At 45.7% G+C, this 1,122,822-nt stretch overlaps 7 protein-coding genes, 1 long non-coding RNA gene and 1 pseudogene across 18 annotated transcripts; 5 read left to right on the top strand and 4 right to left on the bottom strand.

Annotated features, from left to right (window-relative positions):
- Nucleotides 1–16,210: 16,210 nt before the first annotated feature.
- Nucleotides 16,211–18,939, top strand: LOC135310845 (cyclin-dependent kinases regulatory subunit 2-like). The gene is made up of 3 exons (XM_064439900.1): nucleotides 16,211–16,334; nucleotides 17,333–17,460; nucleotides 18,781–18,939. The coding sequence occupies exons 1-3, from the start codon at nucleotides 16,276–16,278 to the stop codon at nucleotides 18,831–18,833; spliced, it is 240 nt and encodes a 79-aa protein (XP_064295970.1). The 5' UTR covers nucleotides 16,211–16,275; the 3' UTR covers nucleotides 18,834–18,939.
- Nucleotides 18,940–145,211: 126,272 nt separating this feature from the next.
- LOC135310837 (spindlin-Z-like) lies at nucleotides 145,212–266,191 on the bottom strand. 7 transcript variants are annotated; one of them, XM_064439887.1, is made up of 8 exons: nucleotides 265,440–266,191; nucleotides 208,267–208,464; nucleotides 200,110–200,335; nucleotides 172,846–172,926; nucleotides 163,967–164,015; nucleotides 152,043–152,296; nucleotides 150,827–151,060; nucleotides 145,212–148,926 (listed from the first exon to the last, which is right to left on the bottom strand). In XM_064439887.1, the coding sequence occupies exons 3-8, from the start codon at nucleotides 200,159–200,161 to the stop codon at nucleotides 148,727–148,729; spliced, it is 870 nt and encodes a 289-aa protein (XP_064295957.1). In that variant the 5' UTR covers nucleotides 200,162–200,335; nucleotides 208,267–208,464; nucleotides 265,440–266,191; the 3' UTR covers nucleotides 145,212–148,726. The 7 variants fall into 7 exon arrangements, with proteins under 7 accessions (XP_064295957.1, XP_064295956.1, XP_064295961.1 ...); XM_064439886.1 differs by lacking the exon at nucleotides 208,267–208,464; XM_064439891.1 differs by lacking the exons at nucleotides 208,267–208,464; nucleotides 265,440–266,191 and adding an exon at nucleotides 264,709–264,837.
- Nucleotides 266,192–454,710: 188,519 nt separating this feature from the next.
- LOC135310848 (E3 ubiquitin-protein ligase RNF38-like) lies at nucleotides 454,711–660,321 on the bottom strand. 2 transcript variants are annotated; one of them, XM_064439904.1, is made up of 12 exons: nucleotides 659,377–660,321; nucleotides 578,639–578,709; nucleotides 519,130–519,323; nucleotides 509,058–509,271; nucleotides 504,580–504,747; nucleotides 473,827–473,997; nucleotides 470,260–470,421; nucleotides 469,002–469,108; nucleotides 466,475–466,559; nucleotides 464,939–465,060; nucleotides 463,746–463,845; nucleotides 454,711–458,230 (listed from the first exon to the last, which is right to left on the bottom strand). In XM_064439904.1, exons 1-12 carry the CDS (start codon nucleotides 659,507–659,509, stop codon nucleotides 458,168–458,170), a joined length of 1,590 nt encoding a protein of 529 aa, XP_064295974.1. In that variant the 5' UTR covers nucleotides 659,510–660,321; the 3' UTR covers nucleotides 454,711–458,167. The 2 variants fall into 2 exon arrangements, with proteins under 2 accessions (XP_064295974.1, XP_064295976.1); XM_064439906.1 differs by lacking the exon at nucleotides 578,639–578,709 and having other exon boundaries at nucleotides 659,377–659,500.
- Nucleotides 557,713–568,072, top strand: LOC135310838 (E3 ubiquitin-protein ligase RNF38-like). The gene is made up of 6 exons (XM_064439893.1): nucleotides 557,713–557,970; nucleotides 561,379–561,540; nucleotides 562,692–562,798; nucleotides 565,226–565,310; nucleotides 566,725–566,846; nucleotides 567,940–568,072. Exons 1-6 carry the CDS (start codon nucleotides 557,782–557,784, stop codon nucleotides 568,070–568,072), a joined length of 798 nt encoding a protein of 265 aa, XP_064295963.1. The 5' UTR covers nucleotides 557,713–557,781.
- Nucleotides 580,552–819,610, top strand: LOC135310850 (uncharacterized). The gene is made up of 3 exons (XR_010370825.1): nucleotides 580,552–580,590; nucleotides 815,057–815,244; nucleotides 817,845–819,610. It is a non-coding gene; the product is annotated as an uncharacterized LOC135310850 (long non-coding RNA).
- LOC135310847 (zinc finger and BTB domain-containing protein 5-like) lies at nucleotides 798,672–1,013,459 on the bottom strand. Of its 2 annotated transcripts, none has more exons than XM_064439903.1 (2): nucleotides 1,013,441–1,013,459; nucleotides 798,672–801,983 (listed from the first exon to the last, which is right to left on the bottom strand). In XM_064439903.1, exon 2 carries the CDS (start codon nucleotides 801,977–801,979, stop codon nucleotides 799,961–799,963), a length of 2,019 nt encoding a protein of 672 aa, XP_064295973.1. In that variant the 5' UTR covers nucleotides 801,980–801,983; nucleotides 1,013,441–1,013,459; the 3' UTR covers nucleotides 798,672–799,960. The 2 variants fall into 2 exon arrangements, with proteins under 2 accessions (XP_064295973.1, XP_064295972.1); XM_064439902.1 differs by lacking the exon at nucleotides 1,013,441–1,013,459 and adding an exon at nucleotides 902,509–902,538.
- Nucleotides 862,994–923,334, top strand: LOC135310849 (mitochondrial nicotinamide adenine dinucleotide transporter SLC25A51-like). 3 transcript variants are annotated; one of them, XM_064439907.1, is made up of 2 exons: nucleotides 862,994–863,700; nucleotides 917,136–923,334. In XM_064439907.1, exon 2 carries the CDS (start codon nucleotides 917,180–917,182, stop codon nucleotides 918,050–918,052), a length of 873 nt encoding a protein of 290 aa, XP_064295977.1. In that variant the 5' UTR covers nucleotides 862,994–863,700; nucleotides 917,136–917,179; the 3' UTR covers nucleotides 918,053–923,334. The 3 variants fall into 3 exon arrangements, with proteins under 3 accessions (XP_064295977.1, XP_064295978.1, XP_064295979.1); XM_064439908.1 differs by lacking the exon at nucleotides 862,994–863,700 and adding an exon at nucleotides 884,117–884,294; XM_064439909.1 differs by lacking the exon at nucleotides 862,994–863,700 and adding an exon at nucleotides 915,635–916,367.
- On the top strand, nucleotides 927,725–1,120,547 carry LOC135310846 (probable global transcription activator SNF2L2). Its single transcript, XM_064439901.1, has 28 exons — nucleotides 927,725–927,846; nucleotides 956,441–956,564; nucleotides 967,586–967,915; nucleotides 969,868–969,969; nucleotides 971,099–971,348; nucleotides 991,410–991,536; nucleotides 992,769–992,942; nucleotides 993,177–993,350; nucleotides 997,505–997,675; nucleotides 999,038–999,091; nucleotides 1,002,734–1,002,864; nucleotides 1,003,045–1,003,105; nucleotides 1,003,696–1,003,796; nucleotides 1,004,114–1,004,261; nucleotides 1,006,130–1,006,293; nucleotides 1,007,502–1,007,568; nucleotides 1,008,128–1,008,238; nucleotides 1,015,187–1,015,429; nucleotides 1,015,742–1,015,855; nucleotides 1,029,266–1,029,373; nucleotides 1,033,251–1,033,337; nucleotides 1,034,169–1,034,215; nucleotides 1,065,711–1,065,877; nucleotides 1,066,707–1,066,870; nucleotides 1,073,640–1,073,867; nucleotides 1,083,114–1,083,191; nucleotides 1,098,662–1,098,880; nucleotides 1,120,325–1,120,547. Exons 2-28 carry the CDS (start codon nucleotides 956,525–956,527, stop codon nucleotides 1,120,544–1,120,546), a joined length of 3,882 nt encoding a protein of 1,293 aa, XP_064295971.1. The 5' UTR covers nucleotides 927,725–927,846; nucleotides 956,441–956,524; the 3' UTR covers nucleotide 1,120,547.
- Nucleotides 1,023,418–1,026,677, bottom strand: LOC135310851 (cytochrome b-like; annotated as a pseudogene).
- Nucleotides 1,120,548–1,122,822: the final 2,275 nt, after the last annotated feature.

The following is a 1,122,822-nucleotide window of genomic DNA, read 5'->3' as shown; positions in this document are numbered from 1 at the left end:
AGGCGCCACCGGGGAAGCAGTCTCTGGGTGCTGTGGTTTAGCCAGCAACTCAGCCCCACACAGCCGCTCGCTCACTCCCCCACCGGTGGGACAGGGGAGAGAATCAGAAGGGAAAAGCTTGTGGGTTGAGATAAGAATAGTTTAATAATTAAAATAAAACAACAACAACAAAAATACAATGGAAAGGAAAACAATGAGAGGCATGAAACCTGGGGCTGGAGCAGGAGAAAGGGGAATGAACCAGTATCAGTTGCATGGTGTGTAGAGGGGACGTTTCCTTTGAACATCCAGCCCAGCACTGGCAGTCGGGGTGCCAGGAGCAGCTGTGCTTCAGTACCAACCACTTCTAAGCAGCTCGGACCCCTTCATATGCTGCCAATATCTCTTTTTCAGTTGGAGTATAGCGGGCTTCAGACCCTCTGTATCCCCGACTCTAAAACCGTAGGGGTCAACCTCAGGTCTCCCCTGGCGCTTTCTGCCAGAGGCTCCAGGTAAGGCCATTGTCCCTGGCTGCAGTGTAGATCACATTCTTTACATCTTGTCCTGCCCAGACTGGCCCAAGGCCTACTGCATGAACTATTATTTCCTTTTTAATTTGTTCAAAGGCTTAACGTTGCTCAGGGCTCCATTTGAAATCATTCTTTTTCTGGGTCACTTGCTAGAGAGGGCTTATGATCAGACTGTAATGTGGAATATGCATTCTCCAAAAACCCACCACGCCCAAGAAAGCTTGTGTTTCCTTTTTGCTAGTTAGTGGAGACATAGCTGCGATTATGTTAATCACATCCATTGGGATCTGACGACATCCATCTTTCCATTTGATTCCTAGAAACTGGGTCTCCTGTGTGGGTCCCTTGACCCTGCTTTGTTTTATGGCAAAACCAGCTTTCAGAAGGATTTGGACTGTTTTCTCTCCTTTCTCAAAAACTTCTGCTGTGTTGCCCCACACGATGATGTCATCAATGCATTGAAGGTGTTCTGGAGCTTCTCCCTGTTCCATTACAGTCTGAATCAGTCTACGGCAAATGGTACGGCTGTTTTTCCACCCCTGGGGCAGTCGATTCCAGGTGTACTGGACCCCCCTCCAAGTGAAAGCAAACTGTGGCCTGCACTCTGCTGCCAGAGGGATTGAGAAGAATGCATTAGCAATATCAGCTGTGGCATACCACTTGGCTGCCTTTGACTCCAGTTCGTACTGAAGTTCTAGCATGTCTGGCATGGTTGCACTCAGTGGTGGAGTGACGTCGTTCAGGCCACGATAGTCTACTGATAGTCTCCACTCTCCAGTAGATTTCCGCACTGGCTAGATGGGACTGTTAAAGGGTGAGCGGGTCTTGCTGATCACTTCTTAGCGAGCCTCTGTGTTCCATAATTGCTGACTGAGGCTAAACCACAGCAGTTATATATGGAAAAGAAATTAAAAATCATTCTCCGTGGTTTGAACGAAAAGTTATAACTGTGAAGGCAAAGGTGGAAGTGAATTCTTTCATGTGTACCTTCAGTGTATATGAAAGTGATCTTTATTATATGTGAAATTAAGTTAATTGAATTAATTTGAATTTATTTTACAACACAAATACACATAAACTGTAGTGTTTCCTAGTATATTTTTTCACTTAAATACTGAAACCAAAAAATAAGAGCCCACTAAAACCTAACAAAACATACCATTTTCTATGCAAACCAAAAACAGTTGTGGCAGGGAGTGGGAAAAAAAAAGAGATCTGCTCTTCTTCAAGCTCCCACTGTTATGAAAGTTGCTTCGCATTCTACTTGTGATCACCTGAAACAGTGTGTGGCTAGCTTTTAGTTTTTTGGTCCATCCTCTAGTTGATTCTATTCCTATTTTTTGTTATATTAGCTTTGAACGCATTAGTTATGTTGAAATGGCAGGCATGTGCAAACTTGTCACAAAGTTAATGCATTATAAAATTATCACGTATGATTTTTCTATACTTAAATGACAGGTTTAGTTTTTGCTTAGACTGTAGATCTTTCAAAAAAATTTTTATATAATTTATATTAGCTAGTGCATTTATGTTGTGAATTACCAACTTAATGCTATCTATCTATTTACAAATTAATACAATTACAAATACTTGTTTAATAATAGACTGAATTTATAGTTGTATTGGCAGAGTGTTAGACTTTGAAAATGTGATTTGTCTTTACGTATAGTGAATGCTTCTGGGATTTTTATGACTTTGTTGGGATCATCTGAATAAGGCAACTTTTGAATTTTTACTAATGTGTTTGTTTAAGAACAATAAAGTGTTGTTTGTGTGTATTTGAACATTTTGGGACTAATTAATAAGTCCAAATACATCAAATTGTTCTTAAGAGATTATTAGGTTGTTAAAAACAACCTCCTTTTCTGACAAGAATGCACCACTATTGCATGTTTACTCTAAATTAATGAGGACGTATATTTTTCTTTTTTGTCTCTCCATCTCTTGTCTCTTCCCCCCCTTTTCTCTCCTTCTCTCCCTTCCAGTTTGTTCATCTGAACAATTTCCTCTATTATATATATGTTTTACTGAGCCTTTAAATCATTTTCATCTTTTATTAATGAGGCAGACATAAATATCAATATTCATATTTCTGTGGAACTCTGTAAAGCTTGGGAGTAAAGGAAAGCTGTTCAGAGCTGTACCTTCAGCTCATGGTTTTCGATTTTATCTAACATTGTGGTGGGAATCATTCTGAAGTGCTCTGCATATACAGAAAAATAGATGTTAGTGCAATTTTTGGCATTAAGTTCTGATGTTCAGGAATACAGTTACGTTTGAAATGTCTTTTCAGTCCTCGAAGTCTTGGATCGAAGAGGTCTTCAGTAAAAGAAAATGTGCAAACATCATTCCTAGTTTAAAAGATCTACATAGGTAAAGCAGCGAATTGAGGAAACAAACATAACTTTGCATTCCAGATTGTGTAACTAATGGCTGATATTATGTAAATAAACTCAGTGAGATCTTATCTTGAGGGTGTAAACTTGTAATTTTGATCATATTGTTTTGAACACATGGATAGTGTAGAGTAAATGATCACTCATCTATGAAACACAGATATGACGTACAGTCTGAGATTTAAAAGTCTAAACAAATCATTGAAGTTATCCAGGAGATATTCCAAGGGTAAATGCAGAAGTATACAACCTTTATATTCTGTCAATTAGAATTTTTTCACAGCTGAACTGATATTTTATGACTACCATTTGTACCGGGTCGGGCTGAGATGAAGTTATGAAGTTAACTTTCTTCATAACAGAAAGTTATGTACTTTGCATTGGTGGCTAAAACAGTGTTTAACATTATAGGTTGTGACATTAATGGACCTTGACTGATTTACTGTATAATAGTCTAGGGGGCTTGTTAGTGACTGATTTCAGCTCTTTGATTGCTGCACTGCTTATCTATTCTTCTGTGCCTAGGAACATTTTGATAAAAGCAATGGACCTTGCTTGGCACTAATGCCCTTCCTATGCTGGGAGGGCTATCTTGTGGAGAGAATGTGGGATTAGACCTCCATCTTCTCTGGGACTGATGTGGCTGGCTTTCTTACACAGACTCCTAAGTTTTTTACACGTCCTTACATAATCTGTTTGATTAATATTGTTGTCTTTTTGTCAGGTTCATGGAAACTGGTTTCATCCCGACATAAGAGGAAATAGCTTGTTGGTGAGGCGACAAGGAAATGCGCCTTGAGGTGGTCATTCCCTGGGTTGCAGGGTGTGTGAAAGGATTTGGGTAGTTGCCTAGTGTCATTATCACCTCCCATAGCTGGGGATTTTACACTTGAACAGGCATGTAATCCTGCTGAATTAGCACACTCCTTGACAGAAGGATGCCTTGCTGTGCTGTTTTTGGCTGAGAAGGGGTTAATTCTCCTCCCTGTGGGGAGGGTGTCGGCTATCTTTCCAGTTTCCCACGCCCTGCCATGTCAGTGGGCGGCTGGGAGGGTCAGGGCCACGGCGGGGGCAGCTGACCCCGACTGGCCAATGGTATGTTCATTCCGTACCATGTGACACCATGACCAGTATATTAAGGGGGAGCAGGTTGCGGCTCGGGAGAGGCGTGGCGTCAGGTCGTCAGGCAGTGAGCGGCTTCATTGCGTGCAGTTTGTTTTGGCGGTTCATTCCCTTCCCCCCCGCCACGGGTTTCGCGCCTCTCATTGTTCTCCTTTACATTTCATTTTTGTTGCTGTTTCTTTTAATTTTAATTATTAAACTGTTCTTATCTCAACCCACGAGCATTACCCTTCTGATTCTCTCCCCCATCTGCCAGTGGGGGAGTGAGTGAGCGGCTGTGTGGGGCTGAGCTGCCAGCTAAACCACAACGGTCTTTTTGGCGCCCAACGTGGGGCTCAAGGGTTGGAGATAATAACAGCTGCTGGTCACAGCACCATGTTGTCCTTTTTGCAGTTGGTGTTGGTTTGTTTAGTGTGCTGTGTTCTGCTGTGATTAGTAACGTTTTGCCTAAGAGATGTGTTATGAAAACACTGGTTTTCAGCTTTATCTGGTATTTGGGGTTTTTGCTGAAACCATTACTGTACTTTGGATACCACCTTGTTGAGGCAATTAGCAATTATACCTCCTCCTCGGAGAGATTTTATATGGAGGAAACACAGAATAGTACCTTTGCAACTTTGTTCTATGATGTCTCTGCCTCTATTACAACAATCTTTTTGTATCTTGAACATCCTTGGGTGGTTAAGGTGCACTTATTGTTAGTTTTTGGGCATGATGTTTTGGTTTTGACTAAGCAACTCACTCAGGGAGGTTCTTCCAGGAAAACTGCTGCTCCAATTTCCAGTGAGCAAGTCCCCAGACAGAGGAGTAGAAGCGCAGATTTTATTTCTCAGCATAATAGAGGGACTCCTGATTCACATTTACAGGAAGTGAGTTGTTACTGCCATGATCAAGACTAGAGGGTCCCTGCCTCCAGCCAGGTGGAGGAGAGGGGCAACCAGGCTTACTGGACTGTGTGGATCCGATGGCCTGGCACATCCAACCTACAGGAGTACAAAGCTTTAGTGGACACTGGTGCACAGTGCACCCTAATGCCATCAAACTATATAGGGACAGAACCCATCAGCATTGCTGTAGTGACAGGGGGATCCCAAGAGCTAACTCTATTGGAGGCCGAAGTGAGCCTAACCGGGAATGAGTGGCAAAAGCACCCCATTGTGACTGGCCCAGAGGCTCCATGCATCCTTGGCATAGACTACCTTAGGAGAGGGTATTTCAAGGACCCAAAAGGGTACAGGTGGGCTTTTGGTGTAGCTGCCTTGGAGACAGCGGAAATTAAACAGCTGTCTACCTTGATCGGTCTCATGAAGGACCCTTCAGTTGTGGGGTTGCTGAGGGTCAAAGAACAACAGGTGCCGATTGCTGCCACAACAGTGCACCAGCGGCAATATCGCACCAACCGAGACTCTCTGATTCCCATCCATGGGCTCATTCGTCGACTGGAGAGCCAAGGAGTGATCAGCAAGACCCACTCACTCTTTAACAGTCCTATATGGGCCATTGCAGAAGTCTAATGGAGAGTGGAGGCTAACAGTAGACTATCGTGGCCTGAACGACGTCACTCCGCCACTGAATGCAACGATGCCAGACATGCTAGAACCTCAATATGAAATGGAGTCAAAGGTGGCCAAGTGGTATGCCACAGCTGATATCGCTAATGCATTCTTCTCAATCCCTCTGGCAGCAGAGTGCAGGCCACAGTTTGCTTTCACTTGGAGGGGGGTCCAGTACACCTGGAATCGACTGCCCCAGGGGTGGAAACACAGCCCTACCGTTTGTCATAGACTGATCCATAATGCTTTGGAACAAGGTGGAGCTCCGGAACACCTTCAATACATTGATGACATCATTGTGTGGGGCAATACAGCAGAAGTAGTTTTTGAGAAAGGAGAGAAAATAGTCCAAATCCTTCTGAAAGCTGGTTTTGCGATAAAACAACGTAAAGTTAAGGGACCCGCAGAAGAGATCCAGTTCTTAGGAATCAAATGGCAAGATGATGGTCATCAGATCCCCATGGATGTGATCAACAAAATAGCAGCCATGTCTCCACCAACTAGCAAAAAAAACCCACAAGCTTTCTTAGGCGTGGTGGGTTTTTGGAGAATGCATATTCCACATTACAGTCTGATCATAAGCCCTCTCTAGCAAGTGACCTGGAAAAAGAATGATTTCAAATGGGGCCCTGAGCAACAACAAGCCTTTGAACAAATTTAACAGAAGATAGTTCATGCAGTAGGCCCTTGGGCCAGTCTGGGCAGGACAAGATGTAAAAAATGTGCTCTACACTGCAGCCGGGGAGAATGGCCCTACCTGGAGCCTCTGGCAGAAAGCACATGGGGAGACCCGGGGTCGACCCCTAGGGTTTTGGAGTCGTGGATACAGAGGGTCCGAAGCCCGCTATACTCCAACTGAAAAAGAGATATTGGCAGCATATGAAGATGTTCGAGCTGCTTAGAAGTGGTTGGTACTGAGGCACAGTTGCTCCTGGCACCCTGACTGCCAGTGCTGGGCTGGATGTTCAAAGGAAACATCCCCTCTACACACCATGCAACTGATGCTACGTGGAGTAAATGGGTTGCACTGATCACCCAGCGGGCTCGAGTAGGAAACCCCAGTCGCCCAGGAGTCTTCGAAGTGATTATGGACTGGCCAGAAGGCAAAGATTTTGGATTATCACCAGAGGAGGAGGTGACACGTGCTGAAGAAGCCCCACTCTATAACAAACTGCCAGAAAATGAGAAGCAATACGCCCTGTTCACTGATGGGTCCTGTCACCTTGTGGGAAAGCACTGGATATGGAAGGCTGCTGTATGGAGTCCTACACAACAAGTAGCAGAAAGTGCTGAAGGAGAAGGTGAACCAATGCAGTTGGCAGAGGTAAAGGCCATCCAGCTGGCCTTAGACATTGCTGAACAGGAAAAGTGGCCAGTGCTCTATCTTTATACTGACTCCTGGATGGTGGCAAATGCCCTGTGGGGCTCACTGCAGCAGTGGAAGCAAAGCAACTGGCAGCACAGAGGCAAACCCATCTGGGCTGCCACATTGTGGCAAGATATTGCTGCCCGGGTAGAGAACCTGGTTGTGAAAGTGCATCATGTGGATGCTCACGTCCCCAAGAGTCGGGCCACTGAAGAACATCGGAACAACCAGCAGGTGGATCAGGCTGCCAAGATTGAAGTGGCTGAGGTGGATCTGGACTGGCAACATAAGGGTGAACTATTTCTAGCTCGGTGGGCCCATGACACCTCAGGCCATCAAGGGGGAGATGCAACATACAGGTGGGCTCGTGATCGAGGGGTGGACTTGACCATGGACGCTATTATGCAGGTTATCCGTGAATGTGAAACATGCGCTGCAATCAAGCAAGCGAAGCGGTTAAAGCCTCTGTGGTATGGGGGATGATGGCTGAAATATAAATATGGGGAGGCCTGGCAAACTGCCTATATCACACTCCCACAAACCCACCAAGGCAAGCGCCATGGACTTACAATGGCGGAAGCAACCACCGGCTGGCTGGAAACATATCCCATGCCCCATGCCACTGCCTGGAACACTATCCTGTGCTTGTAAAAAACAAGTCTTGTGGCGACATGGCACCCTAGAGAGAATTGAGTCAGACAACGGGACTCTTTTCTGAAATAGTCTCATAGACAGCTGCGCCAAAGAGCATGGCACTGAGTGGGTGTATCACATCCCCTATCACGCACCAGCCTCTGGGAAAATCGAAAGATACAATGGAGTATTAAAGACTACACTGAGAGGAATGGGGGGGTGGAACATTCAAGCACTGGGATACACATTTAGCAAAAGCCACCTGGTTAGTCAACATGAGGGGATCTACCAATCCAGCTGGCCCTGCCCAATCAGAACCCTTACGTACTGTGGAAGGGGATAGAGTCCCTGTAGTGCACATAAAAAATACGTTGGGCAAAAGAGTCTGGGTTCTTCCTGCCTCCGGCAAAGGCAAATCCACTCATGGTATTGCGTTTGCTTGAGGACCTGGGTGCACTTGGTGGGTGATGCGGGAGGATGGAGGAGTCTGGTGTGTACCTCAAGGGGATTTGATTTTGGGTGAAAACAGCCAATGAACTGAATAATATGCTGTTAATTGCTATATAATGTTGTATGTCATCACTACTATGGTTGCTATATGCCATATCAATGGTATCATGGTGGGAATCTGCCAATTAATAATAACAAATGAACTTTCAGTTGATCCAAGCAAAGTGCAGCAGTGAGACAACAAGAACTACCAGTGCAGCAGTGATGGAACAAAGACTGACTTCAGCATGCAACAATCCAACACCACACACAGCACCTCTCTGAAAGACTCTTACAATAGATGAGACCCAAAGTCATGGACTAAATTAACTCAATGGACATTTCACAGGCATTTTACAGGGGTGGTCCATAGACAAGGGGAATGATAAATGAAAATCTGTATATCCCGTTAAAGGATGAGAAGGTGGGTAGGGATTATTGAAACTGTATTGAATAGTATGGGACCTGAGCATGATGCAAATGATATGGAATAAGGGGTGGATACTGTCATGGTTTTAGCTGGGATAGGGTTAATTTTCTTCACTCTACTTAGTATAGTGCTGTGCTTTGAACTTAGCATGGAAAGAAATGTTGAGATAACACACAGATGTTTTGGGCTGTTGCTGGGTAGCGCTTGTACTAGTCAAGGACATTTCTAGCTTCCCATGCTCTGCCAGGTGCACAAGAAGCCGGGAGGGGAGGGGGCACAGCTAAGAGAGCAGATTCAAACTGGCCAAAGGGATATTCCATATCATGTAACGTCATGCCCAGTATGTTAACTGGGAGGAGCTAGCCAGGGGAGGGAGGCAGCAATCGTGGCTCGGGGACGGGCAGCGTCAGTCGGGGTGGTGAGCGGTTGTATCATTTGTTTTTCTGTGTTTTTTTTCCTTTTTTTCTTTCCCTTCCTTTTCCATTTTATTATATTAACATTATTGTCATAATAATAATTATTATAATTATTATTTTATTGTAATTATTAAACTGTGCTTATCTCAACGCACAAGTTCTTTTGCTCTTCCGATTCTCTTCCCCATCCCACAGGGGTGGGGGGAGTGAGCGAGCGGCTGCATGGTGTTCAGTTGCCAGTTGAGGCTGAACCACGACACCACTACACCTGGAATCGACTGCCCCAGGGGTGGAAACACAGTCCTACCATTTGCCATGGACTGATTCACACTGTACCTGAACAGGGAGAAGCTCCAGAACACCTTCAGTACATTGATGATATCATCATGTGGGGCAACACAGCGGAATAAATTTTTGAGGAAGGAGAGAAAATAGTCCAAATCCTTCTGAAAGCTGGTTTTGCCCTAAAACAAAGTAAGGTGAAGGGACCCGCAGAAAAGATCCAGTTCTTAGGAATCAAAAGAAATGTAGAGGAGCCCCACTGTGTGGGGCTGAGCTGCTGGCTAAACCATGACAGACAAGTAAAACATCTGTAGTTAGATAACATAAGCCTGGGATAGATTTAGAGGCAGCCTATTGAACACGCTTCACATTCCTGCCCTGCTGTGGGAAAGATCAAAGCACAGTGGCAAATTATTCCTGCACGAATCCCTTAAAAGAGGTGAAAACTGCAGGTTCAGCAATCCCCTTGCAAGGACCGAACTCCTCGGTGCCTGCGTCCCTGCTTGTGTGCCTCTGCCCGGGTGCTGCTTTGAGGATCCCTTGGTTGGCGAGGTAATGAAAATAAATTTACTCTTTGCATTTCAGCCATGGTTTTGTGATTGTTCCTGAGTCCTGCCTGTGCTGGCTCAAAGAGGTGGCGTAGTTGGCAGGAGCCAGAAAATCTCAGAGCATGACTAGCAAAAAGGTGCGTACTGGGGAGGCCACAGTGGTGACCCCCTGTATTCTGGGATGGCCCAGTACTGAGCACTGGATCCCCATGGCCACTTTCCTGGCTACATTGGCTCCACCAGAAGCATGGCCTGAAATAGATGATGGGGTGGTGGTTACCCTCCCCAGACAATTGAAACGCCTATGTGTGGTTTGCCATGGAAAGAGGCATTGGATTCTTCTCGCAAGTTGTGGAATAATTGCTGGAGGTGACTTAGAAATTAAACTTATGTTTTGAGAAAAAGTACAGCATTGAAGAAGCTGTCAGGGTGAAGTGCAGCTGCTATGTGAGGAATCCATTCCACAGAAGTTCCCTAGTAACCTTAGATGTTGACAATGCCAGGAGAACTTGGCATACTGACTCTAAGAGGAGTTGTCCGGAGGGTGGAGCGGTGTGGAGGCATCGTGGCCAGGCTCTGTGATAAATGGGAACTTGAGGTACCATGAAGCTGGTATGCTGCCCTGGGCCAACAGTCCGTCATACTTTTGACAAAATGCTGTCCTTTTGGTGAACTTTGCTCATTATAATACCAAAACACACCTCCGTCTCAAAAGTTGCCTGCCTCTAAGGTGTGACCACCCCTCACTGGGCATGTGCTTTGAATTTCTTCTAGTCTATGCTTTTAAAAGTAAAGCGAGGAAATTTTACACCAATCATAATAAAGGCATGTATGACTAGAGGCACTCAAGCTCCACATGAAAGATAAAAAATAGTATAAAATGTGTGAAGAGAAAGAGGGCGTTGGGGAAGATACCATCGCGTACTACTCTGACTTCTGGGACCAGTCAATGGGCTGAGCCTCTCTTCCCCCCCACTGGCATGCCTTTGGGTATGATCAAAACATCTGGTTATACCAACTGTTTCCCTGGGAAAACTTAGAAACCTCTCTATAGCGTCACTTTAAATCTTCAATGCTTCATATTTGCTTAATGCATTTGTAGCCTAGCAGTGTTACTCATTTTCTTAGTATTTGTGCGTCTTGTAACCAGCAATCTTATCACTGGTAATCCAAAGACCTGTGTATCTGTTGCTTTAATAAATTGTACTATTCATTAATCTAGCCGTGATCGTTCTCATTGACTGTGACCGGCCTGGGCATCTGGCAAATTAGTTGCTAACAACAAAAACTCTGATGAGCGGTTAATTCTACAACCCTTAGAAAATAAACTGTTGACCAAGTCTGAGACTAAGACTGGACTTAGCCGCACCTAGAGTCCTCTCTGAGAAGGAGTTTAGAAAGCAAGGGGGTCCTGTCTGAACCTCGTGACTCAACAGTAGGGTCTCCCCCTAGCCACTCCTCAGACTCCTACCATTAACGCAACACAAGTTAGTGGGGAGATTGGGATGGTTATTAGTTACCAGTCTTAGAGCTCCTGACCTTGAAGTTGTTGCATTATGGAGTAAAATGAGAGAAGTGGAAAAGGAAGTCAGGACTTTACAAGATGCAAAGGCAATCACACAAGAAGCAATTACTACTCAAGCACAGCAGTGTCCGACACATTTGATTGGAATGTGCTGGATTGAATCGATAGCTGTTACTGCTGTTTAGATATTAACGGGCAGGCTTCTGTGCTTGCCATGGGGCTTGCTTGCCTTACTATATATTAAAAATTAGTGCTCCTTAGTGGCTGCTCTTTTGCTTTCGCTGCTTGCTGTACTGCTTATCATCTGACTCTGCTGTGCCTGGGAACATTTTGATAACAGCAATGGCTCATGTGTGGGTTACGGGATCCAATCCAGACAGGGTAGCAGTAATGAGAAGTATCAAAATGTAGTTTTTGAGAGGAGTGCCTGCCTCGCTAAAACCCTTGATTATACCAGCAGTAACAAATGCAACAGGTAATGCAGGCACCCTAGCAAATACCTTGAGGGAAATTGGGGCTGTAATTTCAGGACCATCCATCTGGGTGGTGAATAAAAGAAAGTCAGCAAAACCAAAAGGAATTACAGCATGAGGAGTTAAATGTGGATTTATCTTGTACAAGCTGGTGTCCCATGATCAGAAATATATGGGATGATAACTAGTTGTAAGGGACCTTTAAGCAAGACTAAGGTTAGCGTTGTTGGTGCTACAGGGAAAAGAACTTTGAGGCCATTTTTACAGCCTATGGAGCTCACGATTTGGAATACTAAATTAACTACATGGATTCCTCTATATGCCAGAATGTCCTTTATCATTGCTTGGATGGGATTTACTCTGTAAAATAATTTTGCAATTAATGTTCTCTGAAGATTCTGTCCAGTTACATATTCCCCCAGAGAATGCATGGAGAGCCCAGATATGCCTGCTAACCAAGAAGGATCCTGCGGAAGAAGGAAATATTCCAGACGAAGTATTAGATTCAGTCATACCCATGGTGTGGTCATCAGGAATGCTGGGATGAGCCAAGAATGTGACTCCGATAAAGATCAAACTAAAACTGGGAACCCAGCTGGTAAAAAAGAAACAATACCCTATTAAATTGGAAGCCCAGAAGGGATTAGAACCAGTGATAAAGTCCTTTTTAGAACGTGGACGATTAAGGGAATGTCAGTTGGAATATAAGAGAAAATTAACGGAAGCTCCTGCCTTGGGACTCCTGCATTTGAGAAAACCCTTTCAATTATATGTACATGAAAGACAACTAGTGATGCTGGGAGTGCTGACACAAAAGCTGGGGAGCTGGAAAAGACCAGTGGGATACTTTTCCCAACAATTGGATGAGGTTAGTAAGGGCTGGCCTGCTTGCTTTAGGGCAGTAGCGGCAACTGTAGCCTTAATTGAGAAATCTCGAAAACTGACACTGGGTCAACTGATTACTGTGTTTATACCTCATGCTGTACCATCTCTCCTTTAAAACACAGGACACTGCTGGATTTCCCCAGATAGGTTAACAACATATCAAGCTGTATTACTAGAACAAGATGATGTCATCCTTTCACTAACCTTCACCTTAAATCCTGCTACCTTACTCCTAGTTTCTGAGTCTGATGAATTACAGCATGATTGTCTAACCACCATTGAACAAGCGTATTTCAGCAGACCAGATTTATGGGATGATCCTCTGCCTGACACAGAAGTGGAGCTCTTCACTTATGGTAGCAGCTACCTGTTGGAAGGAAAATGCAGAGCTGGATACGTGATGGTAACAAATACCCAAACATTGGAAACCAGAGCACTGCCTGGTAATACATCTGCTCAAAAGTTGGAATTGATAGCACTGGCTTGAGCTTTAGAACTGAGTAATGGAAAGGAGTTAATATATATACCGATTCCAAATATGCATTTGGAGTGGTACATGCACATGGGGCAATTTGGAAAGAAGATTATTAATCTCACAAGGGGCTCCAATAAAATATGGAACAGAAATTATGAAACTTCTGCAAGCTGTTCTTCAACCAAAGGAGGTTGCAATAATACACTGTAAAGCTCACCAAAAGGGAAATAGTGAAATTGAGAAAGGTAATCAAAAAGCGGATCAGTTAGCTAAAGAGGTATCCCTGAAGGAACCAAAATTTGAAGGAGCCTTAATTCTAGGATCTCATTTAGAACTACCACCACCAAATTTACTTACAAGGCTATACCAAGAAACGCACACAGGAGCAGATGCACTGGTATTAACTGCTAAGAGAAGCATTTTTGGGCCCAAGATGCAGAATATAGCATATCATATATAGAATATCGTAGTGAAAAAATGTACTGTCTGTTGTTCTAATAACTCAAAAATCAGGAAGATTATGGGAGGGCTTGTTAGACAAGGAATAACTCCCAGGGAATACTGGCAGATAGACTTTTCAGAGTTACCTAGATGTAATCAGTATAAATATCTATTGGTATTAGTAGATACCTTCTCTGGCTGGCCAGAGGCTTTCCCTTGTCGTACCAACAAAGCTAGAGAAGTGATTAGGATTTTACTGAAAGAAATTACAGTTATATTTGGTATTCCAGAAGGTATCTCCTCTGACAATGGGCCTCATTTTATTGCAGAAATACTGCAGTATTGACTCCCTGGAGGTCTCAGTCTAATGGGAAAGTAGAAAGGCTGAATCAGACCCTCAAGAGGCAAGTTTCTAAACTTTGCCAGGAAGCACACCTTAAATGGATAGAAGCCTTACCTTTAGCTCTTTTGCGATCATATATGGGAAAGCATATCCCACAAACCTTTTAAACATCAAGGGAGACCAAATGCATATAAGAGGACAGGCTGCAAGCAAAGAATATTTGATTTCTCTCTCGCAGACTTTGTCTTCACTACACAGGTACCTAAATCAAAGGGCTCCTCTTCCCTTGGACACACCAGTGCACCCATTCCAGCCAGGGGCCACTGTCTACGTATTAACCTGGAAAGATGAACTGCTGAAGGAAAAGTGGAAAGGACCCTATACTGTACTACTGAAGACTTAATACTGCGGTTAAGGTAGAAGGAATTGATTCCTGGATTCATTATACATGCATATAGAGGGCACCAAGGCCAGATCAAGATAAATGGACCTCCACCCCAACTGGAGAAGTTAGACTTCAATTGACCAGAGACCCTCGATGAACTGTGTTTAAGAAACAGGACTTGTCTATGTAGAGATTAAGTGCCTATTTTCCCCATAAGGATAGTTATAGGACCCCCTCGGAAAATGCTGTTAATCCAACTATGCCAAGGTGATAGTTGTATATTCAGTATTTGTCTGTAAAGGAAATTTAATCTTACAACTTATCCAGCCATATGGGAGAATCCACAATAGTAGCAGTTTGGCTGCATGTCTTCCACTACCAAAATCCATTGCAACCCCTCCAGACTGGGGAATATTAGTTCTAGATTTAAATAGAACTTTTGAAAATGTAATAGCTAATAATTCAATAACAGTGGGTAAAGTAATTGCATTTGGATGTTACTACATGGTCATGGAGTTTGTGCACATACAAATTTAAGTGATAAGGATCATTGTGTTCACACCCCAAACATTACTGAAAATCTGGATGATTAATTAGACTGAACAAAACAATTGGCAGTCAAGCCATGACCCGAGGGCTTAAATAAAAATTGAATAGTTAAACAAAATATTACATAAACGTGGATTCTCCCTTACTGGATGTTTGCAAAGCTTGTTACAATTTTGATTGTGTATTAGTTGGATGTATTACGAGTATGATAGTAAGAAATTATATACTGCTTATGAAAAGGAGTGAGACTTATGAGACTCATGAAAAAAGGTCTCATAGTCTCAAAGGGGGGAAAACTGATATCGCAAAGAAAATGGAATTTTCTGGTAAGTAATAACAAGGAACCATGTGAGCCTGAAAAACAGAATCTGGCAGTCAGAGGAGGGAGCTGAGAGATAGGGAAGCATTTGTTTTATGACTACATCCTTGAAGAGAGCTGAGAGACTGATAAAAGGGAACATCCTGCCTCAGAAGACACTGAAAGCTGGATGATAAAGTGTATAGTCAAGGAGAACAACTAATTAGGATGTTAATAAGAACTAAAACTAAGTGCCCATTAGGTGAACTGTCCTCATTATAATACTAAAAATCACGCCCATAGGCCAGAAACCCCTCCCCCCACCCCCCAATTCAAATAAACCCCCTACTCTCTGAGCGTGCATGGCAAATTTAAAGGGAGCTGTACCTTTAAGTTGAAGCGAGAAAGAAACTAACCAACGATCAGCTGAGGGGTGTGAATATTAGCTGTGACTGACACATTTAACTGTGTAAATACCTTGTAGTTTCTTGGTGTGGTGTGCTAGCTTTGTGGAGTTACTGCCTAGCACTCATCTTTGTGCAAATATGAAATGAATGAAATACCTCCGCTCTGTGTGTAGTTTGGCATTTTGCACATCGAGCAAACTAATCCGCTTTTTGGGAAAACAGTAGCATAGTACCAACAATCCACAGAAGGTCTGTGATTACAACTGCTTGTTTTACATGAGGGTACCTAGGCAGCCACAGGAGCCATATCAGCAGATCCTCACACAATGGAATGGCAACCATGAACAATCCCCCAAAACTCATACCCATGTAGCCCAGAGTGCTCTAGAAACTGCTGTAACCACCGAATCCCCAGCTACAATCAGCCTATCACCACACCACTGATGCTTACACAAAGTACCTGTGTAAAGCACAGAATTCACGCCCAGACCGACCGTACATATAACCTAACCGCACCAATTCCCCCAACCCTCACCCTCTTAGATAATCAACCCTCATAGCTCTAAGGGATTGGTGGAAAGACAAGCATTGAAATTACGCAATCATCTCCGCTGGCATGGCCACGCAGCACGCCATTGGCTGGACTAGTCCACCAATAAGCATTGAACTGGTAGATTCAAATTGAAACGGGCGTGGAGTTGTGCGGTTAGCTTGTGAGAAGAGCAAGCGTTGTTGCTGTCTCCGCTTGTTATGGCTAATAAGCACATCTACTATTCTGACAAGTATTTTGACGAGGAGTACGAGTATCGGTGCGAGACCGGGAGGGGAGGGCTGGGCTGGCTGAAGGTCCTGGAAAGGCCTCTCTTTGAGGGGAGGGAAAGATATGATTTGGGCGGGTGCTTCTTTCTCGGGCTGTGAGGTGACTAAGAGAGTAAGCCTCGCCGATGTCGGCGGTGAGTGCAGCTCTAGAGAGCGACGTTATTAGCTCACATTTGCGGAGTCAGGGTAGCTTAAAGCTCCCGCAGAGGAGTAGTGTTTTGCCTCTTTATCGCGGGCACTTGCGATAAAGACTGTTCGGGGGGTGGGGGGGTGTGTGTGTGTGGAATCGGGCGGTTCGGTTGCTGGTTTTGGTTGGCTTTGTCCCCTTTCTGGAGTCGTCTCTAGTAAGCGGGCAATGCCAGCTCCGGTTAGAGGGCATTGAAAGAAACGCTGGGGGCGAAGCCTGCTAGGTCTCCCTGGTGCGGTGACTGGCAGAGGTGGATGCTGCCGAGTGGAGGGCAGCACTGCTGGACGGTAAGAGCTCGACCCTAGCTGCTGAGACCTGGGTAGCCTTCTATATGTTCTTTTACAGCAATTCTGTGGCATCAGTCTGTTCTGGATTGTAACTGATGCTAGCAGGAGTGACTTCTAAAAGTGCCAAGTCCGTATTTTTCTAATCACGTTAACTGCTGATACGATAGTTAATTGCCGTGAATGTACTTGTGTACCATAAGTACTGTGATTAGAGCATGTAGGGGACTGAATCTTCTGTTTTAGGCAGTAAGTCGAAGATTTCAGTGTACAGTTATGTTAAAGCTGTAACGTATTTGTATAAATTGTAAATGATCTGAATGTTCAATGTAAAATGATTTGTATATATTTGATGTAAATTAGTATCTATTTACACTGTAGGCTTCTTTCTAGGAGGCTTTTGGTATTCATAACTGAACTGGCTTGTTTTTCGGTATAGATCTGTGCAAGTTTTTTAGGGTATACTAAGATGGATGTTGGTGTGTGTAATATGAGTTTAATAATTAAACTTCTACAGACATGTGATGCTGCCAAGAGAACTTTCAAAGCAAGTACCAAAAACTCGTCTAATGTCTGAAGAGGAATGGAGACGACTTGGTGTTCAGCAAAGCCTTGGCTGGGTTCACTATATGATTCACGAGCCAGGTAAGCACAGCTAAACAAAGCAAGATGAGCAAAGGAGTCTAAAATACTCTATGGTGCTTCAAACTGAAGCTCGGTATGTAATTACTTTCCTCTAGAATCCAATTGGAGTTTCCTACTAAATGTTTAGACTCTAGCAGCCTGTTATTTTTACCAACATAAGTGGTATAGCAACATTTATTCTAAACCTTCACCCCTCACTCTCAGAACTGGACATGCAAAATCCTAGCTTCTTTCTAGGTATCTGCAGCCTCTTAGCAGACAAAACACGATAGATTTCAATATGTTGCGCTCTCTGCCTATAAAAAGAGGTTTTGGTGAGATCTTGAGTTATGTTAGTATCTCAGTGACTGCCCCAAACTTCATTCAGTAGCACATATTTGTATAATGAAATTGACATACCTACCTCATAAAAAAACTAATAGATGCTCACCTAGATGAGGTCCTGTATCAATGCTATGAAAAATATAGCATAGTTTGAGCTCTAGCTATAATACCTGCTAAAAATGACACTGAAGCCAGGGTCTTTTTAGTTACTGGGCTGTGAAGCTCTAAAGCTTCACTAAGTATAAAATACTGAGAATGATCATTCTAAATACCTTTTTAGTCAGTCTTGTCAATGGTGATTTAACTGGTGATAAATGAATTGCAGTTACTTCCATTGAGTTCTAAGCTTCCAAAGAACCAGAAGTAATTAGCCTCATCTTTTAGTGTTTGTCTTATCTGGACACCTTTGATATTTTTAATGTATTGCCTTGGGCTTTTTTTGAAGGTATTTATGATTAAGTCATTGTTAATGCAGTCAACTTAAGTTATCAATAACATAAGCGGCTTTTGATGCTTGTCAGTTAGTACATACCTGACCAGGACAGAATCACTAGTTCATTAGAGTAAGTTACAGTGATAAAGCTCATTAAATAGCCCACTGTAGAGGCAGAACTGGTACCAGTTCTGCTGGTTTTGTGGGGGTTTTTTTGGGGTTGGTGGGCAGTTTGTGGGTTTTTTGTTTTGTTTTTGGGTTGGGGGGTGTTTTGTGGGTTTTAGTTTTTGGTTTTGGTGGTTTTTGTTTTGGTTTTTTTTAGTACTTTAAGCTTATGAAACTGACAACTTTTGGTATTAAACTTTCAAAAGTATCTGTGGCTATTCCATGGTTACTACGAAGTTGATCTGGAAATACTATACATGGAGAGCCTTCCTGTGGACTTAGTCTGCCTGTTATCTGACAGGAAGCTTCAATTATTGTTCAAGCTCTTTTAAATCAAAGAAGTATCTGTAATCAGAACTTGAGTGACAGGCTGATGCTTTGTTCAATTTTATTTTCAGAGCCACATATTCTTCTCTTCAGAAGACCTCTTCCAAAGGATGAGCAAAAATGAACTGCCTTCTAGAAATCTCCTAAATCTTCTGGAGCTTTATGTGTATGAGCGTTGGTAGTATTCAGTGAATACTTGAAAGTGTACAAAATATACATCCATACCTGTGCATGAGCTGTATTATTTACAGCAACAAAGCTCAGTCAAATGCAATTCCAAGTATGCTGCTATCATAATGAAGTTATCTTTAATGTAATTGCCTATTTGATTTTTAATCTAAGTTTACATATTGCATGTTCTGACTAGATAATCACTTGTTACCTGTGTTTAATAACTTTGACATTTATCTTTTCTACTGAACAGTTTAGCATGTTCAAATCCAATGGCTCCATCTGTTCAGTAGTAGGCATAAAGGAATAAACTTTTAATGCTTACAAAATCTGAATGTCCTAATTAACCAGACAAAACTAATATTCTTGCCTAGCATGTTAGAAGGGGTACCCACCTGAGAAGAAAATTTAACTTGGCAAAGCTACTTTGTTTCTATGCAGGAATTGTTTTACCCTACAGTCCTAAGTTTCTGACCCTTATTTGAGTTTCTCTTATAAAAATATAAAGTTTAAAAGTAAATCAAGTGAGTTCTGCAACTGCCTGTGACTAGATCCCAAATAGCAGCTAAGTAACCGGAAAAGAAAGGTGGCAGTGATAGGTAATACTCAAACTAGCCTCTGAGGGCCTGAAACTATAGGATTCTAGAGTTGATGCTGGTTGTAATGTGATTACTTATCCTGCAGTGACTTAAGCTATCTCTATGGTGTAAACTTTTCCTAAGTATACTTATTAAAAACTTCATTGAGCTTTTTAATACTTAAGTTATTTTAGTAGTAACAATTTAACTTTCTGCCCCAATCTTTCAGTCAGGTTTTAGCCTGCACTTCCTATCTTGGTGGTGGTTTTTTGGTTTTGTGGTTTTATTTATGTATTTATTTATCTATTTTATTCCTAGAAGCTAGCTTGTACTCCTGGGTGTGGATAGCAGTGGTTTAGAAGTGTGGTCAAAGTAAACAGTGCTTTCCATCTAACAAACCTTGCTGGTAGCAGAACAGTGTGCATTCAATTTCTTCAAGTGTAACAGGTCATAGCTAATACAGTAAAACTCTAATCAGTCCTTATTTAGTAAGTTGTGTGTCAGCATAGGTGAGCAAGTATATGAACTCAATATAACAAACAAGTTCAGAGGTGATCAGTTGCTGCAAACTGGTCCCTGTTGTATCATGGGGCCCTATGGTAGTAGCCCTGCAATTAGATTATTTTTTTTTTATAGTGCCTCAGTATAACTTGTTTGAATACAGTCTTACAATATCATTGATACGGTAAAGGTGATATAGTGCCAGAGAGACATAAATGATGTTGTGGAATAACTGGAATGCAGTTTTAGTCAGGTCAAAACAGAAAAGCAGCTCATAGCTATAGGAGAGAACGTAGCCAGTTGCAGAATTTATATTCATTTTAGTTTATACAACTTGTTCTTTCACCAAACCATGTCGGATAAGTCAGACTACAGTGAAACACAACAAAGAGTGGTAACATGCATTACTTCAGATAGGGAGGTTCTAGACAGTTAAGGAAGTTTTAGATAGTACCTTTTTTATCAACAGTTCACTCCTTTGTTAATTAAGTTGTGCTGACTTGGTGAGACTATTAGGTCATGCTGCAAATATTTCTTAACTAGTGAGGCCTATGAGGTGTTAACTATTCTGTTTTCACAGTGACCTGCTGTAAATACTGTGTAATGATGTCATTTTGCTGTGCCACTCCGTGGGGTGTGTGGGCAGACCAGTGTACTGGGTTTGGGGGCTGCAGTGGTTCCTTGCTATGTCCTTGGAGAGGCAGTTGGGCTGGGTTTGGCCTGAGGCAGTGAGGTGGTGATAGCCCCCCCATTCCCCTGCTCCCTTCCCTCCTATCCCCTGACCAGTTACAGAATCATAAGGTTGGAAAAGACCTCTAGGATCCTCAAGTCCAACTGTCAACCCAACACTACCATGCCTCCTAAACCATGCCCTGAATTGCCATGTCTACATGTCTTTTAAATACCTCCAGGGATGGCGGCTCCACCACCTCTCTGGGCAGCCTGTTTCAATGCCTGACCACTCTTTCAGTAAAGAAATTTTTCCTAATATCAAATCTAAACCTCCCCTGACACAGCTTGAAGCAGTTTCTTCTTGTTCTATCACTAGTAACTTGGGAGACGAGACCAACACCCACCTTTCTACAACCTCCTTTCAGGTAGCTGTAGAGAGTGATAAGGTCTCCCCTCAGCCTCCTCTTCTCCAGACTAAACACTACCAATTCCCTCGACCTCTCCTCATAAGACCTGCTCTCCAGGCCCTTCACCAGCTTTCTTGCCCTCCCCTTTGGACACACTCCAGCAACTTGATGCCCTTCTTGTACTGAGGGGCCCAAAACTGAACACAGTATTCAAGGTGTGGCCTCACCAGGACTGAGCACAGGGGTACAATCACTTCCCTACTCCTGCTGGCCACACTATTCCTGATACAAGCCAGGATGCTGTTGGTCTTCTTGGCCACCTGGGCACACCGCAGGCTCATTTTCAGATAGCTGTAAACCAGCACCCCCAGGTCCTTTTCCACTGGGCATCTTTCCAGCCACTCTTCCCCAAATCTTTAGCGTTGTATGGGGTGGTTGTGACCCAAGTGCAGGACCCAGCACATCACCCCATCGATCCAGCCTGTCCAGGTCTCCCTCTAGAGCCTCCTTACTCTCAAGCAGATCAATGTACCTGCCCAACTAGGTGTTGTCTGCAAACTTACTGAGGGTGCACTCGGTCCCCTCATCCAGATCATTGATAATGATATTAAACAAGACTGAGCCCTAGGGAACACCCCTTGTGACTGGCCACCAACTGGATTTAGCTCCATTCACCTCAGCTCTCTGGGCTTGGTCATCCAGCCAGTTTTTAGCCCATTGAAGAGTACACCTGTCCAAGCTATGAGCTGCCAGCTTCTCTAGGAGGATGCTGTGAGAGATAGTGTCAAAGGCTTTGCTACAGACCAGTAGATAATATTCACAGCCTTTCCATCATCCACTAGGTGGGTCACCTTGTCATAGGAGGAGATCAAGGTTGGTCTGGCAGGAACTGCCTTTCATTAATCCATGCTGGCTTGGCCTGATCCCCTGGTTGTCCTGCACTTGCCTGGTGAGCTCACTCAAGATGTATCGCTCCATAATCTTCCCTGGTACTGAGGTCAGGCTGACAGGCCTGTAGTTCCCTCGATCCTCCTTCCGGCCCTTCTTGTAGATGGGTGTCACATCGGTAAGCCTTCAGTCATCTGGGACCGCCTCTGTTTAACCAGGACTGGAGCTGCTTCCCCAAGGCCTTCCTGCTTGCCCCAGGGCATCCCTTTGCTGGGTACAAGAGCTGGGAGCGGGGTGCCATACTCCCTGTACAGATACAAGGACTCGTAAGGGGTCCTCATAGTGAACTGTCTTTCTGTCATCCAGGAGTTGGGCTTGCACAGCTGACACATCAGTAGAGGGGTCTGCTTGCAGCAGGAATAGTTGCAGGACTGATGCCTTCACCTAGCTGAAGATATGTGTGGGCATATGTTTCTACAGGAACAGGACTAATAATTCATGCTTCCCATTTGTACAAGCCTTTATTTCCATGTAGGGAAGAAAACTCTTTCTAGAAAAGGAAAAATCACAAAGGGGAGAGTTGAGATGAAAGCAAGTCACTTCTCATAATTTGGGACAGGGAACCTCCTGCATTACTTTAAGTGAGCTTAAATAGAAGAAAAAAAAAAAACCAAACACCAACACTTTAGAGAGTGCAGAGTCTACTGAAAAACATGTAGACATCTATGTCACTTTAAAGGTATATGTGTAAATCCTGTCTAACAAAAATGATGTTGCATTGCATATAGATTTCCTAGTCAGGCTGAGGAGCCTTTATTATTAGTTGTTAGCCTTAAATAATGGCTACTATCTGTGATACATAATTTGGTGTATTGGGTTTATGTGGCAAGGTTTTGATAGCGGGGGGGCTGAAGGGGTGACTTCTGTGAGAAAATGCCAGAAGCTGCCCCCATGTTGGACAGAGCCAGTTCTGGATGGCTCCAAGATGGGCTGAAGCTGACCCAATCAATGATATTGGTAGTGCCTCTGTGATAACATATTTAAGAAGAGGTAAAAACTGCTGCACAACAGCAGCTGGGAGAGAGGAGTGAGAATATGTGAGAGAAACAACTATGCAGACACCAAGGTCAGAAAAGAAGGAGGGGGAGGAGACCTTCCAGGTGCTGGAGCAGAGATTCCCCTGCAGTCTGTGGAGAAGACCATGGTGAGGCAGGCTATCCCCCTGTAGCCCATGGAGATTAGCAGTGCAGCAGATATCCACCTGCAGCCCATGGTGGACCCCACATTGGAGCAGGTGGATGTACCCTGAAGGAAGGTGTGACCCTGTGGAGAGTCTGAGCTAGAGCAGGCTCCTGTCAGGACCTGTAGCCCCACAGAGGACCCATGTTGGAGCAGTATGTTCCTGAATCACTGCACCCCATGGAAAGGATCCATGCCGGAGCAGTTAGTGAAGAATTGCAGCCTGGTGAAAGTGATATCCCAAGGAAAATAGAATTTTCCGCTAAGCAATAACATTGAACCACGTGAGCTTGGCAAAACAAAATTTGGCAGCCAGAGAAGAGAGCTGAGAGATAGGGAAGCATTTGTTTTATTGATACTGTAAGTCGGCAAATATAAGAACCCTCTAAAACTCAATTTGTCATTTTAGAAAGCAAGCATTCTGTATTGCAGCGCCGGGGGCACAGGGGATCAACTACCTCTTCTTGATCAGGTGGCCTGTAGCAAATGCCCACAACAGTGTCACCCATATTTGCCTGTCCCTTAAGTTTTACCCACAAGCTCTCAACTTGTTCTCCTTCCACTCCAAGGCAGAGCTCGATGCATTCCAGTTGCTCCCTCACATAAAGAGCAACTCCCCCACCTCACCTTGCTGGCCTGTCTTTCCTGAAAAGCCTGTAGCCATCCATGACCACATTCCAGTCACGTGAGCTATCCCACCATGTCTCTGTGATTGCAATGAGATCATGGCCCTGCGACCACACACAGACCTCTAGTTCCTCCTGTTTATTCCCCATGCTGCATGCATTGGTGTACAGGCATTTCACAAAGGTGCTTGAGCACACAGGTTTCCCTGGAGGGGTGCACAAGGACCCACTGTAGTCATGCACACCCTTGAGGTGTTTGGTCTCCTGGTTGTCATCTCATGAGGCAGCTAAGGCACCTTTATCACTGCTCCGGTTGGTTTGGCTTATTCCCCCATTGGATGTGATGGCATTAGCATTGCCACTTTGGCTCCCACCCCCCCAAGTCCTTCAATTTAAAGCCCTCCTCACCAAGTTTGCCAGCCTGCTGCCAAAGATTCCCTTACCCCTTCCAGACAGGTGGAATAGCCGAGTATCTTCCTTCATATCCTCTGATCTGGTTTTCTCATCTTACAGTCAGTACAGCACAAACTCTCTTTTTCCTTTTTTCCCTTTTCTTGGTTAAAGAATATATTCCATTCTGGTGTTTTGAATCCACCAGGCCACAGTTCTTTCTATTATCCCAGTCATCTCTTAACATAAAGAACAAATTGACATGGCATTTTGTCCCATTTCTCATTTTTCCAACAAAACAACATTAGCTGTATTATAGTGTTATATTTCAAAGACCCATTTTCAGGCCATATTTCACCATCCTCCAGTTGATGTTGTGGCCACCATTGATTGCAATACTGTTTTAATTTATTCTTAGTCATGGGGTCCCCTCCAAATTTACTCCAATTCGTTAGGATGCATCCCATGGGAGAACAAAGAGGAGCCTTCCTGGAAGCAGTGGAAACCAATTTGGTACTGAAAACCAAACCAACATTTAATACACAACAGATTCCAAATGCAAAACAAGGAATTTTGTCCCTACATTACAAATACAACATGTAGAAACAAAACCATGCTTCTGCTGCATAACTTTCCTGCTGCGTCTTATGCAGATCAAATACAAAACCCAACTCCAACTGCTTCCCTAAAAGATCTCACTCTTCCCCCCTTTTCCACTTAAAATAACTCTTTTGAATAGTGTTGCACCATTGTGTCACTCACTGCCCGACTACAGGAGAGGAGCTGATGGAGTCCCCGATCAACAGGTTGGTGCGCGCTGGACTCCAATCGGTCTGCTTCTCCTCATCGGGTGCAGCAACACGATCCAGGCAAGGCTGTCAGCACGGTGCTATCTGGGTCACCAAAACTGTTTTCCTGAAAAGCGGGTTTGTTTGCCCGGTATGTAAAATGCCAAAATACACACAGAGCAGAGGTATTTTATTCATTTCATTGCATTTCATTTTTGCACAAAGATGGGTGCTAGGCACTAACTCCACAAAGCTAGCACACCACACCAAGAAACTACAAGGTTATTTGTACAGTTAAATGTGTCAGTAACAGCTAATATTCACACCCCGCCCAACTAATAATTGATTAGTTTCTTTCTCACTTCACCTTAAAGGTACAGCTCCCTTTAAATTTGCCATGCATGCTCAGAGAGTAAGGGGCTTATTTGAATGGGGGGGTGGGGTTTCTGGCCTATGTGTGTGATTTTTAGTATTATAATGAGGATAGTTTATCTAATGGGCACTTAGTTTTAGTTCTTATCAACATCCCACTAGTTGTTCTCCTTGACTATATACTTTATCACCCATCTTTTGGCATCTTCTGAGGCGGGATGTTCCCTTTTATCAGTCTCTCAGTTCTTCTAAGGATATAGTTGCAAAACAAATGCTTCCCTATCACTCAGCTCCCTTCTCTGGCTGCCAAATTCTGTTTTGCCAAGCTCACATGGTTCATTGTTATTGCTTAGAAGAAAAGTCCATTTTCTTCAGGATATCACTATTTCTAAAAGAAATGAATGGAATTCTATGAATTTTTTTCTTGTAATGCAGAGAAATACTGAGGGACTATGTCGTGGTTTAGCCCCAGTCAGCAACCAAGCACCACGCAGCCACTCGCTCACTCCCCCCTGGTGGGATGGGGGAGAGAATCGGAAGAGTAAAAGTGAGGCAATTCATGGTTTGAGATAAAGACAGTTTAATAGGTAAAGGAAAAGCTGCGTGCAGAAGCAAAGCAAAACAAGGAATTCATTCACTACTTCCCATGGGCAGGCAGGTGTTCAGCAGTCTCCAGGAAAGCAGGGCCCCATCACGCGTAACGGTTACTTGGGAAGACAAATGCCATCACTCCAAACGTCCCCGCTTCCTCCTTCTTCTCCCAGCTTTATATACTGAGCATGACGTCATATGGTATGGAATATCCTGTTGGTCAGTTTGGGTCAGCTGTCCTGGCTGTGTCCCCTCCCAGTTTCTTGTGCACCCAGCAGAGCACGGGGAGCTGAAAAAGTCCTTGACCAGTGTAAGCGCTACTTAGCAACAACTAAAACATCTCCACATTATCACCACTGTTTCCAGCAAAAATCCAAAACATAGCCCCATACTAGCTACTACGAAGAAATTTAACTCTATCCCAGCTGAAACCAGGACAGACTAGCATGGGGTTTTTTGTGTTGCTTCTGTATTAGGTTCATAACTGTCCAGGCTTAGAGAGCAAGAGAAAATATGCATGAGGACGTAGGTGTCTTCAGGGCTGCATAGTATCTGTGGAAGTTGATTCCCAATTACAAGCATTCTTGTAGGATTCAGAAAAATCGTATAGTTAATATTCCTATAGTAAAAAACAAAAAAGTAGCAACTTCTTAGAAACTGATGGCAGATACTGCCGTTTCTAGAATGCAAACATTATTTTTTGTGCTAAACTTTTTTCAGTGGGCAAATATTGAATTCTGTACTTTTCTAAACTCCAGTGGCATTTCTTGGGTATAGTGGCCCCCTAAAATTAGGTAAGGCTAATGGGTATGTTGTCAGACAGGGTTATCTCACTATCCCTATTTCCATCATTGTGGTGGGTTGACCTGGGCCAGCAGCTAAGTCCCCACCCAATCGCTTGCTCGCTCACTCCCCCAGCAGAATGGGGAAGAGGACTGGAAGGTCAAAAGTAAGGAAAGAGGAAGGGGGGGAAAAAAACCCCAACAAACCAACCCACAAAACAAGTGATGCAAAAGTAATCAATTGCTGCCTCCCACAAGTAGACTGATACCCAGCTGTGGTGGGTTAATCTTGGCTGGCTGTTAGGTACCCATCAAATTGCTCTCTCACTCCCCCTCCTCAACAGGCCAGAGAGAGAAAATAAGATGGGAAAGCTCATGGATCGAGGTAAAGACAGGGAGATCCCTTACCAATTACCATCATGGGCAAAACAGACTCGACTCAGGGAAGAGTAGTTTAATTTATTGCCAATTAAAATAGAGTAGGATAGTGAGAAACAAAGATAAAACTTAAAAACAGCTTTCCTCCACCCCTTCTTCCCAGGCTCAATTTCACTCCTTCATTCCCGACTCTTCTACCTCCTTCCCCCCCACCACCTCCAAGTGGCGCAGGGGGATGGGGAATGGGGGTTGTGGTCAGTTCATAACGCTTTGTCTCTGCCGCTCCTTCCTCCTCATAGTTTTCCCCTGCTCCAGCACGGGTCCTTCCCACAGGCTATAGTCCTTCAAGAACTGCTCCAGTGTGGTTTCTCCGTGAGCCGCAGCTTCCTTCAGGACATATCCACCTGCTCCTGTATGGGGTCCTCTGTGGGCTGCAGGAGAATCTCTGATCTGACAAATGGATCACCTCCTCCCCTTCCTTCTTCTCTGACCTTGGTGTCTGCAGGGCTGTTTCACATTTTTCTCATTCCTCTCTCTCATGGCTGCTGCATAGCTTTTCTTTTTTTTTTTTAAACCCTTTTTAAAATATGTTTTCACAGAGGCACTACCAGCTTTGCTGATTGGTTCAGCTCTGGCCAGCAGTGGGTCTGTCTTGGAGCTGGCTGGAACTGGCTCTGTCTGGCATGGGGGCAACCCCTGGTGTCTTCTTACAGGAGCTACCCCATGCTTCCAAAACCTTGCCACATAAACCCAAAATTACCAGCAAGTCTCCCAGTAATGGTGTCATGGTTTTAGCTGGGATACAGTTAATTTTCTTCACTGTAGCTGGCATAGTGCTGTGCTTTGAACTTAGTATGAAAACAATGTTGATAACACACAGATGTTTTCATTATTGCTAGGTAGTGCTTGTACTAGTCAAGGACATTTCTAGCTTCCCATGCTCTGCCGGGTGCACAAGAAGCCAGGAGGGGAGGGGGCACAGCTAAGAGAGTGGTTTCAAACTGGCCAAAGGGATATTCCATATCATGTAACGTCATGCCCAGTATGTTAAAAGGGAGGAGCTGGCCAGGGGAGAGAAGCAGCAATCGCGGCTCGGGGACGGGCAGTGTCGGTCGGTGGGTGATGAGCAGTTGTATCATTTGTGTTTCTGGATTTTTTCCTTTTTTCCCTTTTCCTTTTTATTATATTCTCATTATTGTTATTATTATAATAATAATTATTATAATTATTATTTTATTGTAATTATTAAACTGCTCTTATCTCAACCCACAAGTTTTTTTTGTGCTTTTGCTCTTCTGATTCTCTTCCCCATCCCACAGGGGTGGGGGGAGTGAGCAAGCGGCTGTGTGGTGTTTAGTTGCCGACTGAGGCTGAACCACGACAAATGGCTACCTTCCCAAAATCCCCCTCCACTCAGTTTTCATAGCTGAGTCTGATGTCATATGGTATGGAATATCCTTTTGGTCAATTCTTGTCAGCTGTCCAGGTTGTGTTCTCCCCAACTTCTTGCCTACCCCCAGCATATTTATTTTAGGAAGAAGAGTGCGGAAAAAAAGAGAGTCTCTGTGCAGGTACTGTTTAGTGATAGCCAAGGTACTGGTTTGTTATCAATGCTGTTTTAGGCACAAATCCAACACAGCACCATATGGGCTGCTATGAAGAAAATTAAGTCTGTCCTACCCAGACCCATTGCAATCCCACTGGGGGTGCTGGTTTACAGCTGGCTGAACAGGAGCCAGTAGTATGCCCAGGTGGCCAAGAAGGCCAACAGCATCCTGGCTTGTATCAGGAATAGCGTGGCCAGCAGGAGTAGGGAAGTGATTGTGCCCCTGTGCTCAGCCCTGGTGAGGCCACACCTTGAATACTGTGTTCAGTTTTGGGCCCCTCAGTACAAGAAAGACACTGAGTTGCTGGAACGTGGCCAAAGAAGGGCACCAAAGCTGATGAAGGGTCTGGAGAGCAAGTCTTATGAGGAGCGGCTGAGGGAACTGGGGTTTAGTCTGGAGAAGAGGAGGCTGAGGGGAGACCTTATGGCTCTCTACAGCTACCTGAAAGGAGGTTGTAGTGAGGTGGCTGTTGGTCTCTTCTCCCAAGTTACTAGCGATAGAACGAGAGGAAGGGGCTTCAAGCTGCATCAGGGGAGGCTTAGATTGGATATTAGGAAGAATTTCTTTACTGAAAGAGTGGTCAGGCATTGGAACAGGCTACTGGGAGAGGTGGTGGAGTCACTATCCCTGGAGGTGTTCAAATAATGTGTTGACATGTCACTTCAGGGCATGGTTTAGGAGACATGGTAGTGCTGGGTTGACGGTTGGACTTGATGATCCTAGAGGTCTTTTCCAACCTTAATGGTTCTATGATTATATGATCCTATGATTCTATGAAGATTCAGAGACCAATAAAAAGTATTAACCAAACTGGGGACTCGAACCCCTTTCAGTGGGACTCTAACCCACTCCTTAAACTTTGGGGACTCGCACCCAGTTCCAAACCCGGCTGTTATGCAAACTTTTGTTTGGGATTACCCAATTGGGGACACTAACCCCTTAGGTACCTTTATAGCCCAACCCTGCATAGCTTTCACTGTGTCCTATGAGCAGGCAAACAAACCAAACCAAATTGAAATAATGCCTTAAAACTTACCAGGGGTCATGCTTTGAGCTCTTTGGTACGGGGATCAGAGGTTCTCCCTGAGAATCGCTCGGTGCCGGCTAGAGGTCCTGCGATCCCACGGATCTGTTGAGATTCAGAAGCAGTGTCCCATCTGGGTTGCCAAAACTGATACCTTAAGTTGTCAAATATAAGAACCCTCTAAAACTCAATTTGTAGTTTTAGAAAGCAGGCATTCTGTATTGCGGCGCCGGGGGCACAGGGGATCGCTCCACCTAGTGTGTGCACCGAGTTGCTCTACTACAGGGGTTATATGCAATCAAAATATACATGTTCATTAGATTTCTAGGAAATTATCATATTCATACTATTCTTGGAACTCATTAATATATGCAAATGTCCTTAACGCATGTGAATTCATGTTCATTGATGGTCTTCCAGGGTCCTCTGGTGGTCGTCGATAGTCTTCCTCACTGTGTCCATTGGTTGAACACAGTCTTTGGGCATGCTCAGTTCGTCTTTGGCTTGGTTACACAATTCTTACTGATACTCAACTAGTTTACTCTAGCACATCTTCCTTATTTATTCTACTCAAGGATACAGTGTATCCAGACTCCTTTCTATATAATCACATATAGCTAATTCTAAGACTATCTTATTTGTAAAGTATTCCAAGTATTTGAAAACTTAGCTATGTTGCTCCAATTAGAGGGGACCATATGTTCATTTGAAGCCTGTATCAGGTATCATTATGACTACATCCTTGAAGAGAGCTGAGACTGATAAAAGGGAACATCTTGCCTCAGAAGACACTGACAACAGGGTGATAAAGTGTATAGTCAAGGAGAACAACTAATTAGGATGTTGATAAGAACTAAAACTAAGTGTCCTTTAGGTGAACTATCCTCATTATAATACTAAAAATCACACCCATAGGCCAGAAAACTCCACTAGCTCTATGGAGTTACCACCTAGCACCCATCTTTGCACAAAAATGAATTTAATAAAATACCTCCGCTCTGTTTGTAGTTTGGTGTTTTTCACACCGGGCGAACAAACCCACTTTTGGGGAAAACACTAGGGTTCCTTAAAAGGTTCTGCCCTTAAGAATGATAACAATTTGGGAATAGGGTTACAGTTTCAGTGTTGTCCTGCAAGACATTCCCCACCCCATCTTGAATGTAAGCACTAAAGGTGGAAGCAGCTTCAGTGGTGAAAAGGGTCACTGTGGGGGAAGGGGCTGAAATAACACTCAAACCCTCCCTCCTGCCAGAGAGCCAGAGATATCAGGCTCATTCACCAAAGCAGGAAAAAAAAAAAAGGCTTTTAATGTTTCAGTTCATGCTGAATATGCTCTAAAGTAACTACTCGACCACCACTGACTGAGATTAGGTATTTAAGGGTAAAGAAGGTGGGGGTTAATCAGCCGAAACTGAGACACCTCCCCAACCCCATAAAACTGCTGGGCGGGGTGGGATTGCTCAAGCTCCTGAGATGTGCCCAGGGATTTCTTCCTAGGAAATATTCCTGAGAAGATAGTAAAGGAGAGATAGGGAGACTCTCCTATTGCTTGAAAAACTTCTCTCAGGGGTTTCAGGCTATAGTTCACTTGATCACTTGACACTAATTGTACTACAGCTACCCAGGAGGCAAGAAGCACCCTGCAGTGAACCTGGCTGGAGTGATTTACATCTCCCTGCAAACTGCAGGCAAAAATGGCTTTGGGAGTAATAACAGATATACCTACCCTTACTCGTGTGGCCCATACCAACAAAGGGGGGATGACTGCAGCCATATGACAAAATTGGTTTGCTCCAAATTTCTTGTGTGCATATTTTTTAGCTATTTCTCTATTCTCAACGTTATTTTAGAACAGAATGATAGCAATGTAGTGCTTTATTGCAGTCACTGAACTAATGAGTATATCTAAAGATACAGCTAATACTGAAAAAGGAAAGTTGAAGCACTTCAGTATGTGTTCTCCCTTTTTTAATAGTCCACATAAATTTAGGGCTTGTATAATGTATACACATTTTCATTTAATCAAATAATTCTACAGCTTGAATGACCAGGAAGGGGTCAGTTTTTCTCAGAAATTAAGGTGCAAAGGACTGAAGCATGTTAGTAAAGTACTGTTCAAATTTTTGAATCTTCGTATTGTTAGGACACCTTTTCAACAAAATAATATAGGACAGCAGGAGAAGACAAGTATAGCCGCTGATCTAAATTACAGTCCAGTAATTCTGTGACAGATGAAATGTACCAGCATCATGTTCTAACACCATGGCAATAATGGACTAGCCAGCCCTCTATACACCAACTGCGGAAAGACTGTCCCTCAGGCCAGCAGCTTGATTGTCAAGGGCACCCCATGAAGCCAACCTCCTGCAGGTGCATACCATGTGGCACCTTCTGTTTTTTCCTGCGTAACTGCAGGAGGACGTAAGGAAGTGGGATGGTGAGCCTACCTCTAAGGTAGAAGCCCATGTATGTGAACAGTGGGGGAATACATTGGCTAAGAAGGGGCCATCCAAGAAGGTCATCACTCCAATTCTGTTGAGATGGTTGAAGGCAACCAGTGATCCCCCAGACACAGAAGAAGGGCTGAGATTGCCTCTCCTCCTGATTTTGGTGAAGGGACTTCTGGTCTGACACTGCAGGGGTCAGATAGTGAGTACTCTGACCAGGAGTACAGGGTCCCTGCCTCCAGCCAGGCAAAGGAAAGGGACAATCAGGTTTATTGGACTGTGTGGATTTGATGGCCTGGCACATGAGATCCACGGGAATATAAGGCTCTGGTGGACACAGGTGCACAGTGTACCCTAATGCCATCAGGGTACAAGGGGGAAGAATCCATTTGGATTTCTGGAGAGAAAAGGGATCCCAACTGGTGCCTGCATTGGAGGCCAAGGCGAGCCTAACAGGGAAGACATGGCAGAAGCATCCTATTGTGACCAGCCCAGAGGCCCCATGTGTCCTTGGCATACACTGTCTCAGGGGAGGGTACTTCAAGGACCCAAAAGGGTCCTTGGTGTAGCCACTATGGATACAGAGAAGATTCACCAGATGTCTATCTTGCTCAGCCTCTCAGAAGTTCCCTCTGTTGTGGCATTGCTACACACCCAAAACCAGCAAATGCCGAGTGCTACCATGATGGCACACTGACAACAATATCACACCAGCTGAGACCTGGTTCCCATTCATAAGTTGATTCTTCAATTAGAGAGCCAAGGAGTGATCAGCAAGACTCGCTCACCCTTTAAGAGTCCCATATGGTCAGTGTGAAAGTCTGACCAAGGGTGGAGGTTAACAGTGAACTGTTGTGGCCTGAATGAAATCACGCCACCACTGAGTGCTGCTGTACTGGACATGCTAGAACTCCAATACGAATTGGAGTCAAAGGCAGCCAAGCAATATGATACAATTGATATTGCAAATCCATTTTTCTCAATCCCTCTGGCAGCAGTGTAGGGCACAGTTTGCTTTCACGTAGAGGAGTGTCCAATGCACCTGGAACCGACTGCCCCAGGGGTAGAAGCACAGCCATTGTTATTTGCCATGGACTGATACAGACTGTACTGGAACAGGACGAAGAACCTGAGTACCTGCAACATATTGATGGCATCATCGTGTGGGACAACACAGCAGAAGTATTTGAGAAAGGGAAAAGAATAATCCAGATCCTTCTGAAGGGTGGTTTTGCCATAAAACAAAGCAAGGTCAAAGGCTCTGCACAGGAGAACCAATTTTGGGGAATAAAATGGCAAGGTGAGCGTCATCACATCTATGTGAATGTGATCAATAAGATGACAGCTGTGTCACCACTAGCTAACGAAAAAGAAACACAAGCTTTCCTAGGCGTTGTGGGTGTCTGGAGAATGCACATTCCAGGTTACAGTCTGCTTGTGAGCCCAAAAGAAGATCTATTTTGAGTGGGCCCCTCAGCAACAGGCTTTTGAACAGGAGATACTTTGTGCGGTAGCCCTTGGGCCAGTCCAGACAGGACCATCTATGTGAAGTGAGCTCTTCTATGATTCTATAATCTCCTTTTGCATTCCCTGTCTACAGTGTGCTTCAGTCTCCTCTCCTTTTTGTGCTTCTAAAGTAAAAGAAAGTTAATTTAATTTTCTGTTTCCATGTAGTGTCTTTGGTCATGTAATAGATCTGACTGACTGTTCTAATGAGAAAAAAAAAATTGAAGCTGTGAGAGGCACTAATGCTGACACACATACTTGGATAAATATTTTTTTTATCAGCAGCCCACTGTGGTGAGTTGACCTTGGCTGGCTGCTAGGTGCCCACCAAGCCACTCTCTCACTTCCCCCCTTCCCATCTGGACAGGGGAGAAAATAAGATTAACACAAGGTGAGATAAAAACAGGGAGATTACTCACCAATTACCCTCATGAGCAAAACAGACCCGACAACATTAAAAAAACTGGTTTTTCCCCTTCTGTTTATAGCTTGTTTTCCTAGGAACAGTTTATAAAGCAGCTTTAAGAACTGTATGTGGAGTTCTGGCTACACTAGTTTCCTACTGATTTCAACAGGACCAAAATTTTATTGCAGGTTTCTTAACTGTCATAGTTTAGCCCCAGTCAGCAACTAAACATCACATAGCTTCTCGCTCACTCCCCCCACCCCAGTGGGATGGGGGAGAGAATCGGAAGGGCCAAAGTAAGAAAACTCGTGGGTTGAGATAAGAACAGTTTAATAATTAAAATAGTAGTAGTAGTAATAATAATGGTGATGATGATGATGTAAAGGAACAACCTCCCTTGGAAAGAAGAGGCATTGTCTATGTTTAATTAGCGTGAATCTAAACTCCTTTTTGATCAAGCATTGCTTATGTAGCGTTTGATGTCTTAATATTTAACCTAAGCTTAAAGACAGGATATCTTGACCATCACCATTATTCATTTAATCAAGGACAAACGTTCCTTTTGGAAGAAAATAAAGGAGAGTTGGCAAGAGACAATAGCCTTGAGTTGTCCTTAGGTGACATGCGACCATATATGGATAAAAAGGGTTAGGGTACTTCATCTGTGAAGACCACCAGAGACAACCAAGGACCCCCGAAGAGAGGAAGACATGCGCAGAAGGATCTGAAGTGGAGCCAAGAGGAGTGACTTAATGCCATTACACATACTATGTAGATTAGAATGAATATGTATTAGATAAGCAGAATATGCATGAGTTTTTTGTATAAATATAACGAAGGAGCTGGCTTCGGTGTGCTTGACTTGTGGAAAACCACTGAGCACCTGGGCTTGCGCAACCCTGAAATAAATAAGCAATGTCTCTCCTGAGTGTGTGATGATTGACTCATTGCACACCGGGCGATTAATCCGCTTTTTGGAAGATGACAACAACAATAATATTGTAATGAAAGGAAAGTGATGAGAGAGAGAGGTGAAACCCAGGAAAAAAACCAAACCAAAACAAGTGATGCAACGGCTCACCACCTGCTGACCGACACCACCAGTCCCTGAGCCACGATCCCTGCTCCCTCCAACCAACTCCCCACAGTTAATATACTGAGCTTGATGTCATATGGTATGGAATATCCCTTTGGCCAGTTTGGATCAGCTGTTTTGGCTGTGCCCCCTCCCCTCCCAGTTTCTCGTGCACCCGACAGAGCATGGGAAGCTAAGAAAGTCCTTGACTAGTATAAGCACTACTAAGCAACAACTAAAACATCAGTGTGTTATCAACATTATTCACATACTAAATCCAAAACACAGCACTATACCAGCTACTAGAAAGAAAATTAACTCTATCCCAGCTGTAACCAGGACATAACCCAAATGCAAGTTTGGGAATTTTAGTTGTTTCTAAATTTTTGTATAAGATTTCCTAGGTAAACTGATTAAAAATGTAGAAAATAAACTATGAGGTATACCTTATTAAAATAAATTATACTTTATTGGTTGCCATTCAAAAAGTATTTGTACTTTTTTATGGAAGTGTAAATAGTTTTGACATTTTCTTTTAAAATACATGAAAAAATAGTTTGATACATATAGAGTACACATACAAATATGTGTTTTACCACCACTAGAAGATGTAAATCCAATACTGACTCTTCATTAGGATAGCTGAATATTGAGAAACATAGCAGCAATTAAAAGGATGAGGATAATAATAGAACTCTTCATACATATATCTTACAGCACTAACATAACTTACATAAGGATCCAGATCTCAAAAGTTTCTCTGTATAGGCAGACCACATCATTTATGTGAAATTCTTGTTCTCTGCATGGGCACTACGTGGAGAACTGCACATTGCAGTTTTGAACTTTCCTAAAGTTTCAAACTTTCGCTGCATATTGAACTTTCCTAAGTCCATGTTTCCCCTCCTCTTATTAAGAGGGTATTTTGCACCAGGAGGTACTCGTCTGTTACAATCACAGTAAGAAAGGCAGTCAGACTCTGTAAGGCATCATTCATAATGCTCTTTATTAGTGCTAACACTATAAGAAGAGAATAGCATAGATAATCATATGTTCCTTTAGAGGCTGGGAACCCTGGGTGGTGCAGGGTTCACAGCACGCTGGGCAGATCCCATCCATAGAAGAGATTCTCCCGTTTCTGTCATTCAAGCTATTATAGGATTTTATAACAAGGAAACAACTCCATTTATCATTTCTATAGCCAAACAGAAGCAATATTCTCATGAGAACTTCTTGTTGCACTTTTAAATAAAGGCGAGAACACTCAGGTAGCCTAATCGCCGGTACAGAGAGGGAGCTGCCTGCAGGCTCCTCTGTTACACTGAACTGGCTGAATTTATCCTCTGGCCAAGGGATTTGTTCAACACAGCATAGCCCTGGGCCTACTCGGGTTCTGTTACGTGCATCACTAACTCTTTAATGTACAACGGTCTTCGGTTCAGGATCACTATAGATGGCAATCTAAATGGGCATCTTTGTCTTATATTGCACATCAGATGAAAATTCTGGAAGAATCAGTAGACATTTGGTGACAGCAGCAAGAGCTACTCAGCCTGCCCTTGCCCTCCTAACCCTGACTGGACTATCGCGAGCTTCGGACCCTCTGTATCCCCGACTCCAAAACCCTAGGGGTCGACCCCGGGTCTCCCCTGGTGCTTTCTGCCAGAGGCTCCAGGTAGGACCATTCTCCCCGGCTGCGGTGTAGAGCACATTCTTTACATCTTGTCCTGCCCGGACTGGCCAGAGGCCTACTGCGTGGACTATCTCCTGTTCAATCTGTTCAAAGGCTTGTCGTTGCTCAGGGCCCCATTTGAAACCATTCTTCTTCCGGGTCACTTGATAGAGAGGGCTTACAATCAGACTGTAATTTGGAATATGCATTCTCCAAAAACCCACAATGCCCATAAAGGCTTGTGTTTCCTTTTTGCTAGTTGGTGGAGACATGGCTGCTATTTTGTTGATCACATCCATTGGGATCTGACGACATCCATCTTGCCATTTGATCCCTAAGAACTGGATCTCTTGTGTGGGTCCCTTCACCTTACTTTGTTTTATGGCAAAACCAGCTTTCAGAAGGATTTGGACTGTTTTCTCTCCTTTCTCAATAACTTCTTCTGCTGTATTGCCCCACATGATGATGTCATCAATGTATTGTAGGTGTTCTGGAGCTACTCCCATTCCAGTACAGTCTGAATCAGTCCATGGCAAATGGTAGGACTGTGTTTCCACCCCTGGGGCAGTCGATTCCAGGTGTGCTGGATGCCCCTCCAAGTGAAAGCAAACTGTGGCCTGCACTCTGCTGCCAGAGGGATTGAGAAGAATGCATTAGCGATATCAGTTGTGGCATACCACTCCACTTGGCTGCCTTGGACTCCAGTTCATATTGAAGTTCTAGCATGTCTGGCACAGCAGCACTCAGTGGCGGAGTGACTTCGTTCAGGCCATGATAGTCTACTGTTGGCCTCCACTCTCCATTAGACTTCTGCACTGGCCCTATGGGATTGTTAAAGGGTGAGCGGGTCTTGCTGATCACTCCTTGGCTCTCTAGTCGACGAATAAGCCCATGGATGGGAATCATGGAGTCTCGGTTGGTGTGATATTGCTGCCGGTGATTCAGGGAATAAATAGTTAAACGTTACTAATGCAATCTAGGATAGCTCAAGAAATGTTGGGGCCCGGAGCCAAAACTTAGCCAGGATAATGAGGTAGCCTTGGGCTGTAAGATAACAGGGACGGCCTGCACGATGACTAAAACTTGTTGCTTTGGAGGAGTCAGAAAGGCTTCAAGACAAGTGTCTAAACAAAGTTATGAGGACATTTGACCTTAAGAAAAGCAGGTGTACAGAGCCATAAAGATAAGGAACTGCAGAGCAAACACTAAACCAGAACAGACCGTCCCTCAAGGACAGTATATACGTGATCTCAGAACTGAGTTAGCGCGAAAGCAAGGGTTAACTAGTGGACACAGTGAAGAAGGGTATATCCTTTATCCAGAGACCCCTGACGACCACCCGGAGAGACCAACAGGCACGTGCAAAGTACATTTGCATATGATAATGAATATGTATATCTTTTCTTGGAAAAGTAATGAATATGTATATAGAACATGTACTTAACTTTTGCAATTAGATCTGATGGCGTGCACGTTAGGAGGAGCGATCCCCCTTGCACTCAGCGCTGCAGTAAACATACCTGCTTTATAACTCTCTGTGAGTCATAGAGTTTGTTTCTGCGCCTCAATTTGGCACCCCAGGTGGGACCTTCTCTGTCTGTCTGCGGGACCTGCTGAGGACTGGACTCCTCTGCGTGCCCCCGAGATTTCTCGGGAGGACTCCCCACTCACCCAGATCACCGCAGGGACAGACAAGGACCATCATCAGCGGACCAGGTATGTTATAATTAAGTAAGGGGATACCTGTAAGTCGTGAGGAGACGTCCTACGTGAGGTAAAGAGCATTGGTGCTCACCCCTGGAAGGTTGGGGTTTGGGGTTTGAGTCCCCACAAGGTGGTGGCAGGGTAAGTTCTGTACCCTGACTAATGGTATCCTAGGTCCAGTCCTGGGTCCTCCTAGCCGTGGTGGCGGGAGCGGTATACGGCATTGCCCTAATTATTGTCATCAGTTGTAAAAATCCGGTACCATGTATTATGATTTAATTTATGCTGATCGGTGTGGACCTGTGGCAAATGGTTAACGGTTTACAATTAAAGCTACATGTGAGCTTGACTATTGTTCTAACTGATATATTGTGTGGTGAGAGTGAGAAGCGTAACGGGCCCTTTTGTGTGACAGAGTGTCTGCATTGTATGAGTGAGACGCAGCACAGCTGCGGAGCGAATGTGGAGTTCTGATCCACGGTTCCGTGTTCTCTGCGAGGAGAGTAGCCAGAGACGAGCGAAGCGTATGATAGACTTCGGTACGGTGTTATTCGAACCAAGTGTTAATTTTTGGTGTCCTGTAGACGGACCTTGGGATTTCTCATATAATCCAATCTTTGTTTACCTGATGTCAAGGAAACTGGTCTGACTGGGATAAGATCAAGCGTTCAAGCGAACTTAAGCAGGCAATCTGGGAATTTAGGAAATATAAAGACTCAGTAGAAAGGCACGATAAGGGCAAGTTATCTAATTATTGTATGGGAGGAAGCGCAAAAAGGTAAAATATAAAAGCCCTCCGAACGGAGCACGAACTAGTGTCTGTCCGCTTTGTAAGCATTGTTGTTTGCCAAAAGGACTGTCGTGGTTCAGCCCCAGTCAGCAACTAAACACCATGCAGCCGCTCGCTCGCACACACACGCCCCCTGTGGGATGGGAGAGAGAATCAGAAGAGCAAAAGCAACAAAAAGAAAACTTGTAGGTTGAGACAAGAACAGTTTAATAATTAGAATAAAATAATAATGATAATATAATAAAAAGAAAAAAAAAACAAACAACCCAGAAACACAAACGATACAACTGCTCACCACCCCCCGAGCCGCGATTGCTGCCTCCCTCCCCCAGCCTTACTTCCGTCAGTGGAAGGCAGGAACACTATCTTAGTAATTGCCTAGAGTTTAGTTGTAGCCGTTGCGGGGCAGGTACGTCATTACCCGGCTTGCCCTGGGTTAGGTTTTACTGTTGGTATAATCAGGCCGTGTTCCTTGGTTAAGAAAATAAGCGGACACCATGGGTCACGGACAAAGTAAAGGAATGCTAAAGAAGAGCCCTTTAGGCTGCATTGTAGCCCATTGGAAGGACATGGGGGACCGCCAGGTGGCGGTATGGATAAGAAAACTTTAATAAAGTATTGCAATCAGTGGTGGCTCTTGTATGAATTAGATGATGGAGAGAAATGGCCCTTTAACGGAACACTGAATTATAATACCTTATTGCAATTGATGTTGTTTTGAGGAGAGAGGGGAAGTGGGATGAGGTCTCGTATGTGGGCGTGTTCTTTACCCTCCGAAGTCACCCCGAGTACCAAACTGACTGTGGACTGACAGTCCCGCAGGACCCAATGGTGTTAGCTTTAGAGAAGGAGAATAAGAAAGAAGGGAAAGGAAAGTTGAAGAGATGTTGCTCAGCATGTAGCATAGGGCAGAGATGTACGAAGCCGGGGAAGGTAAGAGATCCTGAAACAGGGGATCTACCAGAGTATTATAAACCACCAGAAAGAGGCTGGACCCAGCTAAGGGCACAACAAGAGGAGAGTGAGGGTTCCAATCTTGGAACCCCTCCAGGGAGTCCAGTATCCTCTTGTACCCGGAGTAAGAAGGAACAAGTAGTATTGCAGGCGCCCCTAAGGCAAGTAGTAGGACCGGAGGAGATCCTATCCTGATACAAGTTCCCTTTTCCTCATTTGATCTTGAAACATGGAAAAATGTGGTGAAAAGTTACCAAAGTGACCCTGTGGGGGTAACCAGGCATTTCCAGTTCCTGGTAAAACAGCATAATCCTGATTGGAGTGATATTCAATTGTTATTAGACCATATGACCGAAACTGAAAAGCAGCTAATCTTAAAAACAGCCCAAGATCTGGCTAATGATCATCTTAAGGGTACAGGAGGGGACATAAAGGAACACTTTCCCTTACAAGATCCACATTGGAACCCTAATAGAGGGACCCACATGAGGTTATTGAATGAATACAGGGACTGGATCATAAAGGGAATGGAGCGGGCCATCCCTAAAACAATCAATTGGTCAGCCTTATATACCATTTGGCAAGGCCCAAAGGAAACCCCCTTGGAATTTTTAGATAAATTACGGGACACTATGAGGCGACACACTCCTCTAGACCCAGGATTGGAGACAGGAATCCAGCAGTTAGTGTCTCTATTCATTGGACAGTCAGCAAGTGATATCTGGAGGAAGTTGCAGAAATTGAGGCCGGCAGAAAGTAGAAATTTGTAGATTTTATTAGATGAAGCATGGAGAGTGTTTAGCAATAAAGAAGAGGAGGACCAAAGGAAAGACAAGCGGGCATTGGTAGCGGCACTACAAGAGAGTAAAGGATTCAAAAGTGGGAGACCTAAGAGGCCTTTGGGTGTGCGTGGTGTAGACAGAGGGGACAATGGAAAAACGAGTGTCCAGAGAAATGGAGAGGGAAGGGAAGGATACAGGCCCATGTCAAGGAGGACTGACGGGGACCTGGGGAATCTACCCTGGCGAATCCACTGGTTACATTAAAGCTAGGGAAACAACAACAGGGCATGGAATTTCTAGTTGACACTGGGGCAACTTTCTCGGTTTTAAATCAAGCTCTGACACCTGTAGATGATGACTTTGTAACGGTAAGGGGAGCTACTGTCCAGAGTGAAAAGGCGTACTTTCTAAAACCTCTTAAATTCAAATTAGGGAAACAATTGGGGATACACAAATTTTTATATATGCCTTTGAACAGGAGATACTTTGTGCAGTAGCCCTTGGGCCAGTCCAGACAGGACCATCTGTGTGAAGTGAGCTCTGCACTGCAGCCAGGGAGCATGGCCTCACCTGGAGCCTCTGGCAGAAAATACCAGGAGAAACTTGAGGTCAACCTCTAGGGTTTTAGAGCTGGTGGGTATCAAGGATCTGAGGCCTGCTACACCCCAAATGAAAAGGAGATACTAGTAGTAAATGAGGGGGTTTGGGCTGCTTCGGAAGTAGCTGGTACAGAAGCACAGCTCCTCATGGCACCATGACTGCCTGTGCTGCACTGGATATTCAAAGGAAGGGTCCCCTCTACCCATCATTAACTGACAGTATGTGGAGCAAGTGGGGAGCATCAATCACGTAACATGCTCAGATGCGGAACCCCAACTGCCCAGGAATCCCAGAAGAGATCATGGACTGGCCAGAAGGCAGAGATTTCAGAGCATCTCCTAAGGAGGTGACTCATGCCCAAGAGGTGCCAGGATACAATGAATTATCATATGATGAAAGGCAGTATGCTCTGTTTACCTACCGATCCTGTTGTGTTATAGGAAACCATCAGAAGCGGAAAGCTTCTGTGCTAAGTCCCACATGACAAGTGGTCAAAGATTTTGAAGGAAGTGTCTGGAAAAGGCAATGGGTGTTGATTCTTAGTTGGGAAATGCAAGCTTATTCATGGGATCATCTTTGCTCAAAGACCCAGGTACACTCAGTGGGTAATGTGGGTAATCTGGTGCGTACCTCAAGGAGATTTAACCTTGGAAGAAAATAACCCATGATTTGCATTGTACGTTATAGAAAGTGCCGCAGCAGGAGCCACCAACAGAGCATAAGCCTCACGAGGGTGAGTGCAGCAATAAACCAACTGAAGATGGTTTTGACACCCAGCAATACAACACATTGCTTCTCCTATCCTGAACAATCACCTTGACACATGGGGAAAAAGTCATCAACTGTTCTTATGGACATATGCACATTTGGGGCGTGTGAGAAACTATGAACTAGGGTATTGTTTATTAAGACTTATGTTAAGCTCAATGTAAAGGTTATGCGAAGAATACCTCCCAAGCATGCTTATGCAAGATAACCACCAGATGTCCAGACTTACCGACAGAGATAAGGAACTGAAGCATGCGAAGAATACCTCCCACTTTTTCTTTTGAACACAGAAGTAAAGGGGTATAAAAAGAAACTGTTTGAACTGCTCAGTACGGCAGTTGGCGGAGCGCAGACTCCCCTGCCGTCCAGCGCTGTATTTGCTCATATTCTACTTGCTATAATTAATAAAATTCTAATTGGATTATGATCCATTGTGGTCTCAATTTATGACAATCTTGGTGCCGTGACTCGGATAAGGAACGGTGAGCTTCTGTCCTCCGGGGAGGCGCCCCGCGGCAATCCGCGGCCCCGCGACCGATAGCTTACCTCAACCTTACCGACGAACCTAAATTCTAGAATGATGAGCAAAGGAGAAACCGGTAAAATCCCATAAAAATTCTGTGCACGGGAGTCCGGACGAAGACGCAGGGCGTGTAAGTATATGGCAAATTTGTTCGCGGGTTTGCCGTTCGGGCGGGATTGGGTTTCCTGGAATATAACAAGTGAGAGGTTTGCTATATTGAACCAAGCGAGTGTGGACCCTTAAGTACTGCGTTTCCCATCTCCCGCGAGGGACTGGGCCAGGAACAAGGGGAGCGAGTGAGTGTATGCTTGTGGATATTCCAGAAGATGGGGGCGAAGGGCAGCAAGCCTTCGACTCCCATGGGAAGGGTACCCACTGTACCTAAGAATACCCCTCTAGCATATATCCTAGACAATTGGAGATATTTCTCTGGAACCCTAGGGAGAGATAAGCAGAAAATGATAGAATATTGTACTAAGATATAGAGAGGGAAGAAGATTTCTAAAAATGTCTTTTGACCAGTCTATGAGTCAGAAGAAGATTGGGTCAGACAGCAATTAAACCTCTGGGTTAATAATAAAATGGCCACTCAAAAGACCTAATTGGGATAATCAGGATCCGGTGCATAGAACTCATATGCAGGACCTGAGAACTATAGTAATTCAAGGGATTAGAGAAGCAGTATCCCGTGGCCAGAATATCAATAAAGCATTTAATGAAATGCAAAAGAAAGATGAGAGCCCTACTGAGTGGCTGGAACGACTGAGGAAAGCCCTTCAGCTGTATTCTGGGGTAAATCCAGACGACCCTTTAGGGCAAGCGCTCCTCAAAACTCAGTTTGTGGCAAAATCATGGGAAGATATCAGAAAGAAGATTGAAAAGTTAGAGGACTGGCAGAATAGAGGGTTGGATGAATTATTGAGGGAAGCTCAGAAAGTCTACGTAAGGCGGGAAGAAGAAAGCAGCAAGCGACAAGTAAAAATGATGGTAGCAGCAGTCAGAGAGGATCACAAAGGGCGGACTGGTGAACACAGATCTGCTGAAACTAAACAAGGGAACGTGGTAGTAAAGAAGGAACAGAGATGTTGTTTTTACTGTGGAAAGAAGGGACATATAAAGAAGAATTGCAGAGAAAGGATCAGGGATGAGGAAATATTGAAAACGGAATAGGAGAGTCAGGGGCTCTATATCTTAGGGGACCGGAGTCATCATGAGCCCTTGATAAAATTAAAAATAGGTCCCCATAAACAAGAGTTCACCTTTTTAGTAGACACTGGGGCTGAGAAATCGACTATTAGGCAAATACCTGAGGGATGTAAAGTTTCCCCTGAAAAAGTACAAGTAATTGGGGCAAAAGGAGAACCCTTTAAAGTAAGCAAAATCAAAAATGTGGTATTCGAAACTGAAAATAAATTTGGAATGGGTGAACTCTTGCTCGTCCCTGAAGCAGAATTTAATCTATTAGGACGGGATTTAATTGTTGAATTGCAATTAGAAATTAAAGTAAAAAAAAAAAAAAATCAAGAGCTAACGGTGTCTGCTTATCCTTTGACCGTGGATGATCAAAAACAAATTAACCCCGATGTCTGGTACTCTCCGGACACAATAAGTAAACTGGAAATCCCACCGATTAAAATTCAAATTTCCGAACCCCACATACCTGTGAGGGTAAGGCAATATCCCATATCCTTAGAAGGACGGAGAGAATTAAAACCAGAAATCGATCGATTGTTAGCACAAAGAATCTTAGAGCCTTGTATGTCACCCTTTAACACTCCCATTTTGCCTGTAAGAAAGCCAAATGGGAAATATCAGCTTATACACGATTTAGGGGAAATAAACAAAAGAACTGATACACCCAGAATTAATTCGGCGAGTTCTGGGGGCATTGAAAATGCCAAATAAAATAGCAGTTATACATATAAAAAGACACCAGCGAAGTACAAGTTATCAAGTTAGGGGAAATAATGCAGCTGATACAGAAGCAAAACGAGTGGCAGGCAATTGTAGTACAATTTTGACGATGTAACGAGTACCTATTAGCAAAAATCTGAGTTTTGAGTCTGCAGAAAAAGAAAACTAGAACAAATGGGAGCTAAGGAACAAGATGATAAGTACATATTGCCAGATGGGAGAGAAGTCTTGTCAAAGGGCATAGCACTCGAAATATTTTCAAAAATACACAGTAAAACACACTGGGGAACCCAGGCGTTAGTTGATCATTTCAATCAACAGTTTGCCTGTATAAGCGTATATAACATAGCAAAGACAGTCACGGCAGCCTGCGAGACCTGTCAAAAGGTTAATCGAAACAACATGAGACAAAAACCTCTTGGAGGACGTTCCCCAGCATACAGACCTTTCTCACACATACAAGTGGATTTTACTGAACTACCCAGGGTAGGGCGTTACAAATATTTATTAGTAATGGTGGATCATTTAACACATTATGTTGAGGCTTTTCCTACCTCTAAGGCAACTGCTAACCAAGTTACTAAGGTATTACTTGAACATATTATACCTCGATATGGAGTACCTGATGTAATCGATTCGGACAGAGGAACACACTTTGTGTCAAAAATTGTTAGAAATCTAACAGGAAGTTTGGGTATTAAGTGGGAATACCATACGCCATGGCATCCACAAAGTTCGGGAAAAGTTGAAAGGATGAATGGAGAAATCAAAACTATTTTGACTAAATTAATGATAGAAACCAAATTATCATGGGTTAAGTGCCTACCCATGGCACTATTAATTCTTAGAACCAGGCCCCGAGCAGATGTAAGAATATCAGCGTTTGAACTGGTGTATGGAATGCCCTATAGAATCGAAAGTCCACAAACAAATGTTTTAATTCGAGATCATGTGATTAATGAATATGTTTCACAATTAGCAGAACATCGTAACAAGCTTTGGGAACATGGACTGATTGTGCAACGACCCCCGTTGGACTTAAAAATTCACAATTTTAAACCTGGGGACTGGATATTGGTTAAAACGTGGAAAGAAGAAACCCTAAAACCCAATTGGGAGGGACCTTATCTTGTTTTGCTTACAACAGAAACAGCTGTCCGAACTGCTGAGCGTGGATAGACTCATGTCAGTCGCATTAAAGGCCCAGTGACGAGACCCCACTGGAAAGTAATCAATACTCCAGGTGACACCAAGATAACTCTGAAAAGATAACGTAACGATAGGAACTTTAATTGATTATTTTGCCGCATTACCTTTTGGTATAAAGTGTATATTGCTGTTTATATTTGCTGTAATTATTTCTCTTTTTATCTATTATATATGGAAGCATACGAAGTGTGTTGAAGGAAATTGCTAAACTTATGCAGTCACACAATATTGAATATAGAAGAAAAGCTAATAAGCACTCTAGACATACAAATTAGATACAATAATTTGAACTGTGATTGTTATCCATTTGCTTGTTGCAAGTGTAAGGTATGCCAAGATAAATGGTGGACACACTGTGAATATGGATACCCTCCGATAAGAGTTTGCACACAGTGTTGGAAAATCCAAAGAACTCTCACTGAGTGGAAATTAAAACAATTAGAGTCGGAACAAGAAATTATTCAAGGATCCCATGAATGGTGGGAAATTTTTGCCAAAGGAATAAACCCTCAGTATTATTGTTACCATTCCAACGAATCAGTCCCCTTTGTGGTTGAGATTTTGGCTACAAAGTGCAGAAGGGAAGTACTAGCTGTGTCTTGCTTTGTCCCATTAGTTAAAGCTGCAAAGTGGGAGGCCTATATAAACAGGCAGAAAGCCCGAAACAGCTGTTCTCCTGAAGATTTCCCTTGCTGCCGAGAAGATGGTACACCCCGTGGCTCGAAGCAACCGAGTCGACGGGCGAGGCAGAGGAGGAACAAACTGTGGAGAAAAGAACCAGAACAATGGGACGCAAAAGCAGCTATGGTCGAACTTCCCCAAGACTGGTAAAAGTGTACCTAAGTTGGCAAAATTGACAGACACCCTTTTTCCTGGTATACCGTTAGTTTTATTATTGATAATAGCCCAAGCAAATGGAAAAAGGAAACTCTCATCAACCCATGAACTGGACAGTAACAAACATACAATATCCAAATAAGCCAATCCAAGCACAAATTATGGAGGGGGGAACAGTTAGTTTCAATCTAAGTTTGCGTTACTTAATCGATGGAGAAACGGATAGGAATTGCAAGCCAATTTATATATGCCCAGCATCGAACCCTGGTAAATCATACTGTAATTCTCCAGGCCATTATTATTGTGCATACTGGGGATGCGAAACATGGGCCTCTGAGTGGTCTGCATCTGGAAATCAAAATCTAGAAATTAAATGGTCACCACAAATATGTCAAAAGAGAAATTGGAGCTACGCAGATAGTTACTATAATAGTACATGTAATCATAAAGATATTGGATGTACAGGCATCAATATAACCATAAAAGATCCTAGTCAGGACTTCTGGCTTGTAGGCCACCCACTTCCTCTGAAGAAAGGATGGCCCCCGTAATTGTCATAACCCCTTCCTCAGGCTCTCCTTCGAAAACAACTAATGACGCTGTGACTGAATTCACAGTGCCCGAAAAGTATCAGCCTTTGTGCAGCCGAACAGTCACTAACACCAATATAAAGAAACACAAAAATAAAAAGGACAAATGGGCTATCCCGACACCAGGAGCTAAATGGGTTTGTTCAGACATCGGAATAACGCCTTGCCTATCCTTAAACGTGTTTAATGAATCTCAGTTTTGCATACAGGTGATTATTGTTCCTCGCCTAATCTATCACACCTCTGAGGAGGTGCTACGCCACTTTGAAGGAAACTTGAATAGACAAAAACGAGAGCCAATTACGGCGGTAACCCTAGCTACACTGCTAATAGCGGGTGGAGTTGGAGCAGGTACAGGCATAGCCTCCCTGGTGAAAGGTCAAGAATTACAAAGTTTGCAGATGGCTGTGGATGAGGATTTAGCAAAAATAGAGCAATCTATCCAAAATTTAGCCACTTCAGTAAAGTCTTTATCAGAAGTAGTGCTGCAAAATAGGAGAGGATTAGACCTATTGTTCTTAAAGGAAGGAGGGTTATGCGTAGCTCTCAATGAAGAATGTTGTTCGTTTGCTGACCATACGGGAGTAGTCCAAGACACCATGTCTGAACTCCGGAAAAGGTTATGTGAGAAACTGAACTAAGGTATTGTTTATTAAGACTTATGTTAAGCTCAATGTAAAGGTTATGCGAAGAATACCTCCCAGGCATGCTTATGCAAGATAACCATCAGATGTCCAAACTTATCGACAGAGATAGGACAAGCAACCCCATATCACCAGGAAGCAGGAAACGACCCCCTAACAACAACTGAAGCATGCGAAGAATACCTCCACTATCTCACTGAACATGGAAGTAAAGATGTATAAAGAGAGACTGTTTGAACTGCTCAGTACGGTAGTTGGCGGAGCGCAGACTCCCCTGCCGTCCAGCGCTGTATTTGCTCATATTCTACTTGCTACAATTAATAAAATTCTAATTGGATTATGATCCATTGTGGTCTCAATTTATGACAGTTAGATCAACGTAAAAAAGATCGTGAAGCGAGCAAGTCATGGTATGAAAACTGGTTTAATGCTTCACCTTGGCTAACCACTTTGATGTCTGCTTTAGCAGGACCGCTTATTATATTGATTTTAGGACTTATATTTGGACCTTGTATATTACGCTGTATTTTACATTTTATTAAAGAAAGGTTTGACATAGCTAAATTGCTTATTTTGATTATGAGGTCTGAGGCAAAATATAAGAGTGTATCTATTAATGAAGATGACGATTGTTGTGAATGCGTTATGCCACATAAGAACTATGATTGTAATTGTGAGATATTACCTTGTGAGTGTTATGATAAATGTTGGAATTGTGGAAGAAGATTTGCCTGCAGTGCCGAAAATGAAAGTAGTGTCTAATAAACAATAATAGGATAAAAAGAAAAAGGGGGGATTGTGAGAAACTATGAACTAGGGTATTGTTTATTAAGACTTATGTTAAGCTCAATGTAAAGGTTATGCGAAGAATACCTCCCAAGCATGCTTATGCAAGATAACCACCAGATGTCCAGACTTACCGACAGAGATAAGGAACTGAAGCATGCGAAGAATACCTCCCACTTTTTCTTTTGAACACAGAAGTAAAGGGATATAAAAAGAAACTGTTTGAACTGCTCAGTACGGCAGTTGGCGGAGCGCAGACTCCCCTGCCGTCCAGCGCTGTATTTGCTCATATTCTACTTGCTATAATTAATAAAATTCTAATTGGATTATGATCCATTGTGGTCTCAATTTATGACAGGGCGGGGCATGCAGTGTAGTGGGAGACTGCTGTACATGGAGGAAGAGTTAGTGATCCACATAACAGTTAACCTGAGTGGGCCCAGGCCTGTGCTATGCTATGCTGCACATACAGCTTGGCCTTCAGACTTGTGTTGTGCTGCACAAATTCCTTGGCCACACAGGATAAACTTAGCCAGCTCATTGTAACAGAGGAGCCCGCAGGCAGCTCCCACTCAGTACCGGCACGTGGCACTTGCAGTCTTGCCTTTATCTAAAACTGCAGCATGAAGTTCTCATGCGAGCATCCTTTATGATTGGAGGGGTTTTTTTTGTAAGAAAATTATATAATAGTTCGAATTGCCAAAAAGACAGGATCTGTACAGCATGCTGTGGGAGAAATCCATCCAGGGGCTGTCCAAAGCTGCACAAAAGCAGGATTCCCAGCATCTGAAAGGATGATGCAAGATTTACTTGCTATCTATATTCCACTTGTTAGTCTGTCTTATTTAAATAGTTATTTTATTAAGTCATTTGTTGTCAGGCCTTTCTTATTGAGATCCAAAACTCAGCACAGTTTCTCTCTCCTCACGCACATGTACCCCCTCCCCTCCCCACCAGTGCAGAACAGAGGGCCATGGAATGGAGAAATAATATCTGTGTGTAAAATGTGTTCATCTGATTCGTGTCAATATGGAACAATGCTAGAGTCACACGGTGAAGTGTGACCTTCTAGCATTTGACCGGTCTGTTTGTGCTTGTGTAACCGAGGGCCGTTCAATTGACTTGTTAACTGTCTTAATGGTTGGAATGTTGATTGGCGATTTGGGTTGATGGTGAAGACAAAAGAAGACCCAAAATTGATCAGATAACTGGGAGACTGGCGCCTGACAATTTTAACAAGATAACAGATGGTGTTTGGGCCAGTCGGGAGGGCGTTAGCAATGAATGACCTTCAAGGACTAACAGTGGAAACACCCTGCTACAAAGGGGAGTGACCAAAAAGACTTGCCCCCCACACCCGTAAAGAGCATGCGGGCTAATCTACATGGCAAGCGTGACTAATTTAACTACGGCTGACCAACGGCAAGTGGGATGCTTATCACTGACCAATGAGTGTAAACTTAGGCGTGTTTTTACTAATTGTTATTAATTAAGTAACTGAATATAAACCCTGTAATTTTGTATGACGGTATGCACGTTAGGCGGAAGGATCTCCCGTGCATCCAGCGCTGCTTGCTTGTCTCTATTCAATAAATTGTAAACTTTGATTGAAATTCCGTTGAAGGCTAAATTAATTATAACAATTGGGGGCTCGTCCGGGATGGTCTTGGTTCCTGAATTCTGACTTGATCTAGGAGGGGCGCCCCACCATTTGGTGGCTCCTGGTCAGGTTGGGTCAGGGCTAACGCCCTCCTGAATCCGAACAGGGACAAGCAAGGAATTTAATTTTTATGAGCTCCCTTGCCGGCTGCAGCAGTTTGTTTTGCCCGTAATTCTGCGTGCGAAGAGCCAAACGAAGACGACGGAGTCATAAGTATTTAGGCTGTATACCGTTTGGTTGGGTGGGATTCGGTTGCCTGTGTGTGTAAGAGTGTGACTGAGACAGAACCTAGTTCTGAAGTGATTGTGGAGGTCTTCTAACCGCGGTTCCAATCTCCCGCGAGGGACTTGGCCGGTGAAGGACCGAAGTGATTCCTATAGGATTCGTGGGTGGGTGATAGGTCCTAAACCCCCTGCAAGACACTCTTACCGGTAACCAAGGGCTGTAGGAATTGCCACAGTAAAATTCCTAGATGGGTCAGACAAATTCGAGGACCCAGGACCAGGAGAAAGGGAGCAAATTACCAGACATACCATCAGAAAGTCCATTGGGAATAATGATTAGAAATTGGAATGAAAGGGGCCCCAGAAAAGGAAAAAGTAAATTAAAATTGGTTCAATATTGTATGGTTGAATGGCCGAAGAAACCTTTAAGACCACTTGTCTTTTGGCCTGTTTTTGGATCTTTTGAAGACTGGATTTGCCAGGCCTTGAATATATATGTTAATTCAAAGGAACCTTTTAGTCAGGAGGAAAGTGATTATGCAGAATTGTGGCTCAGGACTTCACGTCCTTTTCCAGCCTCAATACTTACATTAAAGAAAAGAGATAAAAACTTTGAGGAAGAAGGAGATGAAGATGAAAAAGAAGGGGAAAAAGATGATAAATGGGAACCACTGGATAACCTGCCGCCCCCATATCTTAATAATCCACCTCCGGTAGCGGCTTCCCCTCCAGTGGCCGTAGTACCTCCACCAGTCCCATCGTTATCCCTGCCCCCCCCACCAACAGCACCGGAATTAGATCAACCGCCGGCTGCATGTACGAGAAGTAGGACTGCTATATCTGAGAGGGCTTCTCTATCCTTTACGAGAAGTACCCCTCGGAGGCAATCAGGGAGGCATCGTGTTTGTGGCAGTCCCTTTAAATACCACAGATGTAAGGAACTTTAAGAAAGAAATGGGGACCCTATTGGATGATCCCCTCAGAGTAGCTGAAAAACTAGATCAATTCCTAGGCCCCAATACTTATACCTGGGAAGAAATACAGTCCATTTTAGGAATCTTATTTACTGCTGAAGAAAGGGGAATGATTAGACAAGCTGGAATAAGGATTTGGGAAAGGCAGAATCAGGTAGGACCCCCGGGAGATCAGAAATGGCCAAATGTGGATCCCCACTGGGATCATCAACTCCACGGAAGACAATATGAGGGATTTGAGAACATTAATCATACAGGGAATAAGGGAAGCGGTTCCCCGAGGGCAAAACATTAATAAAGCATTTAATGAACAAGGGAAAGACGAATCTCCAACAGAATGGTTGGAGAGGTTGAGGAAAAGCTTACAAATGTATTCTGGAATTGATCCGAATACAGTGGCTGGGACCGCACTCCTTAGAACACAATTCGTAGCCAAATCTTGGGGGGATATAAGAAGGAAATTAGAAAAACTGGAAGACTGGCAAGAAAGAGGATTAGAGGAGTTACTTAGGGAAGCCCAGAAAGTCTATGTTAGGAGGGATGAAGAAAAGCAGAAAGCAAAAGCAAAAATTTTTGTAACAGCAGTAAGAGAAAGTCAGAAAAATAAGACTCCATCTGGAGAGAATGGAGAAAAAAGAATAGAGCAGACACCCCGGGGACAACCTCACCGAGAGAGATTCACAACTCCCGTCTGTTACTACTGTAACAAGAGGGGACATGTTCAGAAGAACTGCCGTAAACGGGAACAAGATGAGAGAATGTTTAAAGAAGAATAGGGGTGTCAGGGGCTATATCTTCTGGGGACTTCAACATCAACAGAGCCCTTGATAACATTATTAATTGGTCCCCATAAAGAGGAAGTTTTATTTTGAGTAGATACAGGAGCTGAGAAATCAACCATTCAAAAACTTCCAAAAGGAATAGAAAAAGGGAAGAGCTATATGTCAGTAGTTGGGGCAAAAGGAGAACCTTTTAAAGTACCTATTTTGAAAGATGTAGAAGTAGAGACAGAAAAGAAAATTTGCCTTAATGATTTACTTTTGCTCCCTGAAGCAGAGTACAATTTATTAGGAAGGGATCTGATTTTGAAGTTAAATTTGAACAGAGTAAAGGGGATAAATTGCAGATTAAGAAGCTATTAACCCCTCAGTGTGGTATAAAGAAGGGGAAATTGGAAAAATAGAAATGGACCCCATAAGTGTTCAAATGATAGACCCTTATCGCCCAATTAGAATCAAGCAATATCCTATACCCAGGGAGGGCCGAAAAAGATTAAAACCTGTAGTTGACAGACTTTTGGAAAAAGGAACTTTGGAACCATGTATGTCTCCCCATAATACACCCATCCTCCCTGTAAAGAAACTGGATGGGTCTTACAGGATGGTACAGGAAGAGCTGTAAATCAGCGAACGATCACCAAGTTCCCTGTGGTGGCAAATCCTTACACTTTACTGAGTCATATTTCTCCTAGATACGCTTGGTATAGTGTAATAGATTTGAAGGATGCTTTTTGGGCCTGTCCTCTGGATGAGGAATCCAGAAATTATTTTGCCTTTGAGTGGGAGGACCCTGAAACAGGGCGAAAACAACAATTAAGATGGACTGTACTACCACAGGGGTTTACAGAGTCACCAAATCTATTTGGACAAGCTTTAGAGAAAATCTTACAAGATTTTACATTACCCAAGGAGGTAAAATTATTACAATATGTGGATGATTTATTAATAGCAGGAGAAACTGAAGAGGGGACCCGAGAGGCCACCATTAAATTGTTAAATTTTCTGGGGGAGAAGGGATTGAAGGTGCCCCGATCAAAGCTAACTAATAGACTCCCCTGACTTAGAATTGAGGGTGACTTCTGCCCAGAATCCAGCACAATTTTTGTTTGTTTGGAGAGCCATCAGAGGAAGAATTACATCATAATTGTTTAGAGGTAATTGAGGCCCAGATTAAAGTGAGGCCAGATTTAAGGGATACTGAGTTGGAAGATGGGAAGGTGCTGTTTATAGATGGTTCCTCCCGAGTGGTGGAAGGGAAAAGAAAATCAGGATATGCAATAATTAACGAGGACCTAGAACTTGTGGAGTCAGGACCTCTGAGTCCATCATGGTCAGCTCAAGCTTGTGAGCTGTATGCCCTCTGTAGGGCCCTGGAATTATTAAAGGCAAAAGAGGGACTATATTTACGGATTCTAAATACGCGTATGGTGTGGTCCATACTTTTGGGAAAATTTGGGAAGAAAGAGGTTTAATTAATACTCAAGGGAGAAATCTAATACATCAAGAATTAATAGTAAAAATTTTAAAAGCATTAAGAGAACCAAAAGAAATAGCAGTGGTACATGTGAGAGGACACCAAAAGGGACTAGACTACCGAACTCGAGGAAATAATTTAGCGGATAAAGAGGCCCAGGAAGCAGCCCTGAGGACTCAAGTCGCTAAAATTAATGTAGTACAAACGCAGGAGGACATCAGCAAAAAAACACAGGAGGAGAAAGAGAAGTTTACCCTTGAAGAAAAGATAAAATTAGAAAAAAATAGGGGCTAAGTTAGAACAAGGAAAATGGACATTGCCCGACCGGCGAGAAATGCTGCCGAAAGCCTATGCCAGACAAATATTGGAGCATTTGCATGCGCAAACACATTGGGGTACAAAGGCGTTAAGTGATCATTTCCTTAAACAATTTGGCTGTATTGGCATTTTTGAAATAGCAAAGCAGATTACACAAGGATGCTTAACTTGTCAAAAGGTAAATAAAAAGGTGTTTCGACAAGTGGCAATAGGAGGGAGAAAAACAGCTTACAGACCTTTCGAGAAAGTACAAATAGATTTTACTGAACTGCCTAAAGTAGGGAGAATAAAATATTTATTATTAGTAGTAGATCATTTAACACAATGGGTAGAAGCTTACCCTGTAGCACGGGCTACAGCACAGATGGTGGTAAAAATTTTATTGGAACATTTGATACCTAGATATGGGATAATCCAGTACATTGATTCAGACCAGGGCACACACTTTACTTCCAAAATAATAAAAATATAAGAACTAAACCATACAGTGAGACTGGATTATCACCATATGAGATGTTATATGGCATGCCCTACTTTCAAGGGATGCCTTTGGGGAATAATGTAATTGAAGATCATACTATAGAGATTGGGATGGTGGCCCAGACACCACCTTTAGGATTTGCAATCCATCAGTTAGAACCAGGAGATAAGGTTCTAATAAAAACATGGAAAGAAAGAAACCTATCTCCCCTTTGGGAAGGACCTTTCCTTGTTTTATTAACTACAGAAACAGCTGTGAGAACTGCTGAAAAAGGGTGGACACATGTGTCGCGAGTGAAAGGTCCAGTGAAGGAGTGGAGAGTCACATCTGAACCCGGAGAAACTAAGCTAACCATCAGACGAACCTGAAGAGGCCATCATCAAAGAACATAAGCTAAGTTGCTGTGGGGATTTTGATGTGATTACTCCTGTAGAATTTGTAAACGGAGAAGCTCCTAAATGAATACCTATTAGGGGAGACAATTAAATAGCAACAGGCTATCCATGGTATACACTGGTTTTTTTGAGACATAGCATATGAATTGGAAAAAGCCACTCCTTAAATACATGACAAACAACTGCAGTCAATGTGTAATATGACTGTAAAGGCCAGAAAATAGGAAGCTGCATTATGCTTTATGTAGAGAAGGTAACAGGACCGTATGCTATGATCCAAAAGAACTCACAAATTCGGAAGTAGGAAGACTAATTGGCAGCATAGACTGTTCATGAAATATAAACAGGAGTAGAATATGAAATTCCCACAGTTGCTAAATCTATTTGTAACCAATTGTTATGTTTGCATTGAATGTAACCAATTGTTATGTTTGTGGTAGAACAAACCAAGGTGAAAAGCAAACTTGGAATGGAATCAATCTAGAAGAATTAGGGGAGGACTTCATGGGCGGTAACTGGCTTACTAAAATTGGAATAGCTGTACTGGGGATATGTGGAGGACTGTTAATAATTCTATGTTTAATACCCTGTTTTACTAGACTCATACACTCGGTTATACAAGGAATACAGCAAGTATTGACTAGATTGGAAACAAAAACACGAATCGATGTCATAAAAAGAAAAGATGAGGGATTATAAAATGTGTTCATCTGATTCGTGTCAGTATGGAACAACGCTAGAGTCACACGGTGAAGTGTGACCTTCTAGCATTTGACCGGTCTGTTTGTGCTTGTGTAACCGAGGGCCGTTCAATTGACTTGTTAACTGTCTTAATGGTTGGAATGTTGATTGGCGATTTGGGTTGATGGTGAAGACAAAAGAAGACCCAAAATTGATCAGATAACTGGGAGACTGGCGCCTGACAATTTTAACAAGATAACAGATGGTGTTTGGGCCAGTCGGGAGGGCGTTAGCAATGAATGACCTTCAAGGACTAACAGTGGAAACACCCTGCTACAAAGGGGAGTGACCAAAAAGACTTGCCCCCCACACCCGTAAAGAGCATGCGGGCTAATCTACATGGCAAGCGTGACTAATTTAACTACGGCTGACCAACGGCAAGTGGGATGCTTATCACTGACCAATGAGTGTAAACTTAGGCGTGTTTTTACTAATTGTTATTAATTAAGTAACTGAATATAAACCCTGTAATTTTGTATGACGGTATGCACGTTAGGCGGAAGGATCTCCCGTGCATCCAGCGCTGCTTGCTTGTCTCTATTCAATAAATTGTAAACTTTGATTGAAATTCCGTTGAAGGCTAAATTAATTATAACATGTGTATACATCCAAGGACAGTGAAGAGTAGCTAATGAGAATGTATAAACATAACTTTTAGATGTAAAGCTAGTATGCAGTATAAGTTAAGTGTTAGTAAGAGGGAATTCCAGGAATGAGAAATAGAATGGAAAGGAAAACACAAGGTATGGGACAGAAAGACCAAATGTCACAATACAGCGTGGGTTAGGTAAATTGAAAGATTTGAGTAGGTTATAGAAATGAAACAACATATGAATGGGACGGTCAAAGGATACTTAGATGTATCAGATAACATGGGACCCGGGCATGACACAAATGGTATGGAATAAGAAGTGGAAATAAGATTGGAAATTAAAGCACAGCATTCTATGCATTAAAAAAAAATGCATAGAAATTAACACAGCTAATTCCATTCACCTTGCATAGGCAAGCATTAAGTACTCCTGCTCAAGCCATTTTCTGCTAGATTTTTTCCTTCCCCACCAGTCTCCCACATCTATTTCAGCACTTTTATACAATGTCAAATTCATCTTAAATGTGCCCAACATTCTTTGCAAACACTAAACAGAAATCTGAGTGCAAACACTATCAGATACTTCATCTAATCGAAAGAATAATTTCAATTGCCTTGGGGAAAAAAGATTTTTTTCCAAAGCAATTGAAATAAAAAATTACAGATAACAGCAGAGCTATGAAGAAAAACATAGGCAGACATGCAGCTACAGGAACTGAAATCTCAGAAAAGCCAACAGTAACCATTAGAGAGGACAGGTTCTGAATAATGGTTACTGTTTCAATACTAAAGCAGGAAAAAGAAGTCCCTAAAAACCTCAGTGTAATCCCTGACTATCAGCATTGTATAATTTGATGCACAATCGATTTATGCAGATAGGATTTATGCAGATAAGCATTTCAGGGCAAATGCAAGCAGATCTTTCAAAAAAAGTCAGTTCTAGAAAGACAAATTTAATCATTTGATATCTCCATATCAATATCTCCATTTTGTGAGCAAATATTAATCTTAACTTTAGAAATAAAGGCGTTCATTTCATAATCATGTCTCTATTTTATACGTACACATTTACTTCATACAGTCTCTGCCATTGCACTAGTAAATTCCCTACACACATAAAATGAGATTTAAAATACATTTAGAGTTACTTTACTTTTGTATATTTGAAAACAAAACTATTTCAATAACTGTCAGTAAGAACAGATGCTAGTCAAATATTTTAAGCTATTAATGTGTGTCATGGTTTAACCCCAGCCAGCAACTAAGCACCCCACAGCCGCTTACTCACTCCCCCCCCAAGTGGGATGGGGGGGAGAATCAAAAGAGTAAAAGTGATAAAACTTCTGGGCTTAGATAAAGACAGCTTAATAGGTCAAGGAATTAATTCACACATTTAATTTCACTGACACTTGAAGTAAAAATCTGGTCACATTCAACTGAGTAGTAAATTTATTTCAATATGGCCAAGCATTTAAACATGTAACTGCAGATTTTTAAACCCCAAATAATTTCAAGAAGAAATGCAGCCATTCTCTCAACTAAGACCTAGTTTTTAAAATAAAATAAAATTAATTCAATTCTTACTCCTGAGCAAGAGACAGATACTTTTTAGTGTTTTTGCCTTTTTGTTTGATCAATTCTATCAAAAGGTATTTATTTTCTTTACACCTACAGTTCTGGTATAAGAGAGGGCTAATTTTCTGACAAATGGTCAGAAAAGGTAGGGTCGGCTTGCAGACAAATAAGGAAGAGACTCCGTGTCTGCATACGTATGCCTCTTCAACAAATCCTTAGTAATTATCCAGTTGTTGAGTGGAAACAGGAACGCATACTTTTTGCCTCCGGTTGATTTACACAGTTTTTGTTAAAAAAGAAACAACAGAAGTGTGGCAGACAAAAAAAATAACTTGAAGCTGTGAGCACAACACCACTTTAGCAAACTTTTGTATGCAAAATGGTGAACTAGAAAATTAGTGCCCTATTATTACTTTTTTTTTTTGAGAAGTCAGGAAAGTATGCTTGTGCAAGGCCCCTACTCTACAGTTAAACCTTTGCAGGCATATTCTCAAACTCAGCTATGCTCCACCCACACGAATGCACTTGCAAGGTCAGGGCCACTCATTAACTTCTGCTTGCAGAACACTCTGTTTTAAAATGTTTTGCAGACGATTCATAATAAAATTAAATACAGATTTACACACAGAAATATCTCACAACCCACGCTACAATGTCTGGCAAGGTTTACAAAGTCTACTGTTGTGGTTTAGCCCCAGTAGGCAATTAAATACCACGCAGCCGCTTGCTCACTCCCCCCACGCCTGTGGGATGAGGGAGAAAATCGGAAGGGCCAAAGTAAGAAAACTCACAGGTTGAGATAAGAACAGTTTAATAATTACAATAAAACAGTAATAACAATAATAATAATAGTAATATAATGAAAAAGAAATTAACGAGAGAGAGAGAGATATGAAACCTTGGGAGGAGGGAAAATAAAACCAAACAAGTGATGCAACCGCTCACCACCTGCCGACCGACGCGACGCCACCAGTCCCCAAGCCACCATTGGTGCCCCCCCGGCCAGCTCCCCCCAATTAACATACTGGGCATGACGTCACAGGATATGGAATATCCCTTTGGCCAGTTTGAATCCGCTCTCTTAGCCGTGCCCCCTCCCCTCCCGGCTTCTTGTGCACCCGACAGAGCATGGGAAGCTAGAAAAGTCCTTGACTAGTATAAGCACTACCTAGCAACAACTAAAACATGGGTGTGTTATCAACATTGTTTTCATACTAAGTCCAAAGCACAGCACTATGCCAGCTACGGTGAAGAAAATTAACTCTATCCCAGCTAAAACCATTACATCTACTAAGAAAATCTAAGATAGGGTTTACAGGGAAGTGTAATAAATATTTTATTGGATCAGGTTGGAGAAGTTTCAATGTCCACAAGCCTGTCTACTCCCACCACTTCCTCAATTATATCAATTGGTCCAATAAAAAATATTACCTCTTTCCATAAACCTTGTCTTATTTACATCCTCAGATTATCAGAGTTACAAAAAGCATTACTATTAGGAACATTAAAAGTGTTCAGATACTTCAGAAGGATTCAAGAATACAATGATCTATCTCTGTTAGTTGATTTCTGCAAGAACTGTAACAAAAAGTTCAGATAAACGAGCAGAATCTCTTGTGTGGTTTCTCTGAATATTTCAGAATAAATTCAAGTATTACAAGATGAGATTAAAAACCACATAAAAAGATATGTTTACAATATCATATCCATATATTTTCCTATCACTCCAGGTTAAGAAGTAACTAGAATTCCAGAGAACAAAGCAACTTTACCCACATGTATATGACAGTCTCAAACACCACAAGGCATAGCAGGGTTATTCTTTCCTACTATCACAAGAGAGAACATGCAAACTGTGAAGTTATAATAATGCACTGTATAGAGATAAATTACTAAATTCAATGTGTCCTCATGCAAACTTTGACAAACCTGTTTATGTTAATGCAAGAAACAGCCAGCTGCTCCTAAAATTTTTCAGACTTGGGAGTTTACAGCAAACCTAAGGTTCCTGAAACCTCGAGGCCCACTAAAACAAGAAGGACCTTCCCCACTCTTTTTGATACACTTCCACTGGGAAAGGCAAGATGCTAACTGCAATACAACTTGCTTAGAAGAATGAACACTACCTGAGACTATGAGCTTTTGCCTCAGGGTTGATGTAACCCAAAGACCCAACCTAAGCCAGCTCTTACTGGCTGAGACCACCCCATAATCAATGATAAAACAAGACGAGATTTGCCCTTCAGTGAAACCAGGCATATAATCACAGCCACAACAGCAGTTGACCAGAATCCAATATAAACCCCACACACACCTGCACAGGACATTGGTTTAGAACAATGAAGATTAACACACCACTGACCATATGTCCACACCACCTGCACAGGACAAGCATGTACTGATCCTGCATGGAATAAGTACATACTGATTACAACTGTATTGTAACATATATAAACCCTGCTTTCCTCTATATCGGGGTCCTCCATGCATTAGGCTGGGGCACTGCTATGCACATAGCTAAAGTAAAAGAATAAATTGGACTAGATGATCCTTGTAGGTCCCTTCCAACTGAACTATTCTATTCTAGATTGGACACAAGGAAGAAACTCTTTACTATGGGGGTGGTGAGACACTGGAACAGGTTGCCCAGAGAAGTTGTGGATGCCCCATCCCTGGAAGTGTTCAAGGTCAGGTTGGCTGGGGCTTTGAGCAATGTGATCTAGTGAAAGATGTCCCTGCCCATGGCAGGGGGGTTGGACTAGACGATCTTTGAAGGTCCCTCCCAACCTAAACCATTCTGTGATTCCGATTCTGCCAAATTCCTTTGGTAGTTCTATGCTAAGCATCCTTGTGTCCCTCCTCAGCTGGCAAAGAACTCACTTTTACACCACCTATGTACCTAAACACTTCTACCACAGAACTATGTAAGGTCAGATGAGAGAGGCCTTATAAAATGCTGCTTTATCATCAGATAAAGAGGTTAGTAAGGGGGGCATAGCATCAGAGAAAAAAAAAAACCAGAAGTACTTACCAGCTACTTACTTATTAAACAGTCTCCCAATTGGGCATATCTTTTTTTAGCTAACTGAACAGCACATAGTAGCCGAGTACTAGGCACAACAAAGAACCCTCCAAAATTGTTTAATATTATCACAATAATGAAAAACTGAATTCTCATTCTAAGCTTCCAACAAAATAATTTCTGTACAGATGTAAAATAAAAGAAAACCCAAACACCACCAATCACAAAAAAACCCCAACTTTAAAGGATACTAAATACATCAGGGAAGTTTATTACTTGCTGTATTGGGTGTACATGGCAAGGTTTTGATAGCAGTGGGGCTACAGGAGTGACCTCTGCGAGAAGAGGCCAGGGACTGCCCTAGGCTGTACACAGCCAGTTCCAGCCAGCCCAGCAAAAGACTCACTGCTGGCCAAAGCTGAGCCAACCAAAGATGCTGGTGGCACCTCTGTAAAAACATATTTAAGAAAGGGGAGAAAATGCCACATGGGAATGTGAAGTGAGGGGGAGGAAGGTGAGAAACAGCAGTGATAACTCCAAGGTCAGTGAAGAAGGAAGGGGAGGAGGTACTCCAGGTGCCAGAGCAGAGATTCCCTTGCAGCCTGTGGAAGAGACCATGGTAGAGCAGATATCCACACTGTAGCCTGAGCTGTCAGAGCAGGTGGATGTTTCCTAAAGAAACTGTGGGCTGTTAGGAGTCCACACAGGAGCAAGTTCTGGCAGAAACTGCAGCCCATGGAGAGGACCCACACTGGAACAGGGGAAAGTGTGAGGAAGAAGGAGCAGCACAGATGAAATATATATTTTACTTGATAATCGTCAGCTACACTTACCACTAAAGGTATTGTGGTCTATTTGCCCAAGTTCGTGAGGTTAAATTGTCCTACAGATTCTTCTCCTGAAGTATTATAACTTATGTACGGCACAGAGTAGTTTACTAGTGTTAATGTAAACTCTACCTGCTCTAAAGTGGAGTCCTCTGTTCGACATGAATAAGAGGTCTTATGCATAGCATACAGATTTTGATCTGTCCAGTTGTCCATAGGAATTCCAAAAAGTAGAGAGTTGAAGTTATCTGCTTGTCCACATATCCAACAATAACTAACATTGGTGTGTTTTACAACACTTTTCACAAGGGGTACGTAAGCATTTGTATCCAGGACTGCACCTGCTAAGCTCAATAAGATTATCAATAAGATTATCGGAACCCTGTTTAATATCTTCGGAGGTATGATAACAGCAAATATAGGAGGAGTCTGTACTCTGATCAATGCAAGGAAACATGGTGGGATTGCTCACAACTGGAGTGCTACAATGGATGTCTACAAGCTCTTTAGAAGGGAGAGGCAAGGAAGGAGAGGTGGAGGGGTAGCCTTGTATGTTAGAGAGTGTTTTGACTGTCTAGAACTCAACGATGCTAATGATAAGGATGGTGCTTATGGGCAAGGATCGGGGGAAAGCCAACAAGGCAGACATCCTGGTGGGAGTCTGTTATAGAACACCCAACCAGGATGAGGAGACAGATGAAGTACTCTACAAGCAGTTGGCTGAAGTCTCACAATCTCTAGCCCTAGTTCTTGTGGGAGACTTCAACTTACCAGATATCTGCTGGAAATACAACACAGCAGAGAGAAAGCAGTCTCGGAGGTTCCTGGAGTGTGTGGGAGATAACTTCCTGATGCAACTGGTAAGCGAGCCAATCACGGGAGGTGCCCCGCTGGACCTGCTGTTTACGAACAGAGAAGGCCTGGTGGGTGAGGTGGTGGTCGGAGGCTGTCTTGGGCTCAGCGACCATGACATGATAGAGTTCTCGATTCTTGGAGAAGTAAGGAAGAGGGTCAGCAAAACCGCTACCCTGGACTTCAGAAGGGCAGACTTTGGATTGTTAAGGAGTCTGGTTAACAGAGTCCCTTGGGAGGCAGTCCTGAAGGGCAAAGGAGTCCAGGAAGGCTGGATGTTATTAAAGAAGGAAGTCTCAAAGGTGCAGGAGCAGGCCGTCCCCATGTGCCGTAAGTCAAGCAGGCGGGGGAGAAGACCAGCTTGGCTGAATAGGGAGCTTTGGCTGGAACTCAAGAAAAAAAGGAGAGCTTACTGCCTTTGGAAGAAGGGGCAGGTGACTCAGGAGGACTACAAGGATGTTGCGAGGTTATGCAGGGAAAAGATTAGGAAGGCGAAGGCCCAGCTAGAACGTAAACTGGCCACCCCCATTAAAGATAACAAAAAATGTTTTTATAAATACATCAGTGACAAAAGGAGGGCCAGGGAGAATCTCCCTCCTTTGTTGGAGGCAGAAGGTAACCTTGCCAGGAAAGATGAGGAGAAGGCTGAGGTACTTAATGCTTTCTTTGCCTCAGTCTTTTAATAGTCAGGCTGGTCATCCTCAGGGTTGTCAGGCCCCTGTGCTGGGAGATGGAGATAGTATGCAGAATGAAGTCCCAGTTGTTGAAGAGGTGGCAATCACCGACCTGCTCCTTCACCTGGATGTTCACAGGTCCATGGGGCCGGATGGGATCTACCCGAGGATACCGAGGGAGCTGGCAGAGGAGCTCACCAAGCCACTGTCCATCATTTATCAGCAGTCCTGGTCAACCGGGGACGTCCCAAATGACTGGAAACTAGCGAATGCGATGCCCCTCTACTAGAAGGGTCGGAAGGAGGATCCAGGGAACTACAGGCCTGTCAGCCTGACCTCAGTGCCGGGAAAGGTCATGGAGCAGATCCTCTTGAATGCCATTACGCGGCATGTGCGGGACACCCAGGGGATCGGGCTCAGCCAGCATGGGTTTATGAAAGGGAGGTCCTGCCTCACTAACCTGGTCTCCTTCTATGATAAGGTGAGCCGCTTAGCGGATGAGGGGAAGGCTGTGGACGTTGTCTACTTGGACTTTAGTAAGGCCTTTGACACTGTCTCCCACAGCATTCTCCTGGAGAAGCTGGCCGCTCACGTCTTGGACAAGTATACTCTGCGCTGGGTTAAAAACTGGCTGGATGGCCGAGCCCAGAGAGTGGTAGTGAATGGAGTCAAATCCAGTTGGCGGCCAGTCACGAGTGGTGTTCCCCAGGGCTCAGTGTTGGGGCTGGTCCTGTTGAATATCTTCATTGATGATCTGGATGAGGGGATTGAGCGCACCCTCAGTAAGTTTACAGATGACACCAAGCTGGGTGGAAGTGTTGATCTGCTGGCGAGCAGGAAGGCCCTACAGAGGGACCTGGACAGGCTGGATCGTTGGGCCAGAGCCAACGGTATGGGATTCAACAAGGCTAAGTGCCGGGTCCTGCACTTGGGTCACAACAATCCCATGCAACGCTACAGGCTTGGGGAGGAGTGGCTGGAGAGCTGCCTGGAGGAAAAGGTGTGGGAAACTATAGGTTTGAATCAGCATGTGGGTCTCATGATAAGTTGTTTGAGATAGAAAGCAGGCTGGAGAGTTATAGGTATGCGATGGAATTAGCTTGACTACAGACCCGGCGTCAGACCCGCTGATGGAAAATTACAGAGATCAGACCCACTGATGGGAAACTACAGAGAATCTGCAAGTCACCAGGAGGAGGGAGAAAGGCGAGAGATATCCCGGCCTTGAGAGCAAAGAAGAAAGGCAGGGATATCTCTCGGCCTTGAGAGCAAACAATAAACAAGAACAAGGAATTAGGCACGAAGTACAGAAATAGACTGTTTGTTAAGAAGGTGTTGCAACCTGTATTAAGTAATTGTTGAAGCTTGTTTACAAGAGCATATAAAAGCGCTGTGACTTAAAAATAAAGCTGAAGCTTGCTCTATCACTCACATTGAGTTGGCCGCTTGCTTTCCTCGCTCGCCGCAAAAAGGACCTGGGGGTGTTGGTCGACAGCTGGCTGAACGTGAGCCAGCAGTGTGCTCAGGCGGCCAAGAAGGCCAATGGCATCCTGGCTTGTATCAGGAATAGCATGGCCAGCAGGAGCAGGGAAGTGATAGTGCCCCTGTGCTCGGCACTGGTGAGGCCGCACCTGAAACAATACTGTGTTCAGTTTTGAGCCCCTCAGTACAGGAGTGGCATCGAGGTGCTGGAGCGTGTCCAAAGAAGGGCACCAAAGCTGATGAAGGGTCTGGAGAGCAAGTCTTATGAGGAGAGGTCGAGGGAATTGGGGTTGTTTAGTCTGGAGAAGAGGAGGCTGAGGGGAGACCTTATCGCTCTCTACAACTACCTGAAAGGAGGTTGCAGCGAGGTGGGGGTCGGTCTCTTCTCTCTAGTAACAAGTGATAGCATGAGAGGAAATGGCCTTAAGCTGCACCAGGGGAAGTTTAGGTTGGATAGTAGGAAAAACTTCTTCACCAAAAGGGTTGTCAGGCTTTGGAACAGGCTGCCCAGGGAGGTGGTGGAGTCTCCATCCCTGGAGGTATTTAAAAGAAGGGTAGATGTGGTGCTTGAGGATATGGTTTAGTGGTGGACTTGGCAGTGATAGGTTAGCAGTTGGACTCGATTATCTTAAGGGTCTTTTCCAACCTTAATGATTCTATGATTCTATGATAATGAACCTTTATCACCACACTGCTTGGCCTGACTTACTCTCCCATTGGACGTGCTGGTGTGAGTGCTTTTGCAACGGATCCCACCCCCCATGTCCTTCAGTTTAAAGCCTGCCTCACCGAATTAGTCAGCTTAGTGCTGAAGATTCCAAGTGGAAACAAGACACCAAGTGGAAACAGTGTAATATTTTGTTTGGGCCCTTGAAAAGGACGCATAATTATGAAATTTGCAAACAAACATAAAACACTTCTATAGTAGTCTCCATTTGAGACTTAGTAAATTCTTATATTGAGGACTGTAGCAGGTAAGTTACAAGTCCTCAAAAAGAAAAGGAGGGTTTGATAGAGTTAGAACTGTTGTGACTAAAAATTGTTGCTTTGGGGGAGTCAGAAAGGCTTCAAGACAAGAAGCACCTAAACAAAAATTTATGACAAAAACATTTGACCTTAGAAGAAGCAGTTGTACAGAACCATAAAGGTAAGGAACTGCAGAGCAAACACTAAACCCGAACAATCTGTCCCTCAAGGATAGTATATACGTGATCTCAGAACTGAGTCCGCACGAAAGCAAAAGCTAACTAGCAGGCACAGTGAGGAAGAGTATATCCTTCATCCAGAGACCCCTGACTACCACCCAGAGACACCAACAGGCATGTGCAAAATACATTTGCATATGATAATGAGTTATTGGAAAATCAATGAATATGTATTTTTTTTCCTCAGAAAACTAATGGATATGTATGTAAAACTTGTATAAGTTATGCAACTAACCCTGTGCGGGCAAGCACATTAGGAGGAGTGATCCCCTGTGCGTCCAGCGCTGCAATAAAGAATACCTGTTTAATAGTTGTTCAGACTATTGAGTCCTGATTTTGGCTTTTCATGGCATCAGTATGTGTGTGTAAAGATGTGTGGAATTTGAGAATGCTTATTGCTTATTTTAGTTTTATTTTTCTTTTCCTTTTCTGTTGCAGTAATATTACCTGATTAAAGGCATTGTCAAAACTGGGAAGACAAACACAGAGACATAAAACCTGATCTATTAAAACCTTTCCCATTAACATTGGTGAAGCAAACCCGATCAGTCACACTAATTGGCAAGGTTATGTGGAATGTGGGAATGTTAACTTTTTGCATCAAGATTACCTGACACGGAACCCTGTAAAATTAGCATGATGAGGAAAAGGAGAAAGACAAACCCACTGAGTCATAAATCTAGCCAATTAGCACTGATGAAAACAATGACCAAAACAAACCTGATTAGTCATAATAATTGACAAGGAAATGTGGAGTGTGAGAATGGTTTTTTTCAGCACGGTTATCCTAGGGAGGACTTCGTAAATTGTAAATTGGAATGATAAGAACAGGGAGGACAATAAATTAACAGACTGAATCACAGACCTGACAAAATGAACATAAAGACAGTGACAAAAATAAATTTTGCCAGGCTCACTAATTGAGTGGGCCATTAAGTGATTATAGGAAACATTCCCAAGAAATTTAGAACTGATAAGTCTGTAAATCAGGGGAAGATCCCGGACATCGGACTGGAGCTAGTGAAGGCGTTAACAGAACCATACAAACTGCTGATGAACTGTCCTGGTTTCATCTGGGATAAATTTATTTTTCCTCCTAGTAGCTGGCATAGTGCTGCATTTTGGATTTAGTATGAGGACAATGTTGATAACAAACTGATGTTTTAGTTGTTGCTAAGTAGTGCTTATACTAGTCAAGTACTTTTCCAGCTTCCCATGTTCTGCCAGGTGCACAAGAAGCTGGGAGGGGACACAGCCAGGACAGCTGACCCCAATTGACCAAAGGGTTATTCCATACCATATGATGTCATGCTCAGTATATAAGATGGGGGAGTTGGCTGGGGTCCAGTGACTGCTGCTCAGAAACTGGCTGGGCATTGATCAGTGGGTGGTAAGCAAGTGTATAGTGCATCAGTTGCTTTGTACATTATTATTATTTTTAGAATTATTTTTAAATTATTACTACTACTGCTGCTGCTACTACTACTGTTTTACTTTATTTTATTTATTAAACTGTTCTTACCTCAATCCATGAGTTTTCTCACTTTTACTCTTCCAATTCTCTCTCCCATACCACTGGGGGTGGGGGGGGCTGAGCAAGTGGCTGTGTGGTGCTTAGTTGCTGGCTAGGTTTAAACAACAACAGTCCATTTATGGCACCCAGTGTGGGGCACAAAGGGTTTGAGATAATAACAGATTAACTAGAGCGTGTTAAGGATTTTATATCTGTTACCAGTTGCTGGTCACAATATTGATTCATCTGTTCTCACTATTAGTTTATCTGATCTGCATTATGCTCTTGTTTTTGCTGTACATGTTAAAAATTGGTGTTGGTTTTTGCAGTTTGCTGTGCTCTGCAGTGATTAGTGATGTTTTGCCTGGGAGATTTATTATTCAAACACTGGCCTTGAGCTTCATCTGGTATTTAAGCTTTGTACTGAAGCTGTTACTGTACCTCGGGTACCACCTCATGGAGACATTTAGCAATTATACCTCCTCCTCTGAGAGGGTTTTTTTACAAAGTAAATACAGAATGGCACCTTAGCTACCATCTTCTGTGATGTCTCCTCCTTCATTACAACAACTTTTCAGTATCTTGAACATCCTTGGGTAGTTAAGATATATCTATTGGTATTTCTAGGGAATATTGTTTTGTTTTTGTCTGAGGTTAATAAGCAGTTTAAGAATATCATCCAGAGATCTGCCCCAAGGCTTGATAGTTATGGGTGGCAGGGTATGTGGTATAGTATGGGCAAATACCTAGGATAGTGAGCACCTCCAGTGTTTTGGAACTTCACCCCTGAAAAAGCACAGAATCCTGAAAAACTAGTAAACTCTTTGGAAGAAGTATGATGTCATCCTGGCAGTTCTAGGGAGACACAAATCACTGCAATGTGCTGGGGCCTGGCCCATGCCTACCGAGCCCTATTCAACATTATTATTCAACATGGTTCAACAGTATTCAACACTGAGGCCCAGGCAGCAGATGGAGGCTCTACAAGAGGCAGAGAATCCTGTACCCTCTTGCCACCTAGCAGAAGGAGAGGACCTAAGAGACGGAAAGGGAATGGAAACAGGTCCCTGCTCAGGGCAGCAGGCAAATCCCCTCCCAGCCTCCCTCATCTTCTCAGCTGCCCTTACACAACAGATAGGGGGCCCTGGAACTTGAGGGCTAGGCAAATGAGGATCTAGGTGAAGGTCCATCCAGGGGGTTGCCTAGGGTGAGTAGGTCAGTCCCATGCATTAGGACCACCTCTGTTAAGAAGAAAAGGAGGGTAATTGTTGTAGGTGATTCCTTTCTGAGGGGAACAGAGGGCCCAATATGCTGACCAGACCCATCCCACAGGGAAGTCTGCTGCCTCCCTGGGGCCCGGGTCAGAGACATTACTAGGAGACTCCCTGGTCTGTTACGGCCCTCTGATTATTACCCACTATTGGTTATGCAGGCTGGCAGTGATGACATTGCAGAGAGAAGTCCAAAAGTGATCAAAAGGGACTTCAGGGCACTGGGGTGACTGGTTGAAGGATCAGGAAGGAGCGCAGATAGGGTTTTCCTCAATCCCGTCAGGGGCAGGGAAGAATACTGAAAGGAACAGGAAAACTCACCTCATTAAGATGTGGCTCAGAGGCTGGTGCCATCAGTGGAATTTTGTTTTTTTCCATCATGGGGAGGTCTACACGGCACCAGGCCTGCTGGCATCAGATGGAGTTCAGATATCTCAAAGGGAGAAAAGGATTCTTGCACATGAGTTGGTGGGGCTCATTGAGAGGGCTTTAAACTAGGTTCGAAGGGGGAAGGTGATATAGCCAGGCCCACTAGAGAAGAGCCTAGGGGTGGTGTGCCATGGTTGGGTGTGAAATCATAGAATCGTAGCATGTCCTGAGTTGGAAGGGACCCACAAGAGTCATTGAGTCCAACTCCTGTCCCTGCATAGGACAACCCCAAAATTCATGCCATATCTCTGAGGGCGTTGTCCAAGTGCTTCTGGGATATTGTCAGGCTTAGCACCATGGCTACCTCCCTGGGGAGCCTGTTCCAGTGCTCCACCACCCTCTGGGTGAAGAACCTTTTCCTAATATCCAACCTAAACCTCCCCTGGCACATCTTCCTGCCATTCCCTCAGGTCCTACCATCGGTCACCAGAGAGAAAAGATCAGCACCTCCTCCTCCCCTTGTGAGGAAGCTGTAGACCATGATGAGATCTCCCCTGAGTCTCCTCTTCTCCAGGCTGAATAAACCAAGTGACTTTAGCCGCTCCTCATATGGTTTCTCCTCTAAACCCTTCACCAGCTTCGTGGGCCTCCTCTGGATAAATCAATAGCCTAGCTCCAGTGCATCTACACCAATGCATGCAGCATGGGCAACAAACAGGAGGAGCTGGAAGCCATTATGCAGCGGGATAGCTATGACTTAGTTGCCATCACAGAGACATGGTGGGATGACTCTTACGACTGGAGTTGCTGCAGTGGATGGATATAAGCTCTTCAGAAGGGACAGGCAAGGAAGGAGAGGTGGTGGGGTGGCTCTGTATGTTAGGGAGTGCTTCGATTGTATAGAGCTTAGTGATTGTGATGATAAGGTTGAGTGCTTATGGGTAAGGATGAGGAGGAAGGCCAGAAAGGCAGATATACTGGTGGAAGTCTGATATAGACCACCCAACCAGGATGAAGAGGTAGATGAAGTATTATACAAGCAGCTGTGAGAAGTCTCACATTCACTAGCCCTTGTTCTAGTGGGGAACTTCAACTTACCAGACGTCTGCTGGAAATACAACACAGCAGAGAGGAAACAGTCTAGGAGGTTCCTGGAGTGTATGGAAGATAACTTCCTGATACAGCTGGTAAGTGAGCCTACATGGGGAGTTGCCTCGCTTGACCTGTTTACAAACAGAGAAAGACTGGTAGGAGATGTGGTGGTCACAGGCTATCTTGGGCTTAGCAACCATGATATGATAGAGTTCTTGATTCTAGGCAAGGTAAGCAGGGGGTAGTTCAGCACAACCACTACCATGGACTTCCGGAGGGCAGACTTTGGCCTGTTCAGGGCACTGGTTGGGAGAGTCCCTTGGGAGGAAGTCCTGAAGGGCAAAGGAATCCAGGAAGGCTGGGATTTCTTCAAGAAAGAATTCCTAGAGACGCAGGAGTAAGCTGTCTCCATGTGCCACAAGACGAGCCAGAAGCGAAAATGGCTGGCCTAGCTGAACGGGGAGTATTTCCTGGGACTAAGGAAAAAAAGGAGAGCTTACCACTTTTGGAAGAAGGGGTAGGCAACTCAAGAAGAACACAGGGATCTTCTTAGGTCAAGCAGAGAGAAAATTAGAAAAGCAAAAGCCCAGCTAGAACTCAATCTGGCCACTTGTCATGGTTTCAGCTGGGATAGAGTTAATTTTCTTCACTCTAGCTGGTATAGTGCTGTGCTTTGAAATTAGCATGGAAAAAAACCTGTTGAGATAACACACAGATGTTTTGGCTGTTGCTGGGCAGCGCTTATACTAGTCAAGGACATGTCTAGCCTCCCATGCTCTGCTGGGTGCACAAGAAGCTGGGAGGGGAGGGGGCACAGCTAAGGGAGCGGATTCAAACTGACCAAAGGGATATTCCATATCATGTAACGTCATGCCCAGTATGCTACCTGGGAGGGGCTGGCCGGGGGGAGGGAGGGTGCAATCGCGGCTCGGGGACGGGCAGCGTCGGTCGGCGGGTGGTGAGCAGTTGTATCGTTCGTGTTTCTGCGTTTTTTTCCCCTGTTTTCCCTTTCCTTCCTTTTCCCTTTTATTATATTAACATTACTGTCATTATTATCATAATCATTTATCATTATCATTCTATTGTAGTTATTAAACTGTGCTTATCTCAACCCACAAGTTCTTTTGCTCATCCGATTCTCTTCCCCATCCCACAGGGGTGGGGTGGGGTGAGCGGGCGGCTGCGTGGTGTTCAGTTGCCAGCTGAGGCTGAACCACGACAGTCTATTTTTGGCGCCCAACGTGGGGCGACGAAGGGTTTGAGGTAATAACAGTTGCTGGTCACAGCATTGATTAATCTGCTCGCAGTATTAGTTTGTCCAGTCTTTACCATGCTGATTGTAAAGTACATGTTAAAACTTGCTGTTGGTTCTGTCAGTTGGCTGTGCTCTGCAGTGATTAGAGATATTTTGCCTAGGAGACTTGTTATTAAAACACTGGCCTTGACTGTTATCAGTTATTTAGGTTTTGCATGGAAGCCGTTACTGTACTACAGCTACCACCTCATGGAGGCAATTAGCAATTATACCTCCTCCTCTGAGGAGTTTTTTATGGAGGAAATACAGAATGGTACCGTAGCTACTATCTTATGTAATGTCTCCTCCCTCATTACAACAACTTTTCAGTATCTTGAACATCCTTGTGTAGTTAAGATACATCTGTTGATATTGCTTTGGCAGGTGGTATCAGATCTGTCTAAGGTTAGTAAGCAAGTTAAGAATATAATCCAGAGATCTGTCCCAAGGCTCGATAGCTATGCGTGGCAGGGTATGTGGGAAAGTATGGGCAAATGCCTAAGACGGTGGGCACCCCCTGTGGTGTGGGACTTCACCCCTGAACAAGTGCAGAATCCTGAAAAATTAGTAGAACATTTGGAGGAAGTATGTTGTCACCCTGGCAATTCCAGAGAGATACAGATCACTGCCATGTGCTGGGGTCTGGCTTATGCCTATCGAGCCCTTTTTAACACCATTCAGTACCCCCAAGGGAAAGAGAAGGGAGCTACTCCAACCCCAGTGACAAGCACTGCGGCCACCCAACCCGCCGCGACAGATACTGCAGCTACTCCAACCCCGGTGACAAGCACTGCGGCCACCCAACCCGTCGCGACAGACACTGCAGCTGCTCCAACCCCGGTGATGAGCACGGCGGCCACTCAAACCCCCACGACAGGCACTGCAGCTACTCAAACCCCAGTGCCAAGCGTTGCAGCTGAACCAGAGGACCAACCTGTGCCAGTATCAGTCGCCCCTATACGCAAGAAGAAATCATGGAAGAGAAAGTCAACTCGTTTAGAAAGAGATTACGATGAACCAGGGCCATCACGAGAAGAGGAGGAGGAGGAGGAACAACCATGTGTACAAGAAACGGAAACTACCCGATCCCTATCCTTGAGTGAGTTGCGGGATATACGGAAAGATTTCGGGCGTCATTCAGGTGAGCACGTTATCACCTGGCTGCTCCGATGCTGGGATAATGGGGCCAGTAGTTTGGAATTAGAGGGGAAGGAAGCCAAACAACTGGGATCCCTCTCTAGGGAAGGGGGCATTGATAAAGCAATTGGAAAAGGAACACAAGCCCTCAGCCTCTGGAGGCGACTCCTGTCCGCGGTGAGAGAGAGGTATCCCTTCAAAGAAGATATTGTATTTCGCCTAGGAAAATGGACGACCATGGAGAAAGGCATTCAGCATCTAAGGGAATTAGCCGTGCTTGAGGAGGTTTATGGTGACCTGGACGATCAGTGGTCCTCCAAAGACCAAGATGAAGCTGAGTGCACACGACCCATGTGGCGGAAGATTGTACGGAGCGCACCATCCTCGTATGCAAACTCATTGGCAGTGATGTCCTGGAAAGATGACGAGACACCAACGGTGGCTGAGTTGATTGATAGACTCCGGGAATATGAAGCGAATCTCTCTTCCTCGCTCGTCTCTGCTGTTGAGAAACTGTCCCGAGAGTTCCAGCAACTCAAAGAAGATATGTCCTACTCCCCACCAGTACGGACCAGTATCTCAGCCATTAGGAGTAATCGTCCCTTGGCTCAAGAGAAGGGATACACACGACGGGGCACCCTATGGTTTTACCTGCGTGATCACGGAGAGGACATGAAGAAGTGGGATGGAAAACCTACCTCAGCCTTAGAGGCACGGGTACGTGAGCTGCAAGGGAGAACAATTACTCAGGGGAGTTTCTCCAGGAGAGCTGCTGCCCCAGTTTCCCGTAAGCAATTCTCCAGACAGAGGAGCAGAAGTGCTGATGGCCTGACTGACCTTAACAGAGACACCCGTGATTCATATCTACCGGAAGTGAGTGATGAATACTATGATCAGGACTAGGGGGGCCCTGCCTCCAGCCAGGTGGAGGAAAGGGATAACCGGGTTTACTGGACTGTGTGGATCCAATGGCCTGGCACGTCCGACCCACAGGAATATAGAGCTTTAGTGGACACCGGCGCACAGTGCACCTTAATGCCATCAAACTATATAGGGGCAGAACCCATCAGCATTGCTGGAGTGACAGGGGGATCCCAAGAGCTAACTGTATTGGAGGCTGAAGTGAGCCTCACTGGCAATGAGTGGCAAAAGCACCCTATTGTGACTGGCACAGAGGCTCCGTGCATCCTTGGCATAGACTATCTCAGGAGAGGGTATTTCAAGGACCCAAAAGGGTACAAGTGGGCTTTTGGTGTAGCCGCCTTGGAGACGGCGGAAATTAAACAGCTGTCTACTTTGCCCGGTCTCTCGACGGACCCTTCTGTGGTGGGGTTGCTGAAGGTCAAAGAACAACAGGTGCCGATCGCCACCACAACAGTGCACCAGCGGCAATATCGCACCAACAGAGACTCTCTGATCCCCATCCACGGGCTCATTCGTCGACTGGAGAGCCAAGGAGTCATCAGTAAAACCCACTCACCCTTTAACAGTCCCATATGGCCAGTGTGGAAGTCTAATGGAGAGTGGAGACTAACAGTAGACTACCGTGGCCTGAACGAAGTCACTCCACCGTTGAGTGCTGCTGTGCCAGACATGCTAGAACTCCAATATGAACTGGAGTCCAAGGCAGCCAAGTGGTATGCCACAATTGATATCGCTAATGCATTCTTCTCAATCCCTCTGGCAGCAGAGTGCAGGCCACAGTTTGCTTTTATGTGGAGGGGCGTCCAGTACACCTGGAATCGACTGCCCCAGGGGTGGAAACACAGTCCCACCATTTGCCATGGGCTGATCCATAATGCTTTGGAACAAGGTGGAGCTCCCGAACACCTACAATACATTGATGACATCATTGTGTGGGGCAATACAGCAGAAGAAGTTTTTGAGAAAGGAAAGGAAATAGTTCAAATCCTCCTGAAAGCTGGTTTCGCCATAAAACAAAGTAAAGTTAAGGGACCTGCACGAGAAATCCAGTTCTTGGGAATAAAATGGCAAGATGGTCGTCGTCAGATCCCCATGGATGTGATCAACAAAATAGCAGCCATGTCTCCACCAACTAGCAAAAAGGAAACACATGCTTTCTTGGGTGTTGTGGGTTTTTGGAGAATGCATATTCCACACTACAGTCTGATTGTAAGCCCTCTCTATCAAGTGACCCGGAAAACGAATGATTTCAAATGGGGCCCTGAACAAAAACAAGCCTTTGAACAGATTAAATGAGAAATAGTCCATGCAGTAGCTCTTGGGCCAGTCCGGGCAGGACAAGATGTAAAAAATGTGCTCTACACCGCAGCCGGGGAGAATGGCCCCACCTGGAGCCTCTGGCAGAAAGCACCAGGGGAGACCCGGGGTCGACCCCTAGGGTTTTGGAGTCGGGGATACAGAGGGTCCGAAGCCCGCTATACTCCAACTGAAAAAGAGATATTGGCAGCATATGAAGGGGTTCGAGCTGCTTCAGAAGTTGTTGGTACTGAGGCACAGCTGCGCCTGGCACCTCAACTGCCAGTGCTGGGCTGGATGTTCAGAGGGAACGTCCCCTCCACACACCATGCAACTGATGCTACGTGGAGTAAATGGGTTGCACTGATCACCCAGCAGGCTCGAGTAGGAAACCCCAGTCGCCCAGGAATCTTGGAAGTGATTATGGACTGGCCAGAAGGCAAAGACTTTGGAATATCACCAGAGGAGGAGGTGACACGTGCTGAAGAAGCCCCACTGTATAACACACTGCCAGAAAAGGAGAAGCAATATGCCCTGTTCACTGATGGGTCCTGTCACCTTGTGGGAAAGCACCGGAGATGGAAGGCTGCTCTATGGAGTCCTACACGACAAGTAGCAGAAACTGCTGAAGGAGAAGGTGAATCGAGCCAGTTTGCAGAAGTAAAGGCCATCCAGCTGGCCTTATACATCGCTGAACGGGAAAAGTGGCCAGTGCTCTATCTCTATACTGACTCCTGGATGGTGGCAAATGCCCTGTGGGGCTGGTTACAGCAGTGGAAGCAAAGCAATTGGCAGCGCAGAGGCAAACCCATCTGGGCTGCCGCACTGTGGCAAGATATTGCTGCCCGGGTAGAGAACCTGGTTGTAAAGGTACGGCATGTGGATGCTCACGTCCCCAAGAGTCGGGCCACTGAAGAGCATCGAAACAACCAGCAGGTGGATCAGGCTGCCAAGACTGAAGTGGCTGAGGTGGATCTGGACTGGCAACATAAGGGTGAACTATTTCTAGCTCGATGGGCCCACGACACCTCAGGCCATCAAGGGAGAGATGCAACATATAGGTGGGCTCGTGATCGAGGGGTGGACTTGACCATGGACCTTATTGCGCAGGTTATCCACGAATGTGAAACATGTGCTGCAATCAAGCAAGCGAAGCGGGTAAAGCCTCTGTGGTATGGGGGAGGATGGCTGAAATATAAATATGGGGAGGCCTGGCAAATTGACTATCACACTCCCACAGACCCGCCAAGGCAAGCACCATGTTCTCACCATGGTAGAAGCAACCACCGGCTGGCTGGAAACATATCCTGTCCCCCACGCCACGGCCCGGAATACTATCCTGGGTCTCGAAAAACAAGTGCTGTGGCGACATGGCACCCCAGAGAGAACTGAGTTAGACAATGGGACTCATTTCCGAAATAACCTCATAGACACCTGGGCCAAAGAGCATGGCATTGAGTGGGTGTATCACATCCCCTATCACGCACCAGCCTCTGGGAAAATCGAAAGATACAATGGACTATTAAAGACGACACTGAGAGCAATGTGGGGTGGAACATTTAAACACTGGGATACACATTTAGCAAAAGCCACCTGGTTAGTCAACACGAGGGGATCTGCCAGGCGAGCTGGCCCTGCCCAGTCAGAATCCTTACGTACTGTGGAAGGGGATAGAGTCCCTGTAGTGCACATAAAAAATATGCTGGGCAAGACAGTCTGGGTTATTCCTGCTTCCAGCAGAGGCAAACCCACTCGTGGGATTGCTTTTGCTCGAGGACCTGGGTGCACTTGGTGGGTGATGCGGGAGGATGGAGGAGTCTGGTGTGTACCTCAGGAGGATTTAATTTTGGGTGAAAACAGCCAATGAACTGAATAATATGCTGTTAATTGCTATATGATGTTGTATGTCATCACTACTATGGTTGCATCAATGGAATGTTATCATGGTGGGAATCTCCCAATTAATAATAATAGCAAATGAACTTTCAATGGAACCGAGCAAAGTGCAGCAGTGAGAGAACACGAACTACCAGTGCAGCGGTGATGGAACAAGGACTGACATGCAACAATCTGACCCCACGCACACCGCCTCTCTGAAGGACCCTTACAAGAGATGAAATCCAAAGTCATGGACTAAATGAACTCAATGGACATTTCACAGGCATTCTACAGGGGTGTTCCATAAACTAGTGGAATGATAAATGAAAATCTGTATATATATATATATATATATATAGTTAAAGGATGAGAAGATGGATAGGGATTATTGAATTTGTACTGAATAGTATGGGACCTGAGCATGATGTCAATGATATGGAATAAGGGGTGGATACTGTCATGGTTTCAGCTGGGATAGAGTTAATTTTCTTCACTCTAGCTGGTATAGTGCTGTGCTTTGAAATTAGCATGGAAAAAAACCTGTTGAGATAACACACAGATGTTTTGGCTGTTGCTGGGCAGCGCTTATACTAGTCAAGGACATGTCTAGCCTCCCATGCTCTGCTGGGTGCACAAGAAGCTGGGAGGGGAGGGGGCACAGCTAAGAGAGTGGATTCAAACTGACCAAAGGGATATTCCATATCATGTAACGTCATGCCCGGTATGCTACCTGGGAGGGGCTGGCCGGGGGGAGGGAGGGCGCAATCGCGGCTCAGGGAGGGGCAGCGTTGGTCGGCGGGTGGTGAGCGGTTGTATCGTTCGTGTTTCTGCGTTTTTTTTCCCTGTTTTCCCTTTCCTTCCTTTTCCCTTTTATTATATTAACATTACTGTCATTATTATCATAATCATTTATCATTATCATTCTATTGTAGTTATTAAACTGTGCTTATCTCAACCCACAAGTTCTTTTGCTCGTCCGATTCTCTTCCCCATCCCACAGGGGTGGGGTGGGGTGGGGTGAGCGGGCGGCTGCGTGGTGTTCAGTTGCCAGCTGAGGCTGAACCACGACACCACTGTTGTAAGGGATAGCAGAAAATGTTTTTACAAATACATTAAGAAGAAAAAAAGAACCAAGGAGCATCTCCATTCTTTATTGGACGTGGAGGGGAAAATTGCCACCGAGGATGAGGAAAAGGCTGAGGTACTGTTGTGGTTTAGCTGGCAACTCAGCCCCACACAGCCGCTCGCTCACTCCCCCACCAGTGGGACAGGGGAGAGAATCGGAAGGGTAAAGCTTGTGGGTTGAGATAAGAACAGTTTAATAATTAAATTAAAACAGCAACAACAAAAATGCAATGGAAAGGAAAACAATGAGAGGCGCAAAACCTGGGATGGGGAAAAGGGGAATGAACCACCAAAACAAACTGCACGTGACGCAGCCGCTCACCACCCACTAACCCAACGCCGCCAGCCCCCGAGCTGCAACTCCCCTCGGCACGCCAACCGCCCCCATTAACACACTGGTCATGGCATCACATAGTATGGAATTAACATCCCATTGGCCAGTTGGGGTCAGCTGCCCTGGCCATGGCCCTGCCCCTCCATGTGGCAGAGCATGGGAAGCTGGAAAGGTCCCTGACCACCACAGGCACTACAGTGAAGAGAATTAACCCCTTCTCAGCCAAAACCAGCACAGGTACTTAATGCCTTCTTTGCCTCAGTCTTTAATACTCAGACCAGTCATCCCCAGAATATTCAGCCCCCTGAGCTGGAAGGCAGGGACAGATCAGAGAACAAACCCCCCCATAATCCAGAAGGAAGAAGTTTATGACCTGCAAAGTCATCTGGACACTCACAAGTTTATGGGGCCAGATAGGATCCACCCGAGAGTACTGAGGGAACTGGCAGAGGAGTTGGCCAAGCCACTCACCATCATTTATCAGCAGTCCTGAGTAACGGGGAGGTCCTAGAGGACTGGAGGCTTGCCGATGTGATGCCCTGTAGATGGGCCAGAAGGAGGATCCATGGAACTACAGACTTGTCAGCCTGACCTCGGTACTGGGGAAGATTATGGAGTGATACATCTTGAGTGAGCTCACCAGGCAAGTGCAGGACAACCAGGGGATCAGGCCCAGCCAGCATGGATTCACGAAAGGCAGGTCCTGCCTGACCAACCTGATCTCCTCCTATGACCAGGTGACCCACCTAGCAGATGAGGGAAAGGCTGTGGATGTTGTCTACCTGGACTTTAGTAAAGACTTTGACACTGTCTCCCATAGCATCCTCCTAGAGAAGCTGGCAGCTCATGGCTTGGATGGGCGTGCTCTTCTCTGGTTTAACAAGGCCAAGTGCCAGGTGCACTTGGGTCACAACAACCCCATGCAACGCTACAGGCTTGGAGAAGAGTGGCTGGAGAGCTGCCCAGTGGAAAAGGACCTGGGGGTGTTGGTTGACAGCTATCTGAAAATGAGCCTGCGGTGTGCTCAGGTGGCCAAGAAGACCAACAGCATCCTGGCTTGTATCGGGAATAGTGTGGCCAGCAGGAGTAGGGAAGTGATTGTGCCCCTGTGCTCGGCACTGGTGAGGCAGCACCTCAAATATTGTGTTCAGTTTTGAGCCCCTCAGTACAGGAGTGGCATCGAGGTGCTGGAGCGTGTCCAAAGAAGGGCACCAAAGCTGATGAAGGGTCTGGAGAGCAAGTCTTATGAGGAGAGGTTGAGGGAATTGGGGTTGTTTAGTCTGGAGAAGAGGAGGCTGAGGGGAGACCTTATTGCTCTCTACAACTACCTGAAAGGAGGTTGTAGAAAGGTGGGTGTTGGTGTCTTCTCCCAAGTAACTTGTGATAGGACGAGAGGCAATGGCCTCAAGTTGCATCAGGGGAGGTTTAGGTTGGATAGTAGGAAAAACTTCTTTACCAAAAGAGGTGTCAGGCATTGGAACAGGCTGCCCAGAGAGGTGGTGGAATCACCATCCCTGGAGGTGTTAAAAAAACATGTAGACGTGTCGCTTCAGGTCATGGTTTAAGAGACATGGTATTGTTGGGTTGACAGTTGCACTTGATGATCCTAGAGGTCTTTTCCAACCTTAATAATTCTACAATTCTATGATTCTATTCAGTACCATCAAGGGGAAGAGGATGTATCTGGATATGATGAGAAAGTGACTGGCACTGCAGCTACTCCAACCCTGGTGACAGGCACTGTGGCTACACGAGAGAACCAGTCATGCCAGTATCAGTTACCCCTATATACAAGAAGAAACCTTAGAAAAGAAAGTCAACTCTTTTAGAAAGAAATGATGAAAAAGCAGGGCCATTGCAAGGAGAGGAGGAGGAAGAAGCACTTGTATAAAGAGACAGAAAGCACCCAATCCCTATCCTTGAGTAAGTTGAGAGATATGCAAAGCTATTTTGGCCGTCGTCTAGGTGAGCACATTGTCACCTGGCTGCTCCGATGCTGAGATAATGGGGCCAGTAGCCTGGAATTAGAGGGGAAGGAAGCTAAGCAGCTGGGATCACTTTCTATGGAAGGGGGCATTGACAAAGTATTTGGAAAAGGGACACAAGCCCTCAGCCTCTGGAGGTGACTCCTGTCCAGTGTGAGAGAAAGGTATCCCTGCAAGGAAGATATTGTATATCACCTAGGAAAATGGACCACCAACAGTGGCGGAGGTGATTGATGGACGCCGGGATTACAAAGCAAATACATCTTCCTCCCTCATCTCAGCTGTGGAGAAACTGTCACAGAAGGTCCAGCAACTCCAAGAAGATACGTCCTACTCCCCATCAGTACGGACAAGTATCTCAGCCATTAGGAGTAAGCGTCCCTTTGCTCAGGAGAGAGGATACACACCACGGGCCACTCTATGGTTTTAATTGCATGACCACGGAGATGACATGAGGAAGTGGGATGGAAAAATCTACCTCAGTCCTAGAAGCACGGGTACGTGAGCTGCAAAGAAAAACAATCACTCGGGGGGGTTCTTCCAGGAAAGCTGCTGCTCCAATTTCCAGTGAGCAGGTCCCCAGACAGAGGAGTAGAAGCACTGATTTTATTTCTGAGCTTAATGAAGAGACTTCTGATTCACATTTACAAGAAGCGAGTAGCAAATACTACAAACAGGACTAGAGAGGCCCTGCCTCCAGCCGGGTGGAGGAAAGGGATAACCGGGCTTACTGGACTGTGTGGATCCGATGGCCTGGCACATCTGACCCACAGGAGTATAAAGCTTTAGTGGACACTGGGGCACAGTGTGCCTTAATGCCATCCAGCTATATAGGGGCAGAACCCATCAGTATTGCTGGAGTGACAGGGGGATACCAAGAGCTAACTGTATTGGAGGCCGAAGTGAGCCTAACTGGGAATGAGTGGCAGAAGCACCCCATTGTGACTGGCCCAGAGGCTCCGTGCATCCTTGGCATAGACTATCTCAGGAGAGGGTATTTCCAGGACCCAAAAGGTTACAAGTGGGCTTTTGGTGTAGCTGCCTTGGAGACAGAGGAAACTAAACAGCTGTCTACCTTGCCCAGTGTCTCAAAGGACCCTTCTGTTGTGGGGTTGCTGAGGGTCAAAGAACAACAGGTGTCGATTGCCACCATAACAGTGCACCAATTGGGACTCTCTGATTCCCATCCATGGGCTCATTCATTGACTGGAGAGCCAAGGAGTGATCAGCAAGACCCACTCACTCTTTAACAGTCCCATATGGGCCATTGCAGAAGTCTAATGGAGAGTGGAGGCTAACAGTAGACCATTGTCGCCTGAACGAAGTCACGGCGCCGCTGAGTGCTGCCGTGCCGGACATGCTAGAACTTCAATACGAACTGGAGTCAAAGGCAGCCAAGTGATATGCCACAACTGATATTGCTAATACATTTTTCTCAATCCTTTTGGCAGCAGAGTGCAGGCCACAGTTTGCTTTCACTTGGAGGGGCATCCAGTACACCTGGAATTGACTGCCCCAGGGGTGGAAACACAGCCCTACCATTTGTCATGGACTGATCCATACTGCACTGGAACAGGTTAGAGCTCTGGAACACCTGCAATGCATTGATGACATCATCGTGTGGGGCAACACAGCAGAAGAAATTTTTGAGAAAGGGAAGACAATAGTCCAAATCCTTCTGAAGGCTGGTTTTGCCATAAAACAAAGTAAGGTGAAGGGACCCGCACAGGAGATCCAGTACTTCAGGAATCAAATGGCAAGACGGACGTTGTCAGATCCCAATGGAGGAGGTCAACAAAGTAACAACCATGTCCCCACCAACTAGCAAAAAGGCAACACAAGCTTTCTCTGACATAGTAGGTTTTTGGATAATGCATATTCTAAATTACAGTCTGATCATAAACACTATCACCCAGAAGAAATATGATTTCATTATTAACAGTATAAGCTTACTTGCAGTAGTGTTCTTCCAAGTAAAATCAGAATGTGGGAGACTTCTATATTATTTGTACGCATTGTTGGTGTGAGTCACTGTACCTGTTTACACTAATTCTGCTTTTTATCTGCCCTAGTGATGGTTAAGTTCTTTCTGGATACAGTCATGTAAAAGAGGCATAAGTAGACATGTGCATGTTATCCTGCTTTCGGACAGTTGATCCAAAATGGCCAAAGGGATATTCCGTACCATATGATGTCATGCTCAGTATATAAGCCTGGGGGAGTTGGCCTGGTGACAGCACTCACTGCTCGGGGACTGGTTGGGAATCGGTCGGTGGGTGGTGAGCAATTGTATTGTGCATCGCTTGCTTTATATATAATTATTATTATTATTATTATTGCTGCTACTCCTACTGCTATTTCTTTTTTTATTTTAATTATTAATCTGTTCTTATCTCAACCCACGAGTGTTCTTATTTTTGCTCTTCCAATTCTCTCCCCCATCCCACCAGGGTTGGGTGAGTGAGGGAGTGGCTGTGTGGTGTTTAGTTGCTATCTAGGGTTAAACCATGACATGAACGAAAGAGGAATGGGGAGGGGATGGCAAAATGTAATGGGGTTATAAACAGGGGACTGGTTGCATGTAAAATGTACAGTATGCTTGTCTGTCTGTCTGAGCCCTGTGCCTGACCACAACAGTATGTCCTGTCTACTTATTAAATCTTTTCTTAACTATCCCTCTGCATAATCTCACTCTCCAGCCCACATGTATCTGTGGTGCAAGGACTAAGTGTAGTACTGGTGAGATTTGTGTCTGTGAGTGAATTGTGGTGCCAGCTGCTGGAGTCAGATCAGGGGCGTGGGTGCCCTGCAGCCTGTGGTGTCAGCTACTGTAGCAAGTGGGGTCTCTGCCTCCAGCCACTGGGATGGAAACAGTGTGTGTTCTGAAAAACAGCTACTGGGGGAGACTGGTGTGACGGTGTGAAAGAGGTGAAAGGCTCAGCACCAGCAGCTGGAGCAGGACCACGAGTCACAGCCTGTGTGCCTGGTGCTGGCTGCTGGAGAGGGGGGCTAGTGTCTGTATCTTCCCCAAACCTGGGGTGTGGCAGGGGATGTGCCTGTGTATCCACTAGCAAACTTCAAGATGGACTAGCCAGAAAGTAGAAGGGGTGGGGCACCTTGGGTCCAGGTTGGCATATCAAATGGACAAGGGTCGGTGCTGGTATGCCCAGGGGGACTTGCAGGTGTGGCGCTGTAACTGGTGTCCCCTACTCCTAACCCCTGGTGCACCACCCTGTGGGACAGATGGCTGTTGGCTATGGGTAAGCTGGTCATATACCCACTTCTCCTTTAAAGGGGCCAAGCAGAATGACACATGTTGTGGAACAAGGAAGCGTAAGAGCAGATGACGCACTGCTTGTAAAAATGTGCAACAGCAAGTTCCAAGTGGAATTTAGATTGGAATTTTTCTTGTTAGGTGGCATCCTGTGATCCCTTGGTGGTCAGGGATGCCTCCATCATTGGCTGTTTTTTCTGAGCCTTGAGTGAGTTCTGTATATGTACTCTGAGCTCAAGTTATGGTTAATGTGTTAAAATGACCTGATCTGTAGAAGGTATTGGATACTATTTTTTTTAAATGACCTGATCTACAGAGGGTTCAGGCTAATATAAAGCTTTGACTGGAACAACTCTGTTGTGTCATCGTTTTACCAAGGATCCCTAAAGAATCAAACTGTCCCCATAGTGTTGGGTGACAGAATGAATTGGTGTAGTAGGCAGGATCCTTGGGTTATAATGATGACTGATTCCCCTGATAATGGGATTTATTGCAAAAGGGGTTTATGAAAAATGGATGACAAGATCCCAAGTGGAATAAGGAATGACTAAGGGCAATAAGACACCGTCCAAAAGTCGTATAGAATTAATTCAATAAATTGAAGGATGTGTATAAAATAAAGACAGAAGGAAGGGATATGCTGGCTGTTAGCTGCAGTATTGATAACTGAGAATGAGCAGGCTGAGAACTTAGAATCACAGAATCACAGAATGGTAGGGGTTGGAAGGGACCTCTCAAGATCATCTTGTCCAACCCCCCCCACTTGAGCAGGGACACCTAGAGCAGGGGGCACAGGACCACGTCCAGGCAGGTTTTGAATGTCTCCAGGGAAGGAGACTCCACAACCTCTCTGGGAAGCCTGTTCCACTGCTCTGTCACCCTCACAGTAAACATGTTTTTTCCTCCTATTTAAGTGGAACTTCCTGTGTTTCAATTTGTGCCCATTTCCCCTTGTCCTGTCATTGGGCACCACTGAAAAGAGCCTAGGCCCATCGTCCTGACACCCACCCTTTAGCTATTTGTAAGCATTGATAAGATCCCCCCCTCAGTCTTCTCTTGTCCAGGCTGAACAAACCCAAGTCTCTCAGCCTTTCCTCATAAGGGAGATGCCACAGCCCCCTGATCCTCTTGGTAGCTCTCCACTGGACTTGCTCAAGCAGTTCCACATCCTTCTTAAACTGGGGGGGCCCAAAACTGGACACAGTACTCCAAATGCGGTCTCACTAGGGCAGAGTAGAGGGGAAAGATAACCTCTCTCGATCTGCTGGCCACACTCCTCTTAATGCACCCCAGGATACCATTGGCCTTCTTGGCCACAAGGGCACATTGCTGGCTCATGGTCAGCTTGCTGTCCACCAGCACACCCAGGTCCTTCTCAACAGAGCCGCTTTCCAGTAGATCAGCCCCCAACCTGGACTGGTGCTGGGAACAACCTGGGTTGTTCCTCCCCAGGTGTAGGACCTTGCACTTGCTTTTGCTGAATTTCATCAGGTTCCCCTCGGCCCAGCTCTCCAGCCTGTCCAGGTCTCGTTGGATGGCAGCATGGCCTTCTGGTGTATCAGCCACTCCTCCCAGTTTTGTATCATCATCAAACTTGCTAAGGTTACACTCTGTCCCTTTATCCAGGTCATTGATGAATATGTTGACTAGGACTGGACCCAGCACAGACTCCTGGGGATCACCACTAGTTACGGGCCTCCATCCAGACTCTGTGCTGTTGATCACAACCCTCTGAGCTCTGACATTCAGCCAGTTCTCTATCCACGTCACTGTCCACTCATCTAACCCACACTTCCTTTGCTTGTCCATGAGGATGTTATGGGAGACAGCCTTGCTGACGTCAATATAAACAACATCCACTGCTCTCCCTTCATCTACCCAGCCCGTCATGCCATCATAGAAGGCTGTCAGGTTCGTCAAGAAGAAATTATAAAGTTGAAAAGTGAATTGTCAACCAAGGATTTAGAATTACATATAGCTAAATTAAAGGCTGACAGCAAATCTGGGAAAAGGTCACATCTCAAAAAACAGTTCGCACCACAGGTTATAGAGAAAGCAAGAAAACATCATGAAAAACTATTACAAGGTAGCGATGTAGACTCCATATAAGTATGCGCAGCTATGTATCATGCCAACTGGGATGGAGACTTTTGGAATAGCCCAGATGAGTCTATGAGGAAGTAAGTAAACTATGTGACTCTGTACCAGTGTGGCCCCTGATTAAACAAAAGGTCACTGCTGACAACCCACAAGGGGATGAAACACAGAGATGGGATACCACTGAAGTTTGAATTTTTAATGACATTTAATGCATTTAATGAATCACTTAAGCAAGCACATGTGAGGAGGTGGCCACTAACAATGTGAAAAGCATGTGATTTCATCTCCACTTGTGAAACGTGTACATAGGTCCAAAAACACTGTAAGGAAGGTCAAACCTTTGCCAATCTCAGAGGCAAAGTCCCTTTGTCCATTTGGCAAGTTAATTACGTTGGACCTTTCCCCTGAAGCCCCAAGAGGTGGCGTCTCATCCTCACCGGAGTTGAGGTAATATCAGGCTTAGGTAAAGCTTTCCCCTGCAGGAAAGCCTATGGTCTTGCTACTGTGGCAGGGCTTAGTAGATGGTTGTGCTGACTTTGGTATGATCGGGTGAGAGGAGTGTCTCTATTTGTAAGAGAAGCAGAAGATTTAGACCTAGGCCCTGGAATTTTCCTCACCCTCCGAGAAGATGCTGCTTGGACCTTATGGACTGTCATAAATTGAGACCACAATGGATCATAATCCAATTAGAATTTTATTAATTGTAGCAAGTAGAATATGAGCAAATACAGCGCTGGACGGCAGGGGAGTCTGCGCTCCGCCAACTGCCGTACTGAGCAGTTCAAACAGTCTCTCTTTATACATCTTTACTTCCATGTTCAATGAGATAGTGGAGGTACTCTTCGCATGCTTCAGTTGTTGTTAGGGGGTCGTTTCCTGCTTCCTGGTGATATGGGGTTGCTTGTCCTATCTCTGTCGATAAGTTTGGACATCTGATGGTTATCTTGCATAAGCATGCCTGGGAGGTATTCTTCGCATGCTTCAGTTGTTGTTAGGGGGTCGTTTCCTGCTTCCTGGTGATATGGGGTTGCTTGTCCTATCTCTGTCGATAAGTTTGGACATCTGATGGTTATCTTGCATAAGCATGCCTGGGAGGTATTCTTCGCATAACCTTTACATTGAGCTTAACATAAGTCTTAATAAACAATACCTTAGTTCAGTTTCTCACATGGACTCTGGCTATTCGATGGGCAAGAGTGGTCCATTATCAAGATTAGGGTGAGGAATCCATGTTTCCTTGGTGGGGCCCAGATGAATTGCAGGGAGCATTGGTACAAGTGGCTGTTATAACCTTATTGCATCAAGCCAAAGCCCAAGATGATGAACCTAGTCCTTGAGACATTCCTCCTGCATCCCCTGATTTGAGATCTGTTGGGAAGGGAGCCATGGGGCAGTAAAATTAGTTTTAATGCAAATATGCCAGGGACTACCTGCAGAAACCCCTTTTTCACAAGTGCTCCAACACACTGTTGCTCAAATATGAGAACTATACCCTGACCCTTCCATACAGAAGGTAACAGCATTGGGTCTTAATCATCTCAGCCTGATCTGGAGGTCGAATGTGTGCCCTGCGAGGCCAACAGGCTAATCCAATCAAACAAAACAATACTGTTAGGGGCTTTACCAATCAAGCTCAGAGCGAGCAAGCCAGCCACACAAAACAAGGGGTGGCATGTCTGTGTAGATCACAGGTACACAACTGACTTCATGTTTATTAATCACCCTTCAATGAGTAAAATGTCTGTCACTATTATTCCCCCAAGGAAAAGGCATTTGGAAAATCATCTCTAAATGGGTACTTCCTTTACCTATCACTGAGGCTTAGATAGCTTCCAAGACTGGATAATCCTTTTGTCCCCTTAGGTAATGAGCTGTACTTGGATGGATTCTTTAGCTTGGACCAACCTGGAGTACACCCAGGGAATCATTACTTTCATCTTAGCTGTATTGATCTTCTTCACTATTTTATTTTTGTGGAATCCTCGACTGTGAAGGATGACCATGATGTCTACTGTATTTTGCTTATTTTTATTTGTATGTTGTCTTTCTTTATCTTGTGAATGGAACAATTACTGTATCATTCAATTTATTAATATAATTTCCCCAATAGATAATAGAACAAACTGTTGGTATTGTTTATACCATTCTCAATTTGCTGATGCTGACCTTGGATGGCTGGGAGAGCCTATTAATGAAACATCAATGGTGTAAGGAATGTCGAGCACATAAAATTTTTTGTGAGACTTGTGGTCTACCATTTTAACACCCAAATGGGTCTGGCTCTGTGGCATCAATGCCTATAAAAGCCTGCTGCCATGGTGGACAGTCACTTGTCTTGCTCCTTATGCATTCCAATCAAAAAACTTAACTTTTACCTTTTTATACAACCTCTATCCTGTACACAAAAATAGTAATGTGGAGAACCCCTTAGCAACATGATCAATGAAATTCCATCAAGTTATGCAAATGTTATTTCCATAGTTCGACATTGCTGAACTGGAAAAGGCCATTGTAAATATTTCTGTTACACTTAAAATGATTCAAAATATTACTTTTGATGCTTTTAAAAATTTACAATCTGAAATTAACTCACTTTCACAGCTAACCATTGAAAATTGTTGGGCTTTAGAGTATTTTTTATCATCACAGAAAGGCATGTGTACGTGATACTGAACACAACTTTTTATTTCTATGCTAACCAGTATAAACAGATTGACTATGATATAAACATGATTCAACAACAAGTTTGCACTTTTCACCAAATAGCTCAAGAATGGTCCATATTAGAAGGTTTATCAGCTGATGGGTCTTGTCTATGGTCCTGGTTACTTGACTTCGGAACATGGGCACGTTGCATTCTATTCATATTAACTCATCATAGCTGTTGGAACTATATTATGTTGTGTTATATCCTGTTTCAAATCTCTATGTATATCTACTACTAAAATGAATGTTCTGTATTTTCCTCTCTTCAGATGAACTGCCCTCAGACAACATATAGCCTGTTGCTATGGAGTCCTTGTTATGACCCCACTGTTAAGCTGTAGGCGATGGGCAAGAGGTGACAGTACCACCACTGCTGGCATCCTTCCCTGTTCCTGATGGTGTCAAGGGGTGGAGCTGTGACTGGTGCCCCCTACTCCTAACACCTGGTGTGCCATCTTGTGGGGCATATGGCCATTGGCCATTGTCGTGGTTTAGCCGGCAGCTCAGTCACACAGTCGCTCGCTCACTCCCCCACCAGTAGATGGGGGAGAGAATCAGAAGGATAACGCTCGTGGGTTGCGATAAAAACAGTTTAATAATTAAAGTTAAAAGAAACAACAACAGAAATGCAATGTAAAGGAGAAGAACGAGAGGCGCAAAGCCCCGGGGGAGGGGGGGAAGGGAGGGGAGAGGGGGAACGAACCACCGAAACAAACCGCACGAGCCGCAGCCGCGCATTGCCCGCCAACCCGACACCGCGCCGCTCCTGAGCCGCAAACTGCACACCCTCAATATACTGGTCATGGTGTCACATGGTATGGAATGAACATGTCATTGGCCAATCGGGGTCGGCTGCCCCCACCACAGTCCTACCCCTCCCAGCCCGCCCCCCCCCCCCCCCCACCACGCAGCAGAGCGCAGAAAACTGGAAAGGTAGCCGACCCCCACAGTGAGGAGAATTAACCCCTTCTCAGCCAAAACCAGCACATTCTCCACCCCTTATTCCATACCATTTACACCATGCCCAGGTCCCATACGATGCAATACAAACTTACCAACCACCATCCCTCCCCTTCCCATCCTTTAACATAATACACAGACATCATTCCCTTAGTTCATGGACCTTCCCTGTAAAATGTCCATTAAAATGTCCATTGAGTTCACCCAGACCATGACTCTGGGCTCCATCTGTTGTATCTGTCTTTCCGGGTGGGAGAGATGGTGTGTATGGCATTGGGTTGCTGCATACCAAGTCAGTCATCGTTCCATCACTGCTGCACGGCTTGTTTCATAGTTGATCTTCCATGGATTGGGAGGCTCGTACTCTGATATCATTGATACAACACAGAGACGACACACAATATTATATAGCAGTTTGCATTGTGCCATTCAGTTCATTGACTGTTTTCACCCAAAATCAAATCCCCTTGAGGCGCACATCGGATTTCTCCATCCTCCCGCATCGCCCACCAAGTGCACCCAGGTCCTCAAGCAAAAGAAATCCCACGAATGGCTTAGCCTTTGCCTGAGGCAGGAAGAACCCAGACTGTTTTGCCCAGCATACTTTTTGCGTGCACTACAGGGACTCTATCCCCTTCCACAGTATGTAGGATTTCTAACTGGGCAGGGCCAGCTCGGTTGGCAGATCCCCTCATGTTGACTAACCAGGTGGCTTTTGCTAAATGTGTATCCCAGTGTTTAAATGTCCCACCCCCCATTCCTCTCACTGTAGTCTTTAATACTCCATTGTACCATTCAATTTTCCCAGAGGCTGGTGCATGATAGGGGATGTGATACACCCACTCAATGCCATGCTCTTTGGCCCAGCTATTTATGAGGTTATTTTGGAAATGAGTCCCATTGTCTGACTCAATCCTCTCTGGGCTGCCATGTCGCCACAGCACTTGTTTTTCAAGACCCAGGACAGTGTTCCGGGCAGTGGCGTGGGGGTCAGGATAAGTTTCCAGCCAGCCAGTCGTTGTTTCTAGCATTGTAAGCACATGGCGCTTGCCTTAATGGATTTGTGAGAGTGTGATATAGTCAGTTTGCCAGGCCTCCCCATATTTATATTTCAGCCATCGTCCCCCATACCAGAGAGGCTTTACCCGCTTCGCTTGCTTGATTGCAGCGCATGTGTCACGTTCGTGGATAACCTGCATAATAGCATCCATGGTCAAGTCCACCCCTCGATCACGAGCCCACCTGTATGTTGCATCTCTCCCTTGATGGCCTGAGGTGTCGTGGGCCCATCGAGCTAGAAATAGTTCACCCTTATGTTGCCAGTCCAGATCCACCTTTTGGGTCCAAACCTCTGTTTTAAGGATTAAAGCCTCATTTTTAGGTAGCAATAATTCAGGGAATAAATAGTTAAACATTACTAATGCAATCTAGTGTAGCTCAAGAAATGTTGGGGCCTGGAGCCAAAACTTAGCCAGGGTAATGAGGTAGCCTTAACAGGAACAGCCTGTACAATGACTAAAACTTGTTGCTTTGGGGGAGTCGGAAAGGCTTCAAGACAAGAAGTGTCTAAACAAAGTTATGAGGACATTTGACCTTAAGAAAAGCAGATGTACAGAGCCATAAAGATAAGGAACTGCAGAGCAAACACTAAACCAGAACAGACCGTCCCTCAAGGACAGTATATACGTGATCTCAGAACTGAGTTTGGGCGAAAGCAAGGGTTAACTAGCGGACACAGTGAGGAAGGGTATATCCTTCATCCAGAGACCCCTGACGACCACCCGGAGAGACCAACAGGCACGTGCAAAGTACATTTGCATATGATAATGAATAGGTATATCTTTTCTTGGAAAAGTAATGAATATGTATATAGAACATGTAGTTAACCTGCACAATTAGATCTGACGGTGTACAGTTTAGAAGGAGTGATCCCCCCCCCGCCCCGTGAGTTGTAGAGTTTTTTTCCGTGCCTCACTCACTTAGTTAATTGTTATAGCTTAGTGGAAAGTTCCAAAAATTTCATTTTCTTCAGGATATCATTTACAGTTCATATACTGCAGCCTTTAGTTATGGGAGAGGGAAGGAATACCACAGGATTTTTCCTTTACAATGCGCTACAGTTATGTAGCAGTCAGTCATGACCTATGAGGGTTACCTGACATGCAGGTGTGTAAAGATCATGACCATGGGGTTCTCAAGATTCCGCAGTACACAAGGACGTGGAGGTCTGGGTTTCTGCGAATTTATTATAAATTACTACAAAACTACTATTAGTATAACAAATATACAAATCACTACAAAATTACCACTAGGAAAGAATACATATATATTACAAGAGTAGAGCAAATATATGTATATTGCAAGTTATTACAGGATTCCAACTAGTGAAGTAAGTATATACTTGTGAACCTTTACCTGTGCGGACACCTATAAATATATTATTATGTGGGGTGTTACGGGTACGACACTCACCAAACCGCTCCCAGGAGTGGGGCTAATCAACGACGGAAAAAGTTTAACTTCAAAGATGATCCGTTTCATGAAGTCTGGAGTCAGCCAGGCGTCTCCGGCAAGGGCCCATTCTGTCTCTTTTGCAGAGAAGCTAATTTTGGGTAGGTGCGAGTTACTTTTTATACTTTTTTCGTGTAGATGTATAAGTAGGCATATGACATCAGTTCCAGGAGTAGTTATCGCTGAGTCCTGTTTTCATTGACAGTCAGTTTGTTATCACAGTTTCTTTGTCTTGCACCCATCAGGGTTTCTTTGTCCTGCCAACTACTTCCCATCAAGGAGGTTTCAGCTGAGCTTATCAGGGTTGTCTCGGGGCTCTGGCTAAGGCGGTATCCTGCTTTGTCAGTATGTTTACTGGGTTGCCTTTGTGGTGACTCCCGTCAAGTTAGTAATTTGTTTTTAAAAAAACAACTTTGCACTACTCAACTTCTTTGATCTGAATATGTTTATAATGCAGTATATTGTTCTACATCCAAAAGATATTTTGCAAATAAGATCAATTTATAGAAAAGACCCATACAGCTTGGAATGGGCATTGTATTTCACAGTGCTGTATACATTCTGTATTTAAAAAATAAAAAGTAGAAGAAATGTAATATCTAGTTTCTGTTTTGCTACTCCTTAGATCAAGTATTTGTGGCTGACATTTATGCTTAATAAGAACTGGGACGTTTTTTATTTTTCACTGCAGGATGTCATTTTGCTGCTATGTGGACTTTTGAATATACCCTTAGTATTTCTCAGTTTTTCAGAATTAAACCAAATATTCCATTGAATTGAAGATCCATTTCATATTTTTCTTGGGAGTGAATATCAGTGGTGAAAGAAAAAAACATCTCTTAAGCCTGTTGCCAGACATTGGTAAAATACTTCTCTTCACACATAGGTTTGTATGTAATCCTGCATTAAAATAGAAGGATGCTCTATCCTAGCTAACGCTGAGGATCCTTTTGATCCAGGTCCTGCTGATCCTGAACAGGAGCCGGATTTGTATCCACCCCCCCACCCCTCACCCTCCCCAGCTCACTCCTGTAAAAATGATGGCTGCTTCTGCCCCTACAGCAGACGAGATTTTGCAACAACAATGACAAAAAAGTCTTTCACATTTATCTTTGACTCGTCCGCCTCCTTTTGTGCCCCCACCACCCATTTATCAATTGCAAGGAGCTGTTCAACCTACAGCTCGGGGTGGGCTGCTTGATGAGTGTCAGACAGAAGCATTAAAAAGAGGGGATATATCACTCCTTCAAGCCATGCCTGTGTTATATCAACCACATAGGCCACCGGAGTATACTCATTTACCATATGAGGTGATAAAGAAGCTGCATAAGTCAATAAAGGAATATGGTTTACAGGCATTATTTACAATGAATTTGCTACAAGCTATAGCAGAATCCTATGTAATGACACCCATTAACTGGAAATTCATTTTGCACCTTATCTTGTCTGCAGCACAATATTCTGTGTGGGTTTCTGAATACCGTGAGCTAGTTCAGGTCCAGGCAATGGACAATTTATTGGCTGGAATCGCTATCGGTGTTACCGAGTTGATGGGGGAAGGGAATTATGCTACCGGGACAGCACAAGCTGGTATGCCACGAAATGTTTTTACTCAAGTGGCAGGGTTAGCCTTGAGCGCACTACGACAGGTGCCAAATTTTGGAAAACCAGAATTATCATTTGCTGCCATTCGTCAGGGACCTCAGGAACCGTACGTACAATTTCTAGATCATTTACAGACTGCTATACAGAGACAGGTAGAGTCTTCTGAAGCAGCAGAATTATTATTGTTTCAGCTCACCATTGAGAATGCGAACACTGACTGTAAACAGGCTATCAATCCTATTCTCAATCGAGCAAAAACCTTGAATTGTGTTATTAAAGCATGCCAAAATGTAGGTTCTGAGCGACATAAGGCAGATATGTTAGCTGCTGCCTTAGCTCAACAGTTGGTGGTCGCAAGAGCTGCTACTAACTGTTTCTCCTGTGGTCGGGAGGGACATGTAAAGAAGAACTGCCCAAAAGCAAAAAGAGGAGGACAAGGTCAAGGAGAGCAGGGACAGCAACCTACTCAGCTATGCCCTCGCTGTCAAAAAGGATACCATTGGGCTAACCAATGTTGTTTTAAGTTTGACAAACAGGGCAATACCCTCCCTGGAAGCGCATCGGGAAATGGGAGGAGGGGTGTGAGGTCCGGTGCCCCGAGAATGCACAACAGGACCCAGCTTCCATTGGCGCAGTCCTTGACATGGCCGGCGCATGTAAGCAAGATGAGCACCATCAATCTACAACAGCTGACTTGGCTGACAGACAAGCCAGTATGGATAGACCAGTGGCCTTTGAAAGGTGAGCGGCTAGAAAGTGACGGAAAACCAGCGGGAGACAGGCACCATCCGATGATGATCATCAAGTCTCATTTATTGGCAATCAGCAAACATCTTTTATACCGTTCGTTAATTAGCACATACATATTGCAAAAGCGCAGCTCATCATTGGCTGGGAGGTAAATGCCAACTCCTCCCATGCTTATCTCTTGTGTTCAGCCTTGCAATTAGCAGTTACTTGTTTCACACATTCTTTTACCGATCAGCAACAGCTGGGCTCACACTCCTTTGTAAAACACCAGCTGGCCTCACATTCTTCTGTTGACCAACAGCTGGGCCCAAGGTCGCTTCCGACCTGGAGCCTGCTCTTCTACTTCAATGCCCTCTTTCTGCTAGCCATTCCCGGGCTAGAGTTTCCCACATTTCCCCCTTTTTCTTTTTTTCCTTGAGAAAGGAACACGGCACTCATACTTCTTTCCATCATTTGTTGCATACATTGCGATATACAAGGGACATACATTAATATAATAATAAACAGTATAAATATTATTAATCCCATCTGCAAAATACTCTTGATCCCATTGCCAATGCCCCATCCATTAAACAAGCTGTTAAACCAATGCCATGGATCATCCTGTCTTACAGAGTCTACATCTAGTAATAAGTCAGATAATGCCTTTGATGTGGCATTTGTTTGCTTAACTAGCCAACATCCTAGCTTGTTTAATGTCGTGAGGCTTTGAGCAACACCAACTCCAGGAGCCAAGAAGGAAACAGCTATGATCTTTGTAGGATTCCAAAATTCAGCTGTAGAGTCACAGTTATCCTCAAACTTATGAGTGCTCCTTTCGCTTCTCATCTTTCTATGATGTTGATAAATCATTGAAGTGTTAGGGGTAAGAAACGTTAGGCGACCTATAGAGCAAGGCCCTCCCTTTATATGTGACGGGATGCCAGGCCAAGCCCGATCTCCACAAATTAAAAACAAACCTGCAGGTAGCGCAATAGGCATATTGTTAGAGCGTGATATATTTACAGAGGTATAGTTACACCAAGCAGTAGCATTTTTATATATACTTAGGGTAGCATTCACAGACCAAGAAAGAGACTGGTTCTTTCCTGTGTAAGTAAAATATAAACAAGCATCCATTGACAAAGAACCCAATAGCTCAAGCTCTTGTGGCTCAAGATTAGTTTGAGGGCAATGGACTGCCCAACCGTCCCAATTATTCACACAATTCTGGGGAGTATCACAAAGGCTCCCTAAGTGTGGTGTATTTTGTAGTATCACTAGCGTCCAATTATCAACTGGCACTCCAACCAAACAGGTGGAGAAGGGATTTCCTGGTGATGACAATGATAGGCAGATGGAATCTTGGCCTGTTAGATTTGCCAGGGTAACCCATACATTCTGTTTGGGCTGGGGCGGTATGTATATGCCCTCGGTGATTCTTATCACGATACTTACGATGACTAATGGGAGTACTCTCGTGTACATTTTTTCTTTCTTTTCCCAGTGCCTTGGTGTTACTTCCCATATTTCAGGTGTATCGTCTAGAATCCTCTACCTCATGGCCTGTGATGATTAAAACCTTATGTGTCTGTAAGTGGTGATAGTAGCAACTGTCACACCACCTCCTAGCTCGATGGGTTTTTACCCACCTACGCTATTGACAGTTATGACATTCTCTTAGTGCCCAGGGCCGGCACTTATCGCAACAGGGACACTATCCGTATCCTGTCTACCTCTACCGGTGTAGTCATACGTCTTCACCGTCTACTTCGCAGATTTCGTTCGTCTGTTCACTAGGCATAGCCTTTACCCACCTACTGGGTATCCACCTTGGACCTGTGGGGGTAAGCACACACATGTAACCTCGACCAAAATACTTGACTTCTACAGGCCCTTGCCATAGACCAGTGGAAGGGTCTCGATGCTTCACCATTACTGCCTGTCTTGACTCTTTCCTATCGTCATTTCCATGCACCCACGCAGGAGGGTTATTGTGTTCTGCAAATAGGCATAAGTGATTTAATACAAACAAAACTTTTGCACAAACAAAACTTTTGCCATTCCAACACCCTTATCTTCTCCCCCTTTTTCTTTTTGCACTGAGTAAGTCCACCCAAAATGTGAGTAGAACCATGGAGTATGGTGAGATCGATGGGGAGATCGGGGTCCAGGCGGTCTACTGCTCTCTGGACGATCTCAGAGCTAAGACGTTGTATCATAGTGTGTTGTTCAGCAGTCGGTCGGACCGGCGCGGCAGGGTCAGTGCCCTTTAACATTGGGTGAAGAATTGAGAGTCACTGATGCGCCACCCAAGGTATTTCCATACCGGTGAACGTTGAACCTTCTCTGCTGCTATTACTAGGTCGTGTAGCTGGAGCTGTTGCTGTAAATATAATTCTTGCTGTGCTGAGAAAGGTTGTACTTGCGCAAACAAGATGTCATCCATGTAATGGTAAATTATAGTGTCCAGCCATTGCTGCCTCACTTCTTTCAATGCAGCATATACGAAGAGTTGACACAGAGTAGGGCTATTCTGCATGCCTTGTGGCAATACTGTCCATCCGAAGCGTAAGTCAGGACCCTCTCTGTTGATTGCCGGTAATGTAAATGGAAACCGCTGGGTATCCTGAGGATGCAGCTTTGTAGTAAAAAAGCAGTCCTTTAAGTCAATAATTAGTAAATGCCAGTCAGTTGGTAGCATGGCTGGATTTGGAAGGCTAGGCTGTAAAGCCCCCATCGCTTGCATTTGCTGATTTACTGCCCGTAGATCATGTAACAGCTTGAGATGTCCTTGATCTAATTGTTTTATTAATATACAGGTTTGTTGTAGACTTTCCCGTTTGAGCGGTCACTGCCCGACCCATACTGGCTCTTCTGTGAGCCATGTCAGTGGGATTGGGAAAGTCCATGTGGCAGTGACCCTCTTTGGTTACTGTTGAGAGTTTTTGGCTGGACCCAATGGGGCGAGAGCGGCACAAACTTGTTGCTGAACGTGTACCATTCCCTGCCCAACTTCCCTCAATGCTTCAACTAACATAGCTTGGGGGCCGGGAGGTACCCGACTCATGCGCTCAAGCATCACCTCAATGCCTGCGTCTAGGGGAAGTGTAATTAAAATGCTTTTAGCAGCATGGTTGGAGTTTTCCATAACACATTGACGCAGCAATGGGCCCTTCATAAAAATTTTCCAATCAAGAGGATTATGGTGTGCTAATAAATTTTGATTGTTAGCAGGGTCCGGTTGATAGATGACAGGGAAAGCCTGAGCTAACAAATCGGCGGTCTCTAGGTCCCCGTTCTGTAATGCCTCTAACCCGATTTTTCGCCAGTCAACCTGGCTACACACAGCAGGCACAGAACGGTGACTAGATGTGCTCGGCTTATTTTCCTTCACCGGAGAGACTACATCACATAAATTTTCAATATCTTCACCTCCCTTTCCCAAGCTTATTCCTCCTCCGCTAGTTTCTACAGATGTAGATTTATCAGGGGAGGGAGGGGGGGGAATAAGGGGTTTTCGAGGTACGACAACTGGGATCCCCGAGAAGGGAGGTGAGAGATTGTCTAAGCCAATTCCAATCTTTCCAGCATTGGGGTCACAGCTGTCTAGCCGATCAGAGGTGGCTGTTGCTAATCTTTTTTCAGTTTTATATTTTTTCATACAGTTAATCACTTCCCGCCAAGGTTTCATTAACTTTTCCGCTGTCTTATCGTCATCTATCACCAAATCCCACAAACAATCATCATAGGCTCTCCCTTGTTTTATTCCCATATAAAAGGGGATCCCTCCTGTATCCTTAACCTTAGTCATAGCTGCTCGAGCAACTCTCATCGCTTCTCTACACTTCTCTGGTCCCAATAAAACCTGTGCCTCCGTTCTAAAGAACGCTCCCAGTCCTAACAGTTCATCCAAGGTAACGCCTTGAAGGGGATCTCCCGGTGCCCTCTGGGTTGCAGCTGACGCCTGTGCCTCAGCTTGCCAGTGAGCCTCCCACAGCAATCTTTGGTGTGGCGAAAAAATCAACTCAGCGAGCCCTTTAATATCGGCAGGCAACAAGACATGTGCAGTGAACAGATAGTCCAGCATTTGTCTTACAGGCTCACTCGATACTCCGAACTGACTAACAGTGAACCGTAATTGGGACAATAATTTCCAGTCTAACGCAGTAATCTCCGCCTGCAGTCCTCCCCCGGGATTCGGTCTATAAATTACCGGAAAAGCGAGAGTACCACCGGCTTCAACTAGTTCAGGATCACCCTTTTCTGCCCCCTCCCGCGCTAATGCCGCCCATGCCCCTCGCCGCTCCCGTGCAATGGCTTCTGCTAAGTCAGATTCCGCTCCAGGCATTGGCTCATGGTCTAGGCCGGGAGCCGGTACCGTTGCGGGCTGGTTATTCGCAGTAGCGGGAGTTGCGGGTGACGAGGGCAAGTTTGAGGGGTCTGCCGGCCCAGGGGGCAGGTAGACAGTTGAAACCGCAGGCGGGCCCGGGGAGCTAAGTCCCCAGCCTGAGCCATAGCTCCGATTTCGCTCTTGAGCTGAGACAGCTTGCTGCACAGCTCGCTTTTCTGCTTGTATCTGCAATAACTCGTTATGTACTACCTTCCATAGCTTACTCATTTTCTTGGCAGTTTTATCATCCTCTAACACCGCCTCCCACAAACTGTCCCTCACCTTTCTCCACTCTGCCAGTTCATGCACCGTATGTGGGTTTACAAAGTGTCCCTTCTCGCATCCCCAGCTTATCAACAATGGTAGTTCTTTACGTAAATCTATACCCTTAATGTTACGCCTCTCTAAAAGAGATGTAAAGAAATCATATGCTGCTTGCCTCTGCATTGTGCTCGTCGGCGCCGTTGCAGCTCCCAAGGTCTCGGCAGCACGTATCGGCTGAGCCCACCTATGTGGTCGCCCAGGGCACGCAGACTGAGCCCACCTATGTGGTCGCCCAGGGCACGCAGACCAGCTGCGCTGTCTGTTTTGCCGTCCCTCTGCTTGCAGGACCCGAACCCTACACTGGACCGTCCGTGGTATCACGTCAGGGTCACCATTTGACAGAAAACCAGCGGGAGACAGGCACCATCCGATGATGATCATCAAGTCTCATTTATTGGCAATCAGCAAACATCTTTTATACCGTTCGTTAATTAGCACATACATATTGCAAAAGCGCAGCTCATCATTGGCTGGGAGGTAAATGCCAACTCCTCCCATGCTTATCTCTTGTGTTCAGCCTTGCAATTAGCAGTTACTTGTTTCACACATTCTTTTACCGATCAGCAACAGCTGGGCTCACACTCCTTTGTAAAACACCAGCTGGCCTCACATTCTTCTGTTGACCAACAGCTGGGCCCAAGGTCGCTTCCGACCTGGAGCCTGCTCTTCTACTTCAATGCCCTCTTTCTGCTAGCCATTCCCGGGCTAGAGTTTCCCACAGAAAGGGCTCATGAATTAGTGCAAGAGCAATTGAAATTAGGTCGTATTGTCCCTTCCACGAGCCCTTGGAATGCCCCTATATTTGTTATTCCTAAAAAGTCTGGTAAATGGAGATTGTTGCAAGACCTCCAAGCTATTAACACAGTGATGGGACCTATGGGGTCTCTACAACTAGGAACTCCAAATCCAACTATGATTCCAGATAACTGGCATTTGAGGGTTATTGATTTGAAAGACTGCTTTTTAACTATTCATTTACATCCTTATGATTGTGTTTGTTTTGCCTTTTCAGTTCCTGTGATTAATAATGATCGACCTATGCATCGGTTTCATTGGGTAGTTCTACTGTAAGGGATGAAAAACAGCCCAACCATATGTCAAGTGGTGGTCAGTGAAGCCTTGTCAAATATTTGCAGACTGTATAATAACATTGTGTTATATCATTATATGGACGATATTTTATTAGCTGTTGAAACTGAATCACTTCTTTCCCAAGTTTTTGAAGGCGTAGTAACTGAGCTTCAGCGATACGGCCTCCAAATTGCGACAGAAAAGGTGCAATCAGTTCCTCCATGGAAATACCTTGGTTGGAAACTTCTTGATTCGTCTGTATATCCATAGTCGGTCCGACTTGCTACCACAGTGAGTACTTTGAATGATTTACAAAAGCTGTGGGGAACAATTAACTGGCTTCAACCTCTGTTCAGTAGAACAACACACGAACTGTCACCTCTGTTTTCTTTACTGAAGGGGAATCCTGAGCTAACTTCTAGACGATTGACAGAAGACACTCAATCAGCACTTCAAACAGTGACAGATAAAACTAATTCCACATTCGCTCACCAAATTTCCCTCCAGTTGTCAGTTCGATTGTTTGTCATTTATCATTCTTTTCAACCATATGCTCTTCTAGGCCAATGGGACGAAAAAGCGCAGAAGGAAGAAGATGCTTTGTGCATTTTAGAATGTCTATTTCTACCACATTATTTTGCCAAGATGTTGACCACTGCCCTAGAGATGATTGCCAGACTTGTTTCACAAGGTTGTCTGAAATGTCAACAAATAACAGGACAAGATCCTGTCTTTATCCATTTACCATTAACAAAAGAAGAGTTTCATGCTGTGTTGTATAACAGTTTAACTTTTCAGGATGCCTTGGATGATTATACTAATGTTGTTCTGCATTCTCTGCCACGTCATCGTTTATTAGGTTCTTTACACTGCTTACCTCTCCAACCACGATCTTTGTTGACTTCTGTTCCTTTGCAAAATGCACGTATTGTATTTATTGATGGTTCTGGTAAAACAGGTAAAGCTGCAGTTGTTTGGTGGTGAACAGACTGTGAAGAATGGGCCTCAGATGTTTTGCATCTATCTGGGTCTACACAAACTGTGGAATTAGCTGCAGCAGTTGGTGCTTTTGAATTATTTTCCAGGGAACCACTTAATATAGTTGCAGATTCCGCATACGTCACGGGTATTATTCAGTGTTTAGAATCTGCTTTTATACGGGAGGTGGACAACAAACAGTTCTTTGATTTATTGTTAAAACTGGTGCAGCTTTTGAAAACGAGACAACATTTCTATTTTGTCGTCCATATTCGATCTCACACTAACCTACCAGGACCTCTAGTTGAAGGTAATGCAGTAGCAGATCGATTTAGAATGGCTGCAGTTTCTCCTCGGCGTTTTGAGCAGGCCAAATTGGCTTATGAATTTTTTCATCAAGATGCACATTCCTGTCATGGTTTTAGCTGGGACAGAGCTAGTTTTCTTAACTGCAGCTGGCATAGTGCTGTGCTTTGGACTTAGTATGAAAACAATGTTGATAACACACCGATGTTTTCATTATTGCTAGGTAGTGCTTGTACTAGTCCAGGACTTTTCTAGCTTCCCATGCTCTGCCAGGTGCACAAGAAGCTGGGAGGGGACGGGGCACAGCTAAGAGAGCAGATTCAAACTGGCCAAAGGGATATTCCATATCATGTAATGTCATGCCCAGTATGTTAACTGGGAGGAGCTGGCCAGGGGAGGGAGGCAGGAATCGTGGCTCGGGGACGGGCAGCGTTGTTCGGCGGGTGGTGAGCGGTTGTATCGTTTGTGTTTCGGAGGGTTTTTTCCCCTTTTTCCCTTTTCCTTTTTATAATATTATTATTGTTATTACTATAATAATAATCATTATTATTATTATCTTATTTTAATTATTAAATTGTTCTTATCTAAACCCACAAGATTTTTTCCTTTTGCTTTTGCTCTTCCGATTCTCTCCCCCATCCCACAGGGGTGGGGGGAGTGAGTGAGTGGCTGCGTGGTGTTTAGTTGCCGACTGGGGCTGAACCACGACAGTCCTTATTGGTGCCCAAAGTGGGGCATGAAGGGTTGAGATAATAACAGTTGCTGGTCACAGCATAGACTCTGTTCTCAATATTAGATTATCCAGTCTGCACCATGCTCTTGTATTTGCTGTGTCTGTTTGTCGTGGATCAGCCTCAGCTGGCAACTAAACACCACGCAGCCGCTCACTCACTCTGCCCCCCACCCCTGTGGGATGGGGAAGAGAATCGGAAGAGCAAAAGAACTTGTGCGTTGAGATAAGCACAGTTTAATAATTACAATAAAGTAATAATTATAATAATGGTTATGATAATAATGAAAATAATGATAATATAAAAAAATGGAAAAGGAAGGGGAAAAAAAAACGGAAAAAAACACAGAAACACGAACGATACAGCCGCTCGCCACCCGCCGAATGACGCTGCCCGTCCACGAGCCGCGATTCCTGCCTCCCTCCCGCGGCCAGCTCCTCCCAGTTAACATACTGGGCATGATGTTACGTGATATGGAATATCCCTTTGGTCAGTTTGAGTCCGCTCTCTTAGCTGTGCCCCCTCCCCTCCCAGCTTCTTGTGCACCTGGCAGAGCATGGGACGCTAGAAATGTCCTTGACTAGTACAAGCGCTACCCAGCAACAGCCAAAACATCTGTGTGTTATCTCAACATTTTTCCATGCTAAGTTCAAAGCACAGCACTATGCCAGCTAGAGTGAAGAAAATTTACTCTATCCCAGCTAAAACCATGACACTGTTAAAGATTGGATTTTGTTTGTGTAATCTGCTGTGCTCTGCAGTGATTAGTGATGTTTTGCCTGGGAGAGTTGTTTTTAAAATATTGGCCTTGAGTTTTATTTGGTATTTGAAGTTTATATTGAAGCTGTTACTGTACGTTGGGTGCCACCTCATGGATTCAATTAGCAATTATACCTCCTCCTCTGAGAGGTTTTTTATGGAGGAAATACAGAATGGCACCTTAGCTACCATCTTCTATAATGCCTCCTCCTTCATTACAACAATTTTTCAGTATCTTGAACATCCTTGGGTAGTTAAGATATATGTGTTGATATTGCTTTGGCAGATGGTGTCACTTCTGTCTGAGGTTAATAAGCAATTTAAGAATATCATCCAGAGATCTGCCCCAAGGCTCAATAGCTATGGGTGGCAGGGTATGTGGGATAGTATGGGCAAATGCCTAAGACGGTGGGCACCCCCAGTGTTGTGGGACTTCACTCCTGAACAAGTGCAGAATCCTGAAAAATTAGTAGAATATTTGGAGGAAGTATGTTGTCACCCTGGCAACTCCAAAGAGCTACAAATCACTGCAATGTGCTGGGGCCTGGCGCATGCCTACCGAGCCCTATTTAACACTATTCAGTACCCCCAAGGGGAAGAGAAGGCCTCTGGATCTAAAAGGATGAGGACAAGGAAAGCGACAAGCACTGCGGCCACTCAAACCCCCATGACAGACACTGCGGCTACTCCAACCCCGGTGACAAGTGTTGCAGCTGAATCAGAGTATTAACCTGTGCCAGTATCAGTTGCCCCTATACTCAAGAAGAAATCTTGGAAGAGAAAGTCAACTCGTTTAGAAAGAGATGATGAAGAAGCAGGGCCATCATGAGGAGAGGAGGAGGAAGAGGAAGAACTTGTACAAGAAACAGAAACTACCCGATCCCTATCCTTGAGAGAGCTGCAAGATATGCGAAAAGATTTCACCTGTCATTCAGGTGAGAACATTGTCACCTGGCTGCTCTGATGCTGGGATAATGCTTTTGCTCTTTTGATTCTCTCCCCCATCCCACGGGAGTAGGGGGAGTGAGCAAGCGGCTGTGTGGTGTTTAGTTGCTGAGTGGGGCGGAACCACGACAGCAGAGAATCACTTTATTATAAAATTGTCTATTTATATATAGCATTTCTGTAAAGGGGAGGCCCCTTTACTCCCCAGTCACCATCCAATTCATGTTCACAGTATAGCTCAATGCTTATATTTTCTGTTCCTTCTGGCAGGCGCTTAATTCTTGTTTCTCAGCTCCTTTTCTCCAGAATTTAGCCAGCCACCTGTTGTTTGCAGACTGCTGGAACATGCAGAGCTTGCTTTGTACATGCCCTTTCTTTGATCCATCGTCCTTGGCTGTTTCAGCAAACAGGCCGAAGCTGCATATTTCTCATGCCGTTTTTATTAAACAAGATATTGCTCTCCACACCTAGAAAAGTATCATCTTGGGTTACTTGGAGTAAGATATTTGCATGGTCCCAAACTTTTTGGATATCAGTTTCTATTGTACCCGATTCATTCACAAAAGTACAGCAGCTTAGAATCATAGAATCATAGAATCATTAAGGTTGGAAAAGACCCTTAAGATCATCGAGTCCAACTGCAAACCTATCACTGCCAAGTCCACCACTAAACCATATCCTCAAGCACCACATCTACCCTTCTTTTAAATACCTCCAGGGATGGAGACTCCACTACCTCCCTGGGCAGCCTGTTCCAATGTTTGACAACCCTTTTGGTGAAGAAGTTTTTCCTAATGTCCAACCTAAACTTCCCCTGGCGCAGCTTGAGGCCATTTCCTCTCGTGCTATCGCTTGTTACTAGGGAGAAGAGTCCGACCCCCGCCTCGCTGCAACCTCCTTTCAGGTAGTTATAGAGAGCGATAAGGTCTCCCCTCAGCCTCCTCTACTCCAGACTAAACAACCTCAGCTCCCTCAGCCGCTCCTCATAAGACTTGCTCTCCAGACCCTTCATCAGCTTTGGTGCCCTTCTTTGGACACGCTCCAGCACCTCGATGCCACTCCTGTACTGAGGGGCTCAAAACTGAACACAGTATTATTTCAGGTGCGGCCTCACCAGTGCCGAGCACAGGGGCACTATCACTTCCCTGCTCCTGCTGGCCATGCTATTCCTGATACAAGCCAGGATGCCATTGGCCTTCTTGGCCGCCTGAGCGCACTGCTGGCTCACGTTCAGCCAGCTGTCGACCAACACCCCCAGGCCCTTTTCCTCCAGGCAGCTCTCCAGCCACTCCTCCCCAAGCCTGTAGCGTTGCATGGGATTGTTGTGACCCAAGTGCAGGACCCGGCACTTAGCCTTGTTGAATCCCATACCGTTGGCTCTGGCCCAACGATCCAGCCTGTCCAGGTCCCTCTGTAGGGCCTTCCTGCTCGCCAGCAGATCAACACTTCCACCCAGCTTGGTGTCATCTGTAAACTTACTGAGGGTGCGCTCAATCCCCTCATCCAGATCATCAATGAAGATATTCAACAGGACCAGCCCCAACACTGAGCCCTGGGGAACACCACTCGTGACTGGCCGCCAACTGGATTTGACTCCATTCACTACCACTCTCTGGGCTCGGCCATCCAGCCAGTTTTTAACCCAGCGCAGAGTATACTTGTCCAAGACGTGAGCGGCCAGCTTCTCCAGGAGAATGCTGTGGGAGACAGTGTCAAAGGCCTTACTAAAGTCCAAGTAGACAACGTCCACAGCCTTCCCCTCATCCGCTAAGCGGCTCACCTTATCATAGAAGGAGACCAGGTTAGTGAGGCAGGACCTCCCTTTCATAAACCCATGCTGGCTGAGCCCGATCCCCTGGGTGTCCCGCACATGCCGCGTAATGGCATTCAAGAGGATCTGCTCCATGACCTTTCCCGGCACTGAGGTCAGGCTGACAGGCCTGTAGTTCCCTGGATCCTCCTTCCGACCCTTCTAGTAGAGGGGCATCGCATTCGCTAGTTTCCAGTCATTTGGGACGTCCCCGGTTGACCAGGACTGCTGATAAATGATGGACAGTGGCTTGGTGAGCTCCTCTGCCAGCTCCCTCGGTATCCTCGGGTAGATCCCATCCGGCCCCATGGACCTGTGAACATCCAGGTGAAGGAGCAGGTCGGTGATTGCCACCTCTTCAACAACTGGGACTTCATTCTGCATACTATCTCCATCTCCCAGCACAGGGGCCTGACAACCCTGAGGATGACCAGCCTGACTATTAAAAGACTGAGGCAAAGAAAGCATTAAGTACCTCAGCCTTCTCCTCATCTTTCCTGGCAAGGTTACCTTCTGCCTCCAACAAAGGAGGGAGATTCTCCCTGGCCCTCCTTTTGTCACTGATGTATTTATAAAAACATTTTTTGTTATCTTTAATGGGGGTGGCCAGTTTACGTTCTAGCTGGGCCTTCGCCTTCCTAATCTTTTCCCTGCATAACCTTGCAACATCCTTGTAGTCCTCCTGAGTCACCTGCCCCTTCTTCCAAAGGCAGTAAGCTCTCCTTTTTTTCTTGAGTTCCAGCCAAAGCTCCCTATTCAGCCAAGCTGGTCTTCTCCCCCGCCTGCTTGACTTACGGCACATGGGGACGGCCTGCTCCTGCGCCTTTGAGACTTCCTTCTTTAATAACATCCAGCCTTCCTGGACTCCTTTGCCCTTCAGGACTGCCTCCCAAGGGACTCTGTTAACCAGACTCCTTAACAATCCAAAGTCTGCCCTTCTGAAGTCCAGGGTAGCGGTTTTGCTGACCCTCTTCCTTACTTCTCCAAGAATCGAGAACTCTATCATGTCATGGTCGCTGAGCCCAAGACAGCCTCCGACCACCACCTCACCCACCAGGCCTTCTCTGTTCGTAAACAGCAGGTCCAGCGGGGCACCTCCCATGATTGGCTCGCTTACCAGTTGCATCAGGAAGTTATCTCCCACACGCTCCAGGAACCTCCGAGACTGCTTTCTCTCTGCTGTGTTATATTTCCAGCAGATATCTGATAAGTTGAAGTCTCCCACAAGAACTAGGGCTAGAGATTGTGAGACTTCAGCCAACTGCTTGTAGAGTACTTCATCTGTCTCCTCATCCTGGTTGGGTGGTCTATAACAGACTCCCACCAGGATGTCTCCCTTATTGGCCTTCCCCCTGACCCTTACCCATTAGCTGTCTCCCAAGAGGTGAGACAGAAGAGTAATCACCTCAAGTGTATGTATACAAATGCATGCAGTCTAGGTAACAAACAGGAGGAACTGGAGCTCCATGCCCACTCAGAAGGGTATGACATCATAGGAGTAACTGAAACATGGTGGGACAACTCAACTGACTGGGGGATCGCAATGGACGGTTACAGGCTCTTTCATAAGGACAGGCAGGGTAGAAGAGGTGGAGGAGTTGCACTCTACATCAAGGAACACCCTGAATGTATCGAAGTGAACTATGGTGATTGAGACTGTTCTATCGAATGCCTCTGGCTTAAAGTCAAAGGGGTCATCTCCAAGCAGGACCTCACAGTGGGCATCTGCTATCGACCTCCTAACCACGATGATGAAGCTGATGAAGTGATATTTGGGGCACTAAAGCAAGCTTCTGGCCAACAGAACCTGGTCCTGATGGGGGACTTCAACTACCCAGACATCTGCTGGAAGAACAATACGGCAGCTCGCATGTCATCCACCAAGTTCCTGGAATGTATAGAGGACTGTTTCCTGATACAAATGTTAGATGTGCCAACCAGGAAGGAGGCGCTGCTGGACTTGCTATTCACAAACTGAGAAAGCCTGCTTTGTAATATCTCGGTTAGTGATAGCCTTGGCTGCAGTGACCACAACACTGGAGTTCGGGATCCTGCTGAGTGTGCTGAAGGTCACCCCTAAGACAAGGGTTCTGGATTTTAGGAGAGCAAACTTCAGTTCACTCAGGGCTCAATTGGGAGGGATTCGATGGGAAGCTTCCATGGAAGACAAAGGAGCTAGTGAGTGCTGGGAATTCTTCAAGAACTCTCTATTGGAAGCACAAAGCCAATTTATCCCCTACAAGGGAAAGGGAAGTAAGCAGAGCAAGAGGCCCCCATGGCTCAACCATGACCTCCTGGGTCTACTCAAATCCAAAAGGGAAGCATACCAGAGATGGAGGAGTGGAGGATTATCCACCGAGAACTACAAGGGCATAGCCAGAGAGTGCAGAGACGCAGTTAGAAAAGCAAAAGCCCAATTTGAATTGAAACTGACTGTAGACATGAAAAATAACAAGAAAAGTTTCTTCAGACATGTCAACCATAAGGAGAAAAAGAAGGAAAACATAGGCCCACTGTTAAACAGAAAAGGAGAGTCAATCACCAACAATGCAGAAAGGGCAGAGGTCCTTAACACCTTCTTCACCTCTGTCTTTACCGACACTGTTGCGTCCCAGGCTTTGGGAATGAAATTGCTGATTGATCCAAACACCGACCCACCACCAGTGAAGGAAGAGTTAGTACATGAATTACTACAGGAGCTTGACCCCTACAAATCAATGGGCCCTGACGCCATCCACCCAAGGGTGTTGAGAGAGCTGGCTGACATCATTGCAAGGCCACTCTCCATAATCTTTGAGAAGTCATGGAGAACGGGGGATGGCCCAGAGGACTGGAGGAAGGCAAATGTTACCCCTATCTACAAGAAATGCTCGAGGGAGGATCCGGGTAACTATAAGCCCATCAGCCTTACTTCAATCCCTGGTTGTTGTGGTTTAGCCGGCAGCTCAGCCCCACACAGTTGCTCGCTCACTCCCCCACCGGTAGATGGGGGAGAGAATCAGAAGGGTAACGCTCATGGGTTAAGATAAGAACAGTTTAATAATTAAAATTAAAAGAAACAACAACAGAAATGCAATATAAAGGAGAACAACGAGAGGCGCGAAACCCGGGGGGGAAGGGAGGGGAACGAACCACCGAAACATACCGAATGCGACGCAGCCGCTCACCACCTGTCGACCCAACGCCGTGTTTTTTTTTCAAGCCGCAAACTGCCCCCCCTTAATATACTGGTTATGGTGTCACATGGTATGGAATGAACATCCCATTGGCCAGTTGGGGTCAGCCGCCCCCACCATGGCCCTGCCCCTCCCAGCCTCCCACCAATGCGGCAGAGAACAGGAAGCTGGAAAGGTATCCGATGCCCCCACCACAGGGAGGAGAATTAACCCCTTCTCAGTCAAAACCAGCACACTGGGAAAGCTATGGAATGAATCCTCCTGGGGGCCATCACAAGTCAGATGAAGCACGTGATTGTGAAAAGCCAATATAGCTTCACTAAAGGCAGATCGTGTTTGACAAACCTGGTGGCCTTCTATGACAAAGGGACTTGCCTGGTTGACATGGGTGGGCAGTGGACATTGTCTACCTAGACTTCCCCAAGGCCTTTGATATGGTCCCCCACAGTCTCCTGCTGGAGAAATTAATGTGTTATGGCCTAGACAAGTGGTCTGTGCAGTGGGTGGGGAACTGGCTGACAGGCCGCACCCAAAGGGTGGTGATAAATAGCTCCTTTTCCAAGTGGCAACTTGTCACTAGTGGAGTCCCCCAGAGAGAGATATTGGGCCCAATGTTATTCAACATCTTCATAAGTGATCTGGATAACGGCATCAAGTGTAGCCTGATGAAGTTTGCTGATGACACCAAGTTGAGTGGGGAAGTAGACACTCCAGAAGGGAGAGCTGCTCTGCAGGGAGATCTGGATAGGCTGGAAGAGTGGGCCAGCAAGGACCTTATGAAGTTCAACAAGTAGAAGTGTAAGGTCATGCACCTAGGAAAACATAATCTGGGAGTGCAGTACAGACTGGGATCCACCTGGCTGGAGAGCAGCTCTGTGGAAAGGGACCTGGGTGTCCTGGTGGACAGGAAGCTCAACATGAGCAAACAGTGTGCTGATGTGGCCAAAAAGGCCAACAGGATGCTGGGTTGCATCAAAAAGGGCATCACCAGCAGAGATAAAGAAGTCATCATCCTGCTCTACTCAGTGCTTGTCAGGCCACACCTGGAGTACTGTGTACAGTTCTGGTCCCCTCTATACAAAAAGGATGTGGACAAGCTGGAAGGGGTCCAGAGAAGGGCCACCAAGATGATCAAAGGACTGGGAAACCTGCCATATGAGGATAGGCTGGGAGAACTGAGTTTGTTCAGCCTTGAGAAAAGGCGGCTCAGAGGGGCTCTCATCACCATGTACCAGTACTTAAGGGGTAGTTACAAAGAAGATGGAGACTCCCTTTTTACAAGGAGTCACATGGAGAGGACAAAGGGGAAATGGACACAAGTTGCTCTTGGGGAGATTCCGATTGGACACGAGAGGAAAATTTTTCACATTGAGGACAGTCAACCATTGGAATAATCTCCCCAGGGAAGTGGTTGACTCAGCCACGTTGGACACCTTCAAGAGTCACCTGGACAGGGTTCTGGGCCATCTTGTCTAGACTGTGCTCTTCCTAGAAAGGTTGGACTAGATGATCCCTGAGGTCCCTTCCAACCTGTGATTCTGTGTCTAATCTTATTTCTTTTCCAAGTGCCGTATGTCTCAGCTGAATTTCGACAACACCAGAGAAAACATCTAAGAGACACACAAACAAACATTCCTAAAACCATTAGCGTAAACAATCCAATGAATAATTGTTTTAACTATCTTAGATTAGGAAGCCAAGAAGTCAATTTATCCACAAATCTTAAAACTCTAAACAAGTGTCATATAGAGATATTTGTGTTTTTTTCCAAGGCACATTCAAAATGCTTATCTTTAATGATATATTCACAGCAGCTGGCATTAATGATCATGCATACGCCCCCTTCTTTGGCAGTCAAAAAATCTAATGCCATTCAATTTTGCAGCACAACTTTACTAAGGGATGACACCTCCATCTGCAAATTCTTTACAGTCTTGAATCTTGATTGTGGTGACGGTGGTCAGCAACATCTGGTAAGGTCCATCCACTTCTCTCCCAGCAGATTACCTGAAAAATTCTTAACATAAACCCAATCTCCAGGGCTGAATGGGGGTATCGGATGATCTAATCCTTTGGCCCTGGTTCCCAAAACACTTTTATTAATATTTTCCTATTGTTTTCCTAAGGATATAACATTTCTTAAGTAATGATCTCCCAACTGGTTCAAATCCTCCCCATGGTACTTAGCCTGAGATGGTCTACCATATAGTATCTCAGAAGGGCTCAAATTTTCTTTAGCCCTAGATTTTACATGTATTCAAAGTCATGCAATAGGTAGCACTTGTTACCAATAGAGGCTTTCTTCCTGCCATATCTTTGCTATTTGTTGTTTTATCATGTGATTCCTTTTTTTTTCTACTTGTCTGCTGGCTTGTGGTCTGTAAGGTGTATGTAATTGCCAATTGATTCCCAATAGCTTGCTGACTTGCTGCACTACTGCACAAAAATGTATGCCCCTGTCTGATGAAATTACCATAGGTACCCCAAATCGGGGTAATATTTCATTTAATAGTACCTTAGTAACTTCCCTTGCTTTATTTGTTCTACAAGAAAATGCCTCTGGCCATCCAGAAAAGGTGTCTGTGAGTACCAATAGGTATCTATACCCTCCTTTTCTTGGAAGTTCCAAGAAATCAATTTGCCAATAGTCTCCCAGTATATTTCCTTTCCCAATATTCCCCAGTTGTACCCAGTTACCCATATTAGGATTATTTTTCAAACATATTTTGAATTAAGGTTGGACTAGATGATCCCTGAGGTCCCTTCCAACATGTGATTCTGTGATATTTCACATTGCGGAGTCACCTGCCAGAGTGTAGTATATACATTTCTCCCTATTAATTTCTGATTTAAAAAGTTATACAGGGAGTCTGCCCCTCAATGTGTTCTATTATGGTCCTTTTTAACAATTCCCCATATCTGTTTGGCAGGAATTATAATTTGTCTGTCACTCAAATGGGCCCATCCTCTGGAGGGAACCCGCCCTCCCATTTCTTCGATTAATTATTTGTCGGCCTTAGGATATTCAATATTTTCTTGGTGACCTAGACTCTTACTTCTGTTATCTGGAATTAAGGCTAAAATCTCTTGCATTTTCTCTGTTTAGCCTCAGAGTCAACCAATCTATTACCTTTTTCCTGTTCAGTGTTACCTTTCGGGTGTCCTCGACAGTGCATGATGGCAACTTTGCTTGGTAATCGGACTGCTTCTAATAAGTGCAGGATTTCCTCAGCGGGCTTAATCTGCCTTCCTTGTGTAGTTAGTAGCCCTCGTTCTTTCCAAATTGCTCCATGAGCATGGACAACTCCAAAGGCGTATTTAGAATCTGTCCATATTTTTTTTTTCCCTTTTGCCAGCTCCAGGGCCCTCATCACGGCAATAATTTCAGCCTTTTGAGCTGATGTTCCAGCAGGTAGTGATTGAGATTCAGTTATTTTGTTCACTGTTATCACCGTGTATCCGGCCTTTCGAATACCTTGTTGGACGAAGCTGCTTCCGTCCATGAACCAGGAATCTTGTGCATCTTCCAGAGGGTCTTCTTTCAAATATGGTCTGCTAGAATATACAGTCTCTATAGTCTCTAAGAAATTGTGTGTCAATGACTCAGATGTCACCCCACTGAGGAAAGAAGCTGCGTTCGTAACAGTAGTTACTTCAATATTAGTATTGTCTGGTTCAACCAGAATGGCCATGTATTGTAGAAATTGGGATGGGGAAAGCCAGTGATTCCCTTTCTGTTCCAACACAGCTGATACTGTGTGTGAAACCAGTACTGTGATCTTTTGGCCTAAGGTGAATTTCTGGGCCTCCAGAGTATTCAAGACCACAGCCGCCACAGCTCGCAGGCACCCTGGCCACCCCTTGCTTACTTCATCAAGCTGTTTAGAAAAATAGGCCACAGCCCTTCTGTAGGGTCCTAGCCAGTGATCTAGGACTCCCAGAGCTCTATACCTTGTCTTTCATGGGAAAACAGCCAGAAAGGTTTAGTCACATCAGGTAGGCCCAGGGCTGGGGCCTTCATTAGTTCCTTTTAAGTGTCCTGAATGCATTTTGAGCTTCTTTGGACCAGACCAATCGAGTGGGGTTGTTTTTTTCAAAAGTTCATACAAAGGTTTTACTATTATTCCATAATTATAAATCCATAACTGGCACCAACCTGTCATTCCCAAAAAGATCCTGACTTCTTTTACCGTCCGAGGGAGGGGGTTCTGCAGATGGCTTCTTTTCGTTCTGTTCCTAATTCCCGTTGTCCTCCAGATAATTCATATCCAAGGTACGTGTGCTGGTTTTGGCTGAGGAGGGGTTAATTCTCCTCACTGTGGGGGTCGGCTACCTTTCCAGCTTCCCTCGCTCTGCCGCGTGGCGGGGGGGCTGGGAGGGGCAGGGCCATGGTGGGGGCGGCTGACCCCGACTGGCCAATGGCAGGTTCATTCCATACCATGTGACACCATGACCAGTATATTGAGGGGGGGCAGTGGCAGTGGCAGTGGCAGCGCGGAGGCGGTGTGGCGTCGGGTCGGCGGGCGGCTGCGGCCGGGCGGTTTGTTTCGGCGGTTCGTTCCCCCTCCCCCGGGGCTTTGCGCCTCTCGTTGTTCTCCTTTACATTGCATTTCTACTGTTGTTTCTTTTAATTTTAATTATTAAACTGTTCTTATCGCAACCCACGACCGTTACCCTTCTGATTCTCTCCCCCATCTACCGGTGGGGGAGTGAGCGAGTTTGTTATACAAACACTCGTTTTCAGCTTTATCTGGTATTTGGGGTTTTTGCTGAAACCGTTACTATACTTCGGATACCACCTTGTTGAGGCAATTAGCAATTATACCTCCTCCTCTGAGAGATTTTATATGGAGGAAATCCAGAATAGTACCTTTGCAACTTTGTTCTATGATGTCTGTGCCTTTGTTACAACAACGTCTTTGTATCTTGAACATCCTTGGGTGGTTAAGGTGCACTTATTGTTAGTTTTGGGCATGTTGTTTTGGTTTTGACTAAGCAACTTCAGAATATCACCCAGAAATCTGCCCCGAGGCTTGATAGTTTGGAGTGGCAGGGCATGTGGGACAGCATGGGCAAATACCTAGGGCAGTGGGCACCCCCAGTGTTTTGGAGTTTCACCCCCGAACAAGTGCAGAATCCTAAAAAACTAGTAGAATAGTGGGAGAAAGTATGTTGTTATGCTGGGAACTCGAGAGAGACACAGATAACTGCAACATGCTGGGGTCTGGCCCATGCATACCGAGCCCTGCTCAACAGTATTCAGTGCCCCCAGGGGGAAGAGAATGTCTCTGGATTGAAATGCAAAGTGACTGGCACTATAGACAATCCAGCCCTGACAACAGGCACTGCAGCCACTGAAACCCCACAACAAGTACCGGAGCTAGCTCAGAAAATAAACACATTCCAGTATCAGTTGCCCCCATACACAAGATGAACTACTGGAAGCGGACATCAACTCGTTTAGAACGGGATGATGAAGAACCAGGGCCATCGCAGGGACAGGAGGGAGAAGTAATAAATGAAATAGAGACCACCCAATCCCTGTCCTTAAGCGAGTTGCAAGATATGCGAAAAGATTATAGCCATCGTTCAGGTGAGCACATTGCCACCTGGCTACTCCAATGCTGGGATAATGGGGCCAGTAGCCTGGAACTAGAGGGAAAAGAAGCCAAACAATTGGGATCCCTTTCTGGGGAAGGAGGCGATGACAAAGCAATTGGAAGAAGAACACAAGCCCTCAGCCTCTGGAGGTGACTCCTGTCTGGAGTGAAGGAAAGGTATCCCTTTAAAGAAGATGTTACATATCGCCCAGGAAAATGGACAACTATGGAGAAAGGCATCCAGTATCTAAGGGAATTAGCGGTGTTTGAGGTGATTTATGGTGTCCTGGACGATCAACGGTCATCCAAAGATCCAGATGAAGCCGAGTGCACACGACCCATGTGGCGGAAGTTTGTACGGAGCGCACCATCTTCGCATGCAAACTCATTGGCAGTGATGTCCTGGAAAGATGACGAGACACCAACGGTGGCGGAGGTGATAGATAGACTCCGGGATTACAAAACAAATATCTCTTCCTCGCTCATCTCTGCTGTGGAGAAACTATCCCAAGAGGTCCAGCAACTCAAAGAAGATCTGTCCTACTCCCCACCTCGACAGAGTAGTGTCTCAGCTGTTAGGAATAAGCATCCTTTGGCTCAAAGAAGGGGATACACACCACGGGCCACCCTATGGTTCTACCTGCGTGACCACGGAGAGGACATGATGAGGTGGGATGGCAAGCCTACCTCGACCCTACAGGCACGAGTACATTAACTGCAAGGAAGAAGAGTCACTCAGGGAGGTTCTTCCAGGAAAGCTGCTGCTCCAGTTTCCAGTAAGCAATACCCCAGACATAGGAGTAGAAGCACTGATTTTATTTCTAAGCCTAATAGAGGGAGTCCTGATTCACATTTACAGGAAATGAGTTGTGACTGCCATGATCAGGACTAGAGGGGCCCTGCCTCCAGCCGGGTGGAGGAAAGGGATAACCAGGCTTACTGGACTGTGTGGATCCGATGGCCTGGCACGTCTGACCCACAGGAGTATAAAGCTTTAGTGGACACCGGCGCACAGTGCACCTTAATGCCATCCAAGTATATAGGGGCAGAACCCATCAGCATTGCTGGAGTGACAGGGGGATCCCAAGAGCTAACTGTATTGGAGGCCGAAGTGAGCCTAACTGGGAATGAGTGGCAGAAGCACCCCATTGTGACTGGCCCAGAGGCTCGGTGCATCCTTGGCATAGACTACCTCAGGAGAGGGTATTTCAAGGACCCAAAAGGGTACAAGTGGGCTTTTGGTGTAGCTGCCTTGGAGACGGAGGAAACTGAAGAGCTGTCTACCTTGCCTGGTCTCTCAAAGGACCCTTCTGTTGTGGGGTTGCTGAAGGTCGAAGAACAACAGGTGCCAATCGCCACCACAACAGTGCACCGGCAGCAATATCGCACCAACAGAGACTCTCTGATCCCCATCCATAAACTCATTCACCAACTGAGGAGCCAAGGAGTCATCAGTAAGACCCACTCACCCTTTAACAGTCCCATATGGCCAGTCCGGAAGTCTAATGGAGAGTGGAGACTAACAGTAGACTATCGTGGCCTGAATGAAGTCACTCCACCGTTGAGTGCTGCTGTGCCAGACATGCTAGAACTTCAATACGAAATGGAGTCAAAGGCGGCCAAGTGGTATGCCACAATTGATATCGCTAATGCATTCTTCTCAATCCCTCTGGCAGCAGAGTGCAGGCCACAGTTTGCTTTTACATGGAGGGGCGTCCAGTACACCTGGAATCGACTGCCCTGGCGGGGAAACACAGTCCTACCATTTGCCATGGACTGATTCAGACTGTACTGGAACAGGGAGAAGCTCCAGAACACCTTCAATACATTGATGACATCATTGTGTGGGGCAACACAGCGGAAGAAGTTTTTGAGAAAGGAGAGAAAATAGTCGAAATCCTTCTGAAAGCTGGTTTTGCCATAAAACAAAGTAAGGTGAAGGGACCTGCATGAGAAATCCAGTTCTTAGGAATGAAATGGCAAGATGGTCGTCGTCAGATTCCAATGGATGTGATCAACAAAATAGCAGCCATGTCTCCACCAACTAGCAAAAAGGAAACACAAGCTTTCTTGGGCGTTGTGGGTTTTTGGAGAATGCATATTCCAAATTACAGTCTGATCGTAAGCCCTCTCTACCAAGTGACCTGGAAAAAGAATGATTTCAAATGGGGCCCTGAGCAACAACAAGCCTTTGAACAGATTAAACGAGAAATAGTTCATGCAGTAGGTTTTGGGCCAGTCCGGGCAGGACAAGATGTAAAAAATGTGCTCTACACCGCAGCCGGGGCGAATGGCCCTACCTGGAGCCTCTGGCAGAAAGCACATGGGGAGACCCGGGGTCGACCCCTAGGGTTTTGGAGTCGGGGATACAGAGGGTCCGAAGCCCGCTATACTCCAACTGAAAAAGAGATATTGGCAGCATATGAAGGGGTCCGAGCTGCTTCAGAAGTGGTTGGTACTGAGGCACAGCTGCGCCTGGCACCTCAACTGCCAGTGCTGGGCTGGATGTTCAGAGGGAACGTCCCCTCCACACACCATGCAACTGATGCTACGTGGAGTAAATGGGTTGCACTGATCACCCAGCAGGCTCGAGTAGGAAACCCCAGTCACCCAGGAATCTTGGAAGTGATTATGGACTGGCCAGACGGGAAAGATTTTGGATTATCACCAGAGGAGGAGACGACATATGCTGAAGAAGCCCCACTGTATAACAAACTGCCAGAAGATGAGAAGCAATATGCCCTGTTCACTGATGGGTCCTGTCGCCTTGTGGGAAAGCACCGGAGATGGAAGGCTGCTGTATGGAGTCCTACACAACAAGTAGCAGAATCTGCTTGAGGAGAAGGTGAATCGAGCCAGTTTGCAGAGGTAAAGGCCATCCAGCTGGCCTTAGACATTGCTGAACGGGAAAAGTGGCCAGTGCTCTATCTCTATACTGACTCCTGGAGGGTGGCAAATGCCCTGTGGGGCTGGCTGCAGCAGTGGAAGCAAAGCAATTGGCAGCGCAGAGGCAAACCCATCTGGGCTCCCACATTGTGGCAAGATATTGCTGCTTGGGTAGAGAAACTGGTTCTAAAGGTACGTCATGTGGATGCTCACGTCCCCAAGAGTCGGGCCACTGAAGAACATCGAAACAACCAGCAGGTAGATCAGGCTGCCAAGATTGAAGTGGCTGAGGTGGATCTGGACTGGCAACATAAGGGTGAACTATTTCTAGCTCGGTGGGCCCATGACACCTCAGGCCATCAAGGGAGAGATGCAACATATAGGTGGGCTCGTGATCGAGGGGTGGACTTGACCATAGATATTATTGCACAGGCTATCCACGAATGTGACACATGCGCTGCAATCAAGCAAGTGAAGCGGGTAAAGCCTCTGTGGTATGGGGGAGGATGGCTGAAATATAAATATGGGGAGGCCTGGCAAATTGACTATATCACACTCCCACAGACCCGCCAAGGCAAGCGCCATATGCTTACAATGGTAGAAACAATGACTGGCTGGCTGGAAACATATTCTGTCCCCCACGCCACTGCCCGGAACACTATCCTGGGTCTTGAGAAACAAGTCCTGTGGCGACATGGCAGCCCAGAGAGGATTGAGTCAGACAATGGGACTCATTTCCAAAATAACCTCATAGACACCTGGGCCAAAGAGCATGGCATTGAGTGGGTGTATCACATCCCCTATCACGCACCAGCCTCTGGGAAAATTGAACGGTACAATGGACTGTTAAAAACTACACTGAGAGCAATGTGGGGTGGAACATTCAAGCACAGGGATACACATTTAGCAAAAGCCACCTGGTTAGTCAACACGAGGGGATCTGCCAACCGAGCTGGCCCTGCCCAGTCAGAAATCCTACATACTGTGGAAGGGTATAGAGTCCCTGTAGTGCATGCAAAAAGTATGCTGGGCAAAACAGTCTGGGTTCTTCCTGCCTCCGGCAAAGGCAAACCCATTCATGGGATTGCTTTTGCTCGAGGACCTGGGTGCACTTGGTGGGTGATGTGGGAGGATGGAGAAATCCGATGTGCGCCTCAAGGGGATTTGGTTTTGGGCGAAAACAGGCAATGAACTGAATGGCACAATGTGAACTGCTATATAATATTGTGTGTCACCTCTGTGTTGTATCAATGATATCAGAGTACGAGCCTCCCAACCCATGGAAGATCAACTCTGAAACAAGCCGTGCAGCAGTGATGGAACGATGACTGACTTTGGTATGCAGCAACCCAATGCCATACACACCATCTCTCCCACCCTGAAAGACTGATACGACAGATGGAGCCCAGAGTCGTGGACTGGGTGAACTCAATGGACATTTTAATGGACATTTTACAGGGAAGGTCCATGAACTAAGGGAATGATGTCTGTGTATTATGTTAAAGGATGGGAAGGGATGGGAAGGGGTGGTGGTTGGTACGGTTGTATTGCATCGTATGGGACCTGGGCATGGTGTAAATGGTATGGAATAAGGGGTGGAGAATGTGCTGGTTTTGGCTGAGAAGGGGTTAATTCTCCTCACTGTGGGGGTCGGCTACCTTTCCAGCTTCCCTAGCTCTGCCGCGTGGCGGGAGGGGGCTGGGAGGGGCAGGGCCATGGTGGGGGCGGCTGACCCCGACTGGCCAATGACATGTTCATTCCATACCATGTGACACCATGACCAGTATATTGAGGGGGGGCAGTGGCAGCGTGGAGGCGGTGCGGCGTCGGGTCGGCAGGCGGCGAGCGGCTGCGGCGCGGGCGGTTTGTTTCGGCGGTTTGTTCCCCCTCTCCCCTCCCTTCCCCCCTCCCCCGGGGCTTTGCGCCTGTCATTGTTCTTCTTTACATTGCATTTCTATTGTTGTTTCTTTTAATTTTAATTATTAAACTGTTCTTATCCCAACCCACGAGCGTTACCCTTCTGATTCTCTCCCCCATCTACTGGTGGGGGAGTGAGCGAGCGACTGTGTGGGGCTTAGCTGCCGGCTAAACCACGACAGTAGGTTACTTGTTGGCACACCATCTGAGCTTTCTGTTGAGAGACTTGATACCCATTTAGTCCCCAGAAGGTCAACAAACTGGTAGTCCATTGTATACAGTCAGGTTTTGTTTCAATTGCTATTAATAAGTTGTCCACATACTGTAAAAGGACTCCTTCCCTGGAGGGAGGATCCCACGTTTCAAGTTCTCATGATAATTGATTTCCAGAGATTGTTGGACTATTTTTAAAACATTGGGGTAACACTGTCCAGGTAAGCTGGGTCTTCCTACCAGTGGTAGGGCTTTTCCATTCAAATGCAAATAAATTTTTACTTTCTTTGGCTAAAGGCAAACAGAAGAATGCATCTTTTAAATCTAATACTGTAAACCATACCTGATTATCTCATAATTTAGTAAGTAAGGTATAAGGATTAGCTACCACAGGGTGTAGGTCCTTAATAATTTTGTTCAATTCTCTTAAATCTTGTACTACCCAATAAATTCCATCTGGCTTTTTTACTGGTAATATGGGGTATTATATTCTGATTCACATTCTACTAATAGCCTATGCTGTAAGAAGTTATTAATTGGTCCTTCTATTCCCTTCCAGTTTTCTAACTTCAAGGGGTATTGTTTTTGTTGTACTGGGCTTATCCCTTGTTTAAGTTCTACTGCTATGGGAATGGCATTCTTTGCCCTCCCTGAGGTTCCCGCATCCCATAATCCTGGATATACCTGATTGATAATCTCTTCAATTTTGGGCACTGATACAGCAGACTTTTCAGGGTACATTAGGGCTAAAATTAAAATTTCAATTAATTGGTTCTCTTTTACTTTTAGTTCCATGGTTCCCTGTTTAAAGAATATTTCTGCTTCTAATTGTTCTAATAAATCCCATCCCAATAATGATTTGGGTGATTTTGATAAATATAGAAATTGGTGTATTCCAATCGGCTTTACTAATTTGAATTTGAGCGGCTTCAAAAAGAACGCCCTTTCCTGTGGACCAGTAGCTCCTATTACATTCACAAAATCTTTACTTGTAGGTATCAGTTCTTGATTCAAAACAGAGAAAGAAGCACCTGTATCTACTAAGAATTCTATCTCTTTCTCTTGTCTCCCTAGCTTTATTTTAACCAGTGAATCTGCTAGGGTAGATGCCCCAGGTCCCCGTCAATCGACCTCTGTTTCGGCTACCAAAGTCTGCGGGGTCTCCTTGAGTTTTGGGCATTCATTTTTCCAATGTCCTTCCTCCCAACAATGCGCACGCTGATTCTTTCCCAGTCCCCCTCTATTTCCAAAGGGCCTTCCCCTTCTTCGTCCTCTAAATACTCCTCTGTTTACCATCCCTCCCTGATCTAAGGCTGCCACCGTACCTGTCACCATCACTTTTGTCAGTTTTTCCTCTATCTACATTCTCCTTATCCCTCTAAACTCTCCATGCCTCCTCAACAATTTCTCTAAGTTTCTTATTTCTGGTTCCTTTAGTTTCTGTAGCTTCTTTCTTATATCTGTAGATGATTTCCCAAAAACAGAGAAACAAGTTGTTGTTGTCCCACATCCGAGGAGGGATCTAGGGTAGTGTATTTTCTCATGGCAGTCCTCAATTGATCCAAAAATTCAGTAGGGGTCTCTTTCTGCCCCTGTTTGATAGCATATAATGCTGACCAATTTGCAGCTTTTGCATTTTTCAAATCCCAATTTTATCCAATCTCGGTATCTTTTTAATAATCTATAATCATGCCCGTCATTGGGGTCCCAATGTGGGTCCGTCAGGTGAATGTAATTGTCCACATTCCCTTGTAAGGCTCCCCCAATAATTTGGGCCTTCACATGAGTCCGTGCAGTTTTTAATACTAATTGTTTTTCTGTTTCTGTCATTTCCCCCAAAATCAGATCTACATCTGTCCAGTCAGGGTTTTTTATTATTAATTCAAATCATTTTGCCACTTGAGTGGGGTGGTCCCTGTGTCCCCTAGCTACCTCTTTCCAGGCATCTAAATCAGTAGTGGAGAAGGGTACTTTTACTCTAGCCGGTCCTCCTGCCCCCATTACCTCTCGTAATGGAGTCAGGAGTTGTGGAGTTTTCTTTGTTCTACTCCTGGTCCATGCTGTAACCAGAGTAAAAGCACTTATTGCTCCTTCCTCCTCGCTGTTATCATCCGTTTCAGATAACAATGATGGATGAGGGGGAGACAGATTAAGGGGTGGAGGGGGCAATCCCAAATCCTCAGGTTGATCCTCTATCTCCTCCCTTTTCTTTCTGGGGTTTGTTATTTTCAAACATCTTTGTCCAGTACTACATGCTGAACAGCATCTCCTTATTTTCTCCCGCTCCTTCTTTTCACTTCTCTTTCCTTTTTCTAAAGATAAAACTGGGGCATCTTGTGGTGGAAGATTAATATCGCAATGTCTCTGCCACTCAGGTGATTCCACAAAGTGGAAAACATATCTGCATACATAACCTCATCCCACTTTCCTTCTTTCCTTAAAAATGACATCAGCTGCAATACAGTGTTTTATTATTCCCAGTCCCACCTGATGGTCCCCCTATATCTTTCCAGTGTGCTAGGATACATCCTAGGTGGCTTTTCTTTGGAATTTCACTGCTCTGATTCCCCCCATTCCATTTTCTTATTTACGAGGCACACAGGATGTCAGTGTGTATGTAGATAGCACAATATTGGTCCGTAATAAAATTAACAATCGCTTTGTTCCGGTCATACCCCTCGTGGGATAGCGGAACCAAGGGTCAGAACTCCACATTCGCTTTGCAGCTGTGCTGCGTCTCAGTCAGTCATTCATTCACCAGTCACACCAGAGTTAACTCAGCTCATTCATACTTGGTAATCAATTTTACAATGCCTGACGGGTATATCCAAATTCAATGTCAACAAGCCAGTATCTGAGTTCAGTATCAGTAAATCTGTACCACCAGAAGCACAAAACTTATGCATGTTACATAAGTGTACCAATACCAAAAGTATGCTACTGCAAAAGTGCGAAGCCTAACCCGCACCCATACCCACATACTAAATACCAGACTACACCACTCACAACGAGTGTGCACAAACCAAAAGTACAAACACTTATAAAAGTTTTGTACCCAATACAGAACAACCAAAGTACACTACCCACGATGAGCGTGCACCACCAAATGTATCCCTCAGGCACTAGTAGCCTGGATATGGCGCTCTGCGTAGGACATCTCCTACGGCTTATGAGAACCCCAAATGACCGGTCCCAAATTCCAAAACAGAAAACCAAAAAACTTTTTAAAATACCTTTATTTCTTTAGATGGTCCTTGTCTGCTCCCGCAGTGATCCGATTGAGGTGAGGAGTCCCTCCAGGAAATCCCAGGGGTACCCTAGGGAGTAGTGTTCTCAGCGGGTCCTGCAGCCGAGCAGAGAGGGTCCCATCTGGGTTGCCAAACTGATGCCACGAAAATCCGAAATCAGGACTCAATAGTCTGAACAACTATTAAGCAGGTATTCTTTATTGCAGCACTGGACACACAGGGGATCACTCCTCCTAATGTGCTTGCCCACACAGGGTTAGTTGCATAGCTTATACAAGCGTCACATGCATATTCATTAGTTTTCTGAGAAAATATATACATATTCACTGATTTTTTCAATAACTCATCATCATATGCAAATGCCCTTTGCACATGCCTGTTGGTGTCTCCGGGTGGTCATCAGGGGTCTCTGGATGAAGGATATACTCTTTCTCACTGTGTCCGCTAGTTAACCCTTGCTTTCGCGCAAACTCAGTTCTGAGATCACATATATACTGTCCTTGAGGGACGGTCTGTTCTGGTTTAGTGTTTGCTCTGCAGTTCCTTATCTTTATGGCTCTGTACACCTGCTTCTTCTAAGGTCAAATGCTGTCATTGTAAATTTGTTTAGGTGCTTCTTGTCTTGAAGCCTTTCTGACTCCCCCAAAGCAACAAATTTTAGTCACAACAGTTCTAACTCTATCAATACCCACATGAAAAAGCAAGAGTGGCTGTACCAGGCTAGGAAGTCTCCTGGTAACATCTTTAACCTGATCACTAGGGAGGCAGCAAACTTCCCTGAAAGGTGGATCTAGTCAGCAGATTGAGCCCTCTGTTCCCCTCAGAAGGGAGTCAGCTATGACAATAACCCACCATTTTTTTCTTCATGGAGGTGTTCATGATGGAGGGGATAGGCTGACCTGGCCTTGGTGACTCCTCAAGCATAGATGGATCATCATTCACCTCATCATGCCCCTGTTCTTCCAATTCCAGAGCCTTGTATCTGTTGTGTAAGGGCACCTGGGAAGGCAATTTAGACAAGGAGGAGCTTCTCCTGCTGCCCCAAGCAAAGACTTGTTTCTGTTTACCTCTATCCCTCAAGTCACTGCTTTCTGCCTGGTGGAGAGAGGGTGCAGGATCCCCCTTGTCATGTGTTATGCCTAGTTGACACTTCTGTTCCAGTAGAGTATGGTTCCACCAATCTCCTTCTTGGCCTCCTGGATGTTCCTCAACCTGTCTACTTCCTTCGGAAGCTCGGCCACCAATCTGAACAGATCTTCTAACTGGCCGCACCTCCCACAGGCATTCTTGCTACTGCCTTCAACTACCAGTAAAAACCTTGGGCATGCCCTGCAGCTGGAGAGCTGGATGGCTGCATGTTCCCTTTGGAGCTCTGTCTGGGCAGCTTCATCAGTCCCAGTGGGTGCCAATACCAGAGGTGATGCAAGGACATAGGTTTCTGTTGGGTGGTCACCACTGCTTGAGCTCCCTGCAGAGGGATTATGAGCAGTGGTGGGGGCCTGGGGGCAGGCGGTCTGGCTGGTGAAGCTGCAGTCTCCCAGCACCTTGGTATCCTCCAGCAGCTGGTCATCCATGCCACCACCTGGTCACTCCCCCACTCGCAGCCCAAGGGTATCAGGGGCCCAGAACACCCCACAGACACCCCCCGGGTACCTCTCAAGCCTCACACTTCTCTCAGCATGTGGCAACTGCTGCTGCTGAAAGAATGAAAGTCAATAATCTAATCTTAGCTGAGTCACTAACTCACCACGTGACCTGTGCAGTTAGTCTTTATTGCCTTACTGGCTAAATTGAAAGATTTTTTTTTTTTTAAATAAGAGGACTCTGAGAACCAAATATACCACTCAAAATGTGATTTTCTTGATAAATCAATGTCTACTTCTAGAAGGATTATCCTTAATTATCCAAGAATCTCTCAGCCTCTTACAAAGAGCAATTGCCATTTTGTATACTATTTCATGCCCAGAATGTAAGGGAGCAATTTACTATGTGAATTGCAGTGTTCTTTTATTATAAGCTCATTCTTTATTTCTTATCCTTAGACTGATATTGAAGCAATATACAAAATGAAAAGATTGCAACTAAGTCTCCTGACTCTGCTTTTGCCACAAGCCTAGAGCATGCCTACAGACTGCAGCTTCACATATACTCAGCACTTTTTTTTAGTCAGAGTAACTTGCTTGTGAGTCTGGCCCACAGTATCTTGCCATCTGTCTGTGGGAAACAAATATGCCACAGATGGTATTAGCATATGATCAAAAGTTTACTGACAAGAAAAGAATGGTTGCAATACTAAGCATCACTATTGAAATCATTATTTAATTTTTCCTTAAAAGAACAGCAAGAAATAACACCTTACCCGCTTTTCTCCTAAAGCAATACCATAGAGCATACAGTCTGGAGCAAGGAAAAAGGTTCCCTCTGTCTGCTTTCTTCATGTCAGCAGCACTTAGCCTCAAGTGGAGGTATAGAGAGGGGCTGAAATCAGATGTTTCAGTCAGGACACTGCCTTTTCAGTTCTCTTGGTATTTCTGAGGGAGATCAGTCCTATGTGCACAGCTCCACACCATTTCCCACAGTGCAGAACAGGCAGCCCTTGCCAGGGAGGAACTGGAAGGAGAAAGCTGGAGCAGAGATAGGGGAAGGGGCAAGGACAACCTTGAAGGGAAAGAGCTGCTTAGACAGACTTTCCAGTAAGGAAAGTGTTGTGGTTTAATGCCAGCCAGCAACTAAACACCACACATCCATTTGCTCACTCCCCAGTCCCAGTGGAATGGGGGGGGAGAATCAGAAGGGTATAAGTGAGTAAAATCATAAGTTGAGATAAAGGCAGTTTAATAATTTTTTAAAAATTAATAAAAAATTCTAAAGGGGAGGTGGGGGACACCACCACATTCTTCCACCCCATGACCAAAGTCAATCTATCTCTCCACAAACTGGTGGTGTGGTCACCTCTTGCTTCTGTGCCTATAAATAGACAATAACACATTCCAATCAAAATTTGAGGGAATTTTTTTTCAGGTTTTGCCAACCTCCATAACAATTAAAACTTCATTAAATGTGCTTGATGTCCTGAAGAAAATGGAATTTCTGGAATTTTCCGCTAAGCCATAACAATGAACTCTGTGAGCCTGGCAAAACAGAATTTGACGGCCAGAGAAGGGAACTGAGAGATAGAGAAGCACTTGTTGTAGGACTATATCCTTGAGGAGAGCTAAGACACTGATCAAAGCAAACATCCCACCTCAGAAGACACTGAGAACAGGGTGATAAAGTATATAGTCAAGGAGAACAACTAATTTGGATGTTGATAAGAACTAAAACAAAGTACCCATCAGGTGATCTATCCTCATTATAACCCCTTCAATTATACGTATATGAAAGACAACAAGTGACAGTGGGAGTGCTGACACAGAAGCTGGGGAGCAGGAAAAGACCAGTGGGATACTTTTCCCAACAATTAGATGAGGTTAGTAAAGGCTGGCCTGCCTGCTTGAGGGCAGTAGCAGTGACTGTAGCCTTAATTGAGGAATCTCGAAAACTGACACTGGGTCAACCAATTGCTGTGTTTGTACCTCATGCTGTATCATCTCTCCTTGAAAACAAAGTACACCACTAGGTTTCCCCGAGTAGGTTAGTGAGATATCAAACCATGTTACTAGAACAAGATGATGTCACGCTTTCCCTAACTTCCACCTTAAATGCTACCACTTCATGCCCACTTTATGAGTCCGATGAATTACAGCATGATTGTCTAACCACAGTTGAACAAGTGTATTCCAGCAGACCAGATTTATGGGACGAACCTCTGCCTGATGCAGAAGTGGAGCTCTTCACCGATGGTAGTAGCTACCTGTTGGAAGGAAAATGCAGAGCTGGATACGTGGTGGTAACAAAAACCAAGAGAAGCGTTTTTGGGCCCAAGATGCAAACTATAGTGGATACTGTAATAAAAAAAATGTACTGACTGTTGTGCTAGTAACCCAAAATTTGGGAAGAAGATTATGGAAAGACTTGTAAGACGAGGAATAACTCCTGGGGAATAATGGCAGATAGACCTTTCAGAGTTACCTAGATGTAATCAGTATAAATATTTATTGGTACTTTATAGATACTGTCTCTGGTTGGCCAGAGGCTTTCTCATGTCGCACCAACAAAGCTAGAGAAGTGATTAGGATTTTACTGAAAGAAATTGTTCCTAGATTTGGTATTCCAGAGGAAATATATTCTAACAATGGGCCTCATTTTATTACAGAAGTAGTACAGGGAATTTCCAAGTTGTTGCAGATTAAGTGGGAATTACACACCCCCGGGAGGCCTCAATCTAGTGGAACAGTAGAAAGGCTGAATCAGACTCTCAGGAGGCAAGTTTCTAAACTTTGCCAGGAAGCACACCTTAACTGGATAGAAGCCTTACCTTTAGCTCTTTTGCAAATTCGAATAACCACTAGGGTTAAGGAGGAAGTAAGCCCCTTTAAGATCATATATGGGAAGGCATATCCCAACAACCTCTTAAACATCATGGGAGAAGAAATGCATATAAGAGGACAGGCTGCCATCAAGGAATATTTGATTTCTCTCTCGCAGACTTTGTCTTCACTACGCAGGTACCTAAATCAAAGGGGCTCCTCTTCCCTTGGATGCACCAGTCCACCCATTCCAGCCAGAAGACACTGTCTGCGTACGAACCTGGAAAGATGAACTCTTCACCAGAGACCCACGATGAACTGTGCTTAAGAAACAGGACTTGTCTACTTAGAGATTAAGTGCCTAGTTTCTATAAGGATAGTTATAGAACTCAGAAAATGTTGTTAATCTAATTATGCCAAAATGATAGTTATATATTTAGCAGTTGTCTGTAAAGGATATTTAATCTTACAATTTATCCAGTCTCACTCCTTATCATTAGTATATAATGTCTAGCATTGATTTTATGTTCTGCTCCACTATTATCAATAGCTTCCCATGCCAATTTTTCCTCGTGGTTTAGTCAGAATCATTGGTACGGTTCCAATAGATGGTAGTTTTACCATGACAGGTTGTCCTGGTTTCATTGAAGAACAGCTATGTCCGTTATCTAGGAGCTTATCTAAAGGAGCTATCAAGAAAGCTCAAGTAACTGGGTTTCCATAGGGACCATATGTATTGCTTAGCTGGTGTAGGGTTTTTGAAAGGGGGCATCCCATTGTCCTTCATGTGGCTTAAGATATCTTTTCAGTTGTCCATTGGCCAATTCAACCATACCATTAGATTGTGGATAGTATGGAGTGTGGAACACTCATTTTATTCCTTCTTGTTTTGCCCATTCTTGTACTCCTTTGTTAGCAAAATGTGAGCCATTATCACTCTGAATAGAGTCAGGAATGGGTAAAATTGAGAACCATGATGAAAGGCCTCAGATGGTGTTTTGCCCATCAGCTTTTCGGCACTTAGTGGCCATTAAAAGTCCAGACACCACTTCTATGCCTGTCAGAATATATCTATACCCAGCAGATGATTTTAAAGGACCAATATAATCAATCTGCCAGGTAGACCATATTGTTTTCCCTTCTTTAATGTGCAGAGGTGGTGCTTTAGCAGGATGATCAGTTTGCAGTCTGAGTCGGCATTGAGGGCACTCATTAAGTATGGTTTCACATGCTTTTCTGTCAAGGGGCCAGCCTCAGCTTTGTGCTACAAAGTAAAGGACATCCTTTCCACTATGTCCTAACTTGAGGTGTAACCATTCTCCTAGCCGGTACCAATTGGGATCTATAGTGACTTTCCTAATCCTAGTTAGTTCATCCAACTTTTGATTCCACTTTGTAGCTGGTCGGTCATCCTTAGCATGAGCCTTCACCCATCCCATTTTGAAAGGTGTTTTCTTGGCTATATCTAATAACAACTGCCAATCATTGCTTCTCCAAACTGGGGATCTATTCACTTCCCATTTTAGGATTTCCCATTGACAGAGCCACTGTGTTGCACCTGCCCAAACAGCATAAGAGTCTGTGTATATAGCTTTTGCTCCATTTTGAGCAGCAAGTACTACAGCTCTGAGTTCTCCTGCCTGTGCACTACCTTCTCCATCTTCTACTACCTGTTTGCCAGTGGTGATGTCAAGAGCCATGGCTCTATATTGCCATGGCTCTATATTGCCATTTCCCTTTTATCCTTTGGGCTGAGGCACCTGTGAACTGAATACCCTCAGCTGGCATATTCTCAGTTAAGAGCAGAGCATCTAGAATTGCTGAAGGTTTGAAAGGTTACTGAAAAGCTAAAGGGTCAGTATTTACAGGTATCTGTAATTTGGAACCTTTAGTGTGTCCTTCAGTTAATCGCATATTCTCAGCAACTCCTGTTAGGTAGGCATACCATTTTCTTACTGTGGGTTTTTTAGCAATTCCTTCTGGAGGAGCAGTTCCCTTTAAGATTGCCTCTTGTATATTAAACGGTCCTCTAGTCTGTATAGGTTGTCCCTGATGTATTTTCTCAACCTGTTTTACAGCTCTAAGGATAAAAGCCCTTTCTCCCATTCAGAGTATCATTGTTCTGTCTCTTTAAATGCAGTTGAACTAAACAGTAAAGGTAATTTTGGTCCATTAGGACCAGTATGAAACAGGTTAGAATAAGTTGCATGTTCAGCAAATCCCCATTCTACAATGATAGGATCAGAGGAGTGTAGAGGCCCAAGGGATTGGTATGTTCACAGTTCATTCATTAAGGTTTTCATAGCTTTGTTATGCTCTTCCGTCCATTCCCATACCTTTCCTTTCTGTAAGAGGGAATAGAGGGGTCTGGTTATAATTGAGAATCCAGGTATGTGTTTCCTCCAATATCCTAATGTTCCCAATGTTTGTTGGAGTTCTTTTTTGGATCGGGGAGGCTTCTATCTTCTCCAAGGTATCAGGTGGAATTGAAGCACTACCAGCGATCCACCAGGTTCCTAGAAATTTTACTTCTTGGGCAGGTCCCTGACAGTTGTCTAGTGGTATGACTACTCCAGCATTATTTAAGGTTTCCCATACAGAGGCGGCTGTTGTTCTTACTGCCTCTGGGGAGTTGCCCCCAATCACAATGTCAACTATGTATTGGTAGAGAGGGGCTTCTGGTGGAATTGATACTTGCTGTAAAAGTTCTGCTAGTGCTCCATGAGCAATAGTAGGGGAGTGTTTGTAACCTTGGGGAAGCCTGTTAAAAGTATACTGTACTCTTTCCCAAGTAAATGCAAAATGGGGTTTATCCTGTTCTTGCAAGGGGACCATAAAGAACATATCTTTGATATCTAAAACAGCCATCCATTTATGGGCAGCTGCTTGTAGGGTGGCAGTTAAGTTTGCAGTATTAGGAACTGCTGCTGTTAAGGGTGCAGTGTTGGCATTAAGACGACGATAATCAATCATAAGGCACCATCAACCATCAGGTTTGCGAACAGGCCATACAGGAGAATTATATGGAGAATGCATCCTAAAAATAATTTGCCGAGACTCCAAGTCCGCAATAACAGCCAAAATTCTATTTTTGGCAGTAGCTGACACTGGATACTGGGGAACATTAGTGAGACTGGAGCTGGGGAGTGCAGGTGCCATTCGCAAAAGGTGGATCTTGGCAGATTCCACCCCGAGACTTCCCGATCTGAATGACCATATATTTGGTAGCTGCCAAATTTTTACTTTAACTGTGGGGCATAGTTCGCTGCCATCATTAATGCCAGTTAATTTAACTTTAGGTCAGCCTGGTCGTAATCCTAAAGTGATTGCATCAGTTTGGGTAAGAATAGATACTTGTGCTCCTGTATCTATTAGGAATTTAGTTGGTTTTTTGTTGAGGACCTACAGGAAGCATAACATGAGGGCCATCATCACTTATCCATTGATGAATATCAATTTTCTGGACAGGCAGGCCCAATAGCTGTCCGGGGTTTACCCATTTTTTTGATTCCTGTTTCTGTGTTTCTGCAATTCCTTTAACTCCCTTCCCCGAGGGGAAAAAGGATTAGGCGGTCCCGTAGAAGCTGGTTGGAGTGGGGCAGTAGCAGGTAGCAGTGCTATGTCTCGCTTTTGAAAAGCTTATAACAAGCTTAGAATAACCCTAGCCGGTTGTCTATGAATAGCAACTCTGGGAATACCCATTGCCAGGGCTTGTTTCCATAATTCATTTCTCTCTTCCCAGGCCCTCGACTGTTGATTAGTGGGTCCCGGTCCTCTGAGGTGTTTGTTTAACCTAACATTTCGACCTATATTTTTGTTTCACTGGACACATCATTCCATCCCACTTCTTGTCCGTGATTTATAATGTCATGCATTAGTCCTGCCCAAGTGGGGAGGTTTCTTTGAAGCAAGGTTGCTTCTTGACCATCTTCATCACTGACAACATCCCTTATGGATAACAGAGCATTAAAATGTGTCCCTCTTGATCTGATCTCTTTTTGCAATAAGATAAGGTTTGAGCACATCAGGGTTTCCCTTTATTAATAGCTTTAGCATAGCATAGTCTACAGTTTCTGAGATGGGAATATCAAGGGAACTTCGCTCGTGCATGGCCTGAATACAGACAGCTTTTGTAATAGCTGTGGAGAGCTCATCCAAAGATCTAATGGGTATTAACAAAGGTTCTCCTTTCTCCAATATATCTATTTGTCATGGTTTTAGCTGGGATAGAGTTAATTTTCTTCACTCTAGCTGGCATAGTGCTGTGCTTTGAACTTAGCATGAAAAAAATGTTGAGATAACACACAGATGTGTTGGCTGTTGCTGGGTAGTGCTTGTACTAGCCAAGGACATTTCTAGGTTCCCATGCTCTGCCAGGTGCACAAGAAGCCAGGAGGGGAGGGGGCACAGCTAAGAGAGCGGACTCAAACTGACCAAAGGGATATCCATATCATGTAACATCATACCCAGTATGTTAACTGGGAGAAGCTGCCCGGGGGAGCGGGGGAGCAATTGTGGCTTGGGGATGGGCGGCAGCGGGCAGCGGGTGGTGAGCGGCTGCATTGTTTGCGTTTCTGTGGCTTTTTTCTTTTTTTTTTTTCCTTTTCCATTTTATTATATTAACATTATTGTCATTATTATTATAATCACTATTATAATTATTAGTTTTGTTGTAATTATTAAACTGTGCTTATCTCAACCCACAAGTTCTTTTGCTCTTCCGATTCTCTTCCCCATCCCACAGGGGTGGGGGAGTGAGCGAGTGGCTGCGTGGTGTTCAATTGCCAACTGAGGCTGAACCACAACAGTCCATTTTGGCGCCCAATGTGGGCCAGGAAGGGTCTGAGATAATAACATTTGCTAGTCACAGCATTGATTCATCTGTTCTTAATATTAGTTTGTCCAGTCTCTACCATGGTGATTGTAAAGTACATGTTAAAAATTGCTGTTGGTTCTTGTAGTTTGCTGTGCTCTGCAGTGACTAGAGATGTTTTGCCTAGGAGATCTGTTATTAAAACACTGGCCTTGAGCATTTCTGGTTATTTAGGTCTTGCATGGAAGCTGTTCCTGTACTTCAGCTACCACCTCACTGAGACAATTAGCAATTATACCTCCTCCTCTGAGAGGTTTTTTATGGAGGAAATACAGAACGGCACCTCAGCTACCATCTTCTATAATGTCTCCTCTTTAATTACAACAATTTTTCAGTATCTTGAACATCCTTGGGTAGTTAAGATACATCTGTTGGTATTGCTGTGGCAGACAGTGTCACTTCTGTCTAAGGTTAATAAGAAAGTTAAGAATATAATCCAGACATCTGCCCCAAGGCTCAATAGCTATGGGTGGCAGGGTATGTGGGATAGTATGGGCAAATGCCTAAGACGGTGGGCACCCCCAGTGTTGTGGGACTTCACCCCTGAACAAGTGCAGAATCCTGAAAGATTAGTAGAATATTTAGAGAAAGTATGTTGTCACCCTGGCAATCCCAGAGAGCTACAAATCACTGCAATGTGCTGGGGCCTGGCGCATGCCTACCGAGCCCTGTTCAACACTATTCAGTACCCTCAAGGGGAAGAGAAGGCCTCTGGATCTAAAAGGATGAGGACAAGGAAAGCGACAAGCACTGCGGCCACTCAAACCCCCACGACAGACACTGCAGCTACTCAAACCCCGGTGACAAGCGTTGCAGCTAAATCAGAGGATCAACCTGTGCCAGTATCAGTTGCCCCTATACTCAAGAAGAAATCTTGGAGGAAAAGGTCAACTCGTTTAGAGAGAGATTATGAAGAACCAGGGCCATCACAAGAAGAGGAGGAGGAAGAGGAAGAACTTGTACAGGAAACAGAAACTACCCGATCCCTATCCTTGAGAGAGCTGCGAGATATGCGAAAAGATTTCACCTGTCATTCAGGTGAGAACATTGTCACCTGGCTGCTCCGATGCTGGGATAATGGGGCCAGTAGTCTGGAATTAGAGGGGAAGGAAGCCAAACAACTGGGATCCCTCTCTGGGGAAGGGGGCATTGATAAAGCAACTGGAAAAGTAACACAAGTCCTCAGCCTCTGGAGGCGACTTCTCTCCAGAGTGAGAGAAAGGTACCCGTTCAAAGAAGATATTGTATTTCACCTAGGAAAATGGATGACCATGGAGAAAGGTATCCAGTACCTGAGGGAACTAGCCGTGCTTGAGGTGATTTATGGCGACCTGGACGATCAACGGTCATCCAAAGATCCAGATGAAGCTGAGTGCACACGACCCATGTGGTGGAAGTTTGTATGGAGCGCACCATCTTCGCATGCAAACTCATTGGCAGTGATGTCCTGGAAAGATGACGAGACACCAACGGTGGCGGAGGTGATTGATAGACTCCGGAAGTATGAATCAAATCTCTCTTCCTTGCTCATCTCTGCTGTGGAGAAACTGTCCTGAGAGGTCCAGCAACTCAAAGAAGATATGTCCTACTCCCCACCAGTACGGACAAGTATCTCAGCCATTAGGAGTAAGCGTCCCTTTGCTCAAGAGAAGGGATACACACGATGGGGCACCCTATGGTTTTACCTGTGTGACCACGGAGACGACATAAGGAAGTGGGATGGAAAACCTACCTTGACCCTAGAGGCACAGGTATGTGAGCTGCAAGGGAAAACAAACATTCAGGGGAGTTTCTCTAGGAGAGCTGCTGCTCCAGTTTCCAGTAAGCAATTCCCCAGACAGAGAAGCAGAAGCGATGATTTTCTCTCTGATCTTAATAGAGACACTTGTGATTCATATTTACAGGAAGGGAGTGATGAACACTATGATCAGGACTAGAGGGGCCCTGCCTCCAGCCAGGTGGAGGAAAGGGATAACGGGGTTTACTGGACTATGTGGATCCGATGGGCTGGCACATCCGACCCACAGGAGTATAAAGCTTTAGTGGACACTGGCGCACAGTGCACCCTAATGCCATCAAACTATATAGGGGCAGAACCCATCAGCATTTCTGGAGTGACGGGGGATCCCAAGAGCTAACTGTATTGGAGGCCAAAGTGAGCCTAACCGGGAACGAGTGGCAAAAGCACCCCATTGTGACTGGCCCAGAGGCTCCGTGCATCCTTGGCATAGACTACCTGAGGAGAGGGTATTTCAAGGACCCAAAAGGGTACAGGTGGGCTTTTGGAGTAGCTGCCTTGGAGACGGAATAAATTAAACAGCTGTCAATTTGATCGGTCTCATGAAGGACCCTTCAGTTGTGGTGGGGTTGCTGAGGGTCAAAGAACAACAGGTGCCGATTGCCGCCACAGCAGTGCACCAGTGGCAATATCGCACCAACTGAGACTCTCTGATTCCCATCCATGGGCTCATTCGTCGACTGGAGAGCCAAGGAGTGATCAGCAAGACCCACTCACTCTTTAATAGTCCCATATGGACCATTGTGGAAGTCTAATGGAGAGTGGAGACTAACAGTAGACTATCATGGCCTGAACGAAGTCACTCCGCCACTGAATACAATGATGCCAGACATGCTAGAACCTCAATACGAAATGGAGTCAAAGGCGGCCAAGTGGTATGCCACAGCTGATATCACTAATGCATTCTTCTCAATCCCTCTGGCAGCAGAGTGCAGGCCACAGCTTGCTTTTACTTGGAGGGGCATCCAGTACACCTGGAATCGACTGCCCCAGGGGTGGAAACACAGTCCTACCATTTGCCATGGACTGATCCATAATGCTTTGGAACAAGGTGGAGCTCCCGAACACCTTCAATACATTGATGACATCATCGTGTGGGGCAACACAGCGGAAGAAGTTTTTGAGAAAGGAGAGAAAATAGTCGAAATCCTTCTGAAAGCTGGTTTTGCCATAAAACAAAGTAAGGTGAAGCGACCCACTCAAGAAATCAAATTCTTAGGAATCAAATGGCGAGATGGTCATCGTCAGATCCCCATGGATGTGATCAACAAAATAGCAGTCATGTCTCCACCAACTAGCAAAAAGGAAACACAAGCCTTTATGGGCATTGTGGGTTTTTGGAGAATGCCTATTCCAGATTACAGTCTGATTGTAAGCCCTCTCTATCAAGTGACCTGGAAGAAGAATGATTTGAAATGGGGCCCTGAGCAAAAACAAGCCTTTGAACAGATTAAACAGGAAATAGTTCATGCAGTAGCTCTTGGTCCAGTCCGGGCAGGACAAGATGTAAAGAATGTGCTCTACACTGCAGCCGGGGAGAATGGTCCTACCTGGAGCCTCTGGCAGAAAGCACCAGGGGAGACCCAAGGTCGACCCCTAGGGTTTTGGAGTCGGGGATACAGAGGGTCCGAAGCCTGCTATACTCCAACTGAAAAAGAGATATTGGCAGCATATGAAGGGGTTCGAGCTGCTTCAGAAGTTGTTGGTACTGAGGCACAGCTGCGCCTGGCACCTCAACTGCCAGTGCTGGGCTGGATGTTCAAAGGAAACGTCCCCTCTACACACCATGCAGCTGATGCTACATGGAGTAAATGGGTTGCACTGATCACCCAGCGAGCTCGAGTAGGAAACCCCAGTCGCCCAGGAGTCTTGGAAGTGATTATGGACTGGCCAGAAGGCAAAGACTTTGGGATATCACCAGAGGAGGAGACGACATATGCTGAAGAAGCCCCACTGTATAACCAACTGCCAGAAGATGAGAAGCAATATGCCCTGTTCACTGATGGGTCCTGTCGCCTTGTGGGAAAGCACCGGAGATGGAAGGCTGCTGTATGGAGTCCTACAAGACAAGTAGCAGAAAGTGCTGAAGGAGAAGGTGAATCTCCTGTCCTCCATGACCTTTCACAGATGTTGGAGAGTGGCATTTGCCGGCTCCCTCAGCACTCGTGGGTACATCCCATCGGGGCCCCTGGATTTGTGACAATCCAGTTTGCCTTGGTGGTCTCTGACCCAATTGTCCTCAGCCAAAGGGAAGTCTTCCTTTCTCCAGATTTTTCCTCTCTTCTCTGGGGGCTGAGATGCCTGAGGGTCAGCCTTAGCAGTAAAGACTGAGGCAAAGAAGGCATTCAGTAACTCTGTCTTCTATGATGGTATGACTGCCTGGGTCAATGAAGGGAGAGCAGTGGATGTTGTCTATCTTGACTTCAGTAAGGCATTCGACACTGTCTCCCATAACATCCTTACAGGTAAGCTAAGGAAGTGTGGGATGGATGAGTGGACAGTGAGGTAGACAGCGAACTGGCTCAACAACAGAACTCAGAGGGTCATGATCAACGGCACAGAGTCTGGATGGAGGCCTGTCACTAGTGGTGTTCCCCAGGCCTCTGTACTGGGTCCAGTCCTGTTTAAATTATTCATCAGTGACCTGGATGATGGGATAGAGTGTAACCTCAGCAAGTTCACTGATGATACAAAACTGGGAGGAGTGGCTGATACACCAGAAGGCTGTGCTGCCATCCAACGAGACCTGGACAGGCTGGAGATCTGGGCTGAGGGGAACCTCATGAAATCCAACAAAAGCACGTGCAAGGTCCTACACCTGGGGAGGAACAACCCCATGCACCAATCCAGATTGGGGGCTGACATGCTGGAAAGCGGGTCTGTTGTGAAGGACCTGGGTGTGCTGGTGGACAGCAAGCTGACCATGAGCCAGCAATGTGCCTTTGTGGCCAAGAAGGCCAACAGTATCCTGGGCTGCATTAAAAGGAGTGTTGCCATGAGGTCGAGGGAGGTTATCCTCCCCCTCTACTCTGCCCTAATGAAGCCACATTTGGAGTACTGTGTCCAGTTTTGCACCCCCCAGTTTAAGAAGGATGTGGAACTGCTTGAGCAAGTCCAGTGGAGAGCTACCAAGATGATCAGGGGGCTGTGGCATCTCCCTTATGAGGAAAGGCTGAGAGACTTGGGTTTGTTCAGCCTGGACAAGAGAAGACTGAGGGGGGGATCTTATCAATGCTTACAAATAGCTAAAGGGTGGGTGTCAGGACGATGGGCCTAGGCTCTTTTCAATAGTGCCCAATGACAGGACAAGGGGAAATGGGCTCAAGTTGGAACACAGAAAGTTCCACTTAAATAGGAGGAAAAAACATGTTTACTGTGAGGGTGACAGAACAGTGGAACAGGCTGCCCAGAGGAGGTTGTGGAGTCTCCTTCCCTGGAGACATTCAAAACCTGCCTGGACGTGGTCCTGTGCCCCCTGCTCTAGGTGTCCCTGCTCAAGTGGGGGGGGTTGGACAAGATGATCTCCAGAGGCCCCTTCCAACCCCTATCATTCTGTGATTTGTGAAAATATTGTAGGAGACCCTGGAAACCCTTGTGGGAGACACGTCCAGGTTAATTATCCTTTCCATGTATAGGCAAAAAAAAGCTGGCTGTCCTCATCTAAAGGGATGCTAAAGAAATCAGTGGTTAGATCAATCACAGTAAAGTATCTTACCCAATGCAATATTTGTAAAAATATCGTAGAGGGATCAGGTACTACTGCATGAGGGGTCACTAGTTGACAACTGACATAGCTCTTGTACAAAATGGTATTCCGGGCCCACCTCTTCATCTAATCTATTCTTTTTTACAGGGAGTATAGTGTATTTTTTAATACGCCACAAAAATTTAGCATTTGTACAATTTATACAAATTTTTATTTAATCAAATAATTTTGTAGCTTGAATGACAGTCCAGCAGAGCACCTCGACTGAGTGGCTTCTCTGTCACTAGGGTCATGAAGTTAATTAGCAAAGGTATACCAATTTCTCCTTGCAGAATGTAAAGCCTGATTCAGACATTCTTTGTGTTCAACTTTACGCTAGCTAGCGTGTACCAAATTTCCAATTAGTGTTAGGTAGTCTAAATGTCAGTACTGTAGCATTTCTGACTTCCAATCAGGTACAATAGGGAAGCAATTCAGAGTAATCTACTACAGCAGCAGCAGCATGGGAACAAATAACATTTCTGCTTGCAGCAATGGAAAAATACTGAAATAAAATTCTCCTCAAGTTCATTTGAGTTCAGACACTCTTTAGCCTTTTAGTAGTTCAGTATAATTAACTAGACATTTCTTTGTGATGAGACCTCTGATGAGCTCCATCTCTTTTAAGGTTAGAATCATCTAATATTAGATCCTATAGTTCTATGCCTTATTAGAAATGGAAGGCTGGGTGAGACTTCCTGCACAATCTAGTTTATCCTCTATAGTCTCCAAGAACCATCGTCTAATCCTATTTGTGTCGAGAGTTTTTGCTGGAAGGAGGTGTCACGGTTCATTTTGATCTCACAAATTTCGAGGTCAATATACTCTGTGAATGAAACTTTATTTCATGAACTAATTAGGTAAAAATTGACAAGAGCTCAATCTGCTTTTGGCAGACAGGTATAACTTGCTAAATTTCTAATTTGTTACTTCACTGATTCATAAATTCACTAACTCTAACTCCAGTAACCTGTGCATCTATGAGCAAAATAGTTACCTATCTGATGGTGAGAGTGCTCATTCTTAGTCCTCCATAATGGTGTGGGCATTCCTTGTATTATGCCAGGAAGCACAAGAGCCTTAGTCTGGCCGCTGTTGGCTTTGCTCCAAAAGCTTTTTGGGTAAATTTATACATTTATGCTTTCCAAACTAGAAGCTTGATCTATATGATTGCCATAAGTTAGTGGATTCTTGTCGTGGTTTAGCCCCAGTCAGCAACTAAGCACCACACAGCCACTCACTCACTCCCCCACCCTGGTTGTATGGGGGAGAGAATCACAAGAGCAAAAGTAAGAATACTTGTGGGTTGAGATAAGAACAGTTTAATAACTAAAATAAAACAGTAATAGTAATAATAATAAAAACAACAATAATATAATGAAAATTAAAATAACAAGGGGAGAGGGAAATAAAAAACCCAAACAAACAAGTGATGCAACCACTCACCACCAGTAGACCAACACAACCAGTCCCTGAGACATGATCCCTCCTTCCCCCAGCCAACTCCCCCCAGTTAACATACTGGGCATGACATCATATGATATGGACTATCCCTTTGGCCAGTTTGGCTCAGCTGTCTTGGCTGTGCCCCATCCCCTCCCGGCTTCTTGTGCACCCAGCAGAGCATGGGAAGCTGGAAAAGTCCTTGAGTAGTATAAGCACTACCCAGCAACAGCCAAAACATCAGTGTGTTATCAACATTATTCTCATACTAAATTCAAAACACAGCACTATGCCAGCTACTAGGAAGAAAATTAACTCTATCCCAGCTAAAACCAGGACAGTATCCACCCCTTGTCCCAGACCTTCTACATCATGCCCAGATCCTACACTTTCCAATACATTCACAGAATCACTGAATCACAGAATGGTAGGGGTTGGAAGGGACCTCTGGAGATCATCTTGTCCAACCCTCCTGCTTGAGCAGGTACACCTAGAGCAGGGGGCACAGGACCATGTCCAGGCAGGTTTTGAATGTCTCCAGGGAAGGAGACTCCACAACCTCTCTGGGAAGCCTGTTCCACTGCTCTGTCACCCTCACAGTAAAGGTTTTTCTCATGTTTAAGTGGAACTTCCTGTGTTCCAACTTGAGCCCATTTCCCCTTGTCCTGTCATTGGGCACTATTGAAAAGAGCCTAGGCCCATCCTCTTGACACCCACCCTTTAGATATTTATAGGTATTGATTAAATCCCCCCTCAGTCTTCTCTGAAAACAGGCTGCTCCAGGGGTGGTTCTGGGGCAAAGCCACAGGAACAGAATAATGCAACTGGACACAGTGAAGATGCAGAAAGTCAGGCTCAGGATGGAAGGACCTGGAAGCTCTACAGGGCAGCAGAGTAGATTTGCTGTCTGCATATATAGGGACTTAAGCTTTAAAGATGCTTCAAAACTTAAGTTTTCAGTACCTTGAAATAACATCAGAATCTGGATCTCAGTTTAGCTATGGCACAAATTCTTCTTCTGAGATGGGTTTTGACATGCTTGAAAACAAATAATAGAATGGGATAGGGCTCCCCAAGTATCACTGAATGTTGAGACGGAGCCTTCCTTGCCTGTTGTTAATCACCTTGCAAAGAGTGAGCTATGCATTGGACAGGACCAACCATAATCTGGCCCAGGGATTAAAGGATTATTGCTTCACTACTGAGCATTTATCTCTCCTTATAGCTATGGTAAGGAGTCTAGTAAAAATCCATCAGTTGATTCACTTGCCATTACACCTTGCTGAAGGCTGCTTTCTCACTGCTATTCCAATAGTGAGAAAGGTCCAGAAGTACTTTGACAGTTATTTCTGCTCATTTATCCTATCAAGTAGCCATTCAAGATTAATGGCTAATCTCAGTCACAAAACCAAATAAGACAGTCAGAAAAATAAGTTTGAAATCACATTGATTATTTCTAAAATGTTTATCAGAGAGATAATCAGATAGTTTATTCAAAAGTGGCAATATATTTGAAAACAGAATGCACGGGATTCAAATTTCTCTCTTCAGCAGCACTGTGCAGTCTTTCTCTTGCTCTTTATTGATCTCAGTGGAAAAAAGTCATCAGCACCACTTTTCTTTGCAGTTTGGATCCAGTATTGAATGCAGAGGTTTTTACTCCATAGAGGAACATCTCAACATAAAGTGAGAAATGAAAGATATTTGAAGGAGATGACTGCATGCATCACAAATTTCCTACAGTGCGTTTTTTTAGCACTCATCATTAATTTTCCTTCCTTCCACACACTACTGTGTTCTATAAATCTCTGGCAATTCAGATCTCCCTTTTCACGCTCTTTCAGATTATCTGTAAGAGTGTAACTAACATTATTTTTTTGAACTGTAAATATTCTGAAATTGGAGCACACGTGAGGTTAATTTAATCCATTTGCCTATGTAATTTGATTATTTTTTAAATACTATGCGTCTTCCTCCATGTACACTCTTGTTTTTTAAATATGAAGTTATGGACCAGCAGAATGTTGTTTGGATTTATAGCAGTAGAGATCATTGTCCATCCCAGGCAACAATTTGTTAAGTGATATTAAGAGCACAACCACCACCTCCAGCATCTCCGGCCAAGGACTTCCTCCTTCCCAGCTGCCAGAGCCCAGCCTGGTTCTCCTGGGGTCTCTGCCCAAGCTGAGGGACTGCCACCTTTCCCATTTGCAGGTTCAACCAGTAGCGAAGATGAACACATATCCCAGAGACACACACAGCTGGACACACACAGCTGGTTACACAGACTGCCACATACAAGTTGCTGTCTTCAACAGCACCTACATACAGGACCCACATAAACCAAACAGTCAAGTCCCCTTCCTCCTTTTTGGCTGGTAGAGATAGAAGGTCAACAGTGAAGGCATGCACACAGTGCTCCGTAGATTCACAAATACATGCACAGCCGCAGATACTTTGCATATGGCACATCCCTCTGTCCATCCAGTATCCCTGCCCAAATCTCAGGCCCTCTTACCTGCTTCACAGGTTCCTACTAGAAGTTTGCTAGGGAATTACACATGCACACCAGGTTTGGGGAAGATACAGACACTCGGCTCACACATGCTTTGACTCACAGTCCTGCTCCAGCTGCTGGTGCTGAGCCCCTCATTCACCTCACTGATGCTGATCCTTCATAGTAGCTGGTTTTTGGGACACATACACACCCCCCCCCTTCCCACCCCAGTGGCTGGAGATTAAAGACCCCCATTCACTCCAGTAGCTGACACCACAGGCCAGGGGTATCTACACCATGGTCTGACTCCAGTAGCTGGCACCCAGTCCACTCATACCAGTTGCCAAAGTAGTTGGCACCCCAGGCACAAAGTCTGCAGGAGCCTCCCTAGATCTGGACAGCTATGGCCCCTCCAACTACTGATGCTAGGACCCCCGCTCACTCCAGTAGCTGACACCACAGGTTGTAGGGCACCTACATTCTCAGTCTGACTCCAGTGGCACCAAATTGCATTTTTATGCAAAATGAATAAGGATCTTATATTTCCTTATACATGTTTAAAGGATTAGATGCCCTTTCAGAGCTGTCTTCCACACAAATATTATTAGACATTGTAAATAATAAAACAGCCCTCTTCCCTAGCAAAATAGTGGCTATGTAACTTCCATTGATTTAACTTGAATGTGCATTTAAAGTAGCATAAAGTGTGCTTTAAGTTGTGGTCATTATCTTAATTTATTAACAGAAATATGCTTCTCAAATGTCAGGTCTAGGTGGAACACACTAAAGGAAAAAAAAAAAGAAGGTTGCTCAAACTGAAGTGCATAGATGTCAGTATTCATTACTAGAGTCAGCTTTGAACAGGGTAGTCTGGTGTAGAAAGCTAACTGTAGCAGCAAAAACCATGGAGATGTTCAAAAATGGGCTTGTATTCAACAGAGTCTGACTTTCACAAGTAAATTTAAGGATTGATTGGAGAAAAAAAATGCCAAAATATATATGGATTTTAACTGTTGGACTACAAAAGATATTGACATTTTTTGTACAACTGAAGTTATATAAATCATGACAATGGTTTAAGAAAAGGGACATGCAGCAGAAAGCAGTAATTAAAATCCAAGTAGAATAGCTGTGTTATGTATATACCAGCTTATTGACACTGGTGGGACCTCAGCTACATTAAGTTGTATGTATACTGTTGCTGCACTCCAAATTTGGAAGAGGAATTGAGGAATTCAGAGCAGTAAACTAGTAAAATGGGAAGAGCAAACTCTGAAAAGAATGCTTAGAAGCCTGATAACTTTTCCCAGGCTGCCAATCCTAAAAATAACAGAATGGTTGAGGTTAGAAGAAACCATTTGGAAGTCACCTAGTCCACATGCCCGTCCCTCCAAGCAGGGTCACCTGGAGCTGGTTGCCCAGGACCATGTCCAGACAGCTTTTGAATATCTTCAAGGAGAGAGACTCCACATCCTCTGTGGGCAACCTGTTCCAGCGCTTAGTCACCCTCACAGTAAAAAAAGGGTTTCTTGATGTTGAGACAGAAATGCCTGCATTTCCCTTTGTGCTCATTGGCTCTTGACCTGTCACTGGACACTACTGAGAAAAGCCTGAGTCCCTCTTCTTCATTCTCTCCCATCAGGTATTTGTACACATTGATGAAAACCTCTCCGAGCCTTCTCTTCTCCAGGCTAAACAGTCCCAGCTCTCTCAGTATGACCAGTACCCCCTGCTCCTGACAATATGGTTAGCATAACTAATGCCATTTTATAAGGCAAATAATAGCCATTCTCTGTGACTGAGCTGGTCATGTAATGGCCTCCTTTCCTCTTTTCATCAGGCTTTGAAGGTCCTGCACACCAGGCAGACTTCTCCCCTTCCCTATTGGCCTCCAGGTTTCTGGGCACCAGGCTGACTACTCCCCTCCTTACTGGCCTTGAAGGCCCCAGGCACCTGGCCAACCAAGTTGTGATGACCCTGACACAGAACAGGGAAGCATATCAGCACACAGAACACTGTCTATAAAATCAAGCAGTTACAAGTCCTAAGTGGGATTTGTAACAGAAACAGTGCTGGACGTCAGAACCTGTGATCCTCTGGTGGTCAGGGATGCCTCCACTGTCTTCTGCTTCTTCTGAGGATTGAATGACTCATATTCTTTAATGTATTTCAAGTCTAGATTATGATTGTTATATTGATATGGTAAGTCACATATTAAGATTTGACCTGATCTGCAGAGGGTCCAGGTGATTAGAAGCCCTAAGCTGTGCTATAAAATTCTGTGCTATGCTACTTATAAACTTGTGCTACACTGATTCTGCTTATTAAAAATCCTGTGCTACTCTGATCATAAGATTCTATGCTGATCATGAAACTCTGTTAAAAAATAAAGCTTTAATTTTAACTATATCTTAGTGTTGTCATCATTCTGCCAAGGAACCCCAAAAGAACCTGTCTGTCCCCATAGAGCTGGGTGACACTCAGCCTCTCCTTACAGGAAATATGCCCCAGTCCTCTAATCATCTTTGTGGCCCTTCGCTGGACTCTCTCCAGTACATCCATGTCTCTCTTGTACTGGGGAACCTAGAACTGGATGTGGTACTTCAGATGCAGCCTCACCAGTGCTGAATAAAGGAGGAGGATCACCTTCCTCGACTTTCTGGCAACAATATCCTAATGCAGCCCAGGGTACTGTTAGCCGCCTTTGCCACAAGGGCACATTGCTGGTTCATGTTCAGCTTGGCATCCACCAGGACATGCCCCCTCCCCACCTCCCCTTTTCTGCAAAGCTGCTTTCCAGCTGGTCAGCCCCCATCATGTACTGGTGCATGGGATTGTTCCTCCCCAGGTGTGGGACTTTGCACTTCCCCTTGTTGAATTTAATGAGGTTCCTATTAGCCCATTTCTCCAGTCTGTCAAGGTCCCTTTGGATGGCAGCACAACCTTCTGGTGTATCAGCCACTCCCCCCAGTTTTGCATCATCTTCAAACTTGCTGAGGGTGCAGTCCTTCCCACTGTCCAGGGATGCTGGCAACTTGGTGCCAAAAATATATTTTGGGGTATCTGTATAAGATTTCCCCCTCTATAATCAGGGAAGAGGAAAGGAATAAGGAAAATCTCATCACTTCAGTATTCAAAATCAGGCTTGGTAATTTACCTTTAATGACATAAAATAATTAAGTGCTCATGCATTAGTATGAAGAACTTATGTGTCTTAAGGAAATTCACAGCACTGTGGCATTATTCTTTTCACTGCTCATCACCTCTAGGTTTGAATAAATTCTACTTTTTTTTTTTTAATCTAATCTAGTGAGTAAAATAAAATTCAAATTTTAGTTAAGCACATTAATTCAAAGCAGACAAATGTATCAGCTAAACACTGACAAACACTTCTACTGTTCCCCACTGCTGAACTACTGCTAACAGTGTGAGCTACAGTGTGTTCTAGAAATAAGAGGCTCCCTCACAGACTCACATAAATCCCCGAGGAGGAATTTTTCTGCTTTTGGTGAAATGCAATTTAAGCATTATGCTTCACCTCAGTCAAATTCCATCTTATCGACATTCATACTTTTCTGGCAAAAAAAAAAAAAAAAAAAGAAAAAAAGATTTGACTTAGCAAGCAAACTTATTTCATAGGGGAAAGTATTATACCAGCATACATGGCTCAACTTTAAAATACTAACTTCTTTTTTATTAAAATACTGAAGAAACTGCTTCTTCACAGTCTGAAGTCACATCACTACATTTTGCTCATGAGAATAAAATTTACAGTCATGACTTGCACATAAAGGATTTATTTTAAATGTTTTAAGGATAGAGTTACATCATAATTATAAAAATTACTTACAGAATTAAGTAACAGATTTAAAGTGTTCATACTTCTAAATGCAGAGAAATAAAATTAAAATAATGAAACTGAGCTCTAAAGATGAAGTCATTACCTAATTTTAAAATGTGAACACGAAGACCTTTGAACTATACATATACCAAGAACCATCCAAATTGCACTAATGATTTAAAATACGAAAAGCACAGCATTTTCAAGGAACCAGAAACTGCTTTTACCATAATTCTTTTTCCCTGAAGCAACTGTAATCTATTCTATCTGAAGATAAAGCCTCTATTTTTAAATAATTCATTTAAGGAAGGCTTATACCTATTGCAATAAATAGGATTTTACCCAAAGTGTTTCAGTCTTTATGTAGTCCAACTTAGTTTAGGGTTTGGCACTCAAAAGAAAAAAAAAAGTAGTGTTTTACTTATCGATTGTGATTTTATTTATTCTTGAACAGAATACATGGTCCCTTCAAATGCTGTATGACACATACAACTGGAAAATTACCTTCTGTTGGAACTATGTTTGCCTCACCAGTGCATTTAATCCTATTAACAACCATTCAAACAGCACAACAAGCAAATTCACAAAAAACTGAACACAAAATAAAAACTTAACAAAACCCAAACCTAAACATTATAACATGCAACTTCAGTTTGTTACATTGAACGTTCTAAACTTCTAAGCATGCAAAAAAGGATGGTCTGCATTTAAGGTTTTTTTTTCCTTTTAGAAGTTTTACATGGCAGTCTGACATCATGCACACACACAATATACAACAATACTATAGCAGGTAAATGAGAGAGGCCAATAACTTTTATACAAAGATCTATGGCTTGTGCCATCACAAGCCCTATGATAAATTTTAAAAGTAATGTTGAACCCTTAGAACAAGGGACCAACATGTAGTTACTAGGGTAATGCAAGCACTGCATGCAGATCTGAAACATGAGCCTAAAACAAAGCCCAAAGCAGATGGCAGGGAGTGGAATTAGTCTCAAAACTCAAAAAGGTGGTTTAAGCTATCAAAAAAACCAACCACAAAACAAACCCCCCCCCCCAAACTTAAGAAAAAAGATGAAAAGAAAAAAACCCCATGCAACAGACAATGGGGACATCTAAAAACAACCATAAAATTTGACAGTGTATAGATTATATTCTAATTAGCAAAATATGTGGTATATTAGAGTGGCTTGCATAAAACCCACAAATGCAAGCCTAATGCTAAAAATGTTCCAGTAGACCTAAACCTCAAATATTTCAAAACAAACCTTGTATTCCTTAGATGTAAAGCCCAAAATCCATCATACTAAGTTATTAATGTATTTTGTATGTAATCAATACACTCAGTCTTGTGCCACAAATATCAACTTGGGCTCATGGAGCCAGGCTCAGCTTTGAGATTTACATGCAGGACTCTTAAGAGTCAATAGAAAGCACATAACAGATCTGCAGGATGAAAGCACTGTGTTGCAAATCTGCTCACTTTGTTTAAAACACAATGAAAATTTACTGACTCAGTGCTTAAAGACTGGATTGAGAAGCTGTGAACTGAAAGACAGTAGCCTGCCTTTAGTTGCCCATGATGAAATAGAGGACATAATGCAATATAGTAGCAAGGGACAAAGAGTTAAGATACCATATTTATACAGTATTACCATTTAACAGCATAATGAGGCACAAGCCTTAAGGCTAAAATATGAAATCAGGCAAAAAAAAAAAAAAAAGAACAGAAAGGGGCTTAAACCACTGAGTCTTTGATATCAAGAATACCCACAAAAGAGGTCAGACCTCTGATCTCAGATTAACAGCACCTCTCCTGCATCCTTCCACTAACAGCATAAGGTTGGATATCTATGCAGTCCTTCTTTCTAAGTGTTGACTGTATTCAGTCTTCACATACTCTATTTCTGTGAAGCAGTGCTTTGACTGATGAAGCAGTGCTTTGACTGAAACATGGCAATTTTGTTGCTGTGCTGATCCTTGTTACAATTCTGATGCTTTTAAAAGTTGCTACACTTAAAAAAAAACAACAAATACCCTAACCTTGATTTACAACTATCTTGCAAGATTAAAACTGTGAAAGGATTCTGCTGTTGTGGGCTGCTATTTACATCCACAATCTAATGCAGATGACTGAACCACTGAGACTGTCTATAGCTCCCATTAGATAGTACACCACTGGCATGCAGAACTCTAGTGTTCATAGAATGAAAATTATGTTAACAGCATACTTCAAAGCAAGGGTACCACAAAAGGCAACAACAGGTTTAAACTGTAGATTTGTCTGGACACTCCTTACGTGGAAAAGCCAGAAAAATAATACATTGAGAAGATGCCTTCTTGAACCAAAATGGTTAAAAACAATAGCAAAACCCATAACAAAACAAAGCAAAGGAATACAGCAGACTGAGCAGAAGGCAAAAAATGCTGCTTCTCTAAAGGAGGTCTTCAGTGTAAAAGGACCCCCCCACCCCCATAAGACTGTATTTACCATGTAAAAGATTAACTACTATTAGGTTTCTAAGTCCACACACAAACATTCAGGTTGCTAGGGTCTGATATTAAATGAGACTACCGATTGCCAATGCGTAGTCTAAAGTCTTCTTAAGTAGCATATATACCGTTAAACTTGTGGCACCAAGCACTTGGGTTCTGCTGAGAAATGCGTATAACAAAACAGAGTACAACATTTAGGGTTAAAGGCAGCTTTGTTGTGTGTATTTTACTGGTTCCTACAACTTGTAAACACAGGCACTTAACCTGCATTTTCTAATTAACTGGTTATACAGATTAAATATATTTTTATAGTTTAAAGCCTTTTCACTGAAAGGTGTGTAAGTCAAACACTTGATATCCTACTGCTCTGTGACTAGTAAAATGCACAAGTATTTCCATGTACTGCAAGTCCTTAAAAAGCTTAATTTGAAATAAAGTGTAGAAACACAGTAGATTGCTGTTACTTGGGTTAGGCACTCCTTACTGCTGCACAAACTGTTTAAACCTTTCAGAAAAGTCACATCTGTCCCAACTCAGAAAACAAGGACTGCCAGTAGCCAAGAAATTAAATTTAATGTTGCAAAAGAAGATATATCGAAAATAGCAAGCTACACTTGCATGTGGCAGTTGAGCAGGTGAGTGCAAGGTTGAAGAAAATGTTAAAATCTATGAAAAAAAATCAAGATTACAATAGTAGCTTGAATTTGCAGCTGTTCTTTGCTTTTAACTCCCTCCCATCCAAATATATTGACTTCCTTCCAGAAAAGGAGTTCTCTTACACAAAATGTGTCACATTCACATAAATTTGTATTATTCAGAACAAAACAGTTTTGCTGGCAGAGATTGTGGGTTCGCAGGGACATTTAAGCTTTCATTTAACTGAAAAACAGTCAAGTCTTTGTGTCTACAAATTTTACATTTAATAGTTCCACAAATCTGGCAGAAGTTCATGATGACGCCTAGGATGTCTTCACCAAATCGTAGACGTAAATATGGAAATCATCATCAAACTTGATGAAATAGACAGATGGTTTGGCTTCAACTTGATGAATGACCATGCCAGTCCGTTTTGAGCCATCTTCTTTGGCATATTCTACTTGTTTGCCTACCAGGCTGTCCACAACTTCACCTGGTTCCCGTTCTGTAGGAGGTGAATCATCTGTAATATGGAAATACAATGTACTTTGGTAGACATTTATGGATTTTTTCCAATATACAGAACTGCAGAGCCTTCTTTAAAAGTTAAGAAACAATCACAGGTTTAAAATGCAGAGTATGTCTAAAACAAGTTGAGTTGTTCAGATGAGCACCTAACTACTGCCATGCTTCTAGAAAGTACAGTCACAGATTTTATTTTAGTTAATAACGACTTCAATTTTATGAAGTAAACAATAGCACTTCAATTGGTTAGAAAAGCAAATCTTTTCACATGAAGGTTTACACACCAATTACAGAACATGTTTGTAGATAATTTAATTTAAGCCCCCAGCAGAACAAGGCACCGAGTCTCTTTAACAGAAAGGCAGATGTGCTAGAACTCCCTCTCCCCACATGCTTTATCCAAAATGTCAATGCAAACATGCCATTGCAACAAAGCCACGTCTTCCAAGCTAAGTGTAAACTCCTTAATCAATAATCCTGTTGAAAGGGGCTTTTTTTTCTCACTAGAATGGATACTGTTGAGAAGTCTAACTATATTATTAGCTTTTCTAGCAAAATCTACCCAGAAGTATCCTTAAGGACACAATTCACATTGTCTGTAAAAGATCCAGATTCAGGGAAGGTAGCTCATAGTTCAGAGTGTCTTAGGAACAGAGGTAAGCAGTAGAGAGTGTCAGGAAAAAAAGAGTGCATTAATAACTTATTCCTTAAATATGGAAAGCATAAGCTTTTTTGCTTATTTTTCTAAGATGGAAGAAAGCAAAGCAGAATTTAAAAAGGAATTGCAAGGTATTTGGAGATGCCAACTCTGAAAGAGCTTGCTTTATTTGTTTCTTTAGGAATAGGAAGGTCACTTTTTCCATTAACATTTGTGGCTCACACTCTTCAAGCCACAGATATGTTGCTTTTTGTTAGGCTGGAAAAAAACCTAAAAACATAGGATTACTACAGAGGTTATGCAAATAAGTAGCACTTGTTTACTCAACCATCAGACTATTTGCTATCAGTGCTAGATCTGAAGGAAGACAGTCTCAGAAACTCAATGAATGAATTTTAAATAATATTTATGTAGTGCATTTCATAGCCAAACACTAGTTATGTAATTAATAATTAATAATCAATCTCATTCAGAGAAGTACTTTAGAGGTGCAGGAGAGAAATGAGAGTACAATATTCTTGACAAACATTTAACTTCTTTTTTTGTACTAGCTATCCAAATTTCTTGAACAATACTGATTCTGTGAAAATCCTTCTATATTTATAGGGAAAAACCCAATAACTTTCACTTCAGGAAAGGAAGAAAGAATATCCCTCCTAACCTATTGAAAATTTTTTCCTGTTTGTTTATGTGTTTAAACATGTGAGAGAAAATGAGTTTTCAAAAGATTAGTGCTTCTTTCCTCCAAGAAACTATTCAAAAGCTTTCCAAACTGAAGATGCCTACCCAAACTAAATTAATCTGACTATTTTAGTTAGCCCCAAAACATTATTCTTATAAGAACTGCTTTGGAAATACAGCTCCTTGAGATGGCTCTTGATTTGTGACACTTCTATAAGAAAATAACAGTGGAAAGCTTCTAGTTTGTCAGTTTCTGTTAAAGAAATCTAAGTGTAATCTCTTCCACAATAGTATGTATATATTTATCAGAATTCAGAATTATTACAGAAGAGGATTTTCCAGTATTTATTGCATATTTCACCACCGATTCAAGTAAAATATTTTATAAGTAAGTTGTTTAATACAGATGTATTTTCTGTTGTACTGTAACCTTTGTTAGTTTTGATACTTAAAAAGATCCTTGCTTGTCAACTCTCTTTTCTATACATAAACCATAAGCCAAACAATAATACAGGTAGATGCTGCTTTCCAGAAGAAAAAAAGTAAATGGCTTACTTACTGGAATCAGGCATAATGCGAAGGTCACCTTCTTTATAGTCGTCTAAGAGTTGGTACATGTACAAGACAGGATCTTTCTCATAGGTAATATAAAACCATGTGTTCATAATAGGAGCTCGAGCCAAGACCATCCCCCTCCATTCATCTTTTGAGCCATCCTCTGTCTCAAACATATGTTCCACAGCTTTGCCAATCATTGTGTCTGCCAGGTGGGCATCGCTAATTCGAGATGAAGCTGAAACGGTAGCAGTTCATAAGTATGTCCATTCAAAAGTACAGAAATAAGTCTTTGTAAAAAATAATCTTTATCCAGATTCATTAATAGATTTGTTTGAAAGTTAGTCAATTCACATACAAAACAAATACTGTCCATTCCAGAGAGCTGAAGACCAAAGAACTGCAGAACTTGAAGAATTATTTTAACATGTTAACACTCTTATCGACATTTTCCATCATTGTACCGCCCCCGCCCCCATTAATCAAACTATCATACTGCAAGGTAAAGGGAGACAAATATAGGCCACAGCAAAGAATAGTGTCTGTATTTAAATATTTGTATTGTGGGGGGAGGGGAGGAAGAGAGCTTAAATCACAGAGCAGCTGTACGAAGTTATTAATGAAGGTGTTCAGTTTGGTTCCCCCCAACCCCATTCTAGAGACTGCTACTGATCTCTTTGCAGTCAGGAAAACCAAGAACTTATTCCATTCAGAAATAAGTAATTACTAGAGTAAACTTTGAACTTTACAGTTTGGAAAAACCTGCAGTCAGTGCTAATTATGAAAAACAACAAAGCCTTGTTACTAGTCAAGTTATTTAACTTAGAAAATGCTTTTTTCCCTCCATTTGTATTAATACCTAGAGAAAGCACATGGGGGGAAAAAAAACCACACCCCAAACCATAATTACTGTCAAACACACACAAGACAACATAGCCAGGACATTTCTTAGCTGTCTCAGAGTTTAAATTTTAATAGAAACATCAATGTTATATGTACATAAGCTTGTTACGGATAAGACTCTAAACAAGAAAAAATACAGAATTTACTGCATACCACTTAAAGACAAAAGACAGCATTATGCTCTCTGGTATCAAATCTTTGTGAAATCAAGAAAAATTGAACAGAGTATTTAGATTATCTGCCACGTGATGAAAAGTAATTTAATAAAATTTAAATGTTCTGACAACACATGCACATATAGGAAGAAAACCTCTTACCAACTCTGTCTGGAAGGACTTCAAGTGCTGAAACTCTTTCATCTTTGTGCAGTTCTAGTCCATACACACAATCAAATCCATCATACTTTATAAGATAGAGAGAGGGATTTACAGGAACTTGATCAAGAACTGTGCCCTTCCATTGTGTTACAGGTCCACTCCCTTCTTTCCAGCCATGCTGTATTCTGCAGCCTACAATGTTTCTTCGTGGCTGAGAAATAGGTTTGCTTGGTCCAACATTGTTTCTATGCTTTCTGTACACAGATACAAACATAACATTAAACAAGTACATACTCAAAATTCTACTCCGGACAAGAGCCGTATGCTTTAAGAAGACAATATATTATATGTTAATAAAGATACATTAAATTCTAACACGTACAGCTTAGCGCACCTTATTCAAATTAGGGTATAAAACATATTACATTGTAATGGAAAAAGAAAAAACACACTGAAAAGCAGTGGAACACTGTCAACATTTTGTATAAGGTTGCTTTCATAATAGTAGTTTCTAAAACCAGTTTGCTTAAGCCAAAAGAACTATTTTAGCCACTGCTACACTGAACATCAAAAGTAAAACTTGCTTGTTAAACCCCTAAATCAGGTCTCAAAGAGCAATGTTACCTAACAGTATTATACTTTTGCTACTTTGTTGCTCTCCACAAAACAGTAAACATAATTCCCTTACCCCAGGAGGAAGAAGTCAGTGGAAACATTAGTGGTGGTTGACTAAAATTTTTCAAAGCATTTGTTTTCCCTAACCTGTGTTGTCATCTGAAGGAAATTTCACTTCCCGCTGCACTTACAGGTATCTTTGACTTCAGGTGTTTTTAAAGACACATGGTAGTGACAATTTTCTTCTAACATTCCTTTTTAGTACAACACAAGAAAAATGATATGCAAAGGTCACAGCAATAGAAGGGATACTCTTTAAAGTGGATAATAGATTACATATATTTTTTATCCTTCCTCAGTTTTTTAATCCAACTTGCACAGAAATATTCCTTCTGGTGAATATCAGTTGCTCTGATAAACAGTCATGTAAGCTATTTGACAGTTTCAACCCACTAAAACAGTGTTACACAAGTTTTATTCTGCTCAGTTAAAAGAAAAACCCAGTAACTGACAGTTGTGAATGCAAGTGAAGAAACAGATGAACATTATGACAGTACATTGGTGATAAATGTATATTATCTTTAATTTAGCATGCTACAATATGCATATTAATTCCTAAAAAGATATTTAGAGGGTTGCCTGATTGAAATTCTCACTAATGTTAGCTAATTCCAAACTAAATTTCTGCATTAGTTACCCATTATAGTAAACTTCATTTAAATGGCAATAAAATATACACATCACTAGCATGCTTAAAAACAATATCTAAAAAAAGAAAAATCAGTTGCAGAAAACAACATCCATCCTTAGATTAGTGGCAGTGACCAAAGAAAAATGTCTCCAGGAACAGTGAAAGCTCACAGTGAAGCCCATGTATCACCCAAAAGACACAAATAGCAATCATATCAGTAAAGTCTCATAATTAGTCTTAAAGAATAAAAACAGTATATAAAATCAGTAATGCTGAAGATGTAACGATAACTCTATTAAAAACAAGATGTACAATTCCTTCAGCAGCTTGTCCCACCCCCAGACTTTCATTCTCCATTAAAATCTTAGCAGAGTTCCACAGTATCTTTTGTCAAATTTAACTTCTGTGATGATTTAACCTTATCAAGGAGGTCAGTCTGCATTCATAAGCAGTGTTGTCAAAGTTAGGAGCATTATAGAAATGCTAATAACCTCTTCCAGGTAAGAAGCACTCCCCTGCAAAGTTGGTTCTAATTTTCCACAGAAACTTGAACACGTTCAAATACTAGTCCTTGCTCAAGTCTTTCTTTTTAAAAAATAAAATAGTCTCAGTAATATTTTATTGTGAAGAAATGACCGATCTGGTTCTTGGGCACAATGAGAATGAGTTTGTTCTGCATGCAATTAATTTATTTGGAATCATAAAATCATAGGATCATTAAGGTTGGAAAAGACCTCTAGGATCATCAAGTCCAACCGTCAACCCAACACCACCATGTCTCCTAAACCATGACCTGAAGTGACATGTCTACACGTCTTCTGAAAATCTTCAGGGATGGTGACTCCACCACCTTTCTTGGCAGCCTGTTCCAATGCCTGACCACTCTTTCAGTGAAGAAGTTTTTCCTAATATCCAATATAAACCTTCTCTGATGCAGCTTTAGGCCATTTCCTCTTGTCCTATTGCTAGTAACTTGGGAGAAGAAACCAACACCCACCTCACTACAACCTCCTTTCAGGTAGTTGTAGAGAGCGATAAGGTCTCCCCTCAGCCTCCTCTTCTCCTGGCTAAACAACCCCAGTTCCCTCAAGCTCTCCTTATAAGACTTGCTCTCTAGACCCTTCACCAGCTTCACTGCCCTTCTTTGGACATGCGCCAGCAACTCAGTGTCTTTCTTGTACTGAGGGGCCCAAAACTGAACACAGTACTCAAGGTGCGGCCTCACCAGTGCCGAGTACAGGGGCACGATCACTTCCCTACTCCTGCTGGCTACACTATTCCTGATACAAGCCAGGATGCTGTTGGCCTTCTTGGCCACCTGGGCACACTGCTGGCTCATACTGGCTGTCGACCAACACCTCCAGGTCCTTTTCCGCCAGGCAGCTTTCCAGACACTCTCATTTAGTTTTAATGAATCTTAATTCCATTTTAAGGCATCCTCACCGAATAAAACCAACTTCTACTGAAGCTTAAAAGTTAAAGTTGAAAAAGGTAAAAAAATACTGTTCATGTTTAACCACACAGTCAATTTTACTTTCTGCCTATAAAGCATAATCATAACATTTAAATTTGCACAATTAAGTGAAAAGCATCAGTAATTTTAAAAAATAAGATGGAGGAAGACTACATAATTAAGTCAAAATTGCTAACTACCTTTTAAAATGCCTTGGAGAGAGCAAAAAGCATTACAAATGCAGTTACAAATCAAGCAGTAGCTAGGTATACTTGCAGTTCAAGTTTTTCTTTGTCTGAAGGCTGTACTACTAGACAGTCACTCATTCTCATTTGTACTGGTTCATATAGCAAGAAATATGCTTTTCAAATGAATAAATTGACAAAAAAACCTATTTTTGCTTGTATCTGAACATGTAATAAGAAAGAAAACATAGGTTTCTAACTGACTACAACTAATAGAATCTTAGAATGGTCAGCCTTTAAAGATCATCTAGTCCCAACCTTTCTACCATGGGCAGGGACACCTGTCATTAGATCAGGTTGCTCAAAGCCCCATCCAACCTCACCTTGAACACTTCCCAATGATGGGGCATACACAATGTCTCTGGGCAACCTGTTCCAGTGTCTCACCACCCTCATTGTAAAAAAAAAATATTCCTTATGCCTAATCTAAATCAACCCTCTTTCAGTTAAAAATCCATTGCCCCTTGTCCTGTCACTACAGGCCTTGGTAAAAAGTCTGTCTCCATCTTTCTCATAAGCTCCCTTTAAGTATTGGAAGGCCGCAATAAGGTGTCCCTGGAGCCTTCTCTTCTCCAGGCTGAATAACCCCAACTCTCTCAGCCTTTCTTCATAGGAGAGGTGTTCCAGCCCTCTGACCATTTTTATGGCCCTCCTCTGGACCCACTCCAACAAACAGGTCCATGTCTTCCTTGTACTGGGGGATCCCAGAGCTGGACTCAGTGCTCCAGATGGGGTCTCATGAGAGCAGAGTAGAAGGGGAGAATCAGCTCCCTCGACCTGCTGGCCACGCTTCTTTGTATGCAGTCCAGGATATGGTTGGCTTTCTGGGCTGCAAGCACACATTGCCACCTCATGTCCAATTTTTCATCCACCAGTATGCCCAAGTCCTTCTCTGCAGGGCTGCTCTCAATCCATTCATCCCCCAGCCTGTATTGATACTAGGGATTGCCCTGACCCAGGTGCAGGACCTTGCACTCGGCCTTGTGCACTTGGCCTTCATGAGGCTCACACAGGCCTACTCTTCAAGCCTGTCAAGGTCCCTCTGGATAGCATCCCTTCCCTCTAGTGAATCGACTGCACCACTCAGCTTGGTGTCATCTGCTAACTTGCTGTGAGTGCACTCAATCCCACTGTCTATGTCATTGATGAAGATATTAAATAGTATTGGTCCCAGTACGGACCCTTGAGGGACACCACTCCTTATTGGTTTCCACTTAGACGTTGAGCCATTGACTTTGAATGTAGCCATCCAGCTAATTCCTTATCCGTCTAACAGTCCATCCATCAAAAAAATATCTCTCCAATTTATAGTCCAGAATGTTGCTCTTCCCTTATCCACCAGTGCAGTCACTCCATCGTAGATGGCCTCCAGATTAGTCAGGCACGATTTGCCCTTGGAGAAGCCAGGCTGGCTATCTCTAATCACCTCCCTGTCTTCCACACATTTCGACATGTCTTCCAGGAGGATCTCCTCTGTGACCTTACCGGGCACAGAGGTGAGGCTGACTGGTTGTTAGTTCCTAGGGTCTTCCTTATTATCATTTTTCAAAATCGGTGTGATAATATTAAAAATGGGTGTGCAATAAGAGCTACCACTATACTTATCTATAAGATAATAGCAACTTTCTCAAACCTCTTTTAATCTCAGTAGTATGCTATTTCTGTGATAAGCAGAGTAACATGTACATATATAACCTTTTGAGATGCTATAATCAGAAAGCCCAAAATGTTTCCCTTCTGTTTTATTAGAACTATCTTTACAATTCCACAAAGTTTTGTTCTTAAAGACTGGGATAACATTTCAATACCCTAGACATTCAATATTTCAATTTCCCTACATATATAAAACCCAAGGAGCCAGAAAAACCAAATAACACCAAGTCCTAAAAATAGTTCTTGATGTGTCAGTTATGCCCTCATTGTAAAGGGCCCTTCAATTGCACTAATTTTTGGAGCCTCTTATTTCATAGCAATCATAGAATCACTGAGGCTGGAAAAGACCTTTGAGATCATCGAGTCCAACTGTAAACCTGACGCTGCCAAGTCCACCACTAAAACATGTCACTAAGCACCCTGTCTACGTGTCTTTTAAATACCTCCAGGGATGGTGACTCAACCACTTCCCTGAGCTGCCTGTTCAAAAGCTTGATAACCTTTTTGGTGAATAAATTTTTCCCAACATCCAATCTAAACCTCCCCTAACGCGACTTTCGGCTGTTTCCTCTTGTCCTATCACTTGTTACTTAAGAGAACAAACCAACGCCCACCTCGCTATAACCTCTTTTCAGGTAGTTGTAAGAGGGCCTCCTTTTCTCCAGACTAAACGACCCCAGCTCCCTCAGCCATTCCTCATAAGACTTGTTTCCTAGACCCTTCACCAGCTTCACTGCCCTTCTCTGGATGCCCTCCAGCACCTCTATGTCTTTCTTGTACTGAGGGGCCCAAAACTGAACACAGTACTCAAGGTGCGGCCTCACCAGTGCCGAGTACAGGGGCACGATCACTTCCCTACTCCTGCTGGCCACACTATTTCTGTTACAAGCCAGGATGCTGTTGGCTTTCTTGGCCACCTGGGCACACTGCTGGCTCATATTGGCTGTCGACCAACACCTCCAGGTCCTTTTCTGCCAGGTGACTTTCCAGCCAATTTTCAAGGCTGTAGTGTTGCATGGGGTGGTTGTGATCCAAACGCAGGACCCAGCACTTAGCCTTCGTGAATCTCATTCACTTGGCCTTGGCCCATCGATCCAGCCTGTCCAGATTTCTCTGCAGAGCCTTTCTACCCTCAAGCAGATCAACACTCCTGCCCAACTTGGTGTCCTCTGCAAACTTACTGAGGGTGCACTTGATACACTCATCTAGATCATTGATAAAGATTAAACAGAAATGGCCCAAATACTGAGCTCTGGGGAACACTGCTTGTGACCGGCTGCCAACTGGTTTTAACTCCATTCACCACAACTCTCTGGGCTCAGCCATCCAGCCAGTCTTTTACCCAGCGAAGAGTAATCACAGAATCACAGTAATGGCCTGTCCAAGCCACGAGCAGCCAGTTTCTCCAGGAGACTGCTGTAGGAAACAGTGTCAAAGCCTTTACTGAAGTCCAGGTAAACAACATCCACAGCCTTTTCCCTCATCCACTAAGCGCATCACCTTGTCATAGAAGGAGATCAGGTTAGTCAAACAAGACGTGCCTTTCATAACCCTATGCTGACTGGGTCTGATCAACTAGTTGCCCTGTATGTGCCATTTGATGGCACTCAAGATGATCTGCTCCATAACCTTCCCTGGCACTGAGGTCAGACTGACAGGCCTGTAGGTCCCCAGATCCTCCTTCCAGCTCTTTTTGTAGATGGGTGTCACATTTGCTAACCTCCAGTCAACTGGGATCTCCCCAGTTGGCCAGGAATGCTGATAAATGATTGGAAGTGGCTTGGTGAGCACTTCCGCCAGCTCCCTCAGTACCCTTGGGTGGATCCCATCTGGCCCCGTAGACTTGTGTGTGTCTAAGTGGTGTAGCTGGTTGCTAACCATTTCCCCTTGGATTATGGGGGCTCCATTCTGCTCCCCGTCCTTGTCTTCCAGCTCAGGGGGCTGGGTACCCAGAGAACAACTGGTCTTACTATTAAAGACTGAGGCAAAGAAGGCATTAACTACCTCAGCCTTTTCCTCATCCTTTGTCACTACGTTCCCCCCACCACGTCCAATAAAGGATGGAGATTCTCCTTAGCCCTCCTTCTGTTGTTAATGTATTTATAGAAACATTTTCATTGTCTTTTACAGCAGTAGCCAAATTAAGTTCTAGTTGAGCTTTGGCCCTTCTAATTTTCTCCCTGCATATCCTCACAATATCCTTTTAGTCCTCCTGAGTTGCCTGCCTCTCCTTCCGATGGTCATAAACTCTCTTTTTTTTTTTTTTTCCTTTTTTTCCTGAGTTCCAGCCAAAGCTCTCTGTTCAGCCAGGCCAGTCTTCTTCCCCACCAGCTCATCCTTTAGCACATAGGGATGGCCTGCTCCTGCACCTTTAAGATTTCCTTCTTGAAGAATGTCCATCCTTCCTGGACTCCTTTGCCCTTCAGGACTGCCTCCCAAGGGACTCTGTCAACCACACTCCTAAACAGGCCTAAGTCTGCCCTCCAGAAGTCCAAGGTAGCAGTTCTGCTAACCACCCACCTTACTTCTCCAAAAATCAAAAACTCTATCATTTCATGATCACTGTGCCCAAGACGGCCTCCAACTATCACATCACCCACAAGTCCTTCTCTGTTTGCAAACAACAGTTCTAGCAGGGCACCTTCCCTAGTTGGCTCGCTCACCAACTGTGTCAGGAAGTTACCTTCCACACGCTCCAGGATCCTCCTAGGCTGTTTCCTCTCCGCTGTATTATATTTCCAGCAGACATCTGGTAAGTCGCAGTCCCCCACGAGAACAAAGGCTAGCAATCGTGAGACTTCTCCCAGCTGCTTATAGAATATTTCATCTGCCTCCCCATCCTGGTTGCGTGGTCTATAACAGACTCCCACCATGATATCTGCCTTATTGGCCTTTCCCCTGACTCTTACCCATTAACACTTGACCCTTTCATCACCATCGTCAACCTCTAGACAGTCAAAACACTCCCTAACATACAGGGTTACCCCACCGCCTCTCCTTCCTTGCCTATCCCTTCTGAAGAGTTTATAACCATTGCAGCACTCCAGTTGTGCGAGTCATCCCATCACATTTGCATGACTGCAACTATATCATAGTTTTCCAGCTGCACAATGGCTTCCAACTCGTCCTGTTTGTTGCTCATGCTGTGTGCGTTGGTGTAGATGCACTTCAGTTGGACTATTGGTCCTGCCACCTTTTTTGGGGGAGAAGCCCTAATTCCTATGTTACCGTTCTCAGGCACTTCCATGGTTTCTAACACATCAATAACCCTTGCGTCTTTGCTGCCATGTGGATCTCCATCGCATACCTCCACTGAGATGGCAGACTGAGGGACCTTGCTAGCACACCGTCCCACAAACATTGGCATGTGTCACGGTTTTAGCTGGGATAGAGTTAATTTTCTTCACTCTAGCTGGTATAGTGCTGTGCTTTGAAATTAGCATGGAAAAAAACCTGTTGAGATAACACACAGATGTTTGGGCTGTTGCTGGGCAGCGCTTGTACTAGTCAAGGACATGTCTAGCTTCCCATGCTCTGCTGGGTGCACAAGAAGCCAGGAGGGGAGGGGGCACAGCTAAGAGAGCGGATTCAGACTGACCAAAGGGATATTCCATATCATGTAACGTCATGCCCAGTATGTTAACTGGGAGGAGCTGTCCGGGGGAGGGAGGTAGCAATCGCGGCTTGGGGACAGGCAGTGTCGGTCGGCGGGTGGTGAGCAGTTGTATCGTTCGTGTTTCTGTGGTTTTTTTCCTTTTTTTTTCTTTCCCTTCCTTTTCCATTTTATTATATTAACATTATTGTCATTATTATAATAATCATTATTATAATTATTATTTTATTGTAATTATTAAACTGCTTATCTCAACCCACAAGTTCTTTTGCTCTTCCGATTCTCTTCCCCATCCCGCAGGGGTGGGGGGGAGTGAGCGAGCGGCTACGTGGTGTTTAGTTGCCAGCTGAGGCTGAACCACGACAAGGGTGTAGGCCGACTTAACCTTGGCGACACCTCCAAGCTAGATGAACCATCGGCCTTGCCATTGTTCGGTTCCACTTGCAGAGCCTCGTACCTATTATGTAAGATCACCTGGGAAGGTGGGGTAGTCACAGCAGAGACGCGCCTGCTGCACTGGGCCAGAACTTGTCACCATTGTCCCCCATCCCGTAAGTTACCATGGTCTGCTGGGTGGAGAGAGGATAGGGAATCCTCTGTATCACGTCCTGTCTGCCTGACAGGCCTGTCCCAGGAATGGTAGAGTGCGATTCCAGTAGTCTACCTCTCTCTCGGACTCCCTGGTTCAGGAAACTCCCCTGTACACTGCGCTGGAGTGCTCTGCTGCAGATCATGCAGGCACTGGCGCTGCTCACCTCAGCTACTGAGTATCTTGAAGGCATTAAGCTGATAAGTAAAATCTTGTTACAGGAAAAAGATTTATTAGCAGAACCAGATCACAGAAACTTCAAAGAAATTTAGAAAATAGTGCAAATGAAGCAGAGTAGCAATGGTCAGTACAATTTCTTTATTTCATGGTGCCATGTAGAAAAGTTATTAAAAATAGACCCAAATTAGAATTTTGATCTTACTACAGACTGTCACTAACAGGGAATTGTATAATCAGAGAATTGTTATAAACTATTTTTCCTCAATATTCAGACTATGAAGCTCATTGCTAGAGACATAAGTTTTAAAGTACTTTCTGTACTCATTCAAAAAGCCATAATTCAGTTGTGAAATTATTTTTCTTATGATTATAAGTGTATTGGGTATACGTGGCAAAGTTTAGGTAGCAGACACACATACACATACACGTGAAGACAGCTGCAGGGGTGGCCTCAATGGGAAGAAGTCAGGGGCTGCCCTGTGCCAGAGACGGCTGGATCCAGCTGGCCCGGCAATTGCTCCACTGTAGGCCAAAGTTGAACCAATCAGCAAAGTTGGTAGTGCCTTTGTGAAAGTGTATTTAAGTAAGGGGAAAAAAACCCACTAGACAGGCAGAGAAGGAAGGGGAAAAAAAAAGGGGGGGGGGAGTGTGAGAAACAGCAGAGGGAACACCAAGTTCAGAAAAGGAGGTATTCCATGGTGCTAGAGCAGATATCCACACTGCTGCCTGTGTAGGACCCATGCTGGTACAGTTAGATATTTACTGAAGGATCTGTGGCCCATGGAGAACTCATGCCAGAGCAGAGTTTTCCTGACAGGACTGTGTGCTGGTTTTGGCTGAGAAGGGGTTAATTCTCCTCACTGTGGGGGGTCGGATACCTTTCCAGCTTCCCGCACTCTGCTGCGTGGCGGGGGGGGGGCTGGGAGGGGCAGGGCCGTGGCGGGGGTGGCTGACCCCAACTGGCCAATGGGATGTTCATTCCATACCATGTGACACTATGACCAGTATATTAAGGCAGGGCGGTTTGTGGCTCGGGAGCAGTGCGGCATTGGGTTGGCGGGTGGTGAGTGGCTGTCTCGTGTGCGGTTTGTTTCTGCGGATCGTTCCCCCCCCCCCCCTTCCCTCCTCCCCTGGGGTTTCGCGCCTCTCGTTGTTCTCCTTTACATTGCATTTCTGTTGTTGTTTCTTTTAATTTTCATTATTAAACTGTTCTTATCCCAACCCACGAGCATTACCCTTCTGATTATCTCCCCCATCTACTGGTGGGGGAGTGAGCGAGTGACTGTGTGTGGCTGAGCTGCCGGCTAAACCACGACACTGGACCATGCCCTGTTCCATCCTGTTGGCTCTTCCCTCCCCCATGAACTTCTGAACCTAGTTTAGAATCTCCCTTATGGCCTTCAAGTGCCAGTAGACTTGTTCCTCTTTTTCTTTAAATGAGGAATGTAAAAGTCATCATAACTAAATCAATGACAAAGTATGCATTACTAATTCATGGTCTGCTGTAACAGCTCATAGTAGTATCAGCATACATTTTTAAATAGTGATTCATATCCTACTTGTTTACTATAAACATGTCTACAGCACTACTTACTGTTCATTTCAAAAATGTAAGCAATGAATATTAAATAAAACCAACTCTATACTAGTCTGTCTTTCTCAGAGAAGTCAGTGAGCAGCACACAAAGTTATCTTGGTTTGGTACAAAATAAAATCTTTACCAAACAATTCTTAAACAATTAAACTAGGCTAAATTAACATAAAACTCAGTTGGGCGTTTAAGTTAAATGCCTCAAAATCATGTGACTTAGGATCATGACTTAATATAACCCTGTAAAAGCCTTTATGCTAAAAAATATACAACCTATTTAGGTATTTAATTAAGTGTATATCAACACAACAATAAAGACAAATCTAACCACCCTCAAGTACAAAAGGCAACCCACCTCTGATAGTCTTCCCATCATACACTCCTTTCTCTGAGAGGTTGAAAAAGAACAAGAGAAATTAAATTTTAACTCTACCTGTCTCTAGACAAATAAATGTTTATCTTTGCCTTGTAAGGAGATAGACAAGACTGAATAGAGAAGAGTTGGTGGAAGGAATTAGAGTAGTTTTACATCAGGTGTTGTGTCTGGAAAACAGTTAATACTAATTCAAATGTTATTCACAGAAGATATCTCTGACAGACAAATTGCTTTGGATTGATGCATGTTGTATATCACTACTATAGGGCTTCATACTCAAAATATAACTAGTAGCATTTTAATAAATTTCACCTTTCCCCAGTTTCTTTAGAGTTCACCCACCAGAGATGCAGCCAGATGCAAAATCTAGCTGCTAGACACTAAGGTCAATCATGTCTAAGCTATTACCTCTATCTTACTCATAGCAGCATTTAGCTGCCACTATTTCAAAATGTAGTAGAGAGAATAATACATACCATGAATGTATAGGATAAGCAAGTATCCTTCGCAAATACAGCCACCTTACAGAAGTATTTCAGCAAGTTCTTTATTTAAAAAAAAAGGCGAAAAATCCTTTTCAAAAACTAAAGCTGTATGTAATGAATCCTAGAGCACATGTGCCCAATTTCTGGTTTGCAACTTCTTGTCTCTGAATTATAGAGTAAATTACAGAATTGTATTGACAGGATAATTTCTCTCAGGGTGACATTCAAAATGATGTTTAGAACTCTACCAACGGTGCATTCTTTCCCACTGTCCTCCCAAAAGAATTAAAGTTTGACTCTACACACATACACTGTCTGAATACTACTCCACATGATTTTCAAGAGCAAAATGACCAGAACAATACAGATACATTTCTAGAACAGTACTTCCAGTTATTGAGAACTACACTTAGGAAAGATATTAGCAACTTACTTATGGGAAGTTCTTCTCTTCATCATGCTCGCAGAGACTCCTGCATGACCTACAATATAAATAATGGAATTACTGAACAACAAAGTGTGTTTATACACAATGTCAAAAATGTATCTTACAGAAAAATTATCTTTTTCAATTAAAAAATTTAAACACTTCATGTTGTGACTGATCAATGAGCTCCTACAATGGAAGGAGGCTCTGAGGAGACAGGCAAGGACTATGTACTCAGGAAGCTAAGTGAAGAAGTAGGGAGTGACTGATGACAACTGTTACAAAAAGCTGAACTTAACACAAAGGAGATAGTAGGTAGTCTTTGTTCTAGATAGATGGCTAGAACAGTTGACAGAATCAGATGGCTGTGTAACTGCCCTTGAGTTAACAATAATAACAACTATAATAATAATAATAAGCAAATACATATCTTCCTGAGTTAGTGAGGCCAGAATGGGTGGGTGTATACGTGGCTCAGCCAAACTGAGCATTAAAAACTCAGTATAGAGCCAAAACCAAGTATAAAGACTCAGTATAGCATATACAGTATAAAAACTGTACAACTAACAGAAAGAACTTTGAAGAGAGCAACAAGCTTGAGCCTGTTTCAACCCACATATTCCTTCCCAACAACTGGGGATGCCCAGCATCCCGATGGAGGCCAGCAACTAAGCACCACACAGCAGCTTGCTCACTCCCTGCCCGGTGGGATGGGGGAGAGAATTGGAAGAATAAAAGTGAGAAAACTCATGAGTTAAGAACACTTTAGAAATTAAAATACAATACAGCAAAATAGTAGTAGTAGTAGCGATAACAACAACAACATACAAAGCAAGTGATACATGATACAATTGCTCATCAGCCACCAAATGATGCCCAGCCCGTCACCGAGCAGCAATCGCTGCCCTCTGGCCAACTCCCCTCAGCTTATATACCGAGCATGATGTCTTACGGTATGGAATAACCCTTTAGCCATTTTGGGTCAGCTGTCCTGGTTGCCCTCCCTCCCAGCATCTTGTGCACCTGGCAGAGCATGGGAAGCTGGAAAAGTCCTTTGACTAGTTGCAAATACAGATTTGTGTATCCTGCCGATTATGCCAAATTGTCACAAATAAAACCTTGCGGATATGGCCGACTACACCAAATTGTCTGGAATATGATTTGTTACACAGCATTAGTTACTGATTTAAGATTTATTAATATTTTTGAGAAAGATCACAGAATTAGGTTGTATAATTCTTAACAGCATCAGCCAGTTTAAAACAGCAATTTGATGGAATTTGTTACAATCAAGATAGCAACTTAGTTAAAGATTCGAGAATGGCAAGGTTCACTCTGTTACTTACATGGAAGAAGTGCAAAAAGGAAAATTCAGATATGCTTGAGTTAGAATGATTCACAGAGGGCTTGTGGATGCAGGGGATAAGGAGGACCCTCCCATGGAGTCACGAGGTTCAAAATAGACCCCCTTGCTTTCTAAACACCTTTCAGAGAGAGGTCTAGGTGCGGCTAGGTCCAGTCTTAGTCTCAGACTTGGTCAACGGTTTATAAGAATAGGGATAATACATACATACATATATATATATTTTTAATTACACACACACCAAGGTTAAGCTGTGAATAAAATTTCCCTTTTTGTGAGTTTCACAAATTACTCACTTTTGTGTGCTGGCATTCATCAGTGCACAGCCAGTGAACCTTGCGAAATCAGGCCTTGGAGTCCATGCAAAATCATCATCAGACAATCTTTCAATCCTCGTGAAATCTACCCTGAGAGGCAGCCCAGCCCAGGGGGAGCTACTGGGTCATACAGCCCATTGCAGTCCCGGAGAGCTCAAAAGGTCTCCCTCTTGGATTGCTAGTTATAGGATCGAGATGATTGGCTTTGGTCAATATTTTACATTCTGGCCACAATTCTGGTACACAAGTCAGGCAGCAGACAGTCCAGGTGTGGACAGAGATTGCCTGATGCCCAAGTCTTCTGACCAAGACAAAAACACAATAGGTCTTATCGTGGGATCTCAGAGTGGCCCGGCAGGGGGGAAAGGCTGCACCACCACACTAGTATAAGCACTACTTAGCAACAACTAAAACATCAGTGTCTTATCAACATTATTCTCATACTAAGTCCAAAGCACAGCACTATGGCAGCGACTAGGAGGAAAGTTAACTCTATCCCAGCTGAAACCACGTGTCCTGGTTTCAGCTGGGATAGAGATAATTTTCTTCGTAGTAGCTAGTATGGGGCTATGTTTTGGATTTGTGCTGGAAACAGTGGTGATAATACAGAGATGTTTTAGTTGTTGCTAAGTAGCGCTTACACTGGTCAAGGACTTTTTCAGCTCCCCATGCTCTGCCAGGTGCACAAGAAACTGGGAGGGGACACAGCCAGGACAGCTGACCCAAACCAATCAAAGGGATATTCCATACCATATGACATCATGCTCAGTATATAAAGCTGGGAGAAGAAGAAGGAAGGGGGGTACGTTTGGAGTTATGGCGTTTGGCTTCCCAAGTAACCATAACGCTTGATGGAGCCCTGCTTTCCTGGAGATGGCTGAACACCTGCCTGCCGATGGGTAGTGATTGAATTCCTTGTTTTGCTTTGCTTTCGCGCGCAGCTTTTGCTTTACCTCCTATTAAACTGTCTTTATCTCAGTCCATGAGTTTTCTCACTTTTACTCTTTGGATTCTCGCCCCCATCCCACCAGGAGGGAGTGAGCAAGCGGCTGTGTGGTGCTTAGTTACTGACTGGGGCTAAACCACAACACCATGACAGTATCCACCCCTTATTCCATACCATCTACATCATCCTCAGGTCCCACAGTATCCCATACAACATCATTAACCACCACCCTGCTTCCCATCCTTTGATATAATACACAGATATCATTCCCTTAGTCTATGGACCACGCCTGCAAAATGCCCACAAATGACCACAAAATGTCCACTGAGTTCATTTAGTCCATGGCTTTGGGCTCCATCTATCATAAGAGACTTTCAGGGCAGGAAAGATGGGGGGTGTGTGTGGTGTTGGATCATTGCATGCTGAAGTCAGTCCTTTTACCATCACTGCTGCACTTTGCTCATTTTAATCAAAGTTCATTCTTCATTAATTTGGGAGATTGCTACTGTGATACCACTGTTACAGCATATAGCAACCATAGTAGTGATGACATAAAATATTATATAGCAATTAACAGCATAGCATTCAGTTCATTGCCTGTATTCACCCAAAATCAAGTGCCCTTAATGTACACATCGGACTTCCCTATCCACCCGCATCACCCATGAAGTACACCCAAATCCCATGAATGGGTTTGACTTTGCCTGAGACAGGAATAACCCAGACTCTTTTCCACAGCATACTTTTATGTGCACTACAGGGACTTTATCCCCTTCCACAGTACATAAGAGTTCTGACTGGGCAGGGCCAGCTCGGTTGGCAGATCCCCTCATGTTGACTAACCAGGTGGCTTTTGCTAAATGTGTATCCCAGTGTTTAAATGTCCCACCCCCCATTGCTCTCAGTGTAGTCTTTAACAGTCCATTGTATCGTTCGATTTTCCCAGAGGCTGGTGCATGATAGGGGATGTGATACACCCACTCAATGCCATGCTCGTTGGCCCAGGTGTCTATGAGGTTGTTTCAGAAATGAGTCCCGTTGTCTGTCTCAGTTCTCTCTGGGGTGCCATGTCACCATAAGGCTTGTTTTTCAAGGCCCAGGATAGTGTTCTGGGTGGTGGCATGGCGCACGGGATATGTTTCCAGCCATTCGGTGGTTGCTTCTACCATTGTCAGCGCATGGTGCTTGCCTTGGCAGGTTTGTGGGAGTGTGATATAGGCAATCTGCCAGGCCTCCCCATATTTATGTTTCAGCCATCGTCCCCCATACCACAGAGGCTTTACCCGCTTCGCTTGCTTGATTGCAGCGCACGTTTCACATGCGTGGATAACCTGTGCAATAGCATCCATGTTCAAGTCCACCCCTCGATCACGAGCCCACCTGTATGTTGCATCTCTCCCTTGATGGCCTGAGGTGTCATGGGCCCACCGAGCTAGAAATAGTTCACCCTTATGTCGCCAATATAGATCTCCCCGAGCCACTTCAATCTTAGCAGCCTGATCCACTTGCTGGTTGTTCCAATGTTCTTCAGTGGCCCGACTCCTGGGTATGTGAGCATTCACATGATGCACTTTCACAGCCAGGTTCTCTACCTGGGCAGCAATATCTTGCCACAATGTGGCAGCCCAGATGGGTTTGCCTCTGTGCTGCCAGTTGCTTGGCTTCCACTGCTGTAACCACCCTCACAGGGCATTTGCCACCATCCAGGAGTCAGTACAGTGACAGAGCACCAGCCACTTTTCCCATTCAGCAATGTCTAAAGCCAGCTGGATGGCCTTTAATTCTGCAAACTGGCTCGATTCACCTTCTCCTTCAGCAGTTTCTGTGACTTGTCGTATAGGACTCCATACAGCAGCCTTCCATCTCCAGTGCTTTCCCACAAGGCAACAGGACCCATCAGTGAACAGGGCATATTGCTTCTCATTTTCTGCTTAGTGGGGCCTCTTCATCACATGTTATCTCCTCCTCTGGCGATGTTCCAAAATCTTTGCCTTCTGGCCAATCCATGATCACTTCCAAGACTCCTGGGCGACTGGGGTTTCCTACTCGAGCCCGCTGGGTGATCAGTGCAACGCATTTACTCCATGTAGCGTCAGTTGCATGATGTGTAGAGGGGACCTTTCCTTTGAACATCCAGCTCAGCACTGGCAGTTGGGGTGCCAGGAGGAGCTGTGCTTCGGTACCAAACACTTCTGAAGACGATTAAACCCCTTCATATGCTGCCAATATCGCTCTATTACGATCTGAAATTAAACCAGCGCTTCTACTCCTCTGTCTGGGGAACTGCTCACTGGAGACTGGAGCAGCAGCTTTCCTGGAAGAGGCCCCCCCCGAGTGATTGTTTTTCCTTGCAACTCACATACCCGTGCCTCGAGGGTCGAGGTAGATTTTCCATCCCACTTCCTCATGTCCTCTCCTTGATCACGCAGGTAAAACCATAGGGTGTCCCGTGGTGTGTATCCCCTCCTTTGAGCAAAAGGATGCTTACTCCTAATGGCTGAGATACGGGTCCATTCAGGTGGGGAGTAGGACATATCTTCTTTGAGTTGCTGGACCTCCTGGGACAGTTTCTCCACAGCTGAGACGAGGGAGGAAGAGATATGTGCTTCGTAATCCCAGAGTCTGTTGATCACATCCCCCACCGCTGCTGCCTCATCATCCTTCCAGGACATTGCTGCCAATGAGTTTACATGCATCGATGGTGCACTCCGTACAAACTTCCACCACATGGGTCATGTGTACTGGGCTTCATCTGGATCTTTGGATGACCGTTGATCATCCAGGTCACCATAAATCACCTCAGGCATGGATAATTCCTTCAGGTACTGGATGCCTTTCTCCATAGTTGTCCATTTTCCTGGGCGATATGCAACATCTTCTTTAAAGGGATACCTCTCCTTCACTCTGGACAGGAGTCGCCTCCAGAGGCTGAGGGCTTGTGTTTTTTTCCAATTGCTTTGTCAACGCCCCCTTCCCCAGAAAGGGATCCCAGTTTTTTGGCTTCTTTTCCCTCTAATTCCAGGCTACTGGCCCCGTTATCTCAGCATAGGAGCAGCCAGGTGACAGTGTGCTTGCCTGGACGAGGGCCGAAATCTTTTCGCATATCTCGCAGCTTAAGGATAGGGATCGGGTGGTTTCTGTCTCGTCTATGAGTTCTTCCTCTTCCTCCTCCTCTCCTCATGATGGCCCTGTTCTTCCACCATCTCTTTCTAAATGAGTTGACTTTCTCTTCCAAGATTTCTTCTTGTGTATAGGGATGACTGATACCGGCATGGGGTGGTTCTCTGGTTCATCTGCAGTGCCTGTTGTGGGGATTTGAGTGGCCGCAGTGCCTGTTACTTTTTTTTTTTTGTCTTCTTTTCTTTGTGTTTTTAGATCTAGAGGCCTTCTCTTCACCTTGGGGGTATTGAATAGTGTTGAACAGGGCTCGGTAGGCATTGGTCAGGCCCAGCATGTTGCAGTGATTTGTGTCTCTCTGGAGTTGCCAGGGTGACAACATACTTCCTCCAAATACTCTACTAGTTTTTCAGGATTCTGCACTTGTTCAGGGGTGAAGTTCCAAATCACTGGGGGTGCCCACCGTCTTAGGCATTTGCCCATACTATCCCACATACCCTGCCACCCATAGCTATCGAACCTTGGGGCAGATCTCTGGATGAAATTCTTAAACTGCTTATTAATCTTAGTAAAAACTGAAACAATATTCCCTAGAAATACCAATAGATGTATCTTAACTACCCAAGGATGTTCAAGATACTGAAAAGTTGTTGTAATGAAAGAGGAGACATCATAGAAGATGGTAGCTGAGGTGCCATTCTGTATTTCCTCCATAAAAAACCTCTGAGAGGCCAGTGTTTTAAGAACAACTCTCTCAGGCAAAACATCACCAATCACTGCAGAGAACAGCAAACTACAAAACCCAACACCAATTTTAAACATGTACAGCAAAAACAAGAGCATGGTGCAGATCAGATAAACTAATATTCAGAATAGATGAGTCAATGCTGTGACCAGCAACTGTTATTATCTCAAAGCCTTCGTGCCCCATGCTGGGCACCAAGAAGGACTGTCGTGGTTTAGCCCCAGTCAGCAACTAGGCAACCACACAGCCGCTCGCTCACTCCCCCCACCCCAGTGGGATGGGGGAGAGAATTGGAAGGGTAAAAGTGAGAAAACTCATGGGTTAAGGTAAGAATGGTTTAATAATTAAAATAAAACAGTAATAATAATAATATAATGAAAAGCAAAATAATGAGAGAGAGGGGGGAGAGGCAAAACCTCAGGAGCGGGGAAAAAACCAAACCTCTCACTGACCTACACTGCCAGTCCCCAAGCCGTGACTGCTGCTTTCCCTGGCCAAGTCCCCCTAGTTAATATAATAGGCATGACATCATATGATATGGAATATCCCTTTGGCCGGTTTGGATCAGCTATCTAGGCTGTGCCCCCTCCCCTCCCGGCTTCTTGTGCACCTGGCAGAGCATGGGAAGCTGGAAAAGTCCTTGAGTAGTATAAGCACTACCTAGCAACAACTAAAACATTGGTGTGTTAGCAACATTATTCTCATACTAAATCCAAAACACAGCACTATACCAGATACTAGGAAGAAAATTTACTCTATCCCATTTAAATCCATGACAGCCATCCCTCTAAAATGTCCATTGAGTTTGTTTAGTCTATGACTTTGGGCTCCTTTTGTCATAACAGAGTTTCGGGGCAGGAGAGAGAGTGAAGTGTTGGATGGTTGCATGCTGAAGACAGTTCTGGTTGCATCACTGCTGCACTTTGCTCGGTTTCATCAAAGTTCATTCTTCATTACTTTGGAAGATTCCTACTGGATGTCATGGTTTTGGCTGGGATGGAGTTAGTTTTCTTCACTTTAGCTGGTGTGGTGTCTTTTGGATTTATTGTGGGAATGGTGTTGATGGCACACTGATGTTTTAATTGTAGGTGCTAAATTGGCAGTAAGTGTTGCTAGGTGGTGCTTATACTGGTCAAGGTCTTTTCCAGCTTCCTATGGTGTGCCCGGTGTGCTGGAGGCCTGGAGGGGAGGGGAGCAGATGGGGCGGGGATGGGGTGGGGCAGGGCAGGGCAGAGCACAGCCAGGACAGCTGATCCGGGCTGTCTGGGGGGATATTCCATATCATATGACGTCATGCCTGGTATATTGAATGAGGGGACTTGGCTGGGGGAAGGAGCGATCATGGCTCAGGGACTGGTGGCATAGGTCAGCATGTGGTTAGCGGTTGCACTGCAGCCTTTGGGGAATTGGAGAAGGCCGATGGCTTACTTTTCAAAACAACTAGATAAAAAGTGCCGGATGGCCAGGATGCTTGAGGGCAGTGGCAGCCACTGTATTACTGAACCAGGAGGCACAGAAGTTGACTTTGGGACAGAAAATCACCATTTATGTGCCACATGCTGTTACAGCAGTGTTGGAACAGGAAGGACACCACTGACTGTCCCCAAGCAGAATGGTACAGTATCAGGTGGTCCTGCTCGAACAAGAAGACATAATAATGAGAGTGTCTAGCGCCTTAAATCCGGCATCTCTATTGCCTTTACATGAAGAAGAAGGGTTAGCGCATGACTGCTTACAGACTATTGAGCAGGTGTACTCCAGCCATGCAGACCTGAGAGATGTCCCCTTACGGGACCCTGACTGGGAATTGTTTGCTGATGGGAGCAGTTTTGTCACCAAAAGGGAATGGAAAGCTGGATATGCTGTTGTCACTTTGGAAAGGGAAATAAAGGCAGCATCATTGCCAGAGAACACTTCTGCACAAAAAGCTGAATTAATTGCATTGATTCGAGCCTTGGAAATATCGGAAGGAAAGTGAGCCAATGTTTATACAGACTCAAAATGCGCGTTTGGGGTAATACATGCACATGGTGCAATGAGACTGTAAAAAGAGCTGCTCTATTTACAAGGATAGTGGCCTTAGTCCCTGAAAGAATTTTTGATATTAATGTTCCTGAATATACAGAGAAGGAAAATAGAGTGGCTGAGTTTCTAAATTGCATTAAGACCTCTGAAGGATGGTGGAAAACTCCAGACGGACAATGTGTAGTTACTCCTCAAGTAATGAGAGAAATTATTAAAAGACACATGGTGCCACTCATATGGGAGATGAGGTATTAATAGAAATGACAAAAACATATGCAATAGGCATTGATATGCTAAAAATTGCCAAAGGTATTACAAAGGGATGTGAGACTTATTTAAGGACTAATCCAAAAATTCAAAGGAGATCCTTACCAGGATAGGTGAAAAGAGGTGGTGGACGTTGTCTACCTGGACTTCTCCAAGGCCTTTGATATGGTTCCCCACAGCCTCCTCCTGGAGAAATTAATGCATTATGGCCTAGACAAGTGGTCTGTGCAGTGGGTGGGGAACTGGCTGACAGGCTACACCCAAAGGGCTCTTTTTCAAACAGGCAACCTGTCACAAGTGGGGTCCCCCAGGGATCGATATTGGGCCCAATGTTATTCAACATCTTCATAAGTGATCTGGATAATGGGATCAAGTGTGGCCTGATAAAGTTTGCAGATGACACCAAATTGAGTGGGGAAGTAGACACTCCAGAAGGGAGAGCTGCTCTGCAGGGAGATCTGGATAGGCTGGAAGAGTGGGCCAACAAGAACCTTATGAAGTTCAACAAGGACAAGTGTAAGGTCATGCACCTGGGAAAACATAATCCGGGAGTGCAGTACAGACTGAGATCCACCTGGCTGGAGAGCAGCTCTGTGGAAAGGGACTGTGCTGGTTTTGGCTGAGAAGGGGTTAATTCTCCTCACTGTGGGGGTTGGCTACCTTTCCAGCTTCCCGAGCTCTGCCCTGTGGCGGGGGGGGGGGGGGGGGGGGGGGGGGGGGGGGGGCTGGGAGGGGCAGGGCCATGGAGGGGGCCCTCGTTTTCAGCTTTATCTGGTAGTTGGGGTTTTTTGCTGAAACCCTTATTGTACTTCAGATACCACCTTGTTGAGGCAATTAGCAATTATACCGCCTCCTCGGAGAGATTTTATATGGAGGAAACACAGAACAGTACCTTTGCAACTTTGTTCTATGATGTCTCTGCCTCTACTACAACAACCTATTTGTATCTTGAACATCCTTGGGTGGTTAAGGTGCACTTATTGTTAGTTTTTGGGCATGTTGTTTTGGTTTTGACTAAGCAACTTAAGAATATCACCCAGAAATCTGCCCCGAGGCTTGATAGTTTGGAGTGGCAGGGCATGTGGGACAGCATGGGCAAATACCTAGGGCAGTGGGCACCTCCAGTGTTTTGGAGTTTCACCCCTGAACAAGTGCAGAATCCTAAAAAACTAGTAGAATATTTGGAGAAAGTATGTTGTTATGCTGGGAACTCCAGAGAGACATAAATAACTGCAACATGCTGGGGCCTGGCCCATGCATACCGAGCCCTGTTTAACACTATTCAGTGCCCCCGAGGGGAAGGGAATGTCTCTGGATTGAAATGCAAAGTGACTGGCACTGTAGACACTCCAGCCCTGAGGACAGGCACTGCAGCCACTCCAACCCCCACAACTGGAGCTGGCTCAGAGAATGAACCCATACCAGTACCAGTTGCCCCCATAAACAAGACGAAATATTGGAAGCGGACGTCAACTCGTTTAGAAGGGGATGATGAAAAACCAGGGCCGTCACAGGGAGAGGAGGAAGTAGTCATAAATGAAATAGAGACCACCCGATCCCTGTCCTTGAGCGAGTAGCGAGATATGCGAAAAAATGTCAACCATGGTTCAGGTGAGCACACTGTCACCTAACTGCTCCGATGCTGGGATAATGGGGCCAGTAGCCTGGAACTAGAGGGAAAAGAAGCCAAACAACTGGGATCCCTTTCTGGGGAAGGGGGCGTTGACAAAGCAATTGGGGAAAAAACACAAGCCCTCAGCCTCTGGAGGAGACTCCTGTCCAAAGTGAAGGAAAGGTATCCCTTTAAAGAAGATGTTACATATTGCCCAGGAAAATGGACAACTATGGAGAATGGCATCCACTACCTGAAGGGAATTAGCTGTGCTTGAGGTGATTTATGGTGACCTGGATGATCAACGGTCATCCAAAGATCCAGATGAAGCCGAGTGCACACGACACATGTGGCGGAAGTTTGTACAGAGCGCACCATCTTCGCATGCAAACTCATTGGCAGTAATGTTCTGGAAAGATTACAAGACACCAACAGTGGCAGAGCCGATTGATAGACTCCAGGATTACAAAACAAATATCTCTTCCTCGCTCATCTCTGCTGTGGAGAAACTATCCCAAGAGGTCCAGCAACTCAAAGAAGATATGTCCTACTCCCCACCTCGACAGAGTAGTGTCTCAGCTGTTAGGAATAAGTGTCCTTTGGCTCAAAGGAGGGGATACACACCACGGGCCACCCTATGGTTCTACCTGCGTGACCACGGAGAGGACATGATGAGGTGGGATGGCAAGCCTACCTTGACCCTACAGGCACGAGTGCATGAACTGCAAGGAAGAACAATCACTCAGGGAGGCTCTTCCAGGAAAGCTGCTGCTCCAATTTCCAGTGAGCAAGTCCCCAGACAGAGGAGTAGAAGCACTACCGGTGGGGGAGTGAGCGAGCGACCATGTGGGGCTGAGCTGACGGCTAAACCACGACAGGGACCTGGGATTCCTGGTGGACAGGAAGCTCAACATGAGCAAACAGTGTGCTGATGTGGCCAAAAAGGCCAACAGGATGCTGGGTTGCATCAAAAAGGGCATCACCAGCAGAGATAAAGAAGTCATCATCCCACTCTACTCAGCGCTTGTCAGGCCACACCTGGAGTACTGTGTACAGTTCTGGTCCCCGCTATACAAAAAAGATGTGGACAGGCTGGAAGGGGTCCAGAGAAGAGCCACCAAGATGATCAAAGGACTGTGAAACCTGCCATATGAGGATAGGCTGGGAGAACTGAGTTTGTTCAGCCTTGAGAAAAGGAGGCTCAGAGGGGATCTCACCACCATGTACCAGTACTTAAGGGGTAGCTACAAAGCAGATGGAGACTCCCTTTTTCCAAGGAGTCACATGGAGAGGACAAGGGGGAATGGACAGAAGTTACTCTTGGGGAGATTCCAATTGGACATGAGAGGAAGATTTTTCACATTGAGGGCAGTCAGCCATTGGAATAATCTCCCCAGGGAAGTGGTTGACTCCACCACATTGGACACTTTTTGAGATTTGGCTGGACAGGGTGCTGGGCCATCTTGTCTAGACCTAGATAGGTTGGACTAGATGATCCCCGAGGTCCCTTTCAACCTGTGGTTCTGTGATTCTGTACATGGGAGTTATTGGAAAATTGATTTTTCAGAATTACCAAAGTGTAAAGGATATAAGTATTTATTGGTAACTGTCGATACCTTTTCAGGCTGGCCAGAGGCTTTCCCATGTTGCACCAACAAAGCCAGAGAGGTATTAAAAGTGCTTTTAAAAGAAATAAAACCCAGATTTGGAGTCCCTGAGGGATTTTCATCAGACAGGGGACCCCATTTTGTAGCAGAAATTATCCAAGAAGTTTCAAAATTTTTGCAGTTTAAATGGGATTTACACACTCCGTGGAGACCACAATCTAGTGGGAAAGTGGAAGGAGTGAATCAAACAAGCAACAAATTAGAAAATTATGTCAAGAAATCCAGATGAAACGGACCAAGGTTTTGTCTTTGGCATTACTTAGAACCGGAATAACACCGTGAACGCAAGAAAAAAGTTAGCCCATTGTAGCACCACCATAGACTTCACACCAAAGGGACCCTTGAAATTAAAGCTAAATCGTATCCAATATTGAATGACTCGAATAAGATTGGATCCAGGGAAAATAATTCTGTATGATTTGGATAATTATTTGTGAAACTAATAATGAAATGGTTAATTGTTATAGGTGTTCTGATAATTTGGATGGGAAAAAGTGAGTCAGCAACGAACGCAGCAGCAGCAACGGTAAGTTCTGTGGCTGGGTGCTAGATTGGGGCAGACAAGGGGGTTCCCGGAGCCAGGGAAGCCCGAGGAAGCACAGAGCGCCCGCCAGGTCCCAGCAGCCCTCACAAGGGAGGCTGACGCGGCCTGGGCGTTGCCACGAGCAACCGCGGGAGATTTTAAATGGCCCCTAGGAAGCGCGAGCAACCAGGGTGTGGCGCGGAAGTTTGGGGAGGGAGGGTGCTGCATCTGGCTTGTAGGCCCACAGCCCGGGAAGTTCTCTAGGTCTCTGCCAGGATGGTGAGCACTCGCTGCAGAGCTAATACCAGTGTTCCCACGGAGAAAGCCCCAGAGAGGTCTGATGCATCCACCCAGACAGAGCTGGAGGCTTCAGTACAGACGGTAGGTTCCAATGTGTGCCCCAACCCCTTGCCTGGTGAGAAGGTAAGTACCTGCACAAGGTGTGCACAGGTTGATGATCTGCTGTGCCAGGTGGCTGAGTTGCAGGAGACAGTTAGAAGGCTGAGTAGTATTAGTAGAACTGAGGCAGAGACAGATAGGCGGCACCAGAACCATGCTCCTGCAGCAGACATCACTGAGAAGGAGGCGGCGTTTTGGACCCTGGTGACCCGCAAAAGCAGGGCTCTGCCTCAGCCCCCACCTCCCAGTATCACCACCAGCAACAGATTTGTAGCTTTAGCTACTGCAGACACCCACGAGCAAGGTCCACAAGGTGCAACTGTACCAGCAGCACAGAGTAGATACTGCAAAAAGAAGAGAAGAGTGCTCATAGTGGGTGACTCTGTTAAAAGGCACTGAGGCACCCATCTGCTGACTTGACAGGGAGTCACGAGAGGTTTTCTCCCTTCCGGGAGCTAAGATCAGAGACATCACTGAGAGGGTGCCACAACTTGTCAAAAGCACTGATTACTATCCTCTGCTACTCTTCCATGTGGGCACAAATGACGCTGCAAGTCAGAGTCTGGGCAGAACTAAGCAAGACTATAAAGCTCTGGGAAAGCAAGTGAAAAATGTTGGTGCCCAAGTTATCTTCTCCTCCATACTACCTGTTGGAGAAAAATGGGTAACTAGAAATAGGCAAATAATACAAATCAACTCCTGGCTACGTGGCTGGTGTCGACGTGAGGGTTTTAGCTTTTATGACAATGGGATGCTCTTCAACAACTGTAGGCTGATAGGGCGGGACGGACTCTACCTGTCAGGAAGGGGCAAGGGAATCTTTGGCAGCAGGCTGGCCAACTTGGTGAGGAGGGCTTTAAACTGAGGAACTTGGGGGGAGGGGAACAAACTGGCAATGCTAATGCCATCACACACAATGGGGGAATAAGACAGGACAACCTGAACAGTGATAAAGGTGCTGTGGTGGCCTCATGCGATGGCAACCAGGAGACCAACCACCTCAATGGTGTGCATGGCTATAGCGGATCGTTGTACGCCCCTCCAGGGAAACCTGTGTGCTCAAGCACCTTTGTGAAATGCCTGTACACCAATGCATGCAGCATGGGGAATAAACAGGAGGAACTAGAGGCCTGTGTGTGGTCGCAGGGCCATGATCTCATTGCAATCACAGAGACATGGTGGGATAGCTCACATGACTGGAATGTGATCATGGATGGCTACAGGTTTTTCAGGAAAGACAGAGCAGCAAGGCGAGGTGGGGGAGTTGCTCTTTATGTGAGGGAGCAACTGGAATGCATCGAGCTCTGCCTTGGAGTGGAAGGAGAACAAGTTGAGAGCTTGTGGGTAAAACTTAAGGGACAGGCAAATATGGGTGACACTGTTGTGGGCGTTTGCTACAGGCCACCTGATCAAGAAGAGGAAGTTGATGAAGCCTTCTACAGACAGCTGGAAGTAGCCTCGCAATCGCAGGCCCTGGTCCACATGGGGGACTTCAACCACCCTGATATTTGCTGGAAAAGTAACATGGTGAGCCATGCACAATCCAGAAGGTTCCTGCAGAGCATCGAGGACAACTTTTTGATGCAGGTGGTGGAGGAGCCAACGAGGCGAGATGTGCTGCTCAACCTTATCCTAACAAACAAGGAAGGGCTGGTTGAGGATGTGAGAGTTGGGGGTAGCCTTGGCTGCAGTGACCATGAGGTGGTTGAGTTTAGAATACTGCGAGGTAGAAGCAGGGCTACGATTTGGGTTACAGCCTTGGACTTTGAGGGCCATCTTTGGCCTCTTCAAAGACCTGCTAGGAGGAATCCCATGGGCTAGGGCTCTGGAAGGCGGGGGGTCCAAGAGAGCTGGACGGTATTCAAGGACCACTTTCTCCAAGCTCAAGATCAGTGCATCCCTAGGAAGAAGTCAGGCAGAGGAGCCAGGAGACCCACATGGATGAGCAAAGAGCTTCTAGAGAAACTCAAATGGAAGAAGGAGGTTCACAGTATGTAGGAAAAGGGACTGGCCACTTGGGAGGAATATAGGAATGTTGTCAGGGTATGCAGAGATGTGATGAGAAAGGCCAAGGCCCACTTGGAATTAAATCTGGCAATGCATGTCAAAGATAACAAGAAGGGCTTCTTTAAATACATCAGCAGTAAAAGGAAGACTGGGGATACAGTGAGGCCACTGCTGAACAAGGAAGGGGCCCTGGTGATGCAGGATGCAGAGAAGGCGGAGTTACTGAATGCCGCCTTTGCTTCAGTCTTTACTGCTAAGGCTGGCCCTCAGGCATCTCAGCCCCCAGAGAGGAGAGAGAAAATCTGGAGAAAGGAAGACTTACCATCAGTTGAGAAGGATTGGGTCAGAGATCACCTATGCAAAGTGGATCCTTGCAAATCCACAGGCCCCGATGGGATACACCCACGAGTGCTGAGGGAGCTGGCAGATGTTCTTGCTGAGCCACTCTCCATCATCTTTGAAAGGTCGTGGAGGACAGGAGAGGTGCCCAAGGACTGGAGGAAAGCAAATGTCACTCCAGTCTTCAAAAAGGGCAAGAAGGAGGACCTGGGGAACTATAGGCCAGTCAGCCTCACCTCCATCCCCGGAAAGGTGATGGAAAGGTTCATTCTGGAGTTCATCTCCAGGCATGCAGAGGAAAAGAAGGTTATCAGAAATAGTCAACATGGATTCACCAAGGGAAGATCATGCTTGACCAACCTGATAGCCTTCTATGATGACACGACTGCCTGGGTTGATGAAGGCAGAGCAGTGGATGTTGTCTATCTTGACTTCAGTAAGGCATTTGACGCTATCTCCCATAGTATCCTCATAGGCAAGCTAAGGAAGTGTGGGTTAGATGAGTGGACAGTGAGGTAGATAGAGAACTGGCTCAACAACAGAACTCAGAGGGTTGTGATCAACAGGGCAGAGACTGGATGGAGGCCTCTAAGTATTGGTGTTCCCCAGGGGTCTGTGCTGGGTCCAGTCCTGTTCAACATATTCATCAATGACCTGGATGATGGGATAGAGTGTAACCTCAGCAAGTTTGCTGATGATACCAAGCTGGGAGGAGTGGCTGATACACCAGAAGGCTGTGCTGCCATCCAACGAGACCTGGACAGGCTGGAGATCTGGGCCGAGGGGAACCTGATGAAATTCAGCAAAAGCAAGTGCAAGGTCCTGCACCTGGGGAGGAACAACCCCATGCACTAGTCCAGGTTGGGGGCTGAACTACTGGAAAGCAGCTCTGTTGAGAAGGGCCTTGGAGTGCTGCAGACCCTGAGTAAGCAATGTGCCCTTGTGGCCAAGAAGGCCAACAGTATCCTAGGCTGCATTAAAAGGAGTGTGGCCAGCAGATCAAGAGCAGTTTGCCTCCCTCTCTACTCTGCCCTAGTGAGACCACATTTGGAGCACTGTGTCCAGTTTTGGGCCCTCCAGTTTAAGAAGGATGTGGAACTGCTTGAGCAAGTCCAGCGGAGAGCTACCAAGATGATCAGGGGGCTGTGGCATCTCCCTTAATGAGGAAAGGCTGAGAGACTTGCGTTTGTTCAGCCTGGACAAGAGAAGACTGAGGGGGGGATCTTATCAATGCTTATAAATATCTAAAGGGTAGGTGTCAGGATGATGGGCCTAGGCTCTTTTCAATAGTGCCCAATGACAGGACAAGGGGCAATGGGCACAAGTTGGAACACAGGAAGTTCCACCTGAAAAAAACATGTTTACTGTGAGGGTGACAGAGCAGTGGAACAGGCTGCCCAGAGGAGGTTGTGGAGTCCCCGTCCCTGGAGACATTCAAAACCCACCTGGATGCCTACTTGTGCCCCATGCTCTAGTCGTACCTGCTCAGGCAGGGGGGTTGGACAAGATGATCTCCAGAGGTCCCTTCCAACCCCTACCATTCTGTGGTTCTGTGATTCACAGATTATGCTACCACAATGGGACAGAAATCAAAATCTATGGGAATTACTAGCCTGAGGGGGAAACCAGTAGATCCTCCTTTTGTTCTGGATGTCAGAATTCAGTAGGACAAATGCACAGTTCATGCTTGATAGGAGTTCCCACTATTAAAGAATTACACCATGCTCAAAGCATTTTAAATAAATATAACTTATAGTAGCCTCTACAGCCTGGGAAAAACACTACAAGTAAAGGAAGAGGAAAGCTAAAAGTTGAAGTACAAGGGACGCTCCCTGCTAAGAATTTTATTACTTTTGTAAATTACACTGCAAAATGTGACAATTTTACATGATTACAACCCCCTCTGACTTGCAAAATAGTAGAGACCATAAGGTACACCTGGGCCCACACTCAATTACCTTTGGAATGGTTCTTACTTTGGGGAAGATTAGTTTATGCTTATGTTTCAGCGAATACAACCAGAGGCCCTTGCTCTATAGGAAGATTGGTCCCTGTGCTGGTTTTGGCTGAGAAGGGGTTAATTCTCTTCACTGTAGTGCCTGTGGTGGTCAGGGTCCTTTCCAGCTTCCCATGTTCTGCCAGGTGGGCAGGGGGCTGGGAGGGGCAGGGCCACAGCAGGGGCAGCTGACCCCAACTAGCCAATGGGACATTCATTCCATACCATGTGACACCATGACCAGTATATTAATGGGGGCAGTTGGCATGCAGGGGTAGTTGTGACTTGGGGACTGGTGGTGTTGGGTTGGCAGGTGGTGTGTGGCTGTGTCATGTGTGGGTTGTTTTGGTGGGTCATTCCCCTTCCTGCCCCCATTCCCCATCCCAGGTTTTGTGCCTCTCATTGTTTTCCTTTCCATTGTATTTTTTTGGTTGTTGTTTTAGTTTAATTATTAAACTGTTATTATGTCAACCCATGTGATTTACCCTTCTGATTCTCTCCCCTGTCCCACTGGTGGGGGAGTGAGCGAGTGGCTGTGTGGGGCTGAGTTGCCAGCTAAGCCACAACAGTCCCTTTACCTTTAAATAAGAAAGATTTACAACATGAATTGAGAAAAAGAAGAGATGTTTATCAGCTATCTAGTGACTGTGATTCACAAATCATTTTATATAGCCCAAGTGAAATCACAGCAGCTGCCATTCTCACCCCTGAAGTCAGGGTAGCTATGAAATATCCCATTCTAAAATTAATTGCTTGTGTGCTGGTAAAAGATATAAATTTTACTTCACAGTCCTTGGCAGCCATTAATATTGAAATGAGCCAAATCTGAGAAGCCACCTTGGAAAACTGGGCTGCTATTGACTACTGGTAAGACACAACCATGGTTGTGAGGAATTTAAAGGAATGTGGTGTTTCAATCTCTCAGATAATTCACAGTTACTAGAAAAGAAAATACAACAATTGAGAAAATCAGCCTCTGGAGCTTATGAAAGGGAAGGATTGGATCTTTCTTGTGTTGTGGTTTAGCCAGCAACTCAGCCCTACGCAGTCGCTCACTCACTCCCCCACCAGTGTGATGGGGGAGAGAATCAGAAGGGTAACGCTCATGGGTTGAGATAAGAACAGTTTAATAATTAAAATAAAACAACAACAAAAATACAATGGAAAGGAAAACAACAAGAGGCACAAAACAGGGGGGGAGGGTGGTGTGTGAACCACCAAAACAAACACCACACCAACTCACTAACCCAACAACACCCCATCCCAAGCCATAACTGCCCCCATTAATATACTGGTCATGGTGTCACATGGTATGGAATGAACATCCCATTGGCCAGTTGGGGTCAGCTGCCCTGACTGTGGCCCCGCCCCTCCCAGCCTCCTGCCCAGGTGGCAGAGCACAGGAAGCTGGAAAGGCCCCTGACCACCATAGGCATTACAGTGAAGAGAATTAACCCCTTCTCAGCCAAAACCAGCACATCTTGGTTAACCCAATTTAGGATGGCTACAGTAACTGTTTGTAAATATCTTATTAATTGTATTAATAATCAAAACCACTTGTTGTCTTATTCAGTGTACCCTGAGGAGATACAAAGGAATGGTTTGAGATTTCGAGGTGTTGAGATACCTCAAGCCTCAAAAAGGGGGGAGATGTTTGTGAGAGAACAACCCCCCTTGGAAAGAAGGGTTATTGTCTATGTTTAATCAGCATGAATCTAGACTACTTTCTTTTTGATCAAGCATTGTTTTATGTTTCACTATTTAATCTAAACTTAGGGATGGGATATCTTGGCTATCAGTGATTATTCATTTAATCAAAGACAAATGTTCCTTTTGGAAGAAAATAAAGGAGAGTTGGCAAGAGAAAATATCCTTGAGTTGTCCTTTGGTGACATGTGACCATATATATGGATAAAAAGGGTTAGGGTACTTCATCTGTGAAGACCACCAAAGACCCCTGAAGAGAGGAAGACATGCGCAGAAGGATCTGAAGTGGAGCCAAGAGAAGTGATTTAATGCCATTATGCAACCTATGTAGATTAGAATTAATATGTATTAGATAGGTGGAATATGTATGAAATTATTGTATAAATATAATGAAGTAGCTGGCTTCGATGTGCTTGATTTGTGGAAAACCACCGAGTACCCAGGCTTACGCAACCCTGAAATAAATTAGCAATGTCTCTCCTGAGTGTGTGATTATTGACTCATTGCACACCAGAGGATGAATGCACTTTTCGGACAAAGGCATCACTTGTTTGTTTGGATTTTTATTCCCCATGCCCTTGGTTTTTATGCCCGCCATTCTTGATATTTTCTTTTTCATTATATTATTATTGTTATTATTAATAGTATTATTACTATTACTCTTTTATATTACTTATTAAACTGTTCTTATCTCAGACCACGAGTTGTCTTACTTTTGCTCTTGTGATTCTGTCCCCTATCCCACTGGGGTGAGGGGAGAGAAAAAGTGGCTTTGTGGTGATTAGTTGCTAACTGGGACTAAACCACAACAAAGTACTACCATCTATATGGCATACAGCAACCACAGAAGTGATGACATACAGTATTATGTAGCATTTAACATCATACCATTCAGTTCATTGGCTATTCTCACCCAAAATCAAAATCCCTTGAGGCACACATCAGAATTCCCCATCATCCCTGTCATGGTTTTGGCTGGGATTGAGTTAATTTTCTTCTTAGTATCTGGTATAGTGCTGTGTTTTGGATTTACCTCAAGCTAAATTTGGATTTAGCTCAAGCACAGCTAATTCCCTTCAGGTACTGGATGCCATTCTCCATAGTTGTCTATTTTCCTGGGCGATATGTAACATCTTCTTTAAAGGGATACCTCTCCTTCACTCCAGACAGGAGTCGCCTCCAGAGGCTGAGGGCTTGTGTTTTTTCCCCAATTGCTTTGTCAACGCCCCCTTCCCCAGAAAGGGATCCCAGTTGTTTGGCTTCTTTTCCCTCTAGTTCCAGGCTACTGGCCCCATTATCCCAGCATCGGAGCAGTTAGGTGACAGTGTGCTCACCTGAACCATGGTTGACATTTTTTCGCATATCTCGCTACTCGCTCAAGGACAGGGATCGGGTGGTCTCTATTTCATTTATGACTTTCATTTATAACTACCTAGATTAATAGGAGGTAAAGCAAAAGCTGCGCGCGAAAGCAAAGCAAAACAAGGAATTCAATCACTACCCATCGGCAGGCAGGTGTTCAGCCATCTCCAGGAAAGCAGGGCTCCATCAAGCGTTATGGTTACTTGGGAAGCCAAACGCCATAACTCCAAACGTACCCCCCTTCCTTCTTCTTCTCCCAGCTTTATATACTGAGCATGATGTCATATGGTATGGAATATCCCTTTGATTGGTTTGGGTCAGCTGTCCTGGCTGTGTCCCCTCCCAGTTTCTTGTGCACCTGGCAGAGCATGGGGAGCTGAAAAAGTCCTTGACCAGTGTAAGCGCTACTTAGCAACAACTAAAACATCTCTGTATTATCACCACTGTTTCCAGCACAAATCCAAAACATAGCCCCATACTAGCTACTACGAAGAAAATTATCTCTATCCCAGCTGAAACCAGGACACGTGGTTTCAGCTGGGATAGAGTTAACTTTCCTCCTAGTCGCTGCCATAGTGCTGTGCTTTGGACTTAGTATGAGAATAATGTTGATAAGACACTGATGTTTTAGTTGTTGCTAAGTAGTGCTTATACTAGTGTGGTGGTGCAGCCTTTCCCCCCTGCCGGGCCACTCTGAGATCCCACGATAAGCCCTATTGTGTTTTTGTCTTGGTCAGAAGACTTGGGCATCAGGCAATCTCTGTCCACACCTGGACTGTCTGCTGCCTGACTTGTGTACCAGAATTGTGGCCAGAATGTAAAATATTGACCAAAGCCAATCATCTCGATCCTATAACTAGCGATCCAAGAGGGAGACCTTTTGAGCTCTCCGGGACTGCAATGGGCTGTATGACCCAGTAGCTCCCCCTGGGCTGGGCTGCCTCTCAGGGTAGATTTCACGAGGATTGAAAGATTGTCTGATGATGATTTTGCATGGACTCCAAGGCCTGATTTCGCAAGGTTCACTGGCTGTGCACTGATGAATGCCAGCACACAAAAGTGAGTAATTTGTGAAACTCACAAAAAGGGAAATTTTATTCACAGCTTAACCTTGGTGTGTGTGTAATTAAAAATATATATATATGTATGTATGTATTATCCCTATTCTTATAAACCGTTGACCAAGTCTGAGACTAAGACTGGACCTAGCCGCACCTAGACCTCTCTCTGAAAGGTGTTTAGAAAGCAAGGGGGTCTATTTTGAACCTCGTGACTCCATGGGAGGGTCCTCCTTATCCCCTGCATCCACAAGCCCTCTGTGAATCATTCTAACTCAAGCATATCTGAATTTTCCTTTTTGCACTTCTTCCATGTAAGTAACAGAGTGAACCTTGCCATTCTCGAATCTTTAACTAAGTTGCTATCTTGATTGTAACAAATTCCATCAAATTGCTGTTTTAAACTGGCTGATGCTGTTAAGAATTATACAACCTAATTCTGTGATCTTTCTCAAAAATATTAATAAATCTTAAATCAGTAACTAATGCTGTGTAACAAATCATATTCCAGACAATTTGGTGTAGTCGGCCATATCCGCAAGGTTTTATTTGTGACAATTTGGCATAATCGGCAGGATACACAAATCTGTATTTGCAACTAGTCAAAGGACTTTTCCAGCTTCCCATGCTCTGCCAGGTGCACAAGATGCTGGGAGGGAGGGCAACCAGGACAGCTGACCCAAAATGGCTAAAGGGTTATTCCATACCGTAAGACATCATGCTCGGTATATAAGCTGAGGGGAGTTGGCCAGAGGGCAGCGATTGCTGCTCGGTGACGGGCTGGGCATCATTTGGTGGCTGATGAGCAATTGTATCATGTATCACTTGCTTTGTATGTTGTTGTTGTTATCGCTACTACTACTACTATTTTGCTGTATTGTATTTTAATTTCTAAAGTGTTCTTAACTCATGAGTTTTCTCACTTTTATTCTTCCAATTCTCTCCCCCATCCCACCGGGCAGGGAGTGAGCAAGCTGCTGTGTGGTGCTTAGTTGCTGGCCTCCATCGGGATGCTGGGCATCCCCAGTTGTTGGGAAGGAATATGTGGGTTGAAACAGGCTCAAGCTTGTTGCTCTCTTCAAAGTTCTTTCTGTTAGTTGTACAGTTTTTATACTGTATATGCTATACTGAGTCTTTATACTTGGTTTTGGCTCTATACTGAGTTTTTAATGCTCAGTTTGGCTGAGCCACGTATACACCCACCCATTCTGGCCTCACTAACTCAGGAAGATATGTATTTGCTTATTATTATTATTATAGTTGTTATTATTGTTAACTCAAGGGCAGTTACACAGCCATCTGATTCTGTCAACTGTTCTAGCCATCTATCTAGAACAAAGACTACCTACTATCTCCTTTGTGTTAAGTTCAGCTTTTTGTAACAGTTGTCATCAGTCACTCCCTACTTCTTCACTTAGCTTCCTGAGTACATAGTCCTTGCCTGTCTCCTCAGAGCCTCCTTCCATTGTAGGAGCTCATTGATCAGTCACAACATGAAGCGTTTAAATTTTTTAATTGAAAAAGATAATTTTTCTGTAAGATACATTTTTGACATTGTATATAAATACCGTTGACCAAGTCTGAGACTAAGACTGGACCTAGCCTCACCTAGACTGCGGATCTGGGGATCTGCCAATCGACGTGGCCCTGACCAATCAGAGCTCTGGAAGGGGATAACGTCCCAGTAGTGCACATAAAAATATGCTATGGAAAAGAGTCTGGGTCATTCCTGTCTCGGGCAAACGCAAACCCATTCGTGGGATTTCTTTTGCTCGAGGACCTGGGTGCCCTTAGTCACTGGTGTGGGAGTGTAGTAGTTTAGCCCCAGTCAGGAATTAAACACCACACAGCCGCTCGCTCACTCCCCACGCCACAGCAGGATGGGGGCGATAACTGGAAGAGGAAAAGTAAGAAAACTCATGGGTTGAGATAAGAACAGCTTAACAATTACAATCATAATAGTAAGAGTTAATAAAAAATATTAATAATAATATAACAAATAGGAAAATAACGAGAGAGAGAGGGAGAGAGGTAAATCCTCAGAAGGGAGGAAAATACCAAACAAGTGATGCAATCACTCACCATCCGCCAACTGATGCCGCCAGTCCCTGAGCCACGATTGCTCTGACAATATCTCTTTTTCACTTGGAGTACAGCGTTTTCTACAAAAAACCGCAACGCCTAAGAACGCTTGTATTTCCTTTTTGCTAGTTGGTGGAGACATGGCTGCTATTTTGTTGATCACATACATTGCGATCTGACGAAGTCCATCTTGCCATTTCATACCTAAAAACTGGCTCTCTTGTGCGGGTCCCTTGACTTTACTTTGTTTTATGGCAAAACAGGCCTTCAGAAGGGTTTGGACTATTTTCCTCCCTTTCTCAAAAATTTCTTCTACTGTGTTGCCCCACACGATGATGTCATCAATGTATTGAAGGTGTTCTGGAGCTTCTCCCTGTTATGATACGGTCTGAATCAGTCCATGGCAAATGGTAGGACTGTGTTTCCACCCCTGGGGCAGTCGATTCCAGGTGTCCTGGACACCACTTCACTCGGAAGCAAACTGTGGCCTGCACTCTGCTGCCAAAGGGATTAAAAAAATGAATTAGTGATATAAATTGTGGCATACCATTTGGCTGCCTTTCACTCCAGCTAATATTGAAGTTCTAGCATGTCTGGCACAGCAGCACTCAGCGGCGGCGTGACTTCATTCAGGCCACGATACTCTACTGTTAGTCTCCACTCTCCATTAGACTTCCTCACTGGCCATATGGGACTGTTAAAGGGTGAGTGGGTCTTACTGATGACTCCTTGGCTCCTCAGTTGATGAATGAGCTCATGGATGGGAATCAGGGAGTCTCGGTTGGTGCGATATTGCCGCCGGTGCACTGCTGTGGTAGCAATCGGCACCTGTTGTACTTTGACCTTCAGCAACCCCACAACAGAAGGGTCCTCTGAGATACCGGGCAAAGTATAAAGCTTGTTTAATTTCCTCTGTGTCCAAGGCAGCTACACCAAATACCCACCTGTATCCTTTCTGGTCCTTGAAATACCCTCTCCTGAGGTGGTCTATGCCAAGGATGCACGGAGCCTCTGGGTCAGTCATAATGAGGAGCTTTTGCCACTCATTGCTGGTTAGGCTCACTTTGGACACCAATATAATCAGCTGTTGGGAACTCGCTGTCACTCCAGAAATACTGATGGGTTCTGCCCCTGTATAGATTGATGGCATTAGGCAGTGGTGTCCACTAGAGCCTTTTATTCCTGTGGGTCTGATGTGCCAGGCCATCAAATCCACACAGTCCAGTAAACCTGTTTGTCCCTTTCCTCCACCTGGCTGGAGGCAGAGCCCCTCTACTTCTGGTTGTAATGCTCATTACTCACTTCTTGTAAATGCAAATCAATCATCCCTTTATTAAGATCAGAAGGAAAATGAGTCATTCTGCTCTGTCTGGGAAGAGCTCACTGGAAACAGGAGCAACAATTTTCCTGGAAGAACCCTTTTTTGTGACTGTTTTTCCTTGCAACTCACATACCCGTGCCTTGAGGGTCGAGGTAGATTTTCCATCCCAGTTCCTCATATACTCTTCGCGGTTATGCAGTTAAAACTATAGGGTGCCCCGTGGTGTGTATCGTATCTCTTGAGCAAGGGGACGCTTACTCCTTATGTCTGAGATACTGGTCCGTATAGGTGGGGAGTAGGACATATCCTCTTTGAGTTGCTGAAACTTCCAGGACAATTTTTCCACAGCCAAAACACAGGCCAATAGGGAGGAAGACACACTTTCCTCGTATTGCCAGAGTTGGCCTACCAATTCATCCATCGTTGCTTCTTCTCCCTCTTTCCAGGCCATTACTGCTAATGAGCTTGCAGGTGATGATGGTGCACTCCGTACAAACTTCCGACACATGGGTCATGTGCACTTGACTTCATCTGGATTGTTGATAAATGCTCTTTGTTTAGGTCATCATTAATCACCTTCAGCATGGCTAACTCCCTCAGGTACTGGATACCTCTCTCCATGATGGTCCACTTGCCTGGGTGACATATAACACCCAGTTACAGCAGTGGAAGCCAAGCAACTGGCAGCACAGAGGCAAACCCATCTGGGCTGCTGCACTGTGGCAAGATATTGCTGCACGGGTAGCGAACCTGGTTGTGAAAGTGCATCATGTGAATGCTCACATACCCAAGAGCCGGGCCACTGAAGAACATCGAAACAACCAGCAAGTGGATCAGGCTGCTAAGATTGAAGTGGCTCGGGGAGATCTATATTGGCGACATAAGGGTGAACTATTTCTAGCTCGGTGGGACCATGACACCTCAGGCCATCAAGGGAGAGATGCAACATACAGGTGGGGTCGTGATCGAGGGGTGCACTTGACCATGGATGCTATTGCACAGGTTATCCACGCATGTGAAACGTGCGCTGCAATCAAGCAAGCTAAGTGTGTAAAGCCTCTGTGGTATGGGGGACGATGGCTGAAACATAAATATGGGGAGGCCTGGCAGATTGATTATATCACACTCCCACAAACCTGCCAAGGCAAGCACCGTGTGCTGACAATGGTGGAAGCAACCACTGAATGGCTGGAAACATATCCCGTGCGCCATGCCACCGCCCAGAACACTATCCTGGGCCTTGAAAAACAAGCCTTATGGTGACATGGCACCCCAGAGAGAACTGAGACAGACAACGGGACTCATTTCTGAAACAACCTCATAGACACCTGGGCCAACGAGCATGGCATTGAGTGGGTGTATCACATCCCCTATCATGCACCAGCCTCTGGGAAAATCGAACGATACAATGGACTGTTAAAGACTACACTGAGAGCAATGGGGGGGTGGAACATTCAAGTACGGGGATACACATTTAAGCAAAAGCCACCTGGTTAGTCAACACTAGGGGATCTGCCAATCGAGCTGGCCCTGCCCAATCAGAACTGTGGAAAGGGATAAGGTCCCGGTAGTGCATGTGAAAAATATGCTGGGGTAAACAGTCTGAGTTATTTCTGCCTCAGGCAAAGGCAAACCTATTTGTGGATTTACTTTCGCTCAAGGACCTGGGTGCACTTGGTGGTTGGTGTGGGAGGATGGAAGAGTCCAATCTGTACCTCAAGAAGACTTGATTTAGGGTGAAAACAGGCAATGAACTGAATGGTATGCTGTTAAATTGCTATACATTATTTTATGTCATCACTTCTGTGATTGCTATGTGTCATATCAATGATGTCATATTAGCAATCCCCCAAATTAATGAAGAATGAAATTTGATTAAACCAAGCAAAGTGCAGTGGTGATGGAACAAGGACTGACTTCAGCATGCAAAAATCTGACACCACACACACCATCTTTCCTGCCCTGAAAGTCTCTTATGATAGATGGAGCCCAAAGTCATGGACTAAATGAACTCAGTGGACATTTTGTGGACATTTGTGGATATTTACAAACATTTTACAGGGGTGGTCATTAGACTAAGGGAATGAGAAATTATATCTGTATAATCTGTTAAAGGATGAGAGGGCATGTTTTAGTTATTGAAGTTGTATTGGATAGTATGGGTCCTGAGCATGACGTAAATGGTAAGGAATATGGGGTGGATACTGTCATGTTTTTAACTGTGATAGAGTTCATTTACTTCACTGTTGCTGGTATGGTGCTGTGTTTTGGACTTAGTTTGAAAATAATGTTGATAATACACTGATGTTTTAGTTGTTGCTAGGTAGTGCTTATCCTAGGCAAGGACTTTTCCAGCTTCCCATGGTCAGCCAGGTGCACGAGAGGCTGGGATGGGAGGGGGTACAGCTAAGTGAGTGGATCCAAAGTGGCCAAATGGATATTCCATATCATATGACATCTTGCCCAGTATGTTAATTGGGGGGAGCTGGGTGGGGGTGGGCAGCGATCGCCGCTCTGGGACTGGCAGCGTCAGTTAGCAGGTAGTGAGCAGTTGCATCACTTGCTTTATTTTTTCCCTGGGTTTTCTTTCTCTCTCTCATTATTTTCCTTTTCATTATATTATCATTATTATTGTTATTGTCATATTAATTATCACTACCATTACTAGTATTACTGTTTTAATTATTAAACTCTTCTTATCTCAACCCACAAGTTTTCTTGCTTTTGCTCTTCCTATTCTCTCCCCCATCCCACCAGTGGGGAGTGAGCAAGTGTCTGTGTGGCGCTTTGTTGCTGACTGGGGCTAAACCACAACTTTGCACTGTGCTTCTTCTTTAAAACTATCTATTAGAAATACTTTCAGGAACTATCTTTGAAATCGCTAGATGTTTCAAGTTAGTGACAGCAAAAAAACCTTAATGCAAGCTAGTGACAAGTAAAAATATTTTTGATAGTCTGGTTTTGAAACCAAAAGTTTTCAAATAAATCTTCCAATATAAATTGCTTCACTTCTGAACGAATTGGCTAAGTATTTAAAAGCACCATAATGGCCTATCACTTGGTTCTTTTAAAAATTAATTGAGCTTTCCCAGTTTTATATGAAATTGATTTGGTTTCATGAGACTTTTTGGAAAGCACCAGTAATAAATCATCTGGGTTAGATGATGTGATACATCATTTGTCTACAAGGTTTTTCACTGTGCCAGGTCACTAGTGAGTTCTGCAGTACAAAATAGGAAGGGCATCATTTCTCTCTGCCAAAGAACATGAAGTAATTCCAGAAGAGAGAAAACAACTACAAGGAAAGTTACATTAGTCTGCTAAGTTCAACTAAAAAGCAAATAATTAAACAGAGGAATGAATTCACTTTCAGCACTGTGGTGGGTTGACCCTGGTTGGATGCCAGGTGCCCACCAAAGGCACTCTATCACTCCCCCTCCTCAGCTGGACAGGGGAGACAAAATATAATGAAAGGCTCGTGGGTCAAGATAAGGACAGGGAGAGATCACTCACCAATTACCATCACAGGCAAAACAGACTTGACTCGGGGAAATTAATTTATTACCAGTCACATAAGAGTAGGGTAATGAGAAATAAAAACTAAATCTTGAAACACCTTCCCCCCACCCCTCCCTTCTTCCCAGGCTCAACTTCACTCCCGATTTCTCCACCACCACCTCCTCCTCCCCAAGAAGCGCAGGGGGATGGGGAATGGGGGTTGCGGTCAGTTTATCACACATTGTCTCTGCCGCTCCTTACTCCTCAGGGGGAGGACTCCACAAACTCTTCTCCTGCTCCAGTGTGGGGTCCTTCCCATGGGAGACAGTCCTCCATTAACTTCTCCAATGTGAGTCCTTTCCATGGGCTACAGTTCTTCACAAACTGCTCCAGCATGAGTCCCTTCCACAGGGTGCAGTTCTTTGAACAGACTGCTCCAGCATGGGTCCCCCACGGGGTCACAGGTCCTGCCAGCAAACCTGCTCCAACGTGGGCTCCTCTCTCCACGAGGTCTCAGGTTGTGCCAGAAGCCTGCTCCAGTGCAGGCTACCCATGGGGCCACAGCCTCCTTTGGGCACATCCACCTGCTCTGGCATGGGGTCCTTCATGGGCTGCAGGTGGATATCTGCTCCACCGTGGACCTCCATGGGCTGCAGGAGGACAGCCTGCCTCACCATGGTCTTTACCATAGGCTGCAGGGGAGTCCTTGCTCTGGTGCTTGGAGCACCTCCTCCCCCTCCTTCTTCACTGACCTTGGTGCCTGCAGAGTTGTTTCTCTCACATATTCTCACTCCTCTCTCTGGCTGCTGTTGCGCAGCAGTTTTTTTCCTCTTCTTAAATATGGTATCACAGAAGTGCTACTGCTGTTGCTGACTGTGGGGAGCCTAGCCCGGGAATGGCTAGCAGAAAGAGGGCATTGAAGTAGAAAAGCAGGCTCAGAGTTAGAGCAACCTTGGGCCCAGCTGTTGGTCGACAGAGGAGTGTGAGGTCAGCTGGTGTTTTACAAGGGAGTGTGAGCCCAGCTGCTGTTGACCGGTAAAGGAGTGTGAGAAACAAGTAACTGCTAATTGCAAGGCTGAACACAAGAGATAAGCATGGGAGGAGTTGGCATCTACCTCCCAGCCAAGGATGAGCTATGCTTTTGCAAATAGGTATGAGCTAATTTACGAACGGTATAAAAGATATTTGCTAATTGCCAATAAACGAGACTTGCTGATCATCATCGGATGGTGCTTGTCTTCCGCTGGTTTTCCGTCAAATGGTGACCCCGACGTGATACCACGGACGGTCCAGCGTAGGGTTCGGGTCCTGCAAGCAGAGGGACGGCAAAACAGACAGCGCAGCTGGTCTGCGTACCCTGGGCGACCACATAGGTGGGCTCAGTCTGCGTGCCCTGGGCGACCACATAGGTGGGCTCAGCCGATACGTGCTGCCGAGACCTTGGGAGCTGCAACGGCGCCGACGAGCACAATGGAGAGGCAAGCAGCATATGATTTCTTTACATCTCTTTTAGAGAGGCGTAACATTAAGGGTATAGATTTACGTAAAGAACTACCGTTGCTGATAAGCTGGGGATGCGAGAAGGGACACTTTGTAAACCCACATACGGTGCATGAACTGGCAGAGTGGAGAAAGGTGAGGGACAGTTTGTGGGAGGCGGTGTTAGAGGATGATAAAACTGCAAAGAAAATGAGTAAGCTATGGAAGGTAGTACATAACGAGTTATTGCAGATACAAGCAGAAAAGCGAGCTGTGCAGCAAGCTGTCTCAGCTCAAGAGCGAAATCGGAGCTATGGCTCAGGCTGGGGACTTAGCTCCCCGGGCCCGCCTGCGGTTTCAACTGTCTACCTGCCCCCTGGGCCGGCAGACCCCTCAAACATGCCCTCGTCACCCGCAACTCCCGCTACTGCGAATAACCAGCCCGCAACGGTACCGGCTCCCGGCTTAGACCAGGAGCCGATGCCTGGAGCGGAATCTGACTTAGCAGAAGCCATTGCACGGGAGCGGCGAGGGGCATGGGCGGCATTAGCGCGGGAGGGGGCAGAAAAGGGTGATCCTGAACTAGTTGAAGCCGGTGGTACTCTCGCTTTTCCGGTAATTTATAGACCAAATCCCGGGGGAGGACTGCAGGCGGAGATTACCGCGTTAGACTGGAAATTATTGTCCCAATTACGGTTCACTGTTAGTCAGTTCGGAGTATCGAGTGAGCCTGTAAGACAAATGCTGGACTATCTGTTCACTGCACATGTCTTGTTGCCTGCCGATATTAAAGGGCTCGCCGAGTTGATTTTTTCGCCACACCAAAGATTGCTGTGGGAGGCTCACTGGCAAGCTGAGGCACAGGCGTCAGCTGCAACCCAGAGGGCACCGGGAGATCCCCTTCAAGGCGTTACCTTGGATGAACTGTTAGGACTGGGAGCGTTCTTTAGAACGGAGGCACAGGTTTTATTGGGACCAGAGAAGTGTAGAGAAGCGATGAGAGTTGCTCGAGCAGCTATGACTAAGGTTAAGGATACAGGAGAGATCCCCTTTTATATGGGAATAAAACAAGGGAGAGCCTATGATGATTGTTTGTGGGATTTGGTGATAGATGACGATAAGACAGCGGAAAAGTTAATGAAACCTTGGCGGGAAGTGATTAACTGTATGAAAAAATATAAAACTGAAAAAAGATTAGCAACAGCCGCCTCTGATCGGCTAGACAGCTGTGACCCCAATGCTGGAAAGATTGGAATTGGCTTAGACAATCTCTCTCCTCCCTTCTCGGGGATCCCAGTTGTCGTACCTCGAAAACCCCTTATTCCCCCCCCTCCCGCCCCTGATAAATCTACATCTGTAGAAACTAGCGGAGGAGGAATAAGCTTGGGAAAGGGAGGTGAAGATATTGAAAACTTATGTGATGTAGTCTCTCCGGTGAAGGAAAATAAGCCGAGCACATCTAGTCACCGTTCTGTGCCTGCTGTGTGTAGCCAGGTTGACTGGCGAAAAATCGGGTTAGAGGCATTACAGAACGGGGACCTAGAGACCGCCGATTTGTTAGCTCAGGCTTTCCCTGTCATCTACCAACCGGACCCTGCTAACAATCAAAATTTATTAGCACACCATAATCCTCTTGATTGGAAAATTTTTATGAAGGGCCCATTGCTGCGTCAATGTGTTATGGAAAACTCCAACCATGCTACTAAAAGCATTTTAATTACACTTCCCCTAGACGCAGGCATTGAGGTGATGCTTGAACGCATGAGTCGGGTACCTCCCGGCCCCCGAGCTATGTTAGTTGAAGCATTGAGGGAAGTTGGGCAGGGAATGGTACGCGTTCAGCAACAAGTTTGTGCCGCTCTCGCCCCATTGGGTCCAGCCAAAAACTCTCAACAGTAACCAAAGAGGGTCACTGCCACATGGACTTTCCCAATCCCACTGACATGGCTCACAGCAGAGCCAGTATGGGTCGGGCAGTGACCGCTCAAACGGGAAAGTCTACAACAAGCCCATATATTAATAAAAGAACAATTAGATAAAGGACATCTCAAGCTGTTACATGATCTACGGGCAGTAAATCAGCAAATGCAAGCGATGGGGGCTTTACAGCCTAGCCTTCCAAATCCAGCCATGCTACCAACTGACTGGCATTTACTAATTATCGACTTAAAGGACAGCTTTTTTACTACAAAGCTGCATCCCTAGGATACCCAGCGATTTCCATTTACATTACCGGCAATCAACAGAGAGGATCCTGACTTACGCTTCGGATGGACAGTATTGCCACAAGGCATGCAGAATAGCCCTACTCTGTGTCAACTCTTCGTAGATGCTGCATTGAAAGAAGTGAGGCAGCAATGGCCGGACACTATAATTTACCATTACATGGATGACATCTTGTTTGCGCAAGTACAACCTTTCTCAGCACTGCAAGAATTATATTTACAGCAACAGCTCCAGCTACACGACCTAGTAATAGCAGCAGAGAAGATTCAACGTTCATCGGTATGGAAATACCTTGGGTGGCGCATCAGTGACTCTCAGTTTTTCGCCCAATGTTAAAGGGCACTGACCCTGCCGCGCCGGTCCGACCGACTGCTGAACAACACACTACGATACAACGTCTTAGCTCCGAGATCGTCCAGAGAGCAGTAGACCGCCTGGACCCCGATCTCCCCATCGATCTCACCATACTCCATGGTTCTACTCACATTTTGGGTGCACTTACTCAGTGCAAAAAGAAAAAGGGGGGGAAGATAAGGGTGTTGGAATGGCAAAAGTTTTGTTTGTATTAAATCACTTATGCCTATTTGCAGAACACGATAACCCTCCTGCGTGGGTGCGTCAGTACAACACATTGCAGGTATCCCTCACAACCCAACGGGTCAAGCAATAGTGGAATGAGCTAATGGGTTGCTGAAAACCTATGTTCAAAAGTATGCAGATATAAAAGACCCGCAAGAGCGGCTGGTAAAAGCACTGTTTGTGCTAAATTATTTATGTGTATTTGGCTCTGAGGGAGTGCCTGCTGTCATCGTTCACTACAGACAGAAAAAGGACGAGCGGGAGTTACCCCGCGTTTGGGTCAAATACAAAGACCCGCGTACAGGTCTATGGTCAGGGCCTGTGGAGGTTTTATATTGGGGGAGGGGGTATCTCTGTGTTTCTACCCCTACAGGGCCGCAATGGATTCCAGCTAGATGTGCCAGACCCGCCGCCTCCCCCACACAGCGCGACGCAAAACAGTTGCCCACCGCGGCACCAGCCGAAGCGGCACCTGAACGGTTGGGATCAGCAGAAGGAACCCAGAGGAGCGCTGTGCAGCACTCACCAGTGAATAACCACGGTCCAGGAGGAACAAAGGTCCCAGAGGGTGCATAGCGCCCGAGATCTGGTCTGTTTTCTACTGAGAATTCAAGGCGGACTGATAATGAGCTCTGCTGAACAGAAATTATGGGTATTAGCCCTTTTAAGTGTATGTAGCACTGCCTTTGTACCTAACGTTTTTGACCCACGAGAAAATGTCTGGGTCACGCTAGCTAGATCATTGAATACGACTAGCTTTTGTGCCAGCCTAGCAACGCCCGACTCCCCATTTATCACATGTCTTATTGGGGTGCCTTTAAGTAATGCAACCTTTCTGACCTTTACCCAGTCCGTAGCAGAGCTGCGACAGCAGCATAATATAACTCGGAAGCGTCCCTTTAAGTGGCGTGACGCCCCTTCGGTGTTTGCTGAGTATGACATCTGGGACGATGTACTCCCCGTGGGCCCAGAACCACAGGAGCTTGCCCTTGTGGGCTCTCTTAATGCTACTAGCTGTGTTTACATCGGCCTGTCCAATTGGACCGGGGATCAGAGGGAGGGGCGCCACGTCAATATCTCACCCCCCACTAACGTTACCCCATTAGGGGACCTCAGTCTCTGGGAAACGGTTTGGTGCCAGCGACTGGCCCGCAACAAGACCCACTCGGCCCCGGGCACGATGTGGCCCAGGTGCCTTCCCAAGGGGTTCTTCTTAATTTGTGGCAACCGTGCCTGGGCAGGCATTCCCTCCTACCCTCGAGGAGGGCCATGCACGGTAGGCCAACTTAGTTTCGGTGCACCGCGCCACCACCCCAACGCAACCCATAGGTATCGGTTTAAAAGAGGTACGTCTCAGTCGCTAACGTCAGAGTGCAGTGACGGAGTCAGCCTATGGAATAGATGGGAAGTCTTTTTCGCATCCCTCTTTACACCAGGGGTCTCCGCGGCTCGAGCTCATAAAAATCTTGAGAGTCTCGCATGCTGGGTGCTGAAACAAGCCAATGGCACAAGTAGAGTCCTCTCAGAGGTATCTGAGGATCTATCCACAGTGCAGCATGCCGTGTTACAAAATAGAGCCGCAATAGATTTCCTTTTACTGGCCCACGGGCATGGCTGTGAAGATTTTGAGGGAATGTGTTGTATGGATCTGGCTGACCACTCTCGATCTATTCATAAGGAAATCCAGGACCTCATAGAACACACCCAGAAGGGGCAACAAGATACTGGCCTCTTTGGTCTGGAGGCCTTGGGGAGCTGGTTGGGGGTGCGTGGATGGCTAAAAAGTGTGTTACAGTCGGGGTTGTTGTTGCTAATCATAATAGTTGTAGTACTGCTTTGCTTGAGCTGTGTGTTTTCTTGTATTAGAACCCTTTTAATGAAAATTGTTAACCAAGCTTATGTCGTGCAAAGTAAAAACGGGGGAAGTGTGGGGAGCCTAGCCCGGGAATGGCTAGCAGAAAGAGGGCATTGAAGTAGAAAAGCAGGCTCAGAGTTAGAGCAACCTTGGGCCCAGCTGTTGGTCGACAGAGGAGTGTGAGGTCAGCTGGTGTTTTACAAGGGAGTGTGAGCCCAGCTGCTGTTGACCGGTAAAGGAGTGTGAGAAACAAGTAACTGCTAATTGCAAGGCTGAACACAAGAGATAAGCATGGGAGGAGTTGGCATCTACCTCCCAGCCAAGGATGAGCTATGCTTTTGCAAATAGGTATGAGCTAATTTACGAACGGTATAAAAGATATTTGCTAATTGCCAATAAACGAGACTTGCTGATCATCATCGGATGGTGCTTGTCTTCCGCTGGTTTTCCGTCAGCTGACTGGCTCAGCCTTGGTCAGTGGTGGGTCCGTCCTGGAGTCAGCTGGCACTGACTGTCGGGCATAGGGGAACCTTCTAGCAACCTCTCACAGAAGCCACCTCTGTAGCCCCCCTGCTACCAAAACCTTGCCACACAAATCCAGTACAAACATTTTCATCCACAAAATGCTGGTCTGTAGAATTCTTAATTTGGAATTGAGAATTTCTAGTCCCTGTCCTGTACACTAGCCAAACAGAACGTACAGCTAAAGCATTCTGGCTTAGTTTATACAAGACCAAATACCAGCATACAGAACAATTCTTGACTGGTAACTTGATTTTTTGTTGTGTCATTGCTGATTTACTGAGATTCATTAGTCTGTCAAGCTGCAAAACTTCAAATTAGCCTAACCAGTCATAATAGGCTAAGTGGCTACTCATATTCTGAGCTTCTTCAAACTCAGATTCTTTAAAGAAAGAACTCTTTAAAATACTTTGACTAATTATTTAACTTTACGAAACACACAATGTAGCAGTAATCTCTGTGTACATTTAGAAAAACCTTTCTGAAAGGTTTTTGAAAGATGCTAATTCACAATTACTATCTGATCAATTTATATAAAATCATTAAAAATTTTACAGCAAGCTATAAATATGGTGAATACATTATTGTCTATTTTCCAGCACTTCTGAGATGAGCAAGAGAAATTTTCCCCTTAAAGTGTTAGTCTATGGTATGGAATATCCCTTTGGTCATTTGGGGTAAGGTGTCCCGGCTGTGTCCCCTCTCAACTTCTTGTACACCCCTAGCCTACTTGCTGTGGGGATGCAGCATGAGAAAGAGAGAAGGCCTTGACACTGTAAGCACTGTTCAGCAATAACTAAAACATCAGCATGTTAGCAACACTGTTTTCAGCACAAATCCAAAAACACAACACCATGCAAGCTTCTATGAATTTAACTCCATATCAGCCAAAACCAGTACAACTTCTTATATGTAAGTCTGTACAGCTTAATTAAATTTATGCATAACCTTTCACTTCCACAGTTTCTATAATGAAAACAATAATTCTTCTCTTAAAAAAAAAAGTGAAAAAAACCCACAAACAAACAGTAACAGCTTCATAAAGCCATGAGTACATAAGAAAATCTATAAAATAAGGATACTTTTTTACCCACTAAAAAACAACAAACAAAACTCCCAAATTCAGTAACACCTCACCTGCATCAGCTCTGGACCGCTGACCTGGCGATTTTCCAAATGGGGTCTTCATTCATCTGTGTTTAAGCGAGCAGCAAAGCTGCTGGACTAGGGTGAAAATCCAGTTCTTCCCAACTCCCAAAATATCTTCTTACTCTCGTAATACAACAGCTACTTATTAATCCACCATCCAATCACCAATTTGTTCTTCCTCAAATATAGGAGAAGCACTTTAAATTATATCATTCTGAAAAACAAACCAGAAAGTACAGTCTGATTTGAGAACTGGTTAAAATAAATATTGAAGTGAAACAAAATATTTTTGCTTTTATGCTCAATGAGAAGTCCCTTCATATTCTGTTATTCTGGACACATTCAGTAAACAGAAGGCAGGTAGGCAAGAAGACAGCCAAATATTAAGGCTCGTACTTTTCCTCATATTCTCAGTTTAAGTTCTGTATCAATTCAAAGTCATCCACAGACAGATACACATAGAAAAACCTCATTAAAAAAAAAACAAACAACGAAAAAACAAAAACTTTGCTTAGTATAAGAACAAGTACTACTTTAAAAACCCTGCCTGAAAGCAAAAGAAACTGCACTACCTTTACTGGAGGTAAAGCATAAATGAACTACTTCCATTTGTTAGAAAACAAACCAAAACTAGCCATGGTCTCCACTCGGACAAGAGCTATCACCAGGAGGCATGTGGCAATGCAGACAGACCTCCCACTAAAACATGCAGCCACCCAGGTCTCTGGCTGCAGAGAGTGCCAGAGCCTTGCTCCAGTCATGGAGGGCTCCCGAGACAGGACCTGTGTGAGGTGTGAGCAGGTGGAGGATCTGCTCAGCATGGTGGCAGAGCTGAAAGAAGTTGCAAGACTGAGAAGTATCAGGGAATGCGAGAGGGAGCTAGACTGGTGGAGCCGCTCCCTACCATCCCTGAGACAAGCACACCAGATAGAAGCATCAAGAGAAGGAGTGGCCCCCCTGCCCTCGTGCCACCAGGCAGAGGGAGGGGACCCAAGAGACGGAAGATGGATGCAGATCCCGATCCCTGCTCGGCGCAGTAGGCAAATCCTCTCCTGGCTGACTTCGCCACCCCAGGTGCCCTTACACAATAGGTATGAGGCTCTGGAACCTGAGGGCCAGGAGGACGAAGATACAGACAGTGATCCACCCAAGGGGTTGACTAGAGGGAACCAGCCAGCCCCACGCATTACAATGGCCACTGGTAAGAAAAAAAGAAGGGTAATTGTCGTAGGCGATTCCCTTCTGAGGGGAACAGAGGGCCCAATATGCCGACCGGACTCATCCCATAGGGAAGTCTGCTGCCTCCCTGGGGCAAGGATGAGAGACATTACCAGGAAGCTCCCTAGGCTAGTAAAAGGATCCGATTATTATCCGCTAGTGGTTGTTCAGGTCAGCAGTGATGAGGTAGCTGAGAGAGGTGCAAAGACAATCAAAAGGGACTTTAGAGAACTGGGGCGATTACTTGAAGGATCAGGAGCACAGGTAGTGTTTTCCTCCATCCCATCGGTACCCGGGAGAAATATGGAAAGGAACAGGAAGTCCCATCTCATTAACACGTGGCTCAGAGGCTGGTGCCATTGGTGGAATTTTGTTTTTTTCTGATCATGGGGCAGTTTACATGGCACCAGGCCTGCTGGAGACAGATGGGGTTCACCTGTCGCAAAGGGGGAAAAGGATTCTGGCTCAGGAGTTAGCAGGCCTTGTTGAGAGGGCTTTAAACTAGATATGAAGGGGGAAGGGGATAAAACCAGGCTTGCTAGGAATGAGCCTGGGGGTGGCATGCCTGTGTTGGAGAAGAGATCAATAGATCAACTGAAGTGCATTTATACCAATGCACGCAGCATGGGCAATAAACAGGAGGAGCTGGAAGCCATTGCGCACCAGGGAAACTATGATGCGGTCGCCATCACAGAAACATGGTGGGATGACTCACACAACTGGAGCACTGCAATGGATGGCTATAAGCTCTTTAGAAGGGACAGGCAAGGAAGGAGAGGTGGAGGGGTAGCCTTGTATGTTAGAGAGTGTTTTGACTGTCTAGAACTCAACGACGGTAATAAGGTTGAGTGCTTATGGGTAAGGATCAGGGGGAAGGCCAATAAGGCAGATATCCTGGTGGGAGTCTGTTATAGACCACCCAACCAGGATGAGGAGACAGATGAAGTACTCTACAAGCAGTTGGCTGAAGTCTCACAATCTCTAGCCCTAGTTCTTGTGGGAGACTTCAACTTACCAGATATCTGCTGGAAATACAACACAGCAGAGAGAAAGCAGTCTCGGAGGTTCCTGGAGTGTGTGGGAGATAACTTCCTGATGCAACTGGTAAGCGAGCCAATCACGGGAGGTGCCCCGCTGGACCTGCTGTTTACGAACAGAGAAGGCCTGGTGGGTGAGGTGGTGGTTGGAGGCTGTCTTGGGCTCAGCGACCATGACGTGATAGAGTTCTCGATTCTTGGAGAAGTAAGGAAGAGGGTCAGCAAAACTGCTACCCTGGACTTCAGAAGGGCAGACTTTGGATTGTTAAGGAGTCTGGTTAACAGAGTCCCTTGGGAGGCAGTCCTGAAGGGCAAAGGAGTCCAGGAAGGCTGGATGTTATTAAAGAAGGAAGTCTCAAAGGCGCAGGAGCAGGCCGTCCCCATGTGTCGTAATTCGAGCAGGCGGGGGAGAAGACTGGCTTGGCTGAATAGGGAGCTTTGGCTGGAACTCAAGAAAAAAAGGAGAGCTTACTGCCTTTGGAAGAAGGGGCAGGTGACTCAGGAGGACTACAAGGATGTTGCGAGGTTATGCAGGGAAAAGATTAGGAAGGCGAAGGCCCAGCTAGAACGTAAACTGGCCACCCCCATTAAAGATAACAAAAAATGTTTTTATAAATACATCAGTGACAAAAGGAGGGCCAGGGAGAATCTCCCTCCTTTGTTGGAGGCAGAAGGTAACCTTGCCAGGAAAGATGAGGAGAAGGCTGAGGTACTTAATGCTTTCTTTGCCTCAGTCTTTTAATAGTCAGGCTGGTCATCCTCAGGGTTGTCAGGCCCCTGTGCTGGGAGATGGAGATAGTATGCAGAATGAAGTCCCAGTTGTTGAAGAGGTGGCAGTCACCGACCTGCTCCTTCACCTGGATGTTCACAGGTCCATGGGGCCAGATGGGATCTACCCGAGGATACTGAGGGAGCTGGCAGAGGAGCTCACCAAGCCACTGTCCATCATTTATCAGCAGTCCTGGTCAACCGGGGACGTCCCAGATGACTGGAAACTAGTGAATGTGATGCCCCTCTACAAGAAGGGTCGGAAGGAGGATCCAGGGAACTACAGGCCTGTCAGCCTGACCTCGGTGCCAGGAAAGGTCATAGAGCAGATCATCTTGAATGCCATTACGCGGCATGTGCGGGACAACCAGGGGATCGGGCTCAGCCAGCATGGGTTTATGAAAGGGAGGTCCTGCCTCACTAACCTGGTCTCCTCCTATGATAAAGTGACCTGCTTAGCAGATGAGGGGAAGGCTGTGGATGTTGTCTACTTGGACTTTAGTAAGGCCTTTGACACTGTCTCCCACAGCATTCTCCTGGAGAAGCTGGCTGCTCATGGCTTGGACAAGTACACTCTGCACTGGGTTAAAAACTGGCTGGATGGCTGAGCCCAGAGAGTGGTAGTGAATGGAGTCAAATCCAGTTGGCGGCCAGTCACGAGTGGTGTTCCCCAGGGCTCAGTGTTGGGGCCGGTCCTGTTCAATATCTTTATCAATGATCTGGATGAGGGGATTGAGTGTACCCTCAGTAAGTTTGCAGATGACACCAAGCTGGGTGGAAGTGTCGATCTGCTGGAGGGCAGGAAGGCCCTACAGAGGGACCTGGACAGGCTGGATCGTTGGGCCAGAGCCAACGGTATGAGATTCAGCAAGGCTAAATGCTGGGTCCTGCACTTGGGTCACAACAATCCCATGCAACGCTACAGGCTTGGGGAGGAGTGGCTGGAGAGCTGCCTGGAGGAAAAGGACCTGGGGGTGTTGGTCGACAGCTGGCTGAACGTGAGCCAGCAGTGTGCTCAGGCGGCCAAGAAGGCCAATGGCATCCTGGCTTGTATCAGGAATAGCATGGCCAGCAGGAGCAGGGAAGTGATAGTGCCCCTGTGCTCGGCACTGGTGAGGCCGCACCTGAAATAATACTGTGTTCAGTTTTGAGCCCCTCAGTACAGGAGTGGCATCGAGGTGCTGGAGCATGTCCAAAGAAGGGCACCAAAGCTGATGAAGGGTCTGGAGAGCAAGTCTTATGAGGAGCGGCTGAGGGAGCTGAGGTTGTTTAGTCTGGAGGAGAGGAGGCTGAGGGGAGACCTTATCGCTCTCTATAACTACCTGAAAGGAGGTTGCAGCGAGGCGGGGGTCGGTCTCTTCTCCCTAGTAACAAGCGATAGCACGAGAGGAAATGGCCTCAAGCTGCGCCAGGGGAAGTTTAGGTTGGATATTAGGAAAAACTTCTTCACCAAAATGGTTGTCAAACATTGGAACAGGCTGCCCAGGGAGGTGGTGGAGTCTCCATCCCTGGAGGTATTTAAAAGAAGGGTAGACGTGGTGCTTGAGGATATGGTTTAGTGGTGGACTTGGCAGTGATAGGTTTGCAGTTGGACTCGATGATCTTAAGGGTCTTTTCCAACCTTAATGATTCTATGATTCTATGAAAATGCTTCACACCCATACCAGAATTCCTTCTATACAGATACGTTTAAAAAACTGTAGAAAAAAATTAACACTTGAAAGGTAAAAACCCCACAGATTCTATTGTGATACTCAAACTACCAATTTCTTAAGTCATTAGTTCATAGAATATCTTCAAAAGTCATTGATAATTCCCTACAGCTAAATTAAGCTTCCTGAAACATTTATTAATCACATTACTCTAGATTAGGGAGATATGGGAGGACAATGCTTTAAAGTCTTTTTCCAAGATTTAAGTTACAGACACTTGTTATCACCTAAAATCTTGAAGAATTACAGATCAACTATTTCCGACTAATGTTTATGGACAGCGAGCATTTTTCCTAATTAATCCATTCATTTCCATGCTGCACACGGATAAAACAAGAGATTAGGTCAGCTCATCCTTTTAGCCTGGTTTCCTTAAGAAATGTGATTGCTGTAATCATGTTCTCAGTCATCAGTGGTCTTATCCCTTTCATGTTTTTTCTTCCCAACCGCAGCTTTGAAACTTGCTGTTAATTTTGACAATAGCCCTAACTAGTGACCCAGCTGTGGGAGAAGGTGTACCTTATGTTTGTCCCTTACTGAACAACTGAATATACAAGGACATGCCTTGAGGTGTAGTACAAGTACTATGCTGATATTTACATCTACTAACACTTTGCCAATTCTTCCATGAATCACATCCACTAACTCCTAGGAACATTAGATCAATGCAGAGGAATATTCCTAGGAATAAAGAGCGATAGAGACACAAACAAAATTAAATACTAGTTTCTGGTGTTTCTAGTTTAAGCAAATATTTGGCAATTTGTAGTTTCTGGAAAGATCTCTGCTATATTTGGGAAAACTAACTTTTCAGTCATACAGTCAGGAAGCAATAAGAATTTGTTAAATTAAACTTAAATATCCATTTCAAGGAATTTATCAGTTTTTCCACATTTCATCTCTTCCTGAAATCTACCCATTATATATGCAGTAATGCTGAACAGTACCAGAGGAACAATACTCAAGGTTTAAAACACATTTGAAGAAACAATAGGAAGCAGTTAGCTTGCCTATTTTACTAGAACACAAGAAAATGTTTTATACCAAAGACATCAAAAATATTTCACTATAGCTTAAAATACACTTCCATATTCAGTCTCACAAGGACTGTGTACACATGCAAGAGAAATTAACTTTTTTCCTCCAGATGAGATGAGATTATGATTTGGAGAGGATGAACTGTAATCTAGCATTATACTTCTATACTAAACAAACAACAAAACCCAACCGCACACACATGAAAAACATCAGCACTTAATTAAAATACCCTTTTCCAGTAAGTTGTTGACTTGTCATCCAGGAAGTTGCAAATATTTCATAATATCTGTATGTATTATATGTGGGTTTTTTTTTTCAGATTTCCAATCCATAGCTGCCAGACTCCAATGCTCTCTGACCAGGCTCTTTATATATTCTACCCATGGAGGGTGTGATGTTTAATGTCAAATTTACTTATTTGAAGACAGTTGATGTTACACGGGATTACTGATTTAGCAGAGTGATCCAACAATATAACCAAATCACAGTACAAGTGTAAGCTACACTTAGCAAAATATAGCAATTGCAATATACAGTTCAATACCAATGTGATCCTCATTACTGGTCTCTATACTATGCCCAATGTCACGATGCTGGGCATCCCCAGTCACCAGGAAGGAATACATGTGTTGAAGCCAGCACAATCCTGTTGCTCTCTTCAAAATTCTTTTGTTAGTTGCCTAGTTTTTATACTATATGTTGGACTGAGCCACCTATTCATTCCCCCTATGCTGCTCTGGCTAACTCAGGGAGACATTCACATTCTTTTAATGAAATTTGGGAGAAACATACTACCAGTTGATCTATAACCAGAGTGATGGAATTAACCAACCATGGATGTCGCTCTACTCCTTGTACAGCCCTATCCAACTGGACATCAAGTCTGGGGACACGGAGTATACAAATCAGTGTATTCTTTGATCTGCATTTTAGTCATTAGTTAAACATTAATGCGAATGAAACAATAGACAATGTGTTTCTGTCAGAAGAGGATGACAAAATGTGGTTTCATGCAGTGGACTGAGAAAACTGGCCAGGACTGCCAAGATCAAGATCTAAGTAGGTAAAAGGTAATTCGGGCAGGGGGAGATCACGACCACCGACCCAAGTAATACCACCTACTCAAAAGAGAACAATGGGAAAGGACAACTGAACCTGCTCAATAATTTACATGTGAAGCGAGCAAGTTTGTACCAATCACCAAAGAGAATAATATTGAGTATGCATGGATAAGATGAATATGTATATTTTTGGTCTATATAAATCACATTGGAAAGGTGTGTAAGGTATGCATGTTAGGAGGAGCGATCCCCCGTGCATCCAGCGCCCTGAATAAAGAATGCCTGCCTTTTAACACTACATTGGTGTTACGAGGTTTATTCCCTGATTTCGGTGGCAGATCCACTGAACTGTTATCTAAAAGCCAGCTTTCTCTGCAACAGCTGAGGTCAGTCACACCCTGCATTATTCTCTGAGCTTCATGGGCGCATCACCCTTGCCCTTGCCCATCTCCACTGAGCCTTCTTCCATTGTAGGGGTTTACTGATCAGTCACAATGCAAACTGAAATTGTAAAATACTGTAGAGACATTTTAGTTTCATTTTTTGTTAAGTAGCTATATTTACAAAGAAAAATGAAACAACACACAAGTTTTGGCTTTCTACCAGTTAGTTAGCATTTTATTGGAATGATCTGTCCCAGATCACTACTATGCCAACAAAGACACTCCTCTTAGAAGGAAAAAGGCTTCCTAACCCTTTTAAAGTCACAATGCAAAGCAGCATTTCACTGTGCTCTCTGAACCTAAGGACTGTTGAAAATACAGGTAAGTGGATACTGCCAACTATACCAATTTGTCATGAATATTATTTGTTACATGGCTTTAGTTAGCAATTTAAGATTTATTAATATTTTTGAGATAGATCACAGTATTAGGTTGTATAATTCTTAACAGCATCAGCCAGTTTAAAACAGCAATTTGATGGAATTTGTTACAATCAAGATAGCAACTTAGTTAAAGATTCAAGAATGGCAAGGTTTATTCTATCACTTACATGGAAGAAGTGCACAAAGGAAAATTCAGTTACACTCGAGTTAGAATGATTCACAGAGGGATTGTGGATGCAGGGGATAAGGAGGACCCTCCCGTTGAGTCACGACATTCAGACTAGACCCCCTTGCTTTCTAAACACCTTTCAGAGAGGAGTCCAGTTGCAGCTAGGTCCAATCTTAGTCTCAGACCTGGTCAACAGTTTATGTGAATAGGGATAATATATATATGTAGATATAGTCAAATTGCATGTGCACACACACACACACCCCGAGGTTAACCTGTGAATAAAATTTCCCTTTTCGTGGGTTTCATGAATTACTTTTATGTGCTGGCATTCATCAATGGAGGATTGGTGAACCTCATGAAATCAGGCCTTTTGAGTCCTTGTGAAATCGATGGGCAATCCTTCAATCCTCGCGAAATCTACCCTGAGAGGTGTCCCAGCCCAGGGGGAGATACTGGGTCACACAGCCCACTGCGGTCCTGGAGAGCACAAAAAGGTCTCCCTCTTGAATCCCTGTTTATAGGATTTTGAGATGATTGGCTTTGGTCAGTATTTTATATCCTGGCCACAATCTGTGCTGAGTCATTCTGGTACACAAGTCAGGCAGCAAATAGCCCAGCTGTGGACAGAGACCACCTGAAGCCCAAGTCCTTATGACCAAGATAAAAGCACAATAGGGCTTATCCTGGGATCTCAGAGTGGCCTGGGGGCTGCACCACCACAAGGACACAAGACTACTGAAGTGAAAAGCTGATTGGGCAATTCAAACATTTTCTATAAACTAAGGCAAGTAACTTCCACAAATTCAACACTTACTATTTTTACAGAAAGGAAATTAAAAATAAATTTACCTAAAATTAGTATTCTGAATTCTTTACTTCCCTGTTTCACACTGACAGTTCTAAAAGCATTAATAAGGAGGGAAAAAAAAGAGATTTCATGAAGATCAACTGATATACTTTGAGAACATGTGGAACTTTAAAGCATATGTAACAACTCTGAAGTCGTTTGCCTTATTGAAATAAACAAGAAAAATATAAAACATATATTGGTTTTTTGTACTAGTTCCATTATAAAAGATTTTGAATTTTGTGGGTTGATTTTTCTTCTTGATAATTTTCCATATTAAGGATTTGGAATATTTACATGATAGCATTATATGTGCTGTCATCATTCATAATATTTATAAGCTAAAGAATGCCAAGTTCCACACTGTCGTGGTTTAGCCAGCAACTCAGCCCCACACAGTCGTTCGCTCACTCCCCCACCGGCAGATGGGGAATAGAATCAGAAGGGTAATGCTCATGGCTTGAGATAAGAACAGTTTAATAATTAAAATAAAACAACAACAACAAAAATGCAATGGAAAGGAAAACAACGAGAGGCAAGAAACCCGGGGGGGGGAAGGGGATGAACCACATAAACAAACCGCATGCGACGCAGCCGCTCACCACCCACCGACCCGATGCCGCACCTCCCTGAGCCACAAAACTACCCCCCTTAATATACTGGTCATGGTGTCACATGGTATGGAATAAACATCCCATTGGCCAGTCGGGGTCAGCCGCCCCCACCATGGCCCTACCCCTCCCAGCCTCCCGCCAACACCTGGCAGAGCACAGGAAGCTGGAAAGGTAGATGACCCCCCACAGGGAGGAGAATTAACCCCTTCTCAGCCAAAATCAGCACAGTCTCCACCCCTTAGTCCATACCATTTACACCATGCCCAGGTCCCATACAATTCAATACAACCGTACCAACCACCACCCCTCCCCTTCCCATCCTTTAACATAATACACAAACATCATTCCCTTACTCTATGGACCTTCCCTGTAAAATGTCCATTAACATGTCCATTGAGTTCACCCAGTCCATGACTCTGGGCTCCATCTGCTGTATCAGTCTGTCAGGGTGGGAGAGATGGTGTGTGTGGCGTTGGGTTGCTGCATACCAAAGCAGTCATTGTTCCATCACTGCTGCACTTGGCTTGTTTCACAGTTTATCTTCCATGGATTGTGAGGCTCATACTCTGATATCATTGATACAACACAGAGGTGACACACAATATTATATAGCAGTTTGCATTTTGCCATACAGTTCATTGGTTGTTTTCGCCCAAAATCAAATCCCCTTGAGGCACACATCAGATTTCTCCATCCTCCCGCAGCACCCACCAAGTGCACCCAGGTCCTCGAGCAAAAGAAATCCCACGAATGGGTTTGCCTTTGCCTGAGGCAGGAAGAACCCAGACTGTTTTGCCCAGCATAGTTTTTGCATGCACTCCAGGGACTCTATCCCCTTCCACAGTATGTAGGAGTTCTGACTGGGCAGGGCCAGCTTGATTGGCAGATCCCCTTGTGTTGACTAACCAGGTGGCTTTTGCTAAATGTGTATCCCAGTGCTTGAATATTCCACCCCCCATTGCTCTCAGAGTAGTTCTTAACAGTCCATTTTACCGTTCAATTTTCCCAGAGGCTGGTGCGTGATAGGGGATGTGATACACCCACTCAATGCCATGCTCTTTGGCCCAGGTGTCTATGAGGTTGTTTCAGAAATGAGTCCCGTTGTCTGTCTCAGTTCTCTCTGGGGTGCCATGTTGCAACAGGACTTGTTTTTCGAGACCCAGGATATTGTTCTGGCCAGTGGCGTGGGGGACAGGATATATTTCCATCCAGCCATTTGTTGTTTCTACCATTGTAAGCATATGGCGCTTGCCTTGGCAGGTTTGTGGGAGTGTGATACAGTCAATTTGCCAAGCCTCCCCATATTTATATTTCAGCCATCGTCCCCCATACCACAGAAGCTTTACCCGCTTCGCTTGCTTGATTGCAGCGCACATTTCACATTCGTGGATAACCTGTGCAATAACGTCCATGGTCAAGTCCACCCCTCGATCACAAGCCCACCTGTATGTTGCATCTCTCCCTTGATGGCCTGAGGTGTCATGGGCCCACCGAGCTAGAAATAGTTCACCTTTATGTTGCCAGTCCAGATCCACCTCAGCCACTGCAATCTTGGCAGCCCGATCTACCTGCTGGTTGTTCCAATGTTCTTCAGTGGCCCGACTCTTGGGGACGTGAGCATCCACATGACGTATCTTTGGAACCAGGTTCTCTACCTGGGCAGCAATATCTTGCCACAATGTGACGGCCCAGATGGGTTTGCCTCTGCGCTGCCAGTTGCTTTGCTTCCACTGCTGCAGCCAGCCCCACAGGGCATTCGCCACCATTCATGAGGCAGTATAGATAGAGCACTGGCCACTTTTCCCGTTCAGCGATGTCTAAGGCCAGCAGGATGGCCTTTACTTCTACAAAGTGGCTCAATTCACCTTCTCCTTCAGCAGTTTCTGTGACTTCTCGCATAGGACTCCATACAGCAGCCTTCCAGCTTTCCCGCAAGGATACAGGACCGATCAGTGAACAGGGCATACTGCTTTTCGTCTTCTGACAGTTATACAGTGGGGCTTCTTCAGCACGTGTCACCTCCTCCTCTGGTGATAATCCAAAATCTTGGCCTTCTGGCCAGTCCATGATCACTTCCAAGATTCCTGGGCGACTGGGGTTTCCTACTCGAGCCCGCTGGGTGATCAGTGCAACCCATTTACTCCTCGTAGCATCAGTTGCACGGTGTGTAGAAAAAACCTTTCCTTTATAATCGAGCCCAGCACTGGCAGTCGGGGTGCCAGGAGCAGCTGTGCTTCAGTACCAACCACTTCTGATGCAGATCAAAGCCCTTCATATGCTGCCAATATCTCTTTTTCAGTTGGAGTATAGCGGGCTTCGGACCCTCTGTATCCCCGACTCCAAAACCCTAGGGGTCGAACTCAGGTCTCCCCTGGTGCTTTTTGCCAGAGGCTCCACGTAGGGCCATTCTCCCTGGCTGTGATGTAGAGCACATTTTTTACATCTTGTCCTGCCCAGACTGGACCAAGAGCTACTGCATGAACTATCTCCTCTTTAGTTTGTTCAAAGTATTGTTGTTGCTCAGGGCCCCATTTGAAAGCATTCTTCTTCTGGGTCACTTGATAGAGAGGGCTTACGATCAGACTGTAATTGGGAATATGCATTCTCCAAAAACCCACAACGCCCAAGAAAGCTTGTGTTTCCTTTTTGCTAGTTGGTGGAGACATGGCTGCTCTTTTGTTGATCACATCCATTGGGATCTTACGACGACCATCTTGCTATTTGATTCCTAAGAACTGGATTTCTCGTGCAGGTCCCTTCACCTTACTTTGTTTTATGGCAAAACCAGCTGTCAGAAGGAATTGGACTCTTTTCTTCCCTTTCTCAAAAACTTCTTCCGCTGTGTTGCCCCACACAATGATGTCATCAATGTATTGAAGGTGTTCTGGAGCTTCTCCCTGTTCCAGTACAGTCTGAATCAGTCCATGGCAAATGGTAGGGCTGTGTTTCCCCACCAGGGCAGTCGATTCCAGGTGTAGCGGACGCCCCTCCATGTGAAAGCAAACTGTGGCCCACACTCTGCTGCCAGAGGGATTGAGAAGAATGCATTAGCGATATCAATTGTGGCATACCACTTGGCTGCCTTTGATTACAGTTCATATTGAAGTTCTAGCATGTCTGGCACAGCAGCACTCAGAGGCAACGTGACTTCATTCAGGCCACGATATTCTACTGTTAGTCTCCACTCTCCATTAGACTTCCGCACTGGCCATATGGGACTGTTAAAGGGTGAGTGGGTATTACTGATGACTCCTTGGCTCCTCAGTTGATGAATGAGCTCATGGATGGGAATCAGGGAGTACTGGTTGGTGCGATATTGTTGCCAGTGCAACGTGGTGGCGAGCGGTACCCGCTGTTCTTTGACCTTCAGCAACCCCACCACAGAAGGGTCCTTCGAGACACCAGGCAAGGTGGACAGCTGTTTAATTTCCTCCGTCTACAAGGCAGCTACACCAAAAGCCCACCTGTACCCTTTTGGGTCTTTGAAGTACCCTCTCCGCAGGTAGTCTATGCCAAGGATGCACGGAGCCTCTGGGCCAGTCACAATGGGGTGCTTTTGCCACTCATTCCCAGTTAGGCTCACTTTGGTCTCCAATACAGTTAGGTCCTGGGATCCCCCTGTCACTCCAGCAATACTGATGGGTTCTGCCCCTATATAGTTTGATGGCATTAAGGTGCACTGTGCGCCAGTGTCCACTAAAGCTTTATACTCCTGTAAGTTGGATGTGCCAGGCCATCGGATCCACACAGTCCAGTAAGCCCGGTTATCCCTTTCCTCCACCTGGCTGGAGGCAGGGCCCCTCTAGTCTTGATCATGGCAGTCACAACTCACTTCCTGTAAGTGTGAATCAAGACTGTCTCTATTACGCTTAGAAATGAAATCAGTGCTTCTACTCCTCTGTCTTGGGACTTGCTCACTGGAAATTGGAGCAGCAGCTTTCCTGGAAGAACCTCCCTGAGTGACTGTTCTTCCTTGCAGTTCACGTACCTGTGCCTCTAGGCTTGAGGTAGTCTTGCCATCCCACCTCATCATGTCCTCTCCGTCGTCACGCAGGTAAAACCATAGGGTGGCCCGTGGTGTGTATCCCCTTCTTTGAGCCAAAGGACGCTTATTCCTAACAGCTGAGACACTACTCTGTACAGCTGGGGACCAGGACTTATCTTCCTTGAGTTGCTAGACTTCTCGGGATAGTTTCTCCACAGCAGATACGAGCGAGGAAGAGAGATTTGTTTCGTAATCCCAGAATCTATCAATCACCTCTGCCACTGTTGGTGTCTTGTCATCTTTCCAGGACATTACTGCCAATGAGTTTGCATGCGAAGATGGTGCGCTCTGTACAAACTTCCACCACATGGGTCGTGTGCACTCGGCTTCATCTGGATCTTTGGATGACCGTTGATCGTCCAGGTCACCATAAATCACCTCAAACACAGCTAATTCCCTTAGATACTGGATGCCTTTCTCCATAGTTGTCCATTTTCCTGGGCAATATGTAACATCTCCTTTAAAGGGATACCTTTCCTTCACTCTGGACAGGAGTCTCCTCCAGAGGCTGAGGGCTTGTGTTCTTCCAATTGCTTTGTCATCGCCCCCTTCCCCAGAAAAGGATCCCAGTTGTTAGGCTTCTTTTCCCTCTAATTCCAGGCTACTGGCCCCATTATCCCAGCAGCCAGGTGACAATGTGCTCACCTGAACCATGGTTGAAATATTTTCACATATCTCACAACTCACTCAAGGACAGGGATCGGGTGGTCTCTATTTCATTTATGACTTCTTCTTCCTCTCCCTGTGATGGCCCTGCTTTTTCATCATCTCGTTCTAAACGAGTTGACATCCACTTCCAATATTTCTCCTTGTTTATGGGGCGACTGATACTGGCATGGGTTTATTCTCTGAGCCAGCTCCAGAACTTGTCCTGGGGGTTTGAGTGGCTGCAGTGCCTGTCCTCAGGGCTGGAGTGTCTACAGTGCCAGTCACTTTGCATTTCAATCCAGAGACATTCTCTTCCCCTTGGGAGCACTGAATAGTGTTGAGCAGGGCTCGGTATGCATGGGCCAGGCCCCAGCATGTTGCAATTATCTATGTCTCTCTGGACTTCCCAGCATAACAACATACTTTCTCCAAATATTCTACTAGTTTTTCAGGATTCTGCACTTGTTTGGGGGTGAAACTCCAAAACACTGGGGGTGCCCACTGCCCTAGGTATTTGCCCATGCTGTCCCACATGCCCTGCCACTCGTAACTATCAAGCCTTGGGGCAGATTTCTGGGTGATATTCTTAAGTTGCTTAGTCAAACCAAAACAACATGCCCAAAAACTAACAATAAGTGCACCTTAACCACCCAAGGATGTTCAAGATACAAAAAGGTGGTTGTAATAGAGGCAGAGACATCATAGAACAAAGTTGCAAAGATACCATTCTGTATTTCCTCCATATAAAATCTCTCAGAGGAGGAGGTATAATTACTAATTGCCTCAACAAGGTGGTATCCAAAGTACATTAACTGTTTCTGCAAAAACCCCAAATACCAGATAAAGCTGAGAACGAGTGTTTGCATAACAAATCTTGTAGGCAAAACATTACTAATCACAGCAGAACACAGCAGACTAAACCATACAACACCAATCTTTAACACAAACTGCAAAAATGAGAACATGGTGCTGTGACCAGCAGCTGTTATTATCTCCAACCCTTGAGCCCCACGTTGGGCACCAAGAAACTGTCGTGGTTTAGCTGGCAGCTCAGCCCCACACAGTCGCTCGCTCACTCCCCCACCGGTGGGATGGGGGAGAGCATCAGAAGGGTAATGCTCATGGGTTGAGATAAGAACAGTTTAATAATTAAAGTGAAAAAAACCAACAACAAAAATGCAATGGAAAGGAAAACAGTGAGAGGCGTGAAACCCAGGGGATGTGGTGGAGGGGGGAGGGAGGTGGATGAACCACCAAAAGAAACCACAGGCAACACAGCCACTCACCACCCACCTCCCCAAGCTGCAACTGCCCCGGTTAATATACTGGTCATGGTGTCACATGGTATGGAATGAACATCCCTTTGGCCAGTCAGGGTCAGCCGCCCTGGCTGTGGCCCCGCCCCTCCCAGCAGCTGGAAAGGTAGCCGACCAGAACAGTGACGAGAAGTAACCCCTTCTCAGCCAAAACCTAGCACACACACAAATCTCTAATGTGCTTATGACATACTAAGTAACAATAAGCCATACTGTTAAGGAACAATGGAAATTCCTTGTTAGAAGGATGTACATAAGATGACTTATGAAACAATTAACTTTTGAGGATAATTCTGTTGACAGCACTAGAATTTAGTATTTGAGCGATTTAAAATAAGAAACTGCTAAGTCACTTCAAAATATTTCAGTATGACTTCTGAAAGCCAGCATTTTTAATAATAGTATAGCGAACAAATTTCAAAAACACTACTTTGTTCTTTCATATAGCAAATAAAACACAGGTTGCTTTTTTTGATCCAAACCGACACCCCCAGAACACAGTATAACTGCCTTTACAGACTACCAGTATCTTTTAGAAAAGCATCACAGCCTACCATTTAGGCACTGATTGCCCCCACACCTGACTGCACAGGTCATCAACAGTTCATCTGCAGGTTTCATTTAAAGAACATTCTTCTGATTAGCCATCAGCTACAACTACTCACCAGCCCAAGTGTTTTGCTTACAAAAAAATACTCAGAGTGTTTTCTTTCTTAGGTCAGAACACACTTATGAAAAACAATGTGCAACTTAGACAAATACTTTTGTATGATACTGTTCTAATTATTTTGCAGTTTCACACAAGAAAGGTTAAACGATGGACTAAAACCAGCAAGGCCTACAAATTGTCAGTCACCGTACTAATTTTAATGATAACAGTACAATCATGCTATCAGGGTAAGGAGGAAGACACAATATCAAGACATGAAAATAGACCTATATTTAATTATTAATTTTTTTCAGCATAAAGGCAAAAGAAGGGAAAAAACAGCATGTACACTCAGAGCACAGATCATACAGTTTTCCTCATGAACCAGTTTAATCCCCTCTGTAAGCCCTTAATTGTAAACCACATGAGACTATTCTGTGAGCAAAGTAATTCTGAAAAGAAATATGTCAGTTGAAGAGTTTTCTTGGTACATAATATTTTGATTTCCATAACTCAATTCAGAATTGCTGATATACATTTCAGCTGAAGTAGTATAATGGTTTTGGCACTAACAAGTTGGATGAGGCAGGTCTGTTATTCAGATTCCCTAATTTTTATCATATGAATAGAATGGGTGACCCTATGCAAGTCTTCTCTCCCGCCAAGACAATCAATGTTAAAATATCTCCTAAATAACAGGAGTTTGTGTTGGACATTTTCACTTTCCTAAGGTATGAAAATTCAGCCACACAAATTTCAAATCTGCATGAAAGTATCTTACAGACTCATCTGGCATCTCAATTACTAAGAACTTTTTTTCCCTAACACTGGGATTTCATAGGAGTAGTAACATCTGTCACCTGGGAAGAGAGATTATAGTAAACTAGCTATGCGAACACAAAAATTATTTACAACTGACAAACACAATGAGCAATGCATTTCAATGATGGATTTATCAGTTGACAGACCCCCAAATAAAGCACTATTTTCCCTACCCTCTGATATCCTCTACAGTTTTCCCTCTATCCATAGATTTATTGCTATTTGCCTAGAAGTATACAGAAACAAGCTGTACTGGTATACAACTGTGCATAGGGGGTGTGTGTGTGTGTGTATATTTATATATAAAAATAAAATTGCAAATCACATTTACTCTAAGATGCTATATTGATATAACTGTAGATTATTAAACAGAAGGTTGAAAGGTTATGAGTAAGAATTAGACACCGAGGCAACAGGGAACCTTGTGGTTGGTGTTTACTACAGGCTGCCCAATCAAGGGGAACCTACTGAAGATGCCTTCTTATTCCAGATACAGGAGGCATCATGCTTGTAGGCTCTCATCCTGCTGGGGGACTTCAACCACCCCAACATCTACTGTAAAAGTAGTACGACAAGCTGTAGGAAATCCAGGAGACTCCTGGAATGCATCGAGGAGAACTCCTTAAGACAGGTAATAGACAGCCCTATCAGATGGGATGTGTTACTGGATCTGCTGGTCACCAATGCAAGTGAGCTAACTGGTGGTGTCAAGATTGGAGGCAGCCAGGGCTGCACTGCTCATGCACTGGTGGAGTTCACAGTCCAGAGGGATATGGGTCAGGCAAAGGGTAAAGCAAGGACCCTGAATTTTAGGAAAGCAAACTTCAGGCTATTCAAGGAGTTAGTCAATGGGATCCCCTGAGAAACTGCCTCCAGGGACAAGGGAGCAGAACAAACCTGGCAGATCATTAGAGGACACTCTTTAAGAGCTCTCCATTCCCAGGTGTAAGAAATGAGGAAAGGAAGGCAAGAAACCAACATGGATGAGTTGAGAAGTGCTGGTCAAACCAAAGGGCAAGAAGGAAATGCACAGGCAGTGGAAGCAGGGACAGATATCCTGGGAAGAGGCTAAGGATGCTGCCCGGTTATGTAGGGATGGAGTCAGTAAGGCCAAGGTGCAGCTGCAGCTGAACTTGGCAAGGGATGCAAAGAATAATAAGAATGGCTTCTACAGGTATGTCAGGCAGAAACAGAATCACAGAATGGTAGGGGTTGGAAGGGACCTTTAGAAATCATCATCTCCAACCCTCCTGCTTGAGCAGGTACACCTAGAGCAGGGGGCACAGGACTGCGTCCAGGCAGGTTTTGAATGTCTCCAGGGAAGGAGACTCCACAACCTCCCTGGGCAGCCTGTTCCACTGCTCTGTCACCCTCACAGTAAAGAAGTTTTTCCTCATGTTTAGATAGAACTTGCTGTGATTCAACTTGTGCCCATTGCCCCTTGTCCTGTCATTGGGCACCACTGAAGAGAGTGTAGTCCCATCATCCTGAAAACCACACTTTCAGATATTTATAGGTACTGATGAGATCCCCCCTCCGTCTTCTCTTCTCCAGGCTGAACAAACCCAAGTGTCTCAGCCTTTCCTCATAAGGGAGATGCTCAATTGCCCTGATCATCTTGGTAGCCCAAAGGTCAAAAAAAGTCCCCTGATCATACTGGTAGCTTGTAAGGTCAAATAAAGTGTACCCCACCAATGAACATGACTGGCAAACTGGTAACAACAGACAAGGAGAAAGCTGAGGTACTCAACTACTTTTTTGCCTCAGTCTTCACGGGCAACCTCTCTTCCCACACCTCTCAAATGGATGGATGGCAAGGCAGGGACTAGGGGAGCAAAGTCCCTCCCACTGTAAGAGAATCACAGAATCATTAAGGTTGAAAAAGACCTCTAGGATCAACAAGTCCAACTGTCAACCCAACACTACCATGCCTCCTAAACCATGTCTCGAAGTGACACGTCTACACGTTTTTTGAACACCTCCAGGGATGTGGACTCCACCACCTCTCTGGGCAGACTGTTCTAATGCCTCACCACTCTTTCAGTGAAGAAATTTTTCCAAATATCCAATCTAAGCCTCCCCTGACGCAGCTTTAGACCATTTCCTTTCGTCCTATCACTAATACTTTGGGAGAAGAGACCAACAGCCACCTCACTACAACCTCCTTTCAGGTAGTTGTAGAGAGCAATAAGGTCTCCTCTCAGCCTCCTCCAGGCTAAACAACCCCAGCTCCCTCAGCCACTCCTCATAAGACTTGTTCTCCATACCCTTCACCAACTTCGTTGCCCTCTTCTGGACACGCTCCAGCACCTCAATGTCCTACTTATACTGAGGGGCCCAAAAAAGAACACGTTATTCGAGGTGTGGCCTCACCAGTGCTGAGAACAAAGGGACGAGCACTTCCCAACTCCTGCTGGCCATGCTATTCCTGATACAAGCCAGGATGCTGTTGGCCTTCTTGGCCGCCTGAGCACACTGCTGGCTCACGTTCAGCCGGCTGTCAACCAACACACCCAGGTCCTTTTCCTCCAGGCAGCTCTCCAGCCACTCCTCCCCAAGCCTGTAGCGTTGCATGGGGTTGCTGTGACCCAAGTGCAGGACCCAGCATTTAGCCTTGCTGAATCTCATACCGTTGGCTCTGGCCCAACGATCCAGCCTGTCCAGGTCCCTCTGTAGGGCCGTCCTGCCCGCCAGCAGATCGACACTTCCACCCAGCTTGGTGTCCTCTGCAAACTTACTGAGGGTACACTCAATCCCCTCATCCAGATCATCAATGAAGATATTGAACAGGACCGGCCCCAACACTGAGTCCTGGGGAACACCATCCATGGCCGGCCACAACTCTTTGGGCTCAGCCATCCAGCCAGATTTTACCCAGTGAAGAGTACACATGTCTAAGCCATGAACCACCAGCTTCTCTAGGAAGGTGCTGTGGGAGACAGTGTCAAAGGCTTTGCTGAAGTCCAGGTAGGTAACATCCACAGCCTTTCCCTCATCCACTAGGTGAGTCACCTGGTCATAGAAGGAGATCAGGTTGGTCAGGCAGGAACTGCCATTCATGAAGCCATCCTGGCTGGGCCTGATCCCCTGCTTGTCCTGCACTTGCCTGGTGAGCACATTCAAGATGTATTGCGCCACAACCTTCCCCGGTACCGAGGTCAGACTGATCGGCCTGTACTTCCCCGGATCCTCCTTCTAGCCCTTCTTGTAGATGGGTGTCACATTGGCAAGCCTCCAGTCCTCTGGAACCTCCCGTTATACCAGGATTGCTGATAAATGATGGAGAGCGTCTTGGTGAGCTCCTCTGCCAGCTCCCTCAGTACTCTTTGGTGGATCCCATCTGGTCCCATGGACTTGTGAGTGTCCAGGTGGAGCAGCAGGATGTAAAGTGCTTCCTCCAGGATTATGGGATGTTTATTCTGTGATCCATCCCCAACTTCCAGCTCAGGGGGCTGAATATCCTAGAGATAACTGGTCTGACTATTAAAGACTGAGACAAAGAAGGCATAGAGTACCTCAGCCTTTTCCTCATCCTTGGTGTCAATGTTCCCCCCGTATCCAATAAAGGATGGAGAAGAACAGATTTGAGACCACCTGAGGAACCTGAACATACATAAGTCTATGGGACCTGATGAGATGCATCCCAGGGTCCTGAGAGAATTGGCTGATGTAGTTGCCAAGCCACTCTCCACCAGATTTGAAAAGTCACGGCAGTCAGGTGAAGTCCCTGGGGACTGGAAAAAGGGAAACATTGCGCCCATTTTTTAAAAGGGTAGAAAGGAGGACCCAGGGAACTACTGACCTGTCAGCCTCACCTCTGTGCCTGGGAAGATCATGGAACAGATCCTCCTAGAAGCTATGCTAAAGCACATGGAAGACAGGGAAGTGATCTGAGGCAGCCAACATGGCTTCACCAAGGGCAAGTCCCGCCTGACCAACCTAGTGGCCGTCTATGATGGAGTGACTACATCAGTGGACAAGGGAAGGGCTACGGATGTCATCTATCTGGACTTCTGTAAGGCCTTTGATATGGTCCCCCATAGCATCCTTCTCTCTAATTTGGAGAGATATGGATTTGATGGGTGGACTGTTTGGTGGATAAGGAACTGGCTGGATCATCACATCCAGAGGGTAGTGGTCAATGGCTCGATGTCCAGATGGAGATCAGTGACAAGTGGTGTCCCTCAGGGGTCCATATTGGGACCAGTACTGTTTAATGTCTTCATCAGTGACATAGTGGGATTCAGTGCACCCTCAGCAAATTTGCAGATGACACCAAGCTGAGTGGTGCGGCTGACATGCCTGAGGGATGGGATGCCATCCAGAGGGATATGGATAAGCTTGAGAAGTGAGCCCATGTGAACCTCATGAGGTTCAACAAGGCCAAGTGCAAGGTCCTGCACCTGGGTCAGGGCAACCCCCGATATCAACACAGGCTGGGGGATGAAGGGATTGAGAGCAGCCCTGCAGAGAAGGACTTGGGGGTACTGGTGGATGAAAAATGGGACATGAGGTGGCAATGTATGCTCACAGGCCAGAAAGCCGACCATATCCTGGGCTGCATACAAAGAAGCATGGCCAGCAGGTTGAGGGAGGTGATTCTGCCCTTCTACTCTGCTCTCATGAGACCCCACCTGGAGTCCTGCATCCAGCTCTGGAGTCCTCAGTACAGGAAAAACATGGACCTGTTAGAGTGGGTCCAGAGGAGGGCCACAAAAATGATCAGAGGGCTGGAGCACATCTCCTGTGAAGAAAGGCTGAGAGAGTTCGGGTTGTCCAGCCTGGAGAAGAAGAGGCTCCAGGGAGACCTTATTGCAGCCTTTCAATACTTAAAGTGGGCTGATAAGAAAGATGGAGAGAGACTTTTTAGTGGGGCCTCTTGCGACTGGATAAAGGGTAATGGTTTTAAACTAAAAGAAGGTAGATTCAGACTAGATATAATGAAGAAATTCTTTATGATGAGGGTGGTGAAACACTGGGACAGGTTGCCCAGAGAGGTGGTAGATGCCCCATCTCTGGAAACATTCAGGGTCAGGTTGGATGGGGCACTGAGCAACCTAATCTAGTTGAAGATGTCCCTGCTCATTGCAAAGGGAGTTGGACTAGATTACTTTTTGTCATGGTTTTAACTGGGATAGAGTTAATTTTCTTCACTGTAGCTGGCATAGTGCTGTGCTTTGGACTAAGTATGAGAATAATGTGGATAACACACTGATGTTTTGGTTGTTGCTGGGTAGTGCTTACACTAGTCAAAGACTTTTCTAGCTTCCCATGCTCTGCTGGGTGCACAAGAAGCCGGGAAGGGAGGAGGCACAGCTAAGAGAGCAGATCCAATCTGGCCAAAGGGATATTCCATATCATGTGATGTCATGCCCAGTATATTAATTGGGGGAGCTGGCTGGGGGTGGGCAGCGATCGCAGCTCGGGGAGTGGTGGCGTTGGTCAGCGGGTGGTGAGCGGTTGCATCACTTGTTGTTTGGGTTTTTTCCCCTCCTCCCAAGGTTTCATCTTACTCTCGTTATTTTCTTTTTCATTATACTACTACTATTATTATTATTACTGTTTCATTTTAATTATGAAACTGTTCTTATCTCAACCCATGAGTTTTCTTACTTTGGCCCTTCTGATTCTCTCCCCCATCCCACAGGGACCTCCATGGGCTGCAGGGGGACAGCCTGCATCACCATGGTCTTCACCATGAGCTGCAGGGGAATCTTTGCTCTGGTGCCTGGAGCACCTCCTCCCCCTCCTTTTTCACTGACCTTGGTGTCTGCAGTATTGGTTTTCTCACATATTCTCACTCCTCTCTCCTAGCTGCTGCTGCGCAGCATTTTTTACCCTTTCTTAAATATGTTATCACAGAGGCACTACCAATGTCGCTGATTGGCTCAGCTTTGGCCAGCAATGGGTCCGCCTTTGAGCTGGCTGGAACTGGCTCTGTCTGACATGGGGGCAGCTTCTGGCATCTTCTCACAGAAGCCACCCCTGCAGCCCCCACTGCTACCAAAACTTTGCCACATAAACCCAATACAGACAGTAATTGCTGAGTGATCTCCTTGGAACATTTAATCATATTTTTCTCCCCCTGTCCTGTTGAGAAGGGGGAGTGATAAAGTGGCTTGGTGGGCACCTGGCAGCCAGCTAAGGTCAACCCACCAGAACTATTCAAGATAAATTGACCTGAGATGACTCAAGTGGCAGGTCAGCTGTTATTCTGGTAGAGCCCAATAGCTATCTGAACATCTGTACAGTGATAGCAGAGATGTACCTCAGATACATTTTGGTTTGTTTTTGTTTTTGTTTTAATTTAGATTAAAGGTAGTACAGATAGTCTTTTCATAGCAGTCAAAACTAGACAACATGTACTGTAGTACAGCCTGTGTGGGCTTCATTATTATTTCTTTCCCTCCTTCTCTGTCAGTTCCTTGCCACCAGTCTTCATATAATCTTTTATCTACCTAAACATGTAGACAGGTACTTTTGCATAATACCATTGTCTTCATCTGCTGTTCTGGTATGCCCTTAAAAAGAATAGAGGCCTTTCTTCCTTTGCAGAACCTTCTGTGTGTATAAACACAGTATTTTCATCCTATTTGAACATGATTTAACCTTTTAAGTATGTCTGAACACACCTTAAGAGAACCAGTATTTATCTTCAGGGTTATGACACTCCAGGTTGTACCAGTTTCGATTTTCAATTTAATCTTCAGTGGGGCAGGAAAAAGCTTTAAAGTCTGATCCATCAGATACATGGAAGTGTCGTCTTAATTTTCCTAAGTATAAAGTTAGGTAGGAATTGCAACCTCTGAAAAATACTATTAACTCACTGATCTCTCTTCTTTTAAATATAAAATAAAAAAAAATTTGAACCTTCTAAAAAATTGCATTTAAGAAAAGTATAATTAAAAAAACAATCCCCAGAAATAGAAATTTAAATCTCTCTGTTTACAAACATTGCTTGATAAATAATAAAAAAACCCCAAACAAACAAAAAAACCCCTACCACCTACACCTTCTAAATTAATTATAAATACTTATTTTTTTCCTCAAGAGTTTTATTCTACAGAAACTTCTGGGAAATTTTTCTGTTGTTCTAAAGTATGTAGCTAAATCATTACAAAATTTTTCTTCTTCCAATAGGATCCTTGGTGTTTTGCATGCCCAATACATTACTATTTAATAAGAGTTAAACAAATATTAAAGGCAATCTTGCACATGTTACATTTACTTCACTCTAGTCACATACTGCTTTGAACTAATTATCTCCAAGTTCTTTAGAGCTCTGCTCTTCTGAAGTCCACAACATTTAAAATATCTGGATTTTAACTGTTTTAGAGGTGAGATAAGCCTTAATGAGCGCACAAAAGCATCCATTAATACTGCATACATAGGTTACATTCTAAATCTGTAAGGGTACTTAGCCTTCTGCAAGTGTTCATCCCACAGCTCACAATACATCCAAGTACTTCCATTGAGGGTATCAGGTTAAGAAGTCCTTGCCACTGACAGTATCTTGTTTGCCTGGCTCTGCCCACATTTATTACACATCAGTTTTCCTTTCAGATTGGCTAGGTCTCTTGACCTGCCAAAACCATGTCTTTAAACCATAATTGTTAACGCTATCTGCCACTCCACAATACTGAGTTCAAACAAAACAAGAGGTCTTTCACTTCTTCCTAAACTTGTTTTGAAGACCTTACTTTCCAAGCATTGCCTTACACAAATGTTCTTTCTGTATTATCCTTCTCCCCAGCTTCAGCTTCCCTCCTTCCATCCAAGTCATTTTACCATCGCTTTATAGAAAAATTATTTCAGTTATCTGACAACAAGCAGTTCAATCACTTGCCTAACTTTTCTACATGTCAGTTCCTCATAATACTCTGTCTCAGGATCACTGCATCATTTCTTCCTGACCTAGCCTCTTTGCACAGCTAGCTGCAATACATGGCCTCTCTGTGGTTTCTGGTTTCTCACTGAGGGCTGCTTGTCACAAAGAACTTCTAGCTTTCACCTCTGAAAAACTCTGCATTTCAGTCAATACCCAAACTACATCAAGAGTGTAAAGCAGAACACAAGACAAACACAAAAAGTCTCTCTGGTCTTCAACAGCACAACAAATGCCACGCTCCCCAATTATGGTTGCAATTTTACCCACCCCACATAATTCTGGATAGAAAGAAAACATACGTGTGGACTTGAGAGAGCTTTGTTGCCAAACCCCAGTGTGTCTTTGCTAAGCATGCGTGAACAGCAATTGCTCAGTGCTTACTTGTCCAGAGTTGATTTTTTTTTTTAGTAGTAGTTCACCAGTTTTTCCATTAGGACAAGCTATGTCCTTATCAAAGATATATGTGCTCTAAAATTTCATCTCTCTGCTTTAAAAGTTAAGATGATAGATCCAGAAAGGCTACAGTTTCTTTCTTTGGCTGAAGTTTTCTTAGAAGTTCACTCCAAGTAGCTTAAAGCATACATCTATAATGAGAAATACAAGTCTTAATGGCTGATCTTGGGCATTCAAAAGCAATTGCAAACAAGGACTTCCAAATTTAAATATGAAGTAGCTTCTAGCATAAACAGAGCCATGGACAGACTCACAGCAGTATTTTTATTTTCTCCCAATACCAAAGGATTATTCTATGCCTTCTTTAGAAGCATTTCCCACCTGCTATGTCATCTACCCTAGCATGCTGTATTAACTCCAAAATAAGAGGGCACCAGTTTTAATCCTTGGAGCAATCCAAATTTTGACCAGCTCCTAGATACTGGTGTTTCCATTCTGTTAGAGGAAGCATATCTCTTTAAATTTTTAGAATCAGTGCTCCTTTCCCTCCTTCCACCTGGTAATCTCTCATTCACAATTAAATATATGAACTATTGCCAAACTATTTCCTTTGTACTTTAAACCAGAGCAATTTGCTTTCATTTTGGTACATAAAATCCAACAGCTCATAGTTGTTTTGGGTTTTTAATCTTATATAACTAACCAGTTTTAAGAAAAATAGAAGAGAGTCACTGGATATGAGAACAGTGGTTTTTTGTTTGTTTTGTTTTAATTTTTAATTTGATTCCATTTTGAAATTAATAATTTTACCAACAAGTTCTGCAAATGGACTAAAACTAGTTAATACTGTTGAGAAGCTAAGTCCTGCCCAGTAACCACAAAATCACTTTATAAACCCTAACCCCACCAGCCTTTCTCCCCTTGATAAGTGAATGTGCATCAGAAAACAGTTCTTTTTCCTCACTGTTCATCAGCCAACACTTATAAATAATGATAAATGATGGACAGTGGCTTGGTGAGCTCCTCTGCCAGCTCCCTCAGTATCCTCGGGTAGATCCCATCTGGCCCCATGGACCTGTGAACATCCAGGTGAAGGAGCAGGTCGGTGACTGCCACCTCTTCAACAACTGGGACTTCATTCTGCATACTATCTCCATCTCCCAGCACAGGGGCCTGACAACCCTGAGGATGACCAGCCTGACTATTAAAAGACTGAGGCAAAGAAAGCATTAAGTACCTCAGCCTTCTCCTCATCTTTCCTGGCAAGGTTACCTTCCGCATCCAATAAAGGAGGGAGATTTTCTCTGGCCCTCCTTTTGTCACTGATGTATTTATAAAAACATTTTTTGTTATCTTTAACGGTGGCGGCCAGTTTAAGTTCCAGCTGGGCCGTCGCCTTCCTAATCTTTTCCCTGCATAACCTCGCAACATCCTTGTAGTCCTCCTGAGTCACCTGCCCCTTCTTCCAAAGGCAGTAAGCTCTCCTTTTTTTCTTGAGTTCCAGCCAAAGCTCCCTATTCAGCCAAGCCAGTCTTCTCCCCCGCCTGCTCGACTTACAACACATGGGGACGGCCTGCTCCTGCACCTTTGAGACTTCCTTCTTTAATAACATCCAGCCTTCCTGGACTCCTTTGCCCTTCAGGACTGCCTCCCAAGGGACTCTGTTAACCAGACTCCTTAACAATCCAAAGTCTGCCCTTCTGAAGTCCACGGTAGCGGTTTTGCTGACCCTCTTCCTTACTTCTCCAAGAATCGAGAACTCTATCACGTCATGGTCGCTGAGCCCAAGACAGCCTCCAACCACCATCTACTTTAAATGGTTTTCTTGACAGAAGGTTAAATTGATTGGACTCGATGATCTTAAAGGTCTTTCCCAACCTATGCGATTCTGTGTGCATGTATTCTGATTATAGCTAAGCCATATTTTCCAACTCTTGTGTTTTCTGTTTACTATCTTCCGTGTACTTTCCAATTATTTCTGAATTAATATGCAACCCAAAATGAGTCTGAAAATTTGTAAGCATTCCTATATTTTGTCTTTAAAATCACTAATGGAATTTGAATGAAAACTAATCCAAGGACATGCCAAGTATGGTTTATCAGAACTCCCTAGAAGACCATGCAAGAAGCTCATCTACAGATTATTCTTGTAGGTAGAAGAAACTAACCTTCCTAATGAAAACTACCTCTCAGTGTGCACCTATAATTTCCTTCCAGTTTATACTACAGCTTCCATTAAAAAAGTTCAAGAAAACAATACTACTAATTTGAAGAAGGGTAGATGACAAAAAAACAAAAGATACTTTATTCCTTTTTAGATCAAATCAAGAGATGCATTACTATTTAATTCATGTATGGGACAAGATAACCAAATAAGTTTTCCTTCTTCCTAGTAATGTGAGAAATTGACTCACAGCATCTTCCTATTTATTCAGCACCTACCACCCACCAAAACCAGTCTATGCTGGTATTTTTACTACGTTTCCCAAATGTGCTAATTACTTAAAATTAAAAGCTCTACTATTGCAATGACAGAATCATTTTGGTTGGAAAAGTCCCTGAAAATCATAGAGTCAAACTGTAAACGTAACACTGCTGCCAAGTCCACCACTAAAAGATGTCCCTAAGCGCCACATGTACACGTCTTTTAAATACCTCCAGGGATGGTGACTCAACCACTTCCCTGGGCTGCCTGTTCAAAAGCTTGATAACCTTTTTGGTGAACAAACTTTTCCCAACATCCAATCTAAACCTCCCCTAACGCGACTTTCGGCTGTTTCCTCTTGTCCTATCACTTGTTACTTAAGAGAACAAACCAACACCCACCTCGCTATAACCTCCTTTCAGGTAGTTGTAAGAGGGCCTCCTTTTCTCCAGACTAAACGACCCCAGCTCCCTCAGCCATTCCTCATAAGACTTGTTTCCTAGACCCTTCACCAGCTTCACCGCCCTTCTCTGGATGCCCTCCAGCACCTCTATGTCTTTCTTGTACTGAGGGGCCCAAAACTGAACACAGTACTCAAGGTGCGGCCTCACCAGTGCCGAGTACAGGGGCACGATCACTTCCCTACTCCTGCTGGCCACACTATTTCTGTTACAAGCCAGGATGCTGTTGGCTTTCTTGGCCACCTGGGCACACTGCTGGCTCATATTGGCTGTCGACCAACACCTCCAGGTCCTTTTCTGCCAGGTGACTTTCCAGCCAATTTTCAAGGCTGTAGTGTTGCATGGGGTGGTTGTGATCCAAACACAGGACCCAGCACTTAGCCTTCTTGAATCTCATTCACTTGGCCTTGGCCCATCGATCCAGCCTGTCCAGATTTCTCTGCAGAGCCTTTCTACCCTCAAGCAGATCAACACTCCTGCCCAACTTGGTGTCCTCTGCAAACTTACTGAGGGTGCACTTGATACACTCATCTAGATCATTGATAAAGATTAAACAGAAATGGCCCAAATACTGAGCTCTGGGGAACACTGCTTGTGACCGGCTGCCAACTGGTTTTAACTCCATTCACCACAACTCTCTGGGCTCAGCCATCCAGCCAGTCTTTTACCCAGCGAAGAGTAATCACAGAATCACAGTAATGGCCTGTCCAAGCCACGAGCAGCCAGTTTCTCCAGGAGACTGCTGTAGGAAACAGTGTCAAAGCCTTTACTGAAGTCCAGGTAAACAACATCCACAGCCTTTTCCCTCATCCACTAAGCGCATCACCTTGTCATAGAAGGAGATCAGGCTAGTCAAACAAGACGTGCCTTTCATAACCCTATGCTGACTGGGTCTGATCAACTAGTTGCCCTGTATGTGCCATTTGATGGCACTCAAGATGATCTGCTCCATAACCTTCCCTGGCACCGAGGTCAGACTGACAGGCCTGTAGTTCCCCAGATCCTCCTTCCAGCTCTTTTTGTAGATGGGTGTCACATTTGCTAACCTCCAGTCAACTGGGATCTCCCCAGTTGGCCAGGAATGCTGATAAATGATTGGAAGTGGCTTGGTGAGCACTTCCGCCAGCTCCCTCAGTACCCTTGGGTGGATCCCATCTGGCCCCGTAGACTTGTGTGTGTCTAAGTGGTGTAGCTGGTTGCTAACCATTTCCCCTTGGATTATGGGGGCTCCATTCTGCTCCCCGTCCTTGTCTTCCAGCTCAGGGGGCTGGGTACCCAGAGAACAACTGGTCTTACTATTAAAGACTGAGGCAAAGAAGGCATTAACTACCTCAGCCTTTTCCTCATCCTTTGTCACTACGTTCCCCCCACCACGTCCAATAAAGGATGGAGATTCTCCTTAGCCCTCCTTCTGTTGTTAATGTATTTATAGAAACATTTTCATTGTCTTTTACAGCAGTAGCCAAATTAAGTTCTAGTTGAGCTTTGGCCCTTCTAATTTTCTCCCTGCATATCCTCACAATATCCTTTTAGTCCTCCTGAGTTGCCTGCCTCTCCTTCCGATGGTCATAAACTCTCTTTTTTTTTTTTTTTCCTTTTTTTCCTGAGTTCCAGCCAAAGCTCTCTGTTCAGCCAGGCCAGTCTTCTTCCCCACCAGCTCATCCTTTAGCACATAGGGATGGCCTGCTCCTGCACCTTTAAGATTTCCTTCTTGAAGAATGTCCATCCTTCCTGGACTCCTTTGCCCTTCAGGACTGCCTCCCAAGGGACTCTGTCAACCACACTCCTAAACAGGCCTAAGTCTGCCCTCCAGAAGTCCAAGGTAGCAGTTCTGCTAACCACCCACCTTACTTCTCCAAAAATCAAAAACTCTATCATTTCATGATCACTGTGCCCAAGACGGCCTCCAACTATCACATCACCCACAAGTCCTTCTCTGTTTGCAAACAACAGTTCTAGCAGGGCACCTTCCCTAGTTGGCTCGCTCACCAACTGTGTCAGGAAGTTACCTTCCACACGCTCCAGGATCCTCCTAGGCTGTTTCCTCTCCGCTGTATTATATTTCCAGCAGACATCTGGTAAGTCGCAGTCCCCCACGAGAACAAAGGCTAGCAATCGTGAGACTTCTCCCAGCTGCTTATAGAATATTTCATCTGCCTCCCCATCCTGGTTGCGTGGTCTATAACAGACTCCCACCATGATATCTGCCTTATTGGCCTTTCCCCTGACTCTTACCCATTAACACTTGACCCTTTCATCACCATCGTCAACCTCTAGACAGTCAAAACACTCCCTAACATACAGGGTTACCCCACCGCCTCTCCTTCCTTGCCTATCCCTTCTGAAGAGTTTATAACCATTGCAGCACTCCAGTTGTGCGAGTCATCCCATCACATTTGCATGACTGCAACTATATCATAGTTTTCCAGCTGCACAATGGCTTCCAACTCGTCCTGTTTGTTGCTCATGCTGTGTGCGTTGGTGTAGATGCACTTCAGTTGGACTATTGGTCCTGCCACCTTTTTTGGGGGAGAAGCCCTAATTCCTATGTTACCGTTCTCAGGCACTTCCATGGTTTCTAACACATCAATAACCCTTGCGTCTTTGCTGCCATGTGGATCTCCATCGCATACCTCCACTGAGATGGCAGACTGAGGGACCTTGCTAGCACACCGTCCCACAAACATTGGCATGCTATCCCAATGCATGCCAGGCATCTTTAACCCAGGCCCCAGGGAGGCAGCCGACTTCCCTAAGAAGTGGGTCCTATCTGCATACTGGGCCTTCTGTTCCCCTCAGGAGAGAGTCGCCTATGACAATAACTCATCTAATTTTTCTTTATGGAAGCAGTTTTGACGCAGGGTGTAGGCCGACTTAACCTTGGCGACACCTCCAAGCTAGATGAACCATCGGCCTTGCCATTGTTCGGTTCCACTTGCAGAGCCTCATACCTATTATGCAAGGTCACCTGGGAAGGTGGGGTAGTCACGGAGGAGACACGCCTGCTGTACCGGGCCAGAACTTGTCACCATTGTCCCCCATCCCGTAAGTTACCATGGTCTGCTGGGTGGAGAGAGGATAGGGAATCCTCTGTATCACATATCCTGTCTGCCTGATAGGCCTGTCCCAGGAATGGTAGAGTGTGATTCCAGTAGTCTACCTCTCTCTTGGACTCCCTGATACTCGTCAACCTAATCACCTCCTCCCAGAGCTCTACCTGGGCACACTTCCCACAGGTGCACTCATTACTGCCATCCAGTAATGCCATAAGAGTAGGGCACACCCTGCAGCCTGACACCTGGGTAGCAGCATGTTCACATCAGAGCTCTCTCTGGGAAGCTGCAGCAGTTGTGGGAGGTGCAGAGTCTAGAGTGGACATAGCCTTCTGCCAGGTGAATACCACTGCTCCCTGGTTGAACTTCCCTCCGTGCCCTTCCATGTGAACTGCTGCGCCATACCTTTGCTGATGCACCACACCCTGTTTGCCTGCCCTTGTCACAGTGTTCCTGGTTGCCAGTACTCCCTAGGGGCTTCTTTTATATGGGGGGGGGCTTGGCCACCATTGCTCCTGGCCCTACCCAGGCCTCATCAGCCACTGTTGCTTCAGCTGTGGCTCCCAGTGGATCTCGTGGCTCCCCCTGAGGTTCCCCCAATTCAGGAAACCCCCCTGTATACCACACTAGAGCACTCCACTGCAGATCGTGCTGGCACCAGAGCTGCTTCACCTCGGCAAATGAGTGCTAATTTCGGTTACACAGTATTTAAATCTCCCACCATTGCTTCTGGCCCTGCCCAGGTCTTGTCAGCCACTGTCGAGCAAGCAGTGGGCTCCTGGCAGGTCCCTCTGCTCACCTGAGATTTCCCTCGTTCAGGAAACTCCCCTGTACACTGCACTAGAGCGCTCTGCTGCGGATCATGCCAGCACTGGAGCTGCTCACCTCGGCAACTGAGAAACACAGGCATTTTTAAAATCAGGGTTTTTAAATGTTTGAATTTTGTATTAGATACAACCAACAAATTAAAACACTTCTCTGAACTTTAGGAACTTGCACAGCGTACGGACTCAAGCCACACCTGTATATACCCATGTACACAATAGCACTGGAAATGTAGATGTACAAAAAAACCCAAACTAATTCCTTCCCCTCCTCAAGCAAACAAGCTAACCAGAGGCCAGCTAATTTTTACATTTGTGGAACTGCAAAGAAATATAAGACAAAGGACAGAAAGCAGGTGACTAACTTTGCTTTCATCAGAGGAAAAGTGTGCTTTTATAATGTTTTATCTATTTTTCATCTGTTGCTTTTCATATCAAATGCAGGAAGAATTTATTAGGAATGTAACCATTGATGGATATAACATACAGACCGGTACTGTTGTGTAGGAATTAAATTGTCTCTATCCAGAGCTTTTCAAAGTTCTTGATCTTCCCTTGATGAACAGATAGAGGTACCTGCAAAAAGGATGATCATCTTGGCTGGCCCAGTTCAATAGTTCACAAATTATAGCTTCTCCCATTGTGCTGGGCTTTGAATAAACTGGAAATACTTTTGGAACATCTTATCAGTCTTCTTCATTCTATTTAATTGTATGTTGCTCTGTATGTCCCTGCAATTCTTTAGAAAAAAAGAAAAAAAGACCAAGAAAGTCCTATAACCCACTACTGAAGGAACCATACCAGTTGTTATGGACTTTAAACAGTAAACCTGAAGTCATGCAGGCTAATTATAAGATAAATGACAGTGATAACACTACATGTTCACTAAACCAGACAAGCTATCGATACGTCAACTGATAGTTACAATTAGCTATAGGCATAGGATTCTGCCAAAAGGAAAAAAAGCTGGATATCAACACACAGAGGCAAAAATTAAAAGCACTGATACAAAACTGAAGTGATGAAAACAGTACAGAAAAATGAGGTAACAGGGATGGGAGTGGGAAATTACACATGCATACCACATTCAGAAAGTGATGAGGGGGGAAAAAAAAAAAAGCTCATTTTAATTACAGGTTTCATATTTAGTCTCATACTAAATAAAATTAGCTTTCTGAAATTCCCTCCAGGTTTTGGGGGGGGGGAAGTTACATGTTTGCAATTTAAAAAAAATAAATAACCCAAAAACCAGAAGAAAGTTAGGTTCTCCAAGACAATGTATTCCAAAATGCCTTGCAGTTCTGGTCTGGTTTGGAGGGCTCATCAACAGTAAAGCCAGCTATTAAACATTAGTCTAAAATTAAAATAATTTAAATGTAATAGTTTCTTATTTGATCTCCCTCCCACATTAGCAACATTACAACCAGATTCAATAATATTTGGCTAATGGACTGAATGACATTTTGCCATATACTTGCCCTATGAAGATTTTATTGTTTCCCTTATTAGTCAAAAAAACACATACTAAAATTGAAAACAAGAATCCAGAAAGTTGAATCTGAAGTTTGGTATTAAAAGCACACATGTCGTCTGTCCACTAAAAAGGAATCAGGCTATAGGAAGGAGAATTGGCTAGTGCCAATTGAGCTTGCAAAAACTTAATTAAAAAAGTAAAATGTACTTTTATCAATATATAATTTAAATAAAAACTCCAATTTCTAGTCATTTCCCTTTCAACACTTGGGAAGAACTAGTGAAACATTTATCTATACACAAACCTTTAATAATCATTCATTGCAGAATTAGTTACACCTTAGGTACTAGGACATTAAAGACATGCACAGAGCATTTTTAAAGAATTCTTTCAGAGCTCTGCTCCCTTATACAGCATGGATGCATATTTATTCTGAAATGACTTGTCTATGCCAACAGAACAAGGATTAGGAAGGCAGGAATTCAACAGTTCAATTTCAGTATTCTACCCTCTATTGAACCACCGTAAACAGCAATGACAGTTTATCCAACTAGCTTTAAAAAAAATGACAAAGTTTATCACTTATTTGGAAATATTAAGATGTGACTCCATTTCTATTCACCTCATCACTACAATTCCTCCTGACACAATATGACAAGACTCTATGAAGCACGACGAGTTTTTAAAGCATCCACATACTTACAGGTAATAAAAATCTGCTTGCTGAGTAAACCTTGCATATGTTACAACTTACTGTTCATTCGACAAATGCACAGTCCTCCATATTTTAAAAAATGTTACAAAATAATGCTTTAATCAACAACTTAAGAGACCTACTACTTATTCAAATCCAAGAAATTTTATCCATATGCCTTCACCCAAATATAAATCTTAACTCCAATATATAAAGGTACTCGTAACTCATCCTTAATTATTCACTCTGCTTCAAGTTACCTTACATTTAACAGCAAGGAAAGAACATGCAGACACCAGGGTAACAAGCTGTCACAGGTTAGCATGATTGTCTTAATTTGCACATTTTTGCATCACGGCAAATATGAGGTAGCTTAGATTCTCATTAATAAAAGGAAACCATCCTCCTCTTCCCTTGAACCCAACATGTGCACAAAGATAACAACTACCCAGGATATGATAGCGGCAGCTTATTACTATACAACCTATGTGTTTGCTACCATTCTGTGGTAATGTACTGAGTCTGGCTGGGATGGAGTTAACTTTCCACATAGCAGCCCTCATAGTGCTGTGCTTTGCATTTGTAGCTAGAAAGGTGTTGATAACACACCAATGTTTTGGCTACTGATGAGTACTGCCCCATCAAGACTCTCTCTCCAAGCTCCTACCTCCTCAAAGACCAATAGGCTGAGGGTGGGCAAGAGGTTGGGAGGGGACACAGCCAGAACAGCTGACCCAAACTTATGGCAATTCCATACCATATGACATCAATGCACAGCAATAAAACCTAAGGGAAAGGAGGAAAGGGAAGCATTCCTTATTAAGGCATGTGTCTTATGAAGCAACCACTAAACGTACTGAGGTCCTACTTCCCAGGAAGAGGCTGGACTTCGCCTGCTGATGGCAAATAGAGAAGAAATCTTTTCCTTGCTTCTGCATTAAGCCATTGCTTCTCTTCATTAAACTGCATTTATTTTGACCCATGAGCTTTTAAACTGTATTTTCTCCTTCTCTAAACAGAAGATAGTACATGCAGTAGCTCTTGGGCCAGTCTGGGCAGGACAAGATGTAAAAAATGTGCCCTACACTGCATCCAGGAAGAATGTCCCTACCTGGAGCCTCTGGCAGAAAGCACCAGGGGAGACCCCAAGGTCAAACCCTAGAGTTTTGGAGTCGGAGATACAGAGGGTTCGAAGCCTGCTATACTCCAACTGAAAAAGAGATATTGGCAGCATATGAAGGGGTTCGAGCTGCTTCAGAAGTGGTTGGTACTGAAGCACAGCTCCTCCTGGCACCCTGACTGCTGGTGCGGGGCTGGATGTTCAAAGGAAACGTCCCCTCTACACATCATGCAACTGATGCTACGAGGAGTAAATAGGTTGCACTGATCACTCAACGCACTTGAGTAGGAAACGCCAGTCACCCAGGAATCCTGGAAGTGATTATGGACTGGCCAGAAGGCAAAGACTTTGGAATATCACCAGAGGAGGAGGTGACACGTGCTGAAGAAGCCCCACTCTATAACAAACTGCCAGAAGGTGAAAAGCAGTATGCCCTGTTCACCGATGGGTCCTGTCGCCTTGTGGGAAAGCACTGGAGATGGAAGGCTGCTGTATGGAGTCCTACATGACAAGTCGCAGAAACTGCTGAAGGAGAAAGCGAATCGTGCCACTTTGCAGAGGTAAAGGCCATCCAACTGGCCTTAGACATTGCTGAACTGGAAAAGTGGCCAGTGCTCTATCTCTATACTGACTCCTGGATGGTGGCAAATGCCCTGTGGGGCTGGTTACAGCAGTGGAAGCAAAGCAACTGGCAGCGCAGAGGCAAAGCCATCTGGGCTGCCACACTGTGGCAAGATATTACTGCCCGGGTAGAGAACGTGGTTGTGAAAGTACATCATGTGGATGCTCATGTCCTCAGGAGTCGGGCCACTGAAGAACATCGGAACAACTAGCAGGTGGATCGGGCTGCTAAGACTGAAGTCGCTCAGGTGGATCTGGACTGGCAGCATAAAGGTGAATTTTTTTCTAGCTCGATGGTTTAGCCAACACCCCAGGCCATCAAGGGAGAGATGCAACATACAGATGGGCTAGTGGTCGAGGGGTGGACTTGACCATGGACGCTATTGCAGAGGTTATCCATGAATGTGAAATATGTGCTGCAATCAAGCAAGCCAAGCAGGTGTTGCGTTAATAATAAGAGTCTGAGGAGTGGCTAGGGGGAGACCCTACCGTTGAGTCACGAGGTTCAGACAGGACCCCCTTGCTTTCTAAACTCCTTCTCAGAGAGGACTCTAGGTGCGGCTAAGTCCAGTCTTAGTCTCAGACTTGGTCAACGGTTTATTTTCTAAGGGTTGTAGAAGTAACCACTCATCAGAGTATTTGTTGTTAGCAACTAATTTGCCAGGTGCCCCCAGCCGGTAGCGTTCAATGAGAATGATCGTGGCTAGATTAATGAATAGTACAATTTATTAAAGCAACAGATACACACGTTCTTTGGATTACTGGTGATAAGATTGCTGGTTACAAGACACACAAAAATACTAAGAAGATATGTAACACTGCTAGGCTACAAATGCATTAAGCAATTATGAAGCATTCGAGATTTAAAGTGAAACTATAGAGAGGTTTCTAAGTTTTTCCGGGGAAACAGTTGGTATAACCAGATGTTTTGATCTTACCCAAAGGCATGCCAGTGGGGGGGAAGAGAGGCTCAGCCCGTCGACTGGTCCCAGAAGTCAGAGTGGTATGCGATGGTATCTTCCCTAACACCCTCTTTCTCTTCACACATTTTATACAGGTTTTTATCTTTCATGTGGAGCTTGAGTGACTCTAGTCATACATACCTTTATTATGATTGGTGTAAAATTTCCTCGCTTTACTTTGAAAAGCGTAGACTAGAAGAAATTCAAAGTGCATGCCCAGTGAGGGGTGGTCGCACCTTAGAGGCGGGTAACTTTTGAGACGGAGGTGTGTTTTGGTATTATAATGAGCAAAGTTCCTGAAAAGGACAGCATTTTGTCAAAAGTATGACAGACTGTTGGCCCAGGGTAGCAAATATGCAGCATACCAGCTTCATGGTACCTCGAGTTCCCATTTATCACAGAGCCTGGCTGTGATGCCTCCACACCGCTCCACCCTCCAGACAACTCCTCTTAGATTCAGTATGCCAAGTTCTCCTGGCATTGCCGACATCTATGGTTACTAGGGAACTTTCGTGGAATGGATTCCTCGCATAGAAGCTGCACTTCACCCTGACAGCTTCTTCAATGCTGTACCTTTTCTAAAAACATAAGTTTAACTCCTAAGTCACCTGCAGTGATTATTCCACAGTGGGTAAAGCCTATGTGGTATGGGGGACGATGGCTGAAATATAAATATGGGGAGGCCTGGCAAATTGACTATATCACACTCCCACAAACCCGCCAAGGCAAGTGCCATGTGCTTACAATGGTAGAAGCAATGACTGGCTGGTTAGAAACATATCATGTGCCCCATGCCACTGCCCAGAACACTATCCTGGGCTTGGAAAAACAAGTCCTGTTGCAACATGGCACCCCAGAGAGAACTGGATCAAACAACGGGATGCATTTCTGAAACCACCTCATAGACACCTGGGCCAAAGAGCATGGCATTGAGTGGGTGTATCAAAACCCCTATCATGCACCAGCCTCTGGGAAAATCGAAAGATACAGTGGACTATTAAAGACTACAGTGAGAGCAATGCGGGGTGGGACATTTAAACACTGGGATACACATTTAGCAAAAGTTACCTGGTAAGTCAACACCAGGGGAACTGCCAATCAAGCTGGCCCTGCCCAGTCAGAAATTTTATGTACTGTGGAAGGGGGTAAAGTCCCTGTAGTGCACATGAAAAATATGGGGGAAAAGAGTCTGGGTTATTCCTGCCTCAGGCAAAGGCTAAGCCATTTGTGGCGTTGCTTTTGCTCAAGGACCTGGGTGCACTTGGTGGGTGATGTGGGAGGATGGAGGAGTCTGGTGTGTACCTCAAGGGGATTTGATTTTGTGTGAAAACAGCAAATGAACAGAATAGTATGCTGTTAATTGCTATATGATGTTGTATGTCATCACTACTATGGTTGCTATATATCATATCAATAGTATCATGGTGGGAATCTCCCAAATTAATTTTAAAAAATGAACTTTTCATTGAATCAAGAAAAGTGCAGTGGTGATGGAACAAGGACTGAGTTCAGCATGCAACAATCCAACACCACACACACCACACCACCCTCTCTGAAAGAATCTTACAACAGATGGAACCGAAAGTCATGGACTAAATGAGCTAAATGGACATTTCACAGATATCTTGCAGGGGTGGTCCATAGACTAAGGGAAAGATAAATAGAATTTGTATATTCTATTAAAGGATGAGAAGGTGGTTAGGGATTATTGAAAATGTATTGGATAGTATGGGACCTGAGCATGGTGTAAATGGCATGGAATAAGGGGTGGATACTGTCATGGTTTTAGCTGGGATAGAGTTAATTTTCTTCACTGTTGCTGGTACGGTGCTGTGTTTTGGACTTAGTATGACAACAATGTTGAGATAACACACAGATGTTTTGGTTGTCGCTAGGTAGTGCTTGTACTAGTCAAGGACTTTTCTAGCTTCCCATGCTTTGCCGGGTACACAAGAAGCCAGGAGGGGAACGGGCACAGCTAAGAGAGCAGATTCAAACTGGCCAAAGGGATATTCCATATCATGTAACGTCATGCCCAGTATGTTACCTGGGAGGAGCTGGCCGGGGGAAGCAGACAGCAATTGCAGCTCAGGGACCCATAGCATTGGTCGGTGGGCAGTGAGCGGTTGTATTCCTTGTGGTTTCTGGGTTTTTCCCTTTTTATTATGTTATCATTATTGTTGTTACTATAGTACCATCCTTATTATCATTATTATCTTATTTTCATTATTAAACTGTTCTTACCTCAACCCAATAATTTTTTTTTGTGCTTTTGCTCTTCCAATTCTCTCCCCCATCCCACAGGGGTAGGGGGAGTGAGCGAGAGGCTGTGTGGTGTTTACTTCCCAAACGAGGCTGAACCAGGACACTGACTTTGAAAAAGCTTCAAGACATGCGGAATGATTACCGCCACCAGCCAGGTGAGCAGATTGCTGCCTGGCTGCTCCAATGCTGGGACAGCCGTGTGGAATGATTACTGGGGGTGAGATTACTGAGGTTGAAATTATTGAGGCTAAAGTTATATCCACATTTCATAAAAGTTAACTTCCAGAGTGGAATGTGGTTGGCATGCTGGAAATTGGTTCTGTGATTGTCCCCTAAGCAACACCACCTGCACTCTTAGATGTTAGGAACACTGAGGGAGCTTGGTGTTCTAATCTAAGGGAGATAACTGGAGGAGGGAGTGGAGCGAAGGCTTCGTGGCCAAACTCATCCATAAATCACTGCAGACATGGGGGCTGGATGGAACCACAGAACCGTGCCCGGACATCATGCCCTGTGGGTGAACTTTGCTCATTATAACCTCATTATAAAACTAAAACACACACCTCCATCACAAAGTTACCCGCCTCCAAGGTATGACCACCCCTCACTGAGCGTGTGCTCTGAATTTTTCTTAGTCTTGGTGGTTTTGGCTGAGAAAGGGTTAATTCTCTTCAATGTAGCGCCTGTAATAGTCAGGGACCTTTCCAGCTTCCAATGCTCTGCCAGGTAGGCAAGAGGCCGGGAGGGGCAGGGCTGCAGCCAAGACAGCTGACCCCAACTGGCCAATGGGCTATTCATTCCATAACATGTGATGCCATGACCAGTATATTAACCAGGGCAGTTGGCACACAGGGGGGCAGTTGCAGCTCAGGGACTGGTGGTGTCGGGTCAGGTCAGGTCGGCACGGCAAGTGGTAGTGAGTGACTGTGTCATGTGCTGTTTGTTTTGGTTGTTCATTCCCCCTTCCCCCCTGCCCCGGGTGTCATGCCTCTTTCATTGTTTTCCTTTTCATTGCATTATTGTTGCTGTTGTTGTTACCGTTTTATTTTAATTATTAAACTGTTCTTATCTCAACCCATGAGTGTTACCCTTCTGATTCTCTCCCCCATCCCGCCGTTGGAGGAGTGGGTGAGCGGCTGTGTGGGGCTGAGTTGCTGGCTAAACCACAACAATACCTTTAAATCGAAGCAAGGAATTTCTACACCAATCAATAATGAAAGTATGCATGACTATAGTCACTCAAGCTCCATCTAAAACATAAAATAGTATAAAAATTACCCCAAGAGAGGGACATTAGGGAAGATACCATCATGGACTACTGGCATCAGTCTACGGGTTGAACCTCTCTTCTCCCCCATAGGGACGCCTATTGGGTAAGACTCGAACACTTGGTTATACTGAGTGATCCCCCCAGGAAATTTAGAGAATAAGCTTGTTATTGTGTTTTGTGTTTTAGTGCTTTATACTTGCATGTGCTTTGCAGACAGCGTATTTATCACCGGCAATCCAATAAGAACTTGTATTTCTGTTGCTTCAATAAACCACACTATTAGTGAATCTGGCCGTGAAGGGTTATTGGGCACAACTAGAATAATACTGATCATCCTGTTAGTGAAACCCTCACGGACTAACAGGAACCTGTATATCACTGTTCAGGAATCTGGCCATGAAGATTTATTGGGCACAACTAGGCTAATAGTGATTGTACTGTAAGTGAATCCCTCGTGGACTAACAGTGCTAACTTGGGTATCACTCAGAATCTAAGCCTAGCCAGCCACCCCCAGCCCCTCTGGCATCTGAGGACCAGCTGGATTGCAAGGGTTTTTATTTTCTGCTAAATTTCTTGTTGTGGTTTAGCCGGCAACTCAGCCCCACACAGTCGCTCGCTCACTCCCCCACCGGTAGATGGGGGAGAGAATCAGAAGGGTAACACTCGTGGGTTGAGATAAGAACAGTTTAATAATTAAAATTAAAAGAAACAACAACAAAAATGCAATGTAAAGGAAAACAACGAGAGGCATAAAACCCCGGGGGAGGGGGGAATGAACCACCAAAACAAACCACACACGACACAGCCGCTCACTGCCCGTCAACCCAATGCCACACCTCCCCCAAGCCGCAAACTGCGCCCCCTTAATATACTGGTCATGGTGTCACATGGTATGGAATGAACATCCCATTGGCCAGTCGGGGTCAGCTGCCCCAGCCGTGGTCCGGCCCCTCCCAGCCTCCTGCCGACAAGGCAGAGCGCAGGAAGCTGGAAAGGTAGCCCACCCACCCCCCCACAGCGAGGAGAATTAACCCCTTCTCAGCCAAAACCAGCACACTACATCTATTAAACCAACAAGCAGGGCCAACAGTCAGCAATTAGGAGGTAAGGAAGCCCAAAAACTGGGATCCCTTGCTAGAAACTGGGAAATTGACAGAAGAATTGGAAAAAAGGCAATTTGCAGTCTCTGGAGATGGCTCCTCTCAAGTGTGAGTGCAAGATATCCATTCAGGGAAGATCTTGTGAACTACCAACAAAATTAGACTACCGCGGACGAAGGCATCCAGTACCTGAGATTTAGCAGTGCTATAAATCAACTACAGTGATCTAGACAACGATGAGGTCTCCAAAGATCCTGTGTATGCAGGCCACATGAAGAAAGATGATCCCAAATGCCCTAGTGTCATATTCTAACAGCTTAGCAACAATATATTGCCCAGATTCAGATACACCAACTGGGGACAGTGTGTCTTCCTGGCTCCAAAACAATGAAGAAAATCTCTCTCCCTCCTTGCTCCCACAGGCCAACACTGTCAGGGGCACACCACAGAGCCAGTCCCCTCCAACCCTGTTTATAGGGAATGGCACAGGCCACATGGCACCCTAAGGTTCTGTACTGGTTTTGGCTGGGATAGAGTTAAATTTCTTCATAGAAGCTTGTAAGGCACTATGTTTTAGATTTGTGCTAAAAACAGTGTTGATAACATATTGATGTTTTAGTTACTGCTGAGCAGTGCTTGCACAGCGTCAAGGCCTTTTCTGTTTCTCACACTGCCCCATCAATAAGTAGGCTGGGCATGCATAAGAAGCTGGGAGGGGACGCAGCCGGGACAGCTGACCCTAACTGACCAAAGGGATATTCCATACCATATGACATCATGATAAGCAATAAAACTGGGGGGTGGAGGTTGGCAGGGGCTGCCCTTGCTCAGGGACAAGCTGGGCATTGCTCGGTTAGTAGTGAGCAATTGTGGGGTTGCTTTGGGGTTTTTTTAATCACTCGTTTTTCTTGTGGTTTTGTGTTGAGCTTCCCCCCCCTTTTTTTTTTAATTATTAAACTGTCTTCATCTCAGTGCCTAAGTTTTCTCACTTTTACCCTTCTGATTCTCTCCCTCATCCCCCTGAGATGGGGCAGTGAGCAAGCAGCTGTTTGGTGCTTAGCTGCCTACCAGGGTTAAACCATGACAGGTGCTTCCTGCGTGACCACGGGGAGGACATGAGGAAGTGGGATGGTGAACCCACCTTTAAGGTGGAAGCCCATGTACACAAACTGAGGGGGAAGACAGCTGCTAAGAAGGGGCCATCCAAGAAGGCTGTCAGTTTAGTTGCTATAGAGACACAAGGCAGCAATCTGCCATCTCCCAAACATAGAAGAAGGACTGAGATCACCTTCCTTGATTCTGGTACGGGGACTTCTGGTCTGGCTCTGCAACGGTCAGGCAGTAAATACTCTGACCAAGAACATGAATAGAGGGTCCCTGCCTTTGACCAGGAAGAGGAAAGGGATGACTGGGTATACTGGACTGTGTAGACTCAATGGCCTGGAACATCAGACCAACAGAAGTACAAAGCTTTGTTAAGACATCAGTGCACAGGAGACAAGTGGCAAAAGCACCCTATTCTGATGGGCTTGGAGGCCCTGTGTATACATAGCATAGACTACCTCAGGAGAGGATACTTCAAAGACCCAAAAGGGTACTGATGGGCTTTTGGTGTAGCCACCATGAGCACAGAGAAAATTAAACAGCTGTCTAGCTTGCCTGGTCTCTCAGAGGACCCTTCTGTTGCAGGGTTGCTTCAGGTCAAAGAACAGTAGGTGCTGATTGCTACCATGACAGTGCGCCAGCAACAATATTGCACCAACCAACACTCCCTGGGTCTGACTCACCATTTAATAGTCCCATATTGCCAGTCTGACAGAAGTATACTATCACAGCCTGGAACAGGGTGATGCCCCTGAACTTGTACAATACATTGATGACATCAGCATGTGGGGCAACAAAGCAGAAATGTTTTAAGAAGAGAAAAAAAATAATTCAGATTTTTCTGAAAGCTGTTTTTGCCATTAAGGAAAAAAAAAAAAAACAGGTCAAAGGATCTGCACAGGAGATCTAGTTCTTGGGAGCAAAATGGCAGGATGGACACAGTCACATCCCTATGGATGTGATCAATAAGACAGCAACTATGTCGCCACCAGCTAACAAGAAACACACACAAGCTTTCCTAGGCCTTGTCAGATTCTGGAGAATGCATATGTCAGGTTATAGTCATCTTGTGAGCCCCCTCTATCAAGTAACCCAAAAGAACTATTTTGAGTGGGACTGTCACTTGCTCACTCCACTCCAGCAGGATAGTGGAGAGAATCAGAAGGGTAAAAGTGAGAAAACTTGTGGATTGAGATAAAGCGAGTTTAATAAATGAATATAATAAAAATAAATAACAATAATTTGTAATGAAAAGGAAAATAATGAGAAATAAAACCCAAGAAAGACAAATCAAAAACAATTGCTCACTACCAACCAACCAATGCCTGGCCAGTCCCCAAGCAGCAGCCCCCCTGCCCACCTCCACCCTAGTTTTATTGCTGAGCATGATGTCATATGGTATGGAATATCCTTTTGGTCAGTTAGGGTCAGGTGTCCCGGCTGTGTCCCCTCCCAACTTCTTTTGCACCCCCGGCATACTTGCTGGCGAGGCAGTATAAGGAACAGAAAAGGCCTTGATGCTGTGTAAGCACTGCTCAGCAATAACAGAAACACCCTTGTATTATCAACAATGTTTCCAGCACAAATCTAAAAAATAGCCCCATAATAGCTACTACGACAAAAATTAACTCTATCCCAGCCAAAACCAGCACATTCTCCACCCCATATTCCGTACCATTTACGTCATGCCCAGATCCCACACTATCCAGTACAACCTCATTAACCACTACCCCCCTTCCCATCTCCATCCTTTGATATAATACAAAGATATCATTCCCTTACTCTATGGATCACCCCTGTAAAAAAAAAAAATCCATAAAATGTCAATTGAGTTAATTTAGTCCATGACTTTGGGCTGCACCTGGTATGGTTGTCACTGAGTACAGGAGAGGTGGCGTGTTGCGTGGATTTACTGAGCACCAAAGCCAGCTCAGATCAGGTCACTGCTTCTTATAAGGCTTGTCCTCTATTGGTTCAGGTGGTTCCTGCTATAGTAATTCCTATAACATGCAACTGAAATAATAGGTTACAACAATTTAAAGGTTCATCCATTACATTCCCCACCCCTGGTCCCTTTGGACTAGGCCTTAAGTTTTAACACTGCAATGAATTCCTCCTCTTGCCTCTAGCTTGGCTAGTGGTGAGAGGTTCCTGCTATAACAACTTTGATATATGGCAGCCACATCAGCGGCAACACAGAGCACCACATAATACTGCCATCATACAACTCAAATCATTGAATATTTTCACCCAGGATTAAATCACTTTGAGGTACACACTGGACTCCCCCATCCTCCTGCGTTACCCACCAAACTCCTTTAGCAAATAAATCCTACGAATAGGTTTATCCAGAGGAAGGAATAACCCAGACTGTTTTTCCTAACAAGTTCCTCAGATGTACTACAGGGATCTTATCCCCTTCCATACTGCACAGGAATTTTGATTGGGCAGGGCCAGCTCGATTGGCAGATTCCCTCGTGTTGATTAGCCAAGTAGTTTCTGCTAAATATGTATCCCAGTGTCTAAATGTCCCACCCTGCATTGCTCTCAGTGTAATCTTTTACAGCCCATTGTATCATTTGATTTTCATGGAGGCTAGTGCATCATAGGGTATGTGACACACCCAGTCAAGGCCATGCTCTTTGGCCCAGCTGTCCATGACGGTGTTTTGGAAATGAGTCCCATTGTCTGATTCAATTCTCTATGGGGTGCCATGTTGCCATAAGGCTTGTTTTTCAAGGCCCAGGATAGTGTTCCGGGCACTGGCATGGGGAACAGGATATCTTTCCAGCCATTCAGTGGTTGCTTCCACCATGGTAAGCACATGGTACTTGCCTTGATGGGTTTGTGGGAGTGTGATATAGTCAATAGGCCTCCCCATATTTCTATTTCAGCCATCGTCCCCCATACCTCAGAGGTTTTACCCCCTTGGCTTGCTTGATTGCAGGGCATGTTTCACATTCACGGATAACCTGTGCAATAGCGTCCATGGTCAAGTCCACCCCTTGATCACGACCCCACCTGTATGTTGCATCTCTCCCTTGATGGCCTGAGGTGTCATGGGCCCACTGAGCTAGAAATAGTTCACCCTTATGTTGCCAGTCCAGATCCACCTCAGCCACTTCAGTCTTGGCAGCCTGATCCACCTGCTAGTTGTTTTGATGATCGTCAGTGTCCACCAGAGCTTTATACTCCCGTGGGGCTGATGTACCAGGCCATTGAACCCTCACAGTCCAGTAAACCCAGCTGTCCCTTTCCTCCTCCTGGCCAAAGGGAGGGTGCCTCTATTCCTGTTTGGAGTCTTTATTATTTGGGTTTTTTAAGCTATAAAATACAAGTCCCTTCATCAGTGTCAAAATTACAATCAACACTTCTACTCTGCCCAACAGACACTGGAGCAGTCATTTTCCTGGACAGATACATTTGGCTGTTGTTTTTCCTTGCAGTTTCTGTACCTGAGCTTCTAGTCTCCAGGTAGGTTTACCATCCCACTTCCTCACGTCCTCCCCTGGTCACACAGGAAGAACCAGAGTCACACGTGGTGTGCACCCCCAGTACCTCCCTCTCTCTTGAACAGAAAAAGGCTGACTCTTAATAGCTGAGACTTTGGCTGGCATGAGTGAGGAAGATCTGTCCTTCTCGACTTGCTTGGGCATTTTTTGGGTCAGTTCCTTCACAGCTGAGACGCAGACCCACATGGAGGAAGTGAGATTATCTTCATATTCTCAGAGTTGTCTGGCCAGTCCATCTACAGTTGGTGCCTCCATGTCTGTCCAGCTCATTATCGCCAGGGTGTTGGCATATGGCATCTGTGCATTTCATATAAACATTTGCCACATGGACCGCCTGCACCAGATTTCATCCAGGTCTTCGGGTGCCTGGTTGTCATCCAGGTTGCTATAAGATCGCCTCCATCTCGGCTAATTCCCTCAGATACTGGATACCTCCCTCAGTGGTGGTCCATTTGCTTCAGGAATTTGCAAGATCTTCCTTGAAGACCTGTCCTTCACACTCAACGGGAGTCGCCACCAAAGACTGAGGACACCCGCCCTTTTTCCAATCCCTTTATCAATGGCCTTATCCCTAGCAAGGGATCCCACCTGCCGGGCTTCCTTACCCTCTAATTCCTGATTATTGGTCCCAATATCCCAGCATCTGAGTAACCAGCTGAGAATTAGCTCGCTTGGTTGACAGCTAAAAATCTTTTCATATATATCACAGCTCACTTAGGGATAGGGATCGGGTGGTTTCTGTCTCATTTATCATTTCAGTTGCTTCCTCCTCTTGTTCTTGTGACTGCTCTGCTACAGAAGAGGCTGCCTCTTCTGATTCTTTCTCCTGCTCCCTCTTAGGAGAAGCTTCTTCATCCCTTACTAAATTAATTGACTTCCAGTTCAATTGTTTCTTTTTATAAGGGTGACTGATATAGTGTATGGTTTAGCCATAGTGTCTGTTGGTTTGTTTTCCCTCTCTTCTTGAGAGTGCTGCATAATATTGAGCAGTATTTAGTAGGTGCTAGCCAAGGCCTAGCACAGTGCAGTAAGTTGTGCCTCATCAGAAAAGCCAGGGCACCATTTTTTTTTTCTTTTCCAAACATTCTATCACTTCATCAGGATCCTGCAGTTGTTCGGGAGTGAAGTTCCAGACCACTGGAGGTGAGGAGTTCTCTAAGTACCTGCCCATATTCTCCCACATGCCTTGCCACCCATGACCATCCTGACATGGAGCCTGGATCATATTCCTAAATTGCTTGTTAACCTTAGACAAAACCAAAGCAATATTCCTAAGAAATACCAATAGAAGTATCTTAACTACCCAAGGACTTTCAAAATACTGAACAGTTATTGTAACAAGGGAGAAAATATCACAGAAGAAGGTAGCAAAGGTGCCATTCTGTATTTCCTCTGTAAAACCTCTCAGAGGAAAAGATAATTGCTAATTGTCTCCATGAGATGGTACCCAAAGTACAGTAATGGCTTCAGTACAAAAACCAAATACAGGATAAAGCTCAAGGCCAGTGTTTTAAAAACAAATCTCCTAAGCAAAACATTGCAGAGCACAGCAAACTGCAAAACCCAACACCAATCTTTAACATGTATAGGAAAAAAAAAGAGCATGGTGCAGATCAGATAAACTAATATCACGAACAGATTAATCAATATCATGACCCAAAACTGTTAACAGATACAAATCTCTTCTAATACACTCTGGTCAATCTGTTGTTATCTCAAATCCTTCGAGCCCCAAGTTGGGTGCCAAAAAGGACTGTCATGGTTTAACCCCAGCCAGCAACTAAGCACCACACAGCCGCTTGCTCACTCCACCCCAGCAGGACAGTGGAGAGAATAAGGGTAAAAAGTGAGAAAACTCATGGGTTGAGATAAAGCGAGTTTAATAATTGAAATAAAATAATAATTTGCAATGAAAAGAAAAGTAACAAAGAGGAAAATAAAACCCAAGAAAGACAAGTGATACAAATTAAAACAATTGCTCACTACCAACCAACCAATGCCCAGCCAGTCCCTGAACTGCGGCGCCCCCACCAACCTCCCACCTAGTTTTATTGCTGAGCATGATGTCATATGGTATGGAATATCCCTTTGGTCAGCTGGGGTCAGCTGTCCCAGCTGTATCCCCTCCTAGCTTCTTCTGCACCCCCAACCTACTCACTGGTGGAGTGGTGTGAGGAGCAGAAAAAGCTTTGACTCTGTGAAAGCCCTGCTCAGCAATAATGAAAACACCCCTGTATTATCAACACTGTTTCCAGCACAAATCCAAAACATAACCCTATATTAGTTTCTATGAAGAATAACTCTACCCCAGCCAAAACCAGCACAGGGGCCCTGAGAAACAACAAGCCTTTGAACAGACAAAGCAGGAGATAGCTCATGCAGTAGCTCTTGGGCCTGTCCGGACAGGACCAGCTGTGCAACATGTACTCTACACTGCAGTCAAGGAGCATAGTCTCACCTGGAGCCTCTGGCAGAAAACATCAGGAGAAACCCAAGGTTGATGTCTAGGGTTTTGGAGCTGGGGGTATCAAGGATCAGAAGCCCACTATACCCCAACTGAAAAAGAGATACTAGCAGATTATGAGGGGGTTCAAGCTGCTTCAGAAGTTGTTGGTGCAGAAGCACAACTCCTCTTGGCACTGTGAATGTCTGTGCTGGGCTGGATGTTCAAAGGAAACATCCCCTCTACACATCACGCAACCAGTGCTACATGGAGTATGTGGGTAGCATTGATCATGCAACAAACTTGCTTGGGGAAACCCAACCGCCCTGGAATCCTGGAAGAGATTACGGACTGGCCAGAAGGCAGAGATTTTGGAACACTGCCTGAGGAGGTGGCTTGTGCCCAAGAGGCACCACCATATAATGAGTTATCAGAAGATGAAAGGCATTATGTTTTGCTTACTGGATGGATCCTGTCATGTGGTAGGAATCCATCGGAAGTGGAAAGCTGCTGTACGGAGTCCCACATGACAAGCTGCCAAAGCCACTGAAGGAAAACATGAGTCAAATCAGTTTGCAGATGTGAAAGCCATCCAGCTAGCCCTAGAGACTGCTGAACGAGAAAAGCAGCCAGTATTCTGTCTCCATACTGACTCCTGGATGGTGGCTAATGCCCTATGGGGGTGGCTACAGCAGTAGAAGCAAAGCAACTGGCAGCGTAGAGGCAAACCCATCTGGGCTGCCACATTGTGTGACTGGTTACTCAATTCCTACTCAGATTTTGGCTATCACAGCTCATGCTTAGCCCTGATAATATATGCTGGGAGCAGTGCCATTAGGTCAAAGTGAGAGCACCACATAGGCAGGACAGGTGGCCAGAAAGAGCTAAAAGGCCATTATACAGCCATGATTACCTGCAGATGGCTGTCTCCTGCAGCCTCATCATTATATATTGAGCATCTGGCAGTTTCATCAGAATCTACTAGCTCATGGAACTTTTCTCTATACCATTTATAAGTTAGAAGGTATAAAACCATCAGCTTACCCAAAAAGCTTTTGAAGCAGATCCAACAGCAGCTGGACTGCTGAGGCTTTCATGCTTCCCAGTGTGATACAGGGAATGCCCACACCATGACAGAGGAAGGATGAGCACTCTCACCATCAGCTAGGTAACTATTTTGCTCATAGGTGCACAAGTTAGAAGTTAGGGGTTATAAGTTATGAAACCTCATGACTTACATGGTAAATAAGTGAATTCATGTGATAGACTAGTCTGTACAAAGGGGACTGAGCCCTTGCTTGTCATGTTTGTTATATTTCTTATAGGAGCTCATAAAATAAGTTTAATTTACAGAGTACGTTGTCCTGTAAATTTGAGAGATCCAAAGGGACCGTGACACACTGTGATAAAACATGGCTACCCAGGTAGAAAATATCACTGTGAAGGTACAGCACACAGATGATCACATGCCCAAGAACCACACCACTGAAGAACATCGAAACAACGAACAAGTAGAAAAGGCTGTCAAAATTGGAGTGGCTCAGGTAGACCTGGACTAGGAGTGTAAGGGTGAGCTATCTGTAGCTCAATGGGCCCACGAAACATCAGGGCATCTAGGGAGAAACACAACATACAGATGGGAAAGGGGCAGACCTGACCATGGAGACCATCACATGGGTCACCCATGAATATGAAACATGTTGCAATCAAGCAAGTCACGTGAGTAAAATCCCCCTGGAACAGAGGGTGGTGGCTGGGTTTTTGATATGGCAAGGCCTGGCAAATTGACTATATTGAACTGCTGCCACAAACACAACAAAGGCAAGCACTACATATTCACCATGGTGGAAGCAACTACCAGATAGCTAGAAGCATACCCTGTAAACCATGCCACTGCCTGAAACACCATCTTAAGCCTTGAAAGGCAAATTTTGTGGCAACATGGTACCCCAGAAAGAATTGTCAGACAATGGGGCTCATTTCCAAAATAACCTCATAAACTCCTGGGCCAAGAAACACGGCACTGAGTGGGTGTATCAAATAGCCTATCACCCACAAGCCTCCAGAAAGACTGAGAGGTATAATGGACTGTTAAAGACTATACTGAGAGCATTGGGCACTGGGATATAAACTCAGCAGAAGCCAAGGAAGGGAAGTCAACTGCTGAGGTCAATTGTATGAGGTTTAAAAAGGCCAAATGCCAGGTCCTGCACTTGGGTCACAACAACCCCATACAATGCTACAGGTTTGGGGAAGAGTGGCTGGAAAGCTGCCTGGCAGAAGAGGACCCAGGTGTGTTGGTTGACAGCCACCTGAATGTGAGCCAGCAGTGCGCCCAGGTGGCCAAGGCAGCCAACAGTATCCTGGCTTGTATCAGGAATAGTGTGGCCAGCAGGAGTAGGGAAGTGATCTTCCCTTTGTACTCAGCACTGGTTAGGCCACACCTTGAATACTGTGTTTAGTATGGGGTCCCTCAGTATAAGAAGGACATTGAGGTGCTGGAGCATGTCCGGAGAAGGGCAACAAAACTGGTGAAGGGTCTGGAGAGCAGGTCTTATGAGGAGCAGCTGAGGGAACTGGGGTTGTTTAGTCTGGAGAAGAGAAAGCTGAGGGGAGACCTTATCGCTCTCTACAACTACCTGAAAGGAAGTTGTATTGAGGTGGGTGTTAGTTTCTTCTTCCAAGTTACTAGCGATAGGACAAGAGGAAATGACCTAAAGCTGCGTCAGGGAGGCTTAGACTGGATATTAGGAAAAATTTCTTCACTGAAAGAGTGGTCAGGCATTGGAACAGGCTGACCAGAGAGGTGGTAGAGTCACCATCCCTGAAGATGTTCAAAAAACACATAGACATGGCACTTCAGAACATGGTTTAGGAGGCATGGTAGTGTTGGGTTGACAGTTGTACTTGATGATCTTCAAATCAGAGAACAGAATCATAAAGGTTGAAAAAGATCTCTAAGTGGCTGGGGACAGCAGTGTGGATTGCTCCTCCCCTGGGAAAAGGCAAGCCCATTCAGGGGGTTGTCTTCACTCAAGGACCTGTGTATAGTTGGTGGGTAATATGGAAGGATGAGGAGACCCAGTGTATACCTTAGGGGAAAATAATCTGTGATGTGAGCTGTATGTTGTAGGAAGTAGCATAGCAGGAACTACCTGAACCAATGAAGAGTGAGCTTCACAAGGAATCAGGCGAGTGCAGTGATGTCTCAAACAAAGCTGGTGTTTGTGCCCAACAATTGAACATGCTGCTTCTCCTGTCCTAAGAGATCACCTTGACTGATGGGGCCCAAGTCATAGCCTGTTCTTATGAACATCTGGGGGAATAGTGGAAGCCCATGGAATGGGAAAGTAATATCTACCTGTTAAGGGGCAGGGAATAGTAGTTAATGAGAACATATAAATCTGTATGTTTGGTATAAAGATGACTTAAGCACATAGTAAGAGATTTCCGTAATGCAAAATAGATACAAGGGATGATATGTAAATGTATCAAATTATGTAGGACCTAAGCACAACACAAATGGTATAGAAGAAAGGGGTGGAGACTATGTTGGGTCTGGCTGGGATGAAGTTAACTTTCTCCATAGCAGCCCTCATAGTGCTGTGCTTTGCATTGGTAGCTCACCAATGTTTTGGCTACTGCAGACCACTGCTTGCACAGCATCAAGGCTGCCTCTCCAACCCCCCTCACCCACCCAAAAAGTCAGGGCAGCTGACCTAAACTGACCAGAGGTATAGTCCATACCATATGACATCACACTCAGCAATAAAAACCTAAAAGAAAGGGTGGGAGGCACATGTAACAATCTCTATTAAGCCATTTGTCTCAGAAGCAACCACTACACATACTGGGGCTCTACTTTCACCTCCCTAGGAAGCCTGTTCCAGTGTTTGACCACCCTCTCGGTAAAGAAATGCTCCATAACATCAAGTCTGAACCTCCCCTGACACAGCTTTGAATCATTCCCATGCATCCTGTCACTGGATACCAGGGAAAAGACATAACCACCACCCTCTCCTCTTCCCCTCCTCAGGAAGCTGCAAGGAGTAATGAGGTCACCCACTCAGCTTCCTTTTCTCCAAACTAGACAAACCCAGAGTCCTTAGCTACTCCTCATAGGACATGCCTTCCAGCCCTTTCACCAGATTTGCTGCCCTCCTCTGGAAGCATTCAAGGATCCTTCTTAAATTGTGGGGCCCAGCACTGCACACAATACTCAAGGTGAGGCCTCACCATTGCTAAATACAGCAGGATAATCACATCCTTTGACCAGTTCATTGTACTGTGTGCCATGATTTAACCCCAGCCAGCAACTAAGCACCACACAGCCACTTGCTCACTCTCCCCTGGTTCCAATCCAACCTGTCATTATCTGGAACCCTGCAAGCCCCACGTTGGAAACCACCCACTAGGGGTGGAGAATGTGCTGGTTTTGGCTAGGATAGAGTTATTTTTCTTCACAGTAGCTAGTATGGGGCTGTTTTGGATTTGTGCTGGAAACAGTGGTTGATAATACAGAGGTGTTTTCATTATTGCTGAGCAGTGCTTACACAGAGTTGAGGCCTTTTCTGCTGCTCACAGCACCCCACCAGCAAGCAGGCTGGGGGTGCAAAGGAAACTGGGAAGGGACACAGCTGGGAAAGCTGACCCCGACTCACCAAAGGGATATTCCACACCATATGACATCATGCTCAGCATATAAAGCTGGGGGAACAAGAAGGAAAGGGGGGACATTTGGAGTTATGGCACTTGCCTTCCCAAGAAGCCATTACACATGATGGAGCCCTGCTTTCCTGGAGATGGCCAAACACCTGCCTGCCGATGGGAACTAGTGAATGAACTCCTTGTTTTGCTTTGCTTGCATGCGTGGCTTTTGCTTTACCTATTAAACTGTCCTTATCTCAACCCACGAGTTTCCTCACTTTTACCCTTCTGATTCTCTCCCCCATTCCACTGGGCAGGAGCAAGCAAGCAGCTGTGTGGTGCTTAGTTGCCAGCTGGGGTTAAAGCACAACACACTGATGCACCCCAGGATGCAGACTGCCATCTTGGCTGCCAGGGCACACTGCTGACTCCTATTGAGCCTACTGTCAACCAGCATCCCCATATCCCTTTCTACAGGCCTATTCTCCAGCCACTCCTCTCTCAATTTATACTGTCATCTAAGGGTTATACTCCATTCCAGGTGCAGAATCCAGCCTTTGGTCTTAAGTTTAATGCCATTAATGACTGCCCAATGCTCCAATCTATCTAGATCCCTCTGCAAGGCCTCTTGCCCCTCAAGAGAGTCAACAACACCTCCCAGTTTGGTATCATCATCAAACTTGCTAAGAGCACATTCAACTCCTGGGTCCAGGTTGAACAGAACTGGCCCTAGAACTGAGCCCTGAGGAACACCACTGGTGACTGGCTGCCAGCCAGATGTAGCCCCATTCACTACAACCCTTTGAGCCCTGCCCTTCAGCCAGTTCCTCATCCAGCACACTGTGTACCTGCTCATCTCACAGTTGGACAACTTGTTCCAGAAGGATGCTGTGAGGGACAGTATCAAAAGCCTTACTAAAATCCTGAACTACATCCACCAGGTGGGTGACCTTATCATAGCAGGATATCAAATTAGTTAGACAGGACTTCCCAGGAAGTTGCTGGACATTGCCTGCTGTTGGGAAGTAGAAAATAAGTCTTTTTGCTTTTTTGCTTCTGTGCATAGCCTTTGCTTTTCTTCATTACATTGCCTTTATCTCACCCCATGAGTTTTTCATCTTGTTTTCTCCCCATCCTGTTGGCAAGGGGGAGTGACAGAACAGCTTGGTGGGTGAACTTCAAGTAGTAGAATGAAAGTATTTTGTCCTTATTCATTCTCTTACAAATGAAGTTGACCCAAATAATTTATCGTAGTTGTGAGCAAGTTTACACAGGTTTGTTTGATTAACACTGATGAAGACAAATCTCTGGAAAATAGAGGGGGAAACATCCATTTTAATATTTTCTATTCTCTAAGAGTCTTCTCATACATGATATTAAGAGCATTAGCCTTGGTATGAAGACTGAATTTAATTGATATTATCTAAGTCTGAGAAACATCATTCCAAAAATCAAGAGACTCATCCAATCATTCTGAAAGAGAATGTGCAGTGCAAACATACATGTCCCTGCTGTTAAAGAAGGTAGCAGAATAATAAGTTACTACCACTTAGCTAGAAGCCTTAAAGAATTTTATGTAAAATGATTAATTAAAATAAGTGCCAAGCAGCATTTGACAGCCAGTTCTCAACTATCCAGGTTAGCAGACACCAATATACACGTACCTGCTAACTCTGAGGCAATATATTGTTTGATAACATATTTTTAAAGGGGGGGGGGGGGGGGAATAGATCTGCCATTTGACAGGTCACTTTCAAGCTTTTTGGCTCTCCAGTGGCCTTTGGACCATAAGTAACAAGTTATTCTAGGGCATGCACTTTCAGACCTTAAGAGTCCAATACACTGAAAATATATCTTCAATTTAGTGTTGCAGCGATGTTACCTCAAACATACATATATTCTTGGATGAAATGGAATAGCGCCAGAGTTAGTAGTAGTTAAGAAAGGATCACAGTTAGGAGTGGAAACTAACACCTGAGAATTTTAACAAGGTAGTAAATAATGCTTGGGCCAGATAGGAGGGTATTAGTAATTAATGCCTCGTTGACAAGAACCTCCTAAAAGAATACAAATCAGTAGAACTTCAAGGACTGACAGTGGAAACATCCTGCCACAAAGAAGATTGTGAAGGTAAGGGAAGGCCACAAGTCAGTCAGCAGTGATAAAAGGGAACATCTTGGCCCAGAAGGCGCTGAAGCACAGAAGCTAGGGGAAAGGTAATTCCAAAGGTAATTCTGGCAGAGGGAGATTGCGACCACCGACTCAGTTGAGGGACGAAAGGACTACCCCCCCAAGCATGTTCAGTGAATTAAAAAAAAAAAAAATCACACTGTAGCTTTAAATTTAAGCAAAGATGATAGAGACCAATGGAAGAAGCGGATGCTCAGTCAGGTGAATTATTATGTATTAGATACCCATGGTGTGTTGACATTTATACATAAAAGTTAAAAATGAACCCCAGCAGGTCTGCACATTAGGCAGAAGAATCCCCCATGCATCCAGCACTGCAATAAAGAAAATGCCTGCTTCTTAATGCTACACTGGCATTAAGAGGTTTATTCCCAATTTCAGTGACAAGTTTGGCTTAGGAAAATATTTTAATTACACTTAATTTGTGAGGTCATTTATTTTTGTAAGAGCAAATGTCTTGCTGACATACTTGAAACAAAATTTCTTCTAATGCAGCAGGTTCCTACAGTTTTATTCATGAAGGGCCACAATAAAGAACATTTTTGTTTGTTTCCTGCATTCAGAGGTGGCATAGTTCATGCTTTAGGAACCCTTGATTCTTAGGGTCTACACCCAATTACAACACGTTGCAACATAATCACTATTTGTTTTTAAAGGTAAGCAATGACAGGCCACCAAGTTGGAGGAGAGGGCCAGAGATCTGTTGGAAGATACAAAAAATGGTGTATTATACATTAATTTTGTGCTACAGCAACCAGTTTTGCAAGTAGATAAAATCCATAAACAATCAAATTTCTTATAACGACAAGCTATTATTCATAGATTCATTTTCAGATTAATCAAATGCTAAATAGCTAATAAGGATAATGAAAAATAAGTTATTTGACACACCAAAAAAAGCCACAAAACATTTCATCGAGGGACCAGTTTTGAAAAAGGAATTACACAATATTAGCTCTGTATCAAAAAGATGACAAGCTGTTCTTAAAAAAAAAAAATCAGTGAATAAACAGATTTAAGACACACATTCTTAAACTTCTTCCATAATCATCACCACAGTAACTACAGTCATGGCATACAGTATTGAGCTTATTACAGGCATTAACTTGGGTCTCTATCCTACCCAAATGCTGACTGCAGAAAACTTAATTATCTTTCTTAAATCAACTAACTGTAGGTTGGGGGAAGAATTAGAATGAAGCTGTTGGGTAAAGTAGGACTGAAGAAACCTCCTCTAGTCACAATAAAATGGATAAATAATTTCATTAGAAGTTACTAGCAGTGAAAGAGTAAACATTAGCATTTTGCATAGTGATGCACGACGACACCGATACAGAATTCATAAGCCCCTACCCAAAACACAAAGCAGTTATCAGTTCTCCCTGGGAGATTAGGGAATTAAAAATCAGTGGCAAGTGTCATTGTCTTTGCACAATTAAGAAATCAGTCATTTTAGCTTAGATTAAAGCAGTTCTCATGTAAACACATTCAAGTAACTTTACATTGGGAAAGTCAGTCACTTGAATTTAACAGCAAATGCTTTCACTTAAGTCTTGCCATGGGTACTACCCAATAACATGACTTTTTCTTAATTTCCAGACCAATAGCAGAATATTCACTGCCTACAACATTAATACAAATCTCAGCCTAAAGAGATTATCAACTTTAAATAGTGAATAGCTGCATTAGCTATCAACGTTATAAATGTAGTAATAGTAAGGCACTGAGAAAATTCAGCATTATATTAGGAGCTCTAACTACAGCTAACTATTCTATGTATATATTTATAAATTTGAAGGGTCAGTGAAAAATAGTTCTTTAAAGTGAAGAGTGTTGCTTGTAGAAAAGTAGTAGAGCTTTAAAGGAGAAATCAGAGCCCTGCAATACTGATAATTTAAATACTGTAGTCAACACTGAAATCATCAGCAAGGGCAAGTGAAAAGAACTTAAACTGCTTACTATACTGTTGTATTGTGGGTTTGGGGTTGTGTTTTTTTTCCTACAAAGGATTAAACCCCTCAGCATCATAACACTGTATGTTATTTTCTGTTTATGTACAGGTCTTGGATATGCATATTTGCATATCCATGAAAGTAAGAAGCAGAAGATCTTTAAGTAGTATTTAAGAGGATGAATAACCATTTCAAGTTATTGTGTGAAGTTATCTTATTGGACTATGGAAAAATGTACTTTCAGGGAACACCTGCATGAGTTTGTATTATAAACAGTTTTTTGCTTCAGAGATTAGTAAAACTGGTTTAAGCCAAGGAATTTCTTTAAACTGAACTGTCAAAAGCAACCTGTAGCTCAAGAATTCACACTGTATTCAGTGCTCACTCATGCCCCCCCCTTGCTAGAATGTTTTTTTTAGAATGCAAGATACCTAGCATCTTGGGAAAACAACACCCCCCTTGTGAACTGGAGTAGTATTTGATAGCATTTACCAACACCTAGAAGTACTTTACAGATGTGAGAATTCAAAGAAAGAAGGTAATTATGTTATTATACTTCAAAAAATTATATAACTGGAAGGACTGCCTGTGAATAGGCTTTGGCTTTGAGAAATTGCCTCTACAGAAAAAAAAAAAGCGTGCCTCAAACATTTGATTCCTCTTGTCCTGTATTAGCAGGGAGGTGAAAAATTATGGCAACAAGGAAGTCAAGACTAAGAATGAAGACCATCTTGGAATCTTCCCACCACCACCACACCTTGCTTATCCTACAGACGATGTGTATTCATTTCTTTCTCTGATAATAAACTTCTTTATAAAAAACCCTGCTTCTAAATTGTTTCATTTATTGTACATGCAGCACAAATTGAAAATAAATGGGGAATTACATTCATCAAGATAGGACTTCATAGTGAGAACTTTTAGCAGGGACACAAGGTAGATCCTCCTCTCTTGAAAATGTTTGCAGAAAGCTTTATATCTGACCTGAACTAGATTCAGCAACATAAACACCTAATTATGTCTTCTATTTCCTGAGATTTTGCATAAATATAGGTATTGGTAATAAAGTTTTTTTTCTTTTGGAAAGACACATACTTATTTGCAGAGGGACAGATTAAATTATCTAATTATCTTCTAGTACTTCAAATAAGGTTGAGTCTACTGAACTGAAGTGTAGAGAAAGGGAGAAAACAAACCCAGAAAGGGGGGGGGGGGGGGGGAAATCAGGATCTCAGAAAGCAGGGTATCCCTCCCCTTATAAACAAGTGAGGCTTTCTGGAAATCTATCCTATAGTTAACAGAGCATACACAAGAACAGACACCTCTGCCTTTCACGGTGCATTGGGTGTATGTAGCAAGAGGTCAGGGACTGCCCTGTGCCTTCACAGCCAGTTCCAGCCTGCTCAGCAACAGATCCACAGCAGGCCAAAGATAAGCCAATCAGCAAAGCTGGTGGCACCTCTGAAAATGTATTGGAGAAGACACCAGAGGGAGAGGGGAGAAGAGAACAAAAAGAAGTGAAAAACAGAGGGAACACCAAGGTCAGAACAGAAAGAGCTCCATGGCAGAGCAGATGTTCCTGAAGGAACTGCAGCATGTAGAGAACCCATGCCAGAACAGAGAAAAGGTGAGAAGGAATAAGCAGCAGAGAGAAGCTGCTATATGCTGACCATAACAACCCACACACACACACTGCATCACAGAAGGGACTGAGTGTAACTTGCAGACATAACAAGGGGCAAAGGGAAGAGTTTGGAGTGAAGCTGAGCCTGGGAAAAAGGGAAGGAAAAGTATTTTTCCTAAGTGTGTTCTCCGTAAGTCTTTTACTATTTGTTTTGTTTCTGTTTCCCAATACTTGAATCCGTAATTTTTTATATTTATACATATATAAATTGGCAATAAATTAAGTTAAATTCCCCAAATTAAGTCTATTTTGCCTGTAACAGTTAATTGGTAAGTGATCTCCCTGTCTTTATCTTGATCCACAAGCTTTCTTGCTCCTGTTCTTCCTATTTTCTCCCTCTGTCCTGCTGGGGGAGGGGGTGAAAGAGCATCTGGCTGAGAATTTGACTGCCAGCCAGGGCCAACCCACCACATCCCTGCTTCATATTTAAACTTGCTCCACCCCCACCCAAACATAGTCTCCCAGAATTGTGGTTAGAGGCCTCAGCATGGCTGACAACTAGGATGCTTGTTCACAGAAAAGAATCCTGTCCCAAGTCATTACCATTTAAAAATGTACTTTTCATCCAATATTGATACAGCTACATCTCTAGTCATATGAATTAAGTTTGCCTCATCAACCTCTCTATACAAACCAACACTGCTGTAACTGAGGGTAGGAATGAATCCCCATAAACCAGATGAGAGATTGCTTGCCCTCTGTCTTATGGCTGACACCTAACAGTAAAGTATGTTTATACTGATAAAGGGGGGGAACAGAAGATCAAGAGATGTGTAATTCACAAAAGCTAATACCACCACCACCAAAAAACCAAGACAGTAGTCACTTGAGGTGCCCTCAGCAGTCAATGGAATAAGAGAGACTTCTATCTTAATTCACTTCTAGAAAAAGACTTTTCCTCAGTAGAGAGGCAACCCTCTGGTGTCTGAAGTCAGCCTTTGTGAATGCTCCCCCTACTCACATGATGTCAACTCTAAGTACCCAATGGTCTCCAGTTTCCAAACACCTATGTAGTCCCTAACTCGAAAAGCATTTAAGAGTCAGATTTTTTTTTTTAAAGTATTTGCACCACACGAGAGTTTTCTGTTAAGCTGGTTTTTTTCAAGATACTCCTGTCAACATATATTTTGACAGATGAGATCTCTTATAACTGCAGTTCCACTGATGGTAAACCAAACATTAACAAAACCTTGTGTCTTCTTTCAGCATTAAGACAAAGATCTGACTGCCCAAAATACATGAGATTAAGGAACAGGATGGGCAAACAACCATCCAGAATCATACAGATGTAGCTGACTGTCTTTTGAGTACAAGATGGGTTAACCAACCTACATCCTCCAAGTCTTATTTTCATTATTTGTATCATTCCTAGAAAATTCAAAAAAAAAAAAAAGACACCTTACTCTCCAAACATTTTACAATTCAAGTTGAAGACCAAAGATAAGTTACAGATATACAGAAGAACAGACAAAACACTCATCAGTATGATAATTACCTAAGCATACCAGAAACCTAAGCACTGTACTGAATTTTAGTAGACATTATGTTTGACACAGCATTTGAAAAAGGATATCAAGAAAACATAAACGTGTTGTGGGCAAAAAAATTTTACTGATTTTTGGGGAATTTCAATTTAATTTGTCAACTACAAAATTTCTAATTATCAATTCTTACTGAAATTTAAAAAAAAAAAACCATACCAACACACCACCAAAAACCAAACATGCTCATTCCGTCTCAGAAATCACAAAAATCACAGAATGGTTGAGGTTGGAAGGGACCTCTGGAAGTCATCAGGTTCAATACCCCTGCTCAAGCAAGGCCACCTAGAGCCAGTTGCCCAGTACTATGTCCAGACAGATTGTGAGTATCTCCAAGAAGGGAGACTCCACCACCTCTCTGGGCAACCTGTTCCAGTGCTTGGTCACTCTAACACTAAAAAAGTGTTTCTTGATGTTCAGACAGAACCTCCTGCATTTCACTGTGCCCCCATTGCCTCTTGTCCTGCCACTGGGCACCACTGGAAAGAGCCTGGCTCTGTCTTCATTACAGCCTCTCTTCAGGTATTTATATACAAGATTTCCCCTGAGCCTTCTCTTCTCTACACCAAACATTCCCAGCTCTCTCAGCCTTTCCTCAGATGTGAGATGCTCCAGTCTCTTCATCATCTTCATGGCCCTTCACTGGAGTCTCTCCAGTATGCCCATGTCTCTCGTACTGTGGAACCCAGAACTGGACATGATACTCCAGGTGTGGCCTCACCAGTGCTGAATATAAGGGAAGGATCACCTCCCTCCACCTGCTGGCAATGCTTTGTTTGCCTAATGCACCCCAGGATACCATTAGCCACCTTTTCCACAAGGGCACATTGCTGGCTCATGTTCAACCTAGTGTCCACCAGGACCCCCAGGGCCTTTTCTGCAAAGCTGCTTTCCTGATGGGTGGCCCCCAGCATATACTGGTGCATGGGGTTGTTTCTCCCCAGGTGCAAGACTCAACACTTCCCCTTACTGAACTGCAAGAGGTTCCTGTCAGCCCATTTCTCCAGCCTGTCCAGGTCCCTCTAGTTGGCAGCACAACCCTCTAGTGTATCAGTCGCTCCTCCCTTGCTGAGGGTATGCCCCACCCCATCATCCAGATCATTAATGAAGATGTTGAACAGGACTGGACCCAGTATTGACCCCTGGGGTACACCGCTAGTTACCAGCCTCCAACTAGACTTTGTATCACTGATCACCACCCTCTGGGCCCTGCCATTCTGCCAGTTTTCAATCCACCTCATCATCCCTTGCCCCTGCAAAACCTCTCCTGCCCCCTGTTCATTCTCCAATCCCATCACCACATATAAAACAGTCTCTTAGATGGGGCAAAAGGTGGTGCAGGAAATTGGGGTCAGCATGTGGTGGTTCCTCTACTGGTAGCAGTCCCTTTAAAGTCAGACCTCTCAGCCCCTGCTCAGGCTACCACTTGAGCTCCAGCTCTCCTCCTGTTCCAGCATGGTCTTCTGACTCCTCTTTCCTCTGCTCTGGTGTTGTTTCTTCTTTTTTTGTTTTTCCCCCCTCCAGCATTTACCATTCTTTTAGTTGTTGGGTGGTTGTGTTTTTTTTGTTTGGTTGCTGGGGTTTGGTGGGTTTTTTGTTTGTTTTTGTTGTTGTTTTGTCATGTCCCTCCCCGACACCACAAAGTTCACCAATTAGCCCATCTTTGGCCTGCGATGGGATTATTGCTGATCTAGCTGGAGCCAACTGTAACCAGTACAGGGCAGTCAACAACTTTCTCCCACAGAGGTCACTAAAAGCTAACATTACCAAAAAAAGACTATAAAAAACTACCTGTAAATGTTCACAGTATACTGTCAGTAGCTCTTATTTTACAGATAGATCTCCAAGAAAATCCCATCATAAAAGGTAATTTAACGACACATCTCAACCACCTTGCAATAATTGCAAATACTAGAATGCAATTAGGTAACACTTAAATCTAATATAGTCACCACAGTTAACGACAACAATTTGTGGAACCATTACAGCTTGTTGAAATACATACAATAAAGTTTCCAAGCAAGCAAGTCAAACAAGGCCTTGCATAACATGGATTTACAGCAGTTTTACAACGTACATTACACAAAAGAAATATAAAAAGGCAATCTCCAATTGTAGAAACATTCTCCTCAACCTCTCTGGTAGCCAAATCAATTCACCTAAATTCTGCATGCCATCACCAAATTCACATTTTAGATTAAGATAAAAAGTTAAATCCAACCACTGTCACATGGTGAAAACAGTAATAAGTACTGCATATTATTCAAATTATTTCACTGTTACTTGAAAGTTACTTTAGTGATCCCAGGCCCATTCTTCGTTGTTCATAGATAAAATACAAATTAGTGAACTAATTTGTTAATTAGTTAACAATAGTTATGAGTAACCGAGTTCTGCACAAATCCACTGACACATCAAGTTACGGACATTTGCTCAGTCTTTTCCATCTAGAAGTAGTACAGTTGGCTTGGGAGCCATGACATGAATACACATTCCAAAATGCAAGTTGGATGACTCCACTCAAGTTCTACATTGTGGTAAACTCAATACTATTAATTGTTTTCTCCTCCAGTTAATTAACACTTTTTAATGGGGATGGAAAAAGCAGGAGAAAAACCAAACAGATTAAAGAAATTCTTAATAGATGATACTTAATTCTAGCATTAAAATGCAGTAACTACTTCTATCTCAAAAAAAACCACAACCAACAACAACAAAAACAACCAACTATGATTATGCTATGCCAGTGCTTCTCCACTAGAAACTTCCAAAGCAAAAGAGCCAAAGTAAAGAGTTAGGACGTTACTTTAGGGCACTGCTAAGTCATGGCTATCAATGTGTACGTGCTTTGAATAAAGACTGTGTTTTTAAATATAATACTTGAAAAATGAAACATCTACTATGAGTTATAGTAACATATGTTTAGAAAGCATCACATCCTTTGCACCTTGAGCATTCATCCTTAATTTAAAACCTAGATATGCTATTCCCCAGCAGATCATTTTAGAAATGCCCAAGAAAATAAAATGTTAATTTGGCTTTATGTCATTTAAGAAAAAAAACCAAAAAAAACCAGAAAACCAAAACTATTTTAATTGAAGCCAGAAGGGGGTACTCTGAATAACTGAGGTTGAGAGGTGCTGAACTGAACATTTGCCTTGTGTTAGGAGAGGTCAGAAACACGCTGTCTTGTAGTTCGGTATCACACTTCAGTTCACGATGCCATACTTTTTCTTTTTTTTTTTTAAAGGCACTCCTTTTAACAACGAGGCTTCCCTTTGTGCTATCATCACAAGGACAAGTTAATCTGTGACAGAAAACTAACAACACAAAGAGACCCGGGAAGTGTTAACTCCAGTTTTATATCCTGTGATCTGCAAACTATTTAAGATACTGACAAGGAGATACAGAGAAAGCCAAGAAACCCCCCCAAAAAACTTATACTATGTTTTTTCAGTACACAATGCCTATTCTAACATAATTAGTTTAGGTCTTTTTAAGACGACTGTGCCGAGTTGATACCTTATATTGAAATACATCCTAAAATGAAAGAAACGGCACTAGATAATTTCACAAGCACAATACAGTATTTAATCTCCGCCGTCACTTTTGTGCACCAGCCCCCCCGCAGCCCCGAGATACGCGCATTCCAATCAAGCCTCTCTCAGCAGGGCTCAGCCAATTCACCCCCTCCCTCCAGGCCTTCCTAGATTTTCAAATCGTCTCTGATTTTAGGTTTCATTTTGTTGTAAACAGCAAAACGAAAGGAGAAAGCCTCCAAAGCAAGGATCCTTACCCTTGAAATCCCACCATGCGCGCAATAAGGAGGGTGAATTGGTTTTCCTTTTTTTTTTTTTTTAATGGGAGATGAAGGGGAAGAAACAAAAGCCTAAATGAAAGAGAGGCTAAGCGACGGAAACAGAGGGAGAAAGAGCAGAGCCTGGTGAAGGAGCAGGGCGAACGTCAGCCATGTTTGTGTTGGTCCAGTATTTACAAACCTGCAGCTGCAGCACCGTTCTGAGTCTGGGAGAGAGAGAGAAAAAAGGGAGGGAGAAAGAAAGGAGAGGAGGGAGGAGAAAGAGGGAATCTAGGGAGGAGGAGGAGAAAGCGGCGGCGGCAGCAGTAGACAAAGGAACCGAGCAGAGCGCGCGCGCGCACACACACACACACACACACTCTCTCACACTCACTCTGGGTGTCCCAGACAGCGGTAGTGGCGTGTGCAACCCCAGCGCTGCCAGCCCGGCACGTTAGCAACTCCCCCAGCTCCAGCCTTAGGCTACCGCAGCGCAGCCGCACCCCGCCACCACCCTCGCATTCCCTTCGCCCCATTTTCTCGTGGGGAGAGGGGACGGACGACAGGGTAGAGGCATGCCCCCTCCCAACGTGCGCTATCGACAGAGAGGCTTATCTGCCGGGAGCCCCTCAGCGGGCCCCAGCCCACAGTACAATAGCTCCACAGAGAGGAAGGGGGATGTACAGCTGCGACCCCTCCAGAAAGGGGGGTAGGTGGGTGTGGAGAATACCAAGAGGGGCCGTGCTAAAGGAAGGCAGCAGTCCCCCGGAGCCCGGAAGAACAGGGGTTGCCCAGGAGCTGGGGCGCTACGTGGGAAGAGAACACAGAAACGGCAACACGAGCCCAAGGGCCCCCACTCTCGCCCGCCTCTCGCAGCTTCCGGGCGGGCCACTGAGGCAGGCAATGAAGAAAAGGTAACAGAGACAGAACACCGCAAGTATATAAATAACATCAGCTTCGGGGGAGAGGAGGTAAAGCTATGGGCAGCAGTTCCAAGCTCATTCCACAGCGACTCCCTCCGGCTCTGTCAAGTACTAATCTAGGCTAAGTCAGGCCAAGGGCGGCGCGACTGGCTATATTTTCCTGCTTCTTCCCCCCCCCCCCGGGCATTCGCTACTCACTTACCTACTGGGGGGGATAGGCGCCTAGGAGTACCAGGAGGACGGCCTAGGAACGTTAGCACTGCAGCCGCAGCAGTCCTCCTATCTCACTAGGCTACTCAGATTCTCCGCTGTAGTAGTAAGGACAGCTGCTCCTCTTGTCTCGTTTGTCCCCCTCCACCGTCACCACTGCTGCCTCCTGTTCGCCTCTGCCACATTTGGAACGACCCCTCCGTACACGAACTCCGCCGCCAGGATAGCGACCTCCTCACCTTCCTGCCAAATAGTGAGCTACCCGCATCGAGACGTTCAAAACACAGGGCCGGACACCGCCCTCCTCTCCTCCACCAACGCGCAGGCGCACTGCAAATTCCGAACTGCGACAAGAGCGCAGGAAGCAATCATCCACCCAGTCCACCACTACTCTCTAGCGCGTAGTCGCGCCCGTAGTTGTGCCGTCCCTCCTCCTCCACTGCTGTCTGTCGGCGGTCGTAGCGGAGGGTGGCGCGGGCTTGTCTGCAGCTGGTTGTCTGTTGGCCCTTCTCCAAACGCACGCCAGTAGGCCCTGGGGCGGTGAATATCCGCCTTTCTTCTCCCGTCCGTCGGCCCACCGTGTTGAGTCCAGTGCTGCCTCGCGGGGTGGCCACAGTGATTTGACAGCGGTACCGCCTCCCTAAACAGGCCTTGGGAGCCAGCGGCTCTCCGCTGCCCCCTTGCAATCATAGGAAAGAAAATGTGTAAGCCATCATAAGAAAGAAAAATCAGCTATGGATATCCTGTGTTACAAATTCGGCCCGTGCTGACTGAGGAGAGAAGCTAAGACAAAGTATAGATTTACAAAGGTAAATATTTACTCACGTGCATGATATGTCTCAGCCAAACTGGGTGCACCCAAGGGATTTTTCTTTAGAGGTTTTATACCTTTCACGACAAGGGTATGATATGAATCATCCAATTACCTACTAATGCATATTTCTAATTATCCAATCATAAACGTGGTACAGCATAGTAACATACATTACAAAAATATATTATGTAGGCCTTGCAACATCATTATCTGTCAGCATCCTCGTGGTTTATCTGTTAATCCAGATGTTTCCGTCATCAACTTCTGCAAAGTTATTAGGCATCAGCAATTCATGTTTCTCTTAGATATGGATCCTTCTGTTAAGGAAACCTCTGTTCTTGCAAAAATTATCTTAGTTGATCACTTGCCCTTAATAGGGGTCTTGGGTCTCCAGATAATGATGCAGCAATTATATGCTAATAATGTTCTTAGCTCCTAATGAATATGTGGTCTCAATAATTTATATCATGCCCACTAGAAATGAAAATAAAGATTTAGACAAAATGATAAAAATAAGATGCGCTGTCACCAAATCAGTGTCTATCACATTTTCTACGTTATTCAAGGATATAACTTCAAGCACTGTTCATATGTTCATAGCTTTAGATTGACAAAGAACAAAATGGAAAACATCAGTAAGATTATGTTCTTCTCTATCAAATCAAGTAATTGGTTTAAAAATCAAAACAAGTGAGCAGCTGAGGCACAGTCTGCCTTAACAAATCTAATGGGTATTTTTTTCAAAGTAGCCATTGGCAGGTATAGCATGACATGATATGACATTTTTCTGTTGCAACATCATAAGACAAAGAAACTTCAATGCATGAAGACAGCCACGAAGAGTTCTTTATTTGAGTCAAGAAGGGTTTGATTGAAGGCCATCATATTGTGAAACCAAAATGCAACTTAACCTAAATAATATCCTGAACATTTTCCTTTTTGTTTGGGCTGGTTTTTTGGTTTTGGTTTGGTTTGGGTTTTTTAAGTGCTTTTGTCACCTGATGCTACAAGGACAGTGTCCTGGTTTCAGCTGGGATAGAGTTAATTTTCTTCATTGTAGCTAGTATGGGGCTACGTTTTGGATTTATGCTGGAAACACTGTTGCTAAGTAGTGCTCACACTAGTCAAGGACTTTTTCAGCTTCCCATGCTCTGCCAGGTGCACAAGAAGCTGGGAGGGGACACAGCCAGGACAGCTGACCCAAACTGACCAACAGGATATTCCATACCATATGACGTCATGCTCAGTATATAAAGCTGGGGGAAGAAGAAAGAATGGGGGGGGGGGGGGGGGGATGGGACATTTGGAGTGATGGCATTTGTCTTCCCAAGTAACCATTACACGTGATAGAGCCCTGCTTTCCTGGAGATGGCTGAACACCTGCCTGCCGATGGGAAGTAGTGAATGAATTCCTTGTTTTGCTTTGCTTCTTGTGCAGCTTTTGGTTTACCTATTAAACTGTCTTTATCTCAACTCATGAGTTTCCTCACTTTTACTCTTCCGATTCTCTCCACCATCCAACCAGGGGGGAGTGAGCAAGCGGCTGTGTGGTGCTTAGTTGCTGATGGGCTAAACCACGACAGACAGATAGGTTCTTTTAGGGATCCTTGGCAAAATGATGATGACACTAACTTGTAGTTTCAATTAAAGCTTTATTTTTAAATAGATTTTTATGATTAGCATAGCATAGAATATTACGATCAGAGTAGCACAGGATTTTTAATAAGCAAAATCAGTGTAGCACAATTTTATAAGTAGCATAGCACAGAATTTTATAGCACAGCTTAGGGCTTCTAATCACCTGGACCCTCTGCAGATCATGTCAAATCTTAACATGTGACTTACCATATCAATATAACAATCATAATCTAGACTTGAAATACATTAAAGAATATGAGTCATTCAATCCTCGGAAGAAGCAGAAGACAGTGGAGGCATCCCTGACCACCAGAGGATCACAGGTTCTGACATCCAGCAGCAGCTCCAGTCCAAGTCCCGCTTAAGCAGTTACAAGTCCTGATTTTATAGACAGTGCTCTGGGTGCTGGTACACTTCCCTGTTCTGTGTCAGGGTCATCACAACTTGGTTGGCCAGGTGCCTGGGACCTCCAAGGCTAGTAAAGAGGGGAGTAGTCAGCCTGGTGCCCAGAAACCTGGAGGCCAATAGGGAAGGGGAGAAGTCATCTGCCAGGTGTGCAGGACCTTCAAGGCCTGACGAGGAGGGGAAAGAGGATTGGTACAGGATCAGCTTGGTAACAGAGAATGGCAGTTTACCTTATAAAATGGCATTAGTTATGCTAACCATATTACCAGGGGTCAGGAGCAGGGGGTACTGGTCACAGCTGTACATAAACTCCCTAGTCTTTTTGGATGCTTTGAAGTATCACCTAGTTTGGTTAAGAATAGAATGGCTGAACTCTTCCAGAAGCTTTGAATCCTGTTGAGTAGCTTTGGGTGAGAACCAGGTTCCCTCTGGTCCCAGAAAATTTTGCTTTCTTAATATCCTCCCAGACTGAAGAGAATAAGCCTTAACTACTGGAAAAAAATACCATAGCACTCTTGATTTGATGGTAGAACCGAGAACCTTCAGAATTCGAATGGCCAGATCTTTGCTTGATCTGAATTTAAAGGAAGAATGATATCTTGATTCTAAGCTTGATCTTCAATTAATATATTTAAATGCTGGGATCAATCAGCCACTTTTGCTTTAATTTAACCTTAAAGGAGCAGTTATCCCTTTGGGATAACTATCTGGCTACCTGGCTAATTTGTCTTTTCTAAGCAAGCTACTACAAAGCAATCACAGGAATTATTTACAGTCTACAGAAACAGAGGCCTCCTTCCAATGTGTTTGCTCTCTGACATGGTTGTAACATTGATGTCATTGTTCAGCCCCAGTCGGCCAGTTAAACACCACGAAGCCGCTCGCTCACTCCCCCAACCCCGTGTGGGATGGGGGAGAGAATCGGAAGAGAAAAAGCAAAAAAAACCCCAACTTGTGGGTTGAGAAAAGAACAGTTTAATAATTAAAATAAAATAATAATGATAATGATTATTATACTAATAACAATAATTATAATATAATAAAAAGGAAAAGGGAAAAAAAAACATAAACACAAAAGATAAAATTGCTCACCACCCACGGTGTGGGTCCACAAGCTGCGATTACTGCCTCCCTCCCTGGTCAGCTCCTCCCAATTAACATACTGGGCATGACGTTATGTGATATGGAATATCTCTGTGGCCAATTTGAATCCGCTCTCTTAACTGTGCTCCCTCCCCTCCCAGCTTCTTGTGCACCCAACAGAGCATGGGAAGCTAGAAAAATCCTTGACTATTACAAGCAGTACCTAGCAACAACTAAAACATCAGTGTGTTATCAATATTATTCTCATACTAAGTCCAAAGCACAGGACTATACCAGCTACAGTGAAGAAAATTAACTCTATCCCAGCTAAAACCATGACAGTATCCACCCCTTATTCCATACCATTTACATCATGCTCAGGTCCTATACTATCCAATACAACTTCAATAACCCCTACCTGCCATCTCATCCTTTAACAGAATATACAGATTCCATTTATCATTCCCTTAATCTATGGACCACGCCTGTCAAATGTGCATGAAATTTCCACTGAGTTCATTTAGTCCATGACTTCAGGCTCCATCTATTGTACAAGTCTTTTAGGGCTGGAGAGATGGTATGCATGGTGTTGGATTACTGCATGCTGAACTCAGTCCTTGTTCCATGACTTTGCTTGATTCAATGAAAAGTTCATTTTTTATTAATTTGGGAGATTCCGACCATGATACCATTGATATGGCATATAGCAACCATAGGAGTGATGGCGTACAACACCATATAGCAATAAACAGCATATCATTCAGTTCATTGCCTGTTTTCACCCGAAATCAAATCCCCATGAGGCACACATCTGACTCTTCCATCCTCCCACATCACCCACCAAGCGCACCCAGGTCCTTGAGAAAAAGCAACTCCACAAATGGCTTAGCCTTTGCCTGAGGCAGGAATAACCCAGACTCTCTTCCCCAGCATATTTCTCACATGCACTACAGGGACGTTACCCCCTTCTACAGTACATAAGATTTCTGAGTGGGCAGGGCCAGCTCGATTGGCAGATCCCCTCATGTTGACTAACCAGGTGGCTTTTGCTAAATGTGTATCCCAGTGCTTGAATGTTCCACCCAACACTCCTCTTAGCATAGTTTTTAACAGTCCATTCTATCGTTCACTTTTTCCAGAGGCTGGTGCATGATAGGGGGTGTGATACACCCACTCAATGCCATGCTCTTTGGTCCAGGTGTCTATGAGGTTGTTTTGGAAATGAACCCTATTGTCTGACTCAGTTCTCTCTGGGGTGCCATATCACCACAGGACTTGTTTTACCAAGCCCAGGATAGTGTTCTGGGCAGTAGCATGGGGGACAGAATATGTTTCTAGCCAGCCAGTGGTTGCATCTACCATTGTAAGCACATGGCGCTTGCCTTGGCAGGTTTGTGGGAGCATGATATAATCAGTCTGCCAGGCCTCCCCATATTTATACTTCAGCCATCATCCCCCATACCACAAAGGCTTTACCCGCTTCGCTTGCTTGATTGCAGGGCATGTTTCACATTCACGGATAACCTGTGCAATAGCGTCCATGGTCAAGTCCACGTCTCAATCACAAGCCCATTCTGTATGGTCCATGTCTCCCTTGATGGCCTGGGGTGTTCTGCTGGTTTTGGCTGAGAAAGTTAATTCTCTTCACGGTAGTGCCTGAAGTAGTCAGGGACCTTTCCAGCTTCCCAAGTTCTGCCACGTGGGCAAGAGGCCGGGAGGGGCAGGGCCACAGCCAAGACAACTGGCCCCAACTGGCCAATGGGATGTTCATTCCATACGATGTGACGCCATGACCAGTATATTGTCGGAGGCAGTTGGTGCGCGGGGGTTGTTGCAGCTTGGGGACTGGCGGCGGTGGGTTGGCAGGCAGTGAGCAGCTGCATCACATGTGGTTTGTTTTGGTGGTTCATACCCCCTTTCCCCCTGCCCCAGGTTTCGTGCCTCTCACTGTTTTCCTTTCCACTGCATTTCTGTTGTTGTTATTTTATTGTAATTATTAAACAGTTCTTATCTCAACCCACGAGGTTTACCCTTCCGATTCTCTCCCCTGTCCCACCGGTGGGGGAGTGAGCAAGTGGCTGTATGGGGCTGAGTTGCCAGCTAAACCACCAAGCGAGAAATAATTCATCCTTATGCTGCCAGTCCAGATCCACCTCAGCCACTTCAGTCTTGGCAGCCTGATCCACCTGCTGGTTGTTCCGATGTTCTTCAGTGGCCTGACTCTTGGGGACGTGAACATTCACATGATGCACTTTCACAACCAGGTTCTCTACCTGGGCAGCAATATCTTGCCACAATATGGCAACCCAGATGGCTTTGCCTCTGCGCTGCCAGTTGCTCTGCTTCCACTGCTGTAACCAGCCCCACAGGGCATTTGCCACCATCCAGGAGTCAGTATAGAGATAGAGCACTGGCCACTTTTCCCGTTCAGCAGTGTCTAAGGCCAGCTGGATGGCCTTTACTTCTTCAAACTGGCTCGATTCACTTTCACCTTCAGCAGTTTCTGCTACTTGTCGGGTAGGACTCCATACAGCAGCCTTCCATCTCCGGTGCTTTCCCACAAGACAACAGGACCCATCAGTGAACAGGGCATATTGCTTCTCATCTTCTGGCAGTTTGTTATAGAGTGGGGCTTCTTCAGCACGTGTCACCTCCTCCTCTGGTGATAATCCAAAATCTTTGCCTTCTGGCCAGTCCATAACCACTTCCAAGATTCCTGGGCGACTGGGGTTTCCTAACCGAGCCCACTGGGTGATCAGTGCGACCCATTTACTCCATGTAGCATCAGCTGCACGGTGTGTAGAGGGGATGTTTCCTTTCAACATTAGCCCAGCACTGGCAGTCGGGGTGCCAGGAGCAACTGTGCCTCTGAACCAACCACTTCTGAAGCAGCTCAAACCCCTTCATATGCTGCCAATATCTCTTTTTCAGTTGGAGTATAGCGTGCTTTGGACCCTCTGTATCCACGGCTCCAAAACCCTAGGGGTCAACTTCAGATCTCCCCTGGCGCTTTCTGCCAGAGGCTCCAGGTAAGACCATTCTCCCTGGCTGTGGTGTAGAGCACATTTTTTACATCTTCTCCTGCCTGGACTGGCCCAAGGGCTACTGCATGAACTATTTCCTGTTTAATCTGTTCAAAGGCCTGTTGTTTCTCAGGGCCCCATTTGAAATCATTATTCTTCCAGGTCACTTGATAGAGAGGGTTTCCAGTCTGTAATCTAAGAATATGCATTCTCCAAAAACCCACAACCCCTAAAAAAGCTTGCGTTTCCTTTTTGCTAGTTGGTGGAGACATGGCTGCTGTTTTGTTGATCACATCCATTGGAATCTGACGACAACCATCTTGCCATTTGATTCCTAAGAACTGGATCTCTTGTGCGGGTCCCTTCACCTTAGTTTTATGGCAAAACCAGCTTTCAGAAGGATTTGGACTATTTTCTTCCCTTTCTCAAAAACTTCTTCCGCTGTGCTGCCCCACACAATGATGTCATCAATGTATTGAAGGTGTTCTGGAGCTACTCCCGTTCCAGTACAGTCTGAATCAGTCCATGGCAAATGGTAGGACTGTGTTTCCACCCCTGAGGCAGTCGATTCCAGGTGTACTGGATGGCCCTCCAAGTAAAAGCAAGCTGTGGCCTGCACTCTGCTGCCAAAGGGATGGAGAAAAACACATTAGCGATATCAATTGTGACATACCACTTGGCTGCCTTTGACTCCATTTTGTATTGAAGTTCTAGCATGTCTGGCACAATAGCACTCAGCAGTGGAGTGATTTCATTCCGGCCACGATAGTCCACTGTTAGCCTCCACTCTCCATTAGACTTCCGCACTGGCCATATGGGATTGTTAAAGGGTGAGTGGGTCTTACTGATGACTCCTTGGCTCCTCAGTTGATGAATGAGCTCATGGATGGGAATCAGGGAGTCTCGGTTGGTGCACTGATATTGTTGCCGGTGAACTGTTGAGGTGGCAATCGGCACCTGTTGTTCTTCGACTCTCAGCAACCCCACAACAGAAGGGTCCTTCGATAGAACGGGCAAGGTAGACAGCTGTTTCATTTCCTCCGCCTCCAAGGTAGCTACACCAAAAGCCTACTTGTACCCTTTTGGGTCCTTGAAATACCCTCTCCTGAGGTAGTCTATGCCAAGGATGCACAGAGACTCTGGGCCAGTCACAATGGGGTGCTTCTGCCACTCATTCCTAGTTAGACTCACTTCGGCCTCCAATACAGTTAGCTCTTGGGATCCCCCTGTCACTCCAGCAATGCTGATGGGTTCTGCCTCTGTATAGTTTGATGGCATTAAGGTGCACTGTGCACCAGTGTCCACTAAAGCTTTCTGCTCCTGTGTGTCAGATGTGCCAGGCCATCTAATCCACAGTCCAGTAAATCCTGTTATCCCTTTCCTCCACCTGGCTGGAGGCAGGGCCCCTCTAGTCCTGAATCATAATATTCTTCTTGTGTATGGGGGCGACTGATACAGGCATGGGTTGGTTCTCTGATTCAGCCCAGTGCCTGTCGTTCTGGTTGGAGCGGCCACAGTGCCAGTCACTTTGTCTTTCAGTCCAGAGACCTCCTCTTCCCCTTGGGAGCACTGAATACTGTTGAGCAGGGCTCGGTACGCATGGGCCAGGCCCCAGCACGTTGCAGTTTCCTGTGTCTCTCTGGAGTTCCCAGGGTGACAACGTACTTACTGCAAATAGTCTACTAGTTTTTCAGGATTCTGCACTTGTTCAGGGGTGAAGCTCCAAAACACTGGGGGTGCCCACTGCCCTAGGTATTTGTCCATACTTCCCCACATGCCCCGTTACTCCAAACTATCAAGCCTTGAGGCAGGTTTCCGGGTAATATGCTTAAGTTGCTTGGTCAAAACCAAAACAACATGCCCAAAAGCTAACAATAAGTGCACCTTAACCACCCAAGGATGTACATGATACAAAAAGGTTGTTCTAACAGAGGCACAGACATCATAGAACAAAGTTGCAAAGGTACTATTCTGTATTTCCTCCATATAAAATCTCTCAGAGGAGGAGGTATAATTGCTAATTGTCTCAATCAGGTGGTATCCAAAGTACAGTACCAGTTTCAGCAAAAACCCCTAATACCAGATAAAGCTGAAAACCAGTCTTTACATGACATATCTCTTAGGCAAAACATCACTAATCACAGCAGAACACAGCAGACTAAACAAACAAACACCAATCTTCAACATGCACTGCAAAAACAAGAACATGGTGTTGTGACCAGCAGCTGATATTATCTCAAACCCTCTGAGCCCCACATTGGGCACCCAAACAGACTGTTGTGGTTTAGCCTGCAACTCATTCTCACACAGCTGCTTGCTCACTCCCCCACCAGCAGGATGGGGGAGAGAAACAGAAGGCTGAAGCACATGGGTTGAGACAAAAACAGTTTAAAAATTAAAATAAAACAATAATGCAACAGAAAGGTAAACAATGAGAGAGGCACAAAACCCAGTGCAGGTGTGATGAACAATCAAAAGAAACCACACATGACACAGCCACCCAACTGCTGCCACACCCCCCCAACTGCCCCGGTTAATATACTGGTCATGGCATCACATGTTATGGAATGAATATCCCATTGGGCAGTCAGGGTCAGCTGTCTTGGCTGTGGCTCCGCCCCTCATAGCCTTTTGCCCATGTGGCAGAGCATGGGAAGCTGGAAAGGACCCTGACTACTACAGGTGCTACAGTGAAGAGAATTAACACCTTCTCAGCCAAAACCAGCATAGTTGCTGAGTCAGGCTAAACCACGACAGTTCTTTTTGGCGCCTAACGTGGCGCACAAAGGGTTGAGATAATAACAGTTGCTGGTGACAGCATAGAATCTATTCTCAATATTAGTTTATCTGATCTGCACCATGCTCTTGTATTTGCTGTGTCTGTTAAAGATTGGTATTGCTTTTTGTGGTCTGCTGTGCTCTACAGTGATTAGTGATGTTTTGCCTGGGAGACTTGTTTTTAAAATATTGGCTTTGAGTTTTATTTGGCATTTGAAGTTTATATTGAAGCCATTACTGTACGTCGGGTACCACCTCATGGAGACAATTAACAATTATACCTCCTCCTCTGACAGTTTTATTATGGAGGAAATACAGAATGGCACCTTAGCTACCATCTTCTATAATGCCTCCTCTTTCATTATAACAACTTTTCAGTATCTTGAACGTCCTTGGGTAGTTAAGATATATCTGTTGATATTGCTTTGGCAGATGGTTTCAGCTCTGTCTAAGGTTAATAAGCAATTTAAGAATATCATCCATCTTTTCCAAGGCTCGATAGCTATGGGTGGCAGGGTATGTGGGATAGTATGGGCAAATGCGTAAGATGGTGGGTACCCCCAGTGCCTTGGGACGTCACCCCTGAACAAGTGCAGAATCCTGAAAAATTAGTAGAATATTTGGAGGAAGTATGTTGTCACCCTGGGAACTCTAGAGAGACACAGATAACTGCAACATGCTGGGGCCTGGCCCATGCATACCGATCCCTGTTTAACACTATTCAGTGCCCACAAGGGGAAGAGAAGGCCTCTGGATATAAAAAGACAAAGACAAGTAAAGCGAGAAGCACTGCAGCCACTCAAACCCCCACAACAGATGCTGCAGCTATTCCAGCCCCGGTAAAAAGCACAGTAGGTACTCAGACCCCTACGATAGTGTCGTGGTTTAGCGGCAGCTCAGCCCCACGGAGTCGCTCGCTCACTCCCCACCGGTAGATGGGGGAGAGAATCAGGAGGGTAACGCTCGTGGGTTGGGATAAGAACAGTTTAATAATTAAAATTAAAAGAAAACAACAGTACAAATGCAATGTAAAGGAGAACAACGAGAATTAAAAGAAAACAACAGTAGAAATGCAATGTAAAGGAGAACAACGAGAGGCGCAAAGCCCCGGGGGGGGGGGGGGGGAAGGGAGGGGAGAGGGGGAACGAACCGCCGGAACAAACTGCCCGCGCCGCAGCCGCGCGCCGCCCGCCGACCCGACGCCGCGCCGCCTCCGCCCTCGCTGCAACTGCCCCCACCTCAATATATTGGTCATGGTGTCACATGGTATGGAATGAACCTGCCATTGGCCAGTCGGGGTCAGCCGCCCCCACCATGGCCCTGCCCCTCCCAGCCCCCCCCCGCCACGCGGCAGAGCGCGGGAAGCTGGAAAGGTAGCCGACCCCCACAGTGAGGAGAATTAACCCCTTCTCAGCCAAAACCAGCACATTCTCCACCCCTTATTCCATACCATTTACACCATGCCCAGGTCCCATATGATGCAATACAACCATACCAACCACCACCCCTCCCCTTCCCATCCTTTAACATAATACACAGACATCATTCCCTTAGTTCATGGACCTTCCCTGTACAATGTCCATTAAAAATGTCCATTGAGTTCATCCAGTCCATGACTCTGGGCTCCATCTGTTGTATCAGTCTTTCCGGGTGGGAGAGATGGTGTGTGGCGTTGGGTTGCTGCATACCGAGTCAGTCATCGTTCCATCACTGCTGCACGGCTTGTTTCATAGTGGATCTTCCATGGGTTGGGAGGCTCGTACTCTGATATCATTGGTACAACACAGAGGTGACACACAGTATTATATAGCAGTTCACATTGTGCCATTCAGTTCATTGACTGTTTTCACCCAAAATCAAATCCCCTTGAGGCACACATCGGATTTCTCCATCCTCCCGCATCACCCACCAAGTGCACCCAGGTCCTCGAGCAAAAGCAATCCCACGAATGGGTTTGCCTTTGCCGGAGGCAGGAAGAACCCAGACTGTTTTGCCCAGCATACTTTTTGTGTGCACTACAGGGACTCTATCCCCTTCCACAGTACGTAAGGATTCTGACTGGGCAGGGCCAGCTCGGTTGGCAGATCCCCTCGTGTTGACTAACCACGTGGCTTTTGCTAAATGTGTATCCCAGTGCTTGAATGTTCCACCCCACATTACTCTCAGTGTAGTTTTTAACAGTCCATTGTACCGTTCAATTTTCCCAGAGGCTGGTGCGTGATAGGGGATGTGATACACCCACTCAATGCCATGCTCTTTGGCCCAGATGTCTATGAGGCTATTTCGGAAATGAGTCCCGTTGTCTGACTCAATTCTCTCTGGGGTGCCATGTCGCCACAGGACTTGTTTCTCAAGGCCCAGGATAGTGTTCCGGGCAGTGGCGTGGGGGACAGGATATGTTTCCAGCCAGCCAGTCGTTGTTTCTACCATTGTCAGCACATGGCGCTTGCCTTGGCGGGTCTGTGGGAGTGTGATATAGTCAATTTGCCAGGCCTCCCCATATTTATATTTCAGCCATCGTCCCCCATACCACAGAGGCTTTACCCGCTTCGCTTGCTTGATTGCAGCGCATGTGTCACATTCGTGGATAACCTGTGCAATAATATCCATGGTCAAGTCCACCCCTCGATCACGAGCCCACCTGTATGTTGCATCTCTCCCTTGATGACCTGAGGTGTCATGGGCCCACCGAGCTAGAAATAGTTCACCCTTATGCTGCCAGTCCAGATCCACCTCAGCCACTTCAATCTTGGCAGCCTGATCTACCTGCTGGTTGTTCTGATGTTCTTCAGTGGCCCGACTCTTGGGAACGTGAGCATCCACATGACGTACCTTTACAACCAGGTTCTCTACCCGGGCAGCAATATCTTGCCACAGTGCGGCAGCCCAGATGGGTTTGCCTCTGCGCTGCCAGTTGCTTTGCTTCCATTGCTGCAGCCAGCCCCACAAGGCATTTGCCACCATCCAGGAGTCAGTATAGAGATAGAGCACTGGCCACTTTTCCCGTTCAGCGATGTCTAAGGCCAGCTGGATGGCCTTTACCTCTGCAAACTGGCTCGATTCACCTTCTCCTTCAGCAGTTTCTGCTACTTGTCGTGTAGGACTCCATACAGCAGCCTTCCATCTCCGGTGCTTTCCCACAAGGCGACAGGACCCATCAGTGAACAGGGCGTATTGCTTCTCATTTTCTGGCAGTTGGTTATACAGTGGGGCTTCTTCAGCACGTGTCACCTCCTCCTCTGGTGATAATCCAAAATCTTTGCCTTCTGGCCAGTCCATAATCACTTCCAAGATTCCTGGGCGACTGGGGTTTCCTACTCGAGCCCGCTGGGTAATCAGTGCAACCCATTTACTCCACGTAGCATCAGTTGCATGGTGTGTAGAGGGGATGTTTCCTTTGAACATCCAGCCCAGCACTGGCAGTCGGGGTGTCAGGAGCAACTGTGCTTCAGTACCAACCACTTCTGAAGCAGCTTGAACCCCTTCATATGCTGCCAATATCTCTTTTTCAGTTGGAGTATAGCGGGCTTCGGACCCTCTGTATCCCCGACTCCAAAACCCTAGGGGTCGACCCCGGGTCTCCCCTGGTGCTTTCTGCCAGAGGCTCCAGGTAGGGCCATTCTCCCCAGCTGCAGTGTAGAGCACATTTTTTACATCTTGTCCTGCCCGGACTGGCCCAAGAGCTACTGCATGGACTATTTCTCGTTTAATCTGTTCAAAGGCTTGTCGTTGCTCAGGGCCCCATTTGAAATCATTCTTTTTCCGGGTCACTTGATAGAGAGGGCTTACAATCAGACTGTAATTTGGAATATGCATTCTCCAAAAACCCACAACGCCCAAGAAAGCTTGTGTTTCCTTTTTGCTAGTTGGTGGAGACATGGCTGCTATTTTGTTGATCACATCCATTGGAATATGACGACGACCATCTTGCCATTTGATTCCTAAGAACTGGATTTCTCGTGCAGGTCCCTTCACCTTACTTTGTTTTATGGCAAAACCAGCTTTCAGAAGGATTTGGACTATTTTCTCTCCTTTCTCAAAAACTTCTTCCGCTGTGCTGCCCCACACAATGATGTCATCAATGTATTGAAGGTGTTCTGGAGCTTCTCCCTGTTCCAGTACAGTCTGAATCAGTCCATGGCAAATGGTAGGACTGTGTTTCCACCACTAGGGCAGTCGATTCCAGGTATACTGGACGCCCCTCCATGTGAAAGCAAACTGTGGCCTGCACTCTGCTGCCAGAGGGATTGAGAAGAATGCATTAGCAATATCAATTGTGGCATACCACTTGGCCGCCTTTGACTCCAGTTCGTATTGAAGTTCTAGCATGTCTGGCACGGCAGCACTCAACGGTGGAGTGACTTCATTCAGGCCACGATAGTCTACTGTTAGTCTCCACTCTCCATTAGACTTCCGGACTGGCCATATGGGACTGTTAAAGGGTGAGTGGGTCTTACTGATGACTCCTTGGCTCCTCAGTTGGTGAATGAGTTTATGGATGGGGATCAGAGAGTCTCTGTTGGTGCGATATTGCCGCCGGTGCACTGTTGTGGTGGCGATTGGCACCTGTTGTTCTTTGACCTTCAGCAACCCCACCACAGAAGGGTCCTTTGAGAGACCGGGCAAGGTAGACAGGTGTTCAGTTTCCTCCGTCTCCAAGGCAGCTACACCAAAAGCCCACTTGTAACCTTTTGGGTCCTTGAAATACCCTTTCCTGAGGTAGTCTATGCCAAGGATGCACAGAGACTCTGGGCCAGTCACAATGGGGTGCTTCTGCCACTCATTGCCAGTTAGGCTCACTTCGGCCTCCAATACAGTTAGCTCTTGGGATCCCCCTGTCACTCCAGCAATGCTGATGGGTTCTGCCCCTATATAGTTCGATGGCATTAAGGTGCACTGTGCGCCGGTGTCCACTAAAGCTTTATACTCCTGTGGGTCTGATGTGCCAGGCCATCGGATCCACACAGTCCAGTAAGCCCGGTTATCCCTTTCCTCCACCCGGCTGGAGGCAGGGCCCCTCTAGTCCTGATCATGGCAGTCACAACTCACTTCCTGCAAATGTGAATCAGGAGTCCCTCTATTACACTTAGAAATAAAATCTGCGCTTCTACTCCTCTGTCTGGGGACTTGTTCACTGGAAATTGGAGCAGCAGCTTTCCTGGAAGAGCCCCCCTGAGTGACTGTTCTTCCTTGCAGTTCATGCACTCGTGCCTGTAGGGTCGAGGTAGGCTTGCCATCCCACCTCATCATGTCCTCTCCGTGGTCACGCAGGTAGAACCATAGGGTGGCCCGTGGTGTGTATCCCCTTCTTTGAGCCAAAGGACGCTTATTCCTAACAGCTGAGACACTGCTCTGTCGAGGTGGGGAGTAGGACAGATCTTCTTTGAGTTGCTGGACCTCTTGGGATAGTTTCTCCACAGCAGAGACAAGCGAGGAAGAGATATTTGTGTCGTAATCTCGGAGTCTATCTATCACCTCTGCCACCGTTGGTGTCTCGTCATCTTTCCAGGACATCACTGCCAATGAGTTTGCATGCGAAGATGGTGCGCTCCGTACAAACTTCCGCCACATGGGTCGTGTGCACTCGGCTTCATCTGGATCTTTGGATGACCGTTGATCATCCAGGTCACCATAAATCACCTCAAACACAGCTAATTCCCTTAGATACTGGATGCCTTTCTCCATAGTTGTCCATTTTCCTGGGCGATATGTAACATCTTCTTTAAAGGGATACCTTTCCTTCACTCCAGACAGGAGTCGCCTCCAGAGGCTGAGGGCTTGTGGCTTTTTTCCTATTGCTTTGTCAACGCCCCCTTCCCCAGAAAGGGATCCCAATTGTTTGGCTTCTTTTCCCTCTAGTTCCAGGCTACTGGCCCCATTATCCCAGCATCGGAGCAGCCAGGTGACAATGTGCTCACCTGAACGACGGCTATAATCTTTTCGCATATCTCGCAACTCGCTTAAGGACAGGGATCGGGTGGTCTCTATTTCATTTATTACTTCTCCCTCCTCTCCCCGCGATGGCCCTGGTTCTTCATCATCCCGTTCTAAACGAGTTGATGTCCGCTTCCAATATTTTGTCTTGTGTATGGGGGCAACTGATACTGGTACGGGTTTATTTTCTGAGCTAGCTCTGGTACTTGTTGTGGGGGTTTGAGTGGCTGCAGTGCCTGTCGTCCGGGCTGGATTGTCTACAGCGCCAGTCACTTTGCATTTCAATCCAGAGACATTCTCTTCCCCCTGGGGGCATTGAATGCTGTTGAGCAGGGCTCGGTATGCATGGGCCAGACCCCAGCATGTTGCAGTTATCTGTGTCTCTCTGGAGTTCCCAGCATAACAACATACTTTCTCCAAATATTCTACTAGTTTTTTAGGATTCTGCACTTGTTCAGGGGTGAAACTCCAAAACACTGGGGGTGCCCACTGCCCTAGGTATTTGCCCATGCTATCCCACATGCCCTGCCACTCGTAACTATCAAGCCTCGGGGCAGATTTCTGGGTGATATTCTTAAGTTGCTTAGTCAAAACCAAAACAACCTGCCCAAAAACTAACAATAAGTGCACCTTAACCACCCAAGGATGTTCAAGATACAAAGACGTTGTTGTAACAAAGGCACAGACATCATAGAACAAAGTTGCAAAGGTATTATTCTGTATTTCCTCCATATAAAATCTCTCAGAGGAGGAGGTATAATTGCTAATTGCCTCAACAAGGTGGTATCCAAAGTACAGTAACGGTTTCAGCAAAAACCCCAAATACCAGATAAAGCTGAAAACGAGTGTTTGTATAACAAATCTTGTAGGCAAAACATTACTAATCACAGCAGAACACAGCAGACTCAACAAACCAACACCGATCTGTAACACCAACTGCAAAAAGGACAACATGGTGCTGTGACCAGCAGCTGTTATTATCTCCAACCCTTGAGCCCCACGTTGGGCGCCAAAAAGACTGTCGTGGTTTAGCGGCAGCTCAGCCCCACGGAGTCGCTCGCTCACTCCCCACCGGTAGATGGGGGAGAGAATCAGGAGGGTAACGCTCGTGGGTTGGGATAAGAACAGTTTAATAATTAAAATTAAAAGAAAACAACAGTAGAAATGCAATGTAAAGGAGAACAACGAGAATTAAAAGAAAACAACAGTAGAAATGCAATGTAAAGGAGAACAACGAGAGGCGCAAAGCCCCGGGGTGGGGGGGAAGGGAGGGGAGAGGGGGAACGAACCGCCGGAACAGATAGACACTATGGCCACTCACCCTGGTGACAAGTGTTGCAGCTGAACCAGAGGATCAACCCATGACAGTATCAGTTGTCCTTAGAGACAAGAAGAAATCCTGGAAGAGAAAATCAACTCGTTGAGAAAGAGATGATGGAAGAGCAGGGCCATCACAAGGAGAGGAGGAGGAAGAGGAAGAACTTGTACATGAAACAAACTACCCGATCCCTATCCTTGAATGAGCTGCGAGATATGCAAAAAGATTGTGGCTGTTGTTCAGGTGAGCACATTGTCACCTGGCTGCTCCGATGCTGGGATAATAGGGCCAGTAGCCTGGAACTAGAGGGAAAAGAAGCCAAACAACTGGGTTCCTTTTCTGGGGAAGGGGGTGATGACAAAGCAATTGGAAAAAAAACCACAAGCACTCAGCCTCTGGAGGCGACTCCTGTCCGGAGTAAAGGAAAGGTATCCCTTTAAAGGAGATATTACATATTGCCTAGGAAAATGGACAACTATGGAGAAAGGCATCCAGTATCTAAGGGAATTAGCTGTGCTTGAGCTGATTTATGGTGACCTGTACGATCAACAGTCATCCAAAGATCCAGATGAAGCCAAGCGCACATGTCCCATGTGGCGGAAGTTTGTACAAAGCGCACCATCCTCGTATGCAAACTCATTGGCAGTAATGTCCTGGAAGGATGACAAGGCACCAACAGTGGTGGAGGTGATTGATAGATTCTGGGATTACGAAGCAAATCTCTCTTCCTCCCTCATCTCGGCTGTGGAGAAACTGTCCCGGAAGGTTCAGCAGCTCGAAGAGAATATGGTCTACTCCCCACCAGTACGGTCCAGTCTCTCGGCCATTAGGAGTAAGCATCCCCTTGCTCAAGAGAGACAATAGACACCACAGGGCAGCTTATGGTTTTACCTGCATGACCATGGAGAGGACCTGAGGAAGTGGAATGGAAATCCTACCTCGACCCTAGAGGCACCGGTATGTGAGCTGCAAAGAAAAGCAAACAGTCAGGGGGGTTCTTCCAGGAAAGCTGCTACTCATTTCCAGTAAGCAATTCCCCAGACAGAGGAGTAGTAGCGCTGATTTTCTTTCTGATCCTAATAGAGACGCTTGTGCTTCATATTTACAAGAAGTGAGTAGCGAATATTATGATCAGGAATACAGGGGCCCTGCCTCCAGCCAGGTGGAGGAAAGGGATAAATGGGTTTACTGGACTGTGTGGATTAGATGGCCTGGCACATCTGACCCACAGGAGTATAAAGCTTTAGTGGACACTAATGCACAGTGCATCTTAATGCCATCAAACTCTATAGGGGCAGAACCCATCAACATTTCTGGAGTGACAGGGGGATCCCAAGAGCTAACTGTAAGAGCCCTGTTCACTGATGGGTCCTGTCATCTTGTGGGAAAGCATCAGAGATGGAAGGCTGCTGTATGGAGTCCTACACGACAAGTAGCAGAAACTGCTGAAGGAGAAGGTGAATCGAGCCAGTTTGAAGAAGTAAAGGCCATCTAGCTGGCCTTAGACATCGCTGAATGGGAAAAGTGGCCAGTGCTCTATCTCTGTACTGACTCCTGGATGGTGGCAAATGCCCTGTGGGGCTGGTTACTGCAGTGGAAGCAGAACAACTGGCAGCGCAGAGGCAAACCCATCTGGGCTGCCACATTGTGGCAAGATATTGCTGCTCAGGTAGAGAACCTGGCTGTGAAAGTGCATCATGTGAATGCTCACGTCCCCAAGAGTCGGGCCACTGAAGAACATTGGAACAACCAACAGTTGGATCAGGCTGCTAAGATTTAAGTGGCTCAAGTAGATCTAGATTGGCAGCATAAGGGTGAACTATTCCTAGCTCGGTGGGCCCATGACACCTCAGGCCATCAAGGGAGAGATGCAACATACAGGTGGGGTCGTGATCGATGGGTGGACTTGACCATGGACGCTATTTCACAGGTTATCCGTGAATGTGAAATGTGCGCTGCAATCAAGCAAGCCAAGGGGGTAAAACCTCTGAGGTATGGGGGACGATGGCTGAAATATAAATATGGGGAGGCCTGGCAGATTGATTATATCACACTCCCACAAACCTGCCAAGGCAAGTGCCTTGTGCTGACAATGGTAGAAGCAACCACTGGCTGGCTAGAAACATATTCTGTCCCTCATGCCGCCACCCAGAACACTATCCTGGGCCTTGAAAAACAAGTCCTGTGGTGACATGGCACCCCAGAGAGAATTGACTCAGACAATGGGACTCATTTCTGAAATAACCTCATAGACACCTGGGCCAAAGAGCATGGCATTGAGTGGGTGTATCACATCCCCTATCATGCACCAGCCTCTGGGAAAAATGAAGGATACAATGGACTGTTAAAGACTACACTGAAAGCAATGGGTGGTGGGACATTTAGACACTGGGATACACATTTAGCAAAAGCCACCTGGTTAGTGAACACTAGGGGATCTGCCAATCGAGCTGGCCCTGCCCACTCGGAAATCTTATATACTGTAGAAGGGGGTAACGTCCCTGTAGTGCATGTGAGAAATATGCTGGGGAAAAGAGTCTGGGTTATTCCTGCCTCAGGCAAAGGCTAAGCCATTTGTGGAGTTGCTTTTTCTCAAGGACCTGGGTGCGCTTGGTGGGTGATGTGGGAGGATGGAGGAGTCAGATGTGTGCCTCATGGGGATTTGATTTCGGGTGAAAACAGGCAATGAACCAATAGTATGCTGATAATTGCTGTATAATATTGTATTTCATCACTCCTGTGGTTGCTATACGTCATATCAATGGTATTACTTTAAGAATCTCCCAAATCAATGAAGAATGAACTTTGACTGAACCAAGGAAAATGCAGTGGTGATGGAACAAGGACTGACTTCAGCATGCAAGAATCTAACACGACACACACTATCTTCCCTGCCCTGAAAGACTTATGATAGATGGAGCCTGAAGTCATGGACTAAATTAACTCACTGGACATTTTTGTGGACATTTGTGGATATTTTACAGACATTTTATAGGGGTGGTCCATAGACTACAGGAATTATAAATTATATCTGTATATTCTGTTAAATGATGGGACTGCAGGTGGTGGTTATTGAAGTTATATTGGGTAGCAGGGGACCTGAGCATCACGTAAATGATAAGGAGTAAGGGGTGGATACTGTCATGGTTTTAGCTAGGATAGACTTAACTTGTCTTCACTGTAGCTGGTATAGTCCTGTGCTTTGGACTTAGTATGAGAATAATATTGATAACACACTGATGTTTTAGTTGTTGCTAGGTACTGCTTATACTAGTCAAGTACTTTTCTAGCTTCCTATGCTCTGCTGGGTGCACAAGAAGCCGGGAGGGGAGGGGGCACAGCTAAGAGAGCGGATTCAAACTGGCCAAAGGGATATTCCATATCATTTAATGTCATGCCAGTATATTCATTGGGAGGAGTTGGCCGGGAGAAGCAGCGATCACGGCTCAGGGACCAACAGCATCAGTCGGCGAGCAGTTGCATCACTTGTGGTGGTTTTTTTTTTCCTTTTTTTTTCCAGGCTTCATGTTTCTCTCTCATTATTTTCCTTTTTATATTATTATTATTATTATTATTATTATTATTATTATTATTATTATCTATCTTTGGAGATTTTTAAACTTCAGCCAGACAAGTCCCTGAGCAACTTCATGTAACTTTGAGGTTAGCCCTGCTTTTTGCAGGTAATTTGTCTCATGACCTCCAGACATCCCTTCTAACCTACTTTTTTTTCTGTGATCCTGTTAAAGAAATCACAGTTCTTTAATGTCTTCGTCCTGATTCAGGGCTGAGGATTCTTCTGTGTGGAGCCAAATCTGAGCTTTCTTAAACAACTATTGACAAATGCTCATATAAACATATAAGACAGAAAGACTATTTTCTTATAAACCATGAAATACCAGGGAAACCTCATCCTACCTTTTTCTAGTAAAGACAAATCAGTGGTAAATTTAAAAAGGAGTAAGGAGGTGGGTGTTATGGGTTAACCCCTTCTCCCTTAGGACCAGGCTATAGGGTTTAACATTGCAGTGAACTTTACCCCTTGCCCCTGCTCCAGCATGGACTTATCCATAGGCCACAGTCCCTTTGGGGGTGTGTTTGCACTAGTGTGGATTTATCCATGGGCCACAGTTCCTTTGAGGTGTACCTGCACAGGTGTCCACCAGAGCCTTAGACTCTCATGGGTCTGATGTGCCAGGCCATTGAATCCACACAGTCTAGTAAGCCTGGTTGTCCCTTTCCTCCTCCTGGCCAGAGGCAGGGCCCCCCTATTCCTGGTCAGAGCATTGATTGCCTTACTCCTGTAACTGTAAGCTAGAATATCCTTCATAAGTATCAGGATGAAGAGAGGCCTTCTCAGCCCTTCTACTGCATCTGGGGTATTGTTCAACAGCAACCAGAGCAGTAATCTTCCTGGATGAATACTTTCTGGCCACTGTTTTTGTTGGGTTTTGTTTGGTTCATTTTTTGGTTCCCCCCCTCACACTTCATGTACGCAGTCTTCCAGGTCTGAGGTAGGTGCACCGTCCTACTTCCTCATGTCCTCCTCAGGGTTGCACAGATAGAATCACATGGTGGCATGTGTCACGTGCCCACAGTTCCCTTTCCTTTGAGCAAGGGAAGGCTGACGCCATACAGCACTCCTGATAGCTGAGATGCTGGCCTGTAGGGACAAGGAAGAAAAAGTATTCTCCACATTCTCTTTGAGTTGCTGGAACAGGTAGGACAGTTGCTCCACAGCTAAGATGCATACCCATAGGGTTGAGTGGGTGGGGGAAGAGAGATTCTCTTCAAATTTCCGGAGATGGCTGGACACTGTGTCCACAGTTGCTGCCTCTGTCTACCCAGTCCATTATCACCAGGGTGCTGTCATATGACATCGGTGCATTCTGCACAAAATCCACCATGTAGACCATGTACACTGGACATCATTCAGATCTTTGGAGGCCTGGTTTTCATCCAGGTGTGGCAAGTGCATCCCACCCTTATAGAAACCAGGGCTTTCCAACTGTTGAAGCAGAGCAGCTGCTGCTACTTTTCACACCCTTACTTTCATACCCTTGCTGCTTTGTTGTGACTGCTGTCACATGCACAGTTGTTGACAGATGGAGCCCTCAGCCAATAGGAAACTGATATGACCATATACGACCACAGATCAGATTTGACTAGAGCCCTGCCGGGGGGCCTACTGAGTCAGTCCTCCTCAGAGCAGCAGAGGAGCAAGATATTGCTGCCCGGGTAGAGAACGTGGTTGTGAAAGTATATCATGTGGATGGTCACGTCCCCAAGAGTCAGGACACTGAAGAACATCGGAACAACCAGCAGGTAGATCTGGCTGCTAAGACTGAAGTGGCTCAGATAGATCTAGACTGGCAGCATAAGGGTGAATTATTTCTAGCTCGGTGGGCCCATGACACCTCAGTCCATCAAGGGAGAAATGCAACATACAGGTGGGGTCGTGATCGAGGGGTGGACTTGACCATGGATGCTATTGCACAGGTTATCCATGAACATGAAACATGCGCTGCAATCAAGCAAGCCAAGTGGGTAAAGCCTCTGTGGTATGGAGGATAATGGCTGAAACATAAATATGGAGAGGCTTGGCACCTCACCTTATAATCACAATCATTGAGCTCTATAAAATCTAAACACTCCATAACATACAGAGCCACCCCACCACCTCTTCTTCCTTGCCTATCCCTTCTGAAGAGCTTCTAGACATTCATTGCTGCACTCCAGCCGTAAAAGTCATCCCACCATGTCTCTGTGATGGCAACTAAGTCATAGATATCCCTCATCACAGTGGCTTCCAGCTCCTCCTGTTTGTTGCCCATGCTGCGTGCATTGGTGTAGATGCACTTGAGCTGGGCTATCGGTTTCACCCCCAACCCTGGCACGCCACCAACTAGGCTCCTCTCTAGTGGGCCTGGCTACATCCCCTTCCCCATTCAAACCTAGTTTAAAGCCCTCTTGATGAGCCCTGCCAACTCATGTGCAAGACTCCTTTTCCCCCTTTGAGATAGGTGAACTACATCTGCTGTCAGCAGGCCCGGTGCCATGTAAACTTCCCCATGATCAAAAAAAAACAAAATTCCATCGATGGCACCAGCCTCTGAGCCATGTGTTAATCAATCAGATGAGTTTTCCTGTTCCTTTCAGTATTATTCTTCCCTGCCACTGACAGGATTGAGGAAAATACTACCTGCGCTCCTGATCCTTTGACCAGTTGCCCCAGTGCCCTGAAGGCCCTTTTGATTGCTCTCGGGCTTCTCTCTGCAACCTCATCACTGCCCACCTGCACAATCAATAGCAGGTAATAACCAGAGGGCTCTACCAGACCAGGGAGTTTCCTAGTAACATCTCTGACCTGGGCCCCAGGGAGGCAGCAGACTTCCCTGTGGGATGGGTCTGGTAGGCATATTGGGCCCTCTGTCCCCCTCAGAAGGGAATCGCCTACAACAGTTACCCTCCTTTTCTTCTTAACAGAGGCGGTCATAATGCGTGGGGCTGACCTAATCACACTAGGCAACCCCCGGGATGGACCTTCACCTAGATCCTCATTTGCCTGACCCTCAAGTTCCAGAGCCACGTATCTGTTGTGTAAGGGCAGCTGGGAAGGCTGCCCTGAGCAGGGACCTGTTTCCATTCCCCCCATCTCTTAGGTTCCCTCCTTCTGGTAGGTGGCAAGAGGGTAGGGGAGTCTCTGCTTCTTGTGGAGCTTCTTGTGGAGCCTTCATCCACTGCCTTTGCCCTGGGGATGATAGGGTGTGGCTCCACCAATCTATCTTCCTCTCACACTCCCTGATACTCCTTACCCTTTTCACTTCCTCCTTCAGCTCTGCCACTAGACAGGGTAGATCATCCACCTGGTGACACCACAAACAGCTGTTGTCAGATGAAGCACCAGAGCAGGTGAGGGAATACATAAGAGTAAATATGTCAGCATCATAACCAGCTACAGTAACAGCTGCAGGTAGCAGCTCAGCTAAACAGGTATAAGGGTTAGAAGTTCAATCATCTAGCACACTCTGATCAAATCTGTTACTATCTTGAGCCTCTCAAGCCCCACACTGGGTGCCAAAAAGGACTGTGGTGGGTTAACCCAGGTCAGCTGCTAAGCTCCACACAGTTACTTGCTCACCCTTCCCCCCAGCGGGATGGGGGAGAGAATCAGAAGAGTAAAAGTGGAAAAACTCATGGGTTGAGATAACGTCAGTTTCATAAGTAAAGCAAAAGCTGCGCACACAAGCAAAGCAAAACAAGGAATTAATTTGCTACTTCCCATCAGCAGGCAGGTGTTCAGCCATCTCCAGGAAAGCAGGGCCTCAGCATATATAATGGTTGCTTGGGAAAACAAGTGCTATAACCATGAACGTGTCCTCCCTCTTCCTCCTCCTTTCCCTGAGCTTTTATTGCTGAACATGATGTCATACGGTATGGAATATCCCCTTGGTCAATTGGGGTCAGCTGTCCTGGCTGTGATCCCTCCCAACTACTTGCGCACCCCCAGCCTACTTGCTGGGGGGCAGAGTGGGAAAAAGAAAGCCTCAATGATGTGCAAGTACTGTTCAGGAATAGCTAGAAAATTGGTGTGTTATCAATAGTGTTTTGGTCACAAATACAAAACACCGCACCATACAGGCTGCTATGAAGAAAGTTGATTCCATCACAGCCAGACCCAGTATATTGGGAAAGCTGTTATTTACATGGTATTTTGCTAACATATCTACTATATATCTTGTCCAGAAACAATTCAGATGATTAAACTAGATTCTCCCATGAATACTATAAAGGTGCAAGGTTCATTTCCTTCTGTAGCCAGACGTTCCTTTCTTCTGCATCTTTCTAGGAAAGCTTTCACACCAACAGGCTCTAGCAGCAACCAGGAATATGCATCCTACTATGAGCAACGTTATTAGCTGATGAGCAAAAAGAACTCCACAATTCCATCACCTTTTTTTCACACATAAGTGCGGGGACCAGTCACATTCTTCTGTCCTCAATTGCATACAATTAAGAGTATGGGTTCACCTCAACTGGTAACACACCATGAGATACAACAGAGGAAAATAAGAACCAATAAAATAAATTATACAGACATTTCTAAAATACTGTGCTAATGCAGTTAATTTGCAAATGTTAAAGTAACTGTAATTGTTCTGTTAGTGGTAGCATGTAATTTCATAGTCACAGCACGAACTTGATGAAGAAGCAATATCTAAACAAATAAGCATGTGCAATTTTTTTGTGAATTTCATCTAGGAGCTGTTATTAATACTTATCTGTAAGGAACTATGTTCTCCCTAACTTCTTGACTTCAAAATACAATAAGGCTGTGATAATCAGGTTTTAGTAAATGCACCAAGTCAGACAAGATTCATGCAAGCCTGAATCTATTTAGACATTCACCCCATGTATATTCCCAGCAGTGCGGGATGCTTTACATTTTTATGATATATTGCTTAAGATCCAGTGAAAGACATATGAATTGGTAATCCATTCCTAAAGAGAAAGAAGAAGAAAACAACTTCACATTTGATATTTAGGTCTGCACTTGTATCATTTTTAATGATTTAGTTATTGTGATTCAGTAGTGAGCACGGGATGGAAGAATGGGACAAAACTGAAAAAACATTATTTAAAACAGAGAATGGAGATCACTTAGTTTAAAATCTTCTTTGTTATCACAGAATCACAGAATGGTAGGGGTTGGAAGGGACCTCTGGAAATCATCTTGTCCAACCCCCCTGCTTGAGCAGGTACAACTAGAGCATGGGGCACAGGACCACATCCAGACAGGTTTTGAATGTCTCCAGGGAAGGAAACTCCACAACTTCTCTGGGCAGCATGTTCCACTGCTCTGTCACCCTCACAGTAAAGAAGTTTTTTCTTATACTGAGGTGGAACTTCCTGTGTTCCAACTTGTGCCCATTGCCCCTTGTCCTGTCTTTGGGCACTATTGGAAAGAGTCTAGGCCCATCATCCTGACACCTACCCTTTAGATATTTATAAGCATTGATAAGATCCCCCCCTCAGTCTTCTCTTGTCCAGGCTGAACAAACGCAAGTCTCTCAGCCTTTCCTCATTAAGGGAGATGCCACAGCCCCCTGATCATCTTGGTAGCTCTCCGCTGGACTTGCTCAAGCAGTTCCACATCCTTCTTAAACTGAGGGGCCCAAAACTGGACACAGTGCTCCAAATGTGGTCTCACTAGGGCAGAGTAGAGAGGGAGGCAAACTGCTCTTGATCTGCTGGCCACACTCCTTTTAATGCAGCCTAGGATACTGTTGGCCTTCTTGGCCACAAGGGCACATTGCTTACTCAGGGTCTGCAGCACTCCAAGGCCCTTCTCAACAGAGCTGCTTTCCAGTAGTTCAGCCCCCAACCTGGACTAGTGCATGGGGTTGTTCCTCCCCAGGTGCAGGACCTTGCACTTGCTTTTGCTGAATTTCATCAGGTTCCCCTCGGCCCAGATCTCCAGCCTGTCCAGGTCTCGTTGGATGGCAGCACAGCCTTCTGGTGTATCAGCCACTCCTCCCAGCTTGGTATCATCAGCAAACTTGCTGAGGTTACACTCTATCCCATCATCCAGGTCATTGATGAATATGTTGAACAGGACTGGACCCAGCACAGACCCCTGGGGAACACCAATACTTAGAGGCCTCCATCCAGTCTCTGCCCTGTTGATCACAACCCTCTGAGTTCTGTTGTTGAGCCAGTTCTCTATCTACCTCACTGTCCACTCATCTAACCCACACTTCCTTAGCTTGCCTATGAGGATACTATGGGAGATAGTGTCAAATGCCTTACTGAAGTCAAGATAGACAACATCCACTGCTCTGCCTTCATCAACCCAGGCAGTCGTGTCATCATAGAAGGCTATCAGGTTGGTCAAGCATGATCTTCCCTTGGTGAATCCATGTTGACTATTTCTGATAACCTTCTTTTCCTCTGCATGCCTGGAGATGAACTCCAGAATGAACCTTTCCATCACCTTTCCGGGGATGGAGGTGAGGCTGACTGGCCTATAGTTCCCCAGGTCCTCCTTCTTGCCCTTTTTGAAGACTGGAGTGACATTTGCTTTCCTCCAGTCCTTGGGCACCTCTCCTGTCCTCCACGACCTTTCAAAGATGATGGAGAGTGGCTCAGCAAGAACATCTGCCAGCTCCCTCAGCACTCGTGGGTGTATCCCATCGGGGCCTGTGGATTTGCAAGGATCCACTTTGCATAGGTGATCTCTGACCCAATCCTTCTCAACTGATGGTAAGTCTTCCTTTCTCCAGATTTTCTCTCTCCTCTCTGGGGGCTGAGATGCCTGAGGGCCAGCCTTAGCAGTAAAGACTGAAGCAAAGGCGGCATTCAGTAACTCCGCCTTCTCTGCATCCTGCATCACCAGGGCCCCTTCCTTGTTCAGCAGTGGCCTCACTGTATCCCCAGTCTTCCTTTTACTGCTGATGTATTTAAAGAAGCCCTTCTTGTTATCTTTGACATGCATTGCCAGATTTAATTCCAAGTGGGCCTTGGCCTTTCTCATCACATCTCTGCATACCCTGACAACATTCCTATATTCCTCCCAAGTGGCCAGTCCCTTTTCCTACATACTGTGAACCTCCTTCTTCCATTTGAGTTTCTCTAGAAGCTCTTTGCTCATCCATGTGGGTCTCCTGGCTCCTCTGCCTGACTTCTTCCTAGGGATGCACTGATCTTGAGCTTGGAGAAAGTGGTCCTTGAATACCGTCCAGCTCTCTTGGACCCCCCGCCTTCCAGAGCCCTAGCCCATGGGATTCCTCCTAGCAGGTCTTTGAAGAGGCCAAAGATGGCCCTCAAAGTCCAAGGCTGTAACCCAAATCGTAGCCCTGCTTCTACCTCGCAGTATTCTAAACTCAACCACCTCATGGTCACTGCAGCCAAGGCTACCCCCAACTCTCACATCCTCAACCAGCCCTTCCTTGTTTGTTAGGATAAGGTTGAGCAGCACATCTCGCCTCGTTGGCTCCTCCACCACTTGCATCAAAAAGTTGTCCTTGATGCTCTGTAGGAACCTTCTGGATTGTGCATGGCTTGCTGTGTTGCTTTTCCAGCAAATATCAGGGTGGTTCAAGTCTCCCATGTGGACCAGGGCCTGTGATTGCAAGGCTACTTCCAGCTGCCTGTAGAAGTGTCGTGGTTTAGCCCCAGTCAGCAACCAAGCACCACGCAGCCGCTTGCTCACTCCCCCCTGGTGGGATGGTGGAGAGAATCGGAAGAGTAAAAGTGAGGCAACTCATGAGTTGAGATACAGTTTAATAGGTAAACCAAAAGCTGCACAAGAAGCAAAGCAAAACAAGGAATTCATTCACTACTTCCCATGGGCAGGCAGGTGTTCAGCCGTCTCCAGGAAAGCAGGGCCCCATTACACGTAACGGTTACTTGGAAGACATATGCCATCATTCCCAATGTCCCCACTTCCTTCTTCTTCCCCAGCTTTATATACTGAGCATGACATCATATGGTATGGAATATCCCACTGGTCAGTTGGGGTCAGCTTTCCTGGCTGTGTCCCCTCCCAGCTTCTTGTGCACCCGGCAGAGCACGGGGAGCTGAAAAAGTCCTTGACCAGTGTATCTGCTACTTAGCAACAACTAAAACATCTCCACATTATCACTGCTGTTTCCAGCAAAAATCCAAAACATAGCCCCATACTAGCTACTATGAAGAAATTTAACTCTATCCCAGATGAAACCAGGACTTCATCAACTTCCTCTTCTTGATCAGGTGGCCTGTAGCAAACACCCACAATAGTGTCACCCACATTTGGCTGTCCCTTATTTTTTACCCACAGGCTCTCAACTTGTTCTCCTTCCACTCCAAGGCAGAGCTCGATGCATTCCAGTTGCTCCCTCACATAAAGAGCAACTCCCCCACCTCGCCTTGCTGCTCTGTCTTTCCTGAAAAACCTGTAGCCATCCATGGTCACATTCCAGTCATGTGAGCTATCCCACCATGTCTCTGTGATTGCAATGAGATCATGGCCCTGCGACCACACACAGGCCTCTAGTTCCTCCTGTTTATTCCCCATGCTGCATGCATTGGTGTACAGGCATTTCACAAAGGTGCTTGAGCACACAGGTTTCCCTGGAGGGGCGTACAACGATCCGCTATAGCCATGCACACCATTGAGGTGGTTGGTCTCCTGGTTGCCATCGCATGAGGCCACCACAGCACCTTTATCACTGTTCAGGTTGTCCTGTCTTATTCCCCCATTGTGTGTGATGGCATTAGCATTGCCAGTTTGTTCCCCTCCCCCCAAGTTCCTCAGTTTAAAGCCCTCCTCACCAAGTTGGCCAGCCTGCTGCCAAAGATTCCCTTGCCCCTTCCTGACAGGTAGAGTCCGTCCCGCCCTATCAGCCTACAGTTGTTGAAGAGCATCCCATTGTCATAAAAGCTAAAACCCTCACGTCGACACCAGCCACGTAGCCAGGAGTTGATTTGTATTATTTGCCTATTTCTAGTTACCCATTTTTCTCCAACAGGTAGTATGGAGGAGAAGATAACTTGGGCACCAACATTTTTCACTTGCTTTCCCAGAGCTTTATAGTCTTGCTTAGTTCTGCCCAGACTCTGACTTGCAGCGTCATTTGTGCCCACATGGAAGAGTAGCAGAGGATAGTAATCAGTGCTTTTGACAAGTTGTGGCACCCTCTCAGTGATGTCTCTGATCTTAGCTCCCGGAAGGGAGAAAACCTCTCGTGACTCCCTGTCAAGTCAGCAGATGGGTGCCTCAGTGCCTTTTAACAGAGTCACCCACTATGAGCACTCTTCTCTTCTTTTTGCAGTATCTACTCTGTGCTGCTGGTACAGTTGCACCTTGTGGACCTTGCTCGTGGGTGTCTGCAGTAGCTAAAGCTACAAATCTGTTGCTGGTGGTGATACTGGGAGGTGGGGGCTGAGGCAGAGCCCTGCTTTTGCGGGTCACCAGGGTCCAAAACGCCGCCTCCTTCTCAGTGATGTCTGCTGCAGGAGCATGGTTCTGGTGCCGCCTATCTGTCTCTGCCTCAGTTCTACTAATACTACTCAGCCTTCTAACTGTCTCCTGCAACTCAGCCACCTGGCACAGCAGATCATCAACCTGTGCACACCTTGTGCAGGTACTTACCTTCTCACCAGGCAAAGGGTCGGGGCACACGTTGCAACCTACCATCTGTACTGAAGCCTCTTTCCTTACTAGCTCTGTCTGGGTGGATGCATCAGACCTCTCTGGGGCTTTCTCCGTGGGAACACTGGTATTAGCTCTGCAGCGAGTGCTCACCATCCTGGCAGAGGCCTAGAGCACTTCCCTGAGCTGTGGGCCTAGAAGTGGGATGCAGCACCCTGCCTGCACAAACTGCCATGCCACTCCACGCCACGCCACACCACGTTTGCCCGTCCTGTTCGCCACGCTCCTAGTCCCTTGTGCTCCCCGGGGTCGTTTAAATCTCCCACGGTTGCTCGTGGCAATGCCCAGGCCTTGTCAGCTTCCCTCGAGAGAGCTGCCAGGACCTGGCAAGCACTCTGCGCTTCCTCGGGCTTCCCTGGCTCCGGGAACCCCCTTGTCCACCCCAGTCTAACGCCCAGCTGCGGAACTTACCGTTGCCGCTGCTGCGTTCGTTGCCGATGAACGTTATGCTCAGTATAACATGATATACCTATTATCTTACAGGAAGAAAAAGACATGCTGGTAGTAAAATTACATCATAATGTCTGAGTATTGGAATTGGAAAATAAACACTCTCTACACATAGACACACAGCGTTAGTGGATAAGAAGACTTGCAAGCATCAAATAAGGAGCTGTGACTGATACTGGAGAGGGATAGCACATAAATTACTTCAGTGAATAGATTTGTAGAGCACTGAGTACATCTAGATGGGAAAACCTAAAAGCATTTCACTGGGTCCAGACTACATCCCAACTGAACAAGATATGAGGGGATACCTCTGCATCCCCTGGCTTCTTTTGCAAGATGATCTGTGCAGTTAGGTGGGGAGGAAGCACAATATGTTTCTGTAGCTACTGCAGTCTGGATGACTGGTATGAAAGGCAAGATGCTAACTGCAATGCAACTTGCTTGGAAGAAAGAACACTACCTGAGACTATGAGCTTTTACCTCAGGGTCGATGTGACCTGAAGACCCAACCTAAGCCAGCTCTCACCAGCTGAGAACATCTCATAATGACAATAAAACAATAGAAGATTTACCTTTCAAAAAAAGCAGGCATACAAATACAGACAGAACAACAATCGACCAAAATCCAGTATAACCCCCCCACATACACACACCTGCATAGGACATCAGTTTAGAACAGTGAAGATTAACACACCGCTGACCATATGTCCACAGCACCTGCACAGGACAAGCATGTACTGATCCTGCATGGGGCAATCACATACCAATTATGCAAGCAATAGTAACTGATTAGTCCACCCCTTAACATGAGTAATTTGATTGGTCTACACAACTGTATTGTAACATATATAAACCCTGCTTTCCTCTGTATTGGGGTCTTCCATGCATTAGGCTGGGGCACCGCTATGCACATAGCTAAAATAAGAGAATAAATTCCCTTGGTAATTCTATGCTAAGCGTCCTTGTCTCCCTCCTCGGCTAATGAAGAACTGACTTTTACACTGGTGAACCAAAACTGTAGGATTCCCTAGAAAGTGCATCTGCCCTGTACCCTACCCCCAATTACTCTTTTTTATAACATGGACAGTGTTATGAGGAAATGAGCTCAGGTCATAAGAAACAATTAGAAGTTATACATATCTATGTCTACTTAGAAAAATTATACACTTTTCTGTATAAGAACGACAAGGTGAAGAGACCAATCAAATGAAAATCTTTTGGAAGAATAGTATTACTAGTAATTACCAAATCCTTGTCCATGAATAAATGGGTATTCACATGGATTTGCTATCTCGATAACAAAGGGTACTTCACAAGAAAGTGATTCAGAAGGTGAAGTAAAAGTAGAGCTATTGTGTGTACAGCATTATACAATGAGAAGATGAAAAGAAAAACAAGAACCAACCAATGTAAAGTGTGTTAGGAGTTACCTGAAAAGTTTAAACAGGGAATTTACTGATTAGGAGCAAAAAGTGGGTATCACACTTTTCCAGTCTACCTTTCACCAAAAAGGTACACAGATGAATCTGAAAGTTTGCACTCTTCACTTTTTTTTTTGTTATGCAACCAGAGTATGTAGTATATATATATATAATAAGGCTAACATCATTAAACTAATATTAACTAGGTATTAACTAGGATAGCAGTGTTGCAGAAAGCAGGTTTGTGGCACTACATGTGGAATAATTACTGGGGGTGAGATTATTGAGGCTAAAGTTATATCCACATTTCATAAAAGTTAACTTCCAGAGTGGAATGCGGTTGGCATGCTGGAAATTGGTTCTGTGATTGTCCCCTAAGAAACACCACCTGCATTCTTAGATGTTAGGAATACTGAGGGAGCTTGGTGTTCTAATCTAAGGGAGATAACTGGAGGAGGGAGTGGAGTGAAGGCTTCGTGGCCAAACTCATCCATAAATCACTGCAGACATAGGGGCTGGATGGAACCATGCCCTGACCAGCACTGCACAATTGCAGAACTGTGCCCTGTGGGTGAACTTTGCTCATTATAACCTCATTATAAAACTAAAACACACACCTCCATCACAAAGTTACCTGCCTCCAAGGTATGACCACCCCTCACTGAGCATGTGCCCTGAATTTCTCTTAGTCTATACCTTTAAATCGAAGCGAGGAATTTCTACACCAATCAATAACGAAAGTATGCATGACTATAGTCACTCAAGCTCCACCTAAACGTAAAGTAGTATAAAATGACCTCAAGAGAGAGGGATGTTAGGGAAGATACCATTGCAGACTACTGGGATCAGTCGATGGGCTGAACCTCTCTTCTCCCCCATAGGGACGCCTATTGGGTAAGACTCGAACACTTGGTTATACCAAGTGATCCCCCCAGGAAATTTAGAGAACAAGCTTGTTATTGTGTGTTTTGTGTTTCAGCGCTTTATACTTGCACGTGCTTTGCAGACAGTACCTTTATCCCTGGTAATCCAATAAGAACCTGTATTTCTGTTGCTCCAATAAACTGCATTATTAGTGAGATGGCCATGAGAAGTTATTGGATACGACTAGACTAATAGTGATAAACTGCACTATTAGTGATCTGGCCGTGACATGACTGGGCTAATAGTGATTGGACTGTTAGTGAAACCCTCGCGGGATGACAGTGCTAAATTTCCACCTGTTAACGCAACACTACAAGAAAACCAGTTTGGAATCATTTGATGTTATGAAATAGATACGATGGTGTAAGAGGGAGGAAGAAGGTGGGAAACTGGTGGCAGAGGCTTGTGATGAACAGACACAAAAATAACAGAGGCCTGTACACTGCTTTTCAAAAGTACCTACAGAAATCTTCAATCTTCCTTTGAGTCACAAATGGATCGAGACACATGATAAATATATTTATGTGATACCACAGTGAAAAGTGGTGCTAAGGATATAATTTGCTATACATTTCAAAAAGAAGACACATTTTAATGTGTTTTACACATGGGTATCAAAATATATCTGAGAAATGTCAAAGAGAAGAGAGAATAGGAAGATAAGAACTACCAGGCATGACAGCAGTACATACCATGATTTTCCTAATTTTGCAGATAGTTAATATTTCATCAGAGAACCTCTTTTACATCAGTTTAATCTCACTAGCTGAATATTTACATTTCTTCAGACAATAATACTTGTACAGCATGCTCCAGGACTAACAGTGGGAAAAGTATTCCTGCCTTGCAAATCTGTTCTCTGGGAAATGGAGAACTGTGCTGGTTTTGGCTGAGAAGGGGTTAATTCTCCTCACTGTGGGGGTCGGCTACCTTTCCAGCTTCCCGCGCTCTGCCACGTGGCGGGGGGGGGGGGGCTGGGAGGGGCAGGGCCATGGTGGGGACGGCCGACCCCGACTGGCCAATGGCAGGTTCATTCCATACCATGTGACACCATGACCAATATATTGAGGGGGGGCAGTGGCAGCGCGGAGGCGGCGCGGTGTCCGGTTGGCGGTTGGTGAGTGGCTGCGGCGCGGGCGGTTTGTTTCAGTGGTTCGTTCCCCCTCTCCCCTCCCTTCCCCCCTCCCCCGGGGCTTTGCGCCTCTCGTTGTTCTCCTTTACATTGCATTTCTACTGTTGTTTCTTTTAATTTTAATTATTAAACTGTTCTTATCCCAACCCACGAGCGTTACCCTTCTGATTCTCTCCCCCATCTACCGGTGGGGAGTGAGCGAGCGACTGTGTGGGGCTGAGCTACCGCTAAACCACGACAGTCTTTTTGGCGCCCAACGTGGGGCCCAAGGGTTGGAGATAACAACAGCTGCTGGTCACAGCACCATGTTGTCCTTTTTGCAGTTGGTGTTAAAAATCGGTGTTGGTTTGTTGAGTCTGCTGTGTTCTGCTGTGATTAGTAATGTTTTGCCTACACGATTTGTTATACAAACACTAGTTTTCAGGTTTATCTGGTATTTGGGGTTTTTGCTGAAACCGCTACTGTGCTTTGGATACCACCTTGTTGAGGCAATTAGCAATTATACCTCCTCCTCTGAGAGATTTTATATGGAGGAAATACAGAATAGTACCTTTGCAACTTTGTTCTATGATGTCTGTGCCTTTGTTACAACAACCTTTTTGTATCTTGAACATCCTTGGGTGGTTAAGGTGCACTTATTGTTAGTTTTTGGGCATGTTGTTTTGGTTTTGACTAAGCAACTTAAGAATATCACCCAGAAATCTGCCCCGAGGCTTGATAGTTACGAGTGGCAGGGCATGTGGGATAGCATGGGCAAATACCTAGGGCAGTGGGCACCCCCAGTGTTTTGGAGTTTCACCCCCGAACAAGTGCAGAATCCTAAAAAACTAGTAGAATATTTGGAGAAAGTATGTTGTTACGCTGGGAACTCCAGAGAGACACAGATAACTGCAACATGCTGGGGTCTGGCCCATGCATACCGAGCCCTGCTCAACAGTATTCAGTGCTCCGAAGGGGAAGAGAATGACTCTGGATTGAAATGCAAAGTGACTGGCACTGTAGACAATCCAGCCCTGACAACAGGCACTACAGCCACTCAAACCCCCACAACAAGTACCGGAGCTAGCTCAGAAAATAAACCCGTACCAGTATCAGTTGCCCCCATACACAAGACGAAATATTGGAAGCGGACATCAACTCGTTTAGAACGGGATGATGAAGAACCAGGGCCATCGCGGGGAGAGGAGGGAGAAGTAATAAATGAAATAGAGACCACCCGATCCCTGTCCTTAAGTGAGCTGCGAGATATGCGAAGATATTATAGCCGTCGTTCAGGTGAGCACATTGTCACCTGGCTGCTCCAATGCTGGGATAATGGGGCCAGTAGCCTGGAACTAGAGGGAAAAGAAGCCAAAGAATTGGGATCCCTTTCTGGGGAAGGGGGCGTTGACAAAGCAATTGGGAAAAAACCACAAGCCCTCAGCCTCTGGAGGCGACTCCTGTCTGGAGTGAAGGAAAGGTATCCCTTTAAAGGAGATGTTACATATCGCCCAGGAAAATGGACAACTATGGAGAAAGGCATCCAGTATCTAAGGCAATTAGCTGTGTTTGAGGTGATTTATGGTGACCTGTACGATCAACGGTCATCCAAAGATCCAGATGAAGCCAAGCGCACAAGTCCCATGTGGCGGAAGTTTGTACGGAGCACACCGTCCTCGTATGCAAATTCATTGGCAGTAATGTCCTGGAAAGATGACGAGACACCAATGGTGGCAGAGGTGATAGATAGACTCCGGGATTACGACACAAATATATCTTCCTCGCTTGTCTCTGCTGTGGAGAAACTATCCCAAGAGGTCCAGCAACTCCAGGAAGATCTGTCCTACTCCCCACCTCGACAGAGCAGTGTCTCAGCTGTTAGGAATAAGCGTCCTTTGGCTCAAAGAAGGGGATACACACCATGGGCCTCCCTATGGTTCTACCTGTGTGACCACGGAGAGGACATGATGAGGTGGGATGGCAAGCCTACTTCGACCCTACAGGCACGAGTACATGAACTGCAAGGAAGAACAGTCACTCAGGGAGGCTCTTCCAGGAAAGCTGCTGCTCCAGTTTCCAGCGAGCAAGTCCCCAGACAGAGGAGTAGAAGCGCAGATTTTATTTCTAAGTGTAATAGAGGGATTCCTGATTCACATTTACAGGAAGTGAGTTGTGACTGCCATGATCAGGACTAGAGGGGCCCTGCCTCCAGCCAGGTGGAGGAAAGGGATAACCGGGCTTACTGGACTGTGTGGATCTGATGGCCTGGCACATCCAACCCACAGGAGTATAAAGCTTTAGTTGACACCGGTGCACAGTGTACCTTAATGCCATCAAACTATATAAAGGCAGAACCCATCAGCATTGCTGGAGTGACAGGGGGATCCCAAGAGCTAACTGTATTGGAGGCCGAAGTGAGCCTAACTGGGAACGAGTGGCAAAAGCACCCCATTGTGACTGGCCCAGAGGCTCCGTGCATCCTTGGCATAGACTACCTCAGGAGAGGGTATTTCAAGGACCCAAAAGGTTACAAGTGGGCTTTTGGTGTAGCTGCCTTGGAGACGGAGGAAACTGAACAGCTGTCTACCTTGCCCGGTCTCTCAAAGGACCCTTCTGTGGTGGGGTTGCTGAAGGTCAAAGAACAACAGGTGCCGATCGCCACCACAACAGTTCACTGGCAACAATATCAGTGCACCAACCGAGACTCCCTGATTCCCATCCATAAACTCATTCACCAACTGAGGAGCCAAGGAGTCATCAGTAAGACCCACTCACCCTTTAACAGTCCCATATGGCCAGTGCGGAAGTCTAATGGAGAGTGGAGACTAACAGTAGACTATCGTGGCCTGAATGAAGTCACTCCACCGTTGAGTGCTGCTGTGCCAGACATGCTAGAACTTCAATACAAAATGGAGTCAAAGGCAGCCAAGTGGTATGCCACAATTGATATTGCTAATGCATTCTTCTCAATCCCTCTGGCAGCAGAGTGCAGGCCACAGTTTGCTTTCACATGGAGGGGCATCCAGTACACCTGGAATCGACTGCCCCAGGGGTGGAAACACAGTCCTACCATTTGCCATGGACTGATTCAGACTGTACTGGAACAGGGAGAAGCTCCAGAACACCTTCAATACATTGATGACATCATTGTGTGGGGCAGCACAGCGGAAGAAGTTTTTGAGAAAGGAGAGAAATTAGTCCAAATCCTTCTGAAAGGTGGTTTTGCCATAAAACAAAGTAAGGTGAAGGGACCTGCACGAGAAATCCAGTTCTTAGGAATCAAATGGCAAGATGGTCATCGTCAGATCCCAATGGATGTGATCAACAAAATAGCAGCCATGTCTCCACCAACTAGCAAAAAGGAAACACAAGCTTTCTTGGGCATTGTGGGTTTTTGGAGAATGCATATTCCAAATTACAGTATGATCGTAAGCCCTCTCTATCAAGTGACCCGGAAAAAGAATGATTTCAAATGGGGCCCTGAGCAACGACAAGCCTTTGAACAGATTAAACGAGAAATAGTTCATGCAGTAGCTCTTGGGCCAGTCCGGGCAGGACAAGATGTAAAAAATGTGCTCTACACTGCAGCCGGGGAGAATGGCCCTACCTGGAGCCTCTGGCAGAAAGCACCAGGGGAGACCCGGGGTCGACCCCTAGGGTTTTGGAGTCGGGGATACAGAGGGTCCGAAGCCCGCTATACTCCAACTGAAAAAGAGATACTGGCAGCACATGAAGGGGTTTGAGCTGCTTCAGAAGTTGTTGGTACTGAAGCACAGCTGCTCCTGGCACCCCGACTGCCAGTGCTGGGCTGGATGTTCAAAGGAAACATCCCCTCTACACACCATGCAACTGATGCTACGTGGAGTAAATGCGTTGCACTGATTACCCAGCGGGCTCGAGTAGGAAACCCCAGTCGCCCAGGAATCTTGGAAGTGATTATGGACTGGCCAGAAGGCAAAGACTTTGGGATATCAGCAGAGGAGGAGGTGACATATGCTGAAGAAGCCCCACTGTATAACAAACTGTCAGAAGGTGAAAAGCAGTATGCCCTGTTCACTGATGGGTCCTGTCGCCTTGTGGGAAAGCACCGGAGATGGAAGGCTGCTGTATGGAGTCCTACATGACAAGTAGCAGAAACTGCTGAAGGAGAAGGTGAATCGAGCCAGTTTGCAGAGGTAAAGGCCATCCAGCTGGCCTTAGACATCGCTGAACGGGAAAAGTGGCCAGTGCTCTATCTCTATACTGACTCCTGGATGGTGGCAAATGCCTTGTGGGGCTGGCTGCAGCAATGGAAGCAAAGCAACTGGCAGCGCAGAGGCAAACCCATCTGGGCCGTCACATTGTGGCAAGATATTGCTGCCCCTGTAGAGAAACTGGTTGTAAAGGTACGGCATGTGGATGCTCACGTCCCCAAGAGTCGGGCTACTAAAGAACATCGAAACAACCAGCGGGTAGATCAGGCTGCCAAGATTGCAGTGGCTGAGGTGGATCTGGACTGGCAGCATAAGGTTAAACTATTTCTAGCTCAGTAGGCCCATGACACCTCAGGCCATCAAGGGAGAGATGCAACATACAGGTGGGCTCGTGATCGAGGGGTGGACTTGACCATGGATATTATTGCACAGGTTATCCACGAATGTGACACATGCACTGCAATCAAGCAAGCGAAGCAGGTAAAGCCTCTGTGGTATGGGGGACGATGGCTGAAATATAAATATGGGGAGGCCTGGCAAACTGACTATATCACACTCCCACAGACCCGCCAAGGCAAGCGCCATGTGCTTACAATGGTAGAAACAATGACTGGCTGGCTGGAAATGTATCCTGTCCCCCACGCCACTGCCCGGAACAGTATCCTGGGTCTTGAGAAACAAGTCCTGTGGCGACATGGCACCCCAGAGAGAATAGAGTCAGATAACGGGACTCATTTCTGAAATAGCCTCATAGACGCCTGGGCCAAAGAGCATGGCATTGAGTGGGTGTATCACATCCCCTATCACGCACCAGCCTCTGGGAAAATTGAATGGTACAATGGCCTGTTAAAAACTACACTGAGACCAATGGGGGGGTGGAACATTCAAGCACTGGGATGCACATTTAGCAAAACCCACGTGGTTAGTCAACACGAGGAGATCTGCCAACCGAGCTGGCCCTGCCCAGTCAGAAATCCTACATACTGTGGAAGGGGATAGAGTCCCTGTAGTGCACACAAAAAGTATGCTGGGCAAAACAGTCTGGGTTCTTCCTGCTTCAGGCAAAGGCAAACCCATTCGTGGGATTGCTTTTGCTCGAGGACCTGGGTGCACTTGGTGGGTGATGCGGGAGGATGGAGAAATCTGATGTGTGCCTCAAGGGGATTTGATTTTGGGCGAAAACAACCAATGAACTGTATGGCACAATGTGAACTGCTATATAATACTGTGTGTCACCTCTGTGTTGTATCAATGATATCAGAGTACAAGCCTCCCAACCCGTGGAAGATAAACTATGAAACAAGCCGTGCAGCAGTGATGGAACGATGACTGACTCGGTATGCAGCAACCCAACGCCACACACCATCTCTCCCACTCTGACAGACTGATACATCAGATGGAGCCCAGAGTCATGGACTGGGTGAACTCAATGGACATGTTAATGGACATTTTACAGGGAAGGTCCATGAACTAAGGGAATGATGTCTGTGTATTATGTTAAAGGATGGGAAGGGGAGGGGTGGTGGTTGGTACGGTTGTATTGCATCATATGGGACCTGGGCATGGTGTAAATGATATGGAATAAGGGGTGAAGAATGTGCTGGTTTTGGCTGAGAAGGGGTTAATTCTCTTCACTGTGGGGGTCGGCTACCTTTCCAGCTTCCCGCGCTCTGATGCGTGGCGGGGGGGGCGGCTGGGAGGGGCAGGGCCATGGTGGGGACGGCTGACCCCGACTGGCCAATGGCAGGTTCATTCCATACCATGTGACACCATGACCAATATATTGAGGGGGGGCAGTGGCAGCGCGGAGGCGGCGCGGCGTCGGGTCGGCTGGCGGTGAGCGGCGAGCGGCTGCGGCGCGGGCGGTTTGTTTCGGTGGTTCGTTCCCCCTCTCCCCTCCCTTCCCCCTCCCCCGGGGCTTTGCGCCTCTCATTGTTCTCATTTACATTGCATTTTTGTTGTTGTTTCTTTTAATTTTAATTATTAAACTGTTCTTATCCCAACCCACGAGCGTTACCCTTCTGATTCTCTCCCCCATCTACCGGTGGGGAGTGAGCGAGCGACTGTGTGGGGCTGAGCTGCCGCTAAACCACGACAAGAACTTACTTCAGCACAGTATAGGTTGTGAAACACAAAGATCCATCTTTCTGTTGCACTTTTATTTTGCCAGCCATTTCAACCCAGCTGGTGAAAATAACTCAGTTCTGAAAACACACTTTTGAGTCATTTTATGTGTATAAAGACAATGGCATAGCATTTGCAGGGTATGGGGCTGCATTTCTATCTGAACCGATACTATATCTTTGCTCTATGAAGCTCTTGTTGACTTCACATGGCTTTTTTTTGAGAGCAAGATCAGGCACTGATTCCAAGAACCCTGCTCCCAAGAATCAGTGCCTCTTTCTGCTTTTCTGTAATATTAACTAGATCTCCCATAGGAAGTTCAAGAAATCGTTATGTAAGGGATAAAACTTTTATTCAGTTAAAAGGTTTTTTTCTTGTTTGCAGTGAGGGATGTTATTCCAGTACTGATGATGCAGGCATTATTTTTTAAAGATTTATATTTTTTCATAAGTTATATTTTTAAGTTAACACTTCAAATGCTTGTAACTTGCAACAACAGTGGAAAAGTAGTTTTGCAGGTCTGGGAAATTTGGATCAAGAGTGAAGAAAGGCTTGTCTGACTAAGAACAGCTGAAATTTTATTGCCCTGTTTCACATATACATTTGTTACAAAGAGAACCTGAGAGAACCTTATTTCTGCTGTGTGAAACAAAAAAAAAGGAAAAAAAAAAAATTAAGAAGGATGTTAAGGTCCTTGAATGTGCCCAGAGGAGGGCAACAAATCTGGTGAAGGGGCTGGAAGACATGTCTTATGAGGAGCGGCTAAGGAAACTAGGTTTGTCTAGTTTGGAGAAAGGGAGACTGAGGGGTGACCTCATTGGTCTCTACAGCTTCCTGAGGAGGGGAAGTGGAGAGGGAGGCACTGATCTCTTCTCCCTGGTATCCAGTGACAGGACATGTGGGAATGGTTCAAAGCTGTGTCAGGGGAGGTTCAGACCTGACATTAGGAAACATTTCTTTACCGAGAGGGTGGTTAAACACTGGAACAGGCTTCCTAGGGAGGTGGTTGATGCTCCAAAGATTCTGTGGATAAAAGTCGACCCCAGGCAGAGAGCATGCAGAGGGCCTACACAGCACTTAAGCAGCCCAAAGAACAGGGAGAACCTGCTTGCCCCATCATCATTCCTCCTGCAAAAAAGCTGGCAAAGGATTTATCAAAAGTTAATATAACAGAAAGGCTTTTATGACAAAAGTATTTCCATATAAGCAAGTTCTGGTTATTTCCAATTTTTAAATATTCTTTTACATTGCAGCAATGAGGTGTTATTTGAGCCTGAAGAAGCAAAGCAGGCAAGTTTGACTTGAGTTTTCCAAGATGCATGAAGCAGCATAAATTAATAAAATGAATAACAAAAAGCATGAGCTTTTTGACAAAGTATTTTCTTTGCTTTTTAGGAGAGAAACATTTTAAGGTAATTAAATATGACTACAAAAAGCAAAATTGCCTTTATAGTGACTGCAGATCTTCAACATATTTAGTGCTCATGTTCTCATTCAGGATATATGGCTGCTGTAAAGGAGTATGGAGAAGTCCCTTGTGCTTATTCTGCATCTTGCCAGTCCCTTGCACTCGTTCTCCTGGCATACAGATGAGAACAATCATGCCTATCTTTAATATCTGTGGTGGTTTGGCCTTAGCTGGCTGCCAAGTGCCCACCAAGCCACTCTATCACTCCCCTTTGTCAACAGGACAGGAAGAGAAAATATGACAAAGAGCTCATGGGTCGAGATAAGAAGAGGGAGATCACACAGCAAGTACTGTCACAGGCAAAACAGACTCAACTTGAAGAAATTAAGTTATTGCCAATCAAAATCAAGGTAGGATAATGAGAAATAAGAATAAATCTAAAAAACCTACCTTCCCACCACCCCTTCCTTCTTCCCAGGCTCAACTTCACTCCTGACTTCTTTACCTCCTTCCCCTGAGTGGCACAGGGGGATGGGGAATGGGGGTTGCAGTCAGTTCATCACACACTGTCTCTGCTTCTCCTTCCTCCTCACACTCTTCCCCTTCTCCAGCAAGGGGTCCCTCCCACAGGACGCAGTCCTTCACAAACTCCTCCAATGTGGGTCCTTCCCACGGGCTGCAGTTCTTCATGAACTGCTCCAGCATGGGTCCTTTCAGTGGGGTGCAGTCCTTCAGGAACAAACTGCTCCAGCATGGGTCCTCCGCAGGGCCACAGGTCCTGTCAGAAAACCTGCTCCATCATGGGCTCCTCTTCATGGGGCCGCAGTTCCTGCCAAAAACCTGCTCCAGTGCAGGGTCTCCACAGGGTCACAGCTTTCTTCAGGGCATATCCACCTGCTCCAGTGTGGAGTCCTCCATGGGCTACAGGGGGACAACCTGTGTCACCATGGACTTCACCATGGGCTGCAGGGGAGTCTCTGCTCCGGCCCCTGGAGCACCTCTTCCCCCTCCTTCTTCAGTTACCTTGGTGACTGCATTGTTGCTTCTTTCACATATTCTCACACCTCTCTTCCAGCTGATGTTACGAAGCAGATTTTTCCCCTTTCTTAAATATGTTATCACAGAGGCACTACCACCGTCGCTGATTGGCCCAACTTTGGCCAGAGGCAGGTCCTTCTTGGAGATGGCTGGAACTGGCTCTGTCTGACATGGGGACAGCTTCTAGCATCTTTTTACAGAAGCCACCCCTGCAGCTCCCCCGCTACCAAAACCTTGCCATGTAAACCAAATGTTTTGGGTTTGGCTGGGATGGGAGTTAACTTTCCACATAACAGCCCTCAGTGCTGTGCTTTGCATTTGTAGCTTGAAAGGTGTTGATAAAACACCAATGTTTTGGCTACTACCGAGCAGTGCTCCTGCAGCATCAAGGCTGTCTCTCCAGTCTCCTCCCACTCAAAGGCCAATAGGCTGGGGGTGGGCAAGAGGTTGGGAGGAGACATAGCCAGAACAGCTGACCCAAACTGACCAAAGAGATATTTCATACCATATGACATCATGCACAGCAATAAACCTAAGACAAAGGAGGAGGAAGGGGAGGCATTCGTTATTAAGGCATTTGTCTTCCAAAGCAACCACTATTCATACTGAGACCCTACTGCCCAGGAAGTGGCTGGACATCGCCTCCTGACGGGAAGTAGAGAATAAATTTTTTTTTTTGTTTTTTTTCCTTTGCTTCCATGCACGGCCTTTGCTTTTTCTTTATTAAACTGCCTTTATCTTGACCCACGAGTTCTTTTTCATCTTATTTTCTCCCCCTCCTGTCCCGCTGAGGAGGGGGAGTGAGAGTGGCTTGGTGGGCACACGGCAGCCAGCCAAGGTCAACCCACCTCAGTCCTTTTTGGCACCCAACGTGGGGCGTGAGACAATGGAAGTTTTGAATTGAGCATGCTATAGTTATAGTAGTTATTAAGTGGCAAGCTTCTGTGCAGGTCACAGAGTTTGCTGGCTGCACTTCTTATCTCTTTATTTTGCTGAGCTTGGGAACATGTTAATACAAACAATGGCTATGTGCTTGGCCCTGACATTGATGCCCTTACTGTGCTGGAGGAGCTATCTATCTTGCGGAGAGGATGAAGGAATACACCTGTCTCTTCCTATCCAGGACTGATGCAGGTGGTTTTATTGTGCAGGCTCCCAAGGTCCTTGCTCACCCTTATGTGAGCTGTTTAATACTACCAATTAACACTGTTGGCTTATTGCTGGGTTTGTGGAATCTGGTGTCATTCTGGCATAAGAGGAGACAACTTTTGGGTGAGGAGACACTAAAACGCGCCCTGAGGTGGCCGGTCCCTGGGTGGCAGAGTGTGTGGAAGGATTTAGGCAAGTACTTAGGGCAGTTATCACCTCCCTTAGCCTGGGACTTTACACCTGAACAGGCAAGTAACCCTGGTAAACTGACACACCACCTGATAGAAGGGTGCCTTGCCTACCCCAATAAAAACCAGCAGCTTCTAGCACTGTATTAGGGCTTGGCTTGGGCCTCTTGAGCCACAAATCAGTACTATCAGGGGACTGTGGATAAGACAGGAACCCAAACCACCTCTGAGAATGCCATGATTGAGACTGGGATCCAAACTACATCTAAGATGATAATTGAGACAGTGACCCAAACAACAACTACAGTAATTGCCCGAGTAGTGAAAAAGGAACAGTGGACAAGGAGGACAATGGGTCCATATCATCAATTAGTAAGGGAGGAGGAGGAGGAAGGGTTTGATCAGGAAGCCAGTCCTTCAGCTAAGAAACGGGAGGAAGGAGTAAGAGACATCACACAAGAAGGGGAAACTACCCATTCCCTGACCTTGAAAAATCTTCGAGACATGCAGAAAGATTACCGCCACCAGCCAGGTGAGCAGATTGCTGCCTGGCTGCTCCAATGCTGGGACAGCCGTGTGGAATGATTACTGGGGGTGAGATTACTGAGGTTGAAATTATTGAGGCTAAAGTTATATCCACATTTCATAAAAGTTAACTTCCAGAGTGGAATGTGGTTGGCATGCTGGAAATTGGTTCTGTGATTGTCCCCTAAGCAACACCACCTGCACTCTTAGATGTTAGGAACACTGAGGGAGCTTGGTGTTCTAATCTAAGGGAGATAACTGGAGGAGGGAGTGGAGTGAAGGCTTCGTGGCCAAACTCATCCATAAATCACTGCAGACATGGGGGCTGGATGGAACCATGCCCTGACCAGCACTGCACAATTGCAGAACTGTGCCCTGTGGGTGAACTTTGCTCATTATAACCTCATTATAAAACTAAAACACACACCTCCATCACAAAGTTACCCGCCTCCAAGGTATGACCACCCCTCACTGAGCGTGTGCTCTGAATTTTTCTTAGTCTTGGTGGTTTTGGCTGAGAAAGGGTTAATTCTCTTCAATGTAGTGCCTGTAATAGTCAGGGACCTTTCCAGCTTCCAATGCTCTGCCAGGTAGGCAAGAGGCCGGGAGGGGCAGGGCTGCAGCCAAGACAGCTGACCCCAACTGGCCAATGGGCTATTCATTCCATAACATGTGATGCCATGACCAGTATATTAACCAGGGCAGTTGGCACACAGGGGGGCGGTTGCAGCTCAGGGACTGGTGGTATCGGGTCGGCACGGCAGGTGGTAGTGAGTGACTGTGTCACGTGCTGTTTGTTTTGGTTGTTCATTCCCCCTTCCCCCCTGCCCTGGGTGTCATGCCTCTTTCATTGTTTTCCTTTTCATTGCATTATTGTTGCTGTTGTTATCATTTTATTTTAATTATTAAACTGTTCTTATCTCAACCCATGAGTGTTACCCTTCTGATTCTCTCCCCCATCCCGCCGTTGGAGGAGTGGGTGAGCGGCTGTGTGGGGCTGAGTTGCTGGCTAAACCATGACACAAGTTAATGTGGGGGCGGGGGGAAAGGAGGGAAGGGGATGAACCACCAAAACAAACTGCACACAATGCAGCTACTCACCGCCTGCTAACCTGACGCCACGTCTCCACGAGCCACAAACTGCCCCCCTTAATATACTGGTCATGGTGTCACATGGTATGGAATAAACATCCCATTGGCCAGTCGGGGTCAGCCGCCCCCACCACGGCCCTGCCCCTCCCAGCCTCCTGCCGACAGTCCTGGCAGAGAGCGGGAAGCTGGAAAGGTAGCTGACCATGACAGTGAAGAAAATTAACCCCTTCTCAGCCAAAACCAGCACATTCTCCACCCCTTAGTCCATACCATTTACACCAAGCCCAGGTCCCATACCATCCAATACAACCTTAGCAACCACCACCCCTCCCCTTCCCATCCTTTAACATAATACACAGACATCATTCCCTTACTCTATGGACCTTCCCTGTAAAATGTCCATTGAGTTCACCCAGTCCATGACTCTGGGCTCCGTCTGCCATATCAGTCTTTCAGGGTGGGAGAGACGGTGTGTGTGGCGTTGGGTTGCTGCATACCGAGTCAGTCATCGTTCCATCACTGCTGCACTTTGCTTGTTTCACAGTTTATCTTCCATGGATTGGGAGGCTTGTACTCTGATATCATTGATACAACACAGAGGTGACCCACAATATTATATAGCAGTTCACATTGTGCCATTCAGTTCATTGGTTGTTTTCGCCCAAAATCAAATCCCCTTGAGGCACACATCAGATTTCTCCATCCTCCTGCATCACCCACCAAGTGCATCCAGGTCCTTGAGCAAAAGCAATCCCTCGAATGGGTTTGACTTTGCCTGAAGCAGGAAGAACCCAGACTGTTTTGCCCAGGATATTTTCTATGTGCACTACAGGGACTCTATCCCCTTCCACAGTATGTAGGATTTCTGACTGGGCAGGGCCAGCTCGGTTGGCAGATCCCCTTGTGTTGACTAACCAGGTGGCTTTTGCTAAATGTGTATCCTAGTGCTTGAATGGTCCACTCCTCATTGCTCTCAGTGTAGTTTTTAACAGGCCATTGTACCGTTCAATTTTCCCAGAGGCTGGTGCGTGATAGGGGATGTGATACACCCACTCAATGCCATGCTCTTTGGCCCAGGTGTCTATGAGGTTATTTCAGAAATGAGTCCCGTTTTCTGACTCTATTCTCTCTGGGGTGCCATGTTGCCACAGGACTTGTTTTTCGAGACCCAGGATAGTGTTCCAAGGAGTGGCATGGGGGACAGGATATGTTTCTAGCCAGCCGGTGGTTGCTTCTATCATTGTAAGCACATGGTGCTTGCCTTGGTGGGTTTGTGGGAGTGTGATACAGTCAATTCACCAGGCCCTCCAATATTTATATTTCAGCCGTTGTCCCCCATAGCAGAGGCTTTACCCGCTTCGCTTGCTTGATTGCCACGCATGTTTCACATTCGTGTATAGCCTGTGCAATTACATCCATGGTCAAGTCCACCCCTCGATCACGAGCCCACCTGTATGTTGCATCTCTCCCTTGATGGCCTGAGGTGTCATGGGCCTACTGATCTAGAAATAGTTCACCCCTATGTTGCCAGTCCGGATCCACCTCAGCCACTTCAATCTTGGCAGCCTGATCTACCTGCTGGTTGTTCCAATGTTCTTCAGTGGGCCGACTCTTGGGGACGTGAGCATCCACATGACGTACTTTCACAACCAGGTTCTCTACCCGGGCAGCAATATCTTGCCACAATGTGACAGCCCAGATGGGTATACCTCTACGCTGCCAGTTGCTTTGCTTCCACTGCTGTAACCAGCCCCACAGGGCATTTGCCACCATCCAGGAGTCAGTATAGAGATAGAGCACTGGCCACTTTTCCCGTTCAGCAATGTCTAAGGTCAGCTGTATGGCTTTCTCGTCTGCAAACAAGGCAGTATCTTTGCTACAGATACAGCTCTTCCAGGCTTAATGGCAGAGTGCACAGCTTCCATGAATGACCAAAGATAGTGATGTGCAGATGGAGGCTCCACAAGAAGCAGAGGATCCCCTAACCTCCTGCTACCAAGCATAAGCAGGGGATCTAAGAGACAGGGAGTGAAATGGATACAAGTCCCTGTGTATGCGATGGTACCAGGAGGAGGCTAGAAAATTCTTACAGATAAACATGGAAGTCTCAACAGCACAGGAGCAGGCCGTCCCCATGTGCCGTAAGTCGAGCAGGCAGGGGAGAAGACCGGCTTGGCTGAATAGGGAGCTTTGGCTGGAACTCAAGAAAAAAAGGAGAGCTTACTGCCTTTGGAAGAAGCGGCAGGTGACTCAGGAGGACTACAAGGATGTTGTGAGGTTATGCAGGGAAAAGATTAGGAAGGCGACGGCCCAGCTGGAACTTAAACTGGCCGCCACTGTTAAAGATAACAAAAAATGTTTTTATAAATACATCAGTGACAAAAGGAGGGCCAGGGAGAATCTCCCTCCTTTGTTGGAGGCAGAAGGTAACCTTGCCAGGAAAGATGAGGAGAAGGCTGAGGTACTTAATGCTTTCTTTGCCTCAGTCTTTTAATAGTCAGGCTGGTCATCCTCAGGGTTGTCAGGCCCCTGTGCTGGGAGATGGAGATAGTATGCAGAATGAAGTCCCAGTTGTTGAAGAGGTGGCAGTCACCGACCTGCTCCTTCACCTGGATGTTCACAGGTCCATGGGGCCGGATGGGATCTACCCGAGGATACTGAGGGAGCTGGCAGAGGAGCTCACCAAGCCACTGTCCATCATTTATCAGCAGTCCCGGTCAACCGGGGAGGTCCCAGATGACTGGAAACTAGTGAATGTGATGCCCCTCTACAAGAAGGGTCGGAAGGAGGATCCGGGGAACTACAGGCCTGTCAGCCTGACCTCGGTGCTGGGAAAGGTCATGGAGCAGATCATCTTGAATGCCATTACGCGGCATGTGCGGGACACCCCAGGGGATCGGGCTCAGCCAGCATGGGTTTATGAAAGGGAGGTCCTGCCTCACTAACCTGGTCTCCTCCTATGATAAAGTGACCTGCTTAGCAGATGAGGGGAAGGCTGTGGATGTTGTCTACTTGGACTTTAGTAAGGCCTTTGACACGGTCTCCCACAGCATTCTCCTGGAGAAGATGGCTGCTCACGGCTTGGACAAGTACACTCTGCGCTGGGTTAAAAACTGGCTGGATGGCCGAGCCCAGAGAGTGGTGGTGAATGGAGTCAAATCCAGTTGGCGGCCAGTCACGAGTGGTGTTCCCCAGGGCTCAGTGTTGGGGCCGGTCCTGTTCAATATCTTTATCAATGATCTGGATGAGGGGATTGAGTGTACCCTCAGTAAGTTTGCAGATGACGCCAAGCTGGGTGGAAGTGTCAGTCTGCTGGAGGGCAGGAAGGCCCTACAGAGGGAACTGGACAGCCTGGATCGTTGGGCCGGAGCCAACGGTATGAGATTCAACAAGGCTAAGTGCTGGGTCCTGCACTTGGGTCGCAACAACCCCGTGCAACACTACAGGCTTGGGGAGGAGTGGCTGGAGAGCTGCCTGGAGGAAAAGGACCTGGGGGTGTTGGTTGACAGCCACCTGAATGTGAGCCAGTAGTGTGCTCAGACGGCCAAGAAAGCCAATGGCATCCTGGCTTGTATCAGGCATAGTGTGGCCAGCAGGAGCAGGGAGGTGATAGTGCCCCTGTGCTCGGCACTGGTGAGGCTGCACCTCGAGTACTGTGTGCACTTTTGGGGCCCTCAGTACAAGAAGGACATCGAGGTACTGGAGCATGTCCAGAGAAGGGCAACAAAGTTGGTGAAGGGGCTAAAGAACAAGTCTTATGAGGAGCGGCTGAGGGAGCTGGGGTTGTTTAGTCTGGAGAAGAGGAGGCTGAGAGGAGACCTTATTGCTCTCTACAACTACCTGAAAGGAGGTTGTAGTGAGGCAGGGGTCGGTCTCTTCTCCCTAGTAACAAGCGATAGCATGAGAGGAAATGGCCGCAAGCTGCGCCAGGGGAAGTTTAGGTTGGATATTAGGAAAAACTTCTTCACCGAAAGGGTTTTCAGGCATTGGAACAGGCTGCCCAGGGAGGTGGTGGAGTCTCCATCCCTGGAGGTATTTAAAAGAAGGGTAGACGTGGTGCTTGAGGATATGGTTTAGTGGTGGACTTGGCAGTGATAGGATAGCGGTTGGACTCGATGATCTTAAGGGTCTTTTCCAACCTTAAAGATTCTATGATTCTATATGCTCACAGTTCTGTAAAATCAAAGGTATAGCCCTGCATTTTTTCATATACTTCTGTCACTTGGAAGTAGAGACATCTCCTGCTTTAATCCCAGGGTTTCCATCTTCTGTATGGATTAGAAGCTGGTTCTTCACCTTCCTTTCTTCCTGTTATTTTCTGCAGGGCTCCTAGAACAGAATTTTCTCTTCCTGATCTTTAGTAAGAGAAGAGATATCCATTCTGTATTTGTCCTTATTTCTTGGCCATCATGAATGGTAAGAAGGAAAAATAATGTTCTTCAATTACTTTCAAGGATCAGCTGAATGTTTGCCTAGTACAAACCTTCTTTCTCCTTGACACATCTACTGATAGACAGATATGCTGCTTTTGGTTTTTTCAGTAGCCCAGATAGTAAGACTGAGGTAAGGGCTTGTTGAAAGCATAGAGAAGAGCAAAAGTGAAAAGAAGAATAGAGGAGAAAAGACTGGAAACTTTCATACTAAGGACTCTGAAAACCATGACTTGCATCTAAATATAAGACTATTGTCTCACTGCTATTAAAAGCTGATCTCTGTCTAGCATGGTGTGCTGGATCTGGCTGGGACGGAGTTAACTTTCTTCATAGGAGCCCTACGGTGCTCTGTTTTGGATTTGTGACCAAAACAGTGTTGATGATAACACACCAGTATTTTGGCTATTGCCAAGCAGTGCCTGCACGACATGGAAGATTTCTTTTTCCCACTCTGCCCCAATGGCAAGTAGGCCTAGGGTGTGCAAGAAGATGGAGGGAGACACAAATGGGACAGCTGCCCCAAACTATCCAAAGGGATATTTGATGGAGCCTTATCTATGAGTATGCTGGTTTTGGCTGAGATAGAGTTAATTATTTTCTTCATAGAAGCTAGTATGAACACAGAAGTTCACTCATTTAACAAGGGACACAGTAGTGGTGATACCTGATGCTAGCTTCAAAAGAACATATGGTCCCTTCTAATTGGAGCAATATAGCTAAGTTTTGAAATACTTGGAATATTTTACAAATAAGATAGTCTTAGAACTTGCTATATGTTATTAGATAGAAGGGAGTCTGTAGACACTGTATCCTTGAGTAGAATAAATAAGGGAAATGTACTAGAATAAGCTAGTTGAGTATCAGTAAGAATTGTGTAAGCAAGCCAAAAATGAACTGAGCATGGCCAAAGACTGAGTTCAACCAGCAGACATGGTGAGGAAGACTATCGACGACCACCAGAGGACCCTGGAAGACCACCAATGAACATGAATGTGCATGCGTTAAGGACATTTGCATATATTAATGAGTTCCAAGAATAGTATGAATATGATAATAATTTCCTAGAACTCTAATGAACATGTATATTTTGACTGCATATAACCCCTGTAGTAGAGCAACTCAGTGCACACACTAGGTGGAGTGATCCCGTGTGTGCCTAGCGCCGCAATAAAGAATGCCTGCTTTCTAAAAGTACAAATTGAATTTTAGAGGGATCTTATATTTGCCAACTTACGGTATCAGCGGTAACAGTAAGAGCCACAGCTGAGTATGTGTCGAAGAGGGAAAGGAGGGTTCCCGAAGCCAGGGGAACCCACGGATGTGCAGAGAAACACCATGGGAGCTGGCAGATCCTGTGAGTGGGGCTAACATGGTGGGCGTGTGGCCAGAAGGAACCACGGGGAATTTAAACGGCCCCTAGGGAGCATGAGCAGACCAGGACAGGCAAACAGGGAGAGGTATGTCAGCAAGGGTGTAGTGCGGCAGTTTGCGCAGGCAGTTTGCGCAGGTATGGTGTGCAGGGAGGGCCCTGCCACTTCAAGCACTGCAAGGAAGAACAATCACTCAGGGAGGTTCTTCCAGGAAAGCCGCTGCTCCAGTTTCCAGCGAGCAAGTCCCCAGACAGAGGAGTAGAAGTGCAGATTTTATTTCTAAGTGTAATAGAGGGACTCTTGATTCACATTTACAGGAAGTGAGTTGTGACTGCCATGATCAAGACTAGAGGGGCCCTGCCTCCAGCCAGGTGGAGGAAAGGGATAATGGGCTTACTGGACTGTGTGGATCCGATGGCCTGGCACGTCCGACCCACAGGAGTATAAAGCTTTAGTTGACACCGGTGCACAGTGCACCTTAATGCCATCAAGCTATATAAAGGCAGAACCCATCAGCATTGCTGGAGTGACAGGGGCATCCCAAGAGCTGACTGTATTGGAGGCCGAAGTGAGCCTAACTGGGAACGAGTGGCAAAAGCACCCCATTGTGACTGGCCCAGAGGCTCTGTCCATCCTTGGCATAGACTACCTCGGGAGAGGGTACTTCAAGGACCCAAAAGGGTACAGGTGGGCTTTTGGTGTAGCTACCTTGGAGGCGGAGGAAATGAAACAGTTGTCTACCTTGCCCGGTCTCTCGAAGGACCCTTCTGTGGTGGGGTTGCTGAAGGTCAAAGAACAACAGGTGCCGATCGCCACCACAACAGTTCACTGGCAACAATATCAGTGCACCAACCGAGACTCCCTGATTCCCATCCATGAGCTCATTCATCAACTGAGGAGCCAAGGAGTCATCAGTAAGACCCACTCACCCTTTAACAGTCCCATATGGCCAGTGCGGAAGTCTAATGGAGAGTGGAGGCTAACAGTAGACTATCGTGGCCTGAATGAAGTTATGTCGCCGCTGAGTGCTGCTGTGCCAGACATACTAGAACTCCAATACAAAATGGAGTCAAAGGCAGCCAAGTGGTATGCCACAATTGATATCGCTAATGCATTCTTCTCAACCCCTGTGACAGCAGAGTGCAAGCCACAGCTTGCTTTCACATGGAGGGGCGTCCAGTACACCTGGAATCGACTGCCTCAGGGGTGGAAACACAGTCCTACCATTTGCCATGGACTGATTCAGAATGTACTGGAACAGGGAGGAGCTAGAACAACTTCAATACATTGATGACATCATCGTGTGGGGCAACACAGCAGAAGAAGTTTTTGAGAAAGGAGAGAAGATAGTCCAAATCCTTCTGAAAGCTGGTTTTGCCATAAAACAAAGTAAAGTAAAGGAACCCGCACGAGAGATCCAGTTCTTAGGAATCAAATGGCAAGATGGACGTCGTCAGATTCCAATGGATGTGATCAACAAAATAGCAGCCATGTCTCCACCAACTAGCAAAAAGGAAACACAAGCTTTCTTGGGCGTTGTGGGTTTTTGGAGAATGCATATTCCAAATTACAGTATGATCGTAAGCCCTCTCTATCAAGTGACCCGGAAGAAGAGTGATTTCAAATGGGGCCCTGAGCAATGTTAAGCCTTTGAACAGATTAAACAGGAAATAGTTTATGCAGTAGGGCTTTGGCCAGTCTGGGCAGGACAAGATGTAAAAAATTTGCTCTACACTGCAGTCGGGGAGAATGGCCCTACGTGGAGCCTCTGGCAGAAAGCGCCAGGGGAGACCTGAGGTCGACCCCTAGGGTTTTGGAGTCGGGGATACAGAGGGTCTGAAGCCCGCTATACTCCAACTGAAAAAGAGATATTGGCAGCATATGAAGGGGTTCGAGCTGCTTCAGAAGTGGTTGGTTCAGAGGCACAGTTGCTCCTGGCACCCCAACTGCCAGTGCTGGGCTAATGTTGAAAGGAAACATCCCCTCTACACATCGTGCAGCTGATGCTACATGGAGTAAATGGGTCGCACTGATCACCCAGCGGGCTCGGTTAGGAAACCCCAGCCGCCCAGGAATCTTGGAAGTGATTATGGACTGGCCAGAAGGCAAAGACTTTGGGATATCAGCAGAGGAGGAGGTGACATATGCTGAAGAAGCCCCACTGTATAACAAACTGTCAGAAGGTGAAAAGCAGTATGCCCTGTTCACTGATGGGTCCTGTTGCCTTGTGGGAAAGCACCAGAGATGGAAGGCTGCTGTATGGAGTCCTATATGACAAGTAGCAGAAACTGCTGAAGGAGAAGGTGAATCGAGCCAGTTTGCAGAGGTAAAGGCCATCCAGCTGGCCTTAGACATCGCTGAACGGGAAAAGTGGCCAGTGCTCTATCTCTATATTGACTCCTGGATGGTGGCAAATACAGTGTGGGGCTGGTTACAGCAATGGAAGCAGATCAACTGGCAGCGTAGAGGTATACCCATCTGAGCTGTCACATTGTGGCAAGATATTGCTGCCCGGGTAGAGAACGTGGTTGTGAAAGTACATCATGTGGATGCTCATGTCCTCAGGAGTCGGGCCACTGAAGAACATTGGAACAACCAGCGGGTAGATCAGGCTGCCAAGATTGCAGTGGCTGAGGTGGATCCGGACTGGCAGCATAAGGGTGAACTATTTTTAGCTCGGTGGGCCCATGACACCTCAGGCCATCAAGGGAGAGATGCAACATACAGGTGGGCTCGTGATCGAGGGGTGGACTTGACCATGGATGTAATTGCACAGGCTATACATGAATGTGAAACATGCGCGGCAATCAAGCAAGCGAAGCGGGTAAAGCCTCTGCTATGGGGGACAATGGCTGAAATATAAATATTGGAGGGCCTGGCAAACTGACTATATCACACTCCCACAGACCCGCCAAGGCAAGCGCCATGTGCTTACAATGGTAGAAGCAACCACCGGCTGGCTAGAAACATATCCTGTCCCCCATGCCACTGCCCAGAACACTATCCTGGGTCTCGAAAAACAAGTCCTGTGGCAACATGGCACCCCAGAGAGAATAGAGTCAGAAAACGGGACTCATTTCTGAAATAACCTCATAGACACCTGGGGCAAAGAGCATGGCATTGAGTGGGTGTATCACATCCCCTATCACGCACCAGCCTCTGGGAAAATTGAACGGTACAATGGCCTGTTAAAAACTACACTGAGAGCAATGAGGAGTGGACCATTCAAGCACTAGGATACACATTTAGCAAAAGCCACCTGGTTAGTCAACACAAGGGGATCTGCCAACCGAGCTGGCCCTGCCCAGTCAGAAATCCTACATACTGTGGAAGGGGATAGAGTCCCTGTAGTGCACATAGAAAATATCCTGGGCAAAACAGTCTGGGTTCTTCCTGCTTCAGGCAAAGTCAAACCCATTCGAGGGATTGCTTTTGCTCAAGGACCTGGATGCACTTGGTGGGTGATGCAGGAGGATGGAGAAATCTGATGTGTGCCTCAAGGGGATTTGATTTTGGGCGAAAACAACCAATGAACTGAATGGCACAATGTGAACTGCTATATAATATTGTGGGTCACCTCTGTGTTGTATCAATGATATCAGAGTACAAGCCTCCCAATCCATGGAAGATAAACTGTGAAACAAGCAAAGTGCAGCAGTGATGGAACGATGACTGACTCGGTATGCAGCAACCCAACGCCACACACACCGTCTCTCCCACCCTGAAAGACTGATATGGCAGACGGAGCCCAGAGTCATGGACTGGGTGAACTCAATGGACATTTTAGTGGACATTTTACAGGGAAGGTCCATAGAGTAAGGGAATGATGTCTGTGTATTATGTTAAAGGATGGGAAGGGGAGGGGTGGTGGTTGGTGAGGTTGTATTGCATCGTATGGGACCTGGGCATGGTATAAATGGTATGGACTAAGGGGTGGAGAATGTGCTGGTTTTGGCTGAGAAGGGGTTGATTTTCTTCACTGTCGTGGTCAGCTACCTTTCCAGCTTCCCATGCTCTGCCGCGTGGCGGTGGGCTGGGAGGGGCAGGGCCATGGTGGGGGCGGCTGACCCCGACTGGCCAATGGCATGTTCATTCCATATCATGTGTCAACATGACCAGTATATTAAGGGGGGCAGTTAGCGGCTCGGGGGTTGCGTGGCGTCGGGTCAGTGGGCGGTGAACAGCTGCGTCACGTGAAGTTTATTTCGGCTGTTAATTCCCCTCCCCCCTCCTCCCCCAGGTGTTTTGCACCTCTCGTTGTTCTCCTTTACATTGCGTTGTTGTTGTTTCTTTTAATTGTAACTATTAAACTGTTCTTATCCCAACCCACGAGCGTTACCCTTCTGATTCTCTCCCCCATCTACCGGTGGGGAAGTGAGCAACCTGTGTGGGGCTGAGCTGCCGGCTAAACCACGACAGTAGGATCCATTCTCTTCGAGCTGCTGAACCTTCCGGGACAGTTTGTCCACAGCGGAGATGAGGGAGGAAGAGAGATTTGCTTCATAATCCCATAAGCCTTCAATCACCTCCACCGCTGTTGGTGCCTTGTCATCTTTCCAGGACATTACTGCCAATGAGTTTGCATACGAGGATGATGCACTCCGTACAAACTTCTGCCACATGGGTCGTTTGCACTGGGCTTCATCTGGATCTTTGGATGACTGTTGGTTGTCCAGGGCACCATAAATCATCTCAGGTACAGCTAATTCCCTCAGGTACTGCATACCTCTCTCCATGGTTTTCCATTTTCCTAGGTGATATGTAACATCTTCTTTGAAGGCATACCTTTCCTTCACTCTAGACAGGAGTTGCCTTCAGAGGCTAAGAGCTTGCATCCCTTTTCCAATTGCATTGTCAATGCCACCTTCCCCAGAAAGGGAACCCAGTTGTTTGGCTTCTTTCCCTCTAATTCCAGGCTACTGGCCCCGTTATCTCAGCATTGGAGCAGCCAGGTGACAATGTGCTCACCTGAATGACGGCTGAAATCTTTTTGCATATCTCTCAACTCATTCAAGGACAGGAATTGGGTCGTCTGCATTTCTTCTTCCTCTTCCTCTTCTTGTGATGGTCCTGCTTTTTCATCACCCTTTTCGAAATGAGTTGACTTCCGCTTCCGAGATTTCTTCTTATGTATGGGAGTGACTGATACTGGCATGGGTTGATTCTCCAGCTCTGCTGTAGTGCCTGTCATGGGGGTTTGAGTGGCCGCATGTGGTGATTCATGACATGGACTCCCTATTCATGCACAAGTGAAGCCGTTCATTACCAAATGATCAGCCTTAATATAGTCTGCTTTAGGACCTAGTATTTTTCCATTGTCTCCGCCTCTGAATATGGTCGATCACATTAGCTCCATATATGGTATAAACATAGACAAGCATGCTGTGCTTTTGACTTTTTGTTCCACTTCTCAAGGCCTCAGTTCCTTGTTTTTGTGCATTGTTCATCTATCCCACGGTGTAACTGAAGTGATGACATTAATTGACCAGGGATGTTATTATATTATAGGAACATAGAGTGTACAAATCAGTGTATCTGTTGATCTTTATTTTAGTCCCTAGGTTATCATTAATGTGAACGAAACAATAGGCAATGTGTTTCTGTCAGAAGAGGATGACAAAATGTGGTTTCATGCAGTGGACTGAGAAAACTGGCCAGGACTGCCAAGATTAAGAGCCAAGTAGGTAAAAGGCAATTCCGGCAGGGGGAGATCGCGACCACCAACTCACGGACCACCGACCCAAGTAATACCACCTACTCAAAAGAGAACAATGGGAAAGGACAACTGAACCTGCTCAATAATTTACATGTGAAGCGAGCAAGTTTGTACCAATCACCAAAGAGAATAATATTGAATATGCATGGATAAAATGAATATGTATATTTTTGATCTATAAAATCACATGAGAAGAGTGTGTAAGGTATGCACGTTAGGAGGAGCGATCCCCCGTGCATCCGGTGCCATGAATAAAGAATGCCTGCCTTTTAACACTACATTGGTGTTACGAGGTTTATTCCCGTTTTTAGTGACAGTTTTGACAACCCAGATGGGACCCTGCTTTTGAATCTCGACTGATCCGTGGGATTGTGGGACCTCCAGCCAGCACTGAGGGATTCTCGGGGAGAACTTCCGATCCCCAGACCGGAGAATTCTGAGCAAGTTCCCCTGGCTTAAGGTAAACAAGGCATTCTTTGAAGAAGAAATTTAGGTAGAATAATTCGTTGGGTTAGCTTCCCACATAGGATAGGATAGGAGAGTGGGTTAAAGTCCCACAGGCCTGCCCATAAGGCGCGGCAAAAGCTTCGCAGGGTTGGGGCCAAGAGGTACTTCGGTTGGTAACTCTCTGCTAGGCGAAAGCCTGTGGAGCGGGGCCCAAGGGTAAGGGAGTCTTCAACAAGGGGTTGAAGCCTCAAGGGATATCTAGCAGGGGGCTAGAAATCCCAGAGGGGGATTTCCAGTGAAAGTGGAATCCCAGAGGGAGCTCTAACAGGGATTAGAGTCCCTCTGACTGGTGCTTGTGATAGTGCACAATCACAACCACTAGTTGACTGGGAGATGGGAGCATTTTCGAGTAAGAAACCTATCCCACAAAGAACACCTTTGGGATGTATTTTGAAGCATTGGAAAGACATTGGGGCTGGTGACCTGTTAACTCGAAAACAATTAATGGAATATTGTAATCATTGGTGGCCAATGTATAAGCTGGAGGATGAGGAGAAATGGCCTGAAAATGGAACATTGCAATATAATACCATCTTGCAATTAATGTTGTTTTATAAAAAGGGAAGGCAAATGGGAGGAAGTGGCATATGTTGATTTGTTCTTTACACTGTGGAATCATCCAGAGTGGCAGAAACAGTGTGGGATATGTCCACAAGATTCTATGGCAATGTTTTTGAAAGGAGGAAAATATGGTGAGAACTTGAAAAAGTGTTGTTCTACTTGTGATACTGGATACTTTGCCTGATGAAACTGACCAGAAAATCATATGGAATACAGCCAGAAGGCAGGTGGAGGGAGCACATGCTAATGGGAATTTACAGGGGACAGTGGATCAGAATTTTCCATCTACAAATCCCGAGTGGGACCCTAATCAACCGGGACCCAGGGGAATGTTGACTAGATATCAGAGGTGGATTTTATTTGGAGTAAGACATGCAATGCCGAAAGCAATAAATTGGTCAAATGTTTATGAAGTGAGACAAGAATTAAATTAGTCCCCTTCAGCCTTTATGGAAAGACTGAAGGTGACTGCCAGAAAATATACCAGTTTGGACCCAGAAAAACCAGAAGCAGCAAGACGATTGGCCTCTATATTCATGGGACAATTAGCCCCAGATATTGGAAAGAAACTTCAGAAATTGGAAGGACTTGAATCTAGAGATTTGGGTAAAATGCTTGAAGTAGCTTGGCATGAAGGAGACTGGGGGAATCAACACTAACTGAACACCTGGTTACACTGAAGCTAGGGAATGAAGAAATAGAATTTTTGGTAGATACAGGAGCCACTTACTCAATATTGAATACATGTAAAGGGAAATTTAGCCATAAATCAGTAGATGTTGGTGCGACAGGGCAAAAAGAAAATAGGCCTTTCTTAGAGCCATTAAAATTTAAATTGGGGAAACAATGGGTAACTCACCAGTTTCTGTATATGCCTGAATGCTCACTACCTCTGTTATGACAAGATTTATTAAGTAAATTAGATGCACAAATAACTTTTAGAGATGGAGATATTAAATTACTAATACCAGAATCAAAAGCTATAGAGGCAAGAGTGTTTATGTTACAGGATCCCTCCAGGGAGGAACAGATTCCCGAAGAAGTGGAAAATGCAGTAATTCCTTTGGTTTGGGCGAGTGGAGTTCCGGGACGATCTAAATTGGCAGAGCCGGTAAAAGTAATGTTAAAACCTGGAGCCAAGCCGGTAAGACAAAACCAATATCCTATTAAGTGGGAGGCTTGAAAAGGATTAGAGGGGTTAATTACAAAATTTTTAGAACATGGGCTTTTGGTAGAATGTGAATCAGAATATAATATTCCTATATTGCCAGTAAGGAAATCTGGAGGCAAGGAATATTGACTAGTTCAGGATTTAAGGGCTATAAATCAGATAGTCCAAGATATACACCCAGTAGCGGCTAATCCGTACACTTTACTGACCTCTTTAAAAGAGGAACATAAATGGTTTACTGTACTAGATTTGAAGGATGCCTTCTTTTCCATACCTCTGGACATAAAAAGTCAAAGCATATTTGCTTTTGAATGGGAAAGCCCCACCACAGGATGAAAGACACAGCTAACATGGACTGTACTTCCACAAGGATTTAAAAATAGCCCTACAATATTTGGGAATCATCTGGCAAAAGAATTAGAGATATGGAAAAAACAGAACCAAGGGAGAGGCATATTGTTACAGTATGTGGATGACATTCTGATAGCAGCAGAAAGTAAAGAAAAATGTTTTGAAATTACTATCAGCTTATTAAATTTTCTGGGCCAAGGAGGATACAGAGTTTCCAGAAACAAAGCCCAAATAGGAAAAGAAGTAGTGATTTATTTGGGATTTGAAATATCTCAAGGACAAAGACAATTAGAAAATGAAAGGAAAGAAGCTATTTGTCAAATCCCCAAACCTAGCAGCCTGAAGGAACTGAGAGCTTTTCTGGAGATGATTGGATGGTGTCAGCTCTGAATTCTGAACTATGGACTGTATGTGAAGCCACTACATGAAGCTTTAAGAGAATCTAAAGATCGGCATTTGACTTGGACACCTGAGTGCCAGAAATCATTCAAAGAACTTAAAAAGGCACTAATGAGAGCCCCTGCATTGAGTTTACCTGACCTAACCAAACCTTTTGAGTTGTTTGTACATGAAAGGCAACATCTGGCCCTTGGAGTGCTGGTACAACAGTTGGGATCCTGGAGGCGGCTGGTAGGATAGTTTTCCAAACAACTTGATAATGTGAGTAAAGGATGGCTGGGATGTTTACGTGCTGTGGCAGCAACAGTATTGCTGATCCAAGAAGCTTGAAAATTGGCCATCGGTCAAAAGATGGTGGTATATGTACCACACATGGTAATGACTGTCTTAGAGCAAAAGGGGGGTCATTGGTTATCCCCCAGCAGAATGCTGAAATATCAGGTTGTCCTATTGGAACAAGGTGATATAGAATTAAAAACCACAGCAATTGTTAATCCAGCAATGTTCTTGTCAGCAGAAAATCTGACAGGAAATTTAGAATATGATTGCCTGCTAACTATTGAACAAGTCCAGCAGAGTGGACCTGAGAGGTGAACCTCTGGAAAATCCTGATCTGGAATTGTTTACAGATGGAAGAAGCTTTGTGCAAGAAGGGAAGCGAATGGCCGGATATGCTGTCGTTACCACCACCAAGGTATTGGAGTCAGGGACGCTGCCTGCAAACACGTCAGCACAGAAAGCAGTATTGGTGGCATTGAAGCAGGCTCTGCGAATGGCAGAAGGACGAAGGCTAAATATTTGGACTGATTCCAAATGTGCATTTAGTATGATCCATGATCATGGAGCTATTTGGAAGGAAAAAGGCCTGCTATCAGCCCAAGGATCATCAATAAAGCATAAAGAAGAAATCCTCCAACTTCTGGAAGATGTGCAGAAACCAAAAGAAGTGGCAGTAATGCATTGCAAAGCTCATCAATTTGGTGAGACGGCTGTAAACATAACTAAATGATTAGCAGATAAAACTGCAAAGAGGACTGCAGAACAAGGTATCCTTGCACTAGTACCAGTAAAACAAATAAAAATTCCAAAGTTAAAACCGAGATATAATAAATTGGATGAGCGATTAGCAGAACAATTGGAAGCATCACAAAATACAGAAGGATGGTGGGTAACACCAGAAAAACAGGTAATAATAACCCCACAAGTTATGACAGAACTTGCAAAAGAAAAGCATGAGCAAACGCATTGGGGTGTAGATGCTATGGTTTCGAGTTTAAAAACATCTGTAGTGTGTGTAGGCATGACAAGAATAGTTAAATCCATAATAACTAAGTGTCCAATCTGCCCTAGAAATAATCCCCTGAACCAAAAGAAACCACCTTTAGGAGTAACAAAACAAGGAAATTCTCCTGGAGATTATTGACAAATTGATTTTTCCGAGTTACCTAGACAAAATAGATATAGGAATTTATTGGTATTAGTTGATACATTTTCTGGGTAGCCTGAGGCTTTTCCATGCTGCACCAACAAAGCAAGAGAAGTAGTGAAAATATTGTTAAAAGAGATAATACCGAGATTTGAGGTACCATTGGGCATGTCCTCAGATAAGGGACCACATTTTATAGCAGAAATAGTTAAACAAATTAGTAAAATTTTGGGTATAAAATGGGACCTGCATATGCCCTGGAGACTACAATCAAGTGGGAAATTTGAGAGGATGAACCAAACACTAAACTGATATAGTGGAATATTATTGATCTAAGATGGAAGTACTGAAAAGATGATTATTTCAAAACTTCCAAAGGAGGGAAATGTAACCAAAGTGATGAAATTAATCAACCAGGGATGTTGTTATATTATAGGAACATAGAGTGTACAAATCAGTGTATCTGTTGATCTTTATTTTAGTCCCTAGGTTATCATTAATGTGAACGAAACAATAGGCAATGTGTTTCTGTCAGAAGAGGATGACAAAATGTGGTTTCGTGCAGTGGACTGAGAAAACTGGCCAGGACTGCCAAGATTAAGAGCCAAGTAGGTAAAAGGCAATTCCAGCAGGGGGAGATCGCGACCACCAACTCACGGACCACCGACCCAAGTAATACCACCTACTCAAAAGAGAACAATGGGAAAGGACAACTGAACCTGCTCAATAATTTACATGTGAAGCGAGCAAGTTTGTACCAATCACCAAAGAGAATAATATTGAATATGCATGGATAAAATGAATATGTATATTTTTGATCTATAAATCACATGAGAAGAGTGTGTAAGGTATGCACGTTAGGAGGAGCGATCACCCGTGCATCCGGTGCCATGAATAAAGAATGCCTGCCTTTTAACACTACATTGGTGTTACAAGGTTTATTCCCGATTTTGGTGACAACGGCTTTTGAATCTGACAAGGGCGATGAGATCTCCGGTGCTGTCACGGAAGGCCATGTTCACTTGTTCCACAATTCCCCCTTCTTTTTCAGCTATCAATATAGTTTTCAGAGACTTATCTATTAAACGTTGTAAGCATTGTAATAAGCATGGGATACAGATAACAATACACAAAAATATTCCAATGCAAAAGACTACATACTTCACAAGGGTTTTTACCCATCCGCCCAGGCCTAGCCCACTAAAGAGCTGATCAAGCTAACTCCAGTCATTATCCATTTGCAGTTTCTGCAGGTTTTGTTCTAGCTTCTGAATACTTTTGTGAATAGATTCAGAATGATCGGAAAGATTCATGCAACACATACCTTCAAAGTCTTCACAGCCGTGTCTGTGTGCTAATAACAAAAAATCTATAGCTGCTCTATTCTGTAAAGTGGCATGGCAAATTGAATCTACGTCTAATAATAGTCCAGAGAGCACAAGCGGTGTGATATTCCCTTGTTTAGCTAGCCAACAGCCGGATTTATTTAGTGTTGCTAATGCATGCACAGCAGCTGCCCCAGGGGCAAAATACGAAGCTATTATAATTTCTGTTGGGTTCCAAAACATAACTTGATCATTACAGTCACTGTTAAATGCACGAGAAGCAGTTCTCTCTACTCTGTGAAACTCTTTCACATGAGTATGACTTAATATCATGGTAATATTGGGTGTTAGCAAAATTAGCTTTCCTATGGTATGTGGTCTGCCAATAAGGCAAGAAGGAATTCTGGCCCACGCTCTGTCCCCAAAGATAAAGAATATCTCTGGGGGCAGTGCTTGTGGTATGTCATCTGCAGTTCTAGGACTAGGCTCTGTCCAGTTACACCAAGCTGTGCTGTTCTTAAAAATGGGCGAAATTGGGGTTACATCCTGAACATATGTCTCGCTCCTTGGGTATTTTGAGTAATTAAAATGTACGCAAACATCTGCTTGGACTGACCCCAAGACGTCGATCTCTTGGGGCTCTAGGTCCATTCTAGGCAGCCTGTCATCCCAGGAATCCCATTTTTCAAAACAAGCTATGATATTAGTGCCATTACAATATGACTTTGGGAGATATCCTCTAGCATCTTGCACTATTTGCGAGGCATTATCTATGGGCAAACCAACTAAGCACATGTGGAATGGGTTGTCTGGAGTTGACATGGATATACACAAAGAGTCTTGGTTTATGGCTTTCACCAGTGTTACCCAAACATTGTTAGACAATAGCAGCTTGGGTAACCCTGGCCAAGAACATAACCAGTTAGATGAACAGATTATAAATACAATCAACAAACAGAGCGTCTTCATTTTCCTTCAGTAGGGTTTGGTTCTTCCAATGCAGAATTTTCTGTTGAGGGTTAATACTGATACAGCCAAACACAACAGGCTGGGATCCAGCAAGGTCCTGACCCTGTGGAGACACAAGCATAACCTCTCCCCCGTGTTATTAGGGGGAAGGGACCCTCCATTATTCCGGATTCTAAATTTCATACAAGGACCTGCGCCTTTCCTTCAATGCTCTGCTGGTCTGTTTGCAGAGAGAGATAGTGTCGGCTAATGGGGGGGCTTGTATCAGAAAAATTCAAAAAGTTAAGGACATACAGTGCTTTTGCTAAACACTCTTGTGGAGTTAAGGTTCCAGCTCCCCCACTTTGTTATAACAACGTGTTTTAAGGTGTTATGTGCTCGTTCAATGATGGCTTGCCCTATGGGGGAGTGAGGAATACCTGTGATGTGTTTCCCCCCCCCAATCTTGAAAAAAGGTTAGTAGATGATGCGAGATATAGGCTGAGCCATTATCGGTCTTAATTAAACGCAGGATACCTAAGGATGCAAAGGCACAGGTAAAGTGTTTGATTACGTCTTGGGCTCTTTCTCCAGCATGACAAGAAGTGAAAATTGCTCCCGAGAAGGTATCAACAGAAATGTAATCACTATGGGGGTCACTGCATGTTACATCCCACTGATAAAGCAGTGCATAAGGCTGGGTAGATGGATTCAAGATGACTAGCTGAAAGGGTAGTTCAGGACAGACATGATCTGCTTGATGCGAAGCAGTAGCATCAGAAACCTTTGTAAAGTGCCACCATCGCTTCAGGGGTTAAAACGCGAGGTGATAAAAGCTCAGGGTTGCCTTTCAATAGAGAAAATAAAGGGCTTAATTCATGACTCGTAATACCTAACAGAGGTCAAATCCAATTAATAGTACCTAAGAGTTTTTGTAAATCATGAAGTCTCTTGACATAAGTTTGGATTTTTACATGTTGTGGCCTGATTTTTTGTTCTGTTATTCTCCACCCTAAATACTGCCATGGGCTCACCTGTTGACTCTTCTGTGGTGCAATTTGCAGACTGGCCTGCTTTATTTGGTGGCATGAAAACACTAAGGTCATTTGCATATATTATTCAGTTTCTGCGGCTATAAGGATATCATCCATATAGTGATAGATATGTGCTTCAGCAAATTGTTCATGTATTGGGGATAGGGCTTTTGCTAAAAACCATTGACATATTGTAGGGCTATTTTTCATGACTTGTGGCAACACTACCCAAAACAATGTGCCCCAAAACTACCAATAAGTATATCTTAACTACCCAAGGATATTCAAGATACAAAATGGTTGTTGTAATAAAGGCAGAGACATCATAGAAGAAACTAGCAAAGATACCATTCTGTATTCCCTCCATATAAAATCTCTCAGAGGAGGAGGTATAATTGGTAATTGCCTCAATGAGGTGGTATCCAAAGTACAGTAACTGTTCCAACGCAAAGCCCAAATACCAGATAAAGCTGAAGACTAGTGTTTGAATAAAAAATCTCTTAGGCGAAACATCACTAATCACTGCAGAACATAACAGACTAAACAAACCAACACCAATCTTTAACGCATATGGCAAAAATGAGAGCATGGTGCTGTGACCAGCAGCTGTTATTATCTCAAACTGTCCAAGCTGCACGTTGGGTGTCAGAAAAAGAATATTGTGGTTTAGCCTCAGCCAGCAACTAAACACCACACAGCTGCTCACTCACTCCCCCACCGGTTGGATGGGGAGAAAATCCAAAGGGTAAAACTGAGAAAGCTCGTTGGTTGAGATAAGAACAGTTTAATAATTAAAATAAAACAACAACCACCATAATGTAATGAAAAGGAAAATTATGATAGAGAGGTGAAACCCGGGTCCGGGGGGGAAGGGGAAATGAACAACCAAAACAAACAACACGTGACGCAGCCGCTCACCACCCACCGACCTGATGGCGGCAGTCCCTGAGCCACAACTGCCCCCAGTACGCGCCAACTCCCCTGGTTAATATACTGGTCATGGTGTCATATGGTATGGAATATCCCATTGGCCAGTTTGGGTCAGCTGTCTTGGCTGTGGCCCCTCCCCTCCCACCTTCTTGCCCACGTGGCAGAGCATGGGAAGCTCGAAGGGTCCCTAACTAGTATAGGCGCTACTTAGCGACACTTAGCTGCTACTTAACAACAACAAAACCATAAATGTGTCAATGTGTCACCAGCACTATATCAGCTACAGTGAAGAAAATTAACTCTATCCCAGCCAACACCTGCACATTCTCCACTCCTTATTCCATACCGTTTACGTCATGCCCAGGTCTCATACTATCCAATACAACCTCACCAACCACCACTCCTCCCCTTCCCATCCTTTGACATAATACGCAGATATCATTCCCTTAGTCTATGGACCACCCCTGTAAAAAGTCCATAAAATATCCACAAATGTCCACAGAAATTATCATTGAGTTCACCCAGGCCATTACTCCAGGCTCCATCTGTCATAATAGTCTTTCAGGGCAGGAGAGGTGGTGTCAGTGGTTTTGAATTTTTGCATACCAAAGTCAGTCTTCATTCCACCACCACTGCACTTGGTTTGTTTCATCAAAGTTCATCTTCCATGAACTGGGTGATTTGTACTGTGATATCATTGATATGGCATATAGCGGCCACAGAAGAGATGACATATATAGCAGTGAGCATTATGCCATTCATTGACTGTTTTAACCCAAAATCAAATCCCCTTGAGGCACACATTGGATTTCTCCATCCTCCTGCATCACCCACCAAGTGCACACAGGCCCTTGAGCAAAAGCAATCCCTCGAATGGGTTTGCCTTTGCCTGAGGGAGGAATAACCCAGACTGTTTTGCCCAGCATATTTTTACGTGCACTACAGGGACTTTATCCCCTTCCACAATACGTAAGGGTTCTGATTGGGCAGGGCCAGCTCAGTTGGCAGATCCCCTTGTGTTGACTAACTAGGTGGCTTCTGCTAAATGTGTATCCCAGTGTTTAAATGTCCCAACACCCATTGCTCTCGGTGTAGTCTAACAATCCATTGTGCTGTTCGATTTCCCAGAGGCTGGTGCATAGAATCATTAAGGTTGGAAAAGACCTCTAGGACCATCAAGTCCAACCATCAACCCAACACTACCATGTCTCATAAACCATGTCCCAAAGTGACACGTCTACATGTTTTTTGAATGCCTCCAGGGATGACGACTCCACCACCTCTCTGGGCAGCCTGTTCGAATGCCTGACCACTCTTTCAGTGAAGAAACTTTTCCTAATATCCGATCTAAACCTCCCCGATGCAGCTTGAGGCTGTTTCCTCTCGTTCTATCACTAGTAACTTGGGAGAAGAAACCAACACCTATCTCACTACAACCTCCTTTTCAGGTAGTTGGAGAGAACCATAAGGTCTCCCCTCAGCCTTCTCTTCTCCAGACTAAAGAACCCCGGTTCCCTCAACCTCTCCTCATAAGACCTGCTCTCCAGACCCTTCACCAGCTTCGTTGCCTTCCTCTGGACATGTGCCAGCACCTCAATGTCCTTCTTGTACTGAGGGGTCCAAACCTGAACACAATATTCAAGGTACGGCCTCACCAGCACCAAGCACAGGGGCAGGATAAATTCCCTACTCCTGCTGGCCACACTATTCCTGATACAAGCCAGGATTCTGTTGGCCTTCTTGGCCACCTGGGCACATTGCTGGCTCATGTTCAGCTGGCTGTCAACCAACACCCCCAGGTCTTTCTCCACCAGGCACCTTTCCAGCCACTCTTCCCCAAGCCTGTAGTGTTGCATGGGGTGGTTGTGACCCAAGTGCAGGACCCATCACTTGGCCTTGTTAAACCTCATACAACTGACCTCGGCCCATCGATCCAGCCTGTCCAGGTCCCTCTGCAGAGCCTTCCTACCCTCAAGCAGATCAACACTCCTGCCCAACTTGGTGTCCTCTGCAAACTTACTGAGGGTGTACTTGATCCCTTCATCCAGATCATTGATAAAGATATTAAACAAGACTGGCCCCAACACTGAGCCCTGGGGGACACCGCTCGTGACCGGCCACCAACTTGATTTAGCTCCATTCACCACAACTCTCTGGGCATGGCCATACAGCCAGTTTTTAGCTCAGCGCAGAGTACACCCATCCAAGCCATGAGCCACCAGCTTCTCTAGGAGGATGCTGTGGGAGACAGTGTCAAAGGCTTCGCTAAAGTCCAGGTAGGTAATATCCACAGCCTTTCCCTCATCCACTAGGCAGGTCACCTGGTCATAGAAGGAGACCAGGTTGGTCAGGTTGGACCTGCCATTCATGAAGCCATGCTCTGGCTGGGCTCGATCCCCTGGGTGTCCTGCACTTGCCTGGTGAGCTCGCTCAAGGTGTATCACTCCATAACGTTCCCCGGTACCAAGGTCAGGCTGACAGGCCTGTAGTTCCACAGATCCTCCTTCTGGCCCTTCTTATAGATGGGCGTCACATCAGCAAGCCTCCAGTTGTCTGGGACCTCCCCTGTTAACCAGTACTGCTCATATATGATGGATAGTGGCTTGGTGAGCTCCTCTGCCAGCTCACACAGTGCTCTCGAGTGGATCCCATCTGGCCCCATAGACTTTTGAGTGTCCAGGTGGCTCAACAGGTTGTAAACTGCTTCCTCCTGGATTATGGGGGGTTTATTCTGCTCCTCGTCCCTGCCTTCCAGCTCAGGGGGCTGAATACCCTGGGGATAACTGGTCTGACGGTTAAAGACTGAGGCAAAGAAGGCATAGAGTACCTCAGCTTTTCCCTCATCCTTGGTGGCAATGTTCCCCTCCTTGTCCAATAAAGGATGGAGATTGTCTTTTGTTCTCTTTTTGTTGTTAATATATTTGTAAAAACAGTTTTTGTTATCTCTTACAGCAGTGGCCAGACTGAGTTCTAGTTGGGCTTTTGCTTGCCTAATTTTCTCTCTGCAAGACCTAACAAGAACTCTGTAGTCTTCTTGAGTTGCCTGCCCCTTCTTCCAAAAGTGGTAGACTCTCCTTTTTTTCCTGAGTGTCAACAGAACCTCTCTGTTCAGCCAGGCCGGTCGTCTTCCCCGCTGGTTCATCTTGCGGCACTTGGGGACAGTCTGCTCCTGCACCTGCAAGACTTCCTTTCTAATATAAGCCCAGCCTTCCTGGACTCCTTTGCCCTTCAGGACTTTCTCCCAAGGGACTCTCCCAACCAGTGCCCTGAACAGGCCAAAATCTGCCCTCCAGAAGTCCATGGTAGTGGTTTTGCTGATCCCCCTCCTTATTTCACCAGGGACTGAGAACTCAACCATATCATGGTTGCTAAGCCCAAGATGGCCTCTGACTGCCACACGCCCCATCAGTCCTTCTCTGTTTGTGAACAGCAGGTCAAGCAAGGCACCTCCCCTGGTAGGCTCACTTATTAGCTGCATCAGGAAGTTATCTTCCACATACTCCAGGAACCTCCGAGACTGTTTCTTCTCTGCTGTGTTGTATTTCCAGCAGACATCTGGTAAATTGAAGTCCCACACGAGAACAAGGACAACTGATTTTGATACTTCCTCCAGCTGTTTGTAGAACATTTCATCTACCGCTTCATCCTGGTTGGGTGGTCTAAAACAGACTCCCAGCAGAATATCTGCCTTGTTGGCCTTCCCCCTCATCCTTACCCATAAGCACTTGACCTTATCATCAAAGTCGCTAAGCTCTATGCAATCGAAACATTCCCTAACATGCAGAGCCACCCCACCACCTCTCCTTCCTTGCCTATCCCTTCTGAAGAGCTTCTAGACATTCATTGCTGCACTCCAGCCGTAAAAGTCATCCCACCATGTCTCTGTGATGGCAACTAAGTCATAGATATCCCTCATCACAGTGGCTTCCAGCTCCTCCTGTTTGTTGCCCATGCTGCGTGCATTGGTGTAGATGCACTTGAGCTGGGCTATCGGTTTCACCCCCAACCCTGGCACGCCACCAACTAGGCTCCTCTCTAGTGGGCCTGGCTACATCCCCTTCCCCATTCAAACCTAGTTTAAAGCCCTCTTGATGAGCCCTGCCAACTCATGTGCAAGACTCCTTTTCCCCCTTTGAGATAGGTGAACTACATCTGCTGTCAGCAGGCCCGGTGCCATGTAAACTTCCCCATGATCAAAAAAAAACAAAATTCCATCGATGGCACCAGCCTCTGAGCCATGTGTTAATCAATCAGATGAGTTTTCCTGTTCCTTTCAGTATTATTCTTCCCTGCCACTGACAGGATTGAGGAAAATACTACCTGCGCTCCTGATCCTTTGACCAGTTGCCCCAGTGCCCTGAAGGCCCTTTTGATTGCTCTCGGGCTTCTCTCTGCAACCTCATCACTGCCCACCTGCACAATCAATAGCAGGTAATAACCAGAGGGCTCTACCAGACCAGGGAGTTTCCTAGTAACATCTCTGACCTGGGCCCCAGGGAGGCAGCAGACTTCCCTGTGGGATGGGTCTGGTAGGCATATTGGGCTTTCTATCCCCCTCAGAAGTGCGTCTCCTACAACAATTACCCTCCTCTTCTTCTTAACAGAGGTGGTCATAATGCATGGGGCTGACCTACTCACCCTAGGCAACCCCTGGGATGGACCTTCACCTAGATCCTCATTTGCCTGACCCTCAAGTTCCAGGGCCCCCTATCTGTTGTGTAAGGGCAGCTGGGAAGGTGAGGGAGGCCAGGAGGGGATTCACCTGCCGCCCTGAGCAGGGACCTGTTTCCATTCCCCCCATCTCTTAGGTTCCCTCTTCTGCTTGGTGGCAAGAGAGTAAGAGACCCTCTGCTTCTTGTGGAGCCTCCATCTGCTGCTTTGGCCCTGGGGATGATAGGGTGCAGTTCCACCAATCTATCTCCCTCTCACACTAACTGATACTCATTAATCTTTCTACTTCCTCCTTCAGCTCTGCCACCAGGCTGAGTAGATCATCCACCTGGTCACACCGCAAGCAGCTAGTGTCTCTGCTGCCCTCCGATACGAGTGCCAGGCTCAGGCACTCCCTGCAGCCGGAGACCTAGACAGCTGCGTGTTTATGTGGGGGCTCCATCTGAGTTGCCACGTTCCTTCTGGCAGTTGTTCTCAGGCGAGAGGAGACCATAGCTAGGGCCTCTCCTGGGGGGCGCGGCAATGACCACTAGCTGAGTTACTCAGCCATTAGAGCCAGGAATGGGACTGCGCCCTTCTCACACGCCCTGCCCCGACGAAGTGCCACACCACACCCTTCTAACCCACCACACCCTGTTTGACAGCCCTGTTTACCGCGCTCTTGGTCACTCGTGCTCCCCAGAGGCAGCTTTTGTATGTGTGGAGGTTTTGCTGCCTTCCCTTTTGTCCGCACCCACACTGAGTGAGAGCTGTCTCATGTCAGGAGCTCACTCCTTCCCACTTGGGGAGGGGCAGGCTGGGCTGCCCTTGCTCTCCCTGTGCTTTTACTTTTGCCTTTACCTTCATTATTTTTGCTGCAGTTTTGTGGCTTTGGGAAGGATCCTCCGGCACGACCCTCCACTCCGGAACCCTTCACCTTGGTGGTTGGTGCATGATAGGGGATGTGATACATCCACTCAGTGCCATGATCTTTGGTCTAGGTGTCTATGAGGTTGTTTTGGAAATGAGTCCCATTATCTGACTCAATTCTCTCTGGGGTGTAACGTTGCCATAAGACTTGTTTTTCAAGGGCCGGGATAGGATTCTGGGTGGTGGCATGGGGCAAGGGATATGTTTCCAGCCAGCCAGTCGTTGCTTCTACCATTGTAGGCACATGGCCCTTGCCTTGGCAGGTTTGTGGGAGTGTGATATAATCAATCTGCCAGGCCTCCACATATTTGTATTTCGGCCATCTTCCACCATACCAGAAAGGCTTTACCCACTTGGCTTGCCGATTGCAGCGCGTGTTTCACATTCATGGATAACCTGTGCAGTAGCATCCATGGTCAAGTCCACCCCTTGATCACGAGCCCACTTGTATGTTGCATTTCTTCCTTGACGGCCTGAGGTGTCATGGGCCCACCGAGCTAGAAATAATTCACCCTTATGTTGCCAGTCCAGATCCACCTCAGCCACTTCAATCCTAGCAGCCAGATCTACCTGCTGGTTGTTCCAATGTTCTTCAGTGGCTCGACTCTTGTGGAGGTTAGTATCCACATGACCTACTTTCACAACCAGGTTCTCTACCCGGGCAGCAACATCTTGCCACAATGTGGCGGCCCAGATGGGTTTGCCTCTGCACTGCCAGTTGCTTTGCTTCCACTGCTGTAACCAGCCCCACAGGGCATTTGCCACCATCCAGGAGTCAGTATAAAGATAGAGCATTGACTGCTTTTCCCATTCAGCAGTGTCTAAGGCCAGCTGGATGGCCTTTACCTCTGCAAACTGGCTCAATTCACCTTCTCCTTCAGCAGTTTCTGCGACTTGTCATATAGGACTCCATACAGCAGCCTTCCATCTCCGGTGCTTTCCCACAAGACAACAGGACCCATCAGTGAACAGGGCATACTGCTTTTCACCTTCTGACAGTTTGTTATACAGTGGGGCTTCTTCAGCACATGTCACCTCCTCCTCTGGTGATATTCCAAAGTCTTTGCCTTCTGGCCAGTCCATGATCACTTCCAGGATTCCTGGGTGACTGGGATTTCCTTTTTGAGCCTGCTGGGTGATCAGTGCAACCCATTTACTCCATGTAGCATCAGCTGCATGGTGTGTAGAGGGGACGTTTCCTTTGAACATCCAGCCCAGCACTGGCAGTCGGGGTATCAGGAGCAGCTGTGCTTCAGTACCAACCACTTCTGAAGCAGATCAAACCCATGCATATTCCTTTTTCAGTTTAAGTATAGCAGGCTTTGGACCGTCTATATCCCTGACTTGAAGACCCTAGGGGTTGAGCTCAGGTCTCCCCTGGTGCTTTCTGCCAGAGGCTCCAGGTAGGACCATTCTCCCCAGCTGTGGTGTAGAGAACATTTTTTACATCTTTTCCTGCCTGGACTGGCCCAATGCCTACTGCATGAACTATTTCCTGTTTCATCTGTTCAAAGGCTTGTCATTGCTCAGGACCCCATTTGAAATCATTCTTCTTCTGAGTGACTTGATAGAGAGGGCTTACGATCAGACTCTAATCTGGAATATGCATTCTCCGAAAATTCTCCTGTTTAACCTGGTCCCTAACCAGTATAGAGGATGAGTTGCTGGCTGAGGCTAAACCACAACACCAAGCTAATCAGTGATGGGCAACTGGTAGACACACAAAAGTTTGAGGAGCTTCATGATAGTGAGACTCTTCAGACTGCTACATGTGGCAATGGGCACAATAAGCTGCACTTGAAGTGTTTCTACACAAATGCATGCAGAATGAGGAATAAGTAAGAGGAGCTGGAAGCCTTGGCCCAGTCCCAAAGGTATGACATCATTGGCATAAGTGAAACCTGGTGGGACGAGTCCTGTGACTGGTGTGCCATGATGGATGGTTACAAGCTCTTCAGGAGAGATAGGCAGGGCAGGCGAGGTAGGGGTGGGGGTGGGGGGGTGGCCTTGTATGTAGCGGAGGAGCTGGAATGCATGGAGCTTGCAGTTGGCGATGGCACAGTTGAGAGCCTCTGGGTAAGGATTAAGGGACAGACAAATAAAGTGGATGTTGTTGTGGGAGTCTGCTATAGGCCACCCAGCCAGGAGGATGACATCAATGAATTATTCTTTAAGGAACTAACGGTTGCCTCTAAGTCATCTGCCCTTATGGGGGACTTCAACTTGCCAGATGTCAATGGAGAATACCACACAGCTGGGACAAACAGGTCCAGAAGGTTCCTAAACCGTCTGGATGACAACTTCTTGGTACAGGTACTAAGGGAACCGACCATGAAGGTTGCCTTCCTTGACTTGCTGCTTATTAACAGAGAGGGCCTCGTGGGTGAAGTGGAGATCAGGGGCCACAGTGACCATGAAACAGTCAAGTTTAAAATCTATAGTGACAGGAGGAAAGCTGCCAGCAAGATCTCAGCTCTGGACATGAGGAGAGCAGACTTCAGGTTGCTCAGGGAACTGCTTAGTAAGGTCCCCTGGGAAAAAGCTTTTGAAGGTGCTGGGGTCCATCAGTGCTGGTCGCTTTTTAAGTACCACCTCCTAAAAGCACAGGAGCAGGCAATCCCAAAGTGTAGGAAGTCAAACAGGCGAGGCAAAAGGCCGGCTTGGCTGACCAGGGATATTCTTCTTGAAATAAGGAGAAAAAAGAAAGTATATGGCCAGTGGAAGCAAGGTCAGGCGACATGGGAGGACTACAGGGATGCTGTTCGCCACTGCAGGGAGGAAATAACGTGTGGCCAAAACTCAATTAGAGTTGAAGCTGGCCAGTACTGTGAAGGACAATAAAAAGGGCTTTTTAAAATACATTAATGGCAAAAGGCAAGCTAGAAATAACATTGGCCCATTGCTTGATGAGAATGGTCACCTCACAAGCAGGGACATAGATAAGACAGAGATATTTAATGTTTTCTTCACCTCAGTCTTCAACACTGATGGTGGGCTCAGGGACCCCCAGAACCCTGGGCTAGAGAACCATGACTGTGGGAATGATAAACTCCTAATAAACCCTGAACTTGTGCAGGACTTGCTGCTCCAGCTAGATCCCTATAAGTCGATGGGGCCTGATGGGATTCATCCAAGGGTACTTAAAGAGCTGGCTGATGTCATAGTGAGACCTCTCTCAATGATTTTTCAATGCTCTTGGGAATCTGGAGAGCTCCCAGTTGACTGGAAGCTGGCAAACATTGTCCCAATCTTCAGGAAGAGCCACAGACATGACCACGGTAACTACAGGCCTTTCAGTCTCACTTCTGTGCCTGGTAAAATTATGGAGAAGATTATTCTGGGAGTTACTGAAAAACACCTGAAAGGCAATGCAATCATTAGTCCTAGCCAGCACGGGTTCACGAGGGGAAATTCCTGCCTAAAAAATTTGATTTCCTTCTATGACAAGGTTACCCACCTAGTTGACCAAGGGAACCCAGTCAATGTGATCTTTTTGGATTTCAGTAAAGCTTTCGATACTGTCTCTCACAGTAGCCTCCTGGACAAAATGCCCAGCATACAGCTGGATAAACACATAATGCAGTGGATGAGCAATTAGCTGACAAGTCGGGCTCAAAGGGTAAATGAGGTTACATTGGGCTGGTGGCCAGTCACTAGTGGGGGTTCCCCATCTGGCAACTAAGTGCCACACAGCCAATCGTTCACTCCCTGCTAGTGGGATGGGGGAGAGAATTGATATGACCACTACAATACTGTAACCCATTTAAAACTTGTAACTGAGTGGCAAGGGAGAAAACTACTATCACAGGGTAGCAAGCCATTATTATTTATTGTTTATTAGTCCATTTCCCCCCATTGGGCACCTACCTAGCGTCCACATGATACTGCTTATATTCACAAAGTTGAAGAATATTCCTTTTTTCATGTTCTGGTTTGACATTGCTTCTGCATTTAAATTTTCCCCAAGTTTTATATGTGTGCATGTTCAATTTGTTCAATTTGGTGCTTGCAAATATGGTCAAAGCTCAGTTCTGTTTTAAAGTTGAACAATGCAGAAATTAAGCTTAATGAAGGTGTGTTTATAACAGGCAGCATATCATCATTCTGACTGCAGTTTGCAGTTTCCTCTGTTTGCATTAAAAAGTGCACCATAATACTTTTATTTATTTCAATACTATACCACCAGGAAATATCCGTGACTCATTTTTGTGCACTATATTGCATTTCTGTGGCAAGGTTTTGGTACCAGGGGGCTAAAGGGGTGGCTTCTGTGAGAAGCTTCCCCTATGTCCAATAGAGCCAATGCCAGACATCTCCAAGATGGATCTGCTGCTGGCCAGGGCCAAGCCAATCAGTGACAGTGGTAGCGCCTCTGTGACAACATATTTAGGAAGGGGGGAGGGGGGGAAACCCAACTGCTCAATTGCAGCCAGAGAGAGGAGTGAGAATATGTGAGAGAAACAACTATGCAGGCACCAAGATCAGTAAAGAAGGAGGGGGAGGAGGTGCTACAGGCACCAGAGCAAGGACTCCCCTGCAGCCTATGATTAAAGACCATGGTGAGGCGGGCTGTCCCCCTGCAGCCCATGGAGGTTAATGGTGGAGCGGATATCCACCTGCAGCCCGTGGAGGACCCCACGCCAGAGCAGGTGGATGTGCCTGAAGGAGACTGTGACCCCATGGGAACTCTGCACTGGAGCAGGTTCCTAGCAGGACTTGTGACCCCCATGGGGGACCCATGCTGGAGCAGTCTGTTCCTGAAGGACTGCACCCCATGGAAAGGACCCACACTGGAGCAAGTTGTGAAGAACTGCAAGCCCATGGGGAGGACTCAGGCTGGAGAAGTTCATGGAGGACTGCCTCCTGTGGGAGGCACCCCACATTGGAGCAGGGGAAGTGTGAGGAGTCCTCCCTCTGAGGAGGAAGGAGCGGCAGAGACAATATGTGATGAACTGACCACAACCCCTATTCCCCGTCCCCCTGTGCCACTCAGGGGGAAGAGGTAGAGAAAATTGGGAGTGAAGTTGAGCCTGGGAAGAAGGGAGGGGTGGGGGGAAGGTGTTTTAAGACTTGGTTTTGTTTCTCATTACCTTATTCTGATTTGATTGGTAATAAATTAAGCTAATTTCCCCACGTTGAGTCTGTTTTGCCCGTGATGGTAACTGGTGAGTGATCTCTCCCTGTCCTTATCTTGACCCATGAGCCTTTCATTATATTTTGTCTCCCCTGTCCAGCTGAGGAGGGGGAGTGATAGAGTGGGCACCTGGCCTCCAGCCAGGGTCAACCCACCACAGGCACACATTGACAGCTGTGACAAAGAGAAAAATATTGACGCTCCTGTTTCAGATAAGTGTTGGTTTTCAGTTATTGTCCATCTGTTTTGAATATGTGATAGATAATTAGCATGTTAGAACTAGCCCATCTCTTTTAAGGCTTAGTATATCCTTGGTTATTTTACACAAGCTTGTTTTGTGTATGAAGACCTAATAAAAAGTAAATGAGCATGAGTGCTCCACTCTCTTTGGTTCAAGTTCTTGCTTTGGAGCTCTAGTTTGAAAACAAAGACAGCCAGGAAGAAAATCACTTTTGGTCCAGTTTGTTGTGGCCTTCTTTATACACTTCCATCTTGACAGCTTGCCCATGGACTTATAGTCTTCTCACCAGCAGCTGTATTAAAGCTCCATAATATTGACAAGATGTACTCCTACTTGAGTTCCAGAATACATTAGTGAGATGACAATTGATCTCTGACTTCAAAAAGACTTGTGGAAATACATTCTAGGATGAAAAGCAAGAGAAATCACATAATAGTGAAGAGATGCTACTAGAAAATGGATCAAGTAAAACTTAAGTCCCTTCCATCTAGCTATTTCCTCCTGTGGGGTGTAAGGTTCTTAAATTAGGAGTTTACACCTCTAAAAATAACAAGCCCCTGAAAGGAAAGACCAATCAGTGCAGGCACAGATGGGCAGATATCATACTCCACAAAAAAAGAAGGATTTGCTTACATCACTGGAAAAAACAGGTCTTAATAGAGGAGCTTGTCTGATGGAAGACAGAACTACACTACAGGGAAAAGGAGAATCATGGTCTGTTCAGAGGTACAGAGTGGTATGTTATAAATGGTCTAGAGCTCTGAATATCAGCTTATACAGTGCTGCTCTACTTGTACAGCTATCCTTAACATGAATTGTAAAGCAGGACTGTGGCGTGCATGTCAGTGAAATGGTCTGTAAATACAGAGGGCAAAGAAAGCCTGGAGCATGTTTCTGTGCTGATATCTAAGAGGTGGTATAAGGTGATGATATTTCATTACAGTTGTGAAAATTGTTCACTCCTTAATATGAAGTTTTAGGCTAGAAATACAGTAGATACATATTACTGGGATGTTGGTGACTAAGTTCTGTATTGTTTAATGATCCAAAGCTACTGATTATATATGTGTGTGTTTACAGCCAAAATACTAATATTGCTATGTTCACTCCAGGCATTACTACATTGTGAAGAGAGAGCTATTTTTAAAGGTGTTTTACATTTGCATATGACCAGGTGACCAGCCTAGTGGATGAGGGAAAGGATGTGGATGTTATCTACCTGGACTTTAGCGAAGCCTTTGACACTGTCTCCCACAGCATCCTCCTAGAGAAGCTGGTGGCTCATGGCTTGGATGGGTGTACTCTGCGCTGAGCTAAAAACTGGCTGTATGGCCATGCCCAGAGAGTTGTGGTGAATGGAGCTAAATCAAGTTGGTGGCCGGTCACGAGCGGTGTCCCCCAGGGCTCAGTGTTGGGGCCAGTCTTGTTTAATATCTTTATCAATGATCTGGATGAAGGGATCAAGTACACCCTCAGTAAGTTTGCAGAGGACACCAAGTTGGGCAGGAGTGTTGATCTGCTTGAGGGTAGGAAGGCTCTGCAGAGGGACCTGGACAGGCTGGATCGATGGGCCGAGGTCAGTTGTATGAGGTTTAACAAGGCCAAGTGATGGGTCCTGCACTTGGGTCACAACCACCCCATGCAACACTACAGGCTTGGGGAAGAGTGGCTGGAAAGGTGCCTGGTGGAGAAGGACCTGGGGGTGTTGGTTAAGAGCCATCTGTTCATGCTTAAACAGAAAGCTGTTCATGCTTTAAAATCTGTGTGAATTTTGATAAAGCTACTGAAGGAAGTGCTTTTAGAAGGATATAGGGGCAAAGCTCTGAAGACTAAATATCAACCTGTTTGATGCTGAATTAGCCTTTTGTGGAATAATCTCTGGGCGTGACTTAGAAATTAAATTTATGTTTTTAGAAAAGGTAAAGCATGGAAGAATCTTTCACGGTAAAGTGCAGCTGATGTGAGAAATCCATTCCATGGAAGTTCCCTAGGCTTGTAACCTTTGATGTAAGCAATGCCAGGAGAACTTGGTGTACTGACTCTAAGAGGATGTGTCTGGAGGGTGGAACGGTGTGGAGACACCGTGGCCAGGCTCTGTGACCATGGAGCTGGTACACTGCACACTTGCTACCCTGAGCCAACAGTCTGTCATGCTTTTGACAAAATGCTGTCCTTTTTATCATTATAACATTAAAACACACCTCCATCCTAGAAGCTACCTGCCTCTAAGGTGCAACTATCCCTCACTGGGCAAAGCAAGGAAATTTTACACCAATCATAATGAAGGTATGTATGACTAGAGTCACTCAAGCTCCACGTGAAAGATAAAAACCAGTATAAAATAGGTTAAGAGAAAAGGGGCATTGGGGAAGATACCATCGCATACCACTCTGACTTTTGGGACCAGTCAACAGGCTGAGCCTCTCTTCCCCCCCATTGGGACACCTTTGGGTAAGATTTGAGCACTTGGCTATACCAAGTGTTTCCCCAGGAAAACTCAGAAACCTCTCTATAGCTTCACTTTAAATCTCCAATGCATTAGAATTGCTTCATATTTGCTTAATGCGCTTGTAGCCTAGCAGTGTTACTCATTTTCCGAGTATTTGTGTGTGTCTTGTAACCAGCAATTCTATCACTGGTAATCCAAAGAACCTGTGTATCTGTTGCTTTAATAAATTGTACTATACATTAATCTAGCCATGATTGTTCTTATTGAACACAACTGGCCGGGGCATCTGCCAAATTAATTACTAAGAAGAAATACTCTGATGGGTGGTTACTTCTACAACCCTTAGAAAATAAACCACTGACCAAGGCTGAGACTAAGACTGGACTTAGCCGCACCTAGACTCCTCTCTGAGAAGGAGTTTAGAAAGCAAGAGGGTCCTGTCTGAACCTCGTGACTCAATGGTAGGGTCTCCCCCAGCCACTCCTCAGACTCCTACTATCAGCGCAACACCTTTAGAAAGTCTCATTTTTTAATCATCATGTTTGTCCTTGTTTCGGCTGGGATAGAGTTAATTTTCTTCCTAGTAGCTGGTATAGTGCTGTGTTTTGGATTTAGGATGAGAATAATGTTGATAACAGACCGATATTTTAGTTGTTGCTAGGTAGTGCTTATACTACTCAAGGACTTTCCAGCTTCCCATGCTCTGCCAGGTGCAAAAGAAGCTGGGAGCAGGCACAGCCAAGAAAGCTGATCCAAAGTGGCCATGGAGGCAGCGATCGCTGCTCAGGGACTGGCTGGATATCAGTCAGCGGGTGGTGAGTGGCTGTATTACTTGTTTTTCCTGGGTTTCACTTCTCTTTCTCTCTCCCTTGTTTTCCTTTTCATTACTATCATTATTGTTATTATTATTATATTTCAGTTATTAAACTGTTCTTATCTCAACTCACGAGTTCTTTTACTTTTGCTCTTCAGATTCTTTCCCCCATCCCACTGCGGGGGAGTGAGCGAATGGCTGTGTGTTGCTTGGTTGCTGACTGGAACTAAACCACGACAGCTACCAAATACCCTAATATAATTTCAATGAGGTCTCAGGCATCCTGGATGTATCCCATATCCTAGAAAAAAAAAACAAACCAAAAACAAAAATGGTGAGCTGTTGGGAAGTGACAGTCATTTGGGACTGCACTCCAGCAAAAATATTCAATCCTCAGTTCAGGCAGATTCATTCCTAGATGAAACAAACTGCATGGCTAGTTAGCACTCTAACAGCAATGTCTGCTGGCTGATCTGCAGCGCGGCAAAAGAGGAGACCATAAAATGTGACACGAACAAATCATGTTGGAAATTATGACTTTTTTTTTCCTTTTGATGTGAACTTGCAACACTGCACTCTGGAAAATGAGTCTTTCACTTACACACCCCTGAAAGGCAGTAAAATTAAAGAAATACCCATGTTGTGTTGCTTGTTGACCTCAACTTAGTACTGGAAAGAATGCTACTATAGGGGTGAAAACAGTCCAAGGTAGAGGAGTCAGGAATAGACAAGCGAAGTTGAGCTTGGGAAATAAAAGGGGAGGGGGGGAAGGAAGGTGTTTGGTTTAGTTTTGTCTTTGTTTCTCACCATCCTACTCTGTTTTCACTTAGCAATAAATTAATTTGCCCCAAGTCAAGTGTGCTTTGCCTGTAGCAGTAATTGGTAAGAAATCTCCCTGTCTTTATCTCGACCCACAAGCTATTTTATTTTCTTCCCATGTCCTGTTGAGGAGGGGGAATGAAAGAGCAGCTGGATGGGGGTCTGGCAGTTGGTCAACTCACCACACTTCTAAAACTCAAAGACCCATTAGAAAGTAATGCTATTCAGTCATTATTTGCTTGGCTTAAATTTATATTAATGGCTAACACACCAAGCAGACAATATCAGTGTATTGATTTTGATGAGGCAGTATTAAATGGAAATCTTTGTTCTTACATAGAGATTAGCAATTAAAAGCAAAGACATTGCATTTTGCCAATACTAAACAACTGCTCTCAGAGCACTCAATTAAAGACTACAGAAAGGGAGACATCTTTCACATATAGGAAATGGGAAAAGATAGGGATGGCCACATTTTTCCATAAGCAACTCAAATTCTTGCTGCAAAGCTTGAAGTATCTGTGCTTGATTTTCAGAGGAGGCAAGCAACTCGGCTTGATATATCATGTCAATGAGCATTGTCACTGTGGTACAACTTTGAAAAACTGATAAAAAGTTCTTTTGAGTTTCAAGAGTTGAAGAAACCTTTTGGACATTTGGGTCTAGATGTTTTACTCAAGGTTGCAACATAGCTCAGGGATGTCAGAGGCAGTACTAGAGTGCAGGAGATGCTGCCTTTTTGGTCGCCTTCTCAGACTGTTTGAGAACACTACTGTTCAACAAAACATAGAGTGGAAGACTGTAGACAACCTCATTAACAGTGTGTTGTGTTTTAACCTGGAAGGCAGCTAAACACTACACAGCCGCTTGCTCACCCTCCTCCCTCAGTGGGATAGGGGAGAGAACCAGAAGGGCAAAAGTAAGAAAAACTTGTGGGTTGAGACAATAACAGTTTAATAATTAAAATTAATAAGAACAACAACACCAGCAACAACAATAATAATGTAATGAAAAGGAAAACAAGAGAGAGAAAGAGAAGTGAAACCCAGGAAAAACAAGTGATGCAACCACTCACCACCCACTGACTGACATCCAGCCAGTCCCTGAGCAGTGATCCCTGCCTCCATGGCCAACTCTCCACATTTAATATACTAAGCATCATATGATCTGTAATATCACTTTGGCCAGTTTGGATCACCTGTTCTGGCTGTGCCCCCTCCCCTCCCAGCTTCTTGTACACCTGGAAGAGCATAGGAGGCTGGAAAAGTCCTTGACTAGTGTAAGCACTACTTAGCAACAACTAAAACATCAGTGTGTTATCAACATTATTCTCACCCTAAAACCAAAACACAGCACTATACCAGCTACTAGGAGGAAAATTTACTCTATCCCAGTGTCGTGGTTTAGCCAGCAGCTCAGCCCCACACAGTCGCTCGCTCACTCCCCCACTGGTAGATGGGGAAGAGAATCAGAAGGGTAATGCTCGTGGGTTGAGATAAGAACAGTTTAATAATAAAAATTAAAAGAAACAACAACAGAAATGCAATGTAAAGGAGAAAAATGAGAGGAGCAAAACCTGGGGGGGGAACGAACTGCCAAAACAAACTGCACGCGACGCAGCCGCTCACTGCCCGCCAACCTGATGCCACGCCACTCCCGAGCCGCAAACTCCCCCCCCCCTTAATATACCGGTCATAGTGTCACATGGTATGGAATGAACATGCCATTGGCCAGTCGGGGTCAGCCACCCCCACCATGGCCCTGCCCCTCCCAGCCCACCGCCAATCGGCAGGGCGTGGGAAGCTGGAAAAGTAGCCAACCCCTCACGGTGAGGAAAATTAACCCCTTCTCAGCCAAAACCAGCACACCCAGCCAAAACTAGGACAGTATCCACCCCATGTTCTATACCTTTTATGTCATGCCCAGGTCCTACCCTTTCCGGTACATTCCAATAAATCAACACCACTTTTCCTCTTTTGATACATATGCACAGATATAATTTCCTTGGTCTATGGACCATCCCTCTGAAATGTCCGTTGAGTTCATTTAGTCCACGACTTTGGGCTCCATCTGTCATAAGACTCTTTAAGGGCCAGAGAGATGATGTGTGGTGTTGGACTGTTGCATGCTGAAGTCAATTCTGGTTCCGACACAGCTGTGCTTTGCTCAATTTCATCAAAGTTCATTTGTCATTAATCTGGGTAATTCTTACTTACTATTTTCATCCAAAATAAAATTCCCTTGAGGTACACATTGGACTCCATCCATCCTCCCGCAACACCCACCAAGTGCACCGAGGTCCTCCAGCAAAAGCAACCCCATGAACAGGTCTGTCTTTGCTTGAGGCAGGAATAACCCAGACTGTTTTCCCCTGAATAGTTTTTACATGCAGTACAGGAACTTCATCCCCCTCTATGATATGTAAAAGGTTTGACTCGGCGGGGCCAGCTCAATTGGCAGGTCTGCTAGTGTTGACTAGACAGATGGCCTTTACTAAATGACTATCCCAAACCACCTATTGGTCTCAGTGTAGTCCTTAACACTCTATCGTATTGTTTGATTTTCCCAGAGGTTGGTGCATGATAGTGGATGTCATACAGTCACTCAATGCCGTGCTCTTTGGCCCAGCTGTCTATGAGGTTGTTTAAGAAATGAGTCCTGTTGTCTGACTCAATTCTCTCTGGGGCGCCATGCCACCACAGGACTTGTTTTTCAAGGCCCAAGATAGTGTTCCAGGGAGTGGCATGGGGGAAAGGATATGTTTCCAGCCAGCCCGTCGTTGTTTCTACCATTGTAAGCACACGGCACTTGCCTTGGGAGGTTTGTGGGAGTGTGATATAGTCAATCTGCCAGGCCTCCCCATATTTATATTTCAGCCATCGTCCCCCGTACCACAGAGGCTTTACCCGCTTCGCTTGCTTGATTGTAGCAAATACTTCACATGCGTGGATAACCTGTGCAATAGCATCCATGGTCAAGTCCACCCCTCGATCACAAGCCCACCTGTATGTTGCATTTCTTCCTTGACGGCCTGAGGTGTCATGGGCCCAACGAGTCAGAAATAGTTCACCCTTATGCTGCCAGTCCAGATCCACCTCAGCCACTTCAATCTTGGCAGCCTGATCCACCTGCTGGTTGTTCCGATGTTCTTCAGTGGCCCGACTCTTGGGGACGTGAGCATCCACATGACGTACTTTCACAACTAGGTTCTCTACCCAGGCAGCAATATCTTGCCACAATGTGGCAGCCCAGATGAGTTTGCCTCTGCACTGCCAGTTGCTTTGCTTCCACTGCTGTAACCAGCCCCACACTGTATTTGCCACCATCCAGGAGTCAGTATAAAGTTAGAGCATTGACTGCTTTTCCCGTTCAGCAATGTCTAAGGCCAGCTGGATGGCCTTTACCTCTGCAAACTGGCTCAATTCACCTTCTCCTTCAGCAGTTTCTGCGACTTGTCATATAAGACTCCATACAGCAGCCTTCCATCTCCAGTGCTTTCCCACAAGACAACAGGACACATCAGTGAACAGGGCACACTGCTTTTCACCTTCTGACAGTTTGTTATACAGTGGGGCTTCTTCAGCATATGTCACCTCCTCCTCTGGTGATAAGCCAAAATCTTTGCCTTCTGGCCAGTCCATAATCACTTCCAAGAGTCCTGGGCAACTGGGATTTCCTTTTTGAGCCCGCCAGGTGATCAGTGCAACCCATTTACTCCACGTAGCATCAGTTGCATGGTGTGTAGAGGGGACGTTTCCTTTGAACATCCAGCCCAGCACTGGCAGTCGGGGTGCCAGGAGCAACTGTGCTTCAGTACCAACCACTTCTGAAGCAGCTCGAACCCCTTCATATGCTGCCAATATCTCTTTTTCAGTTGGAGTATAGTGGGCTTCAGATCCTCTGTATCCCCGACTCCAAAACCCTAGGGGTCGACCTCGGGTCTCCCCATGTGCTTTCTGCCAGAGGCTCCAGGTAGGGCCATTCTCTCCAGCTGCCATGTAGAGCACATTTTTTACATCTTGTCCTGCCTGGACTGGCCCAAGGGCTATTGCATGAACTGTCTCACAATTTATTTGTTCAACAGCTTGTTATTGCTAAGGGCCCATTTCGAAATCCTTCTTCTTTCAGATCACTTCATAGAGAGGGCTTACAATCAGACTCTAATTTGGAATATGCATTCTCCAAAAATCCACAACACCTAAACCAGCTTGTACTTTCTTTTTGCTAGTTGGTAGAGACATGGCTGTTATTTTGTTGATCACATCCATTGGGATCAACAACATCGATCTTACTCTTTTTTCCCCAGTCTGGATCTCCTGTGCGCTTCCTTTGACCTTACATTGTTTTATGGCAAAAGCAGCTTTCAGAAGGATTTGGACTATTTTCTCTCCTTTCTCAAAAACTTCTTCCGCTGTATTGCCCCACACAATTATATCATCAATGTATTGTAGGTGTTCCGCAGCCTCACCCTGTTCCAGTGTAGTATGGAACTGTCCATGGCAAATGGTAGGACTGTGTTTCCACCCCTGGGGCAGTCGATTCCAGGTGTACTAGACACCCATCCCTCCATGTGAAAGCAAACTGTGGCCTGTACTCTGCTGCTACAGGGACTGAAAAGAATGAATTAGCCATAGAAATTGTGGCATATCACTTGGCTGTCTTTGACTCCAGTTCGTGTTGGAGTTCTAGCATGCTTGGCACAGCAACACTCAGTGGTGACATGACTTCGTTTAGGGCATTATAGTCTACTGTTAATCTCTACTCTCCATTAGACTTCTGCACTGGCCATATGGGACTGTTAAAGGGTGAGTGGGTTTTACTGATCCCTCCTTGGCTCTTCAGTTGACGAATGAGCTCATGGATGGGAATCAGGGAGTACTGGTTGGTGCAATATTGCTGCCGGACCACTGTTGTGGTGGCGATCGCCACCTGTTGTTCTTTGACCTTCAGCAACCCCACAACCGAAGGGTCCTTCGAGGCACCAGGCAAGGTAGACAGCTGTTCAGTTTCCTCTGTCTCCAAGGCAGCTATACCAAAAGCCCACTTGTACCCTTTTGGGTCCTTGAAATACCCTCTCCTGAGGTAGTCTATGCCAAGGATGCACGGAGCCTCTGGGCCAGTCACAATGGGGTGCTTCTGCCACTCATTCCCAGTTAGGCTCACTTTGGCCTCCAGTACAGTTAGCTCCTGGGATCCCCCTGTCACTCCAGCAATACAGTTGGGTTCTGCCCCTATATAGCTTGACGGCATTAGGGTGCGCTCTGCACCAGTGCCCACTAAAGCCTGTTGTCCCTTCCCTTTCCTGGACAACCCTGTTGTCCCTTTCCTCCACCTAGCTTTTTACTCGCTTCTTGTTAATTCAAGTCAAAGTCCCTTTATTAATGTCAGAAGTCATATCAGCCCTTCTACTCTTTCTGGCGAAGTACCCACTGGAGACCGGAGCAGCAATTTTCCTGAAAGAACCCCCTTTTGTGATTTCGTTTCCTTGCCTCTCATGTACCCCTGCCTCTAGGGTCGAGGTAGATTTTTCCATCCCCTTTCCTCATGTCCTCTTTGTGATTATGCAGTTAAACCAACAAGGTGACCCATGGTGTGCATCCACTCTCTTCACCAGAGGGATGCTTACTCCCAAGGGCTGAGATACTGTTCCGTATACGTGGGGATTAGAACATATCCTCTTTGAGTTGCTGGAACTTCCAGGACAGTTTCTCCACAGCCGAGATGAAGGCCCGTAGGGAAGAAGGCAGACTTTCTTCGTATTGCTGGAGTTGGCCTACCAATTCATCTGCTGTTGGTTCCTGTCCCTCTTTCCAGGCCATTACTTCCAATGAATTGGCATATGACAATGGTGTGCTCTGTACAAACTTCCACCACATGGATCATGTGCACCTGACTTCATCTGTATCTTTGGATGACTATGCATCATCCAGGTCACCATAAATCACCTCAAGTATGGCTAATTCCCTCAGGTACTGGATACCTCTCTCCATGATTGTCCACTTACCTGGGTGACATATAACATCTTTCTTGAATGGATACATTTCCTTCATCCCTGACACAAGTCACCTCCAGAGTCTGAGGGCTTGTGCCCTTTCTCCAATCACTTTGTCAATGCCCCCTTCCCTAGAAAGCGATCCCAGCTGCCTGGCTTCCCTACCCTCTAATTCTAGGCTACTGGCCCTGTTATCCCAGCATTGGAGCAGCTCGGTGAAAATGTGCTCACCTGAATGACACTGCTTGCCTGGACAAGGACTGAAATATTTTTGCATATCTTGCAGATCACTCAGGTATAGGGATTGGGTGGTTACCATCTCATTTATGGGTTCTGCTTCTTCCTCCTCCTGTTCTCATGATGGCCCTTGTTCATCTTCATCCCTTGCTAAACGAGGTGATTTTCTTGTCTATTTCTTCTTGTGTACAGGCATGACTGATACTGGCACGGGTTCATTCTCTGATTCAGTTGCAGTGCCTGTTGCCGAGGTTGGAGTAGCTGCAGTGCCTGTCACTGGGGCTTGAGTGGCCACAGTGCCTGTTGCTTTGTTGCCAGATCCAGAGACCTCCTCTTCCCCCTGAGGGTACTGAATAGTGTTGAACAGGGATCAGTAGGCATGGGCCAGGCCCCAGCACATTGCAGTGATTTGTGTCTCTCTGGAATTGCCAGGGTGACAACATACTTCCTCCAGATATTCTACTAGTTTTTCAGGATTCTGCACTTGTTCAGGGGTGAAGTTCCAAATCACTGGGGGTGCCCACTGTCTTAGGCATTTGCCCATACTATCCCACATACCCTGCCATGCATAACTATCAAGCCTTGGGGCAGATCTCTGGATGATATTCTTAAATTGCTTATTAATCTTAGACAAAACCAAAACAATATACCCAAGAAATACCAATAGATCTTAACTGCTCAAGGGTGTTCAAGATCCTGAAAACTTAATGAGGGAGGAGACATCATAGAAGAAGTTAGCAAAGGTGCCATTCTGTATTTCCTCCATAAAAAGCCTCTCAGTGGAAGAAGTATAGTTGCTAACTGTCTCCATGAGGCGGAACCTGAAGTACAGTAATGGCTTCAGTACAAAACTCAAGGCCAGTGTTTTAATAACAAATCTCCCAGGCAAAATATCACTAATCACTGCAGAGCACAACAAACTACAAAAACCAACACCAATCTTTAACATGTACAGCAAAAAACAGAGCATGGTGCAGATCAGATAAACTAATACTGAGAAGAGATTAATCCATATTGTGACCAGCAATTGTTATTATCTCAAACCCTTTGTGCCCCACATTAGGTGTCAAAAAGGACTGTCATGGTTTAGTCCCAGTTAGCAACTAAGCACCACACAGCCACTCACTCATTTCCCCCACCTCAGTGGGGTGGGGGAGAGAATCAGAAGAGCAAAAGTAAGAAACCTATGGGCTGAGACAAGAAGTTTAATAACTGAAATAAAGTAAAAAAGTAGTAGTAGCAATAATAATAATAATTATGTATGAATCAATGATGCACAACTGAGGAATAATCACTGGAGGTGACTTAGGAGTTAAACTTATGTTTTTAGAAAAGGTACAGCATTGAAGAAGCTGTCAGGGTGAAGTGCAGCTTCTATGTGAGGACTCCATTCCACGAAAGTTCCCTAGTAACCATAGATGTCGGCAATGCCAGAAGAACTTGGCATACTGAATCTAAGAGGAGTTGTCCGGAGGGTGGAGCGGTGTGGAGGCATCACAGCCAGGCTCTGTGATAAATGGGAACTCGAGGTACCATGAAGCTGGTATGCTGCATATTTGCTACCCTGGGCCAACAGTCTGTCATACTTTTGACAAAATGCTGTCCTTTTCAGGAACTTTGCTCATTATAATATCATTATAATACCAAAACACACCTCCGTCTCAAAAGTTACCCACCTCTAAGGTGCGACCACCCCTCACTGGGCATGCACTTTGAATTTCTTCTAGTCTACGCTTTTAAAAGTAAAGCGAGGAAATTTTACACCAATCATAATAAAGGTATGTATGACTAGAGTCACTCAAGCTCCACGTGAAAGATAAAAACCTGTATAAAATGTGTGAAGAGAAAGAGGGTGTTAGGGAAGATACCATCGCATACCACTCTGACTTCTGAGACCAATCGATGGGATGAGCCTCTCTTCCCCCCCATTGGAACGCCTTTGGGTAAGATTGGAAACCTCTATAGAGTCACTTTAAAACCCTAACGTAAAGCCCACTTGTACACTTTTGGGTCCTTGAAATACCCTCTCCTGAGATAGTCTATGCCAAGGATGCACGGAGCCTCTGGGCCAGTCACAATGGGGTGCTTTTGCCACTCATTCCCAGTATAGGCTCACTTCGGCCTCCAATACAGTTAGCTCTTGGGATCTTCCTGTCACTCCAGCAATACTAATGGGTTCTGCCCCTATATAGTTTGATGGCATTAAGGTGCACTGGTGTCCACTAAAGCTTTATACTCCTGTGGGTTGGACGTGCCAGACCATCGGATCCACACAGTCCAGTAAACCCCGTTATCCCTTTCCTCCACCTGGCTGGAGGCAGGGCACCTCTAGTCCTGATCATGGCAGTCACAACTCACTTCCCATAAATGTGAATGAGTCGTCCCTCTATTACGCTTAGAAATAAAATCAGTATTTCTACTCTGTCTGGGGATCTGCTCACTGGAAACTGGAGCAGCAGCTTTCCTGGAAGAGCCTCCCTGAGTGATTGGTCTTCCTTGCAATTCATGCACTCGTGCCTGTAGGGTCGAGGTAGGCTTGCCATCCCACCTCATCATGTCCTCGCCGTGGTCATGCAAGTAGAACCATAGGGCGGCCCGTGGAGTGTATCCTCTCCTTTGAGCCAAAGGACGCTTATTCCTAACAGCTGAGACTACTCTGTAGAGGTAGGGAGCAGGACAGATCTTCTTTGTGTTGCTGGACCTCTTGGGATAGTTTCTCCACAGCAGAGACTAGCGAGGAAGAGATATTTGCTTCGTAATCCCAGAATCTATCAGTCACCTCCAAACAGTTTAATAATTAAAATTAAAAGAAACAACAACAGAAATGCAATGTAAAGGTGAACAACGAGAGGCACAAAACCCCGGTGCGGGGGCAGGAGCGAACCGCCAAAACAAACCGCACGTGACGCAGCTGCTCACCGACCACTGACCTGACGCTGCGTTACTCCTGAGCCGCAAACTTCCCCCCCTTTAATATACTGGTCATGGTGTCATATTGTATGGAATGAACATGCCACCCCCACCATGGCCCTGCCCCTCCCAGCCCCCCACCACATGGCAGATCGGGGAAGCTGAAAAGGTAGCCGACCCCCCATGGTGAGGAGAATTAACCCCTTCTCAGCCAAAACCAGCACAAAAATAAACCATTGACCAAGGCTGAGACTAAGTCTGGACTTAGCTGCACCTAGACTCCTCTCTGAGATGGAGTTCAGAAAGCAAGGGGGTCCTGTCTGAACCTCATGACTCAACGGTAGAGTTTCTCCCTCGTCACTCCTCAGACTCCTATTAACGCAACAGAAAATTGGCGTAGTTGGCAGGATTTCCATGGATAAATTGCTGCAAAAACACAAATGTGCCCCTTCCCAGGCTGGGAAGGAGTGGGCTCAAAAATTTTGGAAGGATGAAGAGAAAGTGGTAGAATGCATTGAGCAGTGTCAGGTTGCGCAAAGTCTTGGAGCAAACGGTAAAGGTGTAATTTGTGTGGTGTTAGGAGCCTATTTCTCTTGTGCTCAGCAAGAAGCAAAGGATTCCCCTGCTCCCCAGCAAATTTCAAATGTGGAATATACAGCTTTAAAATCAGAAAATGAAGTATTAAAATAATCATTGGCCTTTGAGAGGGAGACAGGCAAAAAACTAGGAACCCGAATTGATATACTTGTGAATGAAAATAATCAACTTGCCAGTGAAAATAATAATCTTAAATAACAGTTGATAAGGTTGAATTGGCTGATAAATAAAGCGCAGCCTTCCACCCCAATTAAGCAGATTCACAGATTAACACCCTGTACAGACCCTGAAACCTGGGACGGGAATATTTGGCTTGATAGTGATGATGAGACTGCAGAAACCCCCGATCCTGAACCAGAACCAGTTCCTTTAAAACCTTTGATTAAAACTGAGACTGCTGTCGATGATAATGAGATCTTCACTACTGTGCACACAGTTCCCTAGTCTCCTGCAGAATTGGTAAACATCCAGGAGAAATATTCAAGGTGGGCAGGTGAATCTGAAGTTGAGTATAGGTGGCGAGTTTCTCTGACAGCTGCAGACCAAATTATGTTAGATGAGGAAGAAGCAGGAGGCTATTGGAGGCCAGGAGTATTCTTAACCTCCATGACGGGAAATCATAGCTATTCCTGAACTGCACGGGTTGCATATTGGGCAGGTGGTATAGATCCTCAGGAGAGAGGAGAACTGCTGGAGATTAAAGCTACTGGCTTCTCCGATCTGGCTGCGTCAGTACAGAAAGCAGCCTGCATACAGGCAATGTACGAAAGAGACAAGTTCAGGAAATCCCTGATGCTAGCTCCCATCGACCTGGCACGATTAACCCCTCTTATTCACAGTCTTCCTGATAGTCTCAAACTATTTGCAGCAAACACCTAAGATTGCATACAACCTGGCCAGCACAGGGTTAAATTCACTGGAATCGATGGTGTGGAAAAGGAATGCACTACTGGGAAAGTTTCACTCTGGCTGCTAGGAGAACAAAGACTAACCAAGGCACAGATATTAGTTGGTGCAGCACTCACTAACATTCTAGGATTTGATATACTGCATGGGCAGATGTGGAAACTCCCAGATAGAACTGTGTGGAGTTTCGCAAGAAATGAGAAGGAATCAGGCATAGTGAAATTGAATCTGTTAGAAACATCTGTACCCTTACCCGCCTCTTGTACCACCAATGTCCAGCAATACCCGTTACCAGCAGCAGCAATTATGGGGACTGATGGGGTGGTAACAGAATTAGAGGAAAGAGACATCATCATCCAAAAGACTCATTCACCTTATAATTCACCAGTGTGGCCAGTAAAGAAACCAACTGGGCAATGGCATTTCACATTGGATAACCAACAGTTAAATGCTAATACTGCACCTTTAACTGCTGCAGTTCCAAACATTCCTGAGATTGTGACACTGATACAGGGAGATGCCCAGCCTTGGAGATGGCTGCCCCAAAATGAAAACCTCTTCTGTATCTGTTAATACCATCACCCCAAAGGTTCATACTGGGCTGAGAGAATATCCTACAGGACTTTGCACTGGAAAAAAAGATAATAATAACCCTGTTGGTTGTATACTCAACCAAGCATGCTTCCTTTCTTTACAGGAATCACCCTTTGTTATGGCATAACCTGTCCAGGAAAGACAATACAATTGCTCACCACCCACCAACCAATGCCCAGCCTGCCCACATCGGCAATTGCTGTCCCTCTGCCAACTCCCCTTACCTTATATACTGAGCATGACATCATATGGTACGGAATATCCCTTTGGCCAGTTTGGGTCAGCTGTCCTAGCTATGCTCACTCCCAGGTTCTTGTGTACATCCTCACTAGCAAAACATAGGAAGATGAAAAGTCCTTGACTAGAGTGTTACTTAGTGTGCTGGTTTTGGCTGAGAAAAGATTAATTCTCTTCACTGTAGTGCCTGTGGTGGTCAGGGACCTTTCCAGCTTCCCATGCTCTGCCAGGTGGACAGGAGGCTGGGAGGGGCAGGGCCATGGCTAGGGCAGCTGACCCCAACTGGCCAATGGGATGTTCATTCCATACCATGTGATGCCATGACTAGTATATTAACAGGGGCAGTTGAAACTTGGGGGCTGGTGGTTTTGGGTTGGTGAGTGTTGAGTGGCTTGTTTTGGTGGTTTATGCTGCTTCCTGTCACCCCCATGTTTTGTGCCTCTTGTTGTTTTCCTTTCCATTGCATTTTTGTTGTGGTTTTTTTTTTTTAAATTATTCAACTGTTCCTATCTCAACTCATGAGCTTTACCTTTCTGATTTTCTCCCCATCACACTGGTGGGGGAGTGAGTGAGTGGCTGTGTGGGGCTGAGTTGCTGGCTAAACCACAAGAGTCTCTTTTGGTGCTCAATGTGGGGCCTGAGGGTTGGAGACAATAACAGCTGCTGGTCACAGCACCTTGTTCTTATTTTTGCAGTTGGTGTTAAAGATTGGTGTTGGTTTGTTTAGTCTGCTGTGATTAGTGATGTTTTGCTGAAGAGATTTGTTATGCAAGCACTTGTTTTCAGCTGAAACAGTTAATGTACTCTGGATACCACCTTGTTGAGGTGATTAGCAATTATACCTCCTCCTCTGAGAGATTTTATATGGAGGAAACACAGAATAGTACCTTTGCAACTTTGTTCTATGATGCCTCTGCCTCTATTACAAAAAGGTTGTTGTATCTTGAACATCCTTGGGTGGTTAAGGTGCACTTATTGTTAGTTTTTGGCATGTTGTTTTGGTTTTGACTAAGCAACTTAAGGATATCACCCAGAAATCTGCCCCAAGGCTTGATAATTGAGTGGCAGGCATGTGGGATTCCGTGGGCAAATACCTAGGGCAGTGGGCACCCCCAGTGTTTCGGAGTTTCACCCCGAACAAGTGCAGAATCCTGAAAAACTAGTAGAATATTTGGAGGAAGTATATTGTTATCCTGGGAACTCCAGAGAGACACAGAAAACTGCAATGTGCTGGTGCCTGGCCCATGCGTACCAAGCCCTGCTCAACAGTATTCAGTGCTCCCAAGGGGAAGAGAAGGTCTCTGGACTGAAAGGCAAAGTGATGGGCACCGCAGTCACTCAGACCCCCAGGGCAAGTACTGGAGCTGGCTCAGAGAATCAACCCGTACCAGTATCAGTCGCCCCCATACACAAGATGAAATATTGGAAGTGCATGTCAACTTGTTTAGAATGGGATGATGAAGAAGCAGGGCCATCACGAGGAGAGGAGGAAGAAGTCATAAATGAAATAGAGACCACCCGATCCCTGTCCTTGAGCGAGTTGATATATATGTGAAAAGATTTGAGCTGTTGTTCAAGTGAGCAAATTGCCACCTGGCTCCTCCGATGCTGTGATAAAGGGGCCAGTAGCCTGGAACTAGAGGGAAAAGAAGCCAAACAACTGGGATCTGTTTCTGGGGAAGGGGGCATTGACAAAGCAATTGGAAAAAGAACACAAGCCCTCAGCCTCTGGAGGTGACTCCTGTCCAGAGTGAGGGAAAGGTTTCCCTTTAAAGAAGATGTTAGATATCGCCCAGGAAAATGGACAACTATGGAGAAAGGCATCCAGTATCTAAAGGAACTAGCTGTGCTTGAGGTGATTTATGGTGACCTGGACGATCAACGGTCATCCAAAGATCCAGATGAAGCCAAGTGCACATGACCCATGTGGTGGAAGTTTGTACGGAGCACACCATCTTCGCATGCAAACTCATTGGCAGTAATGTCTTGAAATGTGGATGAGGAACCAATGGTGGCGGAGGTGATAGACTCCGGGATTACAAAGGAAATAGGTTTTCCTCGCTTGTCTCTGCTGTGGAGAAACTATCCCAAGAAGTCCAGCAACAAAGAAGATCTGTCCTGCTCCCCACCTTGACAGAGTAGTCTCAGCTGTTAGGAATAAGCGTCCTTTGGCTCAAAGGAGAGGATACACTCCACGGGCCACCCTATGGTTCTACTTGCGTGACCACGGCGAGGACATGATGAGGTGGGATGGCAAGCCTACCTTGACCCTACAGGCACGAGTGCATGAATTGCAAGGAAGACCAATCACTCAGGGAGGCTCTTCCAGGAAAACTGCTGCTCCAGTTTCCAGTGAGCAGATCCCCAGACAGAGTAGAAATACTGATTTTATTTCTAAGCGTAATAGAGGGACGACTCATTCACATTTATGGGAAGTGAGTTGTGAATGCCATGATCAAGACTAGAGGTGCCCTGCCTCCAGCCAGGTGGAGGAAAGGGATAACCGGGCTTACTGGACTGTGTGGATCCGATGGCCTGGCATGTCTGACCCACAGGAGTATAAAGCTTTAGTGGATACCCGTGCACAGTGTATCTTAATGCCATCAAACTATATAGGGGCAGAACCCATTAGTATTGCTGGAGTAACAGGGGGATCCGAAGAGCTAACTGTATTGGAGGCCAAAGTGAGCCTCACTGGGAATGAGTGGCAAAAGCACCCCATTGTGACTGGCCCAGAGGCTCCGTGCATCCTTGGCATAGACTATCTCAGGAGAGGGTACTTCAAAGACCCAAAAGGGTACAGGTGGGCTTTTGTTGTAGCTGCCTTGGAGACTGTGCTGGTTTTGGCTGAGAAGGGGTTAATTCTCCTCACTGTGGGGGGTTGGCTACCTTTCTAGCTTTCTGCGCTCTGCCGTGTAGCGGTGGGCTAGGAGGGGCAGGACCATGGTGAGGGCGGCTGACCCTGACTGGCCAAGGGTATGTTCATTCCATACCATGTGACACCATGACCAGTGTATTAAGGGGGGGCAGTTTGCGGCCTGGGGGTATGGTGGCAGCAGGTGGTGAGCGTCTGAGTCGCGTGCAGTTCATTTCAGCTGTTTGTCCTCCTCTCCCCAGGTTTTGTGCTAATCGTTGTTCTCCTTTACATTGCATTTCTGTTTATTATTTTCATTTTAATTATTAAACTGTTCTTATCTCAGTCCACGAGTGTTATCCTTCTGATTCTGTCCCCCATATACCAGTGGGGGAGTGAGCGAGTGACTGTATGGGGCTGAGCTCCTGGCTAAACCATGACAGAGACAGAGGAAATTAAACAGCTGTCTACCTTGCCTGGTGTTTTCGAAGGACCCTTCGGCTGTGGGGTTGCTCAAGGTCAAAGAACAACAGTTTGCCATTGCCACCACAACAGTGCACTAGCGGCAATATCGTACCAACTGTGACTCCTTGCTTCCCATCCATGAGCTCATTCACTGACTGGAGAGCCAAGGAATCATCAGTAAGACCCGCTCACCCTTTAACAGTCCCATATGGCCATTGTGGAAGTCTAATGGAGAGTGGAGGCTAACAGTAGACTATCATGGCCTGAATGAAGTCACTCCACCGTTGAGTGCTGCCGTGCCAGACATGCTAGAACTTCAATACAAAATGGAGTCAAAGGCAGCCAAGTGGTATGCCACAATTGATATCGCTAATGCATTCTTCTCAATCCCTCTGGCAGCAGAGTGCAGGCCACAGTTTGCTTTCACATGGAGGGGTGTCCAGTACACCTGGAATCGACTGCCCCAGGGGTGGAAATACAGTCCTACCATTTGCCATGGACTGATTCAGAATGTACTGGAATAGGGTGAGGCTGTGGAACACCTTCAATACATTGATGACATCATCGTGTGGGGTAACACAGCAGAAGATCTTTGTGAGAAAGGAGAGAAGATAGTCCAAATCCTTCTGAAAGGTGGTTTTGCCATAAAACAAAGTAAGGTCAAGGGACCCGCACAAGAGTTCCAGTTCTTAGGAATCAAAGGGCAAGATGGCTGTTGTCAGATTCCAATGGATGTGATCAACAAAATAGCAGCCATGTCTCCACCAACTAGCAAAAGGGAAACCTCAGTGAGACCTGTGGTCGACCTCTAGGGTTTTGTATTTGGGGATACAGAGGGTCCATAGCCTGCTATACTCCCACTGAAAAAGAGAGTTTGGCAGCATATGAAGGGGTTCGAGCTGCTTCAGAAGTTGTTGGTACTGAAGCACTGTTGCTCCTGGCACCCCGACTGCCAGTGCTGGGCTGGATGTTCAAAGGAAACATCCCCTCCACACACCATGCAACTGATGCTACGTGGAGTAAATGGGTTGCACTGATCACCCAGCAGGCTTGAAAAGGAAATCCTAGTCACCCAGGAATCCTGGAAGTGATCATGGACTGGCCAGAAGGCAAAGATTTTGGCTTATCACCAGAGGAGGAGGTGACATATGCTGAAGAAGCCCCACTGTATAACAAGCTGCCAGAAAATCAGAAGCAGTATACCCTGTTCACTGATGGGTCCTGTTGTCTTGTGGGAAAGCACCGGACATGGAAGGCTGCTGTATGGAGTCTTATATGACAAGTCGCAGAAACTGCTGAAGGAGATGGTGAATCAAGCCAGTTTGCAGAGGTAAAGGCCATCCAGCTGGCCTTAGACGTTGTTCAATGGGAAAAGTGGCCAGTGCTCTATCTCTATACTGACTCCTGGATGGTGGCAAATGCCCTGTGGGGCTGGTTACAGCAGTGGAAGCAAAACAACTGGCAGCGGGTTTGCCTCTACATCTGAGCTACTGTATTGTGGCAAGATATTGCTGCCCAGGTGGAGAACCTGGTTGTAAAGGTACGTCATGTGGATGCTCACGTCCCCAAGAGTCGGGCCACTGAAGAACATCGGAACAACCAGCGAGTAGATTTGGCTGCCAAGATTGAAATGGCTGAGGTGGATCTGGACTGGCAACATAAGGGTGAACTATTTCTAGATCAGTAGGCCCATGACACCTCAGGCCATCAAGGGAGAGATGCAACATACAGGTGGGCTCGTGATTGAGGGGTGGACTTGACCATGGATGTTATTGCACAGGTTATCCACGAATGTGAAACGTGTGCTGCAATCAGGCAAGCGAAGCGGGTAAAGCCTCTGTGGTACGGGGGACGATGGCTGAAATATAAATATGGGGAGGCCTGGCAGATTGACTATATTACACTCCCACAAACCTGCCAAGGCAAGTGCTGTGTGCTTACAATGGTAGAAACAACGACGGGCTGGCTGGAAACATATCCTGTGCCCCATGCCACCACCCAGAACACTATCCTGGGTCTTGAAAAACAAGTCCTGTGGCAACATGGCACCCTAGATAGAACTGAGTCAGAAACGGGGCTGATTTCCAAAATAGCCTCAGACACCTGGGCCAAAGAGCACGGTATTGAGAAGGAGTATCACATCCCCTATCATGCACCAACCAGCATTTTGGAAAACTGAACGGTACAATGGACTGTTAAAAACTACAGTGAGAGCAATGGGGTTTGGAGCATTGAAGCACTAGAATACACATTTAGCAAAAGCCACCTGGTTAGTCAACAAAAGGGGATCTGCCAATTGATCTGGCCCTGCCCAGTCAGAAATCCTACATACTGTGGAAGGGGATAGAGTCCCTGTAGTGCATTTAAAAAAAGAAGAAATATATGCTGGGCAAAACAGTCTGGGTTCTTCCTGCCTCAGGCAAAGGCAAACCCCTTTGTGGGACTGCTTTTGCTCGAGGACCTGGGTGCACTTGGTGGGTGATGCGGGAGGATGAAGTCTGTGTGTCTCAAGGGGATTTGATTTTGGGCGAAACCAACCAATGAACTGAATGGCATAATGCGAACTGCTATATAATATTGTGTGTCACCTCTGTGTTGTATCAATGCTATCATAGTACAAACCTCCCAATCCATGGAACATAAACTGCGAAACAAGCCAAGTGCAGCAGTGATGGAGTGACGACTGACTTGGTATGCAACAACCCAATGCCACACACACGCCCCATCTCTCCCACCCTGAAAGACTGATACGACAGATGGAGCCCGGAGTCATGGACTGGGTGAACTCAATGGACATTTTAGTGGACATTTTACATGGAAGTTCCATAGAGTAAGGGAATGATGCCTGTGTATTATGTTAAAGGATGGGAAGGGGAGGGGTGGTGGTTGGTAAGGTTGTATTGGATGGTATGGGACCTGGGCATGGTGTAAATGGTATGGAATAAGGGGTGGAGAATGTGCTGGTTTTAGCTGAGAAGGGGTTAATTCTCTTCACTGTAGTGCCTGTGGTGGTCAGGGACCTTTCCAGCTTCCCATGCTCTGCCACCTGGGCAGGAGGTTGGGAGGGGTGGGGCCATTGCTGGGGCAGCTGACCCCAATTGACTAATGGGATGGTCATTCCATACCATATGATGCCTTGACCAGTATATTAGTGAGGGCAGTTGGAACTTGGGGGCTGGTGGTGTCAGGTTGGTGTGTGGTGAGTGGCATTTTCACATGCTTTTTTTTTTGGTGGTTCATTCCCTTTCCTGCCCTGGGTTTTTCACATCTTGTTGTTTTCCTTTCCACTGCTTTTTTGTTGTTGTTTTATTTTAATTATTAAATTGTTCTTATCTCGACCCATGAGTGTTATTCTTCTGATTCTTTCCCTCGTCCCACTGGCGGGGGAGTGAGCAAGCTGCTGTGTGGGGCTGAGTTGCTGGCTAAGCCACACCACTTACCAAGAACTAAATCATCGGTGTATTATCAACATTATTCTCATATTAAATCCAAAACATAGCACTATACCAGCTACTAGGAAGAAAATTAACTGTATCCCAACAGCTCTTTGGGCCTGGCCGTCCAGCTAGTCTTTTACCCAGCGAAGAGTAATGGCCTGTCCAAGCCATGAGCAGCCAGTTTCTCCAGGAGATTGCTGTAGGAAACAGTGTCAAAGCCTTTACTGAAGTCCACAGTAAACAACATCCACAGCCTTTTCCCTCATCCACTAAGCGCATCACCTTGTCATAGAAGGAGATCAGGTTAGGCAAACAGGACCTGCCTTTCCTAAACCTATGCTGACTGGGTCTGATCAACTAGTTGCCCTGTATGTGCCATTTGATGGCGCTCAAGATGATCTGCTCCATAACCTTCCCTGGCACCGAGGTCAGATTGACAGGCCTGTAGTTCCCCAGATCCTCCTTCCAGCTCTTTTTGTAGATGGGTGTCACATTTGCTAACCTCCAGTCAACTGGGACCTCCCCAGTTAGCCAGGACTGCTGATAAATGATTGGAAGTGGCTTGGTGAGCACTTCCGCCAGCTCCCTCAGTACCTTTGGGTGGATCCCATCTGGCCCCGTAGACTTGTGTGTGTCTAAGTGGTGTAGCTGGTTGCTAACCATTTCCCCTTGGATTATGGGGGCTCCATTCTGCTCCCCGTCCTTGTCTTCCAGCTCAGGGGGCTGGGTACCCAGAGAACAACTGGTCTTACTATTAAAGACTGAGGCAAAGAAGGCATTAACTACCTCAGCCTTTTTCTCATCCTTTGTCACTACGTTCCCCCCACCACGTCCAATAAAGGATGGAGATTCTCCTTAGCCCTCCTTCTGTTGTTAATGTATTTATAGAAACATTTTCATTGTCTTTTACAGCAGTAGCCAAATTAAGTTCTAGTTGAGCTTTGGCCCTTCTAATTTTCTCCCTGCATATCCTCACAACATCCTTTTAGTCCTCCTGAGTTGCCTGCCTCTCCTTCCAATGGTCATAAACTCTTTTTTTTTTTTTTTTTTTCTTTTTTCCCTGAGGTTCAGCCAGGCCAGTCTTCTTCCCCACCAGCTCATCCTTTGGCACATAGGGATGGCCTGCTCCTGTACCTTTAAGATTTCCTTCTTGAAGAATGTCCATCCTTCCTGGACTCCTTTGCCCTTCAGGACTGCCTCCCAAGGGACTCTGTCAAATAGGCCTCTTAACAGGGGTATCATAAACAGGTATTGTAAGGAAAGCTGAATTTATCTCAACACAAAGGAGATGGAAGCGTGGCCTTTGTTTTAGCTAAAGGGCTATATCACTTAAGTGGGTCAACTGATTGAGCAATGGGCTTGAACTGGCTTCAAATGATGTATTTTTTCCTGGTGATGCCCAGCATCATTAAGGTGAGCATGTCCTGGTTTTGGTTGGGATAGAGTTAATTTTCTTCATAGAAGCTAGTATGGGGCTATGTTTTGGATTTGTGCTGGAAACAGTGGTGATAATGTGGAGATGTTTTAGTTGTTGCTAAGTAGTGCTTACACTGGTCAAGGACTTTTTCAGCTTCCCATGCTCTGCCAGGTGCACAAGAAGCTGGGAGGGGACAGAGGTGGGACAGCTGACCCCAAATGACCAAAGGGATATTCTGTACCATGTGACATCATGCTCAGTATATAAAGCTGGGGGAAGAAGAAGGAAGGGGGTGGCTGTGGCATATCTGGAAAGCCAAGGACACGTAGTGAACAATCCAGACTCAGACTGTGTGGACTTAATCTGCCTGTGAACAAGAAGGCCTCAAGGATGTCGCAAAGGTCGACTGCAGTTTTAAAGGCATGAAGCAAGCAGGAAAAAGGGGAAGTAACCACCGACTAGCAGAACTAAAAGCAGGATATGGGCAGATCAGGCTGTGCGCGTGGATTAAGAGTATAAACGAATCAGAATATAACTAACAGCGCGTGGCCAAACACAGCTGACCAATTAACAATAGACTTGTGCGTGATAAGGTGGTTAAAGAGCTATATTAACTGTGATGTGTCTGCAATAAACTGACATCTGCTTGATCATATTGATCGTGTGCTGTGTCCGTGACTTCCACGTCAGCAAGTGGCATTCAGAGTTATGGTTTTTGTCTTCCCAAGTAACCATTACACATGATGGAGCCCTGCTTTCCTGGAGATGGCTGAACACCTGCCTGCTAATGGGAAGTAGTGCGAGTTCCTTGTTTTGCTTTGCTTCCACGTGTGGCTTTTGTTTTACCTATTCAACTGTCTTTATCTCAACCCATGAGTTTTCTTACTTTTGCTCTTCTGATTCTCTTCCCCCATCCCACTGGGGTGGGAGGAGTGAGCAAGTGGCTGTGTGGTGCTTAGTTGCTGACTGGGGCTAAACCACAACTATAGAGATTGTTACTGGGAATCCCATTTGTATTGTGATCAACTGCTATATGGTGCTAAGTGTACTTGTATTGTGATTTCAGTACATTACTGTCTCACTCTGCTAAATAAAAATCCCATGCAAGATCAAATATCTACAAATATATAAATTTGGTATTAAGCATTAAACCTTTCCCATGTGGAGTATCTAAAAGAGGCTGGTTAGGGAGTATTGAACTCTGATAGAACTTTAGGGCATAGCCATTACAGAGAGAGTGGTGAGGCTTCAGTTGAGTGCAACTTTGTTTATAAAACAGAGATTCAATTTATTTGTTAATTATGTAGAATTCAGCATATCTTCCCCAAATATTTAGTACTTATTCAATGAATACTGAATGAATTTTCTCAGAATTTACATATAAATTTATAAACTGAATAATGGATTAAAAGGAACTCAAAATGAGTCAGAACTTCATCTGTGAGCTGGTTCTTTGCCCTGAATAACCAAACAATGGAATAAAGCAGCCTTTTCAGACTCTTCTTATTGTTAAAACTAATTGAGATTTTGTACATAGGCTTGTTGTGGTTTAGCCCCAGTCAGCAACCAAGCACCATGCAGCCGCTCGCTCACTCCCCCCTGGTGGGACGAGGGAGAGAATCGGAAGAGGAAAAGTAAAGAAACTCATGGTTTGAGATAAAGACAGTTTAATAGGTAAAGGAAAAGCTGCACATGCAAGCAAAGCAAAACAAGGAATTCATTCACTGCTTCCCATCGGCAGGCAGGTGTTCAGCCATCTCCAGGAAAGCAGGGCTCCATCACACATAACAGTTACTTGGGAAGAGAAACGCCATCACTCCAAACATCCCCCCCTTCCTTCTTCTTCCCCCAACTTTATATACTGAGTATGACATCATATGGTATGGAATATCCCGTTGGTCAGTTGGGGTCAGCTGTCCTGGCTGTGTCCCCTCCCAATTTCTTGTGCACCCGGCAGATCACGGGGAGCTGAAAAAGTCCTTGACCAGTGTAAGTGCTACTTAGCAACAACTAAAACATCTCCACATTATCACCACTGTTTCCAGCAAAAATCCAAAACACAGCCCCATACTAGCTACTATGAAGAAATGTAACCCTATCCCAGCTGAAACCAGGACAAGGCTATATTTGAAATCTCTGTTAATATCACAGAATCACAGGTTGGAAGGGACCTTAGGGATCATCTAGTCCAACCTTTCTAGGAAGAGCACAGTCTAGTCAAGATGGTCCACCACCTGTACCTATTTAATTACAAAGACTGAAAGAAGGACGGGTCAACAATTCAGATTACTTTTAAATGAATTACTGGAATATGGCTTAAATAGTGATTGTTCTTTCTCTAGGGCTAACTCAATGAAAAGTTCTGCTGGTTTTTTGGAGTCAGAGATCTGAATAAATCTAGATATTAATGTCATCTCACTACAAGACTACATGTTCAATCTATGCCTGCTTTTAAAGATCTTGTGGCTGCATTGTTGCTCATTTGTCAATACATGATGAACACCTGGGGGCAGCAGTAGCTTGGTTGTATATTGGTTACAAATATATGTTTTTCTTTTCTTAAGCATTACACTGGTATTAATGAAGAATGCTGGATTGTTTTGAAAATTGGAGTGTATAAAACTCAATCAACCCCCTTCCACCAGCTTGAGTATACACATACATGGCTGTACATTACATTATTTGACTAAAGGGCTTAGAAGAGACTTGGACATATATTAATAGGATGAGAAATTGTGTCAGTCTCTGTTTCTACACAGATCTTGACTCCTGCACTAAGACTGTTAAGATAAGTGTATTTTGGGGATAATTTTCTACTGTGAACAGAAGATAAACAATCGAGTATGTTTCATATAACAGTTTGCGTTATAAAACTAACAAATTGTGATCACTGCTAACATAAGCAATTTAGACATAATGCAGGAAAGCAGAAGTGGATGTCTGTTCATTCTAGTACAACTCCCTTGATCTAGATAGTTTCCCATAAGTTAGCATTATGTTTTTTAAAAAGGGTTTTTTTTGATGGGGCTAACTCATAGCTTATGTGATTGATCTTGGTTTTTAATGTTTGAAGAAACTGCATGAAGGAAGGAGATTCTAGCAAAATTGCTACACACCCACCCCCAACCCTCAAACCATTTAAAAATCTACTTATTACTGCCTTCAGAAATTCAGCTGCAGGTAAATGAATTTTTTTCCCTGGACAAATTGCAAAGTCAGAAAATAAACAAAATTAATTCAGCTCTTGTGTGTGTGTATATTGATATAGTCTGTAATTTCATGGTTGCCTACTGTTTTGTTTTGTTTTTCTTTGCCTGTTTCAGTGTACAGTACAGACACTGGTCATCTCATAAAAAAGGAAACACTGGAAAAGGATAAATACCATCGCACAAGATTGTGATGACAGCCATTCAGGTCATTGGAATCTCAACATTCTCTGCACAGACCTCTGTAATTGAATTCAACAGAATAAGTATCTGACATTTTGCCAGCTTCTATTTGGATAAGCCCTGAACGAAGATGAGATGCTCCTGTATTTTTTGGCACCAAATAAATCCCAAACTTTGGGAACCTTGAGTTACACTGAGGTGTATTCTTTCTCCTCACAGCTGGGCTAGAAACGTAAAAGGTGGGGAAAGGAGAGACTAAGAGCACAGAAAAGATGATAGACAAACTTTAAAGAAAAGACCATACACAAAATAACCAGTGTTATCCCAAACAGAAGCTTCCAAAAAGAATGTTTGCTAGAATTTTGTATCCTGGACAAAACAAAATAGCTAGCACTGGGGAAAGAGACATATGGCTTGTAAAACTGTAGCCTGAATGATTACACTTGGCAAAATTATAAGGCATGTTATAATGAGAAGCGATAGTTGACCTTAAGATTACTAGATCTGTCTGAAATATTTTTGTGTGTGTACATGCATGCATATGTGGATGTATCTATGTATGTGTGTGTTTAAGGAGGAGACTTAAAAAAATTGTATAATATTCTGATCTCTTTCAGATGTTTATGAAGAGACTGTGATTTTTAACCAGAAATTATCTTAACTTCAGAGAAGCTGTGGGTGCCCCATCACAGCCCCTGTTCGAGGTCAGGCAGGACAGGGCAACCTGATCAAGTGAAAGATGTCCCTGCCCATGGCAGCAGGGGTTGGACTAGATGATCTTTGAAGGTCTCTTCCAACCCAAACCATTCTATGATTCTATGGAGCTGTGATCCTCAAACTATAGGTCAAGACCCTCAAAGCAAGTCTCAAGCAAGATGGTAGAAGACAGAAATCAGCAGCAGTTCAATTTCCTGTGAGAAAAGACTGAAATGAGTGACAGCAAGTGTTTATGTTAGCCAGGGAACTGCCTTTCATTACTGGCAATAGTTCAGGGAAATGAACATAAACATTTGCTGCCAGTTATTATTACCAGTTTCCAAAACCTTGTTCTGGAGGAGCCAAGCTGCTAGCATGGGTATACCTTCTGAGTTGTATAAAGGAAAGAGATTGCAATGAATTTGACCACTGATGGAATAGGTAAAAATTTAACTATACTAAGATCCAAATACTGTCCACATACTAGACAAACTGGAAAATCACATTGCTTTCAAGTTCCCAAATTTCCTTAAATAAGACTTTAAAAATTTGTTTGATGAAACTCTCTTAAATGGTTGTCATATATGTTGCTACATCTATTGACATGCCAAGAAAATGAAATCAAAGCTCAAAACATTTTGATGAGGTGTTTAAAAAGAACCACTAACAAAGACTGCAAATTCTATTTCAAATTCACTATAGAGCCTGAAGAATCTCACTTCCAGCCATTTTCTTGTGGCAGTAGGTGATGAAAGATAATTTTTGTCAGTGTTTCTCCAATTTAGCAACATTTGTCATTTTGAATATTTGCATTTCATAGAATCATAGAATGGTTTGGGTTGGAAGGAACCTTTAGAGGTCATCTAGTCCAACCCCCCTGCAGTGAGCAGGGACAGCTTCAACCAGATCAGGTTGCTCAGAGCCCCATCCAACCTCACTTTGAATGTTTCTAGGGATGGGGCATCTACCACCTCTCTGGGCAACCTGTTCCAGTGTTTCACCACTCATTGTAGAAAATTTTTTTCCTTACATCCAGTCTAAATCTACCCTCCTTTAGTTTAAAACCAGGACCCTTGTCCTGTCACAACAGGCCTTGCTAAAGAGATTGTCCCCATCTTTCCTATAGTCCCCCTTTAAGTACTGAAAGGATGCAATAAGGTCTCCCTGCAGCCTTCTCTTCTCCAGGCTGAACAACCCCAACTCTCTCAGCATTCAAAAATTTAAAGCAGCATTCAAAATTTCTTCTTTTATTTTCCTAACTTTGGCACATTCATTTTTTCAGAGGTCAACTAAGTACCTCTTGTTAGTGAAGTACTTGTAGAAGAATGGTTTTCTTACTTTAGGTCTTATGCATCCATGTAACAACGTCATCAAAGGATTTGCTATTTTGAAGTTGATTTGTTTCATCATATTCTCTAGAATATAAACTTTTCAGGACAGTTAACTGACTTTCTTAATGAGGATCATTTTAGCAATACAAGTGTATCCTTTTTATTTCCAAGTAAATGCTTCTTAAATATGCATCTCGATATTCACAGTCTAAAAATAATAAGAATGTATTGTTTCTATATGTTTAAATGTCAAAAAGTTACATTTTTCCTATGAGGGTTTTGGAAAGAAGTACAAAATTATACTGTATATGCTGCCTGGAGCTTGCATTTCAGCTTGAAATGGAAATTAGTTGGCAAATTCATCAGTATTTGTGAGCTCATTTTACTTTGAACCTTTGAATCAAATAATTTGTTGTGCTCCACTGAGAGTGTTAAAAGAATTCAGTACCAATCTGGCACTAGGTTAACTGGGATCAACTAAAAGATACTGAAATATAATATGGAATTTTAAACAAAGAGTCATTGATTCAATTTATAACTTGCACCCTTTGCAAGAGTTGTGAATTCTAATTAAAAATTAGGACTCTCTATGACAGTGCAAAAAGAACGTTAACTATCCAAAAGGCATTGTCATGACTTTAGCAGTGATTATATTACATATATGTGTGTGTAATATAGTTGATATTTTACTAAAACAAAGTGCCTAAAGTTATCCAGCTATGTAACTGGTCTTATAGTTTATTATCATTAACTATAAGAAGATCAGTTACATAGCTGGATAACAATTTTCCATCCAACTAAGTGGAATCTGTGAGTTTCAGCTACTAGTTTCAGGTTATTTACTTAAGTGCATAAATACATAATATGACCTGAAAGATGAGGACTGCATGTCCTTTTTGGGGAACTTTTATTGTACCCCTTGAGGCAAATTAAACATGTTTGTGCTTAAATATAAAGAGATTTAATGAACAATGCATTGGACAGAGTCCTACTGATATAAGGGTTCTACAAGGAGTCTGCAAAGATGTGGCATGAGCCAATTCCTTATATACACTTACATCTGCACCAATCATTTGAGTGTCAGCATCAGGTCCCTTATCCTGGCATTCAGTTCATCCCCCAGTGCCAGTTCTGCTGACCAAAGGTGGCCCCTGAGCCCTCAAAATCGAAATCACTACAAGAAAACACTGCAGGGTTTCTTATCTCATCACCAAGGGAAATTTCACTCCCCTACATGGAGTCTTTTTGTCTCTGGCATTCCTGCTTCCAGCCAGTTTAACCTCTTCTGAAGTTAGGCCTTCTTGCTCTTCATGTCAGATTATTCCTTGGTCACAAATTACTATTGCTGAGCAGTTACAATTTCAATTTCTCCTTCATCTTTAAGACTTACATTGTATTGCTCCTATGAAAGGTAGTAAGAAAGTTATTAAGATAACTGATTTGTGTTTATATAGCATATGCCAAAGGACTGCCAGCCTGATTTTAATGGTATTCTCCATTTAATGCAGTGCTGTGTGTGCAAACACATTTTTCCAATTTTCCTGTCTCATGACTGCCCACTCAACAACACACATCTACAGTGACCTTTCTCAAGTCAGATCCACAGCAGTCACTGGAGCATCAGTTGGAACTGGATCTTACCTATAACTTTTATATGGAAGACACAGTACATAACATACACTCATATTTTCAAATAAGTTGTCTGATTCAATGCCACTCTATCTGCTGGAGCTGTTTTATCTTTCTGTCTCCCACTGTTTCAGGAAATCAAAATGTGTCAGTTGTTTGTATTTGGCCTGTAGGCACCCTTTTATCATTTGCTCTTCTACTTCTCTTCATATTTGTTTGAGGGGAAAAAGGCTAGAAGGCTAGGCATTAACATTCAAAACATTATCCTGCCTGCTTCAAGCCAGGAACTTGAAACTGTCTCTTTCATATCCCAGGTTAATATCCTGACCACAAGACTATAATAAAATATTGCAAAAATAGAAAAGTTCTGGGGTAGACCTCCTGACTTCTCCTACTGGAGTTGTTCCATTTAAATTAAGAATGAGAGAGAGAGAATAAATCCATAGTTTAGTAGCTGGGTGGGTACCTCAGCTATGGAATACTCAGGTTCATATGCTTCCTGTGCCAGAGTAACCCATATTTTGTGGAAATGTCCTGTCACTGGATCACATATTCTTAATATTTCAGCTTTTTTTCAGGGTACTTGAAGAAGGAAAGGGAAACTTTAAAATATATGTAGTTGTGCTGGTTTTGGCTGAGAAAGGGTTAATTCTCCTCACTGTGAGGGGTCGGCTACCTTTCCAGCTTCCTGAGCTCTGCCGCTCAGTGGGAGGCTGGGAGGGGCAGGGCCACGGCGGGTGCTGCTCACCCCGACTGGCCAATGGCATGTTCATTCCATGTGTGGGGCTGAGTTGCTGGCTAAACCACTATGGTAGTTTATCCTGATGTAGTATGGGAATATTAAGGAAATTCTGAAGATATTTCCCACTAAACTCTACACAATGTCTGGGAATACTTTTCAGGATGTATTTATTAAAGTTCCTGTTTTTATTTAAGCACTGAAAATTATATTCTTGAATTGTGTTTAGATCATTGTTTCAAACTATGTTACACTGTGGAACTAAGAAGTGGGAATATTACACTGAAGTGGGACCTGAAATGCTGTACATTCAGAACTGACATTTGGCACAGAATTAGCTTTTTATTTGGAAAGCTCACAGCAAGGAGCCTCACCCACTGAGCCAAGCTGCCTTGTCAATGAAGTAATGAAGTGAATGAAGTAAGGCGAGATGTAAAAGAGACATTCCTAAATAAGCTGCATTCCAACTAAGTTTCTATGTGGCTTGAAAAAGTAAGCACTAGTATTACAGCAGCAGCAGCTACACCAGTAAAGAAATAAGGGCTTTGATTCTCAGAATCTTAGCGCTGTCTATGAAGAATAGAGGATACCCCTGGACAAACAAGATAACACTAGCATCCGAGCCCCTCTAACATGTCTTTCAAACCCCAGCATCATCTGGCATCATAAATAAGTAACTATAGCAAGACTGACTCCAGGGACACCTGGATCAATAGACAATCAGCAAGAATGCTGCAGAAATATAGTTGCTTTGTAAAGTTTTACTATGATCAGTAATCGGTAGCATGGGTGTTAGGGATTAGTCAAATCATGTTGTACCTGAATGCTTGAAGGTTGGAGAGGGTATATGGAGCCTGGAAGAGCTATATAGAGCTGATATGGCTCTCTCCAGGTTGGAGAGAGCCATAAGGTCTCCCCTCAGCCTCCTCTACTCCAGACTAAACAACCCCAGTTCCCTCAGCCTCTCATAAGACCTGCTCTCCAGACCCTTCACCAGCTTTGTTGCCTTTCTCTGGGCACACGCCAGCATCTCAATGTCCTTCTTGTACTGAGGGGTCCAAAACTGAACACAATGTTCAAGGTACGGCCTCACCAGCACCAAGTACAGGGGCAGGATAAATTCCCTACTCCTGCTGGCCACACTATTCCTGATACAAGCCAGGATTCTGTTGGCCTTCTTGGCCACCTGGGCACACTGCTGGCTCACATTCAGGTGGCTGTCCACCAACACCCCCAGGTCCTTCTCTGCTGGGCAGCTTTCCAGCCACTCTTCCCCAAGCCTGTAGCGTTGCATGGGGTGGTTGTGACCCAAGTGCAGGACCCGGTACTTGGCCTTGTTAAACCTCATACAATTGGCCTCGGCCCATCGATCCAGCCTGTCCAGATCCCTCTGTAGAGCCTTCTTACCCTCAAGCAGATCAATACTCCTGCCCAACTTGGTGTTGTCTGCAAACTTACTGAGGGTGCACTTGATCCTCTCATCCAGATTATTGATAAAGTTATTAAACAAGACTGACCCCAAAACTGAGCCCTGGGGAACACCGCTCAAAGCGAAAAGATCCCCCAAGTTGACAGATATTGCAATATCAGTGTGAGACTATACGCAGACTGAGCTGCAGAATGTGGTAGAATTGTATCAGCAAAATCCCAGGGGAGAAATTAGGACAGTGGTTACTGTGTGGGGGGGACCCTGGAGCATACAGTGTACAACTGAGCCCCCAAGAAGTGAAACGTTTGGGGCAGTTTCCCAAAATCCAATGGTGATGCAATGATTAAAAGGGCCTCAGGCAAATAGATATGTGTGGTATGCTCTTTGAAAATGGTTGAAGGGCACAGTAAAGCTACAGTTACTCCCATTTGAGTGGAATGATGGAACAGTGACATTGAAGTATATAGATGAGGAGGGGTTGCAGTATTAGAAAGAATTGGCTATTCAACAGGGTACTTACAACCCTGCCTTCACTAGCCCCAACTCCAGAGGTATTCACCTCAGGAATGCAATCCAGACTGTTAGCCAGAGCGCCTTTTTATCTTAAAGGGACCATATAGCTCCTGGGAGCTGTCCAGGGGAAAGCAGTTTGTAGGGGAATAGACAGGGATCGGCGACCGGAAGATCACGGGATGTGACGGAAGGATAGACTCCTCCCCATAGGAGCGGCAGGAACAGGAAGCGCAAGAGCTATATAAGCGTGTGACGCAGCTAAATAGACGGACATTTTGTATCCATCATATTGATGTCTGTGCATCACTGTCCCCAGGGTGGGTAGAACCCTGTGTCCCGGAGATATGCAGCCCAAGATAAGTTCTCCCATAGAAGCATACAGCAACAAGTGGTGACCCCGACGTGATCGGCGGGGCGGCATGGCAAGTTCGCCAGGGGGAAAAGATAGCTTGAGGCACGCAGGGGCGGGACGGGGAGCCGCAGGTCGGCGGGCGCGCCATGGAATCAGTCGTAAAGGTACTGAAGGGATTGGGGAAGGAATATGGAACTTCGATTTCGAAGGCGCCTACCTCAAAGGCCATCCAATGGATGATTACGCAGGGGCTCATACGGAGTCCCACAGACATATTTAATAAAGATAATTGGGCGAGAATTAAAGAGGTGTTAGCCGAAAGGGCTATGATGGGAAAACCCCAGTACATACAGCTCTGGGGAAAGATACACCGATTACTATTGAAAGCTCGGGATGATCAGGAGACGTGGCGGCAGGCGCGGCTGTGCCTGCACGGTGCTACAGGCGACAGTAGCCCGGAAATAGACCCAGGAGGGGCAGTGGGGACGCAGACAGGGGCAAGCATCGCGGGGGATGGGGAAGAAGCGGAGAGTTCGGACGGAGTAGCCTGGCCAACTACTCAGTCTGAGGCTCCCAAAGAGGTGGATCGGGAAGCGGTGGTGTTCCCTGTTGAGCCAGCAGGACCTTTGGAATGCCCCCCTGCATACCCCTGGGACGATTTGGCACAGGCGCGGGTACCTGCGCGGGGAGGGTGACGTGGCAGCGGACGCAGCGGGAGTGACGGAGCGGAAGGAGAAAGATGATCAGCGCCGGAGGCAGCGCCGGCAGCGGCAATGCCCTCTGCCCGACCCTCGAGACTGGCTCCCGGGGCAACCCTTGAGATGGGAGTCGGACGAGGAGGGGGATTGGGGTGCCTGGAGGGGAGGACAGAGTGGAAAGTGTGTATATTAAGAGGGGGCAGTTTGCAGCTTGGGAGAGGCGCAGCATCAGGCTGGTGGGTGGTGAGCGGCTGTGTCGTGTGCGGTTTATTACCCTCCCCCCTCTGTTTTCCCCCGGGTTTTTACGCCTCTCGTTTTTCTCCTTTACATTGCATTTCTGTTGTTGTTTCTCTTTTTTTAATTATTAAACTGTTCTTATCCCAACCCACAAGCGTTACCCTTCTGATTCTCTCCCCCATCTACCGGTGGGGGAGTGAGTGAGTGACTGTGTGGGGCTGAGCTGCAGGCTAAACCCAACCCAGCAGAGCACGGGGAGCTGAAAAAGTCCTTGACCAGTGTAAGTGCTACTTAGCAACAAATAAAACCACGACACAGCCACAGTGCCTGTCAACTTGCCTTTCAGTCCAGAGACCTCCTCTTCCCCTTGGGAGCACTGAATAGTGTTGAGCAGGGCTCAGTACGCGTGGGCCAGGCCCCAGCACATTGCAGTTTTCTGTGTCTCTCTGGAGTTCCCAGTGTAACAACATACTTTCTCCAAATATTCTACTAGTTTTTCAGGATTCGGCACTTGTTCAGAGGTAAAGCTCCAAAACACTGGGGGTGCCCACTGCCCTAGGTATTTGCCCATGCTATCCCACATGCCTGCCACTCCTAACCATCAAGCCTTGGGGCAGATTTCTGGGTAATATTCTGTAATTGCTTTCTAATCTTAATCAAAACCAGAACAACATGCCCAAAAGCTAACAATAAGTGCACCTTAACCACCCAAGGATGTTAAAGATACAAAAAGGTTGTTGTAATAAAGTCGGAGACATCATTGAAAAAAGTTGCAAAGGTTCCATTCTGTATTTCCTCTATATAAAATCTCTCTGAGGAGAAGGTATAATTGCTAATTGCCTCAACAAGGTGGTAGCCAAAGTACAGTAACAGTTTCAGCAAAAACCCCAAACATACTGGTCATGGCATCACATGGTATGGAATGAACATCCCATTGGCCAGTTTGGGTCAGCTGTCTTGGCTGTGGCCCCGCCCCTCCCAGCCTCTTGCCCACATGGTAGAGCATGGGAAGCTGGAAAGTTCCCTGGCTAATATATGCACTACAGTGAAGAGAATTAACTCTTTCTTAGCCAAAACCAGCACAGGTTACTGTCCTTGGACAATGAGTTTACCCATTTTCCTCAAGAAGCAAGTTTTCCATACCAGTGAGTTACACTTTCACTTCTTAAATATGAAGGCATGTTTGGTTAAATATGTCGGGAACTATGGGACACTTAAAACTTATAATTATTATGGGACCAGATAATCTAATATAATTGCTTTTAAAATATTTTAAAATATTATGTTTAATACAAGTAACATGAAAATGGCAGATGTGGCAAGATCAATTGAAGACTTCAATTTTTAGTATTTTATAAAAAAACCTCTGAATTTTTTTATCTGCGTATGAAATATATCAACACCACAACACCTACCCTTACTGGAGATAAAACAAAAAAATGTGATAATGGTCAAACTGTCAGGCAGCAGATTATGAGCAAAACACTTTCCTAGGGTAAAGTATCACCAAGAGGGAGTGGTACCACCTTGACATTACAGCATCTGCCAAAAGGAAAAACAATTCATGACTCTAGGCAATAACTGCAAGTAGTAAAAACAATCCTTTTGGCCATGTTTCATATATATATATATATATGGGGGGAGGGGTCAGTGTTGAATGGAGCTATATTTGGAAAAAGGACTATAAAAATGGGGTAGGGAAGTTTCCATGTGTGCCTCTCAAAGTCAGATGTTCTTTATTTGTAAGTATGTGTGCTGGTTTTGGCTGGGATAGAGTTAATTCTCTTCACTGTAGCACCTATAGTAGTCAGGGTCCTTTCCAGCTTCCCATGCTCTGCCACTTGGGCAAGAGGCTGGGAGGGGCGGGGCCACAGCCAAGACAGCTGACCCAAACTGGCCAATGGGATGTTTGTTCCATACCATGTGACACCATGACCAGTATATTAACCAGAGAATGAATGTATGTATGTATGTATGTATGTATGTATGTATGTATGTATGTATGTATGTATGTATGTATGTATGTATGTATGTATGTATGTATGTATGTATGTATGTATGTATGTATGTATGTATGTATGTATGTATGTATGTATGTTTGTTTGTTTGTTTGTTTGTTTGTTTGGTTATTGGGCATGTCATGTGCTGTTTGTTTTTGGTGTTTGTTCCCCCTGCCCTGGGTTTCACGCCTCTCTCATTGTTTTATTTTCCATTGCATTGTTGTTGTTTTATTTTAATTATTAAACTGTTCTTATCTCAACCTGCAAGCTTTACCCTTCTGATTCTTTCCCCCATCTCACCGCTGGGGGAGTGAGTGAGCAGATGTGTGAGGCTGAGTTGCCAGCTAAACCACAACAGTGTTTACTTTTTTTTTTCCTTTAATTAGGAAGACTGCCAACTCAACACAAGATTTGTAAGTAGTGCTGTTATATTTTTAGCACAATTACTAGAAGTGCTGACCCACCTAAGGTTTAGGGCAAATGTAATAAAATTGCATTTGAGATAGTATGGGATTACTGAAGAGAGAGAAGGAAAGAAAGCAGCTTGATTTTCATGCCAAAGTGAGTCTTCAGACCTGACTTAAATAAATAAATGAAAAATTAATGAAGTGAGCAAGCTTTGTCTGCAAGTAATTTGAGACAAAGAATAGTGCTGGTTGCAGGAAAGTTTTGCTCAAGTTGTTAATTTAAGAAGTGCTTTTTCTGTAGTAAGACCTAGCTTTGAAATGGAACATTTTCCTATCCTATTGATCAATTACTTTGGCCAAGGCTATATCTGAAAGATATTTAATTTTTTTATTTTAATTAATCCTATGAATCAAAAGCATACAGGAGAATCTGCACACCAAGCTTGGTTTCTGAAAATGAAAAAAACTGTGCCTTCAAATAAGAGAGTTCAACCCCATCTCCCAGAGTAATTTCCCTTAGATAGCCTGGTTGCTACAAATTTTTCTAGTATTCATTAATCATCTCAAATGCTCCCAGCTTCAAGTACCTGGTCCTTTAAAGCCAGGAGAGTCCATCTGCTGTGGTCTTAGATGGCCATTTTGCAGCTGATTCCAGTAGGATACACTTCACCTTTATTCCAGTGCTGTAACTTTTCTTGTTTGCTTATTTGTTCATGCTCAAATTTTTCTGCTGAGATGATGATTCTTACCTTATTTCTGACCATGTAACTTTTGGGAAGATTTGTCAACACATGCACAACAGCATTTAGCAGTAAATAGCAATGTTTATTGTCAGGGGAATGCTAGTATAATGTTTTCTCATGCCCTTTTGTCCTGTATAAAAAGATCTAAAAGCTTAAGGAAAGGGTTATGTAGCAGTGCATGTAGATCACTTAAGCCCTGACCTCACTGTTTGGTGGGGTTTTTTTTGTGTGGTGTGTTTTGTTGTGGGTTTGTTGGGTTTTTTTGCAGGGGGTGGGGTGGGGTGTGTTGTTTGGTTTCTCCCTCTTCTTTTTGCCAAGGTTCAGATTAGTACCTTTGACACCAGGGACTTGCACTGCCTGATACTCTTCTAGTTGGAGCTGTCTAGAAAGTCTCGTATTAGTAAAAATTTATCAGGAAATCATGAGTTTTGATGCCACAGTGTTAGCCTTCACATCATGATCTCAGGAGTACTTTAAGTAATTAGGTGTCTTTGTAAAAAGATTATAGCGTTTTATTACTAAGTAGAATTAGTCATAGGAGAAAAATCTTAGCTGAGGAAGTGGTATATCCATCCAGAAAACCCAGCATGCTGAGTTTGAATTTGCCTTAAGGCACCAAACTTCAATTGTTAGGGTAAAAAAGTTTCACATACTTTCTGGATGTTAGTCTGAGATCTTCTCATCACCTCTTTGAGAAAACTCTATGCCTGCATTATGGCAAAAAGTTATTGAAGTGTCTTAAAAAAATTATATTTGGCACATATATCACCCTTCAACCCAAAGGACTAGAAAGAGGAGCTTTACCAACTAACTATATGCAAACGTTGTTTCTGATGCTATGTAAGGCAGCTTCCAATAAAGGACACACTAAGGGAGTAGAGTGCTTTTGTGTTGATCTCTTTGAAAGTGACAATTGTGAAAACTGAGATCAATTTCATAAATACATTCTGCAGATGGACAAAAAATCCACACCTACACATGCACAGTGCAGTATAGTCTCTATCGTTCATATCTCCCAAAAGTTTTATTAAGCTAGTTTTCTTCTGTCTGTATTTGTGTAGATTAGTTTGGATTTCACTGAACTTAATAAATAAATAATTCTTTCTAGAACGATCACTGTATGCAGTAGAAATGCATTTGCCAAATCAGATGATAGAAAGTACATGTTCCTGTTTTATAACTGAATATGTAAATAACAGGGTACCATTGGCAGGAGTCAGCTGTTATGTTAAATGAACTCGTTGACTGAAAGAATTCAGACACAGGAGGAGCCACATCCCTGTGGGGGTCATGCCTCAATTGCTGAAGAACAAATTGAAGCAAACTAAGAAAATACATTAAAGAATGTGCAGACACTTGTAGGAAAAATGTGAAGATTGATATGACTGAAGTAGGAATGGAAGTGCATGTGTAAAAGCCTTAGAAACAGCAGAATAAGGTAATGATATATGTTAATTGCTACAGAACACTGTAGATAGTTCTATTCATATGACCTGATAGCAAGAAGACAAAAAAATGAAATCCTAGTGATAAGATGACAAGATTACAGGTTTGGAGCCATAAAATACCCATATAAGGAAAACAAAATAACCATGAGACTGGCATTTTGTGCAAGACTTAAAAGATGGCGAGACAAGTTAGAGGTAAAAGATCCCAAGTAGTGTCCATGCTGAAGGAGTGTCATGGTTTAACCCCAGCCAGCAACTAAACACCACACAGCCACTCGCTCACTCGCTCCCAGTGGGATGGGGGAGAAAATCAGAAGAATAGAAGTGAGAAAACTCGTGGGTTGAGATAAAGACAGTTCAATGGGTAAAGCAAAAACCACATATACAAGCAAAGCAAAACAAGGAATTCACTCAGTACTTCCCATGGGCAGGCAGGTGTTCAGCCATCTCCAGGAAAGCAGGGCACCATCATGCCTAACATTTACTTGGTGTCCTGGTTTCAGCTGGGATAGAGTTAAATTTCTTCATAGTAGCTAGTATGGGTCTATGTTTTGGATTTTTGCTGGAAACAGTGGTGATAATGTGGAGATGTTTTGGCTGTTGTTAAGTAGCGCTTACACTGGTCAAGCACTTTTTCAGCTCCTCGTGCTCTGCCGGGTGCACAAGAAACTGGAAGGGGACACAGCCAGGACAGCTGACCCCAGTTGACCAACGGGATAGTCCATACCATATGATGTCATGCTCAGTATATAAAGCTGGGGGAAGAAGGAGGAAGGGGGGACATTTGGAGTGATGGCGTTTGTCTTCCCAAGTAACCATTACACGTGATGGAGCCCTGCTTTCCTGGAGATGGCTGGACACCTGCCTGCCCATGGGAAGTAGTGAATGAATTCCTTGTTTTGCTTTGCTTCCGCGCGCAGCTTTTGCTTTACCTATTAAACTGTCTTTATCTCAAACCATGAGTTTCTTTACTTTTACTCTTCCGATTCTCTCCCCTGTCCCACCAAGGGTGAGTGAGTGAGCGGCTGCATGGTGTTTAGTTGCCAACTGAGACTGAACCACGACAGTCCTTTTTGGCGTTCAATGTGGGGCACGAAAGGTTTGAGATAACGACAGCTTTGATTGGAATGTGCTAGATGGAATTTATAGTAATTATTGCTATTTAGCTATTAATTGGCAGACTTCTGTGCTTGCTATGGGGCTTGCCTGACTTACTGTATATATGTACTGTATGCCTTAAAATCCAGTGCTCATTAGTGGCGTTTTTTGCTTTCGCTGCTTGCTGTACTGCTTATCACCTTACCCTGCCGGGCCTGGGAACATTCTGATAACAGCCATGGTGATGCGCCTGGGCTGGCAGATGGCCAGGGCCCCGCTGCTGTTTCTGTCCTGCTGTACTGGACAGGCTGGAACTCCAGCGTGAACTCAAGTCAAAGGGACTGTGACCTATGGATGAGTCCATGTGGGAACAGGACACCCCAAAGCATCTGTGTCTGTGTATAAGCCCATGCCAGAGCAGGTATGTCTCGAAGCATCTGTGGCCTTGGTTATGTCTGTGCTACAGTAGGTATACCTCTGAGGCAATTGTGGCCCAAGGATAAATCCATCTTGGAGAAGGTACACCTCAAAGTTTCTGTGGCTGTAAAGTCTGTGCTGCAGCAGGTACACCTTGAAGCATCAGTGGCTGTGCATGAGGTCATGCCAGAGCAGCTCAAAGTGCGTGGCCATGGATAAGCCTACAATGGAGCAGGCTTACTTCTGGAGGGACTGCAGTTGTGGGTAAGGCCATGCTGGAGCAGGTAGAGCTCTGAAAGTATTGAGGCCTGTGCAGAAGGCCACACTGGAACAGGCGCACCTCAAAGTGACTGTGGCTCTGGATAAGTCTATGCTGCAGCAGGTATACTCCCGGAGAGACTGTGGCTCCTGGATAAGGCTCCACTTGGAGCAGGTACAACCCTAAAGGACTGCAGTCTGTGGAGAAGTCCAAACCAGAGCAGGGGCAAGGGGAGGAGTTCATTACAGTGTTAAACCTGATGGTCTGATCCAAATGGACCGGGGTGGAGATTGTAATGGAAATACCTTTAAATTGTTCTAACCCAGGTTTTGAGTTACATATTATGGAAATTACTATAGCAGAAACCCCTTGTTGCTAGCCAGGCTGGGAGCAAGGGGAGGAGTTCATTGCAATGTTAAAACCTATAACCTGGCCCAAAGGGGCCAGGGGTGGAGACTGTAATGGATATACCTTTACATTGTTGTAACCTGTGATTTGAGTTGCATCAGGAACCACCCGAACCAATGGAGGACAAGCCTTTCAAGAAGCAGTGCAAGTGCAGCAGTGACCCAACCTGAGCTGGCTTTGGTGCCCAGTAACTCCATGCAGCACACCACCTCTCCTGTCCTGCATGACCACAAGAACAGATGGAGACCAAAGCCATGGACTAAATGATATCCGTGTATTTTATCAAAGGATGGGAAGGGGGGGTGGGTGGAGCGAGCGAGCGGCTCTGTGGTGCTTGGTTGTTAACTGGGGCTAAACCACGACACTCCTGTAGTAATTCATATACTAACTCTTCCTTCACTGATGGTGGGTCGGTGTTTGGATCAATAGGCAATTTTGTTCTCAAAGCCTGGGACCCTACAGTGCTGGTAAAGACAGAGGTGAAGAAGGTGTTGAGGACCTCTGCCCTTTCTGCATCGTTGGTGATTGTGCTGGTTTTGGCTGAGAAGGGGTTAATTCTCCTCACTGTGGGGGTCGGCTACCTTTCCAGCTTCCTGTGCTCTGCCGCGTGGCGGGGGGGCTGGGAGGGGCAGGGCCATGGTGGGGACGGCCGACCCCGACTGGCCAATGGCAGGTTCATTCCATACCATGTGACACCATGACCAATATATTGAGGGGGGGCAGTGGCAGCGCGGAGGCGGCGCGGCGTCGGGTCGGCGGGCGGTGAGCGGCTGCGGCACGTGCGGTTTGTTTCGGTGGTTCGTTCCCCCTCTCCCCTCCCTTCCCTCCTCCCCCGGGGCTTTGCGCCTCTCGTTGTTCTCCTTTACATTGCATTTCTACTGTTGTTTCTTTTAATTTTAATTATTAAACTGTTCTTATCCCAACCCACGAGCGTTACCCTTCTGATTCTCTCCCCCATCTACCGGTGGGGAGTGAGCGAGCGACTGTGTGGGGCTGAGCTGCCGCTAAACCACAACAGTCTTTTTGGCGCCCAATGTGGGGCTCAAGGGTTGGAGATAACAACAGCTGCTGGTCACAGCACCATGTTGTCCTTTTTGCAGTTGGTGTTAAAAATCGGTGTTGGTTTGTTGAGTCTGCTGTGTTCTGCTGTGATTAGTAATGTTTTGCCTACAAGTTTTGTTATACAAACACTCGTTTTCAGCTTTATCTGGTATTTGGGGTTTTTGCTGAAACCGTTACTGTACTCTGGATACCACCTTGTTGAGGCAATTAGCAATTATACCTCCTCCTCTGAGAGATTTTATATGGAGGAAATACAGAATAGTACCTTTGCAACTTTGTTCTATGATGTCTGTGCCTTTGTTACAACAACGATTTTGTATCTTGAACATCCTTGGGTGGTTAAGGTGCACTTATTGTTAGTTTTTGGGCATGTTGTTTTGGTTTTGACTAAGCAACTTAAGAATATCACCCAGAAATCTGCCCCGAGGCTTGATGGTTAGGAGTGGCAAGGCATGTGGGATAGCATGGGCAAATACCTGGGGCAGTGGGCACCCCCAGTGTTTTGGAGTTTCACCCCCGAACAAGTGCAGAATCCTAAAAAACTAGTAGACTATTTGGAGAAAGTATGTTGTTACGCTGGGAACTCCAGAGAGACACAGATAACTGCAACATGCTGGGGTCTGGCCCATGCATACCGAGCCCTGCTCAACAGTATTCAGTGCTCCCAGGGGGAAGAGAATGTCTCTGGATTGAAATGCAAAGTGACTGGCACTGTAGACTATCCAGCCCTGACAACAGGCACTGCAGCCACTCAAACCCCCACAACAAGTACCGGAGCTAGCTCAGAAAATAAACCCGTACCAGTATCAGTTGCCCCCATACACAAGACGAAATATTGGAAGCGGACATCAACTCGTTTAGAACGAGATGATGAAGAACCAGGGCCATCGCGGGGAGAGGAGGGAGAAGTAATAAATGAAATAGAGACCACCCGATCCCTGTCCTTGAGCGAGTTGCGAGATACGCAAAAATATTATAGCTGTCGTTCAGGTGAGCACATTTTCACCTGGCTGCTCCTATGCTGGGATAATGGGGCCAGTAGCCTGGAACTAGAGGGAAAAGAAGCCAAACAATTGGGATCCCTTTCTGGGGAAGGGGGCGTTGACAAAGCAATTGGAAAAAAACCACAAGCCCTCAACCTCTGGAGGCGACTCCTGTCTGGAGTGAAGGAAAGGTATCCCTTTAAAGGAGATGTTACATATCGCCCAGGAAAATGGACAACTATGGAGAAAGGCATCCAGTATCTAAGGCAATTAGCTGTGTTTGAGGTGATTTATGGTGACCTGGACGATCAACGGTCATCCAAAGATCCAGATGAAGCCGAGTGCACACGACCCATGTGGCGGAAGTTTGTACGGAGCGCACCATCTTCGCATGCAAACTCATTGGCAGTGATGTCCTGGAAAGATGACGAGACACCAACGGTGGCAGAGGTGATAGATAGACTCCGGGATTATGACACAAATATCTCTTCCTTGCTCATCTCTGCTGTGGAGAAACTGTCCCAAGAGGTCCAGCAACTCAAAGAAGATCTGTCCTACTCCCCACCTCGACAGAGCAGTGTCTCAGCTGTTAGGAATAAGAGTCCTTTGGCTCAAAGAAGGGGATACACACCACGGGCCACCCTATGGTTCTACCTGCGTGACCACGGAGAGGACATGATGAGGTGGGATGGCAAGCCTACTTCGACCCTACAGGCACGAGTACATGAACTGCAAGGAAGAAGAGTCACTCAGGGAGGCTCTTCCAGGAAAGCTGCTGCTCCAGTTTCCAGTGAGCAAGTCCCCAGACAGAGGAGTAGAAGCGCAGATTTTATTTCTAAGTGTAATAGAGGGACTCCTGATTCACATTTACAGGAAGTGAGTTGTGACTGCCATGATCAGGACTAGAGGGGCCCTGCCTCCAGCCGGGTGGAGGAAAGGGATAACCGGGCTTACTGGACTGTGTGGATCTGATGGCCTGGCACGTCCAACCCACAGGAGTATAAAGCTTTAGTGGACACTGGCGCACAGTGCACCTTAATGCCATCAAACTATATAGGGGCAGAACCCATCAGCATTGCTGGAGTGACAGGGGGATCCCAAGAGCTAACTGTATTGGAGGCCGAAGTGAGCCTAACTGGGAATGAGTGGCAGAAGCACCCCATTGTGACTGGCCCAGAGGCTCTGTCCATCCTTGGCATAGACTACCTCGGGAGAGGGTATTTCAAGGACCCAAAAGGGTACAAGTGGGCTTTTGGTGTAGCTGCCTTGGAGACGGAGGAAACTGAACACCTGTCTACCTTGCCCGGTCTCTCAAAGGACCCTTCTGTTGTGGGGTTGCTGAAGGTCGAAGAACAACAGGTGCCAATCGCCACCACAACAGTGCACCGGCGGCAATATCGCACCAACAGAGACTCTCTGATCCCCATCCATAAACTCATTCACCAACTGAGGAGCCAAGGAGTCATCAGTAAGACCCACTCACCCTTTAACAGTCCAATATGGCCAGTGCGGAAGTCTAATGAGAGTGGAGATTAACAGTAGACTATCGTGGCCTGAATGAAGTCGCTCCACCATTGAGTGCTGCTGTGCCAGACATGCTAGAACTTCAATACGAACTGGAGTCAAAGGCAGCCAAGTGGTATGCCACAACTGATATTGCTAATGCATTCTTCTCAATCCCTCTGGGAGCAGAGTGCAGGCCACAGTTTGCTTTCACATGGAGGGGCGTCCAGTACACCTGGAATCGACTGCCTCAGGGGTGGAAACACAGTCCTACCATTTGCCATGGACTGATTCAGACTGTACTGGAACAGGGAGAAGCTCCAGAACACCTTCAATACATTGATGACATCATTGTGTGGGGTAATACAGCGGAAGAAGTTTTTGAGAAAGGGAAGAAAATAGTCCAAATCCTTCTGAAAGCTGGTTTTGCCATAAAACAAAGTAAGGTGAAGGGACCTGCATGAGAAATCCAGTTCTTAGGAATCAAATGGCAAGATGGTCGTCGTCAGATTCCAATGGATGTGATCAACAAAATAGCAGCCATGTCTCCACCAACTAGCAAAAAGGAAACACAAGCTTTCTTGGGCGTTGTGGGTTTTTGGAGAATGCATATTCCCAATTATAGTCTGATCGTAAGCCCTCTCTATGAAGTGACCCGGAAAAAGAATGATTTCAAATGGGGCCCTGAGCAACGTTAAGCCTTTGAACAGATTAAACGAGAAATAGTCCATGCAGTAGCTCTTGGGCCAGTCCGGGCAGGACAAGATGTAAAAAATGCGCTCTACACTGCAGCCGGGGAGAATGGCCCTACGTGGAGCCTCTGGCAGAAAGCACCAGGGGAGACCCGGGGTCGACCCCTAGGGTTTTGGAGTCGGGGATACAGAGGGTCCGAAGCCCACTATACTCCAACTGAAAAAGAGATATTGGCAGCATATTGAAGGGGTTTGAGCTGCTTCAGAAGTGGTTGGTACTGAAGCACAGTTGCTCCTGGCACCCCGACTGCCAGTGGTGGGCTGGATGTTCAGAGGGAACGTCCCCTCCACACACCATGCAACTGATGCTACGTGGAGTAAATGGGTTGCACTGATCACCCAGCGGGCTCGAGTAGGAAACCACAGTCGCCCAGGAATCTTGGAAGTGATTATGGACTGGCCAGAAGGCAAAGATTTTGGATTATCACCAGAGGAGGAGGTGACACGTGCTGAAGAATCCCCACTCTATAACAAACTGCCAGAAGATGAGAAGCAGTATACCCTGTTCACTGATGGGTCCTGTCGCCTTGTGGGAAAGCATCAGAGATGGAAGGCTGCTGTATGGAGTCCTACACGACAAGTAGCAGAAACTGCTGAAGGAGAATGTGAATCGAGCCAGTTTGCAGAGGTAAAGGCCATCCAGCTGGCCTTAGACATTGCTGAACGGGAAAAGTGGCCAGTGCTTTATCTCTATACTGACTCCTGGATGGTGACAAATGCCCTGTGGGGCTGGCTGCAGCAATGGAAGCAAAGCAACTGGCAGCGTAGAGGCAAACCCATCTGGGCTGCCACATTGTGGCAAGATATTGCTGCCTGGGTAGAGAACCTAGTTGTGAAAGTACGTCATGTGGATGCTCACGTCCCCAAGAGTCGGGCCACTGAAGAACATCGGAACAACCAGCAGGTGGATCAGGCTGCCAAGATTGAAGTGGCTGAGGTGGATCTGGACTGGCAGCATAAGGGTGAAGTATTTCTAGCTCGGTGGGCCCATGACACCTCAGGCCATCAAGGGAGAGATGCAACATACAGGTGGGGTCATGATCGAGGGGTGGACTTGACCATGGATATTACTGCACAGGCTATCCACGAATGTGACACATGCGCTGCAATCAAGCAAGCGAAGCGGGTAAAGCCTCTCTGGTATGGGGGACGATGGCTGAAGTATAATTATGGGGAGGCCTGGCAAATTGTCTATATCACACTCCCAGAAACCCATCAAGGCAAGCGCCATGTGCTTACAATGGTAGAAACAACGACTGGCTGGCTGGAAACATATGCCATGCCCCATGCCACTGCCCGGAACACTATCCTGGGTCTTGAGAAACAAGTCCTGTGGCGTCATGGCACCCCAGAGAGAATAGAGTCAGACAACGGGACTCATTTCCGAAATAGCCTCACAGACACCTGGGACAAAGAGCATGGCATTGAGTGGGTGTATCACATCCCCTATCACGCACCAGCCTCTGGAAAAATTGAACGGTACAATGGACTGTTAAAAACTACACTGAGAGCAATGGGGGGGTGGAACATTCAAGCACTGGGATACACATTTAGCAAAAGCCACGTGGTTAGTCAACACGAGGGGATCTGCCAACCGAGCTGGCCCTGCCCAGTCAGAAATCCTACATACTGTGAAAGGGGATAGAGTCCCTGTAGTGCACACAAAAGGTATGCTGGGCAAAACAGTGTGGGTTCTTCCTGCCTCAGGCAAAGGCAAACCCATTCGTGGGATTGCTTTTGCTCGAGGACCTGGGTGCACTTGGTGGGTGATGAGGGAGCATGGAGAAATCCGATGTGTGTCTCAAGGGGATTCGATTTTGGATGAAAACAGTCAATGAACTGAATGGCACAATGTGAACTGCTGTATAATACTGTGTGTCGCCTCTGTGTTGTATCAATGATATCAGAGTACGAGCCTCCCAACCCATGGAAGATAAACTATGAAACAAGCCGTGCAGCAGTGATGGAACGATGACTGACTCGGTATGCAGCAACCCAATGCCACACACCATCTCTCCCACTCTGACAGACTGATACAACAGATGGAGCCCAGAGTCATGGACTGGGTGAACTCAATGGACATTTTAATGGACATTTTACAGGGAAGGTCTATAGACTAAGGGAATGATGTCTGTGTATTATGTTAAAGGATGGGAAGGGGAGGTGTGGTGGTTGGTAATGTTGTATTGGATGGTATGGGACCTGGGCATGGTGTAAATGGTATGGAATAAGGGGTGGAGAATGTGCTGGTTTTGGCTGAGAAGGGGTTAATTCTCCTCACTGTGGGGGTTGGCTACCTTTCCAGCTTCCCGCGCTCTGCCTCGTGGAGGTGGGGGGCCGGGAGGGGCAGGGCCATGGTGGGGACGGCTGACCCCGACTGGCCAATGGCATATTCATTCCATACCATGTGACACCATGACCAATATATTGAGTTTTGGGTTTTGAGTATTTGGGTTTTGCGCCTCTCGTTGTTCTCCTTTACATTGCATTTCTACTGTTGTTTCTTTTAATTTTAATTATTAAACTGTTCTTATCCCAACCCACGAGCGTTACCCTTCTGATTCTCTCCCCCATCTACCGGTGGGGAGTGAGCGAGCGACTGTGTGGGGCTGAGCTGCCGCTAAACCACAACAGTGATTGATCCTCCTTTTCCGTTTAACAGCGGGCCTATGTTTTCCTTCTCTTTCTGTTTATGGTTGATATGTCTGAAAAACCCTTTCTTGTTATTTTTTATGTCTACAGCCAGTTTCAATTCAAATTGGGCTTTTGCTTTTCTAACTGCATCTCTGCACTCTCTGGCTATGCCCTTGTAGTTCTTGACAGATAATCCTGCACTTCTCCATCTCTGGTGTGCTTCTCTTTTGGATTTGAGTAGACCCAGGAGATCATGGTTGAGCCATGGGGGCCTCTTGCTCTGCTTACTTCCCTTTACTTTGTAGGGGATAAATTGCCTTTGTGCTTCCAATAGAGACTTCTTGAAGAATTCCCAGCACTCACTAGCTCCTTTGTCTTCCATAGAAGCTTCCCATCAAATCCCTCCCATTATTGCCAGTTAATGACAGAGTAGGATAGCGAGAAATAAAAACAAATCTAAAAACACCTTCCCCCCACCCATCCCTTCTTCCCAGGCTCAACTTTACTCCCAAATTTCTCTACCTCCTCCCACCATGACCAGTGGATGGGGACAGGGAATGGGGATTGTGGTCACTTCATCACGCATTGTCTCAGCTGCTTCTTCCTCCTCGGAGGGAGGACTCCTCACACTCTTCCCCTGCTCCAGCATGGGGTCCCTCCCATGGGAGACAATTCTCCATGAACGTCAACATGAATCCTTCCCATGGGTGGCAGTTCTTCATGAACTGCTACAGCATTGTCCTTTCCATGGGGTGCCATCCTTCAGGAAGACACTGTCCAGCATGGGTCCCCCATGGGGTCACAAGTCCTACCAGCAAACCTGATCCAGTGTGTGCTCCTCTCTCCATGCGTCCACAGGTCCTGCCAGGAGCCTGCTCCAGCACAGGCTCCCCATGGGGTCAAAGCCTCCTTCAGGCACATCCACCTGCTCCAGTATAGCATCCTCCATGGGCTGCAGGTGGACAGCCTGCCTAACCATGGTCTTCATCACAGGCTGCAGGGGAATCTCTGCTCCAGCACCTGTAACACCTCCTCCCCCTCCTTCTTCACTGACCTTGACATCTGCAGAGTTGTTTCTCTCACATATTCTCACTCCACTCTTCGGCTGTAGTTATGCAGGTTTTTTGTTCCCCCCTTCTTAAATATGTGTTGTGGTTTAGCCAGCAACTCAGCCCCACACAGCCACTCACTCACTCCCATACTGGTGGGACAGGGAAAGAGAATCAGAAGGGTAAAGCTCATGGGTTGAGATAAGAACAGTTTAATAATTAAAACAAAAATGCAATGGAAAAGAAAACAATGAGAGGCACAAAACCCAGGGCAGGGGGAAAAGGGGAATGAACCACCAAGACAAACCACACATGACACAGCTGCTCAATACTCACCAACACAACATCACCAACCCCCAAACCACAATTACAACACCCCAACTGCCCCCATTAATATACTGGTCGTGGCATCAAATGGTATGGAATGAACATCCCATTGGCCAGTCAGGGTCAGCTGCCCCGGCCATGGCCCCGACCCTCCCAGCTTCCTGCCCAGGTGGCAGAACATGGGAGGCTGGAAAGGTCCCTGACTACTACAGGCACTACAGTGAAGTGAATTAACCCTTTCTCAGCCAAAACCAGCACATTCTTTACCCCTTATTCCATACCAATTATGCCATGCCCAGGTCCCATACCATCCAATACAACGTTACCAACCACCCTTCCCATCCACTGACATAATACACAGTCATCATTTGCTTAGTTTATGGACCTTCCCTGTAAAATGTCCATTAAAATGCCCATTGAGTTCACCCAGTCCATGACTCTGGGCTCCATCTGTTGTATCAGTCTTTCAGGTCAGGAGAGATGGTTTGTGTGTGGCGTTGGGTTGCTGCATAGCCAGTCAGTCATCGTTCCATCACTGCTGCACTTTGCTTGTTTCATCAAAGTTCATCTTCCATGGATTGGGAGGCTTGTACTATGATATCGTTGATACAACACAGAGGTGACACACAATATTATGTAGCAGTTTGCATTATGCCATTCAGTTCATGCTGACGCGGAAGTCACGGACACTGCACACGACCAATATGATCAAGCAAATGCCGGTTTATTACAGACACAGTGCGGTTAATATAGCTCTGCAACCACCTTATCACACACAAGCCTCTACTGTTTATTATATACAAGCCTATTATTAGTTGGTCAGCACGGCCTTGGGCTTTATCCCAAAGATAGCTACTAGCAGCATCGGCAACTCCTGCCTTGTTTTGCTACCCTGTAACAAGACACTCCCACTGGGGGTATGGGATGTGGCCCCTGTTGACAGAGTAGCACCTGTGGCCAATCTTGGAATGCAACTTATCAGGAAGGTGTAATGCCCTCCTACAAGTTCCCACAGTAAGCTCGTACCATGCCGCTTTGTAAGTCTTGGGAAATACAAAATCACAGCTGTTATTAATAGCTACATACATTGGTTTTAACTTGCAACATCCCTGAGGCCTTCTTGTTCCCAGGCAGATTAAGTCCACACAGTCTGAGCCTGGATTGTTCACTACATGTCCTTTGCTTTCCAGATATCCCACAAGTTCATGGTCTGTTTTCGCCCAAAATCAAATCCCCTTGAGGCACACATATGACACCTCCATCCTCCTGCATCACCCAACAAGTGCACCCAGGTCCTCAAACAAAAACAATCCCACAAATGGGTTTGCCTTTGCCTGAGGCAGGAAGAACCCACACTGTTTTGCCCAGCATCTTTTTAACGTATACTACAGGGACTCTATCCCCTTCCACAGTATGTAGAATTTCTGACTGGGCAGCGCCAGCTTGATTGGCAGATCCCCTCATGTTGACTAACCAGGTGGTTTTTGCTGAATATATACCCCAGTGTTTGAATGTTCCACCCCCCATTGCTCTCAGTGTAGTTTTTAACAGTCCATTGTACCGTTCAATTTTTCCAGAGGCTGGTGCGTGATAGGGGATGTGATACACCCACTCAATGCTGCACTCCTTGGCCCAGGCATGTATGAGGCTATTTCGGAAGTGAGTCCCATTCTCTGACTCAATTATCTCTGGGGTGCCATGTTGCCACCGGAGTTGTTTTTCGAGACCCAGGATAGTGTTCCGGGCAGCGGCATGGGGCACGGCATATGTTTCCAGCCAGCCAGTCGTTGTTTCTACCATTGTAAGCACATGGCGCTTGCCTTGATGGGTTTCTGGGAGTGTGATATAGTCAATTTGCCAGGCCTCCCCATATTTATACTTCAGCCATCGTCCCCCATACCAGAGAGGCTTTACCCGCTTCGCTTGCTTGATTGAAGCGCATGTGTCACATTCGTGGATAGCCTGTGCAATTACATCCATGGTCAAGTCCACCCCTCGATCATGACCCCACCTGTATGTTGCATCTCTCCCTTGATGGCCTGAGGTGTCATGGGCCCACCGAGCTAGAAATACTTCACCCTTATGCTGCCAGTCCAAATCCACGTCAGCCACTTCAATCTTAGCAGCCTGATCCACCTGCTGGTTGTTCCAATGTTCTTCAGTGGCCCGACTCTTGGGGACGTGAGCATCCACATGCCGTACCTTTACAACCAGGTTCTCTACCCGGGCAGCAATATCTTGCCACAATGTGGCAGCCCAGATGGGTTTGCCTCTGCGCTGCCAGTTGGTCTGCTTCCACTGCTGTAGCCAGCCCCACAGGGCATTTGCCACCATCCAGGAGTCAGTATAGAGATAAAGCACTGGCCACTTTTCCCGTTCAGCAATGTCTAAGGCCAGCTGGATGGCCTTTACCTCTGCAAACTGGCTTGATTCACCTTCTCCTTCAGCAGTTTCTGCTACTTGTCATGTAGGACTCCATATAGCAGCCTTCCATCTCCGATGCTTTCCCACAAGGCGACAGGACCCATCAGTGAACAGGGCATACTGCTTCTCATCTTCTGGCAGTTTGTTATAGAGTGGGGATTCTTCAGCATGTGTCACCTCCTCCTCTGGTGATAATCCAAAATCTTGGCCTTCTGGCCAGTCCATAATCACTTCCAAGATTCCTGGGCGACTAGGGTTTCCTACTCGAGCCTGCTGAGTGATCAGTGCAACCCATTTACTCCATGTAGCATCAGCTGCATGGTGTGTAGAGGGGACGTTTCCTTTGAACATCCAGCCCAGCACTGGCAGTCGGGGTGCCAGGAGCAGCTGTGCTTCAGTACCAACCACTTCTGAAGCAGCTCAAATCCCTTCATATGCTGCCAATATCTCTTTTTCAGTTGGACTACAGTGGGCCTCAGATCCTCTGTATCCATGACAAGAAAATCCTAGGGGTTGACCTCGGGTCTCCCCTGGTGCTTTCTGCCAGAGGCTCCACGTAGGGCCATTCTCCCTGGCTGCAGTGTTGAATACGTTCTTTACATCTTGTCCTGCCTGGACTGGCCCAAGGCCTACTGCATGAACTATTTCTCGTTTAATCTGTTCAAAGGCTTAACATTGCTCAGGGCCCCATTTGAAATCATTCTTTTTCCGGGTCACTTCATAGAGAGGGCTTACGATCATACTGTAATCTGGAATATGCATTTTCCAAGAACCCCCAATGCCCCAAAAAGCTTGTGTTTCCTTTTTGCTAGTTGGTGGAGACATGGCTGCTATTTTGTTGATCACATCCATTGGAATCTGACAACAGCCATCTTGCCCTTTGATTCCTAAGAACTGGATCTCTTGTGCAGGTCCCTTGACCTTACTTTGCTTTATGGCAAAACCAGCTTTCAGAAGGATTTGGACTATTTCCTCTCCTTTCTCAAAAACTTCTCCCGCTGTGTTGCCCCACACGATGATGTCATCAACGTATTGAAGGTGTTCTGGAGCTTCTCCCTGTTCCAGTACAGTCTGAATCAGTCCATGGCAAATGGTAGGACTGTGTTTCCACCCCTGGGGCAGTCGATTCCAGGTGTACTGGACGCCCCTCCATGTGAAAGCAAACTGTGGCCTGCACTCTGCTCCCAGAGGGACTGAGAAGAATGCATTAGCAGTATAAATTGTGGCATACCACTTGGCTGCCTTTGACTCCATTTTGTATTGAAGTTCTAGCATGTCTGGCACGGCAGCACTCAATGGTGGAGTGACTTCGTTCAGGCCACGATAGTCTGCTGTTAGCCTCCACTCTCCATAAGACTTCCGCACTGGCCATATGGGACTGTTAAAGGGTGAGTGGGTCTTACTGATGATTCCTTGGCTCCTCAGTTGGTGAATGAGCTCGTGGATGGGAATCATAAATTCTCGGTTGGTGTGATATTGCTTCCGGTGCACTGTTGTGGTGGCGATCGGCACCTGTTGTTCTTCGACCTTCAGCAACCCCACAACAGAAGGATCCTTCAGGAGAATGGGCAAGGTAGACAACTCTCTCATTTCCTCTGTCTCCAAGGCAGCTACACCAAAAGCCCACTGGTACCCTTTTGGGTCCTTGAAATACCCTCTCCTGAGGTAGTCTATGCCAAGGATGCACGGAGCCTCTGGGTCAGTCACAATGGTGTGCTTTTGCCACTCATTCCCGGTTAGGCTCACTTCGGCCTCCAATACAGTTAGCTCTTGGGATCCCCCTGTCACTCCAGCAATACTGATGGGTTCTGCCCCTATATAGTTTGATGGCATTAAGGTGCACTGTGCACCAGTGTTCACTAAAGCTTTATACTCCTGTGGGTCAGATGTGCCAGACCATCTAATCCACACAGTCCAGTTACCCAGCTGTCCCTTCCCTTCACCCATCTGGAGGCAGGGCCGCAATTGTAGTATTTGCAACTCACTTCCTGTGACTGTGAATCAAGAGTTTCTCTATTAAGCTCAGAAATAAAACAGCACTTTACTCCTCTGTCTGGGGACCTGCTCACTGGAAACTGGAGCAGCAGCTTTCCTGGAAGAACCTCCCTGAGTGATTGTTCTTCCTTGCAGCTCACTTACCCATGCCTCTAGGGTCGAGGTAGGCTTGCCATTCCGTCTCCTCATGTCCTCTCCGTGGTCATGCAGGTAGAACCATAGGGTGGCCAATGAGTTTGCATACGAGGATGGTGCGCTCCGTATAAACTTCCGCCACATTGGTCATGTGCACTTGGCTTCATCTGGATCTTTGGATGACCTTTGATTGTCCAGGTCACTATAAATCACCTCAAGCACAGCTAATTCCCTTAGATACTGGATGCCTTTCTCCATAGTTGTCCATTTTCCTGGGCGATATGTAACATCTTCTTTAAAGGGATACCTTTTCTTCACTCTGGACAGGAGTTGCCTCCAGAGGCTGAGGGCTTGTGTTTTTTCCCCAATTGCTTTGTCAACGCCCCCTTCCCCAGAAAGGGATCCCCGTTGTTTAGCTTCTTTTCCCTCTAGTTCCAGGCTACTGGCCTCATGATCCCAGCTTCAGAGCAGCCAGGTGGCAATTTGCTCCCTTAGACAATGGCTGAAATCTTTTCACATATCTCGCAACTCACTCAGGGACTGGTATTGGGTGGTCTCCGTTTCGTTTTTAACTTCTTCCTCCTGTTCTCGTCATGATGACCCTGCTTCTTCATCATCCCTTTCTAAACAAGTTGACTTCTGCTTCCAGTTTTCTTCTTGAGCATGGGGGCGACTGATACTGTCAGGGGTTGATGCTCTGATTGAGCCCCAGTGCCTGCCATTGGCGTTGGAGTGGCTCCAGTGTCTGCCACTTTGCCTTTCAATCCAGAGACCTTTTCTTTCCCTGGGAAGCAGTGAACAGTGTTGGACAGGGCTCAGTACGCATGGGCCAGGCCCCAGAATATTGCAGTGATCTCTGCGTCTCTGGAGTTCCCAGGGTAACAACATACTTTCTCCAAATATTCTACTAGTTTTTCAGGCTTCTGCACTTTTTCAGGGGTGAAACTCCAAAACACTGGGGGTGCCCACTGCCCTAGGTATTTGCCCATGCTATCCCACTTGCCCTGCCACTCCTAAATATCAAGCCTTGGGGCAGATTTCTGGGTCATATTCTTAAGTTGCTTTCTAACCTTAGTCAAAACCAAAACAACATGCCGAAAAACTAACAGTAAGTACATCTTTCCTACCCAAGGATGTAAGAGATACAAGAAGGTTGTTGCAATAATGGCTGAGACATCATAGAGAAAAATTGTAAAGATACCATTCTGTATTTCCTCCATATGTTGTTGCTGCAACAACAGCAGCAGCAGCAACAGCGGCAGCAGAAGCAACAGCGGCAGCAGCAGCAACAACAATGCAATGAAAAGGAAAACAATGATAGAGGTGCAAAACCCAAGGTGGGGGTAGGGGGAATGAACAACCAAAACAAACAGCACATGACACAGCCACTCACCACCCACTGACCCAACACCAGCAGTCCCCAAGCCACAGCTGCCCACCATATACCAACTGCCCCGGTTAATATACTGGTCATGGCGTCACATGGTATGAAATGAATATCTCATTGGCCAGTTTGGGTCAGCTGTCTTGGCTGTGGTCCTGCCCCTCCTGGCCTCTTGCCCACGTGGCAGAGCATGGGAAGCTGGAAAGGTCCCTGACTACTACAGGCACTACTGTGAAGACAATTAACCTTTTCTCAGCCAAAACCAGCACAGGCACTTTACCAGCTACAGTGAAGAGAATTAACTCTATCCCAGCCAACACCAGCACAACTAGCTACTACAAAGAAAATTAACTCTATCCTAACTGAAACCAGGACACCCACGATCAGAAATATATGGGATGATAACTAGTTGTAAGGGACCTTTAAGCAAGACTAAGGTAAGCGTTGTTGGTGCTACAGGGAAAAGAACTTTGAGGCCATTTTTACAGCCTATGGAGCTCAGTACTGGGGATACTAAATTAACGCATGAATTCCTCTATATGCCAGAATGTCCTTTACCATTACTTGGATGATATTTACTCTGTAAATTAAATGCGCAATTAACTTTCTCAGAAGATTCTGTCCAGCTACATATTCCCCCAGAGAATGCATGGAGAGCCCAGGTATGTCTGCTAACTGAGAAGGATCCTGTGGAAGAAGGAAATATTGCAGACGAAGTAGTAGATGTGGTAATACCCATGGTGTGGTCATCAGGAACACTGGGATGAGCCAAGAATGTGACTCTGATAAAGATCGAACTAAAACCAGAAGCTCAGATGGTAGGAAAGAAACAATACTCTATTAAATTTGAAGCCCAGAAGGGATTAGAATCAGTAATAAATTCCTTTTTAGGGCATGGACAATTAAGGGAATGTCTGTTGGAATATAATACTCCTATTTTACCTGTGAAGAAGCCTCACTCTCAGGAATATAGGTTATTACAAGATTTACAAGAAATTAACATGAGAACTATAGGCGTACACCCTGTGGTCCCAAATCATATATTATCCTCACCTCAATTCCTGACAGTAACACTTATTTTAGGGTGTTGGACTTGAAAGATGCTTTCTTTTGCATACCTATGGATGAATAGAGTCAAACCATTTTTGCCTTTGAATGGGAAAACCCAAATACAGGACAGAAGATGCAACTCTATTGGGCTGTTCTTCCCCAAGGGTTCAAAAATAGCTCCACATTGTTTGGTAATGCATTGGTGAGGGAATTAGAGCAATGGCACAATGAGTATAATGCCATAACACTGTTACAGCATGCAGATGACTTAATCCTTCCACCTTACTCCCAATCTCTGAATCTGATGAATTGCAACATGATTGTCTAACCACCATTGAACAAGTGTATTCCAGCAGACCAGATTTATGGGACAGCTTTTCCAGGCATGGAAGTGAAGCTTTTTACCAATGACAGCAGCTACCTGCTGGAAGGAAAACGCAGAACTGGATACGCAGTGGTAACAAATACCTTAACATTGGAAACCAGAGCACTGCCTAGTAATACATTTGCCTTTTGGCAATGTTGATAGCACTGACTTGAGCCTTAGAACTGAGTAATGGGAAAAGAGTTAACATATATACACTGATTCCAAATATACATTTGGAGTGGTACATGCACATGAGGCAATTTGGAAAGAAAGAGGACTATTAAACTCACAAGGGTCTCCAATAAAATATGGAACAGTGTCATGGTTTAGCCTCAGTTGGCAACTAAACACCACGCAGCCGTTTGCTCATCCCACCCTGGTGGGACGGGGGAGAGAATCGGAAGAGGAAAAGTAAAGAAACTCATGGTTTGAGATAAAGACAGTTTAATAGGTAAAGCAAAAGCTGCACATGCAAGCAAAGCAAAACAAGGAATTCATTCACTACTTCCCATCGGCAGGCAGGTGTTCAGCCATCTCCAGGAAAGCAGGGCTCCATCACACGTAACAGTTACTTGGGAAGACAAACACCATTACTCCAAACGTCCCCCCCTTCCTTCTTCTTCCCCCAACTTTATATACTGAGCATGACATCATATGGTATGGAATATCCCATTGGTCAGTTTGGGTCAGCTGTCCTGGCTGTGTCCCCTCCCAGTTTCTTGTGCACCCATGTGCTGGTTTTGGCTGAGAAGGGGTTAATTCTCCTCACCGTGGGGGGTCGGCTACCTTTCCAGCTTCCCACGTTCTGCCGCTTGGCAGTGGGCTGGGAGGGGCAGGGCCATGGTGGGGGCGGCTGACTCCGACTGGCCAATGGCATGTTCATTCCATACCATGTGATGCCATGACCAGTATATTAAGGGGGGGGCAGTTTGCAGCTCAGGAGTGACGCGGCGTCGGGTCGGCGAGCGGCTGCGTCGCGTGTGGTTTGTTTCGGTGATTTGTTCCCCTCCCTTCTCCCCCTCCCCTGGGGTTTTGCGCCTCTCGTTGTTCTCCTTTCCATTACATTTCTGTTGTTGTTTCTTTTAATTTTAATTATTAAACTGTTCTTATCCCAACCCACGAGCGTTATCCTTCTGATTCTCTTCCCCATCTACCGGTGGGGGAGTGAGCAAGCGACTGTGTGGGGCTGAGCTGCCGGCTAAACCACAACAACCTGTCAGAGCATGGGGAGCTGCAAAAGTCCTTGACCAGTGTAAGTGCTACTTAGCAACAACTAAAACATCTCCACATTATCACCGTTGTTTCCAGCAAAAATCCAAAACATAGCCCAATAGTAGCTACTGTGAAGAAATTTAACTCTATCCCAGCTGAAACCAAGACAAACAGAAATTATGAGACTTCTGCAAGCAGTTCTTCAACCAAAGGAGGTTGCAATAATACATTGTGAAGCTCACCAAAAGGGAAATAACGAAGTTGTGAAAGGCAATCAAAAAGTGGATTGGTTAGCTAAAGAGGTAGCCCTGAAGGAGCCAAAATTTGAAGGAGCCTTAATTCCAGGATCTCATTTAGAACTATCACCACCAAAATATGTTGAGAAAGAAAACCAGTTAGCAGAATAATTGGATTGCTTCAAAAATGATCAAGGTTGGTGGGTGATGTCACTGAAACAATTATTGGTTCCTGAGAAAATGATGGAAAATTTACTTAAAAGTCTACACCAAGAAATGCATACAGGAGCAGATACACTGGTATTAACTGCTAAGAGAAGCGTCTTTAGGCCCAAGATGCAGAATATAGCGAATATTGTCATGAAATATATACTGTCTGTTGCGCTAATAACCCAAAAATCAGGAAGAAGAATATGGGAGGACTTGTAAGACAAGGAATAACTCCCAGACAATACTGGCAGATAGACTTTTCAGAATTGCCTAGATGTAATCAGTACAAATATCTGTTGGTATTAGTAGATACCTTCTCTGGTTGGCCAGAGGATTTCCCTTGTTATACCAAGAAATCTAGAGAAGTGATTAGGATTTTATTGAAAGAAATTATACCTAGATTTGGTATTCCAGGAGTTATCTCCTCTGACAATGGGCCTCATTTTATTGCAGTACTAGTACAGGGAATTTTCAAGTTTTTACAGATTAAGTGGGAACTACAAACCCCCTGGAGGCCTCAATCTAGTGGGAAGGTAGAAAGGCTGAATCAGATCCTCAAGAGGCAAGTTTCTAAACTTTGCCAGGAAGACTCTTGATGAACTGTGCTTAGGAAACAGGACTTGCCTATGCAGAGATTAAGTGCTTATTTTCCCCACGAGGATATAGAACCCCCTTGGAAAGTGTTTTTAATCTAACTATGCCAAGATGAAAATTGTAAATATTATAGTTGCATATTCAGTATTTATTGTCCATAAAGGAAATTTAATCTTACAACTCATCCAATCATTCAGGAGAATCCATAATAGCAGCTGTTTGACTGCATGTCTTCCACTACCAAAATCTGCTGCAAACCCTCTAGATTGGGGAATCTTAGCTCTAGATTTAAATCGAACCTTTGAAAACTTAATAGCTAATAATTCAGCAACAGGAGGTAAAGTAATCTCATTTGGGTGTTACTACATGGTCATGGGGTTTGTGGATATATACATTTAAATGCTAAGGATTGTTGTGTTTACATCCCAAACATCATTACTGAAAATCTAGATGATCAATTAGACTAAATAAAACAAGTGGCAAAGTCAAGCCACGACCTGAGGGCTTTAATGGAAATGGGATGGTTAAGCAAAATACTGCATAAACATGGATTCTCCCTTACTGGATGGTTGCAAAGCTTGTTACAATGTTGTAATTATGATTGTGATTGCTTGTATATTATCTGGGTGTATTAAGAGTATGATAGCAAGACAAGTTACAGGAAATTATATACTGTTTATGAAAAGGAGTGAAACTTATGAGACTCAAAAAAGGTCTCATAGTCTCAAAGGGGGGAAAAATTATATCCCACAGAAAAGGGAATTGTCCACTAAATAATAACAACGAACCATGTGAGCCTTGCAAAACAGAAGCAAGATCCTTGAAGAACTGAGAGACTGATAAAAGGGAACATCCCGCCTCAGAAGATGCCAAAAGCTGGATGAAAGTGTGAAGTCAGTAAAAATTGCGGTAACTAGGGGAAAGGTAAAGGCAGCAGGGGGAGATCACAACCACCAATTCAATTGAAGACTGAGAAGACTTTCCCCCCAACTCCTGTAAGGAGCATGCATGCTAATTTACATAGCTACCAAGGCTAATTAAAATATAGCTAACCAATAGCAGATGAGATGGTAATTACTAACCAATGACTATGAATTTAGGTGAGTTTTCACTAATCGTGTAACAAGATAAATACATTGTGGTTTCTTTGTATGGTGTGCTAGCTTTGTGGATTTACTACCTAGCACCCATCTTTGCACAAATATGAAATGAATAAAATACCTCTGCTCTGTGTGTATTTTGGTGTTTTGCACCAAAATCCTGCTTTTAGGAGAACACACTCACCAGTCCCCTGAATAAGCCAGTCTGCTCTCCTAAAATGCAACATCTGTGCTCTGCTACTTTCCTTCCTCAGTCCTCTCAGGATCTTGAGCTCCACTGTTTCTTGGTTGCTGTAGTCAAGGCTTTCATTGGTTGTCACATATCTGACTAGTTCATCCTTGTTTGAGTAGCAGATACAGGAGACTGTCACCCCTAGTTGGCCCATCTAGCATCTGTGTTAAGAAGTTATGTCATGGGATCCTTTATTGCCGACTGAGGAAAGATGTGGACACCCCTAAGTGTAGAATTACAAAGGCAAATTCTTTACTGTGATGTACATGCAGTGCCCCAAAGTAGTTCTGAGGGACCCTAATCATAAGTAACACACAGGTTATATAGAATGTACAGGTAGGCTATTGCCCAATTACAGTTTTAGGCTTATCTATAGTTGGCCAATCAGTCCTTAATGTTCATGTTCACAGTGGGGTTTCCTTTGCGTGGCTGTGTGATCAGCGACAGTTGTATGAGCTGGTTTTTGTCCTTTGTCTTCTGCATGCTCAGAACAGGTTTCCATAGGTTTCTTATCAGGCAAGGTCATCTAACTAGATGAGCTTTCACGCTTCAATGTCTTCCTTCCTTGAATTCATTGAAACTTCACTGAAACTAGGGAAAAGTTCATCCTATTGAGTGGCCTAAGTTTGTACTTTTCTTCACAGTCCACCCTTTTCTTTTGACCATAAGGGTCAGGTTTGATTAAGTCACTGTCGTGGTTTAGCCGGCAACTCAGCCCCACACAGTCGCTCGCTCACTCCCCCACCGGTAGATGGGGGAGAGAATCAGAAGGGTAACGCTCGTGGATTGGGATAAGAACAGTTTAATAATTAAAATTTAAAAAACCAACAACAAAAATGCAATGTAAAGGAGAACAACGAGAGGCACAAAACCCGGGGGGGAGGGGGAAGGGAATGAACTGCCTAAACAAACTGCACATGATGCAGCCACTCACCACCCACTGACCCACCTCCCTGAGCCACAAACTGCCCCCCCCCCAATATACTGGTCATGGTGTCACATGGTATGGAATGAACATGCCATTGGCCAGTCGGAGTCAGCCGCCCCGGCTGTGGCCCTACCCCTCCCAGCCTCCCGCCAACACCCAGAGCGCAGGAAGCTGGAAAGGTAGCCGACTCCCACAGTGAAGAGAATTAACCCCTTCTCAGCCAAAACCAGCACAGTCACTCAGTAGATGATCTTTGAGGACAATCTAGAACACAGAAGACGGCAGCAATGCAGAAGGACATAAATTACAGCAAAAGCAGGTAGAATTACAATTGATATAGGTAAGAGCTTTTGGACCCAGAGGGAAAGGTTGGGAAACTATTAGGTTACCCACTCAAACATACTGAGGGGTGCTTCTCTTCCAATATCATGTAATATTTTCATATGAGTGTTTATCTCTTCCACATCTGTTTCAATCCTTTCATCTTGTTTAACATAAAAAGAACAGCTAGCATTAACTAAAGCACAAACTCCTCCTTGTGTGGCTAACACATAATCTAAAGCAAATCAGTTTTTAATTACCATTTGTTATCTCTTCAGCAAACTTCACTCCCTTACAAGGAGCTGTTCTTTCTCTCGCATTTGTGCTTCCAACCAGTTTAACCTCTTCTGCAATTAAGCCTTCTTGCCCTCCATGCCAGCTCATTCCTTAGTCACAAACTACCACTGCTGAGCAATTACAATTAGAATTACTCCTTCGTTCCCCCCTTTCATAGTAGTATGCACACACATTCATCACTGCAAGTCTTTCAAATTCCTCCTTATGTTTCTTGTTACCTATTTCTGTTTCCAAAAACTTTTTTTGCCTTACTTCAGATTATTTCCTTTTCTCCCTTCTTCATTTGTTAACAGACCTTTTTCAGGTATCTTTAGTGCCTCCTTATCTGGACAGCACGTTCTCTTACAAATAAGTAAATTGTGCTGACTGGCAAGGCCATTAGCTAAAAATACTTTTTAAAAAAAAACAAACTACTGAGGCCTGCAAAGGCTTATGAGAGTTTTTGAGATGTATAGTCCCACACCATTTTTCTCTTAAAGATCTAGAGTATGGTAGGAGGGCCGCAGACACGCTGCTCACAACTCCTGGGAGCCCAAGATCGATCACCACATGGACCATGCTGTCCCATTGTTGTCCAAAAAACAGATTCATGCCCTGGGATGTCCTTGGCTAAAGGATATAGACTTTGTACTTTATCACCCAGATGAGGCAGGAGTTTTCCCTTTTATCAGTCTCTCAGACCTTCTCCAAGGATACTGAATGTCTGTTCTTCTAATTAAAGATTGTTTAGGGTCCTTTAGTTTTAACATATACAAAGAACATCTTGACCTAGTACAGTGTTAGCTAAGTTTCTTCAACAATTCCCCCCTTTGAGACTTATTCAAGGATAACGATGTATCCTTCAATGAGTCTCATACAATTTTCTCATACACTTGCTTTCCCATTGCAGTACGTACACTGAATCATTACATAAATGCACACAAAAATCAATACTACTACAGCTATTGCGCAATTAGTTTCTTGATCCACAAATTCAGATCTGGGAACCAGGAAGTCAGCCATTTTCATGTTTCTTCAAATCCAAGAGAGGTATCATCCTTTTGGGTCTCATGTAATATTCTGGTTTGTTCCCAAATTTCATATTAACTATTTTTATAGATTTCTCAATCACTCCCTGTAGCTGTACGCTTCTACGGGAGAACTTATCTTGGGCCGCATACCTCCGGGACACAGGGCTCTACCCACCCTGGGGACAATGATGCACAGACATCAATATGATGGATACAAAATGTCCGTTTATTTGGCTGCATCACGCGCTTATATAGCTCTTGCGGTTCCTGTTCCTGCCACTCCTATGGGGAGGAGTCTATCTTTCCGTCACATCCCGTAATCTTCCGGTCGCCGATCCCTGTCTATTCCCCTACAACTCCCAAGTGAGAATTGTAATCCCATGGATTATCACCTGCTTCCTATTTCCCTTGACTCATCTGAGTCTTGTAAGCAAGTAAAAACAACTGCCAAATTCCTCTCATTGTGAGATCTTAGAAAAGCAGTGTGCTTATACAAATACCAGAGAAATAATACTAATACTATTCCTACCAAACAATATAAAAAGCTTTCTCCTTGTCTACAATTTAAATGTAGAATTGATTCAACATTAGTCCAAGTACAGTTCATTTATCTCTGCAAATTTTTAGCTTCAAAGGTTGAACTTGTTAAACTTTCCATGTCACTGGAAGGGCCACCTTTACTTGGGTGTAGTGAATCCAGAAATCAATTCCCTGAAGTTTCACAGCAGTGTTTGTTTTCAGTAGTACAAGATAAGGTCCCTTCCATTTTTCTGTCAGTGGCTCCTCTTTCCAGGTTCCATAGATATGCCCAATCTTCTGGTTTAAATGAATGTACAGGTGAGTCCAAAGGCACAGGAACTCTCAGTTGGACATACCTATGGAGAGAAGTGAGAACTCTTGCCAAAGACAAGAGATGATCACTCAAAATCTGATTTCCCTTAAGATACATTTGGGTTTCTTTCCCTGTTAAATTTACAGTGTAGGGTTTTGCGGCGAGTGAGGAAAGCAAGCGGCCAACTCAATGTGAGTGATAGAGCAAGCTTCAGCTTTATTTTTAAGTCACAGCGCTTTTATATGCTCTTGTAAACAAGCTTCAACAATTACCTAATACAGGTTGTGACACCTTCTTAACAAACAGTCTATTTCTGTACTTCATGCCTAATTCCTTGTTCTTGTTTATCGTTTGCTCTCAAGGCCGAGAGATATCCCTGCCTTTCTTCTTTGCTCTCAAGGCCGAGATATCTCTCGCCTTTCTCCCTCCTCCTGGTGACTTGCAGATTCTCTGTAGTTTTCCATCAGTGGGTCTGATCTCTGTAATTTTCCATCAGCGGGTCTGATGCCGGGTCTGTAGTCAAGCTAATTCCATCACATACCTATAACTCTCCAGCCCGCTTTCTATCTCAAACAACTTATCATGAGACCCACATGCTGATTCAAACCTATAGTTTCCCACATATCCCCCTTTTTCTTTTGTTCCTTGAGAAAGGAACACGGCACTCATACTTCTTTCCATCATTCGTTGCATACATTGCGATATACAAGGAACACAGAGTAATATAATGATAAACAGTATAAATATTATTAATCCCATCTGCAAAATACTCTTGATCCAATTGCCAATGCCCCATCCATTAAACAAGCTGTTAAACCAATACCATGGATCACCCTCCTTCTTAAGCTCTCAATACTTGCATGTATTGATTCCGAGTGATCTGATAGATTCATGCAACACATCCCTTCAAATTCAGCACACCCATGTCCTTGGGCTAAAAGCAAAAAATCTATGGCTGCGCGGTTTTGCAGCGTAGCGTGTCTTACAGAGCCTACATCTAGTAATAGGTCAGATAATGCTTTTGATGTGGCATTTGTTTGCTTAGCTAGCCAACATCCTAGCTTGTTTAATGTCGTGAGGCTTTGAGCAACACCAACTCCAGGAGCCAAGAAGGAAACAGCTATGATCTTTGTAGGATTCCAAAATTCAGCTGTAGAGTCACAGTTATCCTCAAACTTATGAGTGCTCCTTTTGCTTCTCATCTTTCTATAATGTTGATAAATCATTGAAGTGTTAGGGGTAAGAAACGTTAGGCGACCTATAGAGCAAGGCCCTCCCTTTATATGTGACGGGATGCCAGGCCAAGCCCGATCTCCACAAATTAAAAACAAACCTGCAGGTAGCGCAATAGGCATATTGTTAGAGCGTGATATATTTACAGAGGTATAGTTACACCAAGCAGTAGCATTCTTATATATACTTAGGGTAGCATTCACAGACCAAGAAAGAGACTGGTTCTTTCCCGTGTAATTAAAATATAAACAAGCATCTATTGACAAAGAACCCAATAGCTCAAGCTCTTGTGGCTCAAGATTAGTTTGAGGGCGATGGACTGCCCAACTGTCCCAATTATTCACACAATTCTGGGGAGTATCACAAAGGCTCCCTAAGTGTGGTGTATTTTGTGGTATCACTAGCGTCCAATTATCAACTGGCACTCCAACCAAACAGGTGGAGAAGGGATTTCCTGGTGATGACAATGATAGGCAGATGGAATCTTGGCCTGTTAGATTTGCCAGGGTAACCCATACATTCTGTTTGGGCTGGGGCGGTATGTATATGCCCTCGGTGATTCTTATCACGATACTTATGATGACTAATGGGAGTACTCTCGTGTACATTTTTTCTTTGTCTTTTCCCAGTGCCTTGGTGTTACTTCCCATATTTCAGGTATATCATCTAGAACCCTCTACCTCGTGGCCTGTGATGATTAAAACCTTATGCGTCTGTAAGTGGTGATAGTAGCAACTGTCACACCACCTCCTAGCTCGATGGGTTTTTACCCACCTGCGCTATTGACAGTTATGACACTCCCTTAGTGCCCAGGGTCGGCACTTATTGCATTGGGGACATTCTATCCGTATCCTGTCTACCTCTACCGGTGTAGTCATACGTCTTCACCGTCTACTTTGCAGATTTCGTTCTTCTGTTCACTAGGCATAGCCTTTACCCACCTACTGGGTATCCACCTCGGACCTGTGGGGGTAAGCACACACATGTAACCTCGACCAAAATACTTGACTTCTACGGGCCCTTGCCATAGACCAGTGGAAGGGTCTCGATACCTCACCATTACTGCCTGTCTTGACTCTTTCCTATCGTCATTTCCATGCACCCACGCAGGAGGGTTATCGTGTTCTGCAAATATGCATAAGTGATTTAATACAAACAAAACTTTTGCAAGCCGTTCTTGTACATCTTTTACGTCCTGAAATTTGTTTAGATATTGCTTTAGAGTCTGGTGCGCCCTCTCAATTATTGCTTGCCCCGTGGGTGAATGTGGAATGCCTGTGAGATGGCGTACCCCCCATGTCTGTAAGAATTTCCTAACCTTTTGACTACAGTATGCTGGCCCATTGTCTGTCTTAATCTGTGTTGGAGTTCCCATTACAGCAAAACAGACTGTTAAATGACGTATAACATGGACGACCTTTTCCCCTGACTGTGCTGTTGCCCATAAAAACTTACTATAAGTATCGATAGTAACATGAACACATTTTAGTTTCCCAAATTCTGGTACATGCGTAACGTCCATTTGCCATATTTCCCTGGCCTGAAGGCCTCTGGGATTAACTCCTAGCCCTATGCCTGGTCCGTGATGGCTACAGGTAGGGCAGGCTCGTACGATTCCCCTGGCTTCTTCCATGGTGACTTGAAATTGTCTCTTTAACCCTCTTGCGTTCTGGTGAAAGGTTTGGTGAGATTCTCGTGCTTTAGCAAATTCGTTCACTGGTGCTGTAATGGCGACGAGCTTGTCAGCGCGATCATTTCCTTCCCCCAAGCCTTCCGTCCACTGATGGCTTCGTATGTGAATAATACAATATGGCAATGTTCGTTGTTTAATGGCGGACTGAAGCTGCCTTAGTAGTTCGAACAACTGTAGATTTTGTACTTCTTTTATACGTGCATCTTCGATACGGTTAACAATTCCCGCCACATAAAAAGAGTCAGTTACCACGTTCAACGCTTTCGTCATCCAGCGAGAAAATGTCCATACTACAGCGGCTAGTTCCAATGTCTGTAAAGAATCACATGGCTCGGCATGTATTAACTGATATTTCCATTGACCATCTTCATGCCATGTCGCCGCTGCTCTCCTGGAACATTTTCCAGCATCCGTATAGACAGTCACTGCTTCTATTATGGGTACTGCTTTGCGTTTCGGCCTTTCTATCCAGCTGTTATTGCTGATCCATTTAAGAACAGGAGCTTTTATTGATTCTAGTTTGATTTCTATTGCTTCTGTTAATAAGCTTGACTGTAGCGCTGGGGAATTCCTCAGCCACCATTCCAGATCCTCTCGCTTTACTGGTAGGTAGATACTGTGTGGCTCTGCTCCTATTATTTGAAGGATGCGAGACCGACCTTTTTTAATTATCTCCGCCAAATCTTCCGCCTTTTCTTGAATCGTTTTCTTCGGCTGTAGGCTTGTAAATATCCATTCCAACACCCTTATCTTCTCCCCCTTTTTCTTTTTGCACTGAGTAAGTGCACCCAAAATGTGAGTAGAACCATGGAGTATGGTGAGATCGATGGGGAGATCAGGGTCCAGCTGGTCTACTGCTCTCTGGACGATCTCGGAGCTGAGACGTTGTATCATAGAGGTTTGTTCAGCAGTCGGTCGGACCGGCGTGGCAGGGTCAGTGCCCTTTAACATTGGGCGAAGAACTTCCAAGTCATCATTAGTGATTCCAGCTACTGGCCGTAGCCATTGCAGGTCTCCTAACAGCCGTTGAGCGCATCATTAAGGGTTTTGATTGCTGTGTGTAACGTAAGTTTTTGTGGGCTTACTTGAGAGTCACTGATGCACCACCCAAGGTATTTCCATACCAGTGAACATTGAACCTTCTCTGCTGCTATTACTAGGTCGTGTAGCTGGAGCTGTTGCTGTAAATATAATTCTTGCTGTGCTGAGAAAGGTTGTTCTTGCGCAAACAAGATGTCATCCATGTAATGGTAAATTATAGTGTCCGGCCATTGCTGCCTCACGTCTTTTAATACAGCATCTACGAAGAGTTGACACAGAGTAGGGCTATTTTTCATGCCTTGTGGCAATACTGTCCATTCGAAGCGTAAGTCAGGACCCTCTCTGTTGATTGCCGGTAACGTAAACGCAAATCGCTGGGTATCTTGAGGATGCAGCTTGATAGTAAAAAAGCAGTCCTTTAAGTCGATAATTAGTAAATGCCAGCCAGTTGGTAGCATGGCTGGATTTGGAAGGCCAGGCTGTAAAGCCCCCATCGCTTGCATTTGCTGATTTACTGCCCGTAGATCATGTAACAGCCTGTATTTCCCTGACTTTTTCTTGATAAAAAAAATAGGGGTGTTCCAGGGGCTTGTCGAAGGTCGGAGATGTCCTTGATCTAATTGTTCTTTTATTAATATATGGGCTTGTTGTAGACTTTCCCGTTTGAGCGGCCACTGCCCGACCCATACTGGCTCTTCTGTGAGCCATGTCAGTGGGATTGGGAAAGTCCATGCGGCAGTGACCGCACCCAAAAAGGGGCGCCAGCTGATGCAGGGGAGTCAGTGGTAAGTATCACGCCTAATTGATCCAGCACATCTCACCCAATCAAAGCATGGACTCCTGCTGGCAACGGCATGACTGTGATGTATAAAGAGGCGACTCGGCCGTCGATAGTTACTTTAACTCGTTGCTGGCTGCGTTGAACTGGTGCCGCGCCTCCTACCCCTGCTACTCCGTCGACTGCACTCCTGAGTGGCCATTGAGGAGGCCACTGGTTTCGTGCAACAATGGTGATGTCAGCTCCTGTGTCCAGCAAGGCAGAAAGCCTTTGGCTCTCATTACTATGGGTAATCACTACACTGACGAGGGGTCTTTCATTCAGAGACAGAGTCAGTAAAGCAAGCCCCCCAGTGGAGCCAAAGCCTTCTGTTCCTCTGGCGCTGGTATCATCTGAGACTAACGGTTGTGCCAGCTGTTGTATCGGTACAAGTTGTGCAAGTTTGCTGCCTTTTGGTATACACATAGGGGGAAAGGCAGTCTGTGCCACGATACAAATCTCTCCTTCATAATCACAGTCGATAACTCCAGGCAGAACAAACAGTCCTTGCAAGCTGCTTGATGACCGTCCAAATAATAATGCTCCGCACGCTTGCCCATTGATTATCAATGGGCCCTTTATTCCCATCCTGATCTTCCGTGGACGAGTGTCTATCAAAGTGACATCTATCGCTGTTGCCAAGTCCAAGCCGAGGCTTCCTCGGGTGGCGGGTCGCAAATTGGAAGCTGGCTGGAGTTGCTCGGCATGACTGGTGGCGTGGTGTCGGAGCGCGGATAAGTCACTGGAGCCGCTATTGGTGTCTGCGCGCTGCGACCCCGGGCGCTCAGCTTCCCGTTTCCCAAACGCCGGCAGGCAACTGTATTGTGGGTTTGAGCGTGACAGTGTTTGCACCATAAGTTAGCTTCGGTGCACTGTCTCTTCATGTGTCCTGCTTTTCCGCAGCGGAAGCATCTAGAATTAGCTGACCCTCTTTGGTTACTGTTAGGGTTTTTAGCTGGACCCAATGGGGCGAGAGCGGCACAAACTTGTTGCTGAACCTGTACCATTCCCTGCCCAAGTTCCCTCAATGCTTCAACTAACATAGCTCGGGGGCCGGGAGGTACCCGACTCATGCGTTCAAGCATCACCTCGATGCCTGCGTCTAGGGGAAGTGTAATTAAAATGCTTTTAGTAGCATGGTTGGAGTTTTCCATAACACATTGACGCAGCAATGGGCCCTTCATAAAAATTTTCCAATCAAGAGGATTATGGTGTGCTAATAAATTTTGATTGTTAGCAGGGTCCGGTTGATAGATGACAGGGAAAGCCTGAGCTAGCAAGTCGGCGGTCTCTAGGTCCCCGTTCTGTAATGCCTCTAACCCGATTTTCCGCCAGTCAACCTGGCTGCGCACAGCAGGCACAGAACAGTGACTAGACGGCGTGCTCGGCTTATTTTCCTCCACCGGAGAGACTACATCACATAAATTTTCAATATCTTCACCTCCCTTTCCCAAGCTTATGCCTCCTCCGCTAGTTTCTACAGATGTAGATTTATCAGGGGCGGGAGGGGGGGAATAAGGGGTTTTCGAGGTACGACAACTGGGATCCCCGAGAAGGGAGGTGAGAGATTGTCTAAGCCAATTCCAATCTTTCCAGCATTGGGGTCACAGTTGTCTAGCCGATCAGAGGCGGCTGTTGCTAATCTTTTTTCAGTTTTATATTTTTTCATACAGTTAATCACTTCCCGCCAAGGTTTCATTAACTTTTTCGCTGTCTTATCGTCATCTATCACCAAGTCCCACAAACAATCACCATAGGCTCTCCACTCCTCTACTTCAAAAATCGACTCCGGTTCTTTAAAGAACCCTTTCGCTTTACCCACTGCAACTAATCCTGACAAGTCTTTTAACTGACTTACTCCCCGCTTTTCTAAAAAGCGCTTTAATAATTCGAAAGCTACCTCGACCTCCATCGCCCGATGTGAGGAAAATCAGCGTCTTTGTACGGCTCTCGCTCCCGGGTTAGCTTCAACTGCGGAAAGCGGATCCCCTCTTGAATCCCGAGGTTGGATCCAGGCCGGAGGGTCGGGACGTATCAGAAATGATGCATAAATCGACTCCTTTTTGCCCCCTGGCCGCCGTCTGCCAGTGTGTCTCCGTCTCTCGCTGCTGTATCCGAAATAATCCTTTTCAGGTCCCTGTTCGGGCGCCAGTTGCGGCGAGCGAGGAAAGCAAGCGGCCAACTCAATGTGAGTGATAGAGCAAGCTTCAGCTTTATTTTTAAGTCACAGCGCTTTTATATGCTCTTGTAAACAAGCTTCAACAATTACCTAATACAGGTTGTGACACCTTCTTAACAAACAGTCTATTTCTGTACTTCATGCCTAATTCCTTGTTCTTGTTTATCGTTTGCTCTCAAGGCCGAGAGATATCCCTGCCTTTCTTCTTTGCTCTCAAGGCCGAGATATCTCTCGCCTTTCTCCCTCCTCCTGGTGACTTGCAGATTCTCTGTAGTTTTCCATCAGTGGGTCTGATCTCTGTAATTTTCCATCAGCGGGTCTGATGCCGGGTCTGTAGTCAAGCTAATTCCATCACATACCTATAACTCTCCAGCCCGCTTTCTATCTCAAACAACTTATCATGAGACCCACATGCTGATTCAAACCTATAGTTTCCCACATATCCCCCTTTTTCTTTTGTTCCTTGAGAAAGGAACACGGCACTCATACTTCTTTCCATCATTCGTTGCATACATTGCGATATACAAGGAACACAGAGTAATATAATGATAAACAGTATAAATATTATTAATCCCATCTGCAAAATACTCTTGATCCAATTGCCAATGCCCCATCCATTAAACAAGCTGTTAAACCAATACCATGGATCACCCTCCTTCTTAAGCTCTCAATACTTGCATGTATTGATTCCGAGTGATCTGATAGATTCATGCAACACATCCCTTCAAATTCAGCACACCCATGTCCTTGGGCTAAAAGCAAAAAATCTATGGCTGCGCGGTTTTGCAGCGTAGCGTGTCTTACAGAGCCTACATCTAGTAATAGGTCAGATAATGCTTTTGATGTGGCATTTGTTTGCTTAGCTAGCCAACATCCTAGCTTGTTTAATGTCGTGAGGCTTTGAGCAACACCAACTCCAGGAGCCAAGAAGGAAACAGCTATGATCTTTGTAGGATTCCAAAATTCAGCTGTAGAGTCACAGTTATCCTCAAACTTATGAGTGCTCCTTTTGCTTCTCATCTTTCTATAATGTTGATAAATCATTGAAGTGTTAGGGGTAAGAAACGTTAGGCGACCTATAGAGCAAGGCCCTCCCTTTATATGTGACGGGATGCCAGGCCAAGCCCGATCTCCACAAATTAAAAACAAACCTGCAGGTAGCGCAATAGGCATATTGTTAGAGCGTGATATATTTACAGAGGTATAGTTACACCAAGCAGTAGCATTCTTATATATACTTAGGGTAGCATTCACAGACCAAGAAAGAGACTGGTTCTTTCCCGTGTAATTAAAATATAAACAAGCATCTATTGACAAAGAACCCAATAGCTCAAGCTCTTGTGGCTCAAGATTAGTTTGAGGGCGATGGACTGCCCAACTGTCCCAATTATTCACACAATTCTGGGGAGTATCACAAAGGCTCCCTAAGTGTGGTGTATTTTGTGGTATCACTAGCGTCCAATTATCAACTGGCACTCCAACCAAACAGGTGGAGAAGGGATTTCCTGGTGATGACAATGATAGGCAGATGGAATCTTGGCCTGTTAGATTTGCCAGGGTAACCCATACATTCTGTTTGGGCTGGGGCGGTATGTATATGCCCTCGGTGATTCTTATCACGATACTTATGATGACTAATGGGAGTACTCTCGTGTACATTTTTTCTTTGTCTTTTCCCAGTGCCTTGGTGTTACTTCCCATATTTCAGGTATATCATCTAGAACCCTCTACCTCGTGGCCTGTGATGATTAAAACCTTATGCGTCTGTAAGTGGTGATAGTAGCAACTGTCACACCACCTCCTAGCTCGATGGGTTTTTACCCACCTGCGCTATTGACAGTTATGACACTCCCTTAGTGCCCAGGGTCGGCACTTATTGCATTGGGGACATTCTATCCGTATCCTGTCTACCTCTACCGGTGTAGTCATACGTCTTCACCGTCTACTTTGCAGATTTCGTTCTTCTGTTCACTAGGCATAGCCTTTACCCACCTACTGGGTATCCACCTCGGACCTGTGGGGGTAAGCACACACATGTAACCTCGACCAAAATACTTGACTTCTACGGGCCCTTGCCATAGACCAGTGGAAGGGTCTCGATACCTCACCATTACTGCCTGTCTTGACTCTTTCCTATCGTCATTTCCATGCACCCACGCAGGAGGGTTATCGTGTTCTGCAAATATGCATAAGTGATTTAATACAAACAAAACTTTTGCAAGCCGTTCTTGTACATCTTTTACGTCCTGAAATTTGTTTAGATATTGCTTTAGAGTCTGGTGCGCCCTCTCAATTATTGCTTGCCCCGTGGGTGAATGTGGAATGCCTGTGAGATGGCGTACCCCCCATGTCTGTAAGAATTTCCTAACCTTTTGACTACAGTATGCTGGCCCATTGTCTGTCTTAATCTGTGTTGGAGTTCCCATTACAGCAAAACAGACTGTTAAATGACGTATAACATGGACGACCTTTTCCCCTGACTGTGCTGTTGCCCATAAAAACTTACTATAAGTATCGATAGTAACATGAACACATTTTAGTTTCCCAAATTCTGGTACATGCGTAACGTCCATTTGCCATATTTCCCTGGCCTGAAGGCCTCTGGGATTAACTCCTAGCCCTATGCCTGGTCCGTGATGGCTACAGGTAGGGCAGGCTCGTACGATTCCCCTGGCTTCTTCCATGGTGACTTGAAATTGTCTCTTTAACCCTCTTGCGTTCTGGTGAAAGGTTTGGTGAGATTCTCGTGCTTTAGCAAATTCGTTCACTGGTGCTGTAATGGCGACGAGCTTGTCAGCGCGATCATTTCCTTCCCCCAAGCCTTCCGTCCACTGATGGCTTCGTATGTGAATAATACAATATGGCAATGTTCGTTGTTTAATGGCGGACTGAAGCTGCCTTAGTAGTTCGAACAACTGTAGATTTTGTACTTCTTTTATACGTGCATCTTCGATACGGTTAACAATTCCCGCCACATAAAAAGAGTCAGTTACCACGTTCAACGCTTTCGTCATCCAGCGAGAAAATGTCCATACTACAGCGGCTAGTTCCAATGTCTGTAAAGAATCACATGGCTCGGCATGTATTAACTGATATTTCCATTGACCATCTTCATGCCATGTCGCCGCTGCTCTCCTGGAACATTTTCCAGCATCCGTATAGACAGTCACTGCTTCTATTATGGGTACTGCTTTGCGTTTCGGCCTTTCTATCCAGCTGTTATTGCTGATCCATTTAAGAACAGGAGCTTTTATTGATTCTAGTTTGATTTCTATTGCTTCTGTTAATAAGCTTGACTGTAGCGCTGGGGAATTCCTCAGCCACCATTCCAGATCCTCTCGCTTTACTGGTAGGTAGATACTGTGTGGCTCTGCTCCTATTATTTGAAGGATGCGAGACCGACCTTTTTTAATTATCTCCGCCAAATCTTCCGCCTTTTCTTGAATCGTTTTCTTCGGCTGTAGGCTTGTAAATATCCATTCCAACACCCTTATCTTCTCCCCCTTTTTCTTTTTGCACTGAGTAAGTGCACCCAAAATGTGAGTAGAACCATGGAGTATGGTGAGATCGATGGGGAGATCAGGGTCCAGCTGGTCTACTGCTCTCTGGACGATCTCGGAGCTGAGACGTTGTATCATAGAGGTTTGTTCAGCAGTCGGTCGGACCGGCGTGGCAGGGTCAGTGCCCTTTAACATTGGGCGAAGAACTTCCAAGTCATCATTAGTGATTCCAGCTACTGGCCGTAGCCATTGCAGGTCTCCTAACAGCCGTTGAGCGCATCATTAAGGGTTTTGATTGCTGTGTGTAACGTAAGTTTTTGTGGGCTTACTTGAGAGTCACTGATGCACCACCCAAGGTATTTCCATACCAGTGAACATTGAACCTTCTCTGCTGCTATTACTAGGTCGTGTAGCTGGAGCTGTTGCTGTAAATATAATTCTTGCTGTGCTGAGAAAGGTTGTTCTTGCGCAAACAAGATGTCATCCATGTAATGGTAAATTATAGTGTCCGGCCATTGCTGCCTCACGTCTTTTAATACAGCATCTACGAAGAGTTGACACAGAGTAGGGCTATTTTTCATGCCTTGTGGCAATACTGTCCATTCGAAGCGTAAGTCAGGACCCTCTCTGTTGATTGCCGGTAACGTAAACGCAAATCGCTGGGTATCTTGAGGATGCAGCTTGATAGTAAAAAAGCAGTCCTTTAAGTCGATAATTAGTAAATGCCAGCCAGTTGGTAGCATGGCTGGATTTGGAAGGCCAGGCTGTAAAGCCCCCATCGCTTGCATTTGCTGATTTACTGCCCGTAGATCATGTAACAGCCTGTATTTCCCTGACTTTTTCTTGATAAAAAAAATAGGGGTGTTCCAGGGGCTTGTCGAAGGTCGGAGATGTCCTTGATCTAATTGTTCTTTTATTAATATATGGGCTTGTTGTAGACTTTCCCGTTTGAGCGGCCACTGCCCGACCCATACTGGCTCTTCTGTGAGCCATGTCAGTGGGATTGGGAAAGTCCATGCGGCAGTGACCGCACCCAAAAAGGGGCGCCAGCTGATGCAGGGGAGTCAGTGGTAAGTATCACGCCTAATTGATCCAGCACATCTCACCCAATCAAAGCATGGACTCCTGCTGGCAACGGCATGACTGTGATGTATAAAGAGGCGACTCGGCCGTCGATAGTTACTTTAACTCGTTGCTGGCTGCGTTGAACTGGTGCCGCGCCTCCTACCCCTGCTACTCCGTCGACTGCACTCCTGAGTGGCCATTGAGGAGGCCACTGGTTTCGTGCAACAATGGTGATGTCAGCTCCTGTGTCCAGCAAGGCAGAAAGCCTTTGGCTCTCATTACTATGGGTAATCACTACACTGACGAGGGGTCTTTCATTCAGAGACAGAGTCAGTAAAGCAAGCCCCCCAGTGGAGCCAAAGCCTTCTGTTCCTCTGGCGCTGGTATCATCTGAGACTAACGGTTGTGCCAGCTGTTGTATCGGTACAAGTTGTGCAAGTTTGCTGCCTTTTGGTATACACATAGGGGGAAAGGCAGTCTGTGCCACGATACAAATCTCTCCTTCATAATCACAGTCGATAACTCCAGGCAGAACAAACAGTCCTTGCAAGCTGCTTGATGACCGTCCAAATAATAATGCTCCGCACGCTTGCCCATTGATTATCAATGGGCCCTTTATTCCCATCCTGATCTTCCGTGGACGAGTGTCTATCAAAGTGACATCTATCGCTGTTGCCAAGTCCAAGCCGAGGCTTCCTCGGGTGGCGGGTCGCAAATTGGAAGCTGGCTGGAGTTGCTCGGCATGACTGGTGGCGTGGTGTCGGAGCGCGGATAAGTCACTGGAGCCGCTATTGGTGTCTGCGCGCTGCGACCCCGGGCGCTCAGCTTCCCGTTTCCCAAACGCCGGCAGGCAACTGTATTGTGGGTTTGAGCGTGACAGTGTTTGCACCATAAGTTAGCTTCGGTGCACTGTCTCTTCATGTGTCCTGCTTTTCCGCAGCGGAAGCATCTAGAATTAGCTGACCCTCTTTGGTTACTGTTAGGGTTTTTAGCTGGACCCAATGGGGCGAGAGCGGCACAAACTTGTTGCTGAACCTGTACCATTCCCTGCCCAAGTTCCCTCAATGCTTCAACTAACATAGCTCGGGGGCCGGGAGGTACCCGACTCATGCGTTCAAGCATCACCTCGATGCCTGCGTCTAGGGGAAGTGTAATTAAAATGCTTTTAGTAGCATGGTTGGAGTTTTCCATAACACATTGACGCAGCAATGGGCCCTTCATAAAAATTTTCCAATCAAGAGGATTATGGTGTGCTAATAAATTTTGATTGTTAGCAGGGTCCGGTTGATAGATGACAGGGAAAGCCTGAGCTAGCAAGTCGGCGGTCTCTAGGTCCCCGTTCTGTAATGCCTCTAACCCGATTTTCCGCCAGTCAACCTGGCTGCGCACAGCAGGCACAGAACAGTGACTAGACGGCGTGCTCGGCTTATTTTCCTCCACCGGAGAGACTACATCACATAAATTTTCAATATCTTCACCTCCCTTTCCCAAGCTTATGCCTCCTCCGCTAGTTTCTACAGATGTAGATTTATCAGGGGCGGGAGGGGGGGAATAAGGGGTTTTCGAGGTACGACAACTGGGATCCCCGAGAAGGGAGGTGAGAGATTGTCTAAGCCAATTCCAATCTTTCCAGCATTGGGGTCACAGTTGTCTAGCCGATCAGAGGCGGCTGTTGCTAATCTTTTTTCAGTTTTATATTTTTTCATACAGTTAATCACTTCCCGCCAAGGTTTCATTAACTTTTTCGCTGTCTTATCGTCATCTATCACCAAGTCCCACAAACAATCACCATAGGCTCTCCACTCCTCTACTTCAAAAATCGACTCCGGTTCTTTAAAGAACCCTTTCGCTTTACCCACTGCAACTAATCCTGACAAGTCTTTTAACTGACTTACTCCCCGCTTTTCTAAAAAGCGCTTTAATAATTCGAAAGCTACCTCGACCTCCATCGCCCGATGTGAGGAAAATCAGCGTCTTTGTACGGCTCTCGCTCCCGGGTTAGCTTCAACTGCGGAAAGCGGATCCCCTCTTGAATCCCGAGGTTGGATCCAGGCCGGAGGGTCGGGACGTATCAGAAATGATGCATAAATCGACTCCTTTTTGCCCCCTGGCCGCCGTCTGCCAGTGTGTCTCCGTCTCTCGCTGCTGTATCCGAAATAATCCTTTTCAGGTCCCTGTTCGGGCGCCAGTTGCGGCGAGCGAGGAAAGCAAGCGGCCAACTCAATGTGAGTGATAGAGCAAGCTTCAGCTTTATTTTTAAGTCACAGCGCTTTTATATGCTCTTGTAAACAAGCTTCAACAATTACCTAATACAGGTTGCGACACCTTCTTAACAAACAGTCTATTTCTGTACTTCATGCCTAATTCCTTGTTCTTGTTTATCGTTTGCTCTCAAGGCCGAGAGATATCCCTGCCTTTCTTCTTTGCTCTCTGTAGGGGAATAGACAGGGATCGGCGACCGGAAGATTACGGGATGTGACGGAAAGATAGACTCCTCCCCATAGGAGTGGCAGGAACAGGAACCGCAAGAGCTATATAAGCGTGTGACGCAGCCAAATAAACGGACATTTTGTATCCATCATATTGATGTCTGTGCATCATTGTCCCCAGGGCGGGTAGAGCCCTGTGTCCCGGAGGTATGCGGCCCAAGATAAGTTCTCCCGCAGAAGCGTACAGCTACAAGTGGTGACCCCGACGTGATTAGCGGGGAGGCTTGGCAGGTTCGCCAGGGGGAAAGAGAGCTTGGGGCACGCAGGGGCGGGACGGGGAGCCGCAGGTCGGCGGGCGCGCCATGGATTCAGTCGTGAAGGTACTGAAGGGATTGGGGAAGGAATATGGTACTTCGATATCGAAGACGCCTACCTCAAAGGCCATCCAATGGATGATTACGCAGGGGCTCATACGAGGTCCCGCAGACATATTTGATACGGATAAGTGGGTGAGGATTAAAGAGGAGTTAGCCGAAAGGGCTATGATGGGGAAACCCCAGTACATACAGGTCTGGGGAAAAATACACGGATTACTATTGAAAGCTCGGGATGATCAGGAGACGTGGCGGCAGGCGCGGCGGTGCCTGCACGGTGTTACGGGCGACAGTAGCCCGGAAAGAGACCCAGGAGGGGCGGTGGGGACACAGACAGGGGCAAGCATCGCGGGGGATGGGAAAGAAGGGGAGAGTTCGGACGGAGTAGCCTGGCCAGCGACTCAGTCTGAGGCTCCCAAGGAGGTGGATCGGGAAGCGGCGGTGTTCCCTGTTGAGCCAGCGGGGCCTTTAGAGTCCCCCCCCCCGTATACCCCTGGGATGATTTGGTACGGGCGCGGGAGGCCGCGCGCGGGGAGGGTGACGTGGCAGAGGACGCAGCGGGAGTGACGAAGCGGAAGGAGGAAGATGACCGGCGCCGGAAGCAGCGCCGGCAGCGGCACAGCCCTCTGCCCGACCCTCGAGACTGGCTCCCGGGGCAACCCTTGAGATGGGAGTCGGACGAGGAGGGGGATTGGGGTGCCTGGAGGGGAGGGCAGGGGGAGTATCGAACAACTTCGAGTAGCAGCGAATCAGAAATTGGGGGAGAAACCGATGCCCATATGTGGGAAGAGAGAGCAGCTTGCCTGCGGCGCGCAAAAAAGACGCACAAAACAGCAGGGACTCGGAGGACCAATCAGAAGGAGGGAGGAGAGGGACCGTCAACAGGGGAGGTCCGGGGCGCTGCAGCTCCGGAGGGGTCTCCGGAAGAAGTGCTGCGGCAGCTGCGGCAGGTTATGCGCGCACTAGGGGAAGTAGCTCGGCAGCAGCCAGGACTTTTAACGAAGGGTGCACCCCAGCGACAGTCAGTTGAGTTACCTAACTGGCGGCTGATAGCTAGAGATTGTAGCCTCGATGGAGTAAGGATAGAGATGCCCGGGATCTTCCCTGTCCGATTAGCTCCAGGAGGAGGAGTGGAGTGGACGCCGATAGATGCCAAACTAGTGCGAACTTTATGGCGAGAAATTAAAGAAAAGGGGCTGAAAGACGAAGGAGTAGGATTGCTGTTGGACGCTGCGCATGCAGCGCCATTGACCCCCTCTGATGCTAAGCAGTTGGCGAAAGCAATATTAGCTCCCACAATGTACATACTTTGGAAGGAGGCAATGCACAGTGCTTGCCATGCCCTTGTACAGCAAGCGGTGGCAATTCCGAGCCACCCGCTGCGGGGGACCACCCTTGACCGGCTCACTGGCAGAAGTCGCGGACTGGAAACCTCGCAGTTGCAAGCAGCAGAATTAAGGGGCAGGGAGCTACAAGCGGTAACGGAGAGTTCCCGCAAAGCGTATAGTGAAGTGGATAGGTATGAGAAAAAAGCAGAACCTTGGCAAAAGATACAGCAAGGTCTAGCAGAGCCATTTACAACGTTTTGTGATAGGTTGCAAAAGGCTATTGTGGAATCAGAATTGCCACCAGCAGCCAAGGAGGCAGTCCTTATGGATTGCCTCCGAAATCAGGCAAATCCGCAAACACAAGATATCCTCCGCACCCTGGCGGTAGGGGCGCCATTGGGCCAAACCATTAGGCATGTCTTGCGCCAGGAGGCGTTGAACCAGCATGGCGGTGCGGGAGCGCACGTCTGCCAGAACACTGACTGTGGAAGTGAAGAAAGGGCGATGGTGCAAGCAGCCGGGGTGGGGCCGATATGTCACTTGTGTGGCCGGCGAGGGCACTTTAAGGCTGGGTGCCCGCTAGCGGAAAGGGGAGGACGTAATGGAGGAGGAGCACGCCCAGTAGGGAGGTGCTGGGTGTGTGGGAAGCCAGGACACCTGGCAAGAGATTGTCCAACTACGAGGCCGAGAAACGGCCAAGGGAGGGCGAAGCGAGGGGGATTCGCACCTCCTATGAGTCAAATGACCCCCATCACGGTGCCAGCGCCAGGAGCTTGGCCCACCGTAGCGAGCCAAGAGGGAGTGAACCGTCACGCAGGGGGGCAAGATTTGCAGGTTACAGCCCCCGCGTGGCCTTGGTCATAGGCTGTGATGAGAGACCCATGGCAGCAGTGATGATTACCCCACAAGAACCGAGTTACCCGGCACGAATATGCCTGGGAATGTTAGTGGATACCGGGGCAGATGTCACCATAATGCCACTCAAACGGTGGCCATCAACTTGGCCCCTCGCCATGGGAAAACGTATAATAGGGGTAGGAGGAGAGCAACAGACGAGAACAAGTACTTGCCCTGTGAAACTCGAAGTCATGGACGAGGACGCAGGGAAGCTCCTCACGGCCGTAGTGACCATATTAGTAGCAGATGGGGTAGCAAGCCCCTTGTTAGGGCGAGACGCCCTTGCCCAGATGGGGATTCGGTTGAAAAATTTATCATAAGGGCCACTGCCTCAGAGAGGCTTCATCAGCACAAGTTAGTGTGGAAAACCGAACAGCCCGTCTGGGTGGAGCAGTGGCCCCTGACAACAGAGAAGACAGAGGCTGTAAGAGCTATAGTAAAACGAGAGCACGAAGCAGGGCACTTAGAGCCCTCGATGAGCCCGTGGAACACCCCTATATTTGCTATAAGAAAGAAAGATAAAAACCAATGGAGGATGCTGCATGATCTTAGAGCAGTAAATCAACAAATGGAGGACATGGGGCCTCTCCAACCTGGCCTACCAGATCTGAGTGCTGTCCCAAGAGGATGGCAAGTCATTATTTTAGATATCAAAGACTGCTTCTTCAGCATTCCGCTACATCCAGATGATAGAAAGAGATTTGCCTTTACTCTGCCTGCAGTGAACCGCACAGAACCAGGTAGTAGATGGCAGTGGACAGTACTTCCGCAGGGGATGAAAAATTCTCCAGCGATCTGCCAGAGGTATGTGGCTTCTGCATTGCGGCAAGTACGGCAGCAGTATCAGGAGAAAATCTACATGATCCACTACATGGATGACGTCCTCATAGCTGCGCCCACCGAGGCGCTGTGTGAACAGGTCTTTTCGGATGCCCAAAGGGGCCTTGCGGAACAGGGCCTCAAGGTAGCTGAGGCAAAGGTACAGCGAGGACCAGTGTGTGGATTTCTGGGTGCTAGAATAGAAGGGGATTCCATACGAGCTCAGCCTATTAAACTTACACCTAAGGTTAAGAATTTACACGATGTCCAGAAGCTGGTAGGAGCACTGCAGTGGTTGCGGACATTCGTGCGCGTCACCGGTGAGGAGATGCAACCTTTCTATGCGTTGCTGAAAGGGACCAACCCATGGGAGCCCAGGAGTTTAGACGCTGAGGCAGTCCAGCAATTGCAGATGATAGAACGTCGAATGCAAAAGGAAGGAGTATGGCGGTGGGACCCCCAGGAGGAATTAATTGCGGGTTGGGTTCTGACCGCCTGTGGCGGGTTAGGATTGCTATATCAAATACGAGCAGGGGAAGAAAAACCACTGCGATGGGTATATCAGAAGGTTCCCAAGGATGCATTCTCCACAAAAGTTAAGGTAGCCGGGGGAATGATTTGGCGGCTGCGACGGGAAAGCAAGGTAATTTTTGGGAAAGAGCCAGATAAGCTGACAGTGCCATGGAATGGGGAGAAATGGCAGAAGGTGGTAGAGAGTGAAGAGGATATCCAATTGGCAGTATACTCATACCCAGGGAAAATACTCACAGGCACGGTACAGAGGTGGGCCGAAACAGCCAAAGTGGTAGATTTGAGTGTGGATAGTAGAGTTTTGGATACCCCTCACCCAGGACCAACATATTTCACAGATGCTTCCTCAAAGACAAACAGAGCGGCGGTAGTGTGGAAAGAAGAGAATAGTTGGATGCGACAGACGTATGAGGAGCAAGGTAAAAGTGTGCAGTGGCTGGAGGCGAAAGCGCTAGAGATGGCCCTGCGAAAGGATATAGATCGGCATATAAATGTGTGCACAGACTCCTTATATGTGTATAAGTTAGTCATGTCCATGAAACGAGAGGGTGTACCACACACGGAAATTGCCTTGATGCTAGAGATTGCTTTATCACAGCGAGGAGCAACGGTGACAGTAATTCACATTCGCAGTCATCAGACAGGGCCTGGACCACTGATTGAGGGGAATCGCATGGCTGATGCGGCAGCCGTGGGAGTCTGGACCTTGGCGGAGGCAAAGAAGCTCCATGAACAACTGCACTTGGGTGCTAAAGCCTTGGCAAAGGAGTGTGGCATCTCAATAAGAGCAGCAAGAGAAGTCGTAGCCACCTGTCCTTACTGTCAGCACTCGCCATTGTGGGAGGCAGGAGTCAACCCTCGAGGACTGGAAGCAAATGCCATCTGGCAGACTGACTTTACTGAATGCCCACAGCTGGCCCCCGGAAAGCACCTGGCAGTTACAATTGATACATATAGTGGAGTCATCATGGCTACTCAACATCGGAAGCAGACCGCAACGCACTTGACTACGCATTGGACCACGGTGATGGCGTGGCTTGGAAAGCCTACCGAGATAAAAACAGATAATGGACCATGCTTTCGCGCTCGAAGTACCCAAGAATGGTGTAAGGCTTGGAATATTGTATTAAAACACGGCATTGCTTACAATAGCACAGGGCAGGCAGTAGTAGAACGCGCTCATCGCACCTTGAAAGCAAAAATAATACAGCTTGGGGAGGGGGAGGGGTATAAGGGAACTATACCCATAGCAGCTCAGCAAACTATTTTAATGCGTGCATTATATTCGCTTAATCATTTTATACGCGGGCAGGAGCAAGTTACAGCAGTGGAGAAGCACTTTGGCAAAGCTCAAGCAGGCGAGCGCTATCCACAGGTACGAGTAAGGTTCCCAGGCAGTGAGCAATGGGAGAGAGGATGGAAACTGAGATGCCTGGGGAGGGGCTACGCCGCGGTTGAGAATGAAGGGCGCATAGAATGGGTGCCTGCAAAGTGTGTGAAAGCAGAACTGTGCAAGGATGTGCAGTGAATAATCCCTTTCTGAGCTGTCTCTTTGCAGGGTCTGCTGACATGGATCCTCATGCTAGCCGTACCATTGGGAAAAGAAATGAGCTCCTTGACAAGATCGCAAGCAATATTGCAACGAGAGCGACACTGGGAAAGGGCAGCAAAAGAGAGATATAAACTGGAACTGGATAGTAATAACTGGGGGGATCTTGTTGTGTGTAGTAACCATGGTTACTTGTGGGCTACCATTGTTATGCTGTGTTATAAGACAAATCAAAGAGCGCCTGCGAGCGTTACATGAATATCGACCTGACCGCAATATGTATCCGCTTACGCAAGTAGCTTTGCAGAATTTTAGTAGCATGGGGAGGGGGAGATGTAGGGGAATAGACAGGGATCGGCGACCGGAAGATTACGGGATGTGACGGAAAGATAGACTCCTCCCCATAGGAGTGGCAGGAACAGGAACCGCAAGAGCTATATAAGCGTGTGACGCAGCCAAATAAACGGACATTTTGTATCCATCATATTGATGTCTGTGCATCATTGTCCCCAGGGCGGGTAGAGCCCTGTGTCCCGGAGGTATGCGGCCCAAGATAAGTTCTCCCGCAGAAGCCTACAGCTACAGCTCTCAAGGCCGAGATATCTCTCGCCTTTCTCCCTCCTCCTGGTGACTTGCAGATTCTCTGTAGTTTTCCATCAGTGGGTCTGATCTCTGTAATTTTCCATCAGCGGGTCTGACGCCAGGTCTGTTGTCAAGCTAATTCCATCACATACCTATAACTCTCCAGCCCGCTTTCTATCTCAAACAACTTATCATGAGACCCACATGCTGATTCAAACCTATAGTTTCCCACAGGGTTTCCCATGCAAAATTTAAAATGGACTAACTCCTTCCCTGACCCTAGGGGTTACTCTAATTCTTAATAATGCTAGAAGCAAAACCTCTATCCACTTCATTTGGGTTTCTTGACACAATTTTCCAATTTGCCTCTTAATTTTCTGATTCAGCCTTTCTTCTTTTCCACTAGGCTGCAACCTCCATGGAGTAGTTTTTCCTAACCATCCTTCCATGTCTGGGAGCCATTCCCAACAGTCAATAAGGGTGTTGTTTATTTTTTCCTCCAGGTATTGCATGCAATATCTGAAATTTACCTTGAATTTTATGTATGTCTGTTTTTATTCTCTGATCTTGGTCTGCATATGTACAGCAAGTGGTGCTAACTAATATACACGTATCTTCTCTGAGCGGCAAGCACATAATCTAATGCCATTATGTTTTGCAGGATTACCTGAGATGCTTGTTTTACCTCTAAGTGTAAAGCTGAAATAGTGTTAACCATCTCTTCTATTACAGCAGATATATTTGCAATAGCCCTTTCTATTTCTGATACTCCTAGCCAGGGGAGGAATGTTTGTCCAAACTGGTAGGATCCAGTTTATCAAATAACAACTGGATCTTGTGCAGAACATTTTGTACTTTGTTTGGTATATTGGGGTAAGTTGTGCCCATCTTCCCAGTCTGGAACTGAGATGCCAGGAAAAAACCCACCCTAATGTACAAGTGCCAGTCCAATTAACAGGCATTACATTTTGGGCCTTAGCACCACATACCCCTCATAATCCTTCATTCCCTAAGGTCTTATCATATAACAATTCTTATAGGTTACTATATGACCAGCAATAATATAAACCCAAATGCAAAATCCCAGAGCAAACAAAGCTACAATTTCTAAAAACAGTCAGCAGGTTCTGGTGCTATCAGTAGGGTCATCAAAGACTATTTGCAGGGTTGTAGGTTGTTCTGTTGACATTTGATCAAAGGAAGCTCATCCAGATCATTCAGCTCTGCTATGACAGGTAATAAACTCTGCATTGCATCTGAAGGAGGTGTGACCCTTTCACACTGGGAAGCACAGATACAGTTGAGCAGGCCCTTACACTTTACTGCAGTATTAGTAATTACCAGTACCTGATAAGGTCCCATCCAGCACAGCTGAAGTGTATATTTTCATTGGTATACCTTAATGCAGACCCAGTCTCCTGGTTTCAAAGGGTGACAGACTGCAGTGGCAGATTCTGTCAAAGCTTCTTTCAGCTGTGTGTGTAGTCCTTAAATATTTCATTAACACATTTAAAGTTCTTGAATTTTGCTTTCTCAGTATTAGGTGTATCTTCAGATATACCAACATTTTTATGATGTAGTCATTAGCTCAGTTATTTCACTAAAGCACTCCATTGCTCTCATCCCATTCCAAAATAATGTTGAAAATAGACAAATAACTGAAAAATACATGCATAAGAAAATGTTGGAGCAAACTAACCCTGCTGTATAGCTGGAATCATGCCTCTTTTGCTGGTGTGGGCTACTGAATGGGCCACATGAGCAAGGGCATATATATCTTTTAATCTTCCTGCTGTACAACTGTTGTGGTTTAGCCGGCAGCTCAGCCCCACACAGTCGCTCACTCACTCCCCACCGGGAGATGGGGGAGAGAATCAGGAGGGTAACGCTCATAGGTAGGGATAAGAACAGTTTAATAATTAAAATTAAAAGAAACAACAGAAATGCAATGTAAAGGAGAAAAATGAGAGGCACAAAACCCCAGCAGAGAAAGGAACAAACAACACAGCCCCCCAACACCACACCTCCCCCAAGCCACAAACTGCCCCCCCCTTAATATACTGGTCATGGCATCACATGGTATGGAATGAACATGCCATTGGCCAGTCGGAGTCAGCCGCCCCCACCATGGCCCTGCCCCTCCCAGCCCACCGCCAAGCGGCAGAGGGTGGGAAGCTGGAAAGGTAGCCGACCCCCCACGGTGAGGAGAATTAACCCCTTCTCAGCCAAAACCAGCACAACTCCAAAAGCCATTTTGCCTGCAATTGGCAGGGAGCTGAGTAAATAACTCTGGACATGTTCACTGCAGGGTATTTCCTACTTCTCGGGTAGTTGTACTATAATCAGTGTAAAGTGGTCAAGTGAACTATAGTCTGGAAAACTGGGGTGAGAGAGAAGATTTTTGAGCAATAGTGATACTTGATGCTGGCTTCAAAAGAACATATGGCCTCCTCTAATTGGAGCAATATAGCTAAGTTTTGAAATACTTGGAATACTTTACAAATAAGAGAGTCTTAGAACTTGCTATATGTAATTAGATAGAAGGGAGTCTGGAGACACTGTGTCCTTGAGTAGCATAGAAAAGGAAGATGTGCTAGAATAAGCTAGTTGAGTATCAGTAAGAATCGTGTAACTAAGCCAAAAAAATGAACTGAGCATGCCCAGAGACTGAGTTCAACCAGCAGACACGGTGAGGAAGACTATCGACGACCACCAGAGGACCCTGGAAGACCACCAATGAACATGAATGCACATGCGTTAAGGACATTCGTATATATTAATGAGTTCCGAGAATAGTATGAATATGGCAATTATTTCCTAGAAAATTAATGAATATGTATATTTTGATTGCATATAACCCCTGTAGTAGAGCAACTCGGTGCACACACTAGGTGGAGCGATCCCCTGTGCACCCGGCGCCGCAATAAAGAATGCCTGCTTTCTAAAACTACAAATTGAGTTTTAGAGGGTTCTTATATTTGCCGACTTACAGTATCAATAGGAGAGTCTCCCTGTCTCTCCTTTACTATATTCTCAGCAATACCTCCTAGGGAAAAATCCCTGTGCACATCACAGGAATTTGAGCAACCCCACCTTCCCAGCAGCTGTATGGGGTTAGGGGGTGTCTCTGTTTCAACTGATTAACCCCACCTTCTTCATCCTTACATAGCAAATAAGTTATAAAATATCAAATACCTATGGTGGCTGAGTAATTAATTTAGAGCATATTTGGTATGAATTGAAATATTAAAAGCAAAGTTTCTGCTGCTTTGCTGAATGAGCTCTGGCTCCCTGGTGGAAGGATTTGAATGTTAATTCAGCCCCTTCCCCTGCACTGAACTCCCTTCATCACTGAGTGCAGCCACTGCAACTGCCTTTAGCGCTACATTCAAGGTATGTGGGTGTGGGTGTCCTGCAGGACAGCAATGAAACTATCACCTGTGCCTGAACTGTTGTCACTCTGTGGTGGGTTAACCTTGGCTGGCCACCATGTACCCACCAAGCCACTCTGTCACTCACCTCCTCAGCAGGACAGGGACAGGAGAAAATCAGATTAAAAACTCATGAGTCAAGATAAAGGCAGTTTAATAAAGAAAAGCAAAGGCCATGCATGGAAGCAAAGGAAACCAAAAAGATTTATTCTCTACTTCCCATCAGGAGGTGATGTCCAGCCACTTCCTGGGATGGGCAGTAGGGCCTCAGTACGCATAGCGGTTGCTTCAGAAGACAAGCGCCTTAATAACAAATGCTCCCCGCCCCTTTCTCTTAGCTTTTATTGCTGAGCATGATGTCATATGGTATGGAATATCTCTTTGGTCAGTTTGGGTCAGCTGTCCTGGCTATGTCTACTCCAAACCCCCAGCCTACTGGCCTTTGGGGGGTTGGAGAGACTGTCTCGATTCTGTGTGAGCATAGCTCAGCAGTAGCCAAAACATTGGTGTGTTATCGATACCTTTCTAGCTACAAATGCAAAGCACAGCACTATATGGGCTGCCACAGGGAAAGTTAACTCCATCCCAGCCAGACCCAATACATGCTCTTAAGGGTAAGAACTTTTAAGGACCCCTAGAAGGGTTCTAGCTCCTTAGGGGAAGAAAAAAATCATATATCCCCTTTGTGACTGTTACAAATCTGTAAGAGGAAAAACTAATCTACACAGAGTAGGAGAGCAGGCACTTCTTTATTTCAGTGCTGGGGACACAGGGGATAGCTCTGCCAAACATGTGTCCACCTTTGCATTAAAATTCACCAGTTTTTATACACTTTTTCTGTCAAGTCACTATTACATAAATTGTTTAACATAAAAATGCATACTATGTTCACTATTAAATTTAACCTTTACATTGATTGGTTTCTTTGATTAGATCACTTCATCAATATTCATATCCAGAAATAATCATTGGTCACCTCTACTAATGTCCACTAATTCTTGATATTCAAATCAGGTTGGGAAGGGTAAGGGGATTTCCAAGCAGCATCACTGGTGCATAACAGGTTTCTATAGCAAGTTTCCTTGGTTTCACAAGACTTAACAAATGTAATAACTAACAAATATGGTTCCTAGAGTTACAGGATTCAAACAAAACTCCTCTATTCAATTCTTCATTGTTTCACCCAGTTTCTATTAGTTTCTTAATACAAAACAGTACCTACCTAGTGAGGCTTCTATGGTTATGAGTTTCAAAACACATACAATATTCTAACATTCTATTTCTACTATAATAAAATCTGGTGATTTTTGCAACATTTCCCCCCTTTGAAATGATAGAGTTAGAGCTGTTGTGACTAAAACTTGTTGCTTTGGGGGAGTCAGAAAGGTTTCAAGACAAGAAGCGCCTAAACAAATTTATGATGATGACATTTGACCTTAGAAAAGCAGATGTACAGAACCATAAAGATAAGGAACTGCAGAGCAAACACTAAACCAGAACAGACTATCCCTCAAGGATAGTACATACGTGATCTCAGAACTGAGTTTGCGCGAAAGCAAAGGTTAACTAGCGGACACAGTGAGGAAGAGTATATCCTTCATCCAGAGACCCCTGACGACCACCCGGAGACACCAACAGGCATACGCAAAGGACATTTGCATATGATAATGAGTTCTCAGAAAATTAATGAATATGTATATCTTTTATCGGAAAACTAATGATATGTATGTAAAGCTTGTATAAGTTATGCAACTAACCTTGTGCGGGCACGCACATTAGGAGGAGTGATCCCCTGTGTGTCCAGCGCTGCAATAAAGAATACCTGCTTAATAGTCATTCAGACTACTGAGTCCTGATTTTGGCTTTTCACAGCATCAGAAAGTTTTTATAGTTATTTCAGTACTTTCATTCCAACAAAATTTTGTGTGTCATCCATTATTTACTGTATGATGATGAGAGACTTGTGCTTGAATAGCTTGGATCTTGTTGTTTAGCTACTGCCTGAATAATCATTTGATTAAAAGCAGTTTTGCTGGTAATTTCTTTCTTTAAACAGTAATAAATGAGTAATATCATAAAAAATGCTACTAATATGAGTAATTAATAACTTTATCCAGGAACTCAGATTCCATCCTAATCTGTTGAAAATTTTTTCAAGCCAATTCTCTTGCATATCTCATTGAACCTCTTGGGTGTCCTTTTCTATTTGTCCTAATAAATCCAAATCGTGCTCGACATCCTGAGTCACATTTGGGATATGTATGCAGCAATCGTCTATCCTATCCTTCAGGTATCCACAAACTCCATGTTCTTTCAACAAAAGCATATCTAAGGCCATCCTATTCTGCAGAGTCATTCTTGAGGTTCTTTGTAACTGCAAATTCAGTTCTTTGAATCCTTTCTTTGTTACATTAGCCAATCTTTCTACCTGATCCGTCAACCTATATATCCAGGCCCTATTCCTATACGTTGACAAGGGAGTCAATAAAGATTCCAAGGCCCATACAACTTTTACTCCTGTTGAAAGTTCATTCCATTCTACATTAGCATCAATTAGTGATCTTTTTATTTGTTCTAAATTCAATTTTTCCACTTTCCCTTTAAAAGGAGCCTCTTTCCAAATTGGCCATAATGTCAGAATTCCCAAAGTAATTTGTTTCACTTTCCCATCCATTGGTAAATGGGAGGTCCAAGTTCCATCATTCATTGCCCAAACTAGGTGTCCCGGGCTTCAAATCGCAGATTTCCTACAACTAAATATTGTCCCTCTCTTGGGCTTATATGTGTCAATCAGTTGTAGGTCACTTCTAAGTCCTCTACACCAACATCCATATTTCAGTGCTGACGGAAAACCAGTGGAAGACAGGCACCATCCGATGATGATCAGCAAGTCTCATTTATTGGCAATCAGCAAACATCTTTTATACCATTCGTTAATTAGCACATACATATTGCAAAAGCACAGCTCATCATTGGCTGGGAGGTAGATGCCAACTCCTCCCATGCTTATCTCTTGTGTTCAGCCTTGCAATTAGCAGTTACTTGTTTCTCACACTCCTTTACCGGTCAACAACAGCTGGGCTCACACTCCCTTGTAAAACACCAGCTGGCCTCACATTCCTCTGTGGACCAACAGCTGGGCCCAAGGTTGCTCTAACTCTGAGCCTGCTTTTCTACTTCAATGCCCTCTTTCTGCTAGCCATTCCCGGGCTAGGCTCCCCACACTTCCCCCGTTTTTACTTTGCACGACATAAGCTTGGTTAACAATTTTCATTAAAAGGGTTCTGATACAAGAAAACACACAGCTCAAGCAAAGCAGTACTACAACTATTATGATTAGTAATAACAACCCTGACTGTAACACACTTTTGAGCCATCCACGCACCCCCAACCAGCCCCCCAAGGCCTCCAGACCAAAGAGGCCAGTATCTTGTTGCCCCTTCTGGGTGTGTTCTATGAGGTCCTGGATTTCCTTATGAATAGATCGAGAGTGGTCAGCTAGATCCATACAACACATTCCCTCAAAATCTTCGCAGCCATGCCCGTGGGCCAGTAAAAGGAAATCTATTGCGGCTCTATTTTGTAACACGGCATGCTGCACTGTGGATAGATCCTCAGATACCTCTGAGAGGACTCTACTTGTGCCATTGGCTTGTTTCAGCACCCAGCATGCGAGACTCTCAAGATTTTTATGAGCTCGAGCCACGGAGACCCCTGGTGTAAAGAGGGACGCGAAAAAGACTTCCCATCTATTCCATAGGCTGACTCCGTCACTGCACTCTGACGTTAGCGACTGAGACGTACCTCTTTTAAACCGATACCTATGGGTTGCGTTGGGGTGGTGGTGCGGTGCACCGAAACTAAGTTGGCCTACTGTGCATGGCCCCCCTCGAGGGTAGGAGGGAATGCCTGCCCAGGCACGGTTGCCACAAATTAAGAAGAATCCCTTGGGAAGGCGCCTGGGCCACATCGTGCCCGGGGCCGAGTGGGTCTTGTTGCGGGTCAGTCGCTGGCACCAAACCGTTTCTCAGAGATTGAGGTCCCCTAATGGGGTAACGTTAGTGGGGGGTGAGATATTGACGTGGCGCCCCTCCCTCTGATCCCCGGTCCAATTGGACAGGCTGATGTAAACACAGCTAGTAGCATTAAGAGAGCCCACAAGGGCAAGCTCCTGTGGTTCTGGGCCCACGGGGAGTACATCATCCCAGATATCATACTCAACAAACACCGAAGGGGCGTCACGCCACTTAAAGGGACGCTTCCGAGTTATATTATGCTGCTGTCGCAGCTCTGCTACGGACTGGGTAAAGGTCATAAAGGTTGCATTACTTAAAGGCACCCCAATAAGACATGTGACAAATGGGGAGTCGGGCGTTGCTAGGCTGGCACAAAAGCTAGTTGTATTCAATGATCTAGCTAGCGTGACCCAGATATTCTCTCGTGGGTCAAAAACGTTAGGCACAAGGGCAGTGCTACATACACTTAAAAGGGCTAATACCCATAATTTCTGTTCAGCAGAGCTCATTATCAGTCCGCCTTGTATTCTCGGTCGAAACCAGACCAAACCTCGGGCGCTATGCACCCTCTGGGACCTTTGTTCCTCCTGGACCGTGGTTATTCACTGGTGAGTGCTGCACAGCGCTCCTCTGGGTTCCTTCTGCTGATCCCAACCGTTCGGGTGCCGCTTCGGCTGGTGCCGCGGTGGGCAACTGTTCTGCGTCGCGCTGTGTGGGGGAGGTGGCGGGTCTGGCACATCTAGCTGGAATCCATTGCGGCCCTGTAGGGGTAGAAACACAGAGATACCCCCTCCCCCAATATAAAACCTCCACAGGCCCTGACCATACACCTGTACGCGGGTCTTTGTATTTGACCCAAACGCGGGGTAACTCCCGCTTGTTCTTTTTCTGTCTATAGTGAACGATGACAGCAGGCACTCCCTCAGAGCCAAATACACACAAATAGTTTAACACAAACAGTGCTTTTACCAGCCGCTCTTGCGGGTCTTTTATATCTGCATACTTTTGAACATAGGTTTTCAGCAACCCATTAGCTCGTTCCACTATTGCTTGACCCGTTGGGTTGTGAGGGATACCTGCAATGTGTTATACTGACGCACCCACGCAGGAGGGTTATCGTGTTCTGCAAATAGGCATAAGTGATTTAATACAAACAAAACTTTTGCACAAACAAAACTTTTGCCATTCCAACACCCTTATCTTCTCCCCCTTTTTCTTTTTGCACTGAGTAAGTGCACCCAAAATGTGAGTAGAACCATGGAGTATGGTGAGATCAATGGGGAGATCGGGGTCCAGGCGGTCTACTGCTCTCTGGACGATCTCGGAGCTAAGACGTTGTATCATAGTGTGTTGTTCAGCAGTCGGTCGGACCGGCGCGGCACGGTCAGTGCCCTTTAACATTGGGCGAAGAATTGAGAGTCACTGATGCGCCACCCAAGGTATTTCCATACCGGTGAACGTTGAACCTTCTCTGCTGCTATTACTAGGTCGTGTAGCTGGAGCTGTTGCTGTAAATATAATTCGTGCTGTGCTGAGAAAGGTTGTACTTGCGCAAACAAGATGTCATCCATGTAAGGGTAAATTATAGTGTCTGGCCATTGCTGCCTCACTTCTTTCAATGCAGCATCTACGAAGAGTTGACACAGAGTAGGGCTATTCTGCATGCCTTGTGGCAATACTGTCCATCCGAAGCGTAAGTCAGGATCCTCTCTGTTGATTGCTGGTAATGTAAATGGAAACCGCTGGGTATCCTGAGGATGCAACTTTGTAGTAAAAAAGCAGTCCTTTAAGTCAATAATTAGTAAATGCCAGTCAGTTGGTAGCATGGCTGGATTTGGAAGGCTAGGCTGTAAAGCCCCCATCGCTTGCATTTGCTGATTTACTGCCCGTAGATCATGTAACAGCTTGAGATGTCCTTGATCTAATTGTTGTTTTATTAATATACGGGCTTGTTGTAGACTTTCCCGTTTGAGCGGTCACTGCCCGACCTGTACTGGCTCTGCTGTGAGCCATGTCAGTGGGATTGGGAAAGTCCATGTGGCAGTGACCCTCTTTGGTTACTGTTGAGAGTTTTTGGCTGGACCCAATGGGGCGAGAGCGGCACAAACTTGCTGCTGAACGTGTACCATTCCCTGCCCAACTTCCCTCAATGCTTCAACTAACATAGCTCGGGGGCCGGGAGGTACCCGACTCATGCGTTCAAGCATCACCTCGATGCCTGCGTCTAGGGGAAGTGTAATTAAAATGCTTTTAGTAGCATGGTTGGAGTTTTCCATAACACATTGACGCAGCAATGGGCCCTTCATAAAAATTTTCCAATCAAGAGGATTATGGTGTGCTAATAAATTTTGATTGTTAGCAGGGTCCGGTTGATAGATGACAGGGAAAGCCTGAGCTAACAAATCGGCGGTCTCTAGGTCCCCGTTCTGTAATGCCTCTAACCCGATTTTTCGCCAGTCAACCTGGCTACACACAGCAGGCACAGAACGGTGACTAGACGTGCTCGGCTTATTTTCCTCCACCGGAGAGACTACATCACATAAATTTTCAATATCTTCACCTCCCTTTCCCAAGCTTATTCCTCCTCCGCTAGTTTCTACAGATGTAGATTTATCAGGGGCGGGAGGGGGGGAATAAGGGGTTTTCGAGGTACGACAACTGGGATCCCCGAGAAGGGAGGTGAGAGATTGTCTAAGCCAATTCCAATCTTTCCAGCATTGGGGTCACAGTTGTCTAGCCGATCAGAGGCGGCTGTTGCTAATCTTTTTTCAGTTTTATATTTTTTCATACAGTTAATCACTTCCCGCCAAGGTTTCATTAACTTTTCCGCTGTCTTATCGTCATCTATCACCAAATCCCACAAACAATCATCATAGGCTCTCCCTTGTTTTATTCCCATATAAAAGGGGATCTCTCCTGTATCCTTAACCTTAGTCATAGCTGCTCGAGCAACTCTCATCGCTTCTCTACACTTCTCTGGTCCCAATAAAACCTGTGCCTCCGTTCTAAAGAACGCTCCCAGTCCTAACAGTTCATCCAAGGTAACGCCTTGAAGGGGATCTCCCGGTGCCCTCTGGGTTGCAGCTGACGCCTGTGCCTCAGCTTGCCAGTGAGCCTCCCACAGCAATCTTTGGTGTGGCGAAAAAATCAACTCAGCGAGCCCTTTAATATCGGCAGGCAACAAGACATGTGCAGTGAACAGATAGTCCAGCATTTGTCTTACAGGCTCACTCGATACTCCGAACTGACTAACAGTGAACCGTAATTGGGACAATAATTTCCAGTCTAACGCAGTAATCTCCGCCTGCAGTCCTCCCCCAGGATTCGGTCTATAAATTACCGGAAAAGTGAGAGTACCACCGGCGTCAACTAATTCAGGATCACCCTTTTCTGCCCCCTCCCGCGCTAATGCTGCCCATGCCTCTCGCCGCTCCCGTACAACAGCTTCCGCTAAGTCAGATTCCGCTCCAAGAATCGGCTCCCGGTCTAGGCCAGGGGCCGGTACCGTTGCGGGCTGGTTATTCGCAGTAGCGGGAGTTGCGGGTGACGAGGGCAAGCTTGAGGGGTCTGCCGGCCCAGGGGGCAGGTAGACAGTTGAAACCGCAGGCGGGCCCGGGGTGCTAAGTCCCCAGCCTGAGCCGTAGCTCCGATTTCGCTCTTGAGCTGAGACAGCTTGCTGCACAGCTCGCTTTTCTGCTTGTATCTGCAATAACTCGTTATGTACTACCTTCCATAGCTTAATCATTTTCTTGGCAGTTTTATCATCCTCTAACACCGCCTCCCACAAACTGTCCCTCACCTTTCTCCACTCTGCCAGTTCATGCACCGTATGTGGGTTTACAAAGTGTCCCTTCTCGCATCCCCAGCTTATCAACAACGGTAGTTCTTTACGTAAATCTATACCCTTAATGTTACGCCTCTCTAAAAGAGATGTAAAGAAATCATATGCTGCTTGCCTCTCCATTGTGCTCGTCGGCGCCGTTGCAGCTCCCAAGGTCTCGGCAGCACATATCGGCTGAGCCCACCTATGTGGTCGCCCAGGGCACGCAGACTGAGCCCACCTATGTGGTCGCCCAGGGCACGCAGACTGAGCCCACCTATGTGGTCGCCCAGGGTACGCAGACCAGCTGCGCTGTCTGTTTTGCCATCCCTCTGCTTGCAGGACCCAAACCCTACGCTGGACCGTCCATGGTATCACGTCGGGGTCACCATTTGACAGAAAACCAGCGGAAGACAGGCACCATCCGATGATGATCAGCAAGTCTCGTTTATTGGCAATCAGCAAACATCTTTTATACCATTCGTTAATTAGCACATACATATTGCAAAAGCACAGCTCATCATTGGCTGGGAGGTAGATGCCAACTCCTCCCATGCTTATCTCTTGTGTTCAGCCTTGCAATTAGCAGTTACTTGTTTCTCACACTCCTTTACCGGTCAACAACAGCTGGGCTCACACTCCCTTGTAAAACACCAGCTGGCCTCACATTCCTCTGTGGACCAACAGCTGGGCCCAAGGTTGCTCTAACTCTGAGCCTGCTTTTCTACTTCAATGCCCTCTTTCTGCTAGCCATTCCTGGGCTAGGCTCCCCACACAGTGCAGCTTCTAGAGAGGGAACATCCTGAACTGTTTTGCTACCTGTGTCACTGAAATCGGGAATAAACCTCGTAACACCAATGTAGTGTTAAAAGGCAGGCATTCTTTATTCACAGCGCCAGATGCACGGGGGGATCGCTCCTCCTAATGTGCATACAGTCAGATCTAATTGTGCCGGTTAAGTACATGCTCTAGGTACACATTCATTAGTTTTCCGATAAAAGATATACATATTCAACATATGCAAATGTAATTTGCGCATGCCTGTTGGTGTCTCCGGGTGGTCGTCAGGGGTCTCTGGATGAAGGATATGCTCTTCCTCACTGTGTCCGCTAGTTAACCTTTGCTTTCACGCAAACTCAGTTCTGAGATTACGTATGTACTGTCCTTGAGGGATGGTCTGTTCTGGTTTAGTGTTTGCTCTGCAGTTCCTTATCTTTATGGTTCTGTACATCTGCTTTTCTTAAGGTCAAATGTCATCATAGCTTTGTTTAGGCACTTCTTATCTTGAGGCCTTTCTGACTCCCCCAAAGCAACAAGTTTTAGTCATCATGCAGGATGTTCCTGTTAAGGCTATCTCATTATCCTGACTAAGTTTTGGCTCCAGGCCCCAGCATTTGTTGAGCTACACTAGATTGCATTAGTAACACCCAACCATTTATTCCCTGAATCATTGCTACCTAAAAAATGAGTCTTTAATCCTTAAACCAGAGGTTTGGACCCTAAAAGTGAGGGTTTGGGACCTAAAAATTAGGCTTTGAGCCTTAAAAGAGGGGTTCTGACAGAAACACATTGTCTATTGTTTCATTTGCATTAATGATTAACTAATGACTAAAATACAGATCAAAGAATACACTGATTGTCCCCAGATGTAATGTTCAGTTGGATAGTATAGCAGCATCCATGGTTGGTTAACTTCATCACCCTGGTTACAGTGGAAGTGCCTGAGGCCACTTTAAATTTGTCTCCTGGCAGAGTTTTCTAATTTGTCTTTTTAGTGTTTGATTCATCCTTTCTACTTTTCCACTAGATTGTGGCCTCCAAGGTGTATGTAAGTCCCAGGTGATTCCCAAAATTCTACTAATATTCTGCACTATTTCTGCAACAAAATGTGGGCCTCTATCAGAAGATATTCCAATAGGTACTCCAAATCTCAGGATTTTTTCCTGTAATAACTATTTAATGACTTCTTTTGCCTGATTGGTTTGACAAGGAAAGGCTTCAGGCCACTCTGTAAAGGTATCAACCCCAACCAGAATGTATCGATACCACTGTTCACTCAACTCCTGCTTAGTTTTTGGCTAACACAGCTCATGCTAAGGCCTGATGTATGCTGGGAGCAGCGCCATTAGGTCAAAGCCAGAGCACCGCATAGGCAGGACAGGTGGCCAGAAAGAGCTAAAGGGCCATTATGCAGCCATTATCACCTGAAAACTGGTGAACTGTAGCCATTATCTTCTGTCTGCCAGTTTCCTCAGAATCCACTAATTTATGAAAATGGTATAGACTAAACCTCCAAGCTGGAAGGTATAAAACATCAGTTCACCAAAAAAGCTTTTGAAGCAGATCCAACAGCAGCTGGACTGCTGAGGCTTTCATGCTTTCTGGTGTGATACAGGGGACATGTGCACCGTGATGGAGGAGGAAGGATGAGCACACTCATTGTTGGCTAGGTAACTTTTTTTCCTCATAGGTGCACAATATTAAGAGTTATGGGTTATAAGTTATGAAACCTTAGTACTTGAATGTTGAATAAGTGAATTCACATGCTAGACTAGTCTGGGCAAAAGGGGATTAAGCCCTTGTTTGCCTTGGTTTTTTTGTCATATTTCTCAATGAGCTCATGAAACAAAGTTTAAATCACAGAGGACATTGTCCTGTAAATTTGAGACATCCAAATAGACTGTGACACCCCTTGGATCAGGGACTTATCTGAGCATCCTTGGAGACAAGGGCCTCTTGTGCCACTGGTAATCATGATACCCCAAAGAAAATGGAATCTTTGGAATTTTCCATTAAGGCATAACAATGAACTGTGTGGGCTTGGCAAAACAGAATTTGACTGCCAGAGACAGAAACTGAGAGATAGGGAAGCACTTGTTTTATGACTCTATCCTTGAGGAAAGCTGAGAGACTGATCAAAGCAAGCATCCCGCCTCAGAAGACACTGAGAAGGGGGTGATAAAGTGTATAGTCATGGAGAACAACTAATTGGGATGTAGCTAAGAACTAAAACAAAATGCCCTTTAGCTGAACTATCCTCATTATAACACTAAAAATCATGCCCATAGGCCAGGAACCGCCCCCCGCTCTAGTAAGTCCCTTAACCTATGACATGCCTGGTAAATTAAAAGTGAGCTGTACCTTTAAGTTGAAGGGAAAAAGAAATTAATCAATTATTAGCTGAGGTGTGTGAATATTAGCTGTGACTGATGCATTTAACTCTATAAATACCTTGTAGTTTCTCAGTGTGGTGTGCTAGCTTTGTGGAGTTACCACCTAGCACCCATCTTTGCACAAAAATGAATTAAATCAAGTACCTCCGCTCTGTGTGTAGTTTGGCATTTTGCACACAGGGCAAAAGAACCTGCTTTTCAGGAAAACAAATCCCAGTCACTAGGCCTGCAGTTTGAGCCATTTACACCTCCCATTGTCCTTCTAATGTTCTGTAAACATCTTTTCAATCCAGTTGTTCCATTTAACCCAAGGATTTAGTAGCACAGGTCCGGTTTGGGGGTCCGCATACAGCTCTAGAAGGTTGTTTACAAATTTATATTTTCTATTTGCACATTAGCAAAGGATCGGTTCCCCCCCTCACATAAGAATTATATATGTGTAATCTTGGGAGTACTCACAACCTGAGCAGATCCTGCTGGCTACGGAACTGAAGAGAAAGAATCAAGAAGAAGGAGCCAAAGTCTTATCAGTAGTTCCCAGTGATAGGACAAGATGCAATGGTCACAAACAAAAACAGATTAAAATCCATCTGAATGTAAGAAAACACTTTTACTGTGAGGGTGATCAAACACTGGCACAGGTTGCCCAGAGAGGTTGTGAAATCTTCATCTGTGGAGATTTTCAAAACCCAACTGGACGCAGTCCTAGGCAGCCTGTTCTAGCTGTTCTTGCTTGAGCAGGGGTGCTGGACTAGATGATCTCAAGACCAACCCCTTCCAACCTCTATGATTCTGTGTTAGTGGTTGGAATAACACCAAGTGGTTGCTCGTCCATGTGGGTGTGAGAAACTGAACTAAGGTATTGTTTATTAAGACTTATGTTAAGCTCAATGTAAAGCATGCGAAGAATACCTCCCAGGCGTGCTTATGCAAGATAACCATCAGAGATAAGACAAGCAACCCCATATCACCAGGAAGCAGGAAACGACCCCCTAACAACAACTGAAGCATGCGAAAAGTACCTCCACTATCTCATTGAACATGGAAGTAAAGATGTATAAAGAGAGACTGTTTGAACTGCTCAGTACGGCAGTTGGCGGAGCGCAGACTCCCCTGCCGTCCAGCGCTGTATTTGCTCATATTCTACTTGCTACAATTAATAAAATTCTAATTGGATTATGATCCATTGTGGTCTCAATTTATGACAATTTGGTGCCGTGACTCGGATAAGGAACGGTGAGCTTCTGTCCTCCGGGGAGGCGCCCCGCGGCAATCCGCGGCCCCGCGACCGACAGCTTACCTCAACCTTACCGACGAACCTAAATTCTAGAATGATGAGCAAAGGAGAAACCGGTAAAATCCCATAAAAATTCTGTGCACGGGAGTCCGGACGAAGACGCAGGGCGCGTAAGTATATGGCGAATTTGTTCGCGGGTTTACCGTTCGGGCGGGATTGGGTTTCCTGGAATATAACGAGTGAGAGGTTCGCTATATTGAACCAGGCGAGTGCGGACCCTTAAGTACTGCGTTTCCCATCTCCCGCGAGGGACTGGGCCAGGAACAAGGGGAACGAGTGAGTGCACGCTTGTGGATATTCCAGAAGATGGGGGCGAAGGGCAGCAAGCCTTCGACTCCCATGGGAAAGGTACCCACTGTACCTAAGAATACCCCTCTGGCATATATCCTAGACAATTGGAGATATTTCCCTGGAACCCTAGGGAAAGATAAACAGAAAATGATAAAATATTGTACTAGGATATGGGGAGGGAAGAAGATTTCTAAAGATGTCGTTTGGCCAGTCTATGGGTCAGAAGAGGATTGGGTCAGACAACAATTAAACCTCTGGGTTAACAATAAAAAAAAAACCCCTTAACCCAGAAGAGAGTCAGTATGCGGAAGTGTGGCTAGAAAGACCGAGAGCTAGACTTTATCCACTGAATGAAGTAAAAACTGAACAAAAGAAAAAGAAGGAAGAGTTAGACGAAACCCTTCTAACCCCCCCTCCTTATATTTCTCCTCCTGCTCCCGCAGCCCCTTCAGAGGTCCCCAGAGTGCCCACTCCCCCACCAGAATCGGAACAAGGGTCTCCCCCTCCTCCTAGACGCGTAACTAGGAGTCAAAAAGGGGCAGCTCAGATGTATCCTTTAAGGGAAATGCCCATGGGGGGACCCCAACCTGTGATTGGATATATTTTTGTGCCCCTAAGTTCGGCTGACCTACGAGATTTTAAAAGAACCGAGATGGGAAACCTAATTGAAGACCCACTCGGAGTGGCAGAAAGATTAGATCAATTTTTGGGACCAAACCTTTATACTTGAGATGAGATGCAATCTATCCTTGGTCAATTATTTACTACCGAGGAAAGAGATATGATTAGACGAGCAGGAATGAGACTGTGGAATGCTCAGCATGCCCAGGGACCCCAAGCAGATATTAAATGGCCACTCCAAAGACCTAATTGGGATAATCAGGATCCGGTGCATAGAACTCATATGCAGGACCTGAGAACTATAGTAATTCAAGGGATTAGAGAAGCAGTACCCCGTGGCCAGAATATCAATAAAGCATTTAATGAAATACAAAAGAAAGATGAGAGCCCTACTGAGTGGCTGGAACGACTGAGGAAAGCCCTTCAGCTGTATTCTGGGGTAAATCCAGACGACCCTTTAGGGCAAGCGCTCCTCAAAACTCAGTTTGTGGCAAAATCATGGGAAGATATCAGAAAGAAGATTGAAAAGTTAGAGGACTGGCAGAATAGAGGGTTGGATGAATTATTGAGGGAAGCTCAGAAAGTCTACGTAAAGCGGGAAGAAGAGAGCAGCAAGCGACAAGTAAAAATGATGGTAGCAGCAGTCAGAGAGGATCGCAAAGGGCGGACTGGTGAACACAGATCTGCTGGAACGAAACAAGGGAACGTGGTAGTAAAGAAGGAGCAGAGATGTTGTTTTTACTGTGGAAAGAAGGGACATATAAAGACGAATTGCAGAGAAAGGATCAGGGATGAGGAAATATTAAAAACGGAATAGGAGAGTCAGGGGCTCTATATCCTAGGGGACCGGAGTCATCATGAGCCCTTGATAAAATTAAAAATAGGTCCCCATAAACAAGAGTTCACCTTTTTAGTAGACACTGGGGCTGAGAAATCGACTATTAGGCAAACACCTGAGGGATGTAAAGTTTCCCCTGAAAAAGTACAAGTAATTGGGGCAAAAGGAGAATTTAAGACAATAGAATCGGGCCCCCTGAGTGCCAGCTGGTCGGCTCAAGCCTGTGAGCTGTACGCATTGTGGAAAGCCTTAGTGTCACTGAAGGGAAAGGATGGAACTATATATACAGACTCACGCTATGCGTTCGGAGTAGTACATACCTTTGGGAAAATATGGGAGGAGAGAGGATTTGTTAACTCACAGGGAAAAGAACTGATACACCCAGAATTAATTCGGCGAGTTCTGGGGGCATTGAAAATACCAAATAAAATAGCAGTTGTACATATAAAGGGACACCAGCGAGGCACGAGTTATCAAGTTAGAGGAAATAATGCAGCTGATACAGAAGCAAAACGAGTAGCAGGCAATTATAGTACGATTTTGACTATGCAACAAGTACCTGTTAGTAATAATTTGAGTTTTGAGTCTGCAGAAAAGGAAAAACTAGAACAAATGGGAGCTAAGGAACAAGATGAAACAGCTGTCCGGACTGCTGAGCGTGGATGGACTCATGCTAGTCGCATTAAAGGCCCAGTGACGAGACCCCACTGGAAAGTAATCAGTACTCCAGGTGACACCAAGATAACTCTGAAAAGATAACGTAATGATAAGAACTTTAGTTGATTATTTTGCCGCATTACCTTTTGGTATAAAGTGTATATTGCTGTTTATATTTGCTATAATTATCTTTTTTTAATCTATTATATATGGAAGCGTACAAAGTGTGTTGAAGGAAATTGCTAAACTTATGTAGTAACACAATATTGAATATAGAGGAAAAGCTAATAAGCACTTTAGATATACAAATTAGATGCAATCATTTGAACTGCGATTGTTATCCATTTGCTCGTTGCAAGTGTAAGGTATGCCAGGATAAATGGTGGACACACTGTGAATATGGATACCCTCCAATAGGAGTTTGCACACAGTGTTGGAAAACCCAAAGAACTCTCACTGAGTGGAAATTAAAAACAATTAGAGTCGGAACAAGAAATTATTCGAGGATCCCATGAATGGTGGAAAGTTTTGCCAAAGGAATAAACCCTTAGTATTATTGTTACCATTCCAACGAATCAATCCCCTTTGTGGTTGAAATTTTGGCTACAAAGTGCAGAAGGGAAGTACTAGCTGTGTCTTGCTTAGTCCCATTAGTTAAAGCTGCAAAGTGGGAGGCCTATATAAACAGGCAGAAAGCCTGAAACAGCTGTTCTCCTGAAGATTTCCCTTGCTGCCAAGAAGATGGTACACCCCGTGGCTCGAAGCAACCGAGTCGACGGGCGAGGCAGAGGAGGAACAAACTGTGGAGAAAAGAACCAGAACAATGAGACGCAAAAGCAGCTATGGTCGAACTTCCCCAAGACTGGTAAAAGTGTACTTAAATTGGAAAAATTGACAGACACCCTTTTTCCTGGTATATCGTTAGTTTTATTATCGATAATAGCCCAAACTCCGGAAAAGGTTAGATCAACGTAAAAAAGATCGTGAAGCGGGCAAGTTATGGTATGAAAGCTGGTTTAATGTTTCACCTTGGCTAACCACTTTGTTGTCTGCTTTAGCAGGACCGCTTATTATGTTGATTCTGGGACTTATATTTGGACCTTGTATATTACGCTGTATTTTACATTTTATTAAAGAACGGTTTGACCCAGCTAAATTGCTTATTTTGACTACAAGGTCTGAAGCAAAATATAAGAGTGTATCTATTAATGAAGATGACGATTGTTGTGAATGCATTATGCCACATAAGAACTATGATTGTAATTGTGAGATATTACCTTGTGAGTGTTATGATAAATGTCGGAATTGTGGAAGAAGATTTGCCTGCAGTGCTGAAAATGAAAGTAGTGTCTAATAAACAATAATAGGATAAAAAGAAAAAGGGGGGATTGTGAGAAACTGAACTAAGGTATTGTTTATTAAGACTTATGTTAAGCTCAATGTAAAGCATGCGAAGAATACCTCCCAGGCGTGCTTATGCAAGATAACCATCAGATGTCCAAACTTATCGACAGAGATAAGACAAGCAACCCCATATCACCAGGAAGCAGGAAACGACCCCCTAACAACAACTGAAGCATGCGAAAAGTACCTCCACTATCTCATTGAACATGGAAGTAAAGATGTATAAAGAGAGACTGTTTGAACTGCTCAGTACGGCAGTTGGCGGAGCGCAGACTCCCCTGCCGTCCAGCGCTGTATTTGCTCATATTCTACTTGCTACAATTAATAAAATTCTAATTGGATTATGATCCATTGTGGTCTCAATTTATGACATGGGTATCAATGAAACTCCTAAGGAAGACCTTGAACATGCCAACTGTGACTACAGGGCTCAGGAAAAGTAGATGAAGGGCACTGGAGTTCAGGTGGTAGTCTCCTCAAATGTGCTGGCTCAGTGTTGTGGTTTAACCCCAGCTGGCAACTAAGCACCATGCAGCTTCTCACTCATTCCCCTCCACGGTGGGATGGGGGAGAGAACTGAAAGACTAAAAGTGAGAAAACTCCTGGATTGAGATAAAGGCAGTTTAATAAGTAAAGGAAAAGCCGCATACACAAGCAAAGCAAAACAAGGAATTCATTCTCTACTTGCCATCGGCATGCAGGTGTTCAGCCATCTCCAGGAAAGCAGGGCCCCATCACGCGTAAGGGTTACTTGGTGTTGTGGTTCAGCTTCAATAACTACCACTCGCCTTCCCATCCTTTAACAGAATACACAGATATCATTTATCATTCCCTTAGTCTATAGAAAACCCCCGTAAAATGTCTGTAAAATATCCACAAATGTCCATAAAAATGTCCATTTAGTCCATGACTTGGGCTCCATCTATTGTACGAGTCTTTCAGGGCCAGAGAGATGGTCTGTGCGGTGTTGGATTGTTGCATACTGAAGTCAGTCCTTGTTCCATCACCGCTGCACTGTTATTCCTTGTTCTATCACTGCTGCACTTACCTTGGTTCACTGAAAGTTCATTTTCTTAAGAATTTGAGAGATTCCAGCATGATACCATTCATATGACATATAGCAACCATAGTAGTGATGACATAAAACATTATATAGCAATTAACAACATACCATTCAGTTCGTTGCCTGTTCTCACCCAAAATCAAATCCCCTTGGGGTAGATCGAACTCTTCCATCCTCCCGCACCACCCACCCAGGTCCTCGAGCAAACGCATTCCCATGAACCAGTTTGCCTTTGCCTGAGGCAGGAATAATCCAGACTGTTTTTCCCCAGCATATTTTTCACATGCACTACAAAGTCTTTATCCCCTTCCACAGTACGTAAGGGTTCTGACTGGGCAGGGCCAGCTTGATTGGCAGACCCCTAGTGGTGACTAACTAGGTGGCTTTTGCTAAATGTATATCCCAGTGCTTGAATGTTCCACCCCACATTGAGCTCAGTGTAGTCTTTAACAGTCCATTGCACCATTCATTTTTTACAGAGGCTGGTGCATGATATAGGATGTGATACACCAACTCAATGCTGCGCTCCTTGGCCCAGGCATGTATGAGGCTATTTCGGAAGTGAGTCCCGTTGTCTGACTCAATTCTCTCTGGGGTGCCATGTTGCCACCGGAGTTGTTTTTCGAGACCCAGGATAGTGTTCCAGGCAGTGGCATGGGGCACAGCATACGTTTCCAGCCAGCTGGTCATTGTTTCTACCATTGTAAGCACATGGCGCTTGCCTTGATGGGTTTCTGGGAGTGTGATATAGTCAATTTGCCAGGCCTCCCCATATTTATACTTCAGCCATCGTCCCCTATACCACAGAGGCTTTACCCGCTTCACTTGCTTGATTGCAGCACATGTTTCACATACCTGGACAACCTGTACAATTACATCCATGGTCAACTCCACCCCTCGATCACGAGCCCACCTGCATGTTGCATCTCTCCCTTGATGGCCTGAAGTGTCACGGGCCTACTGATCTAGAAATAGTTCACCCTTATGCTGCCAGTCCAGATCCACCTCAGCCACTTCAATCTTGGCAGCCTGATCTACCTGCTGGTTGTTCCAATGTTCTTCAGTGGCCCGACTCTTGGGGACGTGAGCATCCACATGACGTACTTTCACAACCAGGTTCTCTACCCGGGCAGCAATATCTTGCCACAGTGTGGCAGCCCAGATGGGTTTGCCTCTACGCTGCCAGTTGCTTTGCTTCCACTGCTGTAACCAGCCCCACACTGTATTTGCCACTATTCATGAGTCAATACAAAGATAGACCACTGGCCACTTTTCCCGTTCAGCAATGTCTAAGGCCAGCTGGATGGCCTTTACCTCTGCAAACTGGCTCGATTCACATTCTCCTTCAACAGTTTCTGCTACTTGTCATGTAGGACTCCATACAGCAGCCTTCCATCTCCGATGCTTTCCCACAAGGCGACAGGACCCATCGGTGAACAGGGCATATTGTTTCACATTTTCTGGCAGTTTGTTATAGAGTGGGGATTCTTCAGCATGTGTCACCTCCTCCTCTGGTGATAATCCAAAATCTTTGCCTTCTGGCCAGTCCATAATCACTTCCAAGATTCCTGGGCGACTGGGGTTTCCTACTCGAGCCCGCTGGGTGATCAGTGCAACCCATTTACTCCACGTATCATCAGTTGCATGGTGTGTAGAGGGGATGTTTCCTTTGAACATCCAGCCCAGCACTGGCAGTCGGGGTGCCAGGAGCAGCTGTGCTTCAGTACCAACCACTTCTGAAGCAGCTCGGACCCCTTCATATGCTGCCAATATCTCTTTTTCAGTTGGACTATAGCGGGCTTTGGACCCTCTGTATCCCCGACTCCAAAACCCTAGGGGTCGACCCCGGGTCTCCCCTGGTGCTTTCTGCCAGAGGCTCCAGGTAGGGTCATTCTCCCCGGCTGCAGTGTAGAGCGCATTCTTTACATCTTGTCCTGCCCAGACTGGCCCAAGGCCTACTGCATGAACTATTTCTCATTTAATCTGTTCAAAGGCTTAACGTTGCTCAGGGCCCCATTTGAAATCATTCTTTTTCCGGGACACTTGATAGAGAGGGCTTACAATGAGACTATAATCTGGAATATGCATTCTCCAAAAACCCACAACGCCCCAAAAATTTGTTTCCTTCTGCTAGTTGGTGGAGAGATGGCTGTTATTTTGTTGATCACATCCATTGGGATCTGACGACGTCCATCTTGCCATTTGATTTCCAAGAACTCAATCTCTTTTGTGGGTCCCTTGACCTTACTTTGTTTTATGGCAAAACCAGTTTTCAGAAGGATTTGGACTATTTTCTTCCCTTTCTCAAAAACTTCTTCTACTGTATTGCCCTACACGATGATGCCCATTAATGTATTGTAGGTGTTAGGGAGCTCTACCTTGTTCCAATGCATTATGGTAGGACTGTGTTTCCACCCCTGGGGCAGTCGATTCCAGGTGTACTGGACGCCCCTCCATGTGAAAGCAAACTGTGGCCTGCACTCTGCTGCCAGAGGGATGGAGAAAAAAGCATTAGCAATATCAGTTGTGGCACACCACTTGGCTGCCTTTGACTCCAGTTCGTATTGAAGTTCTAGCATGTCTGGCACAGCAACACTCATAGGTGGAGTGACTTCATTCAGGCCACGATACTCTACTGTTAGCCTCCACTCTCCATTAGACCTCCCCACAGGCCTCATGGGACTGTTAAAGGGTGAGCGGGTCTCACTGATGACTCCTTGGCTCTCCAGTCAACAAATGAGCTCATGTATGGAAATCAGGGAGTATCGGTTGGTGCGATATTGCCGCCGGTGCACTGTTGTGGTGGCGATTGGCACCTGTTGTTCTTCAACCTTCAGCAACCCCACAACAGAAGGATCCTTCAGGAGAATGGGCAAGGTAGACAACTCTCTCATTTCCTCCGTCTCCAAAGCAGATACTCCAAAAGCCCACCTGTACCCTTTTGGGTCCTTGAAAAACCCTCTCCTGAGGTAGTCTATGCCAAGGATGCACGGAGCCTCTGGGCCAGTCACAATGGTGTGCTTTTGCCACTCATTCCCGGTTAGGCTCACTTTGGCCTCCAATATAGTTAGCTCTTGGGATCCCCCTGTCACTCCAGAAATGCTGATGGGTTCTGCCCCTATATAGTTTGATGGCATTAGGGTGCACTGTGCTCCAGTGTCCACTAAAGCTTTATACTCCTGTGGGTCTGATGTGCCAGGCCATCGGATCCAAATAGTCCAGTAAACCCCGTTATCCCTTTCCTCCACCTGGCTGGAGGCAGAGCCCCTCTAGTCCTGATCATAGTGTTCATCACTCCCTTCCTGTAAATATGAATCACAAGTGTCTCTATTAAGATCAGACAGAAAATCATCGCTTTTGCTCCTCTGTCTGGGGAATTGCTTACGGGAAACTGGAGCAGCAGCTCTCCTGGAGAAACTCCCCTGAATGTTTGTTTTCCCTTGCAGCTCACATACCTGTGCCTCTAGGGTCGAGGTAGGTTTTCCATCCCACTTCCTTATGTCCTCTCCGTGGTCACGCAGGTAAAACCATAGGGTGCCCCATCGTGTGCATCCCTTCTTTTGAGCAAAGGGACGCTTGCTCCTAATGGCTGAGATACTTGTCCGTACTGGTGGGGAGTAGGACATATCTTCTTTGAGTTGCTGGACCTCTCGGGACAGTTTCTCCACAGCAGAGATGAGCAAGGAAGAGAGATTTGCTTCATACTTCCGGAGTCTATCAATCACCTCCGCCACCGTTGGTGCCTCGTCATCTTTCCAGGACATTACTGCCAATAAGTTTGCATGAGAAGATGGTGCGCTCCATACAAACTTCCGCCACATGGGTCGTGTGCACTCAGCTTCATCTGGATCTTTGGATGACCGTTGATCGTCCAGGTCACCATAAATCACCTCAAGCACGGCTAGTTCCCTCAGGTACTGGATACCTTTCTCCATGGTCATCCATTTTCCTAGGCGAAATACAGTATCTTCTTTGAAGGGGTACCTTTCTCTCACTCTGGAGAGAAGTCGCCTCCAGAGGCTGAGGACTTGTGTTCCTTTTCCAGTTGCTTTGTCAATGCCCCCTTCCCCAGAGAGGGATCCCAGTTGTTTGGCTTCCTTCCCCTCTAATTCCAGACTACTGGCCCCATTATCCCAGCATCGGAGCAGGCAGGTGATAATGTGCTCACCTGAACGATGCCCAAAATCTTTCCGTATATCCCCCAACTCACTCAAGCATAGGGATCGGGTAGTTTCTGTTTCCTGTACGAGTTCTTCCTCTTCCTTCTCCTCTCCTTGTGATGGCCCTGCTTTTTCATCAGCTCTTTCTAAATGAGTTGACTTTCTTTTCCAAGATTTCTTCTTGTGTATAGGGGCGACTGATACTGGCACAGGTTGGTCCTCTGATTCAGCTGCAGTGTTTGTCACCAGGGTTGGAGTAGCTGCAGTGTCTGTCGTGGGGGTTTGAGTGGCCACAGTGCTTCTCACTTTCCTTGTCTTTGTCTTTTTAGATCCAGAGGCCTTCTCCTCCCCTTGGGGGTACTGAAGAGTGTTAAACAGGGCTCGATAAGCATAGCCAGGCCCCAGCACATTGCAGTGATTTGTAACTCTCTGGATTGCCAGGATGACAACATACTTTCTCCAAATACTCTACTAGTTTTTCAGGATTCTGCACTTGTTCAGGGGTGAAGTCCCACAACACTGGGGGTGCCCACTGTCTTAGGCATTTGCCCATACTATCCCACATACCCTGCCACACATAGCTATTGAGCCTTGGGGCAGATCTCTGGATGAAATTCTTAAATTGCTTATTAACCTCAGACAGAACTGACACCGTCTGCCACAGCAATACCAACAGATGTATCTTAACTACCCAAGTGTGTTCAAGATATTGAAAAGTTGTAATGAAGGAGGAGACATTATATAAGATGGTAGCTAAGGTGCCGTTCTGTATTTCCTCCATAAAATCCTCTCAGAGGAGGAGGTATAATTGTTAATTGTCTCCATGAGGTGGTACCTGACATACAGTAACGGCTTCAATATATACTTCAAATATCAAATAAAACTCAAGGCCAATGTTTTAAAAAGAACTCTCCCAGGCAAAACATCACCAATCACTGCAGAGCACAGCAGACCACAAATACCAACACCAATCTTTAACAGACACAGCATATACAAGAGCATGGTGCAGGTCAGATAAACAGTCAATGAGAACAGAGTCTGTGCTGTGACCAGCAACTATTATTATCTCAACTCTTTGAGCCCCACGTTGGGCATCAAAAAGGCATGGTTCAGCCTCAGTAGGCAACTAAACACCATGCAGCTGCTCGCTCACTCCCCCCATCAGCGGGATGGGGGAGAGAATCGGAAGAGCAAAAGCAAAAAAACCAAACTTGTGGGTTGAGATAAGAACAGTTTAATACTTAAAATAAAATAATAATAATAATGATAATATAATAAAAAGGAAAAGGCAAAAAGGGGAAAAAACAGAAAACACAAACAATACAACCGCTTACCATCTGCCAACTGACGCTGCTGGTCCCCAAGCCACGGTTGTTGCCTGCCTCAACTGGCCAGCTCCTCCCAGTTAACATACTGGGCATGACATTACATGATATGGAATATCCCTTTGGCCAGTTTGAATCCACTCTCTTAGCTGTGCCCCCTCCCGGCTTCTTGTGCACCTGGCAGAGCATGGGAAGCTAGAGAAGTCCTTGACTAGCATAAGTACTACCTAGCAACAACTAAAACATCAGTGTGTTATCAACATTATTTTCATACTAAGTCCAAAGCACGGCACTATGCCAGCTAGAGTGAAGAAAATTAATTCTATCCCAGCTAAAACCATGACACTTGGGCAGGTAAATGCCATTGCTCCAAATGTCCCTCCTTCCTTCTTCCCCCAGCTTTATATGCTAAGCATGATGTCATATGGTATGGAATATCCCTTTGGTCAGTTGGGGTCACTGTCCCAGTTTTGTCTTGTCATGGTTTTAGCTGCCATAGAGATCCCAGTGATCTAGGCTTAACACAGTAGACCTTACAAGCCATGTAGGCTGCTGCACATGAAGGCGGTGTTTGCAGTACAGGCACTTCTGGGTCTATTTCTGCAGGAAAGGTTTCGGTAGGGTGGAGTGTGGGGGATCATGGTACACAGGCAGCAGTGAAATCATTTAAGGTGATTTTTTAAATTTTAGTTTAGGTTCAGGACATACCTGCTAGCATTTAGTCCATCTACAGCAAGATGTCCTGCTTTCAAAGCTGTGCTGACACAGGTCCTAATCAAGTCAGTTTTGAACATCCATGAGGCTCTGTCATTACTAAAACTGGGCAGCCTAGCACCTTAGCTTGTACAAATATAAGTACTAGTGGCAATACTGTCCACTTTCCAGTTGATAGCTAATTTTTATTGTGTAAAGGGTAAACTAGTTATCAGTCAGGATTATAAAACCAAAAGATAGTTAAGTGGATCCTCCCATAAAGAGTAACTTTAGGAAAACTCCACTAGATCTTCAAATATTATGCACTTTGAGCACAAAAATAATTTCAGCAGCAGGAAATGGTCAGCTGCACTGTGTGGATTAAATCCTTTAAACAGATTACATCTGAAGACTCAGTTTACATCATCCCACCAGCAAAAAACCAACCAAACAAAACCCTACCCACAGAATGGACTCTCTCTATTTTACCACTGGTTTCTGTCTGTGACCCTGAACTAACCAAACTCTATACTTCAGATTTATCTCCTAATTCAGCGATATATTTTTACCTCACACAAGAGCACTGCAAGACATAATGCATCTTCACCTAACATACAATGCAAATTATATTTCCAAAACAACCCACCTTCCTTATCATTCATTTCAGTTAAATAACATTTGTAGAAAGCTGCACAAAGCTTTAAAAAATGTTATGATTCAAGAAATTAAATTGTAAAATAACTATTAAAGACATGACACTGCATTTTTTTTAAATTGCATCTTCCTAGGATCTCTATAAATAAACTGGTTAATTAAAACAAATCTACTTGACAGAGTTAGCAAAGCAGGACCCCCCCAACCCAACTCTCATACTGGGGTGGAACTATAAGAAAAATCTTTAATGTTGGAAGGAATCTCTGGAGATCATCTAGTCCACTCCCCTGCTCAAAGCAGATCCACTAGATGAGGATGCTCAGGGCCTTGTTAAGTATGGACTCTCCATCTTTAGAAATACTCAAAACCCACTTTGTGCTCACGTTTCAATACTTGCCCACACTCATGGAAAAAAAAATTCCTTGCATATAATCAGAATTTTCCAAATAGCAGCTTGGGCCCATTGCCTCTTGTCTTTTAACTGTGCCTTTCCCCATGTCAGCTCATCAGTCACCTGCACCAAGAAACTGTCATGAACATGCTCCAGAAATCTCCTGGATTGCTTGTGCCCAACCATATTACCCTTCCATCTAGACTTGCATAAAGCAGCACTGAAATATGGAGAGTACTCAAGGCAAGGACTGCATCCCTTTCTAGGAAGAAGGAACAGGCCAAAATTGTGCAAGTATACATCATATCTTTATTTTTATTATTGAACAACTCTGTCCAAAATTGGGCACAGAGTTTAAAAATAAAAATTAATTGCACTATTTCATAAAGCTTTAGTAATAACTCACTAAAAAGTATGTTTTGTTAAAAATTTCTCAAGCTTGCAAACTATTTCATTACAGATATTTATAATACATTTAAAATATGCTAATTGATACAATAAAGTGTGATTTTAAAGAAAACACTTGACAAAATATGATTCTAACAAAACCCATAAGCTTTGATAATCATTAACAAACCAAACAAATAGCAAAATGAGGTAACAATGTACTAAAGGAAAGGAAAAAACAACCCACAAAACCCACATAGCTCATTTATAAGAGTCTAAATATAATTCAGTCAAAAATGTGTTTTCCAAAAGTAAAACAAAGGTTGGTAAATGCCATTCCAAATATTTCTCAGCTGTTAACACATCTTGTTATCATGGTCAAGAACCTTTACAGAAGCCATACACAACAAAAAGGTTTACTTTGCACAGTAAGATTTCTGGAAATAAAATGATAAAATGAGACCTTGGAGATATCTGTAAACCTTTAAGCCTCTCTCTCTCTTAGGTCAAAGTTATATTGAAAGCTCTTGCTAAAAGAAACCCCCAACAAACTAAAAAGAAACAACCCAAAACCAACAAATGTGCCAATATGGTAAACCATAACAGTAACATGCCCCCACCCCCCACCCCCATTGGGTAAGTGTGGCAGAAGGCAATGAACATTTATTTGTCTTGCTGGATTCTGGTACCATCAGGCACCACAACAGGCTGTGACATTAGACACAAATGTGCACAGCACATGGCAGTTAATAGCTGAGTATAAATCCCCTTCCCCTCCTCTTTTGACGGCCACAGTAGAAAAGACTTGGTTGTAGTTGGTCTGATCTGATTCGGAACGCATGCATGTGCACTGTTTATATACACTAACCACAGGAAACAAGTCTGCACACATCTGCAAGAGTCCCATGCAAACAGAAGTAACATTCAGGAACTGATCAGCCACAGGAGTGCAACAATTAAATTCAATATTTTACCAAATTAGATACTCCATCTCCTAAATGTTCAGCTGCCTCACACTGTTTTACTGGCAAAAAAGGGACATTGCACACCAAGATTTCTCCAGTTAGAGAAAGAAGAGTACTTTCCCCTTGATATTCATGAAGTGTGCCTTGTTCATTATGCATTTTCATCTATCTTAAAACAAGTGCCTTCTTTCCATGCTTCAAACAAAATGAATACTGAGTGTAGTAGTGTTTGTTATGGTTAAACCTGTACAGCTAAGGTTGGGGTTCTTTTAGATATATTAGAGACCTTAAGTATTATAAGACATATACAGCACACACTTTTTAAAATAACCACATGATTTCATTTGCTAAAAATTAAAGTTTACTATAGGTGATTTAACTTTTTTGATGTTATTGTGAAGAGTCCATTCTTTAGTGCCTGGGAGAGGGGAAACTAATATTTTGAAATTGATATAACTCTATTTTTATTTAGCATTCTTAATTATTGACAAATATGGACAGACTAAAGTTTTGAGTACTACTTGTGTAACTAAAAGACAAGAGCATCTGAAACAAGCAAAAACAGTAGCTGTAATTAATTGGTTTGTAGAACCTTCAAAGAAGGGCAAGAGCATAGAAAACAAAATTGTCTGAAAATATAACTGATATTCAAGCACAGCAGCATACAAAAGTATCAGAAATTACAAATAACAAACAAAGCTCAGACTGGCACCAAGTTATAGCAATATTGGTAGTTGTGTCACCTGTACTATTGTAACCAAGGTATTGACACTAAATTTAAGAACAAACATTTTGATGCCAAAAATCACATCCTTTGATTAACTATGGTATGTTTAGATCCAGTTATTTCACTGAAACATCTTCAAGTTCTTAACACTCTGAAGTGTTAAAGAAGTCAATAATTTCAACCACACAATGAAAAATATTATTTGAAAGGCAGTCAAATGAAAGTTACCTCCCATTTCACAGCATTATTTTTTTGGATGGTGTACCAATTTACTCTTCTACAGTGGAACACTATGGAGACTTGATGGAAAAATAAATAAGGGAAATTTTTTCATGCCAAACATCAGAAAATACAGAAGGCTAAGAAGCAGCACCCTAAGACAACTGCATTCTAGCAGTGAATGACCACCACCAACCCTTTTTGAAGCACAAAAATAAAAAGTTCTACTTCTCTGAAAAAAAAAGTTAAAAATTTTTTGTTCATTAAGTCACAGGAATGAAATCATACCCTCTTACAAGTTTTTTTAATTGTATACAATGTCTCTTGTGAACAAAGAGCATAAGTGATTAAAGCCAATGTTTATATACTAAAGGAGTACATACTTAGCAAGTATAATGGTCAAAGTGAAGAAACTTTGCACACAACCCTCAGCATCTTTTCAGCTTCCTTTTGGAGGAGGAGCACAAAGTGCACTATCTTCAAAACTCAAGTCTAATCTGAAATCAACTGAACATAAATAAAACCCAGGTAGAATAACTGAGAAAGAGAACAGAAAAGCTTCAGCACTGAAGTAATCAATTGGAAGTGTTAATATTGTTAACTGAGTTATGCAATGTTGCAACTTTATATCGATAAAATAAGCAGTAAACCTGTCATACTGAAATTTGGATTTCCTATTGTGTGTAAAAACCCAAGGTTAGTCACTCATATACTGAGTAATGAACACACTCTTCAGAGGTACACTTAAAAGCCTCCAATAAAGGGGAAGCATAACATCTGTTTGAATAGCAAGTAAAAAAGTCTTTTTATATGATTAAGTATATTGGGGAGCAAATATTAAATGTCTATAATTGCAGCATCCTCTGCATTCAGTGTGTGACTCCAAACATAAGGAAAGAAACCAGTGTACAGTACTAGTACTGTTTAAATAACATAAGATTATACATTGCAGCATAATTAATAATACATACATACATTCTTAGTGCATGTTGGTATATATGTTCTCAAACACATATACACACCCAGTCACAAGTGCTCTTCACGCATCCTCTCAACCCCTTCCCTCATTCATGCCTACTCACAGTATCTGAAGGTAGATTGCTATGTTGTTCGGAGCTACCACTTTTTATAAAAGCACATGCTAAAAGATCATGTCCACTGTAATCTCTCAGCAACACTTGGAATGATCACACAAAAACCAGGAAAAGTTAGTGCACACACAAAATTAAGCTAAAAAACATCTTTGGAGTTCCAATCACACAGTTAGTATAGGAATCTCACAATTGTGAAGACTAATTATAAGCTTTATAATCTATTAAGTTGCACAGTGCAAAGAAATGTCCATTGACCCTTTTGTGTAGAGGGAATGCTGGAAGCCACATGAGTAAGTTCAATGGATAGTTCATATATACACGTGACCAAGAACACCCAAACCAGATTTGTGCTCTTAGATTAGTCATTCTGAATCACGATGCACTTCTGAAGCATCAGCTCTGCAAATTGGGCAGGTACGATTTGCCTGTAAAACCAGAAATAAAAGAAAGTTTAATGCACTGACAAATACACTCATTAAGGTAACAGTGTCTACAACCCAGAAACAAAATGAAACTGCCACTCGCAGCGATCAAGAGTACCCAAAAGGGACAAAAAAAAAAAAAAAAAAGATAAACCCAGTGTGCACCCATTTTATGTTACTTCAGAGTATGTTAAAATTACCTAAAAGTTTTGTAAACTCTAAAGAAAAATACAGTGGGCAGAGAAACCCACCATCACTAGAGAAGCAAGACAGAGATCGAAAAAAGCTCCCTATATCAGGGCATCCTAGTCTTACTAGCTCTTTGTCATGAATCACAGCTTTTTAGGCTCTTGCTACCCCATTATCCCAGCAGAAGAGGAGTCGTCTATCATGTAGGCTTGGCCAAAGCTTGAAAGCTGAGCGGGGGTGGGGGGGTGGGGAAGAGAAGGGATTTTTGTAACAGACACAACACACAATCTGACTAAACAGCTCCAAAGGTGAACATGCATAAAAGATTTAAGTTTAGCCCTTCACTGAAAAGCTTGTTGAGAACACACAGATTCCTAAAATAATTCACGTTGGAAAGATCCTCATGAGGTCTCTAGTCCAGCCTCCTGCTCAAAGCAGAGTCAGCTGTAAGGTCAGACCAGGTTACTCAGGGTCCTGAAAATATCCAGGACGGAGGCTGCACAGCATCACTGGACCCTTGTTCGACTACTTGTTCTTGTGTATTTCATTAAATTAATTCCCCTTTGTATCTTAACATAACTGGTGTAAAGATGAATTAGGTACACATGATGTATCATAGGCTGCAATGTGTATCCTCTCTTAACTTGCTATTCCTTCAGGCAAACTAACTTTCTGTAACATAAGAGCTGCACAATGAACTGAAATTATCATAAGAAACATTAAATAGAAATTTTCTAACTGAAGTGAACCACATTTAGAAGAAAAGGATTTATAACCTGAGCCTTTAGGGTGAACACAGGTCATGTTTTCAAGTTTTTCTTTGGAACTATGACTAAATCCTGCTTTAAAAAAAAAAATAAATTTTTTTCATGTATTCCTTTGACTCAATGAGTTAGGATATAAATAAACAATCAGATATTGTGAAACATGATAAAACTGAGAGTTGAAAAGACTGACAAACAAAAAGGATAATCTCTCTGTTGTTAATCTTGTCCCATTCACTGTTTAACCTCTTTCATGAGTCTTCAGCCTTATTTAACATGGATTTTTTCTCTTGTTGTAGTCTAATATATAGACACATAATCCAGTATAAAATAGTTTTTCCCCTGGCTATCTCATATTCACAGAATCACAGAATCACAGGTTGGAAGGGACCTCAGGGATCATCTAGTCCAACCTTTCTAGGAAGAGCACAGTCTAAACAAGATGGTCCAGCATCCTGTCCAGACGACTCTTGAAGGTGTCCAATGTGGCTGAGTCAACCACTTCCCTGGGGAGATTATTCCAATGGTTGACTGCCTGAAAAAGCATTTCTATGTAGGGTTTTATAACTATAGGACAGACAAAAATCCAAATTTCATATGTAGACAAGTCAATGTTTGCTTTGATGCCTTCTATTGTTGCATCACCAGCTTGTAATGGAATAGTAATTTTAACTAAAATTTACCAATGATAATGTGTACCCTTGCACAGTTTATCAACATGGGATGTGAATTTAAAGTGCAAAAGTTATTTTACCTCACTCCCTAAACACAGTTAAAAATTTTGTGTTGACATAGTATAACTGTACTCCCTTTAGGCTCAGATTACAGAAATCTTTCACTTAAAGAGAAACCTGCCTAGTTGACACCATTAGGCTGATGTGTTTTTTCTAAAGTCAGTCATCCTCTAGCCAACACTAGTATTAGACGTCAGCAATTTCTAAGCTTGATTAGAAGCATCAGCACAGAATTGCCTCACAAATACTATAGTTCACTTCAGATTACTAAAAAAAAGAATGCCCCAAAACTGGGTTTTTTTTCCCCATTTTACTGATCTCTAAGGGCTGTCTTCACTACCCTTTGACTGCCAATTGAAAGTGCTTAATGTAACATAAGAACTGCCATACTGAGTCAAACCAAAGCTTCATTTAGTCAAATATGCTGAACTGAACAGTGACCAACAGCAGGTGCATAAGAAAGAGCATGTGTGATATTTCCCTGATACATTCCCCTACCTGCCATCAGTCTGTGGGTCAAGTGCTTTTTGAGCCAGATGCAATGTCTTTGCATCAACAACCCTGGGAGTAATTATTTTTTCAAAACCTTATCAACCTTCACATAATTTCAACATCTCCCATGTCATGGGGTGCATGACACCCAATGGTCCTAATTCTCATTTCAGAAGAGGGAGCAAGCTATTGTTGCTTGTTTACCTTCTCTCCATGACACACACAGAATGATAGAATCATAGAATATCTCAAGTTGGAAGGGACCCCATAAGGATCCTTGAGTCCAACTCCCTGCTCCTTGCAGGACTACCTAAAACTAAACCATATGACTAAGAGCATTGTCCAGACGCTCCTTGAACTCGGACAGGCTTGGTGCCATGACCACTTCCCTGGGGAGCCTGTTCCAGTGACCGACCAACCTCAGTGAAGAACCTTTTCCTAAGGTCCAATCTGAACTTCCCCTGGCACAGCTTCATTCTATTTCCTCATGTCTTATCACTGGTCACCAGAGAGAGGAGATCAGCACCTCCCCCTCTGCTGTCCCCCTCAAGAAAGCTTTAGACTGCAATGAGGTCAACCCTCGACCTTCTCTTCTCCAAGCTTGTTGCTGTACGCTTCTATGGGAGAACTTATCTTGGGCCGCATATCTCCGGGACACAGGGCTCTACCCACCCTGGGGACAGTGATGCACAGACATCAATATGATGGATACAAAATGTCCGTTTATTTAGCTGCGTCACACGCTTATATAGCTCTTGTGCTTCCTGTTCCTGCCACTCCTATGGGGAGGAGTCTATCTTTCCGTCACATCCCGTGATCTTCCGGTCACTGATCCCTGTCTATTCCCCTACACAAGCTGAACAAACCAAGTGACCTCAGCTGCTCCTGGTCTTTCCTTTGAGACATTTCACCATCTTGGTCACCCTCCTCTGGACACACTTTAATAGTTTGATATCATTCTTAAATTGAGGCACCCAAAAGTGCACACAGTACTCGAGGTGGGGCTGCGCCAGTGCAGTGCAGAGTGGGACAATCACCTCCCTCGACCGGCTAGCTATGCTGTGCTTGATGCACCCCAGGACGCAGTTGACCCTTGTGGCTTCCAGAGCACACTGTTGACTCATGTTCAAACTTGCCAGTCACCCAAACCCCCAGATCTCTTTCCGCAGGCTGCTCGCCATCATCTCATCCCCCAGTTTGTACATATAACCAGGATTACCGTGTCCCAGGTGCAGAATCCGGCACTTACTGCTCTTAACATGACTAAGCTTTATGCAATTATACGGTTTAACAATTCCAGTGTGGAAGCATGCTTCAGCCTTTCCCCAGACCACAGACATGAATAGCATGGGACTGGAAAATATTCTGTACTGACACTTGCATATATGTTAATTTAACCTAGTTGACAATCACTGTATAAAACAATCTAAATAAATATCTATGAACATTAACATGCTTTAAAAATATATTTCAAGCTGAAACAACTAGATATTTACAGTCATCTTGTTGATTCTCAGACATGTTCTACAGTATTCTGAACCCAAGCACATATTTCATTGAAATGAGTTCTACTGAAAAAAAAAAAAAAGCAGTGTTGTGGAAGCATTTATACCAGTCCTAGATTCTGTAAAAGCTTTAGAATATATTGGGTACTCTAACCCAAAGATGTTTTCATATTTCTTTTTTTAAAAAATCCTATCATTATTCATTAGCTAAACAACTACTGCCAATATCAAATCCAATATTTCACTTTATGCACAGCATATTCTACTGTATGCACGAGGCAGTAATTTTTTTTACTTTATAAAGCCTAGAAATTATAGGACTTTATTCAGGTCAAAAATGTATATTCTTGTGCTGGTTTTGGCTGGGATAGAGTTAATTTTCTTCACTGTAGCTGGTATAGTGTGTTTTGGATTTGGTATGAGAATAGTGCTGATGGCACATTGATGTTTAGTTGTTAAGTAGCGGCTAAGTGTCCCTAAGTAGTGCCTATACTAATCAGGGACTTTTCCAGCTTCCCATGCTCTGCTAGGGGCACAAGAAGCCGGGACGGGAGGGAGCACAACCAAGGCAGCTGACCCAAACTGACCAAAGGGATATTCCATACCATATGACGTCATGCTCAGGATATAAAGCTGGGGAAAGAAGAAGGAAGGGGGGGACATTCAGAGTTATGGCGTTTGTCTTCCCAAGTAACCGTTACACGTGATGGAGCCCTGCCTTCCTGGAGATGGCTGAACACCTGTCTGCCGATGGGAAGTAGTGAAAGAACTCCTTGTTTTGCTTTGCTTGCACACACAGCTTTTGCTTTTTCCTTTTCATTTTTTTTTTTTTTTTGTTATTCTTACTATTACTGTTTTGCTTTACCTATTAAACTGTCTTTATCTCAACCCACGAGTTTTCTCGCTTTTACCCGTCTGATTCTCTCCCCCATCCCACTGGCGGGGGGGAAGTGAGCGAGCGGCTGTGTGGTGCTTAGTTGCCAACTGGGGCTAAACCACGACAATTCTTTATAGGAATACATTTGTCAGCAAAGCATGAGAACTTATTTATTTTTAAAATATATCTTAAAATGATGTAACATAAGATTACATTTATAGTTCTCTAGGGAATGTTTGACATGCTTCTTTCACATAGGACTGTGGCATATTTGATATTGCAACACAGGCTACAGACAGATTAAAGTAAATTAATAGAATTTTTTAAAAAGTGAGACAAGAAAGGAATGAACACCTTATTAGCAGTAGGTCTGCATAACACAGCTTGTACAGATGTCTCCCTATACGTCATCTTCTAAACTGTATTCCTATCCTCCTCATGTTCTGTACCACTGCTATTCTATCTGTCAACTTATTGTGCTGTCCTGCTTCTAGGTCTTCCCCCCAACTTGTTTTGAAAGAATATCTCATAGCATGCATAAAGCCATAATTTCATGTTGTCTATTTTTTAAAAAAATATATCTCAGTCATGCCTTATACTTATAGATACTTTTTTATTTGCCCCAAGTACTCAAATTCATAGTGATAGCAGGGGTTCTTATAGGAGTGCTTTCTACCAGCGAAGATCATTCTCCTCATATTCCTTTTAAAATGACCCTATTCCAATTATTATTATAAAGAAATAGCTTTTGTTAATCACTAAAAAAGAATATTTCTATACCGTAAGGAGACAAAAAAAAAAAACAAACACGACAAATTCAGCTTGTGCCCTTTTTTGTTACTTCAGAGCCCAAATATTAAATATGACAAACGAGATGAAATGCAGTAGAAAACTAAAGACAAAATGAAACCACAAACTAGGACATTATAAATTGCATCCAACACAGATTTTATTTACCTTAAGCCATTTATCAACACACTTGGCATGAAACTCGTGGTTACAGGGTAAGACTCTAAGTAGCTGCCTTGCCTCAAAGTCACACATACACACTACACACCTAAAAAAAAGACAGCAAATATCTATAAAATTTCCCATTTAATAATAATTTATATTCTATAGGCAAATTATAAGGTGTTTCTGCAAAAAAAAATTTTAAAACCACTGGAGTATCTACAGTGATCAAACTTTTGTGGGTATAGATCTTTAGTGGACCAGTGTAAAATGAGAATTGCTTTTGTTTTGTGCACCATAGTTTCAAATCCCAAAGCAGACAAGGACTCAAACTCATACCCATGGGAGTGCACTGGCCCAAGCAGTAAATAGTAAATACTAGAGTTCATGCCTGCTGATATAAACAGGTAGTGCACATCCTATAGCATATTTCTTTCAGTTTTAAATTTAATTTTAGCTATATTAAAATAAAAAACAGAAAACTTGCTTTGAGTATTTCTCAAAGCCATAACTGATTAAAGATCACACACATTTTTTAGTACGAAAAATTTCTCATTAAATTGCATCTATATTATGTTGTACATGTTTTATAAACACATTTCTTCCCCAGGGACATCATCAACTTAAGTTCTCTGGTATTTTTATTTTTCTTATTCCCTACTATGTTAAAAATAACATTGAAGATTGCTCTAAGTGTAAGATCAGAGAAAAAAACCTCTTCTGTTCAGTTTCAAACATTTGACAGCACTGTATATCACTTTCACTGCCTTTCACTTATAGGTCATTTCTCTGTTATGTAGAACTTTCAAACAGAATTAGTCTTAAAAAATAAGAAAATATGACTGTAAAACTCGAAGACTGTCAAAAGCTCTTCCAGGAGTACTTGAAATTTTAGTAATTGGAAAATATTTCAATATAGGCTGAATTCCAAGTTGATGATGACCATTTAATATCTAGTATGCCAAACAAAAATTTGGAAAGCTTTTTTAAAATACTGAATTTGAACATCTAACTGAAGTGAGACCCTACAGAATTTTAAAGCCAAGATAAATGATATCTGATTCTAAAAATGGTTTAAGAAAATTTATCTTTTTTATTTGAGTGCTTTTAGAGCACTTGTGTTACAGTATTTGCCTAGTTGAGGCTGCAGCCTAAAGGACTGTAAACGCAGTATGTAAATTTGAGATAGATGTACTTACAATGTCTGTTCTGACTGATGATTGCTTGGGTTGAACCTGTAAGATGGAAGTTGTTCAATGTCTGCCTTTGTCAGTCCTCGAGGTTTGGCTTCTCCTAGACGTTCTGCCAAATTCAGCAGTGCCTACGAAACAAGGAATTTGGACTTTTTGATGTTCATTGCTCAAACAAACTCCAGCTGTACCAGAAGTGATTTCTTCTGCCATGTCACTATCCTACCAGGTAGCACAACCCACATGTCCAAGGCATGTTTAGTCTTGCTTCTCTCTCTCTACAACTGCAAGTGCTATGGAAAGATGTCTTTCAATGTTTGATCATTGATCTAACTGTTATTCACAGCTTGATATGTGTTTTGCTTTGTAAGTGAACCCCCTTCCCCCATTCCCCACACAGTAGTGTGAGTAACCAGAAGAAATTGTTGGCAAACTTGCTTTCTAGGAATAGGCAATGAGCCTAGCTCTATGTGGCCAAGAGTTTAAGGGGACAACTTTTGACTCCCATTCCACTTCTTGAGATAGCTGAATTGAGACATGGAGATTTTATGCTGAACCTTTGGAAACAGAGGCATGACATCAAACTGAATAGAGACACTTTCTGATTAAAATTTGTACTCGTTCATACAGGTAGAACACTGTACCTAAGTGCTCCTCATGTAAATAATTTCTGCTCCCTCATGAGGGGCTCCAGAAAAACATCAGTATCAACTTGATAGAGAACCAAAGCACAGAAGTTAAGAGATTTGATGAAAGATGCAAAGAGTACAGATAGTCAAATAGCTCAAAATCTGGAGCCCAACATATCAGCTACAATATGATGCTTCTTTTAACTAGCACAAGAAGTGTTATAGAAGAGCTTGTCATTACACTGTAAATGCTGTGCAACTGCATAAATGCACAGCTCTGAACAGAAGCAAGGAGAAATAGATACATGAGGAGGGGTAGGAGGCAGCTGAGGTTTTCTGAACAGAATCCGATGGGAATCCAACAGCCTGAGAAGCAGCAAGGACAAGAGTTGGGATCGGCCCTCAATTATGTAAGACACCACTGACAATTTATTTCAAAATATGCGACTTGCTGTACTCTCTTTATTGGCAAGAGAAAAATATACATTAAGACATTCTTGCCAACATCACATTTTCCTGAATTCACCCTAAAATGTTAACACTAACCTGTAAAGTTAGCAAGGTACATAAAAAGCACTAAGTTGTAACATATTCAAAAGAAAAGGATATTTATGCTCGCTATTTAAAAATCAAGCAAAATGCAAAAAGAAGAGTCATATCTAGAATGGAAAGTTGAGGAATTTAACCATCGCTAATCTGAAAGGATAGATTCTGGGGAAAGGCAATAGATACAAAATAAGAGTGTTTCTAACATCCAGTTTTAGCAACTAGTATGAAAAAAATGTTTCTAGATTCTGTCTTCATAAACATTGCATTTATTTAATCCCATTTTTTGTCTTTGAAAAGCAAAAGACCATTTAAGTTCATGTATTGAGTTAACCTCTGCTCCACGTGAATTTGTACTTCATACACCAACCTCGTAGTTTTCCACCTCTCCATCTTCCACGTCCAACTCAAAACCGAAAGCTGGTCCAACCGCAGGTGGCACTGGAAGCACTGATCTGCCAGAAGAACAAACAATGATAAGACTCAAGATCTTCCTGAAGGAAAGCATGCAAACATATGGCAGAGGTAGAGTTATGTTACTGATCCTTCTTAAATCAAAAAAGGATTGACATAGATGAATCTATTCTTCTCAAAGAACCAGGGATATAGACAAGGCAGAGACATGTAATGTTTTCTTCACCTCAGTCTTCAACACTGATGGTGGTGCTGGTCTTTTCTCTCTGGTGACCAATGATAGGACCCAAGGGAATGGCAGGAAGATGTGCCAGGGGAGGTTTAGGTTGGATATTAGGAAAAGGTTCTTCACCTGCTGGAGCACTGGAACAGGCTCCCCAGGGAGGTAGTCACGGCACCAAGCCTGACACTATTATTCAAGAAGCACTTGGACAACGCCTTCAGAGCTATATTGTGAATTTTTGGGGTTGTCCTATGCAGGGACAGGAGTTGGACTCAATGATCCTTGTGGGTCCCTTCCAAGTCAGGACATTCTATGATTCTATGAAATTCTAATAATCAGTCAAAAGGTTACATTTGAAATTAAGAATTAAAATTCAAGGTGTCAAAGGAAAGCTAATTGCACCACTTTTTGATACTTGCTGTATTGCATTTTCAAATTGCATGTATATTGTTATAACAACTCATACTTACAGTAATGTTCAGTGCTATTACAGAAATTAATCTCTTGATAGCCTTCATCACAGAGTTAATATTAGTATTGAACAGGGTTTCTGGTTTTAAATTTGACTTATTTAAATAGATAGAATAACAGCTAAGATAAATAACCCAAGTTCACTTAGCTCCCCAATAAAAAAAGCATTCAAGCACTAGAATAGAATAGAATAGAATAGAATAGAATAGAATAGAATAGAATAGAATAGAATAGAATAGAATAGAATAGAATAGAATAGAATCGTTTGGTTGGAAGGGACCTACAACAGTCATCTAGTCCAACTGCCTGACCACTTCAGGGCTGACCAAAAGGTAAAGCATATTATTAAGGGCATTGTCCAAGTGCCTCTTAAGCACTGACAGGCATGGGGCATTGACCACCTCTCTAGGAAGCCTGTTGCTGTGTTTGACTACCGTCTTTGTAAAGAAATGCTTCCTGATGTCTAGTCTGAACCTCCCCTGAGGCAGCTTTGAGCCATTCCCACATGTCCTGTCACTGGATACCAGGGAGAAGAGATCAGTGCCTCCCTCTCCACTTCCCCTCCTCAGGAAGCCGTAGAGAGCAATGAGGTCACCCCTCAGTCTCCTTTTCAATAATACACATAACAAAGACAATTACAATATAGTATTGGGCCAACTTTCACATTGACAGCAGACCCAACTATGCATTCCCATATAACATGGATTTGGCCAGAGAAGAACCTCTTCAGATATAAAGGCAAGAGTGTGCCATTTTTCTGTATTTTAAGTTAAATGATCCTCGTTCCAAGATAGTAATATGGGTCAAAGTTTAATGCACAGCCATAGAAATAAAAAATCCACAGCACTATAAATGTCACCTGATTAAATTCATCAGGAATGATTGTGACACACTGTCCCTGAGTAGACAGGCAAGCGACTATAACATCAGAGCAGACTTTGTCAGAATGCACAATGAAAAGTTTGACGACTTCACTGAATCATATATCTTGGTGCTATTTTGATGCAAGTCAAACTGCGGAGTCAGAAACTACAAATGACAAAGTTGGATTATCTCCCTGTCAATGACACCTTTAAAATAAATCCTCATTTTCTAAGCATTTTGTATTCATTTCAAAAACAGAACCTACGAAGAACAATAAATTCTGTGTCACACATCTAAACTACAGCAGACAGGATCTACTTTAAAAGGTTACTGATAATCCCTTAATGTTACTTCTCTTCCAGAAGTGATTAATCAGGTACAGAAGTTCAAAAGCTGTAACAGATTATCAGTTCAGAAGAAAGAAAACCACCCAAACCAAAAAACACACACACATATATTATGTTTCAGTAATTAAGAGTAAATTGATTTGCCTGGTTGGTTGTGGTTTGTTGTTTTGTTGGTTGTTTTTTTTTTTGGTAAGGACTGTTAGATCTTTATCCTACTTAAGTATACTTTAGGATGTAACCATGGGTATAACTCATAACTGTTATCCAAGAATCAAGTGTAACCATTCTACATCGAACATCTTTAAGGAGATTTCAACAGAAAGAAGAGGCATAGAAGATCCCAAAACTACATTATCATCAAACTGTTCACTTGTACTTGTTTTTTCCTTGCTCAGGTATATATGCTGTTCAAATAGACTGGAAACTTTAAATATAACTACAAGCTCCCTTATTCCTTGAGATTGTCTGAACTGTTTGTACCCTGTGGTAGAGCCCAAACATAAAAAAAAACATTGAGGGGATCAACTAGCTTACAGAGTTATTTAGTAGCCTATGAGTATAATGAGCTTTGGACTTACAGCACATATGGTAATAGGTTGGGATGGTACGAGTGTGGTGGTATTGGTTGCTGTGATCGGTATCTACTGCGCCCTGTGAGTCTTCGAGGCATAAAAGGTGGGTAAGGCTGTAAAAAGGAAGAAAAAATTTAATATTTTCTTGTCTTATTTAATAAAGAAATTAAATGAAAAGTGAATGTTGAAATACATTTTAAATAAGGCAGCATCCAAAAAAAAAATCCAGCCCTGTCCAAGCCAAAAAATACCAGCCTTTTCAAACAATTGTTTTGACCAACAAATCTCATCAGTAATATATAATTATACTATCCTGCAGGAAAAAAGTAACAATGCTAACCAGAAACCCTTGCAAGCTAGCTAATAAGCATTTTGTAAAGCTTAGCCTATATATGGGCTTGTTTGGACAGGCAGGACTTGAATTGGTGAACATGCTGCAAAACAAAAGCTGAGGGCTTTAGACCTGGAGGAATGCGCTGGCTTGCGCGGCTTGTTGGGTAGGAATAAGAGTTTTAAACAACATATATACAGGAATTCTTTCGCTGATATAAGCCAAATATCCATTAGGGAGCACTGCCAGGATGCTCCACAGCAAAACCACTTTAAATAAAGAGCAAGGTTTAAAATTAATAAATAAAGAAATCACATTCAGAGTCGGGCTCAATTACATTCACTTTTGGGAGGAGGGGCTGTAGCCTTTCAACTGCATACAGATATAGTGCCTAAAGAGACATTCAAGTTTACAGCTTCAACACATTATTTCCATAGGAGAAAAAGACTATTTTCCCGTTTCAATTTGCATGCAAAGCTCTTTAGTTTACTTACATAAGTCCTCAGTATGACTGTTTAAAACATCTTGCACTGTCTACTAAAATGGGAGCAGGTAAAGAATTGTAACTGAGACATAAATTGTTTTTTCCTAAAAATACTTAATAGTGAAAAAAAATGTTAGCAGATTTTTAGAACCAAAATTCACACACCACTACTGAAATGATATTCAGAGGCCTTGAGACATTTGCTTTTATGAAAAAGATCGCTCAAAGACTTTGTTAGCATGTTTTCATTCTTCCAAGTTTGAGCCCTCAGACTATATGAAGTCAGTCTAACCGCAAAAACCAACCACCCTGACTTTCCACAGCTGCACCCACTAATGAAATTCAATTGCAAAAATGCCATTTTTCAATGAAATGGTTATAACTTAGAGCAAAGATCAAGAACTTGAACTCCTCATACATGAGGATGTAGTACAAAAAGCAATACTTACAACTCCAAATGAAACCTCTTGGTGTAAAGGATCATGGGTTAAGAACTGGATAGGAGCTGGGGAAGTCAGTGTTGGTGGATGAGTTGATGGAGGGTAGGTAAAGCTTCCTATAGGAAGATGTTCTCCAAGCAGTTCTACTTCATTCTCTATCCTTTGAAGTGGCTAAAAGAAATACAGGGTTTGTTGTATTAATAGAAAACCAGTTTTTAAAATTTATTTTTTAATACCAAAAATCCACAACTCCAATTATATGTTCTGAGGAATTGTGGAAATTTTATGGAGTTGTATTGGGTATATGTGGCAAGGGTTGTTTGGTTGTTTGTTGTTTTTTGTTTGGTTTTTTTTTTTTGGGGGGGGGGGGCTGCAGGGGTGGCCTCTGTGGGAAGAGGTAAGGGGCTGCCTTGTGCCAGACACAGCTGGTTCCAGCTAGCTCAGCGATGGACCCACCGCAGGCCAAAGCTGAGACAATCAGCAGTGTTGGTGGTGCCTCTGTGAAAAACTATTTAAGAAAGGACAAAAAAAACCCTGGATGGAGAGTAGGAGGGAACAAAAAAGAGTGAGAAACAGCAGAGGGAATGCCAAGGTCAGAGAAGGAGAAGGATGAGGAGGAGGTGCTCCATGGCACCAGAGCAGATATTCCCTGCAGCCCATGGAGGACCCACTCTGGAACAGAATATTTCCCAAAGGAACTGTGGCCCATTGAGAACCCATGCCAGAGCAGAGGAAAGGTGTGAAAAGAAAGGTGCAGCAGAGAATGACTGCTATATACTGACCATAACCCCCCACCCCTCCTCCCTCTTGTGCCACTTGGGCACGGAGACGAATCTGGAGAACTACTAGCAGTGGATGAGGATTGAGTCAGGGATTGATTACTTGAGAGAACTTGACCCATACAAGTCCATGGGACCAGAAGGACTACATCCAAGGGTACTGAGAGAACTGGCCAATGTCCTTGCAAGGCTGCTCTCTATCATCTTTAAAAGGTTGTGGAGATCGGGGTAGATCCCTGACAACTGGAGAAAGGCAAACATTGCATTCATCAACAAAAAAGGCCAAAAGGACAATCTGGGAAACTACAGGCCAGTCGACCTTACTTCAGTCCCTGGGAAAATCATGAAGCGAGTCCTCTTGGAACATATTTCTGGGCACATGGAAGAGGGAACAGTCAGCATGGCTATACCAAGGGAAAATCATGCTGGATCAAACAGATTGTCTAGTATGATAAGGTGACTAGATTTGTGGATGAGGGGAGAGCAGTGGATGTCATTTACCTCAACTTTAGCAAAGCTTTTGACGCTATCTCCCACAATATTCTTGTAACCAAGTTCGGATGTTACAGTCTGGATGGGTGGACAAACAGATGGATAAAAAAATGTTTGGATGATCAGGCTTAGATCATAGTGGTTAATGGGTCATACTCTACCAAGATGCTGGTAACAAGTGGTATACCACAGGGACCCATCCTGTTTAACAACATTATCAATCACTTGGAAGAGACAGAGTACTTGCTCATGAAGTCTACAGCTGATATCAAATTGTGGAGGATGGTCCATACACTGGAAGGTAGGGCTGCCATACAGCAGGACGTGGACAGGCTGGAGAAATGGGCCAACAGGAACCTTATGATATTCAACAAAGACAAATGCCAAGTCCTGCACCTGGGAAGGAAGAACCCCTGGCAACAATACAGGCTGGGGAATGACTGGCTGTGAAGCAGCTCTGCTGAAAAGGCCCTGGTGCCCTCGGTAGACAGCAAGCTGAACATGAGCCAAAAGTGTGCCCTGGCAGCAAAGAAGGCTAGCAGTATCTTGGGCTGTATTAACAAGCTAGCATAGCCAGTAGATTGAGCAAAGTGATTATCCACCTTCTACTCAACACTTTTTAGACCTCATGTGGAATACTACATCCAGTTTGGGGCACCCAAATACAAAAAAAAAAAAAAAAAAAAAAGAAAAGAAAAAAAAAAGACATTGATAAAGTAGAACAAGCTCAAAGGAGGGCCACCGAGATGGTCAGGGGACTGAAGCATTTGTCCTATTAGAAGAGCTTGAGGGAACCGGGCTTTTTCTGCCAGGAGAAGAAAAGGCTTGGGGGAGGGGGGAAGGACAACTAACAGCAGCCTTCCAATACCTGCAGAGATTTGATCAAGAAGATGGAGCCAAGCTCTTTACAGTGGTGCATGGTGGAAGGACAAGAGACAACGGGCGTAAGTCAAAATTCCAGCTAAATACAAAGAGAAGCTTTTTCACCATGAGGACATTCAAGCAGTGGAACAGGATCCTAGAGAGTTTGTGTAGTCTCCATCCTTGGAGCTTTTCAAGACCCAACTGGAAAAAGCCCTGAGCACCCTCACCTGACCTCATAGCTGATGCTGTTTTGAACAGAAGGTTAAGCTAGAGACCTCCTGAGGTGTCTTCCAACCTGAATTATCCTCTGATCCTGTGAGCCTATGATCCCTTTCATCAGACTGTATATATAAGGCAGCAACTGATTTCCTTAATAGAGATATGTTCTCAAACTGAAGAAAATACTTCTACTTCACTACCATAATGAATAATTGAAGTTACACTGATGTATGAAGAATTAAGAAGTTTCTTTACAAAAACAACTCAGCATTTCCCTGTGAAGCAAAAATCTTCATTATGAACACCATGATTTATACTTATAAATAGTCTATTGTGCCAATAGATTATTTACAGTGCCAACACCTGACATTTAACACAGCAGTATTTGTTACTGCTCAGAACAGTCTGAGCAGTATTTGTTAGTAATACTGAAATTATTTTGTATTTCTGTATTAATGAAATATTGGTAGAGCTCCAAAGAAACAGGCAAAAGGTGCCTGGCAGAAGACTAGTAAGTGGAAATTACTAACCTCTGGCAGAAGATTAGTAAGTAGAAATTACAAAATGCAATTTTTTTCCCTCGCGTCCAAAATAGCATCTTCTCTCATGTTTGCATAAGCCCTATTATGAAGGCATTAACTTTTCAGCCAAGTTTGTTTAAGTGAAAAGAGTCAATGATTTCCATAAGCAGGGGAGAAAAGAGGTTCCAGTAGGCCATAGAAGGTTTAAGTAATACTTTTCACACTAGTGTTCAGGGGAGATACAGTGGTTCACTCTAAACAAATCGTGAATTAATGTGGTAGAAGCATGCAATAGGAATAATGCTTTGTGCTTTCTAGTCTCTCTACAAAGTTTTATCTCTGAGACCACTGCTGCACTACACTTGGGTCTCTATATTCTCTTTTACTTTCTGGAAGAACACCACCTGCAGAAGCAGTACATGAAGCAAATTTATGTCAGACTGACAGGAGTACAGGCCTCCAGGGAAAAAGAGTGGGCAACAGCTGAGGAAATCTTAAGAGAATCAAAATTAATTTCAAAACAATAATTTTTTTTTCTTCAGACTAAGTCTTGCTCAGATAGCACTACTACAAAACCCTATTACTTACTCTAAATCAGATCCATTTGTTCTCTCAACCAGAACGTTATTAGAAGGACAAGAGCATTATTTGCTGATCAACCTCCAAATATTTTAGGAGAGGGGATAAGAAGCATTACTTACTGAACGTGACTGCTGTGCTTGGAAGGGAACAAATTGCCCTGGAGGTGGCAGGTGAGGCGGGTGATGCGGAGAGAGGTGAGGAGGATGCAAAAGGAAAGGGTCGTTAGAAATCAGAGGTGGGAACGCTGCATATGGTACTGGTAGATGTTGGACTGAGCACGCCTGAAGCATCTGAAAGAAAATGAACATTTTTACATCTAGAGCGAAAGGAGATTATTAAAAGAAAGCAGTCCGCTTACCCTTAGCTTAAAAACACAACCCACACAATAAGTCATTCAGAAACTCAGTGAACAGTGATTCTAGTACAGAACAGGGTCTAAAAGTGTGATGCTACCAGCTACACTTGCGAGGTGCAAAGGGCCTTTTACTTCAGATTAAGTCAACAGGAGTTGGGGGTGTTCACTCTGCATTATCAGGCACAGACTCCGAAGGGGGGAGCAGGCGTTCTTACCATAGTAGTTTCTATTCTCCCCATATATTGCATTTACAGGCACATGCCAAGAAAACAAGCGCTAGTTGGAACTGAAGGAGTCCTAAATGTCAGATTGTGCCCTAAACAACTCTGTTGCCTGAAGTTGGGCCCCTTCTCTTCCTTCCCCTCTTGCTGGTACCTGCTGTCCCTTTCTCCTCTGTCCTGGGACTTCGAGGTGATCTGCTGAAAGAAAATGGCATCCATCTGCCGCAACTGCAAGGCTGTGGCTGTAACCCAGACAGAAGCACTACAGCCTACCTGTGCTAACATCTCCCCCCAAACAGGCCTCCCAAAGATCGATATAGCTCTCCAGACCTCAGGCTGCATGGAGCTCCAGTATCTAGAAGACCCCCTAGCACCTGAAGGCAGCGGTGGATGTCATAGCTGCACAAGTGTGCCCAGCTGGAAGAGCTCTTCAGACAAGTAGCTATGTAACAAGAGGAGCTCAACAGGCAGCGCAGTATCTGGAACGCGAGCAGGAGGTTGATGCGTGGTATTGTGCACTGTCCCAGGCTGAGCGACAGCCATGCCTTAAGGCTGTGCAAGGGGAAGGTAAGTGGAGTGACTGCATCAGTGGACAAGGGAAGAGCTATGGATGCCATCTTCCTGGACTTCTGTAAGGCCTTTGATATGGTCCCCCACAACATTCTGGACTATAAATTGGAGAGAGGTGGGTTTGACGGATGGACTATTAGGTGGATAAGGAATTGGCTGGATGGCTGCGTCCAAAGACTTTTAGTCAGTGGCTCAATGTCCAAGGGGAAACCAGTAACGAGTGGCGTCCCTCAAAGCTCCATACAGAGACCATTATTATTTAATATCTTCATCAGTGACATCATAGACAGTGGGATAGAGTGCGCCCTCCGCAAGTTTGCAGATGACTCCAGGCTGAGTGGTGCGGTTGACACGCCTGAGGGATGGGATGCTGTTCAGAGAGACCTGGACAAGCTCGAGAAGCAGGCCCATGTGAACCTCAGGCCATGATAGTCTACCATTAGTCTCCACTCTCCATAAGACTTCCGCACTGGCCATATGGGACTTTTAAAGGGTGAGCGAGTCTTGCTGATCACTCCTTGGCTCTCCAGTCAGTGAATGAGCTCATGGATGGGAATTAGGGAGCCTCGGTGGGATATTGCCACTGATGCACCGCCGTGGTAGTGATCGGCACCTGTTTTTCTTTGACCTTCAGCAACCCCGCAACAGAAGGGTCCTCTGAGAGACCGGGCAAGGTAGACAGCTGTTTAATTCCCTCCGTCTCCAAGGCAGCTATACCAAAAGCCCACCTGTAACCTTTTGGGTCCTTGAAATACCCTCTCCTGAGGTAGTCTATGCCAAGGATGCACGGAGCCTCTGGGCCAGTCACGATGGGGTGCTTTTGCCACTCATTCCCGGTTAGGCTCACTTCGGCCTCCAATGCAGTTAGCTCTTGGGATCCCCCTGTCACTCCAGCAATACAGGTGGGTTCTGCCCCTATACACCTTGTGGCATTAGGGTACACTGTGCACTGGTGTCCACTAGAGCCTTATACTCCTGTGTGTCTGATGTGCCAGGCCATCGAATCCATACAGTCCAGTAAACCCGGTTGTCCCCTTCCTCCACCTGGCTGGAGGCGTTGACCCCTCTAGTCCTTGACAGAGTATCCGTTACTCACTTCTTGTAAATGCAAATTGGAAGTCTCTTCATTACGATCAGGAGTAGGATCAGCCCTTCTGCTCTGTCTGGGGAACTGCCCACTGGAGACTGGAGCTGCAATGTTCCTGGAAGAATGTTCCTGAGTGCTTGTTTTTCCTTGCAACTCACGTACCCGTGCCTCTAGGGTCGAGGTAGATTTTTCCATCCCACTTCCTCATGTCCTCTCCGTGGTCATGTAGTTAAAACCACAGGGCAGCCCGTGGTGTGTATCCCCTGTATCCTCCCTCTTGAGCAGAGGGACGCTTACTCCTAATGGCTGAATTACTGGTCCGTACAGGTGGGGAGTAGAGCATGTCCACTTTGAATTGCTGGAACTCCCAAGGCAGTTTTTTTGGAGAGTTTCTCCACAGCCGAGACACAGGTCCATAGGGAGGAAGAGAGACTTTCCTTGTATTGCCGGAGTTGACCAGCCAATTCATCCACCTTTGGTTCCTCTCCGTCTGTCCAGGTCAGTACTGCCAATGAGTTGGCATACGACGATGGTGTGCACCGTACCAACTTCTGCCACATGGGTCGCATGCCCTTGACTTCCTCTGGATCTTTGGATAACTGCTCATTGTCCAGGTCATCACGACTAATTCCTTCAGGTACTGGATACCTCTCTCCATGGTGGTCCACTTCAGAGTGCTTCGATTGCATAGAGCTTAGCAATTGTGATGATAAGGTCGAGTGACAAGGCAGATAGCCTGCTGAGGGTCTGTTATAGCCCACCCAACCAGGATGAAGAGGTAGATGAGGCGTTCTACAAGCAGCTGGTGGAAGTATCACTATCGGTTGCCCTTGTTCTCGTGGGGGACTCCAATTTACCAGATGTCTGCTGGAAATACAACACAGCAGAGAAGAAAGTCTAGAAGGTTCCTGGAGCGTGTGGAAGATGCAGCTGGTAAGTGAGCCTACCAGGGGAGGTGTCTCGCTTGACCTGCTGTTCACAGAGAAGGTCTGGTGGGAGATGTGGCAGTCAGAGGCTGTCTTGGACTTAGCGACCGTGATGTGATTGAGTTCTCGATTCTTGGCGAAGTAAGTAGGGGGGGTCAGCAGAACCACTGCCATGGACTTAGAGAGGGCAGACTTTGGCCTGTTCAGGGCACTGGTTGGGAGAGTCCCTTGGGAGAAAGTCCCAAAGGGCAAAGGAGTCCAGGAAGGCTGGGCACTCTTCAGGAAGGAAGTCTTGCAGGTGCAGGAGCAGACTGTCCCCAAGTGTCGCAAGACAAACCAGCAGGGAAGATGACTGGCCTGGCTGAACAGAGATCTTTTGCTGGCACTCAGGAAAAAAAAAGGAGAGTCTACCACTTTTGGAAGAAGGGGCAGGTGACTCAGGAAGAGTACAGAGACCTCATTAGGTCTTGCAGAGAGAAAATTAGGCAAGCAAAAGCCCAGCTAGAACTCAACCTGGCCACTGCCGTAAGGCATAACAAAAAATGGTTTTTACAAATACATTAATTACAAAAAGAGAACAAAAGACAATCTCCATCCTCTATTGGACGCGGAGGGGAACATCGCCACCGAGGATGAGGAAAAGGCTGAGGTGCTAAATTCCTTCTTTGCCTCGGTCTTTAACTGTCAGACCAGTTATCCCCAGGGTATTCAGTCTCCTGAGCTGGAAGGCATGGACGGGGAGTGGAATAAACCCCCCATAATCCAGGAGGAAGCAGTTTATGACCTGCTGAGCCACCTGGACACTTACAAGTCGTATGGGGCCGGATGGGATCCACCCGAGAGCACTGAGCGAGCTGGCAGAGGAGCTCGCCAAGCCACTCTCCATCATTTATCAGCAGTCCTGGTTACACCGGGGAGGTCCCAGATGACTGGAGGCTTGCCAATGTGGCGCCCATCTACAAGAAGGGCTAGAAGGAAGATCCGGGGAAGTACAGGCCGATCAGTCTGACCTCAGTACCAGGGAAGACTATGGAGTGATACATCCTGAGTGAGCTCACCAGGCAAGTGCAAGACAACCAGGGGATCAGGCCCAGCCAGCAGGGGTTCATGAAAGGCAGGTCCTGCCTGACCAACCTGATCTCCTTCTATGACCAGGTGACTCACCTAGTGGATGAGGGAAAGGCTGTGGATATTACCTACCTGGACTTTAGCAAAGCCTTTGACACTGTCTCCCACAGCATCCTCCTAGAGAAGCTGGCAGCTCATGGCTTGGATGGGTGTACTCTTCTCTGCGCTGGGTTAAAAACTGGCTGGATGGCCGAGCCCAGAGAGTTGTGGTGAATGGAGCTAAATCCAGTTGGCGGCCGTTCACGAGCAGGGTTCCCCAGGTCTTGGTTTTGGGGCCAGTCTTGTTTAATATCTTTATCAGTGATCTGGATGAGGGGATCAAGTGCACCCTCAGTAAGTTTGCAGACAACACCAAGTTGGGCAGGAGTGTTGATCTGCTTGAGGGTAGAAAGGCTCTACAGAGGGACCTGGACAGGCTGGATCGATGGGCCAAGGCCGATTCTATGAGGTTCAACAAGGCCAAGTACCAGGTCCTGCACTTGGGTCACAACAACCCCATGCAACTCTGCAGGCTTGGGGAAGAGTAGCTGGAAAGCTGCCCGGCAGAGAAGTGTGTTGGTTGACAGCCAGCTGAATATGAGCCAGCAGTATGCCAATGGCATCCTGGCTTGTATCAAGAATAGTGTGGCCAGCAGGAGCAGGGAAGTGATCGTGCCCCTGTACTCGGCACTGGTGAGGCCCCACCTTGAATATTGTGTTCAGTTTTGGGCCCCGCACTACAAGAGGGACATTGGGTTGCTGGAGTGTGTCCAGAGAAGGGCAACGAAGCTGGTGAAGGGCCCAGAGAGCAGGTCTTATGAGGAGAAGTTGAGTGAACGGGGGTTGTTTAGTCTGGAGAAGAGGAGGCTGAGGGGAGACCTTATCACTATCTAGTGATAGAACGAGAAGAACTGGCTTCAAGCAGTGTCAGGGGAGGTTTAGACTGGATAGTAGGAAAAAATTCTTCACTGATAGAGTGGTCAGTCATTGGAACAGGCTGCTCAGAGAGGTGGTGGAGTCACCATCCCTGGAGGTGTTCAAAAGACCCGTAGACGTGGCACTTCAGGGCATGGTTTAGGTGACATGGTAGTGTTGGGTTGACGGTTAGACTTGGTGATCCTAGAGGCCCTTCCAACCTTAATGATTCTATGATTCTATGATTCTATTCTATGACCGAGTGCACCTCCAGAAAGTTTGTTGACAACACCAACCACCAGCGGTTGACACGCTGGAGGGATGGGATGCCATCCAGAGGGACCTTGACAGTCTTGAGAGGTGAGCCCATGCGAACATCATGAAGTTCAACAAGGCCAAGTGCACATGGGTCCTGCACATGGGTCAGGGCAATCCCAAGCACAAATACAGGCTGGGCACAGAATGGATCGAGAGCGGCCCTGAAGAGAAGGACTTGGGGGTACTGGTGGATGAAAAGCTCAACATGACCTGGCAGCGTGTGCTTGCAGCCCAGAAGGCCAACTGTATCCTGGGCTGCATCAAAAGAAGCGTGGCCAGCAGGTCGAGGGAGGTGATTCTGCCCCTCTACTCCGCTCTGGTGAGACCCCACCTGGAGTACTTGATTCAGCTCTAGGGCCCCCAACATACAAAGGACATGGAACTGTTGGAATGAGTCCAGAGGATGGCCACGAAAATGATCCGAGGGCTTGAGCACCTCTCCTATGAGGAGAATTGGGGTTGTTCAGCCTGGAGAAGAGAATGCTCCAGAAAGACCTTATTGCAGCCTTCCAGTACCTGAAGGGAGCCTACGAGAAAGCTGGAGAGGGACTTTTTACAAGGGCATGCAGTGATAGGACAAGGGGTAATGGCTTTAATTTCAAAGAGGGTAGATTTAGATTAGATATAAGGAAGAAATTCTTCACTGTGAGGGTGGTGAGGCACTGGAACAGGTTGCTCAGAGAAGTTGTGGATGCCCCATCCCTGGAAGTATTCAGAGACAGATTGGATGGGGCTTTAAGCAGCCTGGTCTAGTGGAAGGTGTCCCTGCCCATGGCAGGGGGGTTGGAACTAGATGATCTTTAAGGTCCCTTCCAACCCAAACCATTCTATGATTCTATATAACACCTTCCTTGAAGGCATACCTGTCCTTCATGCCTGACAGGAGTCGGTGCCAGAGGCTGAGGACTTGTGGCACTTTTCCTTGTGGCTTTGTCAATGACCCTTTCTCTAGAAAGGGAACCCAGCTGCTTGGCTTCCCTACCCTCTAATTCCAGGCTACTGGCCCTGTTATCCCAGCATCGGAGCAGCCAGATGACAATGTGCTTGCCTGGACAACAGCTGAAATCTTTTCGCATATCTCGCAGCTCACTCAGGGATATGGATCGGGTGGTTGCTGCCTCGTTTATGAGTTCAGCCTCTTCCTCCCCCTCTTCTCGTGATGGTGTAAGGGACTAGAAACTTGTCTCAACATTGTCGGCAGAATGGCTTGACTACCAAGGCTTTACTACAATGGCAACTGAGGAAGTTCTACCCAACAGGAACCTATATTTATCTTTATCTTGTTGTCTCGGAGCACATAGGCCCTGTCCTCTGCACATGTGCCTGGCCCCAGGGTCATCTTACAACATATGGGGGTGGGGCTTGGACCCTCTGGAGCCCTCTGGAACCGTCAAGCACCCTCTAGTGACGATACTGCGCATGCACCCCACTGCCGAGTGGGATGTGTGGCTATGAAAACCAGCTCATTGACTATGCAACAGGACAATGCTATAAAAGGCAGAACCTGCAGAGACCAGTTGGAACGTTCCCCCACCGGACTGAAGATACATCGGACTGATGGGACGCCACAGATCCGTGGTGGTAGCTATTGTAACTCTCTCTCTTTTCTTTTTTTTTTTCTTTTTCTCTCCTTTTCTCTTGCATAATTATTGTTGGCCAAATAAAGTGACTTGGCACTTGACTCCGTTTTGAGTCTTAATTCTGTTCCTGAGAACACAACAAACCTGGTCATGATAAAACATCCAATTTAACATCACTCAGAAGTTAAGCCCAGTCGCCCCTAGCCACCCAGAATTATCTGAGGTTGGTTAGAAAGCAAGGGGGGTTAACTTCTGCCAAATTGTGCAACCCAACAGTGGATCGTGACATTTTTAAATTGGTGTCATGGACAGGATTCTTGGAGAACAGAAAGTGCACAATTAAGTTGTGGCCTCCTGAGGGCGAAAAGGGGAAAAGTGGATAGCAGCATTAAGGTGTGATCCTCTCAGGACGATACAGCCCCTTTGTGTTAGGTAAAATGGCCACTCAGGAGGCAGTTAACACCCACGATTATGTCTCTTCACTGGCCGAAGGGATGGATAAGCTACATGATCTTTTGGAGGCGCACCGATCTCGCCCCTCACCTCAGAGAAAAGATTGGGCGAAAAAAACATTGGTTTCAAACGCAGAGTGTAGTAGCCAGGATAAGGGTACTGCAGAAGGAAGCTAGGGTTAGACTGGGGAAAGGAAAAGCTGTAATTTGCACAGTACTGGGAGCAAGTCTGGCAGCAGTGGTGGAAGACAGGAAACAGAGACTTTGTCAAGCTGATGTCACAACAGACTCACTGCAGATGGTCATAAAGTCACTGCAGGAACGATTGGAGGAAAACGAACAATTATTGCAGGAGGAGAGAAATCAAAATGCCATACTGAAGGAAGAATTGAGGGATCAACTTTTGAGGGAAGCAGATACACTGGCGGAGGTAGAGGTGAAACTTTCAGAGAAAGGGATATGGCAAGTTTACCCTCAGGGAGACTTGCAGAAGGCAAGGGAAACTGTAGAAAGCCTCCCTCACATGTATCCACTGGTTAAAACAGAGTACTTGTATGAGGATAACAACGATGACCATCCTCAAGTTCTCACCAAAGAAGTCCCATTTACAGCAACTGAACTAGCAAAGTTGAAGAAAGACTTTGCAAGAACTCCAAAGGAATCGGAGACAGAATATGTGTGGAGAGTGTCCCTGTCAGGGGGGGATGGAATTTTGTTGTCGGAGAAAGAAGCAGAAGGATACTGGGGTCCGGGTGTGTTCTTAACTACAGGTAATCGCTGAGCCCCATGGTCATTAACCGAGGGCTGCGTATTGGGCCGGAGGGCTGAACCCTTTGGAGAGGGGAGATCCCCTTGCCATAACAGGTACGGTGGATCAATTAGTGGAAAGTGTGCAGAAAGCGGCCTGTCTCCAAATGATGTATGATTGGGAGCTCAAGCCAAACCAGAGTTCCCCGATGATGATGCCTGTACACCCAGAGAGGACGACTCCCCTGATCCAGGGACTCCCTGACTCCCTGAAGCCCATTGGGATCCAATTACAGGGGAAAATTCAAAATACTTCCGAAGGAGAAAGAACTACGGCCACTCTGGAAGGGATAATAACCCCTGACCATTGGCGGTTGGGAAGGAAAGTGTGGACGTGGGGGGACGTAGCACAGGAATTAATTAATTTTGGGAGAAAATATGGCCCTGTTGGTGGATCATCCCAAAAAACCGAAACAAGGGTTGTACGGTCTGCAGAGCAAGTTAACAATCAGCAGCTGTCAATCGGGAAGGGTCAGGATTTGAGGCCACTCCACAACAATCATCCCGGGAGAGAGACCCCTAAGTCGACAGGGGTTATGGCATCTAGGGCTTCAGAAGGGCATTCCTCGAGACCTGATGGATGGAGTCCCGACCCAAAAATTGGAAAAACTTGTACAGAAATGGTCAGGGAAGACGGCCACTCTCAGATTAGTTCCCAATGCTCCACCCCTGATAGATCTTGAGGGGGAGCTGACTAGGGAAAAGGCAGAAAACTAGACCCTCTGTTCCCCGAAGGTGAGGAGGCGAGCAGAGGATGGATGTTTGTAAGACAACTCACCTTGAATGTAAGAAGGGATTTATTAATCACAGTAGCTGTAGGACCAAGGAAAAGACCGGTAATTTTTTCTAATTGATACTGGGGCACAAATCACCGTACTGACGCAGACCGAAGCAGAACGGTGCAGGATCTCTATCCCATCTAGAAATCTAATTATCTTAAATGCTCTGGGAAAAACACAGTTGATGCCTATGACTTCAGTGACACTATGGTTACCAGGCGAGGAAGCCCCCATCAATACCGTGGTAGCCATAGGACCTTTTCAGATGAACCTTTTAGGCATAGATGTGTTGAAGGGAAGGCAGTGGCATGTCACCCAGGGGAACTCGTGGTCTTTTGGCATCCCCCAGATCAGGCAATTAACTGAAACATCTTGGGCGGAGGTGTGCCTATTGCAAATGGAACCTGCCCTTCCCCCCTCCAAGATTACCAATGTAAAACCCTATCCGTTGCCGTTAGGAGCCAGGGAAGGGATAGCCCCAGTAATTGAGGATCTCAAACAGCGGGAAATTTTAGTGTTTACCCACTCCCCGTACAATTCACCAGTGTGGCCAGTACGCAAACCTAATGGAAAATGGCAATTGGCCATTGGCTATCGGCGACTGAATGCAAACACTGGCCCCCTGACTGCGGCTGTACCCAACATAGCCGAATTAATTGCAACCATTCAAGAACAGGCCCACCCTATCTTAGCAACCATTGATGTGAAGGACGTGTTTTTTATGGCTCCACTCCAGCAGTGTGATTGAGATCAATTTGCTTTTATCTGGGAAGGACAACAGTATACTTTTACCCATTTGCCTCAGGGATATAAACACTCGCCTACCTTGGCCCACCATGCCCTAGCACAGGAATTGGCAGCAATCCCATCAGAAAGAGAGGTCAAAGTCTATCAGTATATTGATGACACACTAACAGGGGGACATACCATAGCTTTGGTGCAGACTATGCAGGACAGAATTATTAATCATCTGGAAGGAATAGGCCTTCAAATACCCAAGGAAAAAATATAAGCCCATGCCAGTGAAGTTAAGGTTTTGGGTATCTGGTGGAAAGGAGGGTCAGTCTGTATTCCTTGGGACACCCTCTCAGCGTTAGATCAGGTAAAAATTCCGGAAAGTAAAAAGGAGCTGCAACATGCCTTGGGATAATTGGTCTTCTGGAGAAAGCATATCCCAAACTTTCCAATAATTGCATGTCCCTTATATGACCTGTTGCGAAAGAGGGTGATTTGGAAATGGACTCCAGCTCACGATGAGGCATTGCAGCTTTTGGTGTTTGAAGCAAGCACCCATCAAACTTTGGGCTCTATCCACCCCACTGACCCAGTTCAAATTGAATGGGGGTTTGCACACTCAGGATTGTCAATTCATTTTTGGCAGAAAGGACCAGAAGGTCCCATTCGACCGACTGGGTTTTATTCTAGGAGTTTTAAGGATGCTGAAAAGCGGTACTCCAGTTGGGAAAAGGGTTTGTTTGTAGTGAGCTTAGCTCCTAGATAAGCGGAGCATACCATATGCCAAAAACCTATAGTTTTAAGGGGACCCTTTAAGCCTGTGTTAGCAGGGACCCATCCCCCTGACAGGGTGGCCCAAAGGGATACTGTGAGGAAATGGTATGCTAAAATCGAACATTACTGTAGTGCTTTTACAGTCACTGAAGGTGCACCAAAGGTGTTAAACATACAGGAAGAGGTGACAAATCTTCTGGAGGAGGATACCCCTCCTCCTTCTCTAGTTAAGATTGCCCCGCCATTTTCAGAGGAGCTGCGAAACGTACGGTTCACAGACGCCTCCGCCAAACAAGAGGGCAAACAGTGGAAGTATCGGGCTGTAGCTATTAATGTGGATACTAAGAGGGAAACAATTACTGAAGGCGAGGGCAGTGCCCAAGTGGGAGAGTTAGTGGCAGTATGGAGTGTGATAAATAGCGAGGGAAAAGCAGGGACTCCAGTGTATATATACACTGACTCACTTGCAGTATTCAAAGGGTGCACAGAATGGCTCCCTTTTTAAGAACAGAGCAACTGGGAGGTAAATCGGGTTCCAGTGTGGCAAAAGGAGAGGTGGCAAGAAATCTTAAATGCTGTCAAACACGGGGATTTTGCAATAGGATGGGTGCCCTCCCACCAGGAAGGGGGTACTCCAGTAAATGCACACGACCCATGTGGCGGAAGTTTGTACGGAGCGAACGATCTTCTCATGCAAACTCATTGGCAGAAATTTCCTGGAAAGATGACGAGACACCAATGGTGGCAGAGGTGATTGATAGACTCTGGGGTTATGAAACAAATACCTCTTCCTCGCTCATCTCTGTTGTGGAGAAACTACCCCGAGAGGTCCAGCAACTCAAAGAAGATATGCCCTACTCCCCACCTCGACAGAGTAGTGTCTCAGCTGTTAGGAATAAGCATCCTTTGGCTCAAAGAAGGGGATACACACCACGGGCCACCCTATGGTTCTACCTGCGTGACCACGGAGAGGACATGATGAGGTGGGATGGCAAGCCTACCTCGACCCTAGAGGCACGAGTATGTAAACTGCAAGGAAGAACCATCACTCAGGGAGGCTCTTCCAGGAAAGCTGCTGCTCCAGTTTCCAGTGAGCAAGTCCCCAGACAGAGGAGTAGAAGCGCAGCTTTTATTTCTAAGCATAATAGAGGGACTCTCTTGATTCACATTTACAGGAAGTGAGTTGTGAATGCCATGATCAAGACTAGAGGGGCCCTGCCTCCAGCCAGGTGGAGGAAAGGGATAACCGGGCTTACTGGACTATTTGGATCCGATGGCCTGGCACGTCCAACCCACAGGAGTATAAAGCTTTAGTGGACACCGGTGCACAGTGCACCTTAAAGCCATCAAACTATATAAAGGGGCAGAACCCATCTGTATTGCTGGAGTGACAGGGGGATCCCAAGAGCTAACTATATTGGAGGCCAAAGTGAGACTAACTGGGAATGAGTGGCAAAAGCACCCCATTGTGACTGGCCCAGAGGCACCATGCATCCTTGGCATAGACTACCTCAGGAGAGGGTATTTCAAGGACCCAAAAGGGTACAGCTGGGCTTTTGGTGTAGCTGCCATGGAGACAGAGGAAATGAAACAGCTGTCTACCTTGCCTGGCCTCTCAAAGGACCCTTCTGTTGTGGGGTTGCTGAAGGTCAAGGAACAACAGTTGGCGATTGCCACCACAACAGTGCACCAGCGGCAATATCACACCAACCGATACTCCCTGATTCCCATCCATGAGCTCATTTGTCGACCGGAGAGCCAAGGAGTGATCAGGAAGACTTGCTCACTCTTTAACACTCCAATAAGGCCAGTGCAGATGTCTAATGGAGAGTAGAGGTTAACAGTAGACTATCGTGGCCTGAATGAAGTCACTCCACCGCTGAGTGCTGCTGTGCCAGACATGCTAGAAGTTCAGTACGAACTGGAGTCAAAGGCAGCCAAGTGGTATGCCACAATTGATATTGCTGATGCATTCTTCTCAATCCCTCTGGCAGCAGAGTGCAGGCCACAATTTGCTTTCCCATGCAGGGGCGTCCAGTACACCTGGAATCGACTGCCCTGGTGGGGAAACACAGTCCTACCATTTGCCATGGACTGATTCAGACTGTACTGGAACAGGGAGAAGCTCCAGAACACCTTCAGTACATTGATGACATCATCGTGTGGGGCAATACAGCGGAAGAAGTTTTTAAGAAAGGAGAGAAAATAGTCCAAATCCTTCTGAAAGCTGGTTTTGCCATAAAACAAAGTAAGGTCAAGGGGTCCGCACAAGAGATCCAGTTCTTAGGAATCAAATGGCAAGATGGATGTCGTCAGATCCCAATGGATGTGATCAACAAAATAGCAGCCATGTCTCCACCAACTAGCAAAAAGGAAACACAAGCTTTCTTGGGCGTTGTGGATTTTTGGAGAATGCATATTCCAAATTACAGTCTGATCGTAAGCCCTCTCTATCAAGTGACTTGGAAAAAGAATTATTTCAAATGGGGCCCTGAGCAATGTTAAGCCTTTGAACAGATTAAACAGGAAATAGTTCATGCAGTAGCTCTTGGGCCAGTCCAGGAAGGACAAGATGTGAAGAATATTCTCTACATTGCAGCTGGGGAGACTGGCCCTACCTGGAGCCCCTGGCAGAAAGTGCCAGGGGAGACCCAAGTTCTACCCCTAGCCTTTTGGAGTTGTGGACACAGAGGGTCCAAAGCCCGCTATACTCCAATTGAAAAAGAGATATTGGCAGCATATGAAGGGGATTGAGCTGCTTCAGAAGTGGTTGGTACTGAAGCACAGTTGCTCCTGGCACCCCGACTGCCAGTGCTGGGCTGGATGTTCAAAGGAAACATCCCCTCTACACACCATGCAGCTGATGCTACGTGGAGTAAATGGGTTGCACTGATCACCCAGCGGGCTCGAGTAGGAAACCCCAGTCGCCCAGGAATCTTGGAAGTGATCATGGACTGGCCAGAAGGCCAAGATTTTGTATTATCACCAGAGGAGGAGGTGACACGTACTGAAGAAGCCCCACTGTATAACAAACTGCCAGAAGATGAGAAGCAATATGCCCTGTTCACTGATGGGTCCTGTTGTCTTGTGGGAAAGCATCGGAGATGGAAGGCTGCTGTATGGAGTCCTATACGACAAGTAGCAGAAACTGTTGAAGGAGAATGTGAATCGAGCCAGTTTGCAGAGGTAAAGGCCATCCAGCTGGCCTTAGACATTGCTGAATGGGAAAAGTGGCCAGTGCTCTATCTCTGTACTGACTCATGAATGGTGGCAAATACAGTGTGAGGCTGGTTACAGCAGTGGAAGCAGAGCAACTGGCAGCGCAGAGGCAAACCCATCTGGGCTGCCACATTGTGGCAAGATATTGCTGCCCGGGTAGAGAACCTGGTTGTAAAGGCACGTCATGTGGATGCTCACGTCCCCAAGAGTCGGGCCACTGAAGAACATTGGAACAACCAGCAGGTGGATCAGGCTGCCAAGATTGAAATGGCTGAGGTGGATCTGGAGTGTCAGCCTAAGGCTGAATTATTTCTAGCTTGGTGGGCCCATGACACCTCAGGCCATCAAGGGAGAGATGCAACATACAGATTGTCTTGCGATCAAGAGGTGGACTTGACCATGGACAGTATTGCACAGGTCATCCATGAATGTGACACATGTGCTGCAATCAAGCAAGCCAAGCAAGTAAAGCCTATGTGGTATGGAGGACGATGGATGAAATATAAATGTGGGCAGGCTTGGCAGATTGATTATATCACACTCCCACAAACCCGCCAAGGCAATTGCCATGTGGTTACAGTGGTAGAAGCATCTACCGGCTGGTTAGAAATATATGCCGTGCCCCATGCCACAGTCCGGAACACTATCCTGGGTCTTAAAAAACAAGTCCTGTGGTGACGTGACACCCCAGAGAGAATTGAGTCAGATAATGGGACTCATTTGTGAAATATCCTTATAGACACCTGCGCCAAAGAGCATGGCATTGAGTGGGTGTATCACATCCCCTATCATGCATCAGCCTCTTGAAAAATCACAAGATACAATGGACTGTTAAAGACTACACTGAGAGCAATGGGTGGTGGGACATTCAAGCGCTGGGATACACATTTAGCAAAAGCCACCTAGTTAGTCAACACGAGGGGATCTGCCAATCAAGCTGGCCCTGCCCAGTCAGAACCCTTACCTACTGTGGAAGGGGATAGAGTCCCTGTAGTGCATGCAAAAAATATGCTGAGGAAAACAGTCTGGGTTCTTCCTGCCTCAGGCAAAGGCAAACCCATTTGTGGGATTGCTTTTGCTGAAGGACCTGGGTGCACTTGGTGGGTGATGCGGGAGGATGGAGAAATCCGATGTGCGCCTCAAGGGGATTTGATTTTGGGCGAAAACAGTCAATGAACTGAATGGCACAATGCAAACTGCTATATAATATTGTGTGTCATCTCTGTGTTGTATCGATGATATCAGAGTACAAGCCTCCCAACCCATGGAAGATAAACTGTGAAACAAGCAATGTGCAGCAGGGATGGTACGATAAGTGACTCGGTATGCAGCAACCCAATACCACACACACCATCTCTCCCACCCTGACAGACTGATATGACAGATGGAGCCCAGAGTCATGGACTGGGTGAACTCAATGGACATTTTAGTGGACATTTTACAGGGAAGGTCCATAGAGTAAGGGAATGATGTCTGTGTATTATGTTAAAGGATGGGAAGGGGAGGGGTGGTGGTTGGTACGGTTGTATTGGATGATATGGGACCTGGGCATGGTGCAAATGGTATGGACTAAGGGGTGGAGAATGTGCTGGTTTTGGCTGAGAAGGGGTTAATTCTCCTCACTTGGGGAGGAGGGGGTCGGTTACCTTTCCAGCTTCTCGCTCTCTGCTGTGTGGGTGGGTGGCTGGGAGAGGCATGGCCACGGCACGGGCAGCTGACCCCGACTGGCCAATGGGATGTTCATTCCATACCATGTGACACCATGACTAGTATATTAAGGGGGGGGGGCAGTTTTCAGCTCAGGGGAGGTGGGGTGCCGCGTCGGCGGCTGCATCGCGGCTGCGTAGCAGCTGCGTGCGTGCAGTTTGTTTCGGCGGTAATTCCACTCCCCCCTCCCCCCCCCCCGGGGTTTTGCACCTCTCATTCTCCTTTACATTGCATTTCTGTTGTTGTTTCTTTTAATTTTAATTATTAAACTGTTCTTATCCCAACCCACGAGCGTTACCCTTCTGATTCTCTCCCCCATCTACTGGTGGGGGAGTGAGCGAGCGACTGTGTGGAGCTGAGCTGCCGGCTAAACCACAACAATGAGCTTTTAAAAAATAAGCATCATTTCACTTATATTTACAAGGGTATTTATTAGATATGGTTTTGAAACATTAAACTTCACTGCTCCTCTTCCAAAGTGAATCATGTTTTTTCAAAAAATGAATAGTAGAGGGCTCAGCTGTACTGTCTCTTACCCAAAGCTTACTGTTGTCATTAGAAAGCACAAAACAGATTATGGACAGTATGTATAATGACTGCAAAGATGGTAAGGAGATATAGTTTATGATCAGATTCCAATAGCAAAAGTACAGTCACAACCTCATTTACTGTGGTAATGACCCCAAATTGAGCCTTACACCAAGCTAACACAGTTCAAGTTTATCTGATCTGAATAATAATTTTCCTCAAATGATCCCCTGAAATAAATACTAAATGTGCAGGTACAACATAACAGAGTATTCTAAAACACATATAAGAAGTACTTTTGGAAATATTAAAAAACAGTTCATCAGTTTATTAATAGCCAGGAATAAATAAAGGTTATAGTTTTAACATATGTTAAGGGTATTACATAAAGATTATCGAGCAAAATTCTGTGATGTGTGTTATGCAGGAGGTTAGGGTATATTTTAAATGTCCTTCAGGCTTTCAAATCTATTGCCTTAATCCAGTTGTTCAATACTGAAGAAACAGAATGTATTCCTCACCCAATATTACAATAAGAGGACATGTCAACCAGGTCTCCACTTTACAGTGTTATATTATAAAATAATTTATAATTTCATTGTTTTTAAGTAGAGCAAGAATGTGCAATGATCTCTGGTACTAAAAATAAGCAACCATTACAATTCTAGAAAGTCTTTTCAGAAGTTTATTGAAAAGTTTTCATTTTACAGGCTGACTTTTCCAGACCACAGAGACAGAGAGAAAATGAGAGAAGGGCTGGGCGGAGCAAAGGAGAAAGCAAAAGATATATAGTTAGAATGAGAGAGAGAGAGGGAAAGGAAGTGCAAGAGAGAGATAAAGACAATGGGAGAGGGGAAGAGACAGTAAGAAAGAGAAAAAGAAGCAGTGGGGGAGAGAGAAGAGCGTGAACGTGAGAGAGCAAGAAAGGAAGAAGCGAGGAAGAAAGGGAAAAATAAGGATAAAGGAAGAAAAAGAGAAAGAGAACAGAAAGTAAGAGAAAGAGTGGGGGAGAAATGGCAAGAGAGAATGACACAGGCAGTGTGAGAAAGTGAGTGCACACAAAAGTGCGAGAGAGTGGAAGACAGCGGAGAAGAGAGCAAGCAAGCATGCAAAAGAGTCTGAGAGAGAGAAAGAGCATCAGAGAAAGACAGCAACAGAGAGGGATGGAGACAGACAGAGGGAGGCACATGCAGACAGATGCAGGGGAGGCCAGACAGACACATGCACACAAAGATGCAGAGGAAGAGAGACACATGTGCACAGAGGTGCAAAGGAAGAGAGGTGCACAGGCACACAAATGCAGAGTGACAGAGAGAGAGACAAACAGGTGCCTACACAGATGCAGAGAGAGACAAAGAAGCAGGTGCACAGACACAGAGGAAGGGAGAGAGAAACATGCATGCACACAGATGCAGAAAGACACAGGGAGGGGGAAGACATCTGTGCACACGGATGAGGAGAGGTATGCATGAACACCAACATGGAAAAAGAGAGACAGAGAGGCACCTACACACAGGTGTGGAGAGCGACACACAGAAAGACAGATGCGCATGCACGCACATGCGCACACATGCAGGGAAAGAGACGTGTGCACACATGCAGGGAAAGAGACGTGTGCACAAAGGTGGAGAGAGACACATGAGCATACACAGATGCAAATGAAGAGTGACAAATAGATAAGCACACTCACATAGTGGAAGAGAGGCAGAGGGATGCACACAGATGCAGAGAGAGAGAGTGCCATGTACACACAGATGCAGAGACATGTGCCTGCACACAGACAAGGAGGAAGACACATGCACACAAAAACACATGTGCGCAGAGGCAGAGGAAGAGAGACAGAGACCCACATGCACACAGAGGCACGGGGGGGAGACGTGCATGCGCACACAGATGCAGAGGACGAGAGACCAACAGATGGTTGTGCAGACAAATGCAGAAGGGAGATGCAGTTGCAGGCACACACAGACAGGCAGAGAGAGAGAGTGAGGTATGCACGTGTACACATGTAGAGGACTGAAGCACACAGACGCAAAGAGAAACATGGAGGTGCACATGCAGAGGAATAGAGACAGAGAGATGCACATGCACACAGATGTGGAGATGTGCGCTCATTCAAATGCAGAGACAGAAAGAGAGAGCGAGAGAGAGACTCATGCACACACAGAGGACGAGATGTGGGCATGCACAGGCACAGAGAGAGACAGGCAGGCAGAGACAGAGAGACAGAGATGCCCACAGACACAGAGGAAAAGAGACAGAGATGCAAATAGAGACAGAGTCATACATACACACACAGAGACACAGATGGGAGCACACATGGAAGCAGAAGAGAAACAGAGACACAGGCTCACACACAGATGCAGAGAGCGAGACAGAGAGAGACAGAGGCAGATGCGTGTACACAGGCAAATGCAGAGGAAGAGAGACAGAGAGTCATGGGCATGCACAGACACAGAGCCAGGCAGGCCACAGTTTGCTTTCATGTGGAGGGGTGTCCAATACACCTGGACTCAACTGCCCCAGGGGTGGAGGCACAGTCCTACCATTTGTCATGGACTGATCCAGAGTGCAGTGGAACAGGGTGATGCCCCTGAACATCTACATCTACAGATGCAGAGAGATACACAGACATGCATACATACATGCATAGAGAGACATGACTACACAAAGATGTGGAGAAATACAGATGCATTCACACAGCCACAGAGACATGTACAGGCACAGAGGCAGAGGAGGCAAGGTCAGTCCATGTGCACACAGAAACATGCACAGACACACAGAAAGACAGAGATAGAGAGAGAGATGTGTGCACACAGATGCAGAGGACGAGACAGACAGACAGAGGCGCATGCACGTAGATGCAGAGTGTTGTGGTTTAACCCTGGCAGGCAGCTAAGCACTGCACAGCCACTAGCTCACTCCCCCCACAGTGGGATGAAGGAGATAATCGGAAAGATAAAAGTGTGAAAATTCATGGGTTGAGATAAAGACAGTTTAATAAGAAAAAAAAGAGACAAAAACAACAAAGAAAAACAAAATCCAGAAACAGAAGTGATGAAAAAAACCACAGCTGCTCACCACCATCCAATTGATGTCCAGCCAGTTCCCGAGTAATGGCAGCCCCAGCAAACTTCCCCTTCCTGCCTAGTTTTTATTGTTAAGCATGATATCATATGGTATGGAATATCCCTTAGGTCAGTTGGAGTCAGCCTACTCACTGGCAGGGCATTCAGAGAAGCAGAAAAGGCCTTGACACTGTGCAAGCACTGTTCAGCAATAACTAAAACATGGGTTTCTTATCAACACTGTTTTCAGCACAAATCCAAAACATAGCCCTATACCACCTACTATGAAGACAATTAACCCCTTCTCAGCCAAAACCAGCACATTCTACACCCTTATTCCATACCATTTACATCATGCTCAAGTCCCACAATATCCAATACATCCTCATTACCCACCACCCACCTTCCCATCCTTTGATATAATACACAGATATCATTCCCCTGGTCTATGGACCACCCCTGTAAAAAGTCTTTAAAATGTCCACAAAATGTCTACTGAGTTCATTTAGTCCATGTCTTTGGGCTCCATCTTTTATGGTGGTCACTCAGGACAGGAGAGGCAGTGTGTTTTGTGGAGTTATTGGCCACCAAAGCCAGCTCAGGTTGGTTCACTGCTGCACTTGCACTGCTTCTTGTAAGGCTTGTCCTCTGTTGGTTCATGTGGTTCCTGCTATAGTACTTCCTATAACATGAAACTCAAATCCTGTGTTACAAAAATTTAAAGGTAGAACCATTACAGTCTTCACCTCTGGTCCCTTTGGATCAGGTTATAGGGTTTAACATTGCAATGAACTCTTCCCCTTGCTCCTAGCCTGGCTAGCAACAAAAGGTTCCTGTTATAATATCTTTGACATATAGCAGCCACAGCAGTGGCAACATACAGCACCATATAACACTGACATCGTACAGCAATGGCACCATACAACTCAAAACATGGGTTATTTTCACCCAAGATTAAAACTCCTTGAGGTGCACATCGGACTTGCCCATCCTTCCGCATTACCCACCAAGTACACCCAGGTCCTTGAGCAAAAGCAATCCCACAAATGATTCTGCCTTTTCTGGAGGAAGGACTAACCCAGACTGTCTTTCCCAGCCAGTTCCTTATGTGTACTATGGGGCTTTTATCTCCTTCCACAGTACGTAGGTGTTTTGACTGTACAGGGCCAGGTCAACTGGCAGATTCTCTAGTATTAACTAGCCAAGTGGCTTCTGCTAAATTTGTATCCCAATGCCTGAATGTCCCAGCACCCATTGCTCTCAGTGTAGTTTTTAACAGTCCATTGTATTGTTTGATTTTCCTGGAGGCTGGTGCATGAGAAGGGATGTGATATACCCAGTCAATGCCATGCTCCTTGGCCCAGGTGTCTATGTGGTTGCTGATCACCTCCACCATGGCTAATTCCCTCAGATACTGGATACCTCCCACAATGGTGGTCTGCTTGCATCGGTAATTTACAAGAGCTTCCTTGAAGGGATACCTTTCCTTCACACTCAACAGGAGGCACCTCCAAAGGCTCAGCCCCTTTTCCAATCCCTTTGTCAATGGCCTTATCCCTAGCAAGAGATCCCAGCTGCCAGGCTTCCTTATCCTCTATTTCCTGACTATTGGCTCCAATCAGAGCATCCAGCTGATAATTTGCTCACCTGGATGACAGCTAAAATATTTTCTCATATCTCACAGCTCACTCAGGTGGTTTCTGACTCATTTATGATGTCAGTCTCTTCCCTTTCCTGTTCTTGTGATTTCCCTACTGTAGAAGAGGCTGCCTCTTCTGATTCTCCCTCCTGCTCCCTCTCAGGAGAAGCTTCTTTCTCCCTTACTAAACAAATTGACCTCCACTTCCATTGTTTCTTCTTGACTGTCCCAGAGCAACTGATATAGGATTGGGTCTCTGGTTCAGCCACAGTGTCTGTTTATATGTCTTCACATCCAGAGACCCTCTCTTCTCCTTGAGGGTGCTGAATAGTGCTGAATAGTGCTCAGTAGGCATAGGCCAGGCCCCAGCACAGTGAAAGAAGTTGTATCTCTTTGGCATAGCCAGGGCCAGGGCATCCTGTTTTCAAACATTCTATCACTTCATCAGGATCTCACACTTGTTTGGGGGTGAAGTTCCAGACCATCAGTGACAACCATTCTAGGAACCTGCCCATATTCTCCCACACGCCTTGCCACCCATAACCACACTGCCTCGGGGCATATCCCTGGGTGATGTTCCTAAATAGTTGGTTAACCCTAGAAAAAGCAAAAAAATATTCTTGAGAAGTACCTATAGGAGTATTTTGGTTACCCAAGGATGTTGAAGATACTGAGGAGTTATTGTAACAAGGGAGAAAACATCTACCCCACAGAAGGGGAAGGTGCCAATCTGTGTTTCCTCCACCGAATGCCTCTCAGAGGAGAAAAGGGAAAAAAGTGCAACTGCTAATTGTCTCCATGAGATGGTTCCTGAAGTACAGGGAAGGCATCAATGCAGGGCCCAAATACCAGATTAAGCTCAAGGCCAGTGGTTTTATCATAATTCTCCCAGGCAAAACACCACCAAGTGCACAGCAAACTGCAAAAGCTAAAACCAACCTTTAACAAGCTCTCAAATTTGATGTACAGTTAAAAAAAGGGAGCATCGCATGGATCACATAAACCAGTGTCGAGAACAGATAAGTCAACATCATGACCAGTAACTGTTAAACAGAAATCATAATTATAAGTTCCCTCCAATACACTCCGGTCAAATCTGTCATTATCTCAAACCCTTTGAGTCTCATGTTGGGCACCGAAAAGGCCTGTTGTGGTTTAACCCCAGTAGGCATCTAAACACCAAACAGCCACTCGCTCACTCTCCTCCCCCCAGTGGTACAGGGAAGAGAATCAGAAGGGTAAAAGCGTGAAAACTCATGGGTTGAGATAAATACAGTTTAATAGGTAAAACAAAAGCTGCATGCACAATGGTCTGAAATGCACCATCTGTACTCTGCTTCTTGCCTTCCTCACTCCCCTCAAGATCTTGAGCTCCACTCAAGTCAAGGCTATCACCGATTGCCACATCCTCAATTAGTTCTTCCTTGTTCATGAGCAGCAGATCCAGCTGTGGATCCCCAGTTGGCCCATCCAACATCTGTATTAAGAAGTTTTCATCATCGTTCACCCCCTGCAACACCCTCCAGAAGCCTCCTGGACTGTTTCTGTCCCACTATTACCCTTCTAGCAGATGTCAGGGAGTTTCAAGTGCCCCATAAAAACCGGGGTCTGTAATCTGGAGACTTCCTCAGGTTGATTAAAGAAGGTCTTTTCCCCTTCTTCACACTGATCAGGTGGTCTGTAAGAAGCTCACATCATTATATCACCCCTTACTAGTCTTTTCTCTGTTCCTGACCCACAAGCTCTCAAACAGCCTGTCACCCATTCCATAGAAGAGCTCTATATGATTGAGCTGCTCCTTCATGTAAGGGGCAATTCCCTCTGCTTCCTTGCCTGTCTTTCATAAAGACCTGCTAGCTGTAGCTGTACCATTTTATAACAATTCTAGATAAAAACTCTAGGTGAGATTCCTAATAGTAATTGATGAACTTTGAAATTCTTTTCCTGTAAGCACCTGAATGTATATAGAATAGCTGCTAATGGATAGGGTAAGAGATCAGATAGTAAACCAACATCCATTTCGAGTCAAAGATACATAAGAATATGGTATAATTCTATGATGGGAGGAGGGAAGCACAGTACATTTACTAGCTCTAAATCTTGCACTATTATTTATACCATATTATATTGTCATGGTTTAACCCCAGTCAATAACTAAGCACCAAATAGCCGCTCACTCACTCCCCCCACCCCAATGGGATGGGGGAGAGAATTAGAAGGGCCAAAGTAAGAAAACTCGTGGGTTGAGATAAAAACAGTTTAATAATTGAACTAAAACAATAATAATAACAACAACAATAATATAATGAAAAGGAAGATAATGAGAAAGAGAGAGAGGCAAAATGGGGGGAAGAACAAACAACAAGTGATGCAACTGCTCACCACCTGTCAACCCGATGCCAGCAGTCCCTGAGCCGTGATCGCTCCCCAACTATGGCCAACTCTCCCAGTTAATGTACTGGTCATGACACCATATGATAGGGAATAGCCCATTGGTCAGTTTGGGTCACCTGACTTGGCTGTGGCCCCTCCCCTCCCAGCTTCTTGTGCACCTGGCAGAGCATGGGAAGATGGAAAAGTCCCTGACTAGTATAGGCACTACGTAGCGACACTTAGCCACTCCTTAACAACAAATAAAACATCAGTGTGCCATCAACACTATACCAGCTACTAGAAAGAAAATTAAACTATCCCAGCCAAAACCAGCACATTCGCCACCCCTTATTACATACCATTTAAGTCACGCTCAAATCCCATACTATCCAATACAACCTCACCAAAAACCATTCCACCCTTCCCATCGTTTGACATAATACACAGATAACATTCCCTTAGTCTATGGACCACCCCGTAAAATGCCCATAAAATATCCACAGATGTCCACAAAAATGTCCACTGAGTTCATTCAGTCCATGACTTTGGGCTTTATTTATCATAACAGTCTTTCAGGGCAGGAAAGATGGTCTGCATGGTGGTGCATAGTTGCATACTGAAGTCAGTGCTGCATTTTGCTTGGTTTCATCAAAGTTCATTTTCCATGGACTGGGAGATTTGTACTGTGATATCACTGATATGGAATATAGCAACCATAGGAGTGATGACATGCAACGTTATATAGCAATTAAGCAGTTAGCATCATCCCATTAAGTTCATTGGCTGTTTTCACACAAAATCAAATCCCCTTGAGGTACACAATCAGATTTCTCCATCCTCCTGCATCACCCACCAAGTGCACCCAGGTCCTCGAGGAAACACAACTCCACAAATGGGTTTGCCTTTGCCTGAGGCAGGAATAATCCAGACTGTTTTCCCCAGCATAGTTTTTACGTGCACTACAGGGACTCTATCCCCTTCTACAGTATATAAGAGTTCTGATTGGGCAGGGCCATCTCTATTGGCAGATCCCCTCGTGTTGACTAACCAGGTGGCTTTTGCTGAATGTGCATCCCAGTGTTTAAATGTTCCACCACCCATTGCTCTCAGTGTAGTCTTTAACAGTCCATTGTATCTTTCAATTTTCCCGGAGGCTGGTGCATGATAGGGAATGTGATACACGCAGTCAATGCTGTGCTCTTTGGCCCAGGTGTCTATGAGGTTGTTTTGGAAATGAGACCCATTGTCTGAGTCAATTCTCTCTGGGGTGCCATGTCACCACAGGACTTGTTTTTCAAGACCCAGGATAGTGTTCCAGGCGGTGGCATAGGGCACGGCATATATTTCCAGCCATCCAGTGGTTGCTTACACCATGGTAAGCACATGGTGCTTGCCTTGGTGGGTTTGTGGGCGCATGATATAATCAGTCTCCCAGGCCTCCCCATATTTATATTTCAGCCATCGTCCTCCATACCACAGAGGCTTTACCCACTTGGCTTGCTTGACTGCAGCGCATGTTTCACATTCATGGATAACCTGTGCAATAGTGCCCATGGTCAAGTCCACCCCTTGATCGTGAGCCCATCTGTATGTTGCATGTCACCGACACAACTTTCAGTTTTTTGACAATGGCATGGCCTACATGGCACCAGGACTGCTGGCATCAAATAGGAGACAACTTTTTCAAAGGGGAAAGAGGGTCTTTGCTCAGGAGCTTGCAGGGCTCATTGACAGGGCTTTAAACTAGATGTGAAGGGGGAGTGGGAACATATCAGGCTTGCCTGTGACAAGCTGTGGGATGATACACAATCATCATAGAGGGACGGGCTGGTAGTATGAGCCCTCAACCTGTTGCCCAGCACAGTTGAATTCTTGCTGAGAGGAGCTGGGGGTTCCTGAGGTAGTAGGAGCCAACAAGGCAACTCCTGTGAAACACCTCAAGGTATCAAGGGGTGCTCCACTAAAAAGGAGAAATGCCTGGATGAAATGCCTCTACACCAATGCACGCAGCATGGGAAACAAACAGGAGGAGTTGGAAACTACCGTGCTGCTAGAAAGCTATGACCTACTTGCCATTACTGAAACTTGGTGGGATGAAACCCATGACTGGAATGTGGCTATCAACGGCTACAGGCTGTTCAGAAGGGACAGGTGAGGAAGGAGTGGTGGAGGCATTGCTCTCTACATCAAGAAATGGATACAGTGTGAAGAGCTTCTCCCTGAAGAATAACCACGAGCAAGTTGAATGCTTACAGGTAAGAATCAGAGACAGAGGCAACAAAGGGAACCTTGTGGTTGGTGTCTACCACAGGCCGCCTGACCAAGGTGAGCCTACTGATCAAGTCTTCTTCCTCCAACTCCAGTAGGCTTCGCACTTGCAGGCTCTGGTCCTACTGGGGGACTTCAACCACCCCAACATCTGCTGGAAAAGTAGCATGGCGAGCTGTAGGCAATCCAGGAGATTTCTAGAATGCATTGAGGATAACTTCTTGATGTCATACCCAAGGGGATGCAATACTAGACCTGATGGTCACCAATGCAAGTGAGCTCATCGGTGACGTCAAAACTGGAGGCAGCCTGGGCTGCAGTGATCACGCATTGGCGGAGTTCAGACTCCTGAAGGATATAGGAAAAGCTAGGAGTATAGTCAGGACCCTAAATTTTAGGAAACCAGACTTCCAGCTCTTCAAGGAGTTAGCCAGAAGGACCCCCTGGGAAACGGTCCTCGGGCAGATGTTTAAGGGCGTGTTCCATAGAGTGCAAGAGCTCTCCGTTCCCAGGTGTAAGAAATCAGGCAAGGAAGGGAAGAGACCAGCATGGCTGAATCGAGACATGCTGGTCAAACTAAAGAGCAAGAGGGAACTGCACAGGCAGTGGAAGTAGGGACAGGTATCCTGGAAAGAGTATAGGGATGCTGTCCGGTTGTGTAGGGATGGGGTCAGGAGGGCCAAGGCGCAGCTGGAGCTGAATGTGGCAAGGGATACAAAGAATAACAAGAAAGGCTTCTACAGGTACGTCAACCAGAAAAGGAAAGTCAAAGAAAGTGTACCCCCACTGATGAACAGGAATGGTGGCCTAGTATCAACAGATGAGGAAGGAGAAGGCTGAGGTACCCAATAAATTTTTTGCCTCAGTGTTCACTGGTAACCTCTCTCCTCACCCCTCCCAAGCCGATAGACTGCAGAATGGAGACCAGGGCGATAAAGCCCCTCCCACTGCAAGGGAAGATCAGGTTCATGACCACCTGAGGAACCTGGATATACACAAGTCTATGGGACCTGATGAAATGCATCCCAGAGTCCTGAGGGAACCGGCTGATGTAGTTGCTAAACCACCCTCCGTGATATTTGAAAAGTCATGGCAGTCAGGTGAAGTCCCTGGGGACTGGAAAAAGGGAAACATTGTGACCATCTTTAAAAAGGGTAGAAAGGAGGACCGTGGGAACTACCGACCTGTCAGCCTCACCTCTGTGCCTGGGAAGATCATGGAACAGATCCTCCTAGAAGCTATGCTAAGGCACATGGAAGACAGGGAAGTGATCTGAGGCAGCCAGCATGGCTTCACCAAGGGCAAGTCCTGCCTGACCAACCTCGTGGCCTTCTATGATGGAGTGACTACATCAGTGGACAAGGGAAGGGCTACGGATGTCATCTATCTGGACTTCTGTAAGGCCTTTGACATGGTCCCCCCACAACATCCTTCTCTAAACTGGGGAGGTACGGATTTGATGGGTGGACTGTTTGGTGGATAAGGAACTGGCTGGATGGTCGCATCCAGAGGGTAGTGGTCAATGGCTCGATGTCCAGATGGAGACCAGTGATGAGTGGTGTCCCTCAGGTGTCCGTACTGGGACCAGTACTATTTAATATCTTCATCAATGACATAAACAGTGGGATTGAGTGCACCCTCAGCAAGTTTGCAGATGACACCAAGCTGAGTGTTGCAGTTGGTACGCCAGAAGAGCGGGATGTCATCCAAAAAGACCTGGACAATCTGGAGAGGTGGGCCTGTGAAAACCTCATGAGGTTCAAAAAGGCCAAGTGCAAGGTCCTGCACCTGGGTCGGGGCAACCCCTGATATCAATACAGGCTGGGGGATGAAGGGATTGAGAGAAGCCCTGAAGAGAAGGACTTGGGGGTACTGGTGGATGAAAAGCTGGACATAGCCAACAATGTGCGCTCGCAGCCCAGACGGCAAACTGTATCCTGGGCTGCATCAAAAGAAGCGTGGCCAGAAGTTTGAGGGAAGTAATTCTGCCCCTCTACTCTGCTCTGGTGAGACCCCACCTGGAGTACTGCATCCAGCTCTGGAGCCCTCAACACAGGAAGGACATGGACCTGTTGGAGTGGGTCTAGAGGAGGGCCACAGAAATGATCGGACGGCTGGAGCACCTCTTCTATGAAGACAGGCTGAGTGAGTTGGGGTTGTTCAGCCTGGAGAAGAGAAGTCTGTGGAGACACCTTCTTGCATCCATTCAGCACTTAAAAAGGGACTATAGGAAAGATGGGAGCAACCTCTTTCGCAAGGCCTGTTGTGACAGAAAAAGGGGTAATTGTTTTAAACTAAAGGAGGCTAGATTTAGACTGGATTTAATGAAGAAATTTTTTACAATGAGGGATGGTGAAACACTGGAACAGGTTGCCCAGAGAGGTGGTAGATGCCCCATCCCTGCAAACATTCAAGGTCAGGTTGGCTGTGGCTCTGCGCAACCTGACCTACCTGAAGATGTCCTTGCTCACTCCAGGGGGGTTGAACTAGATGACATCTAAAGGTCCCTTCCAACCTAAAGCATTTTATGATTCTATTATTCTATGATCTCTTCCTTGATGGCCTGAAGTGTCATGGGCCCACCGAGCTAGAAATACTTCAGCCTTATGCTGCCAGTCCAGATCCACCTCAGCCACTTCAATCTTAGCAGCCTGATCCACCTGCTGGTTGTTCCAATGTTCTTCAGTGGCCCGACTCTTGGGGACGTGAGCATCCACATGACGTACTTTCACAACCAGGTTCTCTACCCGGGCAGCAATATCTTGCCAGAAAGTGGCAGCCCTGATGGGTTTGCCTCTGCGCTGCCAGTTGCTTTGCTTCCACTGCTGTAACCAGCCTCACACTGTATTTGCCACCATTCATGAGTCAGTACAGAGATAGAGCACTGGCCACTTTTCACATTCAGCAATATTCAAAGCCAGCTGGATGACTTTCCTCTGTGCGAAATAGCTCAATTCACCTTCTCCTTCAGCAGTTTCTGCGACTTGTCGTATAGGATTCCATACAGCAGCCTTCCATCTCCGGTGCTGTCCCACAAGGCGACAGGACCCATCGGTGAACAGGGCATATTGTTTCACATTTTCTGGCAGTTTGTTATACAGTGGGGATTCTTCAGCATATGTCACCTCCTCCTCTGGTGATAATCCAAAATCTTTGCCTTCTGGCCAGTCCATAATCACTTCCAAGATTCCTGGGCGACTGGGGTTTCCTACTCGAGCCTGCTGGGTGATCAGTGCAACCCATTTACTCCACATAGCATCAGCTGCATGGTGTGTAGAGGGGACGTTTCCTTTGAACATCCAGCCCAGCACTGGCAGTTGGAATGCCAGGAGCAGCTGTGCTTCAGTACCAACCACTTCTGAAGCAGCTTGAACCCCTTCATATGCTGCCAATATCTCTTTTTCAGTTGGAGTATAGCGGGCTTTGGCCCCGCTGTACCCCCGACTCCAAAACCCTAGGAGTTAGCATCAAGTCCCCCCTGGTGCTTTTTGCCAGAGGCTCCAGGTAGGGCCATTCTCCGTGGCTGCTGTTCAGAGCACATTATTTACATCTTGTCCTACCCGGACTGGCCCAAGGGCTACTGGCCCCATTATCCCAGAATTGGAGCAGCCAGGTGATAATGTGCTCACCTAGACAACAGTCGAAATCTTTTCACATATCTTGCAACTCACTCAAGGACGGGGATCAGGTGGTTTCCATTTGATTTATGACTTCTTCCTCTACTTCTCGTGATGACTCTGCTTTTTCATAATCTCTTTCTAAAGAAGTTGAATTTCACTTCCAAGATTTCTTCTTGTGTATGGGGGTGACTGATACCAACATGGGTTGATTCTCTGCTTCAGCTGCAGTGCCTGTTGCGGGGGTTTGAGTGGCTGCAGTGCTTGTCACCGGGGTTGGAGTAGCTGCAGTGCCTGTCGCTTTGTCTTCAGATCCAGAGGCCTTCTCTTCCCCTTGCGGGTACTGAATACTGTTGAGCAGGGCTCAGTATGCATGGGCCAGACCCCAGCATGTTGCAGTTATCTGTGTCTCTCTGGAGTTCCCAGCGTAACAACATACTTTCTCCAAATATTCTACTAGTTTTTCAGGATTCTGCACTTGTTTGGGGTAAAGTTCCAAAACACTGGGGGTGCCCACTGTCCTAGGTATTTGCCCATACTATCCCACATACCCTACCACTCATAAATATTGAGCCTTGGGGCAGATCTCTGGATGATAGTCTTAAGTTGCTTTCTAACCTCAGACAAAACTGAAACAATATGCCCAAGAACTACCAATAAGTATATTTTAACTACCCAAGGATGTTCAAGATACAAAAAAGTTTTTGTAATGAAGGAGGCGACATCATAGAAGAAGGTAGCAAAGATGCCATTCTGTATTTCTTGCATATAAAATCTTTCAGAAGAGGAGGTATAATTGCTAATTGTCTCCAGGAGGTGGTACCCGAAGTACAGTAACGTCTCCAATACAAAACCCAAATACCAGATAAAGCTGAAGACCAGTGTTTGAATAACAAATCTCCTAGGCGAAACATCGCTGATCACTGCAGGGCACAGCAGACTACACAAACCAACACCAATCTTTAACATGTACTGCAAAAATGAGAGCATGTTGTATATCAGATAATATTCTCAACTAATATTGAGAACAGATGAGTCAATGCTGTTACCAGCAACTGGTATTATCTCAAACTCTTCATGCCCCACCTTGGGCGCCAAAAGAGACTGTTCTGCTTTAGCTGCACCTGGCAACTAAGCCCCACACAGCCACTTGCTCACTCCCCCACGGGCGGGATGGGGGAGAGAATCACAAGGGTAAAAGTAAGAAAACTCATTGTTTCAGATAAGAGCATCTTAATAATTAGACTATAGCCATAATAATAACAACAATAATATAATGAAAAAGAAAATAGCAAGAAAGAGAGAGAGGCGAAATGGCGGGGGGAGGGGGAGTAAACAACCAAAAGAAACAACAAGTGATGCCACCGCTCACCACCCGCCACCAGTCCCCAAGCCACAACTGCTCCCCCCACAGCCAACTCCCCACTTAATATACTGGTCATGGCGTCATATGGTATGGAATATCCCATTGGTCAGTTTTGGGTCAGCTGACTTGGCTGTGGCCCCTCCCCTCCTGGCTTCTTGTGCACCTGGCAGAGCATGGGAAGCTGGAAAAGTCCCTAACTAGTATAAGGGCACTACTTAGCAACACTTAGCCACTACTTAACAACTAAAACATCAATGTGCCATTAGCACTATGCCCGCTACAGTGAAGAAAATGAAGTCTATCCCAGCCAAAACCAGCACCTATATATACCATTACAATTTATCCCAGGAAATACTAGGTTTTATTTTACATCAGGGAAAGCTGTATGGTCAGTGAAACTCCTGGCTTTCCACCTCCTAAGTCTAAGTCCAGAATCAATAAAACTAGAGAACCATACTTACTGGAGGAGGCACACTACAGATAGGAAGGTGCTGTCCACTGAATACGACAGAACAACCTGGGACCTGCTGTGTGCTGCAGGGTGGTATGTGCTGGGCTGTACAAAGCGGAATTCCATGTGGTGCCACCGTTGTTACTGTGTATGAGACGGGGACTGCGCCCTGATGGATCTGCAGCAAAACCACAAGTATATGAAGTAAGCTGTTACAAGGGCTTTGAACAGTTATGGCATGGCATAGAAAACAAGCTTTCACCTGACATAACAAAAAAGTATTTCTTACTCTGAAGATTTTAAAGAAGGCAAATACATGTAACTCCTGTCCTTTAAAAAAAAAAATCTCCTCATTGGAGTATCGCTCTTCAGGACAAGGCCAGGAGGGAGCTCTGAAGATGTTAAGTCCTCCAAGATACCATTAGAGTCACTCAGAAACATCTCAAATTCAGCAAAGCTGCCCCTCCCACACACTAAGGTTAGGTCTTAGAGAAAATAGGCAGCAGTAACTCCCATGTAAAAAACAGTCAGAAAAAGTGGGGGGACCCTACAAGTAGCTAAAGAATCTCTTCAACTTGTCCTTGCAGAGTGATTAAATGTTAACCCAGAGAGTTATATCTTTGAAGAAAAAGAACTTGACAGATTTTCTTTCCTGTAAAGAAGCCAATCTCTGAATGCCTACTCAGTGCAACACTCCAGGTATGTGTCTTAACATGACTAACAACAGTAGCTGAAAACAAAGATTAATTTAAAAGCTTAAAAAGAGAAAAAGACAAGGTTACATATTCATAAACATGCATCTGAGACAACATCCACTAAATATCTACAAACATAGTAGAGAACATGATGGCTTAGAGTTTTTTTTAGTTAGCAATATTCACTTAGAACTCGGTCATCAATCCAAGGGCAGAAGGTACTCTGGACCCAGACACTGCTCAATTCCTTGTATTACAGTGGGAATCTAGCAAAAACTGCAAAAAAATGGTAGGTAGGGAATGTGAATAGACAGAAAGCAATTATTTTGAAGAACCTTCCTTCACACCTGCTAAAATGGAATCCACCCTTGGAAAATGAACAGGCAAGAACAGCTCATTACAAAGGTGAGAATAAGTAAATTGAAGAGAGCTAACTTATTGAACTGGCGATGAGGTGCAGAGGCCAAAACAGGAACATCACACAGATGACTGAATAAAACTTCAAATCTCAAAAATGCACATATTTGGGAAAAAAGCCACTCAGCAGAAACAGTGACTTTGACCTAGTTCCAGTTCAGGTGCCAATGCAAATATTTTCTATGTGAACTATCAGAGAGTTTTTAATGCCATAACTGTTGGATATCTGAGGGCAGTGCCAGATGTGACTCAGGAGAGGTTACTACTGCTCTCAGTGCAGAAAGAAATTTTAAAAAATCAAAACAAGAGAAAGCAGTTCCCTCTCTAGAGTAGTCTGTGCAAAGCACCACCATGGAAAATACATAGTAACTCAGAAAACACTGACACCTGGTTGTGGATGGTGCTTGGAAGGTAGTAACAGCATCATAGATCATTTCTCAAGACGACACTGTAAGTCTGGTGACCCAAGGAAAAACACAAATTGTATTTTTATTTTCATAGAAATCATATCATAGATCATAGATCATAGAATCATAGAATCATTGAGGTTGGAAAAGAACTCTAGGATCATCAAGTCCAATTGTCAAATCAATAATACCATGTTTCCTAAACCATGCTCTGAAGTGCCATGTCTACATGTTTTCTGAACACCTTCAGGGGTGATGATTGTACCACCTCTCTGGGCAGCCTGTTCCAATGCCGGACCGCTCTTTCAGTAAAGAAATTTTTCCTAATATCCAATCTAAACCTCCCCTGATGCAGCTTGAAGCCATTTCCTCTCGTCCTATCACTAGTTACTTGGGAGAAGAGACCAACACCCACCTCACTACAACCACCTTTCAGGTAGTTGGAGCGAGCGATAAGGTCTCCCCTCAGCCTCCTCTTCTCCAGACTAAACAACCCCAGTTCCCTCAACCTCTCCTCATAAGGCCTGCTCTCCAGACCCTTCACCAGGTTTTTTGCCCTTCTCTGGACAAGCTCCAGCACCTCAATGTCCTTCTTGTACTGAGGGTCCCAAACCTGAACACAATATTCAAGGTACGGCCTCACCAGCACCAAGTACAGGGGCAGGATAAATTTACTACACCTGCTGGCCACACTATTCCTGATACAAGCCAGTATACTGTTGGCCTTCTTGGCCACCTGGGCACACTGCTGGCTCATATTCAGTTGGCTGTCAGCCAGCACCCCCAGGTCCTTCTCCGCTGGGCAGCTTCCCAGTCACTCTTCCCCAAGCCTGTAGCGTTGCATGGGGTGGTTGTGACCCAAGTGCAGGACCTGGTACTTGGCCTTGTTGAACCTCATAGAATCAGCCTTGGCCCATCGATCCAGCCTGTCTAGATCCCTCTGCAGAGCCTTTCTTCCCTTAAGCAGATCAATACTCCTGCCCAACTTGGTGTTGTCTGCAAACTTACTGAGGGTGCACTTGATCCCCTCATCCAGATCATTGATAAAGATATTGAACAGTACTGAGCCCTGGGAAACACCACTTGTGACTGTCCGCCAACTGGATTTAACTCCATTCACAACTCTTTGGGCTGGCCATCCAGCCAGTTTTTACCCAGAGAAGAGTACACCCATCCAAGCCATGAGCCGCCAGCTTCTCTAGGAGGATGCTGTGGGAGACAGTGTCAAAGGCTTTGCTAAAGTCCGGGTAGGTAATATCCACAGCCTTTCCCTCATCCACTAGGTGGGTCACCTGGTCATAGAAGGAGATCAGGTTAGTTAAGCAGGACCTGCCTTTCATAAACCCCTGCTGGCTGGGCCTGATCAACTGGTTGTCCTGCACTTGCCTGGTGAGCGCAATCAGGATGATCTCCTCCATAACCTTCCCTGGCACCGAGGTCAGACTGACAGGCCTGTAGTTCCCCAGATCCTCCTTCCAGCTCTTCTTGTAGATGGGCGTCACATTTGCTAACCTCCAGTCAACTGGGACCTCCCCAGTTAGCCAGGACTGCTGATAAATGATTGGAAGTGGCTTGGTGAGCACTTCCGCCAGCTCCCTCAGTACCCTTGGGTGGATCCCATCTGGCCCAATAGACTTGTGTGTGTCTAAGTGGTGTAGCTGGTCGCTAACCATTTCCCCTTGGATTATGGGGGCTCCATTCTGCTCCCCGTCCTTGTCTTCCAGCTCAGGGGGCTGGGTACCCAGAGAACAACTGGTCTTACTATTAAAGACTGAGGCAAAGAAGGCATTAACTACCTCAGCCTTTTCCTCATCCTTTGTCACTACGTTCCCCCCCACGTCCAATAAAGGATGGAGATTCCCCTTAGCCCTACTTTTGTTGTGAATGGTTTTATAGAAACACTTTCATTGTCTTTTATAGCAGTAGTCAGATTTAATTCTAGTTAGGCTTTGGCCCTTCTAATTTTCTCCCTGCATAACCTCATAGCATCCTTTTAGTCCTCCTGAGTTGCCTGCCCCTTTTTCCAAAGGTCATAAACTCTCTTTTTTTCCTGAGTTCCAGCCAAAGCTCTCTGTTCAGCCAGGCCGGTCTTCTTCCCAGCCATCCTGTCAGCCACTGTCACATGATCTACAGGCTCCTGTCAGGTCCCTCAGCTCCCCCTGAGGTTTCCCTGGTTCAGGAAATGCCTCTGCACACCGCACTAGAATGACCAGCTGTGTCACGAGTTAATGAATGTAACTGCATAGCAATGAACACACTTCCACTGCAGTCTACTGATTTGAACAAGAAAAGGCTATATCAAGAGGACAATTTCCTTTAGAGTCTCTATTATGGAATCCTACTCCTCTTCCTGTGTCAGGGAAGACCTAACTTATTTTTCTGGACTAACTGCAAATCTAATTTTCTCATGCCATTTAAGGGGCTCGTTGAGGCTAAAATGAATAATTTAGTGATGAGATGACATCATGAGTTTTGCTGTTATGTGGACAATTACATGCGTTGTGAATTCTATTGTTAACATACATATCTAAACTATGTAAAGCACTTTAAGCTAAGGAGAGGTACTTCATGCAATGAAGTAAAATACATTATTGCCATATCATATCTTAAACTAAATTAACTTTAGCAGCAGAAGAGTCACATTTCAAAGGTGGGATGCAGAGATCGTCAGAACTGTGCCAATACACACTGACAGACTGTTGACTTTCAGTCTTCTCTATTAGAGTCTAGATTTTTTTTTTCTGAAGTAATGAATGTTTCTATTTTTTTTCTGAATGCTGTAGCTCTCTATACACTGATACTACTCAGAAGAAAAAAAATGAAAAAAATGCTCTACAAGAGGACTAATAAGAGTTAGTGTTATGTGACCTCTGTTGCCAACTAATTTGTCAAGGAGCGTTCACTCATTTGCTCTCTTTGGAGAGGAATACACAGAGTTTAAGACATTTGCATCCACATTCTCAACACACCTGATCATGAATGTCAACCATCACTGTGTTCTGCTGTGGCGGGTGAGCAGCTGGGTGCAACATACGATGGGATATATTTGGAGGGTTAAAGGCTTGGGGGTCTTCTATTGCTTGCTGCTGTCCATAGGAGAGATGGTGATAGTTTTCATCTTGGTTAACAGAATTGTGTCGAGATAGACGATCCCATCTTGCTCTCTGACGGCGAACAGGAGGACTAAAAACACATAAAGAAAAAGATGAAAGATCACATTAAGAAATGTTTGTGGCACTTATAACTAGAAGCACAAAGAACTCAATAGTAAGGATATTTTTACACTGGAAATTTTTGCTAGGCCAGATATGTTAGCTTGTCATGCAGTCTCTCACTGAGAAAATTTCTGAAAACCCTAGCATAAATGCTTATTTCAGCATGAGTGCTTGAGCATAGCTTAATACAAGAGAGGAAACCAGAAGTAGCATTTTTTATAGAAATACTACCTTCACAAAACTTGTTAAAAAGACATTTGAGCACTTGATTCACAGAATCACACAATGGTTGAGGTTGAAAGGGTCCTCTGGAGGTCATCTAGTCAAACCCTCCTGTTCAAGCAGGGCCACCAAGAGCCAGTTGCCCAGGACCATGTCCAGATGGCTTTTGGATATCTCCAGGCAGGGAGATTCCACAGTCTCTCTGGGCAACCTGTTCCAGTGCTCAGTCACCCTCACAATAAAAAAGTGTTTCCTACTGTTCAGATGGAACCTCCTGTGTTTCACTTTGTGCTCATTGCCTCTTGTCTTCTCACTGGGCACACCACTGAAAAGACCCTAGCTCCATCCTCCTTTCAGCCTCCCTTCAGATATTTATATACACTGATAAGATGCCCCCCAAGCCTTCTTTTCTCCAGGCTAAACAGTTCCAGTTCTCTCAGCCTTTCCTCATAGGAGAGATGCTCCACTCCCTTAAAACCATCCTTGTGGCCCTTCTTTGAACTCTCTCCAGTATGTCCATGTCTCTCTTGTACTGGGGAGCCCAGAACTGGGCACAGGACTCCAGGTGTGGCCTCACCAGTGCTGAGAAGAGGGGAAGGATACCTCCATCAACTTGTGACACCCTGCCAGTTGACTGTTATTGTAGGCATAGACAGACTGCTGACATCCTGCCCTCTGACACCTCAACCCTTGACCTTGGAAGTGTAGGCAGGGTCCTGCCCACATTCCATATAAAGTTTGAATCTCTCAAATCATACTACCATTGGTGGAGCCAAGGGCTGGCGTGACTCTCACCCCCATTCAAAAGGCTATTGTCCAGATGACTGGGACACCAAATGTTCCTGGCAGTCTACCAGAGCCATGGCATCACTTATAATCATGTGTTTGCTATCAGTGAACCAGTGAGTCACCATATGGGTGCATCATTGTATTGGGTCTGGCTGGGATGGAGTTAACTTTCCCCACAGCAGCCCTCATTTGTAGCTAGAAAGGTGTTGATGACACACCAGTGTTTTGGCTACTGCTGAGCAGTGCTCACGCAGCACCAAGGCTGTGTCTCCAACCCCAACGCCCCACCAAAGGCCAATAGGCTGGGGGTGGGCAGGATAGCTGACCCAAACTGACCAAAGAGATATTCCATACCATATGATGTTGTACTCAGCAATAAAAGATGGGGGGGGGCATTCACTATCATTTACTATTAAGGCATTTGTCTTCCAAAGCAACTGCTATGCATACTGAGGCCCTACTGCCTTTGCTTCCATGCATGGCCTTTGCATTTCTTTATTAAACTGCCTTTATCTTGACTCATGAGTTTTTAATCTGATTTTCTCCTGTCCCTGTCCTGCTGAGGAGGTGAGTGATAGAGTGGCTTGGTGGGCACCTGGTGGCCAGTCAAGGTTAACTCACCACAGTCATTGCTCATCTTTCCTAGTGCCTCAATAAAGCTTTGTTTGATAACGTTGTCAGATTCCATTACTGTTCATACCACTACCTGCTGGCAACACTCTTCCTAACGCAGCCCAGGTTAGCATTGGTCTTTTTTACCACAAGGGTGCATTGCTGGCTCATGTTCAACTTGGTGCCCACCAGGACCTGCAGGTCCTTTTCTGCCAAGCTGCTTTCCAGCCATTCAGCCCACAGCATGTACTGGTGCATGGGTTTATTCCTCCCCAGGTGCAAGACTTAGTACTTCCCCTTGTTGAACTAAAGGTTCAGTAACCCTAAAACCTCTTGTTTTAGGGTTCAGAAGTCCTAAAAACAAGAATGAACATTTCAGTAGACTTCCACATATTTGCATTATTTGTGTACTTCACAAAATTATCTTTAGAGGCTCCTGAAGAGTTGCAACTGTGGAAATATTTTTATTTTACAGTGAGTAACTAACATTTAAAACAACTGAAGCTAGCACATCTACTTACTTTGAGTAAGCAATTTAAAGACTTGGGATTTGACAATGTACTCACGAGGCACACAATAACTTGTCCATAAAAAAAAAAGTTTGGATGACGTGACTTACATGGCATATCTCATAAATTTTGCAGTGGAACGAACTAAGTAGAAACCATCCCACAGTGCCCTGCTTGATTCCACAACATGCCTTCCGGTCTCTACAAATAAATAAATTATGTAGAATCATTCAAGTTATATGGGATTTAGTGCTACCCTGGGTACAGGCTCAATGAGCCAAGCTGCAGGAAAGAAACAGAAAGGTCTGTGAACACTAGAGCACATCCTTTCCAACACAGCCTGGAACAGAATGCAAGATTCTCAGCTTTCATCACTCCTTTTGCTATCATCAAACAACCCTGAAACCTACTGACAACTTACTACATAACCCTGACATTTCTCAAGCTGCACCCAGTTTCACTACTGAAAGTGGGGAGGGGAGAAGAAGGATACTACCACAGTTGTTCAGATGCTATTGTAACTGTATCATAGTCTGTCTTAGGTTACTCATAGTCATAGATTGTATCATTGTCCCTCTCTGCATTATTAGTATGAACTACCTGTTCAGTGTTTTGCATTAGGACAATTTTCCTTCATCTGTGTGATTCTAATCCTAGAGCAGATAATACTTAAGGCAGTCAGTAGATGTTCTTTTTTCCTTGGAATATTCTAATTATAGATTTAAAACTGCTATTTCCTATTAAAAAAAATAAAATTCATATTGCTGTCCAAAAAGCAGATTCATTGCCCGGTGTACAATGAGACAATAATCACACACCCAGGAGAGACATTGCTAATTTATTTCAGGGTTGCGTAAGCCTGGGTGCTCAGTGGTTTTCCACAAATCAAGCACACCGAAGCTGGCTACATCATTATATTTATACAATAAGTCCATACATATTCTGCCTATCTAATACATATTCATTCTAATCTACACAGGTTGTGTAATGGCATTAAGTCACTCCTCTTGGCTCCACTTCAGATCCTTCTGTGCATGTCTTCCTCTCTTCGGGGGTCTTTGGTGGTCTTCACAGATGAAGTACCCTAACCCTTTTTATCCATATAAGGTCGCATGTCACCTAAGGACAACTCAAGGCTATTTTCTCTTGCCAACTCTCCTTTATTTTTTTCCAAAAGAAATGTTTGTCCTTGATTAAATGGATTACGCTGACGGCCAAGGTATCCTGTCTTTAAGCTTATGTTAAATATTAAAACATCAAATGCTACATAAGCAATGCTTGCTCAAAAAGGAATTTAGATTCATGCTAATTAAACATATACAATACCTCTTCTTTCCAAGGGGGGGTGTTCCCTCAGTCAGCAAGGCACGCGGCGGCAGCAATGGTAAGTCCTGCGACTGGGCGCTAGATTGGGATAGAAAAGGGGGTTTCCTGTGCCAGGGAACCTGATAAAGAGCCCAGTGGGGCCCTCACGCCAAAAACAACCAGCTGCTCTTGTGAGCGAGGCAGGCGGGGCTTGGGCATTGCTGGGGCAATGGCGGGAGATTTAAACAGGCCCCTAGGGAGCGCTGTGAACAGGATGGGCAGAGCGTGGCGCATCAGGAAGGGCATGGCGCGGCAGTTTGCACGACAGTTTGCGCAGGCAGGGGGAGCAGGCAGCTGTCAAGCTCTCCTCGTGGTCTACGCTCTCCTGGAAAAGACTTAGCCATGGTCTCCGCTCGGACAAGAGCTATCGCCAGGAGGCATGTGGCAACGCAGACAGACCTCCCACCAAAACATGCAGCCACCTAGGTCTCTGGCTGCAGGGAGTGCCAGAGCCTTGCTCCAGTCATGGAGGGCTCCCGAGACAGGACCTGTGTGAGGTGTGAGCAGGTGGAGGATCTGCTCAGCATGGTGGCAGAGCTGAAAGTTGTTGTTGCAAGACTGCAGATAATCAGGGAATGTGAGAAGGAGATAGACTGGTGGAGCTGCTCCCTACCATCCCTGAGACAAGCACACCAGATAGAAGCATCAAGAGAAGGAGTGGCCCCCCTGCCCTCGTGCCGCCAGGCAGAGGGAGGGGACCCAAGAGACGGAAGATGGATGCAGATCCCTGCTCGGTGCAGTAGGCAAATCCTCTCCTGGCTGACTTTGCCCCCCCAAGTGACCTTACACAATAGGTATGAGGCTCTGGAACCCGAGGGCCAGGAGGATGAAGATACAGTGATCCACCCAAGGGGTTGACTAGAGGGAACCAGTCAGCCCCACTCTGCCACATGGGCAAGAGGCTTGGAGGGGCAGGGCCACAGCCAAGACAGCTGGCCCAAACTGTTCAATGGGATATTCCATACCATGTGATGCCATGACCAGTATATTAACTGGGGGAGTTGGTGCGCGGCGGAGGCGGTTGCAGCTCGGAGACTGGTGGCGTCAGGTCAGCGGGTGGTGAGCGGCTGCATCATGTGCTGTTTGTTTTGGTTGTTCGTTCCCCCTACCCTGCCTTGGGATTCGCTTCTTCTCTCATTACTTTCCATTTCATCGCATTATTATTGTTGTTGTTATTATTGTTTGGTTTTAATTATTAAACTGTTCTTATCTCAACCCACAAGCTTCACCCTTCTGATTCTCTCCCCCATCCTGCTGGTGGGGGGGTGAGCGAGCGGCTGTGTGGGGCTGAGCTGCCGGCTGAACCACGACACTGAGTAAGGACCGCCTGGTGAAACTAAAGTGTAAGCAGGAAATGCATAGGCAGTGGAAAAAAGGACATGTATCCTGGGAAGAATATAGGGATGCTGCCAGGGTATGTAGAGATGGGATCAGGAAAGCTAAGGCACAGCTGGAGCTGAATTTGGCAAGAGATGCAAAGAATAAGGAGGGCTTCTACAGACAGAAGAAAACGTCCCCTCATGAGAAATAAGAAAGAAGAACTAGTGACAACCGGTATGGAGAAGGCTGAGATGCCCAACATTATTTTTGCCTCAGTTTTCAATGGTAATCTTTCTTCCCACATCACTTGAGTCCCTAAACCTCAAGGCAGGGACTGGGGAAATGAAGTCCTTCCCCTCAGAAGAGAAGATCGGGTTTGAGACCACCTGAGGAACTCGAACATACACAAGTCCATTGGACCTGACAAGATGCATCTCAGGGTCCTGAGGAAATTGCCAAGCCTCTCTCCACCATATTTCAAAAGTTGTGGCAGTCAGGCAAAGTCCCCAGTGACTGGAAAAAGGGAAATGTCATGCCCATTTTTACAAAGGGTAATAAGGAAGACCCTGGGAACTACTGGCCAGTCAGCCTCACCTCCATGCCTGGTAGGATCATGGAACAGATCCTCCTGGAAGACATGTCGATACATGTGGAAGACAGAGAGGTGATTAGAGATAGCCAACATGGCTTCACCAAGGGCAAGTCGTGCCTGACTAATCTGGTAGCCTTCTACAATGGAGTGAACGCATTGGTGGATAAAGGAAGAGCTATGGATGTCATCTACCCGGACTTCTCTAAGGCCTTTGATATGGTCCCCCACAACATTCTGGACTATAAATTGGAGAGAGATGGGTTTGACAGATGGACTGTTAGATGGATAAGAAAGTTGCTGAATGGCTATGTCATAAGGGTTATAAACAATGGCTCAATGTCCAAGTGGAAACCAGTGACGAGTAGTTTCCCTCAGGGGTCCGTACTGGGACCAGTACTGTTTAATATCTCCATCAATGACATAGTGGGATTGCGTGCACCCTCCACAAGTCTGCAGATGACTCCAAGCTGAGTGGTGCAGTTGATTTGCTAGAGGGAAGGGATGCCATCCAGAGGGACCTTGACAGGCCTGGAAACGAGTCAGCAATGCACGCTTGTAGCCCAGAGAGCCAGTCATATCCTGGACTACTTAAAAAGAACTGTGGCCAGCAGGTTGAGGGGGGGGTCATTCTCCCCCTCTACTCTGCTATCATAAGACCCCACCTGGAGTACTGGATCTGGCTCTGGGGCCACAAGTACAACAAAGACATGGACCTGTTGGAGCAGGTCCAGAGGAGGGCCATGAAAATTACTAGAGGGCTGGAATACCTTTCCTATGAAGAAAGAATGATACAGTTCGAGTTATTGAGCCTGGAGAAGAGAAGGCTCCGGGGAAGACCCAATTGCTGTCTTTCAGTATATAAAGGGGGCTTATAAGAAAGAAAGAGAGACTTTTTTTGCCAGGGACTATAGTGACAGGAGGAGAGGCAACAGTTTTAAACTGAAAGAGGGTAGATTTATATTTGACATAAGGAAGAAATTTTGTTACGATGAGGTTGGTGAGGCACTGGAACAGGTTGCCCAGAGAAGTTGTGGATGCCCCATCATTGGCAGTGTTCAAGGTCAGGTTGGACAGGGCTTTGAGCAACCTGATCTAGTGAAAGATGTCCCTGCCCATGGCAGGGGGGGTTGGACTGAATGATCTCTGAAGGTCCTTTCCAACTAAAATTATTCTATGGTTCTATGGCTCCAAATCAATGTTTTGTATTTTTTTATATACATACACTTATATATATATATTTATTTATATACACGTATAAAGTATATGTATAAATAAACATATCTTTATACATATTAGTACACCCCTTCATATATAATTATTTCTCACCCTCTTTTTATATATACATATAAACGTATATATATTTGTATTTGAGATCTTCCTGGTTGAGAGGAAATAGGCAACCAATCAGGGAGCATACTGAGATCACACTGGGGATGATATTTTCAAAATGGTGCCCCCATGGCATGAACAAAATTGCAACTGCAACAAAATGTCAGCTGCCCCACAGGGGTAGTGGGATGAGGGCTCCTGGACTTAATATCCTTCCAGGGTAAACAGGAAGGGGTAACCTGACTTGCCAGCAGATCATAGGGCAGTATCCAAACATATAGGGCATTATGGTGTCAAAAATGGCAGTCAGCCAATCACAAGGCAGTATGTAAACATGCAGAGACTGTTGAGATTGTAAGAAACGGCAGCTCTCGGCCATAAAATGGTGGCTGAAAGAAAATGGTAATGTCCCTGTATGTAGTGGGAGGGCTTATTTCTGGACAAACAGGAAGGGGTGGCACACCCTGCTGTCCAATCATATGGCACTCTCAGAATATGTGTGGGTTTGTTGCTTTAAAAAAATAGCAGCCCTCAGGGGCAAAAAGACATGGGGTAAACTGACTGTGTGACTGGAACCGGGGTGGGATTCCTGAGGCAAGTGCAACATGTGACTGTATGTGGGGGCAGGGTTTCCATGGAAGTGGGTTGTATCGATTCTGCTACTTCTTGGATAAAGGTTGTACTTATACTACTGATAGTTGCCTATGATGCTGATAGCAAAAGGCTAGCAATGTTTCTATTGCTCCAAGCCGAGTGGTGCATTTGACATGCCTGAGGGATGCTGTTCAGAGGGACCTGGACAAGAAGTGGGCCCATATGAAACTCATGAGGGTCAACAAGGCCAAGTGCATGGTCCTGGACCTGGGTCAGGGCAGTCCCCAGTATCAGTACAGACTGGAGGTACTACATACAGGGACATTACCTCTGTAGATCTTGTGAAAGCTGTCCCTGCCCATGGCAGGGGGGTTGGACTAGATGGGGCTTTAAAGGTCCTTTCCAATTGAAACCATTCTTTGAGTCTATGACTCACAACAATTTTAAAGAATCAATCTCTGATCCATTAGGGTTTATCAGCTCAGGTTTAGCATCAGTGCTATAAAACTTAATCATATTCCTGCAGAACATGTACATATGTGTATAAACTGTGCTCCCCCAGTGATCCTATTCTGGGAAGGTAAATTAGCTCAAGCACACATCAGCAAGAGATGGTAATGGAAGGATGAAAGGAAATGCGTGCGGACTGGTCAGATGACAAGCAAAAATGCCAAATGAGTCATATTCTGAACAGCCAAATTCATAGCCTTTCTAAATAAAAACATCTTGTGGACTAGATTTATGAGTCACTACTGCACAGAACTGTATAAAGGTCATGCAGCAGTTATTCTGAAAAGAGAAGCTTGAGTCAACAAACCAGTTTCTTTCTTAGGTCTGATAGCTGTACAAACACCCATACCATGTTCATGCTTTGGACTGAAAGCTTCTAGATTTGTGGATTTGAAGAAGAAACAAAACCCAGCATGTTTAAGTCTATTCGTGCTAACACTATGTTATCATGGTTGACAAATTTTATCTATGAAGTCAGAAGAGAAGCAATTATGTTTTTTCAACCTCACCTAACATTTTAGTCATGAAAATGCACAGATACTTCCATTTCAGTAGAAATATACCATATTTCTATATGTTTCTATAGCGTTTCTGCAATGTAAAGAGTTCAGTGAGCTTTAAACTTTTATTAGATGACTTGGAAACATTTCTGAGACATTGCAGAGCAGGGAGGGAGGGGAACTGAAAGCTTTTGCTTTGGATAACTAAATAGAAGAATAAAGGTAATCTTTATTTTTATGCTTTCCTATATACTCTTATGCAGACATCTAAAACACCTCTCTTCCATGACTACGGAAGCTTATTCCACAAGTTCTGCCTCAGAGAATCTTATGAGCTGCACACTAAAAAAAAACAGAACAAAAATGTAATCTTTGTACTATGTGTGCTGGTTTTTGCTGAGAAGGGGTTAATTCTCTTCACTGTGGGGGGTCGGCTACCTTTCCAGCTTCCCATCGGTGAGAGGCTGGGAGGGGCAGGGCCATGGCCGGGGTGGCTGACCCTGACTGGCCAATGGCATGTTCATTCCATACCATGTGACACCATGACCAGTATATTGGGGGGGGGGGGAGTTTGCGGCTCGGGGGAGGTGCGGTGTCGGGTTGGCGGGCGGTGAGCGGCTGCGTCGCGTGTGGTTTGTTTTGGCGGTTCATTCCCCTTCCCCCTCCCCCCCGGGGTTTCGCACCTCTCATTGTTCTCCTTTACATTGCGTTGTTGTTGTTTCTTTTAATTTTAATTATTAAACTGTTCTTCTCCCAACCCACGAGCGTTACCCTTCTGATTCTTTCCCCCATCTACCGGTGGGGGAGTGAGTGAGCGACTGTGTGGGGCTGAGCTGCCGGCTAAACCATGACATATGCAAACCAATCACCTCAGCAACATGAAGTTGATCCTGGGAAGAACAGAGAGGTGGGGTAGGATATTTTCAGATTTGTTCTTATTTCTCATTTTCCTACTCTGTTTAACTGGCAAAAAATTAAATTCATTCCACAAGTCAAGTTTGTTTTGTCTGTGACTGTAATTGCTGAGTGATCTTCCTGCGCTCATCTCGACCCATGAGCTTTTAGTCATATTTTTTCTCCCCCTGTCCTGTTGAGGAGGTGGAGTGATAGAGCAGCTTGGTGGGCACCTGGCAGCTAGCCAAGGTCAGCCCACCACAATTCCCTCCTTCCCATTTTTTAAAACGCTTATTTCTCCAGTACAGAATGAGAGAAAGAAGCCAGCTCATAACAAAAAATGTTAATAAGCATTGTATTTTCCAATTTCTCTCTACTCTTACAAATTATTTGAAAATGCAAGAACTTAAATTACTTTCAATACAGAGTTTTCTGTTGTACTTATTATAATTTAGTATAAAAAAGTCAAAAGAAGCATTAGAATTTTTTTAATATAATAAACACTGTTCCACATTGCCTGAAATAGGCTTCCCCTGAGTTGACAATAGAGAGAATAAGAAACTGGTCCCTAACCTAAATAGCTTACTTACCTCCTCCTACTTCGTGCAGGTGTGCTGCAGCGTTCCCCGGAGAAGTGATGTTGGTTGGTCCGAGCCAAAGGAGGCTGCCTATTTGATGCCATCTCCCACGGTCGCATTGGTGGTGATGCAGTTGGTGATGCCGCTGTATAGTCAATGACTGAATGAGAAAGGCGTTGTCTTTTGGGACTTGAGCTATCTTCACTCTGTGCCAATGTAGACAAAAAAAAAAAAAACTTGGCTGAGTGATTTTTTTTTCCATATTTTAGCAACATCAAGATATTTTAAATAATAATGCTAAGGCAACCACGGACGTTATATCAGAAAAAGGAGTAAATGTTTACTTCAGGAGAAAGAGGTAGGTCCTATTTTTTTGTAATATTCAACACAGGCACTACCCCGCCCCCAATACAGATTTAGGATATAAACACACAAATGAGTGATCCAAAGACCTTTTTGGAAAAGATAAGCACAGATTTCACACAATGGGATCCATATTTGCCAGTAAATAGATGTCATACAGAGCTCTAGTTCAGTATATGCACCCCACTCCTACCAGGTGCATGCTTACATAGCTGAAAAAACATTACAAAGTGTCTGGAGTACAAATCAGCTCTGCTATCCCAGCACAGAGGTGCCTCACCTTTTAACTTGTTAGTGCAGTAATAGTAATTCACAGGTAAAGGCAATGTGATCAAAAATAACCACCATGAAAAACTTGGTTTAAGTTTCTTTATTTTACTGAAGTTCTACTAGGACTAGGTAGCTCCTAGAGTTGTCAGCGTTAGTGATATGAAAGCCATTCACCTCCAAGTTTACATATGGTCCTGAACAGAAATAGTTACCTCTCCTTTTCACTGCTTGTCCCTGCTTAAAATGGTTAGCTATACCTCTCTTCTTCACCATAATAATTTCAGTTGAGATATGATGTGATGAGCTTAAGAAACCAAATATTTGCAGTCATTTGCAGATGACCAATACAGAGAAAACTGAGCTTCTTTACAATAACCATCTTCCTGAACTGCCCCCTCTAATCCTATTAGAAGCCTTTTGCTTCACATATATTTAGACTTTCATGTTTTAAAGCCTCTCTACACTTATTCATTCCTCACAATTTTCCTCAGTCTACTGAATACTCTTTTTCTTCCAATTTTATTTGTCCTCTTATGGTTTTTAGCTTTAAGGGAGTTTGATTTCCGCTTTCTGAATACTACTGGTTCACTAGAACATTTCATAGAATCATAGAACAGCCAAGGTTGGAAAAGACCTTGAAAGATCATCTGGTCAAACCTTTCATGGGAAAGGGAGCCTAGATGAGATTATCTAGCACTCTGTCCAATCACATCTTGAAAACCTCCCATGATGGGGGATTCTACCACATCCCTGGGGAGGTTGTTTCAGTGAATGATTGTTCTCACTGTAAAAAAATTTCTTTCCTAAATGGAAATGAAACCTCTCCCAGTACAACTTGAACCCATTGTCCCTTGTCTTCTCCATGTGGCTCCTTGTGAAGAGAAAGCGTCTGTCCACTTTGTAGTGCCCTTTAAGCACTGTAACACTGTGATGAGGTCCCCTCTGAGCCTTCTCTTCTCGAGGGAGAAAAGTCCTAACTCCTTCAGTCTTTCCTCATAGGGCAGATTCTCTAGCCCTTTGATAATTTTCATGGCCCTCCTTTGGACCTACTCCAGTTTCTCCACATCTTTCTTGAATTGTGAGTACCAGAACTAGACACAGTGCTCCAGGTGTGGCCTGACAAGCACTGAGTAAAGTGGGATGATCACATCTCTATCTCTGCTAGTAATGCCCCTTCAGATGCAGCACAGGATCTGATTTTCATTTGTTGCTGCAGAGGCACGCTGCTGACTCATATTCAGCTTCTTGCTCACCAGGACCCTTTCAGCAAGGGTGCTCCCCAGCCACGCAGATCCTAGCCTGTACTGGTGTCAAGGTTTAACCCCATTCAGTGATTGAGCAACACACAGCTGCTCACTCACTCCCCCCACCCAGTGAGATGGGGGGAGAGAATCGGAAGAGTAAAAGTGAGGAAACTCATGGGTAGGTAAAGCAAAAGCTGCACATGCAAGCAAAGCAAAACAAGGAGTTCATTCACTACTTCCCATTGGCAGGCAGGTGTTCAGCCATCTCCAGGAAAGCAGGGCTCCATGATGCATAACAGTTACTTGGGAAGACAAACGCCATTACTCGAAATGTCCCCCGCTTCCTTCTTTTTCCCACAGCTTTATATGCTGAGCATGTGTCGTGGTTTAGTGGCAGCTTAGCCCCACACAGTCGCTCGCTCACTCCCCACCGGTAGATGGGGGAGAGAATCAGAAGGGTAACGCTCGTGGGTTGGGATAAGAACAGTTTAATAATTAAAATTAAAAGAAACAACAACAGAAATGCAATGTAAAGGAGAACAACGAGAGGCGCAAAGCCCCGGGGGAGGTGGGGGGGGGAAGGGAGGGGAGAGGGGGAACGAACCGCCGGAACAAACTGCCCGCGCCGCAGCCGCCCGCCGACCCGCCTCCGCGCTGGTGCTGCAACTGCCCCCCCCCCCCAATATATTGGTCATGGTGTCACATGGTATGGAATGAACCTGCCATTGGCCAGTCGGGGTCAGCCGTCCCCACCATGGCCCTGCCCCTCCCAGCCCCGCCCGCCACGCGGCAGAGCGCGGGAAGCTGGAAAGGTAGCCGACCTCCACAGTGAGGAGAATTAACCCCTTCTCAGCCAAAACCAGCACAGCATGACATCATATGGTATGGAATATCCCTTTGGTCGGCTGTCTTGGCTGTGTCCCCTCCCAACTTCTTGCACACCCCCAGGCTACTCGCTGGGAGGATGGTGTGAGAAGCCTTGACTCCATGTAAGCACTGCTCAACAATAACTAAAACATCCCTCTATTATCAACATTATTTTCAGCACAAATCCAAAACATAGACTCATACTAGCTTCTATGAAGAAAATTAACTCTATCCTGAAAGAACTAAACCCCTGACAGTCCTTGACTTAGTCCTTATTGTAAGCATCCTTGTTCTCTTGTGGTTTCCTCCCTTGCAAAGATAGTTTCACGGTTTTGAAGAATGCAACTTGGTGCCAGACAGGATTAAAAAGATAGTGAATAAGCTCGTAAATTCATTGATAACAGAGACTCAGGACATCAGTGCCGATAGTTTCAGGGTTTTGAAGAATGCAACTTGGTGCCAGACAGGATTAAATTCATTGATAACAGAGACTCAGGACATCAGTGCCGAGATAAGCACTCGAGGAACTAGTTTAAATCAACCCCTTGTGACAGTCCAAGGCTAAAGGACCGAGGAGCTCATTCAATGACTATATATGGGCAAAGGAAACCCAAAGTTCAACCAGCGGATAGGTGAGGAAGACCATCAGAGACCACTGGAGGACTCCCAAAGACCACTAAAAGGACAACTATGCATGCAGCTTGAGCTTTTACATATGTTAATGAATCCTCGTGAATCTTATTAATATGTATGACTTTATAGTATATAATCTTTGGAGGTTTACCGAATCACTGGAGCACTTATGGTGGATCAATCCCCAGTGCTGCCCACCGCTGTAATAAAGGATGCCTGCTTAATAGTGACTTTGTTGCTATTGAGTTTTATTTCGGGAACTTTCTGGATACTCCGCTTCCTCTTACGGGGAGGTTCGGACTTTGAAAGATAGTGTCCGCGAATTTTTGTATCAATCCCACCAAAAGCCATCACATTCTCCACCCCTTATTCCATACCATTTACATCATGCTCAGGTCCCACACTATCCAATACGCTCTCATTACCCACCACCCCCCTTCCCATCCTTTGATATAATACACAGATATCATTCCCCTAGTCTATGGACCACCCCTGCAACATATCTGTAAAATGTCCACAAGCATGTAGCCTTGGCTGTGGTGACCATGAAATAGCAGAGTTCAAGATCCTGAGGGAAATGAGGAAGCCAAGCCACAAAGTACAGATCCTGGCCTGGTGGGATCCCATGGAAGGCAGCTCTGAAGGGCAAAAGAATTCTAGAGAACTGGCAGGTTGTTAACACTATCGATATTCAGAATTACACCCTACCCTCTCTCCCAGAGTCAAGCCTCAATTTCAGATTTGACAGATAAGTCTTGGAAATCTGGCTGTCTGGGCACAGAAACAGGATTTCTCAGTGAAGGAACATGAAGACAGTTTGAACTTAGGCTACTGAAAATTTGACATATAAAAAATTAATGTCTCCAACTCTGAGAGCTGCCTTAAACTCTGGATACCTGTAAGGAAGGTCAAAACAAGCCAATCGTTACTGTAGGCAAAAAGGGATTGTGAGATAGCACAAATGAAGCTTGCAAATAAGTCTTCTCTGCATGTAAAGTAATAAGTTTCTAGGAGCATTTGCCTGTGAAAGACCTTAAAGGTTTGGAGCAGAGAGCAACTTGGAGTATTTTTGCATAGAATTCTAGCAGTTACTCTTAAGATGGTGAGTACTGCTCTGAGCAGTTGTTTCTCCCCACTAAATGCTAGGTATGTCTTAGAAGACACAGTACAGAAGAACAGATACCACTCCTGAAACTGCCAGGTATTACTGAAAGTAACATGTACCTTCAAACTAGGATGTATATTTCAGGAAGACAAACAAAAAAAAATCCTAGAATGGCACTGCCCATTTCTACTACTTGAGTGAAAATACTATTTCAGAGGAAAACCTGATGTGGTGGGTTAACCTTGGCTGGCTGCCAGGCACCCACCCAGCCACTCTCTCACTCCTCTTCCTCAACAAGACATGGGAAGAAATTAAAAACCTCACAGGTCGAGATAAAGACAGGGAGATCACTTATCAGTTACTGTCACAAGCAAAACAGACTTGACTTGGGGATGTTCAAGTTAATGTATTGCCAATTAAAATAGATTTGGATAGTGAGAAACAAAGACAAAATTAAAGCAACATCTTCCCCCCGCCCCCTTCCCAGGCTCAACTTCACTCCTTCATTCCAGACAGCTCTGTCTCCTCCCCCACAACCTGAGTGGCATATGGTAGGGATGGGGAATGGGGGCGTGCAGTCAGTTCATAGCAGTTCCTCTCTGTCACTCCTTCCTCCTCACACCCCTGCTCCAGCACTGGTTCCCCCCGCATGGGACACAGTCCTCTGCAAACAGCTCCAGCATGGAGCTACAGTGGGCATATCTGCTTCACCATGGTCTCTTCCATGGGCTGCAGGGGAATCTCTGCTCCAGCACCTGGAGCACCTCTTCCCCCTCCTTCTTCACTGACCTTGGTGTTCATACTGCTCTGTTTATCTCATATTTTTCTTCACTCCTTTCTCTCGCAGCTGCTGCGCAGCATTTTTTTCCCTTTATTAAATATGTTTTCACTGAGACACCACCAGCCTCACTGATTGGCTCAGCTTTGGCCAGTAGCAGGTCCATTTTGGAGCTGACTAGAACTGGCTCTGTCTGACCCCAGCCTCTTCTCACAGAAGCCACCCCTGCAGTCCCCCCCACTACCAAAACCTTGCTACATAAACCAAATACATCTGCACTCTTGACCTCTCTTCTTTGTGTAAGCAAAACAAACAAACAAAAAAATCAAACCAAAAAACTCAAACACCAAAACACACACACCAAACCACAAACCCACACAACCCACAACGTGAACACTCTGCATTTCTATCGTATGAGAGGCAGAACAGTCAAGTCTGTTAGAATGCTTCCAAAACAATGGAGTTTGGGAAAGATGGGAGAAAAGGGAGGGGGAGAATGACACCAACTTAAAAAATGGAAGCTAACCCACAACAACAACTTCATTTTAACAATATTAAATTTTTTTACATTCCATAGCCAATTTACATGCATCATACTGCTTCAGATGTGTTGGGTTACTTATTCATTTCTATGAATTAAATAGTAAAAATTGAACATTTGAATACTTATTAAAAGAAACACAACCTATGTTGTAAAATAAGATGTACCCTATGAAGTGTGGTATATGTGTGTGCCCATTGCTTCTTGTCCTACAACTGGGTACCACCGAGAAGATTCTGGCTCCATCCTTTTTACTCCCTCCCATCAGGTATTTATACATATTGATAAGATCCTCCCTGAGTCCCCTCTTTTATAGGCTAAACAGTTCCAGCTCTCTCAGCTTTTCCTCATATGAAAGATGTTCTGGTCCCCTAATCATCTTTGTGGTCCTTTGCTGGATTCTCTCCAATATGTCCATATCTCTCTCGTACTGGGAAGCCCAGAACTGGACACAACACTCCAGGTGTGGCATCACCAGTACTGAGTAGAGGGGAAGTATACAACTAGCAACTGGCTTCCAACTGGATTTTGTGCCATTGATCTTAACCCTTTGAACCTGGCAGTTCAGCCAGATTTCAGTCCACCTCTCTGTCCATATATCTAGCCTGTACTTCATCTGTTTGTCTATGAGGATGTTATCAAAGTCAAAAGCCTTGCTAAAGCCAATAAACAACATCCACCACTCGACACACACACCCCCCACACACATAACAATTTAAAGTGCACAAGATACTCATAGATTTGTGCTTTGTAGTGCCCAAGACTGTTCTATTCTGGTTAGACTAACCCTCTTCTGATGACCCCAGAAAAAAAAAAGTTGTTTACATTAATTACAGCTATTACAGTTCAATTATTTGTTTTTAACCACACACAGATCCATTAGTTATTGAAAATGGAGATAAAGAAAAACATTGGTACCTGAATTCTGTGTTTGAGTCTTGAGAAGAGCGTTTTTTGGTAGTTCTTAGACCCAATAAGGACGCAGAGGATAAAGAAGGAGAAGCTTCCCAGGTAAGCTCCATCCTTGGCTTGGTAGACAGTTGAGAATGATACACACACACCCCCCAACCACACTCCACAGATCAAATGTATAGCAGTCTTGCCAGGTTCTCCATGTCCACATCTATGGATTTTTCTCATATCTACATACTCAAACACTTGAAAATGCCACTTGTCTTGTGTCGTGGTTTAACCCTAGCCAGCAACTAAGCACCACACATCTGCTCGCTCAATCCCCCACCTCAGTGGGATGGGGGAGAGAATTGGAAGACTAAAAGCAAGAAAACTCATGGGTTGAGTGAAATCCAGGGAAAAAATAAGTGATGCAACTGCTCACCACCTGCCAACCAATGCCCCGCCAGTCCCTGAGTTGCAATCGCTGTCCGCCCTGGCCAACCCCCCCCCCCCCCCCCGTTAATATACTGAGCATGGCGTCATATGGTATGGAATATAACTTTGGCCAGTTTGAATCCACTCTCTTAGCTGTGCCCCCTCCCCTCCCGGCTTCCTGTGCACCTGGCAGAGCATGGGAAGCTGGAAAAGTCCTTGACTTAGTATAAGAACTGCTTAGCAGCAACTAAAACATCCGTGTGTTATCAACATTATTCTCATACTAAATACTAGAAAGAAAATTAACTCTATCCCAGCCAAAACCAGGACATCTTGGTAAGTTCCTTCCATGGGACCATTTAAATCAAATTGCTGCTTTTGCTCTTTTACCACTGCAACTGCTCTACTTCCCTAGACATATGGAACATCCCACAGAAAGACACCTCAAACTCTAAAACATATCTTTATTTTACACAAAGGCTATCTATCAAGCATATTTTATGTCAATTAGACTTTTAGTTCATTTTTGAAAAAAAAAGTATACCCTTCAGTAATAACTGAACATTTTAATTTCAAAGTGCAATGCACACTAGTTTAAAACAATCACACAGTCATATAGTAAAGCTTCATAACCTATTCTTTTAACCAACAAGTTTTTACACGCAGAGCATAGCAAACTAAAAACCTACTAGAGTACTTAATGTCCAAATTGCTGTCAGTCTGTCCTTGCGACAGACCGACCAATTTTTGAAGGAATAAGAAGCGCTGAAATGGAACCAGCTGTATTGGGAGTCTTGAAGAAGATACTATAATCAAGAAGCTAGTGATCTTGAGCAGACCATGCCTGCTCTATTGGCCCTTGTATTTAGGGCTTGAGAAGCCCGTATGTTGGCATGAGTAGCTGCTGTAAGGGAATCTGCTGGGATGTCCCATGCCGGCCTGTGCTGCATAATGGTGGATGTTATGGCAGAGAAAACATTCCAACCTATCAGAAGATATGATTCTGCTTGTTACACAAAATAAAAGGCACCATGGTATGAGAGGGAGGAATACCCTCTCCATAGATGGGATCTATGCAGCATTCAATGGGAAAAACCCATCCTTGGTCCATCCGATGATGCACAAAAGCTAGGTTCCCAGCATCTGAAGGGACATAAGATTTACTTGCTGTCTATATTAATCTTCTTCTTCTAGAATATTTAAACAGTTATTTTATGTCATTTATTGTTAGGCCTTCCTTAGGGATCCAGAGAACCCTACACCATCCTTTCTCCCCCCACTCTGATGCAGAACACCAGCTCATCAAAAACATTCAGCACACAGCAGCCTTCATTCAGAACAATCCAAACATAGTTGAAGCCTCTGAAGAAATAACCAGTGAGGAAGAAAATAAAGTTGTTATTTTTCTTTATTTGCTTAGAGAGACAACCATCTCAAAGCTTTACTGAAGTCTCCTAGATATTTTCTCTTTTCAACAGCATTACAAATTGTGTTATTTGTACTTTCATTGCCTCTTGTATAATAGTTCATTCTTACTGCAGCATGAAAGAACATGGAGAGGGTTCTATCAAAAACTCAAGGAGCTGACCAAGCCAGACATTGTGTTAAGATGAAAGGCTCTGGAGAGAGGACAGGGCTGAAATCACATAATTATTAAGTTGGCCTACTACTACTGGAAAACCAGTGATTACAAGAATGGAGACAGAATTGCAAGACTGACAGGAAATGATTCAGTTACAGCTGTGAAGGTTAGAGGACTCCCTAAGGAACAAAACTAAAGGATGCATGCATAGTGGTATTCAGGCAAAAAAAGCACAGCACTTTTTGACAAGAGCTGAGGCAGTGGGGAGGAATAGGAGCAACAAAGTTACTACAAGTGAACTAGAGGTGGAACTACTAGGAAACAAAGTTTGAAAAGCATTAAGTTAAAACAAAGAACTGTAGAAGATGAGGGACATCAGAGAAACAAGAGAGAGAAAGCCCCCACTTCAAGAAAAGCTTTTTAATGGTTCAAAGGAATCAAGATTAAAGACATAACCAAGGCAAGCTTTCAGCAGCTAAAAACCCTCAAGTCTGTGTGAGAGTCCAGGTAAGGCAACTGCAGGTTAACTGCTCTTCTGCCAAGTGAGAGGCAGTTCCATTTCAATCCAGACAACATGATCCTGCAATAATTGATATCAAGCTGGAGATAAATAGGTGTTGCCCCACTCTTCCCCATCCACTGTCTTCAGTCAGTCATGAATGTTTTTAAAGACATGCTGCTGTTAGCATTTCACTGCTGCAAAAAGAAGAAAATAAATCCTAGTTTTAGACATTTTAGTGAGCAGCAATCAGCTGAGAGCACCAAATAAAGTTATCTTCCTTTTATTTTTCAAGAAACTTAGGAAGGGAGAAACCTACAAATTTTAAGTGGAGCAAAATGCAGAAAGTAGAAAATTCATCCTGCTGAACATAGAGCTGGGTAGGCCATCATGGTAACTTATGGATGAAGCTCCGCCCTTAGCTGAGTAGAATTCAAATACTCCCTCTTAGACTAATTAACTTCTGCTCTCCTAGTCTGTGTAAGGTTTTAGATCGTTGTACTTCAGCATGCATTTTGTCAATCCTACACCTTGGCTTCAAGGCCAATATTATAGGACTATATTATTTCATGTTCAAATTCAGAGGGTTATTTTAGGATTATAAGTGAAAAGCTTTCGTCTTCCTAATAATTCACATTATTGTCATACTGTTTTCTGTAGAATGCATTTAATTCTTGAAAGGCTTTCTTAGAGCAGAGGAAAAATTAAATTGATTTTGTCAACAATGCCACTTTAAATCTTATAAATCATCTTCTGACATTATAATTTAAAAACAATTATTTAGATCATCTCATCCACAAACTTTATAAATCATAAAGGCACTCGCACCAATGCCAGTTATCCCGCTCAGGTCCATATCTTCCAAAGAAGAGAACTACAAACACAGCATCTCCTACCTTACCACAGGTGAGGAACAAGGACCATTAAGCTTGCAACTTTAATTCATTATTTATTACATGTTGTTGTGGTTTAGCCCCAGTAAGCAACTAAATACCACAGAGCCACTCGCTCACTCCTCCCACTGCTGTGGGATGGGGGAGAGAATTGGAAAGGCCAAAGTAAGAAAACTCACAGGTTGAGATGAGAACAGTTTGATTGTGATTGGTGAGATATTGCTGCCGGTGCACTGTTGTGGTGGCAATCAGCACCTGTTGTTCCTTGACCTTCAGCAACCCCACAACAGAAGGGTCCTCTGAGAGACCGGGCAAGGTAGACAGCTGTTTAATTCCCTCCATCTCCAAGGCAGCTATACCAAAAGCCCACCTGTACCCTTTTGGGTTCTTGAAATATCCTCTCCTGAGGTAGTCTATGCCAAGGATGCACGGAGCCTCTGGGCCAGTCACAATGGGGTGCTGTTGCCACTCATTCCCGGTTAGGCTCACTTCGGCCTCCAATACAGTTAGCTCTTGGGATCCCCCTGTCACTCCAACAATGCTGATGGGTTCTGCCCCTATACACCTTGCGGCATTAAGGTGCACTGTGCACTGGTGTCCACTAGAGCCTTATACTCCTGTGTGTCTGATGTGTCAGGCCATCGGATCCACACAGTCCAGTAAGCCCAGTTGTCCCTTTCCTCCACCTGGCTGGAGGCAGGACCCCCCAAGTCTTGATCATGGCATTCACAACTCACTTCCTGTAAATGTGAATCAGGAGTCCCTCTATTATGCTTAGAAATAAAATCGCCACTTATACTCCTCTGTCTGGGGACCTGCTTACTGGAAACTGGAGCAGAAATGTTCCTGGAAGAATGTTCCTGAGTGACTGTTCTTCCTTGCAACTCACATACCTGTGCCTCTAGGGTTGAGGTAGATTTTTCCATCCCACTTCCTCATGTCCTCTCCGTGGTCACGTAGTTAAAACCATAGGGTGGCCCATGGTGTGTATCCTCCCTCCTGAGCAAAGGGACACTTACTCCTGATGGCTGAGTTACTGGTCTGTACAGGTGGGGAGTAGAACATATCCTCTTTGAGCTGCTGGACCTCCTGGGACAGTTTCTCCACAGCCAAGACACAGGAAGAAGATATATTTGTTTCGTAATCCCGGAGTCTATCAATCACCTCTGCCACTGTTGGTGCCTCGTCATCTTTCCAGGACGTTACTGCCAATGAGTTTGTATATGAGGATGGTGTGCTCCGTACAAACTTCCACCACATGGGTCGTGTGCACTTGGCTTCATATAGATCTTTGGATGACTGCTAATTATCCAGGTCACCATAAATCACATCAAGCATGGCTAATTCCCTCAGATACTGGATACCTTTCTCCATGGTCATCTGTTTTCCTAGGCGAAATACAATATCTTCCTTGAAAGGATACCTTTCTCTCACACTGGTCAGGAGTTGCCTCCAGAGGCTGAGGGCTTGTTTCCCTTTTCCAATTGCTTTGTCAATGCTCCCTTCCCTAGAGAGGTTTTCCAGTTGTTTGGCTTCCTTCCCCTCTAATTCCAGACTACTGGCCCCATTATCCCAGCATCGGAGCAGCCAGGTGATAACATGCTCATCTGAACGACGCCCGAAATCTTTCCGTATAACCCGTAACTCACTCAAGGATAGTCATCGGGTAGTTTCTGTTTCCTGTATGAGTTCTTTCTCTTCTTCCTCCTCTCCTCGTGATGGCCCTGCTTTTCCATCATCTCTTCCTAAATGAGTTGACTGTCTCTTCCAAGATTTCTTTATGTATATAGGGGCGACTGATACTGGCACTGATACTGATTCAGCTGCAACTCTTGTCGTGGGGGTTTGAGTGGCTGCAGTGATTGCCACCGGGGTTGGAGTAGCTGCAGTGTCTGTCGTGGGGTTTTGAGTGGCCGCAGTGCTTCTCACTTTCCTTGTCTTTGTCTTTTTAGATCCAGAGGCCTTCTCTTCCCCTTGCGGGTACTGAATAGTGTTAAATAGGGCTCGATAGGCATGGGCCAGGCTCCAGCACATTGCAGCAATTTGTATCTCTCTGGAATTGCCAGGGTGACAACATAATTCCTCCAAATACTCTACTAATTTTTCAGGATTCTGCACTTGTTCAGGGGTGAAGTCCCAAGACACTGGGGGTGCCCACTGTCTTAGGCATTTGCCCATACTATCCCACATACCCTGCCACGCATAGCTAGCGAGCCTTGGGGCAGATCTTTGGATGATATTCTTATATTGCTTATTAACCTTATACGGAACCAAAAGGGTCTGCCAAAGTAATACCAACAGATGTATCTTAACTACCCAAGGATGTTCAAGATACTGAAAAGTTGTTGTAATGAAGGAGGAGACATTATATAAGATGGTAGCTACGGTGCCATTCTGTATTTCCTCCATAAAAAACTTCTCAGAGGAGGAGGTATAATTGCTAATTGTATCCATGAGGTGGTACCTGATGTACAGTAACAGCTTCCATGCAAGACCCAAACATCCGATAAAGCTCAAGGCCAGTGTTTTAATAACAAATCTACTAGGCAAAACATTGCTAATCAGTGCAGATCACAGCAAACTACAAAAGCCAACACCAATCTTAACTTGTACTTCAGAATCAGGATGGTGTAGATTGGACAAACTAATACTGAGAACAGATGAGTCAATGCTGTGACCAGCAACTGTTATTATCTCCATCCCTTTGTACCCCATGTTGGGTGCCAAAAAGGACTGTTGTGGTTTAGCCCCAGTCAGCAACTAAATACCACACAGCTGCTCACTCACTCACTCCCCCCACCCCTGTGGGATGGGGGAGAGAATCAGAAGGGCCAAAGAAAGAAAACTTGTGGGTTCAGATAAGAACAGTTTAATAATTAAAACAGTAATAACAATAATAATAACAATAGTAATATAATGAAAAGAAAAATAACAAGAGAGAGATATGAACCCTCGGGAGGAGGGTTCAAAAACAACAACAACAAAAAAAAGAAACAAGGGATGCAACTGCTCACCACCCGCCGACTGACGCCATGGGTCTCCGAGCCGCAACTGCTCTTCCCCCGGCCAGCTGCCCCCAATTAATATACTGGGCATGATGTCACATGATATGGAATATCTCTTTGGCCAGTTTGAATCCACTCTCTTAGCTGTGCCCCCTCCCCTCCCAGCTTCTTGTGCACCTGGCAGAGCATGGGAAGCTAGAAAAGTCCTTGACTAGTGTAAGCATTACCTAGCAACAACTAAAACATTAGTGTTTTATCAACATTATTTTCATACTAAGTCCAAAGCACAGCACTATACCAGGTAGAGCAAAGAAAAATAACTCTATCCCAGCTAAAACCATGACATATGTTCATTAAAGCAAAGAAAAGTTTTGGGAACTATGGGTAACAAAGTAGACGCAGATGCAGTTTAACCTGTTCTATACGTCAGAGAGATAGAAAAGTTTAATCAAGTAAGAGCTTGAGAATCCAAACTTATGAACTCTTACGTAAACTTTTGTTTACATACCAACTCTCTTCTCACAGTCACCATTGCTTAGCATATGCTATTTTAATGACGGCAACTGTTCAAGTCTTCTCAATGCTTTTTTTTTTTCAAATACACATTTTTAATTTTTCTTAATCAAAGCAAATACATGGTTTGTGATCAGAGAAGATTAGCAACATCAACTTCCTAGAACCACCTCATTTCCCACTTGACTTATTCTTCCCCCTTGCTATTACATTTCTCACAGAATCACACAATCACAGAATCACAGAATGGTAGGGGTTAGAAGGGACCTCTGGAGACCATCTTGTCCAACCCCCCTGCTTGAGCAGGCACACCTAGAGCAAGGAGCACAGGACCATGTCAAGGTGGGTTTTGAATGTCTCCAGGGAAGGAGACTCCACAGCTTCCCTGGGCAGCCTGTTCCACTGCTCCGTCACCCTCACAGTAAAGAAGATCTTTCTCATGTTTAAGTGGAACTTCCTATGTTCCAAGTTGAGCCCATTGCCCCTTGTCCTGTCATTGGGCACTACTGAAAAGAGCCTAGTCCCATCATCCTGACACCCACCCTTTAGATATTTATAGGTATTTATGAGATCCCCCCTCAGTCTTCTCCAGGCTAAACAAACCCAAGTCTCTCAGCCTTTCCTCATAAGGGAGATGCTCCAGTCCCCTGATCATCTTTGTAGCTCTCCGCTGGACTTTCTCAAGCAGTTCCGCATACTTCTTAAGCTGGGGGTCCCAAAACTGGACACAGTACTCCAAATGTGGTCTCACTAAGGCAGAGTAGAGGGGGAGGATAACCTCTCTTGATCTGCTGGCCACGCTCCTTTTAATGCAGCCCAGGATATTGTTGGCCTTCTTGGCCACAAGGGTACATTGCTGGCTCAGGGTCAACTTGTCCACCAGCACTCCCAGGTCCTTCTCAACAGAGCCACTTTCCAGTAGGTCATCCCCCAACCTGTACTGGTGCATGGGGTTGTTCCTCCCCAGGTGCAAGACCTTGCACTTGCTCTTATTGAATTTCATCAGGTTCGCCTCAGCCCAGCTCTCCAGCCTGTCCAGGTCTCGCTGGATGGCAGCACAGCCTTCTGGTGTATCAGCCACTCCTCCCAGCTTGGTATCATCAGCAAACTTGCTGAGTTTACACTCTATCCCATCATCCAGGTCATTGATGAATATATCGAACAGGACTGAACCCAGCACAGACCCCCAGGGAACACCACTAGTGACAGGCCTCCATCCAGACTCTGCTCCATTGATCAAGACCCTCTGAGTTCTGTTGTTCAGCCAGTTCTCTATCTACCTCACTGTCCACTCATCCAACCCACACTTCCTTAGCTTGCCTATGAGGATGCTATGGGAGACAGTGTCGAATGCCTTGCTGAGGTCGAGATAGACAACATCCACTGCTCTCCCTTCATCGACCCAGCCAGTCATGGCATCATAGAAGGTTATCAGGTTGGTGAAGCATGATCTTCCCTTGGTGAATCCATGTTGACTGCTTCTGATAATTTATTTCTAATAAGTAATAGGACCAAGACAGATCACCCTAGTTAACATGCATAGTCCTTTGCTGTCAGACATGATACCTTCCAAGAACTTATTGTGAGATATCTCAAGTAACCAGTGTTTGCTCCAAAAACAACCACTGAAAGGTTGTTGCAGAGATGAAATGCTAAATGCTCCGGTCAGGTGCCCTCTCATGATTTCCAACCAAATTACTACTGGTCAAGTTAAGGCAATTGCCATAAGGGATAATGTTAAAAATTAGCATTTCCTGAAAATATCTCAACATAAAAATCAGTTTTAAGACACAACTATACTTAATTTCTCTAATAGGACTTAAAGAGGAATTTTAGAGTTTGCAATGAAATGAAATATGCTGACAAACATTAACAGAAGTCCAGAAACTTATCCTTGTAAACGTACATACTGGGAAAGAAAGAGCATTCAAGAAAACATGTATGTACTTTTACTTCTATTAAAAGAAGAAAGCAAGCAATTAAACAATATTTTTAAAATAGATACAACACTACTGTCTCCTCATAGTTACCACTTTAAAAATAAAAATTAACTGAATTTCCATAAGTTATTTGTACAATAGGAATATCTAAAATACTAAAATAGTATCTCTTACTAAAGCAGATATTGTAAGACAAGACATACAATAATTAAACAAAAAAACATTTGGATACTTATAACTACCAAATTAACATTTTGCAGAATGTGACAGTAGGCTTCAAATACCAGGACATGGATCCAAGACTTTATAACTTAGAGGTGCAACTTCTACATAGATACAATACAGAGAAGCTTCAGGACCATTGGTTGCTTGTGCTACACAGAAGAAAGCTTAAAGATCTTATATCTGGGTCTCAATTACATTTTGTTTTACTCCACACCATTTCTTTTCTCTTCTCTTACAGAAGAAATGCATACATTATACTGAAAAATACACCTACTAAGCAGCAGCACAGACTAAAAGCTACACTGCACTGGGACAATATTTTTTTCCTGAAGCAAAAGCACTATGAGCAACAAAAGCCACTACACAGAACCAGCAGCCCAGATCTTGCTACACCACAGGCAGGAATCCCAACAAAGGAGGACCTAACTATTACTCAGTAAGACTACAATGATACCCAGGCCAAGATGAGAGCAACACACACAACTAGCAGAGCCACACCTGAGACAAGGCCACACTCAGCAGATTTATACCCAACAAGTTAGTGAAGGGACCAAAGCAGCCACCATGAAACCCCACCCACCACACAAGGGAGGCACACTCAGAGGAGGCCCAGGACAGGGCTCATTTGCATCTGCTGTGCTAATCACAGTACCTAAAGCCACAGGATGCCACATCCTCCCCTGTTTCACTGTGTGCACCCATGATCACTGCCATAGGCGCCTGCGCAACCTCCTGTGGTGATGGCCAAAGTTCACCACCTCCACCTACTCGCGCATGATTGCTTCCAAGAGTCCCGGTTGCCTCCACCCATCACAAAGTGAATCCTGCATGTGCAATGAACCTGCTCAGTGCTGTGCTGTGCCGTGCCGGCCCTACCTGCTCCTTCCACCTCTCTCCATGTTGTACAGCAACTCCAGATGCTTCATTCCATCAGCCCAAGACCAGTGACGCCACAGCATAAACTAGCCCAGCCCCAAATCAGAGTGGTGAGAAGACATCAAAACCCACCCAATTTCTCTCACACAAGATATAGAATGTAGGATGGAGGAACAGGACGTCATACCAAGACTCACAGAACATTATCACAGTCTGTCCAGTTATGTGATGGAAAACACACACACTCAGTTGAAAGCCAACCTCCACAGAAACCCCACACACATGCCCACTCAAATGGAGGTGAAACACTCTCCTCTGCTCAGAGGGGGAGGGGACTCACAGACACCCCACACACCCCCAAGCAATGGGACAGAGCCTTAAGAACCATTTGCGCACAGATGCAGTATTCACCCTTGTTTAGTTTTGCTTTGTCCCTTCCACTTCCATTGAGTCTCAACACCTCCATGCTAGGGGTCTGCATCCCCTGCCTTCCTTGCAACGGAAGATGTGATCAAAACCAACTTTTCCCTTGTGGCACAAGGATATTGCAGACAAGATTTATGCATCTCAGATTTTAAAGGCAATGAGAGTTTACTCCTCCCAACAAGGGCAGCCTGGGGGGGGGAACCCCAGACTCCTCTGACGCGGGAACAGAGTAACTGCTGCTGCAGGATGGCAGGGACTGGCTCCATGGGGACTGTTTCAAGGGGGAAAAAGCACTGGCAACATGGTGTCTTCCTCCCAGGACACAACACACAGGGGTAGGGGTAACAGCCCCTAGGGCAACTAGCAGAAAGGTGAGCACCCTTGTAGTTTGAAACACATGGGCACCCTGTCCTGATGTTGAGGTAGATCTGAGTGGTAAAAAAACCAGCTGGTTGGAGGAAGACCCACTTCAAAGGTGGTTATGGTCTTGGGAAAGGTGCCCTACCCTGCCACTTTAAGTGAGGTTTTCCTGTTTGTTTTTGAGTCAGTACCAGTAACTGTCCTTAAACAAGAAGGGCTGATTGCAAAACCACACTAAACCTCAGGCACTTACTCCATGGGAGGGATGCCTTATCTCCATATGTCCTTGAGTGCTGTGAGAAAATGAAAACAGTCAGAATTCAGGCTTCTGCAACAGTCAGTCTCAAGTGATGAACCAAGTTGATCTGGTGCTTGGGTGTAGGAAAGAGTTGCAATTCTCTTCTAGATCTGCCTCTGCATCCTAGGTAATATTTTATCCATTGCCTACCATCTAAGTATTGCAAGAAGAACTGGTCTAACATCAACTAAAAGTTCTACGCCAGGTGGGATCAGAACATCTGTAATGTAAGTACTTCTTTTTTAGCCCAAGTGTCAATCATTACAGACTTGATCTTTATTGGGAACCAATTTGGAACTGTAGGGTCTCAGTAGGAGCTGCTGGAGATACCCAGGACATCTACTGATAACAAATATATTGAGTACATTTCCATCTGATGGAAAAGCCTGCAATTTTCACTAGCTCTGTAAAATCAATTCCTATGCTCCCCACTTTAAGGAAGCATTACTAAACAATACTTTTACAGCTTCATCAAGTTCCAAAGCACAAATCAATGAAATCTGGCTCTTTGACATAGGTAAATTATTTCATTCAGAATGATGCAAAAAACAGCCTTATCATTTACAGCCCTAGGTCTTTTTTATGGTACAATAATAGTTAAGCTCTACATTGTATTGAAGTGTCAGAACACTTAATAAAACAGTTACTTCTGGCACCTTATGCCTTCACTGTTACAGACAGAGCCTACAAATCTTCCATAATTTCTTTCCAGGCAGTCATGTTTTCTTCCCTCAAGGTTTTTAAACATTGGTAAATGTTACTCCTCAATCACCACATTCTTATCCATGCAGTTCCATGAAAAATCAGTTTAGATATGGTACAGAGGGAAATAAATATCCTACATAGTTAGTAGGAGCTAAGGCATTTTGCAGGGTATTTCCTAAATCATTCCCAAGCTGTGCTTTTTTTTTTTTAATGCAACTGTGAGATACTCTATTTGGATGTTCTAGCTAAGGACTGAACCTGCATTCTACATACTTATATAATCAGTTTGTGATATTAAGATCTGTAGAACTGAGGCACAGAATTTGAGCTTAAAAATAAACTTTCTGTTATTGCTCTATTTTCTTTAAATAAAAGATAACGACCTCTAGGTGAACTGAGGTAAATCTTCAAAAACTCACTGGCAAGCCCCAAGTCAGCCTAAAAGTAACAAAAACGAAAGCCACAGACAACTGAATCTATAAGAGCTGGGAACCTCTATCTCCAACAGCAACTCATTTTTGCCACTACAGGATCTTATGTTATATGTGAAATACATGCGCTGAAAAAATTTTCATAACATGAATGACTACTTCTGCAGAAGTTAGGAAGAGTCATACAACATTATCCCTCTGCCCACCATTACAAAATTTGTGATTAGTTTTCACTAAGGAAAAGCTCAATACCAAACCATCACGAAAGCCAAACTCTTCTCCCCATACCCCATGATTACCTTCCCTTTGTTATCTGTTCAGCTCATACCCCTGGTCTCTGTAGAATCCCATTCACTCCCCTAATATATAAGAGGTAGTGAGAAAAAAGTCAACAAAAGTCAACAAAAATAAAAAAAAAGTCAACAAAATCCAAAACTACATTTTCTACAATCACATGCTAACGACCAGCCATCAGAGAAACATTGCTAGCCTTTTGCTATCAGCATCATAGGCAACTATCAGTAGTATAAGTACAACCTTTATCCAAGAAGTAGCAGAATCGATACAACCCACTTCCATGGAAACCCTGCCCCCACATACAGTCACATGTTGCACTTGCCTCAGGAATCCCACCCCGGTTCCAGTCACACAGTCAGTTTACCCCATGTCTTTTTGCCCCTGAGGGCTGCTATTTTTTTAAAGCAACAAACCCACACATATTCTGAGAGTGCCATATGATTGGACAGCAGGGTGTGCCACCCCTTCCTGTTTGTCCAGAAATAAGCCCTCCCACTACATACAGGGACATTACCATTTTCTTTCAGCCACCATTTTATGGCCGAGAGCTGCCGTTTCTTACAATCTCAACAGTCTCTGCATGTTTACATACTGCCTTGTGATTGGCTGACTGCCATTTTTGACACCATAATGCCCTATATGTTTGGATACTGCCCTATGATCTGCTGGCAAGTCAGGTTACCCCTTCCTGTTTACCCTGGAAGGATATTAAGTCCAGGAGCCCTCATCCCACTACCCCTGTGGGGCAGCTGACATTTTGTTGCAGTTGCAATTTTGTTCATGCCATGGGGGCACCATTTTGAAAATATCATCCCCAGTGTGATCTCAGTATGCTCCCTGATTGGTTGCCTATTTCCTCTCAACCAGGAAGATCTCAAATACAAATATATATACGTTTATATGTATATATAAAAAGAGGGTGAGAAATAATTATATATGAAGGGGTGTACTAATATGTATAAAGATATGTTTATTTATACATATACTTTATACGTGTATATAAATAAATATATATATATAAGTGTATGTATATAAAAAAATACAAAACATTGATTTGGAGCCATAGAACCATAGAATAATTTTAGTTGGAAAGGACCTTCAGAGATCATTCAGTCCAACCCCCCCTGCCATGGGCAGGGACATCTTTCACTAGATCAGGTTGCTCAAAGCCCTGTCCAACCTGACCTTGAACACTGCCAATGATGGGGCATCCACAACTTCTCTGGGCAACCTGTTCCAGTGCCTCACCAACCTCATCGTAACAAAATTTCTTCCTTATGTCAAATATAAATCTACCCTCTTTCAGTTTAAAACTGTTGCCTCTCCTCCTGTCACTATAGTCCCTGGCAAAAAAAGTCTCTCTTTCTTTCTTATAAGCCCCCTTTATATACTGAAAGACAGCAATTGGGTCTTCCCCGGAGCCTTCTCTTCTCCAGGCTCAATAACTCGAACTGTATCATTCTTTCTTCATAGGAAAGGTATTCCAGCCCTCTAGTAATTTTCATGGCCCTCCTCTGGACCTGCTCCAACAGGTCCATGTCTTTGTTGTACTTGTGGCCCCAGAGCCAGATCCAGTACTCCAGGTGGGGTCTTATGATAGCAGAGTAGAGGGGGAGAATGACCCCCCCCTCAACCTGCTGGCCACAGTTCTTTTTAAGTAGTCCAGGATATGACTGGCTCTCTGGGCTACAAGCGTGCATTGCTGACTCGTTTCCAGGCCTGTCAAGGTCCCTCTGGATGGCATCCCTTCCCTCTAGCAAATCAACTGCACCACTCAGCTTGGAGTCATCTGCAGACTTGTGGAGGGTGCACGCAATCCCACTATGTCATTGATGGAGATATTAAACAGTACTGGTCCCAGTACGGACCCCTGAGGGAAACTACTCGTCACTGGTTTCCACTTGGACATTGAGCCATTGTTTATAACCCTTATGACATAGCCATTCAGCAACTTTCTTATCCATCTAACAGTCCATCTGTCAAACCCATCTCTCTCCAATTTATAGTCCAGAATGTTGTGGGGGACCATATCAAAGGCCTTAGAGAAGTCCGGGTAGATGACATCCATAGCTCTTCCTTTATCCACCAATGCGTTCACTCCATTGTAGAAGGCTACCAGATTAGTCAGGCACGACTTGCCCTTGGTGAAGCCATGTTGGCTATCTCTAATCACCTCTCTGTCTTCCACATGTATCGACATGTCTTCCAGGAGGATCTGTTCCATGATCCTACCAGGCATGGAGGTGAGGCTGACTGGCCAGTAGTTCCCAGGGTCTTCCTTATTACCCTTTGTAAAAATGGGCATGACATTTCCCTTTTTCCAGTCACTGGGGACTTTGCCTGACTGCCACAACTTTTGAAATATGGTGGAGAGAGGCTTGGCAATTTCCTCAGGACCCTGAGATGCATCTTGTCAGGTCCAATGGACTTGTGTATGTTCGAGTTCCTCAGGTGGTCTCAAACCCGATCTTCTCTTCTGAGGGGAAGGACTTCATTTCCCCAGTCCCTGCCTTGAGGTTTAGGGACTCAAGTGATGTGGGAAGAAAGATTACCATTGAAAACTGAGGCAAAAATAATGTTGGGCATCTCAGCCTTCTCCATACCGGTTGTCACTAGTTCTTCTTTCTTATTTCTCATGAGGGGACGTTTTCTTCTGTCTGTAGAAGCCCTCCTTATTCTTTGCATCTCTTGCCAAATTCAGCTCCAGCTGTGCCTTAGCTTTCCTGATCCCATCTCTACATACCCTGGCAGCATCCCTATATTCTTCCCAGGATACATGTCCTTTTTTCCACTGCCTATGCATTTCCTGCTTACACTTTAGTTTCACCAGGCAGTCCTTACTCAGTGTCGTGGTTCAGCCGGCAGCTCAGCCCCACACAGCCGCTCGCTCACCCCCCCACCAGCAGGATGGGGGAGAGAATCAGAAGGGTGAAGCTTGTGGGTTGAGATAAGAACAGTTTAATAATTAAAACCAAACAATAATAACAACAACAATAATAATGCGATGAAATGGAAAGTAATGAGAGAAGAAGCGAATCCCAAGGCAGGGTAGGGGGAACGAACAACCAAAACAAACAGCACATGATGCAGCCGCTCACCACCCGCTGACCTGACGCCACCAGTCTCCGAGCTGCAACCGCCTCCGCCGCGCACCAACTCCCCCAGTTAATATACTGGTCATGGCATCACATGGTATGGAATATCCCATTGAACAGTTTGGGCCAGCTGTCTTGGCTGTGGCCCTGCCCCTCCAAGCCTCTTGCCCATGTGGCAGAGCATGGGAAGCTGGAAAGGTCCCTAACTAGTATAGGCACTACTTGGCAACACTTAGCCACTACTTAACAGCAACTAAAGAATCAATGTGCCATCGGCACTTTACCAGCTACAGTGAAGAGAATTAACTCTATCCTAGCCAAAACCAGCACATTAGCCATGCTGGTCTTCTGCCTTCCTTGCCTGATTTCTTGCACATGGGAATTGAGAGCTCTTGCGCTCTAAGAAAAATGTCCTTAAAGACCTGCCAGTTCTGTTCACCTTCTTTGTACCTGAGGGTAGTTTCCCAGGGAGTCCCATCCACTAATTCCTTAAACAACTGAAAGTTTGCTTTCCTAAAATTCAGGGGCTTGACTTTACTCTTCAGCTGGCCCATATCCCTCAGGACTGTGAATTCCACCAGGGCATCATCACTGCAGCTGAGGCTGCTACCAATCTTGACCCCTCCAATAAGTGCCTTTGCTTTGGTGAGCAACAGGTCTAGTAACACTTCTCTGGTGGTTGGGCTGTCTATTACCTGGATTAAGAAATTCTCCTCAGTGCACTCCAATAGCTTGCTGTGCTACTTTTCTGGGAGGTGTCAGGGTGATTGAAGTCCCCATGCTGGATCAGAACCTGCAAGCATGATGCTTTCCATAGTTCAAGTAAGAATGCTTCTTCAACAGGCTCCCCTTGATCGGGCAGCCTGTAGTAAACACCAGCAACAAGGTTTCCTTTGTTGGCTTGGTCTCTAATTTTTACCCAGAAGCTCTCAACCTGTTCATCTCTGTTTTTCAGACACAGCTGCCTGCAGTCAATCCATTTTTTTTACATAGAGGACAACCCCACCCCACCCCCCTTCCTTCCCTGTCCCTTCTGAACAGTCTATATCTGTTGTTTGCAGTGCTCCAGTTGGGTGATTCATCCCACCAAGTTTCACTGATTGTGATTATATCATAGCTTTCTAGCTGCACAATGGCTTCCAACTCCTCCTGCTTGTTACCTATGCTGCATGCATTGGTATAGAGGCACTTTTAGTTAGGCTGTTGACTGTGTCCTCTTTTTGGAGGAACAAGCCTTAATTCCTTTAGGACATTTCTTGGGCATTTCCCTGTTTGTTCCTAATGCATCAGCAGCCTTTGGCTCTTCTCTGTTATTCAAAACTCCATCCCCTTCCCCCAATATATCTATTTTAAAGCTCTCCTTATAAGTCTAGTCAGCTTGTTGTCGAAGACCTTCTTGCCCCACTTGGTCAGGTGAATCCCATCAGCTCCCAGCAGACCCAGCTTCTCAAAAGTAGATCCATGATCATAGAAGCCAAAATCTCAAGTATGACACCAGCCACACAGCCAGGCATTCACCTCTTCAATTCATCTCCTCCTTCCTGAACCCCTTCCTCCGACTGGGAGGATAGAGAACACCGCTTGTGCTTCTGATCCTTTTAACATTGCTCCAAGGGTCATATAGTCTCTTTTGATGGTTCTAAGTTGCCTCATTGCAGTATCATTAGACCCTATGTGGAATAGTAGGAGTGGATGATAAGCTGTAGGGATCACCAGGCTCAGCAGCATCTCAGGGATGTCACGAATGCAAGCTCCTGGTACTCAGCAAACTTTGCTAGAGAAGCTGTCTGGATGGCAAATGGGTGCTTCATCATTGAGGAATCTTAAATTACTAATACTTTACGTACTTTTCTGGTGGCACTGGTTCTAAGGTGGGTGGGTGGTTGGATCAACTTTGCATTGTTGGATTTTCCTGGATCCTGTCCACTACTCATGTGCTCTTCAAACTCCAACCCTAGAGCGTTGTGTCTCTTACGCAGGGGCGCTTCAGAGGATTGGGGAAGGTTGTTCCTTCTACCACAAGCAGAGACAAATGTCCAGTCTCCTTCATCTTGTGAGTTACTTGTGTCAGTCAGCTTAAGGTTGAATTCAGGTTTAACTTCATAGAATCGTAGAATGGTTTGGGTTGGAAGGGACCTTTCAAGGTCATCAAGTCCAATGCCCCCTGCAATGAGCAGGGTAATATTCAACTGGATCAGGTTGCTCAGAACCCCTTTCAACTGGACCTTGAATGTTTCCAGGGATGGGGCATTTACCACCTCCCTGGGCAACCTGTCCCAGTGATTCACCACCATCACTGTAAAAAATTTCTTCCTTATATCTAGTCTGAATCTATCCTCCTTTAGTTTAAAACCATTACCCCTTGTCCTATAGCTACAGGCCCTAGCAAAAAGTCTCTGTCTGACTTTCTTATAAGCCCCCTTTATATGTGGAAAGGCCACAATAAGGTGTCCCCAGAGCCTTCCCTTCTCCAGGCTGAACAACCCCAACTCTCTCAACCTTTCTTCATAGCAGAGCTGTTCCATCCCTCTGACCATTTTTGTAGGCCTCCTCTGGACTGCTCCCACAGGTCCATGTCCTTCCTGTGTTGAGGGCTCCAGAGCTGGATGCAGTACTCCAGGTGGAGTCTCACCAGAGCAGAGCAGAGGGGCAGAATCACCTCCCTCGACATGCTGGCCACACTTCCCTTTATGAAGCCAGGATACAGTTGGCTTTCTGGACTGTAAGTGCATGTTTCCAGCTCACGTCCAGTTTTTCATCAACCAGTACCCCCAAGTCCTTCTCCTCAGTGCTACTTTCAATCCATTCTCTGCCCAGCCTGTATTTGTGCTTGGGAATTGCCTGAATGTGTTTCAGGTCTTATTTAAGGTTAAACAACTATTTAAGAATACCACCCAGAGATCTGCCCCAAGGCTCGATAGTTATGGGTGGCAGGGTATGTGGGATAGTATGGGCAAGTACCTAGGGCAGTGGGCACCTCCAGTGTTTTGGAACCTCACCCATGAACAAGTGCAGAATCCTGAAAAATTAGTAGTATATTTGGATAAAGTATGTGGTCACCCTGGCAATTACAGAGAGACAGAAATCACTGCAATGTGCTGGGGCCTGGCCCATGCCTACCGGGCCCTGTTCAACAGTATTCAGCACCCTCAAGGGGAAGAGAAGGCCTCTGGATCTGACGAAAAAGTGACAGGCATTGTGGCTACTCCAACTCCAGCAAAAGATACTAAAGCTACTCCAAACCCCATGACAGGCATTGTGGCTACTCCAACCCGCACGAGGGGCACTGCTGCTACTCAAACTCTCGTGACAGGCACTACAGCTGAACCAGAGAACAAACCCGTGCTGGTATCAGTCGTCCCTATACACAAGAAGAAATGTTTGGATGCAAAAGTCAGCTTGTTTAGTAAGGGACAAAGAAGCTCATTCTAAGAGGGAGCAGGAGGAAGGAGTGGACAAGGCAGGCTACTCCAAAGCAGGGCCATCACGAGAAGAGGAGGAGGAAGAGGCTGAACTCATAAACGAGGCAGCAACCACCCGATCCATATCCCTGAGTGAGCTGCGAGATATGCAAAAAGATTTCAGCTGTCGTCCAGGCAAGCACATTGTCATCTGGCTGCTCTGATGCTGGGATAACGGGGCCAGTAGCCTGGAATTAGAGGGTAGGGAAGCCAAGCAGCTGGGTTCCCTTTCTAGAGAAAGGGTCATTGACAAAGCCACAAGGAAAAGTGCCACAAGTCCTCAGCCTCTGGCACCGACTCCTGTCAGGCATGAAGGACAGGTATGCCTTCAAGGAAGGTGTTATATAGAATCATAGAATGGTTTGGGTTGGAAGGGACCTTAAAGATCATCTAGTTCCAACCCCCCTGCCATGGGCAGGGACACCTTCCACTAGACCAGGCTGCTTAAAGCCCCATCCAACCTGTCCCTGAATACTTCCAGGGATGGGGCATCCACAACTTCTCTGAGCAACCTGTTCCAGTGCCTCACCACCCTCACAGTGAAGAATTTCTTCCTTATATCTAATCTAAATCTACCCTCTTTGAGATTAAAGCAATTACCCCTTGTCCTATCACTGCATGCCTGTGCTGGTTTTGGCTGAGAAGGGGTTAATTCTCCTCACTGTGGGGGTCCGCTGCCTTTTCCAGCATCCTGTGCTCTGCCATGTGGCGGGGGGGGGGGGGGGGGGGGGGGGGGGGGGGGGGGGGGGGGGGGGCTGGGAGGGGCAGGGCCATGGTGGGGGCTGCTGACCCCGACTGGCCAATGGCATGTTCATTCCATACCATGTGACACCATGACCAGTATACTGAGGGGGGGCAGTTTGTGGCTCGGGAGTGGCGCGGTGTCGGGTCGGCGGGCGGTGAGCGGCTGCGTCACATGCGGTTTGTTTTGGTGGTTCGTTCCACCTCTCCCCTCCCTTCCCCCCTCCCCCGGGGCTTTGCACCTCTCGTTGTTCTCCTTTCCATTGCATTTCTGTTGTTGTTTCTTTTAATTTTAATTATTAAACTGTTCTTCTCCCAACCCACGAGCGTTACCCTTCTGATTCTCTCCCCCATCTACCGGTGGGGGAGTGAGCGAGCGACTGTGTGGGGCTGAGCTGCCGGCTAAACCACGACAGTCTTTTTGGCGCCCAACGTGGGGCTCAAGGGTTGGAGATAATAACTGCTGCTGGTCACAGCACCATGTTGTCCTTTTTGCAGTTGGTGTTAAAGATTGGTGTTGGTTTGTTTAGTGTGCTGTGTTCTGCTGTCATTAATAACGTTTTGCCTAAGAGATTTGTTATACAAACATTCGTTTTCAGCTTTATCTGGTATTTGGGGTTTTTTTTTGAAACCGTTACTGTACTCTGGATACCACCTTGTTGAGGCAATTAGCAATTATACCTCCTCCTCTGAGAGATTTTATATGGAGGAAATACAGAATAATACCTTTGCAACTTTGTTCTATGATGTCTCTGCCTCTGTTACAACAACCTTTTTGTATCTTGAACATCCTTGGGTGGTTAAGGTGCACTTATTGTTAGTTTTTGGGCATGTTGTATTGGTTTTGACTAAGCAACTTAAGAATATTAACCAGAAATCTGCCCCGAGGCTTGATAGTTAGGAGTGGCAGGGCATGTGGGATAGCATGGGCAAATACCTAGGGCAGTGGGCACCCCCAGTGTTTTGGAGTTTCACCCCCGAACAAGTGCAGAATCCTAAAAAACTAGTAGAATATTTGGAGAAAGTATGTCGTTATGCTGGGAACTCCAGAGAGACACAGATAACTGCAACATGCTGGGGCCTGGCCCATGCATACTGAGCCCTACTCAACAGTATTCAGTGCTCCGAAGGGGAAGAGAATGTCTCTGGATTGAAATGCAAAGTGACTGGCACTGTAGTCACTCCAGCCCTGACAACAGGCACTGCAGCCACTCAAACCCCCACAACAAGTACTGGAGCTGGCTCAGAGAATATACACGTACCAGTATCAGTTGCCCCCATACACAAGATGAAATATTGGAAGTGGATGTCAACTCGTTTAGAATGGGATGATGAAGAACCAGGGCCATCACGGGGAGAGGAGGAAGAAGTCATAATTGAAACGGAGACCACCCAATCCCAGTCCTTGAGCGAGTTGTGAGATATGCAAAAAGATTTCAGCCATCGTTCAGGTGAACACATTGTCACCTGGCTGCTCCAATGCTGTGATAACGGGGCCAGTAGCCTGGAATTAGAGGGAAAAGAAGCCAAACAATTGGGATGCCTTTCTGGGGAAGGGGGTGTTGACAAAGCAATTGGGAAAAAAATACAAGCCCTCAGCCTCTGGAGGCGACTCCTGTCTGGAGTGAAGGAAAGGTATCCCTTTAAAGAAGATGTTACATATCACCTAGAAAAATGGACAACTATGGAGAAAGGCATCCAGTATCTAAGGCAATTAGCTGTGCTTGAGGTGATTTATGGTGTCCTGGATGATCAACGGTCATCCAAAGATCCAGATGAAGCCGAGTGCACACGACCCATGCGGCAGAAGTTTGTACGGAGCGCACCATCTTCTCATGCAAACTCATTGGCAGTAATGTCCTGGAAAGATGACGAGACACCAACGGTGGCGGAGGTGATTGATAGACTCCGGGATTACAAAACAAATATCTCTTCCTCGCTTGTCTCTGCTGTGGAGAAACTATCCCAAGAGGTCCAGCAACTCAAAGAAGATATGTCCTGCTCCCCACCTCGACAGAGTAGTGTCTCAGCTGTTAGGAATAAGCGTCCTTTGGCTCAAAGGAGGGGATACACACCACGGGCCACCCTATGGTTCTACCTTCGTGACCACGGAGAGGGCATGATGAGGTGGGATGGCAAGCCTACCTCGACCCTACAGGCACGAGTGCATGAACTGCAAGGAAGAACAGTCACTCAGGGAGGCTCTTCCAGGAAAGCTGCTGCTCCAGTTTCCAGTGAGCAAGTCCCCAGACAGAGGAGTAGAAGCGCAGATTTTATTTCTAAGTGTAATAGAGGGACTCCTGATTCACTTTTACAGGAAGTGAGTTGTGAATGCCATGATCAAGACTAGAGGGGCCCTGCCTCCAGCCGGGTGGAGGAAAGGGATAACCAGGCTTACTGGACTGTGTGGATCCGATGGCCTGGCACATCCGACCCACAGGAGTATAAAGCTTTAGTGGACACCAGTGTACCTTAATGCCATTAAACTATATAGGGGCAGAACGCATTAGCATTGCTGGAGTGACAGGGGGATCCCAAGAGCTAACTGTATTGGAGGCAAAAGTGAGTCTAACTAGGAATGAGTGGCAAAAGCACCCCATTGTGACTGGCCCAGAGGCTCCGTGCATCCTTGGCATAGACTACCTCAGGAGAGGATATTTCAAGGACCCAAAAGGGTACAGGTGGGCTTTTGGTGTAGCTGCCTTGGAGACGGAGGAAACTAAACAGCTGTCTACCTTGCCTGGCCTCTCGAAGGATCCTTCTGTTGTGGGGTTGCTGAAGGTCGAAGAACAACAGGTGCTGATTGCCACCACAACAGTGCACCGGCGGCAATACCGCCCCAACAGAGACTCCCTGATTCCCATCCATGGGCTCATTCATCGACTGGCGAGCCAAGGAGTCATCAGTAAGACCTACACGCCCTTTAACAGTCCCATATGGGCCATTGTGGAAGGCTAATGGAGAGTGGAGGCTAACAGTAGACTACCGTGGCCTGAACGAAGTCACTCCGCCACTGAGTGCTGCTGTGCCACACATGCTAGAACTTTAGTATGAACTGGAGTCAAAGGCAGCCAAGTGGTATGCCACAATTGATATCGCTAATGCATTCCTCTCAATTCCTCTGGCAGCAGAGCGCAGGCCACAGTTTGCTTTCCCTTGGAGGGGCGTCCAGTACACCTGGAATCGACTGCCCTTGCGGGGAAACACAGTCCTACCATTTGCCATGGACTGATTCAGACTGTACTGGAACAGGGAGAAGCTCCAGAACACCTTCAATACGTTGATGACATCATCGTGTGGGGCAACACAGCGGAAGAAGTTTTTGAGAAAGGAGAGAAAATAGTCCAAATCCTTCTGAAAGCTGGTTTTGCCATAAAACAAAGTAAGGTCAAGGGACCCGCACAAGAGATCCAGTTCTTAGGAATCAAATGGCAAGATGGACGTCGTCAGATTCCAATGGATGTGATCAACAAAATAGCAGCCATGTCTCCACCAACTAGCAAAAAGGAAACACAAGCCTTCTTGGGCGTTCTGGGTTTTTGGAGAATGCCTATTCCAAATTACATTACGATCGTAAGCCCTCTCTATCAAGTGACCCAGAAGAAGAAAGATTTCAAATGGGGCCCTGAGCAACGACAAGCCTTTGAACAGATTAAACAGGAAATAGTCCATGCAGTAGCTCTTGGGCTGGTCCTAGCAGGAAAAGATGTAAAAAATGTGCTCTACACGGCAACCGGGGAGAATGGCCCTACCTGGGGCCTCTGGCAGAAAGCACCAGGGGAGACTCGAGGTCGACGCCTAGGGTTTTGGAGTCGGGGATACAGAGGGTCCGAAGCCTGCTATACTCCAACTGAAAAAGAGATATTGGCAGCATATGAAGGGGATTGAGCTGCTTTAGAAGTGGTTGGTACTGAGGCACAGTTGCTCCTGGCACCCCAACTGCCAGTGTTGGGCTGGATGTTCAAAGGAAATGTCCCCTCTACACACCATGCAACTGATGCTATGTGGAGTAAATGGGTTGCACTGATCACCCAGCGGGCTCGAGTAGGAAACCCCAGTCGCCCAGGAATCTTGGAAGTGATCATGGACTGGCCAGAAGGCCAAGATTTTGTATTATCACCAGAGGAGGAGGTGACATGTGCTGAAGAAGCCCCACTCTATAACAAACTGCCAGAAGATGAGAAGCAGTATGCCCTGTTCACTGATGGGTCCTGTTGTCTTGTGGGACAGCATCGGAGATGGAAGGCTGCTGTATGGAGTCCTACAAGACAAGTAGCAGAAACTGCTGAAGGAGAAGGTGAATTGAGCCAGTTTGCAGAGGTAAAGGCCATCCAGCTGCCCTTAGACACTGCTGAACGGGAAAAGTGGCCAGTGCTCTATCTTTATACTGACTCCTGGATGGTGGCAAATGCCCTGTGGGGCTGGTTACAGCAGTGGAAGCAAAGCAACTGGCAGCGCATAGGCAAACCCATCTGGGCTGCCACTTTCTGGCAAGGTATTGCTGCCCGTGTAGAGAACCTGGTTGTGAAAGTACGTCATGTGGATGCTCACGTCCCCAAGAGTCGGGCCACTGAAGAACATCGGAACAACCAGCAGGTGGATCAGGCTGCTAAGATTGAAGTGGCTGAGGTGGATCTGGACTGGCAACATAAGGCTGAAGTATTTCTAGCTCGGTGGGCCCATGACACCTCAGGCCATCAAGGGAGAGATACAACATACAGGTGGGGTCGTGATCGAGGGGTGGACTTGACCATGGCCGTTATTGCACAGGCTATCCACAAAAGTGAAACATGCGCTGCAATCAAGCAAGTGAAGCGGGTAAAGCCTCTCTGGTATGGGGGACGATGGCTGAAATATAAACGTGGGGAGGCCTGGCAAATTGACTATATCACACTCCCACAAACCCATCAAGGCCAGCGCTATGTGCTTACAATGGTAGAAACAACGACTGGCTGGCTGGAAACATATCCTGTCCCCCACGCCACTGCCCGGAACACTATCCTGGGTCTTGAAAAACAAGTTCTGTGGCGACATGGCACCCCAGAGAGAATTGAGTCAGACAACGGGACTCATTTCCGAAATAATCTCATAGACAGCTGGGCCAAAGAGCATGGTACTGAGTGGGTATATCAGATTCCCTATCATGCGCTAGCCTCTGGGAAAATTGAACGGTACAATGGACTGTTAAAAACTACACTGAGAGCAATGGGGGGTGGAACATTCAAGCACTGGGATACACATTTAGCAAAAGCCACCTGGTTAGTCAACACGAGGGGATCTGCCAGCCGAGCTGGCCCTGCCCAGTTAGAAATCCTACATACTGTGGAAGGGGGTAGAGTCCCTGTAGTGCATGCAAAAAGTATGCTGGGCAAAACAGTCTGGGTTCTTCCTGCCTCCGGCAAAGGCAAACCCATTCGTGGGATTGCTTTTGCTCGAGGACCTGGGTGCACTTGGTGGGTGATGCTGGGGGATGGACAAATCCGATGCGCGCCTCAAGGGGATTTGATTTTGGGCAAAAACAGTGAATGAACTGAATGGCACAATGCAAACTGCTATATAATATTGTGTGTCGTCTCTGTCTTGTATCAATGATATCAGAGTACGAGCCTCCTAACCCATGGAAGATAAATTGTGAAACAAGACGTGCAGCAGTGATGGAACAATGACTGACTCGGTATGCAGCAACCCAACACAACACGCACCATCTCTCCCACCCTGAAAGCCTGATACGACAGATGCAGCCCAGAGTCACGGACTGGGTGAACTCAATGGAGATTTTAATGGACATTTTACAAGGAAGGTCCATGAACTAAGGGAATGATGCCTGTGTATTATGTTAAAGGATGGGAAGGGGAGGGGTGGTGGTTGGCACCCTTGTATTGGATGGTATGGGACCTGGGCATGGTGTAAATGGTATGGAATAAGGGGTGGAGAATGTGCTGGTTTTGGCTGAGAAGGGATTAATTCTCCTCACTGTGGGGGTCCGCTGCCTTTTCCAGCTTCCCACGATCTGCCGAGTGGTGGCGGGGGCTGGGAGGGGCAGGGCCATGGTGGGGACGGCTGACCCCGACTGGCCAATGGCATGTTCATTCCATACCATGTGACACCATGACCAGTATATTGAGGGGGGGCAGTTTGTGGCTCGGGAGTGGCGCGGCGTCGGGTCAGCGGGCAGTGAGCGGCTGCGTCGCGTGCGGTTTGTTTCGGTGGTTCGTTCCCCCTCTCCCCTCCCTTCCCCCCTCCCCCGGGGCTTTGCGTCTCTCATTGTTCTCCTTTACATTGCATTTCTACTGTTGTTTCTTTTAATTTTAATTATTAAACTGTTCTTCTCCCAACCCACGAGCGTTACCCTTCTGATTCTCTCCCCCATCTACCGGTGGGGGAGTGAGCGAGCGACTGTGTGGGGCTGAGCTGCCGGCTAAACCACGACAATACCCTTGTAAAAAGTCCCTCTCCAGCTTTCTCGTAGGCTCCCTTCAGGTACTGGAAGGCTGCAATAAGGTCTTTCTGGAGCATTCTCTTCTCCAGGCTGAACAACCCCAATTCTCCTCATAGGAGAGGTGCTCAAGCCCTCGGATCATTTTCGTGGCCATCCTCTGGACTCATTCCAACAGTTCCATGTCCTTTGTATGTTGGGGGCCCTAGAGCTGAATCAAGTACTCCAGGTGGGGTCTCACCAGAGCGGAGTAGAGGGGCAGAATCACCTCCCTCGACCTGCTGGCCACGCTTCTTTTGATGCAGCCCAGGATACAGTTGGCCTTCTGGGCTGCAAGCACACGCTGCCAGGTCATGTTGAGCTTTTCATCCACCAGTACCCCCAAGTCCTTCTCTTCAGGGCCGCTCTCGATCCATTCTGTGCCCAGCCTGTATTTGTGCTTGGGATTGCCCTGACCCATGTGCAGGACCCATGTGCACTTGGCCTTGTTGAACTTCATGATGTTCGCATGGGCTCACCTCTCAAGACTGTCAAGGTCCCTCTGGATGGCATCCCATCCCTCCAGCGTGTCAACCGCTGGTGGTTGGTGTTGTCAACAAACTTTCTGGAGGTGCACTCGGTCATAGAATAGAATCATAGAATCATAGAATCATTAAGGTTGGAAGGGCCTCTAGGATCACCAAGTCTAACCGTCAACCCAACACTACCATGTCACCTAAACCATGCCCTGAAGTGCCACGTCTACGGGTCTTTTGAACACCTCCAGGGATGGTGACTCCACCACCTCTCTGAGCAGCCTGTTCCAATGACTGACCACTCTATCAGTGAAGAATTTTTTCCTACTATCCAGTCTAAACCTCCCCTGACACTGCTTGAAGCCAGTTCTTCTCGTTCTATCACTAGATAGTGATAAGGTCTCCCCTCAGCCTCCTCTTCTCCAGACTAAACAACCCCCGTTCACTCAACTTCTCCTCATAAGACCTGCTCTCTAGGCCCTTCACCAGCTTCGTTGCCCTTCTCTGGACACACTCCAGCAACCCAATGTCCCTCTTGTAGTGCGGGGCCCAAAACTGAACACAATATTCAAGGTGGGGCCTCACCAGTGCCGAGTACAGGGGCACGATCACTTCCCTGCTCCTGCTGGCCACACTATTCTTGATACAAGCCAGGATGCCATTGGCATACTGCTGGCTCATATTCAGCTGGCTGTCAACCAACACACTTCTCTGCCGGGCAGCTTTCCAGCTACTCTTCCCCAAGCCTGCAGAGTTGCATGGGGTTGTTGTGACCCAAGTGCAGGACCTGGTACTTGGCCTTGTTGAACCTCATAGAATCGGCCTTGGCCCATCGATCCAGCCTGTCCAGGTCCCTCTGTAGAGCCTTTCTACCCTCAAGCAGATCAACACTCCTGCCCAACTTGGTGTTGTCTGCAAACTTACTGAGGGTGCACTTGATCCCCTCATCCAGATCACTGATAAAGATATTAAACAAGACTGGCCCCAAAACCAAGACCTGGGGAACCCTGCTCGTGAACGGCCGCCAACTGGATTTAGCTCCATTCACCACAACTCTCTGGGCTCGGCCATCCAGCCAGTTTTTAACCCAGCGCAGAGAAGAGTACACCCATCCAAGCCATGAGCTGCCAGCTTCTCTAGGAGGATGCTGTGGGAGACAGTGTCAAAGGCTTTGCTAAAGTCCAGGTAGGTAATATCCACAGCCTTTCCCTCATCCACTAGGTGAGTCACCTGGTCATAGAAGGAGATCAGGTTGGTCAGGCAGGACCTGCCTTTCATGAACCCCTGCTGGCTGGGCCTGATCCCCTGGTTGTCTTGCACTTGCCTGGTGAGCTCACTCAGGATGTATCACTCCATAGTCTTCCCTGGTACTGAGGTCAGACTGATCGGCCTGTACTTCCCCGGATCTTCCTTCTAGCCCTTCTTGTAGATGGGCGCCACATTGGCAAGCCTCCAGTCATCTGGGACCTCCCCGGTGTAACCAGGACTGCTGATAAATGATGGAGAGTGGCTTGGCGAGCTCCTCTGCCAGCTCGCTCAGTGCTCTCGGGTGGATCCCATCCGGCCCCATACGACTTGTAAGTGTCCAGGTGGCTCAGCAGGTCATAAACTGCTTCCTCCTGGATTATGGGGGGTTTATTCCACTCCCCGTCCATGCCTTCCAGCTCAGGAGACTGAATACCCTGGGGATAACTGGTCTGACAGTTAAAGACCGAGGCAAAGAAGGAATTTAGCACCTCAGCCTTTTCCTCATCCTCGGTGGCGATGTTCCCCTCCGCGTCCAATAGAGGATGGAGATTGTCTTTTGTTCTCTTTTTGTAATTAATGTATTTGTAAAAACCATTTTTTGTTATGCCTTACGGCAGTGGCCAGGTTGAGTTCTAGCTGGGCTTTTGCTTGCCTAATTTTCTCTCTGCAAGACCTAATGAGGTCTCTGTACTCTTCCTGAGTCACCTGCCCCTTCTTCCAAAAGTGGTAGACTCTCCTTTTTTTTTCCTGAGTGCCAGCAAAAGATCTCTGTTCAGCCAGGCCAGTCATCTTCCCTGCTGGTTTGTCTTGCGACACTTGGGGACAGTCTGCTCCTGCACCTGCAAGACTTCCTTCCTGAAGAGTGCCCAGCCTTCCTGGACTCCTTTGCCCTTTGGGACTTTCTCCCAAGGGACTCTCCCAACCAGTGCCCTGAACAGGCCAAAGTCTGCCCTCTCTAAGTCCATGGCAGTGGTTCTGCTGACCCCCCCTACTTACTTCGCCAAGAATCGAGAACTCAATCACATCACGGTCGCTAAGTCCAAGACAGCCTCTGACTGCCACATCTCCCACCAGACCTTCTCTGTGAACAGCAGGTCAAGCGAGACACCTCCCCTGGTAGGCTCACTTACCAGCTGCATCTTCCACACGCTCCAGGAACCTTCTAGACTTTCTTCTCTGCTGTGTTGTATTTCCAGCAGACATCTGGTAAATTGGAGTCCCCCACGAGAACAAGGGCAACCGATAGTGATACTTCCACCAGCTGCTTGTAGAACGCCTCATCTACCTCTTCATCCTGGTTGGGTGGGCTATAACAGACCCTCAGCAGGCTATCTGCCTTGTCACTCGACCTTATCATCACAATTGCTAAGCTCTATGCAATCGAAGCACTCTGAAGTGGACCACCATGGAGAGAGGTATCCAGTACCTGAAGGAATTAGTCGTGATGACCTGGACAATGAGCAGTTATCCAAAGATCCAGAGGAAGTCAAGGGCATGCGACCCATGTGGCAGAAGTTGGTACGGTGCACACCATCGTCGTATGCCAACTCATTGGCAGTACTGACCTGGACAGACGGAGAGGAACCAAAGGTGGATGAATTGGCTGGTCAACTCCGGCAATACAAGGAAAGTCTCTCTTCCTCCCTATGGACCTGTGTCTCGGCTGTGGAGAAACTCTCCAAAAAAACTGCCTTGGGAGTTCCAGCAATTCAAAGTGGACATGCTCTACTCCCCACCTGTACGGACCAGTAATTCAGCCATTAGGAGTAAGCGTCCCTCTGCTCAAGAGGGAGGATACAGGGGATACACACCACGGGCTGCCCTGTGGTTTTAACTACATGACCACGGAGAGGACATGAGGAAGTGGGATGGAAAAATCTACCTCGACCCTAGAGGCACGGGTACGTGAGTTGCAAGGAAAAACAAGCACTCAGGAACATTCTTCCAGGAACATTGCAGCTCCAGTCTCCAGTGGGCAGTTCCCCAGACAGAGCAGAAGGGCTGATCCTACTCCTGATCGTAATGAAGAGACTTCCAATTTGCATTTACAAGAAGTGAGTAACGGATACTCTGTCAAGGACTAGAGGGGTCAACGCCTCCAGCCAGGTGGAGGAAGGGGACAACCGGGTTTACTGGACTGTATGGATTCGATGGCCTGGCACATCAGACACACAGGAGTATAAGGCTCTAGTGGACACCAGTGCACAGTGTACCCTAATGCCACAAGGTGTATAGGGGCAGAACCTACCTGTATTGCTGGAGTGACAGGGGGATCCCAAGAGCTAACTGCATTGGAGGCCGAAGTGAGCCTAACCGGGAATGAGTAGCAAAAGCACCCCATCGTGACTGGCCCAGAGGCTCCGTGCATCCTTGGCATAGACTACCTCAGGAGAGGGTATTTCAAGGACCCAAAAGGTTACAGGTGGGCTTTTGGTATAGCTGCCTTGGAGACGGAGGGAATTAAACAGCTGTCTACCTTGCCCGGTCTCTCAGAGGACCCTTCTGTTGCGGGGTTGCTGAAGGTCAAAGAAAAACAGGTGCCGATCACTACCACGGCGGTGCATCAGTGGCAATATCCCACCGAGGCTCCCTAATTCCCATCCATGAGCTCATTCACTGACTGGAGAGCCAAGGAGTGATCAGCAAGACTCGCTCACCCTTTAAAAGTCCCATATGGCCAGTGCGGAAGTCTTATGGAGAGTGGAGACTAATGGTAGACTATCATGGCCTGAGGTTCACATGGGCCTGCTTCTCGAGCTTGTCCAGGTCTCTCTGAACAGCATCCCATCCCTCAGGCGTGTCAACCGCACCACTCAGCCTGGAGTCATCTGCAAACTTGCGGAGGGCGCACTCTATCCCACTGTCTATGATGTCACTGATGAAGATATTAAATAATAATGGTCTCTGTATGGAGCTTTGAGGGACGCCACTCGTTACTGGTTTCCCCTTGGACATTGAGCCACTGACTAAAAGTCTTTGGACGCAGCCATCCAGCCAATTCCTTATCCACCTAATAGTCCATCCGTCAAACCCACCTCTCTCCAATTTATAGTCCAGAATGTTGTGGGGGACCATATCAAAGGCCTTACAGAAGTCCAGGAAGATGGCATCCATAGCTCTTCCCTTGTCCACTGATGCAGTCACTCCACTTACCTTCCCCTTGCACAGCCTTAAGGCATGGCTGTCGCTCAGCCTGGGACAGTGCACAATACCACGCATCAACCTCCTGCTCGCGTTCCAGATACTGCGCTGCCTGTTGAGCTCCTCTTGTTACATAGCTACTTGTCTGAAGAGCTCTTCCAGCTGGGCACACTTGTGCAGCTATGACATCCACCGCTGCCTTCAGGTGCTAGGGGGTCTTCTAGATACTGGAGCTCCATGCAGCCTGAGGTCTGGAGAGCTATATCGATCTTTGGGAGGCCTGTTTGGGGGGAGATGTTAGCACAGGTAGGCTGTAGTGCTTCTGTCTGGGTTACAGCCACAGCCTTGCAGTTGCGGCAGATGGATGCCATTTTCTTTCAGCAGATCACCTCGAAGTCCCAGGACAGAGGAGAAAGGGACAGCAGGTACCAGCAAGAGGGGAAGGAAGAGAAGGGGCCCAACTTCAGGCAACAGAGTTGTTTAGGGCACAATCTGACATTTAGGACTCCTTCAGTTCCAACTAGCGCTTGTTTTCTTGGCATGTGCCTGTAAATGCAATATATGGGGAGAATAGAAACTACTATGGTAAGAACGCCTGCTCCCCCCTTCGGAGTCTGTGCCTGATAATGCAGAGTGAACACCCCCAACTCCTGTTGACTTAATCTGAAGTAAAAGGCCCTTTGCACCTCGCAAGTGTAGCTGGTAGCATCACACTTTTAGACCCTGTTCTGTACTAGAATCACTGTTCACTGAGTTTCTGAATGACTTATTGTGTGGGTTGTGTTTTTAAGCTAAGGGTAAGCGGACTGCTTTCTTTTAATAATCTCCTTTCGCTCTAGATGTAAAAATGTTCATTTTCTTTCAGATGCTTCAGGCGTGCTCAGTCCAACATCTACCAGTACCATATGCAGCGTTCCCACCTCTGATTTCTAACGACCCTTTCCTTTTGCATCCTCCTCACCTCTCTCCGCATCACCCGCCTCACCTGCCACCTCCAGGGCAATTTGTTCCCTTCCAAGCACAGCAGTCACGTTCAGTAAGTAATGCTTCTTATCCCCTCTCCTAAAATATTTGGAGGTTGATCAGCAAATAATGCTCTTGTCCTTCTAATAACGTTCTGGTTGAGAGAACAAATGGATCTGATTTAGAGTAAGTAATAGGGTTTTGTAGTAGTGCTATCTGAGCAAGACTTAGTCTGAAGAAAAAAAAATTATTGTTTTGAAATTAATTTTGATTCTCTTAAGATTTCCTCAGCTGTTGCCCACTCTTTTTCCCTGGAGGCCTGTACTCCTGTCAGTCTGACATAAATTTGCTTCATGTACTGCTTCTGCAGGTGGTGTTCTTCCAGAAAGTAAAAGAGAATATAGAGACCCAAGTGTAGTGCAGCAGTGGTCTCAGAGATAAAACTTTGTAGAGAGACTAGAAAGCACAAAGCATTATTCCTATTGCATGCTTCTACCACATTAATTCACGATTTGTTTAGAGTGAACCACTGTATCTCCCCTGAACACTAGTGTGAAAAGTATTACTTAAACCTTCTATGGCCTACTGGAACCTCTTTTCTCCCCTGCTTATGGAAATCATTGACTCTTTTCACTTAAACAAACTTGGCTGAAAAGTTAATGCCTTCATAATAGGGCTTATGCAAACATGAGAGAAGATGCTATTTTGGACGCGAGGGAAAAAAATTGCATTTTGTAATTTCTACTTACTAATCTTCTGCCAGAGGTTAGTAATTTCCACTTACTAGTCTTCTGCCAGGCACCTTTTGCCTGTTTCTTTGGAGCTCTACCAATATTTCATTAATACAGAAATACAAAATAATTTCAGTATTACTAACAAATACTGCTCAGACTGTTTTGAGCAGTAACAAATACTGCTGTGTTAAATGTCAGGTGTTGGCACTGTAAATAATCTATTGGCACAATAGACTATTTATAAGTATAAATCATGGTGTTCATAATGAAGATTTTTGCTTCACAGGGAAATGCTGAGTTGTTTTTGTAAAGAAACTTCTTAATTCTTCATACATCAGTGTAACTTCAATTATTCATTATGGTAGTGAAGTAGAAGTATTTTCTTCAGTTTGAGAACATATCTCTATTAAGGAAATCAGTTGCTGCCTTATATATACAGTCTGATGAAAGGGATCATAGGCTCACAGGATCAGAGGATAATTCAGGTTGGAAGACACCTCAGGAGGTCTCTAGCTTAACCTTCTGTTCAAAACAGCATCAGCTATGAGGTCAGGTGAGGGTGCTCAGGGCTTTTTCCAGTTGGGTCTTGAAAAGCTCCAAGGATGGAGACTACACAAACTCTCTAGGATCCTGTTCCACTGCTTGAATGTCCTCATGGTGAAAAAGCTTCTCTTTGTATTTAGCTGGAATTTTGACTTACGCCCGTTGTCTCTTGTCCTTCCACCATGCACCACTGTAAAGAGCTTGGCTCCATCTTCTTGATCAAATCTCTGCAGGTATTGGAAGGCTGCTGTTAGTTGTCCTTCCCCCCTCCCCCAAGCCTTTTCTTCTCCTGGCAGAAAAAGCCCGGTTCCCTCAAGCTCTTCTAATAGGACAAATGCTTCAGTCCCCTGACCATCTCGGTGGCCCTCCTTTGAGCTTGTTCTACTTTATCAATGTCTTTTTTTTTTCTTTTCTTTTTTTTTTTTTTTTTTTTTTGTATTTGGGTGCCCCAAACTGGATGTAGTATTCCACATGAGGTCTAAAAAGTGTTGAGTAGAAGGTGGATAATCACTTTGCTCAATCTACTGGCTATGCTAGCTTGTTAATACAGCCCAAGATACTGCTAGCCTTCTTTGCTGCCAGGGCACACTTTTGGCTCATGTTCAGCTTGCTGTCTACCGAGGGCACCAGGGCCTTTTCAGCAGAGCTGCTTCACAGCCAGTCATTCCCCAGCCTGTATTGTTGCCAGGGGTTCTTCCTTCCCAGGTGCAGGACTTGGCATTTGTCTTTGTTGAATATCATAAGGTTCCTGTTGGCCCATTTCTCCAGCCTGTCCACGTCCTGCTGTATGGCAGCCCTACCTTCCAGTGTATGGACCATCCTCCACAATTTGATATCAGCTGTAGACTTCATGAGCAAGTACTCTGTCTCTTCCAAGTGATTGATAATGTTGTTAAACAGGATGGGTCCCTGTGGTATACCACTTGTTACCAGCATCTTGGTAGAGTATGACCCATTAACCACTATGATCTAAGCCTGATCATCCAAACATTTTTTTATCCATCTGTTTGTCCACCCATCCAGACTGTAACATCCGAACTTGGTTACAAGAATATTGTGGGAGATAGCGTCAAAAGCTTTGCTAAAGTTGAGGTAAATGACATCCACTGCTCTCCCCTCATCCACAAATCTAGTCACCTTATCATACTAGACAATCTGTTTGATCCAGCATGATTTTCCCTTGGTATAGCCATGCTGACTGTTCCCTCTTCCATGTGCCCAGAAATATGTTCCAAGAGGACTCGCTTCATGATTTTCCCAGGGACTGAAGTAAGGTCGACTGGCCTGTAGTTTCCCAGATTGTCCTTTTGGCCTTTTTTGTTGATGAATGCAATGTTTGCCTTTCTCCAGTTGTCAGGGATCTACCCCGATCTCCACAACCTTTTAAAGATGATAGAGAGCAGCCTTGCAAGGACATTGGCCAGTTCTCTCAGTACCCTTGGATGTAGTCCTTCTGGTCCCATGGACTTGTATGGGTCAAGTTCTCTCAAGTAATCAATCCCTGACTCAATCCTCATCCACTGCTAGTAGTTCTTCTCCAGATTCGTCTCCGTGCCCAAGTGGCACAAGAGGGAGGAGGGGTGGGGGGTTATGGTCAGTATATAGCAGTCATTCTCTGCTGCACCTTTCTTTTCACACCTTTCCTCTGCTCTGGCATGGGTTCTCAATGGGCCACAGTTCCTTTGGGAAATATTCTGTTCCAGAGTGGGTCCTCCATGGGCTGCAGGGAATATCTGCTCTGGTGCCATGGAGCACCTCCTCCTCATCCTTCTCCTTCTCTGACCTTGGCATTCCCTCTGCTGTTTCTCACTCTTTTTTGTTCCCTCCTACTCTCCATCCAGGGTTTTTTTTGTCCTTTCTTAAATAGTTTTTCACAGAGGCACCACCAACACTGCTGATTGTCTCAGCTTTGGCCTGCGGTGGGTCCATCGCTGAGCTAGCTGGAACCAGCTGTGTCTGGCACAAGGCAGCCCCTTACCTCTTCCCACAGAGGCCACCCCTGCAGCCCCCCCCCCCCAAAAAAAAAAAACCAAACAAAAAACAACAAACAACCAAACAACCCTTGCCACATATACCCAATACAACTCCATAAAATTTCCACAATTCCTCAGAACATATAATTGGAGTTGTGGATTTTTGGTATTAAAAAATAAATTTTAAAAACTGGTTTTCTATTAATACAACAAACCCTGTATTTCTTTTAGCCACTTCAAAGGATAGAGAATGAAGTAGAACTGCTTGGAGAACATCTTCCTATAGGAAGCTTTACCTACCCTCCATCAACTCATCCACCAACACTGACTTCCCCAGCTCCTATCCAGTTCTTAACCCATGATCCTTTACACCAAGAGGTTTCATTTGGAGTTGTAAGTATTGCTTTTTGTACTACATCCTCATGTATGAGGAGTTCAAGTTCTTGATCTTTGCTCTAAGTTATAACCATTTCATTGAAAAATGGCATTTTTGCAATTGAATTTCATTAGTGGGTGCAGCTGTGGAAAGTCAGGGTGGTTGGTTTTTGCGGTTAGACTGACTTCATATAGTCTGAGGGCTCAAACTTGGAAGAATGAAAACATGCTAACAAAGTCTTTGAGCGATCTTTTTCATAAAAGCAAATGTCTCAAGGCCTCTGAATATCATTTCAGTAGTGGTGTGTGAATTTTGGTTCTAAAAATCTGCTAACATTTTTTTTCACTATTAAGTATTTTTAGGAAAAAACAATTTATGTCTCAGTTACAATTCTTTACCTGCTCCCATTTTAGTAGACAGTGCAAGATGTTTTAAACAGTCATACTGAGGACTTATGTAAGTAAACTAAAGAGCTTTGCATGCAAATTGAAACGGGAAAATAGTCTTTTTCTCCTATGGAAATAATGTGTTGAAGCTGTAAACTTGAATGTCTCTTTAGGCACTATATCTGTATGCAGTTGAAAGGCTACAGCCCCTCCTCCCAAAAGTGAATGTAATTGAGCCCGACTCTGAATGTGATTTCTTTATTTATTAATTTTAAACCTTGCTCTTTATTTAAAGTGGTTTTGCTGTGGAGCATCCTGGCAGTGCTCCCTAATGGATATTTGGCTTATATCAGCGAAAGAATTCCTGTATATATGTTGTTTAAAACTCTTATTCCTACCCAACAAGCCGCGCAAGCCAGCGCATTCCTCCAGGTCTAAAGCCCTCAGCTTTTGTTTTGCAGCATGTTCACCAATTCAAGTCCTGCCTGTCCAAACAAGCCCATATATAGGCTAAGCTTTACAAAATGCTTATTAGCTAGCTTGCAAGGGTTTCTGGTTAGCATTGTTACTTTTTTCCTGCAGGATAGTATAATTATATATTACTGATGAGATTTGTTGGTCAAAACAATTGTTTGAAAAGGCTGGTATTTTTTGGCTTGGACAGGGCTGGATTTTTTTTTTGGATGCTGCCTTATTTAAAATGTATTTCAACATTCACTTTTCATTTAATTTCTTTATTAAATAAGACAAGAAAATATTAAATTTTTTCTTCCTTTTTACAGCCTTACCCACCTTTTATGCCTCGAAGACTCACAGGGCGCAGTAGATACCGATCACAGCAACCAATACCACCACACTCGTACCATCCCAACCTATTACCATATGTGCTGTAAGTCCAAAGCTCATTATACTCATAGGCTACTAAATAACTCTGTAAGCTAGTTGATCCCCTCAATGTTTTTTTTTATGTTTGGGCTCTACCACAGGGTACAAACAGTTCAGACAATCTCAAGGAATAAGGGAGCTTGTAGTTATATTTAAAGTTTCCAGTCTATTTGAACAGCATATATACCTGAGCAAGGAAAAAACAAGTACAAGTGAACAGTTTGATGATAATGTAGTTTTGGGATCTTCTATGCCTCTTCTTTCTGTTGAAATCTCCTTAAAGATGTTCGATGTAGAATGGTTACACTTGATTCTTGGATAACAGTTATGAGTTATACCCATGGTTACATCCTAAAGTATACTTAAGTAGGATAAAGATCTAACAGTCCTTACCAAAAAAAAAAACAACCAACAAAACAACAAACCACAACCAACCAGGCAAATCAATTTACTCTTAATTACTGAAACATAATATATGTGTGTGTGTTTTTTGGTTTGGGTGGTTTTCTTTCTTCTGAACTGATAATCTGTTACAGCTTTTGAACTTCTGTACCTGATTAATCACTTCTGGAAGAGAAGTAACATTAAGGGATTATCAGTAACCTTTTAAAGTAGATCCTGTCTGCTGTAGTTTAGATGTGTGACACAGAATTTATTGTTCTTCGTAGGTTCTGTTTTTGAAATGAATACAAAATGCTTAGAAAATGAGGATTTATTTTAAAGGTGTCATTGACAGGGAGATAATCCAACTTTGTCATTTGTAGTTTCTGACTCCGCAGTTTGACTTGCATCAAAATAGCACCAAGATATATGATTCAGTGAAGTCGTCAAACTTTTCATTGTGCATTCTGACAAAGTCTGCTCTGATGTTATAGTCGCTTGCCTGTCTACTCAGGGACAGTGTGTCACAATCATTCCTGATGAATTTAATCAGGTGACATTTATAGTGCTGTGGATTTTTTATTTCTATGGCTGTGCATTAAACTTTGACCCATATTACTATCTTGGAACGAGGATCATTTAACTTAAAATACAGAAAAATGGCACACTCTTGCCTTTATATCTGAAGAGGTTCTTCTCTGGCCAAATCCATGTTATATGGGAATGCATAGTTGGGTCTGCTGTCAATGTGAAAGTTGGCCCAATACTATATTGTAATTGTCTTTGTTATGTGTATTATTGAAAAGGAGACTGAGGGGTGACCTCATTGCTCTCTACGGCTTCCTGAGGAGGGGAAGTGGAGAGGGAGGCACTGATCTCTTCTCCCTGGTATCCAGTGACAGGACATGTGGGAATGGCTCAAAGCTGCCTCAGGGGAGGTTCAGACTAGACATCAGGAAGCATTTCTTTACAAAGACGGTAGTCAAACACAGCAACAGGCTTCCTAGAGAGGTGGTCAATGCCCCATGCCTGTCAGTGCTTAAGAGGCACTTGGACAATGCCCTTAATAATATGCTTTACCTTTTGGTCAGCCCTGAAGTGGTCAGGCAGTTGGACTAGATGACTGTTGTAGGTCCCTTCCAACCAAACGATTCTATTCTATTCTATTCTATTCTATTCTATTCTATTCTATTCTATTCTATTCTATTCTATTCTATTCTAGTGCTTGAATGCTTTTTTTATTGGGGAGCTAAGTGAACTTGGGTTATTTATCTTAGCTGTTATTCTATCTATTTAAATAAGTCAAATTTAAAACCAGAAACCCTGTTCAATACTAATATTAACTCTGTGATGAAGGCTATCAAGAGATTAATTTCTGTAATAGCACTGAACATTACTGTAAGTATGAGTTGTTATAACAATATACATGCAATTTGAAAATGCAATACAGCAAGTATCAAAAAGTGGTGCAATTAGCTTTCCTTTGACACCTTGAATTTTAATTCTTAATTTCAAATGTAACCTTTTGACTGATTATTAGAATTTCATAGAATCATAGAATGTCCTGACTTGGAAGGGACCCACAAGGATCATTGAGTCCAACTCCTGTCCCTGCATAGGACAACCCCAAAAATTCACAATATAGCTCTGAAGGCGTTGTCCAAGTGCTTCTTGAATAATAGTGTCAGGCTTGGTGCCGTGACTACCTCCCTGGGGAGCCTGTTCCAGTGCTCCAGCAGGTGAAGAACCTTTTCCTAATATCCAACCTAAACCTCCCCTGGCACATCTTCCTGCCATTCCCTTGGGTCCTATCATTGGTCACCAGAGAGAAAAGACCAGCACCACCATCAGTGTTGAAGACTGAGGTGAAGAAAACATTACATGTCTCTGCCTTGTCTATATCCCTGGTTCTTTGAGAAGAATAGATTCATCTATGTCAATCCTTTTTTGATTTAAGAAGGATCAGTAACATAACTCTACCTCTGCCATATGTTTGCATGCTTTCCTTCAGGAAGATCTTGAGTCTTATCATTGTTTGTTCTTCTGGCAGATCAGTGCTTCCAGTGCCACCTGCGGTTGGACCAGCTTTCGGTTTTGAGTTGGACGTGGAAGATGGAGAGGTGGAAAACTACGAGGTTGGTGTATGAAGTACAAATTCACGTGGAGCAGAGGTTAACTCAATACATGAACTTAAATGGTCTTTTGCTTTTCAAAGACAAAAAATGGGATTAAATAAATGCAATGTTTATGAAGACAGAATCTAGAAACATTTTTTTCATACTAGTTGCTAAAACTGGATGTTAGAAACACTCTTATTTTGTATCTATTGCCTTTCCCCAGAATCTATCCTTTCAGATTAGCGATGGTTAAATTCCTCAACTTTCCATTCTAGATATGACTCTTCTTTTTGCATTTTGCTTGATTTTTAAATAGCGAGCATAAATATCCTTTTCTTTTGAATATGTTACAACTTAGTGCTTTTTATGTACCTTGCTAACTTTACAGGTTAGTGTTAACATTTTAGGGTGAATTCAGGAAAATGTGATGTTGGCAAGAATGTCTTAATGTATATTTTTCTCTTGCCAATAAAGAGAGTACAGCAAGTCGCATATTTTGAAATAAATTGTCAGTGGTGTCTTACATAATTGAGGGCCGATCCCAACTCTTGTCCTTGCTGCTTCTCAGGCTGTTGGATTCCCATCGGATTCTGTTCAGAAAACCTCAGCTGCCTCCTACCCCTCCTCATGTATCTATTTCTCCTTGCTTCTGTTCAGAGCTGTGCATTTATGCAGTTGCACAGCATTTACAGTGTAATGACAAGCTCTTCTATAACACTTCTTGTGCTAGTTAAAAGAAGCATCATATTGTAGCTGATATGTTGGGCTCCAGATTTTGAGCTATTTGACTATCTGTACTCTTTGCATCTTTCATCAAATCTCTTAACTTCTGTGCTTTGGTTCTCTATCAAGTTGATACTGATGTTTTTCTGGAGCCCCTCATGAGGGAGCAGAAATTATTTACATGAGGAGCACTTAGGTACAGTGTTCTACCTGTATGAACGAGTACAAATTTTAATCAGAAAGTGTCTCTATTCAGTTTGATGTCATGCCTCTGTTTCCAAAGGTTCAGCATAAAATCTCCATGTCTCAATTCAGCTATCTCAAGAAGTGGAATGGGAGTCAAAAGTTGTCCCCTTAAACTCTTGGCCACATAGAGCTAGGCTCATTGCCTATTCCTAGAAAGCAAGTTTGCCAACAATTTCTTCTGGTTACTCACACTACTGTGTGGGGAATGGGGGAAGGGGGTTCACTTACAAAGCAAAACACATATCAAGCTGTGAATAACAGTTAGATCAATGATCAAACATTGAAAGACATCTTTCCATAGCACTTGCAGTTGTAGAGAGAGAGAAGCAAGACTAAACATGCCTTGGACATGTGGGTTGTGCTACCTGGTAGGATAGTGACATGGCAGAAGAAATCACTTCTGGTACAGCTGGAGTTTGTTTGAGCAATGAACATCAAAAAGTCCAAATTCCTTGTTTCGTAGGCACTGCTGAATTTGGCAGAACGTCTAGGAGAAGCCAAACCTCGAGGACTGACAAAGGCAGACATTGAACAACTTCCATCTTACAGGTTCAACCCAAGCAATCATCAGTCAGAACAGACATTGTAAGTACATCTATCTCAAATTTACATACTGCGTTTACAGTCCTTTAGGCTGCAGCCTCAACTAGGCAAATACTGTAACACAAGTGCTCTAAAAGCACTCAAATAAAAAAGATAAATTTTCTTAAACCATTTTTAGAATCAGATATCATTTATCTTGGCTTTAAAATTCTGTAGGGTCTCACTTCAGTTAGATGTTCAAATTCAGTATTTTAAAAAAGCTTTCCAAATTTTTGTTTGGCATACTAGATATTAAATGGTCATCATCAACTTGGAATTCAGCCTATATTGAAATATTTTCCAATTACTAAAATTTCAAGTACTCCTGGAAGAGCTTTTGACAGTCTTCGAGTTTTACAGTCATATTTTCTTATTTTTTAAGACTAATTCTGTTTGAAAGTTCTACATAACAGAGAAATGACCTATAAGTGAAAGGCAGTGAAAGTGATATACAGTGCTGTCAAATGTTTGAAACTGAACAGAAGAGGTTTTTTTCTCTGATCTTACACTTAGAGCAATCTTCAATGTTATTTTTAACATAGTAGGGAATAAGAAAAATAAAAATACCAGAGAACTTAAGTTGATGATGTCCCTGGGGAAGAAATGTGTTTATAAAACATGTACAACATAATATAGATGCAATTTAATGAGAAATTTTTCGTACTAAAAAATGTGTGTGATCTTTAATCAGTTATGGCTTTGAGAAATACTCAAAGCAAGTTTTCTGTTTTTTATTTTAATATAGCTAAAATTAAATTTAAAACTGAAAGAAATATGCTATAGGATGTGCACTACCTGTTTATATCAGCAGGCATGAACTCTAGTATTTACTATTTACTGCTTGGGCCAGTGCACTCCCATGGGTATGAGTTTGAGTCCTTGTCTGCTTTGGGATTTGAAACTATGGTGCACAAAACAAAAGCAATTCTCATTTTACACTGGTCCACTAAAGATCTATACCCACAAAAGTTTGATCACTGTAGATACTCCAGTGGTTTTAAAATTTTTTTTTGCAGAAACACCTTATAATTTGCCTATAGAATATAAATTATTATTAAATGGGAAATTTTATAGATATTTGCTGTCTTTTTTTTAGGTGTGTAGTGTGTATGTGTGACTTTGAGGCAAGGCAGCTACTTAGAGTCTTACCCTGTAACCACGAGTTTCATGCCAAGTGTGTTGATAAATGGCTTAAGGTAAATAAAATCTGTGTTGGATGCAATTTATAATGTCCTAGTTTGTGGTTTCATTTTGTCTTTAGTTTTCTACTGCATTTCATCTCGTTTGTCATATTTAATATTTGGGCTCTGAAGTAACAAAAAAGGGCACAAGCTGAATTTGTCGTGTTTGTTTTTTTTTTTTGTCTCCTTACGGTATAGAAATATTCTTTTTTAGTGATTAACAAAAGCTATTTCTTTATAATAATAATTGGAATAGGGTCATTTTAAAAGGAATATGAGGAGAATGATCTTCGCTGGTAGAAAGCACTCCTATAAGAACCCCTGCTATCACTATGAATTTGAGTACTTGGGGCAAATAAAAAAGTATCTATAAGTATAAGGCATGACTGAGATATATTTTTTTAAAAAATAGACAACATGAAATTATGGCTTTATGCATGCTATGAGATATTCTTTCAAAACAAGTTGGGGGGAAGACCTAGAAGCAGGACAGCACAATAAGTTGACAGATAGAATAGCAGTGGTACAGAACATGAGGAGGATAGGAATACAGTTTAGAAGATGACGTATAGGGAGACATCTGTACAAGCTGTGTTATGCAGACCTACTGCTAATAAGGTGTTCATTCCTTTCTTGTCTCACTTTTTAAAAAATTCTATTAATTTACTTTAATCTGTCTGTAGCCTGTGTTGCAATATCAAATATGCCACAGTCCTATGTGAAAGAAGCATGTCAAACATTCCCTAGAGAACTATAAATGTAATCTTATGTTACATCATTTTAAGATATATTTTAAAAATAAATAAGTTCTCATGCTTTGCTGACAAATGTATTCCTATAAAGAATTGTCGTGGTTTAGCCCCAGTTGGCAACTAAGCACCACACAGCCGCTCGCTCACTTCCCCCCCGCCAGTGGGATGGGGGAGAGAATCAGACGGGTAAAAGCGAGAAAACTCGTGGGTTGAGATAAAGACAGTTTAATAGGTAAAGCAAAACATAATAGTAAGAATAACAAAAAAAAAAAAAAATGAAAAGGAAAAAGCAAAAGCTGTGTGTGCAAGCAAAGCAAAACAAGGAGTTCTTTCACTACTTCCCATCGGCAGACAGGTGTTCAGCCATCTCCAGGAAGGCAGGGCTCCATCACGTGTAACGGTTACTTGGGAAGACAAACGCCATAACTCTGAATGTCCCCCCCTTCCTTCTTCTTTCCCCAGCTTTATATCCTGAGCATGACGTCATATGGTATGGAATATCCCTTTGGTCAGTTTGGGTCAGCTGCCTTGGTTGTGCTCCCTCCCGTCCCGGCTTCTTGTGCCCCTAGCAGAGCATGGGAAGCTGGAAAAGTCCCTGATTAGTATAGGCACTACTTAGGGACACTTAGCCGCTACTTAACAACTAAACATCAATGTGCCATCAGCACTATTCTCATACCAAATCCAAAACACACTATACCAGCTACAGTGAAGAAAATTAACTCTATCCCAGCCAAAACCAGCACAAGAATATACATTTTTGACCTGAATAAAGTCCTATAATTTCTAGGCTTTATAAAGTAAAAAAAATTACTGCCTCGTGCATACAGTAGTATATGCTGTGCATAAAGTGAAATATTGGATTTGATATTGGCAGTAGTTGTTTAGCTAATGAATAATGATAGGATTTTTTAAAAAAAGAAATATGAAAACATCTTTGAGTTAGAGTACCCAAAGAAGAGAACCACCATGGAGATAGCTATACCAGTACCTGAAGGAATTAGTCGTGATGACCTGGACAATGAGCAGTTATCCAAAGATCCAGAGGAAGTCAAGGGCATGCGACCCATGTGGCAGAAGTTGGTACGGTGCACACCATCGTCGTATGCCAACTCATTGGCAGTACTGACCTGGACAGACGGAGAGGAACCAAAGGTGGATGAATTGGCTGGTCAACTCCGGCAATACAAGGAAAGTCTCTCTTCCTCCCTATGGACCTGTGTCTCGGCTGTGGAGAAACTCTCCAAAAAAACTGCCTTGGGAGTTCCAGCAATTCAAAGTGGACATGCTCTACTCCCCACCTGTACGGACCAGTAATTCAGCCATTAGGAGTAAGCGTCCCTCTGCTCAAGAGGGAGGATACAGGGGATACACACCACGGGCTGCCCTGTGGTTTTAACTACATGACCACGGAGAGGACATGAGGAAGTGGGATGGAAAAATCTACCTCGACCCTAGAGGCACGGGTACGTGAGTTGCAAGGAAAAACAAGCACTCAGGAACATTCTTCCAGGAACATTGCAGCTCCAGTCTCCAGTGGGCAGTTCCCCAGACAGAGCAGAAGGGCTGATCTTACTCCTGATCGTAATGAAGAGACTTCCAATTTGCATTTACAAGAAGTGAGTAACGGATACTCTGTCAAGGACTAGAGGGGTCAATGCCTCCAGCCAGGTGGAGGAAGGGGACAACTGGGTTTACTGGACTGTATGGATTCGATGGCCTGGCACATCAGACACACAGGAGTATAAGGCTCTAGTGGACACCGGTGCACAGTGTACCCTAATGCCACAAGGTGTATAGGGGCAGAACCCACCTGTATTGCTGGAGTGACAGGGGGATCCCAAGAGCGTGGGAATCTGGAAAGGTAGCCGACTCCCACAGTGAAGAGAATTAACCCCTTCTCAGCTAAAACCAGCACATTCTCCACCCCTTATTCCATACCATTTACACCATGCCCAGGTCCCACACGATGCAATACAACCGTACCAACCGCCATCCCTCCCCTTCACATCCTTTAACATAATACACAGGCATCATTCCCTTAGTTCATGGACCTTCCCTGTAAAATGTCCATTAAAATGTCCATTGAGTTCACCCAGTCCACGACTCTGGGCTCCATCTGCCATATCAGGCTTTCAGGGTGGGAGAGATGGTGTGTGTTGGGTTGGGTTGCTGCATACCGAGTCAGTCATTGTTCCATCACTGCTGCACGGCTTGTTTCAAAATTTATCTTCCATGGGTTAGGAGGCTCGTACTCTGATATCATTGATACAAGACAGAGACGACACACAATATTATATAGCAGTTCGCATTGTGCCATTCAGTTCATTGACTGTTTTCACCCAAAATCAAATCCCCTTGAGGCGCACATCGGATTTCTCCATCCTCCCGCATTGCCCACCAAGTGCACCCAGGTCCTCAAGCAAAAGCGATCCCACAAATGGGTTGAACCCAGACTGTTTTGCCCAGCATACTTTTTGCATGCACTACAGGGACTCTACCCCCTTCCACAGTATGTAGGATTTCTGACTGGGCAGGGCCAGCTTGACTGGCAGATCCCCTCGTGTTGACTAACCAGGTGGCTTTTGCTAAATGCGTATCCCAGTGCTTGAATGTTCCACCCCCCATTGCTCTCAGTGTAGTTTTTAACAGTCCACTGTACTGTTCAATTTTCCCAGAGGCTGGTGCATGACAGGGGATGTGATACACCCACTCAATGCCATGCTCTTTGGCCCAGCTGTCTATGAGATTATTTCGGAAATGAGTCCCGTTCTCTAACTCGATTCCCTCTGGGGTGCCATGTTGCCACGAGACTTGTTTTTTGAGACCCAGGAGAGTGTTTCGGGCAGTGGTGTGAGGACAGGATATGTTTCCAGCCAGCCAATTGTTATTTCTACCATTGTAAGGCCACGGCGCTTGCCTTGATGGGTTTCTGGGAGTGTGATATAGTCAATTTGCCAGGCCTCCCCATATTTATATTTCAGCCATCGTCCCCCATACCAGAGAGGCTTTACCCGCTTCGCTTGCTTGATTGCAGTGCACGTTTCACATTTGTGGATAGCCTGTGCAATAACAGCCATGGTCAAGTCCACCCCTCGATCACGACCCCGCCTGTATGTTGCATCTCTCCCTTGATGGCCTAAGGTGTCATGGGCCCACCGAGCTAGAAATAGTTCACCCTTATGTTGCCAGTCCAGATCCACCTCAGCCACATCAGTCTTGGCAGCCTGATCCACCTGCTGGTTGTTCCGATGTTCTTCAGTGGCCCGACTCTTGGGGACGTGAGCATCCACGGGACGTGAGCATCCACATGACGTGACTTCACAAGTAGTTTCTCTACCCGGGAAGCAATATCTTGCCACAATGAGACAGCCCAGATGGGTTTGCGTCTGCGCTGCCAGTTGCTCTGCTTCCACTGCTGTAACCAGCCCCACAGGGCATTTGCCACCATCCAGGAGTCAGTATAAAGATAGAGCACTGGCCACTTTTCCCATTCAGCAATGTCTAAGGCCAGCTGGATGGCCTTTACCTCTGCAAACTGGCTCAATTCACCTTCTCCTTCAGCAGTTTCTGTGACTTGTTGCATAAGATTCCATACAGCAGCCTTCCATCTCTGATGCTTTCCCACAAGACAACAGGACCCATCAGTGAACAGGGCATACTGCTTCTCATCTTCTGGCAGTTTGTTATAGAGTGGGGCTTCTTCAGCACATGTCACCTCCTCCTCTGGTGATAATACAAAATCTTGGCCTTCTGGCCAGTCCATGATCACTTCCAAGATTCCTGGGCGACTGGGGTTTCCTACTCGAGCCCGCTGGGTGATCAGTGCAACCCATTTACTCCACGTAGCATCAGTTGCATGGTGTGTAGACGGGACGTTTCCTTTGAACATCCAGCCCAGCACTGGCAGTCGGGGTGCCAGGAGCAGCTGTGCTTCAGTACCAACCACTTCTGAAGCAGCTCAAACCCCTTCATATGCTGCCAATGTCTCTTTTTCAGTTGGAGTATAGTGGGCTTCAGACCCTCTGTATCTCCAACTCCAAAACCCAAGGGGTCGACCTCGAGTCTCCCCTGGTGCTTTCTGCCAGAGGCCCCAGGTAGGGCCAGTCTCCCCAGCCACGGTGTAGAGCATATCTTTTAAATCTTGTCCTTCCCGGACCAGCCCAAGAGCTACTGCATGAACTATCTCCTGTTTAATCTGTTCAAAGGCTTGTCGTTGCTCAGGGCCCCATTTGAAACCATTCTTCTTCCGGGTCACTTGATAGAGAGGGCTTACGATCAGACTGTAATTTGGAATAGGCATTCTCCAAAAACCCACAATGCCCAAGAAAGCTTGTGTTTCCTTTTTGCTGGTTGGTGGAGACATGGCTGCTCTTTTGTTGATCACATCCATTGGGATCTGACGACGTCCATCTTGCCATTTGATTCCTAAGAACTGGATCTCTTGTGCGGGTCCCTTGACCTTACTTTGTTTTATGGCAAAACCAGCTTTCAGAAGGATTTGGACTATTTTCTCTCCTTTCTCAAAAACTTCTTCCGCTGTGTTGCCCCACACGATGATGTCATCAACGTATTGAAGGTGTTCTGGAGCTTCTCCCTGTTCCAGTACAGTCTGAATCAGTCCATGGCAAATGGTAGGACTGTGTTTCCCCGCAAGGGCAGTCGATTCCAGGTGTACTGGACGCCCCTCCAAGGGAAAGCAAACTGTGGCCTGCGCTCTGCTGCCAGAGGGATTGAGAAGAATGCATTAGCGATATCAATTGTGGCATACCACTTGGCTGCCTTTGACTCTGGTTTGTATTGAAGTTCTAGCATGTGTGGCACAGCAGCACTCAGTGGCGGAGTGACTTCGTTCAGGCCACGATAGTCTACTGTTAATCACCACTCTCCATTAGACATCTGCACTGGCCATATGGGACTGTTAAAGGGTGAGTGGGTCTTACTGATGACTCCTTGGCTCTCCAGTCGATGAATGAGCCCATGGATGGGAATCAGGGAGTCTTGGTTCGTGCGGTATTGCTGCCGGTGTACTGTTGTGGTGGCAATCGGCACCAGTTGTTATTTGACCTTGAGCAACCCCACAACAGAAGTGTCCTTTGAGAGACCGGGCAAGGTAGACAGCCTTTTAATTTCCTCCATCTCCAAGGCAGCTACACCAAAAGCCCACCTGTACCCTCTTTGATCCTTGAAATACCCTCTCCTGAGTTAGTCTATGCCAAGGATGTACTGAGCCTCTGGGCCAGTGTAAAATAGGGTGCTTTTGCCACTCATTCCTGGTTAGTCTCACTTCGGCCTCCAATACAGTTAGCTCATGGGACCCCCCTCTCACTCTATTAATACAGATGGGTTCTGGTGCTATACACCTTGTGGCATTAGGGTGCACTGTGCACTGGTGTCCACTAAAGCTTTATACTCCTGTGGGTCGGACGTGCCAGGCCATCGGATCCACACAGTCCAATAAGCCCGGTTGTCCCTTTCCTCCACCCGGCTGGAGGCAGGGCCCCTCTAGTTTTGTTCATGGCATTCACAACTCACTTCCTGTAAAAGTGAATCAGGAGTCCCTCTATTACACTTAGAAATAAAATCTGCGCTTCTACTCCTCTGTCTGGGGACTTGCTCACTGGAAACTGGAGCAGCAGCTTTCCTGGAAGAGCCTCCCTGAGTGATTGTTCTTCCTTGCAGTTCACGTACCCGTGCCTGTAGGGTCAAGGTAGGCTTGCCATCCCACCTCATCATGCCCTCTCCGTGGTCATGCAGGCAGAACCATAGGGTGGCCCGTGGTGTGTATCCCCTCCTTTGAGCCAAAGGACGCTTAATCCTAACAGCTGAGACACTACTCTGTCGAGGTGGGGAGCAGGACAGATCTTCTTTGAGTTGCTGGACCTCTTGGGATAGTTTCTCCACAGCAGAGATGAGCAAGGAAGAGAGATTTGTTTTGTAATCCCGGAGTCTATCAATCACCTCCGCCACCGTTGGTGTCTCGTCATCTTTCCAGGACATCACTGCCAATGAGTTTGCATGCAAAGATGGTGCGCTCCGTACAAACTTCCGCCACATGGGACGTGTGCACTCGGCTTCATCTGGATCTTTGGATGACCGTTGATCGTCCAGGTCACCATAAATCACCTCAAGCACAGCTAATTCCCTTAGAGACTGGATGCCTTTCTCCATAGTTGTCCATTTTCCTGGGCAATATGTAACATCTTCTTTAAAGGGATACCTTTCCTTCACTCTGGAGAGGAGTCGCCCCCAGAGGCTGAGGGCTTGCGTTTGTTTTCCATTTGCTTTGTCAATGACCCATTCCCCAGAAACAGATCCCAGTTTTTTGGCTTCTTTTCCCTCTAATTCCAGGCTACTGGCCCCATTATCCCAGCATAGGAGCAGCCAGGTGACAATGTGTTCACCTGAACGATGGCTGAAATCTTATTGCATATCTCACAACTCACTCAAGGACAGGGATCGGGTGGTCTCTATTTCATTTATGACTTCTTCCTCCTCTCCTCGTGATGGCCCTGCTTCTTCATCATCCCGTTCTAAACGAGGTGATGCCCGCTTCCAAAATTTTGTCTTGTGTATGGGGGCAACGGATAGTGGCACGGGTTGATTCTCTGAGTCAGCTCCAGTACTTGTCGTGGGGGTTTGAGTAGCCACAGTGCTTGTCATGGGGGTTTGAGTGGCTGCAGTGCCAGTCACTTTGCATTTCAATCCAGAGACATTTTCTTCCCCCTGGGGGCACTGAATACTGTTGAGCAGGGCTCGGTATGCGTGGGGCAGGCCCCAGCACGTTGCAGTTATCTGTGTCCCTCTTGAGGTCCCAGCATAACAACATACTTTCTCCAAATATTCTACTAGTTTTTTAGGATTCTGCACTTGTTCGGGGGTGAAGCTCCAAAACACGGGGGGTGCCCACTGCCCTAGGTATTTGCCCATGCTATCCCACATACCCTGCCACTCCTAACTATCAAGGCTTGGGGAAGATTTCTGGGTAATATTCTTAAGTTGCTTAATCAAAACCAAAACAACATGCCCAAAAACTAACAATAAGTGCACCTTAACCACCCAAGGATGTTCAAGATACAAAAAGGTTGTTGTAATAGAGGCAGAGACATCATAGAAAAAAGTTGCAAAGATACCATTCTGTATTTATTTCCTCCATATAAAATCTCTCTGAGGAGGAGGTATATTTGCTAATTGCCTCAACAAGGTGGTATCCAAAGTACAGTAACTGTTTCAGCAAAAACCCCAATTACCAGATAAAGCTGAGAACAAGTGTTTGCATAACAAATCTCATAGGCAAAACATTATTAATGACAGCAGAACACAGCACACTAAACAAACCAACACCAATCTTTAACACCAACTGCAAAAAGGACAACATGGTGCTGTGACCCTTGAGCCCCACGTTGGGCACAAAAAGACTGTTGTGTTTTAGCCGGCAGCTCAGCCCCACACAGTCGCTCGCTCACTCCCCCACCGGTAGATGGGGTATAGAATCAGAAGGGTAACGCTCATGGGTTGAGATAAGAACAGTTTAATAATTAAAATTAAAACAACAGAACAACAACAAAAATGCAATGGAAAGGAAAACAGCGAGGGGCACAAACCCTGGGCGAGGGGGGCGGAGGGGGGAATGAACCACGGAAACAAACTGCATGCGACACAGCCCGTCACCGCCCACCAACCCAACACTGCGCCTCCTCCGAGCTGCCACTGCCCCCCCTTAATATACTGGTCATGGTGTTAGATGGTATGGAATGAATATCCCATTGGCCAGTTGGGGTCAGCTGCCCCAGCCGTGGCCCCGCCCCTCTCAGCCTCCCACCAACACAGCAGAGCTCGGGAATCTGGAAAGGACCCCGACCACCACAGGCACCACAGTGAAGAGATTTAACCCCTTCTCAGCCAAAACCAGCACATGAGGCCATTGCCTCTGTCTGCCTTGCTGTCACCCTCAGCTCCCAGCTTGCCTGCTCTTTTGGAGCAGCTACTCTTGCTGCTCCCTGACAGTGACCACCAAATGAACTGGAAACTTTAAATATATTTTTTTACCAAGTTGTAACTAGCATATTTGTCCAATATTTGACATAGAATTAGATTCTAAGTCTGGACATACTTTTATATTATGAAAAAATTTTGAGTCATTCTGAAAAGAAACTTGGTTTCTGAATGAGCTGAAAATACTATAAACAGAATCTTAAGTTCATAACACCAATTCAAAATACAAGGATTTGTGCGATTATCAGAGCACTGACAGGCAGCTAGCATTCCAACTTTCAAGAAAGATTAATTAAATTTGACTAATACATGCCCTTTCCCAGGTTTCTCAAGTCAGCAAGAAAGCTTATTATACAGTGTCAAACTTGAAAATAATGCAACACATTACATATTGGAGTAATGTTAATAAATTTGTGTAATTAAGGAGAGGAACTGTTAAGGAAAAAATCCAACAAGAACAGAAACATGAAAGCAAGTCTTGACGGTAATTCAACCCAAAAACTTTTTCCTTCTGTATTCCACACATATATTACTGATATATCATATATTACTGACATATCATGTAGCCCACATATACATTACTGATATATCATTGAAAACAACAATCTCTACAGACATGTACAGACATCTCTACAGACTGAAAGCAATCCAGTGTGCGAGCACGATCCCTTGCTAAAGATTATGAAAACACTTGGATGGTGCTAGATAGGATGATATTTTAAAGGTATGGTAATGAACAATATGTTCCTGTCTGTAAAACCTGCAGTTGCCATCTCCAAATATAGAAAAGAAAGCCACTGCAAAAAAACCCTCAGCATTGTTAACTAGCTCAAACCTCAGAAGACACAAGCGATAGGAGTAAGACACGTTACTGTGCCTAACGTATTAACAATGACATTCCCTGCTCACTGCAGGGGGATTGGACTAGATGGCCTTTAAAGGTCCCTTCCAACCCAAACTATTCTATGAATCTATGACATTACCAGAAGTATTTAGTATATATTTAAAATAGCAAGGGAATGCAAGCAAGAAGAAAAAATATGCAACAAGACAAATATCTCTTTAATCAACTAAAAAGATTGTCTTGAGTGAAGTAAGTTGTCATGGTTTAGCCCCAGTCAGCAACTAAACACCACACAGCTGCTCGCCCACTCCCCAACACCCCTGTGGGATGGGGGAGAGAATCGGAAGGGCCAAAGTAAGAAAACTCATGGGTTGAGATAAGAACAGTTTAATAATTAAAAAAAATAGTAATAATAGTAATCATCATCATCATCATCATCATAAAATGAAAAGGAAAATAATGAGAGAGAGAGATGTGAAACCTCAGGAGGAGGGGAAAAGCCCCAAACAACAAGTGATGCAACTGCTTGCCACCCGCCAACCGATGCCGCCGGTCCCCGAGCCACGATCACTGCTTCCCCCGGCCAACTCCCCCCCAGTTAATATACTGGGCATGATGTCATATGATATGGAATATCCCTTTGGCCAGTTTGGATCAGCTATCTTGGCTGTGTCCCCTCCCCTCCCGGCTTCTTGTGCACCCGGCAGAGCATGGGAAGCCTGGTCTAGTCCTTGACTAGTATAAGCACTACTTAGCAACAACTAAAACATCAGTGTGTCATCAACATTATTCTCATACTAAGTCGAAAACACAGCCCTATATCAGCTACAGTGAAGAAAATTAACTCTATCCCAGCTAAAACCATGCCATAAGTACATATACTTCTTAAAAAGCCAGAGATTTCAAAGTATAACACTGAAAGTTAGCTACTGGGCCTGGAAAATGAACACTATTAGTACAGTAAAATCTATGTGATTCATAAAAAAATGAACCTTGTAAATGGAACATTTATGCAAACCTCACCTTGTCACTTTCATTGCTGCAAATGTGATCTTGATGGATTGACTGGCATTGAAATGAAGTGCCAATGCTACCTACAAGAGAAGCAGGGGAGGGGAAAGAAAAGAAATGCATGAAAATGTAAACCCAATTCCTGTGTACGTTAAAAATAAATATAGACAACTGTACCAGCCAGAAGCTATTTTTACACGGCAGAGATATTTACTTACCAAACATCTGTATCTGACAGCTCTTATATTCAGGACAATAAACAGCTGAGAAACATTTTTCAGTGTGCCAGCAATAACTTCATCCAGATTTTTTAAAAAAAAAATGCTTACAGATAACAAAAATAGCACTGGTTCATCAGTCCAAAACATATGCAGTAAGATACATATGCACAAACTTAAGTAACAACTAAGCTGTACTTAACCAAAATAATTAGAAACTGGGAACAGCTTTTGGCTAACGTGCAAATGAATCCATATACTGAGCCTGTACACTGTGGAAAAAAGTCTCCCTCTTCCCCTTGAGCAAAGACACTTAAAAAAAAAAAAAAGTAAAAAAAACAGTCTCATTTGTAAAGCTGCATTATTACATGGTTTCCTTGTGGAAGATGTACCTAAAGCTTTTCCCTAACAATTTCTCACTGGTTTTGAAGTTTTGAAATGTGGATAGTTTTACTTTGTAATTTCACATACAGCATTTTTATACATCTTTGTGGCTCACATTGCTTTGGACCATAAGAGGACTGTTCAAAGATCTTGTAAGAATGCTTGACAAAATACAGACCAGGCACAGGCAGAAATCATTGCTAGTGCAGGGTCTCCTTAGACACTTCTCCCAACACAGTTATTTGGAAAAAAATTTGTAATGTGTCATTGCTTATTGCCATCACTAGTTAAACAAAAATTTATCAGACATTAAAATTGCTTTCAATATTTTTTTTTCTTGCTTTTAAAGTAGAAAGCCAAAAATCATATGTGAGCTTCAGTTAATTGGTGAGTACATTCACTTTGCCATAAACTTATTTTGTTCAAGGACATGATCTTCAAAGTTAATTTTTTAGAAAAGTTTTAATCCCTCCATTTTCAAATGGAAAGAATGCTTAAGAGCATGTCCTTTGGTTATGCACTCCCTCCTCAAGTAACCCCTTAACTGTATTTTAGAAAAGAAAAAAATAGTCCAAAAAATTGGTAGAATCCCCCTGTTACCTGAACACCCCTCACACATGATTTCACTACACTGAACCCGTTAAATTGTTACAGACTACTTAAGTAGTACATAAATGTAATAAATGGCCATTAAACCTAGATTTTTGGCTTGAACCTAAAAAATTGATACTAGTTGCAAACTACAAAAATTGATCCAGCTGTCACACTTGTTTAAAACTGTGAGCATACGTGCTCACAAGCAGGCTTTGAAGTGAATCTGGATTTCTGTGGCAGGTTAACATTGGCTGCCAGGTGCCCACCGAGCAGCTCTCTCACTCCCTTTCCTCAGCAAGACGGGGAAGCTCATGGGTCAAGATGAGAACAGGGAGATCGCTCACCAATTACCGTCATGGGCAAAACAGACTCTACTTGGGGAAGTTTAATTTATTTTATTGCCAAATAAAAATAGAGTAGTGTCATGGTTTCAGCTGGGATAGAGTTAATTTTCTTCACTCTAGCTGGTATAGTACTGTGCTTTGAAATTAGCATGGAAAAAAAAACCTGTTGAGATAACACACAGATGTTTAGGCTGTTGCTGGGTAGCGCTTATACTAGTCAAGGACATGTCTAGCCTCCCATGCTCTGCTGGGTGCACAAGAAGCTGGGAGGGGAGGGGGCACAGCTAAGAGAGCGGATTCAAACTGACCAAAGGGATATTCCATATCATGTAACGTCATGCCCAGTATGCTACCTGGGAGGGGCTGGCCGGGGGAGGGAAGGAGGAATCGCGGCTCGGGGACGGGCAGCGTCGGTCGGCGGGTGGTGAGCGGTTGTATCGTTCGTGTTTCTGCATTTTTTCCCTGTTTTCCCTTTCCTTCCTTTTCCCTTTTATTATATTAACATTACTGTCATTATTATCATAATCATTTATCATCATCATTCTATTGTAGTTATTAAACTGTGCTTATCTCAACCCACAAGTTCTTTTGCTCGTCCGATTCTCTTCCCCATCCCACAGGGGTGGGGGGGGGAGTGAGCGAGCGGCTGCGTGGTGTTCAGTTGCCAGCTGAGGCTGAACCACGACAGTCTATTTTTGGCGCCCAACGTAAAAGCACCTTCCCCCCACCCCCCTTCTTCCCAGGCTCAACTTCACTCCTGACTCCTCTACTTCCTCCCACCACCCTGAGAGGCACAGGGGAACAAGGAATGAGGGGTTGTGATCGGTTCATTACAATTCTTCTCTGCCACTCTATCCTCCTTATGTATCCTGTGCTCCACCGTGGGGTCCCTCCCACAGGAGACAGTTCTTCACAACCTTCTCCAATGTCAGTCCTTCCCACAGACTGCAGTTCATTAATTGCTCCAGTGTGAGCCCCCTGTGAGGTCATAGGTCCTGCCAGAAAACCTGCTCTGGCGTGAGCTCTCGACAGACTGCAGCTTCCTTCAGGACACACCTGCCTGCTGTGGCATGGGGTCCTCCACAGGCTGCAGGGTGGATATCTGCTCCACCATGGACCTCCACAGGCTGCAGAGGAATCTTTGCTCCAGCACTTAGAGCACCTCCTCCCCCTCCTTCTTCACTGACCTTGGTGTCTGCAAGGTGGTTTCTCTCACATTTTCTCACTCCTCTCTCCCAGCTGCTGCTGCATGACATTTTTTACCCTTTCTTGAATATTTTATCACAGAGGCACCACCAGCATAATTCACTGGTTCAGCTTTGGCCAGCGGTGGGTTCGTCTTGGAGCTGGCTGGCTCTGTCCAATACGGGGGCAGCTCCTGATCTCTTCTCACAGAAGCCCCCCCTGCAGCCCCCCCACTCTGCTATCAAAACCTTGCCACGTAAACCCAATACAATTTCACAGGGTTTTTTTATTGCTATTAGTTTGGTCTATGTGGTAAGGATGAAATAAGAGTATTTTTATTTAGGACAACACCTTTTTTCATGTAAATGTGGTTTTAAATCCTGAAAGCTTCACTGTTAATTCAAACATCAGTCATTATTTAGCTTCATATTCTTTCTGGTATTATTTACATGGGAACATGCTCAGGGTACTAAAAATAGCAGAAGGGTTTTTCACCTTTGGGTACAGTAATTTCTATCAAGACTAGCTTGACAGACACCCAAATAATATCAGTCATGTGTGGCCAGTACAAAATGAAAGCTTAGTTATAATTGTAGTGTAGCTGGGTATCAGGGCTGTGCTTCTGTGTATACCCAGCAGCCAGAAGCTCCCCAGCTAGTCTCGGCTACATGAGACAATGGACTGACTTGAGAGAAGGTGATTGACAACTCCTGGCCCCTTCACAGCAAAACATTTGACTAATTGTTACAGGACCTCTCCCAGTGGGAAGTTCAGACAGTCCAGGTGATTCCCACAGGCAGCCCCTGCTGTGCATAGGCCAATTGATAGGCACTACTTATATGCTTCAATATGTTAAGATCCTCGGTGGAGAATCTGGCAGTCCAAGTGACTCCCCCAAGCAGTTCCTGCTGTAGAATTGACCTAACCGTACATAGATAAGATATTTGTAAATAGTCAGTAGAACCTGTTCCTGCAGATGCAGAAATGGTCACATAGGACAGTCTTTTGTACATAGTTAAGAGGCGATAATCAATAGCAATGGCTCATGCATGCATTGGAGTGGTCACGTAGGAGGAGCCATCTGGATTATAAGAATTCACTAGAAAAATAGTTCAGGGAGTCTCAACTGATCCAACTGAAGATATCGTTACAAGGAGCCTTACAATGGAGGATCCTGTTGCCATCCAGACAGCAATGGATCAGCCTGTTAGAGAGATTTGATTCATGTGGTGGGTTAACCTTGGCCAGCAGCCAGGTGCCCACCCAATCACACTCCACTCCTCCTCTACAACACAGGGGATGAAAAACCTCATGGGTCAAGGTAAAGACAGGGAGATTGCTTATCAATTACTGTCATGGGCAAAAAAAGACTTGGGGAAAATTATTTTATTTCCAATTAAAAGAGATTTGGGCACTGAGAAATAAAGACAAAAATTAAAATAACACCACACCCCACTCTTTTCCCAGGCTCAACTACATTCCATTGTTCCAGGCTCTTCTGCCTGCCCACCCCCACCCCCCCAGCAGCACTGGGAGGATGTAGGGTGGGGGGGGTTTACAGCTAGTACATAACAGTTCCTCTCTGCTGCTCACTCCTCCTCACATTTTTCCCCTGTTCCAGCGTGGGTCCCCTCCATAGGCTGCAGTCCTTCAGGAAAAATATTGCTCCAGCATGGGTTCTCCACAGGCCAAAATTCCTATCAGGAGGAATCTGTTCCAGCATGGACTTTTCACAGGCTGCAGCTCCTTCAGGAAATATCCAGCTGCTCTGGTGTGGGGCACTCCATGGGCTGCAGTGAATATCTATCTGTTCCAGCATGGTCTCTTCCACAGCCTTCAGGGGAATATCTGCTCTAGCACCTGGAATACCTCCTCCCCCTCCTTCTTCTCTGAACTTGGTGTTCCCTCTGCTGTTTCTCACTCTTTTTTCTCTCCTTCTCTGCCTGTCTGGTGTTTTGCCCTTTCTTAAATACATTTTCACAGAGGTAAAACCAACTTTGCTGATTGTCTCAGCTTTGGCCTGTGGTGGGTCCATTGCAGAGCTGGCTGGAACTGGCTGTGTCTGGCACAGGATAGCCTTTGACCTGTTCTCACAGAGGCCACTCCTGCAGCACCCCTCCCACCAAAACCTTGCCACATACACCCAATAGAATTCATCACGTGAACATTTTCCTATGCAAAATGTCCCACTAAATTAGCTGGTTTTTTTAAACAAGCACTCTGTCCATGAGTGTTTGTGCAACACATCTTTATTGTCAAGAATGATTAGCATGGACCACAGCAGAAAGAGGCAGCCAACAGATGCAGCAGTTTCTGGGTTCTGCTTCTCTGAGGTCTTCTTGACACCTCCTTGAATTTCTGGGCACTGGGATTGGAAATTCTTGGGAACCCTCAGAGAAACTTGAGGATGCCTGCTGCTGTCCATTAAGGCTAAGGATAAGGTACGGACAGCTCTAGCAGCTTTTAAGTCAGCTGTCCTGATCAAAAGGTGCCTACAACTTTTGTCCTAGTTCATCCCTGAATAGGAAAGGTGAAGCACCCTTTTAGCTGGTGCTAGGAAAAGGCCTATATAACAGCCAAATCACAGCTCCCAGACTTTAGTGAAGAAAGACAGAAGTGTGGCAGTTTGCATAGCTGGACATCTAAAAACACGCAACTAGAACAGAAACAGTGCAAAGCATATATTATTAAGAGACATAGATTCTTAGAAGAAGAGAAAACAATAAATAACTAAAAAAATTGAGAAATATCAGATGTAATGTAGACTAAAACAGTAGTTCTCATCCCAGAGAGAATCTAATACTGGCATCTAAACAAAAAGTAATGAACAGTAGAAAAAACACTCTTCAGGTTGTTTTTTATTATTTATTTGAAAATTATAACTATTTATTCATTTCACAATGCATGCTGGTTTTGGCTGAGATAGAGTTAATTTTCTTTATAGTAGCTAGTATAGGGCTATGTTTGGGATTTGTCCTGAAAACAGTGCTGAAAATACAGGGGTGTTTTAGTTCCTGCTGAGCAGTGCTTACACAGAGTCAAGGCCTTTTCTGCTTCTCAGACCAACCAGCAGCCAGTAGGCTGGGGGTGCTCAAAAAGCTGGGAGGGGACACAGTAGGGACAGTTGACCCCAAGTGACCAAAGGGATATTCCATACCCTGTGATGTCATACTCAGCAAGAAAAAGCTGAGGGAAGTAGAAGGAAAGGGGGATGTTCAGAGTTATGGCGTGTCATGGTTTAGCCCCAGTCAGCAACTAAGCACCACAGAGCTGCTTGCGCACTCCCCCCACCCCAGTGGGATGGGGGAGAGAATTGGAAGAGCAAAAGTAAGAAAACTCATGGGTTGAGATAAGAACAGTTTAATGATTAAAACCATAATAGTAAAAGTAGAATCATAGACTGTCCCAAGTTGGAAGGGACCTGCAAGCATCATCGAGTCCAACTCCTGTCCCTGCATAGGACAAACCCAAAATTCATACCATGTGTCTGAGGGCGTTGTCCAAGTGCTTCTTGAATAGCGTCAGGCTTGGCACTGTGACTACCTCCCTCCCTAGGGAGCCTGTTCCAGTACTCCACCACCCTCTGGGTGAAGAACCTTTTCCTAATATCCAACCTAAACCTCCCTGGCATGTCTTCCTGCCATTCCCTCAGGTCCTATCACTGGTCACCAGAGAGACGAGATGAGCGCCTGCCTCTCCTCCTCCTCCCCTTGTCAGGAAGCTGTAGACCACAATGAGGTCTTCCCTCAGTCTCCTCTTCCCCAGGCTGAACAAACCAAGTGACTTTAGCTGCTCCTCATACAGCTTCCCCTCTAAAACCTTCACCAATTTCATGGCCCTTCTCTTGATACTCTCTAATAGCTTTATATCCTTAATATACTGTGGCGCCCCAAACTGCACACATTACTCAAGGTGAGCCTGCACCAGTGCAGAGTAGAGTGTGACAATCCCCTCCCTTGACTGGCTAGCAATACAGTCCTTGATGCACACCAGGACATGTGTGCTGGTTTTGGCTGAGAAGGGGTTAATTCTCCTCACCGTGGGGGGGCGGGCTACCCATTCAGGTTCCCCTGTGTGACGGGGGGCTGGGAGGGGCAGGGCCATGGTGGGGGCGGCTGACCCCAACATGGCCAATGGCATGTTCATTCCATACCATGTGACACCATGACCAGTATATTAAGGGGGGGCAGTTTGCGGCTCGGGGGAGGCATGGCGTTGGGTTGGTGGGTGGTGAGCGGGGAGCGGCTGCGTCGCATGCGGTTTGTTTCAGCTGTTCATTCCCCTCCCCTGGGGTTTTGCGCCTCTCGTTGTTCTCCTTTACATTGCATTTCTGTTGTTGTTTCTTTTAATTTTTATTATTAAACTGTTCTTATCTCAACCGACGAGCGTTACCCATCTGATTCTCTCCCCCATCTACAGGTGGGGGAGTGAGCGAGCGACTGCCACGTCGGCAGAGCGCATTGCTGCATATCGAGTCAGTCATCATTCCATCACTGCCGCACATTGCTTGTTTCACCAAAGTTTATCTTCCATGGATCGGGAGGCTTCTACTATGATATCACTGATACAACACAGAGTTGACAAAAAATATTCTATAGCAGTTATCTGTGTCTCTCTGGAGTTCCCAGGGTAACAACATACTTTCTCCAAATATTCTACTAGGTTTTTAGGATTCTACACTTTTTCGGGGGTGAAACTCCAAAACACTGGGGGTGCCCACTGCCATAGGTATTTGCCCATGCTATCCCACATGCCGTGCCACTCCTAACTATCAAGCCTTGGGGCAGATTTCTGGGTAATATACTTAAGTTGCTTAGTCAAAACCAAACAACATGCCCAAAAACTAACAATAAGTGCACCTTAACCACTCAGCCCGACACAGTCGCTCGCTCACTCCCCCACCGGTGGGATGGGGTACAGAATCAGAAGGGTTGAGATAAGAACAGTTTAATAATTAAATTTAAAAGAAACAATAACAGAAATGTAGTGTAAAGGAGAACAAGGAGAGGCGCGAAACCTGGGGGGGGGGGGGGAGGGGAATGAACCGCCGAAATAAACCGCATGAGACGCAGCAGCTCCCCGCTCACCACATGTTTAGAGGAAGTGAGTTGTGAATGCCATGATCAAGACTAGAGGGGCCCTGCCTCCAGCCAGGTGGAGGAAAGGGATAACCGGGCTTACTGGACTGTGTGGATCCGATGGCCTGGCACATCAGACCCACAGGAGTATAAAGCTTTAGTGGACACTGGAGCACAGTGCACCTTAATGCCATCAAACTATATAGGGGCAGAACCCATCAGTATTGCTGGAGTGACAGGGGGACCCCAAGAGCTAACTGTATTGGAGGCCCAAGTGAGCCTAACCGGGAATGAGTGGCAGAAGCACCCCATTGTGACTGGCCCAGAGGCTCCGTGCATCCTTGGCATAGACTACCTCAGGAGAGGGTATTTCAAGGTCCCAAAAGGATACAGGTGGGCATTTGGTGTAGCTGCCTTGGAGATGGAGGAAATGGAACAGCTGTCTACCTTGCCCGGTCTCTCGAAGGACCCTTCTGTTGTGGGGTTGTTGAAGGTCAAGGAACAACAGGTGCCAATCGCCACCACAACAGTGAACCGGTGGCAATATCGCACCAACAGAGACTCTCTGATCCCCATCCATGAGCTCATTCACCAACTGAAGAGCCAAGGAGTGATCAGTAAGACCCACTCGCCCTTTAACAGTCCCACATGGCCAGTGCGGAAGGCTAATGGAGAGTGGAGGCTAACAGTAGACTACCGTGGCCTGAACGAAGTCACTCCGCCACTGAGTGCTGCTGTGCCACACATGCTAGAACTTCAATACGAACCAGAGTCAAAGGCAGCCAAGTGGTATGCCACAATTGATATCGCTAATGCATTTTTCTCAATCCCTCTGGCAGCAGAGCGCAGGCCACAGTTTGCTTTTCCTTGGAGGATGTCCAGTACACCTGGAATCGACTGCCCCAGGGGTGGAAACACAGTCCTACCATTTGCCATGGACTGATTCAGACTGTACTGGAACAGGGAGAAGCTCCAGAACACCTTCAATACATTGATGACATCATTGTGTGGGGCAACACAGCGGAAGAAGTTTTTGAGAAAGGAGAGAAAATAGTCCAAATCCTTCTGAAAGCTGGTTTTGCCATAAAACAAAGTAAGGTCAAGGGACCCGCACAAGAGATCCAGTTCTTAGGAATCAAATGGCAAGATGGACGTCGTCAGATCCCAATGGATGTGATCAGCAAAAGAGCAGCCATGTCTCCACCAACTAGCAAAAAGGAAACACAAGCTTTTTTGGGTGTTGTGGGATTTTGGAGAATGCCTATTCCAAATTACAGTCTGATCGTAAGCCCTCTCTATCAAGTGACCCAGAAGAAGTATGATTTCAAATGGGGCCCTAAGCAACGACAAGCCTTTGAACAGATTAAACATAAATATGGGGAGGCCTGGCAAACTGACTATATTACACTCCCACAAACCCATCAATGCAAGCACCATGTGCTTACAATGGTAGAAACAACGACGGGCTGGCTGGAAACATATCCTGTCCCCCACGCCACTGCCCAGAACACTATCCTGGGTCTCGAAAAACAAGTCTTGTGGCGACATGGCACCCCAGAGTGAATTGTGTCAGACAACGGGACTCATTTCCGAAATAACCTCATAGACAGCTGGGCCAAAGAGCATGGTACTGAGTGGGTGTATCACATCCCCTGTCATGCACCAGCCTCTGGGAAAATTGAACGGTACAATGGACTGTTAAAAACTACACTGAGAGCAACGGTGGGTGGAACATTCAAGCACTGGGATACACATTTACTAAAAGCCACCTGGTTAGTCAACACGAGGGGATCTGCCAATCAAGCTGGCCCTGCCCAGTCAGAAATCCTACATACTGTGGAAGGGGATAGAGTCCCTGTAGTGCATGCAAAAAGTATGCTGGGCAAAACAGTCTGGGTTCTTCCTGCCTCCGGCAAAGGCAAACCCATTCGTGGGATTGCTTTTGCTCGAGGACCTGGGTGCACTTGGTGGGTGATGCGGGAGGATGGAGGAGTCCGGTGTGCGCCTCAAGGGGATTTGATTTTGGGCAAAAACAGTCAATGAACTGAATGGCACAATGCAAACTGCTATATAATATTGTATGTCACCTCTGTGTTGTATCAATGATATCAGAGTACAAGCCTCCCAATCCATGGAAGATAAACTGTGAAACAAGCAAAGTGCAGCAGTGATGGAACGATGACTGACTCGGTATGCAGCAACCCAACACCACACACACCATCTCTCCCACCCTGAAAGACTGATATGACAGATGGAGCCCAGAGTCGTGGACCGGGTGAACTCAATGGACATTTTAGTGGACATTTTACAGGGAAGGTCCATAGAGTAAGGGAATGATGCCTGTGTATTATGTTAAAGGATGGGAAGGGGAGGGGTGGTGGTTGCTAAGGTTGTATTGGATGGTATGGGACCTGGGCATGGTGTAAATGGTATGGAATAAGGGGTGGAGAATGTGCTGGTTTTGGCTGAGAAGGGGTTAATTCTCTTCACTGTGGGAGTCGGCTACCTTTCCAGATTCCCGCGCTCTGCCGCGCGTCGGCGGGAAGCTGGGAGGGGCAGGGCCATGGTGGGGGCGGCTGACCCCAACTGGCCAATGGCATGTTCATTCCATACCATGTGACACCATGACCAGTAGATTGAGGGGGGTGCGTTTGGGGCTCGGGAGCGGCGTGGTGTTGGGTTGGTGGGTGCCGAGCGGCTGCATCACATGCGGTTTGTTTTGGCGGTTCATTCCCCTCCCCCCCCCCCAGGTTTTGCGCCTCTCCTTGTTGTCCATTCAATTGCATTGTTTTTTTTTCAATTTTAACTATTAAACTGTTCTTATCCCAACCCACGAGCATTACCTTTCTGATTCTCTCCCCCATCACACTGGTGGGGGTGTGAGCGAGCGACTGTGTCGGGCTGAGCTGCCGGCTGAACCACGACACAGAGTGATTCTCCCAGGGTGATCAACAGACAAAGATACGGTTCAGAAATGTTTCCAAGTAAATGTATGCGAGCATATTCATAAAAGCAACCTAGGGAGGGTATCAAACAAGGAAGGAAAGAAAAGGAGGTTTGAAATAAAAGAACGAGTACTTAAGAGTTGAGTGGTGGGTTAAGCATGCATATGTGAAGGTTTGAGAGGATAATGAATAATAAAATACTGTTATTTAATTGGGATAAACTTGCAAAAACAAACAAAAGTTAACCCCATAATGCTTGACTGTAACTGATGTGTTAAAACCAGCATTTCTTTCAAGAGTAAGGGGGAAAAATATAATAGTAAAAATCAATGCATAAATGCAATGACTGTTAATTTAACTTTAAAAATAAAGTTTATTTATTATAAAGAAGAAATGGAAGCAGTGGATAACAGCTGTGGAAGGAAGAGTAGTGAACAGCTGCTTAAAAATATTAGCTAATAAAGTTGATAAATTAAGGAAACAAAGAAATGCAGTTAATTAGACACTTAGCGTCACCAGAAGCACCTACAGAGGGAGATGTGCTAGCTTGGATAACTTAAATGACTTTTAATAACCAACTTTGCTATTTTTGACAGAGGAGTAAGTCATCCATTTCAACCCTATGGCTATTTTTAATTGTTGCTTGGCTTCAGTACAGTTGTTTTGATTTTATCATCATATGCGCATGTATGAAAAAGAAGGTATAGGTACCTTTCTTTAGAGATTAATTGCCATGGCTAAGGGCTGAACTTCAAAACATGAGAAAATTACGGACAAACTGAGGGAAGAAAAATTGATCCAATTTCAAGGCACCTCGTTTTCCAAACAAGAGAAACCCCGATCATGAAAATAAGTGTCTCTGTTTCCACTATTGAGGTATATAAGAAATTATTACAATAAACTAGTAATACCGTGTTTTAAGATGCTAAGATTAATGCTGTCTTGCTAACAAGTTTCTGATTTCAAGGAAATATATTATTTGTGGACTGAAAATGATAGTAGTGTTGTAAGGGGCCTCAGGCAAGAATGCACTCAAGGAAATAATCTTTGCAAGCGTGATGGGGAACATCCTGGAGGTTTGCAAACAACCTAGCTGCAGGTGCCAGTCAAAACCAGGACAAAAGGGACTAAGGACATCTCCATCAAGATAAGAGTCAGAACACCAGTTCAGACCAACACACCTTGCAACACACTGTGACAAGATTGCTGGATGGGCCAACTGACAACCATATTGTCATGGTTTAGCTGGCAGCTCAGCCCCACACAGCCGCTCGCTCACTCCCCCACCGGTAGATGGGGGAGAGAATCAGAAGGGTAATGCTCGTGGGTTGGGATAAGAACAGTTTAATAATAAAAATTAAAAGAAACAACAACAGAAATGCAATGGAAAGGAGAACAAGGAGAGGCACAAAACCCCGGGGAGGGGGAAGGGGAATGAACCACCGAAACAAACCGCACGTGACGCAGCCGCTCACCGCCCGCCGACCTGACGCCATGCCACTCCCGAGCTGCAAACTGCCCCCCCCTTAATATACTGGTCATGGTGTCACTTGGTATGGAATGAACATGCCATTGGCCATGTTGGGGTCAGCCGCCCCCACCATGGCCCTGCCCCTCCCAGCCCCCCACCATGCAGCAGAGCGGGGGAAGCTGGAAAGGTAGCCGACCCCCCACGGTGAGGAGAATTAACCCCTTCTCAGCCAAAACCAGCACAATTACATCATTGGAATAAACTTCTTAGTGAATCACAAGAAATAGAACAAGAAGATAAAAACATTAATAAAGAGACACCAAGAGGGGAAACTTCAGATTATGTTAGAAAACCAACAGCTACTGTGCTTTGGAAGAAATGGTAATAGCAATGCCCGTGATATTGTGATATTCTCTACACTGCTTTGCATGCTTTCATGCTATGGATAATTTGACTGAAGGTCATAAATTGATTAAGAAAAAAAAAATACTTTGGCATGCCCAGATGACCAATATACTGAGATGAATCACAATGAATCCATATACTAATATCATTCATTCCAACATTGGCCTTTCTCTGAGCAAAGAGGGGGGCTGTACTTATTTGAAACAAAAATTTGAACATTCATAGAAATGAAATATGAGTGCAAATGTATGTGAGTGTGATAAAACATCATAAGAAGCAGCAGAACATGGGTTAAAAGAATACCCTGTATGGATAATGAAGAACATGGTTCCCAGGGCACTGTTCTCAGATGTGCAACTCAGGAATGTGTTTCTGTCACAACCAGGTGGCCTGCACTCTGGTCAGATCACAGCACAGATGACTTGTCAGCAGAAGACCCTGCACTCTAAAAACAAGAAGATGACAATAAGCTTGCATTTCTTTTCCTGTTAGCCCAACAGGAAAACAGACAACGAGCAGGTACCTTGCCTAAGACTGATGGAGACCGAAGTCCACACAATTCTGAAGTAAAGGACCACTCCATAACAACTGTTGACTACTATAGGGTATAAAAGGTCTGGCCAAAAATAGCACATTGTCACCAATCGAGAGGAACCCTAGATAAGTAGTGAGGGCTTGACAGCTAGTGTCCCTTTTCCTCAATGTAGCACACAAGTGATCCTGGCCAGACTACTTAGACATACATTTTTGTGGCCATGAGTGCGTGGGTGTGAGAAAGTGAGCGGGTAAAATCAACTTGGAAATTTAGTAAATAAATATCATTTTCCCTTTCCATAAGATCCTGCACTGAATTTTGTTACAGAAATTTCCCTACATGTATACTGTCCCATTAGGTAGTTGTAGGCAGCAGTAAGATCTCCCCATAGCTTTCTGTTCTTAAGGCAGAAAAAAACCTACAACAAAAACAATTCTCTCAGCCTCTCCTCATATGTCATGTGTTCCAGCCCCCTAACCATCTTGGTGGCCTCTGCTGGACTCATTCCAGTATGTCAATGTCTTTCTTATACCGGGGAGCCCCAAACTGTACACAGTACTCCAGATGTGGTCTCACCAGTGCTGAGTAGAGGGGAATATAATCGCCTCCCTCAACCTGCTGGCTACTCTCAGCTTTCTAGCTAGTGGGGCTCCAGCCTGTCCTGTTGCATGGGATTATTCCATCCCAGATGCAGGACCTTGCATTTGCCTTAGTTAATGTTCATGAGGTTCCTGTCAGCTCACATAGCCACCTTATCAAGATCCTGTGAATAGTAGCCATTTCCTCCAGCATATCAACCATTCCTCCCAATTTCGTGTCATCCACAAACTTGCCAAGGGTACATTCTGTCCCATCGTCCAGGTCCTTAATAAAGATATTAAATAGTAAAGGCCCCAGTATCAACAACTGAGGGATATCGGTAACAGGCTACCAGTAGGACTTTGTAAACTTGGTCACAAAGCTTTGAGCCCAGCAGTTCAGGCAATTGTCCATCCACCTTATAGCCCACCTATCTAAACCATCTCTCTCCAGCTTGGCTGTATGGATACTATGGGAGACAGTGTCAAAGGCTTTCCTTAAGTCAAGGTAAACTACATTCACTCTTCTCCCTGTGTCCACAGAGAGAGTCACCCCATCATAGAAAGCTATTGGGTTGGTCAAACACCAGGTTGCCCAGAGAGATGGTAGATGCCCCATCCCTGGAAACATTCAAGGTCAGGTTGGACGGGGCTCTGAGCAACCTGATCTAGTTGAAGATGTCCCTGCTCATTGCAGTGGGGTTAGACTGGATGACCTTTAAAGGTCCCTCCCAACCCAAACTATTCTATGATTCTGTGATTCTATGATTTGTTCCATAACCCTCCTGGCAAAAGAGGTAAGGCCCCATAGACTTATGTGCATTCACTTGCAGCAGTAAATTCCATACAAGTTCAAAGTTGACTGGAAGCTTATCACTCCCCCAGTTGCAGCCCTCCAACCCAGGGCTCCAGGGGTCCCAGGGCCCATCACTGGCATTAAAGGCGGAGGCAAAGAAGGCATTAAATGTCTCTGCTTTATCTCCATCCCTATCGGTGAGGCGACCAACATCGTCAAGTAACGGACCAATGTTTTCTTTAGTCCTCCTTTTGCTGTTAACATACTTTAGAAAGCCTTTCCTGTTATCCACCGCAGTACTGGCCAGCTTCAACTCCCATTGAGCTTTGGTCGTATGAATTTTCTCCCTGCAGTGGCAAACAGCATCTCTGTAGTCCTCCTGTGTAGCCTGACCTTGCTTCCAAAGTCCATACACTTTCTTTTTCTGCCTAAGTTCCAGAAGGGGATCCCTGTTCAGACAAGCTGGCTTTCTGCCCCGCTTGCTTGACTTCCAACACATTGGAATTGCCTTCCTCTCTTAAAAGATGCCTCTTAAAAAGTGACCAGCATTTATGGAATCCAGTACGCTCAAAAGCAGATCCTCAGGGGACCTTACTAACTAGATCCTTGAACAGCCTGAAGTCTGCTCTCCCAAAATCCAGAGTAGCAGCTGTCCTGGTTTCAGCTGGGATAGAGTTAATTTTCCTCCTAGTAGCTGGTATAGTGCTGTGTTTTGTATTTAGTATGAGAATAATGTTGATAACACACTGATGTTTTAGTTGTTACTAAGTAGCGCTTATACTAGTCAAGGACTTTTCAGCTTCCCATGCTCTGCCAGTGAGGAGGTGCACAAGAAGCTGGGAGGGGGCACAGCCAGGACAGCTGACCAAAACTGGCCAAAGGGGTATTCCATACCATATGACGTTGTGCTCAGTATATAAGCTGAGGGGAGTTGGCCGGGGGGCAGCGATCGCTGCTCGGGGACGGGCTAGGCATCAGCCAGCGGGTGGCGAGCAATTGTATCGTGCATCACTTGCTTTGTATATTATTATTATTATTATCATTATCATCATCAATCACCACCACTACTAGTACTACTAGTGCTGCTACTATTTCACTTTCTTTATTTCAGTTACTAAACTGTCCTTATCTCAACCCATGAGTTTTCTCACTTTTACTCTTCTGATTCTCTCCCCCATCCCACCGGTGGGGGAGCGGGGGAGCGAGCGAGCAGCTGTGTGGTGCTTCAGTTGATCATCCAGAGATCTGCCCCAAGGCTGGATAGCTGGAATGGCAGGGTGTGTGGGATAGCATGAGCAAGTACCTAGGACGGTGGGCACCTCCAGTGTTTTGGAACCTCAACCCTGAACAAGTGCAGAATCCTGAAAAACTAGTAGAGTATTTGGAAAAAGTATGTTGTCACCCTGGCAATTCCAGAGAGACACAGATCACTGCAATGTGCTGGGGCCTGGCGCATGCCTACCGAGCCCTGTTCAACACTATTCAGTACCCTCAAGGGGAAGAGAAGGCCTCTGGATCTGACGACAAAGTGACAGGCACTGTGGCTTCTCCAACCCCCACGACAAGAAATGCCTTTACTCCAACCCTGGCGACAGGCATTGCGGCTCTGTGGGGTCGTTGACCTAAGGATAAGGAAACACATATAGCAGAAGCCTGCAGAAAGGAAGCCATGTATGTGTTCTTCTCATACACGTGTGTGTGAGCAAGTGTGTGATTGCTAGCAAATAGCAAGTCAAACTACCCAGTGAGTAGGTGAAGTGATCTCCGAGCCAGGTGTGTATATGTGTGTGTCTCTAAGGGTGAGACCGCAGGGGATGGGATTGGCTATTAGAGAAACTGGGGAAGTCCCATACTGCTGGGGTTGGGGGTAGTGTGTTTTGTGTGTGCGTGTGCACACATGCACCTGTGAGTGAAGCAGGCTGTACCAGCAACTGGAGTGGTGGCATGGGCATCAGGGGCTCACATGTCCAGGTGCCAGCAACTGGGGAGACCAGGATCCAGGGGCCAGCTCCTGGGACAGACCAGGTGTCTGAGCCAAGCTACTGGAGGGATACACATTGTACGTGCATGTGTGTATATTTACCATTAATGGACCTTCACCCTGATCAGCTAGAGAGGGGTCCAGGATAAGGCCATTGGTGCTGTTTGTGTTTTTGTGAGCACTGAGTGTGTCCGTCTGTGTTGACCTGCGTGGCTGGCCATGCATCTATGTGTATATTTGTGGGTATATGTGTGTGTGCGTGCATGTGTGTGTGCCTATTGGGAATACATTCTTAGCTTTGCTACTGGTTAGACCCATGGGGCATGGAGCTGCGGCAGCCTCGCCTCTGTCAATGTCGGCCAATCACAGGGGAGTCTGAGAACACACGGGGTATGGTGGAATCAGAACTGTTGGCTCCCTGCCATAAAATGGTGGCTGAAACAAAATGGCATTCCCTCTGCACGTAGTGGGAGGGGTTGCTGGTTCTGACATTTTTCCAGGTAAACTGGAAGGGGTGACTTGCTCTGCTGCCCAATCACAGGGCAGCCTGAGAACACATGGGTTATGACATTTTAAAAAATGCCAGCCTCCAGGGCAAAAACGGGTGGGGTAAACTCATCTTGTGACTGGAACAGAGAAGGGACCTACTAGGGCAAGTGGGACATGCAGCTGTAAATAGGGGCAGGGCTTCTACAGGTATTGGCAGGTGTGGCACCTGTCACCTCTTGACTTTGATAAGAGTTGTACTTACATTACTGTCATGGGAATCTCTTGGCCTTGACCCAGCAACACCTACTATTTCACTTTATTTTATTTCAATTACTAAACTGTTCTTATCTCAACCCATGAGTTTTCTCACTTTTACTCTTCCGATTCTCTCCCCCATCCCACCGGCGGGGGAGCGAGCGGCTGTGTGGTGCTTCAGTTGATGGCTGGGGTTAAACCATGACAGCAGCTCTGCTTACAGTTTTTTCTCATATCACCAAAGACATTAAACTCAACCATCCAACGTGAGTCAGCAGTGTGCCCTTGCAGCAAAGGCGGCCCACCGCATCCTGGGCTGTATTAGAAATAGTGTAGCCAGCAGATCCAGGGAAGTGGTCCTTCCTCTATTTTCAGCACTTGTGAGACTGCATCTGGAATGCTGTGTCCACTTTTGGTATCCCCATTACAAAAATTACACTGACCTACTAGAGGTGTTGGTAGTGGGTGGGGGCTGCAGGGGTGGCCTCTGTGAGAAGAGACCCCATGGTGGACAGAGCTAGTTCCAGCTGGCTCCATAATGGACTTGCTGCTGGCCAAAGCTGAGCCAGTCAGCAAAGCTGGTGGCGTCTCTGTGATAACATATTTAAGAAAGGGTAAAAAATGCTGTGCAGCAGCTGTGAAGAGGGACAAGTGAGGAAAAATGTGAGAGAAACAATCCTGCAGACACCAAGGTCAGTGAAGAAGGAGAGGGAAGAAGTCCTCCAGGCACAGGAGCAGACATTCCCCTGCAACTTGTGGTCAAGACCCAGGTTTTCCCCTTGCAGCCCATGGAGGACCCCACAGTGCAGCAGGTAGATATGCCCTGAATGAAGCTCCAGCCTGTGGAGAGGAGCCCATGCTAGAGCAGTCTGTCCCTGAAGGACTGTACTCTGTGAAGAGGACCTATGCTGGAGGAGTTCTTGAACAGCTGCAGCCTGTGGGAAGGACCCATGTTGGAGCAGTTCGTGAAGGACCGTATCCCTTGGATGGGGCCCTATGCTAGGACTTTGTCCAATGCAATCTCTTTATATTTAAGCACAAACGTGTGTTTAATTCACCTCAAAGAGTACAATAAAAATTCCCCAACACAGCTCAGGCCTGGGCTTTCAGTCCGTACCTCAGCTATGTTGTAGGTGTGTTTGTCTGCAGCTCCATCATAGTAATGCCTGTGCTTGGCGATGGACCTCAGTGATCCAGACCCTGATCCATGGACTTACTTCCCAGCTTGGTTTTCAATGTGTCTCATCACTGTGAGCCTGCCTGGTGATCCCTGGAGTGTGTCCCACCCTGGTTACCCTCAGTGGACCTGACCCTGACTTGACTTCCAAGCTTGACCTCAGAACTGCCTCATCACCATGCACTTGCCTGAGGAGCTGGACTCGTGGTTGACCCTTGCTGCCATCCCCAGGCCTACCCCCTTGCTTGGGGGCTGTGGGACAGACCTCTGGCTGGCAAGGCTCTTGCCCTGCCACCTGTGTTATCACACTTGACTCCCAGCTTCCCATCCCTTACAGAGAAGCTGGCCCTTGCTACTCCCTGACAGACATCTAAGCCACAGTAGGCTGAGGAAGACCTCACACCTTTTTTGGGGGAGAAGCCCTACTTCCTATGTGACTGTTCTCAGGCGCTTCCATGGTTTCTGACACATCAGTAGCCCTTGTATCTTTGCTGCCGCATGGATGTCCATCCCCTACCCCCACTGAGATGGCAGACCAAAGGACCTCGCTAGCACACTGTCCCTCAAATGTTGGCGTGCCGCCCCCAGGCTTATCTCTAGTGAGCCTGGTTTTATCCCCTTCCCCCTTCAAACCTAGTTTAAAGCTCTTTCAATGAGCTCTGCTAACTCCTGTGCAAAGATCCTTTTCCCCCTTTGAGAAAGGTGTACCCCATTTGTCACCAGCAGGCCTGGTGTCATGTGGACCAACCCATGAAATAGTTTCAACAATCACAGTAAAGCCAAAGTAGAACAACGTACTGGCCTTAGCAAATCCTTTTGCTGCCGAAGAACAGCAACTTGAAAAGAAACAACCAAACCCAGTGATAAAATTGTTTAGTGATTGATTGATTAGTGATTTGTAACCACTAATTAGAACGGGAGTCTTTGTGTAATCTGTAGCTCTACCAGTAGAGTGGGAAGACAAAACTTGGATGTGGTGACCCCCATTATAGAACAGGCAATATTACTGTCAGCATTGCGATAAGAGCATTTGCCCACCAACATTGTTACCAGGATATGGTGACACCCATTATGGAACAGGGAAGCGTAACAGCACATGAGATTTTGCCTGTAAAATAAAGCGGCTACAAGTGGGACTTAGACTGGATGGCAAAACCCATGGTCCCCTGGTGGTCAGAGACACCTCCATTGTTGTCGTCTTCCTCCGATGACTGAGTGAATGACTCATGTTCTTTCAGGTAAAGTCTATGATTATTGTATCGTGCAATGATTATTAAGAATTTGACCTGATTTGCAGAGGAACTAAAAAGTCTAGGTAACTAAAAGTTCTACATAATAAGAAAGCTATGCTAATTACTAGAAATTCTGTTTAACTGTAAACTATGCTAATTGCTAAAAATTCTGTGTAACGATAAGCTATGCTAGCTGCCAAAAATTGTAGACAACAATAAGCTATGCTTATTGTTAAAATTTCTATGTAATAATAAAGCTCTAATTATAACCACAACCCTGTGTCCAGTCCTCATTCTACCAAGGCTCCCTAAAGAACCTGCCTGTCTCCATAGCGCCAGGTGACAATGGGAATATACTTAAGAGTAGTTACGCCGATGTCAGAGGCCCACAGTTTGACCTTCAGTATGTTACTGTGTAGTTGTTAGGGATGTAACTTTGTTAGATAAAGCACAATTAAGCGTGTGTTATGGGGGGAAAAAAAAAAAGTATAATTGGCAGAAATAGCAGAACCAAACTTATACAACAATATTTGCTTGGTGATTTGCTACACCAATCAACAAGTAACAGTTCAGAATGATCCAGCGACCAGTAAAGATCAAACAACCTGGAAGATGCCCTCCACCTCATAAAACTCATCCATCTCAGCCCAAAGGGGAACCGCATATCTCTACCTTTAAGGACACATGATTGTGGAGGACCCCAGGGATGCCTGGAACCATCACACTCAAGACCCTACTTCTCCTGACTACTGAACAACTGCCACTCCTGTCAGCAAGGAAAAGGGAAGTAGAGATAACCAGTTTTCTGTAAATTTGTAGTGTTCTTCACATCATTAATCATTCTTTTACAGAGGCAATAAATAGCCAAACTCCTTCACATGGATCCAATTACTATGCTGTAATTAAAGTGTGCCTTTAGTCTATCCTGACCTAAACTGTGACAGTGTCCAATTGGCTTAAGTGCTCTTTAACTTGATCTTCCTCTACTCTGGGTAGCATTTCACTCTTCCAGACTCTGACACTAGGCTCAGGGACCTGAAAGGCCCGAGGGCAGAGCTTACCAGTGAAAACAGAGACAAAAAAGGCATTGAACACCTCAGCCTTTTCCATGTCCTTGGTCGCTAGGTCCCCTGACCCATTGAACTGTGGGCCCACATTTTCCTTAGCTTCCATTTTGCTGCCCACATACCTGAAGAAGCCCTTCTTGTTGCCCTTCACATCCCTCACTAGTTCCAGTTCCAGCTGAGCTTTGGCTTTTTCCAAATTCTGTCCCTGCACACTTGGGCAATGTCTCTATATTCCGACTAGGTAGTCCATTCCCATCTTCTGCATACTTCCCATTTTATGCTTGACCTCAGTCAGGAGTTCCCTGCTCATCCATGCTGTCCTCCTTCTTTCAAGGTTGCTCAATTTTACACACAGTGGAACGGGCTGTTTTTGTGCATTGAAGAGGTAGTCCTTGAAGATCACCCAGTTCTCCTGGGCCCCTTTGTACTTCAGGGCAGTCTCCCATGGGATCCTGTAACACAGATCCCTGAAAAAGCCTAAACGTGCTTGCCCAAAGTCCAAGGGTTTAAGTCTACTATTAATTTTGCTCGCTTTTCTCAGGATCTTAAACTCCATCATCTCATGGGCACTGCAACCAAGGCTTTTTGACCTTTACATCGTCAGCTAATTCTTCCTTGTTTTCAAGTAACAGGTCCAGCTCAGCATCTACCGTAGTCAGCTCATCAATCACTGGCATCAAGAAATTGTCATTAACACCCTCCAGCAATCTCCTAACTTGCTTGCACCCAGCCACGTTGCGTGCCCAGCGTATATCAGGTGTCCCCCCTGTGGTGGGTTAACTTTGGCTGGATGCCAGGTGCCCACCAAGCCGCTCTGTCACTCCTCCTCCTCAGCTGGACAGAGGAGAGAAAAAATAATGAAAGGCTCGTGGGTCGAGATAAGGACAGGGAGATCACTCACCAATTACAGTCATGGGCAAAGCAGGCTTGACTTGGGGAAATTAATTTAATGTATTACCAATCAAATCAGAGCAGGATAATGAGAAAGAAAATCTTAAAACACCTTCTCCCCACCCCTCCCTCCATCCCAGGCTCCACCCCTGAATTCTCTACCTCCTCTACCCGAGTGGCACAGGGGGACAGGGAATGGTTCAGGTTTTTCGATACTTGCTTTTAATGGTTGTCACAGCTGAAAAAGTTACCTCAGAAAGAGATGCAGATCGAAATGGAAGAAGTGCATAGCTGGCTGTGCTTACTAAATCATGATACTCATTTTTCAAACCCATTGTTGTGGTTTAGCCGGCAACTCAATCCCACACAGTCGCTCGCTCACTCCCCCACCGGTGGGATGGGGGAGAGAATCAGAAGGGTAACGCTTGTGGGTTGAGATAAGAACAGTTTAATAATTAAAATTAAAAGAAACAACAACGAAAATGCAATGGAAAGGAAAACAAGGAGAGGCGCGAAACCCAGGGAAGGGAAATGAACCACCAAAACAAACCACACGCGACACAGCTGCTTACCAACTGCCGACCCGACGCCACGCCTCCCCTAGCTGCAACTGCCCCCCTTAATATACTGGTCATGATGTCACATGGTATGGGATGAACACGCCATTGGCCACTCGGGGTCAGCTGCCCCTGCCGTGGCCCGCACCCCCCAGCCTCCCACCGACACGGCACCACCCCTCCCCTTCCCATCCTTTAACATAATACACAGGCATCATTCCCTTAGTTCATGGACCTTCCCTGTAAAATGTCCATTAAAATGTCCATTGAGTTCACCCGGTCCACGACTCTGGGTTCCATCTGTCATATCAGTCTGTCAGGGTGGGAGAGATGGTGTGTGTGGTGTGTTGCTGTACGCTTCTATGGGAGAACTTATCTTGGGCCGCATATCTCCGGGACACAGGGCTCTACCCACCCTGGGGACAGTGATGCACAGACATCAATATGATGGATACAAAATGTCCGTTTATTTAACTGCGTCACATGCTTATATAGCTCTTGTGCTTCCTGTTCCCGCCACTCCTATGGGGAGGAGTCTATCTTTCCATCACAGCCTGTGATCTTCCGGTCGCCGATCCCTGTCTATTCCCCTACATGTCCCCCTCCCCATGCTGCTAAAAGTTCTACAAAGCTACTTGCATAAGCGGATACATATTGCAGTCAGGTCTATATTCATGTAACTCTTGCAGGCGCTCCCTGATTTGTCTTATAACACAGCATAACAATGGCAGCCCAGAAGTAACCATGGTTACTACACACAACAAGATCCCCCCAATTATTACTATCCAGTCCCAGTTCATATCTCTCTTTTGCCGCCCTTTCCCAGTGTCGCTCTCGTTGCAATATTGCTTGCAATCTTGTCAAGGAGCTCATTTCTTTTCCCAATGGTACGGCTAGCATGAGGATCTATGTCAGCAGACCCTGCAAAGAGACAGCTCAGAGAGGGATTATTCATTGTACATCCTTGCACAGTTCTGCTTTCACACACTTTGCAGGCACCCATTCTATGTGCCCTTCATTCTCAACCGCGGCGTAGCCCCTCCCCAGGCATCTCAGTTTCCATCCTCTCTCCCATTGCTCACTGCCTGGGAACCTTACTCGTACCTGCGGATAGCGCTTGCCTGCTTGAGCTTTGCCAAAGTGCTTCTCCACTGCTGTAACTTGCTCCTGCCCACGTATAAAATGATTAAGTGAATATCGCGCACGCATTAAAATAGTTTGCTGAGCTGCTACGGGTATAGCTCCCTTATACCCCTCCCCCTCCCCAAGCTGTATTATTTTTGCTTTCAAGGTGCGATGAGCACGTTCAACTATTGCCTGCCCCGTGCTATTGTAAGCAATGCCGTGTTTTAACACAATATTACAAGCTTTACACCATTCCTCGGTACTTCGAGCCCGAAAGCATGGTCCGTTGTCTGTTTTTATCTCGGTGGGCTTTCCAAGCCACGCCATCACCGTGGTCCAATGCGCAGCCAACTGCGTTGCGGTCTGCTTCCGATGTTGAGTAGCCATGAGGACTCCACTGTATGTATCAATTGTAATTACCAGGTGCCTTCCAGGGTCCAACTGTGGACATTCAGTAAAGTCAGTCTGCCAGATAGCATTTGCTTCCAGTCCTCGAGGGTTGACTCCTGCCTCCCACAATGGCGAGTGCTCACAGTAAGGACAGGTGGCTACTACTTCTCTTGCTGCCCTTATTGAGATGCCACACTCCTTTGCCAAGGCTTTAGCACCCAGGTGCAGTTGTTCATGCAGTTTCTTCGCCTCCGTCAACGTCCAGACTCCCGCGGCTGCCTCATCAGCCATGCGATTCCCCTCAATCAGTGGTCCAGGCCCCGTCTGATGACTGCGAATGTGAATTACTGTCACAGTTGCTCCTCGCTGCGATAAAGCAATCTCTAGCATCAAGGCAATTTCCGTGTGTGGTACACCCTCTCGTTTCATGGACGTGAGTAATTTATACACGTATAAGGAGTCTGTGCACACATTTATATGCCGAGCTATATCCTTTTGCAGGGCCATCTCTAGCGCTTTCGCTTCTAGCCACTGCACACTTTTACCCTGCTCCTCATACATCTGGTGCATCCAACTATTCCCTTCTTTCCACACTACCGCTGCTCTGTTCGTCTTCGAGGAAGCGGCTGTGAAATATGTTGGTCCTGGGTGAGGGGTATCCAAAACTCTACTATCCACACTCAAATCCACCACTTTGGCTGTCTCGGCCCACCTCTGTACCGTGCCTGTGACGATTTTTCCTGGGTACGAGTATACCGCCAATTGTATATCCTCTTCACTCTCTACCACCTTCCGCCATTTCTCCCCATTCCACAGCACTGTCAGCTTATCTGGCTCCTTCCCAAAGATTCCCTTGCTTTCCCGTCGCAGATGCCAAATCATTCCCCCGGCTACCTTGACTTTTGTGGAGAATGCATCCTTGGGAACCTTCTGATATACCCATCGCAGTGGTTTTTCTTCCCCCGCCCGTATTTGATATAGCAATCCTAATCCTCCACCGGCGGTCAGAATCCAACCTGCGATTAATTCCTCCTGAGGGTCCCACCGCCATACTCCTTCCTTTTGCATTCGACGTTCTATCATCTGCAACTGCTGGGCTGCCTCGGCGTCTAAACTCCTGGGCTCCCATGGGTCGGTCCTTTTCAGCAACGCATAGAAAGGTTGCATCTCCTCACCGGTGACGCGCACAAACGTCCGCAACCACTGCAGTGCTCCTACCAGCTTCTGTACATCGTGTAAATTTTTAACCTTAGGTGTAAGTTTAATGGGCTGAGCTTGTATGCAATCCCCTTCTATTCTAGCACCCAGAAATCCACACACTGGTCCTCGCTGTACCTTTGCCTCAGCTATCTTGGGGCCTTGTCCCTCAAGGCCCCTTTGGGTGTCTGAAGAGACTTGTTCACATAACACCTCGGTGGGCGCAGCTATGAGGCCGTCATCCATGTAGTGGATCATGTAGATTCTCTCCCGATACTGTCGCCTGCCTTGCTGCAATGCAGAAGCCACATACCTCTGGCAGATCGCTGGAGAGCTTTTCATCCCCTGCGGAAATACTGTCCACTGCCATCTACTATCTGGTTCTGCGCGGTTCACCGTGGGCAGAGTAAAGGCAAATCTCTTTCTATCATCTGGATGTAGTGGAATACTCTAGAAGCAGTCTTTGATATCTAAAACAGTGACTTGCCATCCTTTCGGGACAGCACTCAGATCTGGTAGGCCAGGTTGGAGAGGCCCCATGTCCTCCATTTGCTGATTTACTGCTCTAAGGTCATGCAGCATCCTCCATTGGTTTTTATCTTTCTTTTTTACAGCAAATATAGGGGTGTTCCAGGGGCTCATTGAGGGCTCTAGGTGCCCTGCTTCGTGCTCTTGTTTTACTATAGCTCTTACAGCCTCTGTTTTCTCTGTTGTCAGGGGCCACTGCTCCACCCAGATGGGCTGTTCAGTTTTCCACACCAACTTGTGCTGATGAAGCCCCTCTGAGGCAGTGGCCCTTATGCTAAATTTTTCAACCGAATCCCCATTTGGGCAAGGGCGTCCCGCCCCAACAAGGGGCTTGCTACCCCATCTGCTACTAGCATTGTCACTACGGCCGTGAGTGGCTTCCCTGCCTCCTCGTCCATGACTTCGAGTTTCACAGGGCAAGTACTAGTCCTCGTTTGTTGTTCTCCTCCCACCCCTATTATACGTTTTCCCATGGCGAGGGGCCAAGTTGGTGGCCACCATTCGAGTGGCATCACTGTGACATCTGCCCCGGTATCCACTAACATTCCCAGGCATATCCGTGCCGGGCAACTCGGCTCTTGTGGGGTAATCGTCACTGCCGCCATGGGTCTCGCATCACAGCCTATGACCAAGGCCACGCGGGGGCCATAACCTGCAAGTCTTGCTGGTCCTGCTCCCCTGCCTGAAGGTTCACTCCCCCTTGGCCTGCTACGGTGGGCCAAGCTCCTGGCACTGGCACCATGATGGGGGCCATTTGACTCACAGGAGGCGCGAATCCCCCTCGCTTCGCCCTCCTTTGGCCGTTTCCCGGCTTTGTGGTTGGACAATCTCTTGCCAGGTGTCCTGGCTTCCCACACACCCAGCATCTCCCTACTGGGCGCGGTCCTCCTCCTCCATTACGTCCTCCCCTTTCCCCTAGCGGGCACCCAGCTTTAAAGTGCCCTAGCCGTCCACACAAGTGACATCTCGGCCCCACCCCGGCCACTTGCACCAGCACCCTTTCTTCGCTTCCACAGTCAGGGTTCTGGCAGGTGTGTGCTCCCACACCGCCATGCTGATTCAACACCTCCTGGCGCAAGACATGCCTGATGGTTTGACCCAATGATGCCCCCACCGCCAGGGTGCGGAGGACATCTTGTGTTTGCGGATTTGCTTGACTTGGGAGGCAATCCATAAGGACTGCCTCCTTGGCTGCTGGTGGCAAGTCTGATTCTATAATAGCCTTCTGCAACCTGTCACAAAACGTTGTAAATGGCTTTGCTAGTCCTAGCTGTATCTTTTGCCAAGGTTCCGCTTTTTTTTTTCTTTTTTTCTCTTTTTTTTTTTTTTAATACCTGCCCACTTCGCTATACTCTCTACGGGAACTCTCCATCACCACTTGCAGCTCCCTGCCCCTCCTCCAGGAGCTAGTCGGACAGGGAATATCCCGGGCATCTCTATCCTTACTCCATCTAGGCTACAATCTCTGGCTATCAGCTGCCAGTTAGGTAACTCGACTGACTGTCGCTGGGGCGCACCCTTCGTTAAGAGTCCTGTCTGCCTCCGAGTTACTTCCCCTAGTGCACGCATAGCCTGCTGTAGCTGCCGCAGCACGTCCTCCGTGGACCCCTCCGGAGCTGCAGCGCTTCAGATCTCCCCTTTTGGCAGTCTGTCTCTTCCCTCACTCTGATTGGTCCTCTGAGTCCCTGCTGCCTTATGCCTCTTTTTTGAGCACTGCAGGCAATCTGCCCCGTCTTCCCACATGTGGACATCGGTTTCTCCCCCAACTTCTGATTCGCTGCTACTCGAGCTTGATCTATACCCATCCTGTCCTCCCCTCCAGGCACCCCAATCCCCCTCCTCGTCCGACTCCCATCTCAAGGGTTGCCCCGGGAGCCAGTCTCGAGGATCGGGCAGAGGGCGGTGCCGCTGCCGGCGCTGCTTCCGGCGCTGATCATCTTTCTCCTTCCGCTCCATCACTCCCGCTGCGTCCGCTGCCACGTCCCCCTCCCCGCGCGCAGGTACCCGCGCCTGTGCCAAATCGTCCCAGGGGTATGCAGGGGGGCATTCCAAAGGTCCTGCTGGCTCAACAGGGAACACCGCCGCTTCCCGATCCACCTCTTTGGGAGCCTCAGACTGAGTAGTTGGCCAGGCTTCTCCGTCCGAACTCTCCGCTTCTTCCCCATCCCCTGCGATGCTTGCCCCTGTCTGCGTCCCCACTGCCCCTCCTGGGTCTATTTCCGGGCTACTGTCGCCTGTAGCACCGTGCAGGCACAGCCGCGCCTGCCGCCACGTCTCCTGATCATCCCGAGCTTTCAATAGTAATCGGTGTATCTTTCGCAGAGCTGTATGTACTGGGGTTTTCCCATCATAGCCCTTTCGGCTAACTCCTCTTTAATTCTCGCCCAATTATCTTTATTAAATATGTCTGCGGGACTCCGTATGAGCCCCTGCGTAATCATCCATTGGATGGCCTTTGAGGTAGGCGCCTTCGAAATCGAAGTTCCATATTCCTTCCCCAATCCCTTCAGTACCTTTACGACTGATTCCATGGCGTGCCCGCTGTCCTGCGGCTCCCCGTCCCGCCCCTGCGTGCCTCAAGCTATCATTTCCCCCGGCGAACTTGCCATGTCGACCCACCGATCACGTCGGGGTCACCACTTGTTGCTGTACGCTTCTGTGGGAGAACTTATCTTGGGCCGCATATCTCTGGGACACAGGGCTCTACCCACCCTGGGGACAGCGATGCACAGACATCAATATGATGGATACAAAATGTCCGTTTATTTAACTGCGTCACATGCTTATATAGCACTTGTGCTTCCTGTTCCTGCCACTCCTATGGGGAGGAGTCTATCTTTCCGTCACATCCCGTAATCTTCCGGTCGCCGATCCCTGTCTATTCCCCTACAGTGGTGTTGGGTTGCTGCATACCGAGGCAGTCATTGTTCCATCACTGCTGCACTTTGCTTTTTCATCACAGTTTATCTTCAGTGGATTGGGAGGCTTGTACTATGATGTCATTGATACAACACAGAGGTGACACACAATATTATATAGCAGTTCGCATTGTGCCATGCAGTTCATTGACTGTTTTGTCCCAAAATCAAATCCCCTTGTGGTACACATCGGACTTCTCCATCCTCCCGCATCACCCACCAAGTGCACCCAGGTCCTCGAGCAAAAGCAATCCCACAAATGGGTTTGCCTTTGCCCGAGGCAGGAAGAACCCAGACTGTTTTGCCCAGGATATTTTTTACGTGCACTACAGGGACTCTATTCCCTTCCACAGTATGTAGGATTTCTGACTGGGCAGGGCCAGCTCGATTGGCAGATGCCCTCATGTTGATTAACCAGGTGGCTTTTGCTAAATGTGTATCCCAATGCCTGAATGTTCCACCCCCCATTGCTCTTAGCATAGTTCTTCACAGTCCATTGTACCATTCAATTTTCCCAGAGGCTGGTGCGCGATAGGGGATGTGATACACCCACTCAATGCCATGCTCTTTGGCCCAGATGTCTATGAGACTATTTCAGAAATGAGTCCCGTTGTCTGTCTCAGTTCTCTCTGGGGTGCCATGTCGCCACAGGACTTGTTCTTCGAGACCCAGGATAGCGTTCTGGGCAGTGGTGTGGGGGACGGGATATGTTTCCAGCCAGCCAGTCATTGTTTTTACCATTGTAAGCACATGGTGCTTGCCTTGACGCGTTTGTGGGAGTGTAATATAGTCAATTTGCCAGGCCTCCCCACGTTTATATTTCAGCCATCGTCCCCCATACCACAGAGGCGCTACCCACTTTGCTCGCTTCATTGCAGCGCATGTTTCACATTCATGGATAGCCTGTGCAATAACAGCCATGGTCAAGTCCACCCCTCGATCACAAGCCCACCTGTATGTTGCATCTCTCCCTTGATGGCCTGAGGTGTCACGGGCCCACCAAGCTAGAAATAGTTCACCCTTATGTTGCCAGTCCAGATCCACCTCAGCCATTTCAATCTTGGCAGCCTGATCTACCTGCTGGTTGTTCCGATGTTCTTCAGTGGCCCGACTCTTGGGGACGTGAGCATCCACATGACGTACTTTCACAACCAGGTTCTCTACCCAGGCAGCAATATCTTGCCACAATGTGGCAGCCCAGATGGGTTTGCCTCTATGCTGCCAGTTGCTCTGCTTCCACTTCTGTAACCAGCCCCACAGGGCATTTGCCACCATCCAGGAGTCAGTATAGAGATAGAGCACTGGCCACTTTTCCCATTCAGCAATGTCTAAGGCCAGCTGGATGGCCTTTACCTCTGCAAACTGGCTCGATTCACCTTCTCCTTCAGCAGTTTCTGCTACTTGTTGTGTAGGACTCTATACAGCACCCTTCCATCTCTAGTGCTTTCCCACAAGGCAAAAGGACCCATCAGTGAACAGGGCATACTGCTTCTCATCTTCTGGCAGTTTTTTATACAGTGGGGCTTATTCAGCACGTGTCACCTCCTCCTCTGGTGATAATCCAAAATCTTTGCCTTCTGGCCAGTCCATAATCACTTCCAAGATTCCTGGGCGACTGGGGTTTCCTACTCGAGCCCGCTGGGTGATCAGTGCAGCCCATTTACTCCACGTAGCATCAGTTGCATGGTGTGTAGAGGGGATGTTTCCTTTGAACATCCAGCCTAGCACTGGCAGTCGGGGTGCCAGGAGCAACTGTGCCTCAGTACCAACCACTTCTGAAGCAGCTCAAACCCCTTCATATGCTGCCAATATGTCTTTTTCAGTTGGAGTATAGCGGGCTTCAGACCCTCTGTATCCCCGACTCCAAAACCCAAGGGGTCGACCTCGAGTCTCCCCATGTGCTTTCTGCCAGAGGCTCCAGGTAGGGCCATTCTCCCCGTCTGCCGTGTAGAGCACATTTTTTTTATCTTGTCTTTCCCTGACGGGCCCAAGGGCTACTGCATGAACTAATTCCTGTTTAATCTGTTCAAAGGCTTGTTGTTGCTCAGGGCCCCATTTGAAATCATACTTCTTCTGGGTCACTTGATAGAGAGGGCTTACGATCAGACTGTAATTTGGAATAGGCATTCTCCAAAAACCCAGAACGCCCAAGAAAGCTTGTGTTTCCTTTTTGCTAGTTGGTGGAGACATGGCTGTTATTTTGTTGATCACATCCATTGGGATCTGACGACGTCCATCTTGCCATTTGATTCCTAAGAACTGGATCTCTTGTGCCGGTCCCTTCACCTTACTTTGTTTTATAGCAAAACCAGCCTTCAGAAGGATTTGGACTATTTTCCCTCCTTTCTCAAAAACTTCTTCCGCTGTGTTGCCCCACACGATGATGTCATCAATGTATTGAAGGTGTTCTGGAGCTTCTCCCTGTTCCAGTACAGTCTGAATCAGTCCATGGCAAATGGTAGGACTGTGTTTCCCCACCAGGGCAGTCGATTCCAGGTGTACTGGATGCCCCTCCATGTGAAAGCAAACTGTGGCCTGTGCTCTGCTTCCAGAAGGATTGAGAAGAATGCATTAGCGATATCAGTTGTGGCATACCACTTGGCTGCCTTTGACTCCAGTTCGTATTGAAGTTCTAGCATGTCTGGCACAGCAGCACTCAGTGGCGGAGTGACTTCGTTCAGGCCACGATAGTCTACTGTTAGCCTCCACTCTCCATTAGACGGCTGAAATCTTTTTGCATATCTCGCAACTCGCTCAAGGACAGGGATCGGGTGGTCTCTATTTCATTTATGACTTCTTCATCATCTCCTCGTGATGGCCCTGGTTCTTCATCATCCCGTTCTAAACGGGGTGACGCCCGCTTCCAGTATTTCTCCTTGTGTATGTTGGCGACTGATACTGGTACCGGTTTGATTCTCTGAGCCAGCTCCAGTACTTGTCGTGGGGGTTTGAGTAGCCACAGTGCTTGTCATGGGGGTTTGAGTGGCTGCAGTGCCAGTCACTTTGCCTTTCAAGCCAGAGACATTCTCTTCCCCTTGGGAGCATTGAATACTGTTGAGCAGGGCTCGGTACGCATGGGCCAGGCCCCAGCACGTTGCCGTTATCTGTGTCTCTCTGGAGTTCCCAGGGTGACAACATACTTTCTCCAAATATTCTACTAGTTTTTTAGGATTCTGCACTTGTTCAGGGGTGAAGCTCCAAAACACTGGGGGTGCCCACTGCCCTAGGTATTTCCCCATGCTATCCCACATGCCCTGCCACTCGTAACTATCAAGCCTTGAGGCAGATTTCTGGGTGATATTCTTAAGTTGCTTAGTCAAAACCAAAACAACATGCCCAAAAACTAACAATAAGTGCACCTTAACCACCCAAGGATGTTCAAGATACAAAAAGGTTGTTGTAATAGAGGCAGAGACATCATAGAGCAAAGTTGCAAACATACCATTCTGTATTTCCTCCATATAAAATCTCTCCGAGGAGGAGGTATAATTGCTAATTGCCTCAACAAGGTGGTATCCAAAGTACAGTAACTGTTTCAGCAAAAACCCCAATTACCAGATAAAGCTGAGAACGAGTGTTTGCATAACAAATCTCATAGGCAAAACCTTACTAATGACAGCAGAACACAGCACACTAAACAAACCAACACCAATCTTCAACACCAACTGCAACAAGGACAACATGGTGCTGTGACCAGCAGCTGTTATTGTCTCCAACCCTTGAGCCCCACATTGGGCACCAAAAAAGACTGTTGTGTTTTAGCCGGCAGCTCAGCCCCACACAGTCACTCGCTTACTCCCCCACCGGTGTGATGGGGGAGAGAATCAGAAGGGTAACGCTCGTGGGTTGGGATAAGAACAGTTTAATAATTAAAATAAAAAAACAACAACAACAACAACAGAAACACAATGGAAAGGAGAACAAGGAGAGGCACAAAACCCAGGGGGAAGGGAATGAACCACCAAACCAACCACACACAACGCAACCACTCACCACCCAGCATCACCAGCCCCTAAGCTGCAACTGCCCCCCCTTAATATACTGGTCATGGTGTCACATGGTATGGAATGAACATCCCATTGGCCAGTCGGGGTCAGCTGCCCCAGATGTGGCCCCGCCCCTCCCAGTCTCCTGCCGACGTGGCAGAGCACGGGAAGCTGGAAAGGTCCCTGACCACCACAGGCACTACAGTGAAGAGAATTAACCCCTTCTCATCCAAAACCAGCACACCCATCCATCAATTATGCAAAAGTTTTTCTTGACATTGTGAAAGACAAGGTGCTAACCGCAATGCGACTTGCCTAGAAGAATGAACACTACCTGAGACTATGAGCTTTTACCTCAGGGTCGATGTGACCTGAAGACCCAACCTACGCCAGCTCTTACTAGTTGAGAGCGCCCCATACCATCAATAAAACAATAGAAGATTTACCTTTCAAAAGAACCAGGCATATAACCACAGCCAGAACAGCAATTGACCAGAATCCAGCATAACCCCACACACACACCTGCACGGGACATTGGTTTAGACCAATGAAGATTAACACACCACCGACCATACGTCCACACCACCTGCATGGGACAAGCATGTACTGATCCTGCACCGGAAAAGTACATACCAGTTACGCGAGCAATAGTAACTGATTAGCCCACCCCTTAACATGAGTAATTTGATTGGTCTACACAACTGTACTGTAACATATATAAACCCTGCTTTCCTCTGTATCGGGGTCCTCCATGTATTGGGCTGGGGCACCGCTATGCACATAGCTAAAATAGCTAAAATATAAGAATAAATTCCCTGGGTAATTCGGTGCTAAGCGTCCTTGCCTCCCTCCTTGGCCAGCGAAGAACGGACTTTTGCAAGATTTGACTGGTAAATTTTCATCTTCCCTGATGATGTCAGTCAGTTGTTTTTGCAAACTAGTCAGGAGGTGTTGCATTTTTATATTTTTGACAAATGGGTTCAAAACTCACTGACACTCTTCATTGGGAAGATTTTTTAATGGGCTACAAAATTCTGTTTCCAGGTTTTGTAGGTGTACAGATACGAGAGTTTTTATAGGTGACACGTGATAGAGTTAGAACTGTTGTGACTAAAACTTGTTGCTTTGGGGGAGTCAGAAAGGCTTCAAGACAAGAAGCGCCTAAACAAAAATTTACGACGACAACATTTGACCTTAGAAAAGCAGATGTACAGAACCATAAAGATAAGGAACTGCAGAGCAAAACGCTAAACCAGAACAGACTGTCCCTCAAGGACAGTATATATGTGATCTCAGAACTGAGTCTGCGCAAAAGCAAAAGTTAACTAGCGGACACAGTGAGGAAGAGTATATCCTTCATCCAGAGACCCCTGACGACCACCCGGAGACACCAACAGGCATGTGCAAAGCACATTTGCATATGATAATGAGTTCTCGGAAAAGTAGCGAATATGTATATCTTTTCTCGGAAAACTAATGGATATGTATGTAAAGCTTGTGTAAGTTATGCAACTAACCTTGTGCGGGCACGCACATTAGGAGGAGTGATCCCCTCTGTGTCCAGCGCTGCAATAAAGAATACCTGCTTAATAGTCGTTCAGACTATTGAGTCCTGATTTCGGCTTTTCATGGCATCACACGCATCGTTTTCAGCATCAAAGTCACATAATTTCCAAACAGCTGTTTTCCAAATGCTCTCTCCATAGCATGAGTTTCTTTTGAAAAGCAGTTACTTTCTCTCTCTTTGTTAAAATGTCACCTTCACCTTGAAGGGACAGCATACTACTGGCAGCCACTTGTCATCACAGAAAAGGTCAGCAAACTTGGAACACGTGTCTTTTTGTAAAAGAAAAATGTGCAACTCAGTTTTAAGTTTGACAACTCTTTTAAGCACTTTGCCATGAGATAACCAGCGAACCTCTGTGCGGTACAAAAGATTTCCATTGTCACTCCCCATCTCATTACAAAGTATTGCAAAGATTCTACTATTTACAGGTCTTGTTTCTATAAAATTAACCATACCGATGACGTTGTGTAGCACTTTGTGCAGTTCTGGCTCCAACATCTTTGCTGCAATAGCTTGCCTATGAATGAGGCAGCGGATGAGTCTCATGCGTGGTGCTACCTCTGTAACCTTACCCCAGAATCCAAATACCATAAGCTGAGACATGTTAGAAACATCTGTAGTTTCATCCAACTGTATAGAAAACCTCCCACACTGTGTAATTGGTTCTAATACTTGTTTCTTCAAATCTTCAGCAATGTTTTCTATGCGTCTTCCAATGGCATTTCCTGACAAAGGAAAGTTTGTCGCCATATTGTTTTTTATGCATTATTTAATCCATTTTTACCACGGCAGGAAGAACAAGTGTTTCCCCAATGGCACGTGCCTTTTTGTCTTTCGCTCTTGAGTAAGAAACCTCAACAGAGGCTTCTAAACAGTTATCGTTAAGTTTAGTGAAATTTTGTAAAGTACTGGACTGAGTATCACATGACTTGGAACATTACTGAAAAAACTGTAGAGGTTTGTCTTCATGTTCTGGATGCTTAGTTTTTAAATGTCTTGCTAATCGCGATGGGTTCATACTATCATTAGCTAATATCTCAAGGCACAGTATACTCTTAGGGCGAGGTTCATCACTGATGATAAGTGTATGTAAAACCATATTTCAAATAGTCTTCTTGATAATTTCGATTTTTTTTTCTGACTTCTTGTCAGATCTGATTAGATCATAATTGTTTTTACCTCATAATGTGGCTGATGAAGAGTACTCCTACCAGGAGTAGAAGGTAGAAGTGTCAGCTCTAACATTTTATTGTTGTTTGCTTGTGCTTGCATTGTTAGCATTGTCTTCAATCCATGGTTTCTTTGCAGGAATCTTTTTAAGCCACTTGTCCATTCTGTGAGGGTTATTTTAGCTCAAACTATATAATATAATCCATAAAGCCACTTAACCCAGCACACGCAAACTGCGATACCTTGCAATATGCTGAAAGCAAGTGAATGAGCGAGGGCACCACCGTCAACCTCTTCGTGTTGTGGAACACCCACTCTTCCCTCAGGATACCTCACCTACCATATGTGACATGAGACTGACATACGGACCGAGTGAGGGCACCAGCGTCAATCCACATATTAAATATTACTAAAGCTTAACTTCTTTATTTTTTTTAGATAAAAAATAAATAGAAATAGAAATTCCAATATTTTCTTCCCACACCCCAACAGATCATCTTGTGCACCCCCTGGGGTGCGCACACCCCACTTTGGAGACCACTGGTCTAAAGGACTCGTCTACTTTCTCTCCTTGATCCAGCAGTCTGCAGCAGATGCCCACCACGATGTCACCCATGTTGGTCTGTCCTCTGACCCTTACCCATAAGCTTTCAACTGGCTTGTCACTTGTTCCAAGGCAAAGCTCCATGCATTCAAACCACTCCTCTGAATAGAGCACAACCACTCCTTTGAATAGAGCACAACCCCTCCTTTCTTGCCTTCCCAGTCTGTCCACTCTAAAGAGCCTGTTTCCATCCATTGCAGCACTCTAGTCATGTGAGCTATGCCATCACATCTTTGTAATCCCAGTGAGATCAGAGCTCTGCAACTGCAGTCAGACTTGGAATTCCTCCTGTTTGCTTCCCATACTGCATGCTGTTAGGGGAAAATATATCCTGATGGATCACAGAATCATAGAATCATAGAATAGTTTGGGTTGGAAGGGACCTTTAGAGGTCATCTAGTCTAACCCCCCTGCAGTGAGCAGGGACAGCTTCATCTAGATCAGGTTGCTCAGAGCCCCGTCCAACCTGACCTTGAATGTTTCCAGGGATGGGGCATCTACAGCCTCTCTGGGCAACCTATTCCAGCGTCTCACCACCCTCATCGTAAATAATTTCTTCCTTATATCTAGTCTGAATCTACCCTCTTTTAGTTTAAAACCGTTACCCCTTGTCCTATTGCTACAGGCCCTGCTAAAAAGTCTGTCCCCATCTTTTTTATAAGCCCTCTTTAAGTACTGAAAGGCCACAATAAGGTCTCCCCGGAGCCGCCTTTTCTGCAGGCTGAACAACCCCAACTCTCTCAGCCTGTCCTCGTAGGAGAGGTGCTCCAGCCCTCTGATCGTTTTTGTGGCCCTCCTCTGGACCCGCTCCAACAGGTCCATGTCTTTCCTGTACTGGGGACTCCAGAGCTGGACACAGGTGGGGTCTCACCAGAGCGGAGTAGAGGGGCAGAAGCACCTCCTTCAACCTGCTGGCCACGCTTCTTTTGATGCAGCCCAGGATGCGGTTGGCCTTCTGGGCTGCGAGCACACATTGTTGGCTCATGCCCAGTTTTTCATCCACCAGTACCCCCAAGTCCTTCTCTGCAGGGCTGCTCTCAATGCCTTCATCCCCCAGCCTGTATTGGTATCGGGGGTTGCCCCGACCTGGGTGCAGGACCTTGCACTTGGCCCTGTTGAACCTCATGAGGTTCACATGGGCCCACTTCTCAAGCTTGTCCAGGTCCCTCTGAATGGCATCCCGTCCCTCAGGCATGTCAACCGCACCACTCAGCTTGGTGTCGTCTGCAAATTTGCTGAGGGTGCACTCGATCCCACTGTCTATGACATTGATGAAGATATTAAACAGTACTGGTCCCAATATGGACCCCTGAGGGACACCACTCGCCACTGATCTCCATCTGAACACTGAGCCATCGACCACTACTCTCTGGATGTGAGCATCCAGCCAATTCCTTATCCACCAAACAGTCCACCCATCAAATCCGTATCTCTCAAATTTATAGTCCAGAATGTTGTGGGGGACTGTGTCAAAGGCCTTACAAATCCAGAAAGATGACATCCATAGCTCTTCCCTTGTCCGCTGATGTAGTCATTCCATCATAGAAGGCCACTAGGTTGGTCAGGCAGGACTTGCCCTTGGTAAAGCCATGCTGGCTGTCTCGAATCACCTCCCTGTCCTCCATGTGCCTTAGCATAGCTTCTAGGAGGATCTGTTCCATAATCAGACAGGATCTGACAGACCAAGGAGAGGCGAGGCTGCCGCAGCTCCATGTCCCCAGGTCCAACCAGTAGCAAGGCTGAAAATGTAGGCACATGCACACAGAGCATGTGTATATACAACATATATATCTATATATACGCACACACATATATATATTATACATGGCCAGCCACACAGATCATAGGCACACAGAGCGCTCATGCAAACACAGACAGCCCCAATGGCCTCATCCCACTCCCCTCTCTGGCTGAGCAGGATGGAGGTCCGCTAGTGAGGATATATATACACGTTATGTACAATGGGGATCCCTCCAGCAGCTGAGCTCAGATGCTCAGTCTGCCCAGTAGCTGGCATCTGGACATAAGAGCCCACAGCCCCACTCCAGCTGCTGGTACAGTCACACACGCACAGTTGGCCAGGACTCCCCTGGTCCCAAGTAGGCAACCCCACCCCCCAGTGGTCTTGCCCTTAGACGCACAGACACACACACGGGTCTTGCCCCTAGAGACACCCAGGCCCTATGGTCTCTCTGGCAGCTGGCTGGGATTCTCCTGGTCCCCAGTAGCCAACCCCCTTCAGAGAGGTCACCCTTAGAGATGCACCTGGTGCTCAAGCAACTTCACCTTGATCTTTGCTAGCGCTCACACACTCACATACATGCCCACACTTGCTCCAGTTGCTGGCACCATGGATGCACGGGCCTCTGACCCCTGGTCTCTCCAGTCGCTGGCACCCAGGCACACGGGTCCTAGGTCCCACGGTTCCAGTGCAGTTGCTGGCACTCGGTCCCCCATACACACACACGTATGCACACATAATAGAGTCCCTCACCCAGGAAAAAGAGTTAGAAATGGAATTTAATAAGAAGATAGGACAGACGGCGCTCATCAGGCACAGGGCAAAGGCTAGTTTAAAGGTCTCCTCACTAGTTTAGGAAGCCTGTTGGTAAAGATGCTCTTGCCCCACTTTGTCAGATAGATCCCATCTCTCCCCAGCACTCCTCATTCCTCGAAGAGGGCTCTGTGGTCATAACATCCAAAGCCCTGTCTGTGATCCCAGCCACACAGCCAGGTCTTAACCTGCTGGAGGGTCAAGAGGCAATGGGCACAAAGGACCTTCTGTCTGAACATAAGGAAACACTTTTTACTGTGAGGGTGACTGAGCACTGGAATAGGTTGCCCGGGGAAGTTATGGTGGAGTCTCCATCCTTGGAGATATTCAAAAGCCGTTTGGACATGGTCCTGGGCAACCGTTTCTAGGTGGCCCTCCAGAGGTCCCTTCCAACCTCAACCATTCTTTGTGATTCTGTGATTCTGTGGATGTGTTCATTCCTTTCCCTTTCACCTGTAATACTGAGGAGGAATACCACCTGAGCTCCCATGCCCTTCAACTTGATCCTCAGAGCCCCATAATCACTCGATATGCTCACGGTCACCCCTTTGGCTTCACTTTCAGCTGTCTCACTCCTTTCCACAGAGCCTCCACACAGTTGGTTAACAAGAGACATATATATGATATGTTGCAGTTAATTCACGTTAAACATGCATATAAATCTGTGCAACCCTTTTGCTTTGAAAATTCTCTTTTATCATAATATGACATCTCATCACTACAAGTAGTCACATGAGCAGCAGAATTAATGAATCCTGTTTACCATGGATTTTTGTTCTATATTGTTGTGTTTCTTTCCCACAATAACCCAGTCGCTGTGTGTCGTCCCGCACCCCCACCCCCACCCCAATCCCTACAGTCCCCATTCTTTGCAATTTCATTGTTTTCCCTACCCCTTGATACCCTCCATTCCTTTCCATGCCCAGAAAGAGGGAGCATACACTGCAGCTACTTCCAAGCAGCGTGTGTGCTGACTGTCCAGCAGATACATACAGGCCAGCAAGCCAAATGAAACAGCATCAGCTCACATCATAGTGTTCCCTTCAGGCAGAACACTAATTTATCTGCTGTCCTTCCCAAAGGGCTCAGAAGTTGCTGACAGAGGAATAGGGTCAAAAGAGCAAGGATGCCAGCTTTAAATTTAATTCAAAAGCCAAACTGAAGAGGTCACATGCAGCAGTTCTTTGCTCCTCTCTGACATACAAGACAGGCCTACTTTCTATCTTGCTTATATTTTACATTCGCAACCCAGGTCTTGCTTGCACCAATTTTCCTTAAAAAACTCTATAATGATTCATGATGTGGTAAACCTACTAGAATGTAAGTATTGATTAGGTAAAAGCTAACCGACACAGAGGAAACTTTTATTGAATAGCTCCTGATGTTTTTGTTTATTTGTACATTAGTGTTGTGGTTCAGCCCCAGTTGGCAACTAAACACCACGCAGCCGCTCGCTCACTCCCCCCACCCCGTGGGATGGGGGAGAGAATTGGAAGAGCAAAAGCAAAAGGAAAAAAACTTGTGGGTTGAGATAAGAACAGTTTAATAATGAAAATAAAACAATAATGATAATAATAATGATTGTGATAATAATAATAATAGTGATAATATAATAAAAAGGAAAAGGGAAAAAGGGAAAAAGGGAAAAAACAAAAAACACAAGCGATACAACCGCTCACCACCCACCGACCGATGCTGCCGGTCCCCAAGCCACGATTGCTGCCTGCCTCCCCCGTCCAGCTTCTCCCAGTTAACATACTGGGCATGACGTTACATGATATGGAATATCCCTTTGGCCAGTTTGAATCCACTCTCTTAGCTGTGCCCCCTTCCCTCCCAGCTTCTTGTGTACCCGGCAGAGCATGGGAAGCTAGAAAAGTACTTGACTAGTATAAGCACTACCCAGCAACAACCAGAACATCTGTGTGTTATCAACATTGTTTTCATACTAAGTCCAAAGCACAGCACTATGCCAGCTGCAGTGAAGAAAATTAACTCTATCCCAGCTAAAACCATGACAATTAGTCACACACCTGACAAACGTAGAAGAACTACTGTTACTGGACAACAGAACTCTCAATTGATTTCTCCGGATACCTCTTGAAAGAGCCCTCCATGTACATAAGACAGCACAGATTGGACTCAATATTGCCTATACCTCTAAGGTTAAAAAGAGTCCACACTTCCCTCTGCAAGAAGGAAACATTGCCTGCACTTCATAAATAAAAAAAAACAGAGAAGTTGGGAAGTAGGGGGCAGAGGAGAGGCAGGAATGCAACTCTGCTTTCAGCACGCCTTTAAAAACAAACAACTTTTTATGCTTTCTTAAAAAGTATATGTAAACTAAATTCTTTGCATCTCAAAGTTTTGGTTTGTTGCTTGGTTTTTTAAATAATTGGTGCCAAAAATTCAAGGCAAAAAAAAAAAAAGAAAAAAAAAAGGAAATAAAAAAGAAAGATAGAAGTCACACTTGCGTGTCTAAGCAAATGAGTTCCCACCATTGCTTCTGATCATGTGCAACTAAAGCAACCCCAAATTTTAGTTAGTTCTTCTCCATTTACAGTGGCCGAAGCAGGAATCCCCAAGGCCAAGAGTAATATACCCATTCTTCTGCCGTTGTAGCATTCATCCATACATCTTCCCTAATCCCTTATATTCACTATTCCTTTTTCAGTAAAAGCAAGGAAAATACAGGAAATACTTTAAGCAATTTTTCCTTATTGTTCAGACCCTTAATTATTACTACTTTTTAATCAAGCTGCATACAAGCAGGACCATTAGGATGTGTGTCAAAAAAACAAGGGTATCTATTTTGTCAGACTAGTATAATGAACCAGCATATTACAAATGCACAGACTGGCTAAATAGTACTGTATGAGAACTCCAGTGAAGCTCACAGAATTTAACTGACCAGAGCACCAAATTCAAGGAGACCATGCGTCTAGCTCTGGAGCCCTCAACACAAGAAGGACATGGAACTGTTGGAGCGGGTCCAGAGGAGGGCCACAAAAATGATCCGAGGGCTGGAGCACCTCTCCTACGAGGACAGGCTGAGAGAGTTGGGGTTGTTCATCCTGGAGAAGAGAAGGCTGCAGGGAGACCTTATTGCGGCCTTTCAGTACTTAAAGGGGGACTGCAGGAAAGATGGGGACAATCTTTTTAGCAAGGCCTGTTGTGACAGGACAAGGGGTAACGGTTTTAAACTAAAGGAGGGTAGATTTAGACTGGATATAAGGAAGAAATTTTTTACGATGAGGGTGGTGAAGCGCTGGAATGGGTTGCCCAGAGAAATAGTGGAGGCCCCATCCCTAGAAACATTCAAGGTCAGGTTGGATGGGGCTCTGAGCAACCTGATCTAGTTAAAGCTGTCCCTGCTCACTGCAGGGGGGTTGGGCTAGATGACCTCTAAAGGTCCCTTCCAACCCAAACCATTCTATGATTCTACGATTGTCCCCTCCTTAGAAAAACCTAAATTTAGAGAAAGAAAGATTCTTTTTCACCTCTCACTGATCGTCTTTCACCTTTATACGTCATCGGGAAAAGCAGTATTTCTCTTGGAATTTTTCAGTAATTTCATTTGAAGAAATGAGTTGCTTGCCAAAAAATGACAGTACAAACAATATTGTCTAGTATGTGTGCTTGCAATCAGTCTGTATTTCATACTGTGAAGTTCTCCCAGTCCTTCTACCAATCCTATATTTGAATTTCTAAACATCACCACCTTGTTTGAAACAAAACTAGGAATATAATAGGGAGTCACCAAAGATTTTCTTGCTTAGCCTAAGGAACAGTCAGTTGCCATGTTATTGTTACAAGTGTTATTTGATAAACAGGGACAATATCTGAATGTCAAAATCAGTTTATGTAAATCAACTGGAATAACTTTAAGCTCTATTTTGCAAGAAAAAACAATTGCAGTTTTGAAAAACAGGAAACAAAACCCACCCCCAGAATACCATACATGAATATCCACGACCCTCAGGAGGGAAAAAAAAAAAGGCTAAAATATAGTTATATAGCTTTTTACCGTCAATACCATATCCCAAACCCTCCCCTTAACCATACTAGCCAAATATCTCACAATCATAAACGTGTTAATCATCACAACAGCCCTTGTTATGGAATGGCAAGACTGAGTCCAGCATACAGGATGAGAACCAAGATACACACTGGTCACATGATTTGCCCAACATCCACAGTGGAACATGAGACTTGAAACCAATAGGGAAGCTATCTACTTGATCTTCAGTGAGGATCTACCTCATTTTCAGATGTTCAGTGTTCTTTTTAGCTCTATGAACGGCAGACATGAGAGAGAGAGAGAGAGAGAAAGATATTTTAAAAGATCATAAATTTTTGTGGCTCACTGATGTTCAAAAAGAGAAACTTATTTCCCAAAATGCGCTTCTACCTCATTGATATTATTTAGAATTACTCAATGTGTTAGGAAAAAAAAAGCTTAAATTGTGAATGCAGACAGGTATGCTGCAGATAATTGCGTGTACGTGTGCGGGCGGGGGTGAATGTGTAAAACTGAACTTCTGAATTCTCAAGCAGAAGCCCACTAATTGCTAGCTACAGGCTGGTTGTAAATTTTCATAACAGCAGTACGAAACAAAAGTGACATGTCCTGAATCCTTCAATTAACGGAGACGTGAGACAAAAATCACCAATTAGGAGGCTGATCAGGCGCTGTGCTTCTGCACATGGACTGTTTAGAATGGGAAAACCAGAAAGAAGATGGTGAACGTCCTAGCTGGAGGAAATATCAGAAGCATCCTGGAAGTGGGGGAAGAGCCTGGAGATGGGAGAGATGTGGGAAGACAAATGCCAGGGGATGCCCAGGGGCCTTGGCTGGTAATGTCCCAAACTGGTAACTGAGCAGCTGCATGGCACAGAACTGCCATGACTTTCTGCCTGACCTTCCTGAACCAGCAGCAACCTCTTCGATGGAAAGGGAAGTCAAGACCAAATGGACATGACACTTTTGGGGGGAGTGAATGTGTGAGTGTGTGAAATGATCAAGCAGAGTAAAAGCTCTCATCCCTTTGGTTCTTAAATAAACCCCAGTATCCAGAGCCATTACAGGCTATTGCTTACTCTGTCTTTCCCATGACACTGAAGCAGCTTTTATTTGTAATAAGACTTACTTTAGCTATTTGGAATAGTACAGACATCAAGTGGATCAAGACACCTGCCTAATGCTTTCAGTAGTACATATGAACAGACGATGAGCAGGTATTCCTGCAGTAGCAGGCCAGATTCCTAACTATGGCTGTTATTCAAGAGGCCTTTCTCTGGCCATGGCATCAACATCAACTTGGGTTCATGCAGGTGCTCTACCAACACAGCTGCTCCAAGAACAAAGAGACACTGCCTGGGAGAAGGCTGCTCATTGAACCAAGAAGAGGGTATAAACCCTGAGTCATAGAATGTCTGTATTACATTTTCATCTGAGAACAAGAGGTAGTTTCTACTCAGAAAAGGGATATAACTAGTTGACTCAACATTTTTATACTTCACCAACTTACATACCAATAGGACTCCAGCATGCTTACAGTGTTTTGTGTTAGAGGAAAATATATCATGCCAGATCCAATGGCCCAAGAGACGTGCGGCTGCTGCCACTCCATGTCCCCAGGTCCAGCCAGTAGCGAGGCTGAAGATATATTCCCAGCAGGCACACACACAAAAGCACACATATACACTACATATGTATATCCACGTATACATATATACATGGCCGGCCACACAGATCACAGACAGACACTAAGAGAGCATGCACACAAACATAGACAGCACCAACAGCCTCGACCTGCTCCCCTCTCTGGCTGGACAGGATGGAAGTCCACTAGTGAGAATATATATACACATATATATGTACAAGGTGGAGCCCTCCAGCAGCTGGGCTCAGCCACTCAGCCTGCCCAATAGCTGGCCCCTTGTACTCCGGTCTCCCTAGTTGCTGGCAACTGGACATACAAGCCCCCGAGGCCACATCCCTACTCCAGCTGGTGGTACAGTCACACGCACACAGCCGGCCAGGTCCCCCTCCTGTGCTCTTGCCCTTAGAGATACACAGGCGCTCCCGCACCCAGAGATGGCCCTTAGAGACCCACTCACCCTCTTGCTCCCAGGCCACTTCACCTATTCACTGGCTAGTCTGGCTTGATCTTCGCTAGCAATTGCACGCTCACTCACATGCCCACACTCACTCCAGTCACTGGCACTGTGGACACATGGGCCCTCCAACCCGTGGCCCGACTCCAGCTGCTGCACTCACACCCCCATACACACACATGCACACAGAACAGGGAGTCCCTTACCCAGGAAAGAGTTAGAAAGGAACTGAATGAGAAGATAGGACAGACTGCGCTGATCAGGCCCAGAGTGTAGCCAGACAAGCATCCTGACCAGCCAACTACACGCGACTAGCCCTTTTTATCCCCTTATCCCTCTATTTTCCCACTCTTGTTCCTTGCCAAATCACCTAAACCCCTCCCTTGTCCCGCCTTTGGTTCCTCCCCTAAACATCCCATAATAAATCCTGTGTGATCCCAAACCGATTTACTCCTGCATCCCATAATGTGTCTCATCCCTAGGCAGCAACCCTCCTTGGTCCAAAAGGTGATCTGGAGAGCTGCTCCCGATGACTCAGTGTGATAGGTTTCACGCACCACAGTTCTGATCCTGCAGATACTTAAACATGTTTTTTATGAAAGCAGAATTACACACATGCTTAGAAGACCAGTAAGAAGTGGCATTCCTCAAAGGTCTGTCCTGGAACCTATCCTGTTTAATATCTTCACCAGTGACCTGGAGGAGGAGACGGAATCCACCTCATTGAGTTTGTGGACAACACCAGACTGGGGGAATGTAGCTGATATACTCAAGGATGGAGCTGCCATTCAGAGGTATCTAGAAAGGCTGGAGGAATGGGCTGGCAGGAACCTTATGAAACTCAACGAGGACAAATGCCAAATCTTGTACCTGGGATGGACTAACCCCTTGCAAGCAGTACAGGTTGGGGACTGACTAGCTGGAGAGCAGATCTGCTGAAAAGGACCTGGGGGTCCTGGGGGACAGAAGGCTAAACAGGAGCCAGCAGTGTGCTCTAGCACACACGTGCATGCGCGCACACACCCACACCCCCCCCACACCCCAGTACAAGAAAGATGTCAATAAACTTGAGCAAGTCCAACAGAGGCCACCAAGATGGTCAGGCGGCTGGAGCACATGCCCTATGAGGAGAGGCTGAGGTCTACAGGGTATTTAAAGACCTAGTTTTCCTTCTTCAAAGATAAAAGCTGTCAGGCAGCAAGGGCTGGCTGATCCACAAGGGAAGGTGAGCCAGGAGCCAAGCGTGATAACAAGGCCAGCAGAGGCAGTGGCCTCACCAGTAAGGCCCCAGTCCCACAGTACCCAAGCAAGATGAGCAGGGTAGGTCCAGTGACGGTAACCAGGTTCAGACAGTCCAGTGATCTCCAGGCAAGTCCATGGTGACAAGGCAGGTCCAAAGTCAGGCCAAGAAGTCAGTTTGTGAGTCAGGGTCTGGGTCCTGATCAGTGGGTCCCATGGCCAGGCACGGGCTTGGCTGCAACACAGTGGGAGCTGTAGCTCAGGCAGGGGCAAAATGGTGGAGGCTCAGTTTAAAAGCAACTCCCTTGCTGAGGCCTCCCCGCAGAGCTGTCTGGGAGCGTTCTCCCCAAAGTCACCAGAGGGAACGGGGGCAACCCTCATCTGCACTGTCTCTAAGTTGGCCCTGAGCCCAGGCAGCCAAACCTCTGGGGGGGGTGGGGGGGGGTGGGGGTGTGTGCGCGTGCGCTCTCAGGGTCCTTACAGAAGTAACTGTTACCCTACCTCACTCTCCTGAACAGAACAGTGCTGAATGATGTCCAGTGCTAAACTCCTTGATAGCTTACATCAAACAGATCTAAGGAAAAGTTATATCCAGTGAGGATTTTTCTGCTGTTATGGGCTTTGTTTTGTTTTAGAGTTTACAAACTCAGAATATTGCAGTGATCAGAAAGCCGCTGCGTTCAGTATTGCAGATTTCCCTTCACTTCAGGTGAGTTCAAAGCTCACTGCTTTAAGTAAGAATAACCACTAAGACAAGGTCTCCCAGGCCTTTGTGCCTAGAGACAGAGTTCAAGGAGTAGAGGAACTGCCAATAGTGGAAGATCAAGTCAGGCATCAGGGATCTTTTGAGAAATCTCAACCCACGCAAGTCCACGGGACCAGATGTGATGTAGCCAAGGGGGCTGAGAGAGCTGGCTGATTTAATTATGAGGCTGCTCTCAATCCTCTTTGAAAGGGCTTGGAGATCAGGGAAGATCCCCAGTGACTGAAGAAAGGCAAACACTGCACCTGTCTTCAGAAAGGACAAGAAGGATGATCCAGGGAACTACAGGCTGGTCAACCTCACTTCAGTCCTGGGAAAATCATGGAGCAAGTCCTCTTGGAACACATTTCTGGGAACATGAAGGAAGAGGTGATTGGGAAGAGCCAGCACAGATTTATCAAGAGTAAAACATGCTTGAACAACCTGATGCCTTATATGATGAGACGACTGGCTCTGGGGACAAGGGGAGAGCAGTGAATGTTGCCTACCTTGACTTTAGCAAGGCTTTTGACACTGTCTCCCACAGCATCCTCATATCCAAGTTGGGATGTTGTGGACTACTAGATGGGTGAGAAAGTGGCTGGATCATTGGGCTCAAAGGTTAATGGTTCATGCTCTACCTGGAGGTTGGTTACAAGTGGAATTTCTCAGGAGTCTATTCTGGAACAGCTCCTGCTTAATATCTTTATCAGTGTCCTGGAGGAGGAGACGTAATGCATCTCATCGACTTTGTGGACAACACCAAACTGCAGGGCGCAGTTTCAAGACCCGACCGGATAAAGCCCTGAGCAACCTGGTCTGAATTCAGTGCTGACCCTGCTTTGAGCTGGGGGTTGGACTAGGGACCTCTCAACCTGAATGGTTCTAGGAGTCTACAAATCAAATCTTCACAGGGACAGGCCTGAGCAGAGAGTAAATGTAAACCTCAAAAGTTTCCCTTTTCAACCTAAATAATATCCCAGGTACATAGTGCAGAAACATAAAGAGGGATAAGTTTTATCTATGCTTAAAACACGCAGCAAACATTTTCAATTTCTGTGTTGCAACTTCTTGGTGCAGGTGCATCATACAGCATTCATGTGATGTTCCTTGTTTTCTCCAACACAGACTCAACACTTTCATCTTTTCAGTGAATGTTACTAGCCAGACTTAGTTGCATAATCATTCCCCAGCCTCTCATACAAATACATAACACGCAAACACATACTCTCTCTATGGCATTTACCATCTTTTAGAATATTGTAGGGTAGTCCTTTAAGAGGGAACTTTCAAATTATGCAGATTATGAGGTTATATTTTAATAAAATCTACAGAATTCAGATTTAAACTTTTCTTCTACATATGTATTGGCAGGGAATGATCTAATATATCTTGTAAGAAACATTTCACTCTCATGCAAACTCTGTTACCTATTTGGAGCACTCAGAGCACTAACTGACCTGTTAAAAATCCCTTATGCTGCTCACAATTCTGAATGTATTCATTTAATTTTAAATGCATTTTAAATTAAAAGTAATGATTTAGCATTTATGTCATGACATTAAATAAAAAAATATTCAAATTCTCTGTGAGAATCTTGCATGCAGTATAGTTATTAGGGTTCTTAATGTGATCTAGCTTTTTAATTCATGTTATTGGAAACTTCATTTTATTGAGAAATAAACTCAACCAAGCCTGCTCAATGCCCAAGGAATCTCTTAAATCCCATGATAACAGCTGAAGTACCGCTTAAGGCCTCGTGAAAGCTAGACTGCAATGGGATAAATTTCACCCTGAATACTTTGTTGTCTCTGTTTTATCCTCCTTGGTGCTGTTGAAAGGCTTCTCATTGCCTGGATGAGAGTGGGATATGTGGGAAAGGTTCAGTCCAAATAAGACTGAAGTGATGCTGGCAAATTAAAGGAAACGATTACCAGAAGGTCTTATTGTTTACCAAAAAAAACTCACAAAAAAGCAAAAAAAAAAAAAGTGTTCATTAGCCATCCCCTCTCAACAGAAAGCTGAAATACATGCTTTAAATATGCTTTCCTAACTTCACAGGCAAATAAGTATGCTCATCTGCAAATTCCTTGTAGGGTAAATGCGTGTCCAGCTTCCTGTCACCAGTAATTTCACATTTAAGTAGTTAAGACATATTAAATCAGAAAGAGTTAAAAACAGCAGCTCTGATTTATATTGTTAAATGCAAGGCATACAGCTGTCGCCTCCCCTACAAGATACAGTGGAGCTAACCCCATGTTCCATCCCTGCAGATATCTCTTGCTTTCTGCAGGGGCAGCCTGAGCTGTCGTTGATCAGACTCGGGTCCCACTGGGTGCTGTGTTTGAGAATCACATTCAACTCCAGGTCAAAGAGCAATGAATTTACTAAGCAAGCAGCAGTATTAGACCTACAGGGGTGTGTGTGGATGAGTCCTCTAGGCCTCCACTGGAGTATTGCTAGCCTTGGTGCAAAATGAGAAATGCAAAAGGCAGAAGACGAGACCTCTCCCAGGAAAAAAAAAAATCAATATCTGTAATGCACGGAAGTGTATTCAGATTTTGGATTCCTCCAATTAGATGGCATTTCCCTAATGTGGCTTAACAGAAATCTTTGACCTTTCAGATGGGCCCTCCCATTTCCTTCCACAGATGCACACTCCGTCCCTGAGTTTAATTACTTGGAAGCTGTGATGTAACTGTGCTCAGTGTTAACAAAAATAATTTATTTGCAAACAGGAGCAAGGAACATAGGTGTCTGTCTGTTAGCCCTGTAAAGAAGCTTGCATTCCTGAAGGAACTATAATCATTCAGAGAGAGACTACCAATAAGAACAGGAAATGTAGGGGTCGATTTGACCTGGGTGTACTGGGCATAACTTGCAAGGTTTTGGTAGCTGTGGGGGGAGGTCCAAAGCTTCAGGGGTGACCTGTGTGGCAGGAGGTCACAGACTGCCCTGTGCCAGTCACAGCCTGTTCCAGCCAGCTTGGCAATGGACAAAACCAACCTACCACATGCCAAAACTGGAATCAGTCAGAGGAACACATGGCGCCTCTTCTAAAACATATTTAAGAAGGCAATAGCTGCTGAATCAGAGAAGGAGGCACAAAAGGAGATACTGGAGGAGACATGTGAGGACACACAAAAGACGACACAGGAGGAGGTATGCCTCTGAGAGGACTGCGGACTGGCCTGTGGAGGACCCCACGCCAGAGCAGTTGAAAAGAGTAAGAAACAAGGAGCAGCAAAAAAGGAAACCACTATGCACTGACCCCAATCTCTTGCACCGCCCGTCATGTCACTGAAGGGACCGAATGTAACATGTGGCAAAGGGATTGGAGACTAGGAAGAGGGGGAGGAGAAAATTTCTGGAGTGAAGTTGAGACCAGCAAAGAGGGAGGAAAGGTGTTTTCCCTGAGTGTTTGCTTGACTGTCTTACTTGCTTCTCAGTACCCAAATCCATAATTAAAAGTTGATGATGTAACTGGCAATCAATTAAATGCAGTGAAATTCTCTGATTCAAGACTGGTTTGCCCACAGCAGTAATTGGTGGAGAATGAAGGCACCTCCCGGACCTGGCATAGCCTGGGATTTAAATAATGGTAGTGACTTTGAAACTCCAAAGGGAGCCTTGGTTTTGGTATTGGAAATTTGTGTTGTTGTGTTGTGGTGGTAGTGGTGCACCCACTGCCTATGGAGCGGGTAGGTGCAAACAATGTGCAAACAGGGGAGAAACAGGGGAGAGTCAAGGAGAGGACCAGAGAGAGAGCTCCTGCCAGATGGGAAGGCAACTGGGAAGTACTGGGACAGGGCCCTCTCCAAGCCCGTGTCCCAGTGGCCTGGAACCTGGGCCGTCACCCATGTGCAGGATCCCAAAGCATTAGCCCGAGAGCTGCAGAGGGGCTGTGCTGAATGTGAGACACCTGGAGAATAGTGTGCTGCTCTGCTGTGGGGCTGCAGAGGGGCTTGCCGTGTGCTCCGAAATGGAAGCCCTTGGTCAGAAGTTAGCAACTACTAGCACTGAAATAACCACATGGAAAGCTATGCACAGAACTGCCCAGGCTGCTGCAGGAACAGTCAGAGAGCTTAAAGTGACTGCCCCAGAGTGGGACCCCAACACCTGGGATGGGGAAACTGAGGACATTGATGGTGACTTAAAAACCAATCCCTTTCAGCCCGCCCCAGTTACAGTGAGTAAGCAGATCTATGGAAATGGGAGCACTTTTCCCCGGAGTGTGACCATTCAGCGGTCCTTTACTCAGAGCACCTACAGCTCCCACCCCTGGAAGATGTTCCTGCAGTGGCTATGGTGTTGCTGGGAAACTGGAGATGCTGGGATACAGCTGATGGCTCAAAAGAGCATTACTTTGGGGATTTGGGGGCCATGCCAATTGTAAATCATAGAATCATAGAATCATTAAGGTTGGAAAAGACCCTTAAGATCATTGAGTCCAACCGCTAACCTATCGCTGCCAAGTCCACCACTAAACCATATCCTCAAGCACCACGTCTACCCTTCTTTTAAATACCTCCAGGGATGGAGACTCAACCACCTCCCTGGGCAGCCTGTTCCAATGTATGACAACCCTTTCGGTGAAGAGGTTTTTCCTAATATCCAACCTAAACTTCCCCTGGTGCAGCTTGAGGCCATTTCCTCTCGTCCTATCGCTTGTTACTAGGGGAAGAGTCCGACCACCGCCTCGCTGCAACCTCCTTTCAGGTAGTTGTAGAGAGCGATAAGGTCTCCCCTCAGCCTCCTCTCCTCCAGACTAAACAACCCCAGCTCCCTCAGCTGCTCCTCATAAGACTTGTTCTTTAGCCCCTTCACCAGCTTCGTTGCCCTTCTCTGGACACGCTCCAGCACCTCAATGTCCCTCTTGTAGTGAGGGGCCCAAACCTGAACACAGTACTCGAGGTGCAGCCTCACCAGTGCCGAGCACAGGGGCACGATCACTTCCCTGCTCCTGCTGGCCACACTATGCCTGATACAAGCCAGGATGCCATTGGCCTTCTTGGCCACCTGAGCACACTGCTGGCTCGCGTTCAGCCGGCTGTCAACCAACACCCCCAGGTCCTTTTCCTCCAGGCAGCTCTCTAGCCACTCCTCCCCAAGCCTGTAGCGTTGCATGGGGTTGTTGTGACCCAAGTGCAGGACCAGGCACTTAGCCTTGTTGAAGCTCATACCGTTGGCTCCGGCCCAACGATCCAGCCTGTCCAGGTCCCTCTGTAGGGCCTTCCTGCCCTCCAGCAGATCGACACTTCCACCCAGCTTGGTGTCATCTGCAAACTTACTGAGGGTGCACTCAATCCCCTCATCCAGATCATCAATGAAGATATTGAACAGGACTGGCCCCAACACTGAGACCTGGGGAACACCACTCATGACTGGCCGCCAACTGGATTTGACTCCATTCACCACCACTCTCTGGGCTCGGCCATCCAGCCAGTTTTTAACCCAGCACAGAGTGCACTTGTCCAAGCCGTGAGCGGCCAGCTTCTCCAGGAGAATGCTGTGGGAGACCGTGTCAAAGGCCTTACTAAAGTCCAAGTAGACAACGTCCACAGCCTTCCCCTCATGCGCTAAGCGGGTCACCTTATCATAGAAGGAGACCAGGTTAGTGAGGCAGGACCTCCCTTTCATAAACCCATGCTGGCTGAGCCCGATCCCCTTCAGGACTGCCTCCCAAGGGACTCTGTTAACCAGACTCCTTAACAATCCAAAGTCTGCCCTTCTGAAGTCCAGGGTAGCGGTTTTGCTGACCCTCTTCCTTACTTCTCCAAGAATTGAGAGCTCTATCATGTCATGGTCGCTGAGACCAAGACAACCTCCAACCACCACCTCACCCACCAGGCCTTCTCTGTTCGTAAACAGCAGGTCCAGCGGGGCACCTCCCGTGGTTGGCTTGCTTACCAGCTGCGTCAGGAAGTTATCTCCCACACACTCCAGGAACCTCCGAGACTGCTTCCTCTCTGCTGTGTTGTATTTCCAGCAGATATCTGGCACGTTGAGGTCTCCCATGAGAACTAGGGCTAGAGATTGTGAGACTTCAGCCAACTGCTTGTAGAGTACTTCATCTGTCTCCTCATCCTGGTTGGGTGGTCTATAACAGGCTCCCACCAGGATGTCTGCCTTATTGGCCTTCCCCCTGATCCTTACCCATAAGCACTCAACCTTATCATTACCGTCGTTGAGTTCTAGACAGTCAAAACACTCTCTAACATACAAGGCTACCCCTCCACCTCTCCTTCCTTGTCTGTCCCTTCTAAAGAGCTTGTAGCCATCCATTGCAGCGCTCCAGTTGTGTGAGTCATCCCACCATGTTTCTGTGATGGCGACCACATCATAGTTTCCCTGGCACGCAATGGCTTCCAGCTCCTCCTGTTTATTGCCCATGCTGCGTGAATTGGTATAAATGCACTTCAGTTGATCTATGGATCTCATCTCCAACACAGGCATGAATGCTGCTCTGCGCAAGAAAGAAAGGCTTTGGGATCAGCTGATGGAGGGATATGTGGAACAATGGCCCAATCCTGCAAACGAGAGACCTCCATGGAAGGACTGGGAAGAAGGAGGCAATCGACTGCAATTGCTTGGACTGCTGGAGTGTGTTTACAGGCAAGAGGGAAGGGACCCCCTGAAAAAGGCAGTGATCACTGATGCCATGGCCCAAAAGCTCTGACAGCTAGGCACGGTTACTAATGCTCACGTGGCATCGTCTGATGGGACTGTGGGACATCCTATTGATCAACGAGTGACCTATATGTGCTCTACTGGGGGGAACATGCTGGAAAGCAGGTGTAAGACTAGTAGCGTAGCCAAAGATGATGCAGAGAGTCTAGTAGCATGGGCAAACTCAAAAAAGGCACCAAAAAGGGTTGAAAATTTTCCACGTCCCCACCCTACACACTGGGACTTATGGATGTTCCTGAAGGAAAAGGGGAAGTCTATGATGAAGTGGGGCAGAAAGCCCTTCAGAGATCTCAAGTTGTGAGTTAGAAATTAGAAGTGCAGAGGAAAGGTCAGAGCTCAGTTAATGCTGTTAGAGGATGTGGAGCATGCTCTAGGAGATCAAAGCCATTTGGTGCATCATCTTACTCCCCAAAGAAGGAAATGCTCCTACTGCCATCAAGTGAAGACTGATCACCACCCATTTTGGGTCTGGATGGAGCTCTACAGCAATCGAAGCCATGAAGCTATTGGTACCTCTAATGGTGGTGTTACCCATTGCTCATAGTATCTTAATCATTTGCTTGTAGGCTAAAGTACAGTGAATATTCAAAGGGCTATAATGTTCTTGGATGTGTGCTTTGCAGAGACAAGGCCTGAAGTTTGTAATAAGAGCTCAGATTATTATGAGGTTAAACCCAATAATCTAGTCTGTAGAGACAAGGGGTGGAGTTTGCAATGGATATATGTTCAAAGTGTTGTAACCTTCTAGGTTTTTGTGTTTTGCAGGGGCAAGGGGCGGAGTTTTACTGAATGTACATACTGTGGTGGGTTAGCCTTGGCTAACAGCCAAGCTCCCACCCAGCTGCACACTCACTCCCCCTCCTCGGCAGAACAGGGGAAGAAAATAGGAAAACACAGGAATGAGAAAGCTTGTTGGTCAAGATAAAGACAGGGAGACCTCTTACCAATTACTGTCACAGGCAACACAGGCTCGACCTGGGGAAAATTAATTTAATTTATTACCAATTAAAATAATTTGGATAGTGAGAAACAAAGACAAAAAAGTTAAAACAAGACTCCACACACACCTTTTCCCAATCTCAAACTTCACTCCTTCACTCTTGAGTCTTCTACCCACCCCCAGAGTGGTGCAGGGGCAATGGGATATGGGGGGGTTCTGATCAGTTCCTCTGTGCCTCTCCTTCCTCCTCACGCTTATCCCCTGCTCCAGCATTGGTCCTCTCCACAGGCTGTAGTCCTTCGGGAAAAAAATCTGCTCCAGCATTGGGTCCTCTCCATGGGCTGCAGTCCTGTCAGGAACACTCTGCTTCAGTGTGGGTTCTCCACGGGCCACAATTCCTTCAAGAAACATCCAACTGCTCTGGCGTGGGTCCTCCATGGGCTGCAGTGTGAATACCTGCTCCAGCATGGTCTCTTCCACGGGCTGCGGGGCAACATCTGCTCTGACACCTAGAGCACCTCTTTCTCCTCCTCCTTCTCTGACCTTGGTGTTTACACTGCTGTTTCTCACACTTTTCTTTCTCTCCTCCTCTGCCTGTCTGGTGGTTTTGCCCTTTCTTAAATATGTTTTCACAGAGGTGCCACCAGCTTCAATGATTGGCTTAGCATTGGCCTGCACTGGGTCCACTGGTGAGCTGGCTGGAACCAGCTGTGTCTGGCACAGGGCAGCCCCTGACTACTTCTCACAGAGGCCACCCCTGCAGCCTTCCTCTCTTCCCTTCCCCTCCACCCCCACTACAGAAAACCTACTACTACAGTACACCCAATACACTCCTTCACTGCAGACTCCCATCACAGCAGCGTGGGGGGCTGGGGTCTATGGTCAGTACATAGCAATTTCTCTCTGCTGCTCCTTCCTTCTCAATCTTTTCCTCTGCTCTGGTGTATTGGGTTTGTGTGGCAAGGTTTCGGTAGCGGGGGTGCTACAGGGGTGGCTTCTGTGAGAAGATGCCAGAAGCTTCCCCCATGTCGGACACAGCCAGTTCCAGCCAGCTCCAAGACAGACCCACCACTGGCCAAGGCTGAGCCAATCAGCAATGGTGGTAGCACCTCTGTGATAACATATTTAAGAAGGGGAAAAAAAACCCTGCTGCACAACAGCAGCCAAGAAACAGGAGTGAGAATATGTGAGAGAAGCAACTATGCAGACACCAAGGTCAGTGAAGAAGGGGCGGGGGAGGCACTCCAGGAGCTGGAGCAGAGATTCCCTTGCAGCCCATGGAGGCCCACAGTGGAGCAGATATCCGCTCTGCAGCCCGTGGAGGGCTCCACACCAGTGCAGGTGGATGTGCCCGAAGGAGGCTCTGACCTTGTGGAGGACCCATGCTGGAGCAGTCTGTTCCTGAAGGACTGCACCCTGTGTAAAGGGCCCATGCTGGAGCAGTTCGTGAAGAACTGCAGCTCGTGGGGAGGACACTGGAGCAGGGGAAGAGCGTGAGAGGGAAGGAGCGGCAGAGACAACGTGTGATGAACCGACTGCAACCCCCATTCTGTGCTGCTCAGGGGGAGGACGTAGAGAAGCCAGGAGTGAAGCTGAGCCAGGGAAGAAGGGAGGGGTGGGGGGAAGGTGTTTTAAGATTTGGTTTTATTTCTCATTATCCTACTTTGATTGCGTTTTGATTGGCAATACATTAAATAAATTTCCCCCAGTCAAGTCTGGTTTGCCCATGACGGTAATTGGTAAGTAATCTCTCTGTCCTTATCTCGACCCCCAAGCCTTTCGTTATATTTTCTCTCCCCTGTCCAGTTGAGGAGGGAGAGCGTAGAGCAGCTTGGTGGGCACCTGGCGTCCAGCCTAGGTCAACCCACCACATCTGGCATGGGTTCTCCACAGGCTTCAGTCCTGTCAGGAAAATTTGCTCCGACGTGGGCTCTCCACAGGCAGCAGTTCCTTTGGGAACATCCATCTGCTCCCACACGGGTCCTCCACGGGCTGCAGGGAATATCTGCTCCACCGTGGAGCAACTCTTCCTCCTCCTTTCTCTGGCCTTGGTGTTCTCTCTGTTTTTCTCACTCTTTTTGTTCCCTCCTCCTCTTGCCGCCCAGTGTTTTTTTGCCCTTTCTTAAATATGTTTTTGCAGAGTCACCACCAAATTTGCTGATTGTCTCAGCTTTGGCCTGTGGTGGGTCCATTGCTGAGCTGGCTGAAACCAGCTGTGTCTGGCACAGGGCAGCTCTTTACCTCTTCCCACAGAGGCCACCCCTGCAGCCACATGTACCCAGTGCACGTACACATTGTTACCATGGCAATCCCTATTGTCTGGGAAGAAGGGTAGAGTTTTTAATGCATGTATATTAAGGTGTTTCGAAAAGGCAAGGGGTGGAGTGTATTGGGCATAACTGGCAAGGTACTGGGGGCGGGGCTGCAGGGATGATGTGTGTGGGAGGAGGACACGGACTGCCCTCTGCCGGTCACAGGTGGTTCCAGGCTAGCTCAGCAACAGATGACACCAACCCATTGGTGCCAAAACTGGAACCAACCAGAGGAGCACATGGCACCTCTGCTAAAACATATTTAAGAACGGGTGATAGCTGCTGGGGACAAGAGATGCTGGAGCAGAGAAGGAGATGCTGGCGGAGACACAGGCAGAGGCACAAAGGGGACTGCAGCCTGTGGAGAAATACCCATTGGAGCAGTTTAAAAGAGCAATAAACAAGGGCTGAAAAAAAAGAAAACCCCTCCACACTGACCCCCAACCTCCTGTGCCTGCCTGCCACCTCACTGAAGGGACTGAGTGTAACATGCAGCAGAAGCAAGGGCATTGGACACTAGGAAGGAGGGAGGAGAGGTGCCTGGAACAAAGTTGAGACAGGCGAAGGAGAAAGGGTGTAACTGGGTTGATTTGGTCAGCTATGGTGAAAGACTCCAAATAACGATGGTCTAGCTTGACAGATGGTCAGGCAGTCTGGTTGTGCTTGCTGGAAAGCCAAACCCAGTGACCGGTAGAGAAGGCTGTGGCCAGGCAACACCTTTTGACTGCTTGCCTCTTGTAGGCACTTTTGGCTTTGTTTAGCTGGGTTGTGAGTAGGATGTGAATTTGCTGGAATTGTACAAGCAGGTCATAAGGAGGCTCTGACCTGGAGCTCTGGCAAGGGAATCAGTCAGACACTAACTATACAATTCAATTCAATTCAATTCAATTCAATTCAATTCAATTCAATTCAATTCAATTCAATTCAATTCAATTCAATGCAATTCAATTCATGTAGTTGGCCATGGAAACCGGGTGGGAGGAACCAAGCCCTTATGGCCTCTTACAGATCAGGGCTGACTGAGGCTCTCAAAGATGAGCTGGCCAGGGCTGACCTACCCCAGAGCCTGGTGCAGCTGTCAGACCTGGCTGCCACTCTGGAGAAATGCCTGATAGCACACCAGGGGGAGTGTACCTCCACATTTTGTTCCACCTCCTTTACTGTCCCCAGAGGAGGAGTCAGTAGAGATAGGCAAAAGCCAACCTCACCTCAAGAGTGAGAACACACATGAAAGGAAAGGGTATGTTTCTACTGTGGTGAGAAAGGCCATTGTGTTGCCACTTGCCCCAACAAATCCTCTACCCTAACCACTGTGAAGAGACTGTGGTCAGGGGCATCTGCACAAGGTGAGGGGTATTGTGAGTTCAGGATCATCACCCTCCCAGGTAAGCACACCATCTAAACTACTGCTGTGGTAGACTCAGGACCTCCCATTGGTTTATGGCCTCTGAGTCTGAAGAGTGCCCAGCCCTGACCCACTCCAAGCACAGTCATCGCTATAAGATGGGAAAAGAACCAGAGATTGTGGGGGACATCACTCATGAGAGTTTTCCCCTTTGGATAACCATGGCACCTGGACACTGAGATTTTGCCCTTCCTCATCCTGCACACACCCCTCTTTCTAGTCATCCTCAGGCTGCCCTGGTTATGGAAGCAGAACCTATCATTAACTGACAATTTATCTTCTTGGGCTTTCCTGTGGGAAGGGGATATTCAGAGCCACAGGACAAGGTCTGGTCCTGGGATCCTCTTGGGGCTGTCTCCCCCACCACAGCACCCTCTGTGACTTGACCCAGAGACTCCCATGTTCCTGACTCTACATCATGTGAGCAGTTGTCCAGGTTGAACATACCTCTGCCTCAGTCACTGGATCCCTTGCTCCCAACAGTGTTCCTAGATGAGTACAGTGACTTTGAAGATGTCTTTGAGAAGAAGCGGGTAGAAACACTACTGCCCTATTGCCCATATGATTGTCCCATTGACCTGATCCTAGGAAAGGAGGAGCATTTCAGATGCATCTATGCCTGGAATTAGCAGCTCTTGAGGACAATCTGACATGCAGATTCATCTGTCCTCTCCACCTCCCCCACCAGAGCCCCCATATTTTTCAGCAAAAAGAATGATGGAAGTTTCTGCCCCTGCACAGAATACAGGGGGATGAATGATACAATGGTTAAAAACCATCACCCTCTTCCTCTCATCCTGAAGCGCTTGGTATATCTGCAGGAGGCTCGTTGGTTTGCAACCTGGGCCTGAGAGGGTCCTACAACTTGCTCAAAATCCAGCAGGGGGACAAGTGGAAAACTGCTTTCCACAACAGATACAGCTGATATCCCGAAGAAAATAGAATTTTCTTCTAAGTAATAACAATAAACCATGTGAGCCTGGCAAAATAGAATTTGGTGGCCAGAGAAGGGAGCTGAGAGATAGGGAAGCATTTGTTTTATGATGGTATTCCTGAAGAGAGCTGAGAGACTGATAGAAGGGAACATCCCACCTCAGAAGACACTGAAAGCTGGGTGATAAAGTATATAGTCAAGGAGGACAACTAATTGGGATGTTGATAAGAATGAAAACTAAGTGTCCTTTAGCTGAACTATCCTCATGATAATACTAAAAATCACGCCCATAGGCCAGAAAACCCCCTACTCAAATAAGCCCCTTACTCTCTGAGCAGATGTGGTAAATGTAAAGGGAGCTGTACCTTTAAGTTGAAAGGAGAAAAAAATTAACCAATTATTAGCTGAGGGGTATGAATATTAGCTGTTATTGACACATTTAACTGTATAAATGCCTTGTAGTTTCTTGGTGTGGTATGCTAGCTTTGTGGAGTTACCACCTAGCACTCATCTTTGCACAAAAATGAATTAAATAAAACACCTCCGCCCTGTGTGTAGTTTGGCATTTTGAACACCAGGTGAACGAACCTGCTTTTCAGGATAACACAGCCACTACAAATATCTTTTGATGCCATTTGGTCTCTGCAGAGTTCCAACCACCTTCCAACATTTTATAAATGATGTCCTGAGGGACTTGCTTGATAACTCTGTCATGGCATACCTGGATGACATCTTGACTCTTTCAACCACTCAAGAGGCTTATGTAGACTACATGCAGGAAGTCTCAAGTGACTTGCAACAGAAGCATCTCTATGCCAAACTCAAGAAATGCTCCTTCAAGAAACTGAAACAGGCATTCACTACAGCTCCATTCCTAGACTACGTAGATGGCCTTTCATTGTAGAAGCGGATGCCTTAGAGACACAGGGGTCATCCTCGCTCAGAATGTCAGCCCTAAGCAGGAGCTCCACTCCTGTGCCTTTTTCTGTCAGCAGCTCACTCCCACTGAGACAAATGACATCTGGGACAAGTTGCTCCTGGCAATCAAAATTGCCTTTCACCTCCTCAAGGGGGCAAAAGACCCAACAGTGTTGCTGACCAACCACCATAGCCTGGAATACTACTGAGGGATGATGTGTCTCTCTCCCAGCCTTGCTCTCTAGGCCTCTTTCTTTTTGCACTTTCACTTCATTTTCACTTAATGTCCAGGACAGCATAATGGCTAGGCCAATGCCTTGTCATGGAAGGGGGACTCAGACACTCCGTCACCACCACAGCAGAGGATGAGCTCACTGCAGTAGTTAGAGAAACCACTGTAAATGGCGCACTTCTAGCAAAGCATTGTGCTGGCACAGCATAACTTAACTTAGCCTGCCAAAACAGGACAGCTGCCTGTATTGGGGGAAGAAGCTGTACATCCTGCAGAGACTGCTGCAAGCACATCAATGCCACCATGTACCTGCAGCCAGATGCATGGGCTGATAGAAGATACAACACCTGATTACCTGGACCTACTGGTAGCCCACAGTACAGGCCACAGTCCATGGACTTCATAGTAGACCTGCCCCCCTCACAGGGCAACACAACTGTCCTAGCAACCGTGGACCTCTTCACTAAGATGCCTCACTTTGTCCCCCTCAGGAAATTGCCCACAGACTGCCTGGCCTCCTACAGCACATTTTCTGACAGCATTATTACTGACCAGGGGAAGGGGCGGCAGAGGCAGTAGTTTACAGCCAGATTTTGGAAGGAGCTTGTGGGGCACTTCCCTATACAAACTTGCTCTCGCCCTCTCACCACCCCCAGACCAATAAGCAGAGAGAGAGAGAGAATAAGATCCTGGAACAATATCTCTGGTGTTACAATAATTTTCTCCAAGATGACTGGGTCACCCTCCTCCCATTGGCAGAGTTTGCTTACAATAACATCCTTGCATCTGCAGAGCAGACCCCATTCTTTGCTAACTTTGATTTCCACCCCCAGAGTCATCCAACCACAGCAGCTGCTTCACACACACCTGTAACTGGTGACCTGCTTGTACAATTCCAGCAAATTCACATCCTACTCATAACCCAGCTGGACAAAGCCAAAAGTGCCTACAAGAGGCAAGCAGGCAGATGGTGTTGCCTGGCCACAGCCTTCTCTACCGGTCACTGGGTTTGGCTTTCCAGCAAGCACAACCAGACTGCCTGACCATCTGTCAAGCTAGACAATCGTTATTTGGGGCCTTTCACCATAGCTGACCAAATCAACCCAGTTACCTACTGCCTGGAGCTCACATGATCCCGGAAGATTCACCCAGTTTTTCATGTCTCCCTCCTGAAGCCTCATCATACAGACCCTTTCCACTGCCAGCCTGTGATAGAACCTGTTGCTATCTCCACTCCTGCTGTGCTCACCCTCCTCATATACTGTGGGGATGTATCCTGGTTGGTTAGGTCATTGCCCCTGCCTTTTCTGCAATTGCCCTTTGTTTTTAACTCTTTTTTTCCCTTATAGAGCAGTTCTGCTCTTGCTTCACCTCATCAATAATAGTGTGACAAGTTACAGGTTTGTCACATCCCCGTGAGGGATGGCTGGATTTCATCTGGGGTTAAGGAGGAGACACCTAAAGGGAGCATCAGGGGCCTTTTAGGGAGTGGAATCTTGCAAGGCCAGTAGTGCTTGGGTAACTGTATCAGTAACAACATATATGACCATGAATGTCTTGGAACTGGTATCAGAAATAACAAATTTGGGTATAGATGTAGTAAAACAGGGGCCAACGGGGAAAATGGTGATTGTTTATATGGGACAAGAGGGGCATTAATTGGGGGAATCTACACAGCCATCTCTTGGCAAAACGGCTTGGATACCAACAGCTGATAAGAGAGGAATGTGAGTGCAAATAGTGTGCATGAATATAATACCCAAAACTGTTTGAGAGAGTGTTTTCTCAAAAGCTGATGAGGCTGAAGAGGAAGTTTGCTTAAGATGACCATGAGCCAAATTAAGCAGTAACCAGTGAATTAGCAAGAGACTTTCAAAAAAAAGAGGTTCAAAAAGTAGTATTAAAAAAACATGAAAATTTGTAACAGTGGGGAGAAAGAAGTGGGAACAAAGCAGGAATCAAAACCTGGTTTGACACTGCCAAAAGTCACCCTGCAGACATCATGACCTCTGCCTAGGCCCAACAGAGCAGCCTCCCTGTGGGACACTATGAGTAGCCTGCATTCTAGCTAGTGCACCGATGGTACAGAGTACATGCGGCAAATAAGGACCCACACCTTCAGTATGTGTATGTGACCTCATGGGGTGCTCTCTCACCAGGAATGTAGGGAGAAGCATGGCTTCACATAAAGCTGGGTCACCCACATCTCCCACAGGAAGAGTGTGCAAGTAGGGGTACCCGCACTCCCAGGAGAGGGTGTGCATATAACTGTGTGAGTGGGGGGGGGATTAGAACTTCTTGGGGCTAGTTACAGAAGGGTGTTTAAAATTTTTAAGTGTTTATTAATATTTTGTAAGTGTGTAGTATTGTGCTTTATCTGTTGAATTCCTGATATTGATCCTGAAAGTATATTTCACTGATTGCTGGCTAATTATGTCATTAATAAATCAATAAACCATTTGGATCCTGATTTGATTTAAACTACATGGGTTCACCAGATTTTCTTCCTGCAACAGGAGTACAAGGGCAGTGAAAAGGAGGGTGAAGACATGGGAAAAGGAGTAATTTATGCAAATCATGGGATCAGGGCTGTCTGGAGGCACCTGCTGGACATCCCTGCACTAGATCACTGCAGCTTAAATCAAGATGTTAAACAAAGCCTGTTGTTCTGACCATGACATGCAAATCAAACCTTCTTCTGTGGTCAGGAGGATAGGAGGGAAGGGGGGGGCTGCTTTCCCTAGTTAGCAGGAGAACACCCTGACAGGATGGGTCAAGCATCCTGGTATCACCATATCAGTGCCTGTTCTAGTCATGATGGCATTTTGCTAATCAGTGCCTAACATCTGACACAGGGGGAAGCAGATAGGTGCTTGGAATGGGTAGGGAAATTGATGGAAAGGTACATGTGGGAAGGAGGGGCAGCATGAACAGATCCTGAGCCACAATCCTCCTGGATGAAATGGAGAAATTGGATGAGAAACATAGTCACTAACTACTCTAAGAATGAGAAATTATGTAAGGCCACCCAGGATTTCCACATCACTGCACACCACCCCCCACCACCCCCCGGTCCCACAGCCTGCAGCTCTGACTCCCTGGATTACTGATAGGACCTGTTGCTGTCACCACACTGTTTATAGTGCTGTGGGACTGTGCCCTATTGGTGAGGTCATTGCTTGGCCTGTGTTGTGGCTGCCTTCAGCTTCTGGCTCGCCTTCTTTGAGGGAGCAGCCCTGCTCTTGCTGCTCCCTGACAGGTGTTTCAGTACCTAAGGCTTAGGTTAAACCCTAAAGGTTAAAAAGTGACCCCACTTGATGAGTAGGTAGTCTAAATGATCACTTTAAAGTAGGCAGGGCTTTAGCAATTATAAAGAATGCCCATTCATGTCATCATGCCATTACACACTAGCTTACATACATGACCAGTTCTGCTCCCTCTCATTTGTTAACTGAGAGAAGCTATGAAATTCTCAGGGAAAAGTAAGAGTGACTGCTTTGTGAGGGAGGGCAAGCTGGGAGACAAGGGTGACAGCAAGACAGGCCAGGGCAGTGATCTTACTTACAAGGTGTGCAGCCCCACTCTCAGGGTGCAGTGAGGGCTGGCTGCTCCCTAAGGGAAGAGAAGCCAGGAGCATGATAACAAGGCCAGCAGAAGCAGTGACCTTGCCAGCAAGGTCCCAGTCTCACAGTACCCGAGTGAGGCAAGCAGGGCAGGCCCAGGGATGGTAGTGGATTCAACAGAGTCCCAGTTGCCAGGCAAGTCTGTGGTGATGAGGCAGGTCTGAGGCCAGGCTGGGAAGTGTGTCCCCAGGTCAGGGTCTGCATCGGTGGGGTCTATGGCCACATACAGGCATTGCTGTGGTATAGTTGTAGCTCAGGTGGGGGACAGCTGCTAGAGCCTCAGCTTAAAAGCAGCTTCCAAGGGAAGTGGGGGTGGGTCTGGCTGAGGGTTTCCAGCAGAGCTACCTGGGAGTGATCTCCCCAAAGTCACCAGAGGGAAGGGAGGGGGGCTGCCCTCAGCTGTGCTATATCTAAGTTGGCCCTGAGCCCAGGCAGCCAAACCTCCAGGAGGAGAGGCTGATCTCAGGGCCCTTAAACCCACAGTACCTATCTGGGTGAGGAGAGCAGAGCAGGTCCAGTGACAGTAACCAGGGTCAGATAACAGTCCAGATGGCCAGACAAGTTCATAGTGAAGGACTGGCTCATTTCTGAAGTCTGAAATATTGCAGTGCTTTACTGAAGGCTGATTGTTAAGAAAAATTTCCAAACTATAAAAGCCAAAGCATATCATCTCTCTATGTACAGAGGAAAGATTCCCAACAAAACCATACAAGGTGCTGGACAATGCTGCAATGAACACAGGTTGTCTGTGTAGATGTGCAAGATTAGCCATTTGTCATGGTTTTAGCTGGGATAGAGTTAATTTTTCTTCACTGCAGCTGGCATAGTGCTGTGTTTTGGACTTAGTATGAAAATAATGTTGATAACACACTGATGATGTAGTTGTTGCTGGGTAGCGCTTATACTAGTCAAGGACTTTTCTAGCTTCCCATGCTCTGCCAGGTACACAAGAAGCCAGGAGGGAAGGGGGCACGGTCAAGATAGCTGATCCAAACTGGCCAAAGGGATATTCCATATCATATGACATCATGCCCAGTATATTAACTGGGGGGAGTTGGCCGGGGGAAGCAGCGATCGTGGCTCGGGGAGTGGTTTTGCAGCACCATCCTTCTCTCCTCTCTTCCAAGTAAGACATTCCAAATCATCTCCGTAGAGTGACACTGAAAACATTCCTAATCCTTCCCCAGTCAGGCTTCTGACCAGCATGTGGTTGGTGATGGGAACAGCCCAACTGGGGTTTCTCTCTGAGAGCTCCTCCTGTGAGAACTTCTCTACATGAAACCTCCTGGACAGGCTGGACCTTCGCTGGTGATGCCTGGTTGACTCCAGAATCCATGACACAGATAATCTTTGAAGTGAAACTTTGTCTGTCATCAATTGGCCCTGCTCCTGGGGGCAGTTTGGTGACTGCTGTACTGGTAATGCTGTGAATAATATATACAGGCATGCATATAAGTAATTAATCATAAGTATGCTTGCTTTACTAGTGATAATTTGTAGTAATTTGCTTTACTAGTACGTCCTGGTTTCGGCTGCGATAGAGTTCATTTTCTTCGTAGTATCTAGTATGGGGCTATGTTTTGGATTTGTGCTGGAAACAGTGGTGATAATGTGGAGATGTTTTAGTTGTTGCTAAGTAGTGCTTACACTGGTCAAGGACTTTTTCAGCTCCCCATGCTCTGCCGGGTGCACAAGAAGCTGGGAGGGGACACAGACAGGACAGCTGACACAAAGTGACCAAAGGGATATATCCCACACCATATGACATCATGCTCAGTATATAAAGCTGGGGGAAGAAGAAGGAAGGGGGACATTCAGAGTGATGGAGTTTGTCTTCCCAAGTAACGTGATGGAGCCCTGCTTTCCTGGAGATGGCCAAACACCTGCCTGCTGATGGGAAGTAGTGAATGAATTCCTTGTTTTGCTTTGCTTGCATGTGCAGCTTTTGCTTTACCTATTAAACTCTCACTTTTACTCTTCTGATTCTCTCCCCCATCCCACCGAGGGGGAGTGAGCGAGAGGCTATGTGGTGCTTAGTTGCTGACTGGGGCTAAACCACGACAGTAGCAATTTGCAGTAATTTAGAATAAAGAAATTTAAGAAACAAAGCCCTCTGTGTCCTTGTGTATTATGGAATCCTACTACAAGCCCACTGTCATGATCTTTACCTGAGGGGCAGGTACCCTTGCAGGTCCTGACAGCTTGATGTCCCATTGGCTATAATTGCATCAGGCATCACCTTCCAAAATGGACATAAAATACCATGTATTGTGTGAGTGCTAAGAGTGAGGGGCACCAAGTAGATACTATTTCAACATGCAGCAGCAATGAAAAGTCAAGCACTGAAACAAAGATGGTGTAGTTACCTTCTGAGGCACGATAGTGTCTGTACACAAATGCACAGTCTGGGAAACAAACAGGAGGAACTAGAGCTCTGCATGTGGGTGCAGAACTACGACAACATTGCAATAATTGAAATGTGGTGGGATAGCTCTTATGACTAGAGTTCTGTGATGGATAGATGGATGTAAGGGTATGTGAAAGGAGAGTGTCTGCTTCTGATCGAGGACCTTTTCAATGCAAAACCAGGTAAGAAAAGGAGGAAGCCATAAACAGGAACACACAGGGATACAAACCTGACCCATAAATGATCATAGAATGGTTTGGGTCAGAAGGGACCTTCAAAGATCATCTAGTCCAAGCCCCCTGCCATGGGCAGGGACATCTTTCACTTCATCAGGTTGCTCAAAGCCCCATCTAACCTGACCTTGAACACTTCCAATGATGGGGCATCCACAGCTTCTCTGGGCAACCTGTTCCAGTGTCTTACCGTCCTCATTGTAAAAAAAATTTCTTCCTTATGTCCAATCTAAACCATCCCTCTTTCAGTTAAAAACCATTGCCCTTTGTCCTGTCACTACAGGCCTTGGTAAGAAGTCTCTCTCATAAGCCCCCTTTAAGTATTGGAAGGCCACAATAAGGTCTCCCCGGAGCCTTCTCTTCTCCAGGCTGAACAACCCCAACTCTCTAAGCCTTTCTTCATAGAGGAGGTGTTCCAGCCCTCTGATCATTTTTGTGGCCCTCCTCTGGACCTGCTCTAACAGGTCCATGTCTTTCTTGTACTGATGGCCCCAGAGCTGGATGCAGTACTCCAGGTGGGGTCTTATGAGAGCAGAGAGGGAGAATCACCTCCCTCCACCTGCTTGCCACACTTCTTAAAGGAGACAGTAAGGAGAACCAAACCTGGTCAGTTGCACTAATCAATGAGGGTATGTGAAAGTGTGAGAATGTTTATTCTAGCAAGGTTTTCTGTTCCAGGACCTCCTAAAATGGGATGATAAGAAAAGGGGAAGACAAAAACCGAACATACAGAGGCACAGACCTGACAAAACAACCGTGGTGACAATGACAAGAAAAAAACCTTGCCAGTCATACTATTTGATGGGCTATCAAGAAACTACAGGCACCACTTCCAGGAAGAGCCACCTGGACTTTGCAATTGATAAGATTGCAAACCAGGGGAGACCCAGACTGGGAGGACTGAGGGAATCAATAGAACTATACAAACCCGTGAAGGAACGTGCAGGGGAAAGAGGGACTGGGGAGGAACATAACGGAGCGGTTAGACAAAAAAGAGGTATAAAAGGGGCCAGTTACGTACAAAACGGGGCTAGTCAGTACACTTGTTTGACTAAGCCCTGTGCCTGATCACCAGTCTGTCCTATCTTCTCATTAAATCTTTTCTTAACTATCTCTCTGGGTAATCTCACTCTCTATCCTGTGTGTATGCGTGCTGCAAGGGCTAGGTGCCAGCTACTGGGGAGACCTGTGTGAGTGGAATTGCTGTAGCTAGTGGAATCAGACCAGGGGTGTAGGTGCCCCAGGCCTGTGTTGTCAGCTACTCGAGCAAGTAGGGGTCTCAGCATCGGCAGTTGGATGCTCCATAGCTTTCTGGATCTAGGGAGGGTCTTACAGACTTTGTTCTCAGAATGCCAGCTACTGGGGGAGGGGGGCGGCTGGCATGAGCAGATACTGAGCCAGCAACTAGAGTCAGACTAGGGATGTAGGCACCCCTGGCCTGTGGCATCAGCAGCTGGAGTGAGTAGGAGACTCAGGGCTAGCTACTGGAGTGAGTGAGGGTCCCGGCTGCCAGACACTGAGGTGGGAACAGTGTGTGTCCCAAAAAAACAGCTACTGGGAGGGACCGGTGTGAGTGAGGCAAGTGAGGGGCTCAGTGTCAGTGACTGGAACAGAATTGCAGGTGTGCTTGGTGCCAGCTACTGTAGGGAGGGGTGGGGAAAGTGTCTTTATCTTCCCCAAACCTGGGGGGGTGGGTGTGTGTGTGCGCACACATGTAATTCTCTAGCAAACTTCAAGCTGGACTAGCTAGTGAGTACGAGGCCCTGGGTCCAGACAGGAGTATCAGGTGGGCAAGGGTCTGTGCTGGTATTCAGAGGGACCCATGAGTGTGGAGTGACTGTGGGCCAAGTATGTGAATGCGTGCATGTTTGCTAGCAAGCATCAAACTGGACTAGCCATCAAGTAAGGGACCCATGAAATGGGTAAGAGGGCCTGGTATCAGATAGACAGAGGAGCCATGCCGGTACTCAAGGGATCTGCGAATGTGTGTGTGTACTTGTGAATCTAGAGTGTTATGTGTTCACTTTCACTAAGTGAACTTCTATCTCTGCCAGCCAAAGAGGAGGAAGGGGACTTGGCTGTCTATACTTATGTTTCATGTGAGTCCTATATGTAGGTGCTGTTGAAGGCAGCACCTTGTCTGTGGCAGTCTGTGTAACCGGCCTTGTCAGTGTCCTCTGTGTGTGTGCATGTGTGTCTCTGGGACGTATGCTCAGCTTCACTACTGGTTGAACCTGCAAACAGAAAAGTGGCAGCTGCATCCCTCAGCCTGGGCCAGAGAGCTCTGGGTCCCTAGGTGCATTGGACTGGGTTCCAGCAGCCAGGCAGGAGGAAGTCCTGGGCCCAAAGCTGCAGAAGGTGACAGCTGCTTTTATACAAGCCATTCAGGAAAGAAAGGCAGGCAAAAAGCCGGGGACCTTTACATGAAAAAGCAGTTTGAATGTATGGAACTCTTCTATGGAATGAGTGACAGGCTAGCTCAGAGCTTGTGGGTCAGGAAGAAAGGAGAGGCCTTTAAGGGTGATATCGTGGTGGGAATTTGTTACATACCACCTGATCAGTGTGAAGAAGTAGACAAAGCCTTTTCAAACAAACTGAAGAAGTCTCCAGATTACAGACCCTGGTCCTTATGGAAGACGTTAACACTCCTGACATCTGCTAGAAGGGCAACACAGTGGGACAGAAGCAATCCAGGAGGTTTCTGGAGGGCATTGGGGGGATAACTTGTTAACACAGGTGCTGGATGGGCCAACTGGGATGATGCTGAGCTGGATCTACCCCTCATGAACAAGGAAGAACTAACTGAAGATGTGGTAACCAGTGGCAACCTTGACTGTAGTGGCCATGGAACAGTGGAGCTCAAGATCCTGAGGGGAGTAGCGAAGGCAAATAGTGGAGTACCTTGCATTTCAGGAGAGCAGACTTGGGCTTATTCAGGAAACAGGTAGGTGGGATCCTGTGGGAGTCAGATCTGAAGGGCAAAGGAGCTCTAGAGAGCTGGCAGGTCTTTAAGGACATCATCTTCCAAGCACAAGAAACAGGACTTCCTGATACTCAGGAAAATGAGAAGACATATCAGAAGACTGGCTTCCCTAAGCAGGGAACTCATGACAGAGCTTCAGTGCAAAAAGGCAGCATATAGGAGGTGGAAGTGAGGACAAGCTACAAAAGAGGAATACAGAAATATTGCCATACCACTGAAAGGATGGTGTTTGAAAAGCAAATATCAACTAGAGTTGAAACTGGCAAAGGATGTCAAGGGCAAAGAAAGAGTCACTATTGCTATGCTAGCAGTAAAAAGATGAAAAAGGAAAATGTGGGCCCACTGCTGAAAGGGGCAGGTGATTTAGTGACAGCAGATGCAAATAAGGCTGAGGTACTTAATACCTTTTCTACCTTTTCTTCACTAACAATGTTGCACAGGCCTTCGTGCCTAAGGGCAGAGTTTAAGAAGGAAAGGAACTGCCAGAAGTAGAAAATCAAGTCAGGGATCTCTTGAGAAATCTCAGTCTATTGTCCATGGGACCCAATGGGATACATCCAGGGGTGCTGAGAAAACTGGCTGATGTCAATATTAAACTGTTCTCAATCATTCTTTAAAGGTCATGGAGATCAGGGGAGGTTCCTGACAACTAGAGAAATGTAAATGTTCATCCATCTTCAAAAAGGGCAAGAAGGACAATCTGGGAAACTACAGGCTGGTCAGCTTCACTTCAGTCCCTGGGAAAATCATGGAGCAAGTCCTCTTGGAACACATTTCTGGGCACATGAAGGAGGTGATTAGGAATAGCAAACATGGATTTACCAAGGGTAAATTATGCTTCACCAACCTGATTACCTTCTGTAATGAAATAACTGGCATTGTAGTCAAGGGGATAGCCACAGATGTTGTCTATGCTGACTTTGTAACCAAACTGATGAAATTAATCAACCAGGGATGTTGTTATATTATGGGAACATGGAGTGTACGAATCAGTGTATCTGTTGATCTTTATTTTAGTCTCTAGGTTATTATTAATGTGAACAAAACAATAGACAATGTGCTTCTGTCAGAAAAGGATGACAAAATGTGGTTTTGTGTAGTGGACTGAGAAAACTGGCCAGGACTGCCAAGATTAAGAACCAAGTAGGTAAAAGGTAATTTCAGCAGGGGGAGATCGCGACCACCGACTCACGGACCACTGACCCAAGTAATACCACCTACTCAAAAGAGAACAATGGAAGAGGACAACTGAGCCTGCGCAGTAATTTACATATGGAATGAGCAAGTTTGTACCAATCAGTAGAAAGGACAATAATGAATATGTATGAATATGTAAATTTTTGATCTATAAATTGTATGGGAAAGGTGTATAAGGTATGCATGTTAGGAGGAGCGATCCCCCGTGCATCCGGCGCCGTGAATAAAGAATGCCTGCTCTTTAATACTAAATTGGTGTTAAAGAGTTGTTTCTGGTTTTACCGCGTTTTTCGGTAACAACTTTAGCAAGACTTTTGACACGGTCTCCCACAGCATCCACTTATCCAAGTTGGGATGTTGTGATCTAGGTGAGTGGACTACTAGATGGGTGAGAAAGTTGCTGGATTGTCAAGCTCAAAGAGTAATGGTTAATAGTACATACTCTACCTAGAGGTCGGTTATAAGCAGAGTTCCTCAGGGGTCTATCATGGGACCTATCCTTATTTAATATCTTTCTCTGCAACCTGGATGAGGAGATATAATGCACCTGTAGTGATCCTAACCAGAAGACCACTGTACATTGAGGAGTTAGTGATCCACATAACAGTTAACCTGAGTAGGCCCAGGACTGTGTTGTGCTGCAAATATACCTTAGTCGCAGGATAAACTTAGCTGACTGATCATATCAGAGGAGCCTGCAGGCAGCTCTAACAACCAAATATATATTTACTGCACTTTACACAGAGAAAAACCCGCTACTGCAGAACAAGCATAAGAGAGTTCATCCAAAAGCCATCTAAAGAAAAAAGTAACACATAAACAAAAGTGGGAGGAAAGCAGCACCTCGACATCAGCATGTTCATATGAAAGGAGATTCACTAGAAAATTTTTAAGACACTCCCTGACATTCTGCATTCTTGTTTGAAGAGGAAGGAGTGTAGTCAGGGTATCCCTCCATGGTTTTGCAGCATCATCCTTCTCTCCTCTCTTCCAAGTAAGACATTCTAAATCATCTCCTCCGAGTCACGCTAAAAACATTCCTAATCCTTCCCCAGTCAGGCTTCTGACCAGTATGTGGTTTAGGATGGTTGCTGCCAGTAACTATTGCCAGATGACCACCTTGCTGAGGGATAGGGCAGGATGTCCAGACTCAATTCTCTGGCTCCCCCCTACATCTTGCATCTCATTCAGGTTTTCAACTCTATGTTTAGCTGACATCATTCTATCTGAACTTCTGATATTAAGTAGAAACCATAAAAGAAGACCTGATGAGTGGTTTTCAAGTGCAAGAATCTGGAGGAAAAATAAAGATTTAAAACCTTTTTCCCAGACAACATAGGTTAAAAAGATTATGTGTGCATGCAGGTTTCATTTTGACAAGGTGTCGTAGTTTAGTCGGCAGCTCAGCCCCACACAGTCACTCGCTCACTCCCCCACCAGTAGATGGGGGAGAGAATCAGAAGGGTAACGCTTGTGAGTTGGGATAAGAACAGTTTAATAATTAAAATTAAAAGAAACAACAACAAAAATGCAATGTAAAGGAGAACAATGAGAGGTGCTAAACGGGGGGGGGGGGGGTGGGGGGGGGGTGGGAGGGGGAAGGGGAATTAACCGCAGAAACAAACCACACACGACACAGGCACTCACCACCCACTGACCCAACACCGCACCTCAGCCGAGCTGCAAACTGCCCCGCCTTAATATACCAGTCATGGTGTCACATGGTATGGAATGAACATGCCATTGGCCAGTCAGGGTCAGCCACCCCCACAATGGCCCTGCCGCTCCCAGCCCCACACCAACCAGCAGAGCACAGAAAGCTGGAAAGGTAGCTGACCCCCCACGGTGAGGAGAATTAACCCCTTCTCAGCCAAAAAGAGCACATTCTCCACCCCTTATTCCATACCATTTACACCATGCCCAGGTCCCATACCATCCAATACAACCTTACCAACCACCACCCCTCCCCTTCCCATCCTTTAACATAATACACAGGCATCATTCCCATAGTCTATGGACCTTCCCTGTAAAATGTCCATTAAAATGTCCATTGAGTTCACCTAGTCCATGACTCTGGGCTCCATCTGCCGTATCAGTCTTTCAGGGTGGGAGAGGTGGTGTGTGTGGTGTTGGGTTGCTGCATACCGAGTCAGTCATCGTTCCATCACTGCTGCACTTTGCTTGTTTCACAGTTTATCTTCCATGGATTGGGAGGCTTGTACTCTGATATCATTGATACAACACAGAGGTGACATACAATATTATATAGCAGTTCGCATTGTGCCATTCAGTTCATTGACTGCTTTCGCCCAAAATCAAATCCCCTTGAGGCACACACCGGACTCCTCCATCCTCCCGCATCACCCACCAAGTGCACCCAGGTCCTCGAGCAAAAGCAATCCCACGAATGGGTTTGCCTTTGCCGGAGGCAGGAAGAACCCACACTGTTTTGCCCAGCATACATTTACATGCACTAGAGAGACTCTATCCCCTTTCACAGTATGTAGGATTTCTGACTGGGCAGGGCCAGCTCGTTTGGCAGATGCCCTCATGTTGACTAACCAGGTGGCTTTTGCTAAATGTGTAACCCAGTGCTTGAATGTTCCACCCCGCATTGCTCTCAGTGTAGTTTTTAACAGTCCATTGTACCGTTCAATTTTCCCAGAGGCTGGTGCATGACAGGGGATGTGATACACCCACTCAGTACCATGCTCTTTGGCCCAGATGTCTATGAGGTTATTTCAGAAATGAGTCCCGTTGTCTGTCTCAGTTCTCTCTGGGGTGCCATGTTGCCACAGGACTTGTTTTTCGAGACCCAGGATAGTGTTCTGGGCAGTGGCGTGGGGGACAGGATATGTTTCCAGCCAGCCAGTCATTGTTTCTACCATTGTAAGCACATGGTGCTTGCATTGATGGGTTTGTGGGAGTGTAATATAGTCAGTTTGCCAGGCCTCCCCATATCTGTATTTCAGCCATCGTCCCCCATACCACAGAGGCTCTACCCGCTTCACTTGCTTGATTGCAGCGCATGTTTCACATTCATGGATAGCACCCATGGTCAAGTCCACCCCTCGATCACAAGCCCACCTGTATGTTGCATCTCTCCCTTGATGGCCTGAGGTGTCACGGGCCCACCGAGCTAGAAATAGTTCACCCTTATGTTGCCAGTCCAGATCCACCTCAGCCACTTCAATCTTGGCAGCCTGATCTACCTGCTGGTTGTTCCGATGTTCTTCAGTGGCCCGACTCTTGGGGACGTGAGCATCCACATGACGTACTTTCACAACCAGGTTCTCTACACAGGGAGCAATATCTTGCCACAATGTGGCAGCCCAGATGGTTTTGCCTCTGCGCTGACAGTTGCTTTGCTTCCACTGCTGTAGCCAGCCCCACAGGGCATTTGCCACCATCCAGGAGTCAGTATAGAGATAGAGCACTGGCCACTTTTCCCATTCAGCAGTGTCTAAGGCCAGCTGGATGGCCTTTACCTCTGCAAACTGGCTCGATTCACCTTCTCCTTCAGCAGTTTCTGCTACTTGTCGTGTAGGACTCCATACAGCAGCCTTCCATCTCCGATGCTTTCCCACAAGGCAACAGGACCCATCAGTGAACAGGGCATACTGCTTCTCATCTTCTGGCAGTTTGTTATAGAGTGGGGCTTCTTCAGCACGTGTCACCTCCTCCTCTGGTGATAATCCAAAATCTTTGCCTTCTGGCCAGTCCATAATCACTTCCAAGATTCCTGGGCGACTGGGGTTTCCTACTCGAGCCCGCTGGGTGATCAGTGCAACCCATTTACTCCATGTAGCATCAGTTGGATGAAATGGAATAGCGCAGGAGTTAGTAGTTAAGAAAGGATCACAGTTAGGCTTGGAAACTAACACCTGAGAATTTTAACAAGGTAGTTAAAATGCTCTAGGCCAGATAGGAGGGTATTAGCAATGAATGCCTCATTAACAAGAACCTCCTCAAAACAATACAGATCAGTAGAACTTCAAGGGCTGACAGTGGAAACATCCTGCCACAAAGAAGATTGTGAAGATAAGGGAAGGCCACAAATCAGCCAGCAGTGATAAAAGGGATCATCTTGGCCCAGAAGGTGCTGAAGCACGAAACCGGGTGAAAGGTAATTCCTGCAGGAGATTTCAACCACCCACTCAATTGAGGGACGAAAGGACTACCCTCCTCACTCCTCTCAAGCGTGTGCAGTGAATTAAAATCACACTGTAGCTTTAAACTTAAGCAAAGAAGATACAGGCCAGTGGAAGAAGAGGATGCTCATTCAGGTCAATGGTTATGTATTAGATAGGCATGGTGTGTTAACTTTCATGTATAAATGTCAAAAATGAACTCCAGTAGGTGTACACATTTGGTGGAAGGACCCCCATGCATCCAGCGCTGCAATGAAGTGAATGCCTGCTTCTTAATGCTACATTGGTGTTAAGAGGTTTATTCCCAATTTCAGTGACACTATTGCACATACATTTGCTCAGTGGATATGGGGAGAGCAGTGGATATCATCTACCTCGAATTTAGCAAGGTCTTTCACATGGCCTCCCACCCCATCATTGTCAGCAAGTTGGTAAGATATGGACTGGATAGATGGACCACAAGATGGGTAGAAAACCAGCTAAAATGCTGAGCTGGAAATAGTCAGGACAGCTTGACAGGGTCCTGGATAACCTAATCTAAGACCCTGTTTTTAACAGCAGGTCGGACCAGATGATCTCCAGAAGCCCCTTCCAACTGATAGAGTTAGAACTGTTGTGACTAAAACTTGTTGCTTTGGAGGAGTCAGAAAGGCTTCAAGACAAGAAGCGCCTAAACAAAAATGTACGACGACAACATTTGACCTTAGAAAAGCAGATGTACAGAACCATAAAGATAAGGAACTGCAGAGCAAAACGCTAAACCAGAACAGACTGTCCCTCAAGGACAGTATATACGTGATCTCAGAACTGAGTCTGCGCGAAAGCAAAAGTTAACTAGCGGACACAGTGAGGAAGAGTATATCCTTCATCCAGAGACCCCTGACGACCACCCGGAGACACCAACAGGCATGTGCAAAGCACATTTGCATATGATAATGAGTTCTCAGAAAAGTAGCAAATATGTATATCTTTTCTCAGAAAACTAATGGATATGTATGTAAAGCTTGTGTAAGTTATGCAACTAACCCTGTGCGGGCACACACATAAGGAGGAGTGATCCCCTCTGTGTCCAGCGCTGCAATAAAGAATACCTGCTTAATAGTCTTTCAGACTACTGAGTCCTGATTTCGGCTTTTCACAGCATCACAACCTAGACTTTTTTATGAGAGGGAGACACACATGCACCTATGTGTGCAGAAACATTCATGCATACATGCTCACTTGCTACAAACATACCTATAGAAGCCGTTCTTGTTATTCTTGACATCTCTTGCCAGTTTGAGCTCCAGCTGAGCTCTTGTCTTCCTACCTGCATCTCTGCATGCCCAAGCAATATTTCTATATTCTTTGGGAGTTTGTCCCTTTTCCATGTCTCATATGCTTCCTCTTTTGCATTTGAGCTCTCTCAGTAGCTCACTTCAACAAGGCTGCTTTCTTGTTATGTCTACTCCTTTTCCTGCTTAGGAGGATGAACTACTCTTGTGCTTTGAGGAGGCTGTCTCTGAAAATCTCCCAGAACTCCTGAGCTCCTTTGCCCTCCAAAGCAGACTTGCATGGGATCCCTCATAACAGTTCCCTAAACAAGCTGAAATCAGCTCTTCTGAAGTCCAAGGTCTTTATTCTGCTACTTGTCTTCCTTATACCCCTTAGGATCTCAAACTCTGTGATCTTATGGTCACTGCAGCCAAGGCTGCCATTGACAGTCACATCTCCAAACAAATCTTCCTTATTTGTAAGTAGTAGGTCCAGAAGAGCACCACTCCTAGTTGGCATGTGTCGTGGTTTAGCCAGCAGCTCAGCCCCACACAGTCGCTCGCTCACTCCCCCACCAGTAGATGGGGGAGAGAATCAGAAGGGTAACGCTCGTGGGTTGGGATAAGAACAGTTTAATAATTAAAATTAAAAGAAACAACAACAAAAATGCAATGTAAAGGAGAACAACGAGAGGCACGAAACCCCAGGGGGGGAATTAACAGCTGAAACAAACCGCATGCGATGCGGCCACTCACCGCCTGCCGACCCGACGCCGCACCTCCCCCGAGCCCCAAAATGCCCCCCCTTAATATACTGGTCATGGTGTCACATGGTATGGAACGAACATGCCATTGGCCAGTCGGGGTCAGCCGCCCCTGTCGTGGCCCTGCCCCTCCCAGCCTCCCGCTGAGGCAGCAGAGCAAGGGAAGCTGGAAAGGTAGCCGACCCTCCACAGGGAGAATTAACCCCTTCTCAGTCAAAACCAGCACAGCATGTGCAGCAACTGCATTAGGAAGTTGTCCTCAATGCATTCAAGAAAACTCTTAGAATGCTTGTTCACCACTGTGTTGCTTTCCCAACAAATATCAGGGTAGCTTAAGTCCCCCATAATAACCAGGGCCTGCAGACCTGAGGCTTAAGTTACCTGAAGTTGTTATTCTGTTTGCATGTATCTCCCTGTATGCACATACGTCTCCTGTGTGCATGTGCAACTCTCCCTGTATTTGTGTGCACAAGTGTCCCCCTGTGTGAGCACATAGGCATTTCCCTCCATGTGTACATGTGCATGAGTGTCCTCCTCTATATGTGTGCATCTCCATCTGTCTGTGTCTGTATACATCTCCATCTGTGTGTTGGTGTGCACATGTGTCCTCCTCTGTGTGCATGTACAAGAGTCTCTCTCTGTGTGTCCACAACTACCTGATCGGAGGATACACAGAAGATGGAGTCAGTCTCTTCTTGGAGGTGCACACCAATAGGAAGACAGGCAATGGACACAAGTTGGAACATGGGAAGTTCCAGTTAGGGGAAAACAAATGTTTACCATGAAGGTGGTCAAATACTGGAACAGGTTGCCCAAAAAGGTTGTAGTATCTCCATTCTTGGAGGTGTTCAAGACCCTGAGCAACCTGATCTAATTAAACTTGTTCTGAGCAGAAGGTTGGACTAGATGACCTCTGGAGGTCCCTTTCAACCTAAATTATTCTATGATTCTATGAGCATGCATGTGTCTGCATGTGTGTGTCTCTGTCTATCTCTGTGGACACTGCCTGTAAAATATGCTTAGCTGTTCCTGTTACTGTTTAGTTACTCCCTAAATTTGAAGAGGGTTTAGTAATATAGTCTTGATCTTGATATTTTACCTTTTGGCAAAAATGGAAAACTTGTTTTCAATAATATGACTAACAGGATTTTCAGCAACATCAAAAAATTCAACTTCCTGATTCCACAAATAGGTGCAGGACTCATTCTGTGGTAGCAAATATTTAAATGCACTAAATAGATTTTCACAGATCCAAAATGGTCTTTTCCCAGGGTAGGGGGTGGGATAGGAATAATTTCTTCTTCCCCATCTACACACCACCTGATTTGGTCTGTAAAATATCTACATTTTCTTAACACTAGAAGATTAATTGCAGATCATAATACACGTACACTTTATATAAGTTTGAAATTATAACTAACAATGAATGTTCATCTGCTATAAGGATCTGAACACATTGTAAAACTTAAACATTTAATTTCGGTACACAAAGGAGCTAAACTCTTTGAACAAACTGGTCCTAACTGTTCCAAGTGCCATAGTTGCAAACAAGCTTTTCTGACTGCAACATCATCTCTAACAGAGAATGCTCAAAAACTGAATGTTTAGCACAGGATCTGCATTAATGAAGACCAAAACTTTTGAACAATCCCCCAAAGCTCCATCCCTTTTCAGACAAAAGACAAGAAAGAAAGTGAACTCCCCCTAATCCAACGGCAAGATCTTGGTACACAGTTACCAGGACTGTGATGAACTGAACAAGTGATAAAGGTTCCATTTCTTTACTATACCTAGGAGTTTCCAAGTCACAGGCAATGTAAAACCTTTTATTTCACAGTCATACACTAAGTCAATTTTATTATGACATTATCAGAAGTGTGGGAGAGCTAGGAGAGCATTTGGGATCAGACTTCAACCTGAGATGTTGAACTACACCGAGAATGTCTAATTTCTAAACAGCAGAAGGGAAATTAACTTTTGTCAAGTAAAACTTCCCTTCACGAGATCACTTATATCTGGAGATTTTTTTTTCTGTTAAATATCATCTTTTGTGAAAGGTCCACATAACTGGGCAGGAGAGATAGCTATATAAGAAGTGATCTCCAGTACACATAAACAGATATTTCTGCAATATATAAACCAATTAAAATGTAAAAATTAAAATTCTTTCCAATTTTTAACATGATATTCATTTAAAACATTTCCAACCACAAATTTCAAGGGAAAGTGGTGAACCCTCTTGTGTATAAAATATATCTAATTTTAGAATAAGATTTCTCACAGTGTAAACATCCTTACTACGGACTTCCATAAATCATCTAAGTAACTCCTCAAGTCATAAGCACAGTTACAAATATGTTCTAGGAAAGGACTAATTAGTCTGTTTCTCCACGCTCCAATCCCAAAGAATGATCTCTCATTGTTTGCTGTGCTCCCTGCACCAATGCATAGTTACTGACTTCATATATATAAAACCTAAGTTATAGATATGGTTATTATATGTAGTTATATAGTTACAGGTTTTTAATATATTTTTATATAATAGTTTTTATTGCCATATACAAACAATGGTAAAAAAGGTTAAAAAAAATATCTAAGATCCCAATCCTGAAAGCACAGTTGTGTTTAAAATTTAATCATGTGGGAAATCCCAATGCAGTCTAGAAGAGAACTCCCACATTTAAAAATAAACACATAAGCGTAAGTGTTAGGGACTCAGTCTTGAAAACATCATAGCTCCAAAATAAAAGTGAATTGAGTGGTCAAAAGATGTTCTTCAGAGGGATATCATCATGTAACCGTTTTTAACAGGAAATGGACCTGACACTTAAAAAGTCAGGTGTCAAACGGCCAATATACAGAGATTATTGGGAGGAAAGACAGAGTTTCCGTAAGATAATGTTTTCCCAGCATTTTGAAGTTACCAACATATACAAGAATTTAAGAAGCCATATCAGTCTTAATAATAGTTTCAAAAGATGCTGACAGTAAAAGAAAAAAGTAGTCAACCAGCTAGGGGCTGATTTGGATTTATATATGCATGTCATTTTGGAACTGAATGCCACTCCTGAAGGACTGCAAATTTCCCCACAAAATAAATATTCTAAAAATCAAACACTTGATGCTTACAAAAGTGTGTCAGTTCACTTTCCAATACCAATAAAGCCAAAGGACAGTAATAAGGCAAGCAGCCAGCTACTCATTAAGGAAATTAAGTAAGAGTACATCGCCCATACACTTATGCTATCTACTACATTTATCAACAGATTAGCTGTATTAGGGGGCTGTTTCTTTACCAAAGAGATCAGTGCTAACCATAGACAGTCACTGAATCTCACATAATATTTTGGAAGATCAGCTAAACAGAGTAACTACAATCAAAGTTACACAGCCTTGGTATTATTCAGAATACAACAAAAGCTTATATGATAGTACAGACATATTTAAAGGCACAGTAAAAAAACAGTAATCTCAAATTAGAAAAAAACCATACCAACAGGCTAGAAAATACAAAGACAGCACAGATACTATATTAACAATTATTATACTAAGAACAAATGTGCCCTCTCAAATTTAATTACAGCATTTCTTCTCCATAATTTATAATGCCACATCTGATGCTAAGAAAAAAAAAACAAACCATATATCTGAAAGGTCTCAAAGGATGGAATAACTTTAAATGTTTCTATCCTAACACCCAACTCGGTCTCTGTGGCAAGACCCATGCACCCCTTTGAGCCACACGGAGTAAGAGAGTTGAGAAACTTTCTCCAGCAGTCAAGTCCACACAACGATTCCAACACCAGAAATACAAGGAGAAAATATGCAGAGAAGGAAATGGCTTCTCAACACAGTCCTGAAGACTCCACAAACCCCCGGTCTTGGTGAGTCTGTTTCTCTTTACCCCCGATACACTCCAAAGTTTCAGCTGTTCGCCAGGAGGTACAAAACTTGAACAAGAGCCCCAACAAGTTTATTTGTTTTGGTATAACCCTAGCAGAGTTTTTGCTCAGTCCCTTTTCCGGGAGCCCCGACGTTTCCCTCGTGTGTTCTGCTGCTCTCATGTCACCCCCGGGGACTCAGCACCCTCAAGGAGGTCACAAGAGCTGAGGGCAGAGACGCCCCAAAGGAGATGGAGGGCGATACCACAACTCTGGTCTCTCCCCCATCCCCGCGTGTTTTACCGCCTGGCGTCCAGACACCCGTCGTGTCTCCCGTGGGGACACATACCCAGCGGGGCGGGCATAACTCCACTGAAGTGTTGCGGAGGGTATCAACTTCTGAGACCTTTGGGGGTAAAAGATGAACAAAGGAGTAGTCCGGGGGGGGGGGGGGAATAGCCTTCCCCGCCCCAAAATACTTCCCCGCCTCACACGCACCACTTACCTGACACAGGGGCTCTGGTGCCCGGGGCGGCGATGTGTCTGCCTCTGCCCTGGCTCTGAGTTCCTTGCTCCGGGAGGCTCGGCCTGTGTAGGGGTGGCGGCGGCTGCTGGAAATGAGCGGCGCCCCCGTTCATAGCGAAGCTGAGGAAGCTGGAGTGGATTCGGGGGGGCTCCAGGAGGAGGAAGGGAGCTGGCGGGGAGGCGACGGCTGCAGCAGCGATGGGGGAGGAGGAGAAGGAGAAAAAGGCGGGGGGCGACAGCGCAGGAGGGGGGGGAGACGGCGGAAGGAGCCACCAATCTGCTGGTGAGCCCAACTCCCCTACCCGCTTCTCCCACCTGGCGAAGGGGATCCGATAGATCTTCAACGCCGTCCTCCCCGGACTTTGCGGATTCCCGGTCGTGGTTCCGCAGGCAGGCGGAAGGAAAGAGGCGGGAGTTGGGCTGCACAGCGCAAGGTTGCGAGTTGGCGGCGATCAGCATCACTTCCCCCCGCCCGCCCCCAAGCAGTTGGCAGCAGATGGGGTCCCAACTGCCCAGACAGCGCACGAGGGGTGGCGGGCACGGCAACAAACTTCCTTTCGGTCTCCCCTCCCCTGCGAAGTAGCAGCGGTGGCGCAAGGGGGCTGCCACCGCTCGTTGTCCCCCGGTACGGGCTCAGGAGCATTGGGCGGGAGCTGAGCCTGCTAGCTCGTCATGAGAGGCGATTAACTGTGCCTCGCGACTCAAAGGGCTCAGTGCAAGAGAGTAAACAAAAGCAGCATAGAAGGCTATTATACCTCTCCCTCCCCCGCCTCCGCCCCGAAAACAATAACAGTACTACGCCAGGGGAGCGAAAGAAAAGGGTATCCGAATCAGTGAAGTCCGTCCCCCCTCGCCCTTCCGTCTCGGGGACTTCCTCTGCCGTCTTGGGCCCCCTCGTACAAGATGGCAAGGTCCACTTCTCAATCCCGGCCCTGACCGGAAGAGGGGGGGGATTCCCCGCGGGTTCCTGTTCATGTATTGGATCTGCCTTTGTGTGTGTGTGCGCGCTTTCCCCTCTCCCTATGTAGGGAAGGAGCAAGTCCTCTATCCCCTAACGCTGGTCTGGCTGCTCACAGGGAGAAAGTTACTTCCTTCCTCCTCTGCCATCGGCCTCACCAGCCCAGCATAAATTATACACAGTGAGAAAGAAGAGTGCTCAGCTCGCAGCCAGCCCTGCTTCCATACCGACTCTGTCCACTCGGATCCCAAGGCAGCAGAGGGGGCCAGTACCTTTCTGGAACACCAGCTCCTGCACAGGACAGAATGTGACAATCCCCACCAGACACACAAACCTTTTCCCCCTTGTTTTGTTCTCTCCTCTCCTTCCTTTTTCTACTTCTTTTCCTTCCATCCCACTCTCATTGCCAGCATTTAGCTGTACCAGAAGGCCTCAGCCCAACCACCTTGGGTATACCTTGGCCATGCTGGAAGGGGAAAGCTGTCCTGCATCATACAGCACATCCCTCTCCCAGGCCTTGCTCCCTTCTTTCCCCGGACTGTACTTGCCCTCACTCCCAGCAGTGGCAGTGACAGATGTCTGATCAGTCAAGAGCCTGGCACTGAGCTCAGGCAGAGCTCTGCTCATCTTTATCTTTTTTTTTCCTTCTCCTTTAAAAAGCTTATGAGCAAAGCAAACAAGCAACGGAGGGATGGCAGCCCCACATGGATTGCCACACATGCACACAGAAAACAGAAAGCCACTGACTAGCAGTACTATCTGTACTGCTCGGCATATACTGGAGCATCTCAATGAGGAAAGGCCAAGAAAGCTGGGGCTGTTCAGCCTAGAGAAGAGAAAACTCAGGGGGATCTCATCAGTTTATACAAATATCAAAAGGGAGGGAGGGTACAAAGAAGACAGAGCCAGGTTCTCTTCAGTGGTGTCCAGTGACAGGACAAGAGGCAGTGGGCACAAAGTGAAACACAGGAGGTTCCACCTGAACATCAGGAAACACTTCTTTACTGTGAGGATGACCGAGCAATGGGACAGGTTGCCCAGGGAGCTTGTGGAGTCTCCCTCCTTGGAGGTAATGCAAAAGCCATCTGGACATGGTCCTGGTGTCACCGAAATCGGGAATAAACCTTGTAACACAAATGTAGTGTTAAAAGGCAGGCATTCTTTATTCATGGTGCCGGATGCACAGGGGATCGCTCCTCCTAACGTGCATACCTTACACACCTTTCTCATGTGATTTATATAGACCAAAAATATACATATTCATCTTATCCATACATATTCAATATTATTCTCTTTGGTGATTGGTACAAACTTGCTCGCTTCACATGTAAATTATTGCACAGGCTCAGTTGTCCTTTCCCATTGTTCTCTTTTGAGTAGGTGGTATTACTTGAGTAGGTGGTCCATGAGTCCGTGGTCACAATCTCCCCCTGCCGGAATTACCTTTTACCTACTTGGTTCTTAATCTTGGCAGTCCTGGCCAGTTTTCTCAGTCCACTACACAAAACCACATTTTTTCATCCTCTTCTGACAGAAGCATATTGTCTATTGTTTCGTTCACATTAATGATTACCTAGAGACTAAAATACAGCTCAAGGAATACACTGATTTGTATACTCCATGTCCCCAGACTTAATGTCCAGTTGGATAGGGCTGTACAAGGAGTATAGCAACATCCATGTTTGGTTAATTCCATCACCCTGGTTACACTGGGCAACCAGCTCTCCATGGCCTTGCTTGAGCAGGGGGGTTGGACCGGAAGACCTCCAGAAGTCCCTTCCAGCCTCAACCATTCTGTGTATGTGTGTGCGCACACGTGGCTATAAACTCAACAGGGAAGGCTTGAAAAGGTTTGGTAGACTTTTCCAGCCCTGGCTCCTTGCCATCCATACACTTTCAATTAAATGAGCTTTTGTCTCTCCAGGGTGGCCCTGGTTCCTGGGAGATCCGCACAAAGCCAGGGATTCTCTGCCTGCAGTAAATATGCAGCAATCAATTGTGTTGGAAAGCCCTGAGCAGACCAGATGCACAGAACCTGCAATCATTGTCCCCTTTGCACTGCTTCATTGATTAGGACTTATGCATGTCCTTTATGCTCCAGCTACCCCTAGCTTCTCCAATTGCTCCAGTTCAGAAGCACCTACAAGCATCCCCCCACACTTCCCATCCTCCCACCCCCACCCTCCCGCATGCAGAGAGTTAGCAGGAAGCTGCAGGGAATGCCTGTAATTGCGAAGGCCTCTCCAGCAACAGGGCTGCCTTTGTAGTGACGTATTTCCCTTTCAGCCAAATGCTTTGCGGGCGGGGTGAAGAGTGGGGTGGGAGAGGGAGAAGGAGGAGAAGAGGGAACTGTTTCGATCATTCAATTGGGCAGCTGGGCTGTTGCATAGGGCTGTGTACCAGTTGCAGGTCCAGCTCTTCATCTATTACATGCAAGTGCTTGCTGCTGTTTGGGGAGAAGAGCAGTCGGAAAGAGCAGGGCGTGGTAGCAGGGACAAAAGTAAATTATTTACAAAAAACAAAGGCACCTTGGGGTCGTGGCAAGGTTTTGGTAGCGGGGGGGGGCGGCGCTGCAGAGGTGGCTCCTGTGAGAAGAGACCAGAAGGTGCCCCCATGTCAACCTGAGCCAGTTTCAGCTGGCTCCAAGACAGACATACCACTGGCCAAAGCTGAGACAATAAGCAACGTTGGGAGAGCCTCTGTGATGACATATTTAAGAAAGGGTAAAAAATGCTGTGCAACAGCATCTGGGAGAGAGGAGTCAGAATATGTGAGAGAAACAACTGCAGACACCAAGGTCAGTGAAGAGGGAGAGGGAGGAGGTGCTCCAGGCGCTGGAGCAGAGATTCCCCTGCAGCCCATGGTGAAGACCATGGTGACGACGCAGGTTGTGCTCCTGCAGCCCATGGACAACCCCATGCCAGAGCAGGTGGATATACCCTGAAGGAAGCTGCAGCCCATGGAGAGGAGCCCATGCAGGAACAAGTTTTCTGGCAGGACCTGTGGCACTTGGGGGACCCACGCTGGAGCAGTCCATTCCTGAAGGACTGCACCCTGTGGAAAGGACCCATGCTGGAGCATTTCGTGAAGGACTGTCTCCCATGGGTGGGACCCCACACAGGAGCAGGGGAAGAGTGTGAGAAAGAAGGAATGGCACAGACAACACGTTATGAACTGTTTACAACCCCCATTCCCTATCCCTCTGTGCCACTCGGTGGGAGGAGATAGAAGAGTTGGAAGTGAAGTTGAGTCTAGAGAAGAAGGGAGGGGTGGGGGAAGGCGTTTTTAGGGTTTTTTTATTTCTCACTATCCTACTCTGTTGCAATTAATTGACAATAAATTAATTTACCCGAGTCAAGTCTGTTTTGCCCGTGACAGTAATTGGTAAGTAATCTCCCTGTCCTTATCTCAACCCAAGAGCTTTTCATCACATTTTCTCCCCCTGTCCTGTTGACTGAGGAGGAGTGATAGAGTAGCTTGGTGGGCAGCTGGTGGACAGCCAAGGTCAACCCACCACATCACCTTTTGTCAGGCATGTGCTTTTTCACCTCCTGCAGCTCCACCATCCTCGCTCTTGCTCTAATACAACCCTTGCATGCACACATTTCTTTCCCCAGGGCTCAATTCCCCCTTCACTTTCCTTCCACCCCTTTTCCTCCAACAGGAGAATGACAACCACCTTGCAGCATATCAGATATGCCGTTCCTTTTACTGATTTTAGTTATCGGCACCAACAACAATCAAATTATTTGCCCATAATAATTTTGTTTCTTCATGAACATCCCACAACCCAATAGTTTAGCAAGTACATATAAAGATCAGATCAGCCTTTGAAGTTTTATTCACCAATCTGACTTCAAGCTTTATAAAAGTGAACCACAAACATCGTAACCAAATAATTGGGAAAATCTTTACATTTTACTTTGCAGAATGTGCTGGTTTTGGCTGAAAAGGGGTTAATTCTCTTAACTGTGGGGTTCGGCTACCTTTTCAGCTTCCCGCACTCTGCCGCATCAGCACAAGGCTGGGATGGGCAGGGCCACGGCGGGGCGGCTGACCCCGACTGGCCAATGGCATGTTCATTCCATACCATGTGAAACGATGATTAGTATATTAAGGGGGGGCAGTTTGGGGCTTGGAAAGGCGCTGCATTGGGTCAGTGGGCGGTGAGCAGCGGCGTCGCATGCTGTTCGTTTCAGCAATTCATTCCCCTCCCATTCCCCCCTCCCTTCCGGGTTTTGCGCCTCTTGTTGTTTTTCATTCTATTGCATTTTTGTTGTGGGGTGTTTTTTTTTAGTTATTAAACTGTTCTTATCTCAACCCACGAGTGATACCCTTCTAATTCTCTTCCCCATCTACCTGTGGGGGAGTGAGCGAGTGACTGTGTGGGGCTGAGCTGCTGGCTAAATCACGACACCTGCTCACTGGAAATTGGAGCAGCAGCTTTCCTGGAAGAGCCTCCCTGAGTGACTGTTCTTCCTTGCAGTTCATGCACTCGTGCCTCTAGGGTCGAGGTAGGCTTGCCATCCCACATCCTCATGTCCTCTCCGTGGTCACGCAGGTAGAACCATAGGGTGGCCCGTGGTGTGTATCCCCTCCTTTGAGCCAAAGGACGCTTAATCCTAACAGCTGAGACACTACTCTGTAGAGGTGGGGAGCAGGACATATCTTCTTTGAGTTGCTGGACCTCTCGGGATAGTTTCTCCACAGCAGAGACGAGCGAGGAAGAGATATTTGTTTTGTAATCCCAGAGTCTATCAATCACCTCCGCCACCGTTGGTGTCTCGTCCCCTTTCCAGGACATTACTGCCAATGAGTTTGCATGTGAAGATGGTGTGCTCCGTACAAACTTCCGCCACATGGGACGTGTGCGCTCGGCTTCATCTGGATCTTTGGATGACCGTTGATCGTCCAGGTCACCATAAATCACCTCAAGCACAGCTAATTCCCTTAGATACTGGATGCCTTTCTCCATAGTTGTCCATTTTCCTGGGCAATATGTAACATCTTTAAAGGGATACCTTTCCTTCACTCCGGACAGGAGTCGCCTCCAGAGGCTGAGGGCTTGTGGTTTTTTCCCCAATTGCTTTGTCAACACCCCCTTCCCCAGAAAGGGATCCCAGTTGTTTGGCTTCTTTTCCCTCTAATTCCAGGCCCCGTTATCAGAGCAGCCAGGTGACAATGTGCTCACCTGAAGGACTGCTATAATCTTTTTGCATATCTCGCAACTTGCTCAAGGACAAGGATCGGGTGGTTTCTGTTTCATTTATGACTTCTTTCTCCTCTCCCCATGATGGCCCTGCTTTTTCATCATCTCGTTCTAAACGAGTTGATGTCCGCTTCCAGTATTTCATCTTGTGTATGGGGGCAACTGATACTGGTACGGGTTGATTCTCTGAGCCAGCTCCAGTACTTGTTGTGGGGGTTTGAGTGGCTGCAGTGCCTGTCCTCAGGGCTGGAGTGACTACAGTGCCAGTCACTTTGCATTTCAATCCAGAGACATTTTCTTCCCCTTGGGAGCACTGAATACTGTTGAGCAGGGCTCAGTATGCATGGGCCAGGCCTCAGCATGTTGCAGTTATCTGTGTCTCTCTGGAGTTCCCAGCATAACAACATACTTTCCCCAAATATTCTACTAGTTTTTCAGGATTCTGCACTTGTTCGGGGGTGAAACTCCAAAACACTGGGGGTGCCCACTGCCCTAGGTATTTCCCCATGCCCTGCCACTCCTAACTATCAAGCCTTGGGCAGATTTCTGGGTGATATTCTTAAGTTGCTTAGTCAAAACTAAAACAACATGCCCAAAAACTAACAATAAGGGCACCTTAACAACCCAAGGATGTTCAAGATACAAAAAGGTTGTTATAATAGAGGCAGAGACATCATAGAGCAAAGTTGCAAAGGTATTATTCTGTATTTCCTCCATATAAAATCTCTCAGAGGAGGAGGTATAATTGCTAATTGCCTCAACAAGGTGGCATCCAAAGTACAGTAATGGTTTCAAAAAAAACCCCAAATACCAGATAAAGCTGAGAACGAGTGTTTGCATAACAAATCTCATAGGCAAAATGTTACTAATGATAGCAGAACACAGCACACTAAACAAACCAACACCGATTTTTAACACCAACTGCAACAAGGACAACATGGTGCTGTGACCAGCAGCTGTTATTATCTCCAACCCTTGAGCCCCACGTTGGGCGCCAAAAAGACTGTCGTGGTTCAGCCGGCAGCTCAGCCCCACACAGTTGCTCGCTCATTCTCCCACCGGTAGATGGGGAGAGAATCAGAAGGGTAACGCTCGTGGGTTGGGATAAGAACAGTTTAATAATTAAAATCAAAAGAAACAACAACAGAAATGCAATGGAAAGGAGAACAACGAGAGGCGCGAAATGCCGGGGGAGGGGGGGACGACGGACGAACCACCAAAACAAACCACACGCGACGCAGCCGCTCGCCGACCCAACACCACGCTGCTCCTGAGCCGCAAACTGCCCCCCCTTAATATACTGGTCATGGTGTCACATGGTATGGAATGAACATACCATTGGCCAGTTGGAAAGGTAGCCGACCCCCCACGGTGAGGAGAATTAACCCCTTCTCAGCCAAAACCAGCACAATTACATCATTGGAATAAACTTCTTAGTGAATCACAAGAAATAGAACAAGAAGATAAAAATATTAATAAAGAGACACCAAGAGGGGAAACTTCAGATTATGTTAGAAAACCAACAGCTACTGTGCTTTGGAAGAAATGGTAATAGCAATGCCCGTGATATTGTGATATTCTCTACACTGCTTTGCATGCTTTCATGCTATGGATAATTTGACTGAAGGTCATAAATTGATTAAGAAAAAAAAAATACTTTGGCATGCCCAGATGACCAATATACTGAGATGAATCACAATGAATCCATATACTAATATCATTCATTCCAACATTGGCCTTTCTCTGAGCAAAGAGGGGGGCTGTACTTATTTGAAACAAAAATTTGAACATTCATAGAAATGAAATATGAGTGCAAATGTATGTGAGTGTGATAAAACATCATAAGAAGCAGCAGAACATGGGTTAAAAGAATACCCTGTATGGATAATGAAGAACATGGTTCCCAGGGCACTGTTCTCAGATGTGCAACTCAGGAATGTGTTTCTGTCACAACCAGGTGGCCTGCACTCTGGTCAGATCACAGCACAGATGACTTGTCAGCAGAAGACCCTGCACTCTAAAAACAAGAAGATGACAATAAGCTTGCATTTCTTTTCCTGTTAGCCCAACAGGAAAACAGACAACGAGCAGGTACCTTGCCTAAGACTGATGGAGACCGAAGTCCACACAATTCTGAAGTAAAGGACCACTCCATAACAACTGTTGACTACTATAGGGTATAAAAGGTCTGGCCAAAAATAGCACATTGTCACCAATCGAGAGGAACCCTAGATAAGTAGTGAGGGCTTGACAGCTAGTGTCCCTTTTCCTCAATGTAGCACACAAGTGATCCTGGCCAGACTACTTAGACATACATTTTTGTGGCCATGAGTGCGTGGGTGTGAGAAAGTGAGCGGGTAAAATCAACTTGGAAATTTAGTAAATAAATATCATTTTCCCTTTCCATAAGATCCTGCACTGAATTTTGTTACAGAAATTTCCCTACATGTATACTGTCCCATTAGGTAGTTGTAGGCAGCAGTAAGATCTCCCCATAGCTTTCTGTTCTTAAGGCAGAAAAAAACCTACAACAAAAACAATTCTCTCAGCCTCTCCTCATATGTCATGTGTTCCAGCCCCCTAACCATCTTGGTGGCCTCTGCTGGACTCATTCCAGTATGTCAATGTCTTTCTTATACCGGGGAGCCCCAAACTGTACACAGTACTCCAGATGTGGTCTCACCAGTGCTGAGTAGAGGGGAATATAATCGCCTCCCTCAACCTGCTGGCTACTCTCAGCTTTCTAGCTAGTGGGGCTCCAGCCTGTCCTGTTGCATGGGATTATTCCATCCCAGATGCAGGACCTTGCATTTGCCTTAGTTAATGTTCATGAGGTTCCTGTCAGCTCACATAGCCACCTTATCAAGATCCTGTGAATAGTAGCCATTTCCTCCAGCATATCAACCATTCCTCCCAATTTCGTGTCATCCACAAACTTGCCAAGGGTACATTCTGTCCCATCGTCCAGGTCCTTAATAAAGATATTAAATAGTAAAGGCCCCAGTATCAACAACTGAGGGATATCGGTAACAGGCTACCAGTAGGACTTTGTAAACTTGGTCACAAAGCTTTGAGCCCAGCAGTTCAGGCAATTGTCCATCCACCTTATAGCCCACCTATCTAAACCATCTCTCTCCAGCTTGGCTGTATGGATACTATGGGAGACAGTGTCAAAGGCTTTCCTTAAGTCAAGGTAAACTACATTCACTCTTCTCCCTGTGTCCACAGAGAGAGTCACCCCATCATAGAAAGCTATTGGGTTGGTCAAACACCAGGTTGCCCAGAGAGATGGTAGATGCCCCATCCCTGGAAACATTCAAGGTCAGGTTGGACGGGGCTCTGAGCAACCTGATCTAGTTGAAGATGTCCCTGCTCATTGCAGTGGGGTTAGACTGGATGACCTTTAAAGGTCCCTCCCAACCCAAACTATTCTATGATTCTGTGATTCTATGATTTGTTCCATAACCCTCCTGGCAAAAGAGGTAAGGCCCCATAGACTTATGTGCATTCACTTGCAGCAGTAAATTCCATACAAGTTCAAAGTTGACTGGAAGCTTATCACTCCCCCAGTTGCAGCCCTCCAACCCAGGGCTCCAGGGGTCCCAGGGCCCATCACTGGCATTAAAGGCGGAGGCAAAGAAGGCATTAAATGTCTCTGCTTTATCTCCATCCCTATCGGTGAGGCGACCAACATCGTCAAGTAACGGACCAATGTTTTCTTTAGTCCTCCTTTTGCTGTTAACATACTTTAGAAAGCCTTTCCTGTTATCCACCGCAGTACTGGCCAGCTTCAACTCCCATTGAGCTTTGGTCGTATGAATTTTCTCCCTGCAGTGGCAAACAGCATCTCTGTAGTCCTCCTGTGTAGCCTGACCTTGCTTCCAAAGTCCATACACTTTCTTTTTCTGCCTAAGTTCCAGAAGGGGATCCCTGTTCAGACAAGCTGGCTTTCTGCCCCGCTTGCTTGACTTCCAACACATTGGAATTGCCTTCCTCTCTTAAAAGATGCCTCTTAAAAAGTGACCAGCATTTATGGAATCCAGTACGCTCAAAAGCAGATCCTCAGGGGACCTTACTAACTAGATCCTTGAACAGCCTGAAGTCTGCTCTCCCAAAATCCAGAGTAGCAGCTGTCCTGGTTTCAGCTGGGATAGAGTTAATTTTCCTCCTAGTAGCTGGTATAGTGCTGTGTTTTGTATTTAGTATGAGAATAATGTTGATAACACACTGATGTTTTAGTTGTTACTAAGTAGCGCTTATACTAGTCAAGGACTTTTCAGCTTCCCATGCTCTGCCAGTGAGGAGGTGCACAAGAAGCTGGGAGGGGGCACAGCCAGGACAGCTGACCAAAACTGGCCAAAGGGGTATTCCATACCATATGACGTTGTGCTCAGTATATAAGCTGAGGGGAGTTGGCCGGGGGGCAGCGATCGCTGCTCGGGGACGGGCTAGGCATCAGCCAGCGGGTGGCGAGCAATTGTATCGTGCATCACTTGCTTTGTATATTATTATTATTATTATCATTATCATCATCAATCACCACCACTACTAGTACTACTAGTGCTGCTACTATTTCACTTTCTTTATTTCAGTTACTAAACTGTCCTTATCTCAACCCATGAGTTTTCTCACTTTTACTCTTCTGATTCTCTCCCCCATCCCACCGGTGGGGGAGCGGGGGAGCGAGCGAGCAGCTGTGTGGTGCTTCAGTTGATCATCCAGAGATCTGCCCCAAGGCTGGATAGCTGGAATGGCAGGGTGTGTGGGATAGCATGAGCAAGTACCTAGGACGGTGGGCACCTCCAGTGTTTTGGAACCTCAACCCTGAACAAGTGCAGAATCCTGAAAAACTAGTAGAGTATTTGGAAAAAGTATGTTGTCACCCTGGCAATTCCAGAGAGACACAGATCACTGCAATGTGCTGGGGCCTGGCGCATGCCTACCGAGCCCTGTTCAACACTATTCAGTACCCTCAAGGGGAAGAGAAGGCCTCTGGATCTGACGACAAAGCGACAGGCACTGTGGCTTCTCCAACCCCCACGACAAGAAATGCCTTTACTCCAACCCTGGCGACAGGCATTGCGGCTCTGTGGGGTCGTTGACCTAAGGATAAGGAAACACATATAGCAGAAGCCTGCAGAAAGGAAGCCATGTATGTGTTCTTCTCATACACGTGTGTGTGAGCAAGTGTGTGATTGCTAGCAAATAGCAAGTCAAACTACCCAGTGAGTAGGTGAAGTGATCTCCGAGCCAGGTGTGTATATGTGTGTGTCTCTAAGGGTGAGACCGCAGGGGATGGGATTGGCTATTAGAGAAACTGGGGAAGTCCCATACTGCTGGGGTTGGGGGTAGTGTGTTTTGTGTGTGCGTGTGCACACATGCACCTGTGAGTGAAGCAGGCTGTACCAGCAACTGGAGTGGTGGCATGGGCATCAGGGGCTCACATGTCCAGGTGCCAGCAACTGGGGAGACCAGGATCCAGGGGCCAGCTCCTGGGACAGACCAGGTGTCTGAGCCAAGCTACTGGAGGGATACACATTGTACGTGCATGTGTGTATATTTACCATTAATGGACCTTCACCCTGATCAGCTAGAGAGGGGTCCAGGATAAGGCCATTGGTGCTGTTTGTGTTTTTATGAGCACTGAGTGTGTCCGTCTGTGTTGACCTGCGTGGCTGGCCATGCATCTATGTGTATATTTGTGGGTATATGTGTGTGTGCGTGCATGTGTGTGTGCCTATTGGGAATACATTCTTAGCTTTGCTACTGGTTAGACCCATGGGGCATGGAGCTGCGGCAGCCTCGCCTCTGTCAATGTCGGCCAATCACAGGGGAGTCTGAGAACACACGGGGTATGGTGGAATCAGAACTGTTGGCTCCCTGCCATAAAATGGTGGCTGAAACAAAATGGCATTCCCTCTGCACGTAGTGGGAGGGGTTGCTGGTTCTGACATTTTTCCAGGTAAACTGGAAGGGGTGACTTGCTCTGCTGCCCAATCACAGGGCAGCCTGAGAACACATGGGTTATGACATTTTAAAAAATGCCAGCCTCCAGGGCAAAAACGGGTGGGGTAAACTCATCTTGTGACTGGAACAGAGAAGGGACCTACTAGGGCAAGTGGGACATGCAGCTGTAAATAGGGGCAGGGCTTCTACAGGTATTGGCAGGTGTGGCACCTGTCACCTCTTGACTTTGATAAGAGTTGTACTTACATTACTGTCATGGGAATCTCTTGGCCTTGACCCAGCAACACCTACTATTTCACTTTATTTTATTTCAATTACTAAACTGTTCTTATCTCAACCCATGAGTTTTCTCACTTTTACTCTTCCGATTCTCTCCCCCATCCCACCGGCGGGGGAGCGAGCGGCTGTGTGGTGCTTCAGTTGATGGCTGGGGTTAAACCATGACAGCAGCTCTGCTTACAGTTTTTTCTCATATCACCAAAGACATTAAACTCAACCATCCAACGTGAGTCAGCAGTGTGCCCTTGCAGCAAAGGCGGCCCACCGCATCCTGGGCTGTATTAGAAATAGTGTAGCCAGCAGATCCAGGGAAGTGGTCCTTCCTCTATTTTCAGCACTTGTGAGACTGCATCTGGAATGCTGTGTCCACTTTTGGTATCCCCATTACAAAAATTACACTGACCTACTAGAGGTGTTGGTAGTGGGTGGGGGCTGCAGGGGTGGCCTCTGTGAGAAGAGACCCCATGGTGGACAGAGCTAGTTCCAGCTGGCTCCATAATGGACTTGCTGCTGGCCAAAGCTGAGCCAGTCAGCAAAGCTGGTGGCGTCTCTGTGATAACATATTTAAGAAAGGGTAAAAAATGCTGTGCAGCAGCTGTGAAGAGGGACAAGTGAGGAAAAATGTGAGAGAAACAATCCTGCAGACACCAAGGTCAGTGAAGAAGGAGAGGGAAGAAGTCCTCCAGGCACAGGAGCAGACATTCCCCTGCAACTTGTGGTCAAGACCCAGGTTTTCCCCTTGCAGCCCATGGAGGACCCCACAGTGCAGCAGGTAGATATGCCCTGAATGAAGCTCCAGCCTGTGGAGAGGAGCCCATGCTAGAGCAGTCTGTCCCTGAAGGACTGTACTCTGTGAAGAGGACCTATGCTGGAGGAGTTCTTGAACAGCTGCAGCCTGTGGGAAGGACCCATGTTGGAGCAGTTCGTGAAGGACCGTATCCCTTGGATGGGGCCCTATGCTAGGACTTTGTCCAATGCAATCTCTTTATATTTAAGCACAAACGTGTGTTTAATTCACCTCAAAGAGTACAATAAAAATTCCCCAACACAGCTCAGGCCTGGGCTTTCAGTCCGTACCTCAGCTATGTTGTAGGTGTGTTTGTCTGCAGCTCCATCATAGTAATGCCTGTGCTTGGCGATGGACCTCAGTGATCCAGACCCTGATCCATGGACTTACTTCCCAGCTTGGTTTTCAATGTGTCTCATCACTGTGAGCCTGCCTGGTGATCCCTGGAGTGTGTCCCACCCTGGTTACCCTCAGTGGACCTGACCCTGACTTGACTTCCAAGCTTGACCTCAGAACTGCCTCATCACCATGCACTTGCCTGAGGAGCTGGACTCGTGGTTGACCCTTGCTGCCATCCCCAGGCCTACCCCCTTGCTTGGGGGCTGTGGGACAGACCTCTGGCTGGCAAGGCTCTTGCCCTGCCACCTGTGTTATCACACTTGACTCCCAGCTTCCCATCCCTTACAGAGAAGCTGGCCCTTGCTACTCCCTGACAGACATCTAAGCCACAGTAGGCTGAGGAAGACCTCACACCTTTTTTGGGGGAGAAGCCCTACTTCCTATGTGACTGTTCTCAGGCGCTTCCATGGTTTCTGACACATCAGTAGCCCTTGTATCTTTGCTGCCGCATGGATGTCCATCCCCTACCCCCACTGAGATGGCAGACCAAAGGACCTCGCTAGCACACTGTCCCTCAAATGTTGGCGTGCCGCCCCCAGGCTTATCTCTAGTGAGCCTGGTTTTATCCCCTTCCCCCTTCAAACCTAGTTTAAAGCTCTTTCAATGAGCTCTGCTAACTCCTGTGCAAAGATCCTTTTCCCCCTTTGAGAAAGGTGTACCCCATTTGTCACCAGCAGGCCTGGTGTCATGTGGACCAACCCATGAAATAGTTTCAACAATCACAGTAAAGCCAAAGTAGAACAACGTACTGGCCTTAGCAAATCCTTTTGCTGCCGAAGAACAGCAACTTGAAAAGAAACAACCAAACCCAGTGATAAAATTGTTTAGTGATTGATTGATTAGTGATTTGTAACCACTAATTAGAACGGGAGTCTTTGTGTAATCTGTAGCTCTACCAGTAGAGTGGGAAGACAAAACTTGGATGTGGTGACCCCCATTATAGAACAGGCAATATTACTGTCAGCATTGCGATAAGAGCATTTGCCCACCAACATTGTTACCAGGATATGGTGACACCCATTATGGAACAGGGAAGCGTAACAGCACATGAGATTTTGCCTGTAAAATAAAGCGGCTACAAGTGGGACTTAGACTGGATGGCAAAACCCATGGTCCCCTGGTGGTCAGAGACACCTCCATTGTTGTCGTCTTCCTCCGATGACTGAGTGAATGACTCATGTTCTTTCAGGTAAAGTCTATGATTATTGTATCGTGCAATGATTATTAAGAATTTGACCTGATTTGCAGAGGAACTAAAAAGTCTAGGTAACTAAAAGTTCTACATAATAAGAAAGCTATGCTAATTACTAGAAATTCTGTTTAACTGTAAACTATGCTAATTGCTAAAAATTCTGTGTAACGATAAGCTATGCTAGCTGCCAAAAATTGTAGACAACAATAAGCTATGCTTATTGTTAAAATTTCTATGTAATAATAAAGCTCTAATTATAACCACAACCCTGTGTCCAGTCCTCATTCTACCAAGGCTCCCTAAAGAACCTGCCTGTCTCCATAGCGCCAGGTGACAATGGGAATATACTTAAGAGTAGTTACGCCGATGTCAGAGGCCCACAGTTTGACCTTCAGTATGTTACTGTGTAGTTGTTAGGGATGTAACTTTGTTAGATAAAGCACAATTAAGCGTGTGTTATGGGGGGAAAAAAAAAAGTATAATTGGCAGAAATAGCAGAACCAAACTTATACAACAATATTTGCTTGGTGATTTGCTACACCAATCAACAAGTAACAGTTCAGAATGATCCAGCGACCAGTAAAGATCAAACAACCTGGAAGATGCCCTCCACCTCATAAAACTCATCCATCTCAGCCCAAAGGGGAACCGCATATCTCTACCTTTAAGGACACATGATTGTGGAGGACCCCAGGGATGCCTGGAACCATCACACTCAAGACCCTACTTCTCCTGACTACTGAACAACTGCCACTCCTGTCAGCAAGGAAAAGGGAAGTAGAGATAACCAGTTTTCTGTAAATTTGTAGTGTTCTTCACATCATTAATCATTCTTTTACAGAGGCAATAAATAGCCAAACTCCTTCACATGGATCCAATTACTATGCTGTAATTAAAGTGTGCCTTTAGTCTATCCTGACCTAAACTGTGACAGTGTCCAATTGGCTTAAGTGCTCTTTAACTTGATCTTCCTCTACTCTGGGTAGCATTTCACTCTTCCAGACTCTGACACTAGGCTCAGGGACCTGAAAGGCCCGAGGGCAGAGCTTACCAGTGAAAACAGAGACAAAAAAGGCATTGAACACCTCAGCCTTTTCCATGTCCTTGGTCGCTAGGTCCCCTGACCCATTGAACTGTGGGCCCACATTTTCCTTAGCTTCCATTTTGCTGCCCACATACCTGAAGAAGCCCTTCTTGTTGCCCTTCACATCCCTCACTAGTTCCAGTTCCAGCTGAGCTTTGGCTTTTTCCAAATTCTGTCCCTGCACACTTGGGCAATGTCTCTATATTCCGACTAGGTAGTCCATTCCCATCTTCTGCATACTTCCCATTTTATGCTTGACCTCAGTCAGGAGTTCCCTGCTCATCCATGCTGTCCTCCTTCTTTCAAGGTTGCTCAATTTTACACACAGTGGAACGGGCTGTTTTTGTGCATTGAAGAGGTAGTCCTTGAAGATCACCCAGTTCTCCTGGGCCCCTTTGTACTTCAGGGCAGTCTCCCATGGGATCCTGTAACACAGATCCCTGAAAAAGCCTAAACGTGCTTGCCCAAAGTCCAAGGGTTTAAGTCTACTATTAATTTTGCTCACTTTTCTCAGGATCTTAAACTCCATCATCTCATGGGCACTGCAACCAAGGCTTTTTGACCTTTACATCATCAGCTAATTCTTCCTTGTTTTCAAGTAACAGGTCCAGCTCAGCATCTACCGTAGTCAGCTCATCAATCACTGGCATCAAGAAATTGTCATTAACACCCTCCAGCAATCTCCTAACTTGCTTGCACCCAGCCACGTTGCGTGCCCAGCGTATATCAGGTGTCCCCCCTGTGGTGGGTTAACTTTGGCTGGATGCCAGGTGCCCACCAAGCCGCTCTGTCACTCCTCCTCCTCAGCTGGACAGAGGAGAGAAAAAATAATGAAAGGCTCGTGGGTCGAGATAAGGACAGGGAGATCACTCACCAATTACAGTCATGGGCAAAGCAGGCTTGACTTGGGGAAATTAATTTAATGTATTACCAATCAAATCAGAGCAGGATAATGAGAAAGAAAATCTTAAAACACCTTCTCCCCACCCCTCCCTCCATCCCAGGCTCCACCCCTGAATTCTCTACCTCCTCTACCCGAGTGGCACAGGGGGACAGGGAATGGTTCAGGTTTTTCGATACTTGCTTTTAATGGTTGTCACAGCTGAAAAAGTTACCTCAGAAAGAGATGCAGATCGAAATGGAAGAAGTGCATAGCTGGCTGTGCTTACTAAATCATGATACTCATTTTTCAAACCCATTGTTGTGGTTTAGCCGGCAACTCAATCCCACACAGTCGCTCGCTCACTCCCCCACCGGTGGGATGGGGGAGAGAATCAGAAGGGTAACGCTTGTGGGTTGAGATAAGAACAGTTTAATAATTAAAATTAAAAGAAACAACAACGAAAATGCAATGGAAAGGAAAACAAGGAGAGGCGCGAAACCCAGGGAAGGGAAATGAACCACCAAAACAAACCACACGTGACACAGCTGCTTACCAACCGCCGACCCGACGCCACGCCTCCCCTAGCTGCAACTGCCCCCCTTAATATACTGGTCATGATGTCACATGGTATGGGATGAACACGCCATTGGCCACTCGGGGTCAGCTGCCCCTGCCGTGGCCCGCACCCCCCAGCCTCCCACCGACACGGCACCACCCCTCCCCTTCCCATCCTTTAACATAATACACAGGCATCATTCCCTTAGTTCATGGACCTTCCCTGTAAAATGTCCATTAAAATGTCCATTGAGTTCACCCGGTCCACGACTCTGGGTTCCATCTGTCATATCAGTCTGTCAGGGTGGGAGAGATGGCGTGTGTGGTGTGTTGCTGTACGCTTCTATGGGAGAACTTATCTTGGGCCGCATATCTCCGGGACACAGGGCTCTACCCACCCTGGGGACAGTGATGCACAGACATCAATATGATGGATACAAAATGTCCGTTTATTTAACTGCGTCACATGCTTATATAGCTCTTGTGCTTCCTGTTCCCGCCACTCCTATGGGGAGGAGTCTATCTTTCCATCACAGCCTGTGATCTTCCGGTCGCCGATCCCTGTCTATTCCCCTACATGTCCCCCTCCCCATGCTGCTAAAAGTTCTACAAAGCTACTTGCATAAGCGGATACATATTGCAGTCAGGTCTATATTCATGTAACTCTTGCAGGCGCTCCCTGATTTGTCTTATAACACAGCATAACAATGGCAGCCCAGAAGTAACCATGGTTACTACACACAACAAGATCCCCCCAATTATTACTATCCAGTCCCAGTTCATATCTCTCTTTTGCCGCCCTTTCCCAGTGTCGCTCTCGTTGCAATATTGCTTGCAATCTTGTCAAGGAGCTCATTTCTTTTCCCAATGGTACGGCTAGCATGAGGATCTATGTCAGCAGACCCTGCAAAGAGACAGCTCAGAGAGGGATTATTCATTGTACATCCTTGCACAGTTCTGCTTTCACACACTTTGCAGGCACCCATTCTATGTGCCCTTCATTCTCAACCGCGGCGTAGCCCCTCCCCAGGCATCTCAGTTTCCATCCTCTCTCCCATTGCTCACTGCCTGGGAACCTTACTCGTACCTGCGGATAGCGCTCGCCTGCTTGAGCTTTGCCAAAGTGCTTCTCCACTGCTGTAACTTGCTCCTGCCCACGTATAAAATGATTAAGCGAATATCGCGCACGCATTAAAATAGTTTGCTGAGCTGCTACGGGTATAGCTCCCTTATACCCCTCCCCCTCCCCAAGCTGTATTATTTTTGCTTTCAAGGTGCGATGAGCACGTTCAACTATTGCCTGCCCCGTGCTATTGTAAGCAATGCCGTGTTTTAACACAATATTACAAGCTTTACACCATTCTTCGGTACTTCGAGCCCGAAAGCATGGTCCGTTGTCTGTTTTTATCTCGGTGGGCTTTCCAAGCCACGCCATCACCGTGGTCCAATGCGCAGCCAACTGCGTTGCGGTCTGCTTCCGATGTTGAGTAGCCATGATGACTCCACTGTATGTATCAATTGTAATTGCCGGGTGCCTTCCAGGGTCCAACTGTGGACATTCAGTAAAGTCAGTCTGCCAGATAGCATTTGCTTCCAGTCCTCGAGGGTTGACTCCTGCCTCCCACAATGGCGAGTGCTCACAGTAAGGACAGGTGGCTACTACTTCTCTTGCTGCCCTTATTGAGATGCCACACTCCTTTGCCAAGGCTTTAGCACCCAGGTGCAGTTGTTCATGCAGTTTCTTTGCCTCCGTCAACGTCCAGACTCCCGCGGCTGCCTCATCAGCCATGCAATTCCCCTCAATCAGTGGTCCAGGCCCCGTCTGATGACTGCGAATGTGAATTACTGTCACAGTTGCTCCTCGCTGCGATAAAGCAATCTCTAGCATCAAGGCAATTTCCGTGTGTGGTACACCCTCTCGTTTCATGGACGTGAGTAATTTATACACGTATAAGGAGTCTGTGCACACATTTATATGCCGAGCTATATCCTTTTGCAGGGCCATCTCTAGCGCTTTCGCTTCTAGCCACTGCACACTTTTACCCTGCTCCTCATACATCTGGTGCATCCAACTATTCCCTTCTTTCCACACTACCGCTGCTCTGTTCGTCTTCGAGGAAGCGGCTGTGAAATATGTTGGTCCTGGGTGAGGGGTATCCAAAACTCTACTATCCACACTCAAATCCACCACTTGGGCTGTCTCGGCCCACCTCTGTACCGTGCCTGTGACGATTTTTCCTGGGTACGAGTATACCGCCAATTGTATATCCTCTTCACTCTCTACCACCTTCCGCCATTTCTCCCCATTCCACAGCACTGTCAGCTTATCTGGCTCCTTCCCAAAGATTCCCTTGCTTTCCCGTCGCAGATGCCAAATCATTCCCCCGGCTACCTTGACTTTTGTGGAGAATGCATCCTTGGGAACCTTCTGATATACCCATCGCAGTGGTTTTTCTTCCCCCGCCCGTATTTGATATAGCAATCCTAATCCTCCACCGGCGGTCAGAATCCAACCTGCGATTAATTCCTCCTGAGGGTCCCACCGCCATACTCCTTCCTTTTGCATTCGACGTTCTATCATCTGCAACTGCTGGGCTGCCTCGGCGTCTAAACTCCTGGGCTCCCATGGGTCGGTCCTTTTCAGCAACGCATAGAAAGGTTGCATCTCCTCACCGGTGACGCGCACAAACGTCCGCAACCACTGCAGTGCTCCTACCAGCTTCTGTACATCGTGTAAATTTTTAACCTTAGGTGTAAGTTTAATGGGCTGAGCTTGTATGCAATCCCCTTCTATTCTAGCACCCAGAAATCCACACACTGGTCCTCGCTGTACCTTTGCCTCAGCTATCTTGGGGCCTTGTCCCTCAAGGCCCCTTTGGGTGTCTGAAGAGACTTGTTCACATAACACCTCGGTGGGCGCAGCTATGAGGCCGTCATCCATGTAGTGGATCATGTAGATTCTCTCCCGATACTGTCGCCTGCCTTGCTGCAATGCAGAAGCCACATACCTCTGGCAGATCGCTGGAGAGCTTTTCATCCCCTGCGGAAATACTGTCCACTGCCATCTACTATCTGGTTCTGCGCGGTTCACCGTGGGCAGAGTAAAGGCAAATCTCTTTCTATCATCTGGATGTAGTGGAATACTCTAGAAGCAGTCTTTGATATCTAAAACAGTGACTTGCCATCCTTTCGGGACAGCACTCAGATCTGGTAGGCCAGGTTGGAGAGGCCCCATGTCCTCCATTTGCTGATTTACTGCTCTAAGGTCATGCAGCATCCTCCATTGGTTTTTATCTTTCTTTTTTACAGCAAATATAGGGGTGTTCCACGGGCTCATTGAGGGCTCTAGGTGCCCTGCTTCGTGCTCTTGTTTTACTATAGCTCTTACAGCCTCTGTTTTCTCTGTTGTCAGGGGCCACTGCTCCACCCAGATGGGCTGTTCGGTTTTCCACACCAACTTGTGCTGATGAAGCCCCTCTGAGGCAGTGGCCCTTATGCTAAATTTTTCAACCGAATCCCCATTTGGGCAAGGGCGTCCCGCCCCAACAAGGGGCTTGCTACCCCATCTGCTACTAGCATTGTCACTACGGCCGTGAGTGGCTTCCCTGCCTCCTCGTCCATGACTTCGAGTTTCACAGGGCAAGTACTAGTCCTCGTTTGTTGTTCTCCTCCCACCCCTATTATATGTTTTCCCATGGCGAGGGGCCAAGTTGGTGGCCACCATTCGAGTGGCATCACTCTGACATCTGCCCCGGTATCCACTAACATTCCCAGGCATATCCGTGCCGGGCAACTCGGCTCTTGTGGGGTAATCGTCACTGCCGCCATGGGTCTCGCATCACAGCCTATGACCAAGGCCACGCGGGGGCCATAACCTGCAAGTCTTGCTGGTCCTGCTCCCCTGCCTGAAGGTTCACTCCCCCTTGGCCTGCTACGGTGGGCCAAGCTCCTGGCACTGGCACCATGATGGGGGCCATTTGACTCACAGGAGGCGTGAATCCCCCTCGCTTCGCCCTCCTTTGGCCGTTTCCCGGCTTTGTGGTTGGACAATCTCTTGCCAGGTGTCCTGGCTTCCCACACACCCAGCACCTCCCTACTGGGCGCGGTCCTCCTCCTCCATTACGTCCTCCCCTTTCCCCTAGCGGGCACCCAGCTTTAAAGTGCCCTAGCCGTCCACACAAGTGACATCTCGGCCCCACCCCGGCCACTTGCACCAGCACCCTTTCTTCGCTTCCACAGTCAGGGTTCTGGCAGGTGTGTGCTCCCACACCGCCATGCTGATTCAACACCTCCTGGCGCAAGACATGCCTGATGGTTTGACCCAATGATGCCCCCACCGCCAGGGTGCGGAGGACATCTTGTGTTTGCGGATTTGCTTGACTTGGGAGGCAATCCATAAGGACTGCCTCCTTGGCTGCTGGTGGCAAGTCTGATTCTATAATAGCCTTCTGCAACCTGTCACAAAACGTTGTAAATGGCTTTGCTAGTCCTAGCTGTATCTTTTGCCAAGGTTCCGCTTTTTTTTTCTTTTTTTCTCTTTTTTTTTTTTTTTAATACCTGCCCACTTCGCTATACTCTCTCTACGGGAACTCTCCATCATCACTTGCAGCTCCCTGCCCCTCCTCCAGGAGCTAGTCGGACAGGGAATATCCCGGGCATCTCTATCCTTACTCCATCTAGGCTACAATCTCTGGCTATCAGCTGCCAGTTAGGTAACTCGACTGACTGTCGCTGGGGCGCACCCTTCGTTAAGAGTCCTGTCTGCCTCCGAGTTACTTCCCCTAGTGCACGCATAGCCTGCTGTAGCTGCCGCAGCACGTCCTCCGTGGACCCCTCCGGAGCTGCAGCGCTTCAGATCTCCCCTTTTGGCAGTCTGTCTCTTCCCTCACTCTGATTGGTCCTCTGAGTCCCTGCTGCCTTATGCCTCTTTTTTGAGCGCTGCAGGCAATCTGCCCCGTCTTCCCACATGTGGACATCGGTTTCTCCCCCAACTTCTGATTCGCTGCTACTCGAGCTTGATCTATACCCATCCTGTCCTCCCCTCCAGGCACCCCAATCCCCCTCCTCGTCCGACTCCCATCTCAAGGGTTGCCCCGGGAGCCAGTCTCGAGGATCGGGCAGAGGGCGGTGCCGCTGCCGGCGCTGCTTCCGGCGCTGATCATCTTTCTCCTTCCGCTCCATCACTCCCGCTGCGTCCGCTGCCACGTCCCCCTCCCCGCGCGCAAGTACCCGCGCCTGTGCCAAATCGTCCCAGGGGTATGCAGGGGGGCATTCCAAAGGTCCTGCTGGCTCAACAGGGAACACCGCCGCTTCCCGATCCACCTCTTTGGGAGCCTCAGACTGAGTAGTTGGCCAGGCTTCTCCGTCCGAACTCTCCGCTTCTTCCCCATCCCCTGCGATGCTTGCCCCTGTCTGCGTCCCCACTGCCCCTCCTGGGTCTATTTCCGGGCTACTGTCGCCTGTAGCACCGTGCAGGCACAGCCGCGCCTGCCGCCACGTCTCCTGATCATCCCGAGCTTTCAATAGTGTCATAAATTGAGACCACAATGGATCAGAATCCAATTAGAATTTTATTAATTATAGCAAGTAGAATATGAGCAAATACAGCGCTGGACGGCAGGGGAGTCTGCGCTCCGCCAACTGCCGTATTGAGCAGTTCGAACAGTTTCTTTTTATACATTTTTTTTCTTCCATGTTCAAAGGAATAGTGGGAGGTATTCTTCTCATGCTTCAGTTTCTTATCTCTGTCTTCGCAAGCTTCAGTTCCTTATCTCTGTTGGTTAGTCTGGACATCTGGTGGTTTGGGAGGTATTCTTCGCATGACCTCTACCTTGACCTCAACCTAAGTCTTAATAAGCAGTACCTTAATTTATAGTTTCTCACAATCTCGACATAAGTCTTAGTAAGCAGTATCCTAATTTATAGTTTCTCACAATCTCGGCATGTGTCTTAGTAAGCAGTATCCTAATTTATAGTTTCTCACAATCTCGACATAAGTCTTAATAAACAATACTCTAGTTTATGGTTTCTCACAATAGTAATCGGTGTATCTTTCGCAGAGCTGTATGTACTGGGGTTTTCCCATCATAGCCCTTTCGGCTAACTCCTCTTTAATTCTCGCCCAATTATCTTTATTAAATATGTCTGCGGGACTCCGTATGAGCCCCTGCGTAATCATCCATTGGATGGCCTTTGAGGTAGGCGCCTTCGAAATCGAAGTTCCATATTCCTTCCCCAATCCCTTCAGTACCTTTACGACTGATTCCATGGCGTGCCCGCTGTCCTGCGGCTCCCCGTCCCGCCCCTGCGTGCCTCAAGCTATCATTTCCCCCGGCGAACTTGCCATGTCGACCCACCGATCACGTCGGGGTCACCACTTGTTGCTGTACGCTTCTGTGGGAGAACTTATCTTGGGCCGCATATCTCTGGGACACAGGGCTCTACCCACCCTGGGGACAGCGATGCACAGACATCAATATGATGGATACAAAATGTCCGTTTATTTAACTGCGTCACATGCTTATATAGCACTTGTGCTTCCTGTTCCTGCCACTCCTATGGGGAGGAGTCTATCTTTCCGTCACATCCCGTAATCTTCCGGTCGCCGATCCCTGTCTATTCCCCTACAGTGGTGTTGGGTTGCTGCATACCGAGGCAGTCATTGTTCCATCACTGCTGCACTTTGCTTTTTCATCACAGTTTATCTTCAGTGGATTGGGAGGCTTGTACTATGATGTCATTGATACAACACAGAGGTGACACACAATATTATATAGCAGTTCGCATTGTGCCATGCAGTTCATTGACTGTTTTGTCCCAAAATCAAATCCCCTTGTGGTACACATCGGACTTCTCCATCCTCCCGCATCACCCACCAAGTGCACCCAGGTCCTCGAGCAAAAGCAATCCCACAAATGGGTTTGCCTTTGCCCGAGGCAGGAAGAACCCAGACTGTTTTGCCCAGGATATTTTTTACGTGCACTACAGGGACTCTATTCCCTTCCACAGTATGTAGGATTTCTGACTGGGCAGGGCCAGCTCGATTGGCAGATGCCCTCATGTTGATTAACCAGGTGGCTTTTGCTAAATGTGTATCCCAATGCCTGAATGTTCCACCCCCCATTGCTCTTAGCATAGTTCTTCACAGTCCATTGTACCATTCAATTTTCCCAGAGGCTGGTGCGCGATAGGGGATGTGATACACCCACTCAATGCCATGCTCTTTGGCCCAGATGTCTATGAGACTATTTCAGAAATGAGTCCCGTTGTCTGTCTCAGTTCTCTCTGGGGTGCCATGTCGCCACAGGACTTGTTCTTCGAGACCCAGGATAGCGTTCTGGGCAGTGGTGTGGGGGACGGGATATGTTTCCAGCCAGCCAGTCATTGTTTTTACCATTGTAAGCACATGGTGCTTGCCTTGACGCGTTTGTGGGAGTGTAATATAGTCAATTTGCCAGGCCTCCCCACGTTTATATTTCAGCCATCGTCCCCCATACCACAGAGGCGCTACCCACTTTGCTCGCTTCATTGCAGCGCATGTTTCACATTCATGGATAGCCTGTGCAATAACAGCCATGGTCAAGTCCACCCCTCGATCACAAGCCCACCTGTATGTTGCATCTCTCCCTTGATGGCCTGAGGTGTCACGGGCCCACCAAGCTAGAAATAGTTCACCCTTATGTTGCCAGTCCAGATCCACCTCAGCCATTTCAATCTTGGCAGCCTGATCTACCTGCTGGTTGTTCCGATGTTCTTCAGTGGCCCGACTCTTGGGGACGTGAGCATCCACATGACGTACTTTCACAACCAGGTTCTCTACCCAGGCAGCAATATCTTGCCACAATGTGGCAGCCCAGATGGGTTTGCCTCTATGCTGCCAGTTGCTCTGCTTCCACTTCTGTAACCAGCCCCACAGGGCATTTGCCACCATCCAGGAGTCAGTATAGAGATAGAGCACTGGCCACTTTTCCCATTCAGCAATGTCTAAGGCCAGCTGGATGGCCTTTACCTCTGCAAACTGGCTCGATTCACCTTCTCCTTCAGCAGTTTCTGCTACTTGTTGTGTAGGACTCTATACAGCACCCTTCCATCTCTAGTGCTTTCCCACAAGGCAAAAGGACCCATCAGTGAACAGGGCATACTGCTTCTCATCTTCTGGCAGTTTTTTATACAGTGGGGCTTATTCAGCACGTGTCACCTCCTCCTCTGGTGATAATCCAAAATCTTTGCCTTCTGGCCAGTCCATAATCACTTCCAAGATTCCTGGGCGACTGGGGTTTCCTACTCGAGCCCGCTGGGTGATCAGTGCAGCCCATTTACTCCACGTAGCATCAGTTGCATGGTGTGTAGAGGGGATGTTTCCTTTGAACATCCAGCCTAGCACTGGCAGTCAGGGTGCCAGGAGCAACTGTGCCTCAGTACCAACCACTTCTGAAGCAGCTCAAACCCCTTCATATGCTGCCAATATGTCTTTTTCAGTTGGAGTATAGCGGGCTTCAGACCCTCTGTATCCCCGACTCCAAAACCCAAGGGGTCGACCTCGAGTCTCCCCATGTGCTTTCTGCCAGAGGCTCCAGGTAGGGCCATTCTCCCCGTCTGCCGTGTAGAGCACATTTTTTTTATCTTGTCTTTCCCTGACGGGCCCAAGGGCTACTGCATGAACTAATTCCTGTTTAATCTGTTCAAAGGCTTGTTGTTGCTCAGGGCCCCATTTGAAATCATACTTCTTCTGGGTCACTTGATAGAGAGGGCTTACGATCAGACTGTAATTTGGAATAGGCATTCTCCAAAAACCCAGAACGCCCAAGAAAGCTTGTGTTTCCTTTTTGCTAGTTGGTGGAGACATGGCTGTTATTTTGTTGATCACATCCATTGGGATCTGACGACGTCCATCTTGCCATTTGATTCCTAAGAACTGGATCTCTTGTGCCGGTCCCTTCACCTTACTTTGTTTTATAGCAAAACCAGCCTTCAGAAGGATTTGGACTATTTTCCCTCCTTTCTCAAAAACTTCTTCCGCTGTGTTGCCCCACACGATGATGTCATCAATGTATTGAAGGTGTTCTGGAGCTTCTCCCTGTTCCAGTACAGTCTGAATCAGTCCATGGCAAATGGTAGGACTGTGTTTCCCCACCAGGGCAGTCGATTCCAGGTGTACTGGATGCCCCTCCATGTGAAAGCAAACTGTGGCCTGTGCTCTGCTTCCAGAAGGATTGAGAAGAATGCATTAGCGATATCAGTTGTGGCATACCACTTGGCTGCCTTTGACTCCAGTTCGTATTGAAGTTCTAGCATGTCTGGCACAGCAGCACTCAGTGGCGGAGTGACTTCGTTCAGGCCACGATAGTCTACTGTTAGCCTCCACTCTCCATTAGACGGCTGAAATCTTTTTGCATATCTCGCAACTCGCTCAAGGACAGGGATCGGGTGGTCTCTATTTCATTTATGACTTCTTCATCATCTCCTCGTGATGGCCCTGGTTCTTCATCATCCCGTTCTAAACGGGGTGACGCCCGCTTCCAGTATTTCTCCTTGTGTATGTTGGCGACTGATACTGGTACCGGTTTGATTCTCTGAGCCAGCTCCAGTACTTGTCGTGGGGGTTTGAGTAGCCACAGTGCTTGTCATGGGGGTTTGAGTGGCTGCAGTGCCAGTCACTTTGCCTTTCAAGCCAGAGACATTCTCTTCCCCTTGGGAGCATTGAATACTGTTGAGCAGGGCTCGGTACGCATGGGCCAGGCCCCAGCACGTTGCCGTTATCTGTGTCTCTCTGGAGTTCCCAGGGTGACAACATACTTTCTCCAAATATTCTACTAGTTTTTTAGGATTCTGCACTTGTTCAGGGGTGAAGCTCCAAAACACTGGGGGTGCCCACTGCCCTAGGTATTTCCCCATGCTATCCCACATGCCCTGCCACTCGTAACTATCAAGCCTTGAGGCAGATTTCTGGGTGATATTCTTAAGTTGCTTAGTCAAAACCAAAACAACATGCCCAAAAACTAACAATAAGTGCACCTTAACCACCCAAGGATGTTCAAGATACAAAAAGGTTGTTGTAATAGAGGCAGAGACATCATAGAGCAAAGTTGCAAACATACCATTCTGTATTTCCTCCATATAAAATCTCTCCGAGGAGGAGGTATAATTGCTAATTGCCTCAACAAGGTGGTATCCAAAGTACAGTAACTGTTTCAGCAAAAACCCCAATTACCAGATAAAGCTGAGAACGAGTGTTTGCATAACAAATCTCATAGGCAAAACCTTACTAATGACAGCAGAACACAGCACACTAAACAAACCAACACCAATCTTCAACACCAACTGCAACAAGGACAACATGGTGCTGTGACCAGCAGCTGTTATTGTCTCCAACCCTTGAGCCCCACATTGGGCACCAAAAAAGACTGTTGTGTTTTAGCCGGCAGCTCAGCCCCACACAGTCACTCGCTTACTCCCCCACCGGTGTGATGGGGGAGAGAATCAGAAGGGTAACGCTCGTGGGTTGGGATAAGAACAGTTTAATAATTAAAATAAAAAAACAACAACAACAACAACAGAAACACAATGGAAAGGAGAACAAGGAGAGGCACAAAACCCAGGGGGAAGGGAATGAACCACCAAACCAACCACACACAACGCAACCACTCACCACCCAGCATCACCAGCCCCTAAGCTGCAACTGCCCCCCCTTAATATACTGGTCATGGTGTCACATGGTATGGAATGAACATCCCATTGGCCAGTCGGGGTCAGCTGCCCCAGATGTGGCCCCGCCCCTCCCAGTCTCCTGCCGACGTGGCAGAGCACGGGAAGCTGGAAAGGTCCCTGACCACCACAGGCACTACAGTGAAGAGAATTAACCCCTTCTCATCCAAAACCAGCACACCCATCCATCAATTATGCAAAAGTTTTTCTTGACATTGTGAAAGACAAGGTGCTAACCGCAATGCGACTTGCCTAGAAGAATGAACACTACCTGAGACTATGAGCTTTTACCTCAGGGTCGATGTGACCTGAAGACCCAACCTACGCCAGCTCTTACTAGTTGAGAGCGCCCCATACCATCAATAAAACAATAGAAGATTTACCTTTCAAAAGAACCAGGCATATAACCACAGCCAGAACAGCAATTGACCAGAATCCAGCATAACCCCACACACACACCTGCACGGGACATTGGTTTAGACCAATGAAGATTAACACACCACCGACCATACGTCCACACCACCTGCATGGGACAAGCATGTACTGATCCTGCACCGGAAAAGTACATACCAGTTACGCGAGCAATAGTAACTGATTAGCCCACCCCTTAACATGAGTAATTTGATTGGTCTACACAACTGTACTGTAACATATATAAACCCTGCTTTCCTCTGTATCGGGGTCCTCCATGTATTGGGCTGGGGCACCGCTATGCACATAGCTAAAATAGCTAAAATATAAGAATAAATTCCCTGGGTAATTCGGTGCTAAGCGTCCTTGCCTCCCTCCTTGGCCAGCGAAGAACGGACTTTTGCAAGATTTGACTGGTAAATTTTCATCTTCCCTGATGATGTCAGTCAGTTGTTTTTGCAAACTAGTCAGGAGGTGTTGCATTTTTATATTTTTGACAAATGGGTTCAAAACTCACTGACACTCTTCATTGGGAAGATTTTTTAATGGGCTACAAAATTCTGTTTCCAGGTTTTGTAGGTGTACAGATACGAGAGTTTTTATAGGTGACACGTGATAGAGTTAGAACTGTTGTGACTAAAACTTGTTGCTTTGGGGGAGTCAGAAAGGCTTCAAGACAAGAAGCGCCTAAACAAAAATTTACGACGACAACATTTGACCTTAGAAAAGCAGATGTACAGAACCATAAAGATAAGGAACTGCAGAGCAAAACGCTAAACCAGAACAGACTGTCCCTCAAGGACAGTATATATGTGATCTCAGAACTGAGTCTGCGCAAAAGCAAAAGTTAACTAGCGGACACAGTGAGGAAGAGTATATCCTTCATCCAGAGACCCCTGACGACCACCCGGAGACACCAACAGGCATGTGCAAAGCACATTTGCATATGATAATGAGTTCTCGGAAAAGTAGCGAATATGTATATCTTTTCTCGGAAAACTAATGGATATGTATGTAAAGCTTGTGTAAGTTATGCAACTAACCTTGTGCGGGCACGCACATTAGGAGGAGTGATCCCCTCTGTGTCCAGCGCTGCAATAAAGAATACCTGCTTAATAGTCGTTCAGACTATTGAGTCCTGATTTCGGCTTTTCATGGCATCACACGCATCGTTTTCAGCATCAAAGTCACATAATTTCCAAACAGCTGTTTTCCAAATGCTCTCTCCATAGCATGAGTTTCTTTTGAAAAGCAGTTACTTTCTCTCTCTTTGTTAAAATGTCACCTTCACCTTGAAGGGACAGCATACTACTGGCAGCCACTTGTCATCACAGAAAAGGTCAGCAAACTTGGAACACGTGTCTTTTTGTAAAAGAAAAATGTGCAACTCAGTTTTAAGTTTGACAACTCTTTTAAGCACTTTGCCATGAGATAACCAGCGAACCTCTGTGCGGTACAAAAGATTTCCATTGTCACTCCCCATCTCATTACAAAGTATTGCAAAGATTCTACTATTTACAGGTCTTGTTTCTATAAAATTAACCATACCGATGACGTTGTGTAGCACTTTGTGCAGTTCTGGCTCCAACATCTTTGCTGCAATAGCTTGCCTATGAATGAGGCAGCGGATGAGTCTCATGCGTGGTGCTACCTCTGTAACCTTACCCCAGAATCCAAATACCATAAGCTGAGATATGTTAGAAACATCTGTAGTTTCATCCAACTGTATAGAAAACCTCCCACACTGTGTAATTGGTTCTAATACTTGTTTCTTCAAATCTTCAGCAATGTTTTCTATGCGTCTTCCAATGGCATTTCCTGACAAAGGAAAGTTTGTCGCCATATTGTTTTTTATGCATTATTTAATCCATTTTTACCACGGCAGGAAGAACAAGTGTTTCCCCAATGGCACGTGCCTTTTTGTCTTTCGCTCTTGAGTAAGAAACCTCAACAGAGGCTTCTAAACAGTTATCGTTAAGTTTAGTGAAATTTTGTAAAGTACTGGACTGAGTATCACATGACTTGGAACATTACTGAAAAAACTGTAGAGGTTTGTCTTCATGTTCTGGATGCTTAGTTTTTAAATGTCTTGCTAATCGCGATGGGTTCATACTATCATTAGCTAATATCTCAAGGCACAGTATACTCTTAGGGCGAGGTTCATCACTGATGATAAGTGTATGTAAAACCATATTTCAAATAGTCTTCTTGATAATTTCGATTTTTTTTTCTGACTTCTTGTCAGATCTGATTAGATCATAATTGTTTTTACCTCATAATGTGGCTGATGAAGAGTACTCCTACCAGGAGTAGAAGGTAGAAGTGTCAGCTCTAACATTTTATTGTTGTTTGCTTGTGCTTGCATTGTTAGCATTGTCTTCAATCCATGGTTTCTTTGCAGGAATCTTTTTAAGCCACTTGTCCATTCTGTGAGGGTTATTTTAGCTCAAACTATATAATATAATCCATAAAGCCACTTAACCCAGCACACGCAAACTGCGATACCTTGCAATATGCTGAAAGCAAGTGAATGAGCGAGGGCACCACCGTCAACCTCTTCGTGTTGTGGAACACCCACTCTTCCCTCAGGATACCTCACCTACCATATGTGACATGAGACTGACATACGGACCGAGTGAGGGCACCAGCGTCAATCCACATATTAAATATTACTAAAGCTTAACTTCTTTATTTTTTTTAGATAAAAAATAAATAGAAATAGAAATTCCAATATTTTCTTCCCACACCCCAACAGATCATCTTGTGCACCCCCTGGGGTGCGCACACCCCACTTTGGAGACCACTGGTCTAAAGGACTCGTCTACTTTCTCTCCTTGATCCAGCAGTCTGCAGCAGATGCCCACCACGATGTCACCCATGTTGGTCTGTCCTCTGACCCTTACCCATAAGCTTTCAACTGGCTTGTCACTTGTTCCAAGGCAAAGCTCCATGCATTCAAACCACTCCTCTGAATAGAGCACAACCACTCCTTTGAATAGAGCACAACCCCTCCTTTCTTGCCTTCCCAGTCTGTCCACTCTAAAGAGCCTGTTTCCATCCATTGCAGCACTCTAGTCATGTGAGCTATGCCATCACATCTTTGTAATCCCAGTGAGATCAGAGCTCTGCAACTGCAGTCAGACTTGGAATTCCTCCTGTTTGCTTCCCATACTGCATGCTGTTAGGGGAAAATATATCCTGATGGATCACAGAATCATAGAATCATAGAATAGTTTGGGTTGGAAGGGACCTTTAGAGGTCATCTAGTCTAACCCCCCTGCAGTGAGCAGGGACAGCTTCATCTAGATCAGGTTGCTCAGAGCCCCGTCCAACCTGACCTTGAATGTTTCCAGGGATGGGGCATCTACAGCCTCTCTGGGCAACCTATTCCAGCGTCTCACCACCCTCATCGTAAATAATTTCTTCCTTATATCTAGTCTGAATCTACCCTCTTTTAGTTTAAAACCGTTACCCCTTGTCCTATTGCTACAGGCCCTGCTAAAAAGTCTGTCCCCATCTTTTTTATAAGCCCTCTTTAAGTACTGAAAGGCCACAATAAGGTCTCCCCGGAGCCGCCTTTTCTGCAGGCTGAACAACCCCAACTCTCTCAGCCTGTCCTCGTAGGAGAGGTGCTCCAGCCCTCTGATCGTTTTTGTGGCCCTCCTCTGGACCCGCTCCAACAGGTCCATGTCTTTCCTGTACTGGGGACTCCAGAGCTGGACACAGGTGGGGTCTCACCAGAGCGGAGTAGAGGGGCAGAAGCACCTCCTTCAACCTGCTGGCCACGCTTCTTTTGATGCAGCCCAGGATGCGGTTGGCCTTCTGGGCTGCGAGCACACATTGTTGGCTCATGCCCAGTTTTTCATCCACCAGTACCCCCAAGTCCTTCTCTGCAGGGCTGCTCTCAATGCCTTCATCCCCCAGCCTGTATTGGTATCGGGGGTTGCCCCGACCTGGGTGCAGGACCTTGCACTTGGCCCTGTTGAACCTCATGAGGTTCACATGGGCCCACTTCTCAAGCTTGTCCAGGTCCCTCTGAATGGCATCCCGTCCCTCAGGCATGTCAACCGCACCACTCAGCTTGGTGTCGTCTGCAAATTTGCTGAGGGTGCACTCGATCCCACTGTCTATGACATTGATGAAGATATTAAACAGTACTGGTCCCAATATGGACCCCTGAGGGACACCACTCGCCACTGATCTCCATCTGAACACTGAGCCATCGACCACTACTCTCTGGATGTGAGCATCCAGCCAATTCCTTATCCACCAAACAGTCCACCCATCAAATCCGTATCTCTCAAATTTATAGTCCAGAATGTTGTGGGGGACTGTGTCAAAGGCCTTACAAATCCAGAAAGATGACATCCATAGCTCTTCCCTTGTCCGCTGATGTAGTCATTCCATCATAGAAGGCCACTAGGTTGGTCAGGCAGGACTTGCCCTTGGTAAAGCCATGCTGGCTGTCTCGAATCACCTCCCTGTCCTCCATGTGCCTTAGCATAGCTTCTAGGAGGATCTGTTCCATAATCAGACAGGATCTGACAGACCAAGGAGAGGCGAGGCTGCCGCAGCTCCATGTCCCCAGGTCCAACCAGTAGCAAGGCTGAAAATGTAGGCACATGCACACAGAGCATGTGTATATACAACATATATATCTATATATACGCACACACATATATATATTATACATGGCCAGCCACACAGATCATAGGCACACAGAGCGCTCATGCAAACACAGACAGCCCCAATGGCCTCATCCCACTCCCCTCTCTGGCTGAGCAGGATGGAGGTCCGCTAGTGAGGATATATATACACGTTATGTACAATGGGGATCCCTCCAGCAGCTGAGCTCAGATGCTCAGTCTGCCCAGTAGCTGGCATCTGGACATAAGAGCCCACAGCCCCACTCCAGCTGCTGGTACAGTCACACACGCACAGTTGGCCAGGACTCCCCTGGTCCCAAGTAGGCAACCCCACCCCCCAGTGGTCTTGCCCTTAGACGCACAGACACACACACGGGTCTTGCCCCTAGAGACACCCAGGCCCTATGGTCTCTCTGGCAGCTGGCTGGGATTCTCCTGGTCCCCAGTAGCCAACCCCCTTCAGAGAGGTCACCCTTAGAGATGCACCTGGTGCTCAAGCAACTTCACCTTGATCTTTGCTAGCGCTCACACACTCACATACATGCCCACACTTGCTCCAGTTGCTGGCACCATGGATGCACGGGCCTCTGACCCCTGGTCTCTCCAGTCGCTGGCACCCAGGCACACGGGTCCTAGGTCCCACGGTTCCAGTGCAGTTGCTGGCACTCGGTCCCCCATACACACACACGTATGCACACATAATAGAGTCCCTCACCCAGGAAAAAGAGTTAGAAATGGAATTTAATAAGAAGATAGGACAGACGGCGCTCATCAGGCACAGGGCAAAGGCTAGTTTAAAGGTCTCCTCACTAGTTTAGGAAGCCTGTTGGTAAAGATGCTCTTGCCCCACTTTGTCAGATAGATCCCATCTCTCCCCAGCACTCCTCATTCCTCGAAGAGGGCTCTGTGGTCATAACATCCAAAGCCCTGTCTGTGATCCCAGCCACACAGCCAGGTCTTAACCTGCTGGAGGGTCAAGAGGCAATGGGCACAAAGGACCTTCTGTCTGAACATAAGGAAACACTTTTTACTGTGAGGGTGACTGAGCACTGGAATAGGTTGCCCGGGGAAGTTATGGTGGAGTCTCCATCCTTGGAGATATTCAAAAGCCGTTTGGACATGGTCCTGGGCAACCGTTTCTAGGTGGCCCTCCAGAGGTCCCTTCCAACCTCAACCATTCTTTGTGATTCTGTGATTCTGTGGATGTGTTCATTCCTTTCCCTTTCACCTGTAATACTGAGGAGGAATACCACCTGAGCTCCCATGCCCTTCAACTTGATCCTCAGAGCCCCATAATCACTCGATATGCTCACGGTCACCCCTTTGGCTTCACTTTCAGCTGTCTCACTCCTTTCCACAGAGTCTCCACACAGTTGGTTAACAAGAGACATATATATGATATGTTGCAGTTAATTCACGTTAAACATGCATATAAATCTGTGCAACCCTTTTGCTTTGAAAATTCTCTTTTATCATAATATGACATCTCATCACTACAAGTAGTCACATGAGCAGCAGAATTAATGAATCCTGTTTACCATGGATTTTTGTTCTATATTGTTGTGTTTCTTTCCCACAATAACCCAGTCGCTGTGTGTCGTCCCGCACCCCCACCCCCACCCCAATCCCTACAGTCCCCATTCTTTGCAATTTCATTGTTTTCCCTACCCCTTGATACCCTCCATTCCTTTCCATGCCCAGAAAGAGGGAGCATACACTGCAGCTACTTCCAAGCAGCGTGTGTGCTGACTGTCCAGCAGATACATACAGGCCAGCAAGCCAAATGAAACAGCATCAGCTCACATCATAGTGTTCCCTTCAGGCAGAACACTAATTTATCTGCTGTCCTTCCCAAAGGGCTCAGAAGTTGCTGACAGAGGAATAGGGTCAAAAGAGCAAGGATGCCAGCTTTAAATTTAATTCAAAAGCCAAACTGAAGAGGTCACATGCAGCAGTTCTTTGCTCCTCTCTGACATACAAGACAGGCCTACTTTCTATCTTGCTTATATTTTACATTCGCAACCCAGGTCTTGCTTGCACCAATTTTCCTTAAAAAACTCTATAATGATTCATGATGTGGTAAACCTACTAGAATGTAAGTATTGATTAGGTAAAAGCTAACCGACACAGAGGAAACTTTTATTGAATAGCTCCTGATGTTTTTGTTTATTTGTACATTAGTGTTGTGGTTCAGCCCCAGTTGGCAACTAAACACCACGCAGCCGCTCGCTCACTCCCCCCACCCCGTGGGATGGGGGAGAGAATTGGAAGAGCAAAAGCAAAAGGAAAAAAACTTGTGGGTTGAGATAAGAACAGTTTAATAATGAAAATAAAACAATAATGATAATAATAATGATTGTGATAATAATAATAATAGTGATAATATAATAAAAAGGAAAAGGGAAAAAGGGAAAAAGGGAAAAAACAAAAAACACAAGCGATACAACCGCTCACCACCCACCGACCGATGCTGCCGGTCCCCAAGCCACGATTGCTGCCTGCCTCCCCCGTCCAGCTTCTCCCAGTTAACATACTGGGCATGACGTTACATGATATGGAATATCCCTTTGGCCAGTTTGAATCCACTCTCTTAGCTGTGCCCCCTTCCCTCCCAGCTTCTTGTGTACCCGGCAGAGCATGGGAAGCTAGAAAAGTACTTGACTAGTATAAGCACTACCCAGCAACAACCAGAACATCTGTGTGTTATCAACATTGTTTTCATACTAAGTCCAAAGCACAGCACTATGCCAGCTGCAGTGAAGAAAATTAACTCTATCCCAGCTAAAACCATGACAATTAGTCACACACCTGACAAACGTAGAAGAACTACTGTTACTGGACAACAGAACTCTCAATTGATTTCTCCGGATACCTCTTGAAAGAGCCCTCCATGTACATAAGACAGCACAGATTGGACTCAATATTGCCTATACCTCTAAGGTTAAAAAGAGTCCACACTTCCCTCTGCAAGAAGGAAACATTGCCTGCACTTCATAAATAAAAAAAAACAGAGAAGTTGGGAAGTAGGGGGCAGAGGAGAGGCAGGAATGCAACTCTGCTTTCAGCACGCCTTTAAAAACAAACAACTTTTTATGCTTTCTTAAAAAGTATATGTAAACTAAATTCTTTGCATCTCAAAGTTTTGGTTTGTTGCTTGGTTTTTTAAATAATTGGTGCCAAAAATTCAAGGCAAAAAAAAAAAAAGAAAAAAAAAAGGAAATAAAAAAGATAGAAGTCACACTTGCGTGTCTAAGCAAATGAGTTCCCACCATTGCTTCTGATCATGTGCAACTAAAGCAACCCCAAATTTTAGTTAGTTCTTCTCCATTTACAGTGGCCGAAGCAGGAATCCCCAAGGCCAAGAGTAATATACCCATTCTTCTGCCGTTGTAGCATTCATCCATACATCTTCCCTAATCCCTTATATTCACTATTCCTTTTTCAGTAAAAGCAAGGAAAATACAGGAAATACTTTAAGCAATTTTTCCTTATTGTTCAGACCCTTAATTATTACTACTTTTTAATCAAGCTGCATACAAGCAGGACCATTAGGATGTGTGTCAAAAAAACAAGGGTATCTATTTTGTCAGACTAGTATAATGAACCAGCATATTACAAATGCACAGACTGGCTAAATAGTACTGTATGAGAACTCCAGTGAAGCTCACAGAATTTAACTGACCAGAGCACCAAATTCAAGGAGACCATGCGTCTAGCTCTGGAGCCCTCAACACAAGAAGGACATGGAACTGTTGGAGCGGGTCCAGAGGAGGGCCACAAAAATGATCCGAGGGCTGGAGCACCTCTCCTACGAGGACAGGCTGAGAGAGTTGGGGTTGTTCATCCTGGAGAAGAGAAGGCTGCAGGGAGACCTTATTGCGGCCTTTCAGTACTTAAAGGGGGACTGCAGGAAAGATGGGGACAATCTTTTTAGCAAGGCCTGTTGTGACAGGACAAGGGGTAACGGTTTTAAACTAAAGGAGGGTAGATTTAGACTGGATATAAGGAAGAAATTTTTTACGATGAGGGTGGTGAAGCGCTGGAATGGGTTGCCCAGAGAAATAGTGGAGGCCCCATCCCTAGAAACATTCAAGGTCAGGTTGGATGGGGCTCTGAGCAACCTGATCTAGTTAAAGCTGTCCCTGCTCACTGCAGGGGGGTTGGGCTAGATGACCTCTAAAGGTCCCTTCCAACCCAAACCATTCTATGATTCTACGATTGTCCCCTCCTTAGAAAAACCTAAATTTAGAGAAAGAAAGATTCTTTTTCACCTCTCACTGATCGTCTTTCACCTTTATACGTCATCGGGAAAAGCAGTATTTCTCTTGGAATTTTTCAGTAATTTCATTTGAAGAAATGAGTTGCTTGCCAAAAAATGACAGTACAAACAATATTGTCTAGTATGTGTGCTTGCAATCAGTCTGTATTTCATACTGTGAAGTTCTCCCAGTCCTTCTACCAATCCTATATTTGAATTTCTAAACATCACCACCTTGTTTGAAACAAAACTAGGAATATAATAGGGAGTCACCAAAGATTTTCTTGCTTAGCCTAAGGAACAGTCAGTTGCCATGTTATTGTTACAAGTGTTATTTGATAAACAGGGACAATATCTGAATGTCAAAATCAGTTTATGTAAATCAACTGGAATAACTTTAAGCTCTATTTTGCAAGAAAAAACAATTGCAGTTTTGAAAAACAGGAAACAAAACCCACCCCCAGAATACCATACATGAATATCCACGACCCTCAGGAGGGAAAAAAAAAAAGGCTAAAATATAGTTATATAGCTTTTTACCGTCAATACCATATCCCAAACCCTCCCCTTAACCATACTAGCCAAATATCTCACAATCATAAACGTGTTAATCATCACAACAGCCCTTGTTATGGAATGGCAAGACTGAGTCCAGCATACAGGATGAGAACCAAGATACACACTGGTCACATGATTTGCCCAACATCCACAGTGGAACATGAGACTTGAAACCAATAGGGAAGCTATCTACTTGATCTTCAGTGAGGATCTACCTCATTTTCAGATGTTCAGTGTTCTTTTTAGCTCTATGAACGGCAGACATGAGAGAGAGAGAGAGAGAGAAAGATATTTTAAAAGATCATAAATTTTTGTGGCTCACTGATGTTCAAAAAGAGAAACTTATTTCCCAAAATGCGCTTCTACCTCATTGATATTATTTAGAATTACTCAATGTGTTAGGAAAAAAAAAGCTTAAATTGTGAATGCAGACAGGTATGCTGCAGATAATTGCGTGTACGTGTGCGGGCGGGGGTGAATGTGTAAAACTGAACTTCTGAATTCTCAAGCAGAAGCCCACTAATTGCTAGCTACAGGCTGGTTGTAAATTTTCATAACAGCAGTACGAAACAAAAGTGACATGTCCTGAATCCTTCAATTAACGGAGACGTGAGACAAAAATCACCAATTAGGAGGCTGATCAGGCGCTGTGCTTCTGCACATGGACTGTTTAGAATGGGAAAACCAGAAAGAAGATGGTGAACGTCCTAGCTGGAGGAAATATCAGAAGCATCCTGGAAGTGGGGGAAGAGCCTGGAGATGGGAGAGATGTGGGAAGACAAATGCCAGGGGATGCCCAGGGGCCTTGGCTGGTAATGTCCCAAACTGGTAACTGAGCAGCTGCATGGCACAGAACTGCCATGACTTTCTGCCTGACCTTCCTGAACCAGCAGCAACCTCTTCGATGGAAAGGGAAGTCAAGACCAAATGGACATGACACTTTTGGGGGGAGTGAATGTGTGAGTGTGTGAAATGATCAAGCAGAGTAAAAGCTCTCATCCCTTTGGTTCTTAAATAAACCCCAGTATCCAGAGCCATTACAGGCTATTGCTTACTCTGTCTTTCCCATGACACTGAAGCAGCTTTTATTTGTAATAAGACTTACTTTAGCTATTTGGAATAGTACAGACATCAAGTGGATCAAGACACCTGCCTAATGCTTTCAGTAGTACATATGAACAGACGATGAGCAGGTATTCCTGCAGTAGCAGGCCAGATTCCTAACTATGGCTGTTATTCAAGAGGCCTTTCTCTGGCCATGGCATCAACATCAACTTGGGTTCATGCAGGTGCTCTACCAACACAGCTGCTCCAAGAACAAAGAGACACTGCCTGGGAGAAGGCTGCTCATTGAACCAAGAAGAGGGTATAAACCCTGAGTCATAGAATGTCTGTATTACATTTTCATCTGAGAACAAGAGGTAGTTTCTACTCAGAAAAGGGATATAACTAGTTGACTCAACATTTTTATACTTCACCAACTTACATACCAATAGGACTCCAGCATGCTTACAGTGTTTTGTGTTAGAGGAAAATATATCATGCCAGATCCAATGGCCCAAGAGACGTGCGGCTGCTGCCACTCCATGTCCCCAGGTCCAGCCAGTAGCGAGGCTGAAGATATATTCCCAGCAGGCACACACACAAAAGCACACATATACACTACATATGTATATCCACGTATACATATATACATGGCCGGCCACACAGATCACAGACAGACACTAAGAGAGCATGCACACAAACATAGACAGCACCAACAGCCTCGACCTGCTCCCCTCTCTGGCTGGACAGGATGGAAGTCCACTAGTGAGAATATATATACACATATATATGTACAAGGTGGAGCCCTCCAGCAGCTGGGCTCAGCCACTCAGCCTGCCCAATAGCTGGCCCCTTGTACTCCGGTCTCCCTAGTTGCTGGCAACTGGACATACAAGCCCCCGAGGCCACATCCCTACTCCAGCTGGTGGTACAGTCACACGCACACAGCCGGCCAGGTCCCCCTCCTGTGCTCTTGCCCTTAGAGATACACAGGCGCTCCCGCACCCAGAGATGGCCCTTAGAGACCCACTCACCCTCTTGCTCCCAGGCCACTTCACCTATTCACTGGCTAGTCTGGCTTGATCTTCGCTAGCAATTGCACGCTCACTCACATGCCCACACTCACTCCAGTCACTGGCACTGTGGACACATGGGCCCTCCAACCCGTGGCCCGACTCCAGCTGCTGCACTCACACCCCCATACACACACATGCACACAGAACAGGGAGTCCCTTACCCAGGAAAGAGTTAGAAAGGAACTGAATGAGAAGATAGGACAGACTGCGCTGATCAGGCCCAGAGTGTAGCCAGACAAGCATCCTGACCAGCCAACTACACGCGACTAGCCCTTTTTATCCCCTTATCCCTCTATTTTCCCACTCTTGTTCCTTGCCAAATCACCTAAACCCCTCCCTTGTCCCGCCTTTGGTTCCTCCCCTAAACATCCCATAATAAATCCTGTGTGATCCCAAACCGATTTACTCCTGCATCCCATAATGTGTCTCATCCCTAGGCAGCAACCCTCCTTGGTCCAAAAGGTGATCTGGAGAGCTGCTCCCGATGACTCAGTGTGATAGGTTTCACGCACCACAGTTCTGATCCTGCAGATACTTAAACATGTTTTTTATGAAAGCAGAATTACACACATGCTTAGAAGACCAGTAAGAAGTGGCATTCCTCAAAGGTCTGTCCTGGAACCTATCCTGTTTAATATCTTCACCAGTGACCTGGAGGAGGAGACGGAATCCACCTCATTGAGTTTGTGGACAACACCAGACTGGGGGAATGTAGCTGATATACTCAAGGATGGAGCTGCCATTCAGAGGTATCTAGAAAGGCTGGAGGAATGGGCTGGCAGGAACCTTATGAAACTCAACGAGGACAAATGCCAAATCTTGTACCTGGGATGGACTAACCCCTTGCAAGCAGTACAGGTTGGGGACTGACTAGCTGGAGAGCAGATCTGCTGAAAAGGACCTGGGGGTCCTGGGGGACAGAAGGCTAAACAGGAGCCAGCAGTGTGCTCTAGCACACACGTGCATGCGCGCACACACCCACACCCCCCCCACACCCCAGTACAAGAAAGATGTCAATAAACTTGAGCAAGTCCAACAGAGGCCACCAAGATGGTCAGGCGGCTGGAGCACATGCCCTATGAGGAGAGGCTGAGGTCTACAGGGTATTTAAAGACCTAGTTTTCCTTCTTCAAAGATAAAAGCTGTCAGGCAGCAAGGGCTGGCTGATCCACAAGGGAAGGTGAGCCAGGAGCCAAGCGTGATAACAAGGCCAGCAGAGGCAGTGGCCTCACCAGTAAGGCCCCAGTCCCACAGTACCCAAGCAAGATGAGCAGGGTAGGTCCAGTGACGGTAACCAGGTTCAGACAGTCCAGTGATCTCCAGGCAAGTCCATGGTGACAAGGCAGGTCCAAAGTCAGGCCAAGAAGTCAGTTTGTGAGTCAGGGTCTGGGTCCTGATCAGTGGGTCCCATGGCCAGGCACGGGCTTGGCTGCAACACAGTGGGAGCTGTAGCTCAGGCAGGGGCAAAATGGTGGAGGCTCAGTTTAAAAGCAACTCCCTTGCTGAGGCCTCCCCGCAGAGCTGTCTGGGAGCGTTCTCCCCAAAGTCACCAGAGGGAACGGGGGCAACCCTCATCTGCACTGTCTCTAAGTTGGCCCTGAGCCCAGGCAGCCAAACCTCTGGGGGGGGTGGGGGGGGGTGGGGGTGTGTGCGCGTGCGCTCTCAGGGTCCTTACAGAAGTAACTGTTACCCTACCTCACTCTCCTGAACAGAACAGTGCTGAATGATGTCCAGTGCTAAACTCCTTGATAGCTTACATCAAACAGATCTAAGGAAAAGTTATATCCAGTGAGGATTTTTCTGCTGTTATGGGCTTTGTTTTGTTTTAGAGTTTACAAACTCAGAATATTGCAGTGATCAGAAAGCCGCTGCGTTCAGTATTGCAGATTTCCCTTCACTTCAGGTGAGTTCAAAGCTCACTGCTTTAAGTAAGAATAACCACTAAGACAAGGTCTCCCAGGCCTTTGTGCCTAGAGACAGAGTTCAAGGAGTAGAGGAACTGCCAATAGTGGAAGATCAAGTCAGGCATCAGGGATCTTTTGAGAAATCTCAACCCACGCAAGTCCACGGGACCAGATGTGATGTAGCCAAGGGGGCTGAGAGAGCTGGCTGATTTAATTATGAGGCTGCTCTCAATCCTCTTTGAAAGGGCTTGGAGATCAGGGAAGATCCCCAGTGACTGAAGAAAGGCAAACACTGCACCTGTCTTCAGAAAGGACAAGAAGGATGATCCAGGGAACTACAGGCTGGTCAACCTCACTTCAGTCCTGGGAAAATCATGGAGCAAGTCCTCTTGGAACACATTTCTGGGAACATGAAGGAAGAGGTGATTGGGAAGAGCCAGCACAGATTTATCAAGAGTAAAACATGCTTGAACAACCTGATGCCTTATATGATGAGACGACTGGCTCTGGGGACAAGGGGAGAGCAGTGAATGTTGCCTACCTTGACTTTAGCAAGGCTTTTGACACTGTCTCCCACAGCATCCTCATATCCAAGTTGGGATGTTGTGGACTACTAGATGGGTGAGAAAGTGGCTGGATCATTGGGCTCAAAGGTTAATGGTTCATGCTCTACCTGGAGGTTGGTTACAAGTGGAATTTCTCAGGAGTCTATTCTGGAACAGCTCCTGCTTAATATCTTTATCAGTGTCCTGGAGGAGGAGACGTAATGCATCTCATCGACTTTGTGGACAACACCAAACTGCAGGGCGCAGTTTCAAGACCCGACCGGATAAAGCCCTGAGCAACCTGGTCTGAATTCAGTGCTGACCCTGCTTTGAGCTGGGGGTTGGACTAGGGACCTCTCAACCTGAATGGTTCTAGGAGTCTACAAATCAAATCTTCACAGGGACAGGCCTGAGCAGAGAGTAAATGTAAACCTCAAAAGTTTCCCTTTTCAACCTAAATAATATCCCAGGTACATAGTGCAGAAACATAAAGAGGGATAAGTTTTATCTATGCTTAAAACACGCAGCAAACATTTTCAATTTCTGTGTTGCAACTTCTTGGTGCAGGTGCATCATACAGCATTCATGTGATGTTCCTTGTTTTCTCCAACACAGACTCAACACTTTCATCTTTTCAGTGAATGTTACTAGCCAGACTTAGTTGCATAATCATTCCCCAGCCTCTCATACAAATACATAACACGCAAACACATACTCTCTCTATGGCATTTACCATCTTTTAGAATATTGTAGGGTAGTCCTTTAAGAGGGAACTTTCAAATTATGCAGATTATGAGGTTATATTTTAATAAAATCTACAGAATTCAGATTTAAACTTTTCTTCTACATATGTATTGGCAGGGAATGATCTAATATATCTTGTAAGAAACATTTCACTCTCATGCAAACTCTGTTACCTATTTGGAGCACTCAGAGCACTAACTGACCTGTTAAAAATCCCTTATGCTGCTCACAATTCTGAATGTATTCATTTAATTTTAAATGCATTTTAAATTAAAAGTAATGATTTAGCATTTATGTCATGACATTAAATAAAAAAATATTCAAATTCTCTGTGAGAATCTTGCATGCAGTATAGTTATTAGGGTTCTTAATGTGATCTAGCTTTTTAATTCATGTTATTGGAAACTTCATTTTATTGAGAAATAAACTCAACCAAGCCTGCTCAATGCCCAAGGAATCTCTTAAATCCCATGATAACAGCTGAAGTACCGCTTAAGGCCTCGTGAAAGCTAGACTGCAATGGGATAAATTTCACCCTGAATACTTTGTTGTCTCTGTTTTATCCTCCTTGGTGCTGTTGAAAGGCTTCTCATTGCCTGGATGAGAGTGGGATATGTGGGAAAGGTTCAGTCCAAATAAGACTGAAGTGATGCTGGCAAATTAAAGGAAACGATTACCAGAAGGTCTTATTGTTTACCAAAAAAAACTCACAAAAAAGCAAAAAAAAAAAAAGTGTTCATTAGCCATCCCCTCTCAACAGAAAGCTGAAATACATGCTTTAAATATGCTTTCCTAACTTCACAGGCAAATAAGTATGCTCATCTGCAAATTCCTTGTAGGGTAAATGCGTGTCCAGCTTCCTGTCACCAGTAATTTCACATTTAAGTAGTTAAGACATATTAAATCAGAAAGAGTTAAAAACAGCAGCTCTGATTTATATTGTTAAATGCAAGGCATACAGCTGTCGCCTCCCCTACAAGATACAGTGGAGCTAACCCCATGTTCCATCCCTGCAGATATCTCTTGCTTTCTGCAGGGGCAGCCTGAGCTGTCGTTGATCAGACTCGGGTCCCACTGGGTGCTGTGTTTGAGAATCACATTCAACTCCAGGTCAAAGAGCAATGAATTTACTAAGCAAGCAGCAGTATTAGACCTACAGGGGTGTGTGTGGATGAGTCCTCTAGGCCTCCACTGGAGTATTGCTAGCCTTGGTGCAAAATGAGAAATGCAAAAGGCAGAAGACGAGACCTCTCCCAGGAAAAAAAAAAATCAATATCTGTAATGCACGGAAGTGTATTCAGATTTTGGATTCCTCCAATTAGATGGCATTTCCCTAATGTGGCTTAACAGAAATCTTTGACCTTTCAGATGGGCCCTCCCATTTCCTTCCACAGATGCACACTCCGTCCCTGAGTTTAATTACTTGGAAGCTGTGATGTAACTGTGCTCAGTGTTAACAAAAATAATTTATTTGCAAACAGGAGCAAGGAACATAGGTGTCTGTCTGTTAGCCCTGTAAAGAAGCTTGCATTCCTGAAGGAACTATAATCATTCAGAGAGAGACTACCAATAAGAACAGGAAATGTAGGGGTCGATTTGACCTGGGTGTACTGGGCATAACTTGCAAGGTTTTGGTAGCTGTGGGGGGAGGTCCAAAGCTTCAGGGGTGACCTGTGTGGCAGGAGGTCACAGACTGCCCTGTGCCAGTCACAGCCTGTTCCAGCCAGCTTGGCAATGGACAAAACCAACCTACCACATGCCAAAACTGGAATCAGTCAGAGGAACACATGGCGCCTCTTCTAAAACATATTTAAGAAGGCAATAGCTGCTGAATCAGAGAAGGAGGCACAAAAGGAGATACTGGAGGAGACATGTGAGGACACACAAAAGACGACACAGGAGGAGGTATGCCTCTGAGAGGACTGCGGACTGGCCTGTGGAGGACCCCACGCCAGAGCAGTTGAAAAGAGTAAGAAACAAGGAGCAGCAAAAAAGGAAACCACTATGCACTGACCCCAATCTCTTGCACCGCCCGTCATGTCACTGAAGGGACCGAATGTAACATGTGGCAAAGGGATTGGAGACTAGGAAGAGGGGGAGGAGAAAATTTCTGGAGTGAAGTTGAGACCAGCAAAGAGGGAGGAAAGGTGTTTTCCCTGAGTGTTTGCTTGACTGTCTTACTTGCTTCTCAGTACCCAAATCCATAATTAAAAGTTGATGATGTAACTGGCAATCAATTAAATGCAGTGAAATTCTCTGATTCAAGACTGGTTTGCCCACAGCAGTAATTGGTGGAGAATGAAGGCACCTCCCGGACCTGGCATAGCCTGGGATTTAAATAATGGTAGTGACTTTGAAACTCCAAAGGGAGCCTTGGTTTTGGTATTGGAAATTTGTGTTGTTGTGTTGTGGTGGTAGTGGTGCACCCACTGCCTATGGAGCGGGTAGGTGCAAACAATGTGCAAACAGGGGAGAAACAGGGGAGAGTCAAGGAGAGGACCAGAGAGAGAGCTCCTGCCAGATGGGAAGGCAACTGGGAAGTACTGGGACAGGGCCCTCTCCAAGCCCGTGTCCCAGTGGCCTGGAACCTGGGCCGTCACCCATGTGCAGGATCCCAAAGCATTAGCCCGAGAGCTGCAGAGGGGCTGTGCTGAATGTGAGACACCTGGAGAATAGTGTGCTGCTCTGCTGTGGGGCTGCAGAGGGGCTTGCCGTGTGCTCCGAAATGGAAGCCCTTGGTCAGAAGTTAGCAACTACTAGCACTGAAATAACCACATGGAAAGCTATGCACAGAACTGCCCAGGCTGCTGCAGGAACAGTCAGAGAGCTTAAAGTGACTGCCCCAGAGTGGGACCCCAACACCTGGGATGGGGAAACTGAGGACATTGATGGTGACTTAAAAACCAATCCCTTTCAGCCCGCCCCAGTTACAGTGAGTAAGCAGATCTATGGAAATGGGAGCACTTTTCCCCGGAGTGTGACCATTCAGCGGTCCTTTACTCAGAGCACCTACAGCTCCCACCCCTGGAAGATGTTCCTGCAGTGGCTATGGTGTTGCTGGGAAACTGGAGATGCTGGGATACAGCTGATGGCTCAAAAGAGCATTACTTTGGGGATTTGGGGGCCATGCCAATTGTAAATCATAGAATCATAGAATCATTAAGGTTGGAAAAGACCCTTAAGATCATTGAGTCCAACCGCTAACCTATCGCTGCCAAGTCCACCACTAAACCATATCCTCAAGCACCACGTCTACCCTTCTTTTAAATACCTCCAGGGATGGAGACTCAACCACCTCCCTGGGCAGCCTGTTCCAATGTATGACAACCCTTTCGGTGAAGAGGTTTTTCCTAATATCCAACCTAAACTTCCCCTGGTGCAGCTTGAGGCCATTTCCTCTCGTCCTATCGCTTGTTACTAGGGGAAGAGTCCGACCACCGCCTCGCTGCAACCTCCTTTCAGGTAGTTGTAGAGAGCGATAAGGTCTCCCCTCAGCCTCCTCTCCTCCAGACTAAACAACCCCAGCTCCCTCAGCTGCTCCTCATAAGACTTGTTCTCTAGACCCTTCACCAGCTTCGTTGCCCTTCTCTGGACACGCTCCAGCACCTCAATGTCCCTCTTGTAGTGAGGGGCCCAAACCTGAACACAGTACTCGAGGTGCAGCCTCACCAGTGCCGAGCACAGGGGCACGATCACTTCCCTGCTCCTGCTGGCCACACTATGCCTGATACAAGCCAGGATGCCATTGGCCTTCTTGGCCACCTGAGCACACTGCTGGCTCGCGTTCAGCCGGCTGTCAACCAACACCCCCAGGTCCTTTTCCTCCAGGCAGCTCTCTAGCCACTCCTCCCCAAGCCTGTAGCGTTGCATGGGGTTGTTGTGACCCAAGTGCAGGACCAGGCACTTAGCCTTGTTGAAGCTCATACCGTTGGCTCCGGCCCAACGATCCAGCCTGTCCAGGTCCCTCTGTAGGGCCTTCCTGCCCTCCAGCAGATCGACACTTCCACCCAGCTTGGTGTCATCTGCAAACTTACTGAGGGTGCACTCAATCCCCTCATCCAGATCATCAATGAAGATATTGAACAGGACTGGCCCCAACACTGAGACCTGGGGAACACCACTCATGACTGGCCGCCAACTGGATTTGACTCCATTCACCACCACTCTCTGGGCTCGGCCATCCAGCCAGTTTTTAACCCAGCACAGAGTGCACTTGTCCAAGCCGTGAGCGGCCAGCTTCTCCAGGAGAATGCTGTGGGAGACCGTGTCAAAGGCCTTACTAAAGTCCAAGTAGACAACGTCCACAGCCTTCCCCTCATGCGCTAAGCGGGTCACCTTATCATAGAAGGAGACCAGGTTAGTGAGGCAGGACCTCCCTTTCATAAACCCATGCTGGCTGAGCCCGATCCCCTGGGTGTCCCGCATGTGCTGTGCAATGGCATTCAAGATGATCTGCTCCATGACCTTTCCTGGCACCGAGGTCAGACTGACAGGCCTGTAGTTCCCTGGATCCTCCTTCCGACCCTTCTTGTAGAGGGGCATCACATTTGCTAGTTTCCAGTCATCTGGGACCTCCCCGGTTGACCGGGACTGCTGATAAATGATGGAGAGTGGCTTGGCGAGCTCCTCTGCCAGCTCGCTCAGTATCCTCGGGTGGATCCCATCCGGCCCCATGGACTTGTGAACATCCAGGTGAAGGAGCAGGTCGGTGACTGCCCCCTCTTCAACAACTGGGACTTCATTCTGCATACTATCTCCATTTCCCAGCACAGGGGCCTGACAACCCTGAGGATGACCAGTCCGACTATTAAAAGACTGAGGCAAAGAAAGCATTAAGTACCTCAGCCTTCTCCTCATCTTTCCTGGCAAGGTTACCTTCTGCCTCCAACAAAGGAGGGAGATTCTCCCTGGCCCTCCTTTTGTCACTGATGTATTTATAAAAACATTTTTTGTTATCTTTAACGGTGGCGGCCAGTTTAAGTTCCAGCTGGGCCTTCACCTTCCTAATCTTTTCCCTGCATAACCTCGCAACATCCTTGTAGTCCTCCTGAGTCACCTGCCCCTTCTTCCAAAGGTGGTAAGCTCTCCTTTTTTTCTTGAGTTCCAGCCAAAGCTCCCAATTCAGCCAAGCCGGTCTTCTCCCCCACCTGCTCGACTTACAACACATGGGGACGGCCTGCTCCTGCGCCTTTGAGACTTCCTTCTTTAATAACATCCAGCCTTCCTGGACTCCTTTGCCCTTCAGGACTGCCTCCCAAGGGACTCTGTTAACCAGACTCCTTAACAATCCAAAGTCTGCCCTTCTGAAGTCCAGGGTAGCGGTTTTGCTGACCCTCTTCCTTACTTCTCCAAGAATTGAGAGCTCTATCATGTCATGGTCGCTGAGACCAAGACAACCTCCAACCACCACCTCACCCACCAGGCCTTCTCTGTTCGTAAACAGCAGGTCCAGCGGGGCACCTCCCATGGTTGGCTTGCTTACCAGCTGCGTCAGGAAGTTATCTCCCACACACTCCAGGAACCTCCGAGACTGCTTCCTCTCTGCTGTGTTGTATTTCCAGCAGATATCTGGCACGTTGAGGTCTCCCATGAGAACTAGGGCTAGAGATTGTGAGACTTCAGCCAACTGCTTGTAGAGTACTTCATCTGTCTCCTCATCCTGGTTGGGTGGTCTATAACAGGCTCCCACCAGGATGTCTGCCTTATTGGCCTTCCCCCTGATCCTTACCCATAAGCACTCAACCTTATCATTACCGTCGTTGAGTTCTAGACAGTCAAAACACTCTCTAACATACAAGGCTACCCCTCCACCTCTCCTTCCTTGTCTGTCCCTTCTAAAGAGCTTGTAGCCATCCATTGCAGCGCTCCAGTTGTGTGAGTCATCCCACCATGTTTCTGTGATGGCGACCACATCATAGTTTCCCTGGCACGCAATGGCTTCCAGCTCCTCCTGTTTATTGCCCATGCTGCGTGAATTGGTATAAATGCACTTCAGTTGATCTATGGATCTCATCTCCAACACAGGCATGAATGCTGCTCTGCGCAAGAAAGAAAGGCTTTGGGATCAGCTGATGGAGGGATATGTGGAACAATGGCCCAATCCTGCAAACGAGAGACCTCCATGGAAGGACTGGGAAGAAGGAGGCAATCGACTGCAATTGCTTGGACTGCTGGAGTGTGTTTACAGGCAAGAGGGAAGGGACCCCCTGAAAAAGGCAGTGATCACTGATGCCATGGCCCAAAAGCTCTGACAGCTAGGCACGGTTACTAATGCTCACGTGGCATCGTCTGATGGGACTGTGGGACATCCTATTGATCAACGAGTGACCTATATGTGCTCTACTGGGGGGAACATGCTGGAAAGCAGGTGTAAGACTAGTAGCGTAGCCAAAGATGATGCAGAGAGTCTAGTAGCATGGGCAAACTCAAAAAAGGCACCAAAAAGGGTTGAAAATTTTCCACGTCCCCACCCTACACACTGGGACTTATGGATGTTCCTGAAGGAAAAGGGGAAGTCTATGATGAAGTGGGGCAGAAAGCCCTTCAGAGATCTCAAGTTGTGAGTTAGAAATTAGAAGTGCAGAGGAAAGGTCAGAGCTCAGTTAATGCTGTTAGAGGATGTGGAGCATGCTCTAGGAGATCAAAGCCATTTGGTGCATCATCTTACTCCCCAAAGAAGGAAATGCTCCTACTGCCATCAAGTGAAGACTGATCACCACCCATTTTGGGTCTGGATGGAGCTCTACAGCAATCGAAGCCATGAAGCTATTGGTACCTCTAATGGTGGTGTTACCCATTGCTCATAGTATCTTAATCATTTGCTTGTAGGCTAAAGTACAGTGAATATTCAAAGGGCTATAATGTTCTTGGATGTGTGCTTTGCAGAGACAAGGCCTGAAGTTTGTAATAAGAGCTCAGATTATTATGAGGTTAAACCCAATAATCTAGTCTGTAGAGACAAGGGGTGGAGTTTGCAATGGATATATGTTCAAAGTGTTGTAACCTTCTAGGTTTTTGTGTTTTGCAGGGGCAAGGGGCGGAGTTTTACTGAATGTACATACTGTGGTGGGTTAGCCTTGGCTAACAGCCAAGCTCCCACCCAGCTGCACACTCACTCCCCCTCCTCGGCAGAACAGGGGAAGAAAATAGGAAAACACAGGAATGAGAAAGCTTGTTGGTCAAGATAAAGACAGGGAGACCTCTTACCAATTACTGTCACAGGCAACACAGGCTCGACCTGGGGAAAATTAATTTAATTTATTACCAATTAAAATAATTTGGATAGTGAGAAACAAAGACAAAAAAGTTAAAACAAGACTCCACACACACCTTTTCCCAATCTCAAACTTCACTCCTTCACTCTTGAGTCCTCTACCCACCCCCAGAGTGGTGCAGGGGCAATGGGATATGGGGGGGTTCTGATCAGTTCCTCTGTGCCTCTCCTTCCTCCTCACGCTTATCCCCTGCTCCAGCATTGGTCCTCTCCACAGGCTGTAGTCCTTCGGGAAAAAAATCTGCTCCAGCATTGGGTCCTCTCCATGGGCTGCAGTCCTGTCAGGAACAATCTGCTTCAGTGTGGGTTCTCCACGGGCCACAATTCCTTCAAGAAACATCCAACTGCTCTGGCGTGGGTCCTCCATGGGCTGCAGTGTGAATACCTGCTCCAGCATGGTCTCTTCCACGGGCTGCGGGGCAACATCTGCTCTGACACCTAGAGCACCTCTTTCTCCTCCTCCTTCTCTGACCTTGGTGTTTACACTGCTGTTTCTCACACTTTTCTTTCTCTCCTCCTCTGCCTGTCTGGTGGTTTTGCCCTTTCTTAAATATGTTTTCACAGAGGTGCCACCAGCTTCAATGATTGGCTTAGCATTGGCCTGCACTGGGTCCACTGGTGAGCTGGCTGGAACCAGCTGTGTCTGGCACAGGGCAGCCCCTGACTACTTCTCACAGAGGCCACCCCTGCAGCCTTCCTCTCTTCCCTTCCCCTCCACCCCCACTACAGAAAACCTACTACTACAGTACACCCAATACACTCCTTCACTGCAGACTCCCATCACAGCAGCGTGGGGGGCTGGGGTCTATGGTCAGTACATAGCAATTTCTCTCTGCCGCTCCTTCCTTCTCAATCTTTTCCTCTGCTCTGGTGTATTGGGTTTGTGTGGCAAGGTTTCGGTAGCGGGGGTGCTACAGGGGTGGCTTCTGTGAGAAGATGCCAGAAGCTTCCCCCATGTCGGACACAGCCAGTTCCAGCCAGCTCCAAGACAGACCCACCACTGGCCAAGGCTGAGCCAATCAGCAATGGTGGTAGCACCTCTGTGATAACATATTTAAGAAGGGGAAAAAAAACCCTGCTGCACAACAGCAGCCAAGAAACAGGAGTGAGAATATGTGAGAGAAGCAACTATGCAGACACCAAGGTCAGTGAAGAAGGGGCGGGGGAGGCACTCCAGGAGCTGGAGCAGAGATTCCCTTGCAGCCCATGGAGGCCCACAGTGGAGCAGATATCCGCTCTGCAGCCCGTGGAGGGCTCCACACCAGTGCAGGTGGATGTGCCCGAAGGAGGCTCTGACCTTGTGGAGGACCCATGCTGGAGCAGTCTGTTCCTGAAGGACTGCACCCTGTGTAAAGGGCCCATGCTGGAGCAGTTCGTGAAGAACTGCAGCTCGTGGGGAGGACACTGGAGCAGGGGAAGAGCGTGAGAGGGAAGGAGCGGCAGAGACAACGTGTGATGAACCGACTGCAACCCCCATTCTGTGCTGCTCAGGGGGAGGACGTAGAGAAGCCAGGAGTGAAGCTGAGCCAGGGAAGAAGGGAGGGGTGGGGGGAAGGTGTTTTAAGATTTGGTTTTATTTCTCATTATCCTACTTTGATTGCGTTTTGATTGGCAATACATTAAATAAATTTCCCCCAGTCAAGTCTGGTTTGCCCATGACGGTAATTGGTAAGTAATCTCTCTGTCCTTATCTCGACCCCCAAGCCTTTCGTTATATTTTCTCTCCCCTGTCCAGTTGAGGAGGGAGAGCGTAGAGCAGCTTGGTGGGCACCTGGCGTCCAGCCTAGGTCAACCCACCACATCTGGCATGGGTTCTCCACAGGCTTCAGTCCTGTCAGGAAAATTTGCTCCGACGTGGGCTCTCCACAGGCAGCAGTTCCTTTGGGAACATCCATCTGCTCCCACACGGGTCCTCCACGGGCTGCAGGGAATATCTGCTCCACCGTGGAGCAACTCTTCCTCCTCCTTTCTCTGGCCTTGGTGTTCTCTCTGTTGTTTCTCACTCTTTTTGTTCCCTCCTCCTCTTGCCGCCCAGTGTTTTTTTGCCCTTTCTTAAATATGTTTTTGCAGAGTCACCACCAAATTTGCTGATTGTCTCAGCTTTGGCCTGTGGTGGGTCCATTGCTGAGCTGGCTGAAACCAGCTGTGTCTGGCACAGGGCAGCTCTTTACCTCTTCCCACAGAGGCCACCCCTGCAGCCACATGTACCCAGTGCACGTACACATTGTTACCATGGCAATCCCTATTGTCTGGGAAGAAGGGTAGAGTTTTTAATGCATGTATATTAAGGTGTTTCGAAAAGGCAAGGGGTGGAGTGTATTGGGCATAACTGGCAAGGTACTGGGGGCGGGGCTGCAGGGATGATGTGTGTGGGAGGAGGACACGGACTGCCCTCTGCCGGTCACAGGTGGTTCCAGGCTAGCTCAGCAACAGATGACACCAACCCATTGGTGCCAAAACTGGAACCAACCAGAGGAGCACATGGCACCTCTGCTAAAACATATTTAAGAACGGGTGATAGCTGCTGGGGACAAGAGATGCTGGAGCAGAGAAGGAGATGCTGGCGGAGACACAGGCAGAGGCACAAAGGGGACTGCAGCCTGTGGAGAAATACCCATTGGAGCAGTTTAAAAGAGCAATAAACAAGGGCTGACTGTCGTGGTTTAGCCCCAGTCAGCAACCAAGCACCACGCAGCCGCTCGCTCACTCCCCCCTGGTGGGACAGGGGAGAGAATCAGAAGAGTAAAAGTGAGGTAACTCATGGGTTGAGATAAAGACAGTTTAATAGGTAAAGCAAAAGCTGCACGTGGAAGCAAAGCAAAACAAAGAATTCATTCACTACTTCCCATCGGCAGGCAGGAGTTTAGCCATCTCCAGGAAAGCAGGGCTCCATCACGCGTAGCGGTTACTTGGGAAGACAGCCACCATCAGTCCCAATGTCCCCCCTTCCTTCTTCTTCCCGCAGCTTTATATACTGAGCATGACATCATATGGTATGTAATATCCCATTGGTCAGTTGGGTCAGCTGTCCCAGGTGTGTCCCCTCCCAGCTTCTTGTGCTCCCGGCAGAGCATGGAGAGCTGAAAAAGTCCTTGACCAGTGTAAGCGCTACTTAGCAACAACTAAAACATCCCCACATTATCACCACTGTTTCCAGCAAAAATCCAAAACATAGTCCCATACTAGCTACTACAAAGAAATTTAACTCTATCCCAGCTGAAACCAGGACACTGACAAAAAAGAAAACCCCTCCACAGTGACCCCCAACCTCCTGTGCCTGCCTGCCACCTCACTGAAGGGACTGAGTGTAACATGCAGCAGAAGCAAGGGCATTGGACACTAGGAAGGAGGGAGGAGAGGTGCCTGGAACAAAGTTGAGACAGGCGAAGGAGAAAGGGTATAACTGGGTTGATTTGGTCAGCTATGGTGAAAGGCCCCAAATAACAGTGGTCTAGCTTGACAGATGGTCAGGCAGTCTGGTTGTGCTTGCTGGAAAGCCAAACCCAGTGACCGGTAGAGAAGGCTGTGGCCAGGCAACACAGTGGCCTTTCTCACCACAGTAGAATCATACCCTTTCCTTCCATCCGCATTCTCACTCTTGAGGCGAGGTTGGGTTTTGCCTGTCTCTATGGTCTGCTCCTCTGGGGACAGTAAGGGAGGTGGAACAAAATGTGGAGGTACACTCCCCCTGGTGTGCTATCAGGCATTTCTCCAGAGTGGCAGCCAGGTCTGACAGCTGCACCAGGCTCTGGGGTAGGTCAGCCCTGGCCAGCTCATCTTTGAGAGCCTCAGTCAGCCCTGATCTGTAAGAGGCCATAAGGGCTTGGTTCCTCCCACCCGGTTTCCATGGCCAACTACGTGAATTGAGTTGAACTGAATTGAATTGTATAGTTAGTGTCTGACTGATTCCCTTGCCAGAGCTCCAGCAAAGCAGCCTCAGCTTCATGACTGCAGTCTCCCCCAAAACTGTTCCAGAGCAGTGAATAAATAATCGGGGTCCTGGAGCACTGTGTAATGGTGTTATCCTGAAAAGCAGGTTCATTTGCCCTTTGTGCAAAATGCCAAACTACACACAGAACGGAGGTATTTTATTCAAGTCATTTTTGTGCAAAGTTTGGTGCTAGGTGGTAACCCACAAAGCTAGCACACTGCACCGAGAAACTACAAGGCATTTATACAATTAAATATGTCAATCAGAGCTAATATTCACATACCTCAGCTAATAATTGGTTAATTTCTTTCTCGCTTGAATGTAACAGTACAGCTCACTTTTAATTTACCAGGCATGCTCATAGGTTAAGGGACTTACTAGAGTGGGGGGCGGTTCCTGGCCTGTGGGCCTGATTTTTAGTATTATAACCAGGATATTTCCCCTACTGGGCACTTTGTTTTAGTTCTTATCTACATCCCAATTAGTTGTTCTCCTTGACTACACACTTTATCACCCCGTTCTCAGAGGCTTCTGAGGCGGGATATTTACTTTGATCAGTCTCTCAGCTCTCCTAAAGGATATAGTCTTAAAACAAGTCCTTCCCTATCTCTCAGTTTCTGTCTCTGGCCCTCAACTTCTCTTTTGCCAGGCTCGCATAGTTCATTGTTATGTCTTTAGCGAACAGTTCCAAAAATTCCATCAACATGTCGGGAGTAACAATGGACAGGACTGGAGACAAGTATACCAACAACATAGCTCAGGCAAGGACATATAGTCTGGGCCTGAGCTTAAATGGAGCTCCTGGACCAGTGAGCAGAGGGTGTGTGAGTGGGAGTCTCAAGTAAGGTTCGTCAGGGCAATGAAGGCCTATTATTGGTCTCAGCGCTTTGACAGTTATCTGTCATGTCCAGCAGTTTCTCATGTCATGGCCAGCAGTTGTCCACATCTTGTTCAGTTAGATTAACCTCAGGCCAGGGACTAGTCAGCGGTGTAGTCATTTGCCTGCAGCCCTAGCCATTTTGGGTGAGCCATCTAATCTACCTTAGATAATCATCTTGTGTCATGCATCACCCTCTGGGAGTGCTATTGACTTGGAAAAGGAGTTTGGGGTGACTAGATACCCCACATTTTATTGTGTAAATAGGACAGGTGATTTCCACCCTGTACACCCACTGAATTTCAATGGGTCTCCAACTGTAATGTGGAGATAAGATATTGACATGTTCACTCTTTCCATGCACAGCACCAAGCACAACAAAACAGAAGAAACATCCAAGCACATTTTCATCAGAAAAGCTTTTTTCTGTCTTTTTTGATGCAAAGTCAATTATTTTTCCACAGAGGAAAATTTTCAGACAGCTAAGCATATTTTTTATGACTATGTAAATCAAGTAGATGATGATAGAACAAGTCAGAATTAAAAAGAAAATCCTTGAAGATGCTCAAAGCTTTTGAGTTCCATGGATTTTGAAATGGAAGGGGTTTTGTTTTATAAATAAAAGTGATTACAAAATTAATTACAAAAATTGCTTTTTACATTTTCCCCCTCTTCCGGTCTCCCTTTTTCCCTTTCCGCATTTATTCCACTGTTTGAAAACATAACAACAGCCATACTGGGTCAGACCTAAGGTCCACCTAGTGTCCTTTCACTGACAGTGATCAGAAGTGGATGTTGAAAGAAGGGGATAAGAACAGAGCAAGCATATATGACACCTTCTCAAGGGCTCTCTCAGCCTCTGTCCATTTGTGAGATCTGGGTTTATTTTCATTCTTCCTTTGTCACTCAGTGATGGTTCCAAAACTGAGGAAGACTTTTAAGAGTACCACATTGGAAAATGGAAAAAATATCACTTGAGAAACTTTTGTCGTTGTCTCCCCACCCCCCCCCTGAAAAAAGAAAAAAAGCAAGAGAGAGGGGAGGTTAAAAGAAACCTCCCCAAAGATTGCCTGTTCTGTTATGTTTCATGGCAACCTGGGTGCCAGCAGTGGGGTATGAGGGGAAAGAAGAAAACATGGAATATTTTTTTACAGGGGTTGTCTTTAACATTTTGACCAATTCTAATAAAACTAAGAGGATAAAAGGTCTTTGTGGTGGTCGGGGTAGGAGGTTTGTTGAGGTAAATGACAATGCAGTGGCCTTTTTCACCACAGTAAAAGCATACCCCTTCCCTCCATCTGTGTTCTTACTCTTGGGATGAGGGGTGTGGCTGGATGGCACCTACTTCCATGGGCTCATCCTCTGGCAGGGTGTCACAGGTGAGACAGAGTAAAATGACAACCCATAGTGGATCTGGATACTGGGGTTTATTTAAGAACCAACCAGATTAGAGCTTTTCCCCTACTTGATTATCTCACACACTCGCTCATTTGCTTGCTTCCTCCCTGCAGTGTCACATTCACTAGGTCAGGTCTTAACTTCCCTTCGCATCAGGGAGATTGTTCCAGGAGGACTGAGCAGAAGGTTGGATCAATTCCTGCTGTGCCGCTACTCACAGTTACTGGTCTCAGGCATTACTGGCCAAGCTCCCTGGGCATTTAGGGACTGGAGCATCTCACATATGAGGAAAGGCTGAGAGAGCTGGGGCTGTTCAGCTTAGAGAAGAGACAACTTGGGGGGATCTCATCAATGTATACAAATATCAGAAGGGAGGGTACAAAGAAGACAGAGCCAGGTTCTTTTCAGTGGTGCCCAGTGACAGGACAAGAGGCAGTGCTCCATTTTCATAGGTCTGCTTACTCACTGTTATCTGCCACCTGTTAGCATTCACAACTTAAGCTATGACGGGGTGGTAAGGGAGGTAGAGAAAAGCATGGCTGAACTCCCCCAAGGATCTGGGCGTCCTCCCTCTGGCACACCATCTGGCACCTCTCCAGGATGACAGTCATGTATGAGAGCTGCCCCAACCTCTGGGGTGGGTCCACCATGGCCATCTCATCTTTGAGGGCCTCAGTCAGCCCTAAATTATAGTGAGCTATAAGGGCTCATTCTTCCCACCCAGTTTCCAAGGCCAACATCGCAAATTTTGTAGTCAGCAGCCTCAGCTGGCAACTGAACACCACGCAGCCGCTCGCTCACCCCCCCCCCACCCCTGTGGGATGGGGAAGAGAATCAGACGAGCAAAAGAACTTGTGGGTTGAGATAAGCACAGTTTAATGATTACAATAAAATGATAATGATAAATGATTATGATAATAATGACAATAATGTTAATGTAATAAAAGGGAAAAGGAAGGGAAAAGGAAAACAGGAAAAAAACCACGGAAACACAAACGATACAACCGCTCACCACCCGCCGACCGATGCTGCCCGTCCCCGAGCCGCAATTGCTTCCTCCCTCCCCAGGCCAGCCCCTCCCAGGTAGCATACTGGGCATGACGTTACATGATATGGAATATCCCTTTGGTCAGTTTGAATCCGCTCTCTTAGCTGTGCCCCCTCCCCTCCCAGCTTCTTGTGCACCCAGCAGAGCATGGGAGGCTAGACATGTCCTTGACTAGTATAAGCGCTACCCAGCAACAGCCTAAACATCTGTGTGTTATCTCAACAGGTTTTTTTTTCCATGCTAATTTCAAAGCACAGTACTATACCAGCTGGAGTGAAGAAAATTAACTCTATCCCAGCTAAAACCATGACACTCCAGTAAGGCAACCTCAGTCACAGCTGTGCAATTACAACCTCTGAAAAAAAAACCCACTCCAGAAGAGCAACTAGGTCATCAGGGTTCTGGAGTATGGGGTCATTGTGCTCCATATAAGGGTGTCCTAGTTTCAGCTGGGATAGAGTTAGTTTTCTTCCTAGTAGCTGGTATAGTGCTGTGTTTTGGATGTCGTATGAGAATAATGTTGATAACACACTGATGTTTTAGTTGTTGCTAAGTAGTGCTTACACTCGTCAAGGGCTTTTTCAGCTTCCCATGCTCTGCCACGTGCACAAGAAGCTGGGAGGGGAGGGGACACAGCCAGGACAGCTGATCCAAACTGGCCATAGGGATATTCCATACTATATGACATCATGCTCACTATATTAACTGTGGGGACTTGGCATGGGGCAGTGATCGCTGCTCTGGGACTGGCTGGGCATCAGCCAGTGGGTGGTGAGCAGTTGCATCACTTGTTTTTCCTGGGTTTTGTTTTTTCTCTCTCTCATTGTTTTCATTACAATTTCTCATTATTTTTATAGTTATAGTTATAAAACTGTTCTTATCTCAAACCACGAGTTTTTTCACTTTTGCTATTCAGATTCTCTCCCCCATTCCACCCCCGGAGTGGAGAGGAGGAGTGAGCAGCTGTGTGCTGCTTGGTTGCTGACTAGGGCTAAACCATGACAGTCATTTTTGGTGCCCAACGAGGGGCACAGAGGGTTTGAACTAATAGCAGGTTAACCAGAGTTTAGTAAGGAATTTATATCTGTTAATAGTTGCAGGTCACAATATTGATTATTTTGTTCTTGATATTTATCTGATCTGCACGATGCTCTTTTTGATGCTGTACATGTTAAAGATTGGTGTTGGGTTTTGTAGTTTGCTGTGCTCTGCAGTGATTAGTGATGTTTTGCCTGGGAGATTTGTTACTAAAACACTGGCCTTGAGTTTCATCTGGTATTTGGGTTTTGTACTGAAGCCTTTACTGTACTTCGGGTTCCACGTCATGGAGACAATTAGCAATTATACCTCCTCCTCTGAGAGGATTATGCACAAAATACAGAATGGCATCTTTGCTACCTTCTTCTATGTTTCCTCCTTCATTACAACAACTTTTCCGTATCTTGAACATGCCATGGTATTTAAGATATATTGGGAATATTGTTTCAGTTTTATCTAAGGTTAATAAGCAGTTTAAGAATATCATCCAGAGATCTGCCCTAAGGCTCCATAGTTATGAATGGCAGGGTATGTGGGATAGTATGGCCAAATGCCTAGGACAGAAGGCACCTCCAGTGTTTTAGAACTTCACCCATGAACAAGTACAGAATCCAGAAAAACTAGTAGAGTATTTGGAGAAAGTATGTTGTCACCATGGCAATTCCAGAGAGCCACAGATCACTACAATGTGCTGGGGCCTGGCCCATGACTACCGAGCCCTGTTCAACACTATTCAGTACCCTCAAGGGAAAGAGAAGGTCTCTGGATCTTATGACAAAGTGACAGGTACTCGAACCCGGGTGACAGTGACTGCAACTGAACCAGAGAATCAACCCACGCTGGTATCGGTTGCCCCTCTACACAAGAAGAAATCCTGGAAGAGAAAGTCAGCTTGTTTAGAAAGAGATGATGAAGAAGCAAGGCCATCATGAGAGGAAGAACTCATAAACAAGAGGGAAACTATCGGATCTCTATCCCTGAGAGATATGCGAAAAGATTTCAGCCGTCGTTCAGGTGAGCACATTGTCACCTGGCTGCTCCGATGCTGGGATAACAGGGCCAGCAGTCTGGAATTAGAGGGTGTAGGGAAATAGACAGGGATCGGCGACCGGAAGATCACGGGCTGTGACAGAAAGATAGACTCCTCCCCATAGGAGTGGCAGGAACAGGAAGCACAAGAGCTATATAAGCGTGTGACGCAGCTAAATAAACGGACATTTTGTATCCATCATATTGATGTCTGTGCATCGCTGTCCCCAGGGTGGGTAGAGCCCTGTGTCCCGGAGATATGCGGCCCAAGATAAGTTCTCCCATAGAAGTGTACAGCAACAAGTGGTGACCCCGACGTGATCGGCGGGGCGACATGGCAAGTTCGCCGGGGGGGAAAAGATAGCTTGAGGCACACAGGGGCGGGACGGGGAGCCGCAGGACGGCGGGCACGCCATGGAATCAGTCGTAAAGGTACCGAAGGGATTGGGGAGGAATATGGAACTTTGATTTCGAAGTCGCCTACCTCAAAGGCCATCCAATGGATGATTACGCAGGGGCTCATACGGAGTCCCGCAGACATATTTAATAAAGATAATTGGGCGAGAATTAAAGAGGAGTTAGCCGGAAGGGCTATGATGGGAAAACCCCAGTACATACAGCTCTGCGAAAGATACACCGATTACTATTGAAAGCTCGGGATGATCAGGAGACGTGGCGGCAGGCGCGGCTGTGCCTGCACGGTGCTACAGGCGACAGTAGCCCGGAAATAGACCCAGGATCGGCAGTGGGGACGCTGACAGGGGCAAGCATCGCGGGGGATGGGGAAGAAGCGGGGAGTTCGGACGGAGTAGCCTGGCCAACTACTCAGTCTGAGGCTCCCAAAGAGGTGGATCAGGAAGCGGCGATGTTCCCTGTTGAGCCAGCAGGACCTTTGGAACGCCCCCCTGCATACCCCTGGGACGATTTGGCACAGGCGCGGGTACCTGCGCGCGGGGAGGGGGACGTGGCAGCGGACGCAGCGGGAGTGACGGAGCGGAAGGAGAAAGATGATCAGCGCCGGCAGCGGCACCACCCTCTGCCCGATCCTCGAGACTGGCTCCCGGGGCAACCCTTGAGATGGGAGTCAGGCGAGGAGGGGGATTGGGGTGCCTGGAGGGGAGGACAGGATGGGTATAGATCAAGCTCGAGTAGCAGCTGTCATAAATTGAGACCACAATGGATCATAATCCACTTAGAATTTTATTAATTATAGCAAGTAGAATATGAGCAAATACAGCGCTGGACGGCAGGGGAGTCTGCGCTCCGCCAACTGCCGTACTGAGCAGTTCAAACAGTTTCTTTTTATACACCTTTACTTCTGTGTTCAAAAGAAAAAGTGGGAGGTATTCTTCGCATGCTTCAGTTCCTTATCTCTGTCGGTAAGTCTGGACATCTGGTGGTTATCTTGCATAAGCATGCTTGGGAGGTATTCTTCGCATAACCTTTACATTGAGCTTAACATAAGTCTTAATAAACAATACCCTAGTTCATAGTTTCTCACAGCAGCGAATCAGAAGTTGGGGGAGAAACCGATGTCCACATGTGGGAAGACGGGGCAGATTGCCTGCAGCGCACAAAAAAGAGGCATAAGGCAGCAGGGACTCAGAGGACCAGTCAGAGTGAGGGAAGAGACAGACTGGCAAAAGGGGAGGTCCGGAGCGCTGCAGCTCCGGAGGGGTCCACGGAGGACGTGCTGTGGCAGCTGCAGCAGGCTATGCGTGCACTAGGGGAAGTAACTCAGAGGCAGACAGGACTCTTAACGAAGGGTGCGCCCCAGCGACAGTCAGTCGAGTTACCTAACTGGCGGCTGATAGCCAGGGATTGTAGCCTCGATGGAGTAAGGATAGAGATGCCCGGGATATTCCCTGTCCGAACAGCTCCTGGAGGAGGGGCAGGGAGCTGCAAGTGGTGATGGAGAGTTCCCGTAGAGAGTATAGCGAAGTGGGCAGGTATTAAAAAAAAAAAAAAAAAAAAAAAAAAAAAAAGGAGGACCTTGGCAAAAGGTACAGCGAGGACCAGTGTGTGGATTTCTGGGTGCTAGAATAGAAGGGGATTGCATACAAGCTCAGCCCATTAAACTTACACCTAAGGTTAAAAATTTACACGATGTACAGAAGCTGGTAGGAGCACTGCAGTGGTTGCGGACATTCATGCGCGTCACCGGTGAGGAGATGCAACCTTTCTATGTGTTGCTGAACAGGACCGACCCATGGGAGCCCAGGAGTTTAGACGCCGAGGCAGTCCAGCAGTTGCAAATGATAGAACGTCGAATGCAAAAGGAAGGAGTATGGAGGTGGGACCCTCAGGAGGAATTAATCGCAGGTTGGATTCTGACTGCCGGTGGAGGATTAGGATTGCTATATCAAATACGGGCGGGGGAAGAAAAACCACTGCGATGGGTATATCACAAGGTTCCCAAGGATGCATTCTCCACAAAAGTCAAGGCAGCCGGGGGAAAGATTTGGCGTCTGCGAAGGGAAAGCAAGGGAATCTTTGGGAAGGAGCCAGATAAGCTGACAGTGCTGTGGAATGGGGAGAAATGGCGGAAGGTGGTAGAGAGTGAAGAGGATATACAATTGGCGGTATACTCGTACCCAGGAAAAATCGTCACGGGCACGGTACAGAGGTGGGCCGAGACAGCCAAAGTGGTGGATTTAAGTGTGGATAGTAGAGTTTTGGATACCCCTCACCCAGGACCAACATATTTCACAGACGCTTCGTCAAAGACGAACAGAGCGGCGGTAGTGTGGAAAGAAGAGAATAGTTGGATGCGCCAGATGTATGAGGAGCAGCGTAAAAGTGTGCAGTGGCTAGAAGCGAAAGCGCTAGAGATGGCCCTGCAAAAGGATATAGATCGGCATATAAATGTGTGCACGGGTTCTTTATACGTGTATAAATTACTCACGTCCATGAAACGAGAGGGTGTACCACGCACGGAAATTGCCTTGATGCTAGAGGTTGCTTTATCACAGCGAGGAGCAACTGTGACAGTAATTCACATTCGCAGTCATCAGACGGGGCCTGGACCACTGATTGAGGGGAATCGCATGGCTGATGAGGCAGCCGCGGGAGTCTGGACATTGACGGAGGCAAAGAAACTGCATGAACAACTGCACCTGGGTGCTAAAGCCTTGGCAAAGGAGTGTGGCATCTCAATAAGAGCGGCAAGAGATGTAGTAGCCACCTGTCCTTACTGTCAGCACTCGCCATTGTGGGAGGCAGGAGTCAACCCTCGAGGACTGGAAGCAAATGCTATCTGGCAGACTGACTTTACTGAATGTCCACGGTTGGACCCTGGAAGGCACCTGGCAATTACAATTGATACATATAGTGGAGTCCTCATGGCTACTCAACATCGGAAGCAGACCGCAGCGCAGTTGGCTGCGCATTGGACCACGGTGATGGCGTGGCTTGGAAAGCCCACCGAGATAAAAACAGACAATGGACCATGCTTTCGGGCTCGAAGTACCAAGGAATGGTGCAAAGCTTGGAATATTGTATTAAAACACAGCATTGCTTACAATAGCACAGGGCAGGCAATTGTTGAACGTGCTCATCGCACCTTGAAAGCAAAGATAATGCAGCTTGGGGAGGGGGAGGGGTATAAGGGAGCTATACCCGTAGCAGCTCAGCAAACTATTTTAATGCGTGCACGATATTCGCTTATTCATTTTATACGTGGGCAGGAGCAAGTTACAGCAGTGGAGAAGCACTTTGGCAAAGCTCAAGCAGGCGAGTGCTATCCGCAGGTACGAGTAAGGTTCCCAGGCAGTGAGCAATGGGAGAGAGGATGGAAACTGAGATGCCTGGGGAGGGGCTACGCCGCGGTTGAGAATGAAGGGCGCATAGAATGGGTGCCTGCAAAGTGTGTGAAAGCAGAACTGTGCAAGGATGTACAATGAATAATCCCTCTCTGAGCTGTCTCTTTGCAGGGTCTGCTGACATGGATCCTCATGCTAGCCGTACCATTGGGAAAAGAAATGAGCTCCTTGACAAGATTGCAAGCAATATTGCAACGAGAGCGACACTGGGAAAGGGCGGCAAAAGAGAGATATGAACTGGGACTGGATAGTAATAATTGGGGGGATCTTGTTGTGTGTAGTAACCATGGTTACTTGTGGGCTGCCATTGTTATGCTGTGTTATAATTCAAATCAGAGACCGCCTGCAAGGGTTACATGAACATAGACCTGACTGCAATTTGTATCCGCTTATGCAAGTAGCTTTGTAGAACTTTTAACGGCATGGGGAGGGGGAGATGTAGGGGAATAGACAGGGATCAGCGACCGGAAGATCACAGGCTGTGACGGAAAGATAGACTCCTCCCCATAGGAGTGGCAGGAACAGGAAGCGCAAGAGCTATATAAGCATGTGACGCAGTTAAATAAACGGACATTTTGTATCCATCATATTGATGTCTGTGCATCACTGTCCCCAGGGTGGGTAGAGCCCTGTGTCCCGGAGATATGCGGCCCAAGATAAGTTCTCCCACAGAAGCGTACAGCAACAGAGGGGAAGGAAGACAAACAACTGGGATCCCTTTCTGGGGAAGGGGGCGTTGACAAAGCAATTGAGGAAAAAAACACAAGCCCTCAGCCTCTGGGGGCAACTCCTGTTCGGAGTGAAGGGAAGGTATCCTTTTAAAGTTGTTACATATCGCCCAGGAAAATGGACAACTATGGAGAAAGGCATCCAGTATCTAAGGGAATTAGCTGTGTTTGAGGAGATTTATGGTGACCTGATCCAAAGATCCAGATAAAACCCCGTGCACACAACCCATGTGGCGGAAGTTTGTACAGAGCGCACATCATCCCATGTAAACTCATTGGCAGCACTGACTTGGAAAGACGGAGAGGAACCAAAAGTGGATGAATTGGCTGGCCAACTCCGGCAATACAAGGAAAGTCTGTTTTCCTCCCTACCGGCTTGTGTCTCAGCTGCAGAGAAACTGTCCCAGGAGTTCCAGCAACTCAAAGAGGGTATGTCCTACTCCCCACCTGTACGGACCTGTGTCTCAGCTGCTAGGAGTGTGTTCCTCTGCTCAAGAGAGAGGATAGAGCAGATACACACCATGGAGCACCTTATGGTTCCACCTGCATGACCACGGAGAGGACATGAGGAAATGGGATGGACCACTAGAGGCCCAGGTACGTGAGTTGCAAGGAAAAACAATTAAAATAGGGAGTTTTTCCAGGAACATTGCTGCTCCAGTTTCCAGTGAGAAGTTCCCCAGACAGAGGAGTAGAAGCACTGATTTTATTTCTGACCTTAACAAAGGGATTTGTGATTGGCATTTACAAGATGTAAGTAATTAATACTATCAGGTAGATCAGGTTCGAGACCCTCTAAGGAACCTGAAGGTGCACAAGTCCATGGGGCCTGATGAGATGCATCTGAGGATCTTGAGGGAACTGGCAGATGAAGTTGCTAAGCCACTCTCCATCAGATTTGAAAAGTTGTTGCAGACTGGTGAAGTTCCCAATGACTGGAAAAGGGGAAACATAACCCCAGTTTTTAAAAAGGGAAAAAAGGAAGACCTGGGGAACTACAGCCCAGTCAGTCTCAGCTCTGCCTGGCAAGATCATGGAGCAGATCCTCCTGGAAACTATACTAAGGCACATGGAAAACAGAGAGGTGATTTGTGACAGCCAACATGGCTTCACCAAGGGCAAATTGTGCCTGACAGATTTGGTGGCCTTCTACAACAAGGTTACAGCATTAGTGGATAAAGGAAGAGCAACTGACGTCATCTACCTGGACTTGTGCAAAGCATTTGATACTGTCCTGCACAACATCCTTGTCTCTAATTTGGAGAGACATGGATTTAATGGGTGGACCACTTGGTGGATAAAGAATTGGCTGGATGGTCACACTGAAAGCGTTGCAGTCAATGGCTCGATGTCCAGGTGGAGACCAGTGATGAGTGGGATCCCTCAGGGGTCTGTATTGGGACCAGTATTATTTAACATCTTCGTCAGGGACATGGACAGTGGGACCGAGTGCACCCTCAGCAAGTTTGCTGATGACACCAAGCTGAGTGGTGTGGCTGATACATTTGAGGGAAGGGATGCCATCCAGAAGGACCTGGACAGGCTTGAGGAGTGGGCCTGTGCAAGCCTCATGAAGTTTAACAAAGCCAAGTGCAAGGTCCTGCGCATGGGTCAGGGCAATCCCAAACATGGATACAGCTGTTACTTGCTGAGTGTACACCCCATCCCATCATCCAGGTCATTAATAAAGATGTTAAATAGTATCAGCGCCTATATTCACCCTGAAGGACAGCACCAGCACCTACCAACCATTTGGGCTTTGTACTTCTGATCACAGGCCTTTGAGCCTGGTGGTCTAGCCAATTTAACACCCACTTCCACTCTGTATTTCACTGTATTCCACTCTGTATGTTCACTGTCCACTCTGTATTTCACCATTATAAACCATTCCCTCTTGAACAGTAAACTTCAGTCTAAAATTAATCATTAGCTGGCTATGAGAGTTTCTCTTCTGTGTATGCTTTTAATTGTATATATCAATACTAATTTCTTATCCATTTGGTTCAACTGAATGCCAATCAATCCAGGTTACTCTTTCTAAAACTGCTCTGAAATATAAATTGAAACTCTAAGAATTATCAGTATTGCACAATAGAGCACAAATTGTGAAAATTGATGCTGAATATGGCTGTCATTTCTGTGATCATAGTTTTCTAAATGTAAACATAGTTTTAAGAGGGAGCTTCTGTAGGATCAGTGGCATTTCTGTTGTGAAGGTGTTTACTTTCTACTGGTAATGTTCCAGAATAATTATATCTACTAAAATTCTACCATTAACATGTTGTTCTGCATTACAGTTGGGGGCAAGGGGTGAGGTTGTCACCAAAATCGGGAATGAAACTCATAACACCAATGTAGTGTTAAAAGGCAGGCATTCTTTATTTGACGCGCCGGATGCACGGGGATCCTCCTAATGTGCATACCATCAGATCTCTTTGTGCCAGTTAAGTACATGCTTCATATACATATTCATTAACTTTCTGATAAAAGAGAGACATATTCAGACATTTGTGCATGCCTATTGATGTCTCCAGGTGGTCATCAGGGGTCCCTGGATGAAGGACATACTCTTCCTCCCTGTGTCTGCTAGTTAACCCTTGTGTTCACGCAAACTCAGTTCTGAGATTATGCATGTACTGCCCTTGAGGGATGGTCTGTTCTTGTTTTAGTGTCTGCTCTGCAGTTCCTTATCTTTAAGGTTCTGTACGTCTGTTTTTCTTAAGGCCAAATGTCATCGTGACTTTAAGTACTTTGAATCTTGAGGCCTCTTTGACTCCCTAAAGCAACAAGGTTTAGTCATCGTGCAGGCTGTTCTTGTTTTGGCTACCTCCTTATCCTGGCTAAATTTCAGCTCCGGGTCCCAGCCTTAGCTGAGCTACACTAGATTGTATTAGTAACTCCCAACCATTTATACCCTGAACCATTATTACCTGAAAGTGAGGCTTTAATTAAATCCTTAAAACAGAGGTTTGGACCCTAAGCACTAAGAGTGAGTGCTTTGGGGATCTAAAATTAGGCTTTGAGTCGGAAAGGAGAGGGGTTCTGACAGAAACGCGTTATCTCTTACATTAAGGATTAACTAATGACTAAACTACAGATTAATGAATACATTGATTGTTCCCAGACTTAATGTTCAGTTGGATGGTATAGCAGCATCCATGTTTGGTTAACTTCATCACCCTGGTTACAAGGTGAGAGAGAGAGGAATGGTGCAGGGTTCTTTCTGGATCTCAGTAAGAAAGGCTCAACAAGAAATGGCTTAATGAAATAGCTGTTTTAATAAGATAGAATATGAAGACAAATATAGATAGCAAGTAAATCTTACATCCCTTCAAATGTTGGGCACATTGCATTGATGCAGCGTCAGATGGACCCTAGATGGATTTTTTTCCACATGGTACACTGTGCAGATCCTGTATGTGGAGGGAAGCTCCTCCTTTTTGATAATTTGAGCAATTATATAATGGTCTTACAAAAAATAAGTCTGTTCCTAAAGGATGTTCACATGACAATGTCTTGCTGTGCCTTTAGATAAAGGTAAGGCCATGCCGGTGGCATACTTGCTGGTACAGAGTGGGAGCTGCCTGCAGGCTTCTCTGGTACAACGAACTGGTTAACTTTACCTTGCAGCCAAGGAATCTCTGCAGCTCAGCACAGACCTGGGCCTACCCAGGTTAACTATTATGGGGATCATTAACTAACTCCTTGTTGTACAGTGATCTCCTGGTCAGGGAGGTCCATATTCCACCCCTTGATCCACATACAGTTTACCATTCCCAAAGATATTATAAGTTACAGATTATATAATTAACATATGGGCTTCTCAAGCCCTAAGTACAAGGTGCAATAGAGCAGACATGGCCTGTTCAAGATCACTAACTCCTCCTACAACACCTTCTGCAAGGCTCCCAATAAACTCCACACTTCGGTCTCGATCACAGCCATGCCTTCTATCTATTGAAGAGCCATTTTGCTATGCATATTAACAAGCTGCTTAGCAATACAAACAATATGGATATACAGAGTAATCACAGCAATAATAAGCAACACAGTAGTTGCAAGCAGTACAGTGATAGGCTGTGTGATCAACCATATAACAGCATTAGCATTGAGACTTATTCTTTTAAATATCACTGTCTAGCTTTTGTAACATTATAAAAATGTTTGGTCATTTGTATATGTTGTTTATTTTGATGGAGCATAGATATTTCAGTTTTATCATGTTCGCTGATATAGTTGTGGTATCATTTGTCCAGTGCAATATACCACCTTCTACTTGCTGTAAGATCCATGTCCCCAGTTCTACATCACCTTCACAATGCAGGTGTAAGCTTTGACCCCCAGACCCATTGGGCACCGCTCACCATTCCATGTCCACTTAACCACTGGCCTTTCAGTTCCCACCAGAGAATCCATCATATTCTGGGCAGGTGGGACTTCGAACTTTGGTATGACTTATGGGTTGTTGGCAGGTGTTGCTTCAGGTTAGTGCAGCAGTGCAGCTTATCAGGAAGGGTATCTATATCCACATTCTGTAAAACAAATTGAAATCACTGTTTTCTGTAAATCAAATGTTGTAGAACATATTTAGGAATATCAGCAGAATGCTCCAAAAGGCCCTTGGCCTTAGATCTCAGCAGGGACCAGTGATCATTAATTTTCATCAGTCTGTTTTTCAGCTATTGGGATATGTCCCTGCCAATTAGTGTGACCTCAGTCCCTGTGTCCATTAGAACTATCACCCACTGCTGGTTATGATGGTTCAAAAATATTGTCAGGGAAATATAAGGTGTGTTATCTCCCCATGGGGCCCCAACCATGCAATGCACCTGGGCAGGGGAGATCCAAATCTAGTCAGGGTTTTGTATGTTTTCCAGTGAGCCCTCAAGGTGTGATCAGGGTAATTACTTGGTCCCTGCATACTCTCCCTTTCTTCACTGAAGGTGGGGGGAGCAAAAAGTGTAATGGGTCTATCCATCATTTTTTTCCATTTCAATTGGTCATATTTTTCTGATAAATAGGGACTAGGTTTCCAATCAATTTTGTCTTTCAGAATTCCAGACTGGACTAAAGCTACAGACGTCTTTCAAGTAACGTTTTTCTTCTGTGGTTTATCCACAAAAGCATAATCTCCTGTGGTGGGTTGACTTTGGCTATCTGCCAGATGCCCGCCCAGAATCTTGCATTCCCTCTCCTCAACAGGACGGGGGAGCAAACGAGATGAAGCAGCCCATGGTGTTGCCTCAAATGTATATACTCTTCTTGGATGAAATGGAATAGCACAGGAATTATTAGTAGTTAAAGGGAGGATCACAGTTCAAGGTAGTAAATAATACTTAGGCCAGATAGGAGGGTATTAGCAATGAATGCCTCATTATCAAGAATCTCCTAAAATAATAAAATCAGTTGAAATTCAAGGACTGACAATGGAAACATCCTGCTTCAAAGAAGGATGTGAAGATAAGGGAATGCCACAGTGATAAAAGGGAACATCTTGCCCCAGAAGGTGCAGAAGCACAGTAACTGGGGGAAAGGTAATTCCAGCAGGGGGAGATTGCGACCACCGACTCAATTGAGGGACCAAAGGACTACCGCCCCCCCCCCTTTTGAGCATATGCAGTGAATTAAAATTATCTGCTTCAGGGTAGGAAGGGTCTACAGAGGGACCTGGACAGGCTGGATCAATGGGCCAAGGCCAATTGTGTGAGGTTTAACAAGGCCAAGTGCCAGATCCTGCACTTGGGTCACAACAACCCCATGCAACGCTACAGGCTTGGGGAAGAGTGGCTGGAAAGCTGCCTGGCGGAGAAGGACCCAGGGGTGGTGGTTGATGGCTGGCTGAACATGATCCAGCAGTGTGCCCAGGTGGCCAAGAAGGCCAACAGCATCCTGGCTTGTATCAGGAATAGTGTGGCCAGCAGGAGCAGGGAAGTGATGGTGCCTTTGTACTTGGCACTGGTGAGGCTGCAAATTGAATATTGTGTTCAGGTTTGGGACCCTCACTACAAGAGGGACACTGAGTTGCTGGAGCGTGTCCAGAGAAGGGCAACGAAGCTGGTGAAGGGTCTGGAGAGCAGGTCTTATGAGGAGAGGTTGAGGGAACTGGGGTTGTTTAGTCTGGAGAAGAGGAGGCTGAGGGGAGACCTTATTGCCATCTACAATGACCTGAAAGAAGGGTGTAGTGAGGTGGGTGTTGGTCTCTTCCCCCAAGTAACTAGTGATAGGACAAGAGAAAATGGCTTCAAGCTGTGTCAGGGGAGGTTTAGATTGGTTATTAGGGAAAATTTCTTTACTGAAGGAGTGGTGAGGCATTGGAACAGGCTGCCCAGAGAGGTGGTGGAGTTACCATCCCTGGAGTTGTTCAAAAAACATGTAGACATAGCACTTCAGGACTTTGTTTAGGAGACATGGTATTGTTGGGGTGATGGTTGGACTTGATGATCCTAGAGGCCTTTCCAACCTTAATAATTCTATGATTCCATAATATGAAGGGGTTCTAGCTGCTTCAGAGGTAGTTGGTACTGAAGCACAGCTCCTTCTGTCACCCTGACTGCCAGCGCTGGGCTGGATGTTCAAGGGAAACGTCCCCTCTACACATCATGCAACTGATGCTACAGGGAGTAAATGGGTTGCACTGATCACCCAGCGGGCTTGAGTAGGAAACCCCAGTGGTCAAAGAAAATTGGAAGTGATCATTGACTGGCCAGAAGGCAAAGATTTCGGAATATTGCCAGAGGAGGAGGTGACACATGCTGAAGAAGCCCCACTGCCTAACAAAATTACAGTAAATAAGAAGCAGTATGCCCTGTTCACTGATGGGTCCTGTTGTGGGAAAGCACCAGAGATGGAAGGCTGCTATATGGAACCCGTTATCCCTTTCCTCCACCTGGCTGGAGGCAGGGCCCCTCTAGTCTTGATCATGGCAGTCACAACTCACTTCCTGTAAATGTGAATCAAGAGTTTCTCTATTAAGCTCAGAAATAAAATCAACACTTCTACTCCTCTGTCTGGGGACTTGCTCACTGGAAACTGGAGCAGCAGCTTTCCTGGAAGAGCCTCCCTGAGTGACTGTTCTTCCTTGCAGTTCATGCACTCGTGCCTCTAGGGTTGAGGTAGGCTTGCCATCCCACATCCTCATGTCCTTTCCGTGGTCACGCAGGTAGAACCATAGGGTGACCTGTGGTGTGTATCCCCTCCTTTGAGCCAAAGGACACTTATTCCTAACAGCTGAGACACTACTCTGTTGAGGTGGGGAGCAGGACATATCTTCTTTGAGTTGATGGACATCTCGGGATAGTTTCTCCATAGCAGAGACAAGCGAGGAAGAGAGATTTGTTTTGTAATCCTGGAGTCTATCAATCACCTCCACCACCACTGGTGTCTCGTCCCCTTTCCAGGACATTACTGCCAATGAGTTTGCATGTGAAGATGGTGCGCTCCGTACAAACTTCCGCCACATGGGACGTGTGCGCTCGGCTTCATCTGGATCTTTGGATGACCGTTGATCGTCCAGGTCACCATAAATCACCTCAAGCACAGCTAATTCCCTTAGATACTGGATGCCTTTCTCCATAGTTGTCCATTTTCCTGGGCGATATGTAACATCTTCTTTAAAGGAATACCTTTCCTTCACTCCAGACAGGAGTCACCTCCAGAGGCTGAGGGCTTGTGTTTTTTTCCCCAATTGCTTTGTCAACACCCCCTTCCCCAGAAAGGGATCCCAGTTGTTTGGCTTCCTTCCCCTCTAATTCCAGACTACTGGCCCCATTATCCCAGCATCGGAGCAGCCAGGTGACAATGTGTTCACCTGAATGATGGCTATAATCTTTTTGCATATCTCGCTACTCACTTAAGGACAGGGATCGGGTGGTCTTTATTTCATTTATGACTTCTTCCTCCTCTCCCCGTGATGGCCCTGGTTCTTCATCATCCTGTTCTAAACGAGTTGATGTCCGCTTCCAATATTGCATCTTGTGTATGGGGGCAACTGATACTGGTACAGGTTTATTTTCTGAGCAAGCTCCAGTACTTGTTGTGGGGGTTTGAGTGGCTGCAGTGCCTGTGGTCAGGGCTGGAGTGACTACAGTGCCAGTCACTTTGCATTTCAATCCAGAGACATTCTCTTCCCACTGGGGGCACTGAATAGTGTTGAGCAGGGCTCAGTATGCATGGGCCAGGCCCCAGCATGTTGCAGTTATCTGTGTCTCTCTGGAGTTCCCAGCATAACAACATACTTTCTCCAAATAGTCTACTAGTTTTTTGGGATTCTGCACTTGTTCGGGGGTGAAACTCCAAAACACTGGGGGTGCCCACTGCCCTAGGTATTTGCCCATGCCCTGCCACTCCTAACTGTCAAGCCTCGGGGCAGATTTCTGGGTGATATTCTTAAGTTGCTTAGTCAAAACCAAAACAACATGCCCAAAACCTAACAATAAGGGCACCTTAACCACCCAAGGATGTTCAAGATACAAAAAGGTTGTTATAATAGAGGCAGAGACATCATAGAAAAAAGTTGCAAAGGTATTATTCTGTATTTCCTCCATATAAAATCTCTCCGAGGAGGAGGTATAATTGCCTCAACAAGGTGGCATCCAAAGTACAGTAACGGTTTAAAAAAAACCCCAAATACCAGATAAAGCTGAGAACAAGTGTTTGCATAACAAATCTCATAGGCAAAATGTTATTAATGACAGCAGAACACATCAGACTCAACAAACCAACACCAATCTTTAACACCAACTGCAACAAGGACAACATGGTCCTGTGACCAGCAGCTGTTATTATCTCCAACCCTTGAGCCCCACGTTGGGCGCCAAAAAGACTGTCGTGGTTTAGCCGGCAGCTCAGCCCCACACAGTCGCTCGCTCACTTCCCCACCGGTAGATGGGGGAGAGAATCAGAAGGGTAACACTCGTGGGTTGGGATAAGGACAGTTTAATAATTAAAATTAAAAGAAACAAGAACAGAAATGCAATGTAAAGAACAACAAGAGGTGCAAAGCCCCAGGGGAGGTGGGAGGGGAACGAACCACGAAAACAAACCGCAGGGGACCCAGCTGCTCACCGCCCGCTGACCTGACGCCGCGTCGCTCCCTAGCCACAAACTGACCCCCTCAATATACTGGTCATGGTGTCACATGGTATGGAATGAACCTGCCATTGGCCAGTTGGGGTCAGCTGCCCCCACCATGGCCCGGCCCCGCCCAGCCCTCCGCCCCACTGCAGAGCACGGGAAGCTGAAAAGGTAGCCGCCCCCTCACGGTGAGGAGAATTAACCCCTTCTCAGCCAAAACCAGCAGAGGTGCACACAGTGCACCCTAATGCAACAAGGTGTATAGCGCCAGAACCCATCAGTATTGCTGGAGTGACAGGGGGATCCCAAGAGCTAACTGTATTGGAGGCCGAAGTGAGCCTAACCGGGAATGAGTGGCAGAAGCACCCCATTGTGACTGGCCCAGAGGCTCCGTGCATCCTTGGCATAGACTACCTCAGGAGAGGGCATTTCAAGGTCCCAAAAGGATACAGGTGGGCTTTTGGTGTAGCTGCCTTGGAGATGGAGGAAACTAAACAGCTGTCTACCTTGCCTGGCCTCTCGAAGGACCCTTCTGTTATGGGGTTGCTCAAGGTCAAAGAACAACAGGTGCCGATCGCCACCACAACAGTACACCGGTGGCAATATCGCACGAACAGAGACTCCCTGATCCCCATCCATGAGCTCACTGGCCAACTGAAGAGCCAAGGTGTCATCAGTAAAACCCACTCACCCTTTAACAGTCCCATATGGCCAGTCCGGAAGTCTAATGGAGAGTGGAAGGCTAACGTTAGACTATCGTGGCCTGAATGAAGTCACTCCACCATTGAGTGCTGCTGTGCCTGACATGCTAGAACTTCAATACGAACTGGAGTCCAAGGCAGCCAAGTGGTATGCCACAATTTATATTGCTAATGCATTCTTCTCAAGCCCTCTGGCAGCAGAGCGCAGGCCACAGTTTGCTTTTCCTTGGAGGGTTGTCCAGTACACCTGGAATCGACTGCCCCAGGGGTGGAAACACAGTCCTACCATTTGCCATGGACTGATTCAGACTGTACTGGAACAGGGAGAAGCTCCAGAACACCTTAAATACATTTATGACATCATCGTGTGGGGAATCACAGCGGAAGAAGTTTTTGAGAAAGGAGAGAAAATAGTCCAAATCCTTCTGAAGGCTAGTTTTGCCATAGCACAAAGTAAGGTGAAGGGAGCCGGACGAGAAATCCAGTTCTTAGGAATCAAATGGCAAGATGATGGTTGTCAGATCCCAATGGATGTGATCAACAAAATAGCAGCCATGTCTCCACCAACTAGCAAAAAGGAAGCACGAGCTTTGTTGGGCGTTGTGGGTATTTGGCGAATGCATATTCCAGATTGCAGTCTGATTGTAAGCACTCTCTATCAAGTGACCCAGAAGAAGAATGATTTCAAATGGGACCCTGAGCAACAACAGGCCTTTGAAAAGATTAAACAGGAAAGAGTTCATGCAGTAGCCCTTGGGCCTGTCCGGGAAAGACAAGATTAAAAAAATGTGCTCTACGCTGCCGCTGGGGAGAATAGCCCTACCTGGAGACTCTGGCAGAAAGCACCAGGGGAGACCCAAGGTCGACCCCTAGGGTTTTGGAGTTGGGGACACAGAGGGTCCAAAGCCCACTATACACCAACTGAAAAAGAGATATTGGCAGCATATGAAGGGGTTTGAGCTGCTTCAGAAGTGGTTGGTACTGAAGCACAGTTGCTCCTGGCACCCCGACTGCCAGTGCTGGGCTGGATGTTCAGAGGGAATGTCCCCTCCACACACCATGCAACTGATGCTACGTGGAGTAAATGGGTTGCACTGATCACCCAGCGGGCTCGAGTAGGAAACCCCAGTCGCCCAGGAATCTTGTAAGTGATCATGGACTGGCCAGAAGGCCAAGAGTTTGTATTATCACCAGAGGAGGAGTTGACATGTGCTGAAGAAGCCCCACTCTATAACAAACTGCGAGAAGATGAGAAGCAGTATGCCCTGTTCACTGATGGGTCCTGTCGCCTTGTGGGAATGCATCAGAGATGGAAGGCTGCTGTACGGCGTCCTACACGACAAGTAGCAGAAACTGCTGAAGGAGAAGGTGAATCGAGCCAGTTTGCTGTCTAAAAAATGTCTAATCATTGATGAATGGGAAAAGTGGACAGTGTTCTATCTCTATACTGGCTCCTGGATGGTGGCAAATGCCCTGTGGGGCTGGTTAAAGCAGTGGAAGCAAAGCAACTGGCAGCGTAGAGGCAAACCCATCTGGGCTGCCACATTGTGGCAAGATATTGCTGCCCGGGTAGAGAACCTGGTTGTGAAAATACATGACGTGGACCCTCACGTCCCCAAGAGTCAGGCCACTAAAAAACATAGAAACAACCAGCAGGTAGATCAGGCTGCCAAGATTGAAGTGGCTGAGGTGGATCTGGACTGGCAGCATAAGGGTGAATTATTTCTTGCCCAGTGGGCCCATGACACATCAGGCTATCAAGGGAGAGATGCAACATACAGGTGGGGTTGTGATTGAGGGGTGGACTTGACCATGGATGCTACTGCACAGACCATCCATGAATGTGAAACATGCGCTGCAATCAAGCAAGTGAAGCGGGTAAAGCCTCTCTGGTATGGGGGACGATGGCTGAAATATAAATATGGGGAGGCCTGGCTAATTGACTATATCACACTCCCAGAAACCCGTCAAGGCAAGCACCATGTGCTTACAATGGTAGAAACGACGACGGGCTGGCTGGAAACATATCCCATGCCCCATGGCACTGCCCGGAACACTCTCCTGGGTCTCGAAAAACAAGTCCTGTGGCGACATGGCAGCCCAGAGAGAATTGAGTCAGACAACGGGACTCATTTCCGAAACACCCTCATAGACAGCTGGGGCAATGAACATGGCATTGAGTGGGTGTATCACATCCCCTATCACACACCAGCCTCTGGTAAAATTGAACGGTACAATGGACTGTTAAAAACTACACTGAGAGCAATGTGGGGTGGAACATTCAAGCACTGGGATACACATTTAGCAAAAGCCACGTGGTTAGTCAACACGAGGGGATCTGCCAGTCAAGCTGGCCCTGCCCCGTCAGAAATCGTACGTGCTGTGGAAGGGGATAGAGTCCCTGTAGTGCACGTAAAAAATATGCTGGGCAAAACAGTCTGGGTTCTTCCTGCCTCAGGCAAAAGCAAACCCATTTGTGGGACTGCTTTTGCTTGAGGACCTGGGTGCACTTGGTAGGTGATGCGGGAGGATGGACAAATCCCATGTGTGCCTCAAGGGGATTTGAGTTTGGGTGAAAACAGCCAATGAACTGAACGGCACAATGCGAACTGCTATATAATATTGTGGGTCACCTCTGTGTTGTATCAATGATATCAGAGTACAAGCCTCCCAACCCATGGAACATAAACTGTGAAACAAGCAAAGTGCAGCAGTGATGGAATGATGACTGACTCGGTATGCGGCAACCCAACACCACACACACCACCTCTCCCACCCTGAAAGACTGATACGGCAGATGGAGCCCAGAGTCATGGACTAGGTGAACTCAATGGACTTTTTAATGGACATTTTACAGGGAAGGTCCATAGAGTAAGGGAATGATGCCTGTGCATGTTAAAGGATGGGAAAGGGAGGTGTGGTGGTTGGTAAAGTTATATTGGATGGTATGGGACCTGGGCATGGTGTAAATGGTATGGACTAAGGGGTGGAGAATGTGCTGGTTTTGGCTGAGAAGGGGTTAATTCTCTTCACTGGGGGGGGCGGCTACCTTTCCAGCTTCACGTGGCATGGGGCTGGGAGGGGCAGGGCCATGGTGAGGGCAGCTGACCCCAACTGGCCAATGGGATGTTCATTCCATACCATGTGACACCATGACCAGTAAATGAAGGGGGGGCAGTTTGTGGCTGGGGGGAGGTGCGGTGTCAGGTTGGTGGGTGGCTGCCTCTCGTGTGGCTTGTTTCTGCAGTTAATTCCCCTCCCCCCTCCCTTCCCCCCTCCCCCGGGGCTTTGCGCCTCTCGTTGTTCTCCTTCACGTTGCATTTCTGTTGTTATTTCTTTTAATTTTAATTATTAAAGTGTTCTTATCTCAACCCATGATCATTACCTTTCTGATTCTCTCCCCCATCTACGGGTGGGGGAGTGAGCGAGCAACTGTGTGGGGCTGATCTGCGGGCTAAACCACGACAATAGCGACAAGGTCTCCCCTCAGCCTCCTCTTCTCCAGACTAAAGAACCCCAGTTCCCTCAACCTCTCCTCATAAGACCTGCCCTCCAGACCCTTCACCAGCTTCATTGCCCTTCCCTGGACACGCTCCAGCAACTCAGTGTCCCTCTTGTAGTGAGGGGCCCAAAACTGAACACAATATTCAAGGTGGGGCCTCAACAGTTCCGAGTACAGGGGCATGATCACTTCCCTGCTCCTGCTAGCTACACTATTCCTGATACAAGCCAGGATGCTGTTGGCCTTCTTGGCCACCTGGGCACACTGCTGGATCATGTTCAGCCAGCCATCAACCACCACCCCTGGGTCCTTCTCCGCCAGGCAGCTTTCCAGCCACTCTTCCCCAAGCCTGTAGCGTTGCATGGGGTTGTTGTGACCCAAGTGCAGGATCTGGCACTTGGCCTTGTTAAACCTCATACAATTGGCCTTGGCCCATTGATCCAGCCTGTCCAGGTCCCTCTGTAGACCCTTCCTACCCTGAAGCAGGTCGACATTCCCACTCAATTTTGTGTCATCTGCAAACTTTCTGAGGGTGCACTTTATCCCCTCATCCTGATCATTGATAAAGATGTTAAACAAGGCTGGCCCCAACACTGAGCCCTGGGGAACCCCGCTTCTCAGCTTCTCTTGTAAGATGCTGTGGGAGACAGTGTCAAAGGCTTTGCTAAAATCCAGGTAGGTAACAACCACAGCTTTTCCCTCATCCACTAGGTGGGTCATCTGGTCATAGAAGGAGATCAGGTAGGTCAGGCAGCACCTGCTTTTTCATGAACCCATGCTGGCTGGCCCTAATCCCCTGGTTGTCCTGCACTTGCCTGGTGAGCTCACTGAAGACGTATTGCTCCATAGTCTTCCCTGGCACCGAGGTCAGACTGACAGGCCTGTAGTTCCCCAAATCTTCCTTCCAGCCCTTCTTGTAGATGGGCATCACATCTGCAAGCTTCCAGTCCTCTGGGATCTCCCCTGTGTAACCAGGACTGATGATAAATGATGGAGAGTGGCTTGGCAAGCTCCTCTGCCATCTCCCTCAGTACTCTCAGGTGGATCCCATCTGGCCCCATAGACTTGTGAGTGTCCAGGTGGCTCAGCAGGTCATAAACTGCTTCCTCCTGGATTATGGGGGGGTTATTCCATCCCCGTCCCTGCCTTCCAGCTCAGGGGGCTGAATACCCTGGGGATGACTGGTCTGACGGTTAAAGACTGAGGCAAAGAAGGCATTTAGTACCTCAGCCTTTTCCTTGTCCTTGGTGGCAATATTCCCCTCCGCATCCAATAGAGATTAGAGATTCTTTTTGGTTCTCTTTTTGTACTTAATGTATTTGTAAAAACATTTTTTGTTATCCCTTACAGCAGTGGCCAGGTTGAGTTCTAGCCGGGCTTTTGCTTGCCTAATTTTCTCTCTGTAAGACCTAACAAGGTCTCTGTACTCTTCTTGCGTTGCCTGCCCCTTCTTCCAAAAGTGGTAGACTATCCTTTTTTTCCTGAGCGCCAGAAAAAGATCTCTGTTCAACAAGGCCGTTGATCCTCCCTGCCAGATCATCTTGCGGCACTTGGGGACAGCCTGCTCCTGCACCTTTACGACTTCCTTCTTGAAGAGTGCCCAGTCTTCCTGGACTCCTTTGCCCTTTGGGACTTTCTCCCAAGGGACTCTCCCAACCAGTGCCCTGAACAGGCCAAAGTCTGCCCTCTCTAAGTCCATGGTAGTGGTTCTGCCGACCCCTCTACTTACTTTGCCAAGAATTGAGAACTCAATCATATCATGGTCGCTAAGCCCAAGACGGCCTCCGACTGCCACATCTCCCACCAGTCCTTCTCTGTTTGTGAACAGCAGGTCAAGCGAGGCACCTCCCCTGGTAGGCTCACTTATTAGCTGCATCAGGAAGTTATCTTCCACATACTCCAGGAACCTCTGAGACTGTTTTTTCTCTGCTGTGTTGTATTTCCAGCAGACATCTGGTAAATTGAAGTCCCCCACGAGAACAAGGGCAACCAATTGTGATACTTCCACCAGCTGCTTGTAGAACACACAGTCTACCTCTTCAACATGGTTGGGTGGTCTGTAACAGACTCCCAGCAGGATGTCTGCCTTGTTGGCCTTCCCCCTCATCCTTACCCATAAGCACTCGACCTCATCATCAAAGTCACTAAGCTCTATGCAATCGAAGCACTCCCTAACATATAGGGCCACCCTACCACCTCTCCTTCCTTGCCTATCCCTTCTGAAGAGCTTATAGCCATCCATTGCAGCACTCCAGCTGTAAGAGTCATCCCACCATGTCTCTGTGATGGCAACTGTGTCATAACTATCCCTCATCACAATGGCTTCCAGCTCCTCCTGTTTGTTGCCCATGCTGCGTGCATTGGCGTAGATGCACTTGAACTGGTCTATCGGTTTCACCCCCAACCTTGGCACGCCACCCCTAGGCTCCTCTCTCTTGGGCCTGCCTGTATCCCTTTCTCCCCTTCAAACCTAGTTTAAAGCCCTGTCAATATGCCCCGCCAACTCATGTGCAAGAATCCTTTTTCCGCTTTGAGATAGTTGAACTACATCTGCTGCCAGCAGGCCCGATGCCATGCAAACCTCCCCATGATCAAAAAAACCAAAATTCCACTGATGGCACCAACCTCTGAGCCACGTATTAATCAGATGAGTTTTCCTGTTCCTTTCAGTATTCTTCCCTGCCACTGACGGGACTGAGGAAAACACTACCTGTGCTCCTGAGCCTTCGACCAGTCGCCCCAGTGCCCTGAACTCCCTTTTGATCACTCTTGGGCTTCTCTCTGCTATCTCATCACTGCCCATCTGCATAACCAATAGTGGGTAGTAATCAGAGGGCCGTAACAGACCAGGGTGTTTCCTAGTAACATCTCTGATCCAAGCCCCAGGGAGGCAGCAGACTTCCCTGTGGGATGGGTCTGGTCGGAATATAGGGCCCACTGTTCCCCTCAGAAGGGAATCGCCTACAACAATTACCCTCCTTTTCTTCTTAACAGAGGTGGTCATAATGCGTGGGGCTGACCAACTCTCCCTAGGCAACCCCCAGGATGGACCTTCACCTAGATCCTCATTTTCCTGGCCCTCATGTTCCAGAGCCCCCTATCTGTTGTGTAAGGGCAGCTAGGAAGGTGAGGGAGGCCAGGAGGGGATTCACCTGCTGCCCCGAGCAGGGACTTGTTTCCATTCCCTGCCATCTCTTAAGTTCCCTCCTTCTGCTAGGTGGCGGGAGGGTAGGGGACCCTCTATTTCTTGTGGAGCCTCCATCTGCTGCCCAGGCCCCAGGGATGGCAGGGTGCAGCTCCAACAATCTATCTCCCTCTCACACTCCCTGATACTCATTAACCTTTCTACTTCCTCCTTCAGCTCTGCCACCAGGCTGAGCAGATCATCCACGTGGTCACACTGCAAACAGCTGTTGTCTCCACTGCCCTCTGGTATGAGTGCCAGGCTCAGGCACTCCCTGCAGCTGGAGACCTGGACAGCTGTGTGTTTGTGTGGGGGCTCCATCTGGGTCACCACGCTCCTTCTGGTGATGGTTCTCAGGTGAGTGGAAACCATAGCTAAGGCCTCTCCTGGGGGTGTGATGACCACTAGCTGAGTTACTCTTCAGAGCCTTTAGAGCCAGGAAAGTGACCGCGCCCTGCCAGCACGAACTGCCACGACACACCCTTCTGATGCACCACGGCCTGTTTGCCGCACTCCTTGTCACTCATGCTCCGTGGGGGCTACTTTTGTATGTGAGGGGGTTTTGCCGCCTTTGCTCTTGTCCCTGCCCACGCTGAGTCAGAGCTGCCTTCCCGCTCTGGGGGTGGGTTTCTGGGTGACACTTTCTCTTCCTACGATTTTGCTTTTGCCTTCGCGCTTTTGCTGCGGCTTAATATCTCTTTTTCAGTTGGAGTATAGTGGGCTTCGAACCCTCTGTATCCCCAACTCCAAAACCCCAGGGGTTGACCTCGGGTCTCCCCTGGTGCTTTCTGCCAGAGGGTCCAGGTAGGGCCATTCTCTCCAGCTGCGGTGTAGAGCACATTTTTTATATCTTGTCCTGCCCGGACTGGCCCAAGAGCTACTGCATGAACTATTTCTCGTTTAATCTGTTCAAAGGCCTGTTGTTGCTCAGGGCCCCATTTGAAATAATTCTTCTTCCGGGTCAATTGATAGAGAGTGCTTACAATCAGACTGTAATCTGGAATATGCATTCTCCAAAAACCTACAATGCCTAAAAAAGATTGTGTTTCCTTTTTGCTAGTTGGTGGAGACGTGGCTGCTATTTTGTTGATCACATCCACTGGATTCTGTTGACGTCCATCTTGCCATTTTATTCCAAAAAAATGGATCTCCTGTGTGGGCCCATTGACCTTACTTTGTTTTATGGCAAAACCAGCCTTCAGAAGGATTTGGACTATTTCCTTTCTCAAAAACGTCTTCTGCTGTGTTGCCCCATATCATTATATCATCAATGTATTGAAGGTGTTCTGGAGCTTCTCCCTGTTCCAGTACAGTCTGAATCAGTCCATGGCAAATGGTAGGGCTGTGTTTCCACCCCTGGGGCAGTCAATTCCATGTATACTGGACGCCCCTCCAAGGAAAAGCAAACTGTGGCCTGCATTCTGCTGCCAGAGGGATTGAGAAGAATGTATTAGCGATATCAGTTGTGGCATACCACTTGGCTGCCTTGGACTCCAGTTTGTATTGAAGTTCTAGCATGTCTGGCACAGCAGCACTCAATGGTGAAGTGACTTCATTCAGGCCACGATAGTCTACTGTTAGTCTCCACTCTCCATTAGACTTCCGCACTGGCCATATGCAATACATACAGTCGTTAAGGTTGGAAAAGACCTCTAGGATTATCAAGTCCAACCATCAGCCCAACACTACCATGTCTCCGAAACCATGCCCTGAAGTGCCACGTCTGACATCTTTTAAATACCTCCAGGGATGACAGCTCTACCATATGGGAGCATGATTCTTCCTTTAGTGATGCCAGCAGAATCATAGAATCACACAGAATCACAGAATCACAGGTTGGATGGGACCTCAGGGATCATCTAGTCCAACCTTTCTAGGAAGAGCAGAGTCTAAACAAGATGGCCCAGCACCCTGTCCAGCCAAATCTTAAAAGTGTCCAATGTAGCAGAGTCTACCACTCCCCTGGGGAGATTATTCCAATGGTTGACTGTCCTCAATGTGAAAAATTTTCCTCTCGTGTCCAATTGGAATCCCCCCAAGAGCAACTTGTATCCATTCCCCCTTGTCCTCTCCATGTGTCTCCTTGTAAAAAAGGAGTCTCCATCTTCTTTGTAGCTACCCCTTAAGTACTGGTACATGGTGATGAGATCCCCTTTAAGCCTCCTTTTCTCAAGGCTGAACAAACCCAGTTCTCCCAGCCTATCCTCATATGACAGACTTCCCACAGTCCTTTGATCATCTTAGTGGCCCTTCTCTGGACCCCTTCCAGCCTGTCCACATCCTTTTTGTATAGCGGGGAGCAGAACTGTACACAGTACTCCAGGTGTGGCCTGACCAGCACTGAGTAGAGCAGGATAATGTCTTCTTTATCTCTGCTGGTGATGCACTTTTTGATGCAAACCAGCATCCTGTTGGCCTCCTTGGTGGCAGCAGCAGCACACTGTTCGCTCATGTCTTTCTGTCCACCAGGACCCCCAGTTGCTAATTGTCTCCATGAGGTGGAACCTGAAGTACAGTAATGGCTCCAATATGAAACCCAAATACAAATAAGTCTAAGCACTACTTAGCAATAATTAAAACATCAGTGTGTTATCAATATTATTCTCATACTAAATCCAAAACACAGCACTATACCATCTACAGTGAAGAAAATTAACTCTATCCCAGCTAAAACCATGACACTATGATTCGTTTCCTAATAATAATTTAAATAAAATATATATGAATCCCTATAAAAGTCTCCTCCTCCTCCTCCTTTTGCCGCCTCCTCTGTTCCTCCCATCTCCCCCACCCTACTTCTAAGCTTTGTTGTCCTTTTCCACCCTTGGACCAAACTGTTTCTTTGTAAGCCAGGACATTTATCCATCATCATTTGGGGTCCAAACAGTGGTAAAATGCCCTGTCACGGATCCAGAATGCTGTGAATGGCAGCTTGTCTCCAGTCAGTCATCTATAGATGCTGAGAAATATCTTGAGGGGATTATTTAACCTTTCAGTTTAGGGGGCACAAAGCCTGGCTGATTAATGAGTTTTCTGATGGGTCCTGATACACATATCTCTCTATTTCCTCTAAAAGTGATTCCTTCTCCTGTCCCTTATTACTATAATCTTAAACATAAAATGTGGAAAATTTAAAAACAAAAATCTAAAAAAAACCCCCATCACTGAAGACTCTATCTGGGCAGCAAACTGAATGAGCTTAATTAAAATTGGTAATGAAAGCAGAAGCTGAGCCCTGTATGTGCTTTTAAATATGCTGTCTTCAGCTTGCCCAATTACGGCTGGTTTTTGGTGCTCAGTCCAGGGCTGGCTTCTGTAATCTCCACCCCAAACACCCCCTGCCATGAGTTGTGTTATCTGGATGACTGCAGACATATATGCATCCCCCTTTCTCACTGCATGGACGGACAAGGTGGAAAGCATTACAAGGTATCTGAGGCAGTGCTTGTTTCACTTTTCAGAGCTGCCAGTTTTCAGCCAGATTTGAATTACAAAAGAAGATGATCACATGAAAAATTAAAGGGCTTATCAGCTAGACTGAAGCCTCATAGCACGTGGTTTATTCATGCAGTTCATTTGCAACAGAATATAAAAAGGAAACACATTTTTAAAATAAGATCATAAAGACCCTGCTATGTATAATATGTTTCCAGGAAATCATTTCACTTAATGTTGCACATTACCTCACAGATGCATTTATGTTTATTGTCATAAATTCGTTAAGCACAGTTTAATAGGTAAAGGAAAAGTTATGCACACAAGCAAAGCAAAATAAGGAATTCATTCACTGATTCCCATCAGCAGGCAGATGTTTAGCCATTTCCAGGAAAGCAGGGCTTCATCACATATAACAGTTACCTGGGAAGACAAATGCCATAACTCCAAATGTCCCCCCTTCCTCCTTCTTTCCCTGAGCTTATAAAAGCTGGGCATGATGTCATATGGTATGGAATATACTGGGCATGATGTCATATGGTATGGAATATCCCTTTGATCAGTTTGGGTCAGCTATCCTGGCTATGTCCTCTCCCAACTTCTTGCTCACCCCAGACTACTCACTGTGGGGGCAGAGTGGGAAAAAGAGAAGGCCTTGATGCTGTGCAAAAACTTTTCAGTGTTATCAACACTGTCTAGGTCACAAATCCAAAACACAGCACTATACTGGCTGCTATGAAGCATATTAACTCTTTCCAGGGCAGACCCAATACAGAATGAAATACCTATTGAAGGAGTAAGTAAAAGCTGTTTATTTTAGTCATATAAATCACCAGATGTACCTGTGGTGAGCATGCTCATTTTCATGTCAGTAGCACCAGTCTGATCCATATATCTGGCATTCATTTCCAAAAGCCTGATTCAAAAGATATCTTATGTATCATTTTACAAGAAAGCAATATTGTTTTGAACTCAAGATAAATTTTAAAAGAGCTATAAAATAGGAACAGTAATAACAGCCTAAATTATTGTATTGGGTCTGGCTGGGATGGAGTTAATTTTTCCCATGGCAGCCCTCATAATGCTGTGCTTTGTAGCTAGAAAGGTGTAGATAACACACCAATGTCTTGGCTACTGCTGAGCAGTGCTCACACAGCATCAAGGTTCTCTCTCAAACCCCACCCCACCAAAAGGCCAGTAGGCTGGGGGTGGGCAAGAGCTTGGGAGGGGACATAGCCAGGACAGCTGACCCAATCTGACTAAAGAGATAATCCATACTGTCATGGTTTTAGCTGGGATAGAGTTAATTTTCTTCACTGCAGCTGGCATAGTGCTGTGCTTTGGACTTAGTATGAAAACAATGTTGATAACACACAGATGTTTTAGTTGTTGCTAGGTAATGTTTATACTAGTCAAGGACTTTTCTAGATTCCCATGCTCTGCTGTGTGCACAAGAAGCCAGGAGGGGAGGGGGCACAGCTGAGAGAGCAGACCCAAACTGGCCAAAGGGATGTTCCATATCATGTAACATCATGCCCAGTATGTCAACTGGGAGGAGCTGGCTGGGGGAGGGAGGCAGCAATTGTGGCTCAGGGACTGGCAGCGTCAGTCGGCGGGTGGTGAGCAGTTGTATCATTTGTGTTTCTGGGTTTTTTTCTCTTTTGATCTTTTCCTTTTTATTATTTTATCATTATTGTTATTATGATCATAATCATTATTATAATTTTATTTTAATTATTAAACTCAACCTACAAGGGTTTTTTCACTCTTCCAATTCTCTCCCCCATCCCACAGGGGTGGGGGGAGTGAGAGCGGCTGCATGGTGTGTAGTTGCCAACTGGGGCTGAACCACAACAGTCCATTTTGGCGCCCGATGTGGAGCCCGAAGGATTTGAGATAATAACAGTTGCTGGTCAGAGCATTGATTCATCTGTTCTCAATATCAGTTTGTCCAATCTACACCATGCTGATTTTGAAGCACGTTAAATATGGCTGTTGGTTTTTGTAGTTTGCTGTGCTCTGCGATGATGTGCTGGTTTTGGCTGAGAAAAGGTTAATTCCTTTCACTATAGTGCCTGTACTAGTCAGGGAACTTTCCAGCTTCCCATGCTCTGCCACATGGACAGGAGGCTGGGAGGGGCGGGGGCACAGCCAAGACAGCTGTCCCCAACTGGCCAATGGGATGTTCATTCCATACCATGTGACACCATGACCAGCATATTAATGAGGGTGGTTGGCGCGTGGGGGGGGCAAGTTGTGGCTCGGGGACTGGAGGTGTTGGGTTGGCGGTTGGTGAGCGGCTGTGTCATGTGTGGCTTGTTTTGGAGGTTCATTCCCCTTCCCGCCCCCGCCCACCCCGGGTTTCGCGCCTCTCGTCGTTTTCCTTTCCATTACATTTTTGTTGTTTTATTTTGATTATTGAACAGTTCTTATCTCAGCCCACGAGCTTTGCCCTTCTGCTTCTCTCCCCTGTTCCACCGGTGGGGGAGTGGGTGGGCAGCTGTGTGGGGCTGAGCTGCCAGCTAAACCACAACAGGTGATTAGCGATATTTTGCCTGGGAGATTTGTTATTAAAGCACTGACCTTGAGTGTTATCAGTTATTTGGGTCTTGCATGGAAGCCATTACTGTACTTCAGGTGCCACCTCATGGAGACAATTAGCAATTATACCCCCACCTCTGAGAGGATTTTATGGAGGAAATACAGAATGGCACCTTAGCTACCATCTTATATAATGTCTCCTCCTTCATTACAACAACTTTTCAGTATCTTGAACATCCTTGGGTAGTTAAGATACATCTGTTGGTATTGCTTTGGCAGATGTTTTCAGTTCTGTCTAAGGTTAATAAGCAATTTAAGAATTTCATCCAGAGTTCTGCCCTAAGGCTTGATAGCTATGCATGGCAGGGTATGTGAGATAGTATGGGCAAATGCCTAAGATGGTGGGCACCCCCAGTGTTGTAGGACTTCACCCCTGAACAAGTGCAGAATCCTGAAAAATTAGTAGAATAGTTGGAGGAAGTATGTTGTCACCCTGGCAATCCAGACAGATACAAATCACTGCAATGTGCTGGGGCCTGGCCCATGCCTGTCGAGCCCTATTTAACACTATTCAGTACCCCCAAGGGGAAGAGAAGGTCTTTGGATCTAAAAAGACAAAGACAAGGAAAGTGAGAAGCACTGTGGCCACTCAAACCCCCATGACAGACACTGCAGCTACTCCAACCCCAGTGACAAGCGTTGCAGCTGAATTAGGGGACCAACTCGTGCCAGTATCAGTCGCCCCTATACACAAGAAGAAATCTTGGAAGAGAAAGTCAACTCGTTTAGAAAGAGATGATGGAAGAGCAGGGCCAACATGAGGAGAGGAGGAGGAAGAAACTTGTACAAGAAATAGAAACTATATGATCCCTATCCTTGAGTGAGTTGTGGGATATACGAAAAGATTTTGGCCATCGTTCAAGTGAGCACATTGTCACCTGGCTGCTCCGATGCTGGGATAACGGGGCCAGTAGTCTGGAATTAGAGGGGAAGGAAGCTAAACAACTGGGATCTCTTTTTGGGGAAGGGGGTGTTGACAAAGCAATTGGAAAAGGGAAACAAGCCCTCAGCCTCTGGAGGTGACTCCTGTCTGGCGTGAAGGAAAGGTATCCCTTAAAGGAATATACTATATATCACCTAGGAAAATGGATGACCATAGAGAAAGGTATCCAGTACCTGAGGGAATTATCTGTGCTTGAGGTGATTTATGGTGACCTGGACGATCAACGGTCATCCAAAGATCCAGATGAAGCCAAGTACACATGACCCATGTGGTGGAAGTTTGTATGGAGGTCACCGTCGACGCATGGTAATTCATTGGCAGAAATGTCCTGGAAGGATGATGAGGCACCAACAGTGGCGGAGTTGGTTCACAGACTCCGAGATTACGAAGCAAATGTCCCTTCCTCCCTTGTCTCAGCTCTGGAGGCACTGTCCCGGGAGTTCCAGCAATTCAAAGAAGATATGTTCTACTTCACCAGTACGGACCAGTATCTCAGCCATTAGGAGTAAGCATCCCTTACTCAAGAGAGAGGATACACACCAGGGGGCACCCTATGGTTTTACCTGTGTGACCACGGAGAGGACATGAGGTGGGATGGCAAGCGTAACTCGACCCTAGAGGCACGGGTATGTGAGCTGCAAGGAAGAACAATCACTCAGGGGGGTTCTTCCAGGACAGCTGCTGCCCCAGTTTCCAGTGAGCAGGTCCCCAGACAGAGGAGTAGAAACGCTGATTTTCCTTCTGATCCTCATAGAGACACTTGTGATTCATATTCAAATGAAGTGAGTGACAAATACTATGATCAGGACTAAGGGGGCCCTGCCACCAGCCAGGTGGAGGAGAGGGATAACTGGGTTTACTGGACTGTGTGGATCCGATGGCCTGGCACATCAGACCCACAGGAGTATAAAGTTTTAGTGGACACCGGCACACAGTGCACCCTAATGCCATCAAACTATATAGGGGCAGAAACCATCAGCATTGCTGGAGTGACAGGGGGATCCCAAGAGCTAACTGTATTGGAGGCCGAAGTGAGCCTAACTGGGAATGAGTGGCAAAAGCACCCCACTGTGACTGGCCCAGAGGCTCCGTGCATCCTTGACATAGACTACCTCAGGAGAGGGTATTTCAAGGACCAAAAAGGGTACCAGTGGGCATTTGGTGTAGCTGCAGAGTGCAGGCCACAGTTTGTTTTCACATGGAGGGGCATCCAGTACACCTGGAATCGACTGCCCCAGGGGTGGAAACACAGTCCTACCATTTGCCATGGACTGATTCAGACTGTACTGGAACAGGGAGAAGCTCCAGAACACCTTCAATACATTGATGACATCATTGTGTGGGGCAACACAGCGGAAGAAGTTTCTGAGAAAGCAGAGAAAAGAGTCCAAATCCTTCTGAAAGCTGGTTTTGCCATAAAACAAAGTAAGGTGAAGGGAGCCGGACGAGAAATCCAGTTCTTAGGAATCAAATGGCAAGATGATGGTTGTCAGATCCCAATGGATGTGATCAACAAAATAGCAGCCATGTCTCCACCAACTAGCAAAAAGGAGACACAAGCTTTCTTGGGTGTTGTGGGTTTTTGGAGAATGCATATTCCAAATTATGGTATGATCGTAAGCCCTCTCTATCAAGTGACCCAGAAGAAGAATGATTTCAAATGGGACCCTGAGCAACAACAGGCCTTTGAAAAGATTAAACAGGAAAGAGTTCATGCAGTAGCCCTTGGCCCCGTCCGGGAAAGACAAGATAAAAAATGTACTCTACACGGCAGACTGGGAGAATGGCCCTACCTGGAGACTCTGGCAGAAAGCACCAGGGGAGACTCAAGGTTGACCCCTAGGGTTTTGGAGTCGGGGGTACAGAGGGTCCGAAGCCCGCTATACTCCAACTGAAAAAGAGATATTGGCAGCATATGATGGGGTTCGAGCTGCTTTAGAAGTGGTTGGTACTGAAGCACAGTTGCTCCTGGCACCCCGACTGCCAGTGCTGGCCTGGATGTTCAAAGGAAATGTCCCCTCTACACACCATGCAACTGATGCTATGTGGAGTAAATGGGTTGCACTGATCACCCAGAGGGCTCGAGTAGGAAACCCCAGTCGCCCAGGAATCTTGGAAGTGATCATGGACTGGCCAGAAGGCAAAGAGTTTGGATTATCACCAGAGGAGGAGGTGACATGTGCTGAAGAAGCCCCACTCTATAACAAACTGCCAGAAGATGAAAAGCAGTATGCCCTGTTCACTGAAGGGTCCTGTCGCCTTGTGGGAAAGCACCGGAGATGGAAGGCTGCTGTATGGAGTCCTACACGACAAGTAGCAGAAACTGCTGAAGGAGAAGGTGAATCGAGCCAGTTTGCAGAGGTAAAGGCCACCCAGCTGGCCTTAGACATGGCTGAATGGGAAAAGTGGCCAATGCTCTATCTTTATACTGAGGCGTGGATGGTGGCAAATGCCCTGTGGGGCTGGTTAAAGCAGTGGAAGCAAAGCAACTGGCAGCATAGAGGCAAACCCATCTGGGCTGCCACATTGTGGCAAGATATTGCTGCCCGGGTAGAGAACCTGGTTGTGAAAATACATGACGTGGACCCTCACGTCCCCAAGAGTCAGGTCACTGAAGAACATCGGAACAACCAGCAGGTAGATCAGGCTGCCAAGACTGATGTGGCTGAGGTGGATCTGGACTGGCAACATAAGGGTGAACTATTTCTAGCTTGGTGGGCCCGTGACACATCAGGCTATCAAGGGAGAGATGCAACATACAGGTGGGGTTGTGATTGAGGGGTGGACTTGACCATGGATGCTATTGCACAGCCTATCCATGAATGTGAAACATGCACTGCAATCAAGCAAGCAAAGCGGGTAAAGCCTCTCTGGTATTGTCGTGGTTCAGCCTCAGCTGGCAACTGAACACCACGCAGCCGCTCGCTCACCCCCCCCCACCCCTGTGGGATGGGGAAGAGAATCGGACGAGCAAAAGAACTTGTGGGTTGAGATAAGCACAGTTTAATAACTACAATAGAATGATGATGATAAATGATTATGATAATAATGACAGTAATGTTAATATAATAAAAGGGAAAAGGAAGGAAAGGGAAAACAGGGAACAAAAATGCAGAAACACGAACGATACAACCGCTCACCACCCGCCGACCGACGCTGCCCATCTCCCGAGCCGCGATTGCTCCCCCCCTCCCCTGGCCAGCCCCTCCCAGGTAGCATACTGGGCATGACGTTACATGATATGGAATATCCCTTTGGTCAGTTTGAATCCGCTCTCTTAGCTGTGCCCCCTCCCCTCCCGGCTTCTTGTGCACCCAGCAGAGCATGGGAGGCTAGACATGTCCTTGACTAGTATCAGCGCTGCCCAGCAACAGCCTAAACATCTGTGTGTTATCTCAACAGGTTTTTTTCCATGCTAATTTCAAAGCACAGCACTATACCAGCTAGAGTGAAGAAAATTAACTCTATCCCAGCTGAAACCATGACAGTATCCACCCCTTATTCCATATCATTGACATCATGCTCAGGTCCCATACTATTCAGTACAACTTCAATAATCCTTATCCATCTTCTTATCCTTTAACTATATATATATATACAGATTTTCATTTATCATGCCACTAGTTTATGGAACACCCCTGTAGAATGCCTGTGAAATGTCCATTGAGTTCATTTAGTCCATGACTTTGGATTTCATCTCTTGTAAGGGTCCTTCGGAGCGGCGGTGTGCGTGGGGTCAGATTGTTGCATGTCAGTCCTTGTTCCATCACCGCTGCACTGGTAGTTCTTGTTCTCTCACTGCTGCACTTTGCTCGGTTCCATTGAAAGTTCATTTGCTATTATCATTAATTGGAAGATTCCCACCATGATAACATTCCACTGATGCAACCATAGTAGTGATGACATACAACATCATATTACAATTAACAGCATATTATTCAGTTCATTGGCTGTTTTCACCCAAAATTAAATCCCCCTGGGGTACACACCGAACTCCTCCATCCTCCCGCATCACCCACCAAGTGCACCCAGGTCCTCGAGCAAACGCAATCCCACGAGTGGGTTTGCCTCTGCTGGAAGCAGGAATAACCCAGACTGTCTTGCCCAGCATATTTTTTATGTGCACTACAGGGACTCTTTCCCCTTCCACAGTACGTAAGGGTTCTGATTGGGCAGGGCCAGCTCGCCTGGCAGATCCCCTTGTGTTGACTAACCAGGTGGCTTTTGCTAAATGTGTATCCCAGTGTTTAAATGTTCCACCCCCCCATTGCTCTCAGTGTCATCTTTAATAGTCCATTGTATCTTTTGATTTTCCCAGAGGCTGGTGCGTGACAGGGGATGTGATACACCCACTCAATGCCATGCTCTTTGGCCCCAGCTGTCTATGAGGTTATTTCGGAAATGAGTCCCATTGTCTGACTCAATTCTCTCTGGGGTGCCATGTCGCCACAGGACTTGTTTTTCGAGACCCAGGATAGTGTTCCGGGCAGTGGCGTGGGGGACAGGATATGTTTCCAGCCAGCCGGTGGTTGCTTCTACCATGGTGAGAACATGGCGCTTGCCTTGGCGGGTCTGTGGGAGTCTGATACAGTCAATTTGCCAGGCCTCCCCATATTTATATTTCAGCCATCGTCCCCCATACCAGAGAGGCTTTACCCGCTTCGCTTGCTTGATTGCAGCACATGTTTCACATTCGTGGATAACCTGCGCAATAACGTCCATGGTCAAGTCCACCCCTCGATCAGAAGCCCACCTGTATGTTGCATCTCTCCCTTGATGGCCTGAGGTGTCATGGGCCCACCAAGCTAGAAATAGTTCACCCTTATGTTGCCAGTCCAGATCCACCTCAGCCATTTCAATCTTGGCAGCCTGATCTACCTGCTGGTTGTTCCGATGTTCTTCAGTGGCCCGACTCTTGGGGATGTGAGCATCCACATGCCGTACCTTTACAACCAGTTTCTCTACCCGGGCAGCAATATCTTGCCACAATGTGGCAGCCCAGATGGTTTTGCCTCTGCGCTGACAGTTGCTTTGCTTCCACTGCTGTAGCCAGCACCACAGGGCATTTGCCACCATCCAGGAGTCAGTATAGAGATAGAGCACTGGCCACTTTTCCCGTTCAGCGATGTCTAAGGCCAGCTGGGTGGCCTTTACCTCTGCAAACTGGCTCGATTCACCTTCTCCTTCAGCAGTTTCTGCTACTTGTCGTGTAGGACTCCATACAGCAGCCTTCCATCTCCGGTGCTTTCCCACAAGGCGACAGGACCCATCACTAAACAGGGCATACTGCTTCTCACCTTCTGGCAGTGTGTTATACAGTGGGGCTTCTTCAGCACGTGTCACCTCCTCCTCTGGTGATATTCCAAAGTCTTTGCCTTCTGGCCAGTCCATAATCACTTCCAAGATTCCTGGGCGACTGGGGTTTCCTACTCGAGCCCTCTGGGTGATCAGTGCAACCCATTTACTCCACGTAGCATCAGTTGCATGGTGTGTAGAGGGGACATTTCCTTTGAACATCCAGCCCAGCACTGGCAGTCGGGGTGCCAGGAGCAACTGTGCTTCAGTACCAACCACTTCTGAAGCAGCTCGGACCCCTTCATATGCTGCCAATATCTCTTTTTCAGTTGGAGTATAGCGGGCTTCGGACCCTCTGTACCCCCGACTCCAAAACCCTAGGGGTCGACCTCGGGTCTCCCCTGGTGCTTTCTGCCAGAGGCTCCAGGTAGGGCCATTCTCCCCAGCTGCGGTGTAGAGCACATTTTTAATATCTTGTCCTGCCCAGACTGGCCCAAGAGCTACTGCATGAACTATTTCCCGTTTAATCTGTTCAAAGGCTTGTTGTTGTTCAGGGCCCCATTTGAAATCATTCTTTTTCCGGGTCACTTGATGGAGAGGGCTTACGATCAGGCTGTAGTGTGGAATATGCATTCTCCAAAAACCCACAACGCCCAAGAAAGCTTGTGTCTCCTTTTTGCTGGTTGGTGGAGACATGGCTGTTATTTTGTTGATCACATCCATGGGGATCTGACAACGACCATCTTGCCATTTTATTCCTAAGAACTGGATTTCTCGTGCAGGTCCCTTAACTTTACTTTGTTTTATGGCGAAACCAGCTTTCAGGAGGATTTGAACTATTTCCTTCCCTTTCTCAAAAACTTCTTCTGCTGTATTGCCCCACACGATGCTGTCATCAATGTATTGTAGGTGTTTGGGAGCTCCACCTTGTTCCAAAGCATTATGGATCAGTCCATGGCAAATGGTAGGGCTGTGTTTCCACCCCTGGGGCAGTCGATTCCAGGTGTACTGGACGCCCCTCCAAGTAAAAGCAAACTGTGGCCTGCACTCTGCTGCCAGAGGGATTGAGAAGAATGCATTAGCGATATCGATTGTGGCATACCACTTGGCTGCCTTGGACTCCAGTTCATATTGAAGTTCTAGCATGTCTGGCACAGCAGCACTCAACGGTGGAGTGACTTCATTCAGGCCACGATAGTCTACCGTTAGCCTCCACTCTCCATTAGACTTCCGGACTGGCCATATGGGACTGTTAAAGGGTGAGTGGGTTTTACTGATGACTCCTTGGCTCTCCAGTCGACGAATGAGCCCGTGGATAGGGATCAGAGAGTCTCTGTTGGTGTGATATTGCCGTCGGTGCACTGTTGTGGTGGCGATCGGCACCTGTTGTTCTTTGACCTTCAGCAACCCCACAACAGAAGGGTCCTTCGAGAGGCCAGGAAAGGTAGACAGCTGTTTAATTTCCGCCGTCTCCAAGGCGGCTACACCAAAAGCCCACTTGTAACCTTTTGGGTCCTTGAAATACCCTCTCCCGAGGTAGTCTATGCCAAGGATGCACGGAGCCTCTGGGCCAGTCACAATGGGGTGCTTCTGCCACTCATTCCCAGTTAGGCTTACTTCGGCCTCCAATACAGTTAGCTCTTGGGATCCCCCTGTCACTCCAGCAATGCTGATGGGTTCTGCCCCTATATAGTTTGATGGCATTAAGGTGCACTGTGCGCCGGTGTCCACTAAAGCTCTATATTCCTGTGGGTCAGATGTGCCAGGCCATCGGATCCACACAGTCCAGTAAACCCGGTTATCCCTTTCCTCCACCTGGCTGGAGGCAGGGCCCCCCTAGTCCTGATCATAGTATTCATCACTCACTTCCGGTAGATATGAATCACAGGTGTCTCTGTTAAGATCAGTCAGGCCATCAGCACTTCTGCTCCTCTGTCTAGAGAATTGCTTACGGGAAACTGGGGCAGCAGCTCTCCTGGAGAAACTTCCCTGAGTAATTGTTCTCCCTTGCAGCTCACGTACCCGCGCCTCTAAGGCTGAGGTAGGTTTTCCATCCCACTTCTTCATGTCCTCTCCGTGATCGCGCAGGTAAAACCATAGGGTGCCCCGTCGTGTGTATCCCTTCTCTTGAGCCAAGGGACGATTACTCCTAATGGCTGAGATACTGGTCCGTACTGGTGGGGAGTAGGACATATCTTCTTTGAGTTGTTGGACCTCTCGGGACAGTTTCTCAACAGCAGAGACGAGCGAGGAAGAGAGATTCGCTTCATATTCCCGGAGTCTATCAATCAACTCAGCCACCGTTGGTGTCTCATCATCTTTCCAGGACATCACTGCCAATGAGTTTGCATACGAGGATGGTGCGCTCCGTACAAACTTCCGCCACATGGGTCGTGTGCACTCAGCTTCATCTGGATCTTTGGAGGACCGTTGATCGTCCAGGTCACCATGAACCACCTCAAGCACGGCTAATTCCCTTAGATGCTGAATGCCTTTCTCCATGGTCATCCATTTTCCTAGGCGAAATACAATATATTCTTTGAAGGGATACCTCTCTCTCACCGCGGCTAGGAGCCGCCTCCAGAGGCTGAGGGCTTGTGTTCCTTTTCCAATTGCTTTATCAATGCCCCCTTCCCTAGAGAGGGATCCCAGTTGTTTGGCTTCCTTCCCCTCTAATTCCAAACTACTGGCCCCATTATCCCAGCATCGGAGCAGCCAGGTGATAACGTGCTCACCTGAATGACGCCCGAAATCTTTCCGTATATCCCGCAACTCACTCAAGGATAGAGATCGGGTAGTTTCCGTTTCTTGTACACATGGTTCCTCCTCCTCCTCCTCTTCTCGTGATGGCCCTGGTTCATCGTAATCTCTTTCTAAACGAGTTGACTTTCTCCTCCATGATTTCTTCTTGCGTATAGGGGCGACTGATACTGGCACAGGTTGGTCCTCTGGTTCAGCTGCAACGCTTGGCACTGGGGTTTGAGTAGCTGCAGTGCCTGTCGTGGGGGTTTGAGTGGCCGCCGTGCTCATCACCGGGGTTGGAGCAGCTGCAGTATCTGTCGCAACGGGTTGGGTGGCCGCCGTGCTCATCACCGGGGTTGGAGTAGCTGCATTCTCTGTCACGGCAGGTTGGGTGGCCACCGTGCTCATCACCGGGGTTGGAGTAGCTGCAGTCTCTGTCGCGGCGGGTTGGGTGGCCGCAGTGCTTGTCGCTGGGGTTGGAGTAGCTACAGTGTCTGTCGTGAGGGTTTGGGTGGCCGCGGTACTTGTCACGGGGGTCGGAGTAGTTCCCTTCTCTTTCCCTTGGGGGTACTGAATAGTGTTAAATAGGGCTCGATAGGCATAAGCCAGACCCCAGCACATGGCAGTGATCTGTATGTCTCTGGAATTGCCAGGGTGACAACATATTTCCTCCAAATGTTCTACTAATTTTTCAGGATTCTGCACTTGTTCAGGGGTGAAATCCCACACCACAGGGGGTGCCCACCATCTTAGGCATTTGCCCATACTTTCCCACATACCCTGCCACGCATAGCTATCAAGCCTTGGGACAGATCTCTGGATTATATTCTTAACTTGCTTACTAACCTTAGACAGATCTGATACCACTTGCCAAAGCAATATCAACAGGTGTATCTTAACTACACAAGGATGTTCAAGATACTGAAAAGTTGTTATAATGAGGGAGGAGACATTATATAAGATAGTAGCTACGGTGCCATTCTGTATTTCCTCCATAAAAAACTCCTCAGAGGAGGAGGTATAATTGCTAATTGCCTCCATGAGGTGGTAGCTGTAGTACAGTAACGGCTTCCATGCAAAACCTAAATAACTGATAACAGTCAAGGCCAGTGTTTTAATAACAAGTCTCCTAGGCAAAATATCTCTAATCACTGCAGAGCACAGCCAACTGACAGAACCAACAGCAAGTTTTAACATGTACTTTACAATCAGCATGGTAAAGACTGGACAAACTAATACTGCGAGCAGATTAATCAATGCTGTGACCAGCAACTGTTATTATCTCAAACCCTTCTCGCCCCACATTGGGCGCCAAAAATAGACTGTCGTGGTTCAGCCTCAGCTGGCAACTGAACACCACGCAGCCGCTCGCTCACCCCCCCCCACCCCTGTGGGATGGGGAAGAGAATCGGACGAGCAAAAGAACTTGTGGGTTGAGATAAGCACAGTTTAATAACTACAATAGAATGATGATGATAAATGATTATGATAATAATGACAGTAATGTTAATATAATAAAAGGGAAAAGGAAGGAAAGGGAAAACAGGGAACAAAAACGCAGAAACACGAACGATACAACCGCTCACCACCCGCCGACCGACGCTGCCCGTCCCCCGAGCCGCGATTGCTCCCCCCCTCCCCTGGCCAGCCCCTCCCAGGTAGCATACTGGGCATGACGTTACATGATATGGAATATCCCTTTGGTCAGTTTGAATCCACTCTCTTAGCTGTGCCCCCTCCCCTCCCGGCTTCTTGTGCACCCAGCAGAGCATGGGAGGCTAGACATGTCCTTGACTAGTATCAGCGCTGCCCAGCAACAGCCTAAACATCTGTGTGTTATCTCAACAGGTTTTTTTCCATGCTAATTTCAAAGCACAGCACTATACCAGCTAGAGTGAAGAAAATTAACTCTATCCCAGCTGAAACCATGACAGGTATGGGGGACGATGGCTGAAATATAAATATGGGGAGGCCTGGCAAATTGGCTATATTACACTCCCACAAACCCGTCAAGGCAAGCACCATGTGCTTACAATGGTAGAAACGACGACGGGCTGGCTGGAAACATATCCCATGCCCCATGGCACTGCCCGGAACACGCTCCTGGGTCTCGAAAAACAAGTCCTGTGGCGACATGGCAGCCCAGAGAGAATTGAGTCAGACAACGGGACTCATTTCCGAAACACCCTCATAGACAGCTGGGGCAATGAACATGGCATTGAGTGGGTGTATCACATCCCCTATCACATACCAGCCTCTGGTAAAATTGAACGGTACAATGGACTGTTAAAAACTACACTGAGAGTAATGGGGGGGTGGAACATTCAAGCACTGGGATACACATTTACCAAAAGCCACGTGGTTAGTCAACACAAGGGGATCTGCCAGTCAAGCTGGCCCTGCCCCGTCAGAAATCGTACGTGCTGTGGAAGGGGATAGAGTCCCTGTAGTGCACGTAAAAAATATGCTGGGCAAAACAGTCTGGGTTCTTCCTGCCTCAGGCAAAAGCAAACCCATTTGTGGGACTGCTTTTGCTTGAGGACCTGGGTGCACTTGGTAGGTGATGCTGGAGGATGGACAAATCCAATGTGTGCCTCAAGGGGATTTGAGTTTGGGCGAAAACAACCAATGAACTGAATGGCACAATGCGAACTGCTATACAATATTGTGTGTCACCTCTGTGTTGTATCAATGATATCTGAGTACAAGCCTCCCAACCAATGGAACATAAACTGTGAAACAAGCAGTGCAGCAGTGATGGAACGATGACTGACTCGGTATGCGGCAACCCAACACCACACACACCATCTCTCCTACCCTGAAAGACTGATACGGCAGATGGAGCCCAGAGTCATGGACTAGGTGAACTCAATGGACTTTTTAATGGACATTTTACAGGGAAGGTCCATAGAGTAAGGGAATGATGTCTGTGCCTTATGTTAAAGGATGGGAAAGGGAGGTGTGGTGGTTGGTAAGGTTGTATTGGATGGTATGGGACCTGGGCATGGTGTAAATGGTATGGAATAAGGGGTGGAGAATGTGCTGGTTTTGGCTGGTGTTGCTCTACGCTTCTGTGGTAGAACTTGTCTTGAGCCGCACATCTCCAGGACACAGGGCTCTACCCACCCTGGGGACAGTGATACATCAATATGATGGATGCAAAATGTCCGTTTATTTAACTGCGTCACACGCTTATATAGCTCTTGCGCTTCCTGTTCCTGCCACTCCTATGGGGAGGAGTCTATCTTTCCGTCACATCCCGTGATCTTCCAGTCGCCGATCCCTGTCTATTTCCCTACATCTCCTCCTCCCCATGCCGTTAAAAGTTCTACAAAGCTACTCGCATAAGCTCATACATGTTGCAGTCAGGTCTATGTTCATGTAACTCTTGCAGGCGCTCTCTGATTTGTCTTATAACACAGCATAACAATGGCAGCCCACAAGTAACCATGGTTACTACACACAACAAAATCCCCCCATTTATTACTATCCAATCCCAGTTCATATCTCTCTTTTGCCGCCCCTTTACATTCTGTAGCTGTACGCTTCTACGGGAGAACTTATCTTGGGCCGCATATCTCCGGGACACAGGGCTCTACCCACCCTGGGGACAGTGATGCACAGACATCAATATGATGGATACAAAATGTCCGTCTATTTTGCTGCGTCACACGCTTATATAGCTCTTGCGCTTCCTGTTCCTGCCACTCCTATGGGGAGGAGTCTATCTTTCCGTCACATCCCGTAATCTTCCGGTCGCCGATCCCTGTCTATTCCCCTACACATTCTGCCACATTAACGGCTCAAGAACTCCTAATAGGCAGAGCCCGTACATGGTGTCTTCCTCGATGCAAAAATGCACTGTTGCATTGCACATTTACACAGGAGAACGTAGACAGGTATTTTGCCCAGTTCTGCCAGTATCCTCCTTTTACTGCGGGTGTGACGGCTAGCATGAGGATCCATGTCAGCAGACCCTGCAAAGAGACAACTCAGAAAGGGATTATTCATTGTACATCCTTGCACAGTTCTGCTTTCACACACTTTGCAGGCACCCATTCTATGCTCCCTTCATGCTCAACCATGGCGTAGCCCCTCCCCAGGCATCTCAGTTTCCATCCTCTCTCCCATTGCTCACTGCCTGGGAACCTTACTCGTACCTGTGGATAGCGCTCGCCTGCTTGAGCTTTGCCAAAGTGCTTCTCCACTGCTGTAACTTGCTCTTGCCCGCGTATAAAATGATTAAGCGAATATAACGCACGCATTAAAATAGCTTGCTGAGCTGCTACGGGTATAGCTCCCTTATACCCCTCCCCCTCCCCAAGCTGCATTATCTTTGCTTTCAAGGTGCAATGAGCGCGTTCAACAATTGCCTGCCCTGTGCTATTGTAAGCAGTGCCATGTTTTAACACAATATTACAAGCTTTACACCATTCCTCGGTACTTCGAGCTCGAAAGCATGGTCCATTGTCTGTTTTTATTTCGGTGGGCTTTCCAAGCCACGCCATCACCGTGGTCCAATGCGCAGCCAACTGCGTTGCGGTCTGCTTCCGATGTTGAGTAGCCATGATGACTCCACTGTATGTATCAATTGTAATTGCCAGGTGCCTTCCAGGGGCCAACCGTGGACATTCAGTAAAGTCAGTCTGCCAGATAGCATTTGCTTCCAGTCCTCGAGGGTTGACTCCTGCCTCCCACAATGGCGAGTGCTGACAGTAAGGACAGGTGGCTACTACTTCTCTTGCTGCTCTTATTGAGATGCCACACTCCTTTGCCAAGGCTTTAGCACCCAGGTGCAGTTGTTCATGCAGTTTCTTTGCCTCCGTCAATGTCCAGACTCCCGCGGCTGCCTCATCAGCCATGCGATTCCCCTCAATCAGTGGTCCAGGCCCCGTCTGATGACTGCGAATGTGAATTACTGTCACAGTTGCTCCTCGCTGTGATAAAGCAAGCTCTAGCATCAAGGCAATTTCCGTGTGTGGTACACCCTCTCGTTTCATGGACGTGAGTAATTTATACACGTATAAAGAACCCGTGCACACATTTATATGCCGATCTATATCCTTTTGCAGGGCCATCTCTAGCGCTTTCGCTTCTAGCCACTGCACACTTTTAGCCTGCTCCTCATACATCTGGCGCATCCAACTATTCTCTTCTTTCCACACTACCGCCGCTCTGTTCGTCTTTGACGAAGCGTCTGTGAAATATGTTGGTCCTGGGTGAGGGGTATCCAAAACTCTACTATCCACACTTAAATCCACCACTTTGGCTGTCTCGGCCCACCTCTGTACCGTGCCCGTGACGATTTTCCCTGGGTACGAGTATACCGCCAATTGTATATCCTCTTCACTCTCTACCACCTTCCGCCATTTCTCCCCATTCCACGGCACTGTCAGCTTATCTGGCTCCTTCCCAAAGATTCCCTTGCTTTCCCTTCGCAGACGCCAAATCATTCCCCTTGCTATCTTGACTTTTGTGGAGAATGCACCCATGGGAACCTTCTGATATACCCATCGCAGTGGTTTTTCTTCCCCAGTCTGTATTTGATACAGTAGTCCTAGTCCTCCACCAGCGGTCAGAATCCAACCTGCGATTAATTCCTCCTGAGGGTCCCACCGCCATACTCCTTCCTTTTGCATTCGACGTTCTATCATCTGCAACTGCTGGACTGCCTCGGTGTCTAAACTCCTGGGCTCCCATGGGTCGGTCCTTTTCAGCAACGCATAGAAAGGTTGCATCTCCTCACCGGTGACGCGCACAAACGTCCGCAACCACTGCAGTGCTCCTACCAGCTTCTGTACATCGTGTAAATTTTTAACCTTAGGTGTAAGTTTAATGGGCTGAGCTTGTATGCAATCCCCTTCTATTCTAGCACCCAGAAATCCACACACTGGTCCTCGCTGTACCTTTGCCTCAGCTATCTTGGGGCCTTGTCCCTCAAGGCCCCTTTGGGTGTCTGAAGAGACTTGTTCACATAACACCTCGGTGGGCGCAGCTATGAGGCCGTCATCCATGTAGTGGATCATGTAGATTCTCTCCCGATACTGTTGCCTTACTTGCTGCAATGCAGAAACCACATACCTCTGGCAGATCGCTGGAGAGCTTTTCATCCCCTGCGGAAGTACTGTCCACTGCCATCTACTATCTGGTTCTGCGCGGTTCACCGTGGGCAGAGTAAAGGCAAATCTCTTTCTATCATCTGGATGTAGTGGAATACTCTAGAAGCAGTCTTTGATATCTAAAACAGTGACTTGCCATCCTTTTGGGACAGCACTCAGATCTGGTAGGCCAGGTTGGAGAGGCCCCATGTCCTCCATTTGCTGATTTACTGCTCTAAGGCCATGCAGCATCCTCCATTGGTTTTTATCTTTCTTTTTTACAGCAAATATAGGGGTGTTCCAGGGGCTCATTGAGGGCTCTAGGTGCCCTGCTTCGTGCTCTTGTTTTACTATAGCTCTTACAGCCTCTGTTTTCTCTGTTGTCAGGGGCCGCTGCTCCACCCAGATGGGCTGTTCAGTTTTCCACACCAACTTGTGCTGACGAAGCCCCTCTGAGGCAGTGGCCCTTATGCTAAATTTTTCAACCCAATCCCCATCTGGGCAAGGGCATCCCACCCCAACAAGGGGCTTTCTACCCCATCTGCTACTAGTATGGTCACTACGGCCGTGAGGAGCTTCCCTGCCTCCTCGTCCATGACTTCGAGTTTCACAGGGCAAGTACTAGTCCTCGTCTGTTGTTCTCCTCCTACCCCTATTATATGTTTTCCCATGGTGAGGGGCCAAGTTGGTGGCCACTGTTCAAGTGGCATCACTGTGACATCCGCCCTGGTATCCACTAACATTCCCAGGCATAGCTGTGCCGGGCAACTCGGCTTTTGCGGGGTAATCATCACCGCCGCCATGGGTCTCGCGTCACAGCCTATGACCAAGGCCACGTGGGGGCCATAACCTGCAAGTCTTGCTGGTCCTGCTCCCCTGCCTGAAGGTTCACTCCCCCTTGGCCCGCTACGGTGGGCCAAGCTCCTGGCACTGGCACCATGATGGGGGCCATTTGACTCACAGGAGGCGCGAATCCCCCTCGCTTCACCCTCCTTTGGCCGTTTCCCGGCTTTGTGGCTCGACAATCTCTTGCCAGGTGTCCTGGCTTCCCACACACCCAGCATCTCCCTACTGGGCGTGCTCCTCCTCCTCCATTATGTCCTCCCCTTTCCCCTAGTGGGCACCCAGCTTTAAAGTGCCCTTGCCGTCCACACAAATGATATCTCGGCCCCACCCCGGCCACTTGCACCAGCACCCTTTCTTCGCTTCCACAGTCAGGGTTCTGGCAGATGTGCGCTCCCACACCGCCATGCTGATTCAACGCTTCCTGGCGCAAGACATGCCTGATGGTTTGACCCAATGATGCCCCCACCGACAGGGTGCGGAGGACATCTTGTGTTTGCGAATTTGCGTGAATTCGGAGGCAATCCATAAGGACTGCCTCCTTGGCCACTGGCGGCAATTCTGATTCCATGATAGCCTTCTGCAACCTGTCACAAAAAGTTGTAAATGGCTCTCCTAGTCCTTGCTGTATCTTTTGCCAAGGTTCTGCTCTTTTTCATACCTGCCCACTTCACTATATACTCTACAGGAACTCGCCGTTACCGCTTGCAGCTCCCTGCCCCTCAGTGCCGCCGCTTGTAACTGCGGGGTTTCCAGCCCTTGACCCTTTCCAGTAAGCCGGTCAAGAGTGGTCCCTCTCAGCGGGTGGCCAGGAGCCGCCGCCGCTTGCTGTACAACGGCATGGCAGGCACTATTCATCGCTTCCTTCCAAAGTACGTACATTGTGGGAGTCAATATCGCTTTTGCCAACTGCCTAGCATCAGAGGGGGTCAACGGCGCTGCGTGCGCAGCATCTAGCAGCAATCCTACCCCTTCATCCTTTAGCCCCTTTTCCCTAATTTCTCGCCATAAACTTTGCACTAGCTTGGCATCTATCGGTGTCCACTCCACCCCTCCTCCAGGAGCTAGTCGGACAGGGAATATCCCGGGCATCTCTATCCTTACTCCATCTAGGCTACAATCTCTGGCTATCAGCTGCCAGTTAGGTAACTCGACTGACTGTCGCTGGGGCGCACCCTTCGTTAAGAGTCCTGTCTGCCTCCGAGTTACTTCCCCTAGTGCATGCATAGCCTGCTGCAGCTGCCACAGCACGTCCTCCGCGGACCCCTCCAGAGCTGCAGCACTCCGCACCTCCCCTTTTGGCAGTCTCTCTCTTCCCTCCTTCTGATTGGTCCTCCGAGTCCCTGCTGCCTTATGCCTCTTTTTTGCACGCTTCAGGCAATCTGCCCCATCTTCCCACATGTGGACATCGGTTTCTCCCCCAACTTCTGATTCGCTGCTACTCGAGCTTGATCTATACCCATCCTGTCCTCCCCTCCAGGCACCCCAATCCTCCTCCTCGTCCGTCTCCCATCTCAAGGGTTGCCCCGGGAGCCAGTCTCGAGGGTCGGGCAGAGGGCGGCGCCACTGCTGGCGCTGATCATCCTCCTCCTTCCGCTCCGTCACTCCCGCTGCGTCCGCTGCCACGTCCCCCTCCCCGCGCGCAAGTACCCGCGCCTGTGCCAAATTGTCCCAGGGGTATGCAGGGGGGCATTCCAAAGGTCCTGCTGGCTCAACAGGGAACACCGCCACTTCCCAATCCACCTCTTTGGGAGCCTCAGACTGAGTAGTTGGCCAGGCTACTCCGTCCGAACTCCCCGCTTCTTCCCCATCCCCCGCGATGCTTGCCCCTGCCTGTGTCCCCACTGCCCATCCTGGGTCTATTTCCGGGCTACCGTCGACTGTGGCACCGTGCAGGCACAGCCACACCTGCCGCCACGTCTCCTGATCCTCCCGAGCTTTCAATAGTAATCGGTGTATTTTTCCCTAGAGCTGTATGTACTGGGGTTTTCCCATCATAGCCCTTTCGGCTAACTCCTCTTTAATTCTCACCCAATTATCTTTATCAAATATGTCTGCGGGACTCCGTATGAGCCCCTGCGTAATCATCCATTGGATGGCCTTTGAGGTAGGCGACTTTGAAATCGAAGTTCCAAATTCCTCCCCAATCCCTTCAGTACCTTTACGACTGTACCCATTGCGCTCCCGCTGTCCTGCGGCTCACCGTCCCACCCTTGCGTGCCTCAAGCTATCATTTCTCCCTGGCGAACTTGCTATGTCGCCCCACCGATCACGTCGGGGTCACCACTTTTTGCTGTACGCTTATGTGGGAGAACTTATCTTGGGCCGCACATCTCCAGGACACAGGGCTCTACCCACCCTGGGGACAGTGATGCACAGACATCAATATGATGGATGCAAAATGTCCGTTTATTTAACTGCGTCACACGCTTATATAGCTCTTGCGCTTCCTGTTCCTGCCACTCCTATGGGGAGGAGTCTATCTTTCCGTCACACCCCGTGATCTTCCGGTCACCGATCCCTGTCTATTTCCCTACAGGCTGGGAAGGAGTTAATTCTCCTAACTGTTGCGGGTGGGATACCTTTCCAGTTTCCCAAGCTCTGCCGTGTCAGCGGGAGGCTAGGAGGGGCTGGGTCACAGTGGGGGCGGCTGATCCCAGACTGGCCAATGGCATGTTCATTCCATACCATGTGACACCATGACCACTATATTAAGGGGGGGAAGTTTACAGCTCAGGGGAGGCGCAGCGTCGGGTCAGCGGGTGGTGAGCAGGGAGCGGCTGCATCGTGTGCGGTTTGTTTCAGCGGAACATTCCCTTCCCTGCCCCCCCCCCCCAGGTTTTGCGCCTCACGTTCTCCTTTGCATTGCATTTCTGTTGTTGGGTTTTTTTATTTTTAACTATTAAACTGTTCTTATCTCAACCCACGAGCGTTACCCTTCTGATTCTCTCCCCCATCTACCGGTGGGGGAGTGAGTGAGCGACTGTGTGGGCCTGAGTTGACGGCTAAACCACGACATAAAGCAAACCTAGTAGTACCCACTGTCTTGAGAAATTCTTCAACAGATCACAAGCCTTATTGGTCCATTGTTAGGCCTTTGATCTTCTTTTTAGAATGTCTGCCCAATACCTTGTTTAAGTTTCTTAATTTCTTAGAAGTTAACCTTCCAACCCTTATATTTATCTACATACCTTATCTATATACCTGTATTTAGTTAACAAAGATATTACAATCAGCACTTAATCTTCATGTCTATCTATAGCTTTCTATATTTATTCTTTCTATTTAATTATCTCAGCTGGTGATTAATCCAGCTATTGGGTCTATACAGGGGACAAAATGAGCAGTACTCTGCATGGACAGAAAAGAATAGTTTTATACACCTGTGATTGATAATACAACTAGTATAACAATATTGAATACGTTCATTTATCTATTTCTTATTCTCAGCTGGTATAACAATACTGAATACATTCATTTATCTATTTCTTATTCTAAACACCTATTCTAACTATCTGAGTCTAATATCTCTTAGCAATAGACACAAAGTTTTTAGCAGATAAGAAATTAATGTATCAAGTCAAAAATGTGAGAATTTTAATGAGTCATGTTTGCATCTGAAAATATAATGGCTGTAGAAAGTGTTATCTACATGTTTTTTTTAAAGAAACTATAGTATCCCATGTCACTAATGAGAGGTGTGCAAACTGAATAGCTTTACCTTATTAAGAAATAATTGCACATAAGAACTCAGTTGATAGCAACAGAAAGACAGTAAACTTTTCCTATTGTACTGTACAGGATCTAACAAAAAAATGGTAACTTTGTAAACTCTCCACACAGCATATTCTAGGGTTGCTCAATGTAAAGCTACTTATATCACCTCTGAGGCATCCAGCACTGTTCTCTCATGCCAAGAAGAGACTGTTATTTTTTCTGATCCACTAGAGAAATTGCCTTGTTCATACCTAATCTGTCAATTAATTTTTACTTTTATTCCTTGCTATGCTCTAACACTAAATTAAATAGTGGATTAATGGAGCAGGGGGAAGAAACATACATAAATCAGAGATGATCCTGCAGATCTTGTTCTGACAAAGCTCCCATCAAAATCATCACAAGTTCTGCATGCAGCATAGTCTTTGCAACTCAAAGATAAATAAGGAAATATAAAACAGGGACTAAAATTCATTACCAGTGATGTTTTACCAATTCCTTGAGCTACTGTGTTCAGCCTCAGTTGGCAACTGAACACCACTCAGCCGCCCGCTCACTCCCCCCACCCCTGTGGGATGGGGAAGAGAATCGGACGAGCAAAAGAACTTGTGGGTTGAGATAAGCACAGTTTAATGATTACAATAAAATGATAATGATAAATGATTATGATAATAATGACAATAATGTTAATATAATAAAAGGGAAAAGGAAGGGAAAGGGAAAACAGGAAAAAAACCCACGGAAACACAAACGATACAACCGCTCACCACCTGCCGACCGACACTGCCCGTCCCCGAGCCACGATTGCCCCCCCTCCCCCGGCCAGCCCCTCCCAGGTAACATACTGGGCATGACGTTACATGATATGGAATATCCCTTTGGTCAGTTTGAATCCGCTCTCTTAGCTGTGCCCCCTCCCCTCCCAGCTTCTTGTGCACCCAGCAGAGCATGGGAAGCTAGACATGTCCTTGACTAGTATAAGTGCTACCCAGCAACAGCCAAAACATCTGTGTGTTATCTCAACAGGTTTTTTTTTTCCATGCTAATTTCAAAGCACAGCACTATACCAGCTAGAGTGAAGAAAATTAACTCTATCCCAGCTAAAACCATGACATACTGAAAGATAATAGAGTCAATCATTAGAAGCTGTAGATGTCACTAGAGCTGGACAGGGGAAGTGTTAAAACAACTACCATTGTAAAAAATGCATTTAATTCCTCTTTACAAGCTATCACAGTCTATTTGTATTTTAGATGAAACAATGGTAAGTATGCATCATTCCCCTATATTAAAAATCACCAATATAAATATTGTATAATATCATAATGATACTTGGGGGGAGAAGCCATGTCATACATCCAGTAGACCTTCACTTTACTGGGTAATTCCTTAGTTAGGCAGACTTTTGAAAGAAGTATTATCTACACAGGCTGACAGTCTGGAACATGTCCTTCGGAGTCTTCCTAATCTATCAAGTGATGGCATCATTAAGCCACACATGCTACATAGTAAAAATCCATATGAAAATTCTTGAAAAAATATACAGAGCTTGGCTAGAATACAGGGAAAAATACAATTTTAATATTTTGGCTTAACCCCCCCACCCCCCCCCAATTTACATGTAATTAGAAGAAGGGATCATTCCTTTACTGTTAGCAATTTCAAAATTCTATATTTACAAAATAAGTTGTTCAGGTCCCCCAAACACTTAACTGTTCTCTTATAACAAATTACACCTTTCAGATGAGTTTACTAAACATGTTTATAACACCTCCTCCCAGTACCTAGAAAACACACTGAAATAACCAGAAAAGTTATCTAACTAAACAGCTAGATTTTAAAAATGTATGATATGCATTAATTCACAAATCAGCAGAGAGGCTATTATTTTTCGATCGCATAGTCTAGAGAAGGAAAGCATTTTCTACAAGAAGAAACATAAGTTGTTCAGTCCACAGTACAAATGGTATGATGCACTATTCTTCTACAGTAATGAGACATCTATAAAATGTATTTTCAATACATACAAATAGCATCTACAATTCACTGTGCAAAAAGGCTAGAACAAGAGACAGGAAGTAAAAAAATATATATTTATATTTAAAAGAAATTAACGTAATTTTTGCATACTCTTACAAGCAAAGAAAAAACTTAAATCTTAATTTAGAAAGTCTCTTCTGTAAAGTGGACAAAAAGTCCCCAGTACAGATAACAGCACTTCACTCCCCCTAAATCTTCCAGAATCTTCTGGTTTAGAAGGCATCATAGTTTTCTTCAAAGGTGGTGGCATCTATGCAGTTGTCAATGGAATGCAAACCACTATTTAAATAGAATGGTGTGTTAAACATCAACTATTTCTGATGCAGCTCTCAAATTACACACCTCTATTTCTTCTATTTTAATTTTGAAGTAAGTTAGCAAAGGCTTCTTTCTTAATTCACAGAGGCTATCTATGTAGTGACACAAATAAGCAAATTTATGACAATAAACATAAATGCATCTGTGAGGTAATGTGCAACATTAAGTGAAATGATTTCCTGGAAACATATTATACATAGCAGGGTCTTTATGATCTTATTTTAAAAATGTGTTTCCTTTTTATATTCTGTTGCAAATGAACTGCATGAATAAACCACGTGCTATGAGGCTTCAGTCTAGCTGATAAGCCCTTTAATTTTTCATGTGATCATCTTCTTTTGTAATTCAAATCTGGCTGAAAACTGGCAGCTCTGAAAAGTGAAACAAGCACTGCCTCAGATACCTTGTAATGCTTTCCACCTTGTCCGTCCATGCAGTGAGAAAGGGGGATGCATATATGTCTGCAGTCATCCAGATAACACAACTCATGGCAGGGGGTGTTTGGGGTGGAGATTACAGAAGCCAGCCCTGGACTGAGCACCAAAAACCAGCCGTAATTGGGCAAGCTGAAGACAGCATATTTAAAAGCACATACAGGGCTCAGCTTCTGCTTTCATTACCAATTTTAATTAAGCTCATTCAGTTTGCTACCCAGATAGAGTCTTCAGTGATGGGGGTTTTTTTTTAGATTTTTGTTTTTAAATTTTCCACATTTTATGTTTAAGATTATAGTAATAAGGGACAGGAGAAGGAATCACTTTTAGAGGAAATAGAGAGATATGTGTATCAGGACCCATCAGAAAACTCATTAATCAGCCAGGCTTTGTGCCCCCTAAACTGAAAGGTTAAATAATCCCCTCAAGATATTTCTCAGCATCTATAGATGACTGACTGGAGACAAGCTGCCATTCACAGCATTCTGGATCCTATTAAACTGCCTTTATCTTCATGCATCAGTTTTTCACGCTTTTGCTCTTCTAGTTCTGTTCCCTGTCTTGATGTGTGTGTGCATCTTAGCTACTGGTCAGGGTTAAGTCAGAATACATTCTAATCTAGATGTTAAGCATACAGCAGAAGATAGGAATAACTTATTGAACTCCTAAATTATGCTTGACATTTTGTAGCTGTTCTTGTCTCCCAGGGTTTCCATAGCCAATTATAAATCACAACCCTAAATTTATAAGTGAAACGATTGCTTGATAAATAGTATCGATGACAGCACCAATTTCCGTTATCATAAATTCCCCACATCTGATGGTCATAGCACCATGATCCAATGCCTCTGACGGGGTCCTGTAACTGTATGTGATATCCAGGAATAATTCCAGTAAATATCTGGTGCGATAAATGCTGTTTGGACTCCCTGTCCAAGTATCCCATCGATTGTTAAGGTCACCTCATACATTGGCATAGAATTGCAAAGATTCTTCAACTGTATGGACATAGTTGATGGATTCAATCATTGAACAGCTAGACGTTAATAGGAGTTGCCCAGTTGTTGTCTTATAGCCTGTAATTTGGCCCGTAAGTCAACAAGAGTGATCGCTACATATACTACGAGTGGAATTGGTACTGGCATCCTTAAATCTAATTGCAAATTTAACCCACAATGATTCAGCACAAACAAGGCAACATAAGGTAGCAAGATACTTAACAATGTCCATCATTCTTCAATATCTTTGCGAACATGGGAATGGTGAATCCAACTCTTTCCCAGCAACCTTTACAGCATAAAAAGATGTTAGTAAAATATCATAAGGTCCTTCCCATTTAGGTTCAAACCTATTTTTCCTTTTGAAATTTTTTTACATATACTTTTTCTCCAGGAAGTATATCATGTACATGTATTTTGGGAGACATTCCCTGATACCAATAAGCATGATTTCTCATTTGAAAAAAAGAACCTTGTAAGTGTAACAGGTACTGTGTTAACTTCTTATGTCCCTCTAAGAGCCCAGTCTTTGCCAGAGTGTAAGTCCCAGGTACAGCCAAAATTCTCCCAAACAAAATTTCAGCAGGAGAAACTCCTACTGGCTGTCTAAGAGTATTTCAGATGTCCCATAGGACTAAATTTAAGGCTTCGGGCCATTTAAGTCCCATTTGTTTACAAACCTTAACCAATTTTTCCTTTAAAGTTTGATTCATCCTTTCTACCTGCCCAGATGACTCCAGGTGGTACGGGGTATGTAGTTGACCTTTGATTCCTAATGCATTGTATATCTGTATTAGAATTGCTGCAGTGAAATGGGTACCCCGATCTGAATCTATTACCTCCGGACCTCCATGAGCGTGGAATCAACTCTTTTAATAGCACTTTCACTACAGTTTTTGAATCATTTTTCTGTGCTGGAAAGGCTTCTACCCATCCAGATAACTGATCCACAATCACTAACATAAATGCATATCCCAAGGCCTTTGGCATTTCAGCATAATCAATTTGTAATTTTTGAAATGGAAAAGTAGCTGGAGGTCTTTTACCTTGCGGCACTGATATACGGAGTGAGGTATACTGTTTGCATAATTTGCAATTCTGGCAGATCCATTTGACTGCTGCATAGATTCCGGATCTGGATCAGCAAAGATAGATTTTCCAGTCTCCCATGGGTCCTCTCATGGAACCACCGTGCAAGAGGTAATAAATACCTTTTTGGGAGCAGGGGTTTGTTATTCAGAGTCCACAATCCACCTCTCTTCAGAGGTCCTAATTTTTCCCAAGTGCTCTGTTCATCATTCGTTAAAGACTCATAGAGCTGTTCTTCCAATGGTATGTCATGGTTTCAGCTGGGATAGAGTTAATTTTCTTCACTCTAGCTGGCATAGTCAAGGACTCTTTTAGATTCCCATGCTCTGCCGTGTGCACAAGAAGCCAGGAGGGAAGGGGGCACAGCTAAGAGAGCAGATTCAAACTGACCAAAGGGATATTCCGTATCATGTAACGTCATGCCCAGTATGTTAACTGGGAGGAGCTGGCCGGGGGAGGAAGCAATTGCAGCTCGGGGCCAGACAGCGTTGGTCGGCAGGTGGTGAGCAGTTGTATTGTTTTTGTTTCTGGTTTTTTCTTTTCCTTTTTTTTCCTTGTCCATTTTATTATATTATCATTATTTTTATTATCATAATCATTATTATAATTATTAGTTTTGTTGTAATTATTAAACTGTACTTATCTCAACCCACAAGTTCTTTTGCTCTTGTGATTCTCTCCCCATCCCACAGGGGTGGGGGGAATGAGCGAGCGGCTGCATGGTGTTTAGTTGCCGACTGGGGCTGAACCATGACAGGTGTTGCCATCCATTCTTCTTCTTCTTGAAGTGAAGCCATAACAATAGGGGTTTGTCATGCTGTGGCTCGTGCTGCTTGATCAGCCAGTTGATTTCCTTTAGAAATTACATCTTGCCTATTGGTGTGGGCTTTAATATAAATGATAGCAAGTTCTCGAGGCAAATTAATTACCTCTAACAGTTCTTTGATCTGTTGTCCATGTGCAATCATTTTTCCAGCAGAGGTCAAGAAACCCTGTTCTTTCCAAAGTGCACCTGTAGCATGACAGACTCCAAATGCATATTTAGAGTCAGTGTAAATGTTAACTCTTTTATCTTTTGCATACCTGATAGCTTCTGTCAGCATGACGATTTCAGCTCCTTGGGTCCCAGGCTGTCAGGTAAAGATCTCACTATTAAAACAGCAGTTTCTGTAGTGACAGCAAATCCAGTTAGTGTTTGTCCTTTTTCATAATACGAAGAACCATCCGTAAAAAGGTTAAATTCAGGGTTATCTAAAGGATGATCTACCAAAACCTCTCATGGCATGCTAGTAAAATGTAAAGCCTGCAGACAGTCACGATTATCTTTCTCACCATTACTCGACAAAGGTAATAAAGTAGCAGGGTTTAAGGTGTTACATCTTTCCAATCTTAGATTATCAGTTAATAATAGAGTTAACTCATATCGATGTGCTCTTTGGGGAGAGAGTGACTTTTCCGCATATTGTTTTAGTAAAATCTCGACCTTGTGGGGTACACATACAGTTAGAGGATGACCCAAGACAATTGACCTAGTTTTCTCCACCATTTCAGCAGCTGCAGCAATTGCCTGAATGCAAAAGGGTGTTCCCTTTACCACAGAGTCTAAGGTAGAGGAAAAATATGCAACAGGCCTCTCATAGGGGCCCAGAGTTTGTACTAAAACTCCCCTAGCTGTACCTTTTAACTCATCTCAATACAATTTAAACGGTTTGGAGTAATCTGGTAGTCCTAGGGCAGCAGCATTTAACAATGCTGTTTTCGATGTTCTAAAGGCTTTTTCCCATTCTGGTCCCCAAGCTAATGGTTCCACTTCCTCAATTCGAGTAGCCTCGTGCAAAGGCTTTGCAATTTCACTAAACCTTGGGATCCATGGTCTGCAGAATCCTACTTGTCCTAAAAATCCCCTCAATTGTTTCTTGGTGGTAGGTCTTGGCAGGTTCTGTATCAGTTTGATTCTCTCTGGGTCTACTTCTCTTTCTCCTGGGCGTAAAATAAACCCTAGATATTTAACCTTTTTTTTTACAGAACTGCAACTTGGAAGGAGATACTTTATGACCCTTTTCAGCCAGTTTCAAACATAAGTATTTAGTATCACAAATACAATAATTTTGTGTTCAACTAACAATTAGCAAATCATCTACATACTGTGCTAGAACAGAATTACAAGGAAAGTTCACATCTCTCAAATAATTTTTCAATATCTGTGAAATGATAGTGGGAGAACTAGTAAATCCTTGAGGGAGATGGATCCACGTCAATTGTTTCCCTTGCTAAGTGAAGGCAAATAAAGGTTGGCTTCCTTCAGCAATGGTTATGCTGAAGAATGCTCCAGTCAGATCCAGGACTGTATAATACTGCCCCCACGGTGGTATTTGAGTCAATATCAGACTTGGATCAGGAACTATAGGATGCAGTGAAACCACATAATCATTTATAGCTCTTAAATCTTGCACAAATCGGTACTCTGGATCTCCATCCTTATCTAATTGATTTTTACTCACTGGCAGTATAGGAGTATTATGACTCCTACATTCTTTCAGAATTCCTTCTTCTAAAAATTTGTTAATCTGTTGTCCTATACTTGGTATAGGTTCTGTAACAATGGGGTACTGCCGAATTGAGGGCGGAGCCCCTCTTTTTGTTTGGATAATCACAGGCTCTGCAGATTTTAGTAATCCCACTTCATCTCCAGAGGTGTTCCATAAGTTCTGAGGTATTTTAGCCAATTCTTGAGTAATTTCTAATTTCGGTTCTACTGTTTCTCCCACTCCTACTAATTGGGATCCAATTACTACTAACTGAATCTCTGCAGGAGTCAAGGAGATGCAGGTGCCAAATTCTTGCAACAGGTCTTTTCCTAATAACGATATTGGAGATTCGGGTGATATCAGAAATCGGCTCCATGCCTGTTGCCCATTTAATATAACAGGCAAAGGTAAGGATAAATTTAATATTTTTTCTCCTAACACTCCTCTAACTTTTACAGTATCTTTAGAAATCTGGGGAACAGGAAAATTCAATAATGATAAAGTGGCCCCTGTGTCTACCAGAAACAGAACAGATAAACCATTTACCTTTGCGAGAATTTGACCATTCAAATCTACCTTGACTTCTGTTGTTTCCATCCAGTATAATTTATTGAGAATGCAGCCTCGGTGGTCTCTCATTCGGGGGTCCTCCTTGAGGCATCACTAGTCGGAGAGGACACAGTCACTGTACATGTCCTAGATTACCACAATAGAAACGCTCAGGAGCATTAGAATAAGGGGAAATGGGGAGGCTTCTTCCTTGTGCTCCTTTTCCTCTTAGTCCTCTTTGAGGAAATCCCTGCCCTCTCCCCCTCTGACTAAAATTCTGAGTTATTGTGGATGCTAGCAAACTAATTTATCTTTCTTTCTCCTTTTCTCTTTCTTTTCATTCTCGTTTTTCTTGTTTTTTGTTGTTCCTCCGCTCTCCCATCATATACAAATGCTGCAATACTTAAGATTTTAGTCAGTGTCCCCTTGCCATCCAGATATATGTTTCTTAAAATATTTATGTATATCAGGTACGGATTGATCTACAAACACACTTATAGCCAAGGGTTCTTGAAAATTCTCCTTAGTCATTCCCCCGTATTTTAACATAGTAGCTTTAAGTCTACTCCAATAGTCACTGGGGCGTTCATCTAGTCTCTGTCTGCATTCCATGACTTTTGTCCAATTAGTAATTCATTCACCAGTTTGGCGAACTGCTTCAATCATTTGCTTGGTGGCAGCCTGATAAGCTTGCCGCCCTTCAGTGGTTGTTACATTCACCTCGGGATTTTGTTCTGGCCAAGGGACTATCCCTTGTACCCTCCCTTCAGGTATTTATATACATTGATAAGATCCCCCTGAACCTTCTCTTGTTTAGGCTGAACAGTCCCAGTTCCCTCAGCCTTTCCACATTGAAGAGATGCTCCAGTCCCTTAATCATTTTTGTGGCCCTTCATTGGGCTCTCCCCAGTATGTCCATGTCTCTCTTGCACTGGGGAGCCCAGAACTGGACACAGTACCCAATTACTTAAAATTCTTGGTTGTTCTGACTGTGACTGACACAATCTGATTAGGAATTTCCAATTTCTGCCTGGCATTTGGAGATCATTATATCTAGTTTCTTATTTCTAATTCAACATCTGACTTAAGTTTAGCCTCATTCTGCCTTAGGGTGCAAGCCTTGCATGATCCTGAACACCATAAGCATTAAGTGGCTTCAGAAAAAAAATGAAGGCACATTGCACCCTTTGGGATAGGTTTCTGATGGGCATCTTGACTGCTAGCCTCCTGTCATGACAGGTGCAGCTCAAATACCTGCAAATATCTCAAATAAGCATATATTAGTTCTTTTTATTCTGGAATAAACCTAACAGAATAATATTAATCCCCCAGCATTTGGTTCATTCAGTTCATCCCCCAGTGCCAACTCTGCTGACCAAAGATGGCTCTCTGAGTACATGCATTCCAGAATGGCTACAAGACAGTGCTGCGGCCTTTCCTATCTCATCACCAAGAGGAACTTCACTCCCTTACAGGGAGTCCTTCTGTCTCTGGTATTCCTGCTTCCAGTCAGTTTAACCTCTTCTGCAGTTAGGCCTTCTTGCTCTCCATGCCAGATCATTCCTTGGTCATGAATCACCATTGCTGAGCAGTTAAAATTTGAATTTCCCCTTCAAGTGGTAGATGGTTTCTTCTCCTGGGAAGAAAAGAGAGATTACAGAGAGCCATTACCTTGGAAATCCTACCCAGAGCAGCAGCATCAAGAGCTACCAGCCCTTCCTAGCTCTGTCTAGGTACTAGGAGCTGTCCAAAGGACACTGTACTATCATGCCTGTAAGAAGAATTGCATTCCCATCCCATGTTCATCACAGGTATTGCTATCCCTGAGCTGGCTCAAGAGAGGGTCCAGTTGATTCAGAAGCCTTTGATATTGACTGCCAATCAAGCTCATTTACTCCTCTTCATTGCTAACAGCTCCTGCTTGACTCACATTTAGGCATGGCTGGGCAAACCTTACTGTTTAATCCTTGCAGCTTCAGATCTGACCTTCTGCTTCAGCCAGCATGGCTGTAGGTCAGTGGATTCCTTGGGCACAAGCTGGCAGCTCTGTGTTACAATAAAAATGTGATTGTCATTACTGGTTTCTACTCAATGTCACAACACTGGGCATCCCCAATCACTGGGAAGGAATATTTGGGTTGATACCAGCTCAAACCTGTTGTGCTCTTCAAAGTTCTTTTTGTTGGTAAACAACCAACTTTTATACTCTGTTGGGCTGAGCCACATATACACACACCCATGCTGGTCTGGATAACTCAGAAAGACATTTGCACTCTTTTGATTAACTTCAGCACAAACATTCACACAACTAGTTGATCCAGTCAACTGATATAGCCATTTATCTAAACCAAAGGCCATTCTCAGGTCCCTTTTGTAAGATAAGTTCCTTTGCAACAGCTGTGGTCTGTCACTCCCTACAGTCTTCCCTGAGCTTCATAAGCACAGAACCCTAGCCCACCTCCTCACGACTTAGTGGGGCTGACTGAAAGAGATTTAAACTATGTTTGAAGGGGGAAAGGGCTAAAATGAGGCTTATTAGTGATAAGCTATGGGATGGCATGACAACGTTTGAGGGACAGTGTGCTAGTGAAGGCTTTCATTCTGCTCCACGATGTACTGAGTACACTGGAGTGCATTTGAAATGTTTGAACACTAATGCATTCATAGAAGGAAATAGAAGCTTTGGCTCAGTCCCAGAAATACATCATCATTGGCATAAGTGAGACTTGGTGGGAAGAGTCCTCTGACTGGCATGTTGTGATGGATGGTTATAGGCTCTTCAGGAGATAAGCAGGGCAGGCGAGGCAGAGGGGTAACACTGTATGTAAAGGAGAGGTTGGACTGTTGTGGTGGGTTGAACCTGGCTGGCCACCAGGTGCTCACCAAGCCACTCCATCGTTTCCCCTCCTCAAAAGGACAGGGGGAGAATACGATAAAAAGATCATGGGTCAACATAAGGACAGGGAGATCACACAGCAATTACTGTCATGGGCAAAACAGACTCAACTTGGGGAAAGTAATTGAATTTATTGACAGACTAGGATAGTGACAAATCAGAACAAAACTTAAAACACCTTCCCCCTACCCCTCCCTTCTTCCCAGGCTCAGCTTCACCCCCAACACTTCTACCTCAACCTCACTCCAGAATTCTCTACCTCCTCCCCGTGAGCAGAGAATGGGGTTTACAGTCAGTTCATCACACATTGTCTCTGCTGCTCCTTCCTCCTTATGCTCTTCCCCTGCTCCAGCATGGGGTCCCTCCCATGGGAGACAGTCCTGCACGAACTTCTCCAACATGGGTCCTTCTGTCCTTCTCATGGGCTACAGTTCTTCACAAACTGCTCTAGAATCAGTCCTTTCCACAGGGTGCAATCCTTCAGGAATGGACTGCTCCAGTGTGGGTCCCCCATGGGGTCACAAGTCCTGCTAGCAAACCTGCTCCAGCATGGGCGCGTCTCTCCAGGGGTCCACAGGTCCTGCCAGGAGCCTGCTCCAGCACAGACTTCCCATGGAGTAACAGCCTCCTTCAGGCATATCCACCTGCTCCAGCGTGGGGTCCTCCATGGGCTGCAGGGGAATCTCTGCTCCAGCACCTGGAGCACCTCCTCCCCCTCCTTCTTCACTGACCTTGGTGTCTGCAGAGTTGCTTCTGTCACATCTTGGCACTCCTCTCTCCCAGCTGCTGTTGCACAGCACTTTTTTCCCCCTTTATGTTATCACAGAGGCACTGCCAACATTGCTGATTGGCTCAGTTTTGGCTAGCAGCAGGTCTGTCTTGGAGCCAGCTGGAACATCTTGGAGCCAGCTGGAACATGACATGGGGGCAGCTTCTGGTGTCTTCTCACAGAAGCCCCACCTGCAGCCCCTCCCCACCCCCCCGCTAACAAAACCTTGCCACGTAGACCCAATACAACTGCACAGTGCTTGCAGTTGGGGATGACGTTGAGATCCTCTGGGTTAGGATTAAGAGAAAAGCTAATAAAGTGGATGTTGCTGTGGGTATCTAGTATAGATCACCCATCCAGGATGATGACACCAATGTATTATTCTATAAGGAATTAAGGGGTGTCTCTAGATCAGTTGCCCTTGTCCTTATGGGCTACTTCAGCTTCCCAGATATTAACTGGGACTATCAGAGAGCAGACACAAACAGGCTGAGGAAATTCCTGAAGCACGTTGAAGATAACTAAGGGATCAACTAGGAAGGGTGCCCTCCTAGATCTGTTGTTTGTAAATAGAAGTGGTCTCATGGGTGAAGTGATGGTGGGTGGCTTTCTTGGCCACAGTGATCATGAAATGGTTGAGTTGAAAATCTTTGGTGATATGAGAAAACCTGTCAGCAGAGCTGCTACTCTGGATTTTGGGGGAGCAGACTTTCAGCTGTTCAAGGAACTAGTTAGTAAGGTCCCCTGGGAATCTGTTTTTTAAGGTACTGGGGTCCATAAATGCTGGTCACTTTTTAAGAGCCATCTTTTAAGAGAGGAAGGCAATTCCAAAGTGTCGGAAGTCAAACAAGCGGGGCAGACAGGAATCTCCTGGAACTTAGGCATAAAAAGAAAGTGTATGGACTTTGGAAGCAAGGTCAGGCTACACAGGAGGACTACAGAGATGCTGTCTGCCACTTTAGGGAGAAAATTTGTACAACCAAAGCTCAACTGCAGTTGAAGCTGGCCAGTACTGCATTGGATAACAAGAAAGGCTTTCTAAAGTATGTTAACAGCAAAAGGAGGACTAAAGAAAACATTGGTCTGTTACTTGAATGATGTTGGTCACCTCACCAATAGAGATGATGATAAAGCAGAGGCATTTAATGCCTTCTTTGCCTCTGCCTTTAATGCCCTGGGACCCCTGGAGCCCTGGGTTGGAGGGCTGCAACTGGAGGAATGATAACTGGGGAATGAGAGGCTAGAGAGCAGCTCTGCAGAGAGGGACCTGGGAGTTCTGGTCAACAGCAAGTTGAACATGAGCCAACAGTGTGCCTTGGCAGCCAAGAGGGCCAACCAAGTCCTGGGGTGCATCAAGCACTGTATTGCTAGCCAGTCGAGGGAGGTGACTGTCCCGCTCTATCCTGCACTGGTGCAGCCTCACCTCGAGTACTTGTCATGGTTCAGCCTCAGTCGGCAACTAAACACCATGCAGCTGCTCGCTCACTCCCCCCACCCCTGTGGGATGGGGAAGAGAATCGGAAGAGCAAAAGAACTTGTGGGTTGAGATAAGCACAGTTTAATAATTACAATAAAATAATAATTATAATAATGATTATGATAATAATAACAATAATGATAATATAATAAAATGGACAAGGAAAAAAAAGGAAAAGAAAAAACCCAGAAACACAAACAATACAACTGCTCACCACCTGCCGACCGACGCTGCCTGTCCCCGAGCCGCGATTGCTTCCTCCCCCGGCCAGCTCCTCCCAGGTAACATACTGGGCATGACGTTACATGATATGGAATATCCCTTTGGTCAGTTTGAATCCGCTCTCTTAGCTGTGCCCCCTCCCCTCCTGGCTTCTTGTGCACCCAGCAGAGCATGGGAAGCTAGAAAAGTCCTTGACTAGTACAAGCGCTACCCAGCAACAGCCTAAACATCTGTGTGTTATCACAACATTGTTTTCATGCTAGAGTTCAAAGCACAGCACTATGCCAGCTAGAGTGAAGAAAATTAACTCTATCCCAGCTAAAACCATGACAGTACTGTATGCACTGATCTCTCCTCTCTGGTAACCAATGATAGGACCTGAGGGAATGGCAGGAGGTTTAGGTTGGATATTAGGAAAAGGTTCTTCACCCAGAGGGTGGTGGAGCACTGGAACAGGTTCCCCAGGGAGGCAGTCACGGTGCCAAGCCTGGTGCTATTCAAGAAGCACTTGAACAATGCCCTCAGAGATATGGTGTGAATTTTGGGTTTGTCCTATGCAGGGACAGGAGTTGGACTCGATGATCCTTGTGGGTCCCTTCCAACTCAGGCCATTCTATGATTCTATTCATGTCATGGGTTTCATCCTGGACAATGGGGCTGATTACTCTGCTGGGACAGCCCTGTGAGGGGCCGGGACAAGTTGTTCCTTTCCTTATGTGTCTTGATTTGGGTTCCTGCCTGCCATAGTGTGCCCCTGTGCTCCTCTGGGCTTGTGGAGGTGGGCCTTTGATGGAGTGATGGCCCATGTGATGGGCCTGGGAGTAGCCAGGTTTATTGGTTTTGGCTGGGATAGAGATAATTTTCTTCGTAGAAGTTTGCATGGTGCTATGTTTTGGATTTATGATGAAAATAGTGTTGATAAAACACCAGTGTTTTAGTTACTGCTGAACAGTGGTTACACAGCGTCAAGGCCTTTTCTGCTTCTCACACTGCCCCACCAGCAAGCAGGCAGGGGGTGCACGAGCAGTTGGGAGGGGACACAGCTGGGACAGCTGACCCAAACTGTCCAAAGGGATATTCCATGCCATATGACATCACACTCAGCAATAAAAAGCTGGGGGAAGAAGAAGGAAGTGGAGGACAATCAGAGTTACGTATTTGTCTTCCCAACTAACCATTACATGAGATGAAGCCTGCTTTTCCTGGAAATGGCTGAACATCTGCCTGCCGATGGGAAATAGCAAATGAATTCCTTGCTTTGCTTCCGCACACAGCTTTTGCTTCACCTATTAAACTGTCTTTATCTCAATCCACGATTTTTTCTCACTTCTACCCTTCCAATTCTCTCCCCCATCCCACTGGGTGGAGGAGTGAGGGAACAGCTATTTGGTGCTTAGCTGCCTACAGGGGTTAAACCATGACAGCAGGGCAGAGTACTATTTGGGCTCCCCCTCCTGCCATTGTCTCTCTCAACTTCTTTATGGGTGTGCAGATGAGTTGTATCATATGACCTAAACCAGATTAAATTATTGCATGTATTTGGTTTATGTGTCAAGGTTTCGGTAGCAGGGGCTGGGGGGGTGGGGGAATACAGGGGTGGGGTGACCTCTGAGAGGAGAAACCAGGGGCTGCTCCTATGTCAGAAAGAGCCAGTTCCAGCCAGCTCCAAGATGGACCTGCTGATGGCCAAAGCTGAGCCACTCAGTGATGCTGGTGGCACCTCTGTGATAATATATTTAAGAATGGGTAAAAAAAATACTGTGCAGCAGCTGTGAGTGAAAGGAGTGAGAAAAATGTGAGAGAAACAACTGTGTAGATACCAAGGTCAGTGAAGAAGGATGAGGAGGAGGTGCTCCAGACTCTGGAGCAAATATTCCCCTGCAGCCCATGGTGAAGACCTTGGTGATGCAGGTTGTCCCTCTGTGGCCCATAGAGGTCCACAGTGGAGCAGATACTCTGTAGCCCAAAGAGGACCCCATGCTGAAGCAGGTGGATATGCCCTGAATGAAGCTTCAGCTGGTGGAGAGCCCATGCTGGAGCAGGCTCCTGGCTGGAACTGCGGCCCGTGGAGAGAAGCCCACGCAGAGGCAGGTTTTTCTGGCAGGACCTGTGACCCTTTGGGTGACCCATGCTGGAGCAGTCTGCTCCTGATGGACTGCACTCTGTGGAAAGGACCTATGTTGGAGCAGTTCATGAAGGACTGTATCCCATGTGAGGGAACCCAGGCTGGAGCAGGGGAACAGTGTGAGGAGGAAGGCGTGGCAGAGACAAAGTGTTATGAACTGACTGCAACCCCCACTCCCCATCTCCCCTGTGCTGCTCGGGGAGGAGGAGGTAGGAGAGTTTGGAATGAAGGAGTAAAGCTGAGCCTGGAAAGAAGTGGGGGTAGGGTGAAGGTGGTTTTAGTTTTGATTTTGTTTCTCACTATCCTATTCTATTGTTAATTGGCAACAAATTAATTTAATTTCCCCAAGTCAAGTCTGTTTTGCCCATGATGGTAATTTGTGAGTGATCTCACTATCTCAACCCATGAGCTTTTTCAATTTATTTTATCTCTCTGTCCTGCTGAGGAGGGAAAGTGAGAGAGCAGCTTGGTAGGCACCTGGCAGCCAGCCAAGGTTAACCCACCATCACACATATACCCAACACAATGTGATATTAAACAGAATACACCTTGATTTCTAAGGCAGAAGGAAGGTATATGGAGAGGTGAGAGATATAAGTGATTCTTCCAGCTTGTCTGATGCCAGATAAATCCATCCTCACTATCAAGCAACACAAAGCGTTTCATGTATTTTCAAGAAGGTTTGATGCCAAAGTCACTGAGCATAAAGAGCTCTGTCAACACAGGTTTCCTCAGTATATGTATTCAAATCAATATGGCTCTTATTTGGTCACTTCCACTTCCCCCTCATACCCACATGCCATCCGAGAAGCTCTGTTGACTTCATTGACACAGATGGCTGCCATGGGCTCAGCACATGGAATATTTAGGCTCATCATCAAAATACCTTATGTTAAGCCTAACCCAGGGGACTGTGGCCCCAGATTAAGCACCTTCAGCATTGAGTTAAGCTTTTTAAAAATGCAGGCAGGTGCCTGAAAGTGAGTTGGTAAAGATACATCCCAAGGTGAAGTGCCTAGATTTCTGTCCAGTATGTGGGGATGTGTGGGAGCAAGCACCCTCTCCTGACAGCCAACAGCCAGTCAGGGCCCTCATTCACCTCATTCCTCCAACCATAGCTCTAGAGCCAACACTTCTGAGTAGTGTGCTGGTTTTGGCTGAGAAAGAGTTAATTGTCTTCACTGTAGTGACTGGAATAGTCAAGGACCTTTCCAGCTTCCCATGCTCTGCCATGTGGGCAAGAGGCCGTGAGGGGTGGAGCCACAGCCAAGACAGCTGACCCCACCTGGCCAATGGGATATTCATTCCACACCATGTGACGCCATGAGCAGTATATAACCAGGAGAGTTGGTGTGCAGCAGCTGTGGCAGTGTCAGGTTGGTGATGTTTGTTTTGTGTGTTCATTCCCCCTGCCCACAGGTTTCATGCCTCTCTTGTTGTTTTCCTTTCCATTCCATTATTGTTGTTATTTTTGTTTTATTTTAATTATTAAATTGTTCTTATCTCAGCCCATGAGCTTTACCCTTCTGATTCTCTCCCCCATCCCACCGGTGAGGGAGTGAGCAAGCAGCTGTGTGGGGCTGAGTTGCCGGCTAAACCATAACAGTCTTTTTTGGCACCCAATGTGGGGCTCAGAGGGTTTGAGATAACAGCAGCTGCTGGTCACAGCACCATGCTCTCATTTTTGCAGTACATGTTAAAGATTGGTGTTGTTTTGTTTAGTCTGCTGTGTTCTGCTGTGATTAGTGATGTTCTGTCTAAGAGGTTTGTTATGCAAACACTGGTTTTCAGCTTTATCTGGTATTTGGGGTTTTTGCTGAAACCATTACTGTACTTTGGATACCACCTACTGAGGCAATTAGCAATTATACCTCCTCCTCCTCCGAGAGATTTTATACAGAGGAAATACAGAATGGTATCTGCTACTTTCTTCTATGTTGTCTCCACCTTTATTACCACAAACTTTTTGTATCTTGAACATCCTTGGGTAGTTAAGATATACTTATTGTTGTGGAGTAAGTGAATGTGGCCTCCCATGACAGCACGGGAGACCTCATCGCCCTTATTGGACGCAAGCCATGGGATAGAAAAACAACCCACACAAAAACACAGAACTGAGGCCTTGATATGCGGGACAGAAGGTCAGGGGCACAGCTGGAGCACCGAAGCAGGAGAGCGCACTTATCTATATTTATACCATATGTGGAGCTACTGTGATAGAACACATTCAGAGGCAGAGAGAAGGGAAAAATACTAGCTCAGGAGGCAGCCTATATTAAGGCTGCTCTTTTGTGAATAAACAGCTGTTTGGCTTTGCTTGTGCATGAATACGGAGTCCGTGTCATGAATCGCCACATATTGTTAGTTTTTGGGCATGTTGTTTTGGTTTTGATGAAGGTTAGAAAGCAACTTAAGAATATCATGCAGAGATCTGCCCCAAGGCTTGATAGTTATGAGTGGCAGGCCATGTGGGAGAGTATGGGCAAATACCTAGGGCAGTGGGCACCCCCAGTATTTTGGAGGCTAACAGTAGACTATTGTGGCCTGAATGAAGTGACTCCACTGTTGAGTGCTTCTGTGCCAGACATGCTAGAACTTCAATATGAACTGGAGTCAAAGGCAGCCAAGTGGTATGCCACAGCTGATATCGCTAATGTATTCTTCTCCATCTCTGTGGTAGTAGAGCGCAGGCCACAGTTTGCTTTCCCATGGAGTGGCGTCCAGTATACATGGAATTGACTGCCCCAGGGGTGGAAACACAGTCCTACCATTTGTCTTGGACTGATTCAGTCTGTGCTGGAAGAGGGATGTGCTGGTTTTAGCTGAGAAGGGGTTAATTCTCCTCACTGTGGGGGTCGGCTACCTTTCCAGCTTCTTGAGCTCTGCCACCTGGTGGGGGGGGGGGGGGGGGGGAGGGGCAGGGCCATGGTAGGGGCGGCTGACCCCGACTGGCCAATGGCAGGTTCATTCCATACCATGTGACACCATGACCAGTATATGAAGGGGGAGCAGTTGGCGGCTGGGGAGTGGCACTGTGTCGGGTCAGCAGGTGGTGAGTGGCTCTGTCGTGTGCGGATTGTTTCCTGCGGTTCGCTCCCCCTTTCCCCTCCCTTCCCCCCTACCCCGGGGCTTTGCGCCTCTCGTTGTTCTCCTTTCCATTGCATTTCTGTTGTTGTTTCTTTTAATTTTCATTATTAAACTGTTCTTATCCCAACCCACGAGCATTACCCTTCTGAATCTCTCCCCCATCCCGCCGGTGGGGGAGTGAGCGAGCAACTGTGTGGGGTTGAGCTGCCGGCTAAACCACGACAGTCTTTCTGGTGCCCAACGTGGGGCTCAAGGGTTGGAGATAATAACAGCTGCTGGTCACAGCACCATGTTGTCTTTATTGTAGTTGGTGTTAAAGATTGACGTTGGTTTGTTTAGTGTGCTGTGTTCTGCTGTGATTAGTAATGTTTTGCCTACAAGATTTGTTATACAAACACTCGTTTTCAGCTTTATCTGGTATTTGGGGTTTTTGCTGAAACTGTTACTGTATTCTGGATACCACCTTGTTGAGGCAATTAGCAATTATACCTCCTCCTCGGAGAGATTTTATATGGAGGAAATACAGAATAGTACCTTTGCAACTTTGTTCTATGATGTCTGTGCCTCTGTTACAATCACCTTTTTGTATCTTGAACATCCTTGGGTGGTTAAGGTGCACTTATTGTTAGTTTTTGGGCAGGTTGTTTTGGTTTTGACTAAGCAACTTAAGAATATCACCCAGAAATCTGCCCCGAGGCTTGATAGTTACGAGTGGCAGGGCATGTGGGATAGCATGGGCAAATACCTAGGGCAGTGGGCACCCCCAGTGTTTTGGAGTTTCACCCCTGAACAAGTGCAGAATCCCAAAAAACTAGTAGACTATTTGGAGAAAGTATGTTGTTATGCTGGGAACTCCAGAGAGACACAGATAACTGCAACATGCTGGGGCCTGGCCCATGCATACTGAGCCCTGCTCAACAGTATTCAGTGCCCCCAGTGGGAAGAGAATGTCTCTGGATTGAAATGCAAAGTGACTGGCACTGTAGTCACTCCAGCCCTGACCACAGGCACTGCAGCCACTCAAACCCCCACAACAAGTACTGGAGCTTGCTCAGAAAATAAACCTGTACCAGTATCAGTTGCCCCCATACACAAGATGCAATATTGGAAGCGGACATCAACTCGTTTAGAACAGGATGATGAAGAACCAGGGCCATCACGGGGAGAGGAGGAAGAAGTCATAAATGAAATAAAGACCACCCGATCCCTGTCCTTAAGTGAGTAGCGAGATATGCAAAAAGATTATAGCCATCATTCAGGTGAACACATTGTCACCTGGCTGCTCCGATGCTGGGATAATGGGGCCAGTAGTCTGGAATTAGAGGGGAAGGAAGCCAAACAACTGGGATCCCTTTCTGGGGAAGGGGGTGTTGACAAAGCAATTGGGGAAAAAAACACAAGCCCTCAGCCTCTGGAGGTGACTCCTGTCTGGAGTGAAGGAAAGGTATTCCTTTAAAGAAGATGTTACATATCGCCCAGGAAAATGGACAACTATGGAGAAAGGCATCCAGTATCTAAGGGAATTAGCTGTGTTTGAGGTGATTTATGGTGACCTGGATGATCAACGGTCATCCAAAGATCCAGATGAAGCTGAGTGCACACGACCCATGTGGCGGAAGTTTGTACGGAGCGCACCATCTTCTCATGCAAACTCATTGGCAGTAATGTCCTGGAAAGGGGACGAGACACCAATGGTGGTGGAGGTGATTGATAGACTCCAGGATTACAAAACAAATCTCTCTTCCTCGCTCATCTCTGCTGTGGAGAAACTATCCCAAGAGGTCCAGCAACTCAAAGAAGATATGTTCTGCTCCCCAGCTGTACAGAGTAGTGTCTCAGCTGTTAGGAATAAGCGTCCTTTGGCTCAAAGGAGGGGATACACACCACGGGCCACCCTATGGCTCTACCTGCGTGACCACAGCGAGGACATGATGAGGTGGGATGGCAAGCCTACCTCAACCCTACAGGCATGAGTGCATGAACTGCAAGGAAGAACAGTCACTAAGGGAGGCTCTTCCAGGAAAGCTGCTGCTCCAATTTCCAGTGAGCAATTCTCCAGACAGAGGAGTAGAAGTGCTGATTTTATTTCTAAGTATAATAGAGGGACTCCTGATTCACGTTTACAGGAAGTGAGTTGTGACTGCCATGATCAGGACTAGAGGGACCCTGCCTCCAGCTGGGTGGAGGAAAGGGATAACCGGGCTTACTGGACTGTGTGGATCCGATGGCTTGGCACGTCCAACCCACAAGAGCATAAAGCTTTAGTGGACACCGGCGCACAGTGCACCTTAATGCCATCAAAGTATATAGGGGCAGAACCCATCAGCATTGCTGGAGTGACAGGGGGATCCCAAGAGCTAACTGTATTGGAGGCTGAAGTGAGCCTAACTGGGAATGAGTGGCAAAAGCACCCCATTGTGACTGGCCCAGAGGCTCCGTCCATGTTTGGCATAGACTACCTCAGGAGAAGGTATTTCAAGGACTCAAAAGGGTATGAGCTTTTGGTGTAGCTGCCTTGGAGATGGAGGAAACTAAACAGCTGTCTACCTTGCCAGGCCTCTCGAAGGACCCTTCTGTTGTGGGGTTGCTCAAGGTCAAAGAACAACAGGTGCCAATTGCCACCACAACAGTGCACCGGCGGCAATATCGCACCAACAGAGACTCTCTGATCCCCATCCATAAACTCGTTCACCAACTGAGGAGCCAAGGAGTGATCAGTAAGACCCACTCACCCTTTAAAGGTCCCATATGGCCAGTCCGGAAGTCGAATGGAGAGTGGAGACTAACAGTAGACTATCGTGGCCTGAATGAAGTCATTCCACCGTTGAGTGATGCTGTACCAGGCATGCTAGAACTTCAATACGAACTGGAGTCAAAGGCAGCCAAGTCGTATGCCATAATTGATATTGCTAATGCATTCTTCTCAATCCCTCTGGCAGCAGAATGCAGGCCACAGTTTGCTTTCACATGGAGGGGCGTCCAGTACACCTGGAATTGACTGCCCTGGTGGGGAAACACAGTCCTACCATTTGCCATGGACTGATTCAGACTGTACTGGAACAGGGAGAAGCTCCAGAACACCTTCAGTACATTGATGACATCATTGTGTGGGGCAACACAGTGGGAGAAGTTATTGAGAAAGGAGAGAAAATAGTCCAAATCCTTCTGAAAGCTGGTTTTGCCATAAAACAAAGTAAGGTGAAGGGAGCCGGACGAGAAATCCAGTTCTTAAGAATCAAATGGCAAGATGGTCGTTGTCAGATTGCAATGGATGTGATCAACAAAATAGCAGCCATGTCTGCACCAACTAGCAAAAAGGAGACACAAGCTTTCTTGGGCGTTGTGGGTTTTTGGAGAATGCATATTCCAAATTACAGTCTGATTGTAAGCACTCTCTATCAAGTGACCCAGAAGAAGAATGATTTCAAATGGGGCCCTGAGCAACAACAGGCCTTTGAAAAGATTAAACAGGAAAGAGTTCATGCAGTAGCTCTTGGGCCAGTTCGGGCAGGACAAGATATAAAAAATGTACTCTACACGGCAGACTGGGAGAATGGCCCTACCTGGAGCCTCTGGTAGAAAGCACATGGTGAGACCCGAGGTCGACCCCTAGGGTTTTGGAGTCGGGGATACAGAGGGTCCGAAGCCCGCTATACTCCAACTGAAAAAGAGATATTGGCAGCAAATGAAGGGGTTCAAGCTGCTTCAGAAGTGGTTGGTACTGAGGCACAGTTGCTCCTGGCACCCCGACTGCCAGTGCTGGGCTGGATGTTCAGAGGGAATGTCCCCTCCACACACCATGCAACTGATGCTACGTGGAGTAAATGGGTTGCACTGATCACCCAGCGGGCTCGAGTAGGAAACCCCAGTCGCCCAGGAATCTTGGAAGTGATTATGGACTGGCCAGAAGGCAAAGATTTTGGAATATCACCAGAGGAGGAGGTGACACGTGCTGAAGAAACCCCACTGTATAAAAACCTGCCAGAAGATGAAAAGCAATATGCCCTGTTCACTGATGGGTCCTGTCGCCTTGTGGGAAAGCACCGGAGATGGAAGGCTGCTGTATGGAATCCTATGCAACAAGTCACAGAAACTGCTGAAGGAGAAGGTGAATTGAGCCAGTTTGCAGAGGTAAAGGCCATCCAGCTGACCTTAGACACTGCTGAATGGGAAAAGTGGCCAGTGCTCTATCTCTTTACTGACTCCTGGATGGTGGCAAATACAGTGTGAGGCTGGTTACAGCAGTGGAAGCAGAGCAACTGGCAGCGCAGAGGCAAACCCATCTGGGCTGCCACATTGTGGCAAGATATTGCTGCCCGGGTAGAGAAACTGGTTGTAAAGGTATGGCATGTGGATGCTCACGTCCCCAAGAGTCGGGCCACTGAAAAACATCGAAACAACCGGCAGGTAGATCAGGCCGCCAAGATTGAAGTGGCTGAGGTGGATCTGGACTGGCAACATAATGGTGAACTATTTCTAGCTTGGTGGGCCCATGACACCTCAGGCCATCAAGGGAGAGATGCAACATACAGGTGGGCTCGTGATCGAGGGGTGGACTTGACCATGGATGCTATTGCACAGGTTATCCTTGAATGTGACACATGCGCTGCAATCAAGCAAGCGAAGCGGGTAAAGCCTCTGTGGTATGGGGGACGATGACTGAAGTATAAATATGGGGAGGCCTGGCAAATTGACTATATCACGCTCCCAGAAACCCGCCAAGGCAAGCGCCATGTGCTTACAATGGTAGAAACAATGACTGGCTGGCTGGAAACATATCCTGTCCCCCATGCCACTGCCCGGAACACTATCCTGGGTCTTGAAAAACAAGTTCTGTGGCGACATGGCACCCCAGAGAGAATTGAGTCAGACAACGGGACTCATTTCCGAAACACCCTCATAGACAGCTGGGGCAAAGAGCATGGCATTGAGTGGGTGTATCACATCCCCTGTCACGCACCAGCCTCTGGTAAAATTGAACGGTACAATGGACTGTTAAAAACTACACTGAGACCAATGGGGGGTGGGACAGTCAAGCACTGGGATACACATTTACCAAAAGCCACCTGGTTAGTCAACACAAGGGGATCTGCCAATCGAGCTGGCCCTGCCCAGTCAGAAATCCTACATACTGTGGAAGGGGATAGAGTCCCTGTAGTGCATGCAAAAGTTATACTGGGGAAAATTTTCTGGGTTCTTCCTGCCTCAGGCAAAAGCAAACCCATTCATGGGACTGCTTTTGCTTGAGGACCTGGGTGCACTTGGTAGGTGATGCGGGAGGATGGACAAATCCCATGTGTGCCTCAAGGGGATTTGAGTTTGGGTGAAAACCGTCAATGACCTGAATGGCACAATGTGAACTGCTATATAATATTGTGTGTCACCTCTGTGTTGTATCAATGATATCAGAGTACGAGCCTCCCAACCCATGGAAGATAAACTATGAAAGAAGCCGTGCAGCAGTGATGGAACGATGACTGACTCGGTATGCAGCAACCCAACGCCACACACACCATCTCTCCCACCCTGAAAGACTGATACGGCAGATGGAGCCCAGAGTCATGGACTGGGTGAACTCAATGGACATTTTAATGGACATTTTACAGGGAAGGTCCATGAACTAAGGGAATGATGCCTGTGCATGTTAAAGGATGGGAAAGGGAGGTGTGGTGGTTGGTAAGGTTATATTGGATCGTATAGAACCTGGGCATGGTGTAAATGGTATGGACTAAGGGGTGGAGAATGTGCTGGTTTTGGCTGAGAAGGGGTTAATTCTCACTGTGGGGGTTGGCTACCTTTCCAGCTTCCCGCGCTCCGCCGCGTGGCGGTGGGGGCTGGGAGGTGCAGGGCCATGGCGGGGGCGGCTGCCCCCGACTGGCCAATGGCAGGTTCATTCCATACGACACCATGACCAGTATATTGAGGGGGGGCAGTTTGTGGCTCGGGAGCGGCACGGCGTCGGGTTGGCGGGTGGCGAGCGGCTGTGGCGCATGCGGTTTTTTTCGGCGGTTTGTTCCCCCTCTCCCCTCCCTTCCCCCCTCCCCTGGGGCTTTGCGCCTCTCGTTGTTCTCCTTTCCATTGCATTTCTGTTGTTTCTTTTAATTTTCATTATTAAACTGTTCTTATCCCAACCCACGAGCGTTACCCTTCTGATTCTCTTCCCCATCTACCGATGGGGGAGTGAGTGAGCGACTGTGTTGGGTTGAGCTGCCGGCTAAACCACGACAGTATGAATGGTTTGGTTTTTGGTACTGAATTGGTTTCCCCTGCTTCCAGGAAGGCTCCTCTTTGTTCTCGCATAGGATGCATCATAAAGAATTGGAGTAAATTTGGAGGAGACCCCATGACTAAGGATAAATTAAAACAGCATTGCAATCAGTGGTGGCCACAATATGAATTGGAAGATGGTGTAATACAACTTGAAAATATTTTTTGAAATATAACGCTATATTACAGCTAATGTTTTGTCGGAAAAATGAGAAATGGGATGAAATGCCTGTCCTGTTTTCAGCTGGGATAGAGTTAAATTTCTTCCTAGTAGCTAGTAAGGGGCTATGTTCTGGAGTTTTGCTGGAAACAGTGGTGACAATGCGGAGGTGTTTTAGCTGTTGCTAAGTAGAACTTACACTGGTGAAGGACTTTTTCAGCTCCCCATGCTCTGCTGGGTGCACAAGAACCTGGGAGGGGACACAGCTGGGACAGCTGACCCAAACTGACCAATGGGATATTCCATACCATATGACATCATGCTCAGTATATAAAGCTGCGGGAAGAAGAAGGAGGGGGGGGACATTGGGAGTAATGGCGTTTGTCTTCCCAAGTAAACATTACACGTGATGGAGCCCTGCTTTCCTGGAGATGGCTGAACACCTGCCTGCCCATGGGAAGTAGTGAATTAATTCCTTGTTTTCCTTTGCTTCTGCACGCAGCCTTTGCTTTACCTATTAAAGTGTCTTTATCTCAACCCATGAGTTGCCTCACTTTTACTCTTCCGATTCTCTCCCTCGTCCCACCAGGGGGGAGTGAGCGAGTGGCTGCGTGGTGCTTGGTTGCTGACTGGGGCTAAACCACGACAATGCCATATGTTGATTTGTTCTTGACATTAAGCGATGACTGGGATAATAGAAAGAAATGTGGTCTGGTGGATTCAAAACACCAGAATGGAATATATTCTTTAACTGAGAAAAGGGAAAAAGCAAAAAGAGAGTTTGTGCTGTACTGACTGTAAGATGGAAAAAAAAGTTCAGAGGATATGGAGGAAGTTACTCGGCTATTGGTAGCCCCTCCGAAACAGTTAGGATTGGAGTCCGTAAGTGAGGAGGATTGTAAAGATGTTCAAGTGACTTACAGCTGGAGTGTCGAAAAGCACGTCATACTAATTGTTGTTTGGTCTTGTGTGTTGGACAAGTAAAACATCTGTATTTAGATGGCATAGGCCTGGGATAGATTTAGGGGCAGCCTACTGAACATGCTTTTGAGATTCCTGCCCTGCTGTGGGAAAGATCAAAGCACAGTGGTAAATTATGCCTGCGCAAATCCCTGAAATATGGGTGAAAACAGTAGGTTTGGTGATACCCTAGCAAGAACCGAGCTCCGCGGTGCCTGCGTCCCTGCTTGTGTGCTTCTGCTTGGGTGCTGCTTCAGGGATACCCCGGTTAGTGAGGTAACGAAAACAAATTTACTCTTTCAGCCATGGTTTTGTGATTGTTCCTGTGTCCTGCCTGTGCTGGCTCACACATGTGGAGCAGTCAGCAGGATCCAGAAACACCCAGGTCATGGCTGGAAAAAAGGTGCGTACTGGGGAGGCCATAATGGTGACTCCCTGTATTCTGGGATGGCCCAGTACTGAGCACTGGATTCCCATGGCCACTTTCCTGGCTACATTATCTCCACCAGAAGCATGGCCTGAAATAGATGATGGGGCGGTGGTTATCCCCCTGCCCAGACAATTGAAATGGCTATGCACAGATTGCCTCACAAAGCAGCATCGGCGGCTTCTCGCAAGTTAGCGGGGCGATTGGGATGGTTATTAGTTACCGGTCTTAGAGGTCTTGACTGTGAAGTTGTTGCATTATGGCGTAAAAGGAGAGAATTGGGAAAGGAAGTTGGGACTTTACAAGGTGCAAAGGCAATCACACAAGAAGCAATTACTACTCAAGTAGAGCAGTGCCCGACAGGTTTGATTGCAATGTGCTAGATCAAATCTATAGCTGTTATTGCTGTTTAGCTATTAATGGGCAGGCTTCTGTGCTTGCCATGGGGCTTGCTTGCCTTACTGTATGTTAGAATCTAGTGCTCATTAGTGGCTGCTCTTTTGCTGCATGCTGTACTGCTATACTGCTGATCATCTGACTCTGCTGTGCCTGTGAACGTTTTGGTAACAGCAATGGCTCATGTGTGGGTTATAGGATCCAATCCGGACATGGTAGCAGTAGTGAGAAGTATCAAAATGTAGTTTTTGAGAGGAGTGTTTGCCTCACTAAAACCCTTGATTATACCAGATGCAACAGGTAATGCAGGCACCCTAGCAAATTTATTCACCAATAAAGGAAAGCCAGCAAAACCAAAAGGAATTACAGCATGAGGAGTTAAATGTGGCTTTATCTTGTACAAGCTGGTGTCCCACAATCAGAAATATATGGCATGATAACTAATTGTAAGGGACCTTTAAGCAAGACTAAGGTAAGCGTTGTTGGTGCTACAGGGAAAAGAACTTTGAGGCCATTTTTACAGCCTATGGAGCTCACGATTTGGAATATTAAATTAACTACATGGATTCCTCTATATGCCAGAATGTCCTTTACCATTACTTGGGCGATATTTACTCTGTAAATTAAATGCAAAATTAACCTTCTCAGAAGATTCTGTCCAGTTACATATTCCTCCAGAGAACGCATGGAGAGCCCAGATATGCCTGCTAACTGAGAAGGATCCTGCAGAAGAAGGAAATATTCCAGATGAAGTATTAGATGTGGTAATACCCATGGTGTGGTCATCAGGAATGCTGGGACGAGCCAAGAATGTGACTCCAATAACAATCGTGCTAAAACCGGGAGCCCAGCTAGGAAGAAAGAAACAATACCCTATTAAATTGGGAGCCCAGAAGGGATTAGAATCAGTAATAAATTCCTTTTTAGGGCATGGACAATTAAGGGAATGTCAGTTGGAATATAAGAGAAAATTAATGGAAGCCCATGCCGTAGGGCTCCTGAATCTGCGAAAACCCTTTCAATTATACATACATGAAAGTCAACAAGTGGTATTGGGAGTGCTGACGCAAAAACTAGGGAGCTGGAAAAGACCAGTGGGATACTTTTCCAAACAATTGGATGAGGTTAGTAAAGGCTGGCCTGCCTGCTTGAGGGCAGTAGCGGTGACTGTAGCCTTAATTGAGGTATCTCGAAAACTGACACTGGGTCAACCGATTACCATGTTTGTACCTCATGCTGTATTGTCTCTCCTTGAAAACAAGGGGCACCACTGGATTTCCCCGAATAGGTTAGCGGGATATCAAGCCATATTACTAGAACAAGATGATGCTACACTTTCCCTAACCTCCACCTTAAATCCTGCCACCTTACTCTCCATGTCTGAGGAATTACAACAGTGGTCTAACCACCACTGAACAAGTGTATTCCAGCAGACCAGATTTACAGGACAAGCCTCTGCCTGACACGGAAGTGGAGCTCTTCACCGATGGTAGCAGCTACCTTATGTAAGGAAAATGGAGAGCTGGATACATGATGGTAACAAATACCCAAACATTGGAAGCCAGAGCACTGCCTGGTAATACATCTGCTCAAAAGGTGGAGTTGATAGCACTGATTTGAGCCTTAAAACTGAGTAATGGGAAAAGAGTTAATATATATACTGATTCCAAATATGCATTTGGAGTGGTATATGCACATGAGGCAATTTGGAAAGAAAGAGGACTATTAAACTCACAAGGGGCTCCAATAAAACATGGAACAGAAATTGAGACTTCTGCAAGCAGTTCTCCAACCAAAGGAGGTTGCAATAATACATTGCAAAGCTCACCAAAAGGGAAATAGCAAAATTGCAAAAGCTAATCAAAAAGGGGATCGTTTAGCTAAAGAGGTAGCCCTGAAGGAGCCAAAATTTGAAAGAGATTTCCAGGATCTCTTTAGAACTATCACCACAAAAATATGTTGAGAAAGAAAACCAGTTAGCAGAACAATCGGATTTCTCCAAAAATGATCAAGGTTGGTGGGTGATGCCACTGAAACAATTATTGGTTCCTGAGAAAATGATGGAAATTTTACTTATGAGGCTACACCAAGAAATGCTTGAAAGTGGAAAGGCCCCTATACTGTAATATTGAAAACTTATACTGTGGTTAATGTAGAAGGAATTGATTCCTGGATTCATTATACATGGGTAAAAAGGGCACCAAGGCCTGATCAAGATAAATGGACCTCCACCCCAAGTGGAGAAGTTAGACTTCAATTGACCAGAGACCCTCGATGAACTGTGCTTAAGAAACAAAACTTGTCTACGTAGAGATTACGTGCCTATTTTCCCCATAAGGACAGTTATAGAACCCCCTCAGAAAACATTGTTAGTCTAACTATGCCAAGATGATAGTTGTATATTCAGTATTTGTCTGTAAGGGAAATTTAATCTTACAATTTATCCAGTCATTGGGGAGAATCCACAATAGCAGCAGTTTGACTGCATGACTGCATGTCTTCCACTACCAAAATCCGTTGCAACCCCCGCCCAGATTGGGGAATCTTAGTTCTAGATTTAAATTGAACATTTGAAAACATAATACCTAATAATTCAATAACAGTGGGTAAAGTAATTGCATTCAAATGTTACTACATGGTCATGGCGTTTGTGCATATACAAATTTAAGTGATAAGGATCGTTGTGTTCACATCCCAAACATTACTGGAATTCTAGACAATTAATTAAACTGAATAAAACAAGTGGCAAAGTCAAGCCAGGACCTGAGGGCTTCCAGAAAAATCAGGTAGTTAAACAAAATATTACATAAACGTGGATTCTCCCTTACTGGATGGCTGCAAAGCTTGTTAACATTATGATTGTTTATTAGTTGGATGTATTGAGTATGATAGTAAGAAATTATATACTGCTTATGAAAAGGAGTGAGACTTATGAGACTCATGAAAAAGGTCTCATAGTGTCAAAGGGGGGAAAACTAATATCCCGAAGAAAATGGAATTTTCTTCTAAGTAATAACAATGAACCATGTGAGCTTGCTGTGCAGATTCTGTCATTGGAGAGAGCTTCCTCCTTTTTGGTCATTTGAGCTATTATATAATTTCTTTACAAGAAAACAATTCTATTCACAAAGGATGTTCACATGAGAACTTCTTGATGCACTGTTAGATAAAGGCAAGGACACACAGCTGGCATAATTGCTGGTGCCAAGTGGGCGCTCTGTTATAATGAGCTGGCTGAGTTTATCCTGCAGCCAAGGAAGTTGTGCAGCACAAACACAGGCCTGAAGGCCACGCTGTATGTGCACCACAGCACAGGCCTGGCCTCCTCAGGTTAACTGTTATGTGGATCACTAATTCCTCAATGTACAATGGTCTCCTGGTCAGGATCACTACAGTGATTAACAGTCAGCATGGATTTACCAAAAGTAAATTACACCTGAACAACCTGATTGTCTTCTATGATAAAATGGCTGGATTTGTGGACAAGGGGAGAGCACTGGATGTCATTTACCTTGACTCCAGCAAGTCTTTCAATACTGTCTCCCACCATATTCTTGTATCCAAGTTGGGAAATTACACTCTGGATGGTTAGACAACTAGATGAGTAAAAAATTGGTTGGATGGTTGGGCTCAGAGGGTAGTGGTCAATGGGTCTTACTTTACCTAGAGGTTGGTTACAAGTCACGTACTACAAGGGTGTATCCTGGGACCTTTCCTGTTTAACATCTTCTTCAATGACCTGGAGGAGGTGATAGAGTGCACTCCCATCAAGTTTATAAATGACACCAAATTAGGGTATCAGTTGATATGCTAGGACTGGGCTGCCATTCAGAGAGGCCAAGACAGGCTGGAAGAATGGGCCAAAAGGAAGAACCATATAAAACTCAACAAGGACAAATGCCAAACTCTGCCCCCACGAGGGAAAAAAAAATCCCTTGCAACTATACACGCTGGGGACAGAGTGGCTGGGAAGCAGCTCTGCTTTAAAGGGCTGGGGACTGTGGCAGAAAGCAAGCTGAACATGAACCAGCAATATGCCCAGGCAGCTAACAGCATCCCAGGCTGTATTAACAGGAACATAGCCAATAGATCCAGGGAAGTGGTCATCTCCCTTTACTTGGCACTCATTAGACCACATTTAGAATACTGCATCTAGTTTTGGGTCCCCAATATAAGAAAGAGATCAACAAAATGGACAAAATTCAGTGGAAGGACACTGGGGTGGGTTGACCCTGGCCAGAAGCCAAACATCCACCCTGCAAGCACTTGTTCAGCAATAGCCAAAACATTGGTGCGTTATCAATACTGTTTCAGCCACAGCACACCACCATATGGGCTGCTATGAAGAAAGTTAACTCCATCCCAGCCAGACCCAGTACAGCCACTGAGAAGTGCAGGGAGCTAGAGCAAATGCCCCATAAGGAGAGGCTGAGAGAAATGGGCTTGTTCAGCTTGGAGAAAAAAAGGATTTGGGAGACCTAGTAGCAGCCTTCCAATACATACAAGGAGAGCAACAAGAAGATGGAGCCAGGCTCTTCAGTGGTGCATAGTGGGAGGGTGAGAAACAACAGGCATAAAGTTGAAACAAGAGAAGTTCAGACTGGATATGAGGAAAAACATTTTCACTATGAGGACAGTCAAGCAGTGGAACAGGGGATTTTCAAGCCCTGACTGCACAAAGCCTGAGCAACCTGGCCTGACCTCGTAGCTGACCTTGTTTTCAGCAGGATGTTGGACTAGAGACCTCCTGAGGTCCCTTCCAATCCAAATGTTCTGTGAATAGCGAAAGACCAAGAAAGCAAGAACAGTCAGACACAAGTTCCTGAGTTTTCAGTATGTCTCTCCAGGAACACTAGAATCAATGAATGATGAAAATTGAAAATTGCTATATGCAACAAAAAAAAAAAATGGTGGTGTTTTTTTTTAACTAAGTCCTCCCTTACAACTGTCAAAAAGTACAGTTAAACATGATAGGGTTTCAGGTGTAACGTAGCATATGAAAACAGACAGAAAATACAGATAAAACTAATTTTAAGGGAAACACTAGAAAGGCAAGGAAGATGGAAAAAATAGGCAGGATGTCACTAATAAGGCAACACACAAGCAAGATAAGTAGAAAATACTGTATCTTATTGCTGATCCAGGAGACTGAGTGAGCCTCAATGTCATTAGACTCCGATTATCAAACGAAATGTGTTCTTTCCTACTGCTTTCTGTAAGTATGACAAATTTCTTTAATGCTTTAAAAATAAAGATCCAGAAATGTGACAATTAAATAAAACCAATAGTGAGATTTTAACATACTAAAGGATTTACTCATGCCATTCACCATAGTTCCATATTCTTATTTACCTTGGATGCTCAAGCTGCAAATAAGGTATTGACAGACATTAGGCAGTTTTTCCAACATGAAGTGTGGTTAGAGGAGATGAAGCTGTATTTCTTTATTAGCGAACTACTGTTTCATATAATGACTGTTCCATATTTCCTTTGGTCTGACAATGCACATTTTGTTTTGATGCTTCAATACTTTGGATTGTTGATCCAGTTAAGATTAGTTACAGCACTGTGAATTAGGATTTTCTTTTCAGTTTACCTAAATATAAAGCCAAAATCATTCAGAAGGCTAACCTGTCTATTGGATAGCACAAGTTCCTCAGAATTGGACAGTAACATCACACGGGATATATTTGCTATACAGAACAAAGAGGGGAAGTTTGCAAGTACATTTTTATATTAAAAGTAGCAACTGCTGTGTGACTTAGATATAGAAAATGTTAAATAGCTGTCTGTTCTAGGTAGAACTGACATGCTGAGGCACTGACCCAGCTCCCACATAGCAGGGTAACATTTATCAGTATAAGTACTCCAAAATTTATTTCGAAACCTAATATATTGAAAAGCAATAGTTAGTTCATGGGCATCTGTAACAAAAAAAAAAACAAAACCAAAAAACCCCTGAAAACATTATTAGTTACAGTGGTTTCTAAGAAGAGGAAATTAAAACACAATCTATGAGATTCACCTGAAGAATAAAGATCACTGAACTTCTGCTTTACAAAGTGTATAATGCTATCTTTTTAATGAAATTAATGCTAGATTTTTAGTTATATGAAAAAGTACATTTATGATACTACTCTAAACTGAAGGATTGGTGTTGATAGCTACATTTTATACAGAGACATCCATAAATATGGCAAGTGAGGATCATTCCTGACATTGATCTGAGGGACAATATATAGTTAGGAAGGACAGTAAGTATATGGAAGAGGAAATTAAAGCCTGAAGATAAAATGAGGAAACGATAATATGCTTACACAATAATGTGAATCAGATTCACTATTTGCATCTGGAGTAAGAAACTACCTTACCCAGTAAAAAGAGCCACCACAAATCATCTCTCATTTAAAAAAAACAAAGTAGATATAGACAAGCTCGTTTCAGGCTTCCATGCCTATGAAATTTAAACATATGAAATACAAGTTGGTTAAAATATTGCTAAGAATAGCACAAACAAGAAGCAGTATTTCACTTATTACTCAATACAAGATTTTACAGAAAAAATGGTGAAACAACCAGACCTTGCTGTATTCAAAGTATTTATATACACATCTAACAGTCCAGAAGTTACTTGTTGTGGACTGATTTTAAGTACCTTCATTACACACTGTCCTTTACTGCAAAACAACCAAAAACGCATTCAGAACCCTAAAACTACTTTCATAATTAACATTTTAAAGCATTTTATGGCAGACAGGTGCAGCCAAGGTTGGTTTTCTTTTAAGAATATGCAATCTGCATTAGTTACTGTAAAGATCTCCTTGCATTACTGTTCATACACAACTTACCAACTTATGTTATGGGTCATTTATTTAAATGTTTTCAGAATTTTACAAAATCTCCCCCCCCCCAATTATTTGCCCTTCAGTTTTTCATTCTTGAAACATACTACTCCAATATAATTAGGAGTTAACTATATTCTCACTCAACCCCCACCTGTCTGCCCAACAATGGAATTACTTGGTTTTAGGGAACCCAAAGATCTGCATGTATTTAACAATAACTCTTAACCTGTCTACAGTGCCTCCTTTTGAAAATCTCAAAGCAGTTCATTAACAGTTGTTTAAGTCTCACAACACCCCTGTGAGGTAAATATGGTATTATCACCAATTTACAGAACCAAGACTTTTGTCAATGCAGCACAATCACATGCAAGCATTCAGTAATCTACAAGGGCAGCTTCTTAACCTTCAGCCTTGAACAAAAGAATATTAGTGTTCCTGAAATACTCCAGTCTTAAAAGTTTGTATTAGCATTCCCATGGGGCTAGGGAGTGGGGGAGATTAAAGCAAAGTGCTAGGTAGATTGCTGCTCTGCCATCTCAGACAGGTTGTTTTGGAATGTTTATATAGATGGCTGGACTGGCTGAACCGTTTGCCACACTTTAAACAGGCATAAGGCTTTTCTCCTGTATGCACACGAATGTGCTTCTTACAGTCTGTTAGGGTCAAAAAAGTCTTGCAGCAGATCTTACAGGCATATTTACGAGCACCTTCAACAACCAAGACATTATGTTCAGATAAGGCCTTCTTACATTTTGAAAGAACATCTGCAGATGCCCTTGTCAACTGTGGTGGACCAGGTTGTGAAGGATGTCCATTTTCAAAAGTGGTCCCATTGATTAACAGCTGGGAACTGGAAGTGTTATCTTGTAGCTGGGAGCTTCTGACAGAGGTCACAACAGGCATTTTGGGGGCTATGCGACGATAGCCAGGAAAGCTACTAGCTCCACCTCTTACAGATCCCATTACTGTCCTTGATGAAGAGTGCAGGCCCAAGCCTGACCTTGGAAAAGCCATACCAAATTGTTCTGCAGCCCTGTACCCAGAAGTCTGTACACACGGAAGAGCCATGGCATCCTGCATTGGTCTAACAAAATGAGAGTCTGCAGACTCACTGAATGGATTCTCTACATGACAAACTGTAACAGAGGAATGATTCCTAGCAGGCCCAGACTCTGAACTCAATAGGTAAGAGGCATCACCATCCATTCTGCAGTCCCTTGTATTTGGAATGTTATCATTGCTATTTTGACTTGCACCAAAGTTACCACCTCTGCTTTTATTCAGAAAATTTGAGATACTGAAAGTGGACTTGTGTTCCAGGTTATTTGACACTTCCATAATATGGATGTCTCCCACCCTATCAGTACTGGACTGTGGGTCAGAAAAGCTACGATCACTGCTTTCAGGACTCAATTCTATCTTCTCTGCACTCACCACTCCTCCTCCCACTTCAACAGACTCACTGCCTTCTGCTTGAGAAGTGGCATCACTCACTTCATCTTGAGGCTCTGGGGAACTCAAAGGCTCAGATTTAACCACCACCCCCGTGTGTTCTTTTTCATTTAGACTGACCTCTGGATTTTTGCATGAGAAGTTGGATTTTTCAGAAGTAGCTTCCTGATCAAAACTGGCTTCTACTTGTATTACCTGAGATGAGATGGATATCTGTGAAATGTTTCCTCCACTGTTGTCTGACTGGCTGGGTACTTGAGCATCTTCTTGAGCACCAAAAGATTGTTCAAACACAATAGTATTATCCTCTTGTTTATCAATAACAGCATCAGCCTTAGAATTGTCCACATTCTTCAGTGAATCTGGTGAAAAAAAATCTTCTCGTGAATGAACTGCTGACTGCCTGCTCTCTGGAGTAACATCTGAAATGGACTCATCTATGGTAGGTCTGATTCGCTGTCTGGCCCGATCATCAGAAGACTGTTTACGCTTGTGGAGACGCCGGATAGGAAAGGTAGTACATTGTTCTATGTTACTTCTCGTCGATGAGCTCATGGTATTTAGTTGTTCCTCTGTGCTCTGACTGGAATTTAATGCAGAGCTCACAATGCTCAGTCCAAGCTGCTGAAGCATGAAAGACCTTTGGATGCGTGCATTTTGTTCCTGAACTCTATCACTAGGTGGAGACATTGGTAGCGTCCTGGTAGTAAGGTAGTGTTTACATGCTTTAACAACAGAGTTCAAATGTAGGTGAGAAGCAGCTAGCAAGACATCCATTACATTGCTCTCCCCAAGCATTAGTGTAGAAGTGTACATCATATCAATCAGGGCAGCAAAAGCTTCTGCTGTCACCACTTCACTGTCCAGCTGAATCATGTTCATAGTTTGATCACCCTCTACTACAGTAAAGAGAGCTCGGAAGTGTGTGCTACATGCTGCCAGAACAGAACGATGGGCTTTGAAATGTCTGTTTCCTACCACAATGACACAATCACAAAGTTGGCCATGAAGCCTCTGGTAGTTTAGCTGCTGAAAGACTTGCTCGAAGTGTCCTGGAAAATCCATTATTCTATAAAATAAAGCAGAAGAAGCTATAATGCTAAAAAAGGATGAAGTTTAAAAAAAAGAAAAAAATTATGGCTAAGAGACAAAGTACTTAAATTAATTTCCCACTACCATATTGATATTATACTTATGCTGGCAATCCTGTGAAGGAACACAAAACCAAACAAAAAAAAGCCCAAACCAGAATCTGTTATGGAGTTAACAATATAATAGCTAACACCACTTTGAACATGTGTCATGGTTTTGGCTGGGATAGAGTTAATTTTCTTCACTGTAGCTGGTATATTGCTCTGCTTTGGATTTAGTATGAGAATAATATTGATAACACACTGATGTTTTAGTTGTTGCTAAGTAGTGCTTACACTAGTCAAGGACTTTTCCAGCTTCCCATGCTCTGCCAGGTGCACAAGAAGCCAGGAGGGGAGGGGGCACAGCCAAGACAGATGATCTAAACTGGCCAAAGAGATATTCCATACCTTATGATGTCATGCTCAGTATATTAAATGGGGGGAGTTAGCCAAGGGAAGCAGCAATCATGGCTTGGGGACTGGCAGCATTGGTCAGCAGGTGGTGAGCAGCTGCATTGCTTGTTGGTTACACCCCCCCTCCAGGTTTTACCTCTCTCTCTCCTCTCTCTCCTCTCTCTCTCATTATTTTCATTATATTATTATTGCTTTTACTATTACAATTTTATTTTAATTATTAAACTGTTCTTATCTCAACCCATGAGTTTTCTTACTTTTGCTCTTCCGATACTCTCCCCCATCCCACTGGGGTGGGGGGAGTGAGCTGTGTGGTGCTTAGTTGCTGACTGGGGCTAAACCATGATAACATGCCACAGGATGCTCTACTGTGAGCTGACTAACACAATGTGTTTCCTGTTAATTCCTGTTCAAACTAAAACACCTCTTCAGTAAACCATCCAATACTGATTTAAAAAGATCTAATTATGAAGAAGCCAACACGGTCTTTGATAAATTGTTCCTCATGTTGAAAAATTTGAGCTTTAACTCTAGTCTGAATTGGTCTAGCTTCATCTTCAAGAGTATACAAGGAGTCAATTGCTATCTGTTACACAACAAAAAAACTTTATTCAAATATCTGCCTTCTGCATAAGAACTTTTAAAATAGAGTGATTATTTTCATATGTGTGCAACCATGAACTACAAACATAATTTGCATACAGAACTCCAGATAGAAATATAACCTTTCTGGGTTTATGTGAAAGGTTTTGGTAGTGGGGGGGTGGTGGGGGTGGTGCAGCGGTGGTTTCTGTGAGAAGATGAAAGAAGCTGCCCCCATGTCAGACAGAGCTAGTTTCAGCCGGCTCCAAAACGGACCTGCTGATGGCCAAAGCTGAGCCAATCAGTGACTTTCGTACCACCTCTGTGATAACATATTTAAGAAAGGGTAAAAAAACTGCTGTGCAAAGGAGTGAGAATATGTGAGAGAAACAACTATGCAGACAACAAGTTCAGGAAAGAAGGTATAGAGGACAATGGCTGAAATATAAATATGGGGAAGCCTGGCAGATTGATTATATCACACTGCCACAAACCTGCCATGGCAAGAACCACATGCTTACAATAGTGGAAGTGACTACTGGATGGTTGGAAACATACCGCGTGACCCATGTCGCTTCCCGAAACACTATCCGGAGCCTTGAAAAACAAGTTTTATGGCGACATGGCACCCCAGAAATAATTGAGTCAGACAACAGGACTCATTTTCCAAAGCAACCTCATAAACACCTGGGCCAAGGAGCTTGGCACTGACTGGGTGTATCATGCACCAGCCTCTGGGAAAATCGAATGATAAAATGGACTGTTAAAAACTACACTGAGAGCAATAGGTGCTGGGAGATTCAAGCACTGGGATACAAATTTTGCAGAAGCTACTTGGCTAGTTAACATTAGAGGATCTGCCCATCAACCTGACCCTGCCCAAATGAAACCCCTATGTACACTGGAAGGAGATAAGGGCCCCATAGTACACATAAGGAACTGGCTGGGAAATTTTGTGTTACTTCTTCCTTCAGAAAAGGCAAACTCATTCATGGGATTACTTTTGCTCAAGGACCTGGGTGTACTCAGAGTCAAAGAATCATAGAATGGTTTAGGTTGGAAGGGACCTTTAGAGGTCATCTAGTCCACCCCCCCTGCAGTGAGCAGGGACAGCTTCAACTAGATCAGGTCGCTCAGAGCCCTGTCCAACCTGACCTTGAATGTTTCAAGGGATGGGGCATCTACCACCTCTCTGGGCAACCTGTTCCAGTGTTTCACCACCCTCATTGTAAAAAAACGTCTTCCTTATAGCCAGTCTAAATCTACCCTCCTTTAGTTTAAACCCATTCCCCCTTGTCCTGTCACAAACAGGCCTTGCTAAAGAGATTGCCCCCATCTTTCCTGTAGTCCCCCTTTAAGTACTGGAAGGCCGCAATAAGGTCTCCCCGCAGCCTTCTCTTCTCCAGGCTGAACAAGCCCAACTCTCTCAGCCTGTCCTCATAGGTGAGGTGCTCCAGCCCTCAGATCATTTTTGTGGCCCTCCTCTGGACCCGCTCCAACAGTTCCATGTCCTTGCTCTGTTGAGGGCTCCAGAGCTGGATGCAGTACTCCAGGTGGGGTCTCACCAGAGTGGAGTAGAGGGGCAGAATCACCTCCCTCAAACTGCTGGCCACGCTTCTTTTGATGCAGCCCAGGATACGGTTGGCTTTCTGGGCTGCAAGCGCACATTGTTGGCTCATGTCCAGCTTCTCATCCACCAGTACCACTCAATATATCTTGAACATCCTTGGGTAACCAAAATACTCCTATAGGTACTTCTCAAGAATATTTTTTGGCTTTTTCTAAGGTTAACCAACTATTTAGGAACATCACCCAGGGATATGCCCCGAAGCAGTGTGGTTATGGGTGGCAAGGCGTGTGGGAGAATATGGGCAGGTTCCTAGAATGGTTGTCACTGATGGTCTGGAACTTCACCCCTGAACAAGCGTGAGATCCTGATGAAGTGATAGAATGTTTGAAAACGGGATGCCCTGGCTATGCCAAAGAGATACAACTTCTTTCACTGTGCTGGGGCCTGGCCTATGCCTACCGAGCACTATTCAGCACTATTCAGCACCCTCAAGGAGGAGAGAGGGTCTCTGGATGTGAAGACATACAAACAGACACTGTGGCTGAACCAGAGACCCAGCCCTCAACTATATCTGTTGCCCCTATAATCAAGAAGAAACAATGAAAGCAGAAGTCAACCCGTTTAGTAAGGGAGAAAGAAGCTTCTCCTAAGAGGGGAATCAGAAGGGGCAGCCTATTCTGCAGCAGAGCAGACACAAGAACAGGAGGGGGAAGAAACTGAACTCATAAACGAGTCAGAAACTACCTGATCCCTATCCCTGAGTCAGCTGCAAGATAAGCAAAAAGATTTCAGCTGTCATCCAGGTGAGCAAATTATCAGCTCGTTGCTCTGATGCTGGTATATTGTGGCCAATAGTCAGGAAACAGAGGGTAAGGAAGCCTAGCAGCTGGGATCTTTTGCTAGGGATAAGGCCATTGACAAAGGGATTGGAAAAGGGGCAACAGTCTTCAGCCTCTGGAGGCACCTCCTGTCAAGAGTGAAGGAAAGGTAACCCTTCAAGGAAGATTTTGTAAATTACCGAGCCAAGTGGACCATCATTGTGGGAGGTATCCAGTAACTGAGGGAATTAGCAGTGGTGGAGGTGATCTATAGCAACCAAGTCAATAACCAAGCATCCAAAGACCCGGATGAAATCCGATGCATGCGGTCCATGTGGCAAAAGTTTGTAGAAAGAGCACTGACATCATATGCCAACACCCTGGTGATCATGAGCTGGACAGATATGGAGGCACCAACTGTGTCTGGATTGGCTAGCCAACTCCAGCAATTCAAAGAGAATCTCTCTTCCTCTCTACAGGCCTGCATCTTGGCTGTGGAGAGACTGTTCCAACAGTTCCAGCAATTCAAAGAGAATATATCTTCTTCCTTCCCCATACCAACAAGTAACTCAGTTATTAAGAGCCACACTTCTTCTCAAGGGAAAGGGTGGTGCACACACCACATGCCACCCTGTGGTTCTATCTGCGCAGGAGGTGATTCTGCCCCTCTACTCCACCCTGGTGAGACCCCACCTTGGAGGACTGTGTACAGCTCTAGAGCCCTCAACACCAGTAGCCCCAAGTCCTTCTCTGCAGGGCTGCTCTCAATCCCTTCATCCCCCAGCCTGTACTAATATCAGGGGTTGCCCCAACCCAGGTGCAGGACCTTGCACTTGGCCTTGTTGAACCTCATGAGGTTCTCACAGGCCCACCTCTCCAGCCCGTCTAGGTCTCTCTGGATGACATCCCGTCCTTCTAGTGTGTCAACTGCAACACTCAGCTTGGTGTCATCTGCAAACTTGCTGAGGGTGCACGTGATCCCACTGTCTATGTCATTGATGAAGATATTAAATAAGTACTGGTCATAGTACGGACACCTGAGGGACACCACTCATCACCGGTCTCCATCTGGACATTGATCCATTGACCACTACCCTCTGGCTGCGACCATCCAGCCAGTTCCTTATCCACCGAACAGTCTACCCATCAAATCTGTATCTCTCCAGCTTAGAGAGAAGGATGCTGGGGGGGGACCGTGTCAAAGGCCTTACAGAAGTCCAGATAGATGACATCCGTAGCCCTTCCCTTGTCCACTGATGTAGTCACTCCATCATAGAAGGCCACGAGGTTGGTCAGGCAGGACTCGCCCTTGGTGAAGCCATGCTGGCTGCCTCAGATCACCTCCCTGTCCTCCATGTGCCTTAGCATAGCTTCTCGGAGGATCTGTTCCATGATCTTCCCCGGCACAGAGGTGAGGCTGACAGGTCGGTAGTTCCCCGGGTCCTTCTTTCTACCCTTTATAAAGATGGGCACAATGTTTCCCTTTTTCCAGTCCCCAGGGACTTCACCTGACTGCCATGACTTTTCAAATATCATGGAGAGTGGCTTAGCGACTACATCAGCCAGTTCCCTCAGGCCTCTGGGATGTACCTCATCAGGTCCCATAGACTTGTGTATATCCAGGTTCCTCAGGCGGTCATGAACCTGATCTTCCCTTACAGTGGGAGGGGCTTTATCTCCCTGGTCTCCATCCTGCAGTCCATCGACCCAGGAGGGGTGAGGAGAGACGTTACCAGTGAACACTGAGGCAAAACAGTTGTTGAGTACCTCAGCCTTCTCCTCATCTGCTGTTGATACTAGGCCACCATTCTTGTTCATCGGGGAGGTACGCTTTCTTTGGCTTTCCTTTTCTTGTTGATGTACCTGTAGAAGCCCTTCTTGTTATTCTTTGCATCCCTTGCCACATTCAGCTCCAGACGCGCCTTGGCCCTCCTGACCCCATCCCTACACAACTGGGCAGCGTCCCTATACTCTTCCCAGGATACCTGTCCCTGCTTCCACTGCCTGTGCAGTTCCCTCTTGCTCTTTAGTTTGACCAGCATGTCTCGACTCAGCCATGCTGGTCTCTTCCCTTGCTTGCCTGATTACTTGGTGGGTAATGCAGAAGGATGGGGAAGTCTCATGTGTACCTCAAGGAGATTTAATCTTGGGTGAAAATAACCCATGATTTGAGTTGCATGATGCCATTGCTGTATGATGCCAGTGTTATATGATGCTGTATGTCGCCGTTGCTGTGGCTCCCATATGTCAAAGTATTATAGCAGGACTCACCCAAACCAGTGAAGACTGAATCTCATGAGGAACCAGGCATGTGCAGTGGTGACGCAACTTGAGGTGGCTTCAGTGTGCAACAATCCGACACAACACACCACCTCTCCTTTCCTGAGTGACCCCCATAACAGATGGAGCCCAAAGTCATGGACTAAATTAATTCAGTCGACATTTTATGGACATCTTATGGACATCTTATGGACATTTTACAGGGCTGACCCATAGACTAAGGGAATGATATCAGTGTATATATCAAAGGATTGGAAGGGGGGGGTGGTTAATGAGGATGTATTGGATAGTGTGGGACCTGAGCATAATGTAAATGGTATGGAAAAAGGGGTGGAGAATGTACTGGGTTTGGCTGGGATGGAGTTAATTTTCTTCACAGTAGCTTGTATGGTGCAAGAGAAGAGAAGAGAATTGATACATTATCTGATTTTCCCTTTTTGGTTCAGTGATGCTTCACCTTTCAGCAACAGCTGGCAACAAAGATTTCCTTGAAGTACTTGCAGTATATCTATATTTAGCATAAATGGCAGGGTTTTGGTAGCAGGGGGCTGCAGGGCTGATCTGTGCATGCATAGGCCATGAACTGTCCTGTGCTAGTCACAGCTGGTTACAGCCAGCTCAGCAACTGATGAAAACAACCCACCACATACCAAAACTTCAACCTGGGGAACACATGATACCTCTGCACAAACATATTTAACAAAGGGTGGTAGCAGCTAGGGGCAGGAGACACAGGAGGAGACACGTGAGGAAAACCAGAAAGAGACACAAGGAAGGGGACACTGTCGGGGACACAGCTGGAGACACTCTCAGAAGGTGTTCCATGCCAGAGGAGGTGGTATGCCTCTGAGGGGGACTACAGCCCATGGATAAGCCACACCAAAGCAGGTACGCCCCCAAAAGGGGCTGCAGCCTGTGGATAAGCCCATGCCAGAGCAGAGGAAATTAATAAAAAAAACAGGAGCAGTGGAAGAAAAAACACTATGCACTATTCCAAACATCCTGCACCGCCTGTTGCCTCACTGAAGGGACCGAGTGTAATGCACGGCAAAAATAAGGGCAGTGGAGACCAGGGAGGGGGGAAGAGAGGTGTCTGGACTGAAGTTGAGCCTGGGGAAGGGGGAAGAAAGGCGTTTTCCCTAAGTGTTTGTTTAATTGTTTGTCTTTTTTGTTTCTCAGTACCTGAATTAATAATTTAATTTATTGCCAATTAACATATTTTTAAGTGAAATTCTCTGAGTCAACACTGTCATACCCATGACAATACCCCCTACCAAATGACTAGAAGGCATGCATTTCAACTATGTGGTGGTGCATGCCTAGTCATGAGGGACACCCATTTTGGCTGCACAACATATGCTTCCAATTGTGTGATAAGTTGTTTAGGTAGCCAGTCTCTGCAGTCTTTATAAGGTCTCGAACCATTTTCTAGTACAGATCTTGGGGATCCAGGAAACGCTAGATTCATTCTTCTGGACAGTCAGATATAGTCAGTGGGTCACAAATTAGCCATCACTGGTATAAACAGCAGGCATTCAATTCAATTGTCTTTCAGTAAGCCTCAGGAAAGAGAACAGCCTAGTACTGTAACTGCACAAATCACTAAAAGCAAAACCAAAATACACAAATTGTTTGGCTACAAATATTTCATAACTATAGAAATTTTCAGAGTCAGGGAAATGTTAAGGGCAAGGAACCCTCAACACGGGAAGGACATGGAACTGTTGGAGCAGGTCCAGAGGAGAGCCACAAAAATGATCCGAGGGCTGGAGCACCTCGCCTATGAGGACAGGCTGAGAGAGTTGGGCTTGTTCAGCCTGGAGAAGAGAAGGCTGCGGGGAGACCTTATTGCGGCCTTCCAGTACTTAAAGGGGGACTACAGGAAAGATGAGGGCAATCTCTTTAGCAAGGCCTGTTTTGACAGGACAAGGGGTAATGGTTTTAAACTAAAGGAGGATAGATTCAGACTAGATATAAGGAAGAAATTTTTTTACAATGAGGGTGGTGAAACACTGGAACAGGTTGCCCAGAGAGGTGGTAGATGCCCCATCCCTTGAAACATTCAAGGTCAGGTTGGACAGGGCTCTGAGCGACCTGATCTAGTTGAAGCTGTCCCTGCTCACTGCAGGGGGGGTGGACTAGATGACCTCTAAAGGTCCCTTCCAACCTAAACCATTCTATGATTCTATGAAGATATGAAGAAAAACTATAAAATCCTGAATGGAGAAGAAAACTGCTCTCTCTCCCCTTAGGGTCTATGGAACAAAACTAGCAGGTTCAGAACAAAAGGAAGTATTTCTTCACACTGTGTAGTTAAACTACGAAACTCCTTACCACAGCCAAGTTCCTTTGGGTTCAAATGCAACTACATATATTCGTGGAAGAAAAATCTGCTGAGAATTATTAGCTACTCGGACACTACCTCTGCCTTGCGAAGTCACAAACACTGAAATTACTGGAGGATTCATTCCACATATTTGTTGTTATGTGTCGTGGTTCAGCCTCAGCTGGCAACTGAACACCACGCAGCCGCTCGCTCACCCCCCCCACCCCTGTGGGATGGGGAAGAGAATCGGACGAGCAAAAGGGCTGAGATAAGCACAGTTTAATGATTACAATAAAATGATAATGATAAATGATTATGATAATAATGACAATAATGTTAATATAATAAAAGGGAAAAGGAAGGGAAAGGGAAAACAGGGAAAAAAAACACGGAAACACAAACGATACAACCGCTCACCACCCGCCGACCGACGCTGCCTGTCCCCGAGCCGCGATTGCCCCCCCTCCCCCGGCCAGCCCCTCCCAGGTAGCATACTGGGCATGACGTTACATGATATGGAATATCCCTTTGGTCAGTTTGAATCCGCTCTCTTAGCTGTGCCCCCTCCCCTCCCAGCTTCTTGTGCACCCAGCAGAGCATGGGAGGCTAGACATGTCCTTGACTAGTATAAGCGCTACCCAGCAACAGCCCAAATATCTGTGTGTTATCTCAACAGGTTTTTTTTTTCCATGCTAATTTCAAAGCACAGCACTATACCAGCTAGAGTGAAGAAAATTAACTCTATCCCAGCTAAAACCATGACATTATGGCTTTTAGTTTTACATTTCACTTTGATATCTCCTGAAAGAGTTTTAGGACACATTTTTTTCAAATGTCAGAATGATTTGTTCTCAAGAATAAGAGGATCAGCATTTTTTCTCTTAATATTTTTATTATAAACTTGAAAGAACCAAGTGCTGGTCCAGTCCTGTTTAATATATTCATCAATGACCTGGATGATGGGACAGAGTGTAACCTCAGCAAGTTCACTGATGACACCAAGCTGGGAGGAGTGGCTGATACACCAGAAGGCCGTGCTGCCATCCAGCGAGACCTGGACAGGCTGGAGAGCTGGGCCGAGGGGAACCTGATAAAATTCAGCAAGAGCAAGTGCAAGGTCCTGCACCTGGGGAGGAACAACCCCATGCACCAGTACAGGCTGGGGGCTGACCTACTGGAAAGCGGCTCTGTTGAGAAGGACCTGGGAGTGCTGGTGGACAACAAGCTGACCATGAGCCAGCAATGTGCCCTTGTGGCCAAGAAGGCCAACAGTATCCTGGGATGCATTAAAAGGAGTGTGGCCAGCAGATCGAGAGAGGTTATCCTCCCCCTCTACTCTGCCCTAGTGAGACCACATTTGGAGTACTGTGTCCAGTTTTGGGCCCCCCAGTTTAAGAAGGATGTGGAACTCCTTGAGCAAGTCCAGCGGAGAGCTACGAAGATGATCAGGGGACTGGAGCATCTCCCTCATGAGGAAAGGCTGAGAGACTTGGGTTTGTTTAGCTCGGAGAAGAGAAGACTGAGGGGGGATCTCATAAATACCTATAAATATCTAAAGGGTGGGTGTCAGGACGATGGGACTGGACTCTTTTCAACAGTGCCCAATGACAGGACAAGGGGCAATGGGCACAAGCTGGAACACAGGAAGTTCCACCTGAATATGAGAAAAAACTTCTTTACTGTGAGGGTGACGGAGCAGTGGAACAGGCTGCCCAGGGAGGCTGTGGAGTCTCCTTCCCTGGAGACATTCAAAACCTGCCTGGACGCTTCCCTGTGCAGCCTGCTCTAGGTGTACCTGCTCAAGCAGGAGGGTTGGACAAGATGATCTCCAGAGGTCCCTTCCAATCCCTACCATTCTGTGATTCTGTGATTAATAGAGGGTGTGCTTAGTAAATGTTTGAATTATTAACTTATATCACCATTTACTACTGCTGAGCAAGCATCCCTACTATACAGGAAGAAATAAAGTATGATTTTCTGAACATAATAATTTTTATTTATATAGGTTATAAATAAAAGCTGCACAGAGTAAATGGAAGTGTTTTGATTTCCTAGGAGAACAAGATGGAATTCCACCACCTGTTCATCTATCTCCCTTCAGTTATCAACTTCTGAGTCTCTTGGCCAATTCCAACCTAATTTAAGAAAGGGTCAAGTAGATACTGAATTCCTAGAAGGTTTGTTGAAGTTGGTAGCTGGGCACAGAAGGAGCCAAATTTATAACTACCTTCTCAGAGTCTTAACTCAAACCCTTATCCTCTTACAAAAGGCGGGGGGGGGAGGAAATAGTCAGTTTGCATACATGTAGCTAAGAACTAGCCACTCTATGTGCTTCCACCTGCCCAACAAGACATCATCCCACTTAAAAAGGCACACATGCAAGTGTACTTGCAGTGAAAACACAGTAGGATCAAACTCTTTTGTTACTTGTTAAACAAAACCATCGCTAACAAGTTGTGTGAAATATAGTAGTTCTGAATTGATTCAACGCTTTGTGCCCAGTAACAAAGCATTAAAAATAGTTTATGTGACAGTGTAATTAAAAAAAAAAACACCAAACACCACCGAAATAAGCCTCCAAATTCCTCCTTCTCCCAAAAGCTGTAACTTATCTCCTTCATTGTTTTTATAATGCAAAAACAATCTAGCATGTTTTAAATATTCCATTAAGTAGAATAAGAGCACACTAATATGCTTAGTCTAAAAATAATCAGACTTGTTTTTCTCCTTACCAGATAAATTTAACACAATTTACTATTTGCGCTTTAAACACCACCACCCCCTTATATTTAGGTGTATTTGACATTGTGTTGGGTTTACATGGCAAGGTTTTGGTAGCGGGGGGGTGGGGGTGGTGGGGTGGTGCAGCGGTGGTTTCTGTGAGAAGATGACAGAAGCTGCCCCCATGTCAGACAGAGCTAGTTTCAGCCAGCTCCAAGACGGACCCGCTGATGGCCAAAGCTGAGCCAATCAGGGACTTCCATAGCGCCTCTGTGATAACATATTTAAGAAAGGGTAAAAAAACCTGCTGCGCAACAGCAGCCAGGAGAAAGGAGTGAGACTATATGAAAGAAACAATTACGCAAACACCAAGGTCAGTGAAGAAGGAGGGGGAGAAGGTGCTCCAGGCACCGGAGCACAGATTGCCCTGCAGCCTGTGGTGAAGACCATGGGAGGACCCCATGCTGGAGCAGGTGGATGTGCCCTGAAGGAAGCTGCAGCCCGTGGACAGCCAAAACGGGAGCAGGCTCCTAGCAGGGACTGTGGCCTCGTGGAGAGGAGCCCACACAGGAGCAGGTTTTCTGGCAGGACCTGTGACCCTGTGGGGGACCCACGCTGGAGCAGCCTGCTCCTGAAGGACTGTACCCTGTGGAAAGGACCCATGCTGGAGCAGTTTGTGAAGAACTGCAGCCCGTGGGAAGGACCCACAATGGAGAAGGTCGTGGCTTGGGAACCAGGTATGCATGTCTCTAAGGGCGAGGCACCTGAAGGAATTGGCTAGTGGAGGGACCAAGCCAACTGCCAAAGAGACCATGGGGTCTGGGGGTGGAATAAGAGACTAATTTACGGGTGGGGGGGGGTGTGTGTGTGTGTGCGCGTGTTTGTGTGGGAGGCAACTGGGGAGACTGGGGGGATCCAGGGGCCAGCTACTGGGTAGATTGAGTGTCTAAGCCAAGCTACTGGGGGATCACAGTGTGTGTATGTGAGAGGAGGTCGGTACTGGCAACTGGAGTGGGGCTATGGGCCTTAGGGGCTCGTATGCTGTCATGGTTTTAGCTGGGATAGAGTTAATTTTCTTCACTCCAGCTGGTATAGTACTGTGCTTTGAAATTAGCATGGAAAAAAAAAAACTGTTGAGATAACACACAGATGTTTGGGCTGTTGCTGGGTAGCGCTTATACTAGTCAAGGACATGTCTAGCTTCCCATGCTCTGCTGGGTGCACAAGAAGCCGGGAGGGGAGGGGGCACAGCTAAGAGAGCGGATTCAAACTGACCAAAGGGATATTCCATATCATGTAACGTCATGCCCAGTATGCTACCTGGGAGGGGCTGGCCGGGGGAGGAGGAAGCAATCGCAGCTCGGGGACGGGCAGCGTCGGTCAGCGGGTGGTGAGCGATTGTAGCGTTTGTGTTTCTGTGGGTTTTTTTTTCCCCTGTTTTCCCTTTCCCTTCCTTTTCCCTTTTATTATATTAACATTATTGTCATTATTATCATAATCATTTATCATTATCATTTTATTGTAATCATTAAACTGTGCTTATCTCAACCCACAAGTTCTTTTGCTCGTCCGATTCTCTTCCCCATCCCACGGGGGTGGGGGGGGGAGTGAGCGAGCGGCTGCGTGGTGTTCAGTTGCCAGCTGAGGCTGAACCACGACATATGCCCAGGTGCCAGCAACTGGGGAGACCAGGGGATCCAGGGGCTAGCTACTGGATAGACTGAGTGTCTAAATACAGTTACTGGATGGACCCACATTGTATATACATATATATTTCCCACTAATGGACCTTCATCCTGATCAGCCAGAGAGGGGAACAGGATGAGGCCATTGTTGCTGTTTGTCTGAGTGCTGAGTGTTTCTGTCTGTGTTGTTTGTTCTGTGTTGCTGGCCATGTGTATATGTGTATATGTGTATTATATATGTATTTGTATACCTACTGGGAATACATTCCCAGCCTTGCTACTGGTTGAATCTGGGGATATGCAGCTGTGGCAGACTTGCCTCTATGGTGCTGTCAGATTCAGCAATTCCCTAGCAAGAGATCAGGATGTTGCCCATCTTGACTGAACTGCTAAGCATGGTAGGGTGTGTACCACTTAAAAAGGCCCAATGGCTTTCAGGTCACGGGTTATTCAATTAGTTAACCAGAATAGTACTGCAAACTCGTACTCCTGTACTACCAAATATGGGAAACACTGGCCCTATCCATTTAGTTTTTATCCCCATCCTAATGCCAAGCACAAGCATGACAGTTAAAGTAGAAGGTTTTATGGTTTGGTTTTTTTTATTTTTCAGGTTTGATAACTTATCACTAGGATAGTGTCTAATTGCTGCCTCCTGGCTCTTGAGCTGGTAATTCTTAATCAATATCAACCAACTTAAAACAGGAACAATACAATATTTTTCAAAACTTGACTACAGATGGTTCCTAGCTATCTACATTAGCCTCTAAGTCTGACGCTTTTCAAGACATAGCTATGCACGTAAGTAAAAAATTCTTCAACCTTGGTAGCTCATTATAATAGAGGAACCCTTAATACTTCTTACAGATACTGGTGAAGGCCCGTCAAGTAAGACCTATTAGTTGCACTACAGTATTTTGCACAAGTAGCCAACACACTGAAGAATCCTTATAATTATTTTGGTGTTAAAACAAAAAGTTGGGCCAAGCAAAAGCAGAAGTGGATGAGTGGCTTGCTAGTGCCAAAATGGTTGCTTAGTTACTGTTTACTTTGAACTAAAATACGGCACGACTGAAATAAAAAAATTTTTAAAAAAGCTATTTGAACTACTTAACAAAAGACACTAAAATTTGAAGTGAACTCTCTCTCCTCCCCCCCCCCCCCAGTAACTCTGCGTATCCATCTGGGGGGAAATAAATAGCAATATTATGTAATATTCTTTAACCTGTTTCTCCACAGATAGCTCCCCATACAACTAATAGTTACCATGAGCCGACAGGTTTATGATATTTGACTGCCTCCTTTGTTATATGATTTAATCAAAAGTTAAATATCATGAAGGAAATTAATTTGGTTACCCAGTTTGTTTTTATTTTCCAAGAAGTGATTCCATCCCAGATACAGCTTTATCTTTGCTTACATTGGTCTCAATTTCCAAAGATTACCCTTACAACTAACAGGAACTGAACAAGATCAAAGCAGAGGCCAATAAGCGTGATATTGTGGCAGGAGTTTGTGACAGACAGGGCGAGGAAGCAGACAAAGCCTTCTTTAAGCAACTTGAGGAACTCTACAGATCACAGATCAAGGGCAACAAGAGCTTCTACTACCACTTTAATAGTAAAAGACTGAACAAGGAGAGGGTGGGCCTATTGCTGAGTGGGATGGGTGATCTAGTGACAGTGGACATAGATGAGGCTGAGGTATTCAACGCCGCCTTGGCCTCAACCTGCACCGACAAAGTCTCCCAGGCCTCTGTGCTTAGAGACAGGGTTCAAGGATAACTACCAACAGTGGATGAGGATTTAATCGGATTATTTTAGAGAACTTAATCTGTACAAATCCATGGGACTAGATGGACTGCATCCAAGGGTGCTGAGAGAACTGGCTGGTTTCATAGTGAGGCCGTTCTCTTATCAGCTTTGAAAAGTCACAAAGATCAGGGGAATTCCCTGATGACTAGAGAAGGACAAATGTTGCATTCATCTTAAAAAAGGAAAAAAAAAAAAAAAAAAGAAGAAACAACAACCCCAAACCAAACAAACCCAAAAGTTCAACCCAGGGAACTTCAGTTCCTGGGAAAATCATAGAGAAAGTCCTCTTGGAACATGTTTTTGGGCACATGAAGGAGAAGGTCATTGGGAACGGTCAGCATGCATTTACCACAGGGCTATCATGCCTGACCAACCTAATTGCCTTCTGTGATAAAACGGCAGGATTTGTGGATGAAGGGAGAGCGCTGGATGTCATTTACCTCAACTTTAGCAGGGCTTTCAATACTGTATCCCACAATATTCTTGTATCCAAGTTGGGATATTATAGTCTGGATGGGTGGACAACTAGATGGGTTTAAAAACTAGTTGGGTGACTGAGCTCAGAGAGTGGTGGTTAATGGGTTGTACTCTACTGGGATGCTTGTGACAAGTGGGGTACTGCAGGGGTCTATCCTGGGACCTGTCTTGTTTAAAATCTTTATCAAACACCTAGAGGAGGTGATGCATCTTGCTCTTGTCAAGTTTTCAGGAGTTGGGAGGATGAAGTAAATATACTCAAGGGCAGGGCTACCATTCAGAGAGACCTAGACAGGTTGGAGAAATGAGCTGACAGGAACTTAATTTAATTCAACAGGGACAAATGCCAAGTCCTGCACCTAGGGAAGAACCACCTCTGGCATCAATACCATCTGGGGACTGGCTGGAAGCAGCTCTGCTGAAAAGGACCCGAGGATCTTGGAAAACAGCAAGCTGAATATGAGCCAGAACTGTGCCTTGGCAGCAAAGGTGGTTAGCAGTATCCTGGGCTATATGACCAGGAGCATAGCTAGTAGATTGAGGGAAGTGATTATCCTCCTTCACTTGGTGCTCATTAGATCACATCTAGAATGCTGTGTCAAATTTCAAGCACCCCAGTACAAGAAAGTGATAAAGTGGATCAAATTCAGCAGAGGGCCACAAGATGTCAGGGGGCTGGAGTACTTGCACTATGAGGAGAGGCTGAGGGAAGTGTGCTTGTTCAGCCTGGAGGAAGGAAGGCTGCAGGGGCACCTCATAGCAGCCCCCCAGTACCTATGAGGAGGCTATCAAGAAGACAGGGCCAGGCTCTTCAGTGTTGCATAGTGGGAAGATGACACAATGGGCACAAACTGAAACAAGCAAGGTTCATGCTGGCTATAAGGAAACTGTTTTTCACCACGAGGACAGTCAAGCAGTGGTACAGGGACCCTGAAAAGTTGTGCAGTCTCCAGTCTTGGAGGTTTTCAAGCCCTGACCAGAGAAACCCCTGAGGCAAGCTGGTCTGAATTCAGTGTTGACCCTGCTTTAAGCAGGGGGCTGGACTAGAGACCTCCAGAAGTCCCTTCCAACCCGAATGGTTTGTTTTTGTTTTGTTTTGTTTTCTCCTAGCCTGAGATTCTCCGTAAAGAAGTGGAACTGCCAAACAAAAAGACACCTAAACACAGCGTTGAGTTTGGAAGGCAGCCATTGCATTTTCTTGTTTAGCCTTTTCCCAGTGCCTGCATCAGGAACAATGCGGGGATTTAGAGAAGCAACCTGAGTGTGTTTGTGTCCTGAGCAGGATCAGGCTTTCAAGCTCTGCTGTGTAGACTGCCACCAGCTCCTCGGCAGCAGGTACTGCAGAGCTCACTGCCTGCGTGGATGAAAGTGACCAAGGGATCGGCAGCTAGGATTCCAGGCGGCTTGCAGAAGACTGCCGCATGCTGTTGCTATTCTCCCTACTCCCGTCCAGTCGTCACCTACTCCGCAGCATGGCAAAACGTCTCCCCTGCGGTTCCCACTGAGGAGCATGTCCCAAGACGCCACTCCCAGTCTGGAGCGTGGGGACGAATTGATGCAGCCTGGCTACCGTACACCACCACCACCCCTGCCGCTTCCGGGTGCTCCCCGCCCCCCTCCGAGCTGCCGTGACAGTCTAGGACGCTCATGCTCCAGAGACAGCAGCGGTCCAGTCCGGCGCGACCTTCACCACCGGCAGGAATCCTTATGAGACAGGAATGAGGGACGAGAGAGAGAGGCCGCACAGGGTGGCCCCACCACAGTGGAGAGAAATGCAAGCAGCAGCACACCCTCTCCCCAGTGACTCACCTGTTGTGTCTTCCATGCCACCTGAAAACGCAATTTGGAGATAAAAGTTGCCACTGCCGCCGACCAAACTGGACGCTGCATCCACCACCTCACATTCTCGATGACGTAGGAAGTGCAGCACAGAAACCTAACTCGCGTCAACTGCACGTGACCAAGAGAAAGAGCAGCTGGGAGGAGCAAGCCGCCGCGCCCCCCCCCCCCCCCCCCCCCCCCCCCCTTCCTCAGCTAATCACAGAGCTGCCTAGGTACAGCCTCACTCCAGAAGGGCTTTGTGGGTGTCATGATACTCCTCATGCTTGGTGAGCTGTGCTTGTGGAAGGATACCTATCAGGGTAAAATACACTGCACAACAGCAGCTAGGAGAGGGAGGAGTGAGAATATGTGAGAGAAGCAACCCTGCCGACACCAAGGTCGGTGAAGGAGGAGGAGGTGCTCCAGGTGCTGGAGCAGAGATTCCCTTGCAGCCTGTGGTGAAGACCATGGTGATGCAGGTTGTCCCCCTGCAGCCCATGGAGGTTAACAGTGGAGCAGATATTCACCCTGCAGCCCGTGGAGGACCCCACGCTGGAGCAGGTGGATATGCCCTGAAGGAAGCTGCAGCCTGTGGAGAGCCCACACAGGAGCAGGCTCTTGGCAGGAACTGCAGCCCACAGAGAGAAGCCCACGCAGGAGCATGTTTTCTGGCAGGACCTGTGACCCCGTGGGGGAGCCATGTTCGAGCAGTCCATTCCTGAAGGACTGTACCCCGTAGAAAGGATCCATGCTGGAGTAGTTCCTGAAGAACTGCAGCCCGTGGGAAGGACCCACATTGGAGAAGGTCGTGACGGACTGTACCCCACTCCGGAGCGGAGGAAGGAGCCGCAGAGATGAAATATTATGAACTGACCACAACCCCCATTCCTCATCACCCTGTGCTGCTTGGTGGGGGTGGTGTAGAAGAGTCAGGAGTGAAGCTGAGCCTGGAAAGAAGGGAGGGGTGGGGGGAAGGTGTTTTTAGATTTGTTCTTATTGCTCAGTAACCTGCTCTGTTACAATTAATTGACAGTAAATTGAATTAACTTCCCCAAGATGAGTCTGTTTTGCCTGTGATGGTAACTGGCAAGTAATCTCCCTCTCCTTATCTCTCTCTCTCTTCTTGGGGCTGAACAGGCCCAGTTCTCTCAGCCTCTCCTTGTGTCATGGTTTTAGCTGGGACAGAGTTAATTTTCTTCACTGCAGCTGGCATAGTGCTGTGCTTTGGACTTAGTATGAGAATAATGTTGATAACACACAGATGTTTTAGTTGTTGCTAGGTAGTGTTTATACTAGTCAAGGACTTTTCTAGCCTCCCGTGCTCTGCCGGGTGCACAAGAAGCCGGGAGGGGAGGGGAGGGGAGGGGAGGGGGCACAGCCAAGATAGCTGATCCAAACTGGCCAAAGGGATATTCCATATCATGTAATGTCATGCCCAGTATGTTAACTGGGAGGAGCTGGCCGGGGGAGGCAGGCAGCAGTCGCGGCTCGGGGCCAGGCAGCGCTGGTCGGCAGGTGGTGAGCGGTTGTATTGTTTGTGGTTTGTTTGGGGTTTTTTTCCCCTTTTCCTTTTTATTATATTATCATTATTGTTGTTATTATTGCTATTTTATTTTAATTCTTAAACTGTTCTTATCTCAACCCACAAGTTTTTTTTGCTTTTGCTCTTCCAATTCTCTCCCCTGTCCCGCAGGGGTGGGGGGAGTGAGCAAGCGGCTGCGTGGTGTTTAGTTGCCGACTGGGGCTGAACCACGACACCTTGGATGTCACGTTCTCCATCCCCCAGCCAGCTTGGTGGTCCTCCACTGGACTTGTTCCAGTGCGTCACTATCCTTCTTGTACTGGGGAGCCCAAAACTGGACATAGTACTACAGACACAGTCTCACAAGTGCCGAATAAAGGGGAAGGATCACTTCCCTGGACCTGCTGGCTGCACTTTTGCTAATACAGCTCAAGATCCAGTTGGCCATATTTGCTGCTGCAAGGGCACACTGCTGACTCATTGTGAACTTGTCCACCAGGACCCCCAGATCCTTTTCTGTGGAGCTGCTTCCCAGACTGTCAGCCTCTGACTTGTATTGTTGCATAGGGTTATTTCATTCCAGATGCAGGACTTTGGATCTGCTCGTGCTGAGCTTCATGAGGTTCCGGTCATCCCATTTCTCCAGCCTGCCCAGGTCTCTCTGAATGGCAGGCCTGACCTCCAGCATACTGACCACTCCCCCCAATTTGGCATCATCCACAAACTAGCTGAGAGTACACTCCATTCCATCATCCAGATCATTAATGAAGACATTAAATACCAGTATTGGTCCCAGTACTGATCCCTGAGGGACCCCACTAGTTACTGCCCCCCAGCTGGGCTTTGTACCACTGATCACAACTCTTTGAGCTCAGCAGTCCAGCTAATTTGCCATCCACCTTATCATCCACTTATCAAGCCCATATCCCAACAATTTGGAGATAAAAAAAGCTATAGGAGACTGTGTTAAAGGCCTTGCTAAAGTCAAGGTATACAACATCCACTGCCTTCCGCTCTTCCACAGCACCAGCCACCTCATTACAGAAAGCAATGAGATTGGTCGGGCATGATTTGCCCTTGCTGAAGCCACGTTGGCTGCTCCCAATCACCTCCTTGTCTTTCATCTCTTTAGAAATGGCTTCTAAGAGGATTTGCTCCATAATCTTCATGGGAAAAGAGGGTAAGGCTGACCAGCCTGTAGTTCCCTGGATCCTCCTTCTCGTGCTTCTTGAAAATGGGAGTGATGTTTGCCCTGTTCTGGCCATCAGGAACCTCCCCCAGTTGCCATAACCTTTCAGAGATGATAGACAGCAGCCTCCCAATGACATTGGTCAGCTCCTTCAGCACGCTTGGATGTGTCCCATCTGGTCCCATGGACTCGTATCTGTCCGATTGGCTTAAGTGCTCCCTAACTCTCTTCCTGTACCGAGCTACTGTTTCATTCCCCCAAACTGTGCTAGCTGGTTCAGGGACCTGAGAGCAGACCTTACCAGTAAAAACTGAAGCAAAAAAATCATTGAGTAACTTGACTTTTATGATGCCCTTCATCACTAGGTCCCCTGCCACACTGAGCAATGGGCCCACTGTGAAGAAAAGTACAAACTTGGGTCACTTGATAGGATGAACTTTACCCTAGTTTCATTGAGCTTTCCAAGAACTCAAGGAGGGAAGACACTGAAGCATGAATGCTCAGTTAGTTATGACAACCTTGCCTGATACCAAACCCATGGAAACCAGTTCTGAGCATCTAGCAGATAAAGGATGAATAACAACCCAGACCACTGTCTCTGATCACACAGCCGCGCGAAGGATCGGCCGACTATAGATAAGCTTAGGACTGTAACTGAGAGAGAGCCCACCTGTATATTCTAGATAACCTGTGTGTTACTTATGGTTAGGGTCCCTCAGAACTAGGCTGGGGCACCGCATGCACATTGCAGTAAATAATTTCCCTTTGGAATTCTATACTTAAGGGTGCCTGCATCTCCTTCCTTGGTTGGCAATAAAGAATACTGCAACGGTTTTGGCACCCCGGAAAGGACTTCGCCGACTCACTTGAATCCACCAGCTGCTACTATCCCCTGCGAGTCAACAACCCACTGATGGCAAAAGGTGAGTTCACCTGGGGAACCTGAGCACAGAGGGGAGCGGTTGGACAAATTTTTTTTTTTTTTTTTTTTTTTTTTTTTGAGGTGAGGAGGTGAGAGTTAATAATAATGGGGACCAGACACTGTATAGTGAAAGGGTCACCTTTAGGTGTGAATTGCTAACCAATTGGTCAAAAATAGATGGAACCCAGTGGTTATCTAAGAAAAGGGCACTGGAACTGCGTCAGGACACCTGGGCTACATTGGCCACCCTTGGAATTGCAAATCAACGGTGGCCTGAGGTGGGCAGCTTTGATTATGATAGGCTGCATTTTTTGCAGCTCAAATTGGATGAACAGTTCCCAGGGCAAATGCATTATTGGTATGTTTGGAATAATTATGTCTGGCAACAGAAACTTCCCACTCTGAAAGGGAACCTATCTCGATGTGAGAGTGTGAGGAGGAAGGAGCCAGAGACAAAGTGTTATGAACTGACCCCAACCCCCGTTCCCCATCGCCCTGGGCTGTTTGGGGAGAGGAGGAGGTAGAAGAGCCAGGAGTTAATCTGAGCCTGGGAAGAAGGGAGGGGTGGGGGGAAGGTGTTTTAGATTTCTTTTTCTTATTTCTCATTATCCTGCTCTGTTACAATTGACAGTAAATTAATTTCCCCAAGTCAAGTCTATTTTGTCCATGACAGTACTTGGTAAGTAATCTCCCTGCCCTTATCTCGACCCACAAGCTCTTCATCATATTTTCTCCCCATCCTGTTGATGGAGAGAGAGCGATAGAACAGCTTGGTGGGCACTTTGCAGCCAGCCAAGGTCAACTGACCACAGACATCCCTGGCAAATAGCCAATATTTGAATACATGTCAATATTAAATTTTGGCCTGTTAGCTTAAGTTACATTTTACAAAAATATTAGAACACTCTTCTACTGTGCTTAATGATTGTGCTAGAAATAACACAGCTCAAAAAAAAGTTCCCGTCAAGTCTGAAGTGGATGGTTAAATCCAGATAATAGTCAGTGATAAAAGCACTATTTAAAAATATCCCTCCAATTGTTTTGGGGATTTTATTTTTTTTTTTTTTAAATAAGCAAGCAGGTGGGAGAGGAGAGCAAACTTTAAGGTTTGTGGTTTGGGTTGAGAATCTCCTATTGTTTGAAAAATTTCTCTCCCACCCCAGTTTCAGACTACAGTTCATTTGATCACTTCATGCTAATTGTACTACAACTACACAAGAGGTAGGAAATACCCTGCAGTGAACCTGGCTGGAGTTGTTGTCCGAAAAACGGATTCGTCGCCTGGTGTGCAAAGTCAATAATCACTCTGCATTGGTGGAGACCAGGGGCAGCGCGACTCTCACCCACATTCAAAAAGACATTTGCACAGTTGGCTGTTGCTGCCAGATGACCTGGACACCGAGTGTCCCTGGCAGTCCACCTGAGCCATGGCATCACTTATGAGCCTGTGTTTGCTATCGGTAAGTCACTGTATGGGCGTGTTGTTGCTCATCTTTCCTACTGCCTCAATAAAGCTTTGTTTTAGAACATGTTGTCAGACTCCATTAGTGTTTGGACCACATTATTGCCATCACAAACAGGCTAAGAGCCTACTACCAGAGGCTTTCGGAAAGGAGCAAGTTTGGAGCTCCCCCTCAAGGGGAGGAGGATTGGGACCAAGATAACTGAGCAGATCCCCAGGCTATGAGGGATGAATTTCAACTGTAGCATAAGGTTAGTCATTGCAAACAAGGAAAGGGCAAGGGAGCCTTAATCAGCCTCCTGAGTTGTGCCCTCAATGTTGCCTGGACCGAAGTTACTGGGCTGCATGGCACCCTCAAACAGGCGGGAGAAGCTAAGCAAGGGGCCGAGAACGATGAGCATAAGTTAGCCTCCTTGGCTCAGCAGGCCCTTGAGGCCTGGCGATATTGTCCCAGTACAATGGCCCAAGTTAGGGCCACTATCTACCAGGATGATAAGGATGATAATTGGGACAGGGACATTTTTGGCCACAGACCAGACCCTGACCCCCTTTCCAAACCTACAGGGGAAGGCTGGGTAGAGAGGATCGAGAGCCTCTGGCACACTGGGGCAGCTCTAACTTAGTGAAGGGGACCATGGGCGCAGGAGCTCTGCACACCCTGGCTGCCAGAGTGGGTGCCATGGCAATGGCTTCTGTGCCCAGCAAGTCAGATACAGAGGAATCCTCACCTGGGCAGAGGACAGGGCACCTCCACCAGCCAGACAGAAAGGGACTGCTTCAGGCAGCTGCTTCTGGAAACTGGGTTTACCCCTCCCAGCAAATGAATAAATTGCCAAATAATGTTTTGTTACATTTTTTTGGATGGCCATTGGCAGGTGGCTTCCCCCCCAGAGTCCTGCAGCACCTCCCAGCATGCCAGTGTTAACCCCTTAGCATCTCCCCCCCAAAGGCGCTGCCAGATAGCTGGTGGGCAGGTGTCCACTGCCAGATGGAGATCTGCCTCCTAGCCCTGTTTTCTGGCATACCCTTTTTGCTTACCCTATGTCCTTAGCCCCAATTAAAAGTTGTCGTGAACAACTGGCACTCAGTCACTGTTGTTGTGGACACTGGGGCCCAAATCTCGGTGTTAGATCCACAGACCACCCCTTCAGGCCATCCCAGAAGCAATTTTGTATTTCAGGAAGCGATAACGTCCATGACAAGCCCAAAGCCGCCGACTCAGCCTGGCTACCGGACCCATCTGTGTACTGGTTTTGGCTAGGATAGCGTTAATTTTCTTCATAGTAGCTCGTATGGTGCTACGTTTTGGATTTGTAATTAAAACAGTGTTGATAATACAGGGATGTTTTAGCTATTGCTGAACAGTGCTTGCACAGCATCAAGGCATCTCACCCTGCTTCTCGCACTGCCCCACCGGCAAGTAGGCTGGGGGTGGGGGGGCTGACCTTCAGAGTTATGGCATTTGTCTTCTCAAGTAACCGTTACGCATGATGAAGTCCTGCTTTCCTGGAGTTGGCTGAACACCTGCCTGCCAATGGGAAGTGGTGAATGAATTCCTTGCTTTGCTTTGCTTGCGTGCGCGGCTTTTGCTTTACCTATTAAGCTGTCTTTCTCTCACACCATGAGTTTTCTTACTTTTATCCTTCCGATTCTCTCCCTCATCCCACTGGGTGGGGGAATGAGCAAGCAGCTGTGCAGTGCTTAGCTGCCTACAGGGGTTAAACCACAACAACCTGGAAAAATCCTCCTGCTGCATTGCGTTCGTTTTACTTGTACTACCGTTGGTTATTCTGTGCAAGAACCAATTTTGAATATGCTGTGGGTACTGTTCTTAGGGACAGTCCACCAGGGCCTCTCTGGTTGGGATTTTAACTTGTTAATTTGCACATCTTGGGCGCTGGCAAATGTTAGAAAGGGAACTTATTGTGGGATTTGTACACAGCATCCTGCACCTGGCCACCAAGGAGCTCCTGTGGTGGGAACGCTAGTATTGGAATTGTGAGTCCATGCACCTAAAACTTTTGTCAGATGTTACTCTATTCGGGCTAATCTCTCAACCACTGACTACCCACTGCCGCCTCAGTGAAGAACAGATCAGAATTCTACATCCTCCAGAACTTTACAGGCTATGATCTGTCCTGTGATCAGCTACAAACCATGTGGGGGGGTGGGGGGGTGGTCCATCCTACACCATGCAAACCTACCATGCCAATATTGACAATTGCCTGAAAGACACCACTCGCTGCAGTGACCCTAGCACAATAGGTGCCCCCGGCCTAGACTGGCTGTGCAGCAATCATGCCATGAAAAAACCTCACACGGAGGTGGGCGGGGACCTGCACACTCAGCCAAATAGTGCCTGGGATGCATGTTGAAGAAAACCTTGACGTGACACATGCCCACAATTGTCCCAATGCCCTGCGACATCAGCGTAGATCAGCCCTTTGGTAGAGCAAAGACCTGGATTTCCCCAATTTGCCCAGGTCCTCCTTTCTCAGCTAGGGGTCTCTGAGCTGGAGAAAGCAACTGCCAATCTCTCTGCTACCCTGGAAAAATATAGAAAACATAACAATTGACGCAGCAAGAAGTCACTCAAGTAACAGAGACTACCATTCAAAAGCCTTAGACTACTTGCTGGCCACACAAGGTGGCATTTGCACATTACTAAATACTACCTGCTGCATCTATGTCAACCAAGATCAATGCATTGAGACCGACCTTAAGAAAATCCAGACACACTTAAAGCCCTTGCATCAGGTGACAACCAAAAATACTCATTGGGGAATTGGCTAATTGTGATCATGGCTTACCTCTTGGTTCCCAGAGCTCGGGGTAGCTGTCAAAAGATTTTGTCTGTACCTTTTATAATTAACTTCTTTTATGTTTTGCTTCATATCACTAGATGGGGTTGTAGATTGTGCTGTAAAGTGTTTTCCCAGTTAAGGTCAAGCCACTCCCTGACCCAGGTTGGGGGCCACTAGATATAAGCAGATACTAACTTAAAATTACTAATCGTAATTGTACCTAAATTACTAATTGTAATCTCTTTTTGCAGCCTCTCTCGTAGCAATTAGGAAGATGCCATATTAACCACCTCCCGGATACCCATGCAACTGATACCTGATAGAGGTAATTCTATGGTACCCATCTCGTGATGCACCAGCTTTTGACCTCTGACTATGTAACTTATACCCCGCAGGTGTCAGGACACCAACCTCACCTATCTTATTATATAGCTAATGACCCACCAAAATAACACCCTAGCCTATAACTCCGCATCAGGTGATGATTTGAGAGAATCAAGGGGTGGAAGTGACACCCTGCCCCTTGACCAATATCGGCAGCATACACAGACTGCCAACATCCTCCCCTGACCAACATCGGCAGCATAGGCAGGATGCAGCCCACATTATTCATATAAGGTATGATTCTCTCAAATCACACTCTGCATTGGTGGAGCCAAGGGGCAGCACAACTCTCACCCGCATTCAAAAGGCATTTGCATGATTGACTGTTACTGACAGATGACCCAGACACCAAATATCCCTGGCAGTCCAATGGAGCCATGGCATCGCTTATGAGCCTGTGTTTGCTATCGATGACTGGGTGAGTCACTGCATGGGCACATTGTTGCTCATCTTTCCTACTGCCTCAATAAAGCTTTGTTTTATAACGTGTTGTCAGACTCCATTACTGTTCAGACCACATGGATTCAAACAGATAACACTGCATTTCATTTGAGACTTACCATGATTATTTGCTTTTGATCTTCTCAAACTCATTTGAATGTAAGTAACTTCAAAAACTCATCTTCTGACAATGACTCGGAACATTAAAAGCTTATTATACAGTCTTTACATCAATCTGTTATACAGTTCTAGACATTTTAACACATACTGAGGAATAGAAAAAACAACCACCAAAGACATATTTTTCAAATCATGGTTTACCAGTCACACAAGAGCTTTAAGTCAATGTATGTTCCAATAATTATTTATGAACAATTTTAATGGATCGGAAGAAAAATTGTGTGGCTTTTTTTCCTCACTTCAAAAATAGTAACTTTTCCTCCACTTTTACACCAGTCCACATTACCTTTGCTTTGTTATTTATCAGTTTACAAAAGAGTACAACAGCAGCAGCATGATTACCAGCTTGACCTCATTAGCATGAATGAAGTAGTCACGGCTAATCATGTCAGCATGACAGAGAATACATATTTATAACAGGCAGATATCATTTGCACAGCTCTTGTATGCTGGCAGTATAGATAACATCTCTCCATTTGATTAAACATTATCCTCCACAACATAAACTATTACGAGCAATTCAATAATGACAAGTACAAAAAAAGTAGTTCTTCCTAAGGTGTCACCAAAAAAAAAAAAAAAATCCCAAACTTTAAGAATTCCAAATAATGAAACTAATATTTGGAGGGAAAAGACTACTTGTTCACCTCTCAGCATATTCAAAAACAGGTGAAGAAACTGAAGAATCAGGTCATACATGCTTTAGATCAGCTTAGACATTCACATTTCACGTATAACACTAGAAATTCAGGGTTACATCTACATTTCATCCTTGCATAGTTACTAAATAGAACTTTATAATATATTCCACACTATATTTTATACAACTATCATCATCTGCAAAGCTAACAAGCTCTACAGGTTGGGGTTTTTGCGCTTCTTTTTATAAACATGACTTGCTCAGAGTAAGACTTTTCAGCAAGTTTCGAAGCAGAGGCAAAATATCAGTTTCAGTTCACTAGTTTGTTTTGGTTTGGGTTTTTTTTTTCCCTCTTTTGTTTGCGTTAAATGGTATTGAATACTTCACTCTCTCTTGGTTTTGGATTTGCAAGACAACTGATGGTTTGACCATGTAATCGTATACAGCAAGAAAAAAAACAAACCACAAACCAAAAAACAAACCAAACTTTTAATCTACCAAGAGGAAAACTGAACAACAACATAAGTACACAATCAAAAATATAAATAAAGCATCTACTGCTTTCTAGGAATTACGTGCTAACCTTCAGTTACTTTTTTAACAAATCGCATTTGCCATTATCTAAAGAAGTAACCCTACTTAATTACCATGACTTCAGCAGCATTGGCTGAATGGAGATATCTCAGTGTTGCAAGCCTCTAATTCATACAATGCCATCAAAGTGAAATCACTAGACCTCCTCACTGTATAGCACCCAGGTATTTTTCAGTATATGTATTGCTAGGTTATTATGCATGTTATACCACTCACAAAGCCATACTAGTGTGGCAACCACCTGGAGAAAGTGGTGAGTGATGTAGTGGGCAACACCCTGCTACAGGGCAGATGCACCCATCTGCCAACCTGACCTGTTAGCTAGAGAAGTTCCTGCTTGCCAGGGGCCCAGATCCAGGATGTTGTGAAGGGACTGCCAAAACCTGTCTGACCCTCTGACTATCGCTTAGGTGCTGCAGATGTCCAAAAAGCTGCCTACAAAAGGTGTGTTCCTAACTTCCATTCCCCCTGTGAGTCAGAAACTACAAGTTTGCTAAAGATAAATCTCAGAACTAGGAGCTTTTTCCCCAGTGACCTGTCCTTTCAACTTTTCCCCAGGGGCACACACATGCTTATGAAAGTCTGCAAGAGCATCACTCCCCCCAACCCACTTCTCTACTTTTTTTTTTTTTTTTTAATAAGCAAGCAGGTGGGAGAGGAGAGCAAACTTTAAGGTTTGTGGTTTGGGTTGAGAATCTCCTATTGTTTGAAAAATTTCTCTCCCACCCCAGTTTCAGACTATAGTTCATTTGATCACTTCATGCTAATTGTACTACAACTACACAAGAGGTAGGAAATACCCTGCAGTGAACCTGGCTGGAGTTGTTGTCCGAAAAACAGATTTGTCGCCCGGTGTGCAATGAGCCCACAATCACACACTCAGGAGAGAAGTTGGTTATTTATTTCAGGGTTGTGCATGCCTGGGTGCTTGGTGGTTTTCCCCAAATCAAGCACACCAGATCAAAATCACAGTAGGTATTTATACAGTTATATGTGTTGTAACACATAATATTCATGCCCCCCCCCCCCCCCCAGTTAGTCATTGGTTAGTTTCTTTCTCACTTCATCTTAAAGGTACAACTTCTTTAAATTTAACTCCGCACGCTCAGAAAGTAAGGGGCTTATTTAAGTAGGGGGCTTTCTGACCTCTGGGTGTGATTTTCAGTATGATAATGAGGATAGTTCACCCAAAGGACACTTAGTTCTTACCAAGTTGACAACATACATAAAACATCCTGATTAGTTGTTCTCCTTAAGGTCTAATTGTCCCAGGATGTCCTTGGTTAAAGGATACTGACTTCGTAATTTATCATCCAGCTGAGGTGAGTTTTCCCTTTTATCAGTCTTCTCAGTCCTTCTCCAAGGATACTGAATGTCTGCTCTAATTAAAGATAGTTTAGCGTCCTTTAGTTTTAACATATACAAAGAACATCCTGACCTAAGACAATGTTAGCTAAGTTTCTTCAACAGAGTGATCTAGAGCTCCCTGCAAATTGCAGGCAAAACAACTTTCAGAGTACATCAAAAAGAATAACAGATAGATACAGAATCATAGAATCATTTAGGTTGGAAAAGACCCTTAAGATCATTGAGTCCAATCGTTAACCTAACACTACCAAGTCCACCACTAAACCATGTCCCTAAGTGCCACACCTCCAGGGATGGCACTGCTCAGGTAGAAGTTTCATTCAAGCCCAACTGAACTACCATCACACACTCCAAAGTGAAGGAACAAAGTGCTACAGAAGACTGCAAGGAAAACAAGGACTTCACAGCAACCCGAGGGAACGCAAGGGGAAGATACCAAAGAGCAAGATACAACCCCACTCCCTACCTGACCCGCCTGTGTTACTCACCTCCCAGATCATGCGCATAAAACACACACCCCGCTCCCCCCACCATCAGTTAAATAGCCAAATCAACAATAAACCACCCGCCGACACTCCCATCTCCTTCATATTTACCAACTCGCGCCCAGACTCACGTCCGCGATTCAGGCGCGCGAGCACCCCTCCCACCCGCACAGCACAACTAGCTGCCTCTCACAGCTACCACTAGCTGTCGCCCGTCTACCTTACCTGCAGTCCCCCAACCCAGTTCTCTTTACGTCCAGATGGAAGAATTTCCAGAGCATGAAAAGGGCCAAAAATAGGTATTATTTTCAACCCAAACAACTCTTGTCTCCAACTCGTTCTAATCCCTTCCCCACCCCCGCAGCCGCCTCACCAGCACCAGGAAATAGCATCATCATACCACGACCCACTCAGTGCAGATGACTAAAAGAAAGCTTCAAAATCTGTGGGGATTACAAAACCACCAGCCAATCACAGAACCTCATCTACTGCCCTATGGTACCCTAACACACATGATCAGCCAATCAGTAACGTTACTGGTACACCCTGGGGGGGGGGCTGCTGGAGGTTTATCAATTAGCTGCCCATTCTTCTCTTCCTCTTTGTGGGAAGAAAGTTTGTGAATATCTCTTTTTGGTTCAGTTAGCTGCACCCTATTACATTGGAGGCCTTTGGGCAAGGTGACAACTTTATATGTAGGTGCAGAGGACTTGGGGTGGACTGGGTCTCTAGAGCCGAAGGGAGCATGTTAACAGCCAGAGCAGGTCAGTCCTGCACAAAAACATGGGACCTTCCTTGGTATCAGCAGTGCTGCTTAAACCTGCCCTTCCTACCATGACAACTGGGCTGTAAGCATCTGTGTGTACCAGTTATTGCATGCAACGCCCCTCTGGGTTTGTATCACCACATGCTGCTGGGGTCTAGGCTGTACCTTAAGGTCAGCCTGAAATTACCTGCCCTGCAAATTGCCACCAAAATGTGATGCAGTGTTTCCCCCCCACCCCCCGGCTACTGGAGATGCTCACTACTTCCCCTGTGCATGGTTGCTGCTGCATCTCAGGGGGATCAGTTGAAAATTAACTTGAAAAGAACAGAAATGGGGAGTTACTTTCAGTTATGTGGACTCCTTGCTCCATCTAAGTGTATGACTACAGGGTGAGCCACATCTTGCTGATCTGACTGAAAGCAAGTTGCATTTTCTCTGTAGGACTCATTTGTAGTCTGATCTAAATAAGCAGGCAGCCACCTAGGGAGTATCTGGAACCAACCCCAGGAGGGTGCAGGAATGGATATGGGGTGGATCATCCTGCTGAGGCTCTCAGCTTGAGTAGATGTGAAACCACAGGAGTGCTAGTTCTCCTTGCAGGTAGTGATTGACTGTCTCTTGTGTTGACCAGATAGCAGAGGGAGTGAAGCATCAATTTCTTGTGAGTACAGAAAATTCCCTTTTAGCCTTCCTTGCTATTTGCAATACCAAACTTGTCCTCAGAATGTTGGAAATCCCACAAAAGTCATTGTGTGTGTGTGTGTCGGGGAGAGGATATTCAGCCTGGGGGCTTTTGCAAGGGTGAATGGAAGGATAAACACCTGTTCCAATATGACTTACTTTAAAACTTCTCTAAAGTGAAGATCCAAGCATAATGAAAGCTAGTGTCAACCATAACCTCAGATGAAGCAGATCGATACAAGCTGTCAGACTTCAGGGATGTAGTCTATCTCCTATTTTCCTTCAGTCCCTTCTTTCTGCACAGACTGGTTTAATCCACTTCCTGGGGAACCTACTGCCTGCAGTCACTGGGAATGAGCAGCCCCTACCAAGGATCTCTTAGCTTCTTAATATTGCATGTATCATCAAGACTGCTTCTGCACAACTTCTCCCCTCAACATCTCCCTGCTTATCTGAGGAATAAACCTTGCTCTTATCTGGTTGGCCAGAGACAGTCCAGAGTCCTACTGACAGTCCATCAAATGAAGGAAGCAACTGTATTTGGGGAGACCTTAGCCCAGGATAACACTGATTGCAGGATCATTCTGATTGTGCATGAAAGAACTGAGAGGGCTGTCAACCACCAGTTGCTCTCAGCCCCTTGGCATCCTTTCCTATGGAAGCCAAACATATTTTGGACTGGAAGGCACAACCAACAAGGAAAAGAAAGGCTTTGAGGGGACTGTGACAGGACTGGATCTTTTTCCTCTGATGCATGAGACACCTATTTCTGGCTTGGTTTTAGTGCTCTGGATCATGCTTTTGCAATCCAGTGGTTTAACACTCTAGTAGTTTAAATTCTGGAGCTGGTAGAAAGCAAGTATCAAAAACCCCTCACCCAATAAAGGAAGTATTGACCCTAATTCAAAAGTTCTATTGCTCCAGGAGGCAGCTCCTCTTGCCAGCCTGGTGTGATTGACCGTTCCATACCATATGATGTTGTGCTCAGCAATAAAAGCTGGGGGAAGAAGAAGGAAGGAGGGGCCGTTCAGAGTTGTGGCATTTGTCTTCCCAAGTAACTGTTACATATGATGGAGCCCTGCTTTCCTGGAGATGGCTGAATACCTGCTTGGCAATGGGAAGTAGTGAATGAATTCCTTGTTTTGCTTTGCTTGCGCGCATGCCCTTTGCTTTATCTCTTAAACTGTCTTTATCTCAACCCATGAGTTTTCTCATTTTCACTCTTCTGATTTTTTCCCCCATCCCACTGGAGGGGGGAGTGAGTAAGCGGTTGTGTGGTTCTTAGTTGCCAGATGGAGTTAAACAACAACAACATGGAAGGGTCTTTCCTTAGCTTGACTCTGCCTGCAAGGGCCTGATCCTTCCCACCATGGCTACTTCTAGGAATGCCAGGCTGTGCATAATCCACTCTTGGGGACCTCATGCGCATCTAGCCACAATCAGCCAGTAGGAGAAGCAGAGAAGCTTCCAGTCCTCCTCTTCCTTTGCATGCTCTGAGCTGCTGAGCCATGGCAGTCATCATCACCTGGTGCTACCATGGGGACACCTACTTGTGTGATCGTGAATTGCTCAAAAGAAGAAAATGATGCTTTGAGACCTGACATGGAGTACAATGATGTCTTCTGGCTCTTCAGACAAACTATAGACTGTTTGTGGAGAACTCCACATATCATAACTTAGGTCTTCGTAGTAACAAAACAAGTAAAGCATCTGCCCCCTTCTCAATCCCAAACGGCATTTTTTCGGTTAGCTTCCTCCCCCCACTTGCATATTCACAACTGACGTGACTCTTCTGGAAAAGGGGCCTGATACAAACAGAACTTCCCTCACTATCTGTTGTTTTTTCCTTCAAAGGGAGGTGTCAACCTGAAATGTAATAATTTCTTAAATTAGTTTAAAAATAAAGCTCCATGCAGATTTTCAAGTTCATCTTACTGTACAGCAATGAAAGTGACTATTACACAAAGAAAACATGGATTAAGATGAGAGAAAGATCTCACGCTCCCCTAGGGATCTTGGATATCAGACCAGAAGGGCTCTGCACCTGACTCAGACTTCCAGTTCCTATTTGCAGATGTGGCTAACACCAGAGGCTTGAGAGATGCAAGACCCCACAATAGGCTGAGGTGGGATTGTTTATGACACCCAAGATCAGGTCCCAAGTTAAATCTCACCCTGATCTTAAACAGCTGAAAAGTAACTTAGACCTCGAAACATGCAGTTTAGTAGCCTTTCAAATGCATGCTATTAATTGCAGTTGTACATGTTATTATATCCATGTATTATCTCTTTCACTTATATGATTGTAAGAATTACACTTGCAAAAAAGGTAAGTTTAAAATTATATATTTATACACATTTATAACAATGTTAAGAAAGAATCATCTTCTAAATGCAAACCAAGTTACACCAAACAATCTCCACTAGCGCCAATCTATCCCCTCATGCCTTGTATTCAACCAGAGGTGGGATTTAGTCTCCCAGGTCTGTTTTATCATGACATTACTAATTTGTCTAAAGGTTTGTCTCTGTAGGAATGCTGACCAGAACAGTTACGGTGGAGAAGATACTCCATGTTAGTTCACTGTAAGAAGACTATTTGAATAAAACTAATGTATTCTCCAAGAAAAGTATCCCATCTTGGAAGCAGCAAGGCAAATGAGAATACTATTCCCTTTTTTTTTCCTTTTTTAAGTTTCTCCTGGAACAGTGGAGAGCTTATCACTAGTCATCTCATGGGTGCAGTGTACTGTTTTCTGTCCCCAATTCTGCTCTGCGGTTCCTTAATGAGGAATAATGGTTTTTAAAGGCAAAATTCACAATTTTTTTAGGAGGAATGTTTTTAAAAAGAGTTGTACTGCATTTGTTGATAAATACTCAGGTTTTGCTTTTAAATATTGTCAAGGCTGGGAGCCTGATGCAAAGTATACTGGTGGGAGTAGGTAGAGGACGCTGTGACCTACTGGGGAAATCAAAATGAGACAAGGCCCTGAGCAACCTGATCAACATTAGCATTGGGGTTGGCCCTGCTTGTTGTGAGAGGTTGGACTAGAGACTTCCAGGAGTCCCTTCACACCTAAATAATTTTAAGATTCCAAGATGTAAATTGAGTTAGGAAGATTCTGTGACTTCTGTTTCCTGGGGTGGAGGTACTGTGTGCATTCAGGTGCTCCGAGGGTCCTGCAACAGCCAGAATATTTCTCTGATCATTATTTTCAAGGGTAATTTGATTTCTCTGTTCAACATGCATCCAGATGTTTTCTTGCTTCTGCCCCCTGGCTCAAACTCTTGTCTCAGCTGGGCTCCTTCCACTTAAAGCCTAGGGGTACTGCACCCCTGTTGCTGTACACTTCTATGGGAGAACTTATCTTGGGCCGCATATCTCCGGGACACAGGGCTCTACCCACCCTGGGGACATCCCTGGAGGTGTTAAAAAAATGTGTAGACGTGGCACTTCAGGGCATGGTTTATGAGACATGGTGGTGTTGGGTTGACGGTTGGACTTGTTGAGCCTAGAGGTCTTTTCCAACCTTAATGATTATATGATTCTATAAGTCTGTGCTGCAGCAGGTACACCTTGAAGCATCAGTGGCTGTGCATGAGGTCGTGCTGGAACACTGCAAAGTATGTGGCCATGGATAAGCCCACAACAGGGCAGGTACACCCCTCTAGAGACTGCAGCCATATTGGAGCAAGTTCACTCCTGAAGGGACTGTGGCTGTGGATAAGGCCACTCTGGAGCAGATATATCTCTGAAGGCATTGTGGCCCATGGAGAAGGCCACGCTGGAACAGGTGCAACTCAAAGCAACTGTGGCTGTGAATAAGCCTATATACCACAGCAGGTATATGTGGGGAGCCTAGCCCGGGAATGGCTAGCAGAAAGAGGGCATTGAAGTAGAAAAGCAGGCTCAGAGTTAGAGCAACCTTGGGCCCAGCTGTTGGTCGACAGAGGAGTGTGAGGTCAGCTGGTGTTTTACAAGGGAGTGTGAGCCCAGCTGCTGTTGACCGGTAAAGGAGTGTGAGAAACAAGTAACTGCTAATTGCAAGGCTGAACACAAGAGATAAGCATGGGAGGAGTTGGCATCTACCTCCCAGCCAAGGATGAGCTATGCTTTTGCAAATAGGTATGAGCTAATTTACGAACGGTATAAAAGATATTTGCTAATTGCCAATAAACGAGACTTGCTGATCATCATCGGATGGTGCTTGTCTTCCGCTGGTTTTCCGTCAAATGGTGACCCTGACGTGATACCACGGACGGTCCAGCGTAGGGTTCGGGTCCTGCAAGCAGAGGGACGGCAAAACAGACAGCGCAGCTGGTCTGCGTACCCTGGGCGACCACATAGGTGGGCTCAGTCTGCGTGCCCTGGGCGACCACATAGGTGGGCTCAGCCGATACGTGCTGCCGAGACCTTGGGAGCTGCAACGGCGCCGACGAGCACAATGGAGAGGCAAGCAGCATATGATTTCTTTACATCTCTTTTAGAGAGGCGTAACATTAAGGGTATAGATTTACGTAAAGAACTACCGTTGCTGATAAGCTGGGGATGCGAGAAGGGACACTTTGTAAACCCACATACGGTGCATGAACTGGCAGAGTGGAGAAAGGTGAGGGACAGTTTGTGGGAGGCGGTGTTAGAGGAAGATAAAACTGCCAAGAAAATGAGTAAGCTATGGAAGGTAGTACATAATGAGTTATTGCAGATACAAGCAGAAAAGCGAGCTGTGCAGCAAGCTGTCTCAGCTCAAGAGCGAAATCGGAGCTACGGCTCAGACTGGGGACTTAGCACCCCGGGCCCGCCTGCGGTTTCAACTGTCTACCTGCCCCCTGGGCTGGCAGACCCCTCAAACTTGCCCTCGTCACCCGCAACTCCCGCTACTGCGAATAACCAGCCCGCAGCGGTACCGGCTCCCGGCTTAGACCAGGAGCCGACTCTTGGAGCGGACTCTGACTTAGCGGAAGCTGTTGTACGGGAGCGGCGAGAGGCATGGGCAGCATTAGCGCGGGAGGGGGCAGAAAAGGGTGATCCTGAATTAGTTGAAGCCGGTGGTACTCTCGCTTTTCCGGTAATTTATAGACCGAATCCCGGGGGAGGACTGCAGGCGGAGATTACTGCGTTAGACTGGAAATTGTTGTCCCAATTACGGTCTACTGTTAGTCAGTTCGGAGTATCGAGTGAGCCTGTAAGACAAATGCTGGACTATCTGTTCACTGCACATGTCTTGTTGCCTGCCGATATCAAAGGGCTCGCCAAGTTGATTTTTTCGCCACACCAAAGATTGCTGTGGGAGGCTCACTGGCAAGCTGAGGCACAGGCGTCAGCTGCAACCCAGAGGGCACCGGGAGACCCCCTTCAGGGCGTCACCTTGGATGAGCTGCTAGGGCTGGGAGCGTTCTTTAGAACGGAGGCACAGGTTTTATTGGGACCAGAGAAGTGTAGAGAAGCGATGAGGGTTGCTCGAGCAGCTATGACTAAGGTTAAGGATACCGGAGGGATCCCCTTTTATATGGGAATAAAACAAGGGAGAGAGGAACTGCTTGGAGGGTTTGTTGATAAAATAGCAGGGGCTATAGAGAAGGCTGGGGTGCAAGATTGGATGAAAGGGGTACTACTAAAACAGTGTCTGTTACAAAATGGTAACTCACGGACGAAAAATTTGATCAGTTCATTAGGAGTAGATTGGGGAGTAGCTGATTTGTTAGAAAAGGCAGCCAACACCCCCACCGGAGACCAGGTATTCTTAGTCGATGCTATTCAGCAGCTAGGGCTAGGGCTACAAAAACAAGCTGAAGCCTCTCGTGCTCAAGTGATGGCCGCCCTTGCACCTCTCCAATCGGCTGCCGTTAGTAACCCTTATTCCAATCCGCGGATCAAGTGTTTTCGCTGCGGAAGGGAAGGGCATGTGCGCCGACAGTGTACCGCGACTGGCGTTTGGTGTACGAAATGCCGCTCCGATAATCACAACACCTCCGCATGTCGTCGAAGGCCGGGAAACTCGGGACCCAGCGCGAGCCGCAGCAGCCGCGCGACGACACAAGTAGCTGCTGCAGCCCAGCCAGTTCGCTCCAACCTGCCACACGAGGAAGCCTCGGGTTGGACTTGGCAGCCTCAATAGACATGATGCTTATGTCTACTGCGCCGACGAAAGTACCTACTGGAGTGAAAGGACCCCTCGTCATTAACGGCGGCGCAGTAGGTGGTCTTTTGTTGGGGCGATCATCTGCCTCTATGATGGGACTTTTTGTACTGCCGGGAGTTATTGATGCGGACTTTTCTGGCGAGCTAATGGCAATGGTATACACCCCGTTTCCACCCGTAAAAATATCTAAGGGACAACGCATCGCACAAGTGGTCCCCCTTCCACAGATCGCCAGGGACATTGTTCCAGTTAACCCCGAGGAAAGAGGACAGAAAGGGTTTGGGTCAACCGGGGGACTGATGCTGTTAACGGTTGACCTTTCCAAGCGACCGAGAAAGACCATTCGTCTCTCCTATAAGAACCAAAAGGTTACCCTTGCCGGTCTGTTAGACACCGGAGCTGACACCAGCGTAATTGCCCCGGAGCAATGGCCCTCGAATTGGCCATTGTATGCTGCTACTAACGCAATCACTGGGGTTGGGGGCATGACATTAGCAAGCCGCTCGCCGACAGTCACCGTCGAGATTGATAATCGAATAATGACTGCCGTGTTTTCAATAATTTCACTGCCGCCAGCCGTACAATGTCTCATTGGCCGCGATATCCTCGCACAGATGGGGGTTGTGCTCACTAACGAGTCCCCTTTGGCGTGAGGGCCGTTGCTTGGACTTTCCCCCTCTCCCTCAACTGGAGATCATCGGAACCAGTGTGGGTTAAGCAATGGCCATTAAAAGGGGAAAGCTTGCAACAAGCCCATCATCTCGTTAATGAGCAGCTCCAGCAAGGGCACTTGAAGTTGTCTACAAGCCCTTGGAATACCCCTATATTTGTGATCAAAAAAAAATCTGGAAAATTTCGCCTTTTACACGACCTCCGTGCTGTTAACAAGCAAATGGAGCCCATGGGCGCGTTGCAACCCGGACTGCCAAATCCTGCAATGTTGCCCCAGCATTGGCCTTTGCTGATAATCGACTTAAAGGATTGCTTTTTTACCATTAAATTGCACCCGCAAGACACGCAACGATTTGCGTTTACGCTACCTGCTTTGAACCGAGAAGGCCCCGATAAGCGGTTTGAATGGACTGTTTTGCCGCAAGGTATGAAAAATAGCCCCACCTTGTGTCAACTCTTTGTCGATGTGGCCTTGCAGCCTCTGAGAAAGGCATGGCCCCACACAGTGATTTATCACTATATGGACGACATTCTGTTTGCACAAGACCGTCCATTTAGTGCGCGCCAGATACAAATGATTGAGCGGACGCTAAAACACCACGCTCTCGTCATCGCCCCAGAAAAAATTCAACGTACTGCGCCATGGAAGTATTTAGGATGGACAATCACTGAAAAGTTGATCACGCCGCAAAAGCTGTGTTTAGACATGAAGATATGCACCCTCTATGATGCCCAGCGTCTTTTAGGGGACCTACAATGGCTGCGCCCCATCGTCGGTTTTCCCAATGAGTTGCTAACTCCCCTGCGGCCCCTCCTTCGGGGCACCGACCCCGCGCAGACAGTATCTCTCACGGAGGAGCAACGCTCGGCCCTGTCCCAGCTCCTTGACTGCATCACGAACGGACACGTCCGCCGACGACATCCCGACCTCCCTATCCACCTCACGATCTGGTTTGGGTCAGAGCATCTACTCGGCGCCCTCACTCAGTCTACAACAGAAACAGGGGAGGAATGGGTGCTAGAGTGGATAGCCCCGCCTATGCACCAGCGAAAAACACTAGTGCAGAAAATTGAAGCTCTGAGCGCGCTGGTCAAAAAGGGGCGGGAGCGCGTGATTCAGGTTACTGGGGCCGAACCAGCAGTGATTCATCTCCCCATCCAAAAAGAAGCGTTACAATGGTATATTAGTAATAGCCCAGAGTTACAGGAAGCATTGTTAGAATCCGACAGTGACATCGCCACAACTAAATCCCTGTCTCCAGTGATGAGATGGTTCAACACCCAGAACTGGATCGTCAAGCCATTGCGGGAGGACTCGCCCATAGCAGGGGCGATAACGGCGTATACGGACGCCGGAAAGAAGTCTAGAACAGCGGCAGTTACGTGGCATCAACACGGCTCGTGGCAGCATCAAATCCTGCAGGCTGCTGCGACAGACAGCCTCCAGACCTTAGAGCTTTTGGCTGTGAGCTGGGCCCTGGGACATTTTGACGCCCCCCTGAACATTGTAACCGATTCATTATATGTAACGGGAGTTGTTCAGCGAATAGAAGATGCAGCTATCAAACAGCTACAGAATCAGAGACTGTTTGAACTGTTCACGAAGCTGCAGCGCACGATCAAAACAAGGAGGCATCCGTATTCCATCATCCACATCAGAAGCCACAAATGGGACGTGGGTCTTGGAGAAGGAAACGCTAGAGCTGACAAGCTAGTGTCAGCGATGCAGACCGCCCCGGTGCCCCAACTTGTGCTGGCCAGAGAGTCGCACGCGATCTTTCACCAGAATGCTAAGGGCCTTCAAAGAGACTTTCGTATATCGCATATCGAAGCCACCAACCTAGTGAGGATGTGCCCTGTTTGCAGTCATCATAATGGGGGTCTAGGCATAGGTGTGGGGGTGAATGCCAGGGGGTTGGAGAGCAACGAGGTGTGGCAAATGGATGTTACTCATATAAGCAGCTTTGGGCGTCTCAGATATGTACATGTTACCGTTGATACGTATAGCAAATATATTTGGGCCACGCTGCAGACAGGAGAAAGGGCCTCTCATGTAGTCAGACACTTAACGACGTGTTTCGCGGTGATGGGAGTGTGTAAGCGCTTAAAGACAGATCGGGGACCAGCCTATGTCAGCAAACGAGTACAGTCCTTCTTGGGACAGTGGTCAGTACAACACATTGCAGGTATCCCTCACAACCCAACGGGTCAGGCAATAGTGGAACGAGCTAATGGGTTGCTGAAAACCTATGTTCAAAAGTATGCAGATATAAAAGACCCGCAAGAGCGGCTGGTAAAAGCACTGTTTGTGCTAAATTATTTGTGTGTATTTGGCTCTGAGGGAGTGCCTGCTGTCATCGTTCACTATAGACAGAAAAAGGACGAGCGGGAGTTACCCCGCGTTTGGGTCAAATACAAAGACCCGCGTACGGGTCTATGGTCAGGGCCTGTGGAGGTTTTATATTGGGGGAGGGGGTATCTCTGTGTTTCTACCCCTACAGGGCCGCAATGGATTCCAGCTAGATGTGCCAGACCCGCCGCCTCCCCCACACAGTGCGACGCAAAACAGCTGCCCACCGCGGCACCAGCCGAAGCGGCACCCGAACAGCTGGGATCAGCGGAAGGAACCCCAGAGGAGCGCTGTGCAGCACTCACCACTGAATAACCACGGTCCAGGAGGAACAAAGGTCCCAGAGGGTGCATAGCGCCCGAGATCTGGTCTGTTTTCTGCTGAGACTTCAAGGCGGACTGATAATGAACTCTGCCGAACAGAAATTATGGGCATTAGCCCTTTTAAGTGTATGTAGCACTGCCTTTGTACCTAACGTTTTTGACCCACGAGAAAATATCTGGGTCACGCTAGCTAGATCATTGAATACGACTAGCTTTTGTGCCAGCCTAGCAACGCCCGACTCCCCATTTATCACATGTCTTATTGGGGTGCCTTTAAGTAATGCAACCTTTCTGACCTTTACCCAGTCCGTAGCAGAGCTGCGACAGCAGCATAATATAACTCGGAAGCGTCCCTTTAAGTGGCGTGACGCCCCTTCGGTGTTTGCTGAGTATGACATCTGGGACGATGTACTCCCCGTGGGCCCAGAACCACAGGAGCTTGCCCTTGTGGGCTCTCTTAATGCTACTAGCTGTGTTTACATCAGCCTGTCCAATTGGACCGGGGATCAGAGGGAGGGGCGCCACGTCAATATCTCACCCCCCACTAACGTTACCCCATTAGGGGACCTCAGTCTCTGGGAAACGGTTTGGTGCCAGCGACTGGCCCGCAACAAGACCCACTCGGCCCCGGGCACGATGTGGCCCAGGCGCCTTCCCAAGGGGTTCTTCTTAATTTGTGGCAACCGTGCCTGGGCAGGCATTCCCTCCTACCCTCGAGGGGGGCCATGCACGGTAGGCCAACTTAGTTTCGGTGCACCGCGCCACCACCCCAACGCAACCCATAGGTATCGGTTTAAAAGAGGTACGTCTCAGTCGCTAACGTCAGAGTGCAGTGACGGAGTCAGCCTATGGAATAGATGGGAAGTCTTTTTCGCATCCCTCTTTACACCAGGGGTCTCCGCGGCTCGAGCTCATAAAAATCTTGAGAGTCTCGCATGCTGGGTGCTGAAACAAGCCAATGGCACAAGTAGAGTCCTCTCAGAGGTATCTGAGGATCTATCCACAGTGCAGCATGCCGTGTTACAAAATAGAGCCGCAATAGATTTCCTTTTACTGGCCCACGGGCATGGCTGTGAAGATTTTGAGGGAATGTGTTGTATGGATCTGGCTGACCACTCTCGATCTATTCATAAGGAAATCCAGGACCTCATAGAACACACCCAGAAGGGGCAACAAGATACTGGCCTCTTTGGTCTGGAGGCCTTGGGGGGCTGGTTGGGGGTGCGTGGATGGCTAAAAAGTGTGTTACAGTCGGGGTTGTTGTTGCTAATCATAATAGTTGTAGTACTGCTTTGCTTGAGCTGTGTGTTTTCTTGTATTAGAACCCTTTTAATGAAAATTGTTAACCAAGCTTATGTCGTGCAAAGTAAAAACGGGGGAAGTGTGGGGAGCCTAGCCCGGGAATGGCTAGCAGAAAGAGGGCATTGAAGTAGAAAAGCAGGCTCAGAGTTAGAGCAACCTTGGGCCCAGCTGTTGGTCGACAGAGGAGTGTGAGGTCAGCTGGTGTTTTACAAGGGAGTGTGAGCCCAGCTGCTGTTGACCGGTAAAGGAGTGTGAGAAACAAGTAACTGCTAATTGCAAGGCTGAACACAAGAGATAAGCATGGGAGGAGTTGGCATCTACCTCCCAGCCAAGGATGAGCTATGCTTTTGCAAATAGGTATGAGCTAATTTACGAACGGTATAAAAGATATTTGCTAATTGCCAATAAACGAGACTTGCTGATCATCATCGGATGGTGCTTGTCTTCCGCTGGTTTTCCGTCAGGTATATGCCTGAAGGACTGTGGCTCATAGATAAGGCGCCACTTGGAGTAGGTACTACCCTAAGGGACTGCAGTTTGTGGATAAGTCCAAGCCAGAGCAGGGGCAAGGGGAGGAGGTCATTGCAATGTTAAACCTGATTGTCTGGTCCAAAGGGACCAGGGGTGGAGATTGTAACGGAATTACCTTTAAATTGTTGCAACCCAGGATTTGAGTTGCATGTGCTGGGAATTACTGTAGCAGGAACCACCTGAACCAATGGAGGAGAAGCCTTACTAGAAGCAGTGCAAGTGTAGCAGCGACCCAAACTGAGCCGGCTTTGGTGCCCAGTAACTCCATGCAACACACCACCTCTCCTGTCCTGAATGACCACCAGGACAGATGGAGCCGAGTCATGGACTAAATGAACTCAATGGACATTTTGTGGACATTTGTGGACATTTTATGGACATTTTACAGACATTTTACAGAGGTGGTCCATAGTCTAAGGGAGTGATATCTGTGTATTTTATCAAAGGATGGGAAGAGGAGGTGGGGGTTAATGAGGTTGTATAGGATAGTGTGGGATCTGAGCATGATGTAAATGGTATGGAATAAGGGGTGGATACTGTCCTGGTTTTAGCTGGGATAGAGTTAATTTTCTTTATAGTAGCTAGTATGGGGCTATGTTTTGGATTTGTGCTGAAAGCAGTGTTGATAATGTGGAGATGTTTTAGTTGTTGCTGTTGCTGTACGCTTCTATGGGAGAACTTATCTTGGGCCGCATATCTCCGGGACACAGGGCTCTACCCACCCTGGGGACAGTGATGCACAGACATCAATATGATGGATACAAAATGTCCATTTATTTAGCTGCCTCACACGCTTATATAGCTCTTGCGCTTCCTGTTCCTGCCACTCCTATGGGGAGGAGTCTATCTTTCCGTCACATCCCGTGATCTTCCGGTCACCGATCCCTGTCTATTCCCCTACATCTCCCCCTCCCCATGCTACTAAAAGTTCTACAAAGCTACTTGCGTAAGCGGATACATATTGCGGTCAGGTCTATATTCATGTAACCCTTGCAGGCGCTCTCTGATTTGTCTTAGAACACAGCATAACAATGGCAGCCCACAAGTAACCATGGTTACTACACACAACAAGATCCCCCCAATTATTACTATCCAGTCCCAGTTCATATCTCTCTTTTGCCGCCCTTTCCCAGTGTCGCTCTCGTTGCAATATTGCTTGCAATCTTGTCAAGGAGCTCATTTCTTTTCCCAATGGTACAGCTAGCATGAGGATCCATGTCAGCAGACCCTGCAAAGAGACAACTCAGAAAGGGATTATTCATTGTACATCCTTGCACAGTTCTGCTTTCACACACTTTGCAGGCACCCATTCTATGCGCCCTTCATTCTCAACCGCGGCGTAGCCCCTCCCCAGGCATCTCAGTTTCCATCCTCTCTCCCATTGCTCACTGCCTGGGAACCTTACTCGTACCTGCGGATAGCGCTCGCCTGCTTGAGCTTTGCCAAAGTGCTTCTCCACTGCTGTAACTTGCTCCTGCCCGCGTATAAAATGAATAAGCGAATATCGCGCACGCATTAAAATAGTTTGCTGAGCTGCTACGGGTATAGCTCCCTTATACCCCTCCCCCTCCCCAAGCTGTATTATCTTTGCTTTCAAGGTGCAATGAGCGCGTTCAACTATTGCCTGCCCCGTGCTATTGTAAGCAATGCCATGTTTTAATACAATATTCCAAGCTTTACACCATTCTTCGGTACTTCGAGCCCGAAAGCATGGTCCATTTTCTGTTTTTATCTCGGTGGGCTTTCCAAGCCACGCCATCACCGTGGTCCAATGCACAGCCAACTGCGTTGCGGTCTGCTTCCGATGTTGAGTAGCCATGAGGACTCCACTATATGTATCAATTGTAATTGCCAGGTGCCGTCCAGGGGCCAACTGTGGACATTCAGTAAAGTCAGTCTGCCAGATAGCATTTGCTTCCAGTCCTCGAGGGTTGACTCCTGCCTCCCACAATGGCGAGTGCTCACAGTAAGGACAGGTGGCTACTACTTCTCTTGCTGCTCTTATTGAGATGCCACACTCCTTTGCCAAGGCTTTAGCACCCAGGTGCAGTTGTTCATGCAGTTTCTTCGCCTCCGTCAACGTCCAGACTCCCGCGGCTGCCTCATCAGCCATGCGATTCCCCTCAATCAGTGGTCCAGGCCCCGTCTGATGACTGCGAATGTGAATTACTGTCACAGTTGCTCCTCGCTGTGATAAAGCAACCTCTAGCATCAAGGCAATTTCCGTGTGTGGTACACCCTCTCGTTTCATGGACGTGACTAATTTATACACGTATAAAGAGTCCGTGCACACATTTATGTGCCGATCTATATCCTTTCGCAGGGCCATCTCTAGCGCTTTCACTTCTAGCCACTGCACACTTTTACCCTGCTCCTCATATGTCTGGCGCATCCAACTATTCTCTTCTTTCCACACTACCACTGCTCTGTTCGTCTTTGAGGAAGCATCTGTGAAATATGTTGGTCCTGGGTGAGGGGTATCCAAAACTCTACTATCCACACTCAAATCCACCACTTGGGCTGTCTCGGCCCACCTCTGTACCGTGCCTGTGACGATTTTCCCTGGGTATGAGTATACCGCTAATTGTATATCCTCTTCACTCTCTACCACCTTCCACCATTTCTCCCCATTCCACGGCACTGTCAGCTTATCTGGCTCCTTCCCAAAGATTCCCTTGCTTTCCCTTCGCAGACACCAAATCATTCCCCCGGCTACCTTGACTTTTGTGGAGAATGCATCCTTGGGAACCTTCTGATATACCCATCGCAGTGGTTTTTCTTCCCCCGCCCGTATTTGATATAGCAATCCTAATCCTCCACCGGCGGTCAGAATCCAACCTGCAATTAATTCCTCCTGAGGGTCTCACCGCCATACTCCTTCCTTTTGCATTTGACATTCTATCATCTGCAACTGCTGGACTGCCTCAGCATCTAAACTCCTGGGCTCCCATGGGTCGGTCCCTTTCAGCAACGCATAGAAAGGTTGCATCTCCTCACCGGTGACGCGCACGAACGTCTGCAACCACTGCAGTGCTCCTACCAGCTTCTGTACATCGTGTAAATTTTTAACCTTAGGTGTAAGTTTAATAGGCTGAGCTTGTATGCAATCCCCTTCTATTCTAGCACCCAGAAATCCACACACTGGTCCTCGCTGTACCTTTGCCTCAGCTACCTTGAGGCCCTGTCCCTCAAGGCCCCTTTGGGTGTCTGAAAAGACTTGTTCACATAACACCTCGGTGGGCGCAGCTATGAGGCCGTCATCCATGTAGTGGATCATGTAGATTCTCTCCTGATACTGTTGCCTTACTTGCTGCAATGCAGACGCCACATACCTCTGGCAGATCGCTGGAGAATTTTTCATCCCCTGCGGAAGTACTGTCCACTGCCATCTACTACCTGGTTCTGCACGGTTCACCGCGGGCAGAGTAAAGGCAAATCTCTTTCTATCATCTGGATGTAGCGGAATGCTGCAGAAGCAGTCTTTGATATCTAAAACAATGACTCGCCATCCTTTCGGGACAGCACTCAGATCTGGTAGGCCGCGTTGGAGAGGCCCCATGTCCTCCATTTGCTGATTTAATGCTCTAAGGTCATGCAGCATCCTCCATTGGTTTTTATCTTTCTTTTTTACAGCGAATATAGGGGTGTTCCAGGGGCTCATTGAGGGCTCTAGGTGCCCCGCTTCATGCTCTCGTTTTACTATAGCTCTTACAGCCTCTATTTTCTCTGTTTTCAGGGGCCACTGCTCCACCCAGACGGGCTGTTCGGTTTTCCACACCAACTTGTGCTGACGAAGCCCCTCTGAGGCAGTGGCCCTTATGCTAAATTTTTCAACCCGATCCCCATCTGGGCAAGGGCATCCCGCCTCAACAAGGGGCTTTCTACCCCATCTGCTACTAGTATGGTCACTACGGCCATGAGGAGCTTCCCTGCCTCCTCATCCATGACTTCGAGTTTCACAGGGCAAGTACTAGTCCTCGTCTGTTGTTCTCCTCCTACCCCTATTATATGTTTTCCCATGGTGAGGGGCCAAGTTGGTGGCCACTGTTCAAGTGGCATCACTGTGACATCCGCCCTGGTATCCACTAACATTCCCAGGCATAGCTGTGCCGGGCAACTCGGCTTTTGCGGGGTAATCATCACCGCCACCATGGGTCTCTTGTTACAGCCTATGACCAAGGCCATGCAGGGGCCGTAACCTGCAAATCTTGCTGGTCCTGCTCCCCTGCCTGAAGGTTCACTCCCCCTTGGCCCGCTACGGTGGGCCAAGCTCCTGGCACTGGTACCATGATGGGGGCCATTTGACTCACAGGAGGCGCGAATCCCCCTCGCTTCGCCCTCTTTTTGCTGTTTCCCGGCTTTGTGGCTGGACGATCTCTTCCCAGGTGTCCTGGCTTCCCACACACCCAGCACCTCCCTACTGGGCATGCTCCTCCTCCATTACGTCCTCCCCTTTCCCCTAGCGGGCACCCAGCTTTAAAGTGCCCTTGCCGTCCACACAAATGACATCTTGGCCCCACCCCGGCCGCTTGCACCAGCACCCTTTCTTCGCTTCCACAGTCAGGGTTCTGGCAGATGTGCGCTCCCACACCGCCATGCTGATTCAACGCCTCCTGGCGCAAGACATGCCTGATGGTTTGACCCAATGATGCCCCCACCGCCAGGGTGCGGAGGACATCTTGTGTCTGCGGATTTGCTTGACTTGGGAGGCAATCCATAAGGACTGCCTCCTTGGCTGCTGGTGGCAAGTCTGATTCTATAATAGCCTTCTGCAACCTGTCACAAAACGTTGTAAATGGCTCTGCTAGTCCTTGCTGTATCTTTTGCCAAGGTTCTGCTTTTTTTTCATACCTGCCCACTTCGCTATACGCTCTACGGGAACTCTCCATTACCGCTTGCAGCTTCCTGCCCCTTAATGCTGCCACTTGTAACTGCGGGGTTTCCAGCCCTTGACCTTTTCCAGTGAGCTGGTCAAGGGTGGTCCCTCTCAGCGGGTGGCCAGGAGCCGCCACTGCTTGCTTTACGAGGGCATGGCAGGCACTGTACATCGCCTCCTTCCAAAGTACGTACATTGTGGGAGCCAATATTGCTTTCGCCAACTGCCTAGCATCAGAGGGGGTCAACGGCGCTGCGTGCGCAGCATCTAGCAGCAATCCTACCCCTTCATCCTTTAGCCCCTTTTCCCTAATTTCTCACCATAAACTCCACACTAGCTTGGCATCTATCGGCGTCCACTCCACCCCTCCTCCTGGAGCTAGTCGGACAGGGAATATCCCGGGCATCTCTATCCTTACTCCATCGAGGCTACAATCTCTGGCTATCAGCTGCCAGTTAGGTAACTCGACTGACTGTCGCTGGGGCGCACCCTTCGTTAAGAGTCCTGTCTGCCTCCGAGTTACTTCCCCTAGTGCACGCATAGCCTGCTGCAGCTGCCACAGCACGTCCTCCGCGGACCCCTCCGGAGCTGCAGCGCTTCGGACCTCCCCTTTTGGCAGTCTCTCTCTTCCCTCCTTCTGATTGGTCCTCCGAGTCCCTGCTGCCTTATGCCTCTTTTTTGAGCGCTTCAGGCAATCTGCCCCATCTTCCCACATGTGGACATCGGTTTCTCCCCCAACTTCTGATTCGCTGCTACTCGAGCTTGATCTATACCCATCCTGTCCTCCCCTCCAGGCACCCCAATCCTCCTCCTCGCCTGACTCCCATCTCAAGGGTTGCCCCGGGAGCCAGTCTCGAGGATCGGGCAGAGGGCGGCGCCACTGCCGGCGCCACTCATCCTTCTCCTTCCACTCCGTCACTCCCGCTGCGTCCGCCGCTATGTCCCCCTCCACGCGCGCAGGTACCCGCGCCTGTGCCAAATCGTCCCAGGGGTATGCAGGGGGGCATTCCAAAGGTCCTGCTGGCTCAACAGGGAACACCGCCGCTTCCCGATCCACCTCTTTGGGAGCCTCAGACTGAGTAGTTGGCCAGGCTACTCCGTCCGAACTCCCCGCTTCTTCCCCATCCCCCACGATGCTTGCCCCTGTCTGCGTCCCCACTGCCCCTCCTGGGTCTATTTCTGGGCTACTGTCACCTGTAGCACCGTGCAGGCACAGCCGCGCCTGCCGCCACGTCTCCTGATCATCCCGAGCTTTCAATAGTAGTCGGTGTATCTTTCCCCAGAGCTGTATGTACTGGGGTTTTCCCATCATAGCCCTTTCGGCTAACTCCTCTTTAATTCTCACCCAATTATCTTTATTAAATATGTCTGCGGGACTCCATATGAGTCCCTGCGTAATCATCCATTGGATGGCCTTTGAGGTAGGCGCCTTCGAAATCGAAGTTCCATATTCCTTCCCCAATCCCTTCAGTACCTTTACGACTGATTCCATGGCGCGCCCGCCGACCTGCGGCTCCCCGTCCCGCCCCTGCGTGCCTCAAGCTATCATTTCCCCCGGCGAACTTGCCATATCGCCCCGCCGATCACGTCGGGGTCACCACTTGTTGCTGTACGCTTCTGTGGGAGAACTTATCTTGGGCCGCATACCTCCGGGACACAGGGCTCTACCCACCCTGGGGACAGCGATGCACAGACATCAATATGATGGATACAAAATGTCCGTTTATTTAGCTGCCTCACACGCTTATATAGCTCTTGCGCTTCCTGTTCCTGCCACTCCTATGGGGAGGAGTCTATCTTTCCTTCACAGCCCGTGATCTTCTGGTCGCCGATCCCTGTCTATTCCCCTACACACCCCAATAGCCAAAATGGGTCATTCCTTAGCCATGCAAGGTTCCTGACATTGTACTGCTGTCAGGAGCTAAGCATCTGGGAAACACACCCAGGCTCCCCTGAGCAACACTTCTGTTGTTGAGACACTGTGGATTAATACATGCTCACCTCTGTCGTGCTCCACTTAGAAAGGGGACAGTAGTATTATTTTTTGTCAAGCTGACCACCTGTAGAATTACACAGGGAGGATTTATAGCATTCTCCAAAGGTGGACATAATAAGTAGGGTAGGATTCTAGCCTTCCCAGCAAGGCCCCAACCTTTAGCATTCATCCAAATCTTTCTGGCTGTTGTCTTGGTGTCTTGGGGTAGCTGAGATGCAGAGAAAATGTCACTGTACTCTGCAGCCTCTTGTCTTCTTCCCCGAAAGCAAAAAGCTTATTGTTCTGTTGAATGGCACTGATGGTATTTGAAAAGTGACTGTGGTGCCCTTTGCAAGGCCAGGGTCTCACCATTCTTACCAACAGCATGTTTTTCATCTTGTTTTTCAGAATGATCGACATTGCCAAGGTCATGAGGTTGAAGGCCTCCAAAACAAAGGAGTCCCTGTGACTTGTGGCCAACTAGGATCACAAGCAGGCCTCATTCTCCCCATTCCTATTGTGCTGGTTTTAGCTGAGAAGGGGTTAATTCTCCTCACTGTGGGGGGTCGGCTACCTTTCCAGCTTCTCGAGCTCTGCCAAGTGGCGGGGGGCTGGGAGGGGCAGGGCCATGGTGGGGGCGGCTGACCCTGACTGGCCAATAGCATGTTCATTCCATACCATGTGACACCATGACCAGTATATGAAGGGGAAGCAGTTGGCGGCTCTGGAGTGGCGTGGCGTCGGGTCGGCGGGCGGCGAGCGGCTGCATCGTGTGCAGTTTGTTTCGGCGGTTCGTTCCCCCTTTCCCCTCCCTTCCCCCCTCCCCCGGGGCTTTGCGCCTCTCGTTGTTCTCCTTTCCATTGCATTTCTGTTGTTGTTTCTTTTAATTTTCATTATTAAACTGTTCTTATCCCAACCCACGAGCGTTACCCTTCTGATTCTCTCTCCCATCCCGCCGGTGGGGGAGTGAGCGAGCGACTGTGTGGGGCTGAGCTGCCGGCTAAACCATGACAGTCTTTTTGGCGCCCAACGTGGGGCTCAAAGGTTGGAGATAATAACAGCTGCTGGTCACAGCACCATGTTGTCCTTTTTGCAGTTGGTGTTGAAGATCGGTGTCAGTTTGTTTAGTGTGCTGTGTTCTGCTGTCATTAGAAACATTTTGCCTACAAGATTTGTTATACAAACACTCGTTTTCAGCTTTATCTGGTATTTGGGGTTTTTGCTGAAACTGTTATTGTACTTTGGAAACCACCTTGTTGAGGCGATTAGCAATTATACCTCCTCCTCGGAGAGATTTTATATGGAGGAAATACAGAATAATACCTTTGCAACTTTGTTCTATGATGTCTGTGCCTTTGTTACAACAACCTTTTTGTATCTTGAACATCCTTGGGTGGTTAAGGTGCACTTAATGTTAGTTTTTGGGCATTTTGTTTTGGTTTTGACTAAGCAACTTAAGAATATCACCCAGAAATCTGCCCCGAGGCTTGATAGTTATGAGTGGCAGGGCATGTGGGATAGCATGGGCAAATACCTAGGGCAGTGGGCACCCCCAGTGTTTTGGAGCTTCACCCCCGAACAAGTGCAGAATCCTGAAAAACTAGTAGACTATTTGGAGAAAGTATGTTGTTATGCTGGGAACTCCAGAGAGACACAGATAACTGCAACATGCTGGGGTCTGGCCCATGCATACTGAGCCCTGCTCAACAGTATTCAGTGCCCCCAGTGGGAAGAGAATGTCTCTGGATTGAAATGCAAAGTGACTGGCACTGTAGACAACCCAGCCCTGACCACAGGCACTGCAGCCACTCAAACCCCCACAACAAGTACTGGAGCTTGCTCAGAAAATAAACCTGTACCAGTATCAGTTGCCCCCATACACAAGATGCAGTACTGGAAGCGGACATCAACTCGTTTAGAACGGGATGATGAAGAACCAGGGCCATCACGGGGAGAGGAGGGAGAAGTAATAAATGAAATAGAGACCACCCGATCCCTGTCCTTAAGTGAGTAGCGAGATATGCAAAAAGATTATAGCCATCGTTCAGGTGAACACATTGTCACCCGGCTACTCCGATGCTGGGATAATGGGGCCAGTAGCCTGGAACTAGAGGGAAAAGAAGCCAAACAATTGGGATCCCTTTCTGGGGAAGGGGGTGTTGACAAAGCAATTGGGGAAAAAACCACAAGACCTCAGCCTCTGGAGGTGACTCCTGTCTGGAGTGAAGGAAAGGTATTCCTTTAAAGATGATGTTACATAACGCCCTGGAAAATGGACAACTATGGAGAAAGGCATCCAGTATCTAAGGGAATTAGCGGTGTTTGAGGTGATTTATGGTGACCTGGACGATCAACGGTCATCCAAAGATCCAGATGAAGCCGAGTGCACACGACCCATGTGGCGGAAGTTTGTACGGAGCGCACCATCTTCGCATGCAAACTCATTGGCAGTGATGTCCTGGAAAGATGACGAGACACCAACGGTGGCAGAGTTGATTGATAGACTCCGGGAATATGAAGCGAATCTCTCTTCCTCGCTCGTCTCTGCTGTTGAGAAACTGTCCCGAGAGGTCCAGCAACTCAAAGAAGATATGTCCTGCTCCCCAGCTGTACAGAGTAGTGTCTCAGCTGTTAGGAATAAGCGTCCTTTGGCTCAAAGAAGGGGATACACACCACAGGCCACCCTATGGTTCTACCTGCGTGACCACGGAGAGGACATGATGAGGTGGGATGGCAAGCCTACCTTGACCCTACAGGCACGAGTGCATGAACTGCAAGGAAGAACAGTCACTCAGGGAGGCTCTTCCAGGAAAGCTGCTGCTCCAGTTTCCAGTGAGCAAGTCCCCAGACAGAGGAGTAGAAGCGCAGATTTTATTTCTAAGTGTAATAGAGGGACTCCTGATTCACATTTACAGGAAGTGAGTTGTGACTGCCATGATCAGGACTAGAGGGGCCCTGCCTCCAGCCGGGTGGAGGAAAGGGATAACTGGGCTTACTAGACTGTGTGGATCTGATGGCCTGGCACGTCCGACCCACAGAGGTAGAAAGCTTTAGTGGACACTGGCGCACAGTGCACCTTAATGCCATCAAAGTATATAGGGGCAGGACCCATTAGCATTGCTGGAGTGACAGGGGGATTCCAAAAGCTAACTGTATTGGAGGCTGAAGTGAGCCTAACTGCGAATGAGTGGCAAAAGCACCCCATTGTGACTGGCCCAGAGGCTCCGTCCATCCTTGGCATAGACTACCTCAGGAGAGGGTATTTCAAGGACCCAAAAGGGTACAGGTGGGCTTTTGGTGTAGCTGCCTTGGAGACGGAGGAAACTAAACAGCTGTCTACCTTGCCCGGTCTCTCAAAGGACCCTTCTGTGGTGGGGTTGCTGAAGGTCAAAGAACAACAGGTGCCAATCGCCACCACAACAGTGCACCAGCGGCAATATCGCACCAACAGAGACTCTCTGATCCCCATCCATAAACTCGTTCACCAACTGAGGAGCCAAGGAGTGATCAGTAAGACCCACTCACCCTTTAACAGTCCCATATGGCCAGTGCGGAAGGCTAATGGAGAGTGGAAGGCTAACAGTAGACTATCATGGCCTGAATGAAGTCACGTCACCACTGAGCGCTGCTGTGCCAGGCGTGCTAGAACTTCAATACGAACTGGAGTCAAAGGCAGCCAAGTGGTATGCCACAATTGATATTGCTAATGCATTCTTCTCCATCCCTCTGGCAGCAGAGCGCAGGCCACAGTTTGCTTTCACATGGAGGGACGTCCAGTACACCTGGAACCGACTGCCCCAGGGGTGGAAACACAGTCCTACCATTTGCCATGGACTGATTCAGACTGTACTGGAACAGGGAGAAGCTCCAGAACACCTTCAATACATTGATGACATCATTTTGTGGGGCAACACAGCAGAAGAAGTTTTTGAGAAAGGAGAGAAAATAGTCCAAATCCTTCTGAAAGCTGGTTTTGCCATAAAACAAAGTAAGGTGAAGGGATCAGCACAAGAGATCCAGTTCTTAGGAATCAAATGGCAAGATGGTTGTCGTCAGATTCCAATGGATGTGATCAACAAAATAGCAGCCATGTCTCCACCAACTAGCAAAAAGGAAACACAAGCTTTCTTGGGCGTTGTGGGTTTTTTGAGGATGCATATTCCACACTACAGTCTGATCATAAGCCCTCTCTATCAAGTGACCCGGAAAAAGAATGATTTCAAATGGGGCCCTGAGCAACAACAGGCCTTTGAAAAGATTAAACAGGAAAGAGTTCATGCAGTAGCCCTTGGATTCGTCCGGGAAAGACAAGATGCAAAAAATGTGCTCTACACTGCAGCTGGGGAGAATGGTCCTATGTGGAGACTCTGGCAGAAAGCACCAGGGGAGATCTGAGGTCGACCCCTAGGGTTTTGGAGTCGGGGATACAGAGGGTCCGAAGGCTGCTATACTCCAACTGAAAAAGAGATATTGGCAGCAAATGAAGGGGTTCAAGCTGCTTCAGAAGTGGTTGGTACTGAGGCACCGTTGCTCCTGGCACCCCGACTGCCAGTGCTGGGCTGGATGTTCAGAGGGAACGTCCCCTCCACACACCATGCAACTGATGCTACGTGGAGTAAATGGGTTGCACTGATCACCCAGCGGGCTTGAGTAGGAAACCCCAATCACCCAGGAATCTTGGAAGTGATTATGGACTGGCCAGAAGGCAAAGATTTTGGATTATCACCAGAGGAGGAGGTGACACGTGCTGAAGAAGCCCCATTTTATAACAAACTGCGAGAAGATGAGAAGCAGTATGCCCTGTTCACTGAAGGGTCCTGTTGTCTTGTGGGAAAGCACCGGAGATGGAAGGCTGCTGTATGGAGTCCTACATGACAAGTAGCAGAAACTGCTGAAGGAGAAGGAGAATCAAGCCAGTTTGCAGAGGTAGATCAGGCTGCCAAGATTGAAGTGGCTGAGGTGGATCTGGACTGGCAACATAAGGGTGAACTATTTCTAGCTCAGTGGGCCCATGACACCTCAGGCCATCAAGGGAGAGATGCAATATACAGGTGGGCTCGTGATCGAGGGGTGGACTTGACCATGGATCTTACTGCGCAGGTTATCCACGAATGTGAAACGTGCACTGCAATCAAGCAAGCGAAGCAGGTAAAGCCTCTGTGGTATGGGGGACGATGGCTGAAATATAAATATGGGGAGGTCTGGCAAATTGACTATATCACTCTCCCACAAATCTATTAAGGCAAGTGCCATGTGCTTACAATGGTAGAAACAACGACGGGCTGGCTGGAAACATATCCTGTCCCCACATCACTGCCTGGAACACTCTCCTGGGTCTTGAAAAACAAGTCCTGTGGCGACATGGCACCCCAGAGAGAACTGAGACAGACAATCGGACTCATTTCCGAAATAACCTCATAGACACCTGGGCCAAAGAGCATGGCATTGAGTGGGTGTATCACATCCCCTATCGTGCACCAGCCTCTGGGAAAATTGAACGGTACAATGGACTGTTAAAAACTACACTGAGAGCAATGGGGGGTGGGACATTCAAGCACTGGGATACATATTTACGAAAAGCCACGTGGTTAGTCAACAGGAGGGGATCTGCCAGGCGAGCTGGCCCTGCCCAGTCAGAACCTTTACATACTGTGGAAGGGGATAGAATCCCTGTAGTGCACATAAAAAGATATGCTGGGGAAAACAGTCTGGGTTCTTCCTGCCTCAGGCAAAAGCAAACCCATTCATGGGATTGCTTTTGCTCGAGGACCTGAGTGCACTTGGTGGGTGATGCAGGAGGATGGTGTCCGGTGTAAGCCTCAAGGGGATTTGATTTTGGGTGAAAACAGCCAATGAACTGAATGATATGTTGTTAATTGCTATATAATGTTGTATGTCATCACTACTATGGTTGCTATATGCCATATCAATGGTATCATGGTAGAAATCTCCCAAATTAATAAAAAAATGAACTTTTCATTGAACCAAATGAAGCGCAGTGGTGATAGAACAAGGACTAACCGTGCAGCAGTGATGGAACAAGGACTGACTTCAGCATGCAACAATCCAACACCACACACACCATCTCTCTGGCCCTGAAAGACTTTTACAATAGATGGAGCCCAAAGTCACGGACTAAATGGACATTTTACAGGGGTGGTCCATAGACTAGGGGAATGATAAATGAAATCTGTATATTCTATTAAAGGTGGGTAGGGGTTATTGAAGTTGTATTGGATAGTATGGGACCTGAGCATGATGTAAATGGTATGGAATAAGGGGTGGATACTGTTATGGTTTCAGATGGGATAGAGTTAATTTTCTTCGCCGTAGCTGGCAGAGTGCTGTGCTTTTGTCTTAGTATGAGAATAATGTTGGTAACACACGGATGTTTTAGTTGTTGCTACTCAGTTTATACTAGTCAAGGACTTTTCTAGCTTCCCATGCTCTGCTGGGTGCACAAGAAGCTGGGAGGGGAGGGGGCACAGCTAAGAGAGCAGACTCAAACTGGCCAAAGGGATATTCCATATCATGTAACGTCATGCCCAGTATGTTAACTGGGAGGAGGTGGCTGAGGGAGGGAGGCAGGCAGCAATTGCGGTTCGGGTACCAGCAGCATCGGTCGGCGGGTGGTGAGCAGCTGTATCATTTTTGTGTTTGGTTTTTTCCCTTTTTCCCTTTTCCTTTTTATTATATTATCATTATTGTTATCATTATCATTATTATAATTATTATTTTATTGTAATTATTAAACTGTTCTTATCTCAACCTACAAGTTTTTTTCCTTTGCTCTTCCGATTCTCTCCCCTATCCCACAAGGGTGGGGGGAGTGAGCGAGGCGCTGCATGGTTTTTAGTTGCCGACTGGGGCTGAGCCACAACAAGTATTAGGCTGGGATGGATGTTCACTTCACTTCATTGAATAATTTATTATATCACAGAATCACTGAATGGTTGTGATTGGAGGAGACCTCTGGAAGTTATTTTGTCCCACCCTCCTGCTCAAACAGGGCCACCAAGAGCCAGTTGTCCAGGACCATGTCCAGATGGCTTTTGCGTATCTCCAAGGATGGAGACTCTCTGGGCAACCTGTTCCAATGCTCGGTCACCCTCACAGTAAAAACTGTTTCCTGATATTCACAGAGAACCTCCTGAGTTTTACTTTGTGCCTCTTGTCCTCTCACTGGGCACCCCTGAAAAGAGCCTGGCTCTGTCTTCTTTTCACCCTCCCTTCAGATATTTATATCCATTGATAAGATTGCCCAAGCCTTCTCTTTTCTAGGCTAAAAAGTCCCAGCTCTCACAGCCTTTCCTCATAGGAGAGATGTTCCAGACCCTTAACCATCTTTGTTGCCCTGTGCTGGACTCTCTCCAGTATGGGCATGTGTGTCTCATACTAGGGGAGCCCAGAACTGGACACAGGACTCCACGTGTGGCCTTACCAGTGCTGAATAGAGGAGAAGGATCACCTCCTTCCACCTGCTAGCAATACTTTGCCTAATGCAGCTGCCCAGGATACCATTGGCCCTTGCTGCAAGGGCACATTGCTGGCTCATGTTCAACTTGGTGTCCACCAGGACCCCCAGGTCCTTTTCTGTCAGGCTGCTTTCCAGCTGGGCGGCCCCCAGCATATATTGGTGCCTGGGGTTGTTCCTCCTCGGGTGCAGGACTTGGCACTTCCCCTTGGTGAACTGCATGAGGTTCCTGTCAGCCCATTTCTCCAGCCTGTTGAGTTCCCTCTGGGTGGAGCACAATCCTCTGGCATATCAGCCACTCCTCCCAGCTTTTGTGTCATCAGAAAGCTTTCTGAGGGTACACTCTGCCCCATCATCCAGATCATTAATGAAGACGTTAAACAGGGCTGGATCCAGTATTGACCCCTGGGGTACACCGCTAGTTACTGGCCTCCAACTGGACTTCCTTTTGTCACCTATGTACTCATAGAAGCTCATTTTTATATACATATTTATATAATATATATCAAAAGAAAACTTAACCAAACCCTAAACAATAGGACCTCTGCCCTTCTTCACAGATGTGAGGAAGGTGGACATAGGGGAGGCCAGAGTGGGGAGATGTAGGAGATGAATTTGCAAGTAACTTAGCACTGTTTGACACGTCCTTGAGCTGAAGCAGTGCGGCAGTAAAAAACAGAGACAGGAGCGTGGGAATGTCAAGAAAGAATTAAGTAAGCTAAAACAAATGAGGTAACGCGAATAGAACAGCCTATTAGAATGTAGCATAAGGCATGTGCTAGAGATAGAGCTAGAGATAATAGAACAGTCTATTAGAATATAGTATAAGGCACGTGCTTAGAGCTAGCTGATGAATAACAGAAACTGTTTGTGCGCGTGATCTCATGGAGAATGTGTTGAAAAGATATATAAGCAGTGAAAAGCTGGCAATAAGTGTCTTCTGCAGAACATCTGTCAGGAGTCTGTGACATTCATCCCTGCAGGGAGAGTAGTTTGAAACTACAGGTTCTCCACTGAGTATCATCAGGTTGGTTCTGACATCATGGCCTTCTGCTAGCTTACAGTCAGATATCACCCAAGCATGAAGGTCTCCCTACCTCTGTTCCTGTTCTTTTGTTTAGACAGGAGAGTCACCCTGTTTCTTTCCGCTGTTGACTGGGGAATGCAGGCTGGACAAACCCATTAATTAAAAAAAATTCCTTGGTGGTGCTGACACTGGTGGCATGCAATTACTGAAGTGCAGCATTATTTTTCCAGTTAAATATAAGCCAAAAATGCCATTTCTTTCCATTCCCCTTTGCCTGTTGTCAGATTTTACAGAAAGCTGATGATGTGCAAAAGCAATCACAGATGCTCGGAGAAGGAATATCGTGTGAGAATGGTACATTTCTACTTGCAATTGTGTAACCTTTCAACTACACACTCCAAGGCTGCAGTAGCATTATTTCTACCCCTGTAGTTCTCATGCTGCTGTTATCCTGGTCTTGCACCTGTGAATACTGAGATATTGTTACATCTGTTATGGCAGTTTCTTATGGGAAAGAATTGCCACCAGAAAGAGGGGCAGCTACAGAGAGAGAAAAAAAACAGACAGGACAGAGAGAGACAGGGGGGTGTGGATACAGGGAAAGAAAGAGAAAGCTAGAGAGAAAGATGAGACAGAGAGAGACACACAGAACGCAAAAAAGACAGAGAGATCAAGACAGATGAGAAAGGGAGAAACAGAGAGGCAGAGAATGAGAGAGACAGGCGAGGTGAGGAGAGGTGGGGCGGGGGTGGTGCGGGGGTGGAAGGCAGTGAGAAGGAGAGCCCGTCAGGGAGGCTGAGGGAGAGAAAGAGAGCAGCAGGCAGGGAGAGAGGCAGAGGCAGGCAAGCAGAGAGAGGCAGGAAGTCAGGGGAAGAGAGTGAGAGGCAGTCAGACAGTAAGGCAGGCAAGCAGGCAGAGCGGCAGGCATCCAGAAGAGGCAGACAGAGAAGAAAAGGAGGCAGAGAGAAAGAGATCCCAGCAGGGAGGCTGAGATATGGGGTGAGTGGGGCAGGAAGACAGATGGAAAGGCAGGCAGAGGGGCAGGCATGCAGAGAAAAGGGAGGGAGGCAGGCAAAGAGAGTCAGGAAGACAGAGGGAGGCTGTCAGGTAGAAAGGCAAGCAGGCAGAGAGAGGGAGGTGCAGCAGAGAGACAGACAGGGAAAGAGAGAGGCAGGCAGACTGGAAGCAGCAAGGCAGAGAGGCAGAGAATCAGGTATAGAGGCAAGCAGGCTGAGAAGCAGAGAGACAGGAAAGGAAAGCAGAGAGAGGGAGAAGGCAGAGAGAGAGGCAGGTAGGCAGAGAGGCAGGTAGGCATAGAGAGAAGCAGAAAGTCAGAGACGGAGAGAGAGAGATGAAGGCAGAGAGAGGAAGAGGCAGGCAGAAAGGCAGAGAGACAGGCAGGGAAAGATAGGCAGGCAGAGAAAGAGGCAGGAAGAGAGGGAGGGAGGCAGAGAAAGAGGCAGAGAAGCAGAGAGAGATGCAGGCAGGCAGCAAGAGAGGCAGAGTGGCAGACAAGCAGAGACAAGCAGGCAGAGAGGGAGAGAGACAGAGAGGCAGACAGAAAGCAGAGAGGCAAGCAGGGAGAGAAAGGTAGGCAGGGAGAGAGGAAAGCCGGCAGAGAGGCAGAGGGACAGGCAGGCAGAGAGACTGAAAGGCGGGCCAGCAGAGAGTCAGAGATGCATGCAGGGAGAGAGGCAGGCAGGCAGGGAAAAGGAGAGAGAAAGAGGCAGGTAGGCAGAGAGCCAGGCAGACAGACAGAGAGGTGGGGAGGCAGACAGGCAAGCAGAGTGGCAGGCAGAGAGGCAGAGAGGGAGGGAGGCATGCAGTGAGACAGAGAGCCCAGCAGAGATACCAAGAGAGAGGCAGAGAGGCAGAGAAAGAGAGGTGGGGAGTGGGGGGTGGGGGTGGAGAAAGGCTGGAAGAGACAAAGAGAGAAAGAGAGAGGGAGAGAAAAAGAAAGAGGCAGGCAGAGAGACAGAAAGGCATAGAGAGAGAGGTAGGCAGAAAGGGAGAAAGAGAAGGTCAGGGAGAGAGAAAGAGGTGGGAGTACAGAAAGAGAGAGGCAGGCAGAGGGGGAGAGAGCTACAAGGAGAGAGGGGGAGAGGAACACATACAGAGAAAGAGAGATGCAGGGAGAGGAAGGTGGGGGCGGTAGAGAGAGATATGCAGACAGTGGGAATGAGAGAGTCAGGAAGGCAGAAAGACAGGATGGCAGTCTGGGAGAGAGAGTTGCTGTGGTGGGTCAACCTTGGCTGGCCACCAGGTGTGTACCAAGCCACTCTGTCACTCCCCGTCCATCAACAGGACGGGGAGAAAATATGACAAAAAGCTTGTGGGTACAAATAAGGACAGGGAGATCACTTACCAATTACCATCACAGGCAAAACAGACTCGACTTGGGGAAATTTAACTTAATTTATTCATGATTAAACAGAGTAGGATAAGAAGAAATAAGAACAAATCTAAAAACACCTTCCCCCCACCCCTCCCTTCTTCCCAGACTTGGCTTCACTCCCGACTCTTCTACTTCCTGCCACCACCAAGTAGAACAGGGTGATGGGGAGTGGAGGTTACGATCAGCTCATAATATTTTGTCTCTGCAGCTCCTTCCTCCTCATGCTCTTCCCCTGCACCAGTGTGGGGTCCCTCCCATGGGGTACAGTCCTTCACGAATTTCTCCAAAGTGGGGTCCCTTCCACAGGCTGCAGTTCTTCAAGAACTGCTGCAGCATAGGTCCTTTATACAGGGTACAGTCCTTCAGGAGCAGTCTGCTCCAGCATGGATCCCCCACAGGGTCACAGGTCCTGCCAGAAAACCTGCTCCTGCGTGGGCTCTCCATGGGGTCACAGCCTCCTTCAGGGCACATCCACCTGCTCTGGCTTGGGGTCCTCCACAGGCTGCAGGTGGATATCTGCTCTGCTGTGGACCTCCATGGGCTGCAGGGGGGCAACCTGTGTCACCATGGTCTTCACCATGGACCGCAAGGGAATCTGCTCTGGTGCCTAGAGCACCTCCTCTCCCTCCTTCTTTATTGACCTTGGTGTCTGCATAGTTGTTGCTCTCACATATTCTCACACCTCACCCAGCTGCTGTTGTGCAGTGGTTTTTGCCCTTTCTTGAATATGTTATCACAGAGGCGCTACCAACATTGCTGATTGGCTCAGCTTTGGCCATCAGTTTGTCCATCTTGGAGCCAACTGGAATTGGCTCTGTCAGACATGGGGGCAGCTTTTGGTGTCTTCTTACAGAAGCCAAACTTGCAGCCCCATCTCCCCACTAATAAAACCTTGCCACATAAACCCAGTACAGAGAAAAGTGAGTTAGGCAGAGAGAAAGAGGCAGGTGCAGAGGCAGGCAGACAGAGAGAGAATGGCAGGCAGAGCTGGGGGTGGGGTGGGGTGGTGTGTGTGAGGGGAGAGGGAGACAGGTAGTGAGAAAGAGAGACTGTCAGCCAGAGAGAGAGGAGGGAGGCAGGGAGACAGAGAAAGAGGGAGGACGGTAGGTAAAGGGAGCAGAGAGAGATAGTGTCATGGTTTCAGATGGGATAGAGTTAATTTTCTTCACTCTAGCTGGCATAGTGCTGTGCTTTGGACTTAGTATGAAAATAATGTTGATAACACACCGATGTTTTAGTTGTTGCTAGGTAGTGTTTATACTAGTCAAGGAATTTTCTAGCTTCCCATGCTCTGCCAGGTGCACAAGAAGCTGGGAGGGGAGGGGGCACAGCCAAGATAGCCGAATCCAAACTGGCCAAAGGGATATTCCATATCATATGATGTATGATGGCATCGGTCGCCAGATGGTAAGCGGTTGCATCACTTGTTGTTTGGGTTTTTTCACTGCTCCCGAGGTTTCACCTCTCTCTCTCCTTATTTTCCTTTTCATTATCTTAGAATCACTGAGGTTGGAAAAGACCTCTAGCATCATCAAGTCCAACCGTCAACCCAACACCACCATGTCTCATAAACCATGCCCTGAAGTGCCACGTCTACACGTCTTTTAAATACCTCCAGGGATGGTGACTCTACCACCTCTCTAGGCAGCCTGTTTCAATGCCTGACCACTCTTTCAGTGAATAAATTTTTCCTAATATCCAATCTAAGCCTCCCCTGATGCAGCTTGAAGCCATTTCCTCTTGTTCTATCGCTAGTTACTTGGGAGAGGAGACCAACACCCACCTCACTACAACCTCCTTTCAGGTAGTTGGAGAGAGCAATAAGGTCTCCCCTCAGCCTCCTCTTCTCCAGACTAAACAACCCCAGCTCCCTCAACCTCTCCTCATAAAACCTGCTCTCCAGACCCTTCACCAGCTTCGTTGCCCTTCTCTGGACACGCTCCGGCAACTCAATGTCCCTCTTGTAGTGAGGGGCCCAAAACTGAACACAATATTCGAGGTGGGGCCTTACCAGTGCCAAGTACAGGGGCACCATCACTTCCCTACTCCTGCTGGCCACACTATTCCTGATAGAAGCCAGGATGCTGTTGGCCTTCTTGGCCACCTGGGCACACTGCTGGCTCATATTCAGCTGGCTGTCAACCAGCACCCCCAGGTCCTTTTCCTCCAGGCAGCTCTCCAGCCACTCTTCCCCAAGCCTGTAGCGTTGCATGGGGTTGTTGTGACCAAAGTGCAGGACCTGGCACTTGGCCTTGTTAAACCTCATACAATTGGCCTCAGCCCATCGATCCAGCCTGTCCAGGTCCCTCTGTAGAGCCTTCCTACCCTCCAGCAGATCAACACTCCTGCCCAACTTGATGTCATCTGCAAACTTACTGAGGGCACACTCATTCCTCTCATCCGGATCATTGATAAAGATGTTAAACAAGACTGGACCCAACACTGAGCCCTGGGGAATACCGCTTGTGACCAGCTGCCAACTGGATTTAGCTCTGATCACCACAACTCTCTGGGCTCGGCCATCCAGCCAGTTTTTTACCCAGAGAAGAGTACACCCGTCCAAGCCATGAGCCGCCAGCCAAGCCATGAGCTAGGAGGAAGACGTGGGAAACAGTGTCAAAGGCTTTGCTAAAATCCAGGTAGGTAATATCCACAGCCTTTCCCTCATCCACTAGGTGGGTCACCTGGTCATAGAAGGAGATCAGGTTGGTCAGGCAGGACCTGCCTTTCATGAAGCCTGGTTGGTTGGGCCTCATCCCCTGGTTGTCTTGCACTTGCCTAGTGAGCTCACTCAAGATGTATCGCTCCATTATATTATTTTTTATTGTTTTATTTTAACTATTAAACTGTTCTGATCTCAACCCATGAGTTTTCTTACTTTGGCCCTTCCAGTTCTCTCCCCGATCCCACAGGGTTTTGTAGTGTTTAGTTGCTGACTGGTGCTAAACCACGACAACAGGGCAGGGGGAGAAAATAAGATGGAAAAGCTCCTGGGTTGAGATAAAGACAGAGAGATGGCTTTCCACTTACTGTCATGTGTAAAAATGACTCGACTTGGGGAAAATTTATTTATTTCCAATTAAAATAGATACGGATAGTGAGTAACAAAGAAAAATTAAAACAACACCTTCCCCCTCTTTCCCCAAGGCTCAACATCACTCCTTCATTTCTGACCCCACCCCCCTCAGCTTATACCTGATACCAACTTCAAAAAGTACACATGGTCCCCTCTAATTGGAGCAACATAACTAAGTTTGAAATACCTGGAATACTTTGTGAATAGATAGTCTTAATATCTGCTGTATGTGATTAGATAGAAAAGAGTCTGGAGACACTGTATCCTTGAGTAGAATAAATAAGGGAAATGTACTAGAATAAGTATCAGTATCAGTAAGAATTGTGTAACCAAGCCAAAAACGACCTGCGCATGCCCAGAGACTGAGTTCAACCAGCGGACACAGTGAGGAAGACTACTGACGACCACCAGAGGACCCTGGAAGACCACCAATGAACGTTAATACACATGCGTTAAGGACATTTGCATATATATTTGCACAGGCGAGGAAGGAGGGGTGGAGACGCTCTCTATGTCAAAAAATGGATACAGTGTGAAAGAGCTGTCCCTGAAGAATAACCGTGAGCAGGTCGAAAGCTTATGAGTAAATATCAGAGACAGAGGCAACAAAGGGAACTTTGTGATTGGTGTCTACTACAGGCCGCTTGATCAAGGGGAGCCTACTGATGAAGACTTTTTCCTCCAACTCCAGGAGGCTTCATACTCGCAGGTTTTTGTCCTACTGGGGGACTGTTGCTGTACGCTTCTGTGGGAGAACATATCTTGGGCCGCATATCTCCGGGACACAGGGCTCTACCCACCCTGGGGACAGTGATGCACAGACATCAATATGATGGATACAAAATGTCTGCTTATTTAACTGCGTCACACGCTTATATAGCTCTTGCGCTTCCTGTTCCTGCCACTCCTATGGGGAGGAGTCTATCTTTCCGTCACAGCCCGTGATCTTCTGGTCGCCGATCCCTGTCTATTTCCCTACAGGGGACTTCAACCACCCAACATCTGCTGGAAAAGTAGCGGGGCGAGCTGTAGGCAATCCAGGAGATTCCTAGAATGCCTTGAGGATAACTTCTTGAGACAGGTAATAGACAGCCCTACCCGAGGGGATGCATTACTGGACCTGCTGGTCACCAATGCAAGTGACCTAATTAGAGACATCAAGATTGGAGGCAGCCTGGGCTGCAGTGATCACGCACTGGTGGAGTTCACACTCCTGAGGGATACGGGAAAAACGAGAAGTATAGTCAGGACCCTAAATTTTAGGAAAGCAAACTTCCAGCTCTTCAAGGAGTTAGTCAGAAGGACCCCCTGGGAAACGGTCCTCAGGGGCAAGGGAGCAGAAGAGAGCTGGCAGATCTTTAAGGGCGTGTTCCATAGGGTGCAAGAGCTCTCCGTTCCCAGGTGTAAAAAATCAGGCAAGCAAGGGAAGAGACAGACATGGCTGAGTCGAGACATGCTGGTCAAACTAAAGAGCAAGAGGGAACTGCACAGGCAGTGGAAGCAGGGACAGGTATCCTGGGAAGAGTATAGGGACGCTGCCCAGTTGTGTAGGGATGGGGTCAGGAGGGCCAAGGCGCGTCTGGAGCTGAATGTGGCAAGGGATGCAAAGAATAACAAGAAGGGCTTCTACAGGTACATCAACAAGAAAAGGAAAGCCAAAGAAAGCGTACCTCCCCGATGAACAAGAATGGTGGCCTAGTATCAACAGCAGATGAGGAGAAGGCTGAGGTACTCAACAACTGTTTTGCCTCAGTGTTCACTGGTAACGTCTCTCCTCACCCCTCCTGGGTCGATGGACTGCAGGATGGAGACCAGGGAGATAAAGCCCCTCCCACTGTAAGGGAAGATCAGGTTCATGACCGCCTGAGGAACCTGGATATACACAAGTCTATGGGACCTGATGAGGTACATCCCAGAGGCCTGAGGGAACTGGCTGATGTAGTCGCTAAGCCACTCTCCATGATATTTGAAAAGTCATGGCAGTCAGGTGAAGTCCCTGGGGACTGGAAAAAGGGAAACATTGTGCCCATCTTTATAAAGGGTAGAAAGAAGGACCCGGGGAACTACCGACCTGTCAGCCTCACCTCTGTGCCGGGGAAGATCATGGAACAGATCCTCCGAGAAGCTATGCTAAGGCACATGGAGGACAGGGAGGTGATCTGAGGCAGCCAGTATGGCTTCACCAAGGGCAAGTCCTGCCTGACCAACCTCGTGGCCTTCTATGATGGAGTGACTACATCAGTGGACAAGGGAAGGGCTACGGATGTCATCTATCTGGACTTCTGTAAGGCCTTTGACACGGTCCCCCCCCAGCATCCTTCTCTCTAAGCTGGAGAGATACAGATTTGATGGGTGGACTGTTCGGTGGATAAGGAACTGGCTGGATGGTCGCAGCCAGAGGGTAGTGGTCAATGGATCAATGTCCAGATGGAGACTGGTGATGAGTGGTGTCCCTCAGGTGTCCCTACTATGACCAGTACTTATTTAATATCTTCATCAATGACATAGACAGTGGGATCACGTGCACCCTCAGCAAGTTTGCAGATGACACCAAGCTGAGTGTTGCAGTTGACACACTAGAAGGACGGGATGTCATCCAGAGAGACCTAGACGGGCTGGAGAGGTGGGCCTGTGAGAACCTCATGAGGTTCAACAAGGCCAAGTGCAAGGTCCTGCACCTGGGTTGGGGCAACCCCTGATATTAGTACAGGCTGGGGGATGAAGGGATTGAGAGCAGCCCTGCAGAGAAGGACTTGGGGCTACTGGTGGACAAAGAGCCGGACATGAGCCAACAATGTGCGCTTGCAGCCCAGAAGGCCAACTGTACCCTGGGCTGCATCAAAAGAAGCGTGGCCAGCAGGGCGAGGGAGGTGATTCTGCCCCTCTACTCCATTCTGGTGATACCTCACCTGGAGTACTGCATCCAGCATTGTTGCCCTCAGCACAGGAAGCATATGGGGCTGTTGGACTGGGTCCAGAGGAGGCCCACAAAAATGATCCGAGAGCTGGAACACCTCGCCTATGAATAAAGGCTGAGAGAGTTGTGCTCGTTCAGCCTGGAGAGGAGGAGTCTGCGGAGAGACCTTATTGCGGCCTTCCAGTACTTAAAGGAGGACTATAGGAAAGATGGGGGCAATGTCTTTAGCAAGGCCTGTTTTGACAGGACAAGGGGTAATGGTTTTAAACTAAAGGAGGATAGATTCAGACTAGATATAAGGAAAAGAATTTTTACAATGGGTGTGGTGAAATACTGGAACAGGTTGCCCAGAGAGGTGGTAGATGCCCCATCCCTTGAAACATTCAAGGTCAGGTTGGACAGGGCTCTGAGCGACCTGATCTAGTTGAAGCTGTCCCTGCTCACTGCAGGGGGGTTGGACTAGATGACCTCTAAAGGTCCCTTCCAACCTAAACCATTTTATGATTCTATGATATATTAATGAGTTCCAAGAATGGTATGAATATGATACTAATTTCCTAGAAATCAAAATAATATGTATATTTTGATTGCATATAACCCCTGTAGTAGAGCAACTCTGTGCACACATTAGGTGGAGTGTGCACCCTGTGTGCACAGTGCCACAATAAAGAATGCCTGCTTTCTAAAGCTACAAATTGCTTTTTAGAGGGTTTTTATTTTTGCCAATTTACAGTATCACCGACCCTAGTGGCACAGGGGGAATGAGGGATGAGGAATGGAGTTTTGTGGTTAGTACATAACAGTTCCTCTCTTCCACTCCTTCCTCCTCATGCTTTTCCCCTGCTCCAGTGTGGATTCTCTACAGGCTGCAGCTCCTTCAGGAAATATCCAACTGCTCTGGTACAGGGTCTTCCATGGGCTGCAGCGTGAATATCTGCTCCAGTGTGGTCTCTTCCAAGGGCTGCAGGGGAATATCTGCTCCAGCACCTCCTCCCACTCCTTCACTGAACTTTTTTTTCACGCTGCTGTTTCTCGCACACAACACACACCCCACCCCACCTTCTCTGCTCTCTCGCATTTTTGCCCTCTCTTAACTATGTTCTCACAGAGGCACCACCAGCTTTGCTGATGGGCTCAGCTCTGGCCTCGCTAGCCAGTGCCTAGCCCCACAGTACTCCAGTGAGGTGAGAAGAGCAGACCTAGAGATTATAGCCAGGTTTAACCAAGAGTCAAGATCACCAGGTAAATGCACTGTGATGAGGCAGGTCCAAGGTCAAGCCAGGAAGTCAGGCTCAGATTCAGTGATTGTCAGGTAGGACCGTGGTGACAGGACAGAACTGAGATCAGTCTGGGACATCAATTCACAAATCAAGATCAGTGTGGTCCACAGCCAGGCATGACAGCTGAGATGCAACCAGTACTCAACATAGCTCAGGCAACACCTGAATGTCCAGGCCTGAGCATAAATAGGGGTCCTGGGGCCATGGACAGAGGGTATGGGTGAAGGCCTCAAGTGAGGCTAGTCAGGGCTATTAAGGCCTATTAGTGCACTCATCAGCAGGCAGCTGTTTAGCCATTTCCAGGAAAGCAGGGCTTCATCACACTTAACAGTTACTTGGGAAGACAAATGCCATAACTCTGAACATCCCCCCTTCCTCCTTCTTTCTACAAGCTTTTATTACTGAGCATAGCATCAGATGGTATGGAATATCCCTTTGGTCACTTTGGGTCAGCTGTCCTGGCTGTGTCCCCTCCCAACTTCTTGTGGACCCCCAGCCTATTTGTTGGCAGGGCAGAGTGATAAGCAGGGAATGCCTTGATGCTGTTCAGCAATAGTTAAAACATCAGTGTGTTTTATCAACACTGTTTTGGTCACAAACCCAAAACACAGCACCATACGAGCTGTTATGAAGAAAATTAACTCTATCCCAGTAAAAACCAGTACACCAGTTCTTCCTTTTCCATGAGTAACAAGTCCAGCAGAGCATCTCCTCTGGTCAGCTTGTCACTTAACCCCATCAAAAAATTCTCTTCTGTGTTCCCCAGGATTTTTCTGGATTGCTTGCTGTATTGGCTTTGCATGGCAAGGTTTTGGTAGCATGGGGGTTACAGGGGTGGCTTCTGTGAGAAGCTGATAGAAGCTTCCCCATGTCTCATAGAGCCAATGCCAGACAGCCCGCCGCTGGCCAAGGCTGAGCCAATCAACGACAGTGGTAGCACCTCTGTGATAACATATTTAAGAAAGGGGAAAAAACCTGGCACAACAGCAACTTCAGCCAGAGGGAGGAGTGAGAATATGTGAGAGAAACAACTATGCAGACACCAAGGTCAGTGAAGAAGGAGGGGGACGAGGTGCTTCCATGTGCCAGAGCAGAGATTCCCCTGCAGCCCATGGTGAAGACCATGGTGAGGCAGGCTGTTCCCCTGCAGCCCATGGAGGTTAACGGTGCAGCAGAGATCCACCTGCCAGCCATGGAGGACCCCATGCTAGAGCAGGCAGATGTGCCTGAGGGAGGCTGTGACCCTGTGGGAAGCCCATGCTGGAACAGGTCTTCTGGCAGGACCTGTGACCCCTGTGGAGGACCCATGCTGGAGCAGTTAGTGAAGAACTGCAGCCTGTGGGAAGGACCCACATTGGAAAAGTTAATGGAGGACTGTCTCCAGTGGGAGGGACCCCACACTGGAGCAGGGGAAGAATGTGAGGAGTCCTCCCTCAGAGGAGGAAAGAGCAGCAGAGACAACATGTGATGAACCGACCACAACCCCCATTCCCCATCCCCCTGTGCCACTTGGGGGGAGGAGGTAGAGAAAATCCAGAGTGAAGTTGAGCCCGGGAAGAAGGGAGGGGTGGGGGGAAGGTGTTTTAACACTTGGTTTTATTTCTCATTACCCTACTCTGATTTGATTGTTAATAAATTAAGCTAATTTCCCCAAGTCGAGTCTGTTTTGCCCATGATGGTAACTGCTGAGTGATCTATCCCTGTTCTTATCTTGACCCATGAGCCTCTCGTTATATTTTCTCTCCCCTGTCCAGCTGAGGAGGGGGAGTGATAGAGTGGCTTTGATGGGCACCTGGCATCCAGCCAGGGTCAACCCACCATGCTATCATTAGAAGAACATTGTGGGTTAGATTCTGAAATAAGAAAAGTTACATCAAGGATTAATTGGACCCTGTTTGTCGTCTTTGCATGCAAATGATGTCTTTTCTGTTGCCTTTTTGCATAATAAAACAACTGATATTCTCTCTTGGCAGCACTCCTTAGGTGGGCAGATATTGTTTTGTTCTACACCCCTGCCAGACTAATGAATTAATGTATTCTATACTGACCAGTTCACAAATAGCTGAGAAATACTAACATATGATGCATGTAAAATAAATCAGCTGGAAAATAGACATGGTCAAGACAACTTCCTTGGTCCAGATAGAATAAGATTCTGGATTGCCACTGAAAAGCTGAAAATTAAAATAGACTTTATGTAGATAAAGTGACAGAATAACCTCATTTGAAATTACTTTATGACTGTGAAGTGTATCTGCAATTCAGAAAAGGTTGGGACAATATGTTTATGGAGGGGTTTTTTTGGTTTTTCCTAGACACATGAATTACATTGCATCATGGCTAAGTGTTGTAGGCCCAGTTGTGCATTGAAATCTACCCCAAGTTATCCAAAACTAGCACCTGAGCAGAATAAAAATGCTGGATTAATCAAAAGGTAAGAGAGTATTAAATCACCTTTTTTTCTCCCCTCCCCCCAATCCTGCAAAATTAAAGGTCAAATGGATAACAGGCAACACATTATCTTTTCCTTTGGAGATCTTGGCTCAGTTCATTTAGGACTGTCTTTTGACAATTTTCTTGCAGGGCTGCCTTATTGCCATTTTTACTTTGCACTGAAAGTTTGCAGAGAGAGCGCGCCGATTGTCACACAGCACCCTTCCTGACTGTCAGGAAATCCCTGATATACTGAGGTCTGCTTCAGCTTTGTCAGAGCTGGTAGTCCCTCCTGCACATGGCTGATGGTGTGATCTAGCATAACTCTGCTGCAGTAATTTTAATTTCATCCCTTCTCCTTTTTCTGTTAAGTGTCTCCACTTCAGATCTCTGAGCTGAAGGACAGATGATGGTTAGCTGTAGTAAAGCTACTGCAGACTTTCCTAGGACTGAAATCAAAACCAGACCAAATAAATCCTTCCTGATTGGTAAACAATTTAATGTGGAAAGATCACTGTTCAAGGCTCTTCTGCTGGCAAGAGCTTGTCTGGTTACAGCTGAAGACCTAAGAGTTGGCTGCAGTTGTGACAATGACTCTAAGTACCACCAAGCTATGAACTCCCTTCTGACAGCATTGACTACTTGAAGTCACTCATTTCCTACCTTAATAAGACTTTTTCCTGTGGGAGGGATCCCACACTGGAGCAGGGAAAAAGTATGAGGAGGAAGGAGGGGTAGAGACAAAGTGTTATGAACTGACCACAATCCCCATTCCTCACCCCCCTGTGCCAGCTGGGGGGGGGGGAGGTAGAAGAGTCTGGAATGAAGGAGTAAAGTTGAGCGTGGGAAGAAGGTGGGGGGAAGGTATTTTAGTTTTGTCTTTATTTCTCACTATCCTTCTCTATTTTTAATTGGCAATAAATTAAATAAATCTTCCTCAAGTCGAGTCTGTGACGGTAATTGGTAAGCAGTCTCCCTGTCCTTATCTCAACCCACAAGCTTTTCCATCTTCTTTTCTCCCTCTCTCCTGTTGAGAAGGAGGAATGAGAGAGCAGCTTGGTGGTCACCTAGCAGCCATCCAAGGTTACCCCACCAGAGGTCTAAGATTAATTTGCCTAAGGACCACCTTCTCCACCACACCATCTGACACATGGAGCCTCTTGTGTCTTCCACACATGGATGCATATTGTGACTTCAGTGGTGGGTTCTGACAAAGCTTCTTTAAGATGTGTGTGGAATGTCCTTAAACATTTCATTAATTCATTTTAAGTTCTTCAATTTTTCTTTCTCACTATTAGCTGTATCATCAGATATACCAACATTTTAATGACGTAGTCATAAGCTCAGTGACTTCACTAAAGCATTCCACTCTAAAATAATGTTGAGAATAAACAAATAACTGAAAACTACATGCATAAGAAAAATTTAGAGCAAACTAATCCTGTCATATAGCTGCAATCACCCCCCATTTGCTGGTGTGAGCCACTGAATGGGCCACATGAGAAAGGGCAGATAGGGGAGACCTTATCGCTCTCTACAACTACCTGAAAGGAGGCTGTAGTGAGGTGAGTGTTGGTCTTTTCTCTCAAGTAACAAGTGATGGGACAAGAGGAAACAGCCTCAAGTTGCGCCAGGGGAGGTTTAGATTGGATATTAGGAAAAATTTCTTCACCAAAAGGGTTGTCAAGCATTGAAACAGGCTGCTCAGGGAAGTGGTTGAGTCACCATCCCTGGAGGTGTGGCACTTAGGGACATGGTTTAGTGGTGGACTTGGTAGTGTTAGGTTAACGATTGGACTCAATGATCTTAAGGGTCTTTTCCAACCTAAATGATTCTATGATTCTGTATCTGTTATTCTTTTTGATGTACTCTGAAAGTTGTTTTGCCTGCAATTTGCAGGGAGCTCTAGATCACTCTGTTGAAGAAACTTAGCTAACATTGTCTTAGGTCAGGATGTTCTTTGTATATGTTAAAACTAAAGGACGCTAAACTATCTTTAATTAGAGCAGACATTCAGTATCCTTGGAGAAGGACTGAGAAGACTGATAAAAGGGAAAACTCACCTCAGCTGGATGATAAATTACGAAGTCAGTATCCTTTAACCAAGGACATCCTGGGACAATTAGACCTTAAGGAGAACAACTAATCAGGATGTTTTATGTATGTTGTCAACTTGGTAAGAACTAAGTGTCCTTTGGGTGAACTATCCTCATTATCATACTGAAAATCACACCCAGAGGTCAGAAAGCCCCCTACTTAAATAAGCCCCTTACTTTCTGAGCGTGCGGAGTTAAATTTAAAGAAGTTGTACCTTTAAGATGAAGTGAGAAAGAAACTAACCAATGACTAACTGGGGGGGGGGGGGGGGGGGGCATGAATATTATGTGTTACAACACATATAACTGTATAAATACCTACTGTGATTTTGATCTGGTGTGCTTGATTTGGGGAAAACCACCAAGCACCCAGGCATGCACAACCCTGAAATAAATAACCAACTTCTCTCCTGAGTGTGTGATTGTGGGCTCATTGCACACCGGGCGACAAATCTGTTTTTCGGACAACAACTCCAGCCAGGTTCACTGCAGGGTATTTCCTACCTCTTGTGTAGTTGTAGTACAATTAGCATGAAGTGATCAAATGAACTATAGTCTGAAACTGGGGTGGGAGAGAAATTTTTCAAACAATAGGAGATTCTCAACCCAAACCACAAACCTTAAAGTTTGCTCTCCTCTCCCACCTGCTTGCTTATTAAAAAAAAAAAAAAAAGTAGAGAAGTGGGTTGGGGGGAGTGATGCTCTTGCAGACTTTCATAAGCATGTGTGTGCCCCTGGGGAAAAGTTGAAAGGACAGGTCACTGGGGAAAAAGCTCCTAGTTCTGAGATTTATCTTTAGCAAACTTGTAGTTTCTGACTCACAGGGGGAATGGAAGTTAGGAACACACCTTTTGTAGGCAGCTTTTTGGACATCTGCAGCACCTAAGCGATAGTCAGAGGGTCAGACAGGTTTTGGCAGTCCCTTCACAACATCCTGGATCTGGGCCCCTGGCAAGCAGGAACTTCTCTAGCTAACAGGTCAGGTTGGCAGATGGGTGCATCTGCCCTGTAGCAGGGTGTTGCCCACTACATCACTCACCACTTTCTCCAGGTGGTTGCCACACTAGTATGGCTTTGTGAGTGGTATAACATGCATAATAACCTAGCAATACATATACTGAAAAATACCTGGGTGCTATACAGTGAGGAGGTCTAGTGATTTCACTTTGATGGCATTGTATGAATTAGAGGCTTGCAACACTGAGATATCTCCATTCAGCCAATGCTGCTGAAGTCATGGTAATTAAGTAGGGTTACTTCTTTAGATAATGGCAAATGCGATTTGTTAAAAAGTAACTGAAGGTTAGCACGTAATTCCTAGAAAGCAGTAGATGCTTTATTTATATTTTTGATTGTGTACTTATGTTGTTGTTCAGTTTTCCTCTTGGTAGATTAAAAGTTTGGTTTGTTTTTTGGTTTGTGGTTTGTTTTTTTTCTTGCTGTATACGATTACATGGTCAAACCATCAGTTGTCTTGCAAATCCAAAACCAAGAGAGAGTGAAGTATTCAATACCATTTAACGCAAACAAAAGAGGGAAAAAAAAAACCCAAACCAAAACAAACTAGTGAACTGAAACTGATATTTTGCCTCTGCTTCGAAACTTGCTGAAAAGTCTTACTCTGAGCAAGTCATGTTTATAAAAAGAAGCGCAAAAACCCCAACCTGTAGAGCTTGTTAGCTTTGCAGATGATGATAGTTGTATAAAATATAGTGTGGAATATATTATAAAGTTCTATTTAGTAACTATGCAAGGATGAAATGTAGATGTAACCCTGAATTTCTAGTGTTATACGTGAAATGTGAATGTCTAAGCTGATCTAAAGCATGTATGACCTGATTCTTCAGTTTCTTCACCTGTTTTTGAATATGCTGAGAGGTGAACAAGTAGTCTTTTCCCTCCAAATATTAGTTTCATTATTTGGAATTCTTAAAGTTTGGGATTTTTTTTTTTTTGGTGACACCTTAGGAAGAACTACTTTTTTTGTACTTGTCATTATTGAATTGCTCGTAATAGTTTATGTTGTGGAGGATAATGTTTAATCAAATGGAGAGATGTTATCTATACTGCCAGCATACAAGAGCTGTGCAAATGATATCTGCCTGTTATAAATATGTATTCTCTGTCATGCTGACATGATTAGCCGTGACTACTTCATTCATGCTAATGAGGTCAAGCTGGTAATCATGCTGCTGCTGTTGTACTCTTTTGTAAACTGATAAATAACAAAGCAAAGGTAATGTGGACTGGTGTAAAAGTGGAGGAAAAGTTACTATTTTTGAAGTGAGGAAAAAAAGCCACACAATTTTTCTTCCAATCCATTAAAATTGTTCATAAATAATTATTGGAACATACATTGACTTAAAGCTCTTGTGTGACTGGTAAACCATGATTTGAAAAATATGTCTTTGGTGGTTGTTTTTTCTATTCCTCAGTATGTGTTAAAATGTCTAGAACTGTATAACAGATTGATGTAAAGACTGTATAATAAGCTTTTAATGTTCCGAGTCATTGTCAGAAGATGAGTTTTTGAAGTTACTTACATTCAAATGAGTTTGAGAAGATCAAAAGCAAATAATCATGGTAAGTCTCAAATGAAATGCAGTGTTATCTGTTTGAATCCATGTGGTCTGAACAGTAATGGAGTCTGACAACACGTTATAAAACAAAGCTTTATTGAGGCAGTAGGAAAGATGAGCAACAATGTGCCCATGCAGTGACTCACCCAGTCATCGATAGCAAACACAGGCTCATAAGCGATGCCATGGCTCCATTGGACTGCCAGGGATATTTGGTGTCTGGGTCATCTGTCAGTAACAGTCAATCATGCAAATGCCTTTTGAATGCGGGTGAGAGTTGTGCTGCCCCTTGGCTCCACCAATGCAGAGTGTGATTTGAGAGAATCATACCTTATATGAATAATGTGGGCTGCATCCTGCCTATGCTGCCGATGTTGGTCAGGGGAGGATGTTGGCAGTCTGTGTATGCTGCCGATATTGATCAAGGGGCAGGGTGTCACTTCCACCCCTTGATTCTCTCAAATCATCACCTGATGCGGAGTTATAGGCTAGGGTGTTATTTTGGTGGGTCATTAGCTATATAATAAGATAGGTGAGGTTGGTGTCCTGACACCTGCGGGGTATAAGTTACATAGTCAGAGGTCAAAAGCTGGTGCATCACGAGATGGGTACCATAGAATTACCTCTATCAGGTATCAGTTGCATGGGTATCCGGGAGGTGGTTAATATGGCATCTTCCTAATTGCTACGAGAGAGGCTGCAAAAAGAGATTACAATTAGTAATTTAGGTACAATTACGATTAGTAATTTTAAGTTAGTATCTGCTTATATCTAGTGGCCCCCAACCTGGGTCAGGGAGTGGCTTGACCTCAACTGGGAAAACACTTTACAGCACAATCTACAACCCCATCTAGTGATATGAAGCAAAACATAAAAGAAGTTAATTATAAAAGGTACAGACAAAATCTTTTGACAGCTACCCCGAGCTCTGGGAACCAAGAGGTAAGCCATGATCACAATTAGCCAATTCCCCAATGAGTATTTTTGGTTGTCACCTGATGCAAGGGCTTTAAGTGTGTCTGGATTTTCTTAAGGTCGGTCTCAATGCATTGATCTTGGTTGACATAGATGCAGCAGGTAGTATTTAGTAATGTGCAAATGCCACCTTGTGTGGCCAGCAAGTAGTCTAAGGCTTTTGAATGGTAGTCTCTGTTACTTGAGTGACTTCTTGCTGCATCAATTGTTATGTTTTCTATATTTTTCCAGGGTAGCAGAGAGATTGGCAGTTGCTTTCTCCAGCTCAGAGACCCCTAGCTGAGAAAGGAGGACCTGGGCAAATTGGGGAAATCCAGGTCTTTGCTCTACCAAAGGGCTGATCTACGCTGATGTCGCAGGGCATTGGGACAATTGTGGGCATGTGTCACGTCAAGGTTTTCTTCAACATGCATCCCAGGCACTATTTGGCTGAGTGTGCAGGTCCCCGCCCACCTCCGTGTGAGGTTTTTTCATGGCATGATTGCTGCACAGCCAGTCTAGGCCGGGGGCACCTATTGTGCTAGGGTCACTGCAGCGAGTGGTGTCTTTCAGGCAATTGTCAATATTGGCATGGTAGGTTTGCATGGTGTAGGATGGACCACCCCCCCACCCCCCCACATGGTTTGTAGCTGATCACAGGACAGATCATAGCCTGTAAAGTTCTGGAGGATGTAGAATTCTGATCTGTTCTTCACTGAGGCGGCAGTGGGTAGTCAGTGGTTGAGAGATTAGCCCGAATAGAGTAACATCTGACAAAAGTTTTAGGTGCATGGACTCACAATTCCAATACTAGCGTTCCCACCACAGGAGCTCCTTGGTGGCCAGGTGCAGGATGCTGTGTACAAATCCCACAATAAGTTCCCTTTCTAACATTTGCCAGCGCCCAAGATGTGCAAATTAACAAGTTAAAATCCCAACCAGAGAGGCCCTGGTGGACTGTCCCTAAGAACAGTACCCACAGCATATTCAAAATTGGTTCTTGCACAGAATAACCAACGGTAGTACAAGTAAAACGAACGCAATGCAGCAGGAGGATTTTTCCAGGTTGTTGTGGTTTAACCCCTGTAGGCAGCTAAGCACTGCACAGCTGCTTGCTCATTCCCCCACCCAGTGGGATGAGGGAGAGAATCGGAAGGATAAAAGTAAGAAAACTCATGGTGTGAGAGAAAGACAGCTTAATAGGTAAAGCAAAAGCCGCGCACGCAAGCAAAGCAAAGCAAAGCAAGGAATTCATTCACCACTTCCCATTGGCAGGCAGGTGTTCAGCCAACTCCAGGAAAGCAGGACTTCATCATGCGTAACGGTTACTTGAGAAGACAAATGCCATAACTCTGAAGGTCAGCCCCCCCACCCCCAGCCTACTTGCCGGTGGGGCAGTGCGAGAAGCAGGGTGAGATGCCTTGATGCTGTGCAAGCACTGTTCAGCAATAGCTAAAACATCCCTGTATTATCAACACTGTTTTAATTACAAATCCAAAACGTAGCACCATACGAGCTACTATGAAGAAAATTAACGCTATCCTAGCCAAAACCAGTACACAGATGGGTCCGGTAGCCAGGCTGAGTCGGCGGCTTTGGGCTTGTCATGGACGTTATCGCTTCCTGAAATACAAAATTGCTTCTGGGATGGCCTGAAGGGGTGGTCTGTGGATCTAACACCGAGATTTGGGCCCCAGTGTCCACAACAACAGTGACTGAGTGCCAGTTGTTCACGACAACTTTTAATTGGGGCTAAGGACATAGGGTAAGCAAAAAGGGTATGCCAGAAAACAGGGCTAGGAGGCAGATCTCCATCTGGCAGTGGACACCTGCCCACCAGCTATCTGGCAGCGCCTTTGGGGGGGAGATGCTAAGGGGTTAACACTGGCATGCTGGGAGGTGCTGCAGGACTCTGGGGGGGAAGCCACCTGCCAATGGCCATCCAAAAAAATGTAACAAAACATTATTTGGCAATTTATTCATTTGCTGGGAGGGGTAAACCCAGTTTCCAGAAGCAGCTGCCTGAAGCAGTCCCTTTCTGTCTGGCTGGTGGAGGTGCCCTGTCCTCTGCCCAGGTGAGGATTCCTCTGTATCTGACTTGCTGGGCACAGAAGCCATTGCCATGGCACCCACTCTGGCAGCCAGGGTGTGCAGAGCTCCTGCGCCCATGGTCCCCTTCACTAAGTTAGAGCTGCCCCAGTGTGCCAGAGGCTCTCGATCCTCTCTACCCAGCCTTCCCCTGTAGGTTTGGAAAGGGGGTCAGGGTCTGGTCTGTGGCCAAAAATGTCCCTGTCCCAATTATCATCCTTATCATCCTGGTAGATAGTGGCCCTAACTTGGGCCATTGTACTGGGACAATATCGCCAGGCCTCAAGGGCCTGCTGAGCCAAGGAGGCTAACTTATGCTCATCGTTCTCGGCCCCTTGCTTAGCTTCTCCCGCCTGTTTGAGGGTGCCATGCAGCCCAGTAACTTCGGTCCAGGCAACATTGAGGGCACAACTCAGGAGGCTGATTAAGGCTCCCTTGCCCTTTCCTTGTTTGCAATGACTAACCTTATGCTACAGTTGAAATTCATCCCTCATAGCCTGGGGATCTGCTCAGTTATCTTGGTCCCAATCCTCCTCCCCTTGAGGGGGAGCTCCAAACTTGCTCCTTTCCGAAAGCCTCTGGTAGTAGGCTCTTAGCCTGTTTGTGATGGCAATAATGTGGTCCAAACACTAATGGAGTCTGACAACATGTTCTAAAACAAAGCTTTATTGAGGCAGTAGGAAAGATGAGCAACAACACGCCCATACAGTGACTTACCGATAGCAAACACAGGCTCATAAGTGATGCCATGGCTCAGGTGGACTGCCAGGGACACTCGGTGTCCAGGTCATCTGGCAGCAACAGCCAACTGTGCAAATGTCTTTTTGAATGTGGGTGAGAGTCGCGCTGCCCCTGGTCTCCACCAATGCAGAGTGATTATTGACTTTGCACACCAGGCGACGAATCCGTTTTTCGGACAACAACTCCAGCCAGGTTCACTGCAGGGTATTTCCTACCTCTTGTGTAGTTGTAGTACAATTAGCATGAAGTGATCAAATGAACTGTAGTCTGAAACTGGGGTGGGAGAGAAATTTTTCAAACAATAGGAGATTCTCAACCCAAACCACAAACCTTAAAGTTTGCTCTCCTCTCCCACCTGCTTGCTTATTTAAAAAAAAAAAAAATAAAATCCCCAAAACAATTGGAGGGATATTTTTAAATAGTGCTTTTATCACTGACTATTATCTGGATTTAACCATCCACTTCAGACTTGACGGGAACTTTTTTTTGAGCTGTGTTATTTCTAGCACAATCATTAAGCACAGTAGAAGAGTGTTCTAATATTTTTGTAAAATGTAACTTAAGCTAACAGGCCAAAATTTAATATTGACATGTATTCAAATATTGGCTATTTGCCAGGGATGTCTGTGGTCAGTTGACCTTGGCTGGCTGCAAAGTGCCCACCAAGCTGTTCTATCGCTCTCTCTCCATCAACAGGATGGGGAGAAAATATGATGAAGAGCTTGTGGGTCGAGATAAGGGCAGGGAGATTACTTACCAAGTACTGTCATGGACAAAATAGACTTGACTTGGGGAAATTAATTTACTGTCAATTGTAACAGAGCAGGATAATGAGAAATAAGAAAAAGAAATCTAAAACACCTTCCCCCCACCCCTCCCTTCTTCCCAGGCTCAGATTAACTCCTGGCTCTTCTACCTCCTCCTCTCCCCAAACAGCCCAGGGCGATGGGGAACGGGGGTTGGGGTCAGTTCATAACACTTTGTCTCTGGCTCCTTCCTCCTCACACTCTCACATCGAGATAGGTTCCCTTTCAGAGTGGGAAGTTTCTGTTGCCAGACATAATTATTCCAAACATACCAATAATGCATTTGCCCTGGGAACTGTTCATCCAATTTGAGCTGCAAAAAATGCAGCCTATCATAATCAAAGCTGCCCACCTCAGGCCACCGTTGATTTGCAATTCCAAGGGTGGCCAATGTAGCCCAGGTGTCCTGACGCAGTTCCAGTGCCCTTTTCTTAGATAACCACTGGGTTCCATCTATTTTTGACCAATTGGTTAGCAATTCACACCTAAAGGTGACCCTTTCACTATACAGTGTCCGGTCCCCATTATTATTAACTCTCACCTCCTCACCTCAAAAAAAAAAAAAAAAAAAAAAAAAATTTGTCCAACCGCTCCCCTCTGTGCTCAGGTTCCCCAGGTGAACTCACCTTTTGCCATCAGTGGGTTGTTGACTCGCAGGGGATAGTAGCGGCTGGTGGATTCAAGTGAGTCGGCGAAGTCCTTTCCGGGGTGCCAAAACCGTTGCAGTATTCTTTATTGCCAACCAAGGAAGGAGATGCAGGCACCCTTAAGTATAGAATTCCAAAGGGAAATTATTTACTGCAATGTGCATGCGGTGCCCCAGCCTAGTTCTGAGGGACCCTAACCATAAGTAACACACAGGTTATCTAGAATATACAGGTGGGCTCTCTCTCAGTTACAGTCCTAAGCTTATCTATAGTCGGCCGATCCTTCGCGCGGCTGTGTGATCAGAGACAGTGGTCTGGGTTGTTATTCATCCTTTATCTGCTAGATGCTCAGAACTGGTTTCCATGGGTTTGGTATCAGGCAAGGTTGTCATAACTAACTGAGCATTCATGCTTCAGTGTCTTCCCTCCTTGAGTTCTTGGAAAGCTCAATGAAACTAGGGTAAAGTTCATCCTATCAAGTGACCCAAGTTTGTACTTTTCTTCACAGTGGGCCCATTGCTCAGTGTGGCAGGGGACCTAGTGATGAAGGGCATCATAAAAGTCAAGTTACTCAATGATTTTTTTGCTTCAGTTTTTACTGGTAAGGTCTGCTCTCAGGTCCCTGAACCAGCTAGCACAGTTTGGGGGAATGAAACAGTAGCTCGGTACAGGAAGAGAGTTAGGGAGCACTTAAGCCAATCGGACAGATACGAGTCCATGGGACCAGATGGGACACATCCAAGCGTGCTGAAGGAGCTGACCAATGTCATTGGGAGGCTGCTGTCTATCATCTCTGAAAGGTTATGGCAACTGGGGGAGGTTCCTGATGGCCAGAACAGGGCAAACATCACTCCCATTTTCAAGAAGCACGAGAAGGAGGATCCAGGGAACTACAGGCTGGTCAGCCTTACCCTCTTTTCCCATGAAGATTATGGAGCAAATCCTCTTAGAAGCCATTTCTAAAGAGATGAAAGACAAGGAGGTGATTGGGAGCAGCCAACGTGGCTTCAGCAAGGGCAAATCATGTCCGACCAATCTCATTGCTTTCTGTAATGAGGTGGCTGGTGCTGTGGAAGAGCGGAAGGCAGTGGATGTTGTATACCTTGACTTTAGCAAGGCCTTTAACACAGTCTCCTATAGCTTTTTTTATCTCCAAATTGTTGGGATATGGGCTTGATAAGTGGATGATAAGGTGGATGGCAAATTAGCTGGACTGCTGAGCTCAAAGAGTTGTGATCAGTGGTACAAAGCCCAGCTGGGGGGCAGTAACTAGTGGGGTCCCTCAGGGATCAGTACTGGGACCAATACTGGTATTTAATGTCTTCATTAATGATCTGGATGATGGAATGGAGTGTACTCTCAGCTAGTTTGTGGATGATGCCAAATTGGGGGGAGTGGTCAGTATGCTGGAGGTCAGGCCTGCCATTCAGAGAGACCTGGGCAGGCTGGAGAAATGGGATGACCGGAACCTCATGAAGCTCAGCACGAGCAGATCCAAAGTCCTGCATCTGGAATGAAATAACCCTATGCAACAATACAAGTCAGAGGCTGACAGTCTGGGAAGCAGCTCCACAGAAAAGGATCTGGGGGTCCTGGTGGACAAGTTCACAATGAGTCAGCAGTGTGCCCTTGCAGCAGCAAATATGGCCAACTGGATCTTGAGCTGTATTAGCAAAAGTGCAGCCAGCAGGTCCAGGGAAGTGATCCTTCCCCTTTATTCGGCACTTGTGAGACTGTGTCTGTAGTACTATGTCCAGTTTTGGGCTCCCCAGTACAAGAAGGATAGTGACGCACTGGAACAAGTCCAGTGGAGGACCACCAAGCTGGCTGGGGGATGGAGAACGTGACATCCAAGGTGTCGTGGTTCAGCCCCAGTCGGCAACTAAACACCACGCAGCCGCTTGCTCACTCCCCCCACCCCTGCGGGACAGGGGAGAGAATTGGAAGAGCAAAAGCAAAAAAAACTTGTGGGTTGAGATAAGAACAGTTTAAGAATTAAAATAAAATAGCAATAATAACAACAATAATGATAATATAATAAAAAGGAAAAGGGGAAAAAAACCCCAAACAAACCACAAACAATACAACCGCTCACCACCTGCCGACCAGCGCTGCCTGGCCCCGAGCCGCGACTGCTGCCTGCCTCCCCCGGCCAGCTCCTCCCAGTTAACATACTGGGCATGACATTACATGATATGGAATATCCCTTTGGCCAGTTTGGATCAGCTATCTTGGCTGTGCCCCCTCCCCTCCCCTCCCCTCCCCTCCCCTCCCGGCTTCTTGTGCACCCGGCAGAGCACGGGAGGCTAGAAAAGTCCTTGACTAGTATAAACACTACCTAGCAACAACTAAAACATCTGTGTGTTATCAACATTATTCTCATACTAAGTCCAAAGCACAGCACTATGCCAGCTGCAGTGAAGAAAATTAACTCTGTCCCAGCTAAAACCATGACACAAGGAGAGGCTGAGAGAACTGGGCCTGTTCAGCCCCAAGAAGAGAGAGAGAGATAAGGAGAGGGAGATTACTTGCCAATTACCATCACAGGCAAAACAGACTCATCTTGGGGAAGTTAATTCAATTTACTGTCAATTAATTGTAACAGAGCAGGTTACTGAGCAATAAGAACAAATCTAAAAACACCTTCCCCCCACCCCTCCCTTCTTTCCAGGCTCAGCTTCACTCCTGACTCTTCTACACCACCCCCACCAAGCAGCACAGGGTGATGAGGAATGGGGGTTGTGGTCAGTTCATAATATTTCATCTCTGCGGCTCCTTCCTCCGCTCCGGAGTGGGGTACAGTCCGTCACGACCTTCTCCAATGTGGGTCCTTCCCACGGGCTGCAGTTCTTCAGGAACTACTCCAGCATGGATCCTTTCTACGGGGTACAGTCCTTCAGGAATGGACTGCTCGAACATGGCTCCCCCACGGGGTCACAGGTCCTGCCAGAAAACATGCTCCTGCGTGGGCTTCTCTCTGTGGGCTGCAGTTCCTGCCAAGAGCCTGCTCCTGTGTGGGCTCTCCACAGGCTGCAGCTTCCTTCAGGGCATATCCACCTGCTCCAGCGTGGGGTCCTCCACGGGCTGCAGGGTGAATATCTGCTCCACTGTTAACCTCCATGGGCTGCAGGGGGACAACCTGCATCACCATGGTCTTCACCACAGGCTGCAAGGGAATCTCTGCTCCAGCACCTGGAGCACCTCCTCCTCCTTCACCGACCTTGGTGTCGGCAGGGTTGCTTCTCTCACATATTCTCACTCCTCCCTCTCCTAGCTGCTGTTGTGCAGTGTATTTTACCCTGATAGGTATCCTTCCACAAGCACAGCTCACCAAGCATGAGGAGTATCATGACACCCACAAAGCCCTTCTGGAGTGAGGCTGTACCTAGGCAGCTCTGTGATTAGCTGAGGAAGGGGGGGGGGGGGGGGCGGCGGCTTGCTCCTCCCAGCTGCTCTTTCTCTTGGTCACGTGCAGTTGACGCGAGTTAGGTTTCTGTGCTGCACTTCCTACGTCATCGAGAATGTGAGGTGGTGGATGCAGCGTCCAGTTTGGTCGGCGGCAGTGGCAACTTTTATCTCCAAATTGCGTTTTCAGGTGGCATGGAAGACACAACAGGTGAGTCACTGGGGAGAGGGTGTGCTGCTGCTTGCATTTCTCTCCACTGTGGTGGGGCCACCCTGTGCGGCCTCTCTCTCTCGTCCCTCATTCCTGTCTCATAAGGATTCCTGCCGGTGGTGAAGGTCGCGCCGGACTGGACCGCTGCTGTCTCTGGAGCATGAGCGTCCTAGACTGTCACGGCAGCTCGGAGGGGGGCGGGGAGCACCCGGAAGCGGCAGGGGTGGTGGTGGTGTACGGTAGCCAGGCTGCATCAATTCGTCCCCACGCTCCAGACTGGGAGTGGCGTCTTGGGACATGCTCCTCAGTGGGAACCGCAGGGGAGACGTTTTGCCATGCTGCGGAGTAGGTGACGACTGGACGGGAGTAGGGAGAATAGCAACAGCATGCGGCAGTCTTCTGCAAGCCGCCTGGAATCCTAGCTGCCGATCCCTTGGTCACTTTCATCCACGCAGGCAGTGAGCTCTGCAGTACCTGCTGCCGAGGAGCTGGTGGCAGTCTACACAGCAGAGCTTGAAAGCCTGATCCTGCTCAGGACACAAACACACTCAGGTTGCTTCTCTAAATCCCCGCATTGTTCCTGATGCAGGCACTGGGAAAAGGCTAAACAAGAAAATGCAATGGCTGCCTTCCAAACTCAACGCTGTGTTTAGGTGTCTTTTTGTTTGGCAGTTCCACTTCTTTACGGAGAATCTCAGGCTAGGAGAAAACAAAACAAAACAAAAACAAACCATTCGGGTTGGAAGGGACTTCTGGAGGTCTCTAGTCCAGCCCCCTGCTTAAAGCAGGGTCAACACTGAATTCAGACCAGCTTGCCTCAGGGGTTTCTCTGGTCAGGGCTTGAAAACCTCCAAGACTGGAGACTGCACAACTTTTCAGGGTCCCTGTACCACTGCTTGACTGTCCTCGTGGTGAAAAACAGTTTCCTTATAGCCAGCATGAACCTTGCTTGTTTCAGTTTGTGCCCATTGTGTCATCTTCCCACTATGCAACACTGAAGAGCCTGGCCCTGTCTTCTTGATAGCCTCCTCATAGGTACTGGGGGGCTGCTATGAGGTGCCCCTGCAGCCTTCCTTCCTCCAGGCTGAACAAGCACACTTCCCTCAGCCTCTCCTCATAGTGCAAGTACTCCAGCCCCCTGACATCTTGTGGCCCTCTGCTGAATTTGATCCACTTTATCACTTTCTTGTACTGGGGTGCTTGAAATTTGACACAGCATTCTAGATGTGATCTAATGAGCACCAAGTGAAGGAGGATAATCACTTCCCTCAATCTACTAGCTATGCTCCTGGTCATATAGCCCAGGATACTGCTAACCACCTTTGCTGCCAAGGCACAGTTCTGGCTCATATTCAGCTTGCTGTTTTCCAAGATCCTCGGGTCCTTTTCAGCAGAGCTGCTTCCAGCCAGTCCCCAGATGGTATTGATGCCAGAGGTGGTTCTTCCCTAGGTGCAGGACTTGGCATTTGTCCCTGTTGAATTAAATTAAGTTCCTGTCAGCTCATTTCTCCAACCTGTCTAGGTCTCTCTGAATGGTAGCCCTGCCCTTGAGTATATTTACTTCATCCTCCCAACTCCTGAAAACTTGACAAGAGCAAGATGCATCACCTCCTCTAGGTGTTTGATAAAGATTTTAAACAAGACAGGTCCCAGGATAGACCCCTGCAGTACCCCACTTGTCACAAGCATCCCAGTAGAGTACAACCCATTAACCACCACTCTCTGAGCTCAGTCACCCAACTAGTTTTTAAACCCATCTAATTGTCCACCCATCCAGACTATAATATCCCAACTTGGATACAAGAATATTGTGGGATACAGTATTGAAAGCCCTGCTAAAGTTGAGGTAAATGACATCCAGCGCTCTCCCTTCATCCACAAATCCTGCCGTTTTATCACAGAAGGCAATTAGGTTGGTCAGGCATGATAGCCCTGTGGTAAATGCATGCTGACCGTTCCCAATGACCTTCTCCTTCATGTGCCCAAAAACATGTTCCAAGAGGACTTTCTCTATGATTTTCCCAGGAACTGAAGTTCCCTGGGTTGAACTTTTGGGTTTGTTTGGTTTGGGGTTGTTGTTTCTTCTTTTTTTTTTTTTTTTTCCTTTTTTAAGATGAATGCAACATTTGTCCTTCTCTAGTCATCAGGGAATTCCCCTGATCTTTGTGACTTTTCAAAGCTGATAAGAGAACGGCCTCACTATGAAACCAGCCAGTTCTCTCAGCACCCTTGGATGCAGTCCATCTAGTCCCATGGATTTGTACAGATTAAGTTCTCTAAAATAATCCGATTAAATCCTCATCCACTGTTGGTAGTTATCCTTGAACCCTGTCTCTAAGCACAGAGGCCTGGGAGACTTTGTCGGTGCAGGTTGAGGCCAAGGCGGCGTTGAATACCTCAGCCTCATCTATGTCCACTGTCACTAGATCACCCATCCCACTCAGCAATAGGCCCACCCTCTCCTTGTTCAGTCTTTTACTATTAAAGTGGTAGTAGAAGCTCTTGTTGCCCTTGATCTGTGATCTGTAGAGTTCCTCAAGTTGCTTAAAGAAGGCTTTGTCTGCTTCCTCGCCCTGTCTGTCACAAACTCCTGCCACAATATCACGCTTATTGGCCTCTGCTTTGATCTTGTTCAGTTCCTGTTAGTTGTAAGGGTAATCTTTGGAAATTGAGACCAATGTAAGCAAAGATAAAGCTGTATCTGGGATGGAATCACTTCTTGGAAAATAAAAACAAACTGGGTAACCAAATTAATTTCCTTCATGATATTTAACTTTTGATTAAATCATATAACAAAGGAGGCAGTCAAATATCATAAACCTGTCGGCTCATGGTAACTATTAGTTGTATGGGGAGCTATCTGTGGAGAAACAGGTTAAAGAATATTACATAATATTGCTATTTATTTCCCCCCAGATGGATACGCAGAGTTACTGGGGGGGGGGGGGGAGGAGAGAGAGTTCACTTCAAATTTTAGTGTCTTTTGTTAAGTAGTTCAAATAGCTTTTTTAAAAATTTTTTTATTTCAGTCGTGCCGTATTTTAGTTCAAAGTAAACAGTAACTAAGCAACCATTTTGGCACTAGCAAGCCACTCATCCACTTCTGCTTTTGCTTGGCCCAACTTTTTGTTTTAACACCAAAATAATTATAAGGATTCTTCAGTGTGTTGGCTACTTGTGCAAAATACTGTAGTGCAACTAATAGGTCTTACTTGACGGGCCTTCACCAGTATCTGTAAGAAGTATTAAGGGTTCCTCTATTATAATGAGCTACCAAGGTTGAAGAATTTTTTACTTACGTGCATAGCTATGTCTTGAAAAGCGTCAGACTTAGAGGCTAATGTAGATAGCTAGGAACCATCTGTAGTCAAGTTTTGAAAAATATTGTATTGTTCCTGTTTTAAGTTGGTTGATATTGATTAAGAATTACCAGCTCAAGAGCCAGGAGGCAGCAATTAGACACTATCCTAGTGATAAGTTATCAAACCTGAAAAATAAAAAAAACCAAACCATAAAACCTTCTACTTTAACTGTCATGCTTGTGCTTGGCATTAGGATGGGGATAAAAACTAAATGGATAGGGCCAGTGTTTCCCATATTTGGTAGTACAGGAGTACGAGTTTGCAGTACTATTCTGGTTAACTAATTGAATAACCCGTGACCTGAAAGCCATTGGGCCTTTTTAAGTGGTACATACCCTACCATGCTTAGCAGTTCAGTCAAGATGGGCAACATCCTGATCTCTTGCTAGGGAATTGCTGAATCTGACAGCACCATAGAGGCAAGTCTGCCACAGCTGCATATCCCCAGATTCAACCAGTAGCAAGGCTGGGAATGTATTCCCAGTAGGTATACAAATACATATATAATACACATATACACATATACACATGGCCAGCAACACAGAACAAACAACACAGACAGAAACACTCAGCACTCAGACAAACAGCAACAATGGCCTCATCCTGTTCCCCTCTCTGGCTGATCAGGATGAAGGTCCATTAGTGGGAAATATATATGTATATACAATGTGGGTCCATCCAGTAACTGTATTTAGACACTCAGTCTATCCAGTAGCTAGCCCCTGGATCCCCTGGTCTCCCCAGTTGCTGGCACCTGGGCATATGTCGTGGTTCAGCCTCAGCTGGCAACTGAACACCACGCAGCCGCTCGCTCACTCCCCCCCCCACCCCCGTGGGATGGGGAAGAGAATCGGACGAGCAAAAGAACTTGTGGGTTGAGATAAGCACAGTTTAATGATTACAATAAAATGATAATGATAAATGATTATGATAATAATGACAATAATGTTAATATAATAAAAGGGAAAAGGAAGGGAAAGGGAAAACAGGGGAAAAAAAAACCCACAGAAACACAAACGCTACAATCGCTCACCACCCGCTGACCGACGCTGCCCGTCCCCGAGCTGCGATTGCTTCCTCCTCCCCCGGCCAGCCCCTCCCAGGTAGCATACTGGGCATGACGTTACATGATATGGAATATCCCTTTGGTCAGTTTGAATCCGCTCTCTTAGCTGTGCCCCCTCCCCTCCCGGCTTCTTGTGCACCCAGCAGAGCATGGGAAGCTAGACATGTCCTTGACTAGTATAAGCGCTACCCAGCAACAGCCCAAACATCTGTGTGTTATCTCAACAGGTTTTTTTTCCCATGCTAATTTCAAAGCACAGTACTATACCAGCTGGAGTGAAGAAAATTAACTCTATCCCAGCTAAAACCATGACAGCATACGAGCCCCTAAGGCCCATAGCCCCACTCCAGTTGCCAGTACCGACCTCCTCTCACATACACACACTGTGATCCCCCAGTAGCTTGGCTTAGACACTCAATCTACCCAGTAGCTGGCCCCTGGATCCCCCCAGTCTCCCCAGTTGCCTCCCACACAAACACGCGCACACACACACACACACCCCCCCACCCGTAAATTAGTCTCTTATTCCACCCCCAGACCCCATGGTCTCTTTGGCAGTTGGCTTGGTCCCTCCACTAGCCAATTCCTTCAGGTGCCTCGCCCTTAGAGACATGCATACCTGGTTCCCAAGCCACGACCTTCTCCATTGTGGGTCCTTCCCACGGGCTGCAGTTCTTCACAAACTGCTCCAGCATGGGTCCTTTCCACAGGGTACAGTCCTTCAGGAGCAGGCTGCTCCAGCGTGGGTCCCCCACAGGGTCACAGGTCCTGCCAGAAAACCTGCTCCTGTGTGGGCTCCTCTCCACGAGGCCACAGTCCCTGCTAGGAGCCTGCTCCCGTTTTGGCTGTCCACGGGCTGCAGCTTCCTTCAGGGCACATCCACCTGCTCCAGCGTGGGGTCCTCCCATGGTCTTCACCACAGGCTGCAGGGCAATCTGTGCTCCGGTGCCTGGAGCACCTTCTCCCCCTCCTTCTTCACTGACCTTGGTGTTTGCGTAATTGTTTCTTTCATATAGTCTCACTCCTTTCTCCTGGCTGCTGTTGCGCAGCAGGTTTTTTTACCCTTTCTTAAATATGTTATCACAGAGGCGCTATGGAAGTCCCTGATTGGCTCAGCTTTGGCCATCAGCGGGTCCGTCTTGGAGCTGGCTGAAACTAGCTCTGTCTGACATGGGGGCAGCTTCTGTCATCTTCTCACAGAAACCACCGCTGCACCACCCCACCACCCCCACCCCCCCGCTACCAAAACCTTGCCATGTAAACCCAACACAATGTCAAATACACCTAAATATAAGGGGGTGGTGGTGTTTAAAGCGCAAATAGTAAATTGTGTTAAATTTATCTGGTAAGGAGAAAAACAAGTCTGATTATTTTTAGACTAAGCATATTAGTGTGCTATTTTTTCTCTTATTCTACTTAATGGAATATTTAAAACATGCTAGATTGTTTTTGCATTATAAAAACAATGAAGGAGATAAGTTACAGCTTTTGGGAGAAGGAGGAATTTGGAGGCTTATTTCGGTGGTGTTTGGTGTTTTTTTTTTTAATTACACTGTCACATAAACTATTTTTAATGCTTTGTTACTGGGCACAAAGCGTTGAATCAATTCAGAACTACTATATTTCACACAACTTGTTAGCGATGGTTTTGTTTAACAAGTAACAAAAGAGTTTGATCCTACTGTGTTTTCACTGCAAGTACACTTGCATGTGTGCCTTTTTAAGTGGGATGATGTCTTGTTGGGCAGGTGGAAGCACATAGAGTGGCTAGTTCTTAGCTACATGTATGCAAACTGACTATTTCCTCCCCCCCCGCCTTTTGTAAGAGGATAAGGGTTTGAGTTAAGACTCTGAGAAGGTAGTTATAAATTTGGCTCCTTCTGTGCCCAGCTACCAACTTCAACAAACCTTCTAGGAATTCAGTATCTACTTGACCCTTTCTTAAATTAGGTTGGAATTGGCCAAGAGACTCAGAAGTTGATAACTGAAGGGAGATAGATGAACAGGTGGTGGAATTCCATCTTGTTCTCCTAGGAAATCAAAACACTTCCATTTACTCTGTGCAGCTTTTATTTATAACCTATATAAATAAAAATTATTATGTTCAGAAAATCATACTTTATTTCTTCCTGTATAGTAGGGATGCTTGCTCAGCAGTAGTAAATGGTGATATAAGTTAATAATTCAAACATTTACTAAGCACACCCTCTATTAATCACAGAATCACAGAATGGTAGGGATTGGAAGGGACCTCTGGAGATCATCTTGTCCAACCCTCCTGCTTGAGCAGGTACACCTAGAGCAGGCTGCACAGGGAAGCGTCCAGGCAGGTTTTGAATGTCTCCAGGGAAGGAGACTCCACAGCCTCCCTGGGCAGCCTGTTCCACTGCTCCGTCACCCTCACAGTAAAGAAGTTTTTTCTCATATTCAGGTGGAACTTCCTGTGTTCCAGCTTGTGCCCATTGCCCCTTGTCCTGTCATTGGGCACTGTTGAAAAGAGTCCAGTCCCATCGTCCTGACACCCACCCTTTAGATATTTATAGGTATTTATGAGATCCCCCCTCAGTCTTCTCTTCTCCGAGCTAAACAAACCCAAGTCTCTCAGCCTTTCCTCATGAGGGAGATGCTCCAGTCCCCTGATCATCTTCGTAGCTTTCCGCTGGACTTGCTCAAGGAGTTCCACATCCTTCTTAAACTGGGGGGCCCAAAACTGGACACAGTACTCCAAATGTGGTCTCACTAGGGCAGAGTAGAGGGGGAGGATAACCTCTCTCGATCTGCTGGCCACACTCCTTTTAATGCATCCCAGGATACTGTTGGCCTTCTTGGCCACAAGGGCACATTGCTGGCTCATGGTCAGCTTGTTGTCCACCAGCACTCCCAGGTCCTTCTCAACAGAGCCGCTTTCCAGTAGGTCAGCCCCCAGCCTGTACTGGTGCATGGGGTTGTTCCTCCCCAGGTGCAGGACCTTGCACTTGCTCTTGCTGAATTTTATCAGGTTCCCCTCGGCCCAGCTCTCCAGCCTGTCCAGGTCTCGCTGGATGGCAGCACGGCCTTCTGGTGTATCAGCCACTCCTCCCAGCTTGGTGTCATCAGTGAACTTGCTGAGGTTACACTCTGTCCCATCATCCAGGTCATTGATGAATATATTAAACAGGACTGGACCAGCACTTGGTTCTTTCAAGTTTATAATAAAAATATTAAGAGAAAAAATGCTGATCCTCTTATTCTTGAGAACAAATCATTCTGACATTTGAAAAAAATGTGTCCTAAAACTCTTTCAGGAGATATCAAAGTGAAATGTAAAACTAAAAGCCATAATGTCATGGTTTTAGCTGGGATAGAGTTAATTTTCTTCACTCTAGCTGGTATAGTGCTGTGCTTTGAAATTAGCATGGAAAAAAAAAACCTGTTGAGATAACACACAGATATTTGGGCTGTTGCTGGGTAGCGCTTATACTAGTCAAGGACATGTCTAGCCTCCCATGCTCTGCTGGGTGCACAAGAAGCTGGGAGGGGAGGGGGCACAGCTAAGAGAGCGGATTCAAACTGACCAAAGGGATATTCCATATCATGTAACGTCATGCCCAGTATGCTACCTGGGAGGGGCTGGCCGGGGGAGGGGGGGCAATCGCGGCTCGGGGACAGGCAGCGTCGGTCGGCGGGTGGTGAGCGGTTGTATCGTTTGTGTTTCCGTGTTTTTTTCCCCTGTTTTCCCTTTCCCTTCCTTTTCCCTTTTATTATATTAACATTATTGTCATTATTATCATAATCATTTATCATTATCATTTTATTGTAATCATTAAACTGTGCTTATCTCAGCCCTTTTGCTCGTCCGATTCTCTTCCCCATCCCACAGGGGTGGGGGGGGTGAGCGAGCGGCTGCGTGGTGTTCAGTTGCCAGCTGAGGCTGAACCACGACACATAACAACAAATATGTGGAATGAATCCTCCAGTAATTTCAGTGTTTGTGACTTCGCAAGGCAGAGGTAGTGTCCGAGTAGCTAATAATTCTCAGCAGATTTTTCTTCCACGAATATATGTAGTTGCATTTGAACCCAAAGGAACTTGGCTGTGGTAAGGAGTTTCGTAGTTTAACTACACAGTGTGAAGAAATACTTCCTTTTGTTCTGAACCTGCTAGTTTTGTTCCATAGACCCTAAGGGGAGAGAGAGCAGTTTTCTTCTCCATTCAGGATTTTATAGTTTTTCTTCATATCTTCATAGAATCATAGAATGGTTTAGGTTGGAAGGGACCTTTAGAGGTCATCTAGTCCACCCCCCCTGCAGTGAGCAGGGACAGCTTCAACTAGATCAGGTCGCTCAGAGCCCTGTCCAACCTGACCTTGAATGTTTCAAGGGATGGGGCATCTACCACCTCTCTGGGCAACCTGTTCCAGTGTTTCACCACCCTCATTGTAAAAAAATTTCTTCCTTATATCTAGTCTGAATCTATCCTCCTTTAGTTTAAAACCATTACCCCTTGTCCTGTCAAAACAGGCCTTGCTAAAGAGATTGCCCTCATCTTTCCTGTAGTCCCCCTTTAAGTACTGGAAGGCCGCAATAAGGTCTCCCCGCAGCCTTCTCTTCTCCAGGCTGAACAAGCCCAACTCTCTCAGCCTGTCCTCATAGGCGAGGTGCTCCAGCCCTCGGATCATTTTTGTGGCTCTCCTCTGGACCTGCTCCAACAGTTCCATGTCCTTCCCGTGTTGAGGGTTCCTTGCCCTTAACATTTCCCTGACTCTGAAAATTTCTATAGTTATGAAATATTTGTAGCCAAACAATTTGTGTATTTTGGTTTTGCTTTTAGTGATTTGTGCAGTTACAGTACTAGGCTGTTCTCTTTCCTGAGGCTTACTGAAAGACAATTGAATTGAATGCCTGCTGTTTATACCAGTGATGGCTAATTTGTGACCCACTGACTATATCTGACTGTCCAGAAGAATGAATCTAGCGTTTCCTGGATCCCCAAGATCTGTACTAGAAAATGGTTCGAGACCTTATAAAGACTGCAGAGACTGGCTACCTAAACAACTTATCACACAATTGGAAGCATATGTTGTGCAGCCAAAATGGGTGTCCCTCATGACTAGGCATGCACCACCACATAGTTGAAATGCATGCCTTCTAGTCATTTGGTAGGGGGTATTGTCATGGGTATGACAGTGTTGACTCAGAGAATTTCACTTAAAAATATGTTAATTGGCAATAAATTAAATTATTAATTCAGGTACTGAGAAACAAAAAAGACAAACAATTAAACAAACACTTAGGGAAAACGCCTTTCTTCCCCCTTCCCCAGGCTCAACTTCAGTCCAGACACCTCTCTTCCCCCCTCCCTGGTCTCCACTGCCCTTATTTTTGCCGTGCATTACACTCGGTCCCTTCAGTGAGGCAACAGGCGGTGCAGGATGTTTGGAATAGTGCATAGTGTTTTTTCTTCCACTGCTCCTGTTTTTTTTATTAATTTCCTCTGCTCTGGCATGGGCTTATCCACAGGCTGCAGCCCCTTTTGGGGGCGTACCTGCTTTGGTGTGGCTTATCCATGGGCTGTAGTCCCCCTCAGAGGCATACCACCTCCTCTGGCATGGAACACCTTCTGAGAGTGTCTCCAGCTGTGTCCCCGACAGTGTCCCCTTCCTTGTGTCTCTTTCTGGTTTTCCTCACGTGTCTCCTCCTGTGTCTCCTGCCCCTAGCTGCTACCACCCTTTGTTAAATATGTTTGTGCAGAGGTATCATGTGTTCCCCAGGTTGAAGTTTTGGTATGTGGTGGGTTGTTTTCATCAGTTGCTGAGCTGGCTGTAACCAGCTGTGACTAGCACAGGACAGTTCATGGCCTATGCATGCACAGATCAGCCCTGCAGCCCCCTGCTACCAAAACCCTGCCATTTATGCTAAATATAGATATACTGCAAGTACTTCAAGGAAATCTTTGTTGCCAGCTGTTGCTGAAAGGTGAAGCATCACTGAACCAAAAAGGGAAAATCAGATAATGTATCAATTCTCTTCTCTTCTCTTGCACCATACAAGCTACTGTGAAGAAAATTAACTCCATCCCAGCCAAACCCAGTACATTCTCCACCCCTTTTTCCATACCATTTACATTATGCTCAGGTCCCACACTATCCAATACATCCTCATTAACCACCCCCCCCTTCCAATCCTTTGATATATACACTGATATCATTCCCTTAGTCTATGGGTCAGCCCTGTAAAATGTCCATAAGATGTCCATAAGATGTCCATAAAATGTCGACTGAATTAATTTAGTCCATGACTTTGGGCTCCATCTGTTATGGGGGTCACTCAGGAAAGGAGAGGTGGTGTGTTGTGTCAGATTGTTGCACACTGAAGCCACCTCAAGTTGCGTCACCACTGCACATGCCTGGTTCCTCATGAGATTCAGTCTTCACTGGTTTGGGTGAGTCCTGCTATAATACTTTGACATATGGGAGCCACAGCAACGGCGACATACAGCATCATATAACACTGGCATCATACAGCAATGGCATCATGCAACTCAAATCATGGGTTATTTTCACCCAAGATTAAATCTCCTTGAGGTACACATGAGACTTCCCCATCCTTCTGCATTACCCACCAAGTAATCAGGCAAGCAAGGGAAGAGACAGACATGGCTGAGTCGAGACATGCTGGTCAAACTAAAGAGCAAGAGGGAACTGCACAGGCAGTGGAAGCAGGGACAGGTATCCTGGGAAGAGTATAGGGACGCTGCCCAGTTGTGTAGGGATGGGGTCAGGAGGGCCAAGGCGCGTCTGGAGCTGAATGTGGCAAGGGATGCAAAGAATAACAAGAAGGGCTTCTACAGGTACATCAACAAGAAAAGGAAAGCCAAAGAAAGCGTACCTCCCCGATGAACAAGAATGGTGGCCTAGTATCAACAGCAGATGAGGAGAAGGCTGAGGTACTCAACAACTGTTTTGCCTCAGTGTTCACTGGTAACGTCTCTCCTCACCCCTCCTGGGTCGATGGACTGCAGGATGGAGACCAGGGAGATAAAGCCCCTCCCACTGTAAGGGAAGATCAGGTTCATGACCGCCTGAGGAACCTGGATATACACAAGTCTATGGGACCTGATGAGGTACATCCCAGAGGCCTGAGGGAACTGGCTGATGTAGTCGCTAAGCCACTCTCCATGATATTTGAAAAGTCATGGCAGTCAGGTGAAGTCCCTGGGGACTGGAAAAAGGGAAACATTGTGCCCATCTTTATAAAGGGTAGAAAGAAGGACCCGGGGAACTACCGACCTGTCAGCCTCACCTCTGTGCCGGGGAAGATCATGGAACAGATCCTCCTAGAAGCTATGCTAAGGCACATGGAGGACAGGGAGGTGATCTGAGGCAGCCAGCATGGCTTCACCAAGGGCAAGTCCTGCCTGACCAACCTCGTGGCCTTCTATGATGGAGTGACTACATCAGTGGACAAGGGAAGGGCTACGGATGTCATCTATCTGGACTTCTGTAAGGCCTTTGACACGGTCCCCCCCCAGCATCCTTCTCTCTAAGCTGGAGAGATACAGATTTGATGGGTGGACTGTTCGGTGGATAAGGAACTGGCTGGATGGTCGCAGCCAGAGGGTAGTGGTCAATGGATCAATGTCCAGATGGAGACCGGTGATGAGTGGTGTCCCTCAGGTGTCCCTACTATGACCAGTACTTATTTAATATCTTCATCAATGACATAGACAGTGGGATCACGTGCACCCTCAGCAAGTTTGCAGATGACACCAAGCTGAGTGTTGCAGTTGACACACTAGAAGGACGGGATGTCATCCAGAGAGACCTAGACGGGCTGGAGAGGTGGGCCTGTGAGAACCTCATGAGGTTCAACAAGGCCAAGTGCAAGGTCCTGCACCTGGGTTGGGGCAACCCCTGATATTAGTACAGGCTGGGGGATGAAGGGATTGAGAGCAGCCCTGCAGAGAAGGACTTGGGGCTACTGGTGTTGAGGGCTCTAGAGCTGTACACAGTCCTCCAAGGTGGGGTCTCACCAGGGTGGAGTAGAGGGGCAGAATCACCTCCTGCGCAGATAGAACCACAGGGTGGCATGTGGTGTGTGCACCACCCTTTCCCTTGAGAAGAAGTGTGGCTCTTAATAACTGAGTTACTTGTTGGTATGGGGAAGGAAGAAGATATATTCTCTTTGAATTGCTGGAACTGTTGGAACAGTCTCTCCACAGCCAAGATGCAGGCCTGTAGAGAGGAAGAGAGATTCTCTTTGAATTGCTGGAGTTGGCTAGCCAATCCAGACACAGTTGGTGCCTCCATATCTGTCCAGCTCATGATCACCAGGGTGTTGGCATATGATGTCAGTGCTCTTTCTACAAACTTTTGCCACATGGACCGCATGCATCGGATTTCATCCGGGTCTTTGGATGCTTGGTTATTGACTTGGTTGCTATAGATCACCTCCACCACTGCTAATTCCCTCAGATACTGGATACCTCCCACAATGATGGTCCACTTGGCTCGGTAATTTACAAAATCTTCCTTGAAGGGTTACCTTTCCTTCACTCTTGACAGGAGGTGCCTCCAGAGGCTGAAGACTGTTGCCCCTTTTCCAATCCCTTTGTCAATGGCCTTATCCCTAGCAAAAGATCCCAGCTGCTAGGCTTCCTTACCCTCTGTTTCCTGACTATTGGCCACAATATACCAGCATCAGAGCAACGAGCTGATAATTTGCTCACCTGGATGACAGCTGAAATCTTTTTGCTTATCTTGCAGCTGACTCAGGGATAGGGATCAGGTAGTTTCTGACTCGTTTATGAGTTCAGTTTCTTCCCCCTCCTGTTCTTGTGTCTGCTCTGCTGCAGAATAGGCTGCCCCTTCTGATTCCCCTCTTAGGAGAAGCTTCTTTCTCCCTTACTAAACGGGTTGACTTCTGCTTTCATTGTTTCTTCTTGATTATAGGGGCAACAGATATAGTTGAGGGCTGGGTCTCTGGTTCAGCCACAGTGTCTGTTTGTATGTCTTCACATCCAGAGACCCTCTCTCCTCCTTGAGGGTGCTGAATAGTGCTCGGTAGGCATAGGCCAGGCCCCAGCACAGTGAAAGAAGTTGTATCTCTTTGGCATAGCCAGGGCATCCCGTTTTCAAACATTCTATCACTTCATCAGGATCTCACGCTTGTTCAGGGGTGAAGTTCCAGACCATCAGTGACAACCATTCTAGGAACCTGCCCATATTCTCCCACACGCCTTGCCACCCATAACCACACTGCTTCGGGGCATATCCCTGGGTGATGTTCCTAAATAGTTGGTTAACCTTAGAAAAAGCCAAAAAATATTCTTGAGAAGTACCTATAGGAGTATTTTGGTTACCCAAGGATGTTCAAGATATATTGAGTGGTACTGGTGGATGAGAAGCTGGACATGAGCCAACAATGTGCGCTTGCAGCCCAGAAAGCCAACCGTATCCTGGGCTGCATCAAAAGAAGCGTGGCCAGCAGTTTGAGGGAGGTGATTCTGCCCCTCTACTCCACTCTGGTGAGACCCCACCTGGAGTACTGCATCCAGCTCTGGAGCCCTCAACAGAGCAAGGACATGGAACTGTTGGAGCGGGTCCAGAGGAGGGCCACAAAAATGATCTGAGGGCTGGAGCACCTCACCTATGAGGACAGGCTGAGAGAGTTGGGCTTGTTCAGCCTGGAGAAGAGAAGGCTGCGGGGAGACCTTATTGCGGCCTTCCAGTACTTAAAGGGGGACTACAGGAAAGATGGGGGCAATCTCTTTAGCAAGGCCTGTTTGTGACAGGACAAGGGGGAATGGGTTTAAACTAAAGGAGGGTAGATTTAGACTGGCTATAAGGAAGACGTTTTTTTACAATGAGGGTGGTGAAACACTGGAACAGGTTGCCCAGAGAGGTGGTAGATGCCCCATCCCTTGAAACATTCAAGGTCAGGTTGGACAGGGCTCTGAGCGACCTGATCTAGTTGAAGCTGTCCCTGCTCACTGCAGGGGGGGTGGACTAGATGACCTCTAAAGGTCCCTTCCAACCTAAACCATTCTATGATTCTTTGACTCTGAGTACACCCAGGTCCTTGAGCAAAAGTAATCCCATGAATGAGTTTGCCTTTTCTGAAGGAAGAAGTAACACAAAATTTCCCAGCCAGTTCCTTATGTGTACTATGGGGCCCTTATCTCCTTCCAGTGTACATAGGGGTTTCATTTGGGCAGGGTCAGGTTGATGGGCAGATCCTCTAATGTTAACTAGCCAAGTAGCTTCTGCAAAATTTGTATCCCAGTGCTTGAATCTCCCAGCACCTATTGCTCTCAGTGTAGTTTTTAACAGTCCATTTTATCATTCGATTTTCCCAGAGGCTGGTGCATGATACACCCAGTCAGTGCCAAGCTCCTTGGCCCAGGTGTTTATGAGGTTGCTTTGGAAAATGAGTCCTGTTGTCTGACTCAATTATTTCTGGGGTGCCATGTCGCCATAAAACTTGTTTTTCAAGGCTCCGGATAGTGTTTCGGGAAGCGACATGGGTCACGCGGTATGTTTCCAACCATCCAGTAGTCACTTCCACTATTGTAAGCATGTGGTTCTTGCCATGGCAGGTTTGTGGCAGTGTGATATAATCAATCTGCCAGGCTTCCCCATATTTATATTTCAGCCATTGTCCTCTATACCTTCTTTCCTGAACTTGTTGTCTGCATAGTTGTTTCTCTCACATATTCTCACTCCTTTGCACAGCAGTTTTTTTACCCTTTCTTAAATATGTTATCACAGAGGTGGTACGAAAGTCACTGATTGGCTCAGCTTTGGCCATCAGCAGGTCCGTTTTGGAGCCGGCTGAAACTAGCTCTGTCTGACATGGGGGCAGCTTCTTTCATCTTCTCACAGAAACCACCGCTGCACCACCCCCACCACCCCCCCACTACCAAAACCTTTCACATAAACCCAGAAAGGTTATATTTCTATCTGGAGTTCTGTATGCAAATTATGTTTGTAGTTCATGGTTGCACACATATGAAAATAATCACTCTATTTTAAAAGTTCTTATGCAGAAGGCAGATATTTGAATAAAGTTTTTTTGTTGTGTAACAGATAGCAATTGACTCCTTGTATACTCTTGAAGATGAAGCTAGACCAATTCAGACTAGAGTTAAAGCTCAAATTTTTCAACATGAGGAACAATTTATCAAAGACCGTGTTGGCTTCTTCATAATTAGATCTTTTTAAATCAGTATTGGATGGTTTACTGAAGAGGTGTTTTAGTTTGAACAGGAATTAACAGGAAACACATTGTGTTAGTCAGCTCACAGTAGAGCATCCTGTGGCATGTTATCATGGTTTAGCCCCAGTCAGCAACTAAGCACCACACAGCTCACTCCCCCCACCCCAGTGGGATGGGGGAGAGTATCGGAAGAGCAAAAGTAAGAAAACTCATGGGTTGAGATAAGAACAGTTTAATAATTAAAATAAAATTGTAATAGTAAAAGCAATAATAATATAATGAAAATAACGAGAGAGAGGAGAGAGAGAGGTAAAACCTGGAGGGGGGGGTGTAACCAACAAGCAATGCAGCTGCTCACCACCTGCTGACCGATGTTCAAGATACCGAGGAGTTATTGTAACAAGGGAGAAAACATCTACCACACAGAAGGGGAAGGTGCCAATCTGTGTTTCCTCCATTTTCCTCCACCAAATGCCAACAGAGGAGAATAGGGAAGAAGTGCAGTAGTTAATTTTCTCCATGTGATGTTTCCTGAAGTACAGGGAAGGCATCAATGCAGGGCCCAAATACCAGATTAAGTTCAGGGCCAGTGGTTTTATCATAATTCTCCCAGGCAAAACACCACCAAGTGCTACACAGCACAGCAAACTGCAAAAGCTAAAACCAGCCTTTAACAAGCTCTCAAATTTGATGTACAGTAAAAAAAGGGATGGATCAGATAAACCAATGTCAGGAACAGATAAGTCAACATCACGACCAGCAAATGTTGAACAGTAATAATAATTATAAGTTCCCTCCAGTACACTCCAGTTATCTCAAACCCTTTGAGCCCCATGTTGGCCCCAAAATGGACTGTCATGGTTTAACCCCAGTAGGCACCACACAGCCACTTGCTCACTTCCCCATCCTAGGGGGATGGGGGAAGAATTGGAAAGGTAAAAGTATGAAAAATCGTGGGTTCTTATAAGACAGTTTAATAAGAAAAAAGAGAAAAGAAAAACAAAGAAAAGCAAAACCAAGGAAAACAAGTGATGAAGAAACCAACAATTGCTCACCACCAGACAACCGATGACTAGCTGGTCCCCGAGCAAACACCTCCCCTTGGTTTTATTGCTGAGCATGACATCATATGGTACGGAATATCCCTTTGGTCAGTTGGGGTCAGATGTCCCAGCTGTGTCCCCTCACAACTTCTTGTGCACTCCCAGCCTACTCACTGGCAGGGCAGCGTGAGAAGCAGAAAAGGCCTTGACTCTGTGTAAGCACTGCTCATCAACAGTGAAAACATCCCTGTATTATCAACATTGTTTTCAGCACAAATCCAAAACACAGCACCATACTAGATACTATGAAGAAAAATTAACTCTATCCCAGATAAAACTAGTACAGTCTTGTACTACGGGAGCCCAGAACTGGACAGAGCACTCCAGGTGTGGCCTCAACAGTGTTGAATAAAGGGGAGGGATCACCTCCCTTGACCTGCTGGCAACACTCGTCCTCACACAGCCCAGAATACCATTAGCCTTCTTTTCTGCAAGGGCACATTGCTGGCTCATGTTCAACTTGGTGTCCACTAGGACTCCCAGGGTCTTCTCTGTAGAGCTACATTCCAGCTGGTCAGCCCTCAGCCTGTACTGGTGCCTGGGGTTGTTCCTCCCCAGGTGCAGGGCATGGCACTTCTTGTTGAACTGCATGAGGTTCCTGTCAGCCCATTTCTTTTTGCTTTGCTTTACCTCTTAAACTGTCTTTATCTCAACCCACGAGTTTTCTTACTTTTACTCTTCTGATTCTCTCCACCATCCCACCAGGTGGGAGCGAGTGAGTGAGTGGCTGCATGGTGCTTGGTTGCTGACTGGGGTTAAAGCACGACAGTCCTTTTTGGCACCTAATGTGGGGCTCGAAGGGTTTGAGATAACTACAGGTTTGACTGGAATGTGCTAGATTGAACTTATAGCTGTTATTGCTGTTTAGCTTGTAATTGGCAGGCTCCTGTGCTTGCTATGGGGGTTGCTTGCCCCACCGCACATTAGAGTCTAGTGCTTATTAGTGGCTGCTTTTGCTTTTGCTGCTTACTGTACTGCTTATCATCTTACTCTGTTATGCCTGGGAACATTTTGATAACAGCAATGGCGATGCACCTGGGCTGGCAGATGGCCAGGGCATTGTTGCTGTTTCTGTGCTGCTGTACTGGACAGGCTCGAACTCCAATGTAAACTCAAGTCAGAGGGACTGCGACCTGTGGATGAGTCCACGTGGGAGCAGGACACCCCAAAGTGTCTCTGGCCATGGCTAAGGCCATACCAGAGCAGGTATATCTCAAAGTGTCTGTGGCGTTGGTTATGTCTGTGCCGCAGCAGGTATGCCTCTGAAGGAATTGTGGCCCAAGGATAAGTCCATACTGCAGAAGGTACACCTTGAAGCATATGTTGCTGTAGGTTGCAGGGCAACCAGGGGATATGCAGGACAACCAGGGCATCAGGCCCAGCTGGCATGGGTTCATGAAAGCCAGGTCCTGCCTGACCAACCTGATCTCCTTCTATGACCAAGTGACTCACCTAGTGGATGAGGGAAAGGCTGTGGATGTTATCCACCTGGATTTTAGTAAAGCCTTTGACACTGTCTCCCACAGCATCCTCCTAGAGAAGCTGGCAGGTCATAGCTTAGACAGGTATATTCTTCGCTAGTAAAAAAACTGGCTGGATAGTCGAGCCCAGAGAGTTGTGGTAAATGGGGCTAAATCCAGTTGGCAGCCGGTCACAAGCGGTGTTCCCCAGGGCTCAGTGTTGGGTCCAGTCTTGTTTAACATCTTTATCAATGATCCGGATGAGAGGAATGAGTGTGCCCTCAGTAAGTTTGCAGACGACACCAAATTGTAGTGTCGATCTACTCGATGGTAGACAGGCTCTGCAGAGGTACCTGGACAGGCTGGATCGATGGGCTATATGAGGTTTAACAAGGCCAAGTGCCAGGTCCTGCACTTGGGTCACAACAACCCCATGCAACGCTACAGGCTTGGGGAAGAGTGGCTGGAGAGCTGCCTGGAGGAAAAGGACCTGGGGGTGCTGGTTGACAGCCGGCTGAATATGAGCCAGCAGTGTGCCCAGGTGGCCAAGAAGGCCAACAGCATCCTGGCTTCTATCAGGAATAGTGTGGCCAGCAGGAGTAGGGAAGTGATGGTGCCCCTGTACTTGGCACTGGTAAGGCCCCACCTCGAATATTGTGTTCAGTTTTGGGCCCCTCACTACAAGAGGGACATTGAGTTGCTGGAGCGTGTCCAGAGAAGGGCAACGAAGCTGGTGAAGGGTCTGGAGAGCAGGTTTTATGAGGAGAGGTTGAGGGAACTGGGGTTGTTTAGTCTGGAGAAGAGGAGGCTGAGGGGAGACCTTATTGCTCTCTCCAACTACCTGAAAGGAGGTTGTAGTGAGGTGGGTGTTGGTCTCCTCTCCCAAGTAACTAGCGATAGAACAAGAGGAAATGGCTTCAAGCTGCATCAGGGGAGGCTTAGATTGGATATTAGGAAAAATTTATTCACTGAAAGAGTGGTCAGGCATTGGAACAGGCTGCCTAGAGAGGTGGTGGACTCACCATCCCTGGAGGTGTTAAAAAAATGTGTAGACGTGGCACTTCAGGGCATGGTTTATGAGACATGGTGGTGTTGGGTTGACGGTTGGACTTGTTGAGCCTAGAGGTCTTTTCCAACCTTAATGATTATATGATTCTATAAGTCTGTGCTGCAGCAGGTACACCTTGAAGCATCAGTGGCTGTGCATGAGGTCGTGCTGGAACACTGCAAAGTATGTGGCCATGGATAAGCCCACAACAGGGCAGGTACACCCCTCTAGAGACTGCAGCCATATTGGAGCAAGTTCACTCCTGAAGGGACTGTGGCTGTGGATAAGGCCACTCTGGAGCAGATATATCTCTGAAGGCATTGTGGCCCATGGAGAAGGCCACGCTGGAACAGGTGCAACTCAAAGCAACTGTGGCTGTGAATAAGCCTATATACCACAGCAGGTATATGCCTGAAGGACTGTGGCTCATAGATAAGGCGCCACTTGGAGTAGGTACTACCCTAAGGGACTGCAGTTTGTGGATAAGTCCAAGCCAGAGCAGGGGCAAGGGGAGGAGGTCATTGCAATGTTAAACCTGATTGTCTGGTCCAAAGGGACCAGGGGTGGAGATTGTAACGGAATTACCTTTAAATTGTTGCAACCCAGGATTTGAGTTGCATGTGCTGGGAATTACTGTAGCAGGAACCACCTGAACCAATGGAGGAGAAGCCTTACTAGAAGCAGTGCAAGTGTAGCAGCGACCCAAACTGAGCCGGCTTTGGTGCCCAGTAACTCCATGCAACACACCACCTCTCCTGTCCTGAATGACCACCAGGACAGATGGAGCCGAGTCATGGACTAAATGAACTCAATGGACATTTTGTGGACATTTGTGGACATTTTATGGACATTTTACAGACATTTTACAGAGGTGGTCCATAGTCTAAGGGAGTGATATCTGTGTATTTTATCAAAGGATGGGAAGAGGAGGTGGGGGTTAATGAGGTTGTATAGGATAGTGTGGGATCTGAGCATGATGTAAATGGTATGGAATAAGGGGTGGATACTGTCCTGGTTTTAGCTGGGATAGAGTTAATTTTCTTTATAGTAGCTAGTATGGGGCTATGTTTTGGATTTGTGCTGAAAGCAGTGTTGATAATGTGGAGATGTTTTAGTTGTTGCTGTTGCTGTACGCTTCTATGGGAGAACTTATCTTGGGCCGCATATCTCCGGGACACAGGGCTCTACCCACCCTGGGGACAGTGATGCACAGACATCAATATGATGGATACAAAATGTCCATTTATTTAGCTGCCTCACACGCTTATATAGCTCTTGCGCTTCCTGTTCCTGCCACTCCTATGGGGAGGAGTCTATCTTTCCGTCACATCCCGTGATCTTCCGGTCACCGATCCCTGTCTATTCCCCTACATCTCCCCCTCCCCATGCTACTAAAAGTTCTACAAAGCTACTTGCGTAAGCGGATACATATTGCGGTCAGGTCTATATTCATGTAACCCTTGCAGGCGCTCTCTGATTTGTCTTAGAACACAGCATAACAATGGCAGCCCACAAGTAACCATGGTTACTACACACAACAAGATCCCCCCAATTATTACTATCCAGTCCCAGTTCATATCTCTCTTTTGCCGCCCTTTCCCAGTGTCGCTCTCGTTGCAATATTGCTTGCAATCTTGTCAAGGAGCTCATTTCTTTTCCCAATGGTACGGCTAGCATGAGGATCCATGTCAGCAGACCCTGCAAAGAGACAACTCAGAAAGGGATTATTCATTGTACATCCTTGCACAGTTCTGCTTTCACACACTTTGCAGGCACCCATTCTATGCGCCCTTCATTCTCAACCGCGGCGTAGCCCCTCCCCAGGCATCTCAGTTTCCATCCTCTCTCCCATTGCTCACTGCCTGGGAACCTTACTCGTACCTGCGGATAGCGCTCGCCTGCTTGAGCTTTGCCAAAGTGCTTCTCCACTGCTGTAACTTGCTCCTGCCCGCGTATAAAATGAATAAGCGAATATCGCGCACGCATTAAAATAGTTTGCTGAGCTGCTACGGGTATAGCTCCCTTATACCCCTCCCCCTCCCCAAGCTGTATTATCTTTGCTTTCAAGGTGCAATGAGCGCGTTCAACTATTGCCTGCCCCGTGCTATTGTAAGCAATGCCATGTTTTAATACAATATTCCAAGCTTTACACCATTCTTCGGTACTTCGAGCCCGAAAGCATGGTCCATTTTCTGTTTTTATCTCAGTGGGCTTTCCAAGCCACGCCATCACCGTGGTCCAATGCACAGCCAACTGCGTTGCGGTCTGCTTCCGATGTTGAGTAGCCATGAGGACTCCACTATATGTATCAATTGTAATTGCCAGGTGCCGTCCAGGGGCCAACTGTGGACATTCAGTAAAGTCAGTCTGCCAGATAGCATTTGCTTCCAGTCCTCGAGGGTTGACTCCTGCCTCCCACAATGGCGAGTGCTCACAGTAAGGACAGGTGGCTACTACTTCTCTTGCTGCTCTTATTGAGATGCCACACTCCTTTGCCAAGGCTTTAGCACCCAGGTGCAGTTGTTCATGCAGTTTCTTCGCCTCCGTCAACGTCCAGACTCCCGCGGCTGCCTCATCAGCCATGCGATTCCCCTCAATCAGTGGTCCAGGCCCCGTCTGATGACTGCGAATGTGAATTACTGTCACAGTTGCTCCTCGCTGCGATAAAGCAACCTCTAGCATCAAGGCAATTTCCGTGTGTGGTACACCCTCTCGTTTCATGGACGTGACTAATTTATACACGTATAAAGAGTCCATGCACACATTTATGTGCCGATCTATATCCTTTCGCAGGGCCATCTCTAGCGCTTTCACTTCTAGCCACTGCACACTTTTACCCTGCTCCTCATATGTCTGGTGCATCCAACCCTTCTTTCCACACTACCACTGCTCTGTTCGTCTTTGAGGAAGCATCTGTGAAATATGTTGGTCCTGGGTGAGGGGTATCCAAAACTCTACTATCCACACTCAAATCCACCACTTGGGCTGTCTCGGCCCACCTCTGTACCGTGCCTGTGACGATTTTCCCTGGGTACGAGTATACCGCCAATTGTATATCCTCTTCACTCTCTACCACCTTCCGCCATTTCTCCCCATTCCACGGCACTGTCAGCTTATCTGGCTCCTTCCCAAAGATTCCCTTGCTTTCCCTTCGCAGACGCCAAATCATTCCCCCGGCTACCTTGACTTTTGTGGAGAATGCATCCTTGGGAACCTTCTGATATACCCATCGCAGTGGTTTTTCTTCCCCCGCCCGTATTTGATATAGCAATCCTAATCCTCCACCGGCGGTCAGAATCCAACCTGCAATTAATTCCTCCTGAGGGTCCCACCGCCATACTCCTTCCTTTTGCATTCGACATTCTATCATCTGCAACTGCTGGACTGCCTCAGCATCTAAACTCCTGGGCTCCCATGGGTCGGTCCCTTTCAGCAACACATAGAAAGGTTGCATCTCCTCACCGGTGATGCGCACGAACGTCTGCAACCACTGCAGTGCTCCTACCAGCTTCTGTACATCGTGTAAATTTTTAACCTTAGGTGTAAGTTTAATAGGCTGAGCTTGTATGCAATCCCCTTCTATTCTAGCACCCAGAAATCCACACACTGGTCCTCGCTGTACCTTTGCCTCAGCTACCTTGAGGCCCTGTCCCTCAAGGCCCCTTTGGGTGTCTGAAAAGACTTGTTCACATAACACCTCGGTGGGCGCAGCTATGAGGCCGTCATCCATGTAGTGGATCATGTAGATTCTCTCCTGATACTGCTGCCTTACTTGCTGCAATGCAGAAGCCGCATACCTCTGGCAGATTGCTGGAGAATTTTTCATCCCCTGCGGAAGTACTGTCCACTGCCATCTACTACCTGGTTCTGCACGGTTCACCGTGGGCAGAGTAAAGGCAAATCTCTTTCTATCATCTGGATGTAGCGGAATGCTGTAGAAGCAGTCTTTGATATCTAAAACAATGACTCGCCATCCTTTTGGGACAGCACTCAGATCTGGTAGGCCAGGTTGGAGAGGCCCCATGTCCTCCATTTGCTGATTTACTGCTCTAAGGTCATGCAGCATCCTCCATTGGTTTTTATCTTTTTTATAGCAAATATATGGGTGTTCCAGGGGCTCATCGAGGGCTCTAGGTGCCCTGCTTCGTGCTTTCGTTTTACTATAGCTCTTACAGCCTCTGTTTTCTCTGTTTTCAGGGGCCACTGCTCCACCCAGACGGGCTGTTCGGTTTTCCACACCAACTTGTGCTGACGAAGCCCCTCTGAGGCAGTGGCCCTTATGCTAAATTTTTCAACCCGATCCCCATCTGGGCAAGGGCGTCCCATCCCAGCAAGGGGCTTTCTACCCCATCTGCTACTAGTATGGTCACTACGGCCGTGAGGAGCTTCCCTGCCTCCTCGTCCATGACTTCGAGTTTCACAGGGCAAGTACTAGTCCTCGTCTGTTGTTCTCCTCCTACCCCTATTATACGTTTTCCCATGGTGAGGGGCCAAGTTGGTGGCCACTGTTCAAGTGGCATCACTGTGACATCCGCCCTGGTATCTACTAACATTCCCAGGCATATCCGTGCCGGGCAACTCGGCTCTTGTGGGGTAATCATCACCGCCACCATGGGTCTCGCGTCACAGCCTATGACCAAGGCCACGCAGGGGCCATAACCTGCAAGTCTTGCTGGTCCTGCTCCCCTGCCTGAAGGTTCACTCCCCCTTGGCCCGCTACGGTGGGCCAAGCTCCTGGCACTGGCACCATGATGGGGGCCATTTGACTCACAGGAGGCACAAATCCCCCTCGATTCACCCTCCTTTGGCCGTTTCCCGGCTTTGTGGTTGGACAATCTCTTGCCAGGTGTCCTGGCTTCCCACACACCCAGCACCTCCCTACTGGGCGTGCTCCTCCTCCATTACGTCCTCCCCTTTCCACTAGCGGGCACCCAGCTTTAAAGTGCCCTTGCCGTCCACACAAATGACATCTTGGCCCCACCCCGGCCGCTTGCACCAGCACCCTTTCTTCGCTTCCACAGTCAGGGTTCTGGCAGATGTGCGCTCCCACACCGCCATGCTGATTCAACGCCTCCTGGCGCAAGACATGCCTGATGGTTTGACCCAATGATGCCCCCACCGACAGGGTGCGGAGGACATCTTGTGTTTGCGGATTCGCTTGATTTCGGAGGCAATCCATAAGGACTGCCTCCTTGGCTGCTGGTGGCAATTCTGATTCTATAATAGCCTTCTGCAACCTGTCACAAAACGTTGTAAATGGCTCTGCTAGTCCTTGCTGTATCTTTTGCCAAGGTTCTGCTTTTTTTTCATACCTGCCCACTTCGCTATACGCTCTACGGGAACTCTCCATTACCGCTTGCAGCTCCCTGCCCCTCCTCCAGGAGCTATCCGGACAGGGAATATCCCAGGCATCTCTATCCTTACTCCATCAAGGCTACAATCTCTGGCTATCAGCCGCCAGTTAGGTAACTCGACTGACTGTCGCTGGGGCGCACCCTTCGTTAAGAGTCCTGTCTGCCTCCAAGTTACTTCCCCTAGTGCACGCATAGCCTGCTGCAGCTGCCGCAGCACATCCTCCGCGGACCCCTCCGGAGCTGCAGTGCTCCGGACCTCGCCTTTTGGCAGTCTGTCTCTTCCCTCACTCTGACTGGTCCTCCGAGTCCCTGCTGCCTTATGCCTCTTTTTTGAGCGCTTCAGGCAATCTGCCCCATCTTCCCACATGTGGACATCGGTTTCTCCCCCAACTTCTGATTCGCTGCTACTCGAGGTTGATCTATAGCCACCCTGTCCTCCCCTCCAGGCACCCCAATCCCCCTCCTTGCCCGACTCCCATCTCAAGGGTTGCCCCGGGAGCCAGTCTCGAGGATCGGGCAGAGGGCGGCGCCGCTGCCGGCGCTGCTTCCGGTGCTGATCATCCTTCTCCTTCCACTCCATCACTCCCGCTGCGTCCGCTGCCACGTCACCCTCCCCGCGCACAGGTACCCGCGCCTGTGCCAAATCGTCCCAGGGGTATGCAGGGGGGCATTCCAAAGGTCCTGCTGGCTCAACAGGGAACACCGCCACTTCCCGATCCACCTCTTTGGGAGCCTCAAACTTGGCCAGGCTACTCCGTCCGAACTCTCCGCTTCTTCCCCATCCCATGCGATGCTTGCCCCTGTCTGCGTCCCCACTGCCCATCCTGGGTCTATTTCCGGGCTACTGTCACCTGTAGCACCGTGCAGGCACAACCGCGCCTGCCGCCACGTCTCCTGATCATCCCAAGCTTTCAATAGTAGTCGGTGTATCTTCCCCCAGAGCTGTATGTACTGGGGTTTTCCCATCATAGCCCTTTCGGCTAACTCCTCTTTAATTCTCACCCAATTATCTTTATTAAATATGTCTGCAGGACTCCGTATGAGCCCCTGCGTAATCATCCATTGGATGGCCTTTGAGGTAGGCACCTTTGAAATCGAAGTTCCATATTCCTTCCCCAATCCCTTCAGTACCTTTACGACTGATTCCATGGCGCGCCCGCCGACCTGCGGCTCCCCGTCCCACCCCTGCGTGCCTCAAGCTATCTTTTCCCCCCGGCGAACTTGCCATGTCGCCCCGCCGATCACGTCGGGGTCACCACTTGTTGCTGTACACTTCTATGGGAGAACTTATCTTGGGCCGCATATCTCCGGGACACAGGGCTCTACCCACCCTGGGGACAGTGATGCACAGACATCTGTGGGAAACTCTAGCCCGGGAACGGCTAGCAGAAAGCGGGCATTGAAGTAGAAGGACAGGCTCAGGGTCGGAGCGACCTTGGGCCCAGCTGTTGTTGACCAGTAAAGGAGTGTGAGAAACAAGTAACTGCTAATTGCAAGGCTGAACACAAGAGATAAGCATGGGAGGAGTTGGCATTTACCTCCCAGCCAATGATGAGCTGTGCTTTTGCAATATGTATGAGCTAATTTACGAACGGTATAAAAGATATTTACTAATTGCCAATAAACGAGACTTGATGATCATCATCGGATGGTGCCTGTCTCCCGCTGGTTTTCCGTCAAATGGTGACCCTGACGTGATACCACGGACGGTCCAGCGTAGGGTTCGGGTCCTGCAAGCAGAGGGACGGCAAAACAGACAGCGCAGCTGGTCTGCGTACCCTGGGCGACCACATAGGTGGGCTCAGTCTGCGTGCCCTGGGCGACCACATAGGTGGGCTCAGCCGATACGTGCTGCCGAGACCTTGGGAGCTGCAACGGCGCCGACGAGCACAATGCAGAGGCAAGCAGCATATGATTTCTTTACATCTCTTTTAGAGAGGCGTAACATTAAGGGTATAGATTTACGTAAAGAACTACCGTTGTTGATAAGCTGGGGATGCGAGAAGGGACACTTTGTAAACCCACATACGGTGCATGAACTGGCAGAGTGGAGAAAGGTGAGGGACAGTTTGTGGGAGGCGGTGTTAGAGGATGATAAAACTGCAAAGAAAATGAGTAAGCTATGGAAGGTAGTACATAACGAGTTATTGCAGATACAAGCAGAAAAGCGAGCTGTGCAGCAAGCTGTCTCAGCTCAAGAGCGAAATCGGAGCTACGGCTCAGACTGGGGACTTAGCTCCCCGGGCCCGCCTGCGGTTTCAACTGTCTACCTGCCCCCTGGGCCGGCAGACCCCTCAAACTTGCCCTCGTCACCCGCAACTCCCGCTACTGCGAATAACCAGCCCGCAGCGGTACCGGCTCCCGGCTTAGACCAGGAGCCGATGCCTGGAGCGGAATCTGACTTGGTAGAAGCCATTGCACGGGAGCGGCGAGGGGCATGGGCAGCATTAGCGCGGGAGGGGGCAGAAAAGGGTGATCCTGAATTAGTTGAAGCCGGTGGTACTCTCGCTTTTCCGGTAATTTATAGACCGAATCCCGGGGGAGGACTGCAGGCGGAGATTACTGCGTTAGACTGGAAATTATTGTCCCAGTTACGGTTCACTGTTAGTCAGTTCGGAGTATCGAGTGAGCCTGTAAGACAAATGCTGGACTATCTGTTCACTGCACATGTCTTGTTGCCTGCCGATATTAAAGGGCTCGCCGAGTTGATTTTTTCGCCACACCAAAGACTGCTGTGGGAGGCTCACTGGCAAGCTGAGGCACAGGCGTCAGCTGCAACCCAGAGGGCACCGGGAGACCCCCTTCAGGGCGTTACCTTGGATGAACTGTTAGGGCTGGGAGCGTTCTTTAGAACGGAGGCACAGGTTTTATTGGGACCAGAGAAGTGTAGAGAAGCGATGAGAGTTGCTCGAGCAGCTATGACTAAGGTTAAGGATACAGGAGGGATCCCCTTTTATATGGGAATAAAACAAGGGAGAGCCTATGATGATTGTTTGTGGGATTTGGTGATAGATGACGATAAGACAGCGAAAAAGTTAATGAAACCTTGGCGGGAAGTGATTAACTGTATGAAAAAATATAAAACTGAAAAAAGATTAGCAACAGCCGCCTCTGATCGGCTAGACAACTGTGACCCCAATGCTGGAAAGATTGGAATTGGCTTAGACAATCTCTCTCCTCCCTTCTCGGGGATCCCAGTTGTCGTACCTCGAAAACCCCTTATTCCGCCTCCTCCCGCCCCTGATAAATCTACATCTGTAGAAACTAGCGGAGGAGGAATAAGCTTGGGAAAGGGAGGTGAAGATATTGAAAATTTATGTGATGTAGTCTCTCCGGTGGAGGAAAATAAGCCGAGCACGTCTAGTCACCGTTCTGTGCCTGCTGTGCGTAGCCAGGTTGACTGGCGAAAAATCCGGTTAGAGGCATTACAGAACGGGGACCTAGAGACCGCCGATTTGTTAGCTCAGGCTTTCCCTGTCATCTATCAACCGGACCCTGCTAACAATCAAAATTTATTAGCACACCATAATCCTCTTGATTGGAAAATTTTTATGAAGGGCCCATTGCTGCGTCAATGTGTTATGGAAAACTCCAACCATGCTACTAAAAGCATTTTAATTACACTTCCCCTAGACGCAGGCATCGAGGTGATGCTTGAACGCATGAGTCGGGTGCCTCCCGGTCCCCAAGCTATGTTAGTTGAAGCATTGAGGGAAGTTGGGCAGGGAATGGTACACGTTCAGCAACAAGTTTGTGCTGCTCTCGCCCCATTGGGTCCAGCCAAAAACTTTCAACAGTAACCAAAGAGGGTCACTGCCACATGGACTTTCCCAATCCCACTGACATGGCTCACAGAAGAGCCAGTATGGGTCGGGCAGTGACCGCTCAAACGGGAAAGTCTACAACAAGCCTGTATATTAATAAAACAACAATTAGATCAAAGACATCTCAAGCTGTTACATGATCTACGGGCAGTAAATCAGCAAATGCAAGCGATGGGGGCTTTACAGCCTGGCCTTCCAAATCCAGCCATGCTACCAACTGACTGGCATTTACTAATTATCGACTTAAAGGACTGCTTTTTTACTACAAAGCTGCATCCTCAGGATACCCAGCGGTTTGCATTTACGTTACCGGCAATCAACAGAGAGGATCCTGACTTACGCTTCGAATGGACAGTATTGCCACAAGGCATGCAGAATAGCCCTACTCTGTGTCAACTCTTCGTAGATGCTGCATTGAAAGAAGTGAGGCAGCAATGGCCGGACACTATAATTTACCATTACATGGATGACATCTTGTTTGCGCAAGTACAACCTTTCTCAGCACAGCAAGAATTATATTTACAGCAACAGCTCCAGCTACACGACCTAGTAATAGCAGCAGAGAAGGTTCAACGTTCACCGGTATGGAAATACCTTGGGTGGCGCATCAGTGACTCTCAATTCTTCGCCCAATGTTAAAGGGCACTGACCCTGCCGCGCCGGTCCGACCGACTGCTGAACAACACACTATGATACAACGTCTTAGCTCCGAGATCGTCCAGAGAGCAGTAGACCGCCTGGACCCCGATCTCCCCATCGATCTCACCATACTCCATGGTTCTACTCACATTTTGGGTGCACTTACTCAGTGCAAAAAGAAAAAGGGGGAGAAGATAAGGGTGTTGGAATGGCAAAAGTTTTGTTTGTGCAGAAGTTTTGTTTGTATTAAATCACTTATGTATATTTGCAGAACACGATAACCCTCCTGCGTGGGTGCATGGAAATGACAATAGGAAAGAGTCAAGACAGGCAGTAATGGTGAAGTATCGAGACCCTTCCACTGGTCTATGGCAAGGGCCTGTAGAAGTCAAGTATTTTGGTCGAGGTTACATGTGTGTGCTTACCCCCACAGGTCTGAGGTGGATACCCAGTAGGTGGGTAAAGGCTATGCCTAGTGAACAGAAGAACGAAATCTGCGAAGTAGACGGTGAAGACGTATGACTACACCGGTAGAGGTAGACAGGATACGGATAGTGTCCCTGTTGCGATAAGTGCCGACCCTGGGTACTAAGACAATGTCATAACTGTTAATAGCGCAGGTGGGTGAAAACCCATCGAGCTAGGAGGTGGTGTGACAGTTGCTACTATCACCACTTACAGACACATAAGGCTTTAATCATCACAGGCCACGAGGTAGAGGGTTCTAGATGATATACCTGAAATATGGGAAGTAACACCAAGGCACTGGGAAAAGAAAGAAAAAATGTACACGAGAGTACTCCCATTAGTCATCGTAAGTATCGTGATAAGAATCACCGAGGGCATATACATACCGCCCCAGCCCAAACAGAATGTATGGGTTACCCTGGCAAATCTAATAGGCCAAGATTCCATCTGCCTATCATTGTCATCACCAGGAAATCCCTTCTCCACCTGTTTGGTTGGAGTGCCAGGTGATAATTGAACGCTAGTGATACCACAAAATACACCACACTTAGGAAGCCTTTGTGATACTCCCCAGAATTGTGTGAATAATTGGGACAGTTGGGCAGTCCATCGCCCTCAAACTAATCTTGAGCCACAAGAGCTTGAGCTATTGGGTTCTTTGTCAATGGATGTTTGTTTATATTTTACTTACACAGGAAAGAACCAGTCTCTTTCTTGGTCTGTGAATGCTACCCTAAGTATATATAAAAATGCTACTGCTTGGTGTAACTATACCTCTGTAAATATATCACGCTCTAACAATATGCCTATTGCGCTACCTGCAGGTTTGTTTTTAATTTGTGGAGATCGGGCTTGGCCTGGCATCCCGTCACATATAAAGGGAGGGCCTTGCTCTATAGGTCGCCTAACGTTTCTTACCCCTAACACTTCAATGATTTATCAACATCATAGAAAGATGAGAAGCAAAAGGAGCACTCATAAGTTTGAGGATAACTGTGACTCTACAGCTGAATCTTGGAATCCTACAAAGATCATAGCTGTTTCCTTCTTGGCTCCTGGAGCTGGTGTTGCTCAAAGCCTCACGACATTAAACAAGCTAGGGTGTTGGCTAGCTAAGCAAACAAATGCCACATCAAAGGCGTTATCTGACTTATTACTAGATGTAGGCTCTGTAAGACAGGATGATCCATGGCATTGGTTTAACAGCTTGTGTAATGGATGGGGCATTGGCAATGGGATCAAGAGTATTTTGCAGATGGGATTAATAATATTTATACTGTTTATTATTATATTAATGTATGTCCCTTGTATATCGCAATGTATGCAACAAATGATGGAAAGAAGTATGAGTGCCGTGTTCCTTTCTCAAGGAACAAAAGAAAAAGGGGGAGATGTGGGAAACTCTAGCCCGGGAACGGCTAGCAGAAAGCGGGCATTGAAGTAGAAGGACAGGCTCAGGGTCGGAGCGACCTTGGGCCCAGCTGTTGTTGACCAGTAAAGGAGTGTGAGAAACAAGTAACTGCTAATTGCAAGGCTGAACACAAGAGATAAGCATGGGAGGAGTTGGCATTTACCTCCCAGCCAATGATGAGCTGTGCTTTTGCAATATGTATGAGCTAATTTATGAACGGTATAAAAGATATTTGCTAATTGCCAATAAACGAGACTTGATGATCATCATCGGATGGTGCCTGTCTCCCGCTGGTTTTCCGTCAGACATCAATATGATGGACCCAAAATGTCCATTTATGTAACTGCGTCACACGCTTACATAGCTCTTGCGCTTCCTGTTCCTGCCACTCCTATGGGGAGGAGTCTATCTTTCCGTCACATCCTGTGATCTTCCGGTCACCGATCCCTGTCTATTCCCCTACAGTTGCTAAGTAGCGCTTATACTGGTCAAGGACCTTTTCAGCTTCCCATGCTCTGCCAGGCACACAAGAACCTGAGATGGCACAGAGCCAGGATAGCTGATCCAGGCTGGCCAAAGGGATATTCTATACCATATGACATCATGCTTAGCATATAAAGCTGGGGGAAGAAGAAGGAAGGGGGGACATTCAGAGTTATGGCGTTTGTCTTCCCAAGTAACCGTTATGCTTGATGGAGCCCTGCTTTCCTGGAGATGGCTGAACACCTGCCTGCTGATGGGAAGTGGTGAATTAATTTCTTCTTTTGCTTTGTTTGCCTGCATGGCTTTGCTTTATCTCTTAAACTGTCTTTATCTCAACCCATGAGTTTTCTCACTTTTACTCTTCTGATTCTTTCCCCCATCCCATTGAGGGGGAGTGGGCGAGTGGCTGTGTGGTGCTTAGTTACTGACTGGGGCTAAACCATGACAAGTAGCGAAGTTGGTAATACTCTTAATATAAAATAATACTCTTAATATAAAATTGGGGTGCCAGATAAGACTGTAGCTTAGTTGTGGGTGTGGCTATTTTACTATATGCAGATAGCACTAAGTTGATCCTAGGAAAAATATATATTCGTAGAGATGAAGTGGTACAAGCTCCCCAGTGTGAATTCCTCACTACTGCCATAATTTCATATCAGGGTAAGTGCTTCATCTTTGTAAATCACTTCTATGGTGCTGTTCCTTGGCAAATATTAAAGAGCGCAATATTATGCAACAGTGGCAGATCGTGTGTTTCCTATTAAGGACTAATTCTCCATTTTATTTAATGAAACTGTTCGCTGTGCCCTTCATGATCTTAGCTCTAGCAGAGCTCAATATATTCTTTAGATTTTCTATATTCTTTTCCTTCTCTATAGTGAACTAATTCTGATAATTAAAATTCTTATTTAAATTATTCATTGTTGTCTGCCACAAGGAAATATGGGCAGGAATGATCTAAAATTTGTAATGCTAAGCTTTGTGTAGTGTGTGTGTGTTTTCCAAAACCTTGGTAATTTGTATTGTATCATACTAGTGTTAGAATAGAACATTCAGCATTTTAATTCATTGACATACTGTACTGGAAACTTAATGTGTAAACTTCCTATTTTTTCCTGACATATTCAGCTTTAATGTGGCACTGGAGGGGCTTATACATCTATTTTTTAAAATTTAGTTTGTTTTTAATCAACAAAATATAAAAGGAGGAAGAAAAATGGCTAGCTTTTCAGGTCCTTGGATCAGATGTAGAAAATTGTGCATTTTGCATCAGTTATCAGATGAAGCGTTTGTCACACTGTTCCATTGAATTTGACAAAGTTTCTTCAGGATGTAAAATGTTGAACAGTGTGCACAATATGTGTGTGTGAACTAAAAAAGCTGTGTCACATGCCATTTTGTTCACATTCTTTTCTTTTTTTGACATAGGAAAAGAAATCCAAGATATATATTAAGGGGGAAAAAAAAAAAAGATGGATTCACAAGATTATGTCCCAACAAATTCAAAGCAAGATATCAGCCATCACATAAAGGTTAGCTCTGGTAAACATTATCTTTGTGGCTATTGTGCAGCCTTCACCAATATAGCAGTCACCTTTCCCATCCAGAAGGTCCTCTTTCGACAACAGTTATATGGCTTGAAAACAAAGGATGCAGTACATCAGCTGCAGAAAGATGGAATTCGAAATCTCTATCGTGGAATCCTTCCTCCATTAATGCAAAAAACGACCACCCTGGCTCTAATGTTTGGCTTGTATGAAGATTTCTCCTCCTTGCTGCATAGTCACACAAGTGCACCTGAACTTCTAACTCGCAGCATGGCAGCAGTGCTTGCAGGGACCACAGAAGCCATTCTTACACCTTTTGAACGAGTCCAGACTTTGCTTCAGGACTACAAACATCATGACAAATTTACAAACACTTACCAGGCTTTCAAGGTACTAAAAGTCTATGGGATTCGAGAATATTATCGGGGTTTGGTGCCTATTCTGTTCCGGAATGGAAGCAGTAACATCCTCTTCTTTGGCTTACGAGGACCTATCAAACAGTGTCTGCCTGAAGCAACTTCTTATAGCACTCACTTGGTCAATGACTTTATCTGTGGAGGGTTGTTGGGTGCCATGCTGGGATCCTTATTTTTCCCAATGAATGTTGTAAAAGCTCGCATGCAATCTCAAATTGGTGGTGAATTTCAGTCTTTTTCAAAAGTTTTTGTGACAATCTGGCTAGAACGTGATAAAAAATTGATGCATCTTTTCAGAGGAGCCCATCTGAATTACCATCGTTCTGTCCTGTCCTGGGGCATAACCAATGCAACATATGAATTCTTGCTAAAGCTGTTATGAAAATTATTACCTTTCTTTGAAGCCCCTCTATTCACTTGGGTATTTGTACATTTGAGGTCACTTAGTCTCTGGGAATAGATTAATTTATGGAACTTTTTTGTGAATAACATGGAATACCATGAAACTTGGAGAGAATTCAAAGCAGCAGTTACATTTCAGTAGGGAGATGGGTGATATTGTTAGTGGTTGCTTAGTGTGAAAGGTAATTAGCCTTATTAACGGCCTTCAGTATTTATGTGGTAAAGAGCAATACATCTAAATCTTGATGCAATTGAATACACTTCTAAACAAGTTAAAGTATTTATATGCTGGTGGATAAATTTACCCACAGTGGAATAACTAGACAAATGCAAAGTAAAAAAATATTTGTATATTGGTCTAGTAGTTTATTCTATCATTTCCGATGTTTCCTAATACTCCCAGTTATAAAATTTTTCACTGTGCACATTGTATAATATGGAAGTCAAGAAGGGGCCAATGAAAGCTGCTTCTCTTGCTTGATACACTACACTAAACTAAACTTTCAAATGTCTTGGGGTTCTAAATTATCTCTGGAGTTTAAATAGAAGCTGCCAATTTCTGATGAGGATGACTTTCTTTCTGAACCTCAAGTTTAAAATGAGCCTACACAAACTATTTTGCCAAACATTTTACTGCTCAGCTTTAACATGAACATCATCCATTCACCAACATAAGGGTAGCTACTGAATATTTAACTTCAGTGTAAACTGATCCAGTGCAAAGTGGACTTGTGCCTCTGTGTGTGTGTGCCCTGAAATGGAAAGGTGGAAGGAGCGAAACAGCAATTTTATCTCAAGCTTTAAAAGTGAGAGCACTCTTTCCTTGTTGAAAGACCTTCTATTTGTAAATTCAGTATACTCAAGTTTTCTGCTTTTGTATTACTTTGTTTCTTTTACAAACACATGAAAATTGATCTCTCGCTATAATGCTCAAACAGTAATACAGCTTCATCTGACTGTCAAACTACTTCATTAACAGCTTTTTTTTGATCTTTTGCACCTTATTTTTGTTTAATTTGGGCTGTGGCAGATTTTTACATCAGCACTGACAAAGTGAGATTTCTGGGTATAAGCATTTAAGGCATTAAAGGGAAAGCAAGCATAACTACCAAACAGGTGACTGTCTTAATACTTTTTTTTTGTTTTCTTTTGCTTTTTTTTTGGGGGGGGGAGTGCTATGCATGAAAGTTCATGAAGTATTCTTTGTTTTGGGGGGTGGGAGCAGGAAAGCTTTCAGAAATTATTCTGAATTGTTCTTTTCCTAGCCTTTAGGCCCTGTAAAACAATCAGTGATAATACTGCAGTAAACAGTTAAGAGGCTGTGCAGTATTAGAGGAGCTGAGGCAGAGATAGACAGGTGGTTTCAGAATCATGTTCCTATGGCAGACACCACCGAGAATGAGGCACCATGGACCCTGGTAACTCACAGAAGTAGGAGTCCACATCAGCCTACACCCTCCACCATCACAATCAGAAACAGATATGAAGCCTTAACGACTGAGGACACCCATGAGCAAGGTCTGCAAAGTCCCCTGCAAGGGGAAACTGTACCAGCAACATACAGTGGACATCGTAAAAAGAAACAATGAGCATTTGTGGTGGGTGACTCTCTGTTGAAGGATACTGAGGCACCCATCTGCCGACCTGACAGGGAGTCACGAGAGGTGTGCTGCCTTCCAAGAGCTAAGGTTCGAGACATGGCTGAGAGGGTGCCACAACTCATCAGGAGAACAGACTACTATCCACTGCTACCATTTCATGTAGGCATGAATGATACTGAGAGCCGTAACCTGGGTAAAATCAAGGAAGACTTTCAAGCCTTGGGGAAGCAAGTGAAAAATATTGGCGCCCAAGTTATCTTCTCTTCCATTTTGCCAGTTCGAGGGAAGGGGGCAGCCAGAAATAGGTGCATTATGTATATCAACTCCTGGCTACGTGGCTGGTGCCATCGTGAGGGGTTTGGCTTTTACAACAATGGGGTGTTCTTCAATGACTACAACATGTTAGGGAGGGATGGAATCCACATGTCTAGAAGGGACAAGGGAATCTTCAGCAGTAGGCTGGCTAACTTGGTGAGACAGGCTTTAAACTGAAGGACTTGTGGGGTGGGATCCGTTATGGAAATGCTCATACCAGCACATCCATCAGGGGAGTAAGTCAGGCCAACCAATGGGGCGACAAATGTTCCTTAGCCGTCTCTCAAGATGTGAAACAGAAGAGCAATCGCCTCAAGTGTATGTATAGAAATGCACGCAGTCTAGGAAACAGACAGGAGGAACTGGAGCTCTGTGTCCACACAGGTGGTTATGACATCTTAGGAGCAACTGAAACATGGTGGGACAGCTCAAACAACTGGGGGATCGCGATGCACGGTTATAGGCTCTTTTCTATAGACAGGCAGGGTAGAAGAGGGGGAGGAGTCACACACTACATCAAGGAACACCTTGAATGTATCAAAGTCAACTATGGTGATTGCGACTGCTCTATCAAATGCCTCTGGGTTAAAGTCAGAGGGGTCATTTCCAAGCAGGACCTCACAGTGGGCACCTGCTACCAACCTCCTAACCATGATGACAATGCCGATGAAGTGATACTTGGGGCACTAAAGCAAGCTTCTGGCCAACAGAACCTGGTCCTGATGGGTGACTTCAACTACCCAGACATCTCCTGGAAGAACAATACGGCAGTTCGCATGTCATCAACCAAATTCCTGGAATGCGTAGAGGACTCTTTCCTCATACAAATGTTAGATGTGCCAACCAGGAAGGAGGCACTGCCGGACTTGCTATTCGCAAACCAAGAAAACCTGAGTTCGGGATCCTCTGAGCATGCCAAAAGTCAGTACTAAGACAAGGGTTCTGGATTTTAGAAGAGCAAACTTCAGCTCACTCAGGGCTCAGTTGGGAGGGATCCCGTGGGACGTTTCCATGGAAGATAAAGGAGCTAGTGAGTGCTGGGAGTTCTTCAAGAACTCTCTCTTGGAAGCACAAAACCAGTTTATCCCCTATAAAGGAAAGGGAAGTAAGCGGAGCAAGAGGCCCCCTTGGCTCAACCATGAGCGCCTGGGTCTACTCAAATCCAAAAGAGAAGCATACCAGAGATGGAGAAGTGGAGGTTTATCTGTTGAGAGCTACAAGGGCATTGCCAGAGAGTGCAGAGATGCAGTTAGAAAAGCAAAAGCCCAGCTTGAGTTGAAACTGTCTGTAGATGTCAAAAATAACAAGAAAGGGTTCTTCAGACATGTCAACCACAAGCAGAAAAAGGGAAACATAGGCCCACTGTTAAACAGAAAAGGAGAGTCAGTCACCAACGATGCGGAAAAGGCAGAGGTCCTCAACACCTTCTTCACCTCTGTCTTTGCCAACACTGTTGGGTCCCAGGCTTTAGGAACGAAGTTCCTGGTTGATCCAAACATAGACCCAGCATCAGTGAATTATTACAGGAGCTTGACCCCTACAAATCGGTGGGCCCTGACGCCATCCACCCGAGGGTGTTGAGAGAGATGGCTGATGTCATTGTGAGTCCACTCTCCATAATCTTTGAGAAGTCATGGAGAATGGGGGATGTCCCAGAGGACTTGAGGAAAGGCAAATCTTACCCCTATCTACAAGAAGGGCTCGAGGGAGGATCCGGGTAACTATAGGCCCATCAGCCTTACTTCAATCCCTGGGAAAGTTATGGAACAAATCCTCCTGAGGGCCATCACAAGTCAAATGAAGCACATGACTGGGAAAAGCCAACATGGCTTCACTAAAGGCAGATTGTGCTTGACAAACCTGGTGGCCTTCTATGACAAAGTGACTTGCCTGGTTGACATGGGGCGGGCGGAGGACATTGTCTACCTAGACTTCTCCAAGGCCTTTGATACGGTCCCCCGCGGCTTCTTCCTGGAGAAATTAATGCGATATGGCCTAGACAAATGGTCTGTGCAGTGGGTGGGTGTGGAGTAAGTGAATGTGGCCTCCCATGATCTCATCACCCTTATTGGATGCAAGCCGTGGGATAGAAAAACAACCCACACAAAAACACAGAACTGAGGCCTTGATATGCAGGACAGAAGGTCAGGGGCACAGCTGGAGCACCAAAGCAGGAGAGCGCGCTTATCTATGTTTATACCATATGTGGAGCTAGTGTGCTAGAACAGATTCAGAGGCGGAGAGAAGGGAAAAATACTAGCTCAGGAGGCAGACTATATTAAGGCTGCTCTTTTGTGAATAAATGGCTTTTTGGCTTTGCTTGTGCATGAATACGGAGTCCATGTTATGAATCGCCACAGGTAGGGAATTGGCTGACAGGCCGCACCCAAAGGGTGGTGTTAAATAGCTCTTTTTCAAAGTGGCAACCTGTCACAAGTGGGCTCCCCCGGGGATCAATATTGGGCCCAATGTTATTCAATATCTCTGTAACTGATCTGGATAACGGGATCAAGTGTGGCCTGATGAAGTTTGCAGATGACACCAAATTGAGTGGGGAAGTAGACACTCCAGAAGGGAGAGTCGCTCTGCAGGGAGATCTGGATAGGCTGGAAGATTGGGCCAGCAAGAACCTTATGAAGTTCAACAAGGAGAAGTGTAAGGTCTTGTACCTAGGAAAACATAATCTGGGAGTGCAGCACAGACCGGGATGCACCTGGCTGGAGAGCAGCATTGTGGAAAGGGACCTGGGGGCCTGGTGGGGGGAACCTCAACATGAGCGAACAGTGGCTGCTGCAGCCAAGAAGGCCGATAGGATGCTGGGTTGCATCAAAAAGGGCATCACCAGCAGAGAGAAAGAAGTCATTATCCCACTCTACTCAGCGCTTGTGTCCTGGTTTCAGCTGGGATAGAGTTAAATTTCTTCGTAGTAGCTAGTATGGGACTATGTTTTGGAGTTTTGCTGGAAACAGTGGCGATAATGTGGGGATGTTTTAGTTGTTGCTAAGTAGTGCTTACACTGGTCAAGGACTTTTTCAGCTCCCCATGCTCTGCCAGGTGCACAAGAAGCTGGGAGGGGACACAGCCGGGACAGCTGACCCAAAATGACCAATGGGATATTCCATACCATATGACATCATGCTCAGTATATAAAGCTGGGGGAAGAAGAAGGGAGGGGGACATTGGGAGTGACGGCTTTTGTCTTCCCAAGTAACCGTTATGCGTGATGGAGCCCTGCTTTCCTGGAGATGGCTGAACACCTGCCTGCCCATGGGAAGTAGTGAATGAATTCCTTGTTTTGCTTTGCTTCCGCATGCAGTTTTTGCTTTACCTATTAAACTGTCTTTATCTTAAACCATGAGTTACTTCACTTTTACTCTTCCAATTCTCTCCCCCATCCCACCGGGGGGAGTGAGTGAGCGGCTGCGTGGTGTTTGGTTGCCAGCTGAGGCTGAACCACGACAGCTTGTCAGGCCACACCTGGAATACTGTGTACAGTTCTGGTCCCTACTATACAAAAAAAGATGTGGACAGGCTGGAAGGGGTCTTGAGAAGGGCCACCAAGATGATCAGAGGACTGGGAAGCCTGCCATATGAGGATAGGCTGGGAGAACTGGGTTTGTTCAGCCTTGAGAAAAGGAGGCTTAGAGGGGCTCTCATCACCATGTACCAGTACTTAAGGGGTAGCTACAAAGAAGATGGAGACTCCCTTTTTACACGGAGTCACATGGAGAGGACAAGGGGGAATGGACACAAGTTGCTCTTGGGGAGATTCCGATTGGACACGAGAGGGAAATTTTTCACAGTGAGAACAGTCAACCATTGGAATAATCTCCCCAGGGAAGTGGTTGACTCTGCTACATTGGCCACTTTTAAGATTTGGCTGGACAGGGTGCTGGGCCATCTTGTCTAGACTGTGCTCTTCCTAGAAAGGTTGGACTAGATGATCCCTGAGGTCCCTTCCAACCTGTGATTCTGTGATCTTGATGTACAGTGGAGTTTCCTGAGGCAGGGAAATGCCAGGGCAGTGGAAAATCCCACCAGGAGCCCACAGCTCTCCCGAGAGACCCTGACGAGGCCTGGGGGTTTCCAGAGCAACCACAGGCACCCCCACACCTATAAAAAGCAGCCTAGGGAGCGCTAGTGACCAGGGCAACTGCGGCAATTTGAGTGGAAGGGTGTGCAGGAAGGGCGTCGTAACCCTACCAGGTCCAAAGGTGAGATAAATTGGTAGTCATCACCCTCCCAGAAGGAGCTTAGCTATGGTAACCACTCACCATAACAGATGTGGCTACCCAGACAGAGCTCCCACAAAAACATGCAGGCATCCAGGTCTCAGGCTGCAGGGCATGCCAGAGCCTTTCACTAGTACCTGATGGCAGTAGTGAGAACAGCTGTGTGAGGTGTGACCAAGTAGATGATCTGCTCAGCTTGGTGGCAGAGCTTTGAGAGGAAGTGGGCAGGTTAAAGAGCATCAGGGTGTCTGAGAAAGAGATAGACTGGTGGAACCATGCTCTGCCCTCCTTGAGATGGAAACAGGAACATCCACCAGAAAAAAACCCACAAGATCAGGGGGATCCTGTATCCTTCCCCCCACCAGGCAGAACGCAGTAACTTAAAAGAAAGGAGTGAATGGAGGCAAGTCTACACTTGGGGTGTCATGTGAAACCCCTCCTTGCCCACCTCGCTTTCCCAAGTGCCTCTATACAACAGGTATGATGCTCTGGATTTGGAAGGTCAGTCAATTAATGATGGTCCATCTACACCAGAGATGTTGCCAATGTCATAAAGACCTACCTCCTATATCGTGACCACAACCTTCTGAGGGGAACAGAGGGTCTAATATGCTGGACAGACCCTTCTCTTAGGGAAGTCTGCTGCCTCCCTGGGGCCTGGGTTAAGGACATCACTAGGAAACTTCCTAGCCTGGTATGGCACTTCAACTATTACCCATTGCTGCTCTTCCATGTGAGTGGTGATGAAGCTGTAATGTGTAGACCAGGAGCAATCAAAAGAGACTTCAGGGCCTTGGGGTGGTTGGTAAGGGAATCTGAGGCACAGGTAGTGTTTTCTTCTATCCTTCCAGTTGCAGGCAATGATATTAGAAGAAACAGACAGACTCAGTCTATTAATACATGGCTCTGTGGCTGGTGTTACCACCAGAATTTTGGGTTTTGTGATAATGGGATGGCCTACACAATACCAGGACCGCTGGCCTCAGATGGGATTCACTTTTCTCAAAGGGGGAAGAGGATCTTTGCTCACAAGCTAGCAGGGGTCATTGACAGAGCTTTAAACTAGACTTGGAGGGGGAGGGGGATAATATCAAGCTCACCCGTGACAAATCATGGGATGACATGCCAGGGTTTGAGGGACAGGGTGCTAGTGAGGGCCCTCAGCCTGTTGCTGTGAGACTTGCTGGCTACACTGGAGCACATTTGAAGTCTGACGGAGATGAGCCAGGGGCTCCTGAGGTAATAGGAGCCAACAGGGAAACACTAGTGAAATACCTCAAAGGAATTAAGGGGTGTTCCTCTAACAAGCTGGCACTTCAGACAGCCCAGCTGAAGTGCCTCTACACCAATGCATGCAGCATGGGCAAGAAAGAAGGAGCTGGAAGCCACCGTGCTGCTAGAAAGCTATGACCTAGTTGCCATTACTGGAACTTGATGGGACGAATCCCATGACTGGAGCGCTACTATTGATGGCTACAAGCTGTTCAGAAGGGACAGACAAGGAAGGAGGGGCAGAGACATTGCCCTCTATGCCAAGAAATAGATAGATTGTTGAAGCGCTGTCCCTAAAGAATAACCACAAGCAGGTCGAAAGCTTACAGGTAAGAATTAGAGACTGAGGCAACAAAGGGAACCTTGTGGTCAGTGTCTACTACAGGCCGCCTGATCAAGGTGAGCCTATTGACGAAGCCTTCTTACTCCAGCTACAGGAGGTATTGCGCTCACAGACTTTCATCCTGCTGGGGGACTTCAACCACCCTGACATCTGCTGGAAAAGCAGGCAATCCAGGAGACTCCTGGAGTGCATCGAGGATAACTTCTTGAGACAGATAATAAGACAGCCCTACCCGAGTGGATGCATTACTGGACCTGCTGGTCATCAATGCAAGTGAGCTAATTAGAGACAACAAGATTGGAGGCAGCCTGGGCTGTGTTGATCATGCACTGGTAGAGTTCACACTCCTGAGGGATATGGGACTGGCAAAGGGTAAAGTCAGGACCCTGAATTTTAGGAAAGCAAACTTCCAGCTCTTCAAGGAGTTAGTCAGAAGGACCCCCTGGGACACAGTCCTCAGGGGCAAGGGAACAGAAGAGAGCTGGCAGATCTTTAAGGGCATGTTCCATAGAGTGCAAGAGCTCTCTGTTCCCAGGTGTAAGAAATCAGGCAAGGAAGGGAAGAGACAGACATGGCTGAGACAAGACCTGCTGGTCAAACTAAAGGGCAGGAAGGAAATGCATAGGCAGTGGAAGCAAGGGCAGGTATCCTGGGAAGAATATAGGGACGCTGCCCGGTTGCGTAGGGATGGGGTCAGGAAGGCCAAGGTGCAGCTGGAGCTGAATGTGGCAAGGGATGCAAAGAATAATAAGAAGGGCTTCTACAGGTATGTCAGCCAGAAAAGGAAGGTCAAAGAAAGTGTACTCCCCCAATGAACACAACTACCAAATGGGTGTCAAGGTGTCGTGGTTTAGCCGGCAGCTCAGCCCCACACCGTCGTTCGCTCACTCCCCCACCAGTAGATGGGGGAAGAGAATCAGAAGGGTAACACTCGTGGGTTAGGCTAAGAACAGTTTAATAATTAAAATGAAAAGAAACAACAACAGAAATGCAATGTAAAGGAGAACAACAAGAGGCGCAAAGGGCAGGGAGGGGAGAGGGGGAACAAACCACCAGAACAAACCACACCACTCCTGAGTTGCAAACTGCCCCCCCCTTAATATACTGGTCGTGGTGTCGCATGGTATGTAATGAACATCCCATTGGCCAATTGGGGTCATCTACCCCCACCATGGCCCTGCCCCTCCCAGCCCCCAACATGTGGCAGAGCATGGGAAGCTGGAAAGGTAGCCGACCCCCCGCCACAGGCAGGAGTATTAACCCCTTCTCATCCAAAACCAGCACACAAGGGACAAGGAGAAGGCTGAGGTACTCAACAACTTTTTTGCCTCAGTGTTCACTGGTAACCTCTCTTCCCACACCTCTCAAGTGGATAGACCGCAAGACAGGGACTGGGGGAGCAGACCCTCCCACTGTAAGAGAAGGTCAGGTGCATAACCACCTGAGGAACCTGAGCGTATAGGAGCTGATGAGAGTCCTGAAGGAATTTGCTGATGTAGTTGCCAAGCCACTCTCCATGATATTTGAAAAGTCACCAAGCTGAGTGGTGCATTTGACACACCTGAGGGGCAGGATGCCATTCAGAAGGACCTGGACAAGCTCAGTAAGTGGGCCCATGTGAACCTCATGAAATTCAACAAGGCCAAGTGCAAGGTCCTGCCCCTGGGTCGGGGCAATCCCCAGTATCAATACTGGCTGGGGGATGAAGGGATTGAGAACAGCCTCACCATTACTGATTAGAGGGGAATGATGCTCTCCCTAATGTAACCACACCCACTCCAGGCTCAACAGAACGCCCTTTCTGAACAGGAGGCGGGTGTTGTCCTTGAGGTGAACCAATGGGAGAACCCTTTTTTTGTGCGGTGCTGGTAGGTTGGAGGAGCAGTGGGACGAGGCAGGAGGAGTGAGTAGTTGTCATCAGTGAAGTCATAATCTCATCTCTCTCTGGTTTCATACTCTGAGTGTCTCACAGAGAGGGAAGCCGCTCAACAGAACCTTCTTCCAAAGCAAGGTAACTGTGACTTACGATTTCTTCCCCCTTCTTCCCATGTATACTCTCAACCTTTTCTGTCTCCATTAGAGTTTTTTTAAAATATTTCTTTATTATTAATTATGTAAGCATGCATCGTGCCCGCTTTTACTCCTTAAAAGGTATGACTGCTGGATTTAAGGATTATTATGTCTTCCTTCTGTTCTTTTCTGCCATCTACAACTTCCCTTTCTCCAAAAATATTTATATTTTTCAGTGGGTGAAGAGGAAAAAAGTTTTGATCTAGCATTTCTGGAATAATTATAATGTAAATCTCTAATAAGAATAAAAACATCAACCTTCTTCCTGATTTGCAAGTCAATTGCACCAACAGAGAGGAGGAGGAAGCAGGAAATGGTGCATATATGTATCTTTCAGTCTATCTGACTGCGCATGTGTAACTCTTAAAGGAAGTGTTTGAAAAATTAAGATAAAAGTAATTGGCTGCTTTTGTAATCCTTTGGTATTGGGTCTGAAGCGAGTGTTTGAAAGGCTCTGAGTAAAACAGTCTAAACAGAAATGGATACCAGAAGCAACGGCCTCTTCAGGAGCAGCTCAGCAGCTATGATTGGGCTGGGAGTTGGTCTTGTCTTTTTTTTTTAATCATCATCATTCCCCCCCCCCCCCCCCCGCATTGATGGATTGACTTGTATTTTAGTGGCTCTAAACAGAACGTGTTGGGAGGGAGATCATAATCTTCCAGTCTTCTGAGCAGAAGTATTAGACTTATTGCATGTAGCTGAACGTTGCACTTGGAAATCCATTGTATTCTGTCTTGGGGGAGAACAAATGCTGCACTTTAAGTGTTTTGTAATGGCGTTGTTGTCTTCTATTGCAAAGAATTAAGTAAACGTAGCTGAAAAAAGAGAAGTGGAGTGGTGTTACTTGTTAGAGCAGCAGCATTAACTAGCAATGCCGAGGAGACCGTGAGCTGTGGATAATCTCCCTGTTTGACTGCCCCAAACGTAGGAACACGCGGGGGATTCACTAACCGTGGCTGCAGCTCCTGTTGCCTTTCATTTTAGTGTCTTTCAATCTCTGGTTTTAATTGTATAGTTAAGTCACTCCTGCTGTAAAAATGTTGTGATTAATTTCCTAAAATAGCTTCTATCATTCCCTTTTTTTCCTCGGGAAGAAAGCAAGTGTCGGTGTGTAGTGTCCTCCCACCCCTTCCCCTTCCCCCCCCCCGCCCCTCCTCCCACCCCTTCCCCCCCCACCTCGCAGTAGTTTGAGGAACAAAGAGCGGCATAAACCGACATGCGCTTACAAATTTGTAATTGTTTTCTATGCAATTTGCATGTTATTTCCGGTATGTATGGAAAGCTTGCCTGATTTGGGGGAGGGAGTATGCACATGCTTATCATAATATAGATGCAAGTTCTCTGTAAATGTGATTCTCATCATCGTGTTGGGAGAGGGGTCTTGATCTTTGTGCAAAAAAAAAAAAAAAAAGTGGGTTGTTTCGGGGATGTGTGTGCTTTGGTGGTTTTTTTTGTGTTTGTTTTTTCTTTACCCCCTCCCCCTCTCGGTGGTTAAGAGGAAGTAAGGAGAAAACGGGAGTTTTGGGAGTGTTCCAGTTTGTTACTGGGTGCTGTACGCTGAGTAAACCTGGAGAAGGAGAGCAGTTACAGCCTGTCTCTGGAGAGAGACAGGCAGTGTTTTGTGGTAGCTGAGGGTGTTTTTTTGTGTGTGTGTGTGTGGGTTTTGGGTTGGGTTTGGTTTTGTTTGTGCGTGGTGGGTTTTTCTTTTTTTTTTTGTGTGGGTTTTTTTGTTTGTTTGTTTTGGTGGCTTTTTTTTGTGGCGGTGGGGTTGTGCGTGGTGCGTTCTGTCTTCCCCCTGCGTATGCATTCAGCAGCAGAGAATCGGGAAGTCACAGCAGCCAAATACAGACTTACACATTTATGGACCTGCTTGATTGGCGTGAGGTGATGACAGAGGAGGAGGAGAGAGGCCTAGCTTTGCCATGAAACATGCTTTCTGTCCGTGCATCTGGCTTTTAACCCAAGTTGCGTGTGCTTAGATCTCACTTTTGGGTGTCACTTCATCAAGGTAACCCACCAGGAAAATCAGTATAGCCATTGCTTTGTAGAGTGACAGAAGAAAGCGGGACTGGCTCTTTCAAAAACGATTTTGGGATCCTCTTGATTGAGGCTAAAACTTCCTAGGAAGGAAATATAGTTCTGCTAAATGTGCTTGTGTGTCACTTCTGTGTGTCTGTGGATGAAGGTGCTGGGGTGTATTACAGTTATGAAGTTGAGGCCTGTACATTCCCTGGCAATTCCGGAAAATTCATGTTGGGGTTCTAAAAGAAAAAGCTTACAGTTTAACGAAGACAGAGTGGGAAACTTGTGATCTCTAATGATCCAGTCTCTTTGTGCATAGGGGGGAAGGGAGTGATTGAGTTTGGATTTTTAAAATTATTTTGATATTATTCACATGAAGTTTGTATGTAGATAAAACAAGTGGTATTTCCCCTGACGACATTTAAGGAAGCTCTTTATATTTGCTAGGGGAAGAATGGAATTTAAAATTTTCTTTTCATGCCCAAACAAAATTTATGATTAAGGAGAAACAAAATATACACAGTGGAAAAAAGTATTTTTAAACCCATAATTGAAATCAGATTTTAAAAAAGATATTATGAAGAATCAGTTTTTAAAATTATTTTTAAAGTGAGTGTAAATATTATTGAATAAATACCATGTTGTAACTTCAATACGATTAAATAGGTTACATTGGAGTTGATTTCCCCCCCTTTATATTTGCTGTTTATTTTGGTTTTTGATGTCCAACATTTCCAAACACTAGATGAACTCCATTCTTGAAGAAGGTCTTTGAATATTTCAGACAGGTAAATAATTGGCTGAATCCATATATCTTCAACTTTTTTTTAATTAACTGGAATCTGTCACTTACAGCATTGTTCCATTTGCCACCTTTCCTGTATATTTAGATCATCTTCCTTCAGTGTTACTCACATTTAACAATAACCCCTGAGATTGAGGCAATAAATGTTACACAAAAATTTTCTTCCATTAGTATTAGAGTTACGTGTCAAGGCCAACAGCCTTTTTTGTGTGAGTCAGTGTATTGTTATACAAATGAAGGCCCCTTTTTTCCTCTAAAAGGGAATTTTAATTTAGCAGCAAATGAGACCATTTTTACAAATCATTGCAATGCTCATTGTGTTTTGTTTCCTGCTGCAATTGATCTCCATATATAGTGTGTCCTTGACCTCTACCTCTTCTGTGCTCCTTCATTTCAGTTTTTCACTTCAGATTGATCCTCTAGTGGGAGTAATAAATGGAAAATTACAACATAAAGATCATTTGCCATGAAAATGGAAGCAAGTAGAAGCTTATGCCTTATTTACACTGCTTTGATAGTTTGTAAATGTATAGGATAAGATTGAGATTGAAAAAAGACTTTAATTTTCAGAAAAAAACCCACAGCTATCGCCTTTTGTATGAGCATCTCTATCTCTGCTTTCCCTTGATCCCTAACCAGTCAACAAAGTAATGAGTGAGTCTTCTGTCCCCTAAAAGTAGACTAAAATCTGCACATGTAGCACTGAATAGTGCCGCTCCAAGCGTAGACTTGATTTTTAGGCTCTGGCAAAGTGTTGTGAATATTGATATGTGGGGAAGTAGTAGTTCCTTATATTCTTAACTCCAACTATCTACTTTACTTTTTTCCTAAAGGTTAATGCCTTTTGTAGCAAAGCTGTTAAAGAGGATCATATACACATGCCTCAACTTTTTCAGTGAAAAAGTTGATAACATTGCTTATGCTTGTCTTTATGGGCACTGACTCTTGATGACTTCCCTTGGGATGGCTGTAGTAGATCCAGCCCCTAGCTGTTAGCCATTCTTTTCTTGGTGCTGACTTTTGTTTTAGTTAATAATTTAGGCTGTAACTTACAGTGCTTCAGAAACTGCTTCATAAGAAACCAAAACAACTAGACAGTAGGGATGAGCTTCTACAGGAGGATTGGGAAGGAGTTGGAGGTGGGGACTACTAGAACTATCCAAAAGTAAACTCTATCTTACAAGAAGAGCCTTATGTTATTTGATCTCCGTGCTAAAATGTCTCTGTGATGCAGGTACACAACCCATTCTACTCACTCTACTGTGGGTGAGGATGGTGATCCCTGACAGAGGGCTGGAGAGAAAGCTGGGACAGTGTACAGAGCTTGTTTGTCTCTGTCCTAAGCATCTGGATAAAGAACTGAGGTGATGTATTTCCGATTCTATGGTTTGTATGCAAAACTGCAAGTTGCCTTCCAAGAGTGAACTTCTATGAGTTCAGCTCCTGTTATGTAAACTGAATAATGGTAGTTTGTCAGTTGAAGATCTCTCTCGTTTTTACTGGTTTTATATTTTCATATACACTTTGTGTTCGTCGATTGCCATTCCAGGGTCAAACAACAATTCAATAGTTAGATCCTGATAAGTGTTATCTAACAAATGGTTTTTTATGGGGATCTAAAATGCAAAACACTAACTTGTAAGTTACTTGTTCTAATTATAGTGAGCTGTCTTCCTATTATCAGTTCTTAAACTTCCAGAATCTTAGTTTTGTTTATAGTTAGTAAATAAAACAAATATGATGAAACATTCATAGTGTCATTTTGTATTTTTCATGATGTAAGAAAGGTGGCCCCAAGCTTTCCTGTTTCCAGTAACAGTGTGTTGTGATTTCATAATGTATTTCTTTTTTAAAGCACCTGTGGATTGTGACTTCAGTTGGAGGAAGGAGGTGGACTGTAATTATTTTCCTGTAGATTTAAAGATAAGGCAATGTGATCTGCACAGTAACATGCTATCAGCCAGTAATATATTTTCCCTTATATTTAAGTGAAATTTCTTGTATCTTAACCTGTGTCCATTGCTTGTTGTCCTTTCACTTGGGTACCACTGAGGAGAGGCTGGCTTCATTTCCTTTATGCCCCCCATCAGGTGTTTAGACACATTTGATAAGATTCCCCCTGAGCTTCCTCTTCTTGAGCCTGAGAAAGCTGGGATTGTTTAGCCTCTCTTTGTATGAGATGCTCCAATACCACCGTAGTCATCTTTGTGGCCCTTCACTGGACTTGCTCCAGTATGTCCATGTCTCTCTTGTACTGGGGAGTCCAGAACTGGACATGGTACTCCAGTTGGGGTTTCACCAGTGCTGAGTAGAGTGGAAAGACCACCTCCCTTGACCTGCTGGTGATGTTGTTAATGTAATCCAGGGTGCTGTTGGCCACCTTTGCCACAAGGGCACACTGTAGACTCACACCCAATTTGGTGTCCACCAGGACCCTCAGGCCTCTTTCTGCAAAGCTGTTTTCCAGCTGGTCAGCCCTAAGCCTATACTTGATGCATGGTGTTATTCCTCCTCAGGGGCGGGACTTGGCATTTCCCTTAGTTGAACTTCATGAGGCTTCTGCCTGCCCATTTCTCCAGCCTGTCCAGGTCCTCCTGAATGGTGGCACAACTCTGGTGTATCAGCCATTCCTCCCAATTCTGTATTGTCTGCATATTTACTGAGGGTACATTCTGTCCCATCATTCAGGTCATTAATGAAGATGTTGAACAAGACTGAACCCAGTATTGATCTCTGGGGTATACCAATAGTGACTGGCCTCTAACTGCTGAACACCGTGCTCTGAGCCTAGCAGTTCAGGCAGTTTTCAGTCAACCTCACTGTCCACTTTTCTAGTCTAGGCTTCATTGGTTGGTTTGTGAGGATGGTATGGAAGACAGTGTCAAAGGCCTTGCTAAAGTCAAGACAAACAACATCCTCTGCGCTCTCCTCATCACCTGTGCCAGTCATCTCTTCATAGAAGGCTTTTGGGTGAGTTAAGCATGATTTCACCTTCATAAATCCATGCTGAGTACTCCTGATCACCTTTTTGCCCTTCATATGCTTGGAAATACTTTCTAGGATTAGGTGCTCCATCACCTTCCTCAGGGATTGAGGTGAGGCTGTCCAGGCTGTAGTTCCCCAGATCCTCCTTGCCCTTCTTGAAGATGGGAGTGACATTTGCTTTCTTCTAGTCCATTCTAAGACCTAGCAGGTCTCCCTGACCCATTCTCTGTCCTCAGAACTTACAGCAGAACAAGCATTCCACCTTCAATATTTGGTTCCATCACAATCCCCATTTGGCAATAACTGACTCCACTTACTTATATCAAAAAGTGGTCTGAATCTAGCTTCTAAACAACTGGTATAAATCCACATTGTAACTGACATCCTGGCTAGCACAAGTCAAGTGTAGAACAGACATGTAAAAGTGTAAAGGTAGGTGGAAGGAGAGTGTTTGCTCCTTTAAGGGTATCTAGTCAAGGACACTTTTCAACAAGGGATAATAAAAAAAGGAGGAAGCCATAAACAAGAACATATTGGGACACAAACCTGACTGGCAAATGATAAGGGAGGCAATGATGAGAACCAAACCTGGTAAATCACGCTAATTATGAGGGTGTGTGAGAATGTATGTTTATTCCAGCAAGGTTATCTGATTGGGGACCTTGTTAATTGGGAAACTAAGGGAAAAAGGGGGATACCAGAAACAAAATATGCAGAGACACAGACCTGACAAAACAAACATGGGGACAATGACAAGAAACAAACCTTGCGTAGTCATACTAATTAATGGGATATCAAGAAGAAACTATAGGTGCCACTTCCAGGAAGATCAACCTGGACTTTGCAACTGATAAGACTGTAAGGGGGGGAAGAAGGATGATCCTGGACACCAGGCAGAAAGATGTTCAGGAACTGATAGAGCTATACAAACCTATGTAAGAATCGGAATAGGGTATAAAAGGGAAAGGGACTGGTCAGTACCCTTGTCTGGCTGAGCCCTGTGCCTGATCACTGCAGTTAGTCTTATCTTCTTATATCTACTTATTAAATCCTTTAACTATCTTGCTGTGTAATCTCACTCTCTATATTGTGTGTATGTGTGCTGCAAGGACTAAGTGCCAGCTACTGGTGAGATCTCTGTGTTGTGTGTGTGTGTGTGCACTTGGGGGTGGGGGAGTGTGAATGTCTGCATCTTCACTAAATCTGGTGTACATGTGTACCCCAGGGATCAATACTAGATCCAGTCCTGTCATCCAGATCATATGACCTCTGGAGGTCCCTTTCAACCTCAACCATTCTGTGATTCTTATTTACAAAATTCAGGACAATACAAGAAAATAAATATACAAGTTAAGACTATGACTTTTTTGTATTTAAATATTTACTTAAGGCTTTTTTCTGATTAGGTCTATGCAATCATAACATCAAGTGAAACACAAAAGACAAGACTGCTTTAGAGTGAACACAGCTGTAATTCACTTGAGGGGTTCACTGAGTGTTGTGAACCATGAGAACACAGCTTAAGTGGCTTATACCATGCTAAGAGCCCAGAAAGTGAATTATAGACCTTCAGCTTGCTGGAGAACCAACTACTATTTATTTTTTTTTTTTAGTTACTTGTGCTTAACAAAAATTGAGGCTGACTACAAGTTAGAATTGGTCTGCTTTTCTACCTTTCACAAAACTCTTATCAGTATCTAACAGTTGGAATTTCTAGTCTACTAAAATCAGTGTATTGCAACACAGATGCCATCCTTTTATAAAACTGCTGCTCACTTGCTGCCAACATGATCAGTCCTGGTTCTTGGTGGTATTCCTCCCTCCCAGTGACACCAATTCCACATGTCTGATAACACAGTAATTTCATTATCTGAGGAGCTAAACCAGCAGAAAACTAATGCTGCAAAAAGTAATTTTCTGCTGATTTGGGTTCCTGAACTGACTTGCTGTAGGGTCAGATGTGTGCTAGCACAAGGGAGGAGGTAGTAACACCCCCTTTAGTAGCAAGTGGCTATTAGGCATGCTTTTAGCCTATTTGCCTCTTTTACTTGGCTTTGAGAGCCGTTTTATAATGAGGTTACCTGCCCATAGTCACTTATTCCATAACAGTAAGTATAATACAATAAAGACCAAAGCTTTTTAAACATCTGACTACAATATTTTTATTTCTATCAATTTTCCCTGACCTTTCAAAGATAGAGTGTGGCGTTGCAATGACATCAGCCAGCTCCCTCAGTACTTGTGAGTGCATTCTTGTCAGGGCCCATGGACTTGTGTATGTCTAATTTTTTTTAATATGTTTCCCTAACTTGATCCTCCTCTACTAAGGGCAAGTATTCCTTGCTCTAGACTTTCCCCCTGGTCTCAGGGGCCTAGGATTCCTGAAGAATGGTCTTAACAACAAAGGCTGAGGTGATGAGCACCTCAGCCTTTTTCATGTCCCCTTGCTTACGTTTTCCTTATCTTTCCTTTTGCTGCTGTTATAGCTGTAGAAGCCCTTCTTGCTGCCCTTCATGTCCCTTGACAGATTCAACTCCAGATGAGTTTTGGCTTTCCTAACCCTATGCCTGCATGCTTGTGCAGTGTCTGTGTATTCCTCCTGAGTCACCTGACCATGCTTCTACCTCCTGTACACTTCCCTTTTATGCCTGAGTTTAGTCAGGAGCTCCTTGTACATCCATGCAGGCAGTACATTTTGCTGCCTTTGCATGTTTTCCTGCTCATCAGGATGGACCATTCTTGAGTTTGGAGGAGGTGATCCTTGAAGATCTAGCAGCTGCTATATTTTTCAACATAGTGATTTTTGTCTTATAAAACTTCCTTTTGATCTGTCTCATCTGTCATACAGCTGAATTGCTAGGCCCCTTCTAAGAAGCTTTGACGTAATATATAAATTTCAGATTATTTTAAAATGTGATTCCTTTTGGTGATGCTGTGGGATTGTGGGCTGCTGATTAGCCCCTGTAGTATTCTACTGTGGAAAAAAAAACCCCAACCCCCAAAAAAACCAAACAGAAAAGCATCAGAGGTATCAGCATGTCTTACCCTGCAAGGAAATGGGATCCCAAGGTAGTTAATTTTAATTGAGTTCAACCCTTTTTCTAATTTGTTTACTTGAATCAGAATAGAGATGTAATTAATAAAAGGGAGTTTATAAACAGAACCTAGTAAACATTTTTGGTCCTGATAGAACATGTGGGTAAGGGGGAATACCCAAATAAGGTCTTGATGCAATTGCGTTTTGCTTTCTTGAAGTATTAGGTCTGTTAGGTAAATGCTGTTTTACTTGTGACAGGAACAAGGTTGGCAGTTCTGTAAACCTTATGTTCCTTGTTTGCAAGCAAATGGGGCAGCCAGCAGTAATGACCATCCTACACTCCTAGTCCATTACATCATCTCAGTGGGCCTTTTCTCTGCTTTGGTCGGAATCCTGGGAGGGTACATTGTGTTAAGTGATGTTAGGAGCAGGGCCACCTCCTGCGGCTGCTCCAGCTCAGGTCTCCTTCCTGCCCAGCTGCTGGAACTCAGCCCAGGGACCCTGGGTCTCTGCTCAGGCTGAGGGATGAGGCTACCACTTTCCTGTTTGCAGGTTCAACCAGTAGCAAAGCTGAGTATGTATTCTAGAAAAACACACGCAGACACAGGACACTGACATGGTTAGTCACACAGACTGCCACAGACAAGGTGCTGCCTTCAACAGCACCTACATACAGGACCCACATCATACATAAACATAGACAGCCAAGTCCCCTTCCTCTTTGACTGGTAGAGATGGGAGGTCACTAATGAAGACCTACATGCAACGCTCTCTAGATTGACAAACACACACGCGTTTGGGGATCCCTCAAGTACCTGCATGGCCCCTCTAACCACCTGATACTCATGCCTAGATCCCAGGCCCTCTTACATGCTTCATGGGTCTCCTACTCACCAGCTAGTCCAGCTTGATGTTTGCTAGCAAACATGCATGCACTCATCCCACAGGTGCTCCACATCTGCAAGTTCTTCTGGGCATAGCACAGACCCTTACCTGTCTGATACTGTAGCCTGGACCTCAGAATGGTTAAGGTTGGAAGGGACCTCTGGAGGTCATCTGATCCAACCGCCTTGCTCAAGTAGGGCCACTTAGAGCCAGTTGCCCAGGCCTTTGAATATCTCCAAGGAGGGAGACTCCACAACCTCTCTGGGCAACCTGTTCCAGTGCTCAGTCACCCTCACGCTAAAAAGTGTTTCCTGATTTTCACATGGAATCTCCTGTGTTTCAGCTTGTGCCCATTGCTCCTTGTCCTGTCACTGGGCACCACTGAAAAGAGCCTGGCTCCATCTTCTTTACACCCTCCCTTCTGTTATGTATACATATTAATAAGATTCCCCCTGAGCCTTCTCCAGGCTAAATGGTCCCAGCTCTCTCAGCCTTTCCTCATAGGAGAGGTGCTTCAGTCCCTTAATCATCTTTGTGGCCCTTTGCTGGACTCTCTAGTATGTCCATGTCTCTTGTACTGGGGGGCCCAGAACTGGACACAGGGCTCCACGTATGACCTGACCAGTGCTGAGGAGAGGGGAAGGATCACCTCCTTCAATCTGCTGGCAATGCTTTGCTTAATGCAGCCCTGGATGCTGTTAGCCTAGTTGGCTGAAACCCTCTGGCATATCAGCCACTCCTCCCAGTTTTGTTTCACCTGCACACTTGTTGAGGTTGCACTCTGACTGTACTGTTTTTTGCTGGGATAGAGTTAATTTTCTTCATGGTAGCTTGTATGGTGCTATGTTTTCAGTTTCTGCTGAAAACAGTGTTAATAACACACTGATGTTTTAGTTATTGCTGAGTAGTGCATACACAGCATCAAGGCCTTTTCTGCTTCTCGCACCATCCCACCAGCAAGTAGGCTGGGGGTGCACAAGAAGGTGGGAGGGGACACAGCTGGGGCAGCTGACCCAAAATGACCAAAGGGATATTCCATACCATATGATGTCATGCTCAGCATATAAAGCTGGGGGAAGAAGAAGGAAGGGGGGGGGGATATTTGGAGTGATGGCATTTCTCTTCCCAAGTAACCATTATGCATGATGGAGCCCTGCTTTCCTGGAGTTGGCTAAACACCTGCCTACTGATAGAACATATTAAATAAATTCCTTATTTGCTTTGTTTGCGCATGCAGCTTTTGCTTTACCTATTAAATTGTCTTTATCTCAACCTATGAGTTTTCTCACTTTTACCCTTCCGATTCTCTCCCTTGTCCTACTGTGGGGGGAGTGAGCGAGCAGCTGTGTGGTGCTTGGCTGCCTACTGGGTTTAAACCATGATAGTCTTTTTTGGTGCCTCACATGGGGCTTGAAGGGTTTGAGAAAATGACAGATTTGATTGGAGTTTGCTAGCTGATTTTATAGCCCATCATCCAGATTATTAATGAAGATGTTAAACAGGATCAAACCCATGGGGTACACCCCTAGTCACTGGCCTCCAACTAGTCAGCCCATCTGATCACTGCCTTCTGGGCCTGTCCCTTTAGCCAATTTTCAATCTACCTCACTGTCTGCGCATCCAGCCCATACTTCATCAGCTTCTCCATGAGGATCTTACGGGAGACAGTGTCAAAAACCTTACTAAAGTGTACACAGAGCATATCCACTGCTCTCCCCTCATCTACTGAGCCAGTCATTTCATCGTAGTCATTTCACTTCCCCTTGGTGAATCCATGCTGTCTACTCCGGATCACCTTCCTGTCCTTAATGTGCCTGGAAATGGTTCCCAGAATTAGTTGCTGCATCACTTTCCCAGGGATAGAAGGTGAGGCTGACTGGCCTGTAGTTCTCTGGGTCCTCCTTCTTGAAGATACAACTGATGACATTTACTTTCCTCCAGTCCTCAGGCACCCCTCCCAATCACCTTGATTGTTCAAAGATTAGTGGGAGTGGCCTCACAATGACATCAGCCAGCTCCCTCAGCACTCGCAGGTGCATCAGGACCGGTGCACTTGTGTATATTCAGTTTGCTTAAGGATTCCTTGATATGATCCTCTTCCTTGCTCCAGGCTTTCTGTCGTGGTTTAGCCCCAGCCAGTAACTAAGCACCACGCAGCTGCTCATTCACTCCCCCTCAATGGGATGGGGGAGAGAATCAGAAGAGTAAAAGTGAGGAAGCTCGTGGGTTGAGATAAAGGTAGTTTAAGAGGTAAAGCAAAAGCCATGCATGCAAGCAAAGCAAAAGAAGGAATTCATTCACTACTTCCCATGGGCAGGCAGGTGTTCAGCCATCTCCAGGAAAGCAGGGCTCCATCAAGCATAACGGTTACTTGGGAAGACAAACGCCATAACTCTGAATGTCCCCCCTTCCTCCTTCTTCCCCCAGCTTTATATACTGAGCATGATGTCACATGGTATGGAATATCCCGTTGGTCATTTTGGGTCAGCTGCCCTGGCTGTGTCCCCTCCTAGCTTCTTGTGCACCTGGCAGAGCATGGGAAGCTGAAAAAGTCCTTAACTAGTGTAAGCACTACCTAGCAACAACTAAAACATCTCTGTATTATCGCCACTGTTTCCAGCACAAATCGAAAACATAGCCCCATGCTGGCTACTATGAAGAAAATTAGCTCTATCCCAGCTGAAACCAGGATACTTACCCTGTGGTCTCAGGGACCTAGGATTCTTGAAGGCTGGTCTTGCCAGTAAAGACTGAGGCATAGAAGGCATTCAGTACCTGGGCCTTTTCCATGTCCTGTGTCACCATGGTGGAGCAGATATCTACACTGCAGCCCATGGAGGACCCTACACTGGAGTAGTTGTCTAGTCCCTGAAGGAATTGTATCCTGTGGAGAGCTCACGCTGGAACAGATTTTCCTGAAGGAATTGCATCCCATAAAGAGGACCCATGCTGGAGCAGGGGAAAAGCGTGAAGAGTCAGGACAGGCAGAGAGGAACTCTTACTACTGACTGTAACCCCCCATCCCCCCCCCCCCCCGTGCTGCTGACGGGGGAGGGGTAGGTAAGTTGGGAGTGAAGTTGGGCCTGGGAAAAGGAGGGATGGGGAAAGGTACTGTTTTATTTTTTTTTGTCTTTGTTTCTCACCATCCAAATAGTCTCCATTATAGTGGGTTTTTTTTCATGGCTATATTCCACTGACCCTAATGACACATGGAAATTCTGTTTTATTTATTTTTTTCTTTTCATTAGAGCTATTCTGTTAATTGAAAAGGAGACAGAAAATAGATGTCTATGCCAGTGGACCCTGGCATAATGCCTAATCCTGGTCCTTCCCCTGGACCAATTCTAGGACCTAGCCCAGGACCAGGGCTGCCTCCTGGCTCAGTACACAGCATGATGCGGCTGAGTCCTGGACCGCCTAGTGTCCCACATCCTATACCATCAATGGGGTCTACTGATTACCTGCAGGAGGGCATGCACCAACAGCATAAGTTAATTTTGTTTTTAATAAATGAGATTTTTTCCTAGACTTCTGTCATGGTTTTAGCTGGGATAGAGTTAATTTTCTTCACTCTAGCTGGCATAGTGCTGTGCTTTGAACTTAGCAGCAAAAATAAATGTTGAGATAACACACAGATGTTTTGGGCTGTTGCTGGGTAGTGCTTATACTAGTCAAGGACATGTCTAGCTTCCCATGCTCTGCCAGGTGCACAAGAAGCCGTGAGAGGAGGGGGCACAACTAAGAGAGCAGATTCAAACTGACCAAAGGGATATTCCATATCATGTAACGTCATGCCCAGTATGTTAACTGGGAGGAGCTGGTCGGGGGGAGGGAGGGAGCAGTCATGGCTCGGGGACTGGGCAGCGTCAGTCAGCGGGTGGTGAGCGGCTGTATCGTTTGTGTTTCTGTGGTTTTGTTTTTTTTTTTTCTTCCTTTTCCATTTTATTATATTAACATTATTGTCATTATTATCATAATCATTATTATAATTATTATTTTATTGTAATTATTAAACTGTGCTTATCTCAACCCACAAGTTCGTTTGCTCGTCCAATTCTCTTCCCCATCCCACAGGGGTGGGGGGGAGTGAGTGAGCGGCTGCGTGGTGTTTAGTTGCCAGCTGAGGCTGAACCACGATAGTCCATTTTGGTGCCCAACATGGGGCACGAAGGGTTTGAGATAATAAAAGTTGCTAGTCACAGCATTGATTCATCTGTTCTTAATATTAGTTTGTCCAGTCTCTACCATGCTGATTGTAAAGTACATGTTAAAAACTGCTGTTGGTTTTTGTAGTTTGCTGTGCTCTGCAGTGATTAGAGTTGTTTTGCCTAGGAGATTTGTTATTAAAACACTGGCCTTGACCGTTAGCAGTTATTTAGGTCTTGCATGGAAGCTGTTACTGTGCTTCAGCTACCACCTCAATTAATAATTATACCTCCTCCTCTGAGAGGTTTTTTATGGAGGAAATACAGAATTATTACCTTAGCTACCATCTTCTATAATGTCTCCTCCTTCATTACAACAACTTTTCAGTATCTTGAACATCCTTGGGTAGTTAAGATACATCTGTTGATATTGCTTTGGCAGACGGTGTCAGTTCTGTCTAAGGTTAATAAGCAAGTTAAGAATATAATCCAGAGATCTGTCCCAACACTCGATAATTATGCGTGGCAGGGTATGTGGGATAGTATGGGCAAATGCCTAGGACAGTGGGTACCCCCAGTGCTGTGGGACTTCACCCCTGAACAAGTGCAGAATCCTGAAAAATTAGTAGAACATGTGGAGGAAGTATGTTGTCACCCTGGCAATTCCAAAAAGATACAAATCACTGCAACATGCTGGGGCCTGGCTCATGCCTATCGAGCCCTATTTAACACTATTCAGTACCCCCAAGGGACAGAGAAGGTCTCTGGATCTAAAAGGACAAAGACAAGGAAAGCGACAAGCACTGCGGCCACTAAAACCCCCACGACAGACACTGCAGCTACTCCAACCCCGGTGACAAGCGTTGCAGCTAAACCAGAGGACCAACCCGTGCCAGTATCAGTCGCCCCTATACGCAAGAAGAAATCTTGGAAGAGAAGGTCCACTCATTTAGAAAAAGATTATGAGGAACCAGGGCCATCACAAGAAGAGGAGGAGGAAGAGGAAGAATGTGTACAAGAAACGGAAACTACCCAATCCCTATCCTTGAGTGAGTTGTGGGATATATGGAAAGATTTCGGGCGTCATTCAGGTGAGCACGTTATCACCTGGCTGCTCCGATGCTGGGATAATGGGGCCAGTAGTCTGGAATTAGAGGGGAAGGAAGCCAAACAACTGGGCTCCCTTTCTAGGGAAGGGGACATTGATAAAGCAACTGGAAAAGGAACACAAGCCCTCAGCCTCTGGAGGCGACTCCTGTCCAGAGTGAGAGAAAGGTACACCTTCAAAGAAGATACTGTATTTTGCCTAGGAAAACGGATGACCATGGAGAAAGGCATCCAGTATCTAAGGGAATTAACTGTGCTTGAGGTGATTTATGGTGACCTGGACGATCAACGGTCATCCAAAGATCCAGATGAAGCCGAGTGCACACGACCCATGTGGCGGAAGTTTGTATGGAGCACACCATCCTCGTATGCAAACTCATTGGCAGTGATGTCCTGGAAAGATGACGAGACACCAACGGTGGCGGAGGTGATTGATAAACTCCGGGAGTATGAAGCAAATCTCTCTTCCTCCCTCGACTCTGCTGTTGAGAAACTGTCCCGAGAGGCTCAGCAACTCAAAGAAGATATGTCCTACTCCCGACCAGTACGGACCACTATCTCAGCTGTTAGGAGTAATCGTCCCTTTGCTCAAGAGAAAGGATACACATGACGGGCCACCCTATGGTTTTACCTGTGTGACGACAGAGAGGACATGAAGAAGTGGGATGGAAAACCTACCTCGACCCTAGAGGCACGGGTACGTGAGCTGCAATGGAAAACAATCACTCAGGGAAGTTTCTCCAGGAGAGCTGCTGCTCCAGTTTCCAGTAAGCAATACCCCAGACATAGGAGTAGAAGCACTGATTTTATTTCTAAGCCTAATAGAGGGAGTCCTGATTCACATTTACAGGAAATGAGTCATGACTGCCATGATCAGGACTAGAGGGGCCCTGCCTCCAGCCGGGTGGAGGAAAGGGATAACCGGGCTTACTAGACTGTGTGGATCCGATGGCCTGGCACGTCCGACCCACAGAGGTAGAAAGCTTTAGTGGACACCGGCGCACAGTGCACCTTAATGCCATCAAACTATAAAGGGGCAGAACCCATTAGCATTGCTGGAGTGACAGGGGGATCCCAAGAGCTAACTGTATTGGAGGCCAAAGTGAGCCTAACTGGGAATGAGTGGCAAAAGCACCCCATTGTGACTGGCCCAGAGGCTCCGTCCATCCTTGGCATAGACTACCTCAGGAGAGGGTATTTCAAGGACCCAAAAGGGTACAGGTGGGCTTTTGGTGTAGCTGCCTTGGAGATGGAGGAAACTAAACAGCTGTCTACCTTGCCTGGCCTCTTGAAGGACCCTTCTGTGGTGGGGTTGCTGAAGGTCAAAGAACAACAGGTGCCAATCGCCACCACAACAGTGCACTGGGGGCAATACTGCACCAACAGAGACTCTCTGATCCCCATCCATAAGCTCATTCACCAACTGAGGAGCCAAGGAGTGATCAGTAAGACCCACTCACCCTTTAACAGTCCCATATGGCGAGTGTGGAAATCTAAAGGAGAGTGGAGGCTTACAGAGGCTATCATGGCCTGAACGAAGTGATGTCACCACTGAGTGCTGCTGTGCCAGACATGCTAGAACTACAATATGAACTGCAGTCCAAGGCAGCCAAGTGGTATGCCACAATTGATATTGCTAATGCATTCTTCTCCATCCCTCTGGCAGCAGAGTGCAGGCCACAGTTTGCTTTCACATGGAGGGGCGTCCAGTACACCTGGAATCGACTGCCCCAGGGGTGGAAAGACAGTCCTACCATTTGCCATGGACTGATCCATAATGGTTTGGAACAAGGTGTACCTCCCGAACACCTTCAATACATTGATGACATCATCATGTGGGGCAACACAGCAGAAGTAGTTTTTGAGAAAGGGAAGAAAATAATCCAAATCCTTCTGTGTCGTGGTTTATCCGGCAGCTCAGCCCCACACAGTCGCTCGCTCACTCCCCCACCGGTAGATGGGGGAGAGAATCAGAAGGGTAAAGCTCCTGGGTTGGGATAAGAACAGTTTAATAATTAAAATTAAAAGAAACAACAACAGAAATGTATTGTAAAGGAGAACAAGAAGAGGCGCAAAACCCTGTGGGAGGGGGGAAGGGAGGGGAGAGGGGGAACAAACCACCGAAACAAACCGCATGCGACGCAGCCGCTCACCGCCCCCCAACCCGATGCCGCTCCACCCCCGAGCTGCAAACTGCCCCCCCTCAATATACTGGTCATGGTGTCACATGGTATGGAATGAACATGCCATTGGCCAGTTGGGGTCAGCCACCCCCACCATGGCCCTGCCCCTCCCAGCCCCCCGCCACATGGCAGAGTGCGGGAAGCTGGAAGGGCAGCTGACCCCCCACCACAGGCAGGAGAATTAACCCCTTCTCAGCCAAAACCAGCACATTCTCCACCCCTTATTCTATACCATTTACACCATGCCCAGGTCCCATACCATCCAATACAACCTCACCCACCACCACCCCTCCCCTTCCCATCCTTTAACATTATACACAGACAACATTCCCTTAGTTCATGGACTTTCCCTGTAAAATGTCCATTAAAATGTCCATTGAGTTCACCCAGTCCATGACTCTGGGCTCCATGTGTCGTATCAGTCTTTCAGGGTGGGAGGGATGGTGTGTGTTGTGTTGGGTTGCTGCGTTCCGAGTCAGTCATCATTCCATCACTGTTGTACTTTGCTTGTTTCATAGTTTATCTTCCATGGATTGGGAGGCTCGTACTCTGATATCGTTGATACAACACAGAGATGACATACAATATTATATAGCAGTTTGCATTGTGCCATTCAGTTCATTGTTTTCACCCAAAATAAAATCCCGTTGAGGCACACATTGGATTTCTCCATCCTCCCGCATCACCCACCAAGTGCACCCAGGTCCTCCAGCAAACACAATCCCACGAATGGGTTTGCCTTTGCATGAGGCAGGAATAACCCAGACTGTTTTGCCCAACATATTTTTCACGTGCACTACAGTGACGGAAAACCAGCGGGAGACAGGCACCATCCGATGATGATCAGCAAGTCTCATTTATTGGCAATCAGCAAACATCTTTTATACCATTCGTTAATTAGCACATACATATTGCAAAAGCACAGCTCATCATTGGCTGGGAGGTAAATGCCAACTCCTCCCATGCTTATCTCTTGTGTTCAGCCTTGCAATTAGCAGTTACTTGTTTCTCACAATCTTTTACCGATCAGCAACAGCTGGGCTCACACTCCTTTGTAAAACACCAGCTGGCCTCACATTCTTCTGTTGACCTACAGCTGGGCCCAAGGTCGCTTCTGACCTGGAGCCTGTTTTTCTACTTCAATGCCCTCTTTCTGCTAGCCGTTCCCGGGCTAGAGTTTCCCACACTACAGGGATTCTATTCCATTCCACAGTACGTAAGGATTCCGATTGGGCAGGGCCAGCTCGCCTGGCAGATCTCCTCGTGTTGACTAACCACATGGCTTTTGCTAAATGTGTATCCCAGTGCTTGAATGTTCCACCCCGCATTGCTCTCAGAGTAGTTTTTAACAGTCCATTGTACCGTTCAATTTTCCCAGAGGCTGGCGCGTGATAGGGGATGTGATACACCCACTCAATGCCATGCTCTTTGGCCCAGGTGTCTATGAGGTTATTTCGGAAATGAGTCCCATTGTCTGACTCAATTCTCTCTGGGGTGCCATGTCGCCACAGGATTTGTTTTTCGAGACCCAGGATAGTGTTCCGGGCAGTGGTGTGTGGAACGGGACAGGACATGTTTCCAGCCAGCCGGTCGTTGTTGCTACCACTGTAAGCATATGGCGCTTGCCTTGGTGGGTTTGTGGGAGTGTGATATAGTCAATTTGCCAGGCCTCCCCATATTTATATTTCAGCCATCGTCCCCCATACCAGAGAGGCTTTACCCGCTTTGCTTGCTTGATTGCAGCGCATGGTTCACAGTCGTGGATACCTCGTGCAATAGCATCCATGGTCAAGTCCACCCCTCAGTCACGAGCCCACCTGTATGTTGCATCTCTCCCTTGATGGCCTGAGGTGTCATGGGCTCACCGAGCTAGAAATAGTTCACCCTTATGTTGCCAGTCCAGATCCACCTCAGCCACTTCAATCTTGGCAGCCTGATCCACCTGCTGGTTGTTCCGATGTTCTTCAGTGGCCCGACTATTGGGGACGTGAGCATCCACATGACGTACTTTCACATCCAGGTTCTCTACCCGGGCAGCAATATCTTGCCACAGTGTGGCAGCCCGGATGGTCTTACGTCTACGCTGCCAGTTGCTCTGCTTCCAGTGCTGTAGCCAGCCCCACAGGGCATTTGCCACCATCCAGGAGTCAGTATAAAGATAGAGCACTGGCCACTTTTCCCGTTCAGCAATGTCTAAGGCCAGCTGGATGGCCTTTACCTCTGCAAACTGGCTCGATTCACCTTCTTCTTCAGCAGTTTCTGCTACTTGTCGTGTAGGACTCCATACAGCAGCCTTCCATCTCTGGTGCTTTCCCACAAGACAACAGGACCCTTCAGTGAACAGGGCATACTGCTTTTCATCTTCTGGCAGTTTGTTATAGAGTGGGGCTTCTTCGGCACATGTCACCTCCTCCTCTGGTGATAATCCAAAATCTTTGCCTTCTGGCCAGTCCATAATCACTTCCAAGATTCCTGGGCAACTGGGGTTTCCTACTCAAGCCCGCTGGGTGATCAGTGCAACCCATTTACTCCACGTAGCATCAGTTGCATGGTGTGTAGAGGGGATGTTTCCTTTGAACATCCAGCCCAGCACTGGCAGTCGGGGTGCCAGGAGCAACTGTGTCTCAGTACCAACCACTTCTGAAGCAGCTCAGACCCCTTCATATGCTGCCAGTATCTCTTTGTCAGTTGGAGTATAGCAGCCTTCGGACCCTCTGTATCCCCGACTCCAAAACCCTAGGGGTCGACCTCGGGTCTCCCCTAGTGCTTTCTACCAGAGGCTCCACATAGGACCATGCTCCCCGGCTTCGGTGTAGAGCACATTATTTACATCTTGTCCTACCCGGAATGGCCCAGGAGCTACTGCATTAACTGTTTCCTGTTTAATCTTTTCAAAGGCTTGTCGTTGCTCAGGGCCCCATTTGAAATCATTCTTTTTCCGGGTCAATCGATAGAGAGGGCTTACGATCAGACTGTAATCTGGAATATGCATTCTCCAAAAACCCACAATGCCCAAGAAAGCTTGTGCTTCCTTTTTGCTAGTTGGTGGAGACATGGCTGCTATTTTGTTCATCACATCCATGGGGATCTGACGACGTCCATCTTACCATTTGATTCCTAAGAACTGGATCTCTTGTGTGGGTCCCTTGACCTTACTTTGTTTTATGGCAAAACCAGCTTTCAGAAGGATTTGGACTATTTTCTCTCCTTTCTCAATAACTTCTCCCACTGTGTTGCCCCACATGATGATGTCATCAATGTATTGAAGGTGTTCTGGAGCTTCTCCCTGTTCCAGTACAGTCTGAATCAGTCCATGGCAAATGGTAGGACTGTGTTTCCACCCCTGGGGCAGTCGATTCCAGGTGTACTGGACGCCCCTCCATGTGAAAGCAAACTGTGGCCTGCACTCTGCTGCCAGAGGGATTGAGAAGAATGCATTAGCGGTATCAATTGTGGCATACCACTTGGCTGCCTTGGACTCCAGTTCGTATTGAATTTCTAGCATGTCTGGCACAGCAGCACTCAACAGTGGACTGACTTCATTCAGGCCACGATAGTCTACTGTTAGCCTCCACTCTCCATTAGACTTCCGGACTGGCCATATGGGACTGTTAAAGGGTGAGTGGGTCTTACTGATCACTCCTTGGCTCCTCAGTTGGTGAATGAGTTTATGGATGGGGATCAGAGAGTCTCTGTTGGTGCGATATTGCCGCCGGTGCACTGTTGTGGTGGCAATCAGCACCTGTTGTTCTTTGACCTTCAGCAACCCCACCACAGAAGGGTCCTTCAAGAGGCCAGGCAAGGTAGACTGCTGTTTAGTTTCCTCCATCTCCAAGGCAGCTACACCAAAACCCCACTTGTACCCTTTTGGGTCCTTGAAATACCCTCTCCTGAGGTAGTCTATGCCAAGGATGGACGGAGCCTCTGGGCCAGTCACAATGGGGTGCTTTTGCCACTCATTCCCGGTTAGGCTCACTTCGGCCTCCAATACAGTTAGCTCTTGGGATCCCCCTGTCACTCCAGCAATGCTAATGGGTTCTGCCCCTTTATAGTTTGATGGCATTAAGGTGCACTGTGCGCCGGTGTCCGCTAAAGCTTTCTACCTCTGTGGGTCGGACGTGCCAGGCCATCGGATCCACACAGTCTAGTAAGCCCAGTTATCCCTTTCCTCCACCCGGCTGGAGGCAGGGCCCCTCTAGTCTTGATCATGGCAGTCACAACTCACTTCCTGTAAACGTGAATCAGGACTCCCTCTATTAGGCTTAGAAATAAAATCAGCGCTCCTACTCCTCTGTCTGGGGACTTGCTCGCTGGAAACTGGAGCAGCAGCTTTCCTGGAAGAGCCTCCCTGAGTGACTCTTCTTCCTTGCAGTTCATGCACTCGTGCCTGTAGGGTCGAGGTAGGCTTGCCATCCCACCTCATCATGTCCTTTCCGTGGTCGCGCAGGTAGAACCATAGCGTGGCCCATGGTGTGTATCCCCTCCTTTGAGCCAAAGGATGCTTATTCCTAACAGTTGAGACACTACTCTGTAGAGGTTGGGAGCAGGACGTATCTTCTTTGAGTTGCTGGACCTCTTGGGATAGTTTCTCCATAGCAGAGACGAGCAAGGAAGAGATATTTGCTTCATAATCCCGGAGTCTATCAATCACCTCTGCCACCGTTGGTGTCTCGTCATCTTTCCAGGACATTACTGCCAATGAGTTTGCATGAGAAGATGGTGCGCTCCATACAAACTTCCGCCACATGGGTCGTGTGCACTCGGCTTCATCTGGATGTTTGGATGACCGTTGATCGTCCAGGTCACCATAAATCACCTCAAGCACAGTTAATTCCCTTAGATACTGGATGCCTTTCTCCATGGTCATCCATTTTCCTAGGAAAAATACAATATCTTCTTTGAAGGTGTACCTTTCTCTCACTCTGGACAGGAGTCGCCTCCAGAGGCTGAGGGCTTGTGTTTTTTTCCCCAATTGCTTTGTCAACACCCCCTTCCCCAGAAAGGGATCCCAGTTGTTTGGCTTTTTTTCCCTCTAATTCCTGACTGCTGGCCCCATTATCCCAGCATCGGAGCAGCCAGGTGACAATGTGCTCACCTGAACAATGGCTATAATTTTTTCGCATATCTCACAACTCTCTCAAGGACAGGGATCAGGTGGTCTCTCTTTCATTTATGACTTCTTCCTCCTCTCCCCTTGACGGCCCTGCTTTTTCATCATCCCATTCTAAATGAGTTGACGTCTGCTTCCAATATTTTGTCTTGTGTATGGGGGCAACTGACACTGGTACGGGTTGATTCTCTGAGCCAGCTCCAGTACTTGTTGTGGGGGTTTGAGTGGCTGCAGTGCCTGTGGTCAGGGCTGGAGTGACTACAGTGCCAGTCACTTTGCATTTCAATCCAGAGACATTCTCTTCCCCTTGGGAGCACTGAATACTGTTGAGCAGGGCTCAGTATGCATGGGCCAGGCCCCAGCATGTTGCAGTTATCTGTGTCTCTCTGGAGTTCCCAGCATAACAATATACTTTCTCCAAATATTCTACTATTTTTTCAGGATTCTGCACTTGTTCGGGGGTGAAACTCCAAAACACTGGAGGTGCCCACTGCCCTAGGTATTTGCCCATGCTATCCCACATGCCCTGCCACTCATAACTGTCAAGCCTTGGGGCACATTTCTGGGTGATATTCTTAAGGTGCTTAGTCAAAACCAAAACAACATGCCCAAAAACTAACAATAAGTGCACCTTAACCACCCAAGGATGTTCAAGATACAAAAACGTTGTTGTAACAAAGGCACAGACATCATAGAACAAAGTTGCAAAGGTACTATTCTGTATTTCCTCCATATAAAATCTCTCAGAGGAGGAGGTATAATTGCCAATTGCCTCAACAAGGTGGTATCCAAAGTACAGTAACTGTTTCAGCAAAAAAACCAAATACCAGATAAAGCTGAAAACGAGTGTTAGTATAATAAGTCTCGTAGGCAAAACGTTTCTAATGACAGCAGAACACAGCACACTAAACAAACCAACACCAATTTTTAACACCAACTGCAAAAAGGACAACATGGTGCTGTGACCAGCAGCTGTTGTTATCTCCAACCCTTGAGCCCCACGTTGGGCGCCAAAAAGACTGTCGTGGTTTAGCCGGCAGCTCAGCCCCACACAGTCGCTCGCTCACTCCCCCACCGGTAGATGGGGGAGAGAATCAGAAGGGTAATGCTCGTGGGTTGGGTTAAGAACAGTTTAATAATGAAAATTAAAAGAAACAACAACAGAAATGCAATGTAAAGGAGAACAACGAGAGGCGCAAAACCCCGGGGGAGGGGGGAAGGGAGGGGGGAGAGGAACGAACCACCAAAAAAACCCGCACCGGACGCACCTGCTTACTGTCCGCCAACCTGAGGCCTCGCCGCCCCCAGCCGCAAACTGCCCCCCCTCTATATACTGGTCATGGTGTCACATGGTATGGAATGAACATGCCATTGGCCAGTCGGGGTCAGCCGTCCCCACCATGGCCCTGCCACTCCCAGCCCCCCCCCCCCCCCCCACTCGGCCGAGCATGGGAAGCTGGAAAGGTAGCCAACCCCCCACAGTGAGGAGAATTAACCCCTTCTCAGCCAAAACCAGCACATTCTGAAAGCTGGGTCCTGTTGTCTTGTGGGAAAGCACCAGAGATGGAAGGCTGCTGTATGGAGTCCTACACGACAAGTAGCAGAAACTGCTGAAGGAGAAGGTGAATCGAGCCAGTTTGCAGAGGTAAAGGCCATCCAGCTGGCCTTAGACATCGCTGAACGGGAAAAGTGGCCAGTGCTCCATCTTTACACTGACCCTTGGATGGTGTCAAAAGCCCTGTGGGGCTGGTTACAGCACTGGAAGCAGAGCAACTGGCAGCGTAGACGTAAGACCAACTGGGCCGTCACATTGTGGCAAGATATTGCTGCCCGGGTAGAGAACCTGGATGTGAAAGTACATCATGTGGATGCTCACGTCCCCAATAGTCGGGCCACTGAAGAACATCGGAACAACCAGCAGGTGGATCAGGCTGCCAAGATTGAAGTGGCTGAGGTGGATCTGGACTGGCAACATAAGGGTGAACTATTTCTAGCTCGGTGAGCCCATGACACCTCAGGCCATCAAGGGAGAGATGCAACATACAGGTGGGCTCGTGACTGAGGGGTGGACTTGACCATGGATGCTATTGCACAGGTTATCCACGACTGTGAAACATGCGCTGCAATCAAGCAAGCAAAGCGGGTAAAGCCTCTCTGGTATGGGGGACGATGGCTGAAATATAAATATGGGGAGGCCTGGCAAATTGACTATATCACACTCCCACAAACCCACCAAGGCAAGCGCCATATGCTTACAGTGGTAGCAACAACGACCGGCTGGCTGGAAACATGTCTTGTCCCGTTCCACACACCACTGCCCGGAACACTATCCTGGGTCTCGAAAAACAAATCCTGTGGCGACATGGCACCCCAGAGAGAATTGAGTCAGACAATGGGACTCATTTCCGAAATAGCCTCATAGACACCTGGGCCAAAGAGCATGGCATTGAGTGGGTGTATCACATCCCCTATCACGCGCCAGCCTCTGGGAAAATTGAACGGTACAATGGACTGTTAAAAACTACTCTGAGAGCAATGCGGGGTGGAACATTCAAGCACTGGGATACACATTTAGCAAAAGCCATGTGGTTAGTCAACATGAGGGGATCTGCCAGGCGAGCTGGCCCTGCCCAATCAGAATCCTTACGTACTGTGGAAGGGAATAGAATCCCTGTAGTGCACGTGAAAAATATGTTGGGCAAAACAGTCTGGGTTATTCCTGCCTCATGCAAAGGCAAACCCATTCGTGGGATTGTGTTTGCTGGAGGACCTGGGTGCACTTGGTGGGTGATGCGGGAGCATGGAGGAGTCTGGTGTGTACCTCAAGGGGATTTGTTTTTGGGTGAAAACAGCCAATGAACTGAATAATATGCTTTTAATTGCTGTATAATGTTGTATGTCATCACTACTATGGTTGCTATATGCCATATCAATGGTATCATGGTGGGAATCTCCCAATTAATAATAATAAATGAACTTTCAATTGAACCAAGCAAAGTGCAGCAGTGATAGAACAAGGACTAACAGTGCAGCGGTGATGAAACGAGGATTGACTTCAGCATGCAACAATCCGCACCACACAGAGCACCTCTCTGAAATACTCTTACAATAGATGAGACCCAAAGTCATTGACGAAATTAACTCAATGGACATTTCACAGGCATTGTACAGGGGTGGTCCATAGACTAGGGGAATGATAAATGAAATCTGTATATCCTGTTAAAGGATGAGAAGGTGGGTAGGGATTATTGAAATTGTATTGGATAGTATGGGACCTGAGCATTATGTAAATGGTATGGAATAAGGGGTGGATACTGTCATGGTTTTAGCTGGGATAGAGTTAATTTTCTTCACTGCGGCTGGCATAGTGCTGTGCTTTGAACTTAGCATGAAAACAATGTTGAGATAATACACAGATGTTTTGGGCTGTTGCTGGGTAGTGCTTGTACTAGTCAAGGACTTTTCTAGATTCTCATGCTCTGCTGGGTGCACAAGAAGCCAGGAGGGGAGGGGGACAGCTAAGAGAGCGGATTCAAACTGACCAAAGGGATATTCCATATCATGTAACATCACGCCCAATATGTTAACTGGGAGGAGCTGGCCGGGGGAGGGAGGCAGCAATCGCGGCTCGGGGACTGGCAGCATTGGTCAGTGGGTGGTGAGTGGCTGTATCATTCATGTTTCTGTGGTTTTTTTCCTTCTTTTTTTCTTTTCCTTCCTTTTCCATTTTATGATATTAACATGATTGTCATTATTATCATAATCATTATTATAATTATTATTTTATTGTAATTATTAAACTGTGCTTATCTCAACCCACAAGTTCTTTTGCCCTTCTGATTCTCTTCCCCATCCCACAGGGGTGGGGGGAGTGAGCGAGCAGCTGCATGGTGTTTAGTTGCCAGCTGGGGCTGAACCATGACCCGTTACTTGATGAGCATGGTCACCTCACAAACAGGGACATAGACAAGGCAGAGGTGTTTCAGGCTTTCTTCGCCTTGGTCTTCAACACCGATGGTATCGAAGCTAGTGAACCATGACTGTGGGAATGATAAACTCCCAGTCAACCCTGAACTTGTGTGGGACTTGTTGCTCCAGCTGGATCCCTGTAAGTTTATGGGGCCTGATGAGATTCATCCAAGGGTATTTGAAGAGCTGGCTGATGTCATGGTGAGACCTCTCTCAACGATTTTTCAATGTTCTTGGGAATCTGGAGAGGACACAGTTGACTGGAAGCTGGCAAACATTGTCCCAATCTTCAAGAAGGCCAAAAGGAATGACCCCGGTAACTACAGGTGTGGGAGTTATTGAAAAACACCTGAAATGCAATGCAGTCATTGGTCCCAGCCAGCATGGATTCACAAGGGGAAAGTCCTACTTAACAAACTTATTTTCCTTCTATGACAAGGTTACCCACCTAGTTGACCAAGGGAAGCCAGTCGATGTAATCTTTTTGGATTTCAGTAAAGCTTTCGATACTGTCTCTCACAGTATCCTCCTGGACAAAATGTCCAGCATACAGCTGGATAAACACATAATGCAATGGGTGAGCAATTGGCTGACAGGTCAGGCTCAAAGGGTTATAGTAAATGGGGTTATATCAGGCTGGCGGCCAGTCACTAGCAGGGTTCCGCAGGGATCCATCTTAGGGCCAGTACTCTTTAATGTCTTCATAAATGACTTGGACACAGGACTTGAAGTAATTAAGTTTGCTGATGACACAAAATTGGGAGGAGCTGTTGACACTCTCGAGGGCAGAGAGGCCCTGCAGAGAGATCTATACAAATTAAAGAGCTGAGCAATCACGAGCTGTATGAAGTTTAACAAGGGCAAGTGCCAGATTTTGGACCTGGGGCATGGCAGCCCTGGTTGTACATACAGACTTGGGAAGGAGAGGCTGGAAAGCAGCTCTGCAGAGAGGGACCTGGTGGTTCTGGTTGACAGAAAGTTGAACATGAGCCAAGAGTGTGCCCTGGGCACACCCAACCAAGTCCTGGGGTGCATCAAGCACTGTATTGCTAGCCGGTCGAGGGAGGGGATTGTCCCGCTCTACTCTGCACTGGTGCGGCCTCACCTCGAGTACTGTGTGCAGTTTTGAGCACCACAGTACATTAAGGAAATAAAGCTACTAGAGAGTGTCCAGAGGAGGGCCATGAAGTTGGTGAAGGGTTTAGAGGGGAAGCTGTATGAGGAGCAGCTAAAGTCACTTGGTTTGTTCAGCCTGGAGAAGAGACTGAGGAGAAACCTCATCCAGGTCTGCAGCTTCCTCACAAGGGGAGGAGGAGTGGTAGGCGCTGATCTCTTCTCTCTGGGCGACCAATGATGGGACCCGAGGGAATGGCAGGAAGATGTGCCAGGGGAGGTTTAGGTTGGATATTAAGAAAAGGTTCTTCACCCAGAGGGTGGTGGAGCACTGGAACAGGTTCCCCAGGGAGGCTGTCACAGTGCCAAGCCTGGTGATATTCAAGAAGCACTTGGACAATGCCCTCAGAAATATGGTGTGAATTTTGGGTTTGTCCTGTGCAGGGACAGGAGTTGGCCTCGATGATGCTTGCAGGTCCTTTCCAACTTGGGACATTCTATGATTCTATTAATCTATGGCTGTGTCAGGCGCAGGGCAGCCCTTTACCTCTTCTTCTTCTCACAGAGGTCACCCCTGTAGTCTTGTCCTTTCCCACTACCAAAGCCTTACCACTTAAACCCAATACACTATGTATACCATAAATGATTGCTGTCTGTAGAAAAATTAGTATGATATCACAAGCAGAATTTTTACTTTAAGTAAAAATGTACCAATAAGAAATTGATTTCTTTAATGGAATCTTTGTGTTTGAAGGGAAACAGCATTTGGGACATTCCAGTATAGCAGCAACTGAAAGGCAAAAGGTTGGGTTAATAATTTGGCCTAAGCCATAGGCTGTACCATTCTAAGTTGGTCTGTATTACACTGTTTTGTTATGTGAAGTCAATACAGTTTATTTGCTTCTGTTTGGACAATTTTCCTCCAGTTTGTAGTACTTGACATTGTCCAAACATCTCATAAGGAATCAGAAAAAGAAAAGGAAGCAGCAAGAAGGGGGATAAACATTCTCATGTTATGCTCTGCTTTCCGAAAATCTGGTTCCAGGGATAGAGTCCCTTTGTATTTACTTATAATAGGTAGCATGAGAAGTTTATATGCTGCTTTATATACTTATGTAAATTTTTAATTTATGTCCCTTTGATTTTTTAAAAAATATATATATTTTTTTTACAGCCTATTGATGGCTTGCATGAAAAAGGAATGGTTGAAGATGTTCATTGTAGCCCTATGAAGAGTATGTGACCTCCTCACCCTGGAATGGGCCCACCTCAGAGTCCAATGGACCAGCATAATCAAGGTTCATATATATTATGCATGCAGTATGATTTTTGGGACCCTTTTGTGCTACAGGAAGTCACAAGTTCCTTGGAACAAGTTTCTCTGTGCTCTGTTTGGAAAAGATAAATTCTGATATTGAAGGGAGTAGAGGAATAACTTAATTATCTTACTTTTTGGAGTGTTCATCAACCATGTACTGAAACATAGGGGTAATTTAAGGATTTGGGTAAGGTTATAATCTGTGACCTGGGTAACTTTCTACGATCTTTAGAAAATCACTAAAGTCCATTATAGATTTCCTTTTTTTTAAAACAGTTTTCTTCTTTTTTATGTCAGTATTGTAAACATAAGTGCATTAAAGAGTTTGATTGGTTTGAATCCTATGATGAAGGAATCACAAGGGAGAAGTCAAACCATCCTGGAGTGGCCTTATTTAATATCTGCTGTGTTTGATCAAGTACTATTTGTAGGTTTTGCAAAAAAATTGTGCCCAACAACAGAAACAAAATAGAAGCTAATTTCATCATATGTCTTCTTCATGTCCTTTAGTTCACAAGGTAAAAGGAAATGTATTCTATAATCAGCTCAGTATGTTGAAAATGTAACTGACAACACCTATCTTCATTAATTACTTTAGCAGATAAGGTTTTGTATATTGCATAATTAGTTGAATTACAGCAATGCCTGAAGACCCTGACTAGAATTAGGAGCCCTGTTTTACCAGTCCCTGTACAAAGCTATTAAGAGATGGTCACTTTTTTGGATGTGTTTTTTTGTGTTTGTTAGATTGGATAAGGCAAATGGTGGGAAGAGAAAATGGATATAGATTAGCAGAATGTCTTTGCTTGAACTGCTGTGTGACTCTGAGTGGGCTGTGACTGGGATCCTGGTCAATACTTGTTCTTGTACCTTGAACATTGGAAAGTACTGTTTTTCAGTTTACACCTTTCACTACCAATTAAGTGAAATAGAACTGACTTCTGAAGATACAAATTCTCCATCAAAGTGTTTTTCCGCTGATTTCAGTGGAATTCAAGCATGCTCATCTGAGAGCAAAATTTTACCCGAGCATGCATTCAAAGACAGTTTTGCTTGCAACAAATGTGTTTCCTAAAATGAACAGAATGTTTACTCTGAAAATGAAAACTGGTTCAATTTAAACATAATGTGCTAAAAATACAGTACAATAGCACTGTTGGTCATGGCTCATGCATGGGACTTCTCTGTGCTACAATAAAACTAATAAGCAGTAATAACAATAATAGACATGTATAGTGCTTGACTTGCTTCTGCATAGCATTCTAATTTAGAAGAAAAGTAGTACTAAGCAAAATTAATATAACCCATATTAAATGGACTAAAACTTGTTAAGTGATAGCCTACAAAAATAACTAAATAGTGAATCGTCAACCAGTTGGGGACGTTTCTAGTTGGTCTTGCGGGATTCTGAATATATTTGTCATAAATATATGTCATAAACTCATTGCTGGTAGAATATGCAGATAACAGTGGTGTAGCAGTAAATAACAAAAGGAACAAGATGATTATATATACTGATCAAGATCATAGAATGGTACCAATGAACTGAAACAAACCAAAAAACCCTCTTGTTTTTTCATGGAATTTGGAACTAAATAAGTGCAATTATTGTGATACAGCAGTAAAATCCACTCCAATTACAATGTTTGATGTGCTTTGTTTATAGTTGATAAAAGAACTTGAAATGCAAAGATAAGCACTGCAGGGATTTTAAGGCTCTGGGACCTAACCTCTATACATTTTTAATCACGAAGCAGTATTTGCTGAGCTTTTTACAATAAAGCTACCTAAATTTATGTTAACATAGAGCTCACCAAGTTACTGCTTCTTCACAGAGAATATTGATATTTACTGTCCCTACTGTTCTTAAACTTATCTGCACTTTCTTTTCTGACCTTTTCAGCCTTTTAAAAATGAGAAAAATCTATTTGGTCATCTTATCCATCTGTCTGCCAGTGGAAGACTACCTCTCAACAGTATATTTCTCCAGCCCTAATTTTGAATTAATTGCATGCTTGGGGCTTTCATATCTTTCTCTTAGTTGACAGTTTCACAAGAGACGATATTAGCACTGGCCATATTACCAATGAGGAAAATTTTATACATAGCTTACCTTAAATAAATGTTCTTGTAGCTTCAGTCCTGTCTGAATATATTTCTCACTGTACATTTCTTCTAAGATGTTATGTGCTCTCACTGTGTATTGTGAATGCCTTCTGAGACTACATTTAATTAATGAAAAAAGTGTTAATCAACCTAAATGAGCCATTGAACTAAATTTCTTCAATTCTGGTCTATATCTCCTCCTCCCAAAATTTATTTGCATTCATCATTTCAATAAAAATCCCATCCCCACCCCCCTGCCATCAGTTGTATTGGAACTGAAAGCAGTTGAAATTTTAATGTATATGGTCCACATACATTTTCATCATTTAAGTAATCTTAATATTTAGTGGTAGTTAAAAGTTTAGTTGACTTAAGCACTGTTGAATATTCCACCACTTGGAATGGTAGAATCTTGACTGCGCATCTAGTGCTATCTATTATGGTATTGTGGTTTAGAATTAATAATGTCATCCACTGTTTATTCATAGAGTGGAAAAAGAGTACGAGTTTTCCTCAGCTTTCAGCTCCCATTTTCTCAACTTTGAAAGAATTAGTCCAAATAAAGAGAAAGGTATATTTGCATATGCTGAATAAAATGAAAGCAGAAGCAATTAAGGAAAAAAAATTATGTATGCTCCTCACCCTCCCACCCCCCCACCCTCACTTGCTTCTGGAGAAGTGTTAAAACTAGGATTTGTTCCACTGTGAAGACTGAAAATACTTACTTTATTCTGAAAATGCTTACTTTATATAACACATGATGCTAGGACATACTTGTGTAGATCAAGTTGTATAAAAGTTTGAAAAAAATTTGGCTGCTAATTATTTATATATTGTTAAGAAAGCCTTTTAACTTCCTAAAATTCGAGAAGGACTCACAGGAACAGCCTCTTCTATTAGGGGTCATAGAGAAGATGGTGCCAGACTATTCAGAGGTGCCTGCTGCCTAGCAAGAGATATTCTAATTGTGCATAAGGAAAAAAAAAGCTTCACAGTGAGAGTTGTACGGCACTGGAACAGAGGCCCACAGAGGCCTTGGAGACTTTCAAAGTTTGCCTGGATAAGGCTCTGAGCAATCTGATCTAACTTTGAAGTTAGCCCTGTTTTGAGCAGAAGGTTAGAATACATGACCTCCAGAGGTCCAACCCAGATGATTCTATGAATCTATTTTTATATTTTAACAAGATACTAATGTTTAATTTTAAATAATTTGGTAAAAGAAAGTATATTCATATCAGAAAAAAAAGCTGATTGTTTCCATTAGAATTATAGCATTAAAGTCTTTGTTATTAGGGTACTATATGCATCTCTGATTTAAGTTGTCTTTGTAGCTCTGCATTTTAAATAGCAATGAATTAATACTTTTGTAATGCAGAGTATTGCATAGATATATGGTTTACATTAGGCCCAGATGCAAGTGGCAGAAAATTCACATGAAATCTTCTTGTCTGTATCTTTAATATTCTTTAACCCTATATCTTTAACTTTTTTTTTATATATATACCAGATAACCTTTACCTTCATCAGTCTCCATCATAAGTTTCTACCTTATTCAGCACTTATGTGCATGCTCATCTGTAGTAGAGCATGTGTAGACAGGAAAAATCAAGTGGTATAGAAGCTTTATGAATACAAACTTGCAAGTACTGTCGCTGGTAAAACATTGAATCACAGAATATTGAGGTCAGAAGGGAACTCTGGAGATCATCTAGTTCAACCCCCCTGCTCAAAAACAGGTCAACTACAGCAGGTTGCTCAGGATCTTGACCAGTTGGGTTTTGCATATCTCCAAGGACAGAGACTCCAGAATCTCTCTGGGCAACCTGGTCCAGTGTTTGACCACCCTCACAGAAAAAAAAAAAAAGCTTTTTGTTACGTCTAAGTGGAATTTCTTGTATTTCAGTTTGTGCCTATTGCCTATTGTCCTTTCAGTGGGCACCACTGAGAAGAGTCTGGCTCCATTTTCCCATCCCATCTCGCTCAATCGCTCCACATATTTCAAATGCTCTGATCATACTTCATATTTGTGGCCCTTTTCTGGGCTTGCTCCAGTATGTCCATGTCTCTCTTGTACTGGGAAGCCCAGAACTGGACACAGTACTCTAGATGTGTGCTCACCAATGCTGAGTAGAGGGGAAGAATTGCCTCCCTTTATCTGCTGGCAACACTGCCTAAAGCAGCCCAAGATGCTTTTAGCTGCCTTTCCTGCAAGGGCACATTGTTGGCTCACGTTACACTTGATGTCAACAAGGACCCCCAGGTACATTTCTGCAAAGCTGTTTTCGAGCTGTTTGGCCTCCAGTCTGTATTCGTGAGTGGGGTTATTCCTTCTCAGGGGCAGGACTGGGCATTTCCCTTTGTTGAATTTTATGAGGTTCCTCTCTGCCCATTTTTCCAGCCTGTTGAGGTTCCTCTGAATGGCAGCACAACCATCTGGTGTATCAGCCACTCCTTTCCAATTCTTTATCATCTGCAGACTTGCTGAGAGTGCACTCTGTCCCATCATTCAGGTCATTAATGAAGATGTTGAACAGTACTGACTGTAGTATATCTCATATCTCACCAATTTGGTTATAAGGATGCTATGGGAGACTCTGCCAAAGGCCTTGCTAAAGTCAAGGTAAACAACATGCACTGCTCTCCCCTAGTCTACCAAGTGAGTCATCTCATCATAGAAGGCTAGCAAGTTGGCTAAGCTTGATTTCCCCTTCATAAATCCATGCTGACTACTCCTAATCACCTTCTCATCTTTCATGTTTGGAAATGGATTCCAGGATTATTTGCTCCATCACCTTCCCAGGGACAGAGGTGAGGCTGACTAGTGTGTAGTTCCCTGGATCCTCCTTCTTGCCCTTCCTGAAAATAGGAGTGACATTTGCTTTCTTCCAGAACTCAGGAACCTCTCCCAGTCATGATGACCTTTCAAAGATAATCAAGAATGTCCTTGCAATGATATTGGCCGGTTCCCTCAGCACTCATGGGTGCATCCCATCAGGTCCCATGGTCTTGCGTACGTTCAGATAGTTTAAATGTTTCCCTAAGTTTATCCGCCTCTATTGAGAGTAAGTAAGTCTTCCTTTCTCTAGACTTTCCTTTTAGTCTCAGAGGCCTAGGATTCCTGAAGAATGGTCTTACCAGTAAAGACCAAGGCAAAGAAGCATAGAATCATAGAATCATTAAGGTTGGAAAAGACCTCCAAGATCAAGTCCAACCGTCGACCCAACAATCCCATGCTTCCTAAACCATGCCCTGAAGTACCATGTCTACACATTTTTTGAACACCTCCAGGGATTGTGGCTCCACCACCTCTCTGGACAGCCTGTTCCAATGCTTAACCACTCTTTCAGTAAAGAATTGGGAGAGAAGCAGAATCAGAATGGTAAAATAAGAAAACTCCTGGGTTGAGATAAGAACGGTTTAATGATTGAAATAAAATATAATAATAATTACAACAATAACAACAACAACAACAACAATAATAATTAATTGTAATGAAAAGGAAAACAACAAAAAGAGAGAGAGAAACAAAACCCAGGAAAAACAAGTGATGCAACCACTCACCTCCTGCTGACTGACACCCAGATAATCCCTGAGCAGTGATCGCAGCCCCCCCCGGCCAACTCCCCCCAGTTTTTATATACTGAGCATGAAGTCTTATGGTATGGAATATCCCTTTGGCCAGTTTGGGTCAGCTATCCTGGCTATGGTCCCTCCCAGCTTCTTGTGCACCTCCTCGTTGGCAGAGCATGGGAAGCTGAAAAGTCCTTGACTAGTGTAAGCACTGCTTAGCAACAACTAAAACATCAGTGTGTTATCACATTATTCTCATGCTAAATCCAAAACACAGTACTATACCAGCTACTAGGCGGAAAAATAACTCTACCCCAGATGGAACCAGGAAAATCACCAGCAATATATTTATGAATATATGTGTAAGCAATTTTGATATTAATCTTTCTATTGAATAACCTCAGTAATTTTAGCTTTTTACCCTTAATATGTCTTATTCTCCCTTTTCATGCTTGCCTCAACTTTTTCTTTCTGTCTTTCCCTTAGGTTCTGTGCTGGTTTTGGCTGAGAAAGGGTTAATTCTCTTTACTGTATTGCCTGTAGTAGTCAGGGACCTTTCCAGGTTCCCATGCTCTGCCATGTGGGCAAGAGGCCAGGAGGGGCAGGGCCACAGCCAAGACAGCTGACCCCAACTGGCCAATGGGATGTTCATTCCATACCATGTTACGCCATGACCTGTATATTAACAGGGGCAGTTGGTGCATGGGGGTGGTTGCAGCTTGGGGACTGGTGGTATTGGGTTGGTGGGTGGTGAGTGGCTGCGTCATGTGTGGTTTGTTTTGGTTGCTCATTCCCCCTCACCCTCCCCCACGCCCCAGGTTTCACGCCTCTCATTTTTTTCCTTTCCATTGCATTTTTTGTTGTTGTTTTATTTTAATTATTAAACTGTTCTTATCTCAACCCACGAGCTTTACCCTTCTGATTCTCTCCCCTGTCCTACCGGTGGGGGAGTGAGCGAGCGGCTGTGTGGGGCTGAGTTGCTGGTTAAACCACAACAGGTTCCTTACTTTTTCTTATTTTCAACAGGGTCTTCTTTTCTTGTATTTTGCTCTTTATAAAACTGAATTCTCAGTCTTTTTCTGTCTTATCTGATCTTTTCCCAACTAAAACTTCTTCTTCTGTCCTGACCTTCCATTTCTTTTTCCTATTTTTGAGAAAACAACAAAACAAAACAAACCACAACTGTCATGGTTTAGCCCCAGTCAGTAACCAAGCACCACGCAGCCGCTCGCTCACTCCCCCCTGGTGGGACACGGGAGAGAATTGGAAGAGTAAAAGTGAGGCAACTCATGGGTTGAGATAAAGACACTTTAATAGGTAAAGCAAAGGCTGCGTGCAGAAGCAAAGGAAAACAAGGAATTAATTCACTACTTCCCATGGGCAGGCAGGTGTTCAGCCATCTCCAGGAAAGCAGGGCTCCATCACGTGTAATGTTTACTTGGGAAGACAAACGCCATTACTCCAAACGTCCCCCCTTCCTTCTTCTTCCCCCAGCTTTATATACTGAGCATGACGTCATACAGTATGGAATATCCCATTGGTCAGTTTGGGTCAGCTGTCCTGGCTGTGTCCCCTCCCAGCTTCTTGTGCACCCAGCAGAGCACGGGGAGCTGAAAAGGTCCTTGGCCAGTGTAAGTGCTACTTAGCAACAACTAAAACATCTCTGTATTATCACCACTGTTTCCAGCAAAAATCCAGAACATACTAGTCTCATACTAGCTACTACGAAGAAATTTAACTCTATCCCAGCTGAAACCAGGACAACAACCAACCCCAAATCTTCTGTTCTTTTTTCATTGTCCTTTCTCTGTTATTTTTAATGTGTACTTTACTGTAGGATTTTAGTATCCTTAGACCCTACCTTTCATTAACTTTTAATTCTATATCACCCTCATGTCTCAGCTTGTATGAATTCTGAATTTACAGCTACTGGCATCTCACCAGTCAAAATTTGTAGAGTTCCCCTATGCTGCCCTTACTGAAAACACAGTGAAATAAGGGAAGGAGTAAAATCGCTTGTTACTGTGACCAGGACTAGGTATGGATAAAGTTGGTATAGTTTCAGTTCAGAATGTCAGATCAGCCAAGGAGTCACAGGAGTAGATTTGATTCCACAGAACTCAGGGAAGTCTGCATGAACTTTTGAGTTCCGTGACCTGTAACTTGGTCAAAGACTGTGAAAGGGAGCTAGGGAGATTTGTTGTTTTGTAAGGCTCATCCGGTTGATACTGTGGTGGGTTAACCCCAGCCAGCAACTAAGCACCCACCAGCTGCTTCCTCACTCCCCTGCCTCCCCCAACAGTATGGGAGAGAGAATCAGAAGGCCAAAAGGAAGAAATTACTTGTGGGTTGAGATAAAGACAGTTTAATAGGCTGGGAGAACTGGGTTTGTTCAGCCTTGAGAAAAGGAGGCTTAGAGGGGATCTCATCACCATGTACCAGTACTTAAGAGGTAGCTACAAAGAAGATGGAGACTCCCTTTTTACAAATTGTCACATGGAGAGGACAAGGGGGAATGGACACAAGTTGCTCTTGGGGAGATTCCGATTGGACACGAGAGGAAAATTTTTCACAGTGAGGACAGTCAACCATTGGAATAATCTCCTCAGGGAAGTGGTTGACTGCTACATTGGACACCTTTAAGAGTCGTCTGGACAGTGTTCTGGGCCATCTTGTCTAGACTGTGCTCTTCCTAGAAAGGTTGGACTAGATGATCCCTGAGGTCCCCTCCAACCTGTGATTCTGTGATAATAAGTGAAGGAAAGAGAATTAAAACCACCAAGAGATGCAAAGGCAATCGCTCGCTACAAGCAGACTGATGCCCAGCCAGTGTCCAAGCAATGGCTACTTTGGAAAGACTTCCCCATCGTTTTTTTATTGCTGACCATGACTTTATATGGCATGGAATATCCCTTTGGCCAGTTCAGGTCAGCTGTCCTATCTGTGTCCCCTCAAAATGTCTTGTGCACCCTCAGCCTACTCCCTGGGGGCCAGAGTGAGAAACGGAGAAGGACTTGATGCTGTGCAAGCACTGTTCAGCAATAGTCAAAACATTGGTGTGTTATCAACATTGTTTTATCCACAAATTCAAAACACAGCACCATATAAGCTGCTATGAAAAGTTAACTCCATCGCAGCCAGACCCAGTACAGATACAAATGTTATTTTTCTTTTGAAAATTTCTTTCATAGCTGGTGGACAGCTTTAAAAAATCTAACTGTAGTCTTAAGATTTTTTTTGTCTTGGATATGCTTTGGAGTCTTTGATATCTCACTTAAAAAGCATACCCGTACATCTATTTTCGTGTGTGTGTTATGAAGCTCAGGGAAATATTTGTGAAGTGTAATTAAAATTCAAACCTAAACCCACCAAAAAGCAAGGATTGTAATAAGATGAGTTCTGTTCCCTTCAGAGTTGTGCTCACCCTGTGTGGTGGGTCAACCACAAAGCTGGTTGAAAGGTTTAGAGGGGAAGCCGTATGAGGAGCGGCTAAAGTCACTTGGTTTATTCAGCATGGGGAAGAGACCTCATTGCAGTCTACAGCTTCCTCACAAGGGGAAGAAGTGTCCCTCAGACACATGGTGTGAATTTTGGGGTTGTCCTATGCAGGGACAGGAGTTGGACTCGATGATCCTTGCAGGTCCCTTCCAAATCAGGACATTCTATGATTCTGTGAACCTTGGCTGGCCTCCACATGCCCATCCAGCTGCTCTCTCACTGCCCCTCCTCAGCAAGATGGGGAGAAAATAAGAAGAAAAAACCTCATAGGTTGAGATGAGGACAGGGAGATTAGGCACCAATTACTGTCACAAGCAAAACAGACTCGACTTAGGGAAAACTAATTTAATTTACTGACAATTAAAAATAGAGTAGGATAGTGAGAAACAAAAACAAAGCTAAAAACACCTTCCCCCCACCCCTCCCTTCTTTTTCCCAGGTTCATTCCTGGCTCTTCTACCTCCTCCTCCACCACTGAGTGGTACGGGGGGATGGGGAATGGGGATTGCAGTCAGTTCATAAAGCTTTTTCTGTCGCTCCTTCTTTCTCATGTTCTTACCCTGCTCCAGCATGTCTCCCTCCCATGGGAGACACTCCTCCATGAACTTCTCCAATGTGGGTCCTTCCTACAGGCTGCAGTTCTTCAAGAACTACTCCAGCATGGGTCCCCCCACAGGCCATAGTTCCTGCCAGAAAACCTGCTCCTGCGTGGGCTTTCCATGGGGTCACAGTTTCCTTCAGGGAACACCTACCTGCTCCAACGCAGGGTCCTCCACAGGCTGCAGAGGGACAACCTGCTTCACCATGGTCTTTACCATGGGCTGCAGGGAAATCTCTGCTCCGGAGCCTGGAGCACCTCCTCCTCTCCCTTCTTTCCTGACCTTGGTGTCTGCATAGTTGTTTCTTTCACAATTTTCTCACTCCTCTCTCTCCCAGCAATTGTGTCTCCCAGTTGTTGTGCAGCAGTTTTTAATTCTTTCTTAAATATGTTATCACAGAGGCACCACCAGATTCACTGATAGGCTTAGCTTTGGCCAGCAGTGAGTCTGTGTTGGAGCTGGCTAGGATTGGCTCTGTCCAACATGGGGGCAGCCCTATTTTTCTTCTCAGAGGCCAACCCTGCAGCCCCCCCCCCCAAACCATGCCATGTAAACCCAATAGACCCTGTTAGCTCTTTTATAGGATTTACTGTTCAACAGCTTCTTCAGAAGATAGTTTTTGTGTTCCAAGTTGATACGTTGGGTTTTCCAGCACCTGCATGGTAAAAGGTAGTGAATGTTGTTTCTCAGACTAGCTTTAATCCACATAAGCTTGGGGAACTATATTAAAATATGAATTAGATACTGTCTTTTTTTATATTTGTATGTTGGAGAGTATTAGCAAAAAGGTTATGTATCACTGAATAGGTGCTTTGATGTATGCACATCAAAATAAATAAAAAATATATAATTTTAATGCTGGTTTTATAAGCTGGAAAATAGGTGAACATCTTTGAAAACATTCTATAATGAAATATTCATTCATCATACAGGTGAACCAGTGCCCTATCATGCCATTTGATTGCTGTATTTCACATGCAATTTAGTTTTAGTTTGTTTTATCCCAAATGTGAGGGGAGTTAATTATTCTGTTTAAATAATAGCTCTTGTAGCCTTCTTGCTATGTCAGGGAATTTCAGATCATACTTTTGTTCTTGTAGAAAACATTACAGCTCTACTAATCTGAGAGAGAATATTTTATACTTCAGATACTATTTAAGGTAAAGAAACTTCAGTGGAGACCTGATTAACTTGGAAAATAGGTTTTTGAACCTCTTATCTGTTCCAGGCTATATGTCTCCACACCCATCTCCACTGGGAGCACCAGAACACATGCCCAGTCCAATGTCTGGACAAGGTCCGATTCCACCCCAGATGACTCTAAGTCAGCCAGGACCCACGATACCAGGAGACCCACAAGTTATGAGTCAACCCAACAGAGGTCCTTCACCTTTCAGTCCTGTGCAGCTACATCAGCTCCGAGCTCAGATTCTAGCATACAAAATGTTAGCTAGAGGTCAGTCTTTACCAGAAAACCTCCAACTTGCTGTTCAAGGAAAGAGGACCCTGCCTGGCATTCAGCAGCAACAGGTTCCTGCTGCCTATAGCAGGCAATCAAGTAAGTGAATGTAGGCACCATGTCATTGGCAAGATACTTCTTTAAGTTATACCTGTGGAAAATAACAGAAATTGTTGGTGTGCAGGCATATAATTTGGAACCATTTGCAGACACCTATATGAACCATGACCTATGGTTTTAAGTTGGAGTAAGTGCATAAAGCACGTTATTAGTAGGATACTGTAATTTTCTAGAAAATAGAGATAAAAGTAATTTATATACTCTCTGTCCTGATTATGCCTGCCACTTTTGCAAATGTTTGTCACAATTTGCCAATTACATTTTACTGCTGCTCTTAGAATGTGTTTTCACTTCCCTGTTGCCATGCAAAAAAAATAGATATAAAATCTAGAAGTTGACTGATTATGCAGACCATGAAAATTGAAGCCATATGCAGTATGCTGTCAAGTGCATAACATAAGGAAAAGAGTTTCTCATAACAATAATAGATGTTATAATGCAGTACGCAAACTTATTTCAGTCTTAAATAGTTTGCATCTGTTATGTTTTCTGAACAGGTCCAATCCTAAGATCAATTTAATGGTGTCGTGGTTTAGCCCCAGTCGGCAACCAAGTGCCACACAGCCGCTCGCTCACTCCCCCCACCCCTGTGGGATGGGGGAGAGAATCGGACGAGCAAAAGCAAGAAAACTTGTGGGTTGAGATAAGAACAGTTTAATAATTAAAATAAAATAGTAATGATAATAATAATGATGATGATAATATAATAAGGAAAATAACGAGAGAAACGAAGCCCCAAAAAAAAGTTTAAAAAAACCCCCACAAGCGATGCAACCACTCACCACCCGCTGACTGACACTGCCCATCCCCGAGCTGCGATTGCTGCCTGCCCCCAGCCAGCTCCCCCCAGTTAACATACTGGGCATGATGTCATATGATATGGAATATCCCTTTTGCCACTTTGAATCTGCTCTCTTAGCTGGACCCCCTCCCAGCTTCTTGTGCACCTGGCAGAGCATGGGAAGCTAGAAGAGTGCTTGACTAGTACAAGCACTACCCAGCAACAACTAAAACATTGTTGTGTTATCTCAACATTGTTTTCATACTAAGTCCAAATCACAGCACTATGCCAGCCACAGTGAAGAAAATTAGCTCTATCCCAGCTAAAACCATGACAAATGGGGAGGGAGGGAAAGGAGGGGAGTTTTCTGTTGTTGACATTTGGTTTTGTTTGTAAGTTCATTAATTTCTATGATGATTGTCTTTTACTTTTTCCCTCCTCCACAACTTCAAGAAAATAAATGGTTTATCTAGCCATGTGGATATTACATGGATCCCACTGTGATAGCTTAATAACAGTATTACGTGCATATTTTTTGAGTATTCATTACTTTTAACTTCAGACCTTTTAGGACAAAAAAATTCCATTTTACTTTAAGGGAATTTTAAATAGCCTATATGTATTTCTTTTGTTGTTTCCATTTTGTACATTTTTTAACCAAGGGCTATGAAAATGTGATCTTTATTTTTAAAAATTAATCTCCTCCTGTTGTTTATTACTCACTTGAAATAATAATCCTGTGTTCGTGATATCATAATATACACCATACAAATTATTTTGGGCACAAAATTAGTTCAAGAACAGTTTAAAAAATATCCTGATTATTTTAAAGAGTTAACAATTTATGTAAACTCTTATTTATCTTTAGAAGCTGAGGGTAAAGATGATTGTATTTTCTTATTAAAAATAATTTGAATAACTGGTCACTTAATTTGAATGCATGTGGCTTTGTCATCAATTATTTTAAAATATGCGATTTTAATATACCTCATTACATTAATTTTTTGCACAGTGGAATCCACTTAAATCTGTATTTAATGCACAAAGCTTATTTGCATAAATAGACTAGCCTATTGGAATGCAGAGGGATTTTTTAACGTGTAATAATGTTTTATATTTTAATAATTTTCTTTCCTCTGTTAAATTATAGGTATTGGGTCACATGCATTGAGTGGGCCTACAGCTGGCCCAGGACCAGCTCCAGGAGTACTTGGACATATAGCTGCCATGACCCCTAAACCTTGGACAGAAGGTAGAAGGGAGTATAGCAGTAATTTTATATCATGCATACAGTTAAGGTTAAACTGTGTGGGTAGGGATTGGGGAAAAGAGGCAGGAAAAAGAGTGGGGAAATAAAAAGGCATAAAGAAGAAACAGTGTGACCTTTACTTTGCCTAGCACTTAAATATCAGGGAGTGTTCTACCACTTATTCAAAGGTGAATGAGTTGACCAGATGAAATTATTGCAGCTGTTAGGCAGCCTGAATATGAAGCACCCTCTACAATCAGAATTAAATATATAAGCTTGTTCCTTTTCCAGAGATTGATGCAGATGGTTGAATGCCAGATGGTCAGGATGCTGGATCTGAAGTGAAATTGATTACAAGACTACAGGCATATTGTGTAGTTGTATTTTTTAGCAATAAATTATTATGTTTCCTCAATCAAGTGATATCTTTATTGTTGCAGATGTCTGTTCTCAGTGACTGTCTCACATCTGTGTGCATGAGTGACTTCCTGACTTGTTAGCGTACTGAAACCTGTGCTGTCATTGGCAGGTGCTATATTCATGTTAACTGATGAGTAGCTAACTTTCAAAATAGAATGCTATTAAAAAAAAGAATAATCAGATACCAAGTATTCCAGATACATAAATATAATTAATTGGGAGTTGGGGGCAAAATGGAAGCTATTGCTATTTGCCAGGTATATTTGAGTACTGTTGCTGAAATTTTAACACAGCTTATTGGTTCTCACAAATTGTTGTAAAAGCAGGCCTACTCATGCTTCTAGTCAAATTGTGACTGGATTCATCCTTGCAAGTGGTATAAGGACAATGAACATATGAAGAGGCAGAATTTGGTCCTGCACTTATATGAAACTAGTTCTAGAGGGCTCTTACTAATGCTAGATTTACTTAAAAACAGTGTGAATTAAAAAAAAAAAAAGAGGTGTTGTTCATAAATTGACATGCACTTTTATTATTTTTGGATCACTTTCTGCAATGTCTATTTAAGTTTGTTTCTCTGTAGGGAGGGAAACCTAGTATTTTTCCTGATAAGTTTGCATGTTTGTCTTAGCTTCATGTTTTGACCTAAAAAATCATCTTGGATTTTTTACTGCATTCCATATTTTGTGTTATCATGTTTCTTATGTTCTAGGCCAAGCCCCAGATATGAGTGTTCCCAATACACCACAAAAGCTCTCTGTACCACCTCCTAGCAGGAGGCCTTCTCCTGCCCCCGTTGCTTCCCAGCCTTCTGCAGCCATGCCTGGGCCCTCTGTACCACAGCCCACACCTGGACAGCCTTCACCTATTGTGCAGCTGCAGCAAAAACAGAATCGTATCAGCCCTATCCAGAAACCACAAGGATTGGATCCAATTGAAATACTCCAGGAACGTGAATATAGGTAAAAGCTGAATAACAGGATTTAAATGCATATGCTTATTTTTTACTTTCTCAGCGGACACTCTTGCAATCATCCCCTGTATTGTAGTAATCATAGTAATAGTTTAAATTGAGTTTCCATAGAGGGACCATGTCAAAAACAAGTACAGAGACATCAAACTGTAAAGCATGATTTAATTTCAGCCCCAGTTCTGAATTAGCAAAGCATATTGGTAGTATCATTGCAAACCAGCTTAACTTTAAAATGGCCTCAAGTACTTGGCTAGATTAGTGTGATATTTGGAAAGCTGCAAATAATCATAGCTATGAAATTAAAATCCTTGAAATCCACATGGAAACTATTTTAGTACAGAAAGTATTCAGAACCATAAACAAAAGGAAATTAGAAGAAAAAAAATGGCACTGAAAAGACTGAAGAATAAGTGGCCAAAGCAAAAACTAATTTTGTATAATGATAAATGGGTTGGCTGGACTACCAAAGAATAGTGAGAGTATTAAGTAGGTGAAAGTGAAGATTAAAAATAGGATACCAGGAAGTATGGTCCATGAATGTTGAGTTATACTCCTAAGTACCTTAATTAAAAGGTGATGAGTACCCAGTAATATTCCTAGTAACACATGGAGGATCTAATCTCTTATATTTTCTGTGGTTTGATAGAAACTGTTCCTTCCCCTTACTGAGACTATTATACAATTCCCCTTGAGGACTGGGGGAGGAGAAAGGTTGACTTATATCTAAAGTATGTCCCTGGTCATTGTCAGTGACCGGAAGCAGACTCCACAGAGTGCATTTGCTTGATTTGAAATGATAATGCCCCTTCTTGTTACTAAAACAATGAGGGTATAGGGGGAAAGTAGACAAAAGATGGTAATCTCACTGAAAACAGATTAAATGAATACTTGCTTTGTGAATGCGTTCTACCTTTTTAGATACTGGAGGGAGGGTAAGTGACATGAACTTTTATAGGATATCAAGCATTTCAGGAAGGGTATGGTGTAATATCCAGAAACCAGGCCTTGATCCAGCAAAACACTTGTGGTTTTTACATAAGAGCATGCTTAAGTGCTTTTCTGACTTATAGTTGTGGTTATTCTGTCAGTCTCATAATTTTCACCTTAGCATGGAACGGCTGTAGCTATTTTGGTGTGTAGAGTCATGATCTAACAGCTTTTTCAGAAAACATGTAGGATGCACCATAATACAGTTTCACTGTTGCTCTGAATGAGGGATCATAGTATTAACCTGAGCCAGCAATCATTTGGCCGGTATTGCATAAACTCATTTGTGACTGCTTCTGCCCTTCCAGCCCTGCTCCACTGCTGCACTGTTTGTGCCAAATTTTATTACTTTAGGATATGCATAAATGAGGGAAGAAGGGGAGTGAGGGACAGCAGAAAATAACTGAGGTAGATCTACTCAACTATGTAGAAATTGGTTGCAGTCACAGCCTATCCATTAGGTTCTAAGTAGCCTGATCTGGTTTGATCAGGTAAGATGCAAGTTTGAGTGGGATTCTGGAATAGTAGTATTGTTTTTGTAATGTCTGACTAGTAATTCAAGCTTTTAAAATATTGAGTGTTGTTGGGAATTTGTTTTGTTTCGTATACCAAGGTGCTTAGAACTTGTATAGGTCTTTTCGTTATTTAAACCTACATAAGTAACACCAAACTAAAGCTGTGAAAACAGCTTTTATGCTTTGGATGGTAATAGACTTAGCTTTAGTACAGGTAGAGTTAACATAACAGTATGAAGTATTCATGCCACCTTAATAAAATGGGAATAGAAGAAAGTTAATGTAAACATTTGCATCCTGAAAACCCAGTGAAGTTAGGAATATCTTTGAAAAAAAATACTGGATACTAAACAAGACAGCTCCTTTTTTTAATAACAGAAAGCATTTTACTATGAAATAATTTTTTTTAAAAATAAAAAAGGTGAATTATTCACATCTTCAAAAAAAAGATGCACGACGCTTCAACAAATCCCATAATTCAAACATCCAGACCAAAAGTTGAAATTTTGGCATATTGCCTCACTGTGGAGAAGTCTCTGCTTTAAATGTGATACCACAGTCTGCGGCCTTGAGCATGGTGTTTCTTGACTAAAGATGTGAAGTCTGCTGTGTCACGTTCACTTACTGCTAACTTATTTGCAATATAAGAAGTCACTTGCTGAGGTATTTGGCCATTCCTCTTTGTTCGTATGCACCCCCATAAGTGATTAATAGCTTGTTTTTGGGGGAGATGCATGTTTCTATACACTTTTCAATTTTTATGGATTGCTTATGTAGCATATATGTTAGAGCATGTCCTAGTTAGATGCAGGGCATCTCATCTCTCTCTCTCCCTCCTTTCCCATATCTGCCTAATGTCTATCTTGTCTCTCTTGTCTCCTCTATCCTCTCAGTCAGGGAAAGGAGTTCAGGAAGGAGACAAATTGAACAGGTTAATATCTGGATGCATAGCTGGTGCTGTACTCAAGGTTTTCGCTTCTATGATCATCACCTTTGAGAAGCTGGGTCTGTTGGGAGCTAATGGGATTCACCTGACCAAGTGGGGCAGGAGGGTCTTCGCCAGCAAGCTGTCCAGGCTTATAAGGAGACCTTTTAAGCAGACATAAGGAGAGCTTTAAACTAGATTTATAGGGGAAAAGGAATGGAGTTTTGGGTAACAGAAGAGCCAGGGGCTGCTGATGTATTAGGAACCAACAGGAAAACACCTGTGAAAAGCCACAAAGGAATTAAGGTATGTTACTCTAAAAAGGTGACACAGTTGACAGCCCAACTGAAGTGCCTCTATACCAATGCATGCAGCATGGGTAACAAGCAGGAGGAGCTGGAAGCCACTGTGCAGCTAGAAAGCTATGATCTAATTGCTGTTGCTGAAACATGATGGGATGAATCACATGACTGGAGCACTGCAATCGATGGCTATAAACTGTTCAGAAGGGACAGGCAAGGAAGGAAGGACAGGGGTGTTGCCCTCTATGTAAAAGAAAGGATTGACTGCATAGAGCTGTCTTCGAAAAACAGCAATAAACAGGCTGAGATCTTATGGGTAAAAAAGGAAAGCCAACAAAGGAAACCTCGTGGATGGTGTTTACTACAGGCCACCCAATCAAGGGGAGCCTGTTGACAAAGTGGTCTTATTTTAAGGAATCAAACACTTCTGTGGACCTGCACAAATATCTGTTGTTTTTAATGTAACTCTTCCTTGCCAGAAGAGTAAACCTTCTTGATTTGGTGTTCAATCAGTATGGAAAACCTTACTGACCTAATTCTGCTTTCATTTTCTGTTCTCTTGAGGACACTAAATGAGTCTTCTGCAGTTAATGCAGTATTACATAATTAGATAATTGCATAATTAACTCTATCCCAGCTAAAACCATGACAGTATCCACCCCTTATTCCATATCATTCGTGTCATGCTCAGGTCCCACACTATCCAATACAATTTCAATAATCCCTACCCGTCTTCTCATCCTTCAATAAAATATATAGATTTCATTTATCATTCCCCTAGTCTATGGACCACCCCTGTACAATGCCTGTGAAATGTCCATTGAGTTAATTTAGTCAATGACTTTGGGTCTCATCTATTGTAAGAGTATTTCAGAGAGGTGCTCTGTGTGGTGTTGGATTGTTGCATGCTGAAGTCAATCCTCGTTTCATCACCGCTGCACTGTTAGTCCTTGTTCTATCACTGCTGCACTTTGCTTGGTTCAATTGAAAGTTCATTTATTATTATTAATTGGGAGATTCCCACCATGATACCATTGATATGGCATATAGCAACCATAGTAGTGATGACATACAACATTATACAGCAATTAAAAGCATATTATTCAGTTCATTGGCTGTTTTCACCCAAAAACAAATCCCCTTGAGGTACACACCAGACTCCTCCATGCTCCCGCATCACCCACCAAGTGCACCCAGGTCCTCCAGCAAACACAATCCCACGAATGGGTTTGCCTTTGCCTGAGGCAGGAATAACCCAGACTGGTTTGCCCAACATATTTTTCACGTACACTCAGGGACTTCATCCCCTTCCACAGTACGTAAGGGTTCTGATTGGGCAGGGCCAGCTCAATTGGCAGATCCCCTCGTGTTGACTAGCCTGGTGGCTCTTGCTAAATGTGTATCCCAGTGTTTAAATGTTCCACCCCCATTGCTCTCAGTGTAGTTTTTAACAGTCCATTGTATCTTTTGATTTTCCCAGAGGCTGGTGCACGATAGGGGATGCGATACACCCACTTAATGCCGTGTTCTTTGGCCCAGCTGTCTGTTAGGTTGCTTTGTAAATGAGTGCCGTTGTCTGACTCAGTTCTCTCTGGGGTGCCATATCGCCACAGGACTTGTTTTTCAAGACCCAGGATACTGTGTCGGGCAGTGGCACGATGCACGGGATATGTTTCCAGCCAGCCGGTGGTTGTTTCTACCACTGTAAGCACATGGCGCTTGCCTTGGTGGGTTTGTGGGAATGTAATATAGTCAATTTGCCAGGCCTCCCCATATTTATATTTCAGCCATCGTCCCCCATACCACAGAGGCTTTACCCGCTTCGCTTGCTTGATTGCAGCGCATGTGTCACATTCGTGGATAACCTGTGCAATAGCATCCATGGTCGAGTCCACCCCTCGATCACGAGCCCACCTGTATGTTGCATCTCTCCCTTGATGGCCTGAGGTGTCATGGGCCCACCAAGCTAGAAATAATTCACCCCTATGTTGCCAGTCCAGATCCACCTCAGCCACTTCAATCTTAGCAGCCTGATCCACCTGCTGGTTGTTCCGATGTTCTTCAGTGGCCCAACTCTTGGGGACGTGAGCATCCACATGATGTACTTTCACAACCAGGTTTTCTACCCGGAGAGCAATATCTTGCCACAGTGTGGCAGCCCAGATGGGTTTGCCTCTACGCTGCCAGTTGCTTTGCTTCCACTGCTGTAGCCACCCCCACAGGGCGTTTGCCACCATCCATGAGTTTGCATACGAGGATGGTGCGCTCCATACAGACTTCTTCCACATGTGCGGCAATGTTTCCCTCCCCCTCAGTACCTGTTTCTCCAAGGCTATGGAGAATTATACATAGATTAACTGATGACAAAAGTAGAAATAACCCTACTGACACCACTTTGTACAAAGTGCACTTGCACATACATGACAGTAAGAATGCAATACTGTCATGATTTTAGCTGGGATAGAGTTAATTTTCTTCACTCTAGCTGGCATAGTGCTGTGCTTTGGACTTAGTACGAAAACAATGTTGATAACGCAAAAATGTTTTGGTTTTTGCTAGGTAGTGCTTATACTAGTCAAGCACTCTTCTAGCTTCCCATGCTCTGCCAGGTGCACAAGAAGCCGGGAGGGGGCACAGCTAAGAGAGCAGATTCAAACTGGCCAAAGGGATACTCTGTATCATGTAACATCATGCCCAGTATGCAAGGAGCTGGCTGGGGGAGGGAGGCAGCAGTTGCGGCTCGGGGACAGGCAGCGTTGGTCGGCGGGCGGTGAGCGGTTGTATCGTTTGTGTGTTTGTTTTTTTCCCTTTTCCCTTTTCCTTATATTATCATTATTGTTATTATAATAATCAAAATTATTATAATTATAATTTAATTCTAATTATTAAACTGTTCTTATCTCAACTCACAAGTTTTGGTTTTTGCTTTTGCTCTTCTGATTCTCTTCCTCCATCCCACAGGGGTAGGGGGAGTGAGCGAGCGGCTGTGTGGTTGTTTAGTTGCCGACTGAGGCTGAACCACGACAGTCCTTTTTGGCACCCAACATGGGGCCCGAAGGGTTGAGATAATGACAGTTGCTGATCACAGCATAGACTCTGTTCTCAATATTAGTTTATCCGATCTGCACCATGTTCTTGTATTTGCTGTGTCTGTTAGATTGGTGTTGGTTTCTGTGGTTTGTTGTGCTCTGCAGTGATCGGTGATGTTTTGCCTGGGAGAATTATTTTTAAAACATTGGCCTTGAGTTTTATTTGTTATTTGAAGTTTATATTGAAGCCATTACTGTACGTCGGGTACCACCTCATGGAGACAATTAGAAATTTTACCTTCTCCACTGAGAGTTTTTTTATGGAGGAAATACAGAATGGCACCTTAGCTACCATCTTCTATAATGCCTCCTCCTTCATTACAACAACTTTTCAGTATCTTGAACATCCTTGGGTAGTTAAGATATATCTGTTGGTATTGCTTTGGCAGACGGTGTCAGTTCTGTCTAAGGTTAATAAGCAAGTTAAGAATATCATCCAGAGATCTGCCCCAAGGCTCGATAGCTATGTGTGTCAGGGTATGTGGGATAGTATGTGAAAATGCCTAAGAGGGTGGGCACCCCCAGTGCTGTGGGACTTCACCCCTGAACAAGTGCAGAATCCTGAAAAAGTAGTAGAACATTTGGAGGAAGTATGTTGTCACCCTGGCAATTCCAAAAAGATACAAATCACTGCAACATGCTGGGGCCTGGCCCATGCCTATCAAGCCCTTTTTAACAATATTCAGTACCCCAAAGGGGAAGAGAAGGCCTCTGGATCTAAAAGGAGAAGGAAAGCGAAAAGCACCGCAGGCACTGAAACCACCAAGACAGATGCTGCGGCTACTCCAATCCTGGTGACAGGCACTGCGGCCACTCAAACCCCCATGACAGGCACTGCGGCTACTCCAACCCCAGTAAGAAGCGTTGCAGCTAAATCAGAGGACCAACCCGTACCAGTATCAGTCGTCCCTATACACAAGAAGAAATCTTGGAAGAGAAGGTCAACTTGTTTAGAAAGAGATGAAGAAGAAGCAGGACCATCATGAGGAGAGGAGGAGGAAGAGGAAGAATGTGTACAAGAAACGGAAACTACCCGATCCCTATCCTTGAGTGAGCTGCGGGATATGCAAAAAGATTTCGGGCATCATTCAGGTGAGCACATTGTCACCTGGCTGCTCCGATGCTGGGATAATGGGGCCAGCAGTCAGGAATTAGAGGGGAAGGAAACCAAACAACTGGGATCCCTTTCTGGGGAAGGGAGCGTTGACAAAGTGACTGGAAAAGGGAAAGAAGACCTCAGTTTCTGGAGGCGACTCCTGTCAGGTGTTAAAGGTACGGATTCAAGGAAGATACTGTCTTTTGCCTAGGAAAACGGATGATCATGGAGAAAGGTATCCAGTACTTTAGGGAACTAGCCATGCTTGAGGTGATTTATGGAGACCTACACAACCAACAGTCATCCAAAGATCCAGATGAAGCCGAGTGCACATGACCCATGTGGCGGAAGTTTGTATGGAGCGCACCATCCTCATACAAACTCAATGGTGGTAATGTCGTAGAGAGATGAGGAAGCACCAACAGTGGCAGAGGTGATTGATAGACTTCGGGACTATGATGCAAATGCCACTTCCGCCCTCGTCTCGGCTGTGGAGAAACTGTCCCAGAAGGTTCAGCAACTCAAAGTAAGCATCCCTTTTCTCAACAGAGAGGATACACACCACAGTTCACCCTGTGGTTCTACCTGCGTGACCAAGGGGAGGACATGAAGAAGTGAGATGAAAACCTACCTCGAACCTACAGGCACGAGTGCATGAACTGCAAAGAAAAACAGTCACTCAGTGGGGTTCTTCCAGGAAAGCTGCTGCTCCAGTTTCCAGTGAGCAAGTCCCCAGACAGAGGAGTAGAAACACTGATTTTATTTCTGACCTTAACAAAGGGATTTGTGTTTTGTATTTACAAGAAGTGAGTGATAAATACGATGATCAGAAATAGAGGGGCCTTGCCTCCAGCCAGGTGGAGGAAAGGGATAACTGGGTTTACTGGACTGTGTGGATCCGATGGCCTGGCACGTCCGACCCACAGAGGTAGAAAGCTTTAGCGGACACCGGCGCACAGTGCACCTTAATGCCATCAAACTATAAAGGGGCAGAACCCATTAGCATTGCTGGAGTGACAGGGGGATCCCAAGAGCTAACTGTATTGGAGGCCGAAGTGAGCCTAACTGGGAATGAGTGGCAAAAGCACCCCATTGTGACTGGCCCAGAGGCTCCGTCCATCCTTGGCATAGACTACCTCAGGAGAGGGTATTTCAAGGACCCAAAAGGTTACAAGTGGGGTTTTGGTGTAGCTGCCTTGGAGATGGAGGAAACTAAACAGCAGTCTACCTTGCCTGGCCTCTTGAAGGACCCTTCTGTGGTGGGGTTGCTGAAGGTCAAAGAACAACAGGTGCTGATTGCCACCACAACAGTGCACCGGCGGCAATATCGCACCAACAGAGACTCTCTGATCCCCATCCATAAACTCATTCACCAACTGAGGAGCCAAGGAGTGATCAGTAAGACCCACTCACCCTTTAACAGTCCCATATGGCCAGTCCGGAAGTCTAATGGAGAGTGGAGGCTAACAGTAGACTATCGTGGCCTGAATGAAGTCAGTCCACTGTTGAGTGCTGCTGTGCCAGACATGCTAGAAATTCAATACGAACTGGAGTCCAAGGCAGCCAAGTGGTATGCCACAATTGATACCGCTAATGCATTCCTCTCAATCCCTCTGGCAGCAGAGTGCAGGCCACAGTTTGCTTTCACATGGAGGAGCGTCCAGTACACCTGGAATCGACTGCCCCAGGGGTGGAAACACAGTCCTACCATTTGCCATGGACTGATTCAGACTGTACTGGAACAGGGAGAAGCTCCAGAACACCTTCAATACATTGATGACATCATCATGTGGGGCAACACAGTGGGAGAAGTTATTGAGAAAGGAGAGAAAATAGTCCAAATCCTTCTGAAAGCTGGTTTTGCCATAAAACAAAGTAAGGTCAAGGGACCCACACAAGAGATCCAGTTCTTAGGAATCAAATGGTAAGATGGACGTCGTCAGATCCCCATGGATGTGATGAACAAAATAGCAGCCATGTCTCCACCAACTAGCAAAAAGGAAACACAAGCTTTCTTGGGCATTGTGGGTTTTTGGAGAATGCATATTCCAGATTACAGTCTGATCGTAAGCCCTCTCTATCGATTGACCCGGAAAAAGAATGATTTCAAATGGGGCCCTGAGCAACGACAAGCCTTTGAAAAGATTAAACAGGAAACAGTTAATGCAGTAGCTCCTGGGCCATTCCGGGTAGGACAAGATGTAAATAATGTGCTCTACACCGAAGCCGGGGAGCATGGTCCTATGTGGAGCCTCTGGCAGAAAGCACTAGGGGAGACCCGAGGTCGACCCCTAGGGTTTTGGAGTCGGGGATACAGAGGGTCCGAAGGCTGCTATACTCCAACTGACAAAGAGATACTGGCAGCATATGAAGGGGTCTGAGCTGCTTCAGAAGTGGTTGGTACTGAGACACAGTTGCTCCTGGCACCCCGACTGCCAGTGCTGGGCTGGATGTTCAAAGGAAACGTCCCCTCTACACACCATGCAACTGATGCTACGTGGAGTAACTGGGTTGCACTGATCACCCAGCGGGCTTGAGTAGGAAACCCCAGTTGCCCAGGAATCTTGGAAGTGATTATGGACTGGCCAGAAGGCAAAGATTTTGGATTATCACCAGAGGAGGAGGTGACATGTGCCGAAGAAGCCCCACTCTATAACAAACTGCCAGAAGATGAAAAGCAGTATGCCCTGTTCACTGAAGGGTCCTGTTGTCTTGTGGGAAAGCACCAGAGATGGAAGGCTGCTGTATGGAGTCCTACACGACAAGTAGCAGAAACTGCTGAAGAAGAAGGTGAATCGAGCCAATTTGCAGAGGTAAAGGCCATCCAGCTGGCCTTAGACATTGCTGAATGGGAAAAGTGGCCAGTGCTCTATCTCTATACTGACTCCTGGATGGTGGCAAATGCCCTGTGGGGCTGGCTACAGCACTGGAAGCAGAGCAACTGGCAGCGTAGACGTAAGACCATCCAGGCTGCCACACTGTGGCAAGATATTGCTGCCCGGGTAGAGAACCTGGATGTGAAAGTACGTCATGTGGATGCTCACGTCCCCAATAGTCGGGCCACTGAAGAACATCGGAACAACCAGCAGGTGGATCAGGCTGCCAAGATTAAAGTGGCTGAGGTGGATCTGGACTGGCAACATAAGGGTGAACTATTTCTAGCTCGGTGAGCCCATGACACCTCAGGCCATCAAGGGAGAGATGCAACATACAGGTGGGCTCGTGATCGAGGGGTGGACTTGACCATGGATGCTATTGCACGAGGTATCCACGACTGTGAAACATGCGCTGCAATCAAGCAAGCAAAGTGGGTAAAGCCTCTGTGGTATGGGGGACGATGGCTGAAATATAAATATGGGGAGGCCTGGCAAATTGACTATATCACACTCCCACAAACCCACCAAGGCAAGCGCCATATGCTTACAGTGGTAGCAACAACGACCGGCTGGCTGGAAACATGTCCTGTCCCGTTCCACACACCACTGCCCGGAACACTATCCTGGGTCTCGAAAAACAAATCCTGTGGCGACATGGCACCCCAGAGAGAATTGAGTCAGACAATGGGACTCATTTCCGAAATAACCTCATAGACACCTGGGCCAAAGAGCATGGCATTGAGTGGGTGTATCACATCCCCTATCACGCACCAGCCTCTGGGAAAATTGAACGGTACAATGGACTGTTAAAAACTACTCTGAGAGCAATGCGGGGTGGAACATTCAAGCACTGGGATACACATTTAGCAAAAGCCATGTGGTTAGTCAACACGAGGGGATCTGCCAGGCGAGCTGGCCCTGCCCAATCGGAATCCTTACGTACTGTGGAATGGAATAGAATCCCTGTAGTGCACGTGAAAAATATGTTGGGCAAAACAGTCTGGGTTATTCCTGCCTCATGCAAAGGCAAACCCATTCGTGGGATTGTGTTTGCTGGAGGACCTGGGTGCACTTGGTGGGTGATGCGGGAGGATGGAGAAATCCAATGTGTGCCTCAACGGGATTTTATTTTGGGTGAAAACAATGAACTGAATGGCACAATGCAAACTGCTATATAATATTGTATGTCATCTCTGTGTTGTATCAACGATATCAGAGTACGAGCCTCCCAATCCATGGAAGATAAACTATGAAACAAGCAAAGTACAACAGTGATGGAATGATGACTGACTCAGAACGCAGCAACCCAACACAACACACACCATCCCTCCCACCCTGAAAGACTGATACGACACATGGAGCCCAGAGTCATGGACTGGGTGAACTCAATGGACATTTTAATGGACATTTTACAGGGAAAGTCCATGAACTAAGGGAATGTTGTCTGTGTATAATGTTAAAGGATGGGAAGGGGAGGGGTGGTGGTGGGTGAGGTTGTATTGGATGGTATGGGACCTGGGCATGGTGTAAATGGTATGGAATAAGGGGTGGAGAATGTGCTGGTTTTGGCTGAGAAGGGGTTAATTCTCCTGCCTGTGGTGGGGGGTCAGCTGCCCTTCCAGCTTCCCGCACTCTGCCATGTGGTGGGGGGCTGGGAGGGGCAGGGCCATGGTGGGGGTGGCTGACCCCGACTGGCCAATGGCATGTTCATTCCATACCATGTGACACCATGACCAGTATATTGAGGGGGGCAGTTTGCAGCTCGGGGGTGGAGCGGCATCGGGTTGGGGTGTGGTGAGCGGCTGCGTCGCATGCGGTTTGTTTCGGTGGTTTGTTCCCCCTCCCCCCTCCCTTCCCCCCTCCCACAGGGTTTTGCGCCTCTTCTTGTTCTCCTTTACAATACATTTCTGTTGTTGTTTCTTTTAATTTTAATTATTAAACTGTTCTTATCCCAACCCAGGAGCTTTACCCTTCTGATTCTCTCCCCCATCTACCGGTGGGGGAGTGAGCGAGCGACTGTGTGGGGCTGAGCTGCCGGATAAACCACGACACAGAAGGATTTGGATTATTTTCTTCCCTTTCTCAAAAACTACTTCTGCTGTGTTGCCCCACACGATGATGTCATCAATGTATTGAAGGTGTTCGGGAGGTACACCTTGTTCCAAACCATTATGGATCAGTCCATGGCAAATGGTAGGACTGTCTTTCCACCCCTGGGGCAGTCGATTCCAGGTGTACTGGACGCCCCTCCATGTGAAAGCAAACTGTGGCCTGCACTCTGCTGCCAGAGGGATGGAGAAGAATGCATTAGCAATATCAATTGTGGCATACCACTTGGCTGCCTTGGACTGCAGTTCATATTGTAGTTCTAGCATGTCTGGCACAGCAGCACTCAGTGGTGACATCACTTCGTTCAGGCCATGATAGCCTCTGTAAGCTTCCACTCTCCTTTAGATTTCCACACTCGCCATATGGGACTGTTAAAGGGTGATTGGGTCTTACTGATCACTCCTTGGCTCTCCAGTCGACGAATGAGCTTATGGATGGGGATCAGAGAGTCTCTGTTGGTGCGATATTGCCGCCGGTGCACTGTTGTGGTGGCAATCAGCACCTGTTGTTCTTTGACCTTCAGCAACCCCACCACAGAAGGGTCCTTCAAGAGGCCAGGCAAGGTAGACAGCTGTTTAGTTTCCTCCATCTCCAAGGCAGCTACACCAAAAGCCCACCTGTACCCTTTTGGGTCCTTGAAATACCCTCTCCTGAGGTAGTCTATGCCAAGGATGGACGGAGCCTCTGGGCCAGTCACAATGGGGTGCTTTTGCCACTCATTCCCAGTTAGGCTCACTTTGGCCTCCAATACAGTTAGCTCTTGGGATCCCCCTGTCACTCCAGCAATGCTAATGGGTTCTGCCCCTTTATAGTTTGATGGCATTAGGGTGCACTGTGCGCCAGTGTCCACTAAAGCTTTCTACCTCTGTGGGTCGGACGTGCCAGGCCATCGGATCCACACAGTCTAGTAAGCCCGGTTATCCCTTTCCTCCACCCGGCTGGAGGCAGGGCCCCTCTAGTCCTGATCATGGCAGTCATGACTCATTTCCTGTAAATGTGAATCAGGACTCCCTCTATTAGGCTTAGAAATAAAATCAGTGCTTCTACTCCTATGTCTGGGGTATTGCTTACTGGAAACTGGAGCAGCAGCTCTCCTGGAGAAACTTCCCTGAGTGATTGTTTTCCATTGCAGCTCACGTACCCGTGCCTCTAGGGTCGAGGTAGGCTTTCCATCCCACTTCTTCATGTCCTCTCTGTCGTCACACAGGTAAAACCATAGGGTGGCCCGTCATGTGTATCCTTTCTCTTGAGCAAAGGGACAATTACTCCTAACAGCTGAGATAGTGGTCCGTACTGGTCGGGAGTAGGACATATCTTCTTTGAGTTGCTGAGCCTCTCGGGACAGTTTCTCAACAGCAGAGTCGAGGGAGGAAGAGAGATTTGCTTCATACTCCCGGAGTTTATCAATCACCTCTGCCACCGTTGGTGTCTCGTCATCTTTCCAGGACATCACTGCCAATGAGTTTGCATACGAGGATGGTGTGCTCCATACAAACTTCCGCCACATGGGTCGTGTGCACTCGGCTTCATCTGGATCTTTGGATGACCGTTGATCGTCCAGGTCACCATAAATCACCTCAAGCACAGTTAATTCCCTTAGATACTGGATGCCTTTCTCCATGGTCATCCGTTTTCCTAGGCAAAATACAGTATCTTCTTTGAAGGTGTACCTTTCTCTCACTCTGGACAGGAGTCGCCTCCAGAGGCTGAGGGCTTGTGTTCCTTTTCCAGTTGCTTTATCAATGTCCCCTTCCCTAGAAAGGGATCCCAGTTGTTTGGCTTCCTTCCCCTCTAATTCCAGACTACTGGCCCCATTATCCCAGCATCGGAGCAGCCAGGTGATAACGTGCTCACCTGAATGACGCCCGAAATCTTTCCATATATCCCACAACTCACTCAAGGATAGGGATTGGGTAGTTTCCGTTTCTTGTACACATTCTTCCTCTTCCTCCTCCTCTTCTTGTGATGGCCCTGGTTCCTCATAATCTTTTTCTAAATGAGTGGACCTTCTCTTCCAAGATTTCTTCTTGCGTATAGGGGCGACTGATACTGGCACGGGTTGGTCCTCTGGTTTAGCTGCAACGCTTGTCACCGGGGTTGGAGTAGCTGCAGTGTCTGTCGTGGGGGTTTTAGTGGCCGCAGTGCTTGTCGCTTTCCTTGTCTTTGTCCTTTTAGATCCAGAGACCTTCTCTGTCCCTTGGGGGTACTGAATAGTGTTAAATAGGGCTCGATAGGCATGAGCCAGGCCCCAGCATGTTGCAGTGATTTGTATCTTTTTGGAATTGCCAGGGTGACAACATACTTCCTCCACATGTTCTACTAATTTTTCAGGATTCTGCACTTGTTCAGGGGTGAAGTCCCACAGCACTGGGGGTACCCACTGTCCTAGGCATTTGCCCATACTATCCCACATACCCTGCCACGCATAATTATCGAGTGTTGGGACAGATCTCTGGATTATATTCTTAACTTGCTTATTAACCTTAGACAGAACTGACACCGTCTGCCAAAGCAATATCAACAGATGTATCTTAACTACCCAAGGATGTTCAAGATACTGAAAAGTTGTTGTAATGAAGGAGGAGACATTATAGAAGATGGTAGCTAAGGTAATAATTCTGTATTTCCTCCATAAAAAACCTCTCAGAGGAGGAGGTATAATTATTAATTGAGGTGGTAGCTGAAGCACAGTAACAGCTTCCATGCAAGACCTAAATAACTGCTAACGGTCAAGGCCAGTGTTTTAATAACAAATCTCCTAGGCAAAACAACTCTAATCACTGCAGAGCACAGCAAACTACAAAAACCAACAGCAGTTTTTAACATGTACTTTACAATCAGCATGGTAGAGACTGGACAAACTAATATTAAGAACAGATGAATCAATGCTGTGACTAGCAACTTTTATTATCTCAAACCCTTCGTGCCCCATGTTGGGCACCAAAATGGACTGTCGTGGTTCAGCCTCAGCTGGCAACTAAACACCACGCAGCCGCTCACTCACTCCCCCCCACCCCTGTGGGATGGGGAAGAGAATTGGACGAGCAAACGAACTTGTGGGTTGAGATAAGCACAGTTTAATAATTACAATAAAATAATAATTATAATAATGATTATGATAATAATGACAATAATGTTAATATAATAAAATGGAAAAGGAAGAAAAAAAAAAAACAAAACCACAGAAACACAAACGATACAGCCGCTCACCACCCGCTGACTGACGCTGCCCAGTCCCCGAGCCATGACTGCTCCCTCCCTCCCCCCGACCAGCTCCTCCCAGTTAACATACTGGGCATGACGTTACATGATATGGAATATCCCTTTGGTCAGTTTGAATCTGCTCTCTTAGTTGTGCCCCCTCCTCTCACGGCTTCTTGTGCACCTGGCAGAGCATGGGAAGCTAGACATGTCCTTGACTAGTATAAGCACTACCCAGCAACAGCCCAAAACATCTGTGTGTTATCTCAACATTTATTTTTGCTGCTAAGTTCAAAGCACAGCACTATGCCAGCTAGAGTGAAGAAAATTAACTCTATCCCAGCTAAAACCATGACAGAAGTCTAGGAAAAAATCTCATTTATTAAAAACAAAATTAACTTATGCTGTTGGTGCATGCCCTCCTGCAGGTAATCAGTAGACCCCATTGATGGTATAGGATGTGGGACACTAGGCGGTCCAGGACTCAGCCGCATCATGCTGTGTACTGAGCCAGGAGGCAGCCCTGGTCCTGGGCTAGGTCCTAGAATTGGTCCAGGGGAAGGACCAGGATTAGGCATTATGCCAGGGTCCACTGGCATAGACATCTATTTTCTGTCTCCTTTTCAATTAACAGAATAGCTCTAATGAAAAGAAAAAAAATAAATAAAACAGAATTTCCATGTGTCATTAGGGTCAGTGGAATATAGCCATGAAAAAAAACCCACTATAATGGAGACTATTTGGATGGTGAGAAACAAAGACAAAAAAAAATAAAACAGTACCTTTCCCCATCCCTCCTTTTCCCAGGCCCAACTTCACTCCCAACTTACCTACCCCTCCCCCGTCAGCAGCACGGGGGGGGGGGGGGGATGGGGGGTTACAGTCAGTAGTAAGAGTTCCTCTCTGCCTGTCCTGACTCTTCACGCTTTTCCCCTGCTCCAGCATGGGTCCTCTTTATGGGATGCAATTCCTTCAGGAAAATCTGTTCCAGCGTGAGCTCTCCACAGGATACAATTCCTTCAGGGACTAGACAACTACTCCAGTGTAGGGTCCTCCATGGGCTGCAGTGTAGATATCTGCTCCACCATGGTGACACAGGACATGGAAAAGGCCCAGGTACTGAATGCCTTCTATGCCTCAGTCTGTGTGGGGTTGAGCTGCTGGCTAAACCACGACAGGAGCGTAGAGGCAAAGCCATCTGGACTGCTTCATTGTGGCAAGATATTGCTGCCCGGGTAGAGAACCTGGATGCGAAAGTACGTCGTGTATGCTCACATCCCCAAGGGTTGGGCCACTGAAGAACATCGGAACAACCAGCAGGTGGATCAGGCTGCCAAGATTAAAGTGGCTGAGGTGGATCTGGACTGGCAACATAAGGGTGAACTATTTCTAGCTCGGTGGGCCCATGACACCTCAGGCCATCAAGGGAGAGATGCAACATACAGGTGGGCTCGTGATCGAGGGGTGGACTTGACCATGGATGCTGTTGCATGGGGTATCCATGAATGAAACGTGCACTGCAATCAAGCAAGCGAAGCGGGTAAAGCCTCTCTGGTATGGGGGACAATGGTTGAAGTATAAATATGGAGAGGCCTGGCAAATTGACTGTATCACACTCCCACAAACCCATCAAGGCGAGCGCCATGTGCTTACAGTGGTAGAAACGACGACTGGCTGGCTGGAAACATATCCCGTGCCCCATGCTGCCACTGCCCGACACACTATCCTGGGCCTTCAAAAAGAAGTCCTGTGGCGACATGGCACCCCAGAAAGAACTGAGTCGGACAATGGGACTCATTTCCGAAGTAGCCTCATAGACACCTGGGCCAAAGAACACGACATTAAGTGGGTGTATCACATCCCCTATCGTGCACCAGCCTCTGGGAAAATTGAACGGTACAATGGACTATTAAAATCTACGCTAAGAGCAATGAGGGGTGGAACATTCAAGCACTGGGATACACTTTTAGCAAAAGCCACGTGGTTAGTCAACACGAGGGGATCTGCCAGTTGAGCTGACCCTGCCCAATCAGAACCCTTACATACTGCGGAAGGGGATAGAGTCCCTCTAGTGCACGTTAAAAATATCCTGGGGAAGACAGTCTGGATTAGTCCTGCCTCATGCAAAGGCAAACCCATTCATGGGATTGCTTTTTCTCAAGGACCTGGGTGCACTTGGTGGGTGATGCGGGAGCATGGAGGAGTCTGGTGTGTACCTCAAGGGGATTTGAATTTGGGCGAAAACAGCCAATGAACTGAATGGCATAATACAAACTGCTATATAATATTGTGTGTCATCTCTGTGTTATATCAGTGATATCATAGTACAAGCCTCCCAATCATTGGAAGATGAACTTTGATGAACGAAGCTAAGTGCATCAGTGATTGAACAAAAAGTCACTAATATGCAGCAACCCAGCACCACACACACCATCTCTCCTGACCTGAAAGACTGATACGACAGATGGAGCCCAGAGTCATGGACTGGGTGAACTCAATGGACAGTATTATGGACGTTTTACAGCGAAAGTCCATAAACTAAGGGAATGATGCCTGTGTATTATGTTAAAGGATGGGAAGGGGAGGGGTAGTGGTTGGTGACGTTGTATTGGATGGTATGGGACCTGGGCATGGTGTAAACGGTATGGAGTAAGGGGTGGAGAATTTGCTGGTTTTGGCTGAAAAAGAGTTAATTCTCTTTACTGTATTGCCTGTAGTAGTCAGGGACCTTTCCAGGTTCCCATGCTCTGCCATGTGGTCAAGAGGCCGGGAGGGGTGGGGCCACAGCCGTGACATCTGACCCCAATGGCCAATGGGATGTTCATTCTATACCATGTGATGCCATGACCAGTCTGTTAACCAGGGCAGTTGGCACAGGATGGGGCAGTTGCAGTTTGGTGACTGGTGGTGTTGGGTGTGTGGGTAATGAGTGGCTGCATCAGGTGCGGTTTGTTTTTGTTGTTCCTTCCCTTTCCCCCCAAGCCCCCAGGTTTTTTGGCTCTCTCATTGTTTTCCTTTCCATTATTGCTGTTGTTGTGTTATTGTTTTTGTTTTGATTATTGAAGTGTTCTTATCTCATCCCAAGAGCTTTACCCTTCTGTTTCTCTCCCCCATCCCGCTGGTGGGGGAGTGAGCAACCGGCTGCGTGGGGCTGAGTTGCTGGCTAAACCACAACAAATATTAAATTGAAGAGGAGAGAGCATGTTGTATGAGGAAACCTAGAATGCTGGAGGAAAGCTCAGGAAAAAAAGTAATGATATATTAAACAATTTTTCTTTGTTAGTACCTAGGAAGGCTCAGAATGTGTTGTTCTCGAGTTTTGAGTAGGAGTACTGTTATGGAACAACACTAGTCTGCAGCTTTAGAAAATAATTCTGTTTTCCTTTTCAGATTACACATTGCTCAGTATGCATGTAGTTACTGTGAAATATTAATAGTTTGTTCTTTTAGCAAGTTATTTATCAGGTTTCATAAACTATATGGTTATGCTAATGATTGATTTCATAGAATCATCGAATGGTTTAGGTTGGATGGGACCTTTGGAGGTCATCTAGTCCAACCCCCCCTGCAGTGAGCAGGGACAGCTTCCACTAGATCAGGTTGCTCAGAGCCCTGTCCAGTCTGACCTTGAATGTTTCTAGGGATGGGGCATAGGAGGTAAGTAACTAACTGTGAACTTCTCTGTAGAAATGAGTAGGTTCAGTCATTTAGTCCTTATAAACAAACTACCCGCAGAAGAGTCTGTGTATGCATGTGTAGACATGAACGTGTGTTCAGAAACAAACTTGCTCTGTGATCTGCCTTCCAGCTGTACATCTAGAACACTGAGTGTATGAGACTGCCTGTGGCACTGTGCTGTTGCTGTAGTGTGGTGTGGGGAAAGGGCAGGGGACATACAAGGAAAGAATTATTTTAATGTGCAGAGAAGCAACACTAGAAGATGTTTTCTTTCTGCCTGCAGGCTAGTGTTGAAATCTTCATTACAGGATAATGTGTAAATATGCACCAGACACCTCTTCCTCATGTGATCTGATGTTTTATACATTAGAGTGAAAAATGGAGATATGATGTAGAGATATGTTTCCATTCCTGTCCTTTGGGGGATTTTAACTGGGTGCGTGTGTGGTTTTTCTAAAAAATATATAGGAAATAGAAGGAGTGTGAGGAAGAGCTCTTATTTCTGATTCATTTGAATTTAAATGCAACTTTTGGACCACCTAAAATGTTGTGGTCTGTCATTTTGCTGCCTTGGCCAAATTTAGAGTTTGCAAATAAATATTTACTTCTAAATAAAAAAGCTTATAAATTTTTATATAAATGTTAGCTCTGAGCTTGATTTTTAATGTTAAAAATAAAACTGAGTAAGTTTTTTCTGGCTTGTGCATTATTGTCAGTCTCTCTTGGATTTGTAAATGAACCAAGAATTCCATGAAGAGTGAGTGAAATAGAATCCAGTTTGTAGTCCAGTAGCTATGTAAGTGCTACCATTTTATTGAAAAATGTGACAACTTTACATTGTCACAATAAAACAAGCAAGTAGGATTATTAATATTACGAATGTCATGTAAGAAAATTCCATTTCTGTATGGTAACTATTCTGACAACACCAGGTGTTAAAAGTATAAAATAGTACCCACCAAACAGACCTGCAGACAGAATGCTAGGAAGCATGAGTAAAATAAAATTTCCACGTTGCTATGTACACATATACTTTCTGTCCGAATTAAAAGAGGGGAAGAGGGGCAGAGGAGAGTTTTCATTATTTTGTCAATTTTTCTGCAAATGGAATTAAACCTTATTCTTCTCCATCTATACAAACACCTGTTAGTTCAGAAACAGGTAGTAAAAGCCAACTAAGTATCTGAGGTAAATTGCCAAATTTTACTATATACCATTGATAACTACTGACAGATTTTTCCCACTATCTTTTTCAATCCTATATTTATTTAGGCTTCAGGCTCGAATTGCTCACAGAATCCAAGAACTGGAGAACTTGCCTGGCTCTTTGCCTCCTGATCTGCGAACCAAAGCTACAGTGGAGTTGAAGGCACTTAGGTTACTGAATTTCCAGCGCCAGGTAATGCCTTTTGCTGCAGGGAAGTTCTTGTAGTGCTCACAGTCAAATGTGATGTTGTATCATGTGTCAAGGGATCTTTACAGCAGCACTGACCTTGAACAGCAGATTTTGTACAAGAACACACTTGACTGATAAAAAGAATCTCACAAAAATATTTAACTTAGTATTTACTTTGTTTTATTACTGAATATGTACATGTGTTCTTTCCCACCTGCTTCATCCTCTAGTATAAGTTGTAATCCTAGAATTGTGGTAGTTGGTAATGAAAATAATGGCAGTGGCACAGAGACACAAGAGGAGGACAGGCTGCAAGCCCATTTTCAACACAAATAATAATAGATGTAATTTTAATGACACTGTACTTGGCATGGGTCTTTTATTGCTGAGAGTTGAATGCTTTTATTGTTGTCTGTAGCATTTCATTGTAATCTGTTTTCACAGTCTGTGTGTCACAGTGGGAATTTTGAAAATTAAGCTTAACAATAGCATGTCTAAGATACAAGTTAGGTCTTCAATATATGTAACAGCATCTGAATTTCAGAAAGGGAGTCACAATGCCAGACCATTCTGGGCCCCTTGTCATTGGCTTGTCTGGTTGGCCTGGAAGGAGCAGAGATGCAATTTGTCAGGCCAAGCAAAAATAGCTCCTGGAAGAAGTCTTTGGCAGTATTTGTACCATGTTATCTACATCTTCCTTCTCACTGCCCTTGCAATTCCTTTATAGTGAGGCTTTGCCAGAGTTTAGTTGAGAAGTGGCAGGCTTTCCCTGCTTGCATTGCTGGGACTGTAGCTATATTATTCCAAGCCTTCCCAATTTCCTACTCCCTATTCTGTTTCCCATGCAACTGACAATGACAGTAGTTGTCACCATGTTCAGCACCAATTCTAGAAAAGCATGTAATATCTGTTCTTTCATGCTTTACTTGGGTGGTGTAACATCTTCACTGGTGCCTTAGATACAAGAAGGACAGTCATTTTCAGTAGGTAGGAAGGAAAAAAATGTTGTGCCTATGTTGTTTGACTCTTTCTGTCATCCTACAGAGACTGAAGATTTATTTAGGGAGACAGACCTTTCTACTACAACTGAGTTGCAGAACTGTAATGGAAAGGGGAAGGGAAGCTGGGAGATCTCCTGCACCACTAAAATTTTACTTTACTGTATTACTAATTAAAGTTCTTATGTGTGTGAAAAATGTTTTTCTTTTGAACTGTTTCTTTTTTCTCACTGGTAGCTAAGACAAGAGGTAGTAGCCTGCATGCGTCGTGACACAACGCTAGAGACAGCCCTAAACTCCAAAGCCTACAAGAGGAGCAAGCGCCAGACTCTGAGGGAGGCCCGTATGACAGAAAAGCTTGAGAAACAGCAGAAGATAGAACAAGAGAGGAAACGTAGACAGAAACACCAGGTATTTTAACTCTTAATTGTTCTCCCAGACATGGAAATGCCATTCAGTTGATTGTTGCATCTTGTTACAATCTGCCAGTCATCGTCAATTTATATTTTATTCACCTCTGGAGACTGAGGCACAAGAAAACAATTTTATGCAATAAGCATAAAGCACTAAAATTACAACTCTTGTATTCCTGATCTCAAATCTTGTGCTATCAAATCTCTGAATTAAATAGTTTTCTTTATCTAGGAATATCTGAACAGCATATTGCAGCATGCTAAAGATTTTAAAGAATACCACCGGTCAGTGTCTGGGAAAATACAGAAAATTTCTAAAGCTGTGGCAACTTGGCATGCCAACACTGAACGTGAGCAGAAAAAGGAAACTGAGAGAATTGAGAAAGAAAGAATGAGAAGACTAATGGTAAGGAATGTGGGGGAAGGGGTATGACAACTTTGGCTAAAATTACATGCAGTCTGATGTACACCCTCAGGTGCTTATGTATGCTCTTTTCAGAATAAAATCTCTTTAATTCAAGAAGTTTAAAAAGTATAAACCTAAAACTACTGCAGAAGAGTCCCTTGTATTTTTTATGATGGTAGTGAACTTGATAGTGTTCACTTTGAGCTATAGCTACTTTTTAATTAAGATTTCTGATAATATATAATTGTTTTTCTATAAGCTTAAAAACTTGTCATTCATGCATATCACAGTCACTTTTGTATAACATCGCTTAATGTCTTTGTCAACATTTTTACAACATTGCAGAGACAAAGTTATTTCTTATATAAGTACTTTGTATTCCTTCTAGCTAGTATAGTTTTGAAGACTACTTATGATTAACTTTTTATGGTATTACTCAAACTTTGTATTTGCACACATACATATCCAATAGTAGTAAATATACGCAGTTTTTTCCTGGGAACTAATGGCAGTCACCTATAGTTCCTCTTGCTGCTGTTATTTCTTATTCTCTTCCTTCTTTGCACCTGAACAATACCAGTTGCACCTTTTCTTAAAAACCGGATATAATGGTTTTGTATATAACCATGTCTCTTCAGAATGCTGTGGAATTGATCAGTGGACTGCTTACATTTCAAGAGTTAAAATATCTGTCTTAAAAACTACTCTGTCTGTAACCAGAGTGATGAAGTTAACCAAACATGGATGCTGCTATACCATCCAACTGAACATTAAGTCTGGGGACAATCAGTGTATTCTTTGATCTGTATTTTAGTCATTAGTTAATCAATAATGCAATAGATAATGTGTTTCTGTCAGAACCCCTCTCCTTTCAGACTCAAAGCCTAATTTTTAGATCCCAAACCCTCACTCCTAGTGCTTAGGATCCAAACCTCTGTTTTAAGGATTTAATTAAAGCCTCACTTTCAGGTAATAATGGTTCAGGGTATAAATGGTTGGGAGTTACTAATACAATCTAGTGTAGCTCAACTAAAGCTGGGACCTGGAGCTGAAATTTAGCCAGGATAAGGAGGTAGCCGAAACAAGAACAGCCTGCATGATGACTAAACCTTGTTGCTTTAGGGAGTCAAAGAGGCCTCAAGATTCAAAGTACCTAAACAAAGTCACAATGACATTTGGCTTTTGAAAAACAGACATACAGAGCCTTAAAGATAAGGAACTGCAGAGCAGACACTAAAACAAGAACAGACCATCCCTCAAGGGCAGTACATGCGTAATCTCAGAACTGAGTTTGCGTGAACACAAGGGTTAACTAGCGGACACAGGGAGGAAGAGTATGTCCTTCATCTAGAGGTCCCTGACGACCACCCGGAGACACCAATAGGCATGTGCAAATGACATCTGCATATAATGAATATGAATATCTTTAATCAGAAAGTTAATGAATATGTATATGAAGCATGTACTTAACTGGCACAATGAGATCTGACTGTATGTGGTATGCACGTTAGGAGGAGCGATCCCCCGTGCATCTGGCGCCGTGAATACAGAATGCCTGCCTTTTAACATTACATTGGCGTTACAAGGTTTATTCCCGATTTCGGTGACATGTCTACATTTTAAATTCTATGTACAAGTGAGTTAGCAACCAGAGTTAGATTAATTTTCTTCTGAAAAGCTTCTACCAGACACTGGGTAACTCTAATACTGTTTTTTGAATTGTTGAAACCTACAAGACAGTAGGTGACTGGGAAAATATAGATTCTCAGTCAGCAATTGAATGACAGTGTAACAACAATGTAGAAGTTAATGGGAATTGGCACGTTTTCATTGAAACACAGTGCTAATAAAAGCCCAAATATTTAAGTTGATGTGAAATAAAAATCCTTGTCCAAAATCAGTGCCCACCAAGCATAAGGACTGAACAGTTTGGTTTTAAATTGCCAACGAGGATTAAAAGTGCATATGAAATGTAACTGAAGGGGCTTGCAGAAGAGAACAAATGTTTAGGCCCTATGGCTTTTCTCAAGATTACATACCAATCTACATTATAGAGCTTCTTTGTACTATGAATAGTTAGAGACAATTGCTAACAGTTTATCTGTGGCATATTAAAAGGCATGGACTCCAACTGTGGTGAATCAAAGACAACTTTATTAAAGCTAAGCAAGCTTTTATAGCCTCTAGCTGGCTGACTCAACAGCCTGTAGTCGAGCTTCAGTACCTTTCCATTGTTATACAGAAATAGCTTACACATGATAAGTAACTTTTTTATCTACAAGATCAGGGTTTAATTGCTAACAGACACCTAGGTACAAAACCACAACATTCTATGCATTCCTTCTTGTGTTTTACTGCTTTATCTCTTCCTCCCATGGCTTTCTTCCAACAAGCATAATTGTGTCTTTTTCCCAGGGTCCTTCTTCATTTGCTGAAGTAGCTAAACTTGCTCCAGAGATATCCACATCTATCTGTTCAAGCTGTTACAATGTTAATTATCAGATAAAAATATGATGACTTTACAGAAGTCTCATTGTTTTAAAAATATTATTTAGATTCTGAAGTGAATGAGCTTATGTCACTCTGAAATATATATGATATATGGTAAAGAAGTCCACAGCTAATAAATACAAGATGGGTTTGTATGTCCAGAAATGTCAGAAAACACTAATAGCCAGTGCTTCCTCCTAAAACCTCCTACCCAAAGCCTGTGACTCAGATCAGAGACACAGCACTCAGTAAGCATCTTCAACTTGGGTTTTGCAGTTAGAATCACTTGCCCTGTTCCCTTCTAAAAGCTTAATTAAATTTTCATGGAAAAGCAAACCAAAATTACACTAATTGTGCATGTTATGTTACTGGAGTTATTTCCCCTGTTTAAATTTAGTCCAACTGATTTGTTCTTACAGTTTTTACAGTTCTTTAGTTCAGTGTAGCCAGAAGTTAATCTTCTATAGACTAGAAATTTCTAAAGACTTCATCTCCTCTCAGACACTTGGGCTAGCCTAGGAAAATAGGCTATGTTTAAAAGTATGATAGCATACTTTTTAACCAAAGCATCTTAGATAAGTGTTAAATTCCTTACACAGATTGTCCTTAGATAACTAGGATTAGCAATGGTGATTGTGTCCCAGGGAAGTTCCTTAACATTTACATGTTTCATGCAAGAGCATTCATGATATGCTTCAAAAGATCTCACCAGGAAAAAGATGTATAGAGGAATAGATGTATAGAGGAAATACCTTGGCTAAGTTATAATGTTACTATATTTAATTATAATAGTCATAGAAGCTTGCTTTTTGAGCATTGTGGTTCTGTGTCTTGAATGCTGAAAATGAATTTTACCTTGCAAGTTCTTGCCAGGTTACTGCAGTTCTGGTATATCTCCAGAAAGGCAGGAGTTTGTTCATATCTCACAACTGTGCTATTTTTATTGAAAGTAATGGTCTTCAAAATATTTTTTTGGTTTTGTTTTGTTTTATAAGGCCCTGTATACCACTTCAATTATTAATTTATTCACTGAGTTACCTTGGCCAAGATCTGCAGTGGGCTGTGATGCTTGTCTTATATTTCCTGGTATGCATAAAGATGTCATTATATCTTTCTGGCATACACAAGTAGTATTTCCTGCTATGACCTAACAACATACTTATGCAGTGCTGTATGGATATGGGAGTTGCTGAACTGACTCAGATGTGGCTGGTCTGGTCTGATTACCTGTTTCTAACAGTGGCCAGCATCAGATTCTCCACAGGAAGATGAAACAACACTAGAATAGATGGATGATGCATAATCTGCCCTAAGGAAAACTTCTTGGTTATGCCTGACAGATAATTACTTATACTAGGTAAAGGACCAAATAAGAGGCATCTGGGTCCCATTATCTTTCTATGAGAGTGGGGGATAACTGTACTTCGTGCTTTTGAAAAATCTTCTCAGTAGGAGTCTTATCAATTCCCTCATTTTCCCAGCACTGTGACTTGTTTGATGTGCTGTTGTATAATTTTTTTCTGTTCTCAGTCCTGTTGTAGAATGCCCCCCTCCCCCCTCAAGAGTAGGAGATATTTAAGGTAGCACATCATCACTGAGACTACAATTGTAGGTTGTTCTTAGGAACATTTCTCTCATGGATGATGTTTGCCCTGTACTGCTAGGCTGAGGATGAAGAAGGCTACCGTAAGTTGATTGACCAAAAGAAAGATAGACGCCTAGCCTACTTATTGCAGCAGACAGACGAGTATGTGGCTAATCTGACCAATCTGGTATGGGAGCACAAACAGGCACAAGCAGCCAAAGAGAAGAAAAAGAAGAGGAGAAGAAAGAAGGCAAGTAACTAAAATTAACATTTTTATCCCACTTCCCCCTCAAACAGCATTTTAACATTGGTAAATACAGTGATCTCCAGTTGTCTTACAGAGATCGGAGTGTCTGAAAGCTGCATTGCCAAATTCTTAACATTGAATGAATTCATATTTCTCTGAAGTCTGTTGCAGTAAATGCTGCATTTTTGCCATGCTAACATTATTCCAAAGATGGAAAGAAGATGGGATTAGAAACCAGTGGGTTGTAAAACTTTGAAATACTGATAAACGTCCTATAAGCAAAAATGAGCCAACATGTAAATTAGGAATAAGTTATGAGAGTCCAAACTAGAGTGTATCAGAAAAGGCTAGTATATTAAATTTTAACATATAGAACTGCTTATTTAGACCTCTAGATTCTAAACTCAGTTCCATATTTGGTTTGTAGGGCCATTAGAAATAGCCAGAGAAAGAGAACTTTAATAGGTGTATTTCGTATAAATAGGTATTCTGCAAGTAGTATTGATCATTGTCTACATTGTAACCATTTAATTTAAGCCTTTTGAAAATCCACTTTGTATGTTATTATTTTTATCCATGTCAGAGCGACTAGTTGGTAACTGAGCAAATTTATGAAAAAAAACCCACCAAACCCTGATAATTAAGTAATAATTTGTCTTTTTTGTGACCCCTAAAATAATTTCCTCTCCCAGAGGATGGGTAAGATAGCCTTAATACCCCGTTTCCATTTCTAGTTTTCATGATGTGAATGATCTTACTATCAGCTATAAGAAAAAGAGTCTCAGAAGTTTTATGTGCTTGTATATAAAGGCTGCTGTAGCTGATATTCCTGACAATTTAACTTTGTATATTTTGGACACCAAAAATATATACCACTTAAAATCTTAATATATGTGTTGCTTAAAAGCAATGCTCTACACGTGGTAATAAATGTCAATATAAAATAAATGGACAATTTTGAAATGACTGACCAAAATATTCCTTATTCCCCTCTATCCATCTCCAAGAAAGCTGTACATTTTGTTAAGAATATATTTTTAACACAGAAAATGGCCTGTGCCTCCAAAGTAAAGATGTAGCTTCTCCTGGACCAGAAATCCAGTAGGCTAGCCATGTACCAGGCACAGATTTACCAAGGCAACTAAGAGGGTTGTAGATTTCCCGTTCATACTGCTAAGTGCTGTGAGTGCAGTAGTACCTGTATATATATCCCCCCTACATCCATCAGTATCTTTATTTGTATTCTTCCCAGCCTATGAAAATGCAAAGTGAAAAACTGTTCATGCTCTAGAATGCTTTCATCATATAAAATGTGTTTTATGCTCATAGCTTGACAATAATAGTTTTGCCTCTTATTTGTTGTAGAAGGCAGAAGAAAATGCAGAAGGAATGGGATCTGGTCTTGGTCCTGATGGAGAGGTATGAATTTTTCAAGCCTTTTTATTCTTTGGGGCTGTTTTGTTTAATTTTCCCAGAGCTTGTTATAACATAGTGGTGGTAAAAGATTAAAGTGTATGCCAGACATTTGTCCTCTTAGTTCAGTTAGTACTCTGTAGGGCTTTTGCATGTGACTGAGAGCCATGTATACATTCAGAGAGAGGGCAAAAATGAAATTGATTTGGGGAAACTAGTTCAAAAGGTACCTACACATTTGGAACCTCTAAGGTTGAGGGTAGCAAGTGTGCATGCTAAGGTCCCCATGAGACACACATAGAGATCACAATATTCATCAATTCAGTCTTATTGGAAAGAAAAGAAAATATAGTAACATGAATGTACAAGCATACACATTTTAGAATAGAATAAAATGAAACAGAATAGTTTACAGAATGACAGAATCAGAGAATAGTAGGGGTTGGAAGAGACGTCTGGAGATAATCTTGTCCAACCCCCCAGCTTGAGCAGGTTTAGTTCAGTTGGAAGGGGCCTACAATGATCATCCAGTCCAACTGCCTGACTACTTCAGGGCTGACCAAAAATTAAAGCGTCTTATTAAGAGCATTGTCCAAATGCCTCTTAAACACTGACAGGCATGGGGCATTGACCACCTCTCTAGGAAGCCTCTTCCAGTGTTTGACCACCCTCTCGGTAAAGAAATGTTTCCTAATGTCCAGTCTGAACCTCCCCTGCACAGTGCAGTTTTGAACCATCCCCACACATCCTGTCACTCTATCCCTCTTCACCAGGGAGAAGAAATCAGCACCTCCTTCTCCACTTCCCCTCCTCAGGAAGCTGTAGAGAGCAATGAGGTCGCCCCTCAGCCTCCTTCTCTCCAAACTAGGCAAGCCCAAAGTCTTTAGCCACTCCTCATAGGACGGCCCTTTCACCAGCTTTGTTGCCTTCCTCTGGGCACATTCAAGGACCGTAACATCCTTCTTAAATTTTGGGGCCCAGAACTGCACACAATACTCAAGGTGAGGCTGCACCAACGCTGAGTACAGCGGGACAATCACCTCTTTTGACTGGCTGGTTATGCTGTGTTTAATGCACCCCAGGATGCGGTTTGCTCTCTTGGCTACCAGGACACGCTGCTGACTCATGTTGAGCCTACTGTCAACCAGCACCCCCAGATCCCTTTCTGCAGGGCTGCTCTCCAGCCACTCCTCTCCTAGTCTATACTTGAGTCCAGCATTACTCCATCCCAGGTGCAGAATCCTGCATTTGTTCTTGCTAAATTTCATGGCATTAATCATTGCCCAATGCTCCAATTTATCCAGATCCCTCTGTAAGGCCTCTTTGTCTCTCAAGAGAGTCAACAGCACCTCCCAGCTTAGTACTGTCAGCAAACTTGCTAAGGGTGCATTCAACGCCTGCATCCAGATCATTGGTAAAAATACTGATTGGAACCAGCCCTAGAATTAAGCCCTGAGGAACACTGCTGGTGACTGGTTGCCTGCCAGATGTAGCCCCATTCACTACAACCCCTTCAGCCAGTTCTTCACCCAGCGCCCTGTGTACCTGCTCATCTCACAGTTGGGCAACTTGCCCAGAAGGATGCTGTGAGGGACAGCATCAAAAGCCTTACTAAAATCCAGAAAGACTACCTCCACCGCCTTCCCTTCATCCACTAGGCAGGTGACCTTATCATAAAAGGATATCAAATTGGTTAAAGAGGCCTTTCCCTTTGTGAGCCCATGTTGGCCGTGCCTGATGATTGCACTGTCCTTTAAATGCCTTTCAGTAGTACCCAGTATGATCTTCTCCATAATTTTTCCAGGTACTGAGGTTAGACTTAACAGGTCTGTAGTTTCCTGGGTCTTCCGTCACACCCTTCTTATAAATTGGAGTAATGTTGGCTAGCTTCCAGTCATCGGGGACCTCCCCAAACACCCAAGACCTTTGGTAGATGATCAAGAGGGGTCCTGCTGTAACGTTTGCTAGCTCCTTCAGTGCTTTGCTTTGTTTTGTAAAAGTAGTTTCTACTATGAACAAAGAATCATATCTTCAGTTTGTCCTTTGTTAATCTAGGAACTCTCAATTTCATCAGATAGAGGCTATATCCCCAGAAATTCCTCTGGCAAAAGGCCCCCTCCCCCCCGCCCCGAATCTGGAATGTTATCCAATTGCAATTTAAAGCAACTTACAGCAAGGATGACTGACTAAAGACAGAAGTCTGAGATCGTCAGGAAAAGAGAAAGAATGACTCAGAGAGTGTGTGAGAAGCAGAGCTTCACTTTCTCATATGAGTAAAGGGAGCAGAATTATACCTCTCCTTAAGTTTTGTGGAGTGTGGAGTCAAGGTCTCTGGTTTTGGGTTTGGACTTGCTTTCTTTCCTTTCTTCTGTTCTTCTGCTTCTCTCTCTCTCTCTGTTGCTATGTACAGACCCCATATTTATATGAAAAACTTATATTAGTTCTTATGGAGTCTTGTTAGATTTAGATGTGTTAACAAAAAGGAGCTCTTAAAAACCCTGTTTGGAATTGTACAGTCAGAGAATAAAAGATCGCTGTTAATCCTGGTCTGAGTCATGGGAGCGGTATATGGCTTCTCCTCCTGGGAAGAAAAGAGAGGTTGCAGAGAGGCATTACCTTGGAAATACCACCCAGAGCAGCATCATCAAGAGCTACCAGCTCTTCCTAGCTCTATCTATGTACTGGTATTTGTCCAAAGAAGGACACTGTACTGTCATGTGTGGAAGGAGAATTGCATGATCATGCATTCTCATCTCATGCCCATCATAGGCATCACTATCCCTGAGCTGGCACAGGAGGGGTTCCAATTGATTCAGAAGCCTTTGATATTGACTTCCAGTCAAGCTCATTTACTCCTCTTCATTGCTCACAGCTCCTGCCTGACAAACCTTACTGTTTAATCCTTGCAGCTTCAGATCTGACCTTCTCCTTCAGCCAGCATGACTGTGGGTCAGTGGATTGCCTGGGTACAAGCTAGGTGCTCTGTGTTTCAGTACACAGGAGCAAAGGAATTTGGAGAAGCCATATACCATTGCCATAGCTTTTTTTATAACCAGGAGAAATTATTAAAAAGATATTTAGCCAAAATAGTTTGTAAAGCAGAAAATCTGTGGCTTGAGCAGGCCAAAGAAGTATTAGAGACATAATTATTTTTTGTTTTTCTTCTGTTAGAGCACCAGAGTAAGTGAAAGGGAGTCAGGACAGTGAATCTTTAACTAGGGCTTCTTTACCTTAAAAGTTAATTAAAAACTTATAGCTCTATTTCTTTATCCACAAAGAAAGAAAAAGGATGAAAGTTTTTTTTCCTCCTTACAGATCTCCATCAGTATAAGCAGCAAGAGTGAAAGGACTGTAAGCATAACATACTTTTTCTCTTCTTTCAGAGAGGTCAAGTTACTTCTGTTCCACACTGCTCTCATTCATTTACTTGGAATATTGTGATGCATGTGTGGATATTAAATGTAGAGATATGATACACACAGAAATATTGTGACTTAGTGTTGACTTGGTAGCAGTGTGGGAAGCTGAGGCTTCAGTAAAACATTAACTTATTCAGTCATAACTCTGCAGTTGCTGTTAGCTCTCTTCATTAACTGTGGCAAACATAGGAAGACCAGTTATCTTATAAAATTTCATCTGAATTTTTAGCCCATAGATGAGAGCAGTCAGATGAGTGACCTTCCAGTCAAAGTGACTCACACTGAAACAGGCAAAGTTCTTCTTGGACCAGAAGCACCAAAAGCAAGTCAGCTCGATGCTTGGTTGGAAATGAACCCTGGGTAAGTAGCTAGCAAACTATTGAGGGTGTGTCAACTGTATTGTTATTTTTGATGAAACTGTCTTTTTTATCTACTCCATTTGCCTTTTAATTTATTACTTGCAAGTTAGGAAATGCATTGAATCTATTCCATTCCTCCCTTTGTATTTCTAATTCGTATTCTTTTGTCTTCTCTGTACAGCTATGAAGTTGCTCCCAGGTCAGACAGTGAAGATGAAAGTGGCTCTGAATATGAGGAGGAGGTAGGTATGCTTTTCTTCAAATTTCATTTAGTAGTGCAGTAGAGCGAAACCCACATTATTTTCCTGTATGTTCCTTTTTTCATAGGCTTGGAGAAAAGCAATAGCAAGTGTCTAACTGTTTTAAACATAATACAAACAACAAAATACATCCTTTTTGCAGTGATGCTCATTGCATAGCATGTCTTTTATATGTGCTGTAAATGCCTACCTGATAATCTGAACGAGGGAAAAAGAGAACTTGTCATACTCATATCATCAAAGTAAAAATAATGAAATAATCATGTCAGAACAGGCAAGCAGGTTCATATTTTAAAATACACCTCTGTAAAGGTTGTATGGTGGATTTGTGCTGAATGAAGCTAACATCTTTTATCTTCTAGATGCCTCTTGTATCCATTATGTAATGCTTTTCTGTAGACAGCAATGCTTTCCTAGTCTTAACATTGAAATATTGCCTATTGAGAGGATGAGAAAAGACAGTATAAAGCATTGCCCAATGAAAACTGTTAACATGTGAGTGTTAGCCAAAGTTATGACTGAGTAGCATTGGAGAGTGCAACATTTTCCTGTCCTTTTCCCATCTTCTCTAGGATGATGAAGAAGAATCAAATAGGTTAGAAGCAGATGAGAAGATACTTCTGGATCCTAACAGTGAGGAAGTTTCTGAGAAAGATGCTAAACAAATCATTGAGTGAGCTTTGTATTCTGCCTTTTTCTTTTTCCCTCCCCCCCCCCCCCCCGGTGATTTCTTATCAGGGCTCTCAAAATTAGCTTGCTCTAGATTACCATGAGTGTCTGGTTGTAGTGCCTGTGACATGCATCTGCAGAAGAAGGGATATGACTGCTTGGTAGTACTTTTGTACTACTTAAAAAGTATTCTTCTAAGGGTGAACTTCCCACAGTTGAGGATTTCTACCATCTCTTTACCACTTGTATAAATAAGTGAACTGTATTGAAAAAAAATATATGTATTTGTGGGAATTTACCTTTATTCTGTCTGCTTTCCAGGACAGCCAAACAAGATGTGGATGATGAATACAGTATGCAATATAGTGCTAGAGGGTCTCAGTCATACTACACTGTTGCTCATGCAATCATAGAGAGGGTAGAGAAGCAGTCTTCTCTTCTTATTAATGGTACACTAAAACATTATCAGGTAAGAAATATAGTTGGAGTTAGCATAAGGAGTTCCAAACCCTTTTATTTAAAATAATACCCTGCTCTACAGTTACATAATAATGGCCAGGCTCCTATATTATATACTTTTCATTGAGTAAAGCATGTTAAAATGTTTAAGACTTGCCTTATCCTAGGTATTTCATTACAGTACTTAAAATGATAAACTGTTTGAAAATGTGTGCGGAAACACAAGATATCTATAAGTTAGAAATTTATGATCATATGGAGAAAGGGAATGTAGTCTTCTATGCCAGATCAAATTTCATACATACTGCTTGAATAATAACATCAACTTTCTATATATACCTGTAAACATCTCTTTTCATTACAGACTGATAGTGTGTTGGTTTTGCTCTCCTTCCCATCAACCCAGTATTTGGATTTTTGCTCATTATTTTAATTTATTTTTTTTTAATAATCTTTTTCTTTTAATATTTAAAAATTTAACAGTTTGAGCTTTTAGCATCTCAGCGTGGATCTCTAGTGATTAAATGGATAAAATTGTTCTATACAATAATTGTTTTATATACAGATTGTTACTGTTACAGATAAGGTGACCACCTTTCCAGAGGGCTTTACATCAGGTGTGTTGAGGCCTGGTTTTGGTTCTTGTCCTATCACTGTCCCTTTGACTCTCATACCCTTCAATTTCCTCTAGATCTTATCTGTTTTTTCCTGCCCTGCTTTCCTTCTCTTTTTTTCACATGTTCTTCATTCCTGATTTTAGTTCAGCTGCCTCTTCCTTCTGCACATCACTACATGTCAGTGAAGGGGTAATTGATAACACAGGAAAGAGTTTCTCTATTATCAGTTCTGCATCCACTTGTAAGTGGAAGACAATTGCAGAAAAAAGTTCTGCTTGACTATTGTTGCTCTGAGTTCAGTAAAGACAGCCTTCAGAGAATTTAGTACCTAAATATAAATCAATCAGCATATGTGTGAAGCTGATAGATTGGCTGTATTATTTTGTATAAATTTTCATGGATACAACGGATTTTGCCATACAATGTTTTCCCCATACGTCTTAGCTGAACTTTCTCAGACCTGTTAATTTACCCCATGCATGAGACTCATCAAACATCTAGATCATGAAATTGGGAATGTGTCTAATTACACTTGTATGGGATGTGATATGTACATGCATAGAAGGCTGTGTGACAAGAAAGTATTCACTATGCTAGGATGTGGCAGAGTGAGTGTACCTTCTAGCTAGCCCAGCTAGGTAGATACTGCTTACCACGCTGTTGTGGCTTCTTCCCAGCTCTGGGATTCTACATGTCAGGCATAGCTGGTCAGTGGACCTCTTCTGACACAGAGTTGTGGACAGCAAACACTAAAAGGGTGTGTACTACAAGAGTTTCAAATTGCTAGTGATACAGTCAGGGGTGTGAAGTGGAACCAAATGTGAGTCTTATGGCTACTGCATGAGGCTTGATGGGTTTAGTTTTGAGAAATTTTTTGTTGAGGCAGAAACCTGACATGAAATTTTACTGCAAAGGTTTTAAATTTGATGGTGTCTAAATTAACGAATAGAATCTTTTAGTGTTAAGAAACCTGAAGTATGGGCAGCAGTGTTAGCCTGCCTACAGTGCAAAAAAAACTTCAGTATGTATAAAATATGGCTTTGTAGCATGGGCCATACTGGCCCTAAATAGCAGTGATGACTTTCATATAAATGTAAGTCTCATCACCTTTTCCACAGACACATTGGGAACTGCACGCACATAGTACTGTAGAAGGAAAAACAGCATCTAAGTAGTAAGAGAAGTAAGAACCTCGCTTCTGTAATATTAGTATTACCTACCTCTGTGGATTTCAAATAATTGAAATTATTATTATTTTCAGCTCCAGGGCCTGGAATGGATGGTTTCCCTCTATAATAACAATTTGAATGGAATTTTAGCTGATGAAATGGGACTAGGAAAAACCATACAGACTATTGCACTCATCACTTATCTGATGGAACACAAAAGACTCAATGGCCCCTATCTCATCATTGTTCCCCTTTCGTAAGTAAAGAAACTCATTCTGCTATTATTCTCTGTATTGTAGTTTGTTTTTTTACATCATCTACTATTTTTTCACACAATGACAAGATAAGGCACATCTTGGAATTGCACTGAGTGTGTACTCTGCATTTAGCCTGTGATTATTTCTTCCTAACTGATTCTCTACCATTGGAAATGTGACTGGATAGCTGATAAAAGCACTTTGTTTCATTAATTTTGCTGTTCACTCTGCTGTCATGCTATATAGTATGTCCTATTTCACTGTTACTTACTCCTCGCATTAGCCATGAGAGAGGAATGATACTTCTTTTTATATTACATGCCTGTAGTTTTCTCCATTCTAGGAACTTTTTAAAGTTTTCTAGAGAGAGAAGCAGAAACTTGAGTGACTTTAGTTATTTTAAAACTTACTTCCTTCTCTTCTTCCCCTATAAGATGCACATTAGACCAGGTTGGTACTGCCTTGGCATGTCCAATGACTTCACAAACAAAAAGGTTATCTTCTGTTCCCATATCATACTGGCAAACACACTTTTACCCATTTTAAAGACTATTTATTGTGATCATAAAGCTGAAACCACAAAGTGCAAAACTGCATCTGCCTAGTGCCAATAGTAGTATAACATTACAGCTGAATACAGATGTATTTCACTGTAGACTTCATATGTCTATATCTGAAAAGTTGCAGGCTCAATTTGAGAGGCAATCAGCTTACAATGGTACATAAGTCTTTCTGTGTAGGTATATCTTCCTCTTAATATGTGTCAAAATACAAAGGTATACTTCAAATACTTTGCTGAATTGGTCTGAAAGGGACCCCGAATATAAGGGGAAGAGACATTTTCCCCACTTTATTTCTATTTCCTTCCCTCTCAAATAAAGATACATATATCCTGATGCAATATATTATATGCTTCTTTTTAAATATACTGTTTATTATAGGGGGTGTAAGAAGTATGTTGAAAATCCAGCATTCAGTGAGAAACAGATGGCATAATTATGAAGTTGAACTTTTTTAACAAGTAATTAAATACATTATTTTTACTTCTATTTAGATATAACAATATATAATTATAATATTATATTATAATACATTATTGCTATAGTATTATATATTATAATTATTACGACATAATTATTAATTATACAATATTATGTATTATAATAATATACTTATTATTTTTACTTGTAATTTTTATTGTATTTAGAACTTTATCCAACTGGACATATGAGTTTGACAAATGGGCTCCTTCTGTGGTGAAAATATCTTACAAGGTTTGATTTATTTTTTTATATGAACATCGAGCTGAAAGAATAAAATATGTGTTTTCCTCAGCCCCTACGTTAATCTGTAAACTGTGTTTGTTTGTAAAGTTTTGTCATGTACATTATGTACTAAGGAGTGATAGTTAATCATCCCAAGATTACTATAATTAACTCTAATTACTTTTGGTTAGTGAAATGCAGAATAAAATTGTTAAATACCATATTGCAAGGATTTGCCGAGAGCAATATAAATGATAAATACTGCACATTTTGTATACAGCTGAATATTTTGTTGTTTGGCTACTGCAGTTCCTAGAAAGTCAAGCAATTAGTAAGGAGACTAGACTGCCAGCTGCATGCTTCCATTCCCATGTAAACAGAGCTAGAGCTTTACAGTCCAGCATCTGGTTAGGGAAACCACTCTTGGAGGAGTATGGAATATATCAGTATATTTGGTATGATTTTGCAGGATTACAAGGTCATATATTGGTTCTTTGTCTGCTAATTCAAGCCTGTACTGCATAGAAATATAGTTATATCTGTTTTCTTCATCCTTTGTCTCTTTTAGGGGACACCTGCCATGCGTCGCTCACTTGTTCCTCAGCTTCGAAGTGGAAAATTTAATGTTCTTTTAACTACTTATGAGTACATAATAAAGGACAAACATATTCTTGCTAAGGTAAGGAGTGTCTGTCATCTCTTAACAGCTAACACTTAAAGACATGGTCTTATTTGGTGCCTAGCACAAAACACCTGTTTTTGATTTATAGTCCTGGATTGTTGTTTTGTCTTGCTAAAAATTAACCATTTCATCTACCTTTTCAGTCCTCTGTTGACAATTGGTTCTCTGCCTCCTGAAAACAGCAGGATTTTCCTGAATATAATTCAGAGAATAATATTATTGCTCTGGAATTTTTTTCAATACTGTAGACTTACTTGTCTTTAGAAAAGTGTGATTTTTCTTTTCACTACCTGATAGCATTTATCCTAATCTGTCATCCTGACTACTTTTCTAGTTCTGTTTCTGAGCTGAAACTTGCTGTTATTACAACCTCTCCAGCTGTGTGGTGTGTTTTTCCCAAGTGACCCCCTATATAATGGATTTTATATCCAGATGTTTTATTACATAAGACTATTTTTTAAAGCTCACAAACTGATTTGTGGATATTGGTGCCTCAGATGTAATGAATTGTTTTGAAAACTGTATGGTAGTATAAGAATATTTTATAAAATACACACAAACCTGACCAGGTAGATACGTTTTGCCATATTGTGAAACCTTGTGATCCTATTGTCTTCCTTTTATCCTATTATATATTTATGTCTCATTTGTCCTCTCTGGAACATAGACAGTACATGACCTTATCATAATTCTGAATGGTTGAAAAGAGTTTTACTCTGCACAAGTTTTCTATCCCTCTAGTTTTTGCCCACCATTACTAAAAGATAAGAGCAGGGAACAGCAGTGTGGCACCAATCTTTTCTGTGCAATGGGGCTATGTAGCATCTGATGACAGCACTTGAAGACTACAAACTGAGACATTAATCATCATGTGATCAGTACATCATAGTCTTGTTATGTTGCTGTGTACCCCATCACATGACTCAAATGTTGCAGATAACTACAAACAGAGGTGTCCTCTGGTTTATGACTTGGCATAGGGATTTAGGGATCTGAGGGCGCTGGTTGACATTAGGCTCAGTAGGAGTCAGCAGCGTGCCCTGGCAGGCAAACCGCATCCTGGGGTGCACTAAACACAGCATAACCAGCCAGTCAAAAGAGGTGATTGTCCCGCTGTACTCAGCGTTGGTGCAGCCTCACCTTGAGTATTGTGTGCAGTTCTGGGCCCCAAAATTTAAGAAGGATGTTACGGTCCTTGAATGTGCCCAGAGGAAGGCAACAAAGCTGGTGAAAGGGCCGTCCTATGAGGAGTGGCTAAAGACTTTGGGCTTGCCTAGTTTGGAGAGAAGGAGGCTGAGGGGTGACCTCATTGCTCTCTACAGCTTCCTGAGGAGGGGAAGTGGAGAAGGAGGTGCTGATTTCTTCTCCCTGGTGAAGAGGGATAGAGTGACAGGATGTGTGGGGATGGTTCAAAACTGCACTGTGCAGGGGAGGTTCAGACTGGACATTAGTAAACATTTCTTTACCGAGAGGGTGGTCAAACACTGGAAGAGGCTTCCTAGAGAGGTGGTCAATGCCCCATGCCTGTCAGTGTTTAAGAGGCATTTGGACAATGCTCTTAATAAGACGCTTTAATTTTTGGTCAGCCCTGAAGTGGTCAGGCAGTTGGACTGGATGATCATTGTAGGCCCCTTTCAACTGAAATAGTCTCTTTTCTATTCTATTCTTGGCATGTGACCTGACTTACATGAAGCCTCTGATCACATGATCTAGGATTTGGGTATATGCCCACCACCTGTTGTGGCAGGTGGTTATTTTTGGTTATGTGACACATGCTTGGCTACTGGTTATCTGGCCCACTTCTTTCTGATCACTGAGGGCCTCAGCAAGCATATGAAGCAGCAAGAGGCACTGAAAGCTTCACATCTGTAACAAAGTAGGTTATGAGGCAGTATTTGCTTTTTAAAAAGCAAAAGCAACCAAAAAAAACCTTAAACAGGTGACATGAAATCTCTGAAAGGACAAAACTAAAGAACTACCTGAATCACTGATGTGCTTATGTTCAAGCACATCAAGCTTCAAGCTGAGGTTGAAGTCACCGAGGCAAAGGGTTCTGGAGCAGAGGGTCATGACGGAGGATCCTTCCCAAAGCAGCAAAATCGTGGCAAAACTGCAGCAAAAAGTGCAAAGGCAAAAGTAAAAGCACAGGGAGAGCAAGGGTAGCCCTGCCCACGCCCCCCCAGCAGGAAGGAGCGAGCTCGTGAGGTGAGGCAAATCTGACTCAGCGTGGGCGGGGACAAGAGCAAAGGAGGCAAAATCCCTGCACCTACAAAAGCAGCCCCCAGGGAGCAAAAGTGATTCGGGTGTGGTGGTCCCTTTCCTAGCTCTAATGGCTCTAAAAAGTAACTCAGCTAGTGGTCATCACATCCCCAGGAGAGGCCCTAGCTATGGTCTCCAGTTGCCTCAGAACCACTGCCAGACGGAACGTAGTGACTCAGATGGAGCCCCCACATGAACATGCAGCTGTCCAGGTCTCTGGCTGCAGGGAGTGCCTGAGCCTGGCACTTGTATTGGAGGGCAGCAGAAACAACAGCTGTTTGTGGTGTGACCAGGTGGATTATCTACTCTGCCTGGTGGCAGAGCTGAAGGAGGAAGTGGAAAGGTTAAGGAGCATCAGGGAGTGTGAGAGGGAGATAGATTGTTGGAGCTGCACCCTATCATCCCTGGGGCCAAGGCAGCAGATTGAGGCTCCACAAGAAGCTCTACAAGAAGCAGAGAATCTCCTCTTGCCACCTAGCAGGAGAGAACCTAAGAGATGGCAGGGAATGGAAACAGGTCCATGCTTGGGGCGGCAGGCAAATCCCCTCCTGGCCTCCCTCGCCTTTCCAGCTGCCCTTACACAACAGATACGCGGCTCTGGAACTTGAGGGCCAGGAAAATGAGGATCTAGGTGAAGGTCCATCCGGGGGGTTGCCTAGGGAGAGTTGGTCAGCCCCATGCATTATGACCACCTCTGTTAAGAAGAAAAGGAGGGTAATTGTTGTAGGCGATTCCCTTCTGAGGGGGGCAGAGGGTCCAATATGCTGACCAGACCCATCCCACAGGGAAATCTGCTGCCCCCCGGGGCTTGGATCAGAGATGTTACTAGGAAACTCCCTGGTCTGGTACGGCCCTCTGATTACTACCCACTATTGGTTATGCAGATGGGCAGTGATGAGGTTGCCAAGAGAAGCCCAAGAGCAATCAAAAGGGACTTCAGGGCACTGGGGCGATTGGTTGAAGGATCGGGAGCGCAGGTAGAGTTTTTCTCAATCCTGTCAGTGGCAGGGAAGAATAATACTGAAAGGAACAGGAAAACTCATTTGATTAACACATGGCTCAGAGGTTGGTGCCATCAGTGGAATTTTGGGTCTTTTTGATCATGGGGAGGTTTACATGGCACTGGGCCTGCTGGCATCAGATGTAGTTCACCTGTCTCAAAGCAGGAAAAGGATTCTTGCACATGAGTTGGCAGGGCTTATTGAGAGGGATTTAAACTAAGTTTGAAGGGGGAAGGGGACGTAGCCAGGCCCAAGAGAGAGGAGCCTAGGTGTAGCATGCCAGGGTTGGGGGTGAAACCAGTAGCCCAGCTCAAGTGCTATGACTTAGTCACCATCACAGAGATGTGGTGGGATGACTCAGAACTGGAGTGCAGCAATGAATGGCTATAAGTTCTTCAGAAGGGATAGAGAAGGAAGGAGAGGCGGTGGGGTGGCCCTATATGTTAGGGAGTGCGTCAACTGCATAGAGCTTAGCGAGTGTGATGATGAGGTCGAGTGCTTATGGGTAAGGATGAGGGGGAAGGCCAACAAGGCAGATATCCTGCTGGGAGTCTGTTATAGACCACCCAACCAGGATGAAGAGGTAGATGAAGCGTTCTGCAAGCAGCTGGTGGAAGTATCACAATCGGTTGCCCTTGTTCTCGTGGGGGACTTCAATTTACCAGACATCTGCTGGAAATACAACACAGCAGAGAAGAAACATTCTAGGAGGTTCCTGGAGTGTGTGGAAGATAACTTCCTGACACAGCTGGTAAGTGAACCCACCAGGGGAGGTGCCTCGCTTGACTTCCTGTTCACAAACAGAGAAGGACTGGTGGGAGATGTGGCAGTCAGAGGCCGTCTTGGGCTTAGCGACCATGATATGACTGAGTTCTCAATTCTTGGTGAAGTAAGAAGGGGGGTCGGCAGAACTACTACCGTGGACTTCCAGAGAGCAGACTTTGGCCTGTTCAGGGCACTGGTTGGGACAGTCCCTTGGGAAGAAGTTCCAAAGGGCAAAGGAGTCCAGGAACACTGGGCATTCTTCAAGAAGGAAGTCTTGCAGGTGCAGGAGCAGGTTGTCCCCAAGTGCCGCAAGACGAACCGGCAGGGAAGACGATGGGACTGACTGAACAGAGAGCTTTTGCTGGCACTCAGGAAAAAAAGGAGAGTCTACCACTTTTGGAAGAAGGGGCAGGTGACTCGGGAAGAGTACAGAGATCTTGTTAGGTCTTGCAGAGAGAAAATTAGGCAAGCAAAAGCCCAGCTAGAACTCAACCTGGCCACTGCTGTAAGGGATAACAAAACATGTTTTTTACAAATACATTAAGTACAAAAAGAGAACCAAAGAGAATCTCCATCCTCTACTGGATGCCGAGGGGAACATCGCCACCGAGGATGAGGAAAAGGCTGAGGTACTAAATGCCTTCTTTGCCTCAGTCTTTAACCGTCAGACTAGTCATTCCCAGGCTATTCAGCTCACTGAGCTGGAAGGCAGGGACGGGGAGCGGAATAAAACTCCATAATCCAGGAGGAAGCAGTTCACGACCTGCTGAGCCACTTGGACACTCACAAGTCTATGGGGCTGGATGGGATCCACCCGAGAGTACTGTGTGAGCTGGCGGAGGAGCTCGCCAAGCCACTCTCCATCATTTATCAACAGTCCTGGTTAACAGGGGAGGTCCCAGACAACTGGAAGCTTGCCAATGTGATGCCCATCTACAGGAAGGGCTGGAAGGAAGATCTGGGGAACTACAGGCCTGTCAGCCTGACCTCGGTACCAGGGAAGATTATGGAGTGATATATCTTGAGTGAGCTCACTAGGCAAGTGCAGGACAATCAGGGGATCAGGCCCAGCCAGCATGGGTTCATGAAAGGCAGGTGCTACCTGACCAACCTGGTCTCCTATGACCAGGTGACCCACCTAGCAGATGAGGGAAAGGCTGTGGATGTTACCTACCTGGACTTTAGCAAAGCCTTTGACACTGTCTCTCACAGCATCCTCCTAGAGAAGCTGGCAGCTCATGGCTTGGACGGGTGTACTCTTTGGTGGGTAAAATAACTGGTTGGATGGCTGAACCCAGAGAGTTGTGGTGATCAGAGCTAAATCCAGTTGGCAGCCGGTCACAAGCGGTGTTCCCCAGGGCTCAGTGTTGGGTCCAGTCTTGTTTAACATCTTTATCAATTATCTGGATGAGGGGATCAAGTGCACCCTCAGTAAGTTTGCAGATGACACCAAGTTGGGTGGGAGTGTCCATCTGCTTGAGGTTAGGAAGGCTCTGCAGAGGGACCTGGACAGGCTGGATTGATGGGTTGAGGCCAATTGTATGAGGTTTAACAAGGCCAAGTACAGGGTCCTGCACTTTGGTCACAACAACCCCATGCAAAAGTACAAGCTTGGGGAAGAGTGGCTGGAAAGCTGCCCGGGGGAGAGGGACCTAGGGGTGTTGGTTGACAGCCGGCTGAATATGAGCCAGCAGCATGGCCAAGAAGGCCAACAGCATCCTGGCTTGTATCAGGAATAGTGTGGCCAGCAGGAGTAGGGAGGTGATCGTGCCCCTGTACTCGGCACTGGTGAGGCCCCACCTTGAATATTGTGTTCAGTTTTGGGCCCTTCACTACGAGAAGGACATTGAGGTGCTGGAGCGTGTCCAGAGAAGGGCAACGAAGCTGGTGAAGGGTCTGGAGAGCAGGTTTTATGAGGAGAGGTTGAGGGAACTGGGGTTGTTTAGTCTGGAGAAGAGGAGGCTGAGGGGAGACCTTATTGCTCTCTCCAACTACCTGAAAGGAGGTTGTAGTGAGGTGGGTGTTGGTCTCCTCTCCCAAGTAACTAGTAATAGAACAAGAGGAAATGGCTTCAAGCTGCATCAGGGGAGGTTTAGATTGGATTTCTTTACTGAAAGAGTGGTCAGGCATTGGAACAGGCTGCCCAGAGAGGTGGTGGAGTCTCCATCCCTGGAGGTATTTAAAAGACCTGTAAAAGTGGCACTTCAGAGCATGGTGTAGGAGACATGGTAGTGTTGGGTTGACAGTTGGACTTGATGATCCTCGAGGTCTTTTCCAGTCTTAATGATTCTATGATTCTGAGCAGTATCCTTTCAAACTCATGCGGTATAGATTAGTTATACATGTCTTAGCACAGAAAGTAATAAAAACCATGGCAGTTTTCTTTCAACATCTGCTCTGACTGCAATTAAAGGTTTATTTCAGAAGAGGCAGTGACTGAGATGTCCTTATGCTGCTTCATTTTAGGGTTAGAAGAAGGGGTTAAGTGAGGCAATGCCAAGTTCAGGGTCGCTATCTTTTGAGAGAATATGGTTATTTTGTCTGAAAATGCCTTTGTATCCTGTCACGTTTCTTCTTTCTCAGTTTCATTTGGATTTCTTGTGTTCTTTTTCTTCCCCAGTATGATAAATTCTGACCTTATGGTGCCAGTCTCCTGAACTCCTCCCAAGAAATGAGGGGATTCAGCTGTTTACTGATGCAAGCTTATTTACAGATGTAGCCTAACTAGTATTTGTTTCTCCTCTTGTTGCTTGGGAGGCCACTAATGCTTGGATAGCATCACATTTGGGTTTCCAGTCATTCAACAAGAATGGCTGATGTTTCAGTTCTGAAGCGTTCCTGTTTTAAACCTACTGGGAGGTAGGTTCTAATTCTGATTATATCTAACATAGTTCTTTACCAGCTTTTTTTCTTCTTGCAGATTCGATGGAAATACATGATAGTAGATGAAGGCCATCGAATGAAGAACCATCACTGCAAGCTGACTCAGGTCTTAAACACTCATTATGTGGCCCCTAGGAGGATACTGTTGACTGGGACTCCACTTCAGAACAAATTGCCTGAACTCTGGGCTCTTCTCAACTTCCTCCTCCCTACCATTTTCAAGAGCTGCAGCACCTTTGAACAGTGGTTCAATGCTCCATTTGCCATGACTGGAGAAAGGGTACTGCAACATTTTGCTTAAAGTTCATTAGAAACAAACCATTAGGATGGAAATAAAATGGAGGCCATGTTATAGGAATAGTCTTTGAACTCTCCTTTGTGCTCAGAGAATTAGCATACTTAAAAGCCACCTTTATTACAGCTTTAAAAGTCTTCATGAAAGTGTCTCTTTCTGGACTCTGAGTCAATTTAGTTGTAACATAACAAGTAATTACTGCAAACATTTATAATGAGAAATAATTTTTTACCTAATCACAAAGCCATTTCCTAACACACTGAGTTGCCTTGTTGTGACCTTTATAAACTTTTGTAGGTGGACTTAAATGAGGAAGAGACTATCCTGATCATCCGTCGTCTCCACAAAGTGCTACGTCCGTTTTTGCTAAGGAGACTGAAAAAAGAGGTTGAGTCTCAACTACCAGAAAAGGTTTGCAATAGAAAGGTGTTTTATACTGTTTTTGAGCACTGTATGATATTGTTTTTTGAGATGCATCTGAGACAAGAGGACTTGAGTGTCTGTTGTTGTGGTTTGTGTTTTTAACTCTGCAAAGAAGAAATACTGGCCATTGAGGAATCCTGATTTCTGCATTTTCAGTCTTAATCATGAGTCCCACAGCTTTAATTCTGTATGTAGCCACCTGTCGTGGTTTAGCCGGCAGCTCAGCCCCACACAGTCGCTCGCTCACTCCCCCACCGGTAGATGGGGGAGGGAATCAGAAGGGTAACGCTCATGGGCTGGGATAAGAACAGTTTAATAATGAAAATTAAAAGAAACAACAACAGAAATGCAATGGAGAACAATGAGAGGCAAAAAGCCCCGGGGGAAGGGGGAAGGGAGGGGAGAGGGGGAACGAACCGCCGAAACAAACCGCACGTGCCGCAGCCGCTCGCCGCCCGCCGACCCAACGCCACGCCGCTCTCGAGCCGCGAACTACACCCCCCCCCAATATACTGGTCATGGTGTCACATGGTATGGAACGAACATGCCATTGGCCAGTCGGGGTCAGCCGCCCCCACCATGGCCCTGCCCCTCCCAGCCCCCCCTGCCATGCGGCAGAGCGCGGGAAGCTGGAAAGGTAGCCGACCCCCGCCACAGGCAGGAGAATTAACCCCTTCTCAGCCAAAACCAGCACATTCTCCACCCCTTATTCCATACCATTTACACCATGCCCAGGTCCCATACGATGCAATACAACCTTACCAACCACCACCCCTCCCCTTCCCATCCTTTAACATAATACACAGACATCATTCCCTTAGTTCATGGACCTTCCCTGTAAAATGTCCATTAAAATGTCCATTGAGTTTACCCAGTCCATGACTCTGGGCTACATCTGTCGTATCAGTCTTCCAGGGTGGGAGAGATGGTGTGTGGCGTTGGGATGCGGCATACCGAGTCAGTCATCATTCCATCACTGCTGCACGGCTTGTTTCACAGTTTATCTTCCATGGGTTGGGAGGCTTGTACTCTGATATCATTGATACAACACAGGGGTGACACACAATATTATATAGCAGTTTGCATTGTGCCATTCAGTTCATTGACTGTTTTCGCCCAAAATCAAATCCCCTTGAGGCACACATCGGATTTCTCCATCCTCCCGCATCACCCACCAAGTACACCCAGGTCCTCGAGCAAAAGCAATCCCACGAATGGGTTTGCCTTTGCCTGACGCAGGAAGAACCCAGACTGTTTTGCCCAGCATACTTTTTGTGTGCACTACAGGGACTCTATCCCCTTCCACAGTATTTAGGATTTCTGAATGGGCAAGGCCAGCTTGCCTGGCAGATCCCCTCATGTTGACTAACCACGAGGCTTTGGCCCAGGTGTCTATGAAGTTATTTTGGAAATGAGTCCCATTGTCTGACTCAGTTCTCTCTGGGGTGCCATGTCGCCACAGGACTTGTTTTCTGAGACCCAGGACAGTGTTCCGGGCAGTGGCGTGGGGGACAGAATATGTTTCCAGCCAGCCAGTCATCGTTTCTACCATTGTAAGCACATGGCGCTTGCCTTGACGGGTTTGTGGGAGTGTGATACAGTCAATTTGTCAGGCCTCCCCATATTTATATTTCAGCCATCGTCCCCCATACCACAGAGGCTTTACATGCTTTGCTTGCTTGATTGCAGCGCATGTGTCACATTCGTGGATAACCTGTGCAATAGCATCCATGGTCAAGTCCACCCCTCGATCACGAGCCCACCTGTATGTTGCATCTCTTCCTTGATAGCCTGAGGTGTCATGGGCCCACCGAGCTAGAAATAGTTCACCCTTATGTTGCCAGTCCAGATCCACCTCAGCCACTTCAATCTTGGCAGCCTGATCTACCTGCTGGTTGTTCCGATGTTCTTCAGTGGCCCGACTCTTGGGGACATGAGCATCCATATGACGTACCTTTACAACCAAGTTCTCTACCCGGAGAGCAATATCTTGCCACAATGTGACAGCCCAGATGGGTTTGCCTCTACGCTGCCAGTTGCTTTGCTTCCACTGCTGCAGCCAGCCCCACAGGGCATTTGCCACCATCCAGGAGTCAGTATAGAGCTAGAGCACCGGCCGCTTGATATATAGGACACCATACAGCAGCCTTCCATCTCCGGTGCTTTCCCACAAGACAACAGGACCCATCAGTGAACAGGGCATACTGCTTCTCATCTTCTGGCAGTTTGTTATAGAGTGGGGCTTCTTCAGCACGTCACCTCCTCCTCTGGTGATAATCCAAAATCTTTGCCTTCTGGCCAGTCCATAATCACTTCCAAGATTCCTGGGCAACTGGGGTTTCCTACTCAAGCCCGCTGGGTGATCAGTGCAACCCATTTACTCCACGTAGCATCAGTTGCACAGTGTGTAGAGGGGACGTTTCCCTTGAACATCCAGCCCAGCACCGGCAGTCAGGGTGCCAGGAGCAACTGTGCTTCAGTACCAACCACTTCTGAAGCAGCTCAGACCCCTTCATTTGCTGCCAGTATCTCTTTTTCAGTTGGAGTATAGCAGCCTTCGGACCCTCTGTATCCCCGACTCCAAAACCCTAGGGTTTGACCTCTGGTCTCCCCTGGTGCTTTCTGCCAGAGGCTCCACATAGGACCATGCTCCCTGGCTTCGGTGTAGAGTACATTCTTTACATCTTGTCCTACCCGGAATGGCCCAAGGGCCGACTGCATTAATTATTTCCTGTTTAATCTTTTCAAAGGCTTGTCGTTGCTCAGGGCCCCATTTGAAATCATTCTTCTTACGGGTCACTTGATAGAGAGGGCTTACGATCAGACTGTAATTTGGAATATGCATCCTCAAAAAACCCACAACGCCCAAGAAAGCTTGTGTTTCCTTTTTGCTAGTTGGTGGAGACATGGCTGCTATTTTGTTGATCACATCCTTTGGAATCTGACGACGACCATCTTGCCATTTCATTCCTAAAGAACTGGATTTCTCGTGCAGGTCCCTTGACCTTACTTTGTTTTATGGCAAAACCAGCTTTCAGAAGGATTTGGACTATTTTCTCTCCTTTCTCAATAACTTCTTCCACTGTGTTGCCCCACACGATGATGTCATCAATGTATTGAAGGTGTTCTGGAGCTTCTCCCTGTTCCAGTACAGTCTGAATCAGTACATGGCAAATGGTAGGACTGTGTTTCCACCCCTGGGGCAGTCGATTCCAGGTGTACTGGACACCCCTCCAAGGGAAAGCAAACTGTGGCCTGCACTCTGCTGCCAGAGGGATTGAGAAGAATGCATTAGCGGTATCAATTGTGGCATAGCACTTGGCTGCCTTTGACTCCAGTTCGTATTGAATTTCTAGCATGTCTGGCACAGCAGCACTCAACAGTGGACTGACTTCATTCAGGCCACGATAGTCTACTGTTAGCCTCCACTCTCCATTAGACTTCCGGACTGGCCATATGGGACTGTTAAAGGGTGAGTGGGTTTTACTGATGACTCCTTGGCTCCTCAGTTGGTGAATGAGTTTATGGATGGGGATCAGAGAGTCTCTGTTGGTGCGATATTGCCACCGGTGCACTGTTGTGGTGGCGATTGGCACCTGTTGTTCTTTGACCTTCAACAACCCCACCACAGAAGGGTCCTTCGAGAGGCCAGGCAAGGTAGACTGCTGTTTAGTTTCCTCCATCTCCAAGGCAGCTACACCAAAAGCCCACTTGTACCCTTTTGGGTCCTTGAAATACCCTCTCCTGAGGTAGTCTATGCCAAGGATGGACGGAGCCTCTGGGCCAGTCACAATGGGGTGCTTTTGCCACTCATTCCCGGTTAGGCTCACTTTGGCCTCCAATACAGTTAGCTCTTGGGATCCCCCTGTCACTCCAGCAATGCTAATGGGTTCTGCCCCTTTATAGTTTGATGGCATTAAGGCGCACTGTGCGCCGGTGTCCACTAAAGCTTTCTACATCTGTGGGTTGGATGTGCCAGGCCATCGGATCCACACAGTCTAGTAAACCCGGCTATCCCTTTCCTCACCTGTCTGGAGGCAGGGCCCCTCTAGTCTTGATCATGGCATTCACAACTCACTTCCTGTAAATGTGAATCAGGAGTCCCTCTATTAGGCTTAGAAATAAAATCAGCGCTTCTACTCCTCTGTCTGGGGACTTACTGGAAACTGGAGCAGGAGCTTTCCTGGAAGAGCCTCCCTGAGTGACTCTTCTTCCTTGCAGTTCATGCACTCATGCCTGTAGGGTCGAGGTAGGCTTGCCATCCCACCTCATCATGTCCTCTCCGTGGTCACGCAGGTAGAACCATAGGGTGGCCCGTGGTGTGTATCCCCTCCTTTGAGCCAAAGGACGCTTATTCCTAACAGCTGAGACACTACTCTGTCGAGGCGGGGAGTAGGACATATCTTCTTTGAGTTGCTGGACCTCTTGGGATAGTTTCTCCACAGCAGAGTCAAGCAAGGAAGAGATATTTGTGTCGTAATCCCGGAGTCTATCAATCACCTCCACCACCGTTGGTGTCTTGTCATCTTTCCAGGACATCACTGCCAATGAGTTTGCATGCGAAGATGGTGCGCTCCGTACAAACTTCCGCCACATGGGTCGTGTGCACTCGGCTTCATCTGGATCTTTGGATGACTGTTGATCGTCCAGGTCACCATAAATCACCTCAAGCACGGCTAATTCCCTTAGATACCGGATGCCTTTCTCCATAGTTGTCCATTTTCCTGGGCGATATGTAACATCATCTTTAAAGGAATACCTTTCCTTCGCTCCAGACAGGAGTCACCTCCAGAGGCTGAGGGCTTGTGTTTTTTCCCCAATTGCTTTGTCAACACCCCCTTCCCCAGAAAGGGATCCCAGTTGTTTGGCTTCTTTTCCCTCTAGTTCCAGGCTACTGGCCCCATTATCCCAGCATAGGAGCAGCCAGGTGAAAATGTGCTCACCTGAACGACAGCTATAATATTTTTGCGTATCTCGCAACTCGCTCAAGGACAGGGATCGGGTGGTCTCTATTTCATTTATGACTTCTTCCTCCTCTCCCCGTGATGGCCCTGGTTCTTCATCATCCCATTCTAAACGAGTTGATGTCCGCTTCCAATATTTCGTCTTGTGTATGGGGGCAACTGATACTGGTACGGGTTGATTCTCTGAGCCAGCTCCAGTACTTGTTGTGGGGGTTTGAGTGGCTGCAGTGCCTGTGGTCAGGGCTGGAGTGACTACAGTGCCAGTCACTTTGCATTTCAATCCAGAGACATTCTCTTCCCACTGGGGGCACTGAATACTGTTGAGCAGGGCTCAGGATGCATGGGCCAGACCCCAGCATGTTGCAGTTATCTGTGTCTGTCTGGAGTTCCCAGCATAACAACATACTTTCTCCAAATATTCTACTAGTTTTTTAGGATTCTGCACTTGTTCAGGGGTGACACTCCAGAACACTGGGGGTGCCCACTGCCCTAGGTATTTGCCCATGCTATCCCACATGCCCTGCCACTCCTAACTGTCAAGCCTTGGGGCAGATTTCTGGGTAATATTCTTAAGGTGCTTAGTCAAAACCAAAACAACATGCCCAAAATCTAACAATAAGTGCACCTTAACCACCCAAGGATGTTCAAGATACAAAAAGGTTGTTGTAATAGAGGCAGAGACATCATAGAGCAAAGTTGCAAAGGTACTATTCTATATTTCCTCCATATAAAATCTCTCCGAGGAGGAGGTATAATTGCTAATTGCCTCAACAAGGTGGTATCCAAAGTACAGTAACAGTTTCAGCAAAAACCCCAAATACCAGATAAAGCTGAAAACCAGTGTTTGTATAACAAACGTCTTAGGCAAAACGTTTCTAATGACAGCAGAACACAGCAGACTAAAGAAGCCAGCACCAGTCTTTAACATGAACTGCAAAAAGGACAACATGGTGCTGTGACCAGCAGCTGTTATTGTCTCCAACCCTTGAGCCCCATGTTGGGCGCCAAAAAGACTGTCGTGGTTTAGCCGGCAGCTCAGCCCCACACAGTCACTCGCTCACTCCCCCACCGGTGTGATGGGGGAGATAATCAGAAGGGTAACGCTCGTGGGTTGGGATAAGAACAGTTTAATAATTAAAATTAAAAGAAACAACAACAGAAATGCAATGGAAAGGAGAACGAGAGGCGAAAAGCCCCAGGGGGAGGAGAGGGGAGAGGAGAGGGGAGAGCGGAGAGGGGAGAGGGGGGAGAGGAGAGGAGAGGAGAGGAGAGAACCATCTCATTAATTCCTGCAAGAAAAGTTACTGTCCGACACACCGTCTACCAGATGGCTCCGTGAAAAGCATTGAGATAAGGAATCAAGCCAGTCTATGGCCCTGGAATAGGAACCAGAGGCACAAAAGAGAATAATTTTGTTAGGGTGTAGGGGAAATGAATGGTCCTGACGCTAGTAGCGGAAATGTTTCACATGCAGATCCTTGTCAAACTTAGTGTTTATGTACAGGAAATGTGAAGCAAACGAGGAAAGCTAGATAAACATTTCTATGTCTGACAAATTAGTACTTCAAGAACTATAATTTAAGCGTTATGTCCTGCTACCATTAACAATATGTATTAAAGCAATTCCATATCCTTGAGTAAACTTTAGATTACAGTCTTAATGATCCTACCCATTAAGCATGCAATACCCTGTAATTTGGCATAACAGTACTGAACAGAACTATTATTGAATTGAAAGAGTAATGTCTGAAGGACTTACATTGTATAGATCTCTAGAATTACGTATAATGTATTATGGGGTATATAAATTAATGTACAATAATACATAGAGCTGTAAGAATACTTAGATAATAAGAGGTTTGAGCCTATGGGGGGTTGGGGGGGCCCGTTATTAATTAGGTTCCTGTGGTTGAGGGTTACAACAGCGGCTTTTCAGGCCGCAGAGCTTGGAGAAGAACCAAGCAGGAACTGCTATGACTTATTTTGTGCTCTTTTTGGGGCTGTGTTTTATTTTGGGGGGGCTGGCAGTTGCATCTAATCCTTCTCCGTATTATGGGGTGGTGGGTTTGGTGCTAGCTTCTGTTGTAGGGTGTGGGTGGTTGTTGAGTTTGGGGGTGTCTTTTGTAGCTTTGGTGCTGTTTATGGTATATTTGGGTGGGATGTTGGTGGTTTTTGTATATTCTGTGTCTTTGGCTGCTGATCTGTTTCCTGAGGCTTGAGGAGATTGGCAGGTTTTGGGTTATGGTAGTGGATTTATTTTGGTGGTTGTAGTTGGAGCTGTTATTGGTGGTCTTGTTGAGGGTTGGAAGTTGGGGGTGGTTACTGTTGATGGTGGGGGATTGTTTTTAGTTCGGTTGGATTTTGGTGGGGTAGCGATGTTGTGTTGGTGCTTGTGCGAGGGCTGTCGCGGGGGGCGATTCGAGCAGTTTAGGGGGGTATCAGAGAATAGTTTAATATAGAATGCCAGCTTTGGGAGTTGGAGGTGGAGGTTTAAGTCCTTTTTCTCTGAGGGCAGGGAACTCTAAGAAGGGGTGTAGTCTTCACTCTTTGGCTTACAAGACCAATGTTTTTGTTAAACTATTAGAGTACTTTTAGTAGTTGAGTATTTTGTTTTCTAGGGCCCCGACGAGGGGGAAGAGAATTAGTAGGATGGTGAAGTAGGTTATGGAGGCCAGCTGGCCGATGATGATAAATGGGTGTTCTACTGGCTGGCTGCCGATTCATGTTAGGACGGATAGGTTGGCTACTAATGCTCAGAATAGGATTTGGGAGAGTGGGCGGAATGTTATTGAGCGTTATTTGGACTTGTGAAGGAAGGGAGCTAGGAAGAGGATTAGTACAGAGGCGGCTAGGGCCAGTACTCCTCCTAGTTTATTGGGGATTGAGCGCAGGATGGCGTATGCGAATAAGAAGTATCACTCTGGCTTAATGTGTGGTGGGGTGGCTAGTGGGTTTGCTGGGGTGAAGTTTTCTGGGTCTCCTAGGAGATTTGGGGAGAATAGGGCTATTGTTGTTAGGAGGAGGAGTAGGAGTGTGAAGCCTAGGGCGTCCTTTAGGGAAAAGTAGGGGTGGAATGGGATTTTATCGCAGTTTGATGAGATGCCTAGTGGGTTGTTAGATCCGGATTCGTGTAGGAAGGGTGATGGATGATTGAATGGGTTGTATAAAATTTTTAATGTAACTCCAGTGTTGAGAATGCATTAAAAAATTTGATAATATAAATTAAAAAAATTTTATGATGGGTGGGTAATGAAATTGGTTAGAAAGTTAGAGGAAAGGTAAAAGTAAAATACTATGTCCTTCAAGCATTCACTAGATAGTCCTCTAGTATAGGGTTAGTGGACACACCATAACCAAATGGAAAACAAAGTGCATCAGTGTAAGAATGATTCCCCATATACGTCAACTGTCTCATTAATTAATCCTTGAGGGTGAGAATTAGGACGAATACCATGTATGCCCAGACCTAAACTGTGTGCTCTCTGCCGTGTACTGGGAAATGTAGCCTGAAGACGCCCCCCAAAAAAAGGGAGCCAAAAGAGGAGAGGCCGCCCGATGTCACGATTAAGAGGGACAATGAGGATAAATAGCCCCCGCCATGGCCCTGCCCCTCCCAGCCCCCCCCGCCACGCAGCAGAGAGCGGGAAGCTGGAAAGGTAGCAGACCCCCACAGTGAGGAGAATTAACCCCTTCTCAGCCAAAACCAGCACACCACCCAAGGTTTATATAAGACATACAGCTTGTTTTCATAGTACTTGGTTTCAAGGTATTAATAAAAGGCAGTCATACCCTGAGGGTCATTCATGCACTGAGAAGAAAGAAACTTTGCTTGCTGAATTGTTTCACTGAAACTCCTAAAGGACTGTGTGACATTAATAAATTTAGCAGAATTTTAGTTAACTTTTCAGGACCCTTGAGTTGTGTGAAGTATTTTGTTTGGCTTGTATGTCTTAACCAGTTTGTGTATCTCAGAATGTAAAATTAAACACTGATTTGAAAGACCGCTATTTTAATTTCCAGGCATCTCACTCTACCCACGTCCCTACCCTCTGATTTTGAGCCTACTTCCCCTTTCGCCCTTCCCCCCAAACATAACCACAAAAACATAACCAAAAATGAAAATTGAAGGCAGGTTTGGGGGACATGTGATACTTAAACCTGTTGGGTTAAAACCATAACAAAAATCAAGTTATTATTACATGTGAGTTGTGAGGTTGTATTTACATTGAACGAATGAATAGTTCTTTATCTGCATTTAAAAAAAGACTTCTAATTAAAGACCTAAAAATTTAGAATGTTATGAAGATTGTTGCTATTTTGACCTTCTATTCCCCCAAATGTCATTCGCAGTAGCCTTCTATGTAGGATTTTTTTGAGCTTGAAACATCTGAAAATGTTGTCTGACATTCTACCAGGAAAATCTCATTACTGAAATTTTTATTGCATTTCAAATTTCTATCAATTAGAGCCCCACTGTGTTTGATAGAACAATTAAATGTTATGGGAGAAAAAGGATTTCTAAGTTGCATAAACACTGTTACTTAGTGGAGCACTTCTTTCATTTCTCTACCCCTCTTTTCAAAACAAAGCATGTCTGACTTGAAGCATCAGCCTTTTCGACAGAAGTCTGTTGGTGACGGTTCTAGCTTCTCTGACAGGCTCCTGATAAAGATGCTAAGTGGATGTTCATGTTTCTTACCTGTGAGCTCATCCTCCTGTCCTTCTGAGATGAAAATAACCTATTGATTTTTTAGTCATAAAATCATATAGGTTGGAAAGGACCTCTGGAGGTCTCTAATACAACTGCCTACTCAGAGCAGGTCACTCAGGACCTTGTCTAGTTGAGTTTTGAATATCTCCAAGGACGGAGATCCCACAACCTCTCTGGGTTCCTGTTCTAGTGTTTGATCATCCTCATAGGGAATTTTTTTCTTTATATCTAATCAGAATTTCTCACTTTCCAACTTGTGACCGTTGCCACTTGTTCTTGTGCTGAGTGTTTCCAATCAGAGTCTGGTCCATTAGGTAGCTAAAGAAAATAATAAGGTCTCCCAAGTCTTCTCTTCTCCAGGCTGAACAAGTCCAGCTCCCTCAAACTCTCTCCTCATATGTCATGTTCTCCAGCCCTCTGTCCATTTTGGTGGTCCTTGCTCCAGTATGTCCATGTCTGTTGTGTAGTGGGGAGACAAAAGCTGGGCACAGCACTCCAGATGTGGCCTCAGCACTCAATAGAGGGGAAGGATTGCTTTCCTTGACCTTTTGCTAATAAAGCCCAGGATGTTCTTGGTCGTCTTTGCTGCAAGGGCACATTGCTGGCTCATGTTCAACTTCTTGTCCACCGGGACTCCAAGGTCCTTTTCTGCAAAGCTGCTTCCTAGGCAGTTGGCCCCCAGAATATACTGGCATTATTCCATCCCCAGTGCAGGACTCAGCATTTCCCTTTGTTGAACTTTATGAAGATCCTGTCAGCCCATTTCTCCAGCCTGTCCAGGCCCCTGCACCCCCCTCTCCAATTTGGTGCCATCCAGAAACTTGCTGAGAGTGCACTCTGTCCCATCATCCAGGTCATTCATAAAGGCATTAAACAGTATTGGCCAGGTATTGACCCTTAAAGGACACCACTGATAACTGGTTGCAAGTTGGACTACTACTGAGTAGCAGTACTAGATTTGTACCCTTTGAGCCTGGTAATCCAGCCAAATTTCCAACCACTCTATTGTTCACTTACCCAGTCCATATCTCACTAGTTTGGTTATAAGAATACTATGGAAGACCATGTCAAAGGCCTTACTAAAATCAAGGTAAACAAAATCCACTGCGCTCCCCTTGTCTACACAGCCAGTCATCTCATCATAGAGGGCAATCAATCAAGCATGATTTCCCCTTGATAAATCTATACTGGCTGTTGCCAGTCACCTTCTTGTCCTTTACGTACTTGGAAATGTCTTTGAGACGGATTTGTTCCATAATCTTCCCAGAGATGGCAGTGAGGTTGACTGGCCTGTAGTTCCCTGGATTCCCCTTCTTGCCCTTCTTGAAAATGGGTGTGACATTTGCTTTTACCAGGCATTCACAACCTCCCCTGATCAACATGACCTTTCAAAGATGATAGAGAGTGACCTCACAATGACATCAGCTAACTCCTTTTGCTGCCTTAGATGAATCCCATCTGGTCCTATGGACCTGAATAAGCTGAAAACTGCTCTCCTGAAGTGCAGGGCTGTGATTCTATTTGTCTTGCTCACTTCTCTCAGGATCCTAAACTCCACACTCTCATGGCTGCTGCAGCTAGTGCAGCCCTCAGCCTTCACATCTTTGAGCTTCACTTCTTTGTATATGACTATCAAGTCTAACAGAGCATGTCCCCCATGAGTTGTGTAAAGGTTTCATGTGCTTCCTTTTGTTAATCAGAAAGCCTGTAGCAGATGCCTACCACAGTAGCGCCTGCACTGGTTTGGCCTCTGATCATTACTCATAAGCTCTCAACTGGCATGTCATCTGCTCCAAGGCAAAGCTCTGTGCAAATGAGCCCCTCCTGTGCATAGGGCACAATCCCCTGTCCTCACCTGTCTGTCTGTCCTGAAGAGCCTGTACCCATCCATGGCAGCGCTCCAGTCATGTGAGCTGTCTCCCACATCTCTTTAATCCCAATGAGATCAGAGTTTTGCAAATGTGCATGGATTTATAATCCCTCCTGTTTGTTGCCCATGTTGCATGCATTTGTGTACAGGCACTTGAGATGGGCACCTGTCATGCTGCTTTCATAGGGGAAGCACAAGAACCTCCCAAGTTGTGCTGTCTCCCAGACACTTCTTCACTGCCCCCCATGCCTTTGCTTTTCTTCAGGTAATGACAATCCTTCCCTGATGTACCTAGCTGAAAGCTTTCCTCACTAGGTTAATGAAATTGTTAGCAAAGATGCTCTTTATTTAGCTTGTTGTAGAATAACTGGAATTACAATTTAGATCAGGTCAGAACAGAAACAGTTTATTACTATAGCTGTAGGAGAGAACACAAAGCAGCAGAGTGACAGACTCTGCTGATATGAACTCTGCCCAAATGGGGCAGTTATAAAGTTTATATACCTTTGGGTTATACAACTTTTTCTTCACCAAACCATGTCAGAGGAACAGGACTATAGTAAACTGTAACAGAGCAGTAACGTGGATTACTTCGTATAGGGAGACTCCAAATGGTCAGATAAGGAAGCTCTAGACAGTACCTTGTAGGGGAATAGACAGGGATCGGTGACCGGAAGATCACGGGATGTGACGGAAAGATAGACTCCTTCCCATAGGAGTGGCAGGAACAGGAAGTGCAAGAGCTATATAAGCGTGTGACGCAGCTAAATAAACGGACATTTTGTATCCATCATATTGATGTCTGTGCATCACTGTCCCCAGGGTGGGTAGAGCCCTGTGTCCCGGAGATATGCGGCCCAAGATAAGTTCTCCTGTAGAAGCGTACAGCTACAGTACCTCTTTTTTACAAATAACTGACTCTGTTAATTAAATTATGCTGATTCGGTGAGGCTGTTAGGTCATGCTGACATGTATTTTTTAACTAGTGAGGCCTTCAAAGGCCTATGAAGTGTTAAATATAACTGTTAACTTCCACAAGTTTTTTTATGAAACATTAAGCATCTTGCTCTTTTTTCTTTTAATCACTTCTTGCATTATTTGTCACTGTTATTCTGTCTTCATTATGTGACTGCTTTCATTTTAGCCTAGTTATTAAAGGCAGTGAAGTATACAAGCCTGACAGTCAAAAAAATGTGTGTTAAATTGGTGCATGAAAACTTTTCTTGTGTTATTGTACTTAAGGGTGGTGCGCAGTCAAAACATTCTGAAACTAACTTATTTTAATCATATTTAACAAGAATTCAAAATGAATTTGGTGTTCATACTCTACTTCATTAGTTCCCCCCTTTTTTTAGTAGATATTGAGAAACAAAATAGCATGTTTCCATCCCCACATTGGTAAGTAGAATGCTGCTTAGGACTGTAAGTGATATTATTTATTTTGTGCCAGGTTCTGCCAGTGGTGATTGATGCTTTGCAGGTATAATAAGTTTCACAGGTTATTAGCCATTCAGTCTTTTGACAGTTGTTTAAAATTATAAGAAGAGATAAACAGGAAATAATAATTCCTTTCTTATCTATTTGGCAAAACTGCACTGAATCTACAGTCATGCCCTTAGAATCTATGTGTCTTGTAGGAATCATAAATTCCACAATTAATCTTTTCAAATAGGCATTATTATGCTTGCAAGTGGATTGCAACTTGTTTAAAGGTGCTGTTATGATGAGGATCAAAGAAATATAGGTTTTGTTTTATTTGTTTAGGAGCGCAAGGACTTGGAATTAAAATCATGCTGAAATTATATCTTGGTAAAACTTGACACTGTATCTGTTAATTGTGTTTTTTACACTAGGTTGAATATGTAATCAAATGTGACATGTCAGCTCTTCAGAAGATCCTGTACTGCCACATGCAAGCCAAGGGAATCCTTCTCACAGATGGTTCTGAGAAAGACAAGAAGGTACAAAGGGGAAACTAGAACACTTACGAAACAATAGGTCGTGATCATGTGTTAACTACATGACTTCTTTAAAAAAAAAAAATACTTAGGTTCTTACCACAGATATATTTGAAGAAAGAAATCTCAATTAGACATGTTTGTTTTTTAAAAGACAGTAGTTTGTGCTCTCCATTCATAAGGTAAAAATATGCTGAGTTTAATCTAATAAAAACCTGACTAATTGGGATTGCGGCAGCACTGACTACTACCAGGTGTTCATCTTTTCTCTCAGAGCCATTATTAAGCACAAATCTTGTTTTGGCCAGCTAGTGTATGAGTGCCTCTGTTCATGAAAAGAAAAAAAACAGCACAAAAGAAAAATAAGATTCAAAGTCATGTAGTCATACATTAGAATATACCAAAATAAATGTTGACTTTTCTATCTCAGGGCTTTGGCACATGGCCAAGTTATTGTAGAGAAGACAAGTAGCCATGCATCAGCTTGTCTGTAAATACATATTTTACATTGCAATAGATGTGAGGTAGGCTGGATTTACCATGAGATTCCTCAGAGTAAGATCATATAGGCACTTAACACAGAGCAACAACCATGAGCCGGCAACGTGCCCTTGTGGCAAAGAGGGTCAATGGTATCCTGGGCTGTATTAATAGGAGTGTTGCCAGCAGGTTGAGGGAATTGATCCTTCCCCTCTATTCAGTACTGGTGAGGCCACACCTGGAGTCCTGTGTCCAGTTCTGGACTCCCCAGTACAAGAGAGAGAGATACAGCTACTGGAGAGCGTCCAATAAATGGCCACAAAGATGATGAAGAGACTGAAGCATCTTTCCTATGAGGAAAGGCTGAGAGAGCTGGGACTGTTCAGCCTAGAGGAGAGAAAGTTCAGGGAGGATCTTATCAATGTAAATACCTGAAGGGATGATGCAAAGATGACAGAGCCAGGCTCTTTTCAGTGGTGCCCAGGGACAGGACAATTCAATGGGCACAAGCTGAAACACAGGAGATTCTGTGTGAACATCAGGAAACACTTTTTTTAGTGTGAGGGTGACTGAGCACTGGAACAGGTTGCCCAGAGGGGTTGTGGAGTCTCCCTCCTTGGAGATATTCAAAAGCTGTCTGGACATGGTCCTGGGCAACCTGCTCTAAGTGGCTCTGCTTGAGCAGGGGGTTGGACCAGATGACCTCCAGAGGTCCCTTTCAACCTCAACCATTTTGTGGTTCTGAGCAGCTGGTGTGTAACAGCTTGTGTGTGTGCCAGTCCCATATATTGGCCCCATTATATGTGTTTTCATGATACAATATGATTGCATACTATTTTTCCACCTGCCTCCTGCCAATTTTATTGTCACAATGGATGATATTTTTGTTCAATATCTTATTTTGGTTTAACCGCTAATTGGTGTGTTCCAATGTCTTATTTACTGTTGAATATTCCAACCCTGCTCTAAAAACATAGTCCTTTCCTCACAGGATCTTCTATGGTAGTCATCTCTGTATAGGTACTGAGTACTTTGCAAACATCGGTTTACTTTATTGTATTTTTAATGGAATTTTTCAGCTACCATTTTTAAGCCTTAAAAATATCATTTGATATGTTTACATTCAAAGGAGGTCATCAGAATGGTTGGAAGTTTAGAAGCCCTACAGAGACCTATGCTAGAGATTAAAATTACTTGAATAACTGATAGTAGTTGCCTTTTACAATGCAACATTTGATATGGTTGAGGGTTGAATACATATTGGATGACAGAAGAGCAGTGAGACTGGGCGGTCTTCAATTTGCTCTAAGATCTGGAGAGAGGATACTTAAATGGATGTTGTCCCTCCTCCTTATCTACCCCTATTCCTGATCTGACTGTGATGCCTTTTACCATAACCACTTTGACTGGTCCATGTCCAGTCTATTTTCTTCCTCATCCCAATGTCTTCTGCTAGTTCAGTTCTCTGTGCCTAACTAGGCCTGGTTTCCTGGCACAGCCATTCCTGTTGCCCTTCCTCTGACTCAGGATTTGTGTGCAGTCACCTTACTCAACTAAATAGAGGTCAGCCATCTCTATCCCCTCATTTCCTGTTCCTTGTTCTAACTTCCCCCCACCCCCCCAATTTCATTTTGCATCCCAGCCTTCTGCTTACCTTTCTGTCTGGTTTCTCTTGTTCACTAGTTCAGAATCTTCTCCCTGCTTTTTATTCCTTGCTTCCCTGCCCAGCTCTTTGCCTTAAGCAGTTCTAATTACCTCTGCAGTCCTCTAGCTTTCTAGTCTCTTTGGCCAAAACACTGCAATCTCAACTCCCTCATACTCATAGGTCCATTTTTTTTTCATCCTCCAACTTTTTCCTTTTCTGTAAGTAATTCATCAGGTTTTCTTATTATCATGGTTCAGCCTCAGTCGGCAACTAAACACCACGCAGCCGCTCGCTTACTCCCCCCACCCCTCTGGGATGGGGGAGAGAATCGGAAGAGCAAAAGCAAAAAAAACCCCAAACTTGTGGGTTGCGATAAGAACAGTTTAATAATTAAAATAAGAGAATGATAATAATGTTGATTATTCTAGTAATAACAATAATGATAATATAATAAAAAGGAAAAGGGAAAAAGGGGAAAAACCAGAAACAAACAATACAACCGCTCACCACCCGCCGACCGATGCTGCCGGTCCCTGAGCCGTGATTGCTGCCTGCCTCTCCCGGCCACCTCCTCCCAGTTAACATACTGGGCATGACGTTACATGATATGGAATATCCCTTTGGCCAGTTTGAAACCACTCTCTTAGCTGTGCCCCCTCCCCTCCCGGCTTCTTGTGCACCTGGCAGAGCATGGGAAGCTAGAAGAGTCCTTGACTAGTATAAACACTACCCAGCAACAACTAAAACATCAGTGTGTTATCAACATTATTTTCATACTAAGTCCAAAGCACAGCACTATGCCAGCTGCAGTGAAGAAAATTAACTCTATCCCAGCTAAAACCATGGCACTTATTCATGCTTCCTGGTGCCAGCAGAAGGAGGTGGTGGTCATTGAGAACTCCTGGCTTTGAAGATTGAGTAACTATGGTTTTAGGGAAAACTGTCATTCTGCAGCTCTGGCCTGCAATCTGCTCAAACTAGAGAGAAAAGCTCTAGTAAACATTTCATAAACAAATGCAAACTGCAGTTTGGAGCAAATTGAGATGGCTTTCTCAAGGGATCAACAGTAGACTTTGATATGCAGACTACTCCAAATCAAATGTCACTTCCCTTCCAGAGATGAATTAACCAGAATATAAAATGATCACATAACGTAATTTTTCCTAAACTCACTCTTGGAAATGTCTGAATTGTTTTGGCTGAGATATTTTACAGTAATTTCACCTGAGTGACATAAAAGTTTGGAAATTGTACCAACTGGTAACAGTTTCACAAAGTTATAGCAAATCAAAACGGGGTCTTAAAGTGAGAAGTGTTAGTCAATTTTAATATGGTGTTAACAAATGTATTCATCAGTGATAATTAGATTGTAACCATCCCAGCTTAGTGGAACAGCGGATAATATTTTACAATTTACAATTTACATGGTTTCATAAATAAGCAGTAGAAATAAGCATAAGTGCTTATTGTGACTGCTAGCTATAGAGAGATATGAGATGTAGTACACTTTCCAGGTTACTTGGAAGTCTTTGATATCCTTGTCTTTTTGGATCATCCTCATGATATTTTAATTTGAGCAGCCAGAAAACTGCACCTTATTTCACAGCTTCAAATATTTTTATTTCATGGTGATATGGTGTTCTGCTTTGGGGTAGAAGTATTTTTATGTCTTCTTTTGGAATTGAGTTTCAAAAGTTTCATTACCAAGCTAGGAAATGGGTTTCATAATACAATTTGTGTTGCTTGCTTCCCTAGGGAAAAGGTGGGGCAAAAACTCTTATGAACACAATCATGCAATTGAGAAAGATATGCAATCACCCATATATGTTTCAACATATTGAGGTAAGTCTGTCATGTTTGATTTTGGGGGCCTTTTTTCATTCAGGTGGCTAACATAGTCAAAAACTGCTAGTGTGGGAGGGAACATCTTTGGCAACAACACTTGTGCTGGAAATAACACATCTGGGAAACGCTCATTCCATTCCTCTGTATAAGTGAAGAAATGGAGCAGTCACCAGATTTTTATCTGCAGTCTTAAATTCACTTTTACAGCATTTGTTCTTTTTGAGGCACTATCTTTAAAAAATATAATTTAAAGATATTTCATATCAACTTGCCACTATCTGTGCTTAAAATATATATCAGTTTAAAATGCCATATAGTAGAACATATAGTAGAACCTCGTTATCTATCTTTAGAATATCTATCAAAAATTTCCCCCTAGTACCCCTCCTTTTTTTCAGCAAAGATTTGTTTCCTGTGTAGCATTTCTCATTACTGAGCTAAAGCTAACTAAAATGTAGCTACAATATACAAAGAAATGAAAAATTATCTCCTGTGGTGTATTACTGTGTTTTTTATTGTATGCTCACTTGCTTATTAACTCATGAAATTTAGCATTTTGCAAATGAATCTCCCAGTAATCAGTGCAAATTAATTAGGTTCTACTGTATTTGTAATCTGGTAAAAAGCATACAGAGGGAAATTATTCCTACAAGCCATGCATTTTAAATAAAACAGTAGCAGGAAAACATTAGAGTACTCGTGCCACAAAGCAAATTCCAAGGGTATGAGTGTAATGGGAGTCAAACCCCATTCCTATAATTTCTTGATATAGGGATGCATAATTGTGTCCACTGTCTAATATTCTTTTTATTGCTTATAATTCTGTAGGAATCCTTCGCTGAACATTTAGGCTACTCAAATGGTGTCATCAATGGGTAAATCTTTATCTTCTTCATATATGCTGCAATGAAACTATTGTGCCATAGCTTGTTACCAAAAGCTATATGTTCTCAAAAATGAAGCCGTTTCTAAGATAAATCTAATCAGCTATAGAAATAACATGCTTTAGAAGGGACCTAACCAGCTTAAAACTCTTCCCATAGTCCCCCAACCCTAAGGGACTGCTTCTTACTTCAAGGGATGTTTCATCTCTGAAATGGCAATTTAAAGTTGATTTTATAGCTGGATTGTAATTAGAATCTTCTAGATGCCAGTGTTGTCTTTAACCGATGCTGAAACCCTGCTGAGTGACTGATGTCAACGCAAGAAAGTTTTTATCTGACTTAAAGTAGGCTTGTGCTTTGAAAAGAAGCATTCGGCTAAAGCAGAGAATGGTTAGAATTTTGAAGATGGATTTCCACTATTTTCATTAACATCATACCAAGTGTTGTGGTTTAGCCCCAGTCAGCAACCAAGCACCATGCAGCCACTCACTCACTCTCCCCTGTCCCACCAGGGGAGAGAATTGGAAGAGGAAAAGTGAGGCAACTCATGGTTTGAGATAAAGACAGTTTAATAGGTAAGGCAAAAGCTGCACGCGGAAGCAAAGCAAAACAAGGAATTCATTCACTGCTTCCCATCGGCAGGCAGGTGTTCAGCCATCTCCAGGAAAGCAGGGCTCCATCACACATAACAGTTACTTGGGAAGACAAACGCCATTACTCCAAATGTCCCCCCCTTCCTTCTTCTTCCCCCAGCTTTATATACTGAGCATGACATCATATGGTACGGAATATCCCATTGGTCAGTTTGGGTCAGCTGTCCTGGCTGTGTCCCCTCCCAGCTTCTTGTGCACCTGGCAGAGCATGGGGAGCTGAAAAAGTCCTTGGCCAGTGTAAGTGCTACTTAGCAACAACTAAAACATCTCCACATTATCACCACTGTTTCCAGCAAAACTCCAAAACATAGCCCCATACTAGCTACTACAAAGAAATTTAACTCTATCCCAGCTGAAACCAGGACACCAAGATATAGGACCCTTTCTTTCACAAAACATTTAATCCTTGGGAAATGACTGAACATGGTAGAAATGACTGCTGGTTCTTCAGAAAGTTTTTATTCCTGTTGTAACAAGAGTCTTTTTTCTTTTTTTCTTTCCCATCACATAAGGAAGAATTATGGTGGTCACATGAAGGATTCTTCTTTATTTATTGATAACTGTACACTAGTCCTAGCTAAATTAGGGACAAGATTGACACCTTTTCCCAACTGCAATAGCATGAGACATTATCTCACATGGACAAGACAAGGAGCAATGGTTACAAGTTGCACTAGGAGAGGTTTCATCTCAACATAAGAGAAATTTTTTAGAGTAAGAACAATCATTCACTGGAACAACCTCTCCAGGGATACGGTAGAGTCCCCATTACTGGAGGTTTTCAAGATGCAATTGGACAGGGTGATAATCTCATCTAGGCTCCCTTTCCCATGAAAGGTTGAATCAGATGATCTTTCAAGGTCCCTTCCAACCTGGGCCGTTCTATGATTCTATGATCATCAAAAATTCCTTACAGAGGTACCTGGTGTTTTCATATCTGTGATTTATTATTATTTGTTACAGTACTATTTCTCAGTTTTAGTTTATCTCCTCTTCATTTTTATTCCCTTTCAAATTAGGGAAATATTAGCACACTTTCTCTAATGGAAAGCATTTAAATTCCTCTGTTATTGTGGCTCACTCAAGTATTGGGTTAGGAACATTTTCCAGTTAGCCTTAATCTACCTCTGATTTTATGGGGGGTATGTTTTCTTATTACAGTTGCAATTAGATTATTGGCATCTGTCCACTCAATTTTTTTGTTGGCAATTTAAATGAATCTTGTCATAACAAAACTTTAAGTTTACTACTAAACTACTGTTTTGCTTTTCAAAAACTTTCTGTGTAACCTTTAACACAATTCATATAATCCAGCAACACATATTTACATAAAATGTTTAAACTGATACTTCAGTGATGCTTGTACCCAGTTCTTAATTGTTCAAAGGCTATGTCAGTAATTTCCATAAAGAACTATTAGACTTTAAAGATCTCTTGGCTCAGGTTGCTCAAGGACTTGTCCAGTCAAGTTCTGAACACCTCCAAGGATGCAGATTATACAGCCTCACTGGGCAAACAGTTCTAGTATTTGACCACCCTCATGGTAAAAAAATATTTTTCCTTATATCTTATCAGAATTTCCCATGTTCCAGCTTGTATCCATTGCCTCTTCTATTACTGTGCAGCTCTGAGAAGAGTATCTTCCCATTAGGCAGTTGTAGACAAGCAATAAGGTTTCTCTGAGCCTTCTCTTATCTAGACTGAACAAATCCAGCTCTCTCAACCTTTTCTTCTATGTCATGTGCTCCAGTCCCCTGAGCATCTTGGTGGCCCACCTCTGGACTTGCTCCAGTGTGTCAATATCAATGTGCAGCAATAAGGATGATGAAAAAAGAGATGGAAAGGATCTTCTCCAACGCTCTGCAGAAACAAGAGCCTGAACTCCCTCCCCACCTGCACAGAAAGAGCAACCAGAGTCTGTACTCATTGGGGTGGCAAATGGAGACTCCCATGGTGGTGAAGGCTAGAAGCTTGTGACTTCTGGCAACAGGAGGAAGGCTTCTGCTCCATCTGCAGATCTGCAACTACATAATAGGTGCAGTGCCCTGGTAGCAGATGAGGGACTGGAATCTCTGTCTGAGGAAACATTGGAGCCAATTGAGACTGAGCCATGCAGCAGCATCAGGAGGAAGCAGCAAGTGATAGTAGTGGATGACTCCCTCCTGCAGGGCACAGAAGCCCCCATCTACTCTCTAGGGAGGTTTGCTGCTTGCTGGGGGCTCGGATCTGGAACTGAGAGACTGTTGATGCCTGTCTGGCCCTCAGAGAATTACCCTGTGCTGCGCTTCCATGTGTGCACTGATGATACTGCCTGGGGAAACCTTGAGTATATCAAGTGACTACATGAATCTGGGGATGAGGGTCAAAGGTATGGGGGTCCAGGTGGTTTTCTGCTTGATCCTATTGATGAAGGGGAAGGGCTTGAGGAGGAGTGGATGGATCCTGGGGATCAACAACTGGCAGCACAGCTGGTGTTGCTGATAGAGATTTGGCTTTAATGACTACAGGACCCTCTGAGGATAAAGGACTGATAGGGAAAGACAGGCTCCACCTGACCAAGTGGGGCAAAAACTTCTTTGCCAACAGGCTGGCCAACCTGATTAGGAGAACTTTAAACTAGGAATGACAGGGGAGGGAGAGGACAACCCACAGTCAAGTGAGAAAGTGGTGGACTGGCTTAGTAAGCAGAGGATGCAAGGTGATGTTGACAGGAGAGACCTCAAAATGAACAAAATGGGACACAAGGGAATGCACCCCAAGCGTATGCACACAAATAAGGAAGTGCCAGGAGGACAGTATTGTGGGGAAATCAGCATGACTGTGTGCCTCTCTGAAGTGCCTGCACACTAATGCATCTGCAATAGATCACCTGATCAGGTAGAAGTAGATGACACCTTCTTCATACAACTGGAAGAAGCTTCATATTTGCAGGCCCTGGTTGTCATGGGGAACTTCAACCAGAATCACAGAATGGTAGGGGTTGGAAGGGACCTCTGGAGATCATCTTGTCCAACCCCACTGCTTGAGCAGGTACACCTAGAGCAGGCTGCACAGAAACGCATCCAGGCAGGTTTTGAATGTCTCCGGGGAAGAAGACTCCACAACCTCTCTGGGCAGCCTGTTCCACTGCTCTGTCACCCTCACAGTAAAGATGTTTTTCCTTCTATTTAAGTGGAACTTCCTGTGTTCCAACTTGAGCCCATTGCCCCTTGTCCTGTCATTGAACACAATTGAAAAGAGTCCACTCCCATCCTCTTGACACCCAACCTTCAGATATTTATAAGTACTGATAAGATTCCCACCTCAGTCTTCTCTTCTCCAGGCTAAACAAACCCAAGACTCTCAGCCTTTCCTCATAAGGGAAATGCTCCAGTCCCTTGATCACCTTCGTAGCTCTCCACTAGACTTGCTTGAGCAGTTCCGTGTCCTTCTTAAACTGGGAGGCCCAAAACTGGACACAGTGCTCCAAATGTGGTCTCACTAAGGCAGAGTAGAGGGGGAGGATAACCTTCCTCGACCTGCTGGTCACACTCCTTTTAATGCATCCTAGCATACTGTTGGCCTTGGCCACAAGGGCACATTGCTTACTCAGGGTCAGCTTGCTGTCCACCACCACTCCCAGGTCCTTCTCAGCAGAGCTGCTTTCCAGCAGGTCAGCTCCCAACCTGAACTGGTGCACGGGTTTGTTCCTCCCCAGGTGCAGGACCTTGCACTTGCTCTTGTTGAATTTCATCAGGTTCCCCTCGGCCCAGCTCTCCAGCTTGTCCAGGTCTCGCTGGATGGCAGCACAGCCTTCTGGTGTATCAGCCACTCCTCCCAGCTTGGTATTGTCAGCAAACTTGCTGAGGTTACACTGCATCCCTTTGTCGAGGTCATTGATGAATATATTAAACAGGACTGGACCCAGCACAGACCCCTGGGGAACACCACTAGTTACAGGCCTCCAGACAGACTCTGCTCCATTGGATCATGACCCTCTGAGTTCTGTTGTTGAGCCAGTTCTCTGTCCATCTCACTGTCTACTCATCTAACCTTCCTTAGCTTGCCTGTGAGGATGCTATGGGAGACAGTATTGAATGCCTTGCTGAAGTCAAGATAAAGAACATCCACCGCTCTCCCTTCGTCAGCCCAGCCAGTCACACCATCATAGAAGGCTACCAGGTTGGCCAAGCATGATCTCCCCTTGGTGAATCCATGCTGACTACTTCTGATAACCTTCTTGTCCTCTACATGCCTGGAGATGACCTCCAGGATGATGTGAAACAGAAGAGCAATCGCCTCAAGTGTATGTATAGAAATGCATGCAGTCTAGGAAACAGACAGGAGGAACTGGAGCTCTGTGTCCACACAGGTGGTTATGACATCTCAGGAGCAACTGAAACATGGTGGGACAGCTCAAACAACTGGGGGATCGCGATGCACGGTTATAGGCTCTTTTCTATAGACAGGCAGGGTAGAAGAGGGGGAGTCGTCACACACTACATCAAGGAACACCTTGAATGTATCAAAGTCAACTATGGTGATTGCAACTGCGCTATCAAATGCCTCTGGGTTAAAGTCAGAGGGGTCGTTTCCAAGCAGGACCTCACAGTGGGCACCTGCTACCAACCTCCTAACCACGATGACAATGCCAATGAAGTGATACTTGGGGCACTAAAGCAAGCTTCTGGCCAACAGAACCTGGTCCTGATGGGTGACTTCAACTACCCAGACATCTCCTGGAAGAACAATACGGCAGTTCGCATGTCATCAACCAAATTCCTGGAATGTGCAGAGAACTGCTTCCTCATACAAATGTTAGATGTGCCAACCAGGAAGGAGGCACTGCTGGACTTGCTATTCACAAACCAAGAAAACCTGCTTTGTAATATCTCGGTTAGTGATAGCCTTGGCTGCAGTGATCACAATATTGTGGAGTTCAGGATCCTACTGAGCATGCCAAAAGTCAGTACTAAGACAAGGGTTCTGGATTTTAGAAGAGCAAACTTCAGTTCACTCAAGGCTCAGTTGGGAGGGATCCCGTGGGACATTTCCATGGAAGATAAAGGAGCTAGTGAGTGCTGGGAGTTCTTCAAGAACTCTCTCTTGGAAGCACAAAACCAGTTTATCCCCTATTGTTGCTGTACGCTTCTATGGGAGAACTTATCTTGGGCCGCTTATCTCCGGGACACAGGGCTCTACCCACCCTGGGGACAGTGATGCACAGACATCAATATGATGGATACAAAATGTCCATTTATGTAACTGCGTCACACGCTTATATAGCTCTTGCACTTCCTGTTTCTGCCACTCCTATGGGGAGGAGTCTATCTTTCCGTCACATCCCGTGATCTTCCGGTCACCGATCCCTGTCTATTCCCCTACATCTCCCCCTCCCCATACTGCTAAAAGTTCTACAAAGCTACTTGCGTAAGCAGATACATATTGCGGTCAGGTCTATATTCATGTGACCCTTGAAGGCGCTCCCTGATTTGTCTTATAACACAGCATAACAATGGCAGCTCACAAGTAACCATGGTTACTACACACAACAAGATCCCCCCAATTATTACTATCCAATCCCAGTTCATATCCCTCTTTTGCCGCCCTTTCCCAGTGTCGCTCTCGTTGCAATATTGCTTGCGATCTTGTCAAGGAGCTCATTTCTTTTCCCAATGGTACGGCTAGCATGAGGATCCATGTCAGCAGACCCTGCAAAGAGACAACTCAGAGAGGGATTATTCATTGTACATCCTTGCACAGTTCTGCTTTCACACACTTTGCAGGCACCCATTCTATGTGCCCTTCATTCTCAACCGCGGCGTAGCCCCTCCCCAGGCATCTCAGTTTCCATCCTCTCTCCCATTGCTCACTGCCTGGGAACCTTACTCGTACCTGCGGATAGCGCTCGCCTGCTTGAGCTTTGCCAAAGTGCTTCTCCACTGCTGTAACTTGCTCCTGCCCGCGTATAAAATTATTAAGCAAATATAGTGCATGCATTAAAATAGTTTGCTGAGCTGCTACGGGTATAGCTCCCTTATACCCCTCCCCCTCCCCAAGCTGCATTATCTTTGCTTTCAAGGTGCAATGAGCGCGTTCAACAATTGCCTGCCCTCTGCTATTGTAAGCAATGCCGTGTTTTAACACAATATTCCAAGCTTTGCACCATTCTTCGGTACTTCGAGCCCGAAAGCATGGTCCATTTTCTGTTTTTATCTCGGTGGGCTTTCCAAGCCATGCCATCACCGTGGTCCAATGCACAGCCAACTGCGTTGCGGTCTGCTTCCGATGTTGAGTAGCCATGAGGACTCCACTATATGTATCAATTGTAATTGCCAGGTGCCGTCCGGGGGCCAACTGTGGACATTCAGTAAAGTCAGTCTGCCAGATAGCATTTGCTTCCAGTCCTCGAGGGTTGACTCCTGCCTCCCACAATGGCGAGTGCTGACAGTAAGGACAGGTGGCTACTACTTCTCTTGCTGCTCTTATTGAGATGCCACACTCCTTTGCCAAGGCTTTAGCACCCAGGTGCAGTTGTTCATGCAGTTTCTTCGCCTCCGTCAACGTCCAGACTCCCGCGGCTGCCTCATCAGCCATGCGATTCCCCTCAATCAGTGGTCCAGGCCCCGTCTGATGACTGCAAATGTGAATTACTGTCACAGTTGCTCCTCGCTGCGATAAAGCAACCTCTAGCATCAAGGCAATTTCCGTGTGTGGTACACCCTCTCGTTTCATGGACGTGAGTAATTTATACACATATAAAGTGTCCGTGCACACATTTATACGTCGATCTCTATCCTTTCGCAGGTCCATCTCTAGCGCTTTCACTTCTAGCCACTGCACACTTTTACACTGCTCCTCATACATCTGGCGCATCCAACTATTCTCTTCTTTCCACACTACCGCCGCTCTGTTCGTCTTCGAGGAAGCATCTGTGAAATATGTTGGTCCTGGGTGAGGGGTATCCAAAACTCTACTATCCACACTTAAATCCACCACTTGGGCTGTCTCGGCCCACCTCTGTACCGTGCCTGTGACGATGTTCCCTGGGTACGAGTATACGGCCAATTGTATATCCTCTTCACTCTCTACCACCTTCCACCATTTCTCCCCATTCCACGGCACCATCAGCTTATCTGGCTCCTTCCCAAAGATTCCCTTGCTTTCCCGTCGCAGACGCCAAATCATTCCCCCGGCTACCTTGACTTTTGTGGAGAATGCATCCTTGGGAACCTTCTGATATACCCATCGCAGTGGTTTTTCTTCCCCCGCCCGTATTTGATATAGCAATCCTAATCCTCCACCGGCGGTCAGAATCCAACCTGCAATTAATTCCTCCTGAGGGTCCCACCGCCATACTCCTTCCTTTTGCATTCGACGTTCTATCATCTGCAACTGCTCGACTGCCTCAGCGTCTAAACTCCTGGGCTCCCATGGGTCGGTCCCTTTCAGCAACACATAGAAAGGTTGCATCTCCTCACCGGTGACGCGCACGAACGTCCGCAACCACTGCAGTGCTCCTACCAGCTTCTGTACATCGTGTAAATTTTTAACCTTAGGTGTAAGTTTAATAGGCTGAGCTTGTATGCAATCCCCTTCTATTCTAGCACCCAGAAATCCACACACTGGTCCTCGCTGTACCTTTGCCTCAGCTACCTTGAGGCCCTGACCCTCAAGGCCCCTTTGGGTGTCTGAAAAGACTTGTTCACATAACGCCTCGGTGGGCGCAGCTATGAGGCCGTCATCCATGTAGTGGATCATGTAGATTCTCTCCTGATACTGCTGCCTTACTTGCTGCAATGCAGAAGCCACATACCTCTAGCAGATTGCTGGAGAATTTTTCATCCCCTGCGGAAGTACTGTCCACTGCCATCTACTATCTGGTTCTGCGCGGTTCACCGCGGGCAGAGCAAAGGCAAATCTCTTTCTATCATCTGGATGTAGCGGAATGCTGAAGAAGCAGTCTTTGATATCTAAAACAATGACTCGCCATCCTTTTGGGACAGCACTCAGATCTGGTAGGCCGGGTTGGAGAGACCCCATGTCCTCCATTTGCTGATTTACTGCTCTAAGGTCATGCAGCATCCTCTATTGGTTTTTATCTTTCTTTTCCATAGCAAATATAGGGGTGTTCCAGGGGCTCATTGAGGGCTCTAGGTGCCCCACTTCGTGCTCTCGTCTTACTCTAGCTCTTACAGCCTCTATTTCCTCTGTTGTCAGGGGCCACTGCTCCACCCAGATGGGCTGTTCGGTTTTCCACACCAACTTGTGCTGACGAAGCCCCTCTGAGGCAGTGGCCCTTATGTTAAATTTTTCAACCCGATCCCCATCTGGGCAAGGGCATCCCATCCCAGCAAGGGGCTTTCTACCCCATCTGCTACTAGTATGGTCACTACGGCCGTGAGGAGCTTCCCTGCCTCCTCGTCCAGGACTTCGAGTTTCACAGGGCAAGTACTAGTCCTCGTCTGTTGTTCTCCTCCTACCCCATTATACGTTCTCCCATGGCGAGGGGCCAAGTTGGTGGCCACCGTTCGAGTGGCATCACTGTGACATCCGCCCCGGTATCCACTAGCATTCCCAGGCATATCCGTGCCGGGCAACTCGGCTCTTGTGGGGTAATCATCACCGCCGCCATGGGTCTCTTATTACAGCCTATGACCAAGGCCATGCAGGGGCCGTAACCTGCAAATCTTTCTGGTTCTGCTCCTCTGCCTGAAGGTTCACTCCCCCTTGGCCCGCTACGGTGGGCCAAGCTCCTGGCACTGGCACCATGATGGGGGCCATTTGACTCACAGGAGGCGCGAATCCCCCTCGCTTCGCCCTCCTTTGGCTGTTTCCCGGCTTTGTGGTTGGACAATCTCTTGCCAGGTGTCCTGGCTTCCCACACGCCCAGCACCTCCCTACTAGGCGCGCTCCTCCTCCATTACGTCCTCCCCTTTCCCCTAGCGGGCACCCAGCTTTAAAGTGCCCTAGCTGTCCACACAAATGACATCTCGGCCCCACCCCGGCCGCTTGCACCAGCACCCTTTCTTCGCTTCCACAGTCAGGGTTCTGGCAGATGTGCACTCCCACATCGTCATGCTGATTCAACGCCTCCTGGCGCAAGACATGCCTGATGGTTTGACCCAATGATGCCCCCACTGCCAGGGTGCAGAGGACATCTTGTGTCTGCGGATTTGCTTGACTTGGGAGGCAATCCATAAGGACTGCCTCCTTGGCTGCTGGTGGCAATTCTGATTCTATGATAGCCTTCTGCAACCTGTCACAAAACGTTGTAAATGGCTCTGCTAGTCCTTGCTGTATCTTTTGCCAAGGTTCTGACGGAAAACCAGCGGAAGACAGGCTTTGAGCAACACCAACTCCAGGAGCCAAGAAGGAAACAGCTATGATCTTTGTAGGATTCCAAAATTCAGCTGTAGAGTCACAGTTATCCTCAAACTTATGAGTGCTCCTTTCGCTTCTCATCTTTCTATGATGTTGATAAATCATTGCAGTGTTAGGGGTAAGAAACATTAGGCGACCTATAGAGCAAGGCCCTCCCTTTATATGTGACGGGATGCCAGGCCAAGCCCGATCTCCACAAATTAAAAACAAACCTGCAGGTAGCGCAATAGGCATATTGTTAGAGCGTGATATATTTACAGAGGTATAGTTACACCAAGCAGTAGCATTTTTATATATACTTAGGTGTCGTGGTTCAGCCTCAGCTGGCAACTGAACACCACGCAGCCGCTCGCTCACCCCCCCCCCACCCCTGTGGGATGGGGAAGAGAATCGGACGAGCAAAAGAACTTGTGGGTTGAGATAAGCACAGTTTAATAACTACAATAGAATGATGATGATAAATGATTATGATAATAATGACAGTAATGTTAATATAATAAAAGGGAAAAGGAAGGAAAGGGAAAACAGGGAACAAAAACGCAGAAACACGAACGATACAACCGCTCACCACCTGCCGACCGACGCTGCCCGTCCCCGAGCCCCGATTGCTCCCTCCCTCCCCCGGCCAGCCCCTCCCAGGTAGCATACTGGGCATGACGTTACATGATATGGAAAATCCCTTTGGTCAGTTTGAATCCACTCTCTTAGCTGTGCCCCCTCCCCTCCCGGCTTCTTGTGCACCCAGCAGAGCATGGGAGGCTAGACATGTCCTTGACTAGTATCAGCGCTGCCCAGCAACAGCCTAAACATCTGTGTGTTATCTCAACAGGTTTTTTTCCATGCTAATTTCAAAGCACAGCACTATACCAGCTAGAGTGAAGAAAATTAACTCTATCCCAGCTGAAACCATGACAGTATCCACCCCTTATTCCATATCATTGACATCATGCTCAGGTCCCATACTATTCAGTACAACTTCAATAATCCTTATCCATCTTCTTATCCTTTAACAATATATATATATATATATACAGATTTTCATTTATCATTCCACTAGTTTATGGAACACCCCTGTAGAATGCCTGTGAAATGTCCATTGAGTTCATTTAGTCCATGACTTTGGATTTCATCTCTTGTAAGGGTCCTTCGGTGCGGCGGTGTGCGTGGGGTCAGGTTGCTGCATGTCAGTCCTTGTTCCATCACCGCTGCACTGGTAGTTCGTGTTCTCTCACTGCTGCACTTTGCTCGGGTCCATTGAAAGTTCACTTGCTATTATCATTAATTGGGAGATTCCCACCATGATAACATTCCACTGATGCAACCATAGTAGTGATGACATACAACATCATATTACAATTAACAGCATATTATTCAGTTCATTGGCTGTTTTCACCCAAAATTAAATCCCCCTGGGGTACACACCGAACTCCTCCATCCTCCCGCATCACCCACCAAGTGCACCCAGGTCCTCGAGCAAACGCAATCCCACGAGTGGGTTTGCCTCTGCTGGAAGCAGGAATAACCCAGACTGTCTTGCCCAGCATATTTTTTATGTGCACTACAGGGACTCTATCCCCTTCCACAGTATGTAAGGATTCTGATTGGGCCGGGCCAGCTCGCCTGGCAGATCCCCTTGTGTTGACTAACCAGGTGGCTTTTGCTAAATGTGTATCCCAGTGTTTAAATGTTCCACCCCCCATTACTCTCAGTGTCATCTTTAATAGTCCATTGTATCTTTCGATTTTCCCAGAGGCTGGTGCGTGATAGGGGATGTGATACACCCACTCAATGCCATGCTCTTTGGCCCAGGTGTCTATAAGGTTATTTCGGAAATGAGTCCCATTATCTGACTCAATTCTCTCTGGGGTGCCATGTCGCCACAGGACTTGTTTTTCGAGACCCAGGATAGTGTTCCGGGCAGTGGCGTGGGGGACAGGATATGTTTCCAGCCAGCCGGTGGTTGCTTCTACCATGGTGAGAACATGGTGCTTGCCTTGGCGGGTCTGTGGGAGTGTGATATAGTCAATTTGCCAGGCCTCCCCATATTTATATTTCAGCCATCGTCCCCCATACCACAGAGGCTTTACCCGCTTCGCTTGCTTGATTGCAGCACATGTTTCACATTCGTGGATAACCTGCGCAATAACGTCCATGGTCAAGTCCACCCCTCGATCACGAGCCCACCTGTATGTTGCATCTCTCCCTTGATGGCCTGAGGTGTCATGGGCCCACCGAGCTAGAAATAGTTCACCCTTATGTTGCCAGTCCAGATCCACCTCAGCCACTTCAATCTTGGCAGCCTGATCTACCTGCTGGTTGTTTCGATGTTCTTCAGTGGCCCGACTCTTAGGGACGTGAGCATCCACATGCCGTACCTTTACAACCAGGTTCTCTACCCGGGCAGCAATATCTTGCCACAATGTGGCAGCCCAGATGGGTTTGCCTCTGCGCTGCCAGTTGCTTTGCTTCCACTGCTGTAGCCAGCCCCACAGGGCATTTGCCACCATCCAGGAGTCAGTATAGAGATAGAGCACTGGCCACTTTTCCCGTTCAGCGATGTCTAAGGCCAGCTGGATGGCCTTTACTTCTGCAAACTGGCTCGATTCACCTTCTCCTTCAGCAGTTTCTGCTACTTGTCGTGTAGGACTCCATACAGCAGCCTTCCATCTCCGGTGCTTTCCCACAAGGCGACAGGACCCATCAGTAAACAGGGCATATTGCTTCTCATCTTCTGGCAGTGTGTTATACAGTGGGGCTTCTTCAGCACGTGTCACCTCCTCCTCTGGTGATATTCCTAAGTCTTTGCCTTCTGGCCAGTCCATAATCACTTCCAAGATTCCTGGGCGACTGGGGTTTCCTACTCGAGCCCGCTGGGTGATCAGTGCAACCCATTTACTCCACGTAGCATCAGTTGCATGGTGTGTAGAGGGGACATTTCCTTTGAACATCCAGCCCAGCACTGGCAGTCGGGGTGCCAGGAGCAACTGTGCTTCAGTACCAATCACTTCTGAAGCAGCTCGGACCCCTTCATATGCTGCCAATATCTCTTTTTCAGTTGGAGTATAGCGGGCTTCGGACCCTCTGTATCCCCGACTCCAAAACCCTAGGGGTCGACCTCGGGTCTCCCCTGGTGCCTTCTGCCAGAGGCTCCAGGTAGGGCCATTCTCCCCAGCTGCGGTGTAGAGCACATTTTTAATATCTTGTCCTGCCCGGACTGGCCCAAGAGCTACTGCATGAACTATTTCCCGTTTAATCTGTTCAAAGACTTGTCGTTGTTCAGGGCCCCATTTGAAAGCATTCTTTTTCCGGGTCACTTGATGGAGGGGGCTTACGATCAGGCTGTAGTGTGGAATATGCATTCTCCAAAAACCCACAACGCCCAAGAAAGCTTGTGTTTCCTTTTTGCTGGTTGGTGGAGACATGGCTGTTATTTTGTTCATCACATCCATGGGGATCTGACGACGACCATCTTGCCATTTTATTCCCAAGAACTGGATTTCTCGTGCAGGTCCCTTAACTTTACTTTGTTTTATGGCGAAACCAGCTTTCAGGAGGATTTGAACTATTTTCTCTCCTTTCTCAAAAACTTCTTCTGCTGTATTGCCCCACACGATGATGTCATCAATGTATTGTAGGTGTTCGGGAGCTCCACCTTGTTCCAAAGCATTATGGATCAGTCCATGGCAAATGGTAGGGCTGTGTTTCCACCCCTGGGGCAGTTGATTCCAGGTGTACTGGACCCCCCTCCAAGTAAAAGCAAACTGTGGCCTGCACTCTGCTGCCAGAGGGATTGAGAAGAATGCATTAGCGATATCGATTGTGGCATACCACTTGGCTGCCTTGGACTCCAGTTCATATTGAAGTTCTAGCATGTCTGGCACAGCAGCACTCAACGGTGGAGTGACTTCATTCAGGCCACGATAGTCTACCGTTAGCCTCCACTCTCCATTAGACTTCCGGACTGGCCATATGGGACTGTTAAAGGGTGAGTGGGTTTTACTGATGACTCCTTGGCTCTCCAGTCGACGAATGAGCCCGTGGATAGGAATCAGAGAGTCTCTGTTGGTGCGATATTGCCGTCGGTGCACTGTTGTGGTGGCGATCAGCACCTGTTTTTCTTTGACCTTCAGCAACCCCACAACAGAAGGGTCCTTCGAGAGGCCAGGCAAAGTAGACAGCTGTTTAATTTCCGCCGTCTCCAAGGCGGCTACACCAAAAGCCCACTTGTAACCTTTTGGGTCCTTGAAATACCCTCTCCTGAGATAGTCTATGCCAAGGATGCACGGAGCCTCGGGGCCAGTCACAATGGGGTGCTTCTGCCACTCATTGCCAGTTAGGCTCACTTCGGCCTCCAATACAGTTAGCTCTTGGGATCCCCCTGTCACTCCAGCAATGCTGATGGGTTCTGCCCCTATATAGTTTGATGGCATTAAGGTACACTGTGCGCCGGTGTCCACTAAAGCTCTATATTCCTGTGGGTCAGATGTGCCAGGCCATCGGATCCACACAGTCCAGTAAACCCGGTTATCCCTTTCCTCCACCTGGCTGGAGGCAGGGCCCCCCTAGTCCTGATCATAGTATTCATCACTCACTTCCGGTAGATATGAATCACGGGTGTCTCTGTTAAGATCAGTCAGGCCATCAGCACTTCTGCTCCTCTGTCTGGAGAATTGCTTACGGGAAACTGGGGCAGCAGCTCTCCTGGAGAAACTTCCCTGAGTAATTGTTCTCCCTTGCAGCTCACGTACCCGCGCCTCTAAGGCTGAGGTAGGTTTTCCATCCCACTTCTTCATGTCCTCTCCGTGATCACGCAGGTAAAACCATAGGGTGCCCCGTCGTGTGTATCCCTTCTCTTGAGCCAAGGGACGATTACTCCTAATGGCTGAGATACTGGTCCGTACTGGTGGGGAGTAGGACATATCTTCTTTGAGTTGCTGGAACTCTCGGGACAGTTTCTCAACAGCAGAGACGAGCGAGGAAGAGAGATTCGCTTCATATTCCCGGAGTCTATCAATCAACTCAGCCACCGTTGGTGTCTCGTCATCTTTCCAGGACATCACTGCCAATGAGTTTGCATACGAGGATGGTGCGCTCCGTACAAACTTCCGCCACATGGGTCATGTGCGCTCGGCTTCATCTGGATCTTTGGAGGACCGTTGATCGTCCAGGTCACCATGAACCACCTCAAGCACGGCTAATTCCCTTAGATGCTGAACGCCTTTCTCCATGGTCGTCCATTTTCCTAGGCGAAATACAATATCTTCTTTGAAGGGATACCTCTCTCTCACCGCGGCCAGGAGCCGCCTCCAGAGGCTGAGGGCTTGTGTTCCTTTTCCAATTGCTTTATCAATGCCCCCTTCCCTAGAGAGGGATCCCAGTTGTTTGGCTTCCTTCCCCTCTAATTCCAAACTACTGGCCCCATTATCCCAGCATCGGAGCAGCCAGGTGATAACGTGCTCACCTGAATGACGCCCGAAATCTTTCCGTATATCCCGCAACTCACTCAAGGATAGAGATCGGGTAGTTTCCGTTTCTTGTACACATGGTTCCTCCTCCTCCTCCTCTTCTCGTGATGGCCCTGGTTCATCGTAATCTCTTTCTAAACGAGTTGACTTTCTCCTCCATGATTTCTTCTTGCGTATAGGGGCGACTGATACTGGCACAGGTTGGTCCTCTGGTTCAGCTGCAACGCTTGGCACTGGGGTTTGAGTAGCTGCAGTGCCTGTCGTGGGGGTTTGAGTGGCCGCCGTGCTCATCACCGGGGTTGGAGCAGCTGCAGTATCTGTCGCAACGGGTTGGGTGGCCGCAGTGTTTGTCACCGGGGTTGGAGTAGCTGCAGTCTCTGTCACGGCAGTTTGGGTGGCCGCAGTGCTTGTCACTGGGGTCGGAGTAGTTCCCTTCTCTTTCCCTTGGGGGTACTGAATAGTGTTAAATAGGGCTCGATAGGCATAAGCCAGACCCCAGCACATGGCAGTGATCTGTATGTCTCTGGAATTGCCAGGGTGACAACATATTTCCTCCAAATGTTCTACTAATTTTTCAGGATTCTGCACTTGTTCAGGGGTGAAGTCCCACACCACAGGGGGTGCCCACCGTCTTAGGCATTTGCCCATACTTTCCCACATACCCTGCCACGCATAGCTATCAAGCCTTGGGACAGATCTCTGGATTATATTCTTAACTTGCTTACTAACCTTAGACAGATCTGATACCACTTGCCAAAGCAATATCAACAGATGTATCTTAACTACACAAGGATGTTCAAGATACTGAAAAGTTGTTGTAATGAGGGAGGAGACATTACATAAGATATTAGCTACGGTGCCATTCTGTATTTCCTCCATAAAAAACTCCTCAGAGGAGGAGGTATAATTGCTAATTGCCTCCATGAGGTGGTAGCTGTAGTACAGTAACGGCTTCCATGCAAAACCTAAATAACTGATAACAGTCAAGGCCAGTGTTTTAATAACAAGTCTCCTAGGCAAAATATCTCTAATCACTGCAGAGCACAGCCAGCTGACAGAACCAACAGCAAGTTTTAACATGTACTTTACAATCAGCATGGTAAAGACTGGACAAGCTAATACTGCGAGCAGATTAATCAATGCTGTGACCAGCAACTGTTATTATCTCAAACCCTTCTCGCCCCACGTTGGGCGCCAAAAATAGACTGTCGTGGTTCAGCCTCAGCTGGCAACTGAACACCACGCAGCCGCTCGCTCACCCCCCCCCCCACCCCTGTGGGATGGGGAAGAGAATCGGACGAGCAAAAGAACTTGTGGGTTGAGATAAGCACAGTTTAATAACTACAATAGAATGATGATGATAAATGATTATGATAATAATGACAGTAATGTTAATATAATAAAAGGGAAAAGGAAGGAAAGGGAAAACAGGGAACAAAACCGCAGAAACACGAACGATACAACCGCTCACCACCCGCCGACCGACGCTGCCCGTCCCCGAGCCCCGATTGCTCCCTCCCTCCCCCGGCCAGCCCCTCCCAGGTAGCATACTGGGCATGACGTTACATGATATGGAAAATCCCTTTGGTCAGTTTGAATCCACTCTCTTAGCTGTGCCCCCTCCCCTCCCGGCTTCTTGTGCACCCAGCAGAGCATGGGAGGCTAGACATGTCCTTGACTAGTATCAGCGCTGCCCAGCAACAGCCTAAACATCTGTGTGTTATCTCAACAGGTTTTTTTCCATGCTAATTTCAAAGCACAGCACTATACCAGCTAGAGTGAAGAAAATTAACTCTATCCCAGCTGAAACCATGACATTAGGGTAGCATTCACAGACCAAGAAAGAGACTGGTTCTTTCCTGTGTAAGTAAAATATAAACAAACATCCATTGACAAAGAACCCAATAGCTCAAGCTCTTGTGGCTCAAGATTAGTTTGAGGGCGATGGACTGCCCAACCGTCCCAATTATTCACACAGTTCTGGGGAGTATCACAAAGGCTCCCTAAGTGTGGTGTATTTTGTAGTATCACTAGCGTCCAATTATCAACTGGCACTCCAACCAAACAGGTGGAGAAGGGATTTCCTGGTGATGACAATGATAGGCAGATGGAATCTTGGCCTATTAGATTTGCCAGGGTAACCCATACATTCTGTTTGGGCTGGGGCGGTATGTATATGCCCTCGGTGATTCTTATCACGATACTTATGATGACTAATGGGAGTACTCTCGTGTACATTTTTTCTTTGTCTTTTCCCAGTGCCTTGGTGTTACTTCCCATATTTCAGGTATATCGTCTAGAACCCTCTACCTCGTGGCCTGTGATGATTAAAGCCTTATGTGTCTGTAAGTGGTGATAGTAGCAACTGTCACACCACCTCCTAGCTCGATGGGTTTTTACCCACCTGCGCTATTAACAGTTATGACATTCTCTTAGTGCCCAGGGTCGGCACTTATTGCATCGGGGACACTATCCGTATCCTGTCTACCTCTACCGGTGTAGTCATACGTCTTCACCGTCTACTTCGCAGATTTCGTTCTTCTGTTCACTAGGCATAGCCTTTACCCACCTACTGGGTATCCACCTCAGACCTGTGGGGGTAAGCACACACATGTAACCTCGACCAAAATACTTGACTTCTACAGGCCCTTGCCATAGACCAGTGGAAGGGTCTCGATACTTCACCATTACTGCCTGTCTTGACTCTTTCCTATTGTCATTTCCATGCACCCACGCAGGAGGGTTATCGTGTTCTGCAAATATACATAAGTGATTTAATACAAACAAAACTTTTGCACAAACAAAACTTTTGCCATTCCAACACCCTTATCTTCTCCCCCTTTTTCTTTTTGCACTGAGTAAGTGCACCCAAAATGTGAGTAGAACCATGGAGTATGGTGAGATCGATGGGGAGATCGGGGTCCAGGCGGTCTACTGCTCTCTGGACGATCTCGGAGCTAAGACGTTGTATCATAGTGTGTTGTTCAGCAGTCGGTCGGACCGGCGCGGCAGGGTCAGTGCCCTTTAACATTGGGCGAAAAACTGAGAGTCACTGATGCGCCACCCAAGGTATTTCCATACCGGTGAACGTTGAACCTTCTCTGCTGCTATTACTAGGTCGTGTAGCTGGAGCTGTTGCTGTAAATATAATTCTTGCTGTGCTGAGAAAGGTTGTACTTGCGCAAACAAGATGTCATCCATGTAAGGGTAAATTATAGTGTCCGGCCATTGCTGCCTCACTTCTTTCAATGCAGCATCTACGAAGAGTTGACACAGAGTAGGGCTATTCTTCATGCCTTGTGGCAATACTGTCCATTCGAAGCGTAAGTCAGGACCCTCTCTGTTGATTGCCGGTAATGTAAATGCAAACCGCTGGGTATCCTGAGGATGCAGCTTTGTAGTAAAAAAGCAGTCCTTTAAGTCGATAATTAGTAAATGCCAGCCAGTTGGTAGCATGGCTGGATTTGGAAGGCTAGGCTGTAAAGCCCCCATCGCTTGCATTTGCTGATTTACTGCCCGTAGATCATGTAACAGCCTGTATTTCCCTGACTTTTTCTGGATAACAAAAATAGGGGTGTTCCAGGGGCATGTCGAAGGTCGGAGATGTCCTTGATCTAATTGTTCTTTTATTAATATACGGGCTTGTTGTAGACTTTCCCGTTTGAGCGGTCACTGCCCGACCCATACTGGCTCTTCTGTGAGCCATGTCAGTGGGATTGGGAAAGTCCATGTGGCAGTGACCCTTTTTGGTTACTGTTGAGAGTTTTTGGCTGGACCCAATGGGGCGAGAGCGGCACAAACTTGTTGCTGAACGTGTACCATTCCCTGCCCAACTTCCCTCAATGCTTCAACTAACATAGCTCGGGGGCCGGTAGGTACCCGACTCATGCGCTCAAGCATCACCTCAATGCATGCATCTAGGGGAAGTGTAATTAAAATGCTTTTAGTAGCATGGTTGGAGTTTTCCATAACACATTGATGCAGCAATGGGCCCTTCATAAAAATTTTCCAGTCAAGAGGATTATGGTGTGCTAATAAATTTTGATTGTTAGCAGGGTCCGGTTGATAGATGACAGGGAAAGCCTGAGCTAACAAATCGGCGGTCTCTAGGTCCCCGTTCTTTAATGCCTCTAACCGGATTTTTCGCCAGTCAACCTGGCTACGCACAGCAGGCACAGAACGGTGACTAGACGTGCTCGGCTTATTTTCCTCCACCGGAGAGACTACATCACATAAATTTTCAATATCTTCACCTCCCTTTCCCAAGCTTATTCCTCCTCCGCTAGTTTCTACAGATGTAGATTTATCAGGGGAGGGAGAGGGGGGGATAAGGGGCTTTCGAGGTACGACAACTGGGATCCCCGAGAAGGGAGGTGAGAGATTGTCTAAGCCAATTCCAATCTTTCCAGCATTGGGGTCACAGTTGTCTAGCCGATCAGAGGCGGCTGTTGCTAATCTTTTTTCAGTTTTATATTTTTTCATACAGTTAATCACTTCCCGCCAAGGTTTCATTAACTTTTTCGCTGTCTTATCGTCATCTATCACCCAATCCCACAAACAATCACCATAGGCTCTCCCCTCCTCTACTTCAAAAATCGACTCCGGTTCTTTAAAAAACCCTTTCGCTTTACCCACTGCAACTAATCCTGACAAGTCTTTTAACTGACTTACTCCCCGCTTTTCTAAAAAGCGCTTTAATAATTCGAAAGCTACCTCGACCTCCATCGCCCGATGTGAGGAAAATCAGCGTCTTTGTACGGCTCTCGCTCCCGGGTTAGCTTCAACTGCGGAAAGCGGATTCCCTCTTGAATCCCGAGGTTGGATCCAGGCCGGAGGGTCGGGACGTATCAAAAATGATGCATAAATCGACTCCTCTTTGCCCCCTGGCCGCTGTCTGCCAGTGCATCTCCGTCTCTCACTGCTGTATCCGAAATAGTCCTTTTCAGGTGTGGGTTACTAAAGTGTCCCTTCTCGCATCCCCAGCTTATCAGCAACGGTAGTTCTTTGCGTAGATCTATACCCTTAATGCTACGCCTTTCTAAGAGGGATGTAAAGAAATCATATGCTGCTTGCCTCTCCATTGTGCTCGTCGGCGCCGTTGCAGCTCCCAAGGTCTCGGCAGCACGTATCGGCTGAGCCCACCTATGTGGTCGCCCAGGGCACGCAGACTGAGCCCACCTATGTGGTCGCCCAGGGTACGCAGACCAGCTGCGCTGTCTGTTTTGCCGTCCCTCTGCTTGCAGGACCCGAACCCTACGCTGGACCGTCCGTGGTATCACATCGGGGTCACCATTTGACGGAAAACCAGCGGAAGACAGGCACCATCCGATGATGATCATCAAGTCTCGTTTATTGGCAATCAGCAAACATCTTTTATACCGTTCGTTAATTAGCACATACATATTGCAAAAGCGCAGCTCATCCTTGGCTGGGAGGTAAATGCCAACTCCTCCCATGCTTCTCTCTTGTGTTCAGCCTTGCAATTAGCAGTTACTTGTTTCTCACATTCTTTTACCGATCAGCAACAGCTGGGCTCACACTCCTTTGTAAAACACCAGCTGGCCTCACATTCTTCTGTTGACCAACAGCTGGGCCCAAGGTCGCTTCTGACCTGGAGCCTGTTTTTCTACTTCAATGCCCTCTTTCTGCTAGCCATTCCCGGGCTAGAGTTTCCCACAAAGGTTCCGTGCTTTTTATTTATTTTTTTTTTATTTTTATACCTGCCCACTTTGCTATACGCTCTACGGGAACTCTCCATCACCACTTGCAGCTCCCTGCCCCTCCTCCAGGAGCTATCCGGACAGTGAATATCCCGGGCATCTCTATCCTTACTCCATCGAGGCTACAATCTCTGGCTATCAGCTGCCAGTTAGGTAACTCAACTGACTGTCGCTGGGGCGCACCCTTCGTTAAGAGTCCTGTCTGCCGCCGAGTTACTTCCCCTAGTGCACGCATAGCCTGCTGCAGCTGCCACAGCACATCCTCCGCGGACCCCTCCGGAGCTGCAGCGCTCCGGACCTCCCCATTTGGCAGTCTCTCTCTTCCCTCACTCTGACTGGTCCTCCGAGTCCCTGCTGCCTTATGCCTCTTTTTTGCGCGCTGCAGACAATCTGCTCCATCTTCCCACATGTGGACATCGGTTTCTCTCCCAACTTCTGATTCGCTGCTACTCGAGCTTGATCTATACCCACCCTGTCCTCTCCTCCAGGCACCCCAATCCCCCTCCTCGTCCGACTCCCATCTCAAGGGTTGCCCCGGGAGCCAGTCTCGAGGGTCGGGCAGAGGGCAGCGCCGCCACCAGTGCTGATCATCCTCCTCCTTCCGCTCCGTCACTCCCGCTGCATCCGCCGCCATGTCCCCCTCCCCGCGCGCAAGTACCTGCGCCTGTGCCAAATCGTCCCAGGGGTATGCAGGGGGGCATTCCAAAGGTCCTGCTGGCTCAACAGGCAACACCGCCGCTTCCCAATCCACCTCTTTGGGAGCCTCAGACTGAGTAGCTGGCCAGGCTACTCCGTCCGAACTCCCCGCTTCTTCCCCATCCCCCGCGATGCTTGCCCCTGTCTGCGTCCCCACTGCCCATCCTGGGTCTATTTCTGGGCTACTGTCACCTGTAGCACCGTGCAGGCACAGCCGCGCCTGCCGCCACGCGTCCTGATCATCCCGAGCTTTCAATAGTAATCGGTGTATCTTTCCCCAGAGCTGTATGTACTGGGGTTTTCCCATCATAGCCCTTTCGGCTAACTCCTTCTTCATTCTCACCCAATTATCTTTATTAAATATGTCTGCGGGACTCCGTATGAGCCCCTGCGTAATCATCCATTGGATGGCCTTTGAGGTAGGCGCCTTCGAAATCGAAGTTCCATATTCCTTCCCCAATCCCTTCAGTACCTTTATGACTGATTCCATGGCGCGCCCGCCGTCCTCCGGCTCCCCGTCCCACCCCTGCGTGCCTCAAGCTATCATTTCCCCCGGCGAACTTGCCATGTCGCCCCGCCGATCACGTCGGGGTCACCACTTGTTGCTGTACACTTCTATGGGAGAACTTATCTTGGGCCGCATATCTCCGGGACACAGGGCTCTACCCACCCTGGGGACAGTGATGCACAGACATCAATATGATGGATACAAAATGTCCGTTTATTTAACTGCGTCACACGCTTATATAGCTCTTGCACTTCCTGTTCCTGCCACTCCTATGGGGAGGAGTCTATCTTTCCGTCACAGCCCGTGATTTTCCAGTCGCCGATCCCTGTCTATTCCCCTACACCCTATAAAGTAAAGGGAAGTAAGTGGAGCAAGAGGCCCCCTTGGCTCAACCGTGAGCTCCTGGGTCTACTCATATCCAAAAGAGAAGCATACCAGAGATGGAGAAGTGGAGGATTATCTGTTGAGAGATACAAGGGCATTGCCAGAGAGTGCAGAGATGCAATTAGAAAAGCAAAAGCCCAGCTTGAGTTGAAACTGTCTGTAGATGTCAAAAATAACAAGAAAGGGTTCTTCAGACATGTCAACCACAAGCAGAAAAAGGGAAACATAGGCCCACTGTTAAACAGAAAAGGAGAGTCAGTCACCAACGATGCGGAAAAGGCAGAGGTCCTCAACACCTTCTTCACCTCTGTCTTTGCCAACACTGTTGGGTCCCAGGCTTTAGGAACGAAGTTCCTGGTTGATCCAAACATAGACCCAGCATCAGTGAATTATTACAGGAGCTTGACCCCTACAAATCGGTGGGCCCTGACGCCATCCACCCGAGGGTGTTGAGAGAGATGGCTGATGTCATTGTGAGTCCACTCTCCATAATCTTTGAGAAGTCATGGAGAATGGGGGATGTCCCAGAGGACTTGAGGAAAGGCAAATCTTACCCCTATCTACAAGAAGGGCTCGAGGGAGGATCCGGGTAACTATAGGCCCATCAGCCTTACTTCAATCCCTGGGAAAGTTATGGAACAAATCCTCCTGAGGGCCATCACAAGTCAAATGAAGCACATGACTGGGAAAAGCCAACATGGCTTCACTAAAGGCAGATTGTGCTTGACAAACCTGGTGGCCTTCTATGACAAAGTGACTTGCCTGGTTGACATGGGGCGGGCGGAGGACATTGTCTACCTAGACTTCTCCAAGGCCTTTGATACGGTCCCCCGCGGCTTCTTCCTGGAGAAATTAATGCGATATGGCCTAGACAAATGGTCTGTGCAGTGGGTGGGGAACTGGCTGACAGGCCGCACCCAAAGGGTGGTGGTAAATAGCTCTTTCTCAAACTGGCAACCTGTCACTAGTGGAGTCCCCCAGGGATCGATATTGGGCCCAATGTTATTCAATATCTTTATAAGTGATCTGGATAATGGCATCAAGTGTAGCCTGATGAAGTTTGCAGCTGACACCAAGTTAAGTGGGGAAGTAGACACTCCAGGAGGGAGAGCCGCTCTGCAGGGAGATCTGGATAGGCTGGAGGAGTGGGCCAGCAAGAACCTTATGAAGTTCAACAAGGAGAAGTGTAAGGTCTTGCACCTGGGAAAACATAATCTGGGAGTGCAGCACAGAGTGGGATCCACCTGGCTGGGGAGCAGCTCTGTGGAAAGGGACCTGGGGGTCCTGGTGGACAGGAAGCTCAACATGAGCGAACAGTGTGCTGCTGCGGCCAAGAAGGCCAATAGGATGCTGGTTTGCATCAAAAAGGGTATCACCAGCAGAGAGAAAGAAGTCATTATCCCACTCTACTCAGCGCTTGTCAGGCCACACCTGGAGTACTGTGTACAGTTCTGGTCCCTACTATACAAAAAAAGATGTGGACAGGCTGGAAGGGGTCCAGAGAAGGGCCACTAAGATGATCAAAGGACTGTGGGAAGTCTGTCATATGAGGATAGGCTGGGAGAACTAGGTTTGTTCAGCCTTGAGAAAATGAGGCTTAAAGGGGCTCTCATCACCATGTACCAGTACTTAAGGGGTAGCTACAAAGAAGATGGAGACTCCCTTTTTACACGGAGTCACATGGAGAGGACAAGGGGGAATGGGCACAAATTGCTCTTGGGGAGATTCCGATTGGACACGAGAGGGAAATTTTTCACAGTGAGGACAGTCAACCATTGGAATAATCTCCCCAGGGAAGTGGTTGACTCCGCTACAGTGGACACCTTTAAGAGTCATCTGGACAGGGTGCTGGGCCATCTTGTCTAGACTGTGCTCTTCCTAGAAAGGTTGGACAAGATGATCCCTGAGGTCCCTTCCAACCTGTGATTCTGTGTGATTCTGTGATCACCTTTCCGGGGATGGAGGTGAGGCTGACTGGCCTATAGTTTCCCCGGTCCTCCTTCTTGCCCTTTTTGAAGATTGGGGTGACATTTGCTGTCCCCCAGTCCTCGGGCACCTCTCCTGTCCTCCATGACCTTTCAAAGATGATTGAGAGTGGCTCAGTAAGAACATCCGCCAGCTCCCTCAGCACTCGCGGGTGCATCCCATCGGGGCCCATGGATTTGCGAGGATCCAGTTTGCCTAGGTGATCTCTGACCCAGTCCTCCTCAACCAAGGGGAAGTCCTCCTTTTTCCAGATTTTCTCTCTCTTCTCTAGGGGCTGAGATGCCTGAGGGCCAGCCTTAGCAGTGAAGACTGTAGCAAAGAAGGCATTAAGTAACTCCGCCTTCTCTGCATCCTGCATCACCAGGGCCCCTACCTTGTTCAGCAGTGGGCCCGCTGTATCCCCAGTCTTCCTTTTACTGCTGATGTATTTAAAGAAGCCCTTCTTGTTATCCTTGCCATCCCTTACCAGATTTCGTTCCAAGTGGGCCTTGGCCTTCCTCATCACATCTCTGCACACCCTGACAACATTCCTATATTCCTCCCAAGTGGCCAGTCCCTTTTTCCACATACTGTGAATCTCCCTCTTCCATTTGAGTTTCTCTAGAAGCTCTTTGCTCATCCATGTGGGTCTCCTGGCTCCTCTGCCTGACCTCTTCCTCCTAGGGATGCACCGATCTTGAGCTCGGATTAAGTGGCCCTTGAATACTGACCATCTCTCTTGGACCCCCCTGCCTTCCAGAGCCCTAGCCCATGGGATTCCTCCTAGCAGGTCTTTGAAGAGGCCAAAGTTGGCCCTCTTGAAGTCCAGGGTCATAATCCTACTTGTCGCCCTGCTTCTACCATGCAGGAAGCTGAACTCCACCATCTCATGGTCACTACAGCCAAGGCTACCCCCAACTCTCACATCCTCAACCAGCCCTTCCTTTTTCGTTAGTATAAGGTCCAGCAGCACATCTCGCCTCATTGGCCCCTCCACCACCTCCATCAAAAAGTTATCCTCAATGCTCTGCAGGAACCTTCTGGATCGTGCATGGCTCACCATGTTGCTTTTCCAGCAAATATCAGGGTGGTTGAAGTCCCCCACAAGAACCAGGGCCTGCGATTGTGAGGCTACTTCCAGCTGTCTGTAGAAGGCTTCATCAACTTCCTCTTCCTGATCAGGTGGCCTGTAGGAAACTCCCACAACAGTGTTGCCCATATTTGGCTGTCCCTTAATTTTTACCCACAAGCTCTCGACTTGTTCTTCCTCTACTCCTAGGCAGAGCTCAATGCATTCCAGCTGCTCCCTCGCATAAAGAGCAACTCCCCCACCTCGCCTTGCTGGTCTGTCTTTTCTGAAAAGCCTGTAGCCATCCATGACCACATTCCAGTCATGTGAGCTATCCCACCATGTCTCTGTAATTGCAGTCAGATTATGGCTCTCCAATCGCACACAGACCTCTAGTTCCTCCTGTTTATTCCCCATGCTGCGTGTGTTGGTGTATAGGCATTTCAGAAAGGTACTTGAGCATGCAGGTTTCCCCGGAGGGGTGCACGAGGACCCACTATAGCCATGCACACCCTTGAGGTGGTTGGTCTCCTGGTTGTCATCTTGTAAGGTAGCTAAGGCACCTTTGTCACTGCTCTGCTTGGCTTGGCTTATTCCCCCATTGGATGTGATGGCATTAGCATTGCCATTTTTGCCCCACCCCCCCGAGACCCTCAGTTTAAAGCCCTCCTCACCAAGTTTGCCAGCCTGCTGCCAAAGATTCCCTTGCCCCTTCTAGACAGGTGGAGTCCATCCCTCCCTAGCAGGCTATGGTTTCTGAAGAATGTCCCATTGTCATAAAAGCCAAAACCCTTAAGTCAGCACCAGTCACGTAGTCAAGAGTTGTTTTGCATTATTCGCCTAGTTCTAGTTGTCCTTTTTTCTCCAATGGGTAAGATGGAGGAGAAGATAACTTGGGCACCAATATTTTTCACTTGCTCCCCAAGGGCTTTATAGTCTTCTGCCCAGGCTCTGGCTTTCAGCATCGTTTGTGCCAACATGGAAGAGTAACAGCGGATAGTAATCTGTCCTCTTGACAAGTTGTGGCACCCTCTCAGTGATGTCTCGGATCTTAGCTCCCTGATATCTGCTGGAAGCACAAGACAGTAGGGCATAAGCAACCCAGGAGGTTTATGGAGTGTTTTGGTGATCACTTCCTGACACAAGTGATCAAGGAGCCAATGGGGGGAGGCACTCTGCTGGACTTGAATACCTCCAAATAAGGAAGGACTGGTTGGTGCAGTCTTGACTGTAGTGACCATGAGATGGTGGAGTTTTGGATCCTGAAAGGAGGGAACAAGGGAAGTAGCAGGATCATAACCCTAGGCTTCAGGAAAGCAGACGTTGGATTTTTCAGGGATCTGCTTGGAAGAATCCCATGGGAGACAGTCCTAGAAAGCAGAGGGGGTCCAGAAGAGCCAGTTGATATTCAGGGATTACCTTCTCCCAGCTCAAGAATGGACCATCCCAACATGCAGCAAGTCGAGCACAGGTGGCAGGAAGTATGGGTGCACAAGGAGCTCCTGAGTAAATTCAAACATAAAAAGGAAACATACAGGAGGTGGAAGCAGGAACAGGTGACCCAGGAGGAATATAGAGACGCTGTCCGAGCATACAGGGATGCAGTTAGGAAAGCCCATCTAGATTTGAATCTGGAGAGGGATGGGAGGGGCAACAAGAAAGGCTTCTGCAGTGTCATGGTTTTAGCTGGGATAGAGTTAATTTTCTTCACTCTAGCTGGCATAGTGCTCTGCTTTGGACTTAGCATGAAAACAATGTTGAGATAACACACAGATGTTTGGGCTGTTGCTGGGTAGCACTTGTACTAGTCAAGGGCATTTCTAGCTTCCCATGCTCTGCTGGGTGCACAAGAAGCCGGGAGGGGAGGGGGCACAGCTAAGAGAGCGGATTCAAACCGGCCAAAGGGATATTCCATATCATGTAACGTCATGCCCAGTATGTTAACTGGGAGGAGGTGGCTGGGAGAGGCAGGCAGCAATTGCGGCTCAGGGACCAGCAGCGTCAGTCGGCGGGTGGTAAGCGGCTGTACCGTTCGTGTTTCTGTGTTTTTTTTTTTCTTTTTTTCCTTCCTTTTCCATTGTATTATATTAACATTGTCATTATTATCATAATCATTATTATAATAATTATTTTATTGTAATCAATAAACTGTGCTTATCTCAACCCACAAGTTCGTTTGCTCTTCCGATTCTCTTCCCCATCCCACAGGGGTGGGGGGGGAGTGAGCGAGCGGCTGCGTGGTGTTTAGTTACCAGCTGAGGCTGACCCACGACATGCAGGTACATCAACAGCAAAAAGCATGAAGTCCAGCTGGAGGCCAGTCATTAGTGGTATCCCCCAGGGGTCAATACTGGGGCCCATACTGTTTAACCTCTTATTTTCTGACCTGGATCTTGGGACAAAGTGCACTCTCAGCAAGTCTGCAGATGATAGAGAACTGGGAGGAGTGGCTGATACACCAGGTGGTTGTGCTGACATTCAGAGGGACCTCAACAGGATGGAGAAATAGGCAGTTCAACAAAGGGAAATGCCATGTCCTGCACCTGGTATGGAATAAACCCATGCACCAGTACAGGTTGGGGGCTGACCAGCTGGAAAGCAGCTCTGCAGAAAAGGACCTGAGGGTCCTGGTAGACAAGAATCTGACCATGAGCCACCAATGCACTCTCATGGCAAAAAGGGATCCTGGGCTGCACTAGGAAGAGCATTGCCAGCAGGTCGAGGTGGGAGATCCTTCTCCTCTACTCAGCGCTGCTGAGGCTGCATCTCAAGTACTGTATCCAGTTCTGGGCTCCCTGGTACAAGACAGACACAGGGATACTGGATTGAGTCCAGCAAAGGGCCACAAAGACAACTAAGGGTTTGGAGCATCATGGAATAACTGGAATTACTATTTAGATCAGGTCAGAACAGAAGCAGGTTATTACTATAGCTATAGGAGAGAACACAGAGCAGCAGTGAGAGACTCTGCTGATATGAACCCTGTGCAAATGGAGCAGTTACAGAGTTTATATACCTTATAGGTTATACAACCAGGTTCTTCACCAAAACTGTCAGATAAGCAGGATATGGTAAATATCAACAGCGATGGGAATTCTTTAGATAAGGAGGGTCTAGACAGTATATTCTTTTACAAATAATTCACTCTTATGTTAATGGAATCTTGCTGACTGTTGAAACCATTAGCTGCAAATGTTTCTTAAGTAGTGAGGCCTGCAAAGGCCTTGTGAGGCATTAACTATTTTGATTCCACAAGAGCATCTGTCATATGAGGAGAAGCTTAGAGCTGGGACTGTTTAGCTTGGAGAAGAGATGGCTAGGGGGAAACCTTAGCAAAATGTCTAAATACCTCGTAGGAGGAATAAAGAAGATGGAGCCAGACTGTTCTTAGTGACACCCAGTGGAAGGACGAGAGATACTGCCTCATTCCACATCTACTATGTCCATTTCAAGGATCAGTCATTAGGGTCTGCACATGGCAATGATCTCATTTAGAAGTTACAGAAGATATTTCAGGCTTAACAGAAAGTTTTGATATTTTTTCTCATTCTGTACAAGAAGGCAGTGTGTTTTTTCCCTATCCTAAAATCCAAGTGCATATATCATCCTAAATTATTTATAACACTTGACTCCATCATTCCATGTCTTCAAGCTCAAGACTGTTTACAGATTTCCACCTGTTGGATTCATACTTTCACATTAGGACTCTCTCCTTCCCTCATTGAAAAAGATATTTCAGATTCTCAATGAAACCTAGGTGGTAACAAGGACGCTTTGCCCAGGGACCTTCCCCACTATCAGAAAGTTCTCAGAGTGCCATGATGTAATGGAAGGGTATTTAAGAGCACGGAAGACTATTCATGTCCAGATGACTTGGCGATCAGGGGCATATCCCAGCAGGCAACCACAGCAACCCTGTGATATATCTCATCTTCTCATCAGTTTTTCATTAGCATGGACTTCAGTTTGGGAGGGACCTGAAGGAAAATCCTGGTTCCTTTGTCCTCCATGCCCTTTTATAGGAGGACAGAGAGGCACAGGATCCATACCCAAACCAAAATATGCTGGTATTAAGTGTTATGTGAAGCTTTTCTGCCCTTCTGTCTGTCTCAGGAAAATAGGGAAAGATGATTATCACACTGCATGTCAATATACTGAATAATAAATCCTGTCTTCATGCAGACAAATCAATGCCTACTTGCCTGCCTTCCCTCCTGCCTATCCTTCCTGCCTCCCTCCCTGCCTCCCTCCCTCCCTTCAGTTTTTTATAAACAACAAAGACACTATCCACTACCACTGCCGTGGTAAACCTTTATATGGTAAAACTTTATAAACCTTTTATTTACAAACAACAAAAACACTATGCACTACCACTACCGTGGACTTCCGGAGGGCAGACTTTGGCCTGTTCAGGGAGAGTCCCTTGGGAGGAAGTCCTGAAGGGCAAAGGAGCGGTCTTAATGATTCTATGATTCTACTGTCTGAAATTTATTGTGGAGATTCTTTAGGGATTTCAGCAGGGGGTTTCATTTCTCTCACTCTCTCTCTTTTCTACTCTTCCTTTTTAATTTATTCCAAATTAAAGTTATGTTAGCACTTTTTCCATTGCTTAGATTAAAAAATTAAATAGATTTAAATTTGTTCTCAATACTTCTGTCCAACTGGCTAGAAATGGTTTCTGTCTTGCTCTGAGCAAGGTTGTGTGTATCCTCCACGTGGCTCCCTTTCTGTTTAAGTGTCAGCAGTGTCTTTTCTTCTTTATTAGTATACGAGACCATCTGTCTCTCAAATAGTTTGGCCTTTTGCATAGCAATTATATATCTATACATCTGAGAAGGCCTTGTATCTTGTGGACTGAGTATACAGTTCCTAATGATGGATTATATTTTAAGGCTACAGATTTAGACTTAGAGGAGAGTTATGTGTAATTTGATTTTCTAAACTATATGGTTGTCCTACTCATTTAGCCACCTTTGTTATTCTCTTTCTGATTTTTGGCTTAAGCATCTTTGCATACAAACCTAGTGCTCAGTCTGTTTGCACAGAAGATTAGTAATCAGAGCAAATATAGTTCAGGACAGTTATAATTGTATACAATAAAAGAATATGTCCACTATCAAGCTTTTCACATTGTTTCTGTATATAAACCAGTCTGGTCTGGACTCCTTTGCTTTCACATGCACAGTAGTGAGTGGAAAAGTAATCAATTCTAACATTAACTTACTTAATGAACGTAACTTGTGGCTCCAGTAGATGCTGATTGAAAGCAGACCCTGTGGGAGAGCATCTAACCCAATAAAATGCTTATGTACTTCAGAAATAATGCTTATTTTGAGAAATCGTGGGGAAAAAAAAATACTGGGCTCATAAAGGAAGATATTTGATGTGCTTGAGAGTTCACAGAATTCTTATATTTGGGGGAAGGAACCCTTTCCTAACAAATAAATACATAGATGCAATTCACGTGGGTTTTTTTTCTTATTTCAATCAACATCATAAACAGATTTAAAGAGAGAAAAGTGCTATCAGTTTTGTTTTCCTCTGAGTAAAGGAATCTATCTATAATCATCATATGACACAATTGTAATTAGACTGCATTATTAAAAACTCTTCTAAAAGCAAGTTTGTCATGGCGTTTATTGTTTTTTTTTCCTCTTAAACAGAGCTGAGCTTTATCGGGCTTCGGGGAAGTTTGAACTACTTGATCGTATTTTACCTAAGTTGCAAGCCACTAACCATCGTGTGCTTCTTTTCTGTCAAATGACATCACTCATGACCATTATGGAGGACTATTTTGCATTTCGAAATTTCCTTTACTTACGTCTTGACGGTAAGCTGAATGAAAATAAATTTGGCAGTGTTTTTCTGGTTCAGCAATTTGACTATGTAGTAGAAAAACTTCCTCCGTTGTACTATATGCATATGGACATCCGAATAAAAATATCAAACTTCTGTCTGTCTTCAGCTGCAGGCAGAGATGTAAAAAGGTAAAACAAGCAGAGGGTCAGTCCAAGTTGATCGGTAAAAACTGATTGTCAAAGTACAGGAAATTCACTTTGTTGCCAATGTGTACAGTGCTTAGTTGTTACTTAGAGCTTTGTGTAGGCCTTTTACCATGGACGAATCCTCTGTTTTCTCTCCCTCCCCTATCGTCACCATTGTGTTTTGAATGTGATCTTTTAAGAATTTTTGTTCCCTTGATATTAATCTTGATGTTTAATGCCAATAGTGAAACGTTAATAAATCTGTGTTTGTGTACACATATAGTTTTTAAAATATTTAGATTCTGCGAGTGCTCATAAAGCCTTAATCAAAACTGAAGCTCCACATTGCGTGTGTATATCATCTATTGAAACCTGTCGGTCATAAAATGTTGTCAAATAGTTGCATCTTTTCAAAGTCCCCTTTTGAAATGTCAAGCCTACTTAAAATAAAAGTTTGGGAACCCTCCTCCCAAGTGCTATAGACAGTTGGCTGAAACATCCATGGTTAGTGTTTGCGTCTATATTATAGAAAATATAGCTGAGATGGCAAAGAACAAGTGAGCTAAAATTTCCCTTCCACGTGTGCCTTAAACAACTAAGATTGCTTTTAAATTATTTCAGAAGCAGCTCTTTGTCATGGGGTTACTTTTAATTTCTTTTTTAATTTCTTCTCAGGTACAACAAAATCAGAGGATCGAGCTGCCCTGCTGAAGAAGTTTAATGAACCTGGCTCACAGTACTTCATCTTCTTGCTGAGTACAAGGGCAGGAGGGCTGGGCTTGAACCTCCAGGCTGCTGACACTGTTATAATCTTTGATAGTGATTGGAATCCTCACCAGGTTATTTTTATTTAATTATCTTTATTGTAATATGGAAATAATTGTGCTTTTTTAGGCTTTGTGTTTTAATTTGGGAAGACTGACAGTGAAATGAAAGTATATCATAAAATGCTGCTTTGAGAAGAATTGGTAAGGCAAACTTCTACAGTCAAGTGGTGTTTTGTTTTAAATTGGTAAAGTGATACTGTGTCTGTGTATACAGTTTTTCTGAGTGTCAGGGAATCCTCAAAGTTAGAGTCTTACAGTCTACATTTTCTGTTTCATTGGTATAACTTTGTTCACCCTTTAATCATAAGGCACTAATAAATGGCTCTCCATGCAAAGTTAAAAGCTCATGCAGCAGATGAAATAATTTCTAAGATTACTAATGCATTTAAGATTCTCAGGAATAGTGATTTGCTTTAGATACACAGGTCTATAGCTAGATTATATTATATATATATCTCTCTCCAGCTATATTTTTGCCTCTGTTCTTGTAGCTGGACTAGAGTCTATACTGGGTCTGGCTGGGATGGAGTTAATTTTCTTCATAGCAGCCCATATGGTGCTGTATTTTGGATTTGTGACCAAAACGGTGTTGATAGTGCATGCACCAGTGTTTTGGCTGTTGCCGAACAGTGCTTGCACAGCCGCAAAGCTTTTGCTTTTTCCTACTCTGCCCCACCACCGAGTAGACTGGGGGTGAGCAAGAAGCTGGGAGGGGACACAGCCGGGACAGCTGGGAGGGGACACAGCCCAGACTGTCCAAAGGAATATTCCATACCATATGTCATCATGCTCAGCAATAAAAGCTCAAGGAAAGGAGGAGGAAGCGGGAACATTTGTGGTCACAGCATTTCTCTTCCCAAGCAACCATTATGTGTGCTGAGGTCCTGCTTTTCAGGAAGTGGCCGGACATCTGCCTGCCAAAAGGAAATAATAAATAAATTCCTTCTTTTGCTTTACTTGCACGCACAGATTTTGCTTCACCTATTAAACTGTCTTTATTTCGATCAACCATTCTTCTCGCTTTCCTTCTATTTTCTCCCCATCCCACGGGAGAGGAGAGTGAGCGAGTGGCTGTGTGGGTGCTTGGCCGTTGTCCGGGGTCAACCCACCACAGTCCTTTTTGGTGCCCCACATTGTGGTGGGTTGACCTTGGTCATCAGCTAAGCACCCACACAGTCGCTTGCTTACTAGCCCCTTAGTGGAATGGGGGAGAGAATCAGAAGGCCAAAAGGATGAAAAGTCCTGGGTTGAGATAAAGACAGTTTAATAAGTGAAGGAAAGATATAAAAGAGACACTGGAAGAAACAGGCATGCCCAAGACACCAATACCTGGCTCTGGGACTGGTGCCTCTGCCAGAACTTTGGTTTTTATAACCATGGAAGTGTCTTTGAAACACAAGGTATGCTGGGCCCTGACGGGATCCACCTGACCCGATGGGGGAAAAGCATCTTTGCTCGTAAGCTGGCAGGACTGATTGAGAGGGCTTTAAACTAGAATCAGTGGGGGAAGGGGATACCAAGAGGATTGCCGAAGGTAAACCAAGGGTTGGCATGGCATCGCCTGAGGCTGGCAATACTAATGGGAGCATTTACTCTGCTCCAGAGAGCACTCAGGGCCTAGGAGCACATCTGAAATGCCTGTACACCAATGCATGCAGTATGAGACACAAACAGGATGAACTGGAAGTGTTGGTCTGTTCCCAGAGCCATGCTGTCACTGGTATTAGTGAGACTTGGTGGAATGAGTCCCAAGACTGGAGTGCTGGGATGGAGGGATGGAGGCTGTTCAGGAGGGATAGTCAGGGCAGGTGAAGTGGAGGTAGTTGCACTGTATGTGAGAGAGAGGTTTGATTGTACAGCCCTCACAGTTAGGGATGATGTGGTTGAGAGTCCCTGCGTGAGGATTAGGGGGATGGAAAACAAAGCAGATGTCGTCGTGGGTGTCTACTATCAATCGTCCAGCCAGGATGATAGCACTGATGACTTATTCTATAGGCAATCAGGAGAAATCTCTAGATTGGTAGCCCTTGTCCTTATGGGAGATTTCAACTTCCCAGGCATCAGCTGGGAATATCGTACCGCTGTGACAAACAAGCCTAGGAAATTCCTGAAGTTTGTGGACGATAATTTCTTGTCACAAGTACTCAGTGAGCCAACTAGGAAATATGCCCTCCTAGACTTGTTGTTTGTGACTAGAGACGGACTCGTGGGGGATGCGATGGTAGGTGGCTGCCTTGGCCACAGTCATCATGAAACCGTTGAGTGTAAAATTTTCAGTGTAATGAGAAAAAAGGTCAGCAGAGTTGCTACCCTGGATTTCAAGAGAGCAAACTTTAAGCTACTCAGGGAGCTAGTTACCGGTGTCCCCTGGGAATCTGCTTTTGAGGGCTTAGGGGTGCATGAGTGCTGGTCAGCTTTTAAGAATCGCCTTTTAAAAGCACAGGTGCAGGCAATCCCATGGTGTCGCAAGTCAAGCAAGCAGGGCAGAAGAACAGCTTGGCTGAACAGGGAACTCCTCTTGGAACTCGGGTGGAAAAAGAAATTGTATGATCTCTGGAAGTGAGGTCAGGCTTTGCAGGAAGATTACAAAGCCATGGTTCTCATATGCAGGGAGAAGACATGAAAGGCTAAAGCTCAACTAGAATTGAAAGTGGCCAGCGTCGTGTCGGACAACAAGAAAGGCTTTTTTAAGTACGTTAATAGCAAGAGGAGGCCCAAGGAAAACATTGGACTGATACTTGATGAAGGTGGTCACCTGACAAATAGGGATGAAGAAAAAGCAGAGGCATTCAATGCTTTTTTTGCCCCAGTTTTTAATATCAGTGATAGACCTTGGGCTGCCCGGTCCTATGAGTTGGAGGACCATGACTGCAGGAACAGTGACTTTCCATTTGTGGACACTGAAATTGTAAGGGAGCAGTTGTATCAGCTGAATGCTCATAAGTCCATGGGGCCTGAAGGGATTCATCCCAGAGTACTGAAGGAGCTCGCAAACGTTACAGCGTTTGCTACCTCTCGATCATCTACCAAAGGTCTTGGGCGTTTGGGGAGGTCCCCGATGACTGGAAGCTAGCCAACATTACTCCAATTTATAAGAAGGGTGTGACGGAAGACCCAGGAAACTACAGACCTGTTAAGTCTAACCTCAGTACCTGGAAAAATTATGGAGAAGATCATACTGGGTGCTACTGAAAGGCATTTAAAGGACAGTGCAATCATCAGGCACGGCCAACATGGGCTCACAAAGGGAAAGGCCTCTTTAACCAATTTGATATCCTTTTGTGATAAGGTCACCCGCCTAGTGGATGAAGGGAAGGCGGTGGAGGTAGTCTTTCTGGGTTTTAGTAAGGCTTTTGATGCTGTCCCTCACAGCATCCTTCTGGGCAAGTTGCCCAACTGTGAGATGAGCAGGTACACAGGGCGCTGGGTGAAGAACTGGCTGAAGGGGTTGTAGTGAATGGGGCTACATCTGGCAGGCAACCAGTCACCAGCAGTGTTCCTCAGGGCTTAATTCTAGGGCTGGTTCCAATCAATATTTTTACCAATGATCTGGATGCAGGCGTTGAATGCACCCTTAGCAAGCTTGCTGACAATACTAAGCTGGGAGGTGCTGTTGACTCTCTTGAGAGACAAAGAGGCCTTACAGAGGGATCTGGATAAATTGGAGCATTGGGCAATGATTAATGCCATGAAATTTAGCAAGAACAAATGCAGGATTCTGCACCTGGGATGGAGTAATGCTGGACGCAAGTATAGACTAGGAGAGGAGTGGCTGGAGAGCAGCCCTGCAGAAAGGGATCTGGGGGTGCTGGTTGATAGTAGGCTCAACATGAGTCAGCAGCGTGTCCTGGTAGCCAAGAGAGCAAACCGCATCCTGGGGTGCATTAAACACAGCATAACCAGCCAGTCAAAAGAGGTGATTGTCCCGCTGTACTCAGCGTTGGTGCAGCCTCACCTTGAGTATTGTGTGCAGTTCTGGGCCCCAAAATTTAAGAAGGATGTTACGGTCCTTGAATGTGCCCAGAGGAAGGCAACAAAGCTGGTGAAAGGGCCGTCCTATGAGGAGTGGCTAAAGACTTTGGGCTTGCCTAGTTTGGAAAGAAGGAGGCTGAGGGGTGACCTCATTGCTCTCTACAGCTTCCTGAGGAGGGGAAGTGGAGAAGGAGGTGCTGATTTCTTCTCCCTGGTGAAGAGGGATAGAGTGACAGGATGTGTGGGGATGGTTCAAAACTGCACTGTGCAGGGGAGGTTCAGACTGGACATTAGGAAACATTTCTTTACCGAGAGGGTGGTCAAACACTGGAAGAGGCTTCCTAGAGAGGTGGTCAATGCCCCATGCCTGTCAGTGTTTAAGAGGCATTTGGACAATGCCCTTAATAAGACGCTTTAATTTTTGGTCAGCCCTGAAGTGGTCAGGCAGTTGGACTGGATGATCATTGTAGGCCCCTTTCAACTGAACTAAACTATTCTGTTCTACTCTGTTCCGTTCCGTTCTGTTCTATTCTACCTTGGAAGCGAACGCACATATACACCCCCACCCCACCCCCCGCACACACTCTGTCCAGTTTTTATTGCTGAACATGACATTATATGGCATGGAATATCCCTTTTGCCAGTTCAGGTCAGCTGTCTTGACTGCGTCCCCTCCCAACTCCTTGCCCACCCACAGTCTACTCCCTGGCGGGGGGCGGGCAGAGTGAGAAACAGAGAAGGCCTTGACGCTGTGCAAGCAGTGTTCAACAATAGCCAAAACACTGCTGCATTATCAACACTCTTTTGGTGACAAATCCATGACACAGCACCATTCTGGACAAGCCCTGTCACAGTTTAATCTCAGCTGGCAATGAAGCACCACACAGCTGCTCGTTCACTCCCCCCTGGTAGGATGAGGGAGAGAATCGGAAGGGTAAAAGTGAGAAAACTTGTGGGTTGAAAGAAAGACAGTTTAATAGGTAAAGCAAAAGCCCCACATGCAAGCCAAGCAAAACGAGGAATTCATTCACTCCTTCCCATCGGCAGGCAGGTGTTCAGCCATCTCCAGGAAAGCAGGGCTCCATCATGCGTAACAGTTGCTTGGGAAGACAAACGCCATCACTCTGAACGTCCTCCACTTCCTTCTTCTTCTTCCCCCAACTTTATATGCTGAGCATGACATCATACGGTATGGAATATCCCTTTGGGTGGTTGGGGTCAGCTGTCCCAGCTGTGTCCCCCCCCACCTTCTTGTGCACCCCCAGCCTACTCACTAGTGGGGTGGTGTGAGAAGCAGAAAAGGCCTTGACTCTGTGTGATAATTAATTTAGCCTTAAACGGCATTCCAATTAAAGTTTACAATTTATTGAATAGAGACAAGTAAGCAGCGCTGGATGCACGGGGGATTCTTCCGCCTAACGTGCATCCCATCATACAAAATTACAGGGTTTATATTCAGTTACTTAATTAATAACAATTAGTAAAAACACGCCTAAGTTTACACTCATTGGTCAGTGATAAGCATTCCACTTGCCGTTGGTCAGCCGTAGTTAAATTAGCCACGCTTGCCATGTAGATTAGCACGCATGCTCTTTACGGGTGGGGGGGGGCAAGTCTTTTTGGTCCTGAATTGGGTCGGTGGTTGCAATCTCCCCCTGCCGGAATTACCTTTTCCCCAGTTTCCATGCTTCAGCGCCTCCTGAGCCAAGAAGTTCCCTGTTATCACTACTGGCTGATTTGTGGTCTTCCCTTATCTTGGCACTCTCCTTTGTAGCAAGATGTTTCCACTGTTAGTCCTTGAAGTTCTACTGAATTGTATCCTTTTAGGAGGCTTCTTGTCAATGAAGCATTCACTGCTAATGCCCTCTTGTCTGGCCTAAGCGTTATTTATTATCTTGTTAAAATTCTCAGGTGTTAGTTTCTACTCCTAACTAAAATTATTTCTTAACAATTAACTTAACAAATCGCCAGTCAACATTCCAACCATTAAGACAGTTAACAAGTCAATTGAACGGCCCTCGGTTACACAAGCACAAACAGAACGGTCAAATGTTAGAGGGTCACACTTCACCGTGAGACCCTAGCATTGTTCCATATTGACACGAATCGGATGAACACATTTTACACTCTGTGTAAGCACTGCTCAGCAATGACAAACTCATCTCTGTATTATCAACACTGTTTTCAGCACAAATCCAAAACATAGCCCCATACTAGCTACTATGAAGAAAATTAACTCTATCCCAGACAAAACCAGCAAAAGCCCCTGACAGGCTGGTATGAAGAAAGTTAACTCCATTCTAGCCAGACCCAATACATAAAATTACTAATGCATTTAAGATATTCAGAAATAGTGGTTTGCTTTAGCTACACAGGTTTATATCTGTACTTTATAATGTATACCTATTTATATTGTTGCCTCTGTTCTTGTACCTGGGCTGGAGAGTTGCTTTATGTCAGGGTTCCTTTCTGGCCTGAAAGGCCATGAACTCTGAGTGGCAGAGAAGAATTGCACACTGTGGCCTATCATGGTCACTTACTGCACATGCTTTCAAGAAGTGTTAGACTTACTGCATTCACCTTGTACAGAGCATGCACATATTTTTTTCCCTCCAGTTTGCCTGCCTGGGTCTGATGAACTCCCAAGAAGGAGGATAGTCAGGAATGAGCTAGATGAATTGTGGTGGGCTGTAGCTTGAGCACTTCTTTTTGTTATGCTAATAAAACCCAACGTTACAGTGTCCTTTAAGCAGGGAGTGATTTGTGTAGCAGTTACGTTATGCATCATTCCATATTCGTTGCCTAATAGGACTTGCAGGCTCAAGACCGAGCTCATCGAATTGGTCAGCAGAATGAGGTTCGAGTCCTGCGACTGTGCACTGTGAACAGTGTGGAGGAGAAGATACTCGCTGCTGCAAAGTATAAACTGAATGTAGATCAAAAAGTTATTCAGGCTGGAATGTTTGATCAGAAATCTTCAAGCCATGAGCGGAGGGCTTTTCTACAGGCTATATTAGAACATGAGGAAGAAAATGAGGTAAGGCAGTTAAAAAAAAATTCAAAGATGATTCAGTTGGTGCTTGGGAAGCAGCTATATAACTGGTAGGCGAGAGTGCAGTTTGCGTGCAGCTTGGGACTGCTTGAAACTGCAAGCTATTATATAATTTCCTTACAGGAAAACAACTCTATTCCTAAAGGATATTCTCATGAGAACTTGTTGCTGCACTGTTAGATAAAGGCGAGGCCATGTAGGTGGCGTAGTCACCGGTACCAAGTGGGAGCTGCCTGCAGGCTCCTCAGTTACAATGAGCTGTCTGAGTTTATCCTGTGGCCAAGGAATTTGTGCAGCGCAGCACAGGCCTGGGCCTACTCCCATTAACTGTTATGTGGATCACTAGCTCCTCAATGTGCAACGGTTTCTCGGTCAGGATCTCCACATTCCACCCCTTGATCCACATACAATTTACCTTTACCAAAGAGATATTGCAAGCTACAGGTTATATTAATAACATATGGGCTTCTCAAGCCCTAAGTACAAGCCCCAATAGAGTAGACAGCCTGTTCAAGATCCCTAACTCCTCGAATACAATGTCTTCCATAAGGCTCCCAATACAGCTGCGTAGCATGGGCAGGAGATGGTCTTCAGAGACCCTGCAGAGGCAAAAGCTTGCAAATGATGCAAAGGAGGTACATTTAGAGGCTGTGCTCAGAGGAGCATAAAGCCCTGAGCAACCTGGTCCAATCTTGTAGCTGACCCTGCTTTGAGGAGGTTGGACTAGATGACCTACTGAGGACCCTTCCAACCCAAATTATCATGTGACCCTATAACCAGTAGATGGAGACTCCCATGTCAGGGAGGACCTGAAGCTTGTGACTTCTGGCAACAGAATGAAGACGACTCCTCTGCCTGCAGATCTGCAATTACAGAACAGGTATAGTGCCCTGGGAACAATTGAGGCGGAACAAGCTCCGTCAAGGGAGGCATCAGAGTCAACTGAGCCTATACCAAGTATCGGGGGGGGGTGTGTGTGTGTGGTGTGTGTGGTGTGTGTGTTGGACTAGACAGTCTCTAGAGGTCCCTTCTAACCTCAACTATTCTGTGAGTCTGTGATTCCTTAAAGGAGCCTAATTTTCATATTGTCTCCAAACAATTCAACAAAACAATTAACTATCTTAATTAAAATAACAGTATTTCTGCATGCCTAACGTATCTCTCAGCTTAAACAGAGTAACTGTCAGATCCTGATATAATTTCTGTGGCTTAATGAGCTGGCTTAGGTTATTGAAAGGTTTTGTCATCTGTAATTCTTTATTTTAGGCTTTCAAAATACTTAACTATTTTTAATAAAATTTAAGCAAAATCTTTGTGAATATCTGCCAGAATCTTTCCATATTAAAAGAAATTCCTTCAGTAGCCATTAAACCTTTTGTATTGAAAGCAGTTAAAACTGTGAAATAACAAAGCTAATACATTTTTTTATATTCACTGTGATACAGGTTTGATTTATACTATTACTTCACATGTTCATACAATTTTTTCCAGTGTGATATATATTAAAAGCAATGTTGCTGCTCCCTGTCATTCAGTTACAAACATGCCTTTTTGTAGGATTGGGACTTCTCTGAAAATGCATTCTAGGAATGCTCCCAAAGAGGGCACTGAAGATGTCATCGGTCAAAACTTAGCTTAATATGTGATATGTTGCATCAGTGTTATTTGTTGTATACGTCTCACAATATTCACTTGTGTTTTTTACTAGACTACATTAAAAATTACACATACTTTCTCTTCTAGCTCTGCGCATTTCTGGGTTTAGAGAAAAATATGATAAAACTGAAGGAAAAAATATTATTGAGTAATTCAAGAAGGTAGTAAATGCCCACACATTGAGAGGAAGAGAGAGCGTTTCACTAGTTCAGAATCCAAATATTTTGGACTTCTTGTATTCTTTTGCAGGATTTTGGAGGCAATTTTTAATAGCTTGCTTAATGAAGGTGCTGTGGTTTAGCCGTCAGCTCAGCCCCACACAGCCGCTCGCTCACTCCCCCACCGGTAGATGGGGGAGAGAATCAGAAGGGTAATGCTCGTGGGTTGAGATAAGAACAGTTTAATAACTCATATTAAAAGAAACAACAACAGAAATGCAATGGAAAGGAGAACAACGAGAGGCGCAAAACCCCGGGGAGCCGGGGAGGTGAGGAATTAACCGCCGAAACAAACCGCACGCAACACAATTGGTCACCACCCAACACCACGCTTCCCCCGAGCTGAAAACTGCCCCCCCCCCCCCCCCGAAATATACTAGTCATGGTGTCACATGGTATGGAATGAACATGCCATTGGCCAGTCGGGGTCAGCCGCCCCCGCCATGGCCCTGCCCCTCCCAGCCCCACCCCACCCCACCCCCCCGCCACCCGGCAGAGCGCGGGAAGCTGGAAAGGTAGCCGACCCTCCACGGTGAGGAGAATTAACCCCTTCTCAGCCAAAACCAGCGCAGAAGGCTTTTTATTAATGTGATTTTTTTTCATTGTTGTTAGGGTTGGTGGGTTTTTTTTAAACTCTCAAATTTCTTCTATACCCTTCCACTTCTTATTTTCATGTCTTCCCATACACACATGCGTTCAGGTATATGCACACCCACAAAATATGTAATGAGGTGGTTGTTTGTTTGTTTTTTTTTTTAAAAAAAAGAACAGCTAGCTTTTTCCAAATATTGAATGTATGAAATATTGGTGGGGTGTGGAGCGAACAGTTCCAGAGCTTATGCCACCAGAATACTGTGTCAGAACACTATCACTGTTCCAACTGCTTTACTTATTTCATGTTTGAATTACAGATTACATGAGTATTTAGTGAGAGCTGAAGCAGTAATCATACTTTTTTCCTGAAGTGTAGAAATCTTACCAATGGAGGGAAAACGGGATATATAGTTATAGGTGCGGGCTTCTTTGGATTATTTTGAAAATAAGAGACTGTAGAAAGTCAATTTTGAGGTAGTATATACTGCATTCTACTCCACCTCCATTTTAGCGAGTACGAAACATTTATTGTCACGTAAAACCCTTAACCGTAGGTTTACAGTATCCTGTAACACAGATTCAGTAAATGTTTTAAGGTTTTTATGTGGGAACCAAACTAATGTTTGTAGCTTTGATTGAGTGCCCTGTTATGAAATTTAAAATGGCATGTACTTTCAAAATAGTTGCTGTATTTGGAGAGAGGAACTGAGCATTATGGAGCCTGATCATGTTAAAAATGGGCACCATAGCTCTTCAACATTTACGTTTTCAGTTGAATCCTAGAGTTTTGGTTGATTTTGCCAATGAATGTTTTTGATTTTATGAAATAGCTTTTTGTCAAAAAGATGGATCTTCACCAGACACACTCTTTGGGAAGTCTGCTGCCTCCCTGGGGCCCGGGTTAAAGATGTTATGAGAAAACTTCCTACCCTGGTACGGCCCTTGGATTATTATCCATTATTGCTTTTTCATGTAGACAGCGATGAAGTTGCAATAAGAAGTCCAAGAGCGATCAAAAGTGACTATCAGATGACCGGTTAAGGGATCAGGAGCACAAGCAGTGTTTTCCTCTATCCTTCCAGTTGCAGAGAATGTTGTTGGAAGAAACAGGAAGACCCAGCTGATCAATACCTGGCTCTGTGACTGGTGTCACTGGCAGAATTTTGGGTTTTTTGATCATGGGTCGGTCTACATGACACCAGGCCTGCTGGCAGCAGACGGGGTACACCTTTCTCAAAGGGGGAAAAGGATCTTTGCGCAGGAGTTAGCAGGGCTCATTGAAAGAGCTTTAAACTAGATTTGAAGGGGAAAGGGATAAAACCAGGCTCGCTAGTGATAAGCCATGGGATGGCATGCCAATGTTTGCGGGACAGTGTGCTAGCGAGGTCCTTTGGTCCGCTCCACGATGTGCTGATTACACTGGAGCACATTTGAAATGTCTCTATACTAATGTGCGCAGCATGAGGAATAAACAAGAGGAGCTAGAAGCTTTGGCCCAGTCCCAGAGCTACAGTATCATTGGCATAAGTGAAACCTGATGGTATGAGTCCTGTGACTGGTGTGCTGTGATGGACGGCTATAGGCTCTTCATGAGGGATAGGCAGGGCAGGCGAGGCAGGGAGTCGGTGCTGTATGTAAGGGAGGGGTTGGACTGTATGGTGCTCGCAGTTGGCGAGGACACGGTTGAGAGCCTCTAGGTAAGGATTAAGGGGAAAACAAATCAAGCCAATGTTGTTGTGGGAGTCTACTATCGACCACCCAGCCAGGACGATGAGTTATTCTTTAAGGAATTAAGGGATATCTATAGATCATGTCATGGTTTTAGCTGGGATAGAGTTAATTTTCTTCACTCTAGCTGGCATAGTGCTGTGCTTTGGACTTAGTATGAAAATAATGTTGATAACACACTGATGTTTTAGTTGTTGCTGGGTAGTGTTTATACTAGTCAAGGACTTTTCTAGCTTCCCATGCTCTGCCAGCTGCACAAGAAGCCGGGAGGGGAGGGGGCACAGCTAAGAGAGCGGTTTCAAACCGGCCAAAGGGATGTTAACAGTATGTTAACTGGGAGGAGCTGGCCGGGGGAGGGAGGCAGCAATCGCGGCTGCATGGTGTTTAGTTGCCGACTGGGGCTGAACCATGACAATCAGCTGCCCTTGTCCTTATGGGTGATTTTAACTTCCCAGACGTCAACTGGGAATACCATACAGCAGACACAAACAGGTCCAGGAAATTCCTGAAGCACGCTGAAGATAACTTCTTGGTGCAGGTACTAAGGGAGCTGACTAGGAAAGGTGCCCTCCTAGATTTGTTGTTTGTAAACAGACTCATGGGCAAAGTGACGATTGGTAGCTGTCTTGGTCACAGTGACCACGAAGAAGTTGCGTTTCAAATTGCTGGCAATAGGAGAAAAACTGCCAGCAAAACTTCGACCCTGAACACGGGGAGATCAGACTTCGGGATGCTGGAGGAGCTAGTTAGGAAGGTCCCCAGGGAATCTGCTTTTGAAGGTATTGGGGTCCATGAATGCTGGTCACTTTTTAAGAGCCAGGAGCAGGCAAGTCCAAAGAGTCGGAAGTCCAGCAAGCGGGGCAGAAGGCTGGCTTGGCTGAGCAGGGATCATCTTCTAGAACTTAGGCGGAAAAGGAAAGCATACGGACATTGGAAGCAAGGACAGGCGACACGGGAGGACTACAGAGATGCTGTTTGCCACTGTAGGGAGAAAATTCGTGCGGCCAAAGCTCAACTGCAGTTGAAGCTGGCCAGTACTGTGAAGGACAACAAAAAGGGCTTTTTAAAAATATGTTAACAGCAAAAGGAGAATCAGAGATAACATTGGTCCATTGCTCGATGGGGTCAGTCACCTCACAAATAGGGACGTAGAGAAAGCGGAGACATTTAATGCTTTCTTCGCCTCTGTCTTCAACGCTGATGATGGTCCCTGGGGCCCCCAGAGCCCTGTGTTGGAAGACCGTGACTGGGGGAGTGATAAACTCCCAATCGACTCTGCAGTTGTTTGAGACTTGCTGCTCCAGCTGGATGCACATAGGTCTATGGGGCCCGATGGGGTTCATCCCAGGGTACTGAAAGAGCTGGCTGATGTTATCGTGGGACCTCTCTCCATTATTTTTCGATGGTCTTGGGAGTCTGGAGAGGTCCCAGTTGACTGGAAGCTGGCAAACGGCAAAGTGACGAAGTGGCAAGTGGCGAAGCCACCGAGGCAAAGTTTTCCAGAGCAGACGGTCTGCCAGAGGATCCTTCCTAAAGTGGCAAAACCACAGCAAAACCGCAGCAAACGCATGAAGGAAAAAGCGCAGGGAGACAGAAAGTAGCCCAGTCCCCACCCCCCTCCACCACTCAGAGCGGGAAGGAGTGAGCTCCTGACTGAAGAATAACCACAAGCAGGTTGAAAGCTTATGGGAAGAACCAGAGACTGAGGCAACAGAGGGAACCTTGTGGTTGGTGACTACTACAGGCTGCCTGATCAAGGGGTGCCTACTGACGAAGCCTTCTTCCTCCAACTCCAGGAGGCTTCGCGCTCGCAGGCTCTCATCCTACTGGGGGACTTCAACCACCCTGACATCTGCTGGAAAAGTAGCAGGGCAAGCTGTAGGCAATCCAGGAGATTCCTAGAATGCCTTGAGGATAACTTCTTGAGACAGGTAGTAGACAGCCCTACCCGAGGGGATGCAATACTGGACCTGATGGTCACCAATGCAAGTGAGCTCACCGGTGACGTCAAGATTGGAGGCAGCCTGGGCTGCAGTGATCACGCACTGGTGGAGTTCACACTCCTGAGGGATACGGGAAAAGCGAGAAGTATAGTCAGGACCCTACATTTTAGGAAAGCAAACTTCCAGCTCTTCAAGGAGTTAGTCAGAAGGACCCCCTGGGAAACGGTCCTCAGGGGCAAGGGAACAGAAGAGAGCTGGCAGATCTTTAAGGGCGTGTTCCATAGAGTGCAAGAGCTCTCTGTTCCCAGGTGTAAGAAATCAGGCAAGGAAGGGAAGAGACCAGCATGGCTGAATCGAGACATGCTGGTCAAACTAAAGAGCAAGAGGGAACTGCACAGGCAGTGGAAGCAGGGACAGGTATCCTGGGAAGAGTATAGGAACGCTGCCTGGTTGTGTGGGGATGGGGTCAGGAGGGCCAAAGCACAGCTGGAGCTGAATGTGGCAAGGGATGCAAAGAATAACAAGAAGGGCTTCTACAGGTACATCAACCAGGAAAGGAAGGTTAAAGAAAGCGTACCCCACCCCCCCCCCCGATGAACAAGAATGGTGGCCTAGTATCAACAGACGAGGGAGGAGAAGGCTGAGGTACTCAACAACTGTTTTGCCTCAGTGTTCACTGGTAACCTCTCTTCCCACACCTCTCAAGTGGATGGACCGCAAGACAGGGACTGGGGGAGCAGACCCTCCCACTGTAAGGGAAGATCAGGTTCATGACTGCCTGAGGAACCTGGATATACACAAGTCTATGGGACCTGATGAGGTACATCCCAGAGGCCTGAGGGAACTGGCTGATGTAGTCGCTAAGCCACTCTCCATGATATTTGAAAAGTCATGGCAGTCAGGTGAAGTCCCTGGGGACTGGAAAAAGGGAAACATTGTGGCCATCTTTAAAAAGGGTAGAAAGGAGGACCGTGGGAACTACCGACCTGTCAGCCTCACCTCTGTGCCGGGGAAGATCATGGAACAGATCCTCCGAGAAGCTATGCTAAGGCACATGGAGGACAGGGAGGTGATCTGAGGCAGCCAGCATGGCTTCACCAAGGGCAAGTCCTGCCTGACCAACCTCGTGGCCTTCTATGATGGAGTGACTACATCAGTGGACAAGGGAAGAGCTAGGGTTGTCATCTATCTGGACTTCTGTAAGGCCTTTGACATGGTCCCCCCACAGCATCCTTCTCTCTAAGCTGGAGAGATGCAGATTTGATGGGTGGACTGTTCGGTGGATAAGGAACTGGCTGGATGGTCACAGCCAGAGGGTAGTGGTCAATGGATCAATGTCCAGATGGAGACCGGTGATGAGTGGTGTCCCTCAGGTGTCCGTACTGGGACCAGTGCTGTTTAACATTTTCATCAGTGACTTAGACAGCAGGATCGTGTCTACCCTCAGCAAGTTTGCAGATGACACCAAGTTGAGTGGTGCAGTTGACACACCAAAAGAGCGGGATGTCATCCAAAGAGACCTGGACAAGCTGGAGAGGTGGGCCTGTGAGAACCTCATGAGGTTCAACAAGGCCAAGTGCAAGGTCCTGCACCTGGGTCGGGGCAACCCCCAATATCAATACAGGCTGGGGGATGAAAGGGATTGAGAGCAGCCCTGTGGAGAAGGACTTGGGGGTACTGGTGGATGGAAAGCTGGACATGAGCCAACAATGTGGTCTTGCAGCCCAGAAAGCCAACCGTGTCCTGGGCTGCATCAAAAGAAGAATGGCCAGCAGGCTGAGGGAGGTGATTCTGCCCCTCTACTCCACTCTGGTGAGACCCCACCTGGAGTACTGCATCCAGCTCTGGAGTCCTCAGCACAGGAAGCATATGGGGCTGTTGGACTGGGTCCAGAGGAGGGCCACAAAAATTATCTGAGGGCTGGAGCACCTCTCCTACGAGGACAGGCTGAGAGAGTTGGGGTTGTTGAGCCTGGAGAATAGAAGGCTGTGGGGAGACCTTATTGCCGCCTTCCAGTACTTAAAGGGGGACTAAAGGAAAGATTGGGGCAATCTCTTTAGCAAGGCCTGTTGTGACAGGACAAGGGGTAATGGTTTTAAACTAAAGGAGTGTAGATTTAGACTGGATATAAGGAAAAAATTTTTTGCAGCGAGGGTGGTGAAATACTGGAACAGGTTGCAGGGAGAGGTAGTGGAGGCCCCATCCCTAGAAACATTCAAGGTCAGGTTGGAATGGCGCTCTGAGCAACCTGATCTAGCTAAAGATGTCCCTGCTCACTGCAGGGGTGTTGGACTAGATGACCTCTAAAGGTCCCTTCCAACCTAAGCCATTCTATGATTCTATGAAATGTTGTCCCAGTTTTCAGAGAAGGCCAGATGGAATGACCCTGGTAAGTACAGGCCTGTCAGTCTCACTTCTGTTCCTGGAAAAATTATGGTGAAGAGTTTTCTGGGAGTTATTGAAAAACACCTGAAAGACAACACAGTCATTGGTCCTAGCCAGCACGGTTTCACGAGGGGAATGTCCCACTTAATTAACTTAATTCCCCTTTATGACAAGGCCACCCCTCTAGTTGACCAAGGGAAGCCAGTAGATGTGGTTTGTTGGGTTTTTTTTAGTAGAGCTTTTGATACTCTCTCTCACAGTATCCTTCTGGACAAAGGTCCAGCATACAACTGTGTCCACAATACTTTGGGTGAACAATTGGCTGATGGGTCGGGCTCAAAGAGTTATTGGAAATGGGGTTACATCAGGCTGGTGGCCAGTCACCAGTGAGGTTCCCCAGGGTTCAATTTTAGGTCCAGTGCTTTTTAATGTTTTTAGAAATGATCTGGATGCAGGAGTCAAATGTATATTAAGTAAAGTAAGTTTGCCAATGATGCTAAACCAGGAGGGGCTGTGGACTCCCTTGAGAGTAGAGAGGCCTTACAGAGACATTTGGATAGGCAGTTTCAAAGTTTTAGTTTTCATTTGAGCGTTTCACACTCCTTTTGAGAGAGAGAGTTATCATTTGAACAGTGGCTCAATGCTAATGGTTGCTTCACTTTGGACATTGCTTTCTATTTTTCTAATGCCTTTTTCTGTTTAAATAGGAAGAAGATGAAGTTCCTGATGATGAGACTCTCAATCAGATGATTGCTCGGCGTGAAGAGGAGTTTGATCTCTTTATGGTAAGGACATTACGATGATAATTAGTATATGTTCTCTACCTTTTTTAACACTTTTGTTTTTCTAAAGATGTTATCCTTCTGTGGTTCAAACACTGGATTATTATTGTGTGAGGGAAAGGCTTCATTTAGTCACATTGTTCATCTGGGAAAAGGAAAGAATCTAAACAGAGAGCAGCATCCTCACATGACAAACAAAATGCAGAAATCCTTCCTGAGTGGTACAGTGGAACACTGTCCATCCAGAGGAGGATTCGTAGGTGGTTTGATGGATTTAGTGCAAAACTGATGATCACAGCTTGTCATGCTAATCCTACAGCATTTTTTAATGACTCCTCGCTTCTTGTACTCACATGTTATAGTGTTAGCTAGGGAAAGTACAGGTATTTAACAAACTAGTAAGATAGGACTTGATGGTGCTATTTTCCTTTAGGAATTAGTTGGGTTTGCTGAGGATTATGTCAAGGGCTTAGTTACCTATGTCTCTGCTACTAAAACCTTTGAACAGGTCTCAAAACACACCTAGATGAAAGTGGTTCAAATGCCCTTGTTAGCATTGATGGAATAATTACTAAAACATCAGTGTAGGTAATTGGCCTTTTGGCAAGTATCCAATGTGGGGATTACTGGAGGACTTATCAATTATTGATGCAGCCACAGGAGCACACTTAAATAAATGTTGAAGGGAAACCGCTGTCTCGTCTTTCTGCACTGGTGGGAGCAGGTTGATCTGTTCTCTGAAGTGAAGCAACATGGGTACTCTCACATATGCATAAACATGCAAGTATATCAGGAAGTATCCATGGAGTCAATTGTTAATAGGAACCCCAGATATTACATTCTCACACCTTCTCATTCTATAAAACATAGTCTTTGTACAGCTATGCAAGTTACAAAACTTCAGGTGGACAGTTGGCAAAGGCCATGTTCCCTTATGTGGCAGTGCATTATGTTGCAGTGCCAGTCTAATCCTTTAGGTGCTAAGTTTTATTTAAAGAGTTAAGTTTTTCTCAGACAGCATTAAAGACTTGATGCACTGGAAGTAAATGCTTGCAGGGATCTTTGTCCTTTTAAAATTTCCCTCAATATAATTCAGATGTAAGGAGATTGGCAGGCCAGAAATCAAGAGATGCTAATTTGATCCATAACTCAAAGGAATAATTTAACCAAATGTCTCCTTCCTGTCCTCCATCAAAGATGCTTGCTTCTACACACTGTGTGGAATTTCCGGCTGTTTCTATATCCAACCTCACTAACTGAATGTGAAAGACAGATACACAGTGACTGATGTGAATGCTGTTGTATCATGCATCAGGGCTGAAAATTAAGTATCTGGAGTTCACTGTGCTGTAGAAAATGATTTGCTGCCTGAAACAGAATTTTAGTGCTAAAGATCAAGAAAGAAAGAACCAAAGCATGGATTGAAACTCATTGTTTAATTGAAGACTATTTTGAGAGAAAGATACAAAGATACGTAGATCCAAATGAAAGAAGTGCATCATTGGCTGTGCTTATTAAATCATGATACTCATTTATCACTCTCATCCACTAATTGTGCAAAGGTTCCTCTTGAAATATGGCTAGTAAATTTCCATCTTCCATGATGTCAATCAGTTACTCTTGCAAACTAATTAGAAGGTGTTGCATTTTTATGTTTTTAACAAATGGGTTCAAAACCCGCTGAAACTCTTCATTTGGAAGATTTCTAAACACATTAGGAAATTCTGCTTCCAAGTTTTTTAAGTGTATGAATATGAGAGTTTTTATAGGTGTCATGCACATTTTCAGCAACAAAGTCACGTAATGATGGAAACATTTCCAAAAAGCTGTTTTCCAAATGCTCTCTCCATAGCATGAGTTTCTTTCAAAAAGCAGTTACTTTCTCATGCCTTGTTAAAATGTTACCTTCACCTTGAAGGGACACATTGAGTGTGTTTATTTTTTCAAAAATAAGTGCTAGGTAGCATACTACTGGCAGCCACTTGTCATCACAGAAAAGGTCAGCAAATTTGGAACACTTGTCTTTTTGTGAAAGAAAAATGTGTAACTCATCTTTAAGTTTGACAACTCTCTTAAACACTTTGCCACAAGATAACAAGTGAACCTCTGTGTGGAACAAAAGATTTCTATGGTCACTCCCCATCTCATTACAAAGTATTGCAAAGATTCTACTATTTACAGGTCTTGTTTTTATGAACTTAACCGCATTGATGGCACTGTGTAGCACTTCTGGCTCCAACATCTTTGCTGCAGTAGCTTGCAGTGGATGAGTTTCATGTGTGGTGCTATCTTTGTAACCTTACCCTGGGATCCTTTTTTTTAATCCAGTCAAAGCAGCCGCTCCATCGGTGGTTGCGCTTGCACGTTTTTTCCACAAAGCATTGTTTTTTATTAAAGAAGTAATTTACTGTCGGGAATATATCTTCTCTGGTGCATTTTTTCTTTAGTAGCTCACGAAAAAGTAGTTCTTTTGTATTTCATTCTTGAAACAGAATCTAGCAAACAACATAAGCTGAGACATGTTAGAAACATCTGTACTTTATCCAACTGCATAGCAACCCTCCCACACTGTGTAATTCGTTCTAATGCTTGTTTCTTCAAATCTTCAGCAATGTTTTCTATGCATCTTCCAACAGCATTTGCTAACAAAGGCATGCATTTTAGTTTGTTGCCATATTGTTTTCTGTGTACTATTTCAGCCATTCTTACCGTGGCAGGAAGAACAAGTGTTTCCCCAATGGTATGTGGGAGTATCACATGACTTGAAACATCGCTGAAAAAAAATGTAGAGGTTTGTCTTCACGTTCTGGATGTTTAGTTTTTAAATGTCTTGCTAATCATGATGGCTTCATACTATCATTAGCTAATATCTCAAGGCACAATATACACTTAGGGCGAGGTTCAACATTGATGATAGTGGATGTAAATCCATATTTCAAATAGTCTTCCTGATAATTTTGAATATTTTTTGCCAACTTCTTGTCAGATCTGATTAGATGGTCATTGTTTTTACCTTGTAATGTGGTTGACAAAGAGAACTCCTACTAGGAGTCAGCTCTGCCATTTTCTTGTAGTTTGCTTGTGCTCGCATTATTAGTATTATCTTCAATCTGCAGGTTTTTTGCAAGAATCTTTTTAAGCCACATGTCCATTCTGTGAGGGTTAGTTTAGTTAAAACTAGATAATATTATCTGTAAATCCACTTAACTAGGTGCACATAAACTGCAATATATTGCAATATGCTGAAAGCACAAATGAATGAGGGTGCCACTGTGAACCCCTCCGTGTTGTGGAACACCCACCCACTCTTCCCCCAGGACACCTTGTGTACAGCACTTGACATATAACCGTCTGACATATGGACTGAGTGAGGGTGCCAGTGTCAATCCATATATTAGATATTAGTTAAGGATAATTTCTTTCTTAAAGATTTAGATAAATAAATATAAGTAGAAGTTCTAATATTTTCTTCCCACACACCAATGGATCGTTGTGTGCATCCCCTGGGGTGCATGCACCCCACTTAAGAAACCACTGGAGTAGACAAAAACCAGATTGAGAAGTGACTGTTTCAATGTCCTATGTAAAGCTATTTCAACATTGTTTATTAGTATCCTTGAATGGGTGTTACATGTCCTATTAAAACTGATAAATAAAAAGGAAAAGTTGAAAGTAATTTTTAATGCTATTCTTATCCTGAATAAAGATTCTCAGTCTAAAATCTACCATTAAAGTAAAATTCTAGGCCTCCCACCAAAATGGCAGTTGATGCTCTAGTTGTGCTAATTTATTTTTTCTTCTTGAAGCCAAAATGGCAATACAGCATGTAGTGGGTTGACTCCGGCTCCTCATGGGTCGAGATAAAGACAGTTTAATAAGTGAAGGAAAGAGGAAGAAGAAATAAAAGAAAAAAAAATTTTAAAAAGTGATACAAAGGCAATCACTCACCACCTCACACAAGTAGACCAGTACCCAGCTTGGTATCATGACAATGGCTACCTCCCCAACCTCCCCCCATTTTTATTGCTGAGCATGACATTATATGTCCCCTCCCAACTTCTTGTCCACCCCCAGCCTACCCACTGGGAGGGGAAGAGTGAGAAACAGCAAAATCCTTGACACTGTAAGAGCTGTTCAGCAATAGCTAAGCTATTGGTGTGTTATCAACACTGTTTTGATCACAAATCCAAAATATAGCACCATATGGGCTGCCATGAAGAAAATTAACTCCATCCCAGCCAGACTCAGTTCAATCTCCACCCCTTATTCCATACCGCTTACCTCATGCTCAGGTCTTACACTATCCAATACATCCTCATTGACAACCTCTCCCCTTCCCATCCTTTGATATATACACAGATAGCATTCCCTTAGTCTATGGGCCACCCCCATAAAATGTCTGTAAAATTTTCATAAAATTTTTATTTACTCCATAAGTTGAGCTCTATTTGTTATGGTGGTTGCTCAGGACAGGAGAGGCAGTGTGTTGTGTTGAGTTATTGGGCACCAAAGCCAACTCAGGTTGGGTCACTGCTGCACTTGCACAGCTTCTTGTGAGGCTCGGGTTGGTTCAGTTGATTCCTGCTGCAGTACTTATTATAATCAACTCAAATCATGGGTTATTTTCCCCCAAGGTTAAATCTCCTTGGGGTACATGCTGGATTTCCCCATCCTCCTGCATTACCCACCAAGTACACCTGGGTCCCTGAACAAAAGCAATCCTACAAACAGGTTTGCCTTTTCCTGATGGAGAAGCAACCCATGCTGTCTTTCCCAGCCACTTCGTTACACACACTATGGGGACGTTATCTCCTTCTACAGCACATAGGGGTTTTGTTTGGGCAGGTCCAGGTCAGTCATCTGATCCTCTGATGTTTGCCGGTGTGCTGGTTTTGGCTGAGAAGGGGTTAATTCTCCTCACTGTGGGGGTCGGCTACCTTTTCCAGCTTCCCGCGCTCTGCCGCGGGGCGGGGGGGACGCTGGGAGGGGCAGGGCCGTGGTGGGGGCGGCTGACCCCGACTGGCCAATGGCATGTTCATTCCATACCATGTGACACCATGACCAGTATATTGAGGGGGGGCAGGTCGCAGCTTGGAAGCGGCGCGGCGTCGGGTCAGCGAGCGGCTGCGGCACATGCGGTTTGTTTCGGTGGTTCGTTCCCCCTCTCCCCTCCCTTCCCCCCTCTACCGGGGCTTTGCGCCTCTTGTTGTTCTCCTTTACATTGCATTTCTATTGTTGTTTCTTTTAATTTTAATTATTAAACTGTTCTTATCCCAACCCATGAGCGTTACCCTTCTGATTCTCTCCCCCATCTACCGGTGGGGGAGTGAGCGAGCAACTGTGTGGGGCTGAGCTGCCGGCTAAACCACGACAGTCTTTTTGGCGCCCAACGTGGGGCTCAAGGGTTGGAGATAATAACAGCTGCTGGTCACAGCACCATGTTGTCCTTTTTGCAATTGGTGTTAAAGATTGGTGTTGGTTTGTTGAGTCTGCTGTGTTCTGCTGTGATTAGTAATGTTTTGCCTACAAGATTTGTTATACAAACACTCGCTTTCAGCTTTATCTGGTATTTGGGGTTTTTGCTGAAACTGTTATTGTACTATGGAAACCACCTTGTTGAGGTGATTAGCAATTATACCTCCTCCTCTGAGAGGTTTTATATGGAGGAAATACAGAATAGTACCTTTGCAACTTTGTTCTATGATGTCTGTGCCTTTGTTACAACAACCTTTTTGTATCTTGAACATCCTTGGGTGGTTAAGGTGTACTTATTGTTAGTTTTTGGGCAGGTTGTTTTGGTTTTGACTAAGCAATTTAAGAATATCACCCAGAGATCTGTCCCGAGGCTTGATAGTTAGGAATGGCAGGGTATGTGGGATAGCATGGGCAAATACCTAGGGCAGTGGGCACCCCCAGTGTTTTGGAGTTTCACCCCCGAACAAGTGCAGAATCCTAAAAAACTAGTAGAATATTTGGAGAAAGTATGTTGTTATGCTGGGAACTCCAGAGAGACACAGATAACTGCAACATGCTGGGGCCTGGCCCATGCATACTGAGCCCTGCTCAACAGTATTCAGTGCCCCCAGGGGGAAGAGAATGTCTCTGGATTGAAATGCAAAGTGACTGGCACTGTAGTCACTCCAGCCCTGACCACAGGCACTGCAGCCACTCAAACCCCCACAACAAGTACTGGAGCTGGCTCAGAGAATCAACCCGTACCAGTATCAGTTGCCCCCATACACAAGACGAAATATTGGAAGCGGACATCAACTCGTTTAGAATGGGATGATGAAGAACCAGGGCCATCACGGGGAGAGGAGGAAGAAGTCATAAATGAAATAAAGACCACCTGATCCCTGTCCTTAAGCAAGTAGCGAGATATGCAAAAAGATTATAGCCATCATTCAGGTGAGCACATTGTCACCTGGCTGCTCTGATGCTGGGCTAATGGGGCCAGTAGCCTGGAACTAGAAGGAAAAGAAGCCAAACAATTGGGATCCCTTTCTGGGGAAGGGGGCGTTGAGAAAGCAATTGGAAAAAAACCACAAGCCCTCAGCCTCTGGAGGTGACTCCTGTCTGGAGTGAAGGAAAGGTATTCCTTTAAAGAAGATGTTACATATCGCCCAGGAAAATGGACAACTATGGAGAAAGGCATCCAGTATCTAAGGGAATTAGCTGTGTTTGAGGTGATTTATGGTGACCTGGACGATCAACGGTCATCCAAAGATCCAGACGAAGCCGAGTGCACATGACCCATGTGGCGGAAGTTTGTACGGAGCGCACCATCTTCGCATGCAAACTCATTGGCAGTAATGTCCTGGAAAGATGACGAGACACCAACGGTGGCAGAGGTGATTGATAGACTCCGGGATTATGACACAAATATCTCTTCCTCGCTCATCTCTGCTGTGGAGAAACTATCCCAAGAGGTCCAGCAACTCAAAGAAGATCTGTCCTACTCCCCACCTCGACAGAGTAGTGTCTCAGCTGTTGGGAATAAGCGTCCTTTGGCTCAAAGGAGGGGATACACACCACGGGCTACCCTATGGTTCTACCTGCGTGACCACGGAGAGGACATGATGAGGTGGGATGGCAAGCCTACCTTGACCCTACAGGCACGAGTGCATGAACTGCAAGGAAGAAGAGTCACTCAGGGAGGCTCTTCCAGGAAAGCTGCTGCTCCAGTTTCCAGTGAGCAAGTCCCCAGACAGAGGAGTAGAAGCACAGATTTTATTTCTAAGTGTAATAGAGGGACTCCTGATTCACACTTACAGGAAGTGAGTTGTGAATGCCATGATCAGGACGAGAGGGGCCCTGCCTCCAGCCGGGTGGAGGAAAGGGATAACCGGGCTTACTGGACTGTGTGGATCCGATGGCCTGGCACGTCCGACCCACAGGAGTATAAAGCTTTAGTGGACACCGGCGCACAGTGCACCCTAATGCCATTAAACTATATAGGGGCAGAACCCATTAGCATTGCTGGAGTGACAGGGGGATCCCAAGAGCTAACTGTATTGGAGGCCGAAGTGAGCCTAACTGGGAATGAGTGGCAAAAGCACCCCATTGTGACTGGCCCAGAGGCTCCGTCCATCCTTGGCATAGACTACCTCAGGAGAGGGTATTTCAAGGACCCAAAAGGGTACAAGTGGGGTTTTGGTGTAGCTGCCTTGGAGACGGAGGAAACTAAACAGCTGTCTACCTTGCCCGGTCTCTCAAAGGACCCTTCTGTTGTGGGGTTGCTGAAGGTCAAAGAACAACAGGTGCCAATCGCCATCACAACAGTGCACCGGCGGCAATATCGCACCAACAGAGACTCTCTGATCCCCATCCATAAACTCATTCACCAACTGAGGAGCCAAGGAGTCATCAGTAAGACCCACTCACCCTTTAACGGTCTTTTAATTTTAATTATTAAACTTTTCTTATCCCAACCCATGAGCGTTACCCTTCTGATTCTCTCCCCCATCTACCGGTGGGGGAGTGAGAGAGCGACTGTGTGGGGCTGAGCTCCTGGCTAAACCACAACAACCAGCCAAGTGACTTCTGCTAAATTTGCATCCCCAGTCCTTGTGTGTCCCAGTGCCCATCGCTATCAGTATAGTCTTTAACAGTCCATTGTGTCCTTCAGTCTTTCTGCAGGCTGGTGCGTGATAGGAAATGTACACCCAACTTGTGACGTGTTTCTTGGCCCAGGTGCTTATATAGTTTTTTTTGGAAATGAGTCCCATTGTCTGAGGCAGTTCTTTCTGGGGTGCCGTGCCACTACAGAACTTGTTTTTCAAGGCCCAAGATGGTGTTTCAGGCATTGGTATGTGTTACAGGGTAAGTTTCCAACCATCTGGTGGTCATCACCATTGTAAGCATGTGACGCTTGCCTCAGTGGGTCCGTGGCAGTGTGATATAATTAATCTGCTAGGCCTCCCCATATTGATATTCCAGCCACCATCTGCTATACCAGAGAGGCTTTACTTGTTTGGGTCGCTTGATTATGATGCATGTTTCGCATTCATGAATAACCTGTGCAACAGTTTCAGTGGTCAAGTCCACCCCTTGATCACAAGCCCATCTGTTGGTTGCATCTCTCCCTAGATGTCCCAATGTTTCATGGGCACACCGAGCTATGAATAGCTCACCGTTATGCTCCCGGTCCAGGTCCACCTGAGCCACTTCAGCTCTGGCAGCCTGGTCTACCTGCTCTTTGAATGTTCTTCAGTTTTGCGGCTCTCTGACATGTGAGCATCTACATGACGTACCTTTATGGCAGTGTTTTCTACCTGAACAGTGATGTCATGCCACAGTACAGCAGCCCAGATGGGTTTACCTCGGCAGTTGGTCCATTTCCATTGCTGTAGCCATTCCTACAGGGCATTTGCCACCATCCATGAGTCAGTACAAAGTACTGGCCACTTCTCATTCAGCAATCTCTAAGGCCAGCTGGATGGCCTTCACTTTGGCAAACCGACTTGACTCACCTTCTCCTGTGACAGTTTCTGCAACTTGTAGTGTGGGACTCCACACAGCAGCTTTCTAGTTCTGATGATTTCCCCCAATACAGCAGGACCCATCAGTAAACAGAGCATATAGCTTCACATTTTCTGGTGATTTATTATACAGTGGGGCCTCTTGGGCATGAGTCATGTACTTGGAAAATGCTCTAAAATCTCTCTTCTGGTCAGTCCATGATTTCTTCCAGGATTCCTGGGCAGCTGGGGTTCCTCATTCAGGCCCACTGCATGATCATTGCAATCCATGTAGCATCAGGTGCATGATGGGTAGAGGGGGGCCCTTCCTTTGAACAACCAGTACAGCACAGGCAATCGTGGCACCAAGAGGAGGTGTGCTTCTCTACCAATGTATTTCTGAAGCAGCTTGAACCCCTTCATATGCTGCCAATACCTCTTTCAGTTGGGGTGTAGCAGGCCTTGGATTCTCTGTATCCGCAGCTCCAAAACCTCAAGTCTCTTCTTCAGGCGCTTTCTGCCAGAGGCTCCAGGTGAGGCCATTCTCCTTGGCTGCAGTGTAGTGCACATTTCTCACATTTGGTCCTGTCTGGACTGGCCCAAGGGCTACCTCACAAATTATCTCCTGTTGGAAAGTGTGCTGCTGCTCAGGACCCCACTTAAAACAGTTCTTTTGGGTCACTCAACAGAGAGGATGCACAAGCTGACTGTAACCCAGAGTATGCATTCTCCAGAATCCAACAGTGCCTAGAAAAGTATGTGTTGCTTTTTTGTTATCTGGTGGGGACATGGCTGTTATCTTATTGATCACATCTATTGGGATGCGACGATGCCCATCTTGCCATTTTATTCCCCATTTTATTCTTGTGCAAGTTCTTTGACCATGCTTTGTTTTATGATAAAACCAGTTTCCAGAAGGATCTGGATTATTCTTTTCCCTTTCTCAAACACTTCTTCCTCTCTGCTGCCCCATACAGTGGTGCCATCAATGTATTGCAGGTGTTCAGGGGCTTCGCTCTGTTCCAGTGCAGTCTGTATCAGTCCATGGCAAATGGTAGGGCTGTGCTTCTACCCCTGGGGCAGTCGATTCCAGGTGTATTGGTCACATTTCACATGCATGAAAGTAAAATATGGCTTGCACTCTGCTACCAAAGGAATTGAGAAGAACACAGTGGCAATTTCATTTGTGGCATGCCACTTGGCAGCCTTTGAATCCAGGTCATATTGGAGCTCAAGCATGTCAGGTATGGCAGCACTCAGCAGTGGTGTGACTTCATTCATGCCACATTAGTTCACTGTTAGCCTCCGCTCTCCATTAGACTTTTGCACTGGCCATATGGGACTATTAAAGGGTGAGTGGGTCTTACTGATGACTCCTTGGCTCGCCAGTTGATGAATCAGCTCATGGATGGGAATCAGGGAGTCTCAGTGTGGTATTGTCACCGGTGCACTGTCATGGTAGCAACTGGCACCTGCTGTTCTTTAACCTGCAGCAACCCCACAACAGAAGGATCCTCTGAGAGGCTGGGCAAGGTAGACATCTGTTTCATCTTCTGTGTATCCACAGCAGCTACACCAAATGCCCACTGGCACCCTTTTGGGTCCTTGAAATACCCTCTCCTGAGGTAGTCTATGCCAAGGATACACAGGGCCTTTGGGCAAGTTGCAATAGGATGCTTCTGCCACTTGTCCCCGTTGGGCTCACCTTGGTCTCCAACACAGGCAACGGTTGGGATCCCCCAATCATTCCAGAAATCCATATGTGTTCTGCCCCCTTGTACCCTCATGGCATTAGGGTATGCTGTGCACTGGTGTCCACTAAAGCCTTATACTCCTGTGGGTCTGATGTGCCAAGCCATCTAATCCACACAGTCCAGTAAATCCAGTTGTCCCTTTCTTCTGCCTAGCTGGAGGCAGGGCCCCCTATTCCTTTTCAGAGCATTCATTACCTGAGTCCTGTAATTGCAAACCGAAAGGCCCTACATCATGGTACTCGAGTGGCGTTCAAAGCCACACAGACATATGTCCATCGACTCAGTATCAGAAGAAAGAGAGGCATCCTCAGCCCTTCTAGTGTGTCTAGGGAATTGCTCGACAGCAACTGGAGTAGTAATCTTCCTGGATGGACCCTTTTTAGCTGCTGCTTTTCCCTGCAATTCCAGGTCCAAGGTACGTGCACATTCCCACTTCCTCACGTCCTCCCCATAGTCTCACAGATAGAACCACAGGGTGGCACATGGCGTGCACCCACAGGTCCCTTTCCTTTGAGCAGAGAAAGACAGACTCCATATGGCACTCTTGATATCTGAGACACTGGCCTGTAGGGGCAAGGAAGAAGAGATATTCTCCATATTCTCTTCAAGTTGCTGGAACTGGTGGGACAGTCTTTCCACAGCTGAGATGCAGGCCTGTCGTGTAGAGGGGGAGGGGAAAGAGAGATTCTCTTCAAATTGCCAGAGCTGGTAGGCCTGTCTATCCATAGTTGGTGCCTCAATGTCTGCCCAGTCCATTATCACCAGAGCATTGTCATAGGATGCTGGTGTATTCTGTACAAACTTTTGCCACATAGACTGTGTGCACTAGACATCATCTGAATCTTTGGAGGCCTGATTGTTGTCCAGGTCGCTGTAGACCATCACCACTGCTCATTCCCTCAAATACTGGATACCTTCCTCTGCGGTAGTCCACTTGCCTTGGTAGTTTACAAGTTCTTCCTTGAGGGGGATACCTTATCTTCATGCTTGATAGGAGCTGCCTCCAGAGCCTGCAGATGGCTGTCCTTATTCCAATCCCTTTGTTGATTCCACAGTCCCTAGCGAGGGATCCCAGCTGCTGGTCTTCTTTTCTGTCTAGTTCCAGACCATTGGCCCCACTATCCCAGCATCAGAACAACGAGGTAGCAATTCACTCACCTTGCTGACCACTGCAATCTTTCCACATATCTTGCAGCTCACTCAGGGATAGGGACTGGGTAGTTTCTGCCTCTCTTATGATTTCTGTCTCTTCCCTCTCTTCTTCTTGTGGGTGTCCTGCTTCAGAACAGGCTGCTGCCTCTGGTTCTTCCTCCTGCTCCCTCTCAGGAGGAGTTTCTTCCTCTCTTACTAACTGGGTCAACCTCTACTTTTATTGTTTCTTCTTGACTACAGGAGCAACTATGAAAGTTGAGGGTTGGGTCTCTGGTTTAGTCACAGCATCTGTTCATGTGACCTCAGAGTAAGCAACCTTCTCAGTGTCCATTTGTGTACCCTCAGAACAAGAGACCCTCTTGCTCTATTGAGGGTGCTGGGCAGTGGTTCAATAGGCATGGGCCAGGCCCCAGCACAACATTACAATTCGCTGTGTTTCATTGGGGCAGGCAAGGCTCCCGTCTTTCAAATGCTGTACCAATTCAGTGGCATTACACACCTGTACAGGTGTAAAATCCTAGGCTAACAGAGGTGATAATGGCCCTAGGCACGTGCCCAAATCCTCTCATACACCCTGACACCCAGGGATAGACAGCTTAGGGACATGTTCTTGTGTGGCATTCCCAATTAGTTGTTTAACCATATGAACATTAATCAAAATGGATATCAGGCTCACGACACACCCCAGTGCAGTCTGATTGCATAGAGATATTCAAGAAACTGAAAGACCATTACAAAAAGGCTGGAAAGACCTATCCTGGAGGAGAGGAAGGGTTAGGTGCCATTCTTCCCTCTTTCCACAAAGCATCTTCCAGAGGAGAAAAGGGAAAAAGTGCAATTGCTAATTTTCTCCATGAGATGGTTCTTGGAGTACTGGGACAACGGCAGTGTAGGGCCCAAATACCGGATTAGGCTCAAGGTCAATGCTTTTATCATATCTCTCCCAGCCAAAACAAAACAAAGTGATAAACAACATAGCAAACAGCAACAACTGAAAACAGTCATTAACAATTCCTGGAGTTTGTTGTACAGCAGGAAAGAGAGGAAGCACCAGAGCAGGGGAGGGAACACATAAGTCAGCATTCAGAGTAAATACATCAGCATCATGACCAGCAACAGCAAGTAATAGCCTACCAAGTAACAACTCAGCTAAACAGGTATAACAGCTAGAAGTTCAATCTAGCACACTCTGATCAAATCTGTTGTTATCTCAAACCCCTCGAGCCCCATGTTGGGCCTCATAAAGGACTGTGGTGGCTTGACCCTGGCTGGCAGGTGAGCCCCCACCCCAGTCACTTGCTCACTCTCCCCTCTAGCAGTGGGATGGGGGAGAGAATTGGAAGGGCAAAAGTGAGAAAAAAACTCATGGGTTGAGATAAAGACAGTTTAATAAACAAAGGAAAGAGGAAGAAAAAAAAACAAACCAAGTGATACAAAGGCAATCACTCACCACCTCCCACAAGTAGACCAATGCTCAGTTGATCTCCAAGCAATGGCTACCTACCCCAAAACACCCTCCCCTCCGTTTTTATTGCTGAGCATGACATTATTTGGTATGGAATATCTCTTTGGTCAGGTCAGGTCAGATGTCCCATTTGTGTCCCTTCCCAACTTATTGCAGCCTACCGGCTATGGGGAGCAGAGTGAGAAACAGAGAAAGCCTTGATGCCATACAAAAACTGTTCAGCAATAGTGAAAACACTGGTGTGTTATTAACACTGTTTTGGTCACAAATCCAAAACACAGCACCATGTGGGTGGCTATGAAGAAAATTAACTCCATCCCAGCAAGACCCAGTACATGGCATTTGGGCTAAAAGTCAGTGGGTTTAAGATGAGTGGGTTTTTTTATATAAGGACAGTTATAGTTGCAATTTAGAAAGAATAAGATAACTTTTCGAAGTTCAGCAATATTGTGTGCTTTTTGAAATTGAAAATTTTAGGTCCTAATTTTACCAAAGCACGCAGTCTTTGCTCACATATAAGCATTTGTAGCATATGAATTTGCTTCTAGGCTTTCACCCTCACTGAGGACACTGTGAATATAATTACTTTGTTAGTTTAAATAAAATAAGGTGGATCTTTTTTGTAAATATATGTTTTGCTAAAACATGGGAAGATGAGACTAGAGGTTTCTCAGAGATAAAAGGGATTTGAATAGACTCTTTTGAGAAAAAGCAAATGGTTATTTCTCTCTCATTTCTCAGCTTAATCGGGAGTGTCTTTAATTTCCCATTATGCTTTTTCCTTTCAAAAAACCAACAGCTTACATAGCCTTAGTTCTTCAGTCTGTACATTTCAAATGCAAGCATATTAATAAAATAAATACAGTTTTTGGAAATTATGTATTTCATAAAAGTTCATTACTAAATAATAGAAAAGTATTTTGATTTGGGCCTTGTCTGACTGCAGATCTTCATTTCTTACCAGTTGGCAAGTTTGTCAATAAACTAAACCATGCACATGCTCAGTTTGAATTAATACATCATTTAAAAGGAGGAATATGAAAGTCTGCTATGCAAATAGAAGTCTATACAGTCACTTCCCAATTATGAAGTAATGAGATGTGGAATATCATTGATTCTGGAATCTAGTTGGACCTGCATAGTCAGGTTGCATGTATTACATTCTGGTTTTCATCTGGATTTAGAAATCAGCTCATAGGATAATTCATATTGGAAGGGACCTCAGGAAATGTCTAGTCCTACCTTCTATTGAAAGCAAGGTCAGCCATGAAATCAGACCAGGTTGCTCGGGGCTTTATTTAGGATGGAGACTGCACAACCTCTCTGGGCAATCTGTTCCACTGGTGAAAATGTTTTTTCTCGTATCCAGTCTGAACCTCTCTTGTTTCAAATTATGCCTGTTGTCTCTCATATGCCCAACATGTACCACTTCCTCATACACATTAGAAAGCTACTATTAGATGTCCTGAAGTCTTCTCTTCTCCAGGCTGAACAAGCCCAGCTCCCCCATGCCCTCTCTTCACAGGATATGTGCTCCAGCCCTGTGGCCATCTTGGTGGCCCTCTGCTGAACTCCCCCCAGTTCATCAAAATTTTTCTTTTTTTTTTTTTTGGATCCAAATCTGGATACACTATTCTAGATGTGGTCGAACAAGCCCCGAAGCATATCAGCTTAACCCCCACCCCCCAATTTGATGTCATCTGCAAACTTTATGAGCAAGCACTCTGTCACCTCTTCCATATAATTTATAAAGATGCAAAATAGGACAGGTCCCAGGATATACCCCTGTGGTACTACACTCATGACTGGTCTCCAGGTAGAGTATGACCCATTAACAACTACTCTCTGTGCCTGATTATCCAGCCAGGTTTTTTTACACATCTGGTGTCCATCCACCCAGACTATATTATTATTCATTTCAGTGAAATTCACTTTGTAATAATGAATTTGATTGAAGATCAACTCTCATGTGGGGATATTCCTTTTCATAGTGGCATTTAATAAGTATTGGGGTGGAGGAGGGAAATGCCACCAGAGGAGTTGGTTTAAAGTTTCAAGCATAAGTAAATAACCAGGTATTCCCATGGTTTAGTTAAACAAGACCCTTCAAATTGTTGTATCTTTTCCCAATTGCCATTGCAGCGCATGGACATGGATCGTCGTAGGGAAGATGCCAGAAACCCCAAGCGCAAGCCCCGCTTGATGGAGGAGGATGAATTGCCATCTTGGATTATTAAGGATGATGCTGAAGTTGAAAGGCTCACATGTGAGGAGGAAGAAGAGAAAATATTTGGAAGAGGGTCCCGTCAGCGCAGGGATGTTGACTATAGTGATGCTCTTACAGAGAAACAGTGGCTACGGGTAGGTACTGCTTTTTTCTTTTTGACAGTTGCTATTTGGGGGGTGGGATGTTCTCATTGAAGATTCCAAAGTTGCACAAGTGAAAACACCGTGTAATATCTAAGGTCCATGTATTCTTATTAGTCAGTTTTTACAACTGTGCTCAAGATATAACTTAGGTTTCAAGCTATATTGCTGAAGCTTAATTCATTGCTCGATGCAGAATCATTATTGCAGTTGTTTTCTATTGCAACTATACTGTGGCCATAGATATTGATATATTTCACTTATGTTTTTCAACACGCTTAATGATTATCATGATTAAGAGATTCAATTTCAAGTATGGGAAACCTGTGATCAGTGTGTATTACAGCTTTCTGTGCTGCAGTTGTATAAGAAAAAAACCAAACTGATCCATTTCAAAGGTTTGGAAACTTTCAAGCAAGTCGTCTCTCTCTTAAGCTTTTTAATTTCCAAGTGCCTCTGTGTTTCTTGATCCCAGTGAGATCAAAAAACTCGATGAAGACCATGTTGCAGGATTTCCATGCCTGAAAGTAAAGAATCTAAACTTACTCTCACTGAATCTATGATTTTGTTATCCTTGAGGATTTCTTGTCATTTCTCTGCTTAAAAAAAAAGTGGAGATAATGAAAATGCTTAAAAATGCTTACAAAAAGCATTATATAATGAACATTAATGTATATGGCTTTTCAGAATGTTAATATCGGGGTGGTAAAGAAATGAGGTTTGATCTAGAAAGTCTCGTCAAAACCAAATTTCATAATTTTTAACTCAGTTATTATTTCTAAAGCATATTAGTAAGATTTTTCACGTATAGAATGAGTCTTTGTGATTTTATAGGCAGTATTCTACCATGGTAGAACAATCACATGCTTATGTGGTTGACACTAATACACAGTGCAGCTAGGATCATAAAAGCTAGGGGAAAAAACCCACCAAAATAAAGTGTATATCGGGTAGATCTGCTCAAGCTCATTTTGAACTAGTTAGCTTCAGTACTGAAATACTCTGGCTATGGCAAAAGCTCAGCTTGGACATTCATACTTTACTTCTCAGGTTGGTTCTCTATTGAATGTTAAGCTGTTTTCTGTCCAAAAAATAATAGCCCTCAGGAAGTCATCTTTCTACCTCAAGACAGGATCAGCTATTCCGATGGCATTCCTTACAGATGTTTGCCTAAAGGCCTCCACTGATGGAAAAGTCTGAGGGTACTTGAAGAGATGGTTGATGTCATAGTGAGACCTCTCTCAATGATTTTTCAATGCTCTTGCGAATCTGGAGAGGTCCCAGTTGACTGGAAGCTGGCAAACATTGTCCCAATCTTCAAGAAGGCCAAAAGGAATGACCCCGGTAACTACAGGTGTGGGAGTTATTGAAAAACACCTGAAATGCAACGCAGTCATTGGTCCCAGCCAGCATGGATTCACAAGGGGAAAGTCCTACTTAACAAACTTATTTTCCTTCTATGACAAGGTTACCCACCTAGTTGACCAAGGGAAGCCAGTCGATGTAATCTTTTTGGATTTCAGTAAAGCTTTCGATACTGTCTCTCACAGTATCCTCCTGGACAAAATGTCCAGCATACAGCTGGATAAACACATAATGCAATGGGTGAGCAATTGGCTGACAGGTCAGGCTCAAAGGGTTATAGTAAATGGGGTTATATCAGGCTGGCGGCCAGTCACTAGCAGGGTTCCGCAGGGATCCATCTTAGGGCCAGTACTCTTTAATGTCTTCATAAATGACTTGGACACAGGACTTGAAGTAATTAAGTTTGCTGATGACACAAAACTGGGAGGAGCTGTTGACACTCTCGAGGGCAGAGAGGCCCTGCAGAGAGATCTATACAAATTAAAGAGCTGAGCAATCACGAGCTGTATGAAGTTTAACAAGGGCAAGTGCCAGATTTTGGACCTGGGGCATGGCAGCCCTGGTTGTACATACAGACTTGGGAAGGAGAGGCTGGAAAGCAGCTCTGCAGAGAGGGACCTGGTGGTTCTGGTTGACAGCAAGTTGAACATGAGCCAAGAGTGTGCCCTGGCAGCCAAGAGGGCCAACTGAGTCCTGGGGTGCATCAAGCACTGTATTGCTAGCCGGTCTGTTGCTGTATGCTTCTATGGGAGAACTTATCTTGGGCCGCATATCTCTGGGACACAGGGCTCTACCCACTCTGGGGACAGTGATGCACAGACATCAATATGATGGATACAAAATGTCCGTTTATTTAACTGCGTCACACGCTTATATAGCTCTTGCGCTTCCTGTTCCTGCCACTCCTATGGGGAGGAGTCTATCTTTCCATCACAGCCCATGATCTTCTGGTCGCCGATCCCTGTCTATTCCCCTACACCGGTCGAGGGAGGGGATTGTCCCGCTCTACTCTGCACTTGTGCAGCCTCACCTCGACTACTGTGTGCAGTTTTGAGTACCACAGTACATTAAGGAAATAAAGCTACTAGAGAGTGTCCAGAGGAGGGCCACGAAGTTGGTGAAGGGTTTAGAGGGGAAGCTGTATGAGGAGCAGCTAAAGTCACTTGGTTTGTTCAGCCTGGAGAAGAGGAGACTGAGGAGAAACCTCATCCGGGTCTGCAGCTTCCTCACAAGGGGAGGAGGAGTGGTAGGCGCTGATCTCTTCTCTCTGGGCGACCAATGATGGGACCCGAGGGAATGGCAGGAAGATGTGCCAGGGGAGGTTTAGGTTGGATATTAGGAAAAGGTTCTTCACCCAGAGGGTGGTGGAGCACTGGAACAGGCTTGATGACATCAATGAATTATTCTTTAAGGAATTAAGGGATATCTCTAGATCAGCTGCCCTTGTCCTTATGGGTGATTTTAACTTCCCAGACGTCAACTGGGAATACCATACAGCAGACACAAACAGGTCCAGGAAATTCCTGAAGCACGTTGAAGATAACTTCTTGGTGCAGGTACTAAGGGAGCTGGCTAGGAAAGGTGCCCTCCTAGATTTGTTGTTTGTAAACAGACTCATGGGCAAAGTGACGATTGGTATAAAGTATAAACTGAATATATAAGTATAGATATATAAGTATAAACTGAATGTAGATCAAAAAGTTATTCAGGCTGGAATGTTTGATCAGAAATCTTCAAGCCATGAGCGGAGGGCTTTTCTACAGGCTATATTAGAACATGAGGAAGAAAATGAGGTAAGGCAGTTAAAAAAAAATTCAAAGATGATTCAGTTGGTGCTTGGGAAGCAGCTATATAACTGGTAGGCGAGAGTGCAGTTTGCGTGCAGCTTGGGACTGCTTGAAACTGCAAGCTATTATATAATTTCCTTACAGGAAAACAACTCTATTCCTAAAGGATATTCTCATGAGAACTTGTTGCTGCACTGTTAGATAAAGGCGAGGCCATGTAGGTGGCGTAGTCACCGGTACCAAGTGGGAGCTGCCTGCAGGCTCCTCAGTTACAATGAGCTGTCTGAGTTTATCCTGTGGCCAAGGAATTTGTGCAGCGCAGCACAGGCCTGGGCCTACTCCCATTAACTGTTATGTGGATCACTAGCTCCTCAATGTGCAACGGTTTCTCGGTCAGGATCTCCACATTCCACCCCTTGATCCACATACAATTTACCTTTACCAAAGAGATATTGCAAGCTACAGGTTATATTAATAACATATGGGCTTCTCAAGCCCTAAGTACAAGCCCCAATAGAGTAGACAGCCTGTTCAAGATCCCTAACTCCTCGAATACAATGTCTTCCATAAGGCTCCCAATACAGCTGCGTAGCATGGGCAGGAGATGGTCTTCAGAGACCCTGCAGAGGCAAAAGCTTGCAAATGATGCAAAGGAGGTACATTTAGAGGCTGTGCTCAGAGGAGCATAAAGCCCTGAGCAACCTGGTCCAATCTTGTAGCTGACCCTGCTTTGAGGAGGTTGGACTAGATGACCTACTGAGGACCCTTCCAACCCAAATTATCATGTGACCCTATAACCAGTAGATGGAGACTCCCATGTCAGGGAGGACCTGAAGCTTGTGACTTCTGGCAACAGAATGAAGACGACTCCTCTGCCTGCAGATCTGCAATTACAGAACAGGTATAGTGCCCTGGGAACAATTGAGGCGGAACAAGCTCCGTCAAGGGAGGCATCAGAGTCAACTGAGCCTATACCAAGTATCGGGGGGGGTGTGTGTGTGTGTGGTGTGTGTGGTGTGTGTGTTGGACTAGACAGTCTCTAGAGGTCCCTTCTAACCTCAACTATTCTGTGAGTCTGTGATTCCTTAAAGGAGCCTAATTTTCATATTGTCTCCAAACAATTCAACAAAACAATTAACTATCTTAATTAAAATAACAGTATTTCTGCATGCCTAACGTATCTCTCAGCTTAAACAGAGTAACTGTCAGATCCTGATATAATTTCTGTGGCTTAATGAGCTGGCTTAGGTTATTGAAAGGTTTTGTCATCTGTAATTCTTTATTTTAGGCTTTCAAAATACTTAACTATTTTTAATAAAATTTAAGCAAAATCTTTGTGAATATCTGCCAGAATCTTTCCATATTAAAAGAAATTCCTTCAGTAGCCATTAAACCTTTTGTATTGAAAGCAGTTAAAACTGTGAAATAACAAAGCTAATACATTTTTTTATATTCACTGTGATACAGGTTTGATTTATACTATTACTTCACATGTTCATACAATTTTTTCCAGTGTGATATATATTAAAAGCAATGTTGCTGCTCCCTGTCATTCAGTTACAAACATGCCTTTTTGTAGGATTGGGACTTCTCTGAAAATGCATTCTAGGAATGCTCCCAAAGAGGGCACTGAAGATGTCATCGGTCAAAACTTAGCTTAATATGTGATATGTTGCATCAGTGTTATTTGTTGTATACGTCTCACAATATTCACTTGTGTTTTTTACTAGACTACATTAAAAATTACACATACTTTCTCTTCTAGCTCTGCGCATTTCTGGGTTTAGAGAAAAATATGATAAAACTGAAGGAAAAAATATTATTGAGTAATTCAAGAAGGTAGTAAATGCCCACACATTGAGAGGAAGAGAGAGCGTTTCACTAGTTCAGAATCCAAATATTTTGGACTTCTTGTATTCTTTTGCAGGATTTTGGAGGCAATTTTTAATAGCTTGCTTAATGAAGGTGCTGTGGTTTAGCCGTCAGCTCAGCCCCACACAGCCGCTCGCTCACTCCCCCACCGGTAGATGGGGGAGAGAATCAGAAGGGTAATGCTCGTGGGTTGAGATAAGAACAGTTTAATAACTCATATTAAAAGAAACAACAACAGAAATGCAATGGAAAGGAGAACAACGAGAGGCGCAAAACCCCGGGGAGCCGGGGAGGTGAGGAATTAACCGCCGAAACAAACCGCACGCAACACAATTGGTCACCACCCGACACCACGCTTCCCCCGAGCTGAAAACTGCCCCCCCCCCCCCCCCCCGAAATATACTAGTCATGGTGTCACATGGTATGGAATGAACATGCCATTGGCCAGTCGGGGTCAGCCGCCCCCGCCATGGCCCTGCCCCTCCCAGCCCCACCCCACCCCACCCCCCCGCCACCCGGCAGAGCGCGGGAAGCTGGAAAGGTAGCCGACCCTCCACGGTGAGGAGAATTAACCCCTTCTCAGCCAAAACCAGCGCAGAAGGCTTTTTATTAATGTGATTTTTTTTCATTGTTGTTAGGGTTGGTGGGTTTTTTTTAAACTCTCAAATTTCTTCTATACCCTTCCACTTCTTATTTTCATGTCTTCCCATACACACATGCGTTCAGGTATATGCACACCCACAAAATATGTAATGAGGTGGTTGTTTGTTTGTTTTTTTTTTTAAAAAAAAGAACAGCTAGCTTTTTCCAAATATTGAATGTATGAAATATTGGTGGGGTGTGGAGCGAACAGTTCCAGAGCTTATGCCACCAGAATACTGTGTCAGAACACTATCACTGTTCCAACTGCTTTACTTATTTCATGTTTGAATTACAGATTACATGAGTATTTAGTGAGAGCTGAAGCAGTAATCATACTTTTTTCCTGAAGTGTAGAAATCTTACCAATGGAGGGAAAACGGGATATATAGTTATAGGTGCGGGCTTCTTTGGATTATTTTGAAAATAAGAGACTGTAGAAAGTCAATTTTGAGGTAGTATATACTGCATTCTACTCCACCTCCATTTTAGCGAGTACGAAACATTTATTGTCACGTAAAACCCTTAACCGTAGGTTTACAGTATCCTGTAACACAGATTCAGTAAATGTTTTAAGGTTTTTATGTGGGAACCAAACTAATGTTTGTAGCTTTGATTGAGTGCCCTGTTATGAAATTTAAAATGGCATGTACTTTCAAAATAGTTGCTGTATTTGGAGAGAGGAACTGAGCATTATGGAGCCTGATCATGTTAAAAATGGGCACCATAGCTCTTCAACATTTACGTTTTCAGTTGAATCCTAGAGTTTTGGTTGATTTTGCCAATGAATGTTTTTGATTTTATGAAATAGCTTTTTGTCAAAAAGATGGATCTTCACCAGACACACTCTTTGGGAAGTCTGCTGCCTCCCTGGGGCCCGGGTTAAAGATGTTATGAGAAAACTTCCTACCCTGGTACAGCCCTTGGATTATTATCCATTATTGCTTTTTCATGTAGACAGCGATGAAGTTGCAATAAGAAGTCCAAGAGCGATCAAAAGTGACTATCAGATGACCGGTTAAGGGATCAGGAGCACAAGCAGTGTTTTCCTCTATCCTTCCAGTTGCAGAGAATGTTGTTGGAAGAAACAGGAAGACCCAGCTGATCAATACCTGGCTCTGTGACTGGTGTCACTGGCAGAATTTTGGGTTTTTTGATCATGGGTCGGTCTACATGACACCAGGCCTGCTGGCAGCAGACGGGGTACACCTTTCTCAAAGGGGGAAAAGGATCTTTGCGCAGGAGTTAGCAGGGCTCATTGAAAGAGCTTTAAACTAGATTTGAAGGGGAAAGGGATAAAACCAGGCTCGCTAGTGATAAGCCATGGGATGGCATGCCAATGTTTGCGGGACAGTGTGCTAGCGAGGTCCTTTGGTCCGCTCCACGATGTGCTGATTACACTGGAGCACATTTGAAATGTCTCTATACTAATGTGCGCAGCATGAGGAATAAACAAGAGGAGCTAGAAGCTTTGGCCCAGTCCCAGAGCTACAGTATCATTGGCATAAGTGAAACCTGATGGTATGAGTCCTGTGACTGGTGTGCTGTGATGGACGGCTATAGGCTCTTCATGAGGGATAGGCAGGGCAGGCGAGGCAGGGAGTCGGTGCTGTATGTAAGGGAGGGGTTGGACTGTATGGTGCTCGCAGTTGGCGAGGACACGGTTGAGAGCCTCTAGGTAAGGATTAAGGGGAAAACAAATCAAGCCAATGTTGTTGTGGGAGTCTACTATCGACCACCCAGCCAGGACGATGAGTTATTCTTTAAGGAATTAAGGGATATCTATAGATCATGTCATGGTTTTAGCTGGGATAGAGTTAATTTTCTTCACTCTAGCTGGCATAGTGCTGTGCTTTGGACTTAGTATGAAAATAATGTTGATAACACACTGATGTTTTAGTTGTTGCTGGGTAGTGTTTATACTAGTCAAGGACTTTTCTAGCTTCCCATGCTCTGTCAGCTGCACAAGAAGCCGGGAGGGGAGGGGGCACAGCTAAGAGAGCGGTTTCAAACCGGCCAAAGGGATGTTAACAGTATGTTAACTGGGAGGAGCTGGCCGGGGGAGGGAGGCAGCAATCGCGGCTGCATGGTGTTTAGTTGCCGACTGGGGCTGAACCATGACAATCAGCTGCCCTTGTCCTTATGGGTGATTTTAACTTCCCAGACGTCAACTGGGAATACCATACAGCAGACACAAACAGGTCCAGGAAATTCCTGAAGCACGCTGAAGATAACTTCTTGGTGCAGGTACTAAGGGAGCTGACTAGGAAAGGTGCCCTCCTAGATTTGTTGTTTGTAAACAGACTCATGGGCAAAGTGACGATTGGTAGCTGTCTTGGTCACAGTGACCACGAAGAAGTTGCGTTTCAAATTGCTGGCAATAGGAGAAAAACTGCCAGCAAAACTTCGACCCTGAACACGGGGAGATCAGACTTCGGGATGCTGGAGGAGCTAGTTAGGAAGGTCCCCAGGGAATCTGCTTTTGAAGGTATTGGGGTCCATGAATGCTGGTCACTTTTTAAGAGCCAGGAGCAGGCAAGTCCAAAGAGTCGGAAGTCCAGCAAGCGGGGCAGAAGGCTGGCTTGGCTGAGCAGGGATCATCTTCTAGAACTTAGGCGGAAAAGGAAAGCATACGGACATTGGAAGCAAGGACAGGCGACACGGGAGGACTACAGAGATGCTGTTTGCCACTGTAGGGAGAAAATTCGTGCGGCCAAAGCTCAACTGCAGTTGAAGCTGGCCAGTACTGTGAAGGACAACAAAAAGGGCTTTTTAAAAATATGTTAACAGCAAAAGGAGAATCAGAGATAACATTGGTCCATTGCTCGATGGGGTCAGTCACCTCACAAATAGGGACGTAGAGAAAGCGGAGACATTTAATGCTTTCTTCGCCTCTGTCTTCAACGCTGATGATGGTCCCTGGGGCCCCCAGAGCCCTGTGTTGGAAGACCGTGACTGGGGGAGTGATAAACTCCCAATCGACTCTGCAGTTGTTTGAGACTTGCTGCTCCAGCTGGATGCACATAGGTCTATGGGGCCCGATGGGGTTCATCCCAGGGTACTGAAAGAGCTGGCTGATGTTATCGTGGGACCTCTCTCCATTATTTTTCGATGGTCTTGGGAGTCTGGAGAGGTCCCAGTCGACTGGAAGCTGGCAAACGGCAAAGTGACGAAGTGGCAAGTGGCGAAGCCACCGAGGCAAAGTTTTCCAGAGCAGACGGTCTGCCAGAGGATCCTTCCTAAAGTGGCAAAACCACAGCAAAACCGCAGCAAACGCATGAAGGAAAAAGCGCAGGGAGACAGAAAGTAGCCCAGTCCCCACCCCCCTCCACCACTCAGAGCGGGAAGGAGTGAGCTCCTGACTGAAGAATAACCACAAGCAGGTTGAAAGCTTATGGGAAGAACCAGAGACTGAGGCAACAGAGGGAACCTTGTGGTTGGTGACTACTACAGGCTGCCTGATCAAGGGGTGCCTACTGACGAAGCCTTCTTCCTCCAACTCCAGGAGGCTTCGCGCTCGCAGGCTCTCATCCTACTGGGGGACTTCAACCACCCTGACATCTGCTGGAAAAGTAGCAGGGCAAGCTGTAGGCAATCCAGGAGATTCCTAGAATGCCTTGAGGATAACTTCTTGAGACAGGTAGTAGACAGCCCTACCCGAGGGGATGCAATACTGGACCTGATGGTCACCAATGCAAGTGAGCTCACCGGTGACGTCAAGATTGGAGGCAGCCTGGGCTGCAGTGATCACGCACTGGTGGAGTTCACACTCCTGAGGGATACGGGAAAAGCGAGAAGTATAGTCAGGACCCTACATTTTAGGAAAGCAAACTTCCAGCTCTTCAAGGAGTTAGTCAGAAGGACCCCCTGGGAAACGGTCCTCAGGGGCAAGGGAACAGAAGAGAGCTGGCAGATCTTTAAGGGCGTGTTCCATAGAGTGCAAGAGCTCTCTGTTCCCAGGTGTAAGAAATCAGGCAAGGAAGGGAAGAGACCAGCATGGCTGAATCGAGACATGCTGGTCAAACTAAAGAGCAAGAGGGAACTGCACAGGCAGTGGAAGCAGGGACAGGTATCCTGGGAAGAGTATAGGAACGCTGCCTGGTTGTGTGGGGATGGGGTCAGGAGGGCCAAAGCACAGCTGGAGCTGAATGTGGCAAGGGATGCAAAGAATAACAAGAAGGGCTTCTACAGGTACATCAACCAGGAAAGGAAGGTTAAAGAAAGCGTACCCCCCCCCCCCCCCCCCGATGAACAAGAATGGTGGCCTAGTATCAACAGACGAGGGAGGAGAAGGCTGAGGTACTCAACAACTGTTTTGCCTCAGTGTTCACTGGTAACCTCTCTTCCCACACCTCTCAAGTGGATGGACCGCAAGACAGGGACTGGGGGAGCAGACCCTCCCACTGTAAGGGAAGATCAGGTTCATGACTGCCTGAGGAACCTGGATATACACAAGTCTATGGGACCTGATGAGGTACATCCCAGAGGCCTGAGGGAACTGGCTGATGTAGTCGCTAAGCCACTCTCCATGATATTTGAAAAGTCATGGCAGTCAGGTGAAGTCCCTGGGGACTGGAAAAAGGGAAACATTGTGGCCATCTTTAAAAAGGGTAGAAAGGAGGACCGTGGGAACTACCGACCTGTCAGCCTCACCTCTGTGCCGGGGAAGATCATGGAACAGATCCTCCGAGAAGCTATGCTAAGGCACATGGAGGACAGGGAGGTGATCTGAGGCAGCCAGCATGGCTTCACCAAGGGCAAGTCCTGCCTGACCAACCTCGTGGCCTTCTATGATGGAGTGACTACATCAGTGGACAAGGGAAGAGCTAGGGTTGTCATCTATCTGGACTTCTGTAAGGCCTTTGACATGGTCCCCCCACAGCATCCTTCTCTCTAAGCTGGAGAGATGCAGATTTGATGGGTGGACTGTTCGGTGGATAAGGAACTGGCTGGATGGTCACAGCCAGAGGGTAGTGGTCAATGGATCAATGTCCAGATGGAGACCGGTGATGAGTGGTGTCCCTCAGGTGTCCGTACTGGGACCAGTGCTGTTTAACATTTTCATCAGTGACTTAGACAGCAGGATCGTGTCTACCCTCAGCAAGTTTGCAGATGACACCAAGTTGAGTGGTGCAGTTGACACACCAAAAGAGCGGGATGTCATCCAAAGAGACCTGGACAAGCTGGAGAGGTGGGCCTGTGAGAACCTCATGAGGTTCAACAAGGCCAAGTGCAAGGTCCTGCACCTGGGTCGGGGCAACCCCCAATATCAATACAGGCTGGGGGATGAAAGGGATTGAGAGCAGCCCTGTGGAGAAGGACTTGGGGGTACTGGTGGATGGAAAGCTGGACATGAGCCAACAATGTGGTCTTGCAGCCCAGAAAGCCAACCGTGTCCTGGGCTGCATCAAAAGAAGAATGGCCAGCAGGCTGAGGGAGGTGATTCTGCCCCTCTACTCCACTCTGGTGAGACCCCACCTGGAGTACTGCATCCAGCTCTGGAGTCCTCAGCACAGGAAGCATATGGGGCTGTTGGACTGGGTCCAGAGGAGGGCCACAAAAATTATCTGAGGGCTGGAGCACCTCTCCTACGAGGACAGGCTGAGAGAGTTGGGGTTGTTGAGCCTGGAGAATAGAAGGCTGTGGGGAGACCTTATTGCCGCCTTCCAGTACTTAAAGGGGGACTAAAGGAAAGATTGGGGCAATCTCTTTAGCAAGGCCTGTTGTGACAGGACAAGGGGTAATGGTTTTAAACTAAAGGAGTGTAGATTTAGACTGGATATAAGGAAAAAATTTTTTGCAGCGAGGGTGGTGAAATACTGGAACAGGTTGCAGGGAGAGGTAGTGGAGGCCCCATCCCTAGAAACATTCAAGGTCAGGTTGGAATGGCGCTCTGAGCAACCTGATCTAGCTAAAGATGTCCCTGCTCACTGCAGGGGTGTTGGACTAGATGACCTCTAAAGGTCCCTTCCAACCTAAGCCATTCTATGATTTTACGATTCTATGACAATAATCAAGAAGCGCTTGGAGAACGCCCTCAGACACAGGGTGAGAATTTCAGGGTTCTCCTATTCGGGGATAGGAGTTGGACTCGATGATCCTTGCAGGTGCCTTCCAATTCAGGACATTCTATGATTCTATGATACCATGAAAATTTAGAAGTCCCTGAGGGAAGCTATTGCTCTGATATAGTTTTCCTTAATACCTTATCTGAATTTCTTTGCTGATTTTTATGCACATTACTTCTTGTTCTGTCTGCTGTGATCATGAAGAACAGGTTGTTTACTTCTTTTTTCCCCCCAACATCTTTTTATGTCTTAAAAGACATAAAAGCCTTTGCGTTAACAACCCCTGCTCATTTGATCTTTTCCCATAGGCCCTGTTTTCTAGACCTCTGATCATTTTCATTCAACTGCCTTAAACTCTCTCCAAGTGATTAACAACCTTGTTTATGTTTTTGTCAAAGCCTGAATAAAGGGGAAGAATTCTTTCACATAACTGCTAAGTTGTTTATACATCATGGTATAGTGTTTTTCTATTTTCTCAGCAGTACAGATACTGACTTGTGTTCAACTTGTGATCCAGTATAAACCTTCATTCAATTTCTGTGAAACTACTCCCTATCCACTTTTTCCATATCCTTTTTTGTATAGTTGTGGTGTGTTGACCTTGGCCACCTGCCAAATTCCCACCTAGCTACTCTCTCACTCCTCCTCCTCAACAGGACAGGGGAAGGAAATAAGATAGAAAAGCTTGTGGGTCGAGATAAGGACAGGGAGATCACTTACCAGTTACCAGCACATGCAAAATAGACTCGACTTGGGGAAAATTCATTTAATTTGTTGCCAATAAATAATAGAGTAGGATAGCAAGAAACAAAAACAAAGCTAAAACCACCTTCCCCTGGCCCTTCCTCTCTTTTTCCCAGGCTCAACTTCACTCCTGGCTCTTCTACCTCCTCCTACACCACCAAGTGGCACAACGAGGTTGGGGAATGGGGGTCGTGGTCAGTTCATAATGCTTTGTCTCTGCCACTCCTTCCTCCTTACCCTCTTCACCTGCTCCAGCATGGGATCCCTCCCACAGGAGACAGTCCTTCATGAACTGCTTCAATGTGGGTCTCCCACGGGCTGCAGTCCTTCAGGAACAGACTGCTCCAGCATGGGTGCTATCCATGGGATGCACAGCTCCTGCCAGAGAACCTGCTCCTGCGTGGGCTGGTCTCCACGGGCTGCAGCTTCCTTCAGGGCATATCCATCTGCTGAGGCGTGGGGCCCTCCACAGGCTGTAGTGTGGATATCTGCTCTGATGTGGTCCTCCATGGTCTGCAGGTGGACTACCTGCTTCACCATGGTCTTCACCACAGGCTTCAAGAGATTCTCTGTTCCAACACCTGGAGCACTTCCTCCCCCTCCTTCTTCTCTGACCTTTGTGTCTGCAGGGTTGTTTCTCTTCACATTTTTCTCACTCCTCTCTCTCACAGCTGCTGTGAGAGAGAGGCATATTTACACTTTTGTAAATATGTTATCAGAGAGGCACCACCAGCGTCACTGATTGGTTAAGCTTTGGCCAGCAGTGGGCCCATCTTGGGACTGTCTGGAACTGGCTCCATCCAACATGAGGGCAGCCGCTGGTCTCTTCTCACAGAGGCCACCCCTGCAGACCCCCCCTGCTACCAAAACCTTGTCACGTAAATTCAATAAAACAGTTGATTTTTCCTTGCCTAATAGAAATACTTTGCATATATCCTTGTTCCCAAATGATCTATGTTTTCTCCAGTTGTTACACCAATTTTTCAAAATAATTCTGAATTTTAAACTTGTTATCAGGTATACTTGTGGTCCCTGCCAACTTGGTGTTCTTTGCAGATTTAATAGGCATACTTTTAATTCCATAATCCAGGTAATTAAAAAATATATTGAATGGCACTGGACCCCTATTTCCACAGCCTTCCATTTTGACAGAACTACTTTGAGTTTTAAAAAGTGCTCTGAATAGAATTTTCTGACTGTTTGCTACACACTTGATAGTAATTTTATGTAGTCCATGTTTTCCTGGGTTGTTTGTGATAATGTGATGTGAAACAAGGTCAAAGGCCTTGCTAAAGTTAAGATACAGTATGTACTGCTACTCCTTTTCAACATGGCTTGTTACCTTGTTGAAGAAAACTGCAAGTTCCTTCCTCCTCCACTGTTAAACCGTTAACTGTGTACTCAAATTAACTAGTTTAAAGCTAGATAAGATGTTTCCATACTATATAGCAGTCACTTCTAACTATACTGTGTACATATTTTCAATTGCATTTTCAGGTGGCAAGTCTGTATACTTCAAAATGTTACAGCAAATGCTGATGTAGAGCTACTAATATTTTTGAATGCTTGTATTCTGAGGATTAGATTTATAGTGTAGCACTGGTCATGCAGCTTCACAGTAAAAGGTCCTGTTCATTAGGTGGACAATGAAAACTTGAATAAAGGGAAACTTTCCTGTGTGTTTTCATGAGATTTATTTTGCAGGAAAAGTAGAGAGTTCTTTTTTCTGCATTTTTACCCCTCACTTGCCTTTTCTTCGCATAATTTAAATTTTCCTGTGTTGTTTTTTTTTTTTTAATGGCATACCTCAGGGTTCATAGAAAAAGAGATTACAATCATGTAGAATATTTTCAAGGGAATCTTTAAATGTGTAAAATTATCAGAGGGAGTTAATAAGCAGCTTTACCCTGTTTTGTCACTCCAACTTGCAATGTAACAATATCATACACATCATATAGAAATCAAATAATTTTTTGTTAAAATGGACACAATAAACTACTTAAACAGCTACGTTTTTTTTTTTAAAGTACTCACAAGATTCAATACATTCTAAATTAAGGATAGCACATTATTTCATAAGTTTTTCCCTTTACTACCCCACATGTTTTATTATGCTACTGTCCACTCCTCTTTTGGAGCACTGTAGAAGAAACAGACCTGTTGGTCACTAGCAGCAGGGCTATGCTTCTAGTTTTTTTCTTTCTCCAGTTGCTGATACCTTTAAGCTGTACTTGCATGAGGCTTTTCAGAAGGAAACTTTACGTTTCTGATTAGTATATTGGTTTGATAATATGATTATCCAACTCACAGCTGTCTTCTTAGCTGCATTTGTCTTTGAGAGATTCAGTTGAATTTTACTTTAATTGCTGAGGAGTTTTGCCTGGGTCATCAGCCAGAATTCTGACGAGATCAGCTACCTGCTCCTTCTGAGCTGGACCCTGGTGTTCTGCACCAGGTGGGGCGGGGGTGGGGGGCAAGGGTTGGAGGAGAGAGACTGCATGGGGTTCTTTCTGGATCTCAGCAAGAAAGGCCTGACTGGCCCCAAAACTGAGCCCTGGGGAACACCGCCAACTGGGTTTAGCCATCCAGCAAGTTTTTTTACGCAGCAAAGAGTACATCCGTCCAAGCCATGAGCTGCTAGCTTCTCTAGGACGACACTGTGGGAGACAGTGTCAAAGGCTTTACTAAAGTCCGGGTAGATAACATCCACAGCAGGTCACCTGGTCATAGAAGGAGATCAGGTTAGTCAGGCAGGACCTGCCTTTCATGAAGCCATGCTGGCTGGGCCTGATCCCCTGGTTGTCCTGCATATGCCTGGTGAGTGGACTCAAGATGAACCGCTGCATAATCTTCCCTGGTACTGAGGTCAGGCTGACAGGCCTGTAGTTCCCCAGAGCCTCCTTCCGGCCCTTTTTGTAGATGGGTGTCACATCGTCAAGCCTCCAGTTGTCTGAGACTTCCCCTGTTAACCAGGACTGCTGATAAATGATGAGAATTGCTTGGCAAGCTCCTCTGCCAGCTCCCTCAGTACTCTCGGGTGGATCCCATCCAGCCCCATAGACTTGTGAGTGTGCAGATGGCGCAGGAGGTTGAAAACTGCTTCTTCCTGGATTATGGGGGGTTTATTCCATGATCTATCCCTGCCTTCCAGCTCAGGGGGCTGAATACCCTGGGGATAACTGGTCTGACGGTTAAAGACTGAGGCAAAGGCATTTAGTATCTCAGCCTTCTCCTCATCCTCGGTGGCAATGTTCCCCTCGGCATCCAATAGAGGATGGAGTTTGTCTTTGGTTCTCTTTTTGTTGTTAATGTATTTGTAAAAACATTTCTTTGTTATCCCTTACAACAATGGCCAGGTTGAGTTCTAGCTGGGCTTTTGCTTGCCTAATTTTCTCTCTGCAAGACCTAACAAGATCTCTGTACTCTTCCCGAGTCACCTGCCCCTTCTTCCAAAAGTGGTAGACTCTCCTTTTTTTCCTGAGTGCCAGCAATGACCTAATGAGATCCCTGTACTCTTCCTGAGTTGCCATATGTCATCTTTCTCCTTATCAGAAGACCTGAGTTCTGAGTTTGGAAGCAGTGTACCAAAAATAAAAATTACTGTTAAAGCCAAGAGGATGAACACATGCAATATGTAGTGAAACTGCTTTGGGGCCTGCAGCTGCCCTAAGCAGACTGTAATTAAATATCACTCTTCAGACTCCCTGGGAACTTATAAGAGAAGAACAGGCTTTAATCACTAGTTGAGGCTGTAGTGCCCTAACTATTGGTATGGCAACTGCATTTTCTATAAACAGGGAAGTAGGAGCCTGTCTTCTGAGCCTAGAAAGAATTTAAATTGTGGCATTATTGTATCCTCTGGCATATTTCTCCTACAACAGTGCTCCTCACAGGGCAGCAAAATGATAGATCAGCAATCAGATTATTTCTTAAAGGGCCACAAGTTTTCTATTAAGGACTCTGTTGTTTAGGGCTTTTCAAGAATCAATAGATTTGTTTGCAATAATCGCAAATTAGTGTATCATCTGAGCTGCTGCTCAAAGGTTAAATTGACCAGGATTGCTCTTAGATGTGTTCCATGGTATCTGAGATACTTATCCTGACCTGACCTTGATTCTAATATTTTCGAATCAGGCAGAGGCATCAAGATGGCTCTTACCTGGCTAAACTAGTTCTGAGGCTTTTTAACTCATCCTCCAAACTCTTACTGTGGAGCTAAATCTCTTAAGACAGTTGAAATGTTTTGCGTTTCAATTCAGTTTCTCATTCAACCTAGTTGCTTGCTTGGTGACATGAACAAAATTCTGTTCTGTAGATGTGCAGATTTAATTCAAAGTAGTTTTGCATGTTGCCAAGTAGAACAAGTCTGAAACCTGAGATGAGCAGTGTCAGATTTATCTCACACAGGCATTCAAAACCAAGGTATTGCAGACTACTTGGTTTTGCTGATCTAAAAAATTCAAGTGAAATTAAGGCATTAAGTCCATATTTATTTTTCTTATTTAAATTAGAAAAAAGCCAATATTGGCTTACATACATACAAAGTATGTGATGGATCTTTTTAACATCCTCATGACTATTTTGAATTCCAAGTGATGGAATATAATAGTGTTGGAAAATATCATGCCATAAAATTTATTTAATTTTTTCTTGCTTTATGTGTACTGGCAAAAATGAATATGTTGTACAGTAAAAGTTGCCATTCATTCTTTCCTTGATCCCCTCAAAATCTTTCCTAGGAAAATGTTAGGAATGTTTTAAACTATTTTCTTATCAGTTGGAATGTAAAATTGAAAAATTACATTTTCTCTTTTATCAACTGTTAAAAGGCAACTCTGGCATCAAACACTGTAGTAAAGTTGAGCTAGCTTGTTGTTGCAACCTGACATAAATTACCAGAGGCTTTTTTAGGACTTGTGTACTGTAAAGGAGCTTTGCCTTTATATATATCTCTTTTACAATCTTAGCATATATATATTTAAGACACCATTTTGTAGCTAGTGAACATGAACTCAGTTTGATCTTCAGGTAGTTGTAGTCAGATACTACAGTAGCTCTATAGGATTATCTGTCTTACATTCAATATTTGTTTCAGTTTAACCTTTCATCTAGTGACCCTTATAATTATTTAATCCTAACAGAGGTTTTTTTAACAGACTTTGTTGAAGGTTTGGATCTTGTGAGAGGAGAAAACAAGTAAATATTTGTGAAATTGAGAAAAAGTTGTTGTCTACATAGTCCATGCACATATTGTCCACAGCTTGCTTTATTTCTTTTCTTTTCTTTTTTTTTTTTTTAAGAAAATTGCATTCTTATATAAACTATGTGCTTTATAGTATTTAATTGCAGATTCTATTGAACTTATTAAGTTTTGGGGGCAGTAGGGTAAATTTTTTTTTTTACCATCACTGTGGACCCAGAAGGTCCTCCATGTCTGGGTATGAGCTATTCTGTGACCAACAATTATCGGCACGTCTCAAGCACTAAAGCTACTTTGATCGGCTTGACTTTGCACATTACAATTTTATGCGTATGGAAGCTGTCGTGGTTCAGCCCCAGCCGGCAACTAAACAACACACATCTGCTCGCTCACTCCACCCACCCCTCTGGGATGTGGGAGAGAATTGGAAGAGCAAAAGCAAGAAAACTTGTGGGTTGAGATAAGAACAATTTAATAATTAAAATAAATTGGCTTCCATATTGGAATGTGGCTGGAAATCGATACCCAGTACCTCTCATGAGATGTTCAATCCTTTGCAGAATTGGACTCTCATAGTTTTTACTGCTTGCTTTCAAGAAAACAGGCTCCAAACTTTATTGTAGTATTTGGTCCTGTTGCCTTATGGAAAGCACTAAATATTTATTTGTACAGTAGTTTTCTTGACTTCCTTTCTATTCACCTCACTAATCCAAAGGCATTTGAACATGGGAGATGTCTGCTGTGTCCTATACTCTTGTGCAACACATCATCCATCAGAAACTGGAGATTTGTTTCTGGGATACATTGCATTATACTGCTGGTAAAGGTTTGGAAGGCTGTTGTCTTAGATGTGGCACATTAGTCTTATTGTAGTTAGTTTCTTCTAATGAAGCACTGTCATTTGAATTAGTTTCATAAATAACTTGGTGGTGGTACATGATCACACATATCTATGAATGTGTGTGTGCATGTGTGCATGCATGTGTGTGATTTTTAGTGCTTTCACTAAAACATTTTTTAAGGAAAATCATCTGAATTTACATGTCTGCACAAAATTTTAAGATCTAATAATAAGAGATTTCCATATTATTATCCAAATAGACAGTTTTTAATATTTATTAGCAGTTTTATAGTGTGCTGGCAATTATTTCATTGTATACTACTCATTAATATACAGAGTGGAAGAGCAAATGTCACAATTTGCCTGTTCTTTCTTTTTTTTTTTACTACATTGGCCAACGTCATTAAAAAAAACCTGACCCCAAATATTCTTTTGACTTTGATCTTACCCCCACAACAATTTTTCAAAATATCATATATCCTAAGTAACAACTGTATGCACAGTTCTAAATGAGATATTAGTACTCAGGGGTGGTGACAACCCAATTTGGAGAGCGTGGGAGGGACATTTGGCAAGAAAATTGTTTTTTGTTTTGGTTAATGAGTGAATATGCATTTTCTAAAGCACATTGCATCAAAATGCTAACCTTGTTTTTTGTTTCTTGTAATTCTGAGTATTTTGTGGTATTAGTTGTAATAACCAAAATCTAATCTGTTCAGTACAGAACAATAAAAAGTATTTATTGCATATAATGTATTTGAGTTTTAAAATCATTCATGAAATTGACCAATTTTGCTCTTACAATTAAAATGCTAACAAGAATTGGTAACTGCCCAGCTAAAAATCTAGAATCTGAATGCCTAGATTAAGAAGACAAAAATATGATAAGTAGTTGTCAATATTAAAGCAAGCTGAAGGAAGAAGGCCTTGGGCCTTGTAGTAGGTAGAATGAAACAGCAGATTTGAGTATCTACAATCCTTTTGGTATTAAATTTTCACTAAAATAAAATTTTATCAGAAAACATGGCCTTTCCCCAGCTCTCTTTTTTCCCCCTGATCAGCTGATGAAGAGACTATCAGCTCACTGCTTTGCTGGTTTGTTAATTTTATCCCCACTAACTGTGATTTCCAATAGTCAGCCTGCTGACAGTGGTAAGGTAAATAACCTTCTTCATTGCAGTTTTGAAGGTTCAGTAGAACTACATCACAGGAATGTGTAGGTGTATAAGACATCAAAAGCTGGTGTTCTCTATTTTTCAGTGTGCAACTGAATGCATAAGGAGAGCAATTACATTAACTGTTGACAGCCTTGTATGCTGTATTTATTTTTACTTTTAGCTTCTAAAATCTGTGGAGAAATTTCCTTTTCTTAATCTTTGATAGCTGCAGTGGTGTATGGTGGGTGACCTGATTTAACCAAATGAATATTAATGAGTTTTTGTGCAGTTTTTTTCCCTTACTTACTTTTTCCTTACTTATTCTTATTCCTAACTCATCAGAGCTCAAGCCTTCTTCATAGTGGCTCTCTGAATGCTTGAAAGCATGATGGAAATTGTCTTTTGATTATTAAGACCTTGTTTCAGGCTGTCCCTCAGGATTCTGTGTTCACATTTGTTTTATGGATTTGCACATTAGAGAATGAAGAGGAAACAGATTTTGAACTCCTACTAGTGGTTTTAACATGCCAGGTTGTTTTGTATTTGATGATCTTAGAGGTCTTTTCCAACCTTAATGATTCTATGTTTCTATGTATAGTGAACCAGGTTTTGTTCATAAAATGTTTTTCAAGAGACACTGTACGCAAATGAAATAAATTGCCTGGACTGTAATTGCTCTTTTTATATTGATTGTTATTCTCATATGATCATAAATATTAATCATATTTGGTTCTGTAGAGAAATGAAAGTAATTGCCTTATGACTATAGCTCTTTCAGCTATGAGAAATGATTGATTAGTTTTTGCATGTATTCAAGGCAATATTGAGAGGCAAGAGGGACAAATATCAACATCAGTTATGTTCCAGAAAGCATTAATCAGAAAGCCTACTTTTAAGATTTTAATTTTTTTTTTCCTTTTAGTTTCAGTTCTCTTATGGCTCAATATATTTTTTATCTGTTTATGGGATTTTTTTTTCCCCCAAAGAAAAATGTTCAGCTTCTTGATTTTTTTCACTTGAATCTGTTAGTGTGTGAACAGGTTTCCTTTATGCCTGGTTTGTTTTCATAGAGATTTGATCTCTCTACCTGGTGCTGCTGGCTCTGGTTAAAAGCATGTATTTGCGGGTAATTGAAACTGTTAATTTTTTGTGGCTGTGTGTGTGTTTTTTCTTTTTTAATTCTATGATGAGTGCTTTTTACTGTAAAACACTATTGTCAGTGCTTCTGCCTTTTTATTGATTGCTATTCTAAATGAAAATTATAAATTTTAGATATGGTTTTAACTGTTAGGTCACTTAAATTCTTTGAAAGAGAAGCTGAGTCTAGTATGTTACTACATAAAGTGTGTGTGTCTGTATGTAAAAAACGTATTAAAAAACTGCAATCTCTTTCACTGGAAGCTAGGCATGGTGTGGACTATCCTGTCTGTAAACATGCACATTGAGTCTTTCTCTTGAACTACGTTTTCTAGGACTGCTACTGAAGTGAACAAATTGATGCAAGCCCTCATATATATGAAACTGAGGATCAGCTGAATATGTATTTAGGTTGTAGGGTTCTTTATATAACTGATTTAATTTTAGTGTCTTATTGTTTGTCAGTATCTGAATTTCCTTTTGAAATCTTTTTTATAAATAGACTGAGCATTTAATTTTGAATTATCTATATCTTGTTGTGTTGTATTTTTCTTTTTTTAAAAAAAAATACTTGTTAATTGTCTTTGCATATTTCTCTTTTGGATTTTTTGGAATTCATGGTTGTCAGGCAATTGAAGACGGCAATTTGGAAGAAATGGAAGAGGAAATACGGCTTAAAAAACGGAAGAGACGAAGAAATTTGGATAAGGATTCTGGGAAAGAGGATGGGGAGAAAGCAAAGAAAAGAAGAGGCAGACCTCCTGCAGAGAAGTTGTCACCCAACCCACCTAAACTGACAAAACAGATGAATGCCATTATCGATACTGTGATAAACTACAAAGACAGGTGAGCTCAGCCTTTTTTAGCTTTGACAAATAATTTCTGGAAACTTAATCCTCTGTAATTTTCAAATGTAGTTATTTATTTATTTATAAATAAACTAATTCCATTTAGGGCCTGATTTTGTAAGTCTTCCTCTACATACAGGGCTTTTTAAAGGATCTGGTTGATCGAAACTGTGAAAATGTAATTTAAAAGATGGGCATATCATGTCTGCTTAGAAATGCTACTGTCCTGTTTAGTAGATATATTTCAGTACTGCAGGTTTGGAAAGGGGTTTTCTTTAGCTTAATGGAGTGTTCTGTCTTAATTATATAAATAATTGGATATAAATACATGGATATATTTTTGTCAATACAAGTTCTCACCATGACACTTAAGAATGCTCCCAAAGTATTTAGGGTTCGCCTGATGAACACTTGACTTTTCAAAGGAAAAACTGTAGAAATACTGAGCACTAGTAGGTTGTTCATAAACTAGACTAAAGCTTTTTTGTCCTTAAAACCCAATTTTCAACATATATATATTTCACATGTTAGACAACTGAACCTCAGGAAGAAATATAACTAACTTCTAATTCAAACTGAAGTTGTGAGATTTTTATTTTGTTGACTTTTCAACTGAAAATCATCTTTTTTATTGAGAAATAGCTCATCTTAGGCTATTGCTTAATAGCAACTCTGTATCAGGCTTCAGCTATGTGGGGAGCTTGTACTGATTGATCTCAGGTTTCTGATTTACTTAAATTGGTGCAACCTTCCTGTGTAGACATTCCTATTTTGCCATTCATTTATTTACTGAAGTTGAATAAAGAGCAGGTATAAACTAAATCAATATGAAATTCATTCAAAAAGAAGGCGTTTTCACACCAGAGGAGCTGCACCTGTATAACCTATTTGGTTTCTGAACAAAGTGCCTAATTTACTACAATTTTTATATAAACAAGCTTTTCAGAGTGTGTGGCTTCAAATAGCAGGATATATGCTTTCCTTTCTGCAGCTACAATTTGATCTGTGGTTGTACAGGGATAACTTGGGCAATATGCAATCAAGGATTTAGAGTAGCGATACCTTATTTTTTAGGCACATAACTGCAGAAGTGGACTCCAGATCATCCTGTGATCTATATGTTATCTTTAGAGTGTGTTGAAAAGTTTATTGCTTCAAAATGGTTTACAAAAGCATGATGACCAGGAACTGCCTAAAAGGTCAGCAACATTCAGTTTGCTGTGGCTTTTAACCAGCAGAAAAGCTGGGAAGAGTGGAGTGTTTTACATTCAGTCATTCCAACCAGAGCTGCAATAAATTATCTCTTTCCATTTTAGGGTCCCTAGCCTTAGACCTTTTCCAGAAGGCAAGCACTTCTGGTCAGAGCTTCTACTCTTAATTTTAAACATAGCAGGCTTAAGTCACTTCTACCTTCCTACCAATTATCATAGCTCAGTGGTTAAAGCACTCACTTAAGTAGGAGATTTGGGCATTTTACATCCTCTGCCCAGTGAGGTTCAAACCTGTATCTCTATCGCCTGGGTAACTACTGCGCTAAAAGGACTACTGCTCCTTCTTCCAGTAATTGAGTTTTTTTAAAAGACAGAATTGGTTGCCAATGTAGAAAGCGTATGGAGCCCTAGCCCATTAGGCATTAGAAATGCCTGTGTTGTGGGTTGAGCTTTTGAAGGGAATGAGTTAGGCAGAAGAACACCAAGTTCCTTTATTTTGATTGTGTATGAGCTAGCATCAAACCACTTAGTCATATTAAGGCTGGGAAAGCACAGAAGTACACATTTAGGCTCTTAAAAACATAAAGATTTAAATATTGAAAAATCTTTGGAGTTATTTCTTTGGATTAGAGGAACGTTTTCAGGATTGGCAGTTTCAGAATGTGTTTTATTTTAGCCATTTGAACCCTTGAATTCGGGGGGGGGTGTGCTTTTTTGTTTTTTCAACTCTGGGGTTTTGGGGCAAGTATAGAGGGACAGGCTCATTAGACAGGGAGTAGGCCATGAAGCCTCATTTTTTCATGCATTTAGTATTTGAATGCTTAAAACTGTTTATATATTCAACTTAAGTTTTCAATACTAGCAAATGTTTCATCTCTACTTTATGAAAGTCCAAAGCGTTAATCTAGACCAAAGGGTGATCAGGAGACACCCACCCAAAAGTCTTAGTGGCTCTGGCCTGAGTTGCTTCCTCAAAAGCAAATTTGCACTCTTTATTGCATCTAATAAGCCAGGAGGAAAAAAAAAACACACAAAAAACCCGGCAGAAAATATTACTAGGAGTAAAC

Source organism: Phalacrocorax carbo (assembly GCF_963921805.1).
Source record: "Phalacrocorax carbo chromosome W unlocalized genomic scaffold, bPhaCar2.1 SUPER_W_unloc_2, whole genome shotgun sequence".
NCBI lineage: Eukaryota > Metazoa > Chordata > Aves > Suliformes > Phalacrocoracidae > Phalacrocorax > Phalacrocorax carbo.
Note: the sequence above shows the minus strand (reverse complement) of the source record. Positions and strands in the feature narration are given on the sequence as shown.

What these genes read in the sequence shown, in the direction of transcription:
- LOC135310837 (XM_064439885.1), bottom strand. Translation starts at nt 187,694, where the DNA reads ATGAAATGGCAAGATGGACTTCGTCAGATCGCAATGTATGTGATCAAC. An exon ending in AAGAGAAGAACTTCCCATAA is followed by an intron (nt 152,297 to 163,966) that starts GTAAGTTGCTAA and finishes ATCTGTGTACAG; the next exon opens with AAAGCATAGAAACAATGTTG. An exon ending in TCGCATTATGCCTGATTCCA is followed by an intron (nt 148,927 to 150,826) that starts GTAAGTAAGCCA and finishes TCCATATTACAG; the next exon opens with ATGATTCACCTCCTACAGAA.
- LOC135310838 (XM_064439893.1), top strand. Translation starts at nt 557,782, where the DNA reads ATGTTCATTTTCTTTCAGATGCTTCAGGCGTGCTCAGTCCAACATCTA. An exon ending in AAGCACAGCAGTCACGTTCA is followed by an intron (nt 557,971 to 561,378) that starts GTAAGTAATGCT and finishes TATTTCTTTTAG; the next exon opens with CCACTTCAAAGGATAGAGAA. An exon ending in GAGAGGTGGAAAACTACGAG is followed by an intron (nt 565,311 to 566,724) that starts GTTGGTGTATGA and finishes CTTGTTTCGTAG; the next exon opens with GCACTGCTGAATTTGGCAGA.
- LOC135310845 (XM_064439900.1), top strand. Translation starts at nt 16,276, where the DNA reads ATGGCTAATAAGCACATCTACTATTCTGACAAGTATTTTGACGAGGAG. An exon ending in GACGAGGAGTACGAGTATCG is followed by an intron (nt 16,335 to 17,332) that starts GTGCGAGACCGG and finishes AAACTTCTACAG; the next exon opens with ACATGTGATGCTGCCAAGAG. An exon ending in CTATATGATTCACGAGCCAG is followed by an intron (nt 17,461 to 18,780) that starts GTAAGCACAGCT and finishes TTTTATTTTCAG; the next exon opens with AGCCACATATTCTTCTCTTC.
- LOC135310849 (XM_064439907.1), top strand. Translation starts at nt 917,180, where the DNA reads ATGGATTCACAAGATTATGTCCCAACAAATTCAAAGCAAGATATCAGC.
- LOC135310846 (XM_064439901.1), top strand. Translation starts at nt 956,525, where the DNA reads ATGGGCCCACCTCAGAGTCCAATGGACCAGCATAATCAAG. An exon ending in GTCTTGGTCCTGATGGAGAG is followed by an intron (nt 999,092 to 1,002,733) that starts GTATGAATTTTT and finishes CTGAATTTTTAG; the next exon opens with CCCATAGATGAGAGCAGTCA. An exon ending in AGGAGTTTGATCTCTTTATG is followed by an intron (nt 1,083,192 to 1,098,661) that starts GTAAGGACATTA and finishes TTGCCATTGCAG; the next exon opens with CGCATGGACATGGATCGTCG.
- LOC135310848 (XM_064439904.1), bottom strand. Translation starts at nt 659,509, where the DNA reads ATGAACGGGGGCGCCGCTCATTTCCAGCAGCCGCCGCCACCCCTACAC. An exon ending in CCTGCACGAAGTAGGAGGAG is followed by an intron (nt 509,272 to 519,129) that starts GTAAGTAAGCTA and finishes ATGTGTTTTTAG; the next exon opens with TCCTCCTGTTCGCCGTCAGA. An exon ending in AACCTATTACCATATGTGCT is followed by an intron (nt 466,560 to 469,001) that starts GTAAGTCCAAAG and finishes TTCTTCTGGCAG; the next exon opens with ATCAGTGCTTCCAGTGCCAC.
- LOC135310847 (XM_064439903.1), bottom strand. Translation starts at nt 801,979, where the DNA reads ATGGATTTTCCAGGACACTTCGAGCAAGTCTTTCAGCAGCTAAACTAC.